At 40.0% G+C, this 1153433-nt stretch overlaps 2 protein-coding genes, 1 long non-coding RNA gene, 1 other non-coding gene and 2 pseudogenes across 8 annotated transcripts; 2 read left to right on the top strand and 4 right to left on the bottom strand.

Moving 5' to 3' along the window:
- Positions 1–2275: 2275 nt before the first annotated feature.
- On the bottom strand, positions 2276–87885 carry LOC134477862 (receptor-type tyrosine-protein phosphatase gamma-like; annotated as a pseudogene).
- LOC106025785 (krev interaction trapped protein 1-like) lies at positions 68574–78179 on the top strand (annotated as a pseudogene).
- A 48775-nt stretch (positions 87886–136660) lies between the features above and the next one.
- Ptprg (protein tyrosine phosphatase receptor type G) lies at positions 136661–808118 on the bottom strand. 5 transcript variants are annotated; one of them, XM_003480132.4, is made up of 30 exons: positions 807608–808118; positions 637566–637670; positions 427911–428090; positions 420241–420389; positions 356464–356559; positions 307229–307295; positions 291046–291203; positions 280988–281180; positions 260949–261133; positions 257128–257236; positions 251344–251393; positions 249035–249791; positions 235782–235914; positions 220195–220281; positions 201979–202070; positions 191264–191355; positions 183432–183528; positions 174372–174454; positions 174053–174187; positions 172999–173133; positions 170308–170480; positions 168915–169050; positions 168282–168428; positions 165778–165871; positions 164863–164939; positions 164135–164263; positions 161539–161685; positions 160774–160916; positions 141523–141658; positions 136661–140988 (listed from the first exon to the last, which is right to left on the bottom strand). In XM_003480132.4, the coding sequence occupies exons 1-30, from the start codon at positions 807690–807692 to the stop codon at positions 140842–140844; spliced, it is 4317 nt and encodes a 1438-aa protein (XP_003480180.2). In that variant the 5' UTR covers positions 807693–808118; the 3' UTR covers positions 136661–140841. The 5 variants fall into 5 exon arrangements, with proteins under 5 accessions (XP_003480180.2, XP_012999366.2, XP_063113902.1 ...); XM_013143912.3 differs by having other exon boundaries at positions 235782–235911; positions 807608–808017; XM_063257832.1 differs by lacking the exon at positions 220195–220281 and having other exon boundaries at positions 235782–235911; positions 807608–808017.
- LOC111754705 (U6 spliceosomal RNA) lies at positions 164375–164481 on the bottom strand. Its single transcript, XR_002789374.1, has one exon. It is a non-coding gene; the product is annotated as a U6 spliceosomal RNA (small nuclear RNA).
- A 16867-nt stretch (positions 808119–824985) lies between the features above and the next one.
- Positions 824986–827602, top strand: LOC134477964 (uncharacterized). The gene is made up of 2 exons (XR_010050304.1): positions 824986–826252; positions 827309–827602. It is a non-coding gene; the product is annotated as an uncharacterized LOC134477964 (long non-coding RNA).
- A 292738-nt stretch (positions 827603–1120340) lies between these two features.
- LOC100731803 (E3 SUMO-protein ligase PIAS2-like) lies at positions 1120341–1122254 on the bottom strand. The gene is given in 3 exon segments (XM_013143724.2): positions 1120341–1120898; positions 1120900–1121327; positions 1121329–1122254. Coding segments are annotated over 3 exon segments (1821 nt in total). The 5' UTR covers positions 1122205–1122254; the 3' UTR covers positions 1120341–1120381.
- Between the last annotated feature and the right edge of the window lie 31179 nt (positions 1122255–1153433).

Genomic DNA, 1153433 nt, shown 5'->3' on the forward strand with positions numbered 1-1153433 from the left:
CAACTGACTGAAGTCATTCCTGTTTCTTGTTCCTGTCTGTCCTGCCCGATTCCAACATGTTGTCCAGTTGGTTGCCCCTTTTCCATAGGAGGATCTTATTCCCAACATTCACTGTGGGTCAATGCAGGTCCCTTGCTGGCTCTATTGTCTGTTGGGCTCACAGACCTCTGACTTCAGCAGGACCGCAATTCCAGTGGGTCACAGTGGCAGTTCAGGCAGCTCCAGTTGAAGCACAGTGGTGAGAATTTGGGTGGCTGGATGATTTGCAGCCGCACAAGTTTGGGCACTGTGGCAAGAGCACCATGGCCACTAACCTTAGCTCCAATGGTAGCCCCGGGACTGCATGTCTGACCAGTTCTTTTCCCTGTAGTTTCTTCCTGGGCCAAGAGGATACATCTCCCTTTGTCCAGACCTTCCCATGATGTTTTATTCTGGCATCTGAGTTGTCTATCTCAGGGAGCCTCTGTATTCTGCTGCTTTCCTATCCATCATCTTTAGCTCCTACCCCTCATGTATTCCTTTGTCTTGACATTTTTCTAGATTCCTCCCAACAAGCTGGTTGTGAGACTCCAGACACTTCCCACTTTGGCCACTCCTCCATGCTATAGGGAAATGGAATAGGCTTCTGGGGTCCTCTGACTCCAGATTTACCAAAAGGTAGCAGGATGTGGGGCAAACTTCTCCAGATCTGTGTTGCTACATTGAGGCTTCTCTAATGACCAGGTGTGCATGGAGGTAGGGGTGATTCTCTCAGCCTGTGTGTCTATGTTGGGATTCCCATGATGGTGGCAAGCACACAGGGATGTGCTTCCCTGATTCTTCCAGTGGGTTATAGCTGCCCAAAGGAACCAAGGGCCTTCAGTGGTGGCCTACAGGTGCATGGGATTTACCTTGCTGTGTGTCCCTGCTCCTGCTGGCTGCTCACATGAAGGAGCCTTCCAGTGGCAGGTTCTGGCAGGTGGAGTTGGATCTGGTGGTTCTCTCTGCCTGCAATGACTGCCCACAGGAAGGAGCCTTCTGGTGGTGGTGCCCAGCAAGTAGAGGCAGATTTGCTGGTTCTTTCTGCCTACACTGGCAGCCCACAGGAGGAGCCTTCTGGAGGCAGGTGGTTGCTGCTGTTTTTTAAAAGGCCAACTGTAAAGTCCAAGAGCTGAGCATGTTACATATTCTATAGGAATGATCCTGGAGCTATTTCAATAGGGTTTGACATCTCAATTTAATGTCTTACCCTGTTGTACACACTTTTAACCAGTATAGTGATCTATTTATTGATGGTTATTTGGAAATATCTTTTCTTAAAAATCACTGGAGAAAATGAAAAACTCAAGTGAAAACAAAATGTTGATACCTTAGGATCTTGTTATTAAGTTTTGACTAAATATGAAGTAGAACTGAGGTTGAATTGGCAGAATATGTACTGTATAAATCTCATTATTTTTAGAAATAAAAATTTATAAGGCATAAAATTTTAAATGTTCCTATAGGTGGTCTCTATTAGAGGTAAGCTATGGTGAAAGCTTTAGAATGGAAATAATTCACAAGTTTAATAAAAATTGTTTTTCTTTCTTATTTTTTATTTTTTATTTTTTTTGGTACCAGGGATCAAACTCCTAACTTTGTGCTTGCCAAGCAGGCGCTTGTGCTGCTGAGTTCTATCCCTGGCTCTAGAAATTGTTTTTCTTATTTTACATTTTCTTACACAAGACACAAATTGATAATGAGCCGAAAAAATCATAATAAATGGAATGACAGATGTGCTTCATAAATTAAAATGTTTCATAAATACAGGTATTAAGCAGGACTGCGGGGAGTAGCAAAAGAAATGATCAAGTGAAAACTCTTAAAGACATGGTCACTTAGGGACCTCTGTCCTAGCAGTTCATCTACCTGGTTGTTAACACCTTAGCAAGAATGTGGCTCCTCTGTCCAGAGAGCTACAAGTGAGTAGCATGGACTGCTCAGGCAGCTGAGAATCTGAAGTCTTTCCCTACACTTACATGTACTACCAGTCAGTATGAATGAGAGGAACTTGCATGTAAAGGGAGAAAAATATACATTTAAAGAAATGTTTATGGATTGTATTTATCTTGGTAAATGGTAGCTTTCTGGGAAATAAAGCAGAAAACATTCAAAAGTAATTCCTGACCTAAGAAACCTGCTCAGACATATAGTGAGGTAAGGAACAATTCTTGGCATTTTCAGGTGCTTCTCGTGAATGAAAAGTTCTACATGTTAGGGTAAATCAAATCACAGTTGAGACCACTGAGACAGGCAGTTTAGCAGTGTGCAAGAACTTTATTGCAGACAGGGTGAGAACAGGACAACTGCAAAAACAAACAAACAAACAAAAAAAAAAACCAATGGCCTCAAGCCAGGGTTAAGACTGTATTTTAATGGGAAGTTTAGGTAGGAGAGAGGGGTATTGCTGAAGAGGATGCAAAATTTTGAGTCTCTGAGTAGGAGGTCTAGGGCTAGGTGATAGGGCAGTGTGGTTATGGGGGGTGGGTCCTGGCAGGCACAGCATGTGTCTTGTGCTTTGTTTGTGAAATCAGTTCTTTGTAGGTTGAGCTGTGTAGCAGCTTCTGGCTTCCTGTTGAACACTGTGTGCCTGCAAGTGTGAATAAGAGATCTGCTTAGAGAGTTTTTCTATCCTAGCTGGGTGGAGGTCTAGTTTGCAGACATGACATTCTTGTCTGTTGTGTTATAGAAGGAAAAAGAGTAGGAAGTGTAGTTTCTCAGGACTTCTTCAGGCATGACTCGGGAACTACTTGGGCATCCTAGAAAAGAGAAAAATAAGGGGGAAGAGGATTTGGACTGGTGGCAGCATGACGGTATCAGATCTGAATGAGGTGACAGAGTGCTAGGAGCATGACGATGCTTGTTCTTGCTTTGGGACAGCTTTGGATTCTTGTGGGATAGTGGTGTAATGAGCCATCCGGAGGATCTGTCTGGATGTTATGGATCAGGTCCATTCTTGAATAAAATCTGTTAAGGGTCTTATAATGTGAGGTCCAAACAATAACAGCAGAAATATTGGGATCAGGGTATGAGGATAAGCCAAGACATTCAGCCAGTTTAGAAGAGGCCTCCTCCTTAGTGAAACTACCTTGTTCTTTGAGCCTGCTGGCTTGATCCTAGATATTCTGGACTGCCTGATGAATAAAACCTGACCTACTATTGTACAAGCAGCATTTCTTTCTGAGGAAGATGCAGGTGCCTCCTTTTTCTTCAGTGAGTAGTATATTCAGAGTGCAGCCATTCTGGAGGGCCACCCGTCGCCAGGGAATCTACTTCTATTTGTAAGGCCAAGATGGAATCCCAGAAATCTTAATTCCTGAGACATTTCTTCTGATAGCTGTTGGTGGGCTGTGGCAGAAATAACCACCCCTACCACTCCTGTCCCCACACCTGCAGAGATCCCAAGGCCTACTTATTAGGGGTATGAGTAATGTGGCTCGTGGCTGTCATCTGAGAGAGGTCTGCACAGGAACCAGGAGCTCAGTTTGCCTGGGGGCTCTATCTGTTTTTGGGGGCCAGGAATGCCAAGGCACATGTCCCAGTCCAGTGTGTGTCAGAGATAAGCGGAGGTTCCACATAGTCAGAAGACCCCAGATGTGTTGGGCAGAAATTATTATGCATCCTTAAAGTGCTTTTTATCTTAGAATCCTCTTTTTGCCATTGTCCCCTGCTGGTGCAGCATGGTCCCTGTAAAAGGTGGAGTGCAGTGTGATGGTCCTTTTGCATGGCACCTAGAGTTTTACCAGTATAAGATACATTTTACATGTCAACAAGAAGCCACTGGGCAGGAGGTCTTTAGGTTGGGCAGTAGGAGGCACTGGGTGAGGATGGTGTCCCAGGGTGTTTGACTCATGAGTGTGGGTCAGCTTCTGGAAGATAACACCATGGAAATTTGAGATATGGAAGTTGTTAGGGTGAGTAGAACCAGGAGTTTATGTTTATGATTTTGTTTCTATTTTGTATTAGTGGAAAGTGGAGTTGTAGAGTTGCACTTAGTAGAAGTAAGTCTCCTAGGAGTACTTCTATAGAGGCATAGGGTGGCCTGTGAAAAGATTTTTATACTGTGGCCATTGGCCCTATGATGTGATAGTATTTTGGAGTGCTGGGGCCCATGAGCATCGCATCCCTTTAGGCCTCAGCATTCCAAGTGTGTGCCTCAAAAGTGGGAAATCAGACAGACTTAGCTATGGCCCATGTTGAGGGATGAATGGGTGTACCCTTGGTGAAGGAGGTGGAAGCAGTAAGGCCAATCCACAATCTTGTTCCAGTGATGGTTTGGAGTTGTTTAGTAAGAAACAGGCCAGGTTTATAGTCTTATTAAGGTAGGAGGATTGTCTGGGCCTAGGGCTACATTTAGGCTCTGGGCAGTTGGGGCAGGGGTGTGTATATCATTCTGTAGCTGAGGGTAGAAGTCACATAGCAGGGCAGTAGGAGCCTGATCACTAGAAGGATGATGGTGATAAGACTCCCTCGGGTGAGGCACCATTCAGGTAGTGCCATTGGTGTGTAGGTGGAGAGGGTATTTTATTGGGGATAGTGCCTGAATGCACACAAGGGAAAGAGAATCAGTTCCACAAGGAAGGTGCCTTTTTTTGTTGTTCCAGTCAGTTGGGGCTGCTGAAACCAGACAAGCGGTGAATATGAGAGCTAGAGGTATGAATGTTAGTAGGAAGGAGGGGTGACAGTGCATGGGGGTAAGTAACCTAGGCACTTGGCACAGTTAGGCAAAGGATAAGTAGGAAAGTAAAAAGGTGACTTCTTCTGGGGAGAAATCATAGAAACTTCCTTGGCAGGCTAGATCCTTGATCTAGAAAAGGAGGGATTCCAAGGAGTTGGATCAGGGCATGAAACCAAGGGAGGTCGTTACAGATTTGCATAAGGCAAGGATATTCAGCTTTGTCAACAGACATGGGCTAGCTGGGTTGAGCGGTGGTGAGGAGGCAGACAGCGACAATATAGGTGAATATTGGAGTTCTTTGATGAAGCAGAGGGCTAGGGAAAGAGTGAACAGGTGGACTTTGTCCAAAGAGAGAGAGAGAAGTTCCTGGGATTTTTGAGGTGTTCAACCCAAGGGAGAATCAACTCTGGTGTATCCATCTGAAGATAAGGGAAAAGGGGACTTTCTGTCCCAGGCAAGAGAGTTCTAGCAAGTCAGCCTGAGGGAAGTGAGGCAAGGGTCTGCTTGAAGGGACTTGAATCAGCAGACTAGGCAAGGCCTCTCAGGAATGTAGGTAAAACCAAGGAAGTGGGAGAGAGTACTTGCAATTTCAAGTGAGAATCTCTGGCAGCGTGGTCATGGTGGTGGTGAGGAAGCAGGACCAGGGAGTGGAGTTTTAGGCAAAAGTGAGGAATCCAGTAGGGTGGGTCCTGGAGGTGGCTGCTGTTGTAGTGCTGTAGATGACTGGAGAGCTGTCCATTTGGATTTTGAGGATTGACTGTAAGTTATTTATGTATTTATTTATTTATTTTTTAACTAAAACTGATCTTCCAGCAAGATCATCCTTGTATGGCTGGATATTGGGAGAGGTAAGATGACATTTGCTGCCTTTCACATAGGTTGCCTGACTAGCTGAAGGGTGGGAGGTAGTCTCCCAGGGGTACAGTTTCATAGGTATACAGTAGCCCAAAAGAAAAGAGCAGCTGGATAGCAGTTTGGAGGGGCTTGTGGGTTCACAGGGGACTGCCCTGAGTCTGAGCAGAGCAATAGGGAGCAGGGATATCTAGTCATTTTTTAGTTGTAGCGAGAGTTTTGTGAGTTGGGATTTAATTAGGTTGCTGGCTTATTCTACTTTTCCAGAGGACTGGGGCTTGTAGGGAGTGTAGAGTTTCCATTCTATTTTAAGAGAGTTGGAGGCCTGTCTGATTGAATTGAGGTGGGGAGAGCAAATTAAGGGGTTATATTTGACAGACAGCACTATACGGTTTCAACTTTTCAGAGGTGGTGGGGAATGCCTCAGTCCGTCCTGTGGAGGTGTCCAGCCAGACAAGGAGATATTTGAATTTTTAAACTCATGGCATATGTCTAAAGACAGTTTGCCAGTCTTGGGCAGGAGTAAACCCATGGGCTTGAGAGGTTGGGTAAGAGAGGAGAGAGAGGAAGCTTTCAGGGGGAAACGGAGTGGCAGACTAGGCAGCACACACTGTGATATGTCTTAGTGTACCCTTCCAGGAGGGGCTGAAATAGGGGGCTGAAGTAAGTGGCTGAGGGGTTAGTAGCCTATATGAAAGCTATCATGGAGGGAGAAGAGATTCTGAGGAGTCTGGGAGGTGGGAAGGAGATATTTCCCTTGGTTATCAAACCATCCCTCTGGAGTGGAGAGTGTTTTGTGGAATAGTTGGGGGTGATGCCTGTCAGGGAGAGGTATTGGTCCTGGAATTGGGGTGGAGTGCTGGTGGAGATAGCAGCCTCCTTGGCTGTCTGTCTGCAAGTCTGTGGGTTTTTGATGTCCCTTACTGCTTGGACAAGCAGGAGGATTGCCTATAAGAGTACCTTTATTAGGTATAAACTGATGATGTAGGATCCTCTGGTGTAAGACATCCTCTTTCAACCTATATTGCTGCACGGTTGTGAAGGATGCATAAAACATGTTTTGAATCTGTACAGATATTAACTGCTTCTCCTTCCCAGAGTGAGGGGTCTGGTCAGAGCTGTAAGTTGAGAGCTTGGGCCTCAATTAATGTGTCAGTTGTAACTACTGTGTATCCTGCTCTTATCTCAGAAGTGGCTTAGGCTTTGTGAGAACTGCCATCTATGAACCAGGTATGTTATGGGTCTTGTATAGGAAAGTCTTAAGATGTGAGGGAAGAGTTTGGTGTATAATTGTATGAGGGGGAGACAGTCATGCTCCCAAGTAGGGTGTGTATTGTCTCTATGAGTGGGATCAGTGGGGGCTGCAGGATTAAAATTGGGGCCTGGGGCCAGGGTAATGGTGGGAATTTTGAGGACAAGCGCATAGAGCTTGCAGGAGCTTTGGAACTGAGAGTAAGCAGGGAAGACTGGAGGAGATGAGGGCACAGAAATCATGAGGGGAATACAAGGTGCTGGGAGCATGGAGAGAAATCTTTATGGCTTCCAAGAGCATAAGTGCAGATTTGCTGCTGCCGGTAAGCAGGGAAGCAGCAAGAATCCCTTGACAGTGGATTCTAGTTGTGATAGGTAACTGGAGGTGCTGAAGCCCCACTCAAAATTGCAGTGGCACATCCCTTTTATTCTGTTGTGTGAAGGAGGAAGGAGAGGAACAGGATCTGGAATAGATGGAACAGTGGTCAAGGTTAAAGCCTTTTTTAATTTCTGAAAGGATGCATGAGGGAAGGAAAGCTTTTTGGTCTAAGTGGCCTGAAGGATTGTTGCAAGTGAGCTCACAGAGAGAGTGGTTTTGTGAGAATTGAAAAGCCTAGGATCTAAGCGCAGAAGTAACCGATAATTCCCAGAAAAGTGAGAAGTTGTCGGACAGTAATACCGTTCAGATTTGGGTATACATTGTACATTTGGGGACTCTGGTGTTTTTCTGTAGAAGGAGGCCTGGGTATATGATGATGTCTTTCAAAGGATGCCTGGGTATATGATGATGTCTTTCAAATTTAGGCTTTGGAGGGGGAAACTTGGTATCACATATTGTCTAAATATTGAAGAAGGGTGAGGATATCTTGATGGCAAGAGAGGGTGGAGGGGGCTGCAGAGAAATTGGTCATCAGTGTCCTGGAAGAGACAGGAAGCATTAGGTTGGAAGGAAAGAAGGTTGTCAGCAAGGACCTGGATGAAATACTGAGGGCTATCATGGAGACCTTGGGGGAGAACCATCCAGGTGAGTTGCTGTGATTGGTGGGTGTCTGAGGCTGTTCACATAAAGGCAAAGAGTGGCTGTGATTTGGAATGTAGGGGTATAGTAAAAAAGGTGTCTGTGAGACCTAGGACTATATAGTGGGTGGTAGATGAGAGGATGGAGGACAGGAGGGTGTAGAGATCTGGGTATGCTGCGTGGATGGGGAGCACAATGTGGTTGATGGCTTGGAGATCTTGGACCTGATGATATGACTGGTCTGACTTTTTGATAGCAAGGATGGGGATGTTGGAAGGGAATCAACAGGCATGAGAAGGCCGTGTTTAAGGAGATGGTGATGATAGGCTTTAGTCCTCTGAGAGTAGGGGATCCTAGCACTGGGCAGGGTACAGGTAATCATCTTTAAAGAGACATAAGGAAGGGGCTTGGTGTGTGACAACAATAGGGGCAGAAATATCTGATCCATGGGCTTAAGAAAGAGAAGTTATCAGGGAGGGGTGGTTGTAGTTAGGAAGGGAGAGCAAGAGGGGTTGGGGGCGTGGGGTATGGGGTGATACCTGGGATAGCTAGAGTAGCAGTTTTGTTAAGATGTCTCTCCTGAGAAGCAGGATGGGGTAGGTGATGATAGCCAGACAGGCAAGGGAGAATATGTGGTTTTGCACCTGGCAGAGGAGCAGGGGAGTCTTGGGAGGTCTAGATATGGTGCCATCAATCTCCACAACAGAAATGTCAGCCAAAAGGAGCTGTCCTAGAAAAGAAGGGAGGGTGGAATGGGTTGCCTTGTATCAATTCAAAATGATACAGTCTTACCTTTCACCCTAAAGTTTACCAAAAGTTTTTGTGATAGTCCAGTGGATGGGGTGATAGTCCAGACTTTTGGGGTGTGTCAGTCATCAGAAGCCCAACCAATGAGATCAGAGAGAAGTGGGTTGTCTGTGGAGTATCCTGGGAGGGGACCTCCATAGCAATCCTGGTTGCCATGAGACAGTCCAGCTTCCAGTGAGGGCCCCTACATGTGGGACAAGGCTTGGAAGGGGACTGGGACATTCTTTTGCTCAGTGTTTTTACTGTTGACACTTAAAGTAGGGTCCTGGAGGGGTGGATCCCCGCTGAGTGCTCTGGATATTCTGTTGGCATCCTTTTTGGGTTTTGGGTTTCTTATAGTGCAGGCACACCTAACTGTAAGTCAGAGGTGCATTATTTGTGGGCAGCTTCATCTTGGTTGTTGTAGACCTTGAAGGCCTGGGAAATTCCTGTTGTAGGGTCTCAGGGCCTATGTCAAATTTTTGGAGTGTTTTTTGCAAATGTCAGTTGATGATTGGGTGATAAAATGCATTTTGAGAATCAGTTTTCCCTCTGGGCTTTCCAGACTGAGGGTGGTATATTTTCTTAGGATGGTTGCCAGTTGGGGCATAAACTGAACTGGATTTTTATTGGAGACCACTAAGAAGCAGCTCTGAGCAGGATTTAAATTTTATTAATTGGCTTTCTATGTTTATCTGTGAGTCTGTCCTAGGCTTAGGCCCCTTGCCTGGCGATGGGAACTGATTCATAGAAGTGAAGCTCTATGAATCACTGGTCCTGGCTGAGGCCTGTAGTGCCCTGTGAGGCCAGAGATACCCCAAAGGGCAAGATAAGGTCACAGCTATGGACACTTTGGCTCCAACCCCAAATAACAAGGTAGAGACTGCAGCTGCAAAGATTACTCCTACAGTCTCACTTCTACCATGTCTTCATGATAAGACAGTACTACTAAATTCACTTGATTCATGACTTGGAGACATCCTTGAAGTGACTCCCAAGGTCCTGCTCATTGCCTGCACTTTCCTCAGTTTCTCCATCCTTTGTCCTTAGTCCTAATATAAGTGGACTGATCCAGAGAATCCTTGGTCTTTACCCTCGATGCCTCAAGCTTAATTAAAGGGTTTTGACTCTCCTAGAGCCCTAAAAATCATACAGTTTGTCTCTTTTATTTAACCTCTGCCGTACACTCATTTGGGAGATCAGGGATCTAAGACAGAACCCAATAGATTTTCATCCTTTTTTTTTTTTTTTTGGAGTAATCTCAAGTTTGTCATAAATGACTGACTTATGGGTTGGCATTTTTAGTTCCTCCACAAAGCAAGTGATCATGTAATATCTTATCCTCTTAGTGGGGTAGATTCCTTCCTCGTCTCTTTGGTTAAAGCCCCACTGGGGTCTGGCCTAGGGGACAGCCATGGTACCATCCTCAAGAGGGACTCAGTCCAGCTACAATCATCAGCATATGCTTGGGTTAGGGTTCAGACCTACTGCTGTTCCCCAGGGGAGAAGGGAAGTGATGAAGACATTGACATCATTCTGTAGGTTTGAACTAAGTATTGAAACTTGGATTGCAGGGGTCAGAGAGAAAGGAGAAATTTGAGAGAGATCAGTGAGAGAAAAGGGAACATGAGCCAGGACAATGTCCTCTATGTTAGTGACCTTTTTTGGAGTTGGACAGCAAGAGTTGAGGGGCCGAAGGATAGTCCAGAGCAGGTGTGAGAGAGAGTAGGGAAGGAGGTGGGGGTATGAGTGGGAGAATGTGGGATTGGAGTTTATCCAGGAGAAATAGGGTTAGTCGCAATTTAGCAGCAGCCGGAGGGGCCCCAGGTAGAGGAGGGAGGAGTGGGTGAAAAAGGACACAGCAGAAGGGCGCAGGAGGAGGGATTAGCTGTAAAGGCTGATTTTTAGCCAGGAGAGGGGGAGAGAGGAAGGAGTTGGGGGTGCGGAGATGAGGTGTTCAGTAGGGTCCAGGAGGTGCAGAGGGAGGGGACTCTGCAGAGAGCACAAAATGCCTGGATACATGGGATCTCAGACCATGTTCCTAGCCTGTGACAATAATTGTCAAGATCTTAGAGAACTAAAAAATCAAATGTGGCATGAAGTGGCCATTGGAAGCCATTATCTAGCTTGTAGGTTATCCATGTTTGCTACAGAAATATCTGACATGTTTTGGCTTCAGGTTGGGGGTAAGGTGGACAGGTTTGAGAGTTTTGAGAATACATGCCAATTGGGGATGAAGCAGGAACAGAACGAGGGAAATTGCCCATCATGGTTTTAGACACAGCCAAATGGAGGTAACTCAGGAAAGAGAAGGGATGTCTCTGACCAGTTCCTTGAAGCTGGTGTGAATGGATGGGCAATCAAGCCAAGCATCCTCAGAATTGGGCAGCCATCAGAGTTAGACTCCTGGGGGTAAGTGTGACCAGTATTGGGTTTTTGGAGCACAATTTAGGCTGAGTCTAGAAATTGACTTAACAAGAGGAAAAGCAGAGACAAGTAACAGATAGGAAGAGGTAAGAGGATGTAGATGACATTTACCCAACCTGAAGAGGACACTGAGACTAGAATCAAGTCATGGCAAGGAAGGGCCAGCAGTCAGAAGTCAAAGGCTGTTTCAGTTTGCGTTAGTGAGGTCTGTGGAGGGAGATTGGACCCTCGTAGGAAAGGATCTCAACCCCCTGTATTCAGCACCAGATGTTAGGGCAAACTGAGGCACAGTTGAGACCACCAAGACAGAGTTTAAGCAATGCGCAAGTACTTCATTGCAGACCGAGTGCAACCAAGCCTAGGACAAGAACACCACTGGCCCCAAGCAAGGAATAAGAACATGTTTTTTGTTTTTTTTTTTTGTCTTTTTCATTTTTATCGGTACCGGGGATTGTTTATTAGGGAGTTTAGGTAGGGGAGAGGGGCATTGCTGATTGGGATGTGCCACATCCAGCACAGCTCTTGAAGTTCCCAGGCAGAAGGATAGTGAGAGGGTGGAGAAATAAAGATAAGAGACAATATACAGAAAGGTGCATACTCTCTCTCCATCCGAGAGGAAAAGGAACTGCTCACCTACTGCAGCACATTTATACATTTTTGCAGGTTGATGTCACATGACACTTCTTTGCCTACCAACATTGAGCTGGAGCAGCTTGTTTTTCTGACAGCCTAGCCTCACTCCGACACATGTGATCAATTTCTAGGTTTAGCCACTCCCCATATCTCTCCCTTTTTTGTTTTGCAGTTGTAAGCAATGGGTGGTCAGTTGAAGTTGGAGGAGCTATATTTGAAAGATTCTGCAGTTTTGTTTCTTGTGTTATACTTTTCTCTTGGATGTTCAAAACCAAATTAAAGCGAGACCTGTATTAATTTTTTGCTATCTATTAAGGTCAGTTAAGTCTCCTACCTTGGAACTATGCACAGCACTTCTTAGTACTTCTGTCAGTGTCAGCTGTCTGGATGAATCATGGCCATTGTTTGACCAAGTTGCTTTCTGGGAAAGATTGGGAGACTTTTTTCTCTCCTGTGACTCTCCTTACGTACCACTATGCATCATAAATCACTTCCCTCTGAGGTCTCATAATCTCCTTGTTCAAAAGACCAGGGACTCAGTTATGGGATGTCACAGCAGAGGTTCTCTTATGTTTTGGGTCCTTATTGACCTCACAGGGATAAGGCTAAAATACTGGCTGTCCACCTAGCCTATTTTTCTAGCTTTTGGTCTCCAAACCTCAGTTTTTAGGTACATCCAGAAGTGAAGATTAATGACATTACACTGTAATGAGGGCAGTAAGCTTAATATTACTCTTATCTAAGTATCAAGCACATTAGAACATAAAATAGAACTGTTACTTTCTAACAACCATGGATGTTATAATATTTGAATCTCTATAAAATGTTAATGGTTACATATTTTACACAGAAAATTAAAAATAAAAGCCACAGGTAATATTGCAGCATGTCAATCATGAAGACATTTTGTAACATACTTAAATCTTCATTTTGACATAGCATAACTCTTTTACTCAGTCATCCCTCACATATGAAACTTTCACCTAAGTTGTCCTTTAATGGGAGGTACATTATAGAAGTTTTTGTTAAAGGCAGATGTCTGAATCTGAAAGTCTGTCACTACAAGCAATTCTTGTTCCATACTTTGGAAGAACTGCACATCTACCATAATGTCTCTTGTTTTCTTCAAAATAGTTGTCTATATTGTCACACACAATATTTCATACAAAACAGAATAGTATAAAACTGATCAAAACAGAATAATGAAGGCATTATAGTACTTCAAAACCAGACAATAGGAAAATCAACAATGACTACTGTAATGCCTCTTGTTCTCTTCAAAATAGCTGTCCATACCTTCATGTATGTTGAAATTAAATAATACAAAACAGACAAAAACAACTCTAAACAAAGAATAAAATCATTACTGGATTTCACAGCATGATGATAGGAAATCAACAATGGATACTATAATGTCTGTTTTTCTTCAAAGTAGCTGTTCATATCATCACGTATAATATAATTGATTCTCATAAACTGTTTAGGAGAAATTCTAGGCATGTATAAGCCTCTACATGTACATCTCTATCCTTTCTGCATTAGAGAGAAAAAGAAAACAAGTTACTAGAAAAACAAGAAACAAGACAAATAAATAGCAGTTGCAAGGAGTGCAAAACAATGACGATATAGGCCTTCAAAACAAGGTGGTAGGAACGTAACTAAGGTTGCTATTTTACATAGTGATCGTCAAGAGTTCCTCAGATCACCAGACACAAACACGCAAAATTGTTCAATCCTATGAATGTTAACTATTTTGTTCCAAGAATTTATAGAATTTGTAGCATAATCATCTTAGCTATCTTAAGTGTGTTTATACAAATGTAGATGTTTTTGTTTTTCCTTCCTTTTTTTCCCTGAGGTACTATTTTTTCCCCCTTTGGTAACTTTGTGTCTCCTTCTTTCATGTAACTTTCAGCTTGGTTATCTCCAAGCACTCTACTACCTACTCAAACCTTTGATTCCCATTTTTGGTTACCACATCTCCTGGCATTCTGGGTTAGTTCCTTCAGTTGGCCCCAGGTCAGATCTAGCCTCATCCTTGACTATTGACTGTAGAGCAATCTGCAGGGCATAGGACTGAGCATTAGCTTCTTGAAGATAGAATCAACACCGTCTCCAGGCCTGGGGTACGTGATACAGCTGGACAGCATGCAGTGGTACCCACATAGGCCATTCAGTGTTCTGTGGAAAGACACAAGCATACCCTTGACCTCAAATTAGCAGTGGGCTGGATCCCTTCCACTGTCCAGTATGAAGATCTTTCCAAAGGACCCTTTGCTAGCTGTTTTCTTTGATCTGATTGAATTGCCTTTCTGCTTCTGTAGTCCCTTCCATAGCAGGATTTAAAAAGTTACTAGTACATACTGCCAAGTGGAGTCTATTATGTACAAATTTTGTAGAGAAGAATTCCCCTTTTCATTTTTATAATTGAATTTTGAGCATACAATAAGCATATTCAACAATTCTTTGACCATGAGGGTTATAAGGAATTCCCCTGGTAAGATAAAAATGAAAAGTTCTACAAAATGTCTGGAAGGTAGCCCTCCTATAGGCTGGGTCTTAAGTATAGGAAAACACCCTGTATTCTGTATTTAGGCACCCCAAGCTCCCATTTGTCATTCCAATCTCTGGCTGAAGCTCCTGCATCACCACCAGGATGGACTCCCATTTCCAGTGATCTCCTCCCCAGGGGATGTAGAAGTCACTGCCTCTCCTCCCCAGGGGATGTAAAAGTCACTGACTTTTTTTTTTTTTTTTTAAATAGAAATCTGCTTCTGCTCCTGTGGCCCTGAGCCAAATGCTGTGAATTTGCACTGGCAATTTAAAAGCTTGATGGGGCCCCAGAAGAGTTTGCACCACAAAACACAGGAGGCAGGGCTGCCAGGCTTTGGTCCCCCTGCCTACACATTAAGACCCACAGTGGTGTGCAAACACCAACTTCATGGTGAGGGCCCCCAGGAGCCACCTGGCATCAATTCTGACCCACCATGCCAAACGGGCAGGACATAGAGTCTAAAGGAAGTTCTCCATGACTTAGTGACCCCACTGTTTGGTGGGGCTGTTGTTCCACCATTTTTTTTTCTGCTCAGGATTTGATTTTAAAATAGTGTTCTGAGACAAAGCCTCTGTAGTAGTCTCAACAAGCGTACAACCATTAAGACATTTCATATTGCAAATCCAGAAAAGTAAAGTAAATACAGGAATCAACAATTCAACAAACAGATCCATATACCCACCTGATAAAATCAATACACACTTCTCTCCTTTTTGTTTCTCATAAGCCTTTTTTTACTTTTTCTCTCTGGCCCTAGTGAGCCTGTTTATCTGTTGCCCAAAATTTTATCCTTGATGCTGTCAATATCAATACATTGCTGTGATTAATACTGACACTATCAACATACTTTCCCTGTTTGCACTCACAATATGAAGTGTCCCTACACCCGCTATTTCTTCTTACCCCGGTTCCATGTTCAGGTGTCAGTATGCCATATTGGGTGCAGCTCTTGAAGTTCCCAGGGGAAAGGACTGTAAGAGGATAGAGAAATAAAGATGAGACTATATACAGAAAGCTATGGTCAGGTGGAACCATCTTTCCTAACCAGAGGAAAAGGAACTGCTCAACCACCACAGCAGATTTATTTATACATTTTTGCAGGCTGGTGTAACGTGACATCCCTTTGCCTAGCAACCTTTCACTGGACAAGCTTGTTTGTTGGACTGAGTTTTCCTCACATCTGTACTTGTCATCAGTTTCTAGCTTTATCCTTGCCCCACAGGGTGTAAAATTTTGGGTGAGTAGGGGTTTAAGGCTTGGTGATAAGATGGTGTTGGGTAAGGGGGCTGCTGGAAGGCACAGCATCTCTCTCATGGTTTCTCATCCAGTTAGCTCTCTGAAGGTTGAGCTATGTGGGGCAACTGCTAGGCTGGTTGAGCTGCATGGGGCAGCTGCTGGCTTCCTATTGAACCCCATACTCCTGCAGTTGTGAATAACAATATGTTTGGAGAGTTTTTTTCTCCTAGCTGGATGAGGTCTAGTTTGGAGACCTGATAGTACAGCCTCAAAGAGAAGAGTAAGGAGAGGTATCCATCCCTTCCTTGGGGACATGAAAACTATGAGAGATGTTCCAGTTTTGCAGTCAGGAGGAGTAATACTATGACTTGAGGAGGAACATTCTGACAGCTTATGCTTCTGGTTTCATTTATGGTTTCCAGCCATTTTTACATGCATCATCTTCTGGAATCTTTCGAGCTGCCTCAGTTGGTAAGGGAAGCAAGTGTCCTGTTCATTTTATAGATTCTGAAAAGTAAGGCTCAGAGAGGCTGACACACTGAGCAAAGGATTCATGGTTCAGCCATGGCCCTATCCTGTGTTTTCAGATTCCTAATCCAGGGGTAAAAGAAAATAAAACTGAGAAACAGCCCAAGAAAGATTTCACATTTATTCTTTAAGACTGGATTTCAATTGCTCAGCTATACAACTGTGTCTGTCAGATTAATGAGGTCAGGAGGGAGTCATTCTGGACAATTTCCCAGAGGTGAGATCAACACTTATTCTACATGATATAAGAGGAAAAGTGAATGTATCTTCACTATTGTCAAAGCTGGCAGATTCAACACAACTCCTTATATCTTAGCAGTGAAACCTGATGCTTCCCATCTATTTTCTCTCTCAAGGCAAGAGTGTAATTCCATTCACCAAAGATAAAGGTTGGAGGAGAGGACATATGAAGACACAAAACCTAGCCCCACCTGCATGTCTGTCAGTTAGTAGCCACAGAATGATCCAGTAGCAACAAAGTCAGCTTCTCATTATGCTTTTTATTTCTGTAACTAGTTTTAGAAAAAAAAAAACTGACCAGAAAGGACAGAACATAGACAATTCAAGTTACATCTCTTGATAACATTTATAGACACATAATGGACTAATTAAGTCCCCAGTCATAACCACCTAAGTAACAACTAGCAAACAGAAGAATCATTCCTTTTGGAAATGGCTATACCAATGAGTTTCACAGTTATGACATTTTAAGAATTTTAAGGAAATTTTACCGACACTCATTTGTCCATTTTTATATCCATCTATGCTGTGTCTTAACCTGGCATTGAGAATCTATCCACTTACCTTTAGGAAACTCTCATTCCAGAGGAAGGTGACACTAAATAAAATATATTAGCTGGTTGAAAGTGTATGGGGCATGAGACAGACAAACAGAATAAGGAGTGATGGGTGTCTTTTTATAAAAAGCCAATTCATGTTAAGATGAACAATGCATAAAATGTCTGAGTATATGTATTGTGATGCTTTTACTAAAACTCAGCAGCAGAAAGTTCAAATCTAGAAAAAGGGAAGAAAGCCAAATAACCGTGGTGTGAGAGGTCTCCAAATGCCATGTTATGTTTAGGACAAATATCCCATTGCTGAACTTTTAAACATGTGTTACATTATTTTGCTAGGAATAAGTATAGGGTACTGCATCAACACCTACTCTTATTAGTAACTCATTGTTTTTTTAAATTTTAATTTAGGACAAATGAAACATACACCAGAACACAGCTTTAGATTTGCACACAAACATCCATAAGACTAGCACCTCCAATACTAAAATGAATTATTTTCAGAGTAAGGAATCTTAGGAAAAAACTCACATTTTTAAAAAATATGTTGCAAACTGTGATAAAAATTAAGTGTAAATTGGCTATTAAATAAAATTGAGTTTTATTAGATGAAGTTTTTTTTAAAACGTCCTTCCAGTTCTATTTTTACTTTTCTACTTATGATTATCCTATATTGACTTGTTACCTATTTTTCTAAAGAGAATGAATTTGGAAATATGCAAATGAGCCAAGATTTCATTAAATTACACTTAATGAAGTATCTCTTAGCTGGGCAAGCTTTAGGCTAAGAAAGTAATATTTTGTCATGGCTGTCACATAAGATGGCAAACAAAAGAGAAAACTGCTTTTTGGAAGAAAGTGTAGTGTCTTATTTACTTGGAATAGGAATGATAGGAATACTTTCATTGGGGACCACCCGAGGTGAACTGCTATCTTCCACATAGAAATGAGATGTCAAAAAACATTATCTGTGGGTAAAAGAGGCAAATGTGAACAGCAAGACCAAAGAAATAAACTTTCATTATTTTTCAGTTTTTTTTTTTTACATAATTTCTCAGCTTTAAGCTTCTCACAGTGCAAACCCTTGAAAAAGTAACAAAAGGACAACATTTATCTTATTAGAAGCCCCCAATATAGCTGGTGGATATCAATTTTATGTTATAACTACATCTAAGCTAATAATAAAAGACAAACAGTACTAAGCCACCCCAGTACGTGCAGACTTGGCCCAGTAGAGTGAATTTAGGCATCAAATGCTAAGAGTAACCTGTAATGATTTTATGCTTGACATCTTAGAAGGAAATAAATTGCTATTCTAACCCCCTGGCAACAAATTCGGGACTGAAAGAGTTGCTGGCCCAGACCGGACACTTTAACCACGAAAAGCCGCAGCCAAGTTAGGGGGCTCCTGCCTCCCCCGCCCCTATAGATTTGCCTGTAACCCTATACCCCCATCCCTGTAACCCTGGTGCCAAAACGTGTGCCAATGAAATAGCTGTGCATCCCTAATGCCCCTTGGGGTCCACCCCAGACAGAGGTTACTTATGGGCCTGACTCCACGTGTTAGGGAAGAAGAAAAAGAAGAAGAAGAAGGAGAAAGGGAGAGTGTGTTCCAGAGAGAGACCACTGGCCCCAGAGATGCTGCGCCCTGGGGCCGGGGGGGTCTCTCCCCGCATTCCCGAAATAAAGGTTACTTATATTTTATATTTCTTATCTTTGCGGCCACCACCGCCCACTACTTCCACGGCCGTCCACTCCACTCCTTCCACGGACCTCTTTCCCTTCCTTCCTCTTCTTCCCCTTCTCTCAGACCTAACAGGGACCACACCTCTAACCTCCTCAAAAGTAGCCACCAAATGACCCAACCACACAATGACATCATCCCATTGTCTGTGCTTAGGCAAGTCCCCCCGGAAGCCTCTGAGAGCACTTTAAAGAGGTCAAAGGGCTTCAAGGGGACAAAGCTGCCAAACTGAGGCCACAGACAGACAACTGTGGGACAAGGACCTGCAGTGTCCTCTGCTTGTTTTGGGGTTTATTCGGTTTTTACCTGTACTTCAAGCAAAGCAAGAAGCACACACTGCTCATCACAGGACACACAGTGAACAGAAAAGCCAGCAGAACACACACAGCCACTGCCTCCCAGGGCCGCCTGCCCTCAGCTTTCCAACATCCACGTCACTACTCATTGAGGCCCTAATGAGCTGCCAGAAGCACAGGCTGAATATTTAATGAAGCTGCTCAGCATGAATGGCTATTGTGACCAGAGCAGGGTTCCAGTTCATCTGCCAGAGGGGCTTTACAATAGCAGGCCCTACTGCTGGGTCTTTTAGCCAAGCAGGCAGCATCCTTCTGGTGTTCTGTGACACTGTGACTGTCTCACTCTTCGGGTGTGCCAGGCCAAGCGATGTGTACACACACTACAGTTTTTGCTTTTTGGGGGCTCCATGTTCCAACTAGTAGAATAAGTCAAATTTCCTTCAGAGAATCTTTGCTCACCTAATCAAAAGTATGCTGGAATGATTCAACTGAGCTGACCAAAAAAAAAGGGCTTAGGAACAAAATATCAAGCAACTCTATAAACCAACGATGACCTCTGTGGGCACACGAAGACCTCAGTCATACAGATTTCTCCATCTTCACCTTTCCTGCAAGGCTTTGATAACCACAGCCAGTCAAAAATGATCATGAGTCCCCCTATGAGGTGTTTTTCCATAAGCAGCAGCTATTTTCACAGGGAAAGCACCTTTAACCAACTGTATATTCCTGCTGTGCTCCAGAGGCAGTCTGGAGTATTTCTCCACATTGTCAGGGGGTCTTGAACATAAAGACTCTAATTCTTGGCACTGATCTCACAGGACTGCTTTTGCAGATAACTGAGCAAAAAGGAGTTTTTTTCTCTGAATTAACTGGCATTTGCTATATTGAAGTAAAACAAGTGCTCATCACTCTTCACTTAGTTGCCTTTACCTAAATTTGAGGTTAGCTTCAGTCCCACTTAAGCTACATGGATAATAAATGCATATGATATTATGGCACTCTGGTGCTAAACGAAGTCAATGAAATGTAAAATGATGGAATCCATGTGAAAAACAGAATAGTAATTGTTGAGATAATACCTTCTTTCTGTTCCTAAATTAGTTATCAATTCTCTACTCTTAGGTTCCTCTCTGTCCTCTTACCTCCCATTGCACTGATTTCCAGAATGCAGATTTAAAGCTAAAACACAGAACATGGAATTCATAGATGAACTGGAAGCTTAACTACCCAGTGGTACAGCTAAGGAAAACCTGCTGCTGAGAGTGAGTCGTACACTCCATGTTTCATTAGCTTGAAAAAAATGCCCCACATTGCAAGAATAAATGGCACAGACTGCCTGGTCCACCTTTGACAGAGAGGAGAAACAAGTAACTTCTATTTTAAAATGATAGTTACTATGTCTGATTAAAGTTCCAAAACATAAAGCTATCAGTAAATAGAATCAATATGGGTCTTGAGAAGGACACCCATAGTGTAGACTGCTTTTTCCTAGAACAAGTCTGGCAGTCTCTGTGTTCCCGATGGAACTATAGGGGCCACATTATTTCTGAAAACAGCAGTGTGTACTGAAGCAAAGCACATGCCAGCGCCCCACGTGCTGCTGGTCATAATGGATTTTCCCTGGAGCAAAAAAAGTGTGATTGCCAGAGAAAAGCAGACAATTGGGACAAGAGTCACAGCCCTGGGAGACAAAGCTCTGTGCATCTGCACCTTGCTGCACATCTCACATGCTCTGCTCCCACGCTGAGATAGGGGTGGGCAACTAACTGCAGAACAGAGCCGGGTGGGGGTGGGGGTTTCGTCCCTTAGAGTGAAGGCTTGAACGCGCTCAACAAATGTTTTTTGTGCACCTACTGCAAAGCATCACTTATGGAGACAGCACCTTCTCTGCACCCGTCTACCATTGGGGTTTTTAGGGGGAGGGGCCAGGGTCAGGAACTGGGAACTGAACTCAGGACCTTGTGCTTGCTAGGCTGGCACTGTGCTGCTGAGCTGTATCCTAGAATCCCAGGCTACCATTCTTAAACTACCTCCTCAAGTCTGGCTAAGCACCGATGTGATTTATAAAGAATTACATAACGAATAGTCCGTCTTGGCCCAGAAATCAGGAAATACAAATGAACAAAAAAGAGAAAAGGTAATTCAAGTAAACAATCCTCCTGTGATAATCAGTACTAGTATTTTAGGGGCAAACCTTCTGCTGTTTTTCTACTTACTGACTCCTTCCTGACCACCTGCAATAAAGGGCTGGGTCCAGAATGATAGATAAGACAGATGGTGGCCTTGCCCTGAAAATCTCTATTTTCATGAGGAAAGTCAACTTCAAATATAAATAAATAGTTGGCAAGTACTCAGGACCCACAAAGAAAATAGAATGACGTGTTGGTACCTGATGGGGGAAAGGAAGGGGTTTTGTTGAGGTGGCATTTGAGCCAAGAACCAATTGTGGAGAACTCAGTGAAATCTAGGGAAAGACCCTTCGAGGTTAGCCTGCCTCAGGAAAGAAAGCCATATGGCTGAGGGAACTGATATGAAGTCGGCTGCAGCAGGTAAGGCTAGAGAGGAAGAAAAGGTCCCTGTATGTAGATCGAGGAAGCTACAAAGGTCTTCACTAGCCAGGTGTGGTGGTGCATACCCTCAAACCTAGGGAGGGTAAGACAGGAGGATTGCCACATTTGGGCTGCCTGAGAAACTTTGACCCTGTTTTCAATGAATTAAAGAGCTGAGGAAAAATTCTGGCCTCAATCACAAATACCTCCGCAAATAATAATCTCTGTTGGTGTCTAAATGTAATGGAAAGCTAATAGAGGGCATGGATCGATCTAGGTAATCTGGTCTCTTAGAAGTTGATTTCAGCTACTATGTGAAAAAAATGAGTATAGGTCAACAAGAATGGAACAGAGAGATCAATTAAGGATGACTGTTACAATCTAACTCAAGAGACAGATTACCATACACATTTTCTTTGATAAAAGTCAGATGCTGTCCTTGTCAGTAATATTCATTCAGTCTTTCACTTCATGGATATACTACCATTGCTGGTATTTTATGGGACTTAATTCTTCAATGACCACTTTTTATTGGGTTACTCCAGGCTGGTCACTGAGGAGGGGACAGGATGCTGTCACCTTTTACTAACATTACAGTACCGTGATGATCCCTGCACCTGTACAGATTCTACACTGTGGCACTGTTATTCCAGGACATCAGCTGCAGTCCACATGCTATTGCATTTCATTTGCTCATTTTATTTGAGAGACTTCTCATGAAAAATTTTAGAGACTTCTCATGAAAAACTGTTGTTTGTTGACTTTCAGCCATGTAGAAGAGTAAGAAAATGTGAATGTAGGGTTTCGGGAGGAAAGAAATAATATCCATAAATATTATCCTTCTAAACTTTGAATCTGTGATATTTTACAGGCAGTAGTGTCTGTAATTTTCCAGAGGAATGGAGACAGAATTTCTTGAAGTGCTCAGGTATATCCCTGACCATGCAATTTCATTTTCTGTCTAATTTTCTTTCTTTTTTTATTTAAAAGGAAAAAGAGAAAAAACAAAACAGTGTAAGGGTACAAGTAATACAGAAATACAAAAAAAAACCAGTAAGAAATCACCAGTTAATAGATTACACATTATCATCTTAGAGATAGTTGCTCAAGTCACAGGATCAAAGCATACAAGTAGACATTCAAACAGTGAGACTGCAAACAGTTGTGTTCAATGATCCAACCAAAAACATTAATATGGTCATCTATTTAACACCCCTAAATACACTTGCAGTTGTATCCTTTACAGCACTTTTTTCCCTTCTCTTTTTTACAACAAAATTTTCACATTTTGGGTTTTATTACTCCATAGTTCTTATTACTTTTTTTTGGAAGAGAATAAAGTAAAATACAGCAAAACAAAGCTAATTTAAGTTTTAAATAGGCGATATTGGACTCATTTCAAAAAGACAAGGGCAGTGTGGCCCACTGAGACATCCAGTGAGCTTTAAAGAGCAAGCACAGTGATTCCCTCTCCCTATATCAGCATACAGACTTTCTATCCATCTTGTGTGTGAGCTTCCCTTTTTGGGAAGACCCCACCTGAGGCCCAGGGAAGGGGGAATGTGTCAGTTGGGAGCGAGGGAGGGCATGGTTTGGAACCCTTGCTCTCCAATGGAAAATATTGTCTTCTACACCTGTTCTCTTTCCCTCTCTCTCTTAATCGATAATGGTCACCACATCAGAGCTATGCACACATCCACAGAAAACTCCCAAATAGCAAAATGGGGCAAGCTTTTTATTTTTCATTACTTCCTCTTACAAAAAAATCAGTTCATATATTTTGCAAAGATTTCTTGACTGGAATTCAAGAGAGTAACGTGTGATGTGTCTCAATGTCCCCAACTGACACTGTGTGGAATCTGTTAGACCTCCCTGGGTTCGGGATATGTAATGTCTGATGGTCTCCTGGTAGGAGTGTATTTGTAAGTGGGAGCCTAGCTTCTGAAAAGCCCATGTGACGTATGAGGTCATAAACATTTGCTCTTGGGCCGAAGTTTCTATAAATAAATTCTCATTCTTTTAAATGAGAGGGATTTTGAGGATAGAGCCCTTTCAAAAATCAAAAATTTGTATCTTCTAATTAAGATCAGCCTATGTCAGCTGTCAATTTTAAGTCCCTTTGCTCTCCAGAAAAATACATACCCTACCAGCATATGAAGGTCCTGGTGTGTTTACTCGACTCTATTGACTAATCATGCACATACCTACTCTGACAGTGCTTTGTTAAGTATTAATACCTATTCCTGTTAGAGAGGGTTAGGCTTTACCCAAAATACAGCAAACTGCACAGATAAGCACAAATGTTCTAGAGATAAGCAGACCAAATGTTCTAGAGATACGCAGAATGACCCACTGTCTCCATTAAAATCTTCCTTTTTGCTGCTTCTCTTGTCCTCATTGTTGGCTTAGAGAACCTGCAAATAGGGTAATGTTTTCATTAATTACATCTTTCTGCCCCTGTGACAAGAATCTAGACATAATTATATGATCACTAATATAATTCAGAAGTATGGATCTTAAAGTCCTCAAATGTCTGGAACCACACACAACAGTAATATATAGCAAAAATCTCCTCAATAGGCTGGCATCTAAGTTTGCTTTGAGGAGAGGCTTTCTGAGGTCTATAAACTTTAGGGTCCATGTGTCCCTCCCTTATAACAGACAGGAAATGCCACACAGTTCCCTCTAGACACTGTGACTCCTGAGCTTCAGGTTAGGAGAACAGATTTCTAGGCCTGTATGAAAACTTGAAATTACAAACTGACCAAATGTTGACACACAGAGATTGGAAACCACAGCACTATCTTGAAACTAAGCTCAATAGTTTTATAATCACATAAAGATGATGGTATTTACAGGGTTTACAAAGGAATAGTTTTAATAGAGGACACATAGTTTTAAAGATTATTTTATAATATTCACCCTAAAAGATCAAATACAGAAGATTACAACAGATCTTCCACACACTAAAGACCCAAAGAATAAAGTGAGGGCCTGGATTCCAGGGCAATGTCAGCTAAAGCCCTAGAGCCCATGTAGTGTTCTCCAGTAGTCCAAATGGATACATAAATAATGTCTAATGTGAGTCTGTATCAAATATGTGCACTGGGAAGGCCCAAAGGTCAGTGGTGGAAGCTAAATAGTCTGTGCCAACAGAATTAAGGATCTGTGTCATCAGGCAGAGGGATCTGCACTGGAGCCAGAAGGTGACACTAATTTAAGGACCAGATCTTCCTCAAAAGAACTGCAGGTATCCTTAGCAACTGCAAGGACCCCAAGCTCCCCTGACAATGGTAACAGCTGAGTTCATATTAGGCAAGCCAGCGTGGCATGTTTCTCCAGGAGAATCAACAGCACCTCATCTTCCCCTCTAATTCTCTTTTTATACTTTTGACAACAGGCTTCAGGTGGGCCCTTCATACCCAGAACTATGCTGATCCAGTTCAGCTGGGTGTTCCTGGGTTGTCCATTAGTTTATACAATATAGGTGAGAAGTACTTTCCTTGCAGTACAAAATTCTAACAGACTACTGTGGGCATTTGGCTGGGCTACTGCTGCATATTAATTAAGGAATTTTAACTGACTGATAGACTGTCCTAATACAAATTTACACTGGCACACCTGCTAATAGTCCCATTTAGTTTGATGCTGTCAAGGACAGAAATCATAGTAACATTTGCTTTACAGATGGATCTTTCAAAAAGAGGATCTGTATAAATAAGGACCATGTAAAATTAGAAAGTTAAGAATTCTCACATGCCTTCAAAGAAGATGATTGGAAGTTCTGTCAAAAACATATGGTTAATTTATTAGGACAAAATGTTTCAAGAGGTTAAGCGACAAAATGTAACCAGAGTAGAAGATACTGTGAGCATAGGCTGTGCCTTGGCGGAAGCATTTCTGGATTCCACTTAGAAGAGAACCTAACTTAACTTCTAAGTTGAGATTTTTCAAATGCAGCAACGCCCTTGCTGTTACTTTTCCTTTTCTGCATGCTACATAATCCAGTGAGTTAACACTGAGAATGTCTTCTCAGGAAAGGCTCTTTGAGAAACCAAAATAGACATATTTTCCAAATCACAGGAGACACAGAATTGACACACATGAATGTGATTCTTGCATAACTGAATCGTAGATGCACATCAAGGTTGGGCTGGAAATCCTGAGGCATATAGTTGTCACAACCTGCAGAGGTGGAGTGAGGATGATCAGATAGAAATGGGAAGGAGAGGAAGGTAAGAAAAAAGAGAATGAAGCCTCTGAATTGGATGAGAAAAAGATGTGCACATAAGGAGGACACATGTTCTAAATACTTTGAATTTCACATGGTGAGGAGAGAGATCTGGTCAACTCCTGTAGAACCCAAAACTCTGAGTTCTACAGTGAGAGTTTTATCTATTATTCAGCTTGCCTGGGAAATGGTTGATACATTGTTTCAACTTGAGAAATTTAGAAATGTAACACAAGAACTCAGCAGGGAGCCAGAGTTCTTTGTAAACATCCTTAGCCTGTGTAAGAGGAGGGCACAGAAATGGTGTGAGTGCTACACTTGCTGGAGGAGGTGGTAGCCTGCTTACAATATACAGGAGGAAAAGAGGCTTGCTCTCCCACTTTCGTTCTTGGTGCTATTGCTGTCTTCTGCTACCCTGAACTGTTGCCCCTGTGCCATACCACTCTGCCTTGGAGCCAGCGGATTATGGGCTGAAACCTCCACAAACAGTGAATTAAATAAACTTTTCTCTTTTTAATTTGGGTGTTGGGTATTTTGTCTCAGCAATGAAAAACATGCAACCAAGTCAGCCTCTGATTAATTTCTTTAGGAAAGTGCTAGGAAACTAACAAATGATAGACAAAAAAAGTAATCCCTTGCAAAACATTAACTTTGCAAAACAAATCCTTATAGATATCTAGGGATAAGTGAAGTACTGATAATATTATCCCAGGAGATAGAGCATAGGCCTCTTCATCACATTTTGAGCAGACCAAGAATTTATACTGTTTTTTTTTTTTAAATTACATCTGGCTTTAACAAAGTTAGTCCTATACAATAAAACCCCACTGTCATCTAGGAAAGAAGGATGAATGTCAGGGGCTTTTAGGCAGCTGCTTCATCTTTTGGACTAGAATGTTCTAAACATTCAGAATGATGCTGGAGGGTGTCTCCACCTGTTATCAGCCCTACTGATTTGGGATGGGTAGTGATCACATGATGGCCAAACACATTCTTTTTTTTTTTTTTTAATTTAAAAGGAAAAAGAGAAAAAACAAAACAAAACAAGTGTAAGGGTACAAGTAATACAGAACTACAAAAAAAAAAACAGTAAGAAATCACCAGTTAATAGATTACATATTATCATCTTAGAGATAGTTGCTCAAATCACAGTATCAAAGCATACAAAGTGGACACTCAAACAGTGAGACTGCAAACAGCTGTGTTCAATGATCCAACCAAAAACATTAATATGGTCAGCTATTTAACACCCCTAAACACTCTTGCTGTTGTATCATTTAGAACTCTTTTTTTCCCCCCTCTCTTTTTTACAACAAAATTTACACATTTTGGGTTTTGTTACTCCTTAGATCTTATTACTTTTTTTGCGGGGGGAGAGAATAAAGTCAAATATGGCAAAACAAAGCTGTCAGTCAAACCAAGGATAGACATAGCACATGATGTAAAACAGAGTACAAGGTTATCAACAATGGTTATCAACAATGTCTCTTGTTTCCTTAAAAAGAATTGTCTATCTCATTAGATATTATAAAGTTGAACAAAACAGTAGAGAACAAGACCAATAAAACTTAAGCATTGTAAACATTACAGGACTTCCAAAGGAGACAATAGTCAAACCAGAATGGGCATCTTAGTGAATCTTATTACCTTCAAAGTAGTTGCCTATACCCTCAAACTTGATACTATTATACAGAATGGAACAGAGTCTAATTAGTCAAAACAAGATAGTGGGAGTATTATAGGATTTCAAAACAAGTTAATAGGAAATCAAAAAGGTTACTATTATATACCCTGGTAATTTTTTTAATTTTTCCTATTAATTAAAAAAAACATTAAAAATAACTAAATAATTTTTTAATGAATAAGGCAGAGATTGAGATAAAACAGGACATAACAATATAACAATACAGGTCAAAGCATGACTGTTTCAGCAACCTAGTGGTTCACCACCAAATAACCCGACTTAATACTAGTTCCCATAGTGTCTGTCCTTTTCCTTGAAATATTTGAATAAAACTTCATATACTATAGCTTCAAGTATTTCCATATCAAGAAGCCCAGAATAAAGACTTTCCAATTAATAAGTGAAAACTTTATAAGGCTTCAAGGCCACATAATGGGGAATCATGATTACCACATATTTTTATATATTTGAATCAATACTTACATTAGGGAAACTATTCGGTATTCACACATACAAGATTGATTTATTTCACTTATGAGTATGGTCTCAAGCTGCGCCCATTTGTTGATAAATATCTCAATGTGATCCTTCTTTATAGCTGAATAATACTCCATTGTATAGAAATACCACAACTTTTTTATACATTCCTCAGTTGATGGACACTTGGGTTGTTTCCAAGATCTGGCGATTACAAATTGTGCTGCTATAAACATAGGTGCACATATATCACTGTGGTATCATGCTTTCAGTTCTTCTGGGAATATGCCTAGAAGTGGAATAGCTGGAATAAATGGGACTTCCAATCCCAGCTTTTTGAGAAATCTCCAGACTGACCTCCACAAAGGCTGCACCAGTCTACACTCCCACCAACAGTGCAGGAGAGTTCCTTTTTCCCCACAGCCTCTCCAGCATTTGTTGTTGTTGGTTTTCTTGATCCTGGCCATTCTTTCAGAAGTGAGATGGTATCTCAGTGTGGTTTTTAATTTGCATTTCTGTAATGACTAATGATGATGAACATTTTTTCATGTATTTATTTGCCATTTGCATTTCTTCATCTGAGAAGTGCGTATTCATCTCAGATGCCCATTTTTGGATTGGATCTTTGAGTTTTGGGGGTCTGAGTTTTTTTAATTCTTTATATGTTTTAGACAGGAGTCCCTTGTCTGAGAGAGAGTTCACTAAACTCTTTTCCCAGTTTGTGGGTTTTCTTTTTACCATGCTGGAGATTTGTTTTGACATGCAGAAACTTTTTAATAAGAAGTGGTCCCAGCTATTGATTCTGGGAAGTATTTCCTGTGCGGTTTGAGTCCTGTTCATGAATTCTCTACCTACTCCTATGTCTTCAAGGTTTCTACCCAATTTGTCTTCCAATAGATTTAGTGTTTCTGTTTTAATATTCAGATCTTTGACCCATTTAGATTTTAATTTAGTACATGGTGATAGACATGGGTCTAGCTTTAGTTTTCGGCAAATGGAGAGCCAGTTTTTCCAGCACCATTTATTAAAGAGACTGTCGTTCTTCCAGTGAACCGGCTTGGCTCCTTTATCAAAGATAAGGTGGTTGAGTGTGTTTGTAGTTGTGGTTGTATCTTCTAATCTATTCCATTGATCTTCGGTTCTGTTTTGATTCCAATACCATGTTGATTTTACTACTGTTGCTTTGCAGTATAACTTTAAGTCAGGGATTGTGATGCCTCCTGCTTTGTCTTTGCTGCTTAGAATTGCCTTTGCTATTCTAGGTCTCTTCTGGTTCCAGATGAAATTTAGGAGTGATTTCTCTAGATCTATAAGGTATGTTGATGGTATTTCTATTGGGATTGCATTGAATCTGTATAACAGTTTTGGGAGAATGGCCATTTTCACAATGTTTGTTCTTCCTATCCATGAGCAAGGGATGTCTTTCCATTTTCTGAGATCATCTTCAGTTTCTTTTTTCAGTGTATTATAGTTTTCACTGTATAAATCTTTCACTTCTTTTGTAAGAGTAATTCCTAAATATTTCGTTTTTTTGCTTGCTAATGTGAAGAGTGTAGTTTCTCTTATTTCCCTCTCTGTGATTTTGTTGTTCGTGTATAGGAATGCTATTGATTTCTGAGTATTGATTTTGTATCCAGCCACATTACTGAATTCATTTATTGTATCTAAGAGTCTTTCAATGGAGTTTAGGGGTCTTCTATGTAGAGTATCATGTCATCTGCAAACAATGATAATTTAACTTCTTCTTTTCCTATCTTTATTATTTCTCTCTCTTGCCTAATTGCTCTGGCTAGTACTTCCAGTACTGTATTAAATAGGAGTGGGGATAAAGGACATCCTTGTCTTGTGCCTGATTTTAAAGTAAAGGCTTTCAATTTTTGGCCATTTAGTATAATGCTGGCTGTTGGTTTGTCATAAATGGCCTTTATTATATTGAGGTAAAGACCATCTATTCCAATTTTCTGTAAAGTTCTTATCATGAATAAATGTTGGACCTTATCGAAGGCTTTTTCCGCATCTATAGAAATGATCATGTGATTCTTACTTTTGGCTTTATTGATATGGTGGATTACATTTATTGATTTACGTATGTTGAACCATCCTTGCATTCCTGGGATGAATCCCACTTGGTCATGGTGTATAATCTTCTTGATGATTTGCTGGATCCTATTTGCCAATATTTTATTGAGGATTTTTGCATCTGTGTTCATTAGGGAGATTGGTCTATAGTTCTCTTTTTTAGTTGGGTCTTTCTCAGGTTTTGGTACTAGAGTAATATTTGCTTCCAGGAATGACTTAGGAAGGATTGCTTCCCTTTCAATTTCATTGAATAGTTTGAGGAGTGTCGGCATTAGGTCTTCTTTATATTTCTTGTAGAATTCTGCAGTGAATCCATCTGGGCCTGGGCTCTTCTTTGTAGGTAAGGACTTAATTACATTTTCAATTTCATTAACAGAGATTGGGTTATTCAACAGTTTTACATCCTCCTGATCTAGCTTTGGTACTTCATATGTTTCTAAGAATCTGTCTATTTCTTCTGTGTTATCAAACTTTTGAGAGTAGAGGTTTTCGAAATAGGTGTCGATGATTTTCTGTATTTCTATTGGGTCTGTAGTGATTTCACCGTTTTCATTTCTTATTGCATGAATTTGAGCTTTTTCTTCCCTTTTTAAAATAAGGTTGGCTAGGGGCTTATCGATTTTATTTATTCTTTCAAAGAACCAACTCTTTGATTCGTTAATTCTTTGGATTGTTTTCTTAGTGTCTATTGCATTGATTTCTGCTCTGATTTTTATAATTTCCTCTCTTCTTTTGGCTTTGGGCTTGACTTGCTCTTCTTTTTCTAGCTGTTTGAGGTGTAGCATCAAGTTATTTATTTGTATTCGTTCTGTTTTCCTGATGTGGGAACTCAGTGCAATAAATTTGCCTCTCAGGATGGCTTTCATTGCATCCCACAAATTCCGGTAAGTTGTATCTGCATTTTCATTTTCTTTTAGGTATTGTTTAATTTCTTCTTTAATTTCTTCTGTGACCCACTGATTACTCCAGAGTGTGTTATTCAGTTTCCATGTGTTTGCGAGATTTTTGCAGTATCTTTTATCATTAATTTCTAATTTCAGAGCGCTATGATCTGATAACATGCAAGGGATGATTTCAACTCTTTTGCATTTGTTTAAATATGTTCTGTGAGCTAATATATGGTCTGTTTTAGAGAATGATCCATGTACTGCTGAGAAGAATGTGTATTCTGATGTTGTTGGGTGGAACATTCTGTATATGTCTATCAAATCCATTTGTTCGCAGGTGTGATCCAGTTCTGTTATTTCTTTGCTCATTTTCTGTCTGGTTGATCTGTCCCTTGGTGTCAATGGCATATTGAGGTCCCCTGTTACAATTGTGTTACTGATAATTTGAGTTTTCATTTCTGTTAATACTTGTTTTATATAACTGGGTGCTCTGGAGTTTGGTGCATATATATTTAAGATAGTTAACTATCTTAACTCCTCTTGGAGTTTTCCCCTTACGAGTATGTAGTGACCTTCTTCGTCTTTTATGGTAATTGTTGGTTTAAAGTTCACATTGTCTGCAAACAGAATGACTACTCCTGCCTTTTTTTTGATTCCTGCTGCATGAAGTATTGTTTTCCATCCTTTGACTTTCAGTCTGTGAGTATCCTTCTGGGTTAGATGGGTTTCCTGTAAACGGCATATGATTGGATTTTGTTTCTTGATCCATTCTGCTAGTCTGTTTCTTTTGATTGGTGCATTGAGACCATTTACATTAATGGTTATTACTGTTAAATGCTGGTTTAAATTGTTGACCTGTTATCTCTCTGCTGTTGCATCTTTATCTTTCTGTTCTGTTTAATTATCTGCTTTGCTTAGTGGTTTTTTCCTTTGTGTATCTAAACTGTCTTTCAATATTTTTTGCAGGGTTGGTTTGGTGTTCATGAAGTTCTTCAGCTCTTCTTTGTCATGGAAGTATCCTATTTCCCCATCAATTTTGAATGATAGTTTTGCAGGATACATCAGTCTAGGTTGGAAATCATTTTGCTTTAGGATCTGGAATACTTCATTTCACTCCATGCTCTTCTTGACTTTATTGTTTGTGCTGAGAAGTCTGCTGTGATTCTGATAGGTTTTCCTTTATAAGTGACCTGTCTTTTCTGACAGCTTTTAATAATCTATTCTTGTGCTGGATTTCTGGGATGGTGATTATTATATGTCTGGGTGTAGTTTTATTTTGGTTATGACTATTTGGAGTTCTATGTGCTTCACTGATCCTGATGTCAGTTTCTGATCTCATGCTTGGGAAATTTTCAGCTATTACTTCTCTAAATATCCTCTTAACATCCTTTATGTTGTCTCCTTCTTTTTCATTAATCCCTATCATTCTTATGTTATTTTTCTTTGCATTGTCTTGCAGTTGTTGAATTGTTGTTTCCTGACTCCTTGTTATTTTTAAAAGATCTTTCCTTTCCTGTTCACTAGCTGCAATCCTGTCTTCAAGGTCTGAAATTCTATCTTCACTTTCATTAAGGCGGCTTTTACAACTTTCAGTGGAGTTTTTTATTTCCTGTATATCTCTGTACATCTGCATTATGTATTCTGTTTGTTTCTTATATTGCTCGTCTAGGGATTCTATCTTTTTGTTTAGTTTCTCCAATTTTTTAATCTGTGTTTTCTTTAGATATATTCAGAATCTCTTTCATTTCTTTTATCATTTCATCTTTTACCTGGGAGATTATTTCGAGTTTGAATTTCTTTAAAGCTTCCTGGAGTTGCTTGTTAATTTCAGTAGCTATTGTGTCCGATATTTGAGGTGAATGGCATATATTTTCTTCTATATACATTGCTCCTAGGGTTTCTTGAGATGGGCTAGAGGTTTGAGGTTGTAATTTGGTCTTTCGTTTTGTCATTTTCCTATATTTCTGTGTTTCAAGTGTTATTTGAAAGCTTCCTCAGGGTCTGTTGGAAATCCCCTTCTATGTTTGCAGCTCCTGAGACTCTGGCACCCCGTTACCCCAAGCCTCTGGGCCTGCAGAACCAATGGCCCTCCTCTGCCTGTTCAGAACTCTGCAGCTCCAGATAAGCTGGGCCTCAGGGACGCTGTGCGCCCACCTGCCCTTTGGAAGTTCCACAGCTCTCCAAGGGCAGCTGGGATGCGGAGGTGGATGTAGCCTCCTCAAACTCGCCTCTCCACTTCACTGCACCCGGAAGCCTAGAGGGTCCCAAACAGTCTGGGCTTTGGGCAGAGTGTGCTGAGCACTCACCACTGGCCGCGGTGCCTCTGGAACCTGCGATCCTCCCCTGCTTGCTGAGATATCCACAGTCCTCCAGACACATGGGGAGGCCGATGCAGGCACCCCAGATCCGCCCAGCCCGTCCTCTGCACACCAATGGTGAGGCGTGGGAGTCCCAAACTGGCTGGGCTCAGGGGATAGCGTGTGCCCGCCCCCTTGTTGGAAGCTCCACAGTTCTCCAAATGCAGCCGGGATGGGGAGGCAGATGTAGAGGCCTCAAACCCACAGTAAGACACTAGAGGAAGCTCACTATAGTTTTCTCTGTCTGCTGGGTTTTCTCTTGGTAGTCCACTGGGTTAGTGTGTTTTATTTTGCTGTGTATTTTTGTTGATGATGTTGTAGTTGTTTTTTTGTCTCTTTTCCCTTTTCTGTCTCCCTTTTGTTTTTGTTTTTTCTGAATGTTTGTTCTGTTTTTCCATGTGTGATTATTTTTGTTTCCTGTTTTTACCTCTTATTTTCTTGGCCTTCTCTTTTCTACTTTCTTTTCCTTCTCATTCACAATGTAGATTCTTAAACTTTCCCTTTGTATTACTGCACTTCTCTTCCTCTCTTTGATCAGCTATCTTGGTCGATTTTAAGAGACTTTCATGTGAGTAAACATTGTCTCTTCCCTTCCTGGTTCACTTCCAATACTCCTAGGCTTTCCCTTCTAACCTCTCCCTCTTGGCTCCTATAATTACCCAAAACTAGGATGATCACTCCTTGCCCACCAGATTTCCTTTTATTATACTGAACCACATTCACTGCTCTTTCTTACCCTCTACTATTATGATGCCCCCCTCAACAGAGTAATCACTCTGCTAAGTGGAAAAACATTGCATACAAGTTTCTGGTATAAATGGGAGTATATTATATAACTATAGAACTTGCTCCTATGGTTAAAGATATCAGGCTAACAGTTACCACAGTTTGTCAGTACAAGGCCATTGTTAGTGCTAACTACAGTACTTTAATCAGGATGCAATGCTGTTATAGTCAGTTTCTCCCTTGTATTATAACACTGAGATTGAAAGGTGCCATAACCATAGTCACCATAGTCCAGTAACAAAGGAATGGGTTTTGAATCAAACAGATAGCAACTGCACATACTTAATATACTGGGAAAGTAAGCTTTTAGGGTAGACAGAACAAGAAACATCTGTATCTACAAGATACCCTTGAGAAACAAACATCACCTTAGAAAGCCTCAACACCAGAGATGAAGCTATTTAAGAAGTCTATAAGCATCAAAACAGAAAACAAAATAAATAGAAAATGACAAGTATAAGAAGCAAAAATGCAACCTTAAATGCCCAACCCAACCAGGACAAGTTTATAGCACAAAGAGACAGGAAATCAGAAGCCAACCACTGTAACTCTCTGAAATGATAGCAGCAGAAGTAAAAAAATTGAATAGAAGAAGCCATAAAAAAATAGTGTCTAAGGTACAAAAAGAAATGACATTCAAAATGAAAGAAACTAAAGCAGATACAATTTTAAAAGGAGGTTAAAATGATGTATACCATGAATGCCCCAAATCAACAAGAAATGGAATCAATGAAACATCCAAAAAGAAATCCAGGTTAAAAGCCTCACTGAAAGTATATGCAACCAATTGAGTGAAATCAAGGATACAGTATCAGACCTACAAGACAAGGATGTAACTAGCAAGGAAGAAAAGTTACCTTAAAATTAGCAAGGAATCATTAAAAAACAGTCCAGCAGTTACAAGATAAAACAAAGAAGATAAACATAAGATAGACTGGAGTCAGTAAGAAAGCTGGAGACAGGGCAAATGCCATTAAAAGAACCCTCTTACAAAAATAATGGCAGAAAACTTCTGAAACATGGATAAAGTATTTGACATACAAATAAATAAAGCATATAGAACTCTAAAGAGCCATGACCAAAATAAATCTACGCCAAGGCATATAATAATCAAGATTTTAGAAATTCAACACAATAATAAAACATTAAAAGCAGCTAGAGAAAAGAAACAAATCACCTACAAAGGAAAGTTGATCAGAATCACAGCAGACTTCTCAACACAAACCTTTAAATTGAGAGCCTGGAGTGAGGTATTTCAAGCCCTAAAAGCAAACAATCTTCAACCACAAGTGAGATACCCTACAAAACTATCTTTCAAATTCAGTAGAGAAACAAGATACTTCCATACTTTAGAACTGAAGAAATTCATAACCACTAAACCAGCTCCACAGGATGCTTTGAACGATGTATTAGAAAGACATAACAAAAGCCACAAAAAATGAACACCAGCAGAAAGAAACTGCCAAGCAGGGCTGGCAACTACCAGAGGAAAAAGACAGGAAATCAGTAAGAAAATAACATGAAAAAGATAAACCAATACATTATCAGTTATCAATGTAAATGGTCTCAACTCACCAATCAAAAAAAAACAGACTGGCAGAATGGATCAAGAAACAAGATCCAACAATATGCTGCATTCAAGAAATACGTTTAGCCCAAAAAAGAAATTCATAGACTACAAGTCAAAGAATGCAAGACAATTCCCCATGCTACAGGAACCCAGAAAAAAGCACTGGTACCTATTCTATTTCCAGATGATGTAAACTTTAAGCCAAAACTGATCAATAGAGACATGGAAGGTCACTACATTAGGAAAAACTAAAGAAGAGGTAACAGTCATAAATACATACACCAAAAACCTGTGCCCCCAATTACATAAAACAAATATTAACAGACATGAATAACCAAATAACCACTAACACAATTGTAGTGGCGGACTATAATAGCCCCCTCTCAAGAACGGATAGATCAACCAGACAAAAAAAAATCAACAAAGAAATAGAATTAAACCAAACTTATGAATAAATGAACTTGGTAGATGCCTAGACAATGTTCCACTGCAAAACAGAGGAACTGAAATCATTCCTTGCACACTATCTGATCACAGTGAAATGAAACTTGAGCTTGTTCTGTTTTCCTGATGTGAGAGTGTATTGCTCTAAATTTCCATCTTTTTTATGCATTCCTTGGTTGGTGGGCATTTGTTTCCAAGATTTAGCAATTATAAATTGTGCTGGTATAAACATGGGTGCACATATATTACTGTGGTGTGATGCTTTTACTTTTTCTGGGAAGATCCTCTGTCAAAGATAAGGTGGCTTTGTGTGTTTGTAGTTACATCTGGAACTTCTGTTCTGTTCCACTGATCCTAGGGTGTGTTTTTTGCCAATATCATGCTGATTTTATCACAGTAGTTTGTTTAACTTCAGGTCATGGTTTGTAATGCCTCCTGCCTTGCCTTTATTGCCTAGAATTGCTATTTGAGGTCTTTCTGGTTCCAAATGCATTTAGGAATGTTTTCTCTAATTCTGTGAGGTATGCTAATAGTTGCTATGGGAATAGACGCTAATCCCAATCTGATTGGGATTGCAATAAATCACGTAGATTTAATGTAACTTTTATGTAAACAGTTTTGGGAGTAGAGTCATTCTCATTACTATGTTGTTACTTCCTCTCCATGATCTCTTTTTACAGAGTACTATAGGTTTCAATATATAGATCTTTTATTTCTTTTATTAGATTGATTCCTAAGTATTTCATTTTTTTGGTTGCTATTGTAAAGGGTGTGGTTTCCCTAATTTCCCTCTCTGACTTTGTTGGTTGTATACTGGAAGCTGATTTTTCAGTGCTTTGTATCCAGCTATACTAATAAATTTGGTTATTAAATCTATACTAAAAATTATATGAGTCACAGTCATGTAGATTTTGTAAGTATTTGCTGTTTACTGGATGGTTCTCAAGTCTAAGGTCCACATGAAACTGATTTGTGATTCTGTTCCCACAAGCAGAGAAGACACCAGAGGGTCTGAGTGCTCTGTAGTAACAAATACAGTCTCTATGCGTCTCTCAGATGATCTAACTATGACTGAGACAAGTCCTGTCCCATGGTGGAAGCCAAACACATTAAGGAGATGGTCTAACAGGTTATTGTATTTTTATCACTTTTGGGGAGCCTTAGAAATTAGATGTGAATTTATCTTTGTGCTGTCCACAAAAGAAGGCTGGCTATTAAAAGTACCACAGTAAAAAAGCATTCTAATGGCCTTGGTAGAAAACATAAGGTTCAAGTGATGTCTAAGGGCTCTGCCATGGTTTATGTTGGTGGCCCCCAGGCTTCATGCATTTGTATTGTGCATTTGTGATTAATCCATTGTCTAGCACTTGGACTGGGGGTGTGAGTGCTACACTGTCCTAGGGGTGGAGCCAGGATGTAACATAATGGCAGGAAAAAGGCGTGTCTTGCTCTCTCTTTGCCAGTTTCTGCCTTGCTGTTTGCAGTCACCATGAACTTGCCATGCCACTCTGCCTTGGAGTCAACTGAGTATGAACTGAAACCTCCAAAAACTGTAAGAAATAAACTTTTCCTTTCCCACTTTGGGCTTCGGGTATTTTGTCTCAGCAATGAGTAAAAAGTAACTAAGACAGGCTCCAACTCTCAAGTTGAGATCCTGGAATCCAATGGCAAAAAGAGGATTTCTGTTTTAGGTTTTACTTTTGGAATTTTGAAAATGCATTAAAAATCAAATACATCAGTAAGAAAGAAGAGACCATAGAAACAAATTAGTTCTGGTAATCATTTCTTTATAACGCCAACATGCCACCATTGTACAGCATAAAATAAAGATCATGGACTTTCTCATTAAATTGTCATAATTCCTGTACTATACATCCTCTGATATTGCAGGTATATTTGATTATAATGGATAGATTAACTAAAATTGTATCTGGACAATCTGACTATAGAGACAAGTCATCCCCTATAGAAATGTAACTGTAAATTCTGTGTATTGGTTCACTGACAGTAAAAAGGTACTACTCATTGCATGGTACAATAACAATTAGTAAACTATCCTATTCTTTCAATGTTAAGAGTATCCTATTAATGTTACACAGGTTGCCTGAGATTAGCCTTATATAAATATTATCAACAGATTCAAGTATAGTGACTAAGACTGTATAGTAGTAAAGTAATGACTTTTAACATGTCTTATAAATCTCTCCAGGATGATAAGTTTTTGAAGTGTTTAGGCTATCCACAACTCATGTGTTTTGTTTTGTTTTCTGGTAGTAGTAGGAGTTGAACCTAGGGCCAATGTGGTGAACTATATCCTCAACCCTTTTAAAAATGTTTTGAGACAGGGCCTTACTAAGAGACTAAGCAGTATAGGTTGGCCTTGAACTTTTGATTCTCCAGTCTGAGTCTCCCAGATTGCCAGGATTCAGTCATGTGCTCTGATGTTGTTGTTTTCACTTTTTAAAAAATTCACCTTCGTTTTTAGAAGGCACATGGTATGTCCACATTTGCTGACTCCTCTGTCTATTCTTAATCCCAAAATTACATGTACATTTAAGTTTCCAAAAGTTATTTCCACTCAAAGGCTAAATGCATGCATTATGGTATTTTAAAACATGCAAACATCTGAAATTTTGGATGCAACACACGTATATACAGCAACACACGTATATACAAACAAAACATAGAACACCCCCCCATATGTAATAATAAGAGAAACAAAAACTTGCTCCCCAACCTGTAAAACAAAGAAAGCAAAGTAAGTATCATCAGGGCATTCTGTAACTGGTATGAGCTACTCACAAGCTGAAAGTGGCATTTGCAAGTCTTACTTTTGGGAGTTAGGGCAGAAAAGGTGAGTGACAGCAGTTACGATGTACAAGACTTTAATCCTCATGGCAACAAAATACAAATTCAGCAAGCTGGTCATGGCCATTAAGACCTCCCCCTCACCTGTTCCCCTTCTTACCTCTCACCCCAGAAGACACCTCACGGAAACATCTGGGAAAGCCCTTGGACTTTATTTTGTTACATCTTTTAAATGGACAAAAAGAGAGAAAAAGAACAGGGGTAGGAAGATAATATTTTCCATTGGCCACCAAGGATTCCAAATCGCGCCCTCTGTCCCTCCCAACTGACACAGACATCCCCCTTCCCTGGGCTTTAGGTGGGGTCTTCCCAAAATGGGAAGCTTACACACAATATGGATAGAAAGTCTTTATGCTGGTATAAGGAAAGGTGCTTGCTCTTTAAAGCTCCTGGATGTCTCAGAGGGCCACACGGCCCTTGTCTTAGAGGGTCAGCTGTCACTGTTAACATCTCCCATTCGGATTCCTTGTCTTCCACCTTCAGCAAAGAGGATGCTCCAGATCAGCACACCTTGGTGGGATCCACTAGGGACCATGAAACCATGCTGGGTTGTTGTCTTTTCCCCATACATTCCTGTTGTCTCTGGGCACCCACTTGCCCAATACAAAACAGAGTGCAGAATACACAGAAGAACCACTTCCGGGAGACAGGGGCAGCAATGGGCAAGCATTTAGGATGGATTAAGTGGAAGATGGCCATAGTGTTCCACCCTCATAATCCCAGCATTCTGGGAGGTTGAGGCAAGAGGAGTGAATGTTCAAATGCAGCATGGGCAGATTAGTGATTTAATGAGACTCTGTCTCATTAAATCACTAATCTGCAAATGTAAAACTACTAGTGATGTAGCTCAGGGACAAGGACTTGGTTTAAGTCCCTAGTGCCATCACCAAACAACTAAAAAATCCTATATCCAGTGTCCAAATAAAAGGTAAAGAACCACAGCATCTTTGATGTAATTTCATCAGAAGAGCACATAAAAGTGTCTTAATTATATCTGACCCACCCGCCCCCCAAAAAAACCCCTAGAGTTAGGGCTGTAGAATTCACACTGAAATGATTACCACTAGTTCCTAACAGTGTTGCTATAGCAGTCAAGATGAACTCAGAGCAGACAGGGATTCTCTTTTGGGAGTGCTCAACTGTGAAATTGGCAGGTGGTTCTACTTAGGAGCTGCTGCTTCCTCTTTGGGAAGCTTTGTACTTGCAGGACTGAACGTCTTCTAATTTTTGAGTCAGGTTTTTCTTCTCCGTTCACACAAGCGTTCCTTTAGGTGTACTCTAATAATTATTAGGCTGTGTAGTGAGTACAGGTGCTTGTCTAGGAGCCAAAATCTGGAGAAATTACAACTGTAATCAAGGCAAGGGTGAAGGGTCTGCTGTGGCTCAGGACTTCTCCCTCTCCTGAGCACATCCAGGCACAAGGACCACAACTGTCCTCCAAATGGCAGGAATCTACCATGCGGCTAAGAACGCTAATCTGTGTGTTGGAATGATTATACAGATTTCCATAAAAACCTGCAATTTGCAGCTTCCTAAAATATTTGGACTTTTTCTCAACCCTTAGCCCTGTTCTAAATTCTGCCAGATTCACTCTTTCAGAAATTTTGGAGCAGAGCTGGTAGCTCCACAGTTTTTCCTCACACACAATCACAGGCTCTTGAAACTACCATCCTTGACCGACAGTGCTTTGCAGGGAAGCAAATAGCATACAATCAATAACTAATACCTGTAACAATTAGGGGGCTACCTCAGGAAACCTACAGAACCGTCTGCCCTGGGGGAGAATACTAAATTTTCAGAAATTCAAGGGTAGTTACTAACAAAAACTGACTAAACAAAGATAGAAGCAGCCTTCCCTTCCTGAAAAGGCAGCTTACTTTAAAAACCTGTCTGCCCACCACCTCCCTAACAGAACCAGTGCTGTCTTTTAAGTACCACAGAGCATGTGTAAATGGCAACCTTTAGCTGTGCACCCTTCCCTGCTTTTGTCTGGTGACTGTGCAAGAGCTTTCGCAGGCAGCTCAAGGCCAACATGTCAGCAGGGGACCAGTTACTATAACAACGGACAGCTCTCCCAAATTCTGAAAGGCCCCCACGTAGCCATTTGGGAAATTTTTAATGAGCAAAAGTTGCCTGGGATCGGTGGCATTAGCTGCCATGTGACCCAGATCCCCATGCACAGTTGTATGCAAAAGAAAACAAAAATATTCTCACCTCTAGAAATACCAGGGACCTCAAAGGCTGCCCCACCCCAACTCTTCAGCTTCTCAGAACAAGACACTTTAACATCACAGTGTCATGATAAACTCAAACCCTCTGAGACAAGCCATGTTTTGGCATCATGAAGTGTGGATTTGCTTTCCTCACTGGTTTGATACACTGTCAGCCTTGGAAGAGCTGAATGGTAAAAATTATTCCTAATGACCAATGGAAACCTTGAAATATGGAAGGCCACCGAGATGACTTCCAGAAAGAGATGAGCTGGATCGGCAGTCAGCAGTTTCAAAAGGAGGCAAAATGCCCAGAGCACTTGTCGTCTTGCGAGTATCTGTCTGCAGGAAGGTGTTCACACAAAGCCACCCCAAAGCATGACTCAGAAGCTACGATTTTGGTAGATGTAAGAACAGTTTTATATAAGTGTACCTTTTGCTTTCATTCTCTCACGACAACAGGACACTGAAGGCCTGGGAATGAGCCCAGTGCCTTTGGACATGAACATGCAGCATCCCCTGGAAAAGATCTTGCTCCTCCTCATGAAAGTGGCTTTTGTTTTGCACATAAGAAGGGCAGTTTGAGGAGTCTGTCCCCTTGGGATATCTAGGGTGCGGCAATGGAATGCCCTACACAGCTCTTCCACATAAGCATTTGTGCTTTCTATATTCTGTAAGAATACAGAATATATTGTACACTATAAGAATCACAGTGCTTTCTGGCTTCTGTTCCTTTTCCTGCACCTTGGCTATGGTCAGTGTCCCTCCCAGAGCACACTGCTTTCTTTACAGGGATGCAGCCCAGGGGTGTGCGGATCCAGTTCCCCTCGATCCAGGGAGGAACAACAGCAAGGGCTGGGACTGGCCAACTGACAAAAATGTGCCTCTTGCAAAGGGACCACACGGTCTGCTCTGACCACCAAGAGTGGAACCGGGACTATGAGCATGATGCTGCCAACCTTGTCACTTACCACAAGAATCCACACAGTGGGGTCCAAGTCAGATCTTCCTTTCAGAATGGTTCAAGTTTTCAGAAACAACACGTCAGCAAAAAGTCAAAGTGGTCTGGAGGCCATTGGCATAAGCTTCTGACCCTTATGTGGGACCACCTTTATATACCTGTTCAGCTCCTTACTAAGCTGTGAGGCTCTGTAAGGCAGAAATCCTGCCTCTTGGATTAGCTGCCAGTGCACTCCACTCTAAGTCATTCAGACAGCAGCAACATCTTCTCATACTTAGGCTAAGGCTATTTACTATCATCTGAGGCTGTTTCAGATGACTGAGATAAGCTGTCAAATCCTCCACAGTATTTATTTTTCTTTTGACCTTGAGGAATTTTTCCCATCTTCATCTGTGTTATGCAACTGGCAACCACTCTTCACTTGCAGTAGACCACAAGAAAGGAAATTCGCCTTCTTAAACATGGGAAATCACAGATTCCGTGGAGCTCCGTTGTTCATTTTCATTTGTCTTTACTTTTCTCAAAGGCAAAGGCAGGCCCACTACCATCAAGTTTTTCATTTTTCCTAATAGGAAAGTGATGGTTATTCATTTTCTCACTCTTTCTTTGTGGAACTGACACATCACGATGGACCTCAGCAGTAGAAACACTGGCATCATACTGGTTTCCTAATATTTCCTTCCTTTTTGTTCAACCTGGTCCTGGGTATTTTCACATCCATTAAATCTTTTCTGTTCTTCCTTTGATGTCACTTTTAAGTCTGGTAATTTTGGGGATGGTGATGGACTTTTAATCACTGTGTTATAAGAGGATATTTATCATCAACTTTAAAATGGTGCTTATGCTGCTGAGCTAAATCCCCAGCCTTTCATCAAATTTCAAATTCCTTGATTTCTGACCAGTCTTTTTGGTGAGAGTCTAACTAGTTGAACTCCAGTGTGAATACCAGGATTGGACCATGAATCAGTGACAAATTTGAGAAGCCTAATCCCATGACTACAAGAAACTTTGGGGGGATATCTAGTTTCCAACAAAGAATCATGCACTTCCCTTATAGAAAAGGCATTTAGTCTGTCTCTAGGAGTTGTCAAAATCCTAAAAGTTTCAGCACTATTGAAAAGTGCAAGTCCCAAGTCTCCTGCCAGATATAAGGCAAACTGTTAGCTGTGAGTCTCTGTACAAATGAAAAAAAGGTAAACACTTTCAACATTCAGAATAGACTAATACAAAGGAATGCACAGGAACAAGAACAAAGCAAGCCCAAACTCCAATAGGGCAAACATTAAATTCTGTAGCTCCATGTGAAACATCCAAAGGAATTTGTGGCAAGTTATGAGCTCCTAAAAGCTTGCTTGAGTCTACTCCTGTGGCACTTCCCTGGTTGTATCTCCCAGGGAGGGCTTCTCTCTTAGGCCCATTTTGTTCCCTGCTTGTAGCTTTCCTTAGATGATTCATGTTCCTGGCTTCTCCAAACTTCTGCAGTCTCCAGTGCATCTTTGGATTAACCCTCACAGCTTAATACATTGCCCTCTCAGGGGCACACTGTTTGGCCTCCCAAACCTTCTGAAATCTGGGAGGAAACTTTTTAATCTTATAACTCTTGCATTCTACATGCACCCAAAACCTATGCCACATGGATGATACATGGTCAACTGCCAGCTAGAGCAACAGTAAGGCTTTGCTGATTCTTTGTTGTAGGGATGAGTGCTGAATCACTGGGCACTCTGAATTCAAATCCAAGGAACAAATTCTCTAGGCTCTGCCATTGTGGAACATAGTGTGGCTGCTGCCATTCTAGAACAAGGTGCTGTATGGCTTTCTCCTCAAAGCAAAGTCTTCCACTTTTGCAGTTGTGAGGCTGCAAAGGGTTGAGACTTGCTGCTTCTTTTGATATTGTCAGGACATCTTTGCTATTCTCTTGTTCCTTCTCAGCAATTAAAATCTTCTTTGCTGTATCTTTGCAGTCCACAGCTTTCCTGGAGCTTCTATTGTGGCAAAAGTCATAAGATTTTAAATCATTCTGCTAGGCTCTTTGCTCTTAAATCTCAAATCTGGCTAAAAGCCCCAAAGAATGCCTTGAAATTTCTTCTGCCAGATTAGTCCATCACCCTTAAGCTCAGTCTCAGGCAAAGTCTCTGGACAGGAGTAAAACATAGATAAACTTTCTGCCATGCCATAACACACATCTTTTGCACTCCAACAACCAATGCAGTCCTTCTTAGCAGAAACATTTGTCTTTCCTGGCAGGATTTCTAGCAGCCTTCTGGTCTTCTGAGCTCTGACCAGAATCTCCCATACAAAACAGCCTAAGGTGGTGTTCCAGCTCTGCTCTTTCAGGCAACATCTCAGAAACTTTCCAAACTCTTCCCACAAGCCATTAGCAAAGGCTCTTGAACCACATGGTTAGGCATAGTCATAACAAAAGCCCACTTCTCTGGTACCAGATTCTATCTTGGGTTTCTCTTATTGTGGAGACGAAACACCTAACATACAAGGTTAAAGGAGGAAATGTTATAGCTCACAGTTTGTATGAGGGGAAGGTCCATACCTAGGCAGGCCAGACCTATCTGAGTGTGAGAAATAAAGCTGCTTGGTATTACTGCAGTAAAATATGATATTTATTATGAAGCTAATCAACCCTGACCACCTGGCACTGTGATGGAATAAATGGAGTATACTATTCAACAGCAAGAGTTTTTTTAAGTAATGGAAATATAATTGAATAGATACCTCACCATTCAGCTGAACATGTTGTTTGCTGATGGTGATGCAAGTGAGTAGCAATGCCATTTTAACTAAGATGTCATTTTAGCTATCAAGCCCTTTTCTAGCTATCCCTCCCAATTACCATTTTGCTAGGTTTGTAGCACTAAAGAGATTTTGGCCCAATGACTTCATTCCAAAAAACCCATCCTGGGTGGAGCAGTAAGCAGCAGAGAAAACAGCTTCTCTGAGAAACACCATCTAGACGTGGGAATATACCATCCTGAGGAAGACAAGGAAGGAAGGAAGTGTGTCCTCTGGACTCAGGAAGAGTCTGAACTCTGAATCAAAGCTCACAGAGAGAGTGAAAAAAGCTTCAACAAAGAAGGCGTAGCTGGCACCTTCAGCTGGAGCCAAACTCACTGCATGAGGGGACCTGCTGGAACCTGGGGATGCTTGTTCATGGTGACAGTGGTGGCTGGCAATCGTGGAGGTCTCTGCAGAAAGACTTGGTGGTAGAGGTGAGCAGTGGAGGAGGACTGCATTGGACTAGTGGTGAGTACAGAAGACTCCGTCCTCTGGCTAGAGCCATCTTAAAGCTGTTCCACATAAGCCCAGAACCAGAACTGCTGCTGGCTTCCTCCCACATATCCTAGCTAGGTGCAGACCCATGTAAACTGCTTGGACTGCAGTCAGCCCAATGAGTCTGGTCTTGGGACAGGCCTGCTAAGGTTATGTATACTTCATCATAAAGTAACTGCTGGCTCGCAGGCATATCCTGGCACGATTCAGGACACTGGCTCCACAGTCTGTCTACTAGTGAATCCACAGAGAATCCTGGAAGTGAACTATTTTTGTTGTTGTTTTTTATTTCTAATTTTTGTTTTATTCAATTTGCTTTTTTATTTCTTTCTTTTATTCTTTTCTTTTTTTTTTGAATGTGAGTATGGTTCCTAACCTTCTTGTGCGTTTGACTTTGTTGTTATATCTTTTATCTCTTCCAGCTCTCTTTTCCTTGAGTCTTCTACAACAGTTTCCACAAGTTGGTAGGATCCATCTTTGTCCTCCAACCCCCTTGTAATCTCTTTCTCTTTTCCCACTTCTGTTTTCTCCTTAATCCATTTTGAATCTTAATCCTTGAGGACAGAATTGATATATTTCAGACTTATATATTGTGTTCTGTTATATGGTCACAAATTCAGTTCATACAGTTAAAAGTTGCAAATCAGGGATTAGCTCAGTTTATTGTTTTATAGGCTGTGTTTGATGCTATTGTTACCACTACAGTCAAAACTGACAATAATTGTTCTAAATAGCTGTTGGCCCTGATAATCTATGACTAAGATTGACTAGGGGTCACAGAGAATACTGTGGCATGGTGCCAAAGAACCAAGGACTAGGCCAGGTGAGCAATAGCTTCTCTTCTCCAAGAAACTGAGGACATAAGATGTCCCAGTAGACTGAGCCCAAAAACCAGTTACACCTGGAAGATACCTCAAAGAAGTGAACATGACCAGGTTGTTCTAAATACCACTAATAAAGTAACCCACCATAGGCAGCTAACAAGTACCACTCAGGAATTAAACTAAAAAAGAAAAGGAAAGAGAAAACATTTAAGACACAATCTCAGACACCCAGTTCACCAAAGGCAAACCTAGGGGGCAGTGAGGCTGGAAAACCCAAAAGCTCCCTACCAGGGGTCTCTGAGGAAACTGAATGAGGCTCTGGAAAAAATGAAATCAGAAATAATTTCTTGAATAACTACAGAGATTATCAAAATGCACACCATGCTTAGTGATGTTAGGGCAGACACAGACAAAAAAATAGGCAAGCTTAAGCAAATTATGGAAGCACAACATAGGAAACAAGTGGAATCCATAAAGCAGATTCAAGCAGATATCCAGTAGAATTAAAAACTCCATTGAAAGTATTCAAAGCAGACTAGCTCAATGTGAGAACAAGATCTCAGAGATTGAAGAGAGCCTTGCAGGAAAAGAAAGGTTTCTCAAAACTAGCAAGGGAACATGTGAAATCAATCCAGCAGCTGCTAGGCGAGAGAAAAGAAGAATAACTTGAGATTAATTAGAGTCAATAAACAAGCAGGAGATACCACAAATGACACTGAAAACATATTCACAGACATGACAGAAAAATATCCTGGTAGAGAAAAAAAAGTTTCACCTAGAAATAAGTGAGGCATATAGAACTCCAATTAACAATGATCCAAAAAAAAAAAAAAAATCTAGAGCCAGGCATATCATAGTCAAGATTTCAGAAATTCAACACAAGAATAGGATCTTAAAAGCTCTTAAGGAAAAGAAACAAATCACTTACAAAGGGAAGTCCCATCAGCGTGAGTTTGACCATTGTCATCAGAAGAGCTTGGGACCTTGTTGGTGAGAGTGCTGTGGTTCATTTTGGCAGTGCTCTGGTCTTTACATCGAGCATTGCTTCCTGGCTCAGGAGGGCAAGATGTGTGCTGTTTTAATTTCTAAGAGAAACTTGTCACGCTGGTTTTCTAAATGGGGTGGTTTTTGTTTGTTTGTTTGGTTGGTTTTTTTGGTACCAGGGGGATCTAACTCATGACCTTATGCTTGCCAGGCAGGTACTTATGCTACCGAGCCAAATCCCTGGCCCCCTCACGCTGGCTTTCTGACATGTACTTGACTGTTTCTATTGTCTTGGAGCTTGGGACATCCACGTTGCTGGGGATAGCTATGGTAATTTTCAGGGCAGCCTTAGTTCTTATTTTGAGTGTGACTTCTTGGCTCCAGTATAAAACCCTCAACCTGCCAGCACAGCTCCTTCACTCCATGGCATAGACTTTCCAGCTTCCAGTGCTGAGCTTTGGGCCTTTCCAGTCAGATCTGTAAAACAGACTGGTGTGAGTCCTTCTTGTGGGCTCTCAACCTCCAGTTGAACTCATGGAAGACACTGTCATGGGCACTAGATTTTCATGCAAGACATTGCTGTGGGATCCAGGCCCTTGGCTGAATATTCCCGGTCTTTAGTGTTGTGGACAGATTTCCTGCACTTTCTGTGTGGACCATCATAAATAATATTATAAATTCTATGTCCTGATTCTAATTGTTCTCTTCACAATTCCTGACTACAACACTTACTAAGCTACTTTAGTGATCAATAAAATATTTCATTTATTATTAAGCAAATCATCCCTAATTGTCTGGGACTATATCAGAATAAATATTATTCAACAGCAAAGTCATCTCAAAGTAATGGAGATGTAACTGAGTAGACACATCACTATTCAGCTTCTAGAACACTTGAACATGTAGTTGTTTGCTGAAGGTTTCTTCCACCTAATTTTGGTGATCTGAACCATACAGTGCTATTGTCCTGACATATTTTTCAGTAGGGTCTTTTTTGACATGCAAAATGCACTGTAAAGCTGGCCATGGAAGCAGTAAATCTGAGACAAAATCATGTAATGGTTAAGAGAGTGGGCTGAAGTACATTGGCTGGGGTTAAATCCATTATCTACCGAAGTGATACTGTGACTGAGGTATATCATGCAGTTGCACTAAGCCTTAGTATTTTGATCTCAAAAATGGACCTAATAGTACTAATTAGGTATACTGATTTGGTTGGGATATAATGTACTGAGCATGCATTTGAGATGTTGAACAAGGTTTTTGATTCTATAGGCCTTAACAAATACAAATTCCTTGCAGAAATCAGACTGTGCTCATGACAGAGAGGAGCTACCTTCAATGCATCTTTCCTCTATTCCATTGTGGGGAAAAATGATTTTTGTAAAACTCTTGTCACTAAGTGCACACTAGTACCTTGCTCAGGGTACTTTAGCTCTTTTTTAGCAAGGATGATAAGTGGCACCTTTAGCACACTGTTTGTACCTGGCCCTTAGCTCCTCTTCTATCATCTTCCTCAAATTATGTAAATCAAAAAGAAATTGTCCCAAAATTTGCCTCTTCTTTCTGAATGGCCGCAGCTGTGGTACCCCAATGCTTATCAGGAACATTTGTTCCACATAAACAGCTTGTCTGGGTAAGACAGGGATCCACAGCACTTGGAATGAGTTCTCTATTCATTGGAAAGGTATGTTGCCACCATTTTCTATCGCAAGTGCTAAGTGACACACTTCAAAAATGAGTGAACTGATTTGTTCTCCTTCACTTTCAAGAGCTCTGAACCATTTCTGATTGTTCTGAGTACTTTGCAGTAGCTCTGAACCACTGTGGTGTCTTATATGGATTGTAGTCCTTATATGCCACACAAGAAGGTGCCATGTGCAAAGAGTACAAGTTACTAATACTGTCGGCTGATTCTATTTTATAAGATGCCTCATGATCCTCTCTTTTGTCCGGAATCACTCTGCATGCACTTCTTCCTAGCTTCACTACAACTTCTGCATTGTTGCAGATTCTGGTTACTACATCTCTTCAAGGCAAATTTTTCCAAGGACCACTGAAGAGAGATCTATATAGCATCTTAATGGTAATATCTTGGCTAAAAATACTAGAAAATGCATTTCCCCTTTAGACTTCCAATGCTGTGTGACAATATCGTTCAAGTCATTCTCAGTCATACTGTACATAGGTAAGCTATTCAGTTATACAAGTATCTGACCTTTCTACCTGAATAGCTTAGTTTGCACCAAATCTGAAGGAATGGGACTAATGACGGCCTCCAAGGAAGCCTCTTGTGCAAACATACGCTAAGCACAATGATGTCACTGTATCCAAATATTTCAGGGTATTTTAACACTTTACAAACAACTACATGCCACCTTATCTCACCTTGTGTCTGGGTTGTGTGGGCACCTGTAGTGAGCGGTGAGTCAGTGGAAGCAAAGGTTCCACTTCTGGGCCCAGCAGATCACAGCTGAGTTCCTGCTCAATTTCTCTCTCTCTGCTGTAGCAATTTGGGAGGTAAAGACTGCACAAAGAGGAGCCACACAGGGGAGGGCAGCCCAGCCCTATCAGACCTCATGTCCGTGAAAACACATTGCTGTGTGGTTTAGGACACCTGTCAGCTGCAGGTAACACTCAGTCAGTACAGTTAGCCCTGAAATAGGAAGGCTGGCCACTGGGCTTTGGAGGGGTTTCCCTAGGTGGGGGTGGGCACTGAGGCCACAGCTTTCACTTGTGTATATATGTGGGCGCATCCTCCACTGGGCCCCCAATGAGAAGTATCACACAAACAAACTTGATTAACATTACAGTGGCTTCCCTTTTTGTACCCAAAATGCTTCTGCTCAGTTGGTTAACCTACATTTATAGTATACATTTACATACCTACATTTATACATACATACCTACATTTATAACTATTCAGCGCTACACAGATGACTTGTAGCTATTTATAGGATACTCTGCCAAACGAAAATCATTCAGAAGAATGAACTTTAGGAAAGGCCACTAATTCTTTGAGGTACTGTTTCATGCAAGGATAACTTAATGGAATTTGTGTACAACTACACAATGTGGAAACTAAGGGAAATTTACTAAACCTGTTAAACCCTCTTTTTAGGCCCCCAAGACTCAGAATACTGTTTCTTTTTTTCCCATAGCTCAGATTTGGTATAACGCTGCAGCAAACACCTGTGTGTTGACTGAAAATGGCACAAGTAAGAACATCTCCCAGTCTACACAGAACTTCTCAGTAGCTCACAGACACCTTGCTGAACTGTGTTTTCCAGATGAAGAGAGAAAAGTCTGGGAGGACTCTTCCTTTTTTCTAAGGCAGCCTACCCTACCTGTCACAACTACCTTCCCAAGGGCCTATAGTAGACATTTTCTCCCTAACCAACCAGTCCAATACAATTTTAATACCATTGACACAAGCAGATCTCTGCATATACCAAACATGTATCTGTGTTTCACAAATACGTAGGTTAGGTTTGCCCCTTCCCAGAACCAATGTTTACCCCTTGGGGGATGGCTGTGCCACAAGAATGCATGTATGCGGACCCCACCAGTGGAAGGCCTGGACCTGTGTTCCTACTGAACCACAGCACTGCAGTTTCTCTCTGACCTTTCTTGCACCTTAGTTCTTCTAGTGTCTTTCAGTCATCTTCAGGGCAAGGCACGTCCTCCAGGTAATACACCAGGGGATCCTGCCTGGGCTTTGTGTCTCACACCTCACTCCTGCGATCTTGCCACTCTTGTGATCCTGAACCATATGAATGTGCTGGAAGCTGGCCGGCCTTTCACTCACCAACTTCTTTCCTATACAGCTTCATTCCATCACTCCTCCCCTTCTTCCAGATGCTTGGGTCACATCCTCTAGTTTTCCCTGACCCCAATCTCCTTTCCAGGATGAGCTACTGAACTTCGTATTTGAACTTCCTCTTTTCCAAGCACCTCCATTTGCTTGTATATTCCCCAGCTGTCTCTTCTAATGGATTGTGAGGGTCAAGAGGCTTCATCCCTGCCTCAGCAGCCCCAGCACCATGCATAGCAGGAATACTTAACACTGCCTCTGTGGCAGGAGGCTGCAAATAGTCCATGCCCACCCAACAACAGAAGTGGCTTTCTGGTTTCTTAAATCACAGGGCACTTGGTGGAACCTCCTACACAAATCACCCTCCTGGGCCTCAGAGGCCCGTTTGGGAAACCACCTCTTGGTCAGCTTTCAGCCCACAGTTTTGATGGCAATGGCAATGGCCCTGCTGTGGGCTCCAGAGTTACATAGAACATCCAGCGCTGACAAGCACGTTCTAGTCTCTGACTACCAGAAGGCCCTGGGCAAGGAGCAATACCTTAAATCAGTTATAGAGACACCACCTTGGGACTCAAGTGTAAATGTTAGGGAAGAAAAACCCTTTCCACAATGTGGAAATAGACACCACTGTGTAGAAATAGGTGCCCTGCTGAGAAGAAAGGCCACACAAGTAATATGCCTTAGAGATTGACACTGAGGCTGGTCTTTGTATTCTGATTGCATCTTCTGAGTCCAAAATGTCCAGTGTGCATCAGATGTTCAAATTTAAGGATGCACAAACCTTTACTCACTGTGTTTTCTGCCTTCTGTTTTCTGTTTTCTGCCATCTGTCCAGTACTGGGGTGACAGTACTGCATATCACATGGCCTGCAACTGGCATTTGATAAACGTTCTTTCTCTTCCCTGGACAAGGTGTAGGCCACAGGAAAAGGGCAGTAATGTGAGCTGCCATGCAGATTTGTGAGATGTTGCCAATCATGTGCTTGGCACTGCCAGTGGACCTTCTAACTTAGAAAGGTCTGGCATCATTGAACAGTGCACAGCATTGGAGGAAAGGCAGAGACAAAATTGAGAGAGCCTGGGTTCAATTTTCCGCTGCTTAACAGACTTGTTAAACTGCAATGTTAACAGCTCCAAAGGAACACACAGACCTGGAAGACTAGCTGGGAAGGATAAGTCATTGGTTTGTTAGAGACTGCTGCCGCCACAATGTGCTGGTATAAGCCTGGGGTGCAGGGCCTTTCACCTAAATAAGTGACCCAGGAGGCTTTGATGTGGCTGTGTGCCCCACTTCCGTCAAGTCCCTGTGCCTGGTACCCGCTTTCACAGTCCTCAAAAGGTAAAAGAAAACCATGGAGTATCACCTTGACACGTGCTCTGCCAAACGGTTAAACCCATCTCCTCTGCACTTTCCAGCTCTCTGTGAGCTCCCATGGCTTCCTTCTTTTCCATCAATGACAGGAAAGAGGCTGGACAGAGGAAGCTTCCCCATCTAGGCTGTTCCCATGCTCAGCCAAATAATCAGCTGAACTCTAACTCAATTGTATTTTGTTTCTGGAAGAATTTTCTTCTTTTGTCGGGTTTTTTTTTGGGGGGGGGTCCTAATGGTAGGAGTTCAATAAAAAATCTACACTCCACTAAATGAAAAGTAAAGCCCTAGTTACATGAAATCAAATTATGGGAAAAATTATATCATGACAGTCACTTTAGGCCTGAACTTTTTAAATACATTTTTTGACTGGATTCACTGAGTTTTTTGGAATGATAAGCAGTTGTCACTGCGAAGAAAAGAACCCTGTGAATGGTAGGGTTTTAAAGCTGTCTTTACTAAGGACAGAGCCCTTTTCTATGAGACACATGCAGTAACCTCTCCCATTTGAGCTGCCTGATATGTATGCCATGTGGTCCATCCACGGTCCTTCCCAGCCTTGATGATGTGCACAGGAGCAAGCTGAGGACCCAGGGTCCTCACATGTAACCCGGAGGCTTTTGCTCGAGGTGCTTCCTCATGTTGGGATTGCTAATCTAGGCTCACTCACTGGCAGAGCTGTGGGCCCTCTGTGTCTGTGTGGGGAGTGACACTATCACTTCAGCCCTGAACAGAGCTGAGACTGCCAGGCAGGTTTTCTATGGTTGGCTAAACTCACATCCATGGTCGCCAATTATAGAAGGAGGCTCCAGACATAGGTCTGTTAGCAAATCTCTTTGTTCTGGAGAAGGGATGACCTGGATATGAGTCTGCGCTGGTAAACACAGTGCACCTAACCCCGTCTTCCCTGCCACGCGGTCCCTACAGGTCCCCTAGGTCCTTGTGGACCCCTTCCCTGCCTAGTCCCTGTGCTTTCCAACAGAAAACAGAACTCAGTACAGACACACTCCACCTGACAGGACATAGTGTGGTTCTCCCATGGAAAATACAGTTCCTGCAACTGGTGCCCACCACCTGCATGCCTACCGCATTGGACCTATGCCACTTCCTCCATTTACTTCACTTCAGTGCAGTCTCCTCATGCATTCCACTGGACTTTGCCCCTCTTCACTCTTGAATATGCCCTGTGTGTCCCTCCCAGGCCCAGAGCTACTGTTTGCACAGTATCTAAAATGTCATCTTAGGAATTACGTTTCACTTACTTGTTCTGTTTTTGCCTGTCATCTCTACTAAAATGTAATCTCCATGAGAGCAGGGATTTGCGTTGCCTGCTTTGGTATCATCGGTAACTAAAGGACAACCTGGCACACAGTATGGGTTCAGATTTAAGTATGGAAAGGAGAGAGAAATAAAAATGAACCTATTTCTCGCTGGCAAAGCTTGGCTGACAAAGGGCAGAAGTCTCCTTTGGTCTCCTGACAGATGAGGGGCCAGACATTCAGAGTGCTAAAGCCAACTCAGCTGAAGGGCCTTGCTGTGACTGTACTGCTGAAAATGCACAGAACTGCCACACAGAGGCTGTAGGCTGGCTGCCACTGAACACTGTGAGAACCAGTTCATGTGCTGTTTGTGCCTTGCAAGTATTACAGGCTACAGAATACGCCAGAAGTTTTGTGATCAAAAGCAGTTGAAGACAAAGAGGAATTATTATGGAAACCCAACCAAAACCAAGCATGGTCTCTAGGAAACCAGAAATAGGATGGGATCTGAACTTGGTCTCCCTGATAATCAAGGAAAGCCTCTTTGGAATTTCATTGTAGGCGTTTGCTGTAAATTTCTTGTCCTCAAAAGTGGTGCTGGTTGTGTCACCACCCAGAGATATGAGGGAGTCCTTGATGATGACACCAGACATGCATTGGCTGACCCAATTTCTGGACCAGGGGATTCTAGCTCCTCCTCCGCAAGCAGCAATACCTGGGCACCCTCTACTTTGCACCTACGAGGCAAGGGAGCCCAGTACTCACCTCCAGTACACTAGCACGGCAATGAGAAGGATGAGGCACACGAAGGTCAAGGCTGAGACTACAATCAGAGGGATGATCCAGTCCATCCTCCCCGGAGAAACACGGCTTATCATTCCGGAAGTGTTCTTTTCTACTGCAGAGAGAAAGCAGCTGAGTTAGAGGATAAGAGGCAGCAAAGCTTGGAAGCCAGAGCATGACGTGAATTTCAGCATGGTTTCTAGAGAGCTGGGCTGCTTGCTCTGGCTGCCCCATGTCAGGAGGAATAATTGGCAGGCCTGTCAGTGTCCTGCCCTGTCCCAATGAACGTATGGCTTTTTCTCAGGCTGCATTCGCTACTGGCCAGTGGGATGGATTTGTTCACAAGCTTAAGACACGTATAGAGCCTTGCTCTGAGAACATTACCAACCCAGAAGGATGCAGTAGGAAATGTGGTTAAACCCCCAGAAGGGGGCAGGAAAGAGGCAGAGAGCATCATCCTGTGTCCCTTAGAGTGAGGGCAGGAGAGGCTCCACAAGCAGGTTTCGTGCAGAACCAAGTCTTGGGACTACAGTGTCAGTGCTTCGTGCCAGTTTCTCATCCACTGCCCTTTCCTACAGTGGCTGCATGCTGATTCAACTGTGGGACATAGTGGGACAGTCACCCAATTTGAGGCTCCTTGCTCTCCTGCTGAGGTGGGTATGGGACTCAAGATAGGTCACTGGCACTTTTACCCTGGCACGTTTGTCAGTGACAAAAACAGAACCCCAGTACCTCTCAGTAAGAGCACCCCAATGCTTTTGTCATCTGACCTGCTCCTCAGATCTCTGCTTTTCCTCTCATCTGGTCCTCCAGCATTTCCTTCATTTGTCACCTGCTATTGATTCTTCCAACATAAAAAACACAGCAAGCTCCTTGAACAGAACTGTTTGCAGTCTGGTTATTTGAATGTCTACTTCGTATGCTTTAGTTTTGTAACTTGAACAACTATTTCTAAGAGGACAATATGTAATTTATCAACTGGTGATTTCTTACTGTTTATTTTTTTTGAAATTATGTATTATTTCTATTCTTTTTGTTTTGTTTTTCTCCTTAAATAAAATTGAAAAAAAAAACATAGGAAGCTATGTCCTACCATTCTTAAGGCACACATCTGTCTCTAAGTCACAGCCATGGGGCTGGGTTAAGAGGGAAAGTTTACTAACTGGTCAAGGTGTACCTCTCATCCAAGCAGCTCCCTGCTCCACCTCTCCAGGCCCTGAGGATCTTTACAAGTCTCCAGAGGCCTCAATAGGTGATCCTTGTCTCCCCTGAACAGTGTGTCAAATGATGGGAAAGAGCCAGGTGTCTGGAGAGAAGGCCAATTGCAGGCATGGGGCTAGAGGAGCCCAGAAGCAGGAGACATAGTGAGAATTCACCAGGACCACAAAGGGAAGCCTTTTGAAAAGCATAAAGCTGTCCACAGCTTTGCATGTACTCAGCAAAGATCCTACCTGCCCTGTAAAAGAGGGCCCAACACTACACAGCTTGCTGTCACTCTACAGGACAGACTAAATGCAAGCTTAATCAGGCTGGGTTTCCATGGGTAAGGAAGTGGGAAGGGAAGGAGAGAAATAATTGTCCTTGAGGGCAGGTATTTAAGGAAGCAAGACTCCCAGTCATCCAAGAGAGAGTTACTGTGCATTTCAGGGACATCCTCCAGTCCTCTGCAGCTAACACCTCCCACATTTCTGACACAGACCCCTGAAGTGGGTGAGATGATTTGTCCTTGCTCATGGGTGAAAACACAGAGGTGGGCCAGTGAAGCACTGATTAATCACATACCATCCAGGAGACACCATATTTACAGGATGCGGCATTCTCCATGCTGCCCTATTTCTGCCTGTCCATTTTCCCCACAGCATGGGCATCTGCTGGGTGTGGCATGCCAGGATGGTCCACAGAACACCTCAAAGGGGCATCTTATGCCCATTTAAAGGAAAGAGATGACCCTTGAACAGGTCATCTAAATACAATGAATGTGCTCACCTAGGGAAGTGCAATGTGGATGCTTGGGGCTCCACAGCCTGCCCCCCAGAGGTGATGAGTAGAGCACAATCTGCAGGAGGGAGAGGAGCTCACTAGGCAAGCACTGGGGCAGAAGTGTGTTCTAGACAGAGACCATGTGTCTGGTGGGAGTGCAAGAGCAATGCAAAAGGGGGCCAGAGGGCAAGCCAGAAGCTAGTTCAGCCAAGGACTGCAGGGCGAATTAAGGGTCATGGTTCTAGTTCTAGAGATGGTGCCTGAAATGGCAGGCTTGAAGCCAAGGCAGACACATCAGGCGTGCACCCTCATCTGCACATTATGCTTGCATGGAAGAGCAAAAATGTCCAGCCAGAGAAACTAGCACGCAAATGAGAATGATTCTGTGGGGCACCAGCAGGGGTCAGCTGAGTCAGGCAATTAGCTGGCTGGTGGTAGGGCCAGGATATTCTGTTAATGGAAAAGGTGTCAGGAGGGTTGACCATGTAGACCACATGTGCAGTAAACTCACCATTTACCCCAGGAAGCCCTCAGATACAGAGAACTTGCAGTATCTTAACTGTCTCCTTGCTCCGCTCTATACAGAAAAGGATCTCACCTGTGCTACAGATGGCAGGATCTCACCTGTGCTACAGATGGCAGGCAGATATGGGCGCAGGGTGCAAATGTCCTGTCTCTTTTATCTACGTGGCTGGAAAGGACTCTTGGCCACAAAACTCCCTCACCCATTTCTCAACAGTCACAGATGCCAGCACCATGGTGTCTACTGTCCGCAGACCACTAGGACCAGAGATTTCTGTACCTTCACAAGAGGTCCCCAGGGACTCCCTCTGTGACAGTCAACAGCAACTTACATCATCCCTCAAGTCACAGGTCCATCTCTGAGGTGGCACTTTGGTTTGTCCCTCCTGCCTTCTTCCACGGAGCAAGTATTCAAAGGTGTCTTTAGATTCTCAGGGAGGACCAGGGCCAGATAAGGGAGTCACCACCACTAGGGACCCCCTATGGTGCCCACAGCTAGAGGAGAGAGGTTAAATATAGAGGATTGGGCCCTGAAATCACAGCCAGTCTGGCTCATGGCTCTGCTGAATCAGGCTGCACAACTTGGTGCCTGGTGCTGTATGACTATATTTTGGTGAGGTTGCTCAGGAACAGGCTTGCTGCTATCTGAGAGCCTGGTGGGGAAAGAGTCCAAGTGGCAGTGTCTGTGGAGCAGATGTTAAGGTGCCAACCATTTGCAGCCTGAGAGCCTTAGGAAATGATGCTAATCACAGCAGACCACTGCTTTTGCCCATCTCTTTCACAGAAAGGAGAAGAAAAGGAGGCAGGCTATGGTGTTTGATGTGGGGCACCATAAAGTTGATCCTGTTGTAAATTCACAGAATTTATCTTTCTGGTACTATGAGACAGGATTCTCAACTCCAGGTGACTCTTGAGATCTGCTCCTGCCACTCTCCTAGGAACACCCCAGGGCTCAGATAGATCCTGAGTTCCTGCCCAAGAGAAACACACCTGCCTTGACTCCTCCTGTATGGTTGTGTTCCAGCCACATCCACCCAACAGGGCCCAGGCCGGCCCACCTGTCTGCCTCCTCCTGTACTGTACCCACTGCCAAGAATCCCTCCACACTGTTCTGCTGCTGTCCTTGCGCTGTGCCATATCTGCAGGGCAGAGTACAGCTGAGATCATAGGTTCCATTCCTGGCCCGGACTTTAGCTAACTTGGGCCTGGAGTTCATCCTCTTTAAATTGGAGCACTGGAACAAGTCAATGTGCAGATGCATGTAGAAGGCTTCACGGTGTTCCAGGCAGCAGGCACAAACTCATCACCACACACAGCCACTGTCCTGCACCACTGTCATTGCAGCACACAACTGTAGCTTGGCTGTTGTTGCTGTGGGCCCCCTGTGCATGCCTGATCTCCTTCTACATTTAGAAGATCAATAATAAAGCTCTGTCTCCTACTAACTGTGCAACTCTACATTAGTGACCTAACTTTCTATGCCTCACTTTCTTCCACTGTAAAAGCAGATACAGTGGTTCCTCAGCTCACAAACTTAATTCTTTCCACCATTTGGGCTTCATACTGAATGGAATGAGAACTGAACCAAATTCAATGGTAGGTTCACTGGTGATCATATGGGGAAGTTTGATTTGAATCTTGTCCAATCTGATTTATGACCAGATTTGTGGAAAGAATTAAATTTGTGAAATGTACCATAGTAGTTATACTTACACATGCCTGTACATATGCTGGATTTAGAATGCTGCCTGGCACTGATCTGCACCTGGCTAATGTCCACTGTTGTGATTATAATCACCACTGCCCTTGTCGGTTTCATCGCTGCCAATACCTCTGTCACCTGCAGCAGCTCATCACCACCATCAATCATTGCTACTCACTTCCTCAGACTCCTGGCAGAGTGTCAGCAGTGGTGAGTGCTCCGAATGCCCACTGCATCTGAGATCTGGACATAACATGTGTGTGATGATTAGTGGAGCTGGATTCAGCGGCTGCCCACCACAAGACTGCTGACAAAAAGACAGGGCTGGCAAGTCTTCCCTGAGACAAGACCGGGCCACACTTCCAATGTCCTTCAGAAACACACTTGTCCTGCTGCCCTGTTTGTTCTGTGGCCCCATGAAAACAGCAAACTTCTAGGAATGGCTGGGCATCACTGGACACCCACAATGCACTGCACAGGGTGCAACCCCAGCCCCCAGTATCTCCTGTGCTGCCTATAGGTTCCCCAGACTGTCTAAAGCCACCAATAACAACAAACACTATGTGTAATGTTGTTTCCCTCTATGTACATACTTAGTAAGATTACACTGTGGGACTGGCTAGCAGCACAGGAGCAATCTGAGACTGTGTCGTCAGGTGCCTGTAGTAAAATCCAGGTGCCTGACCCTCCCCCTAGACTGCAGTACCAGCAACCAGCATGGGAGGAACAAGAACACATTAACATTTTTCTTTTTTTAATCAAAAAATTTTTTATCTTCTTATTTTTTTCTTGTCTTGTTCTTTGCCTTTTTTCATTTTCTTTTATTTCTCCTTTACTTCTTTTATTCTTCCTTTTAAACAATTTACTTATTTTCTTCCTTTTTTCTTTAATCTCTCTTTTAAATGGAGATATCCAGTCACAGAAAGCAAATCCCATCCCCCTAAAATAGAGACCAAACACAGATAATCCCTCAAATAATCCTTTATTCTTATCTATCCCTATGTCTAGCTTCCCAAACCTTGCATCACCACCCTTTGTCTTCCAGCCTTACTTACACTTTTGCCAGTTATCTTTGTTTTATCCACTAGTCTCCCTAAACATCCCCACAACAGGGTATAACCACACTATCAAAGGGAAACACATAGCATACAATCTCCTAATTTAAGATCGGTTCTGTTATATAATGATAGACTTTACTCCTAAAGTACAAAATCGGTTGGTTTCTAAATTGTGTTGACGCTATTGTTATTGATGATTTCACTACTTTAGTTAGAATGCAGTATCTGTTACAATCAGTTCTTTTTTCTGTAATAATATTGGTAATAACCTCACCACAACCAACCCTGAACCAAAGGACTGAATATTGAGCCAAACAGATATCAACATCTACTCTTAAATAATGTGAGAAGGTAGGATTTCAGGGCAGACACAAACCAAGAACCTCCTACACAAAGAAGACATTTGCAAAGAACAGACTTCTCCTAGAGAGGCCTTGATACCAGTGATATAACTATCTACTACAAAAATTCACAAAGGTAATCACAGAAAACAAAATAAATATTTTTTAAAATAGAAAATCACAAGATTAAGAAGCAAACACAACTCGGCCATCCAGCCTGTCCAAAACAAGTCCAGAAGAGATTGACATAGAGGTTGGAAGACACACACCTGAAATTCCTGAAATGATAGCAATCAAAGTAAAGAAACAAATCCATGAGGATGTAGAGGAAATAATCAGATCAGAAATAATCTCTAAGGTAAAAAGAGAAATGTCAACATTTTTACAGGAAATGCTCAGCAAATCTAAAGGAGAGATAGATAAAAAATAGATGACAGGAACAGGAATGAAACCATCAAAGCTCAATATAGGAAAGAAACAAAATGCATGACAAATTCAAAGAGATATTCAGGAAATTAAAAATTCCATTGAAAGCTTGCAGAACCACTTGAATGAAAATGAAGACTGACTTTCAGACCCTGACAGGATCAAAGCTAGCTACTGTGAAATGAAAGACCTCTTGAAAATAACAGATCAGGAAATAATTCAGCAGTTGAAGATGACACAAAAAATATAAGAATAATTGTTATCAATGCAAAAGCAATCAATAACATAAATGACATTAAAAAAACTATTTGAAGAAATAATAGAAAATTTTTCAAGTATGAAACAAGAATCTGACATATGGATAAGTGAGGCATATAAGAACTCCATAACCACAATCAAGATAAATCTAAATCCAGATATATAATAATCAAAATCCCAGAAGTTCAGCACAAGAACAGAATATTGAAAGCTGTTAGAGAAAAGAAACAGATCACCTACAAAGGAAAGGCATTGAGAATCATGGCAGACTTCTCAACACACATAAGTTAAGAAGAGCTTGAAGTATTTCATGTCCTGAGAGAAAACAATTTCCAATCCAGATGATATACCTTACAAAGCTATGTTTCAAGATTAATGGAGAAATATACTTCCATGTCAAAGAATGACTGAAAAAATTCAGGACCACCAAACCAGCACTACAAAGGATACTGAAAGACAGCCTAGACAAGGATAGTAACAACCACAATTACAAGAAGAACAACAGAAAGAAACCAACAAGCAACACAAATAATTAGAGAGAAAAAGCAGGGAATCAACAGTAGGAAAGTAACATAACAAAGATAAACCAATATGTATGTTATAACAATCAATGTAAATGTCTTCAATTCACCAAAAGACACAAACTGGCAAACTGGATCAAGAAACGAGATTCAACAATATGCTGTATACAAGAAACACATTTAAAGAAATATATAGCCTAAAAGTGAAAGGATGAAAAACAATGAAATAGGGCTAGTCAAACAGCTATCCCTGCTTTTTTCAGGAACCCAGAAAAAAGCAGGGGTAGCTAGTCTCTTTGCAGACAATGTGAACTTCAAGAATGATAAAGAGAGACAAAGAAGGTTACTCATACTTGTTAGAGAGAAAATTCAAAATGGAGAGATAGAGGGGCTGGGAGTTTAACTCAGCAGCATAAGCGCCTGCCTTGAAAGCAGGCAGTCATGAGTTCGATCCCCGGTACCGATAAAAAGGAAAAAGACAAAAAAAAAAAAAATGGAGAGATAACAATCATAATTATATATGCACCAAATACAGGAGCACCCAACTACATAAAACAAATATTAATAGGAAAAATCAATTAAGCAATAACACAATAGTTATTGTGAGTGATGGGTTTCTGCCCATATGACATTCATCAAGTCATCATGCTGGTGGTCCAACATGGCTAAGACCTCAGGAACAATAGCACATCAACTCCCTGGTCATTCCCTTAACCCAAAATAAAAATCTCCTCTTCCTTTTCAGCACATGACAGTGCTCTTCCAATCAGCTGTTACTATGCTATTTCGCTCACCTCCCAAACTCCTCCCCCAGCCAGACTTAATAAAAATCCATCCACTTTTTGTTCTAGTCAGAAGGAATCATGCACTCTTGTGCAACTCTCCTGAGCCTGCATTACAGGCCTCTTTATCTCTTTCTCTTTGTCGTTCAACTGCGTAAAAAAAACAGTGAGGGACATTAATATCCCATTGTTACAAAGAGATAGATCAATTAGACAAAAAAAAAAAAAAATCAGTGAAGAAATAACAGAACTGAACCAAACCTATCAACAAATGGATTCAGTACACATTTACAGTTTCCCACATTTTTCTCAGCTGCACACAGGACATTATCTAAAATAGACCATATACTACTCTACAAAACATGCTTAAGTAAGTATAAAGGAATGAAAATTATCCATATATATCTGACCATAGTGTAATGAAATTGGAAATTAATAAAAGAAATTGCAAAAGTTGATAAACACATGACAATTAAATAACAGCCTCCTGAACAACCAATGGGTCTCAGATAAAGAAGAAATTCACCAACATCTACAATCACACAAAAATGAAAATACATCTTACTTGAACTTATAAGACACAACAAAAGCAGTTCTAACTGGGAAATTTATAGCGGTAAATTCCCACAACAGGAAAATAGAACAAGCACAAATAACTTAATGCTGTACCTCAAACTTCCAGAAACAGAACAGCAAATGAAGCCCAAAGCCCACAGGAGGAAATTCAAAGCAGAAATTAACACAATTGAGACTAAGAAAACAATACAAAGAATTAATAAATAGATGAATTGGTTCTTTAAAAGAATGAATAGCAAACCTTATCAAAAAAAGGAAAGAAAAAACTCAGATTCATACAATAAGAAATGAAAAGGGTGAAATTATTACATATCCTATACAAATTCAAAAGATCACCAACTCTTACTTTGAAAATCTTTACTTACATAGGACACAGGAAGGAAAACACAGAAGCAATGGACAGATTCCTAGAAACACATGAATTATCAAAGCTGAATCAAGAAGATATAAAGGTACTGAAGAACCCAATAGCAACTAATGAAACTCAAAATGTAATTAACTCACCAACTAAAAAAAGCCCAGGTACTGCTGGATTCACAGCTGAATACTACAAGAAATTTAGAGAAGATTTAATTCCAATACTCCTCAAAGTCTTCAATGAAATTGCAATAGATGTAATCCTCCCTAATTCATTCCTCAAGTATTACAATGATACCCAACCACAAAAAGAACCAACCAAAAAGAACTATAAGTCAATCTCCCTTAAAAAAAATAGTTGAAAAATACTCAATAAAACACTCCAATATACCACATCACCAAGGCCAAAGACTAAAATTATTGATCATCTCTAAAGATGCAGAAAAAGCTTTTGCTAAAGCTCAACACTCATTCATGATAAAAACCCTTAAGAAAATCAGAATAGATGGTCTTTACCTCAACTAAAAAAAGCTATCTGTGACAAAGCAATAGCCAACATCATACTAAATGGACAAAAACTGAAAACTATTTCTGTAAAATCAGGAGCAAGATGAGGATATCCACTGTCTCTAGTCTTATTCAACATGGTCTTGGAAAGTTTAGCCAGACCCATTAGATAAGAGAGAGAAATAAAAGGAAAGGATAGGAAAAATAAAAAAGAAATTAAATATCATTATTCACAGATGACTTCTAAAATTAATAACCAAATTCAGTAGCACAGCTGGATACAAATGAATACTCAAAAATCAACAGCATTCCTGTACACAAAACAACAAACTCACTGAGAGAGAAATTCGGGAAACATTACCTTTCTTTTTTTTTTTTATTTAAGAGGAAAAAGAGAAAAACACAAAACAAAACAAAGCGGTCTAAGGGTACACGTAATACAGAACTACAAAAAAAAAAAAAACATAACAGTAAGAAATCACCTGTTAATAGATTACATATTATCATCTTGAAAATAGTTGCTTAAATCACAGTATCAAAGAATACAAAGTGGACATTCAAACAGGGAGACTGCAAACAGCTGTGTTCAATGATCCAAAAACATTGATATAGCCAGCTATTTAACACCCCTAAACACACTTGCTGTTATATCCGTTAGAGCTCTTTTTTTTTCCCCTCTCTTTTTTACAACAAAATTTACACATTTTGGATTTTATTACTCCTTAGTTCTTATTACTTTTTTTTTGGGGGGGGGGAATACAGTCAAACATGGCAAAACAAAGCTGTCAGTCAAAACCAAGGATAGACATAGCACATGGTGTAGAACAGAGTACAAGGTTATCAACGTTGTCTCTTGTTTCCTTAAAAAGAATTGTCTATCTCATTAGATATTATAAAGTTGGACAAAACAGTAGAGAACAAGACCAATAAAACTTAGGCATTGTAAACATTACAGGACTTCCAAAGGAGACAATAGTCAAACCAGAATGGGCATCTTAGTGAATCTTATTGCCTTCAAAGTAGTTGCCTATACCCTCAAACTTGATACTATCATACAGAATGGAACAGAGTCTAATCAGTCAAAACAAGATCGTGGGAGTATTACAGGACTTCAAAACAAGTTAATAGGAAATCAAAAAGAGTTACTATTATATATCCTAATTTTTAAAATTTTTCCCCTTAATTAAAACAAACATAAGAAATAACTAATTTTTTTAAAGAATAAGGGAGAGATTGAGATAAAACAGGACATAACAATATAACAATAGAGGTCAAAGCATGACTGTTTCAGCAACCTAGTGCTTCACCACCAAATAACCCAACTTAATAGTAGTTACCATAGTGTCTTTTTCCTTGAAATATTTGGATAAAACTTCATATACTATAGCTTCAAATATTTCCATATCAAGAAGCCCAGAATAAAGCCTTTCTAATTAATAAGTGAAAACTTTATAAGGCTTCAAGGCCACATAATGGGGAATCATGATTACCACATATTTTTATATATTTGAATCATTACTTACATTAGGGAAACTATTCGGTATTCACACATGCGAGACTGATTTATTTCACTTAGGAGTATGGTCTCAAGCTGCGCCCATTTGTTGATAAATATCTCAATGTGATCCTTCTTTATAGCTGAATAATACTCCATTGTATAGAAATACCACAACTTTTTTATACATTCCTCAGTTGATGGACACTTGGGTTGTTTCCAAGATCTGGCGATTACAAATTGTGCTGCTATAAACATAGGTGCACATATATCATTGTGGTATCATGCTTTCAGTTCTTCTGGGAATATGCCTAGAAGTGGAATTGCTGGAATAAATGGGACTTCCAATTCCAACTTTTTGAGAAATCTCCAGACAGACCTCCACAAAGGCTGTACCAGTCTACACTCCCACCAACAGTGCAGGAGAGTTCCTTTTTCCCCACAGCCTCTCCAGCATTTGTTGTTGTTGGTTTTCTTGATCCTGGCCATTCTTTCAGAAGTGAGATGGTATCTCAGTGTGGTTTTAATTTGCATTTCTCTAATGACTAATGATGATGAACATTTTTTCATGTATTTATTTGCCATTTGCATTTCTTCATCTGAGAAGTGCGTATTCATCTCAGATGCCCATTTTTGGATTGGATCTTTGAGTTTTGGGGGTCTGAGTTTTTTTAATTCTTTATATGTTTTAGACAGGAGTCCCTTGTCTGAGAGAGAGTTCACTAAACTCTTTTCCCAGTTTGTGGGTTTTCTTTTTACCATGCTGGAGATTTGTTTTGACATGCAGAAACTTTTTAATAAGAAGTGGTCCCAGTTATTGATTCTGGGAAGTATTTCCTGTGCGGTTTGAGTCCTGTTCATGAATTCTCTACCTACTCCTATGTCTCCAAGGTTTCTACCTAATTTGTCTTCCAATAGATTTAGTGTTTCTGTTTTAATATTCAGATCTTTGACCCATTTAGATTTTAATTTAGTACATGGTGATAGACATGGGTCTAGCTTTAGTTTTCGGCAAATGGAGAGCCAGTTTTTCCAGCACCACTTATTAAAGAGACTGTCGTTCTTCCAGTGAACCGGCTTGGCTCCTTTATCAAAGATAAGGTGGTTGAGTGTGTTTGTAGTTGTGGTTGTATCTTCTAATCTATTCCATTGATCTTCGTCTCTGTTTTGATTCCAATATCATGTTGATTTTACTACTGTTGCTTTGTAGTATAACTTCAAGTCAGGGATTGTGATGCCTCCTGCTTTGTCTTTGCTGCTTAGAATTGCCTTTGCGATTCTAGGTCTCTTCTGGTTCCAGATGAAATTTAGGAGTGATTTCTCTAGATCTATAAGGTATGTTGATGGTATTTCTATTGGGATTGCATTGAATCTGTACAACAGTTTTGGGAGAATGGCCATCTTCACAATGTTTGTTCCTCCTATCCATGAGCAAGGGATGTCTTGAAACATTACCTTTCACAAAAACATTCAGAAAAATGAAATACTTAGGAATCAGTCTAACAAAGGAAGTAAAAGATCTATATATTGAAACCTACAGTACTGTAAAAAAAAAAAAGAGATTGAAGAGGATATTAGAAAATAAAAAGATATCCCTCGCTCATGGATAGGAAGAACTAACATTGTGAAAATAGCCATACCACCAGAATTGTTATACAGATTTAATGCAGTCTCAATTACCTCATAGCTCTTGAGAAAACATTCCTCAAATTCATTTGCAACTAGAAGAGACCTGGAATAGAAAAGGCAATCCTGGGTAACAAAGGCAAGGTAGGAGGCATCATAATCCCTGACTTGAAATTATAATACAAAGCCACTGTTTAAAGTCAGCATGCTACAGGCAAAAAATACAGACCTGAGGATCAGTGGAACAGATTAGAAGATGCAGACACAATTATACACTGAAGCCATCTTATGTTTGACAAAGGAGCCAAACATGTTCACTGGAAGAAAGATAGCCTCTTTAATAAATGGTGCTAGAAAAACTGGCTCTCTACATGCTGAAGACTAAAACTGGACACACATCTATTTCCATGCATTTAAACTAAAATCAAAATACATCTAGGATCTAAATATTAAAACAGAAACACTAAATCTACTGGCAGAGAAAGTAGGAAGAAACCTTGAAGCCATATGAGTAGACAGAATTAATGAACAAAAACCAAACTGCATGAGAATTACTTCAAAGAATCAACAACTGGGATCTCATCCTATTAAAAAGTTTTTGTACTTCAAGAGAAATCACCAGCAGAGAATGGGTAAAATTTTAGCCAACTGTTCCTCAGACAAAGGACTTCTATCTAGAACATATTAAGAATTGAAAAAAATAAGGCCCCAAATTCAAAGACACAATCCAAAAATGGGCATCATAGATAAATACAAACTTCTCAGATGACAAAATACAAATTGCATATAAAAATTTTAAAAATTCAACATCATTTATTATTTGAGAAATGGAAATTAAATTAACACTGAGAATTCATCTCACCTCAGAAAGAATGGCTATCATCAGTAAGTCAACCAATAACAAATGCTGGCAGGGCTGTGGAGAAAAAGGAAACTTCCACTGCTAGTCAAAATGTAGACTGGTACAACCATTGTGAAAATCAGTGTGGAGATTTCTCAAAAAACTAGGATTGGAGGTTCTATTTGATCCAGTTATTCCCCTTCCGGCTATTTTCCCAGACAAATTAAAATTATCATATTACAGTGATATATGTTCACCCATGTTTACAGCAGCACAATCCGTAATAGCTAAATCTTGGAAAGAACCCAAATTAACCGAGGAATAGATTTTTAAAATATGTAGAATTTCTACACAGTGGAGTACTACTTAGCCAAAAAAGATGAAAAACCAAGACTTTTACACATAAATGGATGCAACTTGAGACCGTACTCAAAAGTGAAATAAATGAGACTAGCATATGGAAACACTGTATCATCTCCTTAGTGTAAGAAACTGCTGAAAAGGAAGGAAAAAAAAAAACTGGGATAGGGGTAAGGAGAAAAGAAAGAAGAAAAAAGAATAAGTGTCTTAGCTAATACAACCATATATATAATATATATATGGTATATTATTGGTATTAATATATATAACTATATATATGGTATTAATATATATTAACTAAGATGGTATTACTAATTTCTATTACTTCATTGAAAAGAACTCTTTGTGCTTATACCATTTGATCAGTTTTACATGCTGATTATCTTGTAATCTGAGCAAGTGCTGTGAAGACAACAATATGCAATATATCAACTACTGTTAATTTCTTATTATCTTGTTCTGAAACTCTGTATCTTTGTTTTATATATATATTTTTTTCTTTTAAAAAAATTACTAAAGAGTTTTAGTAAGTGTGGTTGTCACCTGGAATCCCAGAATTCAGAAGGCTGAAGCAGGCAAGGAGTCACACCTTTAGGCCGAGACCTGGCAACTTAGTGGCCTAGTAAAATGCTGCCACAATATTTAAAAATTGTAAAGTACTAAAAATGTTCAAGGAAGACTGGGATTAAGGTGGCAGAGCAGTAAGCAGCAGAAAAATAGCCTCTCTGAGAGTTGCCATCCAGATGCTGGAATATAGCAATGTGAGGAAGACAAGAAGGGAAGTGGGTCCCAGGGACCCAGGAAGAATCTGAAGCACGAATAGATGCTCAGAGAGTGAAGAGAGAAACTTCAATGAAAGAACTTCATTGAGGTAGCTGGTGGTACCTTCTCTCTGATATGGGATTCACTGAGCAAGAGGAGTGGTTCAAACCTGTAGACAGGCAGTGACTGACTGCTATTGACCCTGGAGACCTCTGCAGAGATGCAGCAGCAGATGGGAGCAGTGCATGTGAAGGTTCTGCAGTGGCTGGCAGTGAGTGCTGAGGGCTTAGTCCTCCTGTGGGAGACAGCGATTGGCCTGGAGCCATGTTGGAGATGGGCTGGCTAAGCTCAGAACACAAAACTGCTGTTGGCTCCATCTAGCAGCTCGCAGCTGGGCTCAGACCTGTGGAAGTTGCTTGGATGGGGGCCAGCAAGTGCAGGCCTACTGAGAATATCAACTACTTTGCCAAAAAGTTACTTCTGGTTTGCTGGGGGTAGATTGGCAAGGATCAGGACTCTGTTTCCACATGTCATCTACTAGTGAAACCAGAGAAAACCCTGGAAATGGACTTTTTTTTTTCCTCTCATGGTGGTAGTTTTTGATTTTTGCTTTTTCTTTTTTTTTTCTTTCTTTGTCCTTCATTGTTTGAACTTTTCATACGTGATTGTGACTGCCCTTCCTAACCTCTTTGCAGTTCTAGTTCTATTCTGTTCTTCCTTTTACACTTCCATTTCTCTTTTCCTCCAGTCTTTTGCACCAGTTTCCCAAAGTTGGTATGATTGTTTTTGTTCTCCAACCTTACTTCTAATCTTGTCCTCTCCTTCTGCCTCTCTAGTTTCTCATTAATCCATTTTAAATTTTAGCACCTGAGAGCTTAAAGTAACATTAAGGACTTGTATACTACATAAAATTTCCTGGTTTATTTTAGATTTTTTTTTATATAACTACAAATCTAATTCATGTGGTTAAAAGTGGCAAATTAAGGGTTAGCTCAGTTTGTCACTTTCCTGGCTGTGTCTGATGCTACTGGTACCACTATAGCCAAAAGTGATATTCTAAACAGCTGTTGGTCCTCATATTCCATGACTGAGATTGACTAAAGGTCACAGAAAATACTCTGGTAAAATGCCAAAGAAGCAGAGACTGGGCCAAACAAGCAACAACTTCTCATCTCCCATAAATTGAAGAGGCAAGATCTTCCAACAGACTCAAAACCCAAAATCCAGCTACACTTGGAAAATAACTCAGAGAAGTAGTCATTACCTAAGAGTCCTAAATAGTAACAATAAAGCAACCCATCATAGGCAATTTACAAGCGTCCTGCCAGGAATTAAACTTAAAAAAAAAAAAAGAGAGAGAGAAGATGTTTACACTGTTTACACAAAGTCCAATCCAGACAGCCAGTTCACCAAAGGCAAATATGGGAGGCAACGAGGTGGGACAATCTGAAAGGTTCCCACCAGGCCTCTCTGAAGTGGTAACAATAAAGCAACTGAATGGGACACTGAAAAAATCAAATCAGAAATAATCTCTCAGATAACTACACAGATAGTACCCAAAATAAAGAACATGCATAGTGACACTAGCATACATACAGACCGAAACAAAAAAAAAGATGTGCTTAAGAAAATTATTAATTTATTATTTAATTATTAAGCCATGGATGCTCAGTATAGGAAAGAAATGGAATCCATTAGGCAGATTCAAGCAGATATCCAGGACATAAAAATTAAATTGAAAGTATTTGAAGCAGATTAGGCCAACACAAAGGCAGGATCTCAGATAATCAAAGACAAGCTTGCAGCTAGCAACCAGGAAAAGAAAGATTTCTCAAAAATAGCTAGGGAATATGAGAAATTGATCCAGAAGCTGCTAGGTAACACAAAGAAAAATAACTTCAGGTGGATTGAAGTAAATGAAAAAGCAGGAGATACTACAAATTTTATATATATATATAATTTTTTTTTATCAGTACTGGGGATTGAACTCATGACCGCCTGTTTGCAAGACAGGTGCTTATGCCACTGAGCTAAATCCCCAACCCCAACGAATTATATTGTTAAAAAAAAAAACTGTATATAGACCTAATGGCAGAAAACGTTCCCAGTAGAGAAAAAGAATTTGATATACAATAAGTGAGACATACCGAAATCCAATTTGCCATGATCAAAAAAAATGTACAGCCAGGCATATCATAGGTCAGATTCCAGAAATTCAAAACGAGAATACAATCTTAAAAGCTGTTAGGGAAAAGAAAGAAATAACCTCTAAAAGAAAGCCCATCAGAATCACAGCTAAGGTTTAAGCACAAACTCTCAAGTCAAGGAGAGCTTAGAATGAAGTATTCCAAGACCTAAAGGAAAACACCCTTCAAACCGATGTACCCTGCAAAATTATCTTTCAAAACTGATGGAGAAACAAGATACTTCCATGACAAAGAACATCGAAGGAAAGTTATAACCACCAAACCAGCACTCCAAAATGTTTTCAAGGACACTTTAGAAGGAGATAATAAAGACTACAGGTCCATGTATCTCAACAGAAAGAATCTACCAGGCAAGGCAAACAATTAGAGGGAGGGGGAAAAAGGGAGAAGCCAACAACTGGAAAATAACATGACAAGGATAAGTTAACACAAATCAATCATAACCATCAATGTTAATGGTCTCAATTCACCAATAAAAGACACAGATTGGCAGAATGGATCAAGAAGCAAGATCCAACAATATGCTGCATACAAGAAACACATTTAATTCAAAAAGAAATACACTGACTGAAAGTAAAAGGATAGAAAACAATACTCCATGTGACAGGAACTAAGAAAAAAAGCAGGGGTAGCTATTCTGTTTACACACAAAATGAACTGCAAACCAAGACTGATTGATTAAGATCACTACATCCTTACAAAGGGAACAATCCAAGAGAAAGGGACAACAATCATAAATATATATGTAACAAACACCCGTGCACAAACTACATAAATAAAACAGTAATTGACATGAAAAAGCAAATAAGCCCTAATACAATCGTATTGGGGGATCTCAATACCCCACTATCACAAAAAGACAGACCAACTAGACAAAAAAAAAAAAAAATCAACAATGAAATATTAGAGCTGAACCAAATATTTGAGCAAATGGACTTAGATATCAGACTGTTCTACCTCACAACATCAAAATACACACTTTTCTCACCTGCACATGGGATGTTCTCCAAAACAGAACAGGCATAAGCAAATGCAAAGGAACTGAAATTATCCCATACATACTATCAGATCATAGTGCAATGAAATTGCAACATGGTAATTAAATAGCACCCTCCTGAACAACCGAAGACCTGAGTCACAGATTATACTAACAAAGAAATTAGACAGTTTTTAAAGTTGAGACAATACAACATGACAATATGACAAATGACAATACAACATACCAGAACTTATGGGACCCAATGAAAGAATTCCTAAGAGGAAAATTTGTAACACTGTTATGGATTAAGAACTGGTGGTCAACTTAACACCAGTTGGATTACATCAGCATGGCACTGAGTGAAGACGCTCCACCTGAGGAAAGTTGCCAGGATAAATATGTGGAGAAGGGAGGTGTTGGGGCGTTGAGGCGTTAATGTGTTGTTGTATGGAAGCATTGTGGGTTCTCCTACATGTTGCTGTTTGAGCTGTTGGTTCTCCTGGAGAAGCTTTGGTCCTCACATTGAGCATTGCTTCCTGGCTCCGGAGGGGAAGATGTGTGCTGCTTGGTCTCCAGGATGGGCTCGTCACACTGGCTTCCTGACATGCACTCGATTATGCTTGTTGGAGCTCGGGGGCTCCATGTTGCTGAGGATGGCTGTGGTGTCTTTCAGGACAGCACTGGTCTTTGTTGTGTGACTTCTCGGCTCCAGTGTAGAACCCTCATCTCACCAGCACAGCTCCTTCATCCCACTGGCATGGACTTTCTGGCTTCCACCACTGACCTTTGGGCCTTTCTGGCACGGATCCATAAAAGAGACTGGGATGAGTCCTTCCTGTGGGCTCTGGACCTCCAGTTGGACTTGTGGGAGGCATTGTCACGAGCTCTGGGTTTTTATCTGGACTCATGTGGGACACTGAGGTGAGATTTAGGCCCTTGACTAAATATTTATGTCTTTGGTGTTGTGGATACATTTCCTGTACTTTCCTGTGTTAACTCCCGGTGACCATTATAAAAATAATATTATAAACTCCATGTCCTGATTCTAATTGTTCTCTGCACAACCCCTAACTACAACAAATAGTAAATACCATATCAGGAAAACAGAACAAACACATATAAACAACTTAATGATGAAAAATAAACTTCTAGTAAAAGAAGAGCTGGCTAAAAACAAGCTTATATGAGGGAAGCAATTATAAAGATTAGAGGAGAAACTAACACATCAGAGATTTAAAAAATCAATACAAAGAATCAGTGGTTCAAAGAGTTAGTTCTTTGAAAGATTAAATAAAACTGACAAATTCTTATCCAACCTTATCAAAAAAGAGGAAAGACTCTAATCCACACAATTAGAAATGAGAAGGGTGGGGCTGGAGATTTAGCTCAGCGCCATAAGCGCCTGCCTTGCAAGCAGGCAGTCATGAGTTTGATCCCTGGTGCCGATAAAAAGAAAAAAGACAAAAAAAAAAAAAAAAAGAAAAAGAAACAAATGAGAAGGGTAAAATCACAATGAGTCCTGTAGAAATCCAAAAGATCATCTATATCTATTTTGAAAACTTATATTTGAATAAGATGAAAGATACAGAAGAAATGAACATATTCCTAGATACATATGAATTACCAAAGCTGAATCATGAAGATATAAAAATCCTAAATAAACTAATATCATTCAATGAAATTAAAGAAACCTACCAATTAAAAAAAAATCCCAGATCCTGAAAGATTCCTTGCTGAATTCTACAAGAAATTTAGACAAGAACTATGCCACTACCTCATGAAATTAAAAGAGAAGCAATATTCCCAAATTCATTCCTGGAAGAAAGCATCACCTTGATACCAACATCAGAGAAGAGCCCAAGTAAGAAAGAAAATTACAAGTGAATTTCCCTAAAGATCATAGACACAAAAATCCTCAGTAAGACACTGGCAAACAGAATGTGACAAATCACCACAATCAAATAAGATTCATCCCAGGAATGCAGGGATGGTTCAACATACACAAATCAAAAAGTGTAATACATCATATTAATAGAGCCAAGGACAGAAACTATATAATCATCTAGCCAGATGCAGAAAAAGATTTTTACAAAGTCCAGCACCCATTCATGATAAAAACTCTACAGAAAATTGGATGTTCTTTATCCCAATCTGATAAAAGCCATCTATGACAAAACAACAGCCAACATTATATTAAATGGACAAAACCTGTATACTATTTCTGTAAAACCAGAAACAACAAGAGGACATCAACTGTCCTCACTCTTATTTGACAGTCCTGGAAACTTAAGCCAGCGCAGTTAGCTAAGTGAAAAAAAATAAAAGAAGAAAGATAGGAAAGGAAAGAGTTAAATTATTATTCTTTGCAAACAACAAGATACTCTACATAGAATATTTTAAAAAACTTCACTAAAAAATTGGTAGACTTAATAAACAAATTCAGCAACATAGCTGGATACAAAGTCAACACTCAAACATCAATAGCATTTCTGTACATGAATAACAAACTCAAGCATGAGAAATGGAGGAAACACCACCTTTCACAATAGCATTCAAAAAATGAAATACATAGAAATCAATCTAATCAAGGATGTAAAAGACCTCTACATTGAAAACTACAACACTCTGAAAAAGGAGATTGAAGAGGATATTACAAAATGGAAAGACATCCCTTGTTCTTGGGTAGGAAGAACCAATACAGTGAAAATGGCCATACTTCTGAAACTCATATACAGATTTAACACAATTCCAATCAAAATTCCAGTAGCATATCTCACAGAATTAGAGAAAACAATCCTAAAGTTTATAACCAGAAGAGACCTAGAATAGCAAAGGCCACCCTGGGCAAAAAAGGCAAGACAGGGAGCATCACAATCCCTGACTTGAAATTACACTATAAAGCTAATGTGATAAAAACAATGGTACTGCCAACACACACACACACACACACACACACACACACACACACACAACACTCCACAAAACCAGACCCAAAGATCAATGGAACAGATTAGAAGATGCAGAAACAACTCCAGACACACTATGCCACCTTTATCTTTGACAAGGGTGCCAAACACATTCACTGGAAGAAAGATACACTCTTTAATAAATGATGCTGAAAAAACTGGCTCCGCACACCCAAAGATTAAAGTTGGAGCCATATCTTCACTGTGTACTAAATTAAATTCAGAATGGATCAAAGATTTAAATATTAAAGGAGAAACATTAAATCTGCTGGAAGATAGAATAGGCAAAACTCTTGAAGACACTGATATAGTCACAGACTTTAAGAACAAAACCCTGATCACACAGAAATCATCACAAATAATAACAACTGGGATCTAATCGTATGAAAAGCTTCTGCACAGCAGGAAAAAAACAGAGTGAAGACACAATGCACAATATGGGAGAAAATGTTTGTTAATTGTTCTTCAGACATAGGATTTCGAGAGCATATAAAGAACTAAAAAAAAACCCTCAGATCTTCAAAATGTAAAACCCAATCCAATAAGGGGCATCTGACATGAATACACATTTCTCAGACGAACAAATACAATATAATATATGAAAAAAAAAAGTTTAACATCACTGCTCATTCTAGAGATGCAAATAAAAACAACACTGAGATTCCATCTCACCCCAGAAAGAATGTCTATCATTAATAAATCAACCAATAACAAATGCTGGAGGGGCTGTAAGGAAAAAGGAAACATTCTCCACTGCTGGTAGAATGTAGACTGGAGCAATCACTCTGAGATTCAGTGTGAAGATTCCTCAAAAAAATAGGATTGGCAGTTCGATTTGATCCAGTTATTCCCCTTCAGGTATCTTCCCAGAGGAATTAAAAACATCCTACCATAGAGTTTCCCCGCCTGGGTAGTGGCGGGAGAGAGAGCAGAGGCCTGAATACTTGGAAGCCCATACTTTCTGGAGAATATGAAGAATAAATGATGCTGAGTCATGAGGAAAGAGAAGGACAGTAAAGAACTAAGGTACCTGGGGTTCTCCAATTGCAGAAAACAAGAGCTCTCTGGGCTCTGGGTGCAGAGCGTTGTGGAGCACGCTGCCATCTGGAGGTGATTGGGCTTCTTGCCACAGGAAATTGAGCAGGGCAGCTCTGCCTAGCGCCAGAAGAAGGAATGACAATGCTGACCACTCCAGCCCCAGATGACCCTCTCAGCCTGTAAGGTGTAGTGGCCCTGGAAACAGTCAGCTGCCTGCGTGGGTGAGACTGCTTGATTGCCTTCGTGGGAAAGAGGAGACGGACAAGCTCCAGACTGGCACGAGAGAAAAATGGGTGGGAGACTGAATCGTCTCCACCTCTAGTTTCTCAAGCAATAGGAAATTCAAAAAACAAAACATTCATATGTTGCTGTTATTCGTCCAAAGAATACTGCCAGTCTCAATTCTTGGGAATACAGAGCTAAGTCATGAAATTTTATTGCGTGAAATTCCCATTGAAGGACAGAAAAAAAAAAAAAAGAAAGAAAGTTTTTGTTGGAAACTAAACTTCAAGGTAACAATGAAATAACACAAGGCATAGTGGATTATGTGGTAGAAACCACCAAACCAATTTCTCCTGCAAACCAGGGTATTAGAGGGAAACAAATGGTATTAATGAAGGAATTTCCCCTGGAAGGAGAGAAGATAGGCAGAGAAGCAGCATTATTTATTGTTCCATCAGTTGTCAAAGATAATACTAAACATATATATACACCAGGATTCCCAATCTTTTACTGCTTACAAGATATTATGCGAGTTTATAGTGAATCCAGTACTCATTCTGCAACACTTACAACAAGGATTTTAATAGCCTTGGATATGTGGCTAGGTGAATGCCAAGCACAATCTCAGTTTATTCCAGCTTTGTTTTAACCTTCTCTTGAGCAGATGAAAACTAATGTCATAAACCCTGCATATGCTTCTGAATCAGGTCAAACAGCAAACTCACTATATATGAGCTATAGTGCACTAGAAATAAAGAATAAAATGCTAGCCCTAGAGAAAGCAGATACCTGTATTTATAACCCTGTGTTTGGGTCAGACCTTCAGTATACAAATTGGGTAGATAAAGTGGTATTAAACCCATACTTTGGTCTAGGAGCCCCAGACTACTCAAAATTCCCAATTCTCAAACAGGAAAAATGGCAGAGAAGCATGAGCAGTGTCACAGAAAACGAAGAACAACAATGGGTAGATAATTTTTCTCTCCATCAAAGTGCCTGTGAAGGAGATTCAGAATTACTAAGTCATCTTGTCAATTTTCAGTCAACCAATTAGATAGTGACCACTGGGTGACTATTCATTATGTATGCTGGTATAGAAAAGTTGAGGCCACTTGCATATTAATAGAGAAAGGAAAGTGCAATCCAAACCTTTTAAATGGACAACTGAGTTCTCCTCTGCATTTTGCTGCTATGTTGAAATAGTACAGGTTCTTCTAAGCCACCCAGAAATTGACTGACAGATAACAGACCAACAAGGAAGATCTCCACTAAACATTTGTGAAGAAAACAAACAAAGTCACTGGGAAGAAGCAGCAAAGTTGAAGAAGGGGGCCATCAACAAACCATATAAAACGGTACAAATATATAGAATGGATGGGTCATACCGTTCTGTTGAACTGAAGCATGGAAATAAAACCACAGTACAGCAGATAACGAAAGGCATGCGTGTCAAGAAACTCAGCATGATTTCACTATTTGGATTTGTTCAGAAAACCTTAGCCTTCAGCTTTAGCCTTATCATAAACCTTTGCAACATGTTTATGACTGGCCAGGAAACCTTTGCAAAATGTTCATGACTGGCCAGAAATACTTGCTGAATTGACTAATTTGGATCCCCAAAGAGAAAAACCACAGCTTTCCTAAGTAGAGATGTGAGACTTCCTTTGGAAATTGAAAAAAAGATTGAAGAACCCTAGCTATTCTTATTGTGTTAAATGAAGCCAGATATAATTTACTAAAGGGCTTTTACACAGCTCCTGATGCTAAGCTGATAACATTGGCAAGTCTATTTTTGCAAATAGTTTATGCAAATTATGAAAGTAAGAAAGACAAGCAAGGTTTTCTAAATGAAGAAAATCTAAAGTTCATTGTACCTATTACCAAACTGAAAAGTAAAGCACCTCACTAGACAAATCGAATACTTTGTGAATACAAGAATCTTAGTACAAATGAGGGCATCAGTAAATAAATGCACCACCTACAGCACATGTTCTTACAGAATTGTTGGGAAATTCCTACATATGGAGCAGCTTTCTTCACTGGATAGATGTTTACAAAGGCAAGCCTCAACAATCCTAAAGTCATCCCTGTGTAAGTAGGAGTGAACATAAAAGGACTTCATCTTCTCAATATGGAAACTAAGGCTTTACTTATCAGTCTTAAATATGGCTGTTTTATGTGGCAGCTGGGAGATGCTGATACTTGTTTTCAGATCCACAGTATAGAAAATAAAATGAGCTTTATAGTACACACAAAACAGGCTGGTCTCGCGGCAAAACTGTTGATGAAGCTAAATGGACAGTTAATGCAAACTTACAGGAATACCTCAAAGGAAAATAACTGATACTCAAGCCACCACCATTTTGTAATGCAGTTTTTTCTGTGAAAGACTTCCTAAAATACTACTTTTAACAACACAGTGTCATGTAATATATGTGTGTACTGTAACACTGTACAGAATTTGTACTTACGTTTGGTGTGTAATATGCTAAGTAGTTTTATATGATATCTTCGTAAGCTATTCTGATTTTTAGAGAAACAACAAATATAGATTAATAGTCTATATACTAGACAAAATAGTTAGCTGTATAAAAAGTTATTTTTGGTAAATAGTGAAGAATTTGGATTGGAATGTGTTGAAATTAAAATGTAGCTTTGGTAAAATTTATTTTGACAAATACTGAAAATCAATGTGATTTGAATAAAAAAATGTATTTTCTACTTGAAAAAACAAAACAAAAACATCATACCACTGTAACATATGTGCACTCAAGTTTAACAGCAAGAGAATTTATAATAGCTAGAACTTGGAAATAACCTAAATGCATGCAACTTTAGACTATACTCATAAGTGAAATAAATCAAAAATACATGTGTAAATCTCGTATTCTCTCTCTAGTGTGAAAAGCTGAAAAACACATGATTTTGTGTGTATATATATATATATTTACATATACATGAAAATACACATGTATATATAAGTGTATACAAATATACACGTACACATATACATTTATATATATATGTAAGAGATAGTTAAGGCAGTTATACTACTAATTTCTCTGAGTTCACTGAAGAGAAAGATTTGTGCTAACATTGTTTAGACAATTAAATATACATATCTTATACTCAGTAATTGATTTGAATGTAACATTATACAATGTAGTAATCATTGGGACCCTCTAATGAGTATGTTTTCAAATTTTGCTTTATTTTCTCTTTAAAATAAAAAAAACTAAATAAACTAATTAATTTATAAAAATTTTTAAAGAAAGGGACAGTGAAACACAAGGACACACAGGGCTGAGTGTCCAAGCTGCACCCTCATGAAGCTGCTCCTCCTCAGGCAGGCATTACCCACAGTCCCCAACCCAAAGCACCAGGGAACCACGCAGTGGCGCACACAGTATGATCCACCTCCCATCCCAGCTGTTAGAGGATGCTCCCAGGAGCAAACATACCATCTGGTGTGTACTGCTCCCCATGGATGTGAAGGGCACTGGATAGGGCTACTAGAAAGCTGCAAGCCAGCCAGCCAAGACTCTGACTCACAGAACTCCTTGAGAACTCAATTTCCCATGAACGGTCCAGCAAAGGACTTCTGAGGTCTTGCAGGGCTTGCTTCCTTCCATGATGGCAGGAGCTCCGAGGAACAGCTCTACGTGCTAAGAAGCAAGAGCATACCAGCAGGCTAGGCCCTGACACTGATGCGAACTACAAACTCCACAGACTGCACAGACTGTACTGGCTGAGCCCCTCCCTCCCTTCCCTGTAATTAGTTTTAAATTGTGGCCTAAAGGCCAGTATGTAAACAACAGTTGACATAAAAAGCTGCATCGGAAGCTTCATTAGAAATGCTGAAGGCCAACAGACAAGGCTTGAGTTTCCACATGGCAAACAGCATGATGGCACCAGGTAGCACTCGCCATACCTATAGGGAGCCCCACCCACCTGCCACCGCCCTCACTGCTGGAGAACATATGATGTTCAGATATGCACACATCATCCATGACTTCTCCTGTAAATGTTTAGTGAGCCAGTGTCTCTGCAAAAAGGTACTGCCACTCAATAACCTAGCAGAACTCCAACCCTAAGACTTCCTTCCTTTCACTTCTCTTTCCTTTTTTTACCCTTCTTCATCTTTCTTTCCTATCCATGTGTCCAACTATCCATCATTCCACACATGCATCCATCCATTCATCCACCATCAGTACTGGGGATCTAGTCCAGGGATGCTATATGACTGAGCTACATCCTCTAACCTTCAAAAACAAATTAAAAAAAAAAAAACTGACACAGGGTCTTGCTAAAGTGCATGGGTGAGATTTAAAGTTGTGATCCTTCTGCCTCAGGCTCCCTTGGTGCTGAGATACAGGTGTATGTTATGATTCCTGGGTTCTTTGTGTATTTCTGAAGCGATTTCTACTAATTAAAATCAACTATACTGCTGATCTGGCCTATATAACACGGTCCATTCGGTTACCCATGAAACCTCCACACTCCTCCCCACAAGGATGGAGGCGCAAACCATGTCTGTTCAATGTCAGGAGCCAGTCAGTCAGCTAGGATCCAGCTACGGAGCTTCAGAACCATCTCCACAGGAAGCATGGGACAAAAATGCCAAGCAGCCCTCTCCAAACACTGGGGGAGGAGGCTGGGAAGGCTCAGCCACCTCCCTGAGGCCACTCCTCCTCCTCCCAGTTTCCACTGCAAAGTCTAGCATCCTCTGAGTAATGTACTTCCATTCTGCTTTTTTAAAAATCTTTAAAAAAAAGAAAAACAGTTTTCAGTGGCATATGTCATCACTGAATTAATGCTGTTTGCCTTTTCCTGGCTTGGCTCTCATCCCAGTAGAAGCAAATAAGAACAGAGCACAATGTACTATAAATGCTACATTCAGCTATACATGACATGGACTGAGTCGAAAGGCTTCATGCCCCACCATACAGACTCAGCCTGGCTGCGGGACAAAACCTCCACATCATCCACACCCAACTATACCTGACCTGAAAGGGCACTGTCAGAGTTGTGGAAAGCAGAGAGACTGAAGGATGCTTGCACACCACACATTTATAGTTTCGTTGATCCCAGAAAACTTCACTACTCATTAATAGTGATCCACTGTAATTCAGAAAGGTTTTTGTCTCCTCCATTTGTCATTAAAACACACCTCAAATGCACCAGTTTCAACATTTCTGAAAACGCAGTTTGGTGTTAAGTATATTTATATTAGTGAGCAAACAATCTTGAGAACTTTTTCATCTCACAGAATTGAAACTTGGCACTCATTAAATCAGTAGCCTTCACCCTCCTCGGCCAGCCGCTGGTAACGACTCTACTGTCTGTTTCTACAGCTTGCCCTTATCACAGTACCTTCTATAAGGTACAGCCAGACAGTATCCATGATTTTGTGACTGGCCTGTCTCATGGAATCGTCAGGGTTCACCCACATGGAAGCATAAGACAGTATTTTTTTTCAGGTCCCAATTCGATACCACTGCATATATAAATCAATTTTTCTTGATCTGCTAATTCGATGATGGGCACCTGAGCGACCTCAATCTGTCGGCTGCTATGTGAATGGCTGTGAAACATCTCTGAGACCCTGCTGTCAGTCCTTTTGGGTGTGTATCCAGAGGAAGAGCTGCTGCATCATGTGACAGCTGTAGTTTTAAGTTTCTGAGGAATAGCTCTACTGTTCTCCCAGCAGTGGCACCCTTTTACATTCCTATGCACTGAGGGTCCATCTGTCCACAATTTTTTCCAACAGTGATGTTGTTTTCTGTTATTGTGAATGGAAGCCATTTCCAAAAGTGTCATACGATAAGGTGGACTGCTTTTCTTTCACTCAGGGCCACAAGATTTCCTTTTTATTTCTCTGGGGGCACTGAGGTCAATCAAACGACAGTTACAGAGAAAAAGACTGCTCATTCGTCACACATACATGCACGCTCTGCAACAGGACTAGCTCTGTACTCCACATTTGTGTGAGCAGGACCAGGGCAACAACCATCACCTTTTACCAGTGTTCACTGTGAACAAGCCTACCATACCACTTCACTCACACCTGCACCATCACACCATCACCATCACCATCAAGTTGATGTTGGGAAACTGAATAGTTTCTCGTGTAATTCCAAGCCTCGTGAATACAGCTAGTGCCAACTTCTACCACCATCAGCACCTGGTGCAAAATCGTGCATTTCGAAACTCAGGGTTGAAGCACACACTGGCATCACTCATACCACCTAAAAGATGTCCCGCTGTCCCACTCAGAAATTACCTGGGGTGGGTAAGGACCCAGATACTTTCTGGGAGGAAACAAAACCATATCCTGTAACCAAACCCCACCTTGAGCATGCCCTGAGCTGGTACTAAACATCATGCCTCACCCAAGAGGACCGTAGTTCAGAGCACAGGCAAGCAGAATTACACAGAAACATCTCCAAGAATGGGGCCTGACCAGCACAGCCTGCCTTGGCTGAGAACTAGTTCCTGCAGTCCCACTTGGGTGGTAACTACAAGTGGAAACTGGCATGGCCTCTCCCAAGCACATTCTACTGTCTCCAACCACCAGGCAGCTGACTCTTGCACTCATCATCTCTGCCCTGTCTCCACGAACTTGCAGCCATTGTTTTTCTTGGCACTAGTCAGTTTACTTTTTCCTCAAGTAAGCTTCTATCTAAAGAATTGATGTTAATTCCACGAGCCAGGTTTTCCTAACTGTGGCACTCTGCCATTTTGGACAGCTCCCTATTCTGGAGTAACCTGTTCAACTGCTTGCCATTCACCAGTACACTGCCCTGCACTTAGCGCCAAGGCCACCCTACCCCAGCTGTGAGGGTCAGAAGAGCTCCCAGATACTGCATGTGTACCTGAGAGGAAGGACAAAAGTCTCCCAACAGAGATCCTCTGCTTTGCAGAGGTGTACATTAAAATACACATGGACATTGTGCCATTCACTCGGGAACAAGCACCATGGCCAAGGGGCCCAAAAGCAAGTGTGTCGTGTTGTCAGCGCACTCTTGGGCTCTGTCTTGTGCATGCCATGCGTCCTGAGCCCGTTTCCTCTCTGCTACGACAGCACAACTTTCAAAGGAGTGCTGCAAGAGAATAACGGCAGCAGGGCCAGCTCAGAGGCAAACTGAGGACACCGCTGTTTCAATCCCAAGTGCTTTGTGGTTCGGCCCTGAGAGTTTGAGGCTTCTCAGGAGGCACTGAGTCTCCTCAGAGCACAGAGCACCTAGGGGTCTGCACAGTTCGGTATATGCTCGGCTCTGTCTATGCCACACAGAAGCTAGCCCCAGACTACATGTGCCCTGTAGACTGCACTTCACTGAGTCCTGACCCCACTGTCCCTCACCACCCTGCTCATGTTGGAGCCAGAAGCCACACACTCCGAAGCCTTCAGTGAATGTGTATGTGTATTAGTGGGGTTTCGGAGTAAGAATCAACCTGAGGGAGAAATGTTTTCATTAACATGTAGGAAGAAAAAACAAGATGTAAAATTTAAAAGGAGACAGCGAGCAGATGCTAGGAAAGCTTTGGTGATACTGGGCACGTGCACATGGGAAGATGTCCACAACCTTGGGACAGGCAACCAGACCAATTGCTGGCAGCTCCAGCAATCACACCCAAATTAAATAGTAAATGCTGGTGACCACACCTGATCCAGGGATATGTATTTACTCTGACCACATTAAAAAAAAAAAAAAAAGAATGTTAAGGTATGCAGTCACTTAAACATTAGAGGATCCTGATGAAACACTGTCTCAAAAAAAAAAAAAAAAAAAACATGAAAAGCAGGGAATTCTGCACATACACTTGCATTTCTGTTTCTGTGCTATAACTTCCACAGTAATAACTGGGCAGGACTGAAGGAGGAAAGCCGGGTGCCCACTGCTGCCTAATAATGTTCACACCAGGTCCTTTCCTCTGGTTTCTGATGGATCCGGGTTTTCTCTCCTCTGGGGCAGTATTCCTGTTTTCTTCTCACTAGGCCACAGCACTAATGGTACTATGTTTATCACTCAAAAAGCACTTCTCAAATGGTAAAGGAATTTTATCAATGTTTTTGGAGTCAATGTAAAATGTTGATCATTTTAAACACTGGAACTTTTTCCAAAGAGCCAAATGTTGATTCAAATCCTTTTCCATAAATGTGAAAAGAAATCTGAAACATTTAAGCAGGTACACATCTTGAAAAATAAATCACCACTAACAATAAAATGGTAAATATTTCATTTAAAACAAAGAACACTAAGAACACTCATGACGGTTATTTCATTTAAAATAAAGAATATCAAGCTGGAAGAGGCAGATGAGGGACAGGATAAGCTGGACAAACTGCAGTGAGAGCTCGGGCAGCAGGACTGATGTGGGTTTGCTTATCTGGTGCTCAAGTTACTTGCATCCATTCATAATCAAAAGGAAAACACATCTACCTGCTTAAGAAGAAAGACTGGCCAATAAATACCAAGTCTTGGACCAGACCAGGTCCCCTGTCTCAATCTGTAAACAGTTTGTTGGTTTCTAAGCATGTTTACTCTTTTCAGTCTTAGGTAGGTGTGCCTTTGTGCTGGATGCCAGAAGTGAGGCCTGCAAAACTGGAAAGATTTGCTATCCTCTTTGCTGAAAAACTTTGCAGACTTCTGGCTAAAATAATTCCACTACCACTTTCAAATCTAAACTTTGACATCTGAAGCAAGAGCCCCTGGCTTTCAGAAGAAGAGGACCTTGCAAGTGGGGCTGAATGTGGGGATGCCCTGGTTCATGATGGCAAAGACGGACAGGTGTTCCTGCAGGTTGATTTCAGGCCACTCGAGTTATGCATTTTAATTTCCTCAGGGTCTCCTTATCCTTGCCAAAGCTACGATGTGGCATTTGGACTCCCGACAGTCCGTCCTTCCTGTCACCAACAAGAAGGGTGAGTATTCACAACACTCTCTGCCTTGACTAAAGGAGCTCCTGTCCTCTTCACTGTACAGCTGAGATGAGGACCCTGAGCAAGGCTGGCCCAAGGACCAGGAGTGATTGGGGCACCAGGCTTCCTGAGCTATCTGATTCCAAAAGCCTCTCTTGACAAGGCTGCCAGACATTGTCTGACACCCCATTCCTGAAGATGGCTGTCCCCACTGCTTCTTCTCCGGTCTCCCTGGGTCTGCAGTCTGACTTCAGTAGCAGTAACTCTCTGCCATGTTACTGGAACAGTCGGGGACCTCACCCCCCTGCAGCTTCTCCAACTGTGCACGCTCCCAACCCACACTCCAACAGCCACATTTTCCAGGCGTGTGGGCAAAGGAATGTCGGATGAGCAGGCTGAGAACGTAAGAGCCCTAAGTCCAAATGTCAGACAGAGCAGGACGGAAAATCAATTCCAAGTCTACCTGTGATCTTCAGAGAACATACACAACAGCCTCCTAAACGGGTTTCTGTGTCCACTTCCCCTCCCTTAAACATCTCCATGCAGAGGCCCAAGCAATCTTTCACAAAAGTGAATGGGATGAGTAACCTCTCCTGCTATGATCCACCACTGAACTCCCATTTCCAACAGAATCCAGTCCTCAGCATGGGCAACCAGCTCCTTCCTTATGTGAGCTCTGCCAGTCTCTAATCACATCCTTCCCTCTGCTCTGTGCTCCTTGGTCCTACTCCACAGGCCTCTTGGTAGCTCCCTAATGCATCCGGATTCTTCCCACACTAGGGTCTCTAATATGGCTGCTCCTGCAGCCTAGAGTACACTTCCTGATTCCCCACATGGAGGGTCCTCACTCCTTGGGTTTCAGATAACTTCCTGGGACACTCAGTGCTGCATGGACCCCACCTCCAACTCTACCTATTGTCACACATTTTAGAACCATGTTTACTGTGACATTCTCAAGTGTCCCCTCTAAAATACAAACCACCAGGGAATGGAGGTCCTTGCTGGTCTCTTTTCTATCTGCACTGTCTAACCCAGTGCCTGGGATACAACAGACCATTTATAGCACTTCTTTAATAGTCTCAAATAAGAAATTCGACTTTCTTAAAGTACGCTATGGACAAAAGTCCATGTCCACAGAGGAATAGCATCACAACTGCTCTCGTATTTCCTTCACTTGATTCCAGAGACAGCTACTGTGCATTCCTCCCCAAAACGGGGACAGTCTAAGCAACTTCTAAAGGAGAGGGGACCTCTACTTTAAAACACAATTCATACCAGCCGTAAGGGGAAAGTAATTCAAAACATGAAAATTTATTCTAGTTGTATCTTAACATACGAGATCTCAGCTTTAGATGAATTTTAATGTTTACAAGTGCAAAAGCAAATAAATATTTACCAGTTGCCTCTTTTTTTTGCACTCTTGTAACTGCACAACAGCTTAGATTAAAAAAAATTGTTGCTAAACATCTTGTAGTCTGGCAAAATGAAGAATTTATTAAGAAAACCCTTCCGAACAATAACAACCCTTCATGCTATAGCTTCCTATGGAAGCTATGAGGAAGGCTCATTAACATGTGGGCACAGGAGAAAGCAAAGGAAGTGCTGCCACCATGGCAGGAGCCATGGCTGAACCTGGCTTGGCTGCATCACTACCCTTGAGCCAGACAGATACACTGCTGAGAGCAGCACTGGCTCATGGCACTACACCTCCTGGGCTCAGACCATGCATTAACACTTGCTCTCTAAGACTGAATCCTTTCATTCTTTAGATGGCAGCGTGCATGCCACTTCCCCAGAGCAGACTTCCTGAGCTGAGGGTGGTCATCGCCCCCCTCACAGTCCTCTTCCAGAGCTTCCTGTTCATTTCTTCTACTGCCATTTCACCACTGAAAATGAGTCCGGTCGTTCTGGGATTCTGCCTTCTAACCACCTTTATGGCGTGCTCTGAGATGTTCCTGTGACCTAACTCTGCATGTGCAGTAGCCGGTCACTGTCTATCACCTGTCTGCTTCTGCGCCACTGTGAGGCAGGCCCCACCTCCCTGGCCCCATCCAGCCCAGGGTCCAGGATGTCAGGGGGGGTGCTGCATCACTGACCACAGACAGAGATCTGGATGAGCAAACTTCAGATGGGCGTCCTTTTAGTTCAGTTCCAAAAATGCTAACTGCTTTCTGAAACTTCAGCCCTTACCCCAAATTCTTTGTCCTCTGTTATTTTCTGCAGCAGTAGAGACTCAACCCAGGGTCACTGCCCTGGATGACATTCCCACTCCTCCCTTTCTTTCTCCTGGAACACGGTCTTTGTAAGCTACCCTGCTTAGGATACAACTTGCAATATTTCTGCCTCAGCCTCCCAGAGTGCTGTGGTTAACAGCTGTACAGTGGGCCCTGCTGTGCACTCTCAGAGGACAGGTCTATTTCTCTCAGCAGCACGGAATGTACAGCAGGGCAGCTCCACTTACCTGGGTTAACAGTGATGAATCTGCTGTCCTCGGGCTTCTTTGAGGGCATGCCTGTCCTCTGGACATCATTCCCTGCATACTGCTCTTCTGTGACGATGGGGTGCACTTGAGTGGAGGCGACCACGTCCGAGTCTGGATCTGCCTGGTCTGTGGGGGAGGCAGTGAGTTCCTGCTTGTCCCCAGATGTAGTCTGATTGCCGCCCTCCTCTGCAGTCCTGTTGGGGGACACAGGGGCTGGGGTGGGTGCGATGTGGTCACTCTCCTCAGTGGTGGCATGGTTCAGCCCGCTCTTTTTCTTCTTCTCAGAGTCCTTCTCCAGGTCCTCCTCATGCTCTCACTCACTATCCCCGCTCTCACTCTTCTCATCCTTGTCTACTTCCTCAGCACCCTCGCCGTCCTTGGTTGGAGCCGTGTCATCATCTGGCCCTGAGGACACCAAGGCCTCTGTGGTCGCCAGGACGGATGTGCCTTCCTGCCTGCTTGGTGGCTGAGGTGGCCATGGGGAGGCGTACGGGCCACATGGTGCTGGGGAAGGAGGAGATGCTGCTGCCGCAAACCCCAGGCCCACCAGGAATGTGTTAGTTACCATGGAGGCTACTGTGGCCTGCCTGCCGCTGGAGAAAGGTCCCATCCCTGTTGCCATGGAAACAAAGGAAAAACGGATGCCAGAGGATGTCCAGGTGGATGACCATGAGCTGATGGGTGCCATGCCTGTTGAAGAGGCAGGAGACACCATGGGCTGACAGGTCACCGAGGCAGAAGGACAAGGCAGAACAGTGTCAGTAGTTAGCACTGACAGCAGAGCCCTAGTCTGTTAAACCTTAGTGTTTTATTCATCTAAATCAAAGGGTCTCCTGAACTATCATGCAAAGTTTGACTGCTAGTGGCCAGCTCACACTGTAACAGTTTTATAATTACTTGAACACATTGTAACGCTTACCCAGTGTATCAAAACCAACCTTTTACTAATATCACTTAGTTGAGGCTAATAATCAAGAAAATAAAGTAAGCAGCAAATTACACTTAGCTTAAAGACTAACGACAAAGGAGTGGTAAACTGGTGATATGAAACCTTTTGCGGCTTGTGAGGGAGCTCGAGAGGCAGAGACTTAACTTTGATGTCCGCCATGGATACTTCTGGTGAAAAGCTAGCTCTGAACTCTTGTATTACCCACCCTGAAAGGACCCTGGAATCAGGCACCATCCTACCGACTTCAATGAGGCAGTGGAGGGACAGAGCAGGAGAGTTGGCCAGACAGCATCTGCAGCTGTGGGCCATGTGAGAGCTGCACTGTGATCACTGTGTGCTGCAGAGTCTCCGGGTTCATCCTGAGAGAGTCCGTGCCCAAGCAGATGATAAAACAGCAGGAGTAGCAGCAGCAGCAGCAGCAAGCATTCCTTTCACCAAGGGTCATGCGTATGCCACCACTGTCCCTGCTGTCATGGAAGCAGGAATGCATTGCCCCTTGTAAGGCAGAGAACACCGGGCGGCCAGGGAAGGTACAGAGGTAGCATTGTCTGTGTGCAGCCTCTCCCACTCGCCCTCTGGACTCAATGAAAAACAGAGGCCAGAACAACTCAAATTCCCGAGATTGAGTTTGAAACTGAGAATTCTGTAGTTTGTGACCATATTAGTAATGTGGAGTTCTGAGGCTGTTTAAGGAGAAGTTGGTGCCGTCTATCAGGAGCTCCACCCAGGGAAATCAGGCATGTTGGGCTGGAGGTGAGGGATTCTCGTGTGCCGTCTGGGTGATGTGGCAAGTGACTTAAACTCAATGAGCATGGTGCCCAGACTGTGAAGGGGGAACCATACTAACACTGGCTTTCTAGGCTGTTGTGGCAGAAAATAAAATCATCTGATTCCCAAATCCAGAAGGGGAGCAGTGAGTTTCAGGTTATTACCATGCTCACCTTCACTGGAATTAGCACTATGATTCTTCTTTGAACCAGGAATGGGAAAACTGAGCAATTTATTCATGCTCCCGAAATGTGCAGACCTACTTAACTTTTGGATTGTAACAGCAACATTTGAATTTCAGCACATACCAAATGAAACCACTTAGGATAGGTTAACCTCCTAACGCCCCTGTATTTTCTGACATCAGGAAAGTAATAACTAAAAACCTCAAGGGTTTTTAGTTTTAAAAATTTACAATTCAAATTTACAATTTACAATAAAAACTGCTAACATACTGAATTAGGGGTTTTTCTCCATTTGAACTGCCTCCCATTGAGCAGTTCAGCAACCCTACACTGCCACCTCGTGGTACCTGTTTTAACTGCATGCAGATTCACACCCAACCAAGACACAGCTACTGTGGTTATACTCACCACTCCTGTTTTCAGAATTCTGGTCTCTTGAAATATGCGGGTAGTGTTAGCAAAAAAAAGAAAGAAAGAAATTATAAAATAAACAAGCCAGTATTTAGGCTGTAGTGCCAATAGAGCTCTACTTCACGACAGAAATCTGAACTGAGTATGTCACAGAGTATTTTTCTGTAGTTTTTCAAACCATTTCAAAATATTCAAACCCTTTTTAGAATGCGGTCAGAGAAAAACACACAGAAGCGTGGCAGTGATCTGTGGGGTCCTGTACCTTATTTAAAGCCACTCACTTAAAATTTTTTAAAAAACTAGTCTTCACTTTTAGATCATCTGTTGATGTTTCTAATAAGCATTTTAATGTACAATGTTTCATTTTAAACAAGTACTTTCAGCTCATCCTAAAAATGTAAGAACTGCATGATAATTGAACCCATTTAAGATGGCTAACCTTTTGTGTATTGTCCATTATTCTTTTTCCACTGGTGCTGTAAAATCCTCCAACATACACTTATTTGCATAAAGTGCTATAATTGTATTCTAACCACATATCATCTTTTCTGCTGCTCATCTTTTTCTGAAAATTCTGTTTTCTCATAATATTAGGAAAGTTAGTAAATATTTTAAATTGTATAGGACATAGCTAATACAAATTGATCGCCCTAAACATTTTCTATATACAGATTTGAGGTGGTTAAGGATGAGCACCATCCACCTCTAGGATGTCATCTAACAAGGATGAGACTGTATGCTGCAAACAACACATTTTCTCCTTCCCTGTAATCTGGCAAGCATCACAGTGTTTTGTATTGTTTAAATTTGACTATATTGGATACCTCAAATAATGTGATTATGCATATTCATAGTTTTGTGACTGGCTTCATATGTGTAGTTTAATAATGTGCACAAGGGTCATCCATATCATATAGCATGTGTCAGATTTCCTTTCTTATGGCTGAATAGTATTCCACTGTGTGCACCCACTGCTTTTGTTCAAGGTGCATGTTTCAATGCCCATGTGGGTTGATTCTACTTTTTAGTTACTGCAAATATGTCACTAATGAACTTAAAAAAACACCTAGTTTTTTTCTTTGCTGTTACTTAAAAAAGTATTGCAACATAAATTAAACATGTACCTCCTATATATGGTACTAAAAATTAGTAAAGAAGAAAAATCAAATAACACACTTGGTATGATTTTCAGATATAATATAAATGTCACGCAACCTACCTATATTTGTTTGTCCTGCAAATTTTTTTAAACTGAATTTGCAGTCAACACTGTAATATAAACAGTAGCTTTCATATAAAAATCCTAATTTCAAACTTATCTAAAGAAACTATAATACAAACTGGGCTTCCTTTCAGCAAGAAATGTTTGGGTGGGGCAGTTAGGGGGCACATGGGCTCCAGTTTTCCAGTGATGGCCCACATGGCCTATGTACAGGTCCCTGGCCTGGCCCAGTGGGCCTGAGCTTATAGCCCCTGGCCTAATAATACGCTTATTTGCATAGCTGAAAAGTGAAATATACCCAGAGAAGAGCTGAAAGTCAGGTCTACAAGTCCATACAATCTTTAGGATTCAGGTCAAAGAAGGGAGCAGAGGAAGCAAAAAGGTCAGGTCTCAGCCAGGACTAGTTTCCCCTGATTACTCAGTTGGGGGCAGATCTGCAATTTCCTTGCCTCGGATAGCTGTACATGCTGCAATTTGTTTACGCAGGTACAAAGTTTCCAGGGCACCTGCCTTACTTGCCATGTACAAAGAGCTCTAATCAAGGCCAACAAACCCAGCAGTTCTCAGCAAACGGGACTCAATTTTTGAGTCAGTTTCACTATGTCATTCAGGCTGGCCTAGAACTCACAACAACCCTCCTGCATCGGCCTCCCCAGTGCAGGGATCACAGGTATCTGTGACCCAGGCTGGCTAGCAAGCTGCCTTTTATTAGTCTTGACTCTCACTCAGGTAGTGACAGCCCTATGACCAGGAAGATTCCAGCAGCCCTTTCCAACAAGGAGTGCTCAGCCTGGGATCCAGGGACTAAGGGATCGAAGGGCAGGGTGGGAAGTGACATCTCTACCTGGCAAAGCTTATTCCTGCCATTATGAACATCTACCATCTCAGCTGTTCTTGCTGCACCTGTGTCTCTGGCTACAATGCCTGATATCTTCCGTTCTCTATTTGGGATTCCTGTTGCCTGTCCACCACTTGGAATCACTGTAGCTAATGGGCCAATCGCCCTTATTTACTACCACTTTCATAAAGGACGCCTGTGTGCTGCTGCATCCCAACCTGCTTGAAATTGTTTCATTGTACTGCAGGGTAACTGGTTCCTCCCTTACGTATTTCACTTGGAACCACAGTTCTGGGAGAGGATCTCAGGCCTTGTCAGGATGGCCCCTGACACATCAGTGACACACACAAAAAAGCTGGACAATCCTACTTTGCATGACTGCTGAGAACCACACACTAGCTTAAACACTCAATCCTGATGTTTTTTAACCTTTGTTCAAATCTGGGGTGGAGAGTCCCATTTACTCTCAGGGGTCACCCACTGCTGTGTGTACAGATTGTCCTTAGTACAAGACAATGGAACCCTGCTCAGTAACAGGGATTTTTCTCAAGTTACTTGGGCCTGAACCATCATTTTCCCATTTGAGAAACAACACCTACGTTACCATATGCCAACCAGAGGCTTCTGAGGAAATAATTTACATGATAATGCTCTGTGGGCCACTCGATAAATACTACTTGCTATTACTGCTGTTATCATATCTACCGCAGTGAGGCAGATATACTTACTCTTATGCCACGGAACATAAATATTGTTGGATTTGTTAGAAAGAGCTAAATATTCCCTGTGGTTTCACACTCTCCAGTCAGATATCAATGCATTATCACTGATAAACCTGATTATCATGAAAAAGCTTCTATGCAATTTTCAGAGCTCTTTTCTTGCCTTTTAAACCTGAAGTGTTCATAGTTGGTCAGTTTTGTACAGTTTTGTTCCTGCTCAGAACCTTCCACCTGCTGCAGCAAGCAGGCCAGTGGCCTTCCCCTGATTATAACTTGCTCACGTGATCACTGGAGGGAAAATGCTTCGGTCCATGGGGAGGGCTCAAGACAGGACCTGGCTCCTATAATCACATCAGGAATAAATAATAAATACCAGCACACAGAGCTCCTGCCTACCTCTCACGCAAGAAAGTCGCAAAGGAGACACTGGCCATTTTCAACAAGTCACTGGGATTGGACATTTAAAACACTCTGTTTTGAATTTACAGCTGCCAGGCCTTTTTGAATTACATTCTCTTGTCAACATTTAATTTTTCAAAGTCTACACAGAAGCCAGCCAGTTCCAGGGCTATCCATCAAGAGTTCTGCAGATTGCAGCTCTGAGTCAGAGTGCAGGGAGGTCTAATCATGATTTATGCGCCTGAAATTCTGTGTACAGCCACAGTAGGCACCCAGTCTTGTGCCCTTCTCTCTTGCTGAGCTCAGCTGGCATACACCTGGCCTTGGCACTTAGGCTCCAGGCAGCACAGAGACAGGAACTAATATATTTAGGGCGCAAGTGGACACACTCTATGTAAAACAGTGATTTCTGCATGCAAAACAGTGAAGCTATGCTAATTTCAATGTGCTTAAATGGAAGGATGAACCCATTAGCAAGGATTACTTACCTGCAAGATTTGCTTGCTAGAGGGGACCCTGGGAGCTCATCTAGGACATAGGGCTTCTTGACCTGGGTTCATCTGTATCATTATCGCTCTGAGTAATCGTGTGTCAATGCTGGGAATTGTACAGATTACATCTATCTTCCCCCTCATGCTAACTATGGGAGTGTTCAATGATGGAGCTACTTCACCAGCCCTTTTAATACTTTGTACCTCAAAGCTAATACACGTTCAACATCCTCAATCCCCAAATCTGAAACTTGAGAGCACTGATGGGATGCTCCAATGGCTTTGGCTTTTGAGCATTTTGGACTTTAATATGGATTAGGGATGCTCAACAGGTGAAGTTTATCGAAATGTTCCAGAGGTCAAAATAGCTCCAAAGTGTACACAGCTGGTGCCAAGCAAGTCCGATAAGACTGACACCGAGTCTGCACCAAGGAGTTAAGGCAGGCATCCTGGGTCGTGATCACTGTACTAATCCTGACCCTTGCAGTGCTCTGTGTCATTTTAATACCAGCATGTTTTCCACAGGCTCACTGCAGCTCCAGCAAGGCATTGACATAGCTGCTACCCAGCAGCCAGGACTGACACCCAAGGTCCTCACTGAAGAACACTGGCTAGTCCAGCCTTTGCCATCCCTTGATGCCCTGGGCTCCATGGAGATCACTGCAACCTATATGGAGCCCTGGGGTACACTCTACCAGCTTGCTTAGAAGGGGCTGGGAATGTCATGACAGAGGGCCTTCTGGTTATGCTGACCTGTCTGGGCCAAGACCTGCATGTTCCACAGATCCCAGCATTCACAGGCAATGATCCTGGCATTTTCTAGGGCAAAAGTCCAACACTCGTATTAGATCCATGTCTCAGAATGGGAGGAATCAATGGTGTGCTGTGTAGGCTCTAAGTTGGGAAAGCTGAAGGCTGAGAAGTAGAGATCCCCATAAGAAGCATCAGATATGCCAGGCAGGGCCCAATGGCTGCCTCTGCTTCAGAGCTGCCACTGTTGCCTGGCACAAAACCAAGTGGGCAAACTTCAGCCTACCTGTAGGCTGCCCATCTCTGTATACAATTTTGGGACTAATACCATGGATAGGCTGGGGCCATTAGAATAGAAGCCATATGTGCTTTAAACCTCTAAGGGGTGATTCATAGGCTGCAGCCACCCAGAGGAGAACTACCAGCATCTCCTGAGATCCGCACCATGTTGGAACTTAGGGCACTGAGAAACCAAGCAACCAGCGCACTGCCCTGGTAAGCGGCTGTGGTGTGGCAGGCTGCAGCTGCCCCAGGGGAAGAACCACCAGCAACTCCTGAGATCTGTACCATGTTAGAACTTAGGACACTGGTAAACCAAGCAATCAGCTCACTTCCCTGGCAAGTGGCTGTGGTATGGCAGGCTGTGGCCCCTCCAGGGGGAGAACCACCAATGTCTCCTGAGATCCACACCATATTGGAACTTAGGGGTCTGGGAAACCAAGCAACCAGCCTGCCTCCCTGCTAAGCAATAGTGAGCTATAGGTGCATGGGCTATGAGTCAAATATCCCACTTCCCCTGCCCTCCATTAGCAAATGGAACCAGAGATCTGAGCATCTCTTGGGAGGTTGACCATATGCAATACAACAAATAAGGGGGATTTCCTTCTACCATCTCTTTGAAGGCAAATATTTTTACTACTGTTTTTGCTTTATTCTGATTAATGGTACTGCTCTATTCAATATTCTGCTTTGATAAATTCTATAATATTCTATATTTCATTTTATTTTGCTATACATGATTGAAAGAACAACTATTGTGAAGATAATGAGATATACTGTGATACCTATTACTGTTATACCGGTAACCTTCTTTGAAGTTCTGTACCAATTTCACTACAGTGTCTCAATTGGCTTTTTCTGTCTTCTTCTGTTGTATTTTACTATCTTCAAAATAATAAAAAGAAAAAGAAAAGAGGTGATTCATGAAATCTTTGTACTGATTTACTTTTAAAAACTATCACAACAGAAGAATAGATAATGGCAAACACAGTATATATACACAATGGAATACGATTTATCCATAAACAATGAAAATCATGTCATTTGCAGGAAAATCAAGGGAACTTCAGACTCTCATGGAAATAAATCACATGCAGAAAGCTTAATATTGCCTGGTTTCTCTTACATGACAAACTTATTCTACAAATGGAAGAATGACTACAATAAGAAAGAGATTGTAGGAAATAGGAAAGCAGAGTTTTACAGGGGGGAAGGAAATCGGGAGGGGAAGAGATGAAAGAGAAGAGTAAAAAGAAATTTAAAAATAATCAAGATGTGTTATATGCATGTACCAAGCACCCCAAACACACATATACTTGTTAAAAGAAATGCATTAAAATGTTACATATCCAGATTGATTACTGAGTCTTTCAGTATGTTCAAATTTTGGAACAAGGCAAAGTCGTACTAGCTTACCACTTGTTCTGGCCTCAGACCTCTCTACTGGTCCCCAAGTTATCACATATTCCAGAAAGCTGGGGCTTCCCCGTGTTCCTTGCAAGTTGAAAGGGAACTGGAGTAGCTTAGGGTCCAGTTCTTGAGAGACCAGTGAGCAGAAAGACACTAAGAATCTGAAGTCATCTGAGGACATGACAGGGGTGATTCTGTGACTTAACATAGAGGTAGACTCTATTAGGGGATGGGGTGGGGTAGGGTAGGGGTTAAATACTTATTCCCCACAATTAGAAAGCAATAATAAAACAAACAGTAAATATTTGGCGTTTCCTTCCTTCTGGTCCTTGGAGCTCCAACCTCAAAGAGGACAGAAATTACTGCAGCTTTCCAGGTGTGGTTTAAAACAGCTGCTGATTCTTAGGCTGTGTCTGCCACACCCCATTCCCCAGGCCTTGAACAGGAAAAGAGACAGCGCAACAGGCAAGAGTGCGTGGGCAGGAGGAAGAGAGCAGCAAGACTCACCCTGGAAGAGCACTGTCTGGCTAAAGTCCCTGCACATGTCATTGCGACACGGCCTGGACTTGGAACAGGTAAAGGATTCCAGGTGAGACATAGCTGATGGTGGCTTTCTGCAGGGGAAGAAGCACAAAGAGGAAAAGGTTTCAAGCTCTAGGGCACCATCTACCTGCTTAAGCACACCTGGGAACTTGGCGAGGGTCGACAGCTGTGGTGCTTCCCTGCTAACCAGAGACTCCCTAGAGAAGGAAAGTTTAATACCAAACTATGGAGGACTGGAGACATAACAGCATCATTCTTTTGTCTGCTGATATTTCTCTTTTTTGGTACTGCAGACTGAAGCCAGGGTTGTCATGCTGAGCTACATTCCAGCTCACTGTATTTTTTGTTTTGAGACAGGGTCTTGCTGGGTTAGAACTTGAAATCAATCTGCCTCAGCCTCCCAGAGTGCTGGGATTGAACGTGTGCAGCACCACATCTGGCTGCCATTCCTGAGCATGGCTTGGAAGGTAGCTTCAGTCCTCTTTACACTCCAAGGCTTGGACTTCCGTTTTAATTACTGTACTCTTTATGTCGTTTATCCTAGACAGCCTCGAGAATCAGCAAAGGAATCTCCAGAACCATGTAGACTTCCAAATGTCAGGAAGCAATTCTTGCATGGCTGCTTCTTGACAGTGTGAGGGACTGGTGAAATCTTCTCTATGAATCACATGGGATATCATGCATTGAGGAATAACAGAGGCCCAAGGTTCCAAGACTTCGCTGTGTGACCCTGAGCCCATGCTACCTTCAGCGGAGAGGTGGGGAGAAAAACAGTTACTCACAGGTTCTGTAGCAGCTGTGTAACCCAGGTCAGGAACCCTGTTCACAGGTAGACATATAAAGCAACAGTTAGCATCTACTGATCAGTGACAGTGGGCGAACTGCACCCTGCAGCACAGATCTAGTCAGTCTTCTGCTTTCATAAGTAAGTTTTACTTGCACATGGCCATAGCCATATGTTTACAGACTATTTACGGCTGTTTGCAACTTGTAGTAGTACAGTGAGATAGCTATATATATATAGATAGATAGTGAGATAGTATATATATATATATATATATATATATATATATAACACACACACACACCCCATAGAATTCTTACTACCTGGCCCTTGTAGGAAAATCTTTGCCAACCTCAGATAAATGTCACCAGACAAATGCAGTTCACCATGCTTGAACGCTTCATTCCAACAACCCTGTGCGGTAAGAAAAGGTAACACATTTAAAAAGCTTGCAGCACTTGTTTCCTGAAGGAACAAAAAAATGCATCCAACAGATTCCCACAGATCCCTTCTATACGTTGTGACAGTTCAATGAACTGTGCACAGGGCTGATCAAAAATACAGCACTTGTTAAACTAAAATGTGTTTGTTACAGTAAAGGACACATTACACAAATCCCTTCAAAATCCTCCTCGTTTCAAACACAATATCCCATTGTTCCTGCAATTTTCTTTCTTTTTTTTTTGCACTGGGGATCGAACTCACAACCTATTGCTTGCCAGGTAGGCACTTATGCCACTGAGCTAAACCCCCAGTCATATTCCTACTACTTTCTGAAGCAGTTGTGGAAGGCTTTTTCCTGAGTGTCTTTAAAAGGTGGGATCAAAAGTACACTGCATGCAGCTAGCAAGAACCACCCAACAAAAAGCTAGGCTCATAAAAACGGGGGCTGTCTGCACACACGTTGTTCTCTGGGTCTGGCACCACGTGACTTCTGGTTCTTCCCCAAAGTCAAAATGACTATGAGAGAAGACTGTTTTGAGTCAGTTCAGGACTTTGAAGCAGCCATAACATCACCACTAAGGGACTCACGAAACAGGACTTCTAGAACTGCTTCATAAAGCGGCAAAGCAGGATGGGATACACGATTTTGAAGCAAGGAGGAGTGTTCTGACAGGGATTCAAAGCAATGTGCATGTTACTGTAAGAAATGTTTTAAAAATAGAATCACTATTTATTTTATCACACATGCATTCTTGGATGATGCAGGAAGCTGCAATGTGCATGAACCTCTAAGATGTTTCTAGGTAAAATCACTGCAAATTTCTATGAGTATTAACATATCACTGGAGCCTCACCTCTGCAGGGTATTAAAATTTCACTGTAGTCCCACCTCCGTATGGGTTTTAACATATCACTGTAGCCCCACCTCTGGCTGTCACCTGGAAAGCAGCTTCCTAATGGGAGTAGCAGGTCAGGGCCATGTTATTCAAGTGCAAGCTCATTGTCTCATTTGTACAAGGTATTCAGGAGGTGCAGGAGGATGCAGAAAAGGGCTGCGATTGGGAAATGCAAGAAATATAAAGTGCTAATTTTAGGTTTCTGAGCAGCAGTGACCATAAGTTACAAAACAGCTTTGCTGCCACTAAGTCGGCACTGTTGAAGTGTTGAAGAATTAATAAAATTAGGTTTCTTAATAAAGAACATATCCCTAGAAATTCATATGAAACAGAACTTGCTGGCAAGGCACACTTTTGTCTGTATCTCTGTCTTTCTCAGAAACTAATTTACGCTCCTTCTGTAAATGTCTGACCCCATCTTCTGTTCAGAGCAAAATCTTCACTTCGGATGCAGGGATGTATCAGAATTCGCTGCCAGGCACTATCTACTCATCTTTGCTTGTTTAATTACTTTCCACTTATAAAGAGAAACCAAATGAGGACCAGATCGTATCTGCTGATTAATGCAAGCCTGCTTTACTTCAGAAAGAGAAGAATCCCTGATGGACTTCAAGATGTGCCAAGAGAAAGTTTAAAATGCATCAAAATCTTGGGTGCCTTTCAACAGATTCCTCTCTGATTTCATGAAGTGTGCTGTTCCCTAATGTGACTCAAGATAACACTATCTAGTGGGGAAATTGAAACTATAAATGGAAATGAAATAAAAGAAATTTCACCTGAACAAATATGGAAAGTGTCAGTCTATAGCTGATCGAATGGCCCTCAAAGACCCTGTTAGGGAGGGAAAAGGCACGTGACAACTGTCATTGAGATTCCCATGTGGTGCCAGTACACTATCCATATGCAGAGATAATTACGGTCTTATTATTCTGGAGCCTCTTTGATAAACAACAAATAAGCAAAGATCTCAAACTCGACTATGTTACTGAGGTTCTTCTGCACAGACTGTAGGACTAGTGCTTCTAGAGCATTTACTTTGACAGAGGAAGTAGCTGGATTTTACAAATACCTGTTCTGCGGGGCATTTCTGTGTTTCCACTGCTAAACATTTATGTATTTGATGAGAACTTAAATCTGTGTAGCTGATAGGGAAGTCAGGTATTACAAGCTCTCAGAGTTAGAAACTCCACACCACATGAATGTAGCAGGTGATAGGACTATGTTAAGGACAAATGAAGGCAAAGAGGGGTGGTAGGGACTGCAGAGTGCCAGGTGGCAGTGGTGACAGTAACAGATGGAGCAGGGGTGGGTAGGGGGAGTAGGAGACAATAGAGAGTGAATAACTCTAGTGAGAGTGAGGACTTCTGCAGAACTCAGGAAGCACCAAGATCTGGGCGCGCCTGCAAAATGCATTTGCTACACGTGTTCACCTGAGCAGATGTGAAAGCCTAAATCAGGAGGAGATCTGGTATAGATCACAAAGGGCTACTGTGAGGAAAGTAACCAGTTATTCCAGCTGTGCAGCCAATATATGCATGTGGAGCCCAGGGAACATCAATTACCATGCACCATGGCAGCCCGTACCCACATGCACCATGAGGATAGGCCAGCACAAGCACACTACCTGACCAAGTGGCACAGCCAGGGCCGTGGAGACAAAAGGGCAAGCTGCACCCTGCCTAGGAACAGGGCTTACCAAATCTTTGTCACTGTGCTTCATGAATGTCTTCTCCTTCTTGTCTTCATTCTTGGTCCAGCTGTAGGAGATCATGTAGTTCATTGGGGGGGGGGTAGATGGTCTCTAGGTGGCTCCAGGATACCTGTAGTGCAGTCTGGTTTAGGGGCTGCACCTTCATGTGGATGGGGGGAGAGCTGCAATCTGAAGACACAGCAGGGAGGTCAGGGGCTTTCTGGGCACAGCACACCCTTGGCTAGTGCCTCTCCATCCATAGGAAATGCCCATGGTCTTCAAACACAGCCACATGCCAGTAACACTGTGCAGCATCCCTTCCTGTCTATACATACACACACACATGTATACAGAGCTTAGCTCTTTCTCAGCTGAGCCACTGGAAGCAGACTGCATCATGCTGATAATCCAACCCTCAATGTTGCCTCTTCTAAGAATATGGCCATTGTTCTATGCGACCTGATTCCCACAATCCCATGGAGGGAACTGAATACTAACCCAACTGAGTTGTCACATAAATAATCCGTATTTCACTTTCCCTCACTTTCTCCATGATCTTTTAGAGCTATCCATGGTCCCTTTAGACTCTTTTTATTTTTCTGAGACAAGGGCTTCCTGAGTTATCCAGGCTGGCCTCAAACTCACAACTCTCCTGCCTCAGGCTCCTGACTGCTGGGTTTACATGTATACAGCTCCCTTTGGCTTCTTTTAATCTAACAGTCAACTGGCCTTTTTTGTTTTCTTCAGAATACACTTTTTAAAGAAGCCAGGACATTAACTCAGTGAATGTCCCACTAAAACTGTAGGTAAAAATTTAGTGTAAACAGATTGGATGTAAATAACCACATGTAACCTGAGACTCTAAATAATGTGAAGGCACAAACAGAAAATGGGTGACTTTCTCTGGGCCAGGAGTACCCTGTGTAACTACTATGATGCAAGGCATAAGGAAAGGTCAGTTTAATATGTTTTTTCATTCTTTGCAGTGAGGTTTTGGAAACAAAATGGATTTACATGTATCTACAGACAAAACCGCAGAAGGCTGAGAACATCAAGTCATCCTTGCCTGTCTGATGAGGGTTCTTTGGTCTTGAAAACCTGGACCCCACGGCTCCGGGAAACAGGACTGTGCAACAGACACAGAAAGGAAAGGCTACATTAGGTAATGAGGCATTCCCACTGCCCTGCAGAGCCCTGGCAGGCACTGCCTTGCCAGCCATAAAAATGCCACCCAAGAGGTGCACCAAAGAACCTGAAGGGAGGTTTCTACTGACACTCGGAGTGAAGTGACAGAGAGAGGACGCTAGGTGGCATCAGGATACTGTTTTTTAAATACCCCAACTTGGTAAACAGGCTGGCTTCTCAAGAAGGCAAAGGGGAAAGAAGGGAAAAGGTCTACATCCCAACTCTGCAATACTAACAGTGAGCCAAGGAGATTTCTCTACGGGGTCTTTTATACCTCACAAGGACACCTTCCCTTCTATGCTCTCACCCCTTACTATGTTCTCCTTCATCTTCTTTTTTGCAGCCATTCTCTCCCCTGATCCAAGTTGCATGGGAATATGCATCTCTCCCCAGCGGTTACACCACAGCCACATAAATAATCCTATCACCCACAGGCAGATTCGACCGTCATTTATATTTTGGGAGGAAAACAGATTTACTGGTCAGGTTAACATGATTCCTATCTATCTATAATACTTTTCTGAACTTGCACAAAAATGTAAATAGCTTTAAAAGGAAGAAAGCAAAACATCCTGAATCTCAATGTAACTAACCACAGCTTACCACTGTGCAATGCTGTGGACCAATATCCAGATAGAAAACTCTCCCTTTACCTGGGTGACCACATACACCCAGCCTGATGTGAAAGTTTTGCAAATGCATTCCTTCATTGTTATGTTTCACTCCTAAAGTCCTGCATGTATTTCCTCATAATAAATAGGTTTGGTACCACTGCTTTGAATGAAAGTACAAAATCCCACAATCTCAACAAGTTAGAAAATACTGAGTTAGTTAAGTTCTCAAGAAAGGGATTGCCTGCCAGCACGCAAATTCTGTAACCAAGAGGCCCTCCAAGACCCACTGCCTGCCTCTCACTATACATGGCAAAAGCCCCAGGCCAGCAGAGACCAGAGGTTTGCAGGCCACAGAGTCCTCCCTGCCCTGCCTCTGAGAAGCATGGTATGAAGAGAAATCACTCTCCTTTTTGTCTCCTCTGTCACCTTTCAGGACAGACAGCTGCTTTCTAGGCACAGTGGGCACTTTGGGAGGAGGCCTTTGCAAAGGAATAGGAGGAGCTACAATAGTGGCTGGTCAGGCTTTTTCTGCAAAGGGCCAGATAATAAACGTTTTCAGCTCGGGTTTCAGACAACTTTGGTTTCTGGGTTGCAACAGACCCTGCCTTTGAAGCACAACTAAGCAGCACAATTAGTAATATAAGAATGAGAAGTGTGACTCTACCCAGAAAAACCCTACTGCGGACATTCAGTTTCAGTTTCATAATATTTTCATGTGCCAGAAACGTCTTTGGGATTTTTTTCCTGTTATAAGATATAAAATCATTCTCAGCTCATGTTTTACCAAAGGTGATGGTGGCTGAGTTTGGGCCTATGGATCAGTTGTTTACTGATTGCAGACTCAGAAGATAAAGGGACACTAGACTGTTATTTGAAACACGGTTGTCAACTGTGTTTGTCTCATTAGCACTGAGTTCTACCCCAGCGCTGCCAAGCAGGGCTGCTCCTCTGAGGAGTTCAGATGCTTCCAGGCACTTAGAATGTTCAGAATCCCATGACTGCCTTCCCTGACTGCGTTTTCAAAGCCCACATTAGCAGGTGGGTTCCATGCCTCTCCTCTTGCTGGATGTATTACCTTTGAGTCCAAGAAACAATGTTTCCTGTTTTCTTCAAAATAATTTCCATACCTTCATACATATTGAAATCAAATAATTGAAGAGAGACTAAAACCAGTCAAACCCAAGAATAAAAGCATTATTTGACTTCAAACAAAATGATAGTAAATCATCAATGGCTACCATGATGTCTAGTTTTCTTCAGTGTAGTTCTTCACACTATCACAAATAATAAAATCATTTCTTGTAAATCAAGAGGGCCTTTTAAAAACATTTGCCTTTTTATTTTTTATTTTTTTTGATACTGGGAATGGATCTTAGGACCTTGTGCTTGCCAACCAGGCACTTATACTGCTGATCTAAACTACCAGTCCCTTAAAAAGGATGTTAGTTAAGAATGCTCACAACATTTACTCACCTTTAAAATTACGTTAAAACAACCAGATGGATAAAATACAGTGGTATTTTGGTTCTGAAACATTTTTATGTGCAAACACTTTGGTTTGCACACAGAAGTGTTTAGCAAAATTTTGTTTTTATTTGCAAACTCTGCATTGGGTGACTAACAGGACTGTGGCTATCTTTCCCCACACAAACACAAATGTGGCTACTGTTGCCAAAATTGTAGAACAAATTAAGTTCATTCTTAATCAAATACTGTATTGAGACACAAATACATGCATGTACTGAGCTCCTCACTGTCCTAACCCTAAAAGTAGTCCTAATGTCTCCAAATTGCATATTGATGGCACACATATATTTTTTAACATTTCGTCTTCATTTTATATTTACTTTAAAAAAGTATTTTATACCAAGAATGTTTTCACTAAACTATCTAGGTTTTTAGGGCCAAATTTATAAGTTATTTTCAAAGGTAAGTTTTATTGCCAGATAATACATCAGTCAGCTGGTGCTATTCAATGACCATGCTTTATTTTGTAATTTCACTTGTAGATGAATCTATTTTCTCTTATGGTGGTAAAAGCATCAAGAACTTATAACATGGTGTAATTTTTACCTTGAAATATGCATGGCATTTGACAGAAATGTAGGATGCTAGACGTTTTTACATTAACATTTGAGTCTCATTTAAGAAATATTGGGGCCAAGGATATAGCTCAGCAGCATAAGCACCAGCCTGGCAAGCCCAAAGTTCTGAGTTCAAGTTCCAGTACCAAAAAAAAAAAAAAAAAAAAAAAAAAAAAAAAAAGACCTGGTTTCAAATCAGTACTTATGTTATGCCCACTTAATTGTGTTTATTAAGTTCATAGCAACCTTGACCCAAAGCTATATTCATTATGTTTCTCCTCTGAACTCAAGTGACAGAAAAGAGAAAGTTCTCTTGATACATATACATGCATTGAAGCAATCGAAGTAGAGAACTGTTGAATAGATAAGAGATGGGAAAGGGTGTGGAAGTAGGGTATGAAGAAGCCAGTGTTGAACGAGAGAAAAAAGCCAGCAGATGTAGCTGTAGGAGCAAGGAATGGTTGTGAAATATAAAAGGGAAAAACAGTAAAGTCCCTAAAGGGAATCTCCAAAATTTAAACTTACTTGTGCCACACTTGCTCAACTTTGCAGTATTTGGTCATTTAGTACTTCAATCCATTAGTTTTTCTCAGAAGCAATAATACATAGAATCAAAGACTACATTTAAAGGCATTTTTATTCGGGATCCATGATTTTGAATCTGGCACATTCAGCCACAAACACCACAAATCAGGTAAACTCAACATATTTCACATTCCCCCTTCTTTTCTCCAGAGTCTAACTTTAATCAGAACTAAAAACAAACAAGCAGCTGGTACTAAGACTAGTGAACATTATATTGTATCAACAGACACAAAAAAAAAAATCCACTGTAAATTTCAACACAGGAACACCATCTCTTATGCGTGTGCACACACACATAGAAGCAAACAAGTATGAGAACCAACTGGAAACTCATGGTCTTTCTTTTATTGGAAGACTGCCCAGCTCTGCCATCTCGCTTCCAAGAAGAAAAGTATTTTTCATGTGTCGCTATGAGAAAAAGCACAATAAAGTACCTTCACCTTGCCCTGGCTACGCAGCGCTTCTTTGCAGAGTTTAGGGAAACCCGTTGCCATGCATTTCCACCAGGAGCGAGCTCATTCTGGTTACAGCGCCCCGACCGACAGGGACAGACAGAGGTCCAGGGAAATGCTCTGCACGCCAAGCTCGAAGGCTCTTCCCGAAAGCACGCAAAAGCTGGCGGCGCCTGAGCTAGGGGAGAAAAGAGGAACGAGATTCCTTCCTGGAAGAGGACTCTCCTGCGTCCTCTGAAACAGACCCCCGACGCGTTGGGCCGGCCTGAGCGCGCGGTGCCCGTCGTGAGACCGAGTCCTCAGCGGAACCGCACTGGCCCGGACCTGCGCCGCCCACCGACCGCCTCCGGCTCGCGGCTGCGGGCGGGGCGGGCTTCCCTTCAGCACCGCGGACAGCGGGTCCACACACACTAGCTCCCGGGGTCTATCACAGCTACTTCCCGCTGAGATCACTGAAGGCCAGCCGGCGACGCCATCTCTCCAGTTTCCTGGCCGCTGGCGGAAGGCCGGGCGCTTTGGGGTTGACGGCCGCAGTCCGCGCTTCAGACCAACCCCAGTCAGGGAAAACTGAGCCTTCCGAATCCAGGGGTCTCATCCACTTAAGCTTTTCTAAAACCGCCCCGAGTCCGGATAAACCGGAAAAACTCCTAAACTTTCCCCGGCATAGCCTCCTCACCGCCCCGCTTACCTGCGCCGCGGCCCGCTGCTCCTGGTGGCCAGTTTGTTCCCGCCCGACTCCACGCACAGCTCCCGCCTCCCCGGCTTTCCAAAGACCGTGCCTACTGCGCCAGCGCAGTGGGAGCCTCCGCGCAGGCCTGGGCGGGGTTGCACTAGGTCTTTGCGCGCGTAGCGCTGTGACGTCACGAAACCTTTATAAGGACGTGCGTGAGGCGGTATACAAGTAGGACCGGTTGTACGGGGTCTTCTGGGTAGGCGATGTGCGCTGATGGGCCTGAGGAACCTTCGGGAAAATGCGTTTGGTCGTAGCTCGAGTTCTAACGCTTTTAAATGGATGTCTCCACTTTTAAAAGGTCTTCAGACGGTGCAGTTGTTTTCCTAGAAACAGGACTGCCCCAGGAGAGTGAGGAAATTGAGTGATGCTGAGCAAGGTAGTCCAAAGTGTTTGGGTTCACTTGACACTGAGTTCCTTCAACAAATCCTGTGGAGCAGCCTGCGAGTGCCGCCCTGCTCCGGCTCGCACCCGCACCCCCACTGGACAACAGAAATGACTGATTAGGTCCAGAGGGGCTTCTGTCAGGTGCGGTATTTACGTGGGTTATTTCGTGGAGCCCTTGTCCCCACGACAACCCGTGCGATAGGTACCAAGTTTGGCGGTCAAAGCTCTGAGGACGTGCTCTTGGTAATCTTTGTGTGCCGTAAAGGGCATCCCCTGGCCATTTAATTCTGCAAAGTGGCTGAGATGTGATACTGTCCATCCTTAGTTTACAGAGGAAAAAAGGTTTAGAGACGTAAGAGTGTCTTTCTAAGGGTTGGTCAGCTGGCAGAGGGAAAGGCAAAAAGGAACTCTAATCTAGGTGTTTTAACTATTTTTTTCCTCCCGGAGTATCTACATAAAACTTAGTCCCTGTTGAGGAGCATTGAACTTCTTTGTTTCCTTTGCTGGTAAAGCCCTTTCCCACACAGGCTTTCAGGTTCTGGTGACTCAGTGTTAATCCTCACGGAAGCATTTCCTGAATCCCTAATACAGTATTCGATTCCCATCTTTCTGGCTCCCTGTCCTCCTGCACTCACGCGGCACCATATCATACATTGTACAACTACTCGTTCTTTTGTGTACAAGTGCACTAGGACTAGAATTTGAACTTAAGAATAGTTTTTGTCTCTTTGATTTACTGCTCCGTCCTCAGCACCTAGAACTGAGTGACCCGGAAACAGTTTCTGCCCACTGTAATTTCACAGTAATTTGAGAGTCCTTTGTCTTTGGTTGGTATGACTTGTTAACAGCCTTCTCCACAGCCTTATCACTTACTTGGCTAAAGATGCAAAGTCAATCCTTGAATGGTCCTGTATTCTAACAATTGAGTAGATCTTTCTCATGGCTATAGGCACTTTTATCATCTATGGGAGTATATAAATACGAATTTTTGTTAAGTTGAGAATGGACTGCATGAGAATGCGCAGACAATGCACACTGAAGACAAACTTCACCTATCTTCATGCTTTGTGTAAGTCTGCATAGGAGCGCAGTTGGAACAAACAGTATTTCAGGTTTGATCCTGGTTGTTTTTAGGTTGCTGTCTGCTTTAGTTGTGAACCAAATGATACCTTGTAAAAAATTTTTGCAATTTTTAGGGAAACAAGCCAGGTATGTATCACAGAAAGAAGTATCTCCTGTCATAGCTCCCTTTTTATCCCCCGCTCATCCTTCCTGTGGGAGGCACCTGGCTGGTGAGGAAGAATCTGTGGCAATTGCACAGTGTATTTATTAGCTTACAGCTTGTGCTTTTTAAAATGTAAGTTTGGATACATTTTGAGTGAGGCACTCAATGTCTATCATTCAAACTACAACAACCTATTAAGCAACATGGCCCATAATGGAGTAGATTAATGTTTCCTAATCCCTGAACTCAAGGCCTACTTACTGTTACTCATTTAGCCTTATTATTTTGGAACATTGTATCTTTTAGACATTCTGTAAAGATGTATTTACTGTATACTTGTAAGATGTGATCTGCTCTTAACAGCCTACAGTCTGGCTGAGCTCTAAAGATAAATGCACAAAAGCAGGAGGACAGTGATTGACAACATAAAATGACATTTATTGATTGTTCATTCGGCACTGACTTTTGGCAGATGTGATGGCATCTAATTCCTATTTCTGTAGTGTAAGGGTATTGAACTGTTACTATTTCCGTTTTTATAGCTGACAAACTGAAAGTTTAGAGAAATCACTAAAGACACACGAATTATTTCCTATCCAAAACATCAGCAAATTTTTCCTAAATAAGAAATAGTTATTGTATTTAATTTGGATTTGAATTGCATTCTTGGAGTTATGTCCAATGAATGACACAAATTTTATTAATTTTTTAAGGGAATAAAAAGTCCAAAGAGGAAGCAGTTTTTGGTGTTAATTTGTGGGAACCGGCCTATTTGAAATTTTGGTTTTCCTCGTGGTCACAAGATGCAGTGAATTTTGAAGGCTTCAGTGATAGTTGGCCTGTTGGTTTTGGTCCTATGGTAAGTCAGTACATTGTAATGGAAGCACATGGCTGAGGAAGTCATGAAGCAAAGAGAACTTTTCCTGGCTCAAAAATTTGAGAGAATAGTAAAATAGTATCTTGTAGTCTCTGAGGGTATTCCAAGAAGACAGGTGTCAGAGACAAAATACTTGACACCTGCTCCTGAAAGGAGGAGAGGTATATAATTTTGGCTCACTATTTTTAGAGATTTGAATACATAGTTGGCTAGGTTCAGGGTCAGACAGCATGGCAGATGGTCATTAGCAGAAAAGAAACTATCCACATCATGTTGGCAGTAACAAGAGCAAGGGAGGGAAGAAAAGAGGGAGATAAAGAAAATAAAGGGTGTAGCTCAGGGAAGGAGATAAACCTTGCCCTGCCATGCCCCCAATACCCCGCCTCCTAACAGCAAGCCACCTATAAATCTCCATAATCTAATCACCTTCCCATAGCCCTGCATATGAGGACACAAGGCTCTTAGGGGACATCTAGATACAAACAATAGCAAGAGAGAGTTGGAATAGTCAAGCATTATGGAAGACTGAGGTAGACTTTGAAAAATGGTGGGGTTTGGAAATCTGTTTCTGTGATTACATGTGTCAGGTGGCAGGAGGTGTGATGTGGCATGTACTATGTGAAAGAAACATCGTATACAGAAGTTGTGCATGGTTGAGGTGAGGTTTACCTGAATGAAAGCACGGGGAAGAATGTTTTCTTCTTATTTTCCCTGCTTTTGAAGACTTCATTTTTGGTGCTGGTGAATCTGAGAGTGGAAGCCTGATGTAATAAATTGTAGCAAAAATGTACCCACCATCCAGCCAGTATTCTTGCGTTTCTGTTAGTTGCCCAGGTAACCTCCAGTTTTCTTTAGTTACTGTTAGGGTTCTTGTTACTAATTTCTTCTAACAACCTGTCACTGTGATGCATATTGTAAGAACCAAAGGCAGCCATGTACTCTGCTTCTGTATTTCCCGCTTACAGGACCTATAAAAATGCTAGTCCACCACTGTTCAGGGCCTGATATTTTGGGAATAAATCTTTATCAGTGCCTGATGATGTTAAATAAGTGCCTCCAAATCCTGGGTAATGTTTCAGTGTTTCTGTTTGCCACTGCAAAACAACAGGATTTACTGGAGAAGGTAGGGCTGGTGAGTAGGAAATGAGAGATGAAGAAAAAAAAGGCATGAGATAAAAAAAATGACAAGATTTAAACAGCAAGATATAAGACAATTGCAGAATTCTTGGCTCTTTTCAGACATTGTGATAGTAACAGTAAATTCTGTTAACAGTTTATAGAAAAGCTGTCTTTGTAGACCCCTTTCAAGTTTACTTGTGGTTTGGAGATACTAGGAAACAAAAACTCATGACTGGAATGGCATTGCTTTTTTTTTTTTTTTTAACTTGTTCAAGAATTTGGTGAAGTGGACCCAGTTGCTATATGCTAGTTTTTTTTTCCTCACTCTGAAATAAAATCATTAGAATTTTACTTGTTCTGTATTTGTACTCTATCTTATGTGAGCATATTCTACAGTCAAATCTAAAATTTTCTAAATTGGCTTCATGATTTTTATCTCAATGTCCACCCAAAACCTCATGCACTCTAGTTGGAGCTCTGGAGAGATGACTAAACCATGGGTATGTGATACTGGATTAGCCCACCTATGGGCTTCTACCTGGGTGTGATGTTGGGAGGTGAAGCCTGGTGCATCACTGGGGGTGTGATCTGGAAGGGTATAGCTCCTCCTCCTTCCCTTGATTGCTGTCTGCTTCTTGCCTGCAGGTCAGAAACTGTTTTTGCCTCTGCCCTGCTGTTCCTCCTTGCTATTGTGCCTTAGAACCAGCTGACTCTGAACTGACTGAATCCTCTACTAACTGTAAGTCAAAATAAAGCTCTCCTTCTTTCTTTAACTGGTGGATGTTGGGTCTTTGGCAGAGCAAGGAGAAAATAAGCCAATCGGGCTGGGTAGGTTTTGACCAGAGAGACTTTATAAGCAGACATCACTTTAGGAGCTTTTGTAGTAAACCAAGTGTCAGTCTAGGTCCAATACAATAAAATGCTGCAAGGAAGAAATGTTACAGTTTGTGCGTACATTGTAGAAACTTGTCTAACAAAGTGTTGCTGATAAAACTACATTCAAATCTAGAAGTTTCAAATGAAAATTTTCATTTGCTTTTTCCTTCCATGGGAAAGTAAATGAAAAACCTCTCTAGATCTAAAGTTCAGCTAAGAAACCCTTAGAATTGTTATATTAAAAACACATTGTTACCAAGTGTGGTAGCACAAGCCTATAATCCCTGTATTCTGGAGGCAGAAGCAGGAGGGTCTTTGTGAGCTCAAGACTAGCCTGGGTTACAGAGTGAGCTTAAGGCCAGACTAAACTGCATACTGAGATTCTGCCTCCAAAAAACAAAACAAAACAATTTAAAAAAAGAATTTTTGGAAATCATTTTGTATGTTGTATGCATGGTGAATATACCTTTTTTTCCCTACTTAACCAGATTTCATTAATTTCAGGTTCATACAGACCTTTTGCCTTATACTGATACTCTTCCAGCTGTGTACCATTTATAATCCCCCACATTCACTGTATATGACTGCTTAATCCAGGAGTTTCTCAAAGTAGTTATTTTCTCATACATGGCCTTCCTGTCTCTTTTTTTCTCCCCCAAGTCTCCTCCTCTCACATTTGCTCTTATAATCCTGTAATGTTTATCATTAGTCCACTGTTGAGTAAGCAATTAAGAATCTCTTAAAATACTTGGAAAACATATTTTGCTGTTCACATCTTTTTGTAATACTATGATCTCTGTTTATTGGAAACATTTGGGGTTCTTTTTGCCAGCCAATTTTTCATTAGTATTGTTTGACACATGCATCCACTTGAAAACTTTGATGTAATATCCTTCAAAAGTAAAGAGGTTGCAGTTTTCCTGAACTCTAATTTCTTTGTGTCATTGTCTAATGATGTGTAAAAATATTGTACAAAAAAGCTGTTGTAGTTTAATTCTTCTGAAGTAGTTCAGTAAAACACAAAAACAGCTATGCCCTTCAGTTTTATGAAAACAGCTTGAAGGAAATGTTGTATCTAATTTTAGAACTTCATGTGAAGGATACTTTGCTTTTTTGTGGGATATTAAGCCTTGTTTTGAAACTAGTCACTTTAGTATCTTCTTTTTATTGTTTTTTTCAGCAACAACTTTCCTAAATCAGTAGCTGAGTAACTATATTCAGAGTTTACATATCCTTACTTATGAGTATGAATGAAAATTTTAACATAAGGAAATAAAAAAGTTCACTTACCTAATTATGCCTTAGGGTTGAAGTATTTTCATGATCATATTTTCCAGAGGTAATAAAATGAAATAATTCTGCATATCTTTTTATGTTGGTTTGCTTTCATTGGATTCCGAAAAAAAATACAAATTAGAAGCCATAGCTGATGAGAAAGTTTGCCATAATTTTAAAAATAGATCAAATGAAGTTATCACTTTATAATTTTGTCTGAAGAACATTTATTTGATATGAGATTTATTTTCCTAAAATTTTCAAGGGAAATAGTAAAGTGAAAAAGAAATGGATTCATTTTAACTCTAGGTGGCAGTTAAACTTAACTAACAAAGACCAAATTTTTGGAATCACAAAAGTAGGAAAGACATACACATCCCCACTCACATACTTTCTGTGCTACTATCCACTTAATTATATTATGAAGATGATGGATTGATATTACTAAACAAACATGTAGAAAAGGTAATTACACACAAATGAAATAAATTGTATAACCAGTAATACAAGTTTTTTTTTTTTGGAAAAAATAAAATTTCATAGGAAAATAATAGGAGAATAACAATAGTTAATACATTTCATATTGGTATCTTCAGTTACTCAGACTACAAGATATGGGTATAAAAAATTCTCCAAACAATATTAGTACAAATCTTTCTTTTCAATGAACTAAGACAAACTAGAGTATAATTATATTGACTTGTTTACTTTTCCCTTCCTTTCTTTCCCCTTTTTCCAACCCTAATTCCTTTTTCCTTTTGAATAATTTCTTCTCATTTCACAGTATCTATTGTACGCTTTGGTCCTTATTTACTCTTTCAGTTACACCAGGGAGACAATATGACGTTTATACATGCAAGCCCAATTTATATTACTTTTGGGTATGGTCTCAAGTTGTGTCCATTTACATATAAATATCTCAAGTTTATCTTTCTTTATGACTGAGTAGTACTCATTGTATTAAAAGACCACACTTTGTTATCCATTCTTTGGGGAATTTGGGTTGTTTCCAAGACTTAGCTATTACAAATTGTGTTGCTGTAAACATAGATGCATATATATCCCTGTGGTATGATATTTTTAATTCTTCTGGAAAAATACCCAGAAAGAAAAATAGCTGGGTTAAATGTAACTGCTAATTCTAGTTTTTTGAGGAATCTCCATGATGATTTCCACAGTGGATGTACCAGTATACACTCTCACCAATTGTGAAGGATTCTTTTTCCCCACAGCTCCTCCACATTTGTTATTGGTTGATTTCTTGATGATAGCCATTCCTTTTGGAGTGAGATGGAATCTCATTGTTGCTTTAATTTGCATATCTTGAATGACCAATGGTGTTGAACATTTTTTTTGATATATTTATTTGCCATTTCTTCAGATGACTGTTTTTTTATTGGGCCTTTGAATTTGGCAGGTCTGATTTTTTTCAATTCTTTATATATTCTAAACTTAAGTCCTTTGTCTGAGGGACAACTGGCTAAAAATTTTTCCAATTCTCTGAGTTGTCTTTTCACACTGTTGGTGATTTTTTTTGTTGTGCAAAAGCTTTTTATGAGGTGAGATCCCAGTTGTTGAATCTTTGTAGTATTTCCCAAGTGATCCAGATTTGGTTCATGAACTCTCTACTTATACCTGTATCTTCAAGATTTCTACCTATTTTCTCTTTTAGTAGATTTAGTGTTTCTTTTTTGATATTTAGATCTTTAATCCGTTTTGACTTTAGTGCATGGCGATGGACATGCGTCTACTTTTAGTCTTAAGATGTGGAAAGTGAGTTTTTCCAGCATCATTTATTAAAAAGGTTATCTTTTTTTACAATGAGATGAGATGTTTGGTCCCTTTTTCAAAATAAGGTTGCCTACTGTGGGTGTAGTTGTGTTTACATCTTCTAACCTGTTCCATTAATCCTCAGGTCTGTGGTTTTTTTTTTTTTTTTTTTTTTTTTTTTTTTTTTTTTTTTTTGTCAATCAATACTATCCCAATTTTATCGCAGTAGTTTTGTGATGTAATTTCAAGTCAGGGATTGTGATGCTCCTGCCTTGCCTTTGTTGCCCAGAATTGGTTTTGCTATTGTAGGTCTCTCTGGTTCCAAATGAATATTAGAAATGTGTTCTCTAGTTCTGTGAGGTATGCTAATAGTATTTTGATCGGGATCGCATTAAATCTAAAAAATTTGGGAGCATGACCATTGTCACTATGTTACTTCTTCCTGTCCATGAACAAGGGATATCTTTCTGCTTCCTGGTATTATACTCTTTGATCTCCTTTTCAATGTATAGATTTTTATTTCTTTTGTTAGATTGATTCCTAAGTGTCTCAGTGTTTTTTTGTTTTTTTGTTTTTTTTTAAATACTATTGTGAAGGGTATAGTTTCTCTAATTTCTGTCTTACTGAGTTCATTGTTTATGTACAGGAATGCTATATTGACTTTTGAATGTTGACTTTGTATCCAGCTACAATACTAAATTTGGTTATTAAATCTATAAGGCTTTTGGTGGAGTTTTTGAGATCTTCTATATAGAGTATCATATCATCTGCAAATAATGATAATTTAACTTCTTCCATTTATTTCTTTCTCTTGACCAATTGCTCTGGTCCTGTCTCCAGAACTATAATGAGTAAGAGCAGTGATAGTGGTCTTCTTGCCTTTTCCTTATCAAATGTGGTCATACAGGGGAGAAAAACTGATTTTAACAGGTACAAAGTCCTGGCTAAAGTAGTACAGTTAGCAATGTAACACTAGTCTCAAGCACAGCCTAGCTACTGACCAACTGTGATATCTATTAACCTGATTCCTTGCCTTTTCCTTATCTTCCTTAAAGTGAAAGCCTTTAGTTTTTGTTCATTTCATATGATTTTAGCTATTGGTTAGCCATAGATGGCTTCCATCAGTTTGAGGTAAAGAAATCTATTGCAATTTTCTGTAGAATTTTATCATGAATGCGTGTTGAACTTTGTCAAATGCTTTTTCTGTGTTTATTGAGATGACTGTGTGATTTTTCTCTTTGGATCTGGTAATGTTGTGTATTTATACTTACTGATTTGTGTATGTTGAACCATTCATGCATCCATGGGATGAATCCTTCTTGGCCATAGTGTATAATCTTCTTGCTTATTTGCTACATTTTGTTTGCAATATTTTATTGAGAATTTTTGCATCTATGTTCATTAGGAAACTTGGTCTATAGGTCTCTTCTTAGGTTAGATCCTTTTCTGATTTTGGTTTTAGGGTAATACTTCCTTCCAGGAATGAATTTGGGAGTATTGCTTCCCTTTCAGTTTCATTAATGAATTTATGAAGTAGTGGCATTAACTCTGCTCTAAATTTTTTTGCAGAATGCAGCAATTAATCTGTCAAGGCCTGGTGTTTTCTTTGTTGTTAGGTTTTTAATTACATCTTTAATTTTCTTGAACGATATTGAGTTATTTAGAATTTTTTCATCTTGATTCAGCTTTGATAATCCTGTGTATCCAATCTGTCCATTTCTTCTGTGCCTTACATTTTATTAGTGTATGGGTTCGTTAAGTGCGTATTAATGATTTTTTGAATTCTGCAGAATTCATTGTGATTTCACAATTTGCATTTTTAATTGCATGGATTTGAGTCTTTTCTTTCCATTTTTGATAAGTTTGGCTAAGGGTTTGTTAGTTTTATTTCATTTTTTGTAGTCATCTCTTTGATTCATTGATTCTTTGTATTGTTTTCTTAGTATTAATTATATAAGTATCTGCTCTGATCTGTATTTCCTCCCCAGTATGAGCTTTGTGCTTGGATTGCTCTTCTTTTTCTAGAAGCTTGAGGTTTAACATTAGGTTGTTTAATTTTAGAAACTGTCTAATTTCTTTCATCTGTGATCCATTGGTTGTTCAGGAGGGTGCTGATTTCCATGTGGTTTTTTGTAATTTTTTTCTCTAGTCTCTTTTAATGTTTTGTTCTCATAATAGAATTTCTAGAGTCTTCATTATTATATGCTTTGATGTAGTTTCATTCTGGTCATAGGTATTTGGAGTTCTGTGTGCTTTATTTATCTGTATATCAAAGTTGTATCCATGTTTGGAAATTTTTCTGCCATTTTTTCTGTGAAGAGGTTTTTTTAAAATGGATTTTGCATTGTCATCAACTTTCTTACTGACTCTAAGCAATTTTATGTTGTTCTTCTTTATTTCATCTTGCAGCTGTTAGATTGATTTTTCATGGGTCTCTTGCTATTTTTAAGATATCTTTCTTTGCATGATTGCCCACCACATTCCTGTATTCTAGATAATTCTGTCCTCAACTTCATTCAGTCTGTTACATATACTTTCAATGAAATTTTTAATCTCCTGTATTTCCTTTTGAATCTGTTTCATGTGTTCCATTTGCTTCCTATGTTAGGCATTATGGCTTCCACCATTTCCTTGAGCCATATATATATATATTTTTTTTTTAAATTTATTTATTCTGTGTCTGCTTCATTGTCTTAAATTTTGGTTGTCATTTCTTTTTGTACCTTAGAGATTATTTTCTCCATCACCTCTTATATTTGTTTTTCAACTCTGTTTCTGTCATTTTAGAAATTTCCAGTGTGTGACTTCCAGTTCCCTGTATGTCATTGTGTTCTGGACTTGACCTGGTAGGATAGGCCTGTGGGGCTGCATTTTGCTTCTGCATCTTGTCATTTTGTATTTTCTATTTTATTTCGTTTTCTTTGTTGATGCTTGTAGACTCTTTATGGTAGATAGCTTTACTCCTAGTATTGAGGCTAACCTAGGAAATGTCTGTTCCTCAGGGGTGCCTTATAGATGTAGGTGGTTCTTGGCTTTTTGTCTGTACCAAGAATCTACCTTCCCAATGTACTGAGGATGAGAAGTTGCTATCTATTTGATTCAGCACCCAGTCCTTTGGTATTGAACTATACAGATGGTTATAACCCTGTACAATTAATGTGGTCATACAGGGGAGAAAAACTGATTTTAACAGGTACAAAATCCTGGCTAAAGTAGTACAGTTAGCAATATAACACTAGTCTCAAGCACAGCCTAGCTACTGACCAACTGTGATATCTATTAACCTGATACCTTTAACCATAGTAGCAACTCCTACTGTGTGACAAAATCCAACTTATACCAGTAACTTACATGCAGTGATTTTCTGCTTCGTGAAGTGATTTTTACCTCGTTGCTGGGGTATGGGGAGTTAAGAGGGGTAGGGGACAAGATAGAGAGATAAATGCGGTAAAAATATAGTAGGAGCAAGGCTGGAGGGTAAAGTATGATCACCCAAGTTTTGAGGAATTGGAGGACACAAGGAAAGAATGGAAGCAAAAGCAAATGAGTATTAACATTAACCATAAAGAGAAGAGACAATGTTTACTTACATGAAAGTATGATAAAAATCAAGTGAGATGGTTGAGTGAATAGAGAAAGACAAGCAGAAGAAAACAGAAAGGTAAGAAATCTAGGTCATGGAAGAGTAAAAAGAAAAAAAGAGAAAAAGACAGGACAAAACTCCCCAAATAACCACAAAAAAAACAAAAGACAAAACAAAATACTCCCAACTGTACAGAAAAATAAAAGTAGTAAAATTTGGACCAGGGATTTAGCTCAGTAGTATAGGCACCTGCCTGGCAAGCTCAAGGTTGTGAGTTCAATCTCTTGAAAAAAAAGTAGTAAAAATAGTAGAAAAAAAAGTAGAAAAAAGATTGAAAAAAAGTAGTAAAATTCTTGTGATGTCTACAGTTCTGTGGCAAGTCCAAGTTGGATTCTAGAAATTGTGTATTCTAGCCAAGTTTGCAGTGGGATTTGAGCTGGGTATGGGGCTGATCTTGGTCTCTGCATGATGGGGGCTGGGATTGGTCTTCTGTTGGCTGGAGTTCTTCCTGAACGCTTTGATGAAAATGATGGTCCCACCTGCCCACTTATCTTCCATGTGCCTGTGAGCAGAAGCACAGTGTTCATTCACCTAACATTCCAGCTGTTGGCTTATGTTCTCATTGCTGCTTCAGATTTTTTTCACTACACTGGTCCTACCTGCTTGTTGTGTGCACCCCTGTGAGGGCCTTGCTGGGTTGCTGGAGTCTTGCTTGGGCTGGGTCAATTTTTTTTTAGCCTAGTAATATGACATTGACCTGTATACTGGTTTATCTTGTCTGTATTTTAGTTTGTCATGTTTTACTAAAATTTAGATCAATGCAGTTTCATTTGATATACATTATTTACCAACCAAACCATATGCCACCAGGGAGGCATACTTAATTTTGCAATATTTAAATAGAAGTAAAGCCCATGTTTATGAAAAAAAAAGTGTTCTGTTAAGTTTCATTCAGAAATCTGGCATAAATATACATATATATACATCTGAGATTGTGTTTTCTTTTTGCTTTGCATTTAAAAATATATTTTTACATGTAAGTGTTTGAATCACAATGTTGGCTTCTATGTTGTGAGTCTTTTGCTAAATAGAAAATTTTTGTGTAGACCTCAGCTCTGCCTGGATTTAAGGGCCTGTTGGCTTCATGAAGTTGTAAGAAAGGCCCAAGGAATTTTACTAGAATCGAGAACCTCATTGAACCTCGTATCTTGGAATAAGTTTTTGCCTTCTGGGTTGCTTATAGAGTAAATGTTTAATAGAATCTCTAGGAGATGTGAGCACAATGTAGAGTATTTCTTTGACATTGGAATTACTAGTTTTCTAGAGTCCCAACTCTTTGTCATGAGCATTGGCTTGTAACAGTTTCCTTCTTGATAAATGCCTGTTTAATATATTTATCCTGGCATAAGGATAAACATTTTTTCTTTTTTCTAACATGTTCATGATGGGGCTGTAACTTACATATCTTGGTACTGGACAGCACTGAACCACCAGTGATACATGCATGAGTCCCACCGAGTGTACAAGCCACAAATACCACCAGTGATTTGAGTCAGTGAGAGCTTGTTAAAAAAGCAACATCAAACTTAGTGACTCAGTGAGACCCTGTCTCAAAATTTAAAAAAAAATTTTTTTGAAGGGCTGGGAATGTAGCTCAGTATGAAGGTTCTGGGTTCAATCCCACATAGTGCAAAAAGTGAAACAAAAAAATTCTAAGAGTTTAGCTATTTTAGGGAAGGTTCTAACATTTTTGAATGTTTGAGAAGTAGAACTCCTGTTAATCCTCTTGCTTAGAATAAATAGTACTAGACCTGCTGATTTTCAAGGGAAGAAAGAAATTTGGATTTTTACTGTGCATGGTGGCACACATTTGTAATCCCAACACTTGGAATACTTAAGCAGGAAGATTGTTGTGAGTTTTAAGTCATCCAGAACAACATAAGGAGACCCTATCTCAAAAAAAAAAAAAAAAAAAAAGTAAAGAAAAGATCTGCATTTTCATGCAGAATCCTCTTGTTGCTAAGTATTACCAACTAATTACAAAGCAAAAAATTAAAATGAATCAGTGGAGTGGTTCTTTGTAAATTCTAAGTTATAGTATTTTTTCTTTTTACCAATTTTTCTAACATAATAAACTTGATTTCTTAAAATGTTTATTATTGGGGACCTGCTTAGATCCCCAACTGCCTATATGAAGAGTATGATGAAAAGATGAAAAAAAAAATGGGGCTGGGGATTTAGCTCAGTGGCATAAACACCTGCCTGACAGCATGAGGTTGTGAGCTCAATCCCTGATACAAAAACCAAAACCGAAAAACAACAACAAAGAACAAACCAAACCAAGATGAAATAGGAAAGAGAGAGAAATTTAGTAATGCAAAGACACTGCCAGCGAGTGAAGAGATTTTCAAATGACTCAGAGGACAGCATGACCTTATGCTAATGAGGATCTTTACATTGATGAGAACAATGGGGAGAGATGCTAGGTAAAGAAGCTTGTCCTTGGCAATGGCCATTGTGGAACCCAGGAGGCTGCACAAAGAAGCAATTCACCTGTCCTCTTGGTAAGTGTCTCCCTCTGGTGCGAGCCAGGAGGAGACTCAGTCAGCCTCGCCTGTGAGCCTACTGGTGCAAACATCCCAATCCCCCCTCCCTGCCCTTTAGCAACTGGGGACCGAAGGTGTGTATCTCTTGGGAAGATGACTATATGCAATACAGAAAATATGGGGGATCTCCTTCTGTCTTCTGTTTGAAAGCAAATGTTGTTTTCACTGTTTTGTTTCATTATGATTAATTGTTGTACTCTATTCAATATTCTCTTTTGATTGGTTTTATAATGTTCTGTCTTTGGTTTGATTTTGCTATACCTAATTGGATAGACAACTATTGTGAAGATCACGAGATATACTGTGGTGGCTAGTACTGTTATCCTTGTAACCTGCTGTGAAGTTCTGTACCAATTTCACCACATTGAAAGACAATTTGTCCTGTCTTGTTCTGTTGTATTTCTACTACCTTAAAAAAAAAAAAAAAAATATATATATATATATATATATATATATATATAAGAAGCTTGTCCTTTATCCAAGGTGAAACTCTTATTTTTATTACTACTTAGGTATTTTTTTTAATTTAAGGAGAAAAAACAAAAAGGGTACAAGTTATACAGAATTTGAGAAAAAATAAACAGTAGGAAATCACTAGTTAATAGATTACATATTGTCATCTTAGAAATAGTTGTTCAAGTTACAAAATGAAAGCATATAGAGTGGACATTCAAACAGTGAGACTGCAAACAGTTCTGTTCAATGATCCAATAAAATTCGGTAATATGGTTACCTATCTTATACACTTAAATATACATGCAGTTATGTCCTTTAGAGCACTTTCTTTTCCTCTGTTTTATACATTTTGGGTTTTATTGCTCTCACTGTTCTTATTACTTTTTTTTGAAGAAAGTAAAACCAAATGTGACATAATAGGACAGAGTCAGTCAAATCAAAAGGATGGACATAATACATAATGTAAGAACAAAATACAAGGTGATCAACAATGGTTACCATAATGCCTCCCGCTATCTCTAATAGAATGCCTATATCATCAGTTATAATAAAATTGAACAAAACAGTAAAGAACAAGACCAATAAAACCAAAACTTTGGAGACATTAGAGGACTTCAAAAGAAGGTAATAGTCAACCAGAATGGGCGTCATAATGAATCTTATTGTCTTCATAGTTGTTGCCTATACTTTTGAACTTGGTACTCTCAAGCATAACAGAATAGAGGAAAATCAGTCAAAACAAGATGGTGAGAGCAATACAGGGTTTCAAATCAAGTTAATAGGAAATCAATGTGGGTTACTATAATATATCCTGCTATTTTTATTTATTTTTCCCTTAATTAAAAGGATAAAAATGAAAAAGTAGATAATAGAAAGGAGATTGAGATAAAAAAGAGGGCATAACAACAAAACAGCGCAGGTCAAAACACAGCCATTTAAGCAGAATAGTGTTTCACCACAAGATAATCTCTACATAAAAATAGTTACCATAGTGTCTCTTTCCTTAAAAATCTTTGGGTATAACTTCATATACTGTAGCATCAAATATATCAAAACAATGTAAAACCATTCAAGAGAATGACAGTATTACAGGGTATTTAGAATCAACTAACAGAAAATAAACAATGGTTTCTGTATAATCTCCTTGTCTATAAAGTTTTTGCTTATATTATCACATATAATAAAATCCAATAAGATACAACAGGTTAAAACTGATGGAGACAGAAGAACAAAAGCTTGATGGGACTTCACAGCAAGATGATATTAAATCAGCACTACCTATTATGATGTCTTGTTTTCTCCAAAATGGCTATTCCTACCATCCAACCTTCTCTGCCTCATTTCTGTTGAGATCTTTTTCTGTCATTAGTTGTCAGTTTGTCTTCTTCATTTTGCTTTCTGCTCCAGTGGCCTCTCTGCCACTGTTTCTGGAATCTTGGTATTTTTCATTTTTAGAATATCCTGCAGTATTCTCTGTAGAGTTGAATTGGTGGTTGCAAGTTCCCCTAGTTCCTCTTTATCCTGGAAGCACCTTGTTTTTCTAGGGACAGTTGTGCAGGATATATCAATCTTGGCTAGAGGTTGTTATCTTTCAAAGCTTGAAAAATAACACGCTCTTTATGATTTGATGGTTTGTGCCGAGAAGTCTGCTGTAATTCTGATGGGTCTTCCCTTGTAAGTGATCTGTTTCTTGTCTCTGATGGCTTTTAATATTCTGTTCTTATATTGGATTTCTGAAATTTTGATTATTCTATGCCTGGGTGTAGCTCTGTTTGGGTTGTAGGTGACTGGGGTCCTGTATGCTTCATACATCTGAGTATCTTTACGTTTTGCTAAATTAGGGAAATTCTCTTGGATTATTTCCGTGAATAACTTTTGTAGTCCATTTGTTTGTGTCCCTACTTCTTCTTTTATGTTCTTAATTCTTAAGTTATAAATCCTTTATCTTCTTCTAGCCTTTGTATTATTGCTGTTTGTTTTCTTGTTATTTTTAAAAAGTTTTTCATTTCATGCTCCCACCTTATAAATCTGTCCTCCAGTTCTGATAATCTATCCTTAGTTTCTTTCAAGCTGTTATGCCAGCTTTCAATAGTTTTTAATTTCCTGGTAATCTCTTTGAAACTGCTTCACGTATTCTATGTTTTCTCTATTTTCTCCACCAAACAATTCTCCCTTTTTTTTTCTGTTCTTCCATTTCACCATCTGTTATTTTTTTTTTGGGCGGTGCTTAGCATTTCTCTAACTATTATTTCTTGCTTTATTTCATTAAATACTTCATTTTTGAACTCATCTATGAGGCTCTGGAGATACTGCTTTATGTCTATTGGTGCTGTGTCTGATATTGCATGTTTTCTGTCTTCATTCTCTTTTGCATTTACCTTTCCTGGATCAGTGTTCTCAGGATTGGGGACTGAGGACCCTTTCTTGTTGCTCCCTCTTCCCATACTTTTTGTTCCTTCCATACAAGCGTATGTAGGAGGCCCAGTTTTTTTTTTTTTCTCTTTGTCTGTTACAGTTTGTTCCCGCCCACAGCAGTGTACTAGGGAGACACAGACCTGGGCAGCCTCTTCTGGGCCCATCTCTCCAGATCAGCCTAGTGAAGGTTTCACTGCTAGGGTGCACCCCCAGGCATAGGGACCTGGTTTGGGCTAGCCTACTGGATCTTGTCCGCGACATCACCAGGCCAAGCACTCCCCACCAATCCAGCTTGAGAGGGGAATATGCAACTAAAATCACTGCAGCGCCCTCTTCCGGCTAGTCTGCCCAGTCCCAGAATGTCCTTTGTTGAAGCCTCCTGGTCTATGAAAGGGTCCCCCTTTCTCTCACTCACTGGTCGATGCATGGCTCCCCGCCAGTCCAGCTCTCAACTCCGTTCGCCGATTCCCCTACTATTTAGTTCTTAAGGAATCAAGATGTCTCCAGTTGGTGCAATCATGGAACCACTGAGGCCTTAAGTGTGACCTGAGGCACACAAAATTATGTTCCTACATACCATAGCCATAGCTGGCCAGCATGGCAAGGCATTAGGCCTCAGACAAGCCCTAATTACAATTTAATTATCAAATCACTTCCCCCCAACAATGATATAGAATGATCTTCAACAGTTTATGTTTTCAATGCATTTATACTATTTTTTTAAATTTTATTTAAGGAGAAAAAACAGAGAAAGGGTACAAGTTATACAGATTTACAGAAAAAAAGTAAACGGTAGGAAATCACTAGTTAATGGATTACTTATTGTCATCGTAGAAATAATTGTTCAAGTTACAAAATTAAAGCTTGTAAAGTGGACATTCCAACAGTGAGACTGCTAACAGTTCTGTTCAATGATCCAACAAAACTCAGTGATATCATTATCTATCTTATACACTTAAATATACATACAGTTATATCATTTAGAGCACTTTCTTTTCCTCTCTTTTGTACAATGACAATTACACATTTTGGGTTTTGTTGCTCCCACAGTTCTTATTACTTTTTTAGAAGGGACTAGAACCAAATGTGACATAACAGAACAGAGTCAATCAAATCAAAAGGGTGGACATAATAGATAATGTAAAAGTATAATACAAGGTGATCAACAATGGTTACCATAATGCCTCCCGCTATCTCTAATAGAATGCCTATATCATCAGTTATAATAAAATTGAACAAAACAGTAAAGAACAAAACCAAAACATTGGAGATATTATACGTCTTCAAAAGTAGATAATAGTCAACCAGAATGGGCGTCATAATGAATCCCACTATCTTCACAGCTGTTGCCTAAACTTTCGAACCTGGTACTATCAAGCAAAACAGCATAGGGGGACATCAGTCAAAAACAAGATGGTGAGAGTAATACAGGGCTTTAAATCAAGATAATGGAAAGTCAAAGTGGGTTACTATAATATATCCTGCTATTTTTTATTTGTTTTCCCTTAATTAAAAGGATAAAAATAAAAAAGTAAATAATGAAGTGGAGATTGAGATAAAAGAGGGCATAACAATGAAACAGCGCAGATCAAAACATAACCATTTAAGCAGAATAGTGTTTCACCACAAGATAATCCTGACATAAAAGTAGTTACCATATTGTCTCTTTCCTTGAAATCTTTGAGTATAACTTCATATACTGTAGCATCAAATATATCAAAACAATGTAAAACCATTTAAGAGAATGACAGCATTACAGGGTATTTAGAATCAACTAACAGAAAATGAACAATGGTTTCTGTATAATCTCCTTGTCTATAAAGTTTTTGCATATACTATCATACATAATAAAATCCAATAAGATGCAACCTGATTAGACTAATGGAGACAGAAGAACAAAAACTTGATGAGACTTCAAAACATGATGATACTAAATCAATATTACCTATTAAGAAGTCATTTTCTCCAAAATAGCTGTTCCTATCATCCAATCTTCTCTGCCTCATTTCTGTTGAGCTCTTTTTCTGTCATTAGTTGTCAGTTTGTCTTCTTCATTTTGTTTTCTGCTCCATTCATTGTGGCCTCTCTGCCACTATTTCTGGATTCTTCATATTTTACTTTTTTAGAATATCCTGCAGTATTCTCTGTAGAGTTGAATTGGTGGTTGCATATTCCCCTAGTTCCTCTTTATCCTGGAAGCACCTTGTTTTTCCATCAATTTCCAGGGATAGTTGTGCAGGATATATCAATTTTGGCTGAAGATTATTATCTTTCAAAGCTTGAATTATTTCCCCCACGCTTTTCGTGATTTGATGGTTTGTGCAGAGAAATCTGCTGTAATTCTGATGGGTCTTCCCTTGTAAGTGGTCTGTTTCTTGTCTCTGACAGCTTTTAATATTCTGTTCTTGTATTGAATTTCTGGAATTTTTATTATTATATGCCTGGGTGTTGCTCTGTTTGGGTTGTAGGTGGCTGGGGTCCTGTATGCTTCATACAACTGAGTATCTTTACCTTTTGCTAAATTAGGAAAATTCTCTTGGATTATTTCTGTGAGTAGCTTTTGTAGTTCATTTGTTTGTGTCCCTACTTCTTCTTTTATGTTCTTAATTCTTAAGTTATGGATCCTCTTGTCATCTTCTAGTCTTTGTATTATTGCTGTTTGTTTTGTTACTTTTAAGAAGTTTTTCATTTCATTCTCCCATATTACAAATCTGCCCTCCAGTTCAGATAGTCTGTCCTTAGTTTCTTTCAAGCTGTTATGCCAGTTTTCGATAGAGTTTTTAGTTTCCTGGTAGTCTCTTTGAACCTGCTTCACGTATTCTATGCTTTCTCTATTTTCTCCATCAAACAATTCTCCCCTCTATTTCTGTTCTTCCATTCCACCATCTGTTTTTTCTTGGGTGGTACTTAGTATTTCTCTAACTATTCTGCTTATTTCTAGCTTCAGGTCATTAATAACTTCATTCCTGAACTTGTCTATGAGGCTCTGGAGATGGTGCTTTATGTCTATTGGTGCGGTGTCCGCTATTGCCCGTTTTTCAGGATTGGGGGCCAAAGGGCCTTTCTTGTTCCTCCCTCTTCCCATATTCTCTGTTCCTTATTTATGCAAGCGTATATAGGTGGCCCAGCTTCCTTCCCTGTCAGCCACAGTCTGATTGAATTGCGGAGGCTAGGTGTTCCTGCCCACCACAGCACACCAGGAAGTTGCAGACCAGGCAGCCTATGCAGGGCCCGCCCCTCCAGGTCACCCTCAGGCGCTGGGATCTGGGTTATGCTAGCCTACTGGGTCTCAGCCAGCAGCGTCACGTAGGCTAGGCACTTATCACCAATCCCACTTGAGAGGGGGATACGTGGCTGAAGTCACTGCAGCGCCCTGCTCCCGCAAGTCTGCCCAGTCCCAGGATGTCCTCTGTTGGAGTCTCCTAAACTGTGGAAAAGTCTCAGTTTCTCTCACTCACCTCACCGCAATTCAATGCACAGCTCCCCGCCCGTCCTGCTTTCAACTCCGATTCCCTTTCTCAGAGCTTCCGTGCGGCATCTCTCTCCCTGCTGAGCTGATGTAGACGCAGCTGCCGTGCGGCGGGAAACCCAAATTGCGGCTTCCAATGCCGTGAGCTCCAGCTTCCACACTGAGGCTTTTCTGTTCCTGTTATAGCACCAGGATTGCATTCCAAGTTGGTTTCTCTCAGCCCAGTTCGTTCTTGGGTCAGCAGGGCATATCTCCACTTGCTTATGATTCCTTACTCTGCACCATTCCTGAATTCTAAGCTGGGTCTTTCAGAGAGCCTCCATAGCTGCTCCTATCTGTCCGCCATGTTCTCCCAGAAGTCCACATTTATACTTCTTTGAGTTTATACTTCCATTATCTTAACATCAAATTTTGGGATTTTTTTTTTTTTTTGTCTTTTTCCTTTTTATCGGTACTGGGGATCGAACTCATGACTGCCTGCTTGCAAGGCAGGCGCTTATGCTGCTGAGCTAAATCCCCAGCCCCAAATTTTGGGATCTTTTTAAAGGTCTTCAATTCCTTATCTACCATCAGCATCTTGGGTAATATCTATGGACATCTTTTTTTTTTTTTTTTTTTTTTTTAATTTTATTTAAGGAGAAAAGAAAAAAAAGCAGGGAAAGGGTACAAGTTATACAGATTTACAGAAAAAAAAATGAACAGTAGGAAATCACTAGTTAATGGATTACATATTGTCATCTTAGAAATAATTGTTCAAGTCACAAAATTAAAGCTTGTAAAGTGGACATTCCATCAATGATACTGCAAACAGTTCTGTTCATTGATCCAATAAAACTCTGTGATATCATTTTCTATCTTATACACTTAAATATACATGCAGTTATATAGTTTGGAGCACTTTCTTTTCCTCTCTTTTGTACCATGACAATTACACATTTTGGGTTTCATTGCTCCCACGGTTCTTATTACTTTTTTGGAAGAGAGTAAAACCAAATGTGACATAACAGAACAGAATCGGTCAAGTCAAAAGGGTGGACATAATAGATAATGTAAAAACATAATACAAGGTGATCAACTTAATGCCTCCCGCTATCTCTAATAGAATTGCCTATATCGTTAGTTATAATACAATTGAACAAAACAGTAAAGAATAAAACCGACAAAACCAAAACATTGGAGACATTGTAGGTCTTCAAAAGTAGATAAAAGTCAAAAAGAATCATATCATCTTCATTTAGATTTTTCCTTGTTTCACTCTTAAAGAATAACTTTAAGTTTTAAATTTTTTTATTTTAAAGAAAATAAAACATAAAAGAACAGAATAAAGCAAATCAGAACAGAACAATGCAAGCAGCACAGCCCTTCACAACAAGACAACCAGACATCAACAGTAGCTACCATCATGTTTCTTTTCTTCAAAATAGTTGAGCATACCTTCACACACAATAATATCAAATATAACAATAGTATAAAAACCATTCAAAAGAATGAAAGCATTACAGGGCTTCAAAACCAAATAACAGGAAATGAACAGTGGCTACATAATATCTCATGTTCCTCAAAAAGTTGTCTATATCATCACACATAATAAAATCAAATAAGACACAACAGGATAGAACCAATCAAACATGATGGTTCCATGTTCCATGTTGGTGCCATGTCTGATATTGCATGTTTTCTGTCTTCATTCTCTTTTGCATTTACCTTTGCTGGATCAGTGTTCTACCTTTCCTGGATCATGGTTCTATCCACAACAGGATAGAACCAAACAAAAGCATGGTAGGACTTCAAAACAAGATGATAGTAAATCAGCAATGGGTGTCATAATGTCTCGTTTTCTTCAGGATAGCCCTTCATACCATCACACATAGTATAATCAAATAAAACAGAATAAAACCAATGAAATGAATGAACAAAAGCATTATCAGACTTCAAAGCAATATAATAGGAAACTATGATTACCATAATATATCCCTTATATTCAAAATAATTGCCCCAGCCAAACCTACCAAATTGTGAAAACAGTACAAGAGTTCAAGACAAGACAATAAGGGCCCTTCCAGGGGGAGAACCGCCAGCAACTCCTGAGATCTGTGCCATGTCGGAACTTAGAACACTGGGAAGCCAAGCAAGCACCTCCACTCCCTGGTAAGTGGCTGCGGTGCAGTCGGCTGCAGCCCTTTCAGGGGGGAGAATCACCAGTGTCTCCTGAGATCCACGCCATGTTGGAACTTAGGACCCTGGGAAACCAAGCAAGCAGCTTGCCTCCCTGGTAAGTGGCTGCGATATGGGAGACTGCGGCCCTTCCAGGAGAAAAACCACCAGCAGCTCCTGAGATCCGTACCATGTTGGAACTTAGGATGCTGGGAAACCAAGCAAGCAGCTCGCCTCTCTGGTAAGCAGCTGTGGTGTGGCTGACTGTGGCCCCTCCAGGGGGGAGAACCACCAGTGTCTTCTGAGATCCACACCATGTTGGAACTTACAAAGCTGGGAAACCAAGCAATCAGCCTGCCTCCCTGCTAAGCAATAGTGAACCTACTGGTGCATGGCCTAGAGTCAAACATCCCACTTACCCTACCCACCTTCCCCTGTCCCTTGTTAGCAAATGGGAATCAGAAATCTGAGCATCTCCTAGGAGGTTGAGCATAGCAAATAAAGGGGATTTCCTTCTACCATCTCTTTGAAGGCAAATATTTTTATTACTCTTTTGCTCTATTCTAATTAATGGTGCTGCTTTATTCAATATTCTGTTTTGATAAGTTCTATAATGTTCTCTATTTCATTTTATTTTGATATACGTGATTGAAAGAATAACTATTTTAAAGATAATGAAATATACTGTCATACCTATTACTGTTATCCCAGTAACCGGCTGTGATGTTTTGTACCATTTTCACTGTACAATCTTAGTTGGCTTTATTCTGTCTTGTTCTGTTGTATTTTACTACTTTCAAAATAAAATTTTAAAAAAGTGAATAAAAAAGACAAGACAATAAGAAATTAACAGTAGTTTCCACATTTCTTTCTCAGGTGTTTCCTCCCCTACCACTCTTACATTAACTATTTTGCTTTTGGATCCCATTAACTCCTGTTTTTTATGCTAAGGTTCACATGTATGATTTCAAACTGTTTTGGCCATGAACATGATCTCGGTTGCATCCATTTACACACAGAAACTTTGAGATTATTCAACTTTATAGCTGGGTAGCTTTCCACTGCACAAAAATATTATATCTTTCTTATCCATTCTGAGGTTGATAGGCAAGTTACTCTTGATTTTTTTTTGTTTTCCTGTCACATGGATCAATTGCTTTCTCTCTTTTGATTTTCAGCCTATGATTTTGTTTTCCAGTTAAATGTGTTTCTCGTATACAGTATATTGATGGATCTTGTTTCTTGACCCACTCTCCATGTGTTTCTTTTGATTGCTGACCTGAGGCCATTTACATTAATGGTTACAACCAGCATACATTGGTTTTGTTTCTGTCATACTATCCTCCTGTTGTTGGCCCTCCACTTTTCCCCTTCATTCAACTGCCAGTCTTGTTTGGTGATCCTCCTCTGCTGCTGTTCTTGGAACCATTGTCATCTTTATCTCTCTCTAGAATATCCTTTACACTCTCTGTAGGATTGGTTTGGTAATCATAAATTCCTTTAGTTCTTTATCATGGAAGTATCTTATTTTTCCTTCAATTTTGAAAGATAATTTTGCAGGGTGGATCAATCTAGTTTGGAAATTGTTTCTTTCAGGTTTTGAAACACTTCACTCCAACCTCTTCTTGACTTGATGGTTTGTGCTGATAAGTCTCCTGTGATTCTGATTGGTTCTCCTTTATATGTAATCTGTCTCTTTTTCTCTAACAGCTTTTAATATTCTGTTCTTGTGCTCAATTTCTGGGATCTTGATTATTATATGTCTTGATGTAGATTTACTTTAGTTATGGCTAGTTAGAGTCCTATATGCTTCACTTATCTGCATACCAGATCCATTTCCATGTTTGGGAAGTTTTCTTCTATTACTTCTGCGAATATCCATTTAATTTCATTTGTGTTGACCCCTGCTTCTTCACTGACACCTATCACACTTAAATTATGCTTCTTTGCATAATCTTGCAGCCATTGAGTTGTTATTTCCTGATTCCATGTTATTTTTAAGAGATCTTCCCTTTCATGATCACTACCTGGAATCCTATCTTCAAGATTTGAAAGTCTATCTTCAGTCTCTTTCAAGCAGTTTTGCTAGCTTTCAATTGACTTTTTAATTTCCTGGATCTCTCTTTGAATCTATTTCATGCATTATAATTCCTTTCTGTATTCATTCAAGGTTTCCATCATTTTCCTATGCTCCTCTTTTTTGTCTGTCTTCCTTAGACATGCTGAACAATTCTTTCAGTATGTTTGTGATTCTTCTTTAACCTGAGACATTATTTCTGATTTACTGATTTACAATCTCATGAAGTTGTTTTCTTACTTCAGTTGTGATCCTTTCAGAGATTTCAGGTGTGTGACTTCCATTTTATTCCATGACTGTGTCTCCCAGACTTCTTCTGTGTGGGCTAGAGGTCTGAGTTTGCCTTTCACTCCTTCATCTTGACATTCTCCTGGGTTCCTCCCAACAAGCTAGCTGTGGAGCTACAGGCACTTCCACATTGGCTGCCCCCATGCAGTGTAGGGGGAATGGGACAGGCACCTGAGTTCCTCTAACTCCAGATTTACAGGGAGATAGCAGGGCATGGAACGGGCTTCTCCAGACCTGTACAGCTACACTGGGGCTCCCCTGATGATCAGGGGTACATGGAGGTGGTGCTATTTCTCTCATCGTATGTGTCTACAATGGGACTCCTGCGGTAGTGGCAGACACATAGGGGTGTGTTTGTCTGATTCTGCTAGTGGGTGATAGCTGCCCAAGGGAACCAAGGGCCTCAATGCAATGGTGGCCTACAGATACACAGGGCTTTCCTGGCTCTGTGTCCCTGTTCCTGCTGGCTGCCTGCTGGAAGGAGCCTTCTGGTGGCAGCTCCCTGAAGGTGAAGGTGGATCTGCTGGCTCTCCCTGCCCATGCTGGCTACCTGCAGGACATGGCCTTCTGGTGGTGGCACTTGGCAGGCAGAGGCAGATCTGTCTGTGTTTCTCAGCCCACACTGGGCATGCAGAGGAGAGGGCCTTCTGGTGGTGGTGCTCTCATGCCCGTGCTGGGCACACAGAGGAAAGGGTCTTTTGGTGGCAGTGCCTGGCAGTCAGAGGCAGATCTTCTGCATCTCTCCCCCCATGCTGGGTGCACAGAGGAAACGGCCTTTTGGTGGTAGCACCCCAGAATAACCTTAAGTTTTGTAAGTATCATGTTTTAGGTATTATATGCTACCTGCTTTGTGTCCAAAAACTTAAGTGCTAAAGAAATGTGTCATAGTTTTTTGACTAGTGTTTTTTTCCTTCTACTATCTCTACACTTACAGTGATCTTTCTTTGTCCATAAAGTAGATCTCACACTCCTGTGAGACCCTACTTGATCAGATTACTGCTTAATTCTGAACTCATGTCTTACTAGGTTCTCTCTTGTTCACTTGGATCTTGCTGGTGCATACCATGCTTAGCCTCATTTTAAAAATTCATGCACTAAATGTTTTGCCTAGATCGTCTTCCACAAGTTTTGTGTATTTTTCATAGGCCATTCCCAAGAAAGGTCTTTCCTGTATATGCCACCAAAAGTAATGACTTTCACTGTAATTTTGCCTTTTCCTCCCAGCTAATGTGGACAAGTCTATTGAAAATAATAAGAGAAAGCATAGTAACTACAGTAGATCACCTAATATTGTGGTCTTATGTGTCTTTTTCATTGCATGTTTTTCTAGGAATTTGTTTTGCTGTCTTGTTATGATTTGTTTTTCCCTATAATACAGAGAGGATAGCTATACATGTAGAAATTCACATATGGGAAGAATTTTTTAAACTAGTTACAGGAACAGATTATATAATGCAAGATGTAATGAACAAATACTTGGAAGAAGAAGAGACACTAAGAAACCCAATGCTAATTCTGTAGCATTATGATATACAATCTAGCAATACTATTATTCACTGTTCAGAGTGATGTTAGTCTAGTCTAAGTTCAATTTCAGCATACGTAAAGATAAGGACAGCTACTATGAAGAGAATGAGAGACACTGTGATAGTGATTAGTGTCTTCCCCAATGTCAGATCTTGAAGACCTAAAAAGCCTTCATCATCCTGTAATGATTTGATTAGTTCTATAATATGCAGTATGTATTCAATGTGTGCGAAGATGGGGGCAACTATTTGGAAGAAAACTAGAGACAATAAGATAGACAGTGAAGATCTGCAGTGGACTTGCTTTGAAATCTGTATTTCTTTAAATTGTTTCTTTTTGAACTGTTTTGTTCCGTTTTGATATGTTTAATCTTACCCTCTTTAAGATAAAATAGGACTGATAACCATATTACTAAGTTTTTGTTGGATTATTAAGCAGAACTGTTGGCAGTGTCACTATTTGAATATCATTTTACATACTTTAATTTTGTAACCTGAACAACTGTTTCTAAGATGACTTATCAATTGGTGATTTCTTACTGTTTATTTTTCTGTAATTCTGTATTATTTCTACCCTTTTTTTCCCTCCATGTCTTTTTTTTGTTTGTTTGTTTGTTTCTCTTTAAAGAAAAAAGAAAAAAGAAAAATCTGTTTGGCTGGTTAAAAATTCCATGATTAAAAGGGGGTACATGCCTATAGACATAACTGTTGAGGAAACTGAGGCAAGGGGGTCCTTTGAGCCCAGGAGTTCAAGATGAGGCTCCAACAATGAGAATGGGTTTCTATTAAAAGTGGTAGGAAATGGAAATCAAGAATAAGTAATAGGTTTTTAGTCTGAATACATGTTATAGCAAAAAGGGCAATACAAGAGAAGGAGCAGATTAAGGGCACATTTGAGTTGTGCGTTTATCATTCCATGTTTTATATGTTTATTAATACCTAAAAAGGGAGATAATAGATATCCAATTGGATATAAGTCTTGAAGTTTTTGCTATAGGTTGGGATTAATTATACATTTGGTGAGTTATTGGCATTGAGAATCTTTATAATTTCTTGAAAATATCTAGGAACGGAGGCTATCAGTTGAGGGGAAAAAGGCTTTTAAGGCCTAAAATGTGCCAGTCCTTAGACACTGAACATAGTGAGGCAGTAATGAAAGCTTGTTAAGTAACAGATATTGAGGTAGATGGAAATCCCTTCAAAGGCTGCATAATTTTTGCTCTATGGAAGTACGTAAGGGAGCTGCACTTGTCAGACTCCAGACAGTTGTCAGCCTATTCCTGACTAATGAAGAACTATTACAAAAAAAGTAACAGAAACCAGTTACTTATTTTGTCCATGTTATCTATCTTTCATTACTCTCTATCTCTACCCTGCTTTGTTTTCAGACATTATGCTGTATATTTTTGTATTTGTTGTCCATCTAGCAGCTGTAAATACAAAGAATACTTTTGTCTGACTTTATTTATCCCGAACATCTAGAACTCCCTAGGCCTTTCAGTACGTAGTTGTTGTTGTTAAGTGTTTGTTGAATGTTTGGTGAAGTCATGTTCTTCCTTGCTGACAAAGCTTAGTGGAATTGAGAGTAAGGACAAGCTGTGGAGATCATGATTGAGCTCCACTGGGAACAGGTTAGGGAGAGAATGAAAGCAGGAAATGCATCTTGTGTCCATAGCCAGCTCTTGCCTTTTTTTGTTGTTTGGCTGCTGAGGATTGACCTCAGGACGCATGCTAAGGAAGCGTTCTCTACTTAACTACCAGCTGCTTCTAAGGAGTTTTGACATCAGAGAGATCATTAAAATGAACCATTAAAATCAAAGTGACCTCAACATCAAGAGTTTTTCCACCTTGGTAATGATAGACTATATTGTGTAGCAAAGTGGATAACTCAGTAGTGAAAAAAGGTAGCTTCAAGTGAGAGAAGGGCACAATCACAACTGGAGTGATTTACCTCTAAGTAGGGGAAGAGGAAAGAGTTGGCTTTCCATAACCACAGGGTTGCCTCTTCTTCTGTGTCAATGCTGAGGTAAACGATATGAGATACAGATAAGAGTTTTTTTTTTTTTTAACATAAGGCTGAAAATTAGTTACTTGAGTGTACCACTAAGCCCAACTCTTTTGTCAGAAGAATTTTGTCAAGTAAACTTTTATTTAAGGACAGCCCTAAGTCTTGTAAATATTTCTATGTAAACACTTTACCCAGTTTTCAGTGCGTGCGTTATCCCTATATTATACAGTCATGGAGACTGTATATTTCTGGGAATGTTTTTGTATTTCCATTTGAGCTCATCTTTTACTAACTGGGAGAGACTATGAAACAGCATATTGATTGCTTCCACTGTCCCTTTTTTCCCCATCTGCCTCCTTTGGATTCAGTGTCAATGGTTAGGCATCTCAGTAGAGATATTTTTGTGTTACTGTTTAGCCAGGCAAACTAAGGTGATTGATTTTTTTGTTTCATAATTAGCTATTGGTCTGATAACAACCTAATAAAGCAAGATTATAAGATCCTTAAAATAGCTATACCAGTTGGGTACTTATTATGTACCTTTTCAAGATCTTGGCATGTGTCATCTCATTTACATCTCACAGCAGTCTGGTAAGATAAACATTGATTTTTGTACTTTTAGGATTAAAAAAAGGACATTTGGAAAATGAAGCAACTTGCTATAAATCACTGTAAGCATCCAGTTCACTGGAACCTTGGATCATATTCCTCATTCTTGAACTGTATGCTCACCCTGAGCTAATGCTTTCTAAATTCCAGTTCCTAGTTTGTTGCAGAATAAACAATTTTGAACACAGTATGTAATAGGAGCACCTGTGGTAATACGCTTTATTTTCTCATGTTTTCACTTTCTCTAAAAACCATCTGGTCTACTATAGTAGCAAATAAACATTTTTGCCAAATATTTTTGAAAAATTTGATTCCTTTAATGACTGAATCGTAATCTTTATGTGATCTATAATGCCTCTGCCCACACCTTTACTTTTTTTTTTTAACTAACTTGTAGTCTGTAGCGTATGTGCAGTAACTGCTTGTAGAATGAGTCTTAACATAAGGCTAAATGTATCTCCAATTTAGAACATACAAAACTTTGCAAAACCCATTGTATTGAAGTTGACACATTTCATCTGGGAAGTCTTCAGGGGTGGGAGTAGGGATAAAAAGTCCAGTGACTCAACTTCAATGCTTCTGGTAATACTGATTTCTTCTTTTCCAATTTTTAGCAACTTAGTTGTTAGATTTGATAAACTTTTGATCTTTGTTGCCAAACTAACTTTCCATCAGTAAAGTTAATTTTAATTTTCTAGTAGTCAACTTTTTATTTGCATCTCCTAACACCTTTGTTAGATTTCACTAACACAGGTGGAAATATAAAAATGAGTATTTTTAATCCCACATCCGAATCTGCACATTACCTGTAACTTGTTCCTAAATTTAAAGTTCTACAATTAGCTCTTTACAAAGTAGAGATTCAGGTAGTGCTTCTGCTGTCCTGTTTCTTCCCCGATTCTTAGTGACAAACATGAAGCTTTCTTGTGTAGTAGGGTCATATCCCAGATAGTAAAAGCTGTGAGGTTGTTAAAGTGATTTACTTGCAAGAGTCATCACTGGAGTTTCATGGCAGGCATCACTTAGGGTGGACTCAAAAGGCCAATAAGCATGTAGAACTTCCCTGTGTACCATTTTCAGCCTGGCAGGGTTTCTGTTGTTGCTTGAGACACGGTCTTGCTGTATAGTTCAACTAACCTTAAAGTTACTAGATAGCCCAGATTGACCTGGAACCCAGAGATCCTCCTGCTATGGCCTTCCCAATGATTAGATTTTAAGCATGTGCCATTATACTCTAGCCTGGTGGGGTTTTAATGATGGAGGACCAACATAAATATTTCTCTTGCTGCTCTTGGATGTTGGTTTACCCACCTGAGATAGAAGATGGTCTTAGAAGCAAATGCTCACAAGATCCAGGGAGACTGATCAGAAGGCCAGACATAAGGTGACAGGGACAGATGTGGATTCAGTAAGCTCAACAGTCCATCCCATTATCAAGGGGCAGCTGCTACTCCTCTCCAGCTTGTTACTGCCCTGGGAAACTGTGAGCTGCTTTTCTAACATCACTTACATTTTTGAAGGAGCTTACAGTCTGCATCTGAATGTACAAGTTTTCGTTTTAAAAATGTTGGTAAATTAGCACACTTAAAAAAAAATAAGGCCCAAATATATCTGTGGACTGAACCTGGTTTAGCAATCATCCCTTTGTGAAACCTCTGAGGTACTCTCTGGCAGAATATTAGAGGTCCCATAGGTAGCATTTGAAGACAACTTGGGTTACATCATCCTTTGAGTTGAAATTTTCTTCTGTATGCTCCTGGAAGGGATTGGTGTCATTTCTGTTTCTAGTGACTCTTATATGGAAAAAAACTTGGTAGTAAGAGTTGAACAACTGATGTGGTGCCACTAAAAGAGAGAATGGTGGACCAAAAGACTTGTGAGCCTCTATCTGAAAATGTCAGAATTCTCTCAAAGTAGAAACACCTGTTTTGATCATACAGAGAGATTCCAAGGATTCTCCAAGTCTTCCCATGATATTCATCCCAAATAATAAATGATAAGAGGGAGAAGTCACCAGAAATGTGGTTGACAGGCAGGAGAGAATTCTTTTTACAGTTTAGCAGCACAGTCATAAAGGAGATGAAGTTTGATTCAATATACTGATAAATCCTTGTCATCGTTTATTCTTTAAATTAGGAAGAACACTGATAAATTGAGCCAGCACAGATATTTCTTTTTGGTTTGTTACTTGCATAAAGATAAATACTAATATTCATTTTACTACGGTGAAATGAAGACAGAATGTATTCATGTAGATACTGATGTGATCTGTTTGGGGGAAACTAGTATCTGATTTTACTAACCACAGTTATTTTCACAGAAATACTCGTACTAATGAATACATCAAAAACCATACTTTATTTTATGTATAGCAATACAATTTACATATTAAATAACACTATAATAGAATGATTCGATATAGTTTTAAACAAAAGAAAAAAGGGAAAAATTTCAGGTTACAAAACCCTTCCCTCCCCAACAAATAAAAAAAATTACTTTTTCCAAAGGGGTCAATGTGACAAATGTATTCAGTGACTAATTATGCCTAACTCCTATTGCACAAATGGTCAGTGGAATTAAAAAGAAAGCCCAACTGTCACAATCACTGACTCAAAGAAATAACACACGTTCGATTCTTTCAGAATGCAAAGATGGTTCTTGCTATTTCAGTACACGGAAAGTTGAATTCACATACCCACCACAAAAAGCAAAAAAAAAAAAAAGGAAACAAAAAACCAAGAAAACTATGATGGAGTTGAAACTAGAAAAAAATTAGCTTTATATGAAAATATAAAATTCTATGATTATATACCATAGATACAAAGTTCCCAGAAGATGCTTACCCAAGCAACAAAATATTTACAGTTTTAATGATTTTATCTGTTTCAGAATGAAGTCAAAGAAATGTGACTCAACATGAAAGCTGAATTCTTTAGAAACAATGGCTGCTTGCTAGTTTCAAATGTCCTAACAAAAAGGAGTCACTACCCCAAATGTTGGAGAGTTGCGACATTTTATAAAATTGACTGTCTCCTTTTCTGGAGATGTTTCTTAAAACTCAAGATATTTTTCTTGAAATTAATTATCCTCTGTAGAAAATGCTCCTCTTTGCAAAAACTTAACAAAAAATACTAAAAACAATTTAACAGCTAAGACAAATAGAGGCCAGATTTTTTTTTTAATAATTCCTCCCTATTTCTGTAGCATGCCTTCTTTCTAGAGACAAGTAAAGCCAACATTATATGTTAAATGGCAACTAAGGAAAAGGACAAAGGGTTAAATGAAATTATAGCTCCTAAAAAAAAAAAAAAGAAAAGAAAAAAGCAGGCATTTTTCCTTTCATATAAAAATCCAGTGGCACCATCTGAACAGAAATTTTAGAATTGAAGTGCATTTTCCAGTATAACCACTAAATTCTTAAGATAACTACATTTTTATTATTTTCTCTTAAATTATGTTTGGGTTCCTTGTTCTTTTTTTGCTTAGAATTAGAACTATGTATCTTTGGTAAATTGGCGCATATATTTTAATTTTAAATATAGTGTATGTGCATTTAAGAAAAGTCATATGAAGGCAATTGTGCTGTCATTATAAAACAGTTAAGGTTCCTGATTGATTGCAGTGTCACTCTGGGCTAAAAACTCCAACAGCCATACCTGGAACACTATAATTTTTCTTTGGCCTTACTGGACTTTTCTGCTTGAAATGGACTGTAAATGCTTCACTGGGTGAAAATTAGGAAGAGCAAGTCATCTTATTCTTCTTGAATGTGAGAAATGAACTGTTTAACTATAAAAGATGGCATCATGGCTAAGGGGTATAAGAACTCTCATGGCAACAAGATGTCCTTGATGTTCAGCTTAACCACCTGTCCTGATCACAGCAGTTCAGATTTGTATGATGTGTGCACTCTGCTTACCTAGAGATAAATCCATACAGCCACCTTATTTTGTAAAACTGCACATGTGGACTTGAGATAGTTACTTCCTTTCCCCATGAATGCAAATGATAATGACATCACTAGAAAATTATGGAGTTTTTATGTCTCAAAGAAAATACCATTTTTGGAATTCTGCCTCTGGGAAGATGCAAGCATATGTTTTGCTGGCAATGCATAATAATAGAAGGTTATGCTCTGTGGTGAAAGCAAGCAATTGCTCAACATCACTCCTTTGTGAAGGGTGTCTGGATCATTTTGGCAAGATGGGCCAATAGCAGCTGCTCATTGCTCAGTGGATTAGGATCTGTAGATTTTGGATCAAACCCAAAATCTTAAAGAGAACTTCTAAGTGACCTTTATTATGTTTTATCCTATTTACTAGCATTCTTTCTTCCTCATCACTCACACATTTGTGTAAGAGACAGTCACAGGATTCAGAGGATAAGCATTTCCATGAATTGAACCCTCTATAGATAGCACACGAGGGAACACTTGAAACACGAGCTGCAACTCAAAATTTTACTTCTGAATCTCAAAGACACTGTGCTATCTATGGAAAAGCATTAGTTGATTTCTCTCAGGTGCACAGCATCTACATGTCTACTTAACTGACAAAAAACCTAGCTCTTGCCTTTCCTTTCCTGATACCTATTAGCTTGAGCAGCTACAGGTCTCCTATGACCAAGCTTTTCTTGTGCAAGATAGAGCATTACTTCTGGTAGGAGCTGTTGGGTTGAAATGGTGTCTGTGTCATCTGGCATGTGTAGCTTGACAAACCTGCTTGCTTGAATGGCTTTTCTTAAGCCTAGCCTACACAGTTCATGAAAAGCAGACTGTTTCATATAGTTGAATCTGTGTGATGAAAAGATGAGGATAACCTTCATAGTTCATGGAAACTCAGCAGACCTTGTTAGTGCATTCGCCTGGGGTCCCTTTCTCCTTAGTAACTCTGGACCTCCAGAATCACACAGACAAATGTCATGGCAGCCACCCAACCCTCCGTGCTTACTGTCACTCCTGGTTTCATGTCTACACAGAAAGTATGACAGCAGCCACTGTAGCCTTTTTGTTGAAGTGTTTTTGGCATAAACACAGGCTAAACCCTGTTTTTTTTATAGGGGTTGTTCCAGTGATAACAGAGGTTACCCAATAAAAGAAAACATGCAATTGCAGTAAAATATCTTGGCAAGTAGGTTGTATTGCTAATAAACTCTGAGTCCTATTTCCTAATTGTCCCATTCTGTACTGTAGAGCAAATGCCTCTACAAGTAACTGCCTGAGCCTCTCTCTGATGATTTACGAGCCTCTTTCACCAAGGTTTATCTGTTCTTTATGCTTAACTACACAAAAGTGTTGAGAACTATCTCCTTTTAAAAACTACTTGAAAATGTAGATACCACCTTTTACTTAATTTTTAAATTTCTTAATTCTCTCATTATCAAGATTTGTTCACGTTGGAGTTTCAATGGTCCCAAGACTTTCACTAATGCAGTATTTTGAGTTTAAATTTAAGAAGAATCAATGAATGAAATTAAGAGATTCATTAGGAAATATTTGGCCGAAAGGGAGAGAAAAGAATATAAACTATATAGGTAGACTTTATTAGGTTGCTATATAAGTAGTGGGGAACTTTTAGAGAACTAGTTTCAAGAATATAAACCTAGAAAAATCTTCATTCTCCTTCCTTCATTCTCTGTGAGGCATAATGTTACAAACCAAGAAGTACTACCAAGGATTAAGTACTAGCAGGGATTAACTAATGGATTTATAACTGAGTTATGTAAAATATTCACATCTTTCTATTATAAAAGATAGCCCTGGTTTTAGGGGATAGCTATTTCAGAGAATAAAATGTAAATAACACACACTGTCCACATAGCTACTGTGAAAGCTGTAATACAGAGTTATCCTTTATTTTGATGCAATTTTAAAAGCTGTGAATATAACTTTGTAACTATAAGAGATGTTTACATGAAGCAACTCAAGCCTTAAGTTCCTAATGGATCTCTTAACCATTATAAATGGAAGTGTATCAAGGCCATGATGGTAAAAGACCTTCTTAGTAGTTCCCAATAGCCTGCTATTCTATAAAAGAAGACAATGCTCATCCACTTTAGAAGTACAGAAGTCATACAGCATTGAACAGTGCCTAAAAATGGGAGGGGAGGACTAAGGAAAAGTACATTGCCTGCTAGTAGAATGTAACTGCTTTAGCAATAGTAATAAAATCAAGATTTTATTATCATAACAAAGACCTTTACTGTACTGAACTGAAAGGTAGCATGAATGTTGTCATGGAATGTCACATTGGGATTTGCTTTAGTAATTAGATTATAGGCAGTAACACTGATCATATAGTGCAAACTAGATAAAATTGTATTTCACCATGTGAAATGAACAGAGGTGCAAATGCTCGGTAGGATACCATTAAGACATAAAATGGCAAAAAATAAATATCAAAACTTTTATCAGTGTAAAAAAGTAACTGGGTTATCGTATAACCTAGAGTCTGGCAAAAAAGGCCTCAAAAAGTTCTCAGTCTTCAGAAGTCTACAAAGAAGTGCGCTTTCAGAAATCCAGTCACACTAGAGACTCCATACTCTCCGCAGGATCTGATTCATCTGCAATTAGAACAGCACCATTTTTGTCCACTGCCATGGGGCCATTTCCATTTTCTTTAGTGCTGACCAAGCTGAGCATTGCTTTATAGACAAACTGGTATTGTTCCTGAAAAACAGGAGGACGAGTTTGAGCCACAGAACAACACAGTTATCTTACTCTATGAAAATACCAATGGAAAATGGAATTGTGAAAAAATTACTAGAGAGACAGGAAAAACAAATGTTATCTAAGAGACATTAAGAAAATCACTTAAATCTTATATAATTATGATCCACAGGTTCTTTGTATTCATTTGGTTTCTCTTAACATGGACGCAGTCATCATTGATAGCCCACTAAGAATGAAATATCTGCATGTTATAACCAGAGAACTCTAGACTGTAAAGCACAATTTTTCAATTGCAGCACATTTTGGACCAGATATTTCTATATTGTCAGGAGCTATCTTATAGATGGTAGGATATTTAACAGTATCTCTGGCTTCTTCTCACTAAATGCTAGAATACCCATTGTCTTCTGCAGCTATGACAGACATGGCCAAATGTCTTCTGGGAGACAAATCACTCTCAGTTGAGAACTTCGGGGATATACTGTATGAAAGCATAATAACACAGGTTTTAAATGTCAGCAAACTACTTACAATGTCTGTGAATACTCCCGGTCTCATAAGATTGATCATCTTTGCAACCTGGAAAACATCCACCGCATTTTCATTCTCTAGTTGCTGGGACAGGGTGGTAAGGGCACATAACATTCCTGCTGAGACTGCTCCATACCTGATGGAAGAAAATAAAAGATGCAGTTACAGATTTCATGAGGGACTGAATATACTAGAATGAAATCACTTAGAAAATAAGTAGACTACATTCACATCTGTTCTAGGAGATAAAAGTGAATGAAATGCTGGACAAGAGGGATTTGTAAACTTGCATAGAGGTAACATTTGTTTATGATGTGAACTCTTCCAACTGCTTCAGCAGACGCATAAGGTGATCTCTAATATGAAATGAGAGCTTCAAAGGTAGCTTTGGTTTACTAATACATCTGGTGTTGGGGATGAACTAGGAGGTATGGTAGGAAAAATCAATAGGGAAACTTGAATCATGGGCTCGTGAAAAAGTAGCAAGGAGCAGACGTCTCTGAACAGAAGTTTAAAACTATCTCAGATAGGTAAACTGAACTTACAAATAGGAAGGCTAAAAATGGAAATGTAGGGTCATGCAGTAGATAATATTTTGTTTAACCATAATATTCTGATTATCCCATAAAATCATGATGGAGCTGAAAATTCCTATGCCTAGTAATGTCTCATCTGTAACAACATCTTACTACAGCTCAGCAGTCAGGTGTCTGCGGTGGTGCTGGTATACAGAAATTCTCTCTGTGCCATTCATGTGAAAGTATACAGCACATAAGGTTAGGTAATACTCATATCTGTCCTGTAGGTTTGTGTGTACTCTGTGGTTTGTCCAACAACAAAGTCACCCAGGGGTGCATTTCTTAGAATTTACGCTTATCATTAAGAGGCAAGTGATTCTATACAGCTCTGAATGAAACAGAGTTTTTTCTTGTTCTTCTAGATATTCTGAGTTTACTAATTTTATTTATTATATTTAATTATTCATATGGATATTATTCTCGTTTTGATGTAAAGGAGAGGATCTGATTTTTTTTTCAAAAGATAAGTGATTATTCCAGCATTGGTTACTGAATACTTTGATATATTATAAATTTCTTTCTTTTCTTTTTTTCTCATGCTTGGCCTCACACATGCTAAACACTTGCTCTGCCCTGAGTTCTGTGAATTATATTTTTCCGCCCACATACGCAGTTATTCCCAAATACCTCTCACCTTCCACCCCATTGCATCCTGCTTCATAAAAGTTTTGAAAGCAGAATTTCAAAAACAAAAGCTGTTAGCTTTTTGATTAGGTTACACTGATTACATAGATGAATTTCAGAAAACCCACATCTTTTCAGTCTTTCATTTTCCCCTTCATAAGTATGTCTTCCTCCACTTATTCAGATCAGGTATAGAATTTTTTTCATAGTCGTCACTGATTCCATTTCAAGCTTATTGCTAGGTACTGCAGAGTTTCTGTTGATAGATACAAATGTTACTTATTTTCCTGTGCAAACTTGTGTCCAGCCACAGAAGCGAACTCTGATCTAATTCTGATGACTTCTGGGTTCCGTGTGTACTTGACCTACCTATTTATCTGCCGATAAAATAGCTCTGTCTGTTTACTGCTTACTCTTCTGTGTTTTGCTCTTACTGCTATGACTATTACCTAAATAGTTCTTATGTACTCGCTGTGAGAGCAAGTATTGTTTCATTCACAGTCAAGCTTCTGAGTTTCCAGTATGAAATGCTAATATGAGCTGTAGGCAAATAATGGTTATCAGGTTAAAGAGGATGCTTCCTAATTTTGTTCCCTAACAGTATCTGGGTGGGTCATGGATATGTGTTATTTTTTTTATGTACGTTCTATCTTCTATTGATTGTTTTGGAAATCTCTTTAATCATATCCTAAATCCATGGATAGATTTTTCATACTGTTTCACCAGAATGTATCACCAGAAACACTCTTTTATCTGGTGTGTAATTCTCTTAATATGTTGGGTTTTAGTGTGCTAGATTTTATTAGACAATGTATTTTATGTTTCTATATCCATATCCAAAAATAAGATTGGCCATACTTTTCTTTAGCGCTAGATGTGACTGTTGAAATCGGTTGTGATAAGTTTTTGGCTCTATATATTGTGTAGATGGAGCCTTACTCAGGATGCGGTGGGCCTTACGATTTAAAAGACTCATTCTTTTTGTAACTATTATCATGTACTTTTCTCCTAGTGATGTTTCAGGCTGCCTGCTAGGTATGTAACATGTACCATCTTAGCCCTCCCAATAACCTCAACAGTATGTAGTACTACTATCTCTACTTGAGGTTGAAGAAGCAGTACATTGACGTGAAGTAACTGGCCAAAGTCTGATAGTGAGACTAAAGCTCAACTTTGAGCTCATACACAGATAGATAGTTTAGTACAGAGACTGGCACATACCATGTGTGCAGTACATTTTACCGTGCCTCTTGTCTAAGCTTAAAAATTTATTAGTACAGAATTTTAAGTAATGTCAAATGTTTAATTCTTTTGAAATATTGTTTTTTGCTTTAGATTACAAAAAATGTTAAACATACATAAAAGTACATGAGTATATTAACTCTCATGTAGCCATCATTCAGTTAGAACAAGCATCCTGTTCATCTGAAGACAAAACTGCATTATTGGCAGGTAAAGGTGTAGCTAAGTACACATAGAACCCAGAAACCATCAGAATTTGAACAGAGTTCTCTTGAGTTGAGTGAAACCCCCAAATATTTTATTCATAATTATTTTAACTCTCTACAAGATAAACATTATAAAAATAAACACTGCCAAATATGGTTGTGCACACCTATAATCCTAGCACACTAGAAAGCTAAAGTAAAGTGGTTTGAAATTTAAGCCTGGACAACTTATTGATTTAGTGAGACCCTGTCTCAAAAAATAAAAGGGCATGTAGCTCAAATGTGAAGCGTCTGGATTCTTCTCCAGTATGGAGAAGAAGGATTGTTACAACTAAATAGAGGAAGAATTTTTGAATGTTTTAACTGCAACTACCAAAAAATATTTTCTCCTTTAATCTATGCCTTTTCTAATTGTTTTCATATTTTTTAAGGTTGTACTTATTATTACTCAAAATTTGCTATCTCCTTGTTCCCATTTCATCATGATATGCCTTTATTTTTAAATTTCTTATATATCTTGTAGATTTATTTATATCCTTTTTCTGGTTTTGAACGTTGAAAGCTTTGCTTATTTTTCAACTTCAATATGTGCCGTTCAGTCTATAAGTTTTTTTCTAAATATAGTGTGGCTCCATAGCAACAGGTGTAAAATGCAGTGACTTCATCATCATGAAGTCTTCAAAGTCTTAAATATTTGGCAATTTCTAGTTTTGGTTGCTTCTTAATCCTGTGAAGTATTCATGAATCATTCTACATGTAATGACTTCAATCTCTGAACATAAAGATTTGAGTTATTGTTCTTTCTAATACTACTGTATTGTGATTAGCAAGTGTGACCTTGTTTGTATGACACCCATTTATAAGGAATCTACTGAAATTCCACTTTTGGTTACTTTACATGAATTAAAGCATTTGTGTTTGATGGAGACCATAGGTCTCTCCCTACAGATTCACTCAGGTGCAGACTACTTTATATTACTGTTAGATCGGGGTGTTCACTTATGGTATTCAAATCTTGTCTCTGTATGTTACTTTTCTAAAGCTGATCAGATTGTTCAATTTAAGAGCTGACTCTCATTTCTTCCTCTCTTTCACCTGTTAGTTCTCTGAGGACCAGCTCTCAAACATATACTGAAACTTTTGTATCGACCTTTACTATCCCACTTTACTTCAGCTCTGCATATAATATTATTAGCCCAACTTCCAGGTATTTAATTTCTCGGGTAATAAGAGATATGCTCAACAAATATGGTAATTGTTTAAGTAAAGAAAAATTTATCACAGTAAAATACACATTGGCATTAATCCCCGTCAGCATTCTCCATGTTGCTTTGAGGACATTTATCTCATATTGTTGCTGCTTTCTGAAGCAGTTGCGGAAGTCCTCTTCCATGTCTTTAGTGGTAGTGTTGTGGCTGCCCTCGTGTCCTGGATCCATTCAAAACCTTTACCTTGCACGGTCATTTTGGCTTTGGTAAGAGGCAGAAGTTGCATGGTACCAGATCCAGTAAATAAGGTGGATGAGGACACAAGAGTATTTCTGTTTGACAGAAATTGTTTTTATTCAGTTCAGGGCATCAAGGCATCCACAATAGGCACAAATAAGAATACTCATGAAAGAGATCTTCCACAACTGCTTCAAAGAGTGGCAAGGGTGCTGAGCTGAGTGTGTTCAAAGGCAGGGGAATGTTCTGGAAGGGATTAATGGCAATATGTCTTTCACTGTAAAAAGTTCAAAAATTTATATATTCATTATATTTGTTAGTCATATGTGTATGTATATTTTTCCATTCTTAGGCTCTATTTTTTATATTTTAAAGAGAAAAAAACAGTGAAACAATTTCAAAACAGGTTGAATAATAATAATTAATACATGGTATATTATTATCTTCATAGTTGTTATTCAGAGTACAAAATGTAGGCATGAAATATTGTCTTTTAGGCTTCACTATATAGATTCTAAAGTGTTTCATTAAAATCTTTTAGATCACTTGAGCTTGTTGCAATTGTAGTTGTAATTGCAATCTTAAGTCTTGATTTAGTTTTTTTTTTAATTTTATTTGAGACTTCCGGGAGAACATGGCAGACAGATAACAGCAACTACCGGAGGCTCTCTGAAAGACTTGGCTCAAAAGCCAGGAATGGTGTGGACTAAGGACACATAAGCGGGTGGAGATATGCTCTGCTGACTCAGGAACGAACTGGGCTGAGAGAAACCAACTTGGAATGCAGTCCTGGTGCTAAAACAGGAACAGAAAAGCCTCGGTGTGGAGGCTGGACTCAGCGCCATTGGAAGCCACGATTTGGGTTTCCCGCTGCGCAGCGGCTGGCTGCCTCTACAGCGGCTCAGCAAGGAGAGAGACGCGCGGAAGCTCTGAGAACGGCAATCTGCGAATGGAGTCGAAAACAGGATGGGCAGGGAGGCGTGCACTGACTTGAGATGAGTGAGAGAAACTGACACTCTACCACAATTTGACACCAGCGGAGGACTTTCTGGGTCCAAGCAGTCCTTCGGGAGCAGGGCGCAGTGGCGACTCCAGCCACACATCCTCTCCGGCGGGATTGGTGAAAAGTGCCTGGTCTGCGTGACGCTGCCGGCGGACCCGGTAGGCTGTCCCAACCCAGATCCTAGAGCCTGATGGTGGCCAGGAGGGGAGACGCGTAGGCTGCCTGGTCCGTAACTCCCTGGTGCTCAGCGGTGAGCGGGAACACCTAACCGGCGCAATTCAATCAGGCTGTGGCTGACTGGGAGAGAAGCTGGGCCTCTTATATAAGCTTGCATATATAAGGAACAGAGAATATGGGAAGAGGCAGCAACAAGAAAGGCTCCTCGGCCCCCAATTCTGAGAAACAGGCAATAGCAGACACCGCACCAACAGACATAAAGCGCCATATAGAGAGCCTCATAGACCAATTCAGGAATGAAGTTATCAACGACCTGAAGCTAGAAGTATGCAGAATAGTTAGAGAAATGGTAAGCACCACCCAAGAAAAAACAGATGGTGGAATGGAAGAACAGAAAAAGAGGGGAGAATTGTTTGATGGAGAAAACAGAGAAAGCATAGAATACGTGAAGCAGGTTCAAAGGGACTACCAAGATACTAAGAAGTCTATTGAAGACTGGCATAACAGCTTGAAAGAAACTAAGGACAGACTATCTGAACTGGAGGGCAGACTTGTAATATGGGAGAATGAAATGAAAAACTTCTTAAAAATAACAAAGAAACAAACAGCAATAATACAAAGACAAGAAGATGATAAGAGGATCCATAACTTAAGGATTAAGAACATAAAAGAAGAAGTAGGGACACAAACAAGTGAACTACAAAAGCTACTCACAGAAATAATCCAAGAGAATTTTCCTAATTTAGCAAAAGGTAAAGATACTCAGATGTATAAGGCATACAGGACCCCAGCCACCTACAACCCAAACAGAGCAACACCCAGGCATATAATAATAAAAATTCCAGAAATTCAATACAAGAACAGAATATTAAAAGCTGTCAGAGACAAGAAACAGACCACTTACAAAGGAACACCCATCAGAATTACAGCAGATTTCTCTGCACAAACCATCAAATCACGAAGAGCATGAGGGGAAATAATTCAAGCTTTGAAAGATAATAATCTTCAGCCAAGATTGAGATATCCTGCACAACTGTCCCTGGAAATTGATGGAAAAATAAGGTGCTTCCAGGATAAAGAGGAACTGGGGGAATTTGCAACCACCAATTCAACTCTACAGAGAGTATTGTAGGATATTCTAAAAAAAGAAAAATACACAGAATCCAGAAATAGTGGCGGGGAGGCCACAACGAATGGAGCAGAGAACAAAATGAAGAAGACAAACTGACAGCTACTGACAGAAAAAGAGCTCAACGGAAATGAGGCAGAGAAGATTGGATGATAGGAACAGCTATTTTGGAGAAAATGACATCTTAATAGGTAATACTGATTTAGTATCATCTTGTTTTGAAGTCTCATCTAGCTTTTGTCCTTCTGTCTCCAATGGTCTAAATAGGTTGTATCTTACTGGATTTTATTATGTACGATAGTATGAGCAAAAACCTTTTAAAGACAAGGAGATTATACAGAAACCATTGTTCATTTTCTGTTAGTCGATTCTAAATACTTTGTAATGCTGTCATTCTCTTAAATGGTTTTACATTGTTTTGATATACTTAGTGCTACAGTATACGAAGTTGTACTCAAGGATTTCAAGGAAAGAGACAATATGGTAACTACTTTTAGGTTAGGATTATCTGGTGGTGAAACACTATTCTGCTTAAACGGTTATGTTTTGATCTGCGCTGTTTCGTTGTTATGCCCTCTTTTATCTCAATCTCCACTCCATTATTTACTTTTTTATCTTTACCCTTTTAATTAAAGGAAAAAAAATAGCAGGATATATTATAGTAACCCACTTTGACTTTCCATTACCTTGATTGGAAGCCCTGTATTACTCTCACCATCTGGTTTTTAACTGATGTTCCCCTATTCTGTTTTGCTGGATAGTATCAGGTTCGAAAGTTTAGGCAGCTGTGAAGATAATGAGATTCAGTATAACGCCCATTCTCGTTGACTTTTATCTACTTTTGAAGGCCTACAATGTCTCCAATGTTTTGGTTTTGTCGGTTTTATTCTTTACTGTTTTGTTCAATTGTATTATAACTAACGATATAGGCAATTCTATTAGAGATAGCGGGAGGCATTATGGTAACCATTGTTGATCACCTTGTATTATGTTTTTACATTATCTATTATGTCCACCCTTTTGACTTGACTGATTCTGTTCTGTTATGTCACATTTGGTTTTACTCTCTTCCAAAAAAGTAATAAGAACCGTGGGAGCAATGAAACCCAAAATGTGTAATAGTCATGGTACAAAAGAGAGGAAAAGAAAGTGCTCCAAACTATATAACGGCATGTATATTTAAGTGTATAAGATAGAAAATGATATAACAGAGTTTTATTGGATCAATGAACAGAACTGTTTGCAGTATCATTAATGGAATGTCCACTTTACAAGCTTTAATTTTGTGACTTGAACGATTATTTCTAAGATGACAATATGTAATCCATTAACTAGTGATTTCCTACTGTTCATTTTTTTTCTGTAAATCTGTATAACTTGTACCCTTTCTCTGCTTTTTTTTCTTTTCTCCTTAAATAAAATTTAAAAAAATAAAAAAAAAAATTTTATTTGAAAGGAAAAAGAGAAAAACACAAAACAAAACAAAGTGGTGTAAGGGTACAAGTAATACAGAGCTACAAAAAGAAAAACAAAAAAAAACAAACAGTAAGAAATCACTGGTTAATAGATTACATATTATCATCTTAGAGATAGTTGCTCAAATCACAGTATCAAAGCATACAAAGTGGACACTCAAACAGTGAGACTGCAAACAGCTGTGTTCAATGATCCAACCAAAAATATTAATATGGTCAGCTATTTAACACCCCTAAACACTCTTGCTGTTGTATCATTTAGAACTCTTTTTTTCCCCTCTCTTTTTTACAACAAAATTTACACATTTTGGGTTTTATTACTCCTTAGTTCTTATTACATTTTGGGGGGGAAAGAATAAAGTCAAATATGGCGAAACAAAGCTGTCAGTCAAAACCAAGGATAGAAATAGCACATGATGTAAAACAGAGTACAAGGTTATCAACAATGGTGATCAACGTTGTCTCTTGTTTCCTTAAAAAGAATCGTCTATCTCATTAGATATTATAAAGTTGAACAAAAGAGTAGAGAACAAGACCAATAAAACTTAAGCATTGTAAACATTACAGGACTTCCAAAGGAGACAACAGTCAAACCAGAATGGGCATCTTAGTGAATCTTATTGCCTTCAAAGTAGTTGCCTATACCCTCAAACTTGATACTATCATACAGAATGGAACAGAGTCTAATCATTCAAAACAAGTTAATAGGAAATCAAAAAAGGTTACTATTATACATCCTGCTAATTTTTAAAATTTTTCCCCTTAATTAAAACATACATAAGAAATAACTAAATAATATTTTTAAAGAATAAGGGAGAGATTGAGATAAAACAGGACATAACAATATAACAATACAGGTCAAAGCATGACTGTTTCAGCAACCTAGTGCTTCACCACCAAATAACCCAACTTAATAGTAGATACCATAGTGTCTGTCTTTTTCCTTGAAATGTTTGAATAAAACTTCATATACTATAGCTTCAAGTATTTCCATATCAATAAGCCCAGAATAAAGCCTTTCCAACTAATAAGTGAAAACTTTATAAGGCTTCAAGGCCACATAATGGGGAATCATGACTACCACATATTTTTATATATTTGAATCATTACTTACATTAGGGAAACTATTCGGTATTCACACGTGCAAGATTGATTTATTTCACTTACGAGTATGGTCTCAAGCTGCGCCCATTTATTGATAAATATTTCAATGTGATCCTTCTTTATAGCTGAATAATACTCCATTGTATAGAAATACCACAACTTTTTTATACATTCCTCAGTTGATGGACACTTGGGTTGTTTCCAAGATCTGGCGATTACAAATTGTGCTGCAATAAACATAGGTGCACATATATCACTGTGGTATGATGCTTTCAGTTCTTCTGGGAATATTCCTAGAAGTGGAATAGCTGGAATAAATGGGACTTCCAATCCCAGCTTTTTGAGAAATCTCCAGAATGACCTCTACAAAGGCTGTACCAGTCTACACTCCCTCCAACAGTGCAGGAGAGTTCCTTTTTCCCCACAGCCTCTCCAGCATTTGTTGTTGTTGGTTTTCTTGATCCTGGCCATTCTTTCAGAAGTGAGATGATATCTCAGTGTGGTTTTAATTTGCATTTCTGTAATGACTAATGATGATGAACATTTTTTCATGTATTTATTTGCCATTTGCATTTCTTCATCTGAGAAGTGCGTATTCATCTCAGATGCCCATTTTTGGATTGGATCTTTGAGTTTTGGGGGTCTGAGGTTTTTTAATTCTTTATATGTTTTAGACAAGAGTCCCTTGTCTGAGAGAGAGTTCACTAAAATCTTTTCCCAGTTTGTGGGTTTTCTTTTTAACCATGCTGGAGATTTGTTTTGACATGCAGAAACTTTTTAATAAGAAGTGGTCCTAGCTATTGATTCTGGGAAGTATTTCCTGTGCGGTTTGAGTCCTGTTCATGAATTCTCTACCTACTCCTATGTCTTCAAGGTTTCTACCCAATTTGTCTTCCAATAGATTTAGTGTTTCTGTTTTAATATTCAGATCTTTGACCCATTTAGATTTTAATTTAGTACATGGTGATAGACATGGGTCTAGCTTTTAGTTTTCTTCAAATGGAGAGCCAGTTTTTCCAGCACCATTTATTAAAGAGATTGTCGTTCTTCCAGTGAACCTGCTTGGCTCCTTTATCAAAGATAAGGTGGTTGAGTGTTTGTAGTTGTGGTTGTATCTTCCAATCTATTCCATTGATCTTCGGCTCTGTTTTGATTCCAATACCATGTTGTTTTTACTACTGTTGCTTTGTAGTATAACTTCAAGTCAGGGATTGTGATGCCTCCTGCTTTGTCTTTGCTGCTTAGAATTGCCTTTGCTATTCTAGGTCTCTTCTGGTTCCAGATGAAATTTAGGAGTGATTTCTCTAGATCTATAAGGTATGTTGATGGTATTTTTATTGAGATTGCATTGAATCTGTATAACAGTTTTGGGAGAATGGCCATTTTCACAATGTTTGTTCTTCCTATCCATGAGCAAGGGATGTCTTTCCATTTTCTGAGATCATCTTCAATTTCTTTTTTCAGTGTATTATAGTTTTCACTGTATAAATCTTTCACTTCTTTTGTAAGAGTAATTCCTATATTTCATTTTTTTCCTTGCTAATGTGAAGAGTGTAGTTTCTCTTATTTCCCTCTCTGTGATTTTGTTGTTCGTGTATAGGAATGCTATTGATTTCTGAGTATTGATTTTGTATCCAGCCACATTACTGAATTCATTTATTGTATCTAAGAGTCTTTCAATGGAGTTTAGAGGGTCTTCTATGTAGAGTATCATGTCATCTGCAAATAATGATAATTTAACTTCTTCTTTTCCTATCTTTACCCCTTTTATTTCTCTCTCTTGCCTAATTGCTCTGGCTAGTACTTCCAGTACTGTATTAAATGGGAGTGGGGATAAAGGACATCCTTGTCGTGTGCCTGATTTTAAAGTAAAGGCTTTCAATTTTTGGCCATTTAGTATAACGCTGGCTGTTGGTTTGTCATAAATGGCCTTTATTATATTGAGGTAAAGACCATCTATTCCAATTTTCTGTAAAGTTCTTATCATGAATAAATGTTGGACCTTATCGAAGGCTTTTTTCGCATCTATAGAAATGATCATGTGATTCTTACTTTTGGCTTCATTGATATGGTGGATTACATTTATTGATTTACGTATGTTGAACCATCCTTGCATTCCTGGGATGAATCCCACTTGGTCATGGTGTATAATCTTCTTGATGATTTGCTGCATCCTATTTGCCAATATTTTATTGAGGATTTTTGCATCTGTGTTCATTAGGGAGATTGGTCTATAGTTCTCTTTTTTAGTTGGGTCTTTCTCAGGTTTTGGTACTAGAATAATATTTGCTTCCAGGAATGACTTAGGAAGGATTGCTTCCCTTTCAATTTCATTGAATAGTTTGAGGAGTGTCGGCATTAGGTCTTCTTTGTATTTCTTTTAGAATTCTGCAGTGAATCCATTTGGGCCTGGGCTCTTCTTTGTAGGTAAGGACTTAATTACATTTTCAATTTCATTAACAGAAATTGGGTTATTCAATAGTTTTACATCCTCCTGATCTAGCTTTGGTACTTCATATGTTTCTAAGAATCTGTCTATTTCTTCTGTTATCAAACTTTTGAGAGCAGAGGTTTTCGAAATAGGTGTTGATGATCTTGTGTATTTCTATTGGGTCTGTAGTGATTTCACCTTTTTCATTTCTTATTGCATGAATTTGAGCGTTTTCTTCCCTTTTATTAATAAGGTTGGCTAGGGGCTTATCGATTTTATTTATTCTTTCAAAGAATCAACTCTTTGATTCGTTGATTCTTTGGATTATTTTCTTAGTCTCTATTGCATTGATTTCTGCTCTGAGTTTTATAATTTCCTCTCTTTTGGCTTTGGGCTTGACTTGCTCTTCTTTTTCTAGCTGTTTGAGGTGTAGCATTAAGTTATTTATTTGTATTCGTTCTGTTTTCCTGATGTGGGAACTCAGTGCAATAAATTTTCCTCTCAGGACGGCTTTCATTGCATCCCACAGATTCCGGTAAGTTGTATCTGCATTTTCATTTTCTTTTAGGTATTGTTTAATTTCTTCTTTAATTTCTTCTGTGATCCACTGATTACTCAAGAGTGTGTTATTCAGTTTCCATGTGTTTGCGGGATTTTTGCAGTATCTTTTATCATTAATTTCTAATTTCAGAGCGGTATGATCCGATAACATGCAAGGGATGATTTCAACTCTTTTGCATTTGTTTAAATATGTTCTGTGAGCTAATATATGGTCTATTTTAGAGAATGATCCATGGAGTGCTGAGAAGAATGTGTATTCTGATGTTGTTGGGTGGAACATTCTGTATATGTCTATCAAACCCATTTGTTCGCAGGTGTGATTCAGTTCTGTTATTTCTTTGCTCATTTTCTGTCTGGTTGATCTGTCCCTTGGTGTCAATGGCGTATTAAGGTCTGTTACAATTGTGTTACTGATAATTTTAGTTTTCATTTCTGTTAATAGTTGTTTTATATAATTGGGTGCTCTGGAGTTTGGTGCGTATATATTTAAGATAGTTATCTCTTCCTCTTGGAGTTTTCCCCTTACGAGTATGTAGTGACCTTCTTTGTCCTTTATGGTCATTGTTGGTTTAAAGTTCACATTGTCTGGAAACAGAATGGCTACTCCTGCCTTTTTTTTGATTCCTGCTGCATGAAGTATTGTTTTCCATCCTTTGACTTTCAGTCTGTGAGTATCCTTCTGGGTTAGATGGGTTTCCTGTAAACAGCATATGGTTGGATTTTGTTTCTTGATCCATTCTGCTAATCTGTTTCTTTTCATTGGTGCATTGAAACCATTTTCATTAATGGTTTTTACTGTTAAATGCTGGTTTATTGTTGACATGTTATCTCTCTGCTGTTGCATCTTTATCTTTCTGTTCTGTTTAATTATCTGCTTTGCTTAGTGGTTTTTTCCTTTGTGTATCTAAACTGTCTTTCAATATTTTTTGCAGGGTTGGTTTGGTGTTCATGAAGTTCTTCAGCTGTTCTTTGTCATGGAAGTATTGTATTTCCCCATCAATTTTGAATGATAGTTTTGCAGGATACATCAGTCTAGGTTGGAAATCACTTTGCTTTAGGATCTGGAATACTTCATTTCACTCCATGCTCTTCTTGACTTTATTGTTTGTGCTGAGAAGTCTGCTGTGATTCTGATAGGTTTTCCTTTATAAGTGATCTGTCTTTTCTCTCTGACAGCTTTTAATAATCTATTCTTGTGTTGGATTTCTGGGATGGTGATTATTATATGTCTAGGTGTAGTTTTATTTTGGTTATGACTATTGGGAGTTCTATATGCTTCACTGATCCTGATGTCGGTTTCTGATCTCATGCTTTGGAAATTTTCAGCTATTACTTCTCTAAATATCCTCTTGACATCCTTTATGTTGTGTCCTTCTTTTTCATTAATCCCTATCATTCTTATGTTATTTTTCTTTGCATCGTCTTGCAGTTGTTGAATTGTTGTTTCCTGACTCCTTGTTATTTTTAAAAGATCTTCCCTTTCCTGTTCACTAACTGCAATCCTGTCTTCAAGGTCTGAAATTCTATCTTCACTTTCATTAAGGCGGTTTTTACAACTTTCAGTGGAGTTTTTTATTTCCTGTATATCTCTGTGCATCTGCATTATGTATTCTGTTTGTTTCTTATATTGCTCGTCTAGGGATTCTATCTTTTTGTTTAGTTCCTCCAATTATTTTATCTGTGTTTTCTTTAGATATATTCAGAATCTCTTTCATTTCTTTTATCATTTCATCTTTTACCTGGGAGATTATTTCGAGTTTGAATTTCTTTAAAGCTTCCTGGAGTTGCTTGTTAATTTCAGTAGCTATTGTGTCCGATATTTGAGGTGAATGGCATATATTTTCTTCTATATACATTGCTCCTAGGGTTTCTTGAGATGGGCTGGAGGTTTGAGGTTGTAATTTGTCTTTCAGTTTTTCATTTTCCTATATTTCTGTGTTTCAAGTGTTATTTGAAAGCTTCCTCAGGATCTGTTGGAAATCCCCTTCTATGTTTGCAGCTACTGAGACTCTGGCACCACGCTACCCCAAGCCCCTTGGCCTGCAGAACCAATGGCCCTCCTCTGCCTGCTCAGAACTCTGCAGTTCCAGACAAGCTGTGCCTCAGGGACACTGTGCACCCACTTGCCCTTTGGAAGCTCCACAGCTCTCCAATCGCAGCCGGGATGTGGAGGCAGATGTAGATGCCTCAAACCCACCTCTCCACTTCACTGCACCTGGAAGCCTGGAGGGAACCAAACAGTCTGGGCTCTGGGCAGAGTGCGCTGAGCACTCACCACAGGCTGCAGTGCCTCCTGAACCCGCGATGCTCCTCCGCCCGCCAAGACATCCACAGTCCTCCAGACACACAGGGAGGCCAATGCAGGCGCCCAGATCCGTCCAGCCCCTCCTCTGCACACCGATGGCTAGGCGCGGCAGTCCCAAACAGGCTGGGCTCCAGGGATAGTGTGGGCCTGCCCACTCGTTGGAAGCTCAGCAGTTTTCCAAGTGCAGACGGGATGGGGAGGCGGATGTAAAGGCCTCAAACCCACTTCTCCACTTCACTGCACCCGAAACCCTGGAGGGTCCCAAACAGTCTGGAATTTGGGCAGAATTCGCTGAGCACTCACCACTGGCCGCGGTGCCTCAGGAACCTGCGATCCCTCCCTGCTTGCTGAGATATCCACAGTCCTCCAGACACAAGGGGAGGCTGATGTAGGCGCCCCAGATCCGCCCAGCCCCTCCTGTGCCCTTGATTTAGTATTTATTCTTTCAGTTTTTGTTTTCCATGCTGCCTTTCCTTAGATTTTGATATGTAATTAGTTGACTTCATTTTAGCATAGTATTTAAAAAGAATTCATTTGTACTGATTGGGTTTATGAAGAGAATTTTTTATTTAACTGATTTGGTGAAGTAGTTAAACTCATAATAGCCCTTTTTTATTTCTTAGCTTAAAAAAAAGCCTACTAATAACAAGTGAGACTGAAATGCAGGAAATGTGTATGTTTCTTAGCGAGTGTGCTTTCAAGGGAGATTACTGTAGCCTTTCTGTGGCTTGCCTTTCTTACATTTAGACATTCATCACTAAAGATAGACACACCCTTCAGTCAGTGATGAACAGCATGCATGACAGTCAGTAGGACACACATCCCAGGAGTGTAGTAGGCTGTGCCATTCAGTCCTTTTATGTACACTTTGCGATGTTTACACAATGATAATTGTCTAATAATATCTTTCTGAGACAGTGTCCCCATTTGTAAGTGATGCACAGCTGAATTTGAATTAAGCGAAAGCACCTACAACGTGGCCTTAAGATGACCACAACTAAAATCAAAGCACAAACACTTTAGAATACTTGTTGAGTTTCACAGATTTGCACTTAAAACTATAGAGAGTTGGTAGTGGTGATCCACGCATTTCATAAATTAGATAAAAGAAGAGTAGTCTTTGCATCCAATGATTTTAATTGTTTATTTGTTAATTCTCCTAAAGGCTTTGTTAAAAATAGTGGTTGATTAGTGCTGTAAGAGCAAACAAACAAACACCAAACAGCATTTCCACTTTCCTTTGCTTCAATAATATTTTAAAGTACTCTTTTAAAAGTATACCAAGTTTACGTGTCTAGTGTGCATAGCATCTTATGGCCACTTAATCATTTCTTCACTCTCATGTTGTCGCTAACAGTTACTGTAGTGTTGCAGTTAGAACTTGGCTTTAAAAATGATAACAAAGAAGGGAGTCCAATTGTGATCCTGTGTCTGAAGAATTTGAAGCTTCCATTAGCGATCAGTTACGGCAGGAAAGAAAACAGAAATAAAGCTTCTGTCTGTACCAGTTCTGGGCAAGAGCATAACAAAGAAAAGCCTCTAAGAGGCTTGGGAAATGAATGAGAAAATAAAGTGAGAAAAAATGGAAGCACAGTGTAAAGACATGAAGGAGATGAATACAAGAATGCTTACTATGAAACCCAGTGGGAGGCACTGTTAGCTAGAGGGATCAGCAATGTGGCTTGGACTGTGACCCAGGTCGGCTTCCTGTAATGGCACAGGGCCCTGTGCCTTACTGTACCTGTTTGCTCAGAAGGCTTTCTGTAGCTACCGTGATGCTCTTGAATTGCCATTTAAGAAGTTCCTTTCTTTATTTAGCAGAGGGTCTAGCATTTTCATTTTGCTCTAGACTCCATAAATTATGTGTCTGGTCCTGGCTCTGATATGAAATCTGCACACATTTGGGGCAAGTTTCTTCACTGTGCCTGTTTTCTCATCTATGAAGTGAGAATCACAAAAATACCTTGTAGTTGGGTGATGTTGAGGATTAAAGGGAAATAACTGAATTAGTTATGATTTGTGGGTGTCTTTGTAGCCATCTGCATTTCTTACACAGTATATCAGGAGTCTTCAGACTCTTTGATCTCACAACAGATTTAATAATGACTCAGCTTTCACTTACTTGGGCTATGTACATCAATATTTACTGCATTAGAAATTAAAACCAAGAAAAGGTTAAAAGTAGAAGAATGTACAAGCACACTTTCTAGTTTTTCTGAGGGTGATGATAATATCAGATGCACTGGTTTAGTATGAATTTGTTTCTTGCATATGTAGGCTGAACAGTCACATATGTTTAATGAATTCCAGGGATGATATATTCAGCGTGTGACATAAAATGAAAGAAATATACAAAAGCTGAACATAGATGAGGAATCAAACTGTTCTGTCTACTGTTTGACTGATTATTACTGTTTTTGTCCCTGTTAGCATGAAACACAAGATCAGCTACATGTCTGATTTTAGTTTTGGGGTGTGTGTGTGTGTGTGTGTGTGTGTGTATGTAACTGGGCATTCAACCCAGGACCTTAGCACTAAGACATATGTCCTGCCTTTTTTATTGTTTTGAGAAAAGGTATTGCTAAGACACTGTAAATTGTTTAGAGTGGGCTTGACCTGTGATTCTTTTCAGTGTCTCCCTTCCTTGGAGCCAGCTGATTATGGACTGAAACCTCTACAAACTGTGAACTAAATAAACCTTTCCCCCTTTTAATTTTGATAGTCAGATATTTTGCCTCAGCAATGAGAGAAATGTAACTAAGACAGACTTTGGTGTCACAGAAACAGAGTTGTTGCTGTCTGGTCATGTGGCTCAAGAGCTTCTGGAACTAACTTGTGGGAATGGGAAGAGTTAGGCAAGACTTGAAGATTCCAGAGCTGGAATGCCTGTGGTTTACTTAATGGGAGATTCTGGCAGAGCTCTGAAGACCAGAATTCTGATAGAAACGCTGCCAGTAAAGTTGCTCAGGAGGTTTCTGCTGAGGGCTGCATTAGCTACTAGAGTGCAGACAATGTGTTACAGCCTGGGAGAAAGTTTGTCGTCATTTTGCTCATGTCTAGAGACTTAGGCAGACACTAAGATTAAGAATAGTGGACTAATTATGCTCTAGCTTGTGTTTAGATGTCCCTCCAAAGCCTCATGTGGTCACAGGAGTGGCTTTTTGGAAGTGGCTGGATCTAAAGTGTATGGCCCTGGAATGTTTCATGGTACAATGCTAGGATCAAGGTCAGCAGGATTAAGGGTATGATTGCTATCCACCCCTAAATAGTCTGGATCAGATAAAAGGGGTACAAAGACGCTCTAAGATTCCTTGTTGGTTTTGCTGCCTCCCACCAGTCATAAACTGTTGATCCTCTGCCATGTGCCACCTTGTGTTGCAAGCAGCCAATTATGGTCTGAAACTTCTGCAAACTGTGAGCCCAAAGAGCCTCCTTTAACTCTGGGTGTCAAGGTATTTTGTCTAAGCTATTTAGGATTTATCCTGAATTAAGCTTGTAAAATCCAGATGGCATTTTAAAGACTGGGCTAGTTTAAGGAGAAAACTTAGATGTAGCCCTAACTTTATGCTTTTACTGTACTGCGAATTTTCATTGACTGATAGCAACTGCCTAACTTAAACAGTGTTGATGGTGACTTCTTTTCAAAGGATTAAATCTTAGCATGCAAGTAATGAAAGCTTCCACTCTAATACTTTCCTAATCTTAAATTTAAATTCTAGCAATTGGCCAATAATTTGAAATATTCACTATTTCCTAGGAAACACCACAAAGCTCTTTGGAAGCAGCCAGAATTTCATGGTGGCAAAACTGATTAATACAACTAGAAAGGTACTATGTAGTGTTTAACTTGGTCTAAATGTTTATGTATACTTCATAGTACAGCATCAGTTCATGGAACACAATTCAGAAGCTTTAATTCCTAATTTATTGATATCTTACGCTAATAGAATAGCTGGCAATTTAATGAACATAATAGGTACATTGAGAATTTGCTGAGCCAGGGAGCTAACTGGAAAATAGAAATAAGTGTGCATAAAGGATACTGTATTGGCTAAAGGTCTGTGTGATTCTAAATGATCCAGGATTTTTATAGGTGCTCACAAGTTGATCCCAGCCACAGAGTTTGATTCTCTTTTCTATACAGTGCAAGGTATACTAATGACCTTTTTTTTTTTAATGTGGAAAGTGGTTTTTTTGTTGTTGTTTTGTTTTGTTTTGATTTCTGAGGATTGAATCCAGACCCTTGTACATGCTAGGCAATGCTGTACCACAGAGTTACATCCCCAGCCCAAGAGGCAGGCTTGGTTTGAATACCATTATGACACTTAGAAGCTCTGAGACCAGGCACAAGTAATTTGTTCTAGGTGAGATTCATATTCATTACCTTTCAATACCAAAACAAAGTACTGTAAAGTTAAAACTCTATTGTAAGATGTAAACTTTCTTATTAATAATGGTAACGTCATTCCTACTTGTCAACTAAACTGTATGTCTGAAAGGTTCCTTCCCTACCCAGTGTTTGCTGAAATCAGTATAAGAATTTAAAAATAAAAAGCAGTTAATGTAAATAGCCTTTCAAATCTATTACATTAATTATTCATTATTGATACATAAAACCATAAAATATATGCATAGCTCCTTTTGTAGGCTGAGACGGTATTTTCCCCTCCAAGCCTACATACAGTAGGGGAACCAGGAGCCTTGGTAGAGTGTGACCTATTAAAATGTACACAGGTTAGGTGTGGTGGAGCACAACTCTAATCCTAGCACTCGGGAGACTGAGGCAGGAGGATGGAGACTCTTCTCAACAGCTCCCCACCTAAACACCACATTTTGCACATCTGTATATTAGAAATAACAGGTATTTGTCACAAGCTGACAAAAGGCATGTTTTAAAATTCTGTATTTCCACTTTTAGAGCAATTCAACAAAAGCAGTGTCTGAATTTTAAAATTAAGAAAAGATACATACTCATCATGAACAATGGTGGGGCCATCCCGTGTTAAGGCCTCTTCCTTGATGACATTGATCAGTTCAAAGGTACTGCTTATGGGAGCATCTGGGTTAGGCCATTTGGGACACTGAAAGTGCCGGACTTCTAGGACGTAGTCATCCTATAACCAACACAACATCAGTCACGGTGCTTCTTTCATGTCGTATTCTAAGTCAGATGGATGGAACTTGCAATTTAGAAAGTATATATTGCAGACAGCTCTGAACAGTGAGAGGTTAATTAACCAAACCACTGGTGAGAAGAATAATACAAGGGCGGTCTTCCCATCATGAGAAAAATGAGTAGGTCATACTCCTGCAACCATATAAATTACTTTGTCTTTTAAATTATTAATATGAGAGAGTCCTCCTTTATCCTTTTTCACAGAAAGCAGTTAAAGGACATTAAAATATTGTTTATTAAAAATCCTTAATCATCTCTGCAACATATTGCAAAGTTTACATTTCAAATGATAAAGAAAATATCGAGGTGTAATATATTCTTTTTGTAATTAGGTCAACAGACCTATTCATATGCATGTGGAATCAGAGAAACTGTTACCTTGCATCTTGTCAGCTGGAAAAAGCAAATATGGAAGGAAGAGTAAAGGGAAATGTATATTTAAAATGAAATCTTACTCAATTGCCTAAATTCCTTGAGGGTAGTAGGTTAATCCACTGTTACCTAAGAGATGATTCCAAGCGCCTGTATGGCTATTACAGAGCAAGTGAGATTGAGCTCACCTGTGTTGCCTCAAGGATAAAGTCATGGATGATGATTTGTTCTTCATTAGAGAGGCACAGTCTGTCTTTGCTGATGAGGGTGACAGTGAAAGCCTCACAGTTCATGGGTTCTTCTCGACTTGGCCAGTAGACAAACTCATCTTCTGCCTTTGACAATTAAAAAAGTTTTTTTAATTTTCTTGCAAAATGGTTTTTTATTCTGCCATTTTCCATATCTGTTAAGCCATCTTTTAAACAGTTTATAGTTTTATATCCCAAGCTATTTATGCTAAGCTCAGTGGTTTATGTAGAACTATGTTTTCTACATAATGTTTCTTTTCTAGCAGCTTTCATCTGTCATTCTCACAAGTCCAGCACTGGCTCTGTAAAGATGTGTACTGAAAGCTGCTCAGTGTTCCAGATACAATTAGCATACTTAAAAAGGAGATGAGATCTAGGTCAAGTAATTTTATTTCATAGTTGCTTAAGCAATCAAAACATGACTATGCTGTTCCTGTGGAGTATATTCCCAATTCTATAGTGGAATATCTCTTTGCAGAGGACCTTCATAAACATTATCTTCCTGAATATTTATAATACATTAGTCTGAGAAGGATGTTTTAAAAACACACTTGCATAGAAGTTATAGGAAATCATGTTATATGATATACATGCAGGTAGATAGTAGAATGTGCCTTATAATCAAACAAATTAGCAAATGTACTGTGCTACATAGTTTTTGGTGGAAGAGCAAGTAATAATCTTATCTAGCATAAATTCCAAACATTGCATAATTTTATTATCTATGTTCTTTATGTTGTACATTAGTTATCTAGGGTTTTCATTCTATCTGTTACTTTGTATCCTTTCACTTACATCTTCCCATTTCCTTCCCTATCCTGTATCTACCATTTTGTTCTCCCTACACATTTAAACCTATTACTGTTTTTTTTTTATTGGTGAGATCATGTAGTAAGTGTCTAGTGACTGACTTGTTTCACTTACCCTAATGTTCTCCGTGGTCCATCTACTCTGGCAAATACAAGAGTCTATTTTTCCTTAGATCTGGAAAATATACTCTTGTATTTATTTAGTATAGCGTCTTTGCCTGTCTGTCTACAGGCAGACAGGTTGTTTCTATATTTTAGTTATTGTGAATAATGCTACAGTCAGCATGGACATTCAGACAGTCAGATAGCTTTACATGGTGGTGACTTCATTTTACTTGGCTATATATATAATTTTATCTATTTACTTTTTTCATTAGTGTGAGTTGAACCCAGGGCCTTGTGTATGCTAGGCAAGCACTCTGCCAATGAGCTGTATCCCAAGTCCTGGTGGTCCTGGTTTTAATTTCATTAGAGACCACTGTACTCTTTTTTCCATAATGACTGTGGAGTCTACAGTCCCATTTACATTTTGAGAGTTCCTTTTTTCCCACACCTTTACCACCCTTGTCATTTATTTCTCATTTACTCTCAACCTAATATAAAGTGGTAAATCATAGTGATTTTTGATGTGTATATCCCAGATGATTAATTATATTGAGCATCTTTTTTATATATTTGCTGGTCATTTTTATATCTTATTTGCAGATACATCCATTAAGGTCTCTTGCTCATTTCTTATTAGGGATATTCATTTTTCTATTACTGAGTTGTATTATTTCTTTTAAATTTTCAGTTTTAAGTAGGCTTGGTATTCTGAAGGTGGAGCAGAATGTGACAAAGTGAAGAAGTTGGTACTGATGGGGCACATAGTCAAATGCATGTCATTCAGACTAGGGGTTCAATCACATGCTCTTCCTTCTTGATTAAAATACTTACTCTCATACCCATGAAGGCAGATTCTCATTGTTTTTATCTTATGAGCTCACATGTCCATGTAGCTTATTTTCAAGACCCAGATAATTCTGAGATTTAAGGATGCGTGCAATTTACTCAAGCTTATTTCATAAATTTTCCCACAGGTTGCTACATATTTCAGAGACCTCAATAGAGAAGGACTAGGGCAGGAGACAGATAGTTGTGTAGTCAGTCTTGGTGATTCATAGGTTATACCCAAATAGTCTTTCCTATCACTAGCCTGCACTGTGTCTGACTTGCCTATGGAATAGGAAAAAATATAATGAAACATTATTAGTACTTCTAATGAAGTATTTTTCTGAAAGACGTTGGTATGTTGTGGAGTGTGGGACATTTATAGTAAAATGATTGAATAGTGTGGACTCTGGAGACAGACATTGTGGCTCCAGTAGTTTCTGCATGTTCTTGGGCAAGACAGTTTCCTCAGTTTTCTCAGCTACTAAATGAGATAGTAGTAGTACCTGTGAAAATTGAGTTATGTTTGTTCAAAATAACATAGAGTAGATAGCAAATCAGTCTATAGAAAAGGTTTTTCAAAACCACCTACCACATTCCACAATAAACTACAGCTGAAGGGTAATAGAACTGGAAAGGTTGGTATTACAATTCTATGAAGTGAATTTCTATAGTCTTCAAGTGTATATTCCTTCACAGGCCATTTAGTTCTGTGGCATGGTGCCCAGTACATTTATGTTCATTTATGTTCCTAGTGTCAAGCACTCATTAATATATAGCAGATGTGCTTTACTCACCAAGCTCTGGTTGTCAGGCAGCATGACAATGATCTGTGCATTGTGATCCCAAATCATTCGCCAGAAATCTTTCGTAGTATGTGGCAGAGGATGCTGGGTTATAATAAATTCATTGCTCCTATAATATCCCTTTAGTTAGGAAGAGAAAAACCCAGCAATTTATGAGTATTTTATTCTAACTTTGTGGTAGTAAGGTAAGTTTATGAAACAAAACAGCATTTTTTTTTTTTTTGGTCTTTTAAAAATATGGAACGCTTCATGAATTTGTGTGTCATCCTTGCACAGGGGCCATGCTAATCTTCTCTGTATCGTTCCAATTTTAGTATATGTGCTGCTGAAGCGAGCATAAAACAGTTATTTTACAAAGGCATTCATCAATTTTCAGATATATTTCTGCTAACAATGTACAGTTTTCTCATTATATGCAGTTTACTTCAAGTCACCCCTGCTGTTTTTCTTAATAGTAATTTCAGCATTTATTCAAAGACTAGATGGGTGAAATTAACAATAAATTTCTTAAGAAGGAATTTAGACATTTAGATATTTTTATACTGTTACTGTTTGGCAGTCTTCTGTTAAAAATTTCAAAATACAGAAATTTCTGTATTTTTGATATTTAATATACTGAGAAATTAATTCAGAACTTAAATCAGTCACATAGCTGGTCTCTACTCTTTAACATCTCTTGGTTTATTATGCTTTATTTCTGATTAATAATTAACTCTTACCATGATATAAGAAGCATTAATGTAATCTGTTCCTTTCATTCCAGGCAAAGGTGCAAGACCCACTCGAGCTCGCTCAGCTATCATATGGAAAAAACATTAGTACATTCACCTTAGTATACACAGGAACCAACAACCCTTTCCAAGATTTACTTATTGAAGACCATACCACCCTAATTCTGTGTTCTAAGTCTCACCTATATAGTATGCTTAAACAAGCTAAGATGTTATCAGGGAACATGACGTTTTGCTGTACACATCCAGGATATTGGTAATATAAAAATGAAATGTTAATGAGGGAGAGGTTTTCATAACATCACTGAGAGTACTGTACTATACTACCAGTATATGAGGTTTGCTATTCTTACACTGAACACCAATTATGTTGTCTTTTGCTTTTTTCCAACCCTTTATCCCTTTCTCCCCACAAAGTTGTTAGAAAACAGTGGCCTCCTCAGTAGCGATAAATCTCTTCACAGCTTACCATGCCTGTGTCTGCACTACATACACGGTGTCCTCTGTTTTGTTGTGAGTTACTTGTATAAGGGTCACCACCAATCATTAGTGCATAGCTTTCATAGCCAGAATAATTCAGTGATGCAGTATGAGATACACAGAGTAATTCAGGTAAATGTTAAAGGCATGCTAATGCCACTGTGATGATAACTTTGATATTATTTTTAAGTTGAAATACAGTAAAAATAAGCACATTCTTATATGTTGAAATGAATCAAAACTAGATTTCATTTCATGTAGATGGAGTGACTTCACAGCACTCAGAGCTGCCACATCTACTTGTTTCAAACTCCCAGCTACAGTAAACATAGTATTCTCCCTTTGCTTAGTAGCTGCTGGTTATAAAATACAGTTTACAACATGAACACATGGAACCTAGTCAAACTGATTTTAAGCTCTTACATGGCACAACTGAAGAGTTTCTGTTCTTTTCTTTGTTACATTCTTTCTGAGCACTGAAGCATTCCACGTATTTTGCATTACACTGTGTAATGAGCTGAAAGAAAAGTGACATTTCCGTCTTCATTCAAGGTCATAATTGATAGCACCTGTTTTCACAATTTGGACCAATACCAATAATCAGATTATTACCAAACACATTTTTTGTTGGTAACAAAGAATGTTTTCTTGCCTTACAAGTGGTATTTGAGTGGTTGTGTCTTTGTGTAACTTCTTTCAGATACTAGGCTCCTGGAATAATGATACTGGGTGTGTGTGCAGTATTGATTGGATGATGTAGATTTCTGTGTTGTAGGTTGTTATTGCTTTTGTGAATTCTGTCTGTCATTCCTGAATGGTACATAAGATGCTAGAGTGCCTATTCTAGAAAAGACTGTTTAAGCCTTTGAAGAATTAATGATGGTTCTAGAAGATAAAGTACAACTTAATGGGTTCTTAGTACTTTTCCCTTTAACTGAGATTGTTATAAAGCAGCAGAGGCAAACTGTATAGCATCCATGCTGCAGTGGGCTTTCTGTTACCACTGAAAGCTCTAAAAGATTCGCTGGCACTATTGTAACACCATTACAAATGATCAGCCCAAAAGTGTAGTTATTTTTCTATATATATGGACGATGGTTGAACCATTTGCAATACTATTTTTTGTGGTGATGGGTGGGGACAGTCTATTTTAATTCAATTTTGTAAGAATAGTGAATTTTGTTACTGTTGTCATGGCCCTAGAAGTAGTTTTCTTTTTTGAGTGTCTGATTATTTTATTTGAATTGTGAAATGTTTAGTGTTTGAAAAAGTCATTACCTGGTTACCAACAGAAGAGACAGATCTATTCTATGAATCTTTCTATTTTTAAAGTTCTGTATGTATAAAGAAAAACAAACAGTTGAGCATTTTTTATCTCAAATTCCTGGCACCAGCAGAGTGTCAGATTCTGTGGGAGACTGGAGTATTTGTATATATATGCTGTCTGTGGGACAGAAATCAAGTCAAGATAGAAAATTTATGTTTTATATATAAATAGCCTAAAGATAAGCTTATACACATACATAATATACGTTTTATGGTGTGGAATAATCTGTTGCATGATGGTTGACACTCAAAGTTTTAGAGTTTGGAGCATTTAATTTTTTTGCACATTATTTTATAAGTGTACAGTTTTTCAAGATGGAAAATAAATGAGTCTGTGCTGTTTTAATTTTCATGATGAAACTTTCACAGAGCCCAAAAATTTCAGTTGAATCTGTGCTGCAGAAATAAAAAAGAGACAGAACTTAAGACATGCTGCTACTTAATGTTTTCTGAGAATTCATTTTTAAACTTAAAATGATACATTTTAAATCTTCATTATTAATTATTCATTAATTATTATCACCAGTGATTTTATAGTAGTTGGGATGTTAAGAGGAGAACTAGGCATTTAAAATTATTGTTAGGATTAAACTCAGTACAAATGTTTTTCATTTTATATCCCTTGATGTAATTTGCTTAGCAATCTCATCTCTTTAGTTGAGATTCAAATGAAAGGTTTCAGAGTCTGGGAAGCTTTATCATGAAAAGTAAAATCGTACTTTTTTTTATCTTTTCAATCTTGACACAAAATGGGACATTACCTACATATACAACAGTATGTAAAAAAAACCTGAAAAGTTAATGAAAAACTATTTAGATAAAAACTCGAACTATTTCTAAGATGACGGTATGTAACTTATCGACTGGTGATTTCTTACTGTTTATTTTTCTGAAATTCTGTATTGTTTCTACCCTTTTTTCTGTTTTTTTTCCTTTCTCTTTAAATAAAAAAAAAATTAAAGAAAGTACTTAGTGATTGGAAAGACACCATTTGAAAGTTACAATAAATTCTTTGAGCTTTTCTGGTCTTACTTGCTTTGACAGTTTTTATACACTCTTTCAATCTCACATCAGTTAATCTATATGAACCTTAACTGCCTTGAACTTCTTCCTGCCCCCTATCAAAGAAAAAAGAGGCACTATTTTAGGAAAAGTTAACTCTCCTGTAGTACTGTTAGATTTAGTAGCTCTTTGGGGGTTTTCAACCCATGTTTTGGAATAAGTTTTCAAACAGGTATTTTGCGAACTACCTGTCTACAAATAATCCTTCTTATTAACAAAGGTATCATCTAGTGGTTCAAAAAAGATAATTTTTTGTTTGATCAGCACTGACTCTTAAGTCTTGTATCACTGTAGATACAGGATGATGTTAATGTTCAAGTCAAGTGATAAAAACTGCTCAGGAGGAAAAATAGCATGGTATATCTGAATGTTGATAGTAATACTGGTGAGAGGGAGTGACTTTGTACTCCTTAAATATAATGAGAAGGAAAATAAACAGAAGTTCGTATCAAGCTGACATTAATGCTGTTAAGATCCCAAACTCTTAGGCATTTTTCTACTATCTTGCTTTATACTGAAGGAATTACTCAAAGCACTACCTTGAATTGTTTTTCCAGTCGTGTCTTTCCTCCTACTCCAGGTATAAGGATGCTGTTAACATAGCTATGCAGCTGATTTGAAGATACTTCAGTTTCATTTCCAAGAATGGCCTCCAACAAGGCATCATGGATGAAAATATACTGCTCCTAAAAGGTATATTAAATGAGAATCAACAGGGAGAGTTGTTAAGGGATAACCCACAGTCCATGAAGTCTACCAGCTGGGAACTCCCAGTGAATTTCTACACTAGCAGCTAGGAGATTTGCCTCAACACTTAATTGGCTATCTATCCTAACTTGTTTTATGGTAGTGACTATGCTAAGTTTCCTCAGTATTCTACACTGTTCTAGTAAGAGCAATCCTCTTGTGTGTTTCTGAGGTTTGAAAACATATCCAGCTCATAACATCTAATGCAACTGTGTCTGATACAGAAATGCTCTGTAGTTATTGAGCAATCCAAATACTAAGGTTCAAAGAGAAATGAGGAACTATGAAAAGAGATCATCATGGTTGGTATATCTTTTACTCCACACTTGTCCATTCCTTTAAACCTTAAGAAATAAATCAATTTCCTAATATCACTCACCTTTCACATAAGTGTGTGTTGGCATCTCATGAGGATCAGTTCTTACCTCTGTCTGGACGAGGTAGTTGCGCTGTGTCCTGATATGCTTCAGGAATCCCAGGACATTAACTGTGCTTTTATCTTTTATCTGTTGTAGCATGCTGTCTATTACAATGTAAGTGCCTGTCCTGCCCACACCAGCACTGTAAGAAATAAAGGTGTACTCCGCTAGTACTCTTAAACCAAGGACTGGAAAAGTGACAATCTAAATGCATAAAGAACTTAGAAATAACTGTAATGTCTAGATAACCTAGGATAAATGACAGGATATTCACATAGGTAAGCTTCATTAGGTAATTTCCACTTCATGAGTTCGACAAGGAGCACAGAGTGCCTTTACACTGTAGGAGCTGAAAGATGGATGATGTCTCCTTGATTTCTCAGCCTGCTCGGCGTGCAGTCAGTGATTTAGGCCTCTGAGGTGTCTGTGGCAGTAGCTGTCCCCATACCAGCACCAGGCCTCCTCACCGTTCAGCCTCGTGGTTGGTTTTTCAAGTGTCCCAGGGATTCTGTGAGTAGTCATTATCTTTTTAATAAACCTATTTGCTGTGCTATTTGCTTAGTCTGCTACTGTTGCATGCAGCTAAGAAACTGATGTTCTCAGTATCAGAAAATTCCTATTTAAGGTGTTACTTTACTTTTGTAATCTTGGTATTATAATGATACAAGAAAATCTAACTTCTTATTCCATATTCCTTAATTGTTAAAGATTCTCAGCTAGATCTGAACTCTGTAATACTGAGTAAGAAGTTTGTTTTGGCAACGCACCAGAAAGTTCCCCATCTTGCGTAATACCTAGGCTATGTGGTAGACCAGTCTCTACCTAGTGCTTATTAAGTGTATTAGTGAAAAAGTAGAATTCTTATGGGATTCTAAGCAGAAGATATGTTCTTCTGCTTGTTTGGTGAAAGCATATTACAAGAACAACCCAAAAGAAATGCTTAGAAATTGCTATGCAGCATTGTAACATCAACTACAGAATAATAGAAGCACTTTTAAACAACCATTTGTTGTTTTAGTTGAGGGGAAATAGACTTGCACAGTGCTTTTTAAAGTGGTATTTTATATAATATACATAACCTAGAAATTTTTAAAAAATCATTCATATGTACTATAAATTATTTGAGAAAATTTCAGAAACACCATGCACAAAACTCTGAATCTCTGGTGTTGAAAACTCTTATAATTTCTTATTTTTAATTATTAGAGCCAGCTATAATTACTGTACAAAACACAGGGATTTTATTTAAAAAATGAGTTTGAAGACTGTCACAGGTTTATTTATTCCAGTTTTCAGACGAGGACTTTCCAGGCAAATCAAGCAAAGCAGGAACAGGATTTCTAGGATCCAAGTTCAGAAGGTCCAATTTCTAGCAGATTAAAGAGCATGCCAACCCTACCTGCAGTGTACTAACACAGGACCCATGTCTGGTGTCCTGGCAGCTGAGGATCTCCTTACAAAGGTCAGGACCGGCAGGGCGTACTCAGGAACTCCCATGTCAGGCCACTGTGTGTAGTGGTACTGGATCACTATTCTTTCATTCTGACGGCCCTTGGGATTTCCCTTTTGGCCCTAAAAGAAAGGTGTAAAAAGACATCTTTAATCCAAGAGTGAACATTCTGCTCAAAAATAATATAAAGCATAGGAGATAAGACCTATCTCATGACCAAGCTAGCTTATTTCCTCTTTGTGACCAACACTCATGTCATTTGTGGGTAACATTCATGGCTAGCTGGATATGAACATCATTCTCTTAGAAGGTAAGAATAATATTTTACCAAAGATGAACATGTTAATACTGGTATCTTGGACTTAGGACCACCAAGAACACTTTGTGGTTTACATACAGTGTCTCCATTTCCTTGCTTTCTGACTCACTTTGTGCTCTGTTTTTATTTGCCTATGGGCTAAGATTCCCCTTCTCCAGTGTTCAGGCTGGTCACCTTGAGATCAGGAAGGAAGAGTAGGTAGCTGCTGCTCTGTACTCTCCAAGAAGATTCTAAATGTTGAATGAGACTCTGTCTCCAGAACCAATGTCTCATTTATCTGTCTGTTTCATAAGTAATTTCTTTCAGAGTAGTTTTCCTTTAAATAACTGACCTTTTTACAGTTTAACTACTTTGAATGAAAAAAATCCCCAGATAGGAATTCCTGTAAATTGATTTAGGAAGTCTGGAAGCTATTTGTTGCTCTTAACCCAGAATCCCACACAAAATGGTAACAAATCAAGAGATTCACATTTCCATATTTACTTTAAGAAAACCGTGAAAGTACCCAGGCTATCAAAGGTATCCATATCTAAACACCACCAAGTATCTGAAAAGATGTCACTTTATAAAAGCAATATGCGACATTCATTGGTACAGTGGTAGAGGTGGTAGGTGTGCCCAGGCCAAAGAGTGAGAGTGGATGCAGGGCTGGTGGCCTGAAAAATGCTGCATTTTTATCACAAATGCTTGAAATTGTAGACAGCAAAACAGAATGTAGGGTTTAGCAGTAGATTCTCTGGTCATTGACCATGTCCAGGTGGAAGTACGCAGATGCACTGTTGGACTTAAAGAGCTCTTTGCCACGTAGAGAAGACTCTCCCTAAAAGGAACAAATTGTTCCTGTACCACAAGACATTAAACAGAAGAGACAAATATCTCAAAAGAAGCTGAAGAAAGATTAAGGAAAGAAAATAAACTCAGCATGAAATAAATGCCAATGATTTTTCAAAAGGTCTTCCAACACTTTAGTGGCTATGACATTTTCTTAGGTTTTAATGCCTCTGAAAATCTTATTTATTTATCTTTTGATGACTTGGGGTCAGGAATCAACACTGAGACTTAAAGGGTGCTGGCCTTGAGCTATTCATGCCCACAATAGTTTTCCCTTTTGACTACTTAAGTAGTTCTCAAAGGAAGGTTGAGCAGACCTGTTTATATACCTGAAGGATTCCCATGAAAAATGGGCTTTATAAACTTCATAGTGATAATTGGTTATCTAACCAGCAGCTCTATGACAGTGCTGATTATCATATATTCATACTATTTCTGGAAATAACTACAGAAAGATCTGTTAATGTGGGATTACACTTGCACTTCTGGGCTTCTGAATGGAAAATGAGTAAATGTGAATTCTTTTGGGACATTCTTAGAAGTCCAACATGCCCCAAAACAGAGAACAAAAACAGATCCCACAAACAATAGCCATAGCTGTCTACAGAGCAATAACATCTTCTTTCTTTGCATATACCTAGAGTTCAAATATTGCTGTGATTTCTGTTGTGACAGTGGAATTTGAAAAAAATACACCGAGGTATTTCTATAAGAAGCCTTTCTATACAGTGTGATTCTCAAGATATTACTAATTCTATAGAGAAGATATATTTTTATTTGTACATTTTTTGAAATTCTGTCTTTGTCACTTTTAGGAATTGAACCCACAGTCTTCAGAATGAGATACAGCCACAACCTTCTAAAAATTATTTTATTTCACTAAGTTGTTCAGGCTGTATTTTAACTTGTAGTCCTCCTGCCTCAGTCTTCCAGAGCGCTGGCATTACATGTACTGCTATACTTGGTGTAAAGATTTTATGGATGTCACATTAGAAAACACTAGGAAAAACAAGTGTAAGTTTCATAACTCTGGACACTTGTGTTTACTATGAATCTCTAAGTAGAGGATGTATACACGTAGCATTTATTTCCCATTCTTACCAGTAAAAGTTCTGTTATCTAGTATCTTGTAGCACTAGCATTCCTTGAAATATTCTTGGGAAATAATGCTTTGAAACTGTCAGGAAATTGAAATTAGAAACCTAAATCAATAAACAGATGTTGCCATATTTGCTGATTGTTATCAAAACCTAAGAGGATGCCTTTTTTATTATTTAAAAAAATTTTTTTAATGAGGATTTGTTCATGAAGAAAATAAAGAACTTAGGCCAGTTAATTTCTATTATGTGCTCTGGCCATACATACCATTCTACTACAGTGATGTCAGTCAAGAGAGTCATTAGATTAGGAGATTTCACCTTTGTTGTACTGTAATTTTCATACAAGTATCGAAAGACATGCCCTGGTGGCCCACCCAGCTTCCTAAATACCTTCTTCACTTTTGTATTCCTGATTGAAAAACGACGAACAGTATAGCAGGCATGTACTTTTGTGCTCTTCAGTGTGACAATAATATTTCCATATTCCTCACTATTTTCTGTTGGCCAATATTGATCACATTTTCGCTGAAAAAAGATAAGTTACAAATTCCAAATTATAATGTTACATCACAAGAAAAAATGTCACTTATTTGACTGAAAATTAAACACATGGGCAGATGTAACCTCTGAAGAACTGTATCGCTAGGGGATGGGGTGTAGTTTGGGCAGTATCATCTGAGAAATGGGCCTTGTGATCATGACTATCTTACAGTTATATCATGTACTGTAAAGAAGGCCTAAAAAAGAAACCAGTATGAAATGTGAGTAGGATATATCCTAAACAGAGTATACATATCATTTAAGAGGCCTTCTGGCTGGATTTCTAAAGATCTTTTGTGCTGGGAATCTCTTGTGTTACAGCTTGGGTCACCAAAGGCAAAATGGACTCCATGGTTCAAGTAAAGGGGTAGATATTTTGAGCAATGGATTTATGGCCTAGCTTTTATTCTAGCCTCAATCGGCACTGTCTAATACAAACTCAAGTCCAATACATTCTATAGTCCCAATCGTTATTTTTAACAAAGATCTAATCAGGGAAAAGGTGTATGAAGCAGTCTCTGCTGCTCCTAAATTACAAGTAATTTGTTTAATATTCCATGCATCTTCTAACTTCTGTACTTTCTGCTTTTTTTTCCCCCTAAAATTAGAATGTTCTTTCCTCCTTTTTACTGCCTGTTTAACTTCTTTTCCTCATTTTGTTTTACTCACTTCAAAATATTAGCTCCTTTAATATCCCCCTAATACAAGTCAAAACACACATCTGTTATCACATTTGATTCACAACTGCAACACTGAAGCTCCCTTCCCAGTAGTCCATAACCAAGACAAAAGCACACAGAACACTTCATTTCAGTAAGTATTTATAACTGGGTCAAATTCCTGTCCTACAGCAGGTACTATATTGGTATTTCATGAATGAAGGTAGATTATTAAGGGTACTTACTCTTCCTTTCTCCACAAGGTTTGTAATCATGATAATGATTCCAGTATTTTGTTCCCAAATCATTCTCCAGAAATCTTCAAATGTAGACTTTAAAGGTCCTTGGGTGGCAATGTAGGCTTTTGCTCTGTTGTAACCCTTGAAAGATGACATAGCATAAAGTGAGATGAGCACAGTTATCAGAAAAGTTAATAATTCAAGTATCTTCCACACTAGGCTGGATTTTTAGTGAAAGCTCTATGTGGTATTAAAATACATTCAACAGTTTCTGCTGCAGTTTTCAATTTTCAGAAACAGGTTTGTAAAAACATTTCTGACTTACATCAACATAGTTTGCATTAATGTAGTCGCTGTGCTTAGAGTCTTTTCCTGGTAAAGGTCTTAATTTCACCCTACTGTGATCATCTGTAGAAGATAAGGCAAAAACAAATAAGTAATTTTTAAAAAGGGGCATTCTAAATACAAAACAAGGCAGATATATAATGTGGCATCTCCCAGAATGCCCTGGAAAAACTCCTGGCAGAATAAGTAGTAAATAGTACATTCAAACTCATCTCATCTAAGGATCTGGGTAACCCAAGAAATACAAATTAAGGTCTTTATTAGTTTGTAAAAACTACTGCAAAGTGCTACCCTCCAAAAATTTCATTGCTTTCTGTTTTGAAACCATGTTCTAGGGTCTTCAGTTACTCAACCACTCCTCCACTTCCTATTACGACAGATAAAAAAGATGGCTGTTATTTTGGGTCCAGAGCATCTCTTTTTCAGGATTTCCCTTGCTAAATTCAGATAGATTCCCTGCCACTTCCACAGAACTCTATGTAATTAAGGAAAACAGAACTTCATTTCCAAATAGTTTCATTACAGGAAGTCAGTGCCCATATTTTAAGAGTCACTTTTACTTAGGTTGGGAACAAAATGAGAGGTGGAGCAGTGTATGTGAATGTACTTGTTCAACAGAATGAGCCAGGATTTTTAGAACAGCAAGAAGAATAAAAGAAAGCACAGTTGTTACTTTCAGTTTACCTAGTGAAGAACAGAATGGGCAAAAGCCAATATATATTTTTGTTTAGTCATTATCATAAAAGACTAGTTCAAAAAATAACATGAGGAGACTGGCCTATGTATTAATTTCTAATACATGTAAGCACTAAAGCACTTTTAGAAAGCCACCTATAGTCTTGGAATTGTGACTTGCTTATTGTTTTTAATGTGAACAGTTGATATGAAATGAGCTACCTATTAAAAATAAAAATTTTGTAATACACTCCAAAAATTTTTTCTTCTAAGGCCTCTGGGTAGAAATTACTATGCCTTAGTAGCAACCATACTGTATATTATCCTTTCCTAGACAAGTAAGAACATAGATTTGAAGTTGTAAAATTTGCATTAAACTAAAAGGTAATAAACGGGTTAACATCAGTATTGAAAGTGGTGTGGTAACATCCATATATATCTTGAAAGTTGTACTGGCTCTAGTATATCAGAATCGTGTTTCTGGCACAATGATAGTGTGATTTTACTGTTTCCCTGACATTATTATGGTGTTCATTGCTATATAAAGGCACTAATATAACAGGAAGAAAATAAAGTGACAGGTAATATGCCCAAAATTTGACTAGTCAAGAGAACATCCAGATTCAAGCCTCTGAATTTTTGAAGATAAAACTACATCTAAGTTGAATTTGTGAAAGTAAATCTATAATGAAGGAGAGAGATTGCTTTTCCAGTCAAGCACCATGACCTTTGGGCTTTCATCTCTTCCTTGTCTCCTAGTTTTAGCCAAAGCAGAAAAAGGTCACTAAAAGTTAAGGCTGCAGTAGAGAATAATGTGAGGAAAAGAAGAAAACTTTGACTCTTCCTTGTTCTTTCTCTTTTTTAAATCTCTTCATTTTTTTAAAGAAGTAAAAAAAAATTATATTTAAAAATAACTTACAGTTCTTTTAGAACTTCAGGAAAAAATAATATTATCTCTATTCACAGATGATATGATCCTATATATAAAAACCCAAAAGAATTCACAAAAAATTAATGGGTTCAGCAAGGTGGTAGATCAATCTATAAAAATCCGCTGTATTCCTTTATTTTGGCAATACTGGTGATTGTATCCAGGCCTTCATGAATTCTAGGTAAGTGCTCTACCACTGAGTTACATCCTGGTCCTTTTGAACTTTACTTTGAGACACAGTCTCCCTAAGTTGTGTTAGCTAGCAATGAACTTGAAATCCTGTTGTCTTAGCCTCCCAAGCAGATGTGATTATAGGTACATGCTGCTGAGCCTTAATGTATAAGCAATCTGAAAATTAAGTGAACTCATTTATAATAGCATTATAAACAATAAAATACTTAGGGATAAATTAAACCTACATATATGGAAAGACATCTACCTTTGTGGATTGGGAGACACTACTGTTATACCTGGAGGTCATCCTCAAATCAATCTACAGATTTATTATACAGTAGTACAGTAAACTCCAAAGTCCTTGAGTTTATTCTCAAATTCATATGGAAACCCAAGGGACCCAGAATAGCACAAACAGTTTTGAAAAAGACAAGTCCTTTAAGGACTCATAGTTCCCAGTTTTAAAAACTTGTCACAAAGTTGTCTGTAATCTAGGGACAGTGCAGTACTGGTAAAGGGAACAAAGCCATATAGATTAACAGAACAGAATTAAAAACCCAGAAACAACCCAATACATGCTGGTCAGCTGATGTTCAGTAAGAAGACTAAGAAAACTGAATGAATAAAGTCTTCCACTGAGGGTTCCTTGGCACAAACATATCTCCATGACAGTGAATTTTAGGGGGAGGTGGGCTGGAGTTGTGGCACAATGATATAGGACTTGCCTAGAATGCTTAAGGCCCTAGGTTCAATTTCCAACACAATCAAAAAGGATAAGGATGGATTACTATCTCACTAAATATCAAAACTGAGTAAGAACAGATCAAAAACCAAGAGCTAAAAATCCTCACATTCTTAGAATTCAGTACATCTTGGCTTAGGCAAGATGTGATACGAAAAACAGGCATCAGTAACAAAAAAAATATAGGTTGATTTCACCAAAATTTTAAAAAATTCTGAAGAAACTGAAAAAGACAATGCAAAGAATGAGAGAAAATTTTTTTGCCAGTTATATAGGATCTGTCCCCAGAATATAGAAAGATGTCATGTATCTCAATAGTAGTCAAAGATGACAAGGGAAAAAGATGTCATATCTTTAAATAGCTAGTAAACACAAGAGAAGATGCTCAACACCTGTAATCATTAGGGAGATGCAAATTGGCTATAATGGGTACCATACCACATATATTAGGGGTGCTGTTATCAAACAAAATCTAAAAACCAAACCAGAAAACAAGGACTGGTAAAATGTGGAGAAAACCTACCCTTATATATTGCTATCAGGAATGTAAAATGGTACAGGTGCTTTGGAAAAGTTGATACTTCCTCAAAATGTTAAAAAAAATACATTTACAAGCTGTGCCTGGTGATAGACAGCTGTAATACCAGCACATTGGGAGAATCACAAAGTCAAGCCCAAAGTGTGCAACTTAGCAAGACTATCTCTAAAGAAAAATTATAGAGCCTAGTGTATGAATGTTCAGAGCAGCATTACTCATAGTAGCCAAAAAGCATTCATCAAATGATGAATGAATAACCAAAATATTATATATCCATGCAATGTGAAATAGTGGAATACAAATGCGTGGTATGACATAAATGAACCTAAAATATAATGCTAAGTGGTATAAGCCAGACAGAAAGTCATATATTATGTAATCTCACATGAAATCTCCAGAATATGCAAATCCCAGAGACAGGACATAGGTAATTTCTAGGGGGTTAATATAAAGGAAGGAATTAAGAGGGCCACTAACTATTTCTTGTTGGAGATACTAAAAATATTCCAAAATTCATTGTAGTTACAATTTTCCAACTTTGACTATATATTAAAACTCAGTGAATTTTATACCTTACATGGGTATGTTCTCATATTGTATATGAATTATATTTTACTAAGATTTTATTAAACAGAGCCTTACAGTAGGGTTCAAATTTTAAGTTTTCCATGTTAGATTCACTAATATTTGAAATCCTGTGTAATGTGGTCCTTACTATAATGCGTGTTGACCCTAAAACAACAGTGCCTCTACCTTTCCTATGAAAGCAAAGACATTTTAAGGATTCTTTTCTTGCTATACTTGGGACAAAAGATACAGGAATAATTTGTATAGACTTTACTGGTTAAACATCCCTCTCCTGAAATGTGAAACGTCAATCTTTCAGAATCTGACATGTGGATGCACTGTGGCCTTTTAACCACACAAGTAGTCTGTTCCTTTGGCTTCTGTAGACTGCCTATCTACTTGAGTCTGGATCCTCCAGGTACTCCCGATCTTGAAGATACACCAGAAGATACACCAAAAGGGAGGCTCCATACACATAATCTTTGAAAGACTGTCTTGAAAGCTAGGCCTCTTAGTGCACACCTGTAATCCCAATACTCTGAGAGAGTGAGGGAGGAGGATTCTGAGTTCAAACCCAATGTAGGTAACTAGACAAGGCCCCATCTCAAAAATTTTATAAATATAGCTCAAAACAGAGGCTCTGGAAAACACACACACATACCCCTGCTTTGAATCCTGCTTACATGCTTCCAGTTCCCAGATTTTCGGTTTGTATTAAAAAGATGTGGCTTGGGGTAGAGCTAAAGATGGCAGATCAGTAAGCAGCAAAATACAGAGCCTTCCTGAGAGAAACAACTCAGATGCCAGAATAAAACATCCTTGAGAGTACCAGACAGAGGGAGATGGACCCTCTCAACTCTGGAAGAAACTAAAGGGAAAAGAGCTGGTCAAACGCACGGTCGTGGGGCTACCACTGAAGCAGCTCAGATTCATGGCTGTGGCACTCTGACTGGAGCTGCCCAAACTCACAATCATGGTGCGCTCAATGCTGAAGCTGCAGTCGCACTGAAGTTGGGGATCAATAAGCCCAGCGGAGAATGGAGCAGGGAGACCTGCACTAACCCACAGTGAGTGGTCGGCGACCAACTGGACGACATGTTGGAATCAGGCAGGATGGGCATGAACAAGGAATGGTAGTGACTTCAATTTGTTGTTCCCTGCCCAGAGCAGATTGGTGGGATCTGCTTGGCATGGGTCATGCCCCTGGCCAGGACCCAATAAGTTGTCCTGAACAAAGTCTGTAAGTGTAGCACACACTAATGTGGTGAAGGCCCCCACTGGTTGGCTCAGAGGGGAGGGGCCAGCATACGCTGCCCCTACTTAAACCTCATTGACCAACAGCAAACTAGAGAGGGCAGAAATCCTTATCCAGCATGCTTCAGAAGAACTAACCAACAGGGAAAGGGGCTGGGACCTCCACTATACTCCTGTATGGAAGTAACCAAAAACAAGACAAGAGAAAGAAGGAAAAGCCCCAGGCCCCCAACTCTACAAATATTGATCCAGGAGAAGTAAATACAGAAGATATTGAGGGCAGCAAACATGCAATATCAGACATGGCATCAGTGGACATAAAGAGAGATCTTCGTGATAGCATAGATGAGCTCAAAACATTAATTCAAGTAAAGCATGATATAAGAAGATTAATAAAAGAAATTCTAAGTACCTCTCAAGACACAGATGGAAGAATGGAGGAATACAAAAAAAGGAGAGAAGTGTTTGATAAATATAAAGAAAACCTAGAATAAATGAAACAGATTCAAAGAGATTACTAGGAAATTAAAAACCCCACTGAAAGCTAGAAAAATTGCCTGACAGAAATTAGAGGTACATTAACAAAACTTGAAAATAAGGTTTGCAAAGTCTGTGAAAGGAAAGATCTCTTAAAAATAACAAGGAAACAGGCAGTAACAATACAAAGGCTAGAAGGCAACAAGAGGACAAGAGGATATGTAATTTAAGAATAAAAATGTGAGTGAAGAAGCAGGAGGAAATACAAAGGCTATTCACAGAAATAATTAAGGAAAACTTCCCAAGCATAGGAAAAGGGAATGATGTTCAGATAAATGAGGCATACAGAACTCCAGCCACCTACAACCAAAACAGAGCTATACTCAGACATAATAATCAAGATCCCAGAAATTCATCACAAGAACAGAATATTAAAAGCTGTCAGAGAAAAGAAAGAGATCACCTATAAAGGAAAACCTATCAAAATCACAGCAGACTTCTTGACACAAAACATCAAATCAAGAAGAGCTTGGAGCAAAGTATTCCAAGCCCTGAAAGAAAATAACCTCCAACCCAGATTGGCATACTCTGAAAAACTGTCTCTCAAAATTAATGAAGAAACGATGTTTCCATGACAGAGAGGAACTGGGGGAATTTGTGACCACCAATCCAACCCTAAAAAAATACTGAAGGGCATTCTGGAGAGAGAGAGAAAAAAAATACTAGGATTTCAGGAAGATTGGCAGAGAGGCCTTAATGAATGGGGCAGACAGTGGAATTAAGGAGAAAAGTAGACAATCAATAGCAGAAAAATAGCATAGCAGAAATGAGGCAGAGAAGGTTGGCTATAGTCTCTAACATAGATGGCCTTGATACACTAACAAAAAGAAACACAGGCAGAATAAATCAGGAGGTAGGGTCCATCGAGGTGCTCTGTATAGGAAATATAATTAACCTGAAAGAGGGTTTATGCACTGAAAATCAAATATGAGAAAACAATGCTCTATGTGACAGGGAAACAGAGAGAAATAGGGGTAAATTAACCAGCACCTGCAGATAGGTTGGAAAGACATGATTCTTTTGTGCAGTGAAGACCTACTCACTATAACGAAGGAAAACCTTGAGGCTTTTGTAGGTAAAGAAATACAACTAGAGATCAAGCCCAGGAGTGAAAAGGTTCAGAACCACTTAGGTAAACTGCAGGTTGCCCCCCCCAATCTAAAAACTGAGGGAGTTAGTGGGACCCAAAATGTGCAGTGTACCCTGTGGGAGTGAAAGGGGAAGAATTGTCTATAAAAGGAAGGCAGAGGGTAGTGTTAATAGTGTGTCAGGATTTAAAATCCACATTATTCTCACCGCTCTGTTTAGATGGATTATATTCTGTTCCAGTTTGTCTACTTGTACTAGATTTGACAGCTATCCCAAAAATAGCAGGATATAGTACGGTAATCATCCTTAATTTCCTATTAACTTAATCTGAAGCCCTGTATAACTTACATTGTCTTATTATGACTGATCTTATTAGAATCTAGCTTGTTAGATTGCTGTTTTGTATTGACTGATTTTATATGAATCTGTTATGATTGATAGTACCAATCTGAGAGTATAGGCAACTACACTGAAGATGACAAGATTCACTAGGATACCCACTGTGGTTTAATTATTATGTGCTTTTAAAGTCTTACAATGTCTCTAATGTTTTGTTTTTATTATTACTATGCACTGCTATGTTCAATTATACTATGCCTGATGATATAGACAATTCTATTGAAGATAACAAGAGACAGCATAGTAACCATTGTAGATCACCTTGTATTGCGGTTTTATATGAATTTTGTTTCATGTTTCTCTAGGAATTTGTTTTATTTTGTCTTGCTTTGTTTTATTTTTCCAATACAGAAAGGATAGCTATACATGTAGAGACTCATGCATGCATAGAACTTATAAACAGTTTATAAGAACTGATTATACAACGCATGATGAAATGAACAACTACTTTGAAGAAAAAAAAGACACTTTAGTACCCAGTGCTGGTTCCATGGCATCATGATATGAAATCCAGCAATACTATTATTATTTGTTCAGACTGATTTTAGTCTGTTTTGTTTTGTTTAATTTTAACATACGATTTTGAAGAGGATGAGACACTATGACAGCTGTTATTGATTTCCCCATTGTCTGGTCTTAAAGACCTAAAATGCCTTCATCGTTCTGTTTGGATCAGTTTTATACTATGTTGTTTGGTGTGAATTGACTCTATGTTAAGATATGGACAACTATTTGGAAGAAAACAGGAGACAATATGATAGATAGTGAGGATCTCTGGTTGTCTTGCTTTGAAATTTATGTCTCTTGCTCCCCTCCCTGGTAAGCGGCGGCAGTGTGGCCCACTGCAGTCCTTCCAGGGGGAGAACCAGCAGTGTCTCCTGAGATCCACGCCATGTTAGAGCTTAGGACTCTGGGAATCCAAGCCAGCACCTCCCCTCCCTGGTAAGCGGCGGTAGTTTAGCCCACTGCAGCCCTTCCAGGGGGAGAACTAGCAGTGTCTCCTGAGATCCACTCCATGCTGGAACTTAGGACTCTGGGAAGTCAAGTCAGCATCTCCCCTCCCTGTAAGCGGAGGCAGGGTGGCAGCCTGCAGCCCTTCCAGGGGGAGAACCAGCAGTGTCTCCTGAGATCCACGCCATGTTGGAGCTTAGGACTCTGGGAATCCAAGCCAGCACCTCCCCTCCCTGGTAAGCGGCAGCAGTGTGGCCCACTGGAGCCCTTCCAGGCAGAGAACCAGCAGTGTCACCTGAAATCCACACCATGTTGGAACTAAGGACGCTGTGAAAGCAAATGACCATCCTGCCTCCCTGCTTAGCAATAGTGAACCTACTGCTACATGGCCTAGAGTCAAACATCCCACTTCCCCTATTCCACCCCCCCCCCCCATTAGCAAATGGAAATCAAAATCTGAGTATCTCCTGGGAGGTTGATCATAGCAAGTAAGTGGGACTTCCTTCTACCATTTCTTTGAAGGCAAATATTTTTATTTCTGTTTTGCTCTTTTCTGATTAATGGTACTGCTCTATTCAATATTCTGTATTGATAAGTTCTATAGTGTTTTATATTTCATCTCATTTTGATATATGTGATTAAAAGAACAACTATTATAAAGATAACAAAATATACTGTGATACCTATTACTGTTACCCCGGTAACCTGCTGTGAAGTTCTGTACCAATTTCACAAAGCCAACAATCTTAGTTGGCTTTATTCTGACGTGTTCTGTTGTATACTTTCAAAATAAAATTAAAAAAAAAAACTGCAAAAAAAAAAAAAGAAATTTATGTCTCTTACATTGCATTCTTGTGTTCTGTTTTGTTGTGTTTAATTTTATCCTCTTTTTAAAAAAAAAAAGACATGGCTCTCACTGGTTTAAAAAAAATGTCAAGATAGCCAAGTGATATTTTAACTTTCGTTCCAAAATGTTATGTTGTCACCTCATATGGAAACAGTGCAGCTCAAACATTTCTTGCAGTTACCTTATTAAGTTCTTCCTCATTTTACAGTTTAATGAAACGCCAAGAGGAGATAGGCTCATGAGAGGTTTGATTTTGACTTCTTGGCTTTCCACTTGTATCCAAACAAGAAGATTTAATTTCCTCGAAGTCAAAATAGTTTAAGGATCATTACTCACATGCTAAAATGTTGATGTATCTGTTTTTGTGCTTGTTATCTGGATGATTGGAATGTTCTGCAGTGATGTTCATATCAGCTGTACAGCGCTGGACTTCCTAGTGACAAAAAGAAACAGCAAGACTTCAGATATGCTTTAGAAAGAAAGGAACTAGAGTCAGGTACTGTATTCCTTATATGTTGGAGGTAATAGTGATAAAAATAAACCCAGTATACTTGTTGTCACATAATAGCATTTACAACTATATACAGCACACAGTAATGTGATAATAATTACAACTGTCTTATTGACCTATACATTTGCTGTGCTATGTTTAAATCACTACTTTAGAAGTACTCCTACTTATAAAAAAAGGGTTACTATAGACCAACAGGCATTTCACAGTGGCAGCTGTCTCATACACCTTGTGTTTACTGTGTCTCTTGATTCAGTCAAGAGGCTGTGTTGAACTGCACCTACATAGGTCCATGCACATATGCTCTATGGTGTGCATATGGTGAACAAAAGGGATTAAGGTAGGTCACAGAATATGTCTTTTTCAGATATAAAATGTCCATCAAAAACAAAGTATACACTTCCTAGCACTATGTTCCCATTTTTGCCCCCAAACCCAGCTTCAGATACAGTGACTACCAGAACCATAACAAAAAGAAAATGGAGAAAATGAAGGTATGATTTTTACTTTTTACTAACTCTTCAATCAACTTTATTCCAGATTTTCACCTAGGCACTGGGATACAAAAGAATCTCTTTTTGAGTATAAAACAGTTTGCAAGACAAAAGATAGTTTAGTGTGATCAACAGAGAAGAAGCCTTAAAAAAATGATGGCAGGAAAGTTTAAAATAAGAGATGACAGGTTCACTGAGTCTTATATGATAAACAGGAATTTCTAACAAGTACAGTGTCCACCATGATTTGCCATATGCGTATAGGCCTAACATGCTCCTTTTATATCCAAGAGACTACAATCTGAGTCTGAAGTCTCAGCCCTGAAATGATATCAATATATGGCCTAATCGTCATGTCTGGCTTAGATATGTGTGGCCCTGATAAATTATTTGTAAACTTCCACAATTTGCATTTGCAAATGTTCCTAATACAAGGCCCATTCCAATTGTATTGGTAAAAGTTTGCAACTTGAATGTTTGTAAGTCAGGCACTTACTATATATATAAAGATGCTAAAAAGCCAGATTTTCTAAAGTGTATGATTCAACCTCAAGAAAGTACTTGAGCTAACTAACAAGAGGGCAGCGTAAGTTCACTACTACGAAGAGCAGGAGAAAAGGAATACAAAATTACAGGAGAAATGTTTTTCATGGACCAGATGTATCAGAGTTTAGGAGTATGCACGATTTATTACAAACAGTTACATAGCAATTACAAATGTTTTCCACAGCATTTACATTAAGCATAGTGAAAATAGGAAACTGGTTCTTTTATATTCACAAAGTATTTTCTAGGGAGGAAAAACCCTCTTCTCTGCTTGGAGTAACTCACTATAATCAAAGTATTTAAGGTATTAAAAAGCATTATCAGTTCTACACAACTATACTATAAAGATTTCCCTTCTGGGAGATGCTGTATGTATTGAATTCTTCATAATCATGGGCTTTCTCATCTCTCCATTAAAAACAGAAGCCCCACAAGCATTAATTTAAGCTATCTCTTTGGAGAAAAGTATATTTCATGATAGTTCTGCTGTTTCTTATAAATGTGATAAACTTTGCTATTATCCATTCTATTCTGAAATAGTTTAAAACCTATGGTTTCAGAAATGCTACTTTAAGGGGCCTGCCTCTGGCTCTCTTAAGATGAGAAAAAGTGTGGACACAAAGTACTGAATCTGATTCATTAGCATCTATGAGAGTGTAAGCCATGCTCAGAATATGGAACCTCTGGAATTGCCTTAAAAGCTGGAGCATGTTTTCTTTGAATTGAGTCAAAAGGCAGAAAACATTTGAACATGGATTTGTATTCTGAAATATACTAATTCAATCTATATACAAGTCCTACAAACAAGCTGACATGGTTGCTTAATGTCTGGTTTTGAAAGTCATACCTTTGGAACATACCTCTTCAGGGTGGAATTGTTAAGATATTCTGAGAGATATCCTGGTGTTCTAATCTGAGATTCATTTTGGTTACTGATTTTTCCCCCTTATTGTATGAATCTGGTCATGAGAGCTATGAACAAAAGTGGAGACTCTGTTATAATATAATGCAGTTGACCAGGACTGGATGGGGGAAGCTGTCTGTGCTGTTTAAAGCAGTCATTCAGTATGGCCAGTCAAACTCTTTTGTTGTCTAAAACCTTTAGTCTGATCCTTTGCCTCTATTTTACATATTTTCAATTATGTGAATGACAAAAAACAAAGAATAGTCATAAATAATGTTAAATCTGATTTTATTAGAACTGATAGGGTTTTCCTAAGGTCTTCTGATTTTGTCCTGTGGATTATGTCATCCATAATTCCCCACAGTAATGCTTTACTCATTTAGATGCCGATAACATCATCTGATCCTGGAGTGGCCTTTATCAGTCAAAACTGGTATTTCAAAATTAAGGTAACATTAATAGGTGTCAAAACCTTTTCAGGTGACACTGGCCCTAACAAGAGTGTGCATACTGAAGTTACCTATTTAGCACTCTGTTAAATAGTTTAAGATCAAGCTTAGGCTTCATCATTATTGTTTATATAACCTTGAATCCTAAAAGGCTGATTCTGAATATTTGTAGGCATAAAGCCACAGGAGCAGAAACAGAAAGGAGTGGAAACAGAAAGTATACAACAAAGATCAAAAATGAACACTTTCCTAACATCTGATATTGCCATAAAAATTTTTTTTGGGAGGTGGCTTTTTGAGATAGGGTCTCATCATGTATGCAAGCAGGCCTTGGGCTCACTTTGTAGCCCAGGGTGGTCTCAAACTTGCACCAATCCTCCTGCCTCAGCCTCACAAGTGCTGAAATTACAAGTGTATGTCACCACACTCAGCTTCTAGCCAAAATTCTTGAAAGATGAGTGAGTCACCTCCTGCCTGAAGTCACTCACGTGAGAGGGTATATAAAGAGCAAATGAAGACATACTGTCTTAAAGGCCTTCTGTCCTGCCATTTCAAGAAAACACACACACACACACACACACACACACACACACACACACACACACCTAGAAAGCTTTCCCATTAGCAAAGCAAAACTGGAAAAACTATTTTGGACCTGGTGACCAGTATTAGATCAAGTATATCCATAAGACTGATGTACTTAGGTCATGACTAACCAGTGCTCTTGGAGTATCTGACACACAGCTGATCCTCCTACTTCATATGCACTCCTCAGGTTACAAAATGTGTCAAAAGTGACTTGTGATGCAAAGTGGACTGTTTCTACTGAGTTTTCAAAGGCTCTGGGTATATTCCTTCACCAAGCCTTCAAGACCCTATCCCATCTTCCATGTATATCCTTTCTAGTCTCAGCTTTCACTCAGTGCCCTTAGGAAGGACCATGGATTTTCTGTTCTTTGGTTTCTTTTACTTTGCTAGGAAGGCTTCTTGTTTTCTTCCCCTATCCAAATCCATGTATCTTTACCTGCAACAATTGCCTTTGTCCTTCAGAAAACCAGTCTATATTTGGACAGTTCCTGTAGCACTCACCCTGTATGATTTTGTGTACATTATGTGAAATTTAGCTTGCCTTTAATTTTGTGACTTGAATCTTTAATTTTGTGACTTGAACAATTATTTCTAAAATGACAATATGTAATCCATTAACTAGTGATTTCCTACTGTTCATTTTTTTTCTGTAAATCTGTATAACTTGTACCCTTTCCCTGCTTTTTTTTTTCTTTTCTCCTTAAATAAAATTTAAAAAAAAAAAATGATCCACAAAAAAGAAATTTAGCTTGCTCATTTGTTCCCACCCTTCATGAAAGCTTCAACTTGAATGACTATAATTTTATTTATAAGGGGTTAAAATGTTACTAAGATATTCAAGACTGAACTGGGATTGTGACACAGATGATCAGTCAGTCTCTGCCTTCTTACAGGCGGCAGTATTTGAGCAGCAATATATCTCTGTGCAGGGATTTCCCTGTAATGTGACACTAGCAGCCCTTAAAGTCTGCATTCATTAACCACAGTGATTATGGCCACCATTCACTCTGAACACAGGTTCAGCCGGACCAAGTTTTGCTCTTGATTTAAGACAAACAGCCAGCCCTGATCTAGTAACTCAGCTGGTTACCTATAACACAGACGGTATCCCAAAGGATCTTGTCAAGGGTTATGGACATCTGGTCTCAACTCTACACCCAACCTTCAGATTTCTGATTCTTCTAACCCCTGCTTCTTAGTTTTGTTTGGTCCTGCAGCTTTGGCGGTCTCCCCTTTGAAACGGCCTGCATAGCAGTGGACCTTGGGAAACCTTTCGGCTTGTGACTGCTGACTTTTTAAGCAACATTCTGGGAAGCTGCTTCCTGGGAAGGGCAAGATGATTTAAGTCACCACAGGTAGTGAAGTGAATGTAACCACCAACACTATACAGAGACAAGGATCGATGTTATTTCTAGTGGCAGTAATGCAAGTTGTGATGTCACCAGATTTTCACACTCCACTGTGTACCTGACAAGGATACAATCCTGGCTTTCAGCGCTACCTCTAGAGAAAGATTCAGTATTCCTGGTGACTTGTTTAACTCATTGTCTTCCAAGCAGCAGAATTCTGAAAGAATGACAGCTATGCCCACAATTTTTACTTCCAGGACTCTTAAAACCAAATGAGATAAAGAAAACACTAACTGAAATGCCCAATGGGAATTTCTGGGTGTCTTCCTCCATAGCATTTCTTCAGAGCTATTCCTGCTTTATACCACTTACTTTGTTTTGCCTGGCTGTACTTGTGTGCAAACTTGGTACTTATGTGCAAAAGCACTTTGTGGTTGTGTGCCCCCTGCTGTCGCCCCACCTAGCCAGATGGAAATCTTCAGGGCAAGAACTCAAATTTATCCTGGAACCTTTATCCAGAAAATGTACTGCTCAGTACCTGGTAGACAAGTTGTTTTATCTCTTCTTAATGGCTAAACATTGACTATTAAGTGGTATTTCTCACTACCCCTATAGATGAATACTTTGACTAACTCCAGGCCACTACTGAGATGTTTGGGAGGTCTTCTGTATGGCAGAATCTGAGCTAGTTGAGTAGACTGTAGATCAGTGGTAGCAAAATTTTTAGAGGTTTCAACATTACAAACAGCACACTCAGCATGTGAGCCTTAGATTTGCCACCACTGCTCTAGACATACCGTAAGGATCATGTGGAGCACACAGTACCTTTAGTAGAGGGCTCCTGAGTTTCTTCCTGCTGCTTTGGTTTTTGGCCAAAGCACAGCTCAGTTTAGTCACTGGCCATCGTGTGATTATTTTAGTTTGACTCTGGCTGATCACAAAGCACTTTAGCATCAAGCTTGACCATGTGGGTTTGATTCCAGCAGCACTGGTTTTAACCATGCTGCTGCCATTTCAAAGCTTGGCCCTTTCTCACCTAAAATGGGGACAGCAAGATAACACCCATTTGCGGGAAAATGTCTGAGGAAGGAGTGACTCCTACAAGCACAGTGCTAAGTAAAGGCAGGCAGGCTGTCATCATCCCACATAAATGGACGTGAGGGTGACGCTTCTAGAACCTCTCTCACTCAACACAGGGTTTCACTTTATTACTGTTAGTATTACACATTACATATTTTCCTGGTCTTTCTTGCTTAGCCTATTAGTCTGTGTTCATGAAAGAATCTTAATAGTTTCTTTTGTAGCCTGTTACCAGTTTTCCTTGTTAGCAGTTACCAAAAAACATTTTAAAATACTTCAGATTTTTGCCAAATTAGAAGGCAACAGGATACTGGCCAGCTTTTGTGCTATCTTATTCTCCCCTTCATATTGATGCTTCACTATGCTTCACTATGCTTCACTGTTCTTTTCAAAAGAAGGGATATTCTTCCTGTTCTGAAAAGCTTCAGTATTAAATTTTCCAACTCAGGGAGGGCTGTGAAGGGACAGCAGAAAAAATGTCTTTTTCCTACCTGGCATCCCCAGCCCACCCTGATAACTGTCAGCCAGTAATATTGAAGCTGTCAACTTTGATGGAGGTGACTAAGTCTTTTAACCAGACTATATTTTTTAAAGGATAGAAATGGGCTATTGAAGTCCACAATTGGTTAACTGGCATGATTTTACAAAAAGCCTGCTTGAAGATGGATCAAGTTTACAGAGGTGTAGTTGATTATTTTGAATAATTAAATGGTGTCAAAACCAGCTGGGATGAATAGCACTGGAGTCTCCAATCATAAATAATTGAGAAAACAGATTTGCATTTGATCATCCTGATCAAATTCTGCCCTCCAGAGGATAAATGTTTGCCCTGAATACCATCAACATTATTAAATGCCTCAGTATTCCTGCTCAGCCATCCAGCTAACAGTCAATTGAACTAAATCCCTTTAACTCCACACGCATTCACTGTCCTCATGAATACAAAATGTTTGATTTAAACCTTATTCTTTGTAGTTGAGTGAGCATGTTTTGGGGGGCATCTCATAGCAGTATTAAATACTTGACGTTTTTATTCCATAAAATATATGATTTTTCAGAATAAATCAGAGGATCCTTTCCTTTCTTTTTATCACCATTACTTTTGTTCTCCCTGAAAACAAGAAGAACTAAGAAAAGATTTCAAATGAGTTGCCAATAGAATTTCCTTCCTGACGGCCTGTGGGGATTCCAAATCTGCACGGAGACAATGGATTCAGGTCCTATTTCTATTTCCCGTTTTTACTCTACAGGATAAGTGTACCTCTCAGATCCATGGTTCCTCCACGTTCCCCAAGTGCTTCACAGCTTCATTTGAGCCCCACACCCAATTATGTGACAAAGGTAGGCAGATTAGTTAGTATCATCATTTCCATGTTAAAGTAGCAATGAGACAGAGAAAAGAATCGATTTACCCACAAAACTAGAAGACAGCTGAGCTGCCATGAAAACTTGGCCTCCTCGGCGCAACTCTTGCTGCCAGAGCTGTGCCTTGTTAAGCGCCTCAGTGAAGAAAAGGGCAGTCTGTTTAATAGCTGCTCATTGACACCCTGTCACTGGTGAACTGGCACAGGACCCAGAGTTGGCAGGGTGATGCATGCCGCGCTCTACCTTGTTTCCTACAAACCGGTTTTTAAAATCTGAAAGCAGCATTAACCCCTGTTGTTCCTCCAAGGATTAATAATCATGAGAACAAGTATCAGTGATTTGTTTTTTTCTTAATAATTCACCTAGCACTGTCAAGTGTATCTATCACTTATTTTTCCAGTAGCTAATATCAGTACAGGTTTATAAAATGTGGAAAGTGAGGATCAGATACACAATGAATGAACTGGAGACTATCAAGGTCACTACTGGCAGTGCCGGCACTCAATTCTTCAGATGCCCATCAGCTGTCCCACACTACATTGCGTGCAGAGCAAAAATGACATGAGGCAGAAAGCTCTGTTATGACTGCTGATTCTAGTTACAAGACAGATGAAAAAAGCAGAAGATTCATACCTGTCCACTGGCCTTTTGTCTAGCACTAAGTCTTTTCTTCAATAGAAATATACTTCTGGGACAAGTACAACCAATTCTCTTTCACATGACAAAGACAATGCTTATGAAAGTCAGAAGAGAAAAGAAAAACAATCTCTGATTTACAATATTATTTTGTTATGCTTAGGATAAATGTGCTTTGAGTTTACTAAATTCCCCATGACATAAAAGTTCTGTTTCTACAACTTAATTTCTAGTCTTGAAACGTACCTCAAAGTCCTCGGAGAACCCATGCTGGTTATTAGAATATAGTTCACCGATGTGTTTAACAAACTGTTTGACAGGAATGGCTTCCATGTCATCTGAGGGAATAAAATGATTATTGGAGTCACAAACAATACTTCCAAAAGGCAAATGATCCCAACTAAATCATACTTACTCAAGACAAGAATTTGATTTTTGCGAAGAGTGATATATTCCCATTACTTAAAATAGATGTCCTAAAGAAGGCTCTAATGATTTATTTTACATTATGATTTCATTAGGATCTTGAATGCCTACAAGTTACATTAAACATCATTTTTTAAAAGGTACACAGAAAGTTTACTTTATATAATTTACAGTGTATTACTTTGTATAATTTACAAAATTGCTACATCATATACTTCACTAAAAGTCTGAATTTATCAGTGGTACTTATTCTCCATGAAATGTCACCAATTTTTAAAAAATTGCTCTCAGTGAGGTCTCGCTTAAACTTGAATCAATTAAGTTATACTTTCTATCTTTTAAGTTTCCACATTCATTTGTACACAAATGTCCTTGTACCAGGTGGCTCTGGCTATGGTGCCATCTATCTTAGGAGTATTCAGCTACTTCAAGACAGCTGTGCCTACATGATGCCAACAATCAGTTCGATTGACTTAACTGAGGACTTTTTCTTTTGGTGTTGACAGATTACGTATAGACCAATTTGTTGTAATGGTGTCACATCCAAAGGCAATTTCCAGCTCAGGATTCTAACATGTGTTATTTATTGATGGAGCCCAGTCTGATCCTGGAGCACTTCTACAGAACAGCCACACCCACCTCACTGGAGTGTCCCGGTCTTGCCTCCCTCTCCCTTAATCTTCCACACAAGTATTTCCTTTTTAAAATACTCTGCTGGATTAGAGAGAAACAACAGACATGACATTTACTTTATTCAGAGTGAAAGATCTTTGGCAAATGCACAGATATCTAAACTGCCGCAGATGCTTCTCTTAGCAAAGGGTATGAAGATCTGTATGTGTAAATGAGGTCCTACTTTGGCAAGAATTTTACAGATCCAGACCTCACAATTTGATTTGTCTTCATCTGGTGACAGTTATCATTGACTATGTCATTCCTTCTGTACTTTCATTCTAGAGAGCATGGTTCTAGGGTGGCTTTTTGCATCTATTGACATTTTCAAACTTGAAATATTCTTAGGTGTAAAACAGCATCTCTTACAGTTTAAGAAAAATGATTTATATGTGCATGATCCAAGTTGCTTAGGATAGAAATACTACTTATTACATAGGTGATACTCTGGATTTTCTGTGTGAACAGTTCAATTCCTAATAATTTTAAAAGGCAACCTTACAAAAAAAAAAAAAAAAAAAACAACTGCCAAGATATTTACAAATATTCCAGGATTGAAGATGTTCATGAATATGCAATCATTTTTATGCTCAAGAAATCTATAGCTTCCATGATGTAACCAGAATTAACAAGCTAAGCAGAGCCAAAAATATTTCCCCAAGAATACTTAGCAGAATTCACAGCTCAAGAAAAATTACAAAATTTATCTAATCAGTTCAATTAAAATATTTAGCACTAAGACAATACTGCAATAATAAATGAGTGGGAATGGAAGCTTAAATTTAGCTGATGATTCTCTAAAAGAATGAGAAGTCTCTAAAAGATTAGTACAAAGATAATCTTTAGACATGATACTTGGGGCACATCTAAGACCATCCACACCCTAGAGCAGTGGTGGTAAACCATTTAGAACTTTCAGTGATACCAGACTGCTGCTAGATGCATACCAGAAGTTCCTAACCACTGACTGACCTACAGGATACAGACCACAGCAATCTCTATATTCAGAAAGAAAGGATGAGTCACATTCCAAAGGCAGAATGACACAGTGGTATAGCAAAGAGAGGACCACATTTATTCTAAAGGGATGCGTTAGAATTTATCATTCCTAATAAATGGATGATGCCATAACTAATGACATGGACTCCAGCTCAATGTAGTGAGCCTTATGTATTTTGCCACATAACACAAGGATTTTAATGATTCATGGCATTATAAAGGTTGGTGGCCACTTAAAATCATTGAAGCAAATGTTTTCAGACTCAGTTTTATTTTTTTTCCTACAAAGTGCTCTAGTATTAAGATCCAAGTTAATGTCACATGCCTAATCAGTCTGTCTGCGCGACTAGATGCAGCTAAGTTCCAGCACAGCTCAGTAGGATACTCATGGAAATACATGGTCTAGCCATATCCTCTGGGTTTCCAGATACTTCCAATAACATTGGGCAAAAACCAGACAGACAGCTTCACATACAGATGTATGCTGTGCTGCCCCTGCTTCAGCTACCCAGATAACACACCCTCTGTCTTTCACACAACATAAAAGCTGAGGTCATAAATCTTTTTTCGTCTATATCATGATGAATATAGTAACTAATCAGAAGTCCAGTAGTTCTCATCTCATACAGCTTTTCCATTAAGTTGTCTCAACCTGAGCCAGATGATTATAACATTAATGTAACCAACAGAAGGCTAAGCAATTTAGAGTAGCATCACTGGCTTGGTCTGCTGACTTTTTATCTGGAAAAATCCTCTCTATAGGAAGAAAGTGTCCAGCTAGAAGGTATTTTTTTCAACTAAATGTCTGAGTTTCATCAGAGATTGGAGAACATTAGCATGATTAGTGGCCGATGCTTTATGTACTTATATGACTTAGATGAAACAACAGCATTGATTGGTGAGAGGGAGAAACATCCAAAGAAGAAAGATGGCCTGAATCAACGAAAACAGGTTTTTACCAACCACAGGCTTGGTAGGAGACTGTTACAGTCTATGAAAGAACTGTGTAAAGACACACTTGGTAAAATGAGAACATAGCTACTATTTGTTGAGCTCCAACTGGTTTCCAGATATCCCGGTAGTGCTTTATTTTTCCCCATATATTTATCTTTACAAGCACCAAGTGAAGGGATTCTAAGCATCACATAAGGAGACTTGAGAAAATTAACTAGTAGAGCTGAGATTTCAAGCCAGGTCTCCTCAACCCAAAGCTCTTGATCCTTCCTATCAGTGGTGATTTTGTCTTCCTTCTCAAAGCAATGTGAAGGAACATCAAAGCATTAGACAGAATATCTTGTTTCATCTGATAAAACATCATGTATAATTCTGTGCCAGTATTATAATTTATAGAGTTTACAGATAACAAGCAGGGGCTCCTACTCATTATCTCAATCACTGTATTGTAATATATTTCAGGTATTCAATGGAGAATCAGTCTCTGAAGAGTATGATTATTTTTACTAAATATTCTGTAGGCTTATTTCCAAGATTTTAGCTCTTTGCACTCAGAATTCAACTGTAAATAAGCAACCTTTTACTGGTGTCAGTCTACAACAAAAACCTTCTTATATTAGTCTCTGGCTTTTAGGGACCAAAAACAGCATTAAATAGTGTGAGCTGGTTGTGTGTGTAATCCCAGCACTCTGGGTGAGGCAGGAGGATTGCAAATTCAAGCCCAATCTGAGCAATTCAGTGAGACTGTCTCAAAAACTAGAAGGGGCTGGAGAGGCAGTACAGTGGTAGAGTACCACTCTACAAGCATCATAAAGAAAAAAAGTAGGTGAATTGAAGACAGCAACTGCTGAGAAGAAAGTACCAAGCCTGAGATAGCTGGCCTTCCATACAACACTGCTAGAAATAGAGACCAATGCATTTAAATACAAAGAAAAGCTGTTTCCAAAATCTATTGATAGGTCTCTGTTGTACTAGCATCTTCAGAACTTTTAAAGGCAAATCACTAATACGTCAGCCTTTTCTAAGCAATTCATGTAATATACTATATTTGATTTTGCTTAATCTTAAGGAAAATTGGATATGCAAACAAAGAGAAAAGGTTAAATTTTCTGTTTACAAAACGTGCCTTGATATCAGGAAGGAAAACTCAGCAGCTAACGCTATCCCTGAACTTACAGCACAGGGAGGGACAGCATGGGGGGCCAAGACCCTGCCCACTGCACCAAAGACGGCCACCAATCTGTCCCTCAGTCAGCCTGTGGCAGTGGGGTGGGTAGAATAGCCAAAGCCAAGCTGCCTGCAGTATCCTGCCTCTCCAGGATTCCCTTCCCTCATTTTGAACTGGAGTAATAACATCAATTCTTAGTTGCTATGGAAAGTAAACACGGAAAGTACTGTTGGAAGAATATGTTGCATTTAGTGAATATTTAATAATTATGAGTCGCGTTAGGTGGCACTTTTTTTTTTTGGTCTCTAGTTCTTTTTAATTATTTCCAAAAAAAATACAATAAAAACAATGTCACAGAATTTCAAAAAAAGATGATTGGAAACTAACAATGGTTATTGTATTGAATATTTTCATCTTCAAAGTAGTTGCTTAGATTACAGTATGTAGGCTTGCAAAGTTGATCAAACACTATAAACACAAACTATTACTTGCAACGAACTAATAGAAATTAGTAGCATAGTTATCATAGCTAGCTTGTGTGTTTACATATTTTTCTTTTTCTTTCCGTTTCCTTCTTTTTCCAATCCATCATCCAAGTTGTTCTCTCCTTTTGAGCAGTTTCTTTTCCTTTACCAGTATCGTATGTTTTGGGTCTTATATGTTCTTTCACTTTATTACACTAGGGAGACAATATGATGCTTACATATGCAAGTCTGATTTATTTCACTTATGAGTATGGTCTCTGGTTGCATCCATTTACCTATAAAAGCCTTGAATTTATCCTTCTTCACATCTGAGGGCACTTGCTTTTTATGCCTGACTCCATAATCTGGAGGCTGTATTTCCTTCTATTTCATAGATAGGAAACTGGCTCAGAGATACCCGAGAGCCCACTGATGTCCAGAGACCGAGCCAGGCTGATTCAGAGCCTGGATTCTCCTCTATGACAGTTCCCTCGTAGGCCTCAGAACAAAAAGGGTTGAAATGATATGCTCTGCTTTAGCAGTAAGTTTCAGTTCCCTGGAAAAATCACTGTGGCAGGCTGGTCATCTTGATAATGGCAGAAAAATAAAGGTGCTACACGTTGAGTTCATTGGCTTCTGGGCTGTTAAGGAAAAGATCCCTTATTGCTTCCTTCCTTAGGAAGTGTACAGAGACAATCATATTTTTATATGTGATATCTGTATCAATACACCTATATATCTATAGGTCCTTAAGTCACTGTTATGGTTTATTTTTAGGATGGCCCCTTCTGAGCCTCATGCCATCATGGATGCAACCAAATCTAGTGTTTTGTGATTGGCTCATTGTCTAGTGCTCAGATTAGTGGTATGAGTGCTACACCAGCATAGGGGTGGAGCCAGCATACATAATGTAAGGGTGGGGAAGAAGGCGTGTCTTTCTTTTGCTGTTTGCCATTGCCTTTTATGGGGGTCCCACCATGCCACCCTGCCTTGCAGCTAGCTGAGTATGGACCGAAACCTCCAAGAACTGTAAAAAATAAACCTTCCCTTCCCTAATTCTGCATGTCTGGTATTTTGTCTCAGCAACCAGAGAAAAGTAACCAAAATAGTCACCTACACTTCAAGCAATCCCCACAAAGTTTATTTGGCCCTCCTTTAGTAGATCGCTCAAACCTATCCCAACTTCCAAGGACCTGAGACCTTGGGCATGGAGAACATAGAAAACCCCAGCACAGCACTTAATTCAGATGAGGGCAGCTTAGATCTTCCTCAGGTCCCACAGCTGGGCTATTATCAGGCAAACTAACCACAGACCTCAAAGCCAAATCTGTCCTTTCTAATAATTCCCTTCCTGTGGGCCTTCTCAGTTCACAGAGGCCAAGTTCAGGCTCTTGTGCTTGCTAATACCTCTGTGTCAAATTAAGAAGATAATACAAACATAATATAAAAAGAACATCAAGACTGCACCTCTTGAATTAGGACATAACTCTGGAATTATGTAGATTTTTGTGTACATCAGACTCTTAGGATACAAGCAGTGTTGTGGAGATTGGAACACTATTTCCTGCCATTAAAAAAAAAATCTCTTTTCATTAGGTCAATAAAGAAAGAGCTTTAATCAAAAGACCAATGAATCTCCTTTTGAGATAATCTCTGTATAAATAAAATATGCCAACAAGGCTGGTTTAATCCCATGTGTTCTCAACTGCATATTTAAAACCTTTTTATATGCTGGCACCCTGCTGCAGCCAGTGACTGTCAAATTATTAAGATGTGTTTTTAACTGCACAAAGATATGAATCATTTCTGGATTTCTAAGTTAATAGTAGCATTATTTAGTTAATATAATGCTGTGATTAGGAAATTAGATTTTCTAATTTCCAAGAAAACACATCTCTAAGGATGTTTTTGTCTGAGAAGTTGCATATGCAGAAAACTCAGTATGTTCCACAGACAGGTTCATCTCATGAGCTAAGGGCTGATTTTTGAAAGTTTATACATAATGACAATCTAAAAGTATAATACTGTGAACATCATTTGTAGAAGACTTACATAGGTAATGCTTCATTAAAAAGTATTTATATGAAAAAAATACTGAAATTCATTGTTAAAAAAGCTCCTCGGATTATCAGAAGTTCAAAAGCACTTGGCAGTATTCAGAACAACATAAGTTGTTAAACACAGAAATTTGTGTCCATTTCAGTATTTTAGCAGATAGCCTATGAAGAAACTTAACAGCTGGATTAATGAATGCAGTTAAATGTCTTCCTCCATGACAGTGAAAATCCTAGTAACTATCGAATGTATAATTTTGAAAAACCAAAAGTAAAAATTATTTGGCGTCAAACTCCTTGCTCTCATTCTCCTGTAGAAGTCACAGTTTACTGCACCCCTATCCTTTTCCATTTATTGTACATGGAACATGCACTAAGATTCAAATTCTCCCTGATAAAGACAACTGATGTCTCTTCCACAGTGATTGGAAACTAACCTCAAAAGCAGTTCTTTCACATTGGCTAAATATTCTTTGCATTATGCCTTCTTTTTGAGTACTAGAGATTGAACTGAGAACCTTCAAGCTGAGGTGCATCTCCAGGCCTTCACTTTGTTTTGAGATGGCGGTCTCACTAAGTCGCTAAATCGCTGGCTTAAGTCTGAGATCCTCCTCAAATGATGGGGTTATAGACGTGTATAACCACACATAGTGCATTATGATTTCTACTATGCCTAACCAATCCTAGCCATCATGGTCATCATCTCCAGCATTTCTCTATCTGAAGTGTAGGTGAGATAGAAAAAAAGATGTCTTAGGGCCAGCAGTATAGCTCAGCAGCGTGGCGCCTGAGGGCACACTGAGAATTGTAGTGTTGTGCTATTAACTGTGAGCAAACTAACATTTCTATGACTCAGATTCTTCATCTGTAGACAAGGGATTTCAGCTGCACCCGTATTTATAGAACTTCGTGAAAACAGAAAACAATTAACTGGTAAATACTCAGTAATTATTAGAAGTTGTTACTGATCTTTAAAAAGCCCACTGTAAAATAAGCCCTAAGAGCTGAGCATATTACATACTCTAGGAATGATCCTGAAGCCCTAGTACACCAGGGTTTGGCACCTCAATTTAATATCTCTCCCTGCTGCACACACTTTTATCAGTGTAGTGATTTATTTATTGATAGTTATTTGGAAATATCTTTTTAAAAAAATTACTTGGAGAAAATAAAAAGGTCAACTGAAAACAAAATGTCGATCACTAAGTTTTGAATGCAGATGAAGTAGAACTGAGGTTGAACTGGGAGAATAAGTACTCTATATGAGCTCTGTAACTCTTTTGTTATTTTTAGAAATAACAATTAGATAATTTATAATTCATACAATTTTAAGTGTTCCCAGTGGTGGTTTCTATTAGTGGTAAGTTATGGTGAAAGCTTTAGAATGAAAATAACTCACAAGTTTAATAAAAACTGTGTGTTTCTTGTGTTGAATTTTCTTACATAAGGCACAAACTGCCTATAAGCAGAAAAATAGATGGAATGATAGATTAAAAGTACTTCATAAATTATAATATTTCATAAATACAGCTATTAAAGGGGCTGGGGATTTAGCTCAGCGGCATAAGTGCCTGCCTTGCAAGCAGGCAGTTGTGAGTTCGATCCCTGGTATCGATAAAAAGGAAAAGGACAAAAAAAAAAAAAATACAAGTATTAAGCAGGATTGTGGGGAGTCACTTAGCAAAAGAAATGATCAAGTGAAAGTTCCTAAAGGCCAGGTCACTTAGGGGAATTCTCCTAGCAGTTCATCTGCCTGGGTGTGCCCCTGAGGAGGTGATGTCATCTTTGAAGACTGAGAAAACAGACGAATTGGAACCTCACTCATGGTGCCAAGAGTGAGTTCAGTGACATCATACTGCCTAACAACATTCAAAGTAACTCAGTTTTACAAACAGGTTAACAACCTTAGCAAGAATGTGCTGCCTCTGTCCAGAGAGCTACAAATGAGTAGCATGGACTGCTCAGGCATGTGAGAATCTGAAGTATTTCCCTACACTTACATGTACTACTAGTCAGTATGAATGAGGGGAACTTGCATGTAAAAGGGAGGAAAAATATACATTTAAAGAAATGCTTGCGGATTGTATTTACCTTGGTAAAATGGTAGGCTGCTGGGAAATAAAGCAGGAAACATTCAAAAGTAATTTCTGATCTAAGAAACCTGCTCAGAAGTATAGTGAGGTAAGGCACAATCCTTGGCATTTTCAGGTGATTCTAGTAAATCAAAAGTTCTATGGCCTCAAGGAGGGGAAAGTAGGGAGAGGTGTCCATCCATTCCTGTTGACATGTAAACTATGAGAGATGTTCCAGTTCCCCATGGTGATCAGGAGGAGTAACACCATGACTTGTGAAGGGTCATTCTGATAGCTTATGCTTCTGGCATCATTTATGGTTTCCAGTCATTTTTACATGCATCCTCTTCTCAGATCTTTCAAGCTGCCTCAGTTGGCAAGGGAAGCAGGTGTCCTGTTCATTTTATAGATTCTGAAAACTAAGGCTCAGAGAGGCTGACACACTATGGTTCAGCCATGGCCAGATCCTGTGATTTCAGATTCCTAATCCAGGAGTAAAAGCAAATAAAAATAGCCCTAGAAATATTTCACATTTATCATTTAAGAATGGATTTTAAATGCCCGGGTATATAACTGTGTCAGATTAATCGGGTCAGGAGGGAGTCATTCTGGGCAATTTCCCAGAGGTGAGATCAACACTTATTCTACATGATGTAAGAGGAAAAGTGAATTTATCTTCACTATAGTCAAAGCTGGCAGATTCAACACAACCCTTTGTATCTTAGCAATGAATATTAATGCTTCCCATCTACTTCCTCTCTCAAGGCAAAAGTGCATTTTCATCCACCAAAGATAAAAATTAGTGGAGAGGATAAATGAGGACACAAAACCTAGCCCCACTTGCATGTCAGTCATTTAGCAGCCACGGAATGATCTAATAGAAACAAAGGCAGCTTCTCATTATGCTAATTTCTGTGATGATTTTTAGACAAAAAGATGCTGACCCAGAAGGACAGAACATAGACAATCCAAGCTATACCTCCTGAAAATGTTTATAGACACATAAAAGGCCAATTAAGTCCTCAATCATAATCATACCAGGTAACAGCTGGCAAACAGAAGAATCATTCCTTTTTGGAATGGCTGTATCAACGAGCTTCACAGTTATGGCCTTTTAAGAACTTAAAGGAAATGTTGCTAACATTCATTTTGAATATCCATCCATTCAATAGTTACAGTGCCTGCTATGTGTTGTTTCTTAATCTGGCACTGGGAATCCATCTGGTTGCCTTTCAGAAGCTCTCATTCCAGTGGAAGGTGACTTCCAGTGACAGTAGATAAAATATATTAGCTAGTTGAAAGTATTTGTGGAATAAGGTAGACAAATGGAATAAGGAGCAATGAGTGAGACAGGGAGTGGTTCTATAATAAAAATAGTGTCTTTGTATATATAAAGTCAATTCATGTCCAGGTGAAAAATGTACAAAATGTCTGAAAATATGTATTTACAAGCTCATACTAAAACTTAGAAATATAAAGTTCAAATCTGGAAAAAGGGAAAGATTCTCAAAACAAAGTCAACGGCAGGAGAAATCTTCATAGCCCACATCCTGTTTACAGTTACCCAATTGCCGAACTTTTAAACATCTATGGCATTAATTTGTTAGGACTACGTAGAGGGTACTTCATCGACCTGTGTGCCTACAAGTAACTCACTGATCATTTTACCTTAGGAGAAACAAAACATACACCAGACCAGTACCATATCCTTAGACTTCCACACAAACATCTAAATGACTAGGACCTCCAAATATTAAGGTGAATTATTTTCAGAATAAGAAATCTTAGGAAAAACTCACACTTTAATAAATACATTAAAAATTGTGACAATCCTAAATTGCCTATCAAATAAAATTTAGTTCTAATAGATTAAAAATACACTTCTTTATTTTTTAAAATTTTTCTCACAACTGGTACATTCCTTCTCTACTAGTGACTGTACTATATTGGCCTGTGTTATCTGTTTTTCTAAAGATAATCTTATGAATTTGTAAATATACAGATGAGTCAAGATTACATTATCACTAGTGAAGTATCTCGTAGCTGGACAAGCTTTAAAAGGATATGAAAATAATATTTTGTCATGGTTATACCTAAAATACAGAACAAAAGAGAAAATGACTCATCGGAATAAGTGCAGAGTCTTACTTACCCGGAATAGGAATGATAGGAATACTTTCATTGGGGACCACCCGAGGTGAATTGCTATCTTCCACATAGAAATGAGCTGTCTGAAAACATTTTCTGTGGGCAAAAGAGAAAACCATGTGAACAGCAAGACCAGAGAAATAAACTTTCATTTCATCATTTTTCAATTATTTTCACATAATTTCCCAGCTTTAAGCATCCCACAGTGCAAACCCATGAAAAAGTAACAAAAGAAGACAACATTTATCCTATTGGAAGCCCCCAACATAGCTAGTGGATATCAATTTTATAACTGCATCTAAGCTAATAATAAAAGACAAACACTTAGTATTAAGCCATCCCAGTACATGCAGACTTGGCCCAGTAGAGTGAATTTGGGCACCAAATGCTAAAGAGTAACCTGTAATGATTTTATGCTTGACATCTTAGAGGGGAATAAATTGTTATTTTAAACCCCTGGCAGCAAGTTCGGAACTACACCTCTAACCTCCTCAAAAGTAGCCACCAAATGACCCAACCACACAATTGCATTATCACATTGTCTGTGCTTAGGCAAGTCCCCAGGAGCCTCCGAGAGCACTTTAAAGAGGTCAGAGGGCTTCAAGGGGACAAAGCTACCAAATCTGAGGCCCTGGACAGACAACAGGGGGACAAGGACCTGCAGCCCTCCAATGTCCTCTGCTTGTTTTGGGGTTTGTTCAGTTTTTACCTGTACTTTAAGCAAAGCAAGGAGCACACACTGGTCATCACAGGACACGCAGTGAACAGAAAAGCCAGCAAAACACACACAGCCACTGCCTCCCAGGGCCGCCTGCCCTCAGCTTTCCAACATCCACGTCACTACTCATTGAGGCCCTAATGAGCTGCCAGAAGCACAGGCTGAATATTTAATGAAGCTGCTCAGCATGAATGGCTATTGTGACCAGAGCAGGGTTCCTGTTCATCTGCCAGAGGGGCTTTACAATAGCAGGCCCTACTGCTGGGTCTTTTAGCCAAGCAGGCAGCATCCTTCTGGTGTTCTGTGACACTGTGACTGTCTCACTCTTTGGGTGTGCCAGGCCAAGCGATGTGTACACACACTACAGTTTTTGCTTTTTGGGGGCTCCATGTTCCAACTAGTAGAACAAGTAAATTTCCTTCAGAGAATCTTTGTTCACCTAATCAAAAGTATGCTGGAATGATTCTACTGAGCTGACCAAAAAAGGGGGCTTAGGAAGGGGTGAACAAAAATATCAAACAACTCTATAAACCAAAGATGACCTCTGTGGGAACATAGAGACCTCAGTCATACAGATTTCTCCATCTTCACCTTTCCTGCAAGGCTTTTATAACCACAGCCAGTCGGAAATGATCACGAGTCCCCCTATGAAGTGTTTTTCCATAAGCAGCAGCTATTTTCACAGGGAAAGCACCTCTAACTGTATATTCCTGCTGTGCTCCGGAGGCAGTCTGGAGTATTTCTCCACATTGTCAGGGGGTCTTGAACATAAAGACTCTAATTCTTGGCACTGATCTCACAGGACTGCTTTTGCCGATAACTGAGCAAAAAGGAGTTTTTTCTCTGAATTAACTGGCATTTGCTATATTGAAGTAAAACAAGTGCTCATCACTCTTCACTTAGTTGCCTTTACCTAAATTTGAGGTTAGCTTCAGTCCCACTTAAGCTACATGGATAATAAATGCATATGATATTATGGCACTTTGGTGCTAAAGAAAGTCAATGAAATGTAAAATGATGGAATCCATGTGAAAAACAGAATAGCAATTGTTGAGATGATACCTTCTTTCTGTTCCTAAATTAGTTATCAATTCACTACTCTTGGATTCCTTCCTATCCTCTTACCTCCCATTGCACTGATTTCCAGAATGCAGATTTAAAACTAAAACACAGAACATGGAATTCATAGATGAACTGGAAGCTTAACTACCCAGTGGTACGGCTAAGGAAAACCTGCTGCTGAGAGAGAATTGCACGCTCCATGTTTCAATAGCTTGAAAAAATGCCCCACACTGCAAGAATACATGGCACAGACTCCTGGTCCACCTTTGACAGAGAGGAGAAACAACTTCTACTTTAAAATGATACCTACTATGTCTTATTAAAGTTCCAAAACATAAAGCTATCAGTAAATAGAATCAATATGGGTAAAGTCAGACTACTTGAGAAGGACACCCATAGTGTAGACTGCTTTTTCCTAGAACAAGTCTGGCAGTCTCTGTGTTCCCGGTGGAACTAAAGGGGCCACATTATTTCTGAAAATAGCAGTGTGTACTGAAGCAAATCACATGCCAGCGCCCCATGTGCTGCTGGTCATAATGGATTTTCCCTGGAGCAAAATAAGTGTGATTGCCAGAGAAAAGCAGACAACTGGGACAAGAGTCACAGTCCTGGGAGACAAAGCTCTGTGCATCTGCACCTTGCTGCACATCTCACATGCTCTGCTCCCACGCTGAGATGGGGGTGGGCTACTAACTGCAGAACAGAGCCGGGTGGGGGTGGGGGTCTCGTCCCTTAGAGTGAAGGCTTGAACGCGCTCAGCAAATGTTTTTTGTGCACCTACTGCAAAGCATTGCTTGTGGAGACAGCACATTCTCTGCACCCATCTACCATTGAGTTTTTGCGGGGAGGGGCCAGGGTCAGGAACTGGGAACTGAACTCAGTACCTTGTGCTTGCTTGGCTGGCACTGTGCTGCTGAGCTGTATCCTAGAATCCCAGGCTACCATTCTTAAACTACCTCCTCAAGTCTGGCTAATCACTGAAGTAATTTATAAAGAATTACAAAAGGAATAGTCAGTCTTGGCTCAGAAATCAGGAAATACAAATGAACAGAAGAAAAGGTAATTCAAGTAAACAAATCCTCCTGAGATAATCAGTAATAATATTTCAGGGGCAAACTTTCTACTCTTTTTCCTTTTTTACTTGACTCCTTCCTAACCACCTGCAATAAAGGGCTGGGTCCAGAATGATAGACAAGACAGATAGTGGCCTTGCTCTGAAAGCCTATGTTTTCATGAGGAAAGTCAACCTCAAACATAAATAGTTGCAAGTACTCAGGAGCACAAAGAAAACAGAATGACGTGTTGGTACCTGATGGGGGTGAACGAAGGGGTTTTGTTGAGGAGGTAGCATTTGAGCCAAGAACCAATTGTGGAGAACTCAGTGAAATGTAGGGAAAGACCCTTCGAGGTTAGCCCACCTCAGGACAAAAAGCCATATAGCTGAGGGAACTGATATGAAGTCAGCTCAGCAGCAGAGAGAGGCTGCAGCAGGGAAGACTGGAGAGGAAGACAAGGTCCCTGTATGTAGATCGAGGAAGGTCTTCACTAGCCAGGTGTGGTGGTGCACACCCTCAAACCTAGGGAGGGTAAGACAGGAGGATTGCCACATTTGGGCTGCCTGAGAAACTTTGACCCTGTTTTCAATGAATTAAAGAGCTGAGGAAAAACTCTGGCCTCAATCACAAATACCTCCGCAAAGAATAATCTCTGTTGGTGTCTAAATGTAATGGAAAACTAATAGAGGACATGGATCAATCTAGGTAGTCTGGTCTCTCAGAAAGTTGATTTCAGCTGGTATGTGAAAAATTGGGTATAGGTCAACAAGAATGGCATAAAGGAGATTTAACCCAAAATGAGACAGATGGCTGTTATTTATTTTTGATTTAAAAATAAAAATACCATACACACTTTTCTTTGATAAAGTCAGTTGCTGTCCTTGTCAGTAATATTCATTCAGTCTTTTACTTCATGGATGTACTACATTGTTGTTATTTCATGGGACTTAATTCTTCAATGACCACTTTTTATTGGGTTACTCCAGGCTTGTCACTGAGGAAGGGACAGGATGCTGTCACCTTTTACTAACATTACAGCACCGTGATGATCCCTGCACCTGTAGAGATTCTACATTGTAGTATTTTTATTCCAGGACATCAGCTGCAGTCCACATGCTATTGCATTTCATTTGCTCATTTTAGAGACTTCTCATGAAAAAACTCTGTTGACTGTTGGCCATGTAGAAGAGTAAGAAAATACGAAAGCAGGGCTTTCGGAGAAAAGAAAGAATATCCATAAATATTAATCCTTCTTAACTTTGAATCTGTGATGTGTTCACAGGCAGTAGTGTCTATAATTTTCAGAGTAGGGGAATGGAGTAGGGGAATTTCTCAATGTGCTCACATATGTCTCTTAAGTGCTCAAATGTGTCCCTGACCATACAATTTCATTTTCTATCTATGTCCATTTCTGTTTCAACTAACAAGCTGGTGTTTGCTCTTTTAGTGAAAGAGATCTCTAGGACCATGAAAAGCCAATATCAACAATTATTGGTACTCTATAACTTATTTAGGGAAGTATCACAAAATGGAAAATGATGAAATAGATCACGTTTGGGATAAAAACGAAACACATTTGCAAAGTTAACTACAAATTGTATTCTAATGGATTCTCACCACTAATTTTAGACAAAAAACCTTCCCCATTTTTCACTTTGCATCTCTCAAGAGTGTCCTCTCTTCCCTTAAGGTACGGAGACCAGGTGATGTTATTATTACCGACCCTCACTTGCCTACTGATAATGCAAATTACTTACCTCTTGCATCCTTTAATCAATATTTCCAATATATACCCTCCAATAGTTGGAATTCCCAACTTATGTATAATTTAAAGAGTTTTGAAGGGTGCTAAAAAATCTGTCTCTCATCACAGACACCTGCTATTCACTAGTATACATATTTTGGAGCACTAAAAACACTCTTGCAAGATTAGCCTATTTAATTCTGGGGCAGGTGCAAGTGAAGCACAGCCCTGTGTTAGTTTGAGTCTGAAGAATGTGGTAGGCATTGTTCTTGGATAAGATCCACTGTAAAAAGGGGGAAATGATTTTTTTTTGTGTGTGCCGGGGATCAAACTCATGACCTCACACTTGCCAGGCAGGCATTTATGCCACTGAGCTAAATCCCGGGCCAGGAAATGATTCTTGAAAGTCTACAGTACTGTCATTATAGAGGCACTAAAAAAGTAATCTTAAGTGACAGGAGTGATGAATATGCCAATGAAAAGCAGGTGAGAGTTTATGCAATCCTGTAAATGACAGGGAACAATTAAGGCTTTAGGTATTAACATCATTACCTCAAAAAACAGAAAGAAAAGTGGTAATGCACATACCCGAATGTCAGGGTCATATCCTTCATTTCTGTTAGAACATAAGTTCTCAGAAATAGAAAAGTATTACATGAAGTTGTAGCATACTGATCCACTACTCACATTGAACAAGTCTTTCCTAGGAAATAGAAGACAGATTTCCTTCTAACAGCTACCTCTGAAACCACCACCCGGGATTACTCTGATAGCAAAATGCATTTCAGGATCTACTAAGGTATTGAAGCTGTCTGTATTTACTTTGATATTAAGTAGTTCATAGTGTTCTAACGTCATAAATTATCACTGTCCTGACACTCAAAAAATTAGAAAATCACTATACTTTCTAGGACCCATCCTACATCCCTCAAGAAAGTATCAGAAAAGAGTAAGTTACATTAGAGACACACAGAATGTTCTCAGACAGGACCAAGAAGGAGACTTGTCCGTTGTTGTAAGTTAGTGATGGCAAACCTTTTAGAGACTTGAGTACCCAAACTACAACTCAGAGCCAAGTTAAGTATGACAAAGTAACCACAATTAATTGCAAAATGAATGAAGCCTCCTCCATAAATGCTTGCTTGCCTGCTTGCTTTCCTTCCTTCCTTCTTTCTGTAGTAGGACTTGAAGTATCTTCACACTGAGCTATTTGCTCAGCTTTTAAAATACTGATTTATAGACAGCATCTCTCTGAGTTGCTAAATTTGCCAAGGCTAGGCTTGAACCCAGCCTCACAGAGTGAAAGGATTATAGGCATATGCCACCATACCTTGCTTAGGAATGAATTTTTTAAAAACAAATACAGCCCTTGAATATCACCCAGTGCATCTGTTGCTTAATCAAAGATGGTCATCATTTCAAATCTATGCATACATACACAGAAAACTCCCAAATAGCAAAATGGGGCAAGCTTTTTATTCTTCATTATTTCCTCTTGTAAAAAATTAACATCAGCTCATATATTTTGCAAAGATTCCTAGGAAACGCTTGACTGGAATTCAAGAGAATGATGTGTGATGTGTCCCCATGTTTTAACTGAAACTGTATGGAATCTGTTAGATCTCCCTGGGGTCAGGATATGTAGTATCCTATGGTCTCCTGGTGGGAGTGCACCTGTATGCAGGACCCTAGCTTCTGAAAAGCCCATGTGACGTATGAGGTCATAAACATTTGCTCTTGGGCTGAAGTTTCTATAAATAAATTCCCATTCTTTTAAATGAGAGGGATTTTGAGGATAGAGCCCTTTCAAAAATCAAAAATTTGTACCTTCTAATTAAGATGCTGCCAGTATCAGCCTATGTCAGCTGTCAATTTTAAGTCCCTTTGCTCTCCAGAAAAATACATACCCTACCAGCACATGAAGGTCCTGGTGTGTTTACTCGACTCTCTTGACTAGTCATGCACACACCGACTCTGACAGTGCTTTGTTAAGTATTAATACCTATTCCAGTTAGAGAGAGTTAAGCTTTACCCAAAATATAGCAAACTGCAAAGATAAGCAGAAATGCTCTAGAGATAAGCAGACCACCAAGAATGATCCACTGTCTCCATTAAAACCTTTCTTTTTGCTGCTTCTCTTGTCCTTAGAGAACCTGTGATATGGGATCTTTTTGTTACTTGTATCTCCTTCTGATCCTTTGACAAGAACACGGGAATAATTATAGGATGACTAATTTTCAGAAACAAAGTGTGGATCTGAAAATCCTCAAATGTCTGGAACTGCACTCAACACAGTTACATATCAAAGACTCCTCAAAAGACTCAAAGGCGGGCATCTATAAACTTGCTTTGAGGACAGGACTTCTGAGCTCTATATACTTTAAGGTCCATATGTCCTTCCTTTTTGATGGTCTTTAATTGTCACATACTTCCAGACAGTGTGAGTGCTGGGCTCTGGTTTGGGAGGAGAACAGTGATACAGTTTCTAGGCCTACATGAAAACCTGAAATGACAAACTGACCAAATGTTGACATACAGAGGTTGGAAATCAAGGCACTATCTTTATGTTAAGCTCAATAGCTTTATAAACAACAGAAAGGTGAGGAGTTTGTTGGCTTGCAGACTTTTGTGGGCAGTTCGCTGAGTAACTCTGAATATTAATTAAGCAATTATAACTGATTTATTGACTGTCTTGATTTAAATTTATATTGTCATAACTTGTAATCCATTTATTTTCATGCTATCAGGAAACCACATTAATAATTTCCTTTGTAAATGAATCCGTCATAGAGAACCTTTTAAGAGTAAGAACCATGTAAATTTAGAAAGTTGAAAATATTCACATTCCTTCACAGAAGATAATTGACAGCTAGGTTTAAAAGATGTGAATTGATTTATTAGGGCAAAATGTTTGAAGACGTGGAAGTAGCAAAATGCAATCAGAGATGAAGGTACTCTGAACATAGACTCTTGATTACACTGGGAAGAGAACCTAGCTTAAGTTCTTTTTTTTTTTTTTTTTTTTTGTCTTTTTCATTTTTATCGGTACCGGGGATCGAACTCACGACTGCCTGCTTGCAAGGCAGGTGCTTATGCCACTGAGCTAAATCCCCAGCCCCCTAGCTTAAGTTCTAAGTTGAGATTTTTCATATACAACAATGCACTTGCTGTTGTTTCCTTTACTACAAGCTATATGAGCCAGTGTATACATCAGTTAACACTGGGAATGTCTCATTAAAGGTCTTTAAAGATACCAAAATATGCTTCTGCTTGGCCTATTTTCCAAGTTACAAAAGGAGACACAGAGCTGACATACACGAATGTGCTTTTTAGAGATAAACAAATGACACATGTGCAAGAAGGCCGTCCTGGAAATCCTGAGGCATATGGTGTCACACGCCTCATAGATCGGGTGTGACTGTTCAGACAGAAGTGAGGAGGAGAGGAAGGAGAAGAAAAGAGTGAAACCTCAGAGATGGATGAACAAAGAGGGATGTACACATAACGGAGAACAAATGTTCCAAATATTTTGAATTCCACATGGCTAGGAGAAATGTTTGGTCAACTCCTGTTTTTTGGTGAAAGCAACTAAGAAACCTAGTTTCCGCACTGAGAGTTTTATTGAGTGATTCAGACCGTGTATGTGATTAATTTCTTTAGGAAAGTGCAAGAAGATTAAGAAATGATAAACAAAAATGTGATCCTTTGCAAAATATCAACTTTGCCAAACAAGTTCTTGGAGATGCCAAAGGATCACTGAAGTGTTAGTAACAAAATGCAACGAGTACAAGGCACTGGTAATATTTTCCAGGAGATAAAGAAATAAAAGAAGCAGAGGTTACTTCACAAATCACATTTTGAGCAGACTGAGAACCTATAGCATTATATCTGGCTTTTCTATTACATCTGGCTTTAACAAAGTTAGACACACAATAAAACCCAAAGCTTCTGGCTGTCATCTAGGAAAGAAGGCTGGATGTCAGGAGCTTTGAGGCAGCTGCCCCATCCTTTGGACTCTAGTCCACAATGTTCTCAATAGCTAGACTGAGGGTAGAGGTACTATTCACCTAATATCAGCCCCATTGATTTGGGATATTAGTGATCATGTGATGGTCTAGCCCATTTTAGAGAGGAGGGAGGAAATGAATTTGTCATTTTAGTTATTGTACTTTAATGATCTGGTAAAAGTCTTTTGGCACATACTTATTTCATTAAGGCACTCATGGAGTATGTTTTGCTGTGAGAATGATTTTTTAAAAATCCAGCAAGGTGTCATGTGTTACTAATCAGCCTCGTAATACACTACTTCTGGAATTGTTGGCACGACCTAGAAAAAAAAAGTTGGCTCAGCAAACTTCTCAACACAAACCCTCAAATCAAGGAGAGCCTAGAGAGAGGTATTTTAAGTCCTAAAAGCAAATCATCTTCAACCTAGATTAATGTACCCTGCAAAACTATCTTTCAAATTCAGTGGAGAAATAAGATACTTCCATACTTCAGAACTGAAGAATTTCATGACCACCAAAATAGTTCCATAGAATGCTTTGAAGGATACATGAGAAAGACATAATGAAAACCACAAACACATGGACACGCTTAGAAAGACACTGCCATACAGCATTAGCAGCTAACAGAAGAAAAAGATGGGAAATTGACAATAGGAAAATAACATGAAAAAGGTAAGTCAATACATTATCAGTTACAACCATTAATGTAAGTGGTCTCACCATCAACTTAAAGAGGCAGACTGGCAGAACGGATCAAGAATATGCTGCATTCAAGACACATTTAAAAAGAAATTCATAGACTAAAAGTCAATGAATGGAAAACAATTCTCCATGTCACAGGAACCCACAAAAAAAGAAGGGGTTGCTGTTCTATTTGTAGATGCTGTGAACTTTAAGTCAAAACTGATCAGAAGACACAAGGAAGGTGACTACATAGGGGAAAAAAATCCAAGAAGAGATAAAAATCATAAACATATATGCACCAACACCAGTACCCCCAACTACATAAAACAAGTATTAACAGACATGAATAACCAAAAATGCACTAAAGAACCTTAATACTCTCCCTCTCACAAACAGATCGACCAGACCAAAAAAAAAAAAAAAAGAACAAAAAAATTAAACTAAGCCTGTGAACAAATGTACTTGCTAGATGCCTAGAGAATGTCCCACTCCAAAACATTAGAACTTATATTCGTCTCAGCTGCTCATGGGACATTCTCCAAAACAGACCACATACTAGCCCACAAAACATATTTAAGTAAATGCAGAGCAATTATAATCACTCCTTTCACATTATCTGACCACAGTAAAATGAAACTGGAAATCAACAAGTCTCTCTCCTCTTTTTTTTATCGGTACCGAGGATTGAACTCATGACCGCACACTTGCAAGGCAGGTGCTTATCCAACTGAGCTAAATCCCCAGCACCAAAACTGGAAATCAAAAACAAATCACAAAAACTGCATAAACACATGGAAATTAAACAACACACTCCTGAAAACCAAGGAGTTAAACATGAAATTACACAGTATGTACAATTAAACAATAATGTTGACACAACATATCAAAACTTATGGGACACAAAGCAGTCCTAAGCGAAATTTACAGCAATAAACTCTCATATGAGGAAACCAAAAGGAGCTCAAATAAACAACTTAATGTTGAACCTCAATCCTCTAGAAAAAGAACAAATCAAACCCAGGGCTATATGAGGAAGGAAATTATAAAGAATAAAAATTAACGCAATAATAATTGAAAAAACAACATAAAGAATCAAGGAATTGAAAAGTTGGTTCTTTGAAAGAATTAATAAAATTAATAAAGCATTAGGCAACCTCATCAAAGAGAGGAAAGAAAAAACAAAAAAAAAGTAATTAGGTATGAAAAGGAACAAATCACATTTCCTACAGAAATTCAAAAGATCATTAATACCTACTATGAGAACCTATATTCTAATAACATGAAAAAAAAGAATGTACACATTCCTAGACAAAAATCTAATTGCCAAAATGAAATCAAGAGATACATAAATTCTAACTAATCTGATACTAGCCAGTGAAATTGAAAATATAATTAAAATTTACCAATGGATTCACGAGTAAATTTACCTGATGGATTCACGAGTAAATGCAACAAGAAATTTAAAGAAGAATGAATGCCAGTAATGCTGAAACTCTTTTAAGCAAATTGTAAGGGAAGCAGTACTTCCAAAATCATTTCTAGAAGCAAGTACTCCCCTGATTCCAAAATTGAAGCAAAACCTAACTAAAACAGGAAACTACAAGCCACTTTCCCTAATGAACATAGATGCAAAAATCCTCAGTAAGATACTGGCAAACAGAATGTAACAAATGAAGATTATTCACCATGATCAAGCTTGATACATACTAGAGATGCAAGGATGGCTTAACATATGCAAATCAATAAATGTCATAAACCATATTAATATAACCAAAGACAGAAATCACAGGATCATCTCAATAGATGCACAAAAAGCTACTGACAAATGTCCAACACTCATTCATGATTAAAAAAAAATCCTACAGAAAATTGGAATACAGGGCCTTTAACTTAATCTGAAAAAAAAAACCATCTCTGACAAACTAATAGCTAACATCATACTAAATGATCAGAAACTTAAAACTTTCATTCTACAATCAGGAACAAGATGAGGATGTCCACTGCCACCTCTGCTATTCAGCATAGTTCTGCAAACATTAACTAGAGCAATTAGATAAGAGAAAGAAATGAATAAGGATAGGACAGAAAGATAAATTATCACTATTTGCAGATGACATGATACTCTACATAGAAGACCTAAAAAGTTCCTCCTAAGACTTACAGACTTAATATCTAAATTCAGTAGTGTAGCTGGAGATAAAATCAGCACTCAAAAATCAATAGAGTTCCTGCATAGAAGCAAGAAACTCAGAGAAGAGACATTAGGGAAACTGCATGCTTTTGTAATAGCAATTAAAAAGGGAAGTGCTTAGGAATCTATACATTGAAAAGTACAGTACTCTGAAAAAGAAGACTGAAGAAAATACCAGAAAATGGAAAGATATCCTTTGATCTTGGGTAGGAAGAATCAATGTAGTGAAAATGGCCATACTCCCACAACTGTTATACAGGTTTAATGCAATCCCAATTAAAATACCATTAGCTTGCTGCTAAAAACTAGAGAAAATTCTTTAAAATTCATGTGGAACCAGAAGAGACCTACAATAGCAAACAGAATTCTGGGCAACAAAGACAAGGTAGGGGCATCACAATCCCTGACTTGAAATTATACCACAAATCTACTGTGATAAAATAGGTAGGGTATTGGCAAAAACAAAACAAAACAACCAGACCTGAGGATCAGTGAAACAGATTAGAACATGAAGACACAACTACACACACAGTAGACAATCTTGTTTTGAAAAAGGGACCAAATATGTTCCCTGGAAAAAGATAGTCTCTTTAATAAATAGTGCTGGAAAAACAGGCTTTTCACATGCTAGAGACTAAACGTAGACTATATCTATCACCATGCACTAAAGTCAAAATGGGTTAAAGATCTAAATATTAAACACTAAATCTACTGCAAGAGACAAGTGTACACAGAAACTTCATGAACAAAACCCAGACTGCATAGGAAATACAACAAAGAATGAACAATGTGATCTCACCTTATTAAAAAGTTCTTGCACAAAAACAAAAAAATGAACAAAGTGAAAGGAAAACCTACAGAATGGAAAAAAAAATTATAGCCAGTATTCCCTCAAACAAAGGACTTACATCTAAGACATATGAAGAACTGAAAAAAAAAAAATTAGGCCACCAAAATACAAAGGCTCAACTCAAAAATGGGTATCTAAGATGTATACACACCCCTCAGATAAAGAACTACACATGGCAAATACACACATAACAAATGTTCAGTATCGTTGGTGATTTGAGAGACATAAATTAAAACAACACCAAGATTCCATCTCACCCCAGAAAAAATGGCCATTAAGAAAAAAGTCAACTAATAACAAATGCTGGCAGGGCGGAGAAGAAAAAGGAACCATTCTCCACTGTTGGTGCAGGGGTAGGCGGAGGAAATCAGTGTAGAGATTTTTTTAAAAAACTAGGGACTAGAGATCCCATTTGACCCAGCTATTCTCCTTCTGGGTATCTTTTAGAAGAATTGAATGCATCATACCACAGTGATACAATATGTGCCCATGTTTATACCAGCATGATTTGTAATAGCTGAATGTCAGAAACAACCCAAATGCCCATCAACTGAGTAATTTGTAAAGAGATGTGGGTTTTTTTTTTATAATGGAAAACTACTGAGCCATAAAGTAAGATAAACTCGATACTTACAGGTAAATGGATGTGAGACCATATTCTTAAGTGAAATAAACCATACCCACATGTGTAAGCATTGTACTATCTCAGAAGTGTGGGAATCTGAAAGACTAAACAAGATCCAAAATGTACAATATGTATTGTGAAGAGGGAAGAAACTATTGAAAAGAAAAGAAAACTGTAAAGGGAGAAAGTAACAAAGGGAACAGGAAAAAAATAAATATATGCAAGACAGTGAAGGTAGGTATACCCCTGGTTTCTCTTGGTCCATTCAGGAGAAAGTTTTGTGCTAGTAATTTTCTGGCCAATGTTTCATGCCTATATCTTGTACTCTGAACAACTAGTGTGAACATAACAATACACAATGTATTGACTATTGTCACTGTCCTACTAGGCTGTTTTGAAGCTGTCTTGTATTTTTATTTATTTTTCCTGTTTAAATTTTTTTTAAAAAAGAAATCCTATCATCAGCTAGGTTAAATTCCCAACAATTTAAGAATTTACTGTTGATTTGATTAGGAAAAAGACCAACAATCAAAAGGGAAAATTGGCAAAATATACAGAAAAAAATCAAAACAAAATACTCAACAGTTTCACGTTCTCAATGAAGTATTACACTTAAAATTATGCTGACCCATTTCTCCTTCATCCATGAAGTTACAAAAAGGCCAAAATACAGCAGGCACGCTGCAGAGAGTAGAACAGGCATTCTCATGTACTGCTCACAGAAACCGCCCTGAGTCCCCACAGAGCCAGGTAATTTGGCAGCATCCATCTAAACTGCAGTCTAGGCACCCTGTGATGCCACTAATTCCTTTCTTCCCTCCTCCTTTTTCTTCTTTCTTTCTTTTTCTCTCTCTCTTCCTTCCCTCCCTTCTTCCTTCCCTCCCTCCCGTCCTTCCTTCCTTCCTTTGTTCCTTCTTTTGTGTTGGGGATTGAACCCAGGACCTTGTGCATGCAAGGTAAGAGCTCTACCAATCTGCAGACCTATGCAGCTAATTTCTTTATTTTATCCCACAGTTATACACTTGCAGAATGACATATAAAGAAAGTTATGACATATAAAGAAAGTTATTGCTTGGAACTATATTGTTTGATGCACTCGAAAGACAGCCTCAGGAGGCTGCTCAAGAAAATCCTAACACACCTGCCAAAAACACATCAGGCTTTTTTGGAAAATATATAGAGAAAAATCACACTAAATAAAAAAAAAATGAAAGCAAGGTACAATAGTGTTGCATCCAGCATTTTATTGAAAGGGGAAATAGGTCTATTTATACTTGTTTTTATATACTGTCATTTCTGAAAGATTAGTAACTATTGATAGTGGCTACCTATTTGTGAGGCCAAGGGCAAGGTGCTGGAGGGAGACATACATAACAATGTATGTCATTTTGAAATGAGTCCAATATCGCCTATTTAAAACTTAAATTAGCTTTTTAGAGAACTAAACTTTTGGTTTTTTTTTTTTTTTTTTGGTAGTACTGGTGCTCTACCACTGAGCTACATCAGAAGCTACCTTTCCCTACTCCCTGCCCTCTCTGAGACAGGGTCTGGCTAAGTGGCCCAGGTGGAACTTAATTTTATGCCCCATGGTGTTTTGCAATAATGGCATATGCTGTCACTCCAGGTGAGACTTGAGTTTTATAGCTTTTCTTGTATCCTTCACTCCTGATAATCAATGTTAGTGATTTGAGGTATTCTATCTGCTCTTTGCTTAATGGAATTAGGTATCCTTTCCTGCTGCTGGGCAGGGCTAAGATGAGTGCTAGGAATCAAAGCAATAAAACCTAAGGCCTCCTCAAATTCCTAGGCAGGAAGTCCTTAACAGTTCTTGTAGCTGTGGAAGGGTTGCTACTGAGGCATATTGGGGAATCTTGGCACACCTAGTTTGGCTTTTGCATGGAAGTGGAGGGAAAGGGGGTGCACATAAAAAGGACAGAAGAAGGTAAAAGTGGCAGGGAGGAAAGCTGGTGCAAGACCTTGCCATGATGCATCCCTGCTTTTCTTGAAGAAGGAGAAGGGTGGGAAAGAATTCCTCCTAGAAGGAGGACTGAAGATGAGACTGGGCCAGAGGCAGCAGTCAAGAGCACCTGGGAGAGTAGAAGCTGGCTTTAGGTGATGGCACATCACCTAACTCTACAGACCAGCAGGATGAATGGGGAATTGTAGGTTCTGGGGTCAGAGGCTGGCAGGGTGTCCCAGTAAGGAAAAGCAGAAACTTGGGGCTCCTTAAGGACAGATCTCCATCTGGTCCTTGTCTCCTACATGAAATGCCTAGCACAGCACTGAATGGGGAGTGGGGGATGCTTAGGACTCAGATGGATGGGTCGTCACAGCTCACCAGACCAGTAGGGTGGCTCAGCAAAATACTTTACCTCCTCAGAGGCTCTGTTCTTAACCTAGTCAATCGGGCCGCACATTCTACACACGAAGCATCATATGTAGGCTGCCTTAACTTATCATCACAGAAATCCTATGAAGAGGAACTTACTGATAGAACTATTTCTTTAAATGAGGCAGAGAAGGCTTCCTTAAAACTAGGAAGTGTTATAGCTGTAGTTAGAACATATATGTCTCTGAATGTAAATCTTTCCTTTGTAGTTGCTACCCTACTGTAAAAGTAATAAATTGGGCAGAGGACATAGATCAGTAGTAGAGTGCTCTTGTAGCATATGCAGGATCCTGAATTTGAGTCCCAAAAGTGCCAAAAAAGAACAAACAAACACACTAAAACAAACACTCCAACAAAAACCTATACTAAAAATAATATGAGTCATAGTCATGTAGATTTTGTAAGTACTTGCTGTTTACTGAATGGTTCTCAAGTCTAAGGCCCACATGAAACTGATCTGCGATTCTGTTCCTCACAATCAGAGAAGACACCAGAGGGTCTGAGTGCTCTGTAATAACAAATACAGTCTCTATGCATTCTCAGGTGATCAAAACTATGACTGGGACAAGTCCTATTCCATGGTGGAAGCCAAACACATTAAGGAGATGGTCTACCAGGTTACTGTATTTCTATCACTTTTGGGGAGACTTAGAAATTGGATGTGCATTTATCTTTGTGCTGCTGACTAAAGAAGGCTGGCTATTAAAAGTACCACAGTAAAGAAGCATTCTAATGGGACTTGGTAGTAACCATAAGGTTCAAGTGATGTCTAAGGGCTCTCTCAATTCAAGATCTTATTAGTTTTACTTTTGGAATTTTGAAAATGCATTAGAAATAAAAAACATCAGTATGAAAAACAGACCATAAAAACAAATTAGTCCTAGTAAACATTTCTTTACAACATGCCACCATTGTACAGCATAAAATAAAGATCATGGACTTTCTCATTAAATTGTCATAATTCCTGTACTATACACCTTCTGATATCGCAGGTATATTTGATTATAATGGATAGATCAATTAGATATAAAATTATATCTCAATTATCTACAGTGAACAGAGACAAGTCATCCCATGTATAAATGTTGACTGTAAATTGGTTCATTGAAAGTAAAAAGGTACTACTCATTGCATGGTACAATAATGATTAGTAGTATTTTTTTAATTAAGGGGAAAAATTAAAAAAAATTAGCAGGATATATAATAGTAACTTTTTTTGATTTCCTATTAACTTGTTTTGAAGTCCTGTAATACTCCCACTATCTTGTTTTGACTGATCAGACTCTGTTCCATTCTGTATGATCTGAGGGTATAGTTTGAGGGTATAGGCAACTACTTTGAAGGCAATAAGATTCACTAAGATGCCCATTCTGGTTTGACTATTGTCTCCTTTGGAAGTCCTGTAATGTTTACAATGCTTAAGTTTTATTGGTCTTGTTCTCTACTGTTTTGTTCAACTTTATAATACATAATGAGATAGACAATTCTTTTTAAGGAAACAAAAGACATTATGGTAACCATTGTTGATAACCTTGTACTCTGTTTTTACATCATGTGCTATGTCTATCCTTGGTTTTGACTGACAGCTTTGTTTTGCCATATTTGACTTTATTCTCTCCCAAACAAACAAACAAACAAACAAACAAAAAAAGTAATAAGAACTAAGGAGTAATAAAACCCAAAATGTGTAAATTTTGTTGTAAAAAAGAGAAGGAAAAAAAGTGCTCTAAAAGATACAACAGCAAGTGTGTTTAGGGGGGTTAAATAGCTGACCATATTAATATTTTTGGTTGGATCATTGAACACAACTGTTTGCAGTCTCACTGTTTGAATGTCTACTTTGTATGCTGATACTGTGACTTGAGCAACTGTCTCTAAGATGATAATATGTAATCTATTAACTGGTGATTTCTTACTATTTTTTTTTCTTTTTTGTAGTTCTGTATTACTTGTACCCTTACACCGCTTTGTTTTGTTTTTTCTCTTTTTCCTTTTAAATAAAATTTAAAAAAAATAATGATTAGTAAATTACCCTACTCTTTCAATGTAAAAGAGTTTCCTATTAATATTACACAGGTTGCCTGTGATTAGCGTTATATAAATATTATCAACAGGTGCAAGTGTGGTGACTAAGACTATAGTCAAGTAATGATTTTTAACACATCTTATAAATCTTTCCAGGATGATAAGTTTTTGAAATATTTAGACTATCCACAATTCATGTGTTTTTACTGGTTTTTTTTTTTTTTTGGTAGTAGTAGGAGTTGAACCTAGGGCCAATGTGCTAAACTATATCCTCAACCCTTTTTAAAATTTTTGAGAAAGGGTCTTTTGATTCTCCAGCCTGAGTCTCCCAGAGTACTAGGATTACAGGCATGTACCCTGATGGCCAGATTGTTTTCACTTTTTTTCCCCTTAAATTCATCTTATTTTCTAGAGAAGCACATGGTATATATCCATATTTGTTCATTCATCCCCCTACTCTTAATCCAGAAACTATGTGTACATTTAAGTTTCCAAAAGTTATTTCTACTCAAAGGCTAAATGCATGCATTATGATTTTTTAACCAAAACTATAAAACATGCAAACATCTGAAATTTTGGATGCAGCACACATACATACACATAAACACAGAACACCCCTCCCATATATATTAATTGAGAAACAAAAACTTGCTCCCCGACCCACAAAACAAAGCAAAGCAAGCACCCACAGGGCATTCTGTAACTGGTATGAGCTACCCACAAGCTGAAGTGGCATTTGCAAGTCTTACTTTTGGGAGTTAGGGCAGAACAGGTGAGTGACAGCAGTCACGGTGTAGAAGACTTTAATCCCCATGGCAATAAAACACAAATTCAGCAAGCTGGTCATGGCCATTGAGACCTCCCCCTCACCTGCTCCCCTTCTCTCCTCTCACCCCAGAAGAAGGCACTTCACGGAAACGTCTGGGAAAGCCCTTGGACTTTATTTTGTTACACCCTCTAAATGGATAAAAAAAGAGAGAGAGAGAGAGAGAGAGAGAACAGGTGTAGAAGACAATATTTTCCATTGGCCAGCAAGGGTTCCAAACCATGCCCTCCCTCCCTCCCAACTGACACAGACATTCCCCCTTCCCTGGGCCTCAGGTGGGGTCTTCCCAAAAAGGGAAGCTCACACACAAGATGGATAGAAAGTCTGTATGCTGGTATAGGGAGAGGGAATCACTGTGCTTGCTCTTTAAAGCTCCTGGATGTCTCAGAGGGCCACACTGCCCTTGTCTTAAAGGGTCAGCTGTCACTGTTAACATCTCCCATTCGGATTCCTTGTTTTCCACCTTCAGCAAAGAGGATGCCTCCAGATCAGCACAGCTTGGTGGGATCCACTGGGGACCAAGAAACCATGTTGGGCTGTGGTCTTTTCCCCACACATTGCTGTTGTCTCTGGGCACCTACTTGCCCAATATACAACAGAGTGCAGGATACACAGAAGAACCATCTACGGGAGACAGGGGCAGCAATGGGCAAGCTTTTAGGATGGATTAAGTGGAAGATGGCCATAGTGTTCTACCCTCATAATCCCAGCATTCTGGGAGGTTGTGGCAAGAGGAGTGAATGTTCAAATGCAGCATGGGCAGATTAGTGATTTAATATGATTAGTGTCTAAAGACTGCAAATGTAAAACAACTAGTGATGTAGCTCAGGGACAAGGACTTGGTTTAAGTCCCTAGTGCCATCACCAAACAACGAAAAAATCCTATATCCAGTGTCCAAATAAAAGGTAAAGAACCACAGCATCTTTGATGTAATTTCATCAGAAGAGCACATGAAAGTGTCTAATTATATTTGACCTGCCTGCCCCCCCAAAAAATCCCTAGGGTTAGGGCTGTAGGATTCACACTGAAATGATTCCCACTAGTTCCTAACAGTGTTGCTACAGCAGTCAAGATGAACTCAGAGCACAGAGGGATTCTCTTTTGGGAGTGCTCAACTGTGAAGTCGGCAGGTGATTCCACTTAAGAGCCAATGCTTCCTCTTTGGGAAGCTTTATACTTGCAGGAACGAACATCTTATAATTTTTGAGTCAGGTTTTTCTACTCCTTTCAAACAAGCCGTCCTTTAGGTGTACTCTAATAATCATTAGGCTGTGTATTGAGTACAAGTGCTTGACCAGGAGCCAAAATCTGGAGAAATTACAACTGGAACCAAGGCCAAGGCGAGGGGGAAGGGACTGCTGTGGAACCAAGGCAAGGGGGAAGGGAGTGCTGTGGCTCAGGACTTCTCTTGTCCCTCTCCTGAGCACATCCAGGCACAAGGACCACAACTGTCCTCCAAATGGCAGGAATCTACCATGCAGCAAAGAACGCTAATCTGTAATGTTGGAATGATTATACAGATTTCCATAAAAACTTGCAATTTGCAGCTTCCTAAAATATTTAGACTTTTTCTCAACCCTTAGCCCTGTTCTAAATTCTGCCAGATTCACTCTTTCAGAAATTTTGGAGCAGAGCCGGTAGCTCCGCAGCTTTTTCTCACACATAATCAGAGGCTCTTACAACTACCACCTTTAACTGAAAGTGCTTTGCAGGGAAGCAAATAGCATACAAACAATAACTAATACCTGGAACAATTAGGGGGGTACCTCAGGAAACCTACAGAACCGTCTGCCCTGGGGGAGAATACTAAATTTTCAGAAATTCAAGGGTAGTTACTAACAAAAACTGACTAAACAAAGATAGAAGCAGCCTTCCCTTCCTGAAAAGGCAGCTTACTTTAAAAACCTGTCTGCCCACCACCTCCCTAACAGAACCAGTGCTGTCTTTTAAGTGCCATGGAGCATGTGTAAATGGCAACCTTTAGCTGTGCACCCCTCCCTGCTTTTGTCTGGTGACTGTGTCAGCCTGTTCAAGAGCTTTGGCAGGCAGCTCAAGGCCAACATGTCGGCAGGGGACCAGTTACTATAACAACGGACAGCTCTCCCAAATTCTGAAAGGCCCCCAAGTAGCCATTTGGGAAATTTTTAATGAGCAAAAGTTGCCTGGGATCGGTGGCATTAGCTGCCATGTGACCCAGATCCCCATGCACAGTTGTATGCAAAAGAAACAAAAATGTTCTCACCTCCAGAAATACCAGGGACCTCAAAGGCTGCCACACCCCAACTCTTCAGCGTCTCAGAACAAGACACTTTAACATCACAGTGTCATGATAAACTCAAACCCTCTGAGACAAGCCATGTTTTGGCATCATGAAGTGTGTATTTGCTTTCCTCACTGGTTTGACACACTGTCAGCCTTGGAAAAGCTGACTGGTAAAAATTATTCCTAATGACCAATGGAAACCTTGAAATATGGATGGCCACAGAGATGACTTCCAGAAAGAGATGAGCTGGACCGGCAGTCAGCAGTTTCAAAAGGAGGCAAAATGCCCAGAGCACTTGTCGTCTCGTGAGTGATCTGTCTGCAGGAAGGTGTTCACACAAAGCCACCCCAAAGCATGACTCAGAAGCTAGGATTTTGGTAGATGTAAGAACAGTTTTATATAAGTGTACCTTTTGCTTTCATTCTCTCACGACAACAGGACACTGAAGGCCTGGGACTGAACCCAGCCAGTGCCTTTGGACATGGACATGCAGCATCCCCTGGAAAGGATCTTGCGCCTCCTCATGAAAGTGGCTTCTGTTTTGCACATAAGAAGGGCAGTTTGAGGAGTCTATCCCCTTGGGATATCTAGGGTGCGCCAATGGAATGCCCTACACAGCTCTTCCACATAAGCATTAGTGCTTTCTATATTCTGTAAGAATACAGAATATATTGTACACTGTAAGAATCACAGTGCTTTCTGGCTTCTGTTCCTTTTCCTGCACCTTGGCTATGGTCAGTGTCCCTCCCAGAGCACACTGCTTTCTTTACAGGGATGCAGCCCAGGGGTGTGCAGATCCAGTTCCCCTCGATCCAGGGAGGAACAACAGCAAGGGCTGGGACTGGCCAACTGACAAAACTGTGCCCTTTGCAAAGGGACCACATGGTCTGCTCTGACCACCAAGAGTGGCACCGGGACTATGAGCGTGATGCTGCCAACCTTGTCACTTACCATAAGAATCCATACAGTGGGGTCCAAGTCAGATCTTCCTTTCAGAATGGTTCAAATTTTCAGAAACAACACGTCAGCAAAGTCAAATGGTCTGGAGGCCATTGGCATAAGCTTCTGACCCTTATGTGGGACCACCTTTATATACCTGTTCAGCGCCTCACTAAGCTGTGAGGCTTTGTAAGGCAGAAATCCTGCCTCTTGGATTAGCTGCCAGTGCACTCCACTCTAAGTCACTCAGACAGCAGCAACATCTTCTCATACTTAGGCTAAGGCTATTTACTATCATCTGAGGCTGTTTCAGATGACTGAGATAAGCTGTCAAATCCTCCACAGTATTTATTTTTCTTTTGACCTTGAGGAATTTTTCCCATCTTCATCTGTGTTATGCAACTGGCAACCACTCTTCACTTGCAGTAGACCACAAGAAAGGAAATTCGCCTTCTTAAACATGGGAAATCACAGATTCCGTGGACCTCCGTTGTTCATTTTCATTTGTCTTTACTTTTCTCAAAGGCAAAGGCAGGCCCACTACCATCAAGTTTTACATTTTTCCTAATAGGAAAGTGATGGTTATTCATTTTCTCACTCTTTCTTTGTGGAACTGACACATCATGATGGACCTCAGCAGTAGCAACACTGGCATCATACTGGTTTCCTAATATTTCTTTCCTTTTTGTTCAACTGGGTCCTGGGTATTTTCGCATCCATTACATCTTTTCTGTTCTTCCTTTGATGTCACTTTTAAGTCTGGCTGTTTTATAATGGTTGTCTTCTCAAATTTTGGGGATGGTGATGGACTTTTAATCACTGTGTTATAAGAGGATATTTATCATCAACTTTCAAATGGTGCTTATGCTGTTGAGCTAAATCCCAACCTTAAATCAAATTTCAAATTCCTTGATTTGTGACCAGTCTTTTTGGTGAGAGTTTAACTAATAGAACTCCAGTGTGAATACCAGGATTGGACCATGAATCTGTGACAAATTTGAGAAGCCTAATCCCATGACTACAAGAAACTTTGGGGGGATATCTAGTTGCAAACAAAGAATAATGCATTTCCCTTATACAAAAGGCATTTAGTCTGTCTCTAGGATTTGTCAAAATCTTAAAGTTTCAGCACTATTGAAAAGTCCAAGTCCCAAGTCTCCTGCCAGAGGTAAGGCAAACTGTTAGCTGTGAATCTCTGTACAAATGAAAAAAATGTAAACACTTTCAACATTCAGAACACACTAATACAAAGGAATGCACAGGAACAAGAACAAAGCAAGCCCAAACTCCAATAAGGCAAGCATTAAATCCTGTAGCTCCATGTAAAACATCCAAAGGAATTTGTGGCAAGTTATGAGCTCCTAAAAGCTTGCATGAGTCTACTCCTGTGGCACTTCCCTGGTTGTATCTCCCAGGGAGAGCTTCTCGCTTAGGCCCATTTTGTTCCCTGCTTGTAGCTTTCCTTAGATGATTCATGTTCCTGGCTTCTCCAAACTTCTGCAGTCTCCAGTGCATCTTTGGATTAACCCTCACAGCTTAATACATTGCCCTCTCAGGGGCACACTGTTTGGCCTCCCAAACCTTCTGAAATCTGGGAGGAAACATTTAATCTTATAACTCTTGCATTCTACATGCACCCAAAACCTATGCCACATGGATGATACATTGTCCACTGCCAGCTAGAGCAACAGCAAGGCTTTGCTGATTCTTTGTTGTAGGGATGAGTACCTGAATAACTGGGCACTCTGAATCCAAATCGGAGGAACAAATTCTCTAGGGTCTGCCACGGTGGAATATAGTGTGGCTGCTGCCATTCTAGAACAAGGTGCTGTATGGCTTTCTCCTCAAAGCAAAGTCTTTTACTTTTGCAGTTTTGACGCTGCAAAGGGTTGACACTTGCTGCTTCTTTTGATATTGTCAGGCCATCTTTGCTATTCTCTTGTATCTTCTCAGCAATCAAAATCTTCTTTGCTGTATCTTTGCAGTCCACACCTTTCCTGGAGCTTCTATTGTGGCCAAAGTCATTAACATTTTAAATCATTCTGCTAGGTTCTTTGCTCTTAAATCTCAAATCTGGCTAAAAGCCCCAAAGAATGCCTTGAAATTTCTTCTGCCAGATTAATCCAACACCCTTAAGCTCAGTCTCAGGCAAAGTCTCTGGACAGGAGTAAAACATAGATAAACTTTCTGCCATACCGTAACACACATCATTTGCACTCCAACAACCAGTGCAGTCCTTCTTAGCAGAAACATTTGTCTTTACTGGCAGGATTTCTATCAGCCTTCTGGTCTTCTGAGCTCTGACCAGAATCTCCCATACAGAACAGCCTAAGGTGGTGTTCCAGCTCTGCTCTTTCAGGCAACATCTCAGAAACTTTCCAAACTCTTCCCACAAGCCATTAGCAAAGGCTCTTGAACCACATGGTTAGGCATAGTCATAACAAAAGCCCACTTCTCTGGTATCAGATTCTATCTTGGGTTTCTCTTATTGTGGAGACGAAACACCTAACATCCAAGGTTAAAGGAGGAAATGTTATAGCTCACAGTTCCTATGAGGGGAAGGTCCATACCTAGGCAGGCCAGACCTATCTGAGTGTGAGAAATAAAGCTGCTTGGTATTACTTGGTATTACTGCAGTAAAATATGATATTTATTATGAAGCTAATCAACCCTGACCACCTGGCACTGTGATGGAATAAATAGAGTATACTATTCAACAGCAAGAATTTTTTTAAGTAATGGAGATATAACTGAATAGATACCTCACCATTCAGCTGAACATGTTGTTTGCTGATGGTGATGCAAGTGAGTAGCAATGCCATTTTAACAAAGATGTCATTTTAGCTATCAAGCCCTTTTCTAGCTATCCCTCCCAATTGCCATTTTGCTAGGTTTGTAGCACTAAAGAGATTTTGGCCCAATGACTTCATTCCAAAAAACCCATCCTGGGTGGAGCAGTAAGCAGCAGAGAAAACAGCTTCTCTGAGAAACAACATCTAGACGTGGGAATATACCATCCTGAGGAAGACAAGGAAGGAAGGAGGTGTGTCCTCTGGACTCAGGAAGAGTCTGAAATCTGAATCAAAGCTCACAGAGAGAGTGAAAAAAGCTTCAACAAAGAAGGCGTAGCTGGCACCTTCAGCTGGAGCCAGACTCACCGCATGAGGGGACCTGCTGGAACCTGGGGATGCTTGTTCATGGTGACAGTGGTGGCTGGCAATCGTGGAGGTCTCTGCAGAAAGACTTGGTGGTAGAGGTGAGCAGTGGAGGAGGACTGCATTGGACTAGTGGTGAGTGCAGAAGACTCAGTCCTCTGGCTAGATAGAGCCATCTTAAAGCTGTTCCACATAAGCCCAGAAACAGAACTGCTGCTGGCCCTCCCACATATCCTAGCTAGGTGCAGACCCATGTAAACTGCTTGGGTCAGCCCAATGAGTCTGGTCTTGGGGTAGGCCTGCTAAGGTTGTGTATACTTCATCATAAAGTAACTGGTAGCTTGGGATATCAGGACACTGGCTCCACAGTCTGTCTACTAGTGAATCCACAGAGAATCCTGGAAGTGAACTATTTTTGTTGTTGTTTTTTATTTCTAATTTTTGTTTTATTCAATTTGCTTTTTTATTTCTTTCTTTTATTCTTTTCTTTTTTTTTTGAATGTGAGTATGGTTCCTAACCTTCTTGTGCGTTTGACTTTGTTGTTATATCTTTTATCTCTTCCAGCTCTCTTTTCCTTGAGTCTTCTACAACAGTTTCCACAAGTTGGTAGGATCCATCTTTGTCCTCCAACCCCCTTGTAATCTCTTTCTCTTTTCCCACTTCTGTTTTCTCCTTAATCCATTTTGAATCTTAATCCTTGAGGACAGAATTGATATATTTCAGACTTATATATTGTGTTCTGTTATATGGTCACAAATTCAGTTCATACAGTTAAAAGTTGCAAATCAGGGATTAGCTCAGTTTATTGTTTTATAGGCTGTGTTTGATGCTATTGTTACCACTACAGTCAAAACTGACAAACTGGGTTCTAAATAGCTGTTGGCCCTGATAATCTATGACTAAGATTGACTAGGGGTCACAGAGAATACTGTGGCACGGTGCCAAAGAACCAAGGCCTAGGCCAGGTGACCAATAGCTTCTCTTCTCCAAGAAACTTAGGACATAAGATGTCCCAGTAGACTGAGCCCAAAAACCAGTTACACCTGGAAGATACCTCAAAGAAGTGAACATGACCAGGGTGTTCTAAATACCACTAATAAAGTAACCCACCATAGGCAGCTAACAAGTACCACTCAGGAATTAAACTAAAAAAGAAAAGGAAAGACAAGACATTTAAGACACAATCTCAGACACCCAGTTCACCAAAGGCAAACCTAGGGGGCAGTGAGGCTGGAAAACCCAAAACCTCCCTACTAGGGGTCTCCGAAGTGGTAATAAAGAAACTGAAAGAGGTTCTGGAAAAAATGAAATCAGAAATAATTTCTTGAATAACTACAGAGATTACCAAAATACACACCGTGCTTAGTGATGTTAGGGCAGACACAGACAAAAAAAATAGGCAGGCTTAAGCAAATTATGGAAGTACAAGACGGGAAACAAGTGGAATCCATAAAACAGATTCAAGCAGATATCCAGCAGAATTAAAAACTCCATTGAAAGTATTCAAAGCAGACTAGGTCAGTGTGAGAAAAAGATCTCAGAGATTGAAGAGAGCCTTGCAGGAAAAGAAAGGTTTCTCAAAACTAGCAAGGGAACATGAGAAATCAATCCAGCAGCTGCTAGACGAGAGAAAGAAGAATAACTTGAGATTAATTGGAGTCCATGAATAAGCAGGAAATACCACAAATGACATAGAAAACATATTCACAGACGTGACAGAAAACTATCCTGGTAGAGAAAAAAAGTTTGACCTACAAGTAAGTGAGGCATATAGAACTCCAATTAGCAATGATTCAAAAAAAAAAAAAAAAAAAATCAAGAGCCAGGCATATCATAGTCAAGATTTCAGAAATTCAACACAAGAATAGGATCTTAAAAGCTCTTATCCCGGAAAAGAAACAAATCACTTATAAAGGGAAGTCCATCAGCGTGCGTTTGACCATTGTCATCAGAGGAGCTTGGGACCTTGTTGGTGAGAGTGCTGTGGTTCATTTTGGCAGTGCTCTGGTCTTTACATCGAGCATTGCTTCCTGGCTCTGGAGGGCAAGATGTGTGCTGTTTTAATTTCTAAGAGAAACTTGTCTCGCTGGTTTTCTAAATGGGGTGGGTTTTTGTTTGTTTGTTTGGTTGGTTTTTTTGGTACCAGGGGGATCTAACTCATGACCTTATGCTTGCCAGGCAGGTACTTATGCTACCGAGCCAAAACCCTGGCTCCCTCACGATGGCTTTCTGACATGTACTAGACTGTTTCTATTGTCGTGGAACTTGGGACATCCACGTTGCTGGGGATGGCTATGGTAATTTTCAGGGCAGCCTTAGTTCTTATTTTGAGCCTGACTTCTTGGATCCAGTATAAAACCCTCAACCTGCCAGCAAAGCTCCTTCACTCCATGGCATAGACTTTCTAGCTTCCAGTGCTGAGCTTTGGGCCTTTCCAGTCAGATCTGTAAAACAGACTGGTGTGAGTCCTTCTTGAGGGCTCTCATCCTCCAGTTGAACTCATGGAAGACACTGTCATGGGCACTAGGTTTTCATCTGTACTCATGCAGGACATTGCTGTGGTATCTAGGCCCTTGGCTGAATATTCCCGGTCTTTAGAGTTGTGGACAGATTTCCTGCACTTTCTGTGTGGACCATCATAAATAATATTATAAATTCTGTGTCCTGATTCTAATTGTTCTCTTCACAATCCCTGACTACAACACTTACTAAGCTACTTTAGTGATCAATAAAATATTTCATTTATTATTAAGCAAATCATCCCTAATTGTCTGGGACTATATCAGAATAAATATTATTCAACAGCAGTCATCTCAAAGTAATGGAGATGTAACTGAGTAGACACATCACTATTCAGCTTCTAGAACACTTGAACATGTAGTTGTTTGCTGAAGGTTTCTTCCACCTAATTTTGGTGATCTGAACCATAGAGTGCTATTGCTTTGACATACTTTGTCAGTAGGGTCTTTTTTGACATGCAAAATGCACTGTAAAGCTGGCCATGGAAGGAGTAAATGGCTCTCTTCATGCCTGCTGATCCCTCATCTGAGACAAAATCATGTAATGGTTAAGAGAGTGGGCTGACGTACACTGGCTGGGGTTAAATCCATTATCTACTGAAGTGATACTGTGACTGAGGCATATCATGCAGTCACACTAAGCCTTAGTATTTTGATCTCAAAAATGGACCTAATAATACTAATTAGGTACACTGATTTGGTTGGGATATAATGTGCTGAGCATGCATTTGAGATGTTGAACAAGGTTTTTGATTCTATAGGCCTTAAGAAATACAAATTCCTTGCAGAAATCAGACTGTGCTCATGACAGAGAGGAGATACCTTCAATGCATCTTTCCTCTATTCCATTGTGGGGAAAAATGATTTTTGTAAAACTCTTTTCACTAAGTGCACACTAGTACCTTGCTCAGGGTACTTCAGCTCTTTTTTAGCAAGGATGATAAGTGGCACCTTTAGCACACTGCTTGTACCTGGCCCTTAGCTCCTCTTCTATCATCTTCCTCAAATTATGTAAATCAAAAAGAAATTGTCCCAAAATTTGCCTCTTCTTTCTGAATGGCAGCAGCTGTGGTGCTCCAACGCTTATCAGGAACATTTGTTCTACATAAACAGCTTATCTGGGTAAGGCAGGGATTCACAGCACTAGGAATGAGTTCTCTATTCATTGGAAAGGTATGTTGCCACCATCTTCTATAACAAGTGCAAAGTGACACACTTTAAAAACGAGTGAACTGATTTGTTCTCCTTCACTTTCAAGAGCTCTGAACCATTTCTGATTGTTCTGAATACTCTGCAGTAGCTCTGAACCACCGTGTGTCTTATATGGATTGTAGTCCTTATATGCCACACAAGAAGGTGCCATGTGCAAAGAGTACAAGTTACTAATACTGTTCGCTGATTCTATTTTATTGGCTGCCTCATGATCCTGTCTCTTGTCCAGAATCACTCTGCATGCATTTCTCCCTAGCTTCACTACAACTTCTGCATTGTTGCAGATTCTGGTTACTACATCTCTTCAAGGCAAATTTTTCCAAGGACCACTAAAGAGAGATCTATAGCATCTTAATAGTAATATCTTGGCTAAAAATACTAGAAAATGCATTTCCCCTTTAGACTCCCAGTGCTGTGTGACAATATCATTCAAATTATTCTCAGTCAGACTGTACATATGTGGGCTATTCAGTTAAACAAGTATCTGTCGTTTCTACCTGTATGGTTTAGTTTGCACCAAATCTGAAGGAATGGGACTAATGATGGGCCTCCTAGGAAGTCTCTTGTGCAGACATACGCTACGCACAATGATGTCACTGTATCCAAATATTTCAGGGTACTTTAACACTTTACAAACAACTACATGCCACCTTATCTCACCTTGTGTCTGGGTTGTGTGGGCACCTGTAGTGAGTGGTGAGTCAATGGAAGCAAAGGTTCCACTTCTGGGCCCAGCAGATCACAGCTGAGTTCCTGCTCAATTTCTCTCTCTCTGCTGTAGCAATTTGGGAGGTAAAGACTGCACTAAGAGGAGCCACACAGGGGAGGACAGCCCAACCCTGTCAGACTTCACGTCGGTAAAAACACACTGCTGTGTGGTTAGGACACCTGTCAGCTGCAGCTAACACTCAGTCAGGACAGTCAGCTCTGAAATAGGAAGGCTGGCCACTGGGCTTTGGAGGGGTTTCCCTAGGTGGGGGTGGGCAGTAAGGCCACAGCTTTCACTTGTGTATATATGTGGGCGTGTCCTCCTCTGGGCCCCATTAGAAATGTCACATAAACCAACTTCATTAACATTACAGTGGCTTCCCTTTTTGTACCCAAAATGCTTTTGCTTACTTGGTTAATCTACATGTATAGTATGTTCAACTCTACACAGATGACTTGTAGGTATTTATAGGATACTGTGCAAAACGAAGATCATTCAGAAGAATGAACTTTAGAAAGGGCCATCAATTCTTTGAAGTACTGTTTCATGCAAGGATAACTTAATGGAATTTGTGTACAACTACACATGTGGAAACTAAGGGACATTTACAAAGACCTGTAAATACACTGTCTTCAATAAACCTTCTTTTTAGGCACCCAACACTCAGAATACTGTTTCTCTTTTTCCCAGAGTTCAGATTTGGTATAACGCTGCAGCAAACACCTGCGTGTTGACTAAAAAAGGCACAAGGAAGAGCATCTCTCAGTCTACACAGAACTTCCCAGTAGTTCACAGACACCTTGCTGAACTGTATTTTTCAGATGAAGAGAGAAAAGTCTGGGAGGACAATTCCTTTCTTCTAAGGCAGTGCTGCCTACTCTGCCTGTCACAACTACCTTCCCAAGGGCCCGTGGTAGACATTTTCTCCCTAATCAACCACTCCAATGCAATTTTAATACCATTGACACAAGCAGATCTCTGCATGTATGAAACATGTATCTGTGTTTCACAAATACGTAGGTAAGGTTTGCCCCTTCTCAGAACCAATTTTTGTCCCTTCCCAGAACCAATTTTTCCCTTCCCAGAACCAATGTTTACCCCTTAGGGGATGGCTGAGCCACAAGAATGCATGTATGCGGACCCCACCAGTGGAAGGCCTGGACCTGTGTTCCTACTGAACCACAGCACTGCAGTTTCTCTCTGACCTTTCTTGCACCTTAGTTCTTCTAGTGTCTTTCAGTCATCTTCAGGGCAAGGCACGTCCTCCAGGTAATACACCAGGGGGTCCTGCCTGGGCTTTGTGTCTCACACCCCACTCCTGCGATCTTGCCACTCTTGTGATCCTGAACCACATGAATGCGCTGGAAGCTGGCCGGCCTTTCACTCACCAACTTCTTTCCTATACAGCTTCATTCCATCACTCCTCCCCTTCTTCCAGATGCTTGGAGGTCAGATCCTCTAGTTTTCCCTGACCCCAATCTCCTTTCCAGGATGAGCTACTGAACTTCGTATTTGAACTTCCTCTTTTCCAAGCACCTCCATTTGCTTGTATATTCCCCAGCTGTCTCTTCTAATGGATTGTGAGGGTCAAGAGGCTTCATCCCTGCCTCAGCAGCCCCAGCACCATGCATAGCAGGAATACTTAGCACTGCCAATGTGGCAGGAGCCTGCAAATGGTCCATGTCCACCCAAAAGCAGAAGTGGCTTTCTGGTTTCTTAAATCACAGGGCACTTGGTGGAACTTCCTACACAAATCACCCTCCTGGGCCTCAGAGGCCTGTTTGGGAAACCACCTCTTGGTCAGCTTTCAGCCCACAGTTTTGATGGCAATGGCAATGGCCCTGCTGTGGGCTCCAGAGTTACATAGAACATTCAGCGCTGACAAGCACGTTCTAGTCTCTGACTACCAGAAGGCCCTGGGCAAGGAGCAATACCTTAAATCAGTTATAGAGACACCACCTTGGGACTCAAGTGTAAATGTTAGGGAAGAAAAACCATTTCCACAATGTGGAAATAGACACCACTGTGTAGAAATAGGAGCCCTGCTGAGAAGAAAGGCCACACAAGTAATATGCCTTAGAGATTGACACTGAGGCTGGTCTTTGTATTCTGATTGCATCTTCTGAGTCCAAAATGTCCAGTGTGCATCAGATGTTCAAATTTAAGGATGCACAAACCTTTACTCACTGTGTTTTCTGCCATCTGTCCAGTCCTGGGGTGACAGTACTGCACATCACATGGCCTGCAACTGGCATTTGATAAACGTTCTTTCTCTTCCCTGGACAAGGTGTAGGTCACAGGAAAAGGGCAGTAATGTGAGCTGCCATGCAGATTTGTGAGATGTTGCCAATCATGTGCTTGGCACTGCCAGTGGACCATCTAACTTAGAAAGGTCTGGCATCATTGAACAGTGCACAGCATTGGAGGAAAGGCAGAGACAAAATTGAGAGAGCCTGGGTTCAATTTTCCGCTGCTTAACGGACTCGTTAAACCGCAATGTTAACAGCTCCAAAGGAACACACAGACCTGAAAGACTAGCTGGGAAGGATAAGTCATTGGTTTGTTAGAGACTGCTGCCGCCGCAATGTGCTGGTATAAGCCTGGGGTGCAGGGCCTTTCACCTAAATAAGTGACACAGGAGGCTTTGATGTGGCTGTGTGCCCCACTTCCGTCAAGTCCCTGTGCCTGGTACCCGCTTTCACAGTCCTCAAAAGGTAAAAGAAAACCATGGAGTATCACCTTGACACGTGCTCTGCCAAACGGTTAAACCCATCTCCTCTGCACTTTCCAGCTCTCTGTGAGCTCCCATGGCTTCCTTCTTTTCCATCAATGACAAGAAAGAGGCTGGACAGAGGAAGCTTCCCCATCTAGGCTGTTCCCATGCTCAGCCAAATAATCAGCTGAACTCTAACTCAATTGTATTTTGTTTCTGGAAGAATTTTCTTCTTTGTCAGTTTTTTTTGGGGGGGTGGGGTGGGGGTTCTAATGTTAGTAGTTCAGTAAAAATCTACACTCCAGTGAATGAAAAGTAAAATCCTAGTCACATGAAATCAAATTATGGGAAAAATTATATCATGACAGTCACTTTATGCCTGAACTTTTTAAACACATTTTTTGACTGGATTCACTGAGTTTTTTGGAATGATAAGCAGTTGTCACTGCGAAGAAAAGAACCCTGTGAATGGTAGGGTTTTAAAGCTGTCTTTACTAAGGACAGAGCCCTTTTCTATGAGACACATGCAGTAACCTCTCCCATTTGAGCTGCCTGATATGTATGCCATGTGGTCCATCCACGGTCCTTCCCAGCCTTGATGATGTGCACAGGAGCAAGCTGAGGACCCAGGGTCCTCACATGTAACCCGGAGGCTTTTGCTCGAGGTGCTTCCTCATGTTGGGATTGCTAATCTAGGCTCACTCACTGGCAGAGCTGTGGGCCCTCTGTGTCTGTGTGGGGAGTGACACTATCACTTCAGCCCTGAACAGAGCTGAGACTGCCAGGCAGGTTTTCTATGGTTGGCTAAACTCACATCCATGGTCGCCAATTATAGAAGGAGGCTCCAGACATAGGTCTGTTAGCAAATCTCTTTGTTCTGGAGAAGGGATGACCTGGATATGAGTCTGCGCTGGTAAACACAGTGCACCTAACCCCGTCTTCCCTGCCACGCGGTCCCTACAGGTCCCCTAGGTCCTTGTGGACCCCTTCCCTGCCTAGTCCCTGTGCTTTCCAACAGAAAACAGAACTCAGTACAGACACACTCCACCTGACAGGACATAGTGTGGTTCTCCCATGGAAAATACAGTTCCTGCAACTGGTGCCCACCACCTGCATGCCTACCGCATTGGACCTATGCCACTTCCTCCATTTACTTCACTTCAGTGCAGTCTCCTCATGCATTCCACTGGACTTTGCCCCTCTTCACTCTTGAATATGCCCTGTGTGTCCCTCCCAGGCCCAGAGCTACTGTTTGCACAATATCTAAAATGTCATCTTAGGAATTACGTTTCACTTACTTGTTCTGTTTTTGCCTGTCATCTCTACTAAAATGTAATCTCCATGAGAGCAGGGATTTGCGTTGCCTGCTTTGGTATCATCGGTAACTAAAGGACAACCTGGCACACAGTATGGGTTCAGATTTAAGTATGGAAAGGAGAGAGAAATAAAAATGAACCTATTTCTCGCTGGCGAAGCTTGGCTGACAAAGGGCAGAAGTCTCCTTTGGTCTCCTGACAGATGAGGGGCCAGACATTCAGAGTGCTAAAGCCAACTCAGCTGAAGGGCCTTGCTGTGACTGTACTGCTGAAAATGCACAGAACTGCCACACAGAGGCTGTAGGCTGGCTGCCACTGAACACTGTGAGAACCAGTTCATGTGCTGTTTGTGCCTTGCAAGTATTACAGGCTACAGAATACGCCAGAAGTTTTGTGATCAAAAGCAGTTGAAGACAAAGAGGAATTATTATGGAAACCCAACCAAAACCAAGCATGGTCTCTAGGAAACCAGAAATGTGATAAAACTCAGGACTTATTTAGCAGGTGTTGGAAGTTTTATAACATTTCATATGGAAACAGGATGGGATCTGAACTTGGTCTCCCTGATAATCAAGGAAAGCCTCTTTGGAATTTCATTGTAGGTGTTTGCTGTAAATTTCTTGTCCTCAAAAGTGGTGCTGGTTGTGTCACCACCCAGAGATACGAGGGAGTCCTTGATGACACCAGACATGCATTGGCTGACCCAATTTCTGGACCAGGGGATTCTAGCTCCTCCTCCGCAAGCAGCAATACCTGGGCACCCTCTACTTTGCACCTACGAGGCAAGGGAGCCCAGTACTCACCTCCAGTACACTAGCACGGCAATAAGAAGGATGAGGCACACGAAGGTCAAGGCTGAGACTACAATCAGAGGGATGATCCAGTCCATCCTCCCCGGAGAAACACGGCTTATCATTCCGGAAGTGTTCTTTTCTACTGCAGAGAGAAAGCAGCTGAGTTAGAGGATAAGAGGCAGCAAAGCTTGGAAGCCAGAGCATGACGTGAATTTCAGCATGGTTTCTAGAGAGCTGGGCTGCTTGCTCTGGCTGCCCCATGTCAGGAGGAATAATTGGCAGGCCTGTCAGTGTCCTGCCCTGTCCCAATGAACGTATGGCTTTTTCTCAGGCTGCATTCGCTACTGGCCAGTGGGATGGATTTGTTCACAAGAAGATAGATGTGGAGCCTTGCTCTGAGAACATTACCAACCCAGAAGGGTGCAGTAGGAAATGTGGTTGAACCCCCAAAAAGGGGCAGGAAAGAGGCAGAGAGAATCTTCCTGTGTCCCTTAGAGCGAGGGCAGGAGAAGCTCCACAGCAGGTTTCTTGCAGAACCAAGACAGTCTTAGGACTACAGTGCCAGTGCTTCATGCCAGTTTCTCTTCTACTGCCCCTTTCTTTTTTTTTTTTTTTTGTCTTTTTCATTTTTTATCGGTACCAGGGATCGAACTCACGACTGCCTGCTTGCAAGGCAGGCGCTTATGCCGCTGAGCTAAATCCCCAGCCCCTCTACTGCCCCTTTCTACAGTGGCTGCATGCCGATTCAGCTGTGGGACATAGTGGGACAGTCACCTAATTTGAGGCTCCTTGCTCTCCTGCTGAGGTGGGTATGGGACTCAAATAGGGCAGTGGTACTCTTACCCTGGCATGTTTGTCAGTAACAAAAACAGAACCCCAGTACATCTCTGTAAGAGCACCCCAATGCTTCTGTCATCTGACCTGCTCCTCCGATCTCTGCTTTTCCTCTCATCTGGTCCTCCAGCATTTCCTTCCATTCTGTCACCTGCTACTGATCCTTGCCAGGTAAAAAACACAGGAAGCCATATCTTACTGCTCTTACAGAACACAGTTCCCTCAAAGTCTCAGCCATAGGGCTGGGTTAAGAGAGAAAGTTTACCAACTGGTCAAGGAGTACCTCTCACTGAGGCAGTCTCCTCCTCCACCTCTCCAGGCCCTGAACATCTCTACAAGTCTCCAGAGGCCTCAGTAGGAGATCCTGGTCTCCCCTGAACAGTGTGTCAAATGCTGGGAAAGAGCCAAGTGTCTAGAGGGAAGGCCAATTGCAGGCATGGGGCTAGAGGAGCCCAGCAGGCAGGAAACAAAGTGAGAATTCACTAGGACCACAAAGGGAAGCTCTTTAAAAGCTGTCTACAGCCTCGCATGTACTCAGCAAAGATCCCACCTGCCCTGTGAAAGTGAGGCCATCACTACACAGCCTGCTGTCACACTGTAGGACAGACTAAATGCAAGCTTAATCAGGCTAGGTTTCCATGGGCGAGGAAGTGGGATGGGAAGGAGACAAATAATTGCCCTTGGGGGCAGGTATTTAAGGAGGCAAGACTCCCAGTCATTAGAGGAGAGTTAAGGTCCACTTAAGTCCATTAAGGAGAGTTAAGGTCTGCATTTCTGACACAGACCCCTGAAGCGGGTGGTATGATTTGTCCCTGCTCAGGAGTAAAAACATCATGAGGCGGGCCAGTGAAGCACAGATTGATCACATACCATTCTGGAGACACCGTATTTATAGGTATTTATAGGATGTGACACTGTCCATGCTGCCCTATTTCTGCCTGCCCATTTTCCCCACAGCACGGGCATCTTCTGGGTGCGGCATGCCAGGATGGTCCATAGAACATTTCACAGGGGCATCTTATGCCCATTTAAAGGAAAGAGGCAACCCTCGAACAGGTCATCTAAACACAATGAATGTGCTCACCTAGGGAAGCACGACCTGGATGCTTGGGGCTCCACAGCCTGCCCCCAGCGGTGATGAGTACAGCACAATCTGCAGGAGGGAGAGGAGCTCACTAGGCAAGCACTGGGGCAGAAGTGTGTTCTAGACAGAGACCATGTGTCTGGTGAGAGTGCAAGAGCAATGCAAAGGGGAGCCAGAGGGCAAGCCAGAAGCTAGTTCAGCCAGGGACTGCAGGGCGAATTAAGGGTCATGGTTCTAGTTCTAGAGATGGTGCCTGAAATGGCAGGCTTGAAGCCAAGGCAGACACATCAGGTGTGCACCCTCATCTGCACATTATGCTTGCATGGAAGAGCAAAAATGTCCAGCCAGAGAAACTAGCATGCAAATGAGAATGATTCTGTGGGGCACCAGCAGGGGTCAGCTGAATCAGGCAATTAGCTGGCTGGTGGTGGGGCCAGGATATTCTGTTAATGGAAAAGATGTCAGGAGGGTTGACCATGTAGACCACATGTGCAATGAACTCACCATTTCCTGGGGAAGCCCTAAGACACAGGGAACTTGCCGTGTCTTAACTGTCTCCCTGCTCTGCTCTGTACAGCAAAAGGTCTCACCTGTGCTACAGATGGCAGGCAGATATGGGCACAGGGTGCAAATGCCCTGTTTCTTTCATCCTACATAGCTCGAAATGAGTCTTTGCCACAAAACTCCCTCCCATTCCTCAACAGTCACAGATACCAGCACCACGGTCTGTTTACTGTCCTGAGACCAGTCAGACTATCCTGGATTTCTGTACCTTCAGAAGAGCCCCACAGGGACTCCCTCTGTGAGGGTCAATGGCAACTTATATCATCCCTCAAGTCACAGGTCCATTCTGAGGTGGCACTTTGGTTTGTCCCTCCATCTCTCCTCCACAAAGTGAGTATTCAAAGTTGTCTTCATATTCTCAGGGAGGCTCAGGGCCAGATAAGCGAGTTACCACCACTAGGGACCCCCTGTGTGCCCACAGCTAGAGGAGAAAGGTTAAGTATGGAGGATATGGGCCCTGAAATCATGGCCAGCCTGGCACATGGCTCTGCTGAGTCAGGCTGCACAAGTTGGTAGATGGTACTATGTGATCCTATTTTGCTAAGGGGCTCAAGAATGGGCTTGGTGCTATCTGAAAACCTGGTGGGGGAAAGTTTCCAAGTGCAGAGAAGACTTCAGAGTGACAACCATTTGCAACCTGAGATCCTCAGGAAATGATGCTGATCACAGCAGACCACTGCATTTGCCCAGTTCTTTCACAGAAGACACAAGAAAAGGAGACAGGCGTGCAGGCTTGCATGTACGGCACCATAACGTTGATCCTGTTGTAAATTCACAGAATTTATCTTTCTGGTACTATGGGACAGGATTCCCAACTCCAGGTGACTCTTAAGATCTGTTCCAGCCACTCTCCTAGGAACACCCCAGGGCTCAGGTGGACCCTGAGTTCCCACCCAGGAGAAACAACCCCTGTCACACACCATACCTCAACTCCTCCTGTAAGGAAGGCTGTGTTCCAGCCACATCCACCCAACAGGGGCCAGGCCAGGCCAGCCCTCTCCCTCCTTCTCTACTGTCCCCACTGCCCTGGATCCCTCCATGCTGTTTTGCTGCTGTCCTTGTTCTGTGCCATCTCTGCAGGGCACAGCACAGCTCAGATCATATGTTCCATTCCTGGCCTGGGCTTTAGCTAATTAGGCTTGGAGTTCATCCTCTAAAATGGAGCATTCTGACAAGTCAGTGAGAAGATGCATGTAGAAGGCTCAAACTGAATGGGATGAGAACTGAACCAAATTCAATGGTAGGTTCACTGGTGACCATATGGGGAAGTTTGATTTAATTCTCATCCAATTTGATTTATGATCAGATTTGTGGAAAAAATTAAATTTGTGAAATGCACCACAGTAGTAATACTTACACATGCTTGTACATATGCTGGATTTAGAATGTTGTCTGACACCGATCTGTACCTGGCTAATGTTCACTGTTGTGATTATACTGACCACCGCCCCTGTCAGTTTCATCGCTGCCAACACTCCTGCCACCTGCAGCAGCTCATCACCATCATCAATCATTGCTACTCACTTCCTCAGTTTCCCAGCAGAGTGTCAGTGACGGTGAGTGCTCCAAGTGCCCGCTGCATCTGAGACCTAGACATAACAACTAAGTGTGTAAGCAATGGTTAGCAGAGCTGCATTCAGGGGCTGCCTGCCACAAGATTGCTGGCAGAAAGACAGGGCTGGCAAGTCTTTCCTGAGACAAGACTGGGTCACACTTCCAATGTCCTTCAGAAACACACGTATCCTGCTGCCCTATTTTTTCTGTGGTCCCCAAAAAACAAGAAACTTCTAGAAATGACTGGGCATCACTGGACACCCACAATGCACTGCACAGGGTGCAACCCCAGCCCCCAGTATTTCCTGTGGGGCCTATAGGATCCTCAGACTGTCTGAAGCCACAGATAGCAACAAACACTATGTGTAATGTTGTTTCCTATACATACATACTTAATTTGCAAAATTATACAGCAGATTAAAAAATAAGACAAACCAATATACTAGAGGAAATGATAAGAGTGTTTTCTCTTGGAAAAAATTGTGCTGTCCTGTACATCTTAGCAACCTAGTCACATAACTTTTTTCATTGTAGGTAGAGAATTTGTATCTTTTCTCATCATAGAAACACCTATGGCATCTCTCTGGAATATGTGAAATGTGAAAATCATGATTCTTGTACTCAGGAGTCATTAGTAAGTACAGTTGTGTTATTTGCACATCAGCATTATCTGAGCCAAGGAGTCTGACATCTGAAAGGGTACCAATGACTGGGGAGGTGGTGGGCAGTGCATACAGCACGGGTGTATGGGAGAAAGTGTAAATTCTCATTCTAAACAGGATGCAGCAAGTTTGAGGGACATTTCTTTAGTCTACTCAGAATGGTACACAGTACAAAGTCGTTTATTTCTAGAATTTGCCAGTTAACACATGCCAACTTCAACTGACTGTGGGTTAAACTGAGGCGAGTGCCTGTGTCTTCTGATCCCTCCTCCAACAAGGGGGAATCTCAGGGGAGGCATGAGAGTGAAATGAGGTATCTGTGTGATGGCAGCTTAATATGCAGGGTTAGATGTCAAATGGAGCGATAGGGTCTCTTTTTCAAGAATTACTAAAGAGTTTTAGCAAGTGTGATCATCTCCCGGAATTCTGGTACCAGGGGAGGCTGATTCAGGTGGGAGGAACAAACCTTTAAACCCAGACCTGGATATTTAGTAGCCAAGGAAGACCTTGTCTCAATACTTAAAAAGTACTAAAAGGTTTTGAAAAGGGGACAGTGAAACACAAGGACACACAGGGCTGAGTGTCCAAGCTGCACCCTCATGAAGCTGCTCCACCTCAGGCAGGCATTACCCATAGTCGCCAAACCAAAGCACCAGGGCACCAGGCAGTGGCGCACACAGTATGATCCACCTCCCATCCCAGCTGTTAGAGGATGCTCCCGGGAGCAAACATACCATCTGGTGTGTACTGCTCCCCATGGATGTGAAGGGCACTGGATAGGGCTACTAGAAAGCTGCAAGCCAGCCAGCCAAGACTCTGACTCACAGAACTCCTTGAGAACTCAATTTCCCATGAACGGTCCAGCAAAGGACTTCTGAGGCCTTGCAGGGCTTGCTTCCTTCCATGATGGCAGGAGCTCCGAGGAACAGCTCTACGTGCTAAGAAGCAAGAGCATACCAGCAGGCTAGGCCCTGACACTGATGCGAACTACAAACTCCACAGACTGCACAGACTGCACTGGCTGAGCCCCTCCCTCCCTTCTTTGTAATTAGTTTTAAATTGTGGCCTAAAGGCCAGTATGTAAACAACAGTTGACATAAAAAGCTGCATCTGAAGCTTCATTAGAAATGCTGAAGGCCAACAGACAAGGCTTGAGTTTCTACATGGCAAACAGCATGATGGTACCAGGTAGCACTGCCCTTCCTGCAGGGTGTCCCACCACCTGGCACTGTCCTCACTGCTGGAGAACATCATGGATCAGATTTGCACACATCATCCATGACTTCTGCTGTAAACGTTTAGTGAGCCAGTGTCTCTGCAAAATGACACTGCCACTCAATAAACTAGCAGAACCCCAACCTCAGACTTCCTTCCTTCCACTTCACTTTCCATTTTTCCCCTTCTTTGTCTTCCTTTACTATTCATCATCCAACTATTCATCAATCCACACATCCATCCTTCCATCCATCCATCAGTACTGGGGATTTAGTCCAGGGATGCTATATGATTAAGCTATAACCTCTGACCTTCAAAAACAAATTTAAAAAAGAAAAACTGACACAGCGTCTTGCTGAAGTGCATGGGTGGGATTTAAACTTGTGATCCTTTTGCCTCAGGCTCCCTTAGTGCTGAGATACAGGTGTGTGTCACTATTCCTGGGTTATTTGTGTATTTTTGAAGGGATTTTACTTTTCTACTAATTAGAAATCAACTGTACTGCTATATAACACAGTCTGCCTATATAACACAGTCCATTCCGTTACCCACAAAAACCTCCACACTCCTCCCCAAAAGGATGGATGCGCAAACCATGTCTACTCCATGACAGGAGCCAGCAGCCAGCTAGGACATAGCCACGGAGACTATCCAGGCTTCAGAACCATCTCCACAGGAAGCATAGGACAAAAATGCCAAGCAGCCCTCTCCAAACACTGAGGGAGGAGGCTGGGAAGGCCCAGCCACCTCCCTGAGGCCACTCCTTCTCCTCCCAGTTTCCACTGCAAAGTCTAGCATCCTGAGTAACGTACTTCCATTCTGCTTTTTAAAAAATCTTAAAAAAAGAAAAACAGTTTTCAGTGGCATATGTCATCACTGAATTAATGCTGTTTGCCTTTTCCTGGCTTGGCTCTCATCCCAGTGGAAGCAAATAAGAACAGAGCACAATGTACTATAAATGCTACGTGCAGGAATATATGACATGCACTGAGCCGAAAGGCTTCATGACCCACAATACAGACTCAGCCTGGCTGCCGGACAAAACTTGCAGATCATCCACACCCAACCACAGCTGACCTAAAAGGGCACTGTCAGAGTTGTGGAAAGCAGAGACTGAAGGATGCTTGCATACCACACATTTATAGTCTCTTTCATTCCAGAAAACTTCACTGAGCAGTTTGGTGTTAAGTATATTTATATTGGTGAGCAACCAATCTTGAGAACTTTTTCATCTCACAGAACTGAAACTTGGCACTCCTTAAATCAGTAGCCTTCACCCTCCTCGGCCAGCCGCTGGTAACGACTCTACTGTCTGTTTCTACAGCTTGCCCTTATCACAGTACCTTCTATAAGGTGCAGCCAGACAGTATCCATGATTTTGTGACCGGCCTGTTTCATGGAGCACAGTATCACCAGGGTTCACCCACATGGAAGCATAAGACAGGATTTTTTTCAAGTCCGAATCTGATACCACTGTATATATAAATCAATTTTTCTTGATCCCCTAATTCACTGATGGGGAACTGAGTGACCTCAACCTGTCGGCTGCTATGTGAATGGCTGTGAAACATCTCTGAGACCCTGCTGTCAGTCCTTTTGGGTGTGTATCCAGAGGAAGAGCTGCTGCATCATGTGACAGCTGTAGTTTTAAGTTTCTGAGGAATAGCTCTACTGTTCTCCCAGCAGTGGCACCCTTTTACATTCCTATGCACTGAGGGTCCATCTGTCCACAATTTTTTCCAACAGTGATGTTGTTTTCTGTTATTGTGAATGGAAGCCATTTCCAAAAGTGTCATACGATAAGGTGGACTGCTTTTCTTTCACTCAGGGCCACAAGATTTCCTTTTTATTTCTCTGGGGGCACTGAGGTCAATCAAACGACAGTTACAGAGAAAAAGACTGCTCATTCGTCACACATACATGCACGCTCTGCAACAGGACTAGCTCTGTACTCCAGATTTGTGTGAGCAGGACCAGGGCACCAACCATCACCTTTTACCAGTGTTCACTGTGAACAAGCCTACCACACCACTTCACTCACACCTGCACCACCACACCATCACCATCACCATCAAGTTGATGTTGAGAAACTGAATAGTTCCTCGTGTAATTCCAAGCCTCGTGAATACAGCTAGTGCCAACTTCTACCACCATCAGCACCTGGTGCAAAATCGTGCGTTTCTAAACTCCGTCAGGGTTGAAGCACACACTGGTGTCACTCATACCCCTAAAAGATGTCCCGCTGTCCCACTCAGAAATTACCTGGGGGTGGGTAAGGACCCAGATACTTTCTGGGAGGAAACAAAACCATATCCTGTAACCAAACCCCACCTTGAGCATGCCCTGAGCTGGTACTAAACATCATGCCTCACCCAAGAGGACCGTAGTTCAGAGCACAGGCAAGCAGAATTACACAGAAACATCTCCAAGAATGGGGCCTGACCAGCACAGCCTGCCTTGGCTGAGAACTAGTTCCTGCAGTCCCACTTGGGTGGTAACTACAAGTGGAAACTGGCATGGCCTCTCCCAAGCACATTCTACTGTCTCCAACCACCAGGCAGCTGACTCTTGCACTCATCATCTCTGCCCTGTCTCCACGAACTTGCAGCCATTGTTTTTCTTGGCACTAGTCAGTTTACTTTTTCCTCAAGTAAGCTTCTATCTAAAGAATTGATGTTAATTCCACGAGCCAGGTTTTCCTAACTGTGGCACTCTGCCATTTTGGACAGCTCCCTATTCTGGAGTAACCTGTTCAACTGCTTGCCATTCACCAGTACACTGCCCTGCACTTAGCGCCAAGGCCACCCTACCCCAGCTGTGAGGGTCAGAAGAGCTCCCAGATACTGCATGTGTACCTGAGAGGAAGGACAAAAGTCTCCCAACAGAGATCCTCTGCTTTGCAGAGGTGTACATTAAAATACACATGGACATTGTGCCATTCACTCGGGAACAAGCACCATGGCCAAGGGGCCCAAAAGCAAGTGTGTCGTGTTGTCAGCGCACTCTTGGGCTCTGTCTTGTGCATGCCATGCGTCCTGAGCCCGTTTCCTCTCTGCTACGACAGCACAACTTTCAAAGGAGTGCTGCAAGAGAATAACGGCAGCAGGGCCAGCTCAGAGGCAAACTGAGGACACCGCTGTTTCAATCCCAAGTGCTTTGTGGTTCGGCCCTGAGAGTTTGAGGCTTCTCAGGAGGCACTGAGTCTCCTCAGAGCACAGAGCACCTAGGGGTCTGCACAGTTCGGTATATGCTCGGCTCTGTCTATGCCACACAGAAGCTAGCCCCAGACTACATGTGCCCTGTAGACTGCACTTCACTGAGTCCTGACCCCACTGTCCCTCACCACCCTGCTCATGTTGGAGCCAGAAGCCACACACTCCGAAGCCTTCAGTGAATGTGTATGTGTATTAGTGGGGTTTCGGAGTAAGAATCAACCTGAGGGAGAAATGTTTTCATTAACATGTAGGAAGAAAAAACAAGATGTAAAATTTAAAAGGAGACAGCGAGCAGATGCTAGGAAAGCTTTGGTGATACTGGGCACGTGCACATGGGAAGATGTCCACAACCTTGGGACAGGCAACCAGACCAATGGCAGCTCCAGCAATCACACCCAAATTAAATAGTAAATGCTGGTGACCACCCCTGATCCAGGGATATGTATTTACTCTGACCACATTAAAAAAAAAAAAAAAAGAATGTTAAGGTATGCAGTCACTTAAACATTAGAGGATCCTGATGAAACACTGTCTCAAAAAAAAAAAAAAAAAACATGAAAAGCAGGGAATTCTGCACATACACTTGCATTTCTGGTTCTGTGCTATACCTTCCACAGTAATAACTGGGCAGGACTGAAGGAGGAAAGCCGGGCGCCCACTGCTGCCTAATAATGTTCACACCAGGTCCTTTTCTCTGGTTTCTGATGGATCTGGGTTTTCTCTCCTCTGGGGCAGTATTCCTCTTTTCTTCTCCCTAGGCCACAGCACTAATGGTACTATGTTTATCACTCAAAAAGCACTTCTCAAATGGTAAAGGAATTTTATCACTGTTTTTGGAGTCAATGTAAAATGTTGATCATTTAAACACTGGAGCTTTTTCCAAAGAGCCAAATGTTGATTCAAATCCTTTTCCCTAAATATGAAAAGAAATCTGAAACATTTAAGCAGGTCCACATCTTGAAAAATAAATCACTACTAACAATAAAATGGTAAATATTTCATTTAAAACAAAGAACACTAAGAACACTTATGACGGTTATTTCATTTAAAATAAAGAATATCAAGCTGGAAGAGGCAGATGAGGGACAGGATAAGCTGGACAAACTGCAGTGAGAGCTCGGGCAGCAGGACTGATGTGGGTTTGCTTATCTGGTGCTCAAGTTACTTGCATCCATTCATAATCAAAAGGAAAACACATCTACCTGCTTAAGGAGAAAGACTGGCCAATAAATACCAAGTGTTGGACCAGACCAGGTACCCTGTCTCAATCTGTAAACAGTTTGTTGGTTTCTAAGCATGTTTACTCTTTTCAGTCTTAGGTAGGTGTGCCTTTGTGCTGGATGCCAGAAGTGAGGCCTGCAAAACTGGAAAGATTTGCTATCCTCTTTGCTGAAAAACTTTGCAGACTTCTGGCTAAAAGAATTCCACTACCACTTTCAAATCTAAACTTTGACATCCGAAGCAAGAGCCCCTGGCTTTCAGAAGAAGAGGACCTTGCAACTGGGGCTGAAGGTGGGGATGCCCTGGTTCATGATGGCAAAGACGGACAGGTGTTCCTGCAGGTTGATTTCAGGCCACTCGAGTTACGCATTTTAATTTCCTCAGGGTCTCCTTATCCTTGCCAAAGCTACGATGTGGCATTTGGACTCCTGACAGTCCGTCCTTCCTGTCACCAACAAGAAGGGTGAGTATTCACATCACCTTCTGCCTTGACTAAAGAGCTCCTGTCCTCTTCACTGTACAGCTGAGATGAGGACCCTGAGCAAGGCTGGCCCAAGGACCAGGAGTGATTGGGGCACCAGGCTTCCTGAGCTATCTGATTCCAAATGCCTCTCTTGCCAAGGCTGCCAGACATTGTCTGACACCCCATTCCTGAAGATGGCTGTCCCCACTGCTTCTTCTCCGGTCTCCCTGGGTCTGCAGTCTGACTTCAGTAGCAGTAACTCTCTGCCATGTTACTGGAACAGTCGGGGACCTCACCCCCCTGCAGCTTCTCCAACTGTGCACGCTCCCAACCCACACTCCAACAGCCACATTTTCCAGGCGTGTGGGCAAAGGAATGTCGGATGAGCAGGCTGAGAACGTAAGAGCCCTAAGTCCAAATGTCAGACGGAGCAGGACGGAAAATCAATTCCAAGTCTACCTGTGATCTTCAGAGAACATACACAACAGCCTCCTAAACGGGTTTCTGTGTCCACTTCCCCTCCCTTAAACATCTCCATGCAGAGGCCCAAGCAATCTTTCACAAAAGTGAATGGGATGAGTAACCTCTCCTGCTATGATCCACCACTGAACTCCCATTTCCAACAGAATCCAGTCCTCAGCATGGGCAACCAGCTCCTTCCTTATGTGAGCTCTGCCAGTCTCTAATCACGTCCTTCCCTCTGCTCTGTGCTCCTTGGTCCTACTCCACAGGCCTCTTGGTAGCTCCCTAATGCATCCGGATTCTTCCCACACTAGGGTCTCCAGTATGGCTGCTCCTGCAGCCTAGAGTACACTTCCTGATTCCCCACATGGAGGGTCCTCACTCCTTGGGTTTCAGATGTCTTCCTGGGACACTCAGTGCTGCATGGACCCCACCTCCAACTCTACCTATTGTCACACATTTTAGAACCATGTTTACTGTGACATTCTCAAGTGTCCCCTCTAAAATACAAACCACCAGGGAATGGAGGTCCTTGCTGGTTTCTTTTCTATCCGGAGTCTAATCCAGTGCCTGGGATACAACAGACCATTTATAGTACTTCTTTAATAGTCTCAAATAAGAATTCGACTTTCTTAAAGCACGCTATGGACAAAAGTCCATGTCCACAGAGGAATAGCATCACAACTGCTCTCATATTTCCTTCACTTGATTCCAGAGACAGCTACTGTGCATTCCTCCCCAAAACGGGGACAGTCTAAGCAACTTCTAAAGGAGAGGGGACCTCTACTTTAAAACACAGTTCATACCAGCCGTAAGGGGAAAGTAATTCAAAACATGAAAATTTATTCTAGTTGTATCTTAACATACGAGATCTCAGCTTTAGATGAATTTTAATGTTTACAAGTGCAAAAGCAAATAAATACCAGTTGCCTCTTTTTTTGCACTCTTGTAACTGCACAACAGCTTAGATTAAAAAAAAATTGTTGCTAAACATCTTGTAGTCTGGCAAAATGAAGAATTTATTAAGAAAACCCTTCCGAACAATAACAACCCTTCATGCTATAGCTTCCTATGGAAGCTATGAGGAAGGCTCATTAACATGTGGGCACAGGAGAAAGCAGAGGAAGTGCTGCCACCATGGCAGGAGCCATGGCTGAACCTGGCTTGGCTGCATCACTACCCTTGAGCCAGACAGATACACTGCTGAGAGCAGCACTGGCTCATGGCACTACACCTCCTGGGCTCAGACCATGCATTAACACTTGCTCTCTAAGACTGAATCCTTTCATTCTTTAGATGGCAGCGTGCATGCCACTTCCCCAGAGCAGACTTCCTGAGCTGAGGGTGGTCATCGCCCCCCTCACAGTCCTCTTCCAGAGCTTCCTGTTCATTTCTTCTACTGCCATTTCACCACTGAAAATGAGTCCGGTCGTTCTGGGATTCTGCCTTCTAACCACCTTTATGGCGTGCTCTGAGATGTTCCTGTGACCTAACTCTGCATGTGCAGTAGCCGGTCACTGTCTATCACCTGTCTGCTTCTGCGCCACTGTGAGGCAGGCCCCACCTCCCTGGCCCCATCCAGCCCAGGGTCCAGGATGTCAGGGGGGGTGCTGCATCACTGACCACAGACAGAGATCTGGATGAGCAAACTTCAGATGGGCGTCCTTTTAGTTCAGTTCCAAAAATGCTAACTGCTTTCTGAAACTTCAGCCCTTACCCCAAATTCTTTGTCCTCTGTTATTTTCTGCAGCAGTAGAGACTCAACCCAGGGTCACTGCCCTGGATGACATTCCCACTCCTTCTTTTCTTTCTCCTAGAACACGGTCTTTGTAAGCTACCCTGGCTAGGATACAACTTGCAATATTTCTGCCTCAGCCTCCCAGAGTGCTGTGGTTAACAGCTGTACAGTGGGCCCTGCTGTGCACTCTCAGAGGACAGGTCTATTTCTCTCAGCAGCACGGAATGTACAGCAGGGCAGCTCCACTTACCTGGGTTAACAGTGATGAATCTGCTGTCCTCGGAAAATCGGTCCCGGGACACAGGCTTCTTCGAGGGCATACCTGGCCTCCGGGCATCATTCCCTGCATACTGCTCTTCTGTGGCAGTGGGGGGCACTTGAGTGGAGGCGACCACGTCCGAGTCTGGGTCTGCCTGGTCTGTGGGGGAGGCAGTGAGCTCCTGCCTGTCCCCAGATGTAGTCTGATTGCCGCCCTCCTCTGCAGTCCTATTGGGGGATGCAGAGGCTGGGGTGGGCGCGGTGTGGTCACCCTCCTCAGTGGTGGCACGGTTCAGCCCACTCTTCTCCTTCTTCTCAGAGTCCTTCTCCCCATCCTCCTCATGCTCTCGCTCGCCATCCTCGCTCTCGCTCTTCTCATCCTTATCCCCTTCCTCGGCACCCTCGCTGTCCTTGGTTGGAGCCGTGTCACCATCTGGCCCTGGGGACACCAAGGCCTCTGTGGTTGCCAGGATGGGCCTCCCTGCCTGTTTGGTGGCTGAGGCGGCCATGGGGAGGCGTGTGGGCCACACGGTGCTGGGGAAGGAGGAGATGCCACCTCCCCCAAACCCCAGGCCCGCCAGGAGCGTGCTGGTTACCACGGAGGCTACCGTGGCCTGGCTGCCACTGGAGGAAGGTCCCATCCCTGTTGCCATGGAAACAAAGGAGAAAGGGATGCCAGAGGATGTCCAGGTGGATGACCCTGAGCTGATGGGTGCCATGTCTGCTGAAGAGGCCGGAGACGCTGTGGGCTGACAGGTCACCGAGGGTGCAGAAGAGGCAAAAGGACAAAGCAGAAAAGTATCTGTAGTTAGCACTGAGAACAGAGCCCTGGTCTGTCAAACCTCAATGTTTTATTCATCTAAATCAAAGGGTCTCCTGAACTATTGTGCAAAGTGTGACCGATGCTGGCCAGTAACAGACTCAGACACATTACAAAGCTTTCCCAGAGTATCAAACCCAACCTTTTCCTAATACTACTTAGTTGAGGCTAATGATCAAAGCAACAACAACAACAACAACAACAAAAACAACAAAAACAGTAAGCAGCAAATTACAGTTGGCTTAAAGACCAACAAGAAAGGAATGGTAAACTGGTCACATGAAACCTTCCACGGCTTATGAGGGAGCTTGAGGGGCAGAAACCCAACTTTGTCTTCCACGGACACTTTTGGTAAAAACTCAGCTCTGACCCCTCTATTGTCCCTCTCTGAAAGGACACTGGAATCAGGCACCATCCCACTAACTTGCAGTGAGGCAATGGAGGGACACATCCAGTGAGAGAGCATCCAGCCTGCCTGTCAAGTGTGAGCTGCGCTGTGGTCACTCCCGGGTTTATCCTGAGAGAATTTGTTTCCAAGGACATGAAAAAACACCAGCAGCAACATTCCTTTCACCAAGGGCCACCCCTGTGCCACCACTGTCCCTGCTGTCATGGAAGCAGGAATGCATTGCCTCTTGTAAAACAGAGAGCACCGGGCAGCCAGGGAAGGTACAGAGGTAGCATTGTCTGTGTGCAGCCTCTCCCACTCGCCCTCTGGACTCAATGAAAAACAGAAGCCAGAACAACTCAAGTTCCTGATACTGAGTTTGAAACTGAGAATTTTGTAGTTTAAGTGTGATTGTATTAGTAATGTGGAGTTCTAAGGCTGTTTAAGGAGAACTTGGTGCCTCCTATCAGGAGCTCCACCCGCGGAAATCAGGCATCTTGGGCTGGAGGTGAGGGACTCTCGTGTGCCGTCTGGGTGATGTGGCAAGGGACTTAAACTCACTGAGCCTGGTGCCCAGACTGTGAAGGGGGAACCATACTAACACTGGCTTTCTAGGCTGTTGTGGCAGAAAATAAAATCATCTGATTCCCAAATCCAGAAGGGGAGCAGTGAGTTTCAGGTTATTACCGTGCTTACCTTCACTGGAATTAGCACTATGATTCTTCTTTGAACCAGGAATGGGAAAACTGAGCAATTTATTCATGCTCCAGAAATGTGTAGACCTATATAACTTTTGGATTGTAACAGCAACATCTGAATTACAGCATATACCAAATGAAACCACTTAGGATAGATTAACCTCCTAACTCCCTTGTATTTTCTGACACCAGTGTTTTTACTTTTAACAATTTACATACAGTACAAGGCCACTGCTGTGCAGTTTTTATAACATACTGAATTAGGAGTTTTTCTCCATTTGAACTGCCCCCCATTGAGCAGTTCAGCAACACTACACTGCCACCTCGTGGTACTTGTTTTAACTGCATGCAGATTCACAACCAGCTAAGACACAGCTACTGTGGTTTATACTCACCACTCCTGTTTTCACAATTCTGGTCCCTTGGAATATGCGGGTGGTGTTAGCTAAAAAAGAGAAAGAAAGAATTATAAAATAGATAAGCCAGTATTTAGGATGTAGTGCCAATATAGCTGTACTTCAGGACACAAATCGGAACTACATACAATTTTCACATGCCATAGAGTATTTCTCTGTAGACTTTTTAAAGTATTTCAAAATATTCAAACCCTTTTTAGCTTGCTGTCAGAGAACATCCACGGAGGCTTGGCAGTGATCTGTAGGGTCCTGTGCCTTATCTAAAGTCACTCATTAAAATTCTAAAACATTCTAGTCTCCACTTTTGGATCATATGTTGATGTTTCTAATAAGCATTTTAACGTACTATAACGTTTCATGTTAAATGAGCACTTCTCACTCATCCTAAAAATGTAAGAACTGCATGATAATTGAACCCATTAATATGCCTAAACTTTTGTGTATTGTCCATTATTGTATTTCCACTGGTGCTATAAAATCCTCTAACATACAGACACTTATTTTCATAAGATGCTATAATTGTACTCTAATCACATATCACCCTTTCTGCTGTTCAACTTTTTCTGAAAATTCTGTTTTCTCATAGTATTAGGAATGTTAGTAAATATTTTAAATCATAGCAGGACCTAGCTAATACAAGTTGATCACCCTAAACATTTTATAGTATATGGATTTGAGGTGGCTAAGGATAAGCACCATCCATCTCTAGGATGTCATTGAACAAGGATGAGTCTGTATGCTGCAAACAACAACACATTTTCTCCTCTCCTGTAATCTGGCAAGCATCACGGTGCTTTGTATTATTTAAATTTGACTACAATGGATACCTCGAATAAATGTGATTATGCATAGTCATAGTTTTGTGACTGGCTTCATATGTGTAGCTTAATAATGTGTATAGGAGTCATCCATATCATATAGCATGTGTCATATAGCATATAGAATTTCCTTTCTTATGGCTGAATGGTATTCCACTGTATGTGTCCACTGCTTTTGTTCAAGGTGCATGTTTCAGTGCACATGTGGATTGATTCTACTTTTTAGTCACTGCAAGTACATCACTAAGGAACTTTTAAAAAACACCTAGTTTTTTCTTTGTCATTACTTAAAAAAGTATTGACACAAAATTGAACTTGTACTTCCTATATATGCTACTAAGCATTCACACACACACACACAAAAAAAAACACCTGGCATGATTTTTAGATAAAATATAAATGTCATGCAACTTACCCTATTTGTTTGTCCTGCAAGGTTTTTGTTTTTTAACTGACTGTGCAGTCAACACTGTAATATAAACAGTAGCTTTCATCTAAAAATCCTAACTTCAAACTTATCTAAAGATACTGCAATACAAACTGGGCTTGCTTTCAACAGGAAATGTTTGGGTGGGGCAGAGCTAGGGAGCACATGGGCTCCAGTTTCCCAGTGATGGCCCACATGGCCTATGCACAGGTCCCTGAGCTTATAAGGCCTGAGCTTATAGCCCCTGGCCTAATGATACGCTTATTTGCATAGCTGAAAAGTGAAATATACCCAGAGAAGAGATGAAAGTCAGGTCTACAAGTCCATACAATCTTTAGGTTTCAGGTCAAAGACGGAAGCAGAGGAAGCAAATAGGTCAGGTCTCAGCCAGGACTAGTTTCCCCTGATTAGTCAGTTGGGGGCAGATCTGCAATTTCCTTCCCTCGGATAGCTGTACATGCCGCAATTTGTTTACGTAGGTACAAAGTTTCCAGGGCACCTGCCTTACTTGCCATGTACAAAGGGCTCTAATCAAGGCCAACAAACCCAGCAGTTCTCAGCAAACGGGACTCAATTTTTGAGTCAGTCTCACTATGTCATTCAGGCTGGCCTAGAACTCACAACAACCCTCCTGCCTCGGCTTCCCCAGTGCAGGGAACACAGGCATCTGTGACCCAGGCTGGCTAGCAAGCTGCCTTTTATTAGTCTTGACTCTCATCCAGGTAGTGACAGCCCTATGACCAGGAAGATTCCAGCAGCCCATTCCAACAAGGAGTGCTCAGCCTGGGATCCAGGGACTAAGGGATGGAAGGGCAGGGTGGGAAGCGACATCTCTACCTGGCAAAGCTTATTCCTGCCATTATGAACATCCACCATCTCAGCTGTTCTTGCTGCACCTGTGTCTCTGGCTACAATGCCCGATATCTTCCGTTCTCTATTTGGGATTCCTGTTGCCTGTCCACCACTTGGAATCACTGTAGCTAATGGGCCAACCGCCCTTATTTACTACCACTTTCATAAAGGACGCCTGTGTGCTGCTGCATCCCAACCTGCTTGAAATTGTTTCATTGTACTGCAGGGTAACTGGTTCCTCCCTTACGTATTTCACTTGGAACCACAGTTCTGGGAGAGGATCTCAGGCCTTGTCAGGATGGCCCCTGACACATCAGTGACACACACAAAAAAGCTGGAAAACCCTACACACTAGCTTAAACACTCAATCCTGATGTTTTTTAACCTTTGTTCAAATCTGGGGTGGAGAGTCCCATTTACTCTCAGGGGTCACCCACTGTTGTGTGTACAGATTGTCCTTAGTACAAGACAATGGAACCCTGCTCAGTAACAGGGATTTTTCTCAAGTTACTTGGGCCTGAACCATCATTTTCCCATTTGAGAAACAACACCTACGTTACCATATGCCAACCAGAGGCTTCTGAGGAAATAATTTACATGATAATGCTCTGTGGGCCACTCGATAAATACTACTTGCTATTACTGCTGTTATCATATCTACCGCAGTGAGGCAGATATACTTACTCTTATGCCACGGAACATAAATATTGTTGGATTTGTTAGAAAGAGCTAAATATTCCCTGTGGTTTCACACTCTCCAGTCAGATATCAATGCATTATCACTGATAAACCTGATTATCATGAAAAAGCTTCTATGCAATTTTCAGAGCTCTTTTCTTGCCTTTTAAACCTGAAGTGTTCATAGTTGGTCAGTTTTGTATAGTTTTGTTCCTGCTCAGAACCTTCCACCTGCTGCAGCAAGCAGGCCAGTGGCCTTCCCCTGATTATAACTTGCTCACGTGATCACTGGAGGGAAAATGCTTCGGTCCATGGGGAGGGCTCAAGACAGGACCTGGCTCCTATATCCACATCAGGAATAAATAATAAATACCAGCACACAGAGCTCCTGCCTACCTCTCACGCAAGAAAGTCGCAAAGGAGACACTGCCATTTTCAACAAGTCACTGGGATTGGGCATTTAAAACACTCTGTTTTGAATTTACAGCTGCCAGGCCTTTGTGAATTACATTCCACTATCAACATTTAATTTTTCAAAGTCTACACAAAAGCCAGCCAATTCAGCTCTGGGTCAGAGTGCAGGGAGGTCTAATCATGATTTATGCGCCTGAAGTTCTGTGTACAGCCACAGTAGGCACCCAGTCTTGTGCCCTTCTCTCTTGCTGAGCTCAGCTGGCACACAGCTGGCCTTGGCACTTAGGCTCCAGGCAGCACAGAGACAGGAACTAATATATTTAGGGCGCAAGTAGACACACTGTATGCAAAACAGTGATTTTTGCACGCAAAACAGTGAAGCTATGCTACAGTTTGCTTAAATGGAAGGGTGAACACATTAGCAAAGAATACTTACCTGCAAGATTTGCTTGCTGGGAGCTCATCTAGGACAGAGGGCTTCTTGACCTGGGTTCATTTGTATCATTATCACTCTGAGTAATTTGTGTGTCAATGCTGGGAATTTGAACAGATTACATCTATCTTCCCCCTCATGCTAACTATGGGAGTGTTCAATGATGGAGCTACTTTACCAGCCCTTTTAATACTTCGTACATCAAAGCTAACACACATTCAACATCCTCAATCCCCAAATCTGAAACTTGGGAGCACTGATTAGATGCTCCAATGGTTTCGCTTTTGAGCATTTTGGACTTCAATATGGATTAGGGATGCTCAACAGGTGAAGTTTATCGAAATGTTCCAGAGGTCAAAATAGCTCCAAAATGTACACAGCTGGTGTCGAGCAAGTCAGATAAGACTGACACCAAATCTGCACCAAGGAGGTAAGGCAGGCATCCTGGGTCGTGATCACTGTGCTAATCCTGACACTTGCAGTGCTCTGTGTCATTTTAATACCAGCATGTTTCCACAGGCTCACTGCAGCTCAAGCAAGGCAGCGACACAGCTGCTACCCAGCAGCCAGGACTGACACCCACTGCAGAACACTGGCTAGTCCAGTCTTTGCCAGCCCTTGATGTCCTGGGCTCCACGGAGATCACTGCAACCTATATGGAGCTTGGACTCCTGCGGTACACTACACTCTACCAGCTTGCTTAGAAGGGGCTGGGAATGTCAAGACAGAGGGCCTTCTGGTTATGCTGACCTGTCTGGGCCAAGACCTGCATGCTCCACAGATCCCTGCATTCACAGGCAATGATTCTGGTACTTTTGAAGGAAAAGTCCAACACTCGTATTAGATCCATGTTTCAGAAATGGGAGGAATCAATGGTGTGCTGTGTAGGCTCTATCTAAGTTGGGAAAGCTGAAGGCTGAGAAGTAGAGATCCCCATAAGAAGCATCAGATATGCCAGGCAGGGCCCAGTGGCTGTCTCTACTTCAGAGCTGCCACTGTTGCCTGGCACAAAGCCAAGTGGGCAAACTTCAGCCTACATGCAGGCTGCCCACCTCTGTTTACAATAGTGGGGCTAACACCACGGATAGGCTGGGGCCACTAGAATAGATGCCATCCATCCTTTAAATCTATAATAGGTGATTCACGAAATCCTTGTACTGATTTTGGTTTTGAAAACTACCAACAAAGAAGAATAGATAATGGCAAACATAGTATATATACACCATGGAATATGATTCAGCCATACATAATGAAATCATGTCATTTGCAGGAAAATGGATATAACTTCAGACTTTACCATTAAGGGAAATAAATCACACACAGAAAGCTTAATATTGCATGGTTTTTCTTACATGACAAACTTATTCTAAAAATCAAAGAATGAATACAATAAGGAAGAGATTGTAGGAAACAGGAAAGCAGTGTTTTAGAGGAGGAAAGGAAATCAGAAGGGGAAGAGATGAGAGAGAAGAGTATAAAGAAATCTAAAACAATCAAGATGTGTTATATGCATGTACCAAGCTCCCCAAACACACATACACTTGTTAAGAGAAATCCATTAAAATGTTACATATCCAGACTGATTACTGAGCCTTTCAGCATTTTCACATTTTGTATCAAGGCAAAGTCATACTAGGTTACCTCTTGTGCTGGCCCCAGACCTCTTCTACTGGTCCCCAAGTTATCAGGAACATACACCTGTATTCCAGGGAGCTGGGGCTTCCCTGTGTGCCTTGCAAGTTGGAAGGGAACTGGAGTAGTTCTGGGTCCAGTTTTTGAGAGACCAGTGAGCAGAAAGACACTAAGAATCTGAAGAGGTCATCTGAGGACATGACAGAGATGATTCTGTGATTTAACACAGAGGTATTCTTGGGGCGGGAGGTATGAGTCAAATATGGATCTCCCACAAATTAGAAAACAACAATAAAACAGTAAATATTTGGCGTTTTCTTCCTTCTGGCTCCTAACGCTCCAAATTCAAAGAGGACAGAAATTACTGCAGCTTTCCAGGTGTGGTTTAAACCAGCTGCTGATTCTTAGGCTGTGTCTGCCAATCCCCACTCCGCAGGCCTTGAACAGGAAAAGAGACAGAGCAACAGGCAAGAGTGCGTGGGCAGGAGGAAGAGAGAAGCAACACTCACCCTGGAAGAGCATTGTCTGGCTGAAGTCACTGCGCATGTCATTGCGACACACGGCCTGAACTCGGAACAGGTAAAGGCTGTCGGGTGAGACATGGCTGATGGTGGCTTTCTGCAGGGGAAGAAGCACAAAGAGGAAAAGGTTTCAAGCTCTAGGGCACCATCTACCTGCTCAAGCACACCTGGGAACTTGGCGAGGGTCGACAGCTGTGGTGCTTCCCTGCTAACCAGAGACGCCCTGGAGAAGGAAAGTTTAATAACAAACTATGGAAGACTGGAGACATAACAGCATTATTCTTTTCTCTGCTGATATTTCTTTTTCTTGGTACTGCAGACTGAAGCCAGGGTTGTCATGCTGAGTTACATTCCAGCTCACTGTATTTTTTGTTTTGAGACAGGGTCTTGCTGGGTTAGAACTTGAAATCAGTCTGCCTCAGCCTCCCAGAGTGCTGGGATTGAACGTGTGCACCACCACAACTGGCTGCCATTCCTGAGCATGGCTTGGAAGGTAGCTTCAGTCCTCTTTACACTCCAAGGCTTGGACTTCCGTTTTAATTACTGTACTCTTTATGTCCTTTATCCTAGACAGCCTCGAGAAACAGCAAAGGAATCTCCAGAACCATGTAGACTTCCAAATGTCAGGAAGCAATTCTTGCATGGGTGCTTCTTGACAGTGTGAGGGACTGGTCACATCTTCCCTATGGATCACATGGGATATCATGCATTGAGGAATAACAGAGGCCCAAGGTTCCAAGACTTCGCTGTGTGACCCTGAGCCTATGCTACCTTCGGCTGAGAAGTGGGGAGAAAAACAGTTACTCACAGGTTCTGTAGCAGCTGTGTAACCCAGGTCAGGAACCCTGCTCACAGGTAGACGCATGAAGCAACAGTTAGCATCTACTGATCAGTGACAGTGGGCGAACTGCACCCTGCAGCACAGATCTAGTCAGTCTTCTGCTTTCATAAGTAAGTTTTACTTGCACATGGCCATAGCCATATGTTTACAAACTATTTACGGCTGTTTGCAACTTGTAGTAGTATAGTGAGATAGTATATATATACATACACATACATATATATATACACCATAGAATTCTTAATATCTGGGCCTTGTAGGAAAATCTTTGCCAACCTCAGATAAATGTCCCCAGACAAATGCAGGTCACCATGCTTGAACGCTTCATTCAAACAGCCCTGTGCGGTAAGAAAGGGTAACACATTTTTTAAAAATGCAGCACTTGTTTCCTGAAGGAACAAAAAAATGCACCCAACAGATTCCCACAGATCCCTTTTATACATTGTGACAGTTCAATGAACTGTGCACAGGGCTGATCAAAAATACAGCACTTGTTAAATGAAAATGTATTTGTTACAGTAAAGGACACATTACACAAATCCCCTCAAAATTCTCCTTCTTTCAAACACAATATCCCATTGTTCCTGCAACTTTCTTTTCTGATCCTTTTTTTTTTTTTGGAGGGCACTGGGGATCGAACTCACGACCTTTTGCTTGCCAGGTAGGCACTTTTGCCACGGAGCTAAACCCCCAGTCATATCCCTACTACTTTCTGAAGCAGTTGTGGAAGGCTTTTTCCTGAGTGTCTTTAAAAGGTGGGATCAAAAGTACACTGCATGCAGCTAGCAAGAACCACCCAACAAAAAGCTAGGCTCATAAAAACGGGGGCTGTCTGCACACACGTTGTTCTCTGGGTCTGGCACCATGTGACTTCTGGTTCTTCCCCAAAGTCAAAATGACTATGAGAGAAGACTGTTTTGAGTCAGTTCAGGACTTTGAAGCAGCCATAACATCACCACTCAAGGGACTCACGAAACAGGACTTCTAGAACTGCTTCATAAAGCGGCAAAGCAGGATGGGATACACGATTTTGAAGCAAGGAGGAGTATTCTGACAGGGGTTCAAAGGAATGTGCATGTTATTGTAAGAAATGGTTTAAAAATATAATCACTATTTATTTTATCACACATGCATTCTTGGATGATGCAGGAAGCTACAATGTGCATGAACCTCTAAGATGTTTCTAGGTGAAACCACTGCAAACTTCGATGAGTATTAACATATCACTGGAGCCTCACCTCTGCATGGTATTAAAATTTCACTGTAGCCCCACCTCCGTATGGGTTTTAACATATCACTGTAGCCCCACCTCTGGCTGTCACCTGGAAAGCAGCTTCCTAATGGGAGTAGCAGGTCAGGGCCATGTTATTCAAGTGCAAGCTCATTGTCTCATTTGTACAAGGTATTCAGGAGGTGCAGGAGGATGCAGAAAAGGGCTGCGATTGGGAAATGCAAGAAATATAAAGTGCTAATTTTAGGTTTCTGAGCAGCAGTGACCATAAGTTACAAAACAGCTTTGCTGCCACTAAGTCGGCACTGTTGAAGTGTTGAAGAATTAATAAAATTAGGTTTCTTAATAAAGAACATATCCCTAGAAATTCATATGAAACAGAACTTGCCGGCAAGGCACACTTTTGTCTGTGTCTCTGTCTTTCTCAGAAACTAATTTATGCTCTTTCTGTAAATCTCTGACCCCATCTTCTGTTCAGAGCAAAATCTTCACTTCGGATGCAGGGATGTATCAGAATTCGCTGCCAGGCACTATCTACTCATCTTTGCTTGTTTAATTACTTTCCACTTATAAAGAGAAACCAAATGAGGACCAGATCCTTTCTGCTGATTATTGCAAGCCTGCTTTACTTCAGAAAGAGAAGAATCCCTGATGGACTTCAAGATGTGCCAAGAGAAAGGTTAAAATCCATCAAAAACTTTGGTGCCTTTCAACAGATTCCTCTGATTTCATGAAGTGTGCTGTTCCCTAATGTGGCCCAGATAACAATGTCTAGTGGGGAAATTGAAACTATAAATGGAAATGAAGTAAAAGAAATTTCATCTGAACGAATATGGAAAGTGTCAGTCTATAACTGATCGAATGGCCCTCAAAGACCCTGTTCTAGAGGGAAAAGGCACGTGACAACTGTCATTGAGATTCCCATGTGGTGCCAGTACACTATCCATATGCAGAGACAATTATGGTCTTATTATTCTGGAGCCTCTTTGATAAACAACAAATAAGCAAAGATCTCAAACTCGACTATGTTACTGAGGTTCTTGTGTACAGACTGTAGGACTAGTGCTTCTAGAGCATTTGCTTTGACAGAGGAAGTAGCTGGATTTTACAAACACCTGTTTTGCGGGGCATTTCTGTGTTTCCACTGCTAAACATTTATGTATTTGATGAGAACTTAAATCTGTGTAGCTGATAGGGAAGTCAGGTATTACAAGCTCTCAGAGTTAGAAACTCCACACCACATGGATGCAGCAGGTGATGGGACTATGTTAAGGACAAATGAAGGCAAAGAGGGGTGGTAGGGACTGCGGAGTGCCAGGTGGCTGTGGTGACAGTAACAGATGGAGCAGGGGTGGGTAGGGGGAGTAGGAGACAACAGAGAGGGAATAACTCTAGTGAGAGTGAGGACTTCTGCAGAACTCAGGAAGCACCAACATCTGGGTGCGCCTGCAAAATGCATTTGCTACATGTGTTCACCTGAGCAGATGTGAAAGCCTAAATCAGGAGGAGATCTGGTGTAGATCACAAAGGGCTACTGTGAGGAAAGTAACCAGTTATTCTGGTCATGCAGCTGATACATGCATGTGGAGTCCAGGGAGCATCAATTATGCACCATGAAAGCCCATACCCGCAGGTACCACTGTCGGACTGGCCCACGCACACTGCCTGACCAAGTGCCACAGCCTGGGCCTTGGAGACAAAAGGGCAAGCTGCACCCTGCCTAGGAACAGGGCTTACCAAATCTTTGTCGCTGTCCTTGGTGAATGTCTTCTCCTTCTCATCTTCGTTCTTGGTCCAGCTGTAGGAGATCATGTAGTTCATGATAGGGGGGTGGTAGATGGTCTCTGGCTGGCTCCAGGACACCTGCAGTGCAGTCTGGTTCAGGGGCTGCACCTTCATGTGGATGGGAGGAGAGCTGCAAACTGAAGACACAGCAGGGAGGTTCAGGGGCTTTCTGGGCACAGCACACCCTTGGCTAGCGCCTCTCCATCCATAGGAAATGCCCATGGTCTTCAAACACAGCCACATGCCAGTAACACTGTGCAGCATCCCTTCCTGTCTATACATACACACACACATGTATACAGAGCTTAGCTCTTTCTCAGCTGAGCCACTGGAAGCAGACTGCATCACACTGATAATCCAACCCTCAATGCTGCCTCTTCTAAGAATATGGCCATTGTTCTATGAGACCTGATTCCCACAATCCCAAGGAGGGAACTGAATACTAACCCAACTGAGTTGTCACATAAATAATCCGTATTTCACTTTCCCTCACTTTCTCCATGATCTTTTAGAGCTATCCATGGTCCCTTTAGACTCTTTTTATTTTCCTGAGACAAGGGCTTCCTGAGTTATCCAGGCTGGCCTCAAAGTCTCAACTGTCCTGCTTCAGGCTCCTGACTTCTGGGTTTACATGTATATAGCTCCCTTTGGCTTCTTTTAATTTACCAGTCAACTAGCTTTTTTTGGTTTTCTTCAGAATACACCTTTTGAAGAAGCTAGGACATTTAACTCAGGGGATGTCCAGCTAAAACTGTGGGTGAAAGTTTAGTGTAAACAGATTGGACGTAAATAACCACATGTAACCTGAGACTCTAAATAATCTGAAGACACAAACAGAAGGGTGACTTTCTCTGGGCCAGCAGTACCCTGTGTAACTACCATGATGCAGGGTATGAGGAAAGAACAGATTAATTTGTTTTATCATTCGCTGTGGTGAGAAGACTTTGCAAACCGTGGATTTACATCTATCTACAGACAAAACTTCAGAAGGCTGAGAACATCAAGTCACCCTTGCCTGTCTGATAAGGGTTCTCTGGTCCTGAAAACCTGGACCCCAGAGCTCTGGGAAATGGGACTGTGCAGGGGCAGCCCCTGGCTGCCTCTCGTGCCAGGGACACCTCCCCACTACTGGGAAAACCCCATGTCTCCAGATATTCACAAATGTGCTTGCGCCAGAACACAGGGCTGTGTGACCTGCCCAGTGATAAGACCAGTGGTCTAAAAGGGGAAATAAGGATTTGCCAAAGGATGCCACATGCAAAGCTGACAGCGACCATGAAGAAGAGATCAAAAGAAGGGAGAGAGGACTGGAATTCTCCAAGTGTTTTAGAGAAGCAGTTGACTCAAGCTGTGGGTCCAGGGTAGAAAGATGTGAAAATCTTAGGCAGGAGTATCAGAAATTGCCAGCCCAGGCAATTAGGCAACGCACTGTCTCAGAGAATTTTTAAACTTTAAAAAGGTCTGGTGATGTAGCTTAGTGGAAAAGCTCTAGGTTCAATCCCCAGTATTACAAACCATCAACCAAGTATTAGAGTAAGAGGACCACAGAAGCCACTACAAGACAAGAATCCTTGCCCTTGGCAAGTGCAGAGGGCGTCAGAGCAGAGAGGGCCATCAGGAGGTGCTCCCCATGGCCAGCTAGGGGCAAACCTGGGACTGACAGCCAGCAAGGGAAGCAGGCTCCATGGCACCAGAACGTAAAACTGAGAGGCTTCTGCCAGGCAGGTAAGGAGGAAGAGGTGCAGGTTTGGGCAGTGTAGCTGAGGAGATATGCATGCTGGAGAAAACAGGTGTGCAGAACAGAGCTTGGATCTGACCCACTGGTTTCTTTGGAAGCCCAACTGGGCAATCAGTAGCCCACCATGTGTCAGTCCCCCTCCCCAGGTGGCCATCCAGGTTCCCAGATCCAAGGCAGCCTGAGGGTGCAGGATGGTGTGCACAGCACAAAAACACAGCAGCTGTCAGGACACTGCTGGGGGACAGCAGGGATGGGTTCCCACTGGGAGACACTGCTGTGCTCTTCAACTGCCAATCCGTGAAGCAGCTGCCGAGACGTGCTTTGTGTAACAGACACAGAAAGGAAAGGCTACATTAGGTAATGAGGCATTCCCACTGCCCTGCAGAGCCCCGGCAGAGCCTCTGCCAACCATAAAAATGCCACCAGAGCAGGTGCACCAAACAAAGCATCTGAAGGGAGGCTTCTACTGACACTTGGGGTGAAGTGACAGAGAAAGGATGCTAGGTGGCACCAGAATACTGTTTTTTAAATACCCCAACTTGGTAAACAGGCTGGCTTCTCAAGAAGGCAAAGGGGAAAGAAGGGAAAAGGTCTACATCCCAACTCTGCAATACTAACAGTGAGCCAAGGAGATTTCTCTACGGGGTCTCTTATACCTCACAAGGACACCTTCCCTTCTATGCTCTCACCCCTTACTATGTTCTCCTTCATCTTCTTTTTTGCAGCCATTCTCTCCCCTGATCCAAGTTGCATGGGAATATGCATCTCTCCCCAGCGGTTACACCACAGCCACATAAATAATCCTATCACCCACAGGCAGATTCGACCCTCATTTATATTTTGGGAGGAAAACAGATTTACTGGTCAGGTTAACATGATTCCTATCTATCTATAATACTTTTCTGAATTTGCACAAAAATGTAAATAGCTTTAAAAGAAAGAAAGCAAAACATCCTGAATCTCAATGTAACTAACCACAGCTTACCACTGTGCAATGCTGTGGACCAATATCCAGATAGAAAACTCTCCCTTTACCTGGGTGACCACATACACCCAGCCTGATGTGAAAGTTTTGCAAATGCATTCCTTCATTGTTATGTTTCACTCCTAAAGTCCTGCATGTATTTCCTCATAATAAATAGGTTTGGTACCACTGCTTTGAATGAAAGTACAAAATCCCACAATCTCAACAAGTTAGAAAATACTGAGTTAGTTAAGTTCTCAAGAAAGGGATTGCCTGCCAGCACACAAATTCTGCAACCAAGAGACCCACTGCCTGCCTCTCACTATACATGGCAAGAGCCCCAGGCCAGCAGAGACCAGAGAGGTTTGCAGGCCACAGGGTCCTCCCTGCCCTGCCTCTGAGAAGCATGCTATGAAGAGAAATCGCTCTCCTTTTTGTCTCCTCTGTCACCTTTCAGGACAGACAGCTGCTTTCTAGGCACAGTGGGCACTTTGGGAGGAGGCCTTTGCAAAGGAATAGGAGGAGCTATGATAGTGGCTGGTCAGGCTTTTTCTGCAAAGGGCCAGATAATAAACGTTTTCAGCTCGGGTTTCAGACAACTTTGGTTTCTGGGTTGCAACAGACTCTGCCTTTGAAGCACAACTAAGCAGCACAGTTAGTAATATAAGAATGAGAAGTGTGACTCTGCCCAGGAAAACCCTACTGCGGACACTCAGTTTCAGTTTCATAATATTTTCATGTGCCAGAAACGTCTTTGGGATTTTTTTCCTGTTATAAGATATAAAATCATTCTCAGCTCATGTTTTACAAAAGGTGATGGTGGCTGAGTTTTGGCCTACAGATCAGTTGTTTACTGATTGCAGACTCAGAAAATAAAGGGACACTAGACTGTTATTTGAAACACGGTTGTCAACTGTGTTTGTCTCATTAGCACTGAGCTCTACCCCAGCGCCGCCAAGCAGGGCTGCTCCTCTGAGGAGTTCAGATGCTTCCAGGCACTTAGAATGTTCAGAATCCCACTACTGCCTTCCCTTTTCAAAGCCCACATTAGCAGGTGGGCTCCATGCTTCTGCTCTTGCTCAATGCATTGCCCTGGAGTCCTTAGCAGTGGCAGTGGCAGGCAGCTGGGAAACATTTGCCGGATGTATGGCATGTTGGCCGTACAAGGAATGTAATCCGTATCCTTTCTTTGTCCGCATGGCCTGTGTGAGGTGGCCCCATCTAGGCTTGCACTTTCCTTCTCAGTTACTCTTCTCTGGCCATGCTTTCCTCAGCATCACCACCTCTCTAGGCCCTATACATTGTGCCCTCCCTATCTGTCCACTCTCCATTCCTCTGAGTTGTACACATCTCCCAGCCAGCCAGGGACCAGATCTTGATTACAACCTTAGCAGGGCCCCAGATTTCAACATCAGAATAAGAGATGGGATATTGTGGCTGAGTGTTTTGTTCATTGTGTGTGTGTAATCCTAGCCCACTGAGAGGCTGAAGCAGGAAGATTTCAAGTTTGAGTCCAGCCCATGAAACTTAGTGCCATAGCAACATTCTAGCTCAAATTTTTAAAAATCTGAAGAAGGGCTGGAGGTGTAGCTCAGTGTGAAAGTTCTGCATTCATCACCCAGTACTGCTGAGATAGGCATAGATCCAGACATAGACACATACGGACAGAGCAAGATTCTGTTCTTCCTTTACTGCTACTGATGAAGTCCTCAGGTCCAAGATCAGTACCACACTTCTTGTCCCTGGGCTCCCCTTCAGGCGCCTGCAATGTGTGTGGGATTTCTGTCTCCAGTCTTTTGCTCAGACCTTCTATAAGGGGACACATGCTGCTCAATAAATGGCACACTCTAGGGAGGCAACCAAACAACCTAGAGAGCGGACGGCTGGAGCAACCGGACACTCTCAAGGGTTCATGCCGATCCAGAGAACCCCCTCGGTTCTCATCTGTGGAATGGGTGCCCATTAGCAGGCAATATCACAATACAGGGAACACCGTGGAGAAGCCTCAGGCTGCCTGGCACACACAGAAACAAGCTGCTCAGCCAACACAGGATCGAAATATTGGTACATTCTACATTTCCATCCAGGTGTCGAAATTGAGTCTGCACCCACACACACCAATCATCTCCTGAAGACCCATGCTTCTGCTGTTCTCAATCCCTACCTCTCCTCTACCTACCCTTGCCAATTGCAGGTGCCAGGGCCTTAAGGTTAGGGCATCTTCCTCTGATGTAAACAGAGCGCCAGGAGTTCTGTGCCAGTACTTGCGCAGTACTTGCAATTTTTTTTCTTGGAACAGTGGCCACTGCAGACAGCACCTTGTCTGCAACATCTTGATGTCTTTTTGCACAAAATCCAAACCTTGTGACCACATCAGAGCTGCCGCATTCAGCTGTCTACACAAGTGTCCTGGAAGGTACAGCCTCTTCTTTTGCAGGAGCCTGATTGTGCTCCCTCCTGGGGCTGATTGCTTTCATAGGCATCTAGCGTGATGCCCACTGCAGCTCTGAGCATTTCCTCGTTCCCTCTGAACCTTCTTTCATATGACCCTAGGCTTTGTTCAGTAACAATGAGACTTGTAGCAAAGCACCCAAGCTCCTCGGACTCTACATGCATATAAAGCACATTTTCACAGTGATTCCACAAGTAAATACTCACACTCCCCTTGACTCTGTCTTTTTCATCCTGGGCTTTCAAGAAGCTAATGGGATACGCTCTGTGTGCAAGGGCCTCACTGTGTCTGGAGTGCAATGCTCCTGCCCAGCATCTCTTGCCAGCATGAGATGTCACACCTGTGACAACAGCACACTCCATCAGGAGTTAAAGAGACAGACTGCTTGAACAAAGTGCTTTGGTGCACAGTCACTATTTCACAGTGCCGTTGACAGAAATGAAACTCTGCCTCCTGGTGGAGGAAGATTACAGCAGCAAGGCATGGGGTCTGAGTGACCAGGTTGCTGTGCTCCAGCTGGGGTAGGGAGGACAGCCGGCAAGGTCTTCTCTTGAGGGTAGGAGAGAGCAGGAACCACCTCCTAAAAGCAGGCGGGACCAATTAGAGGACAGACTGCTTACATGCCTTTTGCTCCCCATTGCTCCAGCTCAGCTCAGGAACCCAGGAATGTGGATTCCTGAAGGAAGCTTTTGAAGGACATGGCCTCGGGGGAGGAACTCTTCTTTTGAAGGGCGGTATCAAAGTGGTCTACGTAAACACTACATTCCCACAGCAGACCCAGGACTTCAAACCTGGAATCACAGAGCTCTGGGCTGCTCCCTCCCTCATCGTTGCCCAAGAGCTCATGAAGGGCAAACAGCTTGGAGGAAAGTGCCAGAACTGCAAACAAAGGACTCAAAGCAGGACGGAGCTCCGGCAGTTTTTAAGACATTACAACTTTTGAACACCTTCTAGTTATAGCTGCAGCTGCCAGGCGTGGAATCCCCTTGGGTCACCCATGCACGTGACACCCAACTCCCCGGGACAGAATCAACTTGGCTTTAAGGATGAGGACACTAGGACTAGAGAGGCCAAGACACTAAGGACTAGAGAAGCCAAGGCACTGGGTGGAGCCCCCACGACAGCAGAGGGGATGGAGACCTGGAACCAGAGCGGGCAGGGCTGCAGGAGGGCAGCCCTGGGAGTTCTCTCCACACATCTCCCATGTGAGTCCTCTTGTTTGCACTGTGTTTGTGAAGACATCAGGATGTTACTCAACTCTCAGAAGGAGCACACTATACCACACAGGCACTTAGAGTCATCTCTGCACTCTCAGAACAGCAGCCTCCTCATGGTTAACAATCCTTCGAGCAAAACACTTCTTTTGCACCGCTCCATTCCTCACCCCTTCCCTTCACCCCTACACTCTGGGTTCTCATAACAAATACTAACATAGGACTCTCTTGACAATTCCCAGAGCACCCTCAATGTGCTTTGAGTCCCTGGAAAACTGTAGGTAGATCAGTCATGATTCTTCCTCCATCAGAAATGTATCCAGGGCCCAGGGTCGCTCGGGCCTTCCTGGGAGTGCCGGTGACAATCTGGGCAATGCTGTACACCCACTCTTCTTCTGTCCCATTCTGTGTGATCTGAGAGTACTGCCCCAGCTGATGAGCCTGGATCTTCACTGAGTCAGTGCCACTCATAAATCATGTCATGAATCCTAGTGTAATGCGGTACGGTTGCTGGCTCTGTCCGTACCCTAGTTTTGGAGACCTAGATCTAACAAGGTCATCCATTCTCTTATTCACTCTGGGGTCAGGTTGTTTTGGTTCTGGATAAAACCAGCCATGTGGTCTTGGATAAAACTTGAGTAACAGTTTCTGGAATAAGTGCATAAAATGCGTGAGGGTGCACAGACAAACACTGTGCAACAGTGCTATAAGGAACATTTAAATTATTAAGTATTTCATTTGCTGTGTGTAAAGTCCCTGACACATACGCACAAGTTGGCATGGTCTCTGATCTCCTGGAGAAGATGACCAAAACGGGAACAGACATTAACCCCTTAATCTTTCTAAATCAGAGTGCTTAACTTAGAGTTCCTTAGACTTCAGTGAGAATTCATAGATGTCGATGAACTTGGATGGGAAAAAAGAACAGTTATTTTCACCAACCTCAACTAAAAGGTACCATCTCCTTACATCCTGAATGCTATTAACAAACCCTGGAATTATTTGCAGGGCTTATGCAATAAGACCTATGGTTACGTCTAAGTCTCATTAGAGCTGTTGCCAAGATCTTATCATTTAAACACCTTCATCAAGAAGCAAATAAAGTTAGTATTTTACATTTTAAAGATAGTTTGATAATATCTAAGGATAATTGGCTTCCTGTAAAATTAGCTATATTTTTATGCATCTAAAACTATAAGAGGAGGCATAATCCATAGGTGGTTAAAGAAATGCACAGGACTCCAAAGGTTACATCCTCCTTTCACTAAGGAACACATATTTTTAAGGCAAATGCTACAGCACTTCTGTGTGATGGCTTTATACTCACTGAGTAGAAGAGTATTTGAATTGAAGCCTGAACAACAAGCAGTAGTTTACAGAGTGGGCAGTAAGGGAGGAGGCTTGGGTAGCAGATGGAGAAAACAGACTGTCCTAAGCCCTCCAAAGGTGGAACTGGAAAGGATGCTGGTGTGGCTGGCAGCAGAGGAAGGGGAAGTGGGTCAGTGGGGACTAGCTATCACAGCTCTAAGTGTTGGACCAGGGGTTTGTCCCAGGGTGACTCTGGGGACCACCTTGGGAAGGGAGACCCCAGTTATAGCTGCTCAGAGAGTTGGCCAAGTACTAGTCCACTGCTTCTGAGTTTAAACCCATGGTTTCTTAACTGATGTAAGCTATGGACTGAGGACTTCTTTTGTACACCATGTGATAGTATTTCCTCTTATTCTGTGGATAAGCTCTGAATTATAAATCAGTTTTCAGCAAACAAATGCATATTAAAACATCTGAAAACAATGACTGCTGTGCGTGGGACAGAGCTCCGTGCTCAGGAAACCACCACAGTAGTCACAACAGGCAGTGCCTGGGAAAGCGGAGATGGAAGTTCAACTCTCCAGGGCTAGAATCAAGGTTTGGACTTTCCCACGCTCTGCTATTCCTGCCCTCTCCTGCCTCCCTGGAGTCTTTTCTTCGCATGATGTCCCTCTTCCTCTGAGAGCTAAAGGTCATAGGGATGTCCATGTCCTGTGCAGGAAAAATCATTGTTTGGCTCAGCACTAAGGGAGGTGGGACTTTCAGAATGATGCATCTTCCATCCTCACTTGGCGACAACAACTGCCCCTTGGGCTCTGGCTAGAGGTGGATTCTGTGAGCCCAGGAGCCCTTCCTGTCCCTCTTTAATGTGAAGATACTGTGATTTCCCACCAAGGCAGCAAATGGATGGGTCGCAGGTTGATGCTGCACAGTATCCTTTCTATGTGGAGCCTCTTCCTGTCTCCCTTGCCTGGCTCTAGTCATGGGCTCCAATGGGGGGCTGAAGCAGAGATCAAGCAAGGTAAATGCCTGGGCCCTTGAATTGCAGTGGGGTTTCCCATGGCCGAGTCTCCCATTTCTCACTGCTAAGATGGCGTTACAGCGCTGAAGTAGCTGGGTCACTTAAAACAGAGCCCTTTGCAAGGTAAGATTGCGCCAAGAACTAATCCAAGAACTAATAGCCCATGAGCTGGCTTCCCAGCAGCCACAGCAGAGTCACACAGATACCTGCACAGACACATTTAGCTAGGCTTTGTTTATGTGACTTACTTCAGATGATTAGAGTTCAGCTGGTTAAGATGCTGTCATTGGTTTTCTATTGGGTTCTTAAAATTTCTCTCCTACAAATGGGCTTGACACCTCTCTGCTTCTTGGCTGGTGTTTGGTTATAATTGGCTGCAATCTCAGCTGTGCTTCCTCACCACCTGCTGCTCTGATTCATCATCAGTTCTAGCAGAGTGGGGATGAAACCCTAGATGTGACATCTGAACCAACTAGCTACTTGGTAAGGATGACCCTACTCGGTATGATTCAGAGTCTTCCACCACCAGGTACTGCTCTTAGATCCCCTCTACCAGGTGGGGCCCAGGGAACCAGAGAAGGTTCCATTTGCATGGACAGACCAGGCTTGGAATAGGCAGCAGCCCTCAGTGGGCCCCTCTAGAAACAACTAATTTAACTAATTTAGAAGACAGGAAGCCACAGCAGACACCTGACTGCTTCAGCAAACAGGTCCATAGGCCTGGAAGGGTTTGGGGCTTTACAGTTGACAGATGAAAACCAACATTCTTAAATGGTCAGTGCACTCCTCTCTGAGAAGGCTGCTCTCTTCTGGGGAGCCTTTCCCAGTGCCAGCCCAGAGGCACAGACACTGCCGTCTTCGTGCACTTGATAACACCTGACAGCCCTCAGCATCAGATGTCCAGCAGGCAGAGCTTTTCTAGTGCAGGCAGAGATCTGAAATGTGACAGCTAACACATGCGTTTTGGTTCAAGCCAGTCAGGGTGCAGCCCAGGAGCAGAGCCAGCAACCGTAACGACGCTCACTGTGTGGAGGAAGAGAGAGAGAAAAGAATACTCCACAGCTGTCCCTGACCCTCACAGGAAGGGAGGTGACCTTGTTTCTCATGCCACAAGAAAGCAAGGGTTCTGTCCATATTCCTGGACCTGTACGTGGACCTGACAAAAACCCAGCTCATCCTCTGTGCTGGCTCGAGGAATCACAGGAGAAAGAGGGAGCCTATAAACAACTTTTGACTCCTGGCTCCAGGCCTTGTGAGGCTCCAAAGAGACATGAGCACACATCCTGGGCCTTATACTTCTTGGGCTTGAATGCCAGTTAGCAAGAGAGGACATGTGAGCTGCTCTGGAAGGAAGGATGCTATAAGTTTTCACTAATTTCCAGACTGCTGTTAAGAAGCACCATGATGCCCATACAAATAAATCCAATGTCAGAGAAGATTTATCTGGTAAGCAAGAAAAAGCAGAAGGTGTAGGAGGGTTGCTAGGTCAGCCTAGAAGATCAAACTCTGCCTACCTGCCTGGAGACACAGAGGGTTAATAAGGTAATATTTATAAAGTATGAAAACAACTGCAGTTCTGGGTACCAAGTCAACAGCTCCCAATCCGTAACCAGGGCCATGCCTGCAAGCATCGTGCACCCTGAGCTCGCTCCACTCTCTGGTTTCAAACTGTTCCCTGGGACAGCAAGGAAAGCTTTTTTTTTTTTTTTTTTTTTTTTTTTTAAATGAATGCTCCTCTCCAGTGTGGCTTTGCTCAGAATGAAAGATGGCTTCTCAGATACCAGAAGCTGCTCTGATTTCAGTACAGAGGATAATGGGGAACCTTGCTCCAAAGGCCTGACTATGTCCCAAAAGAACACCCATCTACAATGGTTACATTGTAGATGCCCCAATTGGGCTAACTCTTACGGTATCCATCCATTTGTCTGTCTATCCTTCCATTTACTGAGGAGCCAAGAGAAATTCTTGAGTAAGAAGAGTACTTCTTGCCAATAACATCAAGAGGGAGACAAAGACAGAAAAAGTCTTACCCCTTGTGAAGCTTATGCGGTGATGGGAGAACTAGATACTAGGCAAAGTCTCTGGCGGAAGTGGTGCCTGGGTAATGTGGCCCTGATACATACAGCTGGGCAATGGCAGCCAGGAGAGCTGCCTTCAAAGGAAGCCACAGGCAGAGGTGGGAAGGCAAGGGCTGGGTCCTGAATACCAAGGGAATAACATCGGGGAAACGTGAGAAACCACATGAAGACCTTCAGATTGCCCTGGAAAGAGTCTAACAAAGGTGAGGAGCCTAGCTTCACACTTCTACCAAAAGATGGCCCCTGTATTCTGAAGTACTTTCTCCAAATATCATGTCACATAGATCTTGGTGCCCTGAAGAGAGAAAAGAATATACCACAAAGACCTGTAGACAAGAAAGAGAAGAGAAGCTACCACAAAGACCTGTAGACAAGAAAGTACATTCACTGCAGAGTCCTGTCTGCACTGTCCTATTAGTCACTGAACAACACCTGTGTTCCCATCATGTTCTAGGAATTGGGAGGCCCTACTGACCCAAGGAAACACAAGATCACTGCTCGCAGGGTTCATGCTCCAGACCAAGTGTGTGCACAGGCATCTCAGGTCTGACCCTATAATTAGGGCCTCAGGGTCCCATGTCCTGAGCACTCAAGATAACTTGACAACACAGATTAAGCAGAGCAGAGACCAATTCCAGCGACTGCTTTCAAAAAGTTAACAGTACTAGCTCCCCTTTAAATGTATGTCCATATTTATAGTTCCATCTTTCAGGGAAGGAAGAATAAACTATATTGTTCAAGCCAGATGATAACATCTAAAACACAGGCCACCACTTGTGGATTTATTTCTTTGAATGATGCAAAGAATAATGCACTTGGACACAGAACATCTTGGGTTACATCCCAGCTCTGCTACTTCTTGGCTGAGGCTCTGCAAGTGTTGGACCACTCACTCCTTAGAAAGAAAGGACGGTACCACACTTCCCTCTCTACTAACCATGTGCACCCTCTATCAGTTAGCAAATCTTCTTTGAAGGGGCTCTGCTCCAACACAAACCCCAAACTAGTCACCTCCACCTCTGCAATGGGATTGGTCATCCAACTTGGAATAGTCCCAGCAGCCTCCTGCAAATCCCCTGCGAATATTCTGTACACAAAAGCCTGAGCAACAGGCTCACAAATAACCTCTTCAGGTCATTCCATGGCACAGCTCCCTACTGCTGTAAGAATATAATATTCAACCCTTCCCTCAAAAAACTCCTTGCAAGGGTTGGCTCTTGTCCTACTCTTCAGCCTTTTGCGTGATCTTGCTTTCTTTCCTTTGTTCCCTGTTCCAGGCTGATTTCTGTCCCTCAGAGCCTTTGGATCTCTGCCTTAGCAGCAGCTGCTCTGTCCAAGCAGGACCTCCCTCTGACACCTCACGACTACAGGATTTTGTAATTCCTTCACAACTATAAATGAACCCTTCCTTCCCTCACAGACCTGTTGATTTCTCTTTAGAATGAGAATTCCATGACAAAGGTCCTCTCCCGTATTTCATCTCTACTTCTAGTACCTAGAACTTGTTCTTGGTGGCTGCTCAACAAGGGTTTGCTGAGTGAACAGTGACTCCTGGCAGAGGTAGCTACAGGAGTGAACAGCGTGAATGTGGACAGAGGAGGCCGCACAGTGCCGCTAGGCAGCAGCCCTTCCCAACCTCTGACCACAGAGCTCTCTCTCTTTCTCTCTCTCTCTGGCCACAGCTTCTACCCTCAATAACCTTCTCACAAGCAGCTGAAGATGGATGACATGTGAAAAGAAATTGACTGGCTACCAAATAGGAACAAGAATAGTCAGTAGTTGCCATGGCTTGAATATTCAGGCTGGTCTCCGCCAACTCTTCTGTACATGCAGGATCCCAGTGTCATGGTACTAGGAAGGAGAGGGGTCTGTGACAGGTGACGCAGTCAAGGCGGCTCCACATTCAGGAAGGGATTAATGTGGTTCCCTTGGGGCTAGGTTAGTTTTCAGGAAGGCAGACTGATACAAAGTTGGCCAGCTCCTTTGTCCTCTCTTTCTCTTCCATACATTTTCACTTACTTTTTTGTTTTGAGATGAACTGTCACAAAGCTTTCACAGGAGCTGAGCAGGTGGTGTACCACTCCAACCTCAAGAATCACAAGCCAAAGAATATCTCTTTCCTTTAAAAACTATCCAGACTCTGGTATTCTGTTACAGCAACAGAAATTGACTAAGACAGTGGTACCCTAATGTCTATAAAACATCAAATGCAGCCTATTTCAACTCTCATATATTAACATAAAACATCGCAGGCATTTACAATTATGGCAAGTTTACAAACCTGGAACTTTCCAGAATCAAAGCAAAGTCCAACTGTTTTGCCTTTCTTAACTATCCTGAAGGTTAAAAAATATTAGCAAAAGAGAGTTATTTTTGGGGAAAAAAGGGTTAAAAACTCCCCAGAAGCTGCACTAAAATTTGTGTTCTTCCCCCAAACCCCCTTAGCACTTTGCTATGTTAGAAGTTTCTGGAAGTGACAGGACAATGTCTTGGAAGGGTTCCTGGGAGGGCGGCTCCCTGCAACAGAATCCAGTGTTCACATCAGAGCTTCTTTTAATAAGATAAAGTAACTCAAGCTCATTAATCTGGTGAGTGGAAATGATTACACCAAAAATAGATCAACATTAATATTTTCTCCAAAAATAGCAGAAAAGCATGATTTCAATGTCAAACTCTTTTTTAAAGCAATCACAGATTTCTTTGTTTGCTAATTTACGTGGAAAATGTGATGTTCTTTCTCAACGTATTCTGATTTAAAATTGGCTAGACATTCTCCCATGGTGGGATATGTCCTTTAAAATTGCTTTTAACCAAATCAGAAAGTAACCTTCAGTATTGAAAATGTACTTAAAAAGAGTTCCCCCCATTGGCAGAAGCAAAACCATATTCCAAAAATCGCAGCCCTGGCTTAATTGCAAGACGGGAGGGCTCTGCAGCCAGCCTGTGTCCTTCCCATTTCCTTTGCTTTTATTACATTATACAGTGTCACTTTAATTAAGCCATCAAATCAAATTATCAGATCAAGTGGTTCTGATTCCACTGCGGGCTGAACAGGTTTCGTTAAATTAATAAACCATATGTTTCATGTTGTTGGAAGGAAAGTTATTTTTCTCTGTTCACTGTTCCAAAAGTCTGTACAATAGACAGCATCCAGCACTTAATCACAGAATGCTCTTCCTGGGCCGGGGATGGGTTGCAGAATAACTGAAATGACAGCCCCATTAAATCCTAAAGTCTGTCCAAGTTATTTACAGGCAAAGGGCAGAGTAGCAAATTGGATGTCCCTCGAAATTTCCACCAAACCTAAATATTGTTTCCATTTACTGGAACTAAAGCTCTATGTTTTTATGGATGCTATCCATTATGTCTTTCTTTAGCAACACCACAGTATTAAGATGACTTTTCCTCCCCTTTTCCTTGGTGTCATCCATGCCTGTCTCTTGCATCCTGGGCACTGAGAGGCTGGTCTGTCTTCTCTCTTCCAGTATGTCCCATCATCCCTCCAGGAGGATGCAGCGTATTCACTCAGGTGCCACCAGCTAAGAACCATAGACAAGGGGACTGAGTGTGGAGAAGCAGCATTCTGTCCATGAAGCCTCTGTCATACCTCTGATGTGACAGCTGATCAGTTAATAGGCTGAAATGTTAAGTAGCTGGTTATCAAGTGAATAAATCTCTGAGTGACCCTAGGAGCATGCGCAGTGATGGAAAAGCAATGCACAACCATGGTTACTGCCACCGTGTTTTGCTTTTGTTTTGTCTTCGATGATGGCATTAGAATCCATAGTCTTGCACATGTTAAGTGTACCCTCTACCACTGAAATATAGTCTTAGATTTATTACCACCACACAGGCACTAAATGTTCATCTTAAAACATGCCTATGATGGTTTCCATTATACTTTGAGCCACCTCTAGTCAGGAAACTAGAGTTCCCAGGTCAAATCAGTTCTGGGCCTATCTGTGGAGGAGAGTCAAATTTTACTGAAAACCACTGTTTGTGGCTCTTAGGTCTACAATGGAAAGGTGGGGGTATAGTCCAATGGAGCTCAGATGGCCTGTAAAGCCAAATATGTTTACTAGCTGGCCCTCAGCCAGAAAAGTTTAGCAACTCCTGCCTTACATTGTTAATTTATTTTTCTTTCTTCTGTGACAATAGCCCAATAAATGCATAAAACATCATAGCCTTCTTGGACACGGCAAGCTTCCAGTGATCTGACAAAGAATGCCGGTCACATAGGCTTTGTTCTTTGCGAATTATCCAAAGATCATAGAATATATTCTCCTACCTTTAAAGGCCTTTTTATTTGTAGAAAACTTTGAAAAGAAAAGCATTCTCATTGCATTGCCTTTTGACTGGTTATCCCTCTCAGATCAACCATCTAGGTCAGTGGTGGTAAACCTATGGCTCGTATGTTATGCTGTATTTTCTTCTAAGATAAAAGATATTAATGTATAACCTGTTTTTTCTCAACTAAAATGTGATATTTAGGTTTAATTGCAGTGTTGGCACTTTGTGATAAATAAATGAGTTTGGGTTTGGGGCTGCAGTTTGGTCACTCGGTCTCTAAAAGGTTTGCCTGCACTGAGGTATGCCTTCCAGGTTGTCTGAGGATAATGACCATCTATGGCTTTCTGTCTATAGTGTTGCTCAATTGCCTCAATTTTCTTAGGGAGAAAAGGAGGTACATTTAGTTAAGTTAGAGTTTCAGGTCATGTGCTTATACAAGCAAAAAGTTTTGCCTTAGTCATGAGGGAAATGAAAATCACAAGTACTGCAAAAATTGAATGCCTTCACATTTACTAGGATGGCTAAAATAAAAAGATGCACAATAATCAGTCGTGATGATGGGGATACAAACAGGTGCCATTCACTCCTTCAGAAAACAGTTTGGCAGTTCCATAAAACTGAACTCGGAGTTATGATATGGCAGCAATTCTACTCTTGAGATCTGAAAACATGTTCATACAAAATTTTGAACATGAATAGGCAGAGAAGCATCCTTAATAATATCCCCAAAAATGAGAATACATGAAATACTTATAACTGAGACATGAAGATGTGGTGCATTCATACAGTGCTAAAACTGAATTTTTAATTCATGCCCCCATACTCATGGATTTTAAAAATATTATGTTAAGTGAAAGAATCCAGAGACAAAACGTCATACATTCTATGATCCCTTTACAAGAAATGTACAGAATAGATGACTCCACAGAGACACAAAATAGATCAATGGCTATCTGGGGTTGAGGGAGAGAGGGCTGGGACAGGAAGGGAAGGAGAATAGGGAGCACAGACTGCTCGTGGGCAGGGAGTTTCTTTGTGGGGTTATGAAACATTCTGGAGGTAGACAGTGATGATGGTTGTGTAACTCTGCGAATGTACCAAAGACCACTGAGGTGTACATTTGAAATCTGCAAACTTTATAGAATGAGTAAAATCTCATCAAATCTATTAAAAATCAAAGAGGTTGCTGTCTGGTAACAAAAGGAATGGCCTTTTGGTACATACCACAACACAGATAAATCTCTTAAAATCACACCACTGAGTGTAAGAAAAACAGATCGAGGCTTGCCAGGGGTTGAGGTCAGGAGAGACTACTGACAACAGGCACATAGAAACCATCTGTGAGGAGGGCAGGAAGACAGCTCTAAAACTTCGGCGACAGCATTGGTCACACAACCAAACACAAAAACCAACTGGGTTGTACAACTACAAAAACTGAATTTTATAGTGTGCAGACTATTTTTTTGTTTTTAAATCTGTTAAAAAGGGGGCGGGGTATAGCTCAATGTAGCTTGCCTGAAAGTGTGCAGTCCTGGGTTAAGCCTCAGTACTGGGAGGAGCAGGGCTTTCTCATACTGCCCGCAAGACTGTAAAGTAGTACACGGTCAGTGACTGTGGAATGCTGTCCAGCCACAGCGAAACTTATGGACTCTAGGATGCAACTATTCCCCTGAGTACATAACCAGAGTTGTGTCCATACATCTACTGAAAGGCATGCCCAAGAATTGTTCATGATCAGTACAACTTACACATTAGCCACACATTGAGGAATACTGGGTAGATGGGATCTGGAGCAGTCACACAGTAGAACTTAGCGGTGGAAAAGAACAAACACAACTCTACGCAACAGCACTGAGAATTTTCAAAACCATATACAGCTGAAAAAGGAAGACATAAAGAGGATGTGCTACCTAGATGATTCTATGTCCCTGAACTGCATGAACAGGCGAACCTAATCTCCAGCAGTGGTTGCCATTAGGAAGTGGGTGGGCAACTCCTGGCATACTAGGGATGGTAGTTTATTGAGCTGAGTGCTGTAACTGGGTGTGTTCAGTGTGTGACAGTGGGACAAGTCACGCATGGATGGCACCTGCACTTTTGTGCACGTATGTGCCATTCTAGTAATATGTAGGAGGAGCTCAGGAAATGCAACATCCACATATGCTACTTTGGACTTCAAATTGAGGGAATTTGGTGAATGCAGGTGATGGGAGGCAGGGGGCTACCTCTGAGCTTCCCTTGTCTACCTGAGGTCAACTCTCCAAAAGGAACTCAGTGGTCTTCAATCTGCTCCCTGAACTCTCATTGACCTGAAAAAACTAACTCCTATTGCAAGAGGCGAGGCTGGGGGCTGGGGGCTGGGGATTTAGCTCAGCAGCATAAGCACCTGCCTTGCAAGCAGGCGGTCTTGAGTTCCAATTAAAAAAAAAAGAGAGAGAGAAGAGACTGGAGGTGGCCCCAAGCTGCCCACATAGCAGAGGTAACAAGCTGCCACCTGTTCTCCTCAGGGCCCATTCAGCCTTTCCAAAATCCTTACTTTCCACCAAGGTGCACACTGACTCCTGACTTTGTCTATGAAAATGAAACACCCAGGACCCACAGGGTCTTTGGGTTCTTGTTGCTGAGACGAAGCACCTATGCCCATAGCTTACAGGTGCAGAAGTTTCACTTGGTTCCTGGATTTCAGGTTCCAGTCCATGGTTGGCAGGATCCAAGATGGAAAGGGAATTGTGAAGGGTGTGGCAGAGGAAAGCTGCTCAGACAGAGGAGGAGCCAGGAAGTGAGACTTATCCTTTAACAATGCACCCAGCGCTGCTCCTCTTCCAACCAGGTCCCCTTTTCTAAGGGCATTTACTTCTGAACTTGTCAATCAACAGATAAGCAAAGCATTGGCCAGGCATGGTGGTGCACAACTGTAATCCCAGCACTTAGGAGACCGAGGAAGGGGATTATTATGAGTTTGAGACCAGCTTGGGCTACAAAGTGAGTTCAAGGCCAGCCTGACTTGCATAGTGAGACCCTGTCTCAAAAAAGGCAAAAACAAAACAAACAAAAAACCCAAAACCAAGCAGATGAGCAAAGCACTCCTGAGATCTGTGATCCAGTCACTTTACAAAAGCCCCATCTTCTGAACATGAGACTCCAGAGAGACATTCTAGATCTGAACTATAACAGGTACTCACTTTTCTTTCATGTGAGGAATCTTGACATGTGATAAACTTTTCTCCTGTTACTCTCCCTACTTTTAGCTGATTTTACTTTCAGTTGTCAAGCTCTCAGTTGTCAAGGAGAGAGGGAAAGTTTTTACTTTTCTATAATGTTAAAAATTCAAACAGGATTGTACCTCAATCTTGGTATCTCCCCCCCCCAAAAGGTCAGAAATTATGTTATCATTCCCATTTTGTAAGATCAGCCATGGCCACACTGACAACTGGAACTAACCCTGAAGAATGAAGAACTGACTCTGAACATTTCAGAGTGGGTCCAAAGCCTATGCCCAAGGAGAAGCAGATCTCGCTGACTTTGACCCTTTCATGCTAGACAAGCCAGCACCCTGCCCGTTGTCCTAACAGAAGCCATGCATTCTCTCTACACAGCTGAAACAACTATTGTATGCTCAGCCCATTTTCCAGGCAAGAACTGCATCACTGTCAAGATCTCAGCAATCCCGAGCTCCCAGATCTTGTGCTGACTTTGGATATGATTCCTCACACCTGAATGTCTTCTGCATATGTCTCAAAAATTCCCAAGAGTCTCATTCTTCTCCATTAAGTTCTCTTGAGAAGAGGCCTGTGGGTTTTGTTATTTTCTTTATTTTTAGCTAAGTTAAAAAAAAAAAAAAAAAAAGAGTCCAAGTGAGGTTTTCTATGTTGGCCTGAACTAAGGAAATTCACAGGTTTCTAAGCTTAGCTCTCCCTGTTGTTCCCAGTGAACAGTGCTATTTTTGTTTACTTGAGACAAGATCTTGCCATATAGTCTAGGCTGGCCTTGAATTCACTATGCAGTCCAGGCTGGCCTCGAACATGCAGTGATTCTCCTGCCTTACCCTCCCAAGTGCTGGAATAACACAAGTGTGGCACCACAACCAGCCCAAATGATCTACTGACATAGTGGCACTTCACTATGACACAAACCTTCCCATGTCATCAAGCTTACTTCCAAAGGACGAAAACACTGGGCAGAGAAACACTCTTCTCTTTACACCATAAGAAAATTCTCTCTTTTTCCTTGCTTCCAAGTAGACCTCTGACCAGCTTTGTACTGCCAAGCTGCTCAAACAACTCTGACAAAACCCAGAGCCCAAGAGCAAAGGGCTCAGGGACAATCAGACTCCCTAGTTTCTGGGGAGTGAAATCTGTGTTCATTTCCCATGAGAAAGCAGAAATGGAGAAGATTGAGATAACTGAAAATGATAAGCTCCAGCTGATCAGATATGGGAATTGAACTGCTAGCTATAGAATGCATGTGACTTGCAGAAGGTGCGCAGAGCAGGAACTGAGGTCCTTGGGGGGGGGGTAAGATGTGAGCAGCCCACCAGACACTGGGGTGCCGGGAGCAATCCCAGGTCCTGAGGCTTAAGCTCACAGAAGAGTTTTAATGACAACAGGGAAACAGTTAAAAAGGAAGACATTCTCCAGAAAGCTTCCTTCAGATACTGCTAGTAAGTTTCGAAACACAAGGTAAAAATCCAGAGAAAATGACTCATCTATACCTAGTCAGAAGGGTGATTTTTAACATATCTATTTAACCAAGGTTATTGCCATAACTGTAGCTTGTATTTATCACCCAGACAAGTTTCTCCTAGAAGTCGGGCATATGCTTTTACCCCTGAGTTCCCATTCTTGGCTGGCTTTGAACTCCTCTCAACTTACAGTAATGGATGACAAGAAATCTTTTTCCTTAGCAGGGTACTTAATTTGAATTTACCTTTCGAGGCTTCTGTCCCCAGTGGGTTTTCTAAGAAGTCTGCCATGTCGTGGTTCCAGGCATCATGGACAGCGGACTTGGACACCACCCTGTCGTTCAGAGCTTGCTGTGGCCGAAAGTTATTTCTCAGATACTCCACTGACTTGACATGGTCTTGCTGCTCCGTGGTGAAGATGGAATAAAAAGCCTCGAGCTAAACAGGGAGAGAACCAGAGAGGGGAAAGAAAAAGCTATGTGACCCAAAGCAAGTGCAGGTGACAAGAACATAAACTGGCAGGAGGCACTGGTTCCCGGGCAGATGTACTCAGAAGGCAGGAGGTTTATCACTCTGGGGCGATCCAGGTACACTTGGGGTGTGAGTCTCACATGCGAGACTTTTCTGCAGTTCTCCCTGGCAGATCTCTAGTGGTCAGGGCAGGAGCACAGAACTGGTCCAAGGAGCCGGAATACCTGGTTATGAGCCCTGCCTCCACTGCCTGAACACAAAGCAAACTGTTCAGCTTCCCTGAGTGCCCCATGCCCTCAATAAAATGATGATATGATGAACAGCATCTATCTATAGGATTCCAGTTAATCAACACAGCATGCTGACAAAACACTTCATCTAAGCAGTCCCCCGATACAGTTCCAGGCATATCTCAGTAAGATCAGTCATTTAAACCTTATTAATAAGCCTATTCTGGTAAACTGTGTGCCAAATTAGCCAAGTCACCAAATGCTAAACACGTGTAAGTTAAAGTGCCCTAGTCCAACATTTACTATGTGGGTAATTATGCACAAACCATTCAAGCGATCTAGAACTGAAATTTCCTCATCTGTCAAACATCAGTAATGTACAACCTATCTTTTAGGTTCCTAAAAAGATAAGCCTATGTAAGTTACTTAGTATATGGAATGGCTTTAATAAAAATTTGCTATCATTGTTATTTTTAAACATCACCCACCAAAGTGCTGGCAAAACTTTTTGGGAAAAGCAATGAAAACAACAACAATCAGAGCTCCAATATCTTATTTTTATTATCAAAAAGATTTCTCTGTGTGACCACCAATACTCTCATCATTAAGAACGGTCATTTTATTGTATGTGACACTACAGTAGCTGACTGTCAGAGACTTGTGCTCATCGAACTACAAAATTATTCTTGTTGCCGAAGAAATGAACCATCGCCTGACATGCGCAGTCCTCAGCAATGTTACCTCCCTGGGGCGGGGAATGAAGCCTGGGATGAGGAGGGACACTGCAGGCACTGCTCCTGCCCTCTGACTCCTACTGCTCACCTAGGGCTGGGCAGATGTGCTGCTGAGCAGGGCACAACTAGCTGCTCTGGAGTTCGGACCCTTGCTCTCCAAGCAGCTGTGCAGGGGCTACTGCAGGCTTTGGGGACCATGGGACAACTAATACTACCGGATAAAATAACAAATAAAGAAGGAAATACCCTCGACTTTTGCTCATTCTTAGTGGTCATTTAAAAGTCTGTAGCTAGGACCACTGCTTCTCCAACAGCCTCCACGGTGACCCAGAAAATGCCTGCTTCTGACATTGTGAAACTCTTTTTGCATGAGAAAGTAATGAAATCACAGGGAAATTTTAGCTAAGCATAATCCTTGCACCTCCTCTCTTACTCTACTGCTTATGTAAGGTGGGAGCAAACCACACAGAAACCACACAGGTCCAGCCTCTCATGGGGTGACACAAGCAGGATGGTCCTGGTCCCACCTACGAGCCAAAGGAACCTTCCTTCCCATGCTTCCTAGTTCATGAGAGAGAAAGTAATAAATGACACACACACAAAAAATTAAGACAACCAAGCTGTTTAGGCATCCAGAGATAAGTGTTAGATGAAGAGCTAAATAAGGTACTGAAGAATCACTTCAACCTGACGTGACTCACTCAACAAGATTACCAAAATCAAACTGCAGGCATCAAAGAACAAGCACAGGTTTCTGCTTAGAGAAAATGATTTCCTGAATTATGTGAAAGGAACTGACAAAGACCCTCTGGAGCTGGGCTAGGCAAGGCCAAAGAAAATGACATAAAGGATGGTAAATCGGTCCCAGGAGGAAAGGTTAAAGGAAAGGTTAAAGGACTCGGAACTGTTTAGCCTGGAAAAAGGGCAAGGGAAGAGGAATCTGATAACAGGCCTTGAATGTGGAAGCTGCTGACCGGCTCTTCTCTATTTCTAGGGAAGGCCAAATAAAAGGAAACTGGCTTAAGTTAAAGCCACAGAGCTGTGAGTAAAATAAAGGGTAGAAGCCCTTAACTTTTGGAGGCTTTTTAAACAGACAGAGGGGTCTGCCACACACAGCAAGTTAGACAGAAACTTTCTGGAAGAGACCATGATCTGTCCTGAAGTAGCTTAATCCCCGAAATCTGAGAAAAGCACAGCAATGGAGAATGTCAGGCAGTAGGACTCCCGTTTTTTATTCTTTAGAATACTTGCATTTCTCAGGGCTAGCGTTCAGTTCTCCTCTGAAGTTTATTTCTGAGGCCTCAGGAAAATAGTCATATAGCTGTAAAAAGAGGCAGGTTCTGAACATAACACAAAAATGCCTTCTCTTAAATTGCTCTCACAGCTTAATGACACGCTATTGCTTAAAAGCTCTGGTCTTGTCATTAACTCAACTTGCCCACGGAAGTTGAAGGGAAGATGGGCTAGCTCTGAGGGCGAACTGGTGACCTGAATATTTCACTGTCATACAACGCAGTTCGCCAAGGATGACAAACGGAGCAGACTTAGCAAATGGCTGGGGCAGGTGGCCAGCATTCCCTAAAACACTGTCACTGCTCTCAGCGGAACAGAAACTGCCAGTGGCCTTCTCCTTGGTAGCTTGCGTGGTTGGCCAGTAGGTGGTTCGTGGATGGGGAAGAGAAGGCCACAATCCTCACACTGGCAGGGAGCAGTGCTCATCCAGTCAGGGGGTCCACTGATACCCCCGTGACACGGCAGCCCTAGGGAACCGCAGAGCCAGAGACAAACCATGCAAAGCTGTGTTTCCCTGCCCGCGTGGCCACCCTTCTGGGTCTGGTGATAAGCTACCCAGTGCTCCTTTAACATGAACACAAAAGGCCACAGCACATTTCTTTCTTACTCTTTCCGAGTCTCCCCTTCTTAAGCGTGGGCCCCCAAGGTCTAGTCTGTGCCTAAGTGTCCAACTCCAAAGCTCACCCTTGCTACCGAGGCTCAAAATTCTGCTTTGAAACCCAACTTGGTAAATGTCACTTTGTTTAACCCTTCTGTACTTCACTGTCCTTATCAGTATGACAAAGACAACATTACTATCTACTTACAGGGTTGTTCTTATTATTAAAAGTTTCTAGATATAACACACTTGGAGTCATTCCTGGCACACAGGAGGTGCTAAATCGGTATTATCAGCCGTGCTGTTATTTTATAAAGAACATGGTAACTGTGACTGTACTACACGGGTTGCACACTAGAAGCTGCCACGTGCTGTTTGTGCCTTTCCCTTTTTTCTTACTACTAATACTTATCAAGTCTATTATGTGCCAGATATTTGTCAAGCACTTTCTAATCTCTTTTTAGCTTAAAACAATAACATGAAAGTAACAGTAATGCTATTATAATAACACTAGCTTATATTTATGGAGTGCCTACTATGTGCGAGGCACTGTGTCCGAAGCAGTATGTCATGTCCATAACTGAATCGCCACAGACATTCTAGGCAGCTGGTGGCATTATTGTCATTAACAGTATTAGTATGATTGACTGACAAGAGAACCAGGCTTGGAGACATTAAGTAACTGGCCTCAGCTTACACAGGAACCGACGTGGAAGTGAGTATTAAAACCTAGGTCTCTGCCACTGTCTCTTACTCTCAAGACTTTGTGCCACAGTGCAATTCAGTCCAGCAGAACCACTGCAGAAGAAGCACCTTGTAGAGAAATTAATTGTGGGGATTCGAGTCCCCAAACAACTCCTTTCAGCTGACCCTGAGGCTGTTCCGGGCAGGGGATCTAGAATTGGGAACAAGAATTCACCCTCGCTGGCCCCACCCAGGATGAAGCAGGCTGTGTGATCAAGTCGGGGGCCCAAGGAAAAGTACTCTCCACACCAAAAGCCCAAGCCTGTCCTACAGGCAGGTAATAAACACACTGGGATTTATCTTTACTTTAACTCATTAAGTCTTTATCATTTAGCAAAAATAAATGAAAGTTTTTATTCCTATAATATTAAATTGACTTTTAAACTTTTGAAGTGAATGTGTAAAACATTTCTTTCTTTTTATCCCTGCTCAGGGAGTTGTAATTGCATTTTAACTGGTGCTGTTTCAAGAACAATTTTAACCTTGAATTGCAAATGTGTTGGCTGGAAGTATATATAAATCATTTCAACTTAGTTTTTATTATAAAAATATTACAGAGAATAATTAGTTTTTAATCTATTGGTTAGAATCAAAGGAGAGCTGAAATCTATTCATGCCAGTCCTGTGCAGCAAAAGCATTTGTCCCCAAGATGTGGGGAGGGGACCACGTAGCTAAAGGGAGAAGTGAGAGGAAACCAAAAGTACTAAAATTATGAACCATTGCAAGGTTGAAATGCAGTGTTTTAGGGACAGACATACAGAGGCAATGAAACACATCCTTTATAGCACAGTAACCAACCCGACAGTAAGCATCAGGCACTAGGCCATCTCACCTAAGGTCACCAAGAAACTTCTGTTTTAAATTCCCAGTACCCTGCAGCATCCGAGTTTACTTACTGAACTACCACTGCAGAAAGGAAGCTGAGAACTGTGAGCTAAAGGCAGCCTCGTCCCTCCTGTGGTCCAAGGTGGCTCTACAGGGAGGTCTTCTGCAGAGAGAAAAGCACTGCACCGCAGTTAACCAGCAGAGCGAACTCTTTGGAGTTGATGGTGGCATCGTATGATCAGCTCTTAGGAATCGTTTTCGTCCGCATGTACTTCACACCCTTTAGTGCTGGAATCAAAACTCTCTGATGTGAGTGCCTCATACTAGGTGTCACAGCCTTGAGACATATCAGAGCTGTGACAACCAGCAGCCACTCACAGCTATGTCATTAAAAATGGGACCAGCCTCCATGGGACTGATAGTTTGGATATATGAACTATGTCCATAAAATTAATTTCACCTGTAGCTCTTTAAGGTTTTTTTCATTGATTAGGAAAAAATGTAAAATGATGTTTATGGATTGTTTTATTTCCACTGGGCAACACTGCCTTTCAGGACTGGCAAACATTTAACAGCAGCAACAAAATACCACCTAATTAATCTTCAGGCATTTTTTATGGTACCAGGCAACAAGTCTAGGCATTTTAGGGACACCCCTTCATTTTAACTCTATGGTGCCCTACTGTGACCATTTCATAGATGGAAAAACTGAGGTACTAAGTAACAGGGTAGTTTAGCATTTGGTCAAAGCATGGAGCCAAGAATGGAAAGTCTGGGGAAGTCTGCTTCATAAGCACTTGGTCTAATGCTAAAGATGCTCTAGTCTTCATGAAAAAAAGTAATTTTTTCTCATAGAGGGTCATGCAGATAGCTTTTCTATTTACTTCAGTTTACTGGTTAGCCACCTGCCCTCAAAAACAAAAACAAACCCAAAGGCAAATAAATTAGACACATTCGAACTTGTTACTTAATTTTTTATTTTGAGACAAGGTCTCACTACACTGAAAAACTGCCCAAACTGGGCTTGAACTTGCCATCTTCCTGCCTCAGCCTACCAAAATGCTAGGACTAAAGACATGCACTCTCATGCCTGGCTTATCGACTGCCTTTTTAACAGCACCCCCAGGAAGCACTTACAGAAAACTCTTGCTGCACAGAATAACAGGTATCATATTTTGACCTCCAGAAGGTGACAGTGCTGGCAAAGGAGCACTGGGACAGGTGCCGGTGGCCACAGCATACTGAAAAACTCTGCTCCAGAACAAAACAAACTCCCGTACGCAGCACTCAGAGAAAATCACCCTCTGAGGGCTCAGGAACACATTCCAGGCTCCGTCTCCATGGCCCAATCTGCAGCGCTCAGCACCCACACTATAGCGAGTGCTGAGACTGTGGTCTGCCTTCCGCCCCACACTTACAGGAGAGGCTTGTGGAGCTGTGCAAACTACACGGTCTGCCTAGGACCAAGCTGCCGTGTGAGTCCGTGGGCAGCACCATGAATCCCCATGACCTAGAAAATCGTCCACACGGGCCACAAGCACATTCACTGGGCACAGGGCTGGGCTCCCTGAATGACTATGCTGAAATGAAAGAGGATAGAGGCAAGACAGCAGTCACTCCAGTGCACTCAGAAAGGCTTCTAGAAACCCACATCCAGGCCGCAGTAGCCTGTGCTAAGCACTACGTCTTATCTGTAAGGCTGTTTCCGGCACCCTCACTGGGCTTGGGATAGGAGAGGAGACAGAAGCTTTTGAAAATCACAAGAGCAAAAGACTTAGAATGTTTTCTTTCTGATGGAAGCTGACATGGAATTCCTAACCACTTGGCTTTCTCAAACTGGCTGTTTGCCTTTCTGAAATGAACATTCTGCACTAACTTTCAGGGGGAAAAAAATGCAGGCAGGGCAAGGGTGGGAAGTCTGCAGTGATCATACGTGGGGGGCCACGCTCGCCTCTAAGGCTGACTCAGCTGTGACCTCCACAGTGCTTGAAGTGCCCTTCCGGCCACTTGAGTGTGAACTGTCTACACAGCAGCACCCGATAAAAGCAAAGATTATTCAAAGACAGTTTGTTGGAACGAAGCTGGAAGGCAAAATGAGAACTGATTTCTTCGGATTCCCTGAAATACGATACAGAGAGGTCAAGTACTGGAAAGCAGCCTCCACTCTGTCCTCTCTGTTAGAGTCCCAGGAGTACAGAGTAGATGGGGAAACAGGTACCAAACACTTTCTAAGTCTCTAGCTATCAAAGGCGAACACCTAGAGTGACAAACACCTGTGCAGGCATAAAAGTCCCACACTGTGCCTTTTGCTCAGACACTAATTATCTGGGGTGTTAAAGGATCCCTTAAAAAGTTCTTCCCTCAGCCCCACCGAAGTATTGTAACGTTAAATAAGTAATATAATTTTTCTTTAATAAAACAATGTTTGCTTCACCTTAGTAAGAAGAAAACTTCTTATTTCTAACCTGCTATGGTTGGCAAATCCTGTTCAGAAACCAAAGTGCCGGCCCCTCTTTTTTTCTGTCAGAGAAATTTAAAGGAAATATTTCAGACTGTCTGCCAACAGCTGTGAGGCCACCTAAATCCATCTGGCCTGGACCAACACCGACTCACTTCCCCTCCCCTGCAGCCCTCTCAAGAACCTGTCCCACTCCCCTTGAGAGCCTACCCTCGGTGTCCAGAATCTTGAATGACTTGTTCAAAGACAGACCACGACTCACGGCCAGCTGATTAGGTATGTGGCCAATATCTACTCAGAACTATCTTCTTACAAACCCGACCTTTAGCATGCAGATTCCTCAAAAAACTAGGATTGGAGGTCCCATTTGACCCAGCTATTCCCCGTCTAGGTATCTTCCCAAAAGAATTAAAAACATCATATCACAGCGATACATGTGCATGCATGTTTATAGCAGCACAATTTGTAACAGCTAGATCTTGGAAACAACTTAAGCGCCCATGGAATGAGGAGTCAATAAAAAATATATGATATTTCGATACAATGGAATACTACTCACCATAAAGAATGATAAACTGGAGACTTTTATAGGTAAATGGATGTGCCTTGAGAATATACTTATTAGTGAAATAAATGACACGTATGTATAAACATCATATTGTTTCATTAGTGTGACAAGCTAAAAGAAAAAAACATGTACATGTGCGTGTATATGTATATAAAAAGTAGTTAAGATAGTTAAAGCAGCAGCACACTGGCCTCCTTTGTCATCCACATAGCCTGCTCATAAGCAAATTCACTGTCTCCCTTCACCGAACACCTCTGTACCTTCCCTTCTACTCCTTGTCCCAGAGAGAATGACCTCAGCCAAAGCAAGGGCTCAGGTCACACCCGCCTTTACTATAACTAACTCACTGTGAGCCATTCCGAGTTGACTTTTGGGTGTCTTAAGAAACTTTGGATGTGCTTAAGGTTTGGGGTTTTTGCATGTGAATATTCAGTTGTTCTAGTATATTTATTGAAAGCACAATCCTTTCTCCACTTAATTGCTTTTGCATCTTTGCCAGAAATCAATTGTCTGTTATGTGGGTATCTATTCTGGGACTTCATATTGGTACTTGGTGGTTTGTCTATCTTGATATCAGTGCCATTTTGTCATGATTGGTATAACTTTGTGATAAGTTGTTGGATTGGGGAGAGTTGGAGCTCTAATTTTGTTCTTTTACCAAAGTTGTTTAGACTATTGTGACTCTTTTGTATTTGTACAGAAATGTAAGAATCAAAATGTTAATTTTAGTGAAAAGTTATATCGGCATTGTGATAAGGGATTGTGCTTTCTAATCTTTATTAGTTTCTCCTATTTGTTTTTGGTGTTATTTTCTCCTATTTGCTTTTTGGTTTCTGTCTTTTATTTTTAATTTCTTAAGGAAATATGTGAGGATATTTCGTAACTTTCTTCTTTTCTAATAAAGGTGCTTGGTGTTAAAAACAGCAACAACAACAAAAAACCTGACCTTAGACCCAGACTCTGGTCAAGCAGTCAGCAGCCCTTCAGTTTAATGATCAACAGGTACCAGGGCAACGGAAAGCAAGCCGTGAGGAACTAAGGTCCAGAATTTTGCAAAACTACAGATCTGATCCCAATGGTACATCAGAAAGTCCAACATTTCTGAGATGACATGGGCTCCGCAAGACAGAGAAAACCCATGCACTTTCGCTTTCTAGTTCCAGTCCTGCTCAAGAGAAGCCTCCTCTGGCTCTCTCTTGGAAGACCCTTCCTGATGCTCTTTTAAAATACTGCCTTTTACATGAGCCCCTTGGGGCGCTGTGTCTCACCTCTATCCTCGTTAGGAAAATCTTGGGAATATTCCCTGTGCCAGCCAGGCTCAAAAGCTTGTTGCAGTGTCTTTAGTTACCTTACTGCCCTTATCACCTAACTCCACAATTCCCTCCCTCCCTGCAACTCAGTGCTCTCCTCAGGTGTGAGGCTGGTAGGATGCGGCAGGGGGGCATTTCCAAGAGAGGCCCTTTCCTGTCCAGACATCCGATCAGTGGCTCAAGCTCCCTTCCTCACAGATCTTAGTGCAGGCTGAATGTTTGAAAACTAACATTTTTTGGCTTCTGGCTTTCTCACTTGTTAATCATGGGTCCTGGGGCACATTTCTCACCCTCCTCATATTAAATTCTCCCACATGGGCCAGGTCACAGTAACACCCATCTCTTAACTGCTTCAGGTTGACAGATGTAAAGTGCTTAGTTAAACACTGTCATTCAGGAAAAGCTCAGTCAATAATATGTTTTACTTCCTTTCCTTGTGTTTGCAAACCTCTCTTTTTTCTGAACTATGACGGGCTTAGTGATCTGAGATTTTTTTTTTCTCAATTAGATACCATAGCTTGGATACCAGTTGTGAGATCTTGGGAAAATTATTTACCTGCCATAACCTTTGGTCTTCTCTATGAAATGGGGTACAAAAGAGCACCTGTCTTATAAGTCTGAAGTTCAAGAGGTATGAACAGGCTGACACTCAAGAGCTTACAAAATCTCTGGTATAAGGTATCATTATGGATGACACCTATCACCTCTTCAAGACAGTCTCTATGTGATGCCTCATTTCATGCCTGAAATTCCCCTCTGCTAGTTCATTTTTAGCTGAGAATCCGTATTTCACATTATACCATTTTTTGCATTTAAAAATATGTTTGATGAGGGCTGGGGCTTTAGCCCAGCGGCATAAGTGCCTGCTTGGCAAGCACGGGGTTGTGAGTTCAATCCCTGGTACCCCACACCCCCATAAAACAGTTTGATGGAAAGAATGAAGAACTTAGTGCAAAGCAGAGAATTAAAAAACAAAGTGCAAACCTTACTGGTGTCATCTAGCAATGCTGTGGAGTTAAGTCAACATAAAACCAGTAGACAAGGACGCACCCCATGGGGCAGCGGCTCTACCTGGTGATAAGAGATGGGCACGGGCTTCCGGAAGACGATCCACTCCACAATTTCACTACACGGTGGGGTGGTCAGGGAACCTGTGTACCGGTAGTAGCTGCCCAGGGATGCAGGCAGGAGGTCCCGGAGGACGAAAGGGTCCAAGAAGGTCTCCTTCTCTGTTTGGGGAAAGCGGATAAAAAGAGACACCATCAGTCACGCTGTGCTGCAGACTCACCATCAGAAGCTGGATGGCGCCACATCACTAGCCTTGCGTGTGCCTGTTTGTGCAGCGGTGGCGTGGATACAGTGGTGGTAGATGCTTGGAAAACCAGGTAGCACTTCTTGGGGTGAGCCCTGAGGACAGCAGCACCACGCTGCATTTCTTAGAGTAAGTTTTGTGCTGAACAATAGTAAGCAATATTGACAGTTCCCCTTAGCCCCAGAAAAATCAACAAAACACTCTGCGGAGAAGACACAGCTGAGGCTTTGGTTAACCCCCGCTTCCCCACGTTCACCACAGAACCCTCCTCTGTCCAGTAACTATAGACTGATAATCAGCTGAACAAACAATGGGTCACAGTGAGGCAATCGCTATGAAGACAGAACCATGTGAAAAATGACACGCAATCCCAAAGCTGGCTCTACTTCATTGTGACTGTACCCGAGGCTGGTGCAGAACAAGGGAGACCTGACTAGGGGACTACTCTGAACCTAAAATGAGCCCCTGAGCCAGGTGTGGTTGCCTGTGCCTGCAATCTAAATACCAGGGGAGGCTGAGGCAGGAAGGAGGTTTACAGGTTTGAGCCCATACTGGACAACTTAGCAAGACCTTGTCTCAAAATAAAATTTACAAAGCTCTGGGATAGAACTCACCACTGTAATACCTGTCTCGTATGTGAGAGGACCTGCATTCTGTCCTCGGTATCTCAATAAATGAATATAAAGATCTCAGAAACAGGGTTCGTTTTTCTTTTTAACCAAAATAGACATGTCTTTGCTTGGATGGAAGAACAATAATTAAGCTGACACCTGACAGTGGTAACTCATAACAACCAGCAGTGCAAAAAAAGGCACAAAATGGGTTGATGTTTACCTGAGGTCACGCTGCTCTTAAGAGATAGGAAGCCAGGTATCTTGGTGCTACGAATGGCAGAGTTCTGACTAATGAAGCTGTTGTTAATGGAACAAAAATTGAATGGTGATAGCAAAAAAGTAAAGAAGATCATTTTATGCAGTGAGAATAAATGCAAAAGGTCCTGAGTAAGACAGAAAAAAAGCAATTGAAAAAATTAGGGTACTGTCCCCACAAGGTTCAACAGATCACCCAGCTATCTCCACAAGTCAGAGAAACAGCCCTCTCTTTAAGTCTGAGTCTCTCCTTTTATCTCTGTTCAAGATGTGCCAAGGCTCTAAGAGTCCAGCTAAGGGTTTACTGGGTCTCTATTCATGGCTTTCACCATGCCCTTCAGGGCTCTAAACCAGCAGCACAGACACACCTGCACCAAAGGCAAATCCTTCCCAAGCTTTGTATCACTTCTCTCTTCACCTTTCTTCCAGATCAACCAAGGCAGGCATTTGGATGAATCTATCCCTAACTCAAAGGGTCTCAGTATCTGGGGGATAACATAAAGCCCAGTGGAAATCAGCTGTATCAGAATAGATAAGATTGCAATTTCCTTTTGGAAGCACACACTTGAATGAGACATGTTAATTTGGGCTTTGCTATGTTTTAGTGTATACGCTGCTGAAGCGAGCACTGGGCTTTCCTGTATCCCAGGCATGACTAGTCAGATGCTGTCGATAGCATATTGACTATGCCAGGCCACACTGAAAGAGTTTTAGGATTTTAACTTACTTGACACTGAACACCACACAGTGGTCCTGTTATGATCCCAACACACAGAGCCAGAAGTCAAAATCAGGAGATGCAGAGCCCAGCCTTTCATCTGTCCACCACCATGCTCTCTCATGTCCACTGTTCTATGAAGTATGTGTTCTCAACACTCCAGCTTTCTAGATGTGGAGGTCAAGGCACACAGACGTTACAAAACCAAGCCCATGCTCAGCGGGAGTAACAGCAATTATCCACAAGGCTCAAAACCAAACCTAGTTCTTACAGGTGTTTCTGATTCATTTTTTTTCCAAAGGAGAGATTAAGTATTAAATGCAAGTCTTCAAATCATAGGTTCTGTCATCAGAATATAAAAGCAGTTTCTGTGAGACCATAAGGCTGGGAGTAGCAGGACACCCCCTCCACTCCCCGGCAGGCCTGGTCATCAGCATTCTAGTGGCTGGGGAAACCTCGGCAGGAATACCTGGGTGGGTAGGGGTTGGCCAGGAGAAGGAACTGTTTGGTCTTTGCTTGCTGCCGCTGGGCTTTTCACGCTGTGTAAACAGCCAACAAAAAGCCCCAAGTGACAGCACATGTGCTCAGGTTAGCCTAGACAGCTGCAAAACTGCCACCTCATTGTCTCTTGCAGGGCATCACCCCACAGCACCTCAGCCTGCCTCAGGATCAAGCACCCTAAACAGAACCTGCAGAAAAACCCCAAGTTTCCCCTAAAGGCCCATCTGGGGTTAGGGTGCTGATCTGCTTACTGTCTGTATACTGTACGTGGCCTTGGGAAGCCACAAGTCAGCTCCTGCAAACCCCTGTCTAGAAAGTGCCAGCAGCCCCTTCAGGGTGGGCTTGTGAGCTTGGCAGGGGTGCCTAAAAAACTTTTTTGTCCCTGGCCACCCAGGGCTCACAGGCAGGTTCTGGCTTTCACGATCTGCAGGCGAGAGAGCTGGGGGTCAGGGAGCGTGGCTTCACGGTGTCCGCATGCCTCCACCATCACAGCCACTGACTGGATGCCTCTGTCTGGAAGGACCTGGGCCACTCTGGCTCAGTGGACTGAGGAGGTGAAGCCCCATGTCTTCTAATAGTCTTATCCAGAGCCTAAGCACCTCAAGTACCAGAAGCCCAGCCAAGGCCCTCAGGATGCTCTGAAGACCAATGTGAAGTCAAGGTAAGATTCCAGGAGAACACAGGAGTCTGAGTGGAATACTCTAGAAAACTCTGGAACAGTGCTCCCAGGGGGCAGGATGCCCTCTCGTCTAACAGTTCCCCTCAACAGCCCCTTAACTCCATTCCCAGCAGGGCTGAATGAGGAGAGCAGAGGCACAGTCTTTAAGCATTCAAATTCCAACATGGCAGGGAACTGTGATGAGCATACACAGAGGACAAAGCCTTGCAGGCTGCTGCAAGGACTGGACATGGGAACACCTCACCGATGACCAGCATCATGCTATTCTAAGTCACCATGGACTTACCAGTTATCTCCGCTAATGATTTGCACGTATATTTTTTCCCTTTTTCCTAGATTACTAGCGCCTCAAAAGCATACCACGTCATTTCCCATCAGCCTGGGTCTGGAATGAGCTTTGAAACCAACACTATTTAATGGCTGTGTGACCTTGGGCAAAGGTGTTAACATCTCTGAGCTATTTCCATGGTGTGTCATTATGGGAATATCAGGGCTGTTGTGACAATTAAGAAGTTAATAGCTGTCAGACCTTAACCCTTCACTGTCCTGTGTTCCCTTTTTGGAATGCCCATTAACAATGGAACCCCATGGAGTTTCTTTTTTCTCTTCAAATTCTTTTTCCTCAAATTTTTCTGGATAACATGTATGAATTTCATGAGTAAGTTTTAAAATTTGCAATCTTCGGTATGAACGGTCTAACACAGCTCTGAGCCCAGGGTAAGCCCTGGTTTAATCAAGGCAAGCTCTTATCCCAGAGCTAGCAGGTTGGCTGATTTCATGTTTTACAGCAAAGCATCTGACAGATTTTAGGTTTTATGAGGCAAGAGGTGAAATCAAAGACATTACATAGGTACTTACATAACAAATTCACCTCTACAACCTTATTAACAACATGGAAAACATTAGTAAAAACTAAATATGATCTTCAAAACATACATATACTTAATGAGAAGAAAATAAATTTTTTTGTGGGGAAATAGCATTTCATTTAATTAGGATTCTTAGCTTAAGAGCCACAAAAAAAGCAGGCAGTGGGTAGATTTAGCTCTCAGCCCCTATCCTGTACACTCTATTTTAATGGAAGTGTCAGGAAGGGCCCCAAACTTCTGGAAAGGCAACGTGGTGAGCCACAGCTAGACTGCCAAGGGTCAAGCAGGGGAATTGGCCACATGCTTGAATGATGTTTATTTTGTGAACATTACATTACAGAATTAACTTTCCAGGCGTTTTTCCCGGTTGAGTTTTCTAAGTTCAAATAGAACATCAGTGTACACTGATTTTTTCCAGATATCTTACAGCCTGCTCTGTCTCCCAGGCAGTGCCCAGCTGACAATGGGTGCAGAGTGTCCTAAGGCACACTGCTGTCACCTTCAGAAATATACAGCATCTTTGGGGTCCTGCATCTTCACGGGGAATTCTGACTACAGTGGGGGAGGGGGAGGTGAGAACGGACAAGTCACACACTCCAGCTGAAATCAGAGGCTTCTTGAACACCATCTGCATAACACAGCACTTAGAAAACAGGTGGGTGGGCAGAGCTCCATCCCTGGAATGTAAATCCTAACTGGTCTCCCATAGCCAAGTTATCTGGTGCCCTTGAAACTGTTTCCTCATCTGTAAAATGTCAAGAGCTTTGTAAGGCAATTCCACAGGCTAAAGGAATGGATGCTACTCAGGAGATAGGGAAATGGCCAGCAAAAGGCAAATACAGAAGTACCAGGAAATCCATCTTGGGGTATGCAGGATGGCAGTGCGCTCCACGTCCACTCCACCAGAGCAGTCCTTTCCCAGCTTCTCTCCCAATTAGTGTTTTCAATTCAAAACATCCCTACTCCAGCCACTTACCAGTTAAGAAAAATATTGGAAACACTGTACTTATCCCTCCGCTCATTCCATTACCCCATCATGAGCAGGTACTGTGCACTGCTCGATAAAAGGGCTGAAAAGCCATGAACCTCATTCCACTTTCAAGGATCCTGGGTGCTGTATGCAGACAATATTATATTTTAATAATTAATTGTTCGTCAAAGAAAAAGATGAGGAACAGGGACGCTAAATTCAAAGTTATTCAAATTGCAAAAATGAATAATGCATGACTTTTATATTAAATACACACTGTATTAAGTAGTCTACATTTCACCCAGCTCTGTCTTTCATTTTTCAGCATTTTGAACGACAATATGAATAATCAGTTAAAGGAGGTTTACTTAGAAAAAGGAATACCTTATTTGAATGCAAACGGAGTAAATCTGAAGATGATTAAATTTTTCTTATCAATTAGGAAATTTTGTATGAGGGCTGTAAAGTCACGGTCAGCCACTAAAGCCAGCGAGGCCCGGTTACCGCGCAGCTTCCTTTCAACATTAAATTATATCTGGCTGATTCTGTTCAATTGCTTATTTCTGACAGCAGTGCCAGGAGGAAATTTTTAATTAAAGAAAATTTGAAAGATTCAAACATGCATAATTGGATTAAAAATGTGATCATTAAAACATTAGATGATAATTGTCTGATTGATTGGATTTTTTGGTGTTAATATAACTTAATGTTTTCAATACTTGGGCTACACAGGAAAAAAGAAAGTGCTTTGTAAAAGAGAGATGCAGTCATCAAGAATTGGACATGAGAGTGAACACACACGCATGTGAACACACAATGAACAACCTGTTACATTACCTTGGTAGGCAGTCAGACAGAGCATGGTCGTTTTTGAGGTGAGAAAATAGGCGATGTCCCCAAAATAAGAGGCAACCAATTTTAGAGAAGTGTGTGATAGCCCAAGTTTCTATTTTGGCCCCTTCCTACCTTTATTTTATTTATTTAACTTTTTTTAAGGAAAAGCAATTAACTTTTACTTAAATCCTTCAGATCACCAGGCAGGACTGGCCTTAGGTCTGCGCTAGGAAGTAGAGAGACAGCAGACAGGAGTGGGTAGGAGTCACTGTAAATGGAGCAAGAGTTATGACCATGCTGCTCAGATTTGCTGTGCATAGAATTCAGTGTGAAGCCCAACAAGTGTGGATTCTTACCCAGCACATCTGTGGTAAGAACTGAGATTCCCATTTTAATACTGCTGATGCTGCTGGTCTTGTGCTCACACTGGAGCAGCCAGTTTCTAGGAGGACCTTATCAGCAAGTTCCTCCATCCTCCACAGGCTCATCCAAGTCTGCTTTCCACTCTTTAGACGCAGCCACCCTGGCCTCTTTGTGTCCTGTGAGCATGCTACCCCAGGGCCTTTGCACTGGCTCTTTTGCTCTACCTAGAACACTCTGTTATTCTTCCATTCAAGGCCAAATGTTCTTCAGTTGCTGACAACTGAGACATATTCAAATGATTCACTTCTCTTGAGGTCCAGCCTGACCACTGTTCTGAAAACAGCAATTTTAAGGAAGGTGCCACTGAGATTGCAGCATCACACCTGAAGTCTGAAGGCAGTGAGGAAGCCAGAGCTATGCAATCAGCAAGGGAGAACAACAGCCCAGATAGAAAAAAGCCAGTGTGAAGGAAACCACCCCTAATGGTGCATGGCTGGAGCAAAGTGAGCCATAGGAAAAGTGAGGGGAAAACTTTAAAAGTCCTGGATTTCACAGGTACAGTGGGGAAAGCCAGCCACCAGCTAGTTGAATAAAAATGCTGCAAAGGTAACACAGGGAGGTGAGCATCGGACGTGGAGCCTGCAGCTCAGGGTAAAGGCTGGAGCTGTCATGCGTGTCCTGTGTGCCTTGAGAGGAATCTAGACTGCCAACTGTGACAGGGTTTCACCAAGCACAGGGACAGAGGACAGAAGACAGGAGGAGACCCAGCCTGAGGGTCGGCATCTGGGCTTAGCAGTGTGGCCTCAGGGAGGTTATCTGAGGACAGAATGACAAGCAGTGACACCTGTTCTCTCTCGTGAAGTGTGGATTAGCAAAGCTCATTAGGAGGACAAGAGGGAAGCCACGACAGGGCAACAGGGCTGCATCTGCACCCCAGATGCAGCCATCCACCAGGGTAAGCGACCAAGGGCAGTGACCTCCAAGGATAAGCAGCCGATGGACAGACCCCACACAGGCGATCTCAGTGACGCACCCATGAGTACACAGGAGTGTGGATCTGAAATGCGGCCCAAGGACTCTGGTTCTTTTTCATGTGACAGGCGAGGCAAATGATGTTCAGAGAAGGAAAGAAACTGGCCAAGGTCACACAGTGACAGGAGGAAGGTAGCTGCGCCTCCCAGGGCCCAGGCTGGAACTCTTTGTTCCTCATTCTGAATCCCTGGGCTCTGTCCTTATAACATGGAGCCCAGGAAACCCAATCAAATGAAGAAATGCTGCTCACTTAAAAGCCTTTGGTAGGTTTCACTATGGCTCACTTTGTTCCCGTGGCATAGAGAGTACAATCAAGACTCCTTCCCTTGGTTCTGAGGCCCTGCAGCTAACCGGCTTGGGTCCTCCTCCCGTCACCTGCCCACTGTGCTTGCTGGCCCTCGCCCTACAACGCTGTTCCTGCCCACCCACCACCTGTGCCTTCCTCCCATTCTTCTTTGGGTCTCTGCTCAGTGTTACTGCCTGGGCACCTGCCCACCCCCGTCTGCTCTTAACATCTACATCCATCTACTTCTCTCCCATGTCTGTTTACGTGTTGTCTTGTCTGCACTAAGAGTCCGATTATCCATAAGGACTATATGTATCCCCAGCATCTAAAACACTTCCGGGAGCAAAACAGATGCCTATCGGCACATGAAAAAAACAGAGAAGGGACAGACAGCACAGGGGCAGTTGGCTTATTTTAAGTAACCGAGAAATCCTAGATGCACTCTATTTCTTTACGAGACAAATCACCATCATTATTTCAAATCTCGTCACGTCTTCACATTACTAATTAAGAAATTACTTGATACCAACCCAAAGATGTACCCTGAGTTGAGATTTGTTAAAACGGAAAGAAATGAGTTGCAGAACTGAAGAGCTGGGACACTGATGGGACCCAGCAGGGCTCCATCCGCTGTGAGGGTCTAGCAGAAGCTGAGGGTGTAGCCGAGCTTGCTCAACACAACCGAAGTGAAGGCTGCTCACAGAACCAGTGAGAGCATGAGCTCTTACTTGTTTATGTGGACTGAGCTCCAGCCTCAGTTTACCCATCATAGCCTGCACCCCTCAGTATGCGCTCCCGTCTCTCCCAGTTCACACACAGAGCACACGGCCTCCAATGGCCTCATAATCTGTCACGCAGGAGCAGCCTCTAGGGAGGTCATGAGTTGAACAGGCCTGGGTCTCCCAGTCTATGTGACTGGTTAGAACTGGTCTCTTAGCAGCCTAGGGGCTCTTTATAGCAAGACCATGTCTCCTGCCTGTAGCTATGGCTCCTGAGACAGGGCTTCATAAAGCAGATCCTTTACACATGGCTGAAACTGAGTTAGATGAAGGCGCTAAGTAACTCTAAATCAAAAACGGGCCAACTATGGCACACCAGCCAAATCTGGCCCCATGCCTGCTTTTGTAAATTAAGTTTTGCTGGAACACAGCCAGGCCCATTTGTTTATGTATTGTCTGTGGCTGCTTTGGGACTGCAAATGCAAAAGAAAATCTATGGCTGGCAAAGTCTAAAATATTTGCTAGCCTTTTCCTTGCACAAAAAGTTTGCCAGTCTCTGCTCCTATGTGAAAAATGTGGTGCTCAGAAAAGGAGATCAATAAGCAGTATCATTTGAACCTCAACAGGGCAGACTACGTGGGGGGCTAGAGCAGAGATTATTTTTGCCTCTGAAACACACTCTACCAAGGGTCAGAGCATTAAATATATGCCTCCCACCTTTCCTACAGACTCAGTTCAGAGAAAATCCCAAAGGTCATGCCATGAAATAAATAACCGGGCTCTTGTGGGGTTGGGGAAGGGTACCTGGGGAGAGACAGAGAGTGCCCACCAGAAGAAACGAGATTCCTAAATTCAAACCCCCAGGAGGGTGGGGCCAAAGTCATGATGTTCCACCGTTTCCAAGACAGCTGGTCTCCTTGATTTATTAATGGTTTCATTTGGCCAAGTATGGCATTTTGATTTAAGGGTTGATGTTTGAATAAGATGTATATTGACATTAATGTTTCCAAAGAGAAAGTACATAAAGATCGCAGTCTTGTCAACAATTAAGGAAACACGGATGGCATTTAAATTATGTGGACTCGCACAGTGACAGCAGCTCCTCTTCCTGTCTACCCTACAAGGTACTGGTGACACAGCTGATATGATACGCACATTGCTGCAGGTTCCTTTTGACACTAGGCAATGAGCTAATTCTTAAAAGAGAGACGAGGTACATAGCAGTTAAGTGATTTTGACAATAACCAGGAAGTTGCTGATGCTGGAAGTCAGAACCTGACCCAGAAAAGTGGAAAGAAATGCATCTCAGAGTCTGACACACCTGGGTTCAAGTCGTGATCTACTGCATGAGCTGGAGTAAATCAGCTAATGTTACTGTAACAGTTTACCGATCTGTAAAATGGGAGTAGGGAATCTTCGCTCACTATAGTGCTGCTGAGACAAAATAAAAATGTAATGAACCTGGGCAGGGTCAGGTTCATGGTCAGGGCCAACAGATGAGAGATGAATGCTATGTCTCTGCACCTCTCTCTGGTTTTTGGTTACTACTCTTTCCCTTGCCTGCAAAAGGACAAACTACCTTAGATCATCTTCCTATCATTATCCCTTTCATCGTTTCCTTTATAGTCTTTTAGTTGTATCAGTGCATGTTTATAATATACAGGAAGGATTAGTCAGTTTGAGGAACGAGCACGTGTACATACACATCTTAATTCTTCTTAGTCCCCTTCCCCTTTCCGCCCCTTCCCTCCATCTTAGTCCCTTTCACATTTACAAGAGCTCTAGCTCCCTGCTTCTTCTTCCAGAATCTTTTATTTTGCTCTTTATTTATACTTTGGGTTTCTCAGATAAGAGAAACTACGTAATACTTAACGCCTTATTTCACTTAACATATGGGTAACTAAGTCAGGTTACACACACTCTATTCCAGCGGCGCGGTGGTGATGAAAGCAGAACCTGGAGCTCACAATCGCTCCCCGCCAGCAGCCCCTGTGCTCCGGCTAAGCCGAAACACTACTGATGATGCAGATGGGGGGTGTGCAGGTCCAGCGACCACTCAGGGCTCACCACACCCCAGCCAACGTGGACAGCAAGTCATGGAGTTCTTGGTGCGAACCAGGAAGGATGCACTATTACTCCCTCAACTCACTGAGCCACACGGAGGTCACGTGACTTGCCACGTGGCACAAAGAACTGTATTCAAAGTCAGCCCTGTGCGCTTGCAGGCATTGAGACCCTGCCTGTCCTATACCTAGTGACATCCGTACAGCACTGAAGGACAGCAGGAGGCAGCCTGCAGCAGGGCAGTGAGTACTTTCCGGGGAGACTCTTCAGGGGTATTTTACACCTACTCTTCACTCTCTCACTGAAAAAACCAGGAAAAAGGCGTCTCCCTGGGCTCCCAAATTCCTGCTCAAATGACAGAGGAAGACTGACCAAATGAAAACCAGCCTCACATCCAAATCTAATCTAAAAGGAATCATTTTTGAAGTCCTATCTTAACACCACTGCTAACAATGCTGTTGGTGATAAAATAGTTGCACAGCATCCCATTTCCTGGCTTTTGCTAATAAAAGAAACAAAGACATTATATCTATGGTAGGTGATGGTTTTGATACTCTTAAAGTCCAGGAAACTGTGGAAATGGCTTAAGCATGCTTGCTTCCAGAAGATTTCAAGATCAAAAGTTGCCAGATAAACACTGGTGTTTCCTGAATCCAAAGAGATATGAGCCAAATAGCCTGGACCAAGGGCTGCATATTTACAGCACGTTTCAGGAAAGTTCCATATGATTACGTGAAAGAAACATAAACTTCAAAGGGGAAATTTTGTACATGTTACAATGTTTGGAATTACCAGTGAGCTGTAGATAGCATAGCACTGGTTTCCCCATTCAAAAGGGAAAAAATAATTTGAACTTTTTTCTTTCTGTAAGGTAAACACTGGAACAGAACCCTCAATAATTCTGTTAAAACACACTTGGTTTACACAATTATTTGGCATAGATTAAAGCTACAGCGCATCTCTGAGAAGTCTGAGTAATGATCTGAGTGGGTATTCCCACCATCCCAACATAAACCACTAGCGAGCACACAGTATTAAAAGAGCAGCTACAGTGACCACCATTTAGATGAAGCCCAGGGGCAAACCTTTCCCTGTAAAATTTACTCAGGGAGTAAATGTTTTAGACTCTGCAGGCCAATCTCCGGTCACAACTACTCAACTCTGCTCTTCTAACGCAGGCATGAACACTCCGCAAACAAGTAGGTGTGACAATAAAACTTTACAAAAGCAAGGAGTGAGCTAGATTTGGCTCACAGATTAGTCTGCTGACCCTGACTGAGAGGGCCACGGACACGTGGCACACCACACACCCTCTTCACTCTTACGGTGCACTCAGCAGTGATACCCATGAGGTGGACCCTCAGCCTTTTTTCACAAGTGGAAATTCCAGGTTAGAGTAGACTCAGCCACTTGTAGAGGATCACACAGCTCTGAGCTTCAGAGGTAGAATTCAGATCCAAAACAATTTATTGTATTGTAGTCAAAGGAGATGAATTTTAAAATAACAAGACTCCTGCTTATTTCTGTGAACACATGAAAGTTACTCTGCAGGTAGATAATATTAGTTTTTGCAGTGCCAAGAATGCCAAGGATAGAGAAAAAAAAAAAAGGAAAAACAAGAGAAAACATTCTGCAGGAGACTAAAATCTCCCCAAGAGTGAGGAAATCTTACTCCTCATTGCGTTTCCTGAACATTCATGTGGTGGGAGGGGGAATGGACCCTAACCCTAAGCCCACATATGCAAAGCAGACAAGAACCCCACAAACCTCAGCTCACCTCTGATCTGTCTCCTCCCTGGTGAACAATAATGATACCAATGACCGTTTCTGCTTGCTGGATTAATCTCTTCCCAAAGCCCTTGGTTTCAGAATGGTCCTCTTTCGAAGTTCATACAAGGTATTTTCAAAAATGCTACCCACATAGCCTCAGACGGAGAATTTATTTCAAGATCTTACCCACCAGCGACAGTCACAATGCTGCCAGAGTAACGACAGATTACAGTCCCGGTGAACACTGAGCCTTCAGAAGAGCCCACCCGATCTGACTCAATCAGGGGCGGCTGGCAGAGAAAGAGGGGTGCTGGGCTGCAAGTAACAACAGCCAAGGTTGTAAAGACCCTGGCTTGTGTCTAGGCTGAGTGACTTCTCAAGGTGTGACCCAAGACATGTTATCCAGTCACTGCCTGCTTCACCTGGAAGTCTGTGACATGAGGACCAGGGCTGCTGAATCCAGAGGAGTGGGCACTGCCTTCTAGGCTGTTACGCCCTCCCTGGTGCGGAGTAAGCACCACCAGTGAGGACGCAATGAGTCTTCTCCTTTCCGGGCCATCGCCCCACCCTTCTGTTTCTGATTTCCTTTCCTAAACTCCAGGAGGACTTCAGAAAATAAGATGTCCAGACAGTGCTTTCCTTGGGGCTCACTGTGCACCACATGGCTTCACAGTAAGAGCGAAGCGATAGCACTTTCCTGAACACTTTTAACTGCAACACCCTTGTCTGGCTGGCTGTTCTCTTTGCTCACCGACTACGGGCCAGGGAAGGAACTGTATGATCAAGAGAGTTTTTTGGCAAAGTGCCGTCACTCCCCTCGTTGTCTGCTATGAGCCACTTGGTACAATGTGAGCCCCACAGGAAAGCACGGGCTGAGTATCCTACTGATGCCGATCACTACCTGTTTTGACTGTGAACTGTAACACCTTTTGCCACCCTATAAAAGAAGAAGTCACCCAGCTCCATGGTGCATTGAGAGACCATGATGTCTAGCACAAATCCATGGTTGACACTTAGTATGTTTAACATCTGACTATCTGATATAAGCTGGTGGGTATTTTTAAAAGCTCTTTAGGCAGGATATCTTTTAGAAGTTAATAGATAATATACGCAGTCTGTTCTTACAAGAAGTCAAATGTACAAATCTAACGGACAATGTGATAATTTATCATATTTATCAAACCATCCTCTAGATAAAATGTGTGCTGTTATCACTACCCAAGAGTATTCCTTTGTGTCCCTTTTCCATTCTCCTGAATTTTATTGGCATGGATTGGTCTGGCCTGTTCTTGAACTTGACCTAAGTGGGACCACAGAACATTTGCTCTTTTATTTCTGGGTAAATCAGTTTACCGCTTCCAGCTGCTGAATACTATCCCAGCGGTATGACACTGCTGCAATTTGTGTAGCTGTACCTCCACTAGGGGGCGCTGGGAAGCCTTCCAGTGGGGGCTCCCACACACAGGCCTTTTTGTGGACATTCTCTTGGGTATATATACCTAAGGATGTGCTGACTGCTCTTGGGAAGGATCATGTGTGACACTGACTTTCTAAAGGGCGTACCACCTGGCATTTCCCAGCAGGAGTGAGCTTCTTTCTAGCCATTTCATCATGGCTGGGGAATGACACTGTAATTGTGTCCTCTGGACCTGGAGATGCTTCTACATTACTCTTGACTGTAGGATCCTCACTCCCAGCAGTCAATATATATTTGCAAATTGCGTTTCTCACTTCCATTTCTGCTACGGGCCTACAGTGAGTCCAGCTGTCCTAGGACTTTGTCCTGAGTTTAATAGGAAATGATGAGTGTCCTAGGGCAGGAGAAAAAGGAAGCAGTACCCCAAAGGTGAGACCTGGGATAAAGTGTTCAGGTGGGGAAGCTACTGTGCTAGCAAAGTTCTGACCTCGTCCCAGCCCCAGCTTCCACTGCTGTGGTCTGACAAGAAAAGCTCCTTACAGGAGCCTCGTTTGGGGGGCATTATTTGAAGGGCATTTGGTGATTATTTTATTTATCCTTTCCTGATAGCTTTCTGCCTTGGAACAGTCAGGGGAGTGAAAAGGGAGAGGGACATCAGCCTTCTTGAAACGGATGATTCTGATTCATCTGAAGGAACATGTAAGATTCTGTCCACCAAAAAAGAAGACACTTAATGAATGAGAAACTAACATGCTAAGCTATGATTCCCAGAGCTGAAGAAATAGAAACCATTTCCAAACTGCCACAGAAGTCCATACTGATTTTTTCTCCTTACACATTTCTATCATCATTCCTGAGCCAGAGACTCTGTGAAAGGTACAATTATTTATGCTCCTTCAAACTAACAGGTCATGCAAATCCTTCAAGGGATTTTCAAGAGAAGATGTCCTAGCTCCCACAAAAGTTCCCTTTGACTGTTTTAAGAGTGTTTCCTTTCAGAAAACTCGCATTCCTTCTCATCTCCAGCAGAGAGAAACCTGAGTGGGCTTTTTCTACCCCCTGAATCCAGCTTTGCATCTCAACGTTTTTACTTGCACCTCTGGACCATTCCTTGACCTGATCATTTCATGGAGCACCCCCACTGGCCAGGTGCAGTCACCACACAGATGTAGCTTACTGTTCCTCTGAGGGGTGGCTTGGGGAGCTAACCCTGACCAAACACCTCAGATCCTTCCAGGGCGCTGATGTGCAATGAAGAAAAAATCTGGGAGATGTGGGAGAGTGACAGGAGGGAAATGTCAAAGGCTAATTAAGAAAGAACTTTCCAAGGAGTCGTGATCCGAACAGACCTGACATAGAAGGCAGGCACTGTGGCACCAGCAGGGGAGACAGGAACAGCCAAGGCCAGCAGGTACCATCCTGAGCTGGCAGAAGGAAGAGCAGGTAGGGCCTCCCATCTTTCTCTTCCCCAGAGAGTGACACTGAGTCTCCCACTCCCTGTCTGCACAGAGCCGGGGCAGGCAATGTAGTTTTGTCACACAAATAAGTTTTCTTTGCAGGTCATTATTTTTACAGGTCTCCCCTGACCTCCCAGTTAGACAGCAGAATTGAAGCCACATCTTAGGCCCCTGCGACTCTCTAGAGCCAGGTAAAATATGCCCACAGGCTTGCATTCAGTGTTTGAGTTCCTCTCAAAACTCATATGCCCCTTCCTGTGGCGACGGCATTATGTGGGTCTTCTGGGGACAAAGCCTTCCTGAAAGTCATGAGTGCCTAGACTGATGCTGAGATTTGGGATCCTGAAGGATCAGAGAAAGCTTCCTCCAGTGAAAAGCTGTGGGGGATGTGGATGTTTCTAGTGGCCCAATGTTTTGACTTTTTTTTTGTTGTTTCGACTTGTATTTGCTTTATTATTGTTACTTGTTGCATGATAGCAGGTTTAAGAATAGAACAATTAATCCACAACCTACTTGATCGAACCCTCACAACTTCTAGTTTCCCCGGAAGACAGGGAGTTTGTTAAACTCCATGGAGTTGGCTTATGTCTAAAGACAGTCCTTCCAAAAGGTGTGAAGGCATTTTATCACAGCTGTGGGACTGCAGGAAAATTTATTATGGTTACTAATGCTATTTCTGTCAATGTCTGTGGAATTCTAATTAGATTATTAAAACTTTGCAAATCATTACATTAGAGCCAGACTCCACACCTCACTGTGACAAGGGTACTTTTGAAATCAGAGGATCCTGATACATGGCTAATGATGCATTGCTGATAATAAAGTTGCAGCGAAATTCCTCCAATAAAAACCAGTTGGAAAAGACAGAACCCATCTATCTTCCTTTCTCTCCTAGCTTTATGCCCGAGGATAAGGTGTCTAACACGAACATCCGCCTTGACTTTCCTGTTCTGCCAGTTGCACGACAATGCCGAGCATCATGCTACTATGTTTAATGGCTTGTCTTGGCTACTTAGTTTTGTCCCCTAAATCTCAGAGGCAAATAAAAATTATAAGTGCAAAGATACTTCAAAGAAGGGTATTTTTAGGAGAGAGAGATGAGACAAATGGCAGGCTCAACATTAAGAATATAGTGTATCTCAGGGCAGCGTGATTTACAACACAGGCATTCGAAGCAGTACCTGAAGGGAAACAAATGGCTGCTACCCCAGATCCATTTGCAGGTAATGTATGGGTGTGCTCTTTACCCATCAAATAATGGGTCTAGTGCCCTTCAGCATCAGCGGATGAGGAATGAATGTCATCCTCTGTCCTCTGCAAGATAACCTGGTTCTCTTAGGTGCAGATCTGAGCCCTTCGCATTCCAGCCAAAGAAGTGTATGTGGATGACTTACCATGATGGACGACGCCCTTCAACCCGTGGATAATAGGATCCAGTGCAGAATTGTCCCTTGGACTGACCTACATGTAAAGAAAACATGATTGGTTAAATCTATCCCAGCATCAAATACAACAACCTCAGTTTAATCTTCCAAAAAGAAGGGGGGTGGAAATAGATGCTATCTAGCGAGTTTCATAGGTCTCACATATACCAGGACTCTCACCAAATGGGAGAGATTTATGACATAATAAAATCAAGGGAGGAGGTCTAAATCAAAAGAAAGAAACTTCTCAGAATATATTACAACAGGAGAGAAATACCATCATCCTCGTGAAATCTTAAAACGCAACTACAGAATTTCTCCCTGCTTTGTTTTATTAAAAGTGGGCCCTGATCAGCTAAAAAGTCACTGAAAGTCATCAGTGAGCAATCCATCATTGACTGAATATTTCAGTACCTTCGGGTGACGTTTTTCCCCCTTCTTAGACAATGCATCAGTTCCCTGCCAGCCTGTTCACCTTTTTAAGAACCTCAACCCCCTGGGAAAAGTCCCACAGCAGATGGGGCAGCTGTAAGAGCTGCTTAAAGCAAGACAGCAGGGAGCGCAGCTCCAAGAGACAGCATCCCCACCTTCATGTTCTTCTGGGCCTTTTGACTCCCCCAAAGCCGATCATATTTGGTCTGCATCTCACTGACTTTCCCTTTTCTTTCTGACATAGCAGAAATTCTCATTCTTGTCCACATTAGAAGATGGAAATCTCGCCAGCATATTACAATGATCATTTTTAGGTACTTTCTCTTAGATACACCCTGAAATGTTTACAAATGAAATGAAAAGACGCCAGGAATCTGCTTCAACATAACCCACGTGGACAGCAGGGGGCGAGAGTGAGGCACAGATGCCAGACAAGGCTTTAATCCATCCATCACTTACGACCTTGGATGATGAGTACAGGATGGGTCATTATATATTTTCTCCACTTTTATGTTTAATTTTTAATGTTTAATTTTTTCCAAAACAAAGAGCTTCTCAAAATCCATTATCTGTGGTCAGCATAGCCCCTGCCCCCTCGCTCCCCACTCAGGGGTAGTATTTACCACTAATCCACTTCTAATGTAATGAAGTTGAGATATTGATGAACCTTTCAAAGTGTAGCAAGACTCACTTTGACGTTTCAAGTTAGTTAATTCTGAGGAATCCAGAGCCTAGGTGAAAGTTAACACACTCCTTCCCGCTCGACCACCCTACAGCCTCTTTGCTGGGTTGCCGCACCTGGCTTGCTCTCTCTGATGATAGCCCACGAGAGTCACACCTTCCCTCCTGACCTATGCTTCAGCAGCTCCAGGGAAAGCAGTGGGGTTGTCAGCCGAGGGCCATTCTGCTCTCTAAGGGGGTAAGTGACTGTGACTTTCAGAAGTAAGGATGGAGGCAAGGGAGAGAGAGAGGAGGAGGAGGAAGAGAAGGAGGCAGAGGGGGAGAGAGAGAGAAAGAGAGAAGAGGAGGAGAAGGAGGCACTACTAGCATCAAATGGCTGGAGGCCAGGACTGCTGCTAGCACTCTGTAACAGGGACTAGTATCCCCAAGGAAAACTGCCAGACTGGGTAGGTCAGCAGAGCAGAGGGTGAGGCTGACAAACCCTGGTGAGACAGATGCTTCTTGGGTTAAGAATGATTATTTCTCAGTGGCCGTAGCCCCGAGTTATGCCAGATTCAGAACCCAGCTACCACAGGACACAGTTATGTTCACAGATTAATAAAATAATGTGAAACCTTGAAGTATGTCATAAGCACTACACACAAGAAGAAAAAAAAATCTGTGAACAGGGACCCGGTATAACGGATCAGAGAGACATAAGTTTTGCAGTTGCTAAGCACTCCTCCAGATCACCGGAGAAGAAGCTTAAGCCAGGGGTTTAATACACCAGTTGAAGAATGAAACATTCTTGCAAGGTGAACATTCACCGATTATCCCAAAGCGAAAGGGAATCTGAAGAAATTCTGTGTCTGTGTCACAGCAAGTCACTGACTGAAATGTGAACAAAAAAGAAATCACAACTCAAGAAGGCAAACAAGGTAGTCTAACCAGTAAATGTAGCCATACTTGCAAAGTCCAGAAGACAAATTTTTAAAATAAGAGGCTAGGAAAGGATCCCATGTCAAACTGAAGTTATAGACAACAAGAAGTTCTATGCTTTGGATGAGTGCCCCAAAGGCCCTGTGAACGGCACTGCTGCCAGGTACTGAACCCTTTAGGACAAGGGGCCTCGGGAGAGGTCTTTAGGTTATTGTAAGTGTGTCCTCGACAGGACTTTTTTTTTTCTTTTGGCAGGCCTGAAGCTAATTTCTCTTTCCTCTTGGCTCCCTGGCTTTAGAGATGAGCCATTCAGTTCTGCCCCATGCTTCCACAAGGTGCTACACTTGACTCAAGCGCAAGCAATAGGACTGTACCCTCCACAACTGTAAACCAAAAATCAACTTTTACCTTTGTAAGTTAATTACCTCAGGTATTTCCTTACAGTGACAGGAAACGAATTAACACAAGTGGTCTCTTATTTGGCCTGGCAGAAGGGCTCCTGCCAGGGACTCTACTATCTGCAGGAGGTATCAAAATGCCCCCAGATTCCTCCCATCCTTGCTATTTTGACACTTCTCTATCAAGAGTGGGTGTCCATTTCACCTCCTTTTGAAACTAGTTGTGAACATGACTTGCTTTGGCTAGGGAGAAATTAGGGAGAGGAGCTCACAGAGCATTCCAACCCTAGGGCTATCAAGTGAGGAATCCCAAGTTAGCCCACTGCAGGACAAGAGCACACAGAAAGCAAGGACAGCAGTCACTACCAGGTCCCTGCTGCGTGCAACAGCCAGGCAGGTAAGTGTGTCCACACAGGGCTCTGGAACCAGCTGAGTCCTCATATGCTCTACGGAGACCCAGCTGAATGGCCCCAGCCATTTCTATCCACTACTCCACAGAATCAGCAAGTAATGAAATGATTGGTTGCTTTAAATAATCAGCATTATTTGTTTTACAGCAAAATTTACCATAGCTTCTAAAACTGTGTCTAGAGGAGAAGGATAAGAGGCTGTATTAGTAATTTTCTGAACAAATACAATTTTACTATTGTAAAACCTTTTCCTTTGAGGTGCATAAGTAAGACTGCATATTACAAGCCTGCTGAGATTATATAGGCCTCCAAAACTGTGTTACCCATCATAAGCCATGCAACAATTCCAAGATACATAATTCCCATGTTGTAGTCAGGGTTGTGAGGATAATAATTAAAATCAGGACACAGAATTTGTAATATTATTCATGATGGTCACCACAGTTTAACACAAGAAAGTGCAGGAAATCTATCTGTAACACTAAAGACATAGAATATTTGGTCAAGGGCCTGAGTCCCACAACAATGTTCTGTATGAGTTCAGATGAAGACCTAGAGCCCATGACAGTGCCTCCCAAGAGTCCAACTGGAGGTCTAGAGCCCATGAGAAGGACTTACACCAGTCTGTTTTATGGATCCATCCTGGGAAGACCCAAAGGTCAGCAGTGGAAGCTAGAAAGACTATGCCAGCAGGGTGAAGGAGCTGTGCTGGTAGGTTGAGTGTTCTACATTGAAGCTAAGAAGTTACGCTCATAATAAAGACCAAGGTTGCCATAACAAGTACCACAGCCATCCTCAGTGACATGGAGGTCCTGAGCTCTTCTGACAATAAGAACAGTCGAGGACATACCAGGAAGCCTACATGATGAGTTTGTCCTGGAGATTAAACAGCACACGTCTTCCTCTCTGGAGCCAGGAAGCAATGCTCGATGTAAGGACCAGAGCTCCCCCAAAGTGAACCACAGCCACTCTCATCAACAAGGTCCCAAGCTCCTCTAATGACAATGGCTGAACTCACACTGGGGAAGCTAGTCATTATGAACTCCTCCAGGAGAACCAGTGGCTCAAATAGCAACACTTAGAGAAACCCACAATGCCTCACTTCTCCTTCACATCTCTACTTATGCTGGCAACTTTCCTCAGGTGAAACATCTACACTCAGCACCATGCTGATTTAATTCAGCTGGCATTAAGTTGACCACCAGTTTTTAATCCATAACATCACATATCCATGATTTTCTTTTCTGCAGCTTCAGTTATGCATGGTTAACTGCGGCCTGAATCTTTTAAATAGAAAAGCTAAGAAACAAAACAAGTTATAAGTTGTGTGTGGTTCTGAGTGGCATGATAACATCACATGCCATCCTGCTCTACCTTGTTTAGAAGCCAAATCATCCTTCTGCCCATCATATCCACACTGTATCAGGTCACTGTCTGTTAACCACTGAAGAATCCCTGAGGTTATCAGACCAGCCATAATGATATCACAGTGCTTGTGTTCAAGGAACCCATACTTTATAGCAATCCCAAAATTCAAGAGTCTTCATGCTGGCAAATTTGTTATAGTATATTGTTACACTTGTTTTACTTTATTATTATTGATTATTGTAAATCTGTTACTGTGACTAGTACTGTATATAAAGTAAACTCTGTCACAGCTGTGTATATATGAGAAAAAACACAGTACATATGGAGTTTAGCACTATCTGTGTTTTCAGGCCTCTCCTGCAGATGAGGGAGATTGTGGTACTCTCATGTCCCATCCACACTGAAATGAGATGTTTTATAGGTAGGGGGACCTTTAATGCATTTGGTCTTGTCTGATGATGCGAAGGCTGAAAGAAAGTGTTCCTAATCTTCCATGACTGACACTCTTTGATAATATTTGTAGATCACACAAGATGAAATAATCAGGTGGCCCAATCCCAGTTCAATTTCTGTTCACTTGAAATCATACCATTTGTGTGTGCAAAACTCAGACTTGGCCTCATCTAAGCTCAAAGATCTGACCCTCTGTTCTAAATAACCCCCTAAGTGGAAAGCCTACACTGTCCACTCAGCTGCACGACCTCTACTGCTGGGTGTGCACACTGGGGCTCCTAAGATGGATGAGGAGAAAGGGAGACAAAATGGAGTTTGCTGGCTGGTCAGAGAAACTTAACTCATTCTCCTGCCTGAGTCTTGGTTCCAGTACTCAGGATGGGAAATCCAAACAACATACTAATAAGTGGATTTTTTTTTTCCAGTAACGCACAACCCTACTGAAATAATAACTCACTGTTTCAATCAATTTGCCACTTTAAAAAATTTTGAGCAGAAATTAAGCAACTTGGGCAGCTTTTAATTTGATGATAGTGGAGAACACTGTTTTAGCAACTTGAATTTACATTCTCTTCTTCATCTGGGGTAGTGGAGGCCAAGAGAGGGTGAAAAAAAGGGAACTGTGAATCAGCAAGCACCTCTGAAGCTTCACCCCCTCATCTGTGCAGCAGAGATCCAATCTCACAGCATTCTTGCACAGAATATAGCTCAGAGTAGAATGCTGAATATGAAAGCAGCTTCTGCAAAGAGATGGGCAACAGGTTAACCTAAACCCTCAAATTTTCAATGAATGTCGAGCGATGGCATTTTTATCCACATTTCTCAGTGTGTTTGGCTCTCAGAGTAATACCTCTTTGAGCTCGAATTTCAAAAGATCCAAATTTACGTTTTATTTGACATCCACTCAGTTTTGTAATATGCTGCTTCTTTTAAAGCCACACGAGGACTTTTCCTGGCTCTTAAACTAGCTTCCTTCTACTCTGAGATCAAAGGAGGTATGCGGTAATATACTGAGGAGGCAGCGGTTGCACAAATGAGCTTCAAATGGACTAAAAGAAACAGACACCCCTCTCCCTACAGAGTCTATGCTCGCATCACAGAAATGAGCTCCTGGCACTTCCACACTCCAGCAGCTCTGGTGGCATCAGTCATCTTTGGAAGGATGGCACACAAACCTGACAGAGGGTTGTGGGTTAAGCTTTCGAGCCGTATTTAGATACATCCAAAATACACAGAGAAACTGGCAGCACAGAGGACTACAGTGTGTACGTCTGGACTACAGATCAAATACACATACATGTGGATGAAATGTATTTGAAGATTTAACCTTCAAATAATAGCTCACCACACAGATTCAACCAGTTATGAAACTAGTAGTCAGTTTATCAATACTATATAGATATGAGTCTATATATTGTATTTCTATAGTATCATATGTACTGTAATGATACATTATATTGTGTATATATACATGTATAGGTATATTTATATTCGATTTATATCCATATCTATACCTATATAAAATCTACATATTGCAGAACCCAGGGTCTACAAGAGATCCCCATTTATCTCCCCTGAAAGCCAGTGGAGCAGAGCCAGGAGGCCCCATCACACTGCATTCGACCACCTTCAGATCTCTGCTGCCATTTTATTTTCCTGCCCCCCACCCCCCGTGCCATTTGGCCTTTGTCTTAGATCCTAGTAATTTTCAATCTATCAAGCCCTGGCCATCTGCTAAATAGGATGGCCCCGACAACCTACTTGCCTTGAATCTGACATCGCCAGCTGCTCCTTTAGTCCCATAAATGTCACATCCAGCCAATATCCTCTTGTGAGAAAAAGGATTTATGCCTGCTGAGGGGAGACGGCTACGACATTAACCACGGCTGCAGGGGAACAGAGCAAACCATGGGCCCAGGCCCTGTACGCAGGCGCCCTGAGCTGCAGAGATGATGAGCCATCCTCCCCTACGCCCAGCAGCTTGCTGTGGATTTAGACACCAACCTCTCCAAGCAGGAAGCGGGCAAGCGCCTTTACAAGATCTGATTTTACATCAGCCCCTTCTCTCTGCCAGCATCTTTTACCTAAATGGCTACACACAGAGGATACTGTGGCCTCTTCCACTCGGAATGCGACACCTTGGTTACCATTCACTATATTTTGGTCTAAATTGCTGTTAGGAACTTCCTGGTACAAACGATTTATAAGCTGGTTCTTTTCACACCACTACGCTTCAGTTAGCTCTTACTAGGGCACTGACCAGACAAATACGTCAATAATTTAGGGAATCTGTCTATGCTCAGGAGGACTGTAGCATTAAACCACTAACTGCTGAGCTGCACTGGAAATGTCCTTCCTTTCCTGACTTATTAGTGCTCACCAATAATACTTTACTTCCTGGACAGATTACAGTCTCAGTTTTGGATGCATCAATTTGTTTTCTCTTTGACATTGCCAAGAGTTTTTTATTTTCTCTTGCTTGTCAAGATCAGAAAAACAGAATCAGAGGTGTGGGTGTATTTAGCACCCCAAGTTGCCAGGTAATAAAGTCAGAGAGGCAGGCATGAACACCTTGCAAATAGAAGGAGACACAGCAAGGGAAAGGGGCCCTGCAGAATTCCTTAGTCTTCAGGGCTGAAGTAACCAAATGCAGATTCTTCGCCAGGAGATTGGCTTCAGACCTGACTTCCAAATTCCCAGGATCACACACTGAGCCTTCTCTAACAGACATGCAAACGCCACCAAGGTTCCTGGATGGAGAACTGGCCCTGTGGAGGGGAAGGGTCTGGCCTGAAGCATCATCCCTTCCAGTGCCTGCCAGACTCCTGGGGCTACTTTCCATCAGCACATGAGAAATTCCTAAATCCTCCACCACAGGCAAGAGTACTGGTGAAAACAAGTCAATGCACACATTACCTACAAGGAACTGAGATCTATGGCCAGAAAAAGCCATTGAGGAAATGAGTTCTGTGCTCTGTTCTACTTACAGTAAGCATTCTCTGTGCCCATCTCCCTGTCCACCCAACAGACCTGCCTTGGTGGTTTCCATTCCTGGAAAAACCAGCCCTACTCAGACACCAGCAGGTTCAGGTGTGGCCTGCACAGCTGTAGGTGATGCCAGAAGCTACTTCAGCTATCACTGCCATAGAGGTTTCTCATCTTCATGAGTATCACACCGTCCCCAGCTGGTATACAATTCCATTTGCTCTGGTTTTGAGTTCACTCAACACTCAGCATTTCAGAGCTAAAGCACAAGGAGGGAGTGGCAGGCAGGCTGGGGCATGTGGCTAAGGTGCTTCCATAGGGACCACATGGCTGGTTCTCTTTGCTATATTTTTAAGGCTCTTTGTCTTAAACAGTGTCCCAGAAGCCCCTGTCCTACCACTGCCAGTCTTCTCAAAGCAAAGGGTACTCCTGAACCAGAAAGAAGCAAAGAAGAAATTCTGCCCTAGCAAAGCATGACCTACAGTCTTAAGCTATAATCCCAACCATTTCATACTGATATTGTCATGACCTTTGAATTAAAAAAGAAAGAAAAAAAGTACAAGATCTGGAGAGGCCTGGGGCAAAAGAAGCTTATTTCAGGTTCAGTGACTTTGCCTGCAAGTTTCTTTCGATTCATTGTGGTGATGCCAGACAACTCTGACTTTCCCTTGTTAATAATCCCGCCATGCACCAAAAAGCCCCAACAATATCAAAGGCTTAGGGGAGAAAGCAGAGCTGACTGTTTCTGTGTGTAGCAAGTGACTTCAACCAAAACACATTAGATATGAACTCTCACCTTTGCATTTTTGTTCTCTCGAGGCAAAAAGCTGCTCGGGGCATTCCATTTATAAAAGACTCAAATCCAGAAAGTGCTGTGTAGGGACTGCTTGAAATGTCTGCCATGTATACAGCAAGAGAAATACAAGAGACAAGGCATACTGGATCACAGGGGTTGCCACACTTCTCAGGAGTAGCTGAGGCAGTCACTCTGTGTTGTGTGAAGACTAGATAAATATCCAACAGGTGTCATATAAAAAAATACTAAATGCGGGGCTGGGATTCTGTGATGGAGCATTTCCTGGCATGTGCAAGGCCCTGAGTTCAATCCCAAGCACTTATATACATATACTATTAAAATGGCTGGATACACAGTTTGCAAAAAGAGGTGACAGGGTGGGGAAGGGTGTTGGATAGTGCTCTTAGCCCAAATTGTAAGATTTATCTCTTATGTTCATTCACTCAAAAAATATGAGGGTCTTCTGCAGACTGTGGCACTGACTCTAACTGGACCTCCAGTGAATCCCAAGTCAAGCTATTCAGGCCTTGTGTAAGTTTCCTCCTCTGGAGGGTGGGGTGATTCAATAGCTTACTTTGATCCAGTAAATCAAGCAAGGCAATGGGACTTCACTTCTCTGATATGCTTATCATATCTAAACTCCATCCAATAGGAAGGAAGTAACAGCCCTGCCTTACTGGGTTTGCATGCTTTGCCTAAGGAAATGGTTGTGCTGGAGGCCACAAGACAAGGAACCACAGGTGGCCTCTGGTTAGCAGCTGTGGGAGAACTGAGCTCCTCAAACACTGCCTACACCCTGAATGAGCTGGAAAACGAATGGGTGCTCAGATGAATTTCTAGACACACCCTCAGCCCAGCCAACCCCAGTCTGCAGCCTGGTAAGAGCCACAGGACTCAGGGAACCTGGGAGACAACAAACATGTGTTGTTTTAAGTGCCTGAGTTTGTAGCAATTTGTCTACACAGTGATAACCACAGGCCAGGACCTGGACAGTGGACTACGACATGGCACTGAAAAACCACTCTTCCTTCTCACTGAGCCAACGGTCTAGTGTGACCTAGAAGGAAGGCCCTTGCTTCACAAGGTGCAGCCTCAGTTCTCTAAAGGCAGTTCCCATGCAAACAAGCCTCTGCCCTCCCAGGCCTCAGCAGCTATGCTGTGTCACAGTGTCTGGGGTTGGGTGAGAAGCAATGTGTTTAGCAGGCAGGTTTCCAACCTGACACATCTGGCAAAACTAATGAGCAATCCCCACATGGAGAAAATAAGCATCCATTATCAATTCTGAGACCAAAAAATTTTGGTAGTTTTTATGTTTAACAGAAAATTATGTTCTATTTCGTCCTGGGACATGAAGGGTGTCCCAGGACGAGATGCAGGCCCAGCATGATGCGGAACAGCTGAGGCTCCAAATTCACAGCAGTTAGGTAGAAATGCCACATACCGTGGGATGTTTCTGGAGGAGAATTTCTATTCAGTACTTACTCTGGAGCACTGAATGATTGCTCCATTAACGTAGTCTCTAAAGATTGATTAGTCACTGTCCTCTGAAACAAATCTGTGAACTCATCAGAACTCTACTTTAGTCACACACAAAACACTGAAAACTGATTTTAGGGGCTTCCATTAAAGCTGTCTAAGCATCTGATTTAAGACTCATAGTTAAGCAATCTTTCAGGGACTACAAGTAGGTGACTTCAGTGGACAAACATCTATTAATTCACTAATTAGAGGAAGTCCTTTCCAATAAGACATTGTCTAAACAAAGGCCAGCCCCATCTAAGACGGGACTCAGATGAGCCAACTAAACAGTTTGGCTTTGTATTTAAAATGCACCTGAGTTCAACAGAGGATAAAAATCAAACTGCAATGAGGGAAGACGCAATCTTTCCCACAGGCCTTGATTGATAGAATGTGCCACTTGCAGCAGAACAAAATGGAAAACCAGAAAGTTTATTCCCAGCAATCACTGCCTCTCTGGGCCAACTCGTTCTCCTTTGAGAAAATAATACGACTTCTTCACAGAGCATGTAGTCTACTGAGTTAAGCAACAGTGCTCAGGTGCTTTCAATTCTTCTTGCAGTGCAGTTGGAAAAATGGTCATAGTGGCAGGAAGAGAGAATAGAGCTAACATTTAACTGGGAGAAGCTGATTGCTAAACTGCTGTGACAAGGATCTGGGAACGTGGAACATCTTCTAAAAAACGTATGTATCTTTTAGTGTCCAATGCAATTAGGGCATCTCAAATATGGTAAGAACCACTAACTAGTGGAAACCAAGTAATCCTGCTCTTCTACTTAACAGCTGTGCCATCCTGGAAAAGGACATTACAATCTAGTTTTGCCTCGGTTTCCTCAACTGTGAAATGGGGATTACTCCTATCTCACAGACCTGGTAAGAAGGTTGAGTGAATGTTTAGCAGACCTCCTGGTGTATCTAAGGTTCTAAAAGCTATGGCTTGCTGCCACTCTTCCCCCAGGGAGACCAGCATGCCTTGCTCAGAGCTCAGCCAGGCACAGATAGGTCCATGAAAAGATCCACAGCCCTCCTCCTGCTCACAGCCAGACCAACTGTCCTCAGCCCAATTTATTTCAGTAAAATGGTAACATATTGTTACCCAGCGGACCAAATTCTTAAACCTGAAAATAATTTCCCCCCTTTCTTGTCACCCTCACATCCAGTGTTTCAGAAATCCTGGAAGATTTTTGTCCCCAAAATACATCCTGAATTTCCATCCACTCCTCTCCAGCTGCTCCATTCTAATTCCAGTCTAATGCGGACCACCACCTTGAGCCCAAACCCCTGCCAAAATCTTGTTTAGCACTGGGCTTGCTGCTCTTTCTACCATGCCCTCAGCTCCTTCCTAGTGTGACAGATGTGTTCACATCTTGGCAGCCCACTGCAATCATTTTTGTAAGCTGAAAACCAAAAGCCCAAACCGAAAGGATGAGAGGACAGAGCATTCATACAGTGTGGTCAGGGGAGCTAGCTCCCTATGTGAGTCTGACAAGCAGGGAGGATGAGAGCAGCTGAGTTCGAATTGTCTTCTACAAGTACATTTTTTTTTTTTTTCTTTTGGTCTTTTTCGTTTTTACTGGTACCAGGGATCGAACTCACGACTGCCTGCTTTCAAGGCAGGCACTTATGCCGCTGAGCTAAATCCCCAGCCCCTCTACAAGTACATTTAATCTCAACTCATGCCTGCTTGCTAGCTCTCCAGATCTGGGCCCTTCCCCTCCAGATTCTTACCACACTTCCCAGCTCCACCAGCAGGACACACTGACCTCCTTTCTTCAGGCGCTCTGAGAATTCACTGCCTGCAGATCTCTGCCCCCCCCCCCCCGCCCTTCTCTCTGCCTAGAATGCTGCTCACTCGGCCCCCCAGACTGAGGATCCCAGAAGCAATGACATGCAGATCCTGGTAGAGTTCTCTGCTGACCACAGTGTGAGTGTGCTGTCCTGAATGGGTGCAGTGACACACTCCTCTGAACCTTCCAAACTATTTTTAAAATTATTGTCTATCAGCTTCTCCAGGCAGCCAGGTAAGCGACCCACATTTAAGCATTTAAGTTGAGTGTCAACACGAAGTCTCATTAACAATCAACTCAAAGACAAAAAGGCCTTAGTTTACTGACTGGCGCAGCTCCCCAATGAAACAGGAGACAGGAGACGCTCTTGTGGATGACAGTTAACTGCTAGTTTATTTATGCGGGCTCTGGTTTATATATTTGGCAGTGACCAATCACAGGCTGCCACAAGGAAGCAGGGCGGGAATGGGATGTAGGCTCTGGCTACTATATCCAGCTGTGGCCAATCAGGAGTTGCCACAGAGTACGGAGTGAGCGCGGGGTGCGCACGGGTTGGCTAATTTAAAGAGGGACGTAGCGCATTGCGGAAGCTGGCGTGGTCCTTATTCCCGGCTGGGGTATGGTATGTTGAGCGCCTGCGCCCAACAGTTTACCTCTGTAAACACTGGGGCCACATGTGAAGTACATACTGTGATTTACCTTCACCTATTTTTTTTTCTTTTGCATTATGGCAGACTGAATGCAGGGCCTTTGCACTAAGCTACATTCCCAGCCTTTTGCTTAATTTTTTTTTGAGACACGGTCTTGTTAGCTTGGTTCTGCAGGCTATGCTTGAATTTGTAATTCTCCTGCCTCAGTGTTCCTGGAATTCAGGCAGAGATCACCATACTCAGCTTTAATGGGCTTTTTACTTTGTTTTAACTGAGATATAACATAAAACAAACACACAAGCCCTAAGCCTACCTGCATCTGGGTAAATTTTCACCAGTACATATCCATGCAACCTCTGCCAAGCGAAAACAAACACTTCCCATCCCCCAAGTCCCCTAACTCCTCCACTCAATCTTCTACACATACACACTGGTATATGGGGTCATGACCAGTCTCTTTTTCCAACTGCTTTCCCTCATCACTGCATCTGTGACACTCACCCATGTTTTCTGTGCATCAGTGATTCATTTTTACTGCTGTGGAGAATCCAATCCTATCATATGAAAATACCATGCTTGACTTATTTAATAATGTGCCGGTAGAAAATTATTTATCTTTCTGCTCAGAAATAATTGCCAACTTGATGTGCTTTATGAAAAGAAAGTTTTCAGTAACAAAGCATGTGATGCACCATATTAGGGAAGGAAGCAACACAGCAGTGATGCTAAATCTGAGCTTTCTTCCCAAAGGCGTATGTGCAGTATCTGCACATGGGAGGCAGATGGGCATCACTGTCAGGTACCAGAGTGAGCTGGGCAGGCTTCTGGGCTTGCGTTCCAGGTCCCTGTGGACTGGAATGGGTGACTTTAGGCAAGTCACTTCACTTCCTAGACACTGAATTCATTGACTTGTGAATAAAGAAAACAATTTTCCACCTGTTATGAGAAATGATATAACCTATTTACTGACTAAGCCGACTTCTCCAGATACTGGCTATTAGCATAATACCTGAACTGCTTGATTGCTAAACAAAAACAGCAGCCTTGGCAGGGAGTGAGGCACAGCACCAGGGACTGATCCCAGGACTTTGTGCATACTGAGCACATGTTTTGCTCCAGCACTGAACTGCACCTTCAGCCTGTGTGCTTATTTTTTTAAGCACCCTCTTTCTCCCATTCTCTCCCACTATCAGACTGTGCATAAGCTTGATCAATACTAGTCCTGGTACAGTTATACCCTCTAATCTAAGTTGAAATTCTTGAGCAACGAAAAGAAATTAATCTTACTGGCTTCAGGCAGATCTATAAGCAATACACTAATTCCCTTTTTTGGGTTTAACTTTCCAGTAGAGAGCAAATGTGAGTTTCCCATCTTCTCTTCCCTATCACTAATTTTTCATGGAGAAGTAACCCACTTGCTTATATTCTCAACCCCTTGAAAATCTGTTGATATATTCTACAGAACACAATCTTACATGCAAGTCTGCACCAAAGATAAACACTCTTTTTTAATCTCCCATGGGAAAGGAGAATTTTCTGTATGTGATTTTTAGTCATCTGCATTAATGTTGAAAAGATAAACCAATGGGAAGTTTATCTGTGAATTTTAGATGCTCCATGCACCACCTCTCATGAACCCTGTGGGAGATTAACATTCTGTCTTGTTGACAGTCAGGCCACTGGGGTACAGAACGATCAGGAGGGAGGATGATAGGAGAAGAGACAAACGTGATGACGGTCTGAAACTCCATATTTCCCTGAAGTCCTGGAAATCTATAAGCTGTGACTGAACCTGTACAATTGAAGCATTCAGCTGAATCCCATTTTAGCAAGCACCTGTAACCTAGTATTACTAGTCTGAGTGTAACTTACCACAAGTATTTTGGGTTTAAAATAGTGACTTTTAAAATTAACTTTGTATGTTTAGATTCAACAATTCTTTTCCTTACTGACTTCCTCAAGCACTTAAACATCCTCCATAGATGAAGGACCCTGGGTACTACAGATAAAACATGGGCAGAGACTTGTAGTACCACAAAGAACCCTGAGAGATGTAACAGTGATGCCCAAATAGGAAGTGTTAAAAATCAACTGAGTGCCGGCATGCTGGTTAGGACGGTATCATGTGTGACTGATTTTTAAAATTAAAACTAGGTATGCTCACTGAGAGAGAAAAATCGCTCAAGAATATAAAGAAAAACTCTTGCAAAGTGGGTAAGGGCACAACCATGTGATGACAACCCTTCAGTGTGTCATTATAGGAATGAAAAACTGAAACACTGCAATACACGTTAGTAGCTAATTAGTGAATAACGATGGTGTCGCCATCCAGCGTAACAGTTTGAAGTGGTTAAAAAATGTTAAAGAAAATCTTTATCTGCTTACATGCAGACACGCTAGAACTTATTTCTAGGGTCCAAATCACTTTATCACTGAGTTTTATCTTATTTAGATAACGTATTTATGCATGCTTTTGAAACTTCTGACAGCAGAAAGAGCAAATATCTCTTCCTTTTAGAAGGCAGGATCAAAGTCATCCAACATTTCCCGTCTCATTAGATCTTCGTGTTGCTTGATGTTTGTAGGCATGATGACTTTTAGAGCCATGAAAAAATTCTTTGCATTCTAAAAGAGTATTATATTCAAAAGTTAATATATTTTATAAGATATATAAATGCAAAATTTGATTGTGAATTTTGTGATTTATGACTTTATGTAAATATCCGGTTTGGCATGTTTTTATTACATACTGAAATAATAATTTATATGTTACTAAATCCCAGGAAGTACAGGAAAACTGTGTCTTGCCATCATCATCTTTCTGATTTCTGAGTGTGGTTGTGGGGTTTTCTGGTGGTTAGTGAGAGGCTATTTCTCATACAATGATCTTTAGCCTGCTTCTCCTACATGGAGCAGGATGGTAAGACAGAATACCAGTATTGAATATCTCAATGGATGTGCAGCACCTGGCCGCCCCTTGATGGGGAAGGAACACAAGGAGATGTGAATCCAGAGTGGATTCAACTCGCAGATAGAGTTACTTCTTTTCCCATGAACTGTGATGCAGAGTCTCCATACTGAAGTGGGATATGAGGTGACACATTATAGATAGGCAGACAAAACTGAAGTCATACTCCCCAAAGTAACAGCTAGAGCAGACAGGCAGACAGATAACTGGTGCCAATTGGGGGGTTCACTCTTTAGGTACCCTTGCTTACAGTCATGAACACGTACTTACAACCTTGGTTATGTGGGAGCCATGTCCTGCATTGTATCAGCAGAGCGTCTGCACACTAAGCTAACATGGTTGCTAACACGGCCTCTCCAGGGACCACACAGAGCAACTCCATTGCAGGAAGCAAGCTACTTTTCTACCAAATCCTACATTATTAACTGGCTGGTGCTTTAAGGGGCAGCACACTATAGTATACTGCTTAACATTTCAGTAATTCTCTCTTTTTACCCACAAGAAGCCTTTAAGGAAGAACAAGTAATCATCCTCGCCCAATAGCTCTGGCAGGGAAGGCCTCAAGAGAATTCGAGGTTTAAAGGCAGTTATAGCTAGCAAGGGTGGAGCGGGGCTTACAGCTGGAAGTCCTTCTGCTCCATGTGGGTTACTGCTTTCTACAGAAGAGCCTACACTCAAGTGTATGACTTTCCTTCTGGGCTCCAAGTCTTTAAGGATGACAGGGACCACAAAAAGACTGTTAAAAATCATACAGATGCTCACATAGGTGAGCTTTAAGGCAGACAGCTGGACAAAAACAAAAGTCAAGGTCCCTAATCAGTGTAGGGAAAGCAAGATAACTAGGAAAACTGACATGGGGTGGGGGCGGGGGGACTTGAGAAGTTAGAAAACAACAGGAACCTTTAATTTCAGAACTTAGCAGAGAGCCTTCAGTAAGCTAAACCATACTGTCAGTCTTTCAGAGGAAGACGCACTAGACTAGACAGATGGCATTTCCCTGGACTGATTGAGCTCAGGCACATTTCAGGAGTAGTGTCCTCAAAGCACATGCCTAAGAGGCTGGTCTGCTGAATGTCAAAGCATTTGCTTCAGCCATGGTTCAGAGCTCCAGAGAAAGGTACTGCCTTTCTATACAGTTTCACTTCTCTACAAGAACCATCAAGGGAAGGACACAATTCCACTTGAGGGATCTGCTAAGACAATTCTAGGATGATCACATCTGAAATATTATTCCGTAGAATGAGCCAGAACAAAGAGACACCAGACACCCTCAGTCTGGATCCCACATCACTGCTTTTGTGAAGGTTCTAAAACTAGAACCGCTTCACACAAAGTCCTCCCAAACCGAAACCAAGGACACTCCACACAGCATCCCTGCTTCAGCCTGTATGGCTGGCTGCCAGTAATTTATACAGGAAGAGAGGCCTCTCCGAAAGTCCCAAAGTGTTCATATTCAGACATCATTTCAAGAATCTAGTGTCATAAACTATTTTCATTGATTACAGAGGACCAACCAACTTACAGCCTTTGCAATTCCTGTGTATGCAGAGCAAATGGGAAACAATTCAAAAGACAAATGAATGTCCAGGCACTTAGAAATGTGAATGGATTGTACAGGACACAATATGGGTGTTCTGCAACATTGCTTAGTCTAGAAATATGAAGCAATACAAATGCTAATGGGACCATACGCTGTCTTGCAAACTCTATTGCACTGTTGGTTAACTGTTCACACACACAGGTCTTGTTGCCTGGAGAAACTTGCAAGGCAGGGCTTGAGTGTCATTCCTTTTTTTAGCACCTACTTCAGTGCCAAGCATGCAGACGCTGCTGAATAAATCTCTGCTGAGTGGATAAATGCCTTCATATTACGTAGGCATAAAAGGGCATTTACTTATTTTGTGCTCAATGCAGTCATGCTGGTGAGACTATTCAGCACCTGATTATAGAATGTCTGATGTAATCTATACTAAAATAAAATTGATTATTGAGCATGTTGAAGAAAATAGGGTGCTGGTCAGGAGTTGGCAGTTTAGGGGCAATTAATTGTTTGCATGGGTGGCTTTTTCTCTTACCTCTTCTCCTTCAAGTAGAGATCCCTCAGGAAACAGGAGCTACACCAGTAATTTAAACTCCCAAAATTTAACACAAAGAACTGCTAACAAGTAAAAGGGGGTTGACTTCCAAAAACAGGAAAAAAGATAGTCCTAGTGGCTTGAGGGAAAGCTAATGCAAAGAATGGCTACTGTCTCTAGAAGAGAGTAAATGAGAAAAAACTAGGAACTCAGAAGAGGGTTCTGCAACAGGCTGACCCTCAGACTCTTGAAGAAGGCATGCATGTCACAGAATTATGCAGCCTACAGCAACTGGCAGTGAAGACAATAGCTGGGCAGAGCAGATCCAGGAGAGGGGTTGTGGACTCTAGATTTTACCAGAAAGCACAGCCCCAGTAGGTCCAGAGGAATCACTAATATTGTGGGTGGACTACAGCTAGACAGAGGGGCATCTACCTCTTGGGGAAGAAACTTACAGGAGTGTCCACCCTGCCAGCCGTGAGAGCTGCTAAGTGCCACTGAGCCTGTTCCTTGTGGCCCCTTGCAGCCCATGCCCCCATGCTGCAGTGTGATACTTCACTGACTGAGTCAGCTGGAGTAAGAAACATCCAACAAAATTGGATCAGCATTGTTCTGAGTGCAGCTGAGGGGATTTACTGGAAGAAGACCCATCCTAGGGCAGCTTGTCACCCAAATAGTATAAAGGAGAAACAAAGAAGAAAAGCTTGCTTCTGTCTCTTCAGAGAAGCTCCAATCTTCCCCTTCACCTGGCTTCCAGCACAGACCCTTTAGCCTTCCAGTGCAGACCCATTGACATCCTGATACGGACTCACATGGGATAATACATGGAGCTCCAGGCTTTTGACCGAATCCTCCCAATCTCTAGTGCACGGGTAAGACTTTGTATGCTCTTCTGCCCCTGACTCTGTGGGCAGTGATTTTAAGTCCATCTTGTAAATTCTTTTATATTTGTGTATCTTGGACTAAGTCAATTTCTCTAGTAAGCACTGACTGATAGATTTGGGGGATGCTGTAACTGTACTTAACCATGTTATTCAGGAACCTTTGGAACTGACTTATGGTAAGAGTTTGGAAAGGTTTGGAGATGCCAGCTGAAAAACCTGCACTGGAATGCCTTAAACTATACTTGATATGAGATTCTGGTCAGAGTTCATAAGACGTGCTGGTCAAACTGCAGCCAGTAAAGATAAGTCACAAGTAAGGAACAAGAACTGCATTGGCTGTTGGACTCCAGACCATTTGTGTAATCTTTTGGCAGAAAGTTTATTTGCATTTTGCTTATGTCTAGGGACTTTGACTACACTGAGATTAAAGGCAGCAGACTAATTAATCTTGCAGAAGACATTTCAAGGTAGTCTAAGGCTAAGGCAGTGGCATGGTTAGTGTTAGGGTCTTTTAGCCAGATCTCTGCTCAGAATCAAAAACAAAGATTCCAGCAGAGTGATTTAAAATGTTTTGAGTATGGCCAGAAGGAAGGTCCAGTAAAACTGCAGATCACATAGGTAGAGCAGAGGAGAATTTTGTTGCTGAGAAAGAAGGTGATAATAAAAAAAAAAATGGCTTGAGGACATCACAAGAACCAACAGGACTTAGCCTTTACTTTGTGCAAAGAGTTCTAGAACACATCGTGTTCTAGAATGGTGGTAGCCTAGAGAATTTGTTGCTCAGGATTTGGCTTATAGTGCTCACTAATCCAGTCAATTGATCTCTATAGCCAAGAGAGAAGAAAGCTGGGCTACTACTCTAGCTGGCAGCAGACCTTGGTGCCATCCATGTGGTGCTATTTTTAGGTACATGCACAATGCAAGAGATGTGGGGTCAGGAAGACTTCCACCCAGATTTCAGAAGAAGAACTGGGAAGCCAGGCAGTGTGCCCCAGAGAGAGCAATGTGTGAAGCTGAAGGTTCAGTGGAAACCACAGGATATTAGAGAAGGCAGGAAGGCTGTGTGATGAAAGCTAGAAGAAGTGACCAAAGCCAGCCCAAGGGAGAAGCCATGAAAGCTACAGTCACTGATGCTACTATAGGGGTGAAGCCACTTAATCCCTTTGAAATTCATGTTTTTTTAATTTTTCCTTGTTTGAGACAGGGTCTCTCTATGCAGTTCAGGCTGGTCTTGAGCTCACTTTGTAGCCTAGGTTGGTCTCAAACTCGCAACAATCCTCTGCCTCAGTCTTCCAAGTGCTGGGATTACAAGCGTGAGCCACCACGCCTGGCTGGTGTTCATATCTTGCCACAGATTGCCTGAGATGCTGGACATGAACTATGGTACCTAAAGTTTGCCCTCCCGAATTCTGGACATGCTTTGGTCCAGTTTTTTTTTTTTTTTTATTCTCCTATTTTTTGGAATAGTAATGTTTATTATGTGCCATTGAATGTTGGAAGTGTTTTAACTTTCTTTACATTTGTAAAGGGGATCACAGCTAACAGTTTGCCTTAAATCTCAGAGGAAGAGACTTTAGACTTGGATTTTTCAGAAATGCTGACAATGTTACAACTTTGGCAGCTCTGAGAGACAGACAAAATGCCTCTTGCATAAAGGGATGTGCACAGGAGGCTTGTGGCTAGCTGTCCCCTCAAGGCCTCACGCAATCAGAGGTAGGGCTTAGAACAATTGGCTGCATCTACAGTGTGTAATACTGGGGTTAAAAATGTGATGCTGGGATTAAAAGTGAATGATGCTGGGACTGAGGAAGGCCATGCTGGGTGTGGGTGTCAAAAGGTCGGTAGCCTTGAAGGGACAGAAGGGAGAGGCAGGCTGTTGTTTCTTCTGTTGTCATTGCTTGCTGTCTTCATTGACTGCTTGCACTGTTTTTCCTCCTCAATCACCTCTACCATGTCATCATGCCTTGGAGCCAGCCAACCATGGACTGAAACCTCTACAAACTGTGAGTTATAAGAAACCTTTTCTCCTTTAACTTTGGATGTTGGGTATTTTGCCTTTGCAAAGTAACTAAAAATGCAGTAACTACCACACACAGGTAAGTAGAAACAGGGTCAGACACTCCTGTTCCGCAGTGCTCTTTGGCACCCTGTCTCCAGTGTGGTCTTAATCCACTTGGTGTGCTAGTATTTATAGTAGAAATAAACATCTGTTGAAATTAGCAGGTTATTGTTTGGGATCTAGTAGCCTAACACTGCACCAGACATAGCCTAACACTGCACCAGCTGCCAAAGGAGAACCATCTACAGGCGTGGGTTCCAGTCTCAGTAAGCTGGGCAAAGAAATGTGAATGTAACTGACAGGCAGTAATAGCTACTTGGCATGTTTTCCATTGGAAAATCTGTTCAAGAAGGGAGAGACTTCCACTGGTTTACTGCCAACAAATGCTAAAGTTTTTATGAGGCACTGATTAAAATCTCTTTTCTTCCGTAATAAGGGAGTGGAAAAAACAGCAAGTCTGACAGATGGCACAAGTAAGGTGCTCAACAAAAATGCAATGGATGGATGAAAGAATGGAGAATGAATGAATAAATAAATGTTTGTGTTTTACTTTGACCCATGGCTCTGATTTGTGTGTTTCTGAAAGGTGTATCAATGTGCAGTCACCAGAATATGTAGTTTGCATGTTTCCTTACAAGATCAGTTAAGAAAATTTCCACTACAATATGTACCATATTTTACTCAAAACTCAATTCATATGAAAAAGTCTCCAGTGTGGTCTTAATCCACTTGGTATGCTAATATTTATAGCAGAAATAAACATCTGTTGAAATTAGCAAGTTATTGTTTGGGATCTAGTAATGTTTTGGCAGAGTAATAGCTATCTTCATAACGTTGCCTGTTGTAATGATATTTAAACACTTTGTATGGCAGCGGCATACAAACACACCTTTCATAGTATGGAAGCTTCCTCTTTCTGAAAACTTAAGGATACATAAATCTCTGCTTAAACTAGGAGGTGATTAATCATTTCACAGAAGTATGCTTCATGGTAACAGTGATTTACTACATAGATCTCAGTGACAGTCAGTTCCCATGATGCACCTGAGAATCTGATTCTGACAAAATTCTGATTGAGACACACTCCATCCCAGGCGTGCCAATTGTGAAAGTGAGCCGTATCCAGCCATATGTCTGCAATTTCTATTTCTACAACAAACAGTTTCACATTTCTCTTCTTCTCAGACTTAATTGGAACACCTTGAACACCTCTAATTTATTGGTAGGAGAGATTCTAGTTCAAGATAAGAAATTTTGTTTTTGATGTTGAGAGTTGCTTGACATTGGTATTTCCAGAGAAGGTAATCAAGAAAAGACAGGTACCACTTTTCTGTTCCATATGGTTCGTGCATTAATATACATTATTACATTAGATGGAGAGCAATATGATTTCTAACAGCAGAGATTGGGTATGAAATGTACACCCAAAGATATCCAGGGTTACAGATGAAGTTCAGATGATCTCATCTACATAACTGCTACCTCCTGAGAGAGCTTTGCTACATTGCTTCTGCTTTCTGAAATTTTCTTTTTCTGTGCTTAGTGAAAAGAACAGTTTTATAGCAAAAACATTAAAAGGTGTTTAACAGGTTGCTTGAGGAGGCTAGCCATGCAGCTCAGGGCTCCTGCACTTCCTCAGCAGGCACAAGGCACTGAGTTCCATCCCTCACACCGAAGAGGCAGGACCACAAGAGAATCCCATAGCGGTGCTCCAGGGCAGACTTTCAGCTCTTGCAGATCTGACCTCTCTTACCTCCTCAGTTCACTTCCTTGCCTGAGCCTCAACTTCCAGTGCCCTGCTAATTGCAGTGTCTGCTGCAGGGTCGTCATGGCCCAGCTACCGAGCCCTGAAGATGGAGTCCAGTTACACAAAGAATACTTGCTTACCATGAACTGGAGGCACCGTCCCTGACTTGTCTCCACCATGGCACAACTATTAAATTATTAGAAAATCTGACCCATATCACCTACTTTTGTTTTACTACACATAATACAGATTTATCTGAGAGAATATACAGGTTGAGTATTCAGTGTTTCAGTTTTTTGCTAAGATTTTGGAGGTTTTCCATACTCATAAGACATCTTGGTTACAGCATGAAATGTATTATGTTTCACATGCTCCTTATAACCTGAAGTTACCTTTATGGTTTTTTTGTGCATCTGCATTGACTACAACTGGTCATAGGAGATCAGATGGAGAATTTTCAACCTGTGGTGTCATGTCAGTACTCAAAACGGTTTGAATTTTGGAACTTCTTAAAATTTTAAGCTCCCCGTGTGTGTGTGTGTGCGTGTGCGTGTGCACGTGTGCATGTATGTGTGTGTGTGCATTCAGATTAAATAAATTTACTATAAAGTAAAATCTGGCAAGTCTGTTTCAGATGATTGCAAAGATCAGTTACTGTGATATGATGAAGTCTTGACATTTATTAGAAAAGATAGCAGTAATCCCTGAATTTATGATGTTACCAAAGCAAGTAATCCTACTAGAATTCCTCACATTAAAGCACAGATTGTATCTGTCATGTTCACTGCTATATCCTGAGAGGTGACTGCGATGTCCACTAAATGTTTATTATATGGATTAGTAGAACAGACCAGGAGATGCAAGTTGATCTATGAATGCTGGGCATATGTTCCTGGAAAACTGACCAGCTCATGATTTCCAAATTATGCATCAAAGTTTGCATATTATTTCTAGCAACTGCACAGTATGTGAGCTATAGACTATCAACTGCCAAAATTGGGAAAGCCATACCCTCCCCTTCTGAGGTGCTATCTCTGTGTTCCCCCACTTAAGTCAGTTTCTCATTCATTCACAAGTAACTTCATCAGTCTCCCTTCTCCAGGGTGAATCTTCTAGTCTTCAATGCCTCACTAGGCAAATGAATTAACATATATCCAAAGGGAAGTGAAAATTAAAATAAAGCTTTTTATGTTATATCTATATTAGGAAAGTTTTACTCTCCTATTGATGGTATGGTTTATAGCTGTTGATTTTAGTTGCCCATATGAGAAATTCATTTGCAGCAACATCATGAATAGCAATCTTGAATTTTCTTGAGTTTTATATGCTAGGAAAAAAATTATGTCAAAGTCTAATAAAACTATGACAGTAATTAACCAAAATCACAGACCAGAACATTAATATAGCTACTTGGCCATGGCCATCATTATGGATGCCCTGGAAATACAATGAATTTTCCCCTTCACAATGACTAAAACATGTTATTTGTACTAGCATAGCTCCAGTCATAAATATGTGTGGACAATTGTTTCATCCTCCCTCATCATACTATTGCAATGAAGTTCCCAGATCCATTAATAAAAAATATAGCTATTTAGCCAGGCATGGTGGGGCACAAACTTGTAATACCAGCACTCTGGGAGGAGGAGGCAGGAGGATCCCAAATTCAAGCCCAACCTGGGTGGCTTGTCTCAAAAATTTAAATATTTAGAATGGCCTGGGAATGTAGATCAGTATGAAGACCCTAGTTTCAATCTCCAGTACTGCATGCACACATAAAATAATAGACAACTGCAATGAAATAGCCTAACAGAGCCTAGTACGCATGAGGGACTTCCCCATAAATGACCAAGGGAATGAATAGATGAATAAGGCCAACCACAGTACAGAGAAAAACAATGTCCAGATAACCCAGGAAGGACTAAAAGCTCGAGGTCTGCCTTCTTACCATTAGGTAGGGTTGCAACTTCATTTTGGCTCCTAGAGAAGTTTTCTGGTATTTCTAGAGTGATAGAGTACCATGTCTCAAAGAGTTCAAGCTACAGTGTGGTGCATGACCTATTATAGAGAACATTATATGACTGATTAGAAAGACACGTAAGTCATACAGCTCCATAAACAGAACTAGGTGAGGCTTACTCTCTTCTGTATGGTCAGAGTATGGCAGCTATGATGAACTGGTTTTGCTAAGCCAGAGTAGAATATCTTTGCCATAATTTGGGAATTTTAGCATATGCTGCTAGTGCCATGATTCGGATCTTGAAAGTTCTCCAAAGCCACTTGCCAAAAGCTTGGTCCATGGGGCAGCACAACTGGGAAGTGACAGAACTTTGAAGAGGGGGAGACCTGATAAAGGATTCAGGTCATTGGGATGTGCCTAGGACGGGGAGTATGGACTGACCTCTTCTTTTTTCTCTTTGCTTCCTGGCCAAGACGTGAGCTGTCTTGCTCTGCCATAACCTCCTGATATGGTACAAATGTCTCACCCTAGGACTGCAAATGAACCAATCTATTATGCGCTGTAATCTCTGCCATGTCCTGGCTTGGAGCCAGCTGACTAAGAACTTTTAATCTCTAACTATGAGCCAAAAATAAACCCTTTCTCTTTATAAGTTAACTCGCCCAGGTATTTTGTTATAGGAACAGGAAGGTGACTAACACAACTGATGACAGTCAAGAGACTTTAAAACATAGCCGATTATTGAGAAAATTTAACCTGTTCTTCCTTTGTACCTTTCTCAGACAAGCCTGTAATGTGACGAGGTCAAAATTACCAGTTCTTTTTACACATGCTTCCAAGAAATCGGGAAAGAGCTTTGCTAGAAGAAGACTTTAGGCTGGATAGATAGTCAGACTGGAAAGTGGCTATAGAGTTGATGTTTTCATTTTGTTCCTGTTACCTAACACCCAGAGCTTAAAGGAGGAAAGGTTTATTTTGGCTCACAGTTTATAAAAGTTCTTAAGTCAACTGGCTCCAAGCCAGGACATGGCAGAAGAGCAAGAGCTCAGGGCATGGCAGCCAGGAATCAGAGAGGGATCAAGGGAGGTGGAGGGACATAACTCTCCCAGACCCTATGCACAGGCTTCATTTCCCAACACCACGCCCAGCTATAAACCCATCAGTGGCCTAGTCCAGCATCATATACACACGAACCAGTCACCTGCCCAGACCCCCACCTCTAAGCACATGAGGCTTTGAGGGGACATCCAGATGTAAACATTAACACTTGATAACAAAACGTGAGGACAAAAATCCAAAGCTTCTATCTTAGGAAAGTAGGTTTCTCATTAGATATGCAATGTTAGAGAATCAATTAAATACTAAAAAGAAACTTGATATTCTAGAACTTGAACTCCTGACACTGAACAATTAAGAGAGATGGCATAGTGTTGACTGTGCTTTTATTTCACTTATGATTTTATTGCAACAAGATTCAGCAACTGATGGTGAGACCAGCAAGTAGGATAAAATCTGACAATTTATGAGCAGCTGTTTATAACAATGCAAGCATCTTAATGTTTTGGGTTAACCCATACAACCACATCAAAGCTTCAATGCGGTACAGACCACCATGCAACTTCTCAGCCAGTGAGGTTTTGCCTTGTCCCTAGATGCCTGTGTGCTTAGATTCTCCAATGACAGGTGTCATCATATATTTTGCCACCTGGCCTGGGCTTCAGTTTTATTCACCATCTGTTACAAAATGAGAACAGAATGAAAGGGAGAGCATCCACAGGGGAAGGCACCCCAGGCTTGTAGTTACTTCCTGGGAATCAAGGAGAGGGAACACACTGGAGAGTCATTATGTATTCACTCTAGGGCTGGCCTTTCTAGGAGCACTGATACAGACAGGGAGAGGAAAAAGAAAGAAAAGGGCATAGGATGGAATCCCAAGCACTCTGCTGGACAGCTCTTATTTTAATCCTTTAGAAGAATTCAAATCTAACATTTGGGAAAAGAATGAGAAACCCTAGCTAGCAAGGTAACTGGTGCAGGACTGGCAGGACTGAGCATGCCAACATTTCCTTAAAAGTTTTTTTTTTTAAAGAAGAAAGGATCCCTTCAAATGTCTTTCATCAAGTTTCCTTAGCATTTTCTGGGCAATACTTATTAACTGCAAATTACTGTACATAGAGGCAAACTTAACTTGACATGTGACCTAAAATTTAGCAGAAAGAGTAAAACCCAGAAGAATTCCTGATTTTACTGTTTATTAGCAAAACTAAACAACAACAAAAACCAAATTCAAGAGAAGGCTTTATCTGTAGCAGTATATAAACAAACCACAGCTCAATAGAAACAGTATACTATTTTGAAATGCTTTCCATTATTTATTCTACAAAGTCTTTACTATTCCATGGCTAAAATATCCACACATTCAGTGAAAACTTACTGAAAATTATGAAATGAGAACCGAGGGACCCAGACTTTAGATCATCTATTCTCATATGTGTTTTGTTTTGTTTTTTGCTATGATTAGAAAGCAGAATAATACTCAGGCAAGCTGCCTTGTGTCCAGAACCACCCTCCAATCCAGGTGAGGCCCCCTCAGTGAACACGAATCCAGGTCACTGGTTTGACTGCACAGAAACTAGAAGGTATAGGAATAACAGTGTGGGGCAGGTGTTCCTCCAGTGACAAGGAAATTTAGGGAGGTTTAAGGCTTCCATTTATTAACTTCATGTTGTATTTTGTTCCAGTAACCAAAATATCATATTCTGTAAGGCAGAGAAAAGACTGGAACAGGAATAATTCATCCTACTTCCTACCACACAGGTCATTAGTGCTGAAAACTGGGAAGTACACCCTTCTAAATTTTACACACATTTCTAAATTTTCACACATTGACATGCATTTTACATTGTGGGCGTGGGTGTTTGTCATGCACCTTATATTAAACAAAACATCAGAAGGTACCAAAACCAGGGGTTGAACTCTTGGCTCTTCCTCTTATTTATTGCTTCAATATGTATAATAACTTCATTTTTACACTAGAAAACTGGAATCCAGCCAGTTTTCTAATGCAAAAATGAAGTTACTATGCATACTTATCTTGTAAGTACTATAACTGTGTTGGTTACTTTTTTCTCATTGCTGGGACAAAATACCTGACACACACGTTAAAGAAGAAAGTTTTCTTTAGCTCACGGTCTGTGGAGGCTTCAGTCCATAATCAGCTGGCTTCAAGGCAGGATGGCATGGCACAGGGGAAACCATTTAAGGTGGCAGAAGACAGCAAAAGTGACAAGAGCAGAAGGGAAAGAAGCAAGCCTCTTTTCCTTTCTTATATTATAAGCAGGTTACCTCCACCCATGGGTGGTGGTGTAGCACTCAACACCATCTCAGTGCAGGGCCCTTGCACAGGATGAGGATGTTTACAAAGTGAGGACCCTAACCTCTGCTGAGTCACTTCCTTAAACTTTTAAACTTCTCAAGTTGACACAATGTATCAACTACTGCAACCTCTAAGTGATTTAATACATTTTAAATGCTTAGATAAGTACCTGATAGTAATTGTATACATGTTTGCTACTTTTGCTTGCTATGTTCAATTATGGGCACTAATGTGACTCATGTCAACTAAAGTTTCTGTATGGCCTAAGTTTTTAAAAAATGGTACTTCAAAAAAAAAAACTAACAACTTCTTTGAACGAAAATTTGCATACTATATAATTTACAAAGTTAAAGCACATGATTAAAGTAGATTTTTAAGCGTACTGACAGCACTGTCCAATCATGACCATAATCAAACTTAGATCATTTTTGTTATCCCAGAACAAAACACTCTACCTGTTAGCTATCATTTCCCGATTCCCTCCCCTAAATCTAGACAATCACTAAGCTATGCTCCCCCTTCATAGATTTTCCTTTTTTGGAAATCTATTTATTTTGTTCAAAATAGATGATGCTCACATCAACAATAAAGACCTAAGGCACAAGTAATAATGGCTATGTAATACATAAACTTCAGTGGACCTAATTTAATCATTCCCAGAATGTTGGGCATTTGAGTTCTTTCACCCATTTTCACTATCCCAGTATTGGAATCAATTACTTTTGTGTCCAAAACTTTCCCAGAACTGAAATTATTTTGGAGATGAATTTTTAGGTCTAATATACCATTCTGAAAGACCACCAGACAACGATGGATGCCAAATAATTGAAAATGCCACATTATACAGTGAAAGTGTGCTTCTTAGACTAGAATTGGCAAGCAAATAATAATAATAATAATAATAATAATAATACAGTTCTGAGAATCCTCAACTAATCCAATTTCCAATTTTGGACTCTCCTGGCTTTGCTTTGAATCCCAAAGGCTGTCAAATCTTGTTTACAAAGTAAAAATCCCAGAAAAGATTCATGTGTCAATTATGAAAATTCTTAAATACAGAAATTTTTAAAGCAAATCAGGAAAATACAGCTCTCTGTGTAAACAGGTGGTCATCAGAACACTTTGTGTCTCTACTGAAATTCCTGTAGTAGGATAAAATATTTATCATCTCAGATTCTGTGTGTTGTCCTGATACTGAAATGCAGACTTTTGTTTCTAAGATATACTACATTTCACGCACCTATCTCTAGAATCAAATTACATTCCATGGTGTTTTCCTTGAAGTTCATGGATTCAATTCAGTTCTAGGAGCTATTCGTATAGTTGGTCAGGAGTTACCAAACTTTGATCTCTAGCTTCCTGACAGTATTTGCATCTTCGAAAGTACTCACAGAATCTGTCCCTCCATGAAACTCAACAGAATGCTACAGAAAAAAATTGGGGGAAGGCAGTAGGAACACAAGAGTAAAAGCGAAAGTTCTGGATGCTGGTTTCAAGTTTGTGATCTTGGACAACTCCCTTAACTTCTGATCTTTTCCACCTAAGTCTATTAAGACAGATGACAATAAAAAATGCTGGAGACAGAGTTGGGTATGAATAATACCTATTTGTTATTTATCTTAAAGATCACATGATATAGGTAAAGGCATTTGATAAACTTTCAAGCCTTATAGAAGTACTTTTCTAATTCTTCTAGAAACTTCCATTAAGTAGTCCCAAACTGTCAAAAACTTAGCATCCACAGGAGATAACAGCAAGTCAGAATTACTAATTCTCTGAGGTGGCAGTTAAACAAACATGGCAAAGGGGGACGTGGTCCTTACTACTGGGAGATGTTAACTGTTTCTTCAGTGATGGAAGGGAACTACTTAGCCTTATATTGTACATTCAAAGCATTTCACTGAAAATACTTTAGAGAGTTTCAAGAACCAGCTTCCTCTAAAAGTGCTTTGCGAGTTAATATTTGCCCATACTTGCTATCCCAGTAAAACATTTCTGAAACCACAAATAATATCTTTATGTACCTTATAGTAGAAAATGGAAAGAATGGAGAGGAAAATCAGCATCATTTCTCTGTATTAAAAATGCATAATCTCATTTAACCCAAGTTTCAAAGTATGGTAGAATGGAAATTCCATATAACAGATCCTTTAGGAAAACAATTTCCTAGTTTTAAGGTACTTTCTCATTACTAGCCTCTGTTTACTATTTATTTTGCGTAAAATTTAATATTATTTTCAGTATAATTTAATACAGATAACAGTGAATTTAAGTACTGAAAAGTAGGGATTCCAGAAGGGTTTATTTTCTGACCATGGTAGGTACAAATGGGAAAAGAGCCAGCGCAGTTCATTTCATATGACCAGATACTATCAGAAATCTGTTTTCCCTAAATGCTCAATGACATTTTCTACCTTGGGTTAGTATAGAAAGGGGGTCCTCCTTTACTCTCACAAGAGGCTGCCCCTCACTGTACATTCTAAAGTGCTCACAGAATCTGTCATCCATGACATTATATGAATTCATACAATTCATATAATTGATTTATATGGAAATGCTTGGGCCAGGGGACCAGAATCTTTTAAAGAACACTAGATGCTCCTGTGGGGTGTTTCTGGATGGGATGAGGGTCTAGAGTAAAACCACCTGATCTGCATTTAGAAAGAGTCACATTCTCATTTCTCAGCTGGAAGACTGCAGGAGCAATATCTAAAGGGACTGCGAAGACCCTCCTTTACCAAATCAATTTTATTTCATTAGGTTGCACAACCAGTGTCTCCCTTTTCTCCTTCCTAAATGGAGAAAGGCAACCAGTTACAAAGAGGCTCTGAGTCTGCCCTTTGCTTAAATGTGTGATAACAGTCATGTCTGGCTGGGGGCTTCTTTGTGCTTCTGACAGCGGGTTTCTAATAGTGTCACCTTAAACCAGCCTGGCCTTCATAACCCCACTTTTAACGCAGTTGATTGATTTGCTTTGTGTTTTTAAGATGAGATGGTAAACCATGTACATTTAAACATCCTCCTGTGCTACAAAGGAAATCAAAATGGAAGGTCTTCAGAACTGTAAGTTTAATAAGAGGACAAAACGTGGTTGGTATTAAAGGCTACTACACACAGACACCGTCCACCTGATTTGTTCTTCTGTTCACATAATTACAAATAGGCTTCAGCCTGTGCTGAAACACAGAGGGTGGAGAGCTAATATGATCCTATGAATGACGACAAGAATTCTTACATATTAGACATCTATGAACTATCTGCAGAAATACACTAACGAAATGCTCAAAAAGGTCAGTCAGTGGGTTTACAGGTTTTACAATAGGACGGCAAAATCCTTAATGCAAAGTGGTCAGTTGTATTTGCAAAGATGACACATGGAAGAACATACACAGACTGACCACTGCCATTCTGTTCTGTCCAGATCTCCAAGATTTTGAAAAGGCCCATTTGGTATACTCACACAATGTTCACAAACAAGGAAAGAAATGAATACAACAGGAGAAAACATCAAATGAAAAAAGAGGCAAAAAGTGAGCTCAGAAAAATTGCCAGTATCAAAACAACAATAGGGATGTTTCAACAACCCCGATCGTGAGCAGCATTTATAAAGCCCTGGTCTGACCTGCTTTCCTACTCAGAAGTGCTATTTTCATTAGTCACCAACTTGCTTCAGATGCAGGCTCCCAGAGCCTGAAACTAATTTTCTTCCTCCTACATAAGAACATAAAATTCTTACAATCTCGGTAATAGAAAGAGATCACTTTTCCTGGAGTTCCAGCCACCATCATTTCTTTCTTTTTTTTTTTTTTTTTTTTTTATGACAAAGGGGTGCCAGTACCCCCATCTGTTTCTCTCCAGCATATCCTGTCACCAATGCAGCTGCCTGGCTCAGGATATCGCCACTTTAGTCCTCTTGCTGGCCACTTCTTCAGTGGCTTTCCCAGCAGGGCTTTGTGTTCATGGGCTTTAAGGCTCTGCGGCCTCTGGCAGGGCCAGAACTCCAGCTACTGTCCCCATGGCTCCTTTTAGGCATGTGGCCACTCAGTTCTCCTACCTTGGCGCCACCACCTCTCTACTCTCTTGGAGCTGAGAACTGATCCCACTCAGCCTTTGCCTCCTCACTCAGTTACCATGCCCCAGTGCTGTTTTCTTGTAGATAGCATTTCCAGACCTCACAACCATTCCACTGGCACAATGACACGACTGACCTCTCTTTGCCAACAGACAGTGCTGCCCACAGAGTCACTTCTACAGGGCTGTGTTACTGAGGCAACCTCTGCGCCTAGAAGAGGCACGTGCATGGCTACAAAGAATATTCTGAGGGGTGCATGTGCAAAGGCCACAAGACACCATGCATGTAAGCTGCACAGACCTAGACAGTAACGTTCTTCAACTGAGAATGCAGGACAGTCCACAGTCTTCATGTTATAGGCAGCTGAGTTGGTTAGAAATATTATAGACAGTGAGACAGGGCTAGGTCCTCAAAGGAGCCTGTGCAGATACCTTACTAACTATGGAGGAGACACCTTCTGCTGTGGGCTAGGCCTCAAGACAAAGGATCAAACAAATGCATCCACATCCTAAAGACTGATATTCTAATTAGTTCCCTATCACCCTGGAGTCACTATCCCCTCCCTCTAGGGGAAAGATCACAACTCTAAGAATGCCCACTTCCTACATGACTTGCTTTCCCATTTTTCCCTAATCAATTTTACCTGAACTATTGACCTTATTGATTAACTATAGCTATGTCCCACATTATGCCCATCTGCTTTGTGAGTTCCCAGTCTACCCCCACCTTGAACCAGTCTCACCCCATGATTTTGCTCTTAAATAAAGTCCCTGAAAAAGACAAAGATTCTTGGGCAACCCATTTGGGACCCCTTCTGTCTCTCTCAGACAGAAGCTTTCTTTCTCTCATATTCTACTCTTAACCTCTGCTGTTCCTAAAATTCATTCTTCGATTTTAGAGAACAAGAACTCGCAGACGTAGTAGGTCAGGAGTTTCATTCCCCTGTATCATTCAGTACAGGCAGAACAGCCAACTACTGTCATTTATATCCAAAGAGCCCTGAAAGTCCCCATTTAGGCTGCGTACTCACCAAGACATGAAAACCTCCTTTTAGATATGCTTTCCTAAGGCCACACGGGAGCTGCAGTTTTGACGCCTTTCATAATTGATAGCTTCGTTGCAGAGAAGGGTCCCCTGACACCATGACTGTCTGCTTAACAACTGCATATGGTAAACAGTGCTCTCACTTTGCTTTATGACCCAAGCATTTTTAAATGAAGCTTTTACAACAAGGATGTAATTGAAGGCACGGTACTTTGCTGGGTCTCTGGCCTGGTTTTACATGTTGGCTTGACAGAAAAGCGCTGTGCAATGTTTCATCATCCATAACGCCAGCAGGAGATGATGATGTTGGTCTTAGAAGATAATGGCACGGATGGCAGATTATCACCCTGCGTGGCACAGCCAGCTGTGGGCAGAAGTGCTCCTCTGAGGCAAGTCAGAGGCTTACCGATCTGAGAATGTAAAAAAAAATGCCTCTTGACAGAACACAGTCCGACATAAGCAGAGATGCTTCAGGGCTTCTGGGAAATGTCAATGGCAGCAGAGGGGCAGGAATGAATCCTCAGCAGGAAGCCTGGGAGGCTGCCGTGGAGACACTGGGTCAGGGAGTCCTGGCTCTGAGCACTAAGCTCTTTCGCAGCTTCCACCAGTGCCTGGAACATCCCAGCACCAAGTGTCACTACTATTTTTTAACTTTTCATTATTATTATTTATTTATTTATTTATGGGTTTTTCAGTACTAGGGTTTGAACCCAGGTCCTTTGCACTGAGCTACATCCCTACCCCTTTATATTTTGAAACAGGGTCTTGCTCAGGTGTCCAGGCTGTACTCAAAGCTCTAGAGCCTCTTGCTTCACTCCTAGAGAACTAGGATTATAGGTGCTAGTTCCATATGCAGCACCCAACATTTTTTATTAAAGTCATTAAAGCAACGGGACTGGAAGAGGTGCATGAAGACATCTGTCAAGGTCCATTTTTTACAAGCCTGTGGCAAAGTCCCATAAGCAACCACTTAAAACAATCACATGTTTGGGAGGCCAGCTCCAGGAAAGCCCATTGTTCTCAGAATGTTAGTACTTCCCAAATCTCAGGAAGAAACTGCTGGCAGCAGAGGTGGTTCAAAAACAAATTTCCTCTCAAAAGATTTCCCCTCTAAACACTAATTACCTTAGGAACCAAGTGTTGTCACCGGAGCCCAAAAGGAAATCACTCTTTGTGGGTGCTGTACCCCACCCACCCACATTCCTGAGAAGAAAAGTGAACTAATGATAAAGCATTCAAAAGAAGATAGGAGGTAGCTTGATACTGAAAAGAGTAAGAGTTTTCTAGATACAAGAGACACAGCTTCAAATTCTTGCCACTTTCTAGTTGCTTGCTTGGCAAATAACAAATATCTACATTTACTGGTTTCCTCATTTGTGGAGAAAAGTTCCCACTTCACAGATCTAAGCTATCACAGACATTTAAGTGCCTTGTATGAAATGGTACAGAATGTGACATATCCTATGTGTGTCTTCCATGCGTCTCAAATCATCTCTAGATTACCTATCATGCCTGTTATGGCTTGGGTCTAGATGTCCCCCAAAGCCGCATGCAGTCATAGGTGGGTGGATCTAGAGCATGTGATGCTGTGATTGATTCATGGCGCAGAGCTAGGATCAAAGGCATGAGGTTTAATGCTATGAGTGCTACCTGACCTAAGCAAACTGTATAAAATATAAGGGATAGAAAGAGCTTGTTGCTTTGCCACCTTCTGCCCTCTCCTCAGCTGCAATGTCTGTCTGCCGTCCCACTTGGCCTTAGAGCTAGCCAATTATGTCCGAAACCTCTGCAAATGTGAACTAAATAAATATTTCCTCCTTTCACATAGGGTGTTAGGTATTTTGTCTCAGCAAAGATACAAGTAACTAGGACAATACCTAATAAAACACAAACTATTGTTATACTTTAATATTTAGGAAGATACCAAAAGGCAAAAAGTCTACACATGCTCAGGGATCCCAGCATCAGTACTGTATTATTCTTTTTTTTTTTTTTTTTTTTTGTCTTTTTCCTTTTTATTGGTACCGGGAATCAAACTCATGACTGCCTGCTTTCAAAGCAGGTGCTTATGCCACTGAGCTAAATCCCCAGCCCCACTGTATTCTTTTATAATTTTAAAAACAACAGCAATAGCAAAAAAGGATAAAAATGATACAGAATAGGAAATTAACACTAGTTAATATGTTGCATATTGTTATCTTTAAAATAGATGTTCAGATTATGAGATTTAGGCATAAAAATGATTACTCAGACAATGAAAACACAAACTGCTCATTTTGATGAACTAAAAGAGATTATCAGAATAATCAACTATCTGGTATACATATACACACATGTACATATAATCTTTTCCCTTCTTTCTTTTCTCTTTTCCCCTATCCCAGTTGTTCTTCCCTTTTCAGTACTTTCTTTCCTTTTCATTTTCACAATATGTATTGTACATTTTGGACCTTATTTACTCTTTTTTTTTTTTTTTTAATATACTAGGGAGACAATACAGTGTTTACACCTAAGAGTCTGATTTATTTCACTTATGAGTACGGTCTCAAGTTGTATTCATTTACCTATAAAATCCTCAAGTTTATGCCTTTTTATATATGAATAATATTCAACTGTATAAAAATACCGTATCTCCTGGGGATTTAGCTCTGCAGCTCACACTCTTGCCTACTAAGCAGGTCATGAGTTCAAGTTCAATGCCCGGTGCAAAAAAAAAAAAAAAAACTATATCTTTTTATCCATTCTGCAGTTGATGGGCATTTATTAGGGTTGTTTCCAAGACCTGGCTATTACAAATTGTACTGCTATAAACATTGGTGCACATACATCACTCTGGCATGATATTTTCAATTCTTCTGGGAAAATACCCAGAAGGGAAATAACTAGATTGCATGGGAGTTCCAACTCTAGTTTTCTGAGGAATCTCCACCTGACTTCCATGGTGGTTGTACCAGTCTACTCTCCTACCAACAGTGGAGAAGTATTCCTTTTGCTCCACAGCCCCGCCAACATTTGTTATTGTTTGATTTCTTGATAGCAGCCATTTTTTCTAGGGTGATATGGAATCTCAGTATGTTTTAATCTGTATTTCTTGAATGACTAGTGATGTTGAACATTTATTAATATATTTATTTGCCATTTGTATTTCTTCATTTGAGAAATGTGTGCTCATCTCAGATGCCCATTTTTGGATTTGGTCTTTAAGTTTAAGGGGCCTAATGTTTTTCAATTCTAGATATGACTTACTTATCTGAGGGACAGTTGGCTAAAATTTTTTCCCACTCTGGGTTTTCTTTTCATTCTGTTGGTGATTCCTTTTGATGTGCAAAAATTTTTTTTCCATAAACTTTTTAATGAGTTGAGAACCTAGTTGTTGATTCTTTGAAGTACTTCTCATGTGGTCTGCGTTTTGTTCATAAACTCTTCACCTACCCCTATGTCTTCAAGATTTCTACCTAGCTTGTTTTCCAGCAGATTTAGTGTTTCTGTTTCAATATGTAGATCTTTGATCCATTTTGACTTTTGTTTAGTGTATGGTGATAGACTTAGGTCTAGTTTTAGTCTTTGGCATGTGGAAACGTCAATACTGTTTAAATCCTCCTTAGTGATTCCAATGTGCGGTCACTGTTGTCATCAACTATTCTTCAATGACTATAAAAAGAGGTGGCATGTACTGATAAATTACTGTATTCCAGCACATGTCTCATAGTACCCATGTGAACCAATATAAACCTTAAAGTAACCTGCCAATGTAGGTTTCACACTACTGGGTCCATTTTCTAAATGAGCACACTGAAATACCAATATGGTAAGTGGACCCGAGTAAAGTTTTCAGCTATTAACTGGCAAAACTGGGACCCGTAATTTAGCTTTCTAGATGAAGTTCATTCTCTCCATCAAGCTGATTCTCAAGGAATCTCTTGTTTCCAGTCAATACATCTGTGAATGCAGCTATCAACGTGATAGCTTGTCTTCCAGGGCTTGCAGTGTGTGTGTGTGTGTGTGTGTGTGTGTGTGTGTGTGTGTGTGTAGAGGAAGTTCTCTAACAATAAGCCATATTTTATCCAATTTTGTGAACACTGTGCTGGCCACTGCATCTGTGATGTCAAGGTGATTTCACAACTTTGTAAAGGAAATGAACAAAGGCAAGAAGAAAATAACAGAGAGAAGAGGAGGAAGGGAGTGTGGATGGGGTGGTCTCATACATTTAAACCAGGCAAACAGAGTTGAAACTGCCACAGGCAAGAAGGAATCATACTCCTAACTCGCAGCCACACTGGGATAAAGAAAACAGGCAACAATTCACGCGTCATGGTGGGTATTTAAGAATCTCCAAAGATCACACACTGATTGCTACTATTGTGTCTGACCCAACAGACATTAGTAAGGAATCTCACAGAACATAAAATATTCCTAGCACACATAGGGGCACATGACAGGGCCTTTTAATACTCAGTACTAGGAATTTAAGCATTCCTGGAGCCCCAGGGGGAGATCTGATGGGGAACTTTTACATCCATAAGCACCCTGCATGGGCACCCCTATCTGTACAGGGGTGTTGCTGGTCTCTCCTAGTCACTGGCTACTTTTAATTAAATTATTATTTATTTCACCAGCCAAGGTGCTGTGACTAATTACTTTAGCTCCTCTTTAAAGTAGTAAGAGAAACATGTGGATTCCTTTTGAGGAAATCTGAATTTGGCTACCTCCTCTTATAATACTGAGTTTCAGCACCAGGAACAACTACTTAAGACTTTGTCTCACAGCCAAGGCAATCACCCTCCACCAGAATGCAAGCAGCTGGAAGGACACACTGTGTGGTGTTATTTTTGTTCTTAGTTTTTTGGGTTTTTTGGGGGCTACTAGGGATCAAACTCACAACCTAGTGCTTGCCAGGCAGGCGCATACATCACTAAACTAAATCCCTGGCCCACACTGTGTGTTTGACACACTGAAGCAGTATGCTTCTTCCATTGTGTGTTTTCTAATTCAGGGTTCAGGAAAGTGACAGTTCAGAGTATTCTCTTTCATTGTGGTATTTCAATTTTAGTCACTGCTAATTATCATTATCAAACTATCATCATTTTGTCAATTTTTATAAGGTGCTTCAAAGACTTATGCGCAGTGCTTTCACATTCATTATCGCCTGTTGCATTCAACACGAATGAGTCAGAAACCAGCACTCCATTGTATGGACAAAGGCATCTAAGGGGAGCAGGATTAAAAGAGTAAGTTAGTAAGCAAGAATTGGAGAGGCAAGGTATTTATATGTCACTTGAAATCCTCAGGTGCTGGTTTCATCAGCAAAGAGATGCTAAGCGTCTAGGGAAGGTTCTGCAATTATAACCATTTCTCAAAGGGTCATGACAATGACTTGGGATGATGCGTGGAATATCTGGGGAAACGACCAAGAGCCTGATGCAAGACCAGAGTCCACACATATCACCTACTGTTATTATTATTATTATTATTATTTATACTCAAACAGAAACAGACACCAGACACCTCTTTTTGAGCACTTCAGATTTTATCTGTCTGATGTGCTATAGTAAAATGAGGATTCTGCACCTATAGAATTCTAAATATAGAGAAATCATGATATGTTGGTTGATTGTCATTTAAAAAGAAAGAGGTGACCAGGCTATTAAGTTCAGATATGACCTTCCTTTCTGGAAGAATTTGGGAGTTGGCTTTGTCTTAGTGTGTTACAATATTAGTAGAGCACCTGGTACTAAACTCTATAATTAGATCAGTTAAAAACAAAAACAGACCAACAAACAAACCCAGTAGCCTGGCAGCCCCATTTGGAAAAAGCCTAAACATAAAAATGAGTCAATGAAACCTCAATCAAATAGCATTCAAAACCACCAAGCTCCCAGGAAAAATGGCATGAAGTTGCATAAAACCTCAGCAATATGGATCAAGAAGTCTCCAGTACTGAACTGTCAAGGAGTCAGAATGGAGAATTACTTAAGACAAAACACTGAATTTCATTATATGTGGTACAAACCAATTACTGGTATAATATGATTTTAGAAATGCCCCCTCACCAAACAAACCCTCTCATGTATGTAAACACGTAAGAGACTTCTGTCAAAATCAAAGGACACATTGCAACTGAATACTACTTAAAATGGGTTAGCAATACCCAGTGTATATAGAAATAAGTAATCCTTTCCCACTGCAGTTTTACTCACAGTATTGATGGCTTCTTAAAATATAAATTATTTAATGACTTACCTCAACTTTGGACCAACTCAGATTCCAAAAAGCAAAATATAAATTATTTAGTTCTATTTGGGGGGGGGGTCTTTTTGTTTTGTTTTGCTTTGCTTTTTTGTTTCTGGGCATTAAACCTTTGGCCTTGCACAGGCTAGCCTTGTGTTTACTAGCAAACTACATCCTTATCTTATATTGTACCATTTTGTATATAGTGACCTACAAATTTGCACACAAACACATACAAAAAAGAATCTCTTATAAGAACTGATAATGTAAGAAAACCAGAATCTGTTGTACAAATATATCCAGGTAAATAAATACATAATATGTTTTATAATTCCCAAGAAACCCCAAATAGGGGGATTTGATACTAGTAATTTTTTTCAAAAGACACCTGCACAGTTATAATAAAGAAATGATCTGAGCTCCAACTACTGTGCTTTTTATTTTGTCACATTTAGATGCTTACCTATGGCAACTTAAAAGGCCAGAAACATGAAATATTTGTAGCGTGGAAATTCTTCCAATAGACTGTCTCCTAATCCCTCACAAACCAAAGGAGCTGCATTTGTGAAAAAAAATTACAGCTGGCAAAACAGTGTTATAAGATCAAGGTGGTAGAGAAAAACAGAGATATAGAGAGGATCCTAAAGAGAATTTGCACCACACTAGAGATACTGTGCAAACTGACCTGTCCTAAAACACAGCCTATGGGGAGTACATGACGTGTGGTGGGAGTACGGATCACAGCAACATTCAGCTTCATCTCAGATGGGACTGAGAAATAAAAGCTCTGGGCATCAGAGGAGTTCAGACACACCATATATATTAGAATGCTGTGAACTTAGAATAAACTGTAACTATAAAATCAAACGAGAGCAAAATCTCCAATGAGCAATTCTACAGGGCAGTACCTTGGGCAGTTAGGTAGCAAGACACATGCAGTACAAGGAGGCATGTAGCTCTGGACAGTCATGCTTATAAGAGCAAGTAGTGAAAACGATTTCAGGAGTCAATTACAAAGCCCTAAAGTAAGACAGCATTAACAGACTTAAAAACCCGCCCTGGGAAAATAATTTTATAAAGCTATGGGAACAATCGAGCTATAATTTCAGGAAGCAGATTCTTCTACAACTTCCATGAGGGAGTTCATTTGATCTTCTTAAGAGTTTTTCACAGTATTTCTTACTGATCTTGAGTTCAAAGGAATTTGCACGTCCTCTTACCTCTGTTTGCTTTTCTGCATCTAGGTGAATGTTTATCAAATTGGTGCCTGTTTCAAAATTCATTACAGTGTTTGGGAACAAATATCCATATGGGCTCTGTATATTCAAAGCAGTTCAAGTGAACTAGGACAGGTAGAAATACAGCAGATTGAAGTATTCTGGCAAATAAATCTCTGCACTTTAGGATGTAGTCTCGGTTGTCCAAGGTTTGGTTAGCCAAGACTCCTAGACTTCATAGCCCGAGGATCATTAGGTATTCATAAATCCCACAGCCCAACAGCGTAAGCTATATAATCTTTGTTTGGCCCCTTAGAGAGAAAAACATTATCAGGCCCTGAGCTGATAATCAGAAATCAGTTTCTTGATAGCAGCCAGCACTGCCATTTGGGGCCCTGCTGATTCTATGTTTGGCGGGACTGCAGGATGTCCTGCAGCATCTGAAGTCTCCAGCCATTACATGCCAACAGTACCTCTGCCCTAGCTGTCCCCATCAAAAATGTCCCTAGACATATCCACACAGCCACCAAAGAGCAAAATCCCCTGTCCAATACCTAGAACTATTGCTATTAAAAAAAGCTAATAAATGACCGTTGAAATCTTTACTCCTTTCACTCTCACTATGCTTATCTGAACAGGCCAATCATTCAATGCTTTTCTATAAAAGGGAGGAAGCTGAAGAAAAAAACTGTCATCAAATCCATAAAATAATTACATGTACAGAGCACAAAAGAATTTAGGTTCCTAGATTTTAACTAAGGACAAAAGAACAAGAAAACAATTTTAAGTAATAAGAAAATAACTTGTCAGGAATCTGCAAAATTGACATGTCTCACAGCACTTATAAAAGTATGACAAAAATGACCCAATGATACATAATTCTACCCTTTTCAAATGAACAGACAACTTCCCAATTCAGTACTTTATAAAAAGCAAAGGTCCTGGGAATACACCATTTCTGCTGCTAGCCTGAGTAACTTGCAATAATCCGTATTTTAAAAACCACAGGACTCAGTTTTCATATCAGTAAAATGTAAGCAATAATAACTTGAAGGTCCCAAAGAAATCTAATGAATAGTATCCTGCAAGCACTTTGTCATTAGGATTTTACAGAATTGGACCTTCAACAAACACTGACATACTGATATCACCTGTATTCTATTTAGAGGCATCTTTCCAACTGACATATGCGGGGGTAGTGATGGGGCAAAGACTTGCCACTGCCCTCTAAACTTGAAATGGAATGCACTCCATGTACTGCATTCCCCCAAGAGATCGAATCAGCTAAAGTATTTGGCAAGATACCACGTCCAGGAAAATCAGCACCTGGATTGGTAGTCATAAAACAGGATTTTGGTGTGGAAGAATGTGAAGACCTGAAGGACATGGTCAACCACTTAACCTTTCAGAGGCCAGCCTGTCCCTTGTCATTTTCTGGGGCGTTACTACAGAGTGCGTAAGAATTTCTCCAAGTCCACTTGAGTCAGACAGCATGACTTGTATTAAAACTAATGGCTAAAACAATTTCAAACTACCATTCAATGATGTGTGGAAACAAGTATTCAGGAACTGTCCTTGAAATGCAGTGATTTAATTAAAATAGATTTTCACATGGTCACATTCAAAGAACTATGAGTCTCTTAATTAAGTAACGCTTCACCAACAATTAAATAGTCCTCTGTAATGTCCACTAAGAAGAAATTTGAAATACAGGCCATTTGCAGACAGGAGATAAACTGAAAACACCTGATGGGCTATAAATCCAGTGTAGTACAACCAAAAATCCATTGCAGAATTGCATCTGAATATTAAGAATGACTCTGGTCTTTGTTTAATGTTAAGTTCTATGAAATCAATTAGCTGTTAAAATAGTTTAATTGGAACACATGTATTGTAATTTTTGTGTATGTAAAAATAGTGTTCTTAACCCAAAAATTCTGACCTTGCACTTCTAGGTAATGTAGTGAAAGAATTGAACTTATAACTGGATAAAGCCAGGAACATGGAAAATGTGAAAAAGACAATGTTCAAACAGCAGCAAGTGGGAAGGAATAAATTAATATCATATTAGTTTACTCCAACGATCCACATAGCTGTCTTAAGAAGGTAGTTTTGAATGATCTGCCATTTTCTTTTACACAAACTGACACAAACAGTTATTGGTGGGCTTTTTCTTTTCTTCGGGTATTCGGAGGTGGGAGTCTGGACCATGGAGTAAAACCACTAACTTGTTCTCATTCTTACCCTCTCCCCCTCTTCTCCTCTCTCTGAGTAATGGCTCTTGTTTCACACTCAGAACCAGTGGGGAAAAAATTAGAGCTATCTATAGAAATGATAAAAAGTCTATTCTTTATAAAAAAAAAAGCAAAGAAAAATACTCCTTGGGGATGGTTTAGAAAATCAAAAGATCAATTTATATCACCATGAGTTAAAGGAGGGATGGTTTATACTGCGGTATGGATGTTTTGCTTTGTAGGAGCGTAGAAGATAGAGGAAAAACAGAGTACAAATCTAAATTTTGCAACTAGGAACTTCACTCTTGAAAGGAAGTATTTATCCCTTTACAATTACACACGAGATATAATTCCCATTCTTTTGATGCTTTGTGTACCTGACCTCTTCCATCCTCGTCCGTATCCCAGTGACAAGATAATGACCACTATAAAGAATCAAGCCACCCCTTTTCAAAACATACACTTCACAGTTACTTTGAGGGTAGGATCCAATTCTGAATATAACTGCAATTTCTGTGGAGCATGGCACACAGAAGATGTTTAATAAATACTGCAGAATGAACAAATGAGTTAGCAAGTGGAAGCATACATGACTAGAGAAGACAGCAATTTTTGCATCTTGTTCACTTAAGAGACTTGAAAGAACAAAAGAAGGAAAACAGGAATACAGCAACCATCACAAAGAGACCACAGAAAGGAGATATGGAACAAAGATGCATTCAGAAGCCAGAAAAAAAAAATCAAATAATCCAAAATATCTTCTTTACATACATTCTGAGATAAAAGCATTTAGGTAGGGAACTTTATGAAAACATTCTCAGAAACAGATATATCCAGATAGTTCTGGCACTAACAAACTCCTGTAGGCCTCTGAATGTACTCATATAAAGATTTTTCAAGTCCTGTTGCTTCTTCACAACTACAGTCACAAATACAGAGATGGATTCCTTTAATAATATGTTGAGTCTTGCGGAGGCCTAGGTCACAGGTACCACCCTCAGCAAATCATGATGCTCATGTGCTTCATATTCCATGGTCCTGATGATCTCAAGAGTCTTATGCTTCCAATATAACCACCCCCCTCTTTGGGTGTGCACAATACATGGCCAGCTCGCCCCTACTTTTTTGAAAATGAAGTCATTAACGGTGTGGTAGGACCTAGAGATCTCCTTTGATTCCATCCTAATGATACGCATTTCCAAAAACAGCTAATACCAGGCATTGATGTAAGGGTCAGGGAAAGGGGGTAAGGTGGATACAAAGAGAAGAACAAGCCATGAGGTATCAACGAATCTATATTCTAGTAGTAGTCTCAGGTTTTATGTCTCACAATGCCTGTTTCTAACACCACTTAGTTGACAGGTTATCAGGAGATCCTATTCCTAAACAGCCTACAAAGGTTTCCATTAAGGTCAGTTAAGTATTTGCACAGTCAAGTCACAGTGTTAGCCACGTGCAAGAGATGCAATCATAAGAAAGACACAGTAGAGATGAACTCACAGGAGAAAGACACAAGAAAGTAAGTAAAACAGCAGCTTCAATACATGGTGGGATGCTAGACTGCAGGATCAAAGGAAGGACAAATCACTTTACCTCTGGTGGGGGAGCAGAGGATGCCAGCGGGGAAGGTGAAACGCAGGGAAGAGGAGAGACAGGCTTCCTGGCCAGCCTTGGATGGATGAGTCATCAAGAACTCCCCCTGCCTTCTCCATAGCTATAAATAATTCCAGGTGCTGCCATTTCATTTAATTACTAAGCCTCTCCAGATGGAGAAAAATAATTAAGCTGTCTGTAACACCAACTTGATAGAAAGAATGGGTTAGCAACTTGCGAGGCATTTAAGTCCTGAAATTTCCTTTCAACTGTGAAATAAGGGCAGAGATCTAAGCTGGCAAATGATTCCACAGACCTTAGGGAAAATCAAATGACTAATGTCAAATTCTGGGTAGAATTCAAAGACAGATGTAAAAATGCTCTTGTCCAACTGAACCCAACTCTTTCAACAGCAGCAGAACTACTCACAAGACATGACAAAATCTCAGTAGTTGTTGACAATAGTTGCTAAAACAAAACAAAACAAAACAAAAAAAACAGTAACATAGGAAAGATAGCCTACAAACCAGGTGCGATCCAGTTACAGGGGTACCTCAGTTTACAAATACTTCTGTTTGCAAACAATTTGGTCTGCAAACAGAACCGTTTGGCAAAATTTTGTTTTTGTTTGAGAACTTTGCGTCAGGACACAAACATGATCAGGACAATCTTTCCCACACAAACTTGAACAAGGCTATCCTTTCCAGAATCGTGGAACAAATTAGGTTTGTCAAATGAACTTAATATACCTACTGAGTTGGCTTCTCAATATAAACAGGATAATTTTACATTTTGGTGTTTGCAGCAAAGATACACAAATGATACAGAGAAAAAGGAAGTCTGAGGGAATGTCACATGAGAAAAGTTTCTAAATGAAGGTGCTCTTAAAAGAATCATGCATACATTATTTTAAATTCCATGGGATCTACGAAATATACATGAAATTTCAGGCATAAAGGAAAATGGCAACAGGAAAAAGACATAAACTAGATCTTGCCCTAAATTATAAACTCAATGATGATTATGTGCTTCAGGAAAAAGAGAGCTCAACAAACTTACAGAATGGGGAAACCAAAATTCTACAAGCAGCAGATTGAAATCCATTAAGATGATTGCATAGTCAGAAAGCACTTTGGTCCCAGTGGAAAAATAGAGGGAGCTGTTACAGGAACAATGGTGAAGAAACAGATAGGAAGCAAGAAAAACTCAAAATTGGAGCCCAATTCAGAGAATGGCAATGGAAAATTCTTGGTCTAAAAAACACAGGCATATTTCAAAACAAGGTCATTCAGAGTACTGATATTCTCTTTTTTATAAATTTAAACTGCAGCAGTTAAATCATTCTGAATTATTTTTAAAAGCTAAATACTCTTCCACAAATTGCCTAATTATTCCAGTGACTCTACTTCATGTAAACTTGACTTTTAATATTTCTTTATTTATTCAAATAATCCATGGAGAGCACTGGAATCAAAGAATATTTTAAAGGAGAACTTGAGTAACTTTCATTATTTTATATTTCCACAAGCATTCAAATCAAGTTAATAGTGGAAAACAGTGTGCTACTTTAAAAACAAAGTAATTATTCTAATTGTATACTCACATTAATTAACAAAACAGGCATTTATTCTCTTGTGTGGTTTAACAACCGATTTCTATATCCCTTGTAAATTGCTTATTTCAGATTTCTTTATGTAAGCATATCCTTGAAAACAAACTTTACTTTTACCTATTCCTCATCCTTCTGGAAGGCTGCTAACCCAAAGGTAGCCTGTGTGAATTAGAAAAAGGGAACCATTCTTGCAGACACATTACTACCCCGTGCTGGGAAACTGTAAAAACAATTCCACTCGCCAGGGGCTGAGCAGAGAGCAACTCTCTGGGTCAAGAAGTGAGCACTCTGTGGAGCTGGCAAGGATTCAGCTTCACACCCCAAGGTGCTCACACCATAGGCTTGGGTGAAAGTGTTTGTCATCTTTCAGTGACAACAAGGATCCTGTCTGCCACCCAAGTGAGAGATGTCAGCTCTCACTCAGTTACTGAGGTCTATGCCAGGGGTCATGATCTTACGATCACGTTGGCATGAATAAATGAAAGGAACTGCTTGGCAGTTGTGGTACAAGGGGAGGCGTGGCCCTTCCAAAAGAGACAGCCAAATACTGCTAGATCTTGATGACTGTGACATTACCCAGACCTGTAATATAAAACCTCGTCTATTTAACAGGAAAACAACTGAATACTCTATAGGTTCAAAAGATCACACCTATGAGCCAAAGTAGAGCCACAATGCAGGCAATCTCGAGTCTAGGCTATTGAAGGTTTTCTTGGTCAACTAAGCTTGTATCTAGCATGATGCTCTGGCCGCATTAGGAACTTCATCATACCTGGTTACAGCAAGAGCACAGAGAGCAGCAACATCATCCAAAGCAAAAGACACACACGGAGGGAAACTACCCATGCTCGTGAACAATGAGAAAATTAAAGTGTAAGAAAATTATCATTGATTGTAGAGTTTAAGTTCACGTCAAGATTACCAAAGCAGCATTGCCCAGGTATGTGCTTGTTGGTCAGTGGTATTGTGTCACCCTAGATGATGAACCTAAGTCAGGGTGCAGCTCTCTCTAGGTGGACTTGATTTGTTCACTTCTTTTTAGCCCATATCACATGGGATTGTGACAGTGCAGGCCCAGGAGACGCGAGACAATTACGTTCATTACATTTACTGTGGTGCCTAGTACCACTTCTGCCACAGAATTGGTACTAAGTAGGAGATAAGTATTTCTCCGACACCAAAATGTGACATGCCATGTTTGAATTTGGAGATGGATCTCAAGATTTCTCTATTATGGAGAGAAATGCCAAACTCTCATACTTAGTATTCTCAAAGAAAGATTCAAAATTCAAAGATGTCAGAACTGAGGATCCAAGTAGATTCCCAAATTAAAATAACAATAATATTTTTATTTCCATTGAGTAACACAGTGTGAATACAAATATATAAGCACACAGTGGACTGAATTATATGGAAAGCAGGAAACAGCTCGAACCAGGTACTGTGCAAATAAATTCTGTTCTATTTTTAATGATCTGCTCTGTTTTGTTTCTACGAGATAGCAAGCCAAAACTTAGAAAAAGGCCAAACAAAATGGCAAAGCAGTAAATTTCTTCATACGTGAACTATAAGTCATGTCCTAGAATTACTTTACCAATTCAAACCTAGATTCCACAGTGATGTTATTCGTTGGTTTGCCTACCCAAGACACTAATTGATCTTATTTTTAACAAATGTTTCAGAGCTGAAAAAATTCATATTGTCTGCTTCAAACATGTTGTAAATTTCTTCTACTACTCATAAGAATATTCATAATATTCATTTTCCTGTAAGAATGTTTCCCTATTTAGTAGGATCAGGTTGGTCTGAGCAGAAAAGGAAATGACAGAGAAGGTAGGAGAGTAGAGAACCAGAGATCTCCAAGAGGACAATAGCAGAAAGCAAGGCAAGAAGAAACTGGTTCCAAGTCATGGAAAAGATGCTAGTACCACCAAAGGCAAATCAATCATGACTTAGAAGCAGCAGAGGTCTAAACAGAATTTAAGAACTTTCCCAGCAGGGTAATGCCAGAGTGCACTTTTGGTCAGGAAAAGAAGATGAGTACATCAGAAGTCTCTACACAGAAATGGATGGATAGAGATACTTTGGCACAAGACATTTACTAAGTACCTCCTCTGTACTGGAAATCTTACCAGGGACTCATTTAATCACTGATGCAAGCTTCAGGGTGTATTAGTTGTTCCTTCCACTTTATAGGCAGGAACACTGAGGCTGGAAGGCTTATCTACATTGTCATGAAATATGTAGCCAATGCAGAAGAGTTGAGATTCAAAAGCAGATTCTTTTTACTCTAGTGATTAAGATTTTAAAAACTGTCTGTTCCACCGTGTTTCATGAAAATAATCAGGGGAAAGAGATGTACTGAAAAATAATGGAGCAATAACTCCAATATACAACATAACCAATTTCCAAAATATCTGATCATGATCCACAGCAATACACTCTATAATACGACCCATTACACACCCTGCATGCACACTGTACCTAAACAACTAAAAAACTTCTAAAATCTTTACCCTAATTTTATTTTTCTAGTTTATGTTATTTTACTTCATTATTTAAAAATGATGTCTAGGACTCATGGCAATTATTTCACACCCACTAGCAGAACAGGAACCTAAGATCAAAAACTGGTGCAAGTACAAAAGGATTCTGACATCAGGGATAATACCAGGCATTTCACGTTGTCACCTATAATCTTCTCTGGAGTCTTTCTCCAAGAAGAGGGAGAGAGATGGTAAAGGGGGACAGATGAGCAAGATGGAGAGAACTGGCAATCACATGTCACCCACTACAAAAGGCAGTGAAATTAACATCCTGGGAACCAGACTGGTGCCACCACGGTGACACAGCAGCTAGCTAAGAATGGCAGACAGTGAAGACTCATGTTGGGGAAGCCTAGGATGTTTTCAATTCATGTTCCTTTGAGTGGTTAGGAAGATCCCTTTTCCCAACAGTGACTCTTTGGTAAAATGTGGCTTTTTGGCAAATTTTTAGGGTAAGAGGCAAATCACTTACTTGGTACTCAGTTTACCTTTCACACATAAAAAAGATCAGGTCCCCTACTGACAACCTGGTTAAGTTATTCACTGATCCATACTACTTTAATCTGACTCGACTTGCTGCATGGGCAGCATTATCTATGGTAGAATGCAAGGTTTTGCTTCTATGTGCAGAGCTATGAGCATTAATCACAAGAGCTATGAGCATTAATCAACATAAACATATTCAAAGAGAAAGGCTAGGAATTCCTAAGTACACTAACTTTGAAAGAGTGACAACAAAAACTTTAGTTACCAGGGAAATTTCTGAGATGGGGAAAAAAGGGATCTCTTCAGAGAAGTGATTGGTGCAATTTATTAATCTAGCTGCAAGTAATGTCAAATCTTAAAGTTGCTTGAAATAAAACCACTTTTTTTTTACATCAGCCTCTTAATATGCTGAAGGAACCTGTTCAAAACGCTTCAGCAGCAAAGTAACTTAGATGATAAATGTGTTCTTCAATCTGTGCACCAGTCAAGTAGCAATAAAATCAGAATAATTCATGCAAAAATTTTCATTATGTTTCTAAACATACTTATTTACATTTTAAATCACACATTAGACAATATGAAATATCTTTCATTTAGACAGGTGTGAACTAGAAAACAGATGCATTCATTAAACATGGAACAATTCAGTGAATTTAAAAAAATGCAGGAAACTCTCTGGCTGAAGAACTTCAGCCATTGCTAACTTACTTGAAAAAATATGGCCATGGCTCCAATTATTCTGTTCTCAGAAATTGCAGTTTGAAAGCTGTCAAAGTCATCTGGATTGTAGAAGAAAATCTGCATCTGTAAAACAACAATTGAAAAATGCATTAGGCAATTTTCAATCTATGCAAAAGTAAAAAATAATGCAGTGTGCCCACATTTCCTCCCTTACTAAAATCTTGCCATTTATTGATCTGTACTCTTCCTTTGCTAAAGTATTTCAGACTGTAGCCATGACAAAATGACAGCATGTCATTTTTCCTATTAACTTCAGAACCTGTCGCATCTTCCTCCACAACAAAACTACATTCCTACCACCCTAAAATAATAAATAACACACATACTTCTTTATTACTTATTACCCAGAGCACAGTGAAATTTTCCTATTAAGAGGCAAGATTTCATTGATGTTAAACAACTTGAAGTACAAAACTAAGCTTGTGGGGTTCATTCCCTAAGTTAAAATAGTAATTGAGCACATTTTTATAAAAAAATTACAAGCAAGTGATGAAGGAGAAATTGAAGGAGTATCTCAGTAGCTTTGAGAAATAGTCCAAAGGATGTATTTTAGGAAATTCACCAAGAAATGTAGTGGTAATGATACTAGCGCACTTTACATTTTACCGCCTGGAAAGAGCCACCCTGTACATTATCTCACTTAATGCTTTTAACAAGTCCTGTGAAGATAGGACAGGGATTATTATGCACAAGTAGAGGAGAGGAGGTAGTGCACCAGGAACTTAACATTAAATTGCCTAAGACTAAACGTCAGAGATTTGAAATTCCAGGTGCTCTGATTCCAACCTTAAATAGCTCCTTTTATACTGCACTGGCTTCCATTTCTTATTCAATAATCAAAACACAGATATCCTCTATTCAATTCCATTTATCTATGTGTCTGTTTTTGTTCCAGTCTCATGCCATTTCTATTATTTTTGCTTTTTAATACAGCTCGAGGTCAGGTAATGTGATGCTTCCTGCTTCATTCCAGTTACCCAAAATTGCTTTTCCTATTCTGGGTCTCTTCAGGTTCCATATTAATTTTAGGATTGTGTTTCACTATGTCTGTCAAGTATGTTGTTGGAATTTTGATTGAGACTGCACTGATTTGCTTAACAATATTCATTCTGCCTATCAATTCTGCCTAGGAGAAGGGATGGCATCTTTCCATTTTTTGTCATCTTCTTCAATCTCCTTTTCCAGAGTACTGTAGTATTCTTTGTAAAGGTCCTTCACTTCTTTGGTTATGCTAATACCTAGGCAGGCTAATATCTAGGTATTTCATTATTTTTGATGTTACCATGAATGGTACTGTTTTCATGATAATCTTGTTTAGTTCACTATTAGTATACACAAAACTCAATGAATATGTATCGTAAGTGTGAGATAAGATTAACAGTATCAACAAGAACAAAAATGGAAAAAGGAGATTTGGAAGAAGCAGGGAAATGAAAGAGGATTAAAAAAAAAAAAAAACCAAAAACCAAGTTGTATTATGTATATATACCCTCTCTCCAAGATGACTGTAAACTGTAGGCCCCGCAAACACATGCTAATGAAAATAAAGTCTTCCCCCCAAAACACAGTTAATACAATTTAATAATCATTGAATGATCTGAATGCTTGATCACACTGCCTTGATATTTAAAAAAGACTCAGAAAACATCAGGCCACAGAGGCAGCTTCTTGGCCCACCTGCCTGGGAAGCCTCCAGCAAGCTACTTCCTGAGCACCAGCTTTCACTGAGTGTGAAGCCAAATTCTTCCAATGGATGAGGATCAGACACATTAGTGCAGTACACAGCACATGCTCACATACCCCACCCCTACCATGCTTCTCACCATGCCACCATCACGGGTGCATGGTGAGGCTAACACGTGGCAGACTTCTGAACATTCTACCAAGAACTAGTTCCACTGAGTCTTCCAGAATGACTTTACTTCTTACCAAAAGAAAGTGAAACAGAACAAAAACTCAGATGTCCATCTTTAGTCCTCTTTCATTTCCCCACTTTCCATATGATGGGATTTTCTATAACAGACTAAAGCACAACACACCAGGTACGAGTCTGAAGATGTGACACTGAACAATAAATTCCCAGTAGGCGAAGCCAACTCAGTAACTACATGAAGGACAAATCCAAAGGAAATGGGGCCCTGATGACTGAATAACAATACCTGATTCTGGTAGTTTCTCAGAAACTTGTTTCCTTTAGTTTTGGACAGTTTAAGACATCATGAATTTACACTGAGAAAAAGCCACTCCCCATGTGGAATAGATCAAAACAGTTTAACACAAGGTGAATTGCTTTGGGTACAACCCTACTAGCCCAGGAAAAAAACTCCACATAGGTATATTCAGAAAACTGCACGTCACTTTCCTTTTACCGCAGGCCCTCAAATTAAGTGGGTTTACAAAAGGCTTCTATACCTCGGCCCATGCTCCAGGGTGCTATTGTTTAGTGCATCACCTGAATAGTGTGTGATAGAAAATACTTTAAGATCTCTTTCAGGGCATTTTCATTTACAACTAGGTAAGGGAAAGCATTCTGAGAAAATCTGAGTTGAGCCCCTTCCACCTGGATACCCACCTGGATACCCATCTGGATAACAACACATCTCAAAGAGGGAACAAGAGCACAGATTGGAAATACCAGTTTTCCCTGTTATTTCTCTCCAGTTGTGGTCTACTGAATTATGAGAACATCTGAAACTATCCCAAACATGAAAATAAAGAGATATGGTTTGGCTGAGTGAAACAAACTCTAAACATCCTTTGCTATTGTTGAGTCACATGTGGATCCAGGCTTGAAATCTATTTTGCAAAGGCATCACTGGCAGGTGTTAGGAGGAGCTACCAAGCACTTTGAGAAAAACCTACTTTCTGCACTGTTCTCAAAAGCCATACCCAAGACCCTTGCTTCAGAATTCCTCAAAGTGTGCTCTGTCTGGTAATGAAGACCTAGTGATGCTTGCTACCTAACAATTCTCCATCAAGAAACCTGGTACAAGAAATGAGCAGACACCGAAAACCCAACAATAAAGAAATCTATTAACTATTCTATATATTCTTTACCTCATTTCGCTTTGACATTCCCATGTGTCCAGATATACTGACACACACACCACACAATTTCTGCATGACCCCCCCACCAGTTGAAAGCAAATGGCAGAGAATATATCCCTGTATCATTCCATATTTCAGCATAATTTCTAAGGACAAAGGCATTGGCTGCATAATGATTACATATAATTATTAAAATTAGCAGATTTCACATGGATGCAATATTATTTCTAACTCATAGATCATTTGGACATTTTGGATCATTGTTTGGTTCTGGGTCTAGGATCCAGCCTAGGCTCACACTCTGCCAAGTAGCCATGTCTACCTATGTCTTCCCCTCCCACCCCAATGGTATCTGATACCACTCCTCTGTTTATTTTTGTCTTTCTATGCTGTGCCTTTCTCCCACAATTCGATTCAGGTGGTACATTGGGGCAGACCATACCAGTGGCTGCTTGGGTCTATTAGCGCATGCAACCAGGAACCATACGCTGTGGGTTTATCCCAATATGAAAGGTCTTTACCCTGATCACATGGCTAAGGTGTCGTCTGACAGCTTTCTAAACGATAATGCCACTACTTTTCCTTTTGAAATTAAAAAGCAGATTGCAAGGAGATACTCTGTGTGATATCTTGGTCCCCGTCTAATGTTTCGCACTGTTTCTTGCACCCATTGGTGACTTTCTAACTCCTCTATTTCTTATATTTCATTAATGACATTCTCATATCAGGAATAACTTCCCATTTGCCACAGTGCACTTAGGCATTCATTACTTACACCTAGGCAAACTTATTTACTGTTGTTCTTGACTTACGCCATTCATTATTATTATATTCATTACTAATGTCATTTACTTGGATGATCAAGCTGTCCCAGATTTGGCTAGCAGGGCATCCTTCAAAAAGATTCCTCTGTCATTCTGCCATGTTCCCATCATGTTTTATTTTTATGTGCTTCCTTTTTAACAGACACAGATGTGTTGGGCTGCACTTCCACTTTTCCTATCCTTCCTCTAAAATCAACCATTTTTTGAGTGAGTTCTGGTTCTTTATGAGGGACATGTTATTTAAAGACCCAATAATTTTAACTCAATGTTTCCCAAATATACTATTTGAGAAAAGAATATGTTGGTTCTTCAAAAACAGTGTATAACTTAAGGATCAGTGAAGGTATTCCATCCGGGAGCCTCCCTCCAGGGGGAAGAAAGCTGCTTTGACTTTATACAAGTGGTGTCCCTCCATCATGCTGCACTGCCTGGGACACACAGGTCTCCAGATCACAGAACCCAGTGGCCTGAGGTGCAGCCAGTGAGCCAGTGGAAGACGCACAGCAGGCCAGGACCCGAAGGCCAAGGATTCTAGAGTCCTGGATGAGAACCGAAGCCAAGATGGATCCCTCCCGAACCTTAGGTTGGCATGGCTGGGACATTTCTCCAGCCAAAGCAAGGTCAGAGAAAAGCAAAAATATCACATGGTACAAGTTGACAGGTGAAAAACAATCTTTCACAGGAGAAAGGGAATCACACTCAAGTCCTGTCCACGACCAGGGAGCACCTGCTAAAACATGTGGGAAATGCCTACCAGAATGGGGCCACTGCCACCAAGTAATGGTGAGGGTGGGCACAGGGCAGAGCAGTGATGGCAGCTGGTACTTTGTCATCCCAGGGTACTAGGATGAGAGGTACAAGTCACACATGTCCGCTTATTCTCCCTTCTCTCTTGTGGTGCGCAATTTCCCCTTATCCTTAAAAAGACTATTTGCCATTTGATTTTACACACCACACACACATGATCATGTACACCCTGGTTTCCAATGAGTATCATTGTTCACATCAGACTTAATGAACAGAAAGTAACTAACCTGAAAATTACAGTTGTGTATATTATTATTAATATCATTTCTCAGATACTTAGTGAGGGCCTACTGGATGCCAGGTACTGTTTTGCTATGCATTAATACCAGTGAAGTAAGGTACCATACCATAATTCTCATTTTACTTGCCAGAAAAGCAAAGATTTCCAAAAATTTATACAGCTCCTAAGGAAGGACAGTGACAGTTGGTACAGAAAACCTTTCTTACATCAGAGTTCAAGGCCTTAATCACTGTGGCTGCCTTCCAAAATGCAACAAGATTTGCTTAATGTTCATTCTGGTTAAGGCACCATGACTAGTGAGAAAGAACACAAATGATGCCTGGGAAGACTAAAATATCACTAATGAGACAAGGTTAATTTTTTTGAATGCTAGAGTTGAATAAACGTATTACAAAGTAGCATAAAACAATGAACGGATCATGGTCAAGCAGAGATACATAAACTGAATATCAATTTAACACAGGCAATAGCTTGGAGACATTTTCCTGAAGGTGAACTCTGTTATCCTCTAACGTTACAGCTGTGTGGCTCAGGCAGTGCTCAGGCTACTGGGACAACAAAAGAAGAACTGTGCGTGGCGCCACAGTGGAAAATCCAAAAGCCTCTGCAGATTTAGAAAGCTCTACAGTTTTATTTCCCCGTGAAAACTTGTAATTCTCCCACAGATACCCCATTGTGGCCTAAGATAAACATAAAAAACAAAGATGAATTAAGTAAGAAAACAGCACAGAGATCAGGGAAAAGGAAAGATCCTGAATGGTCCGGCAGACATCTCCAGGGTGCTGGTGTGAAGTTTTAATATAAGAGACCAACAGAGGCTGCAGGAAAGAACGCTCAGGGAGGGATGAGACATGAAGGGTGATGCAGAAGGCAACTGAAGAATTAAAAAATCACAGAAGAGGTGCAGAAAACAGCACCACAGGGGAAGCATGTTTCTCTGACCACACAACCACACTTGTGTTAACCTACACTGAGCCAGTTGGAGGAAGCTGGGGAGCAAGGCATGGTTGCCTAGGAATAAAAACGTGTAGTGAAGCAAAGTAAATAGCTAATCACACCTTATGACCTGCAAGTTTTACTTTTTTGACGATTTCAGAATTGAGGTTTTATGAAGTAATTTTTTAATCCAATGTGGTTTTTCAATTCTGCTGTATCTTAATCATTATTAAACCAGATTGCATGCAGGTGTCACATGACTTTCTAACTCTCTCAATAGGCCAAATCTATCAGACAGGAAAATCTATGCAGGCAGGCAGGGAAGTCTGCCTGGTTCAAGAGTGTGCTCCCAGTGCTGTTCACGGCAAATGCCACTAATTTATTCCTGGAGTGAATTAAGTAATTGGGGTTCTGAGTATCTTGAAATGAGGGCAGTCAAGTGATGGACCCATAAACTCCCTCAAGAAGGTCTTGCTATTCCCTAGAATAAATAAAACCAGTGGCAAGGGACGATTAGGACAATGAAAGAACAAAGGAATTTAAACCAGAGTAAATGGTTCGGAAGGTATAAAAATACGTCAAAACCATGCTGAAATATTTAAGTGGCCAGAGGTATGATTCTGCTAAACAGAAAGTACATACATTACATTTTCTGAATCTACATGAAATTCGAACAATTTCCTAAATGACTGGCCTGAAATTTTAATGCTCAAACAAAAGAAAGTCTCTGAACTTTAAGGAGAAAACTGAGAGACTACATAATATATAAAAACATATGCTTTGAGTTCTATACTCTGAGTACAGAACTCTGGATACAGTTTTTATTACTTTTTAAAAAGGATTTTTATTATATTCATGATAAATTTTGGGGAAATGTGCTCAACACTTAACTCTGGTGGGCATTATGAGTAAAGCAGACCCTGCTGCTTAATATGGCTGGGTCTCACCTAATCTGCTGAAGGTACAAGCTCCCTCTTGAACAAGGAGAAATTATGCTTCCAGATTGCATTGAAGAAATTCTATCTGAATTTCCAGCGTTTAGACTTCACTCTAAAACAGAAAACTCAGACTGCAAAGAGACACCTATATGTGTGTGTCGGGTATGACACAGGGCAAGACTGCTAGAATCCAGTGACCTCTGTGCTGCATTGAGCTCTGCCCCCTACCATCTCCATCTACCTGTTTCTATTAGGCTGTGGCTATGGAGAGGGTGGGCCCTGTTACACCCAGTGCTCTCTGAATCTTACAGACCCGTGTCCATGCAGCAGGCAGAACTGGGCAAGCTGAGATGAAGACATAAGCAGGACCCAAGCTGTGTGGAGAAGACAGTTTAGGGGTCACGGCTGTAAAGCCCAGGTCACTCTGACCTTGTAGGATCTGCTCACAAACCTGCATGAAGCACGTGCTTTAGAAAAATCACAACAATCTAAACAGCTCTCATTTCCCTGTTATTATGGAAATAATAATTATTCTTACTTTCCCTATGAGAAAAGATATATAAATTAAGGTGAAATCAAACCTCTCAATAGGCCAGATGGTACTAGAAAGAAGCTCACAAGGGAGCTCTGTGCAGTCTTTATTGGAAGAGTATTTTTAGAAGAGCCAAGTTTCAAAGAATAGCAGGTATTTTGCATCTTGCAGTCAGGGTAGCATTGAAATAAACATTCTGAAAGGCGTGCTTTATAAATTATCATTAATCACAGAGCACGGTGAGTCTTACTCATTTCCCTTTTCACTTGCCCTGGAACATGGAATTATCTTTAACTCCTTTATAGCAGAAATCTGGATTGCTGGAAGACAACGTATACACCAAAGTTATGAGCTACACAAATGGGTTGGGAGGATTTGGGGAATCTCTTGAAAGAGTACCTAGGCGTAACCTGTTTATTCCATTATAAGTCTAATTATTAGTTGATTTTCAGAGTTTCTGGCTCAGTGATGCATGTGATTAATCCAATGAATATTTAAGTTTTGTGCCTATCCCTTAATAGGGAAGAGTTCAGGCCGCTGGCTACGGTAAGTAAATTTTTCAGGGATTTACTAATATATAATTCACAAGTTATTTTTTATAGTTTAGCATAAGCTTGTAAACAAACGAGGCAGTCTCAGCATCTGGTGGAATGGTGGCCGTATCACCATACCACGTATTTAAGAAGGAGAGCAATAAACCATAGTCCTCCCAATCTGTGTGGTCCAGTGAAGGTTAGTTATGCTTGCTCAGTCTTAACATTTCTGAATAAAATGAATAAAATCCATGTTACTAGGTAACAGTGAGTATTAAATACAATAACCAAGTAATCTTCTACCATGTCTGGCATACTATAAACACCAGTTTGTTCATATGTCTTTAAATTTTAGTTAAAGAGAATAAAAGGGAAGAGAAGAAAATTACAAATAAGTAAGAAGACTATTTGCAATATGTTCACTATAAAAGTGACCCAAATGATAACCAATAATCATATGGATAAGTGGAAACGGTAATACAATGGAATGTCCATTAGAATGGTCTCCAACCTTAGGCAACCTTACAGGCGAACAGAGTCAGAAGCAGAATCCAATAAGCCAAATCCAAAATTGGGAGGGAGGAGAAGGAAAGGAGAGAGAAGGAAGCCGCGGAGGAAAGCATAAAGAAGGAAGGGAAGGAAGGAGGCAATAAAGGAGAAAGCAAGGAGAGAAGGAAGAAAAGAGGAAGGAAAGGGTGGGAAGGAAGGAAGGAAGGAAGGAAGGAAGGAAGGAAGGAAGGAAGGAAGCAGAGAGGGAAGGAGAGGAGAAAGGAAAGATGGATAACAGGGGAAAAGTCCACACTTAAAGGCAGGCAGGATGCTCCCCCAGGAAGTAGGAACTCTGGCAGGCACTGAGTGTGTTTCTAAGTTCTCCTCCTTATCAAGGCACTGTTACAAGGACAGCAAAAGACATCCAGCTGGACACCTATTTGTGAATGTCCCTCCTTACATATTCTACTTCAGCTGTCAGCAAATAAAGTTAGTGAGATGGCAGTAAGTTAGAAACTGAAATGACCTATACTCACAGTCTGGAGAACAGCGCAGAGTCACGTTTGACTGTCTCTTCTGCACCTACGTGATGGAATGTAGGTACTCTAAATGTGGGGAATAAGGCCAGATTGAATTCATCTGCTTGACAGAGCAAGGTTCACAGTCTACTCCTGGGCATCTAGAATCTCTCCGTGCTCTCTCTGACTCGTGGGAGAGGCTGCAGGTGATGCCAAGAAGGCAGCCTGTGCCCCAGTACACTCCAAGACGGCTGCTCCAACACATTCCAAGGCTTTACGTCAGCTGCTTTAGTTCTCACCTCCACTTCCGGGGGAGGGGCTAACATTTGTCCTGTTTCATACCGAATGAAATTCAGGGTAAGCTATTAGGTCTGAGAAGTAACAAAGCTGGGATTTGATGGCAGTCTCACACACTTGACTTGCCTGACTCTGACATTTTGATCAGAATGGCTTAGCAAAGAGAACTACTCACCATCAAGTGCTGCTAGGGATCTAAGCCAGAAGCTTCCAGAGCAGTGGTCCTTAACCAGGGTGATTAAGCACCTCAATGGAAATTCAGTTACCCAGGTCTAAAGCTGTTTTGGTTGTCACTAGTGTGGGGTGCTAACTGGTGCCAATACCCTGGGTAGAACTTTCAGTCTTTCTTTGCCTTCCCACTGCTGCAGCTTTGATGGGGAGAAGCAGATCACCTGCAATGTTGCCCCCAAATGGCAACCTGGACGTGGCTCTCATCTACTCCCCAGGACACAGTCATGACTTTGTTTTCCATTCAGACACCACTTTCTTTCCTTGAACAGGTGCTTTAATGTGAAAAGCTGGTTCTGGATTGCAGTGGGGCTCACTCCTTAGAATCAAGGAGAGGAGTATTGCTGGGTGCATCTGGAACTCATTTGTATTTCAAAAACACAAGAACCATCACCACAGTGTTTATGCTCTTTGTAATATAAAACTTTTTAGAAATTGCTTTGTACTTGGGAGTAACAGCCACATGATTCACCATGAAATGAAGTCTGGAAAATCATTTTGGGTAAATGGACCTATAAATTCAATAGATTTTCCATGACAACATAGACTGCAACACTCAACCACAAATAAAAGGTTATAAATCATTCAAAACCAACTAGGAATCAGCAATATGTCTCCCATTTTGAAATACAAGAAACCTGAAATTGAGTTTATTTGTTACTTATTCACCCAAAGTTCCCATTACAGTTCTTTCCTCACTTTTGAAATTGTATTTTCTACCCAATGATAGGTTCTGGGGAAATTATGATGCCATAAATTTGCAATTAAGCTAAATAAAATTAACAACTGCAGTGTCAATTCAGTTGCATCTCCCTGCCTTCTCCCAGCCTAAAGTCCCTGAGAAAGTGTGCGCAAAGGCATGAAACACACAGCTTTGTCCCAAAAATGGCACTTTGCCCTGTACTGCTGAATGTCGCCAAGGTCTTCCTAAGAAAAAAGTTCATGCAAAATATTTCTTGAGAACACATATGCAAGACAGCCTAGAAGCTTCCCAAATGCTCTTGAATGACCTAGGGATAATCTCCACAGAACCATTGTTAAGATCAGGTGGGTCAATGGATCTAGAATATTGTGCTTTGAATATATTTGGGGAGGCTGAGACTGGAAGATTGCAAATTCAAGGCTGGCGTGGGCTACTTAGCAAGTTCGGGGTCATGTCCTGGGAAAGGGATTTTTTTTTTTCCTTATTAAGACACCTTCATAGACTTTTTAATGGTAGTGATTCTTAACTCTTCTTGCTTGTGCAACTCTTGAAAATTTCTATGAAAACTCTAGACCACATGAGATCAGGACTGAAATTCTAAAGAGTTGTGGCAGCTAAGAGGCAGAGTAAAGGGAGGAGGCACAGATAAAAATACATCCTTCTAGGTCACATCCCTGTCACTGAGCCAGGCTCCATCTCCTAATGGTACAGTCAGGTACTGAACTCAGCAGTGAACCAGACAAGTAGAGAATCCTGTGACCCAAGCACCAGCGTAAGATTTTGGGGAAACATTTTTTCTTATCTAAACCAAAGCAGGCATCCAACAACACTGAACACTCTTAAACTTGAAAGTTCTTTAAAATATGTTATTAATAGAGCAAGTCAAGATGAGAAATATTATTTGGTTTTAAAATAGCATGCACCACAATGTGTGTTGTATATGAATACATACAGATATAGCAAACTACAGCAAGCCAAGCCCCACTCCGGGAAAATAACATGAACGGATGTCTATTTACCCAGGGAGAGAGAGTTAGACTGGTTTGGGGCCAAGCAAAGTGTTTGTTCCATCACAAATACTTGCTATTCCATCACACATGCACATTTTTTAAAAAAAAAATCACTAAAATAATAGCTCGTCTAGAGAAAAATCCCCCTTGAAATGAGGAAAAGATGAAAGAAAAATCAAAACAGAAAAGGACAAAACTAAAATTGCTACCACAGGTCCAAAGAAATAAGGTGATTTTAGACCCAATTCAGAGCACCAGGCTCATCAGAAAAGCACTCCCGAAGGAGTGAATGTGTCGGCCTCAGTGACACAGCTCAGCATCACACAGGGGCTGACTTCCCTACCTCCTGATCTTACGACACAGCTCACTATTCATTTATTTCTGCCTGCAATGAAACAAGAGTACTAAATAATCTCACTAGGGCTGCCAAAGAGGGAGGGAGGGAGAGGGAGAGAGACGGGGGGGGGGGATGCTGCTTCCCATCCATGTAGATTATTAATTCAGTTAACAAAGCTGCCCTATTGAAAAGCATATTTATTTAAACTAATAGTTTCTCACCTATCTGGCCCTAAAATTCTAGTGTTTTAAGTACTGGTTCTCCCAAGCCCTATCTTTGCTCAGAAAGATACTAAAGAATTAGAAAGCAAAACAAGGCAGCTCACAGGCAGGCAGGTAAGCATCAATGCTGCTGATCAGGGGCTGATATAAACAGAGGTTCTGGCTCACAGTCAAACGCAGAGGTGAGGGGGAAAGCGGGCCATGATCACAGCTTTGATCACATTCTTGGCTGAAGGATTTGCCTTCCCATGAATTCCCTGGAAAGTGACTTTAGATTTCAGAAATCCAAAGAAAATACATAAGGCATAATCAGAGACAAAATGTAGGGCAAGAGAGAAGATGCTATTTGAAAACAGGAGGCTAAGGTCAAAGCTCGACCTCACCTGTGGCAGCAACTGTGGGCAAATTATTTAATTTTTCAAAGCCTCTGCTCCAATATATGGAAAATTGAGATAAAGCTATCAGATAAGTTTGGGTGGTGATTTTTTTTTTAATGTTGGAGGATTAAATATAATCTTTAAAAATTTGGGGTTGGAACTTAACACCAAAGACAAAATAAGAATTTCACAAAATAAATGGGATGTTATAAACATGATCTTCCTCATTCTTTTTTTAAATATCTGTCAAAAACCATACTTCTATTGAATTGGTTACTTAATATGAATTATTTATGGTATGACTTTTGCTTATTAGATTTTCATATCTTCTCATGCTGGTTCATGTTCTTCCTGCCTGTCCCCAAAACTGTGTTACGAAAAAAAAATTCAAAATAAGAAACCAGGGTGAAGAATTTTACTGTGGATACCTATAAACTCAACTCTGATTCTACCATTGACATTTTAATGCACTTGTTTTCCAAGCAACTGTGCAACCCTCTATCTATTCATTTAAACACGATCTGAATTTCAGGGCAGAGAATGCCAGAGGCACTTTCCAACTGCCCTGCCATGTCTAACTGGTCCCTTAACAATCAGAGGAAGCCAGGCAAAGGTTTTCAGGCCATGGGTCTAAGGCAGAGGATGCTCTGCTGATTTGTAAAGGGGTCAATAACCATTAATGAGAGTATCTTGAAACTCTGCTAGATAAATCTCAGCAGGCAACAGTTAATAATTCAGAATAAAAACAGAGTTTAAAGGAGATTAAAAACAATAAACTATCAAAGCCATAGCTTTATAAAGCCAAGAATCTACAGGAGACAGCATCAGCCAATAATCATTGATTGCCTCCATTCATAACCCATCCTGATTAGCTAACAGAGAAAACAATCAGAAAGACAGTAAGTTAAATGCCGCTGTGCACAAATACTTACTTCTTTTCCTTGTATCAGATCTATAGTAAATAATGTAACAGGGAACGTCCCAAGAAGTCTGGATCCTTACTTCCAAAGTCAGAGGGACATAAACCAGCAAGAGCCATTCTCATGAAACCGGCTGTTCAAATCTTAAGCATGAAAGTATAAACTAAAAGATGCTTAAAATTGGCCACCTTAGTTGGAATTCAAGCAGTGCCATGGATGTTATAAGGGAGGTTCAGGGAGTTCAAGAAGCATTATTTATAACACTAATAGACTAGAAAAGTTCATTGTCAATCTACATGAAATTAATTATATAAAAAGATGTAGCATCCAAAATGTTGAATATTATGCAGCCATTAAAAAGAATGATGGTGATCTGCTATGTAAAGAGGATTGATATAGTGATGGGATTAAAAAGCAAATTAAGCACTACTATACAGACAGTCACCCCATTTTTCAAGTAAGAAGGAAACTATAGAAACACAGAGCAGAAACTGGAACGATCTGAAGAAACTTACTGTTGTTACTTTCAGAACTGAAAGTGCAGGGACTGAGATGAAACAATGAGTTCAATTTTACTCCCTAAACTCAGTGCTGTTTAAAGATTTGTCAATAAGAATTTCTTTTGTAAATATTGGAAGTCACGAGTACAAGACAGCAGCATCCTCAAAGAAAGATTAAAATGGGAATCAAATACCACAGACTTTACTAAATATTGACCTAAAGAATACTACAGAGTCCTCAGTGCCACTGGGCATAAACTTAGTGACATTTCAAAGTGAACCTATCCACAGAACCAGCCTCCAAATGAGGACACAGAAGCCACTCACTGACCAGGCGACTCCTAAGCCTGTCCTAAAAATGATATTCTATGACGCTTTAAAATGATTCTCCACTGACACCTCAGGTCTTAGTCTACACTTTGTTGATGGCTGTTAAGATCAGAGGTTTGCTTCCGGTTCCATGTGTTGCTTTATGGACAACTGGTGTAGAAGCAGAGTTCTGGGAGGGCAAGCAGCAGCTTTAGAGCTGCTGTCCAGGTGACCATTAGAGTCTGGATGGAATGGGTTCTGGGGAAACAGAACTGCAGAGACTACAAGTTTAAAAACTATAATCTGTCATTGTGTGAGCCCCCTTCATGAAATAATGCACAGAGTAAGTGTTTTACAAAGATTTGAGAATTTTATCTTCCTGACAACTCTATCTACATGGGTATGCTGGTGGAATCCTCACTTTAAAGACTTGGAAAGTGAGGTTCAGAAAAAAAAAGTGGAGAAACTGCTCTCAGGACAGCTGTGGGCAGTTGAGTCCACCCCACAGCTCCCACACGTGGAGACAGCCGCTGGCAGGCCACACTGCCTTGCTGCCACGCATCAAGGGCAGAGGCTGGCAGAATATTACTTGGACATGAAGAAAAACCGCATAAACTGGAGGATGAAGGAAGCAAAGGACCTAAAGTCAGAAATCCCTGACAGCTGGCTGAGAATGGCTGTGGCTTCCTGCCCTAATGACCAGGAAAAAACTTTTACAAACTGTCCTGCAGGTGTCACCAGGGTCAACCACACCCTTTCTTGAAGACCTCAGTTCCTTTAGAGACCTGATCTCAAGTGAAATATCATCCCACAGAGCAACTAAAAACATGAATTTTCAGTCTCTTATCAGACTCAATTTTCCCCCCCTGGAAACAGATGATCCTTTATTGTTCAAATGGAAAAAATAAATCTTTATTCTCACTTATTCCAAAACAACTATCATGCCTAAAAAACAAAGGAAATTGATCAAAGAGCATGCACAAAGTGTTTTCAGCCTTTAGCTCCCCACTCCACCTGCCTGGGCATGAATGTGTCACAGCACCTCAAGTCAGTCTTCATTTCATTCTCCCAGTCATCACCAAAACGCACACAGGCCCAAGATGAACTCAGCGAGTGCCAGGCGATCCCCGTTAGCCCAGCACCTTCCTTGCTTCCTTTCCAAATTCCTTGTTCTCATACAGAATGATTCTGCCCCACACGAGACATCAGGTAACATTTGAGGACATTTAGGGTTGGTGCAACTGTGGCAGAGATGCCACTGGGCTCTATCACATCTTAGTAAGCAAAGGATGCTGCCGATCATCCCACAACACACATAACACAAGAAAAGATCAGCTTCAGAAGCCAGCACTGCTCTTGAGGGACACTGTTAGCTATTTATGGACTACACAAAAGAATACTCCAACCCACAGAACAAGGCAAGCAACAGGTGCCTTAGTATTCCATGAGAACAGGACCAATACTTCTTACCAGAGCATACTCCGAAGACAGTCTTGAGTGGAAATGATATACAATGGCTACTTGTTGCTGAATTAAGAAACATAAAATATACTTAGATATGAATTTCCTTAATGTATAATGGCAGAGTTTTCAGAGCCTAGGGTTATGGGATCGCATGATGTTGAGACTCAGTTCTGGCTTGTCTACTAGCTAGGTGCACATTGGAAATGTTATGGTTTTAATCCCCTGACTCCCCACCCCAAAGTGATGTTGCAGTCCTGTACCCCTCTACCTGTGACTGGCAACTTACTTGGAAATAAAGTCTCTGCAGACCAGCAAATTAGGATGAAGACATTAAGATAGGCCCTCACCCAATATGACCATATCCTTATAAAAAGAAGAAATTGGGTCACACACACAGACACAGGATGAATGCCATGCAAAGACAAAAGCAAATAATGCACTAATAAGCCAAGGAGTGTCACAGATTGCTAGCAACCTGCCAGAAAGCTAACAGAAAAGCACAGAAGAGCTTCTCCTTAGCAGCCCTGCAAAGGAAAGAGCCCTGGGTGACCACTCTGAGCTTTGACTTCTGGCCTCCAGAGTCATGACACTGTACATCTGTTCTGAGCCACCTAATTCATGGTGCTTTGTTAAGGAAGCTGTGGGAAATAATACAAAGAACTGTGCATGTCTTCCATATCTGAGGAACAAATTAAATACAACAGCACCTAGTGCTGAAGATTGATGAGAAAGACAATTGTAATCACGTAAAGCAGAGGAACTAGACCATGTCAGAAGCTCAAACAAACAGTAGCTGTTCTCTCATTAGCAGGCTTGGCTGTAATGATTTGAGCCATTTCTGCTCTCTTTCTGTTGTACTTCCACCTTTTTTTCTCCCTAACATGTTTTGCAATTCTAATCCAAAATGTAAAACAGTAAGTACAGTGTCATCTTTAAAATGAGTATAATGCTATAATAACAGTCCCATAATAATTACTGCTTTACATTTTTCAATGCAGTGAAAAGTGTGGACTCAATTCCATTAATACTTGAAAGATAATTGAGCCTTAATTACAATATTAACCACAATAGCAATTTGTGATGTGAGTGTATCAATTCAGAATCACCAGAAACAGAAAAGCTTAAGACATGATTCTACCATGAAAATTCTTCCCTATCATCTTGAAAAAACGTTCAAGATTAAGTGCTACATGCTATAGGAAATATTTCCTGTCCATGCATAGTCACACCCCTGAGTTGTCTGTCCAAGGAATTACAGAAGCTGTGGCGACACTTTGCTCCCAAGAGAGCTGTAATTCAGTCTTCACAGCTCATCTGTAAGCCTATCTGGTAACATACATGACCCTCTTCTGTAAGTACTGTATGGTATGAACCATATTTTTGAATGCCCTGTTGGCTGATAGATGAAGGAAGAGTACAGTTTTATTAAGACTGAAGCATGTGATTTGGAAAAAGGAATGAACATAATAGGAATCCCCGTTTTATGGCTTCCGTTTTGAGATGCCTGCAGAATTTAAATATCCCAACATAATCTTGTCTGATTTCATTAGGCAGCGCAGCTGCCTCAACCTCTGCAACCTTGTTTCTTCTTCTGTAGTCTTCCCTGGCAACCAGGCAAGTCAGGTGAAACCAGAAGCTCCCGAGACTCACCTGCAGCAAACCCCCTGCTGTGTACACCTCACCCACCACTATGCATGCACAACAGTTTAATCAGATCAACTGACCTTTACAAATGGGTTAGCAGGGAGTAAATCTTTAACTATTCTGAACAGGTGACACACACACATCAAAGAGCAACTGGAGACAGAAAATGAAATGGAGAAACGAAACTGTTACATTAAATGAATATCACTGAAGATGTGACAGAAGATTCTGGAGGCAGATTATCTCTAAACAGTGCTCAACAAATTTCGGAGCTGTCCTTTAAGCACTCCAAGAATCGTGTTTTAACACAGTAAGTCACACGAAAGCAGCACCCATCATCACTGATCATAAACAGAGGAAAGAGGACAGAAGAGGACCCAAGACGGTGTTGAAGTGGCTCTGGATTACAGGGAAGTTACTGATCTGGAGGGGCAGGAGGGACCTTCTAGGATCGCTGACCTGTTCTACATCTCAGGGTGGCTGGCACAAGTTACACAGGTGTGCACCCATGTACATTTCACAAGCTGGACATTTCATATCTGAACATTTTATAGTCATGTAGCTTATGCTGTCCAGCAGCAGAAAACTCAGTGTGCATGAATAGTTGGTTTGGCCTGGCAAAGAAACCAAGTGATCCAACCACCACTTCGAGATTTGTGACCCTTGTAGAAGCCCCAGGGGTGGGGGCAGGAGAACTCCGTATTTTAGTTTACATTTAGATGAGAAGAAATCTCAGAAGGAAGACTCCCGTCTCTGAAGATCCTGAGAGGAGCCTGGAGGCGTGCTCCTGTGCCCTCAGCACCATAGGCGTGAAGATGTCATGCTTATCTCTCCCACAGAAAACAAATTCACGCCTTTGGAATACCAAGCACCAGCCAGACAAGACTCAAATGTATTAAAAGCAAGGCAATGAAGTTCAAAAATACAGATAATTGCTTACAAATTACTGATTTCCTTTGGAGAGCAATTACATTTATAAATATGAATGCAGCCTATATTAAACCACGAAAAATAACCCTCAAATATCTGTCAAGATTTTGATGTAGCCTTAGGAAAAAAGGAATTTTTTCCCAAGCCAGAGGAACACACATGGACACATTCCTTCTGTTGAATGGTTTTTAAACTAGAAAAACATATGGAATCAAGAGACTTGATTTAAAAAAAAAAAAAAAGAACTTAAAAATGAATGTGTGATGTACACTAAGTCCTGGCTACACTGGTGTCTCCCTTTTTTCTCCCAACAAAGCAATATGTAAAAAAGTCTGACAAACAGAAAGACAGCAATTTATTAATATGCAAATATATGTGACTATTTTCCTCAAGGCTTAAATCTCAAACTAAATGGCAGCTTATTTCTTCTTCTCTTTTGCCTTATTTATGTTTTTTACAGTGCTGGGAATGCAACCCAGGGGCTTTACAAGCAAGGAAAGCACTGTACGACTGACCTACACGCCCGCTCCCTGTTTTACTCTTTAGAGCTGAATGAGAAGGAAATCAAGGCTCACCACATGGGCCAGAATTGAGCCCCAGTACTCCAAGGACCACCCCCCACTCTTTCTTCCTTTAACAGAACACAGCTTTCTTCACTTTTCAGAAGATGTGCCTACTATTTTGGTTTACTCCTAAGTTAGACACATCTATTGCTAACACAGAATGATCATTTTAAAAATACATAAAAGTTAAAAACAAAAGAAAATGTGAAAGGAACATTTTAAGATATGCTAATCATTCTATTATTCAGTAACAATAAAACATACTTCAGGTGAGGTTCATGACAAATGATAGGGCACATAGAAGCACATATAAAATTATACTGACAATCTGTCATTTTTATGCCCAGCTTCATGTCATCTTATTAGATTCTCCTTTTTTTTGTCTTTTTCATTTTTATCAGGGATTGAACTCACAACTGCCTGCTTGCAAGGCAGGCGCTTATGCTGCTGAGCTAAATCCCCAGTCCCTCTCTTTTGTTTTTTCCTTCCCCCACCCCAAAGATAGCTGGTAGATAACATGTTGGTTAAGCTATTTGTCTATTTGGGGAGTTTAGGAGGCTGAGTTACAAACATAATATTAATAAACAGATTGATTTGCATAGTAACAAGCATACATAAAATGCAATTGACTGCAATATGCTCAAAGCAACTAGATGCTTATATACTTTGTTATTCTCATTCTGTCACTGAATTTCTACCAAATAAAATACCTAACTCTCTAGATCATAGACAACACAAAACCCCAGCTGCAATGTATATGATGGGCATTAATAAAGCTTTTTTAACCAATGAAATATTAAACTGGCGTTCTAACTAACATTCTTCCCCGGATCCCAATGGCTCAGTGTGAGCATTTAGAGAGTAATGTTATCATACCCCAGAACTCACATGAGCAGCTTAAAAAAACTACAGCTTCCCAAGCCCTGGAAAAGGAATTTGAAAGTTTAGAGTAGAGCCCTGAGATTAATTAACATGGTAATTCCAGATCAGGTACTTTGTACCCTTCACTTTGAGAGATTCCAATCTATTTTGGAAAATGACAGAAATGATGTATAAATGGCTTTTGTGAAGATATTTATTCATGTTTGCAGCAATCCTTTCATAGACGTTAGTCCTCAATGCAGCTATATAAAAGCTGCACAGAGTCTCTTTTTAGTCCAACGGGTCTATGACAGCTATGCCTATTGATGTCCATAGCACCTGGCTTTGGATATTGGTGCCCAGTGCTTCTCTCCCCCACATGGAAATTTATTTGACAGTGAGACTCTTGCTACTTCATCTCATTCATGGGAGACACTCACAAATATTTGCTGGGTCAATGGTACAAAAGATAAAAAAAGGTGGCTGATGCTGATGAGGCAGAGACAGGAAACGTGGAGATGTCCTCAGTGGCAGGAATACAGACAACTGAGTAGCAGACCACCACCTATGGCAACCAAGTTCTGATATCCTTTGGATAATACTTTCTTTGCCACCCTTGCAAATGAAGCTTCCCTTGGGATCTTAGGATGGAAAGGAAATCCATGCAACTTTCCTGGGATTGAACCTAAAGAGGTGGTAAAATGGAACCCCAAGAAGATTACTGCTTGAGGGAAAACAGCAGTGAAGCGAGCAAGACCGGTTCCCAATAATCTGTATGAGATCTGGAAACCAATCCCACCCTTGGATTTTTCAGTTTCGTGAGCCACTAAATTCTCACTGTTTTTCTTTAGCCAGTTTGTGACGGACTCTGCAGTTTCCGACTGGCACAGTAATAACACAACTGTGCAAATCACTTCATGCTGCTCTTTCTCTATTTCCTTATTTTAATAGCATTACCATCGAGTTGTTTCACAAGCTCCTTTCAAGTTCCTGTTTCTATTATTCTCACGTAAGTCAAGAGTTTCTATTGATATTTTCTTTCATAGAAGAGAATTATTCTGTTTTACAGTTGAACCTCATTTAACAATTTCTCTTTTTAGATAGTTCTTTTTCTCATACTATTGGCATCCACTCAACAAACTTGATTTCCCAATCTACTGGCAGCTTAAAAAAAAGAGTGTCATTTTAATCACACATTCAATTATTTTTAGTATTTCTTCAATTTAACACTACTTTTTGATGTTTTTCAATATGTAGGACAAACAACAAATATAAGAAATTCTGTACACAGCTATGTGAGAATTACTTCCTAACACCACTTTATTTCACCCCAGCAGTTTTAGCTTTCCTCAGAATTTATCTGGACAGCTCAGTAATATCTTCCTTTCCAGCTCTGAATTCTCTTTGACCTACCCTGCAGGCTGGCTGTGAACTCATAAAATGTTCTACATGTGAGTTTGCACAGTTTTCCATTCAACATAGTAGTGGCATTCCGAAGTTATGCAAGTTCAAAAGGAAATTACCCTCCAGCATGTTCTGTGACTTATCTGGCTGTTCCACATCAGCCAATGATTGAAATGGGCACACAACAATGAAAATCTTACACATCACCTGCAAAGTTACTGCATAAAGATGCATCTGACTATGTGAAGTAGCAAGGACCATTCAAAGCAAACTTCCATCACATGAGAGATGCCGTCTAATTATCTGAAATGAGAATAGACGTTTTTACCAGATGAGGAATTTCAAATTTACTTCCAAATAAACCTTTCTCTATCCAGTATAACCAATGGTAAAGCACCTCATTAATTTATTAGGGAGTGAAGGATTCTCCTGAAAACTCATTTTCAAAGTGAAAAGAAGCATGCATAATCTGATGTCAAACTTTTAAACAGCAAACATCCTGCTCACATGGTGTAGTTCTCAAACAGACAGGAAACAGCCCCAGCTGTCAACCAAAAGATTTAAAAGAGTTAAATGAAGGTTGTCCCCAACTTCTTCTGTTGTACTTTTTATTCAAGAATACTTGTTAAACACTTCATCTTCTCCCTTTTACTCAAGGTTATCAACTTCAAATTTGCGCCCAAATCATTTCTTATTTTTCTCCTCTCTCATTCAGTTCACAAAATATTCATTAAAGCATTGTCTTTTGAAAAGACCAGAGGAAAATGGGCAGCAGGCCCCTTTTCATGCTTATCTCCAGCTCCCTCTCAGCACCTTTAATTAAATGAAAGTTTTGTCCTTTGTTGGACCAATTTCTGAATTGTACATATTTTTGAGTTTTGCTCTTTGCAGCAGGAGAAAAGAACACATTCACATTCACCTTTTCAGATCGAATAAGATGCAACGATGTAGCAGTGACATAATGCAGGTCAGCTACGGGATCCCAGGTGGAGAATGAAAGATGTCAAACATTTTGTGACGACAGTCACAGGCTGCTAATAACATACCTTCCTTCAGTTTCAGTCTACAAGTATTCTTGGGGTATTTGAGCAGTGAAAAATATTGAGTGGTAAATTTAAAAAGTGGTAAGAAGACAGAAGTTAAATAAAAAGGTTGTCCTTCCTGCTGGTAACATTAGCGTTTTCTGCCATCCTGACTTTACAAGAGACAAAGCTATTCTAATGCTATTGTGCTTCTCTATGGTATCTATAGAAGGATTTACTTTCTATCTTCCCTAGGCTTGGAGGTCAGAAAATACATAGCTTGGGAGAAAAAAGGGTACCTTCTAGATTGTTTCTGTTTTTTGTCTCCTGAAGAATCAAAGCCAGTAGCAGAAAACTTCTAAACTGCCAATCAAGTACAGTACAATTACAGCACCCAAACCTGACCAGATTTATTGGCATCTGTTAGGAACCTGTTCAAATTGGTGTGTTTTCTCTAATCCTAAGAAAAAGCAACATTCATTATCTCCTTGTTTTCCTTTTAAAAGGAGCCTTTTTATCATTAGTATATAATTTGCCCTCTTTTCTCTATAAAACAGCATTATTATGTTAACATGTTATATTAAATATGAAACACTTGGAGGTAGCTTGCAGAGGTAATTGTCTTTCTTCCAGCAGGCTTCTAAAACAGCAAGTTTAGCTTCCCAATATGAAATGTAGTAATTAATGGAGTGTCAGGTTACTAATGCACATTTTTAAAAAAATGAGTGAAATTAGCTAAGTATCCCACTGTTTAAACTACAGGATGGAGCTAAATAACTACACTGGTTTTTTTTTTTTTTTTTCTCCCATTTATGTAAATCTAAACCTGAAAAGTGTCTCTAAATGGCTGAGGAGGGAATAGTAAGGGAAGGAAGAGAGAAGCTAACTGTATTTATGAACTGAACGGCCTTTGCTAGAATGATTTATATCTAGGACAAGGGGGTCCTATCACCCTGAGGCATGTCCTAGGTCACAGGAACTCTCCACTGACATCCAAACATCCAGTGCGAGGAGAAAATACATATCACAGAAGATGACAGCTAAACAAGGTACAGGAGGCACATATAAAATTTGAACTTTGTGCAAATCTGAAATTATATGTAAGGCATTTAGGGATATAATTTAAATAATAGGAAGCACAGCATGACATTCAGGAAGTCTAAATAATCAAATGCAGCACAGGGAATGGCCCTGAAGTAAACAGATTAGGCTGGACAGTATGTTACACAGCCAGTGACTTAAATTTGAAATGAAGCTTGCAAATCTGATAAAGATGGAGGTACTCTGGGTTCCACTTGTGGCTATGGCACTTGTAGACATGGACAAATTACCCTCTCCACGGCCCACTTATATCTTCCATAACACCGCATCATAATATTACCTACTTAGCACATTTGTGAAATAATTAGTTCAGTGCACCATCTTGCACTCTGTAAGTGCCCAATAAAGGATAATGCTTGTTATTAACATAGTTTTCTCCTCATGTACTCCAGGTTTCAAATACACTTTCATTTAGGCAAGAGTCAAAACAATCCAGTTACACAACAACCATCAATGGTTGAGTTTAAAGACATTGTCCCCAAAGGCTCTCTCAATACTCTTGCTTTGAAAGGATTTTGGTTGAAAACGTGACCAGTTCAGACTGTAGATGATATATAAATTGTGAAAGTTTCATTTTTTAAAAAATCACTCCCTAACTGTAAGAGACAGAAATACCCTCCGGCTGAAGGTAGGGAAGAAAGACTTTAACTTAAATTGAAGATGGCAAATAGATTTAATCTAGCATGGAAATCTCGACTAATTGGTGGAAGCCGCTTGCCTTCCTTCTTGGGGAAGGATTAGGAAGCCCTATCAGATTCGGGGAGAAGGACTCACTATCAATTAGTGAGGTCTCGTATGGGCTCAGGAGCTAACTAAATGAGTCATTTGTTATTCCTCCATCATATACTGCTGCTGTCCTTCCCAAGAAATAAAAGGTCAGGTGGGCACGGTAGCACATGCCTGTGATCCCACCTACTCGGGAGGCTGAGGCAGAAGAATTGTATGTCAGAGATCAGTTTGCAAAATTCTGTGAGATCCTGTCTCAAAATAAAATTTTAAAAGGGATTGTAAATCTGGTAGAGCATTTTTCTAGCATGGGCAAGGGCCTGGGTTCAATTCCCAGTACTGCCGAAGTGTGTGTGTGTGTGTGTGTGTGTGTGTGTGTGTGAGTGAAAAGCAGATAGTCACACAAAAGGGTAAAAAACATAAACACTCCTTCCGCATCCACCCCCATTCACCTCAGACAGCTCAGAGAGCAGGAGAGCATGTCAGGATAAGCTAAGAAAAAGACAGATTGGTACTATCATCCATCTTCAACCCCACCCCGTACACCGTGTTTCCAATTCCATTCTTGCTTAAGAGGTTCTACCTGGCTGCGTATGAAACTCAGTGGGCAGAGTTCCCCCCAAACTTTGGCAGTCATAGCCATCATTCTTGGCCAATCAAGAGCATGACTGCTGCAATATGAATACAACTTTTCAGGAGACCTCACAAAGATCTGCCCCCTTCCAGTGACCAAATCTGACCTCAGTACCTGCTAGAGCGCTGTGTCATAAGACATCTCTGCTGAACTGGGTCCTGTCTGGCTCTTTTACTTTGTCTCATCTCTATCTCTTGAGCTGTCTTACTTCAAAAATGGCACCCAGACAAATAGCTTACAGGAAAGAAAGTAAAGCCTGCTCGCAGTATTCAACAGACCACAGTCAGGCCTGGGGAAAGAGGAGTTCAGGACTGGGGCTCCAGGCCAGGTGATGTGCAGAGAAGCCAGAACACATTTTATTCACAGCCAGGGCTGAGGCTGGATGCAATCTACATTCCATGCATACCAGCCTCTCTCCCCATTCCAAGCACATTGGCCTCTCTTCCCTCCTCAGCATTCATGAAAGGCACTGGCCATGCTGGAGGACACAGTGGCTTTGATGGCCACAGTCTTCTTTTACAAGCCCTGCATATGTCTGGCATGCACAGACATTTAAATCTAAAAGCTGGATAAAAATGAAGTTTGATTCTACCTACTCATGTCTGTTGAAGATTTAATATGAAGAAAAGAAGGCCCATAGTGTTTGCTTCCCTTCCTTTCTCCTGGCTGAGGGCGGTGTAACTAACTTGACACCAGCTTGGAGCCTCCAAGTGGGTAAATTTGAATTTCCTTGAGATAAATGTTTTCCCAAATGAGAAAATGCTATTTTTAATGAAACCAAATAGCCTTAATTGGTTGTGATGGGAAGTAAACTCAGAGATAAACACTGCATAAATAATTCAAGCCTTTCCATCTGGGGACACTTCTTCCTGAATTGGATAACGAATATTCAACCTAAGACACAGTCTGCATCATATAAAAGCAACAACTGGAATCTTAGCTAACACAGCTGATGGTGAAGGCAGCACTGTGGGACGCATATTGTGGGTTCCACAATCTGGCTGCCCTCACCTCACACCACCCCCACTCAGTCCTTACAATGAAAACCAACTAAAATTCTCATCTAACCTGGCTGAGGTGGCACAAGCCTGCAATCTCAGGAACCACGGAGGCTGAGACTGAAGGATCTGAGGTTCAAACCCAGCCTGGGCAATTTCGTAAGATTTTGTCTGAAAATACATAATTTAGGCAGGTGGGAGATGGCACATAGCCTAGTTCCAAGGTCCTGTGGGTCAATCCCCAGGATCACCAAAAACAAAACAAAAGCAAAAGAAAACCCCACTCATCTAAGTCACATATTTTTATCTTTTCCACCATGGTGTGATTTAAGTTAAAATAATTACTAGCCAGAAGCTTGGTTAAAAGGACAGGTAAAAAATGGTCCCAAGTTTCCAGGACATACATAATAAAATTCATTAAGTATTAAGGGATATATCAAATGTACAGGAAAAAGTAAATAAGAACATAGAAGGGCAATTAATTCCAATGGGCAAAAGGGGGAAGCTTAATGGAATAGTTGGCATTTGGGCTGAGCAATGACATATTTGAGATTAGAAGCATGTTAATAATAATGACAATGTGGCTACATAACACATGCTGTTGATCACTTTTATTTTTCATTAAGAGCCACAGCTAAGACTCCAAAAGTATTTACTGTGTTCCAGGCGCTAACTATTCTGTAGCAATGGCACATTCAATCCTATAGCAATAATCTCATAAAATATACATCACTATTAACTGGATTTTAAAGATGAACACACTGAACACAGACAGGTTAAGTGACTTGCTCAACACTGCACAGTTAGGAGAGGCAAAGCTGTGCACATAACCAGGTTTATGTATTCTTGCTTCCATAAATGGCAAGCATGGAAACATGGAGGAAAGAGGAAAGAAGAAGAATTATAAGTGGCCCAAGGCTGAGGAGAGGTGCTGGTTCCTTCATGATTAGGGGCAAAAACTATCCTCCAAATGCAGTGCCTAGGAAAACTGAAAATAGTTGCCTTGAACAGTGCATGTTCCTTCTAAATGTTTATAAATGCTAAATATCTGCACAGGGACACTATGGTTTTGATAAGCTGCTCTGTCTTTCTTTTTTGGGGTGGTCTTCTATACACCAGGGAAATGCATACACTAAGGCCTTATATACACCAGGGAAATGCTCTGCCTCTGAGCGGTACATATCTATCCAGACAACCTCGGGTTTCTAATAGCCTCTGAGAAAGATCTCAAAACCGTCTTGCAATGACAAATTTATTTCTTTTGCTTATGCCTTTTCTTCCTGAGTACCACACTGCACTATGCCTTGGACAAAACTGAGTTTTCTGCTTATTTTAGACTTGCCAGAAAGTGTATTCTCATTCCATAACTGACAGGACTTTAGGGAAAAAGTGACCAAGACAGAATTTTGTTCTTCTAACCTAAACTGAGATGCCCTAACTTCTAAGAATGTGATATTTCTCTGAATTACCAAATACTAAGTGGAAAGGAGGGGGGAAGGCCTTTTAAATCAGAGGATATTTTACCTGCTCTTTAAAAATAAAGCAGCTTTCCTTCTCTGTGGTCTTCCTTTATTCTCTCATGCAAAGGGCTCTACAGTGATTGCATAAGGGAAAACATTTAATTGCATTATTCCAAAGCAGATATAAAAAACTATTTAATAAAATAAACACAACCACATTAAAATCATTCTGAAATAGGCAGAAAAGTCATTTGGTGATAATTGAATGTTGATTTAAAAAGTCTTGATGTGTATTGCTGGAGAGAAAATAGGATATGAAAATAAACAACATTCTATTTTAGAGAAGAAAACAATACAGGTATATTTACACAGACGATGCCACAAAATAAATATAGAAACTTAATGGAAAAGCATATTGGGTTTCTTGTATTTGTTGAGATAATGTGTATATGATCAAATTTAATAGAATAGGAAAATGAGTTTTGTCTTTCCTTATGTCTGCTAAAAATGAATATTTCAAATAGATGAACTGCTCCAGCCTAGCCCAATAACCTTGACACAAGTCACTGCACAAGAAACATTTTACCCTAAAGAGTGTATCTTTCAGCTGCGTATTTATTTTTACTATACCTGATTAATTGTATGTAAGCAAAGGATTTGTCCCTTTTAAGATGTTGGTTAAAGGGTAAGTAATAACTCTAATCCCGCTTTGTGCTTCCAGACATGTTGCTAAAATACAAATATGACATGAATTTACTCAAGCAGGCAATTCCTCTTCACTGAACACCTGTGATGCACCATGCGCTAAATGCTTCAGGTCTTATGATACAAAGAACGGAAGAAACAATTGGCCCCTTGAAGACTCTTGAAGGACACCTGGGAGCACCGGAGAGCAGCTGGTATAGCAAGGTGGGCCACACCACAGGCTTCAAGGATGAATCAATGAGGGAAATTTCCAAAGGGGAATTAACATGAATGAATCAATCAATCAAATGGGTTCTAGAGCAGAAGGAAGAAAGCTGAGGGCAAAGAGTAAGTTTAAAAATGAATACTATAGGAAGAGGGTAATGGGACCACAATCAGTTCACAAAATCAAAAAGGCAAAATCAAGCAAGGGTTTTAAATTAACAAAGGCACACTGTAAAAGCTACACATTTTACAACATGGACAATGGGCCACTCTAAAAAAAGCTCTTTAGGCAAGCAGCCACTCAGATGCCATCTTCAAAGCGCAGTCCATACCAGGATGCACTTAAGAGTCTGGGGGCAACTGGAAATGTGGCCTAGGTACAAGCAAGCTATCACTTCTGCCAGCCTTATCATCCTCCACATCACTGTCATCTCTGCCATCAGCCACACTCTCCTCCTCATCACTACCATGCTGTCGAGGCAGGTGTCATGCAGTGGGTGATTGGGCAGGCAGAAATAAATCAGAAGTTTCTTTCAGTCACATTTTCATCCTAGACAATCTCTTTCCCAGAATGCCAGATGGAGGTCGATAGGTGATTTATAAACAACAGTGAGGGAACTCGAAGATACTCAGTTAGGGGTCATAGGTGTGTCTGAATGAAAAGATTTTACAGAATTTCTCTGCATGACAAAGAGAGGAAAGTTTAAGGACACCTTTAAGCCTCAGTCAATTCCAGTCTGAAAGTTCTATTCTGTGTGTTTCTAGAATTCATGGAGAGTATTGTTACTAACAACAATCCACTCAACCACAAAAAAAAAAAGTCCATATTCGTCAAGCGCTCCAACAGAAGAAACACAGTTTAGCCTTCTTCATTTACCCAATTTGACATCCAAGAGGCTTCCAAGTAGCCAATACAATCCACAGCACTGCAGCAAAGGAGTAACTCTGCTATTCAATTGAACAGAATAATAATACAGTAATAGTAACTATTTAATGGATACTTAGTATTTTCTGGGTGCTGAGAGAAAACTTCAATATAATCATCTCATTTAATTTGCACCAGTCCTACAAGACTCAGATGATACTACCCATGTTTTACATAGGAAGAAACTAGGAAAGTGAGAGATTAAAGGTCTTGAATCAATCACCAGGACTCTGAGCTATATCCCTTGTGTCCTGTAGCATGCCCACACTCCAGCACTCAGCCGAGATCAACCACTCAGGCCAAAGGTACAAAATTATTAAAAATATGGAGAGGCTACACCACGAATTGAGAATTACACACTGCAGAGGTGTTCTCCTGAACCAGAAATAAAGATGCCACCCACAGTCTTCAACCAAATTCCAACAAATTCCTATGCTGCACTGCTCTATGTCCAGATCCAAACCCTGCTTGTGGGAACCACGTGTAATTTCAATTAAGCTATGTGGAGACCAATTAGATTTTTCTGTAAAGTCCCAGAGAGCTTTAATGGGACACAGAATTATGCAGCTTAATAATTACCCACAATGCAATCCTCCACCACATCACTAGATAAATACATTTAATCAAGTGCGTTTTGTTATCTGGCATTCTACAAGGTATTAAAACTGATATTTTAGGAGAAAATTGTCGCCAGTTTGTAAAACCTAAAATCTGCTTTGGTGTGCGGAATATAAATATGTTTAGAAAATAAAAACACTTTCTTGTTAAGTTCATTAGGAAGAGTCTTTCAAAAGTTAAAGGAAATCCTCACTTTATGTTTTATACACAGATGCACCAAGCAGCTATAAAAGCAACTTTTTAAATATTAAAGAGTTAGAGTTGTCAGCTAGAAAAGTAACTACCTATAAAAAATACTTAACAGTGAAAACCATCAGAAACAATTTCTTATTAAATCTATTTAATGTCAAGAGTGTCTCACTGAGTTGAATAACTTTTTAAAATATTTAACACAGAGAGTCACTTGCCAGCTGAGAAGCTATTTTTTATTAAACATGCTTAATGATTAGCATGGCACTAATGCTGGGAGGAAAGGCAAGCGATACAGCTGCTAAAAAGCTAAGGAGCCAAGTGTTTACAGCTGTGCAGGCAGGGGACCTCATCCGTGGGAAGCATGTTTAAGGTTCCCAGCTGCAGTAGTCCCTGCATAGCTGACTGCCCCAAACACACTCTTAAATTAAATTTAAAATATGGCCACATTTGCTTACTGATCAGCTAGGAAATGAGCTCCTCAGAATAGTAAATGGTATTTCTATACAAAGCCTCTCTTTGCATCTACCAAAAACTGAGATCTGAGGTTCAGTTTTGTGCACAAAACCACATGATAGTCCTTAGGAAGCAGAAACAGCGGGGCAGCCACACACAACAGCACATGGAAAGCGACTTGCGTCTTTGCATTTCAATTACTCATCTGGTTTCCATAATTTTATTACAGAAAATATTTTATTCTTCTGCTGTATGAAACACTTAATTCTTACCAAAGATGTTAAGAAATTTTCCAGAAGTTTCCCAGAGGCACTGCAAAAAAATTTTTTTTGCCTAAATTATATATATAAATACATATAGTTCAAAACTGTAAAACTCCTTCCTGTACATGAACGTCTGCACACAGTGCCTGTGACAAGTATCCATTGAGCAATAACATTTAACTAGCAATCTATTTACTGGATAAACTGCAATACACTTAGCCAAATACACTACAAAGACCACCAAATGCCGTAGACTTTCAGTGTATCTTTCCGTCTCTGAAGGTGGATCTACATCACCTACATGAAATATATAGAGAGAGATGTTTTGTTTTGTTTTGCTTTGTATTGTTTTGTTTTGTTATTCAGCCTGGCCTCCTGCTCCAGCCTCCAGAGCTCTGGCATTAGAGGTGTGTGCCAGGACATCTACTGTGGAGACACTTTTAAGAGAACAAAAGAAGGACCAATAATTTCTTTCTTATTAAAAGCTACACACGTCGTGATAGATTATTTCACCAACCTCCAAAAACAACCCACAAGACAAACAGAGTAGGTCAAGAAATGGGCTAGAAAAGGTTAAATGACTTGTTCAAATACTGAAAGAGTCGCACGCACCATGAGTGAAGTGTGGTCTATTTGATTCCATGGTTTCTTTATCCTTCAAATCATCAAAGCGTGCCTCTGGGCTGAATGTCTATTCCCCTCTACCTCATCAGGTGTTGAAGCCCTAACTCTTACGGTGTTTGGAAATAGGGCCTTTGAGAGAAGATGAAATCAAGAGTGTAGAGTCTTTATGGGGGGATTGGTGCCCTTATAAGGGGATACATCAGAGCCTGCTTTCACTCCTGCTGTATGTACATAAAAGAGGGGAGACCTTAGGATAAAACCCACTTTACCTGCCAGCATGTTAACTTTGGACTTTTAGCCTCAAAACCACAAGAAATATTTTTTATTGGAGTATGATGCTTTGCCACTGTGAATCTAGGCAGACAAATACAGTACATGCAGCCACAGCGAACAGTTCCTACACAGGAAGGTTAAACATGGAACTCGAGGTGGGGAATGGTTTGTGTGCATGTGTGCAGGTGTGCATAACCTCAGTGTCTGAACTACAAGTTCTTAAAAAGGGGCACCTTTGCCCTGCAGGGGACATTTGAGAAAATTTGGAGACATTTTGCTGTCACAACCTAGAAGGGGCTGACACTGCCCTGATAGAGCACGGGGATATTGCTTCACATCCTACAGATGGAGATGGGGGACACGGTGAGGACTGCGGATGTCAGCTTAGCCCATCCAAACGCACAACATTAAGAGCCAAGTTTCAGTCCCATTACCTGGAATCAGAGCAGCAGAAATGCATATGGGACCCAATGGCTCCTTACACAACAAGACGCTTGGGATCCCCCATTCTGTGTCACTCAACTAGCCAGACACCACTGGTTTAAGGCCCTGAGTTCCATATGAATAAGGTGAGGATACAATAAGTTACTGTAAGAACAGATAATACCCTGGAAGATTACCATCTATAGGTAATGCCTAGTCCAGAGGCCCCTGGATTCGGACCGCTCTCACTGAGTGCACAGCTATTCACAGACAGATGTCAGCCACAGCCATCATAGACAGCGCCAGGAACCCCAGATGACTTGCTCACAGCCATTTCATCAGAGGACAGTACCCAGCATTTGTCTTCTGGCTTGTTCTGGAGTACACTGCTGTTGCTTTTCTTGTTGTTTATTTACACTACCTCCTTTAGACTAAAATCTCAGTGAAACTGCTTTAGGGACATTTTTATCTTTTTCATGCCTAATACGCTACATGGATAAGTGAACCTTTAAAACTGATTCAGGTCACTGAATGCCAATAAATGTGAGGCAGAAAAAAAGTGCCCAAAGCCAAAACCCGATTTAAATGTTGAATAGACTTCCCGACACATTGTAACCTTCACACACAGATAGCACATTGTGAACTCTTTTGATTCAAATCGGTTCAGTGGAGTGAGGATTGGCCACTGCCCTCTACCAATCCCAGAGTCCAGACAGAGGGAAAGACATCAACAGTTAGAAAAAACAGGAAGCATTTTTAGTTTGCAATAACCTAGGATTTATTATTTTCCAATATAGATGGTCTTTATTTTATTTTGTTGTGGGTGTTGTTTGTTCTTGCTTTTTGTTTTAAACAACCTAATCTAGAATTCCATATGGAAATTCTGAGATTTTCTAAATCCGACTCACACCCTTTGAGGACTGGTTATCCCATAACTCTCAACAAATCCCTAGCACAAATGATTTCTCCTCACGTACATAATAGGCGGAGGTAGATATGGTATTTCACCTATAAGACAGACAATTCTTTAGTGCCTTCTGATCTGTCTACTTCATGTTAGAATTTAAGCTTCACGATGGGGACAGTTCCCTGTTTATTGACAGGGCCCAGGGAGGACAAGTGTGTCTGCCAGAGGAAGCACAGCACAGGCTGAATCTGTCACTGAATTAAAACAACAGCAGATCTTCACTCGTGAGATCTGTAGTTAGAAACCCACAGTGCTCCCACCAATGCCTAGACATAGGCTCAGGTCTGTCACAGATTCAGAATTAGCAGAAGCCTAAGAGAATAGCTAATCTCTGTAAGGACTGCATTTAAAATACAAAATTCTGCCCCGGATGCACCCACTGGCTTTCTGGCTACAAGTTACCGCTTCTCCATTAGAAAATGATAAATGTCACTGTCATAATCAGAAAACTTCTGTGGTTCAGAGTGCTGGCTTTTATGCTGAAAGCCAAAGCATTAATAAAGCAATTGAAAGAGTGGGATTGTAAGTCCATGAATGTCAGTGGCAAGGTTTCACACATATCACTTTGCAATAATAAAGGACTCAGAATGAGTGCTGGGGACTGGGCAGAAGAGGACTAGTTGTATTTTTTAAATAGGGGACAGTGCGGACAGGACCTAAAGCAAATCAATGAGAAAAATGAAGGCAAATTCAATTAAGTATTTTGTCTACTGACTCTTTAATGCATTACTGTTAAACAATTACTCTATGATGTCTTGAAAGGATCTTCACACCTTCTTACTCTGTCCCGTCACATTTATTTTTCAGGTCATGGTAACTCACTGTCACCTTTCTAGTTGGCTTCTATGTTTACAGGATCAAATTCTGGTTTTCAGGTGATACAAAGGTTTGTGAGGTATCAGGGGTATGAAATGACCCGAATTTATGACACTCTCAGCTTTAACTTTCCCTTGGGAAAGAGAAGACTGCCTCCACTGGAGAGTCTGAAAACAGCACTACCCTCCATCTCCCAGCACAGATTTCACGTTCAGATTTTAAATTCAAATACACCCAGGGGGTTTGCTAGCCCTGACCAAGCAGTGCTCACGTTCTCAGAGGCTTAGGGACTTGGGTGGCTACTTCAGAATACTTAATGTTCTTAGCCATCTCGTGAATCAATATGGTGCAGTGCTGCTCACCAAGAAGAAGGCACGGATGAGGACAGCCTTATGGACTGGGTTAATTTGAAAGTAATAGAGTGAGATTGTTCCCACTACATTTATCGAACTGGTTCCTCCAGCGGCTGGTCGGGCAACCATGGAGAATTGTACGAAAAACCCATCAAAGCCATAGCTTTAATTTTATTTTTAACCATTTACTTTTTTCTTCTGTTGACATGGATATTTTTGAATTGCTTTATGGGTGGGGTTGGTAATTTCTCTCTCTCTCTCTCTCTCTCTCTCTATCACTTAACTATCCTAGGCAAGCTTTAAAACAGAGAAATGTATAACAGCTGTTGAGAATTTTAACAGATACCTAAGTGTAACTGACAAACCATGAACTGTTAGCACAGAGCAGGGCTTGAAAGATGTTCTATCAACAGACTCCACAACATGGCTTTGAAACATGCCTGTCAAACAGAACTCACAATCAGAACTTTTAGAAGGTTGGAGCTCCATCAACACCATGTACTCTAACCACTAGATGCACAACCTCAGAGTGAGGACTTAATATCTGTGCCTTGGTTTCTTCATATAGTGTTCTCAAGATAATACTGGGCTTCCTGTGAGAGTTAAAAGATTCCATATATACAGCATGTACAGATAACAAATGTATTATTCTTTTTAAACAACAATCACTAATTAATGAGGATCTTGGGAAAAAAAAAGTAGTGGCACTTTAGTAAATCTGTCCCTCCTCAATTTCTTTTCATGTAAAAAGCCCAGATGTCAATGACAGTAGATTATAAGCAAACCAGATTTCAACAAGAAAGTGAGAATATGGTTTCTCCAGAAGTGACATATGACAGGGCATCTTCTTAGAGGCAGACAAACTGGGAGAGAAAGTCCACAGGTGGTGAAGGTCAGGCCTTTGGAAGGAAGGAGGGCAGTGAAGCTGCTTCAGCACGAACCTGAGAAAGAATACTTGCAGATGCAGCTGGGCAGGAGGCAGGAGCCGGGTCATACACATATAACACCTCTGTCCAGGGCAGCCATGCCAGATGTCACCAGTAAACTGAATATCCAATGTGAGATTAAAACCAAATCAACTCATCATGTCTCTATCTTAGAACTAGGTCGGTCATTCAACCATTCCAGTATTATCTTGAGGATACAAATATATAGATAAGCCGGTGCAAATGCTGCCATCTGATTCCCCTTAGTATTAATAGTTCTGCTTGACAAAACCATCTGCAAGGGCCTAACACTCCACTCTCTGAGCCTCTTACACATAAAGAGGCATCATGATTTTTCACTGATCTGAAATTAAAATTTCCAACCATAAAAAATATATTTAGATCCAAGGCTACATGTCACTTCTGAAATCTTGTCATTTAAATCACGTTAGGCATTGAATGAGATATAGGTGAAATTTAACTTTCACTGCATTTTAGTCTCGATCACGGCAAATTTATAACACAGGAGTAAATCTTGCTGTCAAGGAAAATGTCTTCACTAAATCAGATTTGTTGCTTTCCTCCTTCCTTCAATACTTTTGTAAAATTGCAATGTTCTTCAATAAAATCCAGTTGCTTCATTCCTTCCTGGCCACAAAAGTTCTATTGGAGTGGCCAGTTCAGGCACAAGGAACTTTAGAATGTCCTGTAACGGTGTATTTGGTCTACAGCTCTGTTCAGCAAGGGTGTATGGATTTTTATTCAGCTCCATACTAACAAAGCAATCATTTAAGCAAAGTTTACCAGTAAGCTTTCTTACAGCTGAGTTCCATTTCAGTCCTGTCTCCACATGACTGCAGCAGTATCAGCACTATTTCTTCATTTGTCAGAGTAAATGTATCTCATGGCTTCTGTGTACAAATGATTTCCTTCTCGTCCTCTTGTCATTCCATCTCAGTGTCCATGACACTTGGTTCTGTCCCAGGTACACAGAGTATCTCCTAAAGTTTGATGTAACTTAGAGAACATACCAAGACAAGACACACTTAACACACCCATCTCCGCTCACTCTCACTAGCCTCAAAGTACTGAATTCCAGGCCTTACTAGTGCCTCTCCTATCTTTATTTCCAGACTCATCTAATGAGTTGATTTCTTAGATCTCTAAAGCGGATATACCATGCCTGGTAAAACAGGATACACGTCCTTTAACCTCGCACAGGGCTCCCTGTTTTAACACAGCACCACCTGCACCCTGAAACCCTATTTTCTCTCCATATTAAACCACAAGACATCTCAGCCTCACTTGCTAAGCATCCCTTAAGTCTGTCTCCTTCCCTTGGTGGTCCTTGCCTCCAGTCAGATCTAAAGGAGTAACCATCTTTACTTAACCGCATTCCTTTCTGGGCTTCCCAAGGTGAATTCGGACTGCACGCCACCTCCCTCAATCTATTTCACTGTCCACACTGCCACCCACTCGTCCTCCTAACAGACAATTCTGATCATGCTCTTTCCTTCTTCAGCACGTTTTAAAGGAGTCTCATTTCCCTTAGGATAAAATCCAAACTCATTACTGTCATATCTGCATCTGTCTCTTCAGTCTTTCCTCAAATCATGCCTGTCGGACTTCTACTTGGTCGATTAGCCATCTGGGTCTGCCTCATGAAACATGTTGTTCTCTCTCTAAACTTTGGACCTTGATATGGCATTCCCCGGAACAGAATTTCCTATCTCCTTTCCAAGTCCTATACATTCTTTAGGTTCCAGCCCTATACTTCCCCCATGAAGTAGTCCCTGGGCTTCTCAGAGAAGTAATTTGGTCATCTCATCACCTTCTTCTAAAGCCAGCCTGCTGTACTGTGAGTTTAACTAGCCACATCTCAGTCACCTTACTCACAGACTGGTAGAGAGTTATTCCTCAATGTCAGCGTAGGGCTGCTACTCAGGCAGCTGGGGTCAGTCTCATTTCCTGACTATTCCAGAGGTCAATCAGCCTTCATCCCAAGTAAAACCAATGACAATGCTTCCTTTTTCTTTCTTTGCACCATTAATCCCATTATTAAGACCCAGGTCATCTCAGATTTGTCTGCAACTCAATGTTCTTCATTTCATACTGTTTGTTATTCATTAACTGTTCATGAGAGCATTCGCCTCCTAAACAAGATTTCATGATTTATGAGTCTCCCACCACTCCAAGGCCCATGTCTCCTTAATCCTCACTTGCTGGTCAACTGATTGATCAATGATGGCATTTCCAGTAAAAGCCCATTTCCCTTTACCCGTAATTATGAAACATGCCCGAGCTGACTAATACCCATTTAACCACAATTCCACAATAAATCCCTAGGCTGAAAGTTTTAATTTATAGAAATGTTCTATCATCTATTAAAAATACTAATTAGTCTTATGTCTGTTTGATCCTCCTATCTACCTCAAAATGTTTCTTAAAGCAATATTTCAATTAGGTTGTTTTTAGAGGCAACTAATTTGTGAGAAATCTGATAGGCTGATCTTAAGACAATAGATAAATATCAGTAACAGCAAATTTTTCCTCCCAAGAAACTATTCCTAACCTGGGGATGTAGGTCAGTGATACAGCTCTTGCCTATCCTTAAAATGGGCTGGGTTCACTCCTCAGCACTACAAAAGAAAGGAAGAGGAGGAGAGCAGGGAGGGAGGAAGGACCGAAGAAAGGAGACAGGGAAAAAGGGAGGGAGGAGACACTATACCCATTTTCAGGTCATGTGCCCTCATGACCTTAGCTCAAAAAAAGGCAGAAACTAACTTAAGGTGAATAAAAACAGGAAAAAATTTTCATTGTTTGAGAATTGTGTGCACGTGTAGAACACATCTGCATAACATCAAACCTGTGTTTGATATACATGATTTCACTAAAAACCTCATGCAATTTAGAACTTGAGTAACTCAGGATACACTAGCGATAGTGGCAAATTGTAAACACTATATTTATTCATCAAACACATATCCTTTGAGAGAACCTGAGGATAATCATGAAAGCAATTTATGAAGTCATTCAACCAAAGCCAGAAAATGCAAGCTGAAAATCAGATTGGACAATGCCTGTGACAGGTGGAAGGTGGCCAAGCAATCTGAAATGCACCATGTTATTTCAGGAACTGTATTCTTGTACAGATTCCTAATTCACATTTTACCACAACTTTTACTATAAAGTTTAAATGAATGCTGTCTTAAAAGGAAGACCTGGCCTTGGTAAAGAGGGGGCAGCTATCAGCGTGCATGTTTTCCCTTTGCCTTCAGCATCATTACAATAGGAAAGCGCTGCCCGGGACAACGAGAGATGTGAAGGTCACCCACGGTATAGTCAATTTGCCTTGGGTTTTAATTTATGTGTTTTTAAAATGTGGACAGCATCCAGATGGTAAGTTTTCCAATGGAGAAAGATAAATTAATAAATAAATAACCCAAGCATCCCTTCAGAGGACACGTTGCTATTTTGACTTGTTCATAAATAATGTAGGGTTTTAAAAGTTTTTAAAAGCAGGCTAGGAATGTGAATTATAGGAGGACATCCCTGGCCACCTTTTGATAATGAGACCAGTTTTAAATAGGCCACACCTTTCTCTTCTGCTCTAGAAGACATAGTTGAAGCTTGAAAAGGGGGTAGGGGCATTTCTGAGAACAAAGTAAGAAGCATTTCTGACCACCATCTTGAAGTTGAAGTCAACTAGAAACATCTGGTCCCTCACAAGGTAGAATTAAAGGTTCTATGAAGATGTGTGTGTGTGTGTGTGTGTGTGTGTGTGTGTGTGTGTGTGCTGGGGATCATACCCACGGCTTTGCACATGCAAGGCAACTCCAACACTGAGCCACATCTCTGCCTTGAATGTTCCTAGTGGTAAGAGAAGGGATGCTTGACATAGCCTGCCTTCCTTCTCCTGGGAACCAAGGAGATGGAGGATCTTAGGTGTAACAAATACTCCATGGCCAAAGGCAACCCACAGGTAGGGACCACTTAGACCTAGGACAGACTGAGGTCTTTGGGAGGAGGTCCATGATATCTACCTAAGAACTGAGAAATCACTTAGCATCAAGAACATGGCAGTGGGGGCTGAGGATTTAGCTCAGCGGCCTAAGCGCCTACCTTGCAAGCAGGCAGTCCTGAGTTTGATCCCCGGTACCGATAAAAAGGAAAAAGACCAAAAAAAAAAAAACCATGGCATTGACTGAGAGAATCTGTTTGAAGCAGAAGATATGCAGGAAGCAACCACAAAAACACAAACTAAGAACGTAAGCAAAGACTTTTGTCTACTTTCCAGGCCATTTCTAGAAATATCTGTACCCTTAAGTTCCATAAGACAGTCCTGTATCTTTATAACAAATCGTTTTATGTTTAGGCTGGCTTAAATGGGCTCCTGCTACATACGAGCCCAGACTGCCAACAAAACCATAGTATAATACAGAGGACTATTTTGAAACTGTGATCTGAATTCCTTCTTGGTGGCCAATATACAACATAAAAAACATGGAGAGCATCACTATTCCTCCTTTGAACTAAACAATTATTTTCTGACTAAATTAATGACAGGATTTTATAAAACAACACATTTCATAATGTGTTTGGTCATGCATCTCAGTTTTGTTTGAAATCAGAATCACTCTTCTCTGAGAATATGACAGATTAAACTATTAAAAATGTATACACAGTAATCAGTGTATCACTGCCAGAAACACGAGAATTTTTCCAGTGTAATGTGGATGTCACCAGAGAAAGACCTTTTCAAAAACCTCTTTATGATTAAAAAATGCATATCTTTCAACAGGATATTAAAAGGTATCTTAAAAAGTGGCTTTCCTTTCCAAGGAAGACTCCTTTTCAACCCTTTAGAACAAAGAACATGCTGATTCTGACTTCCAGTAAACCATCATCTCATCCTTTCGGTAATTAATGGATGCTTTGATACCAAAGAATCCTACAGAACATTTTTCAAGTCTTAAATGAAGGCCCAACTGATTCACACATAGCACATCTAAAAAGATCTGGGGAATAAATAATCATGAGTTGCAAACACTTGCCTGGAGCATTTGGGCACCAACCAGATTTCCAACAAGTGATGTGATTTTTTATTATAACAAGGAAAATTACTTACTAAAACACAAAAAAGTGCCTCTCTTCCTAACCCCTGGCCCTGTCTTACAGAGGAACATGCACATTTTCTGGGTGATCGGTTAGCAAATCCTTTATTTTTTTTAAATCACATTGGCTGTGGGGCACATTTTTTGATGGATTTGGAAATGTGTGCTCACGAAGGAAGTTTATTTCTTTGCCTAGGCTTCTGACTAGGGTAAAATTAGATTAAGCCAGCCTACAGGTAAAATTTTTGTCAGCTGCTTGGTTTAAAATACGAGTCGGCACTTGAAAATATTTACAGGAATTAGATTTAGCATGGCGTAGAAGCTGTTTCATGTATGCCACAATTTATTTTGTAAACAGACTCTGACTGAATTAATGACAGGATGTCCAGCCAGTACCTGTGAGACTGGGTGCTGCACAGGGTACCTGAGGGGCAGCGGCCTCTACCACCTCCCCTGAAATCTGGGAAGGCAGAAGGAGTGCTGTGACTTTGAAGAAGTAAACTTGGTAGGCCCCTCTATGACCAGGATCAGCACCAAGTGTAGGCACTGGTGGTCACTTAAAGGAGACAGCTCAGGGGACAGTCAGAAACACAGATTTCCTCCTCTTCACAGTGTTTCCCAAAATGCAATAGGCCAGGAGCGGAAGTTCTCTCTGCACATTAATTGGTGATTGTAAAAGTCATTTGCAGAACAATCATTTTAAATTAATATAATTAGCTTATCCCCAATTTGCCCTAAGAAATAGTAACCATGGGAGGTGTACAATAAAGGGGAGGTGATTTAAAGTGTAGACAGTGTTTAACTCTGCTGACTTTAAATGACTACTTAGCCAGAGAGTCCTACTCTGATTTGATAACAACAATGGTAATAAAAACTGTCACCATTATTTGCCTTTTAGGCATTCTGCCAAGTACTATGACTGTTCTATTTGTTTTATTTTATTTTATATACTAATCTCTATGCAGGAATTTTTATCTCCACTTTGGAGGCTTTGCAGAAAGTGGGTCCTACAGGCCAACACGAGGGGGCTGCAGTTTACAGGCACATCTGGGAGCACTAACTTTAGGTTCTAACTGGCTGCCTTATTCTGGGGACCCCTGAGATAAACACAGAGAAAGTCTTCTTAATCACCATAATATTAGTGACATGCAGGACAGCAAAGATACAGGGGATAGTAAGGACTTGTCTAGGAAATAAAACAAGGAGAAGTAGTTAATATAAAAAATACTAGAGTATCAAAAATATTGCATTTTCACTCTATACAAAATGCTTCTGAAACCTCTGTATCTATGAAAGCTCAAGATAATCCAAGGCCTACATTTAATACAGTCATCATCAAACACTTGTATGTGATAAAAACTGTTTTGGCTTAAGCAATCGATACCATTATGGCTATTTATGCAGTGACGCTAGTGAATCTATGAGAAATAAACGAGGCTCACTTATACCATTGATTGCCCAGGCTGAAGACAGATGGCATTGCATACCTTCATGGATGGATCACAAAATCATTTTTCTTTTTAATAACATACCCATTATTGAAAAAGAAATCATTTAAGCATCACAACAATAAAGCATTGCAATTTCTTTTAACCTTCTGAAAAACTTGTGATTAGAAAAGTATCTGTAAAATATGAGAAAGATTATAAAAATGGCTGTGCTTTTATAAACCTATAATGGAGGAAGTCACGGACAGATTTTCATTCCTAACTTGGATAAAAATTAGTTTGGTCACCATTGAAGACTGTAGTACATGCAGCCCTTGTCAGCAATTTTTTGCCAGCTAGATTATTTTTTATTATGCCTTTATTCTGAAACAGTTATAATTTTTACATCAGTTCCCAAAGATTTGTTTGAAAGTGGATGATTTTTAAGAACAAGTAGACACCTAAGAGGCAAAAGTGGCAAGATTATTCCATTCTGGTTCAGTTTCACAGTTGTCAACAACAACATCCTGGAACCCTTTTGAGGTCTTGTAAGTTGACTGAAAAATAGATTTTAAAAACTGGCTACTGTAAAGAAGAAAAAATAGTCATCAAAATAACTGAAAAAATGATTTTTCATTGATTTGAGTATTTGTAAAAACTTAACTACAGATTAAAGAACATAAACACCAAGTTTTCAGAGTGCTTCTCAGTCCATTTTCTCAGGGTCACAAAATTAAATTCATTTCTCAGAGTCACAAAATATGAAAGCAAAGTGCTCCAGAACAATGCTGCACACTGCATCACATGTCCTTTGGAGCTGGGGTCATAGCTCAGTCATAGAGCACTCGCCAAGCATTCTCTAACATCAGAAAACCGGAGAAAAAAATGTGTGATGCTGTATGTGAGGCGTGTGCTAAAAAAATACAGTGAGTAAGGCCAGGGGTTCAGCTCAGAAGCACAAGTGCCTGCCTGCCAAGCTCAGGGTCATGAGCTCCATCCTGGGTGCCAAAAAAAGTGCCTAAATTTTTAAAAAATTTACAGTAAAAGACATATTGGCACTAATTCCTCTCAAACTACTCCCTTCCTGCTTGAAACACTGATCCCATCATCCTTGCTACTTTCTGAAGAAGGTCTGCAAGTCCTCTTTCGGGAATGTCTGTGTGGCCTTCACATCCTGAATCAATATAAAACATTTACCTTTCACGGTCATCTTGACTTTAGGGAGGCATCACAAGGTGCCTGGTGGCCAGAGGTCATGAATAAGGCAGATGAGCTTCACAATTGCATTTCAGAAGCTGCCCTTTCCCCTGGAGGGCACTAGGCAACTGTGTTCTCTGTGCTGTTTTAAAATCACACCTGTAAAGTCTCCTGAAAGAGGACTTCTAGAACTGATCCAGAAAGTGGCAAGAATGACAAGTATGCTCATGCTCATAACAAGGGGGAGTTATCTTAAGGGGGGCAGTGCCAACGTCTTCTACAGTAATCAATTTTAAAAATTTAGATCTTCACTGTATTTTTTAATACAGCACTAGCAGTACACAGTAAATTCATCTTTCCCAAAAGGAAGTGGATAGTGACAGCTAAGATACCACATGGATAATTTTTTCGGTTTCATCCAACTCCCTGTTTCAGTGTATAACTCTGACTTCGCTGCCCACGTACAAAAACCTTCTGGTCCAGTTGCCAGACTATTACATACAGATGTTACTTCTACCTGGGTCACAGACATGACTTTCAGACTCCAGGAAGATAACATTTACACTAATAAACAACAAGAAATTTCTAGGGTCATAGAGCATATGTGACAGAGAAGCAACCTGATTTTCAAGACAAGATTAAAACTGAAAATGTGATAATTTCCCACTATTTAGAGAATTGGAAAATCTTATGTTAAAATTCAAAAAGCAAAGCCCTATTTATGATTCTAAATCCATTACACTATGAATTCAAGTGTAAAGTACTTACTAAAGCTAAAGAATTTAAATTAATGGTCAATTTTAAGCCATGGGATAATTTAGGATTATAGAACACTATCACCTAAAAAGTTTTTGCTTCCTGTAAAAATCTAATAGATATAAAGGATAATAAATGATGAAAGGCCAAACAATTAATAGAGAAATGAATATACTGAAGTATCCATGCACAGCTACTGAAACCTAGACCATCTCTGACTTTACTCTTCATGCTATCTCTATTAAATACAGATAGTACAGGATACCTAAGCGCAATGGAATGAAAGGTCAAAATCAGTTACCAATAGTGAGTTTCAAGTATTCTTTTGAAACTGCTTGGCCTTTAGAAGAATATATTCAGGGCTGGGGGTTCAGCTTGGTTGTAGAATACTTGCTTGTTAAATGTAAGGCTCTGAGTTTGATTCCCCAGTGCCACCAAAGAAATGCTCTCCAAAACTTCGTATTTTCTAGACTTTTTGTTAATAAAAACAATTCAAAGATAAAATAGTAGCTGTCATTTTTGATACCATAAAAATAAATTATACCATGAGTAAGTGGGAAGATGAGAATTTGGTAACCACGTAGAGAGAGGTCCATAACCTCAAGTTGGGGCAAACTAAAGTACCAAACTAATGAAAAAACAACTTGGAAAAGAATGGCATGGGGTGTACAGGGAAAGAGTTGGCAATCATATGGTAGTCAGCTTGGGCTGCTCATTCCACAGTGTTATATTAAGGCCACAGCACAATGTATACATACAGTAAAAAAAAAAAAAAAAAAAAAAAAAAAAAATCACGTGGTATTGCATTGTATATAATTTTTGCCTATTAAAAATGTTTACAAATTTTTAAAATTAAATTCTTATTTAAACTTAAAAACTATTGGTAACCGTAACCACTAAACAGAAACTCTTAAAATTAGGATTTGTCTTCTTATTAGGCAATGATAGCAAACCTTTTGGAGCTTTCCGTGTTAGCAAACAGCCTGTTATGGTATGCGTCCCAGGGGTTCAGCACCACTGTGTTTCATTGCTAATTCGTAGATTTATTTCTCCACCATTAGAGCCATTGTTATTAGGATTAATAAGTTGCTGAAAGAATATCTTGTAGTACTTAACTATCTTATTGGATTTTAAAAATAAATTTACATTTCCCCAGTTTTTATTAACTATGTTCCAAGAAACTGTAGCAGGTACCTTATGTTGGGGAGAGGCTCCCTGGAGACTGAACCAGTGGTAACTGCAATGAGCTCCTCCATTTTTTATTTTGAGACAGGGTCTTGCTAAATCAATAAATGCTCAAAGTGGGCTTGAACCTGTGGTCCACTTGCCTTAGCCTCTTACAATGCTAGAGTTACAACTCTGCAGCACCAGGCCAGGCTACAACCAGTACCTTCTTTAACATTTACTACAAACAAGGCCAGTGGATTTCATATATTTCTATTCACAAGTTAGTATTACCAAGGTAGACCTGGGCCCTCAGGATGACCCCTCTCCCAAGCATTCTGTATCACAAATTCCAGTAGATTTTATGTACATCTGAACTTCAGCAAGTTTAGCCCCTTTGGTATCTGGGCATGAGAAAGATATTTTATTTACAAGCAAACAAAGCTGATAGGAAACTAATGCATATTTGGAGGAGGACACAGAGGAAAGAAGTATTTCTTAAGCAGATGTAGACTTACCAATCACTGTAGACGAAAATGGCTGGAAAAAACTCCAGCAGGAAGATGTAGAGAAATAAAAGAATCAGGGTTTTGGGCTGAAATTTTCAGAGACATAATAGTTCTAAAGAACAACTATGGAAAAGTCCTCATTACCCAGGATCGATCAACTCTACCACTGTCAAGAAGTTCTGAGTTCTATAAATTTTCATTGGTACCAGGAGGGTGAGAACCACATTATCTGCTTATTACCATACTCGTGATATCAAAAGTTGATTGCAGGTTGTATTTTAAGTGTAATTTACTAACAAGATAATATGCATTGTTATTGATTTTTTAAATATTATTAAATATTGAGAACCGGTAATTTAATTATAACATATACAGCAGCAAAGTTAAGCTGCAGCTTTTTGAGGTTAAATTTAATTCATGAGTGAAGTGTTTTCTTAAGTAATGAGTAAGTTTACTGTGGAATTTATGATATTATTTTAATAAACAGGCAATAAGGTTGACCAATTTGTTAAAAAAAGAAAACAGTCAAGAAAAACAAAAGGCTTGAGATAAATGATATGTCACCAAGAAATTAATTATACATTTTAGTTAGTAAAATAATGACTTTTTTCCCACGGAAACACTGTAATGAACTACTGAAAAGTCACCTATATCTCATGTACAAAATACCCTTTGAAATGCAACTGTTGCTAGGTTTGTTATCTTAAGCTGTTGGCTAGGTGAATTTCCTACCCCACAGGCATATCATTGCAGCTCTTAGGAGATCGATTTACTAATCCACCCAAGACTCCATCAATCTCGGAGTCAATCTTTCTGCCTATCTCCAAAAACCAGGGTTCCGTCCCCATTCATAAGAACATTACACATGTCAAATAAATTGAAAGTCCTATTCAAATCCCAGTTCACTGCCAGTTCTGAGCTCTCCCTCCATTGTTCACACCATAATCTGCTTAAATTGAACAAAGCCTGTTGTGTTAGACCTGCTGAACTTTCCACCTCTCCTCCTTTGACAGAGACACACACTGCATCTGCCATTCAGTCACGTCAAAACAAGAGTGTCCATTAATTCTGCTACTGGAGAGTCAAGGGGCCACACTGGAACTAGATGTGACCAAAAATACCAACATTTGATGAACTACTGCTTAACTAAGCTGGAGAACTTCTGGCATGTCAAAATTAACTGAAAATTACACTGAATTCATTTTTATACTCAACTGAAAAAAGAAGAAGGAAAAGGAAAGAAAAAAACTAAATAGGTTACCTAAACACACACGATTCTGTATTCAGCACTGAGGAGAGTCCCTGCATTTAGGATGCTGGCAGAAAGATCACTAGCAGTCACCTTCATTGGGGTTTCCCAGAACTCCCAAAATTCACAACATCATCTATATGATTCTGAGTGAAACCCTGTATAAGTTTTATATAATATGTAATTCAGGAAGTAAAAGAAAAATTAGTCCTAAAAAAAACAGGACATATTTTTGTTTCTCCAGATACTTTCTTTTTGGGGAATGGTTGGTAGAAAGGGAATCCAAAAACAACATTCAAGCCTGAATGAGGTATTACTTCCCTCTCAAACAAACAAAAACCACAAATCAAAAGAAAAAATATGCACAAAACTTTATAAACAAATTTAGGATGCTCATTAGTTCTGAATTAAGAGTCATCATATTATACTGTATTGAGGAAAAGATAAATTATAGATGGTTTAAAAATTTACATGTACAGAACCCCAGTAGCAAAAAAAAAAAATTTACACGTACATCTACCTCATGTAGTATCAAACCAAGTAACTTTTAGTATAGCATCCTGTAAATGCTCAGTTCATAAAGGCAGAGGTAGTCACGGCTATACCACAAAGAACTTTAGATTAAACATCTTGGATGTAAATACTTCACCAATCACCAATTCTGGCTTCTGCAATGACCATGAAGCCCAAGACAACGTGTTTTAACATAAAGGGTGCAGAATCCATATTAATACACATTCCTGGCTTTTTAAACAGACTTCCGCTTTCTTTTGAGAAAGAAGTTCTGGCTCAGTCAGGCTTATATTCATGACTGTCAGCAAACCAAACAGCACAAGGCCACTCCTACCTTTCCCTTCTTCACATCACATGCTTGGCTCCTACAGGACCTCAGTTTACCCCCAGAGAGCTCATCTGCATAGCTATGATGCTTAGCAGGGACCAAGGGACAGAGCCAAAATGCCAGCCACCAATACAAGGGAAGAAGAAACCATGCTGCATGCACACCATGGAAAGAAGCTAAATGCTTACAGATTAGCTATTCGGTTGCACTCTAAGGAACACCTTATAGAAACCATAATTTTAATTCCCACAAAAACTCCATTGGGTAAGCACAGAATATTAGCTGTCAGTTTACAGAAGAGTGAACATGGTTGTTAGGAGACAGGCACTAGATTCAAACCCCAAGAAGCTGAGCCTCGAGTTCTACCCAGAGCTCGGCAACCAGGAAGCTTGTGCTCGTCCACATGTGATTGCATCACCCAACAAGTGGAAAAGTGTCCTACAGATGGGCATTTTAAAGACCACTATGTGTTTGCAAGAAAAATCCACAGGCACTCACACACTACTAGAGTTACTTTATAATGAAGACGCATGACTTGGCTATTAAATAGATAAAATCCATAGATGATTTATATTTGAAGGAAATTTATTTTTGTGCATTTGTATGCTGCTTTTCTACTTGTTCCTGCCTAGGAAATTAGGTTTTGAAAATGATATTAAATTAGATTTACTGTTCTGTTTTAGTCCTGATCTTAAAGTAAACTGCATTAATCACAAAAATTCTGTAAAATTAAGCAAGGTATAAACAGAAATTAGATTTAATTTTAGAAGGACTAAGCCATATTCCAATACAGAGAGAATATTTACAATATTTGAAATCATAAAGCCAGCTATGAGCGTATTCATGTTGACACTGACTATACTTATATTTTCTTATCAGCCCTTTTCAAATGCTAGGAAAAGCATCACAAGGATAACAGATAACACTGTGATCACAGGAAAATATCATCTAAGCTCAGATACCAGGGTCCTAACTAAATTCTACAGAGACTACTACTTCAGGCTCAATATGATTTCTATCACAGTGACCTTTACCTCAGTTTAACTCAAAACCTGAGAGACTTGTAATTAACTGCTATTTTTCTGGCAGAACATTTTTTATCAATGATGATTAAAGATACACCATACACAGTGAAGTCTACACAGTGTCATATTTTCCTCCTTGCTGAGATGCAACACCCAACACCTGCAACTCAAAGGAAAAGAGGTTTGAAGAGGAGAATGGCAGAAGAAGGCTGCTGGGGAGCAAGGCGAGACAGAGGCGCTGGGAGCTGGGATAAAGCCTCCCCTGCCTCCCCAGGGGCCGCCTCTTCCTCAGAGCCCACCTGCTAACAGCAAGTCAGCTAAGAGTCCCATGGTTCAGTCACCTCCCCAAAGCCGCACCTATGAGCACATGAAGCTTTAAGGGGACACCTACATGGACACCATAACACACAGGAGAGTGCTTTTTCTAAAGTCAACCACCGTGATTTATCCTAGGAACTGGTTTTTATTTTTTTAAATGCCAAAAGCTATATATAAATATTTTTTATTTTTTATATATATGTAACACTCTCATATATACCATATACATTTCAGAATGACTAAATTAATCTAACTGACATACCCATTGCCTCACCCTTTTTGTCTATTCCACGTTGTGATACCGGAGACAGAACAGGAGCACTCTACCATTGATCTACATCCCCAGCCCTTTTAACTTTGAGACAAGATCAAGCTCTGTCCCCCAAGTAGGCCTCAAACTTGTGATCTTCCCGCCTCAGCCTCCCTCAGGCATGGGATAACAGTTGTATGCCATCACGCCTGGCTGGCAGGAACATTTTAACACCTACTGTCAAAGCTGAGCATGAAGCTCAATTGTGGGCATTTGACTGGCATGTGGGAGGCCCTGGGGTAATCCTCAGCATAGCAGAAGCAATGGCAATAACAACAAAGCTCTTCCTGGGGATTTTCAAGTATATGATACCCTGTTATTAGCTATAATCACCATGTTGTACAATAGACCCCAATGTACTCCTACTGGCAGGAGTTCCAGTGTGGGGCTCTTGGACTCTCTGGTACCTGCTTTAGGTGGCCCTGCTAAGCCTCAGCTGTAATCACTGCTCCTGTAGATCCTGGCTCCCTCTGGTATACCAAAGACCAACTCCACTTCTTCTAAGGTGGTCCCTTCAAAAATACCCGCACAGTCCTGCTCCATCTGCACAGCACCATCCAGTGTGATCATTTTCTCGGGCAACAAGGCAAGCTCACTTACCACCAGCAATCAAGCCAGCCAGCCTTGGATCCAGAGCCTTGTCTCCTTAACCCAGAGCCCCACTCACACCTCGCTACAAGTCACTCCCTCCCTCCCTCCCCTCGAGGTAACTCATGTTACCCTCCTTTAGTCCTGTGATATTTAACTTCTTATGCACCTTATCCAGAGGGCTTTCCTGCTCTTTATAAGGCCACCACTCCAGCATTATCTGATGTTTCATTAAATATACTTATATTTAACTCTACACTTGATTATACTTTGAATAGCCAGCAATGCCTTAGCTCAGACAGGAGACTTTGGGTGCTTCTGAGATCAACATGAAAAATCTGAATGCTTTAAAGAGATTGAATGACCTCCAAGAGAGAGATGCCACTCCACACTGTTATCAATTATTTGACTCCAGTTCTTGTTTATATTGTAGGATTCTAGGAAGCTTTGTTAATAGTGAGAACCTAAGCATCACAGAATGGCATGGGTTCACCTTAAATTCAGCAGGCAGTTTATCTGAATGGGGAAACCGAGCTTGTCAACTGAGTGTTTTTGTTTTTATTTACTAGTAATAAGGAATGAGAAAAAGTAACTCAAATTTAGTTTTAGAAAATAAAAGGAAAACATCTACTTTTTGATTCAAATTCTGGCTGAGACTCACTCTCCCCAAGGAGGAGGCAGCACACCCTGGCTGGGAGAGTTTGCTGCGGGAAAGCTACATGGCTCACCTCAGGACAGGCAGGAGAGAGAGGAAAAAGAGAAAAACAGAGAGGAAGGAGTCTCTTAGGGTCAAGAGGCCTTGTCTGTACCATTCAGATGGGTGTAGCACTGTGCCTGGCTCCCAGCAAACACAAAGGATGCCAAAGATCTGGGGTAGAAGAGGACGGTCCCAAAAGAACCTAGCCACCTCACCAGTCTTTGTGTGTGGACTCTGGACCACCTTCCAGTGGGTGGATCCGCAGAGAAAAACACAGCATTTCATTCCCGTGGCATCTGCTTCAACTCATGATTGAAACCGATACTCTCCACCTAAAATCCCCAAAGGCCCGCCTTTTAGCACTGCAGCAGTAATTGCTCATGTACACATTCACAGCTCTCAAAATCCTGGACTCAATGACTAATTGGAACAATCTGTCTTCATACTTAGCAGTGATGGTGTTAATATAAGAGCTACACTCTGGGAGAATACACCTTGAAAAGATCATTTTCTGAGCCATATGACTAACCCTCAGCCTCACGGCATGAGGAATGAGGATGAATATGCTTATTTGAGAGAAGCTAATTTATTTGGGTCTGTTACATCCTTCATTCAATAAGAAGATGGGGAGAGGATCTGCATCTTTAAACATCTTTTAATGAATGAATTAAGTTTACCTTCTTAGGAATTAAGTTTCTTACTCTCTGAGCCAGTGTGCCCATGAGAGGAATATACAAAACAAGAACGTCATTTCTTCATTAGGTATGCTGATCAGTTTTCATGTCACTTGTTCAAAATACACAACACCCACAATTTAAAGGAAGAACGGTTACCTGACTCAGTTTCAGATGATTCAGTCCATGGTTGGAGGAGCCAGCATGGTAAGACAGCATGTGCAAGAAAGCTGCTCAACCCACAGCAGCCAGGAATTAAAGAGAGAAAGGAGAGCCAGGGACAAGAACTCACTCTTATTACCACCTGGTAATAGCACATTTAGCTATTTGGCAGTCATCAACTGGTGATTCGCTGGTAAGTACACAGCCACCATGATATAATCACCTTCCAGACACCCGACCTCTGAACACGAGACTTCTGGGGGAATGTTTTCGATGTAAACAATAAAAATAGGTATTACTGTTTATTCTCTTAAAGAACTGCATTAATCTGCAGGCCCAATTCAGTAGTGAATAAAGATCTTTGTGAAGGCTAAGTCAAATTCATTGGCTTGTGACCTGCCTAGGGATTAGTAAAGCACACTTCTGGGTATGCCTGGGTGAGTCATGGAGGTGACCTTGGGGTTTGCATCTGGTCCTTGGACCCTTCCTATCTGGCTCGGTTCTCTTGTTCTGCTATGAACTATGAACTATGCAGATTTTCTCTAGTATATTCTTTCATCAGGATGTTCCTGCTCTAAAACCAGCAAACAATGGATTGAATCCCCTGAAGCTGCCCCACTTTCAAATCGTGGAGGTGCTGGGTATTGTGTTTTTAAGACAGAAAAACTGACAAATATATCCCCAGTCCTAAAGCTTAGCTGCAGCATGTGGGATCGGTGAGTGTTGGGGCGGGCAGTTAATAAACAAGTAAACAAGTCAATAAGTAATTTTAAAAAGTAATGGGTACTATGAAGAAAAGGAATTTGGGAAACGGGAAGGAGAGACTAAGATGGGCTAGGGTAAGAGTATAAAATGTTACAATTTGTAGAATGAGAACAAGAAATTAGCAGTGAGAAACAGTAACAGCAGAGAAGGTTGTGCACCTGAAAAAAACCAGCGAACACAGGGTGCAGAGATGTGTCTGCTGATAGGGTGGAACGGGAATGAGATCAAGCAGAGGCCGATGGGCCAACATAAGACCTTGGCAGAGTATTCGAGGTAGGACTAAAAAAAAGGAGCTGGAAGACTGGGAGAAAATATAATGAAAATTGTTTGTTTTCTATTGCTAGCAAAATACCTGAGAAAAATCAACGAATTAAATATTTACTTCGGTTTCTGGTTTCAGAGATTTAGGTCCATGGTCACTTGGCTCTGTTAATTCTGGAGATAAGGTGACTTAGAACCTCATGATGGGGAACAAAGTGCCTCACCTCTTAGTGTAAGAGAAATTAAGGAAGAAGGGGCCAGAGCCAAGACACAGTCTCCTTGACTCACAGGTTACACCACTACGGGCCACTTCAATGAGGCCCCGTTCTTGTGAGATTCCATCACTTCCTAATAGTCATGAAATTATAAACCCATCAATTGATTCATCATGACCCAAATCACCTACCACAAGTCCCTCAGCCAACAACCAAGCCTCCAGCACCTGACCTTTGGCAACATTTCAGATTCAAAACCATAATATGTAAGAGCTGTTTCTTGGGGCCAAGACAGTCCTTTTAAAAATCTGTACCAGTAAGTTAAAACCAGAGGTGGTAATGGCTTCAACTTAGGTAGGAAGAGGAAAAAAGTGAAGAAATAGACTGAAAACTGCTACTGAAATGATGCAAAGACCACAGAGGTAAAAACAATGGCTAAGATAGACAAGACAATTGGTTCCTTTATAATGGGATTATATACTGGCATAAAATATTTTCCCCTGATGGTCAAAAATGTCCTGGAAACATATAATCACTGCATTAGCTTAGCAACAGCTCCTACAACGGGTCCCCACTTGGGCTCTAGGCTGACAAGGAATTGGGGTTTTCACAGCTAACAACCTGACAAGAAAGGAACGGACTGCAAACTTAACTTCAAAGTATGTTGTCCATTGAGTGCTCATCACCTTTCACACCACTATAAAATTGAAAACTGTTAAGTCAAGTGGTTTTAAGTTGGGGACTATCTCCACTAATTAAATTCTTAGAATATGTCAGGTCCTGATCAAAGCCCTCTTCATTTTTGGTCAATTAACTCAAATTTCCCTTGGGACTTGGAAGAAGGTATGCTTTATTTATACTTCGTTTGATCATCGCTTCTCAATGTTCCATTTTACATGATATACACATATCGTATCACAAAACTGGTAACAGAAAAGCGAACACTACATGATCAAAACTTTTAAAGGATATTTTAAAAGAACTCTCAATGGAATGCTACAAAACATTAGACTGCTAGTTATCCATGATTTTCTATCCTCAGATCATCCTCCTTTTTTCTTGTATAATTACTGGTAAGGATCACATCCAGGGTCTTGCGCATGCTAGGCAAGCACTCTACCACTGGGCTGTGTCCCAAGATTTTTCATCTTTTTTAAAAACCAGGAAATACAAATGTAACCACCTGCAGTGGTATCATCATCCTATCTCCCTGGGGTAAGCATGTCAAAACACGCAGACCTGGCTGCCTCCAACACCCGTTCATGCCTGTTATAAACCATCATGTCTTTTCTGAGCTTGGTTCCTGGCATTCACATGCTTCCTACCCTCAGGTGCTATCAGATTCTCCCAAAGTGTAAGTCAGCCAGCACTGCCCCTCTGCTGAGAACACTTCAGAGACTCCCATCTCCTGAAGTGCAGACCCAGTTTCTGGTGACTTTCTGTTGACTTGTGTCCAGTTCTTCCTCTACTCCAATGACAATGGCCTCCTGGTTATGCCACCATGAGTCTGAACAGAGCCCTGCTCAGGTCAGAGTCCCTAAAGGTCAGGCAGGACCCTGTGTCCCACACATGGACGATCCTGTTAACCTCCTGAATAGACACACGCTGCTGAAGGTGAGGAACTGTAGAAGGGTGTGAGGTTGCAATGTAGCATGCTGCCCACCAGCAGGGCATGGAAGGCGCTCCCTGAGAAAGTACCTAGGGCAGCATTTCTCCTGTAGACTTCCCTGTGCATTCATCTATCTGGATATACAAATAAAAAGAGTCCCACAATCAATTAAGTTTGGAAGATCCCCAGTTAAATTAAAATCAAGCAGACAGGGCTGGGGAGAGAGCTCAGCGGCACAGCAGCAGCCTGGCAAGCATGAGTTCTCAAGTTCAACTGCCAGTAGGAAAAAAAAAAATCAAGCAGGCTTCTCTCTGGAAAATCTATCAAGACATCTATGTCAGCCCATGATCAAGCTCAAAGAGGAGGACACAGTATGCAACATTTCCCAAATATATCTGACCACTTCTTTTTTTACACAGCGCACGTATAGCAGTGATGGTGACCCTTGCAGAGCTTTCAATGATAACAAACAGCCTGCTGTGACCTGCATGCCATCACTGACTTAGAGAGACTCCGAAAACACACAGGCAGCAGTGTCCAGTCTAAGGGTGCTAGCTACATTGACTATGATGTTTCAGCTCACATTTACCTGCTAATACATGAGACAGGAAGTGGGTAGGGGACACGGACAGAGAGAGACAGAGTTGAGCAATTCACAAGCAGAAGCAAGCACAGAAGCATCTGAGAAACTGCAGGAAACCCAGGGCAATGTTCTTTCCCTCCAAATCTTCCTTGAGTAAGGAAGGCTGCACACTGAAAAGCCTCCCTGCCATGCTGATCTTTATAAACCACTGCAATAGTGGCTGTAATACAGAGACTCAGAATTGGAAGTGATGCCTTCACAGTAAGAGCTGAGATTTAGAAGTCATTTTACTATTAATCCTCTTCCAATTCTTCAATGTGTTAACTGAGTTTTAAAGTCCTGTCTTTTAAGACATCCTCAAACATTCAAGACATGAAATTCCTATTTTACATGAAGTAGGGTTTTGGTGAACTTGCCCTGCTGGTCTCTGTATAATGCTGTCAGGGTACCCAGGACACTATCTGTGGTCAACACACTCCCAAGCTTGGCACCCCAACTGGAAGCCTTAGGAATTTCCTTCCCATTCCATTCAAGGGGGGAGGTGGCCATGACTTTCTGTGCCAGGAACTTCAAGGAGAGAGAGGAAAGAAGGGACTTTCTTTCAAATCTGACTTCTTTCTATTCCTTTTAAATCTTTCTTACTGTCCCTTTTGAGTGATGCTGGCACTAAAGAATTGCTAAAGGTTTTAGGTTTAAAAGGGTTTGAAACTTTTTTTCTCAAATTTTGACAGGGAAAAAAAACCCGAAGGGATGTAGAAGCGTGGCTGAACCACTTGTCCATAAATCCTGCTGACTGAACTTAACACATCTGATCTGACTGCCTGGGGTCTCCACCTTCAGTGAACAAAGGTCTCCCCAGCCAGCTTTATTTGAGTTCTTAGAGCCTAGAAATGGATTCGGAGAACAGTGTTCAAAGCCCTGGGAATAAATGCTATATAAAAGAAAAAAATGGGGATTGTGGGAGATATCCAGAAGCTTATAAAGAAAAGAAAAATTTTGTACTACATCTAGATGAAGCTTTTGCAACGTCAGTCAGATTCGAATGTAAAACTGAACTACTACTGTAAATACAAGAAATATACGCTAATTTTTATTGTGTATACTTAAGGTATACAACAGGTTATGAGACATGCAGAGAGAATAAAATGGTTACCAGAGTGAAACATTTTATCACAGGCAACAGCTCAGAGATGCACTGTTGCCCCTTGTGGTGAGATCAGCTACAATCTATTCACTCAGCAACACTCTTGAGTACAATATAACATTATCAACTATACATTCTTTATAGACTTGTTCATTCTATACATCTGCTATTTTCACCTATGTTTTGTTCTTTTTGTTGCTGTGATTGGAAAAGAAAAATTACAGAAACATTGAGTACAAAAATTCTCATGAAGAACTTTGGATCGCCTTGCTAGCTTCTTATCTACAGTTTATCACCACAGTCTGGAATGCACAAGTTTTTTTTTTTTTTTTTTCCTTATGGTGCACCTGTCTGCTTGGGACTACAAAGCAAGTGGAATGGGGACACAGCCAGTACAACAACAGACATACTGCCAGAATAAAAAACAAATAGGAGTAGCACATGTTGGTGCATGTCTGCATTCCTAGCACTAGGCAGGCTGAGGCAGGAGGATCATGAGTTCAGGTCCAGCGTGGGCAAATGAAGGAGATGCTATCTGAAAATTTTTAATTAATTAAATTTTAAAAGGTTGGTACTGCTGTAACTCAAGATGAAGGTTTCCCCGTTCAATCTGTAGCACCATATAAACAAACAGACAGAAAGATATATAAAACAGACACCAAAAGCTGAACCAAATTGCAAAGCCTTAATATAAAAACAGAATGCAATGCATTTAAGCATCTAACTCTAACTACTGATTTCACGTTGAAGTAATATTTTGGCTAGGGTAAATAATAGAATAAAATCAATAAAATGTGTATTTCTTTTATGATTTTTGTATAATATAAATTTATGGGATATGCATTAAAATAGACCTACCCATTTCTTTTCATCTCTTTTAATGTAACTTCTACAAATTTACAATGACTACAAGTGGATCACCTTATACTCACCCTCAGACAGTGTTTCTTTCTCTAAGTGATCAGATGGAAGTGGTCAGTACTGATTTTAAAATGCAGTATTTTAAACAGGCATTTCTACAGACTTGACAACATTTCCTGTGCCAATCACACCTTCTCTCTGTGATTCACTAGCTCTGATTTTTCTTCCTTCTATACAATAAAGAACAGTTATGATTCTAACACTGCATTTCTACTGCATCAGTGGTCCTAAAGACATCTTGAAGCAATGGAAAAAAAAAACAATAAAATGAAATATCAAATGCAAAAACTGATCGTTCAGTTTTTGGAACTCTCCGAGGTCAGACTGCAGTGTTGAAGGTCAGCTCCAGCCCAGCCACACACCCTGTGGAAGCTCAGCCACTCCATTCTGAACGTGACCGTGGAAGGGGACCCCTCCTGAAGCCAACGGGACAAGGACACGAGGAACATCAGGAAGCTTCTGACAGGGGCAGTGTTCAGGAAGTGGTGTCCACAATCTGATTGCTACAGCCAATCCCATCCGCCACCACTCTCAGCCTGCTCTTGGGCTACCTGAAGGTTCTCAGTTTCCTACTTTGAGAACATTCTTCAATTTAATAGGAGTTCCTTTTACGAAAGCAAATCTCCTTGACCATAACTCTCAGTATCTTTCAATCAGCTACTATCATGCCACATGGCAATGTCACATCATCACACAGTCCTAAGCCAAGTTCACATCTGAGGATGACTGTGACAGGGACTGTGAGATCAAACCACAGATGAAGCCTTCTTTCCCTCAAAAACCTGCTCTTCAGCATTGCACAACCAGACAGCAACTTCTCCACTGAGCTTACTCTAAATACCTGGACTGCCTCAAACGTTCCTCTTAATTAACACAGGACATTCCCATAAAAGATCAGCCAGATGGAAATTAAATATTTTACTAGTAAAGATGAAATACTCTGCTATAAAATGAAATCTTTATTTCGATGAAGTCACTAATGCCATTTCAACCAATTCCCTTGCCATTTAGCAGAAGCCGCCAGAGAGCACAACACGACTGGCTGCATTTGGACACCACAGAACTGTCTCCTGACACTTCCAGCAGCCATGAAGAGATAGGTCAAGGACAAGGACAGCATGCACTGTCTGAGCTCCACTGACAAAAGGCTCTTTGAAGAAAGCCTGTTTCGGGTGACTTGCTACAACTTCAAGAATTTAAATGAGGTACATGGCATGCAAAAAAGAAAGGCACGATATTGCAAAAGTTACTTCTAATAGACAATGTCTCAGCCCTCTGTAAGGGCAGTTCTTTCTAACAATAAAGCAAGATGGAATAAAATTTACAGAGACTAAAAATCACCACCATCACCGTTACTGAGGATCACACTCAGAGCATTCTACCACTGAGTGACGTCTTAAGCCCATTTTATTTGAAGCAGGACCTTGCCCCATTTGCTCAAATTGACCTCAAAATTCTGATCCTCTGTCCTTAGCCTTTCAAGTAGCTGTGATCACAAGCCTCTCAGACTGCTCTGGCTAAACAATTTTCTTAACAAGTCAAGGTGTCTTTATAATTGCAAAATAACTGAAATGTCAAATCATTCTTGCTATTCTCTGAAAACACTTGAAAAGGGCTCCATTAGAAGGCAGAATAAATCTATAACCCCATTTCCAAAAGAATGATATTACTGTTTACTTGGAAAAGAGAGAGGAACAGGAATCATACAAGTTTGAGAAAATATGTTAAACAAAACCAAACTGATTTTTTTTCCAGTGGAACATCTTCAAAACCCAATATACCAGTGAACAAAATAAATCACCCAGAGGGCATATGTTTAAACATATTTCCAGCAGAATATGGCAAAGGGATGCTAAATGGCTGAACATTTTCTCCATGCTTTAAAAGATCATGCTAGGAAGGTCAGAATAAACTGGTCTTCATCCTCCAGTTGGAGAGGCCTATGTCTAAGCTATGCAAACAGCACTGTGCAAAGGGTGACACTGTGTGAGGTCGCTGTGTGCCAATAGTATGTGAACAAATCATAGAGATAGAAAGCAGACACAGGTCCCCTAAGTCACAGCCTAAGGGGCCAGGGCAAGACATTGTCTCACCAGTGTGATAGAAACCCATGAAGAAAGAACCAGTATCTGTTTCATAAAATCGAAAGCTGGTCACTGCTCCAACTCAGGGTAAGAAGGCAGGTTCTGAGAAGACAGAACAGGAAGCAGGAGCTGCTAACACACCTGACCCTGTACAGGCAGAGACAGCTGGGGCCCAAAGAGAATGCAAAAATGGGAGTCAGCCACAGAACACAGGTAGCCTGCCCCTAGCAACGTCTTGTTCCCTTCACTTTATGAAGCATGTTTTAGTGTCGTGGCAAGAATGAAAAAGGGGCGGGCGGGGGGGGGGGGATTTAGCTCAGCAGCATAAGTGCCTGTCTTGCAAGCAGGTAATTGTGAGTTCGATCCCTGATACCAATAAAAAAAAAAAGCATGGAAAAAAAAAAAAAAAGCATGGAAAAGGGAGTCAGAATGCCAGGACACATGCTGCCCTCCCCACCAACAAATAATACAAATATTTCAACACGCGGACTGCATGGCTCTAACTGCACAGGGCTCTTGAGGAAAGGAAACATGGGTGCCACACACGAGTCTGGGAAATCTTTCAAAGACCACAAGATATTTGGTTGTGATTTATAAATCTTGATGTAAGCTTACTTGGTGGAAGTGTGACTATTCACCACCGGATACAGAGGCACTCATGGGTTAAAGGGTGTGGGTCTAGGCCCCACTGGGTTTCTTCTATAATGTGTTCAGCACATGAACACATTTCCAGAATAGATTCTGAATTCCAAAACATCTGGTTTCCCCAGTTTCAGATAAGGGCTTGTAGACTTGGACCATATGGTTATGTGTACATGGTATATATTAAGAAAAATGCCTTCTCTTCTATTCACTTGCTAAGATGCTCTAAACAGAGCTGAAATGAACCAGCTGTGAGTTGCACTAGAAAGGGCACAGACAATCAATCTAGATTATTTAAGCTTATTGAAGACTTCAACTCATAAAGCACCAAGTCAGAATCAACAACTCCTGCAATCTCTTATTGTAATAAGTAAGATTTTAATTACCTCAGACAACAAGCGTGCAATGAACCTCTGCTTTAATAGTGCTCTCAGAGGTTTCATCTGGAGGTTTCTCTCTGAATTACCTTCAATTATTAGTGGAAATATGCCATGATCCAATTCCTATCAGTGTGGCATAAACCTTTATTTAAGTCACTAACACAGAACAAGGAGTTGAGGGTGGAATGGGAGGTGACAAGGACAGGATGCAAGTCACCAGAGATGACTGTCGGGGGACAGACTAGACAATCCAGAGTCACAGAACAACTGGAGCAGGTCAATCAACCACCACTGTTCTATTCACTGTAATAGTCTGAGCTTTGTGATCTTAAGAGTACTTCATTGTATTGGCAAAATCCCTTGTGGCAAATGAAATAACAGGATTTGGTGAGTAGATGTTTTCAGGGTGACTATCTTACCTACAAAAACCTATGCTAAATTCTCCTTACCTTTCCCCTTACCGGCCTTATCTTTCCTCTTACCAGCCTTGAATATTCTGGCTCTACCAGTAGGTTCTGATTTACCACTTCCATCTTCAGACATAGCACAACCTGAGATCTTCTATCTCCTGGCAAAGTGTAACCTCTGCTTTAGAGACTGTATCACAAGTGAGATTATACAGGCACTGTTGGTACTCTTTTACTTCAACATCTGTGTTACCACTAGAGGAAAAACATGTGAAAGGCAGGGGCTGTAACTTTCTGTCCCCAACCTGCACAACTGCAGATGCTCCAGAAGTCTCCTGCTAAGGAGAGAATGAAGCTGACCAAGCAGAGGAGAACTGGAGTAAGAACCAAAGCAGGTCCAGCCCCAGGCCCAGCTCTGCAATGATTCCCACTTTCTTTTCTGACTTTCACTGAACTGTAGAGTACTGGCTATTGAAGAGTCTGTGATTTCCTTTGTTTTCACAAGGACTTCTTTGGTCAACTAGTAGACCAAATGCGGAATCCAGGATTTCAGCCAGGAAAATGCAGAAAGCTCTAATGGCTGAATGCCTATTTGTAGAAAACCTCAAAGAATTCCTGAAACACATGAACTCTATAAAGTTGGGTCTCTTACTATGTATCTTCAGGGAACAGACCTGGCATCTTTAGGGGCACATGCTTAAAATTCTGCTGGCATACTAGAAGTACAGGAGAGCTCTGGAAACCTGAAGGCTGAAACATTGTCTCAAGCAGAGTTTACAGCCACCAGGATGGAAAGGCGGTTACACAGAAAGCAAAGTATATTTCCTTTGCAGAAAACACAAGAAGCTGGAGCAACTTTGCAAGAAACAAGTCCTTGGTTCTGTGTTTCAAATGATGCCAGAATCAAAACAGGCTCAATTCCAGTAGGCACACTGCTTCTCTGGTCTAGTAGCACACAACTGTAACGTTAGTGACATCTGGGGACGGAATGACTCCTTGCAGTGAGGGTGTTAATCAACATCCTTGGCCTCTATGCATCAGAAACTAGTTATCATTCCACCGCCAACAGTGGCAGCTAAAAACATCACCAGAAATCACTCTGGTCTGGGTAGACCGGTCAGGACACTGTCCCCAGTTGAGAACCACTGCTATATTTTAATCACTGCTATGTCCCAATGCAATCTTCAACAATGTCTCCTCTCTGGCCCTCACACCTAGTACATACAATGCAACTTCTGCCCCCAGTGATGATAAATTACTCCATGACAGACTAAAATTTTCTTACTTCTGTTCTAATGTTTTGGAACACAAAGTAGCTATAGGAAAAGAAACCAACCCTGAGGTGTTCAAACAGCATAATTTCAGAAAGAGCTGGAGTTAAGAGCTCAAATAAAGCAACTTAATGTAAAATATTAAACACATTTTACACAAAAGTGAACAAGGGTCCTATGCATATTGCAAAGCGAAATTTGATCCAGTTACCCTTAATCTTTAAAATTAAAGCTTTTCCAAATATACCACTAAATACTTTTAACATGTTTACCACATTTTAAGAAAAGACATTATGAGCCAGATGGACTTCCATGAGGAACTCAATTAATACAGGCAGAGTTACCATCTGACATTACTTAAAGGAAAAAGTTCAAGCAACTTTGTACTAGGCAAGCAAGTTAGTCAGCTTCAGAATTCTATGCAGCTCCATAAGGAATAGAAATGAAAACATTCTTTAGAAGTTATCAGATCTAAAAAGAATATATACTCCATGCATTTTCCACGATCAAGCATGAGGAGGAAACAGGTTGTCTTTGCATTTGAAGACATGATTACAAATGAAGCTAAAGTTCCTAATTCCTAGCTCAGAGATCATTTTCAAAGTAGCTGCCAGATTAAGTTTTCAAGCTTTCAAGCATAGGTCTTTTGTCCAGAACAACATTAAGTGAACAAATGCCTAATTCTCAGGCAAAGACAGTTTGGAGCAAGACTCGCCAGACACAAAATGCCCTTTCAACTTCCGCTGCCAATAAGAACCTTCAGAAGAGCAGAAGGGAAAGCCTGCACTCTAACACATGATCCAATTTTGCTTCTAGGAATCAAGTTTTCCAAGTACAACTAAAGCTATGATTTCTAGGAAATGATTCATTCCATTCACAGAGGAGGACCAGCCCATTAAACAGAAATCCCACCCAGGAAACACATAATCAGTGTGACTGGGACAGGGAGTTCCACAGAGGCAGAGGACTCCCAGTGCACAAGGAATTTTGGTACTGAAAATTGTCAATGAAACTGCAAAAACTAGGAATAACTTCTCAGAAACAGCGGAGGGCAAAGTATTCTATAGGCCAGCAGAAGCACATGCTATTAGGATATGTAGTTTGCTTTTAATCTATGGTTCCTGGTACATGACTGCCTCCTCCATGGAAGATACAGAAATTAGAAACTCTCCTTCCCAAGGTGAGTCACACACTGATATTTCCCTGCTGTTTTGTCTGGGAGCTGCCCATACATAAATTCTTCGACCTAGCTTACCTGATAGTAGATCAGAGGAGCCTAGGGTCTTCCGGTCTCTGCTGCACAGACAGACCGACAACTGGAAGGGACAAGCCTTGGTTACTTACTTTACTTGCTTACTTTACATTCGGTCTACCAGCTTTACTTAGACAAGGTTTTCAGGGCTTTGTTCAAGTCTATATAAGATGACTAAGCCACAGGGTTTAAGGAATGGGACAGCTAACAAGGATGAGGCTCACACGAGGGTGAACAAAAACTCATCCCATGCCAGGATGGGAATGCACTCCAGCTGCAGGGGACAGAAGCTCCTGGGCTTATGATGCTTCCAGACCTCACCCTATATAGCTGTCTGGCTGCAGATTTGTATCCTATCACTGTTTATAATAAAGGAAAAAGAATTATATTCTGAGTTCTAGGAGACTTTTGAGCAGATCAAGTGTATACAGAGGGGTTCATGGAAGTGCTTAGAAGTTCTAGAGGCCGGAATTATGATTGGTTGGAAAGTAGGGGCAATCTTCGGAGACTGGATTTCCCACTGTGTGGAAGAAGAATACACTGTCAGAAGTGAACTGATGTAGATATCTGGCAGTCAGTGGCTGGGGCATCATTGGAAATGATGGGGCAAAATTCCACTGCACATGGGACAAAGCTGTTGCACTGCACTGGGGCAAAATTCCACAACATTTTGGGATCACAGACATCCATGATCCGTGTTGTGAATGTATGGTTGGAGAAACAGAGTGAGACTGCTTTCCACTGTCTCATCAAACACATCTATCTATCAACCAAGAAATATGAATGATTTTCTCATCTTGTAAAGGTCCTTCTAGTAAGCTTCGAGGATACCTCTTTAGGCTGCATCAGGGGGCTTGAGGAGTTAGGCTAGTGAGAAGGTTGAAACCCTGTAAGTTACATGCAAATCTACATGGAGATACAGTCACATATTTTCTTTCTGAAGGGGGCTGCCAAGTTTAAGAGGAATTATGAAACACTAAGAATTGAAAGGATTCCTTTGTCCCTACAATTACAGAAGCTACCAGTCCACAGCTATCCATGTTTAAGTGTAGCCAGACATGGTACGACACCCATGTGATTCTAACACACATCTGCAAAGTGTACCAGGAAGACAGCACCAACCAACCATGTTTATCACACCGAAAGAACAGTGACAGCAATCAGACTAAAGGGCAATGTGAGATTCACCTGGAAAGGATGTGCTCCCCCCCCCCCCGCCACCTCAGTATAAGACCCAGAGCACCAACACTTCCTTCTGTCAGCGGCAGGGATCTGTAAGAGAATTGACATAAAATGACTGAGGACTGAAGCAACATGTCACCACTGATTGCAGTGAAGTTAACAGTGAGTGACTCAGACCCCTGATGGTCACAGTCTCTTTCTCAACAGCTGACAGGAGGGGAAAAAAAAAAAAAAAAGCACACAATAATTACAAACAGCTGTGGAACTCAGAGAAGGTTCTGAGACGGTTCTTCATCACTAGTTTACTCATTTGCTAATGAGGGACAGTACTCACCCAAGTTTGACACAAAATGTCACCTCAGAAGGTTTCAGAAGTAGACAGTGAAAAACCATGTCAGAGGAGAGTGAATCTACTCAAAGCAAGATGCCACTGAATTTGCTGTTTCTCCACTTGAATGAAGATGGGATACCAGAGGGGCATCAAGCTGCCACGCTACCGACAAAGGGTTCCTGATAAGAAACAACCTACTGAGCCGGCCCGAGGTGAGTCCCGAGGCCTCTCCAGAAACAACCTACTGCCCAAGTCTGATGTGCAGACAGTCTGAGGGTGGGGATGGCACAGCATGGGATCATGAAATCCCCCAATACAGCTGCACTTTGAGATGCCTGGTGTCTCTTACCTCCACAGGAAACCTTCTGCCGTTGACGCTATGTTCCGATCCCGCAGAGCCATTGCTGTGGCCCCAGTGAAATTCCACCTTCTCTGCTTTGAATCTGCCAGGCAGGCCAGCACCACTGATGAAATAGTCATCTTTCAGAAGGATGGCAACTGCGTAAAATGGAAGAGAAGGGGAAGAGCAAAGTGAGTTCCACACCCAGACTCGAGATTTCTTGTTACTTTTAATAAAGCTGGTTTACCAGGATGTGAATTATTTCACAAGTCAAAACCACCAGTCTGAACAAAATAAAATATTCTAGCTGCAGTATGTGTTCTTGGATCATGATTCTAAATCATGATAATTCCCAGGGAAAGATCTCAACATTTCTTATCCATTTAATAGCTGGGGGGAAAAAATGGAGACAATGACAGAACAAGTCGCTGTGAATCAGTGTCGTCTACATCTGTTTGAAGATCAAAATTATCTGGAGGGTGAGATGCTGCTGTTTAACACCAATTCCTGGGGCAACCCTAAGATTAAGGTCAGAAATGATACACAAACTATACATAAGCCAGCCGTGAGTGTCCATTTCTTCAATCAAAAACCTAAGCAAGGAATCAGGGATAGGGTGGGAGAGGACAATGTGTGTGGGTTTCTCCAGGATAAACACAACACTAGTGGGAAGATGGTCAGGGCTGGGGATTGCACACTTTATATTTGATAATGATGCCCAAGAAAATGCTGCTCAAAATCCACTCACTAAGTCACTCTAGCACTGGAGGATAAACTGGATTCCTCCACTACTTTTCTTTTTGTCATTTTGAGACAACGTTTCACTGTGCAGTTCAGACTGGCCTTGAATTCACTTTGCAGCCCAGGTTGGCCTGGAACTTGCAATAATTCTCTTGCCTCAACCTCCCAAGTGCTGGGATTATGGGCATGCACAACCACACACAGCTCTATTGACTCTTTTAAATCTAAGCATAAAAAACTCTCCCATGAGAAAGAACACACATGGGAGTATCTGCAAGGTAGAGCATGTTCGCTAAACTCATACCCCAAATCCCAAAACCACATCTCTCTTCCTTGAATCAGAGGAAAGAGAATTCAAGAATAACTTAGATTTGTACTAAAAGAAAACTTTATTTTTGGAAAAGGAATCTAAAATGTCAATGCATACAAAATACTTTCTATTTTACAGTGATATATTCTCTCTTTTTCTGAAGTGGATTCATTCATACATTTAACAAATCCTTAATGGCTGCTAAACATGTGTTAGATGTTAGCCAATATACTGAATGGCTTGTGACCAAAAGCCAAGGTTCTCCAAGCCATGAGAAAGCTTTCAGACCATCATTGTTACCTCTTCCTAGAGATCCCAGCTAGAGCCACAGAGAGAAACTTTGCATGCAAATTAGGTCACCATAAAAGATAGGGACTAGACTAATGACCCATTTCTAAAGCAGGGCAATTAGTTTCAGTATTTCTGTGTATAAAGGAAGCATTAAATGCAAGCGAAGAAACCCTGCTCATATAAATCCCTTTTTATTGCATTCAAAAGGCAGTTTTCCCCCAACTTCTGAAAAATATACAGTGAATATTCAATTAGCAGGGCAGTGAATTAAAGGATGAAATGAGGCATGTGTTTCTTGTGCCAATTAAACATGCTAAGGCATTGTTACAACTTTACTTTGTGGTGTGTTTTAGAACAGGGGTCAGCTTGCTTTTCCAGCTAGGGGCATTTTCGTTCATATTTTAGTCTTTGCAGGGGATCTGCACAACTTGACCTCATCTCTGTAGCACACAAGTAGCTAAAGACAGCACACCAATGAGTGGGAGGGCCTCTGCTCCGATACTGCTCTAACCACACTGGAATTTAAGTCTGATACAGTGTCCAAGGGTTACAGACTATTTATGATTCTCTTTTTGAATTTTTAAAAGAATTTAAAAGTGTAATGGAAGCCAGAGGGCCTATCATTTCATTCTACCTAAAATATAGTATCTCAGAAAACAAAATATTATCTGAAATAACATAAAATTGTTGTATACATAAATAAGCTGAATGACAGCTTTTTAAAATTACATACTATCAATTTCAACCATTACATCCTATTCCAATGTCAAAATACCTAGACATTTGCTCAGTGGCGCCTTTATACTGTTGATTATTCCTAGCCCACTATAAGCTCTATCTTTAAAAAATTCTGCATCGAAGGGACAAAGACAGAGATGTTAGGAGCATCTGCTACAATACACCAGGGCCACCGCATCATTCTATAAATATTTGATTTCACCTAAATCATTTATGGTTCTGTCACAGGTCATTTTACTTGTTTTATATAAATAATTAAAGGCATAATTAGGAAACTCTACAATCTGAAACCCTCATCTCATTTTTCTTTTTATAGTATTTCTCACAGAGTGCTACATGCACATATACCCTTTCCAAAAATGGCTCGCTTTTGTTTACATATGAAAGTGGGAGGCATGAACTTTCCCAGTTATTAGGTGACAATTTCCTAATGACCACTGAATGACAACACTGCTTCAAAAACACCATGGCGCAAAGGTGATGAGCACAGAGCACATTATATCTTATGAGCATGAACTTGAACTAGAGTGTACCAAGCTGGGCGTGGCAGAACACACCAGGAGAGTACTGGCACCCTGGGAGGCTGAGACAGTCTCCAGCACTGTGACATGTGTGTGTGGTGTAACCACTCAGTAGCCTGCACTAACACAAACAGATATGGGGGGAGGGGCTCCAAAGGCCTTTCTAGCATAAGCCCCTCAATGAGTGGATAAACTGCTCCCTAACACTTAGGACAGTGGTGAAATCAAAGGTAGACTCCAAGAAAGTGGGAGGCTCTGGGGTTCCAAATACAGGGTTTCTTATCTGAGACAGGAGCCCAGAGCAGCAGTCCCCACCATCCTGGTATTCAAAAGGAAACCTGGTACACAGGTGGAACTGAGCAGCTGGACTCCAGAGCCCATCTGGATTAGAATCCAGGTACACTAAGGTCATGTTGGCAGTTGCTGTTCTGGGTGTCTCAGTTCCTACTTTGTAGAACTGGATCAGGCAGCGATAACTTCCACATGGGTCCAGAGGACTGCAAAGATGGATGTCATTAGAATTAATGCACACAGCTGCCATTACCTAAGTGCTTTCATAAAGGTGATGAATGGTGGGGGGTTCTGGACTTTCCCCAGAGTCTGCCAAGGCTGTGCCCAGGGGCAAAGGCAGCTTGGAAGTCAGGTTACTCCTTCATCAAGGACTGAAGAGCAGTCCAAATGAGCTCCGGATGGTGGTGGCATTCTTTGTGGGATATCCGTCAACACTTTATAAGTTGAGTTCAACACAAACATACATGCAGGGCTAAGTCAAATTTTCTGTTTAAGTAGCAGCAGATACTAAGTGTTAAAGAATAATGGATGGAGGAATTAGCTGTTTACCATCTCATCTGCTCATTTCTTTCCAGCATTTATTAGGTCAGAAAATCTATTATTATTGGATCTTAACAACTGGAGCCTCAGACAACTGCCACCATACCTGTGACCTTGGGTTCCTAGTAAATAAAAAGGAAGAAAGGTCAGAGATAATGAAACCACAAAGAAGTATCAGGGTCACATGGGGACCAGCAACAGAACAAAAGCACAAACACAGAAAGGGGCAAAGACAAACACAGGCACACACAATTCCCAGAAACCTCCTTTCCAATCTCAAGACTCTAAAGGCATCGGCTTGTGTGATGCACATGGGCGGCCAGGGCTGTGATCTGGGACTGCATCATAGGGTGGGCACTGGGACCACTGTAGGCCAGGAAGCTGGGAGGGAGCTTGTCACAGAGAAGGAGGTGGCACTGGAAAAGTTCCCTGGATGACTGCAGGTGGAGCTTGGTGGCAGCTCTCAGAGTTAGGCTCCATCAGGCCCCAGCAGGAAGATTAGCAACTCTCTAGGCCTTCAGAGAGGGAGTGGTCCGCGGTGAACATCAGAAAGCAGTGTTTTCAGCATCAGACCTTCTTGGATCTCAGGAAGCCTCACCATGTGTGTGGGAAGAGGGGAGAGCCACATCCTTCTCTGCCACTTAGCCCAGGTCATGTACTTACTCAGGGAAGGTGCATGCTGCAATGACCACAGCTAGAAACTTATTCTCTAAAAATACTGCACAGCAATTCATCTATTCTTAAGATTTTGTGTAAAAGTTCGGAGGCCTGGATATAATGCATGTAAGAGACTCTTTGTGTTTCTCTTTATGGATAACATGGTAGGAAACTGTCCCTGACCTATATCAATAGTCCCCAGCACCAATCTTCTTTTTATTAATTTAAAATCCATTTCTTAAAGACAACCGTGGGAGTCACAGAACATAGGCAAAGAAAAAGTACAATAAACCAAAATACAGTGGGAAAATGGAAGTAAAATGCTAATGGAAGAACACATTTGCTATGTCCTTGGTGCAGCATTAAGAGAAAGTGGATAAAAACAAAACAGCAAGACACAGAGCCCTTCCCATAGTTAAAATTCAAAGGAGGCCACAGCTTGTGACATACATCAGCAGGGCCATCTAATTCTTCACTTCTGATCATTTAGCCAGAAGATAATGCTACAAACAGTAAGATTATCTTGAAATGTTCTTGATGAATGCATTGTCTTTCACTTCATGAAAATGAAAAAAAGAGAAAGAACTTCAAACTAAATGAGAGCCGGCACAACAGACAGTTATAACTCCTCAAGAAGAAATAGAGGCGCTATCTGTCTTGCAAAGGTATTTCAGACAATTGCCAGAAGTGGGCGAGGTGAGACCAAGTAGCTCTATTGATCACGCCAAAGGGATATATAGCGATATGGGTGGGGAGGGGTGGGGATAACAGATCTGAACATTAAAACTGTTTTACTGGAAAAGCTACTGTCTGTATATCATACCCTGTTTTAAATATTAACTTTCAATATTCACATTTTAACATCCAGAAGACAGAGTCTATTTTACAGATAAGTGACCTGTAAATTTCTTTCAGAAAAAAAAAATATATATATATATACAGACTCACTCCTGAAATTACTTTCTGGAAATACAAGCTTCAAGAACATACTTTTAGGAAGGAAAAATATTTGTTGCTTAAAAATTACTAAGTTAAGATATACTTAGATAGATGTAAAATTAATAATTGCTGTAGAGTCAAGTCATGTGGCTTAAACCATATGGATTTTGTTCAAAAATCTAACTTTATAACTTTTTGTCAATTTGTGTAGTTGTAAGAAATAATGGAGACATATCACATCCCTTTACCTATTTCCTCCAATTACACCATCTTTCAAAATTCACAATGAGATCTGTGCTTTAAAAAAGAATTGAAATTATCAAGGTTGCCCATCAGTAAAATTCCCTGTGGAGAGCAGCCAGCCCACCCTAATTTAGCCACATAGCAACCTGCATTCATGTGTGCAGGCAGAGCGAGCAGATTTTTTATTTTCCCTGAAACACTGGAAAATTATGAATTTATATAGCATTTTAACAGCCACAGAATGAAAGGTCTTAGGCTTGTGCAAAAACAACAAAACAAAATACCCACAAGCTTTATTTCAGCACCCAATTTTCTTTTTGTCTTTTTCTTTTTTATCGGTACCAGGGATTGAACTCACAACTACACACTTGCAAGGCAGGTGCTTACACCACTGAGCTAAATCCCTAGCCCCAAGTACCCAAATTTCAAAACCACTGTTAAGTTGATATGCTTTGAAGAAATCAAGAAAATAATTTTATGTTCTTGTTTCAAACTACATATAACCAACTGGCTGTCACTTTGTAAAAGCCCCTCCCACAGAGTTATTTTAGAGGATTTATGATAGGGGCCTATCCAGGATTATGTCGTGAATTTGACAATAATAAGTACAGTTTAAGAAATATCAGGGGTTGATTTCTGCTTCTCCAAATGCTGTGCTTCTGAAATCTCTGAAACAGATGTGTTTAAATCTGGCAAGCTGTGCTCCAAAATCAGAGCCAGGCACAGAGAGAGGCCGCCAGTGGTAGGTAACTCTGGAAAGTCGGCAGAGTGACAAGAGATTGATAACCAGCTTCTGGAAGACCAAGGTCATGAATCAACTTGCACTGAGTGAACCCTACACATGACTAAAACCTTTCATTGGTGATACCAAGCTGAAAGCTGTCACTGAAGCGTGTTATCTTTGCAGAAGGCTGTCAGGCATTGCAAGTCAAGTAGAAAACCACATCAGCGAGCCTAGTGCATTGCCTTTGGCAAGCTTCCAGAACAGGGCACTAGGATGGCACTCAACTCCAACTTCTGACCATACCCGAGTTGGTGAAACTCTCCTACACCACACTCAGACATGCTAAAGAGGAATGCCCCATTACAGCTTTTGACAAGACAGGTGCTTTTGACATCTGAAGCAGGACAGAACCTGAATTTTAACGATAAGCACAAAATCTATGCTGAAGAGTGAAAAGCTGTATACACAGCAGTGCTGGTACACAAGTTCTTCCCAAAGAGAAAGAATCAGGGTGCAGGACAGGGAGACTGCTGTAAAGACCGGAAGGACAACTGCTCAGGAACACGTCGTGAAAAAGAGCCCTCCCCATGAGTCACGAAATGAGTCAGTGGGGAGCAATCCTGTGGACCAGCCAGGCCAACTCAAAGCAATCCCCCACAAACATTCAGACAAACAGTGGTCTAGAGAAAAAAATGGAACTCCAGTGCTGCATGTGCAGCCGGGCAGAGTCAGAGAAAAGGCCACTCTGCAACATGCATGAGACCAAAGGGCAGGCAGTGAAGTCACCAGAGCCCGTGAGTGGCTTGCAGTGACATCTTTCATTACCACGTGTTTATTTAGAAAGGAGGAGAGGAAAAAAGAGCAAACTTACTTGGTTATAAGGCATAAAAATCATGTCTAGGCGCCCACACAGCCCGAGGCAGTAGTAAGCAGGACGTAATACATCTCAATATTGACTTTTCAACAGGCCAATGGAGCACAGATAAACATTTGTGTCTCCCTAAATGGACAATCCAGAACAGACCTCTGCAGCACAATAATTAACAATGGTATTAGCAATGGTATTAGCAATGGCAAAGGGATCATGCTGTCTATTCACAAATCCTCAAAGAACAAAGAGAATAAGGAAAAAGGAGTAGAAAAATCAAATTACAGATCTGAAACTCAAACAGATGCTTACCTTCACTCTGGATGATTAACAAAGCAAAATCTCAAGAAAGAGAAGGATTTTACTTCCATTGGCACACTGGGCACAATGTTATCTGACAGAACTTTGTACGTGCTACCCAAATGGTAGCTTCCAGGTATATGGGGCTGGTGAGCTTCAGAAAGGCCCCCACCACAATGGACGAACTCAATTTTAATCCTACTTTTCAGATATGTTACATTTCATAGCCACATATGACTAGTGGCTACTATACTGGATGAGATTTCTGAAAGGCCACTCAATGTCCCTTGCTAACTTGCTGAATCATTATAAACTGATTAGGTTGGTGCTACCTTACTATCTACTTGTCAAGTTTTTAAAAAACTGAAGCACAGAATAATTAAGTAATCTGCGCAAGGCCACCAAACAGGTTGGTAAACCTAAGCCCATTAAAGAACAGTTACGTGCTTTATTTAAGGAGCAGGTCTGGGTAAAGATTTTACGTTGACCCATGGAAAAGTAAAGAATTCAGCCCACCTGTTTTCCCCGTGTTTTTCATCCAGGTTTTGTTAGAAGACTCATTGTCAAAGCCATCCAGCTGCAGATCTTGGTATTCTTCTCCAACGCGTGCACGATGGTCTACGATGTCTATGGGTGACTGGTGACGGCCTCCGCAGCTGACGCTAGATGTGACCCAGTGCTCAGGACCATAGGTACCTGTTGAAATAAAGCAGCATTTCAGTCCACAAGATTCAAAGGCCAGGGATGGAATAAGCAAGACTTAGAACACGAGGGGGGTGCATGCTCCAAAGTCCATTCCCCAACATGCCCTCATTTTGAAGAAATCAGTGCAGAACTGAGAAGCATGGATCAGATCCATCTGCTGGACGTGGCAAGATTTCAGAAAAGATATGTTACTTAAGAGAGGTTGCTTCTTGATTTGCAATCAAACATTTGCTAACTTAATCTTTAATCAGATTCAGAGAGCTGCACAGAAGGGCTGTCAGAGTTGTTCACATTTTTGAAAAATTTTAAATAAGTTTCTTAAAATAATCAGAGCATTCATTCACAAGAAAGTGACTTAATCAACTTAGCAGTTTTGCTGTTGTGAACAATGTCCTGAGTATAGCTTGCTTCTTAGCTCAGAAGACTATGTAAACAGGAAAGGCAAAAAAAAAAAAAAAAAAAAAAAAAAATCAAAATTAAAAGCCTAGCATGCTTATAATCCCAGCATTCTGAGAGGCTGAGGCAGGAGTATTCAACACTGGAGCTGAGCCTAGGCAACTTAGTGACTTAGGAAGACTCTATCTCTAAGAAAGTAAAAATTTTAAAAAGGGTTAGAGATATAGCATAAAGGCCCAGGGTTCCTAGGACACCCCTCAAATAATCTCTTTTTATAATTACTTATAAAGTATTGTGAATTGAACTGCCTGAATTTTTACAAGATAAAACATAGACATCTCAGTCAAGAAAATTTAGTGTGTACATATATGTAAATACACGTATCTTATAAGTTTTGCGACTTTAAATATCTTCCAGTATCACATAAAAAGATAAATGGCTACAACGAGATTAGTAGACCTCACCTCACCTAAGGAAAGACTGGGCAAAATGACAAGGGTAAGTTTCCTACTGTTCCCTGAGAAGGCCCATCCTGCCACCAGGCCATCATTTACCATAGCATGCCCTATTCCTTCAACCAGTACTCTCATAGCTGATACAAACAATGATACCAAAAAAAAAAAAAAAAAAGGAACAATCACAGAGAACATGGGAAAATCACAGAGGACCATTTCAGTCCTGGTGACAGAAAGTTCACAGCTGCAAGAGCATCTACTTTGCCCTTTAAAAGTGGTTCACAAAGGGTTACAATGGTATATACCTATAATCCCACCACTCTGGTAGGCTGAGACAGGAGAGGCCTGATTTTAGTGAAACCCTGTCTCAAAATAAAAAATAAAAAATGGTTGGGGATATAGTCAGTGTGAAAGTCCTGGGCTCAATCTCCCAGTACCAAGGTGTGGTAGGGGGAATGATTCATATTCTGGCTACCTGACCAACATTTAAGACCTGCTCTAATGTCTGGGTAATTTTCCAAACAGTAAGGTAACAACAGTCTAACACAAAGATGTTGATAGTGTTGCAGGCAGCTGAGTTAGTTAGAAATATTATAGGCAGTCAGACAGGGCTAGGTCCTCAAAGAAGCCAGGGCAAAGGCCTAGTACCTTGCAACCCTGGGGGAGACAAGACACCTCTTGCTGTGGGCCAGGCCTGAAGACAAAGGATCAAACAAATGCATCCTCATTTTAAAGACTGATATACTAATTAGTTCCCTATCACCTTGAGGAAGCCAGGAGTCAACATTACAACCCCCTAGGGAAGAGTCACTGCTTTCTAAGAAGGCCTGCTTTCTATGCGACTTATTTGTCCCAAATTTAATCAGTTTTACCTGAACTGTTAATCACATTGGCTAATTATAGTTATGTCCCACGTTATGCCCATCTGCATTGTGAGTTCCCAGTTTTTCTCACCTTACAAACATCTCACTCCATGATTTTATTCTTAAATTCCCTGGAAAAGACAGAGTTCTGGCAAACCACTCGGGATGGGTCTGTCTCTCCCTCAGACAGAAGCTTTCTTTCTCAATAAATATATTCTGCTGTTAACCTCCGTTTTTCCTAAAATTCATTTTGCAACTTTAGAGAACACAAAGTCATGGACATAGTAGGTTGGGAGTTTCATTCTCCTGTAACAATAGGATGGCAAAACTCAGCTTAAATCTTCAGATTGTTACCAATGAATAAATGAATCTTACTAGTACAAACCCTGGCTATATTTTGGAGAACTTTGAAGGCATTCTTAAGTGCCATAACACTTTCAAAGAAAGTTAATATCACCATTTCTATGTAGTAGAAATCCAACTGAACCAGGAAGTGTCAAGGCTTTTTCTTCACTTGCTTCATTTCTCACACACATTTGCTAAGAGTGTGAAGAGTCACAAAGGGACAGGGTGGAAATCTGCACATACTGCAGTCAAACATGATTTTCATCTTCTGTTTAGACATTTGAGAAAAAGGAGAAGGGACATAACAAATGGCTCCAATTACCCTGTCCACAGTTGAAATTTTCTTCCAGATGCCAAAAGAATATATGACAAAACTGAATGAAGTGCTTGTTGATATATTTGATGCCTGAGCAACATGTGAATTTTTGTTAGCTACACTTGGGTCTCTATGTTCAAAATATGGAAACTAATGTTTTTGCATCACTTATGTTTGTGTGTGTACAAAATGAGTTCCGGAAATTTACAAGTATAAAACCACACTCAATGAGAAAAAATGCTATGAATTCATAGTAAAATGAATTCAACATGTACAACTCTAGAAACATAATATGTGCAAGCCAGCATTTGTTAAAACACAAATACTAATACTGATAATTATCCCACTATCAAAAATAGTAATAATAACAACAATAATACCCTGCAGGGATCGAAAACTATTTGCCATTCATATTACCTCTTGCCACTTTCCAGATGTGGGTGAGATATAATTTAGCATTCTATAAAAATATAGCCAGGGTTTGTACTAGTAAGATTCATTTATTCATTGGTAACAATCTGAAGATTTAAGCTGACTACATGCTTGCTTTCACACTTCTACCCAATATACATTCAAGTGTAATTTTAATTGAAACTGATCTTCCACTTCAGATTTTAAATTAATTCTTCTTGGGATTGCGTCATGCTCCAGACACCCTTGCCTTGCAAAACCCCCTATGTTATTAGTGGAGGAAATAGAAGCTTTTTCCAACCTTGCAGGTATTGATTACCTATTCTCACATCCAAGCACTGTTGCCACTCCACACTGTATAAATCTCTCTGGTGTTAAGACACTTTATAAAGGGCTCAGAATTATATCATTAATCATTTGAAGTTGTGCAAAGTTTCATAGTATTGAATGCTCTGTTTTTCAAAACTATGAATAAATGTTTCTAGGTAAAAAACATAACACTATGTAAAGACTGCTGTTAACTTAAACGTAGCTTAGAGAAAGAAAAAACAATGAGCAGGAAGCTTTCCTTGGTAGGTATGTCATTACCCACCTAAAATAAGGAGGAAAAGCCATCTGCAAGTTACTTTCCTCTTGCTCACTCTGCATGCCTACCCTGCAGGAGGCTCACTCATGGGGAAGAGCTCACCAGCTCTGAGATCACAGCCTCAAACTCAAGATCAGGCTCTCAAAACAAACAAGGGTAGGAATCGTACCATTCACTTGTTAGAAGCCTTGCAAATATGAGATCTGGATGGAGTCATCCTGCAGACCTATGAATACCAAGGGAATCTAAACAGTGCTTCAGCATGAGATGGAAAACTTTTTTTTTTCCTTTACTGTAATAAATACCTCTGAAACCTCAGACTAAAGGTCTGATCTCAGTGCAAATGTCCCTTTGTAAGGAAGGTTCAGGGGTCTGTGATATCCAGCACTGGCTCCTTGGGTTCCTTTGGGTCTTGTTATCACTACTATAATTTACTGTTACACCTAAACTTTTGTTTTCCCCCACTGGTGTTTAACTTTGAGAAGAGGTTTCTTTGATGTCTTGTTTAGGACAGGATCCATGTAGCAAGTCTTTAAGACATAAATTTTTTTTTTTTAAGGAGAAAAAGAAAAAAAAAAACAGAAAAAGGGTACAAGTTATACAGAATTTCAGAAAAATAAACAGTAGGAAATCACTACTTAATAGATTACACATTGTTATCTTAGAAACAGTTGTTCAAGTTACAAAATTAAAGCATACAAAATGGACTTTCAAACAATGAGACTGGAAACAGTTTTGTTCAATGATCTGACAAAACTCAGTAATATGGTTATCTATCTTATACACTTAAATATATATGCAGTTATATTCTTTAGAGCACTTTCTTTTCCTTTCTTTTGTACAATGACAATTACACATTTTGCGTTTTATTACTCCCACAGTTCTTATTACTTTTTTTGAAGAGAGTAAAACCAAATGTGACATAACAGAACAGAGTCAGTCAAATCAAAAGGATGGACATAACAGATAATGTAAAAACAAAATACTAGGTGATCAACAATTGTTACCATAATGCCTCTTGCTATCTTAAAAAGAATTGCCTATATCATCAGTTATAATAAAATTGAATAAAACAGTAAAGAATAAAACCAAAGCACTGGAGACATTATAGGACTTTAAAAGAAGATAATAGTCAACCAGAATGGGCGTCATAATGAATCTTACTGTCTTCACAGTTTTGCCTATACTTTCGAACTTGGTACTATCAAGCAAAGCAGAATAGAGGAAAATCAGTCAAAGCAAGATGGTGAGGGCTATATAGGGTTTCAAATCAAGTTAATAGGAAATCAAAGTAGGTTACTATAATGTATCCTGCTATTTTCCCCTTAATTAAAAAGTAAATAATTTTAAAAAAGATTTAGATAAAAGAGGGCATAACCACAAAATAGCACAGGTCAAAGCATAGCCATTTAAGCAAAATAGTGTTTCACCACAAGATATGCTGACATAAAAGTAGTTACATAGTGTCTCTTTCCTTGAAATCTTTGAGTATAACTTCGTATACTGTAGCACCAAACATATCAAGACAATGTAAAACCATTCAAGAGAACAACATTATTACAGGGTATTTAGAACCAACTATCAGAAAATGAACCATGGTTTCCGTATAATCTCCTTGTCTATAAAAGTGTTTGCTTATATTATCACATATAATAAAATCCAATAAGATACAATAGGTTAAAACCGATGGAGACAGAAAAATAAAAGCTTGATGGGACTTCAAAGCAAGATGATACTAAATCAGCACTATCTATTATGATGTCTTGTTTTCTCCAAATAGCTGTTCCTACCATCCAATCTTCTCTGCCTCATTTCTGTTGAGCTCTTTTTCTGTTGTTTATTGTCAGTTTGTCTTCTTCATTTCGCTTTCTACTCCATTCATTGTGGCCTCTCTGCCACTGTTTTTGAAGTCTTGGTATTTTCCTTTTTAAGAATATCCTGCAGTATTCTCTGTAGAGTTGAATTGGTGGTTGCAAATTCCCCTAGTTCCTCTTTATCCTGGAGGCACCTTGTTTTTCTATGCATTTCTAGGGACAGTTGTTCAGGATATATCAATGTTATAACCTAAGGCCCCCTAACTGTCACGCCATAAAGTCTGTTCTGTATAAGCGCCACCTGCTGTTTTCCCTCCCCTTCTCCCTTCACATCTAACTAGGTTAAGTTTTAACTTCCCAAAAGGCCACAAAACAAAGGCCTGAGGTAATAGATCCTGACAACCCCCTTCCCTACCCGGTGGCACGTCACAAATTGTGTTAATTGCATTAGATTGTATTAGATTGTACTATTCTTCACAAAAATAGCTTCTTTATATTTGTATCATAGCAATACCTGTAACTTGGCCTTACTGTATGTGTTTTCCTTTTCCCTTTGGGTGACCTAATTGATATGTTAATCAATGCTCTCAGCTCCTCTCCTCTGTAAAGAATTGTAAAATCTTACCTAATTGATATGTTAACCATTGTTGCCCTCTACAAATAACAGTTGTGGTGCTGCAGTAGGGTAGCTAAGGTTGTTAATTGCTGTTAGAATTCTCTATTATTTGCTAAGAAAAACAAGATTTCTTCTTATCTAAACTTGCTTATATGCAGGGAGACTTGCTTACCCTTACCTGATCTTGCCCTTCCCAAGATGTGTAATTGTGCTTTCTGTTTGCGCCACACCCCCATCCCCTTCCTTACATTGTGTGACCAGCAGCTGTTTGTGGATTTACAAGATAAAAGCCCTGACTTTTAGCTGTCAGGTGCTCAGTCTCCAAATTGGCTCCTGGAGGCTGTGTCACCAGGCCTGGAAATAAAGCCTTTGCTTCCCAAATTTTAATTTCTTGCTTCCTTGGATTTTATACCAGGGTCCGAGTTATCACAATCAATCTTGGCTGGAGGTTGTTATCTTTCAAAGCTTGAATTATTTTCCCCCACGCTCTTCGTGATTTGATGGTTTGTGCTGAGAAGTCTGCTGTAATTCTGATGGGTGTTCCCTTGTAAGTGATCTGTTTCTTGTCTCTGACAGCTTTTAGTATTCTGTTCTTATATTGGATTTCTGGAATTTTGATTATTATATGCCTGGGTGTAGCTCTGTTTGGGCTGTAGGTGGTTTGGGTCCTGTATGCCTCATACATCTGAGTATCTTTACCTTTTGCTAAATTAGGGAAATTCTCTTGGATTATTTCTGTGAATAGCTTTTGTAGTCCATTTGTTTGTGTCCCTATTTCTTCTTTTATGTTCTTAATTCTTAAATTATAGATCCTCTTACCATCTTCTAGCCTTTGTATTATGGTTGTTTTCTTGTTAATTTGGGAGCATGAAATGAAATTACAAATCTGCCCTCCAATTCAGATAATCTATCCTTAGTTTCTCTCAAGCTGTTATGCCAGCTTTTGATAGAGTTTTTAGTTTCCTGGTAATCTCTTTGAACCTGCTTCACATATTCTACATTTTCTCTATTTTCTCCATCAAACAATTCTCCCCTTTTCTGTTCTTCCATTCCACCATCTGTTTTTTTCTTGGGAGGTGCTTAACATTTGTCTAACTATTCTACTTATATCTTGCTTTATTTTGTTAAATACTTAATTTTTAAACTCGTCTATGAGGCTCTGGAGATATCGCTTTATGTCTATTGGTGCTGTGTCTGATATTGCATGTTTTCTGTCTTCCTTTGTGTTTCCCTTTCCTGGATCAGTGTTCTCAGGATTGGGGACTGAGAACCCTTTCTTGTTGCTTCGTCTTCCCATAATTTTTATTCCTTCCATACATGCATATATAGGAGGCCCAGTTTCTTTCTTTGTCGGTTACAATTTGTTTGAATCCACTGGCTAGGTGTTCCTGCCCACTGCAGTGTACTAGGGAGACATAGACCTGGGCAGCCTCTGCTGGGCCCATCCCTCCAGGTCATCCTACCGAAGGCTTCACAGCTAGGGTGCACCTCCAGGCACTGGGACCTGGTTTGAGCTAGCCTACTGGGTCTTAGTCAGCGGTGTCACACAGGCCAGGTACTCCCCACCAATCTCGCTTGAGAGGGGAATATGCGACTAATGTCACTGCAGCGTCCTGTTCCAGCAAGTTTGCCCAGTCCCAGTATGTCCTTTGCTGGAGCCTCCTACTCTTATGAAAGGGTCCCTGTCCACTCACTCACCGCAAGTCGATGTAGGGCTCCCTGCTAGTCCTGCTCTCAACTCCATTCGCAGATTCTGGCTCACAGAGCTTTCGTGCGTCTCTCTCCCTGCCCAGCAGATTTGGACACAGCGGTGGCAGCAGGAAATTCAAATAGCGGCTTCCAGTGGCACAGGTTCTAGCTTACATTCTGAGATTTTATCTGTTCCTGTTATAGCACCAGGATTGGATTTCCAGTTGGTTTCTCTTAGCTTAGTTCATTCCTGGGTCGGCAGGGTGTATCTCCCCTTTCTTAGATCTCCTCATACCGCACCATTCCTGGATTTAAAGCGGGGTATCTCAGAGAGCCTATATAGCTGCTTTCGGAAATCCAAGACATATCTTTTTGTGCAAACAAATGAGATGAAATTAAAGATAGGCAGAATTCTATCTTCTAATGGTGAGATCGTATGTTCTCTGTCATGACTTCAGCTTTAATTGTGCAAAACTGTCTACAATTCTTTACTAATTCTTCTTCATTTTCTTGGTCTTGAGAGTGAGGATGCCAGTTTCAGAAGTAAATACACCTTTTCTTCATTAATACATTAGTCTCAGTGGTGACATGGTAAGTGATGCTGCAGATGCATGATATGCGTGACAGCATATGTGTGCAAATCTAACAAGCAAACCAAGAATGACACCGGTATTGTAAGGCAAGGGTGCAACATAATATTACTTTCAATGACTTGTGAAACATGATGATGTTTTAGACCTGCTTTATATTTCGCATGCTTTAACAGACTTCTCTAATCAACGAAGGTCAACCAAGGAGGAAATTAAATCTTATTAATCAATCCATGATTGTACCCACTTAAACACTGGCTCAGCATTTGCTGGGTACTAGCCATAGAGTTTAGGAAGGAGTGTTAGGAGACTGAGCAGCCTCTAGTTTCCTTGACCAAACTAAGCTGCTTGTGGTTCACTGTACAATAAGGTGTCCGCAGCAGAGCAAATCTGGGATGATAGGAGATAATCCTTGGTAAATGCTTACCAAAGAATTATACATTCAAAGCTTCCTAGTTTTTGTTGTTGGGCTATAAAGCATACAGCAGGCACGTCACCCAACCAGAAATGAATGGACAGAGAAAGGCTCCCACCTGTTCTAGGACACAACTTGCAGAGGGGACATTTCCTGCAGTACGGAGTTTAGTGGACAGGTTTTCCCACTTGGGCCGAGAATAAAAGTTAAAAACAAAAACCGATTACTCCTCTGATAAATAGGCTTAATCATATCTTTGGCCGCATTTAGTGACCTGCGTGCAAAGAATTAGGTAGAAAAAGATAAACATAAAAATTTTGAAGCCACATGTGGTGGCACATGCCTATAATCCCGGAGGCTCAGGAGCTTCAGCACTCAGGAGGCTGAAGCTAGTCTGAACTACAAAGCAAGGAAGTCTCAAAAACAGAAACAAAATAAAAAACAAAAACAAAAAACTTTCAGAACTTTCAGATGGGAGCTGAGGATTTAGCTCTGCGGCATAAGCGCCTGCCAGTCATGAGTTAGTACCAAAAAACAACAAAAAAAAAACTTTCCGATGGAGAAGAGACTCCATAATGGCAACATCTTCATATAATGGAAGAGTTTTCATAAAGGCAGTAAAGACTCACAAGCCCTACCTCAACCTAGTGGAAAAGGTTATTAACATAGACAAATGAAGTGGCTGGCAAGGACATTCAGATGGTAATAAAGGCAACTTTCTTGAGTACACTGTTTCCAAAAATCCACAACCCTGCCCTAATCACCAGCAACACATTCAAATTGAGCAATATTTTATGAAATACTTGACCAACACCCTTCAAACATGGAAAAGCTACAAAAAACACCAAAGAAATACTAACACTCTGTCACAGACCAGAGAAGACAATGGGGCTATCACAATAAAAACAACATACTGGGGGCTGGGGATTTAGCTCAGCAGCATAAGCACCTGCCTTGCAAGCAAGTGTTCGTGAGTTCGATCCCCAGTACCGATTAAAGAAGAAAAAAAAAAAAAAAAAAAAAAAAAAAAGAAGACAAAAATGTAAAAAAACCAACGTATTGTCCTAAATTTGACTGACAGATCCAAAAGTAGAAATTAATGGGAAAACTCATTAATTCTGAATAATTTTGAGTTCTGTTAATAGTGTTGGCCTATATGATCTTCGCCATCAAGTCTTTTGTGTTTTCTCTGCCAACAAAATACAGAAATATTCATGAAACTGCACAGAAGCTGAATAGAATCTGAGTTTTGTTAAGTGGGTTAAATTTTAATATCCAGACGACTGAATTTGCTGATGAACATTTGGGAGCACATCCACTCCTCGGCATACGAGATAAGGAAAATAGGCATTGATTTACAGGTAACAGAGGGCTGAAGAAAATAAAAGAGCAAGCTTGCAGGGGATATTTCATTATTTAAGGTCATATAAAACTCTTGACAATACATGAACACAGAGAAATTCACCTTTAAAAACTGACGTTAAAAACAACATTATTAGCTTAATTTATAGCTCATTTGTGCCTTAAAATAACTATCTTTTCCTCCCCAGGGTGCTGTTAACAAGTCCTTGTACTTTTTTCTCCTTTTGAGATGTGACCATTCTGCAGGCTAGCATCAGAAGACATGCTTCTACTGTACAGAGAATACATCACATTATTGGGAGATTAATTTCACCTGGTTTGTTTAAGGCCGCCAGAATTCCCCACATGAAAATAATGGCAAACATGGTAAGTTGAAGTTCATGTCTGACAGCTAGTGTGCTATGGAGGGTATTCAGTGTTTCTTTTTTAGGCAGATTTACCTACACAAACTTCCTGAAGAGGTATCAGCTTTAAACAAATACCAGTTATTTCATTCAAATAAAAATCTGACAGCAGCATCTTTACTTTGCCCTAGCTCCACCCGCGCCCCAACATGAAACACTACTTAAAAGTCTAGATAACAACAAAGGTGACAGTCAAAAGACTTTTCCAGCAATTTAAGTAAATTGTCTCGTTTCAATTGAGTTCTCCATTAATAAATGACCAAAGAAGGAGATAAAGGCTATATGTTTAGAGCACATAAATACATGTTGTCTAAAAGAGAGGAATTTTAAATACCTATCTATGAGTGCTATTCAAAACAATTCTTAAAATACATAAGAGGTATTGTGCTAAAAATAAGCAGCCACCTTGAATTTATTTTACTACAATAGAGCCAAATAATGGTTTCTATCTACTAATGAAAAGCCATTAAAAATAATGAATTCTGTCTAAATCTAATTAAAAACAAAACTAATACATATGTTATGTGCTGTTTGTAGTCAAATATGCTTATGAACACCCCCCTCAAGGAACTTTTATTAAAAGTATTACCTAGATCTAGGATTATTACCCCACATCTTGGTGCTGACTTTTAACCAACAGCAACAATCCAAAATTATGTATTTTCACTTTTTCATAGTATTAAAATTAATGTTTCCCCAAATCTAATACACATCTTTAAATTATTCCATTTTTAATTAAAAAATGTTTTGGGATTCAGCTTACAATTCCTTTACAAACTCCAATACAGGCAACTTAATTACCTTTGTGCATTTATTGTTGTACACAAGAAAAACCAAACAGAAGACTTCTACAAAGCATTTATAGTGTTCTCCATTGTTTTTACTTTATTAACATAAAATGAAGCTGTTTGACTTTGATAGCAGCAATACTGTAGCTTAACCAGTTAAGAAAATCTACAGTTATCTTCCAGATAATGAAATCTGCTTAATTTTTGTTTTTCATTGTTAAATTGCAGATGTAAAACCTGCATTCTCCCATTTTACACCAATGGCATGCTTTAAGCAAATTATATGTAACTAACTGATATTCAGAATATCAGAAATAATAGCAGCAATAGCACCAGAAAAAAAAAAAAGAGAATTGCTTTATTCCTTTTTTACTACCAACCATTATTTGTCTCATTTCTCAGGGTGCCTATTTTAGAGCTGGATGATAAAACTAATTTCATGTAAAATTTGAGATAGGATTATGAAATCTGAGTACTGCCTACACTGAAACAACACCCTGCAGACTAAAATGGGAAAGGAAAGGGCACAAAGATGAGAGGTGCTGTGACTTAGACCTCTGAACCCTTGGCAGCACTGCTTACTGATTTAGTCTTTCTCAGGTGAGTGGACCAGGGAATCTGCAATTCACGTGAGGTTTGCATGTCAAGTCAAAGCTAAGCATAATTGCTATCTCTGAATAGAAATTCACATTGCTAGGTCATTTGCCTAGCAAACTTTTCCCTATGTTATGTGACTTTACTAGTCACAAAGTCATTAAAATTGGAAGTCCCAGATTCTAACAGTGAAGGCCTCTCCAGAGCCCATTTTATTGTTTGGAGAAATGAGTCCTGTGAGGTCTGAGGTGCTGGGCCACAGACCTGGAGACTACATGAGCTAACTGATCGGTGAAACTGTATGGAGTTTGTGAGTAAAAGGTGAGGGTTGTAAAGCATGCACCATTAGAGTGCATGTAACTCACAGAGCAGGTTAGAGCCAAATGACTCATAGAATATGATTACTTATCCATAAGACAGTATCTGTGGGGAGCAGCTGAAGCCGGAGATTGATCACACGTGTGGGCTAAAGCAACGTCCTTCTTGGTAACAGGGAAAGCTTGAGGCAAGCCCGAAAAAGAAGCTATTCCAGCTGCAAGAATGCAAGATACCCAGGTGAGCCAGGCAAACAGACTGTAAGGCAGAGGGGTTGAAATTGACCTCCCACTGTGTGTGACCAGTTCCTTTCCTCCCAGCCAGAGGAAGGGCTCCATCTGACTTCAGCTTTCTGTACATTGCCTCTTTATCTTTTTCTCCACTCTCTTGCCATCCTTCCCCCAGGAACTTCGAGAGCTGCCCTGGATGGGGCACATGTGCATCAGCAATGTCTGCCAAGGGTGTAGAGGGGCAGATGGGACCACACATGCTATTCCCATTCCTGAGTTGAAACCACAGTCAAGTTAAAGAATTATTCAGTTTGCCTACATGTAAATTACAGAGTTACATCAGATCATCTGAAAAACTCCTTGGAGTTGCAGATTAAGTAAACAAACTTCCAGGGATATCTCTCATAAGGTATGTGTTGATAGTCTCCAGCCAACCTCCACACCCCACTTACCTCAAAGTAACATCAGAGATGTGACAAGATTACATAAACCCTATCAAGAGTTGTCTAACAGGTCTCAGGGTGCCCAAAATAACCAGCAAACACAATTAGGTAAACGGTGCTCTGGGAACCACATCTAAATCTGAGGTCGGGACACGACCCTGACCCCGGTCCAGAAGGCAGTGATGGGCAGAAACCCACCTTCTTCCACTGGGTCAAGAAAACCTGAGCCCTACAGCATGTAAGGCTGGCATTTTTGTTCTGAGCAGCGGGGAGAATCCACTGCCCCCAGAACTGTGCCTGAAAGCAGCAGGACAGGGATGGACCCCTGCTGAGGAGAATAAGAAAGGGGCTACAAAGGAAGAAACAACTGAAAGGCAAAAGAAACATGTCGGGGATGTAACCAACTGACATTTGAAATTTGAATTTTATCCCTGGACTTTTCACCTCAATTGCCTTTTATTGAAACACACCTCATTAGACTTTCTGCTATAGGTAACTAACAGAATCGGATATAATCAGAATGTCTATTTAAGAAGACTAAGAATTATTCAATGTTTTCTACACATATTATTAAGATGAAAATGTCAAATAGAGATACACATAGGGAGCACATGCAGGGTGGAATAAATAAGATTCCCTCTTCTTTCCTCTACCTCTCTCTTTCTGTCCGCTTTCTCCGTAAGGCAGGGATAAACTTAGGTAAGAGTTTAAAGATCTTATTTAGACAAAAGCAAAAGAAATAAGCTCTGAGCTCCCTCGCTGTGGGTTTTCCTCTGATAACAGAAGGGTCATGGAATAAGAATCCATAAAGGACTGTAGGGGAATGGCTGCATCTTCCTTGAGTCTTTGGGCTCAGAGAATCAACAGCGCTCAAGGTAGTTAAGTGGAGAAGACTTCCTGAGGATTACTGCATTATTCTAAGAGGCCACAGCTGCATCCCCAGAAAGCAAAGCAAACTCAGCAGTTAAGAGTCTGGCTGGAACCTGCCTAGACTCCCCTATCTTGTTAGGGAAGGACTTTCTCACATTGTATCTCTAGGATCAGAATCATAAATAGCACTGGCTTGTGAGAAATTCCAACAGGAGAAGAAAAATGCAAAACTCTCCTGACACAGAATCTGGGAGCTCGATGTTTGGGATGGCTAATTCCAACCCACAAACCTAAGGGTTGAGAGAAAAGCAAAATGAAATTAAAAACAGTCTTATGAGCACTCACTTGACAGCTGGGGGGGCCTGCTGTGGATTGGATGTGGGACAAGGAAACACTTCACAGAGTGTAGACAGGATGATTAACACCACTCCTGTGACAACTATAAAAAAGGGAATGTATGATCCGAAATACAGTAACTATTACACGCTATCTGGGGAAATGTCAAGACATACAGTGCCACATTAAGAGGCAGAACGAAAACAACATGATGGATTCTGGGTCTCTCTGTCACACTGTGAGTAGTTGGCTTTAATATGTTCTTGTTTCTATTTTGACAAATTTACATTGTAAGTAACTTTCAATTAGTGGAATCTAGAAAACAATTAGAAGCATTTGGCAGAAATCAGTTACAAACCCCAGCTACTCAGAGGAGCCTTGCCTGACCATACCAGTCCAAAACTGCACCCCAGCCACTCTCTATCTTGTGATTGCTGCTTATTTCTTTTCCTGGTTCACACGAAAATATATTCTACCATGGGAGAGCCTTGTTCATTTTAAAGAAGTACCTGTTTCACAGGGCTGGGCGCAAGATAAAACAGATAAATCACTTGCAAAACATACGGCATTAAAATACAACTTACCTTGCTTACTGAGTTTTTTGGGGAAGCCTTCTACTAGTTCTGGTACTAACCATGCCACTAAAGAGCAGATATCAATAGAATAATAGCAGCCTTGCTTCACCTAGTTGGAGAATATTTTCTATGTTCACTATGATAAAACCTTCCACAGTATATCTGCTTGGAGATTTTTGCCAAGTACGCATTAGTTTCCTTATTTTACAGATAAAGAAATTGAGACTCAGAAGGTAGGAATCTTGTCCCCACACAGGAAGGGACAGATCAAAAAAATCAATTCCCTATCTACAAGTGTGAGGCACGCTCTTACACAGGGGTGTGCAAACAATGGCTTATTTGCCAAATATGGCCCATGGCCTGCTTCTGTAAATCACGTTTTATTAGAAATAGCCATGTTCATTGATTTACATGCTGTACACAGCCACTTTCATTTTGTAACGGTAGAATTGAGAGTTGTAAAATCTGCAAAGTCAGAGTATCCACTCTCTGATTCTTACAGCTAAGTATCCCTTGCTTGAATCCATGAATATCATGCAATGCTACTTTACCCACAGAAATGCTAATACATGTTCATATGTGTCCCTCATGTGCAAGCAATTTAAAAACACACATGAATATATAAATATAAAATTCCAACATTACTTGTAATATTGAAAATTAGAAACAACATAAATGTTTGTCAGAAAAAACGAGGTATGCAAATTATTTAGTACCTAATGCTACATGGAGATTTAAAAGTAGATAAATCTATTGTGGGATTCTAGATGGGCTGAAATTTAAATATTTAAAACACATTAACATTCAAGAAGAAATCATGGAAAATATGGAGCATGGAAAGCATCTCTATTCCCTAAACCCTAGTGACAGAAAAGACTAATAAAATTAAATACATTTTTAGTACCGCAAGAGATTGTAGAAATCAATAAACTCTAAATCCTGCATAAAAATGGACAAAGTACACAAACAACTGAAAAATAATAACAAAAAATAGGAAACAGGAATGCTTCTTCATGTAGGAAAAGTTGCTCTACCTATCAAATAATGATGAATACAAATTAATATTTGTGGGTAAGATTTTTTGTTTGTTTGTTTGTTTTGTCTTTTTTCCTTTTTATCGGTATCCAGGATCGAACTCACGACTGCCTGCTTGCAAGGCAGGTGCTTATGCCGCTGAGCTAAATCCCCAGCCCCTGTGGATAAGATTTTAATTACTATGTGTGTAAAAATTAACATATTTCATTACAGTTATCCATGATATAAATCAAATAAGTACTCTAATTTATCAATACCTAAAGACTCATACAATCCTTATGGGAGAAAATTGGTAGTAAAATTAAAAATGTGTGCTCCTTTGACCCTACTGCTAATTCTGTAGATACATTTGCAATTTTACAAGGTTAAGTCTCATTATGGTAGAATCATCAGTAATATGCAAGATGGAAACCAGGTAAATAAACATTAATGAACAGTTACTTAACTAAATTATGGCAAGTCAATATAATGAAATAATGTGAAATTAGGGAGTAAGAAGAAAGGGGATTGGAGGAGGAAGGAAAAGGGAAAAGGAAAAAAAGGTAGAAGGGTAGTAGTAGAACAGAAGACCTCCAAGCTTGAGAATGTGCGGCTGGGGGTGCAGTTCAGTGGTAAAGCATTACAGCTCTGTAATGCTTGATTTCCAGCACTATCAAAGAGAGGAATACCTAGAAAGTGAAACGGACACGACACGCAGGAAGAGAAAATAAATGGTCATACAGACTGATCTATATATGCATCACACGTCTCTAAAAGTTAAGACACTAATACACTAAAAAAAGAAAAGGAAATAGGAGAGGCAACTTTCCATTACTTCTTGTATAATCCTCAAATACTATATTAAAAATTATTACTTTTTTAAAAAAGTTAATTTTTTTAAAAATGCATATAAATTTTAAATGGAGCTGGGACTGTTCAATATTATTGTTTGTTCAGTCAGATTCACATAATAAGTAGGTACTTTAATTTAAAAATGAGACAACTATAAGAAGAGTCCATGTTCTGGGAAGTCAGTAGGGATCTCACTGATATTATATACTTTAACCTCATCTGCAAACTCTGTAAATTACTAATATAGAGATTACTATAAATGGATAATTGAGACTTACTCACTAGTGGTATAAGTGCGGAAGCTGTTATTTGAACTAAAATCTACAACTCTTCCATTAGGCTGTTCCACCTGTTGCATCTCTCTTCTATTATATCTAATTTGCACTCATCATTCTGACCTTTCTGGAACTGAGGAGATCCTGATTTTGTCATCCAATTTCTTACCTGTGCCTCCTGGCTACATTCCATTCGCAAATTTAATAAATCCATCTCCTGTTTGATAAAAATGCTCAAAAGGCCATAGCTAAAGACAGACCTCTCCATCATTCTAGTGGTGCATTATCCAGAATTCCCTGCAAGGATTTTTCAAACTGTTATGAATCCTCATGTCTCCTCAACTCAGAATACCAAGAGATAGTCTGTCAAAGCTCCTGATGAAATTCAGATACCCATGTTAGCTGCACTTGAAAAATCTAGCTATGTTTTCAGCACACTGCAGAGTTCTACAACGAAGAGTAACAGAAGGCATTCTTTGTGAAATACCAGAACACAGTTCTCGCAAGGAAAGACATGCTTTAATTTTCTCACGACCTAAGGGTTGCATGACATAAATGGGATATATAAGTTTTCACTACCTAAAATTTTTATCAACAAGAAATTTTGGAAAAAAATCTTCACAAACCTTACAAGTCATTATTATACTTTTAGGAGATAAAGACAATTGGTGGAGAGGAAACAAATTCAACTGCCAGAGTTACAGAAAGGACCTATGTATCTCCTAACAATGGCAAAGAAAGTGGCTACTATAAAAAGAAAGCATCCAATAGAAAAATCCCCAGAATTTTCTTTATAAGTGAAACACACTTTCATATCAGGATTCAAGGGGCAAGACGTGGCAGCCCACTGCCCAGTGCCCAGCCAGGGATGATATGGTAAAAGGTTTCCAAATACTGAACTGAAGACCAGGACTTCATGTTACACATTTGGGAATTTGACTAAAAATAGCACACATATTTAGTAGCTCCTGTATCCGCATCTCCAAGAGAAATGTCAAGGAAAACGTGTTTGAGAACAACAAAAATAGTCAACAACAGTACTCACAGGTGACACTGAATACCATCTCTTTTAGACATTTCTGCTAAGTGCTTTACAACAGTCAGCTCATATAATCTCAAACCAACTGTAAGCTGTAAACATATTATTCTTGTTTTACAGATGAGGCATGCAAGTGAAAGAGGGTTAAATAACCTTTCCAAGGTCTCTGTCTTTATGAATAGCTTTTAACAGCCCTATCCATTCCTTAATAGGTAACAGTCACAGATCAATGAGAACAGACATAGGTCTGCAGGTTATCCTACTTGTTCCTGACAATACTATAACCAATTTATGAATGGAGAAACCATAGCCTAGAAAGATCAGGTTATTTGGTATTTAGATCACATCATTAAGCAAGTACTGGGAGACTCAAATTCAGACAGATGGCTCTATGCTACCACTTACATCCCAATAGAGTCATATTTTAATTGGTAAGTGCATCTGGGTAGTTCTGATGTTAGCCAAACCTAGACATCAATTTCAATTCCAATTCCATGGTTGGGTCCAAAAGCTGAGCTCAGCTGCTCCACAGAGCTAGATCTCTCAGACAATGTCACAGAGAATGGAGAATGGCCCCCTGCTATCTTTGACCATAGCTCTTCATAATTAGAAAAGAGTATTTTACCAAAGTACTCAGAAGAAAGAACATTCTCAGTGAAACCCTGTGTTTGTCTGTAAGACCAAAAAACTAGTAACTCCATTTGTGGAAACAATGTATCAGGGGAAATTAATTAAAACCATAGACCTTTGTGTACTAAGAAGGTCTGTCCTATACAAGGTAATGAAAAATTTTAAAATACATGAACATAACACCAATGCAGTGTAAAGAAGACAGCTGCAAGGCATCAGAGTAGGTAGCTGCAATGAACATGTGTTCCTGGTAGAAATGAAAAGAAAAAGGGCTGGCTTCTGGGAGACAGCATGACATGACAGTTTCATGCAAAGTTCCTACATGACTGAAATGAACAAGAGGAGGAGGCAGCAAAGGAGGAAACAGAAATGAATCCTTGTTTCAGACACTGCAATGGCAGGATGTATAAAAGGTAAGATTAATAGGAAAGTGAAATTAAGCTCCATAACTTATGAAAAAGCAGGAGACAGCACACACATTTTGCCTTCCAGATTCTAGAGCTGAACATAATATGAGGAAAGCATATGTCAATTCTTGTCCACTATACTGATGGATTTCCTTGAAATTCTACAGTTCAGGAGCTCAGGTTCCGTTGAAAATATTTAGCGATTTCCAAAACAGTTGGATCCTGTTTTTGAAAAACAAGTGCTCTAATTAGCAAATTAGAAGTCCTTTCCGTGCAGATAAAACTGTTAATGCAGACAAAGCTTTAATGTTGAAATAACCATTTTCAGAAGCGGCTGGACAAAGAGGAATGAACGTGCTACAATCAGCTTTCATTCTCTGCGCAGCTCTTTTCGTACCTGCAGGAGGCCTTCTTGAGGGGAAATTTAGACCTCTGAAGCATCTAAGAGGGAGGGGCTGTCTTCATTTATTACCATTAGATGTCTTCCCTGCATCCCTCTGAACACACCTAACTCAGAAAAACCACAGGAAAAAATTGATAAGGTACAGACTTTTTTTTTAAACCAGCAGGCTCTTAACCATGCTTGCCGAACAAGATCACATAAACAGACTTGGAAAACGTCATGGGCTAAGCACCACTTCCTCCTGTGCCTGCTATTTAACTTGAAATGTCTTTGAGCAAGGACTGTTCCCCTCTCTTTGAACAAGATCCCAAGAGAAGCACACTGGAAGCCACCAAGAGAAATCAACTCAGCTGCTCCTCTGGCTGGCTGTGCAGGGGGCTCTCAGGGGGCCCAAGAACCTGATCCACTCCTGGTATGAAACGCAAGGGAGGTCAGGCAGTTTAGCTCAGTAGCATAAGCACCTGCCTGACAAGTGTGAGGTCGTGAGTTTGATCCCCAGTACCCCCCCCCCCAAAAAAAAAGAAAGAAAAAGAAAAAGATGACAAAGGAGCATTTTTCCTTTTTCCTTCAGGAGATACACTTTCTCAGTGTCATTCAAAAAGCCACCCAGGTAAATGGATGGTGGTCAATCATATTACCATGTTATAAGCACAATCAGAAGATGCAGCTCACATGGCTCAGAACAGTGGCATTTCATTACCTTGCTTAAGCATATGTATAACTGAAGTCAAATGAACTGTTAACTGTGCTAAAAAGAGATGACAGGAAACTATCTTAGGATAATGAGAGTTCTGCCTCAAAATGGAACTCAGAATCACCTCCAACTCATTTTAAGAGGATACATTTCACATACTCCCTCATCAACTGTATCCTAACCTGTTCCGATGAGACTGAGAAGGCACCCACACTCATGTTCCCCCACTCAGCCATGTGGAGGTGCGAGATGCACATGCTGAATGCCCAAAACCACATGTGCACACCAGGTCCAGAAAGAAGAGTAAACGGGAGGGAAAAAATACACACAGTTTACCATATAGCTGTGGGCAAGGCACTAAACCACCAACCACCAAAAAGGTCTAAAAGCCTGGCAGCCAGGCACAGCTGGTACACTCCTGTAATCCCAGCACCGAGGATGCTGAAGCAGGATGACTGCCTTGAGTTCCAGACCAGCCTGGACTACATAGCAAGTTCCAGGACACCCTGAACTGGATAATGAGAACCTGTTTCAAAAAGCAAAACAAAACCTTCAAAACATGCAGCCTGACAAACTCAGACCTTCGTGATGTCACCCCTGCATTTTCTCATCACCACACCCTGGTCACTGCTGCACCCAATTCCTGTCCCTTTGAAAAATGTCCCCTCCACGCTTCACTATTTTTTATAAGAAAGACAATTTCTATCACAATATTCAGTACTGTGTACTCAACAGTTTGTTTTATTATTTCATGTATTCAATTAAATTCCTCATGAAAAATTAATTCATTTGCAAAGAATTCTTTACTACTCCTATTATATATTCATTACTGCAGGTACTCATTCAAAGTAATTTTCAAGTTTCACATTTATTAAGATCTGTCCCCAGAATACCCCAGAAGATGAGGAGGTGGGGAGATGGTCCTCTCTGCCCTGATGGAAAACACGTTTTTGTGCACAGGACTACCGCTCTTACTGTGAGTGTTACCACCTTCTGAAAATGACCCACTTGATGAGCTAGGCAATTGTTTCATGTCATTTTTCACTCTATCCTGTTTCAAAGACAGACTGACACTTAACTTTTATGGGCATAGCAACTGATGCACAGAGACATGACATCTCACCAAATAGAGGGAATACAAACAAAGATAACTGTAAAGCTCAAGTCTGTGCTTTCAATTATATATGACTGCATCTTTTCAATAGAATTTGCAGAGTATAGACATCATGTCTCGAAGAATAAGGGTTTAAATAAAGGTGAGTGATGAGGATAATTATCCTACAAAAGTTCTTTTTAAAGTTGAATGTTTTGATATATATTTTCCACGCATCAATCTTTGTGGGATTGATGTTGAAATCCCACAAAGTACCGTCATGAGCATCTTCATTAAGCATTCCTTCCCCAGCTTACCATTTAACACCCAAAGAAAGTAATGCTGAGGAAACTTAAGTGAGTAGCTGAGAGACAACCTAAGACTGGCAGCATCTTAATTTGACCAGGCATGGATTAACCACATCTATAAGAAAGCAAAGCGATCAGGAACAATGGCAACACCACTCTCACATAATGCCATCTGCACTGAAATGAAACACAAATCTTTAGGGGAGAATTCTCGCAATACATTTTTAAAGCCACTACAATTTTCACATTTTATATCCGGTGAGTCTACATGTGGGAATCTAAAACCCAAAGAAAATTCGATTCTGTAAAGTTACTAGCAGATAAGGTTATGTCTTCATTCTTATGCCATGGGGTAATGATGTAGTGCATGCACCAAGACTGAGAGGGTATACCCGTGTGATTGGATACGACACAGCTCTGAAATACAGCCATTTAACAAGGGAAATGATTATAAAAACCCAATACAGAATTATATATCCATAACTGTAAAATTCACTACTTTATAAATATTGCATAAGGGTTTTTTTCCTCATTTTTAAGTGTAAAAATTCACATCACTTTGTAAGCGAATGTCGTTATCTGCTTATAACTCTTTCAAATGCTTTTCTGCATCTCATGAGATGATCATGTGATTTGGCTTTGTCTCTATTAATATGGTATGTTACAGTCACTAATTTGCATATGTTGAACTGACTCTGCATGCCTGGGATAAATCCTACTTGTCATGGTGTATAAACTTAATGATGATGTGCTGTGTTCTTTTTGCCAGTATTTTATTGAGGATTTTTCCATTTATGTTCATTTAGGGAGTAATTCTCTTTTTGGCTGTGTTTGTCTCTGTTTTTGGTGTCAAGGTAATACTTGCAGGAATGACTTTGGGAGTATTGCTCCCGTTTCAATTTCATTGAAGAGTTTGAGTAGTAGCATTAGAGCTTCTCTAAATTTCTTGAAGAATTCAGAAGTAAATCCATCAAGACCTGGGTTTCTTTGTTGGTAAGTTTTTAATTACATTTTTTATTTCACTGACTGATACTGGGTTTTTAAGTTTTTGTATCTTCTAGATTCAAGTTGGTAATTCATATGTAACTAGTAACCTGTAAATTTCTTCTACGTTTTCCATCTTTCAGAGTAAAAGTTCTTGAAATAGGTTTGATAAGCTTCTGAATTTCCACAGGATCCACTGTGATTTCACCCTTTTGTATTCCTTATTGCATGAATTTGAATCTCTTCCTTCCTTCTTTTTTGATACGGTTAGCTAAAGGTTTATCAATTTTATTGTCTTTCCAAAAACCCAACTCTTCGATTCATTGATTCTTTGAATTGTTTTCTTAGTCTCAAATGCATTAATTTCTGCTCTGAGTTTTAGTTTCCTCCTTAATGCAAGCTTTAGGTTTTACTTATTTTTTTTCTTATAGAAGTCCAAGGTTCAACACTGGATTGTTTGAGTTCATTCTGTTTTACTCATAGGAGAATTTACTGCTATAAATTTCCCTTAGGACTACTTTCATTGTGTCCCATAAGTTCCAATATGTTGTAGTGACGTTATCATTTAATTGTAGATACTATTTAATCTCTTCTTTAATTTCATCTGTAACCCATCGGCTGTTTAGGAGGGTGTTATTTAATTTCCATGTGTTTATGGAGTTTTTGTGGTTTCTTTTGCCATTGTTCTCCAATTTCATTGCACTATGCATGGAGTAATTTCAATATCTTCGCGTTTACTTAAGCATGTTCTATGGGCTAGTATATGGTCTGTCTTGGAGAAGATCCCCTGCAGCACAGCTAAGAATGTGTACTCTAGGGGCTGGGGTTTTAGCTCAGCAGTATAAGCACCTGCCTTGCAAGCAGGCCATCATGAGTTCGATCCCTGGTACTGATAAAAAGGAAAAAGACAAAAAAAAAAAAAAAAAAAGAATGTGTACTCTAATGCTGTGGGGTAGGAAACTATCTGCTTCTGATCCAAACAGCATCAACAATTATGCTTCTTGGCTAGAGCAATTATTTCAAGGTAGAATAGCATATTCTTAGGGAGTTTTTCCTTATTCTAACTCAACTTACACTACAGAATGGTTTATATATTTCAACATATACACTCCCCACCTCCACACATCTATGAGGAAGACCAAGAGTTTATGTATGAAGTTAACATGTATCTTCTTATTATTTAAAATGCTTGTTTTCCATGTTCAACAGAAATAATTTAAAAGCCATATGGATATGCAGAAATACATATTTATATACATTGTGTATACATATACATCCATTCATCCTTATTTAAAAACATCTGTTATCTTATACTACAAATCTCACTTTAAAAGTGTTTTTTAACCCAAGAGTTAGATGGACATTACCATCTGAATAAACAAGAAAAGCACCTGTTTGAACTGGTCGGATATATAATGTGTGCTCAGTGGCAGTTTTGTACACTAAATCTGCAAAAATGTCACTCATTTCTGATTAGAAGGCCATGACTGTAAATTATGATGTCATTAGGTCTTTTCTGCTTTTAACTGTGTGTCTCTCCTTTCCAGTATGGGAATGGATTTAGACATCCCAAATGCAGCTAATAGAACACATCAAGTTTTGATGCATTACTCACATTTGAAATGAGGCTTGAGACCATTCCTGTGGTGGGTTAATATTTCTTCCCACTTCTGACAAATAGAAAGGAGATTTGGGACCTGAAAAGGCTGAGATAAATTGAAGGTCTTGCTGATAAAATGAGTAATAGCAAAATTTTTGTAATGGAGGTTTTTAACACTCCATTCTCCCTCGTTCCTTCCTTTATAATTCAACACAAAAGATCAAACAACAACCCGAAGACCCAGTGAGAGACTGATCTCAAATCAGAATATGGGGACATGCCAGCCCTGTGACAGCTCCATGAGTCTTGTGTGCAATCTCCCAATGGCCCAGGTCAGACTGCATGGCACACTGCCACGTTGTAACAGAAGCTGTACTTTTTCAAAGAAGTTTTCCCTGAGCCTTCATCCCACATCAGTTTACTCAGTCATGAGCTTCAGAAATTCCTTTTGGACCATGAATTCTACTAGTTCACTTGAAAATGTTTGATGTTGTATAGTTTATGACAACTTCTATTTCCAATCAACCCTACTATAACTTTACGACACTCCCAAGAGATGGGTAGGAAAAACATTGGTCGTGAATCTCCCCAAAGTTGCCCTAGTAAGCATAGGAGCTAAGCAGAGCAAAGTGCTTGCTATTCCAAGTCAAGCCTTACAATTTCCACACTGCAGTGCCTGCAACTCTACAACTACCTATCTGTTCTGCTCCCCCACGAACCACAGAGGACGGCAAGAATGTCAGCACATACTGTGTCCCCAGTGTGTCCTGAGTTACTAAAGTAACAAACTAATGAATGAAAACTAAGTCGCTGGGGCTAAATGTTTCCATATGAAACTTTCACTCCATATGAAACGGAATCAAAGTAGCATTGTGCATAGATGATCCCTGTCATACAATCTCACTGGTGCCACCATAAGACAGCCTCACAGCAGCAAACCCTGGCTTAACACAATGGTCTGGCTCATTATTCATCAATGCTACTCATGCTTGCCTAGAACACAACCCTACTTAGCCTTCTGTTCATTCCACATCTCCCACTCATCAAGATGATGCAGTACCAGCCCAATCCTACGCAGGTGTCTCAAGCCATGGCTGATTTTTGAACTGCTGGTGGCTGCCCGTTTCCAGGACGTCCTGCTGTGCTCACAAGTAATTAACTTGCAATGCTCCACTGGTGCTGACATATTCCAGGGCATCAAAGTACCCAGCAGCAGGAAGTTAAGCATGCAAGGTGCTGCCCACGTTAAACTTGATAACCAAATGCCACATGTTAAGTGTCAGCGTGGAAGACAGGGTGACAGGCACGTTCAATGTCAGATGGGAGGCAATGGTAACTGTGCTTAAATCTTCCTTTGAACTCTAATTTGGATCCTGTGGGAATATACATGGGCTGAGAAAAAGAGGGTTGCTTTGAGAGTTTGGAAAATAAAATTACATGGATCTGATTCAACCAGGTAAGGTCAATAAAGAAACAAGGCATGCATAGCACAGCACTAAAACTCATGAATATGAGTGCCAGACCCCTGAGCCCCACATCTACTGCCTGATCAGTAAGTGATCATGGGAAAGTCATCTAGATTCTCTGTGCCTCAATTTCCTTGTCTGTAACACAGGGTTGATCAGTATATTAACCCACAGCACTGCACAAGGTCAGGTGGGTTACACAGTGCCTTGAAGAGAACACACACGGCTGGCTAATCATTAGCTATTGTTAGTGGAAACATTATGACTACCCAATACTCAGCCCAAAGTATGACTATGGTAAAAACCTACAGGAAGATGATTGGATATGCACACCTAAAACAATGTCTGCAAGTACTGTAGCAGAACCTACTTAAATTATTTATACCTTCTCTCTTTATTAGTCTATTCCAAAGGCTTTCATTTAACATAGTTATTATTCTTGATTCTTTACTAACCTCAGAATTCTTTCATTTCCATCAAATTTTTTTAAAGGCTGGGTAATTCACAAAGGCCCTAATCTATACTGCTTTCCTTCTAAAATTGTAGGTCAACGAGATGATAGGTGATCAAATAACAATAGTGTGGGTTGGAACTACCCAGCAACTCATCAAAAAGGCTTTTTAAAAAGCAGAGAACAAAGCCGGAACTCAGGCTGGGCCACGCGTGTAAAGGCATGACACAACACGGAAGGACAAAGAGGCTATAATAAAGACTGGGAAAAGGGGCTGCAGCAATAAAGACAAGAGAAGATTCACATGAATGGAGAATTATCGGCTTTATAGGCACCTGGAGAAACGCAGAACAGGACATAACACGTTTGCTTCCAGTGAAGGGCAGCTGGGCGACTTGGAATTCAACAGTGTTTGATAGAGGCTTTTGATCTCAAAAGAATATTTTGCTGTAGGGTCGGTGGTGGTGGGAGGTCACTCACTCATAGCCCCAATAAGTAAATGCGACTGTAACAGAGCTGTCCAGGGGTGGGCCCCAAGTGGAAGCCTTCTGAGGTCCCCCTGGGGTGCAAGGAAGGATTCTTATGGCCTGGGCATTTCTACCTCCATCTCTACTCATACTTCCCTGAGGATGACGGGCTAATGTGATCTTTTCTAAGTCACGGTTTATGTCTCAAACATATTCTGCCAACATCTTTGGGAAAGTTTCCAAACCACAAGAGAGGATAAAATGGAAGTCTCAGTCCATCAACTCAGTCCTGCATTCCTGAAAACAACCTCAAATCACGGCTTTGGCCTTCCAGAGCAAACTCTGAGTGACTCCTGCAATTCCGTTTCTACTAGTGATGTTGGCTTTGCAGCTGGTTATACGTTCCACAGATGCATTAAATGAGCAATTAAGGCTCGGCACAGAACTCTCTGAAAGAACATACAGAATCCCAGTATCCTAGCTTTCCCACGCTTGATTCTGTCTCCTCTTGGAAGAGGAATCTGCGTGCCAGAAAAGCAGGAATTTTGTCAAAACAGCTCCTGCAGTGTCCCGCCTTTTAGAACACTGCCTGGCACATATGAAGCATCAAAAACCACTTACTGAAAATATTATTCACAAGATTTATTGTATATAATATATAGATGATTATATGGGACTAAACACATGGCTTATTGAACATGTTCCCATTTTTGACTATGCTTTAAGCACACATGTGTTCAGAACAGCTCAATGGATTTGACTGTACATATGAAAATGAACCTCTAAGCTAAGGAGATATTTCCTTACCCACCCCCCACCACTTAATTCACTCCATTTCTCCCTCAGACAGCCTGGGTTATAGCCATTTCACAGAGGAGCAAAGCTGTGTTCAGAGGGTAAAGACACTCATTCAACACAGGCAATTTTAAGAGCAGAGTGAAGATTTTGCATCCAGACACATCCTAATCTAAATCCCTACTTGCCTTTAACAAAACATGATTTTGTACCATACAGGATAAAAATCAATAGGCTCTTTTTAGACAGGGGACACTCCTGGGGATTTCTGGCATGTCAACAGTCTCCCAGGTGTTAAGCACACTCTTAGGCAGGTCTGTCTCACCATGTATTTCTGCCCAGGCTTAGAGGAGCTTAAAGGACTTAAAGAAGCTTAAAGAGTGAGATCTACTGAGGCAGAACACAAGTCAACACTGCACAAAACAACCCTAAAATCCCTGCATCCCCAGACAAGCACATCTCAGCCTCCCAGGAAGTCATTTCACCAGGGAGAGAAAGGAGCAGAGAAGTGCAGCAAGGCAGGGTGGTGACTTGGTAAACCTTAGATGCACGACTCAGTCTCAGACAGCTGCTGGGAAAGGCACCTGGGAATCAGCTGGGGGTGCCACAGAGTGATTGCCTCCAACACGGAGTTTCTCCCATACCTCCAGCCTCTGGCAGAACGGGTGTGGAAGTGTGCACTTCTGCGTGTAAGTTACTGAGGACTGAACTTCAGAAAACAACTGTAGACCTGCATCCCCAGCACTTTTTATTTTGTATTTGCAGGCAGGATCTTTCTGGGTTGCCCAGGCTGAACTCAAATTAGAGATCCTCTTGCCTCAGCTTTCCAGCTTCCTGCTGGGATTATAAACTGGCACCACCACACCCTACCCAAAGAACCATCCTGAGCTCTTGAGCTAAAGGCCCTCAGAAGAGTGTGTTTATAATAATTCCCAGCTGGTGGTGCTAATCCACTCTGAGAACTCCTATAAAGAAGTCAGCCTCCAGTGGCTGTGATCAGTTATTGAAATTCAAAAGAGTGACCCAGAGAAGAATCAATTTTTTTAAGCAAGGCTGGATTTCTGGGTCTGTTTTTATTCTTTAATATTGTGTGCAGACCAAACAGAACAAGACATGATGTCCGACCCTGAGGAACAACATGCCAACCTGCCTTATTTAGGGGACTAAGTCAAGAAGCAGGCCTCAGTTACCCCCAGAATACGGAAATTAACGGATCTAAGCAGCAAGAGGAGAAGACTAGAAACTGCTGTTTCTCTAACCTGAATGTGAAGATGCTCCTAGGATATAACCTAAGGTTATTCCCACAGCTGAAAGAGATGGTGCACATTCCTTTTCAGAATGCTGGAGCCCTAACAGTGCAGTATAGAGACCACAAGGAAGACCTCAGCGCTCAGAGTGCATAAAAAAATGTGCCTATCTCAGCTCATCCTGCCTTACATCGCATTTGTGGTCATCAGCACCAGTTTGACCTCCCTGGCCTTCTTCCTGGTGACATCAGGGCCACTGCTGAAGAGATTCCTGGAGAGGAGGCACAAATCAGCCCAATGAATCTGTACTGGATTCCTATTCTGACACTCTGTTGTTATCTCTAATTCACCAATAAAGAATGCAGGCTAATGAGATAATGTAACATACCCAAGGAAAATCACACAGCTGAAAAGCAAAGGGTCTGGGATTGGACCAAGTCTTTAGTATAACAAGTTTCTATCCCTGCCACCATCTGCTCTTGAATGTATCTGTAGTCAGGGGTTATGAGAACAATTAAAATCAGGACATGGAATTTATAATATTATTTATGACGGTCACCCAGAGTTAACAAAAGTGCAGGAAATCTATCCACAACACTAAAGACATAGAATATTTAGCCAGGGTCCTGAATCCCACAGCAATGTCCCACCTGAGTCCAGATGAAAACTCAGAGCCCATGACAATGCCTCCCACGAGTCCAACTGGAGGTCTAGAGCCCACGAGAAAGACTCACGCCAATCTCTTTTACGGATCCGTGCTGGGAAGGGCCAAAGGTCAGCAGTGGAAGCTAGAAAGTCTATGCCAGTGGGGTGAAGAAGCTCCAGAGTTCTACACTGGAGCCGAGAATTCATGCTCATGATAAAGGCCAGGGCTGTCCTGAGAAGCACCACAGCCATTCTCAGGACACACAGGCCTCGAGCTCCTCCACCAACAAGCGCAGTGGAGTACATGCCAGGAAGCCAGCGTGACAGAGTTTATCCTGAAGACCAAGTGGCACAAGTCTTTCTCTCTGAAGCCAGGAAACAATGCTCCAGATGAGGACCACAACTTCTCCAGAACCAATGGCTCAAACAGCAACACACAGGAGAATCCTCAATGCCTCAACACCTTAATACTTTAACGCCTTCCTTCTCTTCTCCGCATCTCTATTTATGCTGGCAATTTTCCTCAAGTGAAACATCTACACTCAGCACCATGGTGACTGAATTCTGCTGGCATTAAATTGACCATCAGTTTTTAATCCAAAACAGTGTTGGATTTTAGAAGCTGGGGTACCGGAGGATAAGGGACACTAGTAGAATATAGGGATACCTCTCAAATTCCTCTACAAAGCTCTAATTTCTCATTACCAGAAACAAGCCCAAAACTATCCTGTCCTCTTATGTAGAAGAAAGGAGGGCACAACTGCATACTTGTTCACTTAAAAAACCACCCCTGTCATATCTGGACGATTAGTCCTACACTTGGGAAGGAAAAACAATGACTCTAGTCAGTTGTCAAGCAGAGTATATTAAATCCCTTCTTCCCCAGACAGATCCCATTGATCTGTTTTACTAACACTCAGTCTCCAGAGCAGACTTCATAAGGTTTATGACTTGACCAAACGGTGCACAAAAACAACCCCAAAAGCTAAGTGATTATGTTATGCACATTATGGACTGCTACATTTGTGGAACTCACTATGCAAACAGGGGGTTTATCACTCAAGCACAGATGACATAATGAAGGGTTCAGTTTTAGTCACTGAAGAAAAACAGACTCTGTCGCACCCTTGGGAGACATATGCCTGCCAGCCAGTTACACAGGCTCCCCCCACTGTGTACCAAGCTATGAGATCCACAGTGAACAAAGTAGAAAATCTAGCGCTTGAGCTCCCCTCAGGGAGAAAGATGTTATCCAAGTTAAAAAAAAAAAAATTACAAACTTGGAAAACTTCAAATTTGGGGCAAAATGAAATAATTAAAAGCCAGGTATGATGGTAAATACTTGAAGCCCAGTACTCAGGAGGCTGATGCAGGAGGACCTACAAGTTTGAGGCCAACCCGGGCTGCATAGTGAGTTCAGAGCAGCCATACTACACAGCAAAACCCAGGCTTAAAAAAAAAAAAATTAAAACCGAAGTAAAAACATCCTGGATACCTCACAACGTAGGATCGCTTTTATTGTTTTGTTGGTTGTGAGAAACAGCCTCACTATGTGATCCAAGTTAGCCTTGAACTCACTGTGTAACCAGGCTAGTTTCCAACAAGCAATCCTCCCGCCTCAGCCTTCTCAGTGCCACAATGTGCCACCAAGGACTGCAACACAGGGCCTCTTGATGGACATACAGAGAAGAGGAGGAGATTCGAGGCATGTGGAAAGCCATGAACAAGTCTTTACACAGAAGACAAGGGTGAGGATCACATAGAAGCAAAACTAATGCACTCTAACATTCTGGGAGGTTTCTTGGATGGACAGACACATGCACCAACATTGTAGATGTTATATTTGATAGAAGTAAATGCAAGGTTTATGAAGATATTTTAAGAACGAAAACAAAATGAACATGGCCATGATGGCCTCCCACGCCAGTATGATCACTGTCCTATGTCTTTTGGTGGAAGCTGTTTCCAACAATCACTTCTGTTCATTCATACCCACCCTGCAGAGAGTCAATCTGTCCAAAGATAGGGTAGCTCCCCCAAATCCAGGGACCCTCTTTAGATAGTTTCCTTCCCCCAGGGTGTTGTCTGGATTAACCCGGACACTCTCTATGGTGAATCTGAAATGGGAGCACATCGATAGCTACACGGAGGCCTTAAGCTTGCAGCAGCCCTTATTCAGTGAGCCAGGCAAAGCTCTGTGGATGAGGACATCCATCTACAGAATGGCAGCTCCTGGGACCATGGGATGGCAGAACCACCAATCTTTGGACAATGGGGATGCAGATCCCAGGACCTTCCCATCAGTGGGCTCCTTTCTCAAGTCCAGGCTGGATGTCTGGTCCAGCTTGGAATCTGTTTCCATGCTCCTGTATCCTCCAGTGGAACTTTACTTAGAGAAACTTTGCTTTGGTTTCTATGCTTTCCACCAAATGATCCTTGACTGATATAATGAGGATTCCAAGGGTATTTAGACGAGAAAATTTTGACAGTCTCCAATTTAACAAGTCATTATCAGCTATATGCTCTGTGTTCTATGGACTGAGGCAAAAATGAGAGACTCGGTTCCTCTCTCTGCAGACTGTGCCTTCTCCAGCAGGGAAGACTACCAACCGTAAAGGCAAAGGCGGCTTACATAAGAGAGGCTCATAAAAGACAACTGCAAAAGAAACAAACAAAAAACACCTCGAGGCTATGGGAGCATACAAAAGAGGATGATTAATTAAACTAAGAGAATGGAGGGTAGCTTCCCAGAAGAGACAACACTAGAACCTTTCGCAGTCATCTGTGCTGAAACAGAAACAATATCACTAAGTATCTCTTCTTCCGACTGAAAAACATTCCTTGAGCCCCAAACAAGCAGAAATTAAAACAATCAAGTCTACAGTGGTTTGCTTGGGGGAATGAAAAGGATACCCAATAAACCAGCAAAACATATAAACCTCACTAAGGCAAATTCTCCAAGCCAAATCACACAAAGATACTACAAGAGTCACAGATTATTAACCAGCTACAGATGTCTGCTTTTGATTAAGAAAGGAGTGGACAAACCACCTAAGTGTCATTGTCTCAGCCCACAGCCCCTTCCTGAGGCTGTGCAGCTGGGATGCAGGGAGAAGGAGGTTCAGCGGTGAAAAATGAGCCGCTGAGACTTGAGATGCTCTGAGGATCTCCCACCTCCACAACAGAGAAGCTCCTGAACAACACGAGCTCAAGCCTAGTGACAAAGGCACCATGATCTCCTAACCATTCTGGTGGATGGGAAAGGCCTGGCAATTACCGACACCAGGAGATCCCTGTTTAGTGACTGCGCGTCTGCATTCCCCCTCTAGCCATGCTGCATCCAACTCAATAAATTTGCAGAGTATATTATACAGCACCGGCATCATTCACCTAAAACTGCACAGCCAAAGAAGCAGAGCAGATGGCAAGTGAGAAAGAAATATTGATCACCATGAATAATTTTTACTAAAAAGCATATAAAAACTGGATTTTAAAATATTTCAAAATAATTTATTCACTGTGGCCTCGCTGTTTTACATTTCAGTTTATAAATATTTACAATGCACTACCTTCATAAAATAATTATTATTCAGTGTTCCCGGTAAAGAGAAAGGCATCAGAGACTGACTGTTTGTGTGTATGTCTCTACTAATCTGTGTGACAATATTTTAATTTAGCATTAATTCTCCACTGTTCCCAGTTAAACATACATGGCTTTATTTGCTCTCTTTTTCAGGTGATATTTATAGACAAGCGAAATTCAACACAGTGTGGTTTTTATTTGTAGTGATTTAGTGAAATGCGGGAGGGATTTCAAGTTGATATTAATGTGGAATAAAACAAGTATTCAACTGAAACTTCTGTGTGTTAACCAAGTCAACAGACTAAAAAGTAGAAAACTGGAAGGATTTTTACGACCCAAGGCAATTTCATTAATGAATGTTTTGCAGGAGTTAAGATATACACTGTGGTACTTGTGCAGGATGAAAAAAGACAGTGAAACAGTCGATCAGAAAGATGTATCCCGGATGCCACTGCACCTGTCTGATCAGAAAAGACGCCACCCCGGGCATGGCTCTGCAAAGCAAGTGCCACTGTCACACACACACACACACACACACACACACACACACACACACACCCCGCTGCCAAACATAAATCTCAACAGTTAGACAGACAACAACAGCCCATATTTCTGTCACTTCTACTTATCGATAATAATCCTTTTCTTTTGCTTTTCCTCCTGGTGCTAGAGACTAAATCCAGGAGGCATCAAAACTTGTAATTAATACTACACACACACACACACACACACACACACACACACACACACACGACAGGGTCTATGGTACACAATCTGCATGGAATTTCTGGGCTCAAACGATCCTCCTGCCTCAGCCCCCGGAGCAGTCAGGACTATAGGCCATGTCACCAAGCCCAGAGCAATCTTTTTTAACCCAGCCTCAGCTTCCTTATTTTCTTCCATTTACCTTGCATCCAGCTTCTAGATTTAGTCTCTGTACATCAATTGAGTTAAATGTTGAACAAGTTTTTAGAATAGGTCTTATTAAATTAATGATCAGTCTTTCTGGATCTCCTTAGCCAAACTAGCACCTACGGGATCCTAATTAAATATTTTTTAATCAATGAATAGCTGGAATACTTGTTTCCATTACTGTTTCTTTTAGTTCTTCTGCCCTACAGAATGAATGAAAATGGGTGTTAAGAATGGGTATTACAATGACATATTCTATGTAAATAATTAACTGGGTGAAAATTTAAAGAAATTCTTCATGGCCTCTTTTGGAGGAGAGGAACCATGTCTGTTGGAGTAATCTATCTATCTATTTATCTATCTATCTATCTGTCTATCTATTGACAATACAGCATAACATTTCTTGGTAAATATATTTCATGTGCTCACAAAGTAAGTGGTTGCTGTATTTGCTCCTTTCCCCAGAAATAATGAACTTAGCAATTCTATTCCTAAAACTGAAATCCTGTTCTTTAATGAGTATAACATATATGGTACTACCTATTTTAGGAATGGAGATGAATAAGAATTCCATGACACTTCAGTGATATGAAATAAAACTTTTTTATTTTGAGTCAGACAATACTAAAATCACCTATTAAAAGAGAACTTTCTCAAGGGCATTTTTATATACATGCAGAGAAGTGTGTGCTTGTGAATGTTATTATTTCAGTGGAACTGAAATATAATATAAATCTTTAACTCCAGAGAGTAACACAGTAGGATAAACACCAAGCACATTTCCCTACCGATGTAAATTTAAGACAAGGATATTTTTAATAATGGGTAATTGTAGGGGAATTTGATACTTAGTTATAATTGAGCACACAGGTTTCTAACCAGATACCAACCCTGCTTAGCATACAAACATACTTAAACTACAGTTGTATTTCTTATGCTATTTCAGTTCTTGGGTCTAATTCATACACTTTTATAAAGATGTTCATAAATTTTTTCCTAAGTCAAAAATGACACAGCATAGCATTGCAAGTCATAAATACTAGTCCAACAGTTAGAAACAATTTGAACCTCACCAATGACATTAGCTAATGGTTTTTATCATCCTCTAGGATCATAAAATCATTAAAATTCAATTTATATAACGTTTACTTCTCATAAGGAAAAAAATGGCATTAACATTTTCTAGTGAAAAAACACCAAACATCTTATTGGATCACAAATAAAAAGACTCGGTGACACAGATGACAATCTAAAAAAGACCAAAGTACAAACTAATAAACTTACAGGGTAAAGCATAACTATATACAGATCCAGCGCAGGAAGCAGTCAGTGATGCTCCACTGTGGGTTCAGCCTGAACCACAGTTTATATCCCAGAACCAGAGCGGGAAAGAATGTTAAGCTCACTGCCAGAAGATGCCATTATGTAAGATCATTGAATTGAAATAATGCTATGATTATAAAAATTTATCACAAATTGATTCCATTAGATGATTTTTAGAAGTCTTCCCCAACCCCAGGACATGCTGATATTTGTATTATTCAGTCAAACTCAGATGCCTGCAATTTCTTTTACCTAAATTTCTTTCTCTCGAAGCATCTCCATTCCCATCCGATTTATTAAGTCCTCCAGTCCACACCTCGAGATGTTCTGACCTGTATATCCTGAATTTTTTCTCTTTATGCTATCAAACTCCCATAATTTCAGTTTAAAATATTTTCAGGGGACCACTGTTATAACATAGCTCAAGAAAGAAAAATAGAGATAGTTTTGGATTTTGTAAGAAATAAAGGGGGATCGCCTGACTGTGTCAATCTGTAAAAGAATCTTCATGTTCAACTCTCGCCCTTGCTTCTCTGAAGACCAGGCTTCCCTCTACAATCTTGCCTGCCTGCCGAAACTGTGTTATTTTTCATTGTTCGTATGTCTCCCCCATGAATCTCCACAGATCCCTATTGCTTACTTCATGAAAAGCTCTGCAAGCCCACCTTGTCTTTATCTACCACTTTATCTTACACAGACCATCAAAGTGATGGCAGCAGACAGTGTATGCAGTTTTTCTCAACCGTTACAGTCTGTTTTATCACTCTAGCCTGCCCAGATTCAACACAGGAGTCACCTGGAAATAATCATGCACAAAATTTCTACTGCTCTGCTTCCAGTGCATGGTCACTAAGGGTTATAAAGAAATGACCCTCAGATCCAGAAGCCAGCAGGGAACTCTATTCCTACCTCCATAAGGAGCCAGGGCTCTGAACACAGATGGACCCTGATGCTAAAGGAAAAGCCAAGCAAGCTAGCACTGAAGTTGTCCCAAGAAAATCTCTTAGGAAGACACCACAGCATAGCAGTGAGTTGGTGCTCAGTCCAGATTCCTACCCCAATGCCCCTTGTCAGGGAGTTACCTGCAACTTTGACATTAGGAGCAGTCTGCAACTTGGCCACACACAGAATCGAGATCGTCTCTAAAACTCAGTTCAGATGGAGAAGTCACTGTAGCAGCAGGGTCAATGCTCAGAGTGCCATATTACATTGCCCATCACGTTTCCCTTGGGGCATCTGGCTTCGGCGTGGCACCTCCAGGGTCCCTTGCTCAGTATCTCCCAGAGGGTCTGCAGCTCCTTTCACTCACCCTCACTGTTCACAGATAGCTACAACAAGCTAAGAGAATGGACAGTGCTCTTTGTTGGTCTTTTCCATTTGCAGAGAAAGTGCAGCACTAGGTTAGAAAGGTGAGCAGCAAGCCCTAGGTTAGAAAATATGTCCATGAGATGGGCAGCTGAGAAAAGCCCAGGCGGTGGTGAGGGTCTCCCTTGTGCCACAAAACAACGTTAGTCACATTTATGACACAGCTTAAGTGCTATTATAACATCTAACATTAATTTTGCTGGGGGGCCCCCCTCTGTAACACTTTCAAGGTATGTTGCTTGGTATCCAGAGGAGCAACTTTTCCTAGTGAGGCCATCACTGGACTTCTGGCCAAATTTGCAAGGACCAGGGGTCAAAGTTGACATCAGCATGGATGGTGCTCAATTTCTTTCCTTACAATTCCTACTGCCTGAATGCCTGTGCCAGGACCTCGCTGCTCTCTACCTTTGCCCCTTTCGAGATAATCTCATCACCAGCAACAGAGCAAAGGTGATGTTATGGGGAGAATTTCACTGGGGGTAAGTGAAGCCTCCTAAAGAAGCTAGAGCTTGGCAGAAGGCTGAGTGAGAATCAAGTAGAGGGACATGGAAAGCCAAGGCTGGAGCACAGATATCCCAGCAAAGAAAGTGTTTGGAGAAGGCTTGAGGGACTAGAAAGGGAGGTGGCAGGAAAAGCAGGCAGAGCTAAGTCATTCTTGAGACAAAGGGGACGTCACTACAGAGGTGAGGGCTCTGTGTGTGTGTGTGTGTGTGTGTGTGTGTGTGTGTGTGTGTGTGTCCTCCACAAGGTTACTGACAGTCATTTTTTAAAAGACCCTGCAGGTGTTCCTGCAGAGCACAGTGAATGACAAGACAGCAAATATGGAGAAATATTCAGAGTCCTTTACAAATGTCAAGGCAAGAGATTATTCCACATTGGTGGCAGTGAGTATGGGAGGATGGGTTCAAGAGACATTGAGAAAGAAAACTGACTAGAGATAGCTAATAAGCAAGGAGAATCACAGGTTTGAAGCTCACACAAAGGATTGACAGTTCTGCCTTTCACTGGGCCACAGGACTGGAAGACAAATGAGCTGGAGGTAACCAACACAACATGGTGAGGGGCAAATAACAATTTCATTTTAAGATGCCCTGAGAACCCCAATTCTCAGGAGAAAATAGGCTGTATAGGTCCTAGTCCAAAGGGCAGATTTTAGTCAGAAACACCAATTTGATAATGCTCTTGGGATAGATGACAAATTTTGAGGTAGCCTGGGAGATAATATAGGGTGGAACAGAAGGGATGTTCAAATGATCCTCAGAATGATTCCAACAGCTAGAGAATTTAATTAATGAAAATGGGCTTGACCCTTTTATCATTCAAAGCCTAGATAAAAGTTAAAGCAATGGCTTATTATTCTCAGCTCACAAGCCTGCAAAGAATTCTCCTTCAGTGCTTAAAACAAAATTGCCCACAAAAACTTTATTATTCCTGGCTCAGAGTCCAGGTGGCCAGGCATGCTATGCCTCAGGAGTGGCTTCGTGGTACACTCTGAGGCTGTTTAGCATACAGTGCTTCCAGATCAGAGAAACTGAGATTCGTGTGCGTGTGGTGTGTGTGTGTGTGTGTGTGTGTGTGTGTGTGTGTGTGTGTGTCTGTCTGTCTGTCTGTCTGTCTTTCATTTGAGGGCTGGTGGGGTGTGCTAAGGATTGAACCTAGGGCCTTCACACTGAGCTACATCCCTAGCCTTTTTATTTTTTGCCTCTCTTGCTCAGTTGCCTAGGCTGGGCTTGAACTTGCATTCTCCTGCCTCAACTTCCCAAAGTGCTGGGATTTCAAGAATGTCCCACCATACTCCGATTACCACTTCTTATTTAGGTCTGAGTAAGTTGTTAATACCAGTCAGACAATGAGGATGTCACAGAACCAAGTAAACAATCCCACATTATCAAAGCACATACTTTACACACCCTGCAAAACCTCAACAGTTAGCTGTTGCCAAGAAAGCCCTGCACACTGCCCAATGCCACTTCATGCAGGATAGCTCCAAAGCAGACCCAGGGCAGGCACTGGATGCTTGGAGGAATATAAGCAGGTCCTCTGCCTGCAGGAAGGCCAGTTTGTTGATAAACCATGTAGACCTAAGCATGGAAATAAACATGGGATAGAACCCAAGCAAGGCCTTGGCACTCAGCTGTGTCTCCAAACATTTTTTAATTTTTTTACATTGACACAGAGTCTCAGTGAATTCCCCAGGCTTGTCCAGGGCTTGCAATCCTCCTGGGATGACAACTGTGCACCATGACGCCAGGCTGAATGTGTCCTTTAAAAGGCTCCCTGAAGACAATAGGCAGGCGGACAACACAGCCACGACACTGAAAGATCTTTCTAAACTAGGACAAAAGTAAAGAATGCTCTGCCACGGATGATGAAACAGGAATTCCAAGCAAATTTTGAAAGCGTGCCACCATCATGAAACTAAGAGTACAAAAAGCTACATTTCAAGCAGCTGCCCAGGCCAGATCCAGTTAGGAAGTACATCAAAATTCCTCGGCAGCTGCAGCAGGGCCTCCTAAAAACATAAGCACAGGCTGGGTTAGCAGTGACTGTCAGACTGCGGGTGCAGCTCAGGGGTACAGCACTTGCCTGGCCTGTGGGAGACCCTGGCTGATTCATGCTACAACCCCCACACCTCAGAAAAGTGACTGTCACTTGTGATAGCAGTGACTGGGTGAAAAAGTTCAACTGGCAGAAGACAAGATTCTTTTCAATACAAAATATACAATCAGGAGAGCTGCAAAGGCACATGGGTAACTTTTATAACAACAGACCCTGACTGCTATCTATCAAGGCTGGGAAACAATCTTTGGCCTCTAGCCTACTCAGGAAAGTGACTTTTTAAAATTAGTTTCAAGTTTCTGCAATCTTAATTCTACAAACACAAAGAGCTGGGAGAGATGACATGGCCTGGAAATGACTGGGTGTGACTTCAGACAAAAAACTCATTCATACAGCAGGACAAAAGATTATTGCAAATCCTCCGTGATTTATCCAAGAAATTCTGCTCTTCAGTATGAGAATGTTCATGCATAGAGCATGCCATACAGCAACTTAGCTCTCCTAATTAAGGCTCATTGGATTAATAATTTAAAACTCTGGCTCTAAAAATATCCACTTTCATATTTCCTGTGGCAGGCATAAATATGGTAAAAATAATTGAAAGTCTTGAATGAGGTACTTCAGCTCTGAACCAAGACTTCCCAGGTAAATGAAGGTTTCTTTCATCCAGTTACCAGAGGCATAAGAAAAGGAAGGGTAACCACAAAGAAAGAATCTATTGCCAATGATTTTTTTTTAAATATGAGAAAGAATTCAAGGCATGGTTGGTGTTCCTGAAGTTCTTGTGGCTTCCTGTCTGGAAAGAAATGCCAAGAACACCGAAAACTCTCAAAACTACCACTTGTACTTTTTCTTTCAACAGTTACTTCATGGTACATTTACGATGTGTAAAAACACAGAGGTGAAATAATATTATGTAATTTTTGTAAGACTGTAAATTCCAGAAGCTCCCATTATTAAACATTCAGCAAAATGCAATTTAGAGGCATAACTGTCCTAACAGAGAGGTAAGCAAAGCTGCAGGGGCACGCAAGGAAAGAATTAAATGGCAGCAGGGCAGAGGTGGAAGCGAGCTGAGAGCCAAGAGTGCCGGGCGAGAGAGAAGAGTTCAGAGCAGGTGGCTCAGCCACAGGAGCAGGCACGGAATCCATACAAAGAAAGACTTAATTTTAATAGCAATGGGCAGCTATCTGGTGATTTTTCTGAAGGACCTTGATCATCATTGGCTTCTTTCCCAGGTCATGTGAAATACAAGGGGTCCTTTATATCCATGGGCTCCACGTCTTCACATCCAGCCAACCAGAGATCGGAAATATTTTTAAAATATTTAATCTATACTCAACATGTATGGAAGCATTTCCTCATCAATATTTCCTAAAAATATAGTGCAAGAATTATTTATATAGGGGCTGGGAATTTAGCTCAGCGGCATAAGCACCTGCCTTGTAAACAGGCGGTCATGAGTTCAATCCCTGGTACCGGTAAAAATGACAAAGGCAAAAAAAAAAAAAAGAATTATTTATATAGTACTTACACTATGTTAAACATAAGTTATGATTTAACATATACAGGAGGTTACCTGCATATATTATGCTGTATAGGTTACATGCAAATACTGTACCATTTTACATATGAACAACTTGAGCATCTTTGGATTTGGGAATCTATGGAAGGTTCTGGAACCAACTCCCACTGGCTATCAAGGGACACGAGCATTGAATACAGTATTTAAAAACCAAAGACCAAAAAAAAAGGCGAACTCCAAAATAAGGAAGGGGAAAACTCTTGTGGGTTTTACCACTTGTGTTATCGTTTGTCCATTACAGAAACTTAGTTCCTCGATCTCCCTCTGTCACAAACTTATCACATGTCAGCCTCTCACCAGGAAAAGAAATTCTTGGGCAAGGTGGGCTGCACCTGAAGCCTTGCTTTAGTTACAGCCTCTCCCAGGAACGCACAGACCCTGACTCGCCTTCACATACATAATTCTTGACACTATTTCTCTGAGAGCCCACATCAGATAATTCCTTTCACATTTGTACACCTCAAAAAACAAATCCTGATTCTGCTACCCTTAAAAGGCTGTATTATTTTTATTTTCCCATCTGTTCATTAAATTCATTTTCTCCTCAGTTATAAATATTCCTGTCACACCTGTTTTTGTTTTGTCTCTTTGATGTTGGTTCCTTGTGTATTTCATAAGTCACTGGGGTCATGCCCAGCAGAGCTGTGACCTTTGGGGGCATTAATAGAGGCATCAATGATACCATAGAAACCACTACCCTCTTCACATGCTTATGTTCTAGAGCCTTCTTGGTTATTGTTTTTCCCTCAAATGTCTGTGCCTTGTTGGAAGTGAGAGGAAGCTGAGTTGAGTTGCTGATAGTGAAGAACTGTGTTTCTCTTTCTCTGACAGCTCTATTCACACAAAGACAAACAGACATTAATGGTGGTAACAAGTAACTAGATCACCAGCTGGTTCCTTATCCCAAGGTGGGCAAAGCCTCTACAAAAACAAGATCATAACTGCTTTCTTAAAAGTAAATACTTTAACTCTCCCACTTCCAATTAACAAAAAGGCTTTCCTCAACTGAACGCCACTGAGACTAATAAAATAGTTCACATATGTACAGTTGGCCTCTTCAGCCAAGGCACTCAAACTGACTCCAACCTTTCCTTCCTTTCTTAGTATACCCCATGTCTTCTTCTCGGAATCACATTTCCCAGAATCAGTCTACGTTTCTGCCCTGTGTGTATATGTAGCTATAGCAACCAGCCACTCCATCTCTGGAGAACATCCCCCACCCCAGACCCCCGAGAACACCACGAATATGTCATTAACTTTGTGAAGAAAGGAACAGCTGGCTGGGAGTTTTAGGTGCTGTTGCAGTCAGAGCGCCTACAACAATGCTTGGCCTTAGGTGCTCAGTTAGTTGCTGTGTACAGAATCGGCAAGTCCATGAATAAGTGATTCTTGGTTCCCAATGGGACAAGTGTTGCTCTGCCTGGCCTGCCTCAATTTCTCTGCCTCTGATGACTCATGTTTTCTTTTGGGAAACTATTCTCTGTCTTTCAGAAAGGCAAGAAGGTTTCAGGAGCTTCTCTGAAGATGGAAGCAAGAACAAACCCAGACCAAAGTAGTCAGCCATGCATGTCTGAATGCAGACAATGACTGATCTAGGGATAAGACCTCCGCTGGTAATTTTAGGGCAAGGAGCTCTTATTAAATTGGTTCAAGCCACAGGAACATTTAAGCCTAGGGACACTGGGGGCTACCACAACACTGGGGTCTACCATAAACAATGGGCTCCCTGAGAGAAGGCTATTCACGCTGAGTCCTGAGGAAGCATTAGACTCATGGTCAGACAGCCCCAGCTTTTTGGGGACTTTTGACAGTAGCTCGCAGGTGCTGCTTTACCCTAGCTTGTCTCAGCTTTCTGTTAACCCACTTCAGAATAAGTCCTAACGGACAGAAACCTGTATCTCCAGCACCTTCATCCAGGCGACCTCCAGAGCAGGGTTTCCTGTGCGACACTGATGTTCCTAAGAAAATTTACTCTCGGTTGGTCATTCTCATAGCGCCCAAGCCTGGTCACAGTCACAGTTGTTAAATTAATTCTTTCCTGCATGATGTATTTCACATGTTAAATTCCTCTGGTAAAAAATCAAGAGCCACCTTTTTCCATTGTAAGGTAGCTGTTTAATGGTTTTTCCAAAACATTATTTCCTACACTAGAAGAGAGGCTCACTGCACTGGCTAACCACAAAGCTGAGCTCTATTCCCTTCTCAGTTTATCTCTTTCTGCAGGCCTGCAAATTAGCATGGGACCAAAGGCCCAAATGTAGACTCAATTACGAAGGATTAATTATCACTGCTGGAAAAGCACTGTCACCCTGGTCAATCCACTCTGGTAATTTTAAAAAGAAACCTGGGCCTCTTTTATAAAGAACTATATCTATGCTGAAAAGTCTCTCAAACTCTTCCTTACTTGATCCCAAATACACAGCCCCCAAAAAAGGTTTTTAAGCAGAACACTTTCCTTTCTTAGAAGTTGTCATTTCTCATCATACTATGTCTAAATTTGCTCAAATGTTTTCACTAATTTTCAATAATGAGAAAAACGTTCTAGAAGACAGAAGATACTGTAAAGAACGCTAATGTAAGAACGAGCTCATGTCCTACAAATTCAGTGTGCTTGAAAAGGTCTTTGAGAGTTGAAAGTAAACAGATGTCTTCACATTTCTGCAACAGAAGAGACTGGTGCCAAAATAGCACACTGATGTAGTAAGTGACACTAATTACTGAGCACAGGTATTTTGGGCTCTCGTTTTCAAAATCAAGACAGCTAAACCCACTAGCAACAGGATGGCATACCTGTGCTGGCTCACCTGCAGCAGAGGACATCCTCTGGCTGAAAATATGCTCACCACCATTAATGGTGCACCAAGAACACCTTCAGAAGCTGCAAGCCAATTTGCAAACAGCTAGTCCCACAAAATAGTAGTGGGACTGATATTCTACCTTTAATATTCCTAGCTATAACCTAAGTCTTTATGGAATTATTTCCAAATCATATCCTTCTCTGTTCCCCATTCCAGATCTCTCCAGCAGAGCAGGAATTAACATTTTTATTTACCACATTAAAAAATAGACACTGTTTCTCTGCTTCTAACAATTGTGAAGTTCAGAGACAGACTTCATCACACATCTGATAGAAAGGAAAATTGAAACATTATCCAGTGTGATTTTTATTTACTGCAAAAGTAGGATAGAATAGACTCTGGAATTCATTGTATAACGAAGGCAAGAAATATTAATCCTCAACTGCATTTTAAAAATGTGGCAGAAGGTTTTTAATTTTATTTAATGAGTCAACAAGGCTAGTATTATAAGCAATAAATACATTATGATAAAGAGATAAATAATAGTACTCAAAAAATTGAATGAATGAAACACGCTTTCTTTAAAGAGAATCATGTAACACAGTAGTATGAGACATCTCAGGTAACTTACTAAGAGAATGGTAACACCTTAGGGCTGATGATGACCCCAAATGAGTAGCACACTGGAAGCTCCCTGTCCTGACAACTTCTCCATTGCTGTGTGTTTTCAGTACTGTACATGCACTATAACCTTACCAAGTAAGAATTACTGAATATATGTATATGGTAATTTATTCATCGGAATTTTTAAGAGAATAGACTCACAACAATAAACTAATAGGCCCAAAGTCAAAGGTAATAAAAACCAAGAGGACGTGTGCAGAATACAGGATCCAAAATGACTCTATGATTCCTGAACAATATACACAGAACCAATCAGAAAGTGCTATTTTCAATCCCTCTTTGGAATCTGGGGTTGTTTGCAGGACCAATTAGAAAACTGCTATCTTCTATCCTTTATTTACATCTGGAAGGAAGCCAAACAAGTCTTTTGACAGGGCAGTTTAAATCCTGTGCCAAGCCCAGTGAGTTTTTGATAGGACAACTGCTCTGATGCCTTACTTGCATGAGAGGGAAGCCAGTCTGGGAATATCAGACATAAGAGACCCCTTTCCCTTATCCTTCAGGGCCACAGAGAGGCTACTCACTTGCCTCTTACTCTGTGTCGGATGCCTCTTTTCCACCTTCCATAAATGTATACATTTGCTGTGTTTTCTGTGTCTCTTGCCACTTTTTTGTTCTGGACATCTAGAACCTGGAAAGAATCCCACAAGAGCCTTCATCTGGTAACAATGCCATTACCGGACAAGTGTGGCCTTGAAGTAAGCATTGTTAATGGTTGGTGGGGACCACGTCCAATAGAAAAGAGCATACCTCTGGCTAATTCTTGTCTTAATACAAACTGTTCCAATTCTTTTCAGAAAATAAGTGATTTTTACATGGTGGTTAGCACATTGAACATTTCTTTAAAAGCAAAAGTGTGAGCCAAAACAGTGAGTCAAATTGCTTAAGAATCATATATATATATAGCCAAGTTGGTCAAACTAAAAACTGCTCTAAAATCTTGTTTTAAAGAGGTTAGGGTGATAAACCAAATTTAAGTGATCAGTAGAAAGTCCTATTTTATGGCATACAAAAATCACAGGTCTCCTTTACAGAGAATGGTCATGGGGAGAAGCTGGGCTAGCTCTTTACAAGAAGGAGACAAGCTTGGTCAGTGCAGATCAACGGCTGCTACAAGGGCATAACTGACTGTCATCTCTGATCTGCACAACATGTTTGTTATACAGACTCTTATTTCCTACTCAATGCCTGAAGAAGAAGCAGACACTATAATATAAAACTACCAAGATACAGTAAGCCACGGACAGCGCTGGGATCTGAATGCAAATCCAACTGTCTGATGCCAAGTATAAACCTCCTTTCACCAAACCATCTGACCACAGAATCATGAAAATCTATGGACTACACAGGACCTCATAAGAACCATAAAATTCTTCTCATTCTCCCCCACAAAAAGTGATCCTGATGGCACAAAACTAGAACTCATCACAAAACACACAAAGTACATGATAAATTAGATATAGAAACAACTAAAGAATTAGCAACAGATAAAGTTGGAGAAAAAAATTCCTCATGATTTCTTCTACAATATTCACAGTTTTGAGGCTAGAGAGCCAAAGTCCAGCATTTACCTTCCATTCATTCATATATGATCTTGGTAATTAGTACCATACAGTGCATCAACTATGTGACTATTTACTCACTGTTTTCCTACAAAATGAGTTTTCTTTTATATTAAAGGACAGGCAGAAAAATTAAGGACTGCAACTCAATCAAGACAAGTCAAGGATGAAGCCAGCACCTGAGCCCAGGCCAAACCTCCCTCCATTCAACTCACAAGGTGTCTGGAAATTACTTTTAATTCTGGACCTAATAGGAAGGAGGCAGCACATGAAAATGGATGTGTAGAAACTCAATGTCTTTTAAAAGGCCAGAGTATCCTATATTCGGCTCTTCTATAGAGGTAATTACCATTTCTTAAAAAATAAAATTTAGTAAGTTTTCAAACTCTTTGGATCAAAGCAAGAAAATAAAAGTTAAACACACCTCTTAAAACATTCCATGTGTTACTAATAAAGAACAGGAACGTATCATTTCAGAAGTAACATGGGCTCTTCTTTAAAACACAACACCTCACTTATGCTACATGGCTGACCCTCGAACAACTTCATTACATTTTAGGCAGTTTCTCTGTATTTTCCAGTGGCAAAAGATTTAGCAATGTGTCTTCATCACAGATTTCACTATGCATTGGCTTTTTGTTTAAGTTCCATCGGTTATGACTTTTCATGAGCTCTGCACGTATTTACTCAATTGTGCTCTGTAAGCATCATCTTTTGAAGCTTACTGGAGGTAAGCAGCTTAGATGAGGTCAGCTGAGAAGCACCTGATGTCAAGTTATTCCACTGAGCTTTGCATTTCTCCTGTGAGTAAATATAAAACTGCTCTGTATCAGAAAAATGTTTTATTTTAGACGTTTCTTTAATAGCTCAAAAACACAATGCAAGTGTGAGTACCAGTTCTGTCTCATCTGTATGATATTGAGACCAGTGTTAAAATAGAGAGTGTGGACGCTACCACTGTACCAAGTTCTGATTTTCCCAGGTGCTTCTGTAATTTCTATATATAAGAACTGAAAGGACACATTTACACTGAACTTCAATGGCACATTTCCAGCATTCAACCCAATCCCAGTACTGGGGAATGAATCCAGGCCCCTTTTCACTGAGCTATATCCCTCAGCCCTTTTTAATTTTGAGTCAAAGTCTCCTTAAGTGACTGAATGTCCTAGGCTGGATACAAAATTGCAATCCTCCTGTTCTGTAAATCAGAATACTAGATGTATAGGCATACGACACCATTTATGACTCTGGAAATATCGAATCTCTTTTCCATTCATAGGTAAAGAGTAGTTTTATATTATAGTGGAAATTAATAGCTACTTGTGAAAATTCTCACCCCCAAAATCTGCAGACCAGTGATACCTGGATACTGAATGCTAAAAATGTTAAGCAAGGTAATACAGTTTCTCATTTCAGACTATCAACTTGTTAATTTTTCCTAGAAAAATGGTTCAATCTTTATTTTCTACTTTAGGCTGTTTTGTATTAAGTCTACCGCAAATGCTAATATTTCAACTGACCACACTCTAAAGGGAAAATACCAGTAAGAGCTTTCATTAGCAGCTGCCTCTGAAAGGTTATTAGGAAAGATAACGTAAGTAGAGCACTTCCACTTCTCAAACATGGTGATATTCATCACAGAATGCTGAATGCTAAATCGATTTTCCTTCTCTACTGGCAGTTACAGACGTCTCAAGAACACCTAAAATAGAATTTGATTCGTAATAAATTTCAATTTATATAAAACTCTAGGGAAATATCTGAGGTGCAACCAAAGTCTTTTTCCAGATCAGAAAGTTTCTAATTTGCAAGAAAAGATGAAGCAAATTCTTTTTAAAGACACATTTTCAAAGTTTACGTTCACATACAAAAGTTTATACACCCATACCATGTGGTTATCTAACTAAATCAAGAAAAAGTTTCATAAAAGTATAAAATTAAAAAAAAAGAAGACGGGAAATGGGAGAAGAAGAAAAAAAGCCACTGAGAGATAAATACTAAACCTTTGATACCAATAAATCATTCAGATTTGCTTAGCTACAGAGAAAGGAAATTTAAATAAAAAGTATTTTTAAGACCTTTACTAAGATTAGATAACTTTAGATGCAGTCTTAAAACAGTGGGGAAGCTTAAGTCCAGACAGAAGGAAAAAGGCGGCATTACAGTTTTAAATTCCAATAAAAGCACTCAGGGCACAATTCTATCTTAAGGCAATTTACAGAAGGGGGGAAGGGGAACACAAGATCAAATGCAAGGCTGTTTTTCCTTTTCATTTACGGCTTAAAAGCTTCTTGGCAGCACCAGTAATCTGTCAGAAAGGGTGAAAAATTGTGCTTAATAGATAATTTTAAGACTTTACTCAAAAGATGTTAATAAATATACTGGAGCTGGAACTTGGAAGTGGCACTAGCAGTTCGATGAGCACAATGTTCTCCTTTTGCCGTCACCTGCTATAAATCTAAAAATGTCATCACTCTGACTGAATGTTTCTTGCCTCTAAAATAAGCAAGAAGCTGTGAAAATGTTCCAAGTTTCCGGGCCTCAAAGAAGAGAACAAAGAACTTAAAACGTATGATGGCTTCAGCTGCCTCCATCAAAGGCAGCTTGGTTCTACATTTTTAACATTTTGTGATGGATAATGGAAATATGATCAGCTTTGAATCTTCAAATAGTATTGCCAATGGCTTCAAAGACTCCAGAGCTGATAACTAATGTGGAGAGACAGTCTACCCCAGAATCTGGGTTTCATATGCAAGAGGTTCTCAGCTGGTAACATCTAGCTTGTGGAAGAGCTCAGTGATCTCCACAGGAGGAGCCCCAGATGCAAGAGGACAAAATGCAGCAGCGGTGAGACCAGGGTAAGAAGGAAATAGCCAGTGGTTCTCACATGAAAAGGAATGGCCAAGGAGACAGCTTCAGTCACTTTAGTTAATGAGCCAGACCCGCCAGAAAGCAGTCTCTCATGAAGGTTAGGTCCTCTCCCTGGCTTGCAGCTTTCCAAGAAAGACTGTGGCATGGAATCCCCAGCACTTTTTACAGATCTCTCATCTAAATGATAAAGGCCAACAATGTACTATATTTAGAGATGATGCTTATTTTAGTTCAAGGCACCCAGAGAGAAGTCTTGAAAGAAAGTCTCATCAGCTTGGTCATAGGATTAGAGGATTAAAATCATTTTGCAAGTGTACACCACTTTTCTGAACTTTATGGGTTGTTCTGCTTCTAAGCCACTTTATCCTGCACTATAGCTTTTCTAAGGAGATGTTTTCACAGTAGTTGTTTTTGATAAAAACCAAAGATTTTCCTTCCTTGTTGTTGCTTCTGATAATTTTTCATGTGCCAGCTATAAATAACAGAGCTTTTCCACATCTAGAAGGAAAAGCTTTAAAATATAACCAAAATCCCTACAATATTAAGAAATGAAATACAATGGATCATCCATATTGCAAAGCCAATTTTGATTAAAAAAAAAGTAATAAAGACACAACCGAAGTTAAATAGCTGCAATGGAAATCACCTCTCCTAGACACACAAATCTAGCCCATTTGTAGTCTGCAGTTCTGTTTTGAGGTGTGTGTGTGTATCTGTGTGTCTGTACATGGAAGATGCTGGGACTATTTTCTGCTTTCGTGCATTTCATGCACAGTAAACTATGAGGACAGCTACAGCTTGGCTTGGTCAGAGCCAAGTATCAAGGTCACAAATACAATGTGTGGTCTCTCAGAAGATAAATTCTATAGATCACTAGCTCTGGATTTCATCTCTGAAGAGGAATCTTGTGTACCTTAGCTATATTGCTTAGCATCAGCTCCCTCAAAAGGACAGCAATGATCTCTATGAAGTTCTGAAATGAAATACTCCAGATGAAGTGCTTAAACAGTGGTCAGAACATAACAAGGGTTAAGAGTGTAACTATTACTAAAATAATTCTAAAACATATATTCTTAACTACACCAAAACCCCTCCTTCAATTTGAAGTAATTTACTAATACATATAAAGTACAAATAAAAAAAAAAAGAGTTTAGGGCTCCTGTGAAAAACAGTAAGAAAAAAAGTGGCATTGGAGTCAAAGCCCATGGTCAAAATGAATGCACAGGTCCTGGCAATCAAAGGTGGCAAAAGATAGGGTCCACTGTCCATTGCACAGATTCCACATTGCTTGGTTTTTGCAGCCTCCAGGGAAGGATTGGGAGGTTTATTCCTCGCATTCATTCCTCGTTTGAAGTTTCCTGAATGTATGTTTTTGGTGGGCAGGCTGCGTGGGTGGGCAAATATGCCCATGTATATCTCTGCCACTCTCTGTGACATACAGAAAGAAGCTGTAGTGAGACTTTAGAGAAGACATGTTGTCCATCAAAAGCACACAAAGCAGAATCCTTTCTGTCCATCTGTTACTTGCAAAACTGAGAAGCTGTGCTTCACTCTGAGGATCACACTTTTAAATGAGAAATGAGCAAAGTGGAATGTGTTTGGAGGTGAGAGACAAGGATGGGGGAAGGGCCTCCATTTATGAAAATGTCCAACAGTTACAGGAAATGTGGGTGCTGGGACTGGTGTGGGGGTGGTAGGGAGAGCTGGACATGGCACATGGCAGCTGTCTTTAAACCAAGTAAAGCACATATGTGGGAAGAAGAAGGGGGGTGTTCTGAAAATCCAAGAAATGGAAAGAAGAGCAAAAAAAGGGAAGTAAAAATCATGATTTGTTTGGATCTCTATACTCCGGAAGTGCCAACAATGAAATAGGCTTCATTACACTGATTTATTTCAGCAGCACATCTCAGGCACTCATGATGTTCTCGCCAGTGATTTGAGCACCAGGGATATGATACTCAATATAGAATATGTCAACTCATTTAAGCAAAATGAGTAACAGCCGACAAATTTTACCATGGCTACTGGTAGACAAGCAGACATTTCCCAGCTTTTCCTACAGCTACGCATATATAAGTGACTAAAGGCCAACTAAAAGCCAAAAGTGGGAGAGAAACTGGAAATACTCTCCCCTTAAGATGTTCCAGCTGGCTGGTGGGCACATACGAAGGTGGGAAGCAGGGTGCCCTCTTGAGTCCACGGCACAAGTTGTGGCGGAACAAAACAGTAGAGTCTGGGTCTCCAATGCACTCTACAGGTCAGCTTTAAATTGCTTTGTGTAGACAATTATATCAGAGACAACTCAGAATCAGTATTCAAAAACCCACATTTTAGAGCAAATACAAGAATAGAACCGCAGACTACGGATCCATTGCCTGGGGCATTTTGAATATGGAGTGTCAGCAATTCCAGTACACACACACACACAATATGCATACACAAAACTTAACTTGATGAGCAATATACTAGAGTCCGATTCCTCTCTTTCATTTTTGCATGGATATATAACTTAGATGCATCCCACCCCTCCACCGAGAATCTAAACACCCAGTAGAACAAGCTAAATGTTCTCACAAAGCAAGGCAATTACAACTTATCTTTGAGCCCATGAAATATTCAGGCACAAAAACACAGGTGCAAGCATGAAAGACTAGGCCTGATCTACGCCCATGTGGCTCCCTTGCAGAGAGGAAATTTGCTTTCCCTGGGCTTGATGGCAGATATCTAATGGGGTGAATTTCTGTAGTGGAGATTATTTTCAAACTAGCTGATCTACTGATTATATGTTTGATATAAATGCCAAAGACTGGTATCACTGAGGAGACAAGGGAGAAATCAATTAGATTATCTTGTCATTTCCTATGGCTGCTGTTGAGATAGAGTCTTAAAAAATACACTGAAAGAACAGAAGGAAAGAGCAGCTGTAGACTGAAGGGACCTCTCAGGGGTACAGCACTTGCCCAGCCCTGGGTCCAATACCTAGCACTGCTACAATACAAAAACAACAAAACAGCAGCTAAACATGCATGACCTTTCCCAGTCTCAATGTGAATCTATTGTAATGATTTTAGATGATCTTACCAAAAGTTGATTACTTCCAAGTAAACTAAAGGGAGTGACATGATACCAATCAGTCAATTAATGCAAACTCTTATTGATAGCCAACATCTCTATTATGAGTTACACTTCCCAGAAGCTACAGGCTAGGTATATTTTGTGCAGAATCTCATGCTATCCTGAGTTATGAACTTATTATTGTAGCTATTTTTCAATCTTTTATTCATTTCATGATTACCAAGTACAATTACAAAAGAAAGTTTCTGTCTTCCAGGATGTACATTGGAATTGCTGGAGGCCCAAATTCCTAGCCTCGAAACATTATGATGGGCAAACAAGTTTGCAGGATTTTTCTTATTAGTATTTTTTTTAACATGAAGACACCAATTTCCTTCTGTCTTATATCTATTTTACATATTTATGCTTTAGAGACCCCAATTATATGATGAACAGAGTGTCTGTACTCCAACAGCTCTATTTATCTGACCACAAATTCTCAGCCAATATGGACTTCCTAATTGGACAGTCTCGCCACACAACAAACACAAGTCATTTTGGACTTTCAATTCTTTAGCTAAAATGAAAGTACGCAGTGATGGTGGTGGTTGCCTTAATCTCTTTTTGCTAGATTAGCCTTCTGGTGGGTCATACTCAGCCACGGAAGAGAATGTAAGCTTGAAAAAATCCACGAGGTAAAGCCAATCAAAACCAAAAAGAATGGCAAGAAAAATAATATATATTTTTTGGTACCAGGGATCACACTCACAACCTCACGCTTGCCAGGCAAGCACTTATTCCACTGAGTTAAATCCCCGGCCTCAGAAAATATTTTTTCTACATGACCATGATTTATGCTCTGATGCTTACAAGTTTTGGAGACTAAAGCTGTGAATTCCAAACCCACCTCTTTTCCTTACTGTGCAATACTGCCAAGTCCAATGGCTCTTTGGTTTCCATCCTTAGCTTTATAGGACACTATAATGCTGGTTTTTTCAGACGAGCCATGATTATATAAATGAAACTAAGAAACAGTACCTTCTTTGCTAAGAACTCTGCAAATGACAGTATTAGGTGTTTTTACATGACCCTTTTGAAGGCTTGTGCCATAAGCACTTGGTCAGCTCATGCAGAGAAGCTTATTATATATTTAAGTATTCATATTCTCCTACATCTTCCCCTTAGCTAAGATGCCTGAGGCTGCCAGAAATAATCACGCTATTTGTGATCCTGTGTTTATGCAACAGAAATGAAATGGAATTTTATGGTCCGCTGTGTTCAACACAGATGCCCACAGTGGGATAATTCCATGCAGTGCTGTGTAACAAGAAATCCATGTAGGAGCCAATCCAAAGACGCAGCTCTCAGGTCTATGAGCTTGCAGAAGTCAGTGTCACTTCAAAAGACCTCACTCAGGTCAGATACTCTTACATTTAATCGAATTGTACACTAAATCTGATCTTATTCCTTCGAAAAAAAGCAAATAACTTGTTGGTAAGAGAAAATATTTTTCACATACACAAACATGCTTTAAATAACAAAAAAGGTAAAAAACAAATAATACTCACCATAGATGGAATACAAAAGAAAGGAAGACAACTCAGAAGAGTAAAGCTTCACTCAATATTACAAAACTTTTGGCACAAATGTTTCTATTTTTCATCAAGCTGCTTAAAAGTTGAGAGTTTACTGTGCTATCCAACCATTCTCACAGGGACGACCCATAGGAAATGATAATATGTTTATCATTCCTGAATAATCTACTAACATCAGTTTTTCTTAGGGTTACTTTTCTTTTCAGAGGGGAAAATTCTAAGAATTGATTTCATCGTTAGTTTGACGCTACACGAAGCAAAGTAATCAGTGCCTGATAATCTTACTGTGTCCTCTAGACTGAGGATATGAAGACCAGTATAGTCACTGGAGGGTCACAGGCAGGTCAGAGAACACTACGGTCAGCAAGATAAAAGCTCTAAAAAGACTGTAGATAGGTGAACACTTCAGACTCTAAAACAAAATGGAATAATCTGAGTCAACAAAATTCTATTTAATAATATCTTCAAGAATGAGTTTCAGAAGAATGTCTACTCTTTTAAACAATAAAATTAGATTTATTTAGATAATGTTGGGTAAACACTGATTCTCTCGACAGATGTTTACTAAGCATTCTGTACACAATGGAGAGCATAAGAACAATGTACTGCAAGGACTGAATAAGGTTTCTCTCTCAGAGAAGTCATATTCATGAGGAAGAAGTATGGAAAAAGAATTATAAAGTGCTAAAAAGTCACTAAGAGTAGCATGGCATTAGCCACAATTAGAGATGAACCTTTCAGCAGCAACACTATATACAGAAGAATGAGTTCAACATCCTGAAAGCCCTATTAGGTCTTCTAGAAACTTCCAGATCTTTCCAAGCAAAGGGAACAATGAACAGAAAGGCAGGAGAGAATAGAGCACCAAGGTGCAATAGTGTTTGCATCTGGGGCTTGATGAGGAGACGCAGCATGCAGAGGACCAAGCTGAGGAAGCCAGTGGGGCCACATCTCTCATCCAGGCTGACAAAAGTTCAGGCCCTTTTCAGCCATGAATTACAAGCCACACTGCCTCCTTTTCCAACCTCTCCTTTGCAGTGGTTCTACAGCGCTATCATGAGAATGGTTTCTTTGACTATAGTTGTATTTTAGCAACAACCATTGATGATACCCATGGTGATGCTTGGTTCCACCAAAAAAAAAAAAAAAAAAAAAAAAAAAAGGGGGGGTTGCTAAATGCTCAGGGCTCTGAAGCCTTGCATTTTTGGCACATCTTTTCAGTATTCTCAGTCCTTTCGTGCTTAGAATTTGCCTCTAATCACCTGAAGAACAAAATCATCCCTCACACGGCATGTCAAAAGTAAGAGGTAACATGTCAGATCCTTTGTTACACCCCAAAAAGGAACAGACACAGCCAGTCTTGGTGCTCTGAACTCCTTGGTGCAGCCTGGAAGAGGGAGCCAAGCCCCAGCAGTGACACCCTGAAAATCACCGATATTCTTCCACTGGAATGTGGTAGGACTGATTTTCCAACGGCCCTGGCTCAAAAACACCCTTGAAGGTAAAAAGCCACACAAAATATAGAACAAGAAGAACAAAAACTGGAAAAATAGGAATCTTCTCTGCTCAGATTTTCCTAAAAACTTGCACATCTGATACAGGGAAGATGGCTGTCATCATCCAATTTGTATGTATAGCTGTATTTATAGATACAGTGTAGGTAGCTCCATCTTTATCTTTCTCTATAAATACTTATGCTTGCAATTGTCAACCAGATCACAGAGGACTGAAAAGCAATTTTCAAGAGTTGAAAAAAAAAAGCCACATTCTCGTTTATCCTATTATTAATTATTTCAGTATTTTAGCACTCAGAGCAATAAAGGACACTGCTAATAACTTTAAACTTGATATTTCATTAGTAACAATTCATGTCCTTTATTTAGTCTAAACTGCTACCCATGACTCAGTATTCATCTGAGACTTAGGAGATAAAGAAAATGAAAATCAAGAAGATAGAATTTGGAGACACGCAAACTCTAATGCCCTTCACAGTAAAAAGGATTTCTGCTGGAAAGACCTTGCAGCCAGCCCCTCCTCCTCAATCAAGTGAGTCTACAAGTTGAATCCACAGAAGTCCACCCTAATCTATATGTGATGCTCTCCAGCCATTTTCCATACAAGCTGGGAGTGTTTTTCCTATATATTTTTGTTCATCTCAAGTCACAACTAAAATGAGTTTGGGAATTTAATTCACTTTTGGGCAGTGATCCACAATGAAAAACTAACATCCAAAGGACAATTTTGCTCAATGAACAGGCTTTTCTCAAAGGAAGTGCACAATGAGAAACCATATGGACCCAGAATAGGCTATTCATTTTACAATTAAAATGTTGCATTTCAGTCTAGAAAAGGAACCTTAGGAATAAATATGGGGTTATTTGAAAATCAGTGAATTAAAACAGAACACTACTGATGACATTTTTAGTCTTGTAAAAGGAGAGTAACTTTTAACATTTAAACCTAATTCTTTAGTAAACTACAATTTTAGAATACAAAGCAACATGTTAGCCTCCATTCCCAAAGATGGGACACTTCTAGAAAACATGGCCCAAAAGGTTCACATTTGTCATTTTAAAAATGATATTTTTGCTTGTGAAAACAGACTGATCAATTTTTTATGGGTATCTGGTAACATTTCATGTCAGGTTAAGTAACCAAAAAGGAATGCTTGGTTTGGGCTTTGCCACGCCAAGGTTTCTAACAGTGGGCTGAACATTCCATTGTTTGGGGACTGTTCTGTACAGTAGAGGAACAGTATCTCTGGGCTCTCCCTCGAGTGCCACATCTCTCCTGATATGATGATCACAACTATCTCCAGACATGGCCAATGTCTAATACTCACCCTTAGTAGAGAACCACTGTGTCTGACATCAATCATCCTATAGTGGAGGCATGTTTTATTACAGATAAAAACTATCATCATATATTTGATACCTTTATATAAATGTATCAAAGCCTGCAAGATATAAAACCACTTTCAAACTCCTTATCTCTAACGTCTTTGGACATTAAAATTTTTACAGTTAAAGTAAAAACAGGCATTAAAACACAAAACAGCAATTATTGTCCGTTTGCTTAAAGCCACACTATCACAGAACAGTAACCTATAATTTAAAGGCTCACAAACTTCAGCAACTTGTTCTACAGAATGTTGACCCTATCCATGAAGGATGGGTGAGTACATTCCCTGCTCAGGCAATCTGTCAATCGGTACAATTTTTCTCTCAGTGAATGCATACAATTTGATCTCTCAAATATAAAGTAAGGAGTTTTTAAAAAACAGACCAGGAGGCAAAATAACAATTTTGATTTGGGAAATGTGATGGTGTCTCGTTTTACATTCCCTTGAGATGGGAAAAGGCAGTGTACTAAGGTCTGGGGTGAAACACACATGTTGGATTTGCTCACTGTTCAGTGAGCTCTAGTGGCTGGGGTGGCTTTGTCTTATTCTTACAGGCAAAAATACACAGGCTCTTCTTTAAGAAGAGCACATTTCTGGGTTGTACGAAGGGAGAAAGAAAACGAGCAATATGAGGTCCATGGTCACTATCTGCTTCATTCTCTCACTGAAAAATGAAGTCACTTAACCTCTAGCCTGAGACTTCTGGTGGCACAAGAAAGATGGCACATAATCTATCACCTGGTTCATTTATCTTCCTCCACAATATCATTTATCTTCCTCCACAATATCATGGGAACATCTCCTTCAGATGCAATGGGTGGCCGGAGCCCTGGAGTTACAGCAGGCGTCCTGCCCACTCTGCTGTCTACCATCACCGCCCCTCCTGGAGGACAGGTACCCCGCACAGGGAGAGAAGTGGCAGCCAACTTTACCAAATAATTAGGAAATCATTACAGAGCAATTTTATTTCCAGCTTCTATCAAACATTAAGTGAGTGTCCTTACAAGGAGAAGATAATCCGATTTACAAACCATAGAGATGACATAACTTTCAAGGAAGTTACAATTTTATAAAGCAAGAAAATCCTATAGTGAGCTTTAAACCTCACAGTCAAACCACACCAAATACAGCCCCAGGGTTATTTTATCCCGGTCATGCTTAAAAGGCATCGTTTTGCAGACTCCCAGGGTTAGCAGCAAACCACAGCAAGCTCCCAAATGAAATCATGCATTTCTCAGAACCCAACCAGCAAGGCTGCACAAATGAGAGAGAGGGCTTCTGGCAACACTTGCGGCCAAGTTCATCCTGTTTCCACAGAACAGGATATAACTATTCTCCGAACAGCCAAGTGGGAGACTGCCCAGCTGGCAGAGAGAAACCCTCAATAGTCCTCTCCCCGTATTTAGCTCACACAGCACAGCAGTTAATGAAATTCCAAGGGACAGTTGAGAGCTCAGCCTCTGACCATCTCTCACAGAAGACTGCAGGCACAGAGCTTGTGGATACACCATGACACCAAGCACATTTCCAGTTAGTCGAGCATTTACTTTCTGGGAAATCCTCAGTGTTTTGAGCAAAATATACAGCTGGAATCGGGAGAGGAGGAGTCCTTCAGGCTTTAGAAGCTAATGTGCCTACCGATGGAAAAGATCAAAGGAACACAACAAAAATAGAAGCGGAATTCTCAAATGGAATTTGCTTGCTTTGCTGTGGAGTTTCCTGGAGACATAAATAGAATGCAGACACTTGATAGTCACACGCACTTATGTAGAGGCACATAATGAATGATGGCAAATTATTTTCAAAATAAAGACAAGAGTCTCCTCCTCAACCTGAACAGCTACTTCTAAGACAACAAGATGCAGTATAGTAACTAGTATTAATTGTCTACTTTTTGTTTTGACATTCCGTATCACTTCTTTTTTTGTTTTTCTTTTTAAAATAAAAAAAAATAAAGACAAGAAAGACCATGCCACTCTTACAGATTATAACAGGGATAAACAGGACTTGGTTATCTTTTTCAAGAACTTCGTAGAGTTGGATTTTTGTTATTGTTGTTGTTCTTTTAATTTTTAGCCTCCTACCATAAACACTGCTAAGACTTCCAGGAGGCAAAATGGAATGAGACAGGTCTTCTAAATAACTATATTCCGCTTTGAATGTCAAACACAACAGCAAAACCCTGCCACAATTTGGGCCTATCCCTGAAATGTCAGTACATACTGAAGTTATAATGGCACTGTAAGAGTGTCTAGCAGGGCCACTAACCATTCAACTGACTCTGGAAGTCTCAGTTTCACATGGATCTCCCTAAAATGACCTTCCTGAACCCACTGGACCAGCACTTCTCCAACTTAAACTTGTTTGTGAATTCCAGGGGATCTGACTGTACCACTGGGCATGTGCGAGGTTCTACAGTCCTAACAAGTCAGTAAGAGATGCTAATGCTGAGCACCAGGACCTCAGCTCTAGGAAGTCTTACAAGAACCTCACCTGCAACCACTCTTTGGTGGGGGGAGGCTGGGATTATTTTTTTTTGTCTCAGAAGATCTTGCTCTGTTGCGAGGGCTACCTGTGATGACTCCACTCTGGACTCCACCGTGTGAAGAGGGCCCCATAGGCTGAGGGGCAAAAGAGCACACACAGAGGACAACAGGTGACAGCAGAAAAAGTTGAGACAAAGGTTAGAATATTACAACCTGTGGGTCAAATCCAGACGCTCTTTATGAAGTTTTACTGGAAGACAGCCACTGTCCGTTTGCATACTCACAGCCACAGTCTCAAGTCAGCTTGCGGTCTCATTCAGCTTGTGCAGCTCTAACAAAACCTCATACCATACGGATTTCGCATTGTTTAGAGGCTGAGCCATCTGAGATCAGAGCATCATCAGTTCAAAGGAACTGTGGTGAGCTCTGTCTTCCTGACTTGCAGATGGCTGCCTTCTTGCAGAATGCCCACAGGACACAGAGGATCATCTCTCTTGACTCTGGTAAAGGCACAGATCCCATTCGTGAGTGCTCCACTACCAGGACCTAATTACATCCCAAAAGGCTTGCCTCCAAACAGAATCGCACTGGGGACTAGGGCTTCAACATATGAACTGAAGGGTGATATTAACATTCTGCCACAGCATATATTACTGAAAATGCAATGCAACCCAGACCATGTGACCCTCAGAGTGTAAAGTATTCACCATCTGGCGATTTTCAAAACAGCTGTATAGGCCTCTAACTGGAGCATTCCATCCCTACCCATATTCTCTATCCTGTCTTCCATTTCCCCTCTGGAGCATTTCTGGTGTTAGTAATTATTTCTTTCAAGGCTGCCTTCCCTGTTGGACAGTAAACCCCTTAGCTGCCCTGCTTAGGACCGCAGGTCAGCACTCACAAAGGGCCGAGCACAAAGGAGATGCTCAATAAGTTGTGAAACCTATAATGAAGCTAGCACTGGTATCAAGATGTTTTCAGATTTCTACTCCCTTCTTCAGCTCTTCAATAGAATGAACTAAAAATGACAGTTCTTAATATAACCTCCCGCTAATAAAAGTACCCTGCTTTTTAATCCTCCACAAACTCCATTTCCTTCCTTCAAGTCCTCGTCTAGGCAGGACAGAATGGAGTTTCCAAATTTGGACTTGCCATATCCAGAAGCAGTTAACCCTGTGGCCTGCAGGTGCAGGTCAGTGTCTGCACGTCCAGTGGGCCAGACTGGCAACAGCAGGATGAACAGCCTGGTGTCCAGCCAACTTGTGCCCACAATAGCAGGCAGCCTTCTGTAAGCCCAAGAGGAAACATTAATTCTGAATAAAGGAAGAAGAGGAAAAGCAAGTAGGAGATCTGAGGACTGTAAAAGCCCCAAATCTATGCAGCATAAGAACCACCAGGTTATCTAAAAGAAACCTATAAAACTGTCTTGTATAAAATAGCACGATCAGAATGAATATTGACTTGTTATTTTCAGAGGGAAATTGTTTCCTTAATAAAATTAGCTGGTAATACACTTCCTTCACTAAATAATGCAGAATAGTACTGATGGAGAATGACAAGCACAAGAGAACAACTGGCTGGATACTGCTTGGGGATCTGGGGAAGTCATCTGGACTTTCAGAGTCTCAGTTTCCCAATCTGTATAATAGGTATAAGAGTGATAATATTTCTCTGGCCTATTCAATTTTCTGTCACTATAAACCAGTATCAGTCATTTTCAAAGGAAACAGGTTTTTGGGAACTGATTGTTTTGAAGGCTGAAGAACAAGATCAGCAGCCACCAAGGGAGAAGGGAGAAGCACAAGCAGGTGAGTGGGCCCTTTCCATTGGGCCCCAACTAGCAGTGCTACCACAGTGGGAATTTACCCGCACGCAAGTTTTGGTGGAAAAAACCATACTCAAACCTTATAATTCCTATATACATTGCTTGGTGCACATGGATTAGACGGAACCGAGATAGTATTAAATACTCCTAAAATGGAGCAGTCTCCAATCCCCATCCCCTTTATTTCTCTCTCCTCTGTCCTTGCTCCTTCCTCCATCTACTTTTCCTTTTCTGTCTCCTTCTCTTTCTTTCTTCTATAGTATTTATCTATCCTTGAAGGGATAGTACAAGCAATGTATCCACTGACCAAATAACAATCTATAGCAGTTTTTAAGAGCAAAATTACTTTTGAGACAACTCTGGCAATTTCATAGGGAAAATGAAGAAACACATAAGAGCAGCAAATATCATGTATCTTTCAGTCAATGCTTAACTCCATTCTAAAGTGTGCATGGCTCAGCATGGTGGCACAGCTTAGGGCTGCTAACTATACACCTGTAGTGCCACGATCTGTTTTACAATGTTTAGCGAAAACAGACATACATAGTTAAAGGGTTCAAATTATGGTGGGAACTGAGCTGATACATAAACAGTAATTAATAACTTTTAGTCCATATCTACCAAGTGCTGGGCAGTGGGAAAAGAAGAAAATATTAAGAGCTCTGTTCTAATAGAAGTGAGATAATAAACAGTCCATGGCTAGTGGGATAATTTTTTTTTTATGAAGGAAGAAGAAAAATACTGAGTGCTGATAGGCAGGTCATGCTGTGAGGATGCAGTTTGAGCAGAGACTTGAGCTGAGGGAAAAAGCAAGTTAGGGAGAATACATCTTTCAGACCACAAATACTGCAGCTGCGGAGCCTGCGCCAAAGAAAGCTTCTCTTCAGGTCACACACACTGATGCATCCTCATGCAAGTGTGTGTGCTGCTGGGCTCCTCTGCCTCTAAAGGGGCCTTTTACCACTGTCAGTTTTCCTACCCATCTTCCCCTCCAGACGACATGCCCTCCGGAAGGGTGAAGGCGATATTGCCAACACTTGCCACAACACTCTTGAAATGATTGTTAAATGACTGAGCAAGCCTTTAGACGGTTAATGCAGGAAAGTGAGCTCAGTTTCCAAGATTTGTAAATTACATTCTACCTAAGAGTCAAGTCCATTAGGGTGATTTTAGTAACATTTGACTGAGGAGCATTAGCAAGATCACTATTAGATCACTGTCACCTGGGCAAATGTGGCTGAAAACGGCACAGGCTTGCAGAGGCTTGGCTAACAAATGGAACAAAATACACGTTTTTCAGTTGCTTTTACGCTAAATGGAGAGTCATGCTTGATACAATTAAAAACAGATCTAGCTGTTTAGCACAGAATCTCATGTACTGTGAGATGTACAAATGTTAAGATAGGTTTAAATTGAATATGTGTAGACTGTGCTATTTGCTTTTTATGAAGATGTTGTGGAAGGAACCTACATTCTTGACCTACAGGTATATAAGCTTGTACCATCCTGAAGAATGGTTATCATCAAAAAGAATATCTAATAATAACAAATGTTGTCAAAGATATAGAGAAAAGGGATTATTCTATATTGTTGGTGGGAATGTAAACTAGTACAACCATGATGGAAAGCAGAATGGAGATTCCTCAATATAGAAATTCCATTTGAGCCATTTGATACCTCCTCCTAGGTATCTTCCCAAAAGAGTTAAAGTCATGCTATCACAAGGACACATGCAAACCTACGTTTTTAGCAGCACACTTATAATAGCTAGATCTTAGAATTCTCTTATATATCCATCGGCAGGTAAATGGATAAGAAAACTACAGTGGAGTTTTTTGCTGCTATAACATTAAACTTGAGGAATTTGTAGGTAAATGGATACAATTTGTAGGTAAATGGAACAAACTACTAAATGAAGTAAGTCAGATGCACAAGCCTAATTATCCCAGTTTCTCTTACTTGAGAAAAAAATTCAAACACACACACACACACAAAGAGCAAAGGAAAAGATAAATAGAAAGTAGAAGTTCACGTGATTTTATAAATTATCTATTCCACTGTACAAAAAATATTTTCATGTATATGCTCGTTCATTTCATTTATACTACTAGCTTCCCTTAGTTCATTGAAAAGAAACTTTTGGGCTATTATATTTGTGATTTCCTTGTAGGAGAGAATCTTTACGTCTTTGAGGAACTATTTGAAAATAATGACACACAATGTATTAACTATTGTTATTCTATTGTTATTCTCATTAATTTATTATGAAATCTTGTTTTAGTTTTTCATAAAATAAAAGTACAAAATTTTACAATGCTTTCAAGAAAGGCTAACAGTCTATCACTCGACCATTCCATCCCAGGTGCCAGTTACCAAGGCAGCTTTGGGTCACACTCTGGAATACCATGGAGACACTCAGAGTCCTTCATCATTTTGTCTTCAGCTGTTATCTCTGCATCAAGATTTATTACTATTACCCTAATGATTAAATTTAAAGAAAATAAAGTATTCAGTTTGCTTTAACATAAAGTAACTGTAACAAGTCAAGATTTGTGACACCCACTGAAAGAAAGTAACGTTTTCTATCTAGGGAGGTTGACAACCAAACAGAGAAATCCAAAGAAAAACATCCCATTTCCCCAAACGCAAGCCACTGATTTGCAATTCACCATCATTAAATGTACATTAAACTGTTCAAAGTACTGTCAATTACTTAGCCACGCTTAAACAATACACACATTTTTTAAAAGATACTAAAATATGCCTTATTCAGGGGACATATGGAGTATAGCTCAGTATCTGTCTCTCAATTTTGCTGGGTACCAAAACCTCTTCTAAAACACATACTTTCAACAATCCATCTTAAAGTACAAAACAACCAACTATGGGCGCACTCTGCAGATGCTCTTCCCCTCAGAACGCAGCTTAAATGAGGGAAGCTGTTAAAGCCTTTCTCAGTGCAGCCTCCTAGAGGCACAAGGTGGGCAGGACTCTGGAGAACACTCACATAAGTGAGGCAAAGAGTGTATTGGAAACCTGAGAGGCGAAGCAAAGTTAGCTCCCCAGCAAAGAGAAGTCCTCTTCTCATCACAGGACAATCTCACTTTTCCAGAACAGCTTTCTCCTGCCTTCCTAGACCAGGCTGCAGCTGGAGGATAGGCTAGTTTAGCACTGAAAATACCTCCTGGTTATGGGTGAGAATCAAGAGGGTTTCCTAGCTACCACATCACGATCGCTTGCTTGTTCTCATGGGTAGCTACTGTGATCACATCCCAGTAAGCCCTGGGAAAACCAGTGTGCTTTTTCCCCACACTTACGGCCCATGGCTAAAAGGAACCCATGAAGGAAAGCTCATGAACCACTGTTTGCTCAAAGCCTAAAGACTTTTCATTTCAAAACACTATAGCCAGGTAGATTAGTAGGTAAATATGTTAAAATATAAGTAAGAGAGAAACTCTTCCTTTAGCGTATATAACAGTGAAAATCCTCCCCATAATTGGTTGCCACCATTATTACCTAGGGAGCATGCAGGACAACTCAGAACCACTCTCATTATCCTAACTCCACTCCCCTAGATGGAGCCACTGCTCCCCTTCCTGTCCCAGGACCACCCCTGGTTCAGGCCCCATGTCAAGCAGAAGACCACTCTCAGGCAGGGGCAGAGCATCTGGGACACAGGAATTCTACCTACCGCAGAGACATACAGACTGCAGATGACCACTGGATACAATCTGGATTTTTTTATTAATATATATTTGTGATACAAAATCACATTCATCTTGGGGATTGGCGCATATTATGTATCATATCTTGATCTTCTTCAACTGGCTTTCCACATATTCCAGAGTAAGCAGAAAGTAATTGATTGATGACTCTAAATATTTTTATGCATGTATATGTGGCTATGTCTGCCCTATCCTTTGGAAGACCCCAAATTCCCTTACTCAAATGTGCCTGACCAAACAAACCTGCACCTATGACCCTCCTCACAACACTTGGAATGCAGCGGGATAATCCTCCATTTTGGTGTCTATTCCCCAGGTACCAATACCACCCACTGCCAGCTGGACTGCCTGTCCCCTAGAGGCCCTGAGCATCTGCGGGTCCTGCAGGGATCACGACTGTGAGCACCAATGCCCTCATCTTGGGACCAATGCACATGTGGGGAAGCAGTTTAAAAACCAGCTCATCTCCTACAGTGGACAGCAGTTCCCAGTCCCTTTCATCCAAGCATGGAATTCCTCTCCAGAAGCCATTAAGAGCATTTACAGAAGGATAAAAGAATGTTTACAGAACCACGTTTTCCCCAGGAAATGAGGTAGCCTTTTGATTCACTGTGTAAAATAAATCAATGTGGATCAGCTGGCTAGTGGTATAAAATGTACACTAGACAAAAAGGAAGGAGAGGTAGTGAGAAACACTCTAAGTCACCAACACACAGAAGGGATGACAAGTATGTTCCCCGCCCCTGCTGCCAGCCCATTCAGGGAGTCCAACTCAAATTCAGCCCTTTCAAACTCTTAAAGCACCTTGCTTGGCCATGTGATTTTTGAGCTCACAGTTGAAATAAAAACCCTGACAAAAATTTATGGATTTTACTAAGTACAAGTCATTTTTATGTACTATTTCCTACTTCAGTACTAGCTGTCCTGGGGAATCCAGTTGGAAAGGTTACTTCAAGGTCAAACAGTGGAAAAGGGCAGAGTTGTGAATTCTCAGGACACCACAATGCATCATAGAGTAACTGTACACACATCTATACACATGCAATTAACATGCATCTTCAATATACAGTCTATCCAATAATGGATTTTTTTCAGACTTATAAGCTTAATTAGCTTAAGTATTTTTGTGTCCTTATACTATTTACAAGGAACTCATTTCTTTCTGAGTTAATCTCCCCAAAATGCTTTGCTTTCACATGGACATCATAGTTTCCAACATTCTATCCTGGGCTCAGTCTGAGAATGTTTTTGCTTATCATAGTCCTTAAATAAACCACTCCACCACTAGGCCTTTGCCACTTCCTTCCCCTATTCTAATTACTACTGGCCAGGTTATACGAGGTCAAATAACCAGAGCTCTTACTTCACACTTGTATTTTGCTGATCTCTAAACTACATCATCGATTATGTGCAGGATGGTGCTACCTCCTTTATTAATGCCTGTTCGGATTCTAAATTTAATTGGAAAAAAAGCAACTTGATTAAAAGCCCCTTGTTGGAAGAACACATAACCATGATTTTAAGAGGTGACAGTCTGCCTCTGACAAACCTACAGATGATGACACATCAAAAGGAAGCTTATATCAGAAAAGTGTGCCACCAAACTTTATGCACAGCTCACACCAAGGCACAGTGTCATTTCAGCAAGATGCTAAAGAACCTGCAAGACAAAGATGAGTTAGACGTGAAGTAACTGCCAGGCAACATGGTATGTTCATTGCTTAAACACTCCATTTCATTCCAAGGTACCAAAACGATAATAGACTGTATTCTAATTGGATTGTCTGCAATGAGCCAATTTAAGTGCTAAATGCTGCAAATTATTCAGCTTGACACAGCAGTGCACTGATGTGAGCCACTACAGGGCAGGAGGTTTGTGGAAAGTGCGAGTTCCAGAGCATAATTAGGAGCCATGAGTCTGGCTTGGCAGACCTCTACAGTGAAGATTCTTATTGTTGCTGCAGCTATGGGAGACCCAAAGAGCATGGCTGCCACCTTGACAGAAAATGCTTCGCAGCCAGCCAGGACAGCTGGCTCTGCAGTGTTCCATCCCTATAATACTCCAAGCAAGAGAGGTTGAAGTCTTTATAATAGAAGATGCTGAACACATGAAAAAATCATCCACAAGAATGGACATCATTCATCATCATTTTAAATACTATTACTTTGATATTTTCAAAATATACATTTAAACTTATAGAGAAGCTGGCACTAAGCATTTTATAAATAGTGACTGAAAGCTTACAATGTCAAATTGAATTGGACTGCAGCATACAAGTTGGCTGACCCCAAGTCCTACTATTCAATATTCCCACGCCTGAGTTCTTTCACTCTAAAAGTGGACATGGTAAGAGTGACTATGTCCCACGGTTGCTATGAGAACTAAGTACATATAATAGCCTTCCATCATCAGCGCTTTCTCATTCTGAGGTTTCACTTACAGTATGAAAATATTAAATGAAAAATCAGAGAAATGAATTATCATACGCTTCAAAATTACTTGTTTAGAGTAGCATAAGAAAATCTCACACTATGCTACTCCACCCCATGCAGAATTGAACCATCCTTTGTCTGGTGCAGACACACTGTGTATACTGTCTCCTGTTAAATCACTCAGTAGCTGTCTCAGTTCTCAGACTATCACAGTGCTTGCATTCAAGTAACTTTTATTTTTCATAAGGACCCTTAAACACAAGAGTAAAAATACCAATAACTTTAGTACAATGTGTTAATTGTCCTATTTTATTACTGATAGTCTCTTACTATGGCTCTTCTATACATAAAATTTTAGCATACACCAATATGCAAGGAAAAATACAATGCATATAAAACATACTACTAACCCTAGGATGGGGCATCCACGCAGAGACTTCAAATGTATCTCCCACAAATAAAGAGGGAATAACACATAGGAATTTTGCAGATGTCTGGAACTTAAAGTAAATTACTAATAAAAATATTTTATGATTAAAATAGGAGCATATTATATTTATATATAACATACTATACACACACACACACACATACACACACGATAAACATCATACAGTACATATAATAACAACAATGCATACTTTCAACTTTTCTTCCAGCACTCATTTAAAGAGAGATAAGTATACCTAAAGGGCTACTATTTATATTAGAACACACATATAAAGGTACCCAATTTGAAAACATCATTTTATTCTCAACATAGTTCTGTCATAGTTTCATTTATAAATAACTGTTTTTTGTTGTTTGCAGGACTGGGTATCAGACTGAGGACCTTAATCTTTAACCACAATAATTTGTTACTAAAAGAAATTTTGATAACATTGCCCTTTATCTGAATCAAACTATATTTTTATTAAACATCACAACAATACACATAGTCAAAAATGAGTCTAGAACTTTGTGAAAAACTTAGTCTGCAAAGGCCGACAGAGATAAGTCACAGGCATCTTTTACTGGCTGAAGAGAAAGGAGTATTTCTTTAGCGTGCTGAAGAGATGGTAAAATTTCTCCCATGGCAAAATCAAGTGCCTCAGCTTGGGCTGAGGGAGTAAGGAGTCTTCTCTGCCTGAATGGTCCTTGGTGTAAGAATCAACCATAGTTGAACAATTTTCTCTATTGCTTTTCCCTCATATATGCTAAGTCACATAGGCCCAGACACCTTAATTCAGGAATGGGCTGCAATTATTTGTGCTGTTCGGCTCAGAGTTATACACGCAGCCTAAGTGTCTTAAATCTGATGTCACTATTTGTGATTTCCTGTACTGTTCAGGTTCAGGTATTTGACTTTAAATCAAGTGATAATGAGATGCTTTGCAAACTCCAATAAAACCTCCTAAGATTTAGTGTTCTTGTTGAAAAATTAATTTCCATTTACATAACAGTATCTGTAAAATAATAAGACATATATACTTCTTGAACTTTTCTCCTCAAAGATGGGAGAAAAAAAAAGAAGAAAGAAAACAATTTCCTTGCGGCATTGGTCTGTAGAGGCTCAAAGCACAGTTTCTGAACATGGATTCACAAACTGATTATTGCACTCCAGAAACAGGCCAAGCAGTAATAGGATGACAAATAAGACACATTTCATGGCTCTAATTACAGAACAACAACGCCTTCCTCCAACTTGAAGCTGTCTCTTGCTAAAAAGGGTAAAGACACAGAACACTTCCACATTCCTCAGGATTTCAGCTCCACTCCCCCGCCACGGCCACACTCAGTTAACACAAGACAAGTGAGAGTGGTGTCCTGAAATATTCAGAAAACACAGAATAGCAAAGTGGGTGAGAAAGACTGCCCTGGCTTCAGACCACGGAAGAGCAAAGAGATGAAGAACTGACAGAGCTGTTTATCTTAAAATGATCTTCCAGATCTTTACCACGTCATTATTATGTAAGCAGTGGGTTCACACTGTCAAAGTCAAACAATTAGGTAACATTTGGGGAAACAAAATGCAACCCACATGTAGCCCACATACTGTTCTCTACCTACTCAGGTCCTGCTGTTCAGAGAGCTGGTAATGATCTATTTGGTTTGCACATATCCTTCCAGTGTTCTTCCTCTAACTTAAGTTTACTTGTTACTGGGGTAATCAAACCCTCTCTTTACAGTCAACCTTTGATTTCCTTGATCACAATCACAAGCTTGGGGGAAAAAACTGAGCTAATGAAACTGGCACATAACTAAGTCTGAAGAGAAAATACTGAAGTCATTTCAGAACATCTTTAACATCCTGATGCATAAAGACCAAGACAATTCTAATTTATGAAGAATAGTTTCAAATGCTGAAACCTAGAACATGAAAACAAGGAGATGGGCCACTATCTGCCTCCCACACTGCTGTATTCATAGCATGAAAGAGAAGTAGTCAGTGATGACTACCAGATGGCAAGGAGCTACCAGAGCTGGCTGAGAGTTCCCAACACAGTTCTGTAAAAGGGAGCAGAGACCGGAAATTAAAAGCCACCAGGAAGAGTGGGGACAAATTTGAACAGGGTCCTAAAGTACAACAGTCATCTCTGAGAGCACCGATGAACTTTATGTCGTCCTACAGCAGCCAACGTGGACTCACAATGAGAATCTAAGTAAAGTGAATTCTTTCCAACACAGGAAAAGTGGGCCAAGAAAGTGAAAAAGCCAGAAACTAGTGGAACTTATCTGTACTTCTCTCTGACAGATTTCTGATCAAGATGGCAATTACAGGACCATTCATTCACCTGAAGTCTTCCTCCACTCCAGACAAGAACTACAGAAGCACTAAGCTCAAGAATAAAGGCAGCGCTATGACTCCCTATTTCAGTTCAGATGGAAAATAAACCAGAGCTTTTGTGATCCTACTGTGAAATACACTCAATTAGGCTGAAAAGGGGGCAGGTTTCCCTTTTGTTAAAGCAGACACAAAAGAGGACTCTTTAGCAAACCTGCATTAATCTCCAGAGAGCTGAGCTCTGAGTTCTCCAAGACCCCGCCCGCCTCTCAGTTTATACAGCTTTGTAACACCAGACATTCACTGGTAAAAAGAAAGTCACATAAAGATTTCAGTTCTCCCAGAGAGATCAGCAGCAGAACTGACTGTAGAAACTTTAGGAGAAATGGGTGGGGTAATGCAGGCCCAGCTCAAGGAGACAGATTAGAACAAATATGTCATCAGCGGGGCTGTGTAGCCCATTCTGAAGGCTATACAGACGAAACAGTAACAGACAGAAGAACCCTACATAGAAATACAAGACCTGACAACGAAGGACACTTGGGCACAGAGTGGGTCCCATCTCACAGAAGTCATGTTTGTGTATCTGGAAAAGCCGCCCTTGACTCAAAAGAGCAGCCACCAGCCATCAAATGCCTACCTATTTGGTGCTCTTGCACAGTGAGCATCTTGTGTAGCTATTCAGTGCCATTCTCCTTATGTAAATGCTCCTATTAATTTCAGCATGGAGGAAAACCAGTAACGAGAAAAGAAATGAGAAGAAAAAGATGTTTCAAGAGTAAAGAAATAAACTTAAAACCTAAACATGAAACTTTTACTTGATTCAAATCCAAGCAGTCCATTTCTTTCCAGTAAACCAAAATACTTACATCAAATACTCCTGAAATGCTTCTAGGTTTTACATAATTTAAATGCTTTAGAAGAAACTCCTAACTACATGGAGAATAAAGAAACACCAACCTCCCAAACCTAGTTCCCAATTGACAAAAAAAACGGGAATTAAATATCAAAACTATGCAGATTATTCAAGTATATCAAACAAAAAGTCAAAAGACCAAAAATAAAAAAGAAGAAGAAAGAAAGAGAGGGAAAAAAAACGCAGTCATGAAAGTTTTGGGAAAGATTGCTAGTCTTTTCTGCACAAGAATCAATCATAATGACAAATTCCGGTAGATGTTTTTCTTCTTATATTTTTTTCTTTCACATGAAAAGGTAATTGAGTCATTCTTAAGTGAAGTTTCCAGTTTGAATTCAGTAAGCAAAGCCTAATCCTAACGGATTCTGAAGGCCTAAGGAATGCAAAGCCACAAATAACTCCTAAATTTAAAAAGCAGTCAAGAACCCAGACACTAGTACACAGGAATTCCCACCTTTTCAGGAGGAAAAGCATTTCTCTCCCACCTGAAGGGATGTATCAGGATTTTTTTTGTACTGTTATTGTCTCCACAGTGATAAGAGAATACACTTAACTGAGTATGATTTACAAAAGCAAGGAGATTTCTAAAGAAAATCTCACTGTGACATATTTTCTAACAGAATCAAAGGATACTTGGGAGAAACAATTCCAGTGAGGCTCTGAAACGACTTCCAAACTAGTACACTGCTAGATAAGATCCTGACTCCTCATTCTTTATATCATTCAAAAAAAGATTTGATTACATTAGAATGACATCAAAGAATGTATGCTGATAATTTCAACAGAAGAAATTGAGGATGTAAATCATCCTGGTGAAATATGCACAGAATTATCAGAAATGCAAGAAACACAAATTGAAACTACTTTAAATTTGTACTTCAGAGCTATTAAAATACAATGAAATTACAAGAGGCAATTCTGGTGGAATTCTAGATAAACAGGTATACACTGCTAGCAATGAAACCAACTTCAATCTTTCTAAATTATCTAGTAGAGTTCAATAAGAGTGGTCCAACAGGGGTCATCCCTTCCGCCCCAAAATAATGGGGGTGGGGAATTAATTTATACCAAAAAATATTAATAAAAATAACGAACTTGATAAACAACATAATGCTTCAAATAGAAAATCAATCATATAACACATGGTATCGTGGCAGAATTCACAATGACATTTATGCTAATGATATAGATATAACATACCCTCTATGAAAAATAAACTTGCAAAGTTAGCAGATATATATATCTCAACAAGAAAGTACAATTAAACATATTAATAGTGTAAATGTAAAATGCAGGATCAAGAGTAATGTGGTTAGACCAACTGGTCCAGATGTTAGGAAGCCAGAGTGATGCAATGAGCACTCAATGGGCACACAGCTCTGTCTCCATTAGCAAACACCAACAGGCATCTCTGTCCTAAATGATTGGCTGCATGTTGAGGACAGAGAGCACCAAAGGCACACGCAACCTCAAGGAGTTCAAAAGAGAAATGCCTCTGCTCCCTTCTTGTGTTTTTTGTCTTTAAACAAAGCATTTATTGACTATTTGTTTATAAATATGAAATACAGAGTTTCCAAGAAGTAGACAGTGGCATGGAAGAGCACAGAGAGACCTCACCTAACAGGTTGAGGGGTCTGTCCACAAGCTGCTGAGAGCAGGTGAAGAGTGGACAGTGTCCACGGGAAAGAGGCCTACAGGCAGACAAGAGAAGCAGCATGGAGGACAGGCCCTGCTGGGCCCAGAGAGGATCCCAGCAAGACAAGGAAGCAAGTAACAGGGGCTGCAAAGCAGCAAAGTAGCACCAGCAGCTCTGCTTAGCTCGGCCGCGGCTGCGCCACAGCGGGCAGGAGACTGTCTGGGGACAGCAGGTGGGAACAGTGTACCGGGACAAGCAGGGCTTCATTCAAGTGGTTGAGAAAATAAGCAAGAAACAAGCTTGGGCGCTACCTCACAACCACAAAGTCTGAGCCAACACAACGGCATCTTTTGCTCAACCTGAACTTCACAAATATGGCTGGAAAAAGTTACTATTGGCAAAAAATGCAAAGAAAATATCATTTTTATCCTGGGAACAGAATGAAATACGCCATTTCCAGGAGGGAAACGTCCGATGGTTAAATACTGAGGCAAACTTACGATACTGGGCACTGTGAACTGCAGTTCACTCACCTGAGTCCTCAAATAAGTATTATGATGGTGGCCAACAAAGGCAGTCATTGCAGCAAATGATAAACCAGATATTGGTAACATTTGTTAATAATTAGATTCATTAGATTTGTAAAATTCATCAATTCAGCAATAATTGACTTTTGAATACATGAATGGACAGATGACATACAAAAATAAAGTGTGCACAAGCGTGCTCACACACACATACATGCACAACCTGTACACATCTAGACATATCACCTGCATGTGACCTTCCCTCGGAGGAGAGGTAAATAAAATGAGATGGATGGATAAAATACTATACAACAACTAAAAGTGACAAATTGTAAATAGAGAAGATTTGCAAAGATGGTGTTGAACAAAAATGTGCAATGAGACAGTGAGATCTGTGACACAAAGTAATCAAGTTAATTACAAAACACCTGTAGTGAATATCCTTGGGGAAATGAATGAACTCTGATTGAAAGAAAAAATGAACAAGTAAAGAGAAAGCAATACATGAGAAGCCCCTTCACAAAGGAAGCTAACACACCATGAGGAGCCTGCTGAATAAAGCCCTGTGATTTGAATATCCAAAGTTTAAAAACAAGCAAACAAACAAATGTTCAAGTGCTATGAAAATAAACTTTCACCTTTTTCTGCAGTGAAAACTTCAGTTAATAGGTGAATATGTAAGAACATCATGGCAGCAATACTATAACTTTGTTTTACTTAAAAAGCACATGTGTTCTTTTTAATTGTTATTTGTTACCTTTCACATCTAGACTGCATAGTCTCCAAGATTTAAGTCCCACAGCCAACAGGGCTTTTATCAGCTAGCTGGAAAGGCTGGACTTAGCTCTGGAGAACAGCTCCCTTATTGTCAAAGAAATACTTACATAACTTGTACCATTTGCTTGACCTCTAGTAACAGGAAATCTCGAATTCTGGGTAACAGATCCTTGAAATTTTCTCCTAAAGGCCACCACAGAGTGTGTGGGCTCTGATGTACTCACAAATGTAGCTCAAAATTGGCCAACAAATGAAGCCAAGAACAACCATGCCATTAAAACTACCTGGTTATCAAAATAGATGGAAAAACCCATTTCAATCCTACTTTTTGAATCTGGAGAAGGTATTTTAGTGTTTCTGAAGTGGAAAAACAAGGGTATTATTTAGTGAAAGGGATAATCCTTGAAAAGAATAGCAGGAAATCTCCCTTGGCACAAATGGGGCACTATTTCAGACATTTCCATCACTGCTAGCTTTCAGGTAAGGTCCAACAATTCCAAAGACTTCCGCAAGTTAAGTGAAAATCCTGAAATAATTTGCATATTCAAAAAAAGAAACAACAACAACAAATAAAGAAATAAGCCTTTTTCTTCTGTCAGTATTATTTTTTTTAATGCAGGTAGTTAGTATTTCTACTTCACCAACACATTCTTATTTGCTTAATAAGAATGCACAGAATCAAATTATTTCCTATTTACTTTCTACCTAATCCTAATCCCTGTCTGAAAGAAACATATAAGTGAATTTTCCAGGATGTATTACTGTGCTGATCACTAAATTATGCAAGACGGAACTGTAGGGGCCTATATTATTGAGACTCTATCCATGTCCTCCAAAGCTGATGTGCAAAACTGGGGCTAAATGGACAATGACCTTTCAACATATATTTTACAACAAGATTTTCATTTCTGAAACAGTGATTTTTAGCACTGATTAAGATCTGTACCTTGATCTCTACTCAAAATTGATAGAGGAAACGAGTTCTTCAGCTTTACCACAATGGGGAAAGAAGTTCCCCTGGCAGTGTTACAGCAGATAAAATCAGAGTAACTGCGCATTTCCCCAAGCTCTGCATCTGCAGCCTCTTAATTACAGGAGCTTCCATCTGCACATTGGTTATGATTTTACCTAGTGTCAGTGCAATCTTTCTTACCAGAAATAAAATTCCTAAAAGCAAAGATCTGTACTTTCTTTCAGCATAGGATTTTGTCTATAAAAGGACCTTCAATAAAAATTCTCGCAGGCAAGAATGACAGATTTCATCTTGAGTACCAATGCAATATGCCTGATGGAGGCGGCTTGCTGAGAAGAAATCAGGAGGGCACATCTGGGCTCCGCTGGGACGGCTGCCTGATCGATTAGTAATGTCTTCTATGATCATGGCTGCACAGATCCAGTCTTCAGAATTGAAGTCACACTATAGCTTCACTTAGCAAGAGTACAGCTCAAAACGATAAAACCAAGGTCAACCAGTGTCATATTCTATAATTATTACGCAATAACATAAAAGAGAAGAGAAGGAAGTTGGAGAGGACAAAGAAAAAGTAGTGTGTTGGGACAGAAAATGTTGTCCAAAAACGCTTTTTGAGAAAATGCTTTAAAATTTTCAAATTTTGGGTTTTAAGTTGCCCTACAAAAAAAGAACAGTAATTTTTAGTAACTGGTTCAATTAATTGTTTCCCATGAAGGGAGAAAATGTATAACTCTTTCCCAAAAAGAAATGAGACATGTCTCTCAATGTTTGAGCTAAGAATAAAAGTGGTGAAATAAAAGCTAAATCAAATATGTCCAAATTCTACAGTGAATGGATTTCATATATACAATATATATTCTACATCAATAAAATCCCATAAATTTTAAAAATCTCGTTTTAACATCTTTTGTATATATATGATCTCATGCTCTTCATGGAAAAAAGAATTCTTCCAAATTTAATGATATCACATATAACTAAAGCTAAATGAGGACATGACAAATCAAATATGTTCAAAATAAAATACACTAGTGAAAAATTAATAATAACATAATTCTTTCATAAGAGAATATTTTCTCCAAGATGTTACCAGAGTTTTCAGAGGAAGCCCCTGCTTTTGCAGGTGCCAGGGACTAGATTCTGCCACCTGTCCCAAGATGCCAGTCAGAGAAACAGGTGTGGTGAAGGCAGGAAAGGGACTTTAATCAGCACAGACACCTCAGGAAGATCAGGGGACTGGTCCTGTCTTAGGTGCACAGACGCGGCATCCAGATATAGGGTATAGTCAGAGGGCAGAGAAGGAAGGTGAGCAGCCTTGATTAAAGAAAAGCTGGTTGATGGTTTCCTCAGGATTCCTGTCTAGGGTGATAAGAAAGTCCCTTGGGAGGAGGGTGATGTTTATCCATCAGACCTAGTATTGTTGGAATCACAGTGACTATAAAGGAGACACATGCAAAATGGAGGCAGAGATACTAAGTTTTATCTTGCTTTTAGTTACCCTTTGGACATTCATTGGCTCAAGTGAACAGTCAGTGTTTTCCAACCTTTAAGTTACTGTTAGATAATACAAAATTTTCTAGTAGACATAGAAACATGTTAAGTGAGTGAATATGTTTTATTTCTCCTGGAGAAATACTTGGGAAATCAAATGGTCACAGATGAAGAGTAAAAATCCTTTGGTGTTTGCTCTCATTTTCATCGAGTCATACTCTGTCATAGTACAGTTAACGGTCAATGTTTGCCCCACCATAGCAAAAGTGTGTACCAACAAAGTTGAGCAAAAATCTGAATCTGCTGGGGTGCTTTCAAAAGCTCTCCATTGAATGTTTATTTCTCTTCAACTATACATAAAAACTCAGAATCTTCAAGAGATACATTTAAAACTCTCTGGAACCCAGGGGAATCCGTGCTAAATATATAACAAAGAAATGTACAAACTAGCAATATAGAGGAAGTAACTGTTAAAAGACCACCTTTAACCTGAGCAAATCAAAGTTCGACAGAGGAAATGGAGTTTGGAAGACAGACAAAGAATCTCTAGCACTAGATAAACAAAGTCAAAAGATAGAAAGGGAAGTGATCTCAAAGAATTTCCCTTCTGTGCAGGCAGCCTTAGAAAATTCTAATATGACCCCTGGAAAGTGAAGGGGCAGACCTTTTAAAAGAGGAAAGGAATCTTTCTTCGGTTTGCTACTTATTTGAGATCACAAAGAAGTTGGATAACCTCAGTTTAACCCACTGAAGTATATATGCCCTGAACTCTCACAACATAATGAGAATGTAACATAAACTACACAAGTCAAAGCAGTCCAACCTCATAAATTCTCAATAATTTCATCTGGTTTTTAATTCTCTATAATGTGGCCATCTGCTGGGCAGGGAGAATAAAGTAACTGTCTCCTCTGAGATCCTCTTTAAGCTGAAAAGAAGCTCTTCCTTCATGAAGTGTGGGAAAAAAGACAGCAGACACAATTTCCTACTCATTTACAACTTCAATTTTGACCATCAGCAGATGTTAAAAAAAAAAAGAGTGGGTGGGGGAGAGTCCTTCAGATTAAAATCAAAGATCACTTTACCCTTTGGTAATATTTGACAAAATGCAAGGATAAAAACCCAAGACAAAATTGCTAGGCTGATTTTTGTCAACTGGAAAAAAAAAATGTGTATGTGAAATTTTAAATGCCAACCGTACTCATATGTATGCCTCTCAAAGCTTTTACAGACTGGATTTACACCTTTTTTTTTATGCCACCTAGGGAACAGCTTTTTAGAAAGACTACATTAAATTCTGAGTAACAGTTTAAATGCAGTGAAAACCTCAGCTGAATGATTGGGGATTATGTAAGAGTTGCAAATCTGACCACTGAAGAAGGCAGATTGGACCTGAGGCCTGTGGCCATCTGACTGGAAGCTTTCAAGGCTGTGAAAGAGCTGGTCTATGATCCAGCCTCAGTCTGGGCAGATGCTGCATCACAGTTAACCCTCCCCGGGACTGGGAGGCTTAGCAGACACTGCTCGCACCAGTGGGAAGGAGGTTAAGTCAAATGACATTTTTAAAAATCCACAGTAGAAAGCACTGGCCCTGCTTTACAGGCAGAAAACTTCTTTCTCTTGGCTCACATTTTTCTTTTTCGTGAGACTTCACAGTCTCTTGAGTACCAAGAAAAGCTCAGCCCCTCCTGAGGAGAGATGCACAATCACAGCAGGGCCAGTTCCAAGGGGTGGGTACCAGCCAGCCTGCGGCCAGGAGGCGCCCACAGCTGCCCTGGGGCTTAAGACCAGGTGGACAGGATGAGTGGAGCCAAGGCAGAGCAGCACAGACTGGATCTGTCCTGGCTGAGCAAAAAGCGCGCAACACCTATCAGGTTTCCTCTGTCTGAGCCTCAGACACCTAAATGCCAGATGTGAAAGCGGCTATTTACAGAAGTCCTCTTCCTGCCCGGTGCCTGAATGACATCCGTCCCACAGACTGACTAGTTAAAGCTGGTCCAGCAACATGAGAAGAGCAGATATATATATATATAAAAAAGGAAGAGGCTATAAAGGACCCCGAGCATTTAATCACATGCTTCCTGCTAATAAAACACAAAAACAACCCAGTAGGTGCACACTACCATGCCTCATACACAGAATGACAAGTGCTTTGGGGCCCTGGGTGAAACCTCTACAATATGCAACAGACAACAGTCCCCTTTACAGCTTTGCATAGTTCCGGTGACCTGTGCTCAACCATGGTCTGAAAATATTACTGTGCAAATCCCAGAAATAAAGAACTTCATTTATTTAAACTGCACACAATTTGAATAGCATGATAAAATCCTGCCCCAGTTCTCTTTCTCTTGCTGGTACGTGAGTGAGTCAGGCCTTTATCTGGCACCTTCACCCTTTATACACTGCTCACCCATGGTCACTTAGCAGCCCTCTTAATTATCAAATCAAGGAACCCTCCTTTTACGTGACAATGGCCATCATTCTCAACAGCTGTGATGAGGTGGGAACACTGAATAAAAAGGTATTTTAAAAAATACCATCCTGACCTTTTATTAAGGCATATAGTTATAAATACCCTGCTCTATTATCATAGCTGTTACTCTTAATGTCCTTAATTTATAATTCAACTTTGTCACAAGTACACACAGGAAAAACATATTAACTACTTATAGCATTTGGCACTACCCACAGTTTCAAGGGTTACTCGGGGAGGGGTCTTGAAACATACTCCTGAGGATAAGGGGTGACATGAGTGTTCCCAACATCAACACAGCTAATGAATTCAGAACAGACTGCAGCAAAGCAACCGCAGAGCACAGCAGAGCAACCAGGTAGATGATTGTTTCAACATGTGCCTGAGCATTAATAAAAACAGGTATCCCTGGCCTGCAGTTATTGTTCACCTCTTCAAGAAGCCTATATCCATGCAACTGCAATTTTTAGTGTTTTATTGGAGAAATAATTGCAAACTGGTAGCATGAGCAAGGCACAGGAAGTAAATCTATTCAACAGAAGAGCTCCAAAAAGCTTCAAAAAGGAAGCAGTACCTTCACGGGTGAGGACACAAAATACCAGACAGATGGAACAGCACAAAACTGGGAAAAGTCAGAGATGGGATAGGCAAGGCAGTTTCGGGCAGAGTGTTCCAGAATGTAGGTTAAGTAGGAAATATCACAGGGTAATGAGTGTAAGTAGCTGGCAGGCCTTACAAAGGGTACAAAGACCCTCAACTCACATTCAGCCTCAAAATGTAGCCAAGAAGAACAGAACTTTTACAAAGAGAGAAGACAGAGTTCACTGTTGATTCTGTGGACTCGCAAGGTGGGTCCGCATTAGGGGCTACATGACAACATATAAGACCCAGCACAGCTGGACTTGTGCCTGTTTTATTCACTGATGTATCTCTTGCTGGTACCTGGTATCTCACATCCACAGAACAATGTCATATAGATATTATGTGGTCAAAAAACATTTGCCAATTAAGAAGAAAATACCTCTAGGAGAAAAGAGAGGGGAGAAATTTTAAAATTATTGGGCTTTCACTGTGTGGTAAGCCACAGTTGATACTTTACAGGGATTAACTAATGTGATCCTTACAAACTTATGATCTAACCACTTCCATATGCTACACTTGCATCATCAGTTCTCTAAAATCAGGACAGATCCTATAATAGAATGTATCTTAGCAATATGACAGTTTAACTGGAGTTTCCTTCCTCAGTGGTACAGGCCAGAATGTAGGTACTACAATCAGTGTTGTCTTCAATTTGACGAAATTAAAGTGTTCTTAATTTCAGAATATAAATGATAGAACTAAAGCTCAATAACATCAATCTGTTCCCTTGAGCCCAGAGAAGCTGCCACCCAAGTATTGGCTCCCGTGGCAGGCACCACTTTCAACCTTCTTGACTGCCCCATTACCACAGGTAGCTCTGCACCATTCTCTTACCTAATCCTTTTCTCCCATGGGCCACCCAGACTGCCTTCGCTAAACCTCTTTGGTTCTACTGACCTGGAAGACTAAAGAGACAGGGGCATTTTTCCAAGTCTCTGGAGCAGGCTAGCAGATCTATGTATCATGAAGCCCAAAGATGATACATGCTGGGTGATGACCAGCAATTTATTGCACATTTAATGTTTTCATTTTCTCGCTATCAACCTGGTAGGACAGTAAAGGACATTCTTGTTTCTTTTCTATTTAATTGGTACCAGGGATTGAACTCATGGCCACCTGCCTGCAAGGCAGGCGCTTATGCCACTGAGCTAAATCCCCCAACCCCTTAAAGGACACTCTTACCCAGTGTGATCTGTTTTTCTTTCTTTTTTGGTACTGGAGATCAAACTTATGACTTCCCACTTGCCAGCCAGGGGCTGTTCCAGTGAGCTATATCCCCAGCCCTTCAATCTGATTCTTACTAGTATGTTTAACTATAAGGAAAAACATTTTCCTAAGGAAGAGGTGGGAGGTAGGCATAAAAATAGACAACCATAATTACAAAGTACTCACAATATCAAATAAATTCCTTTAGCTTGTAGATCTTGGGAAATGATATCAATGTTTCAAACTACAAGAAAAAGAAAAGGCCATCTACAAAACATGAATCTGCCTAAAACAGAATAATTCAGGCCCCAGGTGCAGGTGGTCACCCTAGGAGAGCAGTTGGCAAATTGGCTTATCTCAGAAGCAGTGTGAAAAAGGCACTGGCTTGATGAATGGAAGAGTCCAGGATGCTATTAGTATTTAGCCCAAACTCAAATGGCTGTGCAAAAGGCAAATGGTCCTCTCTCTGGGCTGAGGGATTTCTAAGCACTATTGGGAAACACTGCATTTTGCACATATTATGCAAACGACCTTCTAATTGATAAGTTCCAAAAGTCAAACATTCTACCCAAAGCTTTTCTTCTTATTTTGTTATCTATTTGATATCAATGTATGTCACCAGAATGGGCAAGTAGAAATGTTTTCCTAGCATTAGCAGCAACAGAGACATTCACTGAAAGCAGAAAAGACACCTGACATTCAACACCTTTTTTGCACAGCAAGCCTCAAAAGCCTCAAGACTGCAGGCAGCTCTCTGCTTGACAAACCAACTTTCATCCTCTTTGTTTACAAGTGCTGTGCATTCATCTTCCATCTGTGTGGTTTCACCTCTACATGAAACAACAAATGTATAAAACCAGAGTAGTAAAATACTATGTAACAAAAAAATGCCACAAAACATTAAGTTTCTGACATTAAAATATTTAAATCCAGACTAGTCCACCACCTGAAATCCATCCATGTAAGTTCACATCACGTTTGCCTCCTATGCCTAAAGTACACTACTTCCTTTGTCCACAGAGAAGAATGCTCAGCTATGCTGAGCATTTAATATGTGCCAAGCACCAAACTAAGAATTTTCTGTCTTCTGTAACCTTCTCCAGGCTTTGTTAGATCATTATTGTTAGGATCTTCAGATCAAAGACAGTTTTACATAGGCTTAGTGAGGTCTGATCCATGCCTAAGGTCACAATTTCATACCTGGTTAGTTCAGCTCTGAACATACTCTTAGAGACTGTTGCCTATAGTTTTTAAATAAATAATGGCCAGTGCCTAAAGCAGGATGCTTTAAATTCCCATGGACACTCCCCACTCTAACTTGTATGATATTTGTTACTACTCAAAAACCCTCCACTAAATTTTGAGATGGAAAACATCTCATCTCTAAATTCCAAACTCAACTCATACCGATTGGCATTAATGGGTGTTCCGCTGTCTTAGCTGTACATATGGGGCAGGCTGGTAGAGGTAAGGGCAGATTAGAGGAGGAGCCTTTCAGGGACTCCTGAGGGACAGATGGATGAAAGAAGAACACACCTTGTACCAGAGGACAGGGATGAAGAGTGTCTTTGCCAGCTCTGCAGGTGCACATCAATTTGCAGGTTTCTAACAGATTCACAGATGTGTCTATGACTAGAGGAGCAAGATTTTAATTGAGAGATTGGGACAGGGAAGAATTAAAACAGTGGCAGTGGTAGCAGTCATTTATTTTTCTAATTAAATTCTCAAACTGGTGGGAGTAGACTATTAAAAATACAAAACAAAACAAAATGTGGAAGCTAGAGGTTAGTGTCAGCATTATTTTTTAACGATGATACAGTAAAAGAACACATTACAACCTTATGTTGTTTTCTTATTGCTTCTAACTTGAGGGATTTTTTATAGAACGAAAATGCAAGTTCTAGGAATCATACCATGTCATTTAATACTTGTAATTTGAGCTGATGCACTCAACAAGACTATTTGTGTTTAAAGCTGTGTTAGAAAATTACATTTTTTAAAAAGGCATTTATAGAGCAATTTCTATTTGTAAAGTGCTTTGCAGTCATTTTTAAAAGTAATTCTTAACAACAACCATGTAAAGTAGGTCAGAGTTATTATCCCCTATGCCTGGGCTTTCAAAAGCCTTAGTCAAAGAAGGTACAGAGAGGTTAAGTGATTTCCCTGGAGTTGCACACAAAGTAGGTGGCAGAACTTAAGATGTTACTACAGCTGTTAAATCCCATCTGCTGCATCTGCTGACGTCATCCCAATGGTTCCCACTCTCTTTCTGGCTCCAATGCAGAATTCCCTATTTCTTTGGGTTTTGGTTTTCGTTTTCTCCTCCTTGCCACCTCAAATTCTCTGAATTAGAATCCAGAAGCAGGCGCTGAGTTGGACAGTATAAGAACAGGTATTCCTCGGGTAAGTGAGCGAAGAAGCCTGGCTTGGGAAGGTCTTGTGCACAGTCCATGCCTTCCCACAGGCAGCAGCAGAGCACAGAGCAGCAGGAAAATCAAGGGCGCACCACACTAAAGCCAGAAGTGATGTACTTCTCCCATGAAGGGGCTTTTAAAAAAACACTGGCTGTCACTCTTAGTTGCTAAGGTTTCAGTGTACTCATTCTGAAACTCAACCGTTATATGCATTTTAATCTTCTTATCCTGAAAAGTTGTTGCTTAGGTTTCCTTTACTTAAAAACATTAGCAATTCCACTTCACCTTCATTCCTCACTTTCTACTTTTTCTTTCTTTCTCCCTATTAGAATTACTCACCAACAACTCCATAGGTAAATAACAAACCATAATCAAAACTAACCACCACTCACGGAGAACAAACAAGATACCAGGTACTGGGCACTGTGATGGACTTGTACTATGTCATTTAATCCACTCTGGGAAATGTTCCTATGTCACACATTAAAAATAGTCACAAGGGGCTGAAGAAGTTTCCCAGGGATGATCCATGACTAATGCCTATAATCAGGGTTTGAACCCAATCTCACACCACAGTCGCGACAACCAGTTTCCGTTTCCTTTTTAACATGACTCTTTTGTATTGCTTTGTATTTGTTTACTTCAGCAGCAAACTGGACCATCCAAAGAAGATATTCCTTGTGTGTTTTTTTTTCCAATGACAAGAGAGAATCCACTGAAAATTCATGCACGTAGGCCAGGTAATGCCCAGGGAAAACAATGTGTCATGCCCCTTCCTACCATCAAACCAGAAAAGCAAGGCTGAAATCTGAATGTGGATGATTCAGTTGCATCACCTAACGGTGTCTGTGTGCACTTCCTGGCATAGACAGTCTTGAAACATAAGCTTTACTATCAACACAAGAGGGAGATAGGGAACAAAAGAGGCAACAGGGGAGGGGAGGTAGCAAGTGCCCTTTTCGGGGGATGCCTGAAATGGAGAAGCTGGTCTGGTGTGCATGGTGGCACATGCTTGTCATCACAGCATTCTAGATTGCAGGAAAAGAGGATTACAGAGTCAAGCTCAGCCTGGACAGCTTACTGAGACATTATCTCAAAATCAAAAACAAAAAGGGCTGGGGTGTAGTTCAGTGTGAAGGTCTTAGTTTGGATCCCTACTACACCCTTTGACTCTAATCCTTTATACCAACAAGGTATATAAGAGGCCTAATAGAGAGTAAACACAGATAAAGAAGAAAATAGCAACATAACTGCCAAACAGAAAAGCCCCAGGCATCTCTAAAAATCTACTGACCTCACCAACGACACAGAACAGGTCAACCAACAAGAAAATCAATTGCATTTCTATACACAAACAAAAAACAAATAAAATAATAATTACATTGCTTGAAGTTATTCCAAAGAATATGAAATAAATAATTAGGTACATACTTTATAAACAATGAAAACTATCTGGATGTGGAAAATTATAATGCTATAAATAATACTGAACAAAATCAAAGAAGACTCAATAAACGGGAAAGATACTGTATTAATGAACTATATGATTCAATCTAGTGTAAAAAAAAGTCAATGTCCCTGAACTAATCTGTACTATTAATGCAATACCCATCAAAATGCCAGCCAAGTTTTATAGGTTATCAACAAGATTATAAAATTTGTGTGTAAGAGCACAGCGCTTAAAATGTCAAGAAACAATCTTGACCAAAGAATAAAGACGCAGGAATCATGCTCTCCATTTTAAAGAAAAAAATATGTTCTTCATATGCTCCCCAATCACTGATACAACAATGAAGAGAGTGTGAGGATTGGACAGGCAGTTCAGTGCGAGGCTCTGGGTTCAATCCCCACCATCACCACTAACACCACCAAAAGGACCAAGTATATATAAAGAGATAGGCACAGGAATCAGTGAAGCAAAAGTCAGAATTCAGAGATTAACACAAATAAAGTCAGTTCTTTGTTGCTAAAGTATTAAAATTAAGCAATAAAATAAGCTTCTAAACAAATGGTGTTCAAATAATAGATAATGAAGCAAAAAATAAAAACAAATGAATAAAACTTAGACCTAAACCTAACATACTGGAAAAAATTCACCCAAAATGGATCATCAACTTAAATACAGAACTATATAACTTTTACAAAGAAGAAACTCTTTCTAATGTTGGAATAAGTAAAGAGTTCTTGGATTTGACACCAAGAGAAAAATCCATAAAAGGAAAACTGGATAAACTGAGGTCAGTTAAAACTAAAAGGAAGCCCATAAAAGGAAACTTATAGAAGATAATCAAGACAAGGTACAAACTGGATAAAACATTTACAAGCCACAAATCCAAAAAACATGGAGCAGTATTTGGAACGTACAAAGTATTCTCAAAATTTAGTAGTACAAAGAAAGGTACAATTGGAGAAAAAAATGTAGGCAGAAGACATGGACAGATATTTCACTTTAGAAGTTAAGAGAATAGCAAATAAACATAGGAAACAATCTAAAAGATTATGAGCTATATGTGAAAGTGATTTTAAAACCACAGTGTGCCTACCTATCACTACACACCTATCAGAAAGGGTAAAATGACAGCGTTGAGAATACAAAAAACTAGGTTACACCAGCAGCTGCCAGAATGTAAAATGGTACAGCCACTATGGAATATCACTTAGCAATTTTTTATAAAACTACCCATGCAACTAACACACAACCTGGAAATTATGTTTTTGAACCACTATATCAAAGAAATGAAACAGGTTCTCACAAAAATCTGTACACAAATGTTCACAGCAGTTTTATCTTTAAAAGCTAAAAAAAACTGGACTCAGACCAGGTGTCCTCCAACAAGTCAAAGGTAAAACTGTGGCAGATCCCAAGGAACAAATTCTTGATACACAAAACAACTTGGACGAATTCCCAGGAAGGACCTCAAAAGGGGGTAGGGGATGGGAACAGAAAAAAAAAAACACCCAATTACCAAAGATTATATACAGTATAATTCTATTCTTATCACTGAAGTGACTAAAGGTTTTGGAAATGGAGATAGATTAGAGTTTTCCAGGAATTAAGGATGGAGGGAGCAAGGGGGCAATACTGTTTTGAAAAGGTAGACATTGCCTCTGATATCGGACGCTAAACATACAACTGATACAGTTATACAGAACTACAGAACACTTGAGATAGCTTAGTGTTGCAGCACATGTCCACCGGGCCCTGGACTTAATTCCCAGCTCCTTCAAAATAAATAAAAAATTAGTTGTACTAAAGTTCCTACACATATATAAGCATATAAATTCAAGTCAGGAAATCTGAATAGTATCAGTGGACTGTAATGGTGTCAACGTATTGTGATATATTTTAGAATAGTGTTACTTTTGGAGAAACTAAGTAAAAGTATGTAGGTGATCACTCTGTAATATTATCTATTATTTTTACAAGTTTATATGAATCTATTATATCAACAAAAAATGGAATTTAAAAAACAACAATGTAGGGAACTAACCAGTCCAGAAGTGTTGCTAAATGGTGTAGACCATAAAATACAAATGGTTTTACCTTCAAATTTATCAAAGCCGACTCTAAAGAACTGTTTGAAAGACAAAACACTTGCAGAATCACCTGGAAATACAATGCCTCCTAAAACTGAGATCTGGATAAAACCCCCAAATACTTGCAGCATTCACCAGGAGGGCTAATTCATGCTTATCTGAAAAAATGGGAGACAAGCACAACATAAAAACTAAATTCCACCAGGAAATTCCAAACTTCACTGGTAGTAACTTTGTCAGCCTCTAATCACAATAACGCTGTGTCTTATACTGTTACCATCAAGCCCAATTAAACAGATATCAAGAAACACAAAAGTTGACTTCCTAAAATGAAATGCCCTCCTGGTGATATTTTCAAAGTCAAAAGGTGGCTCCTCTGTCTTAAGACATGTGGATAATTGCTCCTCAGTTTATAAGGTCAAAAGCCTACACATTTATATGCACAGCATGTGGTTTTTACAAGCCCAGAAACCTGGAGCAAATCATTAGCTCAACAGTAAACTTAATCACTGCAAGACAGGCCAGCAGTGATGAAAAGAGAGATGAAAAGAACCGGCAGAAAAGGATGTTAATACGCATGGAGTCACTGCACACTGCTGCTAAGTAGGAAGCAGAACTGAGCTCCATGAAAGGCTGTGAGCCTCAGTTCTGCTTCCTACTTAGCACTGAAAGTGCAGCCCAAGAATTACCCTGACCAAGCACTCTGCAGATTCCTTGGCTGTACCCTCTTCTGCTAAAGTAGAGTAATGGCCAGAAAAAAACCACTTGACAAGATATCAAGTGATTGACACAGAATTTTCAGAACGCCTGTGAAAACCTTTCTGTTTACAATATATGCCCATCTTCATGTTCAGCAGTGATTCTCAATAGAGATCAATTCTGCCCTGGAAGACATTTAGTAATGTCTGTTCTGGGATATTTTAGTTGTCTGGGGTGACAGAGGGCCTAGGGGCATTGCTAAACACATGACTGTCTCTTATGGGAAAAAATTAATGAAAAAATGCTGTTCATACTAAGGCTGAAAATCTGTGGCATGAAGAGATGTTAGCACTAGCTTTAACAAGGCAAACACTCAAACACAATAAAAAGTGTGAAAACCAATGTCCTAATTTGGATCTTGAAAATGCCAACAAAGGTTCATAGGCTAGGTTTGGTCCCCAGCCTGTGATGATATTTGGGAGGCAGTGGAACTTTGAGATGAAGCCTTATAGGAAAAAGTTAGGTCATTGGAGGTGGGCCCCTGAGGGAGATTTTGGGGTTCAACCCCCTCTAATCTCTTCAATTTTCCACTGCAAGGAGAAAAATGTCAAAATGTCTTAAACATGAGCTACCATGAGGGAAGGTGCTGCTACGGGCCCAAAGCAAGAGGGTCAAACAACCATGGACTAACCCTCGAATCCATGAGCCAACAAAGTAAACTTTTTCCTCTTTCTTATTCATTAGTCTTAGGTACCTGTCACAGTATTACAAAGCTGATTAACACAACAAGCCAAATAAATCAGAACTACTAAGTAGAGGTGACTTCCAAGGACAGAGGTACCTATTACTCCCATGACCTACTTAAGTGTGAGTCATCCCAAGGAAGATGTTCTCTGTGACCACATGCTTTTAAAAGCATCAATTCTGGAGCCATAAAGCCCAAGTTGAATCCCAGTTTTGAAACTAAGTATCCGAGTGACATTAAGATAGGCAATTAACTTTAGCAAGCCTCCATTTATTATCTGTAAAGGGGATTAATAAATGCTCTTCCCTGTCAGAGCTGTTAGTAAAATGAAAATAAAAAGCTACAGCTGTCAAAGAACATAGTATAGATCCCAGACAATAAATATGTGTTGTTATTATTAATGAACTCTCTCCCCATTCTCATTCCAGTCTTTGCATCTCTCAGCTGCCAACACAGTAAACTATTTGTGATGCTCCATCTTTTTCAGATTAAATGTGATCAGTCTTTTAACTACTTTCTGCCTCTCTAACAGCAAATAAGAGCTGGCCATTTTTAATTAGCTTGTAAACTTGGCATCATTTGGTTTCTTTGAGAATAACACTACCAGCATCTCTGGGCACCATTTCCTCAGCGCCCTATAGCCCTGCGGTATTGTTAAGGATGACCTTAACAAACAGAAGACCAACACTCATCTTAGCCAATGCAAAATGTTAACACCCAGATGGACTGACACATGTGTGAACAGTTTATGTATACTATATTCTTTACAGCAAGGCACACTCTTCCTATAGCGGAAAGGGTCAAAAAGTTTCAGACACTGCCTGATGGATAATGGCTTTGAAAACAAGTAAGCTGTCTTTAAAAAGTGGAATCCTGAATTCTGAAGAGAGACAAAGGCTGGCTTTAGGCCTCTTCAACAAGTCCATTTTCCTTCCAAAACTTCTTCCTCAAATTCAAGAGTTCAAGATAGAAACCTGCTTTCAATTCTCTTCATGCTCAGAATAAACAGAGATGGAAAGCAGCAAAATATTTCAAAGAATGCCTGTATTTTGTTGTTGCCAAAGCTTCTAGGTGTCTTTGCTCAAAAACTACAGTTATTGAGTTAGGACCTAAAAAGAGAATTGAAAACCTGACTTAAAATACAAGCCAAAAACAAAGAACTGAAAGAGTAAGTTCACAAATACATCCATCACCCCTCCTTTGCATGGTAAAGGACTTGCCTGGCTTATGCTAACAAACTAAAATGCCTTCACAGAAATGCAGACAAGGAGAACTAAATAATAAGAATGACAATGTCCTTTGCTAAATTATTCCTGTAGTTAAATTTGGCAAGTCAGTTAACCTTAAATATTAAGCTATGGATTATCTTCTGTCCAATAAATACTTTGAGCATAATAATGAGGTTCAAGTCTAACATTCATATTACAAAATGAATCATATTCTGCTACTAAAAAGAATGCAACAGCTGTCCCCATGTACCCTATAAAAAAAGCTTAAGTGGGAAAAACCTAAAATATCTTTCTACAGAAAGTATGAGAATACTTATGTGCAAAAATCTCTCAATGTGGCAGCCCCTTAACAGAATACTTGTGAAAAAAATCCCATGTGTTCTGGAGAGAATTCCCCCCTTTACCAGCTTCTCTGATATTCATCATTTGTTTGCTGGTATGCCCCTACAATATTTCTTTTTAAAAAGTAAATCCAGATCATGAATTTTGGCCTGCTGCAGAAGTGACAAGAGAAATAAGATAAACATTAAAATTAAAAATTAAAATTAAAAAAATAAGATTAAAATTAAAACATAAAAATTAAAAATTAACACACTTAATGGCATCTGTAGTTCATCACGGAAATAATTTAGCGTGTCATGACAGAATTCTGGGGGTAAAGTAGATGATACTCCCTTTAAGAACCATCCACTGATTGGAAGATTCCAATGTAAGACACTATTCAATACTAGTAAGCAGACTATATTCCTAAACAGACTTAACAATTCAAGTATGGAAATCAGAAATAACAATAGCCTTTTAAATAAGCAATGAAAAAATGCTGATGGAGAGAACAAAGTGACATTTTAATGGTTAAGTTTCTGCATCAAGGAGCAAACATATTTCACTATTGTGGCAAATTTTCCTAATCAACTTCTACACAATAGGGACATGGCCAAATGACAGAAATTCATTTAAGGATCCCCAAAGCCCAACCTGGGACAACTGATTTGAACAATGAAGTACAATAGTAATAGATTGTAACCCACTGAATAGAGCATGAACATGTGAGCCCTAATGATGAACATCAAAACATAATAAATAAGTAGAAGAAAAAGAAAGTACTTCCTTCTAGTACAATGTAAATCAAAGTAGAAAAACAAGTGGAGAGGAACCACAAGGTAGGAAGTGATCTTTGATGATCATCTTAACACCAACAGTTATCAGTGGATGTTAAAGCTAACAGGTCAAGTTTGGTGGAACATTACCTGGCAAATCACATATTAACAATTTGAGAGAATAGTTTATAGTAATTGAGAAATATGAGGGGCATAGTAATTGATAAAGTCAATATTGTTAATAATTTACAAACTAACTTCCAGTACCTCCTAACATGATATGCTGAGAAAAAAAAAAACAAAAAACATTATCTATAAGTAGGCCTATACGCCCTAAAAGGAATCACAAGGAAATGCCAAGGAAATTTATTTTAAGGTACATTTCACAAAATAACTGTCCTAAACTCATCAAAATGTCAATTTCATAAAAATTGAAAGGCAAGCTAGGGATTTAGCTCAGCAGCGTAAGTGCCTGCCTGGCAAGCGCAAGGTTGTGAGTTCAGTCCCCAGTACAAAAAAAAAAAAAAAAAAAAAAAAAAAAATTGAAAGGGAGACATAGAAAATGGTCCAGATTAAATGGCCCAGAAAGACAGGACAACTAAATGCAACAGAATAATATTGACTTTATCAATTAATATGCCTCTCATATTTCTCAATTACTATAAAACTATTCTCTCAAATTGTTAATATGTGATTTGCCAGGTAATGGTCCACCAAATTAATTCATGAATACACACAAGAGAAATCTGCTATAAGCAACCTAAGAGGGAGTAAAAGTAGAATGTAAATGTGAAATATAGATCTTCATACCTATATTTATTTCTAGATTTAGACAATTATCCTGTTTTTTTTAAATTTTAAAGCCAATAAAAACCAGAATAAATAAATCAGAATAAAGCCAATCAAAACAAAATAGTGAAAGTGGTACAGAATTTCAAATCACTACAATAGGAAATCAACAATGGCTACAATAATACCTCTTATTATCTTCACAGTAGTTATCCATATCATAGTAAAGTCAAATAAAACAAAACAGGATAAAACCAATCAAAAGCAGAACACTAAATAAAATATAACAATAAATTGGGGAAAAAAACCCAATGAGAACAATATTGGATTTCAAAAATAAGACAGAAGGAAACCCCCCATATTTGCTATAATGCATACTGTTATCCTTCTCAGACTATTGGCCTTAGGCATGCAAAGTCAATCAAACAGTACAAGCATTTAGTTGTTTTTGCACCTCAACTGCTATCAACTCAGCCTGTCCTCCAAAACCTTGTGGTTGCTTGGGAGTTGGGGAGAAGTCTTGATTCCTAGCCCATGCACTCCTCAGCTCACAGGAAGGGCAAACTGGCTTCTCTCTTCCTGGGCCCTACATGGTTTGCATGGTTCATGGGAAGGACAAATTGGCTTCTTATTGTACTCCTCCCAGAAATTATACTGTTATTATGAAAGAAAATGCTCCTAGAATATGGATAGTAAATGACTTATATGAAAAGGAACATGTTTAACATTTTAAAGATAAATACACAAAAATAAAGATTGATCAAAAATTGGTTAAATACAAACCCAAAGCACCCAAATGGTTTTTTGTTTTCTCTCGGTTTCCTCAAAGCTTACAATTATATAAAACTATAAACTCAAAATCCTCCTAAATGTGTCCAGAAAGACATACATAATTCAGTGTCGTGCTAACCCTATTTGAGAACATAATGACTTTGACTTTTTTTTTAGTATCTCTGTCTTATTTCAGCATACCTTAATTCATTTTGGTGTTTTCTACAACCCTCTGTTGAATATACAATGTTTTTGGGAAATTAAATTTTGAGTAATGCTCCTCTAACATCTATGCATGTCCAGAAATGTAACCTCAGCAATATTTAGACAAACTGTATATTAATTCTTGTTTAAAAATGAATATATACATAGCTAATATGACATACTCAGTCACACCCTCAATAAGTAAGGATAAATTAATCATCTGTTCCTCTTCTTCCTTTTATTTATTAATTTACTGAACTCCACAGTCCATAATTAAGTTCTGATAATACACAGCTTACACTCTGCAGAACTACAGTAGCCATATTCCATACTGTCAGGGCTGCTCAAAAATCACCACATGATGAACACAAAGGTTACTTAGCAGGTCACGTTAAAAGTTGCAAGAATTTCATTAATTTGTAAAGAGTTCTGCGGTGGTATGTCTAACTTTTGGGAGTTTTGGTTTCTCCAGCTTTAGGAAATGTGAGTACATTTCAAGACTGAGAACATGTTTGTAGGTAGTGAATTGAGAAATCTATAAATGAGAAAATCCTCAAAGTTTTGCTGGCACTTTATTCTTAGCATAAATTTTTCACTACATCTAAAAGTATTAGTAAAACTGGCTGAATGCACTTGGTAAAGACAAAGCAATGCAGAATGATTGCCAGGGGATTAGAATTAAGCCAGCGCCTGATTGTAGAGATTTTTATTTTAGAATTTCCTTCCTCTCATCACCAATGAATGAATTTGTTTTACCAGGATGAAATGTGTATTTGATGGTGGTATATAAAAATAAGATGCTATAATTATACTTTAAAAATAGTATTTACAGATAATTCTTCAGTGGAAAACAATCATAAAGCTGGAGGCAGAAAGCTTTTCCTTCTATTCGCAGAGCACACGAGATGGTTCATTGGTCTGTTTGATTGCCCATGAACACCATATACTGTTTGACTTCATCCCTAATCAAAACTTCACTTAAAAAAAAGTCCAGTCGTCCTCTGATCAATTCTTCTACAGCACAAAAATACCACAGTACCAAGTTGGTGAAGCAAACATGTAATCAATTGTTTCCACTCAATTAAGCAGAAAATAAAACCCTCCTATTTGGAAAAAGATTTGCTAGAGAACACAAAACTGAAAAGAAATAGAAAACGGAAGGGCTAGTTAATGTAGCTCAAAATGTTTTGCACCATAATGAACAAGGAAAGATATCCTAGCATACAATGGTCTGCATCAAGAAACACTGCCTGTCAAAGCCCACGCACCAGGTTCAACCTTGAGATCTTCGTATCCGAATAGCAATAGGTATGCTCTAACCTGATACGGACAAGCCAACCTCAGATACTAAATTTCAAGATAACTGCAATAATTTCTACATGACATCAAACAAAAATATTCAATAAAACAAATGAGAAAATACTCCCTAATAAAAAGGCATATGAAACTATTACATAAATAAAAGAACTACAAGGCAGTCATTCAATACAACATTAAGACTTCAAAATGCACAATACAAAGTTTGTTTTTATGTGGGCCCCCAAGGAGCCTTGGAAGGAAACAGTTTTACTCTGTTTGCCCTGTATGACAAAGATAAATCTTTTCTATCTACTTTAGCTACTTTTCTCCATACAAAGAAAAGTAGCTTTTGTCATTTCAATCTGGAAGGAGAGATGTGGTTCTCCAAATTTAGTGATAAGCTGTTTGCGACAAACTTTTCTGTCTTCTTCAGGTTAGTACATGGCCTGTCACTGTGGGGCAGTGCTCTGATGTTCCTGGGTCAGGGCTCCAGGTTTCTCTGTGCGTGCATGTGTGCCTCTTCGCTTCAGTCTCCCTGTGCTCCATGCTGGAGACACGCAGGGATGAGCAGCATAGCCAGTTCCTCGAGGACTTCCACGCATGCCCCATTTCTAGATGCCTAGAGTCAGACTAGGGGGGTGGGGGGTAGTAAAGGAGCTCCACCAGGATCGTACATCCAAACCTGTTAGCCTCAACAGAATTTCCAGTGATAAAATGAACAGTGTGATCATTATCTGCCACCTGATCTCTTTTGGCAATTTGTGCAGACTTATTGGACTACGAGGGAAAAGAAACTAGAATAAGACTACAAACATGGCGTCCTACACGAATTCATGTGACTGTGCACACAGAGAAGAACTTGAGAAAAACGTCACACGTCAATACTGCCTGGCTTATGGGTATGAAAGTACAGGCTTTCGAGACTGTTAGACTTTGACGTGTTTCTCAACACTTGTATAGCAATTATTTCAAAATTTTTTTTGTTTTCATTTAAAAAAAACCATAAAAAAGAAATTTGCAGGCAAGATATATCCCACCTTTCACCCAGTGTTTGGCTCTAAGCAAAACTGTCACAGTTTACCCTCTTGTATGATCTATGAAATTTACAAATTGGTTGAAAAGATGGTAAAACCCCCACCTTTACATCTCATGTACTCATATTTTCATAAAAGAGCATGGTTTTGAAATTGGCAGGGTGAAATAAATGACATTTTGCTCGAGCCAACAATGAACGTAAACTCCGCATGTCAAAATTATTTACCAAGTGCATATGCAGAACAGATCTGTAAGCAGCTCTGGACCTCAGGGCAGGTATTCTGATTAAACCTGAGGCATCCCACTTTCCAAGGCTTTACTATGCTTTTCCTCTGAGGTTTTCTTTTCCTAGGGGCATTTTAAACCTGATAGGAATCAAATTTGAAGATCACTCCCTTAGAGTTTAGCAGCTATGGCCAGCAGAAACTTGAAGCACAGCATAGCCTTGTATAAGAGACACCTGCTCTTTCAACCACAAAGTAGTAAGGACTTTCAAAGATGACTGCAGCTCAGGTCTTTAAAAGAGAATTTTGATTACTGTAAGAAAAAATTGCCAGATTATTATTACTATCACATGGACATTCTTCATGCCTTCAAACCTATCAAGCTATTAGCAGTTCTGAAGAATCTGGGTAAAGGGCTCCCTCTGCCAAGGAGCAACAAAAACACAACAACAACCACTACCACCCCTGGTTCTTTACTTTTCATGATAGCTTAAATGCAATTGTGAAAATGAGTCAAAGGTCCCAATATTTTCTTTTCGCCTAAAGGCTTGATAGAATTTCTAATCTCTTACTGCATCCACATCTTATTGACCTTCTGCGATTACTGGACTTCAAATGTCCCCCTACGTCCATTGTATTAACACCATCCCATGCTGCAATTTCGAGGTGGTGGAAACATTAAGAAGAGGAACCTAGCAGGAGGACATGAGGTCACTGGAGGGTGCAAACTTAAAGGGGATGGTAAGACCCAGCCCGTTCCTATGTCTCTTGCTTCCTAGTTACTTTGAAACCATCAGCTTCTTCTCCCATGCACCCCCTGACATGACATGCTATGTCACTACAGGGCCAAAGCCACAGAAACAAGCAACTAAGGACTGAAACCAGTGACACCAAAAGCCAAACATTTCCTCCATTTAAGTGGAGCATCTCAAATATTTGTTATAGAAAAAGACACTAATAACACATTCTCTCAGCAGACTTGACTTCTTGAAGGCAGACTCAACATCTGTTTAGACAACCTGAAATTAAATCCCTTCACCTAGTTGATGTATCATGTACATCCACAAATGAATGATACCAACATTACTCAATTCCCAAAGATATCCAATTCCTAAATCAGTATTCAGTCTACTGCAACAGTTCATTGCGGTAACAAATATCAATTCAGCAACCATACATAAATGTTTCAAAAGGGCTGTGTCGGTGTATTAAAGAGGACAGTAGGAAAAAAATTGTAAAACTTCCCAAAATAAAATGAGTAAAGAAAAAAGAGGAATATAAATAACCCAAAGATGTTACTGATTCCAATGGCACCTAAGCTTTTGAACAAAGACAACTAGCATACATTTAAGGACATAATGAAATAAGTAATACAGTTTATAGAATTTCCTAGTACTTTCTTTAAAGTAGTCATTTTTTGGCCCTGTTAGTATCCTAGTTCTCAAAGACATTGTGCCTAGTTTCCATGAAATTCTTACAGACTCTTCCAAATCTCTGTAAACTATTTAAATGCCTTTTCTGGAACAAGGTGTGTTTTCTCTGACGGAGAAGCACTGTTCCTTCCGAAGTATTTTAAAAGGAAATTCAAGCAGGATTGATTAATCTGCCAGGAGTACTCAAAGGTTTCCAGAGGAGAGAATTTTGACAGTGGTAGGCCTTGGAGATTGAGGTGAAGCCTTGCAGGTGAAGAGCCACAAGGGAAACCCCACAGAAGAAGGCAGAGAAGGAGGCTCTTTCTGCAGGTGGCAAATATCTGACAGTAGTAGACCACAAACTCGAGTGGCTAGTTTAGTCAGAAGACAGCAGGTGGAATCTAACATATATATTTTCAAAATCATTTTTCTTTTCTTCCCTCAGGTTATGTTACCTTTACAATGAAAAAATTTAAAACAGAAAGATACTGTTCCCAAGGAAGATAAAAACCTAGGCACCTCACTTTGGAAACTGTTCCTCTGAATTGCCAAAGTATTGACAACACTGATGACAGAGGACATCAGCAGTTTCCCTGAGGATTCTGAACCCTGGGGTCAAGAGTTGCAAGGCGGCTCTGCCTGCTAAGATTAGTGGCCAGATCCCTACCATCAAGCCTGACTGGAATCTTCCACTCCAGATAGCAAGGCCGGAGGCTACAGTAGAAAAAATAAAGTACAGGTAGAACCTAGGTTAGGGGAGGAGGAACGACTGAGACTGAGCTGCTCAGTAAGTCACAAAGCAACCCCGTGTGTCTAGTTTCAATTCGAAACAGACAGCACTAACTTGTCCGGACTACACAATTAACACTGAGAGACATAAGTGGTCAGCTAATTGCAATGCAGTGTAAGGGAGATGGTGAAGAAGGTAAATCCAGGGTGCCCTGAATTTAGAGAGAAATAGTCTATGAAATAAGATGGCAACTAGCATGAAGTGTAAAGTATTTAGATACAAAATTCTAAGACTTGACATTTTTGATATTCATGGGAAGGCACGGGATTTTTCCAGAAAAATACACTGGAGAAAGAGGGAGTAGTGCTGTGAGTTCATATGAGGACAGCATTCTGTGCCAGAAATTAAAACTAGTAACCTCCGTAGACAATGTCATCACTTACTTGGGCTATTTTGATTACTAAACTTGCTTGGAATGATTCAAACAGCTTCAACACCATCCCTGTACCACAAACCCAAACAAATCAAGCAAGGAAACCCAACATCCCTGTACAATGATGTCACAGAGACAAAAGCCTTCTGTTAGAGATGCTAACAAAACAGATGAAGGAAATGGACACAATGGGGAGTGCCAGGGACTGTGACAAAAGTTTAAAAACAGACAAAAAAGAGAGTATGTTCTCCCTAAAGAGGCCACAGGCACTGACCCACTGGAAACCTCCTTCTACAAAAGAGACTCAAATTTCTCTCACTAGCTCTCAATATAGGCCAACATTCAGGAATCTACAGAGCATGTTACCATGTGCATTAAGAACACATTGCACCCTCTGTCACGTCACCTACCTTTCTTTTTTCCCCTTCCACATCCCAAGATCTTTGGCTAAACATCGTGCAAACATGCACAGACTCTTAAGTTTGTTTTCACCAGTACAAGGCATCAGATTTCCTCTTGAGGCCTTAGATTCCATAGATTATTCTCTGACCTCATCTAAAAACACAAATTCTAGAAAAGATAGGGGTATGGGTAAATAATCCAAACAAATGTTATATTCATCAGTATGTTACTTATTGCACCTCTAGGAGCTGCTCTTACTGATGTTCTCAAGAATATCATTTATGAGGCTGGGGATTTAGCTCAGTGGCATAAGCGCCTACCTTGCAAGCAGGCAGTCATGAGTTCGATCCCTGGTACTGATAAAAACAAAAAAGACAAATAAATAAATAAATAAATAAATAAAATTTTAAAAAAAAACCTGCTGAAGAATATCATTTATATTTGATATTTGGTAAGTGGTCAATGAATATGCAAAGGACAGATGAACTAAAACAGTCTTACTAGTTCGCTAGATTTTATGGAGTCTGAGGCCAATGGAGCTCTCCTCTCATAATACACCCAAGAGGCACAGGAAAGGAATCAAGAAAACCATCTCCGGGTGGTTTTTCCCATGAAGGACCAGGGACTGTGACAGAACAAACCTTGGTTCAGTTTTCAATGCCCTCACTACAAAGTGAATTTTGATCTGCTTCATCTAACACAAAGGCTAACAAAAAACACCATGTAAGACTGTACATACAGCTAGAACTGAGATATTAAAACTATAAACAGTAGAAGAAAAATACATCCCAACATAATATTGGAAAATCCAACTGCTCTGGTACTCTAACACCAACCCTGACTGACAACTCAAGTCAGGACAGTTAGGCCAGAAGGGAAGGCGGCATCATACGTGAATGGAATAAGTAAAACTACCTTTATTTGATATAACACGATCTTCCAAGCAGAAAACCCTAACAAGTGTTACAGAAAAACATTAAATAGAGTGAATAATGAATTTGGCAAGTTTGTGAGAGGATTCATATATAAAACCATTTATTTTACTATATACTAGCAGTGAACAATCCAAAAATTAATAATTCATTTTAAAAGGGCATGAAAAATAATAAAACAGCTATTGAGTATAAAGCTCATTGGTCAAGGGCTTACCTCGCATCTGCAAGGCCTTGGGTTTGATCCCTAGCACCATACAAAAAATAGTAATAAGAAATACTTAAGAAATACAAGTATCATGAAGTGAAAATGACAACACTTTGAAAGATATTTCAAGTTACCCAACTAAATCAGAAAGACATCCAGTAATTTTCTAACAGAAAACTTCTAAAATAGCTCTAATATTCCAGTCTGAGTTGACCATGGCTACTGAGCAAATCAGTCTAGAAATATACAAAGTAAGCTGTCCCTCTGGTACATGCTGCCTGATTAGTCAAGACTCAAGCTGTCTGATCACCATATAAAGTGAATAGCCTTATATATCACACTGCCAAATGATTACGGCAAGGAATTTTTAGAATACTGCTTCACTTTTTATCAAAAAAGGAAATGAGGTCAATTCCACAGGATGTATTCCTGGTCAGTTGAGGTTTGTTCTTATTGGTCCTACTTTTTCAGTTCTCTATACACTTGATTAAATAATCATCCAGTTGCTACAGGGAAATAGTTGAACAGAGCAAGCAATTATAGTACACACAGGTTAGTGACTGCAGAGAATAACACGTACTACTAGTTAAACCATAAGACGTGGTTGTCAAAATATCTTAAAAGTGGCCCATCAAAACATCCCAAAGTTATGAGGACTCCACTGAAGTCATAACCAAGCAAAAATGTAAATATAAGAAAATTGATATTCACATTTTATATTCTAAATTCTGACTCAGCACTCATCCATTACACAAGCCCTAAAAGGGCAGACAAAGCAGTGCAATCCTACTGTCTCACATATACACTACTATTACATAGGGAAGCCATTTCAAGACAAATGGAACTATCACGCTGAAGGATGATGTCAGGTCTCCTGAAATTAATGTCTCTTCATGTGATGCAGCAAATTCCCCAATATCATAAAAGGTTCCATCAATAAAAGTGAAAATGTTAAGTGTTTCACTGAGTTTTGGTGATAAATGCCAGAATATGAACAACGGTTCTGATACCCTGACACCATCAGTAAAAAAAAATTATCTCATAACCCCAAAGTCCAAAATTTAACAAGAGATCTCAGGAAGTACTTGTCTCACTTAATGACCCATGGTGGCATTTTGAATTAAACGCTCCATTGTGCAAGCAGCCAATTTTGGTAAGATTAAACTCAAAGAATGATAGAGACATTGGCTGCACGTTGGATAATTACATTAGCCTCCAATATCCAAGAATACAACTTGTTCTTTCTCCTTTGAAAACTGTCATGGTTAATCCAATAAATTCCACAACACACAGACCTTGTATAGAGTTCAAAAAAATGTACCAAAGATACATTTTCCCTAACCAATTAATGCTAATTAATTTTACATGTTGTCCTTTTTATTGTCATTTTCATTACTCCAGCTCCACATCCTAAGTACCCACATGCAAACATATTACAAATCCACGAGCATATTTTTGACAGGCAATCAAGCAGTTGCTTCTTTTCTATCCAAGTACAGACAAAAACCACTGATGGAATACATTTAGCATATTTTTATGAACCACTCAATATGATACATTTTTGTAAACTGCATGGTCAGCTGTTCCCCACCAACCTTTGGTGCAAATGATAAACTACAAGACAAACACAGGTAGGCACCTTTGCGGCTTCTGTGTGGTTTACTTATTAACCCCCTACAGGGAACCTAAGCAATTGTACCTGATATTAAAAATACAAAATTAACTTCAAGGGACCAGGCCAGCATTCTCCTACATCTCCCCACTGGTGCAAAACAATCATGTTTTCAGCATTCAATGCTAAGCCCCATTCTGTACTTTCTGCATTCCCAGTGGTCCAAAGAGATAAGCAGGTGATAGGATCTAAAAACAGAGTGAATGCTGCTGCCACAGGTCACCTAACACAGAGGCTGGCATCCTCAATTCCAGAAGCAGCACACCGAACTTGAGTAACAGTGTGTGACAAGTTTCAACTTGTTTGCTGAAGTCAGTATGTGGTGAGCTATAGAGTTGGAAGAAATTGTATTTTAAAGTATGCCATAAATCATGGATCATGAGCAATAAATTAACATGCAATTTGGTCAGTTTCACAGGACTTGCACCATAGTGACATTTTAGATTTGAGCTTTGTTTTTTGTTTTTAAGAAATATCATGGAAGATGAAACTTGTGTCTGTGGTTATGAATCTCAGATCAACGTTCTCAATGGAAATCACCCAATTTTCTTGTGTGGCAGAAAAAACCACATCAATCCAAATCAAATATTAATATGAGATTGATTTTATTTTTTTCTTACTTCTTTAACCTTAACGGAATTGTGTGAGCAGAGTTTGTGCTAGAAACTCTACAGTGAGCTCTGAATATTACAAAGCTTATTATAGCATTAAAGAAATGTTGTACATAAAAGAATGGCCCAAAAAATGGACGAAAGCTTTTCATCTTCCACTATGATGACACTTCACATCACACGTTGTTTCTGGTTGAGCGATTTCTGTCCATAAAATAAAAAGACCACCATTACACTGTATCTTTATCTACTCAGCAGATCTAACACTGTCTAACTTCTGGTTCTGCCCAAAGTCAAAAGACCATGAAAGGTGAACCCTGTGCATTGATATTGGACCAAAGCAACCACGACAGCAAAACTAAAGAGATCCACGAAACAGGACTTCCATAAGGGCTTCAGAAAGTAGCAAGAATGATGGATTAAGTGTGTCAAAATAAGGAGAGGTATTTTAAGGCAAATTAACAGCAATGTGGCTTTCACTATGAAATTTTTTAAAAACTGAAACATGCACTGTATTTTTCATGTTTCATAAAGGCAAGAAAACACCAAATTTAAACAGGGGTTTCTTTTCAGATCACAATGTAAAATGTTATACAACGTAAATGAAGCTATATATACTTTTTAGGGGGAAAAGAGAATTAAAAAGGCAAAGAGAAACTGCAAGATACTTTTCTTAATAGCACTTTCTGAACAGACAGGAGGGGATACAAAGGCAGGAATGCTAAGGTGTTCACCACTTTAGGTATCAAACTCTTAGAGACTGTTAAAATTAAGTGGCTAAATGTATTACAAATTAAATTTTCAAACTGTAATAGTTTTAAATAGACACATGACATAAAGTAGAAATACATGTACGGAAAGCCCTCTTGAACTACTGTTAAGGGAGGAGCAAGAGAAACAAGTAATAGAAGGACTCACGGTACCAGGCAATCTCACTCTATTAATTCATATTATATACAGCCAAGTATGTAAAATAAAATCCCTGTCAACTTTGGTACCTGACTTTGTCCTTTGGGAAGGCACACATTGGTTAACACAGAGAAGAATGGAGGCCAAAACTGAATAGGATTCTTATTTTTACTTGATATTAAACTTTTACCGTAATGTTATGATTTTTAAAATGTCAGGTACTAGTCTCTAAAAAAGTTAAAAGGTATACCATCTCAACTCAAATATTAATCATTCACTGAATATTTGGAACCAATCCACGTAATTTTTAATGCATCAAACAAGCATCATCTGTAAATTATTTATGTGAAATGTTATTTAAATTGCTTTTCAGATGAGAAAATGATGTAAACTGTTTAACTTAGTTTAGATACACATACTAATTTCTGCTTAAAAGAAACTCTTATGGAATAAAGTTCTGATTTCCAGAAAAACTGCAAGAGCACATAGTCTCCTATTGAGCCTCACCTAGCTTCCTAAAATAACATCTAGCATAACCAAAGTACAAAATATCAAAATCAGGAAATTATTAACAACATATAATACCATCCACTAAATGGCAGGTCTTATTTAGATTGTACCCAATTTCCACCTAATGTTCTTTTTCAATTCTATGACCCTATCCAGGAAGCCAAATAATAGTTAGTTACCATTTCTTCCCCAACTCTATCAAAGTTCCTCTTCTCTTAGTCTTTTATGATTCTCCTAAGAGTCTTGACCCATTATTGAAGAATGTCCCTTAGTTTTGACATGGCTGATGTCCTCTCAGGATTTGGGAGACGTTATACATTTTTGTCCAGGGAATATCACAGAAGTTACGCTGTATATTTGTCTAAAGAGAGTTAATTATAAGAACCTCTCTCATTACCAGGCATGGGGCTTCCAAAAACACAGATCTTGAAACCTTTATTTGTAATCCTTTTTTTTTTTTTAATAAAAAAGAAAAGGAAAACTCTAAATGATAATTAAGACTGTCAAAAGGAAGGGCTTAATTTCAATAATAATATTTTCCCACAGCCAGTATGGTCCTTTATCTTGGGTTCTTATAAAAGTGGGAAAAAATAAATAGAACATACTCTATATAGTATCTCATTCTAAATTTAAGCAGAAAGTGGGAATAGGAAAAAAAAAATCCAAATACCTCTGCCAGCTCTGTTATCAGCTACATCTATGTGAGCAATTAGGGCACTCTTAAAGGAACAGACAGACCTTGGCAAAGGCAGGGAGAGGGTCTATGGGGAGAGCGGGGAGAGAGAGACACTGATGCTTCATCTGCACCATCCACTACCCAAGCAAAAACATATGAGTGGACATCTCATGCCACTAAGTAACGTTTATTCTCAAACACTTTCCAGGTTCCCTAATATATAAAGGTGGCACTTTACTGGTTAGTTGATCAGCCAGTATAATTAACTAAAAACATTAGGATTCTCTTTCAGAGAGGATCCACATCTTCCCAAATTGTCTTGCTTTGCAGATGGAAGCAAGCACCTCAGACCCTGTCCTCAGCAACCCAAACCCTTCTCAAAAGGTACCCATGGTCTCATACATATCAGCCCCAAATCCCAGCTGCTGATATTCTGAGAGGCTTTGAGCTTTGACACGTGACTTCCACACACTGAAATGAGAAGTGGGATCAAAAGCCCGAGCAAAAGATTCCTAAGATCTTTATCCACTCTAAATCTCCTTCTTTACTCGAGAGCCCTTGGAGGGAGAAAAAGAGGATGAGGAAATGTAAAAGGTAGCCATTTCCTGTTCCCATGCATCACTTAACACCTGATGGAGCCCTAGAGCAGGCAGTACTTGGTAAGTTTGCTGGTTTCCTGGCCTGCTTTGTCTTTCAGCTCTACATGAGAGGAAGTTTTTGATGCCAGACAGGCTGATTCTACACTGAAACACCACCAGGAGGAATTTCACTTATGGAGAAGAGCTCGTGGCTCCCACACTAGGCAAAAGGCAGTGCCTCTTTCTTCAATGCGTGAACACTTGGAGTGAGATCCTTTTTTGTCCTAGAGGACTGCCCTGTGCACTGTGAGATGTTTACCAGCATCCTTGGCCTCTGCTCTTTTGATGCTAACAAGACACTGGCTCATCCTAAATCTGGGCAATCAGATTTGCCTTCACACTTTGTCAAATATCCCCTAAGGTAGGGCTGGTGAATCTGTGGCACACAGTCCACAGTGGCCTGTTTATCACCGAGGGTTCTAAGAGGTTCACTGTCACTGTCCTGAAGGGTGGGCAGAAGCATCCTTGCTGAGAACCAAGCAGTGTCCTAGACCACAAGGCCTAGCTGTCATCAGCACCAGCTGTCTGAAGCAAAGGGAACAGACAAACACAGCTGGTGAGACAGACAAACCTCCAAGTATGGGCTGCCTAGCAGGGTATCAGCGAGGGCACCAAGGCCACTCTGATGTCTCAAAGTGTGGAGCAAAAAGCAAACAGGGCCAGCACTTGCTCCAGCACAGCCGCTGGGACTCGGCACGGCAGAGACGAGGTAAATCTCTAGTAGCACGTGAGGGACAGTTCCAGGGCTGCATACACTGGTGGCCTAGACACAGGCTGACTTGAGCTCTCCTGCTGGGTAAGGTAACTGCATTGTGCATCACCTTTCTCATCTCAAACTGCACCCCAAAAGCGCACTTTTATCCTATATTCCATGCTGTCTCCTACTTAAATCAACATGTGCAATCTGTTTCAATCCCCTACTCACTGGACAGTTTGACAGAGCGCACAGTAAGACCAGGGGTTAAATCTCCACCTTATCCAATAGCCAAGAAAAATGGGAGCTGAGACGTAAATCCAAAAATGCACATCTGTCATCCCGATCACTTAGTATGTGTGGAGAACTACCTCGCTCGCCTCAAAATAACAACATTCACTCAAAATGTGTCACCAAAATTTATTTTTCTCAAGAAAACAGTATTTCATAACATAAAAATAAATGCCAATGCAACCCATAACACATCCTATAGTAGTTTTCTTCCTTTCCAGCTACTATCTGAAATTTAAAGTTACTTCAAATGCCCAGAAAAAATTTAACTAACAGGCATACAATCACCACCATTATTTAAGAAGACTTAGTATTTTGCTATATTTGTTTCAGATCTGCTTTAATATTTAAGATACAAAATCTTACAGGTAAAGTAAAAATGTATCCACACTGATCTATTGGCCCAGTTTATTCACTCCAGCACTGCATGGTCTCCCTAGGTATGCATAAAGCACAGCACTGGTACCTATTACCTGTGACAGGCACTCAGGTTGTAGCTAGTTTATTTCCATTGCAAGCTGCTGTTATAAATTATAAACAGTCTTGTACATGTCATGCTGGCTACCTGTACCTCAAGTTTCTCTAAGTGACAAATGGAATTCTCTGGTCCTAAAGACTACAAATACTCAACTATACTGAATTACTACATAGCTACCTCAAATGGTTCCATTGATTTATTTCTACTTAATGGCTCTTATAAATGGAAGAACACACACACTTTACAACTCTTCATTTGGTCTCTAACCCTTCATCATGCTATTGATGGATGGTTTTGATGCACAATCAACTTCTCATGTTTCCTAAAGATGGGTCTCAAAGGTGGAATATAATTTCAAGAAAAGCACCCTCCTATTCAAATGTGGTAGCTTTTTTACTTCTCAAGACCTAAAGGTTATTCTGGGAACACATGGGTGGTGCTTGCAAACATGTCACATCCAGAGATGGTTCACCCAGGCAAGGGCAATTCTCACAGGCAAAAAGCTTGCAAATCTTCCTAAGACAAATAACCATGAATGAATACATTCCTTTCTCTCTCTCTCTCTCTCTCTCTCTCTTCCTCTCTCTCTCTCTCTCTCTCACACACACACACACACACACACACACACACACACACACACACAAAGACAGCTTCAGAGTGAGCGCTGAGTCAGGGCCAGGCAACACAAGCACAGCCTAAATCATTTCACTGTACCATCAAACCATGATCAGAATGAAGTGTGATTCCCATCTTACAGAGGGAGCCTGGGGCTCACCTAGTATAAACAACTTGTACAAAATCACACAACTGCTGATTTGTAGAACTGAACACTAGAACCAACTCATTCTAATTCCACAACTAACACTCTTACTGCATTCTGAATATCATCTACACTGGAGAGACTGTCCTTTAGACGAAGGGCATGCCACTTTCACCAGCAAATGTACTTATTTAGCTCAATCCTTTCTGTGATAAGGCAGTTTGAAAAGTGTTTGCCTTTCTGAGGCTCCAATGCTTAACAGTGGACATGAGAAAGCCCCATTATCCCAGAAGCAGGCATCACCGTTCTGGGTGAGTAGCGTGAGTGTGTGTTTCAGCTTTAAGAGCTTCAGCTCAGAGAGCTCTGGTTCTGAGCAGGGCTTCTGAATGGCTGGGTAAGAACACTCTGCTGCAAAACACAGATCTCTGGTTCGTTAATGCCTATGTTCTTTACAGTTAAACAATCTTTTTTTTTTTTTTTTGTCTTTTTCCTTTTTATCGGTACCAGGGATCGAACTCACGACTGTCTGCTTGCAAGGCAGGTGCTTATGCCGCTGAGCTAAATCCCCAGCCCCTAGTTAAACAATCTTGCTGAGAAACAGGAACAGAACTGGAGAAATAGAGCAGTTTGTCTCCCTCAAAGTGGAAAACAAGCAGGCAGTGTTGCTTGGGAGCTGCGATTCTACAATGTCTGGTGATTTCCAGGCTCCACTGTCCTGCTGCCCAAAGCCACTACTCCAGTAGCAAGGGGAAGCAGAATGTAAGATGAATTCTAAAATGTAAGGCCAAAGAGAGACAGTCTTCATATCCAGAGAACTTTCTTCTCTCACAGAAGTCACTGCAGACTCTGCTAACCACTATCCATCCAGGAGGGACCAGCAGAAAGTCAGCATCTTTACATTAATACAAGGAAATGTAAAGAAAAGAGGGATTCTGGAAGGTAATTTCAGGAAACTCTGACTACTGACCTAGAAACAAGGAGGTTGAAGCACAGAGAGACTATCTAAAAAAAAAATCCTGCAAAACCAGTTCTTACAGAAAAGCTGTTCTGTGCCAGGAGAGGAGGTGCACACCTGTAATCCAGCACTCAAGAAGCTGAGGCAGAAAGATCACTGGTTTGAGGATAGTCTGAGTTACATAGCAAATGTGAGGCCAGCCTGCACTACACCGCAGGACCCTGTAAGAAAAAGAAAAGACAGACAGAGGGACCAACCGACCAATCGACCAAACCAGAAGAAATGCTACTTTGTTCCCTAGTTCAGTAGCTTTTTTCCTGAGCCTCCTCCCAATTTGAAGTTTTTCAAGTAACATTACTTCACTTTTTAAAAAAAAACTCATCATCACATTCACTAATTGCTTTTTCCATAAGTGACCTCAGTTATTTAAAAAACAGAAGTGTAGGACAGCCAGTCATCACTCTCACTACCTCTACTTAAACCAACATTTTGGTAGTACAGCAAAGTTTAAACAGACAGTGCTTTCACAGATTTTAAAACATCCTATGATGCTTATAACTGCAAGGTAAAAAAAATATTTTTTTTCCATTTTGCAATGAAAAACATCACCAGCAAAGGATGTTTGGTATAAAAACCATATACACACCAAACACAAAGCAAGAAAACAGAGTGTTTTAAATTTTCTCCATACTTTCATCCCAGGATCATAGAAACAATACTGCAGGCACTTCCCGTTGCTTCGATGTTAGCATCTGTACCCCACAGAAATACAGAACCCGAGGTGATGGTATCAAGGGGCAAGATCATTGGATGGGAAAGCCTGTGCCAAGGAAAGCTCAGGTACTGACAGTGACAATAAAGCAGGAACGAAGGCACAGAAGGGGTAGGAGCCACTGTGGCACAAGTGGCAGAGGAGAAGAGGAAAGAAGATGAACAGTATGATTAACAATGGCCTGGCATGGTGGTACATCGTGGGTATTAGAAGCAGGAGAACCACAAGCTTCCCCCAGCATGGACAACTTAATGAAGACCTACCAAACCCTGTCTCAAATGAAAAAGATCAGATGTAACTCTGTGGAAGCTGTGGGTTCAACCCTCAGCAGCAGCAGGAAAAAGGAAGGAAAAAACAAAAGAATGCTATACAAGGCTATACAAGGCTTCAAGCCCAAGACAGACAACTCTGCAACATTGAAGAAGCCACTAGAGAAGTCTGAAATGTGTGCAGCTACACAGCTGAAAAGCAAATATTCATTTTGGGTCTTGACATTTTTTTAGTCACGCAGTGAAAATACTGAAACATGATGTTATTTCTCACAAAGATCTGCCACGGACTGACCACAAGATGTTCTTTCATTCTGTGCTTCTTGCAAAAAAACCAAGGTACTATGAGGTCAAAACAGAAAATAAATTCCGTATTACACAGAGATGCTTCAGCGAAGTGGGCAATGGAGAACCAACTGGAGGCAGCTTCTCCTCTAAACCCAGTCTGTGAGGAGCAGCAGCAGTGCTGGGAGGCACAACCCACAGTGAATCCATGACAAGGGGACCAATCTCAGGTCAATCAGCAGACTAGGAACTGACAGCCCACCCTCCCCATGGGCTGCAAAGCAGGAACAAGTAAAGAGCACTCTTACATCATCAAAAGTTTTTAGAGGTGACCAACCCAAAAATCTAGAAGAACCTAGCATGCTGCTACAATCTTTAGAAAATTAAAATTTAAAAACCTGAGCAAGTCATCAAAATCAGGCCTTGTTACAAATATATGTGTTGAATTAAATATGAGGTTATTTCAAGTACACAACTGATGTCCAGAGGAATTCAAAATAATCTAAGGGCTCAAAATCCCAGCCTTAGAAACTCAGAACACTAGGAGAAATAGCATTTGGCCTCAACCCCGGATAGTTTGTGCTTAGTCCAAAAAAAAAAAAAAAAAAAAAAAAATCCTTTGTAAACAATTTTCTGTTACAAATAGGCCTCGGGGGTAATTCTATAAGCCAAATGTTTGTGTTGGGCCCAACAAAACCTTCCTTCATACAAGAAAATTTTACCTGAAAAACGACTGGGCCAAAAAGGTGGAGGGAAGCAGGAGAGAGCTCTATACAGGAAGGTCCGGGTGGGTAATGCTCAGTACCTCAGGGGACAGCGCAGAGACCAGAAGTCTGATACAGTAGCAAGAAATGAAGCCTGTGAGATACCAGGGATAAGATCTGATCAGACCTGCTTTCCAGCACTTGGAAACTTTGGAATCAATTCCGAAAGGGTCAAAGGACTGCAAAGAAGGCTTTAAGCAGAAAAGTGATCTAAAAGCTCCCCTAAACTTTCTACCCCTGGAACTTTGCAACAGGAGACAAGATGAGACTGGGTCCCCTGGTCAGAGCTGTGCTGGAGGAAGAAATCAGGCGTGCACCAGGGTGGGCACAGGGGCAGGTCTTAACAAGTATCTCCTTTCTTCTTTGCAAGTCTTCACTTTACTCTGGGAAATGCTGGGGCACAGCTTCAGGAAGATGGGAGCCCAAGTGTGTTGTTGTAACCAACCTTATTTGTTCAAAGGAGGACAGCCACAGAGGAAGGGAATCATGGGCTTTTTGAGCTCGGGTGTCCTGGAGAAGGTGCTGAGCCACGCATGCTCCCTGCTATGGGTGCCAGACCCAGACCACATGGCTCCACCCACCCCTAGGCCCAGGCTCAGGAGGAACCTGACAATGGGCTCCATGAGACTCTCACTTTTCCTTAGCTTTTCAGTTAGAAGCATTCTTACACCTCCTCATCCGAATGCTGAGAAAAAAGGAAAGCAAATGTCTGTCTGTCTGTCTGTCTCTTTCTTTCTCTTCAGTATGGGACAGCATGGGTACTTCCCTCCCTGAAAAAAAGGAGGGAAAGGAAATGTAAAAGACATATAAGGTAAAGCCTATGCTGTCATATTAGAAGAACCTGCCCCAAGCTGCCAATTCTCCCCTTTGCCAAACTTCATGACTTTGGGCACTTCATCGTACCAATCGGGGCCCCAACTGCCCTATTTTTACTATGAAGGTAAGAGGCAGGCAAGGATCTAATGAATATTAGATGTAAAGAGCTTAGGGTATGACTCATAAAAAGCAATGAATTATTAAGGTTAATATTACAAGAGAAGGGAAAAGACTCACCTTGGAAAGACTGCCAACTTCCACCACACATGCACAAGCCTTGTAAACCAACTAGTTACCCAGCAGGCCCCTGCTTCCTTTGGATTTCTGGAGTCCATCAATTACCCATTTAACCATCCTCATACTTAACCATTTAACCATCCTCACACTTCAACCAAGTGAGCTCAACAGGGGCGGCTGGTATGTCTCCACACGCAACTGCTTCTTAGCCACAAAAGAGGGCTGTAGCTTCTGGGAGGCAGGAAGTAGGAGCCCATGCCAGCCAGGCACCAGGAGGGGCTGCTGGAACGCCTGCTGCCACTGAATCACGGCAACAAGAAAACCTTGCTCAGCTCCAAAAGGAACTTTTGGGGCCAGAAGGCCATCTGGTACTGGTCCCTTCGCAGTCCTAGGCAATCTGCCTCATAGATTGAAGATGTTCTACCCAGCTAACAAGAAGCCTTCAAATACCTATCAAATATTTTTATGACCCCATACTCCAGCACTCTTGTGATCTCTTTCCCAATGCAAGTAAGTTTCTACTAGAATGTAAGAACCCCCAGTTCCAGGGTAAACATGATTTGCACAAAAGAAGCTAGTCATACTCCTCTGCCCAATCTAGAGCCCAGAGCCACAGCCCCACGCTGCCAGCAGAGGGTGGAAGCATGGCCTCTCAGGTCCTGACCAGTACCTTACCCACTGTTCTACGAGAAATCAGAGCAAAGTTACAGAAATGATCATAGGCCCACGCAGACGGAAGTGTATGTTACCATGGGCAAACTGAGAAGCATTGCTCCTGTGTTGAGATACAAAGCAAGAGGGCCAGGTGTTGGTAAACGATGTAGAATAAAATGATACCTACCAACAGGGGCGGAGGCAGCATCCCTAAAGAGTTAACAGGTGAAGGCTGGCCCAACTGTGGATGTGGAGGATGGCATTATAGGAACGCATGGCACACAAGAGTGTCATGGTTCAGTCACAGGACTGCCCACTACAGCTTTTGCAGTATCACACTCTGGGCCCTGCCAGGAGTTTGAGATTACTCCTCACCAGAAACTAGAGGCCCTGAATGCCTCCCATCCCTGACCAAGGCAGGAAGGATTGTTAAGACAACTGAGCTACAGGATGATACCTGGAAGTTAGTGCCTTTGAATAGCTTCTCACTCACAGCATTTTCTAGTACAGTGCAGATGCAGCCCGCAGAAAATGAAGAGCAGCGTGCACATGACTGGCCTTAGGTGGCTGCTCTAGCTATGTAGATAGCAGAGGAGACAGCTCTCTCCCAGGGCACTGGACTTGGGTGTCTGGCTACAATAGCAGAAGATGCACGTGCAGAAAACAAGAAGTCAGAGAACAAGAAGATAACTGGGCTCTGCCATGCTCCGGTGGAGGAAGCAGCTTGCTGTCACCTGCCCCACCAGCATGGGGGGACGATTACATCCAAGAAAGGATGATTTCATTATAGCAGGATAAGGGGCCAGTGAATGCGGCCAGTGCTGGCCCCACCCAGTCCACCCCTGGGAAGCAGGAAATGATGCACTGTCAATATTAATGGCTGAGGTGATCAGAGTTCAAGTCTTGCCGTCAGCACTTACAAGATGAGTGCTTTGTCTGCAGCACGTGGCTGTTTCAGCTAGAAAATGGGAAAAAGTAATTTCTTATGTGATTTTTACAGAATCAGATGCAGAAACAAGATCTCTTAGGAAGCTGCACACCTGGTAACTACTATTATCTCTATCACCACTTCTGTGAATACTTGGTATTCTGTACATGAGTGAGCTGAAAACAGCTTTCTAATTGGCCTGGTATTGAACCCAAAAAAATGAAGGTGCCCGGCCAAAGCTACCTGCCAAGATGCCACAAGACAGAAACACCACTGTCTCCACTAATCAGCAAAAATGACCAACAATCTCCAGACCCCAGATGCAGTCTGCTTGAATACTTACCACTAGAAGGAATAAACATTAAATGGTCTCAGAGCCAGCAGCAGAAGAGTAACTGGATGTGGCCCTGAGATCTAGGTGTACTGAGACAAAGGGCCTTTCAAGACACCAGAATGTCACCGCAGAGCCTTTGAGCCATTTAAACACAAGTAAGGAAAGAAATCACCTAGTAAGAATGAAAAAACAGGTACTACACATTAGGAAGCAGTAAATCCCGTGATGTTCCCTGCCTCTTCCCCAATATCTTCCTACACCATGATCTGAATTTCCAACGCATGGATTTTGAACTGAAACATGAAAATTTTGGGCTATATAAATGTACCAAGAGGCTGCTGAACTGAATTTAAGGATAACAAAGTCAGCCAAAGAAGTATAGTTACAAGGTGAAGAATTAAAAGGTTAAACAAATTCAGGTCACCATGCACACCTGAACTTCATAGATTTTTGGAGAAAAATCAAGGGAGAAGCAAATGACTCTGGCATACTAGGATTCACCTTAGTTCTCACAGCATCCAGAAGGTGAGCAGTTTGATACTTTGCTGGCAACATCTGCACAGAATGGGAAGAATGGGAAATCCAATACACCTAACCATCAGTCAACAGGTGTTAGTCTGTTTTATGCTACTGTTACAAACACCAAAGGCTGGGTTATTTGGGTTATTTGTAAAGGGAGATGATTTATTTACCTCATTTTGGGAAGCTGACAGTATACGACCAGATATCCTAATTTTTTTAGGGTGTGGTATAATGAGGATTGTAGGACAGGCTGTATCAAGGCAAGGGCCGCTGAACATACACTCTGACTGGCTCCCTGAGCTTAGGCAGTGACATTTCACTAGATTTCCCCCATCTGCTAATAGGGACACACAACAAAATTGTAAGTTTTACAGTGAACATCCACAGATCTCCCACCAAATGCTTTCCTCAAGGTCAACAAGGAAGGCAGACAGAGGGGACAGTTTAGGCCAGTACCAAGCACAGGAGAGGGGTCAAGAAAGGAGGTTTCACTCGTCTAGCACATGGTCAGGTCTGTCCTCAGAGACGGGGTGGCCATTTTGGTCTGGCTGAGGAGCTGGCCATCTTTGTTGAACGGGAGTTGCTAAGTCATCAGGAGGAACTCACAGGAGCACACTGGAAAAGCAAGCCCTCTTCTTCAGAACAAAAAGGCCAGGTATTCACTGATCTTACTGACTACTAAGAATATCAGAGAGTTTTGAGGGCATCAAGTGAAACCTAACCTTGACCTCAGGCAACTAAGGCCCAGAGATTTCCAACTCATGCTCACAGGCACATATTAGGAGGAAATGTAATACTAACTAAGCTGACATTGCATGGAAACTAGGAAAACAGAAGGCATATCCTAAAAATAAGTTTTATCATGCAGGTCTAGGAATTAAAGTGCCAGGTAACTGTATTCTGCTATTCTATTTGTAATGGAGATTGAACTTTGGACCTTCACTCAGAGCTACATTCCTATTCCTTTTTTAGAGTTAAGTGTCTTGCTAAATTGCTCAGGCAGAATTTGAACTTGTGATCTTACTGGATCAGCCTCCTAAATTCAATGACTACAGGCTCCTACAACCATACCTAGCTGACTGTTACGTCTGGGAAAATCCCCTATTGATGATAACCCTCCAACACTAGTTATGATTCCTCAGCCAAAGTCCAAGTGAAGCCATTAATTTTAGTGCCAATATTAAAGAGTTTTGAGACATTTATTTCCAGCTGCAACATCCCCGCCCCCCCACCACCGCCACATCTGTGCCTCATCTTATTTGTGCCTCACACGGTTTGCCATTTAACATCACAGCTCACACTGCATCTCTGCAACAGCAGAGCTCTTCTAACATCAGGATGCATGGCAAAAAATTTAAACAGGGCAATAAAAGCCCCTGGCATCAGCAGCACTGACTGCCCTGCAGATGCACAGCCTGCTGAGGAATGGCCACCTCCTTTGAAGGATTCTGCAATGACCAGCGGTGCCAACACTGCCACCTCTGACTAATTAATACCATTCTAGGTGGCCTAGCAGACTTGGGAAAACCAGACTGATCTAGCTTTACCTGGAGCTGAAAATTACTTCATGGAGAGCAGAAAACAATACTTCCTGCACAAACAACAACAGGGACAGGACTCTCTGGTGCCATGGCTTTCTTCTCTTTTATGTGGTACATTTCTCCAAAGCTTTGACTACAAAGGAAGGATTCTGGTGGCAGCTGACTACATGGAGTCAGTACAGGGAAGGCAGTGTTTTCTCCCCTGGAGAAGTTGCTTTTGCCTGGTACCTTTGATCAATAGCTTCCTGGGATTTTGTTTTCAGGGTTCATTTGGATTTTGTATGGACTTGACAAAACCTTTGAGGGGCAATGCCTTTAGTTTTTAATTTAAAAAGTTACTCAGAAACACTGGAGAAGAGCAAGAAAAGGTAAGGCTTTGCCTTGATACCTTACGTCACTGAACTTTCTGTAAAAAGCTCACTTCCTAAAGCACCTTCTTACGATGACATTCCATGTTTTTAAAAACTGTCAGTAAATGGGGCTGGGGATTTAGCTCAGCGGCATAAGCACCTGCCTTGCAAGCAGGCGGTCGTGAGTTCGATCCCTGGTACCGAGAAAAATGAAAAAGACCAAAAAAAAAAAAAAAAAACTGTCAGTAAAGGGAAACCAATTACTGACATATTCCACAACCAGGATGCCTTTCCAATACACCAGACTGAATTTTTAAAAATCTAGAAAGTTATGCATTGTTATGAGTCCACTTGTATAACATTGTAACACAGGACAACTCTGGAAACGGGAGATTAGTGATCGCAAGGAGTCAGGGACAAAAACTAAGAGCCAGGAGGAAGACAGGTGTACAGAGAAGCACGTGTCCTGTCGGACCTCTCTGGGATACAGACAGTGGTGGCAGATGCACAATCTATACACATGAGAAAACTACAAAGCTTAGTAAAACACACACACACCAAAGAAGTGCACATGGGGCCTTTCTGCATTACTACATACAAATACATGAAGAAAAAGTTACACGAAAGTTTCAGTGGTAAAAAGTCAGCTCCCTGCCTGTGCTATGAGGTTAAGAGCCATAGTTTTCCATCCACTAAAGACTTTGTAATGCAGAGAGGTAATACTCTCAGAGCCTGTGACAAGGGAAAGGTAGGACCTACTGGTCAGTAAAGTGACACAGATGATAAAGGACTTTTAGTGATGGAGGGCACAGATTTCCTTTTTGGTGAAACCCTCTATCCAAATGTTTCCAATCCACAGCCACCTGGAGAAAGAGCTTTGCACTCTGCAGTGCACACAGAGTGCTCCCTCTTCTCAACACAAAAGTTAAGAATATGCCATATGTTTCAAGATAAAAACTATTGCACATTTTAAAAAATGCTGATATCTACACAACTGCTTACTGAGCACCTACTGTACGGCACAGACAATATTAATGCAAGCAATACATAGTGAATTAAAGAAGTTTATGTTGTAGTGCAGAAAAATACAAGCAAAGAAACAGTAATTATTTCTGCAGGTTAATGCCATAGCAGCAGTATTTCATCATCTAGAACCAGTCTAGAACAAAGGTAACTTTGGTAGGGCTTAACAACAGACCTGTACTCAGGTCATTACTTTTACGACTGTTTAGTCATTCATTGATCACTCACTAGTCTTTTCCATAATTCAATTTCCTTGCTTTTTAAAACAAAAAATTCAAGACTCTGGACCAGTGTGTGCATAAATGTCAGGACCAAGCAGCACTAACTATGAACTATAGACTCTAATTAAGAAATTCTCCTGTATCTACTGTACACAGATGAGGCTTTCATATAATCCTTCCTGAACAAACTTTTCATGGCTAAAGAAAGGAAGGAAAGAGGGACACAGGCCTCATAGGAAGTGAGACTTCTGTTCACACTGGTTGGTTTATCCTTGTTGTGACAGTCTATGATTTTAGAAACGGAGTGATTCAAAACTGGACCTGAGGTGGAGAAGTCTGATTTAGTAACACTGCGGGACTTGGGCTGAATAACAATCTCCCTTGTGACCCAACCACTTCATCTTTACAAAATCACATGATGAAATAAATAAAGCCCCTACAGTCTACTGGTGCATAGTAGGTAGATAATAAAAGATCAATGTGATAAAAGAACCCAAGCATTAAATATTTTAAAATATTACTATTAAGATGGATTTAAAATACAATGATTTTCAAAGGAACACTATCACTATTTTTGACAGTCTCCATGACTCTTCTTAAATTGACCATTAAACAAGTCAGACACACAGCCATAAAAACAAAACACCTCCACTTCCAAATTCTTTCATCATGCACTATACACTTAGAAGGAAAAACAAGCCAGGACTTACTTCTAAATTTATGGGTAGTTTATTAAAAGGAGTTTGTAATAAACTCGTCTATCATGCTAGATATAAGTACTGTGGTTATAATCTTTAAATATCAATTTATAATCTTCAAATTCATAGAAAGACATAATTAAAAGTTTAGGAAATTTTACCAGGAAAGGAGTCATCGAACTGCCGTAATTTCAGCTCCCCCAACTGGCATCTCATGACCTGTTTTCTAGAGAAACCATATATTATAATAGTGTGCTCCTTAATTAAAGTACTAATAGAGAGTAAACATTCATTCGCTTGTCCAAACAAATACATACAGAGCACGTGATATTCTGAGAAAGGTAAAAATGGGGTTTTGATGTGACACTGAGAAAATAATTGACACACCAGAGTTCACTTGGTTTAATCTCCTGATCATTCAACATTTCTATTTTAAATACTACATTGATTGCAGACTTGTTTTATGAACTAAACAGCAAGCTGTGCTCATTTTGAAGAGCTAAATTGGTTGTGAGAACACTGTTGAGCAGAATGTCCTTTTAAGAGAGGTGAGATGAAAGGAATTGGTGATATTAATAATGAAAAGAAACTGGAATGCATCCACTCACAACAGTCTTCTCCGTCCTCTTTGTCACCCAGGCTTCTGGGAGCAGTGTGCCTCCTATTATTGAATGTGAGGGTCCCTACTGGTGGTTTTCCTGGTCTGCACTGCTGGGAAGAAAAGCAGGACTTCCTAAAGCTTAAGGAATGTTGTCTTTCCTTCAAGCTTCCCTATCACTATTCTAACCCCTGGATTACAAAGAGATGTGGAAGAAACCTTATAACCACTGGTTACAACTTACTGAAGACATGTATCAATTTAACCCAGTGACTTCTCAAAGTCCTTTTGCCCATAGGACTCTCTGGCAATGCCTGGAGACATGTGGCACTGTCCAGTGGGAGAGGCTACCTGGGGTGCCACTACACATGCCACATTGTCCAGATCAGTCCTCCCTCAGGAGAGACTTGTGCAGCCCCAGTGGCCATAGGGCTGAGGTTGTGACAGCCTGGTGTATTCAAGGACTGGCGTACTCAAGCCCTTGCGGTCTTCTGAAGCACAAAGCCGTATTTTACTGGGAGGGAAAAATAGGTAAAAAAGAAACCACTTTTACAGACCCACCACTCAATAGCAACCTCTGGATACAAAGTGGGTAGAATAATGGAACTAGTCCTCTCTAGATTAGTATAAAGACACTGGGACAACAATACCAGTTAGCAATCTGAAATTTAAATACTTAAAAAATTAAATCACATGTTACCAAATTGTCTCAAAGACTTATGAATTATAGGATCTCAACTCGGCTTTGGGATTGGTCTCTAGGCTGACTCTTACAATACTGAAATGTTATTCTTTACTGTACTCAAGAATCATCATGGTCAATATGCTGGGGTGCAAGCAACCTGTGGCTCACACATATACCACCTGACTTTGCCTTGCCCTCTCCATTGTCCATCCCACTCAAAGCAGATATCATTCATCATCGAAGCCTCAGACTTACTGTCCTGTACTCTAGGCAGTGACTTCCATAAGCTGAAGTCACCGTTGGAGACGCTGTACATCTAGCATCATCAGGAACTGAATGTGATTCTGGAGATGTGGGCTCAAGTCTTGCCTTGGCCACTGGAGGGCTGTAGGAACTTGACAAAGCCACTTAAGCCCAGGCATGTATTTCCTGCAGTTATGTAACATGCATTAACAAAGCTTAAAAGGACTTTTAATTCTAACTCTTAAATAACATAATGGAATGTGAGTTTTCTCGAATTATGAGGTCTTTGTATTGTGACTGCAAAACTGCAAAATATGAAACACAGGAGCCAATTTGGGAGAGTAAGAAAATAGATCAGACACAGGCAGAAATATAGGAGTAGAAAGAGAACTGAACAGAAAAGAGAAACATCCATAAAAAAAAAAGAGTACTTTAAAAATAAGGAAACATCACCTAGAGAAAATGCACGAGAGTTAAACTTGGACAGAACCAAACTGAAAGCCATCGGTCTGAGGGACAATGTCACAGGGCAGTACTGTTTCGGTGACTTGGGTAAATGATTTACCCTCTGAAGTTCAGGGCTTTCACATACAAAAGGGACTAATTCTACCTGTCCAGCCTTCATCCCAGGAATTTCCCTAGATTAATTACCAAGCCTTTAAAGGGCCTCCTAGAGCAGTATGACTGAGTAATTTATGGACTCTCCACACTCACAGCATTACAGAGCTTTACAGAATCAGTGAGCTGCAGCAGTTTGTAGTAACATGGAGACGAGTTCATGAAACACTTACACATAGTGCATTGCTGAGAACGTATACACTGTAATTCCATATTTATAAATAATTGGAAAATGAATCAAAGATGTCTTAGGACATATGTATGCACACATTGAGAAGTATAGAAAAACAAACTTCCAAATGTCTTACCATGGGGGTGGGGAGGTACAGAAATGCTAAAATGAAGGATAAAGCTTCATGTTAGTATTATTTTGCTTGTTCTTACACTATTGTCTAAAAGACAAATCTTTAAATTTATTTTTGTACCAGAAATCAAACACACAATCTTACACTACTGAGCTAAATTCCCAGCCCGCAAATCTTTTAATTCTTAACATGCCTTCAAAAATTCCTGGTACTTACAAAGTAGATTTATAGCTGTGAGGCAATGAGGTGGCTGGAAAATGGAGAGTGTCTGTAAAATGGGTAGAGGGCTTTCAACTGGGAGTGATAAAAAAGTTCTGGAACTAGATGGGGGGGATAATCTTGTGACATTGTGATGTACTAAGTGCCACTGAAACGTACACTTCAAAAAGATTAACACAGTAAATGAGGCTGGATATGATAGCACACACCTGGCAGTCCCAGCACTGTGGGAAACTGAGATAGAAGGAACACACAACACACACACACACACACACACACACACACACACGGTAAATATTATGTTAGGGGAATTATACAATTTAAAAATCTGTCTTGATATTCAGAGAACCCATTGCTTCTGACCACAATGGCTAGCACAGTCACTGTAGAGTCCCAGTAGAGTCCTAGGCTACAAAGGAAGAATGGTGGAGAGAAGGGGGCAGAAGGATGGTAAGGGACACTTACAGCCTCCCTAGGGTAATAAGCAGCTCACAGAGAACTGTGCACCCTAAGACAGGCAGACCTACCCTTTCCCTCCTCTATCCCAGGATGCTCAGCAGTTCTCTGAGCAGCCTCGTTGGTGCTGGTCATGTCCTACATCTCCATCCAAGATGCAGGGCAGCATGGACAGCATCTGAGGCCACCCACTCAGTGACTCCCCAAGCTTCCTATCACAACAGGCCTTGAGCACATACTAGGCAAGAACTGAAGTACAAAGAAAGATGGGAATGCAAGGAAGTTAGTCATTACACACAAAAAGGCCTACCCTATCATGTTATTTTATACCCCCAAGTAAAACATTCAGCACTATAAAGTTGCCTTTCACATGTACTTTTGAAAGCTGTTTCAAGCCTTTCTTCAAACTGAGTTTTGAAGTTTTATATGGAAGACCTAAAATACAGAAAAAAATTCTCTATGGTTTCAAGGAGCCACAGATTTCTAGAACACACATGTAGTAAACCCAAGAACCTGGAATTCTTCTGTGCCAGGAGGAAAAGGTGCAAAATTATCTTTATACCAGTGCAGCACAGAGGGATTCACTACTGACACCTGAAGGTGTGAGCGACCTGGAGACGCTTCAAAATCCCTGTGAGATTTAGCTGTGAGAACTACTTGGGAAAAATTAATTCCTTTAGGGGAAGAGGGACAGAGATGAACAGGACAAGGGTCTAGCTGTGAAAGCTCTGCATCCTCTTCCTTCCACCCTTGAGGCACTCACATCTTAAGGCCAGCGACTGCAATTCCAGAGAGCTCAGTAACCCTATTAGGGAGCTGAGCAGAAAGCCGAGCATGACACAGGCAGGGAAAGGCTTTTTGGTCCCAACACGAAAGCCACGCAGCCACTGTGCTCACCTTCCACGGCTACACAAGTAAAAAGTTAAACCACAACCACCCCCAGAGAAACTCCGTACCACTGAAAACCAGCACCTCTCTAGCTTTATATTAATGCAAAAATGTAATGCAGTCAGCGAAAAGAAAAATGTAGTCCTAAAATACATCTGATTTTAAATCCAGAAGCGTACTGCAAACTTTATGCCTAAGTGTAACATGAACTTCATGATACACCTACAGCCCTACTGGAAAGGAAGAATTATAAACTAGCTCTCTGTACTGCACCGTCAGCACTAACTTCCGCTGCGTGGTTCACAGTTCAGGTTGTGAGGATACATGAACCTTCAAATACCAATCCTCTGACCTGATGCACACCTCAGCTAAGGAAAGTTCTGTCCACTCTGACTGCTTCCACCACTCCTACTCATGACCTCTCTGTGTCTTCTGTAAGTCAAGAGCACCAGCACAGCTCCTGATAAGCCTGCAAACTGCCAATGTTGCACATGTACTGACTTCATTAGTGCAGTTTCCCTATTAGGATATGCTAAAAAAAAATGTGTGTGGGCACGTACAAACCTATCTGTAAATTCAAGAGGTATAAATCTTAACAGAAAAAAAAAAAAAAAAAAACCTTAGTGGTTTGAAATGGAGTAGAAGGTTTGAGAAAGAAAAGAACAGTAAATAAAACAGACAGAGGAATCTTAACTATTATTCTTTTGCAGCGCCCAGGTCAAATCAAGGTCCTTGTACAACTGAAGCAAACACACTGCCACTGAGCTACACTCCCGGCCCAATTTTCCCTTTTACCACATTTTTATGTTTTCTCCAAAGAATTCCCACAATAAAACCAAAGTAGGTCAAAGCAGACTCAATGTATAGGTGAGAAAACTGAAGTTCAAGTGTTTTAAGAATAACAGCGAATTGCTCAGGACATGAGTTAAAAGGGAGACAAACTCACTTCCAAGTGAGCTAAACAGAACTAAAGGGCTAGTGGGTTTCCGGCTTCATGTAACTGCAACATTCAAGAGTCTACTGTGCAGACGCATACAACACTGCTTCTCTCGCTGAATTGCACTGTCTAACTCATAGCTGCATTCCAATGCTCAGGTCACTGTCAAATGGGTTTTTCTCTCCTGATGGGCCTCAAAGAGCTCCTAGCTTACATTCTGATGAGAATAGAAGCAAAGGACTGTTACGTGGCAGTTTCAAGAACAGCATAGAACTGAGTTACAGTCAATGGTCCCAGACCACACATTTGTCTCTAAATCCAAGCAATCTTTACCTTCTAAATGGCCATTGTTGGGTCACACACCCATTGCTACAGCCCAGACCAGGAAAGCATCTCCTGGCAGAATACATATGCCTAGAAGAGAACAGGGTGATTAGCAGTTATTTCCCCAAAGACACCTCATTGATGGAAAGGCTTTCCCAGCATATGGTTGTTACCACATGGTGGTTATCACAAGCAAAATCTCCTGAGTTCAGAAAGGTATATCAATACATATTTACTGCCCGGCACAGCTCTAATGGGCAGTCATTTAGCAATGGCTGAACTGTGTGGTCTGAGCCAAGGTTTCCCATACCATGGTTACAATATCAGTTTGACTGGTAGGTACCTGAGGCTTTTCCTGGAATGGGACCCACTGCCAAACTGCTTCACTCAAGGACTAGTAAAATGGAGCTGATAGCTGGCAGGATGGTGTACTGGTTAGCTTTCTCTACAGGAACAAATCTAGGCAGCTAATCCAGAAGCTGCAAAGCCTTCAAGGCATGGTGTTCAAGTCACACAGTGTCATATTATATGGATCACATAAACTAGCACTGGTTCTTTGTTGGAAAATACTAGAAAAGAATGTGACTGTCTAGAAGTAAGAACAATTAGGGGCCATTTTGTGGTCAGCCCATACTGTCTCTAAAATTTCAATTTGCTCATACTTTATACTCCTTGTTCCCACTTTATATTTTTGCTTTTAAAGTGGACCACTATTTAATAATTTTATTTCTTTACTTCACTCATTATGTCTTTCCGGCAGTAGAATGTAAGTTTCACAAGGACAGAGCTTTTTGTATATTCTGTTCACTACTCTGTCTACCCCTGGCATCTAACAGAGCATCTGATACATGAGTCACTCAGTAAATGGAAGTTAGATAAACAAATGAAGAGAAACGGATGCAATGCAACATAGCAAAAGATATCCATCTTACACATTAAGTTATTATCAACAAAATCAGCCTTCAAGATCATTCCAAACCCATGTATTATGTCCCTATGCCCTACTGAGAGCAAATTATTTAAATACACACCCTGAAACAAGAGGGGATACAGATAGTTCCATAAAGCAAACTGTTCTATAGTGATGTTACACATACTAATCAAAATTCATCATCATAACCAACCTGAGATCTACAAAAGGTGTAGGTTGCATAATTAAGAGCATGAACTAACATGGAAACCCACGGTCCACAAACTCTGGTCTTCATTCTGCCTTGAAAATGAAGACTCACCACTTCCCTTCTTGGGAACTCAGTTTTGATATGCATAATAAGCAATATATTTATGAATCAGAGTCTCAATCCTTTTATAATATGACTGAAGCTACAGGCTAACGATTTATGACTTTTTTTAAAGAAAAACTATTCATAACAGAAGGGCATTATGTTAAGTGAAATTCAACGTGTTTTTCCCTTTTATATGAAGCTAAAATGTTGATTGTGCTAGAAGTGGAAAACAGTGGTGGTTCCACAGGTTGGGAAGGCTATGGTAGAGAGGGAAGGAGAAAGGCTGACCAGTCGACACAGGATACAGGAGTGCAGCTGGATAGGAGGAATCACTTAGGATGTTCCACAGCAAAGGCGGTTAACTACAGCAGGCAACAACTGGTTGATAAATTCAAAACAGTTAGCAAAGAGAATGCTGAATGCCCCCAATATAAAGAAATTACCTAAGTCTGAAAGGACAGACATCCTAATTACTCCAATCTGATTATTTTTATGTTTTGTCTACATATGTTGAATTATACTGTACCTCACAGATACGTACATTTATGTGTCTATATTTAAATGGAAAAAAAGTCTTCAGGTTTAAAACAAAATCAGAATTGTACAAGTGGATACTAAATATAATTCAGATTCTTAACATCACATTCCACATATAGATTGTTAACCAAGGTACTGGACCCATCTTGTAACACTGTACAATATGCTTGATATATAATCAATATGACTTCAAAATTCTTCTTCATTCTTCAAAATAATCTTCATTTATAATGATCACTGATGATAAAAAAGCAGACTCCATCCCTCTGGAAAAATACACAGGGAAAAAGAAGCTAAAATGTCTCTTCTCAAAGATTATGAAAAAGAGACGCAGACAAACTAGTCATGTAGTACTGTTTTCAAGGACCCTACCAAGAAAATTATTAACACAGCTTGTTTTGTTAAACCCCCTAAAGTCTAGTTCCAAAAGCATTAAAAAATATTTTCTCAATATTGTATTAGTTATCAATTGCAGCAAAATAAATTTAATTTCAAAACTTAGTGGCTTAAAAGTACTAACATTAATTGTATTAGTTTCTGAAGATCAGCAAATCATAATCATAAGACATGAGAAACATGTGTGGTTCCAACCTAAAATGACTAACATGAAAATTACTCTTAGCCATAGCTTTAAAAAAATTTTTTTTACTAACACAATTATGTTGTTGGATGCCAGAAAACAGAACTCAAATCTCTCTCTCATTATAAATATGTATCAAACCCACACGGAACTGTCTAACTCACAGTCATTTTTTAAAATGTAAATGTTCTTTAAATGAAAAGCATACCTCATTTTAGACTGACATTTTCAAAATAGATTCTTAATTCAAACAACCTATTCTCCTATCATGTAAAGACATAGTATTAGAAGCAGAAATCAAATTCTGAAAATGTTAGGCAGTTTGTATTGATAAAACAAGCTCTGAGATACACTGGCCAATTTATTTGTTGAGAACAGATAATGTATATTTCCTGGCCAGCCAGCATTTTCATTCCTCCCTCTGTTAAAATCAGATGAATTTTCTTTTACATTAATGCTTCTCTGACTAGATCTTTTCTTGATGGCCGTTCACTTGGTATCAGAAATTCACTTTCCTCTTCAAAACACCCATCACACAATAAAGAGACTCTTAAACACAGAAGTTTGGGTCACGTTCATTCCTGAATCTAATCCTTCCTAAGCTACATTTTTCCACCTTTCACAAAGTTTTTTCTCCAGATCCCCATTTTTTGCCAACAAAACCTATTTTCACTTAACCATAATAACCCTCTGTTGTAGCCCATGCTGAGTGAAACAGAACAGTTAATCTCCTATTACCTATGGACTCAACACCATACAGGGGCTGTTCAACAGCCAGGGCACTATGTTTTCAGTGGGCAACAGGAAGGGAAGTGGCTACCACACACACTCAGAGCATCCCATCTAATACAGCATCCCAAGAAGCCAAGGTACAGACTCCCATGCAAGCTGCTCTCAACAGACATAACTCAGAGAGGGGAACTCTAGATCCACCTTTAAATGCATCCTATTTCATGCAAAGCATGTTTTGCTTTGCAAAAAGAGTCCCTAAGATGTGCATATAGATGATACCCTCACTTTTACAGTACACTTAGATTTTTAAAAGTGACTCCATAAACAGTGGCATGTATGTACATGGAGACAGTAGGTAGGTGTCCAGGAAATTGCCAATGTTAATGCTAATAAAATAAAAAAAAAAAATCTGAACATCCAGTAATAAAGAAGCAAACAAGCCACTGTGGAATAACCACAGTACGGAATTATTTTGGAGTTTATGACATGAAGAAAACATATACAAATTACTGTAGATAATTTATCCAAGGCACAAACATGCAAAAGCCCACTTTAAAAGTGATTTAATTGGGACTGAGGATTTAGCTCAGCGGCATAATCACCTGCCTTGCAAGGGCATGGTTGTAAGTTTGATGCCTGGTACCAGTACAAAAAAAAAAAAGTGATTTAATTATACAGACACATATGCACATAAAAGATATGTTGTAAAATAGAAGTGATTATAAAATAGTTCCCAAAGGGAGATATTTATTTACCTTTTCATGCTTCTCATAAAGGAAACACAGCTTTTCAGAGAAAAAAAAGTGTGGACTTAATCTGTACAAAACATTTCACCTTTTCCCACGAGAATGTAACCATGTGTTGTCTGTAATAATTAAAAACTAATCATGAAACTACAGTAGACTTAAAGTTCAAGTCTGTTTCAGTCACCTCAGCTACTGTATTAGGATCCTGCAGGAACAGGGTTGCACAGTCTAAGGAAAAGGAGTCCCAGGGCTTCTGGAGAGACGACTGTAGGCACAAACTGAGCTTCACTGGTTGAGCATCCCCATTCTTTTGGACCTGCTGTGGGTACACATCAGATTTGCCCTCTGATTAGTCTGGGTGATTCCACTGTAGCAAAGCAAAGGGAAATTCATTCTCCAGCAGCAGTTGCTGCTGGATTAGTGGGCAAGCTTCCCTAACAAGAGCCTTTTCTTCCATTAAACTCACCACATTCTTTCCAAGAACCACAGCAATACCTGGGCTTCCGAAGCCACGGTAAATAGTGTTCTGATCATTTATGGTGCAACACCGTTTTATACACCGTTTTATTTTCAATCCATTTTCCGAGGGAAGCTTTCAAGGACTCTAAATCATACGGCATCGTTTTTCCTCAACTCCCCAATAGTGTCACAGCATTTCCAGGTTATTAAAAAAAAATTCTAAAGTTACTCATTATAGTTCCCAAGCTGCAAGTTCAGGTAAGAAATGCATAAAACAAACCCTCCACCATGGTGCTATCTGAAAGCAGCAACTGTGGCCATGGTTTTATGAAGAATGTTATCTATTTCCATCCTGTCCACATTTAGGAGAAACTGTGGTTTCCTGTTCTAGGGTGTTATCCAAAAATGACTCCACAGAAGTCTGCAAAAATAATCCTTGGCGTTTTGTTTCAAGAGGAATACTTGGAGTGGTTCCCACTGAGAAAGGAAATGGGCTGGTCCCAACTGCAAAGGGCCCAGCGTGGTACAAAGAGTACAAGAAGAGACCCAATTTGGGTTTGAACAATGTTTAATCAAATCTCTAATTCACAAGTGCGGGGGAGGGGGGAGCGCTGTAATGTGAGATAAGGTACATCCTGTTCTCCAGCCAGGGAGTCTGAGTGGACACTTCCCTAAACCTCACTGGCCTCATGTACAAAAGGGGACTAATCGAACTGTCCATCTCTGTAGGATCCGCTGTGAGGATTACAATAAATACTCTGTGCTTTGCAATACCTGACACATAGGAGGGTCATAATAACAGTAATTTAAACATATGTGCAGATAAGTATATATTATCTTAAACAAAGTATTAGACTATGTCCTAAGCAGCCCAAAATACAGTGTACTGGGCTATTTAGGGCAGAGTATCTTTACTTTCTGTGTTCATTATAGGAATGACTTGGGTTTAGCCAAAGGCTTAATGAATAAAAATAGCTTAAAATAACATTTCTACCATGAAAAGATAAAACCAATTCTCAGGTTCATGAGTTGCTATAAAAGGTATATTACAATACTCTAAGTTATAAAAAGAACATCTTTCACTTGAAAGGTAACATTCTGACTCGCTGAGGGTAAGGCTGGCCAGCAGAGGCATCTCAGGGGCAAGGGGAGCACAAACTGCTCTTGCTTTTACTCAAAGACCAGACAGGGCCCCCGCAGCTCCCAGAACCCAGTGAAACGAAAAAAGCTCAAGTCTGCAGAAAAGCTCTGGCCTCACAACAGCAGTCAAGGCTACCACCTGCCCATTCTGTGGGAGGACGGACAGCCTTACAGCCAGTTCTTCCAGTGGAAGAGGCTTGTCACTGCAGTCCTGGTGAGGAGCCACTCCAGGGAGAATGTCCCTCCCATGTCCAGAAACAGGTAAAGCTGCACATCCTCAAGCCACATCTCAATACCTGCAAACACCTGCCAACCCATACACATCACTGAGCAGTCTTCAAACTAGAAGTACTAACCCTGATCTGCCTATTTACAGCACACCACAGGGGTGCAAGGAATCTTTGCAAACACTTTCATAGTCTGAAGGAGACAAGGGGAGAGCAGAGCAGGATGAGAAGGAAGGCTCTATATATAGAAAGCAATTATGTAAGAGCTTCATGGAGGAAGCAGGAGAGATTCGTGCTGCACAGGAGAAAAGGGTTAGGAAAGGCCTCTTGGCTGCTTCTCCACCTCCTCCAGAACATCAAGTCCCTAGGAATGTTTGGCCCCGGGGACCAGCCCTGTTTTCAGACAGATTATTAACTTTAAAAAATTACTTAGTTGTTTTACATTCAGGGCAATGAATACACTTCCCACACCTCATTCAAACTTCTACTTTTTCAGCTGAACTTCTGGGGCTACACAGCTTCTGGACACTCTCAAGAACATTCCACACTGACTCCCACATTCAATATCCTGCTCTCTGAGCACCATTGCATGGCCAGTAAGGCTGGATACACTAGTGTGCCTGGCCAGCTGAAAGGAAGCACCAGGCTGGGCCAGGTGTCCAAGCAACAGAAATTTACATTTGAATTTGAATTTGAATTTGATGAGCCACATCTTTCTCCAAGGGCTTGCTGGCCTCAGGCCTGGTAGCAAGCTCTATGCAAGCGAAGACTGGAACCCACAGTACCTCAAGAGCCCAAGTTCACACAGGGTAAGTATTCGTCCTTTGTTCCAGGGCAAAGAGCCTCTAAATGACAGCATCAGGATGTGATTCTCAACACCTGTTTTGTAAGTCCAAAGCCTTTCCCTGAGCTGCCAGGAGCCATGTCCTTGACAATTTAACTCTGACACTGTCCTGGGAGAGGCCACAGTCACATGAGTGACTATATCTCCCAGCTAGTTCTTATGGAATGACAACTCATCACTCAGATATTAATTGCTATTGTACAGATTAATTACTTGCTATTGTAGCTCTGAGTCTTAACAATGTAACAGTAATTATCTTTGTATAATTATTACCTGCATAAATAACAAACTATGGCAATTCAAACCTTCAAAGCTTTTATCAGGGTTTAGACACTTAAGTGAGTGCTTGCTACAGATCTTCAACTCTCAAACAATTATTACTACTATCTCTATTAATAGATAACTTGAGGTTTTCAAAGGTTAAACATTTGCTCCAGGTTACAAACAAAATGAAAAGATCCACCTAACTCATAATCCAAACTCATATGGGTAGCAAATATAAAACTCTCCTAGAACCTCTCTACCATTTGACTTCATACAATTTATTAACACACATTTAATATGGGCATGATGGTACATACCCATAACCCAGCACTTTGGAAGCTGAGGCAGGAGGACTGCTGTGAATTCGAGACCAGCCTAGACTATAATAACAAGTTCAAGGCCCATCTGAACTGCATAGAGAGACTTTGTCTCAAAATAAATAAATACATAAATGAGGAAAAAATGTTTATGAGCCAGTAAAAAAGCACAGAAAACACTGCATTACATATATGAAATATTTCATATCCCCTGTAGAGATGAACCCTGTGAAGAGTACACCCATATAACACAAAGAATCAAAAATGCTTCCTTCTTTTTCCTCCCACAATAAACATCCTCCTACTGGATGTGTTCCTTGAAAACATTTCTGGCAAGACACATTTGGTTTAAGTAATGTTTTTTTATGAAAGTTTAAGGATGAAGTATGTGATTTTAAAAACGACATCATGGGTTTCCAAGGGGAAAATTGAAATGCTATTTCCAGTCCCTGGATAATAAGATCAATAGACAACTTCCCAGTGGAGACATTTGCCTTTGACTGCCTAAAGCAACAGTCTCTGCTGTTTTCCTCTAGAGGCCACCCCACAGTTTAATCGTCCTTGTTGTGAGGTTATTTGTCCTCATCTGGAGCCTAAAATTCTTTCTGTTACATTTCAACTAGGTAACCACTAGCTGCTCCTTCAAATAATTCCCACATTTTTTGCACTAAAGATTCTGGTTGGCAAACTCTCCATTCACAGACTCCTACCAGCTACCTGTCCGTGCCTTTTAAATCCCTAATACGCTGAAAACATAAACAAAGAATAAAAAGTGATCTCCACCCACAATGTGCTTAAGCTGCTGGAGAAAGTGTGAAGAGACTAAAAGGAATAGAATGAGAGAATGAATGAATAGATTTCCACTCTATTCATAAACAACTCTGGGAGATATGGATACTGGAAATCTACATGCTCAGAAATAAATAAGCCAGTTACACCCACGCATTAGTGTAGGCCAGTGATGGGCTCTCAGCGATAACAAACAGCCCACGACAGTACTGTACCATATTCACTGCCACTCATCTACACAGCTGAATCTATACCCTTCACTGGCTACAGTTATGTCATGTAGTCCTCTGTGAACTATTCAATCATTTTATATCTATTTGTAGAAACCACAGTTGCCAGATTTAGGACAAAAAAGATACCAAATTGATTTTGAACTTCAGTTGAGGGACAAGTAATTTTTATTATGTCCCTTTCCATATTCATGATATACTAAAATTTATTTGTTTTGCCAAGCATGGTAATGCACACTGCTAATCCCATCTACAGGGGAAGCTAAGACGGGAAGATCACAAGTTTGAGATGAGTCTGAGCAACCTAGCAAGATTCTATCTCTACATAAAATTTTAAAAGAGGTTAGAGATGTAGCTCAGTGTTAGCCCACAGTTCAGATTTCTCTGTGAATTTCTTTTTCTTTTTCTTTTTCTTTTTTTTTTTTTTTTTTTTTTGGATACTCGGGATAGAACTCATGACCTCACGCTTGCTTGCCAGGCAGGCACTTAAGCCACTGAGCTAAATCCCCGGCCCCTTCTCTGTGGTTTTCAGTGCCTGTGGAAAAGTTACTTTCCTTTATCTGAAGCACAAGTTTAACCTGTGGTAACTGGATAGTGGCATGCACCTGTAACGCCAGCACACAGTGGGCTGCATCAAGAGGACTATTGCAAGTTCAAGGCCAGTCTGAACTACATAACAGGGCCCTATCCCCAGAGAGACAGACAGATAGATATTAACTGGGCACTAGTGTTTTACCTGCTAAACCCAACTATCATTTGACCAGTAGTTTTAAGCTGCAAAAAACATATGAAATGCAGACTTTTGCCCCATATCTGTAAGACTTAACAATATTAAGCAAATTACCACATAAGAATCATGTAGTTCACAGTGTGGAAGCCAGGAACACAGCCTGGTCACTGCACAACTCCACAGCAGCTGCAGTGAATGGCACACACTACCTGGGGCTGCATCACGCAGCAACCCCACTGAGTAAAGGAGAGATGGAAGCTTTAACCATGGCTTCTTTATGGGATTGCGATTTCTAGCTTTATTTGATAAATACACTTTCAGGCACCAAAGCTGGTTTGAAAGGGCAAGAGATAAATAAGGCTGCTTTGGAGTGTGCTTTTGTGTTCCACACCAAATTTAATCCGAAGTGGTCCACGTTAGCAACCTGTAGCTCCAACACTGATTGGTTCCATGTGTAGATGTCACTCAGGTGGGCAGCTTGTATTCTGAGAGGGAGCACCGCAGTGACACGTGCACAAAGACACACCAACACACATGAGCTCTCTTGGCAGGCAGAGATCAGCACTGTGAGGCTCAAGTCTATACGCTGGACTGGTCCATTCCAGAAACAACCCAAAGGGAAGGCAGTACAGATTTATTTTCCCTACACTGACACCTGTACCTGAAGCCTGGAGGGGAAAAAGTCTAACGCTCACATTAAATCATCCCAACTTATGGTAAGGAAGTACAGGATACATTTAAAAGTATGCCATACGAGACACTATGGCTACAACAAAATTTATGTTCCTCTTTTCCTAAAGAAAGAGACTAAAGTGAGTTTCCTAAACTCCCTCACTGCAATGCAGGCACAGACTAAAGAAAGTGTTAAATCAATCAAATATCGTAGGAATGGCTTGGCCAAAAATGCTTTCAGACTATCCAGGGACATTCAAGCCACAGATGTGAGGAGCCCGGGTCCTTCTGTGACAAACCAGAGAGAAGCATACAGACCAACCACATCTGTGTTCCTTTCCTTTGAAACACTGAGAACTAAGAGCCTGTTAGAGCCATCAACGCTATTAATATATGTTCAAGACACAGAAAATCAAATGGAAATCCAAATTATATCTCATGAAATGTCTGGCGTCGCTTTCACAACTCTTGTTATTCTGGTCTGATTTATGCTTCAGACTAGAAAATGCCTCTTCTTCCTCAGCTGCGTATTGACGCCATCTGCAAAGAAAACCCAGTGTCATCACCTATGTCAGTTTGGGCTGCATGATTACCAGTATATGAAAAACTCTAAGTGAAGTTTATAGTTTAATGAGAAAGAATTTAAACACAAAACTAGTATTAATGGTCAGCAGTACAAGAAAAAGCACACTGTAAAGTTCTATTTCAAGCGATATAGCACTGTTCAAAAAAAAATACAAAAAAATAAAATATATACAGAGGATCCCGAAACAGTTCCATGTACAAATTTTTTAAAACATGAGAGTGAGAAAGAGATGAATGTAAGATAAAACTTATTCTCAGAGTACTCTGAGACAAATAATGATATGGAAAGTTAACTGAAACATCCTGATGAAGGGAAGGCATCTTAGCTGACAGGGCTTTGGATGTCAGATACTTTAGTAACTTTGGTAGTTTCCAGAGTCTGTGGTCCTTCTCAAATCCAAGAGGTATTTCCCAAGGGCAATTTTCCTCTCTTTTTTATTACCATATACCAAATATTTATCCTATCAGCAAAGTTCCATTGAGTAGAGAAGGATTTTTCTTTACAACTCTGAAATCTTTCCCTAAGAGTGCTAAAGAAAAACATATTATTGGTTGATGCAAACACTGTCTGTCTTAAGTACTCAGAGGAAAATATCTCTTTAAATTGAATGTTTTTTTAAGAATTCCCCAATTACTGATTTTATGCACTTAAGATACTGCAAAACTCAGGTGAAGTAAAGTAACAATTTGTAGTTTATGTTATTTCATGACTGTTACAAGGAACCCCTTTCTACTCCTTTTAGTCATAAATTCAAACGCAAGGTAGGAGGGGTCTAACTGCTACATTTTCATTTAAAGTCAACCTAAATAAGACATAATTACCCTAAAATAAAAAAGCTATTCATTTTAAGAGCATAATCTGTTTTATTTGATAAAATAATAAAATTCTATAACAAGCTTCAAAATCAAGGTATAGATCATACCATCCCACCTCTTACTCCACGATCTCTCATGACCATGTGGGACACTGTAATCAGTTTCTTCTGTTTCATTCCAGGCGCCTGAAGATCACCCACCTGACCTCCATTGTCATACGGTAGTTTTTATCTGGTGAGGAATTCTGCATAAATGGGTCACAGAGTAGCCCATCTTTTATGTCCAGTTTGTTTCATTCTGTTTAACGTCCTTGAGATTCATCCATGCTGTGTTTCTTCAACACAGGAAGATTTCCATTTATAAATGTGCCACAAACTGTCACCAGCTAATGGACATTTCCAGTTGTTTCTAGTTTTTGCCGATCATGAACTCTCGTGAACAAGTTTCCTATGGAGCTCAGAGCTTTGAAAAATGTGGCTTTACAGTATTTTATCGGATAGTCTAAACCATCAATTTTTTCCCCCACAAACTTTATGCTTTATAAAATTTGTTCCGGCTCATCTGGTGTTTTGTACACTGAGAGATCAAAAAACACAGTGAACATTCAATTTTTTGAATAACAATGTGAACTGAAGAATCAAATATAAGGTCTTCCTTTCCCCTCACTTCCCCCTCAGAATCAGCTACACAGAAAACACCCCCAGGAACACTTGTTTCTTGAGTTTCTACACCAGTTGTGTTGTACGAGATTTCATGTTTTTTTCTCCCCCACATCAAACTTGGTGAAATAATTAGGAGTTTATAAAAGTCTGCTTCTGGTATGTATTAGCAATTATCCAGTCCTTTGTAGCTGCTTCCCAGCACACTGTCTGCCTCTGCACCACCTCTCCCTCCCCAAATAAAAAAACCAAAAGGTAAAATATACCCTGCCCCCCCACCACCACCACTACACAGAGTGCCTGGCTATGCAAAGATTCTTTCATTAATTAAAGCGTATTTTCAGAGCTCAACCTGGAATAGACAAAACTAGGAGAGTTACACATTTTGGCACTATCTGTGTAATAAACCTCAAATAATAGACATGACATACTCACTAACTGTTTATTAATCACTTGGCTTAAGAGATGAAAGATTAATTTTTGTTGCACTAGAATAATAAGATATATTTGCTCAAATCATAATTCAATATGTAAGACCTTTGCTTTGTGTATATAATCTTCACTTTTATACCTTACAAAAATTTAGGAGCTAAAAAAATACAGACCAAAATGGATCCTGAATATTTGGACAGAGAATTAACAAAGAACACCTTAAAAAAAAAGTTAACTTTATTTAGTCAAAGATCAAAATGACTAACAGAAGCAAAATCACATAAGACATAAGCACATAAAGTAGTATTTAACCACTACTACTAGTAAAAATGCTTATGAAAGAACATCAAGGGAAAATGCAGGCAACACATCTAAATATGTATGTGCCTATAACCTTTAAGTATATACATAAATAGATGTGAGCTCTACTGCTCACATTCTAAGACTCCATGAATTTTGAAATACAGTCATTTTAATAGCAGCATTTTTGGAGGAGAAAGAAACAGTACCACATAAAATATATATAACTCTGAGATGCATCAGGACTACAAAATAAACCAAATATGTTAAGGATAAAATGTGTAATGAAGAAAATGCTATGTAAGTGGAGACTGGACAGTAACAGTTGCAGGGTTAAGAGCAAAACAGTACAAGAAAAGATAAAATGTCAACAGTCGTTCATTCTCTCTAAGCTAGTTAACTACCGTATTTTTCTTACATTTTATCTCTTAATTTCTGCCCTCTATGGAGGGAAAAACTGAGGCAAGAAGATTGAAAATTCCAATTCTACCCAGCCAATTTAGTGAGACCCTATTAAAAAAATTTTTAACACATCAAATAAGCTTTTCCTGTGACCACCCCAAAAATAATTTTCCTTAAAATGTGTTTTCTTAGTGACCTTGAAATTCATCTTAAAGACAATAAACATTCTTTAGATTATATTTCCTTATACCATTAAAATTTCTGTTAATAATATAAATCAGAAACCTGCATACTTCTCTCAGTTCTTACCAAATTCATAAAATTTTGCTTTTGCAGGCATTTAATATGTGCTAACATCACACTATCATTCACTAAAAGATCAACTTATTAAGCACAAGAAGCCTAGATTTTATATAGCGTTTCAATGCAAACTGCAGAACTCTGGAAACAATACACTGATAACATGCTATCAATTTTATTTACAGAAACACAAACTGCACATATGGCAGTTTTAGTGGGAAAGAGCAAATGAAGAAGAAAACACTCAATAGTATCAAGAATAGTCAGTTTCTCACTCTTGTCCAATCATTTGATATGGGATCAACTTGATCAACTATTTTTAAGGTTTACTAACTTGGTATTTCATTCCAAAGGCCCAGGACACACACCCAAATGTGAAACATCACTTACTTAAGAGATCTTGTAGAGATTCATGACCATAAACCACTACACAAATAGAGTTTTAAAGGAAAAGGCCAGCTTTAAATACTGTGCGAACTAGGGGCTGGGGATTTAGCTCAGCAGCATAAGAACCTGCCTTGCAAGCAGGCAGTCGTGAGTTCGATCCCCAGTACCAGAAAAAAAAAAGTTGTAACAATACTGTGTGAACCACAGATATTACATGGAAGGCTATCTGTTTACTCATCTGGGATACACCATTTACTGGAAGAGTTAAACTTACACGGTCCAACATAGCAAAAACTCAAAGGTATGCTGAAACAGACTGTTTACATATCTCCAGGTATACACACACACACACACACACACACACACACACACACACAAAACCCTTGTGTAGTTATTGTGATTTGTGACCTCAACCTAGAATCAGGCCCAACTTCTATGATTAGCCAGTTAATACTAATGATGTTAATTCTGATTAATCAGTTAATCAAAGCTTTTTTCACTGACCTCAGGCAGACACTACAACAGCACAGACAAGAAAGTCACCTGCACACTAAGTTTGTGACATTAATTCTAATGCCTTCATCTTCTTTTCTAGGAACCGGTTACAAAGGCCAGTGCCCTCCCACTCACCCTATCTGGCCAGCTGTTCAACATCCCCTGGTTTTTGTGGACTGAATCCTTTCACATTTGCACCGGGGATACTTTCATCCTATTGTGATTTTACACATGCTCCTGGACGCATGATAAGGGCATATTCTTGGAAAATCCATCATGAAAGGAAAATATCCTAACTTGAAAATGCAGTTACTGCACATCCAACCTCCTAAACCTCCTAGACCTCCCAGCAGAGCAATGCCGCACTCCACGGAGTGTGAGTTGCCCCCATCATGGGCAGGTGGCCAACCAGAAGCTGTGGCTCCTTGAACTGCCCAGAACCAAAGGTGAGTACAGTTACACTCTGTATTACCAGCCTGGGAAAACATCACCATTAAAGTTGTGAAGTGGGATTTCTGTTTGATGCTTATCACCTTTGCACCAGACTAAAACTAAAACCGTAGGTTCAACCATCATAATTCAGGGACCTTCTGATTTGCAGAAGGGGTTTTGGAAGAGGTAGTAAAAGGTAACTGAAGTCATAAGGGTGGGGTTCAAGTCCTAAGCCTCACGTTCACATAAAATGAGGAAGCACACGAAGAAGAAAAGCCATGTGAGGACAAAGTGAAAAGCAAACCAAGGAAGAAGGCCTTAAGAGAAACCAAATCTATTAACACCTTTATCTTCAACTGATAGCCTCTTAAACTGTGAGAAAAACAAATCTCTGTTGTTTAAATCACCCAGGGTGTGATATTTTGTTATAGATTCCCTAGGAGTCTAACACACCTGGCTTCAGTGTCTTCACTTATTTTTAATAATCTCTCAAACTGATCACTGAAGGTAACTCACAGATGAAAATGTGGCACGTCTGTAATTGTCTTGGTTACTTTTCTCTCCTTGCTGAAACAAAATACCCAACACCTAAAATGAAAGAAGGACAGGTTTACTTAGCTTACAGTTCTGGTGGCTTCAGTCCATACTCAGGTGGTTCCAAGGAAGGGTGGCATGACTGACAGGCAGCCCATGTCAGTTGCAAGAGACAAGAGCGAAAAAGACAAAAGCAGAAAGCAAGCCTCCTTTCCTCCTTTACGTTGTATGCAGGTTACCCACCCCTGGGCCTGTGCAGCACTCAGATTGTCAATCCCAATACTAGACTATGAACCAATCACAAGCGCTATGTTCAACTGCCTCCATGACTGCATGAGGCTTTGGGGGGACATTTAGATGCAAACCATAATACATAGGATCCAATGCTAAATAAAGACTCTGCTTCAACCAAGAAGATGCATCATGACCCTTCTTGGCTTAAGGCTTAACTTTTATCCTGTAGGTCTACATTCAGCCAAGTATCTCCTACATCACCCACATTCTGCAGCTGGCAAGGAAAGTCCCATGAATCACATTTCTTGTTGTCCTACAATGCTACACACTTCAGGAGACATTACTTGGTAACTGTCAAATGTTTAAGGTCCAAATTTCAACAGACCTGAAATCAAGCTGTGCTATCTTAAGCAAGATGCTGATACTCACTCCACCTCCACTTCTTCCACTAAAAAGTGACAGCAATAAGCATCTGATCTCCTTAATGTCAAATATGAATGTCAATATTGCCTGGGAGGCATTAAGCAAGGTACCTGGAAGGTAGCAAGAGCGCAGTCAACAGCAGCTGCTACATCTTTTATCACTCTCCCTAAATGAAGTTGGCAGGCAAGATGAAGGCTCATGGCCTGTGCTGGACTGACTCTACTGTCCTTGTACACCAACATGAGGTGCAGGAAATTTACAGCCCCAAGCCAAAACTGCCAAGCACGTATTGCAGGCTACACTCACTGAAAGCAAGGAAGAAGGTGCCTGTACCTGGAGTTCAGAACCGAGTAGAGGAAACAGAGAAGAGGCACAAGCTATGATAAAGACATCAGCAATGAACAATGGTCTGGAAAGAAGAGACTTGGAAGGGGAAGATTTACCAGTGGTTACCACACACAGACTTCAGGACACAGATCAGGCTCAATGCTTGGAGGCAGCCAAACAGCCCAAACAGTAAGGCCCAAATATGTGTATTTTTCAAATTGCACATCCTGATGGAAAGACAGACTGGAGAAATAGCAATTAAGATTTCAGGTCACCAAAAACCCAGATTATCAAGGACAGGGGTAGTAGCAATGGCAAGATCTGCCTGAGGGAAAAACTGACCTCACCATGTATGGAAGAACCTAGAGCAGGGGAGAGTAGCACTAGAAGGAAGGAAGGATGACCAGCAGCTGCTGGAACCCCCTATATACTTTTATCATAGGCAAACAACAGAGCCACAATAAGGACCAGAGCAAGGCAGTGAGTCCCTGACCCAAAGCAAGAATCACTTGAAAACCAAGGCACTTGACAGCATCATAATTCTGAACACAAACACAAATAACCTTCAATGGGTCTGACATTAATGACAGTGGATTTTAGGTGTGCTTGGATTTTTACATCTATATTTAGTTAAATTAAAGAGGGAAAGCCCAGGAAAGGATTGCAAATATGAAACTAATCAAAAAATAATAAGATAATAGTTAGTCTGCAAGTAAGCCTTTGCTAGTTCCAATTAACAGTCTGGCAGGAATAAAATCCAACAGTCTACATCCTGCATCCTAGATAACCAGTATGTCCAACTTAAAATAAAAAAAAAAAAAAAATCCTTCAGGATGAAAAACCAAAATTAGTACCTCACACCAGAAATGGATTTTTAAATAAATTAGGCTCAACAGTAAAGGAAGTTCTATACTATAACCCCCCCCAGATGATATAAATGAGAGAGAAATAATCTTAAGGCCAAAAAGAAAGCCTTATGATCACACTTGACAGAATAAATATTCCAGACAATTCTCAGACCAACTTTTATCAAAGCTCAATCTAACAATGTTAACTGCAAGAGATTTTTTGTAGAGAAATGACTCAAGAGAGGCGACATGTCAAAAGAAGAGCGTGTAGCAAATAATTTCTTTTCAAGACAAATATCTTCTTTGACAAATAATCTAAAAGATGAAAATAAGAATAAGGTATCTATAACGTTTCCTTCCCAAGAAAAGTACCTTCTGAAGTTCTAAGGCTCCGTTCTGCTTCACCAGTCATACTAGGTACTGCGCTATAACTACATGGAGCAGTGATATAATGGGTAATAAAGAAAACCCATAACCTAGTGAATAAGAATATCAACCATGTAGGCAGAGCTCTCCTTTAAAAGATAAACTTCAATCCAAACACTTCAACACTAAAGGACAGCACTGCAGAGGAAGCTAAAAGAAAACCAAGAGTGAAGGGTCCACCCAGGTAGGATATAAGTGTTTGGACTTCTAGCAGAGACTCGCTGTCAGGTTGAGAAGCACCCGAGACACTGCACCAAGCACAAATACACCTTTCAGAAATTTACACAATTTTTTTTTTTTTTGGTCCTTTTTTGAGACAGGCTGGCCTTGAGCTCACTTTGTAGCCCAGGCTTGTCTCAAACTCCAAAGGATCCTCCCACCTCAGCCTCCCAACTGCTGGGATTACAGGCGTGAGCCATCAAGCCCAGCTTAAATTTATAGGATTAAACCAGCAAAAGGTAGGGAGATTTCTCCTGGGAGTTAAATATATTTGTTACATCAAAACTATGCAGGCTTAATTTTGAAAGATGCAGCAAACTGCCCTGAAAAACTGGAGGCATTCTATACATGCCCTGTAGAATGTACAGAATCCATTCTTAAGCTTTTCATCCAGAGACTCTGGCCAACTCTACCTGTCTCTTTAAAAAGCAGGTAAGACAGAGCCGGGGGTGAAGTTCGGTAGCAGAGCACATGCTTACCTGGATACAACCTTCAGTACTGATAAACAAATAAGCAAGCAAGTTACAACACGCACACACACAGTCTTTCCTTCAAGAGAATTATTCCAAATCTCAGTTTTCTTAGCTGTACAATGGAAAGAATAACACGCACGCACACACAAACAGAACCTAGAGAAAAACAGATGTGATAATAAAAGGGTCTGCTATCCCAGGAGTCTACAGGGGTTTTTCCAAACCTGGAAAGCTTGGATCCAACTCCAGGCCAGTCACTGACCTGCTAACTGGTCCTGGGCCACATGTTTAACTTCTCTACACCCTCAAGATTCCTTTTTGATGATTAAAACAGTACCTATTTCATAGGCTGGCAATGAAAGTTAAATTCTGGCAAAGGATTTGAGCAGTCCCAGGGAAGTAATATCTGAAAGGGTTTTGGCCCAGACTGGACACTGTAGCCAGAAAAGCCTCAACTGGAACCTCCCCCGCCCCTAGAGATTTACCTGTGACTCTGTCTCCCCCCACCCTTAGGAATCTGCCCCTGGCACCAAACATGTGCCAATGGGATACCTATGCATCTCTAATGGCCCTAGGGCACTACTCTAAGCTTAGGCTACTTATATACCCCCCCACACCACATGTCCGCCAGAGAGATCCTCGGGGGTGTCGGTTATCTCTCTCCATGTTCTCAGAATAAAGGCCTCTTTTGTTTTATACTTCACATCTTTTGGAAATAATCCTATGAATATCTTTTAAAAAGTTACTATTTTAGGCAACAAATTCAATATTTCAAACTCTATCCCCAAATCCACTGATTTTGAAAGTTGAGCTTCTATCACCACATCAAAACCGAAAGCACAGCTGTGAGGAGAATGTGCCCATTACAGCTAAATGGAAATGTGAGTTCATCTGCATGGAAGCGTGCGCACAGAGCTCCTCCTCTTCTGTCTTGGCTGAACAACATGATTACATGTGTTTTGGCAGATATAATTTCTTGATTGACTCTTTCTGAGGTATTTGTAAGATACAAATGTGTAAATCAATGTATAAATATAATCCTTCATCTGGAAACATTACAGAAATATCAAATTATTTTTAAAAGCTTAACAACTAGAATAGTTAGAAACAATTAAGATATAAGTTTATCTTCTCTTTTTCAGTAAGCAATGTTTAATCTTCTCATTTAAAATAATTAGGTTATTTTATTACCATTAGTATCTATCATGTATGTGAGTATACCGACTTATTCTTATGTTCAGCTATTTATATGCACAATTTAAATAAAAAATTCTTGTTTAAAATGATCTCTTCAGTGGAGAAAATGTCACAAAAAAGTCCAATACACCCAAAATTTGATAGCATTTTTGTCTCTGATTTGGCCACTGGCGCTTCCCCAACTTATCCATTCCTGAGATCCCCCAAATCATTAACAGACAGCATCAGTGATAAGTGGCATCATAAGTGGATTAACATAGTAAGAAGATAACAAGCAGACACTGTCCACAACACAAGAAAGAAGGGTGGCTGGAGTTTCATTTCTACCTGGGTGGGGCATCAAGCAAGGGAAATGTTATGAGTTCAAAAGTAGGTGTCACCTAAAACAAAAGATGCAATGAAAGTTCTTTCTGTATATTTATAACTGCAAATTAATGATTTTATGCAAGTTACATAACTTATAACTGTTTACTCCTCTGCTTTTTAATAGCTGATTCCTTCTCTTACCCTAATTAGTAATTCTGACCCAGAAATTGTGAGATACGCATGCACATTAATATGTATCCTTTAAAAAGTTTGCAACATCAAACACAAGCATCACAGATTATTCCTTAAGTTGATCTCCTATAAAACTAGGATAGACATAAACCCACAAATGGCCTTAGCTCTGTTGAAAAGTCATTAAAAGAATGTGCTTTGCAGCTAAATGTCCATCTTTCCTCTGATGCTCCTCAAATGAGTGAGAATCTCAGGCTTCACAAGTTAAGGTTTCAGCTGTCTAACCAGAATGTTTGTGACTTCAACTGTCTCATTAGATCTTCAAAGAGATTAGCAGCCATCTCCCAAAAAAGAATTCTTTCCACTTTATCTTCATAAGTTACAATGTGCCAGTGGCTTCTGATGAAGAAAACCAACACCACTTCAAATACAATGTCCATAGTGAGTAAATTGTCAACACGCTGCCAAGAATCAGCAAGCTTAGAAGCACCTAAAGTCTGTTTCCCATTAAGACAGACGGACACATGAACAGAAGGGAGAGAAAGAGCGAAGAAGCAAAGGAGCAGGGAGGAAGGAGGGTGGAGGGAGGGGAGGAAGAAAGGAAGGAAGGACAGAGGGAAGGAGGGAAGAAAGAAAGGAAGAAAGTTTTAGTTTATGGGTGAAATACAATCACACAAGTAAATTAAATATTATTGCCCTGAAAGATGATAGCATTCTTTATTATAAGAGAGCAAGAGAGTTCACACCACACAATTCAAAAGCATAGCAGTCTCAAAGTTCACACAGTGAAATCTCCAAAAATACGACAATTCTGATTTGCTGCACAGTTTTCAGAACTGGCAATATTCCCAGGGTTGTGCCGGATGATATCACAACATTTCTCAGAGCTGGCTTTTAAACACACTTTTGAGTGAATAAATTTGACCAGCATTTGATATAAATCTAACTTTTAAGCACAACTACTTTGTGTGACCAAGACCCTGCCTCCACTATAGTATTTAAATCACCAAAAGCAAAGCTTTTGCATCTCTTTTCTATGAAATACGTGCCATGGAACCTCACCGCATTATTAAAACTAAAATGAACGAAGTGGTCCTCTTCAGTTGCCTGCAAAGCCAACTGTCTAAAGAGGTAACAAGTAAGATAGCCTTCTCCCCCAAACTCAAATGTGTCTTGCCTCCTTCACCCCCAAGTTCAGGACCATGATAAACCAGTGAAATACATGTCTTGGTGATACTCTGTATTATATGTCTCTCGCAAGGATAGAAATTTTCACTTTGAAAAAAAAAGAAAAAAAGCTAAGCCACATAACAGCGTAACGCTCACGTGCCATCAGTGCTAGAAACAAGACAGGCAAGAGATGGAGGGGAGGAGGAGGGGACGGGAGTGGAGAGGAAGGGAGGGAGGGAAGGACAGAGCACAGGATGTGAACAGGTGTGCTGCTCTGGCTTTGGAGTAGTTATAATCCACGAAGGCTTTCTGTTGTCAAGGGAGGGAGGGAAGGACAGAGCACAGGATGTGAACAGGTGTGCTGCTCTGGCTTTGGAGTAGTTATAATCCACGAAGGCTTTCTGTTGTCCTAACACCAGGAGTTCTGCATTTCCCCGGTGGCATCCTTTGGGGGCACGACCTGCTAAGTGAGGCAGTGATAAACGGCCCCCGGCTGCACCCGCGCCGACACAGGTCCGTTTGGCCCTGGCAGCAGAAACAGAAAGGTCATTCATTACCCAACGTGAACAAACAGAGTGCACATTCGTGATAAATAACAGTCATTATTGAACTACAAGGCTCTCTGGGAATTCCTCAACACTTCCTTGACATTAATGTACTATTTGTGGAAGACTCCACGAGCCTCTCTCAGTATTATTTAGTGCTTCGTGTTTTATGAGGGACACCAGAGAGACATTGACTTCTCCTTTGTTGGGGTGCATGAGCCTCAACAAATACTGCCTACTTCCTTCTACATCCCATGCCATGTTTGTTCCACACACAGGCACACACGTACATGCATGCCGTGTGCTAAAGACACACATCTAAATGCAAAGCTGTAAGAATGGCCAAACCTACAGTAACCACCTTGGAGAAAGGATCTCTTCTGGGCTTCCAGGGAAAAAAGAGAAATACACAAGATGTTGGGCGAATTCACAGATTCCCCAGGGAAATGGAAACACCATCGCACATCTTCTCACACAATCATTGCCACAGGGCTCCCTTCACACAAACTGCTGTCACAGCAGGTTGGGCTTGTCACACCATCACTCTGAGTTCTTCACCAAGCCAATTCCCATTGACTTGAGTTCAACACCCTTCAAGCCAGAGCCATCCCACTACCTCCTCTGGGTCTGCATAGGACCTCCTAGGACCAAAAGCAGTACCTGCTGGGCTTGCTTGGCGGCTGTCACTTAAAATCCATGCAGCCCTCCCTCACAATTTGAACTGAATCATGAGCTAATACTGAACAATGAAAGGGTCAGGTCATGTGTAAACTCAGACCCTGTCTACCTTGTTCTAGACTTGTAGCATCCTCCTCACCAAGCAGCAAGGATGGAGGACTTCTCATTTGTTAAATCCCAGACATGGCACAGGAGGCCACATGAAAAGATGGGTATACTGGAGATAAACATCAAATAACTTCCATAATATCACACAACTTTGTATATGAGAAAGCAATGTATCCTTGTCAGCCAAGGATTTTAAACATTTAAAATGTGACAATCGTTTTATTTTATGAATGCTTGCTATATAAAACCTAAGTAGCATACTTTGGTATACAGAGAAGATAGGGCATGTCAAAGGGTAAAATACATACCACCAATATGTAGCAATGATTATTAATAATAAAACAAAACCTAATTATAGCACAAGGAGCATAGGTTAATAATGCATAACTGATTTGCTCTAAGAATCATCAGCTCATTGAAGGAAATGATTAAGGAAACATAATTTTAATATTAAGAAAAGCACCAAAAACCTACTACCAGCAGGAAAACAGACTTTAATCCTAAAGCTGAAAAACAATATGCATTATTTTGGTCGTGGATTCTTCTCCAAAGCCCCAGGAAGGTTTTCAAAAGCCCTCTGGACACCCAGATTTTAGTCCAGTGAGCTCCATACTGAAATCTGACTTGAATAACTGTGAGAAAATCAATCTGTATCCTTTCAAGCTAAAAAAAATTTTTTTTCACCAAAAATATCCAAATTTTAAAAATTTCCCTTTAGCTAATACATTTAAATAATATATTTTATTGTCTTTTTATACTCATTTTAAGTTATAATTCAATGAGAACAACATGGATTCTATTTTTGAAATAATTTTACATAGTACATAGTATCTTATGTTATTAAAGCTCTAAATAAGCCATGAAAGGACAGGGCTATCAGGCATGACCTATACAACAGAAAATGTTTCTATTTTATCTACTTGACAAGAGTCTATCAGTGTGATATTATTATAATTTCGTGAATTTAAAAAGTGGGAGGGCCACGTGTATGCATACATAACACATCCCCTTCTGGATTCACTGAATGGATTAGAGAGGGTTGAGAGAGACAGACTAAGATTGAAGGCAGGGACATTTTCATGGAATGTCAGGAATATCAAGGGACGTCAGTAGGTCACAAGAAGAATCTTTAAGGATTAGATAAGACCTAAAAGATTTATATAGCTTTGGATCCAAGAATAAGACTGAGCCCCTGGGTCTGATCTCTTTCCATCTCTCCTACCAAATGATATCGGCTGTCACAGAGGACAGGGGAGGGAGATGGAGGACGATTAGGAATAAGATATACAAAGATGGCAACGGGAAAGGGAAATTGAAGGGTTTCATTACAATAAATTACATTAAAAACTAAAAATGAAAATCTTACTTGGACTTCATATTTCTCAGAGTGAATCAGGTCACATGGCCAAAAAAAAAAAAAACAGTCCTCCACAATAAACTTAAAGTGCTTTCTTGCCTGTGCTTCAAATGTGCCATCGAGGAGAGAGGTATCCTGGTTAGGGAAGCTCTAGCTGCAGAGGTTAGACAGCTGGGAGACAGCAAAGCATGTCCTCTTTCTTGAAGCTTCCACCTTAAGCTGAAGACATTCTTCACATTCAGTCACATTCGACCTGCCTGAGCAAGTTGGAAAGTCACATCCAAAGAAGAGAAGGTAGGATGTGTCAGGGTACCATGGGACTGGAAGTGGAGAGTTAAAAATATTTCTGAAAACACAGTAAATACTACTTAAATCATCAAATGATTTCAGGACTCGTTTTAGTTTTGCCACCATAAAACCAATTTTATTCTTTTTTTTTTTTTTTTTTTTTTTTGTCTTTTTATTGGTACCAGGGATCAAACTCACGACTGCCTGCTTGCAAGGCAGGCGCTTATGCCGCTGAGCTAAATCCCCAGCCCGAAACCAATTTTATTCTAAAAATTCTACTTTCAGAACAGTTTGTATTTGGTCACTGTAGCTCCTGGACACTGGCATGGAGTACCTAACAGTTGAGGGACAAAGAAATCACTTATCTTTGCTTACAAAAAGGGTTAAAAAGGAGGTGCAGGATGCAAATGAGGAGTAAGGATCATTTTCCATCACTGTGAAGAAAACTATGTAACTCTAGGCTGCCACTAACCTGAACAATATAAAGCCAATCAGCAATTCCCAAAAAAACGGGAGGGAGAAAATCATACAAACATCAGATTTTTAAGTTCTACAAGACAGAGAGAAATGGACCAGGTGGCTCAAATATTACTGCCCAACACATTGTGGGGACTGGAAGGGTCAGGCAAAAGGACAGGTGCAATTCCCAGTGAGTCACCAGTGGCCTGGATTAATCAACAACCACCTCCATGTCATTATCATGTCAGATCCACTTAGCATCACTGTAGACCCATCTCTTGGGCCTTCACAACTTCAGTGTGTCACACTGATACGCACGATTAGAACACATCGTGGGAGAAAGGGGTCTCTCTGATATAGAGCATCTGTCTCCAGCAGATGCAGACTACATCTCCAGGAAACAAAGGCAGAAGATGTGCCCAGCTATGACATGCAAAAGCCACCTACACCAACTGAAACACAAAGTTAATTTCACATGCCTATTTATCCTTTTAAAGCCAAAGGGACAGCTGTTAATGATGACAGTGGTTACGGATTTTCAAGTACTTTCTACATAAAGAGCACACAGCTCTGCTACATAATTACATGCATTATGTCTATGACTCTTATAAAATTGTTACTATTAGGTTCATAAGATTATGGAATTAGCAAGTGATTAAACAGAGATGAAATCTTGATCTTACTGCAACATCATGAAATTGATTTAACTACCATGCAATACTGTCTCTTGTTTCACACCTAGAATCTATAACTAACTCTTGGTGTGGTTTTTAAAAAAAAAAATCTTTAAAATTATGAAACATGTTTTAAAACCACCAAAACAGAGGTAGGGAACAATTGTATTTTCACTTTTTCTTTTTGTATTTTCTAATTTTTGTTATTTCTATAGATCATGACCAGAAGCAAACTTGTATCTTAAATGATTCCAACTCCTTCTGCATTTTCTTTCCTTCAACTATTTATCTTTTATTCAGTCTTACACTTGAAGTCTTTGACTTACTGGGTTTTAAGATAAAGCCTGCGAGAACAGTAAACTTCTAGGGGTTCTTCTCACTGGACACCTTTAAAATCATTGGGACATGGATGTGCAGTGTTAATAAACTCTGGCCAATAGCCTGGGAACTTTCTCCAGCCTGCATGAACCTCAGGAGTACATTTACTGGTACATGCTGAGCACCCAGTAACTTCTCACAAATCATCTTGCGAGAGAACAGACCCAGGAGTTAGAGTGAAAACCTACAGACTTCTCTCTGGTCTGAAACATGACCTAAGCTCCTGCCCATGTTTAAGGTAGATTGTGGGCTACACATAGTTAGATCAAGGGGCTCTGTCTCTCGTGGGGTTTTACACCCTGGAAGTCAGCTGAGTCCCAATGGGCTTAACAACATAATCAGCATGTTGCATTAAAGTGTTTTAGTTACTTCATGCACAATTTTATTAATGATAGAGGAATCACACTTAAGAATTCCACTGAAACTGAAAATCTTTACAGTGGAATCAACTTGTAACTATAGTTCTCCCTGCTACAAGGGAAGCCAGCTGTATATAAATTTTGGTTTTCCTGCACATAATTACCCACTTGAACAAGCTGGAGCATGGCTCTGTGGGGAGTATAGGTGAAGGCTACTCACTCTTTGAAGAAGCAAAATCTTGACCACCAAAGAAGAAAATGAGTAAAAATTCAACTTGGCTTCTCAGATGAATTAACCAGTTCATCTATAAACATCTCAAGTACTAACTATAGAAAAGACTAGAAAATACTTTAATTCAAAATGAAGAGTTCCGTCTGACTTGTAAAACTGTTCTAGGTCTCTGACCCAAGTCTCACAACTGTAAACTAATATTTCACAATTTTTATACCATGACTATTTATCACATGTGCACGTCTAAGAAATACAGGCATTTCTCCACACTTTCTATTCACTTTGCAAACCCATGTACATTTCACTTCCATGAAGAAAAGGTTTACATTTTAATTCACCCTAATAGTCTACCAAATAAAAATGATATGAATGCCCACAATAATCTTTAAGTGCTCCTATCACTTCTTAGTTGAATCAATTCCATTTTAAGTGCACAGATTTCAAACACCAAAAATGCCTAACACAATTAAGCTCCACTTGCTTCCCTAAATTGAGTAATGAGATTTCACTAATTAATAACCCTTATGCAGCAAGTTCATCTACTCCACGAATTTCCCAAAGTAACCGAACTTTTGGCTAGAAAGTGCACATAATGGGATGGGACAGATGGTGACAGTCATCCTGCAGTAGTCAAATGCCTCACTAGGAAAAGCAACACAAAGAATATCAGAGATGCTGACCCTCAGCAGCAATGCAACGGACACTTACTTCCTCTTCCCAATCCATGAGAACAAACAGGAACAGTATTCTTGAGTACCCTCAGCCATATCACAAATCGGTCTCAAAATTAGTAGTTCTTTCCTATGTCACTTTCTGCGGGGAAATTTTCCTACTGTATGTGGTTGTGAGAGTAATATATCCAAATAAAAGGTTAATGGTTGCCACACCAAAGCCCAGCAAGTATTTTAGCGCTTCTCTGTAGTCATGCAAGAATAGTTCCACATTGGAAAATTCCTCCTTGTATAAATTGGAAAGAAAATCTGGGCTCTGAGAATTTTCACAAATATTATCGGCTCAAGGATGTACCTCTCTTTCCTGCAAGTACCTAATTTATTTTTCTTGTCTGTTTGGTTTTTCCAAACAGGAAGGATGCCCACGAGGTAAGGGTGGATGTGTTTGGGGGGGGGGGGGGTCCCCTTGTCTTGTTTTTTTCTTTTTTCTCCAGAAAGTCACTGTTCTACATTCACTGCCAGGGCTGGCAGTGGTGACTCACTGTGAACAAAATTCTGGGACAGTATTACCTTCTCAATCCTCACTAATGAAAAAATTAAACCTAAAGTCGGAACAAACAAGGAAATCTCTAAATGTCAGATTAACATTCCCTACAGGCCCAAAGTATTTTCAGGCTCACTTTTACCTTTTCCAATTACAATGTGAAACTCAACAGTTGCTTTACCTTTGGGAATGTGGGTGGAAAGAGAAGAGGTGAACAGCGAGAAACTGGTAGCCAAGTCAAAGAAACAGGGCGAACGAGACAAGAGTGTGCCCTGTGAGAGACTTATTCTGAACACAAACTCACTGAGCAAAGCTGTAACATTTCCCAGTCCAAATATGGACATTCTCCTCTTGATGACAGACTACACTGTAAGCACCAGGCATGCCACGTACCTGGCCTGGGATATCCTAGTCCCTGAGAGATGATGGAGGAAGGCACATTACCCGGATGTGTTTATGAGGCTGTTCAGTTTTACTAGGTAAGTCATGACAGAGCTCACTAAGTGCAAGTTGCATAATCTCACAGTGCTTGTTTACACATTTGTAAAACAGAGGAAGTAACTGGCTACTTCATAAAGGAGCTGTGACTCCACTGATGCAATACTAAACAAGCTCTCAGCATACCTCCCGGGAAGGGCCATGGCTACCATCCTTATCACTGCCACCACTCATATTGCTATTCACACTTTGACCTCACAATTTCGCCTCTCTTCCCACTTTTCCTATCCCTTCAAGCATCCTACCCACTGCCTCTTCATCTGCTTTTTCCTTGTACCTGTAGGATCCTTTGAGCTCCTTACTGCTCCTGTAGCTACACATCGTTTATCCTATCAGTCTCAGTTTTCTGGCTTTCAACATGGAAGAAAAAGTACTTTTCACCGAGGATTAAATCTTTTAATTCTGGAAACCTGAGACAGTCCTACAAATAAGACCTCACAGTACGATTTTATTGCTGCTGTTATTAATTACTATTGAAAGAGTTAAAGACTTAGGGCTAAAGGATTAGCTACTAATAGCTATTCTATAATCTATATTGTAAGCCTACATTGAAGTCAGCTGGTAAAACATGGACAAGATCTGTATTTAAGTAGCCTTTTTAAGGAAAGCAGTAGTTGAAATGCACTGTGTACAAGCAAAAGTCCATAAATGTTGACAATGAATCAGAAAAGATATAGTACGTACCATGTTGAATAAAGGTGTTAGAGAGACCAGTTATCAAGTTCTTCAGAGTGGCCAAGGACCCTTAGGAAGTCTCACTCACATACAATTTCTCACCACTTGAACAAAAGAAGTGCAAAAGCCCAATGCCCTGAAGAGGAATGCTTGGCTGTTACCTGAACAAGCCCCAGTGGGCAGGAACCTCAACCCCAGAACTGCAAAGCCTGTCTTTTCCACTGTAAACACCACAGCAAGTTAATACCAATTCCCTGCGGTTGGTCATCACAGCCATGAAGACAAAGGAAAGCAGGATTTGGAAATAGAACGAGAGTGTCTTCTACCAGGTTGTCAACTTTACTAGGCCCTTGGCTGCTCAGGCCTTTAGGTAAACGTTATCGTTAGGTGGGTTTGTGAGAGTGTTTCCGTATGAGGTTAGCATTTCAATCAGTTGACTAAAGCAGGTGGTCCTCTTCAATATTTGTGGGCATCTTCCAATCTACCATGGTGAGGACTTGAATAAAAGAAGAGGAATTAACCATCTCTCCGCTTGCCAGCTTCAGCTGAGACACTGTCTTCTCAAGTCTTTTCAGAACTTACTGGGAACTTGCACTCTTGACTCAGGTGTCTACTGAGTCTTTGGAGCAGGCTGGGGACTCCTCAGCCTCCATTGCCACTGAACTAATATCTTACATATTTAGAATCCCTTATCCAAAAACCTTAGAAATAGATATGCTTCAGATTTTGGGATTTTTTCTGCTTTGGAATATCTGCAAATAAAAAACAGTGTTCTTAGGGATAGGACCCAAGTTGAAACTCAAAATTCATTTCTTCATCTATACTTTATACACACAGTCTAAAGATAATGACATCCACTATGTTTTTAATAATTTTGTACATTAAATGAACTTTTGTGACACAGATTTTCTCACTTATGACATCATATCTATGCTCAGAAAGTCTTAAGATTCTGGATTTCAGATTTTAGATTTTTAGATAAGGGATGATCATCTATATTAATAAACGTGTTTGATGATTCTGTTTCTCTAAAGAACCCTAACATAGCTACTAAAGTTCAAACTAGTTAAAGTGTCTGATCACACAAACCAGTGAAAACACTTTCCATATTCTTTTTCATTACTAAGAAAAAATTTAAACGGTACCAATTAGCAATTTCTAAATGTCCATTATGTATTCATGTTTCCTCAATTCATTATAATTTTTCCTGTTTGTTTCAATGACCAACAAAACAGGGATATACACTAATAAATCAATTTAGCCCTAAATCTATTTCAATCTAAAATTCTACCTTTTTCTCCTTTTACTTCCTTTGTACTTAATAAATCTTTCCCCCTATGTTTTAAAAGGCTCCCCAATGATCGAATTTTGCCACTTTTGTTGACTGCATCCCTGTGATCTTTTTATTTCTTAACTTGTTACCATTTCTGTAAATTAATAGTTCTATATGCTCAACTCACTAAAGCTCACTATTTCATTGACAGAACTACTTTATAAAGAGTGCTGTATGCATCTACAAGAAAGTAATAATATCCATGCGTCTTTATGTTTGCAATGCTAGCTTCAATGACTCTTTTTTTTTTTTTTTTTTTTTACCTTTTTATCGGTACAGGGGATCAAACTCACAACCACCTGCTTGCATAGCAGGTGCTTATGCTGCAGAGCTAAACCCCCAGCCCCTCAATGACTCTTTTCTATATTCACAAATTCATTCAGGGTTGCAAATTACAATTCATGGAAAACTCCAATTAATATTATCTTAAAACACTGAACAGTGGTCTTAATAGATGAAATATTCTTATACACCTTCAACAACTACATCTCCTAAGTTTGCAGCTCAGTCCTTATGTCACCTAATATCCCCAGTAGCTGTGTGGCTGTTTGAAGGTGGGTGTCTAAGAATCCCTTACAAGCTCACATAGAAATCACACTCCTGGACTCAGGAATATTACAATTGTCTGTCTGCTGGTTTATTCTTCAAGATCAATTTGGATACTTACAAAATTCAGGGCACACATTTTATTTCTTGTCTATTTTAAATAGAACACTATATTGCCTCTTTTACAAAAAAGGAGAAAGGTTTTGTAAGAACCCAATTTTCCTTTCCTTAATAGTCATAAAGTCTTTTCTACTATCAGGATGCTCAAAGCGGGGGGGGGGGGGGGGAGACAGAGAGACAGAGACAGAGAGAGAGAGAGATAGAGAGATACTGCAGGTTGAAGCCACGTAATAATTTTTGAGACAGTCTCACTTAAGTCACTAAGTTACCAAGGCTGGGCTCAAACATGCCATCCTCCTACCTCAGCCTTCCTACAGGGCTGGGAATATAAGGATGCCCTACTGAGCCAGGTCTAGAATGGCTTTTCTGAGGAACTCTATGGTCTTATCTATGTGACTTCAAAGACACTTCTTTTAGCAAACTTTTCTTACATTTTCTTTGATACTATTTTCTGTTTTCAATGTCTTCTTTGAGGACTCTTGTCATTCCCATATTGATTTTTATATAGCTTCTGTATAATTTTTCTCAAATATTTTTCATTTTTCTTTCATTATTAAAATGTTCTACTGCTGCTGCTACTTTCTTCAAAGCTCCAGTTTGGATCTGAGAGGTCCTGCAAGACCAGAGTGTTAAAGGCATGCCTTTCAGGTGGGAGGTAAGGCACAGCAGCAGGTTCTAAGTCACTGGAACTCACTCTAAAAGGGTAGAAGGGGGCTCTCCTCCTCCCAGGCTCCTCCTTTATTTCGTGGATAGACCAAGGTGAGCAGCTGCCTCTGCTCCTGCCATGATGTGCTGCCCCACCACAGACCCAACTATGGAGCAAGACCCAAAACTATGAGCCAAAGTAAAGCTTTCCTCTTTATAAAGTGTTTGTCTTCATTGTTTTGGTATAGTGATGGAAAGCCCACTAATGCAACTAGCAACTGCATTTACTTATTATGGGGCTTTTTTTTCTAGTTAACTCTTAATTTCTAAAGTCACTGTTTCTATTTCTTTCCTCAAATCTTCACTTCTCTAAGATTAATGTGTAATATTCTGTCAGACCTTATATTGTGTTCTGAATATGTCTTGTTTTAAAATGTCAGGCATAGAGTTTTCAAATCTCATAATACTGCTCCTTATTCTCTTATACTATCTTTGTACAAGGTTCATTTATAATACTCTTCTCTTTGCTCATTATTCCTGTAAAATAAATAACACCAAACATGAAAGAACATGCAGACATCTAGATCTGCTTTGTTTGTAGTCACTCCCAAAGCTGCCACCTTCTGTGTTCACAGATCTGTCTCTCCGGCTCTCACACTTCTATTTGAGCCTTCCCTTCCATGACCCCACTATCTCTGCTTGCCAAATCTAGGTTCTATTCCTAGCAGTACCCCCTAAAAGAGACATTCACCGTGTTGGCTTGGAAATGATGGAGACTAGACATTACTTTATCTTGCTATTCCATAGCTCCTTGCCCTCCCCCAGGAATTGTACTCAACCAATCCCAGTTTCAGAGCATATCCCAGGTGGACCCATCCACCAGCCTGTCCATGGGGACTTACAATCTGTAGTTGATTTGGGGATGCAGGTCTTCTGTCTTTTACAGCCAATTTCACACAGGTCTCACAGCTGTCTGGAGCCTATCTTATGGACATGTATTCTGAGGTGGACAAGGACACCCTGTAACCTAATTGTAATGCAGATATTGTTTGTGGCTTTATAGTATATCATGCTCAGCATGGTTTCCACTCCAATCCCAAAGATTTTGAGACTTAAAAACTACAGTCACAGGTGCTCTTTATAAGCTTCATTGCATCTTACATTATTAGAACTCAAAATCTAAAACATTTTATTTTTCTTATACATATTAAAAGGTACATAAACATATTTTATCTCCCCTCAAAATCTTCCATCTGTTTTCTTTCTTTTTTTCCAGTACCGGGATCGAACTCATGACTGCCTGCTTGCAAGGCAGGTGCTTACACCACTGAACTAAATCCCCAGCCCCTGCATCTGTTTTCTATTAAACGGTTCAATCACTTTTATCATGAAACCAACTTTAGTGATTTAAATGAATTTTTTTATTTTAGGTTATCATTATGATTTGTACATACACCATAGAACAGATTTAGAGAGACAGACAGACAGACAGAGAGAGAACTGATTACTGAAACAGGCACCTATCAACAAGAGCTGTAGCTTTACATTTATCAGTAAATAATGACCCCTACAAAGCTTCATTTCTATATGAATTTACAAGTGAAACTATTTTAATTAACAGCCAAATGTGTTTCCATCCTTGACCAAACTTTCATCATTTCTCACCAATACTACTATAAAAACTACCAGCCATGTCCGTCTTCAATCCACTTTCAAAAACTGTGCAACCTGAATTTATGTATTCCAAAAGAAACTTCTCTGGAATTCTTCTATGTAGAACAAATACATCCAAGGAGCTCTTGGTCTTCAAAAGCCCATAACCTGCAATAGTTGGGTGGAATACAGCTAAGAGTTCCTCTTGTTTTCAGGAATGTCAACACACAAAGAGAAGCAAGTCAACATTCTTGTTCTGAAAGAGTTGCCTTGCTGTCCAACAGATACCTCAGTGCCCTGACCTGGTAAGTGTGGATGGAAGCTTGACTTGAAGAGCTTGAAGACATCTTACTGCTATCATAGTAAACTTTACAACAATTATTCAATAGCAGGCCAGTAACCCTCACACTATTTAACAGTTCTGCAATCAAAAAAATCTTCACTTATAAATTATATTTTCAGGGGTGGGCAGTAACCAGTGAATTTAGGAAATAAAATGGGCTACAGTGAAAAATTAACAAATCAAGGTGAAGAAAAGTCTCTTTTAGACTTTCCCATTAGCTAAGTTTGTGCCACAAAACAGGAACCTGATCTGCACTGATCACTCATGTAGCTCCATGCCTTAAACAGTGCCCAGCATGTATCAGGCACTTTATAAATATTTATTGGATGGATATATAGGCCTCGCTTAACTTAATCAACGCTGCTATCTCTTTCATCTCACTTTGTAATGACTGAGACCAGACAGCAATACAGTTCTCAATAAGCACTCACAATAAATAGATAAATTACCTTTGCTCTGTAAAACAGTGAAGCCCCATCATCTGGGTCCCTATGATCTTGCCAATATATAAGCTCATATTCTCTGATTAGCTCCAATGAGAGATGACGCTGGGAACTGGTTATCTCTATAGTAATGTATTCTGTGTCTAAGACTGTATTGGAAACAGGGTTACAGCCAATCTAGGCAGTAAAATGGAACAATGAGATTTCTTTTAATGATAAACAAAACTCAATCTGAGAAAGCAGCAGCTATTAATGGACTAAAGAACAAGCAGGTCTCACAGAATCTGAGTCTGAGGGAGCCCTGCAGAGGGGAACATGTGCTGCATTTGGAGCTAGGCAGATGTGAATTTAAATCTTGTTTCCAAAGGCTGGCTAAGCATCACCATCTTCCTTTTAAACTAGGAATAAAAATTATTAGTTCCCTAACAGTTACTGCAGGGGACAAGTCAGATCAGACATGCAAAGCACTTATTATTAGTTATCATGACTGGCACAAAACAGTCATGTAACAAAATTTATTTCCCTGATCCCTTCTGGTTAACCCTGTACGAAAAAAAAAAGGAGGAAAAGGAGTGAGATGGAGGTAAAAAGCAACACAGATGCCCTCTATAGGGGCACCCACATTTTTACATATGCTCTTTCCCTTTTTGCTTATGCACCGAGGCACCATGGGTAGCTAATTCTAAATTTACAAAATTTTAAGCTGCTTCCACAGAGCCCACAGCCCTAAGGTCTGAGAGGACCTCAACAACACATATGAACTTACAGAAAGACATAATAAACCAGTAGATTATGGATCTTCTAGCAGGAAGTGCTACTATAGCAAGCCAAATGGAAGCCAGGTACCACTAGACACAGTGCCTATCATCTCTACATACATGTTTGTAATATAAAGAAACTGCTTAGAGACTTTATTTCTTTGTGTCATGGGAGAATATAAACACAGGTTTACTAGGATGAAACAAACAAAATATTCTATGGAAAGAGCAAAAAATATAGTATGCATTATACTAATTACTACTTCTATAATATATGGCTACAACTACAGTGATTACACATCAAGGTGACCCAGAACTTTTCAAGGCAAGATGGCTGGAAACAAACCAGTATCACCCCAGCCTCATACCTTACAACACAGAAAGATTCTAGCTCTTAAATTCTTTACTGTCTCTACAGACTCAGACCCATCCTCTACCATGAAGTCTAACCCCACTTAGTATCTCATGCTGGAGAACTTCATTATGTTCTATCTAACTCCCCAGTTAAAGTATCTCAAGACATTGATCTTTGCCAAATAATAATTGATGGCGCCTTGTTGGAGGTAATCTAAGCAATCATTCACTGCATGTAAAACGAGTTAAAATTTAAATGTCTCCATAAAGGATAGATAGGGTGGTGGTAGGAGCAGTAGCTATGACATTGAGATGAATCTAACATCCTAAACCAGTAGCCGAACATGAAATACTCATCACACCGGCAGAAATGGTTGCTCACAGCACTTGTGTCTGCCTTGACAGCCTTAAACACATGCCATAATCCGTCTGTACCACCTACATGAACTTCTAGCTGGACAACCAGGCAAGACTCTAGTGGGCGGGTATCAGAGAACCCCTAGGGCACTTGTATTTTAGAGACCAGTAAAGACTTCAAGGTCTGGTTGCTGTCTTTAAGAATCTTTAAGGTGGAAGGCAGGTAATTGAGGAACACGCTAGAAACCTAGAACTTTAAATGACAAGTCTGAATTTAACTTAATAAACAAAGGCATGGTCTATACCACATCTGTTTAGAATAACTCATAGTCTTCACTGTGGAAAGCGACTCACTGAGACATTCTGATGAAACTTAGGAAATTTAGAAACAAATCTATCTGAGTGTAAATTGCTAAGTTTTCATTGTACTGCTAAAATATACATATCCACCTTGAATAGGTGTCCACTTGCATTCAAGCCTGTTATGTATAAAAGAAAAACTAATGGTGTCCAGAAAACAATGCAGAATAAATATTTGAATGGCTGACAGTTTGATGAATGAATGAATGAATGAATGAATGAATGAATGCCAGCACTGTTGCTCAATTACCCCCAAAACAATGTATGTAAAACAGGATTTGAGGGCTGGGGATTTAGCTCAGCAGCATAAACATCTGCCTTATAAGTCTGTGGTCGTGAGTTCGATCCCAGAAAAAGACAAAACAGGATTTGACACACTAAAAAACCAACTGCAGCCACCAGAAAAAAGGGGCCAGAAACCCTGTTCGTTGCACAAAGAATGTACTACATATTAGGCGGCTAGTATCTCTGGATCCCAAAAATACCACAGATATTTCTAGACTTGTTATACCCTGCAAATTTTATGTTCAACACACAACAAAGGTCTACAATTACCCCCAACAACATCCTCAAGTATATTTTGAAACAAATCTAAAGATGAGTCTACTAATAAATTATTCTTGTTATCCCAGAACTAATGGAGAGAGAGCACAAAGCTCAAGATGAATGTTAATCTAAGTCATCAGGTCTGATTTGTAATATAACGATATTCCGGACCTGGCTGAGGAACAAACAAACTCGAGCTACAATAACAAGCAAGATACACTGTCAGCACTCTAGAGAGGAGTTTCTATATTTTCAGCCTGTGGGAATTTGGAAAAGGTCCACAGAACCATTTTCTCCCTTATCTGACTGACACAGGTGATTACACCCTTGAATTACACCTCATAATATATATTGCCTCTGATAATCAGAATAAAAAAACTCAAAGTTGCGTTTGCAAAACAGTGGATCACTTAATAATAAACACAGGCATGACTGAAATTTAGTCTTATCACATGGAGGGGGGTTAAACAAGTCCCTACATGAGACTGCGTCACTGTTCACACCACTGACCATTCTGGCTCCTTTTCATTTCTGGCCAAAAATTAGAAAAACTAGTCAACATGCCACCTGTCTCGGTCAAACTTCTGCTCTGATACCAGCTTTTATTTTTATTAAACAGAAGAAAAAAGAAGCTTTTTCATAGCAAGAAACAATCAGCATTCATTTCTTGCTCACTAGTATTTGTGTGGCTGAGAACTGTGTTGCAGGGACCTGTGACCTCAGTCATGCTGTCCTCACAGCAAGAGGCAGAAGCAAAGAGGCAGAGCCAATTCATTCAAAGCACATCAGAACCCTGGCTTCCTAGCTTTCCTGTACATCCCAGGGACTAAAGAGAATCACAAAGCCCAGTCTTTTTTTTTTTTTTTTTTTGTCTTTTTCTTTTTTATCGGTACCGGGGATCGAACTCACGACTGCCTGTTTGCAAGGCAGGCGCTTATGCCGCTGAGCTAAATCCCCAGCCCCACAAAGCCCAGTCTAAGGCAGTGAGGTAGTGATTCGACCTTAGTCAACCCAACAAGGAGAAACAGCAGAAAAGGAGAGAAACAGAAAAACCAGAAAAGCAGCTGAGGGGCTTCTCCAGGGAGAAAACTGAATCTGAGCAACGATAACACCTGATCTACCCACCTTCCCTCCTGGAAAGGTCCCTCATTCCCACCATAACTGGGCTCCAAGATGCAGGGGAATGAGTCACTGACCAATCAGAAGCTCATTCTGACTCTGAGGTGTCACCTTCTTCATAGCAGAATGCTAAAGCAGAGGCCCACAAAGGAGAATTCGGCTGCTTTCTGCCCATTTCTTCTTGGGGATGCAGATCTCTAATTGTCCTTATAGCACTTAAAGTAAAGGAATGCATGTTCATCTTGACTTGTTTACGTAGATCTCTATTACTTCCCCACCAAAGGCCATGGTGAAAAAAACTGAATTTTGGAGAACAAAATTGGATGAGATAAGAGTTGAGAGGAGCAGGCAGACCCAGAGACCTGCCTTCCAGCAGTGTGCAGAAAGAGCACAGGGCTGCATTTACTGGACTCATCTATTGGCAGAGAAGGCAGAGGTCTTACAAGTTAATCAAGGCACCTTCAGCACTGCCACTGCCTAGACAGAACCCCCAAAAGAAGTCAGTCCCTTGGACTTGTTACACAGTTCTTCTCCATTTCTCTCTCCTCCTCCTTACCTGGGATTATTGGGATTTCATCACAACCTTCGAGGCAAGTGATTCCCATATAGCACTTTCGGCCCTGCACTCTGATGCTAAATTACTCCCACGGAAGGATTACCTCTTGGAAGGCAGTATGCATGCCCCTTGAACTCACCCTGGGCTTGTAACTCAAAGAATCAGCCTTCCACACACACCTGTACCCTTCATCCATGTCATCTCATTGGTCCATTCTCACTCTATCTGCACTCTCCACAGCGTATGCTTTGGGCTCCAGAGCACTGGACATCCAGCTTTAGGCATCACCAGTTGCCCACCCAAAGGCAAGAGCCATCTATGATGTGTATAGAAAGCCCCTTCCAACTACAGAGGTTCCACAGCAGAGATATTTTCAGTGTCTCCCTGTTGTGCAGTTACAAGGTCCTCAAGGCCCCACCCCACAGCAGGAAGACTGAGAAGTGGGAATGGGGCTCCTGGGAATGCCTAGCCTCCCTGAAAGAGAAGAGCTTCAAAGGACTACCTGGCCTTTTTCTACTACTCCTGTAGCCATTACCTAAAAAGCATGAGAGCTTAAAACTTCAATGTCTGCATACCTGGCCAAAAGCTTCTATAGTCCTGACTGATAAGTAAATAAAATCTAAACACCTTGGCTCAGTATTAAAATGCTTTTGTTATCTACACATTTACTGACTAGCTCATTGACTGATTGATTGTGGTACCAAGGACTGAACTACTGAGCTACATCTCCAGTCCTTTTCACTTACTTCATTTTTATTTTGCGATAGAGTCTCCCTAAATAGCCCAAGATGAGCTGCAACTTGTGACCCTCCGTCCTTCATTCCCTAGAGTGCTGGGATTACAGGCAGGCCCCACCACACCCAGCTGCATTTATATTTCTAGTCTGTGTGTTTCTGTTCCCCCTTACTGAAGTGGAGATGATGAACGATTATTGTCTTTTTGATCTCACAACGTGCCAAACATTCCTCTGAGCACATTACACACAATATTTACTTCTTGCAGTCCCTTAGGTAGTCATTGTCACCACACCAATTTAACAGATATGAACAGGACCAGAATGCAAATGCAAGTTTCCCTCCATTATTGTATGCTTTCCTTTTTGTTACTGCCTTCTATGTACCAGACACATTCCACTGTATCATTTCCTTTTCCAGTCTGCTCTCCTATCTGCCCCAACCCTTTGTGTGACTCTCTGGGCTCAGCTTTCAAAGTGCTTCCAAAGGGATGGATGGTTCCCCTCAAAAGGCAGCAGAAAGTCATCAGCAATCACATCTCTTCAGAGAAAAATGCAATCACTTCTATGTTCTTCCAGTAGAACCTACCATCCTTCCTCCAAGGGTAATGTAATTACACCATGCTCCAAACAGGACACTGCATGGGCAACGGTTACAGCTCACTCTTTCTGGAACATGCATGCTTGCTCAGGACATCAGTGAGGCAACAGTTCTCAAACCCTCATGTGTGGAAGACAGCAAGCTAACACTGGACATATTGTCTGCATTTCTACACTAACTTTATGAGATCTTTTTTTTTTTGGGGGGGGGGGGGGGCAGAAATCAAACTTGGGACCTTGCACTTGCCAGGCAGGTGCTTATGCTGCTGAGCTATATCCTTGGTCCACTTCATGCATTCTAGTACCCATTTTTTGTAGGTAAAGAAATAATACGGCAAGATTAAGTCACCTGTTCAAGGTCACACACCTAATAGGTACCAAAAAAGGATTTAAATCCAATGTCTCCAACAGAAATAATAAAATGCTTTAAAATGGAATATTACACCTTAGTTTTCATCTGCTAAGACCCAAAAGGTCTAAACTTCAAAGCACTTGGATCCAAAGGCTCCATTAGAAGTAGACTCAAGATTTAAAGGCTGTTTCACTGCCAGGTTTGAACAATAGGGTTGGTTTTTAAGAGGAACCTTCGGTGAGGTTCCCTTGCCAGCTTACATGTGGGAGTGCAGGAAAGGGAGAGGCTTTGATCCCCCGTATACGCCAGGGGATCTGTGCCCAATGTACTACATGTTCCAAAGGCTGTAGGCCTAAGTGGAAATCTTTGTGTTTTGTAATAAGGTTGCTCTGTCCTATTTAATCAAATCTTCTTTAAGGCCCAATATCCCATTACGCAATTTAAATGGTTCAAAGAAATTGACTTCTGCCTGGATAGGTTACAATGAAATTGATAACCTAATTTAGGATTCCTAAACTGGATGCCAGTAGACCACCTGCATAAGAATTATCTGGGTAGAGGAAAAAAATGCAGAGACTTCGCAGTTAAGGAACAGAGAAACTTATGTCTTACAACATTCACAAGAGCTTGCTGGTGAGCTGCAAAATATGAGAACCACCGCATTCCAGTCCATCCCATACCTTAACAGCTAATGACTATGAAACAAAACCATTGAAAAATAAAGCAACAGCAAATCCACGGAGTTCCTCACAGCTTTAGCTTTAATTTCCAATAATGCTATTTTTAATGAGTTATTTTTTTTGACACAAAGTGATTGGATGCTTTTATGGATTAGAATATAATATCTATATTATGTATAGTGTAAGAACGTGATTAGCATAATCAGTTAATGTAGCACTTTAACCATGTTGTTTCTTTACAGGACACAAGACATTATTGGTCCAATACAGTGGTTACACGGTACCTGCTAACCAACCTCCAGTGATCTCCCCGCCTGTGGTCCCCTTTCCTCTACTCTCAGCTTCTACAAGATCAACACTGTTGATTTTCAAAAGTGGCTGGATGGATTTACTGTGATGTCACCCACATATCTGGTCACTTGTGTGTGTCACGTGCACACACAAGGTCTGATCCTGAAATGCATTCCATGCATTTCCATAGTGTTTGCTGAACATTCTGTTTGCACAGCACCAGCAGCACCGAGCCTGGATAGGATTACTTGAAAGCAGGAAGCAGAAGCACACACCAGGCAAGCAGCTTGCCCTTCAGTAATCTGATAAACAGGCATGAACAGCAGCACCAGGAGGGCTAGATGCCTGAGCCCCAGCCTTTGTTGAACCAGATGTCAGAGTGCTCCTCGCTCTACACAAGATGAAAAACGTGACCACTCAGATAAAGTCCCTACCTGCGCTGCTTTGTAGGAACAGAAGGAAAGAAAGGGCTTTGCTTTTAAAAATGCTATAGACAGTTCCAATTCACGATTCAGAGTTTTAAAGAGGAAAATATCGTCCAGATATAATTCACTGATGCAGACATACATAATGCACACTTATGTATGACTGTTATCAAAATCGAATTGACAGGGATGTGTGTATATATGTAGGCATACATATATATTACTTGGTGCCAGGAAATCATAGATTATTTGAACAAATTGAGTTGTTAGCAGCTAAAAAATTAATAAACATATAAAATTTTGCCAGTCATGGTGGAGCATATGTGTGATCCTTGTTCCTACAGGTTGAAACCAGAGGCTCACAAGTTAGAGGTCAACACAAGATCCTAAATCAAAATAAACTTATGGAGATCCTGTCTCAAAATAAAAGTTAAAAAGGGTGTGGGGCAACCAGGGATGTAGCTCGTGTTCTCTAAGTTCAATTTGCAGTATTGTCATAGAAAATACCACTAGGACTTACATTCATCAAGATTTATGACATAATTCTCCATTTAAAAATTCCTGTATGATAACATGAATGGAGACAGTCAAAGAAAAGCACACAGCTGTTGGGGTCAAATCTGAATTTTCACAATGTCATAGTCAACCATGCACTCTGTCCTGGAGATAGAGTGTAGCAAATTGGAGTAATGACAAGTAACTTTAATTAAACTCTTCATCTGCTTGTAAGTTTGCTGAACTTTAAAATGTGCTGGCTCACCAACCTAGGGACCCTTTGAGAAGTAGTTCTTTTTTATTTGTCTTTGACAAACTACAGTATTAAATTGCCCATTTCTTCCCTGACCGATGGTAGACTGCCCTCGCTTGCCATGATTTACAGGTTGCCTCAGAAATTAGAAAGTGCTGTACAACTTGTGCAATTCATTTTAATAGGAATTTGAATGGCTACTCATTCTCTTTTTAGAAATATCGTACCTTAAATTATCCTCTCTGTGCGTGTGATCAATAACTGGGGTACAGAAAATGAAGAGTTTTTAAATGACAATATAAAGGTGTGATTTCTGTATTCTGTGCTTATGAAGAGCCTGATCTGAAGTGATAAAGCTTTGATCCTGCTGTGTTTCTACCGGCAAAACTTATTCTAAATCTAATGGAACTTAGAGGCCTAGCCACCAAGTATGAAACTATTTCCATCTCAGTTCATTTGATTTCCTAAAATTTCATCAACAGCAAAATTAGATACATGGTGGGCACTGGTTTTGATGAGGCTTTCAGTAGGTAAAACTCTGTGTTACCATATACAGAATAATTACCTCTCTATGACTCCAATAGGAGCCTACCCCAGCCTATTTTTGTCACTTCCTATTCCTTCATTTGACCACAGAAATAACCAGTTCAACCTGCTATCACATTTTTTTGAATAATTTAAGAACAAAAAAGTGACACTGATTAAGATGCACTATAAACCCAGCAGCACAAAAATCAAAGTAATGCCCATGACTCAAAACCAATGGGACTTAATCATTAAATTCAATTTTCCACTCACTGCATCCACAATGAGCCACAGAGCAGACAGGACATGTGTATTTAGAATCTGAGTAGGGACAACGGTGAAATGAAGTCTTTAACCCATCCACTGCAAACATTCCTTGAATTATTCTAAGGAGACTCTGCCTGGATGCACTTGGGGTGACAAATGCATGGGCTCACTAACTTGGCAAATCCAACTTTGCTTCTTGCCAACAATGTTATTTCCCACAAAGTCCATTCAAAGATCAATCAAGAATGCTTGCTATAATTGGATTCCGTCTCTATCTCTCTCTCTCTCTCTCTTTCTCTGGAACAACCAAAAGATAATAATGAAATATCATTTCAATTTTACCTGCCTTGTGAGCTCAGGTTCCAGCAGTGACTTGAGCATGCAAACTGTCTTGGTACATCCAATACTTGTCAATTTAAAAGAAATAAGCTTCAAAAGCCTGTCCCAGAACTTTAGCAATCACTTCACCAAATTCTGTCACTAAGTTCCTTTCTTCAAATGGCAAAGAGAGGATATGATTGACAGCTTAATAGAAACACAGCCCGTAACATCAAAACAAAAGGTCATATCATACTTGTACAAAGTGTGATATTTGTAAACTCATTCCTTCTTCAGTAGCCAAACTCAACCCATCAAAACAAATAGTATGAAGCTAAAAGATAGGGATTTTGTTCTTTTATTTCTTTACTATCACAAAGTAAATATGCTAAGAGAAACAACTGTAGACTATACTCCTGTATACCTCAGCAGTGCACTCATCTGTGATGCACGGGTGATTCACCCTCAGGACCTCCTAAGCTGTGTTAATTAACCTACCCCAGAAAACGGACCTCTGAGAAATATGATCAGTGGATAACTGGTACCATACAGTCCCTTTGATTTTCTTTCTTTCCCATTCTCAAGAAGAGAACACCAGGGATTTTCTTTAAGAGGCAATTTACTGTGAGCTTAAGTAACAGTTTTTGACCTGGTTCCATCTATTAAAATATTTTTTAAAGGAGAAGGAAACATATAGCCACAAGTTAATGCTAGAGAAGATTCTCTGCACTGTCATTGGTTAACCTTGGCGCTGATGACAGTTCGAGCCAAATCATTCTTTGCTGTGGAGGACTATCATAAGCCTTACTGGTTGGTTAGCAGCATCCCTGGCTTCTACACCTACCAGATACTGTTACAGCATCCACTTCCATTACAACAGTCAAAACCATTTTCAGACATTGCCAAATATCCTTTCATGAGTAAAAAGTTGCCCCAAGTTGAGAATCACTGCCTTAGAACAAAAGAAACAGGCCCTTTAAAACGAGTAGGGTCAAGCCTGGCAATGTACAAGGAGGGTTACAAACTTGCCCAGCCTCTGGGGGTTTCCAGCACGTGTGTCCCCTTCACCAGGAAGGGCTGGTAGCCCTCAGTCAATGGGTTTCACAACAGACTTTAACTTAAGGGATCTGTCAAACTCTTCATAATGTGCTATCATAAAACTCAAACCCCAGCAGAGAAAATGCCTGCATCCACAAAGGGGAGCAGAGAGTTAGCATGAATACATGAGAGAAGAGAGAAGAAAAAAAAATCCTAGGCATCAAAATTGCTGCTTTGGCAATACCTAATGCTCTGAGACCTATTTTTTAAAGGGATGGAGGGCAAAGAAACAGAAAAGTCAAAGTATGCTTATAATATCTTTTCATCTTTTTGACAGATGAATGAAGTTTTTTTTTCTTTGTGGGGGGAGTCAGTAAATCCTGCAGTAAAAATAAGAAATGAGCATACGAGCAAAAATAAAGCTACCCATCAGCAGTTTTAAGCAATCATTAAACAAAAAGATACTGATGAGACAGATTTGTTTTAACCCTTTGACAAAAGAAGTTGCCAGATCCAGTCTATTGCAAAGCACCATTGAGATAAGGAGGGTTCAGGTTCCATGTGGGAACACAGCAAACCCAGGCTGGTAGCCTGAAAGCTAAGATTACCTTCCTTTGCTTAAAACCGGGTAATTCAAGTAACAGAGTACACACAGACAAAGAAAATAGAAACCAGTTGCTCTAGAAGTTAGCACCTTTCCAATAAGAAGGGGGAGAAAAAGATTCCTGGGCAGTTTATCTATCAACCTGAAATAAAAACAGAAATCTGAGGAAAAAAAAAAAAACGCTGTTACATTTAGTTTTATGTTACTCAAACCAAACTCTGAGCTTGGTTGCTCAAACTCAAGCTCTTCAGGACACTGGACTACACTCCATCCTCCAACAAACTTCTGACAGTGAGTTGGCCATGTTAATTGTCCTCCTACCAAGCTTTGCCATGCAAGATGCTAGAAGATCCATATAGCACAAAGCAGGCAAATGTCTCCTTACGGAAAACCCATCCAAATGTAAGTGACCACCAGTCCCACTCCCCCACCCTGGGGGGGGGGGGGGTTGTTATTTTTCTTCACTTCAAATGTGTATTCCATGTTTCCCCCCACAAATGAGCCTAGTTTTGTTTGCACTAAGCATTTTCCAGAATATCTCACTGAATCATGAATCAACTCCAAAGGAAAGGTACTGATTAATATAATAAATGGATCTTATCATGATAGAGTTTTTATACCTAACAGTCAAATCCTAGATGAAATACAAAAGATACTGGTGTTGCAACTTGCAATTTCCCAAATGTTTGGTAATTACTGTAACAGACTCCCCAAAAAAAGCAGGCAAACAGGTACCTGTATATTTCTTGAGGAAGAAATAACCTGGCAGACTAGAAAGGTGTTTTGGGGTTGGGAATATGGCTCAGCAGCAAAGCACTTGCCTGGCAAGTGCAAGGTTCTGAATTTGATTCCCAATAACTCCCTCCCCACAAAAGCTGGTTCACCATGATGGGTCACCAGGTTAGAGAGCTAAGTTGACCAGCAGGTGGTCCAACCTCAACAGTTTTGCGGGAAAAGGGCATCATTCAGGAAATCATCACAACAAAATCCATTGGAGAAAAAAAATTAACTCACCCTGTGTGTAATAAAATGTGAAAAGGGGGTGCAGACCAAAGTGGTGAGACAGAAAGTCAGGGTGTGCCAAAGCTGGTTGGGCAAATAGGCATGACCAGATTCCAGGATGCAGGTGCCAAATAATTCCGAAGACCCTGGATATGGAGTTCTCTGTGGTTCCACAATGTATATGGAAAACAAAAGTACCCAGAAGCCATGAAAAGTCCCTGCCCTGGGTTTCCTCATGGTAGGCTGCCCTGAGCCCCCAGAGTGCACTTCTGTTTTATTTTGATTTTTATTTTTCCCTGTTTTACTTGGCCCAAGTTTTCTCTGCAGAATCATTTTCTCCCTAACCCTGCACTTTTTAATTTTTCAAATAAAATTTGCCACTGTTTTTGCTTATTTCACTCAATTCTTTGTTCAAGAAGGAAAGACTCTAGAAGCAAAGACTCTAGCACTCCAAAATCCAGTAACAGCAGAGTGCTTGCTTAGCATGCATGAGGCCCTAGTTTGATCTCCAGCACCATACAAAATACCAAAAACAAAGCCCTAACTATGTAACAACAGCAAACATGTGCAGGAGGTAGAAAGGTATTCTGAATAGCAATATATTTACAGAAATGCTTCAGACATAATTTTGATGAACTCTATTGTCCAATACAGTGGCTTCTAACTGCAGGTGGCCAATTAAATATTTCATTTATAGCTTAAAGCTGAGGTGTAATTACAGCATACACTGCCTACCGGATTCTAAACACAGAGCCAGAAAGACAGTGAAAAAGTATCTCACCAATAATTTTATTGGTTACATGTTAAATAATTTTGAGATCATATGAATAAAATATAGTATTAAATTCACCTGTTTTTTATTTTAATGTGAACACCAGAAATGTCCAAATTACATGCATGACTCACATTAGTTGCTCACACAATATTTCTACCAGACAGCAATGTTCCATAATAGAGGTCAGCAAACTTTCTGTGAGTGAACAAAATGTCTTGGCCTCTAATCTGGTTAAAGCAGTTTTGGCTAATATATAAATGAATGGGTTTGCATGTTGCAGTTTAACAGACTATTTGCAAAGCAGGCAGGGAGGAAAATTTGGTTTCTGTAACCTAATCTGCTTACTTGGTGTCTAGATTCGTATGAACCATTTCCTACAAAAAGGAAGGTAAATGTAGTCAGAGTCTATTATCTGAATTTGCTCAGCAAGTGTGTTTTTTGTGTCCCACATGGGTTTGGGACAAATCTGATGTGAAATGCCTTTAGCCTGTGCCTGGATGTCACAGGTCGCCTATATATAAGGGTCATGAGCACGAGCATCCCTGCTGTAGAGCTGGAATCACACAGGGTTACGGAATGTCTCAGAGAGTCAAACAACATGCATTCCTGTCAGGGACCAAGAAGCAAGTCAGCCACACAATTCACTGCCCAAACCAAATCAATTTGGAAAATGACATGAGAGACATAATTAATAATTATGTCTGGATAACAGACTTCAATAGAGATGTGGGCAGCTATCCCACTTATAAAAGAAGCAAGGCAATGAAAACAGTGTCGACATTCACCACGATGCAGACATCAACAATTAAAGGTGCTTTACCATACTCATAAGAGCAATAAATCAGACTCACATGTGTAAAGATCATCTATACATATGTGTGTGTGTATATATATATTAGTTAAGATAGTTATACTACTAATTTCTCCCAGTGAACTACTAATTAGTTCATTGGAAAGAAAGGTTTGTGCTAATACTGTTTGGACAATTAAATGCAGGTATCTTGTACTCTGAGTAACTAAAGATAACAATACAAAGCGTATTAATCATTGTTAACCTCTATCATACTTTGAAACTTTGTGTATTTTTTCTCTTTAAAATAAAATTTTAAAAAAATTAAGGGTGCTTTGGAGAACTCCTTCATAGCACACTGTATTAACATTAAGTCATTTCTCTATTACATTTCACAGGGCTAAGCCTTCTTAATACCTGGGCAGTAACACTGGATGCTGAGCTGCTGGACATTCGCTGCATCTTCTCTTTGGCCAGCTTCCCAAGCTCTATTTTACCATCTCTATGCAGTAATTCTGGTTTTGCTCTACCTGCCCTATCCAAAATAAAGACTTATAAAAAATAAAAGTTTCACCTAGAATGGAGAATAAGCATATAAGCATGCCTTCTATTCTTCCTCCTCCTCCTTTTATATATCACTGATAATTCCTAGGGTTTAGATAAACTGTTTCTGGCTTCCACACAGACTGCAGGGCTTTACCATGTACTTCGGGCTGAAGATGATCAGCCGTACAAATAATGGAGCAACGGAGCGAGGTTGCAACTGGCACAACCTGCCACGCTGAGCCCGAGAAAGCTCTTCCTCCCAAACAAACCCTGCTGTGCACCACACCACCCCCAGATGCAGAGCTAGCAGGAGATAACACTTGTGCAGTGGGTGGCACAGCTCAGAAGCAGAAAGAAAGCAGAGTCCCCCACAGTCAGTCGTAGGGTGCTGGAATAACCACCACAGAGCTCATACAAGCCACAGTCTTCTCCTTTATCACTGCATCAACTTGCACCTGTTGCTTCTGTCTGTCATGGGTCACACACAGAAATATTACCCTCGCTGACGGAAGGGGAAGGAGACAAGAATTAAGATGTAGTGTGTACATGTTCCTACTACCCACTAGCAATGCAGACATTCTGGAATGCAAGCATGTGCTAATACACTTTAAAAAATTAAAAAGAATTATTACCCTCATCTTCCTCCCTCATCTCATTTCCTCTCTTTCTATCCCTATTCTTTCTGTGCATGTGGTACAAAAATATATTTTATTTAACACACACACACACACACACACACAACTTTACAAGTCAGCACCTGGGAAGTAGAAGTGCATGTGTGTGACTGTGTGTGCAGATCATAGGGGGATAATCATGAGTATGCGTGTGATTCTGAAACTGAAACCGTCAGAAGTCGTTGCCCAGCTCCCTTGCATTGCCAGTATATCTGTTTTGCAGAGCAGCATGTTACATACATTTTGCCTTCCCAGGAAGTCACTCCCCAGAGGGAACTTGAGGCAGACAAGATTAGAGCAAGGGCCTAGCTTCAGGCATACTGCCAATGGTTTCCATGGATTTTGTGCTTCCTTCTGTCCTGCCTCCTTCCAAGGCATGCACAGAGTCCAGGCCATGCTACCCTCTCTTCCTCCACCCCTGACTTTTGTCACGACTCAGCTTGACATACCAGTCCAGTCCTGGCAGAGGGATAAGAACCCTGACCACCACTTGGGGACCTTCCGGCTCTGGTGGCCACCTGGACTTATCGCGAGCCAGCACTGATGCTCATGCTTGCGAACAAGTTAGACAGCAAGTCTCCTCATTCCCACCCCAGCAGAGCTTCTCCCAAGAACTGCATCCACCACCAGTACTCAGGCTAGATTTGACCCAGGTAGTTTCTCCTTTGCTTCTATTTTGAAAATTGGTCCTGGAGCAGGAGAATATCACCTGTTTCAATTCACTGAAAAACCTACCACCTTCTATAAAACCGGCTCTGCAAAAACAAACCAATTTGAACTATCTTCTGCTCCCTTCAGTTTACTGAAGTAATCACAACACTATTTATTAAGCACTTAAAATTTGCTGATCTGAGCCTTATCATTACTTTTCACTATAGTCTTAAGATTAATCTCACAAATGAAGAAACTTAACTTCTCCAGCTAGCAAGGAGCAGGGCTGGAATCTACACTCAGGCTCATCTGGTTTCAGGACGCTCACTCGCAACTACAATGGCCCAAATTAAGAATTCAACTCCCTGTTCACACAATCTGTTTGGGGGAAAGGGGTGAATCTCAGCTCTCAAGGAAACAGGGCCTCGTTCCCAACTCCTTCAGGGTGGGTAGCATATAAAGATTGTCTCTCAAAGAATACAGCATGCAGAAGAGGGAGAAAGTAGACTGAAAGTAGAGCGATCTAACAATCACTACCTGTATCTCAAGCCAGAAGATCTAGGTCAATTTCAGCAGTCATAAACCAGCCGGGCTCGGCAGATATGATAGCCCAGCACTCTGAACACCGCAGGGTCACAAATCCCAGGGCAGCCTGAAGAGCTTAGCAAAATTCCATCTCAAATAAGAAATAGGGGCCTCAGGATGTAGTTCAATGTGAAGGCCTTGGGTTCAATCTTCAATTTCAGAAAGAAAAGAAAGTCACGATCTGTGCTGACAGCACATGACCTTGATAAGGCGTTATGCAGACGGCACCTGGCCTGTCTGACCTTCTTGCCAGAAAAGTAGACCTGAAATCTAATTGTGAGGAAAACATCAGATGAACCCCAACTGAAGGACGTTCTACAAAACATCTGAGCAGTGTTCCTCAAAACCATCAAGGTCGTCCATCCAACACAAAGAGACTGTGAGAAACGGTCATAGTGCAGAAGGACCTAAGGAGACCTCAGGGCTGGTGCTAATGGCTTGATGACTGTCCTGGGTGAAACCCTGGAACAGTACAGGGCATCAGGCAGGAACTAAGGAGACTCAGGCAATTGCTGATCAAGCTACTGTGATGGTTCAGGTAAAACTAGCTATGGAAAAGGTGGGGATCCTATATTGTTTCTGCTGCTTTTTCAATGAATCTATAATTAGTTTAAAGTAAAGTTTTAATTTAAATAACACATATACCTAAGCCAAGTTGTAAAAGTGTAAGAAACCCTCAGAGTTCCCAGGTGTCAGAAGCGTGCAGAGGATGAGCAAATGGCCTAGTGCTGCACAGACCCACACCGTGGGCAAGCAGGCTCCACAGGATTCTGGCTGGACTACTCCTCACAGCCCCCATCAGCTCCTCATCCCTAGGAGCAGACTGCTTAAGTCACTGGTTAAGTCTGCCTCCCCTTCTCAACCTATTAGACTGGTTAGTTTTCAGTCAGCCACTATGGAAGATATTTACCCATGAAACAGTAAAAGTGAAAAGATTTAAAATCATTCACAGATTTAAAAAGGAGGACATACATGTTTCAAATCCTTGTGCGGAATTGGTAAACATGCACAAAAATGGGAGGAAGGTCAAGGGATGGATGGAGGGGAGAGGGAATGGAGAGGGAATGAAAATGGAATTAAGATGTGTTATGCATAGGCACCAACTCCACATAGGGAAAAAGGAAAAGAAAAGGGGAAAAGAAGTCTTTTTTAACAGGAGGAAAAAACCGCAACCATACCACTACTCTGAAGCCTTGGGAGAGTAGTAAAGGCTTGTTAAAATGCAAAATGACTCTGAAAACTGTTTTATTCCTTTCTGGGAATAACAACTCTCAGAGGAAGAGCAATAGTTGCAAATGACTCTGACCAGCAGAATTTCACGTGTGATATAAAAATTCCATGCCTGAGGTTATTTTCAACACAACCAACAAGCCTTTCTTAACCTAGGAAAGAATTAACTAGCTGTCACTTTATCATCCCGTATGACGTCCTGGTGGGAACTTACCTGGGGGTCAGGGAGAGTCTGAAAATGTTGAGTTGGCATTTCTGCATTTATAGTTTCGTTCACGAATTCCCACAACCTTCTAAATTGTTCCTTTCCTGAACAACAGCCAATAAACTCTTTAAAAGGCCCATTCTATGTGGGCAAGGCTAATCTTTATTCCTCTCAGAGATAATTCATGCAATTACCTGTATAAAATGTACACAGATGCTTTAAGAATGAACAAAATTATGTGACAAGAACGGTTCCAACAGAGTCACTCACTACATGCTTAGATTCCACACACAGACTCAAACTTTCTGCCTGTGTTTACCTTGTGACGGGAAGGAAGGTCCAGTGACTGTCTCTCTTCCCTCTTGTTCTTTTCCCATCTGTCTCTCTACAGTTTTTTTCCTTCCCTCCCTCCTGTCTTCTTTTTGATACTGAAAATGAGAGCTGATGGCCAGGTCAAGCGTGGATGAAACACAGGACATTGCACAATGCTCCTGGCAAGTGGCACCGAGGAGTCTATCACCAGCCTACAGAGCAAGGGCACAGTGGCACAACTCTTCCAAACACAGAGTTCCAAGAAGCACTGGCAATTGATGACACCAGAGAGGAAACCTATATCCCAGCATACACATACACAAGAAAGCTGAAACTAAAACTAAACCCTTGATTTCCAAAGGACGGAGGTAAGACAAACAGTGATTGAACTCAGACCCCTAGTTCCCGGTCTGGCCTCTGTTCTATAAAGGGTGATCCTCTTCTTCATGGGGATGTTTCTACCAACATTTTCTTGCCCATTGTTATTGAAGAAAAAAGATAACTACCAATTATTACTCACCTAACACCAACACACTGCCTGTTGCAATTGTCTTATTTCATAAAGTCAGACATCATTGATTGTGAGACTCAACCAATTTCAGCAATGTTCAAATATGGGGGAAAAGCAATTTTCAAACATGACTAAAGGAAAATTACATCCTGATTTCAGAGACATTAACATGTGAAGAAAAAAAAAAGAATCTCAGCATCAATGAAATGTGCTGAATTGGTTAGGCCTCAAAGGAAGTGAAGGACTAGTAAACATCATTTCACAATTTCAGATAATGGAAGAAGAGAAAAGAACAGAGGTCCAAAGACCTGGCAGGGGACATCTCAGCCCTGGGGGAGTAAGGCAAACTCCCAGAGACAGAGGGGTTCTCCACATTCTCCTACAGCCCTTCAAGGGACTTCTTATCTCCAAGCAAATCAAACTGGATCCCAAACCTAACCTCTTCATCCTGGAGAGAAGAAATGGAAACAATGCTTTCACAAGAACATCTGGCACAAGCCAATCAGTATACACACCATGCCCTAGATAAGCCAGAAAGGACACTGAGGTGACCAACAAAATCTTTGCTCTAGTACATAAGGAAAAAGAGACAGACAGACAGACGAACAAAAATAAATAACTTCCTATCGACAACACAAATAAGGTAACACATTAAGGCAAGAGTTCTGGGAACATGCCACACTTAAGATGACTCTTTAACATGTCATCTGTGATCAAAAGAGAAAAAAAGAAAGCATTAACAAGACATGGTGCTGTGCAGCTGGGACCCCCATTACTCAGAGGCTGAGGCAGGAGGATGGCAAGTTCCTGGCCAGACTAGGCAACTCAGCCCAAAATAAAATGAAAGAGACTAGGGAGACAGTTCACTGGGAAAGCTCTTGCCTGACACGCTTGAGGCCCTAGTTCAATCCCTAGTATCAGGCAAAGTATTTGAGGGTAGCAAAGAAGTAAAGAGAACCACCACAGTCTAAAGATACAACTAGACAAAGAACACTACAGAACAACTCTCAGTGCCCCCACGTACCCTGACACTTGTCTATACTATCACCCTGACAGAGCATTCAGCAGCCCTGTCCACCTTCTAGGCCGCTTCTATAGTCTTAGAGTGCAGGCCATGCCCACTTGGACTCTTGTACTGACCACTATCAGCTCTACTGGCTCAATAACCCCAAGATCAGAGTCACTCTTTATTACTGTCCTCTCTTGTTTGGAGTCAGGTAAGAGGAAAAAGTACCAATAAACTTTGCCCTACGACAGGTTCCTACAATCTGTCTTTTCTATCTGTGCGGCAAAGATTAAGGGGCTATGGATGCTCAGAAAATCTATGAGGAGTTATCAGAGCTTAGACTATCGGATTAGCAACACCAAACATTAGCCTCCTGGGTTATCCATCTCTTTAATCTTGCTCAACAGTTAACATTTGGGAAATGCTCCCTTGTCTCCCAAAGACATTACTTTCTGGTTATAAGCTATGAGGATGTCCCCTCCAGCCATCAAATTTAATGTGATGATTATTAAAGGGAATTTGCTAATATTAATGCTCTCTTTCAACTTGCGGGCCTGAGCTACAAATTTCTCCTCTTTTGGCTTCAACAGACCAGACCAACGAAGAAATCCAAATAAAGTTAAAGGAAATATCTGCTGCAGTTCAATTATTTAATATATCATGGAAGACAGTGGTAGTGGTACATTATCTACAGAGATACAATTACACAAAAAGCCATAATGAACTTTTACTGTCCAGAGGACACTCCATAATGGCACAGGAGGCATGGTAGATAAAAAGTTCCATAGTGCAATAGGAATCAATAGCCTTAAAAGTAATGTCAACTGCTGGTATTTACTGACCACTTTCCGGCAGGCATCTGTATTCTGTCATTTAATCTCAGTTTTAGTTAGATTCTGTTCCCATCTAAGTTTACAGTTGGGGGGAAAAAAAAAAAAACCTAAGATACAGCGATGTTACATTTTTTTACCTTTGCCACAGAGGCCAAATTCATGGCCCAGGACAACTAAAAGCCCAGCACTACTACCTACAAAGTTGTATGACCTTTGAGGAGCTGCTTAACTACTCTACGCTTCAGTTTTCTCAACTGTAAAAAGGAGATAAATCCCGAGATGAAAACACAGGGCTGACCAAAAGGTTTTAATCCAACACTTGGCTCAGTGTAAAGAATATGCTATGTGTGCAAAGGTTTCCATTCTAAATATCTTGCTCCTCTTGCTATTGTCACAAAGAGGGATGTCACATTTCTAGCTGACTTTATTAACATCAACAAATTAGTAGTCATTTATTTTAACCATTTTATTATATTATATCCAAAGGAGGCTGAATGCCATCATTAATACAAAGCAGAGCCAGGCAGGGTGGCACATACCTATAATTCCAGCACTCTGGGAGACCCAGGCAGAAAGATTCCAAGTTTAAGCCCAGCTTCAGAAGCTTAGTGAGACCCTGTCTCAGAATAAAAATTCCGTTGGAGATAAACCTTGGTACAGGACAGCACTAGTGGTAGAGTTCAGTGCAGGAAGGCATGCATTTCCACATGCAAATGGAAAAGCTTTGGGATTGTCTTCCACCTTTCCCATTCTAATGTGGAAGCCACCTGAATCTGTCTCTAGGTAAACTCCCATCACTGACAGCCAATTCAGAAAATTAAAAATACACATTTTTAGATATGCACTAGACTCAACAAAAATCATCATTACAATCTAGTGCATTTACTCATTTTACAGAGTACACGACCTGTAGATTTTGGTTAAAATGCATAAGGGAATGTTCCATGTTTCAAAGTCGTCTGCATATTCAACTTGCAAGCAGCAATCTGCTGCAGTACAAGCAAAGCATGCTATCACTGACGTCTTATATTTCAATTTTCTTTACAACAAAACAACAAAATATTTAAACAGTTAACATCTGTTCAAAGACCTAAGAGATGAGAGATTTCGGAAGACACAGGCAGTATGTTGACTATGGAAAAAGTCAAATTATACAGGGGCCAGATTTCTGTAAGCCTGACCTATTGTGTCAGAAAAGAAAAGCCAAATGCCGGAAAATATATGGAGGGAAAACTGAAACCATAAACAATCTGAGAAGACTTAAATGAACAGATGGCAACATACAAATAAAGACAAGGAGAATTTCAAAAATAATAGTAATTTTAACACGTCTTTTGAGACAACTGCAAAACAAGGCATCACTGCTAATCATGATCAGTCTTATTCTGATTTTTAAAAATTCAGATGGAAACAGGGGCGGAAAACGGAGACAGGCAGTGGAGATGAAAAGATTATTTAGATAAAAAAAATTAATGCAAAATGACCTTCTGTGCCAAGGAGATGAGACAGCTGGGCAAACTACACCCAGAAATGTGTCTCTGGCACTCTGAAGATACACAGAGTCGGCCATGGTGCCCACTTCTTGGGATGCCACCTTCCCGAGCAAAATCAGTTTGCTCCAACAAGATATTTAGTGGAAACAACTTCCACACGCTGGGGGAAAACATCCGCTCTAACTGAATAATAAAAATGCCGTTTGTTTCTATGTGTCAGGGAGAAACACAACAGATGATTCTTTTCACAACCCAGCCAAACTTGGAATGAATTTTGTTCGTTTTAGCGAAAAGTAAACTGGCAAGGAATGGGGGCAAAGCTGGAGAAAAGACAAGAACACAGCATGCAGAGAGCCGTGCCCACGCCCCTGTCAGCTAGTAGGTGAGGGTCTCCTATCAGTAGTACCAACTCTTTGTTTGTTAAAAATCAGCGGCGTGCTTTGGTCACTCCCCAAGTGTTTTCCTTGGCCAACTTTTAAGTGAAAGAGTCATAAATCTTAGCATACAAGATATAGAAAACTAGAGCAACAAATCCAAATAACTGAAAACTTTAAGGTTGCTGTCTGTGTTTAAGGAAGAAGAAGTGCTGGAGTCCTGGACATCATGGATCTGGTTCTTTTTCTACATTTCAGGGCAAGAAGTTGCCTTTACAAAACCAAAACTACACTGCACTCTCCCTTGATGACACACACATAAAAAGATAAACTCTCAGTCTGAGAGGAAACTAGTAAACCATGGAAGACACTGAGTAACCTTGTGAGAGATATTTTTATCAAAAAACTGTGACTGCAGCCTGGTGCTCCAGCAAGCCTGCATGACACCTCCATTCAGGAGAAAGAGACCATGCTGGGTGAGCAGTGGTCCAGGGCTGCTCTGGTCATGGTGGTGGACAGCAATGCTAGAACAGAAAAGAGTGGGGCAACCCCAGGAACCTGGGAAAAAGATGGAACTGATCAACAAAGAGACAAATCCCGAGCTAGGATGTAGTATAGTACGAGTGCTTGCCTGGATTTAGTCCTCAACACTGTCAAAAAACAGTAGCCCTGAAGTGTTTCCAATACTTACAACCACTCAAACTACCTCGTATTTCATAGGTCACCCCAAAGCCTTTATTTTTAAAAATATATCATCCAAAAAAAGGAAGAAAGAAAACATGAGAAAAGACACCTGAGGTTTCAACTCACAATCCTGAACACATCAGTGGGCAGAGTCAGGAGCTGGCACGATGTGGCATGACTCACAGGGACCACAAAGGGCAGCCTCGAGAGAGAAGAAACGCTATGAAGTCTCCTGTGCTAAGGAGCCATGTGTTTGCCAGTGTCTCCGATGGCAACACTGCCTGGATAGAAATCAGACCCTGCTGCCCAAAACTCTGTGTTCTGATGTCGCTGAAACCCAAGCACAATAGCAAGCTCTCAACACTGAAGAATCCAGTCTCTAGAACTCAGAATCCTGCTTACCACTCTGAAGATGCTCTGAACAGGCTCTCCTCTGCCTTTTTCTTCCCTTAACCTTCTGCATATCACTGGTAAACCCCAAGCTCAGTTGAGATTCAAATGAACGTTTTTGAGTATGTGAGATCTGTGCATGTAAGCAGCACTTAAATAACAGCCCAACTAGTCTGGACACCTCCAACTTGTAAAATAGTCATTAACTGTGACAAATAACTTTATTAGAAATACATCAGGCCTGGGGACTGACACAGTTACAAACGGCTGCACAAAGCAGGCCTCTAACAGGTGCTCTAACAAACCGGCTGCCTTTCATTGCTGAAATCACTAATGATGCTGAATCAAAAGCTACAAAGATATGTTTCCAGGAATTCATCTTTGCAAGAGGAAATAAGTTCTCAATCTCTATAGGGGAAGCCTGCATTAAAAAATCTAAGGAACAAAATATTCTAAGTAGCCAAGGCAAATACTGACCTTTGCTTTTCCAGTCCACTGAAAAAGGACGGTTTCTGCCTTCCTAAAACTATCTTCAAAGCTTGAAATCAAACAGTGCAGGATCGATTATATATAAATATATGTGGAGAAGGCAAGTCAAAATAATCACCCCATACCTCTTTCTTGTTTCATTAATAATTCAGCAATATTACAACCATTGATTGGGCAATTATTATTTTAAATGGATGACCAATATCTTATCTTGACACAGGCAGAAGAAAAAAAGAGATGCACATTTGTAATTCATTTTAACCAACAACTTCCTTGCTACCACTTAAAGATTTTTAAAAATCTGATTTTACATGTAGCTTATCTTACTGACATTCAAAGTCCTATCAACAAATCAACTGCCTACCTATGTCAGAGATGAAAGACTTTCTCAGATATAAGTTCTTGGGTAACATGGTAGTCAAATCACAATGTAAAAACTGAATTTCAAAACCCCTGCAAAAATCAAAGGAACTGAAGAATTTTAGGGATAAAACGGATTCTGAGACTCAGGAGTTATCTTATGATGTTTCAGTAAAACCATTTGCAAAACCAAGGGCAAAGTAAATAGCTGTAATCATGTGCCTATGTAAGGAAAGTTATAACCTTACATACAATCCTAGCCAAAATGCAAAATAAAAGATATTTTTTCCATGAAGATCAAGAAAACATCAGCAGGAACTTTGTTCTCCATGATGCATCTTAATCTAACCTCAAGCTTTTATAAATTCAATAAACACGTGGTCTGAGTTTTGTCATCAAGTTTAATTTTAATGCAAACCACTAGTCTAAAACAGTTTTTGTCCAACTGCTGGATTAAAATAAATAGGTGCCCAAGATGGCTATGAAGACAAGATGGTTCTCATAGGTATCTTGAGCTTGACAAGGGGACAACAAGGAGGAAGGAAGAAGGCAATGACCCTGCTGACCACGCAGGAGTGAGTTCAGGAACATTTGGGTCAAAGACTTCTAACACTCAGCTCTCCTGATGGAGAAACAAGATGAGAGAGAGGAGGGCTCCTCTGCATTCCACTGCCCAGGACAGGACGCCTAAGTGATGGCTCATACATCTACACACTGAGATGAGACAGCCCCAAATAAGCACAGCAGACACCAACGGTCACACTGACCCTGATGATACCCCGAAACTGCTGCTGAAAATGGAGCGTTAAGTGAGGTAGAGGATTCCTACAAGGACAAGGCACACCAGTTGTGGGAACTCACTCCACGAGCAAGCTCTATTGCATCCAGGTTAGGTTTTCAGCATTAGCTCCGTATCATCTTATTTACAACAGAGGCCTAAAACAATGTCCAACTCATTGAAAAAAGATACCCCCAGATTATGTTATCTTTATCTGTGAATAAACTTCTACTACCATAATCTAAACATTTATAATTTCTAAACTTTTTGACCATTTCAAATTAAATATTTATAGAAATGATGACACACAGATACAGAAATGAGGGAAAAAAAAACTTTCTATAAAAAGTACTATAAGCAAAGCAAGGGGCTATATCACACACTATCATTTTCATCTTCCCTGCTGTTTAGTAACATTCTGTGCTTCATTGCTGCAGCAATGATAACACTGCTTACACTTAACCAGTATGAGGTTCTGCATGAGCAGAGCTTACATCTTAATCACCTTTGTACTGCAGGAAACCAGACACACCAGTGCTAGAGACAATGCTCATTACACCAAATGTTATTAAAGTGGCTGAAGAAAGCCCCAGACATGAGCCGAGACATAATGCAGCATAACAAAGCCTAGAGGATTTGGGCCAGAGTAAGAATCTATCAGCCAGAAAGGGCAATGAGTCTTGCCAAGCAGAGACTTATCTAAAAGAGATCAAAAAATTATGGTCCAAGGGCCAAATCCAGCCCTCTGTTTTTCTAAATAAAATTTTATGAAAACACAGCCCCCAAACAATCGTTACCACATCACCCAAGGCTCCTTTCATGAGGCAGAGTTGAGTAAATTGTATGTGGCTCACAAAACCAAAACTACTTATCATGTTGCTCTTTACAGAAAAAGCCCACGACTCCTACCTAGGCTAGCGCAAAGCACAGCTACAATTCCAGTGATCTGTGACTCTGTAACAGAGAAGAAATTCGTCTTTATGTTCAATAATCTCAGACCAGCTATTGAATTTAACATTCAGTGTTCTCTTCCAATGTGAACGGAGGTGAGGAAAAGCCACAGTGCTGTTTGCAGCGCTTGAAAATTTTGTCACTATCAAAAATCACTTTACAGCTGCTACAGGATCTCAAAATGCCACAGGCATGCATGGCAACCTCAATATTATGACAGTTGTTAGACCTGCTGGTAGAACTTGTAAGGTGTTAATAAAATGTTTATGTATTGCCAATCACAATTTTAATACTTTGATAAACTATCTCAATATAATTATTTCCCTCTGTAATCCTATGTACTCTGGATAATAGAGTTTAAAATATTCACCATATACTTAGTAGTCCAAGGCACCTGAACTCTTTCCTAATACCCAGGAACAAAGTGTAAATCCCTGCCTCAATATTTATGAGGCCTCATATAGTACATACTGGTGTTGAAAATAACAGAATGATGTGTGTAAATCACAATACTGCGGAACAAGAACATAAGTTGCCCCATGTCACATATGCTGAGGCCAGAGGCACCAGGCTCTCAAATGGGAAGCAAGTATCTCGGACACTGAATATTCCAAATGAGCTTTCCTTTTTCTTGGACCACATACCAGTTATCAGTCTCCTCTATACGGGGCTTCAGTGTCAAGACAAAGGTGCAACAGTAGAGACAATATCCTTGGGGGAGTAAATGGCATAATCTGAAGACTCCTAAGAGAACTTCCCTGGTAAGGCCAAGTATCACAAAAGCTACCCTGACCACCAATGCCTAGCTAAGAAGGTAATTTCCTTAATAAAGGGATAATACTTGACAGCCCATCAAGTCAATAAATCAGGCTTTTAAGAAGTTTCTAAGAACAAACTGACTTTAACAATTCCATAGGAACCACTGTAATATAATGTCCATCACACCCAAAGAAAAACTTACAGAAAATGCAAAAATAGTAAAGTCCAGAATAGGCAAAGGGAGACATTTATGGCCCATAGGTCAGGAATCAAATCTGAGGAGCTCCCCAGAAGGCCTCTGTCAAGCAGGTCAAGAGATACTGGCTTTCACAGACCACTGAGAACTGTGACAGTAATGACGACACTCAGAATCTGCATGGTTTCCTACACCAATGAGACAACCCAGCCACTAAAACTAAGCACGCAGCATGAATATGTTTTACCAAAGATGTCCTAGATGTGATCAGAAACAAGGAGGAAAAGGAAGTATCGTAGCATACATTCAGTAGTTTCTAATATGTGGTTTGCATATGCTTAACTTCAATAATCAACAGAAAGAAAAAAGAAATGTTGAAGGAGGCTAGCAGTTAGACATCACCATGATTCCTTCTTTATCAATCACCTTACTTTGAGACATTCTCTCTGTTTCTTATCTTTCCACACGAATGGCACACCTGTTTTAAGGGCAAACATTATAGTTGTTCATTTAGCCTGCATTACAAAGCACTTTCAAAGCAACATATGAGATCACAAACTATGGTCCCTTTGGGGATATATGTTAAAAACTCTAACTGCCCTCTGCTTAGTAGTGAGCCATGCAGGACCAGAGACACACTTTGGAAAGAACTCAGAATGCATCTGCTCCCTATCTTTCAAGCACACTTTTAGTGAGTGTGACTTCTATTCCCTCACACCCACAATGGTAATTTTCAGCTTTTAGTATATTCTAAATCTTTGTGATCTAATCAGTAGAACAATTACTTTTAAATAGTTTCAAAACTTGATAGACCTACGTTACTCATGTTTTTTTTTTAAATCATGAGACATAAGATAAAAATACGACTACAAAGTAAGTTTTTTTCCCCCCCAAATAATATTCCTGCCTTTTCCTGACACTACCAAAACAAAATACTGTGCTTTGGAGTGGACTTCTCTCTTTGTATCTCTTCCTTACCTTGACTTCCCTAAAGACCCTGAAGTTCCTACAATGATAACACTAAACAATACAATAGTTTAACATTTTTCCAAAAGCCCTCTAAAAAAATAAAGGTCCATAACTAGTGACAAATTGCTAATAAAATATCCCTTGAGGCTCAAAGTTCCAGGTCAATCTATAGTCACATGCCACATCACAGATTGGTTGTATCATGCAGTTTCCTTGCCATAAACTGTAATCTGTGTTCTTTTCTCACAATAAAAGCTTGAAAACAATCAAGGAAGAAGCAAAAAACCAAAATGCAATTTACAGATGCTAAACCAAAGTGCCAATTGCTCGAGGCAAATCTCTTCATTTCTGAACAATCCCCATGACACATACATCTAATGCCACCTACTCCTCTCCCTCAGATTATGGGAAAAATATATATATTTTTTAAATTCATAGTAAATGCCAAGAAATAACCCAAAGGAGCATACAATTTTAAGAATCTAATCATAAGGGTCACTTTAAAGTGTGATTTATTTATAAATCTAGTTAGGGGCTGTCATTCTGTTTTCAAGGGGCTATGGAAAAGGCCAGATCAGGGAGCAGACGTGGCCACCTTTGGACCACAAGAAAAGGAATCAAAAGAAGAGGAGGTGGTTGACAGAACTGACCCTGGTTCCCTGACACAAGCGGTATACTAGTGTGTGTGTGTGTGTGTGTGTGTGTGTGTGTGTGTGTGTTATTCATGAAAGTATCATTATAGAACCCTACCTATATCCTCAATTCTCTTTTTCCAGGGATCTTATAAATTCTCTATTGGGTTAATATGCATCTGGGTATAAATTTTCTACATTCTAAGATTGGTCAGTATAAACATCATCATGCTCTTGATTTGACGTGCAATGTTGCACACTTGCCATTTTATTTTCTCCCTGAAGGACATCTATTTATCAAGTAGGCACTATCAGTTGATGCCAGGTCTACATCAGAAAAACAGAGCAAGACTAATACAAATTATAAAGCTAATTTAACACCAAAAACTCTACTCTTGCCAGAAACATGCAGCTAATGAAAGTCTAAAGATGTGGGAAGGACTTTTAATTAGCCTGAATTATCTGGATAATTACATTGATTTTTGCTAAAGTAAATTCATTCTTAATTGGTGAAGCTAATTATATAAATATATATCTCTTCTATAATGTTCTAGATTTTTCAAACCAAAGTGTTTCCGGTTTAATTTTCCCTAGGTAAGTGCTAAATTGCACACTTCACTTCACATTTGTAAAAACAAACTCCTTGTGGGGACATGACCTAAAAAAAGCACATATAGCTCCTCAATTGTCCTTCTAATTGCATCATTCTAAAAACCAAATACACCCGGGGTTAATGTGCAAAATCTACACTTGATTCACAAAGGTGGCTTGGATAAATGGTTAGCAGTTGCTGTTCAGAAGCAGAGCCATGACAATCTCTGCAGCATTCTTGCACGTAATTAGCCTCCTCCCTCACCTTTGGCTACTTATAAATGCATAAATATATCTGCGCTCTACGTAACAATGACAGACAGTGACCACAGATTGATATACAGTGCTACTTCATAGTTAGAAATGAATATTTCATTAGCTGAGTTATCACTGCTGGGTTGTGACCTTCAACTCTCAAAATTTAAATTCATCTGTTTTCAGACAATTAAACTGTTCCTGAGCACACCACAGAAATTAAAGATGGAGAGGTAAATTTTCAAGATGATTTTTAATTCCAAAAAAAGGTCAAGGATGTGCGTACTAAATTCTTGAAAAGAGCTGTATGTCATAACGACAGCAAATGGATCATTTTGGCGATTAATGATATTTGCTTCTACCTGTGGAAATGGAGAGGCAGAAGGCACAGATCATGGTCACTGAGTGAAATTACCAGGCTTCGGATTTCCTAATAGAGCACACAGGACACCAACTAGACCTATTCGCACCTCACAGAAACTTAAGAATGACATGGTGGCATCTGTTAACAGCCTCACTTCTCATCTATATTACCTCTTCCAGGAGTAAACTCTCAAGTTGTTATGGGCTGTTTGTCTCTCTTCTCTGAGGTTAAAAATATGTCTCTGTAGAATCAAGAATATTTACATTTATTACACACATCAAAGAAATGAAGAAAGAAGGGAAGAAAACTATCCACAGACTGGAAGATGCTTCCTCCCCAGTGAAGGGCTGCACCCTGGCTCCATCCTGGGGCCCCACCTGTCCTGAGGTCGTGCACATCATCTGCTGGACATATGTGGGCAGGCTCCTGGGAGTGGAACTCCTCTTTCAAACTTCCTAGGCATCTTCCGGCTCGCTCGACCATCACTCAGCTGCTTTTTACCATTCCTAGAATGACTTCTATGGGTTTCTCTTCTCTTTTCAGCTCTTAAAACCCAGTGTTTTGCAGGAACATTAGTCTACACAATTTCTTCAACCATCTCAGCTAAATCCAGATGTTGTCCCTAGGCCAGTCCTCAGGCCCAAATGGGTAATGACCAGCTGGACCTGCAAACCACCCATCCAATCCCTTGCACATATGCCTTTCATGATTTCCATTTCAAAACCTAAAACCTAACACAAAGGCTCTATATGATGATGTCTGCTGGGAACTCAAACACATCTTTTTCTGTCCCCTGCCCTCACATTCCTTCTCCAGCCCAGGATCTGTCTTTAGCTCCCCTGCACAAGCCCAACCAGTTCTGCTTTGCATTCCTTGCTCAGGGTTTGTCTACTCTACTAAATATGGTACCTGGAAACCCTGACCCCACTCCAACATGATGTCTATCTCAACCTTCAACACACATCATCCTCAACCTTTCCCACCCATGGGACTCCCCCTCACTCACACAGTTCTCCCTGTCCACCAAGCCACACCTGGGGGCACATACAGCTGGGTCCTTTAGCAGCATATATATTTCTCTTACTGTAGTTATCATTATGATAGTGTTATGTGAATTATTATCTGTCTCTTGTCCATCTCAACTATAAAGAACACTCAGAAGACAAGATAGTAATTGGTACAAAGTAGATAATCAAACATATTTTTATAAGTGCATAACCAAGTGAAATAAACTCTACTCATGCCACTACTATCTTGGAAGACAAGATGCTGGATAGAAGCTCATCTCTAAACATTACATCAGCAAGAAAGGTTCTAGAAGGTCAAGTAGGTAAACTAGGCTACATAATTCCCCTTAATACTCTCTTTTCCCTCTAGTCTTATATGCTCACCCAATGTCAATTAACAACATCAATCACTCCCCTCCTTAAAATATCACAGTTTCAGATTCGCTCAGCAGTTTTATTTCTTTGTACACCAAACTTCTTTGTACACATCATACTTTTAAATGAACAACTGGTGAAAAGATATGTTCGAAATTGTCTTTCATATCAACTAAGTATTTGTCATGACTGGTTTCATTAGCCTGGCTTGATGGTTCATACTCAATTTACTTACTGATTTACCACAAGAAAAAATTGATGAATAAAGCGTTGTCTTCATTTATTATTAATACTGGCACCGATTGGTTTGTCAAATTGCCCAGGTTATACCCTGGAAAATAAACAACATCTGATGATGAGTAAATGGGAGGTGAGTCAAGTGCATTTGAGTGAGTTCATCTTTAATACCAGCCTCACCAAAAGCCAAAGGAAGATGGAAGCATAAAGTACCTTGCCTTCAATGTCAGAGGTCTTAAAGTCAGTGTGAAACTGTACAATAGTGTCGCCTGATATCACCAAGAGCCAAAGCAAAGTAACTGCTCATTGCCTGACTCTGTCTATAGGTGGAACAAAAAGCATTCAGAGAGACAGCTCGAGTCATCTCACACTAAAACAAGGGATCATAGATTTGAATCATGCTATTAAGAAAAATATGAATGCAAGCGCAAGGTCGTGAGTTCAATCCCTGGCACAGCAAAAAAAAGGGGGGGGGGAATAATTGCTAATAAAGTCAGTACACTTACTACTTGTTATCCTCATAATAATTCAACTGAAAATCAACTGTCTATATTCAATGCCAGATAGTCATATGTGGATAAAATCCTACCATGGTATTAGACAGAATTTTATTTGGTGGAGGGGTCAGGGATGTGTGGAAGGAAAGGAATCTATTTCAGATTCACCAATCCATACATCATGCAGTGGTTAGTTTCAAAACAGAGAACAGATTGGAAATAATCAAAAGGCAATCATCAAAATGAAGTTAAGAGTTTTATCTATCATTTTGCTGTACAAAAACAGATCGAACGCTCACACACCCAGTCATCTTTCAATACTGTATCTGAAAAGTTCATATACCTAAAATTATTCTGTATGACATAATTTGCAAGTCCATTAGTTCTTCTGCTGCTAAAGTGTATGGAGTTTTTTAATGTGGATGGAGGGAGAATAGATACTAAATTCCCCACAAGATAGAGTTGGGAGTATCCTTTCTCCTATAGAGGTCATCCTGAGCCTGTCCACCAACATCTTTTCATATCCATGTGTTCTATGGCAGATACTCTTAGGTCATCTCAAATTAGCTAACAAAACTGAATAGACTGAAGCCAGATACTTTAAGACCTACATAATTACAAAAATTCCTCCTGGTTCCCTCTGGGGGAAGGTTCAGGGACAGCACTGAGTTAATCAATGCTTTGGTTAAGAAAATCCCATTAACTTCTACTATCACGCCATCACCCTTTACAACCAAAAGGATGGACACGGGCTCACATTTGAATTTCATACGTCTTTTATCTTCATATTTAAAGCTAATTGGCAGGAGTGCCCAAGAATTAAGTTTTTTAGCAGTTAACGAACTGAAAACAAATTCTTAGATCATAGATGCAAATTTAACAGTCTCCTGGGAACCAGGCAGACAATATCAATGGTGAAGTCCAATGTATTACTGAATAGTAAGGAACAAGCAGGAGGCACTGGGCACCCAGGGAAGCAACTCTTCTTGTTGCTCTACTGCCTAACACAGCTATATGCAAGGATATGTGCACTGAGGTTTAATTAAAGGAAAACAGTTATATTGGGCTTTAAAATTATCAGTAATTTTCAAGTGTTAGAAACTCAAAGACATTAAAAACCCAGGTACACAAAATATATGAAGATCAGATGGAACTTAACATTGGAGACAACTCTACTTTGCCAGCAATTTAGTGCCACAATAGCTTGATGAACCAGTCTTAAAACTTTTACTGAAAGTCTATGTGTCCAGCCCTCCACACACTAAGATCAAAATCTTTTCTAGATTCCTAAAACCATCACTATCACAAAACTACAACAGGAAGCGTGATCAGCATTACCCAAAGGTGTGGATGAAATGCCTGATTTCAAGTAACTGGCCGTCAGTTGGCCATCACTTCTTTGACTTTGTTTTATTCAGAGAAAGGCACTCAGGCTGCACATACGACCTCCATGTCTGGCCATAAAGCCTTGTAACTATTCAATTTTGGTATCAATGTTTCCTAAGGTAGAGCATCTTAATTTGGGGTCCAAAGATTCAAGTATCAATGATTTATCTAGAAGATGATCCAGAACTAAGGAAAGGTGGGGAACAAGATAGGGGAGTAACTGATAATCTCACTCTGATAATTATTTGCTCAAAGCCTCTAGCTAACAAGGGGAAACTCCACCACCCCAGTTCTTCTGGATGGCCAGATGCAGGTTCTGTGGCCCCAGAGCATCCAAAGATGGATTGGGAGTGGGAGGCATTATGCACAAAAGAAATAAAAAGTAAATGAAAAGGAAAGCAGGAAAGATAGGTAACAAAACAATAGCATCTATGCTACCTCAACTCTTGGAACAACCTACTGACATGGAGCAAGGACTATAACAGGGAAGTCAAGAAACAAGCCTTCCTAAACATGGAAGGGTTGGTGGGATGTCTACTCTCTGAGATGGATTATCCCTACCTACAAAGAACCATTTATATAACCTCCATCTCTCAATTTCCTCTATCTGCATCTTCACTGGATGGATGAAGGGCTGTGAAAACAGGCTCATCCTTGGGAGATATTTTAGTCTCCGCTCTCCAGGGACAAGTCATCATGATGTACAGTGCCAAGCACCAGGCCTTCTGCCCCCAACACTGGCCTGTGTAATTAGGAAGGCAATTAGGAGCAATCACACTCTTCTGGCCAATTACTGCCTCTCGCAGGGAGGCTCACTCTGAAAATTAGACCTGGAGTCAAAACCTACTTGTGCAGCATTATCTCCTCCACTTTTGTCTCTCCAAGGATTCATCAGATGTTCCCCCCATTTACTTAGCTTCAAGTACTCCCAGGAGGACGCACAACTCTGTGCAGTTTCCTAATGGATTTTAATCTATGGACAAAATGAATGTATCTCAAAATAGCAGCATAACTGACCAGAAAAAAGTACTCACTATGCTTTGATGATGGACTAAAACTTTATAGACTTCCCTTCCTCTGAATGTATGCACATGTATGCAAATCTACTTAAAATGAATGTCAATATTGCTACTTAGGCCCAACCTTACAATTTTATTTACTTTAACACATCCTATAAGATCCCACAGGATCCATCTCTTTTCTGCCTCCTTCCCTCCCTCTCAGACATCATCTCCCACTCAACCCTTTACTGAGACTACTATGTTCTTCCACAGGATGCTGGAGCAAGTCATGCACTTTCTCCACCCAGTGGCTTTAGTATTTATGCTCCTTTCGCTTGGAAGCCTTATTTCCAGCTGATCACGACTAGGAGAGATCAGCAGCTTCCATCACTTAAAATAAATTACTGCTGTTATTATCTATCACAGACCAATTCATTTCCTTGATGGCTACAATTGACCGGTTTTACTTAGGAATATTCCCACTGGTTTCTTACCTGGCTGTTCCACGAGGATGTGTTTCAGAGGGAGCCAGGATCAAATGAATTGTATTTTCAAGTAAAGAGTGCCCCTGAGCAGTAACTATGTGTTAGTAAGTTTTTCTTTTGCGTCTACAATGACAAATATTGCAGTATGGACTAGAGATTCTACTACAACTTAAATATACTTGGTACTTGAAGCCAAAAATTTTACCAAGTAGGCACTAAGAGACAGAGAAATAGATAAAGTAATAGGAATTCAAAGCTCTACGTTTTACAGATTTCTTTAGCACAAAGTTATGGTTAACAGCCCACTGGATTACGATCTGCAGTGTTTCACAGAACTAGAAACAGATCCATAACTAATGACCTCTCCTCTATGGTTAATAAGGTATATCCATCTCCAGTGACTGTCATCTGTGATACCATCCCTTGAGTTATACTGTCTTGCCCCTCAGTTTCAAGGTCCAGGCGGCAAACAATCCTTTGCTTTAAACACTCTCCTTCTATGTCTCCCCAATTCCCTGCTTGCCCTGACAGCATTACATTTACTGTCCTGTATTAATAAGCAATGGGATCGTGTCAATCCCTCTGCAGTGTGTTCCTCCAGCCTGAAATGAACCAATGCTTATTAGTATCCTCAGGGCTTAGAAAATGTAATGCCGCAATAGGTACTTACCAAAATTGCTGAAATAAAAGAAAAGATCAAGACTGAACTATATTATTTCTCTGCTGGCATATCACTAGTCATATGTAGCAATTTAAATATAATTAATCAAATTAAATTCAGCTCCTTAGCCACACTACCCATATTTCAAGTGCTAGGTGGTCACGTGGCTACTGGCTACTGTGTTAGCTTACAACAGATAATCTATTTCCATCATGAAAAGTGCTGCAGGATAATGCTAGTATGGATCTTTATAAAATAAAGCTACCCTGTAAACATATTATTTCTTAGTGACTATAACTATTATTCCTGATGTTCTACAGAGATGCTTAATTCAATAAAATGCACCACACATTTACTTAAGAACGTTTGTGTGCAATACCAGGTTAGGCTCAACAGATTCAAAGAGCAGAGAGCCTCAAACACTGACCCTCAAGAATTTCATAAACCTGTCTGCAAAGCAAAGCATACCACACTGTGGGTCAACAGTCAGGTGTAATTCAATGTGTAATAAGGTATGCTTTAAGAGCATGCAATCATTAATTCGAACTGGAAAAATGGAGTGAAATTTAAGTTCTAGCAACATGTAGGTTAAAAAGTGCTTCTTCAGACAAGGAAGACAAAGAGGATTTGTATAGGCCAAAAGGAGCTAGCCCAGACTCAAAACAAGGAGGATTTGTACAGGCCAAAATGAGCTAGCAAAAATTCAAAACATATACCAAGGAAAAAAGAAGAATGTTCAATTCCTGGGTCACTTCGGCATCCATTCCAAGTTGCAATCGCACAGATGTATGCATCCTTCACCTTCCTCTGCCTGTATCCACACAGCCATGCAATGCATGTCTCATGGTGTCTCTATTACAACTGACAATGGCTTTAATACTGTCTCATTATAAAACAATGATTTTAACTTTGAAATCTCCCAAGAGAGCAGTCAAGATACAGCTGAACTTATAAACAGAAAACAAATTGGAACAGATGAGATTTGCATCCAACTGAGGCTGCCAACATCTGTTTGCCCAGCCATCCGTTGTGGCACTCTGTTTAGGCCACCACAGGTCTGACTGGCTGCATAAACTATTTGGAATCTTATGCAGTAGCTACAGTACCAATTCTCACCTTATTGTACAAAGGCCAATTTTTCAAGTGCCAACAAACTCCAAATGGGGCATTAATATCCACACCACCATCTGCAAAAGTGATTAGCCAAAGCTTACAAAAGAATAACTATCTGGCCCAGTCCAGGCACTTTTCCCCACTGTACTAACCAGAGAAGCATAACTATCATACACAGATTTAACCCTTAAAGAGTCCTGGAAGGAACATTACAACATCCTCTCCTGTATGTAGTTAACTGACAGATCCTGGGCCAGTGTCTCTCTAAGCACACTGAGATCTGCCTGTATACAGGAGAGAGGCTCTGAAGGCTCTGTAGAGCATGAGCCTTCGAATGACAATCTGAGTTACAACCAGCCCTCAAGAATGCACTTAGTGTGTAAGTCACGGAGCTGGCTAAGGCATTTCCTATGTGCTTTCCTACTAAACTCAGTAAACCACACATGTTGTATTTGCCTCTAAAAAAAATTCCTCCATGGCTGATCAATTCGCTAATTTATACAGTAGTCTATATATTGTGCGGTTGTTTCATTCATTCCTCCTATTCTTTGTAATGGAAAAATCATTAAATTTGGAAAGACCTTTACTTAAGGTCATAGGCAAAGGCCACACCATACTTTGATCCAGCAACTTCATTTTTTACCATTTTTTCATCTGTCCTCCAAAACTAGAAGCAGTGAGAGTGGACACTGCAGGAGGGATGTCAAAAAGCTACACATAACCAGATGGCAGAAGTATCACGAGTTTAAGCTCAACCTAGACAACTTAGCGAGACTCTATTTCAAAATAAAAATAAAAGAGCTGGGCCTGAAGCTCAGTGCAGAAGCTCTGGGTCCAATGGAAGGGAGACAGCAGGACACAATGCAAATGGTTATCAGTAGAGAACTGTTTGCATAGAATATGACACATCTGTAGTACAGAATGATACGCAGTTTTTTATAAGAAAGATTTCTATGTATTGACTCACATGGATATCAGTTCTACATCAATAAAAGAATAACATCACCAAAGAACCAATTGTGTACAGATATGTGTGCATGTGCGTGCCCAAAAGTTAGGCTGGTTGCACCTCAGAGAGAAGGGACTGAGGAAAAGCAATTGTTCCACTGACTGATTTTGCAACAAGCATGCTGTTTATAAAATATAAAGAAAAATTAATGATACAAAAATTAGATACTGAGAAGGGATGTAAATGACTAAGCAGGTTTGTAACACGTTTTCATAATTCTTAAACATCACCATGACAGACAATAAAAGCTGATCTTTCCAGAATTCCTCATTCATTTCCAGCCATGAACTTCACAGATTCTTATGGACAAAGAACACACTTCACTCCTCCGCCTTATCTCCTCACTCCCTCCTCCTCCTGCCGCCCTCTCCCACCTGTATGACTTGTCAGGACATCCTGTTCCAGCGCCCCTCGTGGCGGCAGTGGGGAGCAATCAGGAGAGGCTCTGGAGATGGCTGGGAGGTCGTCACTGATTCCACACCTGTTTAAGCTTCCACAAGCCCACCCTACCCCAACAATGGCTCAGGAAAGAAGAAAATAAAAACAGAGTGGCACTGTATTACATTTTTAAAATGTAAGAGACTGTTCACTGGAACACAGTAAGGCAAAGTAGGAAACGCAAATTGTGTGGGCATAATTATTATTTTTGGTATCAGCTTTACATCTCATCTCCATAGCAATTAAACTGTAAAACAAAACAAGTTAGGAGGGATGCCAAAGGATTCCAGGAATAAGCCTAAGCATGTTAATGATCTTCAAATGAGAGCAAGCACTTAGAAGCCACTTGGTATCTTCAGTTTGTGCAATATACATCAAACTCGAAGCACAATCAGAATGTAAAATTAATGTGCATTTTGACTTCTGTAAGAGGTCAAAAAAAAAGAAAACAGAAAGGACTTAAAGTTAAACTCTCAAGTTTCTGCAGCTCCTTGTTTCTCTCCTCATTTGGAGCCAGAGTAAACATGAGCTGAACAAAAAGCATAAGAGGCTTGGCAGATGTTCTGAACTCCACTCAACATTACAGAAACCAAAAGCTTCATCATAAAGAAGTGTCAGTTTCGCCATAAACGCACCTTATTTTCTCTTTGTTCTGATCTTTTTAAAAGGCATTACTCAGTGTAAAAAAGATTTCACTTCCTTTTCATTCGTCTCAAGTCTCCCCACCTGCCAACTACTCCAAGTGCACAAGAACAGAGAGAGACAGATAAGGCTGTGGCAACAGGAGACGCAGTGGTTTCCAGACAGAAACACAAACCAGGAGGAGGAGGAGGAACTTCTCTACGTCCAGGTGTAGAGAAGAGAAGACAGCACATTTCCCCAGATAGAACTTTAAAAAGAGGGGAAAGTCAGGAGGGGTATCACAAAAAGCACCCACTGTATGCCAAGTGTAAAGACATTCTGATCAGGGAAGAGATTTTTACAAATTAAAAACTAAGAAAGAAGAGCTGTTTGCTCTGCTCCAAAATGTTAAATAATGAACCTAATGAAGATACAGGTTTGAAAATAACTGTAAGTGTTATCAAGTTATAATTCAAGATAAAATTCCAACCCAGAGAAATGCAACTTCCACTTGTAACAGTAAACAGTTCACTTTAAATTCTTTATGAAAGCACTCTAGAAATTATAATCTGAATGAAAGAGATTAAATACTAGAAAAAAGGCCTGCAAAATTAAGAAAATCTTTCAAATAATCGGTCTCATCTCCCATACAGAAAACAATACGTATTATGCATATGTGTCTGAGTGCATATTCTGTAGTCATTTGTGTTTCACTGCAATCCTTTCTACTGTTTTAAGGAGGCAGCAATGTAACTCTTTACATAAGCAAATGTGGGGTTAAACTGTTGACTAGTCTTGCTAAGGTAGCCACTGATACTGCAACATTAGCATGAAAAAATCTGCACAGACTTGGGGTCAATTCACATGTCACTAACCAGGCATCTCCTGTTTTGTCATTTCCAATCTGAACTACAAGCAATATTTTCCATGGTTTTCCAGGGCTGACATAACACAAAAGTAAAGGAAAATTAAATCCAATCCACCATGATTTTTATGACAAGTGGGAAAGAAAGAAAGTGAAAGAAAGAGAAAGAAAGGGAGAAAAGAGAAAAAGCACTTAAAAATTGTTCATTCATACTAAAGACCCTTTTAGGGTTACCTATATAAAACCCGTCAGGTCAGACCTTATGGCCAAGTTTACTACCTAACAATTCTGCCTCTTACTATTTTATACATGCTCTCCAGCAGTGGTTCTCAACAAGAACAATTTTGTCCACCTTCCTCGGAAATGTGGCATGATCTAGAGCTATATTTGAGTGTGCCTGTGGGAAGATATGCTAGTCTGCACAACCAGAAAAGACAAAAATTAAATTTCTAAACTTAATCATTCTTGGGATGCTCACTATTAAATCCCAATCTCATGCAGTCTGGCTTGACTAAAATGCTTAATTTCTTTCTAATACATATTCAGTTTTTAGGGGGCTTATTCCTTTCATCTCCTCATGTGGGGATGGCAATTCTATTATTCTCAATTTCAATATGAAATCAAACTATTCTATATTTTGTTACATCATTCTCTTAAGGTATTGCAGAAAATCCATGTCCACAATTTTAAATGGCTTTGTATATCCCAAGGCACGCTTTCACCTACAAATCCACTTCCAAAAAAAGAAAAATCTTCCGATGCACATTGGCGTGGTTTTCCCTTTTCAACATAATGTTAAGTGTGTGAACCATGTGAGACTCATTTTGTCAAACTGGAATTTCCCTGTCACCACTATCTACAATAGCAGTTCTTAATGCTTAGCTTTCAAAGAAAGCTATCAGGAAGTCATCTGTGATAGCAGACATCAACCCAGCTAGTGAGAATCACTACCTGGGAACCTCCACCTTCTACCCTCTACCTGAAAACATCTTCTCCACCCTGCGCTCAATTCTCTTCTTTCCCTTCCTAAACTGAAGTATAAGGGAGACAGGGCAGGGGAGTTTCTGATTCTTTATTAAGAGTGTTCTAGCGAAGTCTCTGAGCAGTCACAATAAACACTTACTTCTACACCTTTACTTCAGCATTTCCAGATCTTCCTTGGCCATAAAAAGCCTGTTAACAGCCTGGTTAAATAATGTTCCAGACACAGATCTTGAGACATCTCTCTCTGAGCAGCTACTGAGCCACATGCCAAAAACTTCCTAAGAATCAGTTCCAAAGTGGTAAAAAAGTAAATTCTTCACCAATGATATTTTTTTACATGGAGGAGCTCTACTCCCAGAAATTAACACAAGGGGAAAAAGATCATTTACATCTAGGTAATTAACAGTTAAAATGGCTGTAAAACTTTTTTCTCTCAATGTCTGAAATTAATTCCTGTAGTAAATGTCCCCAAGAAAAAAAGACATACATCGTACCTGCGAGGTGCAGAGATATAAATTCACAATTAGTTATGATAAATGGTTAAGACTAGCGGCTTTTCTGATGAATAACTCTGTCTTGATCAAATTCCAAGACTATAAACACAGATTCTGGTAACTGTATTTATGAGCACTATTTTCGAGACAAAAATCTAAAATCAATTAATGTATTTCTAATTATTATATTTCCTGTCCTCTCAATGTATAAATCTATTCTTTCCTGTAATGAAAGCGCAAAATAAAATATCAAGTATTCACCTAACCTTGCAATTTAAGCAACCCACAGCACACTTGAAGTGTCTCTAAATACTGAAAGGTGTATGTTTTCCACATTTTACCTTAAAGCTTTTCCTAATTTATTAAAATAACTTACAATGCACCTAAATGCCAAGCAATTAAAATCGAAGAATATTTTAAATGCTCTTAATAGCCTCTGAAACATATTCTACAAAGCCCACTGCTCAGTTGGAGCTAATTTTAGGCAAATTTGTTTAAGTGACAATTTATACATATTGGGATTGTCTAATGAGGAAAATTTGAAAATCATATGTACCACAAGAAAATAATCATATAGTTGAATAAGTCAAAAAAAGAACATGGTGTAACTTTCATACCACTAAAAATTACTTTTGATGACTAAGATTTGGCAATTCTAGTCTACTTTAATAATTGAAGGCTATTTATTAGTAATTTTAATTAGGGAAATATTTTAAAGAAATAATGGTTTTAAGTAATACATTTGTGTAAGACCATGTTTTCTTTTTTATTATTCTATCTTTATTTGTACCACAGAAACATGAAACCCTAAATCTATACCTTTTACAGATAAATTAATACTTTTTTCCAGGTTTTTGTCTAAGATGTTAAAGCAAAATATATATATATATATATATATATATATATATATATATATATATATATATAGGTATAGATATCTCACCAAATGCAAAATCTCTTTTCAACAGCATGGACAAAGAAAATGGGTCGGGGGCTCCAATCACAGGGTTTGAACACAGGGCCACACACATGCCAAGCAACCAAACACTCCACCACTGAGCTACAAGCCCAGCCCTAAGAAAGAAAGTCCTTTTGAATAACTCTGGGATTGCGAAAGAATCCAGGGCAGGAAAAGGATGCTCACTAAGACTATGACACCATTTCTTTGGGGTGAAAAGCGCTTCTCATATGACTTCCATCTTCAGTAAGCTTCTGAATTTGATCTCCAAATAGTGGTAACAGAGAGGACTGGAAAATTACACATCTACACACAACTTAATTGGGCATGCCAATACACTGGGATAAGATCCTAGCATTTCACTTTTTAAAAAATACGCTGCTAGGGGGCCTGCCATATAAATGATCCTATACATCCTCAAATTCTCTGAAGAGGCAGAGGCAGATCGATGGGTCCACAAAGAATACCAGGATTAGCATTTTAGATCTCAGTGTGTTTAACCTTCGAAGTCAATGGCTGTCACTAGTAATAAAATTTCATTTTCAAAAGAGACCCGGAGAAAGAGACCATATAAATCTATCTTTAAATTCAAACATGAGGGCAGGGAACCACTGGCTCTCAGATAACTCTACTACAACACAGAATGAGGAATCTATTCTGAGAGGGGACTGTGGCCATAATTAAAACAATTTTACATCACTCATCAAATATTAAGATGCTGACACTTGACAAACAAGCTAGATGATGAGGGCCCATCAATCACCATTCAGGTCTCTTTTCCCATTCCCTTTGTTTTAGGGGCTCACCTAAGAAACTGCCATTCCCTGTCCAGCCTGGAAGTGACGTGTCAAGATTTATAAGCAGAGAACTGTAAATTTTCTCATGCTACTGCTGCCGCTCAACCAGCTGATTCTTCAGGGTCCTTCATGGTTAGCAATACTAAAATGGATATTATTTCCTAACAGCCTTGTAGATCAAAGAGTTGACACATGGAATAGTCATTGGGGACCTCAAAAATAAAACAGTCATAATGAAAGTAATTTCATCACCTCTTTACTGCAGCACAGCCATCATGCATCACCTTCACATGAGGGAAGTGGTAGGCTTTTCACACAGGCATTTCTCTACATCTCCAAGCACAGACTTTAAAGGGGGTCAACCTGCTGAACTCTCCAAATCAGAACGGGCACCAGTATACCCGCTTGATTCTGTAAAACCCTAGCCATTCTGCACAGTACAGCTTCTTTGCAGTCCCACTTTAACACAGTCACTCAATTAAAAATTGTGATCAACAACTGGCCAGAGAAGTTTAACTCTCACAATATCGTGAGGACCACCTCACAGCAGCAATTTTAATTCTGGTGGGACTCAAGCACTGGGTTTCTCAGCCATGGCATGACTGGCCTTTTCCCTTGTACATGTGCATGTGGAAGGAGCTGATATTTGCACTGCAGGACACTCAACAGCACTCTGGGCCTCAGTCCACTACCTACCAGTTCCCCACCCACCACCCCCAACTGTGACAATCAAAAACATCTTCAGATTTGTCAAATGCCTACTGACAGGCAAGCCGGACCCCCAGTTAAGAACTGCTTCTCTAGCAGGACAGAAATTTTATTTCATGCCAGAATAGTAAGCTACAAAGTTCCCAAACATGCCTTTAATCCCTGCCCTTTGGGAGGCTAACGTAGGGAAACTGCAACTTCCAGTCTGTCCTTGGCACTTTACTGACTTAGCAAAACTCTGTCTAGAAAATATAAAGGATTAGGGGAGTAACTCAGTGTGAAAATCCTGGGTTCAGTCTCCAGTACCCCCATAGAGATAGACAGATAGATAGTAGATAGATACGATTCTAAGAGTGACACATCATTTAATCTTTCAGAGTTCTACTGTCTGTGTCCTGTTCCCTCTGTCCAAAATGCTTACCCATTTCTTACACATCACAAGACCTAGTCCCTACCTTATATTTGCATTTCTGTTCCAGTATCATCAGGAAAGTCTCTCCAGCCTAAAAGCCATGCCCCTCACCTTCCTCATGCTGGACAGCACAACCTCCCTTTATTTCATAGTGCTAAGAGATGAGATTCCACATTACTTCACGTGCTGCACATCCATCTCCATCATGCACAAATGGAACCATGTTTTGCTCTGTGTTCTAGTATGCTTGCCACTTGGCCAGTATTTGATAAATACTGCCTCAGTGGAGACTCAATGCATAGACATGATCCACAGGAACCCACCTACCTCAACATACATACCCTACTCACTCTTACTTAACTCCCTGATTGAGTTAGCCAAAGATAAAGGACCTTGGCAAAAGCAATGTTTAGGAGCTACAAGTTTCTTTAACTTCCTGAGTGCCCCAAAGGGGAGCAGGGAGAGGCAACCTGTGGCCTTTGTGGATCTCAGATTTGCATAGTTGAGATGCTAATGCTAGTTTTAGAGAAAACTATCAAATCAACATCTGCACCTAATGCTTTCCATTTAGAAAGTTTGCAAGTATCACACTGTCTCACTTCTCAGACTTAGCTTCAATATATGGGAAGGCAGAGTGGGCCAATAAGACGGTCCCAGAAAGGTCTCTGATTTGTTCCCCTGGAAGTCACTTTCCCTTCTATAAAAACCTCATATCTCATGGGCATGGTTGCTGTAAGGATCAATAAAGACACAGAGGTAGAAGCATGAAGGCACACGCCGAGAGTATTAACTAAGCAGGAGGTTGAGACTGACCAGCGGGGCAAGGTAGCAAGATCTTGTCTTAAAAACAAAGAGAAGTTGGCCCAATACATGGGACACAGGCCATGCCCAATAAATGTCAACCTGATGGTTGCTCTGTAACATCCCACTCCTCTGAATACCACTTTCAGAGTGTATTTTGTCATAGAAAGGGCAGCCTGTATCTCCCTGTGGCTACTGAGAACTTGAAATTGGCCACTGTGATGAGGAAATGAATTTTGACTGGTGTAAGTAGCCACAAAATCATCTGCTATAGAAAAAGACAAAGCAGTTCTGAATACTATAAATCACTCTCCAGACACAGTTGTGTTATTTGCAAAGATGTCAGTGTTTTACTCATTCCCATTGCTGAACAAAATAGCAGATACCCGTAAATAAAAACAAAAGGGAGGCTTAGTGGGTTCACCATTTCAGAATGGCATGCCATTGGCAGCTGGCTACTAGACAGGAACATCATGCTAGAGAGCAAAGCATCGTAAAAAAGATGACAAGACTAGAGACCATTTCCCCTGTAACCTCTGAGGAAGTGAGGTCTTGATGCAGCTAAGCTAACCATCATTCCTCTTACCAGTGTGGGGTCTAAACATGAAGGTGCAATGTGGGTTTGGCCGATGAAACATGAGGCTTGACTGACAGGGATGGGACACTCTAAAACACATTGTACTTGCCTTTAATCAGAGACACAAGAAAAGGACACTTTCTCTTTTTCCTCTGGACTTTATGATCCAACATCATATTGTAACATCATTTCTAGAACTCCTGACGCCATAATATAACCAAAGGAAAGTGAGTTAAAAGGACTAAGACACTAAGGATGACAGATCATCAGCACGGAAGAATGTGACTTAAAGATGGCAGAGCCAGGAAAAGGAGGCTGGCCAGAGGTGTCTTTTGATGTGTGAGTTAACCAACTGCTCTCATTATTAAGCCACCTGTTGGAGGAATCCTCTCCAGAGGCTAAAACATCATAACTGATCCCAAAACAGACCAGCTCCTAGAAATGATTTCCTGAGTATTTCAGGAGAAAAATCGTTGTACCACTGCTCTGTGCAGTATACTCTTATGACAAAGGGAAGCAAATCTTGACAAGTTCTTTCTGGCACAGTAGGTGAGCAGCCCAAATGGCTCCAAGTGTAGAAACTTCCTTTTCACACCCAGGTGGATGGTGAGAGAAAGGGCAATCTTTACATGAAAAGAATGTTGTAAGATAGCTCATTAGGAGGTGGTGTAAGACTGTCAAAGCCACAGGACCTTCCAAAAGTGTCAAAATCACTCCTTAAGAGGAGCTAGTGGACTATGTGCTTAACAACAGTGAGAAGAAAATACCTCCCATTATCACAGTGAGCCTCAGAAGTAGAAATACCCTAAAAATGGCTTTGTTCATCTATGTGCATGCTTGTTGGCCTAGGGAAACTTCACATTTCATTTTCCTGCTAAAATTTCGGAACAACTGATCATTTCTGAGTGAGCTCATAGCACACATGCTTTGCTAAAAGAACACTATCTTAACACTTGGGAGATACAAAAACAAGGGGGAGGGGGACAGGTTGTAGAAAGAAAAGATGACAACAAAAAAACAGGGGGAGGTATTAATGATGTTTCTGGTCACAGAAAAATTTCAGGCAGATTCAAGGAGCAACTTGTATGCCTCCCAAATAGCATTTGAACTGAGACAGTGACTCTGGCCTGCTAGTACCCAACTACATGAAACACACAGATCAATTCAAGAAGTGGGCTCGAGACATCCGAAAACACAGTGAAGTCAGATTCATCACCCTGGAAATCTCTCCAACGCAATAGGCAGAGAAACATTTTAAACCCTTAGCAAATCAAAAGATTTGGAATGGATGGTAAAGGATAGTGAGAGATCTAAGAGGATCCTTAGGTGAGCCCAAGACAAAGGGAAAATGTTCTAGGGCCACACCAGGAAAGAAAGGGGCACAGGGAGATTGGGCCAGGTATCAGTTTTAAGATGTTTAACTATTTACACAGCTATAGTAGAGCCAGCACTTAAAAGCAGCTACAGTTTCATTCTAAATCAAAACACTAAATATACTGCTGTATCAGGACAAAACCAATTCAAGGAAATTCCATAACATCTGTAGTTTTTTCACATCATAGAGTCGTGTAACTGTACGGCAAATAACAGGAGGCTTTTCCAATCCTTCCAAGATGGTGATAATACCTCCTACAGTGGGAAACCTTCTTGGAAGGTCAGCTATACTAATCATTAAACTTCTTCCATAAACTGACTTACTTTTTATAAAATCTTAAATATAGATTCCAAGAAAACTAGCAGCGCTTGTTTTAACAGATAATCTCAGATATTTTGTCAAACCCACAGAAAGCTAGCATACCAGGTAAACAGAAAGGAAGAGCAGTAGAAAATAATACAATCCAAAAGTCAAATTCTTAGTTACTCTCCCGGAATACTCAAGGCCAGTCCTATATCTGTCAATAAAAAGATATGCCAACAAGGGATAGAGAGGCAATAAAGACATGTTAGTACCAAACTCCTTTGCTTTGATTATGGAAATGACTTCATTATTTTACAGTCAAATATCTGTATCACAGTAGTCATTTGTCATGTGACACAAAAATAATATTTAATGCTACACTCAGTGAAGTCATTATATCTTATAATGATGGTAACAGAAAGTAAAGATTCCAGAAGCTACTAGAAAACACTTCTCAAGAAGTCAAAGTTCTACACTACATATATGTCTGTTAAATTTCTTAACCTACAAAAAAGTCTTGGCTACATAATGGAAAACAGTTTAAACTAAATGAAACATAGGATCTATAAATTTTAATAGCATGAAACAACCAAGAACATACTGTACACTATTCATTTTGCTATGGGTCTTAAATAGGGCCTTACAAAATTACCAGCTTAATGGCAGAGGCAAGGGTCATTTCAGGATTGCTCACAAACCACCGAAGCCTGATATAAGGCTTCAGGGATCTGGAGCATCCCGAAGTTGGGCCCCGGATGGCCCTTGAAAGGGATACAGGGACCCCAGCCTCTTTTAGGTTCTTTTTGTTTCCCAATCATGAGGTAAGTAGCTTCCTGCGTCACATACACCTGCCACAATGAAATGTCTCACCAGAGGCCTAAAGCAACAGACCAACACACCAGAGAGTGAAAATGCTGAAAATCATGAGTCACACTAAAATTTCTGTTCTTCTTAACAGATAATCTTAAAGCTAGCACACCAAGTGAACAGACCAAAATATAACCATGTAAGATATAAAACGTTTATGTAGGTGCCAGAATGACCTCATGAGAAAAGTGGTTTCTGCATAAAACACAGAAAATTCATTCTTTCAGCGTATATTTAGAAACTTATTCCAGCTACACAATGACAATAATAAAAGTTCATAACTCCATGAAATGGCACTCCCTTATTATTTATATATTGCTAAGAAGACCACCTCACCAGGAGAATTAACAAGATCAGTAATAAAAGCTCAATTCAACTTAATAGTTTCCAACAAGGAAAAGGCCAAAAAAGTGGGACTGAGCATTACAGATATATACAAATGATACTGTATTTGTCAAAGAGACTTCTGTATAGCACTGCTTAATAACGTCTACAGAGAAAGACAGAATCCTTTCCTATTTTATACCAGGAGAAAGTGGGTTTTATGAAGCAGATCAGATATACTAAATGAGTACATTTTGTTAGGTCAGGAAAAAGGACTTTAGCCTTTAAGAAATCACATAGCACATGTAAATTGTGCTCACTGGTTATTAGGCAAGGATTCAGCTTGGTGCACCTTCTCTTTGAGCTTTTAAATTACTGATGTCCTCCCACCCACCCACCCTTTCAGTTTCAAAGTCAGTTTCAAAGGCTGGAACGCCATCCTTTCAAATTTATGACCAGAAAAAAAGATGTGTGACTCTGATCCATCATACATATGAAAAATACATACTTATTATATATAACTCTATGCCTTGTGAAGGGCCCACTAAATTTATAGATTAATGAATATAAGGATTTATGATATGTCCAAGTAAATATTGACCTTATCTCTGCCTGGGTCAATATTTACTGCTTTGGTCAATAAATTTTCATGTTCGTTTTCAAACTAAGTCAATATCAGTTCATTAATTTCTGCTTAGTTCATAACAGCATTTTATAAAACTTGAAATGCCAATGAAAACATTTTACCTAAGAAATTTAGATACAGCCAATGAAAAGACAAAAAGGTACCTGCTTTCGTACTGGCTTTTTCCTTGCAGGCTTTCTCATTACTTTTTTCTTTCCCCTTTTCATTCCTTGCTCCCCTTGGAAACTGTTACAAACAAATAAATGCCTGAATTTGATATAATTCAGCCATCTATTCTAAAATAAAAGGAGCATTTAAAAATTATGGAATAAGTGGTATAAAAATGTAAATGCTATACATACAGTTCAGTGAGATTCTAAAATATTTTCAACATCTAAACATAAAAGACAACATCTCTCACTCTTGATGAGAATAACAGATCAGCTTTAGCTAACATGGTTACTTCTCCACACTGGTTCATTCAGTCAGCAGTAACTATCAACTTGTGATAAGGGAACGATATTGCCCGTATTATTTTTAAAGCACCTTAGAGCTCAACCTACTTTATTTTGGCAGATGTTACATAAATACTTCAGCATAAAGATATACTGTCATTATCCAGTTGCCTGATAGTCCTTTAGACTTTTAAATACAGTGCAACTTGTAGGGAACGCATTCTGAGAATGTCTAAAAATAGAAGTAATACATAAAAGACTCTCAGTAGGTAACATTTTCATAGACAATGCCAAAAAGGCCTCTAAGATGCTCCTTCACCCTGCCACCTTTAGGATCTATTTAAAGCCTTTCATGGAATCATGTTTTAAATGCTTCGTCATAGAACCAATTCAAATTCTCATCACTGATACATATCACTTTACATTAGTACAGCACTGAACAGTACCTGCATCTGCCTGATGCTGTCCCAAGTTAGTGAGGACACTAAGGAATGTATTAATGTTCTCCTATACTACTGTGTTATATCAGTGCCTACTAAACTTACAAACACTTATGAAACCATCTGCAGAGAACAGTTTTTTAAATGGTGAAAAAGAAAATCTACATTAAGCGAAAAAAATTCTTTTAAACAGTAAGAGAGAAGAAAAAGCCAGATTTGGCCGACTATTGTAAGATACTCAAGCTACCTTAAGCATATGGCAGCACATTTTTCTCTTTTATACATCTAGTCTTGATTACTGTGTGGCCATATGTGTTTTTTCCCACCCAAAACATCCCTGTACAAAAGGCAAACAATACCTGTAGCAAGACACAGTTTGTTCAACAATTTACTCCCTATCTTGAGGCCTTTCCTGTCCCAAAACATTTAGGGAAAGACAGGGAAAACACAAAAATTAATTACAGGCACGGCTCAATTCAAAAAACATAAAGTCTAAAGAATATTAAGAAATCTGGACAAAACATTACACCACAACTCAATAAGGCCCAGTTCAATTTTTTTTGTTTTAATATTTGTAACAAACCCACCACTCCCTTCCTCCTTCACTAAATGCAATGCCATCTGGAATAGTTCTAAACAATCCTTTTTACTTTCTCTTCGAGATACAGAAAGTAATAAATTCCCAGGGGCTCTTTCCTTTTCCCTCTCAAATGCCTCATGACATAATTTCATCATTTCTCATCCTGCACTCTTTTTCCCAACACATGTCCCTAACCCTACAGCCAGTGACCTCACCCAAACAGCCAGCCAACTGTTATCCATTCCCACCATTAAGTCATTTCACAGCTCCCAACTAGCTCCAGAAAGAAGCTAGGTCACTACTAGAATACTGTTGGCCCATGCATGCTCCAAATCCAACATTTTGCATTTTCACCTTAAGTTTCTTCCACCCTGCCATATGCTACAGTGCTTTCAGGTCCCCAGTCATGGCCAGAGCATTTCGTGCCTCAGAGCCTTTGCCAGCCTGGCAAATTATCTGCCCATCTTGAAAGGCAGAGATCTGACAAAAGCAATTCCAAAAGGAATTTCTGCGGCGCCGCCTCTGATGGCACCTGCCTGGCATAGGACTAAGCAGTATGTGTAGTGAACGAGTAACTTTTAGTTAAAAACAAGTCACGATAACCAGGATGCATAAAGATGGAAACTAATTGTAAAAAGCAAACAGGAGACTCTAGAGTTAATGGAGACAGGGGTCAGGCCAGGCTCGCAGGCAAAGGCATCACGGGGTTACTCAGGTTGATCCCCTCCAATGGTGTAGGTACATGGGATGAGAAGGCATCTGCCACAAGGAGAAAGCATCTCAGGAAATTATTTCCTTTATTAGTCTTTGGATGAGGCTTGAGGAAAGGCAAAGAATACAATAATATTAACATGAAACCTGGAGATGTCAGCGACTTTCCATTCTCTTAGTGACAAAAGCAGACTACTGCAGGTATGCATATTTTCATTTGGTCTGCACAGATATTCTTAAAAATAGACAGGAAATATAATTTTAAAAAATTTAATGATAGCTTCAGTTCACCAGGGGAGAGCTTGTTACTTCAAGGAATCCAGTTGGAAATCATTTTATTACCTTTTGAATTTCATGGCAGGACCTACTTCTCCACTTCCAGTGAGTGTACAATACAGATTCCAGCATGCTCTCCTTTTAATCTATCCATCCATTTGCCCACTTGAAAAATATACACTGAATATTCACATTATGAGACACTGTGCACACTGCAGGAGAAACGAGGAACAATAAGCTATAATCCTTGTCTCTCAAGGATTCTACATTTAGCCAGGGGAAAGAGAGTGGGTGTGTTATAAAACAGGATATTTATATGAACATGTAGTGGGGTGGCAGATAATTAAGAGACAAATGGGTATAACATTCTCTACTACAAGGCAGAAGCCAAAAATTATAGTAGGTGCTTACATATGTGACCTCTAACTCTCAAAAGCCATAATGCAAGGTATGTTCTTTTATCTCATTTTACAACCGAGCAAGACATCAACTGCAAGACAGCTAGAAAGGAACTTGGATAATCCCAGTTCCAGGAAAAAATGTCTCTTAGAAGAATCTGTTTGACCTTCATCCAGCCTATTGCCAGAACTCCTTACAGGGAATTTTTGTTGCCACATGTTTCAACTTTGGATTCCTCTAATGATGAAAGAATTTCCCCTTGTACTGACTTGTAACAGTTCTTTATGCACCACAGAAACATGAGGTAGAAAATAATAAAGATTTTAAAAAGCGGTGGGTGAGGAGGAAGTTGGGAGGAAGAAGACAACCTGTTTTTCTCCAGGTATTTGAGGCAGAACAGAGAAAACAGCTTTATGAAAATATCTCAAGTTTCCACCTGGACTTGTGCCAGATTTCTTATTTTTCTTTCCAGCAGCAGTGACCTACCCAACATGTGTTATTTTTTGTGTAATAATTATAGAAGTTTTGGGCAAACTCCAAAATGCATGTGCTGTCAGTACCTCAAGCAGAACAGAAAAATATCTACATTTTAGTGGGGTAAAATTAGGAGAAGACATTTGTTTTTTAATATTTCAAATGAGATAGCCTGAAACGAGTACATGCTTTCCAGGGTAAGACTATGTGAAATACATAAAGAGGTGGTTGATTTTTTGTACCTGTCTATATAGGAATAAGAAAAATGAAACTCAAAGATATAAAGAATTTGGAAAATACATGGCTATTATTAACAGACAATTTCTTATATACCTTTATACCACAAAATACCTTTTATGAAAGATGTCTGCGCCCATGCTGAACTCAAATACTGTGGCCTTTTTAATAAAGTGGACCAAATTAAGAACCCGAAAGGTAACCCATCCTCAGGAGACTTCAATGGATCTGAAACAGGTTTCTCAACTGACAAATGCTCACACAGGAATGGTGTGATAAGCCTATTAAAAAGTCCAGTGTTCTAACATTTGAAATGTAAATAGTGTCTGCATGATCCAAAATGATGCAGCAAAAACAAAATAGCCTAGCTTGCCCTAGACTGAAAAGTAAAATGTTAATGAACCATGGTCAGGATAATACCCTACTATGGATATGCTATTCACAGCTGCAAAACTCTTGCAGCCCTCTGCAATAACTGCAATAGGAGGGTATCAGAGTTAATCAGGTTGGCTTCAGTCACCAAACTCCACTCCACACAAAGGGAACCTACGGAGCAAGGCACAACATCCCACAACGGTAAACTCCTACTCACCCCTCTCCCTCCACTCAACTTCCCTCCTCCAGAGGCTTCTCCCAAAGAAGAGCCCTGGCATCCCTGTGACTCCTGCCCATGAGACTCTCTAAGGATATGCCCACTCACGAGAAATGCAGGGAAAACAAAAAGCATCATCCTAGGTCCAAAAGAGCCTACATTTGAGTGACTAAAAGTGTCTCAAAAGCCCAGGTTGTACTAATGAAGACAGCACTGGCAAACATTCGCTGTAAAGGCCCAGATGGTACCTAACCTTTTCAGTCCAAAGTTTCTTGGCAAAAATATTCAACTCTGCAGCTGAAGCACAAAAGCACCATAGGCAGCATGCAAAGTAGTAAGTGTGGCTGAGTTTCAATAATACTTTTATTTACATAGGCAGCCTGCAGTTTGTATTTTGCCCGCTTTTGAACTCAAGAATATTTGCTTAGCTTCCATTCACAAATCCCATGTGGATCATTCTGCAAGTTATGGTTGAGTGTCTCACCTGCTTAGCTCTGATAGTACCCAGGAGTCACCTCCCAGCTATCACAGCCACCAAAGGAGAACTCCAGTGACAGTAGTAGCAACAGCAGCAAAAGGAATAATAGTGTCAGAAACAGCAGAGGTAACAGTAAGCACTTACTTCGTGACAGAGATGATGTTACATTTTATACTGTGTCACACTTCATAACATGCACATCATCTCACAATTTTAAAAGGGAAGTACTCGTTTTTCCCAAATAAAAATGGGGAAACTGAGACTCCCAGCAGTGACTGTCCTTCCAGAATCCTAACTGATAAAACAGAGATGCTGACCATGGTCTACCTGTAAGATTGACAAAATTCATAATCTCACATGCCACACCTGCAAAGTACTATACCAACGACAGCATCTTAGAAAAAACTGAAGGCATCAGAGAATTACAAACATGAGGTTAAGATCTGGACTATTAAAATAACCTTCCAGACCTGGCCTGGTTCCCATTGCTAAATTTAAAAAAAAAAAACATTCCCCCAACAGAAAAAGAACCTTACTTCATTTGTCAGTAATTTTTCAAATACCATTTATGCTTTTAGGTATAGACCTACAATCAAGAGTTCCCCATCTCCTTTGTTCTGACTTTAATTAAGGCACCAACAGCCTACAACTCCTTCCTACCCTTTCTCTGCCACTGAGTGTCTGATAGCCCTCAAGACCACTCTGGCAAAAAAGGAGGCCTGGCATTCTGGTCTTCTTGGGCAGAACCTTGTCAAGATCAAGGATACAGGTTTAAAATTGAGCCTCGATATGATACACAAATGGAGGCTTCCACACCTGACTTTGTTTGACAGGTCAGTCAAAGATGGGCACACTAAAAATATTGTATAAAATTACCCTGAGGCTATGTGCACGAATATATAAAACATAAATGAATATATCATGTCCAGACTTAGGATCCATGCTCAAGATATCTCATCATGTGTAATGAAATATTGCAAAAATGCATAAACCTCCCAAATCTGAAGCATGGTCAGTTCCCAGCATTTCGGCTAAAGGATGCTCCATCTCTACAGTCATCTAGTATTTGTCTCATTCTTTTATTATTCTTTCATGTTTGCCATTATATCGTGCTTTACTGGTTCTTGCAAAGCAGTGCATATCCCTCTGAGGGATTCCTCCTATAGAGACCTAAAGAACCTCAATGTAGAAGACTACTCAAACGGTAAGGCATGATGTGGAAATAAAGTTGTATTTCCCAGAGTAAAGTGTGCAAGACCAGAAACAATTTCACTTAACAAGAGTTGAAAAACTATAGCCTATGATGCCTAGTTAACAGATCAACTATTTTTGCGCAGCCTACAAATGAAAAATGCACTCTGTATTTTTCAATGGCATGGGAGGGGGTATCAAAAGAATGGTATTTCTTGACACAAGAAAGTTATAAAACTCAAGTTTCAGTGTTCACAAATAAAGTTTTAACAGAATCCTACCAGCCTGTTCATTATTGTCTAGCTCTGATTTTATGGTACAACAGCTGAGTTCAACAGCTGTTGCAAGAGACTACATGAGCTGAAAAACTGAAAATGTTTACTACCTTTGTCTTAAGAAAATGCACCTTGCCTTAACTTTAAGCCATTAGCCTCCCCTTGAAGAAGCAGCACCCAAATTCATACAGTACAGAAGCACAAAGTGGAAGGATCTACTTAAACATACCAGAGCTGAGGGCATCAATAATCGCTCCCATCCCCAAGACGGCACCACTTATGTCTATTCTTAACTGGGTAATGGGCAAAGTTTTCGGCCTTCATTTCGTTGCTACCATTTGCAATTGAAGGTGCTGATAGGATATAACTTCCAATTTCCTGACTAACAGCACCATTATTCTACATTGATGAACTGTAAATAGCAGCCACTTTATGCTTCCTCCTGACTCCTATCAGAGCCAGAGACTACAAAATGACAAATCTTCTCTGGATTTCTTGGCAAAAAGACAGACAGATATACGTGTACGTATGTAATTCAGGCCTTCAGCTTTCAATTTCCTTCACTCATCAGAAAGGGTGACAAAAAGGCTCTAATTAGATAATCCTAATCAGAAAGAATGGGGTATGATGGAAGACTTCAGAATTGCTATCTGTTAGCAGCAAAACAAAATAGATAGGCTACTCTCCCTGTAGGAGCAGGAGATTTATCAATAGACAAAAGGATGCAAAAAGCCAATAGATAAGGTGTAATTAAAGATCAGACCTATAAATTTTACACTGGCATAAATTTAACAGGATTTGCAGGTGGAAATTCAGGATTTAAGACCTGAGCATTCCTATGAAAAGAATATTTTTCAATTCTTTATCCAACAATGCTTAATACATAAATTTATTATTAAGACTAAAACTCCATGTCTTCAAGCCCTTTCATACAAGGGACTTGAATAATTCACTGCCAAAGTATAGTGATTTCCAAAAGTGGTCTATCCTCCTAAAATATTCCTCGTTAATTAGCTACAATCCTTTTTTCCTATTTTTTGAGCTTCAATATATCTTAGAAACAACAATCCACCTATCATGTTTTTGGTAATTGTAGAAACCATGATCTTGAAAAATCTCTACATTGCTGTGAGTTTCCCTCTCTTCTTAACAACCTAAGAACAGTATTTGCATTGTAATTTTGAACAAATTGTGGCAATGTTCTCTCACTGGTCAAAAGCTAGAACAGAAAAATACAAACAAAAAGAACCTCAAATGTAGAAGACTACTCAAACGGTAAGGCATGATACGGAAATAAAGTTGTATTTCCCAGATTAAAGTGTGCAAGACCATTTTTACCTTGTGATGCTTTCTGATATTTAAGCAGCCATGTAAGCCACTGAGACAAGCCTTGTACTTTGTGCTCCCTGAATCATAAGCAGCTGAAAGACTGGGGAGGGGAAGCTCTGCGGCATCTTTTGGAGAGCTCTGAGTCTGGTACAATAATTCATTAACAAGAAAAGTTCCGAAATCAATGCAAATGGATGGAGAAAACAGGTGGGACAGACCTGTTAAGGTACTTAACAACCTACAAGGAAAGCCAGCTTCAGTATTTCTACTTGCAATGAACTTCAGAATGGTGTGACCAGATAAACTCCAACGTGAAAGGGATAAAAAGTGTCCTTGAGGGTGAGTGTAAAGGGAGGCCTATGATCCACATCAGAATACATACCTGAGTAGGCCCAGTACGGATCACCAGAAGCTTTGCGCCTGCGGATCTGCACAGAGCTGCCATGTCTGCTGTCCTGCAGGGCCCCAACATAGCCTTCAGTCAATGCTGGAAGAGAGGGAGACAGGCAGTGAGACCAATGCATCACCCCCTGTACATACCCAGGTGACCTCAAAAAGCACAGATCTCTATATGGCTAAAAGAGCCTCTTTTATGTTGTAGAGACACAACTACAGGAAGGCCCAGAGCAACTCCCACAAGCACTACTGATAGTTTTTATTTTTATTTTTTATTTTTCATTTTTTAGTAGTGGGAATTGAACTCAGGACTTTATGTGTGCCAGGCAGGCACTGTACCACTGAGATATAGCCCCAGCCCAGCACTGCTGATATTAACAGCTGACAACGCACCTTACTTTGCACTGAGAAGCAGGACACACTCTGCTTTCCATGCTTTAACTTACTTAATCTGCCAAAAATACCCAGGCTGTGGGTTCAGTGGTCCCGATGACAAGCAATCAAAAAGTCCCTGAACTGGACAACCAGTAGAAGTGCAGCCTGTAGTTTTGGTTCCAATTTCATGAATAAGTGTAAACCCTACACATAGGCCCACTGATCTTCACAGACTAAGGGTTGCTGTATTTGTTTGAGAGATGGAGAAATTCAAGCTCAGAGACAGTTACTGGTCCCACGAACACAAGTGAACAAACAGCAGATCAGCAAAGGGAACACCTTAAGCCTGGCCTCTACCACCCAAACCCAGCGCAGGGTAAGGCCTGGGAGTCTGTGTTCCACATCCTTGGATCCAAAAATAGCTGCGAACCAGAAAACTTCCATAGCCAACGATGTTCAGGGGAAAGAAAAAAAGAAGTAACACTGCTTACTGATATATTTTTGAAATTTAAAATGAATCCAATCCATCAAGCAGAAGCAAAAATATTCACCGCCACTCTACAAAGTTCCATTTGCCTGATACAGTACTCAAAGCCTTCTCCTCCCATCTTTCCTCATGGATGCAAATTTTTCTTTTTTTCTGAATCCACACCTGAACGCTCCAAAGTGTAAGAAGACAAATATCACAGGTGCCCAGAATCCAAAATGAAAGGGAATTATACTCATACAATACACACCACCTGACTATGTTAATATTTAAATGCACCCAAACAAAATCAAGTGTGCTTTTCAAAAGCAAAGCAGCAAATAGGGGAACTGTACATTCAATTTAAGATGAAGATGGAAATGAGAAAACATAATACATTCTCAATTGCAAACAAGCCAATAATAACTCTAATAATGGTATTAGCTTTGATGAGACTATGACAGTCACAAAGAACAAGAAGGAAACATGTGGAGTACTTCAAACTTACACTTCAGTTGCAAAGATTATCCTTAACACAAGTAATACTTGAAAAAGATTCCAGAGAAATAAACTCTTTAGAAAAAAATGGGGATCTGATAAATTCCAAATAAACATCTAGAAGTAAAGCTATTATCACTTACATATGCTCACCTGTCCTGAATGACAAAGCAAAATCTAAGTTTAAAGTCCAACGAAGGTTTAGGTCCCTATCATCCAATCCCTCCTACAATTTTGTAGATGAGTCATTCACAACACTAAGAAGTTGACCATTATAAGGTGCTTTGGATCAAAAATAAAGTTTTCTCCTAGTCTCCTAATTACCTTTTCCTCTATTGAAGCATGCTAAATTAAGCACGCAGGTGAAACTTAGTTTCCGTTCATCCTGTTTCAAGTGTTTTTGCCCCAAATAATCTTTCTCTTTGTATCAAGATCATGAGTAAAATAATGGCCCACCATCTGAATAGTAAATATGCTTTCTATTTGGATATGGTTGAGCCTTAAGTTTCCACAGCTGGAACCAAAATTACCAACCTCAAAGGATTGTTGTGAAGACAACCCAAATCACTATGAGCAAAGCACTTAACTCATCGGACACTGAGTAGTCAATGCCTTTTAAATGCCTGAAATTTGTTAAACAATATTTAGTACAGAACCATGGTCATAGACTAAGACCAACCAAATCAATATATGAAAGTAATCATAGTAACTGAGCAGAATGTTCAGACACCAATTAACTGATTAGGTTGCAAACAAGTAATCATTTCAGGTATAACCAACTAATTGGTTGTGTGAATAAACCAATTTAACCACTCTCTACTGGGGGTTGGGATGTGTTGCTCGATTTTGCAAAGCATCTTTTTCTCAAACTATACTAAATTTAATTGATCTAAGGGATTTTCCTTTTTAACACAAAGTAGTGGAAATGTACTTCAGAATCTCAGCTTTTGTAATAATCACACCCTACTCCACCTACTTAACTGAATAGCATGAATTCACCAGCAACTCCATGCTACCACCAATCTTGCCAGCTGTAGGGTGTGCTGTGTTGGCCCTAAGTCGGTGGGTCAGTTATATGACTGCAGGTGTTTGGACCCAAAAGCTCAAGGGGGTAGTGAAGGAGCAAGCATGGGATCAACAGAGAAGCTAAAAAGTGGAACCAAGCCAAAAGACAAAGGACCAGTAGATAAATTCTGTGGACAACATGTAATCCCTGGGCAAAGTTGATATGAAGCTGGCCCTATCCTAGGCTTTATACTTACATGAACCACTTGCCTGCTAAGTTTCCCTCTTAAGTCTCTTGTATGCAAAAGATTCCTCAGTGACAATAAGAGTACTTTAAACAGTCACTTCAAGGTCTCATTATCAAGTTCTCCATCCAAGAACACTGTTGGAATACAGGTCTGACTGCGATCCCTGAGCTACTTTTAAAAAACAAACACAAACTCCTAGGCCCAGGATCTCTCTTGCTGAATTTCAGATTTAATTATTCTGAGGTGAGGCCCAAATATTAGTATTTTTAACAAAAAAGAAAGGAATGAAGGAAGGAAGGAAGGAAGGAAGGAAGAAAAAAAGAAAGAAAGAAGAAATAATGTTCAGCAGATAATTGTTTATTTTTTAAAGAGTCTCAGCATCTGGATAGGTAGCCCAGACTAGCCCCTAAGTCAGCCTTTACCTGCTGGGCAGCAGGTATGGGTATTTCCACTGTGCCTGACTCCTGGTGATTCTATTTTGAAGCCAGACATAATCAATAAACACCCCTACTGAGCTGGACCCAAGATCCCATAAGGTGCCACTCCTGTCCTATACTGCTAACTCTTGCCCTCACAGTTTGCAACTTCACAACCAGTCTTCACACCAATAAAAGATGGCCAGGCAGAAAGAACAGCCTCTGCGAAAGTGACCACATGTGGTGGCAGGGTCAGAATTGAGACAAATCTGAATTGACCCAGAACAGAGTTTTCACCCCAAAGCTCCTTAACAAATCAGGCAGAAAAGTAAGGAATGGCGTCTTCTTCAGGGCTGTTAAACCCCTACACGAACTCTTTATGAAAGATGGACAGAGTTGTAATTCCCACTCTCTTTTAATACTGAGATGGGGGGGGGGGTGCTTTACATTTCCCAGAAACTCTGAGATCATCGGGGTGGCGCAAGGGGAACCAGACTGCCAGTAAAGTCTCTTATTGGAGCAGCATCAGTGCCTGCAGTCGACTTCCTCCTGCTGAAAAAGCCAGACTCGGGGAAGCAGGAGCACCTTCAAACACTGTGCTCAAAGCAGAATTCCTACAGCCTTTACCAGACAGCATGGAGGCTTGGGAACTGAGGTCTCATTCTCCAAGCTTCTGGAATGATTAATGGAGAAGCAATTCTGCAAAGATAAATCCAATTCAAGAAACAGGAGGTTGATATCAGGAAGTCTTCCCATGACAGTGCAAAGCCACGGCCTCCACACTCCAAAAAGCAGATACATTATCTTCAAGTTATACACATACAACACATCCCAGAGGCCTGGGGACCTGGGCTAAGCAGGAAAATGCCTGTTAAAGGTCGCTCAGGACAAAAATATGAAGTGTGGAAATGCTTAAAACGTAAGAGTGGGCAGGTGGCAAGAGAGGTGGCAGGGCATCCCAAGGAATGTGGGGTCACTGTATCTTCCTCATATACCATCAAAGTGCTGAAGTACAACGTGGCTCTCACAGAGAAGTGGATGTTCAGGAAGGACTAATTCTGAGGGGCAAAAGAATGCCTAGGACAAGGTCCAAGTTCCCAGGAACTAAAAAGCACAACGATCCCTGGATGACTGCCAACCAACCACTCAGATGGAGTTCAACACCTGGTATGTGGTCATAAATAATGAATGAAGGAATGAAATAGAAAGCCCAATGGTGTCATTGTTCTGGTAGGTAGTGAATGGAGGGGTGTGTCATGATTTGTATCTAGATGTCCTCCCAAAGCCTCATGTGGTCATAGGTGGGAATTTTCAGAGGTGGCTGGGTATACAGTATGTGATGCTGGGATTAAAAATGTGTGATTACTAAATTAGTCCACTGACTGGATTAGCATAGTTCGGGTGTAGGCAATGGGAAGGCCCACCCTGGATGTGAATGCTTTATCTACCCTAAGGACTCAATGCCCAGATAGAATACAAAGAACAGAAAAAGGGCTCTTGCTATGTCATTTGCTGCTTTTCGATTTTGCTACTTTAATGCCTTCTACCCATCATGAACTGTTTCTCCTCTGTGGTGCCCCTGTGCCATGTCCTCCTGCTTTGGAGCCAGCCAGCTTTGGACAGAAACCTCTACAAACTTAGGTGTTCGGCATTTTGTTTCAGGAACGAGACAAGTAACTAAGACAGACAGTGTGTGTGTATGTGTGTATATATGTTTACATAAACCACACATTAGAGGCAAAAGCACTACATCCTCTCTCAGAGGCTCCCTTCTGAACCACTCCCACTATGAGAAACATCTGAAGCAGGAAGACTTATTATGGGTAGCAAATAGGCAATTCTTTGGGGAGGCCACTCAGAAATGAATAGGGGTAGCAAAGGACTTTATTACTTGGCACCAGATTTTTTTTTCAATAGATAAACAATTCATTTAAGGTAACTATATTTAGTTTTCCCTTTTTTGCATCTGTCAGTAATGTGTGATTTCTTACCCCAACCCCTAGTAAGAACAAAATCTTGTATTACTGGGACTGGGACTGTCATAAATTTTAAAAAACAAAGAGTTTTAAATTCTCTATTCTTAATCTGTTTCAATCAATTATGAGGTGACTTTTTGAAAACAATTTTTAAACCTTATTTCACTAGCAGTCAAAACTGTATACAGAGTATATTAAGCAACTTAATATTTTATTGGCAAGAAGCAGACATTTGCAAATAGAAACAGACTGTGGTTCCCAAGTAAAGCTACAAAGTCAGCACACCAAATTCAATCAATTTTAATACTCTTTGTACTCTTCTAAGCTCAAATGGCCAACCAACAGCACCATGGCAATGATATGGTATGGCTATGAATCATGCTATTGATTTTCAATATCTTCTGTGCAGAAAATTAAATTATGCAAATGCATGACTTTATGGATCCTTACCTTAATGTGAAACTGCATATTGCTTATGTCAGCAACTTAATTACACAATTAAAAATGGAGTACGTTCGTGGAAATATGTAGTTTCACTCTTCAGAACAGACAGTAAGTATAAATCTACCTATGGTTAGCATGTGAATAACAAGAAGGAAGAAAAGGTGCTATACAAACATCTACCACGTTCTGCAGCACCAAGCCTCTTGGGTTTATGGAGCTGAAGGCCATGTCAGAGAAAGGCTCAGGAGCCTCTTTGTCATGTTGGAACACTGTAAACTACTGAAGTGAAGTTAAGACACAGAGGAACCCAGGAGTGCACATAGCTGTATACACACCCTCAGAGAGGTCAACTCCAGTGTCATTGTACCCAACACTCACTCAAAACACACAGGCATGTGCCAAACAGGCTGGCAAATGTGGTCAGGATGAATTGCAAGCTTCAAATAGATTTCAAGGGTTTGCGTATAGTAAAATGGATTTAGAAAGGAATAATCCAGCCACTCCCACTGCACAGGTGAATTTCAGTTTCCCAATCCTGCCAAGATGCAAGTGAGGATTTCGAAACCAATTCCATTAACTAGCCAGTGACGTTTACATCTCACTCAGCAAGAGGAAACGTGACTGCTGGGCAGAGAGCTGAGTGAGTGACAGGTATTTTCATCAGGGAGTTTTCATAAACTCTGTCTCCTCTCAGAACTTCCATCTCATCTACCTCACTTCCAGCCTGAAGCAAAAAAGATAAAAATGTTTCTCGACCCAGAGGTCCAATCCTTTCTATGAAAATATCCTAAGAGTTACCAACTACAGAACATATCAATAAAACTGTTTCCTATATGCATGAGTTAATTTCCCAGAGCTTCTGGACATAGTTTAAAGGAAGAAATGTTTTTATTCTGGAAATATAAAAGCAGATGTGTAACCCACCTGCCTTTTCTGTATCTCCCCAAGGATTCTAGGTAATTAGTACATACTCTGTGTTTCACAGGAATTGTCATGGAGGGAGGGGTTTAAAGCTCTGTTAACCCTTTTATGTTGATTTGCAGGCAAACCTTTTTCTTCCAAAGGGCCCTGGGCCTCTGAACACCACATTACATAAAGTTCCTGACACACAATTTTTCTTAGTTTTACTATCACAGAGAAGCAAAGGTCACTGAGTCTGTGTCCAATTATTCAGAATACAGTCATTGTCTATGAATGCAGATATTTTTCTTCCAAAAGTACAAAGTGGGTATGCTGAAATTTCAGAGTACAAAAGATGTCTTGCCTTTTTTTGATACATGCAAACATAAATGTGAAGGGAAAAGGACATTTGCGATGTTCACCAACAAAAGAAGACAGGTAGACACCAAAGATTTCAAAAGAAACTGTCCACATTGCTATTTTGAACCAGGAATATGTACGTGATCTCCGCTATGTTACAGTCTCCCACAGGGAAAGGTAGGAAAGTTTATGGCAAAAGTTATACAACACTGAAGCCAGAGGAAGCTGATGATAAGAAGATCCCCAAGAGCCTTCCAAACACAGTTGCACACCCTAAGCTCAATGCAAAATAGTTCACTAACCAGGGGCTGGGGATTTAGCTCAGCGGCATAAGCACCTGCCTTGCAAGCAGGTGGTCGTGAGTTCGATCCCTGGTACCGGTAAAAAGGAAAAAGACAAAAAAAAAAAAAAATAGTTCACTAACCCATGAGGGTATTTCTATTTAACTATACAATCCATTCTATCCAGGTCATTCCAATGCAGAATCAGGGAGAGTAGGTCAACTTCCATCCAAAATGGAAAACACCAGAACAAAGGAAATTCTGGTTCCTGACTGCCTAAGGATAATGGATGGGTAGCACACAGATAAGGAGTCCTAGTTCTGCCACGGTCACTGCCAAAAATAAGAACACTAAAAATAAGAAACAGGCACTTTTGTGTTCAAATACAGAATGCACACTTTCATAATGGCAGATGAGCAGTTAAGCAAGCTGTTTATAGCCTTTATAATGCTCATACAACAAACAGATTAAAGATCCCTCAAGGATGGCGAAATCTCCATTGAGCACAATTTTCTCTAAATTTCCAAGAGCATTTAAGAACATTAAAACCCATACAATAGTCTGAAATGAATATATCTTTATCTTTCTTGTGACTAAAATGGGCAAAAGTATCAAATTATAGTTAAAGGTAATTAAATATTCTGATCAGCCTCGTTTCCTTTGTGCTTGCATTTCAATTAACTGTAATGAAAGGTGGTGAGTCTCCCAAAAAGTAGAATCAAGAAATAGGTTCTTTTGCAACTACTGGATTACAAATGATCCCTGTAGTTGTTTGTGATAGTGAGCTAACCTTAATACAATAGATTGTATTACAGTAGATTGCCTAGTTTATCACATTCAAACATACCTACCGTGCCAACCACAAAAGAAATTTTTCTCATCTGAAATGATAAAGAGACTTAATATACAGCCCTGATTTTTTTTTAAGTAAAATAAATTACTAAAACTTAGGAAGTACATCAAGGGAAAGAGAAATCACACAGCAATTTTGTATCACAGAGGACCAAAGAAAGACAAAACAGCCTTGTAAAAAGGAAGTAAGTCATGTAGAGAAGCAAAACACTGGCCTTTGTTGTAATTATTTTCTTTTGTCATAGTCCCATAGCATAGTCCACAGCAGGGTCCATCTGCTTTAATCCGAAGAGACCAAAAGAAAAAAAAAAAATCAGAACCATTCCTCCAACATTAACTGTCACAGTTTAAATTTTTGAGAAATAAAAAACATACTTTCCAAAATGCCTGAAAAAAGGTACACATGAAAAAACTGCTTCATGGGCCAGGGAGAAGTGCTTGCCTGGCAAACACAGGTCATGAGTTCAATTCTCAGGAAGGAAGGAAGGAAGGAAGAAAGGATGGACGGATGGATGGAAGGAAGGAAGGAAGGAAGGAAGGAAGGAAGGAAGGAAAAAAGGAAAAAAAAAAGAAGAAAACAGTTTTATCATACAGCGCAGGATACATATGTGAAGAAAATCTGAAAAATATAGTTCACTCTTTGTTAGAGGTACCCTCTTTTAAAAAACAAAGTTAATTCCTGGTTTCAAATACTTTACAATAACACACAGAAATAAACAATTCTTCCAACATGGTGGACTTGTCTTTTGCATTGTTTATGATCTGGTACAGGGATTCAACATCCTGAGTAAATTGTCCCCCACTGCTTAGGCTGGTCTTTAACCTGAGGTCCCTCCTGCCTCAGACTCCCCTCAGCAGCCACCAGGCCCCGCTCTTCAGTCTGTTCTAACACTGTCTACTTCAGAAAGAAGTCTCTTGATTCTGTAACAGTTGTCACAATTGTGGTGTCTCATGAATCCTTCATGGTCCTCAAAATGGCAAACACATGGGCCAGGGATTTAGCTCAGCAGCATCAGTGCCTAAGCACGAGGTCATGAGTTCAATCCCCAGTACCAAAACATATAAATGAAAATTTAAAAAAATAAAAGGCAAATACAGTCCACAGACTGCACTTTGGTGACAACAATAACAAATACCTCCATCTATATAAATTCTGTCTGTGTGCGTGTGTTAGTGGTATGTATGTGGGCCTGCACTGCACTTACCAGCATGGGATAAAAAACAGAGCACCCCATTATCCACAGTTCTGTTGTTTTCAGTGGGACAGATGGACCTCATTACCAGATGTCAGCAATCACTATCTGAATAACAGTCAGTTCTTTAGCCAAAGAGCCAGGAATACCCAACTAGATCCTATCTTTTTCCATCTAAGTCCATTTCATCATTTTATTTCTTTGTCTACTGGTGGCAATTTGAGTTTGTGCTCTAAGCCTTGCCAATCACAAGTTATTTACTGAATCAGTTACTGCCTAATATGCTCAGTACAGTGGACTCAGCAATTCTCCCAATAACCCACTACTAAGAAAAGACATGTGCTACGGTTTAGATGTAAAACACCCCCCCACACACACACACACAAAGTTTCATGCATTCAGAAGTGAGGCCTATAGTAGATGACTGGATCCTCGGAGGCAGTCAAAAGCATCATCATGCATAGCTAAATGTGCTGGAGGAGGATGGTCACTCAAGCATGACCTAGAGAGCATGTTTTCCATCACCTTTCTCTGCTTCCTGGCTGCATACATAAACTGCATTCTGCTGTGAGGCACTTCTCTGTGCCTTTTCTGCCTTGGAGCCAGCTGAACATGGACTGAACCCTTTCAACTGTGAGTCAAGTAAGCTTCACCTCCTTTACATTGCTGACACTGGGTAGTTTGTCCCTGTGATGGAAAACAACTAATAGAATGTATCATCTGCCCAAGAACACATATCCTGGAGCTACATGTTACTCTCAAAACTGTGGAGTTGACACTATAGCTACAGTATTCCATTTCGGGTGGTGGAAATGGGATCCTGGGCTTCACACACATTTGGCAAGTGCTTTGCCAATGAACTTGCACCCCAGCTCCTCACAACCATTTCTCATGAAGCTGAACACTTGATATCATAAGAAATCTGTTAACAGCTACTCCACTGATTCCAAGGCAAGTAAACATCACAAGTCTCTACATAAGTCTCAGACAACTAAAAATGAAACAAATTCACAAACAGGAAGTTGTCTGGTGTCCTCTTTCTACCACTGTTGGCAAATGTCTAAGATAAAAGCAAGTATCCAAGAGCACTAACAATGTAACTATACAATGATTTTCCTAACATGCTCTTGAGAACATCCAATTACAACTAGACAAGTTATTTGTTATTGTCTACAGAAAAGAAAGTCACATCCATGCCCAACAGAAAGATAGTTACAACATAAGTTAAAGATACAAATAAGAAAGTGATAAGAGTGGTTCATAAATTATCTTCCATAGCATTTGTTTAAAGTTTGACTATCACTGCCTAATACATTTTTAGAGAATTAAACTTTGTAACAGGTGTCTTATGTAGTCCAGTCAAATACAATATACATTCCAGTGACATAGTAAACTGAAGTTGGTATCTTTTCATAGAACAAAGAATAGACAAAGAAGCAAGACATGATGGTACATGCTTGTAATCCCAGCACTTTGGAGGACAGATGCAGGAGGATCACAAGTTAGGGCCCAGTCTACGCGACTCAGAACTTAGTGAAACCTTGTCTCAAAATGAATACAAACAAACAAAAAACCACAAGCTGGAGCTGTAGCTCGAGGCAAAAGCAGGTGTCTGCCCCCCAGAGTAGGTAAAGATAACCTACTTAAATATGCTTGAAAACCTTGGTATGTCCAGTTTATCCATGAACTCTAGCAAGATATGCCAGCAAAAGCAGATGATTTACAGAAACAGAGATGCTACAGTTTGAATCTGACCCATGTATTGGAAACAGACACCGCAGTTCACATATTGATGGTATCCTGCGGTGGGCCCTTTGAAAGGTAACTGGGACACGCAGGTTCTCATTAGCAGAGGAATCCTCCTGCGGATGCATGTGGTACTGAAGGAGTGGTCAGCTTTGTTCTAGGGTCAGCCATCTCTACCACACTGGTTTCCTCTGGTCATGGAAACAGCTTCATTTATCACAGTGGGCCAAAAGGCCCTCACCAGATGCCAAAGCGACCCCTGGTTTTTGCACCTCTGAACAGAAGTGAAATAAGCCTCTGTTCTTTATAAATTACCCACTCTGTTGTATCTACTTATAGCAAGAGAATACAGACAGAGACCATAACCTTCATAACAACAGGAGCGGCCACCATGACACTCCCACACACATTAGATTGGGAGCACACACCTGGGCCCTGCATTTGGGGATCAAGTACAGAGAGCTTAACAACCATAACATCTCTTTGCTCTAAATAATGAGGGCACACCTGATCCTAAAACATCCCTCCCTGGGTACCAAGGCTTCTAGGACCAGGTTAGAGGCCTTGGCATAAGTGGCCTGTGACTACAACCAGAGCTTTGTTCTTCTGACAAGCAAAATAGCTCCTTTTACTCCCATGAAGAGAATGTGTAGGGAATTGGATGAGATAGGAGTATTCATAGTCTCTCCTGAGTAGGCTGCTCCTGTATCAAGACGCTCAATAACACACAAATACCCTCCTGCTGTCTTAGAGCTTAACTTGTATTATGTAGTCAAACAAATGTTAGTGATTTATGGAGTCCCCACATCAAAATAAGAAGGGCTCAGGATGTAGCTTAGTGCAATGGTCTTGAGTTCATCCTCCAATACTACTGAAAGAGGGAGAAGGGCTAGGGAAAACAGAAAAGAGACAACTAACAGCCAGCAGTGTACACACAGGAAGAAATATAGAGAGAGGTCAAGGAGGGAAAGGTTTTCTGTGGGGGCACTGGCAAGGAGAAAGGACAGAGTTCAATGTCAGAGAACAGTACTTACTAGGATGCAAAATCAAGGAAAAGTAAGACACAGAAGAACAGCCTGGCTGAAGCTTGTGAGCTAGTATCGTGTAGGGAACACTGGAAATGAAAAGGGGGAGGTTCCCACAAGAACTTCCAGGACACTAGAAAGGCCTTGAAGAGCTTTAAGGTGGTAGCCAATGTGGGCTGATGTCTGATATCCTTTAAGACAGTTTGACTAAGATAATAACAGTTTCTAGTGTAAGAGTTGTGCAACTACTACTATAACGAGAACGTTTGCACCAAAGCATGCTTTCAAAGATGACTCTGAAGTGCAATGCACAGACTGGAGGAAGGGAGGCAAGCATAGATACAGGCTCACAGCCGTGGCCCCTGTGCAAGCTGGGTCAAAACCAATCATCTGCTAAGAGTGTGTTAGGGCACGCCCATAGAAGCAAACTTTTGGACAGCAAACAGCCTAATGTGTACATTCACGTGGTCAAAGGCCTACCTGATTGGTTTTTAGCATTCTTTGATATTGCTTCCTATGAACTTCACCTTTGCCCTTTTTCACCTGAATTAAAATTGGTCAAGAAATGAATTTCTTGAATATCAGTTTTTTTTTTTTAAGTAGCTGTTGTTGACGGTCAATGCTGATACCACTACTTACCTGAAAAATGAAGGGAAAAAAGAAGAAAGACCATCACTATATTATCTCTTTAAAAGTATATAGTGTATAAAATTATACCTTCAATGTCATGCAAGGAAAAATAATTCTTGCTGGCATTATTATAGGTGGATAGGAAAATACCACTCTATGGATTTCAGAGACCAGTATATGGGATTTTTTTTCAAACCATTTATCATGCATATGAACATGGCCTTAACTCTAATTCCATTTCCTGCAACAACTGTGAAAAACTCTTCTACAAGGATATATGTGAGCAAATGTAACAGAAAGCAATTTAGGTAAATCTATTTTTCCTCTCTGAAAAATAATTAAGAGTTTATCTTTAGCAAGTGCTCAAAATTGTCTAGAAGAATGCAGATGCATCTGGGGAGAAATATGATATGTGGCTGGTAAGGAGCTAAGAACTAAATGTACTACTTTTTCCCTCATTCCAAGGACTTCTGCTCCCTCCTGCAACCATGAATACCAAGCCACTCATTGGCTTTGCATTAGTCAATGTAAATCTGTCCCTGGCATTTATAATGAAAAATAATAATCCAAGGAACTGAGTTAACATTGCAACCACTTTAATGTCACCAACTAGACTATCACAGAGCTACCAGATCATTTTTCTCATCTCTGTTTTTCTTAGGTATAGATTTCTAGCAATCCTGAGGTTTGTGTTGTTCCCTTCAACTACAGGGAGAAATTATCACAAGAAATATCTTGCATTTTGCTTTGCCTGAAGAGGAGCTATTAACTTGAAAACACAACACCAGTCTTAAGGAAAATAATTTAAGAGGGCTATTATGATTTTAAATAAAATGATTTAATTAAAAAATCCTAACTGCATGAAAATTTCCAACAGATCACATCAAGATGGCTAAAGCACTTATCTCTAAGTCTGTTTAAATAGCTATAAAAGCAATTTCTTAAGTAATTATAAAAAAGAGCTATTTAACCAAAAGTCCTTTTCTGATGAAGGAATTACAGTGATTAAATAAGCATGATTTATTTTTCTTTTCTTGGTCCTATTTTTTCTTAAAACCTTCTTTGGCTCTGATCAATTACATAGCAAGACCCATCTAAAGAGTCAAATGGAAAAGCAGTTTGACTTTAGAAAGCTAAATCCAAAACTGAAAGTCTCACCTCAATATTTCTTTTTTCCCCTCTCCAATACCTATTTGTATACAAGAGGCTGGGTGAAATCAATTTCAAGGAGCCTTTTCTACTCTGGATTCAAATCCCTTTATTATTGTACAAGACAGTCAATCAAACTTGGGATGGGGGGGAAGAAAGAGACATTTTGCTTTCTTTTTTCTCTAAGAAATACATTTATGTTGAAAGGAAATTTTATACCTTTGGGGGCTTTAATATCAGGCAAAAAAAAAAAAAAAAAAAGAACAAACGAACTGCTCTTTTGATTTTCTGCACAGTAGATGAGAAAGAAGTAACATATGCAGCAAAATGCCCTGGAACGAATTGGTACAACATGTGGACCAAAACTGCAGGACTGGAGATGACAGAGGCGCTTCGTGGAAAATAAACACTGCTTTAAATGTTACTTACAAAGGTTTTTAAAACAGATTCACTCTTAAATATCACGTCTGCATAATCGGCAAGTGAGCATTAAGTGAAAAGGTGAGGATATCAGAAGCAGGTTTTTCTTTCCTGCTGGTCCACCCATGTTCTGGTTAATCCTCCTTTTATATTTAACACAATGAAACGAGACACTAGAGAAAGAAAGTTTGCAGATTTAGGCAATGTGGAAACTGTGTGTGGTATCTGAGGTTTATTCAGGAGCTGGTGAGAAAAAAAAGGCAATTTGTGGAATGCTTTTGGTGCTTTTCTGTATAAAAGTGATGCTCTAATCAGACAATTCTTTTAAGTGAGTTTACCCCAATGTAAAGATGCTCTATCTCAGGATAAAATGGCAAAGACAATGGGAAATCATTCTAAAGAGACTGGCAGCATCAAAGATTTCTAACCTATAACTTTGGGGATGAACTAAGGGCTTTTTTTTTTTTCCTGGTACCAGAAATCCAGTCAAGACCTTGTGCTTGCCAGGTCCACTAAGCTATACCCTCAGCTCCCAGACTAAAGGTCTTTTAAGCTCCATCTCAATGTCAGAGAAGTAACAGTCCTGCACTGCTTTCTTTCTAAAATTAACAAAGATAATCAGACACACTGGGAATGACTGAAGTTTCTCTAGGACTGCTGTGTGCCAGGAGGTGCAGTGGTAGGAGCCCCTGGCATGGTTCACCTCACAGCACCCTCACGAGAACTTGGAGAACAAATCCCAGCCTTACTCCTGGGCTAAGCCAGGGTACAAGGCGCAGAATGGCTAAGCAAAAGCTCTAGGTGCACACAACAGAGAAAGTCACTCAAACTCAAACACTCTGCAAGACCGAGAAAAAGAACTGCAGTTTCCCTGAGGTACCCCAATGAATACTGTGTACCTAAGTTCTTCTAAAATATATAGAAAGAACCAGTTGCCAATGCAGTATGTGTGAATTGATACAGACAAAGTAACCTTCCCATTGAGAATCTCCTAGAAAATTCTAATTTGTCATATTCTCTCTCAAGGTGCACTCAATACTCAGATGCCCAACCTTGTGTCCCAGAAGAAACAGTCTTTCCAATGCTTCTTTAAAAAGGTTTCAAACTGAAAAAGCTTCTATTGTACCAAAAATACTATAATTAAGGTGAAAGTTCCTAAAAATTATGACATGGCTGATAAAGAGGATTCCACCACTTCAGCCTACACAGAAAGGCATTGTGCTAACATCCACTACAATAACAGCTGAGAAAACAATTTGCTGTCTCTACAACAGAAAAAGAAAGGTTTCATGCAGGCTGTATTCACATGCCTACTGAGGAGAAGCCTTTAGGACAAAATTGTCCCTACATACTGGCCCCCCACGATGTGGGCTGTAGGTACAGGGCTTTGATTTCCTGGTCAGAGGGTGAAGGGGAAATGTCTCCACATTTGTATTTTGAGGACAACTTAAAATGCCATTGTGGATACAACGATTTACAAAATAAATTACTGAAGTTTATTTCCCTTGTTTCTCTTTACTTTTCACGGTCGCTAGTAGAAAAGTTGAAAGCAGTAGTGTGGCTCACTGGCACTGTACTTCTGTTGGAGAGTAGAACTAGGAAAGACTGGTAGAGAAAGGAAATATTCCTTATCATACACATCGGAAATGCACAGCGTAGATCTCTGCACTGTGAAAGTCAGTTTCTACACCACTCTGGTACCATATTTCCTACAAATGCTCCTGCACACAAGCACAAAACTGTGGTCAAATTTTCCCTCTTTCTTTTATCTACCTATCCTAATTGCACAAATTAGGGGAACTCTTATTTCTTCTGTTTAAGACTGCTAATGGAGGGAGAGAATTCTATGGAGTGGCCCCCTGATCTATTCACTGCTTTAGGATTGGAAATGTGAGGCTCTTTAAATCATCCAGAGGCATAGGATTATGACCTGGAATTGAAGAATACAGGAATAACAGGAGAGTTCTCAGGCATTTTACAGATGGAACCAAGTTCAAGTGCATGCAATATATCAGCGACCAGAACAATTTCAGTGCAGGTATTAATATTTCTGAAAAACACGACCAAATAAATTGATATGCTCAACCTAGAAAAATAGTTCTTCCTGCAACAATCCTGAATACTTAACCAGGTAACACCACACCGATTTTTTTTCCTAAATTTTATACCTACTTTTTCCATTATGTGATATAGGAACAAAACCTTTCTAGTAGATCTGGGCATGCCGAGCTCACCACAAAACCACTCATCTTATGTCTGGCTAAACTCCATGCCTAATTCTCTAAACCAAATGTTCCGTTGCATACATTGTTCCAATGCGCAAGTCGCAGCAAGTTTAAAATGTAATCTGAGAACGCACTCTTCAAGACATGATTCTGCTATGCTACTGCTAAAGGCTCCAGAATAAGTTTTTAAGAAATTTCTCATCAGATGCTAATGGTCAACAAACCATATTCCAGCCAATGCTTAATTTGCTCAAGGCATCAACACTATCCATTTGCCACTGTTGGAAGACAAGAGAAGTGAGAATGTTTTGCAAGGTAAGTTTAGAAAAAGATTTTTAAAATAAGTTCTCCCAAATGATGTGTGTGCAGGAGGCCTGAGATTTTATATATATATATATATATATATATATATATATATATATATTTTTTTTTTTTTTTTTTTTTTTTTTTTTTAAATGTGCTCCACATTTCTTTCTGGCCTGGATTTTGAAGGTCATGGGATTCACAACAGATGTGGCCTGGGTTGAACCATAAAGGTCTGCATGGCTAATAACAGCGTACAAGTACAACAGCTGCAACACTGCGGCTGCAACAGTTGGTGGGCTCCAGCCCAGCAAGACAAGTCCCTTGCTCTGCCAAAACAGAATGCATCGCCTGCAGGCAGGCTGCCCAGGATGAGACTGGCAACTTCCATGCCCTGTGACTGGTAGCAAGCCTATTCCGTTCAAGACATCGCTGCAGACCTAAGGAAGAGCCATGTAAACAAACCTAAGATGAATCACCATTCTCCTAACACAAAGGAAATAACGAACCACCACTTTTGCTGGCAGCACTCTGAGGGCTATGCAACTGATCAATACCCACATTATCACACATCTAGACATTTGCATGATAAATTCTTTTTTAAACAGCACTCATTGCTTTTTCTGATTACAAAAGCAATAAATACTTGTGATAGAGGCATATTAGGCAAAGGACATTAATGAGCAGAGTACATTAACTAGATGAGAGAGTACATAAAAAGCATAAACAAGAAAATAAAAAAATCACCATAACCACTGTTCAAATTTTGGTATACTTCCCTCCTCTGTTGCAATATAAACAGGCCCATTTTCAAAGCTCGATGAACCTTTCAAAAATGTGTTTGTGCTAAACTTTATAACACCCTCCATAGAAGAATGTGTAAAAAACAAAGCTCGTATCCATAAAAATATTTAAAAGTACCACTATTGACATGCATATGGCTTTGCCCAAACCCAAATGCCTTGTCTGTAAAACACAGGATTGGGAAAATGACCACATGGTCATTTCAGGGTCCAGTATGCTCTAGGCCAAACAATTTATTTTTTTTCTTATTGAGTCAACCTACGGCAATTAATGCAAGTAGGGGGTCAACTACGTGGAACCCACACACATTTTATGTCAATCAGTCACCAACATTTACCAAGGGGAAAGAACATGTAACAACGTAGACTTTGGTCTCTTCTATAAAGAAAAAAGTCTTAGTATCCAGTCATTCTACACCATATGGTCACCACTGGCTCAGACCCACAGCTGCAGGCCACCTTCCCAGAGACATGTTCCCCTCTCTTCCCACCCCCAACGACTCATTCTCTCGCCATCTGGGACTCCAGGTATCAGCTGCCAGATGTCCTCCATGCTTTATTTTGTAGCCCTTTCAATTATTTACAGTGTACCTCCCTGGTTCTCTGAAGCATGAGGTTTCCACATCTTTTAAGGGCACCTAAAACGTAAAATATCAAGATATAAAATAGTAATAACAAATACACAGCTCTTAAGCATAATCTTCACTGAAAAGTTACTCTAAACTAGGCACTATTTCTAACCCTTAAATCCTCTAGTAAACACCTGCATCAGATGACCAAAGTGGAGATGAAAAAAGACTGACGGATGTGTTCAAGGTCACACAGTATCATATGGCAGAGGCGTGTCCCTGTAACAACAAGCCCAGGACAGCAAAGAGTAAAGGAAGATTCTGTAATTCATTCTCTGATGGTGCATCCCCTCTATGCAAGCATCCTAAGCCTCAAAGCGCTCTAGCAGGATTAATGAAAATGGGGTGCCAAATGTGTGAAATGTCAACAGACTAGGAAAGAGGCAATGAAGGCATCATAAATGGATCAAGAGTGAGCTGGTAAAATGCCTCTCCTCACAGACAGAGAGACCAGCCTTCATCACTAGCCAAGAGCACACTGCAAAGTCGCTTACTCATTCTCAGCTGCCATAATGCATCACAAACTGTTGAGAAAAACTGTACAAAACTTCAAAACATGATAAACAGAATGCAGTATGTCCTTTTAGTGTTCTTCAGTGCAGAACTGTACGACCCAACCCCAAAATTATTTTATTCCCTAGGAGAATGCGCCTTTTGATTTGCTACTCACTACCTGATGAAACTGCACAGTAACCTGTAGATTTGCTCTTGGTTTGAAGAAAAACAGGTTACAGCTTTATTATCCTCTAGCACATTAACTAGCTTTGGATCTAACCTATCTTTCTCTTCAGGCGATGAATATCTAGTTCTTCAAATTGCCCTTTTAATCAGCTTTAGCATAGTATTGTTTTTCTTATTGATGATTTTAAATTTGACATGTGTTCATTTTGCTTGGCATTTTGGAGATTATGCTATGGATTGGATTCAGAGCCTTGTGCACTGTGTTCTACCAGTGAGCTACAGTCCTAACCCAAATGTTTTTAAATGTTATGATTTTACACTACAATTCTGTAAATCATTCTCCATCCATCCCCTCAATACAAGCATCCTAAGCCTCAAAGCGCTCTAATAAGACTTAAACCACTTTCCAAATCCTGCAATCCAGTCCTACCCCTTTTTTTCTCCTCCATTCCAAGCTTCTGTACTCAGAAAAATGCTACAGAAAATCCAAATTGAATTGCACAGTTCAACCTTAGTAAGCATGAACTGCTTAACATATCATAAACTCACAGTAGCTGTTTACATAACCTAGAAGATTTCTGGGGAAACAAAATTATCATAATAAGAATCCTTCCGGGGAAAACCTCAGGCAACAAAACATGCAATTTTGGGTCTGGCATTGGAGGCAATATAATTCTACCATTAATGTCTAATGAATTATAAAATAGCCTTGAAAGTATCTTATATGCCCTAGGTGGGAAAGTATCTATTTACAAATATATTTAGCAATTTGTTTTGTGTTATCCATTTAAAGGCAGTATATTTCTATTATAAAAATTCTCAATACATGAGATCTAAAATCAGTCTCCTAAAATTCCCTATTGCTCTAGATAAACTCTGAACAACCCAAGTTTACATATTTTCATCTATTAACCTACCCACATCTCTAACCATAGTGAGAAAGATCCCATGGAGCTCAAAAGAAAGAAATCCTTGCACTTTTAAAAGAGATGGTAAACAAGCAGACAGCAGGATCAGAAGCCCAAAGGGCAAAGCGACTGTGCATAAACCACAGTAATGAGATTTAACTGAAGTTTGAAGAACTGCAGCTGCACACAGGTTTATGTTACTATGGCTTGTGCCTGAATGTCCCCTCAAAGCCTCATGCAGTCATGGGAGCAGAATTTGTGATTAATTCCAGGTCCAATACTGGGATTATGGATCTGAGTGCTACACTCACTCTAGGGTGGGTAGCCTACATATAAAGTCTTCTCTCCTCCCCTTTTTGCTCCTGGTTGCTTCTGCTGTCTTCCTCCACCATAAACTATTGCCCTCTGCCTTGGAGCCAATCAAGTATGGACTGAAACCCCCACGAACTATGAACCAAAAAAACCTCTCACTCTTTAATTTTCGGCACTAAGTGTTTTGTCTCAGCAATGAAAGAAAAGTAACCAACACATGTGACAAGTTCACAAACTATCATAATTCCTTGGAAATATTTAAACTAGAGAGGTTAGATTAAAAGTTGTGGGGAAAACTTATTTCTCTACCCCCTTCTGGGCAGCCAGGAACACATGGCTCTTTTCCAGCTATCAGTCAGTCTAGCTTTGTTAGAGGTGTACAGACATGGTAACCTGCAGTGTTGACACTATGTACCCATTTTAAACTTAAAACAGGCAGAATTCAAGCTGCAACTCAAAATTGAATTCCAAGGGAAAAAATGAAATGAAACAAATGGTAAAGAGACACTTCCAGTGGTTTGGAGCTGACCTTCAGGAAATGTGCCCAGGACAGTCTGATCTTTTACAGGGGTCCTAAGTCATTTGCACTGAACACAGTGGTCTTTCCAAGCAACCGAAAAAGGGTCTGAGGAGGTGGGTTTAGGGAATCAAGACTTCAAAAGAGTATACACCAAAAAGGAATAAGTAACAGAAATCATGCTCTGAAGTTTTAAGATGTGATGCACAACCAAAATAATCCAGACTCTGTGGTGTGGGCAGAGAGGAAAAACTCAGAAAGTCTCAACCAGTATGGGCACTTGATAGTAGAGCATTTCACTGCAGGGAGACTCCTCTCCACAAATGGCACAGGAGCAACTGGATATCCACAAGCAAAAGGATGGGTATATCCACAGGCAGGGGTCAGGGAATAAATCTCTATTAATCCTCATAATATCTTACTACAAAACCATTCAGAGTGGACTGTAAATGTAGATGTAAAATATGAAACTTTAAAGAGATATCAGAGGAGAAAATCTTCTAGACCTGAGGCTTCAGAAGAGTTCTTGCAACAAAAGCATGATTTGAACAGAGGAAATTAATAAATGAGGCTTTATCAGAAGCAACTTTTGCACTGAAAAGTGCTTCCATAAGCAGATGACAAGCTCCAGTCTGATTAAAAAAAAAAAATATTTGCAACAGTGTTTCTGACAGAACTCCCTCCCTTAGTAAAGGCCACCAAGGGACAGCAAATGAGCAAACAAAGATAAGCAACATCATCACCTTTAGGGAAATGTGTATTGGAACCACCCTGTGTCTGTGTATCTACAGAAGAGTTTTCCTTTTTTAAGTGGATTATGGTAATGGGAAGGGTCATGGTGATGGTTCTAAAATTGTTCAAAATGTTATCACTGGGGAAACTAGGACACACATACAAGGGCTCACTCTACATGATTTCATACAACTGTATGTTAATCTACACGTTTACTCTTTAAAAAGTGACAATGTCACAAGCTGTAGGGGACAATAGTTCTGCAGCAAAACATTCCCTGCTGAGGGGAACATGCAACAGTAAAAAAAACTCTGGGAGAGTTTAGCAGTTTCTTTCTTAAAGAATCTAAAACATACAATCTCCATATGAATGACTCAGCAATGGTATTCCTTCCTGTGCATTTACCCAGAGAAAGATTTATGAATACTTAGATTATACACAAAGGTTAACAGTTGACTTTGTGTCAGCCAGGAAACAAAAATAACCACAAATTCTCCTAGAAGTTAAAGGCTGACGGCTGTAACACGACCTACAGTGAAACTGACCAACGTACTGGTATACACAGATCCAGGTGGAAGAACAGGCGCTTGGTGCAGAGTGGAAAAAGCCCATTATAAAAGGTTATACGTGACATATCCTATGAAAGCTTGTGTAATCAGGGCTTGATCTCCAATGCACCAGTGTTTAGAGGGAGAATCTACAGAGATGACTGGATCATAGTGGGATGCATTTTATGGGTAGGACCTAATTATAAGAAGCAGATCAACAAGGGCATGATAGCTAACTGACTATGTCAACTTGAGGAAGAGATGCCCAATTACAGTGGATCAACAAGAGTTATGGGTAAAGGGCTGGGGATTTAGCTCAGCAGCATAAGCGCCTGCCTTGCAAGCAGGCAGTTGTGAGTTCGATCCCTGGTACCGATAAAAATGAAAAAGACAAAAAAAAGGAAAAAAAAGAAAGAAAGAAAGAAAAAGAGTTATGGGTATGGCTCAAGGGTTTACTGAAGACAGAGAAGCCACCCTGGGTGTGAAAAGCACCAACCAATAGGCTTGTCGTCTGAATGGAATAAAGGAGAAATGGAGGAAGAAGGTTCACTGCGTTTCTTCAGAGGAGCTCCAGTCTTCACCTTTGCCTTGGTGCTGTTTCCTGACTTCCAGTGCAGACTTTTCAGCCTCCCACAGAGACTTGCACAGGACTCTACAATGAGCTTCAGGCCTTTGACTGGATCCTTTACCTCTCCAACACGCAGAAAGACCTTTTGTATTCTGCAGGCAGCCACAGTTAAGTCTACCTTGTAAATCCTTCTATAGCTGTATAATGTATTAAATGTTTCTCTAATGAAGCACTGACTGATACAGAAGTTGTATCAGAAGTTGTGTCTTGTCCCCAGTTCCCAGTTCCCGCTTCCCTTTCTCATTGCTTTTGGCTACTGTGAGGTGCGCATCTTTCCTCTAACACGTCCTTCCACAGTCATGTTTCTACCTTGGATTCCAGTGACCATACACTGAACTCCCTGAAACTGTGAGCCAAAATAAATCTTTTCTCCTCACAGCAACAGAAATTTATCAGTTATTCACTGCAGGGATCCATGTATAATATTTTCAATGTGACAAAACTATAGACATGATAATTGATTAGTGGATACCAGGATTTGGGAGCTGTAGGCAGAGGGGGCTACATGATTGGTAAAGGGTGCACACCATGAGGGAAATGTTTATGATCACAAAATCATTCTGAACCTTGGTGCTAGGATGTGAATCTGGAACTTTCAACCTCCAGAGCAGTGAATCAAAAGTTCTGCTCATTATAACTTACTTCTCTTGTGGTACTCTGTTGCAGCAGAGAACAAACAGAAACTTCCAGGGATACCTTATAACTTCATGGAATCTGGTGGATGGTCCAAACATGTCTACTCCTCTTTCTGTTGCTCTGGATGCAGCAGTAAAAACTTGTCACCCACCTTGAGAACCACTGCCAGGACAAATGTGATACATGAATGCCAGAGCAGGACAGAAACCACCTGAGTTCCACATTAAGCTTCCTGGCCCCTGATGACCTGAAAAGACAGTATCCATCACTGTGTCTTCAGTGGGTATGCTAACTCATTTCTTTATTTTCTCATTTCTCGGAGTTGGGTTTTTATCACTTGCTGCTGAAAGCATTCTGACAGGTGAGTCTCCAATCCAAGGAGTACTATCTGTGGGTCTGAAGAGAAGAAAGCCAACTGTGCCAGACACTTCCTAAGTTAGGAACATATGCAGGGCATAGGGTTAAATTTGAAGGACAGCCCACAGAAGCAGCTCTAAAATACAAAGCTCTTCTTCTTGGTTGCTAGTGATTATATGATCTGCCATACAGTCAAGCGCCACCATGAGATGATAGTGGTTTTGTGTGAGTTAGAGAGTATCCCTTCCTCTGGATGTTTCTCTGCCATCTTCCAGGATAATGGCCAAATAACTTTACTCAGTTACAAAGTGACTCTGACATGAACGGCATATCTTTTGATTTATAGACATCTTTACAGCCAGAGAAGCCACTGCATCCTTGAATTCATCATCAAATCTCAAATAGCAATATAATCAGATCTGATGACACTCTATTACTTAATGTACTAAAACAACTCAGGTTGCAATTCTAATGCAGGCAGCCATGTGGAACAGTAACCAATTCTCAAACAGCCCCAGAGATTGCTCAGTGACCAGGAGCAGAAACGTATAATAATTCCAGCTAGGAAAGAATCAAGACTGAAGGGTAAAATTTGGTACAAATTTATTATGCTTAGTTAAATTTACAATGTAGTTGAAAAGCAAAAAGAAGTTAAATAATCCTGTAAGACAATTGCCACAGAGATGTCTGATTAAGTGCCCAGCAAATAGAACAGACAATAAATTAAAATTATGACCAAAACGACTGGACCTAAAGAGAACACAGGTAAAATACTTAAATAATAGAGGTCAACACAGCAGAAAGAAGTGACCGATTTAATTAGCTAAGTTATATGCCTAGGGTCTTGCAACCGGGAAATATTCAAGAGCCTCTAACTGGATTTTTCCAAAGACTGGAATTAATCCATAAATACAGATTGGCATGAGAATTTAGCTCCCTCAGATGAAAAGGATCCTCTCTCCATATTATTTTCATTCAACCTATCAATGTGTACTGCGTATCTGCCATAAGCTGTGCATGGCAATATAAAACAGCCAATAAAGGACCCTCAGTTGCGGTGGAAACAGTCCTTAAGAGGATGACACTGGGCCTGTGAAGACCTCCTGGGATGCTGGTGATGCTATTGTTTCATGAAGCGCGCCCGGGGGGGGGGGGGGGGATGCTGGCTACACAGGTATGTTCAGCTTGCAAACTTTCATTAAACATTTCATTACAATACACTTTCCCACAAGCAGGTTACAGTGCAAAAATACTAAGAAAAATATTGCCATTCTATCAGGGTGCTTTCATGCTAGGGGGATGAAAGGAAGAGATGATAAACACGACAAATTAATTTCAAGTAAAATATAAAGAATGCCAAATGACAGCACGAAAAAGAAGGGAAGGGAAAGGAGATGGTGCTAAAAAAAGTGTATTGCAGTTTCAATAGAGTGCCCAGGAAAGGCCTCACAGAAATGTACATTTGAGAAAAGATCCACAAGACAATTAAGAGCAATCCATGTACATCTCCGAGAAAAGAATCTTACAGGCAAACTAAAAAGCAATTATAGCAGCCCCCTCTTTACCCAGTTTTGACATCTGTGGTTTCAGCTGCCCGTGGTCCAATGTGGTCTAAAAATGTTAAAGGAAAATTCCAGAAATAAACAATTTGCAACCATTAAATAATTTCCATTACGCCGTGTTACAATCATTCTATTCTTCATGTTATTCATCTCTTACTATGTCTGATTTATAAGGTAAGGGGGGATTCCTGCACCAGACACCACAGCAGGGATGGGCCATAGATGAGGAACTACGAGGAGGTCAGGGCTGGAGCAGAGGGGCAGGGACAGGACAGTGAGATGGGTGATGGACACCAGACATCCAGGGAAAAGCTCTTGCTTAGGAGGAGGAATGTTGGTTGAGGAGAGGCCAGATCTAAATTCACACAGTAATAGCCACACTCCGATTCAGATAAGCAGAACTCCTCTGGCTTTGCCCACTGCAGGTCTCCTTTCCTAGACAGCATCATGCAAGTCTAACAAGACAGGAAAATTTCCCATTCAGAATCTTTCAACCAGGCTCGCTGATTTATCCATCTAAATACTAAATGAGAGTCTGACAAGCAACACCAAAACACAAGAGTCTTTGAGTAGAGTTGTGGGAATTTTCCTACTATGCTTTCTTTACTAATTAAGCAGTAGCTGGTTTCAAGTTTTTCTTAATGTTTTCATTCCATAAGTCCGGAGCAGAGAAGTGGTAGGAGCGGTTCCTCGAAGTTAACAACTGCTGGGACTCAAAAGAGTTAAAAGTTAAGACAGAAGAATAAGGGCCCACTTGAGGGCATCTGACTCTACACGACAGATGTGGAGATGTGACAGGCAAGGCAGGATAACCCTAAAAAGACTAACAGCTTGCTGTAGGGGAGACTAGAAAAGTAACCACAGCATATGGTTTGGCACAATTATAAATGTAAGAGACCAAAGCCAGGTATAGCAGTTCCAGCCTGTAATCGTAGCACCTGAGAGGCTGAAGCAGGAGAACCGTGGTGAGTTTGAGGCCAGCCTGGACAACATGGTGAATTAAAGGCCAGCCTGAACTACATAATGAGACTCTGTCTCTAGAAAAACAAAACAAAAAGAGTGATCAATGTAAGAACAACGATTGGGGACTGGCTGCATTACCCTGTAACACCAGGGTTCCCACTCTCAGTCACTAGCCCATGCATTTTTTCTCAGTATTGGGGGGATGGAAGAGGTGAGTGGGGGCAGGTGGAGACCCAGGACTTTACACATGCTAGTCAAGTGCCCTACTAGTAAACTATATCCCCAGCCACCCCTGGTAAGTTTATTTTTAAGGTTCAGTGGAAGATGAAGCAACACAATGATTAATAGGTATAAAATCCTTACTGCTTGTGAAAGCTTTTTGAAGAGCAGGAGTAGAAATCATTGAAGTCTGAATTTACAGTTTTGGGCATTTCTTTCACTTGCAGTAAACCAGGAGATAGCTGGTGCCCACCACTTACAATGGATAGCTGGAGCAAATTTATGAAGCCACCAAAGCCTCATAGGCAACAATTCAATGTTGATTGTTTATCCCCTTTCAACTTAAGAACCAAACTCCAAATTCACTGCATGCCTCACAATTCAATGACTGTTCAAAGTCAATAGCATTGAATCCCTGGTTTCTATTACAAATGGGAAGAGAGGAAAGGAGGACAGGGCAACCAGCCAAAAAAGTTATCAAAACTGTTGCAAAACCCAGCTCCACTTAGTGAACTCATCAACCCGTCCTAAGGGTTGTGGCTCTTCCACACCCTCTGCTTTCCTGAAGCTCTGGCTGCTAATTGCCACAGAAAAGCTTTCGCATCTTAGTAGCCTGGAAGCTGAAACACATGCTGCTCTCAAAGACAAACTGAATTCCAGATTTTGTTTCAAAGCAACAAGTCACAGACAGAAATTCTCCTCTCCATGCCTTCTGCTCAACCCCACCAACCAGCATAAAACAGTCCCAGATTGAAAGCTGAAGGACAGTATCAAAAGCCAACACCGTTTTTCTACTCTTTTAACCCATCAAAGCCAAAGATGCAATAAAGCAGCACCACACACCTACCTGCCTCACACTTTCCAATTCATTCCTTTGCACCATGAGAAGAGACCAAAGTGAAGTAGCTAAGAATATGGAAGCCTTCCCATGCGGGAGATGATCCCCTCCATGTTTGCTTTTTTTTTTGTATTAAGAAATTGATCTCTCTCCTCCAGTGGAGATATGCCATTGCTTGTGGATTGAGAGGCCAGGGAAAATGACAAAAAACCCACCTACACCCTTCCCTCAGGGAAGAACCCCCATCGTGTCATTACACCCCACTTATGTTTCCCCCAGCACCCTATACAAAACAGAGGTCAGTATAGATCTATTGATTGATATTTGGGCTACAGTTAGCCACCTGATGCTAGAAAATCTATTACCAAAAATAAAAAGAAGAAAGACAGGCCTCTTGGTAGGAAATGTATATGCATTCTGTTCCCGCTGCACCACTGATCATGCAGGGGCTGGATCACCTGTCATTATCACCATCTTCCACAGAGCTCCCTTTTCCTCTTTTTAAGTTGTTTAGGATCCATCCCTCCCTCCCAGTGCCATTTCATTTCTGTTTTGGAAAGTGTTCCCTGAACTGCAGGCATTTCAGACAGTCAGCCTGCAGCTGTGCCAGAGCACCGGGGGATTAGGCCTCTGCAGTGCACACTGGCCTCATGACACTGCAGGATCAGGACGAGCTTTCCACAGAGCAAAGCCCAAGCTGGGAGTTACTGTCCCATGCTGGGAGCCCAAGTGCACAGCACCCTAGGACTGGCCTCCTGGGCTCTGCACTTGCACACAACACCAATGATTCAGTCTGCCAGTTCATTCTCTGAGCTCCTGATAAGCATTCCCAAAAACATCAACTGGCTTAAATAACCTACATTTGCTTCCCCTCATCTGCAAAAGAACCAATCCAAAGTGACCCTTGCAAAGATTAAGACAGTTGTACACTTCCCAGGATTAGTCCCAGATGCCAATGAATAAAAGAAAATGCCAAAACAAGAAGATGTGGAACAAGACATTTCTCAATTTCCTTGTCACTATTCTCCACCACTAATGCAACACAGAGCTAGGTCTTCAGATGGCAGAGTATTCCAAAGAGCCAAGCCTCACAAGCCACCTCTGAATAAATTAGAAAGAGGTCTGTCTCCAGGTGAAAAGTCCCATGAAGACATATAGCTTGGCCAGTCTTTCGTAGAAAGTCAAAAGCTCAACCTTTCTCTAGGTACGAAACTTGGGCAGAGGAGCCTAGACTAAATCTCCACTCTCAGAGGCCTTTCTGCAAGAAATAATCTACACAGTTGACCACATGGCACCGCCCAGGATGCTTCTATCTCGCATCTCTGCATAAAGTATCAACCCTGCAACTCCAAGTGGGCACTTAACATCCAGCCATCGTGTCTACATTCCAGACAGCAGGAAAAAAGAAGAGGCACAGGACATGCCACTCTTCCCTTGAAGGACGCTGCCCAGAGGCTGCATGCCATTTCCACTGACAACCCACCAGCCAAAATTTCAATCATAGCTAACTGTAGAAACAGCTGAAGGCTAGATTCTTGCAGTCCTATACTTACCTAGCTTGATTACCTACTTACCAAGCTTGATTCTTGCAGTCCTATACTTACCTAGAAATACTGGTTTTCCATTATTTAAAAAGGAAAAAAACAAAAACAAAAAACGAGCAACCCCTAGTGTACCATCTAAGCTTCCGTTAATACAATGGCATGTGACACAAGGTGGCTGCAGCCTCTCCTCGAGGTGTTCACAAGTGCAGCACAGCTGACATCTGAAGAGATATATTAATCTAGTAGCTGCAGAGCTCACACTTTATAAAGTCAGAAAGACTTACTAGAAAGAATTTTAGAGATCATTCCGTTCAAATCTGTCATTTAGATATTAATGTTTCATAACTACACCACTCCACACGGACACGTAATGTTATATTTTTAAAATACGGCATTATTATTCATTTGTAACCTGCTAATCCCTTTGTTAATAATTACAACAAATGCTTTAATGCCTTTCTAACATTTAAATCACCCATGCAATTAGCACAATGTCTAATAACAAATGGAAATGGGAACATAACTTTTGCAGGCCATTTAGTAAGTGTGTAGATGCCTCATTGCCGGATAATAGATAAGGTGACCATCTTTTATGAACCAAAAATCAGGACACACTGCTGGCTGCATACCAGGATCACAGGAATCTGCTGGGGCAGCATTTAACACCACCTATGTTGCTAACTTTTAGAGGAAAACAAAAATCCTAACATCCTAACTTTGGAGAAGGGGGAAAAAACTGTAACAACCTAAATATAAGATCCATAGGGGAAGGTTCCTACTATATAGTATCTCTTTTGCCTGGCAAAATGCCTGAAACATCCAGGAGCTTCAAATTACCTGCTGCACAAAAGAAATCTGTAAAAGCCTGGCATGGTGGCACACACCTATAATCCTAGGGATCTGAGAGGCCTAGGCAGGGGGAATCACAAGTTTGAGTCCGTCATTCTAGGAATTTAAGGGATAAAACAAACACCACCAAAAAGACCTGACTGATGAAATGGAGGCCTGGGGGACCAGATAGGAATTCCAGATGTTGACATAGTTGGTATCTTGGTTACTTTTCTCTTATTGCTGAGACAAAACACCCAAAACTCAAAAGTAAGCGAAGGAAAGGTTTACTTAGCTTACAGTTTGTAGACGTTTTGGTCCATAATCAGTTGGCTCCAAGGCAGGGTGGCATGGCACAGAGGCAACACTTAGGTGGAGACCACAGCAAAAGCAAAAGCAACAGCAGCAAGAGCCAAAGTGGGGAAGATCCAGCCTCATTTCCTCCTTTATATTGTAAGCAGGCTGCCACCACCCAAGGAGGAGGGTAGCACTCATATCATCTCTCTGCCACCCTTTTGCAGAGGATGAGGACCCTGGACACCTGCTGAGTCACTGCATTAAACTGCTAAACTTCTGAAGTTGACACAATGTATCAACCATGGTAGTTGGTAAGGTAGTCTTAATAAGCTACCTACAAAACTCTCCAGAATATCAAGGGAAATTCAGCTGTAATCTTAACATTTTTCACACATGACTTGCTCAAGACACTGTCAACATATTGCTGATAATGTATATCCTACAATAAAGCTGCTACATATGGTATGTCACCCATTTTTCTGTAGTTCGCTACATATAAACCACACATTAACAAAAGTAGGTATTACCCTGGCTAAGGAATGATGGGATAATGATGTTTGTAAACTTAGGAATTCTCTACTGTTTTCTCTCTCTCTCTCTCTCTTTTTTTTTTTTCCAGTTTTTATCGGTACCGGGGATCGAACTCATGACTGCCTGCTTGCAAAGAAGGCGCTTATGCCTCTGAGCTAAATCCCCAGCCCCCGTTTTCTCTTTTTAAAACAAAACTTTCTTAGGCAACTGTGACAAAATACACGTGGTTAAATGTCAGTGTCTGATTATTTTCAGTGTAATAAAGTAACACAACTCAAATTTTAAAAAACAACTAATAACCCTGAAATTAGAAATAGAAACTTTCTCTAGGAAAATGAGAGCAACGATAAAAACACTGTACCTAATTGGTCTTTGTGTGTGTGTGTGTGTGTGTGTGTGTGTGTGTGTGTGTGTGTTATGCACATCCTGTCTGTCCCTCAAAAGAATTTATCATTGAGACAGACAGAATGAGCATAACACAAATTCATGTGGTAACAAAGAGGAACACAAAGGCAGAATATTTAGAAAGAGAAGGATAAAGTCTATTATGATCAAGGTCTAAATGATCTCGGGCCACCTACTAACAGAGTGACTTTGACAGGGGTTCCTTCTCACATGACTCTAAGCCCGTAGTGTTCCCACATTTAAAATGGAGATATTGGGGCCTACACTCTTAGGATTACTATTGCTCTACACGATATTCAACGAAGAGATCGGCACAACATCTGGCACGGAGTAGATCATCAGTAATTAATGCCAAAGATCATCATTTAAATACAAGAAAAGGCTTCAGTAATCTAATCATCAATCACAGGGATGGCTAAGATATTTCAGTGGTACTAGGGGTGGCAGTGTACCCTATAATCCCAGCACTCTGGGAGTCTGAGGCGGGAAGACTGCAAATTCAAGCCACATCTGAGTGACTTAGAAAGACCTTCGCTCAAAATAGTAACAAGAAAAAAGAAAAGAAAAGAAAGAAAGAGAAAAGGAAAAAGAAATGAAAAGAGAGAAATAAAAAGCTGAGGCTGTAACTCAGTGAAGAAGCCCTGGGCTTAATCCTCAATACTGCCAAATGATGGTGGTGGTGGTAATGAGGAGGAAGAAAAACCGCAGTCTTTAATAGCTATCTACGCCTTCATGCGACTGCTGCCACTGTATTTTATATCTTGTTGTCAAAACAAGAGCCTTCTGTGCTGAATGTATGAAATCTACAGCACAAGCTGAAGGGTCTCCTGCCAATGACCCACAATTCCTGAGTGCACACCAGTGACTCCTGGTTCTCAGCTCTGTGGGTCTTAGAAGACAGCTCTCAACATCCCCTGAGACACTAAGAAATGCCAAACCTTGGTCCTGCCAAGCCTCAGGAGGGGCCCACCGTTCCTGCAAGAGCCAAAACCCCTTTTCAGGACTCTGGGCTGAGCAAAGTTGGGGCGACACTGACCTGGCGGATTTCCCATATGACTGAAAAGATTTCCATTCAGCCTTCAATAGGAAAGGAACCCTCCTCAAAAAAGAGGACTACACTTTGTGTGTGCATGTGTATGTGTGTGTGGCTAGATGTTAAACACCTTACGCTGATGATATACAGATACTTGTGACATTTAAACCACAACCACTTACAAAGTGAAAACCAATCACTACTGGTGGGCTGTGTGCAGGAGCTGGGGCCTTTGCTGACTGCTCTGGTCTAGAGCTCTGGGCAAAGCTGATGCTTCGGTAACACCAGGTCAACACCCAAGGTTGCAAAATAGAGACAACAGGGATTTGCCTCAGAGAGGCTGGAGGAACGACAAACACCAAATGGACAAAAAGTGACACTGCTACAGCAGTGCACCAGGCTGGAATAATACACCTGCCAGCAGCATCATCTCCAGCAGTCCTTTTCCTGTTCCTACAGCTCATGCTACTGTGACAAACTCCGAAGTTTTGAGAACACATCACATGCCAGATTTTAAACTTATTCTATTGGACAGGTGATCTTGGGGCAAGTCCCCTCAAGAGGCTTTGGAAGGAGCCATATGAAAACTAAGAAGTTTTCCAAGCCATTCTTCAAAAACCCACAGCGGGGGCTGGGGATTTAACTCAGCGGCATAAGCGCCTGCCTTGCAAGCAGGCAGTCATGAGTTCGATCCCTGGTACCGATAAAAATGAAAAAGACAAAAAAAAAAAAAAAACCACAGTGGTGTTCCTCTATCAAAGGCAGTTTCATATACAGCTCAACCTAAGCCCTACACAGCTCCAGCTCATTAGGAAAGCTCCCAGAGACAGGTCCAGTGCACTAAGGATGAGTCTGTTAAAGACAACGGTCCCTGGGGTCCTGTGGCCTCTGCAGACACCAGGTGGGTGACTGCTAAGGATGACCTCCTGCAGCTAAGATGCTGCTCCCCATCCTCACCCAGAAGCCTCACAATGTTCAGGCTACTCCATCACAATGCCTCGTATTTTGTAATCAACTTGAATGATGGATTGGTGGCATGTGGCTTTTGCACTCTATCAGCAGAACTAGTACAAAGTGATAGAGTATCCACAAAAAATAAAACTACCCTTCTTGAAGGGAGAGGTTGCTCAATGGTACAGCCCACTGTCAGCATGGATGAGAACTTAGTTTCAATAGCCAGCACCACATACTATAAAACACTACTACTAGGCTAGTGGATTTCATGTCGAATTGATTGGGCTATGAAGTGCCCTGGAATTTGGTCAAACATTATTCAAAGTGTGCCTATGAGGATGTTTTTAGACATAGTGGCTGCCTTTAGTCCCCACTATTTGTGAAGCTAGAGCGTGATTGTAACAAATTGGAGGCCATCCAGGGCAGCTTAGTCATCACTCCATGTCCAAGAAAAAAGGAGGGATGGAGACTGGGTTACAGCTTTGTTCTTCCTGGGTTCAATCCCTAACATTGAAAGAGGTGGGACTAAACCCATTACCCAGGCAAACAGATTGTCCCTGTGGTACTGGTGGGCCTCACCTGATCTGCAGATGGTCTTAGTGAAAAAAGGTGACCACCCCTTAACAAAAAGTCATTCCTCCTGCCTGTTTTCAAGCTGTAAAGTCTTTCTTCCTGACTTCAGAGTGAAACTAAAGAACCAGTTCTGCCTTGAGCCTGCTGGCCATCAACTAGAACTATTTATTTCTCCCTGCCTCTGGACACCTAACTAGAGGTCTCAGTGATCTATGGGTCAATTCTTTATACTAAATCACTGTCTCCACACACCAAAGTAATATAAGTGCTAGTCATTCCTTGAACCTGGTTTTGTTGTTGTTGTTGTTGTTGTTTGGTCTTTTTGAGACAGGGTCCACTATGTGGTTCAGGCTGGCCTCGAACTCACAGTGAAGCTCCCGCCTCAGCCTCCTGAGTGCTGAGATGATAGGCTTGCTCCACCACATCTGGCTGAATCTGTGTTGGTTACTTTTCTTTTGTTGCTGAGACAAAATACGCAACACCCAAAATGAAGTAAGGAAAAGTTTATTTAGCTTACAGTTTTTGGAGGTTTTAGTTTCAGTCCATACTCAGCTGGCTGCAAGGGAGGGTAACATGTCAAAGGGGCAACTGTTCCTGATAGGCACAAGCAATAAGAGCGAAAAAGGGAAGAGCATCTCTCCTTCCCTCTCTTATACACTGGCTACCCAATCCTGGGCAAGTGCAACATTCACACCACCAGTACCAGCACTAGACAATTAAGCAATCACAAACACTCAGACTCAGCCATCTTCAAAAATCATGACCCCTATGACTACATGACATTTGAGGGGACATCCAAAAACAAACCATAACATTTCAACCCAGCGACTCCAAAACTCATGTACATGCTTTATACAAAAGATATTTAGTTCATCTCCAAGCATTGTCAAAGTCCTAACAGTTTCAGCATTGCTGAGAAGTTCAAGTGCCAAGTCTCCTCCAAGATTTAAGATAAACTCTTTTATGAGCCCCTGTACAAATGAAAAGTTAAAACACTTCAACATTCAGTGGCACAAGATAAACATTACCATTCCAAAAGGTACAAAATGTTGGGAGAAAAGGAGGTCCAAAATCCCACAAGGCAAACATTAAGTCCTAGAGTTCCACGCTCAGCATCTAAAGCAATCTGGCTGGGAGCTCCAAAGAATTTGAGTGACTCTACCTCCACAACACTTCTAGTGGCTATAGCTCCCACAGCTTCTCTCCTGGGTTGGCTTTGCTCTCCCCTTGCAGGTTTCCTTAGAGGATTCATGCTTCTGGCTTTTAACTTCTGGGTTCTCCACTGCACTTTTGGCTTCATGCTCACAGCTTCACACACTGCCTCATCTCCAAGGCCCTTCGAAATAAGGATGGAAGCCTTTTTAACCTCAGAATTCTTGTGTTCAGCATATGTGCCTAAACCCAGTGCCACACGGATAATGTCCAGGTCTGCTGCCAGTTGGAGCAGTAGCCAGGATTTCCTCTCTCTTGGTTGTACAGGTCAAATGCCTGGATTGCTGAGAACTCTGAACCTGATTGTGAGGAACAAATTTTCTATGCCACTACCATTCTGGAACACGGTACTCTGCGACTTTCTCCTAAAAGCAAAGTCTTTCACTTATGCAGTTTTGAGGCTGAAAAGGGTAATGACTTACAGCTTCTGGTAATGCTCCCAGGCCATCTTTTCTGGTTTTCTGTTCCTTCTCAGCAATTGAGACCTCAGTTCTATCTTTACAGTCCACAATATTACTGGAACTTTCTTTCTGGCCAAACTCATAACGTCTTAAATCATTCTGCTGGGCTTTTTGCTCTTGATTCACAACATAAATCTGGTTTTAAAAGTCCCCCAACAATAGCCATGCCACACCTCAACATTCAATTGCCTTGAAATTTCTTCTGCCAGATCAGTTACTCCATGCTCTTAATCTCAGTCTCGGGCAAAGTCTCTGGACATAAGCAAAATGCAGACAAACTTTCTGCCAAGCCATAACACACATCGTCTGGAGTTCAACAGCCAATGCAGTCTTTTTTCCCAGTAGAAACCTCCTGAGCCTGGTCTTTACTGGCACGATTTCTATCAGCTTTCTAGTCCTCTGAGCTCTGACCAGAGTCTCCCATACAGAGCTCCCTAAGATGTTCCAGCTCTGCTCTTTCAGGCAACATCTTCAAATTATCCCTCAAGGCATCCCAAAGGATCATAAATCACATGGTCAGATATAGTCGCAACAACAACCCCACTCCACTGGTACCAAATTCTGTCTCAGTTACTTTTCTTTCATTACTGAGACAAAATACTCAATGCCCAAAATGAAGGAAAGGTTTATTTAGCTCACAGTTCAAGGAGGTTTCAGTCCATAAATAGCAGACTCCAAGTCAGGGTGCCATGGCTGAAGGGCAACAGTTCATGGCAGCTGCAGCAGATACCAGAAGTGACCAGACAAAAAGGGCAAACAGGGAAAAGCAAGTTGCCTTCTCTCCCTTATATTGTATGCCAGCTACCCACCTGTAGGTGGATACAGCATTCACACCACCAATCCCGGTGTTAGACTCAGCCGCCTCCATTACTGCCTGAGGCTGAATGGGGACAGTTAGACACAAACCGTAACACTAATTATAGAGATGCACATGTGTGTGAACTAGGGTTTATTTTTCCCTTTATTACCTATGAACAGCTATATATTCTCTATAAACTATTCAGTATCTGTGTTGTAGAATACTACAGAGCAGTTAATGATGAGAGTACAGAATAACCTGTAGAGATGTTCACAAAATATTAAGCAAGAAATATGTAAACTATGAATATATCACCTATACAATATGAAAATGAGTTATTTCCCCCATAGGTAAATGCACCAGTAAACACATAATTCATAAATTATCTCTGAGAAGGATTTGGAATGAGGAGTTGGTTGAGTATGTCTCTGTATTTTTAGAATTTTTCAAACAGTATTGTATTTTTATATTGCTATGGTAAATGTAAAACTCAGAAAAATTAATATACTAGCACAAAAGGATCAAAACCAAAGAGACTGAGTTAATGCGGTTTCTACACTCATTCTTCAAAGCAAGAAATTGCCTTCACTGTCTCATCACTTCACAGCTACTATGTCACTAAAAGAACAATAGGTCATGGCCTTATTCCAATTGAAGATGCAGCTCATACCAGTTACTGCTTTGGGACAAACTCATTCAGCAGCATCCTGCTTCTTCCAGGTTTCTTACAGAATTTAATAAAAAAAAAAAAAAAAAAAAAAAGCCCCAATCCTCAATTCTGACTGCCCTGCACAGTCAGAGAGAGTATCAACAATCAATAGACTGCAAGCATTTAACTTTGCCTGCACTGGCAAGGGATCACTATGCCTACCTTCCACACCATTCCTTTCTGGACTCAGGATGGAGATACTCCCTCTTTTAATGCAAAACTGTCCCTTAGGGCACCGATGAACAACAGGAAACCACAGGCAAAAGGAGAGGTTTAGAAATAGGGATGGGAATGCACTTGTGTATTGCTGCAGTAGTGTATTGGGAAAAGTAAAAAGGGAAGGGTGAGAAGAGCAGGGCTGACAGAAGAGAGGCAATACACTGCGGAATTATCTGACAAAACAGCAGGGACACCAGGTTCATTCACCCTGTTATCATTAACATTTCATGAGCCACTACTGTGTGCACTAAAACAAATGCAGTTGTAGCCTGTGATAGTGACACCTACACCTGGCCCTGGTGAAATAACAAAAGCCCAAGCCTCCTGGCCCTCACACCAAGTGTATTAAATAAAAGGACTTCTGTTTACTCACTTTGTCCATCTGCAAAATGGGTATATAACCATACCCACCACTCGGGATTGTTGAGGCTCCACACAGGCTATTGCAGTTTCTTGGCCTGGCCATTATCTGACATGTGTGCCAGATAATTGTTGCAGAGGACTGTGCCAGGCATTGTAAGATATTAAGCACCATTCTTGGTCTCCAGCTCTGGAACCCTCCAGTGAGCCAGTGAAAAAGGTCTCCTAAATGAGTATGTCTTTCTTCTTTTTGATGATAAAGCAATGAGAGTGACTACAAGCCCCCCCCCTTAAATATCCTTATTGGGCACTTTAAAATTTTTCTAGTTTATGACAGCCCTCCATTTTTATTTTAAGCTGGTCCATGAAATCCAAACCTGAAACCAATACCAACATAATATTATTGAACAAAGAAAAAAGAATGAAGCGGCAGTATCTATCCGCCCATGAGCAGCTCCTCCTCACTCCCCAGCACCCAAAACCTAAGAGATGCCTCTCTTTCATGCCGTCCTCTCCACACACGTCGTCGTCTACAGCATCTGCCCACCACTTCTTCACACCCACCCCGAGCAGCCTCGCTAATGTAACAGGCATGCAGCCATTCATGGGTGACAAACCAATATGGGGAGCTCAGTCACCCAAAACCTTTCCACGGGGATGGATGGGCGCCTGTGCCGCATCCAGCAAACTGGCTCTTTCCCGGCAAGGGTCGGAGCAGAATTTCACAAGTCTGCTCAAGGGAGGACCCTGCAGACTGCAAATGGGCAGGTGAGAGAACTGTCACATCCTGGTAACCAGGAGCAGGGGTCATGCACAAGCTACTGGTTATGAAGAAGCAGCTGGGTAGAGATCCCACCAGAAAGACTGCAGCTCACTGCAGGGAAACGCATCAGTAATTCAAAAGCAGGAGAAGGGGAACAAAAGAACTTTAGTATCTGGGCTTTCTTTGCTTTTTGTTTGTTTCTCTCTATCCAGAGGATACCAGGCAGAGAATTAGGACTTATTCAGAGGAGCTTAACTTGAAGACAACAGCTGCCTTGAGGTTTTACCATAGCGTTTAGAATTTATCCTTGAAAGGAATGGCTCTCAAAGAAACAGGGTGCCTCTCCCCATCCAGACATTTGGCAAAACATGAGGACACTGGCACACTGGAGAGATTCAGTAGCTAAGACCCCAAAGATGGTGCTGAACATCTTACAATGCCCGGCACAGTCCTCTACAACAATTATCTGACACAAATGTCAGATAATGGCCAGGCCAAGAAACTGCAATAGACTGTGTAGAGCCTCAACAATCGCAACTGGTGAATACTGTTAATATACCCTTTAACAGATGGACAGACTGAGGCGAGTTTTTCATTGGTGCATGGGGATATAAACTAGTAGAACAATATACCAGCCTCCCGTAAATCCGCCCCATGTCACAAGTGAGCCAAGCAGGGCAGGAACATCTCCACAGCATTCCTAGGCCACACAGCCCATCAGCACAAGCAAGGCATGGAAAAAGATGGGTTCACTCCCTCAAATCTGTAGAATATCATTAACACTATTTCTGGCTTCTCAATTCAGAGCACTCAACCATTACTACCAAGACTACTGGGGGTGCGGGGGGGGGGGGGGACCACTGGAAGGCTGAGACAGGAAGATCACAAATTTGAGTTTAGTCTGGGGAACATATTAGCAAGATCCTGTTTCAAAATATACTTTTTCTTTTTTTAAAGGCAAACAAAAAAGACCTTGGGTTCAATCTCTAGTACAAGAAAGAAAGAATAAAAGAACAGAGGATGAAGGGGATAGAAAACATGTAAGTAAAACAAAGCTATTTTCTCATTACCAGTTTCATGTAACTTGACATCCTGTTGATAGAATCTTCTTTACAAACTTTTTTTATTTTTGTACTGCAGATTGAACTCACGACCTCATGTTTGCCAAGCAGGCACTTATGCCACAGAGCTAAACCCCCAGCCCTTTCTTTACAGCCTTCTAAACTCAAGGCACATTAATGAGATATATTTTTCTACCCTCCTCTCTGCTTTACCTAAAACATCAATCTGAAAGCGACACACAGTTCAGGTCTGGTACCTGGATGACACAGTACACAGAAACTGCCAAGGCATATCTTAAAGTGGCGCTCTGCCGAACTTTACAGAAATCCCACAACTTCATCACCTGAGAAGACTTCACATAGTTAAGGAGCAGGAAACAGCCAAAGGTACTGGCAAAGTTCCAAAGCTTTGGGGATGTAGATCTATAAGGTGGGCATCCAAGCGAACAGTGGGTGAATGGATACCCACAGGTTCCCTACAGCTCAATCTTTATAAAAGCTTAGATCCATGTAAAGCTTTGATGCTGACCAGTAGGAAAATGAGGAAACTTTCAAACAGTCATGTCATCGACCAACACTGTAGGACAAGGAACCTGCACTGCATCATGCCTGATTCTTAGAGATAACTGTGTAGCCAGAGAAACACAGGCAGGCACGCACACATGTGTGTGCATGCATGTGCGCGGGCGCGCATACACACACACACACACACACACACACACACGTTATAAGGTGTCATTAAAATTGTTTGGAGTCCTAAGGGCAACACTGTCTATGACTAACGAAATCTCAACAGTGATTACCTGGTAGGTATAGAAGGTGGGACAATGGCCCAGCTGCCTAGAATGTGAGGACTGTTGTGTCCTAATCCAGATGAATGTCACTCAGCTGAAGCAGGGACACACCTATGTCCAGTCACAAACTTCAGATTGGTGCACTTTATGTCAAGCAGACACACATGGATATGTTTTAACTCAATTACAAAATAATTTAATTTTTTAAAGAAAAAGTGAACTATCACTCACTGAGAAACTCAGAGCTAGGTATTTTACTTCCAAGGCCTCAAAATTCTTCTCCAAAAATAAAGATAAGAATTCTTCTCCTCACCAGGCTATAATAAATATTAAATAAGATTCAAGGGTGGATGAAACCTTACCACAATGGCTGAAAGCACTGTAAAACAAAAAATAAGGAAGGCCATCGTTTTGGACCAAATTTCTATACAACACCCTGACACACCAGGCCGCATCAAAGTGGTGTCCCTCATACCATTCACCCACTTTCACTTGGCACATAATCAAACAGAACCATTAAACAAGCAGATCCCAAAACAGAAGAGTTCTTCTAGAAAACAGAAGATCTCAGTCTTCTGGAGCCAGTGTCCCGAGGAAGACCCCCCAATTTGAACCCTTATCAAAAAAATAACGAGAAGAAATCTGATGTTAAATAACCAGCTTTTCCCCGATGTCTCTGTTTTCTCATTCAGACCCACTGCACAGTGGGAGCCCTCACTATTTTACAGAATGGAAGCTGTCCCCTTCCTGAATTATAAATAAAAAGCTATTAAATGTGTAACTAACCCTGCTGTAATTTTGTCTTTTGACAGCACATAGGCTGCTATTATTTCTATCATCATTAGTATGAAAATAATTCTTAGAGCTATTTCTCTGCTTCCTTCTTTGTAGAAGAGTTAGCCACCAATATGGGCTTTACTCCCCACCCCCTTTGGTTAAAAAAAGAAGTAATAAATATTCTTTCAACAATAGCATAAAATTAGAAATGCAACAGAAATAAGAAAATGCAACCTGGACCTCCCCAAACAGACCTACTGGAGATCTGAAAATTAAATAGCACTCGCCCAGTACATCCATGTGTCTTCCCTCCTACATCATGCTGAGTTTTCAGTTACCTTGTTAGCAGTGGGTGCAAATGTGTGAAGTATCACACTGCTATTCTGCATGTTCTGACAAGACCATGAGGAAACACAGTCCCCAGTGAATCAGAGCACCCAGCAGGCCACCTGATTAATGGCCAGAGGAAAAAGCCCATATGGCATGACGGAGGAGAGCTCCACACACAGCGAGAACTACGTACGTAGCGGTAAGAAGAACATGGGGGCAAGCAAGAGGGGAAGGAGGAGAGCACAATTATAAAATCCCCCACTGCACAGGTTTCCAGAAAACCAGGGGCCTGCTTTTACTTCCTTGCTAACTAACTGCTTGAACTTCTTATACATGGCAGGATCTTTGACCTGCATGGAGGCAAAGCTTGATGCTGCAGCTCTAGTGACGGGGCAGTTTGTCTCTCATCAGTCATCAGGTTTTACGTGTGTTTCTTGCAGAGTATGAAAGTAACGGATCTCACACATGGGGAAGGCGTGCACACCCAGAATGAGAATGATACTGCTGAGCCCAAAGGTGAGAAAACCCAAGAGTCTGAAACATGAACATTACTAGAGGTACATAGATTTCACCCTCCAAAGGCAGTCAAGTTCACTGCATGGCATTCCAAATTCATAGTCATATCCTCACTGAAGGATCAGAGCAATGAGAGGTAAATTAAACAGAAATATGTTATAATAGGTAATAAAAGTAGGCAACCAGGGAATTCATTGAGCCCAATTTAGTTATAAATTTTCTTTAAAGTTAAGCTAAATATAAAGAAAAGGTACTTACTTACGTACAAGCTTTTAGGCCTGTGCTGAATTACTTTAATATTCATTTCCATGTAGGCAGGGCTATGAGAAATCTCAGTGTTGAACATTCTCAGCTTATTTGCAACTTTATCTGCCAATCTATTTACTCAAAGGTGTCTAAGAAGAAAATGGATCTGGATAAAACAAGTTTGGCTTTATGAGAAAACTTTCACAGACACAGATTTATAATAGAGTCTCCCAGCATGAATTCAACAACACATGAGTCAACTTATTTCTTGGTTGAAAAGTCAAGTTATACCAGCATATGGAAATCCTTGTGGAGTCAAAATCAGCAGAACGAGACACTGAGTTGGAAAATTTTCCAGAGCCTCCCATTCACTATGTAAGAATGATTCCATCACACACACACACACACACACCCCAGAGTTCCAAGGGTCTTTTGCCCTAGAATTCAAGTGTCCTTAAAACTACAATATGAAACATTTGTTCTTGAAAATCTAAAAAGTTATTTCAAAAGCAGCCACTCTAAGGTTCAGTCTCCTTTTGTATTTAACCTTATTTTCTTGGAGCTTTTCAAGTGCTTCAGTTTTATGCAAATCATCCTTTTGGGCTCCTTTGTCATCCCAGGCATTTTCCTGTTCTGAAGCGGGCTTCTTTTGTTCGCCTTTACTCCAATGAATTCAGACTATCTCCTGCCTTTTGTTTCTCTGTAGTAGTAAAACTCTATTGTGATGCAGTGCTAGACAATTTAAGCTAAGGTGACAATCATTTCAGAAAATAAAGTAACTCTGCTTTCATCAGCTCCAGCCACATGACTATGGGGGTGGGAACATGGCAATGCTCACTTTTAGCTCAGAGAAAGATGACAAAAGAACTCAGAAAGGTAAAAGCAAGCGACCAGCACTTAATTTCCCTTAATGATGTCTACAGAACAAAGATTCTCAAACTGTGGTCTACAGATCCCCCCCAGGAGGGGGGTCCCCTCGATACTTTGCAGAGAATCAGGGGAGTTTTCCAGAGACCACATGACTTTTAACAGTGGGAAAAAAAACCCAACCATTCCTTTTCACAAAAAAGTGTCACTTATATAAATGTGATGGTTTCAGTATTATTTTAAATGACTTAATAGTTTTTCTATTTTTCAGTTTCAATATTTGAGTGGTAAATATTAATAACTATAACCCACACAAACCAGTTACTGGGGCAGGGGATGGGATCTCTCCCAATTTCTAGGAATGTGAAGGAAACATAAGCATAAAGGGCTTGAGTAGCACCACTATGTCTCATTGGCCTGGTTTTGTAAATCACACTGGTACATAGCTACATTTGTTTATATGCTGTGTTAGTGACTTTGCTCACCTTGCTGAGACAAAATACCTGACACTCAAGGTTAAGGAAGGAAAGGTTTATTTAGCTCACAGATTGTGGACATTTCAGTCCATAATCAGTTGTCTCTGAGGCAGTGTGGCATGGTACAGGGACAACACTTCAAGGTGGCAGAAGACAACAAAAGCAACAAAAGCAAAAAGGCAGGGGGAGACAAGCCTCTTTTCCTCCTTTTTATTTTAAGTAGGTTATTCACCCTGGGGCATCTCTGTTCATGCCATCATTGTACTCTCCTCTAGCACAAGCTCAGGATGGTCTCAAGTGATGACTCTGACTCCCTGCTAAGTTACTTGCTTAAATTTCTAAACTCAAGGGCTGGGGATTTAGCTCAGCTTGCAAGCAGGCAGTCCTAAGTTCGATCCCTGGTACCAATTAAAAAAAAAAAATCCTAAACTCAAGTTGACACAATGCACAACACTCTAGAGCAGTAAGGGCATGTTCTCTGCACCCTAGGATGAAAATCTGCTGGTTACTTGGTTATTAAGTTTCTAGATTTCAAGTTGATACTGTTTGTCTATTTACACCAATAAAGCTTTATTGGAAAATAGTCACAGCCATTTATTAATATACTGTCTGTGTCTGATTCGTATTTTGTTTTGTTTTGTTTTGCTAAAAGTGCAAACCTAAGAGGTTTTAGCAGGGATAGTTAATACCTGCAAAAACTAAAATACTGACTGCCTGCCACCTTACAGAAAATGATCCTGGTGTTGGGGATGATGGTGATAAGCAACCCTCATTACTATGAACCACATAATGAGCCACAGACATGTTGCATGGATTCCTTTTCAGGGGAAAAAACACATCTTTTCTTAGACTGTAGCTGAGGCTCCTAACAACAAAAGAGTAACAAGAGAAAAATCACACAAAACTATTTAGGTTTTACCTGAAAATGCAACCTTCAGAAGGCAATGATGACCCTGGGAAACAGCTTACATATTTTTTGCTCAGGTGGGCTGAAGAGTAGACAATCAAGGAAAAATGGGGCTGGAAGACAAAGGAGCATGAGCCAATGAGTGACAAAGGGGACTTGCTAAGACCAGTCTGTCTAGGTTCCTCTTGATGTGTCTCTCCGCACTGACAAGGATGTGCGTGTCCTATGAGGACAGGGAGGGCACCCCAACTCAGCACCCTAAGGCCAGCAATGCAAGAGAAGAAGAGGGGAGGACAAGAGAGTGACCATCTATCTGCTCCTGCTGTGTTCTCAAAGGCCATAGCACCAGACTCTAGGGTAGCTTCTCCTAAACCCCAACAAAAGCAACCTTTCCAATCAATCCATGGGGCAGAGCCTCTTATCACCTTCTTGTACAGAGTAAATAATTAAAAGATCATAGATGCTTTTGTGTAACAAGGCTACCTCAATGGAAAAGGCAATAGGCAAACTCCCAAGATCAACTATAACCCAAAAGAAGCAAGAAAAGTAAACTTGGCAACTTTTCACAAAACTTTCCCATACAGTTAAGAGCCAGAGAAGTCGTTGCTTTGTTTTCCAGAGCACATAGCACTACAGTTTTCTCCAGTGCACAGATTACTCCCACTGCATAGATTATTAACTTCTAGGCTCAGCTGCCTGAAACTTAAGGTGCACTTAACCCTCAAGGAGCCTGGCCAGTGAGGCCACAGAAGTATGGTTAAGATGCCGATCAGGAAGGAAGCCTTATAAAACCAAGAGTGAGCTCACATGAGAAATGACCACGTGGTTACAATTTTTTTTTAACATACATGTATTTCAGATACCAATTTGTGATCCCTTACAAATATGTGTGCATGTACCATAACCATATTAGCATTAGAAGGAGTCCAGTGATGCTACAGTACATGGAAGAATCACATGAAAAGGTTTGTTCTCATGAAAACACCTTCAAAGTTTTAGTTTTTGTTACTATTTTGCAGTTCTGAGGTTTGAATCCTGGGCCTTTGCACTGAACTACATCCCTAGCTGTCTTATTGTTCATTTTGAGACAGGGTCTCACTCAAATCGTGAAGCTGCACAGGCTGCGTTTGAAATTACAATCTTTCTACCTCGGCCTCCCAGAGTCCAGGGATTAAAGGCGTGTCCCACCACACCTGGCTTCAGAAGTTTCACAGTTTTAAGAACACATCATTATATTCCAAATAGCCCAAACCTATATGGACCTTGCCACAGAATACTTGTAAAACATTTCCTTAAATCCTAACTCTACCCTTGCTGACACACACTCTTGCACTCACTCCTCCTGATACTTCTGAACTAAGGACATCATATCTGTCACCAAGTACTAAAGTAAAAACAAAACAGATCAAAGGTCTAAATATTAAAGCAAACGTTTCATCTGCTGATAGATAAAATAGGTAAAACTCTTGAAGACACAGGCCTAGGCAAGAACTGTCACAAAAGATATGAGGATCAAAGGAACAGAATAGAAGTTGTAGAAATAGTTCCAGGCTCATTTAGCAATCTCATTTTTGACAAAGGGGCCAAAATCAAACACTGGAGGAATGACAACCTCTGTAATAAATGGTGCCAGAAAGCTGGCTATCATACGCAGAAGATTGAATGTAGACCCCTATCGCTCACCATCTACTAAACCAAAATCAAAATGAACCAGGGATGTCTTTATTAAAAGCGATGTATATTTAATATAGCTACTTAAATCTCAAAACTGACTTTGTACATTATATAATCAATAGTATCTTCCATTACAATTACCATATACTTGACAAAAGTGCTAAAAGAAAAGTGTCTTCTGAGCTACAGCACTGCAACTTGAAAGAAGATGTGCTGGCTAGAGAATTCATCATTTCTGCACAGAAAATGTCTCACTAAAAAAATATCTTGAGGCCAGGTGTGATGATGCACACCTGTAATCCTAGCACTGGGGAGGCTAAGGCAGGTGGATCACTGAGCTTGAGGCCACCCTAAACTGCATCTCTCGAAAAGAAGAAACTGGCCTTTCCTTGCCCACAGATCTTAGCACATGTTCTGTCTCTGCCTCAAATGCTGCTCCTTCTGTATAACCCTTGGTTGATCCTCAAATGCCACCAAATAATGCCCTACCCAACCCAAATGTCGTGTGCTTTTCAGCCTCACCTTTCTTACCTCCTCTACACAGATCAGGCTGAGTCAGGTTTCATTCTGTCTTCCTCTTCCTCCTCCTCACCCCAGAACGTGCACGGCCCACACTTTTGTCTCTTCCTGGAGTATGTAAGCCCACCTCGGTAAGGCAAGGTCTCAGCCTCCAGGGGCTACTCATTAGCACTCAGTCCAGCCACATAATGGAAAGAAAACGGCTGCTCAATCTAGTGGACACTGGCTAATAGACATCATTGATGTGAACATATATTCAATTACAGCACATTACCTAGGCATTTACCACAAGAGGGCAAAAGGCAGAAAATGGAATCCACTGCCAAGCATATAGACACCTCACGGGTATTAAGCAGAAGCATCGGATTTCTCACTTACATAAAATATATTATTTCTCATCACAAAATCTAATGAAAACATAAAAATCATTTATTCTAACAAGATTTAAACGGGTATTAAATTCACGATTTCTCATGTATTAATCACTTATATATCCTGCTAAATAGCCAGACCTTAATATGATGCCTATCTCTCCATAAAACTGAGACATCTGATGTAATGAATGGGAAAATTGCACTTTTTAATATTCTTCCATTGTTAATCTTTTTTTCACTTTTATTCCAAGAAATGGCAATCAATTAGTAAGACTTCATAGTCTCACATCACATCCAATTGCTATAAAAACAACTGTTACTAACATAGCTGAGAAGACATTAGAGAACAAAATATACTATATGCCCCAAAAGGTTAATATATGCCTACATAGATTTAGCTAACTTTTGCTGTGAAATTTTCAGTTCTTCTCATTGCCTGTCTATCTAACATTTGCCATTTGCTGTACTTGTCTTTTTTGCATAGTATTTCATAAATATATGAACTTTATGAATCTAGGTAATTCTTTTACATTTTGTACATGAAAAATAGCAGCTGACAACTTACCACAAGAATGTATTGCTAATAAGTTGTGCAATAAAGACTTGAACACTGATTTTCTCAATTCTATGGGGCCTGCAAATTTGTAACATGTTCTTTGCAACTTACATGTCATATCAAATTCTCTAAATCATTAATTGGCACAACACGTACTGAAGACTAGGTGAAGCCTTAAGAAGATAGCGTATACTAGCAAAAGAAAAATTTTCATTTAGCATATAATATCCACATTTTAGCATTGAGATGCACTCAAAAATAGCATAAGCAAATATAGTGTAGAATACTCATTTTTTCATTTTACTTACCTCATATACCCAACCCAAAGTAAAATGTACTTATCTGTGACCTCTACAAGACACAAACATCCCTTTCTGTCCCTCCATCAGTTTATTTTCTTACAAATCAGGATTCAAATCTAAATCCTCATTATTTAACATAACTCTACTGTACTAAAAAATTATGGGGAAAGCCACATATGCTTTCTAAAGTATTAAGATTTTCCTGAAATACTTGATGCTACCATCTGTTCTTGATAAGAAACAAAACGCTGGCCTCAGGTAAAGTATTGTCTCTATTATTAACTTTCTTGGCATATTTTTGCACTATTTCTACATCTGTAGTATATAAATATAGTCTCATTGTATGAGATTATAACAATATATAGCTTTAAAAGAACATAATGCTCACCCTTTGTCCCCTTCCTCACAATGCTGCCCATGCCCTTGAAGGAACATAATTTCATTCATATCTTTCAGTTATTTTCAAAATTACACAAACATATACAGAAGTATGCATACACATTTAGGCTGATCCTGATGCTGATTTATAAACCACAAATAGGATCAGACTCCAATTTGCATATTGTTCTCTTCCTTGCTTTTATCACTCAAACCATTCCACATCTTTCAACATCAGTATGCACAGACTTTTGACATCTGATGGTGCCTAATACTCCGTATTTTGGACATGCCACATTTTATTTAACCATTCCTCTGCTGACAGATTACACGGTGGTTTTATTTTGTCTATGTACAGAGCAACTGCTTCTAAAAAAAAATCAATCAATCTCTGCGCAGCTTCATCTGAGAGATGTAAAAAAACAATAATATGCCTTTCGAGGAAGACAGCTCTGAGATCTAAAACTGTCTGGCTTTGATTTGAGGGTCTATTAATTTCCTTGAAAAAAAAATCTTCTCTAGCAAAAGCCTAATACAAGTTCAAAAGTCAACAGAGAGTTGCTGCTTTTCAAAGAGCTTTGTTTCTGGTGAAATACTTAAAAGGGCATTTCAAAGAGAACAGGAGTCAACTTCCACAAACTATGTAAGTGAAAAGGATTTCTTATAGGCTATGGAACCTACAAATGGCACAATGCTGGTCTTAATGCACCATGAAGGGAAGCAAAGATGACTCATCTTTGATGAACGTCCAGAGCAAAAACACACTGTGTGCTGAAGGGAAGCAACGTTTACCAACCTTTGTGGCTCTTTATACAACCTGTCTTCTACTTTGGGAGGCTCACACGTCTAAGAAAAGGAAAACAAAGCACACAGGGTCCTAAAATAACTGTTGATATGATACAATTCCTCATCGAGTATGGGGACCATTAACCATTTGCCTGTGTCCTGGAGAGATCAGCAACAAATGCTCAAGAAACAAAGTGACACTGTCCCTTTGGGAGTCTCTGCCATCTCACTCTCTCCATCTCCAGTTTAGTGGCCTTGAGGATCCATGAGTCCCCTGCCCATCCAAGAAGTGCTCCAGCAATCACAGGAATCTCCGTGTTTGCATTCTGAGCCATCTGCTGCATACAATGAGAGCTGATGACATTGTCACGGCAGGTAAAGTCCACTGGCTGGTTGGGGTTAATGCCAGAATGAAGTCTGGCAAAGTTCTCACTGGTCACGTAACACAAGGAGGCCTTGGACAGTGCCCAGAGAAGAAGAAAACAGAAACAGACAACATGAGAACAATAAGACATGCTAGAAGGCCTGTCTGTTGGCTGATGGTCCTTCAGTGAAGTGCTTTCCTCTCAGAGAAGTTGAAAGGGACATTACAATTCAAACCCTACTGATATTTATTAATAGAAAATTTTCAGAATGCAAGCTGAGACTCCCAAAATGCTCCCAGTATAAAATAAATAGAAACTGATTAATACCTCAATTTCTCTGATTGACTTTGATGATGGGGGATAAGCAAGCTCTAAATGAGACACACTTCAATTTTATCAACATGATTGCCCTACTAGCTTGTCTTCTTAATTTCTCAGGAGAAATGCTCACCAGTAAAAAGGTTAAGGCTAGAAGTCATAATAGTACTTAGCTTGGGCTACAAAGAAATGCAACCAAGAGAAGCAGATGTGAAGCAAATTCATTTCCACAGCACAAATTTGCCTTTGCCACCACTGCTTTGGTGCCTGAATTTCCAGAAACACCATGGGCTCAGCAGCTAATACTAGAGATTACTACTGGCCAGCCTGTTAGTATGTCTGTCCCAGATGCCCTACAAGAGAAATGCTTGCTTGTTCATTTTATGTGCTTTCCAAAGGCCCCATCCAAACTCATACAGCAACCTTGTGTCTCATATATATCTCAGTCCACATTTTGTTAGACGGTCATAAATACACATCCAATTCCACTGATAACCCCTCCAGACTTTTTCTAAGACAAAGTAAATAAACTTGTGCGTGTGTATACATGTGTGAATGTATATACTTTCATCTCGTTACTACAGATGACAATAGGACAACCATTATACAAACATCCCCAGACAGGCCATTACAATTGTCTAATCCCTGCTGGATAATCTTAAGGATCTTTGTTATAGGACCCCCAAATATGAACCACAGAAATATATTCTGCTTAGGACAACAGTAAAAACCATTTATATTCCTAGAACTCAAAGTCCCAGCAATGAATTAGCATGGTTTTTACACAGTACCACAACAGAAGTCAAGTCTATAAGGCCTGATTCACAAACACTGCTACCTAACCAAGTGCAGGTCCACCGCCACACTTCCTCAATCTCTGCCTCCTCTGCCAGGTTGAAGGTCCCACTAGACATGTTAGGACAGTTCCTCCAGTGTGCTGAGAAGACAGGATAACTATGAATATGGCAGAAAGTCAAGGTCACACCACCCTATCAAGCTTCTGCTACTGACCAGAGAAAGAAAGGTCCAGAGAAAGAAAGTTGGGGTCTGACAGTATTCACCACTGCCTAAGCAGTGATCCAGAAACAGGAAAAGGACACAGAATTTCAAACTGCAGCTGACAAGGGCACAGACAATTGAATTTTTCAAGCATGCACATGAAGTCCTTTTTTATGGAAAACATGAGGTGGTGGGATATAGGCTCCTTTCTTTAGTCTGAGCTGCCTGAATCCAGCCCAGTGAGGGGCCAGATTAGACTGCTCCAATCCACCAAAGAGCTCCAGAACAGAGAGAAACTGGAAGAGCTTTCCTGCTGTGCAGCTAATCACCGACAAAGCTGAGACCTGCTGCCACAGCTGGTGGCTTCTGAGTCTCCTGAAAAACTGGAGGCAACAGAAAAAAGAAGGCCTTGATAAACTCTGGCTTTATAGACTTCCAGCTCCTACAAGATCCCCAGCAGGGATGACAAATATCTGGATAGAGTGTAGGCTGCCTTGAGGAGCAGCTTCCAGGGTCAGTCAGCAAAATCTCTCTCTCAATCTCTCTCTCAATCTCTCTCTCTCTCTCTCTCTCTCTCTCTCTCTCTCTCTCTCTCTCTCTCTCTCTCTCTCTCGGACCAACACTTTTCCCAGGTGACAATTATCTAAATTCGGGCCCCTGCCTGTAAATAATATCAATGGGGCTGGAGACATGGATTACCACAGAGAAGGGCTGTGAGAGTGTGAGTGTGAGTGTGTGTGTGTGTGTGTGTGTGTGTGTGTGTGTGTGTGTAAACAGCATTGCTGCCTGGCAACACACTTTCCCTGACAACAACCTGAACAGAACTGAGGTGAAGAAAGTGATGTCAACCACAACTCAGGAAAGTCAGACCCCAGAGAAGAAGGTGCTGAGTGGGAGTGTCTCTGAACCATGGAATTATGGGTTTCTGCTAAAAAGCTACTTGCCAAAGCTGAGCACCCAATTCTTCTGGAGGCACCTTTCAGCTTCCCACTCCCCTATCAACATAATGGCATGTGATTAAACTGTCTTATTCTGTTAGCCCTTTCACAGACATGGAAACAAAAAAAGTCATAATCCTATCATAAAGTTGTCATCTTCTGAGTGTCATTTAACAAACTGATTTCCCAAAAAGGAGCAGGTATTGCTGCACATTTATACACCATCCCCACAAATGTTTCTCTAAATGAATGCAAATTGACCTCTGAAGAATTTATCTAATGTGTTAATGAAAAGATTTCTACGACCAGGGAAGCTAGAAGTTCCACTTAAAAAACAATTCACGCTTTGCTAGCTCCTCATTCTTTTGCATACTTTTGTGTAAATATAAAAGCTAACAGTTTCCTTTTCATTGCACTCATCTGCTTTGGGAGGAAGAAGCCCTATCAACCAGCAACTTCAAAGAGGGCCCACAAATCCGCATCTAACCAGGCTGCCTGATGTACAGGCCTTGACAGATGCACTGGACTGCAGGTCACCCGGCAGCACTGCCCAGAAGCAGCGTCAATAGTTGCTACACGGATGTATGGTGGCTGTCACCCTGCACTGCACACACACCCATCACTGCACATGATGGTCTGCAGAGACCTGGCCAATGACCAATGATCTGTTTGAAGTTCTGCTGAAGGCCCAAAGCAAGCTCTGGAGAGATCAGATACCATGTTCAAATCAAACCATCCCCCACATGTCCTTCAGCATTGGTGAAAATTTCTTAGGTGTTTTCCTTTCCAATTGCAAAGAAACAGACACTGTACTTTTTATTCATTTCAAGGCAGGTGTTGTCTAACTGGTAAATGACACACCAACTATTCTTCCTGGTCCATTAACAGTCAACATCTGATTTTGGTTAGCTGGTTTTCAGAATTTCTTTACTGAACTTACTTTCTAATTGATAATACATGCTTATATGATAAAAATCTATGTCAAAGGTACAAAAAGACTGCCTCCCATTTCTCCCCATACCATTCAATGGTTCTCCTGTGTGCATCCCATAAAAAATAGTCTTATCTAGATACTGTTGTACACCTTGCACCCCTCCATTAACAAGGCATCTGGGGAAATGCAAGTACAGATATGCAGATAAACATATGTATCTGTTCACAGGGAGATCCTCTGCTAATTGTAACAGCTGCACACATGCCATTATTTAGCAAAACATAATTTATTAAAACTGCCCCAATTAATGGGCTGTCAGGTTATTTCCAACTTTTTTCAAATTCAAATGCTGCTACAATAAATAACCTTGACATAGTCATTTTGCAGTAGTTGACAAGTACATCCGTAGGTTAAGCACCTTGGGAGCAGACTTACCAGATCAAAGAGTATGTGCATGTGTAATTGTGATGGATACAGCCTAGGTCCTTCATGGGAACTGAACAAATGCAAAGACCCCAATAGTGACTTCTATGATGACTCATTTCTCTAGTTTCAGCAGCTATTAATGGCAGAGGCCAATTCTAACAGGCCATTAGCTCTGACATGGAGAATGATGAGCAGTAACAGAGGGTGGATGTGGGGCAAATTCTCTTTCCATTTTCTCTAACTCCCAATACTGTCCGTCTCAATAGCAGAGCAATTCTGATGACAAGCATGGTTGGTGCACAGCTGAGATCCCAACTCCACCACTCCTAAGGGAATGGCTGGGTTCTGTGAAGCTCAGTTTCCTCACTCTTCAGGTGGATGTGTGTGCATCCATCCCTCTACACCATAATGGAAAGCTAGTCCCTCCCTACAGGAACTGCAGGAATGACAGAGCATATACCAAGTGCTTTCACTATGCTCAGCCCTAGTGCAAGCATAGCAGATGTCTACAATGACAGTATTCCTGCTCCCAACCCAACATGTGGCAACCAATCTTTGCCAGTCCACATGAAACATCAGGGCAGTAAGAGGCCTGCCCATTCCAACATCACGGAATGCCAGGCTGCCAAGAAATGCCCACCTTAACGCCCCATCTGTGTGCCTCAGGCAGTCAGCAATCACCTAGACTGACAGAGGTCATGGTCAGAGATGAGTGTACAAATCTGTTATTACCCTGATGAGATGCTGTGGAGGTAATAAACAAGGTAAGGGATAGCAACAGGGTAAGACAGAACTCCAGCTTCACTGATGGAGCAACTACGGAGGGCCACCTCTCACAGCTCCTTTGAAGAACCAAACTTGCTGCTCTACTGGAAGGAACTTTCTCAAAGCAGGACCCGGGCCACCAGCTGTACAGGGCAGATGCACTGGGGACATGGGCAAGTAACCTCTGCTTTTGGCTTCCCACAGAGTTGGCTGAGACTATCACGTCTGCATCATGTTCACAAGTTCTCCCTGTCCAAGTCTGCTCCCTTGCCCTTTTGTTTTGTCATAGCTATTAGTGTCCAACAAATTCCTTGCACCACTAACTCAGTGTCCACATTCCTGAATTAACTCAAAGGGAAAGATGTAAGAGTCAGGTCTGAAGCCTCTTCATCTCCTTTCTTATCAAACTTTCTGTCTCTTTCTGAAAGAGACAGAGTGAGAGACAGAGACAGAAGCGGGGGGGTGGGGATCAAGAGCCTTGTACATGCCAAGTACATTTTAGCACTGAACTGCTTCTACAGGCCCAGCCCAAGTCCCTGCCCTTCCCTTACAGGCCAGCCAGTCTCACCAACAGGCCACATGATGTGATCCGGCTTATCAGTCCCTATTTGAACACCTTCTGCTTCCACTGATAATGTCAAATTCTTGACTTGGCAAGCCCAGGTATTTTGTCCAATTCTCACACACAGTGTCTCATTGAATTCTCAGGACCATCTAATAACACAGGTATTTTTGTGTTTAAAAAAGAACAAGGGAAAGGAGTGAAGGAAGATCATTCCATCTCCAGGACACCAGGCCTGGGTTAAATAATTCGATCCAAAGCCAATCAGTGTCACAGTATGAATTCACACTCAGATGCTTCCAGGGACAATGAAAACCTGGCACTTTTCACCTGGTTCCCAAACTCAAGCTCTCCAGAAGCCTTTGCTAATAAACTTTAAACAGACCCACAAGTTCTCTGGAGTCTTACATGCAAGTTTAAATTCATAGGAATACACATTTATTCATTCTCAGTTGTAAACTGCTCATGCTGCTTCTTGTGGTTCAGTCTTTGGCACCTGCACCAAGCTGCAAACACCCAGGACCAGAGGTGACTGCTCACACAATCTTCTGTTTCCCATAGTGCTGGGCAGTAGACTTCACATACAATCACCACACCGGGTCAGGCGCCCATGTCACATGTTGAAACCCAGCCCTCCAGGCTTGGCTGTACTCCCTCTGTTTCTCCCAATATCACCGGAGTGTGGCAAAGCCTGGCTCCAACAAAACCCACACTGAAATGACTGCATTTGTAAAGGACCAAGAATGTTCCAAACAGAATGCCAAAAATAAAAACTAAATGAAAGCTCACCTTGCAAGAATAGCCAACCAGCACCAAAAGGGATACACAGTTCCTAGGATAGGTCCAGACAACACTTTCTGGGGAGGAGCTGCCAAGTGGTACAACACAGAAGCAAAGCAAGAAAACCTCTCCATCAAACACACTGGCATCCGCAGATGAGAGAGAAAGAAGGCGGGCTGTGACTGCCTAACAACTCAGAAGGCAAAACTCCAGTCAGAGCTCCTCTGACAAACATCAGAAACATCCCTGGGAAACACGGGAAAGAGTGCTGACCATGCAAGCAAGCCTCTTATGGGGCTGTCTTGTCTGGAAGGAACCTCAAGACTACGCATATAGCGTATGTCCTGCTCCTGGGACTGCGCTATTCGCAATCTGCCATGGATGAAGTTACACATTCCTAAATGTTACCAATACAGCAACATAATCTAATCACAGCCCCAAGACAATCTCCCATAATTTCTATCTTGTACATAAAAGGTATTATTAAATGCCTAGACTCAAATGGGAAGTCTCCTTTATAACTAAATGTATCATGTTATTAAAATGTGGATATAGGTGCTTAGAGCCCCAAGCCTTTTCCCAACCTCTTCCAAGAAGGCTTTCAATAGCCAAGTGAGAGTTAAGTCATCAGCCTAGAGAATGCCAGAAGAACTAAATATAACGGACAGAAGAAAGGAACACTATGTCCTAGGAAGAAGAAAATAATTCAAAAGGATTTCCAGTTTAGTTTGGCTGCTGAAACCATAGTTTTAGAAAATGCCACAAACCCAAAAGTACTCCTGGGACAGCAAATAACCCCTAAGGATAAAGGAGCTGTGAAGTGCTGTTTGTAGAGGAGAATTTAGATGCTTGGTTAACTGAATAGTATGGGAACCACAAATTTCCTAAAAGGGGAAAGAACACATCCTTCACTTGGAATTGAAAATTACAACCCCACAGAGAATCGACTACTAATTCCAGGCCAGTCCACGGCAACAGCTGTTACCAGTGCTGCTTCTACGTGGAACCCATTTGGAAAACCGTGCAAATGCTGGCCTTGCCCAAGGCTTCCAGCTTGGGACTGCTGTCAATTATCAGCCCAGCTGTCTTCAGCCATCACAATGATCTTTATAGTCTGACTTTCCAATGCTGACTGCAAAGACTAATTCAACACTATGGAAAATAAAAAGCACCTCCACAGCTCCATAATGACCTACTTTTCAGACAAGGTGAGACCTCCCTGAAATTAGTCAGCAAGACACATTGAGCTTTGTTATACTTCAAAACAAATCCATTTATCTACCAGAGAGGAGCTATTCATGCCACATGGAAAAATTAAAGGTGGGGGTGGGGGGAATCCTTCCACTTAAAGACAATTTGGCTAACAGATCACATATGTTCAGCTTTGTCATCCTCTTGCCTTTTTGTTTAAATTTTATTACCCAGGGGCATTCGCACCAAACAGAATCTTCTTGGTTGCTTAGGAATTAATCTGCCCTGCTGCTTATTCCTCATTTGAGTCATAATCCTTAGTTTGTGACATCACAATTAGCCACTTGTGGTGATGATTATAATGTCAAGAACAAAGGATTATGACTGGGAGTTGGAAACAAAACAGCAGGACCACTAACTGCTGGCCTAGAAAGTTCTTCTTTTCTAATCACCATGCCCATGGATGGAGAATTGCAGGGTGGGAAAGAAGGGCAAGACAGGGAAAGCAAACTGGGATAAATTCACCTTCTGACAAAAAGGTCTATGAGACCTCACTCCAGCAGTTTTACCTAGTGAATAAATATGGAAGGTTTACCAGTAAGTTACAGGTTCCCTCACAAGCCCTCTGTACCGAAAAGCACACCAAACTCCAAACCCTTCACCCGCACCTTTGATTGTCAACATTTAACACATCTGCTTTCTAATTCTTCGCATTTCTTCAGCCCTGGGAGAGTATACTGCAGATATCATGTCCCTTCAACCCTAAATACTGAGTGAATTTCTTAAGGACATTGTCTTATGTAATAACAGCAAAAGAATGAAATTCAGTAAACTGAACAATGTTACATGATGTCATTTACAGTCCAGATCTCCCCAATTATTTCCCCAATGTCTTTGATATCTTTTGCTTTCTTGACTAGCTTACTTTCTAACAATCAAGAAGTCATCATTTTTTCCCAACTTTCCTCCAAGGTCAACAACATTACAAACTTTTGTAAAGCACTTTACAAGAATTATCTTTTTCAAACCCATGAAGACTTCATGGAGCCTAAGTCTTCACAATCACATTTAACCAAAAAAAAAAAAAAAAAAAAAAAAAAAAGAATGAAGAACTGTCCCCAGAGAAAGAACATACAGAAAACATAGCAAGGAGAAACTCAGTCTCCTCCTTCTCACTATGGTGACAGGTCTAAAGACCAGAAATCAGCTGGTCCTTGCAGGCAGTGTGACATGAATAGATTGCAGACATCCAGTCAACCTTTGGGACAAACTAAAAGCAGATCAATATCCCACTGTAGATGAAGATGCAATTAAGAATGCTGATCACAGGGTCAAAGCAGATTGTCCTGGTTCAGCAGCTGATCATTACACAATATTCAAACGTGTGCTTTCGCCTCCAAGCAGGTTTTACGGCAGGGTATGCAGTGGGCAGCTTTGGTGGCATCAACTGCCTGTTTAACAGATCCAGAAGTGCCATTTATTCTAAATAGAGAGCAAAGGTTTTAAATGCAAGAAAAGAAGCTTTTCACAAGCTAAAAGCTTTTAGGATAGGATGGCCCTTAAATCGTCTATTTCATAGAGACAAAAATGGCTCCAGGGAAGTTCAAACATTATGACTTTTTTTTTTTTTTAGAAGAACGTAAAGATACAATATTAACTCAACTTGACTCAAAACTAAAGCTGTTCATCTACACTGGCTGTAGAGAGAAATAAAAACTCCTGATCTAAAAGCCATGGCTTCATTTGAAAATGATGATTTCTGAGCCAATTGCCTCCCAAGTATTAAACACATTCCAGGCAACACATGGCTTCTCCAGGTACAAATTTCTCCTGCCCATCGAGCTGCACTTTCAGACAGCAAACACCAACCCAGTGATAACAATCACTGTGTCATATCCTTCACCCCACACAACCTTACACCACAGTGAGTTACAGGTGAAGCTGCTCACCAATGTAACCAGGCCGCAGAACAAGCCTAATACCTGAATGCTTCCCTTTCATCTATCGCTTGTATGTTTGTTTTTTTCTTTTAGAGAAACTATGGAAAACTTCCTTTAAAAGCAACCAGCAGACCATAAAGATATTTGGTCAGTATTTTATAAAACTGAATAACTGCCAACATTTTTCATCAGGACAGTTAAAAGTCAAGGCATTCCACTAAACATCCAGACTTCTGGCTTCACTTGAAATACACAGAGATGCTGGAGGAGCAGGATGCTAACTGCCTCCCCTTCACCATCTGCTTCACTCACAACCTCCATCCCTACCATGGCCTCGAAAGTAACTGTCGGTATAGGATCACTTCTGAGAGTGACAGGAGGCACTGTGACTAAATATATCAAGACAAGTGGGCATTAATGAGACCTGTGGCTGCCCTACTTGGGTCACCTGTTTGGGCTCCAGCTTTGATTCTGTGCTTCTGCTATGTCTTTGTTCTTTGGTGGCTCAACTGCTTTGGTTTGCTATCCACATCAGTTTTGCACTGGGATTAAGAGGATAGATGTTTTAATGTCTAATTAGTAAATTGCTTGAGGGGACAATCAAAATTGAAAACGGAAAAAAGTGCTCTACTAGCTAAGCAGCTCAGGAAAAATGGGACACATTGAAGCGGGTGGGGCATTCCAGGTTTTCCTTTACCTGAACACCACCCTTGGGTTCTCAGCGAATCCCATTAAACCGTGTGACCCTCGAATCAGCTGAGGTTCCATTAGCTCAAATTTAACAGGAAGATTCTAGGTCATAGGATGATGGTTCCCTCCATGCACTTACCTGGGCCATTATGAGACCTACAGGTCTGATTCATGGTAGGTGTGCTAAATTTGGGGGACCTGTTAAGGAAAAACAAAGTCCTGTGAAACTGAGCAACTATTCAAAAACCTAGCATTCATTTTGTCCTCCTGATGTGCCATCAAGATCTCCTTTTATAATGAGCCTGGCGCACAGTTGGGCTCCTTGCCAAACGTGAAGGCCATCAGTTTAAAAACAGTTTGAAATGTTCCAGCTTTGCAGTCATATAATCAAAATCAATTAATGTACCGTTTGGGAGTTTGTATGTACATTCATGCCCAAGGCAGCAGGCTTTCCAAACTATCCAATTTCACCACAGTGCAGTCTCCAAGTGTTTCCATCCATCTCTGCAATCCCATCAGACTGTACCCCAATGAATACTGTCTCCCTTTCCTAGTCAGATAAGCTTAATTTAGGGAGGATTGTCTTCGCTGAAGTGGGAAAAAAGGCATTATTCCAGGAAAGCTTTTAAGAAAGAAAAAGAAAAAAGGAGGGGAGGTAATCTAATACAGAGATCCCAAATGGCCAATGGGTACTCAGAGCTACCCTGAAATGTGGGCTGTAATCTGATAGATAACACTGGGCCTTAGTAGTTTTAGTCAAACAACCAATAGAAAATGGATATTAGGTTGTGTTAAGTAAGTACCACAATAGGTTGTAGTTGGAACAGAACAGTAACTTTTTTAGCAATGTGAAATGGCAAGCAGAGAAATCCAGAAGCCAGGAAAGAAAATTCATGTTGGGTGGGCTCTCAGCCAGGAAACTGTTGCTGTTTGTCTGTCTGAGACGGAGTCATGGTTAAGTTGTCCAGGCTGGAGTCTAATGCATGCTCCTCCCGCCTCAGCCTCTCAGATACATGAGATGACAGGTATACACCACCATGCTGGGCTCCAGGAAACTTTCTATCAGAAAGTGGCTATCTTGTCTGGGGATGCTCTGAGCTGAAGAGATCAAAGACTTTAGGACAGTAGAAAAAAAACTATAATGGATCTACTTCCTTCAAAATAATGTAATGATGAGGTGAAATACCAGAAGGATATACCTGCCAATTCCCATCACTGGTTTTTTTTTTTTTTTTTTGAGGTCCTGGGGATCAAAAGTGGCATCCTATACATTTTAAGCTAAGAGCTCTGCCACTGAGCTACACTGTCACACTTACCAAGTCCAAGCACCCCTGACTCCTCCCAGGTTCGTAACTCCCACTCTGTATCAGACATTATTGCAGTAAATAGCAATAAGCAGACATCTTCAAACACATATTGACATTTTCCTGAATCAAACAAAGGTATGTATACCTTCATTTCTAGAGACTTATTTGGCTACCCGTTGAGTTTTCAGAATAGTTTCTCAGCTAGTTTCAACACGCAGCTTTCTTTGGCTGTGGGGAAGGCAGATAGCCACATGCCTGTGGCTTGCTTAAAAACCTCAGCATCTCACCCAGCCGGGCCCCTTACTTATGGCTGGCCGGTGCCCTTTGTCTAATGATAATACAGCATCATAATCTACTTTGCATCAAAACCCTGTTCAGCCTCTATACATGTGTTGCCAAGCACAGTGCCTGCTCTTCTGGGTATCGGAACTTCCTAGAGCTCATATGTTTTCATTCATGAGGGCGAGCTGCACACATTTGAAGCTCTACCTGTCACTTCTCTGCCCCTCCAAAACCACAGTGCAGCACACATAAGAGCTCTCCATCCCTGATTTATGACCAAGATGCACTACATCAAAAAAAGGAATGCCAGTTTTCCAAATTTCTAACTTAACAAGTCTTACCAAATTAGCAAGCCACTCCACTGCTTAAGAACTGTGTGCAGGTGAGCCTTGGTTTGTCCCAACTAAAACTAAAAAATGTAAAGTCACAAAAACTGGGCTAATGAGGCATGGATAAGAAAGAAAGTTTTAGATAAATAACTAATAGATTTTATCTCAGGTATACAGGTCCATCTACATGTAATTAATAACAAAAGAGGTGCCTACAAAAATCATTGAGATCTTGATCTACACTACTAAATAGGTCAATGATGGTATCCAGTTTGCTCTGTGGCGTTAGCTACTGTGTCTCTCCAGGCCCCAGTTCTGTGCTTATAAAATAAGGCAAATACTAAAGACTGCTCTGCCCCAAAAGGTTGTTGAGAAAATTCAACTAGTCAGTGTGGTAACACATACATGTAATCTCAGCATTACAGGGCAGGAGGCTAAAGCAAGAACATCACAAATTTAAGGCCATTGTGGGCAACTTAGCAAGACTCTCTCTCTCAAAATAAAAAAGGGCTAGGAGGTAGCCTAATATGAACATCATGAGTTCACCTTTAGTACCACCACCATCTTCCCAAGAAAGAGGAGCTGGGGACGTAGCTCTATGCGAAGGACTTGACAATCAGTGGAGCAGGCAATCAATTGGATAAGGTAGGCACTCGCTGAGACACGTACCTGTCCTGTGTTATACGATGCACACAGAAGAGAGTGCTCCTTAATGTACTTGATGCTCACAAATCAGACATTACTCCTCATTAAGGAGCCTCAATGTAACTCTGGATGCAGATAATAATACATCGCTGCTCTAGACTAAAAGAGTTACCAGTCTCTATTCTATCAGGTTCCACCATTCCTTAACCAGGAGGTCCAAAACAGCTCTCAGCTGAAAAATGGGAGTTTATAATTTATAGCTGGTGAATAAGCAACACAAAGCAGATAGATCATGCATGAACCATCCAATCTCCATTTCCTAACAGATGTCTCTAGAAGAGCCAGAAGCACTTGCATCAGATGTTAAAATACACCCCAGCACTAAGCTATCTATGAGACGGACTAATTTGTGTGTGTGTACGTGTGTGTGTGCCTGTGTAACTACAAAATTCATTTGAATTGCAAGCAGAGTATTCAGAAGATTTACTAATTGAATAAATAACATTTCCAAGTTTCTGGTGTTCTAAAATTCCTACCATTTAGTTAAATAGGCAAAACACCACCCAATCTCTTCACAGTTAAAAAAAAAAAAAAAAAGAGTTTCATTGGGAAATTAAAAAAAAAATTTAACCTCCAAGTTCTTCTTCAAAATGATCAAACATGTCTTCATCCCACTGGCAAGAATGGCCTACGAAACTGAGGACAGACATGTCTAATGGTAAGAGTTCAGGCTGCACTGTGGCCCATGTTACAACGGATGACAGACACATGGCTCCTAAAAGCAATGGGAAAGATGTGAGTGTTTACATTAGGGAGGATGTTTATGATTGAGTAGCAAGCAGAATGTCTGTATTTCAAACTGTGTACAGAACCCTCATGTACCCACTGGCTAGCTACAAAAAGTCTTCTAATCTTAAGGTTACCTTGTTTGAATTAAAATGTAAGCATATACTCAATGCAGCACCTTGATTATTTGGAAACCAATGTCAAACACTACATCAAGTGTGACAGTGTATTAAGCATAATTCTGTATTTTGAAAGTGCAGGCATACTTTTAAAAACATCTTTACACACAAATGGTAACAGTGACACTATACACGACACGTTTCTGCTGGTGTGTTTTTTCTCAATTTCTTTTACAATGAAGCATCTGCATTGTACAGATAAATTAGATTCAAATTTACCTTGTCTTTAACAATGTTTTGGTACTAGAAATGAAACCATCTTCAGAATCATTTTCCCTAAAAATACCCAAATGTGTGGGTTAAAGCTTATTTTTCTGTATTTTCCTAAACTTCATCTGGCCTAACCTTTACCCATCATCCAAGTGAGAGCTAGGCAGACCAGAACATAAAGGTATAACTCGGGAGAAAAAAATTACACACATAAAACATTAGTGTGCGTGCACATACACAGATACAGAAATACGAGGGTTTTTTAAAATCAAGAACATTGCTTGCTATACATGCCAATTTGTACTAGAAAAGAAATCATTATTCAAGAAATGTTGAGAGTTGATGCAAATTCATAGGGCACCAGCACAGAGTGACAGACATCTGCGGTAGGGTAATGTTAGGCTGCTTCTTGCTTTGTTGATTCAACAATCAGCACTGAATGTCTTCTGTTCTAATTTATTTTAACTTCTGCTTAATTAAATGCATAAAAGAACTAATGTGTTGGATTTGGGGATTTAAAATGACTTTCACCCAGCTGTTTTTAAATGCACTAGGAAATTTCTTGAATATAATTGTTCTTTTAGAGGCAAAAAAGCAGACTGTAACCATGACATTTGAACAGAGGGGAATTATCACCTAGTGACACTGGATGACAACTACTAAACAGTAATTCCCCACCCAGAGTTTGGAAGACATTCTAGGACTTTTCCAGCTTCTTCATGAGGTGATATAAACATTGCAAAAACAAAAGGTCAAGATAAAATTCTTTTAAATTCATTTCTTTCAATTCAACTATCAGGTACTCAATAAGTGTTTGCTAAACAAAACAGAATCCAGCAGCACATAAACTCTCACTTTTTGGAGACCCAGGGGATTTTTTTTTCCTTCTGCTCATTTTTTTAAATGGGAATATTCTTGGGGTCCCCATATGTCCTTAAATATAACAGGTGTTAACTCCAAAAAGTGAGAGGATTGAGGCAGAGATCACATCAAGATCCTTCTATGTAAGTCATCATTAACATGTGCATCTCTGAGTCAGTGGGGCTTTCCCATGTACAAACACATGGTTCTTTTTCTACCCTTTTTCTGAGGGTAGAAGGGTAGAGGGTGAGGTTAGAAGCGGGGTAGGGAGCAGATACAGACAGACAGTCAGAGACAGAGACACAGACAGAGACAATGATACATATTACAGACATGTTTGCTGGCACTGAATCCAGCACCATTAGAATTAGAATTCTAGGCACACTCTGCCATTAAGCTACACCTCCAGCACCCTACACAACAAAACATAAGGACTTTACTGGGTTCTTACCTGCTTGTCAATCAAGGGTTGCTTAGAGGTCTAAATTGAAAAGAACATGTAGGGGTGTAGTTTTTACTTAGTCTGATATTCAATGACAAGCTGGCACCCAATAACAGCACTGAATTCCCCTATATTCCCATTTTACAACTGAAAAATACTCCAAATAGGAGCTCCACTTGTGTCTTAAGTTACTTTCTCACTGCTGAGACAAAATACCCAAATTTACAAGTTACAGGAAGGTTTATCTTAGCTCACAGTTTGCAGTGGTTTCAGTCCATATCCTCTGCTGGTTCCAAGATAGGGCAGCATGGCAGTTTGTGTAGCAGGCATGATCTAGGGTGGCCTTCCTTCTTCTTTCCCTTTTTATTCTATCCAGCTGTAAGCCTATTGGTTGGTGCCACCCACACCCAGGGTGAGTCTTCTCTATTTTGTAAATCCATCATCCACACCCAAAACTGTGTTAAACCAATCAGTGAGCTAATTCAGTATCACACAACCAGGATCCAATCAATCCCAAAGGTCTCACCTATGAGCACATGTGGCTTAGAGGGGACATCTAGATATAACCCACAACAACTTTAAGTCTCAATCTAGAATTTTATCTAAGATCATTTTGACACTTATTCTTACCAAAAAAACTAACCTAGAGTTTTAGGAAAATCTTTGCCAAGCTGTGATTATATGAAAATTTCTGTAATTTGGAGAAAGCACAGAAAATTTGTTTTATATGCAGGGTAAAATTACAACTTTTTAAGATCCCAAAATAAGAGGAACTATTTAAAAGCACTTTTACTGCAAAATATTTACAATATATCAGGAGAAATCCAAAGACCTCAAATCAAACCATGAAGTCACACAGAAAAACTTTTGCTACTCATAACTGGTTTTTTTTTTTTTTAACTCATTTGTCCCTTCCAAACCCCTTGACAACCTAGAGATGGGACCACTGCATTCTTAAATAGAATCACATCCTCTGATGAAACGATCCAAAGCCCTCCCTGCCTTGCGCGACCAGAGTGTTCAGCTTCATATAGCTTCTAAATCACAGTTTGCAAGTCAAGGCAGGCCTACAGAGGGTTGGGATTTCAAAGGTCACCACCCAAACAAAACACACCAATGAAGGACTCCTTCCTGTGATTCTACTTGTTTATTTCTCAAAGCCCTAAGCAGTAATTCTTGAAATGACAGGCACAAAAATCAACCACAACAAATCCGTGTGGCAAAAATATGCACCACCTATAACACCTATAGCCAAGGCTGAAAGAGATTTTTAAACACCGCACCTCCCATCACTCATCTGGACGGAAAGGCCTACATTCCATGTCCTAGAGGTTAATGAGTTATCAGGACTCCTCTAAATCAAGCTTTGGAGTATGAACATATGGGAAGCCAAGATAAGCAAAGAAAAGGTATGGCATTGATCAATACGGGAGCAGATAACACCACTCTGAAAACAGATTACAAGCCCACAGTGCACTGTACCACAATTTAAACAAGTACAACAAAATGGATTCCTACCAGGCAAAGTGCTCTTAATAATAACTCAGATATGTCTGGAAGCCACCGTGATATTTTAAGACCCCTGGGAACTAGTTATTCTCCCACATTCGTAGACACCACCTTGCTACCTGAAAGAATTAGCAAATTTTCAAAAAAAACCTCCTTTCATGATGAACCAACTCCCTACCCCACGGGATCTTCCAAAATTTTTGTCCATTATCTAGTGCTAACAGAGCAGCCAGTGCAACTCAGTAAGCTCAAGTGTTAAAAGGAAAGTTAACACTTAGTGTTTCCTACATCCAGGCCCTGTGTTGGGCTTTCAAACATCTTCTTAAGAGGATATGGAAGAAACAGGTGCCTCTATCTGGCACTAATGGTCAAAGAAACTGAATAATGCTATCCACTGTCAAACATCCAGGGAGCCAAGACAGAAATCAAGGTACCTGATATCCAAAACTAGGGACACACACACGGACAGACAAGGGGAGAGACACACACACATACATTAAACCAAGCAACCTTCACACTAAGCTACATTCCCAATCTTTTCTTTCTCATTTTTCAGACAATGTTTTGCAAAGTCACTAAGCTGCCCAGGCCAGCTAAGCTGCAACTTCTGACCCTCTTCACTCAGCTCCCAGAGTGCTAGGATCACTTAGCCATGCTGTGCCAAACTGAAATTCTTAAAACACCCTTTCCAGATGCCTCTTCCCCAAAGGAAGCAATTCCATAGGATTGCCCACACTGTCCAACTCCATTCTTAGCAGATGTTCTGGCCTATGAGACTTCCTGACCTACTTGTCACCAAGTTGTTGCCCAACCAAGGAACATCACAACTCTTTCTCAGCCTTATTAACAAACTGTGCCCAAGAAAAACAGATTTCAGCAACCATGGGGACACACACGTTGCGAAAGTGAAGTGTATTCTACATAATGTAAAGATAAGCCTCTGCACCACAGCCTTGGAAAGGAAATTCCTTGCTTCAAAGGAAAAGAAAATTCAGAACATTGATTCATTCACCAGTACACTGTAGATACAGGGGTTCAATACAGTATCTGAAACAGATACAGAACTGTGATTAATGGTGATGCTATGGCTTGCATTCAGGTGTCCTCCCAAAGCCTCATGCAGTCATGGTGGAGCTTTTTCAGAAGTGGCTGGGTCTAGAGTGTGTGATGCTGGGATTGATTCATGGTACAACACCAGGATGAAGGGCATTAGGATTAAGGGTCAGCATGCTACCCAAGTAGTCTGGATGAAGTATTAAGAAGAGAAAAAGCTGTGGCCATCCTTGCTTGTTCTCACCGGCCTGCTTGTCGTAGACTATTTCTGCATGTGAGAATATCCCTCTCTGCCACTCTACCCTACCTTGGACTCAGCCAACTATGAGATGAAACGTCCATGAATTGTGAGCTAAATAAACCTCTCCCCTTTATAAACTTTGGGTGTTAGGTTCTTTGTCTCAGGAGCAAGAGAAGTAGTAACACAAGTGGTAAAATCTACAATGAGACGGAAGAGTAAGAGACGCAGGAATGGATAATCCCATAGATATAGTATGCCATGGGTAGCCTGCAGGCATGACCACACTGCCACTGATACACATGCTGCATGCCCATGTTCCTCTGAGCATTCTGATCCTGGTAGCAATATCCATGTGGTATCAACCACTGCAGGGGCTTTTTGTGTGCATGTGCTGGGGATCTAACCCAAGATCTGGAGCATGCTAAACATACAGCTACCACTGAGCTACAACTCCATCCCCAAAATAGTTTCTTTTCTCCCCTGCAGTGTAACTGTTCAGGCTCAGGGACTCAAACATGCTAAGCAGATACTCTACTGCTGAGTCACATCCACGTTAGACTGCCTGTTTGGAGTGGTTTCTTCTGATAAGATTCTACATCGCAGCAAACAATTCATAATGTCTTAAGTGCTAAACCACAAAAACCACCCACCGAATCAAGCACTGAAAAATCCCTGCCTACAATTAATATTTCTGCTCATGCTTTCTGTTTTGATCTACACAAACTCAGTCCACTCTCAAGCAAACATCAAAGTTTAAAATTACCAATCCTAGAAAGCAGCCCACAGTCTTCATTCAAAAGGAATGTAAGGAAATGTCAACAAATAAAGATGCAAGCACAGTATTAGTTTAAGCAGGGGACAAAACTGTAATTATGAAGTACTTGTATATAAACTAAAGCTCAGCATAGTAAATGAGGCTTTAAAAACTAGGCAGCCGTTGATTTAATATGCACTAAGAATTCTGTGAATTCGGTATGACCCAATGGCTTCCATTGCAGCTCTTAGCAATTTCAGATAGAGACACCTGTGCAGCAAAGTGAATCTGCCTAATAAAAGACAGCCATAGTATAACACACTCTTACCCCAATAGAATGCCACCTCTTGAAAATAGTTGAGAGCCACAGTTGTTGTGATTCTATCCCAAGACCTCATTAAACTTCAGGAAAGGTCGCTCATGTTCAGCAGAGGGTAATTTTCAGAGTAACCTTTTTTAAAAAGTGATAAAACCATAAAACCAATTAAAGTCTTACACATGTCCTCTAATACTTTTGGAAGAATTTGCATAATTTCTGATTTAACAAACGAAACTCATTTCTTGAGCTCCCCCTCGAGCTGCCGTGTTATGTGGAGCCAACCCACACACTGCCCTTGCTTGTGCTTTCTGTAAAACCAGCCTGTCAGTTCCCATTCTGAAGTCGGTGCAGAAAAACAGCAGGACAAATGGAAACTTGAAGAATGCTATTTTCAAATCCAGCATGGAGTTGAAGCCCTACACAGCAGAGTGATGACCGTCCACACTTATTTTCCATCTCTGCAACACCTTAACTACACACTCTTTGTGACAAGTGCCCATCAACCTGTCTTGCCACGCTCCTTCCCATATTTCATGCGTTTAACTTCATCTGCTTCTTTGCCGTCTCCCAAGTGGAACTGCCAGGGAAGCCCCGAGGAGGAGGGATGTACTATAAATGTTTCAACATCTACCATGACACTGAGAATGGCAGCAAATATTTAAACTGTCTATGTAGAAGATGAATTTTAACTAAATTGTATTTTAAAGCTCAAGGAACTAGGTTTTTTTTTTTTTTTTTTCCGAAATCATACATATGCATGAGAATGTTCTTATCCAGGGATATGCAGACACAGTTTATACCCCAGCAATAAAAAATAACAGGAAAGTTGAGGAAGTCAGACCATCATAAATACTTTAGTTTGGTTAAGTCCTATGGTCTCTATTGTACCAATGAACTCTGCCATCGTAGCAAGAGCATAGTCATGCATAGTTAAGTCACCAAAAGGAGTGGCTGTGTTCCAACAAAACTTTATTTACAAAAACAAGTAATGGGTCAGATACCTGCCTGTGAGCCATGGTTTGTCATCCCCTGGTCTTGTGGATCAAGTCACAGAAGCAACAGAATCAAGGTAAAGACTAGTAGCCAGATGGACATTTATCACTTGCACAGACCTTGAGCAAATTTTCTAACCTGCTTGCTTTATATTCCTTGCCTATCACTTCTTGGCCTTTTGGCTAAGATCAAGTGTATATTCCTTATCTATGAAATGTAGAACAAGAAGACAGCCTACGAGGATTTCTTTCACAGGCTTGTTTTGAGAAGCAAGAGGATTAAAACAGGAAAACAAGCCAAGTGTGGTAGCACACATCTGTAATTCCAACACTGGAGAAAGCTCAGCCAAAGGCATAGCAAGTTTGAGCCCAACATGGATAACTTAAAACTATTTCAAAATAAGAAGAAATGGCTGCAAATGCAGCTCAGTACAAAAGCTGCGGGAATTCAATCCCTGGTACTGTCCCCCACCTCCCACTCCTTGTCAAAAAAGGAAAACAATAGCTGCTGGAACATATAAACAAAGCTGCATATAAGGTTACTACAAATACCACTTTTAATGCGGCTAATACTATTACCCAAGAACCAGTACAAAATACATGTATTTTGTTTCTGTGAAAGTTGTGTCAAAGATTCCAGATTTTCTAGGGGAAATCAGCAAACAATTTTATTTCCATCCTTGTATCAATTCCTATATATCTTTAAAGTAGAAAAAAAGCTTTTAAGAAGTTTATACAGGTTAAATTGAATCAAATGTATGTTATGAAGTTCAAATTTAAATTGTGAGGGATGTATTTAAGTTTTGAACTTACTCATAGACTACTGGTGAGTGTCTTATGATTGGAATCCTTCTATTAAGGTTTGAGAGGTCACAGGAGATCACTTGCACTGTTGTTTTCAAAGCCATCCTAAAGCAATCAATGCTGGTTTCAGGAAACTGGAAGGAGCAGGCAGAAGTGCCTAAGTATCTTTGAAATCATCAACTCAATAAATTAGAGGAGCTGGAGGTGGGGGACACTACCATTATGTGATTTTGTTATTAAATGTAAATGCAATTATTAAATGCAATTATTAAATTAAACTCATCTAGTCAATTCAAATAATGTTCTATAGCTCCTCTGAACAAAGGGAAAACCTAACATCAGGCTTTCTTAAGTGCATTTCTATTAGTGGTCAGAGGAAAGTTTCTGGAGACGTCTTTGAGACTCCAAAGAGGAGGGATGACTGGCATCTAAGATAGAGAGAGATCTGTGACAGTGAAACACCCTACAATGCATAGGAAGGGGACACTCTTTTAAAAAAACAAAAATTACCTGGCTCCAAATGTCAATAGTGCCAAGACCAGGGAACCCTGCCTTAAATCTAAAGAAAAGCAGTCACAGTAAACTCAGCTGCCAGCTACTGTGTTTTGATCACCTCTTTCCACCTTCCTACCAACCCTCCAAAGTGGCTTCTCCTTTTGTCCTTGGGCACTCACCAGAAAAGGAAGCATAGAGCCATTAGGAACTTCCAGGTCCCAGGCCTCAAACTAATAGCAGGAAATGGAACACAGGCTTGTCTGGTCTACCACACGTGCCACCGAGAAGTGGACATTATTTGGCAAATGAAGACTGGTAGGCTTAACGTAAGGGAAATAAGACACCCAAAGTCTTGGAGCTGTTATCAAATGACAGCCCTCATCTCTGCCAGGCTCAGAAGTATTTCTGACAGACAGCAGGAGGGAAGTCCCATCACCAGGCCCTAGCAAGAAACCTGCAGCAGCTCTATGGCAGTGTCCTATGGCACCAGAGAGGAGAGGGAGCTTTATCAAGCACCCGGGAGTTCATTATATCTATAGCTCACTCTCCTTTATAGGATTTCCTGCCCAAATTCAATAACCACCAGTGTTTGGCAAAGGTTAACATCACTCTTTATTTACAAAATAAGAGACACAGATACCTGTTTGGGGTTCCCAGTATAACTTGTTAAGTATAACTAGTCATATTCTTTGGCACCAAAAAAAAAGTCTAAATTTTATTTCATTCTCTGGTCTTCTCAAACCCCGACTAAGCATAACCTAAGTACTCCATTCTTTTTTTTTTTAAAGCCAGTCAAATTTAGCAGGGGGGGGGGTGGTATACCAACTTTAGTGACACTAATGTTAATAAGTTCTGATAACCCACTGCCATCAGACCAGCCAAGTACTCCATTCTTAAAAATTATTAATTAATTAACATATGTACTTATTTAAAAAAATCTCAGTTGGGCCAGGCTTGCCAAGATACCCTTCCGGGCCCCCATCAAACACAGGTGCACCTTTGCAAAGGAATTATTAACTCAAAAAAATCTTTTGTGGGACTTTGTACAATGAATGTAAAATCCTATTTCCAGGAAGAGGAGAGTGCAAATGCATGGACAGGCTAGAACTGCAGAGAGGCGAACAATGCTATTTCTTAGATACTCATGTCATGTTGTCCAGGTCTCTAGTTCTCAATAGCAGGTAAGGAGGAGCTGGTATGATCAAGCTCATCCCCTACATACTGTGCAAGACGTCCTTCCCACAAACTGTCACCCCAACCACTGCCCCGGGGCACAAAACAGACCATAACAAAATCTAATGTGAAGTATGGATCCCTTGGTGACAGTCCCTATGGAAATAAGGGTGACAGTGATAGAAGCACCAGTATTTATTAGACCTTGGTATAATGGCACACACCTGTAATCCCAGCTGTTCAGAAGGCTGAGGCAGGAGGATCCCAGGTTCAAGGCTAGCTTGGGAAACTTAGCAAGATCCTATCTCAAAATAAAAAATAAGAAGGGCTGAGGATATAGCTTAACATCATGATCTTCAATCCCCAGTACTGGGTAGGGGGGATTAAGCTAAGTATCATAGTGCACACCTGTAATTCTAGCTTTCTGGGGACTGAGACAGGCAGATCATGAGTTTAAGGCCATCATGGGGTACACAGTGAGTGCCTATTTCAAATCCTCCCAAAAATCTATAAACAAAAACAGGCAATGCTCAATTCATTAAATTTCATACAATCCTTCAGACAAAAACTTTAGATACAGTATCTTCCTATAAAGCATTTTATAACTCCTAACCTATGGCTCATAAGTATTAGTAATAGCACAAAGGTAAAAGTAAGTTGTTTGGACTGAATATGCAAAATTCTTCTAAGTGGCTTTATTTAAAGTCTTGCTGAAAGAAGCAGTCAACTGTGCCGTGTTACTGGGCTGAAGAGCACAACTCAAGGAGTGAGGGTTCATCAGCCATTCCCAAGAACCCAGCGTCCAGCTGGAGGACTCACAACTGCAGTATCATCCTCTCGGAAATGAGAGCGCTACGACATCCGCTCCACTAGAAGAAGCATGTACAGTACGGCCTCGGTGATTATCTACTTAATGTGATTCAGCGTGAAGGCAAATCCAGCACTTCATTTTCTGAATTCATTGTTGGTAATTTAAAAAAACTGAGTTGCCCAGACCAATTCTACCCAAACAGAAAATACAACAGGAGACAAACTTCACATTCAACCTCTGATCACCATAACCCAAATCAGGTGAAGATTTCAGGAAATGCATGCCTGTCTACTGTGGGGCTGGACATGCTATCTGTTGGACTGTACATACTCTCCCCTGACCACCTGATAACCTGTGAGACAGGTAGGGGTCACTTCTTGCCACTGTACAGTACAGGCTGCTGAGGCTCAAAAAGATTATGCTACCCAGTCCCCATTATACAAAGATTTTCATTCTCTCTTCCAATAATGTCTAGTGAGAACCTTGCATGTTCTATGACACCAATCAATCGGCCCACACACATATATCTTGGCTCTCATGGAGGTTACAATCTTTTAAGTGGCAAAGGATGATTTCACACTAAAATATGAGTGGGACAGCAGAGGATGATTTCACTCTAAAATACGAGTGGGGCAGCAACATACTTGTTCTTTCTAATGAAAGCACCAACAAATCTTAGTGAGAAATTCGTCTTCTTTTTTTCTTTTCTCTTTTCTGTTCTCTTTCTCTCTCTCTCTCTCTCTCTCTCTCTCTCTCTCTCTCTCTCTCTTTCTTTCTTTTTTGGTACCAGGGACCAAACTTACCTTATGCTTGCCAGGCAGGCGCTTATGCCACTGAGCTAAATCCCCAGCGCTGAAGAAGTCTTTTTAAATCACTATTGGGACAGATCTGTCTTGTTCACTCTGCTAGGCACCACATATGACCCAAAACATTCCCTTTTCTTTTCCTAGCAAGGCCTTATCCAGTGTCCCCACCATCGCCATCCTCCCTTCAAAAGGACATATGTTGAGAGAGTCATTTTATGGATGCATAAATGATAGCTCCCGTCTTTCAGACTCTCATCATTAACTTGTATTAGTTACTGACCCCACAATGTAGCTGCTTCTAACAGCAATTATCATCTCAGGAGTGGAAAGCCAGGGTTCAAGAATAGTTTAGCTAGATGGCTGTGACTCAGCCCTTCTCGTGGGGTTAGAGTCCAGGTGTTGGCTGGGACATGGGTCAAGAATACCAGGCTAACTCAATGGCTGTCACAAGAGGCCTTGGTTCCTCCCTTCCCAGGCCTCCACACCCTGGGCCCTGGAAGACGGCAGGTGGTTACCCCCAGCATGACCACTCAGTTCAGAAACACAGTCTCTACAGTCACTATCCTTCTACCTTTCTGTATTCATGGGTGGTAAGCCACAAGTCCAGCCCACGCTCAGGAAAAGATTAAATACCAATTCCTAAAACAAAAAATTATCAGAGTTGTTGTGGGCATATCTTAAAAAGTAGTGTTATCTTTCACTCCTCTCCAAGATGAACAGGGATCAAGACTTCAGAACACAGGCTAGTTGAACTCGAAACCTCAAATATGAGTTTAGTATCTAGTCAAAATGAGACCTACATCAGAATATGCATAATAATACAGAAAGAAAATCATACCTAATGAGGCATCAAGCCTGGTGCTTAATTAAAATGTAAATTATCAAAATTTAAAACAAACCTATAGGAATTTTTTTGGATTTCGTGTTTTAGGTTTTTGAAAGAACGATATTCCTTAAAAGAAATAATAATGACAGTTTAAGTACACCTTTTCTGAAAGGATTAGTATCAGAAATGTTTCAGATTTTTCAAGGGTTATTTCTTTGGATTTTGGAATACTGCATAGACTGGACTGTTTAAAACAGCCCTAATCCAAGACTCTAAAATCTGAGCTGCTCTAGAAATCCAAAACATTTTGAGAGTCATACTGCCATTCAAAAAATTTCAGATTTCCATGCATTTTGGATTTTATTAGGGATGCTCAATATACACTATTGTCTTTTTCACAATTACATTTCAAAACCAGCTCATAGGTTCTGGGTTTTTTATGCATCTGGAGCTACATTCTTTGTGTTAAGAACGCTGCCACACAAACACAAGTGTTTATATCAATGCTCACTCTAACAAAAGACAAAGAGAGGTGACTAATGAAGTCTTTTAACCAGTGCTAAACAAATGAGATAGGATAGTTTCTAATGCTTCCATAGCATTATAAAATGCCTCAGCTTAAAAAAGCTCATTCACTAAAGATGTCATAATCCTAGAAATAGCTAGGTGTATAAATGCTTATATATGCTACACTGCCTCAGGCAGCAGCATGACATACACGGTACAAGGAGGAATAGACAGAAAGTAGGGAGGAGATAAAACATTCACAAAAACCTAAAGTCTGCTGTCCTCAAAAATAACTTCTTTCAAAACTATAAAAACAAAACAAAACATATTAAGAGTTCAATCTCAACAACCAGGAATGCCAACTCCTCCCGCTTCCAGGCCCTCAACACTGGAGCCCAAAGCCATGGCCTTCACATGGAGCTATGTGTAGCATCCCACCCCCACCCCACCTCCTTTTTCTTATCTTGAGACAAGGATCTTTCAAGGTTGATGACAGCTACCCTGGCTGGGTTTGAACTCTTGCCCAAGACTCCCAGAGTGTGAGGATTACAGGCGTGTACCACCACACACAGCTCAATCCTCTCTTTCTACAAATAAGGGAGAGGAGGTACTGGGCTGCACTTTAATGGTGCGCTTTAAACCCTGGGTTCCATCCTTCGTACCCATCTCAAAAAAACAAGTAGCTAAAATTTTTAATAACTGCATAAAATATGCCAGGAATCACCATCACTGTCAACTTGTAAGCACTCACTGCCATGGAATCTTCCTTAGAATTGGTCCTCTGATCCTCATAGTGATGCCATGAGGAAGGCGTTATTATTTTTCCTTTTTCAACAAAGAGCAAACTGAAATTCAGGGAACTGTAAAAAAATTTTACCACTTATCAGTTTTATAAACACAGACAAGTGGAAGCCCTGGCTCTGGCAATCCGATTCAGCCTCCATGATGGGGACCAACACTCTCCACTGCTGCTTCTTGCTTTTCCCTGGTCTGTCTCAGGGTATGTGGGAAGACATCGTGTTAAAACAGAGGTTTACCATCGTAGGACCTCTGGGCTTTCCTGCCTCTGGAAACTGCAGCTACCACTTGCATGTGAGCTTCTAAAGCAATCCACACGGGCAGGTCATTCATCATCTTAGTGTTTCCAGAATTTTTCTTTCCCATACAATGCTGACGGTTTCTGTCACTTCCTCATGCCCCTCATCTCTAATTTACACCCATTTAAACATCCACTCAAACTCTGCAATGAAGTCAATTTGTTTTTTTAAAGAAAAGCTTGTATCACATACAAGAATGAAAAACTAGTAATGTGGTTTAAGCAAACAGGTACCAGAAACCACTGATGACAATGACAATGATAATGTCTATGCTGACGTTATGCCAGAGTCCAGATGGGACTTTAGAATCCTTCTAAAAAGTGCTTTAAGTAGTCTCTACCTATTGATCAATAATAGCACTCAAAATGAAATCTATATTCTTTGCACAAAGAAAGAACTTTACACGCAAAAGTTTAAAAACATGTTTAACTGCCTAAGGGTTTTGGAGGAACAGCTCTCAAAGTTCAGACCCTTTTTTTTTTTTTTTTAACTCTCTTTTCTGCTACATCTGCTCCTACACTGACTGGACAAACACTACAAAGGCTTCTTCACTTTAAGAAGTGTCACCAAAGTATCTTTCCTTCCAGTGAATAACATTCAGTCACTCAAGAACTCCTGAAAATTAAACTAGAAAACACTCAGCTCAGCAGCACTGTTTGGACTTGTATAATCACAGCCTTTGTCAATAAGAAAAAACATGTATTTTAGATGTGTATATAAATCCCTGAGAACATCTAATCACACTGACAGCTTTGGAGTTACAAGAATAAAACAATCAGCATTCTGTTTTTAATGTCTTCAGGCCATAGTGCAGGACCCTTCAAAGCAAAGATCAGCAGGGCTTTCAGCCTAGAGTAGTCCACGGTGACCAGGACAGGCCCCCAGCACTGTGTGAGCAAAGGCATCTGGACAGGGGCAGAAGAAAACACAGCAGAGCTCATGCTTCCAAGTCTAGGGAAGTCGGCAACAATCCCCTACAGTATCCTCCAGAGCAAGCCATGAGAACAAGCACCACATTCTGGATCTGCACATGGGCTCAGGAGTCCCAGCGGCGCCAGGGTGGGCAAAATTCATGAAGTCTAAAACTGTCAGGCATATGCAGGTTGAGCATCCCTCATCCAGAACTCCAAAATACAGTCTGCTGTAACACCCAGACCTGACAGGCCAGCATATGCCACAAGAGGAAAATTCCACACCTGACCTGACATGTCAAACTCTGTGTCATACCCAAAGTTACTAAAATAAATAACCCCAGACTATGCCTATATGGTTGATTTGCATGTGTTTAGGCCTGGGTCCCACCCCAAGATATTTCATTATATACATACAAATATTCCAAAATCCAAAACATCTGAAGTCTCCAACACTTCTGTTCCCACAGACTTTAAATAAGGGATATTTAAACTGTTGGGTTCTTAATTGAATATGATCTTCTTCTTGATGTAGCCAAGAAGTACAAGAGAGAGTGCACAAGATCATGGCCCGGAGCCCACACTGAACTCATCCTTTCATTCTATAAATAATCTGTAGGTGCTGGGTGTTAGGACAGAGCAGTAAACAACACAAATCAAATCCTTTATCCAAAAAACATGTACTATGCAGCTAGAGAAATGAATAACAAAACAAACACTTATTCCAATGATACCTGACAGAAAGAACACCACATCTGAAAATCGAAGTGGGACAGAGATGGGTAGAAAAAAGAAAAACCAAGGAGCAGAGCCTGGCACTAGATCCCTGTTTTAAAGATGAAGAAATGAGCTTGAATTATCATCCAAATGTACCACGGTCATATAAATAGTCAGTGGTGAGCCGGAATTTTAAGCCACTGTTTCTTGACTACAGAGCCAATCCGAGCTTTCACCTGATTGGATCTGGCCTCTTCTGACCCTCTTCCTGGCTGCCGCCCTGATTCCTAGTCAGGGCCATCTGAATTCAGTGTCAAGTTGCAGTATGACCAGCCACAAACGCAGAAGTATGGGTATCCACTTGAGTCAGGGCAAAACATTCCAACTTCACAGCTGTGACAGCTTTTGAGCATAATGCCAACCAACCATCCAGCCAGGTACCAGAGGTATAACCTCGTTCAGAGTACAGAATTCCCGATGTGGAATGCAGAGTTAAATCCTCTTCCTATCTTTTTCTTTGTACTTGCCACACAGGTTCTGCAGGGAGGTGGGGACACGGATGGCACTGCAGCCACAGACTAAATATACACACACCCCAGCAGCCCTGGAGGCCCTGGCAATCCAGCAGCCCTCTTCACCACAGCAAACTACAAAGCACATTCCCACTGTCTCCTGCTATGGATCCACTTAACGTCACAGAGAGAAGCTGCCTTCAAGACCCACAGCGACCATGGATGCAGCGCTTTTAAAATAGGAATTCTAAATGACCAGTTGTGAATGATCATGTTAGAGCCTCTTGAATCCATTTTTAATCATGAGCAAAGAAATGCTGATAGCTCAGAGAAGAAATACAGGAAATTCTAGGGCACTATGAATCCTTAGAAAACAAAGATACACAAGATGATGTATCATTTAGCTAAGAGAATATTCTAGAATTCAGGTCAAACTGCCCCAAAATAGTACACCTTGGCATCTAAGAGACCAGCAGAAGCAGGCAGGTCTCTCTGACCTTCTCCTGAAAATGAGTCATGAAAATGAACCAATCATCCCTTCCGGGTAGGTCATAAGGCCCCATTCTAGCAGATCCTCATCTCTGAACAAAGACAGCAGGAAGAATCTGGACACAGGATTCACTAATAACCCCCCTCCTTAGTTTACTACCAAGGTATCAGACCCTATTACCCATCAGTGTTTCCCCATTTCTCTCGGTCTTCATTTTTGAAGGCTTCTAAGTCACATAAGCTTTCATTAAGCAAATATGCATGCTTCACTCTTGTTAATCTAGCTTTTGTTATGGGGTTTCAGCTGTGTGATAAGAGAGAAAACGAATCTTTTCTCTCTAAAGCAAACTAGAATGTGAATCCCATGAGCGCAGAGGGATTACTTTAATTCACTGTTTCATCCTGAGTGCCTCAAACAGGAATGTGTGGCACAGTTACAAATAAACACCTGGGGAATAAGTAATAATATTGTTGTCATGGCAACACATTAAAAACAATTAAAGGATGTGTGGTCAGAAAGCAAAGATCAAGAAACCAGAGAAAATATCTTCAGTACTCAAGGATGCCAGATACGACCCAGGGAATTCATCTCCTAAGTAGTAAAATTGATATTTCAGGATCCTGTAGATTCTGAATACCAACAGATCTATCAAATGAAATCAGGTAAATGTGCTGTTACCAGGTGAATACATCAGAAAAGTCAACCAAAAAGAAAATTTTCACAATAATGTCGCCAAAGGGAAACAACTGGCCTTGGTACCAAGTACTTGGCACTGGTCCCTCAGACCATCTCTTCTGTCCTCTAGAAAACCATTCCTCCTAAGATTCTTTCCTTAAAATGCAGCCCCAGCCACTTTCATTACAGCCTAACTCTTCACATATAGACTGATGATTACAGAACCATTTCGAGTATACATTCACTAAGCCTTGAGATTAAGGCCACTTCTGTGTTGCCTCACCTTTTGCATCAGATGCAAAATGCCCAGGAAACACAAGCTCAACTAGAAAATCTATTTGTGAAATAAATGGTACCTAACCTCAGAATGAGGTGCCAAAATAATGCAAGCAAACAAAATATGCAAACATGTGTGCTAATAGCAAAAATAAGTAGGTTTTCAGGAAAAAACACCCAATGCAGACAAACCTCTCCAACTAAAAAGTTACAGTGACAATGGTCATCCAATCTGTATTTTCAAGTCACTATCGTGCCAGGCTGTGTCAGGCACTATTCCAGAACAATGTGATACAAGCATGAATAAAACTGATGGCTTCTAGAAATTTTATCTGAATATATAGGGTAAGAAATATGAATGGGATTAATGAACAAATGAAAAATATAATTACAAATATGGTTAAACATTGGAGTGAAAATAACCAGGGATGAAATACAGAGCAACAGAGGATAGGGGAGGTAACACCTATTTCATGTCACGGAGAGGCAATGCATGCAACCCAGAGATTCCACCTGCAGGGTGGCTCACAAAGTGACCAGGACCCTTCGGTCCCATATCTCAACAAGCTAACCAGGAGTGAATCTTCCTTTCTTACTGGCAAAAATTCAGCCCATGAGATGCTGGGAAGCAGGCAAGAAAACAGGATGGAATGGTCAACCAACCAGAAAAACATCATGAAATATAATTGCCTAACATTAGAGCTTCGAAATATATGAAGCTAAACTTCATACAATTTTGCTTCCTTCTCCTAAGTATGTTCACAAGACTTGACAACACTTCCGGCACATTAACAGACATCTGCAGCAAGAGTCGTTGCAAAGGCTGGTCCGAAGGTAGTGAGTTATCTCAATTGATTGTTCACAGTCAGTACAGATTGAACTCCTTGTTCTACTCTTTCCCCCCTTCTCACTACTGCACTTGACTAGTCTTAAAAAAAAAAAAAAAAAAGAGTCGTTGCAAAGCTGTGCCAAGGTGGGAGTAGGGGGAGGGTACCCTCCACTCTTGAGCAGCTCCCACTTCCTAGACCTCACCAGAAATGCCGCTCATGTGCTGGTACAATTCTCATATCAAACTTCGAAGACGTAACACCAAGCTGAGGTCTACAGAGATGAAATAATTTGCCAAGGTCCTGGTGCCCTGAAAAGCTACATCATTTCATGCCCTAATCTCATGCTCCTCTCCCGTGTCCTGCACTGGGCTTCCCATGGGCCATGGGTGCAAAAGGAGATAAGAAAGACCTCATTCAGACAACTCTCGGTTTAACAGATGTTCCCTCACAGTTGCTCTCTCTTTACAGCATACGCATAGGCTGTTTCCAGTAGATTTTGGTTCCTCCTGATTTCACTAGAAAACTAGGAGCAGCATGAGCCAAGGTTAATACTCACCTCACAGGCAAACGACCTGGAGCTCTCTTCATGGAGAGGCGGGCTCTTCACACAGGAAGAGGCTACACTGGTGAGCAAGGACAGCTAAAGGGGCTGGGAGCGGCACACATGATAAAGCAGGCAGGTACAATGAACCCCAGCAAAATAAAGGCATACACAAGGACACAGCTGCAAGAATGCATCCAGACCACAGCTGCAGTTTCTCCTGTACGGAGCCAGACTTCTTTCACAGTTCTGCTCCAGGTACCTGAAAGAGGAGTGGGTCACACGTAATATAGTCCAAATAAACATTCTGGGAATAAATTAAAGCACCACTCAAAGAAAAATTGAAGAACTTCAATATGTATCAACAAAATGATGGAAAATAGGTGTTGCAACATTAATTGAAGATGATTACAGCTGTTAAAAATGTTGAGAAATAGGGAATGCTGTGGATGTATTATCTATTATGAACCTCATTAAAAAGGTGAATTAAAGAATTGGAAAAGCTGGGGCTGGGGATTTAGCTCAGCGGCATAAGCGCCTGCCTTGCAAGCAGGGAGTCATGAGTTCGATCCCTGATACCGATAAAAATGAAAAAGACAAAAAAAAAAAAAAAAAAAAAAAAAAGAATTGGAAAAGTATGCTTAATAAAAAGTCAAGAGCAGATTGCAAACCATCAGAGACAGATGTCTGTCCCTGTGCATGGAGCGTATCTTTTCTATACATACTGTGTACAGAAACAAAACTACAAAGATGAAGAGCAAAATGCCAAGTTACACTTTTATCTAGATGTGAGCAGATTTTTAAAGTACTGTATTCTTCCCTTTTTGCTTATAATGGATTTTTTTAAATTGGATTTCTGATTTTATATATACAGTCAGTCATCCATATCTGTGAATTCTGCATCCTCAGATTCAATTTACCACAGATCAAAAACATTTGGGAAAAAAAAAGTCAATTGTGTATCTTCAAACATATACTGAGTACGTTTGGAGATTTTTTTTCTTGTCACTGCTTCCTAAGCAATATGGTATACTACAGAAGAACAATTATTCATAGGACTCTGACCCTGTATTAGGTACCATCAGTAACCTAGAGATGAAAGAACTGCATAGAAATGCAAACAGTACAGACCATTGTTGCGTAAGGCGCTCCAGCATCCACAGGAACTTCTATAACTAGTCCCCCTGAGGACACTGAGAGACAGTTGTACCTATAAAGTAATCTACACTGAATACAGATTTTCTAGTTGACAAAATTGCTACCACCATGCTATCCAGTCACTGTGTTGAAATCTCCCTTCCATGGCACTTTGATGGGGAGACTTTGCAGCCAAAATAGGCTTCTGACCCTCGATCCAGTGGCAAATAGCTGACAGTTACTTTAGAAGAGTGTTTTTCAGACAAGCATAGTGTCACACAGCTGGAATCCCACACATTAGGAAGCTGAGGCAGTAGGATTACAATTTCAAGTCTACCCTGGGCAATTTAGAGTGAGATCCTGTCTTAAAAAATAAAGGAAGGGCTGGGGATGTAGCTCAGTGTGAAGGCCCCAGGTTCAATTTCCAGGGCCACAAAAAAAGTGATTGTCAACTAGGGACGATGTACCCCATAGGGACACTTTTGATTGTTACAACTCAGGTCGATGTTGGGTAGGGGGATAGGGTCAAGGTTGTTACAACTCAGGTCAAGAGGGTAGTAATACCAGGGAGGCTGCCAAAGGCCCTGAAATGCACAGGACAACTCCAAAACACCGAATTATCTGGCTGAAAATGTCAGTAGTGTTGACACTGAGAAACTTGCTTAGAGGTAGTAAATGACTGTCACAAAGGAAGAAGGATGAGGATTTAGCCAAAATGTAAGAGAAAAAAATTATCATTGAAAATACATGTTCCTGGGCTGCGAATTTAGCTCAGCGGTGTAAGTGCCTGCTTGGCAACTGCAAGGTCGTGAGTTCAATCCCTGGTACCAAAAAAGAAAAGAAAATATATGTTTCTTCAGTAATGATATATATCATTACTGAAGAAACAAGGTTCCAGAAACATAAGAAGGGGAACATCCCCTTTAGTTGTGTCGAGTGCACTTTAATCTTAGCTGCCTTTGGCACAAGGTAAGATCCCAGAAGTAAGGTAAGATCCCTTCACCAAGGAGCACCAGGCTGGGCCAAGCAGGAAATTCCAATCTCAGAGCTGGGAGAGGCAGACTTGAAGATGAGCTTGCCAGTGGTTGACACACCCTGCACCTGTGCCTCAAGGACTAGAGTTCTATTGATTTAATTCCTGGATGGCTTACATGTGTCAATGTCTATAAAGCTTAGCCTTGTCCAAAATACCCAAGAAGTACAGTATTAAGCAGGAGGCACATACCCAAAAGACTTTCAACCTATTGGTGCCTGGAAACCTCGGTGTCAATGAAGCCATGGAAGGCCAATCCCCACACAGACCCATTCCCACTTAGGAGAAAGCAGGCCTGAGGAACAGAGATTTGGACTCCTGCCTCATCAGGCCTGTTCAGAATACCTGTCACCAGCCAAGTGGCAACTGGAAGAGCATGTCAATATGTGGCCGTGACTATCATCAATATTTCTTTTGTTTAAAAAAATCTGTATTAATAAGGACACAAAATAAAATGACAAGTTTTTTCAGTAGAAATTCAAAAGGGGTAAGATTACCTCTGCTAAGACTAAAAAATCAATACACAAGAACTTAATCAACTAAACCCCACCAAGAGACCAGATGGTCTGTTAAGTATCTTGAGATTTTCATCTTACAGCCAAGACACCCATCTGGTAGCAAACAGAAATTATGCTTTCAGAGACAGAGACAGAGACACCAAGACCAAATAGAACCGGGTAACTGAGGTTGATGAATAGGGTTCTAAAAGTGTAGGCAGAGAAGAAATATAAACATAGGCAAAGATAAAGGGATAATTTATCTCAGCCATTACAGTCAGCAGAGTTACACAAACCTTTTACTAGACAACTCGCAGCAAAGAGTACAGGTACAAATTGCTGAATTATTGTTCAGATGAAAATAGGATCCTTAAAACTTTTATTGGTAGTTAAAATTAGTTTACAACATCAAGTAAACAAGAAAAGCACGCTATAAAGCCAAACTCTGGGAAAAGACTCTTCCAACTAAGAAAGGAACTCATCTGCCAATCAAGAATTAAAGCAACACAAAGCATTGGAAAATGATTGCAAGTATAATGTTTTAAAGTAAAACTAGACAGCATTTGATGATGAAATGTGCATTTCATTTGATGAAATTCCCATGCTGGAATTGGGATGCGTTTCTTCCACAGTAAAGAACACTGCTTCTCAGAAACACATGAACTCAAACACAAAACTTTCCCTTCACTCAGTCATCACCCAAGATCCTGAGGACTTCCTTCTAAAAACCACAGACCCATCCCACGGCTGGATAACTACGGTATCCCAATTCAGTCAGGTGCCAAATTTCCCTCTTCTGGCCAGGGCTCAATCATTTATGAGCTTTCTGTTTTGGCTGCTTCTCAGCAGCTTCGTGCAGAACTCTCCACTACGCTCTTTGAACATGAGACTCACTGCACAAAAATCTTGTCTTACACATTGCCACTGATGTTCCTGGAGTGTAGCGAAGGCAAATTCCCTAACAGTTTGTTGGCACTGTTTGCATTTGATGTTTCTAGGTTTACAGTACGTAGACTTCCACACTCTTAGTTGGCTTCCTCGATTTAATTTTGTAAAATCATGCATTTAATGATAATTTCTCAGCAGCAGTGTGAAGCTCTGATTTTCCTACTTTTATTATACATCACTGCATTTGTACAGGGGGAAAAATTATCAAGTATTTTAATCCCTGGTGCTTATGGGTTTTATTTTCCCTTTTGAGCAAAAAAAAGGAAGCAGAGGAGGGGGTTAAAACAAGAGAAACAGAAACTAGAGATGACCCATACTAAGGTTGGTAAAAACCCAGAATCATGTTTATTAGGACTTTCAGGCCACCGTTTATAAAAGTGCTCTTTTACAGCCTGCAAAAGCACACTAAATAAATAATGGGTTTGGGGGGCATAACATAATAAATAAAGTCCCAGCTCCAAACCCAGCCCCTACCAGTTAAATGCCTTATCTATCACTAGGCACACATCTTTATTGAATAAATAAAACTTTCCTAATATTCAGTGGTACTGACTTTTCTATACAATATCCTATTTCTAAGAAGATGTCAAGCTGTAAGCAAATTACCAAGCACTAACTATGCCTCCCACAGTAAATTCAGTTGTTATGTTCTTCTGAGCCTCGCTATAGCTGGAATGCATCCTCCCCTAGAAACTGTTCGGGTTGCCAATATGCTACTATTAAGAGGTAGGACTTTTAAGAGGTGATTGGCCACAGGAGCTCTTCCTTCAAGAATGGGGAAGCATCACGTAACATTTATGTCACTTGCTCTTCCTGATCGCCTTCCCCTACTACCGTGGCGGTAAACCTATGGTACATGTGCCTCTGCAGGCTGTCTGTATCACTGAAAGCTCTAAAAGGCTCACCATCACTGCTCTACAGGATACACAGTAAGACACTATCCTACAAGTAGATAACAGTCCTGTCCCTAGACAATGACACCTACTAGCACCTTAACCTTTAACTTCCCAGCCTCTACCACTGTGAAAAATAAACGTTTAGTATCTATAAATTAACCAGTCTCAGGCAGTCTGTTATAGCAGCAGAAATAGTAGGATACCCCCAAACTATCACTAAGTTCTTTAACCACAATAGGGAATTCACACATTAACCTGTAGATATTTCTTAAATTTTGAATTTGCTGAGACAGTTCAAGGAAAACTCATCCTTTATTGTTTCATGTGAATAAATAATTGCTTCCATATAGATAAAAATCTTTGGAATGGAAATTCACTAACCAGCCCCAGCCCCACCCCATCACCATCACCATCACCATCACCATCACCACCACCACCACCACCACCACCACCACCACCACCACCACCATCACCATCACCATCACCATCACCAGTTACTTGGAATTTGAAATCCAGGAGGAGAACAAAGAAGCATTCTCTGGGGAAGGAGTGAAGTAGTATCCCATTATTCTCCCAATACAGAGCAAAAGAACCATTAGAAAACCTACAACCCTGCTCTTTGGGAATATTCCAGAAAGCAGCCAAATGAGTGTGTCAGAAGTGTGTATTTTACAGCAGAAAGCCAAGCAAGTATGTATATTCCCGAGTACATCAGCCTAGGTCAATCCAGACACCTTGCATTCAAGTGCTGGCCCAATATAAAGGCCGTCTCAAGACAGAAAAACTGAGGCATTTCATTTGGTTTTGAGTTTAATGTTTCTCCTTTCAGTGTTAAATAGGAAGACATTGATACGAACAGACTAAGTGTCCTATGTCAGGACCAACCTGAGATGATGTCTGATCACATGCAGGCATTCATGGAGGCTCCTAAGGAAAGCCAGGCAATCTGTAGCCACTGGAAGCTATTATATCCAGCCAAGATTCAGTTAGTAAACCCTGTGCATGGAACAGGGTGACATAAGTGATGAGTTCGCAACTATGCTACCTTAATTCCAGAAAGTCTTCTTCCTCACTAAGTGGTACTCTAACCTTCAGGTGTCCCTTTATTACTTCTTTATCAGAGTATTCTCAGGTGACAGTGCACAGGACCAGTATAACCAAGTACCAAGCCTCTGCTTCTAAAGAAGTTGCAGAATGCCTTGCTTTAAGTATGCTAAAAGCAAGAGGGCAAATAAAAGCCAAGATTCATGATAGGGATGAGAAGGTATCAGAGGTGGACAGACTGTGATGAACCTCAAAGCCACAGTCAGGAAAAAGTCTCAGAAAATTACTTCAAGATGCATTCAGTATTCCAGATGGCCCAGTGAAGCAGCCATCAACTCCAGATCCAAAGGCAGGCAAGGTTTTAATTTTGTCTCCTGGGGAGCTGAGCAGATCCGAACAAGTTAATTACATACTCTGTAACTCAGTTTACTTCTACTTAGAAATAATAGTATCATCCCTCCTTTAGGGAGTTATTAGGAGGACTAGATAGTATTTGTACAGTGCTTGATGTAAAATCTGGCATATAGGAGAACCGTGCTTGCTGTTTCAAGCCAATCAATGCAGGTAAGGATGTCAACTAATATTGCCACATGCCTAATTAAGCAAAAGTGTGTGGCAGTTCCCCACAGAACTAAACATATACTTACTGTATGGCCTAGCAGCTATATTCTTAAGTATTCATATCGGAGAAAAAAGAACACAGGTTGTACTAAAAAACCTGGTCACAAATGTTCTTAGTAGCTTTAATTGTAGTAGTATACCTAAGTAAAACCCAAATGTCTTTCAAGAGATAAGTAGTTAAGTAAAATGGGCTATATCCATACCAAAGAATACTACTCAACAATGAAAACAATCAAATAACTTGGGATGATTAAAGAAATGGAACTGAGTGAAGGAAGTCAATCTCCAAAATTGATATACTACATAATTTCACTTATATGACACTGTTGAAACAGTAACAGATATGCTTGGACAGGAATTAAGGGTAGGAGAGGGAAGAGACACACCTACAGAGGAATACCATACTATAGTGGTAGTGCATGAATTTATACATGTAATTAAAATGCACAGAACTACTCACACACATTCACAACACATATACAATGGCTGGGAATGAAATGGGTAACAATTCAATAAAATCCATCAATCAACAATAAGAATGTCCTGGTCTTAAGATCATATTATAGTCACACAGAAAGTAGAGCTCTGTAGTGTCCCTTGGTAAGGGATATATAAAATCCCTGGAAAAAGAATTAGTTCTATTAAGAATGAGATGATGTACTGCAGAGTCCAAAATGAGTCCTATGTTATCCCCAAAAGAACTGCCTCCTCTGCAAGGAGCAGTACCAACCTGTGTCTGTAAAAAGCAGGGATGGTTTACAGCCTTTACACACCGCAAATCAAACAATGGAATGTACAAGTAGGAATTAGCATTCGAGAGGCAAGAAAAATAAACCAACTCTTATCTGATCTGAGAAAAAAATCCATAGTAGGGAGCCTAGCTCCTAGTTCCATTGCAACATCAGGGACTGAAAAAAGGACAATCCTGCTACCCTGCCTGTATAAACACAGTTGTTCTGGATACAGCATGGTCACTTGCTTACAAGTTGATGACTGATTTCACACCACTACAGAAGACTCAGGTAGTTCCAACAAAGACTGTGGCCCACCTAACCTAAAATATCTACTAGGTATGTCTACACTTCATAGAAAAAAGTTACCAACCCACAAATTACATAACTAAGCTCAGGAATTAAGCCAGTTAGGGCAATATGAGCCTTCCACTGCCTTTGTGCTCTTCCCAATAAGATACAACCATGGAAAAATGCCTTCCCTTCTATACCTGGGAATGTAAAAGTACCAAGAGATTCAAAGTCTGCGCCAGCTGCATGTGGCTGGCAGGATGGGACTGGTGGTCACATGCCTGTACACTAGCTGCAAGGGAGGCTGAAAACCTGAACATCAGATGAACTCTGCCTGTAATGGCAAGACCAAAACCCAGATAGGAGGTGGATAAAACACAGCATGCAAGGGCGATGTGGAGTGTGGATGAAGCCATTAACCACAACCCAAACAAGCTAGTTTATACTTTCTGTGGCTCAATTCAAACACTAGGTTTCCTGCCAACTTGACCAATAAGAGGTGTTAATTATTGTCAATATTTGCTAAACCTGGACTTTTGTTTGTTTATGTTCATGTCCCATTTTTCATTTTATCTTTTACACTATGTTTTTACCCCTGGGTTGAAAATGGTTTTCTTAATGATCTATAAATTTGGCTCAAGGCAAAGTAATACCCAAGCTGAGAGCTTTTTCAACTTTGTGTGTTTAGAATGAAGTCAGTTTTAAAAAGAAACAGCAAAGCAAGCTGCCCAAATATTCTAACAACTTCCTAGCTGCAAATGGGTTCCATGGACCATAAAGAAAAACCTTTTCCTGTTGGATTCACTTTAAGACAAATGGATGTCTTGTTTGTTCAAGGTAGGACATAAAAAATTTCAACAGTCTAAGAAACTAGACTAAGAAACTAGAGATGAAACAGTTGTATTTCCCATGATTATCTCATTCAAATCATCTCCTTTAAATTTTACAGAGTAGTCAGTAGCCCCCAAGATCCAGCCATGGCCATGGCAGAATCCAGGAGGCTGCAAAAAGAAGCAATTGGCCCACCCTCTTGGTTGGTAAGTGCTTGCCTCCAGTGTGAGCCAGGAGGAGACCCAGTCAGCATCTCCTGTGAGCCTACCAGTGCACAGGCTGGGAATCAAACACCCATCCACCCCCACCCCCCACACCCCTGCATTAGCAACTGAGGACAGAGGTCTGAGCATCTCTTGGGAGGATGACTGTATGCAATATAGCAAATATGGGGGATCTCCTTCTATCTTCTGTTTGAAAGCAAATGTTTTCACTGTTTTGTTTCATTATGATTGTTTTACTCTATTCAATTATTCTCTTTTGATTGATTTTATAATGCTTTGTCTTTGGTTTGATTTTGCTATACTTAATTGGCTGGACAACTATTGTGAAGATAACGAGATGTACTATGGTACCTATTACTGTTATCCTGGTAATGCGGTCTGAAGTTCTGTACCAATTTCATCACATTGTCTTGATTGGCTTTGTTGTGTCTTGTTCTGTTGTTTTTCTACTACTTCAAAGTAAAAAATAAATAAAATTTTACAGAGTTCCATAACTGTTAGATATGGTCAGTTACATTCCTACCATCTTGACATGCATCCAGGATTTCTAACTCATAGATTTCTTCCAGTTAATTAAAGCCAAACTAATTCCAGTTTGGAAAGCAATAAAACAACTAATTGGAGGAAGTAACAAAAAGGAGGCACATGTCCTTAAGTACTAGAGTAAGTCTTACAAGATCCAAGGTCAACATCCTCCAAAAATAGTTAGCAAAACCCCACAAAAGTTAAAAATCACTCTTAAATTCCCTCCAGCAGCATTCTACTCTTCCCTGGAATTACTTACATAGTTCTCCTATCTCTCCCAAGGTGAAAGACTCAGGTCACGTACTGCCTGCCCCACTCTGGAAAATGACACATGGATTTCTATTGAAGAGAGGTCATATCAGTTTCAAATGAAGGGTTCATGAGGCACAAAAAAATGAAACCAAAATTTATGAGAAATGATATTCAAAACCTGATACATGAACTTCAGCACACCCATAATCCCGGTGCAGGAAAATCGAGAGTTCAAGAACAGCCTGGCAATGTAGTGACTCAGAGAAATCCTATCTCAAAAGAAAGAAAACAGGCTGGGAAAACAGCTCACTAGGATGGCTCTGGGTCCAAACCCCAGGACAAAACAAAATGTTTTAGAAGTTCAGCATATGTGCCAAAAATGATTTCCCAGAGCTGACAAGACAAGAGACCTGGCATGTCTTTATCACTTCTAAGAACACAGGGCATATAATTAGCACCCAATTAGCTATTAATAACTTAATATCCACACATCTGCTGAAACTCTGTAGGTACACAGAATTTAAATGTGATCACAATTGTCTCATTTCCATAAGAGTAGGTGCTGGATATATACACAAAGTATTTGATCCCACAGATGTCAAAAGAGACAAAAATCAAAAGACTCATCTGTTCCATTCCACAGGGTACAAATGGAGTTGGGGGCGGGGGGACCATATCCCACTCCATCTGCAAAAGTTAAATATTATAGTACACAATCTGACCACTTAACAAGCAAGTGCTGACTACCTACTATATGCAATCACTTTATTAGAAGAAATGCTTCTAATAACATCAGTGTATCAATAATAATCATGAACATAGCCTTTATTACATGCCAGGCACTATTCTACGCATTCCAAATATATATTAGTGAATTTACCGTTTCATTTAATCCTCACAGTAATTCCATGAGATACATCCTACTTTTATCCCGTCTTAGTTACTTTTCTTGTGGTTGAGACAAAATACCCAACACCCAAAGATAAAAGACAAAAGGTTTATTTGGCTTACAGTATATGGAGGCTTCAGTTTAATGCTGGCCAGCTGACTCCAAGGCAGGACAGCATGCGTGAGGGGCACTGCAGAGGAGAAACAGTTCATGGCAGGCAGAAGGCAGCAAGTGACAAGCCACACTAGCAGCTCCTTTCTGTTCCTTTATGTGCTGTCTAGGCTACCTGCCCTTCTGGGGTACCACAAGCAAAATGTTATGGCTTGTGTTTAGATGCTCCCTGCCCCTCAAAGTGTTATAGGGTCATAGGTGGGTCTTTTTCAGAGGTGGCTGAATCTAGAGTGTGTGATGCTGGGATTAAGGGTGTGTGATTGCTATACTAATCCACTGATTAGGTTGGCATAGTTCTGGGTGTGAGCACTACCCACCCCAAGGGCAGTTAGCCTAGATTAAACAGAAAGGAGCTACTATTGTGGCTTTTTGCCTTTTGCCTGCCATAAAATACTTCTCTCTAATAACCCTCTGCTATACCACCCTGCCTTGGAGACAGCCGATTATGAACAGATGCTTCCACAAATTGTGAACCAAATAAACCTTTCCTCCTCTAACTTTTGAGTATCAGGTATTTTGTCTCAGCAAAGAAAAAAGTAACTACTACATAATCTAGTACCAGAATAATAGGGTTACCGCTGTGACTGTACTTGACCATGTGGTTCAGGAGCCTTTGGAATTGGGTTATGGGAGAGTTTGGAAAGGTATGTAGATGCCAGCTGAAAAACCAGCCTGAAATGCCTTAAGCTGTACTTGATGGGCAATTCTGGTCAGAGCTCCAAACACCAGAATGCTGATAGAAATGCTGTCAAAAGCAAAAGGTTACTGCTGTAAAGAACAACCCTAGCTGCTGGACTCCAGAACATGTGTGTTATCTCTTAGAAGTCTGTATTTTGCTCATGTCCAGACTTTGCCACAGACTGAGATTAAGAATGGTGAACTGATTAATCTTGCCAAAGAAATTTCAAGGCAGTCTTATGTTGAGGTGAGGGGCATGGCTATTGTTGGGAGATTTCAGCCAGATCTATGTTGAGGATCAAGAACAAAGAGCCCAGGAAAACTAGTTAAAACCTTTTGAATAGAAAGCTCCAGTAAGGGTGTGGACTGTAAAGATACAGCAGAGGAGAAAAAGACCTCTGAAAACACCAGCAAGACAAAGGCAACCATTTTAGAAGACAATGGAAAAGATATCCTGAGGACAGCACAAGAAACAGCAAAAATCCAACTTTTGAAGCCTCAAGGTTGCAATGGTTAAGGAATTGTCCATGAGAAGAGAGTCCCCAGCACCATGTTCCACAATGGCTGCAGCCTACAAAATTTGTTCCTCATGATTGGATTTACAGTGTTCAGCAATCCATGTGTGTGGCCCCAATAGCAAAAAGAAAGGAAGAGTAGCTACTGCTCCAGCTCACAGTAGGCCTCGGTGTCACCCACATGGTGCTAGTTTTAGGTCTATCTAGAATTCAAGAGCTGTGGAGTCAGATTTCACCCCCACAGCTTCCACCCAGATTTCAGAAGAGGCCGGGCAGTGTGTCCCTGGGAGGGCAAAGTGTGAAGCTGTGAGTGTGAAGTCAAAGGTACAGCAGAGGCCCTGAAAGTTGGAGACACCAGGAACGTGGATCATCCAAGGAAAGCTCCAAAGAGGGAGCAAAGTCAGCTCATGAGAGAAGTGCTGAGAGTGACAACCACCAGCATTGTGATGCAGGTGCCACCTGAGCCCTTCAGAGTTTACATCTTTCCATCAGTTGCCTTGGGTGGGTGCTGGACATGGAACTACAGAACTTAATGTTTGCCCTGCTGAATTTTGGACTTGCTTTGTATCCATTCCTTTGTATCCTTCTTTGCACCTTTTGGAATGGAAATGTCTATCTTGTGCCATTACCTATTGGAAGTGTTTAACCTTTTTTTCATTTGTACAGGGAATCACAGCTAAGAGTTTGCCTTCACTCTCAGGGGGGACTTTGGACTTGAACTTTTCAGCTATGTTAGGACTTTGGCAACTCTTAGAGATGAACTAAATGCCTTTTGTATAAAGTGTGTGTAAATCTTTAATTGTACAGGGGCCGAAAGTTACTATGTATATCTAGGTATCCTCCCAAAGCCCCATGCAGTCAGAGGTGGGGCTTTTTGGAAGGGGCTCGATCTAGGGTTTTTGATGCTGGGATCAAAGATACAATGCTAGGATTGATTCACAATGTGATGGTGCTAGGGTTAAGGGAATAAATGCTACCAGCCCTAAGGGCAGAGTAGCCTGTATAAAATATGAAGGCCTGTGTCCACAGTCCTGTCGCTTGCTGCTTGCTGCCTTCCGCCTGACCTGCTTTACCATGGACTGTTTCTCCTCTGTGATACCCCTCTACCATGCCATCTTGCCATAGAGCCAGCCAACTATGAACACAAACCTTTAGGAACTGTGATCAAAATAAACCTACTTTTTCGTACTTTGGGAGATGGATTTTTTTCCCCCATTTTGTGGACACCGAGTGCCACTATGTCTCAAACCTGCTTATGCAGCCCAAGCTGGCCTCAAACGCATATCAACCCTCCTTTTTCCACCTCCCAAGTGCTGGGCATACAGGTATGTGCCACCACAACCAGCCTGGATGTTGGATATGTTCTCTCAGCAACAAAAAAAGTAATTAATACATCCCTTGCTTCATAAAAAAAGAAAACAAGGTACACGCTTAGGTAATTTGCCAAAGATGACAGATGCGGGACAGCTAGGTTTCCTCCAAGGCCTTTATAAGATCACAAACAGGAATGTCTCTACAGGGCTAGGTAGGGGTTCTGAGCACCTCCACCCACTTGCTGCTTTCACAAAGGTCCTGGGTGGAAGTCTTACTTTCATCATTTACAATGATTTGCTGACTAGATATTTCATCTCTGTAGTACATGTATTACCTCTCATTTTTAAAATGGAACTCCTATTTCTTTTTCTACAGCCACAATTCCCACTCCCATCCCCTCTCCTGCTCCAAACCAAACATCTCACCCAGGAACTACAGGCTCAGTACACCTTATCTGATATGCTTGGGATCATAAGAATTTCAGACTTTGGAATTTTCAGACTGTGGTTACAAATACATAAAGGTATAGTTTACAAATACATAAAGGTATCTTGAGAATGGGATCCAAATCTAAACATGGAATTAATTTATGTCTCATACACACCTTAAACAGAGCCTGAGGTGGTAACTACGCACAGCATTTTTAGTTCATCAGTATTTTCACTGCAATACATCACAAGGTCAGATCAGGTGCAGAAGTTTCCGCTGTGAGGCCATGTTAGCACTCAGCTCCAATTTGGGATCATTTAGGACTGCACATTAGAGATAATCAGTTTGTACTGCACTTTCCTTGTGCACAGAGATGAGGATAGGCTTCTGGGAAGAATTTGGAAATACGAAGCAAAAACCCCATATTATCCTTCAAGAAGGGTCCAGGTCCACTGCAGGAGAAAGGAAAGGAAAAACACAAGATAAACAGGGGACATACCCTCCAATCACAAAGCCTGTGTCACTGTGACATATCAAAACTACTGCAAATCTGGTTGCATGCAAACCAAAGTATCTGAAACCATGGTGAGGGCACTGAAATTCTTCCTCCAGACTTGTGTGAACAGGGAGAGGGCAGAGCCGTCTCCTGGCCAGTTCACCTTCAGTACATCTTCCATTCTCAGACAACAAATGCCACAGCATAGAGTGGGGTCTTATTTTGGCTTGCTGAAATGGTTGGATTTTCACTTTATTTTATAGACACTACATGGGCACAATTAATAAAGATGATATCTTCCCTGCCAACCTCGAGTAAGAATTCTGTCTCTTGAAGACAGTGGAACAACAGGCAACTATGTGAATATACACAAACATCTAGGCGAGGTTTTTAAACACACATATTTGAAAACAAGAAGCTTATGATTTGAGAGGGAAACAGAAATCCGTGCAAAAAGAAGCTGAGAACATTTCACAACCAGAGCATATGAGCAAAAGCTCTCGGAAACACGGCAGATAAATGCTGTCTTAGCACTTCCAAGGAATTTAAAGGAAACAAGAATGTGTGTTGAGACTTAGTTCGAAAGATTTTCATCCCAACAATCATTATAACACCCAAAACCGTGAGCACCACTTGTTTAATAAGGGAATAAAGGTTCAGTAAAATCATGGTATAAGCACTAATGAAACATCTCTCAGAGTCAATTCTCAAAGTTTCAGGTGAGTCACTGCCTAGGACACATACAAAACAGGTCAGTGAACAGGATAGATTACAGAGTACACACTGACATTCATTTTCATTTTTAAAAACTGAATACAAAACTGCATTCAAGATATACAAAGCAACAAAAAGAGTCATTTATTTTACCGGCATTTATTAGAGTGAACACCTATGGTTCTGTACTCACAGTAAGTTTTTCCAGTGTTACCATATTTCCTTTTTTATTTTCAATTATGTAAATGTTTTAACACAAGCCAAGATAAACAGCATAAAGGAAACCCCATCCCCAGTACTACCAACCAGCCTCACAAATTATGAGCTTATGTGCAATTTCTAAAGGCGATGTCTTTTTGTTTAGAAAAATACTGAACATCTGCTCAGATTACTATTTTGTTATATTTTGTGAATTTCCTTATTTTGCTTATTCATTCCAATAAAATAGATTACTTTATTAATGTTGCCAAAAGTAAAATATTACAGCCATAAACTGTTTTGGAAAAAAAATTGTGAGCTTATGACCAATGCAGTCTCAAAACATCTACTCACACACTCTTTCTATATTATTTGAAATGCATTTTAATTTTGTTCATCCAAACACAAAAGAGATGGAATTTTATTACTGCACCTAAAAAGTTTTATTTCATAATATTATCTCATTTCCAATTAAGATTCAGATCTCTAAATGCCTAGTGTTTACTAATTCTTTTGAATGTGGATCCAAATTAGGCCCCTATAGACCAGATTGGTTAGTATGTCTGATTTTTTTAACCCATAAATTTTCCTTACCATCTTCCTCCTTCTTGTCTTACAATTTATCTGTTAAAGTAACCAAATCTCCAGTCAGTCTGAAATGTGTTCACCAATAGTGTTATTGTTTTTGTTTTTTACCATGTTTCATTGTCCTCAGTGTTCCCTAAAAACTGGTACTGAGCAAATTAGATTGACTGGTTACAGAGTTACTACCAAGTGTTAAATCTCATGCCCAGATCCACCAACTCATGAATAAGCTACACAAGGGCAGACTTCTATTTCCACCACTCCATCTTTATCTTCAGCTCTTTTTTTATAGAGGAAACTCCTCCTTCATCTGCACATTGGTCACCCATGATTACTTTTTTTTCTTTGTTTTTTCCAGTACTGGAAATAGAACCTCCACATTCCAGAAAACTGCTCCACCATTGAGGTACAATCCCAGGCCCCAGCCCCAAAAGCTCTCCCTTTTATTGGAGACAGGCACCCACTGTGTTGTCCAGCCTACCCTAGAACTCATTTATCTGCCTCAGCCAGGATACACTTTTTTAAAATTTCTTTCTGTGGTACTAGGCATGGAACCTATAATCTTCCCACACATCCCCAGGCCATTTTATTTTATTTTATCCTATTCTGTTTTACAGTGGACCCTCGAGTTACAACAATCCTCACATATAAACAACTTGGTTATGACTGGAATTTTAGGTTTAACTGACGACCAAAGTCTCTGAGTTACAACCCACATGCAGGCCCCTTGTGGGATTGTAAACAAAGACTCACGGTGCCAGAAAAGTGTAGGTAAGCAGCCTGAGTCACGATACACGTTTGTGGACGTGATTTCAATCAGTGCTTCATATAACTGCTATGATTACTGCTATCAAAATGGCCCCACAAAAGCTACGAAAGAAGCTAAAGACGGGAAGGAAAAGAAAGAAACCAAAGACAACCAACTTGAGTTACAACATGCCCTTCAAACAAATTGAGTTCCTAAGTCAAGGGTCTGCTGTATTTTTTTTAATTTTATTTTTAAGCCAGAGTTTCACTGAATCACTAAGTTGCCCAGGCTGAGCTTGAACTCCTGATCCTCCACCCTAGGCTCCCAGAGTGCTGTGACTACAGTGTATGCCAACACACCTGACTTAATTTTTTAAATCAACACATAATAGACACTCAAACTTTCATCTCATAAAGTATGGCTTGTTATCTTCCAAGTCACATCTGCAATTTTGCTGCCGCCTGAACCCCCCTCCCATCCAGACCAGATGGCAGCACCTGAGGCTATGTTATTCAGTCAGAGGGACTGAGAGTTGAGAACCCAGACATCTGTCTCACTCTGATGCCCGGAGCAGGACATAGGCCTCTACCCGGGGCTACAGGCGCAGCCACCACTCATTGCTGTCCCAGTCAAAGGGACCTAGAGCTTCTCTCCAAACCCAAAGGCATGCAGCTGAGACGCAAACTCAAGACTCCCCAAAGCAAGCCGAGAAAGGTCCTTACATGAGGGCTGCCAAGCAGAGCAAACTGAAAAACTGTACACCAAAAACATGCAGCCAACAGTGTGAGCACAGCTGAACGACAGCTTTAAAAATTGGAGGGCTGACGGCCCAGCAGGAACAGGCACACTCCAGGGCACAGGGTCAGGCATGAGGCCAGTGGACAGCTCTGCGGCTGGGAAAGTCAGTAATCAGGGCCAGCGCTGAGGCTTCTGCCTTGGTCCTTGGTTTTTATAAACTACCAATCCAGCTGAACAAGAAGCACAAAAAGCATCTTGGCAGGTACATCCTCCATGGCCTTGTGGCTGCTGAGCAGATTTCTCTAAACTCTCCAGATGGGGAGGCTGGGTCAGCCTCCTCTGCTCCCAGCACAGTCTCCTCAGAACGCATTCATTAGCCAAATGTGCCACCCGCCCACAGGAAAGGGCCTAGGCCATTGCATATAAATTCAGAACAAAATTAGACCTATCCATCCTAAATCTCAGACTTGCGCAGCAGGCAAGGTTTACTTCCTGCTTTTAATTTTTTTTAAAGTTATAAGTATGGAAATTACAGCCCATCACTGTTTCCAGGTTTGGGCAGACCCCTCCCCAAGCCAAACCAAAAATTTGTGGAGTTTTGTTTGTGTTTTTAATCACTATCAAATTTCAGGAGGCCATCTGTTGACACTCCTAAACCTGGATTAGGTTCCCGTATCAGTTCTGGTAGCCCATCTTCTGAACAGAACCACAACCCCATCTGTAGTGCCATCAAACTTAAATGAACTAGAAACATTTATGTAAATGAAAGTGAGAACCAATTCTTGGTTTTTCTTTAAAAATAAATCCACGGAAGGGGTAGAACAGAAAGCAGGCAAAGAGAAATGAACATTAGGAAACTTTCTTTCTGGCAGCAATAAAAATAATAATTATGTAGCTTACTCTCAGGAGGTTTCCTTAATGCAAGTGCCTAATAGGGAAGGGGTTCCTCCCCAGCACTAGGCTTTAAGGAGGAAGCAGAAGGAAAAGGAATTGTATCAACTGCACCTAAACCAGAAATATGTGAGAGCTAAGAATCAAGCTTCAGATTCTTCCCCTACAAATATGCCATCAGTTTCATGTAGTCACAAAATAACCCTACCTGGTCTTCTCAGAAAAGCTGGGGGAGTCTCTCCCTGACCTCCATCTCTACAGTAGGCTCCCTAGGGAACCTTCAACTGGCAAGGGGAACCACATACCCCATTATCCTCACTCCTCATGTATGAATACTTCTGAACCCAGAGCACTGAAAGAGGAGGAAACAAATCCCCCCCAGAATCAGGCCCTGTACACTCTAGCTCCATTACAAACTGAAAAGCATCCAAGAACCAGAAGTAGGGACATGACATGTCCAAAAGCAAGTGGATCTTGAATAACTCACTGCACTGCCTTTTAAAATAAGTGCAGCTTGTGTTAGACTTCATTTCCGTAAAACCTGAGAGCCTGCTTTGCAGGACAGAAGATTTAAAAGATGGCTTACTGATAAACTCCCAGGCTATATCATTTTCCCCCAAGTTATCTCACTCCTTTTGAGAGTTAAATTGGTAGCATTAAATATAAGCACTTGGTACAGAGGCTCCTCCTTGGTTTACATTTGGGGGCTTGAGTCCTTAAGAAGTGGGAGGTGGTCAGTACCTATTATAAACTAGAGACGAAGCTCATGTTGCTGGAAATGCCCAGGCTATGGGCTCCTATATTCTTCAATGATTTCTCCAGAGGGCAGCTTTCATTCTAGGAAAAGACACTTGACAGTGATGGCTGTCCTTTGTCCACCAACCGTATCAGCTGTATTCGTCCCTTAAGGCCACTAGGAATTTTCATGTGCATTTAATAGGCTCAACCAGGAAACTGGGCTGTCAATCATGAGCCATGGGCAGGACTCTGAAAGGGCAGACTTGCTGCCTCGTGGTCACTAGAGTTCAAGGTTGGAGACTAGGCACAGAGATTGCCCAGTGGACTGTAAACTCCGCCAAAAGCACACAAAAAGCATCAGTAACATCTACCCTGGGCCTAGTAACTGTTAAGTTCTTGCAGAAAAACAGAGAAATGCTAAAGAAGGTTAAAACATCACCCAGGTCCCTAGATGGAACAAGGCTGCTCTAGAATATGAGTGACATTTTGCTGAGCATCCTGCATTCTGCATTTACGCTTTTGCCTGTGACAACAGGTAGCGGCTTAATTAGTGCTCCCTTTGCCCCTCAAAGTAAGTGCACATCCTACTGCCTGAAGCTTGTGAATATCACTTTCTACTGTAAATGGGTAAATATTTGACAAAAGATATGATTAAAGATTTTGAGAGAAGTTTATCCTAGATTATCCAGGTGGGCCCCAAATCCAATGAGAAGAGCCCTCATGAGGACATGGCTGAGGAAAACTGACAGGCAGACAAAATGGAGGCGGAGGGACCATGAGACAGAGAGGGGATCAACCCTAAACCAAGGGATGCCTCAGCCACCAAAAGCTAGAGAAGATAAAAAACAGATTCTTACTTAGGGCCTGAACAGGAACACAGGCCGCTAGCACCTTGATTTCTGGTTTTGGGTCTCCAGACCTGGGAGAGAATAGTTTGAAGCCACTGAATGAGTCGTATTTTGCTTTGCGGCCCTAGGAAACAGTACAGAGACTTCACCTTACACCAAGCCCATGCCCAGGCATCAGAACTGAGCCTCAGCTCCCCCCTCTTACGTGGTTAAGAAGCCACAAACCCATCCAGGGATGTTACCATTCAACTAGGAAGTGACAAAAAGCAGTGAGGCTTGAGGCAAAAGAAGCAAGGGGGGATGGCATAACATAATTATCAGGGCTAGGAATCATGGATGTCAGCTGCAGGTACCAAGGCCAGACACAAACTGATAAATCAAATATGTACTTAAATTACACATGCATATGTTTTTTTTAAATTGCTCTGCATGGGGCTGGGGATTTAGCTCAGCGGCGTAAGTGCGTGCCTTGCAAGCAGGCAGTCGTGAGTTGGATCCCCAGTACCGATAAAAAGGAAAAAGACAAAAATAAATAAATAAATAAATTGCGCTGCAAACTTTCAGCCTCTATTTAACAAAATTCCAGAAGAAAATAATATGGCTTGAAGCCTGAGCCCAAGCTTTATAATGCACTACCTACATCCTTCGCCTGCAAGCCATCAGTCTCACCTCCTTTGTGTTATCTCAGCTGTGGGGCAGGGTTTCTCACAGTATGGCTGCAAATCCACACCAGGGTATTCTCTAGTCCATGGGTTCAAAGGTTTTAACTTCCATGACAGTTGTGGTGGGAATTACAGGAAATAAAACATCCCCATTTATGCCCATCAAGCCAGGTAAAAACCTACATAGCTGATGGTCAAAGGATATTTTCATGCAAAAAAAAAGTATCTTACATTATGGGAATTGGATAAATTCATAGATTCTTCCAGTATGCTCTGCAGGATTTGCATATTAAATGTGAGAAAATATAACATCATCTCGACATTGTGTGAAATACCACAAAAGAAAACTAATAAATAAAAAAATTAATTTTAATACCCCTAAAGTAGATTCTTTATTAAAAAACCACTGCCATTTCCATATCAGCATCTGAAGAGGATTTGCAGTAACATATCTTTCTTCCTTCTACCTTCCCGGTTTTTAAGACCACCTGGAAATATAAATTGTGCTTCCTAATACCAAAATCTCAAATCTAAAATTCTCCAAAATTCAAAGCTTTCTGGGCATTGACATGGGATGCAAAAGATTCTGCATTTTGGTGCATTTCAGATTTTCTGGATTTTCACATTAGGGTTGCTCAGCAGATTAAATCTATCCAAATATTCTAAAATGCAAAAATTCTGAAACCTAAAATACCTTAAGCATTGTACCTAAGGGTTACTCAACCTGTACCAACTTTGTAACACAATTCTGAAAGAGTGATTGAGGGTTTAACAAATCTTTTTGTAAAAGGCAACCAAGAACATTTTTTAATTCTGTCCTCAATATTCCTAAAGACTAAGCCATAGCTCCAAGAGATCACTGAAATCAGATTATGATACACAGATTAGACGCAGCTCTCATAAGGTTTTTCCAGGTTGAGTAGGTAATAATTCACAAATCGTAGCACTCTTGGAGGCTGAGGCAGGACGACTGCATGTTTGGACCAGCCTGAACACCTTGGTAACTTGGTGAGACCTCGTCCCAAAATAAAATAAATACAATTTTATTTGTTTAATTTGAAAAGGGACTGGAGACCAGGCTCAGTGCCAAGGACCTGGAGTCAATCCTCGATATCAAATAATACATTTTCAAAGCCTTGAACAATAAGGCTGCTAACCTCATTTATCTTTATCACCAGGAAGACTGGTCCTCCAACAGGCTGGCCTGTTTATTTGTGGTGCATGGCCAACAATGAGAAATACACACACACACACACACACACACACACACACACACACACACACAGTGATAACTGCACAGACGAACGTGTCACACACACACACACAGTCACATGAAGCGAGCCAGTCACCCCTAATGAAGCTCCAGCGTGTAGCTGAGTACGCCAAGACTGCTCAGCTCCTCAGAATGTGGACTGAAAGGGAAGAGGATATGGCACTGCATATCCAGAAAGCATAACTAGCATTTGCCAGGAAGAATCCTTACGGAAACTGCTGCACTTCCTTCAGAAACAGAAGTGCTCTGGACCTGTGTAGCTCCAGCTCTGGTGCTAAGAAACTCACAGAAAATGCTCTCATCTCTATCGTCTTCTTCCTCAAAATACAGCCCTTAGCAACAAGCCTAGCACAAGATTCATACTTTCTGTGGGCTGCTTCTCACACTGTTTTTTCAGTAACCTTGTAAATCCTGTTTGTATTCTCATTTCCCGGATGAGAAAATTAACCAAGCTTTAAATAAGTTTCCCAAGTCATTCTGATAATAAATGGCACAAGAGCCAGCATTCAAATGCTTTGTGTGCACATAATAAAGTGCTAGTCCCCTAACCTGACATACTGCAAAGACTAAGACTTGGCCCTATGTCTCACAAGCTACATACATATTCGGCAGTACTCTGGCTTAGCCTGTCCCTAAGTTGGGCAAAGACATAGTGAAGGTATAGCCAACTGGTATAACACACATGGCTGGGGTGAGCAGACTGTACTATCATCAAAGAAAGAATCAAACTTTCACGCTTCTAGCAAGGTCAAACTACTATCAATAATATTAGAGCTTACAAAGTCAGATACTGTATTCAGAAAAAAAAACAAGCAATACAATGCAGAAACAGGGAGAAATCACCTAGTTAGTTAAAAATACATTTAGAATAAATGTTTATACCAGTATTACACGAGTCAAAAAATGGAATGACCATAAAGTAATGAGTAGATGAACAAAACATAGTATATCCATATGGTGTACCTGTATTTGTCTGCAAAGTATTAATATGTGCCTCAAAACAGGTAAATATAAATATTATGCTAAGCGAAAGAAGCTAGTCAAAAAAGGTCACATAATTCCCTTCTTGTAAACTAGCCAGAACAGGTAAGTTTATAAAATCAAAGTAATTAGTGGTTCCTAACTAGGGCTGGACATGTATGGAGGTGACTAACATTTTACATAGTTAAATGCTACCCAAAAAAACCTGCTCAAGAATTTAGTTATCTCAGTAGTTTGTGATGTCTGATATAGATTATAATAGGAAAAGAATTTACCCAACAACAAAAAAGACTTCCTGGATGAAGTAGTGAGTCACCCAGTATTGGAAGCATTCAAGTGGGGACTACCTCACTAATGGCCCAAACACCAGCCAGGGAATATATTTCCAGGTGGCTCTCAGGAAACGTTTCTAAGATACTAAAATTCTAATCTTTTTCATGGAGGTCATGAAGTGACAGGAGAATCAGTCACTCAGGCTATGTGTCAGCCACCAGAAGGTAAAGGTAGGCTAGCTGGAATCCAACACACATTCCACCTTAGCCACCAGGAAGGAATTAGCCTAAGAACTTTGTTTTGCTTTGTAAAATGAAGTCAATAATAACCACAACAGTATACAGTAAAACTTCATAGGTCAATTTGTAAGACTTAGAATAATGACTTCCTTCTCACAGTAACCCACTGTAAAAGCATGTTCAGTAACCCCGGGAGCTTCATATGAAACAGAAATATCTGCTAGCACTCACTAATTAAAAGGAGCAAGACCCTATCTAAATACAGATTCCAACAATAATAGTAAACATGCTATTTTCCAACAAATACCTCAGTGTTCTAGGAAATATATGTGCTGTTTCTAACATCTTCACAAAGGTACACTGAATATCAAAAGAACTCTCAACAAAAATGCTAACATACTTCAAATGACTGAATGCATTAAATTAACACAATAACTTACATGTATGTTTCACCATGTCTTTTATTCTCCTGCTTAACAGTTTGCTTTTTCACCAACTCACTTTATCATATGTTATTTGAACATCAAGAACAGAAATCACTGGGGAAGGGACTAAGTTACAGTGAGAAAAAGAGTAAAAAGTTCTAGTGTGCTGTTACTACATAATAGATTGACGACAGGTAACGATAATGTAGTGCATATTTCAAAAAGCTAGAAGACAGGATTTTGAATACTTCCACCACAAAGACAAACACTTTTAACCTGACTTTTAACATTATGCAATGTATACATGTTTCAAAATATCACACAAGATGCTCCATTAGTATGAATAATCTGTTTTTATGTATCAGTTAAAAACACATTAAAATAAGCCCTATGCAACCAACTCATGCCTGTAACACAGCTGCTTGACAGACTCCAACAATTCAAAGTTAAATCCATATTACTTGCTTGGGAAATCCATACATGTATTTTACAAGGTCTCAGCTCTACTTTGAACCTTGTCTATTATAAATAAAGCTTTAGATATATTCTCACTTCAAGATCACTCATACCATTGACTATTTGCAGGGCAAACTAACACAATCAAACACTAAAGCTTCAAGGAGGTTAGACAACTGTCAAGGTCTGAAGTGTATCAACAGCTCATGATCAGCTCACTCTACAGTGCTGTGGCAGTATCACACCCACAAAACAAACCCAACAAAGCTGTGCACATCAGAGGCGGCATCACATCCCAGCAGTCTGTTTCTGAGACTTCCTGAGAAACAACCTGTCATTAGAGTTCTTACCAAAGGACAAGCACTGACATTTTTCCTGGACTGTTAACCCCGAAATAAATGCTGCTGCAGGTAGGGAGGGATCTCAGAAGAGACCAGGGGAAAGCTTTTAACCTCTACTGAGTAAGAGTCAAAAATGAAAGTTTATATTCCTGTAATCTGTGCTTTAAAAAGAATTCTAGTCTGCAGGTTTAGATTTCTGCAAAACCCGTTTGACAAAATTCAACACAATTTCACGATTTAAAAAAACTTACTCAACAAATCAGGATTAAAAAAGAACTTCCTCAACGTGAGAAAGGGCATATATTTAAAAACTCACTGCTAACTTAGACTCAGTGGTAAAATATTATGTCTCCCTGCCCACCTTTGCAAGATCTGTAATGCAATAAAAATGTTTGATTTCACCACCTGTATTCTGGAGGCCATTTCTAGTCATGTCTACATTGGAGGTTCTATGCAGGGCAATCAGACAAGAAAGACAAGGCATCCAGATTGTAAAGGAAGAAATAAAATTACTTACCTGCAAATGGCATGGCTGTATAAAGAAAACCCTAAGAAATCCTTTTTTTTTTTTTAAATGATGTGTGATTTGCAGGCTACAGGGTAATAGAACAAGAAGTCATCAAGAAGCAGGCCCTCCCTGTGAATCGGCACCATGCACAGGCCACTGTGGGGAGAGCCAGATACCAGCAGGCTGGGAAACAAGAAGAGTAAATGCCACCTCACCATCTCCTGCTGTAAGCTACTGAATGATCTGGAAAAACACAGGTTGCGAAGATAGCTGAGGTAAAATACAATTTAATGCTTGTAGTGTTTAGTGTTTCACTGGCTTTTCAGGTCTAAGGCAGGTGGTCTGATCATCTATTCAGACGATAACAATACATAGTGTGGCATCTATTGGGGATCTCCTTCTGAAGTTGGTGGCCATTGTTGATTCCCTATTATCTTGTTTTGAAGTCCTGTAGCATTTTCATTGTTTTGTTGGGTTGAATTTTATTCTGTTTTGTTTTGTTTTATTTTGTTTTGTTTTGTGTGATTTTACTATATCCAATGGTGTGGGCAGCTATTTCAAAGTTAACAAGATATATTATGATAGCCATTTTGGATTTACTATTATTTTGTTTTGAAGTCCTTTATTGCAACATTGTTTTGTTTTTATTGGTTCTATTCTGTTCTGTTCTATTTGATTTTTACTATGTCTGAAGTTATCTGTAGCTACTTTGAAGACAACAGGAGGCATTAATGGTAACTACTGTTAATTTCATATTGTTTTGAAGTCCTGTGTCACTTACTGGTTTGTTATGATTGGCTTTACTTTTATTTTGCTTGGTTTTATTCTCTTTAAAATAAAAATTTTTAAATGATGTGAGACAATGAAAGCATTCATCAAGGGTACAGAATACAAGATAAATATATAAAAATCAATCATGTTTATGTATAATACCAACAGACAATCTAATAATGAAATCACCTCACCTTGTTGCAAAAGTAATCCTGAACAGTTCATTTCTGGCTCTTGGGAAACTACCTGAATTGTATGTTAGGCATCTATTCATTTAAGAAAAACTTATCAAGTGCTTTCTGTATCTTAGACATTGGGGAAATAGTGAAAATTAACAAAAATCCTTTCTACATCCCATCACAAAACTCATAATCTAATCGGAAATAAAAAAACAATAAACATGAACAAGTAATGACATGATACTGCTAAGTCATAACCAAAATAAAAAGGGAAGACAGATGGAGGCTGAAGGTAAAGTAGAGTACTTTAGATATATACAGAGACAAGGGGAAGTTACCCTCAAAGGAAGATGTTCTAGGGCGGGGGATTAACTCAGTGGCATAAGCACCTGCCTGGCAAGCACAAGGTCATGAGTTCAAACCCCAGTACAAAAAAAAAAAAAAGATGTTCTAACAATGAGGTCAGATGGAAAGGAGCTGAAGGGAAGTGATACAGGATAAATGGTCAGAAATGCCCACCTGAGATGGGCACTCATTGTGTGATCCAAGGCCCTTTGAGCTGTTATCATTAATAATTTATCTGGGTTGCCACCCACATTTTCCTTATGTTTGGCAGATGGTATATTTGATCTGTTGTGGACCTTGGTCAACTGTGGATTCAACCAATCACAAAGTCAGCAAACCGTGGATCAAAAATATCCGCAAATGAAAATCACATCTGTTTGGAGGTGTATTTTTTTTGTCCTAATCTCCTAAACAATATAACAAAAATACTTACATAGTACTTACATTGTATTGTGCATTGTAAATATTCTAGAGAAAACTTAAAATATACAGGCAAGTGTATAGTTATATCCAATTTTACCTACTGGTATTCGTATATACATCAGGAAGAGGGGGGTCTCACCATGACTCTCCCCAGAATCAGAGGAATAACTATTATCTCCTCCTCTCTTCACCCATCTGTGTCTTTCAACACAACCATTAGGACTTCCCACCAGTATTCCAGGATTATCTATGTGTTTCATCACTTCCCCTAGACAGTCTCAACTCTGCCAAACTGGCCACTCCTGGTGACCATCTCCCACTGACCCCAGTCTAGAGGAGCATCAGAGCAGCTACCTTGCTGTGTGTGAGTTGATTATGGCCATGTCTGCCTTTGTGAGTGGACCACACAGCCATTCCATGTCTTGTTCACATCTGTACCTCTATAATACCTACATCACAAACAATGGAAGGGAAGATTTTCACATGCTTGCTATTTCCCTTTTCTGTACCCAACAAGGAAGAACACCCTGGGCAAGTGTTTATCCTATCGAGAAATACAAAGGGCTTAAAAAATGGCGAGATATATCTTTATATAAGAAATCTAACTCGGGAAAACTAATAAACTCATCTGACAAATCTGGAAGTATTTTTATACCTGGCATCACACAGTCATCAGCTTCCTTCATTGTGTACAAGAAAATAAAACCAGTGACAGGCTCTGTCTGGGGATCCTCACTCCCAAGAACAGTTCTCTGCCCCCAACACTTGGAAGATCTGAGTTTTAGTTAATCTTAAGGATATTTTTTAAGTGTTTTGACAATTATTATAGCTCTTTGGGGAAGGTACACTAATATTTCTCTGCCCTGTTGTCAAAGAGATTTGAAAAAATAAATACTTTCAGACCATGCCAAAGCACAAACACTCTGCAAAGAATGTCAACTGAGCTGCAAAATTCCTTCAGCTGAGCCAATCTTTGAAAAGCTCCTCTGTGAACTGTACTGAGAGTATAGCTCAGTGGTGGAGCACTTGCCTGTACGTGACAGGTCCGGGGTTTGATCCCCAGTACCCCCCAATAAATCCCCTAAGAATCTTTCCAAGAAATACAATAGCTCCATTTTTTAACTGGAGGAGGAGAAAACATCTTCCACTGGGGAAAACAGTGCTGCTAACAGGAAAGCACAGAAGAATAATGTATACCAAGTGCTTTATATTTTGATTCTAAAAACACTTGCGATAACTTAAGTGTTTTAATCCCTAAATGGCTTGCATAAGTCACAATAGTGGAATCTGTTGGCATTTTGTGAGTCATGTCAAGTCAACCCCTTGAGAAAGAATGGCAACTCTTTTCCAAAGGAATGTTTATCTCAAAATCTGTTTGGGCCAACACCATAAAAAAAATAAAAATAAAAATAAGGTCCAGGAAGCAAGTCTACAGTTTTCTCTCCATCATTTTATTTCCTACCAATAATACCATACACTGAGAGCAAAATTCCAGCTCACCAGTTCCCACCACCTTCTAGCCACAAAGCATCACTTCCACGCGCCTGGGTCGTCAGCCTGTGCTCTGCACCTCTGGGTACATGAGCCGGAACAACCTCTCCCATTCTATGATTTACTGTCCATTACTTTAAAATGCTGCTGCTCACCCACACGATTTAGCAAACATTTCACTTTAACATCATCAGATTTCACTCCTGGCACAGTGACTCTCAGCCAACAGAAGGGCCCTTGCAAGCAGAAGAGGCCACAATAAAGACAGGCAGGTTGCATGAAAAGACTCAATGAATTCGCCTACAAACGACCACCTGTCTGCTTCACCAACTCCAGATGCCTTCCAAAGTCTCAACAGTAAGCCTTTACCCTTTTACCTCCTTCTTACCCAAGACTACAAAAGTCGTATCAATTACAGGCCTGAGAAGACAGGGCCCTCCTACCCATACCTGTGGCTTGGAAGTAGCTTTGTTCACTAGATAACCTCTTTATTATCTCACTGGGGCTCTTTCAACATGAGGTTCAAACAAAGCAACACAGAGAGTGAATGGTCAGCAAAGTCAGTTCACAGCAACCAAAGCTACCACCGTCGACCTTTCCTTTGTGCACTCTTCTTTTACTCAGAATGTCCATGAGCTATAAATTGAATTTTGGGAATCTTGTCCTTACAGGTGCCTCAGTGAATCATTTAAAGGCACAAATGCCTCTACTTTCCAAATTTGCCCTCTGATCTACCCCTAAAATTCCCATGATGCAATCACTAAAAACTAATGTTGCAGTATCAAACAGATAGCTGATTTATCACCAAAACCATCCTTGTCTCTATGCTTCCTGGCCTCCATGATGTTAGCAGCTTTCTTGTGTCAGACCCTTCCACCATGCAGCTTCTGCTTGAAGCTGACACACCACGCAAGGGCTGAAACTTGTAAAACTGCACCAAAATACACTTCACTTCCTTTACGCTGCAGGAGTCAGGTCTTTGTCCTAGTGAGTGGAAAGTGACTACGATATAGGGGACGCTGGCTACAAATGCCAAATACAGACTCAACGTTTAACAACACAGAGTCTTGGGGCTGGGGATTTAGCTCAGTGGCATAAGCGCCTGCCTAGCAAGCAGGCAGTCGTGAGTTCGATCCCTGGTACTGATAAAAATGAAAAAGACCAAAAAAACAATAGAGTCTTACCAGCCATGCACTGTTGATCATGGCTTCAACTCTCAATGTCTGTGACTCATATGCATGACTTGGAGGTGAAGGCAAAGTTCAGAGCAGAATAAATGGTAGCTGTTCACCTCTCCCTACCTCATCCCACCTTCAAACGGCTTCAGAGTAACCACACCTGTTCCCAGGCACACATAATTAACCACCACTGAGGACATTATTCCTAGGAAGGTAATAGGACAGTATTGCTAGAGAAAGGTAGTAAGACTGGACAAGGGTTGGGCATAGCAACACACTCTGGGAGGTTGAATCAAAAGATCACAAATTTGTACCCATACCAAGCAATTTAGCAAGACCCTGTCCCGTGGCCCCCGCCCCCAAAAAAGGAAGGGGCTGGCTTCAGTTCTCCATGCCACCCTCCCCAGAAAAAAGGACAAAGGGAGCTAGACAAAAGAGCAAAATGTATATAAAATTGTTCTTTGTCTTTCTCTCCAGTGCCTAGTATCCTGGCAAATACATCACAGGCAGTTTAGACTGTACTTACAACATGAAAGAAATTGCAAAAATGGAAGTAACGGCTTATCGAGGAGACTAGGGATTAGTCTGCCCGTAAATCCCGGCTTATCACAACTTAAACTTAAGATCTAAAATAGGAGACCCCAAGTCTTGGCACTGTTCCATTTTAGCTGGTGTTCTCTTCACTGAGGAATGTCTGAGCAAAGGGCAGAAAGATTTCACTTTGGCTTGGTTTATAACAAAGCTGCAAAACATTAAGCCCCACCTCACTTGACCTTAATAAAACCAGTACACAAAAGAACAGATTTATTCTTTTCTTCTAAACTTCTGCCATTTGATTCTTTCATATTTTAAAGTTCTTTTAATGGCTTTCTACTGGGTTCAGCAAATAAAGAATCCTCCCATTGGTAATTAAACACCTGCTAATTCCCACAAAGGCATTCGAAAAAGAAAAAAAAAGTAAAACGTTGATGCATAAAACATCCCCTTCATTCCTCAGAGTTGAGTTCAAATAAAGGAAAATGGGTCATTAAATAAAACCTGTCAATTCTGCAAGACTTGGTTGTTGCAGTTAGTAACCACTTTTATTCTTGTAGTACTTTGAGATAAAAGGTTACATATTCAAATATTCGTTGCCTCAAGAACACTTATAAAGAAGTAGGTCTTCTGAAATCAGCAGTCATCATGAAGAACAGAACACAGTTTTGGCATTATTATCTTTCAACTTTAGGCTATGAAAATGTTCATATTCAAAGAGAGGTAATCCTGACACACACACTCCCTACCTTCCACGCCTATTACATATCGTGCATCTTCTTTTTGCTCCATCCCACTTCCTACTCCAACTTAATTATCTTAGGTAAATTCTAGACACCATAATTCCCCTTCTAACTAATTTAGTATCTGTCACTAAAAGATAAGAACTCTTTCCAAAAATATAATTAAAAAGTAACAATAATCCCATAAATTAGGTAACATCAAGTATCCAAATCTCCCCATTTAGAAACAAAAGAAAGTTTTGAAACATTGATTTGCTCAAATTAACTCAAAATCCACATGTCCTTTTGAGCCATAAGGCTCACAAATTCCTTTGAATCCAAAGAGTCTCCCCTGTGTTTTTGTACCTGATGAATTCCCTGAATAAATACAGTGATCTGAAGTATAGACGTTCCCTCATCCTGGGTTTTGCTGATTGTATTTTAAGTGCATTATTTTACACTATGTTTTATCTCCAGCATTTGATCCAATCTGATCGAATGTACTATTTTTTTCTAAGAATATTTCACAGATCACTGGTGGTCTTGGGGGCCATGACAAACGTAAAATGCATTTAACAAGTCAGCATTCGCTCCTCTGCTCCATCCCCAACCCCTCTAGCTTTGACTCCTGACTCTGCTGGGAGGCTGAAACTTTGGCTAATGCTGAAAGTAGTAATTTCATTCCCCAGCTGGGCTCGGGACTCTGGAAGGGTTACTTTGGTGGATGAAGACAGCACTAACCTGGATATCACCTTTCTGGTTCACATTTCAATGTTTCCAATTCCTGGGCAGAGGGGGTTTCGAACATTAACACACTAATTGAAAAAGAAAACATTCCAGTCACTGACCCACACATTCTGCCTATACAGAAACTGCAACTCCTTATAGCTTATGTAAAATACATAGTGGAATTCCAGCTACCAAATCCCTTTTTAATGGCACACCAGCAGGCAAATATAGATTTTCAAGCAATAAGCATTTTCTCCTATCACTGCTCAGGGAAGGGGAAAACAGACTCTCACTTTTGCTGCTGTTAGGATGGACAATTAGAATATAGAAAAATGCTTTTTTTAGTTTTTAAAAAGCTGTATCAGGAAATAGGCTATACCATAAAGTAATTCATCTATAAAGCAATAGAGAACATCATCAGTTTTACCTTACATTTGAACACTCTTACCTTACAGTTGAACTTCCTATTCAACTGTATTTCAATTATGCCTTTTATTTGAAGACAAGCCCCTACAAACTCATAATGTCACCTAAGAGTGATTTAAAAAAAAAAAAAAAAAACCAACCCTGTCAGGACAGGAATGTTATTTATGTAATGCATAAATTACGGTGTTTCACTCAGGAGGTAATGGGTCTCAATCCTGCATTCTTTGCCAAGAAAAACAAAGTAGAGAGACCAGGGGTATAGCTCAGTGGCACACTGCCTGCCTGGCAAGCACAAGGTCTGGAGTTCAATTTCTGATACCAAAAAAGAAAAGAGAAGGAAGGAAGGAAGGAAGAAAGAGAAGGAAGGAAGGAAGGAAGGAAGGAAGGAAGGAAAGAGGTATAAGACCACTAGGTTCCATGGGCCCAGGATTTAGCTCAGTGGCATAAGCATGAGGTCCTGAGCTTGATCCCCAGTACAAAAAAAAAAAAAAAGAAAAGAAAAAAAAAATCACTAGGTTCCAAATTTACAGTTAAGAAAACTCTGCAAAAGTAGAAAGTTCAGCATTTTTAAATGCTTATGCACAGGATATGACTTAAGCAAGTCCTACTTTGGTGAACTGTCTCTGGAGGCAGAAGTGTTGTTCAGTAGTTTTGTTAAACACCCTGAGGCAGCCTGGCTTGGGCACTCGGGGCTGTGACGTTCCAGAGCCCCAATTTCAGATGAACTCACCAAAAACACCAGCTGTCCCACAGGTGAAAGACTCTGACCACAACAGAAGTTTACTCTACAGAATCATAAAGAATGTAGAATACAATTTCTTAGTCATGGCCTTGAAACATGCCCAAGTGAATATCCAAACTCAAGTACATCCTAAGCGCTGATAAAACTGCAACTTGAAATGTAAACAGCCTCTTTATTAGCTTTGAGATTCTAGAATCCTAGTGTATAAATTATAATTCATTTACAAACTGAGCGTGGTGGAACACACCTACAATCCCGGCTCTGGGAGGGTGAGGGAGCAGGATCACAAGTTTGAGTACATCCTGAGCAACTCAGTAGGATTCTCGAAAACACACACATGGGGGGGCAGGGGTTTAGCTCAGCAGCACAAGTACCTGCTTAGCAAGAACATGAGGGTTATTTCAATCCCCATACCGGACACATCCACATGAACTGGGGATACATACAGCTCAGTGAGAAATCTCTGGGTTCAATCATCTATAAAAGAAGGGTCCATTTATAAAATAGGGCATCTTTTTGAAAGGAAAGCGCTTTTTCATGAAGAACTACTTGAGTTATTTACAAAGAGATTCATCATCAGAAAAAGACTGAAAGACTAAGGCTTCATTGATAATAGGTTACAAGTTCAGCTGTGCCTCCCCAAAAATTACATACATACATACATATATATGCTGGGGTCCTAGGTCCAAACACCATAGAATATGAGTTTATTTGGAATGGGTCTTTACTGAGAATCAGGTTAGTAGAAGGTTGGATGACACAGTAATTGACTGGTATCCTATAAAAACAGGATATTCTGCACAATATTCAGAGAAACAGGGACAGAGGAAGAGACGGGGAAAAGACAGCCATCTGTAAGCCAAGCAGAGACATCTGAATGGATCCTTCTCTCTTACACCTCAAAATAAACCAACCCTAACACCACCCTGATCCGAGCCTTCTAATCTCCAGTACTCTAAGACAATAAACCAGCCACTTAGTTAAAAGCACTTTGTGATGGCAACGCCAGCAAATTTTTACATGTATCTCTGTGCACTGGCTGTGTGATAACAGTACTTTAAAACGCAAAGTATCCGTTGACAGTCACACAGTGAACAGTTTGCGAGTGCTGCTGTTGAATCCTTACAGTGACCCAATGATGTGAGCAGTTGTATCCCCTTGCGCAGAGAGTCAAAGTTTTGGTAGCAAGAGCTGTAGTCTGTGGCTGCTATCAGAGACCTATTACAGAAGCTTAAATACTAACAGTTGATTTTCTTTCATATGACGTCTCGGAGAAGGTGACTGTGAGTAGAAGGCAGCTGGAAAATGCCTCAGCCTCTCTAACTCCCTAAGATTTCCCCTTATAGTCCCAAAACAGGTGCTGAAGCCATCTACATCTACATTTCACATCAAGAAATGCAAAACATGAAAAACCAAGAACAGACTTCCCACTTCACAAATCTGTTATGGTTTATATCTAGATGTCCCACCGAGGCCTCATGCACTCATAGGTGAGGCTTTGGGGAGGTGACTGGATTATGGAAATGTGATACCCATAAGTGGATTAGTCCACTGATGTGTTTATAGCGAAATGCAATGTTGGGAAGTGAAGCCTAGTTGGAAGAGGTGGGTCACTAAAGGATGAAGCCTATGATGGTACACTTCCCTCCTTCCTCCTTGGATCTTTCTCTGCAAAAACAACAATCTACAAAAAGGACAGTCCACATTGAGCTCTTTGCCACTGTGTTCTCTCTTGCATGGTGGTCCACTTTCACTTAAATTTGCTTTGCAAGGCCTGTTTCTTTTCCTGCCTTTAGTAAATGTAGAAGCTTGCTATCATTCACACTTGTCTTGACTGAGTCTCTGCTCAAGACAGAAAGAACCTAGCAGCCACCTCTAGGAAATCCAGCACCCCAAAATCCAGTAGCATCCTGAGTTGTCATGCACCTCTGCCATGCAGACCCACAACTTTGAAGCCAACAGACAATGGACTGAAACCTCCACAAACTATGAGCCAAAATAAACCTTTCCTCAGAGTTGTTGGTGTCTGGCATTGTGTCAAAAGTAACTAAGACAAAATGCCTCCAAAAAGAGCTTTCCCAGAAGCCCCAAACAACTTTTGTAAGTCAGTCACCAACCATCTCCACAGGATTTCAGATAGATTCATTTCCCCCTATCATCTAAGGAAAGTTAGAAGGAAGAAGGAAAGAGAGAATCTTGATTAGGCAAACCCAGCAAAAGCCCAAAGGGGGGGGGGGGGGACTTGCAGGCCTGGGTTCACACAGCTATTTAGTAGAGTCAGAATTCAATTCCACATCTTATCTTAATCCTAAACCCATACTCAGAAGTACTAGGGTACCAGGGTACTAGGGAATACTGCACCCTCAAAAATTCCAAAACCTCTATCAAGGGGTGGTCCAGAGTGAAAAACAGCTGTAGAGGATTTGGTCTCCCCCCAAGAGCTGCTTCTGAGCTCAGGCTCTTTCTGAGTTTCAAAACAACTATGAACCTTTCAGCAATAAATCCAAGGAAGCCATAAGGGTAGCAGAGGCTTTGGTGCACCTCACCCAAAGGTTCTGAATAAACACTAACTAAGAAGAGGCTGTATTTAGTGCCTGGCAGTAACATTCAGGCAAAGACTTTACCCAACTGTTGTCGTCTCCTCAGCTATTTTGTTGTTCAGAGGATACTCACAGTCCTTACATAGTTCTTTCACAGGTAACCTACACAGGTTGGGTCTCCTTTAATTGTTCCTTTCCAATTACAGACGCCTATGTTTACAGACATCTACTCTACAACACTATTGCCTATACTTTAACTCTGCTTAATTGAAAGAGATTTTCTTTCCCAGTTTGAGATAGCATCATTTAGGAGTTAAATCCTTCAGCCTGGCACAAGGGGAAGACAACACCAGACTGTCAATCTGGCTGTACCTCCCCCAACAAGTCTCAATCAGAGTTTTCTTTAAAGCCCCATTCCAGCTCCCACAATTGAAGCACCTCTCTGTGTCCGAAGCTCAACTATCCATAACCATACTGAAAACCCTGCTGTAATTAACTTCACCGTCCTTTACCCCACTTCTCTGGTCACAATTCATGTAGGTGCTATCTTCCCTACCCAGCTGATCAGGACCTCTCCCAGGGAGAAATCTGAGCATTGAGAATCAACCTTAAATACAGGACATGATAGAAACCAACTCATTCCAACACCAGGTGGCCATCAGCCTCCATTCCTTTTCCAAGTTTTAATTATCCCAGTCTTCTCTTCATCCACGGACTAAACCCATGGCAATCTTCCAAAGCCAAAATCTGGCTTAAGTCAGCCGCTATCCAATCTGTAGCCTGCAATCACAAAACCCTATGGCATCAGCTGAATACACATGTGAGATATTTTGCTGATATTAGCATACATGATGGAACATCACTCTGTCTTTCTCTCCAGCAGGTGCTACCTGGAATTCCAGAACAGGAAAGTAAGAACACTACTGCTTTTACTAAAAGCAGCAAAATAATCTCCCTGTATCCTATTTAGGGTGCCAATGAGGGTTCCTAAAGCCAGCATAGAAAAAAGAAAGTGACAGAGGCATTTAATCTGATTCATTAAGCAGCAGCTGCTAACTGGAAATACCCAAAGTATACTGCCCTTTATCATTTCTCAGTAATCCACACAAATTAGCCTTCTTACCCATTACAGTAAGACTATTACAGTATGTGCAAAACCAGAAGACAGAGTCTAGAAGACACAAGAAGTTCTACTTTGTTCAGTTATAGGATTTATGATTATCTGTAAAGTAAATCAAAGATAAACACCCTTTCTTGCAAGAGCAAAGTAATTTAGAGGATTCTGAACTCCTTTTATTTAGTAAAGTTAGATCCTTACCTGCAGTATCTAAAATTTCAACAACATAATCTTTCAAATCAAATTGGTGGCAGGTCCTAAAATATACACTGCAATCTGTCACTTAAAAATAATAGCAAAGAAAAATAGTAATCACCCAAAAATGACTGACATCAGAAAACTACAGAAATGTACCAACTTCTGTTCAGCACTAATTACAAGTAGCAAAGTCTCCTTCCTGAAATCCTCCTGGTTCCCCTTTTTCTTTTTCACCATCTATAATTCTAAAGTGACTCTGAGTCAAACCAGAGCTTCAGTGTGAGGATCTTGCACACAAAAACATCTTTTTACCTGGCACCTAAGAATTAGCTCTTAGACTTCCCACTGAGAATAGGGTTGAGGAAGAGGCAAGAAAAGGGAACTACCAAAGAAAGATAAGACTTGGTGTCTAGGAACTTCATTTACTAAGAAAAAGTCAAACATCACCTGAGCGAATGATGCATGCCCAGCACACGTTATCTTATCTGGCATTTTGGTATATAAAATGTTCTGGAATTGAAGACTTACAAAAAATACTTGGAAGACTTCCAAGAAGTACAGAAAATACTAAAAATAATCATACCTATAAGTGGATATTTTCATAATGGCAGACTCTGTCAGCTACTTCACAGGCACTGTTATGGCTTGTGTCCAGATACCTTCCCCCTAGCTTCATGCAGTCATAAGTGGGGATTTTCAGAGGTGGCTGGATCTACAGTGTATGATGCTGAGACTAAGGGTGTGTGGTTACTATTAATCCACTGACTGGTTGGGCAAACTCTGGCTGTGGATAATAGAAAGGCCGTGCCTGATGCCACCTATCTACCCTGAGGGCATGTGGTCTCCATAGAATATAAGGGGCAGAAAGAGAGCTGTTGTCCTGGACAGGTGCTTGTTGCTTTTGCTGCCTTCTACCTGCCACGAACTGTTTCTCCTCTGTGATGTCCCTCTGCCATGCCACCTTGCCTTGGAGCCAGCTGATTATGGACTGAAACTTCTACAAACTGTGAGCCAAAATAAACCTTTCCTGCTTTAACTTTGGGTGTTGAGTATTTTATCTTGGCAACAGAAAAGTAACTAAGACATGCACCCTACTGAATTATACCTGGAATCACATAGGTCAGCACCCTCACAAGTAAGAAAACATCGAGTCAGAGAAGTTTATCACCTTGCCACCAACACTATCTAACCAGTCAGCACAGTTTGTGACTAAGGCTGATATAAACTGATTCATTTGCTTGCATATTCAAACATGCAACAATCCTAATTTCAAACCCCATACTCTTAACCTACAAATTCTAACAACCCTCAGAGAAGAAATATATACAGTCTTCCCTGGCAGAAAAAATGAAGTTAACAGGGAATGACAGAGTAAGGGATGGGGTGGGGGGAAGCAATACTGAAATGGATGAGGAAGTAAACTTGTAAGGCACAACCTTCCAGGTAACAGGAGGGGTGAGTGAGCTTCAAGTGGCATCTGTTTCTAGCCTTTCGTATCACACACACTGGGGAGAAGAACCATTTCTGAATCTTCTGTATTCATCCAGGCCCATTTACAGCTCCCCTGCACCATCATAATAAAGGCTCACAGTGAAGCCACTTAGGTCAGCTGGATGGAAGGTGGGGCAGTCCAAGATGCTCCACTACCTGACACCGTCACCCAAGGTCATCCAAGGCAGTATGAGCACCTGTCATTTGCAATCTGGAGGGGAGCCTAAAAAGAAGAACACTAGTCCTAGAAGGCAAAATATTTACCCTTCTTACACATGGTAGCTATTACTTCTTGGTAATAGCTATAATATAAACCTTTTTTATATCTTATAAATAATGTAAGATTTTAGTATAAGGACCCAAACACATTACTGATAGGAAAAAGCACACATATATTAGATACATGGTCTAATTTCTGTACTGATAAGACAAGGGATCAGTGAAGACCACTGATCCATACTACATCCAACTAAAAGGCTGGCTGGTTGGTTAGTCAGTTGTTTTTTGGTCCTGGGAGTTGAACCCTGAGCCTTTTGCACTGAGCTACGTATCCTGTCCTTTTATTTTGTATTCTGACAGATGACTGGGCTAAGCTTCAACTTTCAGTCCTCTGCCTCAGCTTCCCAAAGTGCTGAAATTATTTAAACTCCATACATCCTGAATAGCCACACTAAATGACATCATTTTGGAACCCCTACATTCACTTGAGAAAAAGCACCGTCAAGTTTTGTTTCAGTTTCTTTACAAAACATAGTTGATTCTTAGCTCATTCTGGGCTAAACAATGGCTGACCATTATGAATCTGCGGGGCCACCTCATTACAAGTTCATACTGCGCACCAAATCCCATTTTCTCCTGCAAATTCAATTCACATCAACAGTCCCATAGATCACTGGCTACTGCTGTAGGCTGTATGATTTTGAAACATAAAAATTTTTTTGAAACATTACTGCCAACCCATAATAGGCAAACTGCAATCTCAATTCCCTTCACATGTGCCTGAAGAAGAGGAGCATGAAAGCCACACAACGTAAATGAAGCCTGTTGATCTCGCAGTGTATGAGCCCAGGGACATCCCCCTCCCTTGTTCCTCCAGTCAGCAAAGGAAAAAAAAAAAAACATTAACCACAACACCATTCAAGAACGTCCTTTCATTTCTCAGTATTACTTCCCTGGTCTTGTAGTTTTCTGAGCTGCATATTCAAAATACACTATAATTAAGAAGCAGTGCTGTACACAGCCACTCCTCATTAGGCAGATTTCAGTATGAAGGAGTAGCCAACTGTGTAACATGACTGATAAAGGTGTGTTTATCAGCACCTTTTAAAAAACTGATCACTTATGAGTACCAATATTTAAGGGGTGAAATATATTCTAACAAAAGTAAACTTCCAAAGGGGTGAGAGAACTTCATTCCCTCACAGACCACAGGAAGATCCAGTCCCTGGCCTATTACATAAATTCTGGTTCCATCCACCATACCTAATTTAGCTGATCCAAGATTTATTAAGAATTTGTTTTGACTACCTTGTTGGTTTCTTCCAAAAAAACGTTCTCTGGAAGTGCAGGAATGATCTGGGGATTGAGCCTGGAGCTTTGTGAATGCTACTACGCAAGCACTGTACCATTCGCCTATATGTTCTCACAGCCAGAAAGAAAATTATTAACTCACACTGAATGAAACATACAACCCACAGATAATGTAGTAAGATAAAATAGGTTCACAATAAACCCACTTCCATTTTTGCAATGAGAGACCATGGAGACACTACAGGCTGTATTTATCGCTGGGCTTCTCAACAGCTATACTGGCAACATTTTGGGAAAAGTAACTCTTCCCTGTAGGCCGGGCTGTCCTGTGCACTATAGGGTGTTTAGCAGCATCCTGGGCTGCTTCTGCCTAACAAGTGCCAGTAACACTGCTCCCCAATTCTGACCATTGAGAATTTTTCTAACCATGGCCAAATATACTCTTAATGGAAGGCAAAACTGTAATCTCCTCATTAAGAACCACTGGTCTAGTGGGACTACATCCCCATCAGCAGGCAGACAGTTATGTATATGATTTCATACACAGGAAGTCCACACAGAAGTTCATCATACACAAAGGCGACATCATCTCATGCCTATCAGCCTTTCTGGACGACCTCACAAAGTCGAACCTGCCTCAGGTCCGAAGACGGTTATTCTAAAGTGATCACTATGCTCACTGAACATCTACTGATGCTCACACGTACTCTTCATGATACAAGTGCTGCTTTTACTACTTGGTTTGACTCAATAACTATAAGAAGAACATCAGGAAAAACCTACTATCAATTTCCCACACTCATGAAGAGAAAGTTCAGTTGTATGGGACAGCTTTCTTTATTTGACCCATTGCTAAGAAAATACATAGAAAAATATTTTCAGAGCCACATTAATAGAAATTGGATATGCTGCGATAGTTTAATGGAAATGAAGAAAGATATTTTCCCCTGAACAACCACTGCTAAACTTCTGCAAATCAATACTAACACAGAATTTTTATTGAATAGTTTAGAAAACCAGCTTTCCAAAACCTCAATTGCCATCTGCAATTATAATCAGGTCTAATTTAGAATAGCCCATTTATGTTTTAGTCTTAATTAAAAACTGCATATCCTTGTAAGGCAATGCAATGAAAATTCACAATTGAAATGTTAGCAGTATACACACACACACACCCCCCAAATGCTGAAGTCTAGGCTTTAGTGACTTAACTATTTTACCAGTTTGTTAATGGATATACTTCAGCACAAACTTTATCTTCATATTTTAAATTATGAAGGCATGTGAATTATATTAAAACAATTTGCCAGAAATACATCTTTCACACAGCACATGGCCAACCCTGTATTCCAGCCACTGTTATCTTTACTCTGCAGAAAAATTACAATACTTCAGTGTAGTATTTCCACTAATGTGAAGATAGTTTTTCTACCACACTAAATAATCAAATTTAACAAGTACCACTTAGCTTCTTTGTAAGTATAATAATTATTTAGAATAATGTGTTCCAGCACATTTATAATTCAACATAAATTTCATATTACAATTTTAATATGGTCTCCAACACCACCAGACCTTCACCTCCAATGAATTAATGTAGACATTATCTGAAAAACACCTTACAAGCTTCTACTGTCAGTCAAAGCTATTTAAACTATGACAAGTGTAAAGAAGACCGTAACAGAGGAAAAAATAACACACAAGCGTATCTTTAAGTCATAGAACTGAGGGCAAGTTTTTACACCTATCCAGTATGTGCTGATTCCTTGTAAAAATGTTAACTTTTTCCAAAATTCTTCCGAGTTAGATTCAGATCCCCCTGCTGAAGCAGAGCCTCTGGCGAGAGAAGCAAGAAGAGTACAAAGCTGTATGTAAACAATCAGCTCGCCTCCCCTACCAGCCTGTAAAATTAAGCCTTTCTCAGTTGGACAATTAGCTTTATATAGCTAATCAGGGAGAAAGAAATGAAGACCATCTGGTTCTTGGAACAGTTTTATCTGATTAGCACCATCTTCTTGAAAGGAAACTTGCTATGTATAAGGCAAGAGAAAGCAAAAATGGAGCAACTTCTTTAAATCAATTGTTTACCCTAGGAAACCCACATACAGAACAAGTCCCTATTTTACCCAAAAACTATATGGAAGAACACAGAAAAGCCACCAACCTAGCTGCACACGTATCTGATTCCTAACTTATTACTGAGTTAGCCTCTGGCAAACCACTTGGCCTTTCTTCATAAGCCAGTTACTGACCCCTCTACCCAGATCACTTGCTACCACTACTATTCTTCCCATGTAGCATACTACTCAGTCCCTTAAACTGGAGCCACGTGACCTGGCAACTTAATTTGGACAGTGAATATAAAACTATGAGGGTGTTCCTCAAACACCAAGGGCAGGGACATAGCTACACAGCACTTCTGACATGAACCAGGACCGGGTACTCACTCAATCCTTCAACCAAGCTTCCCACAGTCCTTTCTTTATCCCTTCTCTGTCCATTGATTTTATCTCCCACTCACAGAGCCAAGCACTCTCAAGCCTCCACAATCCAGAGCAAGAAGCCAACTACTCGCATCCACGTATCTCAAACCTCCTTGGTTCAACAGAGCAGCATAACCACAGCTGCAGCATCTCAGTCCCAAGGTGGGCAAACAGCCACCACTGACCTATGAATGGTAGCAGAGGACAGAGACACGGGGGCTGCCACATAAAGTTGGGTAGTGTACCCAACACAAAGGAGCAGGATCAGCTGCTGGAAACAAAACTCAGCCCACCTACCTCTTGGTGGCACTTGGCATGGCGCTGCTCTCTATCTACAGGAAAGTGTGGCATCATCTACCCAGAGGGGCACTAAAGTGAGGTGAGGAAGGTACCTGTGCGTGGAAAGGGCAGTCTCCTGTGGAGCATGGAGGTCTAGGAGAGCAGAGGTGGGTGTGCGCAAGGAGGAATGGCCCCACCTGTTGGGAGGATGGAATACTTGTATGTCAGACAGTGAGAGCCAAGCTTCTCCCTGTTGGGGAAGGGAATTGCGTATCTCCAAAGAACAAACTAAAATGAACCATGTGGTACTGAACAGAATTGGAGGCATCAGTGTACACTTGAGCCTCTTAATACATAAAATTACAGATATAAATAGATATATAACACGTGTAAAGACATGCAGTAGGTGCAACAGTCTCAGTGCTCTGGGCACATCTAATGCCTAGTTCTTGGCTCCTGGGCCAAAACTCAGGGCCAGGTCTTGCATAGCATGAGCTACGACATGACAATATTCCTTCACAAAGGAAAGATTCAAATAATGACAGGGATACATCCAAAAGGCCATAGGAATGAGCTAGAAGGAGTTCCCACCATCTAAATGTGGAGCAGTATAAGCCTTAAATAATAACTAATTAAAACCTATAAATAAAACTAAATACAAACATACATAATACACTAATAAAATGAAAGTTGGAATACTCTCCAAGTACCAGTCCAAAATAATACTTACTACAAAGGGGACTAAAAGAGAAACTTTACAACAGAAAAAAGCTGTATAGATGCCGCCTTTCTCTGGTGACGAAAGGTAACAACTCTAGCAACAAGGCAAATCAAAAATCACAGCCTACGGGAGGGAGGCAATGAAATAATATTCTGTGATATTTCTATCCTGACACCTAACCAGAATCTAACCATGAGGAAACCACAGGAAAATCAAAACTAAGGGACAAAGTAACCATTGCATTACTCAAAAATGTCAAGGTCATAAAAGCCAAGGAAAGAGAGCCCGAGAAACTTCGGAGCTGAGCGAGATTAACAAAGAACACCAGACTCTAAACAGTTTCTCTCGAAGGCAGGAGTGCTATATCAGTCAATTATTCCTTGATTTTGAGGGATATATTAGGTGAATGTCCTTGTTTGTAGAAAACACTCATTTAATGTAGAGAGATAATAGGGTGCTGGTTGGCAATGGATCCAAGTGATTCAGAGCAAAATAAGTTCTTTTACACACTGATGCTATTGTATTGTTTTCCTCTTTTGTAACCTGCAACAGGATAGTTGTTTGGGAGGAGTGAGTCCTTCCAGAAGGTACAAAGGCAAAGATCACTAAGAAAAAGACACTCTAGCAAGAACCATCACCTACACAGTGCTTACCGAATACAAAGCAATGATCAAAATTTTTTCTGTAAAGTCATTTATTTCTCAACTCAAACTTAACATGAGTTTTTAAGGTAGACTTACTATTTCACTCAATTTAAAGGTAAGGAAACTAAAAAGTTTTCAGTAACTCACCCAAGACTACAGGTTGGTTAGTGGCACAGCTAAAATTTGAACATACTGTCTGGCTCTAGAATTTACCCTCAACTACTGCCCCTCCGAGGCCACCCCGACCCACAAACTGCAAAGCATTTGAGGCAAGATGCAGCCAGGCCCCAAAGACTACACTTAGTGAGTGGCCACAAGGAAGAGAAAAGGTGAGAGGCTGAAGAGTCTGTGTTTCTTCATGTGTAACAAAAAAGTGCTTCTGAAAACAGGGAGACTACTTAGAAGGTTGCCACCACATTTTAACTCAGGGGACATTGGTCCAACAAGTCAGCAGTGACAGCTATGAAGCGGAGTTGGCCAGAGAGATTCAGATTTGCTGGGAAGGTAGGATTTGGGCAATTATTCTGCAAAGCCACAGCAAGAGACCATTTTAAGTAAAACTGTATTCCCATCCAAATTCCATGAATGAAACTCAATATATAGAAGTCATAGTATCCACTGCTGATGTTTTTCAGTTCTGGTAACCTCATGATTCTGCCCCACCCCCTCAAAAAGCAAGCAAGGCCAGATGTAGGAGTTCACATCTGCAATCTCAGCTGCTCAGGAAGCTGAGACAAAAACATCACAGGCTCAGGGCCAGCTTAAGCAACTTAGTGTGATATGCAAAACTTAGTTTGATATCTCAAAACAAAGAAACAAACAAAAAAAAGAAACAAAAACTTTTTTGAAAACCGGCTGGGGATATAGCTCTGTGGTATAGGGCCCCTGGATTCCATCCCAGTACCAAAAAAAAAAAAAAAAACACAACCTGTATGTCAGTTTCTTATTGTTTGACAAATTGCAGAAAGAATGACAAACAAATTAAAGAAAGGTTTCTACTGATTCATGGTTTCATGAGTTTCAGTCCATGGTAACCTGGCCCTATTGCTTCAAACCTATGGCAAGTGACACCCATGGCAGGAGCATTCAGTAGAGGAAACCTGCCCCTCCCCTGACAGTGGCCAGGAAAATAACGAGACAGAGGAAGACTCTGGGGTCTCAACATCCCGTGAGCCCCCATGACCTAACTTCCTGCCACTGGGCCCTTTTCTAAGGATCCACAACTTCCAGTATCACCAGGAGCTGGTGAGCAAACCTAGCAGACAATGAAGGCCCACACAATAGCAAACAGGAAAGAAACCACCCCTCCTCTCTCCCATCCCAATGCCTTCGGTAACCCCATAATGGCTCAGGTTCTATTTAGACTTCATTGTATTCAATCTATGTAACTATTTCTCCCTCTGCAGTAAACAGTGTCCAGCTCATTCTGATTTCATAGCTTCCCTTCACACAAAGAGAATCTTTCTCCCGCAGATTAAGTCGTCTGCTCTCCCCAAATCTCATCAAACATTGTACCTGGCACAGTAATTGGGAACAATTTAAATAGATCATTTAACCTTGAGAGGATGTTCATTTGACTCAACACATCCTCCCAATCTCAGAAACACGCAGATTCCCGTTCACCTCAGCATGTCTGTCTTTAATTGTGACAGCAGTGCAGAGAATTTCATTTTCAAAGAGCTGATTGAGCCACAAGGGAATATTAATACCTAAATACTGAAGTAACTCTGATGCTCTGCTTAAAGGGAAGCTAGTTCTGCTAGATGAAAAGGCTCAAAAATGTCTCTGGTCTACGCCTTTAAAAAAAAAAAAGGAGGAAGAGGCATGTTTTTAGGCATATTTTTATCTCTGCATTAAGTCAGAAAGTAAAAAGCACAGTTTATTCTTTTAAAAACAGAAAAATTCTTTTTCTTGTGATTGCCGGCAACTGCATTGTCGAGGGTGCTGCTCAGGCTTCTGAGTGCCCTAGACTGAAGGGTGTGATTTTCTTCACTTCTGTAAACGGAGAAATAAGCACTCTTTCCACCCTGTGACAATCTCGGTGTGAGCAGCTTCGCAGTGAGCACAGGTGGCTGTGTGGAAAGCACTTCTCATCACAGGTGAGCAGGCATCGAGGGACGGAGTGGGGGCACAGGGTGATGCTGACCAGCTCGCTATGGCCCTGTGGTCATGGCAAAAGCCATTCCACCAGAGGTTTACAATATAATATGGTAGGTGCTGGACAGACCCAGAAAGTCACTCCAAGCAGTGGAGAATTCAGAACCAGAAGGAGAACAGGACCCCACCCCCACGCCCCACCCGCTGTCATCAGACTCTCTCCTGTGATTTACAACTTGGCACTGTAGCCCTTCCCATTGATTCTCTTGCTATGATGGGATACATCTGCTTTCTGCCCATTCCAGGAACTCTGACATGTCCACTGGGAACACATTAATGCACCTCTAATGCACAGAAGTGGGCGGGGGACACAAAATAGGCAGAGGAATGCACGCAGCAAAAAACTCCTTTTCAGACTGAGCAAGAGGGAGAAGTTAACAGCTTTTCAGGAAGGCAATCAGGCAATTCATGCCTACAGTTACCTGGGCTCAGAGTGCTGGCATCCTAACTGGAAAGCACCAGGGCTCCACTGGACCTGACTGGCAGGAAGCGCACATGTACTGCACTTAGCAGAAGCCACCTAGGAAGCAATCCCCTGACCTGGTCACACTAAATTCCCAGTGCACAGCCCGTTCCAAGATGCCTCAGCCAAGCTCTTTAAATGGGAGTCTTCTGGCCTGCCCAGAGCATGACATGGTTTATCAAAACCCTCACTGCACAGGCAACAAACCCACTATGCTTTTATATGGTCCTCAAGTAAAGAATTTTTTTCTACATTAAAATAGTTGGGGGGAAAAATCCAAAGCAGCTGAGTAGTTCATGACACCTGAAAAGTACATGAAATTCAAATCTCACTGTCTACAAACAAAGCTTCAGCAAAAGCCAGCCAGGCCCATTCAGCCATGGATGGTCTGGTTCTCTGGGCATGCCAGCCAGTGAGTGGAAACAGTGAGAAAGACGGCTCACAAAGCCAAAAACATCTCCCATCTCAAACTTTATAGAAGAAGTTGGCCAATCTCTGCCTTAACTCACCCACAAATTTTAGGAAAACTACAAACTAGAGGCCCATTAAATGAAAAATGTAATAACTGAATCAGGCAAAGTAGCTCATATTTGGAATCTGTGCTATTCAGAAGGCTGAGGCAGAAAGGAGTTTAAGACCAGCCTGGACAATGCAGGAAAACTCCACTAAAAAAGAGGAAACAAAGATGTCATTATTCCTGAAAGAAAAAATGTGCAAATATTCTCTCTGCTAAGTGGGCTCCTACCTCAGAAAATTGTACCAGGAAGACCTGCAAATATGGCGCCACAAGCTAGGCATGAAGGTGCATGAATCTAATCCCAGCAATTCAGGAGGCTGAGGGAGGAGAAGCATGAGTTCAAGCATAACCTAGACCACTTAGTGAACGACCATCTGTAAAAAAAAAAAAAGAAAAAAAATTGTTTTTACATCGGGAATTGAACTCCATGACCTTATGCTTGTCAAGCAGGCACTGGGTCTGCTGAGCTATATCCCTGGTCCCAAAATTTTAAAAAGGAATGTGAATGCAGCTTAGCTCACTGCATAGTTTCTACTCCTAAATGCTGCATGCTTTAATGTTAAGCTGTGAACTAACGCTCAGGAGCACCTATGCTCCCAAGTATAGCTAAATCCATCTAGGCAAACACTGCAGAATCTTTCTCCATCTGCTCTGAACACTGCTGGCCATGGCCCAGCATCCCTGCCCAGAGAGGATCCTTCCTCTCACTCACCTCTCAGGGCCATCTTTTTTATATCCTGCAATATATCACATGTAACCTAAGAGACAGTGACAACACACCCACCAAAAGCCTCAGGCCTTCCAAAATCTCTTCCAGTCGGTAGTACTCCAGCAGATTGTATTACCATTATTTTGACTACGCCTAATAGCAAACACACATAGCACTTACAGTGTGCCAGGCAGCATTCCAAGAACTTTAAATGTACTAATGCATTAAACTTCTAATTCTCACATCCCTACAAGGTCGGTGCCCTAATTACTTTCCTGTTACAGATTAGGAAACTGAGCCACAGAGAGTAAACTATTCGCTAAGGTCCTACAGCAGAGCTGGGATTCAGACCCAGGCAGTGTGGCATCCAAGTTCACTCCTAGCCATGTAGCAAGTAGCACACTGCCGCTCCTTGAGAAGCACACATGCTAGTCTTTAAATATGAAAATCAGCTGCATGTGATTAAAATGTATCTGCGCTAACAACAGAAGGACAATCTTTAATTTTTAATAAGAAAAAAGCTGGGAAGAATCACCTGCATAAATTGATAAAAATAAATCATTGTCAACCAGGCATGGTGGCACATGCCTGCAGTCTCAGTACCGGGGAGGCTGAGGCAGGAGGATCTCCTTCAGTTCAAAACCAGCCTGGGCTACATAGTGAGTTCCAAGTTAGCCTGAGCTGACACAGCAAGACCCTGTCTTCAAAAAAGATAATTAATAACTAAATCACTGTCTTAAAATACAATGTTATTTATTATTTAACAGAAGAAACATCTGGAATGCTTAGAGATGTAAGGGTTCTAGCTGGTTTACTTTCACACAGAACCAAAGGCCAGGCAGGAACTGCTTACAGGTTTTGTTCATTTCTAAGTATGTGAAACTTTTTGGATTATACCAAATTCAAGTGATCATTTTCTGGTGAAGGTAAGTCATCCTGAAAAGTAAGTTTTATAAATGAGAAAAGTCACAGTTTAGCTGCTGTTAATCCATATCTAACCAAAGGCCTCGGGATCATGGTCAGCCTGGCGTGATCCCAAACCACAGGTAGCAAAATCAAGGCGCTCCTGCCACTCCTTGACCCTAAGGTCCCACAACAGATGCAACTGGCCACATTCCTCTCTCCCACCAAGACCAGAAGGTGGCTTCCTTCTCAATAGGAGGAAAAGAGACTATGCTGGCTAATCTTCCAAAAGACCAAAAGCATGGGAGCATGGGATGAAAAGACACAAAGGAACCCTTCCATCATCTGGCCCCAGATCAGTGACAGCCTAGTCCAGCATCAGCAAAGGAAGATTGCTCATGAGGTCTGGAAGTGCACCATAGCCTCTCCCTCAGTCTGCTAGCTAGGCCGGCTTAATGCCTTAAACAATAGAGGGCAATAAAGAATTTATTATCTCCCACAAATTGCCGTCCAAAGGAAGGGCAGGTTTCAGAGCCAGCTGATTCAGCAGCTCAAGGACTTCAACAAGAATCCAGGTTCTCTCTTCCCTTCATGGGCAGCCCTCCAGCTTCCACTTCACCCTTAGGCTGCCAACAAGACCCTGGCCAGCACAAAGCCAACAGAGACCACAGGTGCCCAGTCTTATGGAAAGATGAGTGAGAAGGCCCATGGCACATCTCCTCTGCCACTGCACAGAGTCAATTCATGTGGTCAGTCCTGAACCAATCACTAATAAGGGGCACAAGACAAACCAAAGAAACCCAACCCAGAGCCACTATCTGGCTCCCCCACTCCAGCTACAGGGCTTTGAGAGGAAACCGGGCACCTATGCAAAGCTGGCAACACAGAAGGAAGGACAATGGAGACGGGTGTGGCTGTCGGGTCACTCAGCATCCTCAGCAGGCCTGACCTACACAAGATACAGACCAGAGAGCCTCGCCCAAAGACGATGGTTTCAGCCCTCATGACACAGTAGCAGCCGTAGTCAGTACCAAAATTTAAAAACCAGGAGTAATCAAATGAAACTTCAATGCTCCAGTTTCCACTGAAACCTTACAATGACAATGAGCACAGGCGCATTTCTGTTGGACAACATCCAGCCAAGCCTGCTGGAGCTGGCCTCAGAAAAGAGAGCTATGGCCACCTCTCCACCACCAGGCCACTCCCTGCTGCTCTCCTGCCTCCTCCCTGTACTACAGCTTCCTCAGCCCATCCCACTGATTTGTGTTTGCAACCCCAGCATCAGCTACGCAGTTACCTGCTACAGGAAGTGTTACCACCCTCAAAATGATAAAAAATGTACTGGCTAGAATTGCTGCCTTTATGCTTCACCCCAAGAATTTACTGTCAAGGAGAAGCTAAGTCAATTTTCTAGTCACATCCTGTATCTTTGCTCTGACTTTTCTTAAAGTGGGGAGAGGGCCTCATAACATTTAGAGACTCTGTGAAGTGCCTTAAAGTGGCAAAGAAAATTCTGTGAAATGAGGGCAGCAGAGAGATGTGGCTCAGATCAATTGCCATGTTTGATGCATCTGGCTAACATTTGGCCCCAGGCATTCCAGTTTTAACGAATCCCAAAGAACATAGTTTAATCTGACTTCTGAAGTCTCATGGCATTTTCTCAGGACAATATTCATAAGTATTTAAAGAATGCCCATGTTAAGAAGACAGAGGATTTACATCAAATCAAATACCTAGCAGGGACAACCACTTAACCCCAGCTGTCATTCTGCAGATGGCTAAGCACACCACTGCAGTGCTGCCAGCAGCACAGACAGCACAGAAAACCGGTTCTACACTAGATACCAACTATATCAAGGGGATCTGCAGAGAACCTGCCTTAACTGGTTCTGAAGTGGGCACCTGTCATTTTCCCTACTCAGGATCCTTGCCTACTGGCAGAAACCCTTCTTTCCTAACAAAATGCCATTCATGAGGCTGAGGTGTGGATGCAAAGCCTCACACAGATGGGAACATCATCTGTGATCAAACCATGTGTGCCTCGAGTTGAGTTTTGACATTTAAGAGTAAGGCGGGAGGACTAACACTCTGGAATAGCTTCTCCCCTTAGAAATAAGGAACTGTGTGTGTAAATCCTAAGGTGCCAGAGGTGTGAGGTGGCTGCATCCCAGCAGTATCACATAACATTTAGAAATTCAGAAGAAAAAAACAGTACTGATGTGTGGTATGAGGACCTAGACCCAGCCCCATTTGCATCAATGACATTCTGCCAGCTATTTCGTGTCAATTAGTTACTTTTCTCATTGTTGAAATAAAGGAGGACTCAAAGGAGGATTCAAAGTCAAAGGAGGAAAGGTTTATTTGGCACATGGTTTGTACAAGTTTCAGTCCATAATCACCTGGCTTCCAGGGGAGGGTGGCATGGCAGAGGGTCATCGCAGAGGTAAAACAGTTCATGGCAGGCAGAAGGCAGAAGGCAGCAAGAACAACAAGCAGCTAATCAGAAGCCCTCTTTCCATCCCTGATAGTCTATCCAAGCTACATGCCCTAAAGGCACTCACACCCAGCATGGACATCCCCATTATCCACCCCTAGATCAACGCCAAACCAATCAGTGGACTAATGCAGTACTCATGCACCCTTAATCCCAACACCACACACTCTGGAGCCAGCTACCTCTGACCACATGAGGGTTTGGAGGGACATCTAGATACAGACCATAACACCCTTCTATTGAAAATTAAAAGTGATACTCCCTTAGTTTTTTAAATGAAGAATATACAACTAGTAGAAAACAGAGGCATCGCAGAGAGTGAAGTTAGGAATGCACAAATTTATGCAAAGGAATCTGAAGAAACACCTCAATCCAAAGTGCAAAGACTGGCAAAACAGAAGTTTCTCATCAAAAGCCTGCCTCAGTTTACTGTGTCCTCAAGCTGTGACTTGTACACAAACTATATGAACACATCTGGTTAAGGCAGAGGTGGGGATGAGTGAAGAGTCTAAACCCAAAAAGGTGAAAAAATGAGAAGGCAGATCCAAAGGCAGCCTCCGTGAACATCACATTTTTGCTTTTATGGCTTTGCTGAGATATAACTGACAAAGGAAACTATATAAATTTAAGGTTAATGACATGATTTGATTCACAGCACAATCACGTTAGTTCATACCTCCATCATCTCACAAGGTTACCACGGTGTTGGTGAGAGGAATCAAGATCCACCCCACAGCAAAGTTCAAGTCCACGATAGGGTTAAGAACTGTCATCACACTGTAACTTAGCTCCCTAGAATGCATTCATCTTTAACTCAAGGTACGTACCCTTTGACCAACATCTTAATTCCCCCTATCCCCAGTCCCCGGCAAATACCATTCTATTCTGACTTCAACATTTTTAGGCTCTGCCATCTAAAGGGAATTATGTATTATTTTATTTCTCTGATCTATCTCATATAGAATGAAGCCTTCAACATTCCTTAAATTACACCCCATGAAATCGACTTCCCCTGAGTTGGTGCCATTACAAATGCTAAAGGTAAAGGGGGTGTGAAAAGGTGATTAATATTCCTAATCAGCTGACTTTCACTTCATGCAAAGAGGATTTACCCTGACTGGGCTTGGCCTAATATTTGAATCCTAAAAGCGGGAAACAGCAGAAACCCTGTCTTGTCAGCCTGAAGAAGCAATGTCCATGTGGTAAAGACAGCCACACCCTCACGTAAAGGCAGGCAAACTAAGAGCTGAGAGTTCAGTCCTGCAATTACAGAGTATTAAACTCTGCCAACAGCCCATGAGCCCAACAAAGAAACCTCAGCTCCAGATGCAATCACAGCCCTGGATGACACCTTGACTTCTGCTGAAGAGAAAGCTCCAGCCCACTCCCAGGCTCACACTCTGGGAAACAGAAAGATATACCATGTGTTATTTTAACCCACAGACTTAGCAGTCATTTGTTCCAGGACAATCGAAAGATGAACCCACCAGATGTTTCCTTGTTGGCCACAAGGAAAACGGCAGACAGAAGCAAGCCCTCAGGCCCTTCTAAGGGTCCATGGCTGTGGAAGACTCTGCTGATGTTTATTTACAGTTACAACCCATCCCCTCACACAGCCTCAGCACATCATCAGAGGTATCCCAGCACTGACTGAGTGAGAAACATGTTTATGACACAAGTCCCTGCTGATGACAAAGACCAGGAGCAGGAGGCACCTTAAGCAGGCATAGGATTTTCATAAGGTCAGTTAGTAGAATGGAGCCAAGAAGGCTCCCTGGGTCCAGAGAGACTTGAGCCCCCATCTCTGTTGCCTCCTTCTCAGCTCAGTAATCCTGGCAAGGGAACCAAGTTCACTTATCACTCTGAATCTCCACTGAGGAACAACTCAAAGTTGTCAGAAGGACGCATAAGCGCCTGCCTGGCAAGCGTGAGGTCGTGAGTTCAAGCCCTGGTACCGCAAAAAAAAAAAAAAAAATGTTGTCAGAAGGAAGTGTCCAAGGAGTTTTATATGTACTAGAGTCTCCCCCTCCTCTCCTCCTCTGCCACAACCAATCCTCAGTGTGGACTTGAAAGACCTAATGGGGTTCTGGAAAAATAAAACCACGACATGTTGCTCAAAAGCAGTAGGATAATACAGTGGGCACAGACCTGGGTTCAAACTCTCGCTAACATGCCACCTGACAGAACCACTGCTTCATCTCACCCAGACCCCAATTTGTAATAGGTTAAATGGGAATCATGGTAAGCACATTGTGGGGTATCTGAGAGTGAGGACCCAGATGCAAAAGGAAGCCACTAAAACTATTCCACAGGTTGTTTACTCTTACCTTAGTAGAGGTCTTGCAGTCAATTAAAGACCACTAAGAATAATCAGTTCCGGAAGTATGCCCCCCACAAAGATACATAAAGTTCTGCCTGCCAATACCTCAGAATGTGATTTGGAAATAAGGTTGTTAAAAATTATAATCCATTAAGATCAGGTCATCCTATGATAGGAACAGCCCCTAATCCAATGTGACTGATGTCCTTCCATGATGGGGAGCAAGACACAGAGTGGAGATGACCATGTGAACGGCCAGACCCAGGAAGCACACCCAAAGGTGAAGACTGAGACAGGAATGACAACTCTCCGAGCCAAGGTACATCCAGGGCTGGCAGCAAGGTCCAGAAGCAGGAAGAGGGAGGAACAGAACCATGTGCAGGCCTCCAAAGTGGAGCCAATCTTGTCAAAACCTTGATCTTGCACATCTGGCCTCCATCACTGAGAGGTAGTAAGCAGCTGTTGTCTTACGCCACCAGCTCAAAGTACTTTGCTATGACGGCTCCAGGAAACACGTAAAGGCTGATGCCGGCTGATGATAGTTTGGTAAATATTTCCCACCCAGCTCTTGAAGAGGGGTTGGTTTGCAGCAAGGAGAGATATGTGTGGCGACAAACTATGACACCAGGTTTCCTCCACACACTTAATACAGCACAGCCTCCCAAGCACAGAGAGCAAACCAGAGTGAAATAATTAGGAAGTGGTGAGTTTAGGTTTATTTATTACTTCTTAAATAGAACTTAACTGTAAGTTTACAGAATTCTGTGTTTTAAAATATTGTGCTTAATAACCAACACTCAAAATTCCTGCAAACATAACAATCAGTTCTCATGAACCAGCATGAGCAGTGACCTGAGAAAGGAGGTAAGGAGCAGAAGTGTCGGAAGCATAAATCCTCTGCCCTCACAGGTCTAACGTCCACCTGGCTCTGGGAATATGATCTTCAAAACCCAGCCCCTCGCCAAGGGTCATCCTGCCTGTCAGATGGTAATAGACAGTGCTCGGTTAATTAAGCAGGTTTTACGGCTGCTAAAACCCTGGGCCTATCTTCGCCCTGATCCCATAAAACACCCATGGCAGTTCGGTTCTTAACCAATATGGGAGTAATTTGAAATCAATTTCCACTCTCCTTGATGAACAATGGACTGTTTAGTGTGACCCACAGGGGAAATTAGAGCCCCACTACAGTGAAGTTGCTCCCTGGATCCCAGCTGCAGCACAGCTGGACGCACCACTGATCCTACCCTGGAGGAGGCCAGGTGGGCTCTATTCCCCTAGGAATTGGGATGTACCATCACCTCTGCCCCAGGTGTATGACCCCCTAAGCATAAAAGGCGGGGTCATGTCATCCTTTCTGTACAATTAACCCATGTATCATGAGCAACAATTACCAAGCACACTGGAGACTCAAGTAAGCAAAGCAGATATACATGGTCTAGCACTTCTAGCACACATGGGCTGTCTAAAGACTAGCAGTACCCAAAACAGAAGCCTGAAAAAGCTCCCATTAACATAATCCCATGGGCACCTCATGCAAAGCCACCCACAGCATTTGCGTTTGGAGGAGCCAAATGAAGTCGCACAGGCAAGTGGATTATCTGCTCCTTCTGCTCCCAAGGATGACACACTAAACCCTTCACAGTTTTGCTCATGTCAACTTTTTCCAATGAGGGCTACTCAAAACAGGCAGCAAGCTCCCCAACTTCCCACCTCCAGCAACACCCAAGAGTTAGTTCCCTTATTCTGTTTTTCTTTTCCCTGACATGTATCACCCTCCTTCACAAAAACACAAGCTCCAGAAAGGAAGAAATTATTTATGGTTTCCTCACTTTTTGAAATTTCTGAAAGGGAGCACCGCACTTTCAAGACACTCATTGGATGGATAAATAGATGAACCCTAGGACTCCTGTGGGAGAGATGGTCTGTCACCGATCTTAGGGTCTCAAACATCTTACACAAACGACACTCAATTTTTGCTGAATAAGCAAGTAAAAGAATACAAAGAATAGCGATCGGAGCCCATAAGTAATCTGAAATGACCCAGGGCACATAATGAAATATCCTCCCTTGCTGCAATTTTCCCCTTAGGTATTAAAATTCTCATTACGTGGCAAAGGCAAGCAAGCTCACATGCTGTATTTCTGAAAATCTTGCCCAGTTGTATTCTGAGTGAGCTGGCTCACTTAGGAAAGGTGTGAAAGCAGAGCAGGTTGAGCAGAAAGCTTTCCCTTGACTTCATTTGAGTGAAGCTGTTGATTTACCTACTTTATATACCAAGATGTCAAGATGCGATTTGCGAAACAGGTTCCATTGCTTAAGGCACTCTTAAAAGTACCCAACTTTAAGGCAGTTTAAAACAAAAACACGTCATCACCAAACTTCAGTAAGTTCAAAAGTTACAAGCTTTCAGCCAGTGAAAGCATATCCTTGAATCACCCAAAAGCGTAATACACATTTTATGTAATGACACTTTTCCTGTTTTGTATAATGCTTACATTTACCACCCACTGAGCTTGATTAAAACAAGAACTTCATGTAAGTGACTGGGGATTAGAATTATGCTTTTGGTATCCAGAAGACAACACAAGATGAGCAGAAGATAGCAAAGTGTCCATTTCCTCTGTAAGAGTCAGTCTCTGAAATTCCAGTAATGAACCCTCTGCAATCTCAGACACATGAATGCTTTGTGGGATGGAGCAGGGAATGCAATGCATGTAAAAACACTGCAGAAAAAGTCACAGAACAGCAAGAGCACAATAATTTAGAGTCTGTAGCCCACTTGATTGAACTGATTCTTAAATGAGACCGTAGCAACACAAACCCAGCTCTATTTGTTATGGGTTGAACTGTGTCCCCAACACTTCCTATATCCTCGCTCCCAGTCCTTAACCCTGAGTGCCTAATTTGTAAATAGGATTAAAGATAAATGTGTTAAAATGAGGTCAACAGGGAGAACCTTAATCTAGCATTACTCATATTCTCATAAAAAGGAGAAATCTGGACAGAAACCTACACCTACTGGGAGAACATCAAGGCAGATATGGAGGTCTGCTTCCACAAGCCAAGCCATGATGATATTTGCCAGTCATCGCCAGCAGCAAAGGGAGAAGCATGGAAAACAGCTTCTTCCCAGGCCTCAGAAGGAACCAACCCTGCCCACAACTTCATCTCAGCCTCCTACCTCCAAAACTGCAAGACATCAAATCTCTGTTGTTGAAGTCCAGCGGACTATTATGTGTGACAACAGGGACACACAAACTAACACAATTGACAAGCTCACAGTTTTCTTCTTGGTTGGACCATCACACCCTAGTTCAGTACTGGTCTTGTGGCTTTAAGTGAACTTACAGAAGGCTCTGAGTTCAATGAGCAGGTCTTACACCTCCTCACTATCATCACATAACAGGCCTCCCAAATATGTAACAGAAAGGAAGGCAATGACACAGAATGGCCAGTGTCATGGCCTACTCCACAGATAGGACGAGGAGTCTCCAGTGGGCACAAAAACTGAGACACCAGCTGCATCTCCTCAGACAGGAGAGAGAAGCTGTTCTCAATTTCTCTCCTCTACTTGGTCCTCTCCTTTCTTTTCTGTGGTGAATAAAAACACCCAAGGGGAAATTCAGACCCATTCATCAACATTCCGAGCTAGACAGTGAGCTGCTTAATGGCTTTATTGATCCCTTGTTTTGCTCTACATTATGTGTTACACTGGCACAAGAAGTCCATACAAGGAGAATCAAGATGGTGTTGGCAAAAAGGCATTATTTCATTTTAAACTTGTTACCACTGAGACTGGTCAACCCTGAACATAAGTAGCGGAGTTTCAAAACAAGCATGTGCGCAATTTCTATTCACCCAGTGCCAGCAGCTCCTTCCACGGCCAATCTCCCTTTCTTCCAAGCCAGCTCTTGGGTGGGAAAGAAAAACACACTGGCAACAACCACAGCCTTAAGTGGACTTTTTATGCGAGAATAATGTTTTGTTTTGTTTTGTTTTGTACTCCATGATAATGGCTCCCAACACTTTAAGAAAATAAATTTCATATTAGTAGAATGACTCTAATTACAACTAACACAAACCACTCTAGCCATTGTACAAAAATATCAGTGTTTATGGCAAAATCAAACTGGATAAATCACTCACGAAAATCTGTCAAAGAAATGCAGGGTCTTCGAAGTCCTTTCAAATTATCCATTTTAATGGCTTAAATTAAACATGACACAAATATACAGAATACTAAACAAAGTTTATATATTAAGTTAGAGCAATGAAAAGAAGGAAGGGAAAAGCAAATATATATAACAGATAAGATAGTTTACACTCTAGTTTGCAGAAAAGTTTATGCTAATATTGTTTGGACAATTAATGCTGATAGCATGTACTCTGAGTAAATAATTTAAAGAAAACAATATGTCATGTATTGCCCATTGTTGCCCTCATTATCTTGCAAATTTCATTTTATTTTTTCCTCTTTAAAATTAAAAAAAAAAAGTGTAGGGCAATGACAACCCAAATTGTACGTGGTAAAAAGACTGAGTCAGACCCTTTAACATACAAAATTAGTTGGTTATCCTTGCTAACAGAGCAAGAAAAATGAAGTTTCACATGAAACGTTCTATACCAGTGGTAGCTCACATGCTGTAGTGGGCTGTTTATACCACTGAAAGCTCAAAAAGGTTTACCATCCCTTTAACAATTTATTTCAATTGCCTCTACAGCAATGTCATGGTTTTCAGGTGTCTTCCAAAGTTCACGTGCTAGAAACTCAGTCCCTAACGGGAGATGTGTAGGTCATGGAGTCCCATTCTTAGGAACGGAATAATGTAATTTTGGGGAGTAGGGGTTCATTATCAGGGGATTAGGCTCTTCATAAGAGAAGATCAAGCCCCTGTGATGGCAGTTTCTTCCTTACCCCCCCCCCAACCTTTTCTTCTCCGACAGGGGATACAGTAGCAACAAGAAGCTCCATGCCAGTCCTTACATCTCAAGCCCTAGACCTATATTACATGATCTCAGGTATTCTATTACATCAGCACAAAGTGGACTGTAATAGTTACTGAGATGCTAAACTGCATAAAAACCTTGAGAAAATTATTTGCTATTTGGAAATTGGGACTATAAACTAATATTTACACAAATATCCTCTTTGTTCATTATCCTTTCTACTTGTGATAAATAAATAATTGTAAGCTTGCAAACAGGAAGTGCGGATTTTAAACTCTCTTGTGCCACTGATGTATTGGGACCATGCATGAGTAGGTATCAGACCTGGATCTCAATTTTCCTCATCAAGAATGAGAACACAGATGTACCAGATCAAACCAAATACATACTGAAGGCTCTCCCCAGTGCCACTGAAGCATGTATGACACAAGTTGTATAAAGGGAATTCTGAGCTTTAAAACAAAGTTTGGAAACCGCCAGTGAAATCTGGTCCCTTGCTGCTGCTGTTGTTGCTGTGCTGTTGTGTATGTATCAGTCACTTTTCATTGCTGGGACCTGAAACTCTAAAGGTGAGGACAGTTATTTTGGCTCCTAGCTTCAGACATTCCAAGGTAGGCTAGTTCCAAGGCAGAAAGACTTCAGTGAAAAGGGCTAACAGAGGATAGCTGCTCAAGCAGAAAGAAAATGTAGAAGCCAAGCAAATGCTGTACTCTCTGCAAAGGCTCAGCCCGTTACCCGCACTCTACAAATGCACCCCATCACCTATCAGCACACTCAGCTGTTAAGAGAGTGGTCCCCCAAAGACTGTGATCAGCACCATCTTGGTCCAATCACCTTTCAAAGCCCCATCTCTGAACACATGACACTTCAGGGAAACATTTTAGAACTTAACCATAACAAGACGTTTACAAAAAGAGTCCTGCTATTCAAACAAACAAGTATGTACATTACTGTACATTCATATAGAAAAAGCACTGTGAACCTAACATAACATTTCACTTAATTTTAGAATAAACGTGCATATGCAGTGTCTTCATACACATTTAAACAAGTCAGAACTGATTTTTCCGGGCTTCAAGAATGGGGAACGGGAAAGCACAGATAAATTTCTACCTTAATCTATTCATTTTTATACGCAAGCAATTTTCACAGGCTGGAGGTATGGGTTAGTGCAACAATTGCATGCTTAGCATACCCTAGGGCTCCTGTGTCCAATCCCCAGCTGAGAGATATACAGACAGACAGACAGACAGCACCACAGAGAAAGACACACAAAGAGACAGAGACAGGAGCAACTTTTAAAGAATATTCTCATCAGGGATTTAGCTCAGCAGCATAAGTGACTGCCTGGCAAGTGTGAGGTTGTAAGTTTGATCCCCAGTACCAAAAAAACACACAAATAAACAAACAAATAAAATGTTTCATCCTGGAAGTTGGGCGTGGGGGCGCACTCCTGTAATCTCAGCCCTTTGGAGGCTAAGGCGGGCTGTGGCCAAGTTTGAGATCAGTTTGGGCTACAAAGTGAGCCCAAGTTCAGCCTGAACTGCATAGTGAGACCCTCTCTCAAAAAGATCCCCCCCAAAAAAGAATATTCTCCCTCTGCCCTAACATATCTTCTGGTTGAAGTTATTGCCAATTGATCTAAAAGCATATATTTTTCCACTGCTAAAGCCAAATAAAAACTAAGATTATTCACAATTGTCTTCTTAATGTCCTTCTGCCTAAAGAGAACGTTGCCTTCAGGAAGAGCTATGTATAAAGTAAACGAGAGTAGGAGAGCTCTTCTTTTGAAAAATACTTTCAGTTTTTACAAGTCTTAACACAGAATACAGCAGGGCTAACACTGCCTATATAGCTCCCTCAAACTCCTTTAATGAGAGAAGCAAGTATAAAGAGATACAATGTACAAATTGTCTCATTATTTACTCTGGTGTGAAAATTAGCTACATTTCTTGCCCAATATATAAACAAGCTATTGTAAACCTACAACCCTGACAAAGACTCAGACTCAAAACCAGTTGTGTTAAGTAAAGCTCAGACACAACTCTAGCATAGTCTGACAGTTCCTGTACACATACATGGTTCAATAGCCCGCCAAATGCTAATTCTAATTACTTCATTTAGTAGAAGGGTCACCAGACTAATTATCAGAATGCAAATCTCTACCACCTTCCCATGCAGCCACTAGTCAATGCCCCTTTACTCAAATTCTGGAATCTGTCCCCTTCCTGGAACCCAAACACTCATGATATATTTTTACCTGTAAGACACGTTGGTGTTCCCACAGTTTACTTCTTTGTGCAGCTAAGTGTAATCACAGTTTCCTTTCTTCTATACAAGATGAAGAAAATACCTCATACATTTGTTTAAACATTAATGACTGTGCAGGTCCAACTCTCCCTACCCTCACTGCATGGAAACATGGCTCATCAGCAAACAGAAGGCAAAGCCCCTATATCAGTGGTTCAAAGTAAACACTGCATCCTGTCAGGCTCGGTCATGAGAGGTGGGAAACGGTTGCTCTCTGTATGCAGACACAAACAGCATGTCCAGATGGAGACTGAAAAATGTAGACTGTCATCTGTGTGTTTTGACTAAATGACAAACATCTGTAAACACACAGACCAGCTTTCTCACTTTTCATCTGGATTAAGAAAAATGCCTTCATTTTCCCACAACAGACTAAGAACTTTTCTCTTAAGGCACACTAATTGTAACAATTCCCTGTAGATTTCAGACCTTAGCTCTGCTTAGATCAGGCCAATTTTGTTGCAACAGTTTTTTTTTCTTTTTGCAAACTATTTTCCTAACTACACTGTGCACATTTCCCGGTTCTGCTTTACTGATAGAAAGGGCTGCCAGATTATTAGCACAGTGTAAATCAGAGCCACACAATGCCCTGAAGAGAGCCACACCCTGCCATAATCAACACACCACAGACCTAGTACAAACAGATACTTAATAAATATTTGCAACTTGAAAGACACTTTACTTAATGAACATTCATTCTGGGTGTGCCTTCCCAAAAATACCAGATTTGGACCATGGGAAGCAGGACATGCACCCAGCCCTCCTGAAGTTACTCCAGTCCACTAAACAAGCAGAATTTGCGATCACTGCCTCTCCTGCATGCCTGCTTTCCTTGCAGTGACCTCAGGCACCAACTCAAGTTATAGGAGGTAGACTCAGAATGAAGAAATCCCCAGATAATGAACAGCTGCTCCCTCCACAGGCGGTGATATGGCACTGAGAAGGGTAATCCACCTGTTGCTCTCCTCCCAGAGGAGTGCTTTTAACCTCCCTGTATTCAAATCCTACTAGGTTCAAAGCATCCTTATTTGTCCATGCTGACTTCCAACTATTTGTTCATTTAATCCAACCACTCAATAACAGGCTGAATATTCCATTAAGAATCATGCTTAGTACATAATTTCAACTCTGCTTTCAAAATTACATTTAAAAATAAAAAATAATTCTAATAATCAATACACATTCATTATAAGCCACAGTGAACACCTTGAGATGCATTTTATATTTTAAATATAGCTGTTCATCTGCTGTCTACGTTGCTGATAAAGTTCTAAGTGATTAAGGAAAAAAGAGAATTCATTCCTGTAATAATACACAGAACTGTGCATCTTTCCAACTGCCTTCAAGGTTGAAAGAAATGAGGTCTTGATGAATACCAGCTAGCTATTAATTAGATTTGGTGGCAACAAAATATACTTTTCAACCGCTTCAAAGAACTGAGAATAGCTGCAGAGCTCAGCAGAATTCTTTCTGTGTTTTGGTATCCTGACCCCCCTCACACACACACACTGCTTTTTAAGTCCTTTCCTCATTAAAAATGCCTCGATCAGAGAGGAAAAGAAGAGCTGATGAACACATGTAAGGATCACAAAAACCCCATCCATCTCCAATTTTCGAAAGCCATTTCATTTTTTTTAACCAAGAAAAGAGAAACTGTATACACGGCCCATTTTTAAGAATAGACTTTAAATTGCAATTGCCACCCACAAAGCCAGCTATTTGGACCAGGAGGAATGTGTGACCCTTTTTTAAAAACTTGTTATTTTTGATTAAGTTGGATAACAAAGGAAATGCTGATTCTTTAATAAGAAACTACCTAGGGTCACTTAAAAGGAATTCACCAGGGTGGAGCCTCTCTAGACACTGTTACAATGTTTCAGAGACGCCAGTCTGAACAGGGATGGAGATGCCTTGAGTGCAGGCAGGAAAATGCTGCAAAGAATGGAGCACCCAAACCTGGCCAGGCATCCCTGACTAGTCCCAGGCCTGGATAGCTCAAGTTTCAATGTGCCTGAGAGTCACTTGGAGGCAGTCTTGTTAAGTACTAATTCTGACTGAAGAGTCCCAGGATGTGGCCTAGGTCTGAGATTCAGTAGTTCTACCATCCTAGATGATGTAATACCCTAGATCTGAGGACAGAGACTTTTGAAGTGAGATACAGAATACTCCAGCATGCCTGACACCCATACAGAACCCTATGTTGTTTTTGCCCGCCCAGAGTCCACTGTCCCTAGGAAACCACCTTTGGCATATCCCTTTGGCCACCATACTTAGGCCAAAAATAAGTCCAACAAGATTTAGTCCTGGGAATGCTGGCACACACCTGTAATCCCAGGGCTTTGGGAAGCTGAGGCAAAAGGGTTGCAAGTTTGAGTCCTGCCTGCGCAATTTAGTGACCTCACAAGGCGTTGTCTCAAATTTAAAAATAAAAGAGACAGGGAGGTAGCTCAGTGCAAACAGTACAAAGAAAAATCAGCTCACCCCAGGGTTCTGCTGGAACTTGGGGAAACTTGGGAGTCTCCCAGACAGAGTTCTCCAACCTAGAAACACAAGTTGTAGGATGCACAGAAGCACTCAGACATCAGGGCACTAAAAGGATGGCCCACTGAGTCCTAAGACTTCAGCACCTGCAGACAGACACCCTCTTTTCTACAATACCAGTGTGTCTCACAATGATTACCAAGAAAATAGTTTGAAGCATTTCGAGTAGACTTAATTTTTCATAGGAAAAAAAAAAAAAAAGCAATGTCGCAGGATCCATTGAGCTTAAAGCCCAACACTTTAAGCTCCATCAAAAGGGAAGCGTCAGTCGTCAGGTGACTCCGCTTCAGAACCCTGCCTATCCAGTTTCAGTTCATCCAACATTGTACTGCATTACAAGGAAGTCTTCAGACTGTGTGATTTGAAGGGAAGAACATACTGAAGTCATCCTTTCGTGTCTTGCACAAAGCTTTGGATCTGCAGAGACACCAAGGCTCAGAGCAGGCTAACTGAGCTAGTTGTACCAATCTGAAAAACTCATTTCTAAAGTTTGGGCCCCCTCTCCCACAACCTTATCAGAGTGCTCCAGTGAGTACCACGTGGTGGGGAAGGGAGCACTGTGGGATGAACTTCACCCACACTACACAAGGGCTGCACCACTAAGCTACCACCCCACTCATTTTTATTTTGGGACAGGGTCTTCCTAGGTTGCCCAGGCTGCCCTTCAGCTGACAATCATTCTGCCTCAGCTTCCCATGAAGCTAGGATTACAGGCATGAGCCACCAGCCCAACAGTGTGCATTTCTAACCAGGGACATATCACATGTTTGCACTGCCTAATTCAAAACATGTCACCCACAGGGTTCTAATTCCTCTACACTCCTCACTGCCCTGTCCTTTGCCTGACTGCTTCCCAATGTGGTTTCCACACCACCGGCCCGGCAGGAACAGCAGTGATCCCTCCTGCTCAAAACTGATTTACCACTAAAGTGAAGACATCTTGGCAAATCTGATACACCCTCTGTCACTCACTGCAGAGGGAAGAGACCACTGCAGTGCGGTCACACTGAACACAGATGTCCCTGGACTCGTGTGCGCTTGGCCTGCGAACTCTGCAGCAGGCTCATCCCCCTCCCCTCTCAAGCAACACAAAGAAAGAAAAAGAAATGGTGCAGACAAGAAGAAAAGTCTAAAGAGGACTGGCTAGGGAAGGCCAAATCACACTTGAGGAAATCGCAGGTCAGAGGAGGGCACAGAGACCTCCCTTTCTATGGTCCGATTCCATACACTGACTTTAAACAAACCCTGACAAATATGCACCATGGTATATGTAAAGATTTTCTTTGTAAGGTTGCCTTCAAGATTATTAGCAGGAAAACAGCTACTTGGCTGCATGGCATATTTGAATAACGGAATACTATACGGCTATTGAAAGAACAATGTTAAATGTACTGCCAAGATCAACAAGGAAATATCTTGAAAAGCCACTGTCAAATGAAAACTGCAAAGTCAAATGACACAGTATTATTTGTGCAGAAATCATCTGCTTACTTGTTTAAATACACACGTAAACCTGCTAAAATGGCTTCCTTCTCTAGAGGCAGGGAAGCATTAGCTGAACTGCTCTAAAAAAGAATATATTCACATATAAAATTTTTCTAATTGAAGAAAATTGAAAATTTTCTAATTGAAGAAAAATAAATGCCAGCAATTCTTACTCAAGCAGTAGGTATTCCCTTGCCTCTGTCCATTCACCTGAGAAATAAATGAGGCCAGCAACTGTGCCAGGGACACAGAGACAAGTTCCAGGCCTTCTCAAACTTCTGTGCCACATTTGGTCACCTCTCATTGGCAGACATCTGGGGAACCCCTATCTCATGGGGTTGTACTGAAGAGTAACATAATATAACCCAAGAGCTAACTCCAGAACACATCATTCATTCAAAAACTGGTAGTTTCACATTAAGATAGTGGAAGAGCAGGAGCTGGCAACCTTTCCTTTTAACTATTTCAGAAGCAGACAGGCTGCACGGAACTCTGCCGCTGCAGTGCTGCTTATAAGCAAGAAGGCAAGGCTGTGGAGCTATAAAAAAAAGTTTTATGGCGCTGGGCACAGCGGCACAAATTCTAGCACTCTGAGACAGGATGGTAAAGGTGAGCCAGTCTGAGCAACTAGCAACTTAAGAGAAACCTTGTCTCAAAATCAAAAGTAAAAAGGACTGGGGATATAGCTCAGTGTGAAGGCCCTGGGTTTAATACCCAGTTTTGGGGAGGAGGGATCTCTTTATGGATCAGAGTTTGACACACAGCTTGTGTCTTGACATTACTTTTAAAAATCCTTTCAACTGAAAATGTTTCTAAAAAATTCTTGGGTTTCCTGGCTGTACAAAACAGTCAGTAGGCCAGATTTGGCTCCAGGCTACATTTTGCCTACCCATGGTATTAGAGGAATTTCTATAACCTAGAGAGAGACCCAGAAACCCCAAACCATCATGCAACAAATGTTTCTTCCTTGTAGAAAACTGATGTCACTGGTTGCTACAGAAGTCTCTAGCGTTAGGCCACTTCAAACAGAGTAGCCATATATTCTATGCACATGTGCATATGTGTATATGTGTATACACAGGAATTTGGATATGGATGAATGAATATTCATGTATTATACAAACATTCATTTATGCCTATTAATTTTTTTAATTTGGGAACTGTTTTATGATATATAGCAGCAGTATAATAGTACATCTATTATTTAGAAAACAACATTCGATGGTTAAGTTCAAAACTTTCTCCCCCTAATAAAAAGTATATCAAAAGAGTTAAGGCAAGTTCTGCCTGTGTCTTCTCAGAAAAAGAACACTAAGTGCAATGAAAAGAAATTACTGGCCAGGGATGTAACTCAGCAGCACAAGCACCCTGCCTGGCAAGTACAAAGTCCTGAGTTCGAGTCCTGGTACAAACAAAAGATCATCTGGATTAAATCATCGGGAAATTCCATATAAATCCAAAACAAAGGAGATTTTACTGAATAAATGGCTTGTACTCTTCAAAGGATGAGAGCATGAGATAAAGTTTCTAAGACTAGAGAGACAAGATGGTCTGATGAAATGTGTGATTATGAATTTAGATACTGCTGGCAAGTGTGAGGTTATGTTTTCGATATCCCTATTATCAAAAAATACAAAACCAAAAAATGAATTTGGATACTGGAGTAGAGAGAGAAAAAGCCTCAAATTTGTTGTTTTCCTGCAAAGGGCATTAGTGTGTAATGAGTGAGTAAATAATGGATAAAGTCAACTGATTAGATATTCACATACATACATATAGTGAGCTACACTCACATTAAGCAAAGTTCTTCGTTAAGGAATCTCTTAAGTTACTTTTTCTTGTCAGTAAGACAAAATACTCAACACCCAAAGTTAAGGAGGAAAGATTTATTATACCTCACTGTCTGTAGAGCTTTGATTCCATAGCCAGCTGGCTCCAAGGCAACATGGCATGGCAGAGGGGCAGTACAGAGGAGAAACAGTTCACAGCAGACAGAAGGCAGAAGGCAAGCAAGCTACAAAGCAGCAAGTGATAGCAGCAGCTATTTCCGTCCCTCATATTCAGAAGGAGGCACTCTTAATCCTAGCATCACACACTTAATCCCAGTTTCAGACACCCTTGATCCACCCACCTTTAAAAAGCCCCACCTATGACCACATGAGGCTTTGAGGTACCTCTAGACACAAGCCATAACCAAGAAATGCACTCCAAAGTACATAGAAAGTACAGGATGAATATTTCTACAACATACTTTTAAGCTCCCCAGAAAAAAGTGTGTACCTGTGTGTGACACAAAGAGATAGATCTTGTGTGTGTAGAGAGAAAAAGATAAAACAAATACAATAAACTTATTATTAGAAAATGTTGACAAAAGAAAATACAGGGGTTCTTTCTACAATTTTTGCATCCTCAATGGAAATCTGAAATTACTCTGAAATTTAAGGACCAGAAGAAAAAAAAAAAAGATAAGTGCAATTTCCCTGACAAAAGCCTTTAATGGACAGCACATACCTATTTGCTTTCCACATTTCTATCTTACAAAATAATGCATTATGATATTTGCCATTAGTACTGCAAATAAGCTAACAGCAAGACTGTGTCTAAAGTCAGCATCAGCTCTTAATTTCTACCTTGTGTAAGATGGAAAGGAACCAAAACTCCTCTCCGGTTCATTAACAGTGGCCTCATCACTGGGTGCCACTGGTACCTCCCAAGTGAGTTCCGCCCTACTCTACATCCAGAGGACTGGAAGCAGACACACCAGGACACAGAAGTACCTGGATGGCACAAGGGCCTACAATTAAGGAATAAACAGAAAACAGCAGGCCTGTCAGTCTGATAATCACATTAGTCAAAGAAGTTGACTCTTTCCACAGAAAGGTGACAGCCCCAAGACAAAAGGGACTTCCAGACACCAGGCATGCACCCACACTCTCCCAACCCCACTGCCTGTGCCTTTCTGCCCCTGCCTTCCTTGCACCCCTAGTTTGTTGACTACCATTACTTTCCTAGCTTCCTCACTGTGATCGGTTCCTTTCCGGGAAGCTAGATTTGTCTAAAGTACCAACTCTTCATCGCTGTCAGTCCTGCAGACAAGACAACTTTGAAACTTGTGGATCAAATGAGCAAAAGGAACAGTCAAGCTTTAGCGTCCCATCAGTGAAGGGTGGGAATTCAGCGCAACAGAACCACCCCTAATTCCCTGCCTTGAGGCGGTGCTCATGTGTTGCTGTATCAACTTCATACATCAGAGTGCAATCCCAAGCCGTCCATGTACATGACCTGCTAATTGGGTCCCCAGTGCTTCCACACAAATAGAAACTACAGCCAGCAGTGTAATTAGCAAGTTTCTGCTATCAAGACAATCACCTTTTTATTTTCTTTATTTCCCCACTGAAGAACTTGTCCTTCCTGACCTTAAGTTTCAAATCCTGGATATTTTGGGATAAGAAAGGTCTACTCAATCAGAGGAATGTATCACCTAATGAAGGCAATTAAAGTAGCAATTAATTCAAAACCTGAACCAGCAAAACAAGACAAAAATAAACAAAGGAGAACATTAAGCAAAAAGCAAACCATATTAGTAATTTTCTTTATTGCAACTACTCAAAGGCTTCGCCAAAAACATAACGTTCGGATGTGAAAGCCTCATGGGTGCCTTAATTTTCATTTTCTTCTCTGACAATTTGGCTTGATGTACTTAGCATGCAGTAGACCCTGAAAAATGATGCAAGTTTGGGAGATGAGGCCCCTTCTACAAGAATCTCCTGACAATGACCAAAGAAGAACTAAATCTTCATCTTTCATTTGCTAAGAATTAAGCTTCGTACTGAAGAACAAGTGTTCTGACTCCCAATAGAAGTCTAACCATGTTTCTACACTACCCCTACAACTCACCAAAAGGCTACGAACCAAATGGCAAGCTACTAATTATGACTACATGTGGACATTAAAGATGACTTGTCATCCTTCACACACCTTTATGAGTCCTCCATTTTCCATAATGAACATCAGTGACACTTCTACAATCAGTGAAAAAAAATAGGAAAACAAGGAGATTAAAATAACAATCCTGTCCAAATACCGAGAGAGTAGACTTCAAACTCTAACAGATATCCAATCACTGGGGAGTCTGCTGAAAAGCAAATTGTGATTCCACTGTTCAGGGTAGGGCTGAGGTCCTGGACCTCCAACAAGATCCTCTGTACGTACCACACAAACTCAAAGGTGCTCTGACTGCGATCTATAAAACAAAAATAATTCAAGGGGTCGAAGGCAGAGAATGGGGGGAAACAAGTTATAAAACAAAAATAATTCAGATACTAACAATCCCAGTTTCAAAGAGATGTTGATACTAACAGGCCTTCAATCAAAGCCAGGCTTACACCAGAAACTTAATATATTTTGGGCAGAAGTGGAAAAAAGGAAAGAAAAACCACACAAACAAAACTGAACTTTACTTGAAACTACAGTGCTCTGCTAGAAGCGCTCGCCTTTGTAGTTAAACACAAATGAAATTGCTTCTCATTGATTTTAATTTAGGTTGGAATACTTGCTGTCCAATAATGTCAGAAGAGGAGACTGCACAGGGACAAGATATGATAAGGGAGAAGGCTCTGGAGGCAACCAGGCGCTCTGCTGACCTCCAGTCTAAGCAGCAGTTACAGTACCACCAAAAAGATTAGGTGTGACACACAGTTTTGCATTAATCTCATCCTTTAAGCCCCCTTACATTATGGATTTTTTTAAATTCAGGCTCTAAAGGATGTTCAATTAAGTTTTACTCATTTCCTTACAGACCATAGGATTCTAATTTACAAATAAAATCAAGAGAAGCAGTTAGGCTAAGTGTGTTATCAGTGGAGCTCCTCAAGAGAGGCTGTCATTAAACCAAAATAAAAAAGTTCTTGGATTCATGAAGATAAAAAGCTCGAAACAAATGAACTCAAAAAACCAACTGTAGGGACAAAAACCCGTCTGAAAAAACTGTATTTTGGCAGGCAGGAGAGAAGCTTTCTGTTTTTCCCAAGGCCTAGTTTCCTATTCTTTCGTGTACCTTAGATTAAAGATACCAAGGCGCTTTGAAAATGACCAAAATCAACTCTTGGTTCCTGTAGGCAGTGAAAGAATGTGTTGAAAGGATCTTGGACATCAAAAAAAGGATCCAATCAACTGCCAAATAATCCAGTTTCAGAAAGGGCAAGGATTAGAGCAGCTCTGAGAATTCAAGGAGCAGAAACTGGGAGAGATAATGATGTTCTTGTGTAGTTTGGCTCAAGCAATCAAGTTCAGGTTAAAAAAAAAAGAGGTGACCAGTCCAGCCTGCACTTTGCAGTACCCTCAATCAGTAATATTCAGAGCTCCATGACTAGCAGAGAGGCCTATGAAGACAGTGAAGGGTTCCCAAAGGCTAGCTAAAGTGCCTTTAGCAAAAAGTGGTAAAGGGATGCTGGACCGACAAATGTATCAGCAGTGCCATCATAAAAGAGAACAGCAGCCACAGGCTTGCTAGGGACCAATATTAGTTTCATTAATTCTTATGATATAAGAGGGAGGGCGTGGCAAAACTGGGTGGGAGGAGTGGGCAGGACCTGTCAATTAAAAAAGATTCCAGGGCTGTACTAGATGATTCTCAGGACCCCATATGTAGAACTTCTTGGGGGTTTCTTGTGGGCTCCCAGGAGAGAGCATAAAAGAGGCGAGGAGGAGCCCACTATCAAAACTCTGCCCTGTACACTTAGTCTCTTACGCAAGGTGTACTCCTCACCATCACCACTTTTTATTACTCTTTTCCCTTTTTCTTCTTTGTTTGCTCTGCAGAGCCAGGTTTCCTCTTATCCCTTCACCCTTCATTGTTTAAACAAACTTTTGGCACTGTTTTGGCTTGTTCTGCCCAATTCTTTGATCAAGGCAAGAAGGACCTGGAATGCATTTAATTGGCCATTTTTAAAGGAACTACCCAACAACATATATGATAGGGACCACTATCCCATCTATAAATAAGAAATTAAGGACTGAGGAATCAAATTATCCCATGACAAAGCAAGGAGATACTATAGGCTGTCTGCAAATCTCTGAGAGAGAGGAGACTGAGCCTTGCTCTGCATTATTTTACAGTCTCCAGGGACAAGAGAATCAAGTCTGTACACCTCACCTGGCCATCAGAGGCCAATCAGTGCCTCCAACACCAACTCCCAAGCCTTCTCAATCTCTGCGATATCCACCTGTAAGCAGTCACTATTCATGGCTTTTCTTTATGAGCAAGCATCCAGAACACAAGGCGACAGAGGTGCAAGTCCAGAAACTCATGACTCTCCCTTGGAATAAGCCATTTACCCAGTGGTCAACCACCTGCCTAAGCTGATGACCACTCCATTCATCTACTGCTCTACTTCAGATATGCTCACACAATACCAGCCAGACCTCAGAAGTAACTACTCCCGAAGAGGTAACCTTTCTTCTCTGTTTCCCCTTAACAGGTACAATCAGATTCAATATTTCAATATTTTATTATCTTCAAGCTTTATAGAGCTATGCAATCTGTTTTAGGGACCTCTGACTACTTCTCCAACCCACACGCATTGTAAGAATCCCATCATTCCAAGCCAAGTACAAGAGTCTCTAATAGTAGTTGCCTTGAATTCATTCCTTTCTTTGCAAGTCATGTCCAAAAGGATGCCCTGATAGTCAAAAATCGTAAGGCTCCACTGGACAGCTCAGACACTCATTTCTGTAGCGAACATCTCCAACCAAAAGTTGTCCAAAAGTCAATGCTTCAGCCAAGACTGACCCTGGTCATCCCTCCTTTCCTAGCATTCCCAAAGACCTAAGAATCTACATATCAATTCAACACTAATCCCACACTTACCAGCAAGATCAATTATGCTACTTCTGCTAGGCACAGAAGCACATGTCTGTAATCCTGACTACTAAAGAGACTGAGGCAGAAGAATCAAAAATTTGAGACCAGCCTGGACAATTTATGGAGACCTTGTTTCAAATAAAAAATAAAACAGCTGGGGATGTAGCCCAGTGGTAGAGCCCTCCTGGCTTTGATCCCCAGTACAAAGTAATAATAATAATAATAACAATAATTCCTAACTTCATTCGCACTCACACCCTCTCCACTCCCTCCTGGAAAGGCAGCGTGTGTCTCAGCATGCACCAGGACAATGAGAAAGAACACACTGAAGATTCTCATCGCGGTGGCCACCCTTGGCTGCTACCCTCATCATTTTCACCATTTATTTACGGGTTGAACATCCTTAATCTGAAAACCTGAAATGCAAAACAGGAAGCCTTTGAGTATCAACATAAGGACACAAGTGGAAACTTCCACACCTGATTTCATGTAAGAGGTTGCAGTGGAAATACAGGTGCATTAGAAATGTTACACAAGGGGCTGGGGATTTAGCTCAGCGGCATAAGCGCCTGCCTTGCAAGCAGGCAGTCGTGAGTATGATCCCCGGTACCAATAAAAAGGAAAAAGACCAAAAAAAAAAAAAAGGAATGTTACACAAGATTACCTTCGGCTTTGTGGAGAAAGTAAACAGGTAACATCTGTGAGTTCTGTGTTTAGACTTAGATCCTATCACCAACATATACATATATATAGATACTCAGACATGCACGTAAATATTCTAAAAATCTAAAAATATCTGAAACACCGCCTGTCCCACGCATCTCCAATAACAATATGGGATACACAGCCTGTATTTATGACATATATGAATGTAGCATGTATTAAGCATTCTCAGACTAAATAAAAAAGATGTAACAACTGCCAAGACAAAGAAACAACTCTGGAGTCTCTCATTTATCCCTTGCTCTCCTTTTCCTTTCTCACAGTGTGGCCACATACTGGGAAATCAGTAAGCACAAACCTAACATCACAGAACACCAAACCAGCCCTGGCTGGGCACAGCCTGCATTCAGAAATGTGTTAAGCAGAGAGCTGGGAACCCAAAGGGAGAGGCTGCCAGGAAGGCGGCCTCCTAAAACAAGGGCTTCCTTGTGTGTGCAGAAAGACAACTGGTCTGACCTTCTTCCTTACCCCTGAGCTTTCACACTTGCAGTCTTGATTAACTAGTGGTGGCAACTAATTAACAGGTGTGGCAAGAAACAAAGGGGGGGGGGAGACCCTTGGCAACTTTCCCTCAGGGAATTGAGGTTCTAGCTTTACAACTCCTCCAGGCTACACCTGTAAGCACCTGAGATTGGGATTCAGCTTCCAACAGAAACATCCACACCACACCAAGGAAACCAAAAAACGCCTATCTGGTTTCCCGGTTACTTTCTTGGCTATAGATGGGCACTGAAAATATCATCCACTAAACCACTTGCTATGGACCAAGGTCCAACCCCATGAAAAGTAAGAGGGCTAAAGTGTGTGCTTGCTGTGCTCTGAGCTAAGATTGCAATGAAGGAAACACAAATATTTTCTCTCCATCAAAACACATTACTTTCTATAACCACAGTACTTGAAAACTTCCAAAAACCAGCACAAATCACAGTACCTTGCTAACATGCCCCTTGCAGACAAAGGTTATGATTATATTCTGATACAGGAAGAAACTGGGAGTTTTTGGGTTTCTACAGTCAAAAGAAAGTAACAGTTGTCAAGTTCTTTTATTCTCAGCCACAGAAATAGTACAGTAAAAGATCTTTCCCCCATATTAATATGTGTATTAAAGATGCATCCTAGCATTTCACCAACCTTCAACCAGAATATATATATATATATATATATATATATATATATATATAGACAAACCCTGGTGTAGCCAAGTACCAAAGATTTCAGATATGTCCAAGTTAGCCATCTATCCTTGATCACATGGCTTTTCAGTATTAAAGTATTCCAAGTTCAAAAAACTAAGTGCAATTCACAAACCATGCACAGATTAAAAGCACCATACTGTTAGAAAGAAAGCTGCAGGTTTTGGAACTGGAAGTGTACTTCCAGCAACGTCAAAGGTATCTGATAGTTAAACTCTGTAACTCAGCAAAACTTTTATTTGCACCTTTGGGAAATATGAAGAATTATAGATAAGGTGTACCCGCCCTCCCACCACCCCATGAGCTGCTTTATTTTACAAACTCATGATCATGGCAGGTGCTCAGTATGTGGTGGTTTACAGGAGTCACATTATAAAAACACCTGTATGTAAGAAGGAGAAGTGGGAGTCTCTGTACCCACCTGACCCTGCCTGAATCAATGACCAGTGAGGGAGGTAGTTATTCCTAGAGCTCCAAGCTTACAGTGGAAATCCCACACTGGTAGGACAGAGATGGGAACTGTCCCCAGGGCAGGTGCAGGAGATCACAGGCTCTGCCTTGAGAACTAGGCAAGAGAGCCATCAGGACTCTGTGGACAAAACTCCCTGTGGACAGAACAAGTCAGGGGACTACTGTCCTTTAGGAGTCACTCTAAAACCAAGGATAGTGGCACCCACCTGTAATCCCATTGCTGTGGGAGGCTGAAACAAGAGGATCACATGTTCCAGCCCAGTCACAGCTACTGAGATCCTGTCTTAAATTAAAAAATAAAAAAGGGCTAGAGATGTTAACTCAGTGAGAAACCCTGGGCTCCATCCCAAGTAGTGGCCCCTGCCAAAGTCACTCTGAAGTCAGGCTCTCCTGAAGAATGTGAGGAAGTCCCCCAGAGAACTCTTTTTACCCTTCTTCCCCTGTAGGCAGCGCAGCTGCACTCAGAAGCCACCTGAGGTTCCAACACAGGCCTCCTGGGGCCTCAACGCCCTCCCACACCCCTTCAATGCCCTGGCTGGAAGCCTGCCACATCCTTGTTTATCCCCATAAAAAGAACTCACAAGTGAAAGCCAGATTTTTATCTCCTGCACCAAACAAAGGGCAGGTATCCACACTGCCAGATTCCTTGAGAAGCATTCCCTGAGCAAACCCAAAAAACAAGCAGGGCTAGGGTTCTCCCAGCTGTTCCCTCTGTCACTCCCCAGCATCTGCTCCTGCTGCCATCACTGATGGCCTGCAGACCTGACAGAACAGGACCAGGTACTATAAGATGAGTTTCTCAGCAAACTCCAGAGCTTTCTGATAGCAGTACATTCGGAGCGCCTCTCGCATTACCTGTGGCAAACTTGAGGTCATGAGTTCAAACCCCAGTACAAAAAATAAAAAAAAAAATTGTGTGTGTACTAAACACATTACATAGCCTTTTTTCCCCTCAAATGATTCCCTAAATTATATGGTATTACAACTATTATCATTTATTTTATTAGGTATTATAAGTATCTAAGATGATTGAAAATATATGGTAGGATATGTGGAGATAATATACAAATACTACATGTGTTTTATTTAAGGAACTTAAGCACCTGTGAACTCTGGTGTCTTTGCAGGGTGGGGGTGGGGGGCTAAAACTAATCTTCCAAAGAGACTACAAAATATTTATTCCACAGGAAGAATCATCCACAGTAAGATTATGTGCAAGCAAGAAACCAAATACCCTCAGAGCAGGTGTAGGAGACCTTTCACTAAGTTCACATGCAGAGACCACCACCCCTTGCAACTGACAAAAGAAATCCACAGCTGTATTTAAACCCTGGGCCACTGGTAACAACCCGGGTCCAGGGCTTAGATTCTGCAATGGGCTTGGCTATTCACTACAAATGATGACTCTGGCTTTGATCAAACAAAATCCCTGAGAAAGCAAATGCAAAGGTCTGAGATACTGTAAGTATATAAGAATTACAGCATCTCCACCCAGGCAGGCTGGAGAGAACCAGAGCTGCTACGCATTAGCACTTTTCTCAAGGATCTTCTACAGGCCCTGGGCAATCTCTGGAGCCCTCCAAGGCCGCTTCTGTACTCCAGATTGCTGTGCAGGAGCCCAATTAGAATGTTCAAGGTACTCTCCACTGTCTTTGGGCTCCTCAACAGCAGAGGCCAGTCTGTCTGCAACTCTCCACAAGACCAACAACACGTCAACCGAAACCAGGGAGATATCAACCAGGACCTTTGCTAGATGTTCACTCAATGAACCAGTAAAACAACAATAATGGTGATTAATATGTCAGACCTGTGCAAGATTCCTCTTATGGCTTCTTTCATTTATTCCTCAGACAACCTTGTTTCTGTCACCCCATTCCACAGGATGGATGAACAAACACACCAAGTTTAGAAGCCCAGCAAACCTAATGATATGAGAGGTAATCTTCTCTGGCAAAGCCAGAGTTTTCCCTGGCAAAGCCAAGAGTCTTAGGGACACAAGGGAGAAAAGGCCAGCAGTGTCACATAGGGCTCTACAGTGGTGATATGCTCACCTGGAAATAAGAGGTAAGATTGGAATATCCACTCCAAACAACTGCTATTTGATAAAAAAGACAAGGCACACAATTCATGACACACAATACATGCCAAACGTGAACAATATATGTAATCTTTAATTTTATGGTAGTGATGAACCAATAAAAGGAAATAGGTAATTACCTGACATTGCCCTAGTACACAGCATGTGCCAAACACCAAAAATATATCTGATATCAGCTTCACTGCCAAAAACAAATACTCCTTTTACCTTTCATTCCAACTCTTCAATTTCCTTACAAAAACAACACTCATCATGCCAATTTTGAGAAACAAACCACCCTAAAGGTAACAAATTTATTCAGAGTAAACACAAGATATTCTACCAGGTATAAACAACAGAGGGAAGGGATCCATTAAGTCAGTCACAGTTTTAAAAACTGCTGTCACCAAGCCCATACTTAACATTTACTTAAATAGCTAAGAATTCAGAAAGGTGTCACTCTGGAATACAAACAGTCCTACAAGTGCCATAATCTGATGCAAAACCTCTGGGCTTTGAAGAAAGGAAAAATAAGCAAGTAATGTGAGATGCCTAAACCTCCATCAGTGGATCTCACCAATTAGAATATGATGTAACCACCATTAGGAGCTTGGATTTTTCTTCCGTGAATAAACAAATGTGAGTTAAATATGCAACCAAATCAATTTCATGGGCCAGGAAATTTTAAACTACCTGTGTGCCAACACACCTATTTACAAGGATATAAAGCCTTTCAGATATTCATGTAATTATGTTATTTTTGAAGGCTACCTGACCTTTCTCAGTATAGCACAAAGATGGCACAAAAGCTCTCTTCCAAGCTTTCTCTTACAAAGGATTCTAAGATATTGTTTGGCTCTAGCACCCAAGAGCTCTGTGATCCATTAGCAATGTCTGCTGGGGCCAGGGGAATGGGGATCCTCAGTTCAAAAGGCAGCCTTTAATCTCTCTGTTGAAAAACTACAAAATACCACAGAGGCAGGAAGAAGATGTGTGCTGCTGACTCTCACTGAATGTCCTTCTTCTTGTGGATGCTGAGCTATAACAAGCCCTGCATAACACAGAGATACACACCAAGGCATGTGTTTCATATAGGGTAACTTTGGTAACAAAAACACCCTTATATTCACAGTTCTTGCTAATCTTCCTAAAAACATAATGCCTCAAACAGAGGGATGTCAGGTCAACTAAACGTTAACTGCTGCTGAGGTTTGCCCTGCAGAGGCCCAAGTTTTAAAAGCTTGATCACCAGCCTATGGTGCTATTAGGAGATGGTAAAACCGTTAGGAGGTTGACGCTAATGGAAAGAAGTTAGGTGATTATAGGGAAGCACTGGACTCCAGTCCCCTTTATGCTTCCCTGATGCCAGGAGGCTAACAGACCTCTCCCACATACACCCGGCTGCATTACTGCCATGCCACAGTTCAAAGTGACAGAGCCCAATGACATGGACAGAAGCCTTTGAAACCATCAGCCAAAATAAACCTCTCATCCTCATAGGTTGATTATCTCAGCTATTTTGTCACAATGACAGAAATCTGCCTAACACAATGGCCACATTTGCTAAATCTCTGCCAATCAAAAGCGTTCCTGTTCTTACACTCACCCACCACCTGCTCTGCGCAGGAGAAGGAAGCATGCTGACCTCAGAAGACTGGTTTGAATTTCGGTTCTGCAGCCACATGGGCTCTGCTCCCCCAGAGCCCCAGCTTGCCCTTCTCTTCACAGGGCTGCATGGAATTGAGAGAACATTCATGCAAGCATTTGTGTCACAGGTCTTGAGCAACTGCAATTAAAAACAGGTACCAGTTGGCCAGGCATGGTAGTGCCACACCTATAATCCCAGCACATGAGAGGCTGTGGCAGGAGGACTGTCACAAGTTTGAGGCCAGGTAGGCTACACAGTGAGTTCAAGGACAGCCTGAACTACATAGTGAGGCCCTGTCTCAAAATTCCAAGAAAAAAAAATACAATTTCTAACACTTTGGGTGCCTACTATTTTCTGGTGATTTGCATACACATTTCATTTTAATTCACAAAGGCTCTAGGAAGTTGACATTTAACCCTATTTTAAAGATGAGAAAACCATTAAAGTTAACCAGCCAAAATTAGTAAAAGGCTTTACTAAAAGTCAGTAAACAGTGTCTCACCACTGTGCAATTTTAAGCAAATATGCATTTGCCACTAGCTTCCTTTAGCAGAACCTACCAATCTTAAAGTCTCATTTCTTTGAAACCTTACTTTTGTGGAGAGTGGTGGTACACACTGTAATCACAACACTGTAGAAGCCTGAGGCAGGAGGATCACTTAGTCTTAGCAAGACCCTGTCTCAAGATAAAAACCAAAAAGGGCTGGAGACATAACTCAAGAATCAAAGCCCTCAGTTAAATCCCTAATACTGAAAAACAAACAAACAAACAAAAAGACTCGGGAAGTACAATCCTTTGTTTATGTAGTCAAAGCACTGAAACTCTCCCTGGATTTCCTGAAAAACCTGTTTTTCCTCCACTTTGCATGAGAGCAAAGGCAGACAATTTGAGGCCAGCAGCCCTCTTACATCCATCAATTCAGATACTTCAACAGCAACAAGAAGGTTCCTTCTAGAATGGAGAACCTAAAAACGTCCAGAAGGAACTGTAATGCCACCATTACCCGTCTTCCATCATGGGAAATAACTTTAGAAGCCTCTCCCAAAGCTGACCATTTAAGAAAACGAGGGGCCAATGCCTAAAACTGTCCAGAGACTGTTCATATTCTTTATTCAGGGCCCTCATACATGTAATTAAGAAAAACAACTGGTTTTAAGAGAGAAATTAACTGGCTGAATAAGGAATAAAGCAGGGAAGGTGAAGAATAGCAGTGTGTCCCAGAAAACAGCTGTGTGCCTAAACATATCTGGAATCACAGGAAGCGCCAGCCAACATAGGTCCAACCAAGGGCACAAGTCAAGGTGCTCAACCGGTAGCTGGCACTCAAGCCAATGTGGGGAGTCCCAGCAAGCGCTTCTCCTGGACCCCAGCTCCAAGTCACTGAGTGCCAGACTCCAGATCAGCATTTCCCTTCCTGCTGTCCAGCTGAAGTGCGCTCTGCTGCTCCCGCAGCCCTAACCTGGGGTCACTGCTACCAAAACAACCAAAGTGAAAATGAGGCTGCTGCTTACAGACAGACACTAAAACCAGGGCCAAGCTTTACACAACAACCACCACATTAACAGAAATGAGCCTATATTATTAGGACGAGGGGGAAAAGGGGTGTTGCTACCATTGCATCCATCAGTGCATTCCCTTGCTGTCCCATGGACATTTCCCCCTAAAGAGAATACAATTTTTCCCTTTTTACAGATGGACTTGAGCCACTATGACAACATATACCCTCTAAATTCACTCAGGAGGGCACAATGTACAAATATATACACGATGATATCACTGTTGTAAAATACCCAGGGCCAGGGAGACAGCTCAGCGGCATAGCAACTGCTTGGCAAGCGTGAGACCCTAAAATAAAATATCTTACCATCACTCTGAAAAGCAGTATCTCATCTTATCAGTCCTTCAGTGACTACTGACTGCTACCTGGACACTGATGATCAGGCAGATTGGAGAAGGAAAGCAGCTCTGCCCGCAAGCACCATGAGTACACTAACCACCAAGAGTACACTAACCACAAGTACACTAACCACCATGATGAATACACTAACCACTGTGAGTACACTAAGTACACTCTGAGTCCAGTAGCAGAATTCACCGCTCACATCGTCCATCTGGCCACTCAATACAGAGATCACAAGCCAGGCCTAGTATTGAACATCTGTAATCCTATCACTCTGGGAGGCTGAGGCAGGAGGACTACACGTCTAAACCCTGGGGTGACCATTAGGGAGAGATACATTGTCTCAAGATGAAATATTTTTAAAAACTTGGATTGAAAGCTCTGGGTTCAATCCCAATACTAAAAGACGAAAAAAAAAAAAAAAAAGGTAGTTCAGGCTTTCCTACACTGGTCCTGGAAAAATCTAAGATATGTGATATTTCTATCATGTATTAGAAATCCATTTGCAAAAGCTAGGGGTTGAGGACATTCTGTGAAAAAATTAAGCAGCAATAGGCACAATCGTATGACAACTCTAATATTAATCCATATGCCTAATGCCAAACCTTTTAGAGACCAAATGCCCAAACTGCATCCCAAAACCCATTTACTTATTGAAAAGTGCCAATGCTGCAATTTAAATCTGAATACTGACGTTTTAGTTTAGAAAAAACAACTCACACATGAACAGCTTTTGTGTTATAAGAAAAACAACCCACACACTGATCAATATTGATCACTGGCCTTCCCCTTATCGCCCACACCATACCTGTCTTGGGGTTTGATAACAAGAAAGCGACCAAGGGACCTAAACCTTAAATCCTAAGAGACTTTAAGTCACATCTTTAATTAATCAAACTAACAGACTAGATCACCAATAGGATTCAACACGCTGTTGTGAAACATTCAAGCAACAGGCTGTCTGCAAAGCTGGCTAGGACTCAAGTAAGATGTCCAGTTCAGCTTCAAAGGCCACACCGAAAGACAGCAAGCCACATCATCAGCCAACCAAGAACGTGTCACAATCATGTACCACACACACACACACACACACACATACACCCACATACATATACCATATATATGTGCTTATGATCAATCCAGGCAATAGAAAGCCCCAAACAAGCACTGAAAAACTCTCTCAGGTAGAAACCGCCTCTGTGGAGTTAACACTCCAGGGATCAGCTGAGGGTTGTAAATAACCACTGCGGGCCAGGTGTGCAGCCATCCCAGGGGCAGCCACTATTTAATTCCAGCTTGCTGTTGCCAAGTAAGAACACAGACCTCAGGCTCCTATACCCCCCAATTTTTCTACAAAAACCAGCCTCAGAAGTGTCCACCTATTCTGGTCACCACAGTCTCCCCAGTGCCTACAATGGTGCCTGGCACACAGTAGATACTCAGAAACACTTGTTGATGGCTCAAATAAGAAATGCCTTTATGTGTGTACTGGGGACTGAACCCAGCCAGGGCCTCTGCAATGAGCTACATCTTCAGCCCTTTTATTTTCTAAGCTAGGATCTCACTCAATTGCTCAGGCTGGGCTTGACCTTGCAATCCTCCGTCTGAAACTCCCTGAGGTGCTGGGACTACAGGTGAGAACCACCAGGTCCACCTTAAAATGCCCAATTTCTCCCTCAACTTTTTCTTATAACCTTGGTATGGCCAAACAGTACCTGTAACAAGACAACTCTGCAGAACTCCCTCTTGCCTAAACATGCGTCCTTTCTCCACTTCCCTTTCCTAGAATAAGACACGAGATTCAGAACTAGCCTCTGTTCTCATTTCAGATAGATTGGGGTGGTGCTGTCCTCACCACCCCAATCATAAATCCCATTAGTATTTAAAGCCATCCATGGCTTGGTAGTCCTAAGCAAACCTCCATTCTCCTACCTGGATTTCAAGAAAAATGAGGTTGTACATTTGTATACACAGAAATAGGCACACCCATCACTCTGGGAGAAACTGAGGCAGGAGAATAGCAGCTTGGGCAACTTAGTAATGCACAGTGGGACTCTGTTTCAAAATATTTTTTAAGTGCTAGGACATAGCTCTGTGCAGAAGTTTCAACCTCTAGTACTGCAAAAAGAAACAGTAAGAGCACACGCCTATAATCCTAGCTATCTGAGAGGCTGAGGTCGGAGGCTTGCAACTTCAAGGCCAGCCTGCACAGACTTGGACAGATCCTGTCTTACAACAAAGATAATAAAAAGGAACAGAGATATACTCAGCAGGTAAGTGTCCCTAAGTTCAATTCCAAGGACTAAAAAAGAAAGAAAGCTAGGAAAGTAGTACTTAGGGTTTTTTAATATGTACAATTGTAATTATTCAGGTATTATTATCATCTTGTTTCTAATGAAGACATTGAGACTGAAAAAGATTAAGTAATGGCCCAGCTCCCATGGGAGCAATAGCAATCAGGACTTGAAGCCATCTAACTACTACTGCCTTGATCTGCTGATATTTAGGGCGCCCTGTCACCTTCCCCTATTGGCAACATTACCAATCAAGCCTTCTGTAGACTCTATGTTGCTTTTCTACTACTTTAGCATATTCTGGCTTCACACCAGCAAAGCCTTGTGACTCACATCAACCTACACAGCTAATTCCTTCTCCACAGCTGTCATTTCCGGGAGAGATCTCTGACCCCACCCTTCCCCAAGTCTCAGACCCTCTCTGTGACACCAGCATTGGCTCTGCTGCACGCATTTCACCACATTAACTAAAAGGCCACCAAGGAAAAAAACGCTGCCAAACCAGAAATCACGCCCTTCTTGATAAATGCTCTGCCACCACCTGTCCCAGAGGTGCTCAATAAATATCTATCGAATTGAATGAATGAGTTTCTAAAATGAGCATGGTGGTGCACACCTGTAATTCAAGCACTGCAGAAGGCTGAGACAGAAGAACTGCAAGTTCAGCATGGAAAACATAGCATCTTATAAGACCATGTCTAAAATGTGTTTCTTTTACATTTAAGTGTTCCAAAACTTTAATTTGGTAAAGGGCTTGGGATGTAGCAAAGTGAAAACTTTCTAGTAATGAGAAAAAAAAGAAAAAGAAGAAGGAGGAGGGGGGAGGAAGAAGAGGAGAGAGGAGGGAAGGGGAGAAGTAAGAGGAAAAAGAAGAAGGGGGAAGAATAAGAGAAAGAGGGGGGGGAGAGAGAGGAGGAGGAGAAAGAAGGAAAACAGTCATAGTACCATCCTACAGGCAACCCCATTAACCAAGATCTCCCCACAACCTTGTTTACCACCCTCTAGAAATAGTCCACAGTAATATAATACAAGAGTTCTTAGCAGAGTCTTAGTACCCTGGGAAGCAAATTCACAGAAAAAAAGTTAACCAGAATACACCTCACCAATCAAAATATGGGCATCTGTTCCTCACATAATTTGTTGCCCAAAATCAGCCCACTGTGGAACTAACAATCTCTAAAATTCCAAGAGAATGCTCAAAACTATTTAATAGAGAGTAAGGAAAAGGACACCAAAGAAATCAAGAGTCTTACACAACATCCCACAGCCAGTTAACCAGCTCCCAGAGAGATGGTTGTAAACCCAGAGGGAAAATCCAAAACTGAAATTATCTCTTCCCAAACACAACTCCCTCAGACCTCCTGAAGTCATGCGTGATTTCAGAACCTGCAAGCCTGCACTCAGATGATATATAGGATAATAAAAATACATGATTTTACAGTAGCTATAGCTGGTCCCCCCAACAGAAGCTCTCAAATTACAAACCAAATCGATTTAGACTATTTTGAGATTCAAAAAAAAAAAAACTACCACCAACAAATTCAGACTCTATCCACAGTTATTATCAGCTTATTCAGAAGCTAAAGTAATTTGCTGAAAGGTCGACTCTTCAATGTAACCAAATAAAATCCCATGCTAATTGCATTACTTCCTTATTTAATTGTAGCAAATACAGGAAGACACCTTTATTTCACCCAGTTTGTGGTACTTCTTATGCAGGAAAGTAACGATGTGAAACACATAATATTGGATCTGTCTTTTCATTGGTTTTTTGTGCCATTAGGAAAAACAGCTTCCACTCTATCTTCAAACAGCAAGTATCTTAAATTCAAAATAATCCAGAGAGATAATTAAGGAAACCTATACAATAGCCACTCCCACCTACTGCCCAGGTGACCTTAGATGAATGACAGCTTCTCAGCTTTAGTTCCCTCATCCAAAAGCGGGGAGAACCAGGGAGGATTAGGCATATAAAACACACAGGCAAGAATCTAAATCAGGACAAATGGTTGATGAGGGTGGGCTACTGTCACCATCGTAGCTGGTTTAGAGACTTAAAACCTGAGTTTCCTTATAGTTCACCAATGACTTCAGCATAGGGGTCTGGAGTCCTGTGATGGTTTCTAAAAGGCACTGCATGTGTACTGCATATATACCAACCACATCATCATCCCCAGCAGCTCTCCTTTCCACTGGGAGAGGTACTGGGAAACTTGCCCAAAGCAACCCAGCTATCCAGCAACTGTACAAAGACTACCATCAACTCTAAGCCTCAATACACGCTGAACAGAAATACATCAGGAAAAGTGGCATGCTGTCAAAAATGGACAGAACCCCGAGCCAGGGATTTAGCTCAGTGGCATAAGCACCTGCCCTGGCAAGTGCCAGGTCTCGAGTTCCATTCCCGGTATCAAAAAAATAAAAATGCACAGAACCCATTTACCATCACTACCACTGGGAATGATGGCACATGCCTTTAATCCTAGCACACTGGGAGGCTGAAGCAGGACAATCACAAGTAGAGGCCCAGCCTAGGCAAACTGCCCACTTAGTAAAACCCTGTCTCGAAATAAAGATTAAAAATTTTAAAAAGGGTTAGGAACACAGCTCAGTTCAAGGTGGTACAGTCATTACCCAGTACACCACCACCACTACCCAAAAAAGAAAAAAGCTTTGTCAATAAATGCTCCTAACAGTCCTTTTAAAATTTAGAAGACAACCTTGAAGTCAACCACATTTACCCACCAACCTGGACTGTGCTTTCATGCTTGGTGAACTGCTAATGGCTATGTCCCCTTGCCAAAGTATTCCAGATTAATGATTTTCTCTGACTTAAAAGCACAATGCAGAAGACACGAGGCAGCAATGCACTTAGAACACAGCTGATTCACATAGTAACTGAGACACATTCCTCAAAAGTATACCCACCACATTATACAACCGGCTTCCCTGCTCGTTAGGAAGATAGTATCACCGACCCAAAAATAAGACCAGTTGTCCTATTTTCTCACATGGGAAATGTTACATATTCCATGAACTATGCTTTCATTTCTTCTTTTTTTGTTGCTAGATTTCAGCAGCCAACTGTGTCACTTTGCTACTCCCTCAAAAATAGCTAAACTGAAGTAGTTGAAAACCGAATTTTGTTGTTTGGCCAGAAAAATATCACGCTGATTTCAGTCTGAGAGAAAAAAAATGAGAGGGCAGACCTGGGCCCAGATTCCTGGTTCACTCTCGGGTGCTCTGCAGAGCTGAGCCTGTGAGGACACAGAGACGTGGACAAGAGGGCACGCAGGAGTCACACAGGTGCAAAATGAAAGCACACACCCAAGGGCTGCCTCCCAGCGTGGCACCAATTAAACCTGAAAAGGACAGCCATGGAGCAGATCCACTTTCCCTTGGTTTCCACGAAGGGCCCAGAGCCTGAGAAGAGAAATTAACATCTCAGGGGCCAGGACCGAGTGACTACTTACACACAAGGATGTGGGAAACTCGTGTGGCACCTCTGCAGTCCGCAAAAAGCATTTCCCATCTTGGGGCTGGGGATTTAGCTCAGCGGCATAAGTACCTGCCTTGCAAGCAGGCAGTCATGAGTTTGATCCCTGGTACTGATAAAAACAAAAAAGACCAAAAAAAAAAAAAAAAAAGAAAAAAGCATTTCCCATCTTAAAATACCAGGGGCCTCTTCTGCAACACGGAGGAAAAGGTCTTCCCAGCAGCACAAAGGCTCACGTCTTTACATTAAAATTGAACGATTTTCCTAACTTACATGGGATATCCTCACACCACTCCTTACACCTTGCCCTCAATGGGTTTTTGCACACTGTTTACACAAATAAAAAGAAAGGCGCTTATATCTACGCTTGTCCTGGTCAGTTCCATTTTCCTCTTTCCATATACCACTACCCAGATCTCTTTAAGGTACATAAAATAAGGATGGTGTCCAAGTAAGGTGGTATACACCTATAATCAGGAGGCTGAGAGGCAGGAGGATCACTGCGAGTTTGAGGCCACAGTAAGCTCTAGACCAGCCTGTTCTACAGAGTGACTCTGTCTCAGAAAAAAAAAAGATGGTGAAAGTACTGAGACTTACTATTTACATGGTGCTAAGTCCTTACATGCACTCTCACTCAAGCCTCTTAAGACCTTGGGAGTCAGGATACTATCAGTGTCCTAGTTTACCAATAAGCAACGTGTCTAGTGTAGCACAGTTAGTAATGACAGAGGCAGGAAGGCTCCAGAGGCCAAATTCTTGCTTACTTCTCTATACTCTGTGTAACTGTCACTAGCAACTTGTTTAGAAAAAAACCCTAAGAGCACTGACAACTTCTGGGTTTCCCTCAATGGTGCTGACAATGGGCATGTCATAAACTGACTGATAAGATATCAAAGTTCTCACTCTGTATGGCCCCCACCCAAGCCCCAGTAGCAAAGAGTAACACAACCCATTTACCAATGTGCTTTCCAGAGACAAGCCAGGCACACTGAGAACATGATTTGTTCCATCCCTCCACCAAGGATTGTTCAGCTTTTTGGTTTGTTTTTGTTTTGTTTTGTTTTGTTTTGTTTTTTAATGCAGGTGTGGTCATTAAACCCTTGGACCTACAGAGGCCTGGCAAATCTTTCCATTATAACACCAAAAATTCTGCTACAAATGATATCCAATTAAATGGCCCCTGGCACAATAGGTGTTCCTAAAGGAGCAGAAACTGGCTCATGGAACCTTCTAGCTGAGTGAACCTGCACAACCATGGCTCATGAAGCCAGCATACCTTCTCATCCTATGTGTAAGCCACAGAGCTACCTGCAGGCAAGAAAGTGATTTCACCTACTTGACGGTTTTTTTGTTTTGTTTTGGGGGGTTATTTTTTGTTTTTATTGTTTTCGCTTTGATACTGGGGATCAAGTTCATGACCTCGCACTTGCCAAGCAGGCACTTGTGCTACTGAGTTACACGCCTGGCCCATTTGGGGGCAGGGGAGGTATTCTTTTAAAGAGATTAACAATCCTGTGGTTCTAAACATTTGGGAAAGAACAATTACAGGGAAAATAAGTGTGGAGAAACAAACACACATTTCTGAACATACTTGTTTGGGAAGTAGATATTTTGTTTTCAGTGCTGGAAATGGAACCCAGAGTCCCTGACTAGGTATCTTTACCATTGAGCTACATTCCCAGTCCTCAAGTGATTCACTAGGGAAACAGGGATGAATAACTCCACAGACAAAATACCAAAACTAAGTCAAAGCAAGATACTATCAAATTCAATTTCTCTTCATAACTGGATATTTAATTTTCTAGGTAAACACACCACTGCCATGGTTCTGGATTTTATCTTGACAGGTCACTCAGATCTTTAGATGGTCACTCCCATTTCTCAGCAAGGGAAATGGAGCCATCTGATCTTTTAATCCTTTACAAATATTTGCTGAAGGCCTAAGGCATGCCAGCCAACCTTGGCCTAGTATGTGCCCAGGCTATGCTGTTCTGGGACAAATTCAGTGACCACTGCTGAATTCCAAATGAAAACAAGTTCTCCTCAGCTCATTTCACAATTCCTCCAGTCCCTCCCTCACCTCACCAGTGCTGATGAGCTTGACCTACATCCAGGGTGGGTGGAGAACTGAGGATCAAGGCCCTCTTCCTTGGCTTGCATGGTATTATTACATGTGTGGGCCTTTTACCATCTTCACATCATCTGAACATGGTCACCCTGTACCCCTAACACACTAAGAGCTTCCTGGAGGACATCACACCGTTCTGAGGGAACTCTGGATGTCTTTAATTTTTCCCATAAACTCTGGGTTATAAAATGCGGCCACCACAAGAAACATGCCCCAGGAACAAAGTGTTGATCAAAATTTTTAACCTCCCTATCTGAAATGCACAACATTATAACCACTTTTGTCCAGCTTAGAAACGACACTGTTGGCCGAGGATTTAGCTCAGCAGCATTAGCACCTGCCTTGCAAGCGCACGGTCATGAGTTCGATCCCCAGGACCAAAAAAAAAAAAAATTTAGAAATGACACTGCTTTGTCTCACATGCTACAAGTAAACCAGAGAGGAAATCCAAATTAAAACCCACCTAACAGGAAGCGTAAAAGCAGTCACCCACCAGCAATGCTTCCTAAGCTCTCTTCACTTACGTAAGGCTCACCTACGTAAGTACCTACAGTTCTCTGGTTGAGGAGCCGCCAGGAAAACGAGAGGGAGTGTTAAGAAGGTAGAATGGTCTCCTCAATGATCATCCTACGGCATTTTAAATTACACTTCATAAATGGCAGGAAAGTTCCTTTCCACTGGTGCGTGGCTCTAACCTATTACACTGTGCTAACTTGGAAGTTTTTCAGAATAGGAACAGATCCGAAAGGTTTTTTGTTTTGTCTCACTGCATTAAATGGTCATCATTCCCTGGCAAGCTTCATGTAGTCAGCAGTATAAACATGTATTCCTTGCAAAAAGGGACATTATTAAAACTTCATTACAGGATGGCAGGCATCCTTCATTCCTTAATGGCAGCAAAGCTTTCCTTTTACCTTTCTTTCTCTGGAGACCACAACTCCCTCTATTTTCAAAAGATCCTGCTACGCCTATTTGCATTAATCTTCTAACCTCATCCTCTAACAATAAACACGGTCTGGAAGAAAAATTAAAGATCTGATTCCATAACCATGTCAAAGGAACTCAGTTTAGAGAATGGATGGGGAAAAAATCATTGTAAAACAAGACACTTGGAGCAGAGGTGATCTTGTATGATCTCTCAGCCTACGTCCCAGAACAAAACTGCAGGCTTCCAAATACATACTACGTTTGTCCTTTTCTCAGAGGGCCTCCACGGATGTTCTTCAGAACTAACACATACACACGAAAATACAGACAGGCAGCTGAGGAGGAGTCTGGATTCACCCACCATAAGTCAGGGACACTGCCACTCTGACACATCCAGACAGGAAGCTGAGCCAGCCCCTAGGGAAGCCTTCCAGTGGTGGTCCCCAGGATGTAACCCAATCACGATGCAAAACATCAGCACTAGGAAACATCAGAACTAAATAGAAGTTTCACACTCAGGGTCAAAGAGACAAGAAATTCATTTATTTTTTTTAAAGAACATGTGCTAAATAGAGAATGTAAAATACAAGGTTAACTCTTTCAAGTAACATTTTACATCATGTCAGATGCAATTAAATTCTCAGTGATTAGAGACACAAAGAGCAAATAGAGAAACACCAGTACAACTGAAAATAACGTGTTGAGGAGGAAGCCACAAGGAGAGAAGTGAAAACAGACCAAGTTAGCAATCCTTGACAGGGAAGAGGAAGATAAACGTAGAATTTATGACATTCTTCTGTCTTCATATTTTGTCCATCACAATTTTTTTAAAAAGATGTATAAGGATGGAAGGGATCCTGGATCCCAAGCAGGCACTGGGAATTCAAAAGCAACTGAAAAGGTGGTTCGATTCTGACAGCAAACAAAACAAGTAATGTAGGGTTTGGGTTAAGACCTCACAAAGATCCTAACTCAAAAATAGAAGCACGTCTATCCCTAGAGTCAAACCCCTAAAAGCATCCAAGACTACCTCAGACAAGAAGTGGGAGTTCCCCCATGAACTCAGCCCCCCACCCTGTTCCGAGCTGCGCAGAAGCAGCCGCGCCAAAACGTGGCCGCCCCGGCTCCAAGGGGCGTCACGGCCCCAGCCAACGAGCTGGCCCGCGGTGGAGTGAGTGGCAGAGGCCGGTCACGGGAGGTGGCAGGAGCTCACTAGCAGCTCCGGGGCGCCCCCTGAGGTCCAGCAGCGTCGCGGCACCCTCGGAAATCCGGAAAGCCAGCCTCTCCCGCAGTTGTGCCATTTTAACTTTGCTTGCCTCCAAAAGCCAAGGCTTCCTCTGAGGCTACGCTTTTCCAACCAAGATCCCTGTTTTCCCTCGCCCACCACCCAAGAGCCCCTTCCTTTTCCAACACCCCGTGGCTTCTAGTCGAGGGTAAGAGCCATTTACCTCGCAGCGTGGGCACCAAAGCAAAAAGAGAAAAGGACGAAAATGGTCCAAAGGCCCACAACAGCAGCATCCCTGACGATCCCATTTTGGATTTCTAGCATCCTCAGACATCCAGAAAAGGAAAACCACGGTGGAAACATGGGCTGCATCCCAGAGGAAGGCAAGAAATGGAATTGGAAATTTCAGTTTTGCCAGGCTGCTCCCCGTCCCCCGCCTCCCCGTACCCCTTTAGAAGCGCGACCAGGGTGCACCTGCTCCCCCTCAGCCCTCACGTCGTGGTGAAGACACTGAGTGTAACAAGGGGACGTGATTGGTACAAACACTGATCTATGGTCCCCAGGGCAGAGGGGGCAGTATTTCTCAGGGGAGCAAACCCCAGGCCTCAGATGAGTGTGGCCACACATCCTCCTCGACCTCTGAGCTGGCTTCTGGACTATGGTGGGATCTCCGTGCGCCCCCAGGGACCAGAGGATGCGCAGGGAGAAAAAGGGAGTGCTGAAGAAAAGCCGGTGCCTTCGCCTCGAGGCCACCCTGAGCCTGCCAAGGGACACCCGCTGCCAGTCTCCCTGGAGCGTGTCCCTGAGGGCAGCAAGAACTGCCCTGCCGTGGGGCGCATGATAGGTCTGGGGGACCCGCTGCACCAAAAGCAGGCGCTCAGGCCGCCCAGCGACAGACAGCAATTAAACAGGGGAAAACAAAACATCTGAGCACGTTCTTGTCTCCAGCTTCAGATAACCTCCACCTCCAAGGGTCCAGAAGCTGGTGAATGAGAAGGCAGAAAAACGGGATGTTCTGAATCCTTAGGGAGCATGAGAACGACAAGAGAGTCGCCCACTTTTCTCTGGCTAGGGCAGAGGACGTGGCCTCTATCCCCAGAAAGAGAGCTCAACAGCTTAAAGGGAGTTGGAGCTGCAGGGGAGCCGCTGAGAAGGAGAAAGGGGAGAGGGAGGCGCCTGGCCTCAGTCCTCTGGTGTGAGGGGAGGCTGTCTGCCGGCTCAGGGCTGGGAGTGGAGGGTCGCAGAGCTACACACTGTTATGTGCAGTGATTTATTACTGTCATCAAAGGCCAATATTGTTCCTGTCTTAACCTGGCCAGAAGGCAGCAGGTCTGAGTCGGCTAGCCGAGAACAGCCTGCAAAAGGGCAAAGAAAGGTAGGCAAGGCGCGCGAGACTGGGGGAAAAAAATGCGCCCTAGCACGAACAGCAACCAGCTTGCGGGTCTCCGACCCGCCCCCCTGCGCTGCCACCCCGACGTCCCAGCCCAGCAGAGGGGCGGAGGAGGGGCCGCGGGACAGAGGAGGCGCGGGTCCCCCTGCCTTCCCACTGCGCCCAGACCCCCGCGCCCAGAGAGCTGCCTCGCTCCAGCAGCGAGGCGTAGCCTGCGCCCCAGACTGGAGTTGGGGTGAGGAGAGGCGAACCATGAGACCAGAACGCTAGGTGCTCCTCACATCCTTGATCCTCCAACCCCAACTCACCCTCCCAAAGAATCGGACAGCTGTAAGGCAACCCCTACCCTCGGCCCAAAGCTCCTTCAATCTCCGCGAGAGAGCAGCTCGGACCCCTCGCGCCCCACAGAAGCATCTTCCCCACGGCCCCAGTCTCCCCAAGCACCTCACAACCCAAGCCTTCCCGGTTCGCGCCAGATCAGCAAAACAAGTCCCCTTTTCTCCCGACTCTAGCTCCCACAGGCCCCCCACATCAGAGAGGGGGCCAACCCTAGAGTCCCCAATCCTCCTCGCTGGCCAGTCCCTGCTTCCAGCCTCCCCAGCAGTCAGCCTTCCGAAACACGGCCGGAGCCAGTGGTGCAAATCCTACTCTTCTCCCCGGGCCTCCCTCCACCGTCTCCGGGGTCCCTCGGACTGGCGCCCAAGCTCCGCACCCCGGCGACAACTCCGCAGATCCCGCGCGCTCGGGCCAGGGCCGCGTCCTCTGGCGGCCAGCACTCACCCGGGAAGCACACGACATAATGGAGCACGGAACTGGTGATTTTCAGGAACAAAATCCACCAACACGGTTCCAGTAACCTCCGCATGTCCGAAAACGCACATCGAAAAGAGAAAAGCAAAGGGTAAACTTGTTGAATAAGTTCTTGCTTCCGTGCGAGCCTCCGCTGAGCCTGGGCGCTTTCCCGGCTCGCCCGTTCCAAGGCCCCCCACGCTCGGCGGCGAGTCCCCCAGGAAGCCGGGAAGCAGCCGAGCGCCCCCCCGGAAAACCTCAAAAAGTGACCAAGGATGCAAAGCCACGCTAGGGACGATCCTCTGGGCGGCGAGGCGCTGCTTTCCACTCGCGCCGGAGCAAGTCGAGCGGGCTGGGTGAGAAGTCGGCGGCTGGCGGCGGCGCCCGGGCTCGGGGCGGGCAGGGAGCGCGGGCGGCAGCGGCGGCGGCGGGCGGCCGAGGATCCCCAACTTGAGTCTGCGGCGCGGCGCAGCCGGAGAACCGGCCGGCGGGAGGCGGCAGCGGCGGCGGAGGCGGCGGGGCTGAGCGCAGCGCCGCGCGGCGTCTCCGGGTTTCAGGCAGGCAGCTCCTTCCAGGGCCCCGGGAAGGAAGGAGGCATGTTTGTGAGCGGGGAAGGGGCGGGAAGAGGCGGGGGCGGCGAAGAGCCCCCCAGAATAGAAACGGCCGGAGGGAAACACAAAGGCTTTCAGAGGGGCGCTGGAGCGAGGGCGCCTTCAGTCCATGCTCCTGAAAGTTGTGGCTCCGGCGCAGGCTGGGGAGGAACCGGGAGCGCGGGGCTGGAAACTGGCCATGCCTCCATACAGGAAGTAACATGTGAGCATGGATCCTGGCAGAGACTTTAAAGCCGGCGAGCGAGCGAGCGAGCGAACAGGGGGCGCGCGGCGGCGGGGACGCGCAGCCCGGGGCGGCCGGCGGCGGGAACGCGCGTTCCGTGCTCTTAAAGCGGCCGCGCTTGGTTCCCGCCTCCCGTTCAGTTCTACAGGCGCGGCCCGGGGATTGCAGGATCTACTGGGGCATTTCGGAAGCCAGGGGTGATTCTGACCAGATCTTGGAGAAGGGAGAGGGAGGCCGCCTCCTGTGGCCTAGCGCCTTTGCCAGACTCCCGCTTTGTGAGCTCCTTTTAAAGACACGGCGTCCCGCGCTGGTTTGCGAGATCCCGGGTCCTCATAGCTCTGGGATCCGGAACTTAAGGGGGCCCCAGGTCCGAGTTTGGGGACTGGAGCGGACAGCCAGCTGACTTTTTAGGGCCAGGAGTTTCCGGCTGGGTTTTACAGCCAGGGTAGTGCCGCAGCGGGGCGCACTGCTCGCGCCTCCAGCCCCGCGCGGCCCCTGCCTGCAAACAAAGCCTAGCGGCCTTTGCACTCCGATTGCGTGGAGACCTAATTTCCCCCCTTGCCTGCTTCCATTGGCTGAGTCCACGACTGGGAAGAGGGGGAAGGGAACGATATCGACCCCGGGCTTGCAAAATCCAGCTTTTCCACGTCCCACACTCTGTTTCCGGAAACCACAGAGGGTCGGTGGCGGAGTTTTTGCCAACTCGAGGCTTCTCGGGAGAAGGAGGCTGCGCCCCGGCCTGGTCTCCGGGACTGCGCAGGAAGCGTGCTTCGTACCCCAAGCCGTAGGAAAGCAGCGCCGCGGGGCAGCACTGATTTCCTGGCAGCTACCCCAGGAGCCGCTGCTGCTTTAGCAATCGGAGAGGCTTCCGGGGGAAATGGGAGGACGAGGCTTATCTATAATGAGTTTTGTCCCTTGGCTCACGGTGAGAAGATCTTTATCGCTTAAATTTCTAAGCGCCCTATTTTCCCCTCTCAATGCTGCTTCTAAAAGTGGGGGAGGGTAGGCTTTTGATTAAATGTGTAATTGAGCCAAGGTAATTAGCAATTTGTAATTTTTGCCTAATTTTTTCTGCCTCTGTTTAAAAGCGATCTTAACGTGTTTCTATCGCGTACCTGCTGTGCCATCCCACCACCACATGGTCCCCACCCACCCAAACATCCCATCCGGATTCTAGATTTTCAAATAATATACAGATGTTCGGAGATCCTCCCACAAGATGTGATTAGGGTAGCAGTTTCACACCCACGCTTCTAAAGAAAGCCCTTTGAAAAGTTGGGATGACAATCTAATAAAAGCCAGGAAGTTCCTAGGGAGGGCCTGAGATCTATCTTTAGCTGTACATGGTGAACACCCTCCCCAGGGTTGGGGAGGAGCGTTTGTTTGCTTTGGAATTTGGGCCTTCCTGGCTTTGTTGGAGTCCTGACTCCAATGCTAATGCTTGAGGATCAGTTTTCTTGAAAGGGTTATGTTTAAGGGATGTTCATTGTCTGTAAGAGCTGGAGGCAGGACTGAATGACCCCAGCATACCTGTCTCCCTAGAGGCTGCATGATGAAATGGAGAAAACCTGCAGAACTTGAATAAGACCTGGGGCTGCATCCTCAGGTGAGTTTTCTCATGTGGAAAACAGATGTAGTAACAGGGTCTTCTGTAGAATGCTTAGGCTGCCAGGCAGTGTGATGAATACTTTCTTTGAACTGGTGGTTCAACACTTGTACGGTTGTACCTCCTGTGCTGGGCATGCAGGGAAGACAACAAAACACAACAGCTTGTTTACCTCGATAGCTGTGGGAAATCAAAGAAATAATGCTTTGAGAAGACACTGAAATGTAGAGTGGAAAGAAAGAGCTGAGACTCCCGGAAAGTGCCATGTGGGTTTGGAAAGTGAAGTACTGCTACCCTAGCAGAGCAGGGGATCCATTGGAAAATTTCATATGACATTAAGTCTGAGCTGACAACTGTACTGGGGTTTCAGGCTGAAGTTTACCCCAAACTGCTCTTTGAAACAGAACACAAGCCAAGAGTTTTACAGATGAATTACATAGTTTTCATTCATTCTACAACAGATTACAGAGCACAAGCATCAGCCACGATTACAAGCACTGGTAGCACCAGTGTGACTTGGCAGCAGCCCTACCATGTTCCCTCCTGGTGAATACAGCACACACGCACACATACCTACAGTGTGGGGCTTGCAGAATCCAGTGAGCAGAGCTGGTATGAAGGGTCCTAGGCATATAAGAGAAGGGACTCATGTGATGGGAGCCTGAGAAGGCAGGAGATGCCATTGGTAGCAGATTATCCCAAATTTAGCAGCTTACAGCAGTACCCCTTATCTCACAGTTCTAAAGGTCAAAGGTTGAGATGCAGCCTAGCTGGGCCTTCTGCCCAGGAATGAAAGCAAGCTGCAGTACAGGCTTTCTCCTCCCAAGCTAGGGGTCCTCTTCCGAGTTCAGACAGAATTCAGTTCCTTGTGGTTGTACGACAGAGCTCCTTTTTTGTTTTTTGGTTCTTGGTCCACAGTAGTTCTCAGAAGTCTGAGCCTCGTGGCCAGTTCACAACATGAAGCTAATTCTTCAAAGCCAGCCTGAGAACACCCCTGTGTCCAGCTGTGCAGGAATCTGGAGAATATTGACCCCATTGCTCTAGGGACACACCTAATTGAGAGTGACCGCACAGCCACATTCCCAGGTCTGACCCCCTCTCGGCAGAGGGGATTCTATGATGGGAAGGTGTCTTGGGGACCATATTAGAATTGTGCTGTCAGCGTGTCAGTGACCAATTTGGACTTGAGATGCTCCTAAACTTGTAGTTACAGCCTGATAAACACATTGTAAACTGAAAATACCATAAAATTAAAACAATTTAATTATACCGAACCTAGTGAACACCCTGGCATCTCAAGGCAACACTATAGAACAGACAAACCTTTTGGAGACAAGTACCTAAGTTGGAACCCAAAACTGATTTACCTCTAAGTGCCAACACCTGGATTAAACCTCAATCCTGAACCTTAAGTTCAGAAAAAAACAATTTCTGCATTAATGTCTTTTAACTTAAAAAAAAAAAAAAGACATGCGTATGCCAGAGGTGGTGAACCACCACTGCTGTACAGTATTGTTTCTCTCATGATTACATGGCTAAGAACTGCCACTGCCTGGCATCTGAGAAAGTATCATACTATGTATGGTAAGCCCAGGGAAAAGATCACAATTCAGAGTTCAAATTCCAAGTATGGTTTTAACGCAGTGGGAATTACCGTACCACCACCATAGGATTAAAAAAAAAAAAAAAAAAAAAAAAACTTTAGCCATTCCTATACACTGATGATTAAAAGCTGTAGCTCTCAAGCCAGCTTAGCGGAGTTCTGCTGTCACTTATATATGCATGGCCACAACCAACCTAGCCATGTTGTGCCTCAGCTTCTTTATTTGTAAAGTGGGAAAATAACTGCATCTACTCCTACATTGAGAGGATTAGCAGGAATTAATATACATAAAGTACTTACAGCAGTGCCAGGCACCTAATAAGCATTTTATAAATGTAAGCTATTACTGTTATCTGTTTGCCCAGCAATGCGATAGAGAGTGAACATCTGTTATTTTCTAGCTGCTCAGCTTCCATTTCTTCTAGTAATAGCACCCCACTTTTTCCTTTATGCAAATGTCTAAAGAGCCTCCTGGCAAATCTGACCCTTTATTTCCCTACCTGTACCCTCCCCTATTCCATCTTGCCACCTCAGCATGGACTTGTGCCCAGCCTGATCCTGGGGAATATTTTATCTCCAGCCTGTCTCCAGGTTTTCAGTTGAGACAATGAGAGTCCAACTTCCTCTTGATCTTGCCAGACTGAATGAACTGGAGCCTTAAATCCATGGTTGTGGCCAAGCATATGAAACCACTTTAACCCATCTCTGTGTGCTGTTACCAGAGTTGTATTATTATGGATAGCTAGGTTAGGTAGAAATATAGGCAGTCAGACCGAGGTAGGCCCTCAAGGGATTCAGTACAGAAGATAAGAACACATTACAACTGTGGGTGGAGGCACATTCACTGAAGACTAGGCCTCAGGACAAAGATGGAATGACTATACTTACATATCTCCCAGGAAATAACTAATGATCCATATTCTAAATAGGCCTCAGCCATCTGGGTGGGGGACTAAGACCTCCTGACTCATCCCTTCTAGGAAAGGTCCTTGTTCTTTCCATCCACACTTGATACGTGACTTGCTTCCCCACTGGATCAGTCCTACCCAAAGGACTTCATTTGTAATCTTCCCGGTTGCCCATAGTTTTGTCCCACCTTGTACCCACCTCATGATTTTGCATCCACTTTGTGATTTTGCTCTATAAGATTTTCTTTGAGAAGTGAGCTCACAGGCAATCCACTTTCTGGGTCCCCTCCTGTCTCTCGGACAACAGCTATCTTTCCTTCAATAAATATTTCCTATTCTTAATCTCTGTAGTTCATTTGATTTTGGGGAACAGGAACTCAGTGTATCAGATAGCTAAAAGGTTGGGAGTTATAGAATTTCCCTTGTATCATTCAGAGGTCCTAGTACCATTGCTATAACTGTATGAGTGACCTCAGACAAGGTCAGCAGAATTGCCCAGCTAGGTCCAGCCCAGATTGCTGGTCTACAGCACTAAGAACTAAATTTTGCGGTGATTTGCACGACAGTAGCTGATTCATACAGCTTATCATGAGCCTTCTATTTTTTACAATCTGAATCACCTCAACTAAATTACTTAATTCTAACAACCCTTGTTTCCTTCTTTGTAAAATGTGGATATTTTACTCATCTCTTATCATTGGTTCCAGATGTCAAGTTTTGGGTTCCAACTTAAAGAAGTCTAAGCAATAAGAGGAATTTATCAGCTCAAGCAATCGAACAGTCTGGTCTGGCTTCAGGTATAACTTAACCCAAGCACTCAAAGGAAGGTATCCAGGGATTTGGTGGCCCCCACCTCTCTACAGTCCTTCCCTGTATCAGCTCCATCCATAGGCAGTTTCATCTTATCTTTCCTCTACTATTAAAACTGATTGGTGGGGCTGGGGATTTAGCTCAGCGACATAAGCGCCTGCCTTGCAAGCAGGCAGTCGTGGGTTCAATCCCCGGTACCAATAAAAAGGAAAAAGACAAAAAAAAAAAAAAAACACAACTGATTGGTACCTGTTGGTGGTTGGGTTGTTGAAGATACTTTGAAAAACTGTATGTTTAAGTCCTACAGAATGTGACTTTATTTGCAAATACCATCTTAACAAAGATGATCAAGTTAAAGCAAGGGTGTTAAGATGAACAACAATCCAGAGTGACTGATGAGTGTACAGACAGGGTACACTTGGACATACCAGATAAGCACACAGGAAGACAGTGTGAAGACCCAGAAAGAAGACAGCTATGGAGTGATGCACCCACAACTGGAGAATTGCCTGCAACCCCCAGAAGCTAAGAAAAGGCAAAGAGGGGGTGTGATCACACACTCCTGTGTCACAGTACTATGGGAGACTGAGGCAAGAAGATGGCAAATTCAAAACTCAGTAGCTCACTGCAAAAGCCCTGGGTTCAATTCCCAGTAATTAAAGGAAAAGAAAGACAAAGAATTCCTCCACAAGTTTTAATGGAAGCTGCATTGCCCCACACACACCTTGATTTTGAATTCCTATACTTCAGGATTGTGAGACAATAAATTTCTGGTGTTTAAGCCATCCAATTTAAGATGCTTTGCAACAGCAGCCCTAGAAAACTAATATAGAGCCCGTTAACCTTTTCCCCTACGTAATTTGCATGTTTTCAGCTACACAAGAAAATGCTTACAAAACAAAGAAGAACCCAAACTAGGCATCCTGACTAAATTTGGGGGGAATTTCTATTTTCGCATAAAAGATACTAAAATTAACAAAGCATGTTTATTCTGGGGAAAAAATGTAACACAGGAAAACCTCAGAATCTTATTTGCTACCACATAAAACCTTATCCAGGGCCTAAAATATGAACTAGTAGTGGTGCTAATGAATATATCATTTTAAAAACAGGATAAAATAGAGCAATGTGAGGTTCTTTTGCTTACCAGTATTATAAGTCTAAGTGAACCGAATAGGATAAGGGAAAGAAGTTATTGATTCACATTATGCTGAGAAGTTTGAGGGTGCAAGTGAGACTAGATTCAGGGGCTCCAGTAATGGCTCTGCTTTCCTTGGCTTGGCTGCCTTCTCTGGTTCCTGGTTTCTGCTGTTCCTGGAAGGAGCTCTGTTCTCAGTGTCTACATTGATTCAGCAAAATGTATTCTGATTGCTTTGCTTGAGTCCTGTACCCCTGCCTGAACTCAACCAACCTGATAGTAGAAGCATGGGAGGATAGGAAGGGAAAACATAGCCACAATATTATTTAATCTTTGACATCAGTCCTCTGAAGGGAAGATTATCACCCCAGGGCTAAAGAAGTGAACCTGAGAAACTGCCCAGGTAGGTCTAGTGAAGCTACAGGAGAGATGTCCTCGGGTACACTGGGTTCAGAAATGAACCCCAAAGCCAGACATCAGCTCTGCAGTCCAAGTCATAATAACACAACTCACAAGCATAGGCCTGGAGCAGTTTGAGATGTGAGAACGATTTATAAACAAGAAAAGTTTTTTGTTTATACACAATATTTTCAACTAAAATACTTGCAGTGATTGGGGACCCTTTAAATAAGTCCCGTTTTATTGTTACTATTATTTTGGTACTGGGGATAGAACTCATGACCTTGCTGTTACCAGACAAGCACATATGCTACTAAGCTAAACCCCCAGCCACCCTAAAACAATTTTTCATACACTGATAACAATGCTTTCACAATTAAAAAAGGACTTCGAAAAAGCATAAAATGCATAAAAGCAATAGATTCAGATTTTCTGTTTAACATTTTTTTTATGTTACTGAAGAAAGGGAAGCTCCCAACTTTTTTTCTGACGTGGGTGATTTTCCTATATAGAATGTCTCTGCAACCTAACCCCTCTCAAACAAATCCAAAAAAAGCGGGGACAGATTCTATTGTAGTTATGGTTTGAAAGGGAATAGATTTAATACAGGACACATAATCTATAGGGTTAATTTTATTATATTTACCTAAAAAGTCAAGTACAGAGAAGTGCAACAGATCTATCCACACAGTGGAGGGCCTGGCTCCCAGAGTAGTGTCCTATAGGAGTCGACCTGAGGACCTAGACCACAGGCACTCCTCTGAGTCCAGTTAGAGGTACAGAGCCTGTGACAAGTCTCATGCAAGTCTGTATCAAAGATCTGCATCGGGAAGGCCCAAAGATCAGTGGTGGAAGCTAGAAAGTCCGCACCAACAGGATGAAGGATCTGTGCTAGCAGGCTGAGAATCTGCACTGGAGCCAGGAAGGGACGCTCAAGGTAAGTGCCAAAAGAACCACAGCGTCCTCAGTGAAAGCCAGGACCTGAGCTCTTCTGATGCTGAGAACAGTTAAGTTCATATTAGGAAAACCTGCATGGTAGACTTCTCTAGGAGAATCCAGAGCACACCGTCTTCCCTTCCAGCTCTCCTTTTATGCTTTTGGTAACAGTCCTCAGGTGGGCCATCCACACCCAGCACCATGCTGATTCAGTGCAGCTGGGTGTTTTAAACTGACCTTTAGTTAATCCACCATGGATTCACATGCAAAATATTCATTGATAATACTACAGATTGGTAAATATGCAGTAAAGTGAGTATAAATTTTTTTCCAATGGAAGATTAATTGATTTAAACATTTTGAAAAGCAGGCAGTCAGTGTATCTATCTTTTTTTAATTACTATAAAAAATTACTCTGGCTGGCTACTTTGTAAAGAAGAAGTTGTTTCAGGGCTCATAGTACTGGAGATGCAAGGTCTAAAGTTTTCATCTTATTAAGGCTTCCTCAAAGCCAGAGTTCCAAGTCAGAAATAGCAACTCTGTGTGTGTGTGTTTGTCTGCTAGCACACCCAGGCAGACAAATGTGTCTGCCTTTTCTGTAGCCACCAGGATTTAATCCTAGGGTCTTTAGTGTAATGATGTAACCACCTCCCAAAAGGCCTGCTTCAAAATACCCTAGTCAGATTAAGTTCCCATGCTCTTAATATTGCATTTCAGCATAAATTCAGGGAAATAAATCATATTCAAACTCTAGCAGTCAGCTTGTATAAAATGGCCTAAAAATCTTTGTATCATTTGATCCAGAAATTAAACTTCTAGTAGCCTCTTAAAACAGTGCTAATCAAAATGGAAATTTCTCAAGAATATTTGTACAGATATTCCGTGTGATAATATTTACAATAGTAAGCTACAAATACACAATATGTTTAAAGAACTTACTAACAATAACTAAGTTGTTGGATACCCATTAAAATAATATTTTTAAAGAGAAAAAATTCTCAACTCTGTAAGGTAAAAATTAGGACATAGTGTTTCAGATCAATATTAAAAAATCTACATGCATATTTAAATGACTAGAAGAAAGTACACTAAAATGTACTCAATGATTATCTCAGGATGACTGGTGATTTTTATTTAAGTTTCTTATACTTTTAAACTTTCCTACAATGAAATTTTAAGTCAGAAACCCTGAAAAGTTTTAGTTCTTTTACTAAAATGCCATGAAATTGGTTTAAACAAAGGAAGTCAAATAACAACAGCATCTTCAACTGTACTATAAACCCACTTAATTCTTATTCTGATGTGAAAATATAAGGTTCATTGCTCACCCAGCACTCATTACAAGATTCTCAAAAACCCTGGAAATATATTATTTTTGGCATATTAAATAAGAACATGTTATGAAAGGATCATTTTAGATCAAGTTGTTTTAAGAAAAATTGTCTAAAAATTGATATTTTGTATTGTACTTACCACAAACCACCAAATGCAGGTAGGCCTACTTGAAACATACCAAATACAAAGAGCAGTATGACAATTTATCATGGTGGCATATGCCCATAATCCTAGTACGCAGGAGGCAGAGGCAAGAGAATTACCATGAATCTAAGCACGTTCAAGACCAGCCTGCACTACATAGTGAGGCTCTGTCTCAAAAAACAAACAAACAAAAAAGACTCACGTGCTGTATCAATCCAGGAGATCTGGATTCACACTATTTGCCTAGCATAGGCAGGGCCCTGAGTTCAGTCCCCAGTAATACAAAGGATTATACCTCATCCAAGTTAAAAATATTTGCTTTGTAAAGCTTGTATAAAAATGTTGAAAAGATAAGGCAGAAAGTGAGAGAAAAGATTCACAAAGCAGATAATCTTATGAAGGACTGGTTATCTTAATTATTTGCTTTCAAGATGATGACATTGGTAAGTATCAGTATTTGATGATATTAAATTTTATGTTTAGGTCTAAATAATCTTTGGTGTTAGAGATCTACAGTAACATTGAAAATAAAGTAATGAAGATGTCTGGGGTGTACTTCAAAGCATTTCTGGAGTGGGAGAAGTACGCAAGGGTATAAATTAAACAAACTGGACCATTAGTTGATCATTGTTGAAGCTATAGAATGGGTACATGGAGTTCCTTACATTTATTTGTCTACTTTGGTATACATTTGAAATTTCCCTTAATGACATGTTTTAAAGATATATGTGAGGGATAGATTTAGCTGATTCTCTCCTTTCTCCCCTAAGTTGGAAATGGATGTGTTGTGGAGCTGAAGCAGCTTTCTTACCAAATGAGAATTAAAAGCATGACAAAGAAGATGGCAGGACAGAAATATAGAGCATATCTGGGTCTGTAATGATACTCATGAGTTTCAGCCCTCCTGTATAGAAACACACTCTCAGTTGTTTAAGCTATTGTTGGAAGAGTTGTCACATTTTGCTGAAAACATCTCTAATACAATGGCTATGCAATAAATCAGACTTTTTCAAAGCCGAGGTATCAATTTTCTTTTCCACTATGATATGCCACATACAAATTTAACATTAAAATTATATATATTTAGTATGAAGAGTTTTTATTGTTATACAGAATAATTTAGACTTGAAAATACAAAATATATCAAATATTGCTTAGTTTTAAAAGATTAAGATAGTAGCATGAATTCTGATGTGGAAAAATATCCAATATTATACTGTCTAATACAGTAGCCAAAAACCATATGTAGTTATTTAAATTAATAAAAGCTTGATAAAATTTAAGATTCTGTCTTTTGGTAGTGCCTAGCCGCCTTCTATAAGTAACCTTCCTGTAGCCTTCAAGGAGTCACAGCCATACTGAAGAGTATAGACCAGAACACTTATATCATCGCAGAAAGCTCTGTTAGCACTAGTCCAAGAAATATTTCACAGAATTGCGCTAATAATTCGGTTGATGAAAAATAGCCTTTTTCAGAAAATGGAACTGGAGCAATTGGACATCAATAGTAATATGTGCGTGTGTGTGTGTGTATGTGTGTGTATGCGTATTTTAAAAGTGAATGTCTACCTAACTTTAAAGTTTATACAAAAATTAGCTAGGATAGATCATAGACTTAAGTATCAAATGTAAAAACATAAAATTTTGGAGGAAAATAATGAGTAAAATTAAGTGTCTCGAGTTCAGCAAAGAGTACTCAGAATTGACACCATATACTTAAAACTAGGCCTGAGGGTGTGGCTCACTGGTGGAGCACTTGCCTAGCACATGCAGGACCCTGTGTTCAGTCTCCAGTTCCACAAAGGGTAGAGGAATTAAAATGATACCTCATCAAAATTAAAAATAATAGCTTTGTGAAAGCTTGTATGAAAACACTGAAAAGATAGAGCAGAGGGTGGGAGGAAATATTCTCTAAAGCAGATAATCTGATGAAGGCGTAGTTGTCCAAAGTATTCAGACTCTGCAACACTCAACAGTAAAAAACAAATAGGGAGAGGAATAATTTAAAAATGAGCACAAGATATGAAAAGGCATTTCCTTGATTTGAGTGTATGGATAACATATAGCATTTCTGTTCTTTGACTTTGTTACTGTCAATATCCTGGTTGTGATCATCGTGTTATAGTTTTCCAAGATGTTTCCATTAGGAAAAACTGGGGGAAAGATATCTGGGATCTATCTCTGTGTTGTCTTTTTTTTTTTTTTCCTCTTTCTTTCCCAATGACAGTTTATATTGAGATAGATTTCACACAACGTTAAATTTTGAAGATGTAAAATTTATTGGCTTTTTGTCCACAAGGTTGTGTAGCCATGAGCTATTTAATTACCCAAGGTTCTCATCACCCCTCAGAAGGACTCCTATCCTTGATATGCCTTCACTCCCCCCTTTTATTCTCCTGAGCTACTGAAATTCCCAATCCCCAGTCACCTCTTATGGATTTTCTAGTTCTGGATATTTTTATATAAACTGAGTCATAATATATATGACTTTTATGACTGTTGATTGCACATACTATATGTGCAATCTAAAAACATAAAGCCATTTCAATTTTAAGAACTATTTATCTTGGTGGTCTTAGTCTAGGAATATTTATTAGAGTAAGTACCATAATCTCTGAGGTAATTTAATTTTGTCCTATATTTTGTATTTTTACTATTTATGAAATAAAGAGCTCTTACACCTCTCTTCTGTATAAACTTCCCTCATAATGTTCAGAAGTTATCATGTTTTATTATGAATTCTCACACAACTTTCTTGGACCAAAAATTGTAAGTGACAGAAATCTCACACTGATTTAAACACAAAATGAGACTTTAAAATCCTTAACAAAATATTGACAAATTGATCCTTGCAATATATACTAATAATAATACACTGTAACCAAGTGTGCCTTACTGTAGGATTGTAAGGCTGGTGCAAGATTTGAACATTAGTCAATATATTGCATCACATGAACTACATGATCATATCAATAAAAGCAGAAAAAACCCATGATAACACAATATTTATTCATGATGAAAAGTCTCAGCAAACTAGGACTAGGAGGGAAGCTCGTTAATGTGATGAAATATATCTATTTTAAAAAATGATCTCATACTTTCTTATAAAAGAATTCTTTGCTTCCAAAACTGGCAACAAGGGCAAGGGCATCCACTCTTACAATGCTTATTCAGCATTGTTCTGAAAATCGTGGCCAGTGCACCAAGACAAGCAGATAGCAAGAGTGTATCTGCTCCTGTTTGCAGGTGACATGGCTCCCATATAGAGAACCCCAAGCGGGGCTGGGGATTTAGCTCAGCGGCATAAGCACCTGCCTTGCAAGCAGGCAGTCATGAGTTCAATCCCCAGTACTGATAAAAATGAAAAAGACAAAAAAAAAAAAAAAAAAAAAAAAAAAAAAAAGAAAGAAAGAAAAAGAGAACCCCAAGGAATGTACGTAAAATTCTGTTGTGTTCTTCATGGAGCTAGCTACAAGGGCAAACAACACGTCACTTTTACATCCATACATGAGCAACAAATAATTGGAAATTAAAATTCAAAAGAATTCATTTATAAATACCCTCCCTCCATTAAACATTTTGTTATGAATCTAGCAACACATGTGCAGGAAAAACACATGGAAAATTACCAACTACTGATAAACATAATCAAGTGAAAGCTAAGTAAATGATAACTATACTATGTTCATAGATTGAATAATTCCTTACAGATCAGATGTCAATTTTCAGTGACTCTATAGATTTATACATTCCCAACCAATATTCCAGAAGAATCCTTTATAGATATAGATGTGCTTCCTCCACATTTATATGGAAAAATAAGGGAAATAGAATAACCCATCAATTATAAGAAAGATGAAAAATTGCAAGCCTCTCATTACTCAATTATAAGATTTAATTTGTTCACTGTGGTATTGGTAGATGTATAGACACATAGGACAGTGTGGTAAAATAGAGAACGAGAAATAGACCCACATAAACATGGCCAGATGAGTTTTACAAAGAAGCAAATGAGTTTAAGTGTATTAAGTATAGTTTTTTTCAATCAAAAACTATGGAATGAGGGGCCAGGAATACAGCTCAGTGGCATAGCACCTGCCTGGCAAGCACAAGGTCGTGAGTTAGATTCCTGGTACAAAAAAAAATAAAATTATGGAATAATTGACATCAATGTACAAAAACACTGTTTAGCCTAAAACCTCATATCTTATCCAAAGTTAACTCAAAACAGAACATAAATTTAATCATAAAGCATAAAACATTTAGGAATCATATGAGCAAAATATGTACTTGAGTTAGCAAAAGTATCTTCAAAAAGATGCCAACAGCAAAATCCATAAAAAAAGAATTGATACATATGATTTTATCAAAGTTAAAAAGCTTTCTCTGCAAAAAAAAAAGTTGAAAGACTTAAAGAAAATATTGGAAAATCTCATATCTAACAAAGGATTTGTAGCCCTCTCAAAACACAAAGAGTAAAAAAACAAGAGCGGGCAAAAGTATAAACAGACCTTCACTGAGGAGGTTAAATGGGTGAAGAACTCATGAAAAGTTGTTCAAGCACCTGGCTGGCAAGTGCAAGGCCCAAAGCTACTGCAAAAATAGAAAACAAAGGCAAAAAAAAAAAAAAAAATGGAAACAAAGAGAAGTTGTTCAATATTAAAGCCATTAAGAAAACACAAGCTGAAATGAAAACAAGGAATCACTGGCTACCTTAAAAAACCCCACTATGCCAGGTGCTGGTTGGGATGCGCAGGACACAGAACCTTTACGCATTGCTGTGTCTCTTGTTGAGACTCTGCAAGGCTTTAGATCTTAAATGGCCCTTAGCGCTTCCATGTTTGGTGATTGGATTAAAGACTGTGGGGTCTGGCTGGGAGGAGTGGGTCACTGAGGGGTGTGCCCTGGAAGCAGTCATCTCCCCCACCACTTCACTCTGGCTTCCTGTGAGCCCTGCCCTGGGCAGCTCTCCTCGGCCATGCACCTCTGCCTTGGTCTGGCTCAGAGCCAATTGACTGTGGACTGAAATGTGAGTCAAAATTATCCTTTTCTCCTTTAAATTGTGGGTGTTAAGTAATGGTTTTCACCAATGAAGGAAGTAAGACGCCCAGAAATCCCACTTTTAGGGATTTACCCAAGTGAAATGTAAACCTATGTTCACATAAAACCCTGTATGTGAAAATCTCATAATCACTGAAAAACTAGAAACAAACCAACTGTCCTTCAAAGAGAGAATGGGTAATCAGTGGTACATCTTATCAGTGAAATGTTACTCAACAATACAAACATATGAACTATTGTTACCTACAATGATTTTGATAAATTTCAATGCTATTATCTCCACAACTCAGTATCAAGAGTTCCATTTATAGAATATTCTGAAAAAGACAGAACCACATGGATAGAAAAAGACCAGTCACAGTTGCCAAGAGTTAGGGCTAGGGAAAGGCTTTGACCCCAAAGGGGAATCATGAAGAAGGAAGTTTAGAGGGTGATAGAATTGTTCTGCATTAATCTCTCTTGGTTTTGTTTTATTTTGTTGCAATACTGTGGATTGATCACAGGAGCTTTGCCCTGAGCTACAACTCTAGGCTTTTTATTTTCAAGTAAGTTGGTTAATGAGTCTCAGTAAGTTAATGAGTTGTCCAGGCTGAGTTTGAATTTATAGTCCTTCTGTCTCAGCCTCCCAGAGTGCCAGGATTATGGGCACCTGTCACCACACCCAGCTTGTTCTGAGTTATTACCATGGTGGCACATGAATATCTGTGTGTATTAAGGCTGGTAGAACGATGCACCAACCAAAAGTGAGCTTCACTGCATGTATATTTAAAAATAACTTCAAAATAGGACTTCACAAATGGCTGAATCCAGAGGCTGAAATAAGGTTATGGAGGATTGGCCTCTTCCAACTCTTATCTCTTACTCTAAATTTATTCTCAGATAGGCTTTCTTTTCAATGAAGTGTTTCTCATTGGAGCAAAGTGAGCCACACATACATCCTGGAATCATGGATCTCGCTGACCTGTGGCCAAAGGGACTCAATGTACCCACTGAATGTCCTGTGTCATGTACTCACTCCTGGTGGATGAGGGTAAGTGAGAATCAAACCAGTTCTATCTGCACAGCTTGAGAGGGCTGAAGAAGTGGTTCCAGAAGGAAAAATCAAGTTGCTGTTATTAGAACTATGAGGATACATGCCACACAAGGCAGAAACTACTCATGTCCATGGTTTTTACTGCCATTTCTCTAATCAAGGACTATACGGTGCTCTGTAGACTATTTGATATCCTACCCATACACAACAAATTCTTTAAAACCAGGGACTCTGCATTACTTTTCCTTTTAGCTTCCAACACCACACATTTTCCACATGTAGCAGCAGCTCAGTAATATCAGAAAATATGATAAAGTGATAAACATTTACCAATATGTTTATAAAACTAGACATGTGCATGAACATCTAAAACCTCTGAAGGCACATTTTTCCATGTATCTCTGCAACCACATTATTGATAGCCACTTTCCCATTCAATCTTGCTTTTCTGTACTGAGGTTTTAACATGTAAGGCTCCGTTTCCCAACAATAGCAAATCCATCATTACATTGTCATCTATCACATCTGAGTCCTCAGTAATGAAAGTGTCTTTCTTTCCACATTAGCAATTTAGGTGGGCGAAAGAGCCATACAGATGTGTGATGGAAGGCTGGCAAATTGGATTATACAAGATTAAACAAGATTCTGTTCTTTGGGTTCCTCTGTTCAGCAGGAATTTTGTTGATCTGAAGAATGAAGGGGCCAATTGTTCAGAAGTACTTTTCTTAGGAGAAAATTGCACCAAAATCATTTTTTTCTTTTTGCTGTTATTGGCATAGTAGGAAGCTGGGAATAGCAATACCATGTAAAATGACTTGTTTTAATGTTATTAAAGGAAATATGTTGGGGCTGCTGGTGTAGCTTGGTGAACCTAGCATGAATGAAGTCCTAGGTCCATCCTTGGCACTGAAAAAAAATTTCAGCATCTCCATCTTGGCCTTGGTAAGGGCTACATACACAGGTGATCCTCAGATTAGCTCTGCTGGGCCTGCCTCTTCCCATCTCCTCAGGGCATTTATTGATTTATAGTGTTTGAATAACTTTTACCTCTTTTATGCAATGTAATTTTTTTGTTTTGCTTTGTTTTTGTGTTATTGAGGATTAAACTGAGGATCTTACTACTGAGTTACATCTTCAACCCTTTTTATTTTATTTATTATTTTATTTTGAGGCCAAGTCTCACTAAATTTACAATTCTCCTGCCTCAGCCTCCTACAGTGCTGGGATTAGAGGCACCCACCATCATGCCCAGCTATTCCATGTAATTCTTAGTAGGTTAGAAAGATTTAATTTCATCTCTCTCAATGGCTCTGAATGCCTGAAGTATAGCCAAATGTCTCATCTATAACTGAGGACTTGTTCCCAATTTACCCTATCTCAACTTCTTCCTCCCTTCCCATCCTCATAGTCACTGCTTATGCTTGCATGTTTCCAGCCCTGATTATTGAGATAAGATTTCTGATTTCAGAGTCTGTGTTACCCGTGGAGTAGTCCAGAACAGTGCTGGTGGACCTGAGCAGGACCTGAGAAACATCTCCCGCACCGTGCCCTGTTGTAGGTCCTCATGGGTGTGGACTTCTGTCCCCTCCACGTTTTCAGGTCCCTTGGGACAGTCTTTATATTATCTCTTTAGTGTCCTTCCACAGCCCTCAGTATAGTATTTTTCACATAGCAAAAGCTCAATAATTGCTCCCCAATACAGTCAATAGTTTTTTTGTTTTGGTTTAGAGACAGGGTCTCACTCTGGAGTCCACCACCATACCCAGCAGTAGTTTGCTTTTAAAATGCCAATATGGAGCGGCTTTATCTGTTTTTCTCCTCTAATTTGAATAGAAAACACATTTGCAATAACTTTGCTTAGCATAAGGACATCTCCTCAGGGAAACAAATAAAGGCTTTTAATTTATTTGATCCTGCAAAAGACAAAGGGAACTTGAAATTGAGAGTCAGGTAACTGAATGGGGAATAGGCGAAGAGAAATGGACAAATATAAGGGAAATTTTGATAGAAGAGGTTGTTGAACTGAAAAAAGTATAAATAGTCTTAAATCAGTTTCCCCTGTGAACTGTTAGTACTCAGAGCAGTGCTGAGAAGCCCCTGAAGCACTTCTGTGACATTAGGAAGCCACAGCAAACTTTTTCTGATTTTTTTTAAGCAAACAGACTAAATAGACACTTTTTTATTTTCTTAATGCAAAAAAAGAGGTAGTTTGAATTTATCTTTAATCCAACTTGCTCCATATGGCTAAATATAGAGGATCCAAACTTGTGCTTCTTAAGTTCCAGTTAAGAAGAGTTTCTTTTCTTCACCTGAAGATAGATGACTCCCTCTTGGCATGTATTCTCAGCACTGGAAGTTGAGGCACTGAAACCCTGTTGAGATTCAGGCACAGGGCAGCAAGCTGGGCAGGTGGTACCAAAGAGTTTTATCTCAGTGTAGCTGTAGAAACACCTGGTGCCGGCTGTGATTGATGAGGGCATAAAGACTATTAATCCAGAGTATGGGGGAGAAGCAAAGTGGGTGGGACACTGCTCGAGGTAAGAAGGACAAGGAGTGAAGAGACAATGCAAGCGGGTCAGGGACAACCTCCAATTCTGCTTTGCTCAGTGGAGTCTGACACCCAGCAGGAGAATGGGATGCTGGTCTCAGATTACAGTGCTACTTATTTCAGTGCCCCAATCTGTTTGGTTTTGATAAAAGATCAGCATGAAGGCCAAATCAGACTTCCTGGAAATTATGTGACATTGAGGAGAGGCCCAACTTTCAAAGTCTACACTTGGCAACAACAAAGCACGGCTCATTGAATACCAGTCAAGAGACAGACTAATGGTAGGTGTTGCTATGATCACTATTTTGTGGGAGAGGAAAACGGTTCCATGTGGTAAAAGGACTTGCTGAAATCTATGAAGGCCAGAAAGCTGCAAAAGCAGAACTCAAAGGGAGTTCTTTCTTGTGCTATAGTGCGTTTTATCTAGCTACATTCATGGTGATCTGGGCAGCACCAGCATGACCTGAGAGCTCAGGAGAAAACAAGACATTAGGTCTTAACCCAGAGCCTCAGAATCAGGATCTGCATTTTGACAAGATCCCAGTATTAGAACTACTAGAGGAGACTTAGTCAAAGTCCCAGAGCCCACTCCAGACAATTATGTTAGAGTCTCTGGGGGTGAAGTGTGGACATTGGGAGTCTTTAGGTGCTCCAGTGACTAATTCTCAGCCAGGTGCTATGGCAGAGGCTCCTTTGCAAGGGGAGTTTGAAAATGAAACATAAAACAATTTTGCAAGTAAGACTTGTCCTAGGTTTTGCTTTGGGATGATTTTAGTGATTTCTCATTCTTCCTTTGGAATAGGAGAATATGACCTTCAGAGTATGCATGACCTTCAGGGTAATTGGAATTGTAGAGGTGAGGAGGCATTTATGAAGCACTTGCCTTGTTCCAAGCCAGTGTTTGGTTCTTCATCCTGCCGTGCAATGGAACCACCAGAAGTTCTTAAAAATCCTCATGCTCAGAGCATACCCTGGACAGATCTGAAGTTCTGGGGGGCCCAACCATCATAAATTTCAGTGCTTCCAAGTCACAGAGTGATTCCTATGGAGAGTTAGGGATGAAAATTTCTTCAATAGTTAGAGTCTGTGGGACTGTGAATCTTACCAATTTTGTAGCAATAAATATCAGTTTGAAGGAAATACAGGGGATATGCGAATGAGATAAACAATACCACGGGATGCAATCAACTAAATTTCAAAAGAAGAACAAATAGTTCAGATCACTCACTTTCTTTAACAGACGCATCAGTGATGTCCAATATTCTCCTTTATTTCTGTGTACATTTACACTATTTTTAAATAATAAAATGCTTTTTCTTTTCTTTTTTAATTCTCAGGAAGGAGGTTGCAGTGAGACAAAGCCAAGGAATCTGCAATTTAACCCTGTCCTCCTGAGATCCTCGTGACATTTTTTCTTTGCATACAGTGCTGGGGATTGAACCCAGGGCCTTCACACAGAATATCTCCAGCCCTGTTTTTGTTTTTTTATTTTGAAACAGAGTCCTGCTAATTTGCTTACATTGGGCACAAACTTGTGACCCTCCTGTCACAGACTTCCAGAATGCTGGGATATAGGTGTGTGCCATTATACCCAGTTCAATAATTAAATTAAAGACTCCTACTCTACAGCAGTGCATTCATTATGGGCTTTCTTAGGTCTACACCCTCCCCAAAAGGGCTTCCTCTGTGAGAACCAGTTATTCCTAGCCAGGGGCTGTGGCAGAGGCTCCTTTTGCACCTCTAAGTTCCTAAGTGTTTGATGGGGTTGACTAGACACGCACACTCAATACAGGCAATGAGATAGAAATAGAAAGTACACACCAGATTTCCAAAGATTGAGTAAGAGAAAAGGAAAATGCCTCACCAAAATTTTATATTGATTACATCATACATGTATAGTGTTTTAAGTGTGTTGTGCTAAACAAACAATTTAAAATTAATTTTTTAAATTTCTTTTTCTGTCAGATGGCTATGGGAAACTTTTAAGTTACATATGTAGCTCATGTTATATCCCAGGCACAGCTGCACCCTTGTGAACTTATGAGAAGTGCAGACTTGAGCTCCATCCAGCATACTGGCTCGGAAACTGCATTTGACCAAGATCTCTTTGTTTCTGCCTACCTCTCTGGCACTCAGTCGAAAACCCTGAGACACAAAAGGGGCCAAACAGACTCTTTTTTTAGCCCATCCTTTGTCTCAACCAGGATTATATTCAGACTCCCTAAGTACATCATCATCGTCATCATCAGGTTATCCTCTTTTCTGATCAGAGCCAGGAAACAAAAAGCTTCCTCTCCTTTCAGACTCTTTCCTGCAATTGAAGTCTTTGATTTCCAGCTCTGCTCTCAATCACTGTAGAACACCAGTAACTATTTCTCTTTTCCTTAATACTTCCTTTTTGAAGGCTTCTTTAGACTTTGTTTCCTTTACCCAGCTAATTCCATCCTGGCCATAGAGGACCCACTTCCCGGCCCTTTAGTCAGCTCAGCCCTTTGCAGAGGTACGCTGTTCCCCTCAAACCAGGTCACTAAACGTTCATGTCATAGTCTATTCTTTATGTAAAATCCTAAAATGGCTGGTGCGGGCAGGTCTTTTAGATAAATATCCCTATTTTTGGAAGGTTAGACAAAAGAAAAAAAGAATCAAGAGGAGCAGAATCCCTTGGAGACTGAAGAGGAAATGGTGAAGAGCGTGCCTGGAATGTAGTGGACTGAGTGGAGCAAGGATGGTGGGCTGGAACTCAGAAATCTAATTTTGGCTCATTCCTTAGCTTCCATTACAAACTCAGGAAAAGTCAGTTACCAAACCCAGATGCCCCAGTTTCCTCCCATCAAGTAAATGATTGCAAATTAATACTTTTAGTTGGGCATAGCGGTGCATGCTTTTAATCCCAGTATTTAGGGAGGGTGCAGTAGCAGGAAGGCAAATTTGAGCACAATCCAGGCAATTTTGCAATTTAGTGAGACCCTGTGTGTTACTGCTTGTATCTAGATATCACCCACAAATCCTCATGCAATCATAAGTAGGGCTTTTGGGAAGTGGCTGGAGCTTGGGTGTGTGACACTGAGATTAAGGGTGTTGATAACTAAATTGCTTTAGCATAGTTCTGGGCGTGGCTAATGGAAGCCCCACCCTGAGTGTGAGTAGCACTAATCAATAGCATTGTAGCCTGGATTGAATATAAAGGGATGGAAAGAGGGCAGGCTCACTGCTGATTGCTGCTTCCTACCTACCTTGCCATGGGCTGTTTCTCTTCTGTGCTCCTTCTTTAGGCAAATTATTATTCTCAAGTACCTTGCTGATAGAAAACAGTTCATAAAGCCTTTTGTATTGATTTGGTGACTCAGGGACCTTCACTTCTACAAGTGAAGTGAGCACTTCTACTAAACAGAGAGTCCCTAAATGAAAAGAGAAGATTTGAGTGTTATTATGCCCATACTCAAACCAGAGACATTCAACGATGGAAATCTTTGGAAACTAGAAACATTCATTTTTATTAAAGAGATCTCATAAAATAGCCCAATAAAATTTCTGCCTCCTCTCCCAGGAGTCTTTTTAGATCAATTCTAAATGAACCCACATTTCTGAAAGCTCAGTATTACTACCATCATCTCATGTTTTCCTGCAAAAAAGGTACTGTTTCAAAACAGTTACATTTCCTTTCCAGAGTGATAAAATTCCAATAGACTTAGCATTTACCCTTTAAAAATTAACCATGTCTTGCACTTCCAAAACACTTTACTTGTACTCATTAATGTCACAGTTGGGAAAGTGACATTTTATTCTTATCTCCAGGCAAACAAGCTGAGAGTTTAAGTAAGCTACCCCTTCTGAGAGTGGAAATCATGGTCAGAATGTCAGGATTTGAACCTGTATTGAGACCATTAAGGTGATTTTTTCAGGTACTTAACAAATGCACCTGGCGATGATAAACCACCTTTGGAGAAAGCAGCTGTTGGCCCAAATGGTGGTCTACAAGGAATCCTGGGGATTTTAAGGGTGAGAAAGGTGTATGGAAAATGGGCTGGATCCTCTTCCACAAGGCAGCATATGGAAGGCATGTGGCCAGGTGATAACAATAGCTGACATTTCCAGAGCATCAAAAATACACACAGATCTTGCATAATCCCATTATTTTGTCTATGCTTTGAGGTATGTTTTCTAATTATCTTAATTTTACTAATTGAAAAAGAAAAGATTTGGAGAGATGTAATAGCTTATCTAAGGCCAAAGACTGATACTTGAAAAGATCTGAAGTTAAAAACTAATGGTCTCGGGGCTGGGGATTTAGCTCAGCGGCATAAGCGCCTGCCTTGCAAGCAGGCAGTCGCGAGTTCGATCCCCCGTACCGATAAAAAAAAAGACAAAAAAAAATTTAAAAAAAACAAAACAAAAACTAATGGTCTCTCCCCATCATCACCAACACCTTGTACTAAAAATTGAACCCAGGGCTTTCATACTAAGCCATGTCGCCAGACTTTCTTTCAATTTTTATCTTTTGGGATACAGGCTTCCTAAATTGTTCAGTCTGAGTTCACATTTACAATCCTGCCTCAGCCTCCCAGGATGCTGGGATTCCAGGTGTACACCACCACACCCAGCTAAAATTTATGTTCTAACCAGTACTCTGTTGGTATGAATTCTGTAATTATAGCTGTAGTATTCACTTTCTGAAGCTAGAAACTCATACCTATTCTGCTTCATTTACACAATGTTAGTCATAAGAAGTTCTTAATTAATTTGAAAGCCTGGTAGATTCAACCTTATTAAATTCCAAGTTTGTATTATTATTATTATTTATTTATTTATTTGGTGCTGGGGATAGAACTCACAACCTCACACTTGCCAGGCAGGCGCTTGTGCCACTGAGCTAAATCTCTAGCTGAAATTTGTATTCTTTTAAAAAGACACACTATGTTTCCATTTCCATTTCTCAGACCTAGAACAGAATAAATAATTTGGGGAGAAATGAGTAACTAACGGTATTAATATCTCTTATTCTTTATTTATTTTGCAGTGCTGAGGTTTTTTTTTTTTTTTTGTCTTTCTCTTTTTTTCAGTACTGGGGATCGAACTCACAATCACACAGTTGCAAGGCAGGTACTTATGCTGCTAAGCTAAATCCTCAGCCCCAGTGCTGAGTTCTGAATCCAGGACCTTACACATGTTGGGTAAGTGCTCTACCACTGAGCTACATCCCTGGCCCAAAAGCTCTTATTTTTGAATCACCAAAAGTTATAAGCTAGATAGAGGATATATGTACATCTCTATATCTTTGTTTTTCACTTTCTTTAAATATTATAGCTAATCACTTTTTCTCTAAGGAGCCAGGACAAAGTGTTATGCAGCCTAATATGAACTTAATTATAAGTTCATTTTACTTACATGTAGACTGTCCCAATTTCTTCCCCATCACATTTTCTGCTAACACTTATTATATTTAAGTTTTACAAAAAATACTAGTGTCATATTAAAATATAGGGATCTACCAGTATTCAGGCTCATCAGTAACAGCTGGATAATGGGGCTTTTTTCTGAACTTTTGTCTGAGTTTTTATTATTTTATGAGAACATTTTTGTCTTTTTGGTACTTATGCCTGAGGATCTCCTCTTTTCAAGTCTTACCACCAGCATTATCTTATTTAGATTTGCTAACCACCCAGTTACTTCTGCTTAAATCTACCCTGACATCATCAGAGGTTTTTACCATAACTCCGATTTACATCTGTGTTCTGTTCCAGGAGAAGGTTTGATGAGTCCGATCCATTCATAACTCTGATAAAGTGAGTCTTACACTCCTTTGATGCTGATCCCACTTCCACACACTGAGAAGTTTCTCCATCTCGACCACACTTTTGGATCCATATTATTGTGGGCGTCCCTGGCACTGCATGCTTTACACACTCTACAATCCTGGCTTTGTTCTTTGGAATCAAGCCAGGGTTGAACGACTCATGTCATAAGAATGAGTGGTGTCAACCAAATTTCACCTCAACTATTTCCACTTTTGCTTCCACTTTGCACTTCCTAGCAGTCCCCTGCACATCCCTGCATTTCTGTACAGTTCGCATGCAGAAGCACAACTGTGACAATGTCTGGCAGACATGGGAGTCACTGTAACGATTTGTTTGCATCTACAAGTGTCTATTACTGGAGGTCTACCTGGTCCTGTACCTGTGAAAGTTTGCAACGTGAATGTTGGTAAGTCAGTTTGTAAGTCTGTATTTTTGTTTGGTTATAAGTTCACATGTGGTAGAATGGCATACTTTGATTAAATTAGGCCCATGCATATTTTTTTCCCTCATGATGTTTGGTAAAAATCTGAACTAATTGCTATCCTTAAAACTCAGGAGACTATATATGTATACATATTTCAACCTTCTCTAAAAAACCAAAAGGTCTGGAAATCCTGAACCCATATTCTCCGCAGCCCCACCTTAACTTTGGTAGGATGTCACTGTAGAGGGCAACTCCTCACTGCGTCAGCACAGTCCCAGGGCTCCACGAGCACACACCCAGCAAGTCCACTCTGCTGTCAGTGCTGGCCACCTCCTGTATCCTGCCCACACCCAGCCACATCCGCTTTGCACAGAGCTACATTCCTAATACCTAACACAGGGCCCAAACACTTGACAGATATTTATTTAAGGAAATAGAGGGGATGGAACAAATTCCGTTGAAGTTGCAAACCATCAAGTAGATGTCCCATGGAAGTTTCCAGATATGACCACAGATTCTTTGGCACTTCTTCCTATAAAAGTTGGAGACCTGTCCTCCTCCCCTTTGAGTGTGAGAGAGACTGCAGTACTCACTGCTAGTGAGGGGAATGTGGCAGTGACAGTAACTGTGACTTTTTGTGTGTCTGTGGTGTTGGGGATAAAAGCCAGGCTAGCCCCTACTCTACTACTGAGCCACATCCCGAGCCTACTACTTGTGATTCTTGAAACCATGCTATAAAGATTCAAATACAGTACTTTCCTCCTGCTATCTTAACTGAGAGCAAGCCAGCCTCAGTGTCCTGAGGTCTATCAAGCTGCCCTCTGAAGACTCAGCTAGTGCCACTCTGCCAGTGTAGGACCAATTCCTGTTGGAAGCTGCTCCCCTCAGCCTTATTCAAGCCTTCAGAGGACAGTGGTCCCCACTGCTACCATATGTGTAACCTCGTGAAAGACCCTGAGCCAGGACGACCCCACTCAGCCACCTGTGAGTTCCTGATCCACAGAAACTGTGAGACATTCCACACCCCTTGGGCAAACCCTAAGCTTTGGGGTGGTTTGTTATTATATAGTAGGCAACTAGTACATGTCTCAAATTACCCTGCATTTGGTTGCCCTGGATTCAGGGGGGTTTTTTGAGGGGTCTAATACCTCCCAGTAGTTCAGGTAGCTAAGGGTGCTGGTTTTTCCTTCCAGTAATATCATAAATGCAAAGAACGCAGGCAAATCTCAGATTGGATTCTGTTGCGCAAATGGACACAAAGCAGCCACACACTCAATCACATCAACTTAGCGGAGCAGCTGTTTTCTGTCATTTTAGGCACTCTTAACAGCACTTTGTGTAAAGTGAGACAAAGTGGACTCTGTCAGGTGAAAGTTGAATCGAGGTTCAGAGCATCCAGTATGGAGGAGGAGATGACATGGAACTGAACTGAGTTGTAAGCTTTATGTGCTGCTCAGAGGGCTGCCGTCTGCAGGCTCACCAGATGAAGGTTTCCCAGCTACACGAGGGTGCAGACACCTGTGCCCAACTCCCTGCCAGCTTGCATCATTTCACATGCAAAAATGCATTCTCAATGGCTCCTCTGCTAATTAAATAAACTTCTGGTGCCTATTCAGATAGGGAGATTGGAAGCTCTAGGGGAAGAGACTTCTCTGTGTGTCAGTTCTTGATTAGAAGTCTGGATGCTCACTGCCTGTGGATTCTTGATCCAGGCGCTTTGAATATTAATGTCAGTAGGGAGGTAAAGGAATGCTAACTTGTATGCAGAGTACACACTGTTTCTCCACATGGGTTTTAAAATAAGCTTGAAGGGTAGGCATGTAGCTCAGTGGTAGGGCTCTTGCCTAGCAGGTGCAAGGCCCTGGGTTTGATCCCCGGCACCATAAACAAACAAAGTCAGGCAAACTTTAGACAAGACAAATAAGAGATAGGTGGGAAGTTACCTTCATTGATTCTTAGCCTCCAGATACAATACCAAGGAAGCTAAGTGGTCACTTACCTGAAAGTCTAACCACCAGATGAAAATGTTGAAATTGTATGGCTCCATGAAGCAAGAAAAACACATCATGTGGAGTGAGGTGGTACATACTCGTTATCCCAGCAGTAGAGAGGCTGAGACAGCCTGGACTTCATAGTGAGTTCAAGGCCAGCCTGAAGTAACAGCCAGACCTTGTCTCAAAATACCAAAACCCAAACAACAATACCTAATACCCTCCCAAAGCGCACATGAGCGCACACACACACACACACACACCCAAATACACCCAAAACACACAATGTTAAGTAAAGGGGAAAAGATGGGACAGGTTAACACACATAATGTAGACAACTAATCAGGTGAAAGACCCATACTATCTGAATTCTAAGGATCTCTACCTCTCTACTTTTCTCCTTTCTCTCTTTCTTCCTTTATTCCTCTGTCTCTCTCCACCCGCTTCTCTGTGCTATCAGTCTTCCCAGTGATGATGATGTGTTCATGAGGACCAGGGGTATGCTTTGAGCAAGGTATCCAACAACAGAAAAGTACCTGGAACCATCATATATGCTCACTGTTTTGGCGTGGCCTTGGCCAGGCTCTGCAGCTTGCCAGCATCCTGAGAAGCAGCCACTGGTGTTTCTTGGACACCCACTGGCTAGAGTGGGTGTCACCAATAGGAACCAATTAAGATCATGTAAATTGAACAGGAAAGCTTACAGGGAGGCAGCCACAGCTTCATTGTGATTTGCGGTACAACATTCCTTTCAGAACTCTTGCCTCCAACTTGTGTGGCAGGAATATGTGTGCCTGTGTATCCCTCCATTCCTTCCTATCTACGTTTAGATATGCTTCTCCACTTACCTTCTCGATGTCTAATGCGTCTCCTAAGCTACTTGCTTCTGTGTTTAGTTTCATCTCCTCTCCTTATTTGCTTCTCTTATTTTCCACTGCACAACTGAATAATCTTAAATAATACAGCAAACACATATTACAAGAGATTATCATAGAATTAAGAGGTTTTGAAAAAAATATTTGTTTTAGAAATGATGATGGAAGCTATTATGCAAAAATTCATTTAGCTTATCTATCTTTGGAAATAGCCAAGGGAAAAATCTTTTTGTTGGTGGTTTGTTTGTCTAGGGATTTTTACCTCTAAAAGAGAGGGCTTTGAGGAAAGCAGAGATTGCAGAATTAAATTCTAAGTGGGTTTCTGCAAATGAAAATTAGAGACAAGCTAATTCAATTAATTTCTATTCATGCCATCAGTGCAACAGGGGCTCTGAACAGATCATATGCAAGAAATCAAGGGACAGAAGACATAGGAAACCAAATGGCTTTTCTAGAATTCCAGCTGTTGAGACCACAAGAATATTTGTGGTTGAGTTCCGTTGATCAACTTGGTGCCAAGACCTGTGCTCCACTCACGACACACTTACCTGCCATAGAAGAGGTCCACAAGGGGGAGCTGATTTGCCTAAATGAGCAAGCTATTTGGCTTATAAATCACTGCCGGTAACTCACCTGCTTTTCCTGAAGCTGAAGCTCTTTCAGTCACCTTTAACAACCACCTGAACAGAAAACATATTCTACATTGAATATGAAGACAAGTCCCCTTGTAGTGGAAGAGAACAGTAAGACTGGAAAGTGGCTATGGATACATTTTGCTAAAGCAGAATCTACTAAATGGGTCCCTATCATGAGATTCAATGGGGCCATTTATTAAAATGCACATGCCTAAGCCTCAGTCTAGACCTAATCTGCTGAATTTAACTCGAGAGTTCAGAAATCTGCATTTCTAGCAAGCTGCAAAAGGGGCTCTTCTGCACACTGATATTTGATAAACAGAGCTGAGAAATTATTTTACTGTATTTTATTTTATTTTTGAGACAAGGTCTCACTATGTAGTTCAGGCTGGGATTACAAGTGTTGCACTGTCATGCTTGGCTGGGAATTATTTTAACAATGCTCAGAATGACACAGTAATTTTTTTTTAGATTTTTGTTGAAGTTAAGGCTCTTTCTTATGCATTTTCCCGCTTACATTAGGACCTAGCAAGCTGCAAAAGGGGCTCTTCTGCACACTGATATTTGATAAACAGAGCTGAGAAATTATTTTACTGTATTTTATTTTATTTTTGAGACAAGGTCTCACTATGTAGTTCAGGCTGGGATTACAAGTGTTGCACTGTCATGCTTGGCTGGGAATTATTTTAACAATGCTCAGAATGACACAGTAATTTTTTTTTAGATTTTTGTTGAAGTTAAGGCTCTTTCTTATGCATTTTCCCGCTTACATTAGGACCATGAATGGGGGTATTTGAAGGATAATGAATGTTTTCCTATTTTTATTAATAAGGATAAGAGCTCCAGTCACCCTAGTGTTCCACAGAACACTAGAACCTATTCCTCCCATCTGTGATGTTATACCCACAACTAATCTTTTTCCCCCTCCCCTGACCCTTTGCCATGTTCTGTGACCACTATTCTGTTTATTTTTCAGCTTCTACCTGAGTGAGAGCACACAGCCTTTGTGCCTGGCTTATTTCACTTATCTTCCAGGCTCAACCATGTTGCCACAAATGACAAGATTTTTTTTTTTTTTTTTTTTATTTAAGAGGAAAAAGAGAAAAACACAAAACAAACCAAAGCGGCGTAAGGGTACACGCAATACAGAACTACAAAACAAAACAAAACACCATAACAGTAAGAAATTACCTGCTAGTAGATTACACACTATTTTCTTGAAAATAGTCCCTCAAATCACAGTATCAAAGAACACAAGGTGGACATTCAAACACGGAGACTGCAAACAGCTGTGTTCAATGTTCCAAAAACATTGATAAAGTCAGCTATTTAACACCCCCAAACACACTTGCTGTTATATCCATTAGAGCTCTTTTTCTTTTTTTTTTTTCCCCTCTCTTTTTTACAACAAAATTTACACATCTTGGATTTTATTACTCCTTAGTGCTTATTACTTTCTTTGGGGGGGGGAAGAATACAGTCAAATATGGCAAAACAAAGCTGTCAGTCAATACCAAGGATAGACATAGCACATGGTGTAGAACAGAGTACAAGTTTATCAACAATGGTTATCAACGTTGTCCCTTGTTTCCTTAAAAAGAATTGTCTATCTTATTAGATATTATAAAGTTGGACAAAACAGTAGAGAACAAGACCAATAAAACTTAGGCATTGTAAACATTACAGGACTTCCAAAGAAGACAATAGTCAAACCAGAATGGATATCTTAGTGAATCTTATTGTCTTCAAAGTAGTTGCCTATGTCTTCAAACTTGATACTATCATGTAGAATGGAACAGAGTCTAATCAGTCAAAACAAGATCATGGGAGTACTACAGGACTTCAAAACAAGTTAATAGGAAATCGAAAAGAGTTACTATTTATATATCCTAATTTTTTTGAATTTTTTCTTTAATTAAGACAAACATAAGAAATGACTAAATAATTTTTTTTGAAACAATAAGGGGAAGATTGAGATAAAACAGGACATAACAATATAACAATAGAGGTCAAAGCATGACTGTTTCAATAACCTAGTACTTCACCACCTTATAACCTGACTTAATAGTAGTTACCATAGTGTCTTTTTCCTTGAAATATTTGGATAAAACTTCATATACTCTAGCTTCAAATATTTTCATATCAAGAAGCCCAGAATAAAGCCTTTCTAATTAATGAGTGAAAACTTTATAAGGCTTCAAAGCCACCTAATGGGGAATCATGATTACCACATATTTTTATATATTTGAATCATTACTTACATTAGGGAAACTATTCGGTATTCACACATGCGAGATTGATTTATTTCACTTATGAGTATGGTCTCAAGCTGTGCCCATTTATTGATAAATATCTCAATGTGATCCTTCTTTATAGCTGAATAATACTCCATTGTATAGAAATACCACAACTTTTTTATCCATTCCTCAGTTGATGGGCACTTGGGTTGTTTCCAAGATCTGGCGATTACAAATTGTGCTGCTATAAACATAGGTGCACATATATCACTGTGGTATGATGCTTTCAGTTCTTCTGGGAATATGCCTAGAAGTGGAATAGCTGGAATAAATGGGATTTCCAGTCCCAACTTTTTGAGAAATCTCCAGACAGATCTCCACAAAGGCTGTACCAGTCTACACTCCCACCAGCAGTGCAGGAGAGTTCCTTTTTCCCCACAGCCTCTCCAGCATTTGTTGTCGGTTTTCTTGATCCTGGCCATTCTTTCAGGAGTGAGATGGTATCTCATTGTGGTTTTAATTTGCATTTCTCTAATGACCAATGATGATGAGCATTTTTTCATGTATTTATTTGCCATTTGCATTTCTTCATCTGAGAATTGCATATTCATCTCAGATGCCCATTTTTGGATTGGATCTTTGAATTTCGGAGGTCTGAGTTTCTTTAATTCTTTGTATGTTTTAGACAAGAGGCCCTTGTCTGAGAGAGAGTTCACTAAAATCTTTTCCCAGTTTGTGGGTTTTCTTTTCACTATGCTGGAGATTTCTTTTGACATGCAGAAACTTTTTAATAAGAAGTGGTCCCAGTTATTGATTCTGGGAAGTATTTCCCGTGCGGTTTGAGTCCTGTTCATGAATTCTTTACCTACTCCTATGTCTCCAAGGTTTCTACCTATTTTGTCTTCCAATAGATTTAGTGTTTCTGTTTTAATATTCAGATCTTTGACCCATTTACATTTTAATTTAGTACATGGTGATAGACATGGGTCTAGCTTTAGTTTTCGGCAAATGGAGAGCCAGTTTTTCCAGCACCATTTATTAAAGAGACTGTCGTTCTTCCAGTGAACCTGCTTGGCTCCTTTATCAAAAATAAGGTGGTTGAGTGTGTTCGTAGTTGTGGTTGTATCTTCTAATCTATTCCACTGATCTTCAGCTCTGTTTTGATTCCAATACCATGTTGATTTTACTACTGTTGCTTTGTAGTATAACTTCAAGTCAGGGATTGTGATGCCTCCTGCTTTGTCTTTGCTGCTTAGAATTGCCTTTGCGATTCTAGGTCTCTTCTGGTTCCAGATGAAATTTAGGAGTGATTTCTCTAGATCTATAAGGTATGTTGATGGTATTTCTATTGGGATTGCATTGAATCTGTATAACAGTTTTGGGAGAATGGCCATTTTCACAATGTTTGTTCTTCCTATCCATGAGCAAGGGATGTCTTTCCATTTTCTGAGATCATCTTCAATTTCCTTTTTCAGTGTATTATAATTTTCACTGTATAAGTCTTTCACTTCTTTCATAAGAGTAATTCCTAAATATTTCATTTTTTTGCTTGCTAATGTGAATAGTCCAGTTTCTCTTATTTCCCTCTCTGTAATTTTGTTGTTCGTGTATAGGAATGCTATTGATTTCTGAGTATTGATTTTGTATCCAGCCACATTACTGAATTTATTTATTGTATCTAAGAGTATTTCAATGGAGTTTAGGGGGTCTTCTATGTAGAGTATCATGTCATCTGCAAACAATGATAATTTAACTTCTTCTTTTCCTATCTTTACCCCTTTTATTTCTCTTTCTTGCCTAATTGCTCTGGCTAGTACTTCCAGTACTATATTAAATAGGAGTGGTGATAAAGGACATCCTTGTCTTGTACCCGATTTTAAAGTAAAGGCTTTCAATTTTTGGCCATTTAGTATGATGCTGGCTGTTGGTTTGTCATAAATGGCCTTTATTATATTGAGGTAAAGACCATTTATTCCAATTTTCTGTAAAGTTCTTATCATGAATAAGTGTTGGACCTTATCGAAGGCTTTTTCTGCATCTATAGAGATGATCATGTGATTCTTATTTTTGGCTTTATTGATATGGTGGATTACATTTATTGATTTGCGTATGTTGAACCATCCTTGCATTCCTGGGATGAATCCCACCTGGTCATGGTGTATAATCTTCTTGATGATTTGCTGGATCCTATTTGCCAATATTTTATTGAGGATTTTTGCATCTGTGTTCATTAGGGAGATCGGTCTATAGTTCTCTTTTATAGTTGGGTCTTTCTCAGGTTTTGGTACTAGAGTAATATTTGCTTCCAGGAATGACTTAGGAAGGATTGCTTCCCTTTCAATTTCATTGAATAGTTTGAGGAGTGTCGGCATTAGGTCTTCTTTATATTTCTTGTAGAATTCTGCAGTGAATCCATCTGGGCCTGGGCTCTTCTTGGTGGGCAAGGACCCAATTACATTCTCAATTTCATTAGCAGAGATTGGGTTATTCAACAGTTTTACATCCTCTTGATCTAGCTTTGGTACTTCATATGCTTCTAAGAATCTGTCTATTTCTTCTGTGTTATCAAACTTTTGAGAGTAGAGGTTTTTGAAATAGGTGTTGATGATCCTCTGTATTTCTATTGGGTCTGTAGTGATTTCTCTTTTTTCATTTCTTATTGCATGAATTTGAGCTTTTTCTTTCCTTTTTTTAATAAGGTTGGCTAGGGGCTTATCGATTTTATTTATTCTTTCAAAGAACCAACTCTTTGATTCGTTGATTCTTTGGATTGTTTTCTTAGTCTCTATTGCATTGATTTCTGCTCTGATTTTTATAATTTCCTCTCTTCTTTTGGCTTTGGGCTTGACTTGCTCTTCTTTTTCTAGCTGTTTGAGGTGTAGCATCAAGTTATTTATTTGTATTCGTTCTGTTTTCCTGATGTGGGTACTCAGTGCAATAAATTTTCCTCTCAGAACGGCTTTCATTGCATCCCACAGATTCCGGTAAGTTGTATCTGCATTTTCATTTTCTTTTAGGTATTGTTTAATTTCTTCTTTAATTTCTTCTGTGACCCACTGATTACTCAAGAGTGTGTTATTTAGTTTCCATGTGTTTGCGGAATTTTTGCAGTATCCTTTGTCATTAATTTCTAATTTCAGAGCACTATGATCCGATAATATGCAAGGGATGATTTCAACTCTTTTGCATTTGCTTAAATATGTTCTGTGAGCTAATATATGGTCTATTTTAGAAAATGATCCATGTACTGCTGAGAAGAATGTGTATTCTGATGTTGTTGGGTGGAACATTCTGTATATGTCTATCAAACCCATTTGTTCACAGGTGTGATCCAGTTCTGTTATTTCTTTGCTCATTTTCTGTCTGGTTGATCTGTCCCTTGGTGTCAGTGGTGTATTAAGGTCTCCTGTTACAATTGTGTTACTGATAATTTGAGTTTTCATTTCTGTTAATAATTGTTTTATATAACTGGGTGCTCTGGAGTTTGGTGCGTATATATTTAAGATAGTTATCTCTTCCTCTTGGAGTTTTCCCCTTACGAGTATGTAGTGACCTTCTTTGTCCTTTATGGTCATTGTTGGTTTAAAGTTCACGTTGTCTGCAAACAGAATGGCTACTCCTGCCTTTTTTTGGATTCCTGCTGCATGAAGAATTGTTTTCCATCCTTTGACTTTCAGTCTGTGAGTATCTTTCTGGGTTAGATGGGTTTCCTGTAAACAGCATATGGTTGGATTTTGTTTCTTGATCCATTCTGCTAGTCTGTTTCTTTTGATTGGTGCATTGAGACCATTTACATTAATGGTTATTACTGTTAAATGCTGGTTAATTGTAGGAATGTTATCTCTCTGCTGTTGCATCTTTATCTTTCGGTTCTGTTTAATTATTTGCTTTGCTTAGTGGTTTTTTCCTTTGTGTATCTAAACTGTCTTTCAATATTTTTTGCAGGGTTGGTTTGGTGTTCATAAAGTTCTTCAGCTGTTCTTTGTCATGGAAGTATCGTATTGCACCATCTATTTTGAATGATAGTTTTGCAGGATATATCAATCTTGGTTGGAAATCATTTTGCTTTAGGATCTGGAATACTTCACTCCATGCTCTTCTTGACTTTATCGTTTGTGCTGAGAAGTCTGCTGTGATTCTGATAGGTTTTCCTTTATAAGTGATTTGTCTTTTCTCTCTGACAGCTTTTAATAATCTATTCTTGTGTTGGATTTCTGGGATGGTGACTATTATATGTCTGGGTGTAGTTTTATTTTGGTTATGACTGTTTGGAGTTCTATATGCTTCACTGATCCTGATGTCAGTTTCTGATCTCATGCTTGGGAAATTTTCAGCTATTACTTCTCTAAATATCCTCCTGACATCCTTCATGTTGTCTCCCTCTCTTTCATTAATCCCTATCATTCTTATGTTATTCTTCTTTGCATCGTCTTGCAGTTGTTGAATTGTTGTTTCCTGGTTCCTTGTTATTTTCAAAAGATCTTTCCTTTCCTGTTCACTAGCTGCAATCCTGTCTTCAAGGTCTGAAATTCTATCTTCACTTTCATTGAGGCGGTTTTTACAACTTTCAGTGGAGTTTTTTATTTCCTGTATATCTCTGTGCATCTGCATTATGTATTCTGTTTGTTTCTTATATTGCTCGTCTATCTATCTTTTTGTTTAGTTCCTCCAATTTTTTATCTGTGTTTTCTTTAGATATATTTAGAATCTCTTTCATTTCTTTTATCATTTCTTCTTTTATCTGGGAGATTATTTCGAGTTTGAATTTCTTTAAAGCTTCCTGGAGTTGCTTGTCAATTTCAGTGGCTATTGTGTCCGATATATGAGGTGGATGGGATATATTTTCTTCTATATACATCGCTCCTAGGGTTTCTTGAGATGGGCTGGAGGTTTGAGGTTGTAATTTGGTCTTTCGTTTTGTCATTTTCCTATATTTCTGTGTTTCAAGTGTTATTTGAAAGCTTCCTCAGGATCTGTTGAAAATCCCCTTCTATGTTTGGAGCTACTGGGACTCTGGCGCCGTGCTACTCCAAGCCATTAGGCCTACAGAACCAGTGGCCCTCCTCTGCCTGCTCAGAACTCCGCAGTTCCAGACAAGCTGGGCCTCAGGGACACTGTGCGCCCACCTGCCCCTTGGAAGCTCCACAGTTCTTCAATCGCAGCCGGGTTAGGGTACTCACCACAGGCCGCAGTGCTTCAGGAACCTGTGGACCCTCCCTGGTTGCAGAGATATCCGCAGTCCTCCAGACACGCAGAGAGGCCAGTGAGGGCACCCCAGATCTGCCCAGCTCCTCCTCTGCAGACCTATGGCCAGGCGCGGCAGCTAAACAGGCTGGGCTAGGCTGGTAGTGTGGGCCAGCCCACCTATCGGGCGCTCAGCAGGTCTCCAAATGAAGCCGGGAATGGGGAGGCTGATGTGGAAGCCTCAAACCCACCTCTCTCCTTCACTGCACCTGGAAGCCTGAGGGAACTCCAGCAGTCTGGGCGCAGAAATCCAGAGTTCTCCAGACACGCAGAGAGGCCAGTGAGGGCACCCCAGATCTACCCAGCTCCTCCTCTGCAGACCTATGGCCAGGCACGGCAGTTAAACAGGCTGGGCTAGGCTGGTAGTGTGGGCCAGCCCACCTATCGGGAGCTCAGCGGGTCTCCAAATGAAGCCGGGAATGGGGAGGCTGATGTGGAAGCCTCAAACCCACCTCTCTCCTTCACTGCACCTGGAAGCCTGAGGGAACTCCAGCAGTCTGGGCGCAGAAATCCAGAGTCCTCCAGACACGCAGAGAGGCCAGTGAGGGCACCCCAGATCTGCCCAGCTCTTCCTCTGCAGACCTATGGCCAGGCGCGGCTGCTAAACAGGCTGGGCTAGGCTGGTAGTGTGGGCCAGCCCACCTATCAGGAGCTCAGCAGGTCTCCAAATGAAGCCGGGAATGGGGAGGCTGATGTGGAAGCCTCAAGCCCACCTCTCTCCTTCACTGCACCTAGAAGCCTGAGGGTACTCCAGCAGTCTGGGCGCAGAAATCCAGAGTCCTCCAGACACGCAGAGAGGCCAGTGAGGGCACCCCAGATCTGCCCAGCTCTTCCTCTGCAGACCTATGGCCAGGCGCGGCTGCTAAACAGGCTGGGCTAGGCTGATAGTGTGGGCCAGCCCACCTATCGGGAGCTCAGCGGGTCTCCAAATGAAGCCGGGAATGGGGAGGCTGATGTGGAAGCCTCAAACCCACCTCTCTCCTTCACTGCACCTGGAAGCCTGAGGGAACTCCAGCAGTCTGGGCGCAGAAATCCAGAGTCCTCCAGACACGCAGAGAGGCCAGTGAGGGCACCCCAGATCTGCCCAGCTCCTCCTCTGCAGACCTGTCAAATGACAAGATTTTATTCTTTTTATGACTGACTAGTATTCTATAGTGTGTTTACACAGATATAATAATTTATCCATTCAATTATTGACAGACACTTAGGTTGTTTCCATATATTAAAGGCTAATGATTTTTAAAGGGCCTAAGATAACATTAAATTTACTTAAGTGACAGTTTCAGACTTAGACTTCTTATCTCTTCAGTGTCCATTAGCCCCACTTGCATGTTATTATTACTATTATTATTATTTTTTGGTACCGAGGATCGAACTCATAAGCTCGCGCTTACCAGGCAGACGCTCATGCTGCTGAGCTAAATCCCAAGCCCCACATGTTATTTTTCAGCCAGCTGTTAGCCTCTTTGGGCATCTCTTCTGTGAGATGGGAATAATAGCAGTGCACATCTATCCTTGCTGTCAGGAAATGTGACTGTGGCCACTAACATCATGGTCTGTGAGTTTACTTCTTAGGTTCTGGTCACTAAGGGTACAGCCTGTCACCATCAGCGTCTAGGAAATCAGTATGAAAAGTTTTTGTTTCTGTTCTTTGCTGGGGAAAATAATAAGGACCAAGAATGATCCACTTGCCTCAAGAAGTTAAGTTGCCTTTCAGCAGTTTGCTGGCTCAGGAGCCACCTGTTTCCATGGCTCTCCAGCCACTTTTAACTATAACTGTAAAAAAAAAAAATACTCGCTCTAGATCTAGAGTACTAGCACAGATTCAGATTCCCATCTGTTGCCGTAGGTGTGGGGTCTTTATGAAATTCATCCATTGAGTACTAAGCATCTGCTGTCCAGAGAGTGTCGCCTGAAGGCACTGGTGTCCTTATTAATCACAACAGTGATGCGAAAATACCCAGCTGTTTTCTTTCTCTGAGAAACCTCTTTGAATGAGTTTGGGCAGTGTTAGTTACTTTTCTCATGGCTGAGACAAAATACTCAGCACCCAGAGTTCAAGGGTGACAGGCTTAGTTACCTCACCGTCTGTAGAGGCTTCAGTTTGTAATCAGTTGACTCCACGGCAGGGTAGCTTGGCAAAGGGGCATTGCAGAGAACAGTTCATGGTGTCGACAAGGTAGCAAAAACAACAACGGGCCTTAACAGCATCTTTTTGCCTCTCTTTTACTCTATCTAGGCTACCAGGGTTAGGGGGTGCCAAACCAACCAGAAGATGACTTAGTAATCACATACTCTAATCCCAACATTGCATCATGAATCAAGCATACACTCTAGATCCACCACCTCTGGATCTAGATCCAGATCTAGCCACCTCTGAAAAAGCCCCACCTATGACCACAGGAGACTTTCAGGGGACATCTAGACACAAGCCACAGTGGGCAGGAGCAAGTTTTTAAAATTTGATTTAGATCCCCACTTGTGTGACCTTTTTCTGTTCTTTGCTCATCTGATCCTTACAGCAGTAAGATGCAAGGCTGATGACAGTCATTTAGTAATGGAAGTGTACACAACAATCACAAGTGTTCTTCCAGGTTTCTCAGGGATTTGCCCTGCAGCAGCTCTTCTCCTCCTGAGCTGGCCAGCTGGCCTTCTCTGCAGATGAGCGCAGCGTGCCAGGTCCATATCCCAGGATGTGCAGTGCAGGAGCGCTGGGAGGGTCCCTTTCCAGGCCCTGGCACCTCACGGCAGGAGTTAACCATGGCCTGTTGGCCAACTATGTCCCAGAATTTCTCTGGAACTTTTCTCCTGCTCTTTGGTGTTAGGTGACGTTGGGGAGACTGTTCAGTGAGGCAGGCCCAGGGTGGTCCTAGTGTCATTTGGCAAGTGGCGGCTGTGGGCACCCTTCCCCCCACACTCACTCTCCAGCTCAGTCTGGGTGACTCCATGTGTTCCAAAGCACAAGTTGACTTTTTCAAAACCGAGGGAGCAGTGACAGAAAGAGCACCTGGGTGTGGCCAGGCAGACCTGACTCCAGCAACATCACATGATCCTGAGTATCTGGGGCAGATGTTCCTAGGTCCCCTTTTTCTTATCTGTGGAAGAGAGGGGATCACCTTCCCTCACAGGATTCTGAAGAATGAATAAGAGAAGGAACAAAAGGCACGTGGAGTAGAGTCCCGCAGGTGGGACTCACTGAAGTTTTACTTTAGCGACTAGTTTAATCAGGTTTGAATACAATGTTTCACATTTCTCACCTCTTTTAGAACGAGGGTGTGTCTTAGAATTAATGGCACATCACAGCTTAACTAGTGGCATCTTCTTCAGCCATACCTTAAAAGTGGCATGTTTCACTGTTGCTGTTATCTCAGGTGGAGGAGAAATGGCTCGAGTCATGGTTGTCCCAGGAGCACTTGCTTCCCTGCACCGTGGTGCCGTGTGTGTTCTCTAACGGAGACCTTTAGCTCTGCGGAGGCCCTGCCTCCAGTTTGTGATGTGACTGATGCTTTAATGTCATCTCTATCACGCTTGCCTGATGGATGTGTGGAATGGCCAGGAGTGGGGCTAAAGCCGAGTGTCTCGGAGCTGTCGTCCTTACATAGGACTGCATGCTGCTCTCCCTCCACCTGCATAGACCTGACTCCAAACTTCTCTCCAGGCTCAAGACAGCAGCACAATACTGGACTCTCGTGTTCCCTCCAGCACAGGGCTGTGAAATGAGGGGATGCAGGAATCGCTGTGGGCCCTGCCGCAGAAGGAGGACATGGGTAGCAGGTTATGGTGTGGACTCACCATCATTCAGTGCTGCTATTGTATTCCCCTGGAGAACCGAAGCAGCTCTGAGGCCTATGTGCTGCTTTGCATCAATCTTGTCTAGAACCTGGGCAGACCTGAGTTACCCATGTTAACGTTCAGAGTCCTGGACACAAGAAGAGTCTACCTTTATTAAGCACCTACTCACTTCAGCTACATCAGCTCATTAAGCTCTACCTGTTCTGTTTACAAAACAGCCACAGAAGGCAGGGGTAGAGCAGTTATAGAGACCCGCGTTCAAATTGAAGCTTCCCTGCCTACTAGCTGTGTGACTTTGGATTGATTACTTAACTTTTATGGGTCTCAGATTCCTATCTTTAAAACAGAGATGATGTCAGGCATGTGGGAGGCTGAGGCAGAAGGATTGCAAATTTGAGTCCTGCCTGGGTGACTTAGATATTGCCTCAAAATTAAAAAATTTAAAAAAGGGCAGGGGATTTAGCTCAGCATGAAAGCCCTAATACTGGGAAAATAAAAACAGAAGTGGAAACAAGATTCTCCTTTGAGAACTGACGTGAGGGTTAAATACTGCCAGCCAAGGGGCTGGCCCTTTGCCAGTACTCAAAGACAGCTTCCTAGGATGGTCATTGCCATCTTCTTAGTATCCCAACTGCTTCCTGGCACACAGTAGGTGCTCAGTGACAGTCACTTCAGAGAGAAGGAAAGAAAACTTAGGCCGCTGCTTACCTGATCAATGAGAATAGTGTCTCCTTTAAGCTTAGCGCTGTCCTGGGATCTGCAGGGGGCCAGGTGAGCCACACTGGGAATTTATATTTATATAGTGTTTTCCAGCTTACAAAGCATACTTAAATATTTTTTAAATTTAAAACTCATTATATCCAAGACAGGATTTGTTTGTTTTTGTCTATTGGTTTGTTTTTTGCAGGGCTGAGATTGAACCCAGGAAGTACTAACTCTTTAAAAAAACATTAAGACAGGCTCTCCCCAAGTTACCTCTCTTGGCTTTGAACTTGTGGTCCTACACACGTACGCCTGGCTAGGAAGGGCATCCCGATTAGTAGCTTTTGAGTTATCTGGAGCTGAGAGAAAGAGGGAGTGACAGTGCCCCTTCAGTGCCTCCACAAATGAAGGAGAGACACTACAGAGCAGAGGTCAAGGGGTTTCGCAATAAGGAGGCACTTGGTGACCTTCCAGGATGCCTTTGGTTTAGAGAGTGTGGATGGATGCCAAGATTCAGGGACTGGGAAGGCGTGGGCGGGGAGGAGCTGACCATCTGTGTCTCGCAGTCACCCCAAGGAGAAGAGTGTGATGGGAGCAGGGCACGTGATGTGCTTTTCAAAATAAGGCTGATCTGTCTGTGGTTACCCCTTGGAAATGGCTTATTTTGGCTGATTTGTGCCCAACCCAAACTTAGAAAGGGATAAATCATGGCAGTTGAAGGATCACTTTGAAAAATGACTGTGCTTTGCAAAAGAATTCTCAGTAGAATCCAAGTGTCCAGTAAACACCGCAAAATGCACTTAGCATCCACATAAGAAATAAATGTTAATTTAAATAGGAATGAGATGCTGTTTTCCCATAAAACTGACCTAGAGAGCCGGGCTTGGTCATGCATGCTGTAATCCAGCATTTGGTAGGGAAGCTGAGCAGCAGAATTACCATGAGTTTAAGGCCAATCTGGACTACATAGTGAGTTCAAGGCCAGCTGAAACTACATAGTAAGAAGAACCTGTCTCAATCCTTCCCCTCTAAACAAACTCAGACCAACCCAGAGGAAGCCGTTTGGTACTGTGCAGTGGAGGTGTAGAGTAGGGGTGCAGGGAACAGCACTCATGCTGTTGACAATGGAAATAAATGCACTTGTGTGGGAATATACGCTGAGCATGGCTGCTAAATTTGGTACCCGCTCTCTTCTACCAGCAATTTTAGTTCTGGGAAATTATCTTGCAAGTATAATGTCCTATAGGTATACACACTATAATTGGTGCGATGGTTTGAAATGGTTTATCTCTTCCAAACCTTCACACTGAAATTTCACCTCTATGGTGAGGGAGCAAGAGGGTAAATTTCATCCACTTTTGGGGTTTGGAGGTAAGGCTTTTGGGAGGTCATTAGGATTAGATAAAGTCACCACAGCAAAGTCCCAATGATTGATTCTGGTGTCGCAATATAAAGGACACAAACACACATGTGCAACCCTGTCTCTTGCGATGTGATGACCATGCCACCTCAAGACTCTGCCAAGCAGGAAGTGGCCCAAACTTGGACCAGAACTGTGAGCCAAAATAAACCTCTTTACTTCATAACTTACTGCTCTGTGTGTTGTGTTTTTAGCAACAGAAAATGGACTAATACATTTTCAGATGCATATAAAGATATATTCACAACAATATATTTGCCAGGATGTTTATTGGAGGGACCATAGATATTATGACTGTCTTAGTCATTTCCTCATTGCTGGGATCAAATATCGACACCCAAAGCTTTAAGGAGGAGAAGTTCATTTTCATTCACAGTTTCAGCAGTTTCAACCCATGGTTGGCTCCAAGGCAGAAATGGCATGGCAGAGGAAGGCTGCTCACTTCATGGTGGCCAGGAAGGAGGGCGAAAGGAGGAGTTGAGGAGAAGAATATATCCTTCTGGGTCAGCATCCCGGAAACCCACTCCTACCGGGTCCCACCTGCTAACAGCAAGTGGGCTATCACGCATTGATGGGTTCATGCACTGACGAGTACAGCTCTGTCACGATCCAGTGGCCTTCCCAAAGCCCCACCTCTGAGCACAAAAGGCTTTTGGGGACATCCTAGATCTAAAGCAGAATGATGCCTCCATTCTGGAACTACAGAAACAAGAGGGCTCACTGTCTCTGACCGTGGAATGATAACTGTCCAATATATATTTATAGGTAGGGAAAAAAAGAAAGCAAATTGATTTTTATAAACCCATGATGGGTTATGCACTTAAAGTGGTCTGTATTGAGCAGAATTGCCTTTTTTTTTTTTTTTTTTGAGGCAGAGTCTCACTATGTAGTTTAGGCTGGCTTTGAACTCACTATGTAGCCCAGGCTAGTCTCAGACTCACAGTGATCCCCATACCTCAGCCTCCCCATGCATCAGCAGGACCAGCAAATTGACTTTTACTTCTTATACTATTTTGTCTATGTGTGGATTTTTTTGGATGTGTTACATTTAACATAGAATACTTATTTGAAAAATGCCCATAACACTCGTTTATATTTCTAGGTCTTGTATATTTTTTAAAATTCCATTTATAAATATTTGATTTATTCACTCTTTTGTTTTGGAACACATCTACTGCAACAAGCTGCACTAAGATGGCTAAATGACCCACTTGAAGGTTTTCTGTGAGCTCTTTCTTCTTCAGGGATCCTTTCCTCCACTATGGAGATCAGCAACTTGCCAAGAAGTTAGAGTCTCACAAAGTGTCATGAGAAAACTTTCTATTGTTTCAACGACCCAGCTTACTTGACATGAGTTCTATGATGACAGAAGATTGTTTGAGACTCTGTCCTCTTCTGGATTTGAAGCCTCCTGAATCTGGTTGATCATTGTAACACTCTTGGGATGCTTTTTGAAAAATAAAAAAGAAGGCAAACTCTTTTATTGCTTCTTGCTCCTGTCTGATCTGGAAAGTCAAGGCTAGGGCTCACTTTTATATTTTTAAGTTCTCAAGACAACTTCAGTGTGGAGCCAAGTTAAAGCAGGGACTCCTGCGTCATGCTACTTGGGAATTCTCTTTTGTTTCTTCTTTAGAAATGACCCTGCAGTAGTGTAAGTCTCCCCAAAAGGAAGTCCCTTCTCGCTGGCTCCGCAGAAGGATCATAGCTCGGTCACCAGGTGCCTGTAGACATGCAGTGGGAATTCATAAGACAGGAGAGTGGTTCTGAAGCTTGTCCAGTTGTTTTGGTCGCAGCAAATGCCTTCTAAAAGACTGCAGCCCTGGCGCTGCTTAGCCTGATTGGAGGAAGCAAACCTGATAAGCATTGTTAAAAATAGCCCGCCCCTACCTGCTTGGAGACCAGGGAGCTTGTCCAGGGAGGGTTGGGGTGGCCCTTTATGAAACAATTCCCCCTAAGAGCTACTTGCATGCAGCAAGCCTTGCCTGTGATCCACATCATAAAGGTGGAGAAAATGTGGGAGGAAATCAGCTTGGTCTTGAAGGTAGATATCTTCCCTTCTCCTCCACACTGTCCCATAATCTCATTGTCTTAGTTCAGCCCAAACTGGGCTTTGCAGTGAGAGATCAGCCTCTCAAGATCTTTATTGCTCCCTTCCTCACCCCGATGTGTACTTAGGCTGCTTTACTTTGGCGCATAATGGTGCAAACAAATATTGTGTTTTCCTATTGAAAGAAACACACTTGCTGGCCCTGCCCACCTCTTCAGATTAATCCCTAGCAGGCTCTGCGCCTTTTGTGCTCTTTGCTCAGACCTCTCTGAACTGCAGGTGGATCTCTGAAGGCTCCAGGCTGCCTCCACTTTGAGACTTGGCTCCTCCTTGCCCTTCCTGCTTGACTAACTCCTGCCCTGCAACTCTGCAGGGCAGACGTCTCCACCTCTGGTTAGGCCCCTTACACTGCTTCACCTGATACTCAGTAATTTTCACTTTACTCTCAAAAAGTTCCACTTATTTGTTTATATTTGCATAGCATATCTCTGTTCTAGGTGTTGCTAATTGGGTGGCTAAGAGTTTGGGGGATGGAGTGGGAAGGAGATGCTTCATCATGGAGGGTAGACTTTACTGTCCTTTTGAATTTTTGTACTGTATACTTTGATTGCCTCTTCCAATAAATATGATTCAAATTTAAAAAACAACAGATCTAAGCTGAAAAAGAAATTCTCTTTTATAACTGTTCTCAGATTAGCATCTCACAGGCAGATTTCCAAATCTGCCTCTTTTTAAAAAGGCTTTATTTCTAATTTCACAAGTAATATGTAAATTTTCCCTATTGTAAATGCCAATGCAAATTAGTCTTTCTGTTACCATGCTTTTCTGACAATACTCATGTAATTTTCATTCTGGTGAAATGTGTTTTAAGTCAAATATATTAAATTTTTTTACTGGAGTGTATTACAAATATGGTGAAGGACAGCTGTTTGCAAAGTGTGGACTTGAGGTACTTTGGAATGAATGGTGTGGGGTTTTGCTGAAAAGTGTAATTAGTATGACTAGCTGTCCCAGTTCCTAGAATGGAAGGGCGGTGCTAAACTTTCAGGAGTAAAAGTAGAGAAGTCCCATGCAAACAAGGATAAGTTGGTCACCTCACACCTTTAAACTGTCAGAACAAGGTGCCTGACCACTCAGAATGGGAATGGGACCTAAGATAAAGTCATTTGCTATAAAAGCCTGCACTGGGTGCTAATTACCAACCCTGAGTTTACAGCTTGCTCCTCATTTTTGTAGAAGCATCGTTCATCAACTCTATGACATTTCCAAAAAGACCTTAAATTCTACTTTAAACTTCATAATGTCAAAAGTGGCACAGAGAAGGAATTTCCATGACATTTGATGCTATTATGTTCTTAACTGGAGCTGAGAGATTTATCACCTTTAATGGTGCATGCAAAGTAAATCTTATTTTTAACTTTAGATTCCCTAAAAAAAAAAAAAAAATCATTGTGGCTTAAAAAAAATTGTTTTTCCTCTGAAATAGCCCAAGGTCTACTAAGAACTGCTGAATACTATTGTGATACTGTGGTAGAAATATGTAATTAAAAAGTAGATTAATAGATGAGATAATGAGACTGAACGGGAGAAGCAGGAGGGGCTTTAAAAAAGTACTCAAGCTGAGAAAAAAGTGAAGCCAACCAATCTGAGCCAGAAGTTGCTAGAGAGAGTACACTGCAGTTTTAGGCTGAAATTGCAACGTGTGCTAGATAAGGCTGTTCTAGACTTCATTAACCGGTAATTTACGTACATCAGAGTGACACAGAGCAAACAAATGTGGCAGAGCAAAATAAATAGGTTTTGGAAAATGAGTATCTTTTAACAGTAGTTGGGTAATTAGTTAAAATAACAGAACTCCAAAAAGCAAGTCTATGAAGACATCTCCCTCTTTGATGTTTCCTTCCTGCTTCACAATTTGATTCCCTTATTTTAGGAACTGACAATAAAGGGAGTAATTTCATACATTCCATGGGCCTTTTAGAAAAGATGAAAGCTACACACTAGAGGTTTTGTCTACATTTGGGTTACTCAGCTCACACTGAACCTTTTAAAATGCTTTACCCTGGCTGTTTCTTTTAGGTTCAGGGGACCCAGAGTAGAAATTCTTTATCTGGAAACCTTTATGAAGGCACAAAACCACTTGAAATTACCTGCAAAGCTCTGTGCTTATCTACCCATCTGTGTTATCCTGCAGAAAAAGTCCTCTGCTTTAATTCTCATAGGGTGATGTCATCCCCAAAATTCTTAGTAAAAATCAAAATGCCACTCAGAGGTGTTCTACTGCCTGCCTGCTCTTGTGAGCTGAGTACCTTCTTCCTCCTTGGTCTCTCCTCCCCCCTCTTCCCCAACTCTGTCTGCTTTATGCTTTGGAGAAAAGGTTTGGTAGGTGTTATTGTTTGTGTCTAGATGTCCCCCAAAGCCCCATGTGATCATAGGTGGAGCTTTTCAGAGGTGGTGAATGAATGAATGAATGAATGAACTGTAGCTCCCTCCAAAGGACAAAGTTATCCTTAGTGAGGATGAAGGCTGAACTGGCATCTTGGACTCTGATGTCAGAAAAAAAATAAATCAAAATTTGGGAATAGAGAAGAGATGGTGTTGAGGGTGTCAAGTTGAATTTCTTATGTCAGGGCCATTTCACAACCCTCAGAGGCAGAGGTTAACTTACATAATTGCCTGACAGGGATTAGCCAGGTGAAATTATCTATCAGATAATGGAACAGATAACCCTAAAAGTTACAATTTGTGGGCCTGTTGGACAGTAACAGAATCTTTTTAAAACTGGAGTCAAATTCACATAAAATTAACCACTATTTTAAAGTACACAGTTCAGTGGCATTTGTTCTATATTTGGACAATTGCCAAACGATCCACTCCATTCTAGCTCTAAAATATTTTTATCACTCTAAAAGGAAACCCTGGGGCCATCCCATCATCTCACTCCTTGGCAATCATAGTCTCTTTTCTGTCTCTTATGTTTTTTTTTTAATTCCAAATTTGTTTATGTAAAGGGACTGATACACTATATGGTCTTTTGGGTCTCCCTCTTCCATTTATCACAATGTTTCCAATGTTCATCTGTACTGCTGGTTTGATGTGTTAGTACTTCATTCCTTTTTATGACTGAATAATATTCCACTGTATGGACATACCACTTTTGGTTATCCCTCCATCTGTTGGTGATTGTATTGTTTCTATCTTTAGTTGTTGTGAAGACTGATCTATGAACATTTGAGTATTTGTTTGAATACGTGTTTTCAATTCTTTTGGGTATATACCAAGAAGTAAAATTTCTGAGTCAGGCAGTAATCCTATATTTATCTTTTTGATGGAGTGCCAAATGTTTTCCATAGCCACTAAACAATTTAATCTCTCCACTAACAATACATGGGATTTCCCAATTTTCATCCATACTTACTTTCCTTTCTCAGGGGTTCACAGTCAATATTCTGAGTGTGGAATTGTATCTTCTTGGTTTTATTTTGCCTTTGCCTTGTGACTATAGACACTGAGCATCTTTTATGTGCTTGGGAGTGATTTGTATATCTTAGGATATGTTTATAAAAGCCTGTTATCTTTGTTATATTGTTGTTGTTCAGTTGTAGGGATTACTTACATATTCTGCATTTTAAACCTTTATCAGAGATATGATCAACAAGTATTTCATTCCATGCTGTGGATTGCTTTTCATTATCTTAAGTTCAATTTACCTACTTTGTTGTTGTTGACTGTGCTTTTGGTATGAAATCTAAAAGCATTGCTGAATTCCTCCTAGTCATGAATATTTACTCCTATGATTTATTTCAAGTTTTATAGCTTTAATTGTTGTACTTGGCTTTTTGATCTATTTTGAGGTCTCTGGTTTTTTTGGTACATGGTATAGATATGTGGGATTTTTTAAGTATATGGTAGAAATAAGAGTCCAACTTTATTATTTTGCATGTAAGTAATCAATTGTCTCGGCGTTATACCTTGAAAAGATTTCTTTTCTCATTTAATGGTCTTATCAAAATTCAAAGGGTTGAGGATGCATGGATTTATTTGTGGACTCTATTTGTCTATCTTTATCTGAGATCCACACTGTTACTATTATTATAACTTTGCGGTATGACTTGGAGTCAACAAGTGTGATTCCTTCAACCTTGTTCCACATTTTTTCAAAATAGTTTTTTTTTTTTTTGTGATTTAGGGTTCCTTCCAATCCCATACGAATTTTAGGATTGGCTTTTCCATTTCTTCAAAAAGAGGCCACTATGTCACCAAATTGTTCCAGGGAGAATTTTGATGAGGATTCCATTGATTCGAACTTCTTTTGTGAAGTGACATTAATTAATTTTGTGTCTAACACAACAATCTTATACTAACTTTGCCTATAAATATTTAGCTTGTCAAATGCTCTTTGAACTGGTTTTGACATATTACTGGCTCATTTACTGATGAGTTGAATAAACGTGACACATTCGTTTTTATGTTTCCATAACAGTTGTGATTTTACCTTTTTGAAAATGATATTTTCACAATGAGGTCACATGTTATTTTAGGGAAATGATTCTCAACCTCATTAGATTTACTGGGGAACTTCAGATAATTCCATTCTTTAGATGGCACCTCCAGAGATTCTAATATAAGTGGTTTGGAGCATAGTGTAGTGTGGACCCTGATTTGTTTTGTTTTTAGCTCTCCGGCTGATTCTAATTGTAAGAATTAAATTTTAGAGAAATCTAGTTATGATACAGTCTTATTATTGCTGGAGGATTCTCACTGGGAGAAGTAGGTGCTAGTAGATATGAGCAAAGAGCTTGAGAGCCCAGGCTGTGTGGACTGTGAGCATCCTTAGATGAAGGAAGCATTGGGGAAGAGGGATAATGTTCTTGTCTATCACTCTTCCCTCGTGGTTCCTTTTTATTTAAAACAATTAAAACTTTGCCCTTGTAATGTGCCATTACAGGAATAGCAGTCCATTGTTTCTAAACAATGACAAGAAAATAGCAACCAAAGCTTAAATCCACCAGGTGGTAAATACATTGTTAAATACATTATTGTACAAACAAGACACAAAGAAGTGGATAGAGTATAATAGGTACTTGGGAAAGGAGGCTAGTTACCTCCACATGCTAATGTGGGAGATATTTGTACTACAGTTATGTCTTCTCTTAATTCCAGAAAGATGGAAATATGAAGGGATTGGATTTGGAGCCATTTGGTGACAAAGGAAAGTCATCCGTATTGCTGATCATTTCCCCCTACTTGTGACACCTTTTGCTATATTCCTGTACTATCTCTTTATGTGCCTATTCTTGAGGTTAACTCTCTTCGGCTTCTGCTCTTAGATTCTGAAGGAAGCTTGTTTCTAAGGGGGAGTTTTGTGTAGGAGTTAGTAACACAGTTTTTGGAACCAAACTGCCAGCTGTTGTAGCCCAGCTATGCTACCTACCAAGTGTGAGACACTGGTTAAGTTATCTAGGGATTTTCATTTTCTCACCTGTAAAATGGAGGGTGAAATGATAGTATCCTCTCTATAGAACGGTATTGTAAGTTAATGCATGAAAGCACTTGAAATAGTACTTGGTCTAGAAGGAGTGCTCCATAAATGTTAGTCTATTATTGCCTGGGAGTTAAATCCCTCAGCTGGGAGAAGAGTTGGGTATAGAGGTCTGCAGATTCTTAAATGTGGACATCTTCAAGGAATGTAGAAAAGGTCCTTGGAAGAACCATTGATGCCTTGATGCCAATGAAGAAAAATTCTGCATGGAGAACGACTTACCCAGGATACAGATTGGTTGGATTAGAGATCTACTTTGAACAACTAGGTGGACTTTACCTCATTGCTGATTGGCCTGGCATATGCAGATTCCCTCTGGGAAGTGGAGTTCTGTCTGAGTAAGGGCAATCAGCCTCCCAAGGGGATTTCATCCTCCTTTTCTGGCTGCCATGGCTCCAGTACCATCACAAATCTCAACGGTATCTTAAAACCTGATTCACAGGACTAAGACATTTGCTGCAACACTGTGACCTTCCTTTTTATCTATGCCAAAAATTTGGACCACATCTAACCACACCATTTTCTCCGTGATTTCTGCTCAACCTCTAGACAAGGCACAAACCTCTCCACATCCCAAGAAAGAGAAAATAGAAACACGAGAAGTAGGTGATCCCAACGTGAAATTCCTGATTGATGAGCCCAGATTCTTTCCATATTACTACTCTGGTACATTCGGTACTTTAGTGGTGAGTGTTCCTCCAGAGTTGTAAGACAGCAGCTATAGTGGCAAAAAGCAATGATACTTAAAAGTCAGAAGGGATCTAGGCATGATATTACAGTCCTATACTCCCAGCTCTCTGGGAGACTGAAGACAGGAGGATTACAAGTTCAAGTTCAATGATGTTGCTATTCCTTGTTCCGTAATACAAAGTAAATAAAGGACTGGGGATGAAGTTCAATGCAAAGGTCCTGAGTTCAGCTCTCACTATTGCCCAATCAAACAATAGAAAGAGAAAGGGAGTTAAAGATATGTGTCTGTCATTCATTTATCTCTTTATCCCAGGAAATATTTCTTTTCAGTCTCATTGGATAGGACTGGGTTGCATGTCTAGCCTCTTGCACAAGAAGACTCAGAAATCAAATATTTAGGTAGTCTTAGAATTTGAGGAGAGCTTTGCCAGCAGCAAAGGAAGGTAGAGAAATGGCTGTTAGGTCGGCACCTACTGTGTCTGCCTCTCAATAGTCATGATTATATGATTGTTTTACATTTTAAATGACCAAGCTTGAACAAGTGAACATATTTTATTGGGACAAAATGGACTTAAAGATGCTTAGAGTTTCTACAGTTGACAGCACATCTTCCTGTGTCTCATTGACCAGGCTGTCAAAGCAAGTCCTGATTCAGCGTTGCAGTGGCTGGAGAGCTTGTCTTGGTTCTTCAGGCTTCCATTATAGAATTTGTGGTCTTCTGGGAGCCAAGTTAATTTAATTAATCTTATAAAGTATAGCATAGGAGAAGGCAGTTATTGTCCTGCAATCCTCTGGAGGTGACTGTGTATCTGCTTATTTTGGAAAAAAATTTTGATTAAAAAATCCAACAAAACAAACATGTTAAAATGTATAATAATCATTAATACCAGAGAATATTATTTTTATATTCCAGCAATCTTACTCAGGCTGGCATTGTAGAAGATAATTCAATTAGCAGTTTTTTATCTTTCTTCAAGATTCTTTTCTGTCCTAATATTAGGAAGTTTAACTAATTTTTTGGTGTATATTTGCCACATCTTTGAATTGATTTTGTTCAAACTTAAATTGCTATTGTTTAACAATATTGCTGGTTCTAAGATAAGATAAAAATAGTGTAAAGCTATAGAAAGTAAAATGTGAAAGTGCCTTTTGCTCTATCTCCTGAGGGTTCCTTGACCCCCAATTCCTCACACCCCTGCCATGCAGTTCTGCCACCCTGAAGTCCTCTTCCCCAGAGTTGTCTGAAGTTAATGATTTCATTCTAAATCTAAGCCCATAAATAAACACACACACATACACGTGCACCTGTGGAGTTGTGTGCTTTTTTTAAAAAAAACATTACACATTGTTTTACATGTAGTACATTTCTTTTTTCATGTAGTGATATATCTTGGTCAAGTTCTCATATGCTTCATTTTTTTAATTTTAAAAAGAATAAAACCAGGGCTGGGGATTTAGCTCAGCAGCATCAGTGCCTGCCTTGCAAGCATGTGGTTGTGAGTTCAATCCCTGGTACCGATAAAAAAAAAAAAAAAAAAGAATAAAACTAAACAAAATAAAGCAGAATAAAGTCAATCAGAACAAAACAGTGAGAGGTCCTGAGGTAATCAACAATGATTACCATAATGCCTTTTGTTATCTACAAAATAGTTGCCCATACCATCAAACACAATAAAATCAAACAAAACAGAACAGAATAAACCAATCAAAACAAAACAACGGGAGTGATACAGGACTTCAAAACAAGAAATCAACAATGGCTATCATAATATATCTTGTTATCTTTGAAATAGCTGCCCATGCCATCAGATATAATAAAATCAAACAAAACAAAACAGAATAAAACCAAACTAAACAAAACAATAAAAGTGATTTAGGAGTTTTAAAACAAGATAATAGGGAATTAATGGCTACCACCTTCAGAAGGAGATCCCCCGTGATTGCTATACTACATATTGTTATTCTCCAAATAGATGCTCAGACCAGTGGCCTTAAGTCTGAAAAGTTAATCAAATACTAAATACTATAAGCATTAAGTGGTTTTTCTACCTCACTAGCTAACAATCCAGTCCATGCTTCTCCAGATCAGCTGCTTGCTTATGGGGGTAGGGATGGGCAAGTGGGAGCAGGCAAGTCACTTGGCTCTTTTTGTCTCCTGGCCTGTGCGCTGGCTGGCTCACAGGAAGGAGCTGGCTTCTTGTTTCTCCTCCCTGTGGCCCACGACTGCCACTGGCTCACAGGAATGAATTGGCTTCTTGTTTCTCCTCCCCGCAGCCCAGGAGTGCTGCTCAAGTTTTCATTTCCTTGTTTAATTCTTTTTATCATGATACATTCCATATAATGTATCTTTTGTAATTTTCAGGATATTTTTCTCGCTGGTCCTCTTTCTTCCATAGAAAGAGCTCCTTTTTTCTAACACTCTAATGGTTTTGTAAATGGTTTTTAAAACAGCTCTAATGAACTTTATTAAAGCTGAAGTCTTTAAGAAACCCAACCTTCTCTAGCATGTTGTTGGTTAGAAGAGGACTGTATTTCTGATTTTATAATGATAATGATTATGGTACCTCCTCCTTGTGTTTGTACATTTTAAGATAATTTTCTATAAGTGATCTCATTTAAACTCGATCTAATGATATTTTGTTGTGGAAAGTGCCTGGAGAGTCTCGTGATAAAACTATTTTTATTATAATAAAATTTTACAGCATGCATCAGAAACAGCATGATAATGTTGTTATTGCTACCCATGCAATCATTATTTAATAAAGATAAAAATTAATACTTCCAACATAACTCTATGCCCAGCTTTACTCGGCTTTGAACGTTACCTGACTATATCCTGCTGATTCCTACTTCTAAGCTTCAAAATAGATGAAGAAAATTTGATAGAATTAAAGGGAAAAAGATAATTTCACAAATATCATGCAAGATTGTTATTTTCTATCATAATTCATAGAAAAAATAGAGCAAAAAGTCAATAAAGAATTGGAAAATTTGAAATACATTATTGACCAATTTGAGCTGACTGATATTTATAAAATATACTAGGAACTGCAGAATATACCTTATTTCAAGGGCTTATGATCCATTGATGAGTTGATCTTAACCTAGGGCATAAAACAAGTCTCCATACATTTATTTTTTATTTTTGTCTTTTCTATAGGAAAAAATAATTATTTTTCACTAAGTGTTTCAATAACTTTTACAATAAGCAATAATAAAAGCCTTTATGATTCATTTGTGCTCCAACACAAGCTCATGTATTGCATTTAGTCATCATTTTCTTGTGTCTCCTTTAATCTGGAGCAGTTTTTCAGCTTCTGTTTTTCATGACTCTGACATTCTGAAAAGCTCTGGCTGTTTGCTGCCTGTCCCTCATTCTCAGCTTTCTCTTTTTGTATTCTCACAGTCGGATCCAGACTGTGTGTCTTTGGCAGGAATTCTGTAGTTGCGATGATGTCAATCTTTGTGGGCTTTTCAGATGTCTCTTACCCAACATAAGTGGGTTCCCTGTTCTATTTTCTGATCTTTGAGAAGACCTTTGCCTCTTTGTATGCTGTGTTCATCTTGATTCATACATTTAAAGGAACTAAATTATATAAAGTGTGTTTTTTACTAGAGGAAATTCAAAATTAATAATAATATAATATTTAGGAAAGCTGAATATTTAGAAATTAAGCATTTCTAAAATTATCTCTCAGTGACTAAGAAGTCACTGAGAAAAGTAGAAAACATTTTGAAGTATATAATAAAGAACATAGAACACATCAAAATTTGTAGGATCTAAAAGGAATTTAGATAAGAAATTATAAGTTTAAATTCTTTTTTCCCCCTCTAGTACTAATAACTAAACCTAAGACCTTTGTTCTGAGCTACATCCCCTGACTTTTTTTATGTTTTATTCTGTGATAAATTCTGATTAAATCAGTAAGTTGCCCAGGTTGGATCTGAAGTTGTGATCCTCATGTCTCTGCCTCCCAGAATGCTGGGACTACAGGCATGCACCACCATACCCAGCATAACTTTAAATTCTTATGCCAGTGACCAGTAAGGCTGTCCACTGACAAGAAACTAAAATAAGGATAATGGAGTAGACTCAAACAAGTAGAAGAAAGAAAATAATAATACAGGAGTAGATCAATGAGAAAATCAAAGTAAAACCCAGATAAACCCTAAGGAAAATTCACTAAGAAAAATTTCATTGTTTGAAATAATCAAGAAAATCAATAAACTGTTAGCTGAAATGATGCGGAAATACAAAAAACAAATCACCAATATTAGAAATTAAATAGGTATTGTTACAAATCCTGTAGACATTAAAAGGGTATCTAATATTGCAGAACAACCTTATAATAACAAATTCAGCAAGCCTAGATAAATATGACTAATTTCCTACAACTTAATCTGATACAAGATGAAACAGAACATCTCAGTAGCACTATAACTATTAGAGAAATTGAGCACATTATCAAAAAACCTTCCAACAAATAACACAGCCAGATGGTCTTACTGATGAATCCTGTCCCATGTTCAAGGAAGCTGTGAGGTCATGAGTGCACAGTCTATCAGGACAGGAGAGAACACACATCCTCCGTTATGAGACCAGCATGACCTAACACCCAACCCTGAGAGAGACATGCAAGAAGGGAAAGATATAGATCAATATCCCGGAAGACCAGTGACACAAAATCTGAGCAAAAAGTGAGCAAAAAATGTCCAGAAATGCAACTTGACTCAACATTTAAAATTCAACTGATGCCTCTTTTTCTCTGCCAAGCCTGAGTCTATTTCTGTTAAGAGTTACTAAAGTGGGCACAAGAAGTTTGCAGATCACATACTACAGTAGGTTCCCTTGTTTCAGGAAGCTTCTTTTGTCTTCAAGGGTTTACATATCTCTTCCTTCACCCAGAGATACCAAAGCAGCTGGGTCCCACTTTAGGTAGATTTACCACATTTCTCCTCTCTGCAAGTGGCATCTGGTCACCTGGCCCAGGGAAACCATTTCTGTACTTTCATACAGCATCAGAGGCAATACCTATATTAAGAAGATCAAAATAGCATCACTGGGTTAGGAATGTAGCTCAGTGGTACAGCAGTTTCCCAGTATATGCAAGGTCTTCAGTTCAATCCTCAGCATCACAGAAAAAAGATCCAAAGTCTCAGAGAGAAAAGGAAAGAGGAAGGAAATAAAGCTATTCAAGGAGCTGTAGGAATAATGAAAGACTCAATATTTTTGTGATCCAGAGTTCCAGAAAGAGAGAAAGGGAGAGAGCCTGGGAGAGCATTTTGAAGAGATATGATTGAAAACTTCTGAAATTGGGCTGAAATTCCAAATTGGGACCAAATCTCAAATATGATAAACCAAACAAATCCTTGACAAGAAACATCATAATCAAATCCTTGCAAATTAAAAAAAATCTCTTTGAAAGCAACCAGAGAGAAAAGTCAGCACTTCCTGAGAATTCAACATGCTGGGACTGGGAAGATCCAAAAAGAAGCCAACCAGTCAGCTTTTCCGGTAAGCCTTGAAAGTTGCATGGTTTCCAGGAAGAGAAAAGTGAGCACTTTCTGAGAGCCTACTGGCAAGGGGCTGAGAATCAACGCTCCCCCTCCCCTGCCTTAGACCCGCTGGTTCAGAGGACAGGCTAAGTTGATAGCAATTAAAGTACATAAAGCAACTAAATGCTTATATTATTTGGTTGATTTTGCAGGCCTGGGGCCAGCGGTCTGGGCATCTCTTAGGAAGGTGACAGTATGCAACACAGCAAATATAGGGGATTTCTTTCTATCTTGTCTTTGAAATCCAGTATTGTTCTCACTGTTTTGCTTTGTTCTGATTGTTTTGCTCTATTAAATATTCTGTTTTGATTGGTTTTATTCTGTTTTGTTTTTGGTTTGATCTTGCTTCACCTGATGGAATGGATAACTGTTATGAAGATAAGATATACTATGGTAGCCATCATTGTTTTCCTAGTATCCTGTTTTGAAGTTCTGTACCAATTTTGCTGCTTTGTCTTGATTGGCTTTGTTCTGTTTTGTTTTGCTGGATTTTTACTATCTTTAAAAAAAGAAGAAAATAACCACAGAGATATAATGTGTTATGTTTAGGGAACACCAGTTCAAATCAGAGGAGATTTCTTATTTAAAACCATGGAGTCCAGAAGAAAGTGTTGCAATATGTCTAAGATGCTGAAAGAAAACCATAAATTCTGTATATGGAAGAAATGATATTCAGGAATGACTGGGATACAAAAACACGGTCCAACAAAGGAAAACTGAAAAACAAACAAATTGTAGATAGTAGAGCTATACCTAAAGATTGGCTAAAATGATTTCCTGAAATAGGAGGGAAATGATAAACAATCTTGGAATATCAGGAAGAAGAAAAGGACAGAAAGAGCAGAAACATGAGTACATGTCATAGGCCACACTTTCTCATGAACTTAATAAGTCATATTTGATGATGGCCAAAAAATAATAACACCATTTGATGTTCAAGGCAATGATATTTAAAAATGGAAAAGGAGGGGCCAGGGTTTTAGCTCAGTGGCATAAGCACCTGCCTGACAAGCATGAGTTCGATCCCAAGCACAAAAAAAAAAAAAAAAAAAAAAAAAGGTAAGGTCGACCTAAGTGGAATAGAGATTTCTGTGCTTTAAAAGATAAAATTATACCATTAGACATTAGGTTATGTATGTGCATTTAAATATCCAGATAAAACTATATGTATGTATTGAAAACTAAAAACATCAGATTGAAATTCTAAGAAATAAGTAGTATGTAGGAAGACAAAACAGAGACACAGTGAAGTGAGATTTAGAAGAAACAAATTATAAAAAGGTAGATTTATGTCATAATTTTCTTAAATATAAATGTCATAAATATGCAAATAAAAATAATATATAGGGAGAGTGTATAGGAAAATATGACTCAAATGTATGCTGCATATAAAAAACTCACTTGAAATCAGTTACTTAGTGCAGTGGTTGATTGATTGTGTCATCTTGAGACTTTTAGAAGCTTAACTAAATGGGTTTAGCAACTCTGCACCCAAGAATGTAGAAGACCCACCCTAGGGTGTCTCATTACCTGGAGATATAAACGGGAAGGAGGAATTTTCTTGGGAGAAGCTCCCGTCTTCGCCCCAGGTTTGGACCGCATCTCCTGGCTTCCAGTGTAGACTCTTCAGCTTTCCACATAGACTTGTCAGCCTTTCATCACAGAGCCTTCGGCCTTCTCTATCGCAGACTCAGCAGCCTGCTGGTGTGGACTTGCACAAGACACTAGGGTGAACTCCAGACCTTGGATTGAATCCTTCGGCCTCCAGTGTGTAGACACCCTCTGCCTGCTTCCTCATCCGACTCTGTGACTGACCATCGTAAGCCAATCTTGTTTCTTTTACATCTGTATATCTTGTGTTATATCTGTTCTCTCTGGTAAAACCTTGACTAATACAGAAATTGGTACCAGGAGAGTGGGGTTATTGCTGTTATGTTGCTTGGCCATGTGATTTAAGAGCCTTGGCAATTAATTTGGAAAGTTTGTGAGAGACTGGCCGAAAGACAGCCCCTGTGTGCCGTAAACTATATTGGAGACTCTGGTCAGAACCTGGAAAATCAGAGTCTGATGGAAATGCTGCCAGCTAAGATGAAGCTTGGGAAGCTTCTGTTGGGAAGGACTGCAATGTGTGCTACAGTCCAGGTAGTATATTGTGCTTTGGCTGGCAGAAAAATTTAAGTGCAGTCTACTGTTGGGATGGTAGCACAGTTACTTTGACCAGATCTATGTTGGAAATTTAGACCAAAGAGCCAGTAGGGCTCTTTAAAACACTTGGCCAGAAAGAAGGCTCTATTGGAACTGTGGGTTACAAAGATGAAACGGAGAACATGGTCATTTAGAAGAATAGGACAATGGAAAAATCAAGAGTACATTTGAATTGCAGGAGATCCTTATATTTATGTCTTGCCATGTCACATTAAAAGTTAATGAGAAGCAAGGACTGTGATTGTAATTGTTCTTTTAGTGTGATTTCAATGTTTGTAGCCAGGTTATCAAAGTACTGTGTTTTAATGTTGAACCTTGGTCACCCTTTAAATGTTTTGCTTTCAGTGCAGGGATTAAGTATAAAAAGAATTGTATATATGTAATTGTTGTATTAATGTAAATCTGAATAGACCAAGATGTCTTAACTTTTATAAATCTGCCACTAAGGACTAGTTTAAGGAAATGCATGTGGTTATTAAGTTGACCAGGGGTGGATTGTTATGGATTAAAAACTGGTGATCAACTTATGCCAGCTGGATTACATAAGCATGGTGCTGAGCGTAGATGTTTCACCTGAGGAAGGTTGACAGCATAAATGGAGATGTGGAGAAGGAGAAGGAGACGCGGTTGAAGTGTTATGCGTTGAGGCGTTGAGGTATTGTGGGTTCTCCTATGTGTTGCTGTTTGAGCCATTGGTTCTCCTGGAGAAGCTCTGGTCCCCACATTGAGCATTGCTTCCTGGCTCTGGAGGGGAAGATGTATGCTGCTTGGTCTCCAGGATGAACTCGTCACGCTGGCTTCGCGGCATGTACTTGACTGTGCTCATCGTCAGAGGAGGAGCTCAGGGCCTTTGTGTCGCTGAGGGTGGCTGTGGTGCTTTTCAGGACAGCTCTGGTCTTTATTATGAGCACGACTTCTCCTCTCCAGTGTAGAATTCTCAACCTACCAGCACAGCTCCTTCTTGGCATAGACTTTCTCGCTTCCACTGCTGACCTTTGAGCCTTCCTGGCACAGATCCGTAAAAGAGACTGGCATGAGTCCTTCTTGTGGGCTCTAAGACCTCCAGCTGTACTCATGGAGGCATTGTCATGAGCTCTGGGTTTTCATCTGGACTTATGTGGGACACTGCTGTGGGATTCAGGCCCCTGGCTAAATATTCCATGCCTTTAGTGTTGTGGATAGATTTCCTGTATTTTCTTGTGTTAACTCTGGGTGACCATCATAAATAATATTATAAACTCCATGTCCTGATTCTAATTGTTCTCTGCATAACCCCTGAGTACAACACTTAGGTATCCTGAAAGAAAAAAGGATGGAAAATACACTATGTAATTAGTACTATCTATGGTATCTACTAATGTCTGATAAGATAGATATTACTGGAGACAAAGAGTAACATTGCAGATGGTAAAGGAAAAAATGAGTTTAATTTCTTCTTATACTAATATCCCCAATACAAAATGTTTAAAAATTTACTGAGAACTTTACATTGAAAATATTGCTGAGATTTTAAAGACCCAAATGGAGATATGTACTATCTACTATCTCCATTTCCTGGGCTGTAAAAGTCCAAGATTTTAAAAATTTTATGCTAAAGAAAATAAAACCAAACCAAACACAATAAAGCAACTCAGAACAGAACAAGGCAAAATGATACAGGACTTCAAAACAAGACAAAAGGAAATCAATAGTGGCTACCATAATGTCTCTCATTTTCTTCAAAATAGCTGTCCATACCATCAGACACAGTGAATAAAATGGAGCAGAATGAAGCCAATCAAAACAAAAGAATGAAAGCATTACAAGACTTCAAAACACAATGACAAGAAATCAACAATGGCTACCATAATGTCTCTTGTTTTCTTCAAAATGGTTGTCTATACCATTATACATAATAATATCAAACAAAACAAAACAGAACAAAATCAATGAAAACAAAGAATTGAAAGCATTGTAGAACCTCAAAACAAGATAATAAGAAATTAACAATGGTTACCATGATACATTCTGTTATCTTCAAAATAGCTGCCCATACCATCAGATACAGTGAAATCTAACAAAACAAGATAGAATAAAACCATCCTAACAAAATTATGAAAATGATAAAGAATTCAAAACCAGATAATAGGAAATTAACAGTGGTTTCCACCTTCCCTTTTTAGGAATTTCTTCCCCTTTACTTTCATAATATCTATGGTGCTTTTTGGATCCCACTAACTCTTTCAGTTTTTATGCTGGAGAGATAACTGAGTGTTCACCTGTGTGACTCCAAACCATTTCACCCATGAGCATGATTTCCATTTGCATCCATTTACCTACAAGAGCCTCAAGATTACCCTACTTTATAGCTGAGTAGCTTTCCATTGTATGAAAAACCCGTATCTTTCTTATCCATTCTGTAGCTGAGGGCAAGTTACCCTTGTTTTTTTATGGTTTTCTGTCATGTGGAACAAAATTATTTTCTCTCCTTGATTTTCAGTCTGTGGATTTCCTTTCAAGTTAAATGTGTTTCTTGTGTGCAGTATATTGATGGATCTTGTTTTTTAATCCACTCTTCCTGTGTTTCTTTTTATTGGTGAATTGAGGCCATTAACATTAATGGATATAACTGGCTGCACTGGTTCATCTCTGCCATGCTATCATCCTGCTTTTGGCCCTCTACTTTTCCCCTTCATTCAGTTACCTGTCCTGTTTGTTGATCCCCCTCTGCTGCTGCTGTTCCTGGAACTATGGTCATTTTTACCTCTAGATGACCTCATGGGCTCTCTAGAATATCCTTCAGCACTCTCTGTAGAGTTTGGTTGGTTTGGTCATGAATTCCTTCAGTTGTTTTTTTTATCATGGAAGTATCTTATTTTTCCATCAATTTCAAAAGATAGTTTTGCAGAGTACATCAATCTGGGTTGGAAATCATTTTCTTTTGGTATTTGAAACACTTCACTCCAAACTCTTCTTGACTTGAAAGTTTGTGTTGACAAGTCTGCCATGATTCTGATTAGCTTTCCTTTATAGGTCATGTTTCTTTTCTCTAATAGTCTTTAATACTCTGCTTTTATGCTGAATTTCTGGGATCTTGATTATTATACATCTGGGCATAGATTTATTTTGGTTATGGCTAGTTGGAATTCTATATACCTCAATAATCTGGATGCTAGATCCTTTTCTCATGTTTGGAAAGTTTTCTGCTAATTACTTATATAAATAGTCTTTTTATGTCATTTGTTTTGACCCCTGCTTTTTTACTGATACCTATCACTCTTAAATTATTTTTCTTATAGCTGCTGAATTGTTGTTTTCTAGTTCCTTGTTGTTTCTTTTTTTAAAATTTTATTTAAGGAGAAAAAGGAAAAAAACAAAAAAAAAGGTACAAGTTATATAGAATTTCAGAAAAAATAAACAGTAGGAAATCACTAGTTGATAGATTACATATTGTCATCTTAGAAATAGTTGTTCAAGTTACAAAATTAAAGCATATAAAGTGGACATTCAATAACAGTGAGACTGCAAACAGTTCTGTTCAATGATCCAACAAAACTCAGTAATATGGTTATCTATCTTATACACTTAAATATACATGCAGTTATATCCTTTAGAACACTTTTTTCCCCTCTCTTTTGTACAATGACAATTACACATTTTGGGTTTTATTACTCCCACAGTTCTTATTACTTTTTTTTGAAGAGCATAAAACCAAATGTGACATAACAAAACAGAGTCAGTAAAATCAATAGGATGGACATAATACGTAATGTAAATACAAAATACAACGTGATCAACAATGGTTACCATAATGCCTCTTGATATCTTAAAAAAAATTGCCTATATCATCAGTTATAATAAAATTGAACAAAACAGTAAAGAACAAAACCAATAAAGCTAAAACACTGGAAACATTACAGGACTTCAAAAGTAGATAATAGTCAATCAAAATGGGCATCATAATAAATCTTACTGTCTTCACAGTTGTTGCTTATACTTTTGAACTTGGTACTATCAAGCAAAACAGCATAGAGGAAAATTAGTCAAAACAAGATAGTGGGAGCAATACAGGGTTTCAAATCAAGTTAATAGGAAATCAAAGTGGATTACTATAATATATCCTATTTTTTATTTTTCCCTTGATTAAAAAGATAAAAATAAAAAAGTAAATAATAAAAAAAAGGAGATTGAGATAAAAGAGGGCATAACAACAAAACAGTGCAGGTTAAAACATAACCATTTAGGCAAAATAGTGTTTCACCACAAGATATCCCAACGTAAAAGTAGTTACCATAGTGTCTCTTTCCTTGAAATCTTTGAGTATAACTTCGTATACTGTAGCATCAAACATATCAAGACAATGTAAAACCGTTCAAGGGAATGACAGTATTACAGGGTATTTAGAATCAACTAACAGAAAATGAACAATGGCTTCTGTATAATCTCCTTGTCTATAAAAGTTTTTGTTTATATTATCACATATAATAAAATCTAATAAGATACTACATGTTAAGACCAATGGAGACAGAAGAGCAAAAGCTTGATGGAACTTCAAAACAAGATGATATTAAATCAGCACTAGCTATTATGATGTCTTGTTTTCTCCAAAATAGCTGTTCCTACCATCCAGTCTTCTATGCCTCATTTCTGTTGAGCTCTTTTTCTGTCATTAGTTGTCAGTTTGTCTTCTTCATTTTGGTTTCTGCTCCATTCATTGTGACCTCTCTGCCACTGTTTCTGGAATCTTGGTATTTTTCTTTTTTAGAATATTCTGCAGTATTCTCTGTCGAGTTGAATTGGTGGTTGCAAATTCCCCTAGTTCCTCTTTATCCTGGAAGCACTTTGTTTTTCCATCAGTTTCTAGGGACAGTTGTGCAGGATATATCAATCTTGGCTGGAGGTTGTTATCTTTCAAAGCTTGAATTATCTTTCCCCACGCTCTTTGTGATTTGATGGTTTGTGCCGAGAACTCTGCTGTAATTCTGATGGGTGTTCCCTTGTAAGTGATCTGTTTCTTGTCTCTGATGGCTTTTAGTATTCTGCTCTTATATTGGATTTCTGGAATTTTGATTATTATATGCCTGGGTGTAGCTCTGTTTGGGTTGTAGGTGGCTGGGGTCCTGTATGCTTCATACATCTGAGTATCTTTACCTTTTGCTAAATTAGGGAAATTCTCCTGAATTATTTCTATGAATAGCCTTTGTAGTTCATTTGTTCGTGTTCCTACTTCTTCTTTTACATTCTTAATTCTTAAGTTATAGATCCTCTTATCATCTTCTAGCCTTTGTATTATTGCTGTTTGTTTCCTTGTTATTTTTAAGAAGTTTTTCATTTCATGCTCCCACTCTGCAAATCTGTCCTTCAGTTCAGCTAATCTATCCTTAGTTTCTTTCAAGCTGTTATGCCAGCTTTCAATAGAGTTTTTAGTTTCCTGGTAATCTCTTTGAACCTGCTTCACGTATTTTGTTTTCTCTATTTTCTCCTTCAAACAATTCTCCCCTTTTTTTCTGTTCTTCCATTCCACCATCTGTTTTTTTCTTGGGTGGTGCTTAGCATTTCTCTAACAATTCTACTTATATCTTGTTTATTTCATTAAATACTTCACTTTTGAACTCATCTATGAGGCTCCGGCAATATCACTTTATGTCTATTGGTGCTGTGTCTGATATTGTATGTTTTCTGCCCTTATTTACCTTTCCTGGATCAGTATTCTCAGGATTGGGGACTGAGGACCGTTTCTTGTTGCTCCCTCTTCCCATACTTTTTGTTTCTTCCAATCCATGCATATATAGGAGGTCCAGTTTCTTTCTTTGTCAGTTACATTTTTTTGAATCTGCCAGCTAGGTGTTCCTGCCCACTGCAGTGTACTTGGGAGACACAGACCTGGGCAGCCTCTGCTGGGCCCGCCCCTCCAGGTCATTCAACCTACTGAAGGCTTTACTGTTAGGGTGAACCACCAGGTGCTGAGACCTGGTTTGGGCTAGCATACTGGGTCTTAGTTGGGGGTGTCACCCAGGCCAAGCACTCCCCATCAATCCTGCTTGAGAGGGAAATATGTGACTGAAGTCACTGCAGTGTCCTGTTCTAGCTAGTCAACCAGGTCCCAGAATGTTCTCTGTTGGAGCCTCCTACTCTATGGAAGTGTCCCCATTCTTTTCACTTATGACAGGTCGATGTAGGGCTCCCGCCAGTCCCGCTCTCAACTCCATTCACCGATTCCGCTCTCAGAGCTTTCGCGCATCTCTCTCCCTGTTGTGCTGATTCAGATGCAGCAGTGGCAGCAGGAAATTCAAATTGTGGTTTCCAGAGGTGCGGGTTCCAGCTTCAGCACTGAGATTTTATCTGTTCTGGTTATAGCGCTGGGATTGCATTTCCAGTTGGTTTCTCTCAGCTTAGTTCGGTCCTGGGTCGGCAGGGTGTATCTCCCCTTGCTTAGGACTCCTCACACTGCACCATTCTTGGATTCTATGCTGGCTGTCTCAGAGAGCCTCTGTAGCTGCTGTTATCTATCTGCTATGTTCTCCCGGGAGTCCCAGTTCCTTGTTATTTCTAACAGATGTTTCCTTTCATGGTTGCTAGCTGTGGTCTTGTCTTCAAGGTCTGAAAGTCTACCTTTGGCCTCTTTCAAGCAATTTTGCTAGCTCTTGATTGACTTTTTAATTTCCTGGATCTCTCTTTGAATCTGTTTCATGCATTGTAATTACTTTCTATATGCATTCATGGTTTCCATCATTTTCTTATGCTCCTTTTTTTATCCATGTCTTCTTTAAGACATGTTCAGCAATTCTTTCATTTGTGATTTCTTCTTTTACCTGAGATATTATTTCTGATCTGATTACTTTTACAGTCTCATGAAGTTGTTTCTTCAGTTTCTATTCTCTCACAGATTTCAGGACTGTGTAGGTTTCCATTTTCTTCCCTATATATATACCTCTCAGACTTGTTCTTTATGGGCTGGAGGTCTGAGAATTCCTTTTGCTCCTTTGTCTTGACATTTTCTTGGGTTCCTCCCATCAAGCCAGTTGTGGGTCCCAGGCACTTCCCACATTGGCTGCCCCTCCATGGTGTAGAGGAATGGGATAGGCACATGGATTTCTTTGGCACCAGGTTTCCAGGGAAGTAGCAGGATGTAGAGTGAGCTTCTACAGATTTGTGCAGCTACACTGAGGCTTCCCCAATGGTCAAGGGTGCATGGTAGTGGGGCTGCTTCTCTCAGTCTGTGTGTCTACATGGGAATTCCCCTGATAGCAGCAGGCACACAGGGGTGTATTTTATTCTCCCTGTGGGTACTGGCTGCCTAAAGGAATCAAGAGTCTCCAATGGCAACCTGTGAGCATATGGGGCATATCTGGCTGTTTCTTCCTGCCTGTGCTAGTTACCTAATGGAGGCAAGCTTTCCAGTGGTGGTGGTGGACATGCAGGGGTGGATCAGGATGAGTTTCCCTGCTGTGCTAGCTGCCTGTAGGAAGCAGACTTTCTAATGGCAGCAGTGGCCTGCAATAGTGTGTCTGACAGCATCTTCTTCTCCAAGATGACCTCTGAGTCCAGAAAATCCAAGCTAAATTTTAGTCATCTTTTAAAAGAGAAATTGACAGAACAGATTTTAATATTAAATGAGCCTATAATCCTAGCACTCAGGAGGCTGTTGCAGGAGGATTGCTATGAGTTTGAGACCAGCCTGGTCTACAAAGTGAGTCTGAGGCTAGCTGGAAACTATATAGTGAAACCCTGTCTTGAAAAGACGAAAAAAAAAAAATGTAGAACAGACAATTTAGATTGACAATCAAGAGTGTCTTCAACAAGTTTTACTCTACTTATTGTTAATATAACACGTGCTCCTTGAAGAAAGAGACTGCCTTAATCATCTCTGTGTCCTGTGTCTGTTAACACAAGCACAGATATTTTTAGTAAAATGTGTAAACTAGTTAAAAAATAATAACCACTTTGTGTTTATATACTTTGATGTGAGAAAAGAAGAAAGACTGGGTATTTCAATTCCTGACAGGTGAGCAGGATGCTTTGGTAATAACATTAGAAATGCATCCTGTTTTTTTCGCTTTCCACGAGCAAGGTCCAGGACCTCAGTCCTGTGGTTTCCATTGAACACATGGGGGACTTCTCCTGAGGTTAGTCAGTGAGATTGGTTTTGCATCAGGGAATTACTTGGAGTCTGACTTCAGCCAATCTTAGATTTAATTACTCATGGAAAATACTACTTCCCAATTGCTGTCTTAGTTTATATTGACCCCAATGAGTCTGCCCTTTGATTGTTTGTGTCCTCTTTTCCTTTAACACTGTTACTGTGTACTGTGCTACTCAGCTCTCCCAGGTGAGACATGGACTTCCTTTGAATATTTAAGGTAAGTTCCTTAGTTATGGACATCAGCTCATGGATTTTACTCTTTGCCAACTCTCTAATACTTCATTGTTAATACATAGCCCTGTGGACATGAACAGGTTATATCAACCTAAAAGGCTATCTACTTTGCCTTAGCAGAAGTTTCAAATTGGCATTGGTTTATGTCTGCATACTTCTAACCCAAAGTTGTTTATTTGGGATGAAATTTGGTCCAGGTTAGTGTTGACTGAAGATATCCATAATGGCTTTTGAAATCATCTATTTTCTATTGTTTATCACCTAGAAATTTGATCGCACACTAATGAAGTCATCCTAGCCTGTTTTTCCTTCCGTCAGGTCATCATTAAAGACAGCCCCATTAAAGCAGTAGGTAAAAATGAAGTTTTTTTCCATCCAGGGTAAAACAAGACATTTCTGTTTGGTTTTCTAGGTTCTGCATTCTTACATTTTCTGACTAAGAAGACTTAGGGTCAAGGTGATGCAAAATAAATAATCTATTTAGGTAAACCTATCCAACAATTTTTTATTATGTGCTAGCTTTGTAAAATACATAAAGCAGAGGAATAGAGTTATGAAATTTAGTCCCACGGATGACATATACAGGTACTTGTGTAATCTACAGGTAGCATCCAACCACACCACAAATGTGGAGCATCTGTGACATACCACATTAAGTGCTCTGAGGGTCCCAAGTGTAAAAAAATAAAGCTACCTGGTACACAATCAAATTATCAAAGTATGTGATAAAGGTCAATAAGAGGTCTAAACTAATCCTATGGGAACTTATTCTATGAGAAACTTGTAATACTACGAGGAAAGGAGCCATACAATTGGTTGGACTCTCAGAGACATTATTGGGGAACATAGTATTTGAACTAGGCTTTAATAATGGGTAGCAGTTTCCTTGGGAAGGAAATATATGCCATGTGGATGAAACAGTACAAGCTAAGACCTAGAAATCAGAAAGCCATGGGCTCTCTGTGTGGCCTTGTTGTCAGTTAATACTCAGAATGCCAGCTGCTTCTTTTGCCCAGTTATCTCTATATAGGTGTCATGTAGAGATTGTATATTGACCAAATATCCTTTTGCAAAGAATAGCATACTCAGTAGAACCAATTGTTGGTACAAATTTTGCCTTGCACACATGTTTTGGGTATAAATCTTTGTTGGACAAAGTTGAGGGAGTTTTAGGGCATGATGCTACTCTGACCTACACAGAATCTTGTTATGTTGGGCCATAGACAATGATTGTGTTTGATACAGTTACCATCTTTGAGAATCATGACATCCAAAGTTGGAAGAAACCTTAGTGACATTCAACTCTTACACCTACTATTTCTTCAGGAGGAAGATGAGTCTTGGTATAAAAAATGACTTGTTCAAGACTTCTGTACAAGTTTCACAAAGAATCAAGTTGAAGTTCCTCAAATTTCAATTTAATTATTATCCATATCAGAAGGAAGAAGAGTTGGATGAATAACATCAATTCACTTTGCTTGAACTTGGAATGTGATTTTAATATCAGCTATATGTTATTTGCATGCAATTTAAAAGGAAAGGTAATATCTTAAACATTATCTGGTTTAAGCTAATGTTAACATTAGTTTGCAAATTCTGAACTCTTTATGTATGACTATTAGGGGTGGGAAAGAAGTGTTAGTAGGATTGCACTGAGTAAAAAGTAGATGTGAACATTAATGTGCAATACCTATGAATATTTGTCTCAAGATAAAAGCCCATATATTTCAGCTCAATCCTGATAACAGCATTCTGGAATAGATAATGTCATATCTATTTTACATTTAGGGAAATTAATACACAGTGAATTAGCTTGACTGAATTCTCACTTGTTAGTAAGTAGAGGAACTAGGTAATATTGTTCAAATACATACCTTCATGTGTGAGGCTAAGTGTAGTGTGGTAATAATGGTGAATGTTTCATAAATTCATACATCTACAGTGTTTCCCTCAATGTCTAATGAATAGTAAATGCTCAATAAATGACCTTGTACTTGCCAGTCAGGTGTTGTGCCACTGAGACTCTGGTACATTCTAAAGCAGTGTCAAATGAACTATACCAGTTCAAAGAACGAATACCTCATGATTCCATTAAAAGAGGTACCTAGAGTGATAAATTCATAGAGACAGTAGAATCGAGATTACTGTAGGCTGTTTGGAGAGGAGAACAAGTAGTTCCTTTTTATTGGGAGCAGAGTTTCAGATGTATAAGACCAAAAAAGCTCTGAAGTTAATGGTGGTAATGATTGCCCACCAGTTTGAATATAGTTAAGGGCACTGACTTACACAAATAAAATGGCTTAAAAAGTAAGTTCTGTGTTGTGTATATCACAATTAAAAAAACTTATTCAGAGAGATTAAAATTTTACACATCCAACCAAAATGTCAAGGACTGCCCTGTCACTAATAAAAATGAGGCATTTTAAAAACAGACAGAAGTCATTTTAATTTCAACAAATTGTGAATGTTACTTGACAACAATTTTGTTTTAAGTATTGAAACATATTAATCAGAGCCTTCTGCATACAGAAAATGTCAAATGCTGTGTTTTAATGATTCTTTTCTCTGTTGTTTTTCTGATGTTCTTATTCCAAAAACCTAACTCTCCTCAGACAGAATACGACTCCCTTATAACAGGCAAATGATTTTTATAATTTATTCAAAAATTTGAGAGAGCCATGGGAGGGGAAGTCACAACAAGGCGAGATGATTTTATCTTAGAGAAAATGTATTTTAGAAAAGACTGGATTTTTCATTCTCTTCTAGAAAAAGGGATGGACAGCCATGATGGGCACTTTGTATATGTTGTTGCATTTGCTTCTTACAGCATGGACATATATATGTACACACATGGTGAATTGTAAGAGGGTAGAAGGATTTTTCTCTTTCTTCATTTCTAGTGAGGAAGGAAGCTGCTGCCTCATTAGTCAGGGAGCTGCTTTCGCCGTGGGAAGAAATCAAGAGAGGGAGAGACCCAGTTGTTTATATGCTCAGTGCATCGATATTTTGGGCAAATAGTTATTTGTTTGGGGAGCTGGCCTGTGCATAGCAGGGTGTTCAGCACATTTCTGGGGCCCACATGAGGAGCAAGATGCAAAAGTTAAAGGTTTACACTTGGAGGCAACAGGGAAGCAAGATTAGAGAGGGGACAGAGTTGGGCGTTGAGGACGGTGTGGGTAGGAGAGAGCAGGGAATTGTAGAGACAGAATGAGAGAAGACTTGAAAGAATTTTTAAGAAGTTACTAGTTAATAGTGAAATTTCCCCTTGGTAATTTTCTGGAAACTTGAATCAAGGTTTGAGTTGCCCTCAGTTCATTATTCTATCTGATTATTGTTGCTTTGAATGACTCCGAGTTGAAATTGGACCACATGGTAAGATGTGTGTTAGATTTCATGTTAGTTGCTCTTATTTAGTTGAAAAGAAAGTTTTGTGCTAATATTGTTTGGACAATATCTCATGCCTGTACCTTGTACCCTGAGTATCTGCTCTGAAGATAACAATATGCAATGTATTAATTATTGTTACTCACCTATTATCTTGTCTTGCAATTCTATTTCAGTTTTGTATTCTTTTTTTAATAATAAGTAATATAATAATAAAAGAGATTATGCTGCTGGCCAGGCATGGTGGTGCATATCTGTAATCCCAGCACTCTGGAGGTTGAGGCAGGAGAATTGCTGTGAGCTTGAGGCCAGCCTGAGCTACAAAGGGAGTTGAAGGCTAGGGTTAGGGTTAGGGTTAGGATTAGGGTAAGGGTTAGGGTCTGAACTGCATAGTGAAATGCCATCTCAAAAAGACCAAAAAAAAAAAAATTGCTGCAGCCAGTCTCTCTGTGTCCTCTTCTCTTTACTACTATTATATTGTTATTGATGAGGCAAAATCCTGTAAACCTCAGAAAGTTGCACCCCTGCAATCTGCTGGGAAATTGCAGGACTCTGACCCTCAATTTCCTCCCCTGGGAAGGAAGAGAGCAGGGGCCTCCCAAATCCTACAGCTGTGGAGAGAAGTCAAGCAGAGCCAGAGGTAGGGACAGCACCCAGGGTCCATTAGTAAGTGAGAGCCAGTATTGGTTGGATTGAATTGTTACCTATGAAGTCGTTGGTTTATTATTTTATTTGTTTTTTAGTGGGGAGAAGTAAACTCAGGACCTTGTGCATGCCCCAGCTCTATTATCAGCGTGTAGAGCAGGCCTTCTGTGCTTTCCTGGGGTCCTAACTACTTTCAGAAGACTTCTTTAGGAAGGCTGCATGGACAGGAGGATACTTGTATGTTCTCAACTTTTTGGAAAGGGGTAGGTGTAAATAGATAAGAAAATGAATAAATGTATCATATATCAAAATATCAGCAAATAAAATGAAAGAAGAGGCCCTACCTGATTCTCAACCTTCACCCAAGGCTGGGCAGTGTGGAATCAAGACGACAACCCACTAAGCCTGAGCTTTTATGTGGACCTTCATCAGTGACAGACAAAAGGCACAAAGTACACTTGAAAGCTTAGATGGTGTAGCTTTGTGTTCCCATGGCTGATTGGTCTCCTCTGAGAGCTGCATAGATACTATTTCTGAGGATTGTAACCTGCAATGCCTTCAGTTCCCCCACAAAGAACTTTGAGGTGGTCTGGGGGCTGGGACAGCTGGTCTGGCTCCAGACAAGATGGAGTGTGAGGTCAGGCTGGCCTCTCTCACTTCCATGCCCCAGGCTCTGCTCACTCTGCATGCTTCGCACTCGCTAGACCCTAGAAGTATATGAATTGTGGAGAGAAATCTATGCACCTAAACAAAATCTACAGCACTAAGAGATGCAAAATGGGCATGAATTGATCATATGATATATGAGTTCTGGGAAACTGGAATTCTCTTGAGAACAGAGGTCTGACGGCTGTTCAGCTGGCACTGAATGCTCAGGACAGGCAATTTTTTAGGTGGAGAAAGGATCAAGCATTTGGTTAAGAATTATCTGCCTATAATGGTCTCCATTCCACTATCATGAAGGTGACTGGGCAGAATATGGTAGGAAAAGGTTTAGAATTGGCCTTAGGACTTTTTAACCTTTTCAACATGAAGTCTTTGAAGGTGTAGCATGGGTGATGGAAATAAAAATAAAAATGATGCAACAGCTATAGAAAATGGTTTGGTGATTATTGTGAGGCACAGAATTATACATAGGATCAGCAATTCTACTCGTAGTTATATATTTCAAAGAACTACAGTCTTCCAACAAAAATTTGTACACAAAAATTCATGGAAGAATAGCCAAAAGGTGGAATCAATTCAAATGCCCATCAGCTGATGAATGGATAAACATAGGCTAGGTCCATTCAGTGGAATATAATTCAATCATAAGAACAGGTGAACTTTGAAAATATACTAAGCCACAGAGCAAAACAAAAAGGTCGTATATTATATGATCCCATTAATACAAAATACTCATAATAGGCAAATCCAGAAAGTGAATTAATGGATGCCAAGAAGAAGGGAGGGGGGCAGGGGACTGAATGATTCAAAGGCATAGGATTTTCTTTTAAAGTGATGAAACGTTTCCGACCTAGATAGAGGCAGAGGCTACACAGCATGTGAATGTATTAAACACCACTGAGTCGGCTATTTGAAAATGGTTAAAATGATGAATTTCATGTTTAATACATTTTATGTAGCTTTGAGGAAGCGGATGATCTGAAAGTCTCTCTTCTGCAATGTAGGCAACAGGGATGATGGGGGAATGTGATGATATTTGCCTAAGCATCAGTTGGAATTTGAGGTCTTTAGGTATAAGAAAAAGAAAAGTGAAAGAAGAAAATTAGACGTCAAAAATTTCAGAATGAACGCTCTCAGCGTCCCTGTAATTTATTATTATTATTATTAATATTATTATTTTTGTGCCAGAAATTGAGTTCATGACCTTGTGCTTGCCAGGCAGGACTTGTGTCACTGAGCTATATCCCTGGCCCTATGATTTTAAAATGCACGCATAAAAAAACTTTCTAATAGAGTAATTTCTGAATGGTTGGATTCTAGTGATGAAAATGAGCATTCTGCTTACCTTTTCACACTGTTTGAGTTGTTTATAAAGAATGCACATCATTTTAATAAACATTATTGTATGACCTTTTATTTTTTAAATTAACCAAATGCCAAACAAGAAAATGGGGTTAATATATCAAAATGAAATGATGGTTCATTCTGAGGGAAACACAGTCATTTAATTTCTTCCCCATACTTTTTTGGGTTATTTTTTCAGTTCTAAAAGTAATATTTTGAAAATCATAAAACTTAAAGAAACATTCGGAAGTTTGCCCAGTGGCCCAAGCCACCGGGGAGGAGCTGGCTAGGGCTCCACTTCAGATTTGCTGGCCTCCAAACCTGAATTCTCAGCCTTTAGTTCATCTTGCTATAAGCAGTCTGGCTTTGTTTTTCAAAAATTCAGTCTCAGTGCTGTTTCCCCTGGATTCTAAATGCTGACTGAGTCCTACATCTGTCCTTCAAAATGCCAGCGCTGCAGAGGAGGACATCGTCAGTACTTCCTCTGGGGAACGCGTGCCAGCTCCAGGCAGGGATCCACCTACTCCCAAATGCCCAGGGAGGCAGCCCCTGCTGCACACAGGCGCAGACAGGAAGCATCTCCCAGCTCTGGGGACTGAGATGCCCACTCCAGACAGGGCTTCGTGGTGTTTGTTTATCCATTTACTCACTGTTTCTTGAGTTCCTGGGAGCTACAAATCTTCATTCACAGTTGTCAGTAATGTTCTCTTTGAGACAATTTTTTTTCATGCAAGAAATAGAAGCCAACTTAAGCTAAAAGGAAAGCATTATTATAGAAATACTGGGTAGTTTTACAGGTTTCAAACTCAGAAAGACACCTGAAACTCAGGTATAACAAGAGTCTGAAATGGGATGGTCTGGATTTGAATCTTTGCCCTGACACGGGGAGCCTTCTTTAACTTAACTGCTTGGTGGGCCCATCTGTGAAGTTGGTATCACGGAAGCTTTCTCACAGGTAGGCCCGAGCATAAAGCAGGTGATGTGCCATGGATTTACCTCAGCAGTGTAAGTGCCTGTTTGGCAAATGTGAGGTCATGAGTTCAATCTCTGGCCCCCCTCCCCCCACCAAAAAGATTTGACTCTAAGCAGGTGACCCATGTAAGGAGTAAGCTTAGTGCCTGCTATTTAGTGAGCACTCAAATACAGCTCCTTGAATTCTTGAGATGACAGTAAGTTAGTGAATACTTAACTTCTTAACTTGTTGGTCTATGTTTTTAAGAGTGACCACTCAGTCCTACAGATTTTGTACATCCTAGTCTAGCTTCAGGGGAAATAGTAATTTGATATTTACTTGCTTCCAAATCAACATTTTTTAAGAATTAAAATTTATGTTAAAATTTTTATTATAAACTTTTGCAGTACATACTGACTACATGTCCATAACACATTTAATTCTTTTTACTTCCTCTTCTCTTTGTCTTCCAACCCTTAACCCCCACCTCTTGGTCCTCTTCTCATTTGAAAACAACTATCTTTCAGTTTCCTGTTATCTATCTTTTATTTTGCTCTTTAAATTATTTATACTTTAAGTTCTTTATATAAGATATCAGATAGTTAAGCTTGTGGGTTTTATTTTGCTTACCATAGTCTCAAGGTGCATTCATTTTCCCACAGATGCCTCAAGTTTATCCTTCTGTAGGCAGAGTAGTGCTCCACTGTGTACAAATACTATATTTTCTTTACCATTCATCTGTTGATGGACAGATATATGGAAGCATCTAAGATTATGAGCTGAACTGTTATGAACATGGGTATACTGTAAGTATCACTGGAATATGACAGCTTTCATTCTTTTGGGACGATTCCTACAAAGACACTAACTGGGTGAACTAGAATTTCTAATTTTAGCTTTTTGAGGAATGTCCATACTGATTTCCACAACGGTTGTCCTAGTTTGCATTTCCACCAATAAGGCAGATTTCTACCTATAATCCACTTCCCCTGAAGCATTTGCTGTTTGATTTCTTGATGAAGGCCATTTTTTCTGGAGTAAGATAGAATCTCAGTGTTGTTTTGATTTGCATTTCTCTGATGGCCTGTAATGTTGAACTTTTTTTCATGTGTTTATTGGTCATTTGTGCTTCTTTTTCTGATAAGTGTCTTTTCATTTCAGTAGCCCAATTTTTGATTGGGTCCCTTTTTTTAAGAGAATATAATTTTAAAAAATTCTTTATACTTTCTAGTAATAGGTACTTTGTCTAAGGAATAGCTGGGGGAATATTTTTCCCATTCAATAAGTTTGTTTTTTCACTCTGTTGGCTGTTTCCTTTGCTGTTTGTAAGCTTTTTAATTAGACATGATTCTATTTTTTTTTTTTTTTTTGGTACTATTTCTTATGCCTTTAGGGTTCTGTTCAGAAACCTTTTTTTTTTTTTTTTTTTGGTACTATTTCTTATGCCTTTAGGATTCTGTTCAGAAACCTTTGCCTACCCTTTGGAAGTTTTACCTGTTTTATCTTCTAGCAGATTAAATATATTTGTGGTATCCTTTAGATCCATGATTCATTTTGATGTTAGTTTAGTACATGGTAAGATAGATGGGTCTAGATTCAGTCTTCTGCATGTGGATAGCCAAATTTACCAGCACCATTTATTAGAGGCTCTCATACCTCCAATGTATGTTTTTGGACCATTTGTCAAAGGGCAGATGGCTGCATGTGTCTGGAGTTGTTTCCTTTATCCTATTTGAATGATCGACATGTCTGCTTTTATGTCAGTACCATGTTGTTTTTATTACTGTAGCTTCGTACTGTAACTTCAAATCTGGGATTGTGATGATACTTGCTTTCCTTTTGTCATTCAGGATTGCTTTTTTTTCTTCCAGGTCTCTTTTGGTTCCTTATGAACTTTAATACTATTTTCTTTATTACTGTGAGAAATGCTCTTGACATTTTGATTGGAATTAAATTAAATATGGCCCTTTGTGTTATATTGGCTCTGTCCATCCAATAACAGGGATTATCTTTCCATTTTCTATGTTCTTTCAATTTCCTTTTTAAGAATTCTATAATTGTGTTGTATATACCTTTCATTTCCTTGGTTAGATTAATTCCTAAGTATTTAATTTTTCTTGATGCTATTGTGAATGATATTGTTTTCCTAATTTCTTTTCCAGTGAGTTCATTATTGGTAATTAAGAACACTATTGATTGTCACTAAACTTTTTAGTTTTATTGGATTCATTGTTTTGTCTAGGGTATCTTTGAGAATTGTTTGGAGTTCTGGTTTGGTGGTTATAAATTTCTGAAAGTGCTCTCTATCATGTTATTTCTCCATTAATTTTGAAAGACTGTTTTTACAGGTACATTAGTCTGGGTTTGAGGGAATTATTTTTGCAGGAGATCTTAAAATATTTCACTCTAAACTGTCTTGACTTTAAGGTTTGTGTTGAGACATCTACTGCAATTCTAATGGTTTACCTTTATAAACGATTTATTGATTTTCTTTAACAGCTTTTAAGATTCTGTCCTTGTGTTGGACTTCTGGGATGTTGACTATGATGTGTCACAGCAAAGTTCTTTCCTGATCACTGCTATTTGGGAATATACATATTCCTAATTTATCTGTGTATTTATTTGGGAGAGAGGCAAATTCCAGTGTAACTGGCAAAATGCTCAGCTCTCCAGTAATGAAATGCAGTATTATTGATGACATAAAGAGAAACAAAATGATTGGCATAGAGCAAAAACCAATTAACAATAACTACAACATCCTGATAATAGCAATAAAATCAGCAACAATAATAATAAATTCAAAGAAAAGCTGGATTCATGCAATAAGAACCAACAGAAACTACCACTGTACCATTCTTAACAAGAGAAAAGAGATATGAAATAATGGTAGAGACCCAGGTACAACCCAGATTTGCTGTGTAGCATATATCTACTAAATGTAACAACTATTCCACCATTAAAGTAGAAATGGAAAGAAATAGAAATGGATTAAACAATAATAGCATACAGTCAACTAAATATCTAAAGCTTGATAGAACAGTACTGCTAATAAAGATTAGATGGTGGGGAAATTATTTAAAATAATTAAAATTTGAAAAATAAAAAAAGAAAGATGAGAAAGGAATGAAGAGGGAGATAAAGATTAATGAGTAAAATAAATTTAGTAGAATTGGATAAAAGTAACACTAAAGAATAATCAAGCAAAAGAAGAAAAAACAGAGAGCAAAAGGAAGAAAAATACCCCCCCCAGGCCCCAAGAAAACAATGAAGAAAAAGAGAAATGTGTCAAAAATTTTTTTCTCCATGTTTTGAAATGAGTAGTTTCTTTTCGATTCTGCTTTATGTAATCCATGGGAAGGACAGTGAGTCGCTACCAAGTCCTACTGTACTTCGTCTCCATACTCACTTTTTTGTGTGTGATTGCTGAGTCTTGGCCAGCTTTTCCTGATGGGTGCAGCTGGTCACTGCTATCTGCTGAGGGCTGCGTTTACTCCAGCTGTTCCCAGTTTCTGTGTCCTTCTGTGCACTCCAGTCACTACTTTCTCTGCCTAGCTAATGACTTTGCATCTGAGGTGACCTTTGCTCAGTAGGTCCTTCGGTCCATACATCTCAGTGTGGCAAACACTCAAATGGAGGTGTATCTTTGATTATGTTGGTAAATGGAGAAAGAAAACGACTATTGAGTTCTGTGTTGCTTTGCAAAGATTGAATTCGGTGGGGAAGGGACCAAATAGTTCACTGAACTCTACGCCAGCACTTTCAGACCAAACTCCTGCTGAAAACCACACACAATTGGCCTGACTTCTCACCATGGAAGGCAGAACATTTGTGCCCTTCCTGGCCTGAGTTTAAACTTCTCAGGGGTTTGTATCTAGCCTCTGCCCTCTATGTGAATGTCTCTTGTGGCTGTGTCCAATCCAGTCACTGTGGTAGGGTCACCCCAGAAACCCTGAAGTGTAGTTGTTTTGTATTTGTGCTTTTGCTTGGTCTTAAACAATTAACGCCTTCCCCAAATGCCTCCTGATAATCACTGTCCAGTATGGCTGGGGCACTGCATTTTTTCTCCAACTCTAGTCCTCCATGTGGAAAGTGACTTTCAGAGGAAAACCCCGTGCTGTTTGTTTTACTTTACAATAACCACGGGCTTTTGTTGGAGCTAGCACTACTGGCTCTGAACATTGTTTCTCTTGGGGTTGTCAACTCTCTCCAGGCTGATTTCGTGTCATTGGTCACAGGTCCCCCTCCTTGAGGACCAGGGTTAGTGTTCCAGACTGCTACATTCTTTTTTCTGTGTTGTGTACAATTTTTCTAGTATCTCTACAGTTTCTAGTTTTCCTGTTGAGTCTTTCTTAATTCCTAGAGATACACTTCTTTCTTTCTTCACCAGTTGTTGTTGTTGTTTTCTAGGTGTCTTGGTCACAGGTTCTGGAGAGGCTGTATTTTGCTGCCAGTCTTTACTTTGCCATTTTTAGTCTCCAGGAATCCAAATCCAAATTTCTAAAGAGGATATTGGAATGGTATGCATCCCTGATGCAATAAAGGGAAGTCAGCAAGCAGGGACCTATTAAATAATCATGGCTCCTGGGAACAATGTTGTTGCCATAGGAATGAAGAAATGGGGACAGGCAGTGGACACCGAAACACTCTGAGAAGTGCATGAAGCAAGTAGGAACTCTCTGAAAAGTGTACTACTTTCTTGATGACACTCAGAAATAAGAGTGAACAAGCTTTACTTTCTTTATACTGGCTGTTTAAAGAGTATTTCTGTGAATTCCTATTTTCTTCAAGTCAACCAAAAAACACACAGATCATGTCTTAGATAAACATTTTATGATGGCGACCAAAAGTTACCATGGAGATGATGAAGGAAATTATACACTTGATCTTTTTTCTTTCTATCTGCTCTTACATGAGAACAGTCTGAGGTATTAATCTTAGCTCTTTTTTCATGGTGAAGTATTTTAACAAAATCTGCTATTCTTCTAACTATATAGTAGATTTTTTACATGTTAAAATTTTCATGGCTAACAGCCTCAACTGTACAGTTGCTTGTTGAGTGAGATATTCTACATTGTATAAGGTGTGAAAATGTAAGATACCTGAGTAATTTTACTCAGGTCTTAAACTGGAAAAGGATGCCTACCTTCTAATCTGGTTTCATTTTCATTAATAATTGATGAGATTCATTTATTTGCAAGGTAACAGAAAGTCCAACTCAGACCCACTTAAACAATAAGAAGAGTTTATCTGTTTACGCAACTGAAAAGTTCTGTGGTAGACTAGGCTTTCGGTACAGATTGACCGAGAGCCTTACACATTTGACTATGGGCCAGTCTCCCCACCTCACTTTCTTTTCTTCCTCCTGTTGTCTTCCTTATCATCAGTTTCATTTATTCTTTCATGATCACAAAAGGCTACATGTGGGAGACATCGCCACACTTTTCTGTTTTCGCAGAATGGAGGAAGTACTTTCTTTGGTAGTTGCAACAGAAAAATTCCTGTATTTTCTTCTCAGAATTCCTCTCTTGACAGGCAGAGGATACAAGGAGAGGACTGATAGTTGGGTTCCTGAGACAAATCAATTCCAGCTGGCTATTTGATTTCTTAACTTTCCAGGTAACATCTTTAAGAGGGATCACTCAATCCTACTGATTTTATAATTCTGAGAAATCTGGGAGCCTGTTAAAAGGAGAAGGCTAGCAGGTATTCTGGGACAGCAGCCCAAAGCGTTCTCTCCAAAATGTTTCTTTATACAATAAGGAATATTTCTTTTATGTTCTTTGCTAAATTTCAGCACAGTATAGATGTTTTGCTCATTTTTGATTAGTGTGGCTGGATATCTGACTTCAGTGAGAGAACAATCATCCTTCCACTTATAATAGACTGCTTTAAAAATAAATTTAGAGGTTGGGTTCCAGCATTTTCTATGAAAGGCATTCTTCAGAAAATGAGATTGTTTGATTTATCAAAGAAGTGTCTTTTTGTTTAATGAAATAGTATGAAGACCTATTATCATAGGTCCTTAAAAGGAGGCATGTTGAGACGTCTTGATTTAGATTTAAAATAGTTCCAGCTTGACTCTCAAACCCTGTTCCCATAATAGAGCTGCTAATTATTTAGGCATTGATGAGCAGTAGTCTCATCTCATTGTCTGTCAACAGTTAAATTTGTGGGGATGCCTGAATTACTTGATATTGTATATAGAAAGTGTCATGGTTTATATCTGTGTCCCCCAGGCCTCATGAGTTTGCATTGTGTATTTGTGATGGTTCATTGTCTAGTGCTTGGATTGATGTCAGTGTGCCACCCACATAAGGGTGGAACCAGGATGTGACATAATGGCAGGAAAAAGGTGTGTCTTGCTCTTTGCTGGTTTGAGCTTGCTGTTGGCAGCTGCCATGAATGGCGACCCAGTCATGCCCGCCTGCCTTGGAGTCAACTGAGTGTGGACAGAAACCTCCAAAAACTGTAAGAAATAAAGCTTTTCTTTCCCAACTTTGGGCTTCAGGTATTTTGTCTCAGTAACGAGTAAAAAGTAACTAAGACAGGAAGCATATCTGCAAAAAGAGGAGAACAGGCAAAGAGGGGGAGAGAATATCAATTTGGATAAAATTTGAAACTTGACTAAACAATGTGCTTTGTGGACTTCATTTGTTCCTTTTGAATAAATAAGACAGATTTGAATATGTGGAATACAGAGGTTGATTGCTAGAAGAAAACATTGCTATGTCAAGATAATTATTCCCTTTATACTACTTTTCCCTAGTGACCAAAATGTTTAGCAGGATCTTGCTACTTTCTCTCTCGCCTCCCAAACCTTATAAAGGCCTCTAAGTGCTTCTCAAGGTTAAATGCTTGACTAAACCCAGAAGTCTAATATCATTTTTACTGAGATTTATTTATATAATTAAAGAAAACTACTGGCTGTCATTAGCAAATTAACAAGGAACATCATATTACTTTGTTCCAACATCGCTCCAAAAGCTTTCTCTGTTTTTATGTGAAAGCCACAAAAAGGAAGTTAAATCCATAATTAAAATAGGTCATCCTAGGCCTGGTATGGTGGTACTCACCTGCAATCCCAGCATTTTGGAGGCTGAGGCAAGAGGATCACTATGAGTTGGAGGCTACTTTGGGTCACAGAAAGACAAAAAAGAAAAATATTAAAACAGTCATTCTTTATAGTATACTGTCTTTAAGCATTCTGTTACCATAGCTACTCTTGGTTGGTGTTTAAAAAACTCTATGATTTCTTGTTTGGATAAATGCATAGAGTTTGTTGAAAACTGTTCATATGTTTTCTTTTTAAAAAAATATATGGTAGTTAAGTGTATTTGTATAATAATGAAATTCAAGGTTTTAAAAAAACGTAGTTCAATATATGTATTTTCATAGCTGTTTCATACATAAACAACTTTAAACTCTCCTGTATTACTTTGTATTTAATTTTATTCTGAAAATGCTTTCGGATCATCTAGGTAGAATTCAGACTGCAAATCCAGCAAGCTGAAGGCTGGCTTCACAAATCCTCAGGGGAATCTTCTTTCTCTTGCTTTCATCCAGAGCTTGTTTCTTCTAGTTTTTGTCAGTATGCAAGGTTTATTTTCCCTTGCTTCTGGGACAGAGGGTCTCAGTTTTATGTGGGAATATCAAATCAACACCTTGCCATGACTGCACCCTGAGCAGCTGCATTCGTCAAAGTTCAAGGCCTCTAGTCTCAAAAGAATGTTTCTCAGGGACCTTGCTTTTCTGTTCTTGGCCTCCGTAGAATCCTTCTTTCCAGCCCAGTCCAGTGAGGCACTGAAATAGACATTTTTATGTTTTTAATTCAGCTTTATACTTGCTTGGCTCACCGGTTGTTTATCTATTGTCTGCCCCACTGACACTAGAGTCCTGAATTGCTTTCCTAAATGGCCTTTTAAAGGTTTGTTTACAAATAATCTGACTCTTGGATTTGTGAGGTTATATATCCAGCAGTAGTTTCTAAATCTATTTTAAACCTTTTGTCTTTTTTTTAAGGAAATAAAAATGAGATAACTCCTATAATCATCCCAAAGCAGCTTCACTGAAGTTAGTTCAGGCCCAGTCTTCTATTCTTCAGAGTAGAGAATTTGGGTGTATGTCTGGCAGTGAGAGACTTGGTATCCACACATAGACCAGAAAAGTTCTTCTTTCTGAGTATGCATATATTCATGGCGATTGCTCCACCATGGAGCTATATTTGTAGTCTCCTGGTATATAAATTTTTGTGAAAAGAAAATTATCCTATATTCCCACACAGATAACATTCTTACACAAACACCTACTAGACTACTCCATTTTCCATCCAAGTGATTTGTATAGTCTCAGTCTCTACTCAGAAACCTCTATGTTTTTCTATACCTCTTACCACCAACATTACCACTGGGCTTGTGTCCCACATGCTCAGGAAATGATCGAATGGAATAACTGGTGCCTGAGATGTGTTGGTCTTGCCATCAAGTTTTGTATGTTCTTGGCTATTTGTTTATTACTATTCCTTAGTTTGGTGGCTAGAACCAGGCTTTCCATCTGCTCAGCAAGTCATGTGATTACCCCACATTCATTTGTATGGTGTGAGAGATACTTGATAGAAATAGTAAAAAAATGCTCCTAATCAGCCTAACACTTCCTTATTTAGCACTGGAAGTAGAATGATCTGCTGTTGTCAGGCTCTGCAAAGCTATAGGACCACTGTTTTCACTCCTTAAGAGGGCTCTGCTTCAGGATAAACAGCTGTATTTCTGTGGTCACCTAATGGAGAGGGCAGAAAATTTTTTTTTTGGTACCAGGGATCGAACTCACGACCTCACACTTACCAGGCAGCCGCTGAGCTAGATCACTGGCCAAGGGCAGAAAATCTTGCCCCTATTTTTGTGCACGGTTGCCTTCAATTAAAATGGACTTGAAAGGCTGGTTCCTTTGTCATTCCTGTTCCCAGCACTGAGCTCAGAGGCTGGCCTTTGTCAGTCACTGGCAAAGTCCTTGCAACTCCATGAGAAAAGGTTATCTCAATACCATTACAGAAAAATCATTGAAAATGAGTAAGTAGGCTGGTTGTTGTCACTAGGTTTAATAATAATAATAATAATAATAATAATAATGCTTAGCTCTTCTTTTGAATGCTTTTGATCCATAGGTACTATGCTGAGGGCTTGGCATTTTTCTTTGGGTTCTGTAGATGCAGATGTTGAGACAGAGCTTGGGGTACAAGGAATTTATTAGGGAAAAGTTTAGTAGAAAAACGGCAGAGGGAATGTACCGGAACGTAAGCCTGAAAAATTCCACACAACCTGATGGGGAGTTCTGAGTTGGGCGAGAATTCCTGAAGATCTTGCTTTGGACTGAAATAGCCACACCCTCACACTCTTGCCACGCCCCACACTCTAGCCCCCGCCCCACACCCAAGCCACGCCCTCAAACTCTAGCCACGCCCTCACACTTCCTCTTCCCTGGGTCAGAAGTCAAAGCTGGCTCCAGGGAGGGTCTGGGGTGGAACTCAGGCGCTGAGACCCTTGAAGGGAACCACAGCAGAAGCATCTGCTGCTGTGCTCTCAGCAGCTGGATGGCAATCTGCTTCTTGATGGGGGATGCCAGTGGTCCTTGTCCACATGTATTGGATTGAACCAGCTCAACAGCTCTGTGAGCTGGATGTTACTCATCTTGCCGTTTTGGAAACCAAGAAATTATGGCTTAGAAGGGTTAACTTGTGTAAGTGGTGAAGCCAGGATAGATGTCTGTATCTGTCTAACTCTACAGAGATGGGACTTTATTGCACGAGATTACATTAAGCCACAAAACTAAGCATTTACCAGATTCTTAAAACCTTATTTTGGAAAGAAACTGTACATTTCTCTGCTTAAGTCAGATTTCAAGACGAACTGCTTATCAAAGACCCTTCTTACCCTGCTCCATCTATTATAGCTTTTGCCCACGGAGGCACAAGATGGGTTTTGGGGGTAAGAAAAAGATGTTAAAAATAAATATGTCAAAATGAGGTTTTAAGATAGGGGACATGTAATCAAAACTAACATAGTTTCTAAAAGACTCATTTTGGCTATTCTTCATTACTTCCAGACACCTACTGAGCACCAATTCTGAGTTTGCTAGGCTGGGTTGACAATACTGAACAGAAGGAATGCAGGCCCTGCCCGCCTGGGTCTTATTTCCTAGTATGCAGCAGATGTTACATAATTAGAAGAGGGATCAGGTTGGATCACTGCACAGCGAGGCCCTTCCTGCTCAGGGTCTTGACGCTGGCTGCTTCCTCTACCCTTGCCCTGCACTGACACTTAATCGATCTTTGTCATTATTTGGGTCTTAGCTGAAATGTCAGTGCCCTGGGAGAAGGTCTCCTTGATTGTGTCATTCTTTCACCCTATTTTAGGTTTTTGTCGGTTTTATAAGCTCTTCAAGAACAAGGGCTCTGTCCATTTAGTGCACACTCTCCTCTCCAGCACCTAGAAAATTGCTTGGCATCTACCAGGCAGGCAGCATATTTTTAATGAATGAATGATTACACAATAGAAAAGCTTGTAAGCTATAACACTCCATAAAAGCTCAGCAAGCTCATTACACAGCCAGGTAAATGCTGAACGTATAACATGTATGAAATTTTTCTTCAAGGGGAATACAAACTCCTGAAAGGAAAGAAGCTTGCTCTGTATTTCTTTGAATCCTCCTCTGTGTTCCCAAATGCTAAAATGCTCAATAAAGTAAAAGTATTCAGTGTTCAGAATCTGCAACAGAGGTCCTTTACTTTTTTTTTTTAAGAGGATAAAACCAAGGAAAATAAAACATAATAAAACCAATCAAAACAAACCAGGATAAGTGATATAGGACTTCAAAACCTTATGAAATCAACAATAGTTACCATTATGCCTTTTTTTGGTCTTCAAAATAGCTGCAGATACCTTCGGACATAGTAAAACTCAAATAGAAGAATAGAATAGAAACAGTAAAAACAAAACAATGAATGCAATAAAGCACCTCAAAACAAGCCAATAGTAAACCCAAAATGGCTACCAAATGTCTTGCTATCTTTTAAACAGCCATCAGATTTAACATAATCAAACAAAACAAAAGAGAATAAAACCCAACTCTACAAAACATTGCAAATGATATTGTTGTGAGGCCTGGTTTTCTCCCCTTCAGTCCATGAATGGTACTGATTCACAGAGCGAGACTTGGGTCTGGTTGTCCCCACTCTGGCAGCAGCTCATAGATGGGCCCTTTACTTTTGAGGCCTTCTGTGGTTGACAGTCTCATACTTTATCTTGGTTTTTAGTTGCATGTCTGTATCCTCTTTTCTTAGTGAACCTACTAGAGCCATGTTCTGTTGTGAGTCCCAGAATCCAAGAGAGTAAATGAATTCCTTCCAAGACTACCTTTCCCCAGTTTCTTTGCCAAGAAGTTGATTCAGTCACGTATGGAGAATGCCATTCCTAGGACAGGATTCATACCTAGTCATTGAAAGAATGGCTCTGCCTTCTGTACAGCTTGAAGAATACATGTGATGCATGTATAATGAATGGTTCCTTTTGCTGTTTTAGCGACAGGTGAGAAATTCCGGGTTCTAGTGTGGTTCTACTCCAGAACTGTGGAGTTACTCAGAGGGGCCTCAAGACCTTCTGCTTCCGAGTTTCCTCCTCTGAGAGATGATGTGCTCAAGTCGAGGGGTGACATGTTAGGGCACTGGGTTTCAGACACTATTCCACCTTTACTGATAACCATTAACCTTGGGCAAGTGTGGTCACTTTGACCTTCACTTTCTTTATTACTTTCCAACTTCCTAAATCAGTCTTTTGCTGGGAATAAGGCTCAACATTCATGGAGCTGCCCAAAAACTCCAGCAGTAAAGATAAATAATATTAAAATACAACATTAAAATGAAAATTAATGAAAAACTTCATGGTTTACAAACCTTAACATTAAAGACAAGATTAATAAGAATGCTCTGCCAACCACACCTGAGCCTGAGAAAAAAAGGATGAAATGAGATCATGCTTATAAAATACTTGCCACAAACGCTCGCATACAGTAAGAATACAGTATATTCAGTGAACACAAACCAGTGTTATTAAATTATCGCTGAAGTTTTTTGTAGTTAGAAAATTGCTTAGCTACTGAATTGTCCTCACAATTTAGAGCCTTTTTGTAAAAATGACAACTGCTGATTTAATTTTAGGCAAAAATTCTGTAGGATTGGCACAATGCCAATCACTCTGTAAAAATGGAATTATCAGCGTGGCTGTGTTTTAAAAAAAATAAAAAAAATATGGAATTGGTAATAGAGAAAAATCAAATGTTATGCTCAAAACTTCTTTTATGTGTACTTGGGATACAATTATGACTACTAAAATTTTAGAGCAAAAGTAATTTTCATTGTGTCCAGAACCACAGTGAAACCAAACACAAGTAACCACCAATTGCTTACAACAATGAAGGTTCCTACTCCCTTCTTAAAGACCTGTTGCATTCCACCACTCTGAGCTCCATGCTAGACATGCAGAGATGAAAGAAGTGGGGATCCTATCCCTGGAGTCTCTAATGGGGAGCCAAGATATGCTTGAAAATGTAACGGGCCCATCTACCATGTCAACACTATTTCCCAAGGAAAAAATATAATTTATAGTGCAAAGACTTAAATGGAAAATTATTTCCATAAGAATTACTGCATAAAATTTTGACACATACTTAGAGCTCTACCGCCAACACTTTTGTCCATTAATGCTGACCCAAACACATTAAAAACACTTAAAAGGCATTATGTAAATACTGAAGAAATAATAAAAGGCCATGTGTAATCATTTGTACCTTCAAATGTTGCCCTTTGGTTTAGTGGAGGAATCGTGGGGAACAGTAAGACGGTTCACAGAATACCAGGGCCACAAAGAGTGTACTGGAGCTTCAGGGAGAGAAGTAGTGAGGAGGAGGCAGGATAGGGTGTCGCAGTAGTTCAGAACCGCCTCTTTGAACTACCCATTTATATCAGCACTATGTGTGTAGTGAGGACATGAGCTACAGATGGGGGATGAGAAAGAGTAATTTAATTTGGGACCCAAAGCATTAAGGCTGTAGTTACAGTAACAAGGTCAGTGGTTGTTAGGGGTGGATAAGTCCACTGATGAGGTTATAGCGAAGTGTGAAGCTGGGAGGTGAAGCCTGTTTGGAGGAGGTGGGTCACTGGGGTGAGGCCTAGAAGATAACCTCCCTGCCTCTTCCCTTGATCGCTCTCTGCTTCCTGTCTGCCATACCACAAGCTAATTTCCTGTGCCATGCCCCTCAGCCATGCCATCTTGCCTTGGAGCCAGTTGACCATGGACTGAAACTGCTGCACATTCTGAGCCAAAATAAGCCTTCCTTTCTTTTAAATTGTGGGTGCTATAAGTCAGCAATGAGAAAGTAACTAAGATAAATGCTTCAGTGTTGGATACAGGTCATTATACATTTGTCAAGACTCACACAATGTAAACATCAAGAATAACCCAATGTAAACATCAGTGTAACTCACAGTAACTCCTAGTGAGTTATTGTGGTGACAGTACTGGGTCAGCAGAGGTCCATCACTTACAACCAATGTCCCACTCTGGGCGGGGATGTGTATGACGAGGGAAGCTAGATGTGGGAAGGGATGGGGGATTCATGGGAGCCAAACTGTGCTCTAAGTAAATGAGATCTTTTTTAAAGGAGGGAAAGCATCTATCACTATTTATCTCCAGTCTTAGAGTGGGTGTTGGGTGTTCCAGTGCTTATGTTGAAGTGTTGGGGTCACAAGGAAGGAGGGGCATTATGTGCAGTCTCCTTGACAACTTCCCAGAGCTGAAGTTTACCTGGCAGCTGCTCCCACAGTATGCAAGCAGTATACCAGAAGAAATTCCTTCTTGGTGAATTCAGTTCTCTTTTTTATTACACGTGAGCAAAGGTCAGTGTGACTGGAGAGTTACAGAGAGATACCTACTGAGCCGCTACTCCATTTATCTGTCTAACATCTATCTATCTATCTATCTATCTATCTATCTATCTATCTATCATCTATCATTTGCTATTGGGCATTGAATGCAGGCCATTCATACTGAGCTACATCCCTTTAGCCTCCTGCACTGCGAAAATAGCAGGTGTTTAAGAACCCTTTGGGTTCAGGACTTTTTTTGTGTGTTTTTTCCAGGCTTACATGAGTGACCTCTTGTGATCTGAAGTTTGTAGTCGATTTTAAATTATGACAGCAAAGAGTAAGTTTTCTAAATGATGTAAACTGTTTCTAGGAGTATGCTTCAGAGACGGCCAGTTTGCACTTACATCAGAGGATCACAGTCTAGATGAACTTAACTAGGGGTGCCTCGACTACATCTGTCCTTGACTAGTATGAAAAGTCATGTTAATTAGCATAATAAACATTAGAAGTGAGCTTTCATTAGAAAAATGACTGGTGTTCAGGATATGTAGATGGTCCGCAGTATCTTAAGAGGCATTTCTCAATCTCGTATGAATAGGACATAGAGCTCCTATTTGTACCATTTTATCTCTTTTACCTTCCAATGTTCAGAATGATGCTAAAGCTTGATTCTAATATGGCCCCTCATCTACCAACTTTGATCTTTCTGGCTGCCTGATGTTGGCTGTGAGGTAAACTGAATAGTGTCTCAAGAAGGCTTCCTCTGTCCTGAGGAGGAATTTTGTGCAAACAACGATGAGATCTTATAGAGCAAAGAGCTGAAGCTGGGACTGTTGGTGCCTGCCTATAATACCAGCACTCTGAGGGACTGAGGCAGAAAGATTATGAGTTCAGGCCCAGCCTGAGAAATTTAGCAATTTACTGAGACCATGTCTTAAAATAAAATAAAATAAAAATAGGTGTAAAGGCCTTCATTTAATATTACCAATAGATAAATAAATAGGTAGATAAGTAAATAAATAAAATAAGAGGTAGCTGAGACTTGGCTGAGCTTGGAAGTTATGTGGCCTTTTTTGTGCCTGCTTTCCAATGAATTAAAAAAAATTATTTTAAAGAGATTAAGACAAAAGAGGACATAGCAAAGCAGATCAGAACAGAACCAATGAATTCTTAGGTGGTAAATGTTTGTTGGATGTGATACTAGACTTGTTTTTATTGCAGCAAAATTTGGAAGAATAGTTTACATGGACCTATCTCTGTGTATGTATTAAACATTTCCTGAGCAGCTCTTCATGTGCTCTTTTGGGATTTAGGTTGTACAAAAGCAAAGCAGAACAAAAGACCCCAGTAGTTACACTTAATTGAATTGACCTGAATCAGTCAGGTCACTTTGTGCTGCTCCAGCTTTCCAAGCTGAGGTGTCCCAGCAGAGTCTGTTCAGATACCACAGATGATCAGAAATACCTTCTCCCTGGATTTTATCACTAGAAGAATAAATTTATAGGAAAAGAGATAGGGATGCACTTAGAATTTGAGGATTGGAGCATTTATATTTTGAGTCTTCTAAACTTTGCCAAATCATTCTTGAGGATCCCTGCGTCTCCTCATTGTTAAAATGGGGGTAAAACAATGGAGGTTTTAATGTGAGTGTTCCAAAAGGATCACTCAGTGTAGTCACATATATGATGTGGCAACTGCTCTTTTCTCTAGAGAGAGTAAAAATCAAGAGAGCAGAAGGGGCAGGATTAGTTGAGGATTTGTTGAAGCTGTTGAACATAAGATGAGGCCAACAAAAATAGAATTAGGTAACGCTGGGGGAGAAAAGCAATTAAAGAACATAAAAAAGGTGTTTGGTTGCATATTAGCATGGTGGGATATTTTTGAGAAGATAAGATTTACAAATAAATAAGTAGGGGTGTGAAATAAATGCAGCATTGGTAAGTGGCTGGAGCATTATATGTCTTTTTTTCCCTAACCATCTTTAATGAGAAGAAAAAATATAGAGACCTCAGAAAAACCACAAAAGGGTTGTAAGAAAGCAGGCTCTTTTACTTTACTTTTATCTGGAGTGGGAATTGGCAAATTTTTTTTTGTGCCAGTAAATTAATCAACTGATGCCACAATAACCAGGCAAGTTTAAATGACAGAGACTTAAACAAATGTTTCTTCCTCATTCATGCTATGCATTCATGGCAGGTTAACTGAGGTTTTGTCATACACTGACTTCACCACAGAAGTCAGGCTGGTAGAGAAAGCCCTGTGTAAAATATTGGGGAGCACCATCATAGAAGATAAAGAGTGCTCTGGAAGGCTTTAAATTGACAGTAAAATAGTATATCCCTTACACTCACACGTATTGGACAGGTTTCATGGCCTGCCTCCTGGCAAGTGGACTAGGAGAAGCAGCTCTATAAGATTCTGCAAAGTAGAAAGCTAGAAATATTCTGGGAGTTAGACAGATCACTTTCCTGGGTCGTAGCTACTAAAATCAAAACATCTATATCCATAGACATAATAATTCCATTGGGTAATTCATTCTAAGTAAAAAATACCTAAACATGTATGTCTAAGGATATTTCCTTCAGCATTCAAAACCTGAATTAAAATCTTATCAATACTGTATTTATTGAACAAACAGTAGATATCAATGCACTGGAATTCTATAGTTATTTAAAAGAATAAGATCGATGTTTTAGATAATTTGACTCAAAAAAATTACCAAAGCTTAGGCATAGAAGAACGCTATTTCTGTTAAATATTATACATTATGTTAAAATTATTGTACTTGCACAGGAAAGGATAATACAAAGCTCTTATTACTAATGTTATGAACATAGCTATTATTTTTGAGCATTTAGGGACTATACTAAATATTAAGTGCTTTATAAGCATGATTCCATCTGAAGTAATAAGAATCAACCTTCCTACCTAACACATGAAGAGCCTGAGGTTCAAGGAAGTTAAGTAATTTTGTCAAGGTCACATGAGTAAGCAGTTCAAGTCTCAGGATGGTGACCGTCTCTGGGAGCTGGTCAGGCTCCTGGTGGGGCACAGAAGGAAGAACTTTTGTAGTCTACTCCTTGATATTTAATGAGCTCACATTGTTTCTCTTACAGTAAGCTTGTGTTCCTTTTGCCAAAACATATCAAAATGAGCCTTTTATTTATAAATCTGAAGTGATGCAAACTTGAAAAGTAGAAATTATATAGGCAGACGAGGACACAGATATATGTGCATGAATACAAATCACAGCTCTTTGGGAAAAAATTTACAAATGTACCAAACATCCAACCATATATTGAGATACAGTGGCAGGGGGAAGGAAACCTTATATCACACTGTCTGAGGATCCAGAACAAAGATGAGGGAAGGAGGAGCCTGGTGGGAGAGATGTGGGAAGCAGGTGTCTCTCTGTGGGGCAGGGTGGCCTGGAAAATGGCTGTCAAGTGATTCTAACAGCCTGCTGGGAAGAAGAGGAAGGCCATCTTGAGAAGCTTTCAGTAAACACAGGGGATAATGAATCACTAAAAACAAGCAGCAGGGTTCATGAGGAATAACTCATGCCAGGCAATTTGACAGCCCTTTAAGAATAGAATTATTAGAATGGTGAATAAAAGAGCTATTATAAGATTCTGCATTTGGAGTTCCGTGGGACCATTTCAAGAAGCCTCCTATGAAGTGTTTTCAAACCAGCTCGGTGCTGTGACACATGTCCTGAGGGATCAGAGGCAGGTGGGTACACAAAACTCAGGATACAAAGTTGTGCATTTGAAGATGCACATCGCAGCATTGTGTGTATAAGGAAAAGCTGGACATGATCTGAATGTCACCAGTGGCAGAGCAGTGAAAAGCAGAATATCCACGGATAGACTGATGTGCAGCCTTTTCAGGGGGGTTGGCAATCTGTGAAAATTAAAGGAAGAATGTTTCATGACAGGTGAAAGTGTGTGTGACCTCCAAATTTCCATGGGCAGCAGTGAAGCCTTGTAGCACAGCCCTCCTGTGTACCGGTGTGTTGTCCTTAGTGGGCTTCGGTGGAAGAGCTGGGTATTTGGGGCTGAGAGTTGACAGCTTCAAAGCCTGAAATATTTATCTGGGAACCCCATTTGGAAAGACTTTGCTACTTCTGTTCTTGGATGGCTCATTAATGAAATTATTAAGAAGAACAGATTCATTTTAATCTTGAAATATCTTGACTTTCCTTCTCATCATGACTCTCAGCTTCCCTTTCATCTGGTTTATTTATTTATTTTTAAATCAGGTCTGTTTTGTGTTTCCATTGGTTTGTCTGGTTCTGTCTTACAGCTGTCTCAGATTGAAGTCTTCATTATTCTAAAACCATAAATTAGTTAGACTAGTGATACTTGATTATTAAAAAGAATCAAATGATAAGGCAATAGAAGAGATATCCTGTGTCAGTCTCTGCTACTAGAGCGGAAACTTAAAGAGGGCTGGCATCACATTGTCCTTATGTCTCCAAGAACTCTGGACTGCCACAGAGGAGTCCCTCAATAAATACCTTTAAATGACATAGTGCACAAGTGTCTGAATTACAGTTTTCATGTTTAAAAATGGTAGCATTTGCAATTTGTTTTTCTGCAATGTGCTTTTTCCTGTGTGATATTACTGTATATGGGGTTCATTAGTACACAGATTGTAGGGCACATGTGATGAGAGGGAGCAGTTTCCTTCTTGGCAGCAGAAAGCACACCCCTCCGCATGGCCGAGGAGGCCCACTTAGTAACAGAACTTCTGTACAGCTCAGATGTCGCCTCAGGCAACTGGAGTGGATCACAATCAGGAAGCATTTTGTTAATCCATTTTGGGGGTGACACAGCATCAGGGACACAGGAAACTTGGCACAGAATGTTTCCTGGGCCTTTTTAATTATGAGGGTAATTGTATTTCTCTACACTAAGCACCAAGTCCTCTCCTCCCTGCCCATCATCCTTTTCCATTTCCATTTTTATTTTATTTTTAATTGACACACAATATTGTGCATATCATTGGGTACAGTGTGGTATACATTGTGTACTAATGCATATATGATGCATTACATTATAGTACAAATGTCGTGTACTAATCAATCAGGGTATTTACCACATCCATCTCATCACACCCCATTTCTTAGTAGTAAGAACACACAGAATCAGCTCTACTTAGGAACAGTCCACAGAGTCCTGTTAACTGTACTCAATTGGCTGGGCAAGAGACCACTGGAACTCATTTCTCCTGCTAACTGTAACTCGGTGTTTACCGATCGACCTCTCCATCCCTTGCCCTGTGCCTTCCCCAGCCTCTGATAACCACTTCTCTACTCCCCACTTCCTTGTGTTCAGTCTCCTTACATCCCATGCCTGTTTCTATGTTTTGATTACCTACTCTGGTCTCCCTTTCTGTTCCTACTGTTCCTAAGACGTCATCCATAGAGGTGAGTTAACAATACTGTGGGCCAAATAAGTGGCTCTGTGCATTGTGTCTTTTGAACTTTGGATTTATGGATTAAGCTAGGCAAGCTGTTGACCCCTATTTTTATAAATAAGGCAACTGGAGCACAGAGAAGTGAAATAATTTGCCCGAGATATGAGTCTGCTTCAAGGCGCTCTGCTAGGCTCCCTTTTCATCAACCCCATCTTCTGTCTCCTCCAGTGCTGTTCTCTGCTGGCTCTCCAGGGCTTTGTCTGCCTTTGCAGTCTCAGGACCTGGCACAGAGCCCTTGCCCAAGAGCACATACTGCCTGCCTGTTGAAAAGGTGGATTAGAAACACATTTGTGTTGCTTCCCCAGGGTTCCCCGTGCAGCTGTGTGTTGAGCGTGCTCATAAAGTTGGTAAGCGTGCGAGGGAATGCACTTGGTTACAACTTTCCTGGAAGGCAGTTTGGCAAGATCGTCCTGCAGGAAAATGTTTTTACCACTGGCAATAGCATTTGTACTTCTAGGAATGTGTCATCAGGAAATAGTCACAGGTGTGTGTGTGTGTGTAAATATACTGAAGTTGATTGCAGTGTTATTTATAATAATGAAAAATTTGAAACAGTCCCAATCCCCAGTGATAAAGAACTGGTTAAACAGATTATGATCCATTTCTGTGATGGAATATTTTGCAAGCAGCAAAGATAATCACCACTAATGTGCAAGTGGTCACCACTGGAAAAGGGAATATTATACAGAGGAATACATGAGGTTCCAACAGTGTTTGTAATGACTTTTTCCTCAAAAGTGTTCATTATATTATTCTACATATCTCTTGACAGGCCTAAAATGTTAAGTAGTTCATTGAAAAAAGAAATTAAAAATTGTGTTTGGAGCTGGGGGTATAGTTCAGTGGCACAGTGCCTGCCTGGCAAGTGTGAGGGTCCCAAGTTCTGTTCTCAATACTTTCCCCTGCCAAAAAAATTATATTTAGAATATTTAGCAATGTGGAAAATGATCGTAAAATATTGTATCTAAACAGGTTGCAATAAATAAGCAATATCAATCCAACTTTCTAAAAATAGAGTGAATTTTAAATTAAAAAAAAAAACTGCAGTGAAAGATACATTGCCAAGAAAGATGGAATAGGTGTGCTTAAAGTGGAGGAGTATTTTGAGTATTCTTAAGATGATTAACCGCAGTGTGTCTTTTACTCTATTATTTTATTTAAATGTTCACCATGTTTTTGGATCTCTCATTGATCAAATGTTTATGGCAACTTCTATCAAATAAAAACAGAATGGTTTGTCCTCATCTACCTTATTCACTGGCCTGGTTCCATGGGACTGCTTGTTCTTCCCCAAAGTCAGTATGGCCTTGAAATGTAGATGTTTTGAATTGATTCAGGGTGTCAAGGCATGCATGATGGCACAGCTAAAGATACTCACCAAAAGAGATTTTCCAGAACCGCTTCAGAAAGTGGCAAGAACAGTGGGGGAAGGGGAAAGAGCATGAGGAGGGTCATGGCAATGTGTTCCACTGGGATAAATTTTAAAAATTCAAACATTCACTATATGTTTTGATCGAACCTCATATGTTTAGGCATAAAAGAAATACAATAATCTTTAATTTATGTGTGGCCAGTGTGATTTCTATTTCCATGATGAACTAGTATGAAAAATAATAATGCCTGTAATTTACCAGCTCTTATCTGGATATTTTCTACTTTAATTCTGACTTCCTAAGCAAGAAACTCCAGCACAGTTTTCAACTTGTCTTTTCCTGTGTATTTACACATCCAGGGATTTTACTGTTTTTTATTTATAGTTTTTCAATCCTCTCCTTTGTCTTCATCAAGTTTCCACAAGGTATTAGTCTTTATTTTTGTCATATATCTAACGCAGTTGATCTTGGGGTTATTCACACCCTGATCCAGGGATGCTGGAAACTCCTGTGGTTTTTCTTTCAGCCAGTCTGAGTTTCATTTTTAAGCTCCTTATGGACAGAGATCATAGGGTTTGGCAATAAATTGCTTGTAAGGAGTCAAGGATGGTGATAAGCTACAAATTGACTTTATACCTTCACACTGGTGAGGCATGTTGGGATACTCAACACTTCCATCCTATCACATTAGAAGGCCCATTAAATATTAATAGGCTGGACTCCCTCACTGGGTATGAATTCATTAAGGGGCAGAGTGTACCGCTGGGCTGAGTTCTATGAGGCAACCCTGACCTGCCTTTTCTCTGATTCATTCTGATGGAGAACATTTCAAGATATTGATAGCAGTGTGAGGACTAATGACCTTGGCCTGGGAGGATTTCTTTGAGAAATCACAACTGGAAGAAAGGCATCAGGGTGTCAGAGGAGGGCAGCAGCTTCATAAAAAAAATGAAGTGATTTCCCAAAGAAAGAGAAACAGCAGAAGTCAAGTTCATTTGGAGTGTTTCAGCATATGTTCTGAATTTGAAAACATTGGGCAGAAGGAAGGCAAGGAAACAAGATTTTGCTGCATAGCTCAGGAAATGTGTGGGAATGTGTTTCTAACAGGAGGATTCAATTATAGGAGCTTCCTGTCCTTTTCTTATGGCTGTATCACTTTCCCTCATAGTCCAGATGAATGGATCAACAAATACCCTATGTGGAAGGTAATCTACTGCTTCCCATATGTATTCATCAGGATTTTTGTGGTTGCAAGTGACAGAAATCCAATTCCAAAATGACTTAAGCAAAACCAAAGAGGACTTTATTGGCTGCTATGATTGAAAGGACCAGGACCATAGTGCTACTCCCACCATCGGGATTAAAGGGTTCACATAGTGACATCGGGAATCTCTCTTCTTCACTCTCTTAACTTCATTTTCTTCTCAGTTGGCTGGATTCTCAAATGAACCTTCTCTAATAGTAGCAAAAATGAAGTAGATTTAGCTAAGATAGTAAACTCGGCCCAAAGCACTACCTTCTCCATCACTACAGCAAATGCCCAGCTCCGAGGCTCACTGTCCTGGCTTTATAATATGCCCTTCTTGGCTCCCATGGTGCAGCCACGAAAGCTGAATGTCCTGACTAACTACATCTATGTTCTGTTCCTACTCTTGGAACTAGAGGGATGGTATTAATCTTACTGAGACTACACAGGCTACCAGGGAGAAACGGAGGTCTTCCAGAGACATAATTGGGATCTATCTTCAGAGAAGAAAAGAATAGTGGATGCTGGCAATGAGAAGTTCTTTCCCCACTAGAAGTTCATTCTTTTGAAGACCAACATAACTACAGCATGTGGAACTAGTTTGCTAACAATACTACTTGTGTACTAAAGTACACATGATTGCGGTAGCTGGGAAAAGAAGGTCATAGCCCTTATTCTCTTCTGCTATAATTTGTTCTACAATGACTAACTTTTCAGCCACAAATCTGTGACCAAGGCCTTATTGCCATAGAAACTTCCTTTGAGGGGACAATTAGCATCTGTTGTTATCATTGGAATGTCATCATTTCATCAGGTGTTGTTAATAATGGTGCTCTTTTGGTTTTCCATGGTATCTTATGGATCTTCATGTTGTAATCATTTCTCTGAGGTCATGGCCCATATCCACACACTACCAGGCAGCTAATTAGTGGCTTGTCAGATGTCCACTTGGATCTCCCAACTCTTCTTCTACTATAAGACTAACAAAGGCTCCTAAGGTACATATATAAAGAAATGCTAGTGAGAGTAATTCTGGGGTTAGGAGCACAAGAACAGAATTTTGGAGCTCTAACAAGTGAGCAGGGAAACATAAATCCATATTATGTGCAGAGATTACATGCACCGTATGCAAAAGGGGAAGAATAAAACATCCTAATAGGCTCCCCTTATGCCACTGAAAACATTTGAGCTTTACTTACATGGAAATGGTAGCTAGAAAGAGCTGGTACAGGTAACATGTCTATCATGATCAAGCAGGGAAGCACTGACAATGATTGACAATGTCTCCCAGAGATTTTTCTGAGTCCTGGGTATTAAAATTGTTTGCGTATTAGAATTGTCTGAGGTATCCTTTGGGTTTCAAGCATTAAACTGACCAATTAACTTGAGGAAGGAAAGGCTGTGTTAAGAAGATATTTGGGAAAATAGAAAGAGGGTTAATAATGGAGGGGATCCTGGGGGATCCAGGTGGCAACCAAGACTCTATAGGCAAAAAGCAGGAAACGTGGCCTTGTAACTGGATGCCCTTTTTCGGTGCATCATCTCTGCTTGTACCTTTTTTCAAATTCAAAGTCTTGAGAGAGGGCATATGGCTGGTTAAGTTTAAGCTCCATGTCAATTTCTTGGTTAAACCAAAGCATGGAGAACAAGGTGTGGCTTCTATGGAGCTGAAAATCTATAATTGTCTTCCCACCAGAACCAAGCCTAGAAAGTCCATTTCTTCAAGTAAAGTTGTGTTTTTAGCGAAGGGATGAATGATGTACAGCATGAGATAAAAATTTCTCCACCTAGGATACTTACTGAAAATACAAGTGCTAAGCTTGGAACCAATGTCATTGAACTAGAACCTCAGAATGTGAGACCTGGTGTTTCTGTTTGTAATATCCCCGGATAACACAGGTACACTCCAAAGAAGAAGAACCACCACACACTGTAGGAAAGAATAGGGACTGTCTTAGTCAGCCATCTACGACTGTAAGAAAACACCTGAGACAATCATCTTAAAATAGGAAAACTTTATTTTGGGGTCTCAGGTTTGAGGTTTCAGTCCCTAGTCAGTTGCCCCCATTGTTTCTGGCCCTGTGGCAAGGCAGAACATCATTTTGGCAGCTGTGTGGTAGAGCAAGGTGATCCCCTCATGGAAGCCAGGACACAAAGGGAGAAATAGGAGGGTTCAGTTGCAATATCTCCTTCAAGATCTGTCTCCATGTACCCAGAAGACTTCCAAGGGGGCCCACCTCTTAAACCTTCTGCCACTGCCCAATAGCATCATGGATGGGGACTAACCTTTTAACACATTGGCCTTTGGGGGAACATATATCCAAACCATAACAGATACATGCATGTACATACCTCTGAAAATCACTGAAGCATCAAAATGAATGTGTTGGCAGAAAAGAAAGGAAAGGAAAAGATTAGGAGAGTTAGTAATGAGAGTTCTAAATATAAATCCCTTCTTTGCTCCAGAATTTTCTCAGGAGCATGAAGGACTTACTTCTGGTAATATTTAAATATTAGGAATTCCTTGAGCAATTTTAACTAGTAAATGGCATGTGATGCTAGAATTAATCCATGATATCACAGAGCAGACTCATTGGAAGGGATACATATTCATTTATATTCATAACATTAATAATTAACCTTTTAGGTGGGCATGGTGGTATATTCCTGTAATTCCAATACTCAGATTGAGGCAAAAAGATTGCAAGATTAAAGCTCAGCTCCAGCATTCTGACAACTAAGTGAAACTCTGTCTCAAAATGAAAAATAGAAAAGTGTTATCGATAGAGCTCAATATAAAGGCCCTGAGTTCAAGCCCTTGTGCAAAAACAAAAAACAAATCAAACAAATAAAACATGATGACATTTCATAGGTGAGAGCTTGGACTTTGAAATCAAACAGAACTAGGTTCAAATGGCGTTTTGCTAGTTTGGCAGTTGTAAACAAGTCACTTAATATCTCTATGACCCATTTTTCTCACATGTGAGATGGGACAGTAGTGACTACCTGGGTGGTTGTTCTGGCAATGAAAATGGGACGTGGATTCATAGTACAACCTCTGCCATGTGGTCCATGGTAATTAAATTGCAGCTACTTACATGAAATAACTAATGCTAGCTATTTATACATTGTTTATTGGGGTGGCCAAGAGATTGTGTCCACTGTCCCAGTCCAGAGAGGGAAAGTTGCCTAGAAGAGCCCCTCAGAGTGAGGACTAGAGCACCTCCTGTTTCTGCCTCTCAGCTTCCCTTCACCGGGCTGTCCAGGGTCCTGGCCTCTGGCTCCTGAGTCACAGTGCTGCTTCCTGCTCCACCCTGGCAGCACTGGCCTGCTCTTTCCACACTGTGAGAGAGAGGGTTCTCTGTTCCTGCAGATTCAGTGGAGTAGAGCACTCCTCGGAACGTTAGAACTTTCTGTCACTCACGATATCACCTCCTCTGGAAATTCTCTTCCTGCTTTGTAGTTTTTAAGCCAATGATGATAACCAACCAAAGTGCCCATTTATAGATGAATGGCTAAGCAAGTTGTATTATTTGCAGACAACAGATGATATTCAGCAGTAAAAAGGAATGAATATACTATATGAACTGATCTCAAGGTAATTATATAACTAAGAGAAGCCAGCCAAAGAGTATACACTGTATGATTCTAGTGAAATAAAATTGTCAAAAATGCAAATTCAGAGTGATAGAATGCAGACTGTCTAGGAATGAATGTGTGAAAAAGGCTAAAAAAAAAAGCATGAAGAAAAATTTGAGGACAATGGTAATATTTATCATTATTGTAATGATCAAATTGTACAATTCAAACACATATGATTTAGTGTACATACTTCATTTATGCCTCACTGAAATTGTTTTCTTAATAAAAAAAGAACATTGAATTAGCAGTCAGAAGACTAAAGCACAGTCCTGACTCCTACACAAAGTGAGCTGTGTCCTTGGACAAGTCTTTTATTTCTGTGTGCCTTTATTCTTTCATTTTTAAACCGACAATGCTAAATTAGTTGATGTCTAAAGTCTCACCTAGTTAAAAACTTTGATGGCATAATGGTCTTTCAGCCAGTAGGTAAATTTGTCCAGGAACCAGTTTCTACAATTGATCTTCTAACTTTGGGGGTAATCCTTTCCTCTGTTTAATTGATTTACTGAATTCTCAGATCTCAAACACAAAAGAACAATAGAATGAACTTTTTCAAGTTTTGAAAAAAAAAATCAATATAAGCCTAAGGTCTTCATGTTAAGTCTGTTATCAGTACCTGCAGATTCACAAGCATCTCTCAGATGAATAATGTAGGTTAACAATGTCTCTTGAAGATGATATATAAAAGAAATATGCTCTCATTTTCTTAACACAAGGTTAACAGTAACTGGATATGCTCACACATTATCTCTACTACAAAACCTTCCTGGTGTCTCCAGAAGGACTGAGATCTTTTCACTAAAACACTTTGTTCCCAGTCTCATTGTCTTGGTGTTATTTGGGAGTACACAGCTCCTTCATGTTTTTATTTTTTAAGTGGGAATAATAAGAGTTACTGTGAGGATTATATAGAAGAGACATTCCATGCACAGTATTTAGAACCGTCCCTGGCACAGTTTAAATCCTCAGGAAATGCTAATTGTAATTGTTCTAGTTAATAGCTTCTCTGGGAAATATAGTTATTTAAATGCACATATAGTCACTTTGCTTGGATTCATCTTCGTGTCTCCTGAGCTGCATACACAGGAGATTTTCAGTGAATTTTTTTTTTTTTTTGGATAAGAGCACAAATGGTGACTAATAGCAAATGTAGGGACTCAGGATGTTAATTTCTTCATTGGACACACAGCCTTTGTAACAAATCTTGCTGACTGCAAAGGAAATGTCACCAACTGTCAGGGATACAGCAACACATTGTTCAAACATATGTGCCAGGGAAGCCAGAAACTTGTTATTGTATGTGTGAGAAATCCGTAACCAACACAGTCAAAGAACTGCTCCTGGATTCTTCGCTGGACTCCACCAACACATTTATATATGTTGCATTTTCTGGCAGGTTCAGAGGGAGCACTTAGCACCATGCTTTTTGGGGACAAAATCACGGAGAACACTTACAACCCACCGGGCAGTGTCCCTTCCTCTGAGCTCACTTACTTGTTGTCCGGGGACTTTTTTCTTTTCCTGGGATTGTGTCATTCACTGTGAAGCATTTAAAAAAAGAAAAAAGACTTGAAGACTCAGTGAAAAGGCTTCTGGCCTCAAGATTTTAGATGCATGCTTCCGTGCTGAGCAGTTCTACTTCTGAGAATTGCATTAGCTTCTGGCTGTGAAAAGGGGAGGGAAGATGGGACATTGTTCTAATGGAGGCTGACTCAGGGACAAGGCCATTTCTGGGTTCTCTCTAGAGAACACTATTTCCTGCCAGTAACTGGCCTTTCTGCTACCAGGCCTAGCTTGCACTGATAGTTGTGGGTGCCCTGGAACTCTGGCTGGTTCTGTCTCTACCACCCTGTTGCTTGTGGGCAGGCTCAGTATTCCTCTCTAGGGGCTCCTCCAAATCCCCCATGGAGATGGGGAAGCATTAATTCTTTGGGGCTGGTAGTGGCATGTAAGCCCCACTGCAAGTGGGATGGCAGAGGACCTACTGGAATTTACCTTATGATCCATGGCATCACCTTCTTTGTCACTAATGAGGACAGCTATACAATTAGACTTCACGGGTTCTAATTAACCTTCTGCCATTTTCTAATTGTGTGGTCCTGTTTCTCAACTTTCCCCGCAATCCCACACCCAGTACAGGAGTTTGGGCCCAGGACTTTCATACTGAGCTACATCTCAGCCCCCTTTATTTTTTATTTTGACATCGGGACCTCACTAGGTTACTGTGGTGCCCAGGTGATCCTCCTGCCTCAGCCTCCCAGAATACTGGGATTACAGGTGTTTGCCACCACATCAGGCTTTCAACCTCACTTCAGTGACAGTTTTCTTAAACTCTCACACAAATTGACTCTAACTTAAGAAAGAACCATATTTTTTTTGGAATGATATCAGGGACTCTGATTTGTGGGTAGAATGTGATGTCAGGAAGAAGGAAGCTCCAAATGATCTGGCCAGCAAGTCTGGCCACAGCCCACAAGACAGAATGGAACACAAACTGACTTCAGTCTCACGGTGTCTCTGCTCAGTATCCAGAGTTCAGAGAGAATCACTTCCTCAGCCTCACCAGTTACATCGTGGCATGTGGGTGGAGAGGCTGGAGTCTTTGCTCTCCACTGAACAGTATTCTGTGGGAGAAATAATTTATCAGAGAAGATAGTACCCACCAAGAATAGTGGATTCTGGGGGCTTTACAACCATGTATTTGCCTACCATCTGACTGATATGATTTTGTAAGTGTTAAAATGAGAATGCATGTGAATCTCTCAGTACACTGTCTGGCACAAGAGTAGCTACTCAGAAAATATGACCTGTTATCAGTCACTGTCATAGGCTCCATGAGGCTAAATGTTGTGTTTGTGTTTGTCTGCACATATTAGCTTGTCCAAAATAGTTGTTAAGCCTATACTCTGTGTGTATGTAACTGGGGATTGAACCCAGGGTCTTGGTATGGAACTATATGCTCAGCCCCTCCACTTTTTTTTTTTTTTTTTGGTATTTTTTGTATTTTGAGGCAGGATCTTACAAAGTTGTTGAATTGTCCAGGCTGGGATTGAATTTATGATCCTTCTGCTTCGGTCTCCTAGATTTGCTAGGATTACAACAGTATGCCATGACCTATATTCTTCAGAAAAATGATTTGTACCAATCAGTAATTCATTATTTCATTCATCTAACAGATATTTGCTGATTGTGCCCAGGACAGAGCAAAGGGCTAGCAAGTCACATGATAAATAAAAGTAAACACAAGTCAGGTCTATATGGAGCTAAGCATCTGGGGTGGAGACTGACATGGGCAAAGTACTTACACATTTGTGGAAAATTATGTGGTGAGTGTTTTGAAAAGATGTACGTTGTTGACAAAAAAATGGATCTGACTTTGTACAGGTATCAGGAAAGTCTTCTCTCATTAAGGAACCCCTGGCTGAGAACTCATGAAGGAGCTGGCATTCGTGGGGCAAAAAGCTCCTGGGAGCCTAGGCTGAAAGTGCATGAGCCCTGAGGTCAGGAGGAACGGGGTGGAGACATGAGGTCCCCAGGGGACCTCATGCGACTGGAGTAGGGTGGGCGATGAGCTGGGGGTATAGAATTAGGTTGGATTAGGTTGGATGTTGGAGCCTTCAGGGTCCTGTGGGCCATGTTAAAGCATTTGGTCAGAATGAATTCTAATCATGATGTGACTCAACACCATTTGTATTTAAAAAGACAAAGCTGTGGTCTGTCGAAAGGATGGGAGGGGGCTGAGTGACAGTGCACTCAGCATAGTGATTGTGACTCCTAGGTGTGTGGAAATACGTCCTGGGTTGGTGTGTGCAGCAGATTATAACTGTGGCAAACAATGTTCCAGCAGTCATGTTGTCTCCCAATACCTGACAACTAAAATACTGTGCCTAATGTCAGCCTCTATGGAGGCTTCATTAGCGATTAGAATTTGACATCATCTCTCAATAGATCACAGTGACTCCCATAAAGCAAACGTGACAGGAAAAGATGCAAAAACCAGTAAATTTATTATCTCTGTCCCAGCTGGATTTATCCTTCCTGTGCTCATTAAGACAAAAACAGAAACAAAACAGTTGTAACCCTTCTACCAAGCTTCCATTGTTGTTTGCTATTCATGTATTCATGCGACAACTGTGCAAATCACTCTGTCCCCTTCCTCTAGGCATAGGTGAATCAAAGATGAATGAAAGGGCTCTGCTTCTCCTCACATTCTTGCAGGAGGGAATCACTATATAAGTGATGAGGTCACGTTCTTTAATGAGTTCTTATGATGGACAAAGGAAAAAACTGCATGCACATCTTGCTAAAGGAGCAAAACCTGATCTATGGATGTGACAAGCAGACTTTTGCTGAGGCAGTAACTTTTGGTTTGGTTATAACTGTTTATGTCTGGTGCTAGATAAAAATGAAACCTGTTGTAATAGTTGAAGAAAAATATTTTAGGTTAGGTGCCAAGTATATAAGATGAATTTGGAAAATATATATTCTGTGTGCTTGGAGTACATGTTTGGAAATATCCTGGATGTGACATTGGTAGAAATAGAATGTTCTAACCATGTGTTTGTTCAGCAGGGTGGCCACTAGCCACAGATAACAATTTGCATTTATAATTAAATTAATTAAAACCAAATAAAAGTTTAAAATCACTTCTCCAGTAACCCTCACCCTAGTCACTGGTGTCTAGTGGGTATCATTGAATGTTCCACCATCATAGAAAGTTCTACAGGAGAGGAGAACAGGAATTGATCTCTTGTGGGAAGACCTCAGTAAGAGAGGAGGTTGCAGGGCAGGTAGGTTCTTTGGACCACAAACAAGAGTTAGATTACTTTTGACTGTCTCAGTAGGAGATCTTTTTCATGTTAATGACAGCATGATGCAAGAGAAATATAACTCCTATCCTGCTAGATGTCAGATGTGTCTTCTAAAACAGAAAAATGAATTTTAAGGAACAGCAGAAATTAAGTGTAGGAAAGGTTGATTGAAATACAGCTCCCAAGAGCAGGAGGGGTTGTGAAAGTGGGTTGTCACTAAGGTCCTCTGACAGGGGTAATTTTTATCGTTAAAGTCACAATGTGAGTACAATGTGGGTCAAACTACAACCAACCTAGAGGATTACAGAGTCACTTAGCTAAGGCAGGATTGATCTAATAGGGATGTAAATCATGCAACAAGGGTATGTGGAAAGAACAAGCGATGGGTCCAGATATTTGGGTGACTGATGCCTATCTAGACTTGGTTGGACCAGATGATACAAATCTTGATGCTGCCTCAAGTTACTGTTTATCCCTCAAAAACACACGTGGCCCTGGACATTCCATCTTTATCTTGAGGCTTGGTCTTCGGTAAGTGTCTCTCCAGACACAGTTTTGGTGTGCTCTCATCTTTACCCTCAGTCTGCCTATTAGTTTCTAACTTAGCTGTCAGTAATAACGCCAGTGAAAAAAGCCGCATGCAAAGAGGATAAAAGGAATTGTGGATAGATTGATTAGTTTTGTTGTGGAAGAATACTGGGGTGAAATTGGGGAGGTCTGTATGCCAGAGAAATAGGGATGGAGTGTCCGAGAGATGGTGGGTCTGCTTGGTTGAGGACCATTCAACCAAGCTTTGATTTCTCGCGCCTAACTTTGAACAAAGATTGTTCCAGTTTTCCCAGAAGTGTTAAGCTGGGTGGAAGAGAAAAGCACAGCTGGAAAGTGCACAAAAACAGCAGGAGTAGCTTGTTCAAAACGCAAAGGAGGAAACAGCATGGCATGACTGGAAAACAATCCTGGGACTGGAACAAAGACTGTCAGAGGTGCAGCTGGTGACTGAGGGTGTGGCCTGCATGCAGAAGGACTGCTGGAACGTGGTGAAAGGCACAGTGGGAAGGCCACAGTCTTTGCAGCCAGGGTTTCCCCACTTACTGGTTCTGTGGCTTTGGGGCAAGATCAGTTACTTCTTATGCTTTGGTTTCCTCATAGTTAACCTCTGTTAAAAGGGATTTCCTATTGATATGCACATTGACATTTTAAGTGTTACAATTTAGATATAAAAATATTATAGCTTCTTTATTTACTGTCATGTCTAAACTTATGAGTGTCATTCCTTTTCCCTTGGAAATCTAGAATCAGCCCACTAAAGACAGCCCAACTGTCCACACACTTGTAGGGGGCCTTCTTCATGCATCACAAGTAGCCACACTGCCCACGACTCTGCTCATTGGTTTGACCTGCCTGTTTCAGTTTCAAGCCAAAGTTCGGTTTGACAAAATTTTGCTGGATGGAAAATTTTGCTGTCCCTTGTGGAGCTGTGCCAAGGCAAAACCCATCAGTACACCAGGCATCAGCTAGAGGCCCCTCTTTCCCTTCTGCACAGGGATTGGGGAGTCAAGTTCTGTAGTTTCCTGGATGAGTCCCTGGGCTGTGCATATCAGGGGTCCCAAAACTGGCCAACAGACTAGCTAAGAAAGAAGCCTATTGCTGAAGGTATGTCCCTAACGTGTAAGACTGGGGACTTGCACCTCTCCACTCCTGGGATGAGCTGTCTGCATCCATACCCAGCCCTCTATAGGGTATATTGTCTGTACTTGTACTGTCTGTAGTCCTGTGATGCTTTCATAGGCATGCAGAGCAGTGTATATTGCTGCCAGTTGTTTCTCAGTCAGGGAGTACTAGCTTTCTGCTCTCTTCTATAACTGTGACCAAAAGCAACAGAGTGCTTCTGCTTGCCCTGTTTTTGTTTTAGGCCCCAGGCAAATCCATCATCATTCACACTGACAGGATAAATGGAAGCGTAGAGTCACAGGGCTTGCACCTGTGTAGTAGACCTCTTTAAATCCTGAAAAGCAGATTCCACTGCATCTGTCCAGTCCTATGTATCACCCTATGGGTCACCGGTATAAAGGGAACAGAAGTGTAGCTAGATGCCATATGAATGTCCACCAGACCTGTAGCAAGCCCATGTACACCTGTAACTGGCATACTGTTGTGGGTCTGGAGTATGCTTGGATTTATCAATAGCATCAGGAATTAATCATACAAATTTGTAATCAGCATTCTCCCCGAGCAGTGTCTAGCTGAGCACCAGTCAGTTCACCCCCAGTATATAGGTGTGGGAGCAAGTATTCAATACCCAAAGTCACCTGGGCCTCCAAGACCATGATGTAGTGACCTCTTTATCCTTCTATGCATGTAGAAGGCCCTGTAAAATGGTCTGGGTTGCTGTATGTTAGCACTGACTCAGCTCCAGTATCCATCAATACAAGTATACACTGCCCATTTAAATAATAATTTCCACATGTGACCTCCAGTTGCCCAGGACCCCCAAGACCCAGGTATCTCAGCCTGCCTCCTAATCCAGGTAAAAAGAGGCCAGGGTCACTTTTTCTTGCTTCCCTGCAGCTACTTTGGCCTTTTGGCCCTGGTCCACTGGCCGGTATTATTGCTCTGCGGTCAGCAGTACATCCAGAGGCTGCCCATCTAAACTTATCTGCAGCTAGGCTGGCAGCCAGCAGGTACATTCAGCTCTGATGCTGACTGACCTTCACTGACCCACAGCCTGTCCTTGGAGGGATGGCCCTGCTGGCCGAGAGCTCCCCTTCTTTTTCTTTTTTGCCAATATAGGTCTTATAGATCTCGCCTTACCTTGGCTTCACTTCCACGTCTCCCAGCTTGGCCAAGTCACCCATAGCATCATGGATTAGACAGTCTGTAAAGGGGGCTCTAAGGGCTGCCACTGATCTGAACATGGCATCTGGTCTGCTCACCAGGACCATGTCCTTCATGTGAGCCTTCAGTTCTTTATCTCGGCCATGGTACTGCAGTATGAACATCACCTGCCACATGCCCATTTCACGTAGCACAGTCATCAAGTCTAGATAGGTTGTCCATTTAGTGACCTGTTCCTGCAGGTTTCTTGGATTCTCCAAAACCAAGTGAGCTGCTGACACCAGCCAATTTATCACAGTCTTATTGCTTGCTTCTGGGGTTGTCCTCTGCACATCTTGCAGAACCTGTCTCATAGAGGGGTTGTTGGCTACACTGGCTATTTGGAACATCTTCTGTGGGCTTAAATGTATGTCATAAGCCCCACCATCCTATGGCCGTAGCAGCCACACAGGCACTGTTTCACCCACCCTCTGCTTTAATTGCTTTGCCAGCTCCTGCAGTTCCATATATAGGTCGTGTACATGTGTGCAGGGTAGAGGGAGACGGCCTTCCCAGTCCTTCTTTTTGGGCTAGGGATTCCTCTGTCTCCACTTTTTGATGAATAGGTGACCTACCGTGCAAAACTAGGGTATATTCTCATGGGGTTTTGGTCATGGAGACTTACATTCCTGGAGACATTTCTGGAGGAGGCAGTGCTTCCCATTGCCTCATGACCTGAGCTCTGCTGCAGCCAGCTATTGCTCTAGGTCCTCCTCTATTTGCTGCCGACCAGGCTGTCCACCATTTGATTTACACCGTAGAAGAGAGTGAAGAACAACCAAGCCACTTGCCCTGCTGTTACAAATTGAGGGCGAGAAATTTGTTCTGTCTATTGCTTCTAAGACTTGCAAGCTATCCCCAGGCTCTAAATGGACTGATTCCCAATCCTCCAGGGCTCTCTCCCTTGCCTTTGAGCACTGTTTCCAGAGCTCTCCTAGGACCACTCACCTCAACATCCTGCTGACTGTGCCAGTTGTCATCCCACTCAGGGGGCCCAAGGGAGACTTTTGAAGGTGAGTTCCCAAGTTAAAGAATACATGTGTGCAAGACATCAGTAACAACAGCAAAGCAGAGGAGCCACCTGTATCTTTATTGTATATTTTTCATGCAGGTTGTTATCACCTATTTATATTCTCATGCGCTGATTCAAGGAACTAAACTTGGCTTCATTTAGGATTGCGGTGGACACTAAAGGAGAGGACTGTTTACACCAATCCACTGCTAAATCATGGTTAATGACCATGCCCTGATGTGCAGGGGTCATGTCCTAAGGTCTGTCTGGAAGCGTCCTTACATGCCCCGAGCTTTGACTTGGTCTGAGCAGTTCTCCACACCTTCCCAGTCTCTGATCTAAAATCACCTCTCATTCAACTGCTGACTCTCAAGCTGACACTAACTTTTGAATTCCCTATCACTGCAGGTGGAAGCACCAAGATTCTTCTAGGCTATCTTCTTGCCAAAACATGCCATGTTTCCTTTTCCTTCCCTGTTGTGCATTTGTCTGAAATTAGTCCCCTTCCAGAATTACAGATGGAAAGTAGGTCTTGAATCCCCAAAACTCTCTGCTCCTCTCATATTCACTGACATTTTTATTGCCTCAATGGGCTCCACCCAGGTCCTTAACTCTGAAGGGAAATCAGCACTGTCTCCCCAAATGACCTATTATGCAAATACCCTCCTCGCTTCCTGTCTGGACGGGTGGGAGAGCTCTTTATATCATATCCTAGTTTCCAGACTCCCCTGGATTGTGTTAAAAAAGAAAAATGTACATTCAGATCTTAATGTTTTACTTCTGGTATGTTAAGTGGTGGCTTTACAATTCCTTATTCATGCTCAACTTAGTCTGCCTCCTGAGATCAGTATTTTGCTGGTGTGTCTTTGTCCTAAAAAGATGGTGATTAATGGAAACACCAACGACAGGAGTTGGAGGATGTGAGAATCTTAAATGGCAAAGAATATAGAAACAGATTGTTAGTTACAGCAGAATTTGTCACCACATGCTTTTAGAGTTCTGGCTTCTCAGGTCTTTCACATTCTTCATAGGACTTCCAGCAATGAATGGGTTTACCTGTGCTGTGAGTGAAACACGTGAAGCTCCTGTGCTATTCTAACTTTTTATATTTAACTCCTCTGACCTTTCCTCTGCCTGCCTTATCCAGAGACTCTGGTCCACCCAGTGTGCCATATAGATTGGTGTAAACAGTCCCTCTGCTTTAGTGTCCACTGCAATCCTAAATGAAGCCAAGTTTAGTTCCTTGAATCAGTCATCATTGGCCACTGGTGTCCACTTCTGTAGTTTGAGACTTTAATCCTGAATTTCATGGCCATAGCTTGAGCGATTTTTTTAGTGCAGGATTTGTTAACCTCTGAACTATTCACATTTGGGAGCTAGATAATTCTTTGTTGTGAAGGTTGTCTTGTGCCACTGCAGGATATTTAACATCATCCCTGGCTCCATCCATTAGATGTCAGTCATCCTTTCTTCATTGTGACCATCAAAAATGTCTAGACATTGCCAAATGTCCCCTGGATGACAAATGCCCCTAGTTGAAAACCACTACTCTGGTGTGTAGCTGCTTTACTCAGGTAAAATTGCAACTGTTTACTCCATAGCAGAAAAGTCACAGGGTACATGATTTAAGAAAAAAAATTAAAATATCTTTATTAATAATTCTAAAAATTGTAATTATCAAAGTATTAAGTGGAATATTTACAGAGTTTTCAGCATATGGTATTTACAAAATAGTTACTGTAGGGATTTTGGACTCAGTTTAGTAAGAGAAAATTTACATTCCAAGAAGGTACCGATGGTATCTGATGTACATTTCAGAAAGGCTGGTTGAAGGAAGCAAGGTTGAACCTAGATTGGCAGCAGAATGTTTGTGTTTTGAGTTAGGAAGAGAACCAGGGAAGGGTCTGCCTTGGGTGAACTTAAACAGACTGACTGGGGCGGAGGTAATTGGCTACAGCCCAGGTGCTGTGGATTGCAATTCAGAATGTCCACATTCTTTCTAGGGTGGCTGGAAGGCCAATGTCAGAATCTCCAGTTAAGCAGGTAGTTTGCAGGACATTGTAGCATTATGGCATGTAAGAGAAACTTGCCTTCTATCTTTAACTCTAGCAGGTGGACCACACTGCAGTCACAAACAGCCAAAATGTGCTAATATGGTAACAATCTATTTCTTGAAGATGCTTTCAGCAGATACAACAGCATCATTTACAATGCCCAGAAGCCCTCTCTTTGCTGGCTTGAAGTAGCTCACTGGCAAAATCATTCTGAAAGTTTCCAGGGAGAAATGAAGCACTACTTGTGTTCTGTCTGAGCATTGGGATACTTTTCTATTTTATAACTTACCTACTTTAACAGAAGATGTGGCTTCTCAGTGTCTTAAAACATAACTCCATTTTGCTGCCATGGAAGTTTTGTCTGTGTTGCATTCCAGTGGGTGCGAAATGGCAGGGGTCACTGCTAAAATGAATTTAGAACTTGAACTGCATGTGAGTCATCATCTGTCTTGAAAAGAGAGCGCATGAGCAACAGGGTCTGGAAGCAGTTGTAGTCTCTGACCAGTTTTTAGCTAAAACTTGTGTAGACTTGTGTTTCCATTTTGAACCATTAGCTTTGATAAGGCTAGTTACTTATCAGTCACCAGGGGATGACTGACACAGGCAGGCTGTCATGGTGTATGTCTATGGCCCCCAGGCCTCATGAGTTTGCTTTGTGCATTTGTGATGGTTCATTGTCTAGTGCTTGGATTGATGGTGTCAGTGCTCCACCCACAAAGGGGTGGAGCCAGGATGTGATGTAATGGCAGGAAGGAGGTGTGTGTTGCTCTTTGCTGGTTCCTCCTTGCTGTTTGCAGCCGCCATGAACTGTGGCCCAGCCATGTCCGCCTGCCTTGGAGCCAATTGAGTGTGGACTGAAACCTCCAAAAACTGTAAGAAATAAACCTTTCCTCTCCCAACTTTGGGCTTCAGGTATTTTGTCTCAGCAACGAGTAAAAAGTGACTAAGACACAGGCCATATTCTCGTTTGTTTTTTACAGGTGTGGCTTTCAACAAAGGATGCATTTTTGGCATTCCCTTTATGTGTGTGTGTGTGTGTGTGTGTGTATTATGTGTGTAAGAAATCTGAGCAATTTCTTTTATCTGTGCTCTGCTGTGTCTCTCCAACCTGGAATCTTTTTTTATTTTTTTCTCAGTAATTATAAAAATGAGTTTTTCTGATGAATTTGCTCTTAAATTATCTTGAAGGATGTTCCTATCCAGATTGTAATGCTAAATGTCTTCCTAAAAATCAGTTAAGTCCATGAAAAATTTCAGTGCACTGAGAGAAATAAGAAAAACCTCCAGCATTTTCCTCCAGAGTTTGATGTTTACAGAATCCACTTTCTTTTTACTGTACAAAACAAATCTCTTAGGTTTTGCTTATGCTGTTCTGATGTGCCACTTTTGATTTTTTATTTAAGCTCAAACTAGCTACTGATATCCTGCTGCTCCCACCGTATAGTTCCTCTGATTCAGTTCCAGACAATTCCTCTCAATATAAAAGTCATGTCTATAATCCACCGGCAGCCACCCAAAGTGGTCTTTTGATATTTTGGAGTTGTTTTATTGTACAGTTCCAGCCTCTGGCTTCATAAAACACAAGTTTCATAACAACTGTAATTGTAAAGTCCATTTTTCTAATACACTAAGCTAAGCTTTTCTGGGGCATCTTGCTTTCCCCAAATTAACCGGCTTTCTTCCTCCTTCAATTCTCACTCCCTTTGACAGGACACCCTCGGGTGAGAAGTGTATTGGAAACTCAACTAGTAGAATAATGTGATTCTCAAGGAGAAAATAAGGCTCTGCTTGCTTCAGAGGAGTAGCGCAGGTGACACCAGCATTGAAGGATAATGATGAAGATGATGATGATCAAGATGGTGGCAATGATGCTGTTGATAATGATGCTGATGTGAATGGAACAGCTAATAATTGTTGAGCTAATAATTAAGTCTCGTGCTTAATTGTGCTTTTATATTTACTGTATTACTGAATCTTCCCCATGACTCTCTGATGCTCTTACTATTCCCATTTTACAGAGGGAACCGAGATAGGTTGTGGTACTAAATAAAAAGACATCAAGTTCTCCTGGACATTTACGATGAGGGCCATTTCTGATAGCACTGGTGGATTCATTTGTTTCTTAATAAGCTTTTTATTTTTTATTCTACACCAGACCCTGAACTGAGTGCTAAGTGATAGCATTCTTCAAGGTTGTCTTTGATTTGCCTGGAGTGCTATTTAGATTTTCACGGACATCCTGCATTATGCAGGGCACTGCTGCTTAACTGAGAACTTGCCATGTTGAAAGCTTGGTTATTGGTCTAAAAGCTTGGTTATTGGTCTAAAAGCCACAAGTACCTGGTAGGATATTAAAACAAGCGGGGGGAAATTATAATCCTCTTATTATTAGTATTTGATCTGTTTTTAAAATTAAAATTACCTGCCAGCTATAATAAAATATGTTAGATGTATTTAACATAAAAATGGAAAATCTTGAGTCCTATTTATGAATTTTTATTACACTGGGATTAGATATTTCATTTCTAAAAAATCACAATATTTAAAGACTATTGGTAAACTCTGTTTTGCATATAAATATGTGCTTATGGGTTTGTAAGTTTTATATCTATTTAGAGTTGTTTAAGATAAATTTACCTAATCCCAAAATACTAGGATGATGGGTAAACTGAAGTACAAACAGGCTGAAAAGCTATTCTGTTTTTTCATACTAATACTAAATTAGTGGAACTCATCTTCTATGAGATGGTACAATAAAAATATTTAAATCTCTTAGAAAAGGCTATGTTTAGGTTGTGAACAGCAACTAAGGTGAACTGCCCTGTGATCTTGATCTTGGGGGGATATGGCCTCTTGGATCTGTTAATAGCTATTATTTGTTCATTTGCTGAGCAAGTAATAAATGAAGGAACTACATAATGCAAATGTATATATATATATATATATATGTATATTAATATTTACTTTGATTCGAGGTCCCTTGTCAATAATGTATGAAATGAGAAATTGTATAATCATACAGATTATAAATTATCGCTCTTATTCTTTAATATAAAGTGAAATAAAGAAAAGAGATGCTGCACCTGGGAGAAGTAATAACAAGCCAGTTCACACTTCCTGTGAGCCAACTGCCACATGGGTGGGAGACAAGACCTGCCCCCTCCACCAAGCAACGTGCTTGTTTGGAGCAAAGGCTGAGTTGATAGCAACTGAGGTACAAAAACAACTTAATGATTGTGTTGTTTGATTGACTTTGCCAGCCTAAGGCTGGTGGTCTGAGCACCTATTAAGAGGATAACAAAATGCAATATAGCAAATATGGGGATTTCCTTCTGTCTTGCTTTTGAAATCCAATATTGTACTCACTGTTTTTTTGTTCTGTTTTATTGAATGTTCTGTTTTGATTGGATTTATTCTGATGAAATGGGCAGCAATTTTGAGGATAACAAAAGGCAATATGGTAGCCATTGTTGGTTTCCTGTTATCTTGTTTTGAAGACCCTTGTCACTTTCATTGTTTTGTTTTGATTGGCTTTATTCTGTTTTGTTTGGTTTTATTCTCTTTAAAATAAAAACTGAAATAAAGAAATCACAGGTATATATATTAATAAAGTTATAGGAATGTTCACTGAAGTGTTGTTTCAATGACTAAAAATTAGAAACAACCCAAATGTCCAATGGCAAGAAATGTATTAAACAGATGACATACAATGTAGTCATTAAAGTGACAGTACAGGAGACTAATAAAGACAAAAGAAATGACAATGTGATTTCCTAACAGTGCACACAATGACAGTCCATGTTTTAAAAATTTTTGCATGCATAGAAAAGTCATTAGAAAAGCTGTATTCTAAATGTTAGCAGTGACAAAAATTAATGCTAACTATAGTTTTCTCTAGGTGGTAAAATAATGGATGGTTTTATATTTGTATTTTCCCTTCCTTAACTTGAAAAATATCTTTACAATAAACATGTATTATGTTAGTAATTTATAAAAATGGCAACAATTACAAAAAGGAGAAGAAAAGGCAGAAGAGAAAGAAGGAAGAAAAAGCCAGTTAAAGGCTTAAGACAAATGAGTAGTCCAGGTAACATAAAAATCCAATATAACTTGAATAGATTAAGGTTTGAAAAAATAAAGAACAATATTGCTCCCTGTGATTTAATTTTCTCTCCCTCTTGGATTTGTTTTACACTGTATTGTTTAAGATAGAAGTTTTGGTTCAGCTAGGCAACTAAGTCTTGTGATTTGCCTTGCACTGTAAATTACTTGACCCAAGCATTGTTCTGCTATGGGAAAAATCTAAACACTTTATGTATATATATATTTTTTTCATTTCAATTATCACCCCTGCCAGATACCTCACTAATGTTCGTTGTTTTTGAAGTCTTCTTCACAATTTATGAACTTGCAGAATTACTGAATTTGTTCTGTGTGCTTCACCACACCCAGCATGGAAACATAAAATAAACACAACAATTATAGTGATGAGAATGATTAAATCATACACAAATACACACATGTGCACATGCAAAACAAATACAATTATAGCTATTTTTCCTTGAGCCTTGGAGAAAATGTTCTTACAGAGGTGGGAAAATGTGTACAAATTATGTCGGAATAAGAACGTGGAGTCTGCTACAATATTACTGTCTCTAATATTATTATGCTAGGGTGATTGAAAATTTTAATCTTGAAGTAGAATGTGATTAGTAAAGGGTAAGATTGTAGGGATGGGGAGTCTGTATTGATAGTATCAGGACCTGCTAGATAATTTGTAGGGCCTGGTAGAGCATGGAGAAGCAAGGTCCCTTGTTTAAAAATTATTAAGAAATTCAAGATTGTGCTAACAAGGCAGTAATCTGGGTGCAGAGCATTTTAAGTGCAGGGCCCTGGCTGGCAACTCAGGTTGCAAACCTAGAAAGCCAGCCTGTGGAGGGTACCAGAGTACTAGTGTGGTTCTGTTACTAGATATACAACTAAGCCTATTGTGTTTTCCCTCTAAATTTTACATTCCTCATCCTTAAAGCCAGAAGGATATTTTTAGGGACTATTTGGTTGTAAATAACACAGATGCGACTGGCTGGTATAAGCAATGAAAGGGAGCATCTGGGGCTCAGATAACAGTTGAGGGCTGCTACTGCCCCTGCTCTCCGGTAGAGACAAGTGACCTTTTCTGAAATAGCCAGATAATAAACGCTCTCAGTTTTGTGGGCTGAATGGTCTGTGTTGCTCCTATTTAACTCTGCTGTTGTAGCACAAAAATAGCCACAAACAAGATGTCAAGGAATGGACATGGCTGTTTTCCAGTAAAATGTCATCTCTGGACAAGTCATTTATATGATTTCATATAATTTTCGTATTTTTCTTCATTTTATTTTTCCCAATTATATAAATGTATAACAGATACACTTAGCTCTTGAGCCATACAAAGATAGGTACAGGCTGATCTTACCTGTGGATATTAGTTTCATGGCCTGTGTTCTAGGGGCAGAGGCATCACCAGGCACTGGTATTTCTGGGATGTGTTTCCTGTTGTGTCTTCTTTCTCTGGTGATCTCAGCAGCAGACATCTCAGCAGTTGTTTGTGGCAGATGGTCTTCCTTCCTCCACAAGATTGGGTGTGTGTAGGTGGATCAGGGAGTGACATTGCCCCTGGAAGAATGGTTACTTCAGAGGTAAAGGCACCTCTTCTGACTTCCAGTGTTTGACTGAGTTGATGGGGCTTATGTGTCATAGGACAGCCACTGTGGATAAAAAGATGGTGTATTCTCATTGGCCAGCCCAAGTTTGGTGGCCAATACTATCTGTAACTGTGTGGGGAGGAGATTCATAGATTCACCATCCCTGAAAAAACCATGTATGATAAGTAAAGGGTCAGTATGCAAAGAATCAGGGGGCAAGTGGTGTACTGTAGGAAAAAGCAGTACAAGGTGGTTACAAGGAGGGTGGACAAAATATTCTGTAAGATCCTTATAGGAGTATATTTTAAAAGAATTATTTCATAGTATATGAATTACATTTCAGTAAACTTGTTCTTTTAAAACAGATGTTCATGGAGTGACTATATCATTCCAAAGATAGGGTTGGATTTGCAGTGATCTATCCAACACTGATGGGGAAAACAACTTTCCCCATGACTGTTTTTACTTCCCCAGTTACCATCAACAAAAAACTGGAACACACACTCCATTTTTCTAAACTTAACTCCCTCCCTGAGTCACTCTTCAGAGAATGTCAGCATGATCTCCATCTTCCCTGGCCACTGAAAAGGGTTGCTTGCTGACCAAGGCCTTCCAGGGTATCAAAGCTTTGCCTTATTCTCTGATACACTGGCCAAATTTTAAGCAGCCAAATAAGTCCTTCCATGTGCCATCTCTTCTCTTGGTTTTCAGCATTCTACAAGAACAGTGAATTATAGTTTATGGCATCTATATGAGCTCACCTAACCTTTACAGCAAAGATAAATATAGAAAAGATATATCCTGCTGCCCCCACTTTAGAGATGATAAGACTGACATTTAGAACTGTTAAATGGTTTGTTACTAACCCCATGCTTGGTACCTGTGTAGAGCTGAGACTTCAGTATTGGTCTGATACTGAGTCACATTTTTTTCTTTTGCTTGAGTTCATAGCAGTATCTTACAGAAGTTGGACATAGTGGCACACATCTATAATTCCAGAACTTTGGAGGCTGAGGCAGGAGGATCACAAGTCTGAGCCCAGCCTGGGCAACTTAGCGAGTGAGACCCTATCTTAGAAACGGGTGGTAATGCTGGGACACAGCTCAGTGTCAAGTATATTCAATCCACAGTACTTTCAAAGCCAAATGAAACCAAGTGAAACCAAACTAAGGCATGCTACACCTCACCTTGCCTCACCACACCACACCACACTGAACCATACCAGAACAAACCAAATCAAGCCAAACGACACCATGCCAAACCACAAACAGACAACCAAACAAAAAGCCCCAAAAGCAAAAGGTCCTAGGAAATCAAGCATATGCTTCTCCTTTTCCTCTCACTTCGCAAGCTCGGTCCTGTTCCTCCTCCTTAGGGAATGTGCATAGTCATCAGGAATCTCTCCCTTTCTCAGCCTTCTTCTTGGGCAATTCTTCCTGTGTGTGATGACTGTTGCAAGGCTTTCTGGGTTTCTACTGCTGAGGGTCATCTCTCCCTGTGTCTCCTCCCCCCAGAACATTTTAGTGTCCTTATCTGGCTTTAATGATTCTGTGCCGCTTACATGCTTCACGCCCTGATGGATAAGATCTCTATCACTTGGTTTAGCATCCCTTCCTGACCACATTGTTCAGTACACAGTGACAAATATTTTTCATTAAAATTAAAGACTTTTATATCAAAGGCAGTAATGACAGAGAGAAAAAGCAACCTACGTAATGGGAGAATATATTGCAAATCATGTTTTGTTTGTTTGTTTATTTGTTTTCCTTTTCCTCAGTGCTGGGATTGAACCCAGGGCCTCAGGTGTGCTAAGTTTTGCGTCCCTCTCCTATACTCCCAGACCTTTTAAAAAAATTTCATTTTGGGATAAGGTCTTGCTAAATTGCCCATTCTGGGCTTAAACGTGTTAACCCTCCATCTCAGCCTTTGGGGCACCTGGGATTACAGGCATGCACCACTGAGCCTGATTAAATTACATTTTTACTAAGGAATATAAAATCCAGAATATAAAATATCCAGAATATAAAAATAACTTCTATAACTCAACAGTAACAACAACACAACTTCTGAACAACCAAATCAAAAATAGACAAAGGATTCAAATAGTCTCCAGAGAAGACATATTGGTGACAAATAAGCTCATGAAAAGATGCCCAGTACCATGAATCATTAGAGAAATGGAAATCAAAACCAGGATAAGGTACCATGCCACCACCATTATGATGACCATTATAAAAAGCAACACCCATCCACCAAAAAACAAAAACATAAAATGGAAATCCCAGAAAATAATAAATGTTAGTGTGGAGTAGCTAAATTAGAACCTTTGTGCATTGTTGGTGAAAGTTTAAAATAATACAGCCATTATGCTGAAGACTATGGTGGCTTCTTCAAAAAAATTAAAGATAAAATTACCATATGATCTAGTAATTTCACTTCTGGATACATAGTCCAAAGAATTGGAAGCAAGGTCTCAAATAGATATTGCATTTATATATTGATTCCCATAGCAAGCACTATTCTCAATAGTCAAAAGGTAGAAACAACTCAAATATTTATCAACAAAAAACTGGGTGGATAAACAAGATGTGCTATACAGACACAACTGAATCTTTTTCAGTGTTAAAAAGGAAAGAAATTATGATACAAGCTCAACATGATGAACCATGAAGACAAATCCTCAGTGAAGTAAGCCAGACACAAAAGGGCAAATGTTCTGTTTTTATCCGAGTGAGGTACCTAGAGTAGTCAAAGTCACTGAGAAAGAGAGCAGAATAGTCATCACTAGGAGCTGGGGGTGGAGGACGGAGGACTGGGGAGCTGTTGCTGTTGCTGTTCTGCACACAGAATTTCAGCTTGGGGTAAGGAAGAGCTTCTCGATATGGATGGTGGTGAGGGTTGCACAGCTGTGTGAATATATTTACTGACCCAAGACTGTACTTAAAATGGTTATAATGGTTAAGTTTTATCTTATGTGTATTTTACCACAATAAAAAAGCAAAAGAAGTGCAACTGACTCAAACTGATTCCAGAGGACACTTGTAGCATTCAGTGTAGACTCCTGCGGCAGAAGCATTACACACAGGGTTAAAAATCCATTCCTGGGATAGCCAAGCATAAAACTGAATCTCTGTCTTGTTGCTTATGAGCTGTGGGACTTTGGGCAGGTTTCCAAGCTCACTGTCTGTAGCTTAGGAATCAGTATGAGGACGTAGTAACAACCCTGGGGGTGTGATTATGAGGATGAACTCAGGCTTGATCCTAGAAACTTCAGCAAAGTGCCTGGACTACTGCAAGCCTTCACTGAGTTGAAACTATCATTCTGATTTCATATATGTTATGTGTGCTAAATAACGACAGTTTATGGAATTTCTCGATTAGTCCATCCTTTGCCTTCTGGGCTATCACCTAGGATGGAGTCTTTGGGCAGTCATCCATTGTTATAGCCATGCAGAGCTGCAATGTCTTCCGTTTGCTTTAGCGCCCTCCCCCAACATCTGCCTAATGGACCCAGATCTGCAAAGGAATACTAAACTGTTAGGTGATGCTTGTCACTTATCCTTGGTGGGGAGCCATGACGTGGATATGACTCGGCAGTCATATTTTAACTGCATGTTTTTGCCTTGCCCTGCAGTCCTGGTCCCTAGTATATTTGTGCACACAATAGGACTGATGATACTTGGGGTGCCTTTTGTGATATGAGTAAACCAGCAGCTGCAGTGGGTGTTATTTAATTAAGACAGACATGTCTGCATTTCCATTTAAGAGGAAGATTCTTGCTGTGCAATTCCACAGAGATCATCTGAGGGAAGGGATCCCTTTGAACTCTGCAAGAGGTTTGTTCTCAGATAAGCAGCATCACAGTTCCTGGAACATGAACAGAAATTGATCTCTTTTGGGATCACTAACTAGTGTGAGTAAAGATGGAAAATCCAGTGTCATGATACAATAGCAAAGTAGAGAAGATTTTCTTAAAAGTGTAGGAGCAGGTTAATCTGCATTTGCTCATTAGAGACTTGGGCAAACTTAAGTACCCTAAAATTTACCTTTGTGCTTTCTTTGAAGCAGCAGTTACTAAGTAAATGAATCAGGTGAATGAGACAGTTCAGTTAAATGTTTACCTTATGTTTGAGAATCAACTGTCCCCCTCCTAAGGATTTAACTGGGCCAGTTTCCAGGAATTTTTCTAAATCCTTTTTCTAGTCAAACTTGTCTTGTTCCTCTTTCCTATTTCCCATATGTCTCCACTCCCTAATTTATTTTCTTCTAGCTCTTTTATTTTGTGGCTTTATCAGGCAGGAAACTTGTTCCTCTCTCCAAGGCATATATCTGAGGCATCGCATATTGGCAGGGCACCTAGTATGTGTGAGATCCTGTTGAGTTTTATTTATTTATTTATTTGTTGTTTTGTTTTGCAGTGCTAGAGACTGAACCCAGAGCCTTTGCATTGGGCTACAAACTCAGCCCTTTACTAATTTTTATTTTTGAGGTATGGTCTCACAGAATCGTTAAATTGCCCAGGCTGGGCTCAAATTTGCAATCCTGCTCAGACTCCCAGGGTGTGGGGATTACAGGTGTGCACTACCATGCCTACATCAGAGCATAAAACACTAGGGCCAAAGACAGAAATGAAGGATTGGAGATGATTGCTGGGCCGAGTATAGACTTTGGTGTAGGATCCCAGCTCTATCACTTACTGGCTGTGTTAATTTGAAAAGCTATTTCTCCCTGTAAACCTCAGATCTCTAAAAAAGTACTTTAGAAAGACAGGATCTTGTTTTATTGCCCAGGCTGGCCTAGACTGTTGGGCCCAAGTCATCCTCTTGCCTCAGTCTCACAAGTAGCCCAGACTATAGATGTGTATCAGTACACCTAATTAGCCTCCAATTTCTGATGCAGAAAATAGAGAAATTCCAGTGTCTTCTCCAGAGAACTGTTCTAGAAGTCAAATGAAATGGAATGTGGCTATTAGGCAGATGTTTCTAGTTGCAAGCAGACCTCTACATAACACAACAAAAAAGAGGCTATAATGGCTCATGTAACTGAAAGGTCTAGGAGTAGATTTCAGGATAGCTGAGTGCAGGGGCCTCAGTGCCATCAAAGTTCCATCTCTTTTTCTATATTTTCTTTATTCTCAAGAGGTTTCTCCAGCTTTGCATTACCGTCCTCCTAAGTAGCAACAACAGCAAAGTCTGAGTAAAACTGAAGCTAGTGCTCATGAGATCAGTGTGTTTCTTCCAAGACCAATGACGATAGCCAGGGAGATGGAATAATTTGGGAACTCCAGCCTGGCTCACATGCTCACTGACTGTTAAGTGTCTGCTCTGAGGGAGGTCGTGGTGGTAGGAAGTGGAGGGAAAGCTCCTCAAAGAAAGATCTAGCTACTATTCTCAAATGCAGAGGAAATCTTTTATGGGTCCATCAGAGTGGATTAATGGAGGGATGGCCCTATAGGCATGGTTGTTATAATTAGTGCTTTGAGAATGATTAAAATGAAACTAATGGTCAGGTTTCCAATTACAATGAACAGGACAAGTGGTGAATTAGAAAGAACGGCGCTGTTACTAAAGGCATAGCAGCAATACTTGGAAAATCTACCAGTCAGACAACCTGAAACTATCTCAAGGGCTATTTTGCTCCTTCATGGTTCCTGAAAGCCTGGCTAGATGATAATACAGGGCAATTACAAATTGTCTTAATAATGGCAATCTATGAAGTATGTTCTTTTGTAGTGATGGAACAGCCCCTGACCTTTTTGGAGTTATTTAACTCTCTAATTGGGTAGGCTATTCAATAAATTAATTAATTCCTTAAGAAAGCCAGATTTATGAAGTTGTCTTATCCTCCCCAGCATTTTGCACAGAGATGGGAATGGAGTAAGGAGTTTGGTTAACACTTGTTAGAATTAATATAGGAGTGAAGAAAACAATTAATGCATATTTATAAACAAGACTTCTGTAACAAAACTCGCCCTAACATCAAGTCTAGCACTTTGCTAGCTACTTTTTTTTTTTCATTTTGGGGACATGTACTAGAAAAATAACAAAATTTATTTCCTTTTCAAGTATTTCCATGTTCATATTTTGTAATTAGACTGGCCTTATTCTCATTAATCCAAAGCAGCGCGATTTCACAATACACATACTCTTGAATACTTATTCCTTCATTGTTACCCTACTAAAAAGCTGTTTTCTTACTTTAGTTTTTCAAAATGTCATTCTTTCCAGCTCTTCCATTTTAAGCTCAGTGTTCTTTTAAATGAACCATGATAAAGACAAATACCTTGCAAATAAACTCTTACAGACAGACACTTCAATTCCAGACTTTATTTTGTTTACAGCCCAAAAAGGTCAGTATCAAATTCTCATTACTTATAATTCTGTTATGTCCCTAAGACATTGAGCCATGTAATATTTCAGGCTGATTGATACTTTTTCTTTCCTTGTTCCTTTTCTGTTAGTGCAGTAAGATCAGAGTCTCAGTTTCTTAAAAATGTGATTCAAGATCCATTTCAGTTAGAAAGATCACATGATAAACAGGAAGTATAAAGAGTTTACCATCAAAACCCTTTTATTTTTGCAGTGAACCTTTAATAAGTTCAATCCACTATTTTCCATCCGTCATGCCTTAAGGAATATGTTCTGTTTGATTTATGATGTACAAGTTTATTATTTTCCTAAGTTGTAATCAATATCTACAAGGTGCTTTGGTTAATTAGGGAACATTTTATTATTAGATTTTTTTCATTAAAGTATTCTTAACCCATTTTTAGCTGTTCATTTCTACCATAACCAGTATTTTGGGGGTTTAGATGTTAACCTTAATCAATTCATAGCCCAAGTTGTGCATTTCCACAGCTTTTAACCAGTATTTTGGTGGTTATTTTCCCTATTTGATGCTAATTCCTGCCATTTTGCCCTCAAATCATTTTGTTAATCAGCAGCCCCTAGTAGTGTCCTTCCTCTCCATGTCTACTTTATGGAAGGGTTTACTATAGGACCTCATCAAACATTTATTGGCTTAATCTGATCCCAGAGGAAAAAAAATTCTAGATGTATCCATATCAGCTAGAGTATGTAAAGAAAATAAAAATTTACATGTATATCTAAAATTTTATTATCATTCTTTTAAATAACAAATCAACTTCTCTAGGGAATTCATAGTTTTTTTGAAAAAGAGATAAGAAAGTCACTTTTTAAAAAAATTTACTTGGGTACAATTTATGGTCCATCTAGGAGTCTGGGGAAAAGCTTAAATAAAAAAAAAGTTTTTGAGTAAAGTTTTTCTGGGAAAGAGTGAGAAGGGAGGGCAGATAGGTAATTTCTTATTTCAGACTTTGGATTCAAGCCATCATGTAAATGGCAAGGTTGGAGCAGTGGTCACTTGAATATCTACAAGTAAATATTTTGGATTAGAAGACTATGACATAAATCTAATTGTAATATGGCCAATTCCTTAACATCATCTTGCCATATCTACTCGGCAAGAGGAAGCCACATTGGTGGCAGATAAGAATTATAGTTTTTCTGTATCTTTATATCATCTCCAGCCTTAACCCATCCACATGGGAAGAGAATCTATGTTAAAGAGATTACAGAGCCATCACGGTATATGTTGGTGAAGAATCTAACATTAAACACTCTCTGTGAAGAGATGTGCATTCTATATTGTACAATTATATTACAGTTTTATGAATGCCTCAAATGACCAGCTGGCTTTATTTTCTTAGGCAAGCAAATGGTCCATATCATAACAGTATGCAATACCTCCTGAGATAAGTAGAATGTACTTATTGTGGGAATGTCTTTACTGGGCATCCAGGGCATGAAGATGAAAAATATGCTACAACCATCAACACTATTTTAGCTTCAGCTGGTGATATTACATGGATATAATTCTGCTGCTCTTTGTATCTCAAAATAAATAGGTTGATCACTCTGATTATTTTAACAGAAGCTAGACTTCACAGAGAATTTGAAATTATAGTGGATGGGGTGTAAATCTATTCAGAAAACAGAAGAAAACAAAATTTAGTATCACCTAGGAGATTTTGATGGTCTAAAATAAGATACATGGTCATTTTGGTCCCAGATTTTTAAGTTTTATCAAGGTCTAATTGACAAGTAATAGAATTTACCTTAAGTATATAATTCAATGATTTTTAAGTAACTTTTAGAGTTGTGAAATATCACAATAACTTAATTTTTAAGTATTTTCATCACTTCCAAAAGAAATGCTTATCTGCTGTCACCTCCTTTTTTCACACCCCACCCTCAGGAGACCATTAATCTCCTTTCAGTTTCTATAGATTTGCCATTTATGATCATTTCATATCAATGCAACCATATAATTTGTGGTCTTGTGTATTTGGCTTCTTTCATTTGAGATAACGTATTTAGGGGTTTACCCACATTGTAGCACTCAGCAATATCTAGCTCATTTTTATAGTATTCCACTGTGTGAAAAATGTCATTTAGTTTATCCATTTACCAGCCGAAGGATGCGTGGGTTGTTTCTACTTTGTAAGCTGTCATGAACAATGCTGTAAGTACATTTATGGGAAAACCATCATGTGGACATATGCTCTCAGTGCTCTTAGAAGACACCTAGGAGTGATGTTGCTGCGCCACCTAGTAAATTTATACGTAACATTTTAAGAAACTTCCAAACTGTTTCTCAAAGAGAATGCACCATTCATCTTTTTGCCAGGACTGTGTAAGGGTCCTAGTTTTTCTACATCCTTGTCAACACTTACTGTTATATGTCTTTCTAACTACAGCGATGTTTGCATCTGTGCCATGGTATCTTAGAGTTCAGTGGAGATTCAGTCTAACACACACTCCATTCAGCTGTTCACCAGATAATTGCTTAATATCTACTAAGTACCATCCTCTGGGCTAGGTGCCAAGTATAAAAAGGAATAAAGCAATGTCCCTAATACTAAGGAGTATCTAAATTATTAGGAGTACAAAAGGGCTAGATATGTTTCATAGTCTGCCTCACCCTTGGAGCTTTCTAGATAATAAATAAGCCCCTGCCTTTGCTCTTTGTTCCTGCTGATAGAATTGGAGATGGACCCCGAGACAAAGTGGCCACTCTGTTGGCTGGCCACATCCCTATGCTGCCCAAGTAAGAGAAGCACGGCAACTCAGATACTGGCTCAGGGAAGTTATAATGAAGGCAGTACTGAAGTAGATAAGACAGATCACGTGAGCTGAGTTCAGCACTGCTAGACTGGGCTTAAGATGAGTAGCCAGAGGAAGCGAGGGGAGAAAAAGTGGAGGGAGTGGACTCAGATGCACAAACGAGAAAAGTCATATAGATGTCTTGGTTGTTCATTTCTTCCCAAATTTTGTGAAGTTGCTCTAATATTATAATTACCCTCTACTTTCTGTTTTTACCTGAGCTACTTTGAGTAGATTTCTATTGCTTGTAATCAAAAGAGTTTAGAAGAGCAGAGTTATAATACTCACAATCATTCTGTGAACATTATCACTTTTTGTCTTTTACCCAAATCTCTAAAAATAAATATGTCATTGCCAGTTATACTCCTAGGAATTTTCCCTAAGGAGCTAATTGAGCATGAGAATGAAGATTTATCGACAAGATGTTCCACAGAGCATTGTTTACAATGGAGAATATGGAAGTCAAAGTGGTCCTCCAGAGAGAGATTAAATGAATTATGGTAATGTCTACTTTGGATAACTATATATGCATGTAAAATTTATGGACTATTTTCATGCTTTGACCTGTATTGTTATGTTATGTCCTCTTTTATCTCAATCTCTCCCTTATTCGTTAAAAAATTATTTAGTTATTTTTTATGATTTTTTTAATTAAGGGGAAAAATAAAAAAATAGCAGGATATATAATAGTAACTCTTTTTGATTTCCTATTAACTTGATTTGAAGTCCTGTAATACTCCCACTATCTTGTTTTGACTGATTCAGACTCTGTTCCGTTCTGTATGATAGTATCAAGTTTGAGGGTATAGGCAACTACTTTGAAGGCAATAAGATTCACTATGATGCCCATTCTGGTTTGACTATTATCTTCTTTGGAAGTCCTGTAATGTTTCCAAGGTTTAGGTTTTATTGGTCTTGTTCTCTACTGTTTTGTTCAACTTTATAATACCTAATGAGATGGACAATTCTTCTTAAGGAAGCATGAGGCATTATGGTAACCATTGTTGATAACCTTGTACTCTGTTTTTACATCATGTGCTATGTCTATCCTTGGTTTTGACTGACAGCTTTGTTTTGCCATGTTTGACTTTATTCTCTTCCAAAAAAAAAAAGTAATGGGGCTGGGGATTTAGCTCAGCGGCATACGCGCCTGCCTTGCAAGCAGGCAGTCGTGAGTTCGATCCCTGGTACTGATGAAAAGGAAAAAGACAAAAAAAAAAAAAAGTAATAAGAACTAAGGAGTAATAAAACCGAAAATGTGTAAATTTTGTTGTAAAAAAGAGAGGGGAAAAAAAAGTGCTCTAAAGGATACAACTGCAAGTGTGTTTAGGGGTGTTAAATAGATGACCATATTAATGTTTTTGGTTGGATCATTGAACACAACTGTTTGCAGTCTCACTGTTTGAATGTCCACTTTGTATGCTTTGATACTGTGACTTGAGCAACTATCTCTAAGATGATAATGTGTAATCTATTAACTGGTGATTTCTTACTATTTTTTTTTTTTGTAGTTCTGTATTACTTGTACCCTTACCCTTGTACCCTTTTGTTTTGTTTTTATTCTTTTTCCTTTTAAAGAAAATTTAAAAAAAATTTATGGACTATTTTATAACATGAGAAGTTAGCTATGTGTCATACAGCATGATTTATGAAAGAGTATGTACATTATGATGGGATTTTTAAAAAAACCTTCATTATATTGAGAGAGCCACATGTAATATATGACACATTAATCCTCACTTTTAGACTCATAGGCTAACCTTTCCAATTGTCCATTATTTATCATTTTTTCCTTTATAACTCTGAACCTATGGATAGCATTTAATTATCCATATTGTAAAGGCAATCAATGAACGATATAAGCCAGATTGCCAGACTATTTTGACTTTGTCCTCTTGAATCCCATAGTTTATTATTATGAGTTGTATCTAGATGTCCCTCCAAAGTCTCATCCCACTATAGGCCTTTCAGAGGCAGATGGATCTAGGGTGTGTGATGCTGGGATCAAGGATATGATGCTAGGACTGATTCATGACTAAATTCTAGATTGAAGGCTGCCTCCCTCTGGGTGTGACTATCACCCGCCCTACAGGTGGAAGCCTGGACAGAATATAAGAGACAAAAGAGCATCATTGCTTGTTCTTTGTTGTTTGCTGCTTACTTTGCTGCCTTCTGGATGCCATAACTGTCTTTCCTCTGTGATGCTTGTCTGCCATGCCACTGTGTCTTGGAGCCAGCCAACTATAAACTGAGACTTCTACAGACTGAGAGCTACAGTAAGCCTTTCCTCCTTTGAGTGTCAGGTATTTTGTCTCAGCAATGGGAAAGTGATGAAAGCATTTATTCTGCAGTCCCTGTGATTGAAAAAATAATAGTTATTCCTGTGCTGTTTTTCAGATGTTGTCAACCCTTTACAGTGTTCATATGTTGGGAGCTTGGTCCCCAGTGTTGCCATATTGGGAGGTGGTGTGCAATCTTTAAGTAGAGTCCAGTGGGAGGTCCTTAGGTCATTGAGGCACTGTCCTCAGAAGGGCAATGGTCTCCCTGAGTGAGTTGTTAAGATCAAGTTTCTATAAAAGCCTGAGTCCAGACCCTGAGTCTCTGTTTCATGCTTCACCGTGTGATCTGTTTCTCCTGCATGAGTTCTCACTTCGGTGATTATGTCTTGAGGTCCTAACCAGAGGCCAAATCAATTGGGCTATCAGATCTTGAACTTCCAGTTCCCAAACTGTGAGCTAAACAAAGCTCTTTTCTGCATAGAAGGAGGCTTCTAGAGTCGCTTCAGCACTGATTTTAGGACCTGAGTTTCTCAGTTATTTCATTATAACAACAGAAATTGACCAATACACTCTAAATAGTTGACTATTCTTTATTCAACAAACTGGACTGCCTAGCCATTCTAGCCACTATTCATATCAACCAGAAAGAAGTGGCCAGGAGAGGCGGTCCCCAGTGAGCCCCTAATAGACTTTCATACTGAAGGCTGGTATCTTAGTCACCCTGAGTAACAAAAAAGAGGTAAAGATGTATGCAAATAATTCACAAAGAGTACAAGAGAAATGATGATGTTATTTCCTTTGAACTGAGGCTGTTTGAAGCATGCTGCCTCAGGACCACCCCAAAGCCAAACTCTTCCTAGGGGTATGAAAAGTGAATTATGGTAGAAATGAGTGCTTTTTACTGCCCCACATGAGTAGTTCAACTATAGCAACCAAACAGAGGGCCTCAACAGAAGGTAATGAACTTTAGAATCATGGGTGTGGGAGGCAAAAGCGACAAAACCAAAACTAAAGCCAAACAAAACAGAACAACAACAAAACACTTGGAAGACTGCATAGGGATTGTTGGGTAGAGTAGATCTTATCTCCTTAATCCCATCTGACCTCCTAGAGCCCACAAAAATGCCATGGCTTCTTCTGGGCCTCTCACCTGGAAATGTAAAATACCCAGAAGATGCCAGGCCTTTTCTGATTTTCTAATCACACAGGTTTTTAAATCATAGATTCAAAGTGGCATTGAAGCAAGAGACCTGAACATGTCCAACTAGGAGCCTTTCCAGAGGAAGTGAGAATCACAGGGCCAGATGTGAGGGAACACAAGTGAATGTGTCCACACTTTCAGGAGGGCAGCACTGCAAGTGAGTCTCTATGGGGCCGCCATATTAGCTGGGAAATGAAGTTCAGGGATTCTAGTGGAGAGCTGGTTTGCCCTCCGGGGCATCCACAGGAAACTGAGGAGCCCTGAAGTTCTCTACTGACACACCTGGCCCTAGTATTGAAGGCAAAACCTAGAAAGCCAACAGGTGAGCGGTTATGGGGAAAACCTCACATAAATCTAGGACAATGGAATATTGGCAAGGTTTCCATAAAGAGAAACAAGAATACCAGTAAGACCTTGGGCTGAGCCTACCTCCAAAGTCACACTGTGTCCACCCCTGGTGAGTCCCCTTTTATACATCAGGTGAGGCCAGGCATGTGTCCCAGGAGGAAATGGGAAGAGCAACACTTTAGTGCTCAGTAGAGCTGGCTGATTGATTTGGTTTACAAAACAGGGCAGTGAATGCAATTATGATTCCTAAGATCCCTTAAGTGCTAAAAAAAATTTCACAGTGCAACGTTCTTGGGTACAACCCTGGGGAAAATCACATACACTGGCTAGTAAATTCTGCTGTGAGAAGGAGGCTTCTAGAGTCACTTCAGCACTGATTTTAGGACCTGAGTATTCTGCAACTCAAAGAGGGAAACATTGAATTTCTGAATTTGCTGACCTGTTTGAGATGAGGTGGGAGGAAAAGGATTTTAGTAAATGACGCTCTTTAATCTTTGGTGTGTTACTCAAATAACCGTGAATGAATGGAATTACAGTCCTGGGCAGTTTAGCGAGATTCTTTATAGCAAGCTTGGCTCCTACCAGCGGACTATCACTCTAAAAGCACTCTGGGAGCAATTACACACACAGTAACTCCTTATTAAGCAGCAATTTTATCTAACCTTCGTGCTTCCTTCCGAGTGTGAGAATGAAGGGAGAGATGAATTAAAACACCTCGAGATGCTCCATATGCTCTGGCAGTGGACAGTACAGACAGCGCCTGGCATTTGCATGCAGCTGCTCCATGCATGAGTTGGAGGAGGGGGATTTTGCTTAACACCTCCCACTCTCCCACCACCTACTCCAAATCAGTCCAAATTCCCAGGGCTGTCAGAGAAGGCGGAGGTGTAGGAGGGCAGTACCAATTCACTGGCACAGTCCCCAACTCAAGTGGCAAATGTGCATGTGTCATTAATCCCGCTGCAGAGCGAGGGTCTGCACTGAGGTTAGAAACAGCTGAGAAACCGCGGGAGGCAGAATCTCTTTTGAAGGCTGTGATCAGCTTTTTCTCAGTTCTCATTCATCTTAATTCTCGATGGTAAGATTTTCCATAACAGACCTAAACCTAAATTACTTTATAAAAAATTATGCCCTGGTATTAGCTGCAGAAAGAAATGTGCAGAGTTAAGTGGGAGAGAGCAAAAGAATCCAGAAGTAGAAGATCCCAGCACAATGTATTTAAAATGTTTTCACTGATAGCCTTATATCCTGTAAAATGAGTCTGAATTACATAATGACAAATTTGCTTTCGTCTTTTTTTCCTTTTGTTGTCTTTATTTTCCTTGGCCATCAAACAAATGAATGCTGTTAGAGAGGGCGTCTTAGATCTAGGATACCACCCTTCTCTCCCTTAATTGTTGAATTGAATCTTTGGCATCTTTCTCCTGGCCCTTAGTTCTGGAAGACTTGTTACCACTAATTGTGAGATATAATCAAGGACATTTTTTTCTTGAGGGTGTATTGACAAAGGCTTGGTAAAGACAAAAATAAATTTTAGTGTTTTGCTACTTTTTCTAGGATGCAGAGTTTCATGGAGCTACCCATCCCTACCTGTCCCAGCACTACTATTCTAGTTTCTTAATCACTCTGACCTTGTTTTTACCTATTCAAACAAAGATGATAATAGTATCTGTTTCTGAAAATTGTGTGGAGGAAAAATAGATTTACCTGTGGCAGGAATTTAAGAACATATCTGGCATGTAGTAAGCCCTCACTAAAAATTAAATACACAATTTACTTATCTGACATTTCTTGAGTCCTTGATGGTATAAGGAATTGTATTGTCACAGATGTGTTTAAAGACACAGATCTAGTCTTTAAGGAATTTTTTCCCCAAGACTTTATGTAGTTCTGTCTGTGAGTTCACAGTGATCCCCCTGCCTAGGGCCCCCAGAATGCTGGGATGTTTTGCATCTACCACTGACAGCTTGGTGTCCTTGTCGGCAGCCGCTTTTGTACTATGGAACTTGCTTTAAACTAAAACATATTGGAAGCATTTCTTCATTTTATCAAATATGATTTTTTAGAAACCAGCTGCTTGGAATTCTCCAGCTGATTTGCTGCTTGATTAGACAGTAGAGCATGGATAGTTGAACTGAGAACGCTGTGCTGACATGGATATGGCAACTGTAAACGTGGTTGGAGCAGGTCATTCTTCTGTCATGTGGGTGTTTATGTGCTACTCTGTCTGCTAAAGTATTTTCAGGCATGTTTTTGGCATATGCTGACAAAGTAGGGGTAGGTTTTTAATTTATTTTTCAGTGGATTATTTCAGGATAGCACCCATGATCTCCTCTACTTTGTTTCTTTGATTTATGTGGCCATTGTGGTCCTCTCATTCTCTTTTACTAAAGGGCGTGTAAATGGGGTAGAAGCAGTTTTTAGGGGTGGCAGAGGACAAAGTAACCCAATCCATGCAGATGGAATCATAGGACCTGTTCCACTTCAGGCCCTGAGAATTTCTGGATTCCCTCACTGATATGAATACTGCGGCCAAAGCTTCACAACTCAGTCTTAAATTGCATTTAGTATTCCTGCTCATGCTTCACTTTCTGTTTATTTCGTGTCACCAGATTTCACTGATGAGGTTCCAGTCTTTGTCCCTGTGTGTGATTTTCTGCTTTGAGTCTCAGTTTAGCAGCACGGTTTCAGTTGTCTTGTCTTTGCCACTAGGGTCCGGTCATCTGCTATCTTCTTACCTGTCTGGACTCCTCCCTTTGGGTTTCCTCTAACCCAAGGTTTTTCTCTATGTCCCGATTAGCCCTTGTTTAACTGGTTTCACCACATCCAGCTGATGGGAAATGAGAAAAATGAAAAGAGTTGTGTGACTTCTTATCCATGCTGCACCCCTCCCCCGCCCTTTTTGGTTATCTATTGTTGTGTAACAAACATGTAGTGCCTTAAACAACAATGATTATTTCACCTTTCATGGTTCCTGTGGATGGTAATTTGTTGAGTTCAACTGGGCAGTTCTGGATGAAGTTCTCACATGCATCTGTAATCAGAAGGTGGCTGGAGCTGGAAAGTGTGGGGACTGGCCAGGCATTTTTCTTTCTCTGTGCAGTTTTAGGATTTCCCTATGTGATCTCTGCATGTGCCAGGTTGGGTTTTGTACAGCGTGGCATTCTCAGGATGGTGGAGGTGTTAACTTGGTAGCTCAGGGCTTCTGCATAGGTTAAAAGAGATGAAACAATTTTAGGTCTGGCCTTGCAGGTCAGTTGCTATTGGTTGAATAAAACTTTCCCCCTATAAAGTTTATGTTGAAATTTCATTGGTATTCTAGTAGTGTCAGGAGGTGGGCATCTTTATGAGGTGATTAGGCTAAGAGGGATTAACGACTTTCTCTCAAGTCTGAGTCATCATAGCAGGTTGTCATGACAGGTGAGCTGCCCCTTGTGTTTCGTCTCTTCTGCAGATGTTATGTCTCAGTATGAGGCTATCGCAAGATGTGGCCACCTGAACTTGGAGTTGGAAACCCAGCCTTCAGAACCAAGATCCAAAAGACCCTCTATTTTTTATGAGTCACCTTCTCTCAGATATTCTGTTATAGAAAGGACAACAACAAAAGACTAAAATAATAGAGTTATGTCTGCCATGCTTGGCCAAAATTACAAATGCTAGATTCTGTTTCCTAATGGACGCTGTGGCCTTCTTTGGAAAATAGAATCTGCCATACTCCTCTACCAGATATTCTTTTCCAGTTTCCTTTTACTAAAATAATACACTAAGGAAAAATAGATAGGCAAAAGAAGAACTCTTTTTCGTGTCCTGTTTCTTCTAACAAAACCAGATCGCATCCTTCTACATGATCCTGTGAAGCCATCTTCATTGCTTCTTGATGTAGTTATCCTTTCCTGAACTATAAAATAACAGATATTGAAACATATCTGATATTTAACAAACCATGGTGCTGAATAACTTACTTTGTAAGAGCGTGTCTTTCCCTTACCTGTGAATCCTGTGCCATAAATCCTGGCGTTTCTTCTTATCCTTATTGTCACCATGGTGCTGCGACCCCATGAAACTACTTTCAGTTTCTCATGGATGTACATTGAATATGCATGTTGAATGAATGAATGGAAGAAAATAAAAGACAATAGCAACCAATAGAGAATGATGTGAAAACATTGTAATTGGGCTTTTAAATGCTTTTCTTTAAAATAGTTGTGGCTCAGTGTGCTTTTTAGTAGGTGGTGGCTGAATCAAAAAATTCTAACTCTCCTCAAAGATAGGCCTTCATCGGAGAGATGTCTATTATTTACTCCAAGTGTCCCTGGAACTGTACTGCCTTCTGTGCTCACCAGAACAGTGAAAAGCAGAGTTGTTGACAGACCAACGTGGAAATTAAAGGGCTAGGATACATCATTAGACATATGGTCTCCTAGGAATTGAGACTTGCCTGTAGTAGGTGGAATTTGTAGCATTCTGGCCCCTAGGACCATATGGTAGTGTTTAGGGATGCCAGCAGAAATAAATTCTTGACTTTTAGTGTAAGATTATTTTTGCTCTTCCTCTTCCACAGTCATGGAGATTTCTTTTTGCTGCAAATGTAAAAGCACAACATGAATAACTGGATGAAATCTTTTTACTGATTATTTTAGCCTTTGCATGAATTAAGTTAATCAAGTGCCATCTGTATTGAGGATCAGTGACCCTAGGTTGATCCTGAGGTGGGCAAGGAGCATGATCTATACCCTGTGACTGGGCTCAGCTGCATTTTATTGGACTGGGCTGTTTCCTGATGTAGGATAATCATTAAAACTAGTATTATAAAAGATGGCCTGGCTTTGTAAAATATTCCTTTAAGTGGAAATCAAAGAAAGAAACTGTACCAGCAACCAACAGTTGGAAATGAAACAAACACCAAGATGATTTGCAGCAACATTAAATATTTAAGATGAATTAAATATTTAGGGATAAATTTGGTAAAAATTTAAGACCTGTATACTGAAAACTACAAAGCATTGCTGAGAGAAATTTAAAATTATATAAGTAAATGGAGAGAGATACCATTTCATGGTTAAAATGACTCAATATTACAAAGGTATCAATTCTCCCTAAATTGGTCTATAGATTTCATACAACACCACCAAAATTTCAGCAAGCTATGTTGTTTAATAGCCTAAAGTACTTTGAAAGTGGAGGGCAAAATTGTAGAAATAGTACTACTTGATATCAAGAATTACTTAAAGGCTATAGTAATCACAGACTTTGGTTCTAATAGCAGGATAGACAAATAGATCAATGGAACAGAAATAGAGATTCAAGAAGTAGACATGTATTTTGTTAATAGGATTTTGAAAATGACAATTTGAAGGATATTTTTTCTAACAAATTGTGCTGGAACAATGGTATATTCATATGCAACAAAATGAATTACAGTCCATGTTTTAGTCAGCTTTTCTCCTGCTAGACACAATCCCCAGCATCCATAGTTTGAAAAGAGGAGAGGTTTATTTGGCTCACAATTCAGTCCCTGGTTGAAGACATCAAGGCAGTAAAGGAGTTGGAGACCAAAGTTGCTAAGTTCACAGTGGCCAGTAAACAGAGCCAGAAAACTGTGCTGATATGAACAGGCAAGGGTCCATTTAAAGTATCCAAGACCAGACCTCTACAACCCGCCCAGTCATACAAAGTACTGTGCTTTACTGGGTATTTCTTAATCCAGTTAAGTTTCCAAATCAGGATTTACAGTCAAAATTTGTAACTCAGGCCAGGGAGTTAGCTCAGCGGTGTAAGCACCTGCCTGGCAAGCGTGAGGTTATGAGTTCAATCCCTGGTACCAAAACAACAACAACAACAAACCAAAAAAAAAAAAAAAATCATAATTCAGTCCACAGATGAATGTGAGCTCAAAATGAACCACAGATTTTAAGTATGAAACTCAAAACTATAAAACAATAGAAAATTTTGGGGATTTTGTGTTCGACAAAAGCACAATCCATAATAAAATCATAAGTTGAACTTTATTAAAACTCAGAACTTTTGTATGAAAATTAAAAGATAAACCACAGACTGGAAGAGAATATTTGTAAATCAAATACCTATGAATACATTTATATCTGACATATTTAAAGAATTCTTGAAATATATTAATAAGAAACAACCCAATTTAAAAAAATGAGCAAAAGATTTTGATACTTCACAAAAGAAGATATATGGATAGGGGATAAGCAAATAAAAGATGTTCAGCATCATTATTACTTAGGGAAATTTTAGTTAAACCATGAGTAAGCTGGGCATCATGGGGACCCCAGCATGCTTGAGATCCCAACACTCTGGATGATTGAGGCAGGAACGCTGAAAGTTTGGGTCCAGCCAGGGCAATTTAGTGTGTGTTGTTTTGTAGGAACAGTAAGAGAGAGATGTAGGTAGGGCTGAAATAAGTCATGAATTGGGTGGTTTGATGGTTGTGCATTTACTACAAGCTTATCATACATTGTGTACTTGAGGAAGTAAACCCTTGTGAAACTATAACATCTACTTGCTGTGACCCCTTAGACCTCTGCCCTCTTCCTTAACCCAGAAACAAATGCTAAGACACTGATTGGCTTAGATGACAACAATCAGTGAAACAATTATTTTATGAACAGATCCTAGGCCCTGCCTTGGAAAACTTGGTGAAATTCCCCCTGTTGTGAAAAGTGTCTTGTGGCTTGACATCTGTTCCTTGCATTCCCAACATCATGAATAAATGTTTGCCTCCCATTACTTCGCTTCTAACTTCCTCTTTTTGTACTGAACCTGAATTCCGTGTTCTCTGCAGGGACCTTCGTCTCTGAGTTAGACTCCTCTGATTTCCTCACTTTTTGTGGAGATGAAGGTGAGGAAATCAGATATTCCTGTGGCAGCAGGGAGCATGAGCAGGTGTGGTGGACAGGAGGTCTTTGAAGATTCCTGGCTCCCAAAGACCACCTTTGTGTACTATAGTTTCAAATATAAAAAAAAAAAGAGCTCAGAGTGAATACCCAGGTTCAATCTCTAGTACCACAAAATAAAAGAAAACTAAAACACACACACACACACACGCAAATGAGTAAAATACTATCCCACCTATGAATCTGACTGAACTTGATTGACATGCCAAATATTGTTGGATGTGTGAAACACTTGGACCTTTCATACACTGCTAGTGGAGATGTAGAATAGTACAACCACTTTGGAAAAGCTTCTTAAAAATATGTATTAAAAAACAATATGTGTTAACTATGTGATCCATCTAGTATACCTTTGTCCAACCAGATAAAAGTATATAGCTATACAGACTTTTACCCAAATATTTATAATACTTTATTCTTAATAGCCAAAAATTAAAAAATATTAAAAATAACCATCAACAGGTAAATGGATAAACTAATTGTGGTTTATCCCTACAGTGGTATTGCTCATCAGTTAAAAGAAAAGATTAAGATATATACAGTACTATGAATGAATCTCAAAAACCTATACTGGATAAAAGAAACAGTCAGAATGAGTACATACTGTATGACTCATTTTATTAAAAATTCCAGTAAATGTACCCTAACCTATGGTGGGAGAATATAGTCAATAATTGATAGGAGAAGGAAGTAGGTAAATTCAGGGGAGGGGATTAAAGATGACAGATGTTCAGTTTTTCAACTGTGATGATTGATTCAGGGGTATACATATGTCAAAATGCATCAAACTGAATTTTAAATATATCAATAATGCTCCAAAATTCTGATTTATCCCCATATTCACCCCACATCCTCATGGACTCATAGGTGAGGATTTGGGGAGGAATTGAATTATGTTTTATAATACGCATCAATGAACTAGTTTCCTTATTAGTTTATAGCTTTCTTGGTTACTTTTCTCTCATTGCTGAGACAAAATACCTGACACCCAGAATGAAGGAAGGAAAGGTTTATTTAGCTTACAGTTTTTGGAGGTTTCAGATCATAATCAGCTGTTTCCAAGGCAGGGTAGCATGGCTGAACAGCAGTTAGCTGTTCAAGGTGGTTGAGGCAGATTCCCAAAGCAGCAAGAGCAAAAAGGAAAAAGGAGAGGAGCCTGCCTCCTTCCCTCACTGTAGCCACTTTGGAACCTCATGTGGCCCCTGCTGCCATTCTGGTCCATGGTGTTTCACAGCTTTCTCTCCAAGCAAAGTCTTTCACTTCCACAGTTTTGAGACTGCAAAGTGTGCAGACCCACTGCTGCTTGGGATACCCAGGTCATCTTTTATATTCTCCTGTTTCTTCTCAAAAATTGAGATTGCCTCAGCTCCATCTTGGTAGTCCACAGTTTTATTGTAGCTTCCTTTCTGGTCAAGCTCACAATGTTTTAAATCATCCTGTTCTTTGCTGTTGATTCACAACATAAATCTGTCTGAAGGTCTCCAACAATAGCCATGCCGTGCCTCAACATTCAACTGCCTTGAAATTTCTTCTGCCAGATCAATTAGTCTGCTACCTTTAATCTCAGTCTCAGGCAAAGTCTCTGGACACAAGAAAATGTAGACAAACTTTCTGCCAAGCCATAACACACATTATTTGGAGTACAAAAACCAATGCAGTCCTTCTTTCCAGCAGAAACCTCCTGAGTCTGGTCTTTACCCGCAGAAATGCTATCGGCCTTCTGAACTCTGACCAGAATATCCCACACAGAACAGCCAGAGGCATTCTAGCTCTATCTTTTCAGGTGCCATCTAAGAACCTTTCCAAACTCTCCCCACAAGCCATTTCTAAAGCCTCTTGAATCATATGATCATGTCAGTCACAGCAATGACCCCAGTCCACTAGTACCAAATTTTGTCTTAGTTACTTTTCTTTCATTGCTGGAATAAAATACCTGATGCCCAAAATGAAGGAAGGAAAGGTTTATTTGGCTTATAGTTTTTGGAAGTTTCAGTCATAGTCAGCTGGCTCCAAGGCAGGATGATGTAGCTAAAGGGCAGTGTTCATGGTTGCTGCATGTGACAAGAGCAAAAAGGGAAAAGCATAGCTCCTTCCCTTTCTTATATTGTATGCCAGCTACCCACCCCTTAGTAGCTGCCAATCACACTGCCAATCCCGGTGCTAGACAGCAAGCCAATCACAAATGCTAGACTCAGCTGCCTTTGAAAGGCCTGACCCCCATGACTACACGAGGCTTTGCGGGGGACATCTAAACACAAACCATAACAATAGCTAAATGTTATTTGGGAGGTGAAGACTGAAGGAGGTGGGTCACAGAGACATGGCCAGGAAGGGTCTGTCTCCCTCCCTATCCCTTGATCCCTTTCTGCTTTCTGTCATCACACCATAAGCTATTTCTTCCCTGCCATGTCCATCTGTCTTGCTGTCCTGCCTTGGAGCCTGCTGACTATGGACTGAAACCTCTAAAAACTGTGAGCCAAAATAAATGTTTGACTTTATTTTTGGTACCAGTGATAACACTTTGCCTTTTATATTGTGGGTGTTGGATATTGTGTCCCAATGAAACACTTAATAAAAGTAAAGATGGGAGAGAGGGAAAAAGGGAGGGCTAGAGCCTAAGAGCCCAGAGCTCTAGAGGTGTAGTAGCTAAGGTGACGTTTTCTGCAATCTGTCTCTTGTCATCTCTTGGTTTTACTTTCTTTTCTTTGGTCTAAACCCATGGCATGTTTCCTCCTGGTGACAAGATGACTGCTAGGTTTGTAATTACACAACCAGCAAGCCTCAGAGAGAAGAGATCATCTTCTCCATTGGTTCTTACATGTTCTGATGCTGGGACTTGTTGGTGTGGCTTGGATCACATGGAATTGGAAGCCAATTATCAGGTTCAACCAGGTTTTGCCTCTAGAAATATGCGGGGGAAAGGGTGATGGGAGGGAGGTTTGGCCAAGGGAGGTTGGATGCTGGACAGGCAGCAATGACAGATGGTCACCACCCTTGTCTTTGCCTGGAGAATGGAGGCTGCAGACAGTGGCTCACAAGAACTTGCCCCATTTGGAGGGAAAGGGGGAGCCATAGGCCGTAGCACAAGTGGAGTCTCAGCCCATTTCACCCCCAGGTGAAGTGGGAAGTAGCCTGAGAGTGCCTGTAGATGTCCCTGCCTCCTCTGCAGGTGTGCCACTTTAAGAATGTTTAGTCCTCTGTCCCTCAGAGAAGTTTCTTTCTAAGTACTGCTACTTAAAGGAGACACTAAGTGTATCTAAGGGGAGGGATGTGTGTCTATATTGGTATCCCAGTGACAGTGTTTACAACAGGTTTGCAAGGTGACTTGTAGGCAAGATGACAGACAAGGAGGTGAGGTGAGAAGGCTGAATTCCATAATCTTTAAAGGAATTTGAAATTTATAAGAAAGTTTTGAGAACAGTACAAAACTTTCTCACTGCCCTCCCTGAGTTTCCTTAATGCTACATCTTACATAACTCAGTAGTGTAATGATCAGAACCAAGAAATTACCCTTGGTAAAATACTATTAACTAAAGAACTTATTTGAATTTCATTATTTTGTTTATTCACGTCTTGTCTCCAATAATGAGAAATCTGGTTCTTATATCTACAGTATATTCAATTATATGTTCACTGGTAGTAGAAACTATGTAATGTATTTAAGATTTCTTAACACATATCCTCATGAGAAACTCATTTCCTAAGATTACATACACTCTTGTTACTCAGAATCTGTTACCCACAGAATTATAGAGAAATCAAGATTAAAAACCTGGGCTGGCCTTCTTATTGAGTTGAATAAGCTGTTTCATCTCCCTGCCCCTTTTTCTCATCTACATAATGGCCTGATGCTCATATCTATATCGCAAATTTCTTGAATTGATACATTGTAAATCTTATGTCTTAGTCTTAATTTTTATCTCCATATGTGATCCGTTGAATGGCTATGTTAGGAAATGTCTATGTGGTGTAATTTGAGGACAGCAGAAATCATGTACTCAAAAGCATTTCTCCTCAAATTGCTTTGAGATTTGAGGTGGGAACTGTTCCTTTATACCTTCAGTTTAGGGAATAGTTTAATTTTATGCTGGGAAGTTTTAGGTTTCCAAGGTTATAGTTCTGTAAGAAAGAGTTAGAGAGTTGTAAGAAGGAGTTAGAGAGTCAAAAAGTCCTTAGGCTCCTCTCCTGCCAAGGCCAGTAGAGAAGTTTTATTTTTATCTGTGTTACAAACTGACTTGCATGTAAGAATTTCTTCAACCAAGAGTTGTGTGGATGATAAAAAAAATTCAGAAATAGCTTCATGAAGGCAACTGAAGCCCCTATTAAAGCCTCATTATGTCGTCTGGAAAGGTACGGGGATGTTTTGCTTGAGGGAGCAAAGTCACAGAATGGATGCTGCAGACTCCTTGGATATCTGAACAGCCACCATGCACGTGGGTCTGGAGAACTGGCAAAAGACACAGCCCTGCTTGATGGATAGAAGGGGAAAGACATTTCCAGCAATTCATATTGAGGTAATGGTATGCTGCTATCCCAGTAGATGTCCTGGTAGAAGCATTAGGATAGTGATAGAAAAATTTTAGAGTTTTCAATAATAACAAATAGCCTCCTGTGGCAGAGTTTGCCACCAAAGCTGTAGATGGTCAGAGAGAAGACTGAGGGATTTCCTCAAGAGCAGAACAGCAAACTGTGATTGCCAAGATTACATCCAAACAAAGAAATTCTGCAGCCCTGTGTAGCACACCAAGCCATTAATGTGTTGTACCCCACTGAAATAATTGTGAGACTTTATCACCTATATTAGGATCTAAGAGTCTGGATTTAAAAGAAGGTGACTTAGGACAGCTTCCTTTTTAAATAAATTTGAGATTTATAGGAGCATTTTGAAAATAGTCTAAAATTTTCTCAATATTCTTACCTGGCTTCGCCTAGTGCTAACATCTACATAACTAAACATAGTGCAATGATCAGAACCAAGAAATGATCCTTGGTGGAATACTTTTGACTAAATTTAAGACCTTATTTGAATTTCATCAGTTTGTTTATTCAAGTCTTTTCTACAAAAACAAGAATCTGGTTCTTAGCATCTATAGTATATTTAGTTATATGATCACTGGTAGAAGTTGGGGTAGAAATTGCAGAAGATAATTTAAGATGTTTTAATACCTACTGTCATGAGAAGCCCATTTCCTGATGAGATTACATACACTGCTGTTACCCAGAATTATGGAATTACAGAGTTTGGATAGAGTCTCGGCAGTCCCAACCCGTCCTCCTACTGAAGGAAGCACTCACCAGTGTCTCAGACAGCTCCACCTTTGGGAAGGAGCTAGCTAGTAGAAACTCTTGAGTATGGTTTTTCATTTGGAACACTGCTGCCATTTATTTCATAGACGTGTATTTGGCTCCTGTCTATATGTATGTGTTAGGCAATGAAGATACAGATGACAGATTTAACTTCTCAAAATTGTAGTCTAGTAAAAGACAGAGGGCAAAAGAAACTATTACAATAGAGTAGAATGTGGGATAAAGCACAGAAAGCAAATAATATTACATGACATAAATTCTCTGGCATATAGAGTGTGTGCTTTACTCTCCTGGGCTATCAGAAAGAGTTTCCAGAGATGAAGATGGGTAAGTTAACTCCAGAGGAACTGCATCCTTAGATTTAGTTCTTCCCCTAAGATTAATAATAATGTCTTAGAGACTGAGTGCCCCAGCTGCAACCCGAAACCCACTTATTTATCACAAAGTGCCAACACTGCAATTACACCTGAGTACACAAATCATACATTAACAACTTTTGATGTGAAAGAAAAACAAATAGCATGTGTGCGTAGGTTCACACTACTGCTCTGACATCACCTCTGACTCTTCCAGTGGCAAAGAATCAAACTCTGAACATGCCCAGAGGACTTACAGGCATATTGAATTGCCAGTGCATTACACTTGCAAGGTTCTTCACTAATGTGTCTTTGCCTGATGTTTCACTGGCTCCTCATGCTACCTTGCCAGATCTATAGAATAAATGATACTGGCTTCTCAATTTGGCTGCTATGTGGAGAAAGACTGTGAGAGGATGGGTGTGGAAGCTGTGTTTCAGGTTGTGGCCTGAGATACAGCTTGGATACACACAATGAGAAATTAGACCTTGCTTTCAGTTTCAACTGGGTTTTGCTAGCTGTGGGACTTGCTCATATTAACCCCTGAGGCTTAGTCCCCTTATCTGTCAACTAGGGAGTCACAGTACCAAACTTCTAGGACAAATGTGAAGAACAGAGAGATATGGCTGCCAGGCTCATGATAGGCACAGAGTCCCAGCAGGAAATAGATCGTGCAGTCAAATTACAAAAATGCATAAAGGTTTTAATTAAGGGATTATTTTCATATCTATCAGCAGGGTTTAATGAATCCCACAAAGAACTGTTTTAGTAGCCAGATGATGCATGCCTATAATCCCAGCATTCTAGGAGGGTGAGGCAGGAAGAAGTCAAATATAGGCTCAACCTGGGCAACACAATGACTTAGTGAGACCCTATCTCAAAATAAAAAACAAAAAGGACTGGGTATGTAGCTCAGAACAAAGGCCCTGGATTCAATCCGTAATGCTAGGGAAAAAAAGTGTTTTAGTCTGTTTCTGTTACTAGTACAAACACCTGAGGTAATTAATTTATCAAAAGACAAGATTTCTTTTTGTGTGCAGTATCAGAGGTTCCATTTCATGATCTTGTGGCCCTTGGACCTGTGGTGAGGCAGCACATCATGGTGCAATCCTGTGGCAGAGCAAAAGCACTTGTCTATGGCTATGAAGCAAAAGAGAGAAGGACTGGGTCCCACATTCCCCCTAGAGGTCAGAGCATCTCCCTTTAAGTCTCACCTTTTAAAAGCTCTAGAGCTTTCTGTTATCCCCAAGTTGGGCCCCAAACCTTTACTACGTGAATCTTTGGGAGACCTCCAGATCCTAAATATAGCAAAAGTGTGATGCCCTAGATGTTGGACAGGAAAGAGTCCTCACCATCTCTAGGGCCAAGAGGACAAGCAAAGGTGTTAATTCACAGAGCCAGCAGAGTTCAGTAGAGAGGTAAGTCTCACAAGCACTTTCAGGCTTGGTTTAGGACTGTTGCTTTCTTCAAGCAAACCCGTACTCTTTTCTTCCCCTTCCTGTCTTCCTTCCCTCCTGTCCTTTCAGTGTTTTCCACTTGCCAAGCCCAACTAGAAGCTGGAGGGCTCACAGACATGCTCTTGTCCATTCAAATCAGCCTCCGGGGAACAAAGCAAGCTTTGAAGTGGGGAGAGTGGCTCTAGGGGGACAAGAATTTGGCTCTACTTGTGCATCAAAGAAAAAAATATCTGAGAAGTGTCACTGGCTGAGAAGGACCTCTAGAAGGGCCTGCCCACTGCTGTTTTATTTTAGGGCTTCATCCACCTGCTGTTCTTCAGTCTATGTGCATCAAGTGGGAGTTACACCTGCAGGGATGAGCATGTGGCCCAAGCCCACCACGTCAGCGTGTGCCATTCTTCCAGCCCTTGTGGCCCATCTAGGGTGGAGCACAAGGCTCAATTAGAAGTCATGAAATGCAGTGAATCTGGTGCTAAGAATGCCCAGAAAAAGACAAGAGGAGCTGTTGCTTCCACCTACTATTAGGACGGACAAACTGGAGTCTAAAAAAGGAATTAGCCTAGCAGAAAACAGACCTGACATTTTTGAGTCTAGCTATGCCTGAAGGTAGCACTTTTCCTGAGCTTTGCAGTTAAGTGAGCCACAAAATCATGTTTTCAGTTACATTTTGTTGACTTGGACTTGGTGTCACACCAAAAAGAGTCTGACATAGACAATGACCTACACAATGATTCTTTTTTCCTAGATCTTAATTTTAATGCAAATCTGAGTTTGAGAATAAACAATCACAGTCATAATTCTTCAAGGCTGTTACATACATGTACTATATGATACTGTGTCCCTTGAAAGAACAGTGTTTCTGATATCCTAACATAACATAAAGCCAATTCACATGGTAATCATCTGTAAATGTAATAATAGGGTAGTTGAGATTTGTGTTTTAAAACACATTCTTGCACAATTACTTCTTAATTAAATTCACACAGAAAGCGGAGGTTGAAAATCAAGATTGATATCACATATCTACTAAGTGGCTGTCTGGGTGGAAAATGAAAATCGTGCTAAAAGTTGAAATCTGCTGTTTGCTTGAACTGACAAAATGGTAAAATTCCAAATGATCTAATACTCAGTGGTTGATGCTTTTATAATTTTCCTGAACAAAAACTGTGATTTGGGAATTATGATGCTCTCTTTCAATCATTGATTAGCTGTTCTTATTTAAATATCTCTATTTCAATATAATTAATAGAATTTGACTAACAATTTTGGAATACAAGGAGCATTGTAAAGAACAAGACTTTAAGGTTGAGATTTTTGAAAGTCAGCTCAACCTTCTTTGTACTTGAAAAATTTAAAACATTTGGCTTGAGACTTAAAAAATTATTTTTTCTTTTCATAACAACTTTATGAAAATATAATTCACATGCAACAAAATTATTCCTTATAAATTGTTTAATTCATTGATTTTCAATGTGTGAAAGATATGTAACCATTACCACCATCTCATCCTTGATTATTTTTATCTCTCACAATGGAACCCCTATATCCACTTATGTATGCCCCACCGAAGCCTCACGTGGTCACAGGACTTTTTCAGAGGTGGCTGTGTCTAGCGTGCGTGATGCGAGAGTTAAGGATGTGAATGCTACACCAGCCATGGAGTGAGTAGCCTACATACGATATAACTGGCAGTACGAATTTTGTCTTTCTCTCCCTTGGTGCTTTGCTGTAGTTTGCCTGCTGTGAACTGTTCTCCTCGGCGCTGCCCTTCACTGTGTCACCTTGTCTTGGAGACAGCTGATTATGGACTGAAACCTCCACAAGCTGGGAGCTGAATAAACTATTCCTCCTTTAACTGTGGGTATTCTGTCTCAGCAATGAAGAAAGTAACAAAGATGCCATTAGTGATTACTCCCTGTTCCCCCTCACTGCAGCCCGTGGTAACCACTAATCTTTCTATCTCATGGATTTGCCTACTTGGGGGTTTCATATGAGTGGAATCACATAACAGAAGGCTTTTTGTGACTGACTTCTTTCACCTAGATGAATGTTTTCAAAGTTCAGACACATCGTAAGACAGGAAAGTATTTTTGGCCTGAGCTTAAAAAGAAGAATGAGAACCTTGACATAGGTAAGGCCCTAGAGTCTTCCTCATGCCTTCCACTCTGCATTATCCATCCCTCCCTCAGACCGAGGCCGGAAGGGTTTCTTAAACTGTACCTCAGAGGGTGGCATTTACACCCGCCCTCAGCATGGCCTGAGGGTTCTGGTTACCTCCCCAGCTCTATCAGGCTCCCCTCTGCTCTGGGTTCATTTCCCAGAGGTTCTCAGCTCGTGCCATCCCCTCCATCCTCTCCCTCTGTGGCTGATCCTTTCCTGTCTCTTTTAGTTAATTCCTTAGATTCCTTCTTCCTGCCTTACATCGGGTGTCACTTTCTGAATTCTAGGTCATGTTCCTTCCTTCCTTCTCTACAGAGTTTATTCATTTTTTAATTATACCCCATCCGTGTGACAATTTCATAAATTTTTATATCCCCCAACTTTCAGTGTCTAGAGTTCACATCTGTGTGATTTACATTCAAAACTTCATACTTCTTAGCACACAGGAGGAAATGTTCCTTTTGTCTCAAAGAATTTCAATAGTTTCATTTTTGGTGTTTATTAATAGAATACTTTGAATATTGGAAAGTCTGTCATCCAGAATATTGGATTGACCTTTGTCTGACCAGGCTGTGTAATAGAGTTCACTGTTCTTTGTTTAATATTGACCACACTGATCAATAGTAATGGGTCAGAATCATGCAGAGAGCAAAGGAAATACATAAAACTCCCTTCCCCCCTTTGGATTAACAACCCTCTTTCCTTTCTCTTTCCCTTTCCCTCCTTCCTTCACTTGTTCCCTCTCTCCTATACAGAGGAGAGCTGCTTTCAAATTAAATTGTAGACTGCTTTCCTTCCCAAATGAGAATCAGCACATATATATGCTTTTTAAATTTTTTAAAAAAAGAAGCCCTACATTTTTATAGAACAATAAATGACATGATCTCATCTTTTTATAAGATAATTAGAAAAACTCTTAAAAATTTTACATACAGTTGATTTAAATATCTTTAATGACATATGATAAACTATGGCAGATTTGTTTGTACAAAGAATAATTGATATCCCCAGGGACCAAATAAAATGTTCTGGGAATCCCTGCCTTCAGAGTTGTTCTGAATGCAAAATCAATGCTGAATATCAGTGTCTCCAGTGAGCAGTCCTATCTTTCCTCATGCCCTCCTCTACTCCTGGCTGGCCAGTAGACATTTGGCAACGTGTGGAGACTTTTCCATTGTCATGAATAAGGGGCAGGAAGCAGCTGTCTGATTGAAACCAGGGATGCTGCTAAATACCCTGGAATTACAGAGTTCAAATGTCCATAAAGTTATGGTGGAGAAACCCTGATCTATTCAAAAGATGATTATTGAGATGTTATTAAGTCACAATGAAGTGGTCATTTATTCCTTTGTTAACTAACAGTTTGTGGAATTGTTGAGTAATAAAATAAGCTTTCCTTTTTTTCACTTAACCAGCATTTCTTTAGCAAGTACTTCATGCCGGGGACCTGGACAGCCACTGTAGATATATGGTTTAAAAAGTTACTGCTTCAGTGCTGATAGTTAGGTTAGGCAGACACATAATCTGAGTGTTCAGGGATCTCTGATCACATGCACAAAGAACACTATGTCTCATCTGGGATTCAAAGGGGCTTCATGGACATGGTATTTCCTGGACTTCATCTGTAACGCTGATAAAAGGCAGGAGCAGAAAGAGTTCCCCTGTCTCAGGAGCTAAAACCACAGACAAAGAGGCAGGTGAACCACCATTTGCAAGGAATCTGTAGCATCACATTAAGGCAAGAAGAAGTGAGAGAGGAGACCAAAAGGATGAACAGGGCAGGTAAGAGATGGTCTTATAAACAGGTTGGGGACCTGAAGGAAAGGGAAACAAGGCACAGGTTTATGAGGCAGAAAAACAAAATCCACTTTGCATTTTATATAAATAACTCTGGTTATCTTAGAAGTGATGGACTTAAGGGGTCAAGAGTGGCTGCAAGGGGACCAATTAGTAGGGTATTTCAGTGGTCCAGGTAAGAGATAATGAGTGTTTGGACTTAAGCTATGGCAGTAAGATGGAGAAGAGGATTTGGATTGGGAGATATTAATGAGACAGAATCAGCAGGGTAGTGATTGATTGCATGTGAAGTCCTATGTTGCTGGCTTGGGTGTCATTGGGCAGAGTGGTCTTTAAATGAAGGATAAAGTAGGAAAAGCCCATGGTGATTTTCTTTTGGCCATGTTTAATGACACCTCCATCAAGAAACACATGTCAAACCCTAGGGAAGTTATGAGTAGAGATTATGATTTTGGAGTCTGAAGCACAGAGGGAGAAGTTAAATTCACAGGATAACGAACTGTTCAAACGTTTTTGTCTGCAAGGGCTGCCATAACAAAATAACATAGAGCAGGTAACTTAAACAGCGCATTTATTTTGGCATAATTTTGGAGTTTGGAAGGTCAAGGTCTCTGGAAGGTCAGTTTCTCCTTTAGCCTCTCTTTGACTTGCAGATGGCTGCCTTCTCCTTGTGTTCCCACATGGCCTTTTCTTTGCACATGGGAATCCCTCACGTCTTTCTCTCTGAAATAAGGATATCAGTCATATATAAGACATAATTTAAAATTAGTTAGCTCTTAAAAGACTCTCCATTCAAACACAATTGTTGCAATTAACTAAATTCTTGTGATTTTTCAAATTCTTATGTGTTGGCATTAAAAGATGGGGTATTTGGAAGGAAATTAGGTCATGAAAGTGTCACCATCATGGATGAGATTAATGTCTTCATAAAAAGAATATCAAAGAGCTTTCTCGTCCTCCTGATGCCATGGAATGGTGTAAAGAAAAGTTGTCTCTCTGCAGCCTGGTAGAGAAACCTGCCAGAAACCACCATCCTGTTACCCAGATTTGGGAATTTTGGTCTTCAGGCATGTGAGAAATGTTTGTTGTTTAAATTGCCTGGTCTGTGGTATTTTGTTATGGTGGCTCAAAACGATTAAGCCTGTTGCAGTGGAAGTTCAACCTTTAGCATATGAATTTGAAGATGATATAATTCAGTTGATAATAGAGTAAACAGCAGAGAAACAGGCAGTAGGTCACTGCTCAAGACAGCTCTACATTTTGCCTCCCTTTGGCACAGGGTGGCAGAGGTATGAACTAACCAATAGACCTGATAGTGGACAATTTCAAGGCCTGAGGAGTGAAGGTAAGCCTGGAGGACCAGCTGAAAGGAGAAACTATGGACCTAGCCTGCAGCTGCAGGGATTCCACTGTTACCTTTCCAAAAAGACCGGGCAAGAGACAACGACAGAAAACCACCACAGAGCAGGTATGGGCTAGACATAGACCACCTGATAAGTATAAACTCAGGCTAGGAAAGGCATGGATCCTGCTCTCCAGAAGGAGAAACCAGGTATCTTAATCACTTTTATCACTGCTGAGACAAAATACTTGATACCCAACGTTAAAGGAAGAAAGGTTCATTTCAACTCACAGTTTGTAGAGATTTCAGTTCATACTTGGCTGGCTCCAAGGCAAGGGCATCACAGAGGAGAAACAGTTCTTTGTAGGTAGAAAAGCAATGGGGCAGTAGCAACTAAAGCAGCAGCAGAAAGTGACAGCAACCTCTGTTTTTATCCCTTCAAAGATAACCTTTGTGGTGGCCTTTTGTGAGGTGCCACTAACACCTAGGTGGGGTATGCTAATCCCAGCATCACATCTTTAATTGCAGCATCACACACTTGATCCTAGCACCACACATCCTAACCTAGCCACCTTCAAAACTCCCTATGACCTCATGAGGCTCTGGGGGTGGGTGGGGGGGACAAGATCCAAGCCATAACAACAGGTCATTAAGATCTGCCTGTTTGAATTCCTGCCTGTGGCCTTATCTAGCAGAGACCAGAGGGCTGATGGCTTCTCCCATCTACCAACATGAGTACAGACATGCCTCAGCTTGAATGGTTACCCTAGACTGTGGTGAACAGACAGGGATGTCTCAGGTGCAGAAAGAACAGCTCACAAACCCACAGGCCCTAAAGCTAAGAGGAGATTAATGACTGGCTGGATTCCAAGACTACAGATCTTTGAAAGAAACCACTCAACCAAAACTCCAGAAGGTTTTTGTTTTTCACTCAATCTTTTTTTTTTGTTTTAGAATTTTAGAAATTTTCTATTATTTTTCTCTTTCATAGTTTTGTAGGAGTTTGAGTTTTTCTCTTTCCCTTTTAACTTTTTTCTTCCTTATCTTTTTTTACTTCTTGTATTTTGGGTTTCTTGATCTTGATCATTCTTTTCTTAGTTTTTCTTATATTATTAGTTTCCTTACCAATAGGACACACTAACTCACATCTCTATTCTTTTTCTTATCTTCCATTGATTAATTTTTCAAATCTTTTTATGATTTTTTAGGCAGCTGGTTAACTCTGTGCCACAACTGTTGAAAACTGTTCTATTGCTAGTGGAGGTAAAGTGGTTCCAGTAGATAGTTACCTTAGGTCAATATTTTATTAGTCTTAGTATTTATACTACAATTATAGATCTCTTTTCTGTGGTTAAGGTGGTAGACTAGGCTTCTTAGAGTTTGTTAATATCCAATTTGGCTGTGATAATATTATTGTGCTGATTTTATTACTATAGCCAAAGTGACATAGCTATTGCTATTAACTGGCTTTCTTTTTTTTTTTTTTTTTTTTATTTAAGAGGAAAAAGAGAAAAACACAAAACAAACCAAAGCGGCATAAGGGTACACGCAATACAGAACTACAAAACAAAACAAAACAAAACAAAACAAAACAAAACAAAAAACCATAACAGTAAGAAATTACCTGCTAGTAGATTACACACTATTTTCTTGAAAATAGTTCCTCAAATCACAGTATCAAAGAACACAAGGTGGACATTCAAACAGGGAGACTGCAAACAGCTGTGTTCAATGTTCCAAAAACATTGATAAAGTCAGCTATTTAACACCCCCAAACACACTTGCTGTTATATCCGTTAGAGCTCCTTTTCTTTTTTTTTTTTCCCTCTCTTTTTTACAACAAAATTTACACATCTTGGATTTTATTACTCCTTAGTGCTTATTACTTTCTTTGGGGGGGGGGGAAGAATACAGTCAAATATGGCAAAACAAAGCTGTCAGTCAATACCAAGGATAGACGTAGCACATGGTGTAGAACAGAGTACAAGTTTATCAACAATGGTTATCAACGTTGTCCCTTGTTTCCTTAAAAAGAATTGTCTATCTTATTAGATATTATAAAGTTGGACAAAACAGTAGAGAACAAGACCAATAAAACTTAGGCGTTGTAAACATTACAGGACTTCCAAAGAAGACAATAGTCAAACCAGAATGGGTATCTTAGTGAATCTTATTGTCTTCAAAGTAGTTGCCTATGTCTTCAAACTTGATACTATCATATAGAATGGAACAGAGTCTAATCAGTCAAAACAAGATCGTGGGAGTACTACAGGACTTCAAAACAAGTTAATAGGAAATCGAAAAGAGTTACTATTTATATATCCTAATTTTTTTGAATTTTTTCTTTAATTAAGACAAACATAAGAAATGACTAAATAATTTTTTTTGAAACAATAAGGGGGAGATTGAGATAAAACAGGACATAACAATATAACAATAGAGGTCACAGCATGACTGTTTCAATAACCTAGTACTTCACCACCATATAACCTGACTTAATAGTAGTTACCATAGTGTCTTTTTCCTTGAAATATTTGGGTAAAACTTCATATACTCTAGCTTCAAATATTTTCATATCAAGAAGCCCAGAATAAAGCCTTTCTAATTAATGAGTGAAAACTTTATAAGGCTTCAAGGCCACCTAATGGGGAATCATGATTACCACATATTTTTATATATTTGAATCATTACTTACATTAGGGAAACTATTCGGTATTCACACATGCGAGATTGATTTATTTCACTTATGAGTATGGTCTCAAGCTGTGCCCATTTATTGATAAATATCTCAATGTGATCCTTCTTTATAGCTGAATAATACTCCATTGTATAGAAATACCACGACTTTTTTATCCATTCCTCAGTTGATGGGCACTTGGGTTGTTTCCAAGATCTGGCGATTACAAATTGTGCTGCTATAAACATAGGTGCACATATATCACTGTGGTATGATGCTTTCAGTTCTTCTGGGAATATGCCTAGAAGTGGAATAGCTGGAATAAATGGGATTTCCAGTCCCAACTTTTTGAGAAATCTCCAGACAGATCTCCACAAAGGCTGTACCAGTCTACACTCCCACCAGCAGTGCAGGAGAGTTCCTTTTTCCCCACAGCCTCTCCAGCATTTGTTGTCGGTTTTCTTGATCCTGGCCATTCTTTCAGGAGTGAGATGGTATCTCAGTGTGGTTTTAATTTGCATTTCTCTAATGACCAATGATGATGAGCATTTTTTCATGTATTTATTTGCCATTTGCATTTCTTCATCTGAGAATTACATATTCATCTCAGATGCCCATTTTTGGATTGGATCTTTGAATTTCGGAGGTCTGAGTTTCTTTAATTCTTTATATGTTTTAGACAAGAGGCCCTTGTCTGAGAGAGAGTTCACTAAAATCTTTTCCCAGTTTGTGGGTTTTCTTTTCACTATGCTGGAGATTTCTTTTGACATGCAGAAACTTTTTAATAAGAAGTGGTCCCAGTTATTGATTCTGGGAAGTATTTCCCGTGCGGTTTGAGTCCTGTTCATGAATTCTTTACCTACTCCTATGTCTCCAAGGTTTCTACCTATTTTGTCTTCCAATAGATTTAGTGTTTCTGTTTTAATATTCAGATCTTTGACCCATTTACATTTTAATTTAGTACATGGTGATAGACATGGGTCTAGCTTTAGTTTTCGGCAAATGGAGAGCCAGTTTTCCCAGCACCATTTATTAAAGAGACTGTCGTTCTTCCAGTGAACCTGCTTGGCTCCTTTATCAAAAATAAGGTGGTTGAGTGTGTTCGTAGTTGTGGTTGTATCTTCTAATCTATTCCACTGATCTTCAGCTCTGTTTTGATTCCAATACCATGTTGATTTTACTACTGTTGCTTTGTAGTATAACTTCAAGTCAGGGATTGTGATGCCTCCTGCTTTGTCTTTGCTGCTTAGAATTGCCTTTGCGATTCTAGGTCTCTTCTGGTTCCAGATGAAATTTAGGAGTGATTTCTCTAGATCTATAAGGTATGTTGATGGTATTTCTATTGGGATTGCATTGAATCTGTATAACAGTTTTGGGAGAATGGCCATTTTCACAATGTTTGTTCTTCCTATCCATGAGCAAGGGATGTCTTTCCATTTTCTGAGATCATCTTCAATTTCCTTTTTCAGTGTATTATAATTTTCACTGTATAAGTCTTTCACTTCTTTCGTAAGAGTAATTCCTAAATATTTCATTTTTTTGCTTGCTAATGTGAATAGTCCAGTTTCTCTTATTTCCCTCTCTGTGATTTTGTTGTTCGTGTATAGGAATGCTATTGATTTCTGAGTATTGATTTTGTATCCAGCCACATTACTGAATTTATTTATTGTATCTAAGAGTAATTCAATGGAGTTTAGGGGGTCTTCTATGTAGAGTATCATGTCATCTGCAAACAATGATAATTTAACTTCTTCTTTTCCTATCTTTACCCCTTTTATTTCTCTTTCTTGCCTAATTGCTCTGGCTAGTACTTCCAGTACTATATTAAATAGGAGTGGTGATAAAGGACATCCTTGTCTTGTACCCGATTTTAAAGTAAAGGCTTTCAATTTTTGGCCATTTAGTATGATGCTGGCTGTTGGTTTGTCATAAATGGCCTTTATTATATTGAGGTAAAGACCATTTATTCCAATTTTCTGTAAAGTTCTTATCATGAATAAGTGTTGGACCTTATCGAAGGCTTTTTCTGCATCTATAGAGATGATCATGTGATTCTTATTTTTGGCTTTATTGATATGGTGGATTACATTTATTGATTTGCGTATGTTGAACCATCCTTGCATTCCTGGGATGAATCCCACCTGGTCATGGTGTATAATCTTCTTGATGATTTGCTGGATCCTATTTGCCAATATTTTATTGAGGATTTTTGCATCTGTGTTCATTAGGGAGATCGGTCTATAGTTCTCTTTTATAGTTGGGTCTTTCTCAGGTTTTGGTACTAGAGTAATATTTGCTTCCAGGAATGACTTAGGAAGGATTGCTTCCCTTTCAATTTCATTGAATAGTTTGAGGAGTGTCGGCATTAGGTCTTCTTTATATTTCTTGTAGAATTCTGCAGTGAATCCATCTGGGCCTGGGCTCTTCTTGGTGGGCAAGGACCCAATTACATTCTCAATTTCATTAGCAGAGATTGGGTTATTCAACAGTTTTATATCCTCTTGATCTAGCTTTGGTACTTCATATGCTTCTAAGAATCTGTCTATTTCTTCTGTGTTATCAAACTTTTGAGAGTAGAGGTTTTCGAAATAGGTGTTGATGATCCTCTGTATTTCTATTGGGTCTGTAGTGATTTCTCCTTTTTCATTTCTTATTGCATGAATTTGAGCTTTTTCTTTCCTTTTTTAAATAAGGTTGGCTAGGGGCTTATCGATTTTATTTATTCTTTCAAAGAACCAACTCTTTGATTCGTTGATTCTTTGGATTGTTTTCTTAGTCTCTATTGCATTGATTTCTGCTCTGATTCTTATAATTTCCTCTCTTCTTTTGGCTTTGGGCTTGACTTGCTCTTCTTTTTCTAGCTGTTTGAGGTGTAGCATCAAGTTATTTACTTGTATTCGTTCTGTTTTCCTGATGTGGGTACTCAGTGCAATAAATTTTCCTCTCAGGACGGCTTTCATTGCATCCCACAGATTCCAGTAAGTTGTATCTGCATTTTCATTTTCTTTTAGGTATTGTTTAATTTCTTCTTTAATTTCTTCTGTGACCCACTGATTACTCAAGAGTGTGTTATTTAGTTTCCATGTGTTTGCAGAATTTTTGTAGTATCCTTTGTCATTAATTTCTAATTTCAGAGCGCTATGATCCGATAATATGCAAGTGATGATTTCAACTCTTTTGCATTTGCTTAAATATGTTCTGTGAGCTAATATATGGTCTATTTTAGAAAATGATCCATGCACTGCTGAGAAGAATGTGTATTCTGATGTTGTTGGGTGGAACATTCTGTATATGTCTATCAAACCCATTTGTTCACAGGTGTGATTCAGTTCTGTTATTTCTTTGCTCATTTTCTGTCTGGTTGATCTGTCCCTTGGTGTCAGTGGTGTATTAAGGTCTCCTGTTACAATTGTGTTACTGATAATTTGAGTTTTCATTTCTGTTAATAATTGTTTTATATAACTGGGTGCTCTGGAGTTTGGTGCGTATATATTTAAGATAGTTATCTCTTCCTCTTGGAGTTTTCCCCTTACGAGTATGTAGTGACCTTCTTTGTCCTTTATGGTCATTGTTGGTTTAAAGTTCACGTTGTCTGCAAACAGAATGGCTACTCCTGCCTTTTTTTGGATTCCTGCTGCATGAAGAATTGTTTTCCATCCTTTGACTTTCAGTCTGTGAGTATCTTTCTGGGTTAGATGGGTTTCCTGTAAACAGCATATGGTTGGATTTTGTTTCTTGATCCATTCTGCTAGTCTGTTTCTTTTGATTGGTGCATTGAGACCATTTACATTAATGGTTATTACTGTTAAATGCTGGTTAATTGTAGGAATGTTATCTCTCTGCTGTTGCATCTTTATCTTTCGGTTCTGTTTAATTATTTGCTTTGCTTAGTGGTTTTTTCCTTTGTGTATCTAAACTGTCTTTCAATATTTTTTGCAGGGTTGGTTTGGTGTTCATGAAGTTCTTCAGCTGTTCTTTGTCATGGAAGTATCGTATTGCACCATCTATTTTGAATGATAGTTTTGCAGGATATATCAGTCTTGGTTGGAAATCATTTTGCTTTAGGATCTGGAATATTTCACTCCATGCTCTTCTTGACTTTATCGTTTGTGCTGAGAAGTCTGCTGTGATTCTGATAGGTTTTCCTTTATAAGTGATTTGTCTTTTCTCTCTGACAGCTTTTCATAATCTATTCTTGTGTTGGATTTCTGGGATGGTGACTATTATATGTCTGGGTGTAGTTTTATTTTGGTTATGACTGTTTGGAGTTCTATATGCTTCACTGATCCTGATGTCAGTTTCTGATCTCATGCTTGGGAAATTTTCAGCTATTACTTCTCTAAATATCCTCCTGACATCCTTCATGTTGTCTCCCTCTCTTTCATTAATCCCTATCATTCTTATGTTATTCTTCTTTGCATCGTCTTGCAGTTGTTGAATTGTTGTTTCCTGGTTCCTTGTTATTTTCAAAAGATCTTTCCTTTCCTGTTCACTAGCTGCAATCCTGTCTTCAAGGTCTGAAATTCTATCTTCACTTTCATTGAGGCGGTTTTTACAACTTTCAGTGGAGTTTTTTATTTCCTGTATATCTCTGTGCATCTGCATTATGTATTCTGTTTGTTTCTTATATTGCTCGTCTAGGGATTCTATCTTTTTGTTTAGTTCCTCCAATTTTTGATCTGTGTTTTCTTTAGATATATTTAGAATCTCTTTCATTTCTTTTATCATTTCTTCTTTTATCTGGGAGATTATTTCGAGTTTGAATTTCTTTAAAGCTTCCTGGAGTTGCTTGTCAATTTCAGTGGCTATTGTGTCCGATATATGAGGTGGATGGGATATATTTTCTTCTATATACATCGCTCCTAGGGTTTCTTGAGATGGGCTGGAGGTTTGAGGTTGTAATTTGGTCTTTCGTTTTGTCATTTTCCTATATTTCTGTGTTTCAAGTGTTACTTGAAAGCTTCCTCAGGATCTGTTGAAAATCCCCTTCTATGTTTGGAGCTACTGGGACTCTGGCGCCGCGCTACTCCAAGCCATTAGGCCTACAGAACCAGTGGCCCTCCTCTGCCTGCTCAGAACTCCGCAGTTCCAGACAAGCTGGGCCTCAGGGACACTGTGCGCCCACCTGCCCCTTGGAAGCTCCACAGTTCTTCATTCGCAGCCGGGTTAGGGTACTCACCACAGGCCGCAGTGCTTCAGGAACCTGTGGACCCTCCCTGGTTGCAGAGAAATCCAGAGTCCTCCAGACACGCAGAGAGGCCAGTGAGGGCACCCCAGATCTGCCCAGCTCCTCCTCTGCAGACCTGTGGCCAGGCGCGGCAGCTAAACAGGCTGGGCTAGGCTGGTAGTGTGGGCCAGCCCACCTATCGGGAGCTCAGCAGGTCTCCAAATGAAGCCTGGAATGGGGAGGCTGATGTGGAAGCCTCAAACCCACCTCTCGCCTTCACTGCACCTGGAAGCCTGAGGGAACTCCAGCAGTCTGGGCGCAGAAATCCAGAGTCCTCCAGACACGCAGAGAGGCCAGTGAGGGCACCCCAGATATGCCCAGCTCCTCCTCTGCAGACCTGTGGCCAGGCGCGGCAGCTAAACAGGCTGGGCTAGGCTGGTAGTGTGGGCCAGCCCACCTATTGGGAGCTCAGCAGGTCTCCAAATGAAGCCGGGAATGGGGAGGCTGATGTGGAAGCCTTAAACCCACCTCTCTCCTTCACTGCACCTGGAAGCCTGAGGGAACTCCAGCAGTCTGGGCGCAGAAATCCAGAGTCCTCCAGACATGCAGAGAGGCCAGTGAGGGCACCCCAGATCTGCCCAGCTCCTTCTCTGCAGACCTCTCGCCTTCACTGCACCTGGAAGCCTGAGGGAACTCCAGCAGTCTGGGCGCAGAAATCCAGAGTCCTCCAGACACGCAGAGAGGCCAGTGAGGGCACCCCAGATCTGCCCAGCTCCTCCTCTGCAGACCTGTGGCCAGGCGCGGCAGCTAAACAGGCTGGGCTAGGCTGGTAGTGTGAGCCAGCCCACCTATTGGGAGCTCAGCAGGTCTCCAAATGAAGCCGGGAATGGGGAGGCTGATGTGTAAGCCTTAAACCCACCTCTCTCTTTCACTGCACCTGGAAGCCTGAGGGAACTCCAGCAGTCTGGGCGCAGAAATCCAGAGTCCTCCAGACACGCAGAGAGGCCAGTGAGGGCACCCCAGATATGCCCAGCTCCTCCTCTGCAGACCTGTCTTAACTGGCTTTCTTAAAGTGCCAACAACTGAACTGCTTTGGTGTCATTAACAATACAGTGGCCCATTCCCAGAGAACTGGGAAGTGGGCCACATATGTTGCAACCTCTCTTCCTGAGCAAATGGAGACTGGATGCTGGGATAGAAGCAAAGGATAATAGTTATCCATCCTCAGCATGACTGAAGAGTAGACACTAACTAAAGAAGTCTCCATACTAACAACAAAGCTTTCCACTGTAATCAACCCACAAGTCTCAACACAGACAACAAAGGGAAACATGACAACAAGATGCCTGCAAAAAGCATCCAGGGGAGGAAATCTAAGAAACAAAATGACCAGTGAAGACATTAGCTGAGCTAAACAAAACAGTACAAAAACCTAGAATGATCAGCATAGCAAAGATTTAGAATGTATGAAAAGGTGAAAATTCTACTCTATAGACAGCTGAAATAACCAGTGCGAGGACAGAGTATCAGAGCTAGAAGACGGTTGATGCCAGTAAATAGTTACTCAGAAATATCTTAAAAACAACAAAAGAACATGAAAAAAATGGATCCAACAGCTGCTAGATGACATAAAGAAGACTAGTTGAAGATTAATTGAAATTAGTGAAAAATCAGAAGATAGCACAAAAGATGTGAAAAAAATCTGGCTATTGAAATAATAGCAGCAAATTTTCCAAATAAGAGAAAAGAATTTGATGTGCAGGTAGTTGAGGAATATAGAACCCCAAGTAATCAAAATCAGAAAAGAACCTCTACATAATGCAGCATAGTCAAATTTCTAGAAGTCCAACATAAGAACAGAATCCCAGCACATCATTTTTAAGTGTGAACAAATCCATCACAAATACAGCAGACCTCAGCACAAACCTGAAAGACCAGGAAAGACTGGAGTGTCTTTCAAGTCCTAAAAGGAAACAACTTACACCCAGTCTGATTTATTTGGTGAAACCATCTTTCAAAATTGATGGAGAAACAGAGTTTTTCCATGACAAAGAGCACCTCAAGAAATTCATGACTAGCAAACCAACACTCCAAATTCTCATGGATCTCCCAGAAAGAGACAATGTATCTAATAATGCAAAAATATTTAATAGAATATACATATGAGGAGGTTATGATAAGCAGTTAAACAGAACAGAAGAGAAACAGCAATAGGAAAAAATGCGAAAAAATATGACAGGAATAAAGCAAAACCTTTCAGTAATAATTGTCAATGTGAATGGTCTCAATTCTCCAATTAAAAGACAGATCAACAGAATTGATCAAGAAACAAAATCCAACACTGTGAGATACACAGAAACATACTTAGCCCCAAAGGAAACTCATACACTAACAATTTAAAAAAAAAATGTTCCATGAAACAAGAGCCTGAAAAAGAACAGGAATAGTGACCTTATTTTCAGACAAAATGGATTTTAAGCAGAAATTAGTCAGAAAAGGCAAAGAAATTTACTATATATTGTTTAAGGGAACAATTCAAGAGGAAGGGACCACAATTATAGACATGTACACTGAATGCTGACACTCCCAGCTTGATAAAACAAACGCTACTGGAAATAAAAGATCAGATAAAATCAACACAAATATAGTGGAGCACTTGATACTTCATTGTCACAAATAGACAAAAAATCTACAAGGAAATATCAGAACAGAACCAGACCATAGAACAAGTAGACTTAATAGATATCTACAGAGTATTCCTCTGAACATTAACATAGTATACATTCTTCTCTGAAGCACATGGAATTTTCTCCAACCTATACCATACACTAGCTAATAAAGCATGCTTAATATATCCAAAAAATTAAAATTATGCCATACATATTAGCAAGTGACAACATAATGAAATGAAAGCAATGGCAAAAAAAAACCCACAAAAATTTTGCACAGGCATGGAAATTAAACAATACATGCTTGAATAATCAATTGGTCACAGAATTAATCAGCTCAAAACACCAGGACCTATGTGGCACAATGAAAGTAGTCCTAAACGGAAAATTGATAGTTATAAATACCCACATCAGAAAAAAGTGACTCCAAATATGCAACTGAATGATCCACCTCAAAATCTTAGAAAAACAAAACCGTCCAAATCCAAAGCTAGTACAAGGAAGGGAACTATAAAGATAAGACCAGAAATATGTCAAATTGAGACAAAAAACAAAACAAAACAAAACAAACAAAAAAAAACAACAACAACAAAAACGAATCCATGAACCTAAGAGCAGAGTCTTTGAAAGCATAAGCAGAATAGACAAATCTCACAAAGAACGAAACAAAACAAAACAGGAAGAGATAAAAGACTCAAATCAATACAATTAGAAATTAAAAAGGTGAAATCACAATGGGCTAGACTGAAATACAGAAGATTATTAATAACTACTTTGTGAACCTGTACAACAGAACGGAGAATTCAAAAAGAAATGGATGAATTCCTAGATACATTTGAACTACCAAAGCTGAAGCAGGAAGCTATAAAAATCTTGAATATTCCAATAGTAGGCAATGAAATTGAAGAAGTAATTATGGAAAAAACCCTACCAACTAAGAAAAGTCTAGATCCCACTGGATTTAGTTCCAAATACTGCAAGAACTTCAAAGAAAATCTAACTCCGATATTCCTCACACTACTTGAGGAAATCAGAAGGAAGAGCGACTTCTAAAGTCATTCCTGGAAGCTAGAATTACACTAATTCCAAAACCAGAAAAGGGAACTATAGGTCAATCTTTTAGATTAATATTGACTTGCATAGTGGTTGTACTAGTTTACATTCCTACCTGAAATGTAGAATGATTCTTTATTCCCCACAGAATCATATCATTTGTTATTATTGATTTCTTGATAACCATTCTTTCTGGAATGAGGCAAAAATCTCAGTGTTGTTTTAATTTGCATTTCTCTAGTAACTAGTGATATCGAACTTTTTTTTCATGTATTTAATGGCCATTTGTATTTCTTCTTCCAAGCAATGTCTATTAATCTTTTTTTTTTGTGCCAGGATTTGAACTTACAGCCTCAGGCTTGCCAAGCAGGCACTGTGCCACTGAGCTGTATCCCTGGCCTCCAAGACTGTTAATATGTTTCCAATTTTTTTAATTGGATCTTTTGCTTGGGGGGGGGGTCTAATTTCTTGAGTTCTTTGTATGTCCTCTGTTTTAGACTCTGTCTGAGGAGTAGCTGGAAATACGTTTTTCCCATTCTGTATGTTGTCTCTTCACTCTGTTGGTCACTTATTTTGCTATTTGATATGGCCCCATTTATTGTTTCTTGGTATGATTTCATGTTCAGTGGAGATTCTGTTCAGAAATCCCTAGCCTAAGTCCATGTCTTCAAGAGTTTATCTATTTTATCTTTCAGCAATAAGTACATATTATGTGTAAGTGCATGTGCACTGGTATCTATATATTTATATCCATGTAAAGATTTTTAAGTTAAGACAAATAAGACATAGATGAAAAGAAAATGACTCCTACAAGCCTACCTGTCAGATTTCTTTTGCTACCACTTAAGTAAAATAAACATAGTGTTATATGTCGACTTATATCAAGAAGATATGTTGGAGCCTCTGCAACCTGTGAATGTGAACTTACTTGGAAATAATGTCTTTTCAGATGTTCTCAAAATCAGATGAAGATTTTGTACAGCACGTCCTAATCCAATGATTGGTGTCTTCATTAAAGAGAGTGATTTAAAGAGACAGAGATCCACGGAGAGAATGTTGATGGATGACAGAGGCAGGAGTTGGACGGATGCATCTGCGAGCCAAGGGATGCCAAGAAGTGCTGGCAGGAACCAGCAGCTGGGGAAGGGTTGAGGGAAAGATTCTCTCTCAGAGCCTCCACAGAGGAACTACCCTGCCAACAGCTTGATTTTTGACATCTAGCCTCTAGAACTGGAAGAAAATATATTTCTGCTGGTTCGAGCCAGCCAGTGTATGGTACTGTGTTAGGATAACCCTAGAAATAAATGTACATATCCTTGACAAGAATGTTTAAAAATGAAAAGAAAGCAAATTATAAATAGAAACACCTGGCTTTTAAAAATTTCATTAGAATAAAAATGTTTCTGCATCACTATTTCTTTGTGCAGAAAAGAAGAAATTCTCAGATTTCAGGAGAATTAACTATGAGTAGCATCTTGGGAAGGGGAAGTTTCAAGAAGACCTAAGTAGTCAACCGGGTTCAGGAGGAAAGCAAAATCAGGAAAATGAGGACTGAAAATGTTTTGCTATGGGAACCATGGAACTGTTGAGTCATCAAGGTAAAGCATCTCAGGGGAGTTAGAGGAGGTATGGATAACAGGAAAGAAAAAATCCGTGTTCTCAGATGCCCACTCTCAGAGACAGAAAAAAGAATCATGCAGAGTAATATGGCGGTGAGTGGAGGACAGAGAGAGGAAATGTGTGCTGCCTTCTTTTGTCTTTTATAAGTCCTTCTTTCTTCTGCCTTTGGACCCAGTTACACCCATGCGCGCATGTATGCACGCATGCTCACACCCCTCCCCCCATCATTTGCCAGTGGTGGAGATCAAACCTAGGGCTTCGTGCATGTTGGGCAAGTGCTCTACTACCCAGTTGTATCCTCACCTGCAATATTATATTTTAATGTGGATTCAGAGGATACTGATAGATATAAGGCTCACCTCGAGCTCTGTCTGAAAAGGCCATTAACAAAGGTGTTAGCATTTTAGACTAGTGTATACTAGTGTGTTCCCTTTTTCATAAAGTTGCCTGTTGTCAGGGTAAAAGACAGTACAGCTGTATAACTATAAACCCCCAGCATTTCCCAATAATTTATTACATGCTGCACTCTGTGCTTTAAGGGTGCCTCAGGTAATGATCACATTACCTGCTGCATGGATCCTTACTGTTGCATCTTGTGGATTAGGGAACTATGGTACATGTAAATTACTTTTTCTAAAGAGACTGGGTTAGAAAGGGGAGGGGCCGAGTCCAATCCTGGTCTCCTGTGATTCCTGGAGAGAGGCAAGGAGAGGGCATCTCCCTTTCATTGCTGAACTGTGGATTGTTGATGAATGGAACACAGTTCTAGCTGCACAGTGCACCCCAATAGTGTTGCCCAATCAAACTGAACTGGCAGGGAAAAACAGAAGAGTAAGAAAAGGTTTTTGCCAGGTTGATGTGTTATGGAAAAGACAACAGTTAGTAGTGGCATCCTGGAATGTTGTCAGATTTAAATTTGCATCTTAATTTATAATGTATAAGAATATGCTGAACACCCCCCCCCCAAAGCCATCAGGAGAATAAACGTTTTTGTTTCTAAAATCCAGTGTAGCAAACAAACTTTTTTCAATGCTATTCTAAGGTGAGAGGGACCCTAGAATTCAGAGCAGGTGGGCTCCACAGCAGGGACTCCCCAGGTAAAATTCTTTAAGATACTGTTTTTCTTACATATATATGGGCACACTATTTCCACATACTTACATATGCACACTATGTATATGTGAATATATACATATATAAATGTGTAAAAATATATGAGCATTTATAATTTCAAGCATGTAGAAAAGTAGAGACTAAAAGCACAAAAACTTGTTAATAATGGTAGGGAAAATAATGTTTAACAGTCTCTACTCAGCAAATAGAAGAATATTAGGCCCCCCAAAATAAACATGCTATCTTGGTAAGCACAGCTGTCTTCAAGCCCTGCCCATGTTCAACCCTAGAGAAATGCTATTCTCTATCACAGAAGAGTATACCTAGAGCTCATGCTAGTGTTTTTATTTAAAGACTCGTCCAGGTATATTGCTAGTATTCAATAAATATTTTTATTTGTATTTTTAATAAGGCATGAAGTAAATAAGACATATGTTAGCGCTAGATTAAATAGAAGCTTGGACTCTGTCTACACAAGGCAATTTCTGGTTACATTGTGTCACCAAAATGTTTCTGTCCTTTCCTCTTGATTTTGATCTTCAAGACAGGTGCTATGGTTTGTGTCTAGACATCCCTGCAAAGCCTCATTCACTTTTGGATGGCACTATGTGGAGGTAGCTGAATGTAGAATGTGTGATTGATTGGTAGTGCAATGCTGGGATTAAGGGTGCTATGATTAAAGGTGTGAGTGCTACACCCAGCCTAGGGTGGGCGGTCTGCATACAACATAAAGGGGCAGAAAAAGGCCTGTTTCCCTCCCTTGTTGCTTTGCTACAGTCTGCCATTGCTTTTTGCTTTGCTACTTTGGCTGTTTCTTCTCTGTCGTGCACCTACTTTGGAGCCAGCCGATCATGGACTGAAACCTCTACAAACTGTGAGCAAAATAAACCTTTCCTTCCTTATTTTGGACATTAGGTATTTTGTCTGAGCAATGAGGAAAGTAACTAAGTCAAGAAAGTTCAGTATGTGAAAGAGAGTTTAAATAAAAGGTGGTCGGGCATTTAAAATGTATAATTAAAAGTATTCAAGTATACTCAAAGAATTGTGCAATCATCACAATGCAATTTTGAATATTTTCATCACCCCCCCACACATTTTAGTAGTCCTTTCCTTAGTTATCTCCTCCCCCATATGCTTAAAGGTCCTAAAGAACAGCATTCTACTTTCTGTCTCTATGAATTTGTCTATTCTGGACATTTGACATGGATGAGATCAGATAGCATTTGTGTCTGGTGTCTTTCATTTATCATAAAGATTTTAAGTAACTTTCATGTTATAAATGTATCCTTATTTCATTCCTCTTCAGTGACAAATACTATTCCATTGTATGGATATAGAATGCTCTATGCCCAAGCTTCTATGTGGGCATTGTTTTTTAAGATTTTTTTTTAGCCAGACGATCTTTATAAATTGAGGGTATATTTCTAGTCATTTATACTCATAAGTAGCTGTTGACAGACTTTAAGAAAATTATGCCCAGAGTAACTGACTAAAGCACTAGCTATGACTATGAGGTTAAATGTTTTCAGGAGAGCTTTGATCATAGAATGGTTAGCATTCTATGACAGGCAGCTGGAAAAGACAAAACAGAGACCAAAGAAAGAATGCAGCTTTTTAACTTCATGGATGTGAAAAACACAGAAATGCGTGACTCTAAAAGCAAACCAGATCTCCTGATAATGTCTGATCTCAGCTGCCTTCTGACATGGTCAGTAGTATAGTTTATAACAGTGAGTTTATTAAATCAGCGGTTGGAAAAATCAAACAGTTCTTTGTGTTGATTACATATAGTAAGATACTTTAAGAGAAAACTGATTCCTTCAAACAAGAAAGGCACCTAAAGTAATTAGAGAAGAGGAAAAAGAAAAGGGAGTTGTGGAATTACAGGACCAGTGCTTTTGTTGCAAAGCCTTTGAGGTCACATTTTAGAAGTCTCCTTTGTCCTGCAAAGTCAAAAGTAGTTTGAAATCCTCATTTCAACACCATAGAACGAATGTGTTTATTGATAACTTTTTCTGGTAAAATAAGGGAAATCTGACTCCTAAGGTAAACAAAGTATGTTCCTGGCCCTCGTAATACAGTTAATTCATTTCTCCAGTTCTTGTGAGTCACCAGATATAGCTGTAATACAAGTAATATCTCCCTCTGGATGTATGAACTTTATCATAAAATAGTAGTAGTAAGAGTGTTAAATAAATCTTGGAGATAATTAAACCTGACTTCCTCACATCACAGGTTTCTTGGGAGGATAAAATGAAATATTAGATGGAGCATGTTTTTAAAAAACAAAAAGTACTATGAAACTCAAGATTGTTTTTATGTGCCTTGGTTGCAAAATTGTTTTCCATCATTTTTACTGTTTATCAACTCTTTTCCACATACATGCATATGAAAAAAGCTTTCATAGTTTTCTTTCCCTATCCCCAAGAAATTGGATTTATTTTGTTTCTTTTTGAAGATAGTGTCACTTAGATTTTAATAAAATTCTCAATTCTTCATTTGTTGTTTTTGCACCTTCCAGGGTGGATTTAAGAGAAATACATGGTGTACTCTCTGAGGTCTTGTAATCTTTGGAAAATCTAACCTGCACAAATGAAAGGATCTCTCTGGGAGCAACTTCTCTACTCAACTTTCAACACCTATGTATCAATTGTTTGGTAAATTAATACTATGTTATGCCAACATGCTGTATGGATAATCATGTACCCACATTTAATTTAGAAGTTTATCTTCTTTGTGTGAAATGGAAGCCATGAGGATTCCAGGCTCCCTGTTCAAATGTATACAGTTAGTCTTTCTGCTGGGACATCATTAATTCTTTTCAGACTAGCAGGTAATTTCTTAGCTATCTGACAGCTGTCCATTTCTGAAAGGAAAATTGAAAAATAATGTAATAATACATATTTGAATAGTTTGCATTTTGAACAGCGTGTGGCCTTTTATGAATAACACCAAAGACATGAAACTAGAAACAAAATGAAAATGTGGACTCTGTATTTGTCTCTGAATGCTACTTGGGTAAGAATTGAGTCCCCAGATGAAAGCAGTATGATTCATTTCGAATGTAACAGCCTCATATTATCATAAAATGGCACTGATGTATTTATAAAAATTCATGAAGAAATCTATGAGGAACTTTTGACTTCAGAAGGTTCCAGGGGTAGCAATGTAGTCTGAGGGAGGAATATTTATGTTCTTTATCCAGTGGCTTCTGTAACAGAGTCACATCTGATTTACTAATAAGAGAAAAATCTGATTTTTTAGGGTAGAGTATCAAGGATGAGATTTGAAGAGGAGGTCACAAACCACAAGAAGATTCAGCTTTTAGACCAGACCTTTGCCTAACCCCACTTAACTTGACAATTAGTATTTATGTTGCTTCCATACATCTCTACTTGACCTCGGAATCCTCCTCAACACAGTGCTCAAGGCAGTGGTTTTAAAATTTTTATTAGTAAATGTTTACAGTACATAATGATTACATTCATCGTGAGGAGTTGGTATGTGTATATAAAATATCACAATTCTTTTTGCGTCCCCTTCCCCATCCTTCCCTCTGCTCTCCCTCTATTAGTGGACAAAGAGAAGTGATAAAAGTGAAATATTCCTATAGACTGTCTTCTAAGTAATCATCTTTAATTTCCTCCAAAATATATGTCACAAGTATTTCTCATGCACCATTATGTCACAGATATTGCACATATGTCCAAATTAAAGAGGTCGGAATCTTGCTTTAAAGGACTTAACAGTTTGGAAGGGAAACAGAGATGTTAACAGGGGACTAAATGACTGTACTGAAAGTGAACATGGAATTTAAGAGCGCCTCCTCACACCACCTGGACCTCGGCGTGATGCTTTTCTTACTGGAAAGTGCCTGGCTTTGTTTTGGACAATGAACAGGAACTATATAGGCAAAGCCAGGATGTTCTAGAATAGCAGCCAGTTTTTTCTGATCTCAGACATCTTTACACTGTCGAAGGGGTCTAAGAATCCCTCAAAAGGAGAAAAAGTATTATATATGATTTAGCAATTCTACTCTTAGACATATATATCAAAGAATTGAGGATGCAAACTTCGGTACCTGTCCACTGAGGTCCACAAACCATTATTTACAAAAATTTGCAATTAAACATGAATGAGTAAACAAAATATAGCATATCCTTCCATAGAAAAACTATTCCATCTTTTAAAAAGGTTAAAATCCTGATATAGTACAGTGCCTTGAAACCTTGAAAATGTGTTAAATGAAATACTCCAGACACAAAGGTAACTTCATATGATTTCATTTATGTGACGTGTTTAGTGTAGTGAACTTTTTCTTTTTCTTTTGTCTTTTTTGAGACAGGGTCTTGCTATGCAGTTCAGGCTGGGCTGCTCACTTGGTAGCCCAGACTGGTCTCAAGCTTGCAAAGATCCTCCTGCCTCAGCCTCCCGAGTGCTGGGATTACAGGAGTGCACCACCACACTCGGCTAAGTATAGTGAACTTGTAAGATGAGAAAGTAGAACCAATATTTAACAGGGGTTGGGAGGAATACGAATAGTGTTTCATAGAATCTGGGATGATAAAGAGTTCCTGTAAATGTGTAGTGATGATGGTTATAAAACTTTGTGAGTGTACTTAAGGTGTTTGAATTACATACCTAAAAATGGTTAAAAGGGTATACATTATGTATGCTTTATCACAATTAAATATCAGAACATGTTTTAAGTATTAGAAATGTTAAAGCCCATAATGGTGATACAAGTTTTCTAAAGTAATGCTTTTCATTTGAAAACTTGAATTTTACCATTGGCAGTAGACACTGTTGATTGTTTTGAAAAGACAGCCTCACTCTGTGCACTTTCAAGAAATATAGCCAGGGTGGGGGATAATTTAGTGGTACGGAGTGTACTTAACATGTATAAGACCCCGAAGTTCAATCTCCAGCACCAAAACAAACCAAAAAGTTGTGACAAAATATCTGCCAAATATCTGAGACTAAATAACTGTACTTTAAAAGCCACCAGTTCAGCTTCTAAGTCAAACTGCCACACAACATCTCCTGTCCCTAGCATGAACACTGAACCTTGTTATGGAACACATATATCTTATGCATACTTCCTATTTCATCACGTAGAATGTTAAAATCACGTGTATTCAAGGTCAAGATTTGTTTGTACCTTTTCAGCAAAAATATTCTTAAATGACACTGGCATTTTTTAAAAAACACAATTGCATGACAGTGAAGGTTGCAATTTCAGCAGAGCATGGTGTGAACACCTTGATTCCTGCTGTGGCATCAGTGGTTGTATCCGGCCCTCTTGTTGCACTATTGATGGTGATACAAATCAGGAAATAAAAGCAAATATTGTTATGAAATATTATCAAAGACCATTGATCGTATAGCTTTCTATGGATCTGCAGACTTTGAGAACCACTGTTCTAGGCAGAAGGGCAGAAGCAGAGTAAAGTTGCAAGATTGACTGGAACTTACCTGTTCATTAAATTAAGAAATAATATCAACAATGTTCCAGGCACCTGCGGTGATGAGTAAAATTTGCCCTCTTTTTTCTCATGGAAATTTCATTTAGGAAAGGGATTAAGTGGGATGACAAGTAGGTGAAGAGAAGATCTCATACTTATTAATTGTTCCATTGTATGAATATTCTTGGCTGTTTAGAGACTTTGAATTGTTTCCATTTTTTGAAAAAGATCTATTGAGAACAAAATTCATAGGCGCAGTTGTATACAAATCTTTGCCTTAGTTCATGCTACTGTTAACACAATATCAATCACAGACCAGACAGCCAAAACAAGAGACATTTATTTCTCACAATCATGGAAGCTGGAAGGCCATGGTGCCAACATGGCTGATTCTGTTGAGGGTCCTTTCTGGGTTGCAGACTGCTAACTTCATCATGTGCTTTCACAGGGTGGAAAGGAAACATCAGAGATCTTTTTGGAGCAGCTGACAGTGTCAGAGGATATTTCTGGTAATTGTGATAGTGAGAATGCTACCAGTATCTAGCAGGTAGAGGCCAGGAATACAACTAAACATCCTGCAAAGTACAGGGTGGTCCTCCCAGCAAGTGTTGTCTGGCCCAGAATGTCATAGTATTGAGGTTCTAAAATTTTGGGTAAGGTGCATGTCTTAGTCACTCTATTGTTATTGGGATACAATACATAACACCCACTGTGAACAGAAAGAGGCTTACTTTCGCTTGTATTTTTAGTACATAGCTGACTTCAAGGCATGAAAGTAATGGTGCAAGGGTCTGGCCAGAAAAAAAGCTGCTTAGGTCTTGGTGGGCAGGAAGAAAAAATGGAGGAACCCAAAAGAGAGATATATCCTTCTGGACCATATCCCAGTGACCTGTCTCTTCTAAGCCAGATCCATGCCTAAGTATGAGTCAATCAGCTCTCAAAAGACCCAGCTCTGAGAGCATGAGATTTTAGGGGGCCCGTTCTGATCTAAGCCATAACAGTGAGTATTTAATTTTTTTTTTTAGGTGATAGCAATGGAACCCAGGGTCTTGTGCATCCTGAACAAGTCCTATACACGGAACTACATTCCTAGTCCATATTTCTCTGTTAAAGAAACTGCTAAATTGTTTTCTAAAGGCATTGTACCATTTTGCATTTCCTGTCACAGTGCATGGGAGGACCAGTTGCACCACACGTGTGTCAGTACTTGGTATCATCAGTCTGTTTTAGCCACTTTGTGAGGAGCATACTGTGACATTAATACACGAGTCCTTATTGATTGCTGTATTTGAGGATATTTGTATGTATATATTGGCCACATGTATATTGCCTTTTGTGAAATTTTTTAAAATTATTGAGTTCTAGAAGTGTTTTTATATGTTTTATCCTTTTATTGTGAAAACACATACCATAAAATTTACCATTTAACTGTTTTTTAAGTGGTTACTTCAAGATCTTTAGCATATGTTTCCATCCAGTTTAAAGCCTTTTTTTTTTTTTTTGGTGGGGGGTGGATACTAAGGATTGAAGCCAGGGCCTTTGCACTGAGCTACAGCCCCAGCCCTCACGATTTATTTTTATATTTGTTTTATTTTGAGACAGTCTCACTAAATCCCTGAGTTGCCCAGCCTTGAACCTGCAATCCGGCTGCCTCTCAGAGTTCTGGGTTTCAGGTGTGTGCTACCACATCTGGCTTCTGAAGAATCATCTGAAGAGATAATGTTTTAAATTTTGTTGCAATCCATTGTATAAGTCTTAAAATTATAAGTAAAGCTTTCTTGTGATATCTAAGAAAGCATTTCTCTACCTCAAGTTTGTGAAGTGTTCCACACATTTTTTTCTAGTACTCTGCTTGAGTTTAGATCTTTTGTTGATTTCATGTGAAGTTTTATGTATAGTGTGAGTTTTTTTTCCATACAATATTCATTCAGTCTTGCACGATTTGTTGAAAGGAATCTTTCTCCCTCGAATTATCGTGTCACTTAGTACTCTAGGTTGATGGTAGCTCTTAAGTCCAAGCAATGTGAGCCTTTCAATTTAGTTTTCCTTTCTTAGAACACCATGTTGGTTATTCTAAACCCTGTAAAGTCTCAAATTGTAGAATCATCCTGCTAGTTTGTATTTAATAATTTTAATTGCATTTGATTTGGCTTGTTTTGAATCTATAGATCTCCCTGAAGAGCTGACATTTTAATAATATTGTTATCTTGTAACCCATAAAGATTATTTGCCTTTCTATTTGTATTTTTAAAAATTTTTCTCAGCAAAGTTGTATTATTTTCAACGTAAAGATTTTGATTTTTTTCTAAATTCCTAAATGTTTATATTTTTGATAACATAAATACTATTTCAGAATTTCACTTTCTGATTATTTATTGTTAGTGTATAGGCACACAATCAGTTTACGTGTATTTACTGACCTTGTGTCCTGTAATCTTACTAAATTCACATGGAGGCTTTAAAAACATAGATTGTTTTTGATTTTTTGGAATAGGCAGTGAAGTCATCTATAAATGAACAGTTTTACTTTATGCATTTTGACTTCTATGGTTTTTCTCCTTTTTCTTTCTCTACTGTGTAAATCTTCCCATACTGTTTCCTACAGATGTGGTCCTCCATTTGTCTGTAGTCCACTGTAGACCACAGTTGTTTCTCTTTGTGGTCACGTGGCTGACCAGAACCGTGGCTGCCGCAGCCTCCCAGCATCACAGCAGAACTGCACTGGGCCGAACATTGCTGGCCTGGAAGAGATAAAAATTCTGAGCTTGGGCTCCACTAAATGCATGGTCTTCTTGAATCATCATAAAGCAAAAATTGTAAGTCAAATCCTCATAAGTTAGAGACCACTTGTATTTTATTGAAGATTTTGTGTTTGGGCGCATGAGGGACATTGAGCTGAAGTCTTCCAGTCTGAAGTCTAAGTATCAGGATGATCCTAGCCTCACAAAATGGTTGCAAAAGGTTGTTTTTTGTGAGTTTGAGATTTTTTTTCCACTTACCTGCTTGAGAGAATTTATCTGTGAAACCACTTGGATCTGAATCTTTCTTTGTAAGAATATTTTAAAAAATTGAATTCACTTTCTTTACTATTGGGCTAGAGTTTTATATATTTTTTTATAAATTTTAAAAAGTTGTATGAGGTTATGAGCACACACCAACTCTCCACAATGAATCTAATCATTATGTAGTACAACATGTGCTAGTAAAAAAAAATTTAAAAATTAGAGAAGACAAAAAACATAATAAAAAGAAAATTGTCAGTTTCACATAGTGTATCAATTTTATGAGCATAAAATTGTTAGTAATTTTCTTTATTAACCTTTTAAGGTCTCGAGAAACTTTAGCGATTACTTTTGTTTCATGCTTGATACTGGTAACTTTGGGGATTTTTTTTTCTATTTTGGTCAGTTGTGTTTGGAATTTTATCAGTTTGATTAATCTGCACACAACTAATTTTTATTTTGGTCAATTTTTGCCTTATGTCTCACTGACTTATTTTCTTCTATTTACTTTGGAGTTTTTGGTCTTTTTTCTAGATTCTCATAATGGAAATATTAGTCTTTGATTTAGACTTTTCTTCTTTACTCCCTCCCAGCACTGCTTTCGATGTATCCCACAAATTTTCATATGTTTAAACCATTTGATTTCAAATATTTTCTAATTTCTCTTCAGATCCCTTCTTTGACCCATGCTAGTTTAGAAGTACATTGCCCTTCGTTGGGCTATGGCAAGGGGAAAAGAGGTAACATTCTTGAAAGTATTTTCATAAGCAACTTCAAAATTCTTTATAAAATGAGGGAAATAAGAGAATTTAAGTTTTACTTGTATTATGTGTTATTCTTGATTATTTATGTGGGTGAACTTTCACTACCTGTCTATGAAATTGGCTTCATTTTTCTTATTCAAAGGTATAAATCAAAGACTCAAAAAGCTTAAATATCCTAACCTAGGTTGTCAACATTACTCCACAGAATCTAGAAGATGTTTCTTTCTTCTCAAGCAAGAGGCCACGTCAGAAACTGGGGAAAGCTGGGTCTTGTCATTCTATCCCAGCCCTGGCTGGCATTTTAGGGTAAGTTGCTAGAACCCTATGTGCTGGTCACTGAATGCTGACCCCCCAAAACTACACTGTGACTGAATTGTGAAACTTACTGTTCTAAAATGGCACTGAGTTAATTTCTCTAGACTAGTTTTTACATAGTTCTTTAGACTATCTTATAATAGCATGCTCAGTTATATAATCAAAGATAAGCAATCACATCATTTTCTTGAGGATATAAATTAATTGCTGGTAGAAGCTAGTCAAGAGAAAGAATATATGTTCTGACCAGAATCCAGTGAACAGAAAGTCATATTTCTAGCAGGCCACTGCTTTCTAGATGACCCAAGGCAGGGTATAGTTGGAAATACCTCAGCACTTCACCTGCCAAGGGCAAATTGCAGGGGTCCTTGTTATAGATGATACTGATCCCTACCTAGCAGGACACTTGCATAAAATTAGTCATGATTCTTTAGGCTGCAGTAATCATGTAAGGAAATAGACATTACAGCCAAATAGATCTGCCTTTCAACTCTTTTCTGCTCTTTAGGAAGTTTGTGGCTTTGGGAACTGCAGTGATTTTTTCCCCTACCGCTCTTTTTATTTGAAAAGATTAAGGTATCAGTAGTACTCACCTGATAGGGTTGTTACTAAAATGGAATGAGATTACATGGGTAAAACGCTTATCACAGAGCCTTGAATGTAATAAATACTCATGAAATGCTGGCTGCTATTATTGTTTCATGTTGCTAATTTTTCTATTTTGAGATCTTTTGGGCAGTGACTGTTGGGGGCTGATGTCTATGCTGTGAGAAACAACTTTATGTGTTTAGTATGGCTTTGTGCTCAGCTAAATCAAAACAAAGAAGTAAAGCCTTACCTGACCTTGTTGGCTATTAGCTTTTGCTTTTTCATGCAGGAGATTTGATTGTCTTTATCGTTGTTTTAGTTTGTGTTACCTAGACATCATAAAATTATCCCACCTTTTAATATCTTGTCACTGACATTTATCTTTTTGACCTTCTATGGAACTGCTGTAAGATTGCCTGCTCCTGAGTACATCTATCTATCTCATGTAAGTTAAATTACCAGTGTTCAAGTGTAATGTTTACATCATGGTCAATTAGATGCCATCAATTTTGATTCATCCTTGCCACTAGATGGCACTATAATAGAACACATTTATTATATTACTCTTTACTGTCTAGGAAGACATGCCATAGAATTAAGAGCTAAAGAGTAGCCTTCCTATGTGAAAGTGAGTGAGGGAAGATTTTGGAATACAGATATATAAATGGAAGAATTCAGTGTTTGAGTTTTAAACAGTTTGGGCTCCTCCAAAAGTTGGTAGTGGAAGTAGTAATAACGGGAGCTGGAACAATGAAACTGGAAGGTGTGATAGTTAACTGATTGTGTCAGCTTGTGTAAGAAATGTCCAACTAAATTGGATCAGCATAGTTCTGGGTGTGGAAGACCCACCCTATGGAGGATTATCTACAGAATGCTGTAAAGGGAAACAAAGAAGGAAGGCTTGCTTCTGTTTCTTCAGAGGAGCTCCAGTCTACACCTTTATGTTGAATATTATCTCCAGACTTTCAGAGCAGACTTTTAAGCTTCCAGCACATAAACTCAGCCTTCCATTGCGACCCTTCATCCTTCCACTGCAGACTGTTTGGATCCTAAGTCAGACTCACAGAGGGCACCATGGTAGGCTCCAGGTCTTCAGCGGGATCCTCCATATTTCCAGAAGATAAGACAGACCTTTCACATTCTTTCACTGCTGACTCTGTGGGCAGCCACTATAAGCCAGTCTTGTAAATTCTTATATATTTGTTTATCTTGCATTAAATCTGTTTCTCTAGTAAGCACTGATTAATATAGAAGGGGAAAACGAGAAACAGGCTGATGTTTTGAGGTTTGCTTGAGTAATAGGGTTTAATTCTACTGGAGTATCCTACAAAGCACATAGACTGCCCTTTAGAAATGTCCACACAGTTTGTGGGAGACAGGCAGTATATCCATTAGTTCTTTCCACTGGTCAAGAATGTTATTTCTGCAATATATTCCTGTTATTTCTCTAAAAGTGCAGTAGGCTAAGAAAATTCCTGCTAGCATCTAAGATGGGCCTGGGGCAGAAAGTAAAGATACTTACTTGGTGTGCATAAAAGGTGAGACCTTACAAGGGAACGCAAATCTAAGAGTACACTGAATACACATTCCAACCTGGTTGAAATTAGATAAAAGGGTAGGTAGGTGTGACTCAGGGCACCAGCTGTGCCTGCTACACTTACCTAATAAATCATGTACTCTGTAAATCCTTCCAGTTGAAATAAACAAAGAATCCAAATGAATCATCTGCATACTGTAATTCTTGGGGGTGCCTAATAGGTATTCAACACTTAGCAAATAAAAATATTAATTGCTTAATAATCAATTATTTATATACAAGATGATAAAATATTACATATTTTTCATTAATTTTTATAAGATAATATCACAGGAAATACAAAAACAATTTTATCAAATTTACTCAGTCAATTCTTGCCTGGTCGAAATGACACCTGCCCAAGTGACAAGTGATACTTGGAATAGTCAGTTTGCAAATAAATACACTGCCCTAGTGATGCTCGAGGTAAACTGTAAGTGGTAACTGGCGGCTTTGTGAGCTTTAGAGGTAGGGGATGTCTTGCCCTTTATATCTTAGTGTGAAAGTATTCTCAAATCATTTTATCCTCTGCTCTAGGATATAGACAAAATATAGTTGTTGTAGGAGTAGGAACACGCTAAAACAAGAATAATCTGAGTTGGGCCATATTAGGGGGATTTGTACTGCACTGGGAGTCAGGAGAGTTTAAAATCTACCTGTGATGTTATGAAACCCTCAACTAACTTTAGGGAGCTCATGGTTTTTATCTGTAGGAGGAATATAAATATATATGAAAGTGTTCAATCATCTTTAAAGTTTCCATTAATCTGAAAATATTATGAAAATTGACTTTATGAACGGGCATATTATGCTCATGTATTCATATTATGCTAGGATTCATTGTCAACTGGGAGATTGGGAAATCTTGATCTTTAAACTATAAAAATTTTGTTGGTTTCAGAATGGTGTGAGACATGCAGGTAAGTAGAAAATGTATGAATTTGTAATGTGCACAAGTAATATAAATGAAATCTATTCTCTTTTTGTTTAATCATTACATAACAGGGGTTATGTAATTCATTGTACATAGTGGACATTACACAATGAGAGCGAAAATGTCACTAATAGTATTTAGTCTGGAATAAGCAGCATGCACCAAAACCATTCCAGGCAAATTGGTGTAGTAATTTGTGTCACTGTAAAATTGATTTCCACTTCCTTAGTGGTTAAGCATCTAGTTCAATCAATTTAAGCCAAGTTTACTGCAACCCTAGGATTAGGCTAACTTTTGCAAAAGACAAAAACTGTGAAATCTCAATATAATACATTTGTTGTTGTTGTTATTATGTGAGACAGGGTCTACTATGTAGCCCAGACAGGCCTTAAACTTGTGGCAATCCTTCTGACTCAGCCTCGCAAGTGCTGGGACTATAGGTAGGTGCCTCCACATTTGTCTGAAATCTCAATATAATACTAACACTATTCAGAGCCATCGGGTAATAACAAAGGTAAATAAAAATTCAGGGAAAGGATCTCAAAGGAAAAAGAATTAAGTGAGTAGTAAATTAATGCTTTTGCCTTTAGAATTCACTCATTTACCTGAAGGACACAGAAGCTGAACAGAAACCTGGAGCTGGTGGCAATGTCATTAAGATGAAGAAACCAAAAGTGAAATTCAGGTTGAGTAAAATAGCCAGTAATAGGATTCAAGATCCTAAAGAAATGAGAAGTTCAGGAATCATCTTAAATTTCAATATCCAGTTCTCCTTCAGCACATTAACTTATTTCTGAACTGGATGAGTAGAATAAAAGGCTAAAAAACCCAGAAAAAACCATAGTTTTAAAAGACTAGAAATATAATCACTGTTTTTGTTAGTCTGAGGAGAAAAAAATTTATAATTTTCCAAAAGTCCACTGAATTTTCTAGGCTTTTAAATGAAAATTCTGAAGTGTTATGGCTGACCCCTCACAAATTCTTAAAAATAGCATTTAATTTTCCAGCCCCAGATTCAGGAGCATGTATCTGTTTCTCAGATAGAAGAAAAAAACTTCTCTAGAGATACAGAATATCATCCAGAGTCTCTGTAATTATTCATGAGTGATGTCAGGAATCAACTTAAAATTACCAAGTATGCCAGGGAGCAGGACCAAGTGACAAAGCTCGGGGTGGGGGGGAAATTAGCTACATAAATAGGCCTTTAAACAACATACATTGTGAGAGTAGCAGAAATACAATTTTATCCAGGCCTATAACTATGCACTAAACTAAAGTCAAAATGGATCAAGGATCTAAACATTAAAACAGAAACACTAAATCTGCTGGAGGACAAGGTAGGTAGAAATCTTGGAGACACAGGGGTAGGCAGAGAACTCATGAATAAAATGCAAACCACATGGGAAATACTTCAAAGAATCAACAACTAGGTTTTCATATTACTAAATAGTTTTTGCACAACAAACTGAAAAGAAAACCCACTGAATGGGAAAGAATTTTAGCCCACAATCCCTCAGATGAAGGACTTATTTCCAGAACATATAAAGAACTGAAAAATATCAAACACCCCAAATTCAAGACCTTCTCCAAAAATGGGCATCAAAGATGAACATACAGCTCTCAGATGAAGATATACAAATGGCAAATAAATATATGAATAAATACTCACCATCACTGGTCATTTGAGAAATGCAAATTAAAACAACATTGAGATTTCATCTCACCCAGGAAAGAATGGCTGCTATCAAGAAAACAACTGATAACAAATGTTGGCGAGGATGCGGGAAGAAAGGAACACTGCTCCACTGTTGGTGGGAGCGCAGACTGGTGCTACCACTGTGGAAATCAGTATGGAGATTCCTCAAAAACCTAGGATTAGTGGTTCCATTCAATCCAGCTATTCTCCTCGTGGGTATTATCCCAGAAAAATTGAAAAGGTCATGTCACAGAGATATATTTGCACTCATGTTCATAGCAGCACAGTTAAATCCAAGATAGCTAAATCTTGGAAATAATAAAAATTCCCATCAACTGCAGTGTGGATGAAAAAAACATGGTATTTTATACAATGGAATACTACTCAGCAATAAAAAGGATGATCTTGAGGCCTTTATAGGTAAATGGAGGCAACTTGGAAATATCCTCATTAGTGAAATAAGACTCACATTAGTATCACATTGTCTCTCTAGTCTAAAAAATAATAAAAACTTACAGAATAATGAGACTCAAAAATTATAATAGATATGGTAAAAGTGAAAGGGAAAAAAAGTGCTCTTATGGGTTTAATGGTATGTATAGCATGTAAGATAGATGACCATATTACTGAATTTTTATGGAACATTGAACAGAAGGATTTACACTGTCAGTGTTTGAGTGTCTAGCCACTATTTATGCTTTGATTTTGTGACATTGGCAACTATTTTTTAAGACAACAATGGGTAATGTAGCAACTAGTAATTTTGTGATGTTAATTTTTTTTGAATTCAGTATTGTTCTACCCTGGTTTTCTGTTTTTCTATTTTCTTTAACTTTCTTTGACAAAAAGAACAATGTGCAATATAACAACCATTGTTAAATTTCTTTCATTCTGTTTTGAAAACCTACATTGTTATTGTTCTGAGTCTGCTGTTATTTGTCTTTTGCTTTTTGTTTTTCTTTTCTGACTTTTCTCTTTTCAAAATAAAAAAGAAATACAATTTTAAACTAAATATAATTAATAGGTTACAGAAGGTAGATTAAAAGTGAAAGCATCACCAAAAATTAATTATAAAATCACAATCAAATAGTAATTATAGAACAGAAAGAATTAAAAATTCAAAGGATGAATTTAATTGCAGATTAGACAACAGAATAAACAATTAAGGACCTGAAAGTAAGTTAAGTGAAAAATATTACATTCAAAGAGAAAAAATAATGGAAAATATAGATAGTAACATAAGGATCATATAAAACTTGATAAAAAATGTCTACTATACATTAAATTGACATCCCAGAAGATAAGGAGATGGAAAATCAAACAGAAGAAACATTTGAAGATACATTGGAAAATTTATTTCTGATATTAATGAAGGATATCAAATTGTAGATTCATGAAGCTCTACAAACCTCAAGCAAGGTGACTATTACTGTACAAATTATCATAGCATAACATGCTTAAATCCATAGAAAGAAAATCTCCTCTGAGCAAGGAGATTGTTGGAGCCTAGAGGATAGGAGTCAACCAGTGTCCATCGTGCTAGAGGGAGAGTCTCTGAAAGGAAAATGTTCCCATGCTTCTAAGGTGAATTAGTGGTCTAACACAGACCATGACCAATCCTGGGGGGCCATACATCTGACAGAAGATGAATGGAAAGAGGTAAAATGTTCTGACCATGGCCCCAGAAGGAATGCCTGAGGATACTTGACTGACCTTGATATACTGAGATAAATTGGTTTGACAAAGATCTCATTTCAACTTGATCTTAAACACCCCAAAATAGGAGAACATAGGCAGAGATATGTATGATTAATAATGCTACAGGCTAGACAGATAGAGGTGGGTGCCAATCACTGACCTCTATTGACAGCTCTGTGGGCCAGCCATTTACAATTATTATTTCAACCTTTTAAAAACAGTGTCTGACACGACTCCTTCCCCAATCTGTGTTTTCATTTTATTGTTCATGTTTTGATCAGATGTATGTTAATCTCTTGGCTTTTTTCCCTCTCACCTAGAGTCTGCCAAAACCTAGAGGTTACGTAGACAAAACTCACTGCAAAAGTGATGAATGAGGCCCAATAGACAAACCATTTTGCTAAAGATTTCTGTCTGTTGCTCCCCAACTATGGCTGTATTCACCTCAAAGAAACCAGGTTAGGTATCACCTTTATCCCCACAGCAGTTGGATGGTCATATCAGTGGTGAATATAGGTAGGAAAAGATAGGGTGAAGGCCTCACTGAGCTTTATTAAAAATTTATAAGGTAATTTTCACCTCTGCTGCCAGACACCAGCAATTAGAATGGCGAAGGCAACAAAATTCTGAAGAATTAGAAAGACAAAGGCAGTTAAAGTCAAGCAATGAGGAAGACAAAAACAAATAATTTAGGACTGTGAAGATGCTGGGTAATTAAACTAACATCAGATTCACAAATTTCACCTCTACTTAATTCTTTAGCTTAAGATACCTGTCCATAATATCTCCATCCACATTCTTACCTTCCACCAAGTGATCAGGAAAAGTTACATTCAAGATTAGGATGAAAGAGGAGCTAGGGAGCTAATTGGATTCCAACAGCCTACAGAACACAGACCTCAATACAAGGAGCTGAAGACAAGAGATTGTGAGCAATTCACTTTCACATTCTCCCTACTCATGCAGTGTGGCTTTCAGTCATCTCTCTTTTCCTCCTTCCCCAACTTTTTATTTTTAAAAAACCTGCAGCATATTCAAAGAAAAAGAAAACAAACTGCCTTTGAAAGAGTAGCAAATGACAGCCAACATTTTACAAGAAACAGTGAAAGCAAGGAGATAATGGAATGATATGCATAAAGTGTTGAAAGAAAATAACTTTCAGAGAAGAATTTTATATCAAGTGTGAGGATAAAGTAATCAAGATGAAGATAAATTAATCATGTTTTCATTCAGAAAAGGGGAAACTGTTGCTTGCAAGCTCACACTAGAATAAATACAAAGCGAGTTTTTCAGTACAAAGTTGCTCTCAGGTGGAAGCATGAAAATGCAGGAGGAAATGAGGAACGCAGAGCAGATAAATTTATGCACATATCTAAATAAATAGACAATTAAAATGATAATAACAGGCTTCATTGGGTTTAACCTATATGTAGAATTAAAATACATGAAACAGCACAGCAACAAGGAAGGAATAACTGGAATTAAAATGCTATGCTATTCCTACATTATCTGAGGGTGGCACACTTACGAATTTTGGGTAGTAAGTCCAGGATGTAAGCTGCAACATTTAGCATAAAAATTAAATAAATATAAAATAAAGTATAACTAGTAATAAATGGGAAATGAGAATGATAGAATAATTACTTGATTAATCAAAAGAATGCATGAAAGAAGAAAAAGCACCACAGTAGAAATAAGTAGAAGGCAAATAATAAAGTAACAAGATTAAAACAAATATGCTAGTAAATCTATTAAATATAAATAAAACACTTCCATTAAGAGCAAAAGCTGTCAGACTGGACTTATAAAAGGAGTTAATTATTCTTACAAGAGATGTGTTTTACACATAAACATAAAAGTCGGAATGTGAAAGACACAAAGTGGTATGGCATACACATACTAACCAAAACAAAACTTGTTTGTTTATAGCCCTGTAATCAAAATTACCTCTGAGATGAGACTTATTACTATAGAGGGTCACCTCATAGTGATTAAAAGGATAATTTGAAGGAAAGATATTTCTGATACTTGTGTGCATCAAGTGACATAAATTTAAATATCTAAAAATATAACCAGATACAAATACAAGGAGGAGAAATATGCTCATCATACTGAGAAATTCAACCACATCTTTCTCGGACAAACATTTAGTATATAACATAATTGAGCTTATGTGTGTGTGTGTGTGTGTGTGTGTGTGTGTGTGTGTGTATGTGTGTACGGTGTGGGGTGGGGAGTTATATAGCGCTGCACCTGATCAGTCGGAAACGCACACATTCTTTTTCAGGAGCGTATAAAATGGTCACCAAAATAAACCATATGCTGAGCCAGAGCAAGTGTTGACAAATGTCAAGGGATTAAATCATGTAGACTGTGTTCTCTGACCACACAGAAGATAAGTAAAACAAATACCATCCAATGAAAGCTTCACATCCAGAATTTAGAAAAAGTACAAATTAAAACAAGGAAGTCCCTTTTTGGTTATGTTTAATGACTCATTTCCATAGAAGAGAGTATGGAAAATGAAAGACAATAATAGAAGTAACAGAAGCTTGGTAAAAACTACCTTAGTGAAGATTTCAAGGTTAATAGCACCAGTGATATATCATATAGTTGTTATGCAAGCCTAGTAGGATATGATGCTCTGCCTGTGTGATACTCTTTTCAAAATCTCTAATTCCATTTAATCAGGTAATCCCATCAAGTTTAAATTGAGGGACATTCTACAAAATACCTGTCTGATAATTATCAAAATTGTTTTAGCTATGAAAACCCAAACACAGACATAGTTGTAGACTAGAAGGGACTAAGGAAAAGTAACGACTAAATGCAAGGTGGTATCCTGCTTGGTTCATGGGAGAGTAGAGTGGAAAATAGAGAAATCCAAATCAAACCTGAAATTCAGTTATTATTGTATCAATGTGTGAGCTTTCATTAGTACATGTTTGCAGTACAGAATTTTGCATTCCTTTGTGGAGCTTTTCACGTGTAAATAATATATCTTGATGCCTCCTTTGTCACTCTTTTCCCTCTCCCTCCCTCTTCTTGCATCTCTTGATCCTGTCCCCATTTGAGAAAGGTCTGTCTGTCTGCTTGCCATTATTTCTTATTTTGCTCTTTATTAAACTTTGTGTTTTAACATATTTGTCATAGCAATGTCATATTAACATTAGGTGAGAGTGGATGAAGGGTATACTGGAATGCCTTGGACTCTTTGTATCATTTTTATATACAGAAACTCTAACTAAGCTAGACATATGCCTATTCTACTGCTTAGTGGTTCTGCTCTAAGTAGACATGTATGTTAAAGAACATAGGCAAGAATATTCAATGTCACTTCATTCATGAGAGCTCCAAACTGAAACAACCCAAATACGCAGAGGCAGAGAAATATTGTGTGGTCAGGCACATGACAGAATATTATATGTTAAGGAGACCAGGCAGAAATTACTGTTATAAACAAAAATACAGATGTTTATAGTACCACAAGAATGAAGTTGAAAAAGAAATTTAGACAGAAAAGAGTACGTACCTTATGATTCTTCTTGTTTCAAGTTTAAAAGAAGATGTGGTTTCCTGCTGGCAAGCATGGATTGGCAGGGGCAAAAAAGAGCCTGCGTTGGTGCTGGGGCTTTATGTCTTTATCTCACTGGTAGGACAGGAATTTGTTCATTTCATCAAAATCCCCTGAACAATGCCCTCAAAATTTACACACTGAATGGTATGAATATCATAGATCAATAAATGGTAGAAACCACAAATCCCCCTGAAAACTAGATTTCATTACTAAGACATACTTTTGCCCTTGTTTATAACTAAACTATAACACAATGCTTTTGCAAAAGTTCTGAAGTGTTACAAACTGAAAATCCAACTAATATATTATTCAAACAAAATAGTTTAGTGTAAATTACTGTGTATGTATGTTATTCTTTGAAAATCAGATAACTATATAAGATGTCCTTATTAGGAAACATCTGTACACTACATTGATAACTAATTAACTGGTCTTTTGTGCTTTGGGATTTGTTTTATCCAATGCATGAATGAATCCAAGGAGACCATAAATATTTGTTACCATTAAAATAAGTTACAATTAGGGCCAAATTAGACAGTAGACTTTCCCGATATTCTAATATTTTGAAATGTAAAGATAAGCATTTGAATGCCTAATAAGACTTTTTATAGAACCAAAGGAACTTTATAATCAAAGCATGCTTAAGAATAGATTTTAGCCCTGCCGGACTAGTGAGTGGAGCAGCGGCTGCAGGGAATCCCACCCAACCCAAGGGAACCTTTTCCTGGCCTGTTTACCAGGCCAGTCCCTGCAAGACCGGTGAATGGAGCAGTGGCGGCTGGGAATCCCACCTAGCCTGAGGGAACTCTCTTCCTGGTCTGGGGACCAAGCCCTGATTCCCTGCTGGGTCCAGTGAGTGGGGCCACCACAGGGAACCCCATCCCAGACTGGCAGAATCCTCTCCCACACCTGGAACAACACTTGAAGCTCCAAAATACAGGAAGATGACAAAACGAAAGACCAAAATGCAATCTCAAACATCCAGCCCATCCCAAGAAAGCCTAGAAGAAAACACATGCCACATAACTGAAATACCTGAAGTAATAGTAACTGAAATAAAGAAGCAACTCTGGGAAGCCTTAAAGGAATTCAAACTAGAAATAACCTCTCAGGTAAAAGAAGAAATGATAAAAGAAATGAAGCAGATGCTAAACATAGCTAAAGAAGAGGCAGTTAAAAAATTGGGGGAACTAAACAAAAAGATAGAATCCCTGGATGAACAATATAAGAAACAAACAATACATAAAACAGATGCAAAAAGATATACAGGAAATCAAAAACTCCACTGAAAGTTGTAAAAACCACCTCAATGAATGTGAAGATAGAATCTCAGACCTCAAAGACAAGATTGCAGCCAGTGAACATGAAAGAAAAGATCTTTTAAAAATAACAAGAAATCAGGAAATAACAATTCAACACTTGCAAGATGACGCAAAGAGAAACAACATAAGGTTGATAGGGATAAATAAAAAAGAAGGGGACAACATAAAGGATGTCAAGAGGATATTTAGAGAAGTAATAGCTGAAAATTTCCCAAACACGAGATTGGAAACTGATACCAAGATCAATGAGGCATATAGAACTCCAAATAGCCATAACCAAAGTAAATCTACCCCCAGACATATAATAATGACCATCCCAGATATCAAACAAAAGAATAGAATATTAAAGGCTGTCAGAGAGAAAAAGAGAGATGACCTATAAAGGAAAACCTATCAGAATCACAGCAGACTTCTCAGCACAAACAATAAAGTCAAGAAGAGCACAGAGTGAAGTATTCCAGATCCTAAAGGAAAATGATTTCCAACCTAGGCTGATGTACCCTGCAAAACTGTCCTTCAAAATCGATGGAGAAATAAGATACTTCCATGACAAAGATCAGCTGAAAAATTTCATGATCACCAAGCCAACCCTGCAAAGAATACTGAAACACAGCCTAGATACATTTAGGAAAAAACCACTAAACAAAGTAGACAATTAAACAGAACAGAGGAGAAACATGCTACAGCAGGATAACATGTCAACAATAAACCAATATATAACAGTTCTAACCATTAATGTAAATGGTCTCAATACACCAATAAAAAGAAACAGACTGGCAGAATGGATCAAGAAACAAAATCCAACCATATGATGTCTACAAGAAACCCATTTAACCCAAAAATATATTCACAGACTGAAAGTCAAAGGATAGAAAACAATAATCCATGCAACAGGACCCCCCCCCCCAAAGCGGGGGTAGCTATTCTGTTTGCAGACAAAATGAACTTCAAACCAGTAATGGTCAGAAGGGATAAAGAAGGTTACTACATACTGGTTAGGGGAAAACTCCAAGAGGAAGAGATAACTATGTTAAATATATATGCACCAAACTCCAGAGCACCCAGTTATATAAAACAAGTACTAACAGAAATGAAAAACCAAATCAGCAGTAACACAATTCTAACAGGAGATCTTAACACACCATTGACACCAATGGACAGATCAACCAGACAGAAAATCAACAAAGAAAAGAACTGAATCGCACCTGTGAACAAATGGACTTAGTAGACATATACAGAGTACTCCACCCAACAACAACAGAATACACATTCTTCTCAGCAGTGCATGGGACATTCTCTAAAATAGACCATATATTAACTCACAGAACATATTTAAATAAATGCAAAAGAGTTGAAATTATCCCTTGCATGCTATTGGACCATAGCGCTATGAAATTAGAATTTAATGATAAAAGCTACTACAAAAATCCCACAAAAACATGGAAACTGAATAACACACTCTTGAGTAATCAGTGGGTCACAAAGGAAATTAAAGAAGAAATTAAGCAATACCTACAAGAAAATGAAAATACAGATACAACCTACCAGAATCTGTGGGATGCAATGAAAGCCGTCCTCAGAGGAACATTTATTGCACTGAGTTCCCACATCAGGAAAACAGAACGAATACAAATAAACAACCTGATGCTACATTTCAAACAGCTAGAAAAAGAAGAGCAAGTCAAGCCCAAAGCCAAAAGAAGAGAGGAAATTATAAAAATCAGAGCAGAAATCAATGCAATAGAGACTAAGAAAACAATCCAAAGAATCAATGAATCAAAAAGTTGGTTCTTTGAAAGAATAAATAAAATCGATAAGCCCCTTGCCAACCTTATTTAAAAAAGGGAAGAAAAAGCTCAAATTCATGCAATAAGAAATGAAAAAGATGAAATCACTACAGACTCTATAGAAATACAGAAGATTGACACCTATTTCAAAAACATCTACTCTCAAAGGTTTGATAACACAGAAGAAATAGACAGATTCTTAGAAACATATGAAGTACCAAAGCTCAATCAAGAGGATGTAAAACTGCTGAATAACTCAATCTCTATCAATGAAATTGAACATGTAATTAATTCCTTACTTACAAAGAAGAGCCCAGGCCCAGACAAATTCACTACAGAATTCTACAAAAAAACAAAGAAGACCTAATGCCGACACTCCTCAAACTATTCAATGAAATTGAAAGGGAAGAAACCCTTCCCAAGTCATTCCTGGAAGCAAATATTACTCTAGTACCAAAACCTGAGAAAGACCCAACTAAAAAAGAGAACTATAGACCAATCTCCCTAATGAACACAGATGCAAAAATCCTCAATAAAATATTGGCAAATAGGATGCAGCAAATCATCAAGATTATACACCATTACCAACTGGGATTCATCCCAGGTATGCAGGGATGGTTCAACATACGTAAATCAATAAATGTAATCCACCATATCTGTAAAGCCAAAAGTAAGAATCACATGATCATTTCTATAGATGCAGAAAAAGCCTTTGATAAGGTCTGACATTCATTCATGATAAGAACTTTACAGAAAATTGGAATAGATGGTCTTTACCTCAATATAATAAAGGCCATCTATGACAAACTAACAGCCAGTATCATACTAAATGGCCAAAAATTGAAAGCTTTTACTTTAAAATCAGGCACAAGACAAGGATGTCCTTTATCACCACTCCTATTTAATATAGTACTGCAAGTACTAGCCAGACCAATTAGACAAGAGAGAAAAATAAAAGGGGTAAAGATAGGAAAAGAAGAAGTTAAATTGTCATTGTTGGTAGATGACATGATACTCTACGTAGAAGACCCTCTAAACTCCATTGAAAGACTCTTAGATATAATAAATAAATTCAGTAATGTAACTGGATACAAAATCAATACTTAAAAAGCAATAGCATTCCTATACACGAACAACAAAATCACAGAGAGGGAAATAAGAGAAGCCACACTCTTCACACTAGCAACCAAAAAAATGAAATATCTAGGAATTACTCTTATGAAAGAAGTAAAAGACCTATACAGGGAAAATTATAATACACTGAAATTGAAGATGATCTCAGAAAATGGAAAGACATCCCTTGCTCATGGATAGGAAGAACAAACATTGTGAAAATGGCCATTTTCCCAAAACTGTTATAAAGATTCAATGAAATCTCAATAAAAATACCATCAACATACCTTATAGATCTAGAGAAATCACTCCTAAAATTCATCTGGTACCAGAAGAGACCTAGAATAGCAAAGGCAATTCTAAGCAGCAAAGGCAAGCCAAGAGGCATCACAATTCCTGACTTGAAGTTATACTACAAAGCAACCATAGTAAAATCAACATGGTACTGGAATCAAAACAGAACCGAAGATCAATGGAATAGATTAGAAGACACAACCACAACTACAAACACAATCAACCACCTTATCTTTGATAAAGGAGCCAAGCAGGTTCACTGGAATAATGACAGTCTCTTTAATAAATGATTTTGGAAAAACTGGCTCTCCATTTGCCGAAAACTAAAACTAGACCCAAGCCTAATCACCATGTACTAAATTAAAATCTAAATGGATCAAAGATATAAATATTAAAACAGAAACACTAAATCTATTGGAAGACAAATTAGGTAGAAACCTTGAAGACATAGGAGTAGGTAGAGAATTCATGAACAGGACTCAAACTGCACGGGAAATACTTCCCAGAATCAATAACTGGGACCACCACTTATTAAAAAGTTTCTGCAAGTCAAAAAAAATTTCCAGCATAATGAAAAGAAAACCCACAAACTGGGAAAAGATCTTAGTGAACTCCCCCTCAGACAAGGGACTTTTGTCTAAAACATATAAAGAATTAAAAACTCAGATCCCCAAAATTCAAAGACCCAATCCAAAAATGGGCATCTGAGATGAATACACACTTCTCAGATGAAGAAATACAAATGACAAATAAATACATGAAAAAATGTTCATCATCATTGGTCATTAGGGAAATGCAAATTAAAACCACACCGAGATTCCATCTCACTCCTGAAAGAATGGCCAGGATCAAGAAAACCAACAACAACAAATGCTGGAGAGGCTGTGGGAAAAAAGGAACTCTCCTACACTGTTGGTGGGAGTGTAGACTGGTACAACCTTTGTGGAGGTCAATCTGGAGATTTATCAAAAAACTGAGATTGGAAGTCCCATTTGTTCCAGCTATTCCACTTCTAGGCATATTCCCAGAAGAAGTGAAAGCATCATACCACAGTGATATATGCGCACCTATGTTTATAGCAGCACAATTTGTAATTGCCAGATCTTGGAAACAACCCAAGTGTCCATCAACTGAGGAATGGATAAAAAAGTTGTGGTATTTCTATATAATGGAGTACTACTCAGCTATAAAGAAGGATCACATTGAGATATTTATCAATAAATGGGCACAGCTTGAAACCATACTCATAAGTGAAATAAATCAAACTTGCATCTGTGAACACAGAATAGTTTCCCTAGTGTAGGAAATGATTCAAATATTTAAAAGTATGTGGTAATCATGATTCCCCATTGTGTGGCCTTGAAGCCTTATAAAGTTTTCACTCATTAATTGGAATGGCTTTACTCTGGGCTGTTTGATATTATGGCCTGTGATGCAATGAACAGCTATTTTGAAGAAAACAAGATATCATAATAGCTAGTGTTGATTTAATACCATTTTGTTTTAAAGCCCCACAAAACTATGGCTCGTCTGTTTCCGTTGGTTTTATCATGTTGTATCTTGCTGGATATTATCATATGTGGTAGTATAAACAAAAATTGTTATAGGCAAAGAGACAATATAGAAACCATTGTTCATTTTTCTGTTAGCAGGTTCTAAATACTCTACAATGCTTTCATCCACTTGAATTGTGTTACACTGTCTTGATATGTTTGATTGCTATAGCATATGAAGTTATATTCAAATATTTCAAGGAAAACGACACTATGGTAACTACTATTAAGTCGGGTTATTTGGTGGTGAAGCACTAGGTTGCTGAAACTGTCATGCTTTGACCTGTATTGTTATGTTGTTAAGCCCTCTTTTATCTCAACCTCTCCCTTATTCATTAAAAAATTATTTAATTTTTTTCTTTTTTAAACTAAGGGGAAAAAATAAAAAAAACTAGCAGGATATATTATAGTAACCTTCTTGATTTCCTATTAACTTGATTTGAAGTCCTGTAATTCTCCCACTATCTTGTTTTGACTGATTAGACTCTGTTCCACTCTATATGATAGTATTAAGTATCAGAGTACAGGCAACTACTTTGAAGGCAATAAGATTCACTTGATGCCCATTCTTGTTTGACTATTATCCTCTTTTGAAGTTCTGTAAGGTTTACAATGTTTAGGTTTTATTGGACTTGTTCTCTACTGTTTTGTTCAACTTTATAATACCTAATGAGATGGAGAATTCTTCTTAAGGAAGCAAGAGGCATTATGGTAACCGTTGTTGATAACCTTGTACTCTGTTTTTACATCATGTGCTATGTCTGTCCTTGGTTTTGACTGACAGCTTTATTTTATCATGTTTGATTTTATTCTCTTACAAAAAAAAGTAATAACATCTATGGGAGCAATAAAACCCAAAATGTGTAAATTTTGTTGTAATAAAGAGAGGGGAAAAAATGCCCAAAAGGATACAACAGCAAGTGTGTTTAGGTGTGTTAAATAGATGACCATATTAATATTTTTGATTGGATCATTGAACACAACTATTTGCAGTCTCACTATTTGAATGTCCACTTTGTATGCTTTGATCCTGTGACCTGAATCACTGTTTCAAACATGATAGTGTGTAATCTATTAACTGGTGATATCTTACTGTTTTTTTTTTTTGTAGTTCTGTATTACTTGTACCCTTACACTGTTTTGTTTTGTTCTGTTTTTTTCTCTTTTTCTTTTTAAATAAAAAAAAGAATGGGTTTAATAAAATACATATTTGCTTTTTAAAATTCTCACAACTCTAAAAGATATTATCTTCCCATTTCACAGAAGTAGAAATTGTCTTGGAGAGATTAGGTTGCTTGTCTAAGGATACCCTGTCCATGAGTATAAGGGCCATGATTCAAACTCAGATTTAGTGAATTCATTGATTTACTCTTATCCACAGCAGTATTTCTCCAAGTGTGAGTCATGCATTCAAATCATGATCATCAAGCACATACCCTCAGATGACCAGGGAAGGCAGAATCTCTCAGGTTGGAATCTTTGAGTCTCATGGGATTTTGGTTTGTTTGTTTGTTTGTTTTTGTTTTTTAACATGTCTTTCAGATGTCTTTAATTGTTGATGATTATCTACTAGCAACAAAGCTTTATGAAGTTATTAATGATTTTAATCCATGTTTAGAGGTTTTATAAGACTACAGTCAGCAGGATGCACTAGAAAACTGAAACTGGAGTGAGCTTTGTGTAATTCAGCCAAGTCTCATGTTTTTAAAGGGCTCTCAAATGAAAACCAGGGATCAGGGGTATAGCTCAGAGGCACAGTGGCTACCTAGGAAGTGCAAGGTTGTGAGTTTGATTCTCAGTACGAAAGACAAAACAAAACAGGACTCTTTGCCCTAATGACTTTAATACTAATGTGACATCTTATTCAACCCCACCTATCACATCCAGAGATTACCTGAATTTCAAATAAATAGAACAATGCTCCTTGAACACGATCATTCCATAAGACTCTTCTTCCATTCACTGTTATTTAACCTGGGCCTTTCAATGGTGTCAATCATCTCCCAGTCACTTTGAGGCTGTTGATGGGTTGAATAAACATGAAAGAAGCATTGAATTGGTTTAAAATAAATATTTATGGCTCCCAAGAAGGATGCATGCATATTGATTCTTTCCACTGCATTCTAAATATTAAGTTGAAGCAATAAATTCATCAGAAGGAGTATTATTTTGCCTCCACAGTGTTCTGTATTGAACCTCTTGAGACTAGTGGGAACAACAAATATGGTATGGTTTGCATTTTTGCGAATATAAGGTAAAGACAAAAAGTGATGTAGAAATGATCAAATAAGGTATAACCACTGATTCTTTAAGCTTTAGGTTAGTTTGGAATGTTTCCTTCCTCAAAGCCTTATTTTCTTGAAAAAAATGAGGGATAGGTGGGTAAAAGGCTGAGTAGCATTTCTTAAAACCTAACCTTACACCCTTCCCCAAACTCTTTACAAAAAATAGTGAGTATTATGGCTTGAAAATTTCTTAAGGGTACAGTGAAAGCAATCAGTAAATAAAAGATGTAGTCATCAAGACTATGACAAGCAGCTGTATCTTGGTTTGAGGGCTTTTTCATTTAGCACTATGACCATAGGCAACTTCTTTATCATCTCTCTCTTAAGTTTCCTCCTTTTCTAAGTGTAATAATAATGGTTCCTGTTACTGGGCACCATGGTGCACACCTATAATTTTAGCATTCTGGGAGGACAAGGCAGGAGGATTACAAGTTTGATTCTAACCTGGGCAACTAATTCAGTGACTTAGCAAGGCCTGGTCTCAATGTAAAAATAGCAAAACTGTTGGGGATGCAGCTTAGTGGGAAGACCCTGTGTTCAATCCTCAGGACAAAGGGTGAGGTATTGACCTAGTTTATGGGACTCAGATTTAAATGAATTGATGCATGTGCTATAGATAACACAATACCAGAAGTATATCAAGCATGCAAAATCCAATAGTCAATTCTGTGATACTGTGCTTGTTTTAAGGACAATTTCCTTCCATAGAAACTAAACATGAAATGTACATTCCAAGTTTCATGAGTTCAAGAACTGGTGAATAAAAATAATAACAGGCCACTTAACAACCTGTTCAGGCACCTGAGATTTTTAAAAGCTCTGCTGTGCCAGGGATCAGATGCTTAGAACAAGTTCCATGTATTTCTGGATCCTGCTGTTGGAGCGGTTTCTTATGCTTTCTTCCTGGAGCTAGTGTTGCTGCTTTCTTTCTTGTGGGTTAGCTATGCTCACACCACCCAGAGAAAGAATTGAAGAACGAAAAAAAAAAAAGGTGTGAAGTCAGGGACAAGTTGATAGGAATGAGTTAGGCTGCCATCCCAGTTGCTTTCTGAAGTTCTGCTATGTGCAAAATTATAATAGTGATTTTTTCTCTGTTAAGATAAATTTCCTACTTATAAAAATAAAGTATGTTTAAATACAGGAAATTTGAGAGAGTGGAAAAGTGAAAATATGTAAACAGTTTTTAATCTAAATAAATTTACAGTTGGCATTCTGGAGTGCTTTCTACAGATTTTTTCCTAAGACATTTGTCATAGATAGTTCTTATTATTTGTATATTTTCCCAATTTAGCTATTTTAATTGGCATTTAAATGTGTACAAATATGTACATGTTTATACATTTGATTTTAATTTTTTGCAGTTCTGGAGATTGAACCGAGAGTCTTTGCACTGAGTTACAATTCTTTAAAAAATTATTTTTGGTTGTACTCAAACTTCAATCCTCCTGCTTTAACCTTTTAGAATGCTGGGAAGACAGGTGTGCACCCCCAGACCCTGTTTAAAAATATATTTTAAAAGAATTAGAACTCTATCATTAAGGTGCAGCTTTATTTTGCATGTAATGTCTCATCTTTTTTATTTAGCAAATATTCGTGACTTGCCGACTCTTTGCACAGCACTGGGCTGGCAGTTTCTGTGAGCCGAGCTCTGGTCTTACCTGTCCTTGGTACTCAGTGCTGTGCCTGGCAAGTTGAGATGGTCAGCAGATATGCTTAAAGGAATGATTTGGGGTGGGTGTTTAGTAGGGTTTATATTATTCCCCACTCCAGCCCGAGGCCAAAGTGCCCAAAGTCACACATTGTCACAAGAATTTTTCTTAACTCATGCTGTGGTTGGATCTGGAAGAGTGGGGGCAGCAGTCTTCCCTCAACAGATACCTTCTTTGTGCCAGTGTCTGGGGGAGGAAAATCCAGACCCAACACTTACGGTCTTTGTGAAAACCTGTTTGTATATGACATCTGCGCGTGCGTGCACATGCATATATTTAGATCTGTATTTTCAATGCATTTTTTTTCTTTTTGCTGGTTAGGTGTTGAACCCAAGGCTTCATGCATGCTAGGTAAGTATCCTATCACTGAACTGCATCCCTAGCCCTAGATATGTACTTTCAAACAGCTTTTCGCATATATACTCATCCCGTGAACCCAAATGTGCTTGCATGTGGTCTGCTGAAACTTGCTCACAATGTCCCTCCTTCCCTGCCTAAGTTCCCCCATCAGTCTTCCAAACGCTCTCTCAGAACACCGTGACTTCACAGGACAGTGTTTCAAACTGAAGCTTGGCAGAAACTGTGATTTCCAATATGAAATACAAATTTGCAATCTGAAGAGATAGTTTTCTCTCTAAGGTTTAAGATTAAAGAAACAATTGGGGCTCAGGAACAAAGTCTGTCCTGTAAAATAATGACTTCTTTCCTTGTGGTATTTTCTTCTCAAAAGTGAGGTGAGGGCAGGGTTAGCTGGGAATGTATGCACTGAGTGGGTTCAGAGGGTCTCAGTCCCAAGCTTGTTAGGTGAAGTCATAGATTCAGGCATTGTTTAGGAAATCCTATTTGTCTAGGACAAATATGGTAGCAGATGAAGGGTGTGTCACGGACCTTGGCGACATTTTCCCTTTTCTTGACCTCATCTTTGTGCCTGCAAAATGTATCTATTATGCTGTAAGTTTTGTGCAAAAGAACTGAACATAACTTGTAATGCTTTTTTGTTAGCTCTGTATCATGTCATTTGAGGGTTAAATTCACAAATAGATGCAATACCTGTCCTGATTTGGAAAATGATGTGACAGCTATGGCACTAATGTTACCGAAACTTTGTATTTTTTATCAGAGTAATGTACACATATAGTTTTAAAAGTGTTTGTGTAGACTTAGGATGAAATGCAAATTAGCTTCTGTTCCACCCCACCTCATCACCAGAGGGTGACCTTTTAATAAAAACCACTTCTGTTTTCAAGTGATTGCCTCAGTGTTACTTCATTATCTCTAAGCGATACTCATTTCCTATTTGTTATTAATCCACTTTTAGTGTTGACTGTCAACAAAAGATTGCCAGAAAAACCTGTTGAACAATCACAGCTAAGTTTATTAGATTACTAAAGTAGGGAGGTTACCATCATAATCTTAGTATCCCAGGAGGAGGGCAGGGAAAATGATTAGTAGACTGTCTGAAGGAAGAATTCAGAGATTCCAAAGAAAGAAAAGTATGGTAAAAATTTGAAGTACTTTAGGTCCATAACATTATTTCACAGGTTTTATAGAGTGGGTATATGTGTATATTACATATACTTTGCTTTATTGGGTATGAGGACTGATTATGTTCAACAGTCATTTAAGAAATTTAGGGTGAGTTTAAGCAAGTTTTGTAAGGCAAAAACTAACCACAATTTGGCTATATTATGGCACATTTGTGTCGATTGGTAGAGAAAAAAGGTGAAATCTTGAAGCAAAGTTTGATGTTGAGCTTGGTAAGTAAATTATCGAGACAGTTGAAAGGCTTCTGGGAGTGGTAGTCCCTGTTATTTGCAATTTGGCCCCAATGTTGGTTAGGACAGAAAGACAAAACCGATTTGGTCTGAGTTCTTGGAACAACATTAATTAATTTCTTGCTATGGTCATTAAGATTGAATTTAATTTATATATCCCTTATCCCTCAAAACTATTTTTGTTTCTGAAGTTTGATTTCGTATTGTTTATTACTGGCATTTAGAAATACAGTTGTTCTTTTGTGTGAATGATTGATCTCTTATCCTGCAACCTTACTGAACTTGATTATGATTCTCATAGTTCCAGTGTAGTCACTAAAGACTGAGCTTTGAGACTGAGCCCAGATCTGCCCTCCCCTCCCCTCCCTTCCCCAGCACGTTTGTGCCACCATGCAGCCCAGCAGGCTTTTAATTTTCAGGACGGATAACTATTCACAGATACTGGCTACAGGGCCTTGGGTAGGATTTGGATTTATTTCTAAATGTTTCAACGTATTATGCAGCCATCTTTTCTATGCTTTCCCTGGGCTCCTCCAATAAAATGTGTGGGCTCCATTTTTATCTGTAAATCGACTGCTTCATCATCCCCACCACTACCTGCTTGCTGCTAGTCTAATGTGTTTTATTCTACTATTGAGATACTCATTTTGGGGGGTTTATGACATTATTCCTTTATGATGTTCCTTTATCAGGGACAGGTTATTGAAATGAAGCTGACTGTCTATTTGTTAAGCTCAATATAAGGCAAATGTGATTAAACTAAGAATATGTCTGTTTTGAGATGATGGTGGTAGGAAATCATGATCATAGTAGCTATAACCCCTGTCAGAAATGAAAGATAGACTTTATTCTTAACATCTTAATTTAAGAGAAAGCTAGGCTTTTTTCCAAAATAATTTTTCCTCTTTCCTATCTATTTTATTTTTCTCTTGTTATTATTTTTATGATGTATTAAATCGAACCATTTCCTTGCAGTGTGCTAGTTAAGACAATTTCCTCAGCATTTGGTGAATGATTTGGCAGGCTAGACATCCTAGAGCTAAACTGTACAATCCCATTAAAACCTGGTCCTATAAAAATGAAAGATGCTGCGTGGTGCATTCCACAGCACATTATGGTGAGGTCTCATCATATTACAATAACAAATGCCTAACGAAGTGACTACTGTGTAATGGAATATGATGAAGAGAGAGGAGTCTACTAGAGATGTAGCCCACTGCATTTAATTAAATCCTATGTCCAAATTAGTTCCTGATTGGCATGTAAAAGGAAAACATGTTGACTCTGATAGTTCAAGTAGCACAAGTGTTGTCTGAACACACAGGTTTTTTTTTTTTTTTTTTTTTTTTTTTAACAGCTTTCTCTCTCTCCTTGGTCTTCATGATTCTTGTCACCTTGAGGATAAACTGGGCATTCCCAAGGTTCTTTGTGTCTCAGGTGCGGAAGAAACAGGCTCATGTGGAGTAAATATCTTGCTCCAGTCTCTAGCTGCTAGAAAAGAACTGGAATATGAACTTAAGTTCAAGAAGATTCAAGAGTCTGTGCTCTTTTACTTATGCCAAAGGTCTGCAAAATATGGCCTGCAAGGTCTGGCTAACTGTTTTCTAAAGCCCAAGAGCCAAGAGTGACTATTCAAGGTTGAAAAAAACTTCAAAAGAGGAATAATCTTAAAATTATATGAAATTAATGGATTAAAATTTCAGTGTCCATCTAGAGCATTTTATTGGAATGCAGCCATATCCATTCATTTTTGTATTGTCCACAGCAACTTTTGCAGTGCAGCAGCAGAATTAAATTACAGAGATGATTATGTGTGCTGCAGGGCTCAAAACATTTACTGTCTAGAGTTTAGACCTTTATAGAAAAAGTTCATCAACCTTTAACCTATGCCATGGTTCTTAAGCCAAGCCAAGCTTAAATATTCAGCCAGATACTGGGGCTCAAAGATATGCATATTTTAAAATAAATCCCAAATACAATTTTGAATAATTCCTAAAATAATTGTTACTCTCTTGCATCACAATTATTTGTATTCTTCTCATCAATCAACCCTTGAGGCTAGGACCATGCTGAAATATCTTTGAATAAAGGAATGAGGGCAGAATTCATTATTAATTTCTTGGACATATACTTCTGCTTGTCTATTATATGCCAGGTGCTCTTCAGTGATAAAACAGAAGACCTCATGCCTGGGGGAAGGCAAGCAGAAGAGCCAAGATAAAGCTACAGAAGATCCTCACATTGACTGATTAGAATAATACTTGCTATGCATAGTGGTAACTCACAAGTCCGTTCAAATTTCAAAGAATAAATTGTTTTGTTTCCATTATAGTATTATATGAACATTATAGAATTTGAGAGTTTATATAGTGGAAAATTAAACTTTAATGGATAGGTATCATTAAAATTTGGGGGTTAGATAACAGGGTGTTAATTATATTTAGAATGAAATGATGAATTAGTGTGAATCCATATGACTCTTTTGCATAGCTGTTGTCCAGGTGTTATAAAATGAACAAATGAACCAGGCCTGTAATCTCAGCATCTGGGAGGTTGAGGCAGGAGAATCACCATAAGTTCAAGGTCGGCCTGGGCTGCATAGAAATTCAAAGCTAGCCTGAGATCCTGTCTTAAAAAGTAAACAGCAAATAACTAACAAAAACCAAACTAAACAGAACAAACAAACAAACAAAAGATGGTTGTCACTATGCCAAGGAACCAGTTAGAGCCCATTTAAATCTGATAGGAAGGTTCCGAATTTTAATGTCTGGTATGTATAGTCCTATACTGAATAAATCAAATGAGTTTTTAAGTATTTTTGCATATTGACTCAATTACAATTTTATTAGAACTGTTTAAGAATCTTCTGTTCAATATGTTAAAGTAACATATTAGAATGTGAAAATAAATTTTTTTGATTAAAATGTTGCTCCCATCAATTGGTCATGAACCAAACAACTACTATCACATTGACAAAGCTGGGTCAGTTTTTGAGAAACAGTGGCACTTTCCATAAAGAGTGAAAAGTAGAAAATTATTATGATAAAAAAGAAAATTATTATGATACTAGGAAAAACAAAACATCTACTCTTTTATACATTTATATATTAGTTATCTGTAGTTTTGTAACAAATTGCCTCATTCAGCAACTTAAAACACCAATTTCTTATCTTCATGGCAGTGTGCCAGTAATCTAAGCATGGATTGGGTGGGACTCTGGCTCAGGGTCTCTTACAAGATGCTGTGGCTGAGGCTGTAGCCCATCTTTAGGCCCCCCTGGGATGGGAGGATCATTTCCCAGCTCACTCATGTGGTTGTTGGAAGGGTACGGTGCCTAATGGGCCATTGGATGAGGGTATCATCCCCTCGCTGCTGCCCAGAAGCTTCCCCCAGCTCCCTGACACATGGACCTCTTCCTAGGGCAGCTGTCTCTACCACAATAAGCAGTTGAGAGAGCAACAGAGAGCAAGATGGAAATCTGGGTCATTTCACATCCTAATCCCAGAAGTGACATTCCATTAATTTCCCAGTATTCTGTTCATTAGATTGAAACCAGTAAGTTTAGCCTGCCTTCTTTAATACTAAGTAAATTATGAAAGGTAATACAGAGCTGTGTGGGACCTAGGGGGAGAAACAGGAAGTTGATTCACCCTTCCCATGAGATAGTGGCAGCCATATGAGGCCCAGGAGAAGAAATACGAAGCCAATTTACCCATCCCGTGAGCCAGCTGATGCATGGTCTGGGAGACAAGAAACACTCCCCTGTTAAGAAACTGGCTGATTCAAAGAAATACAGGCTGAGTTAATAGCAAATCAGGTACAAAAACAATTTAATGCTTGTGTTATTTGATTGACTTCGCAAGCCAGTAGTCTGAGCATTTAATTAGAAGAGAGCAACTAAGGGAGATTTCCTTCTGCCATGTTTTTTAAATTCAGTATTGTTCTCACTGTTTTGTTTTATTCTGTCTTATTGAATGTTCTGTTTTGATTGGTTTTATTCTGTTCTGTTTTGTTTGATTTTATTATGTCTGATGATATGGGCAGAAATTTTGAGGATAACAAGAGGCATTATAGTAGCGATTGCTGATTTCTTGTTATCCTGTTTTGAAATCCTGAATCACGTTCACTGTTTTGTTTTGATTGGCTTTATTCTGTTTTATTTATTTTCTTTTATTCTCTTTAAAATAAAATTAATAAAGAATAGTTCAAATCTCAAAAAAAAAGATAATACAAACATAAAAATCCACCCGTTGGAGAAGTGACATTTCTAGGTAACATGCATGTTGAGTACCTATTGTTTTATGTGGGGTATGATAATTTCAAAACAAGCAAACTCCTTACATTCACCTCTGTACTTTCTGCAGGAAATGAACCATTTGGAAAATGTAGTATTGTGCCTGGTACACAGGAAGGCTCTCCAAAGATGTCAGTTATTTTTATTTTTGCAGGGAAGGCATCTTGTCACAAAGATAAGCCCAAACTCTCCAGTGTGTGACATCCCTAATCCTATTGTAGGCAAATATGATTTGCTTAACCAGAGCAGAAATGGCCTTTCCTTCACTTAGACTTGAAAGAGGCCATTTGTAGTAGTTTGCAATGCTACATACTTGTTGCTGCCTGTCTTACATTTGTCTTTTCAAAGTGGCCTTTGCAAAGGGATTGAAAAAGAAGACCTAAACAGTTTCATAGAAGCAGCCGGCCTTCAAGTCTTTCTGAAGAGCGCCACTGACCGCCAGCTTCTTTTGTATCCCACATGCCAAGTTGACCCAACGTATTCCAGCTCTGAATTATTTTAATTGCTTTCTTTTTGAGACACATCCTTTCAGTCTCTCAAGTGCTCTTTAAAACATGGCTTCTTGAACTACAAGCCAAATTTCAAATGTGTGCCTGGTTATGCTGGTATTCTGTGATTACTTTTGCCAATTAATATTTCATATCTCAAAAACTGTCTTAAAGCTTTTAATTGACTTCCATCACCCCCATCTCATTCAACTACTGTGCTGATCATATTTGTTCATTTTTAATGAACCACACACACTATGTTTCCTGTCTCCCCATTCGGTATTATTTCTTTCTCCAACTTTGTTTTAAATGATGATTGAAAGATAATTTATTGTATGGTAAGCTATAGTCTGCTCTGCTAAATAAGAAAAACCTGTCAATCAAAGAAGATCCTCTCTTGAGGAATACACTTAACTTAGGTGTCTTGTGCCTGACTTCCTATAGTATAGAATTAACCCTCAAGCTCTTCGAAAGAACTTTATAACAAACCTGAATTATGAGATATTTTTATGGAAATAATAATTTTGTTCTTCTTAGTTTTAGAAATAGGTTTTCAAAATAGAATAAAACACTAAGAATTTTGTGAAGACAGCGATTATTTATTTAAAGGGACAGCTTGAAAGCGATCTTTAAAGCAGTTTTTCTCCACTTGTTGTTCTTCATTGGTAATTTTGCAGATTCTGCTGACTGACATTTTGTCCCAGTCCCTCTTCAATGTATCAGAAATTTCATATGGCTTGTGGCCACATTAATATCACTAAGGTAGCAGGAATATCCACGTGAAGCTTGCTGACCTTTGCAGTGGATTCACCTATTCCTAAGATCTGTTTGTGGTAGTATTGGGTTTTCCATGTTCAAACAACACTTTTTGTCATGCACTTTTTCAGTGCAGGGGTTGGGACCTAGGGCCACATGCGTGCTAGGTGAGGACCCACCACTGAGACACACTCAGGCTCCTACAATGCTCTTAGTAAGTTGGGGTAACCTTCTACAAGTGGAAGGGAAGTTAATTTCTATTGAGATCACTTGAGTGCATGGAAGCTATTTTCAGGCTTTTGCTCTAAAGCAGGCAAACATATCACATAAACAAGATTCTGGAGAGAAGCACCCCTAGTATCTGTAGGTATTTTCCCTCCCGGGAGCCAGAACACCGGATTTTAGATAGTACAGGAGTTACAAAAACAATATTTGGGGTTTTTCTATTATGGTTTATATCCAGATGTTCCCCTAAAGCCTCATATGCTATACCAAGACTTTGAGGGGCACTATAGCTAAATGTGGTGTTAAGAGGCGGGACCAGGAATGTTCCTGGGAGTCTGACCCGGTAGCCTGTCTCTCCTTCTTTGGGTCCTCCCTTTGCTCTCTACTTTCTGGATGTGGTGATGTGGGGAGATTTTCCTCCAGGGTGCCCCTCCAGCATGCCATCCTGCCTTGGAACCAGTGAACTATAGACTAAAAACATGAGCCAAATAAACCTCTCCTCCTTTAAATTGTGAGTGTTGAGTATTATGTCGCAGGGATGAGGCAGTGACTAAGATATTGCCTTTTTGTCTTTTGTTTTTGGTTTTTTGAGACAGTCTTCTTATGTAGTTTAGGCTGACCTTAAAGTCACTATGTACTCCAGACTGGCCTCAAACTCTTGGTGATTCTCTCACCTCATCCTCCCAAGTGCTAGCATTATAAGTATCAGCTAAGGCATTATCTTTTAAGATAGGTTGTTAGAGAAGAGTAGATGGATTTTTTATGGAAACTACCTAGATGTTCTAGGGTGTGGTAGAGTCTGCTTCTATTATACACAGACACAGACACAGACACAGACACAGACACAGACACACACACACACACACACACACACACTACTGTTCTATAGGCTTGACATATTTACTGTAATCTTGCTAGCAGCTTTTTTACTTCATACTATAACACTACTAGGATAACTTTTCATTCATGTGGTGGTCACCTGTATCTTTCCTTTCAGACCTGGTCCCTAACTTCCCTCCAACCCACCACAGTTCTGCTCAGCAGTATCCAAGAGGCTGATCCCTGTAAAACACAATCCCAAGGCATCTTTGCCTAGTGACCACTGGCTGGGTTTGGCCATTGGGAGTCACAGCAAGAGCACAGGAGGGAGACAGGAGGGGAGAAGCCAGGATATTATATTTTATTAGCATATGTTTGCAGTATATAATGATCACAATTACCATGGGGGAGTTGGTACACTTTTCTCTCTTTCTCTCTCTTTCTCCCTCTCCTTTTTTTTCCCCATGCCCTATCCTCCTCCTTCCCTTCCTGCTCCTTCTAACTCTTGGTCCTTTTCCTGTTTGCAAAAGTGCTATGTTCATCATTTTCCCTTCAATTCTTTTTTAAATCTCTTTTCCCTCCACTTCCTTCCCACATCTCTGTCTCTTTTTCCCCTTCCATTTGAAAAAAATCTCCCTACTTTCTATTTATCTACTGTTCTTCCTCTCTCTCTCTGTCTCCATATCTATCTGTCTCTCTTTATGTGTGTGTTTTATATATATATCTATCTCTCTCTATATATATATCACCATATATTATACACATACATATATTTGAATTTCCCATATAAATTTGTGTGTCTGACTTATTTTGCTGAGTATCATGGTCTCAAGTTTCTCCCATTTACCTGCAAATGTTTCAAGTTTCACTTTCTTTACAGTAGGCAGTAGTACTCCATTTTGTATAAATACCATGTTTTCTTTACCATCTATTGATGGACATATAAACCATTTTCAAGAATTAGCTATTATTAATTGTACTGATAGAAACATGGGTATGCATGTATCACTGTAATTAATTCTGTCAGGAAGATACCTTGAAGGAGACTAGCTGGGCAAAACGGAATTTCTTTTTTCCGTTTTTTGGTCCAGTTTCTTACTGGTCCAGCTTCTGAGCTTTGCTAACATCATCTATGCATTCCTGGTCTCAAAAAATGTGAGAGACTTGAAACCTTATGGAATCTGTTCTTTTGAAAGAGTTAATTCTGTATAAATAGTTCATGGTTTCAGGAATATGGAAGAATGAAGTCATAGAACAAAAGGAGGAAATTAAGAGAGCTTTTATTGGAAATTAGGATCATAAGAAAAAACAAGGTTCCTGGTTTCTCCAGGAGGGGAATTCAAAAAGTGTAGTTTTTGCATGGCTCAGAACTTTATGAATAAGTAAGTGGAGCTCAGGAATTTGCTCAGTTGTTTAATGGCCATCTATCACAGGTGGCTTTGTGAACCCATTTGGAACTCAGGTTCTGTAAACCAGTTATTCAGTTGTAGGGATTAAAGGAAACTGGAATTTTAAAGAAAAACTTATTTTTCATTATAAATTCTTGAAAACTCAGGAGCTTCATAGGGAAGGTCTGCAACTTCCTTTAGGGGAGATGGGGGGCTGCCTTCCACAGTGCCCAAGGAAGTTATTTCTTGGTCCAAAGTCTTAGTTCATTATTCTTATGGATATGGCCAAACATCCAGGTCTATTTTAGGCCCTTTCTCTGACTAGCTGCCTTACTAATAAGCTAAATAAATAAATTATTTTCTTTACACTTGACCACAATGGAAGCAGACTAGAAATTAATATCAGAAAGACACAGAAAAAAATCTCCTAATGACTGGAAACTAAACAACTAATTATATGTGGGTCAAAGATGATGTCTTAAGGAAAAGTAAAAAACATTGAACCCAATGAAAACACAATGTATTTGAATTTATGGCATAAAAATGCAATGGTGAGATGAAATTTATAGTACTAATGCTTATATTAGAAAAAAGAAAAGGTCAAATGACATTAGCAAGATGACATAAACAGTTGGCAAACCTATGGGACTCAGGCTGTAGTAGGCTGTTCCTATCATTAAAAGCTCTAAAAGTTTTGCCATCATTAGCATAGGAAATCTCATGTTTCACTGTCTTCCATAGAAGTCAACTAGCAACTATTTACTGATAAAAGCACCTGAGGAAAATCCAAAATACGGGAATAATCCTTAGTTACTAGTGCATTTCACAGATGTGAATAAAACTACATTGTGCCAGGACAGTTTCAGTATGACTGCACTGCCTCCACCTCCCTGAAGTTTGTAGAGTACTACACTGAAAGGGTTCTGGCTTAGTTACTTTTCTCTCATTAACAAAATACTGACACCCAATATGAAGGAAGGGAAGGTTTATTTCTCACACTTTTGAAGGCCTCAGTCCATACTTAGCTCACTCCAAGGCAGGATGGCATGGCAGGGCAGCCATTCATGGCCACCACAAACAGCAAGCTCAAACTGAGCAGAAGAGGAAAGACATGCCTTCTTCCGGCCCTTACACTGTATATCAGCTCCACTGCTGGGCAGGTGCAGTACTCACACCACCAGTCCCAGTACTAGACAACAGACCAATCACAAACTCTAGATTCAGCCACATTCATGATTGCATGAGGTTTGGAGGGGGCCATCTGAACACAAACCATAATATGGATGGAAAAAGAGAACCAAGGTGGTAGTCAGCTAGCTTCCCTAGTATTTTGAGATGTTTTCCAAGGAGCTCACTTCTTTTTCTCCTCACTGAGTGGAGCAACTGGTCCAGCCATCTTCACTCACTTAATCTTGAGGGTCCTTCTTTAACCTTGTCCAAATGCTGAGCTCAAATACTAACATTAATACTAATACTAATAATACCTCCTTCTGCCCAGGCAAGCACATGCCATGGTGCAGCAGGATCAGAGGTACTACTGTAATTGGGTAGCTCTTTCTAAAAGAGTCTCGCCAAATAAATCTTGCTGTATATAGGATTGTTTGCCACTCCTTCTGGAGTTGGATCCCAGGTTCTAAATGGGAAAAAAAAGTAGCAAGGTTTATTTGAAAAAGTAATAGTAAAAGTGAAGCATAAGGTGAAACTGATTCTGCACGTGATTGTGAATTGAGAAAAAGAGGAAAAAGCAGGATAGAAAGCAGGGAGAGCTATCATGAGGAAGGCCACATTACTAAGCTTTTCTTGGCATCTGGGTCATTTTATCCTGTCTAAATCTTAAGAGAACTCATAAGAACTTCTACATACAAGTCCTGAGAGGTGGTGCTGGGATCCCATGCCTCTGCCTGACATCAGGTATAGGCCATTCTATTGAAAATCTGCTTGAGTTCTCAAACGAAGTTTACATGCAAGGCTTTGGGAACTTTTCCATGTGTATGTTCTGGGATCTTTAATTAACAGGCTATACTTCTCCAGACAATTTTGCCGTGTCTTAATCTCCTATATCAATACCAGTCTCTGTGTACTATACTAACTCAGCCTGATAGCAGAGGTCAGCCAGCATTCTTGGAAAATAGCAAAGCCCAGCCCATGGCTCCACCCAAATTAAGAGAAGAGGCAGTTGTCCAACCACCTGAAGATCCTGAGGGCAAACTCTCTTTGCCTGTGGTCATTAACAGCTGATCAATCCAGAATCATAGGCTAGACTAGTTGTGTTAGTAACCTTTCTATCACTACAGCAAAGTAACTGAATTTTAACTTAGAATGAGAAAAGGTTTAATCTGGTGTACAGTTTTAGGAGTTCTGGCCTATCGTCAACTGACCCTATTTCTTTTATTTATTTATTTATTTATTTATTTTGCAATTTTAAAAAAAATTTTATTTAAAGAGAAAAGAAAAAAAAAGCTGGGAAAGGGTACAAGTTATACAGATTTACAGAAAAAAAAATGAACAGTAGGAAATCACTAGTTAATGGATTACATATTGTCATCTTAGAAATAATTGTTCAAGTCACAAAATTAAAGCTTGTAAAGTGGACATTCCATCAATGATACTGCAAACAGTTCTGTTCATTGATCCAATAAAACTCTGTGATATCATTTTCTATCTTATACACTTAAATATACATGCAGTTATATAGTTTGGAGCACTTTCTTTTCCTCTCTTTTGTACCATGACTATTACACATTTTGGGTTTCATTGCTCCCACGGTTCTTATTACTTTTTTGGAAGAGAGTAAAACCAAATGTGACATAACAGAACAGAATCAGTCAAGTCAAAAGGGTGGATATAATAGATAATGTAAAAACAAATACAAGGTGATCAACAATGGTTACCAAATGCCTCCTGCTATCTCTAATAGAATTGCCTATATCATTAGTTATAATACAATTGAACAAAACAGTAAAGAATAAAACCGACAAAACCAAAACATTGGAGACATTGTAGGTCTTCAAAAGTAGATAAAAGTCAACAAGAATGGGCGTCATAATGAATCTCATTATCTTCACAGCTGATGTCTGAACTTTCGAACCTGATACTATCCAGCAAAACAGAATAGGGGAACATCAGTTAAAAACCAGATGGTGAGAGTAATACAGGGCTTTAAATCAAGGTAATGAAAAGTCAAAGTGGGTTACTATAATATATCCTGCTATTTTTTTCCTTTAATTAAAAGGATAACAATAAAAAAGTAAATAATGGAGTGGAGATTGAGATAAAAGAGGGCATAACAACGAAACAGCGCAGATCAAAACATAACCATTTAAGCAGAATAGTGTTTCACCACCAGATAATCCTAACCTAAAAGTAGTTACCATATTGTCTCTTTCTTTGAAATCTTTGAGTACAACTTCGTATACTGTAGCATTAAGTATATCAAAACAATGTAAAACCATTCAAGAGAATGACAGCATTACAGAGTATTTAGAATCGACTAACAGAAAGTGAACAATGGTTTCTGTATAATCTCCTTGTCTTTAAAAGGTTTTTGCTTATACTATCATACATAATAAAATCCAATAAGATACAGCCTATTTAGACCATTGGAGACAGAAGGACAAAAGCTAGATGAGACTTCAAAACAAGATGATACTGAATCAGTATTACCTATTAAGATGTCATTTTCTCCAAAATAGCTGTTCCTATCATCCAATCTTCTCTGCCTCATTTCTGTTGAGCTCTTTTTCTGTCAGTAGCTGCCAGTTTGTCTTCTTCATTTTGTTCTCTGCTCCATTCGTTGTGGCCTCTCTGCCATTATTTCTGGATTCTTTGTATTTTTCTTTTTTTTAGAATATCCTGCAATACTCTCTGTAGAGTTGAATTGGTGGTTGCAAATTCCCCCAGTTCCTCTTTATCCTGGAAGCACATTGTTTTTCCATCAATTTTCAGGGACAGTTGTGCAGGATATCTCAATCTTGGCTGGAGATTATTATCTTTCAAAGCTTGAATTATTTCCCCCCACACTCTTCGTGATTTGATGGTTTGTGCAGAGAAATCTGCTGTAATTCTGATGGGTGTTCCCTTGTAAGTGGTCTGTTTCTTGTCTCTGACAGCTTTTAATATTCTGTTCTTGTATTGAATTTCTGGAATTTTTATTATCATATGCCTGGGTGTTTCTCTGTTAGGGTTGTAGGTAGCTGGGGTCCTGTATGCCTCATACATCTGAGTATCTTTACCTTTTGCTAAATTAGGAAAATTCTCCTGGATTATTTCTGTGAGTAGCTTTTGTAGTTCACTTGTTTGTGTCCCTACTTCTTCTTTTATGTTCTTAATCCTTAAGTTATGGATCCTCTTATCATCTTCTTGTCTTTGTATTATTGCTGTTTGTTTCTTTGTTATTTTTAAGAAGTTTTTCATTTCATTCTCCCATTTACAAGTCTGCCCTCCAGTTCAGATAGTCTGTCCTTAGTTTCTTTCAAGCTGTTATGCCAGTCTTCGATAGACTTCTTAGTATCTTGGTAGTCCCTTTGAACCTGCTTCATGTATTCTATGCTTTCTCTGTTTTCTCCATCAAACAATTCTCCCCTTTTTTTCTGTTCTTTCATTCCACCATCTGTTTTTTCTTGGGTGGTACTTAGCATTTCTCTAACTATTCTGCATACTTCTAGCTTCAGGTCGTTGATAACTTCATTCCTGAATTGGTCTATGAGGCTCTCTATATGGCACCTTATGTGTATTGGTGCGGTGTCTGCTATTGCCTGTTTCTCAGAATTGGGGGCCGAGGAGCCTTTCTTGTTGCTGCCTCTTCCCATGCTGCCTCTTCTTCTCTGTTCCTTATATATGCAAGCTTATATAAGAGGTCCAGCTTCTCTCCCAGTCAGCCACAGCCTGATCGAATTGCGCCAGTTAGGTGTTTCGCTCACCGCTGCGCACCAGGGAGTTACGGACCAGGCAACCTACGCGTCTCCCCTCCTGGCCACCGTCAGGCTCTGGGATCTGGGTTGGGACAGCCTACCAGGTCCGCTGGCAGCGTCACGCAGGCCAGGCACTTTTCACCAATCCTGCCCGAGAGGGGGATGTGTGGCTGGAGTCGCCACCGCGCCCTGCTCCCGCAGGAGTGCTCGGGCCCAGAAAGTCCTCTGCTGGAGTCAAACTGTGGTAGAGTGTCAGTTTCTCTCACTCACCTCACCACAAGTCAGTGCACGCCTCCCTGCCGTTCGCAGATTGCCGTTCTCAGAGCTTCTGCGCATCTCTCTCCTTGCCGAGCCACTGTAGAGGCAGCCAGTCGCCGCACGGCGGGAAACCCAAATCGCGCCTTACAATGGCGCAGGGTCCAGCCTACACACTGAGGCTTTTCTGTTCCTGTTTTAGCACCAGGACTGCATTCCAAGTTGGTTTCTCTCAGCCCAGTTCGTTCCTGAGTCAGCAGAGCATATCTCCCCCTGCTTATGTCTCCTTAGTCCGCACCATTCCTGGCTTCTGAGCCGAGTCTTTCAGGGAGCCTCCGGTAGTTGCTGTTATCTGTCCGCCATGTTCTCCCCAACTGACCCTATTTCTTTGGGCCTGTGGCTAAACAGAAGATTTCAGTGAGAGCACATGGTAAGAAAAACAAAAACAAACACACATGTAAACAAAAACACTAGGGTTACATCATAAGCTAGGAGGTAAACAGGAAGAGGCTAGGATCTCACAGTGGCCTTTGAGGAGACGCCTGCAGGGACCAAAGGGCCTTCTACTAGGCCTGTTTCCCAGAGGTCCCACCACTTCTCAATAGTATCATGCTCAGGATAAAGCGTTTGCCACATGGGCCCTTAGGAGATACTCATAATTCAAAATATAGCACTAGGGAAGCTCTAAGTCAAAGAACTCTAGCAAAAGCCAGAAAATGTGGCCATTTCCACAAATGTATAACTATTGATAAACAGACACATGAATTACAAATATTCAGGAAATCCTGACATCTCCAAAAGAAAATAACAACACTCTAACAATGGGTCCTAAAGAAAGGGAGATCTGTGCCATGACAGAAAAAAAGAGAAGTGTTCAGAATAATTTAATATGCCACTTTCAGTATCGGATAGATTATCCAGACATAAAATTAGTAAAGAAATTTTAGATTTCAACAAAAATTTAGACCAAATGGACTAATACACATTTACAGAACATTGCATCCAACAGCAAAAGATTATACATTCTTAAGTGCACTCAGAGCACTCTCTAGGATAGATTATATGTTAGGCAAGAAGCAAATTTAATCAAGATGGAAACCTTACCAATTATCTTTTCCAACCATAATGATGAGAGACCAGACATCAACAACTGGAGTAATTTCAGAAACTTTGTTGGAATTAAGCAATATGCCCCAGAACAACCACTGAATCATTGGAGGAGTTAAAGAAGACATTAAAAATATCTCAAGACAAATGAAAATGAGAACACAGCATCCCCAAATTTATGGGGTGCAGCAAAACAATTATAAAATTAAAATTTATAGCAATAAGGACCCACAGCAAAAATGAAGAAAGATAACAACTTAATATTATATGTGAAGGAAATAGAAAAGCAGGAACAAACTAAGTCTTTTATTAGCAGAACAAAAGAAATAACAAAGATCAAAGAAGAAATACATGAAATAATGAGTAGAACAACAAAACAAATAAACAAAATTGAGTTGGTTTTCTCGAGCATATAAACAAATCAGCAGAAGGTCATCTAGACCAGCAGTGGCAGACCTGTGACACCCATGCTGCATCCAGCTGTTTGTTATTAAAATCTCTAAAAGATTCACTGTCACTGACTGAGACTGTCTTAGTTGTTATTATTATTATTATTTTTGTATAGCTGAGACAAAATACACAACATCCAAAGTTAAAGAAGGGATGGTGTATTTTGGCACATAGTTTGTAGAGGTTCCAGTCTATAATCTGATGGTTCCAAGGCAGGGTGGCATGGCAGAGGTGCATTGCAGAGCAGAAGACATGCAGCAGTAGCAGCAAATGACAAGGGACAGAACACTCGTTTTGTCCCTTACATATTATCCAGAGCAGCCACGCCTAATCCTAGCATCATACTGTAAATCAATCCCATCATCAAGTCCTTGATCCCCGAAGCACAGAGCCTAGATCCAGCCACCTCAGAAAAGCCCTGCTTATGCCTGCCTGAGGCTTTGGGAGGACATCTAGACACAAACCATAACACAGAGTAACAACAAAAGCTGAGAAAAGACTCAAATAAAATTAGAAGTGAATGTAGAGACACTAAAAGTGAGATCATAGGGTGAGAAAAAATCAGGAGGCTATTATGAGCAATTATGTATCAAAACTGGAAAACCTAGAAGATACGGATCAAGAAATACTGAATACTCTTTAATGATAAATTCTTACTCCCAAGCATGGTGGCATACATACATAATCCCACCTACTTGGGAGGCTGAGGTAGAAGGATGGTGAGTTTGAGACCAGCCTGGGGAATAAAGTAAGATAGTATGTCAAATATGAAAATGGAAAACTTGTTAACATATTCTCTATTACATGTTCTTATGTTCAAATACATGCATGCACACATGCAAACACACATGTGCATGTACAATAATTTCAATATAGAAGGAATATACTTCAATACAACATGGAATAAATATACCTTCAGCAAACATTGTACTTGATAATTTAGAACACTTTTTTCTAGGCTCTGGAGCACGAGAAAGATGCTTTCAGCATCATACCACCTGATTTTTAACTATAATACAAAATAATAATAATTTAAGTGCATGATACAGGAATAAAAAGTAGACGTATTAGCCAGTACAAAAGAATGGAGAATCCAGAAATGGGTCCTATAGTTAATTGATTTTCAACAAAAGTACCACAGATACAATGGGAGCAAGACAATTTCTCAATAAATGGTATTGGAAAACCTGCATGTGTACACAAAGGAATGAAATTTGACCTGTACCTCACACCATATAAAAATTACCTCAAAATGCTTCAGAGACTAATGCATAAAACCTGAAGACTAACCCTATTAAGAGAGGGAAAATAGATCTATATAGCATTGTTCTGGGCATTTTTTCCATATGATCCCAAAATCTCAAGTAACAAAACAAAAAATAAGTTGTATTATCTTCAAATAAAAAGCTTCTGTATGACAAAGGAAAAATAATAACGAGGTGACCTATGGAATGGTGAGAAAATGTTTGCAAGCCCCATATCTAGGGATTCATATCTAAAATTCATGAGTAACTCAATTAGTTTTATAGAAGGAAAGCAATCTGAACAAGAAAGGAGTCAAACAGATGTTTTTCTAAAGAAGACAGATGAAACTGGTTATGTTGGCACCCTCTTGTAGTACCAGCACTTGAGAGGACTAGTGTAAGTTTGAGACCAGCCTGGGGTACAAAGTGAGCCCCAGGCCAGCCTGGACAGCACATTGAGTCTCTGTCTCAAAAAAAAAAAAAAAAAAAAAAAAAAAAAAAGACATATGAATAGCTAACAGACACATGAAAAAAATGTTTCATATCACTAATGGAATCAAGAGATTCAGGTGTGGCAAAGCTGTCTGGGGAGGTAGGTGTTGATTACAAGATCCCACAACATGACCAGAACAGTTCCTAGTGCCCTGCACATGGATTTGTTGTGAAAATTGCAGTAGGTTTTCCATAATATCAGTCTGAGGCATGTGATCCCAACACCACCTCTCGGGACCCGTATGTAGAAGTTCTTGCAGGTTGCTTTGAGATGTAGACAGCACAAAAGGACACAGATGACAAGAAGAGCTCGCTGTCATGATTTTTCTCATGGTAGGTGGGTCTATGTCATGCAAGGTATTCTTTTGTTTTGCTTATTTCTCTTTTACTCAACCCAAGCTCACTCTGCTGTGCCAGTTTCCCCCTCACGACTCACTCTTACTTTTTCAAATAAACTTTGCTGCTGTCTTTCGCTTGTTTCTTCTAATTCTTTGTTTGAGATGAACCTGAACCCAACTCCAGAGGGACCGTACCAGCCACCACAAACCCGGTAACATTTATTTGGTGAATCACTTTTAGAAGGAGTTATATATTATTATGTAGAAGCAAATTAAAATCACAATGGTTATATCACCTCACACTCATCAAATACCTATTATAAAAAGATTAGAGATAAAAGTACTATCTGAATTTGGGCAGCGGTTCAGGACCATTTTTCCATTCCATTGTCTTCAGAGGGACCGAAATAAAATAACAAAGGCCCAGAAAATCTCTATAGCTCCAGGCCAGAGCTCACGTGTGCTAGATCTGGAAGTCTGTCCTTTAGTAACCTTTTCCCCAGTCAGACTTCATTAAAGGTTCATACCTATGGACTGCATCTCATGCATGTGATTTAATCAGAATGAACTCTAGGAGAGACACGCATGTTGGAAGCCCCTGAAGGTGACTCCGTACCTTGTCAATCATTCCTGTCAATCATTTCTGAGAGACACCCGGGGTGAGGTTCACTTCTTTTAAATTCTGACAGCCCAGTTTATCAGTGCTGCTTTTTATTCACTGTCATCTGAATTCCATTTGTGCCACCTTTTTGTTTCTGTTGACAGGGACCTGCCCTGAGAATGTCTTCCCATCCTCTTCGATGTGTGTAGCTGCCTTTTCTTTTTTTATTGAACGTACATTTGCAATTCTTTGTTTATTGTTCATAAAAACCTAGAATCTGTTGGGTGGGTTCACCAGTTGGTATTAAGATAACCCAGCAATTTTAATTATGGGTATATACCCATCAGATTTGTAATTAAGCCAATTTGGTGGCATATGCCTGTAATCACAACGCTCTGGGATTCAGATTACAATTTGAGGCCCAGCCTGACCAGTTTCACAGCTTAGGGAAAACCTGTATCAAAAAAAAAAGCGATGTAATTCAGTGCAAAGGTCCTGTCCCCAGTTTAAAAGAAGAGGAAGAAGAAGGAGGAGGAAAACGAAGAAGAGGAAGAGGAAGAAGAGAAGGAGGAGGAGGATTTGTGATTAGTGTATTGAAGAAATGTCTGCACAGCCACCCATGTTCACTGAAGCATTTTTAACAATACCAATGCGTAAGTGGAAAAACCTTACTCAAGAGATAATATTAAGAAGAATAAAAATACCATGGTCAGGAAGGTAAAGATCACATTCAGATTTAAATCAATCAAATCTACTTCAAGGCTCAGAGATTAAAGACAAAGAGAAGATGCTCAAGTCAGTCACAGAAAAGAAAACTCATAAGGGGGTCCAGTCTCCTAGCCAGCAGACTTCTCAGCAGAAACCTTAGTGGCTAAGAGGAGTGGCAGGAGATTTTTTTTTTATAGTAATGAAAAAAAAAATAACCTGAAACAAAAAACCTGCCAGTTTATATAGTAAAGCTACCCTATCAGTATGAAATACCTTTAAAGATGAAGAAGTAAACACATTCCCAAACAAGAGCTGGGAGAATATAGTCTTACCAGACGTGTTGCACAAGAGATGCTAACCAGGAGCACTTCAGACTGGAAGGTGTGTTAATGAGTATCCACCAGAAGGTATAACATTCAGCAATGCGAGTATCTATCCGAATATAGAATATCCAGTACTGTAAACAGCGTGCAGTCCACTTATATTTTTACTATGAAGATGAAGAACACCCCATCAAAAATAATTACATTAACATAGAGTCAGGCAATCCACTATGACATAAAATGGGGCATCAAAAGATTTAAATGTGAGGAGGAATGCCATGAAAATATTCTGTTAGTTTTTATTAATATAGCTTCTCTGATTTTTCTTTGTTTTTAAAATTATGATCAGGTTAAGTTGCCATCACTTTTAAAATAACATTTAATTTATTCATCTAACCAATACTTTTCTTTGGAAAAATAGCTATTATCAAGAAATCAACCAATGATGAATACTAGCAGGGCTGAGGGAAAAAGAAATGATTCTTCATTGTTGGTGAGAGTGTACAACCGCTGTGGAAATCAGTGTGCAGATTCCTAAAAAAACTAAAGGTTCCATTTGACCTAGCTATTCCTCTTCTGGGCATCTTCCCAAAAGAATTAAAAGGATACCACAGCAATATATGTACACCCATATTCATAGTAGCACAGTTTACAATGGCAAAATCTTGGTAGTAACCCAAATGCCCATCAACCAATGAATGGATAAAGAGGATGTGGTTTTTTTTAATACAATGGAGTAATACTCAGCCTTAAAGAAGGATACTCTTATGATATTTCTAGGCAAATGAAGGCATCTTGAGATCATATTCTTAAGTGAAATAAATCAGACACACATGTTTAAATAATGCATTTTGTTTCTGGTGCAAGAAATAAAAAGGATAAATAAAGACCAAAATATAGAACAGATATTATGAAACAGGAAGAAAATGTTCAGATAGGATGGGGAACTAGGGAGGAAACAAGGAGAAAAGGTAGAAATAGAGAAGAAAAAAGAAAACTCAAAAAGAAGGAAAAAATGGAAACAAAGCTTTTGTAAACAAGGAAGGAGAAAAGTGTTGAAGAGAAGGTGAGGGGATGGAAAAAAAGAAGAATCAAGGTATATCATGTACAGGTACCAATTCCCTAGGCTGAATGTGATCAGTATATAAACTTAATTAAATTAAGTTTTAAAAAAAGATTGCCAGGGCCATTTGACAGAAAAACCAGCTTATTAGTTGGGTCCATCAATAATTGGGGCCCATGGAGTCATCTGCTATGCACAGCTTTGCTTAATTTCCAGCCTTCCGCTCCTGTCATGGAGTTATTTAGTGACTCTTGGACTCTGGGAACTCTGCTAAGATCAACCACAACTGTCTCTGGACATAGGAATGCCACTGTTGTCCATCACATCCAGTTAGGGTAAGAGAAACACCGCAGCTCCTGGCCAACAGGGGAATTCTACATGTGCTGCCAAGGAATGACGTGCTTGCCAATTGGACATTTAACACCAACACCTGGGTATGAAAAACCTCAATTCTGAGAACAGTCATGTGGGCTAATGTTACATTAACTATCAGTATTACCTCCTATGTGTCACTAGTATGTTGTACTCTAAATCAATCTGATACTAAAAATAATAACACATGCCAGTATTGCCATGTGTTCCCAGTAAGCCCCATCTCACATCCCTTCAGCTTGTGCAACTCCCTAGACTATGAAAAAATGTATCTTCGGTAGCTAGCAAAAGACTGATTCATGGTTTGGTATGATACTCTCTTGGGAGCAGTGGGAGCTGGTTTCGGCCCAGCTAACTCTAGTGATTTGGGGGTCCTCTGTGGCAGACGGGGTGCTGAATGAGTTGCCACCCAGGCTTTGAGTGTGAATGCTAAGTGTGGATGCTAGGGAAATCCTGCCTCACCAAAGAACTCTAAATTATTGATTTAAATTCCTTAAAATTTTTAATCAGTTTCAAGTACAACAATTAAAATTAGACACTAATGTCAATACTCCTCTAAATTGGACTGCTTGTTCTCTACAAAATACATATATGTTATTACCAAAAAGAAAAAAAAAACGCCCACAGATATTTAACTCCAATGATACTCACACTTGATATGCCTTATTGTCTCTTTCTTTTGACTACCTCCTTAATCGAATTGATGCTCTCAAACCTATGTGAACTAACCCATATTGTTGGGGTACTGTTAAATTGTACGCCCCTCACAATATCTATGTAATTTGTCCTTTTCATGTATTGCCTATACCTGTAAAAGATTATTTCTTGATTCCCTCAAATTATTGAAAAGTATGTGGATGTTAAAAATGTTACATATTAATTAGATGATTATGTGCTACTGCTAAGGGACCAAATTCTTCAACAATAATTTCTGAAATGGAACCTTATCTCCTTCAACATTCTAACAATCTTTGTACATTTACTGTATTTCCTGTGTGTGACTATTCTGTATTAAATGAAGTGCTGCCCCAACATGTGTTTTGCTGACAGTAATATGACTAAATTAGCTCTAAAAGGTCTGAATTCCCCCTTCTCAGAATGTCTGTACATCTTGAGCTGCTCTACTGCAAGGGTGATGTGTTTTATTTGCCCCTGGACTAGACAGATGATATGTCCCTTGCTTGGATCTTTACCTTCTGTACATGTACCTTTGCCTTCACCTACAAGTTTATGCATATTTGTCCCTGTTTGCCCCAATTACAGCATGTCCTGAACATTTCACAACTACCTTTCTTCAATAGAATCAGCATGTTCTTAATAAGCATAAACTACAACCCCCAAAATAAAAAAATAGCTTGTTATGTTCAAAAGATGTTTCTGTAAACTTCATGTTAACCACCAACCAAAAATCTATCATAGGCAAACAAGAAAATCACAGCAAGGAATCAAAACGTAACAGCCAAGTTAAAGAATCAACCTAAGTATCCATCAGTAGATAAATGGATAAAGAAAATGCAGTGTATATGCATTCTGTCATTTGTGACAGCATGTATAAAGTTGAAAAATTATCCTCAGTGAAATGAGTCAAGTATAGAAAGATGCACATTATATATTCTCACTTATCAATAGGGTCAAGTATCAGTTGGACTCATAAAGGCAATGATAGGTGCCAGCAAGTGCAAGGTCATGAGCTTGATCCTGGTACCAAAAAATAAAAAAAATAAAAAGTAGATGGTAGAATATGAGTGGATAAAGTCTGGGTGGTGAAGGGATGATGAGATGATAATTAAAAGTATGAGGCCCTAATTAAATAGAAAGAATACATTTTATTACAACTCTGATGTACAACATAGTATATATAGCTAATACCAATGTCATCAGGAGGTGTTTTTCATGAATGTATCAAATGTTTGAGGTCATGAATGAATTGAGAATGGCTTGATTTAGTTATTCCACACTGTATTTAAAAAAACCATAACATCACATTGTTCCTCATAAATATTATGGTTTAAATCTAAACGTCACTCAAATGTTTCATGTTTCCAGTGGTAAGGCTTTTTCAAGTTGATTGAATCATAAGGGTACCATGTTCATCAGTGGATTGACCCACCGATCAGTTCATCGTGAAAGATATTTCTCCTATTTGAAGACATATATCCTTTGTGCTGTTAGGGGCTGATGCCTGGTTAGAGATGAGCCGCTGAGCGTATGATCTGGAGAGGTGTATTTTTGTCCCAGTCTCCTCTCATCTCTCTCCTTCCTCTTTTTACGATATGGGTTGATCAGCTTTTATCTGTCATTCTCTTCCACCATGTTGGCTTTATGCTAGAGTCAGCCAGTTATGGACTAAATCCCCTAAAACTGTAGTCCAAAGAAACATCTCTTCCTTAAACTTTGGATGTTGAGCTGCTTTTTTTTTTTTTTTTTTTTTTTTTTTTTTTATCCCAGAGATAGGAAAGTGACTAATAAAAAAATGGGCACTGAGATTGGAGTTGTTTCTATAACTATACCTGACTACATAGTTCAAAAACCTTTAAAACTTATGTGCTGGGGGAGTTCATAAAGGTTTGGAGATGCTAGGGAAGTCTTAAAATGCTGTAAGCAGAAATTGATGGGGGATTTTGCTTAGAGCTCAGAAGACTACAGTACTGATAGAAATGTGGACAGTAAAGATTAGGTTTATGAGTTTCAGATGGGGATGAGGGCTGTGTTGTAAATTCCACTAGAGGTTAAATTTTGGAAAGGCATTTGTCTGCATTTTGTCTATGTCCTAAAACATTGTATGAGCCTGAATTTAAAAGTGGTAACTAATCTGAGAGAGAAAATGTAAAAACATCCCAACCTTGTCACTGTTGGTTGCTTTTAGCAAGATTTACAATGAAAATAAAAAAAAATCAGAGTGGGAAAATGAAAAATGTAAAGTTTCACCAGACTAGAAGCTGTGTAACATTTTGGCCTTGGAAGTTAAAATTAGCCCTAACTGAAAATAAGCCCAGTGCTTTACACTGGGAGAATAGTTAAGATACCTTGAAAGGAATCTCAGGAACTGGCCAGCTCTCACCCTGTTGCAAGCTCAAGGGTGTAAAATAATAAGCACCTTAAAAGATTTCAGTTTATTTGAGAAGAGGGGTTCAGGTTGTACTGCTAATTCAGGGCAACCTAGACTAATGTATCGCTCTGTTCAGCCATCTAACCATTCATAGGTTACGGCAGCCACACTTATAAGGAGTCAGGCTACTGCTTAAGCTGGTGGTAGACCTTGGTGTTATCTCTGTGATGCTTTCATGCAAAATGTAAGAATTGTGGGATCTTAAAAAGTTTCTACCAAAAATTTGGAGAAAAGTCTCCTAGATCAAGAGGGATTGATGTTTGAGGTTCTGTGAAGGAAGCCAATGATACAATGGGCACTGTAAGAAGGTAGGGATGCCAGGAATATGGAATGTCTGCTGAGGAAAGTAACATGCAATGAGCACAATGAGGCCAAGAAAGGGATCACCATGTGGGCTGCAACTGGCAAGGTTGTCTAAGCCTTTTGGAGCTTATATCTGACCTGAGTGCTGCACAAAGAGCTACGGAGTTTAATGCTTACTCTACTGATTCTGCAGCATTGTTTTTGTCTGATGTTTTTCTATTCTCTTATTCTCTGCCTTTTGGAGTGAAAATCTTTACCCTGTGCCATTGTATAATAAAAATATGTAACTTTCTCTTTGATTTTTATGGGCTCACAGCTGCAAGTTTGCCTTGAGTCTCAAAGGAGAGTTTGGATTAGACTTTTTAAGAATGCTGTAACTGTTAAGAGTTTGATGATTCTTAGAGATGGATTTTCCACAATGAGGTGGGCATGAGCTTTTTGAGAATCAGGGGAGAAATATTACAGTTTAGATCTAAAATATCTCCCCAAAGTCTCATGAGAAAAGGAAGCTTTTGCTGCAACCCGATGAAAACACAGATTTAGGATTAGACAGTTTGGCAGGCACTTGGTGTCTGTTAGAGAAACATATCCAGTGCCAACTTGCAGGGATGGAGCCAGGGATTGAGTGGCTGCTCTGCTCCAGTACTGAATGTTGTCTGAACACATGAGGAATTTAGAGGACAGGAAGCATTGCTCAGAAAGGCCTCCCTGAGCATAGGATAGATTGGAGGAGAAGGTATATGTGGAGCACATTCCTTCACAATTATCAAGGAATTTCAGTTGCAAGCTAAATATTTTCTGGAAAAAATCTGGGATATCTCCATAAATTAGAAATCTATTTGTAATGATAAGATTTGTAGGGATATACATTAAAATGTTATATTTTGAAGAGCTTGAGATATCTGAAAATAATTTGCCTCACTCTATACTATATATAATCAACAATCTATGAAGGAAATATTGCTAAACAATGGTATGCAGCAATTTGAGTTGATAATATCAAAAGCATACTAGTAATTGACTCTTGGCTGTGCTTTTTTCTTATTGGGTGACCTTGGGTAAGCTACTTAACTCCTCTGAGTTTCTGTTTACTCAATTGCAAAATAGATATGATAATATATACTTCCCTAGAATGGTTGTGTAGCTAAAGGAATTAAAGATGCATGCAAAGGCACCTGCATTCAATATGTTTTGATTGGATTTGAATCACAAATTCCAAATTAGTGGCTTCAAAATTCATGAGGCAAGGCCACCAGTTAGAATCAAAAGTGAATTTTTAAAAAGAGAAGAAAATCTGTGTTTAGACTGTTAATGTCATCTATCACTCAATCAACAATTATGATAATATGATCGGCAAACTGTTCTTTATTGATGCATTTTCACTGTGCTTTGATTATGAATGTGAAATCTTACTAGGTCTTATATCGTGTTAGATATGCGATGAATTTCTTAATTATCTGATCACCCATTTTTTAGAAAAAAGAAAAAAGGGAAATCTTTGAGTATAGGTGGCTGCTTATATCAAGAGTTTATACTTTACACATTTAGTCAAAGATGAGCATTATTTGTGAATATCAGCTATAAAGCAGCCTGAGGTACATGTTTATGCAGCCCCTCACAAACAGGTTGCCATGGCAATGTTGATGATCACAAACTCTTAATAGAGATGAGTGAGAGTGTGGGAGAAATATAAATATTGCAGGTAGAGTTATGATCCAGGAGTATTTTAATTCCTATGTTATTAGTCAAATTTCTTTTTTCATTGCAAGCTCAGATTTGATTATTACAAATGTTTATCAATTTTACCAATCTTTGTTTCTATTAGTTATCATTTTATTGGCTTGCTTGTCAAGAGCAAGCCAGCTGTACAATTCTTTTTTTTTTTTTTTTTTTTTTTTTTGGTAGTACCGGGGATCGAACTCACAAACTTGCACTTGCCAAGCAGGCGCTTATGACACTGAGTTAAATCCCCAGCCCCAGTGGTACAATTCTAATGGGCAGGTGTATTTTATTTTATTTTGTTTTATTTATTTATTTTTATTGGTACTGGGGATCGAACTCATGACCGCCTGCTTGCAAGGCAGGTACTTATTCTGCTGATCTAAATCCCCAGCCCCTGGCAGGTGTAGTTTATACATAAGAATTACCCTGTTGGGTCAGAGTCATCCATGGTCTTTTTTCTTGCTTGAGACAAAAGCCTCTAGAATCATATCAATTTCTCTTCCAAGGAAATTTTTTAAAAAATTTTATTTAAAAGGAAAAAGAGAAAAAACAAAACAAAACAAAACAAAAGGGTACAAGTGTAAGAGTACAAGTAATATAGAACTACAAAAAAAAAACCAGTAAGAAATCACCAATTAATAGATTACACATTATCATCTTAGAGACAGTTGCTCAAGTCACAGGATCAAAGCATACAAAGTGGACATTCGAACAGTGAGACTCCAAACAGTTGTGTTCAATGATCCAACCAAAAACATTAATACGGTCATCTATTTTAACACACGTAAACACATTTGCAGTTGTATCCTTTAGAGCACTTTTTTCCCCTCTCTTTTTTTACAACCAAATTTACACGTTTTGGGTTTTATTATTTCCATAGTTCTTATTACTTTTTTTTTGAAGAGAATAAAACCAAATATGACAAAACAAAGCTGTCAGTCAAAACCAAGGATAGACATAGCACATGATGTAAAAACAGAGTACAAGGTTATCAAAATGGTTACCATAATGCCTCTTGCTTCCTTAAAAAGAATTGCTGATATCATTAGATATTATAAAGTTGAACAAAACAGTACAGAACAAGACCAATAAAACCTAAACATTGTAAACATTACAGGACTTCCAAAGAAGATAATAGTCAAACCAGAATGGGCATCATAGTGAATCTTATTGCCTTCAAAGTAGTTGTCTATACCCTCAAACTTGGTACTATGAAACAGAACAGAACAGAGTTTAATCAGTCAAAGCAAGATAGTGGGAGTAATACAGGACTTCAAGTTAATAGGAAATCAAAAAAGTTTCTATAATATATCCTGCTAATTTTTTTTATTTTTCCCCTTAATTAAAAAAATAATAAATAAGTAACTAAATAATTTTTTAATGAATAAGGGAGAGATTGAGATAAAAGAGGACATAACAACATAACAATACAGGTCAAAGCATGACAATTCAGCAACCTAGTGCTTCACCACCAAATAACCCGACTTAATAGTAGTTACCATAGTGTCTTTTTCCTTGAAATATTCGACTATTACTTCGATGGCTATATCATCAAACATATCAAGACAGTGTAAAACCATTCAAGTGGATGAACGTATTGTAGGGCATTTAGAACCAGCTAACAGAAAACGAACAATGGTTTCTATATTATCTCTTTGTCTATAACAACTTTTGTTTATACTATCACATATAATAAAATCCAGCAAGATACAACATGATAAAACCAATGGAGACAGAAGAGCCACAGTTTGGTGGGGCTTCAAAACAAGATGATATTAAATCAGCACTAGCTATTATGATGTCTTGTTTTCTTCAAAATAGCTGTTCATTTCATCACAGGCAATAATATCAAGCAGCCCAGAATAAAGCCATTCCAATTAATAAGTGAAAATTTTATAAGGCTTCAAGGCCACATAATGGAGAATCATGATTACTACATACTTTTATATATTTGAATCATTTCTTACACTAGGGGAACTATTCACTATTCACACATGCGAGTTTGATTTATTTCACTTAGTATGGTCTCAAGCTGGACCCCTTTATTTATAAATATCTCAAGGTGATCCTTCTTTATAGCTGAGTAGTCCTCTGTTGTATAAAAATACTACAACTTTTTTATCCATTCCTCAGTTGATGGACACTTGGGTTGTTTCCAAGATCTGGCGATTACAAATTGTGCTGCTATAAACATAGGTGCATGTATATCACTGTGGTATGATGCTTTCAGTTCTTCTGGGAATATGCCTAGAAGTGGAATAGCTGGAACAAATGGGACTTTCAATCCCAGTTTTTTGAGAAATCTCCAGACTGACCTCCACAAAGGTTGTTCCAGTCTACATTCCCACGAACAGTGCAGGAGAGTTCCCTTTTCTCCACAGCCTATCCAGCATTTGCTGTTGTTGGTTTTCTTGATCCTGGCCATTCTTTCAGGAGTGAGATGGAATCTCAGTGTGGTTTTAATTTGCATTTCTCTAGTGACCAATGATGATGAACATTTTTTCATGTATTTATTTGCCACTTGTATTTCTTCATCTGAGAACTGTGTATTCATCTCAGATGCCCATATTTGGATTGGATCTTTGAATTTTGGGGGTCTGAGTTTTTTTTTTAATTCTTTATATGTTTTAGACATAAGTCCCTTGTCTGAGTGGAGTTCACTAAGATCTTTTCCTAGTTTGTGGGTTTTCTTTTCACTATGCTGGAAGTATTTTTTGACATGCAGAAACTTTTTAACAAGAAGTGGTCCCAGTTATTGATTCTGGGAAGTATTTCCCGTGTGGTATGAGTCTTGTTCATGAATTCTCTACCTACCCCTATGTCTTCAAGGGTTATACCTAATTTATCTTCCAATAGATTTAGTGCTTCTGTTTTAATATTCAGATCTTTGATCCATTTAGATTTTAATTTAGTACATGGTGATAGGCATGGGTCTAGTTTTAGTTTTCAGCAAATGGAGAGCCATTTTTTCCAACATCATTTATTAAAGAGACTGTCGTTCTTCCAGTGAACCTGCTTGGCTCCTTTATCAAAGATAAGGTGATTGACTGTGTTTGTAGTTGTGGTTGTATCTTCTAATCTACTCCACTGATCTTAGTCTCTGTTTTGATTCCAGTACCATGTTGATTTTACTACGGTTGCTTTGTAGTATAACTTCAAGTCAGTTGTGATGCCTCTTGGCTTGCCTTTGCTGCTTAGAATTGCCTTTGCTATTCTCGGTGTCTTCTGGTTCCAGATGAATTTTAGGAGTGATTTCTCTAGATCTATAAGGTATGTTGATGGTATTTTTATTGGAATTGCATTGAATCTTTATAACAGTTTTGGGAGAATGGCCATTTTCACAATGTTTATTCTTTCTATCCATGAGCAAGGGATGTCTTTCCATTTTCTGAGATCATCTTCAATTTCTTTTTTCAGTTATTATAATTTTCCCTGTATAGGTCTTTCACTTCTTTCGTAAGAGTAATTCCCAAATATTTCATTTTTTTGGTTGCCAGTGTGAAGAGTGTGGCTTCTCTTATTTCTCTCTCTGTGATTTTGTTGTTTGTGTATAGGAATGCTATTGATTTCTGAGTATTGCTTTTGTTTCCAGCTACATTACTGTATTTATTTATTATATCTAAGAGTCTTTTAATGGAGTTTAGGGGGTCTTCTATGTAGAGTATCATGTCATCTGCAAACAATGATAATTTATCTTCTTCTTTTCCTATCTTTACCCCTTTTATTTCTCTCTCTTGTCTAATTGGTCTGGCTAGTACTTCCAGTATTATATTAAATAGGAGTGGTGATAAAGGACATCCTTGTCTTGTGCCTGATTTTAAAGTAAAGGCTTTCAATTTTTGGCCATTTAGTATGATACTGGCTGTTGGTTTGTCATAGATGGTCTTTATTATATTGAGGTAAAGACCATCTATTCCAATTTTCTGTAAAGTTCTTATCATGAATGTATGTTGGACCTTATCAAAAGCTTTTTCTACGTCTATGGAAATGATCATGTGATTCTTACTTTTGGCCTTATTGATATGGTGGATTACATTTATTGATTTACGTATGTTGAACCATCCCTGCATACCTGGGATGAATCCCACTTGGTAATGGTGTATAATCTTGATGATTTGCTGCATCCTATTTGCCAATATTTTATTGAGGATTTTTGCATCTGTGTTCATTAGCGAGATCGGTCTATAGTTCTTTTTTTTAGTTGGGTCTTTCTCAGGTTTTGGTTCTAGAGTCGTATTTGCTTCCAGGAATGACTTAGGAAGGGATTACTTCCCTTTCAATTTCATTGAGTAGTTTGAGGAGTGTCAGCATTAGGTCTTCTTTGCATTTTTTGTAGAATTCTGCTGTGAATCTATCTGGGCCTGGGCTCTTCTTTGTAGGTAAGGACAATTACATTTTAAATTTCATTAATAGAGATTGGGTTATTCAGCAGTTTTACATCCTCTGGATCTAGATTTGGTGCTTCATATGTTTCTAAGAATCTGTTTTTTCTTCTGTGTTATCAAACCTTTGAGAGTAGAGGTTTTCGAAATAGGTGTTGATGATCATCTGTATTTCTGTAGAGTCTGCAGTGATTTCACCTGTTTCATTTCTTATTGCATGAATATGAGCTTTTTCTTCCCTTTTTAAAAATAAGGTTGGCTAGGGGCCTATCTATTTTATTTATTCTTTCAAAGAACCAACTCTTTGATTTGTTGATTCTTTGGATTGTTTTCTTAGTCTCTATTGTGTTGATTTCTGCTCTGATTTTTATCATTTCCTTTCTTCTTTTGGCTTTGGGCTTGACTTGCTCTTCTTTTTCTAGCTGTTTGTGATGTAGCATCAGGTTATTTATTTGTATTCATTCTGTTTTCCTGATGTGGGAATTCAGTACAATAAATTTTCCTCTGAGGATGGATTTCATTGCATCCCACAGATTCTGTTAAGTTGTATCTATATTTTCATTTTCTTGTAGGTTTTGTTTAATTTCTTCTTTAATTTCCTCTGTGACCCACTGATTACTCGAGTGTGTTATTCAGTTTCCATGTGTTTGTGGGATTTTTGCAGTATCTTTTATCATTAATTTCTAATTTCAAAGCACTATGATCTGATAACATGCAAGGGATGATTTCAACTCTTTTGCATTTATTTAAATATGTTCTGTGAGCTAATATATGGTCTATTTTAGAGAATGCCCCATGTACTGCTGAGAAGAATGTGTATTCTGATGTTGCTGGGTGGAACATTCTGTATATGTCTATCAAGTCCATTTGTTCACAGGTGTGATTCAGTTCTGATATTTCTTTGCTCATTTTCTGTCTGTTCGTTCTGTCCCTTGGTGTCAATGTTGTGTTAAGGTCTCCTGTTACAATTGTGTTACCGATAATTTGATTTTTCATTTCTGTTAATAGTTGTTTTATATAACTGGGTGCTCTGGAATTTGGTGCGTATATATTTAAGATAGTTATCTCTTCTTCTTGGAATTTTCCACTAACAAGTATATAGTGACCTTCTTTCTCCTTTCTGATCATGGTTGGTTTAAAGTTCACATTGTCTGCAAACAGAATGGCTGCTCCTGCTTTTTTTTTTTGGATTCCTGTTGCGTGATGTATTGTTTTCCATCCTTTGACTTTCAGTCTGTGAGAATCCTTCTGGGTTAGATGGGTTTCCTGTAAACAGCATATGGTTGGATTTTGTTTCTTGATCCATTCTGCCAGTCTGTTTCTTTTGATTGTTGCATTGAGACCATTTACATTAATGGTTATAATTGTTATGTGTTGGTTTATTGTTGACATGTTATCTTTCTGCTGTTGTATTTTTATCTTCTTGTTCTGTTTAATGATCTACTTTGCTTAGTGATTTTTTCCTTTGTGTATCTAAATTGTCCCTCAGTATTTTTTGCAGGGTGGCTTGGTGTTCATGAAGTTCTTCAGCTGTTCTTTGTCATGGAAGTATCTTATTCACCATTGATTTTGAATGATAGTTTTTCAGGGTACATCAGTCTAGTTGCAAATCATTTTGCTTTAGGATCTGGAATACTTCATGCCATGCTCTTCTTGACTTTATTGTTTGTGCTGAGAAGTCTGCTGTCATTCTGATAGGTTTTCCTTTATAAGTGATCTGTCTTTTCTCTCTGACAGCTTTTAATAATCTATTCTTGTGTTGGATTTCTGGGATGGTGATTATTATATGTCTGGGTGTAGTTTTATTTTGGTTATGACTATTTAGTTCTATAGACTTCACTGAACCTGATGTCGGTTTCTGACCTCATGCTTGGGAAATTTTCAGCTATTACTTCTCTAAATATCCTCTTGACTTCCTTTATGTTGTCCCCTTCTTTTTCATTAATCCCTATCAATCTTATGTTGTTTTTCTTTGCATCATCTTGCAGTTGTTGAATTTTTATTTCCTGATTCCTTGTTATTTTTAAAAGATCTTTCCTTTCCTGTTCACTAGCTGCAATCCTGTCTTCAAGGTCTGAAATTCTATCTTCACTTTCATTGAGGCAGTTTTTACAGCTTTCAGTGGAGTTTTTGATTTCCTGTATATCTCTGTGCATCTGCTTTATGTATTCTGTTTCTTATATTGCTCATCTAGGGATTCTATCTTTTTAAACAAAAAGATAGAATTTTTTGTTTAAAAAGATAGAATCCAATTTTTTAAGTGTGTTTTCTTTAGATATATTCAGCATCTCTTTCATTTCTTTTATCATTTCTTCTTTTACCTGGGAGATTATTTCGAGTTTGAATTCCTTTAAAGCTTCCCGGAGTTGCTTGTTTATTTCAGTAGCTATTATGTCCGATATTTGAGGTGTATGGCATTTTTTTTCCTATATACATCTCTTCTAGGGTTTCTTGAGATGGGCTGGAGGTTTGAGATTGTAATTTGGTCTTTCCTTTTGTCATTTTCCTATATTTCTGTGTTTGAAGTATTATTTGAAAGCTTCTTCAGGGTCTGTTGGAAATCCACTTCTATTTTCACAGCTCCTGGGACTCTGGCACCCAGTTCCCCCAGGCCGCTGGGCCTCGCCTCTGGAACCCATGGTGCTCGCCTGCCTGCTTAGAACTCCGAAGTCCCAGATAGACTGGGCTCTGGGAACAGTGTGCACCAGCCTGCTTGCTTGAAACTCCACAGTTCTCAGAGCGCAGCAGGAACAGGGAGGCCTCTGACCCACCTAGCCACTTCACTGCACCGGCTGGAGGGTCCCGAACAGGCTAGGCTTGGGGGAGAGTGAGTGGGGCACTTACCCCATGTCGCGGGGCCTCTGGAACTGGTGATGCTCACCTGCTTGCTTAGAAATCCACAATCCTCCAGACACATGGGGAGGCGTATGCAGGCGCCCCAAACCCACCCAGTCGTTCCCCAAGGGAATTTTTAAGACAGCCAAGAGTGTGCTACCACTAGATTGTTTTTAAACAAAGGAATGAAGTGTAAGGAATCATCTACATTTGAATGCTGAAAGTTTTAGCAGCGGAATGTTTCCTCTTTCACACTCATGTGCAAGAAGTCTGGTGGAACCCATTATACATGTGTAATCACAGACACCACGGGAATAGGAATCTCATTAGTTCTGTTTGCTGCCATCTCCCTAATGTCTAGAGCAGCGATTGACACATTGTACATGCAGTAGAAGATGGTGCTTAGAGTACAGATCAGCAAACTTTTTCTAAAAACGTCTGGGTAGTAAATATTTTAAGCTTTTCAAGTGATGTGATCCCTGGCACAGTTACTCAACTCTGCTATTGTAGGAAAGGCAAGCATGTAGCAATATGCAAATGAGCCACCATGGCTGTATTCCAACAAAACTCTATTTACAGAGATAGGTGAAGGTCTGTAGTTGGCCTGGGGGGGTCACAGTATACTAGTCTACTCTGTCACTTCTTGGTTCAGAACATAATCTCCAAAGCAGGACTACTAAGGGATCTACCCTGACACTGTCACTCACTCACTGCGTGTGCTAATGATGAAGTTATTAATGTGGGTAGCTGTTAAGTTCTATGTGGCTCAGTTTCTCATCTGTGAACCAGGGGTCAATAATCTTATTTTCAGAGTATTACAAGGATTTCATGAATGATTAAGAGATTATGTGTGAGGAACCAGTCTTATAAATCAGTATTTGTTATTGCAAATGTTTGGAGAGTAGTAAGTCATTCTTTAAGCAATACAATTCTTTAAGAAAATACAAGGTTTTTTTCCTTTCTTTTTTAAGGGGAAGAGTGTTTCTAAGGATCAAACCCCCAGTGGTGCTCTGCCACTGAGATATATCCCCAGGCCTTTCAAATTTTCATTCATTCATTCATTCATTCTGGCACTGGGGATTGAGCTCAGGGCTTTTCACCGAGCTATATCCCAACCCCTTTTAAAGTTTTTATTTTGAGACACAGTCTTTAAATTGCCCATGCCAGGCTCAACTTGTGATTGTCCTACCTCAGCTTTCCAGGGTAGCCAGAATTACAAGCATGCTGTCCCCAGCACAAGTATTTCTTTAAATGCATAACATTTCAATTTCTTTAAAGATAATTAGTGACAAGCTGTGAAACACCAAATGTGAAATACTGGACTTTGAATGAGAGTTAGAATTTTCAGTTGGTCTCGACATTTTTTTTTATTTTGTTTTGGTTGTACTTTATTAGGAAAAATACATAGTCTAAACTTGGAGTATATTTGTGTGTATATATCATTTTCAACATTTATTTTAAGTTCAAAAATGTATGTATATTTTAATTTATATACACTCATTTGAAATGAAATGTAGTTATGTATGGATTCTTGGATACCTTATAAATATACATATGTACATATGTGGATGCATAAATACACACACACAGTGTGAGTGAGTCCTGTGCATCCTCTAGATGCCACCATGAAATCCTTGCACTGGATCCAGCTGGTCCTGTAGAAGGCTGCCGTGTGTGGCACAGAGGGTAGCTGTAGTTCGCTTCTGTGCCTTTTGTGGTTCTCTACTTGGCAATGGCTTTAGTGATTCCCTTTAAATATGCATGAGCTCTGGTTACTCCCTTGCTTCCCATGGCAGGAACATTCAGACCCAAGCTCTTGACTGTGCAGACTGATTTCTGGTAATTCTTGCTTCTCTCCTCCTGGTGTCTGTGCTTCAGTTCACACCAGACAGCTGAAGAGGGTGTGGTTTCTCTCTGGTGTTTCAGTATTTCTAGCTCCTGCTTCCTGGGAGTCTTTTCTCTTGTTCACACCCCACTGACTTGAGCCTCTCAGGATCCTGCCACACTGGCCCCTAATCAGCACTGGGTTTCATGTGTCATTTCTTCTGACATGACCTCCTTTTGTAAAGTAGCAACCCACTCCAATTTTCTTTATTTTTTCTCCCCCCTCAACCTCATAAAATTCATCCTAATATGCAATTCCCTTAATTTTTATCTTTTTCCCTTGGTGGAATGGCACCTGCGTGGGAGTGAGAACTTGAACATCTTGTGACTACTGTTGCTCTCCACCTCCCAACACAGCACCCACTCCATGCTATATTAGCATTTGTAGGATAGATGCCTCCAGGTAGGGCTGGCTACGTTATCTGTTGTGTCCAGTGTGAAATAAAGACACAGGTCCTCTTGTGCCTGTTATAGAAAATTCAAGACAGAGCAAAGCATTAAATTAGAATGCTAGATCACACAGCCTTGCTTCCAGATGTATCAGTTCATCTCTGAGACTCAAATTTCTCCTCTGTAAGATGACAAAGTGGTAGGCCCTTAGGAGGTATTAGGAACTGAACTATAAAGGAGATCAGGTGAGTGCAGCAGTGTCCTGCCCACAGTCTGGGCTCTGCGTGTGGCTGTATTGAAGTGAATTATCAGCTTTGCCCATGTGAGGCAACGCCTCTGTAGCACCAATTTTCTAGTATTCTTCCCTTCTGAGAAACCTAGTAACTCTCTCAAGTGACTAACCCAACTCTAACAAATGGGACAGGGATGTGGGTGTCACTTGCAAATTATTTTGACACATTCAAGGTGTGGACTAGCAGCATATTTGGCTTGCTGAAAGGGATGTGTCAAAAGGAGTTAGCTGTTATGAAAATTCGTTTGACAATAGGTAAATCATGTCACCCTTCTCAGCCCACCAGTGACACTAGAATGATAAATAATATCTGCCACCCATCTTTCTGACAAGAGCGAGGCAAGCATGAATTGGATTAAGAGGAAGCCAGGCAAACACTTTGATTTTCTTGGAGAGAGGGGATAGGCAGGCGCTGCTTGCTGGAATACGTGAATATTGTCAGTCATCCTGTTTACTCAGTCCGTGTGGCTCTGGTTACTGTGTACATTGTATGACAAATCAATTACACCTTGAATGGGAGCTGTTCACAGACTCTCACATTTTGATTTATTTTCATGGTACAGCCAGCAGTTCAAGTTAGCTTGAAAAGTAGACAAAAAGAGCAGCGTGTCATTTACATTTACAATGTATTCTCTGGGTTCATGGTTCCTGCTATGAAACCATGGGGACTTGAAATGCAGGTCGATTCCCTGGGGTTGAGGGGAACCTTAGTATATTTGCTGTGGGGAGCACCAGGTGAAGGCCTGGACATTGATTTTTATGGACACTGGTTTTATGCTAAAATGAAGTCAAAAAAGAACATCCACGAAGAATATATTATATATAAGAAATTCTTCTTGATAGCAACTGAAAAGTTGTATAGTCTAGTGATTTAGAGCATTTGTTCTGGACCATATAAGCGACTCAAGCTCTTGAAATCTCAGTGTTCTTGTCTATAACATGGAATGTATTGGATATTATCTTTTCTCAGTCATCCATCTTTAGTCTCCAACTCTTCTAAAAACTCTGAGTTGTACAACTTAAAGCAATCTTTGTTGAGGTCAGTACCTGCTACTGTACACTATGCCTACTGTTTAGTTTCCCAGCAGGGAGCTTCTGCCACAGCTGTGAGGGAGAGAAACAGGAAGGCAGGACTGGTATTGTTTCTGAGTTTCCTTGCTGAGAAGTTGCCTTGTGTTGACTTACACTTGGCCAAACCAGCTGTTAGATTGCCTAGACCATCTTTATACAACTCACTCTTCCTGTCTGGGATGGTGACAGCTCTGCTGTTACTAGGCTCAGGTTCCTTCCATCTCCTCCGTGGTTCCCTATATCCAAGCTTCATCTGAAATATCTAGTGCATTTCAGAAAAAAACCCTCCTCAAAGTGCTTCAACTTGGGTTAGCTATTTGTTTTCTCTGAGCATCCTGCAGACAATGGAGATAATCAGAACAGCTATATCTATGGTTGATGTGAGAATTGCATGAGCTTACACATCTGTGAAATGCTTGGGATGGTGTCTGACATATAACTGAGACTTGCATCAAATTACTTGCCTGAGGATACACTGTATGGTGAACATCTGCTGGTTGGCTATCTGGCATCTATTTATTTTACCTCATCTCATTCACACAAGGTTGCAGTTAGAAAACTCTGAGAGTCTGAGAATTGATTCAACCCCTGGGATCAACCCATCACTTAAAGTAAGCCAATGGGCACATTCCATGCTCTTGCCTACTATGATTGGTTTAAGAGTAGACACATGACTTAATATAGTCCAATAAGTGTGGTTCTAGGGACCTTGGTTAGAGATTCTGGAGCACAGATGCACTGGGTTGACCTGTCTGGGAAAGGAATTTATCACTTATCTTGTTTCAGATTGTCACTTTATGGTGGTGATAATCACTGACCCAGTTTTGTTACTTTTAATGTTATTTGAAAGTTGTCTGTAGGTAACAGGCCTCTCTTTCCAGTTTTAAATTTTGTACTATGTTTGAAATACATTAATGATTACATTTCTCAAGGACAGTTGGTACAAGATACATCTTAATTCTTTTTTCCAACCCCCCCAGTACCTCTTCCCTCATCTCTTGTCTCTCATCCTTTGTGAAAGATTTTCTCCCTTTTTCTTATTATCTGTATTTTGTTTTGTTCCTTATTTATATTTCAGGTTTCTCATGTAAGAAATGCTGATTTGGTGGTAATGAATTTCATTTTATTTATTTTATTTTAATGATAGTAAAATCCAGGAAAACAAAACAGAATAAAGTCAGTCAAAACAAAGCAGCAAAATTGGTATAGAACTTCAAAGCAGGATACTAGTAAAACAACAACTGTTACCATAGTATATCTTGTTATCTTCACAATAGTTGTCCATTCTACCAGATATAGCAAAATCAAACCAAAAACAGAACAGAATAAAACCAATCAAAGCAGAATATTGAATAAAGTAAAACAATCAGAGCAAAGTAAAAACAGAACAATATTGAGTTTCAAAGACAAGATAGAAAGAAATCCCCTATATTTGCTATATTGCACAGTGTCATCCTCCCAAGAGATGCTCAGACTGCTGGCCCCAGGTCTGCAAAATCAGCCAAACAATACAAGTGTTTAGTTGCTTTATGTACCTTAGTTGCTATCAACTCAGCAATCAGCAGGTTGCTTATGGAGGGTGGCAGGGGGTAGGGTGGAGGTTGGGGAGGGAGTGTGGGGGTGTTGGGGTGTTTGATTCTCAGGCTGTGCTCCGGTAAGCTCACTGGAGGCATTGACGTTTCTTTTCCTGGAAACTGCATGGCTTGTGTGGCTTACCAGAAGGGCTGGCTGGTTGGCTTCCTGTTGGATCCTTCCAGTCCCAGCCTGGTGGTCATGAATTTTTTGACATTGCTATTTACAACGGAAAGATCTTATTTCTCATCAATTTAAAAAAAATTTTATTTAAAGAAAGACTAAACAAAACAGAAAAAGGGTAGAAATAATACATACCTTCAAAGAAAAATAAACAGTAAGAAATCACTAGTTGACGATTATGTATTGTATATTTTGTCAAGTTACAAATAGTTGTTCAAGTTACAAAAGTGAAGCATACAAAGTGGGGATTCAAACAGAGAGACTGCAAACAGTTCTGTTCAACTATCTAACAAAAACTTAGTAATATGGTTATCAATCCTATACACTTAAACATGCATACAGTTATCCATACCTTCATTTATGTTAAGATTAAACAAATCAAAGCAGGCTAAAATCACTCTGAACAAAGAATAATAGTATTGCTGGATTTCACATCATGACACTACAGGATCAGCATTGGGTACTGTCGTGATTCTTTTTCTTCAAAGTAGTTCATTTCTTCATGCCTTATAAGATCAGTTCTCGTAAACTTTTTATAGGTTGTACGCATGCATGAGTCTCAACATGTATTTCCATCCTTTCTATATTAGAGGGAGAAACAAAACAAAGCAGGACAAAACCAAACATATTCCTATAAACACATGAAATGAGGAAATCATATAAAATCACTGTACAAGGTATTCTACAACGGTTATTATGTTGTCTCTTGTTATCTTCAATAGAATTGTCTGTATCATCAGACATAATATAATTGAATATAGAAGTACATAACAATGTTAATAAAAACAAAACTTTGTAGACAGCTTAAAACTTCAAAAACAGGTAATAATCAAACCAGAATGGGTATCATAGTGAATCTTGTCATCTTCAGTGTAGTTGCCTATACTCTCAGACTTGATACTATCAATCATAACAGTTTTGAATAAAATCTGTCAATATCAAACAGCAATCAAACAAACCAGATTTAACTAAGATTAGTCATGGTAAAACAATATAAATTATAGATTAAGTTAATAGGAAATTGAGGGTGATTATTGTACTATATCCTGTTATTTTTGGGATAGCCGTCTGTGCTCTCAGATCTAGTGCAAGTAGACAAACTGGGACAGAATATAATGTATCCAAGCAGAGCCATGTGAGTAATGTGGGTTTTAAATCCTGATACAATATTAACATTATCCTCTGCCTTCTCTTTTAAGACTATTCTTCCCCTTTCACTCCCCCAGGGTGCACTGTGCATTTTTGGGTCTCACCAACTCCCTCCGTTTTTAGATTGGGGGGCAACCTGCTATTTACCTAAGTGGTTCCAAACCTTCTCCCTCCTGGACTTGATCTCAAGTTGTATTCCTTTACCCACTAAAGCCTGTCTTTCCAACCTATCTGTAGGTTCTGGTCAAGTTGCCCCTATTACTCTCTGCTTCCCTGGCACATCGAGCATTGTTTTCTCATATTTGATTTTTGGTCCGTAAACCCTTTTTCAGGTTAATTATATTTCCTATAATGAGCATCTCGGTGGACCCTACCTCCTGATCTACTTTGCCTCTGTTTCCCTCTCTCTCTCTCTCTCTTTTTTTTAGTGTATCAAGGCCATCTGTATTAGAGAATATAGCCAACCTTCTCTGCCTCATTTCTGTTGTGCTATTTTTCTGCCATTAGTTGTCTACTTTTCTCCTTCATTCCAGTTTCTGCTCCATTCATTGAGGCCTCTCTGCAACTGTTCCTGAAATCCTGTTACTTTTCTCTCTTTCTAGAATGTCCTTCAGTATAATCTGTAGAGTTGGATTGGTGGTCACGAATTCCCCCAGTTCTTCTTTGTCTTGGAAGCATCTTGTTTCTCCATTAATTTCTAGAGACAGTTTTTCAAGGTACATCAATCTGGGATGGAGGTTATTCTCTTTCAGGGCTTGGAATACTTCAATCTCTTCTTGATTTGATGGTCTGTGTTGAGAAGTCTGCTGTGATTTTGATAGGTTTTCCTTTATCTGTTTCTTTTCTCTGATGGCTTTTAATATTCTGTTCTTATATTGTATTTCTGAGATCTTGATTATTATATGTCTGGGTGTGGCTCTATTTTGGTTGTAGGTGGCTGGAGTATGCCTCATACATCTGAATATCATTTCCTTTTCCTGTGCTTGGGAAGTTTTTCTTAATTATTTCTCTGAATAGCCTTTGTAGTTCTTTTGTTTGTACCCCTGCTTCTTCATTCACATTCTTTATTCTTCAGTTGTAGATCATCTTGTCATCTTCTAGCTTTTGTATTGTTACTGCCTGTTTCCTTGTTATTTTTAAGAAATGTTTCATGATCACACATTACAAACCTGTCTTTAAGTTTTGATAGTCTATCCTTAGTTTCTTTCAAGCAGTTTTGCCAGCTTTCAATGGAGTTTTTTATTTCCTGATAGTCTCTTTGAACCTGCTTCATGTATTCTATATTTTCTTTATATTCATCATCGAACATTTCTCTCTTTTTTTGTGTTCCTTCATTCTTCCATCTGTGTCTTCTTGAGAGGTGCTTAGCATTTCTTTTATTAATCTACTTATATATTGCTTTACTTGATTAAATATTTCACTTTTGAGCTTGTCTATGAGGTCCCAAAGATATCTCTTTATCCCCACTGATGCTGTGTCTGGTACTGCATGTTTGCTGCCCTCAATCTCCTTTGTATTTACCTCTCCTGGATCAATGTTCTCAGGGCTGGAGGCTGGGGACTTTTTCTTGTTTCTTCCTCTTGTCATGTTTTTGGTTTCTTCCATAACGGTGTATACGGGAGGCCCCAGTCTCTTTCCTTGTTGGTTATGGTTTTCCTGAAGCATCTGGCTAGGTATTTCTTTCCACTCCAGTGTGCTTCTGAGGTGAAAACAGGGACAGAATATGCTGGCCTCTCCTCTCCAGGTCAGTAATCTGCTGAGACCTGCACTGTGTTAGTGTGTGCCATGCGTAGGGAATTGGTTTGGGACAACTTATTGGGTTCCAGCCAGGGGTGTGACCCAATGCATACCCCACCATTCTGGTCTGGGAAGGGAACAACTAACTGAAGTCACTGCTGTTCTTCATTCCTGCCAAGCCTGCCCGATTCCAAAATGTTGTCTGGTTGGTGCCTCTTTCCTATGGAAGGATCTTACTCCCAGCACTCACTGAAGGTCAATGCAGGCCCCTTGCTGGCTCTGTTCTCCATTGGGCTTGCTGACCTCTGACTTCAGTGCAACTGTACTTCAGTACAACTGTGGTTCCAGCAAGTTGAAGTGGTGGGAATTCGGGCGGCTCGATGAGTTGCAGCTGTGTGAGTTCAGGCACGCAGTGAGAGCACCAAATCTTAGCTGCTCCAATAATAGCCCTGGGACTGTATGTTTGACTGGTTCTTGGTTTCTTCCCAGGTCAAGAGGATCCATCTCCTGTCTGGGCCTCCCATGATGTTTTATTTCAGCATCTGAGTTGTCTGTCTCAGGGAGCCTCTGTATTCCGTTCTTATCTACCTGCCATCTTTTCGATTCTCTTCCCATCAATTTTGAAAGACAGTTTTGCCATATATATCAGTCTGGTTTGTAAGCTGTTTTCTTTTAAGACTTGAAACACTTTATTTCAAACTCTCCTGGCCTTTAACACATTCTCAGTGGGGACACAATGTGTATGTCTCACTGTGAGGTGACTCTGATTTGAATTTGATCACCCTGTTCGCTTGACCCACTGGTGGTACATGCGTGACTATCTGAAAAATGGGTGTTGCTATCACTGCATTAAAAAAGCAAATATGTCATGATATTTTGTGCACTGTGCTTGAATCAGTTGCCTTTGTATCTAAAATGTTTTAAAGAAATTAATAAATGCAAATTTCTTTTACTTCAATGAAAGAAATATATTTGCTGATTATTATAATGATTTTTAATTGGTATGAGTGGCATTAATTAATACTTGGGCAGTAATTATTCAAATTCAAGCACTAGCTAGCATCAGTCCATTTATAGACTTTTTACTACTTTATTGGTAAAAAGACCTAATGAGTGATTAGATTCATTTGTACCCCCAGTGGTACTAGTCCAATATAAAGCAGTCATCAGTTCACGCTGGTAGGCATATGTCAAGGTTTGTATTTCTAATAGGTTTCTGCTGTAATAGGTTTACTTTTATCTAATTGCTTTTGAGATTCTGCTTTTGTGGTGGTCTTCTAGAATTTTGACTATAATGTGTTGTGGAGAGGTTCTTTTCTGACTGTGGCTAAGCCTCTATTATCTCTTAAATTATTTCCTTATATTTGGAAATTTTCCTGCTAATATTTCTTTGAATAGATTGTTTTATGCTTTTTGTTCTGTCTTCTGATTTTTCATGAATTCTAATTAATCTTAGTCTCCTTTGCACCATCTAGCAGCTGTAGGATCTATTTTTCATGTTCTTTTTGTTTGTTTGTTTGTTTTAGTTTTTGGTTTTCTGAGACAGCACCTCATTATGTAGCCCAGTCTGGCTTCGAATTTGCAGTGATCGTCCTGCCTTAGCCTCCCAAGTGAGAAGGCTGGGATTACAGGCATGCACTTCTATGTGTGGCTCAATTGTTTTTAAGGTATTTCTAACTGGTGACTGACATTAGCCCTGCCTCTTTACTCTGATAATCTGTTCTCACATTGGTTACTTCCCCTGGCAGTGGTTTCAGGAGAGAATTTTTAATGTTCTGGGTTTCTGTTTGATATCTTTTCATGGACTCTAATTTGGTGCTAAAATGGTTATTCATGTTTTGTATTGTTTTATTTTAGTCCAGCTAGCTTTTTACTAGTGTCTTCTGCAAATTTGCTGATCTTTTTTTAAATCCCATTATCTGTTCAGTTATGTCTTCTCTGAGCTCACTGAGCACCTTTTAAATCTCTTGTATCATTTAAAATATTTAGGTTCTATGACTTTTGGTTTCCTCTTTCTTTATGACTCATGGATCAGTTCTGGGGGAGTTGGGAGTTGGGGAGCCATTTTGTTACCTTGTCTCATGGTCTGTTGTTGTTGTTTTATGGTGCTGAACGTACAAGTTCACTACAGTGGAAAGACTTTGATGTTAGTATAGGATGCTCTTTAGTTAGTGTTTATTTTTTAGTGATGCACTCTAGACATTGGTAATTCTATGCCTTTGCCTCTGTCACAAGATCCAACCACTTTTGTTAATTTAGGAGGGAAAGATGCAGTATAATTGGCCCAGAACCCAGGTATCTGGGGATGGACCACTGTATTGTGAATGAAACAAAGGCAATTCAGATATATTGATACCCCAAGAAAACCAATTGATAGCAAAAACTATGCCACCTTGGCAATGGAAAAGAAAAGCAACAGCAATAATAGTGTCAAAGACAAACTAAATGCTAACATTGCATAGGAATCAATAATGTAACACCCTTAACCATAGAAAAGAAAAATGCAATTATGATATAAAACTAAGCCTAAACAAACATTGACATATAATAAATATCTACTGACTCTAACAAGTAGGTATCCACTAAAAATAAAAAAGAATTCAACAGTAATAGCATAGAATTAACTATCTAAAAGTTAATAGAGCAAAATGGTTATAATAGAAAAGGTAAACTACGTGAAGAATTGAAGAACAAAAGTAAATTTTGAAAAATTAAGCAATGGAAGATAAAAGTAGGATAAAAGATCCTGTTAAGAAGTTTTAAAAAAAGGCTGAGCCTGGTGGTGCACACCTATAATTCCAGCACTTGAAAGCCTGAGGCAGGAGGATTGTTGTGAGTTTGAGGCCAACCTGAACTTCACAGTGAAACTCTGTCTAAAAAAATAGTAAAATCAGTTGGGTTGGGGATCTGGCTTAGCAGCACAGCACCTGCCTTGCAAGCATAAAGTCCTGGAACCAAATCACAAAGTAAAAATATTAACAGATAACATACAAGTAACAGAGAAAAACAAATAGCAAAAAGAATAAAAAAGAGAAAACACACAGCAGTATAAGTAAAAAAAAAAAAAAAAGGAAGAAGAAGAAAAGAAAAAATTAAAGGGAGAAAGGGAAAATGGAAAAAAGTTCCAACTCATCCCCAAAAATTAAGGAAAAAAATGAGTATCCCCCTAAAAAACAACAAAAAACTTCCCCAACTCCCACAAAAAATTTCTCTGTATTTGTGAATATGTGATTTCTTTCTTATTTTTTTTTTTTTGTCTTTTTCCTTTTTATTGGTACCGGGGATCGAACTCACGACTGCCTGCTTCCAAGGCAGGCGCTTAAGCCGCTGAGCTAAACCCCCAGCCCCCTATGTGATTTCTTTCTAAAATCTTCAGTCTTGGAGTCCAATTTTCTTCTCCTTGCTTCACAACTTATGTGCTCCTAAGGTCCCTCTGTCCATACAACCCAGACCGTGGCAACTGTCCGGGCCAAAGTGTGTCCTTGGTCATGTTGGCAGGTGGTAAAAGCAATCAAGCACTGATCTCTACTGGGTGTAGACAGTGGGATGAGGGTTTAAGCTAACTACTGCACTTAATACCAGCACTTTCAAGTCCAGTTGCTTCTTAAGGCCACACTTACTGGGCAAGTCAGGGCCTCATGTCCCTCTCGACCTAAGCTAAACTTATCATGGAGATGGGGAGACCATGTCTAGTTTGTGGCTGTCTCCTGTGTCTGTCTCTCACCCAGGCTTAATGGTAGGGTAACACTGGAAACCCTGAAGTGCGCTCACCTTCCCATCTTTGGTGTACCACTGTAACAAAGTATATACTCTGAGCAACAAAATGGACCTGTATATGATTGCTGTGGGAAAGAAACGCAAGAGAGAAGCTACAAAAAGCAGAGCAGAGCCTGGAAAACAGTGAAAACAACTGGAGCCCTGCTCTGCCTGTGATCAAATCCTCTACTTCACTTGACTTTTTCATTTATGCCAACCAATAATTTTCTTTTTTGTTGAATTTTTTCCTTTAACCAAAGAGCATGTTTTCTGATATGGCTGGATGGCATTTGGATTTGGAACTATGTCTTTCTGGCTCTGGAGATTGACATTATCATCTACTCATTTTTTCCTCATCATTAGACTTTTATAATCAAACCACATTCTATTTTCCTTCAAGATGAAATTTTTCATGAGGCGCTTGGTGATGCGAGTGTCAGGGTGAAGGCCAAGCCTGTGTTGGGATCTTGCTTGGTCCTCTTACAGACTTTGGGGAAGTCCTCTTTCATGGTCTTTCCCACTGGCATGGAAGGCAGACAGGGTATGTCTTTTCTGCCTTTAAAATTCTGCAATCATCTACACACACAATGAAAGTCTCTTGGTCCTGCTTCTTTAGAAGAGGCTAATGCAGTTTTTTTTGCCAATTAATAGTAAAAATGGAGCAACCTTTTGCATTAGTATAGAGATGTGGGTCACTTTATCATCTGACATTAATTTCCTTTAATTTAAGCTTCCTGAAATTGTTATGTTCCACATTTTGGCAGTTTAGCATAAACTCTTATTCCCGAACTCTCTCCTACCTGAAAATTTCATTGGAAAACTAAGAGACAGCTTTGAAGGAAAGATCCACTCTAATGGTTTCAAGTGCTGCTAAATTTGATCTTCCATAAGACTTTCCCCTGCATATCTTTTAGGTACCTCTAAAGCAACTTGTCCAGCTGAATCTATTTTTTCCTGTTTAATCTTTTTTTCCTGTAGTGTTCCTCATCTCAGTGAGAACACCATTTTCTCAGTTTGCCAAATCATGAACCAAGAAACCTTCCCTCACGCTTGCTCAGTCCAGCTGAGTCAACCTCTTTTATATTTTCTTAAATATTTCATTTATTTCAGAATCTGCCCCGACAAACTACCTTAATTTAGATGGTTTGAGGCAGCAGAAATTGATTTCATCATAGTTCAAAGCATAAAAGTCCAGATCAAGATGTCAATTAGGTTGATTCCTCTGGAAACTCAGAGAGAATGGTTTCATGCCTCTTTCCTGGCTTTGGATAGTTGCCGGCAATCCATGATGCTCTTTGGTTTGGGAATGTATCACTCCATTTTCTGTTTTTATCATCATCATAGCACCTTCTCTGGGGCTTTATACATCCTTTTGTGTTTTCTATAAAAAATACTCTCATTGGCTATCAGACCCACCAAAACCCATTGTGATCTCATGAGGCTCCTCACCTTAATTCCATACTCAAAAGCCTGATTTTCAATTAAGTTTATATTTTGATATTCTGAGTAGGCATGCATTTGAAGTTAGGGGCACTATCCAGGGCACTACAAACATTTTAAATCACATGATCACTCTTAATTCTGGCCCTTCCTATACCAACTTAATAGTAATCTTTTTATCTCCAGATTTATTTTCCTTTCTGTCTTCCTCTTAATCTGCCCTTTGCTTAATCTGTCACTTTCTAAAGAGCAAGGGTGGCCCTTTCCATACTCTTCTGCTATTACAAGGCTGTTTTTATCTCCATTGCTAGGTGAATGCCTGCCTTGGTTAGGCCACACCAACTTCACGTTGACTTGCTGGAGGGCACATGGATGATTGCATCCTTTCTCCCCTTTTCCTTGTGAACAGATGTCTGATGGTTAGGAACAGTAATAGCCCCAGTTAAAACTCTGTTTACCAACAGCCTGTCCTGTGGTTGCCTGCTTTGTTGAGGACACATTGTATAGTTGTAGCCGGTAAGAAATAACTGGTAAGATGGGCTTCTAGGAAAGGTAGAAGGTTTGTTTGGTTCCTAAATTTTATCTTTGCCTTCTTTCTCCTCCTTCTTGATATCCAGAAGAAATGCTGAGGATGAAGTAACCATCTTTTGAGCACAGTGTTAAGTACATACTAACGATGACGTCTGAGTAGAGTGCTAGGAGGACCCTCAGGTCTCTTATGGTGCTGTTTTGGTTTTGAACCAGCTCTAAACTCTCTGCTCTGGAAGCTGCCATTTTATTAGAAAAACAAATCACAAACAAGCACTTTTATTTGTTTAAAGCACTCTTTAGGGGGCTCTGTTATTCATACTGAAACAAATGCAGTTCTCTACCAATTTGGGGCACAAATTTACATCTATCATCATCCTTTTCTTTTTCAGCTTTGTATGTTAAATTCTGGTCATATTCGAATTACTTCCTGTCTCATAAAAGTATGTTCTGTTTTTCATACATGGACCTTTGTAGAGGAGCCTTCTTTTTTCCTGGAATGTTATTCTTTTTCTTCTGGTCCTGCCTAGCTTCTGTTATTCTTTCAAGCTCTCTCATGAAACCCTCTCATGAAACGTTTCCTAAACTCTCCAACTAGGATTGGTATTTTTTTGCACTCATGTACATCTCCAACCTACTTCTGTATTGTCTTGCATCATAATAGTCTGTTTCTGTCTTTCCCCTCCCCTAGGAAGGGGCTCATACTTTAAAATTTTTTTTTTATTTTAAAGAGATTAAGATAAAACAGGACATAACAAAGCAGATTAGAACAGAACAATTTAAGCAACAACAGTATTTCACCACAAGACAACCCATCATATCAGTAGCTACCATAATATCTCTTTCCTTCAAATAGTTGAGCATTATCTTCATACAAAATAGTATCAAACATAACCAAATATTATAAAACCATTAAAGATAATGAAAGTATTACAGGGCATTCAGAACCAAATAACAGAAAATGAAAAATGGTTACTATATTATCTTATTGTCCATAAAATATTTGTTTATACTATCACATAATAAAATCAAATAAGATACAACATGATAGAACTAATGGAAACAGAAGAACAAAAGCATGGTAAGACTTCAAAGCAACATGATATTAAATCAGCACTGGCTATTATAATGTCTTGTTTTCTTAAAAATAGCTATTCATACTATCACAGATAATAAAATCAAACAACCCAGGATAAAACCATTTCAACTAATGAATGGAATGTTATATGGCTTCAAAGCAATGTAACAGGGAATCATGGTTACCATAAACTCTTATGTACTCTTACCATTTCTTACACTAGGGAAACTATATGGTATTTATACATGTGAGTTTGATTTATTTTGCTTATGAGTATGGTCTCAAGTTGCATCCATTTATTTATAAATATCTCAATGTGGTCATTATTTATAGCTGAGTAGTACTCCACTGCATAAAAATACCACTTTTTTATCCATTCCTCAGTTGATGGACACTTGGGTTGTTTCCAAGATCTGGCAATTACAAATTGTGCTGTTGTAAACATGGGTGCACATATATCACTGTGGTATAATGTATTCAGTTCTTCTGGGAATATGCCTAGAAACAGAATAGCTGGATCAAATGGGACTTCCAATCCCGGCTTTTTGAGAAATCTACAGACTGACCTCCACAATGGTTGTACCAGTCTACACTCGTGCACCAACAGTGCAGGAGAGTTCCTTTTCCCCCACAGCCTCTCCAGCATTTGTTGTTGGTAGTTTTCTTGATCCTGGCCATTCTTTCTGGAGTGAGATGGAATCTCAGTGTGGCTTTAATTTGCATTTCTATAATGAGTAATTATGATGAACATTTTTTCATTTATTTATTTGCCCTTTGTATTTCTTCTTCTGAGAACTGTGTATTCATTTCAGGTACCCATTTTTGGATTGGGTCTGAATTTTGGGGGTCTATTTTAATTCTTTGTTTTAATTCTTTATATGTTTTAGACAGAAGTCCTTTATCTGAAGGACAGTTCACTAAGGTTTTTCCCAGTTTGTGGATTTTCTTTTCACTATGCTGGAGATTTCTTTTGATGTGCAGAAACTTTTTAATAAGATGTAATCCCAGTTATTGATTCTAGGAAGTATTTCCCATTCAGTTTGATTCCTATTCATGAATTCTCTACCTACCTCTATGTCTTCAAGAATTTTATCCAATTTGTCTTCCAACAGATTTAGTGTTTCTGTTTTAATATTCATATCTGTGATCCATTTAGATTTTAGTTTAACTTATGATGATAGGCATGGGCCTAGTTTTAGTTTTCAGAATATGGAGAGCCAGTTTTTCCAACACCATTTATTATGGAGACCGTCGTTCTTCCAATGAACATGTTTGGCCACTTTATCAAAGATAAGGTGGTTGAGTGTGTTTGTAGTTGTGGTTGTATCTTCTAATCTATTCCATTGATCTTCAGATCTGTTTTTATTCCAATACCATGTTGATTTTATTACAGTAGCTTTGTAGTATAACTTCAAGTCAGGGATTGTGATGCCTTCTGCCTTGCCTTTGCTGCTTAGAATTGTTTTTGCTATTCTAGGTGTCTTCTGGTTCCAGATGAATTTTAGGAGTGATTTCTTGACATCTATGAGGTATGTTGATAGTATTTTCATTGGGATTGCATTGAATCTGTATAACAGTTTTGGGAGAATGGCCAATTTCACAATATTTATTCTTCCTATCCATGAACAAGGGATGTCTTTCCATTTTCTGAGGTCCTCTTTGATTTCCTTTTTCAGGGTGTTATAATTTTCCCTATACAGATCTTTTACTCCTTTTGTGAGATTAATTACTAAGTATTTCATTTTTTTGGATGCTAGTGTGAAGGATATGGCTTCTCATTTCTTTCTCAGTGGTTTTCATGTTATAATATTGATTTTTGAGTATTGACTTTGTATCCAGCTACATTGCTGAATTTATTTATTATATCTAGGAGACTTTCAATGGAATTTTGGGGGTCTTCCATGTAGAGTATCATGTCATCTGCAAATAATTATAATTTAACTTTCTCTTTTCCTATCTTTACCCCTTTTATTTCTCTCTCTTGTCTAATTGCTCTGGCTAGTATTTCCAGTACTCTGTTGTATAGGAGTGGTGATAAGGGACATTATTGTCTTGCACCTGATTTTAAGGTAAAGGCCTTAAGTTTTTGGCCATTTAATATGATGCTGGCTGTTCATTCATCATAGATGTCCTTTATCATATTGAGGTAAAGACCATCTATTCCAATTTTCTGTAAGGTTCTTATCATGAATGAATGTTGGACCTTATCAAAAGCTTTTTCTGCATCTATAGAAATGATCATGTGATTCTTACTTTTGGCTTTATTGATATGATGGATTACATTTATTGATTTATGATTGATTTATGTACATTTATTAATGTATTGATTTACTGCATGCCTGTGATGAATCCCACTTGGTCATAGTGTATAATCTTCTTGATGATTTGTGGCATCCTTTTTGCCAATATTTTATTGAAGATTTTTCCATCTGTGTTCATTAGGGAGATTGGCCTGTGATTCTCTGTTTTAGTTAGGTTTTTCTCGGGTTTTGGTACTAGAGTAATATTTGCTTCCAGGAATGACTTAGGAAGAATTGCTTCCCTTTTGATTTCATTGAAGAGTTTGAGGAGTGTCAGCATTAAGTCTTCTTTGTATTTCTTGTAAAATTTTGCAGTGAATCCATCTGGGCCTTGGCTCTTCTTTGTAGGTAAGGACTTAATTACATTTTCAATTTCATTAATAGAGATTGGGTTATTCAGCAGTTTTACATCTTCTTGACCTTGCTTTGGTAGTTCATATGTTTCTAGGAATCTGTCTATTTCTTCTGTGTTATTGAACCTATGAGAGTAGAGGTTTTTAAAATAAGTATTGATGATCTTGTGTATTTCCTCAGAATCTGTAGTCATTTCACCTTTTTCATTCCTTATTGCATGAATTTGAGCTTTTTATTTCCTTTTTATAATAAGATTGACCAGGGGCTTATCAATTTTATTTATTCTTTCACAGAACCAACTCTTTGATTCATTGATTCTTTGGACTGTTTCTTAATCTCTGTTGCATTAATTTCTGTTCTGATTTTTTATAATTTCCTCCCTTTTTTTGGCTTTGGGCTTGACTTTATCTTCTTTTTCTAGATGTTTGAGGTGTAGCATCAGGTTGTTTATTTGTGTTCATTCTGTTTTCTTGCTGTGGGAACTCAGTGCAATAAATTTTCTCTGAGGCCTGCTTTCATTGCATCCCACAAATTCTGGTAAATTGTATCTATATTTTCCTTTGCTTGTAGGTAGTGTTTAATTTCTTCTTTAATTTTCCCTGTGACCCTCTGATTGCTCAAGAGTGTATTATTCAATTTCCATGTGTTTGTGGGGTTTTTGCAGTTTCTTTTATCATTAATTTCTAGTTTTATGATGCTATGATAGCATCCATGGAATAATTTCAACTTTTGCATTTATTTAAATATGTTCTGTGGGCTAGTATACAGTCTATTTTAGAGAATGTCCCATGTACTCCTGAGAAGAATGTATATTCTGATGTTGTTGGGTGGGACACTGTATATATCTATCAAGTTCATTTCTTTACACGTGTGATTCAGTTCTGTTATTTCTTTGCTGGTTTTCTGTCTGGTTGATCTGTCCCTTGGTGTCAATGGTTTGTTAAGATCTCCTGTTATAATTGTGTTATTGCTAATTTGATTTTTCATTTCTATTAATACTTCCTTTATATGTCTGGTTGCCCTGGAATTTGGTGCATATATATTTAAGATTGTTATCTCTTCCTCTTGACGTTTTCCCCTAACCTGTATGTACTGACCTTCTTTATCTCTTAGGATCATTCTTGTTTTGAAGTTCACATTGTCTGCAAACAGAATAGCTACCCCTGCTTTTTTTTGGTTCCTGTTGCATGAAGTATTGTTTTCCATCCTTTGACTTTCAGTCTGTTAGTTTTCTTTTGGGTTAGATGGGTTTTTTGTACACAACATATGGTTGGATGTTGTTTCGTGATCCATTCTGGCAGTCTGTTTCTTTTAATTTGTGAATTGAGATCATCCACATTAATGGTTATAACTGTTATGTATTGGTTTATTGTTGACATGTTATCTTTCTGCTGTTGCATCTGTATCTTTTCATTTTGTTTAATTGTCTGCCTTGCTTAGCAGTTTTTTCCTATGTGTATCTAAACTGTCTTTCAGTATTCCTTGCTGGGTTGGCTTAGTGATCATGAAGTTCTTCAGCTGTTCTTTGTCGTGAAAGTATCTTATTTCTGCATCCATTTTGAAGGCTAGTTTTTCAGCGTACAACAGTCTGGGTTGGAAATCATTTTCCGTTAGGATCTGAAATACGTCACTCCATGTTCTTCTTGACTTCATTGTTTGTGTTGAGAAGTCTGCTGTGACTCTGATAGGTTTTCCTTTATAGGTGATCTGTCTTTTCTCCCTAACAGCTTTCAGTATTCTATTCTATTCTTATGTTCAGTATTCTATTCTTATGTTTCTGGGATGGTGATTATTATATGTCTAGGTGTAGCTTTGTTTTGGTTATGGCTATTTGGAGTTCTATATGCTTCACTAATCTTAATGCCAGTTTCCATTCGCATATTTGGGAAATTTTCAGTTATTACTTTTGTAAATAGCCTTTGATATCATTTGTGTTGTCCCCTTCTTTTTCACTTATCCGTATCAATCTTATGTTGTTTTTCTTTGCATTATCTTGCAGCTGTTGAATTGTTATTTTCTGATTCCTTTTTATTTTTAAAAGATCTTTCCTTTCCTTTTCACTAGCTGAAGTCTTGTCTTTGAGGTCTGAAATTCTGTGTTCACTTTTGTTGAGGCGGTTTTGACAACTTTCAATGGAATTTTTGATTTCCTGTATATCTCTTTGAATCTGCTTCATGAATTCTGTTTGTTTCTTATATTGTTCATCCAGGGATTCTCTCTTTTTGGTTTTTTCCTCTAATTTTTAAATTTTGTCTTCTTTAGATGTGTTCAGCATATCTTTCATTACTTTTATCATTTCTTCTTTTACCTGGGAGATTATTTCTAGTTTGAATTCCTTTAAAGCTTCTGGAGTTCTTCTTTATGTCAGCTGCTATTATTTCAGGTGTTTCAGGTGTGTGGCATGTATTTTCTTCGATGTACATGGCTCTTAGGCTTTCTTAGGGTAGGCTGGAGATTTGAGATTGCATTTTGGTCTTTCATTTTGTTATTTTCCTATATTTCAGTGTTTCACGTGATGCTCCAAGGCTTCCCCTGGGTGTGGTGGAAATAGTCTCCTAAGCCCTGGTCTCCTGGGACTGAATGGAGGTTGCTGAATGTGGTCCATTCAGGTCCACAGGACCTCTTGTGCCACCTCCAGTGTTCCAGGAAGCTGGGCGGGCACCTAACCACTGTTGATGAATGTCCAAAGCTCTCCCCGGAGTAGCACCAATGTGCTGGAACTCACTTCATGTGCCCTCAACTCCCCTGATTGAAGAAGTTAGCTGGGTGTAATCTAGTTGGGCTGCAGCCTCCCCCCCCCCAAGCCCATTCTAGTGTGGCTGGAATCTGGGTGGGTCCTTGACCTGGGGCTTAGGATGATGTGCAGGAACTCACCTCTTATAGCAGCAGTACAGTTCCCTCCTCAGGGATCACACTTTTTATACAATATTTTGCACAATATCAGACACATAGAAGGTACCAGATAAATGTTTGAATGGAGCACCAAAGGATCACATCTGAACATAATGTGAAGCACATAGAAAATTTTGAAGAAATTCTTTAGAATTAGATGCACATGGGCCCGATTCCATTCTTTGTTATGCATGTGATTATGAACTCCATATATTGTGAAACCTTAGTATGATACTGCGCAACAGATTAATGATCCATTACTTAACAAATATTTATCAATTGACTGCTCCACATTTTTTGAGGACCAGGTCCTTATCTTACTCATATTATGCATTCCAAGCAGTGTTTTGTAGTAGAAAAGTATATGATAATATTTTATTTTCTGTTAAATTTGAAAAAGTGTAAATCAGTGCCGTGGTGTTCAGAGGAAGGAAGAAGATGAACATAGAATCATAGAGGCTGTAAGCTGGTTAGGAGCCTCTAGCAGAAGCTCCACAAGAGACAAAGATTTGAACATGAGAAGGTGTAAAGAGTGGTATCTAATCCTGATTGATAGAATAAAATAAGAGAAGCCTGAAAGTATGAGGTGAGTTAGTTCATAGAATCTTAGAATGCTAAACCCTCTGCTAGTCTGCCAGACTTGTTACCTAAAGCAGAAGTGACTTCAGACAGTTCCTGACTTACCATGGTTTAACTTAACGTCTTTTCAATTTATGATTTTTGAATCCTTGTTCACTAGGAACAATGCTTGGAATTCTGAATGGTGTTCTTTTTCTGGGTAGTGAGAAGTGGTGTCATCATCCTTTTATGATGTGGAATATGTCATTTCTGTAGCTGCCATGGGGCCTCGTGATCATGAGAGTGAGCATTTCAGACTCCACAGTATGCTGTGTTGTGAAGCTATGATATTTTGTAAATTTGGTGTAGTAAATGTGCTTTTGATATATTTTCAACTTATAATGGACTTATCAGGGTATAACCCTATGGTGAGTCTGGGAGCTCTGCACTTGCCTCCTTACTCTCTGTCTTCCTTTCCTTTTAGAAACAGAACCTTGAATTTCATGGAGGTACATTCCATAGCCTCCTTTGCAGTTATGTAGTTGTACCATGTGAGTAAGTCCTGATCAGTGAACTAGAAACAGGGTGGTCACATGAAACTCCCAGATGTTAATACTATCTGGTGCTGGAATGAAGACATAAGCTCAAAGACTAAAGCACCATATTGGTATGGGATTAAGACTGCCCTTTAGGCATGTACTTAAGAACATGGTTCTAGAAGGCATCATAGAGAGGCCAGACCAGTTTTCAAATGACTTTCTACTTTTAACTTTAAATGACTGTTACTTGGGTGTTCACTATTTCTTTTAATAGAACACATTCTTAACTCATACATCACCTAATCTCAGGGTTATTAGTTTTGAGGATCCAAGATGAATGTCCACAGAGCTGATGCTGATCTTGGGCATGCTCTCCATGCCTGCCAGTCTTCCTTTTTCAAGGCAACGACCATGTGTTTAGCTTCTTGAGGGGCTTTCTCCCTAAGGTTGTGAGGGTGAGGACAAGTGTTCCTAGTCCGTGTCACTCCTTTGCTGCCTCAATACACATTTCTCATGTTCTCTAAGAATGTTTGTAGCTCGCTGCTGTGGAGAAATCAGCCAGAAAGTAGCAAACAAGATAGTTATTAAGTATGCTTGTACTATTTTCACAGCAGCAATTCCTCATTGAAATTCCTTGATTCATTTTTGGGAAGTTATTGGGGAGCGTATTAATTATTTACTGGTGCATAACAAATTGCCCCAACATCTAGCTGCTTAAAGCAACACTAACTATTTCACAGTTCCTGTGGGTCGGGTGATTCGGGCTCAGGTGTCTCTTGAGATTGCAGTCCACCGGCCTACGGCTGGGGCTATCATCATTTCAAGGCTCATATGAGGGGAGGCCAGCATGGAAAAATCTACTTCCAACCTCTTGATAGCCCTTTGAGATGTTTCTTCTTTGTGTGGTTGCAGCAGGCTTTAGTTTTAACACAATACGAATCTCTTCATGGGCTGCTTGAGTACCACACAATGAAGCAGTGATAATCTGAAAGACACAAGGAGAAGAGAAGGAGGAGGAAGAGGGAGGGAGAAATTACCTTTATTTTAGAGGTGATATCCTAGCATTTGTGCTATATGTTACAGGCAAATCAATATGCCTGGTTTATGATCAAGAGAAGGGGATTACACAGAGCAGAATTATTGGGAGGCAGGATCACTGGGGACATCTTACAGGTGACCTTCCATGAGTAAATATTTTATCTTCCTATTCAGTGCTAAACTCTTGAAAGCAGTATCTCTTTAGGCATTCTCACCTCCACAGAAAATTTCTTTCCTGAAATGTGGCCCAGAGGCATATTCACTCATTTATTAATAGTCAGTGAGCTCCTACCAGAAATCAACCATATATACTGGGGAAAGACTGATAAAAGGAGAGATGTGGTCACTGTCCTAAAGTCCTGGAAGAAGCCTGGGGTACAGCAGTGAGGGGACACATTAGGTTCCCCCTGCTGAATATGAGCAACTTGAAATCATTTACAGAATTTGTCTTTGTATTGCCAGTCTTGGTCACTCATCTCCTCTAGCTCACTACTGAAAGGTTCCCAGGACTCAAGTGGAACTTTTTCTCCAGGTGGGAAACTTCCTGTCATAAAAGAAATGGGTAAAGATGGATAGGCAGAGGCTTTCTGCAAGTATTTCATATTCTGTTATATGCTGTTGTTTAGTCTACCCTAAATCTAATTTTTCCTATTTGTGAAATGAGAAGGTAACTTTCTAATATTTACTCAAAGTATTGTTGTGAGAATTAAATGAGAAAATATATTTGGAGTATTTGGCACAGAATCTGTCACACGGTAGGCATTCAAAGGATGGTATTGATTATGAGTAATTTCTTTATGATTGATTTTACTGTTATTCTCTGTTCAAATGTATAGGAAAGGAAATTTTTCCAAGATAATCCAGTCTACCAAATCATGTCTGAGATCCTCAAATCCCCCCGCCTTTTTTTGTAACAAGCAGGGCTGGGTTTAAGTAAATTAACTAATGAAGGAAAAAGGATCTGTGTTTTGACTGTGTAAATATAATCCTTTTTGCAGTGGAAAATAATCTTTAGATAAATGGAGAAGGTGGGCTTACCAGACTAAAAGTGTTTAGCTAAAGTGGTCAAATATTTGGCATTCCTGATGCAAGCCCTTGCCAACCCCAAGAGTATGCTCTCCCCTGGTGACACGCAGTCTGCCTTCTCAGTGTACACCCAGCCTTTCCTGTGCTTCTTGCCTAAATGGATTCTGCATTTTTCACACATGCATACATGCTGGGAATGATGAGCAGCAGTTTTAAAAACACATTGTGGAAATGCCAATTTCCAGATGGATTTGTTTTGCTACATAGTTAGTTAACACTTGATTCATGAAATAGCGGGTAGAGAGGAGATGAAGAGTGGGTACTTATACCTAAATAGGGTGAAACCTGCCAAGGAATGGATGGCCAAAAAGAACTGAGAAAATGAAGCAAGTATCAAATGATCCTCTGAAGATAACTCATCACAGCTATGAGAGGAGAGGGAAAGGCAAAATCCAAACAGCGTGAAAGCTGGTGGGTAAATGTTAACCCTTTTCAACACTAAAGCTGTAAAACAAAGCTGTGATTTATTTCTCTCTGAGGCTGCCTGTGTTGTTAACAAATGACTGAATGTGTGTAGTAGAACAAAGGCTTTAAATATATTACAGTTCCATTGCTTTTACTTCCTTTTCTCCTCCTCTTCCTGATCTCTCTCTAAAAGTCATGACCCAAGAACATCTGAAGGAGTTTAGAAGAAATTCTTATCAAGCAGCTCTTTCTGTATTTAGACATGCTCTATCAGGAATCCTGAAAATATGGTGTCCTTCCTAGTTGCTTGTAGATTGTCTGTCTCTGTGAGATGTTTGATAAGTAATGTTAACATACTGAGTGGATGAAGCGCTGCAGTCAGTCTGGGCTGTTGGACTTTGTGCTAATACCGGCCCTGCTGGCCACTGGACAGGTAATATTGGGCGGATGACTGCTCGGAATTTTGTTCTCCTCATCTGTAAAGTATGATCCATTAAGTTTCAGTGATGGCTACGGCAAATCTATTCATTCTACAAGTACTTATGGAGCACCTCCTGTGCGCCATTCCTGAACTCAAAATTGGATATAGAGGCCAAAACGAATTTCCTCAAACACAGGAAATCAGCAGAACAAATAAATGTCTAAACTGTGTAAAAATTTCTTTAGGGTAAATTCTTAGCAGCATAATAAATGCTGTCATCCATTTAATTTGATAAAATGACTGTTTTTATGTCTATCTTTATTTATACTCCTACCACCAAATAAACTTTTTATACCTATATCCCCACCAATTCTTAAGATTGTTCAACTTGTGATTTTTCCGAGTGCATATTTTAAATTTGATGTTTCTCTGATTGATAATGATTTTGAGTATTTCTTCATATTTAGTAGTTCATCTATTATAAGTTGCCTGTTCATAGTCTTTACCTATTTTTCTATGGAAATTGATAATAGAAGTTATTGATTTGAAAGTACTCCTCATTTAGACCTATGCTGCCCAACAGAGCAAATATTTGGATAATTGAAGTGTTCACAGTCTGAACTGAGACATGTTATACACAAGAATATACACAAAAGATTTTATAGACTTAGTATTTGAAAGGTCCAGAAGACCTCAACAATTTTTATAGAAATTACATGTTGAAAAGATTGATAGAAATAAAATACACTATTAAAATGAATCTGATCTGTTTTTACTTCCTCTCATAGTGTTACTACTAAACATAAAATTGCGTATGTGGCTCATAGTATATTTTTAATGGGTAGTGTTTTTCTACATATGAATCTCTAGCTGACTTGCACATTGCAAATGTTTCATCTGTCACAGACCTATTTACTTAATTTATGGGGACTTATAATCATTTTCATCTCTGTTATTGTTCTGAGTGATTCACTTGAAGTTTTGATTTAGTGGCCCTTCTTTATGCCTAGATCAGAAAAATACTGTCTTATTTTCTTCTATTACTTGTATTATTTGCTTTTATATCCTTTATAAGTAGTATCACATCAAGATTCAGTATTAGTGTGTTTGATTGTGTGGTACTGGGGATAGAACTCAGGACCTGCTGTATGCTAAGTACATGCTTTTCTGCTGAGCCCAAGATTCATTGTTACTCCTCTCCAAATCCAGTTTTATTTTTCTTGGTATGATGAACCAGTTTTGCCACCAACATTCACTAAGCTCACCATCTTTTCCCCCTGGCTGTGTTGTCTGTTGCTGGCATGTCACTGTATGTTAAGGTTCCTTACACAAAATTCAATTTAATTAGCTGACAATATTGGAAAACTGGGAGATTTTCACGTAGAATTTTGGGCTTCTGGTATCACTTAAAACAGTGGGAGCTCCAGCAGCCCTAGGCTGGCTTCCCCATCGCAGTCAGCAGGCAACACTGGGCAGTGCCTGTGCTGCAGTCCCCAACAGTGCTCAGTGTCAACAGATGCAGAAGCTGAGGGTCAGTAACCTCTTTCCATGGTATGAGTGTTGCTGTTTTTCCTGCGGTGGAGTAAAGTGGACATGGGAGATCTTCCTGGTCTGAATCTCTCAATAGTGAGGAAAAGTGAGACTAAAAATTCTGCGTGGCTTCTCTCCATTATCTTCCTAGTTCCACAGGCACAGTAATGAGTTTGTCTCTTAGTCTAGACTAATGCTACACACAATTGGTTGGAAATGACTTTTTTCCCCCCAGTACTGGGGATTGAACCGAGGGCCTTTGACCTGAGCTACTTACCCAGCCCTTTGTTTTTTATTTTGAGACAAGATCTCACTGTGTTGCCCAGGATAGGCTTGATCTTGCCATGCTCTTGCCTCAGACTCCAGAGTGCTGGAATTATAGATGTGCGCCACCATACGTAACTTTGGAATGAATTTTAAACTATTCTAGTTGGAGGGGGGCAGGGCTAGCTTCATGTGTATGTGAACTGTGCATCTGACAGGGTTCCCTGTTCCATTTCAAAGTCTATCACATCTGAACTTCCTAATGATTCTGGGTTTGAACTTATGTTTTGTAAGGACATCTGAGGAGTGGAGAAACATATGCATGAGCCCGGGAAATAGGCATGGGTGGGAGATTTTTATTCTCGGTTGCTCCCTTTGCACACAGAGTTGGATGACATCCCATAAAAACAGAAGTCTAGATAACCTACTATGTGTGGGGGTTAGTGGGTCTCTCAGCCATTGCAACCCAAGTGTGTTTGTCTGAAACCGAGTAAGCAGGGGCTGAGAGGCTGTATATTTCATTAAAACCACAATTTTCTTCTAACACAGTAGCATTCTTAGAAACACAAACAACCAAACAATCCTATTATATTTTTCCTTGTTCCTGTGATAGTTTTGTGTGGTGTCCTTGTTGTTCTTGTAAAAAACAAAACAGACGCAAGTACAAACTACAAAATACAAATTGAGCAATTTCAGTGATTTTGCACATGAATTAAATGTCATTCTATTTTAGCTGTACTGTACAATATAAAGATAAATAGTACAATTAATGCTAATAATTTAAGTTTTTAATTTTTCTTCATCTAAAACAATGTCAAAAAGATATTTTAAAAGATACAAGGGGAGAGGCCTTGGAGGAAATGTTTTTATATTTTAATATTGTCAGGGAGGAAAACCTTCTTCTCTACCCTTTTGTGTTCATTCATAGGCGACCTTGGAATGAAACTGACAGAAGACAAATTGGCAAGAGTAAAGATGGATTTTTTCATTTGGTTAAGCAAGAGTTCACAGAAAAAGTAGCTCAAAAAAGAGACTAGAATTTGAGGCTTATCTACTCTCTCAACAAGTGAAGCAGATTAGGATTTCAAGGGCAGTAAATGGTGGGAAATGACAGAGGAACAATAAATGGGCGAAGCTAATGATCAGGTGAAGTTTGTTTCGGTAATGTCTGTTAACGCAACTCCCTGGCCTGGCGTGGGCTTCTCACCTCTGGTTATAGGAGTTATTCTTTTCCGTTGGTATAGAAAGTCTCCCTTGAAGGTGGATTGATGGGACATGAATTCTTTTAGGAGGCTCTATTTTGGGGCAGAAAACAGTTGTCCAAACAAAGATTCTTCTTGCACTTGCTGACTTTCTAATGTCTTAGCACACAACTATTTTTATGCCATGGTGATGGTTTCTTTCAGATGTACTTCACTTCTTTCCAGATTTTCTAACAAGGAGCGTTTTGTTTTCATTTTGCACTGGATACTGCAAAGTGTGCAGCTGCTTCTGGAAATGGGGCAAGGAAGATAGCAAAGTCTAGAATTTCATCTAGTAAACTAGTTTCTACTGACCTAGCTCAGTAAACTGGGCTTTCTTTAGTTTGGTTTTCTCTTTAATGAGCAAGAACCATAAGTTCCATAGAGAGGAGAACATTGCCTACACATGCACAGGTTGTACAATTTAAGGGGGCATCATTTGTGTGATGGTGCCCACTATAAGTCATGCAGCGCAGTAACCCTGTCTACCGGTGATATTTGTAGGGGATGGAATTCAGGACTGTTTCCAGATACCAAAATCTGTGATGTTCCAATACTGGATATAAAGTGGCATAGTATTTGCAGTTAACCAATGCTTATCTTCTCGTATGTTAGAAATTATCTCTGGTTTACTTAAAATACAAATACAGTATAAAGAATTGTTATAATATACAGAGTATAATGGGAGATATGGGACTATTGTCCCTCTACTTACCTGAACCAGGGCAATGCCCTGGTGCCAACCCCCTTGTCTTTTGTTCTAAGGCTCAGAACCTAAAGCTGGAGATTAAAAATAACAAAGACCCCTGGAAATTCCTAAAAAATCCAGGTAGGTCATGTTTTTTGTTTTTGTTTTTATTTTATATCTCTGGGCGTATTTCCTGAGTGTCACCCTTGTTTAATCTTGTAGGTGCATAGCTTATTTCCTGTCTTGACCAAAATTTGAGCTTCATGATGTCCAAATTCAGGTTGAACTAACTTTGTTTTCTTCAGAGTACTTTAAAATTAGGAGAACTTCTGGGATGTTTTAAAGGAAAAAGATAATTGGTATCCATTCTTCCTTAGTTGGAATAAAGTGTCTTCCACCCACAGGGAGTTGTGTCAAAAGCCCCAGGAAATGTCTGAAACCATGAAGCGTACCAAATCCTCTCTGTACTATATTTTTCTGGTACCCTACACATTCATTATACACTCTTAACCTTTTTTGCTTAAAAGAAGTGCTTTATGGTTTCTCTTTGGCATATTTGAGTCATCAGTATTACTACTAGGGGACAGTTATCAAGTAAGGATTACATGAAGGCAAGCATTGTAATCGCAGAACAGTTGATCTGATAACTGAGACACCTACCAAATGACTACTGGGTACGTGGAGTATACAGCAGAGATACACTGCACAAAGGGATGATTCACATTTCAAGAGGGAAAGATCAGGGTGGTATGAGAGTTCATCATGCTGCTCAGAATGTTGCATAATTTGCTGGTCATTTCTGGAATTCCCCATTTAATATTTTCGGGGGTGGTTGAGCTGAGAGGAGAAAAAGAAGACAGGAAAAGAGGTCATGTTAACCAACTATGTAGGACTGCAAATTTCTTGGGCAATCTTGTGCTGTGAGGGCTATCTGTGGATTTTTCTCCCTCCCAATCCTTTGTCATTTTTACTTCCAGAGTAAAAAACATCTGGCTCCATTTTAAATGGATTCACACAATTTACTTCACCAGCCTCTAGGCCCCAAATGCTTTCTAGATACACATCAGTGTCTGCGGGAGGAAGTCAGTGGGGGCTGGGCTTGCACATCTGAGAATGTCATCTGCCTGGCAGTCATTATGCTACAATGATTCCCACCTTGAAGTGTTTAGTGTGAAATGGGATTGTTTGCATTCCGTTTATTCCGTAGTTTCTTAATTAGAGTGACCTCCAGCTCAAATCCACCAACTGTTGGATTCTATTATCTCCTTCCAGGAATTCCTCCTTTAATAAGGTTAACTTTAAATACTGCATTTCCTCCAGGATGACATAGCATTCACTTTCCTTTACAGAAAATAAACCCACGTCTTCAATTGATGATACTGGGCAGAATTATAGAAATATTGGAGGCGTGCAATTTGGACAATTCTCTCTTCAATGCTGAATATAAATATTGCTTTTGCTTTAATGCAACCCCGCCCACTTTCTCTGAGGCTATAGGTACTAGAACCTGTCTCCAGATATCAAGCTATCTTTTACTTGATGAGGGACAAAGATATTTTTCTAATATTTCGTATCAGTACAAAAGTTAAGGTATGACCCTATATTTCTATACCTTTCCTATAGAAGAAATCTAAAAATACACTTGTGGCCAGATATGTTTGGAAATCATTCTCCTTGAATTGGTAAATTCCAATTCCACACCTGGATTTAATTTCCAATGTAACTGGGATTCTCTCTTTTTAAAAAAAATTTCTCTACTTCCTATATCTACCTTCATTTTAGTCACTTACTTTCATATTTTGATTTTTAAAGTTGTATAAAATGATTGTCTATTGTGGAAAATATAGATGAGCCCAAAAAGAAAAACAAAAGTAATTCTGCCCCTGGGTTCAGCTTGACCTATGCTGGTCTGTGTTTAGAACTGTGATAATCATAGCAATCACCACCCCCGAAATGTCCGAAGGAAGGGTTCCATAGCTTCTTTTTTTTGTGTGGTCCTGAATGTTGGGTCTGGGCTGTGCCCTGCAGGTCCAGCTCTGCTGCTCTCCTGGTCTGAGTTGTTCCCTGGGATTGTAAACTTCCTTCCAGGAAAGAATCAAAGGAACGAACTTTAAGGAAAGGAAGACACTTTATTGGAAAAGGAGGGGATAAAAATTTACCTTGATAAATCAGGGTAGGGGGCTGCAGAAAGATGGACTTCTGTGCCTTTTTTTTACCTGCTGGCTTTATTCCTCTTCTTTATTATCCTATTCCTCCTCCTCATTTCTTTTAACACTTACTGTGACATTCCTACCCTCTATAGTTGAGCTGAGAAACTGATTTGTGAGCCTGTTTTTCTCTTTCTTTTTTGGTTTAAGAATATTTTTGTTCATTATTATTGTTATCGTTTTGGTTTTGCAGTCCTGGTAACTGAATCCACTGAGCTACATAACCAGCCCTTTTTATTTTTATTTTGAGACAGAGTCTTGCTGATTGACTGATAAGCCTTGCTCAGGCTGGACCTGAACTTGTGATCCTCTTGCCTCAGCCCCTCAAGGAGCGCTTGGATCACAGCCATGCAGCACCACGCCCAGCTGCTTCTGCTCTTCTTTGGCCCAGAATAAACATTTCGTCACTGCTTAATCAGTGCTCCATCTTGTCATTGGTTCTATATTTCAGGAGGTGATCAAAGGACCCACTTTGAGCCAGATTTGGAATTTGTAAGCTCTGTGGGCAGAAACAGTTAAAATATACTCCTCTGTGTGCCCAGAATATTCTCCCCCAGTTTTCCCAAATGTGGCTCTTACTCATGCTTTTGGATCCATGATCTTACAGTTCTTTGAACAGGTTTTCTCACCAGGATCAAGGCCCTGTGTATTTAACCATCCTTAAGCATCTGTAGCACTATCTAATCAGAAAGGGGTTCCTGTATTAATAGTATCCTTGTACTGGGGTTGACTCAGTCAATACAACTCACTTTACGGTAGTGCTTATAATTGATAAATATGTATGTATGTATGTATGCATGTATGTATGTATGTATGCATGTATGTATGTATTCTTTCTTTGTGTATTCTAGAGCAAGACTTTCAGGTAGAAAAAACTTTTATTGTCTTATGTTCAGTGCTTGGAAACCTGTGAATTAAACTGGCAATGGATTAGCAAGAAGGAAGCAGGTTGTTATTCATATATGTCCTGGGGGTTCACAGAAAACTTTAACTGTCCAAGTGGCCTCAGATAGGGATGTTATAACCTTTATAATAAGGTAAAAAGGATGGTGGAGATAAAGAAAGCCTTGTAGGGGAGGAACAAATGAGTTTCTCTAGGAAAGACAGATTGAGCTAAGGAATAATGTCTGTTTTCACAAATGCAAGTAGTCTTCATCTTCTTTCTGGCAAGTGGAAACTCCCCTGGAGAGGGGATTTATGTCACTTTCACTCTGAGTCTCTACCGGGAGCCAGGCTGCCTGCAAGAGGGGATTTATGGCAGCCTTATGTCCAGAAGTTACTGAGTTTAAGCCAGATAAGAGAAGCTCCAATGAGGCTTCCTTCTGCACCTATTTAATCTCAAGAGGTTTTAGATTAAACTAATTTCTGTGTCAATTCTAGGGCTCTGAGTGGTCACCTACAAGACTTTCCACCGAGTACTATGATCATATATAGTAAGTACTTGGTTAAATCCTTGTCCAAATGTGACTAAGTGAAACAACAAGGGGAGACCTTACTTAGAGCAAGCAGAAATTCATCATGTTTGCTTGTTCCAGGAAGTAGTAGGTGTGTATGTGTGTGTTTATCTACATGAAAGTCTCCTACAAAAATATTCACAACACACCAGAGAAAAAGAATGTTAGCTTTATAGTAATTTAAACGTGTCATAATCTAAAACAGGTTTCTTTTGTTAGATAGTGGACACACAAGGCAGACGTAACTCACAGGTTAAGATTCTTGATGACATGGGTGGCCTCTGGCGTTTTTCTTTTGGCAATTTTCTGAAGATAGTAATCCAGAAAGAGGTGACTTTTAGTCCTAGCCCTTGCAATTATTGCTGATAGGCAAAAACTCTGAGAGTACTGCAGGAGTCAGACAAGGTGCCATCCTTATCCTGGGCAGTTGGGTACATGGAAGGAGAGGTTCTTCTCTCTGTGACCCTGTCTCCTTTAGAAGAGTTAATAGCCACGAGGCAGCTATTATCATCTATATTCTACTGGGCTGAAATTGTGATTTTCTCTCGTGGAAAATTTTTAAGCATACACAGAAAAGAGAATGTCATATAACTTTAGCTTCAACAATTATGTTTGGGTGGTTTTATTTTATGACTAACCCCAATTTCCTTCGCATTTCTTCACTCCTCTACTCACCAAATTATCACCATTTCCATTTATAATTCTTATTTGTAACTTAATTTTAACTGATAAATAGTAATTATGCTCACCAGATCTCTTAAAAGCATACTTCAGACAAGATATTCTTTTACCATTTTCAGATTTGATTTATAACAGATGAGCACATGCTTAATTTTTTTAATTTTTAAGGAATATTTATTTATTTTTCCAAGAAAATGACTTTTATTGGTATGTTTTAGGTATACATACTGATCACATTCATCATAGAGAATTTGTTCCTGTACATGATATAACTTAATTTTTTCCCATTCCCCTACCCTCCTTTCAACCTCTCTCTTTCTCTCCTTATTTACAAAAACTTTGTTTCCATTTTCCCTTCTTTTCTCATTTTTAGAAACTTTTCCATTCCTTCTCTCCGCCTCCTAGTCCCCTTCCCATTTGAATATTTTCTCCCTGTTTCCCAATATCTATTATATATTTTGGTCCTTATTTACACTTTTAGTTTCTTACATCAGAGAAAAGTTGTGTTATTTCATTATATGTTCGATTTATTTCACATAAGATAATGGTCTCAAGGTGCATCCCTTTACCTAGAGATGTCTCAGGCTTATTATTTATAGCAGAGTATACCCCATTGCACAAAAAATATCCCACATCTTCTCACATGCCTGTAATTCCAGCACTCAGGAGGTTGAGGCAAGAGAGTTACTGTGAGTTCAAGGCCAGCCTGGGCAAAGTGAGTTCAAAGCCATCCTGAACCATTTAGTGAAACCCTGCTTCAAAAAAGATTAAATAAATAACCAAACCAAAAAATACATCTTCTATGTCAATTCATAGATTTGGACTGTTTCCAAGATTTAGTTATTACAAATTGTGCTGTTGTAAACATGGATGTGCATATGTCACTTTGATATGATATTTTTAATTCTCCTGATAAGATACCCAAAAGGGGAATAGCTGGGTTGATTGGGACCTCTTGTCCTAGTTTTTGAGGAATCTCCACATCAGTCTGTACTCCTTCCAACAGTGGAGAAAGATTCTTCTTTCCTCACAGCTCTGTCAACATTTGTTATTGATTAATTTCTTGATAATAGTAATACTTTCTGGGGTAAGATGGAATCTAGGAGTAATTTGCATTTTGTGAATAACCAATGATATTGAACATTTTTTCATATATTTATTTTCCATTTCTATGTCTTCATCTGAGAAATGTCTATTCATTTGATAAGTCCATTTTAGCACTGGGTCTTTAAATTTGAGAGGTCTGAATTTTTTGAGTTCCTTATATATTGCTGATAGTAATCCTTTATTTGAGGAAGAGCTAGTGAAAATTTCCCATACTGTGGGTTGTTTCTTCATTCTGTTGATGGTTTCTCCTCCTGGGTAAAAAGCTTTTTAATAAGATGAGGTCTCAGCTCTTGGTTTTCTGTGATCATTCATGTGTTATCAGGGTTTTGTTCATAGTCTTTGCCTATAACAATGTCTTCAAGGAGTTTGCCTATTCTATCTTTCACAGACTTAATGTTTATGTTTTAACATTTAGCTCTTTGATGCACTGTGATTTTAGTTTAGTGCATGGTGAAAGATATGGGTTTAATTTTAATCTTTGACACATGGAAAATCAGTTTTTCCAGCATAATTTAGTAAAGAGACTATCTTTCTTCTAGTGAATGTGTTTGGCACCTTTGTCCAAGAAAAGTGGCTAAGTATATCTGGAGTTGTTTCTACATCTTGTAATCCATTTATTTGTTCCATTAATTCTCAGATTTTTTTTTCCAGTACCATGCTGTTTTTATCACAGTAGCTTTGTAGTATAATTTTAATTCAGGGATTGTGATTCTCCCTGGTCTTGCATTTGTTGCCCAGAATTGTGTTTACTCTTCTAGATCTCTTCTCATTACAAATAAACTTTAGGATTATTTTCTATAATTCTAAGAGATATGCTGTTGGAATTTTGATCAAGATTGCATTAAATATGTGTAACAATTTTGTAAATATGGCCATTTTACTATATTGGTTCTTCATCCCCAAAAGCAAAGGATATTGTTCCATTTTCTGATATCCTCTTCAATCTCTTTTTTTCAGAGAACTGTAGTTTCCAAAGCAGTGGTCTTTTACTTTCTAAATTTGATTGATTCCTAGGTGTTTTATTTTATTGGATACTATTGTAAAAGGTGTTGTTTCACTAATTTTTCTTTCAGTAAGTTTGTTATTTGTGTACAGAAAGACTATTGCTTTTTTAGTGTTGATTTTATATCCAGCTACACTACTAAAATTGATTATTAAATCTAGAAATGTTTTGGCAGAGTTTTGGGAGTCTTCTATGTAGAATATCATGTCATCTCCAAATAGTAATTTAATTTCTTCCTTTCCTATCCTATTCTTTTTATTTCTTTTTCTTGTCTAATTGCTCTGGCTAATGTTTCCAGAAGTATACTGAATAAGAGTGGTGACAGTGAACATCCTAGACTTGTTCCTGATTTTAGAGTGAAAGTTTTCAATTGATGACCATTTATTATAATATTGGCTCTTAGCTTGTCATAGAAAGCTTTTATCAGAATGATATACACATCATCTATGTCAGTTTTTAAAAAGTTTTTATCATGAATTTGATATGGACTTTGTCAAACTTTTTATGCATCTGCTGAGATGATCATATGGTTTTTGTCCCTGTTTCTGTGTATTAATTACATTTATTGATTTGTGTGTGTTGAACTATTCCTGCATTGGTGGGATGAATCCTACTTGTTCATGGAATACATTCTTCTTCATGATTTGCTGCATGCTGTTTGCCAGTGTCTTGTTGAGGATTTTAAAATCTATGTTCTTTAGGGAGATCAGCCTGTAGTTCTCTTTCTTAGTTGGGTCCTTCTCTGCTTTTGACATCAGGTTAGTGCTTGCTTCCAGGAATGAACTTGGGAGTATTGTTTCCTTTTAATTTTATTAAAGAGTTTGAAAAGTAGTGGCATTAGGTCTTCTCTAAATTTCTTGTAGAATTCATTAGTGCATCTATCATGGTATGGCTTTACCTGTTTATAGTTTTTTGATTACATTTTCAATTTGATTGATTTATTTAGACTTTTTATGACCTCTAAATTTTTGGTAATTCATATGTACCTAGGAATCTGTCCATTTCTTCTGCATTTTTTATCTTACTTTAATACAAGTGCTTGAGGTAGGTGTAGATGATTTTTTTTTTGTACCAGAGATCAAACTCAGAACCTTGTGGTTGCCAGGCAGGCACTTGTGCCACTGAGCTAAATCGCTGGCAGATGTTCTTTTTGATGTCTGCAGGATCTTTTGTGATTTCACCTTTTTATTGCTAATTGCATGAATTTGAGTCTTTCCTTTTTTTATGAGATTGTCTAAGTGTGTTTTGATTTTATTTAATCTGTCAAAGAACCAGCTCTTTGATTCATTGATTCTTTGTATTGTTTTCTTAGCTACCATTGTATTAATTTCTGCTCTAATCTTTTTTTTTTTTTTTTTTATCGGTACCAGGGATCGAACTCACGACTGCCTGCTTACAAGGCAGGTGCTTATGCCGTTGAGTTAAATCCCCAGCCCCTTCTGCTCTAATCTTTATAATTTCTCTCTCACACAAGCTTTGGGCTTGACTGCTTTTTCTTTTCTTTCTTTCTTTCTTTTTTTTGGAAGTTTGAAGTTCAATATTAATTTGTTTGCTTGAGCTCACTCTGTTTTCCTGATAGGAATATTCACTGCTATAAATTTCTCTGTAGAATTGCTTTGTGTTCCAAAATTTCCAGTATGTTATATCAGCATTATTGTTTAACAGTAGAAACTGATTTCTTCTTTAATTTTATCTGTGACCTATTGGTTGTTCAGGAAATGTTATTTAAAATTTCCACATTTTTATGAAGTTCTTGAGTTTTCTTTTGCTATTGACTTCCAGTTTTATTGCACTGTGGTCTGATGATATGCATAGGATAATTTCAACTTCTTTGCATTTACCTAGGAATGTTCTATGAGTGAGTATGTCATCTATTTGGGAGAACATCTCAAGTGCATCTGAGAAGAGGTATATTCTAATGTTGTGGGGTGAAACACTCTGTTTGAAATCTACTAAGAGCATTTGTTTAAAAGTTTGGTTCAGTCCTAATATTTCATTATTGACTTGTCTAGTTGATTTGTCTATTTGTAACAGCGAGATATTGAGGTCCCCCATTACAACTATTCTAATGCTTAGTTGGTTTATCATGCCTGTTAATATTTGTTTCATATGATTTGGTACACTGTTATTTGGTGCATATATATTTATGATGATTATCTCTTCCTTTGGATTTTTCTCTTTACAAGGATGCAGTGACTTTTGTCTATCTTAATTAGTATTAGCCTGGAATCCATTTTGTCTGCGAATAGACTACCTACCTTTATGTTTTTCCAGGTTTCTGTCACTTGGAGTATTGTTTTTAATCTTTTGATTTTTAGTTTATGAATTTCTTTTTGAATTACATGTATTTTTATATGCAGCTTATTGTTGAATCTTGCTTCTTGATCTATTCTGCCAGTCTGTTTCTTTTGATTGGTGAATTGAGATGAGCAACATTGATGATTTTAACTGATATGTATTGATTTATCCTTATCATGTTATTATTTTCCTGTTGTTGGCTATTTACTTGTTTGTTTTGCCTAGTGGATTCATTCTGTTAGAGTTCAGGGAGTTGTAGCCTTTGGTACTTCTTTCTATAATGTTTTGTGGAACATTTTGGAGTGCTAGTTTGGTGGTCATGAATTTCCTCAGATATTCTCTATCCTGGAAATATCTCAATTCTCCACCAATTTTGAAAGATACTTTTGTGTGGTACATCAATCTGGGTTGGAGGATGTTCTCTTTCAGATTTGAAATACTCCATACTAAGCTCTCCTTGACTTGAAGCTTTGTGTTGAGACATCAGCTGTCATTCTGATAGGCTTTCCTTTGTTTGTGATTTGCTTTTCACCAACAGTTTTTATTATTCTGTTCTTGTGTTGAATTTCTGGAATCCTGTCTGTTACATACCTTGCTGTAGATTTGTCTTATCATAGTAATGGGAGTTCTATATGCCTCACTTATCTCTATGCCAAATTCTTTTAGCTTGCCAGGGATGTTTTCTGTCATGACTTCTGAAACAGATTTTTAAAAAAAAACATTATTTGCGCTGTGTCCAGCTTTTTTTCACTGACCCCAGTTAATCTTATGTTATTCCTCTTTGTATTATCTAGCAGCTGCTGGACCAATTTATCTTGATCCCTTGCTAGTTTAAAGAAATCTTTCTTTCCATGATCACTAACTGTAATATTGTCTTCTGTATCTGAAACTCTGTCCTCACATCAGCTCATTGTTCTGCATAGGTTCAATAACATTTCAAACCTTCTGAATGTCTGTTTGAATATGTTTTATGGATTCTGTTTCTTTCCTGTTGGAAGTTCATGGTTTCCATCATTTTCCTAAGGTCTTACTTTTTTTTTTTTTTCCCGTATTTGCTCTAGAATCACTAACCGTGTCTTTCATTGTGGTTACTGTTTCTGTAGTAATCTGAGAAATTACTTCTGATTTTATTTTTTTTCCAGAGCCTTATTTGTTTGCCTTATTACTTCCACTGTTACACTCCAGAGAGGAGATTTTCAGAGGGTCCCACCTCACTTCATTCTGGATTTACCTTTGATGAGCTGGATGTCTGGTGTTGCAACTTGTTTAAGTGTCTTATCATTTTGTATATTTTTTTTAGTTTAATTCTGTAGTTGGCTCTTATAAATTGGCTATGGTGAGTAGCTTTATTAGTACTATTTATTATTTATTTTTAAATTTTATTTAAAGAAAGACTAAACAAAACAGAAAATAGGTAGAAATAATACATACATTCAGAGAAAAAATAAACAGTAAGAAATCACTAGTTGATGTTTACATATTGTCGTTTTATAAATAGTTGCTCAAGATAAAAAAAATGGAACATGTAAAGTGGGAATTCAAACAGCAAGACCGCAAACACTTCTGTTCAACTGTCCAACAAAAACTTAGTAACATGGTTGTCAATCCTATACACTTAAACATACATGCAGTTATCCATATCTTCATTTATGTTAAGATTAAACAAACTAAAGCAGGTTAAAATCATTCTGAACAAAGAATAATAGTATTGCTGGATTTCACATCATGATACTCCATGATCAGCACTGGGTATTGTAGTGTCTTTTTTTAAAGTTTAATTTAATGAAAGACTAAACAAAACAGAAAATGGGTAGAAATAATACATAATTTCAAAGAAAAAAATAAACAGTAATAAATCACTAGTTGGTGATTACAGATTGTCTCCTTACAAATAGTTACTCAAGATACTAAAATGGAGCTTATAAAGTGGGGATTCAAACAGTGAGACTGCAACCAGTTCTGTTCAACTCTCCAACAAAAATTTAGAAATATGGTTTTCAATCCTATACACTTAAACATACATGCAGTTATCCATCTCTTCAATTATGTTGAGATTGAATAAACCCAAGCAGGCTAATATCACTCTGAACAAAGAATAACACTATTGCTGTTCACAATTCACTATTCACATTATGACACTCCAGGATCCTCACTGGGTATTTTAGTGTCTCTTTTTCTTCAAAGTATCTGTTCATTTCATCATGTGTCATATGATCAGTTCTCATAAACTGTTTATAGATTCTACACATGCATGAGTCTTAACATGTATTTCTATCCTTTCTATGTTAGAGAGAGAAACAAAACAAAGCAAGGCAAAACAAAATGTATTCCTATAAACACATGAAACAAAATAAACATGTAAGACCATTGTACAAATCATTCTACCATAGTTCCTGTGTTGTCTCTTGTTATCTCTGAAAGAACTGGCTATATCATCAGACATAGTATAATTGAATATGTCAGTACATAACAGTATTAATAAAAACACAACTTTGTATATAGTGTAGAACTTCAAAAACCGGCAGTTATCAAACCAGAATTTATATCGTTGAGTTTTGCCATCTTCAGTGTAGTTGCCTGTACTCTCAGACTTGATACTATCAAGCATATCAGTTTTGAATAAAATCTTCTCTGCCTCATTTCTGTTATGCTCTTTTTTTTTTTGCCACAGTTGTCTGCTTATCTTCTTCATTCTGTTTTCTGCTCCATTCATTGAGGCCTCTCTGCCACTGTTCCTGGAATCCTAGTACTTTTCTCTCTCTCTAGAATGCCCTGGAGTATTCTCTATAGAGTTGGATTGGTGGTTGCAAATTCCCAAGTTCCTCTTTGTCTTGGAAGCATCTTGTTTCTCCATTAATTTCTAGAGACAGTTTAGCAGGGTATATCAATCTGGGATGGTGATTATTTTCTTTCAGGGCTTGGAATATTTCACTCCAGGCTTTTCTTGACTTGATGGTTTGTGTTGAGAAGTCTGCCATTATTCTGATGGGCCTTCCTCTGTAGGTTATCTGTTTCTTGTCTCTAACAGCTTTTAATATTCTGTTCTTATATTGAATTTCTGGGATCTTGATTATTATATGTCTGGGTGTAGCTCTGTTTTGGTTGTAGGTGGCTGGAGTTCTGCATGCCTCATATATCAGAATATTTCCTTTCCTATGTTTGGGAAGTTTTCCTTAATTATTTCTGTGAATAACGTTTGTAGTTCCTTTGTTTGTATCCCAACTTCTTCATTTACATTCTTTATTCTCAAGTTATAGATTCTTTTGTCATCTTCTAGCCTTTGTATTGTTACTGCTTGTTTTCTTCTTATTTTTAAAAAGTTTTCCCTTTCATACTCCCACATTGCAAAATTGTCCTCCAGTTTGGATAATCTATCCTTAGTTTCTTTCAAGCTGATTTGCCATCTTTCCTTAAAGTTTTTAATTTCCTGGTGATCTCTTTGAATCTGCTTCATGTATTCTATATTTTTTTATATTCTCCACCAAATGGTTCTTTCCTGTGTTTGAGTTCCTCCCTTCTTCCATCTGTGTCTGCTTGAGGGGTGCTTAGTATCTCTTTTATTAATCTTCTTACACCTTACTTTATTTGGCTAAATATCTCACTTTTGAACTCATCTATGAGGTCCCAAATATATCTCTCTATGTCCACTGGTGCTGTGTCTGATATTGCATGTTTGCTGTTCTCATTCTCCTTTGTATTTACCTGTCCTGGGTTGGGGCCCTGGGATTTTTTGTTGTTGCTTCCTCTTCCCATCTTTTTTACTTCTTCCAGGAGGCCTCAGTTTTTTTCTTTGTTGGTTACAATTCTTCTGAAGCATGATGACTAGATGACCCTTCACACTGCAGTGTGCTAGTGAGTTGCAGACAGGGGCAGCCTATGCTGGCCCCTCCCCTCCAGATCCGTCAAGCTGCTGTGGCCTGTACTACTGTATTACTTTGTGCCGCTTCCCCTCCAGACCAGCCAAACCTCTGAGGCCCCACTAGGCCAGTGTGGTTAGTGTGCACCACCACTGCAGGGCTTGACCTCCGATAACTTACTGGGTTTCAGCCAGGTCACGTAACCCAGGCTTACCTCACTCCACCAATCCTGTTTGGGAAGGGGACAATTGACTGAAGTCACTGCTGCCCCTTGTACTTTTCAGGCCTGCCCAGTTCCAGAATGTTGTCTGCTGGAGCCCCCTATTTATAGAATGGCTCCACTCCTGTCACTCACCACCAGATGATGTAGGCTCCCTGCCAACTCAGCTCTCTGTTCGGCTCACCGACCCCCGAACTCAATGTAACTACGCTTCCAGTGAGTCAAAGTGGCGGGACCTTGGACAGCTCAGCCAGTTGTGGCGGGGGCCCTGGCAAGTCACAGCATTGGCCAGTCATGGCAGGACGTTGGATGGTCGGCAAGTCGCCTTAATTTCTTCTTGGGATGAGAGAATTTATCTCCCTCTGTTTGGGGCTCCCCACTCTGTATTATGTTGAATTCTAAGTTGACTATCTCAGGGAGCTTCTGTAGCCTGCTATTATATACCCACCATCTTTACTCCTCCTCCTATTTAGAACTCTTAGGAAATGACTACTTCTTAGAGATATTTTTCAGATGTATCTGGATTTTGGGTTTTAAGTCTATTGCAAGATCCTGTCTCTTCAATTTATTGAAGATGAGAAGTTGCTGCTTACTTACCCCAGCTTTCGGCTCTTTGGCACTGGCTTAAGTAGTATTTTTAATGATCCTTAGGCAATCTCAGTCTTGGTATACCAGGAAGAACAACTGGTTAAAACAGTTATGTAACTGTAGCTAATGGATATAGGTCAGCAATAATAATAGCATCAAACAGCTTAGAAAATGACAAACAGAAGTAACTATTAATTTGTCACTGTTAAGCATATGAACTAGATTTGTGGTTATATAACAAAATTTAAAACAAGAAAACTTTACAATGTGAATAAGCCATCAATATGACAATTTTATCCTTGAAGGAGAAAATTTAAAATTTAAAATTTGGGAGGACAAATAGAGAAACAGAAGAAGGGGAAGAGATTAGAAGCAAGGCTGCAGGACAAAAGATCATGTAAACTTTGGGAAACTGGTGCACAAGATAGGAAGGAAAGCAAGAAGGAAGCAATAAAGAGAAGAACAGAACAGAACAACAACCACAAAAGAACTGCAAAACATGTTCACACTCACATAAGCAATAAAGACAAAGCAAAATAAAAACAAACAAATAACCTTAAAACAAGAGATAGAGACAGATAAAAGCAGTTCATTTCAAAGTGTATCTGCTGTCCTTGGTGAACAAGACAGAATCCAGATCCATGTTGATTAATTCCAGCAAGCCAGCAGTAGCTTTAAGGTGGTCTAGTGGCTAATCTCAGCAAGTTGACACCCTTATTTTCCCTGGAGTTCAGGCTGGTTTCTAGATCAGGTACCATAAAGCTGGTACCTGATCTAGTTCTACAGCAGTCAGTGTACCTTCTATGGGTTTTAACTTAGCTGGGGGCCACTAGATGGAGCCAGCAGTTGTTCTGAGTTCAGATCTCCAAAATGACTCCCAAATAATTGTTTTCTCTCATGGGATGTCTTGAACCCCTGTACACTGATCCCTTCCACTGACGCATCTCTACATAGAGGCCCTGAGGGGTGGCCAGCAGTCATTGTGGATCTGTAAGTTCAACCTGAGCCTCCTCTCCAGTGAGTCTGAGCTCATGAAGAAGGCACTACTTGCCACCTGCTTCTTAACTGAAGTTTCTGTTTTTGCTGTCCTTGTGGGTTTCATAGCCTTCCTGAGTCCAGGGGACCCATTTCCCTCTTTCTTCGTTTTCTCATGTTGTATATTCCAAAGTCTGGACACCGTATCTTGGGGAGGCTCTTTCTGTGCTGCTCACCATTCCCCATCTTCCCAGAAGTCCACCACAGGTGAACACACACTTAAATAATTATTATTATATATTTATTTTTGGAAGTTTATTAATATGATCCTTTTATTGTAATAAATTAAACAGAACATAAAATTTACCATTTTGGCCATTGTTAAGTCCAAATTCAGTGGCATTGAGTACTTTGTATCTGTTCAAGACATAGTACTGTTGTGGTTGATGTGAGCACAGGCATTTGGAGCAGGCTAGTTATCTGGGACTTTGGGCAGATCGTAGAAATATCATGAGGCTTAGTGGGTCCTATTATTAAGTGGATGGCATAGATTAGATAAAGAGTATGATGGTGAATTTTTAAATGTTAGTTTGGATGCATGATAGATAAATCATTTTTTCTGACTGTGTCAGTGACGGAGTTTCCAAATGAGATCAACATGAGAAAACAGATCTGTCTTCACTAGTCCAGCAGGCCCCATGCAACTGTTGAGGATTCAGAGAGAACAAAAAGTCAGGGAAGGGCAAAGTCTTTCTCTGCTTGAGCTGAGATACCTTTCTTCTCTCCTTTGACATTAGATGTCAATGTTCCCATTTCTAGGACCTTTAGCCTGCCCAATTCCTACTCACATTTCTGTGCCTTTGGACTCGGACCAAATTATACAATTTAATTTCCTGATTTTCCAGTTTGTGAAGTGAGGTTTGCATGAACTATTTTATATATAATATGTCATTTATTTGAGTCAGTGACTGGCATAGAAGATATGGTCTATAAATGCTAATTATGATTGGAATGTCTAATCTCTGAGAGACAAAATATTGAAAGGAGAGCAGTTGGCACGTGGGGGGAGTTGGGGAAACATGTGATGAGACTAGTTTGGTGTGAGAGTTTGCGTTTGCTTTTGAGAGCTCAGGAACGTGTCAGATAGGATTCAGTAAGTGTTGATGATGAAAATGATAATATAGGTCTCTGAGCTGTTAGCCTGCAGGTGGAGAGGCTGCCTGAGGACTCTCAGAATGAAGATGTGCTGCCCAGATGATTTCACTTCAAGATAAGCAGGCAGGGAGCTGGTTTCTTGACTAGGGACTCCTGCACGCTAGGAATGAGGATCTGATTTGTGGATGAGACTGTATCCATGCTAGCACTGCCTCTTTTCCAGGCAGTCACTACAGCTTCTTTAGACAAAAGTCTTCTGGTTTCTCATCTGGGGGTAAAATATTGGGGTAGGAAGGGGAAGGCAGTAGGAGAAAACCTAGCCTTGCTTGCTTGGGGAAACTGGAATGGAGTGTGGAAGCCATAGTTGCCCTGACAACCAAGTACTTCAGTTTACTGGAGGTTTGGGTAAGAGCCCATGGAAAGGCGTGCTAAATTTCAAAGGTAATGTCAGTTGCCCTCTTTCTTCTTGTTATCCTCATCAGATTCTGCTACACTGAGTGTATAGCTTTTCCAGGGCTTCCCTAGTCAGTTGTCTCCTTCTTTCTCTGTCATCTCCTCCTATATCCATTGTGGCTACTTCCTCAAGTCCCTTTCTCTCACTCACCAATACCAACGCACCAGAAAACTGGCAAGGTATCTTAATTTATTAGTGGTCTCTTCTTTGTGACAGTCTTGGTTATAAGTTTATTCAAAAATCCTTTACTGGGTCTTGGCAAGGAGACATAATAAATGTTCTAAGAAAACCATTTTATTCTCTGATGTCAAAAGTGAAGGGCAAGGCTGTCTTACTAATAAAAAATATTCAGTCAATTATAAGCAGTGTAAGTTGTTCAGGGTATGTTTCTGTTGTTATTAAATTCACTTTGTTACTGCCTTTGTGTATGTACCAACAGGGGTTCTAATTTCAGCATCACTCAGGCCACTAAGGACATTTCAGTTTGTTCTCTGCCTGGTGATCTCTGTTAAACTGAGGCAGAGCTTTCTATTTTATCAGTAAATTGATTAGAAATGCTCATATTTTCTAGATACACAATGGCCAGTTTTGCTTCCTGTCCTACCATTCAGTTTCAGAATGATCAAAAACCTAAAAAAGATTGAAATTATTCATGGCAAATAGTGTAATACTACATCCTAGTCATACAACAGTTCTTCAAACTGTGGGACAATCACAGAAAGCAAGAAAACCCTGGCCTCAAAGCTGCACACTTTTTCATGTAATTGGAAGGCAATGTGAGCTGTGAACCGAAACTCTATAGGACCAAAACACAGGCTGCAACCCAGGACTGACTGATAATCATGGCTTTGGTGGAATCATTTCCTCAGCCTTCTCTTAGCTTTAGTTAAACATACTTGGGAGTGTTGCTTCCTGGCTTTGGGTGTTATTTTTGCATTTATATTAAAGAGCAGAAAAAAGGATGGGAAACCTAATGGGGGAATAAATAATGAAAAAGGGTGAAGAAAATCTTTGTTTGTAAGTGGATCTGACCTTATAGACTTATATAATGCATGGGTCATTTCCGTGGCAGACTGTTATGGCTCCAGAAGAGCCATTGTGCTAATGCAACAGTTGATGATCTTAGGCACAGACTCTGCATACTAAATGCACTTTTAAAATCAGAATGAAATATGGGAACCGAGCACAGCCAATAACCATTTTTAAAAATAATGAAGTACTCTGCCACCTCACTGTTACACCCACCCCAACCCAAATCATGAAGGGCTGCATCGACCTAATGAACTAGTTGCCTGAAAAAGTTATTAAAAAAACAACCCTCTATATTTCTAGCAGAAAAAAAAAAAAACTTAGTCCAAACCAAAACAGGGCTTATATTTTGAAGCATAAAACATATTTTTGCACTCAGAGAAAATGAGTGAGCCTGTGCCACATGTCACTTCAGCAACCGACGTTTAAGCCTTGGAAATTAAGTCATAGACACCCTGGGCTTTAGTGAAGGGATGGAGGAGGGGGGGCCTGGCTTTGCCAAGGCACTTTGGGGCTAAGTAGCAACACCCCACTTGGCCACACTGAAAAATAGACTGCCAATTGTGCCAAATTATATGATGCTTTTGAGATGTGCACAAATAGCCCATTACACTTTTCACAGCATTCCTTCATTAAGCCCGCAGAATTGTTTCTTTATGTTTTCCTCATAATAGCTTCTAAAAGGTCAAGAATTGCTTACTTGACTTTCGGGTGCCCTTCAGGGAATAACGCTGTTAACTCTTTGTGACTTTTGCTCCTCAGAGCTGATATTTTCTCCAAGCTGTCACTGATTGTGAACATTTGGTTGCCCCTGATTGGTTTATGCACACGCGTGTGTAGGCACACATATGCACCCACACAGACTGTGACTAGGGATAAGGACTAAAAGGAGGATTCTGGAGTCACTGCTACTTGAGATTTTGTTTGATTTCCTGTTAAGAGTTGATGTCTTGCTCTGATGGTATTCAGAGGTTTTGAGAATCAGTCCTGCATCAGAAAACCCGAGTTTAAGTACAGATCTGCTCCTTCTGAGATGAGTGAGCTGGGTTGGCTCATAGAGGCTCAATTTCCATATGTGAAAAATGGGAATAATAGTAGCACATCTCAGGAGGGGATTTTCCTGCAGATAGTTAGCAGTAAGCCTAAAGGAAGGCTGCTTGCAGTGGGCCTTGGCAGTCACGTGGTACCTCCTGTGTCTTCCCATTGCCAGCCTGATGGCTTGTGCCCAGCCTTTACTCAGGTCTACAAGGACCCAGTAACGTTTATCAATGCCTTCTGAGCAGCAAGGGCTTCTGTGTGTTTCTGTTAATGCTTTACACATCCCTGTGAAATAGATACTGTTGTTGCCATGCTATAATTACTCAGCACTAATGATACTGGCTAGCATTTAGTGACTGTGTTCTTTATCATGGGCTCTGTTTTAGGCACAGTGACCTCTGTCTTCTTGTCAGTGGGTATTCTGATAGTTTCTAGATTTTACTATTTTGAGTGTTAGGAGGCTTGAACAAGAGAAGTTGGGCCAACGGTAGAATTGCTAGGTTGGAGGCAATATGAATGTTCCATTTTAGCAGAAAACAGGAAATTATTTTTCAAAGTGACTGTAATAATTTATGCTACTACCAAACTGTAGAACAAGAGGCCTGCACATTAAGCCAGATCCTTTCCTACTTGGTATTATTTTGCATAAGCTAATGTATATAAAATGTCATTTGAACCTTCATCTGTATTTTTTTGATTACTGAAACTGATGACCTCTTCTATTAATTTGGCCACATACATCTTTTCTGTGAAATGTCTGTTCATGTCTTCTGCCCATTTTTCTGCCCATTGAATTGTTTGCTTTATCTTTTTGATTGTAGCCATTCTTTATTTTTTTCATACTATTCTGTTGGTGAGCACATTGCAAATATCTTCCTGCTTCTGATTTATTTGTCCTCTGGGTTTAGTGTACTACAGCATAAATGCTTGGCTTTAAGGGAGTTAAACTTAATCAGTCTTCTCTTTAATGACTAACAAGTTTGGCTTGTGATATTTAAGGCCTTCATATGTCTGTAAGTTAGCTTTTGAGTATTATTTGAGGTGCTGATTCAAAATCAAGTTTTCCTACTATAAAAAGTTATTTTTTCCAGTTCAATTTGCTAAATTTCTTCTTAACTCCCTTCTAAGTACAACACTGATGCCATTACTTCCGTCACCTATCAAAATTTCATAAATATGTCTATGCTTTCTATGACATTCAGTTCCATTGATCAACTTGTCTATTCTTAAATCAGTATAAATGATTGTTACAGCTTTATAGTAAGTCATCTTATTTTTTAGAACAATTCCTCCTCCTATTACATATTTTTAGACAACTGAAAAGATGTAGAAATCTCCAGAGAAATAAAAGTTTGTAACTTTCTTGTTTGAGTACAGTAAGTTAAAATTTAATGTATATGGTTTTGGAAGATACAAATATACACCCATAGAAATCCAAATATATTCATATATATATATATATATATATGAATATAACCAGACACTCACACTTTAAGAAATCTAAAATATATATTGATTGCCCCTTATGCACAGGGCTATATATCCGAGGGTTTATTGTTGCCAAAGCTGAGAGATAATGTTTAGGAAATAGTATAATGTTTAAGATACTAATAATACTGTTAGAAGGAAGTTTGTTTTCAATTTGGCAGCTAATATGATTCCTCTTTGGGTACTTTAGTTCAGGAAAGCATTTATTTTGTATCCCTAAGCTTTATTACTGCCTCAACTAACCAAATAAATCTCTCTACATCCTTAAAGTAACACACTTATCCCCTAAGCAACCACTATCAGTTTGTTCAATGAAAAAAAACAAAACATTGTGTATTACATTTTTTGAAGAGCTTTACTTTGTCCTGAAAATCAGATTTGTGTTTGAATCCTCAGTCTGCAGCTTATTAACTTTATGATCTTGGACAAGTCACAGAACTTCTCAGCGTCTCAGTTTCTTCATCTTTAAAATGAAGATAAATCTGTCTTATGGAGCCAGGCACGGTGGCACATGCCTATAATCCCAGCACTCAGGAGACTGAGACAGGAGGACATTTTCGAGTTTGTGACCAGCCTGAGCTCAAGGCCAGCCTGAACTGCACAGTGAGACCCTGTCTCAAAAAGACCAAAAAGACAAAAAAAAAAAAAAAAAATAGTTGCCACACATGTTAATGCATTTTTAAAAAGCCACATAAATGCTTGCCAATATTTGCTTTTGCATTTTAATTAGCTTTTATTTTATTATAAACATTATATGAGCTTCTCATGACATTTTTGACCAGAAGGGTATACAGTGAAAAGTAGAAGTCCTTTCTCTCCAGAAGTCCCTTCTCTTCAGAAGTCCCTGTCTTTACCCTGGTTAGTCTCATTTTAACAAAGGAATAACGACATTCTGAAGACTCATTATTATTAGAATATGCTAAGATTCTACAACAGGCAAAAATCCTTGAGATCTTGTATAACAATCACATAATAAGCTAAAATGTGCAGAACATTTCATTGCTTGGTAGTAGCTATTTTTTTAGTTTTCTATTTTTAAACAATTTAATGGGAAAAATCCAAATAGAAATATTTAAAATAAGAAGTTGAAGATAATTAGAAGTATATCACTTGTGGTTTGAAATTAATAGTAAACATTTGGTGATAGGAATTTATTGTTTTAGATTTTAATTAAAACAGTAATGCTTACTTATAGGAATGTCAAAACATTAAGTGTATAAAGTAGATAAAATTTCTTTCTCACATGCCTAGAATCCCACTCCCCAGAAATTACCATTGGGAACAATTATAATGTCTTAATTTTCCTGCTCTTTATCCACCAGACTTGAAAATGTCTCAGCCTGACTGCATGGACTCACTCCTATGCATTGTTGTTGCTTTGGTTGGCTTGGTGCTGCCTGCCTTCCTTCCCACTCTTCTTCTCTTTTTCTTCCTCCCTTCAGCATTTATTAGAAATCTGTTCTCTACCAGGTGCTGAGCAAGGGATTGGAGACCAGCCTCTGTCATTGCTCCACCTCAGAGATGAACAGAATAGCTCGTCATAAGTGTTTCATTGTGGTCAGAATGCCGTGGTACCGTAAAGGGTGGACGTGTGACCCAGCCGATCTGGGAAGGCTTTTGGAGGAAGTGATCTCTGAATTGTGGAATGAAAGCTGAGTAGATATTAGACTGATGCAGTAATCAGAGCTGTGGGGCAGTGGTGCCCCGGAGGGTGATGAGAAGCTGGAATGAAGAAGGCCCCTATGTAGGAACCAAGATGAGGGAGCTATAAGGAAGGGGTTCAGTGTGAAGGACCTTGACCATCTAGTGAGAGCATGCACGCTGAGGGCAGATGGGCCTCACTAAGGAATTGCCTGTGGGAGAGACCCTGCTTTGTTTGATTTTGAGACCAGCCTATCTGACTACACTAGGGAGGAAGATGTGAAGAAGGTAAGTCAGGAAGCAGGACAGTGGGAGACCCTTCAGGTGACTCAAGATCATGACAGCAGAGCTGGGACAGGCGGGTATAGATTCAAGAGTAGAAGAGGTCTTCTTTATTGCAAGCATGGTTTATACCTGAAACAGGCAACTAAGAATAAAGTCATTTCATGCAGGGACCATTTTTTGTGAAGTTAAAGAGGACAAAAACCTTGACTGACACTCAGTTTGAAGAGCCAAAGTTAGTTTTTAAGCTCCTATTTCTGTATCATCAATAGTCATTGAGTTTGTAATCACAATTATAAATTAATGTTTAAGATGAAGAATGAACCAGAGTTAGGGGGCCATAACTTTTCAACTCAAATTTTACCAAAGCATGAAAATGACATCTTTCACTCCATAGATAAATTTAGCAACAAGTCCATAATAAAGATCATTTTGAAAAAACTATTCAATCTTTGTCAATTTTGTCAAAGATCTGTTCCTTTGATGGTTAGATCATTTTCTTTTTCAAGGGGCTATTACATCACCTCCATTACTAGTTTTCTTCTTTTTCAGCTGTTAACTCATTTAACTAGGCTATTTATCAGAGGCTTTGCCTCTATTTAGAATGCTTCTGCTAGATCACTTTGTTTGACTTTATGAAACTATATTCTTAACAAGATTTGCAATCTTTCTTAGCAGTTGATTGGCTTTGCAGTGTTAAAATAAGTATTTGTAACTGGCATGGAATTTTTAAGTCAGGGTTAAGCTCGCTGGTAAATATTTTTGTGTTCTGATAGCTTTTGCTTTTTTATGCAACTGGTTGTCTATGGGGACTGGAGCTACGAACACTTGGATAATGAGACCACCCCATTATCTGCCACCTATTCATTGGAAGTATACCCCAACAGGGAAATGAAAAACTAAGCTTTCCTCAGGGGAAGGGAAAACAGATAAAATCTTTATCTTCTAGGACTAAAGCCTTTGTGTACTTCAAAGATATAACTGAGAAGAACATGAAATACTTTCTTCAAATTTCTCTTCTACTCGTTTTCAGCTGAAGACATTTTCTCAGCACTGCTCCCATCAAAGGCCACAGTATTTGCTGGAAGAATCTCTTCACTTTTTGGAAGGAAGCCCAAATCTCATTACCAATAAGAGCATCATCTCATCTACTGATATTTTCTGAAGCAAAAAGAAAATTTTTATTCCTCATTGGAAACATAATGTTCTCTGTACCCACTGCCCAGTCCCCATAACCATTCCTAATCAAGAGGATCTGGGGAGATCTTGATTTCATAATTGTCTTCATCCTCATGCAGACTTAATTTACTAGTTCAGTGCATTGATGCTGAATTTGCCAAATTGTTAAAATTTTTTACTTGATGATTTATTAATTGAATATCTATTTTTTCTTCATTTCTTCCTGTCTGTCTGTCTTTCTTTCTTTTCTGAGACAAGGTTTAAATATGAAGTTTGCGTTGGCCTTGAACTCATTATGTAACCCAGGCTGACCTGGGTGAACTCATGGTGATCCTTCTGCCTCCCAAGTGCTGAGACTCCAGCTGAGTGCTCCCATGCCTGCTTCTAATATCTAATTTTCTAGTTTCATCTCTTCCTCTTTTTCTTCTATATTTTCTTTCATAAATATGTACTGAGTAGCACCCTGAGGCAAGCAGTATTCTGAGATCTGGGGGCTCCAATATAGACATCATCCCAATATACTGGCCAGCATCATAAGGGAATGACACTGGGTTGGATTTTTGTTGACTGGGAATATTCTCCTTACTCTGAATCTTTATTATAATCTTTTGAGGTGTGACTTGTAGATAAGCAATGGTTTTCATCCAAAAGCTGAAGGGATACTTGTGCTATTAAGATATTTTATTATGACTTTGCTGTTTGACTTCTCATTCATTGTCATTGATTGATAGAGATCTTTGTGAGTGGCAGTAATGCTCAGAATTAGAAGCTCAATCAGGTTGGAGTCACATAGGTGACTCTGAAACCATGCCCATATTGTGTGGCTCAAGTGCTTGGGAGGTACAAAGGACCCACTGTCAGTCTGAGAAAAGCTCAGAGGATTATTTACCTCACAGCCCCAACATTCCCTTTTCCAAAAGCAATCCCCTAGAGCCACACAATTTCCCCTTCTCTATTTATTTTGTGCCCAGGCTGTAAGTGTACCAGCCGAGCCTTCTTTGTTCTTGGATCCTTCCCTCTGTCTCACGCATATAATATAATATAATATAATATAATATAATATAATATAATATAAAATGAAGCAATTCAGCTCTGACCTAGAAGCCCCAGTTTTGGGTTTCCACACTCAACACTTTATACACAAGAACTCAACATAAACGTAAACACAAACATAAAAATAATACCCAACCAATGCACCATAGACAGAGACCTTGTGGGTAAATCAACAAAAGATGCTCTGGTTTGCAAGTATGGCTCTAGTATATCACCTCCATTTGTATTCACTGTTGTTGTGTGTTGATATAATTTCAAAAGAAGAGTCTAAAACAGTGGTGACAAACCAATGGCACATGTGTTATTGTGTTTGTCTTTTAAAACAAAAGATATTAATGTGTGGGTTGCCTTTCTAAACTAAAGTCTCAGTATTCAAGCTTCATTGCAGTGTTGGCACTTTGTGATGCCTAAGTGGGTTTTGGGTTTAAGTTTGGCACTTGATCTCTAAAAAGTTCACCATTACTGGCCTGGAACAAGGATTTGGGTGAAGGAAATTTAACTGGGGGATGTTCTTAGGAAGCTATAGGGAGAGAGAGATTGGGAAGAAGGAAAAAAACAGTAAGATATGCTGTTAAGCTTTTTATTACTCTGATCACTTCTTGACCTTTTGTCGAAGATCAAGTGTGGTTATTATCCTGGACAAATGGAGCTCCCTTTCAAAGGAGTTCTTGAGGAACCACATAAGAATGAGTGTCAGAGTTGTCCTTCTAAAAGGTGGAGATGGGTGAAACATTTACCCTCCAACCCCCATCTCCTTCTGATTGAGAGCTGCTCTCAGGGACAGACAGTCCCATCACTTCCTAGCCACTTCCCTGCCCTCAGCTAAGCCTGCACCTGCAGAGAAGGTCCCTAGACAGGAGACAAGCCAGCAGCAGTCAGGGGACTGCCCACCACTGCTGCAGCAGAAATCAGGGAAAGCTTAGGGGCTGCAGCCTAGGCCACTAAGAGTGGGCAAAGTTGCATGGGAGTCACCATTCTTGCCTGAGTTCTTGCCTCAGCCTATGAGTTCTCCAAGGACAAGGGCAGGTCTTTCTTTACCTTTTTCCCAGTGCCTTGCACAGTGCCAGAGTCCTGGAAACCCCTCAGGTTTCATTTGCTGAATGAATGAAGGAACCAATCCAAGAACAATGGGTTAAAATCATAAATCTACATTCTAAAACCTCCTGGGTCACACATTTCTGTATGTCCTTAGATATATCGAAACCTTGCTTACAGGGATTCTGGTACTTACTAAACTTACCAGTTCTTATTAAAAACATGAGGCCATAAGCATTATGGTAAAAGGTGAAAATTCCCTGTCAGTGGTTGGTCTCTGAGTGAAATATTATTTTCTAACTTCATGTTTTTCTCCAATTCAAAATTTAGGTATTTCCCAGGTATGAATACTATCAAGGCAGGAAGGGAATGTCATAAAGTTGGGTACCTGAAAAATGTTTTGTTTTCCACATGATATGTAACTTAGAAAACCTTCAGCAACACTCTCATGTGAAGAATGATAAAATGCTAATTTCCCAGAGATTCATTATCACCATGAAATGAAATTTTGGGACACATCAGAGGGAAATGTAATGTGAAAATGTAGGATTCAACAATTCAAGTTTTAGCTGCCTCGTGCTTTACACCTTAGTCAGTAAGATCCTTATTAAGACTTTCCCTGGTGTTATACTTGGAAGACTGTCATAGTACCCAGGAGGTAGAAGTGTCTTTGTTAGTTAACCTTTGATGAAAAGAGGCCATCTATATATGTGTTTCAAATTCTTAAATTTGATTACAAAATTTATTGAGTTCAATATTGTTTTAGTTTCTTGAAATAATTCATATTCATTCTCTGGTTTTGTGGAGCTTACTGTTTTGTAAAGGATAATTATATTTTGAAATAGATGGTTTTGAGAAGAATATATGGTTCTATTAAGCCAAAACACAGGAAATTACAGTCAGGGAAATTGAAAGATTGTTTTCCCTGAAAAATGGGGTTTGAGCAGAAAGCGGGAGCATGAGAAAGTAAAGTGAGTGAAAGGGAGGATAGCTGTGTCAAGAACAGCAGGAAGCCTTGAAAGAAAGAAGGGCCACCAGAGTGGCTGGCCTGCCCAGAGAAGGGAAGAGTGTGGGCCTGGAGGGTCAGGCACAGGCTGGCCTGGCAGGCTGAAGATCCTGGCCAGAAAGCAGTGGGAAGGCTTTACACAGTTTCAGCAGCACCAGGTGGCATGGTCAGGTCTCCATGCTTTATAAAAGGGTCTTTCTTTCCACCTTCTTTTGTATTATTTTGCAAATATATGAATAATTCAAGCAAAAGCATTTGTTCTTGTCTGAATTATCCTGCTAATCACAATGTGAACACATGCATGCACACATTGTTTTATAAATATCATGCAGTTTGCCGAAGATATCATATAGTTTGCTCCAGAATTATAAATATCTCCTGCTTTTATTTGGGTAACACTTAGTTTACGTATCTGGACACTGACTATATTTACTTGATAGCTAACTTTCATGCTGGGGTGTCATAGGGGAATGAATCGAAAATTCTATCCCTGCATATTAAATATAAAAGTGAAATCGCCTTTTTTGTTGGAAATGGTGAGACTAGTCACCATTGCATCAACCAAAAGGGTCTAAATGAATTGTCTGGGGGCATCATTGGGGACTCTCTAAACTATGTCTATAGCATTCAGTGCCTTCCCCAGATTTCTTAGCCTATCCCCAAAATGGATTAAGTTACTTTGACAGGTTCTATTTTTTTATGAACCTCTCTGGCTATTACTTACTATGTTATTTTTCTCAAGGTGCTCATGGACTGATTTATGATTTCATTTACAGTTTTGACTGGTAGTTTGGACACGCTAACTAGCCCACCTTTTCCCGGATCTGCTTTTGGCTGCTTTATCTCCAACACTAAATCAGCCCACTTAAATTTCTTTGCTACATAAGTCTCTATGACAAATACTAGCACTGGAGGTGTGGCCTTAGCCAGTTCGTGGAATGTGTTCCAATGAATCTTACACAGCTCTGCTGATTTATAAATATTTAAATTGCATAAGTATTCTTTTACCTGCCTCTTATTAATTCTGTTTCTCAATATTCCCATAGACTCATTAATATTTATCTTACTGAGCTCCTTCTTCTTTTGTTCTTTGAGCTGAAAGCTAATACAAAATAGTGGCTCCATCTCCACAATTTGCATCTTTCATTGTATGCTTCTGTTCCTGTTTTAGCCAGAGTAGCTTTTGTTTTTCTTGTAGTAGCATCCTGTTGTATTATTAAAATTATGGCCTTTGCTATATCTAATTCTGCCCTTTCTGTTGCTATCTCTTGGAGTTACATTTTCTTCAGGCTGAATATTCTTTTACCCAAAACTCTATACAGTTGGATTTTTGCTCCTTACCCCACCCAGGAAACATCTGTGCTTTAAGCCTTGCATATCAGAACACTCATGCTGGTTATATAATGGCACCCAGAAACCACTTGTGTGTTCTCTTTCTAGAGGATATACTTGAATGCCCACACCCATGTATTTCCTTTCAGGAGAACAATATGAGTAGTCATCATTTTGTTCCTGAAAGATGGCTGGATACAGTCCATTAATTTCAGAGCATGGCCAGAAAATTGATCTGAAACAAACAGCAAGTGAATATGAAACTGAGACAAGGGACTTCCAATAACAAAAAATAATAATCAAAACATTCTGGGTAGAGTCTAGGAGGCTCTCTCATCACAAACATTCTGGACATTTTAATGCATTTTCAAAAGAGCACATGCTGTACACTATACAAAAAAAGGAAAAGGTGTGCGTTTATCATTACTTTTATGAAGATTCATGAAGAGACAAATCTGAGCTGCTGTGTCACAAATCATAAGGGTGTCCCTCCCTCTTCCCCCGGGGAAGAGGATGGACTGGAAAGAGCCCAAGGATACTGGGAATGGTTTGCATCTTAATCTGAATAGTGCTCACATGGATGTGCACATACGTATGTGTAAATCCATCAAGCTGTGCACTTTGTGATGAGTACACTTTAAAAAATCAGCATATTTTCCTGCACATATTATACATTAATAAAAAAGTAAAACAGAAAACAAATACACAAAAACAATGTGTTTACAAAGGTAAGTATTAAAAGATATACTCATTAGTTATGGACTGTGTGTGAGACTGTCTGAAATGTTATTTTTTAAAAATTTGGTAAACACCCACGTGTTATTAGGCAAAATTATTCAGTGGGTTGGTAGAATGAGAGTGATGATGGCTACCATTTTCTTCAGTGGCTATAGGGTGGTGGGTACTGTACCCATAGTTTGTCATTTCAGCACCAGGAATGAGCTATTATTCCCATTTTCAGATGAGCATATGGATCCAGAAAGATCTCAAGTATTTGCCAAGAGCACATAGCCAAAAAGAAGAAATTAGAGATTTAAGTACAACATTTTTACTTGTCTTTTTACTACAGACAAGGTACTCTGCTATGCGTAGCTTTCAAATATTCCTATCTTTCATTTTAGGAAATAAATGAGTGTAGATAAATTGGAATGAGTTATAAATAATATTGGCTGATATTTATGTGGTATCTAGAATGTGTCTGGTTTTATTCCAAATGCATTATCTAATTTAGTGAGTACAGCAAGTCTGTGACATTTTAAAAAATATAGTATTTTTCCTATTTTATAGATGAGAACACTGAGATTCTGAGAGGTTAAAAGATTGGATAGCTGGTAAATTTCAACAAGTGGCAGGATGACCTCAGTACTTATACCCTTTACTGGTCCATTATCCTGTGCATTAATGATTTGTATGGAATGCATTGTGAAAGAAGTAGCTTGACTCATTTTTTAAAAACTTAAAAATGAGACAGGAACAATAAACATACGTAGAAGGAATATTTGTCAGTTTTGCATCCATTACTGAGATGAATTTGAGAAGCAGTATTGGTTTATTGGACCCTTTCTGCTGTTTAGAAAGCTTATCAATTGATGAATTCAGTACTTGTATAGTAGTAAGCATTTTAGTAGGCAGTCATACAATTGATGCCTATCATCCTCACAAAAGTGGTTGAAAGCTGGGACTCCAGGCTCTGCCAGTCATCTGTCCTTAAACTTGTCATCTAGGCCCTGGGTCCAAGATATCTATGCCTCCCTTTTATAATATTTCTGGCACTTTTGTAACTATTTTTGGCACTTTGGTAGCTGTCTTGAATTTTTTCACTCTAGTTTTGTTATTTTGAAGGTATGTTCTTATGTGTAATAAAATCTATTTATATATCTAGGGCCTTATATTATATTATATTATATTATGTTATATTATATTATCTATATGGAGACAGCTCTAACATGGATATTTTTAGTCCCCAAAGAATTTTTGTACAGTTTCATAACTCTATTAGATTATCATATTTGCTTATACCCATATAATTTTATTACTATTATCATCATCATTATATTATTATTATTTCTCTCCTGTCAGAGTAGAGATTTTGTATCATGAATCACTTCTCTATATCTATTTGTTATTACTCACCGAGAAGTTGCAAGAATAGCCCAATGATCAGCAATGTATTCTACTTGAATATATCAATCACAAAACACAATGGCCACATCTGCTTTCTCTCTGTGTATATATAAATGTTTGTGTGCATTTGTGTGTATATCTGTTATATATTAAACATTTTAGAATTAGTTACAAACATCACAGCAAATAGTTTAACAGTCATCTCCTAATCACAGGAAAATTCTCATATATGACTGACGTGTATTTTCGATATCTGGAACTTTTTATCTTAATTCAAGATCATATATAAGTGCCCATATTAAAATTTCTCTATAATATTCTAAAATTTCCCAATAATATCCTTTACAATAGATTTTATTCCCAATCTAGGATTCAATAGAGGATCCTACATTATACTTCCTTATTGTGTGTCTAGTGTTTAATGGATAGAGCTCCTTTAAAAAAAATGAAACCATCTTCATTGAGCTGCCAAAGTTTCAAGCAGAGTTCTAGATACAGTCCCCAGATTTATTTCATGCATTATTCCATTTTAGTTTTGCAAAAGCAAAATATTAAAATATTCCTGTGCACTCAGAAAAAGATTGATATCACTTTTAAATTCACTTCAATGATTCTGTGTTCTTCATCCAGTAAACCTGTTATTCAGACATGAAAGACACAGAGGAGAGAGCTTCCATTTGAAAATTTGTTTCTTTTGTGGGGGTGCTGCCTTGGGTTTTAGAAAAAAAGCAAAGTTCCAACCAAAGTCGTTACTGCTGTAGTCTGCTAGACTGTCAGAACTCAAAGACACTAAAAATGGCATGCTGAGGAGGAAAACAGGTGGAAACACAAAGCGTGACTAATAATAAAATGTTTTTCTTTCAAAAGTTACTGTTGTGAATGTTTCTATCACCACCATACACAACTCCTTTGATAACAGGATGAACCTTTTGAGAAAGTCACTGAGGCTTCCTTGCAAAGCAAGAAAATTAGCAATTGTTGAATGGCTAAGAGGACAGTTGTGTGATGAGGCTGTCCGTGGGGCTTCATTTCAATCACACTGAATTGGGCTTGGCATTGTGGCTTAAAAGATGAGTCAATATTTTAGAGGTTTTGAAGAAAAGATGTAAATATGAATTATGTGGACTGAGTCCTCTTTAAAAGCCAGGCTGCCAGTAGGAGTGTTTCCGATTTACTTTCCTCATTTCTCCAGCAAATAGAAGTATTTTTCTATTATGCAGAATTTAAACGCTGTTTCTGGAAATCTACTTTAACCACACAAAGAATTTGATAAACTCTCAGATTACACATTGCCATTAACCAAATCAATATTGGGTTTCTTATCCATTAACAAATTAGCAGGAAATCCAAGTGTATATTCTTCAAATGTTGAAAGCAACACCAGCCAAGAACATTTTTGAAAATGTATTATTTTATTGGCTAAAACAGGAAGGTTTCTTTATGAACTGTTTCTAATCTTACTGTTTGGACAAAAATATTGGAATAACTGTTTATTGATTGGGATTAGATTGTATAACTAACATCTTTTGTGTGCATTGTTTCATTTCATATCCACTGCAAACCTGTGTGGTAGTTTATATTGTTAGCTTCATTTACAAATGAGAATCCTGGAACTCAGAAAGATTAAGTAACACTTGATAAGTGTGGGCATTGGAACCAATCTCAAATTATCAGTGTTGGAATCCAGTGCAGATTCTGTCAGTGGTTGGAGTGTAGCCTAAGATTCTCCATTTTTAATAATTCCTGAGAAATGCAGTTACCACTAGGACCATGGTCTGAGTAGCAAAGTTTAACCTTTTAGCCAATGGCTCTGAAATGTGAGTACTGGATGGACTCTTTGTATGAGGAAATTTGATGGCACACAAAATATATTTGAAGACCTTAGTTGCAGAAACAGTGATAATCAAGAATCCAATTCTATGAAACTGTGTTTTCAATAGGAAATATAGCTAAGAGTGTTCTGTTTTTAAAAATCAGTAAATTTTTAAAAATTGTGAGATAAGCAAAAACATAAAATATTTGTACAACTCATGGGCTGCAAAGTAAAATTATGAATTTTTTTTTCTAGGAATCCCAAATTGGGAAATGGTACATTCTGGGTAAAATGGCAATGTACAAATCAGTTGTGTGGAATAATCATGTTGATGAAATAGTTAATCTGAAAGCTTCACTAGTTTTTGCTGCATTGGTAAAAGGGAAAGCTGTTATTTAGAAACAGATGGATTTGCAGGTGACATTGTATTACTTGTGAAACAAATTGATAGCATCTTAATATTGTATTCTTCCTTTTATCAACATACAAATAAATACCACTATTTATTTTGGAGGTAAGTTTTTCCACTTTTTATATTCTATGTAGAATGCACTATTTCCATAAAATGCTATACCTTTACTGAGTTGTTAGTTTAGAGATGATGACTTTCTTTAAATGAGGGGAGTAACTTTGTCTCTCATTGCTGGTTGTTATGGAAACTGATGTAAGTGATATTTTAACGTAAGTGATTGGTTCATTTAGTGAAAATGTTTAGCTGAGGTGAAGAGACTCAAGAAGAGGGAAGTTGCCCTGAGTGGTTGTAGGCTCAATCTTTTACACCCATTCCCATTTTGAAGCACTATCATGTTTTGGTTAATAGATTAATTCCATTTCTGTAATACTAGCTTTTGGGAAGTGGAGGCAGGAAGATTCAAGTTTGAGCCCAGCCAGAATAATTAGAAATTTAACGAGACTCACAATAAAAAATTAAGGTTCAGGAGTTTAGCTCAGCGACTCAAGTGCCTGCCTGGTAAGTGCGAGGTCATGAGTTTGACCCCCAGTATCAAACAAACAAACATTAAAAGAGTGGTGTGCCATAGGTTTGGGATGTAGCCCAATGGAAAGGCCCTGGGTTTAATCCTAAGTACCAAAAAACAAAACAAAACAAAACAGATTAGTTCCGGAGGCAAATGGACCTAGAATTGAATCTTCACTCCAACACGGACCAGCAGTACATCCTCAGGCAAGTCATTTACCTCTCTGGAATAGAGAAAGTAACAGCTCTACAGCAAATGCAGTCATGCAAGCTTGCTGCATTCTGAGGGACAACTCTGAGATGCCCCACACCTACACTTTAGTGTGCCTCTGAACTTGTTAAGTCACAATCCACTGGGCACCAACCCTCGTCTCCTGTTCAGCAGGCCAAGGCTGTGCCTGAGGATTTATCCTTCTGGCAGGTTGCCTAGGTGATGCTGGTGCTGCTAGTCTGGGAATCACCTCTGAAGATCACTGCCTGCCCTGTCTTCAAATTTCCCCTGCAGATTGAGCTGTTTCCTAAATAAGACTTTGCTACATGATTTTCTCGTTTGACTTCCTTCCTTTTCCTGTCTCATTTCCTCACTTCTTCTCCGCTTTCACCAGTTATAAGAGCATCTAAAACTTCTAAAACAATGAATAGTTAGGGGACCCAAACTGAGATAAGGGGTCCCTTTACAGAGGTGTTCTGAGAATAAATAATTTAGCTTTTATTTTATGAAAACTTACTTCCTTGATTTTGAAAATTAAGTCATACAAAACTTCTCAACACCCCAGATAATTTTACTGTATTTCATATAGCTTTATATTTCTGAAGTTGTAATTTATAGCTTTTTAAAGAAAAATATTATACACACACAAACACACACACACACTTTTCATACCACTTTTTCCACTTATAGGAATTTTCTCTTCCTACACCAGTGACTCTAACACCTGGTGGGATTCACTAAGATAAATTGCCTTGAGTCCCACAGAAGAATGAAATGTCACCTTTGTCGCTAAGCAGGGGCACGTGCCTGGAGAGGGAAAGGGTCTGGCTAGCGAGGGAGCGTTAGGCAGGGAGGTACAGTAGATTACGGTCACTTTTCTCTCCAGTGGTGGAAATGGAGACATCAGGAGACATAATCAGCGTAGAACTTCATGGCTTAAAAGGAGCATTGCAGCAAGCCTTGGATAATCTTTGAACTCTAACACTTATTTGTTGACATAGTAGTTCCTCGCTGTCCATGAGGGCCATGATTTCAAGGACCACCGTGGAGTCCTTGAAATCACAGAAAGTACTGAACCCGATTGTTGCATTTTTTTCTCTTTAACTATGTACTGTTGATAAAGTTTAATTTAAGTTTTACTTGAATATAAGCACTGTGATTCTGCCACGGTTGATCTGATAACTGAGATGACTAGTAAGTGAGTAATGGCCTCATATAGCATGGGTATACCAGGCAAAGGAACGGGGCTCACGCCAGTGGGATGGAGTGGGGCTGAACAAAACTTCATCATGCTATTCAGAATTGTGCACCATTTAAAAATAATGAATTGTTCATTTCTGGAATTTATCATTTACTGTTTTTGGACCTTGGTTGATACTGGGTAACTGAAATTGCAGAAGGCAAAGCCATGGATGAACAGGGACTACTATAACTACACATGAAGGCAATATTTGGTAATAATTAAAATCTTGGACTCTGTCCTACAACGCAGTTGCAAAAGAGACCAATCAACAAAGGACTGCATTTCTCCAATTATAACATACAGGTGACCATGAAGTATGTAAAAAGTCAATGTTTCTAATCATCAGAGAAATGCAAATAAAAACCACGGTGAGATACCATGTCATACATGATAGAATGGTTAGTACCACAAAATCAAAAGGATTTGGGAAAACTGGAACCCTTGTCCACTTTCAGTAGGAATGTAAAATGGTGCAGGACAATGGAAGACACTACAGTATTTCTTTAAAAAATTAGCCTGAAACCATCATATGACCCAGCAGTCCTGTTTATGGGTTTGCAATCAATGTCTCATGGTTAGTACTAGATACAGAATTCCCATGTTTAGGACTACTTAATCAGTCAAAACATAGAAACAACCTTATTTTCCATGAACAAGCAAATGAATTTTTTAAAATGCAGTATATACTTGCACACACGCGCACAGAGGAGTACTTATTATTCAGTCATAAAAAGAAGGAAGTCTTGCTATTTAAAACAATATAGATGAACCTGAAAAAGACATTGTACTCACTGAAATAAGCCAGAGAAATATTGTATGCTTTCATATCTATGGGTTATCTGAAATAGTCAAATTCATGAAAGTGAAGAACAAGAAAGTGAAGACTTGTGGCTGCCAAGGCTGGAGAGTGGAAGAAGTGGGAAGTTGTTAATCTCTGAGTATAAAGTTTTAGTTGTACAAGATGAATATATTCTAGAGATCTGTTGTGTAACACTCTGCCTATAGCTAACAGTGTTGTGCTGTGCAATTAAGTATCTGTTAGAGGATAAATTTCCTGTTCTGTGTTCTTACCACAGTGAAATTTAAAACAGAGAAGAAGGGAAAGGGGGAGGGGGAGTGAGGGAGAAGGAGGGGAGGAAGAGTAGAGAAGTAGAGGAGGAGAAGAAGGTGGAGGAGGAGGTGGAGGAGGAGGTGGAGGAGGAGGAGGAGGAGGAGGAGGGAGTGGCGACAGCAGAAGCAGAAGCAGGAGCAGCAGCAGCTGCACTGACTCTGGAATCAGGCTACCTGGATTACAATCCTTCTTTTACCATTTACATGGGCAAGTTTCAAACATTCTGTCTCTGTTTCCTCATTTATAAAATGGAGGTGAATGTGTTAAATTAACATAAAAGTTATATTTTTGTTTCTTTTTTTTCCACCTCACTAATCCATGTAAAAGGGTTAACCTCTTCATTGGCAGAGTGTGAGAACTGTGCAATAATGTAAGTGTTTTTGTTGCTTTTTTTTTTTTTTTTTTTTTGGTACCGGGGATCAAACTCACGACCAGGAGCTTCCAAGGCAGGCACTTATGCCTCTGAGCTAAATCTCCGGCCCCCTTCTTGCTTTCAACACTATTTTTAAATTTTGTTTCCATTAGCCTAAATTTGGCACCTACCTTTGGGCAGTTGGATGGCTGCAAAGATAAACCACAAACACTAGCCCTACATTACATTTATAAATCTAGGGGTGCTAACATCTGATCTAAACAGTCAGGCGAAGGGATGGTGCTGAAGAAGTTGCTGGATATGGTCAAGTGTGAATGATTCTGTTCTGAGTCTCCAAACTGAAGCTTGTCAAGGTTGTCCCATAGCAGGGTTGACACTGGCGTCCATGCACACTAGCCAAACTGCATGGATGTATTTCTTACAAAAAGATATTTATTAATTCACCTGGCTTTGCTGGGTAATAAATATATGACTAAATAAGAATGTTATACTTACTGTTTAATGTTGATCCTTTATAAACTAAACTAGCATAGCTCCATCTATAATCTCAGGGGTGGAAGAATGTTTGTTTCTCTTAATTTTCTTAAGTGTTCTCATACCACAAGGGTTGGCTTAATTTCAGCTTTGATCACTATCAGGATATACCCTATCTCTGCACAAGGTACCATGTAAAAGCCTGCTGGGTCTTATATGGTTCCAAAGTGGGCACAGACAGGGTTACTGGGAACTACCTTTGTCAGATGCATAATGTTTTGGGATGGAGATGCTAGACTCGGGGCTGAGGTGGAACTGGTTCCTAGGATCCAGCCTGCCTAGGAGCATCACAGAATCATGAGCCCCTTTGAAGTCTTGAGCCTCCAGAGTACTGCCATGGTGGCCATAGGACCTAGCTATTTAGAAGATGTTCAGTCTATGTTTCTTTCCATTTTCCTTCAGAAACATCTCCCTCATCTATTCTATAGCCTTTGAATGTACTCTTCTATGTTCCAACTCCAGAAAACCCACAATCATTGTTTTCATGCAAGTTAGGAGTTGATGCTGGCTTCCTCTGAGATGAAGTCCAAAGGACAGCTCTCATTATGAAACAGGGACCATAAAATACAGCAGGAAGCAGCATCACCAATCACTTTTCTTCATCTGAGACGTAGCTTCATTTGTTTGCTTGTTTACTGGGTACCAACTGTACACTAGGTAATGTATTAGGCTCCAGGGATATAACAGTGAACCAAAGATACCTTTGCTGGATCATCTGTAAATACATAGCCTGGAGACAGAGCCAGCAGCTGCTGCCAACTTGGCCATGTCACTACTTAACTATGATGAAACTCACAGTTGCTTTTATTTCCTTGGATGTCACTTGTGGAGGTAAGCCTTGTGAAGATGAACCATTTGGAAAGTTACAGCAGGTTTTTATCAGGGCCTTTATTGAATTGAAATTCCCAGCTGAGACACGCTACTTTTGAAAGGTAGCACTACCTAATTTTTATTGCCTCTTGCAAGTTTTCTACTTTTCTTTGAGTTTTTTTAGAGGAGCTAAAAGACTAAAGCCAATTATTAACCAATATTTTTCTCGTACCTCCCACAGGCCTCAGAAACCTTACTACTGGAGTTTAATTACATTTAAATTTTTTGCCCTATTGGAGTTTTGTTTCTCTCAACAAGAGAATGGCTTGAGGGTATAGACTGCATTGTATTCTCCCTCCACTCACGCATGAATACTTAATAGAGCTATTCATCTGCAAGGTTGCCTGGATGAAGATGATTTTTTATATCCTTTCATGTACAGTATCTCATGATGTACATGTTATATTAGCTCCTTGGCCTGTTTGGCTGTTTATACCTAAATTGCCTTTCTGTGCCTGAATGATGATTTCATTTTTTTTTCAGTAAGCATTCAAGGAAATATATGAGGAAGTAAGTTAACATTACTGGCATGCAGTAGATGGCTTGGCAAGGTCTCTTTAAGTAGGAACACAGAAGAGAGATAGGAAATAGACCAGCATGCATCTTCAGCTTGTCATTTTCTATTTATCTGTAATCCAAATAGCACACAGCTTATTTGTAGCACACAGTTTATTTGTAGCACACAATTTATATGGGCTTGAGAATTAATGGGAAAACACACGCACACACACACACACACACACACACACACACACACGGCCCAGAGATATAGTGCAGTACAGTGTGAAAGAATGTGGGCTTTGGCATAATATGGACCTATGAATCATCATTGATAATTCGCTGGATAATTATAGGCTCCTCTTCACCTCTCTGATCTTGTTTTCTCCTCTGTGAAATGATGACATATGGTTTCCATCACACAGTCCTGAGTATAAAATAATGTGTGGAAAGTGTCTACTGCTCAATCACAATTACTTAGCACTGTTTACTGATCTCTTTCTACTCCCCAGCCCTACTCCTCACAGTTCACCAGGTTCCCAGAGCATAGAATGGAACATTACCAACAATTAACTTGGACCTTAATGCTTTGGGCATCTAAGTAGATATTTAAACCAGTTGGCCATTAAAGGAAAAATAAAACAAAACAAAACCAAAAAAACTTTGTTTAATGAACCTAAAATCAAGCTTCCCAATTCTCCCTTCACTTGTCTTGACTATTTGGGTAAATCAGATGAACTTACCCTATAGCTCTATTCCCTGTATTTTCCTTTCAGTTGAAGATTTTTTTTCAGCTTTCTTCAAGAATGTCTTGCCTTACTTGTGCTAGTTAATTTTACGTGTCAATCTGTTTAGGTCACAGTAGCCAGAAGCTTGGTCAAACACCAGGCTGGATATTGCCAGCAAGGTATTTTTTAAGCTGAGATTGACCAAACTAACTAAATGTTTTAAGGGGAAAAAACCTGATCCTTACTAGGTTAAGCAGACACTTATATCTCAGTAGAACAAGGGAGAACAAAAGGATGGAAGAAGAGGGCGAGGGTAAGCATTTTATATCTCAGTAGAACAAGGGTGGCCTGTGTTTTCCTTCAGACATCCAAGAACGGCTCGCACAGTACTAACTAGACCTGTGTATCTGAATCATGGCTTTGCTCTCAGAGATGTGTGCAATGCTCAGTCATCCAACACAACATGTTTGCAAAGGAAGATGAAGGCCAGCACTCTCTCCTTATACAGGCAACTGAGAAAAATATTTCAACAAGTTTGGAGAAAAAGATATTGTTGGGTAGTTAGACTGACCTGAATGTGTCATTCCAGGAGCAAACTGGTTTATCCATCTCTTCCTGTCTTTTGAAAAATGTTCATAAAGGACTTGGAGAATGTTGAAGACAGATTCTATTTTTGGAAGAGCAAGAGCTAGATAATGAACAAACACTAGTTTTTCACTATGAGTTTCCTGCTCTGACCATGTTTATATACTCTTCTAAAAATCTGGCCAGCTGGACACGGTGGCACTGTGTCTGTTATTTTAGCACTTAAGAGGCTGAGGTGGGAAGATTGCAAGTTTGAAATCTGTTTGGACTACACGATGATTTTTTTAAAAATTGGCCAGTCTCTTCTGTTAAAATTTTACTATAAAAGTATTTATCATTTGTTTTTAAGACTAATTTTCCAAATGTTTTTCTCTATATCTAATTTAAACTATATTGAAATGTCTTGCACTTCATGGTGTAGATTGTTGTTTAATATTTCACTGAGAGGCAACATTTGCGCTTGAATAAGCTGATTGAAATTTTATGCTTCTTAACAATTCAACACCCACTCTACTTGGTTTTCACACAGTATGGTTAGCACTTTGACTAGTGTATTTCCTCACTGCTTTAAAAAGATCACATATTTTTGAAGTCTAATTTAGATTTAAATAGGATTCATTTTTACATTAAGTTAATGTAGCTTAATAGTACATGATATTTGCTGAAGGGGGAAAAAGGAGAAAGCTTGCCCATCTTTTAATGTCTTGTGGAGTCTTGCATTTCAATAAAAAGTTGAAATTTACTTGGAGACAAACCACTCCTTTACTGCTGCATTGGTTTCTAGGAAGGCTGGCAGAGTGTGGCTGAATTTAGTAGCCATCCCCACCCCTCTTACTTGTTACTGACTTTCATCAGTATTTTCTGCATGGCTCTCCTGGGAATGGGACACTAGATTTTCGGTGCAAATATGTTGAAGCTGCTATCTGCTTGACTGAGATTGTGGGTAGAGCTGAAAGAAATGCTTGCTTGTGGATATTAGAGGCAGCGTGATGAGAAGCTTGCAAGAGGGAGGAGTCCCAAAGCCCAGGGTGAGGGAACGGAGCTCACAGAGCTCATGGAGTGGTGCTGCTCATGTGGGTGCTACATTGTCCTAGGAAACAGCAAGAAGATCAAGAAGTAGAAAAAACCGCGTTTCTGACAGAGCAAAGATCTTGGCTTTCTATTCTCAATTCTCCTAGATTATTTGTTTTAGGGTTAGGCAAACCTTGAATGAAATGAGAACAGACCACATTGCTCATGTATCTCTATTCCAGGAGGAATTTTCCATCCCTTTGGCAGTGAGCACTCCTCTCCCTAGCTATTTGCCAGTAGAAGAGGGAGGCAAAGCTGGCGAGGACAGAGATACTAAAATCTTGTTGCTCTGTGAAGGATTACAGAGAGGAAAATCTTGTTTAGGTTTTCGCCATCGAAAAGCATTGCGTAGAAACAGCTCTTGCAGCAGACCTAGACTCCGCGTTTCACATATGCTTCCAACAGCCTCCACTTGGCTTTCTGTGCCATGTGAAGTTGGATTACAGAAACGAATGAAAACACATGCAACCCTTAGTTTGCTTCACATATTTGGGTTTGTTTTTCCTTCTTAACGAGAAAGTTAAAAGTGGTTTTTGGCTAAAGGGAAGAATGTGTTTGTGGCCAAATGTGTTTGGTTATACCTCATTATCTGCTTTGTAAAAAGCACTGGTCATAATTTTCATAGATAATGAACAATCTGTTGTTTAGGGAAGTTGTATCACATTGCAAATGAAAAAATGAAGAGTCCCTGGGAAGTGGTATCGTTCTATTCATTTCACAACAAACAGAACTTTTTCCTCATTTTTCTCTTTCCTTTTGTTTTCTGTTAAATTCTAAAATTTGTAAGTTTCAAACTCTACTGTCGATTGAGATGAAACAATGTGGATCATAAGAATTCCATCTTCCTCAAATCAAATAGTTTGAAATAATGCTAAAATTTAAACAATTATAGGAAAAAAACTTTTCTTCTGCTCTTCTGTTTTCATTATTGGGGAAGAGGGCTGTGAAAGATTAACAGAAACTGATGAAAGATTAGCGAAAAGAAAAAAAAAAAAGAAAAATGTATGCATACAGGATTTTTCAAAAGAAAGCTAGTTAAATGATAGGCAGCCAAAGCCAGAGATCTAGATACCTAATTTAGGATGAAAAAGGAATGGGGAGAAAAGGTGCTTATACGATGACCAAATAAATGAGGTTCTTCAGGAGAACAAATGAGAGATACGAAAGTTTGTGATGATGCTGGTTCATACAGGTGCAAGTGGTCCTTCTGTCTTCTTTGTTGTCATAAAGCTTCATGGAAAGGGAATTTATGAGAGGTTTACTGTTGGTCTCCTTCCTGGGAATAAAAGCTGCCCTGAAGAGGGAATTTATGGCCATCTCATTTCCCAGGATATTCTGCTCTTAGTCAGATAAGGGAAGCCTAGCTCTGAGAAAACTTGTTTTTATATTTGTTGAATCCCAAATGCTTTCAGTTAAAAATTCATCTTCGTACCAACTCTGGGATTCAGTGGGTCTCCACACTATTTGTAAACTTTATTGCTCATTATTTTTTAAAATATTACATGAAAAGACTATATCTTGATACTGAATTTTTGGCATCCCCTTAAATTTTGCTCAGAAGGTTAATAATTTGTTTGCCCCAACCTAGACTTACTCTTCCCCTTCTTGTCAACAGCCTTTGAGAAAAGAAGCTGAGTATATTGAATGGGGGTATTTATGAACCAGCTGTGAACCTGTTTGGTTGAGGGGTCCCATAAACTCCTGGCGTTTCAGGATGGCTTGAGCCAAACTTCAGGGCAGAGCGGGATCTCCCAGTATAGGCAGTGGGACACTGTGTATACACACAGATCTTAGCAGGTTGAGAGCTGCATGCCCCATCCGTCTGAACCTTCAAGTAACAGCAGGCTGAAGGTATTCCTCAGCATGAGGATTCGGATGAAACCAGAGCAGGTCCACAACTCAGCCATCCAGAAACAGTATTTGAGCAGATTTTTAAAATTTCAAAACTAATGTCAAAAACTCACGCTAAATAAAATATCAATATTTTAAATAAACACAAACTCCAGTCTTGCAATTGTGTAACTCTGCCTCACTCACCTACCCTAATATTGGCCCTGGTTCCACTAAAACTTTGTTTACAAATATTAGGTTGCTGTAGATTATCTGTTTATTTTTTTTCAAAAAAATTACATGAAAATATTATTTTCACTGCCGAGTTTTTGGCACTCTATTAAATTTTATTCTTCACTCTGCAATAGTTCTAGTGTTACCTCCATCTCGCACATGAAGAAGATGAGACATATGACACGGTTTGCTGGAGAGTACTTAAGTGATCGGGTGGCCCCACAGTGAACACTATCGAACACCAGCACAGACCTGTCTCCCAGGCATTAGCCTTTTAGTAGCTTTGTTAGGAAAATATTTGTATTAGTCAGGGCTCTAGAGAAATAAGTAGAGGAAGAATGGAGGGGGAATAGTGAGAGAACACACAAATTCATTTTTCATTTTTCTATTGGGGCTCTCAGCTGACATGTGCTGATGCACATGGGAGGGGTGATTCTTTCTTCCTAAGTCCATTAGTTCAAATGCCAGCCTCCTTCAGAAAGGTCCTCATAGACCTGCACAAATAATGCTTCACAAGCTATCTAAGTGCCCCTTACTATTGTCCAGGGAGAGCAAAAATTAAGCATTATGGTGTGGAAGTAATGCACAGTTCCCCATGTCTACCCAGCCTTCTAAGCTTTTGCCTACTTTGAGTAAATTTGAGAGAATTAGGTATATAACTTTGCCGAGAAAAGTATTGCAAAATTAAAATACTGAAGAAGTTCTGACCTCTGACTGCTTATAACACTATGTATAGATGCAGCAAGCTGAAAACTTGCCAGTTATACAGAGGTCTATTAATATGTTGCAGCTGCATATGTTTATTTCACAAGTGTAGAGTAAAACCTGAGAAACTGGCTGTAAAAAGAAAAGTTGGACATTTTATAATTTTTCAATATCTAATAATTGTGCATGAATGTACCTGATTTTTCCATTAGCTAAATGGAATTGCCAAAAAGAACTAATGAATATTGCATGGTTGAGTTCTGTCACTTTTAAAAGGAGGGACTGGTCATGAAATCATTTCTTTTAATACAGAGACAAAGATAAGTGACTTTGGAATTTAATGAAAGGGACCAGATTGGAAAGCTTGCTACTATAGTCTTCTCTCCTCTCCACCTAGGTTTGCAGAAGTCCTTGAGTGTAGGTTGTGTTGATTGATTGACAACCTAACTAATAGCCCAATGGTTGTAAATCTTTAGGCTGCACAGCAGGTAAATTGTACAGGTTGGCACAAATAATCTTGCAACATACTCAGCTCTTTTATTTTGGATCCTTACAAATAGTAAAAGTATGTGGCAGGATTTTTCTGCTGAAATGTCAGGGATGTTGGTGTGAAACTTGCCCAGTGTAGAAAGTACTATTCTGTAATTTCTGGCTTGGTTGTTTACATTGTGACATATTATTCATAGCCACTACTTTTCATCTGTATTGGTGACCATGTCAAGCTTTATTTTCTTGTTGATGGGTATAAAAACATTTCCTGCTTAATAATTGTGCAATAAATGTTCCTATGTTTGCATTTGAACAGTCATTTGTTTCCCAATTAAAAGACTCTACAGGGTCACAAGACAACTGCTGGAGATCCTAAAGCCAGGCAGATGAATACTGGATGAGCACAGATTGTGGTTGATTCAGATTCTTAGTAACAGCACAGGTTACAGTCATTATGTATTAAGTTTCCAAAATTAATTTAAAATGTTGGCCATTAAAGGGGTAGAATAAATGAATTCTAATGTAATTTAAAAGCATAAAATTAGCATGGGGTGGCTTGATTGACAGCAGTCTAATGTTACTAGTAATTATCTGGTTAAAAAGGGAGGGGACCTGTTTCTTCAAAGCCACAATTTTCATTTTTGCACTTAGTAAATTATTAACCATTCTATTAGAAAAATAATGAGGAGTTTCAGATTAAATTATAAAAGGGCAAAGACATAGAAAGAAAAAAATGCTTTCTGATACTTTTGACTTCGGGCATGTGATGGGTAGGGATTATAAATAGATTGTTTGTTTCCTCATCTTAGATTTTTTTTAATGCACTGTAAGGTAGGCCTGACTCTCAATAGAACAGCAAGATTACTTCATACTCTAGAATTAGAGATATTATAAATGTATGGGAAATGTCTGCATCAATTTAATTAAATTGAAGAAGTATCTGCTGATTTATACTGAGAGTAAAGAACTGGTCATTGTCATCGGAGAGTTTGGTGTCTGGCTGATGGAGTAAACAGGAGCAGTTGATACACTTTCTCTATGGCTGCACTCTTTCTAGGTAAAATGAAGTGCTAAATTGTATACCAGTGATAATGTGAGAATAATGGTATTTTTGAAAGGTGCAAATTGTGATGATAATTAATTAATGGCATTTAAATAGAAAGACTAATTGTATCCAATTAAGAAATATGACATGAGTGCCTGTAATGAGCAGGGCATGTGCTAGCTATTACTGGAGGGAAAGGTGGTATATAAAAAGGTTCCCACCTGTTAGTCTACAACCCACTCAGTTCTGTTGAGTCCTCCTCCATCCTCTCTCAGCTATCTTTTCTCTCTGGTCATTAAATATTGGAGTTTCTGAAGATTCAGTCCTGAGCTATCTCTTTTGTTCAGTATTTACTTTCTCTGGGAAACTCATCCATTCTTATGGTGTCAATATAAAGATGTCACACAGATTTACATTTTTATCCCTATTACTCCTATAGCCTCAGATATAGATGCCCAATTGTCTCATTGACACTGCTTCTTGGTTGTCTCAGAGGCCAAAAGAAAGTATAAAATTATATTTTTTTTCAGTTGCCTCTCAAATTTTCTTATCTTGAGAAATGACTCTAATGCCCATCAGACTTACACTGGGTAAGCCAGGACACAAGCAGTTGTCTTTGAGGCTGCCACTTTTCTTACTGCATGAGTGTCAAGGGGAGTGGTTGCTTCTAAATATCTCACAACTACGATCGCAGCTGTCCATGGTCTTGCATTCTGTGCCTCATCCCCTTACTGCTGACTCACAAACTCACACTGCTGCCTAGCTCTTAGTCAGGAAGTAGTTACGTCAAGCGCAGCTGGTTGTCTACTCATCAGTCATGCCCACCTTTTCTCTTAGTAATGATACTGACTCTTTAAGTACCCACCCTTCATTTCCATTTCACAGTAAAGTCTTGTGTCAATGATTGGTAGTAAATGGGTTTATAAACCAATTTGAGTCAGTGAAACAAAAAAAGATACATGCTTTGGAGATGTGGCTCTGTAGATAATATTTCCTTCTATTTTATTAAAATTTTATTTTTATTGGTAAATGTTTCCAGTACATAATGATTACATTCCTTGTGAGGAGTTGGTACATGTATACAATGTATCTTAATTCCTTTTTCACCCCCCATCTCTTGATCTCCTTCTCTTTTGCAAAAGATCTGTCTCCTATTTATGATTACAGTATCTATGTTTTATTTTGCTCTTTATCTATACCTTGGGTTTCTCATACAAGAAAAAAGCATGTGACATTTAAGTTTGTGTGTCTGATTAATTTCACTTAGCATTATGGACTCAAGGTGCATCAGCTTTCCTACAAATGACTCAGAGTTATCCTTCTTTGTGGTATGTGTATTAATACCATATTTGCTTTACCCATCCGTATGTTGATGGACATATAGACCACTTCTAAGATTTAGCTATTATGGATTGTGCTGCTTAGCATGGCCATGGACATATTACTGTAATGTGATATCTTTAACTCTTTTGGGAAGACACCCAGAAAGGGAGTAACTGGATTGAATGGAACTCCTAAGTTTTAGGGTTTTGAGGGCTCTCTGTACTGATTTCCATAGTGATTGCACTACCTTACATTCCCACCAACAGTGTAGAAGGGTTTCTTTTTACCTGTATCTTCATCAGCATTTGTCATTATTTGATTTCTTGATGATGGCCATTCTTTTTGAAGATGGAACTTCAGTGTTGTTAATTTGCATTTTTCTAATGGCTAGAGATGTTACATGATTTTCTTATGGATTTATTGGTGATTTGTTCTTCTTCCAGTAAGTATCTATTCACTTCAATTGCCTATTTTTTGATCGTATCTTTTAGTTTGGGAATCTAATTTTTGGAGTACTTTATATATTCTTTATATTAGTTCTTGACGTGAGGAATAGTTGGTAAAATTATTTTCCCATTTAGTAGATTACCTCTTCACTCTGTTGGTTATTTCCTTTGTTGTATGAGGCTTTCTAATTTGATATGATCCCATTCATTGATTCTTATACAAGTCATTTCTTTAATGCGCATTTGGTGTTTCTGTACAGAAAATCTTTGCCTATGCCTATGTTTTCAAGAGTTTTACCTGTTTTTATTTTCCAGAAGATTGTTTCTGTTTCAACATTTATATTTTTGATCTAAATGGATTTTAGTTTAGTACATGGTGAGAAACACGGATCTACCTAGATTCAATGTTGAGCGTGTAGATAGCTAGTTTTGCCAGTATCATTTGTTAAAGAGGCCATATTTCTTCCAGTGGAGATAGTGTTTCTTGCTCTTAAAAGGACTTGGGAGGAAGCAGATGTCTGCATCTTCTGGGGCTGCTGCCGTCATCCTGGTGCATTCATTAGGATGGAGCCCATAGAAAGCAGAAGGAAGCTCTGAGACATCTGCAAACAAGTGGAACCCCTTACTGCTGAATCTCCCATGAAACCTGGCAAAAGTTCACCCTATCTCTGCCAGTTAGAGATCATAATTTTATTTTACTTCAAACAGGAGCTATCTCAGTGGACACAAAACCTTATCTTGCCTTACTGCCTGTTTAATAACAACAGTCCCCTAATTGGACTGTATCTGTGTTTGATTTGTTTGCTTCTGGATTCTGTATACAGAAGATCATGTCTGCACATAGTAGGGATTCAGAGAATATTTGATGGATGAATAAATGCCCTAGGCATAGAAATGGTAAGTGAATACATTTCAAGAAATATAACAGCATAGAATGATGTTTGGTCAATGCCAGTAACTAATAATGGATATAAATTTAGGAGGAACTTGGAAGAAGAATAATCCAGAGTAGGCAGAGTGGCTACAATGATCTTAATAGAGCAGATAAATTCTTAAGGTATCTTTAAGCACTGAGTGGGTTTGGACAGACAGAAATGGCAGCAGTGGGGAAAAGATATTCAAGAAAGATATAGAAGGGCAAGAAAGAGACACTAAGCAAGTTCATTTTGGTCAGCACCTCAGCTTGAAGTCTGCAAGACCTTGTGCATTGAGGACAGGTGTCCTTGAAAGCTTTATCAAAAGAGCAGGAACCTGTCCTGAGAGAAATGGGGAATCCTGAAGATTTTTGGGCCAGAGAAAAAGAGAGTTAATTTTCAGAATCCAAGGCAGACACTGAGGCCGTAAGAGGGACAGGAAGTGATAAGAGACAAGGAAGAATGGGTTTCAGAGGATGTTGGTAGACTGACCTTATGTCTCCTGCTAATACCTAACTTCTAGGTGGGGATGGCTCTGACTTTACAATTTCCAATTATTAGAGAAAAAGAAAGGCCCCATATCCATGATGATACAATTATACATACAATGGATATGTAATTAAAAAAAACCTTCATTTCAAGCTTTTAAAAGTATGTCTCACTCGTTGAAATTGAAAGAATAATTGCATACATGGTGTCTTACCTGTAGGCAGATTTCATAGTCATTCATTTTCAAATATCTGATGTTAGTAATTTAAGTGAGACTTCCAGAACATTATTTCTCTGTTAGGATGTTGGCCACTCAATAATTTCAAATTGATTCATTGCTATACCTAATGGAAAAAAATCATTTTAAGTACTCTATTCATTTCCCCTTAGGGAAAATGCTTGGGGAGCCTCCTTGTTCAGTAGTTCTTTTAATGTCATGACTTAATTTTACATGCATTTTCAGCAAGTTTTTAAGGAATTTGGGGTACAGCTTTAAACATCGTCCAACACTAATTAAGGAAACCTAATATTTTTGAAAGTTAAATTGCTTTGTGCCTTAAAAACAAATTTTACAAGTAATTTTTAAGTGGCTTGTTTGAAGTAATTGTAAATGTTGTCAATTGTATTTTTGACAGTTCTAGGACTTTTTAATACTTCTAATTTTGTACATAGTCTTTTAGAAAAAATAAGACTGATTGTATTCCTAGCTGTATTTTCTTATTAAATAATAGTGAAACTTTGTCTTGCTTATTTTAGCCCTTTCAGACCTTCAGAAGTTTAATTTCTGTAGTTGTAAGTAGTAGAATAGTTGACTAAACATTTGACTAAAAGAGGGAGGAAGAGGAGGAGGAGAAGAAGGAGGAGGAGGAGGAATTGAAGGCAGAGACAGAGAGAGCTGTTTCTTAGAATCCAAGACAGAAGCTGAGGCCCTGGGAGGGTCAGGAAGTGACACAGAGGTATAGAAGGGCAAAAAAGGGTTTCAGAGGATGTTGGTGATAGGAAATAATAGTTCGGTCTACTGAGGATGTGGCCACACTGCTTAAGTGGCTCTCCTGTTTTTCAGTTTGCTTGATCTTTGCCTCATGATTCAAATTCCAGAAGAGAGAAAGGATGGTTAACACTAGCCTAGCTTTGGTCTCCTGCCTGTATCTTCCCACAAAGGAGGAAGTCAGTGGGGAAAGACCTTTCCCAAAGGAATCCCGGTGATTTTTCCAATGGTAGAGAGCCACTTCTGGATGCAGTGCAGGCTATGATGCCAGACACCACTTACCACACCTTCTAGCTAGACTCTTGTGCAACTTAATTACAAATTTATTTTCTTTAAGTTCAGTCTCCGTACTGGCTTTGAGGTAGCCAAATTGACTGTCTTTCCCCCTGGTTTAACAATATATAGTAATTCCTTAAGGACCTGGTGATTTTTGGTGTCGTTAATCAGCTTTTTCAGCCTGGACCTGGTCATCCAGCCTTAGAAACCATGCAGCCATCACTACTCCACCTGACAGTGCACATTCTCCTTGCCACTTGGGGTGAAACCTCTCCCCATGGGGGTTTCTGCTGGGTGATTATCCTTCACTGGGTTTTCCACACCCGTACTAGGTCCCAGTGACCCACTGAAGGCTCTATTTTTTGGCAGCAGAATCACATCTCATTCATTTTTTTTTGCGTCTCCAGGTGTTATACAAGCATGCTTTATTATTTATGTTATTTTTCAACAAATGATTTCTGAATGAGTAAATGGATGAATGCAATATATTTTCCCTTGATGTACCTTTATAAGTACCTCAAACTTGCTGTCTCTAATAACAGTGCCATGTTATTGTTCACTCAGATTGCTTAAAGAACAATTATTTGTGGGCCCTATTTCCATTTGTGAAAAGAACTTTGTTTATTTCTATCTTCTCAGGCTTTTTTCTTGCATTCCTTATATTTCAGACATGTACATGAAGATGTACATTTTTATGTTGAAGGATAGACACTAACACAGAAATTAGAAAATCGTGGGGTAACTTGGAATCATTTAGATTACTGAACATTATTTGTAATATCAGTACCAGTAATTTCATACTGCTCCCCTTTTAGACTGTTCATCTCTGTTGCCTCTTTTTTAGTGCAACTAGAAATGCATTGTAAGCTCTTGTGAATCTGTTGTTGACTATTACCCCCAAATACTCTTAAGCCTTTTTGTTCTTTAAAAGAATTCTCTGTTTGTGTCTGTGCCCCAAGTGTAAGTTGAACTCATCACACTTAAACTGGTGTGCCTTTCCAAAGTCTCTGTATTATTCCATACTGTTGATCTATTTTTCACTGTTTTATGATTTTCTGGCAAATAAGAATAATGCACAATTTACTTTGTGCTTCAGATCATTAATAAAGATATTAAAAAGTATGTGTTTCAGCTTTTGCCTTCTGGCACCCTGCTTTTCCCAATCTGACTCTGCCTGTTAATAGTTATTTTTTATTCTGTCAGAGTTTTTTTTTTAGTCTTGTTAAAATATTGTTGCAATATTTTATAACAGAAAGTAGCTTGTAACTTTTCTTCATTTCAGTACCTTGGAGCAGATAACTAAGATAAATTATATCAAAAGACATCCTTTCATTTCCCCTTGGAATATACATATTTTGGAGGCAGTGTCAGTTGATTATTATAATATTTATTGGGGGATATGTTATAATAATAATGGCTAACATTTATATCACACTTGCTACATTCCAAAACTATTCTAGGTATTATAAATGGAATAGCTTATTTAATATTCACAACTACTTTATAAGCAAGTTGTAATTATTTCCTCCATCTTGTAGATTAGAAAACCAAGGCACGAAGGGACCCGCTAAATTGCAAAAGTCATACAGCTAATAAGGGGCAGAGCTGGAAATTAAAATTAGGGTGATTTTAAAATCTGGACTCTTAACAATCATACTATATTGGATTCAAGTAAAGTCTCCTTAAGTGAGAGATATTGAGATAAACCAGAAATGGAACCACCCCCAAGATTTTACAAGCATAACAAAGGACTTGCAAATAGGTAACCTGTGTCTTCTTCTGCCTTGCCCCTTACTCTTCTCCATAATCAATCAACAATCACCTTTTACATTCATAACATTTCATTTCTCCATCTCCACATCCACAACTTGGTTCAAGATGTAATTATTATCAGCTGTGATTTCTACAACACATTGCCCAGCTGGTATCTTTGATTCCACCTTGGGCCCCTAACATTCATTTTCCACAGTACAGGCATCTTAATTTATGAACATTCAAAAATGACTTCACATGTTTTCTGCTTGAAGCCTGCAGATATCTTCTAGGAAAAATCCCAGATTTCTCAGTAGACATCAGAGAGTTTCTCTCCCTCACCTCCCCTACTTTGTAGCCTGACTTCTACATTCCATGGAATCCATCAGATGTTCACCTATATTTCACCCTTTGCATAAACTACAGATTGGTAAGCTACCATTTGAGATTCTCTTACCCTCTTTGCAGTGCTCTGATTGGAAGACTTAAAGCATATGTCATTCATGGAATTGAGCAGGTGGTGTTAGGATCTAACCTACACAAAAATATAGGGCCCGAGGATGAGGAAAGGATTGTTTCTCTTAAGAAAAGTAATAGTTCTGTTTCAGATCAGAGAGGAAGTTGGGTGCTGGCTAGATACCTGTTTTATCAACCATCTAGAGAGTATGGAGTATGTAATTCATATCATACATGGGGATCTTCATTTAAAAGTCTCAAATTATAAAAAATAATTTATAATTTTGCTTAATCTCTTCTTTCAAAAAAATTTAAATAACCTCTTATCACTAGTAACTTGAATTTCACTTCATGTGTAGAGAAAGTGATCTAGGAAAAGGTTAGGTGATTGAAAATCATTAAAATGACTGTTAGGAGGAAAATCAAATTTTCTTTGCAGTACCACATCTTTGAAGCAGTGCATTATTCATATAGAATATTACAACTCAGGAAAGATTCTTAAAATCACTCCTTAGGCAAGGTACAAGTATGGCTCTCCTGCTTATCTGCTTGAAAATTTATCATTATGATGAGACAAACGTCACCACTGAAGTGGACTCAGAGTTGTGAGAGCCAGGCAGGCAGTTCTGCTTGAGTTCATCCTTAACACCATGGAGGTTATCTAAATGGATATGTTCAAGGTATTTTGTTATTTATCACTTGAAAATGCTCACCCATCGTGATAAGTTCTTAGCTTCCTTGGCAAATCAAGTGAGAAGTGATGTTCACTGAATCTATCTACTCATCTCACTTTGTGCAGGATAAATTTAGGTTTAGGGCTGTAAGTGTCCTGCAACAATCAGTTATGTGGATGAACTCTGGACCATTCGGTGAATTTTATCATAAAGCTTTGCACTTTTAAATTGTGTTCTATGTTATTAGCCTTGGCTGTGTTTAAGGAAAACATAGAAAAACCAAAAATTTTTTTTCTGATCTTGAATAATATTAAGAACAAATAATGTTTAAGAGCAAGAGATGACAAGTGTTTGTGGTCAAGTGAGGTATTTCTATGTGTTCAATACTCACAGACTCTTGAGTATGTTCTGAGCAATGACTTCCTCTATGCTAATTTCTTGTTAAAGCAGTATTTGTTCAGCTTTTGTGAATAATCCATTGCCTTGGCTGGAAAATGAGACCAACAAAGTTCCTGAAGTTATTGGCATCTCAATCCAAGTTTTTTTTTTTTTAGCCCAATGAGTATCAATGGTATATTGAGAACCCGTAAGTATCAAATAGATTGGAAAGAAACCAAACACTTTTTAAAAGAATAGTGGTAGCTAATCCTAGATTTTAAAAATAAAGCATAAAAGTTATTTTTTTCTTGGTTTGTGTAAAGGGATGCTTTATTATTGCAATATAGCAAATTACCTCCAAAACCGAGTAGCTTAAAAATGACCTGTTTAATTTTTCTCTCTCTAGTGGGTCAGGAAATAGAGGTTTTAGTTGAGATTTTTTGCTTAGGATTTCTGATGTGGTGGTAGTCAAGTGTCAGCCAGGGCTGCAGTCTTCTGGAGGGGTGACTGTGTGGAACACCCAGGATGGTTCCCTCACAGGGCTGCATTTCACAGGGAGCTCAATGTGGCTACCTACCCAATTTTATTCGAATGGTATCTCCAGCGACGTTGTCTCAGGCTAACCACATTTCTTCCATAGTACCTGAGTTTCTCTAGTGTAAGCATGTCAAGGATGGGAAGCACAAACTGCATGGCCTTTTCTGAATTATTGCTTCAGAATTATGAAGTTTCTGCTCTATTACAAACAAGTCACTGAGATCAGACCTAATTCACGAAGAGCTGACATGGAAAGGATGGCACATGTGGGCAGTTCTTAAAGAAGTTATAGACTTGTTTTAAAATCACCACTAGAGTTTGCAGTGAGCACTTGGAAATATCTTCTTGTTGTCCATTATCCTGGGCAATAAGAGGAAGATATCTGCTGTCCAGATATCTCAGCATTCTTGACAGTGGTAGGCACTGTTTTGCCTCAGGCTTCCTCAGTGAAGCTCAGTTTAAAATGCCAAGCATTATTTCTCTTCTAAAACAGAGCCAAGAATTTTCTCTCAAAGGCAATGGGGGGAGAAAAATAGGAACCGATTAGTGTTTGGATCCTGACTCAAATTTTGGGATGTTACATCCACATGTAATGCAAACCAGTCTAGTACCCTGTAGATTCTATACTGAATTGGACAAAATTTTATTTTTAACCTAGCAAATGAAAAATCCATTTGAACAACCTCATTCTTGAATAGTTACATATTAAAGATAAATATGAGGCTATGAATGATAGGTTGTCTGCTTTGTAAAATCAAGAGAATAGAAGTTATGCAGTACTTTTTGTAAGCAGTTTTTTAAATAGACCTTTAATACTAGCAAATCTGTGAAGGTCTATTGCTGACCTAGATGATCCTACAGAAAAATGAAATCTTTTCAAAGCCAACATTAAAATTCACATTATTCAGGGCTTTCTTTTTCATCATTTATCTTAGAATGTGCCTGTGGTTGCTGCTTTGCTTCATGTACAATAGTATCACTGCTGGCTTTAAGCTCAATTGGCCCTATGGTGTTATGCATTATATGGAGAGTTTGCTAGTTCATTAATGAACTGACAAGGGCTCAAATACCTGCCCTCAATTTCATTTCTCTACTCGGAGATATGGTTTTCATGCACAATGTGGTTCATTCATGATATTCTTTCTACACATGAGGGTACAGTACCTGCTCTTTCACAATTATAATGATGAACTACAACTAGTTCTGTGAAGACTGGATTTCAGAACAGACATATATAGGCTTTATTTTAATAGCATTCCAACGAGTAAGGAGCTTTATATATTAAGCTAAAGAATTGAAATAGTTTGTTGAATTTGTATCTGTTGAAAGTAATTCTCCTTGACATATGTGAAAGTTAAGATTACCATGAAAATTATTTAACATAGTTTTTGTTTTTGATTCTAAGGCCCAACTATAGCTGAAAGGTTTTCGCAAATGTCTTTCTATTAATGTACTGTCTGCCAAGTTGATTAAAAAAACAAAGTAAAGCAACACAATGCAATTCAGTGCAGTGAAACGTAAAACAAAACCAAAAAAAGCAATCTTTTCCTCTTTGTCTCTATGTCTCTATATTTAAGTGGTATAATATTCTTTTCAAAATAATGATTTTGGGCTGGGGATTTAGCTCAGTGGCATAACTGCTGGCAAGTGCCTGCCTGGCAAGTGCAAGGTCCTGAGTTTGATGCTTAGTACCAAAAAACCCCAAAAAACAAAAAAGAAAAAAGAACAAAACCATAAAAAAAATAAAACACACACACACAAAGAGTTTTAATTACAAGATTAATACTTTAGGGAAAAAGGAAATAATAGAAATGTCACTTCCCTAAGATTAGGTATATATCATTTCAATTAATTTCTATAGAATATATATAATTATATAAAGAATAGCTATAGTTTACTACCATCCCTTGTGTGTATACATATCCTATGTATACCTATATTCTATCTAGTATATACTATATACTATAGCATATATACTATACATACACTCTATAGAGTATACTGTATGTATATACTATATACATACAATAGTATCTATTATATATATATATATACACACACACACATGCATACTCTATAGAGTATATTGTATGTATATACTATATACAATGCCTATATACGATGCCTACAGGAACCCACTCAGACAAACCCAGAAGTGTGTTCTACTTCTGTAAATACCAAAATCAATCAACTTGACACTCTACTCTAAATGCTATAATCTGAAACTTGAAACTTCCACAAGTTGAATATGGATTCCTTAGTCAAACACTATATATACTATTACATAGTATATTATACTATATGTACACGTATACTATGTACTATTTTTACACTATGAATCTTTATAAATATTTCCAAATTACCATTTCCATAAGTTGTATTATACCTCCTATGACCAATAGATAAATATATCTTCTCCCTCAACTCCTCACCATGAAATTTTATTGAACTTTGGGTCTCTGACAAGATATTAAATGAACTGGTTTTTAATGTAGTCTTGATTTAAATTTTAATTAAATGTGTGAGATGGTCTTTTCATGTTTGTGAGTATTCTTATTAAAAAAAATGGGGTCAAACTGCCAATACTATTTTGTGAATTTTTTTCCATTTTAGCCATGTTTAATGAACATCTTTTCATATTTTACAGTATTTTTCTACAAATGGAAAGTTGCATGGCTTTTTTCTATTCCATATATAGTAATCCCATATCATACATTCATGTTGTTTCCAATATTTTTACTTCTAGAATAATTCTGAGATAATTATGAAGATAAAATCTTTGTGCACAGCTGGAATAGAAATGAAGTTTGGTTTTTGTATGTAGACTTTGAAGTTAAATTAATAAGTAAATAGAGTAATATTAGTACCCCACGTTTTAAACCTCCTGTTTACTCTACAAAACATGCTTGCCACTGATTTTAAGAAATCTGCTTTTCAGGAGTTGAAGTTGAACTGATTTTTTTCTATATGACACTCAAATTTTCCTTGAATAAAACTTATTTGTTACTGAAGTCAGTTCCTATTTTTCTCCCGCCATTGCCTTTGAGATAAAATTCTTGGCTCTGTTTTAGAAGAGAAATAATGCTTGGCATTTTAAACTGAGCTTCACTGAGGAAGCCTGAGGCAAAACAATGCCCACCACTATCAAGAATGCTGAGATATCTGGACAGCAGGTATCTTGCTCTTATTGCTCAGGATAATGCACAACAAGAAGAAGATATTTCCAAGTGCCCACTGCTCTCATGTTATAGGTCTGAGTGGGTGGTACTGCCGTGGTAGAGTGGTAGACAACATACTTTTGGATAGTTAAGAGTCATACATCTTTTAACATATATGTTATATTCGTTTGTAGGATTCAGCAGAATAACAGCAACCAACACATAATGAATGCTTGAAATTCATTAACTCATTTAATTTTTTCAGCAGAAATAGGAGAACTAACAGGATAGGGCATGGGACATTTTAATAGACAGTTATTTCTTCAATAACTGTAACAATCTACTCTAAATTTCAGTGCCTTATAAGAGCAAACATTTAGTTTTGCTTTGCTTATGAACCTACATTTGTCTAGGGTTCTGCCATGCTTTCCTACCACCAGCTGAGCTTCAATCAGACCTATATATTAAGTCCAGATTTATCCCACATTTCTCTCATCTCTACTTCAAACATCATCCAGTTGCAAAATATTCTTCTTGCAAAGAAGGGCAGAAATGAAGGCGGCAAACCAAACTGTGTGAGTAGTTTTAAGGCCTCTATCAACATTTTAATGGGCAAAGTGAGTTTGTCAGAGACTCGGTCTGATAGCAATAAGGCAGAGTTATGTTTGCCCTATGAGGGAAGATAAATATAAAATTATGTGTGTAATTCTACCACAGGAAAATGACAAATTGGAACTAACAATCTACTCTACCACTGCTACCCTTTATAAAATGGTAATTGACAAATCTCAAAATTATCACATAGACAATTGTGGACTCATTTTTATTTCTCTGTCTTTTTATTTTTTAATTTATTTTTTAAGTATTTACACAATTTTTATTGCTGTTTATCATATAACAAAAAATTTTAAATGATTTGTAGAATCCATCCAGTAACATATGAAATTGAAATGCAATACTCAAGATACTGTTTATGACTGAATGTACCTGATGCTCAGCGTACAGGATGTGTAAAGAAGTCCTTGCCTGTCATTTGGTTCTTGCTGCTGTCATCTATGTTCATCTCTCAGAAAGCAAAAGAATCCATCTGATGGTTTCAATAAATATCAAATTCTCCCCCCCCCCAAAAAAAATAGCTTCTATAGACCAGAGATCCAAGAAAAAGTAGTTCTTTTTTTTTAAATTTTATTTAAAAGGAAAAAGAGAAAAACACAAAACAAAACAAAGCGATAAGGGTACACGTAATACAGAACTACAAAAAAAAAAAGTAAGAAATCACCTGTTAATAGATTACATATTATCATCTTAGAAATAGTTGCTCAAATCACAGTATCAAAGAATACAAAGTGGACATTCAAACAGTGAGACTGCAAACAGCTGTGTTCAATGATCCAAAAACATTAACATAGTCAGCTATTTAACACCCCTAAACACACTTGCTGTTATATCCGTTAGAGCTCTTTTTTTTCCCCTCTCTTTTTTACAACAAAATTTACACATTTTGGATTTTATTACTCCTTAGTTCTTATTACTTTTTTGGAGGGGAGAGAATAAAGTCAAATATGGCAAAACAAAGCTGTCAGTCAAAACCAAGGGTAGACATAGCACATGACGTAAAACAGAGTATAGGGTTATCAACAATGGTTATCAATGATGTCTCTTGTTTCCTTAAAAAGAATTGTCTATCTCATTAGATATTATAAAGTTGAACAAAACAGTAGAGAACAAGACCAATAAAACTTAGGCATTGTAAACATTACAGGACTTCCAAAGGAGACAATAGTCAAACCAGAATGGGCATCTTAGTGAATCTTATTGCCTTCAAAGTAGTTGCCTATACCCTCAAACTTGATACTATCATACAGAATGGAACAGAGTGTAATCAGTCAAAACAAGATCATGGGAGTATTACAGGACTTCAAAACAAGTTAATAGGAAATCAAAAAAAGTTACTATTATATATCCTGCTAATTTTTAAAATTTTTCCCCTTAATTAAAACAAACATAAGAAATAACTAAATAATTTTTTTAAAGAATAAGGGAGAGACAGAGATAAAACAGGACATAACAATATAACAATACAGGTCAAAGCAGGACTGTTTCAGCAACCTAGTGCTTCACCACCAAATAACCTGACTTAATAGTAGTTACCATAGTGTCTGTCTTCTTCCTTGAAATATTTGGATAAAACTTCATATACTATAGCTTCAAATATTTCCATATCAAGAAGCGCAGAATAAAGCCTTTCCAATTAATAAGTGAAAACTTTATAAGGTTTCAAGGCTGCATAATGGGGAATCATGATTACCACATATTTTTATATATTTGAATCATTACTTACATTAGGGAAACTATTCACACATGCAAGATTGATTTATTTCACTTATGAGTATGGTCTCAAGCTGCGCCCATTTATTGATAAATATCTCAATGTGATCCTTCTTTATAGCTGAATAATATTGGAAGTACTAGCCAGAGCAATTAGGCAAGAAAGAGAAATAAAAGGGGTAAAGATAGGAAAAGAAGAAGTTAAATTACCATTGTTTGCAGATGACATGATACTCTACATAGAAGACCCCCTAAACTCCATTGAAAGACTCTTAGATACAATAAATAAATTCAGTAATGTGGCTGGATACAAAATCAATACTCAGAAATCAATAGCATTCCTATACACGAACAACAAAATCACAGAGAGGGAAATAAGAGAAACTGGACTATTCACATTAGCAAGCAAAAAAATGAAATATTTAGGAATTACTCTTACGAAAGAAGTGAAAGACTTATACAGTGAAAATTATAATACACTGAAAAAGGAAATTGAGGATGATCTCAGAAAATGGAAAGACATCCCTTGCTCATGGATAGGAAGAACAAACATTGTGAAGATAGCCATTCTCCCAAAACTGCTATACAGATTCAATGCAATCCCAATAGAAATACCATCAACATACCTTATAGATATAGAGAAATCACTCCTAAATTTCATCTGGAACTAGAAGAGACCTAGAATCGCAAAGGCAATTCTAAACAGCAAAGACAAAGCAGGAGGCATCACAATCCCTGACTTGAAGTTATACTACAAAGCAACAGTAGTAAAATCAACATGGTATTGGAATCAAAATAGAGCCGAAGATCAATGGAATAGATTAGAAGATACAACCACAACTACAAACACACTCAACCACCTTATCTTTGATAAAGGAGCCAAGCAGGTTCATTGGAAGAACGACAGTCTCTTTAATAAATGGTGCTGGAAAAACTGGCTCTCCATTTGCCGAAAACTAAAGCTAGACCCATGTCTATCACCATGTACTAAATTAAAATGTAAATGGGTCAAAGATCTGAATATTAAAACAGAAACACTAAATCTATTGGAGGACAAATTGGGTAGAAACCTTGGAGACATAGGAGTAGGTAGAGAATTCATGAACAGGACTCAAACCGCACAGGAAATACTTCCCAGAATCAATAACTGGGACCACTTCTTATTAAAAAGTTTCTGCATGTCAAAAGAAATCTCCAGCATAGTGAAAAGAAAACCCACAAACTGGGAAAAGATTTTAGTGAACTCTCTCTCAGACAAGGGACTCTTGTCTAAAACATATAAAGAATTAAAAAAACTCAGACCTCCAAAATTCAAAGATCCAATCCAAAAATGGGCATCTGAGATGAATACGCAATTCTCAGATGAAGAAATGCAAATGGCAAATAAATACATGAAAAAATGTTCATCATCATTGGTCATTATAGAAATGCAAATTAAAACCACACTGAGATACCATCTCACTCCTGAAAGAATGGCCAGGATCAAGAAAACCACAACAACAAATGCTGGAGAGGCTGTGGGGAAAAAGGAACTCTCCTGCACTGTTAGTGGGAGTGTAGACTGGTACAGCCTTTGTGGAGGTCTGTCTGGAGATTTCTCAAAAAGTTGGGATTGGAAATACCATTTATTCCAGCTATTCCACTTCTAGGCATATTCCCAAAAGAACTGAAAGCATCATACCACAGTGATATATGTGCACCTATGTTTATAGCAGCACAATTTGTAATTGCCAGATCTTGGAAACAACCCAAGTGTCCATCAACTGAGGAATGGATAAAAAAGTTGTGGTATTTCTATACAATGGAGTATTATTCAGCTATAAAGAAGGATCACATTGAAATATTTATCGAAAAAGTAGTTCTGATGAATGATTCCCAGAATCAAGTGCATCCTTCTTTAGTCCAGTGAGATGATGTCAGGAATGCTACTTCCACTGCTGGTTATGACCCCTGTCTCACTCCTGCTTCTGGATGAACTAACATGAGTACTACTTTCATGGGGGCTGGTGGTGGTGACAGACATACTGCTTGCTGTTAAGGGTGAGGTGAGACTATCCAAAAACATAGGAGGACAGTACTGGGGATCAACTGGAATAAGGGAAAGAAAATCCAAACCTGGCAAATCTGATGACATGCTTGATATTGGCATGTGGTGGAATGGCACGGAGTAGTCTGTTAATGAAGGCCGAATAGCAGCAGGATCAACTGAAGTCACACTGGGCACCCTTACAGAAGATGGCTGATACATGAGAACCCCTTTGGTTGGGCTGCTTTGTGTTTCTGACATAAAGATGCATTTCCTTTTGGCAGGAGCGTCTTCCTCCTCATCAGAAGAGCTTTCTATTGTTAGATCAATAATGTCCACTTTCTTCTTGCTTGCTTCATTGGCTACAGTAACAGAACAAGGCTTACTGGGCTGAACTTTCTATTTTTGTACATGGTTGGCTGGATACTTTCATGGCTTCTTTCTTCGGCCTCATTGGACACCAAGAAACATCTTCTTGGAATTTGATTTCATCCACATCAGAACAGTCACTGAGAATTTCCATAAAAAGCCCATCTAATATTAGACTTTCATAGGCAGCTTTTTTGTCACACACAGGACAAATCCAAGTGGGCTTCTTTTCATTCATTTGTAGATAAAGGGCAGCATCAAAACACTGCAGATGTGTACATGTCACTGCACGGCATGGGATTGTTAGTCTCATTTTTCCTAGAGGACACGTTAAAGACACCCGAAGACTTGTAGCAATTTCACTATCAGGAAGTTTTTCTTTAATTAGTGCTCTGGAATGATCAGGGTTTCTAATACCTTTCATTTTTAATCTCTGTAATAGCATGGCTTGATGTCAGGTGTCGTATGAGATATACAGACATGGAATAATTCTTTCCAATTTCGGACGCCCAAGACATAGAAATCTGATTTGGCACGGCTGAAGACAACCTAACTAAAGATGTAATATTCAAGGGCCGTCCAGGGCGCTTCTGTTCAATTCCATTTTTAGGTGGTGGTGCATAGCCAGGCAAAGGAAACAACTTCCCATTTACTTTTATACATAGACTATTAGGATAGTTACCTTCTTGAGGACAACTAGTCTCTGCCAGGCAAAGTCTCAGCTGAACTTGAACTGTATAATCGCTCTGACCACCTGGCAAAAAGTCCCTTGATATGCATATCTCTCTAATTTGTTGAGGTGTTAAAGCAAAAATAAAAAACTTCTCTTGAAATCGCTGAATACTGCTTTGAACTAAACTGGTGGGCTTGATGAGGACATCAAGGACATCATAAAAAGGCAGGTATTTTAACTGCACATCAGGATGGACAGGAGGAATTGGAGGAGATGGTTGCTGCATCTCAAAAGCGGGCTTAGTATCTTGAAGTAGCACAGAACCAACAGGAGAGGTCGGTGAGTGAGATGAAACTGAAGTGGAAGGTAACGAACGGATTCCAGCCACAGCCAAGTCTGGTTCTACAGGTGATGAGCTACCATCCAAACCGAAAACTGATGATTTGATTGTAGGTAAATCAGAAAGCCCTTCAAGAGTCCGTGGATATCGGCGTCTATATAATTCTCAGATTTTAATCTGAACCACAGGGCTGCAGCCACTCTTCAATAAATGCAGGGCCCTCATCAGGAGGTCATGCTTGCGTCCACTTTTATTCCGTCCAGCAAAGCCTAGTAACACTCGTAGTTCAGAAACTCTAAAACTAGAAACCATATTCCTCAACTCTTCGAAATCCGCCACTTTATACCCCCCACGGGCACTGCTGCGGGCACCGCTGCTTCCAGCACCATCCTGCACTGGGAGCCGCTGAAGACGCCGCGGCCACCCTTCTCTGTCTTTTTAAAAAATACTGTTTGAAGTCCAACTGGGCTAAAAGTTTCACAAAAGATCTTTTCAATTGGATAGATGTTTTAATTTGAGAGATTCAGTTAAGACTTCGAGAATATTCAAATATTTGAAAGAACAGGCCTATTCATAAACTGATTGTCATCTACTCAGGAAGGAAATAAGGCATTTATAGAAATGATTTCATAGATAGATACAAGATAGTAAGTGCCCAAAGACCAATATAAAATAATGGGTTAGATGACTTAACTATGTAATATTAGAAGTTTCTTTTTTTAAATCTCTGTTACTAAATTAATCAATAAATATAGAGGAACTTGTCTAATACCTAAATTTATTTTCAAGAGATACTACGTATGCACTTTCTATAATGCAGATTTTATAAGAAGGCTATAGGAGCTCCACAGTTTTGGAAAAGTATATTTAACTTTCTGTCTTTCTACAAATGGGAAGTTTGGAGTATCAATTTGAAAATAAAAAATGTCTGCTACTATGAGGAAACATACCAGTAAAAATTTAAGACAATGAGACTCTTTGTTGAGATATTTAAAAATTCATTTAGTCACTGAGTTAAAAAATGTTAAGTTAAAGAAACAATAATATAGCATTCTGAAAATAGTTTATCATTATTTTGGTTCACTTCTAAACTGGACAAACTCATTCATGTGTGAATGTAGGATGCCATTTTTAATTATCACTTTTGAAATAAAAAATTATAACTTTTATTTTAAAGAGGGTAAGATTAAACATAAAACATAACAAAACAGATCATAAGGAAATAATTTTGAGAAACATAGATTTCAAAGCAAGTCCACTGGAGATCTTCACTGCCTATCATATTGTTTCTAGTTTTCTTCCAAATGGTTGTCCCTATCTTCACACATATTGAATACATACTGAACAATATAGAATTAACCTAATCATAACAGGATGCTAAAGTCAATAATTACTGCCATAATGTCTCTCATTCTCTTCAAAGTAGCTGTCCATATCTTTATAGATGATGAAATTAAACATAAGATAATAGACTAATATCACTCTGAACAGTGAATAATAGTAATAATAGATTTTACATCATAATTCTACAGAATTAGCACTGGTCTTTTCTTAGCATCTTTTCTTCTTCAGAGTATCTGTTCATTACATTGTGCATCATATAATCTGTTCCCATAAACTGTTTAGAAATTCTCCACATGTGTGAATCTCTACATGTATATCTATCCTTTCTGTATTATAAGAAAAAATGGATCAAAACAAGACAACAAAACAAATTCCTAGAAAAACATGAAATGAAAAAGACATTTAAAACTACAATATTAAGTGATCCACAGTAGTTACTATGCTTTCTCTTGTTATTTTCAATAGAATTGTCCTCATCATCAGACATAATATAATTGAACATAGCATTACATAGCAATTTTAATAAAAATACAACATTGGAGACATTGTAAGACTTCAAAGGCCATTAATAATAAACCAGAATGGGTATCTTATTAATCTTGTCATCTTCAGAGTAGTTGCCTCTACTCTTAGGCTTGATACTATCAAGCATACCAAATTTGAATAAAATCAGTCAAGACAAAACAGCGGTCTAACAAACCAGCTTCAAATAAGATCAGTCATAGTAAGACAATGTAAGTAATACAGGGCTTCAGTTTAAGTTAATAGGAAATTAAAGATAGTTACCATAGTATAGCTGCTATTTTTGGTATAGCTGTCTGTGCCCTCAAATCTAGTATGAGTAGATAGACTGGAACAAAATAAAATCAAACTAAACAGAGCGATAAGACTACTGTGGCTTTTAAATCCTGATACACTATTAGCAATGTCTTCTGCCTTCCTTTTTTAGACAGTTCCTCACTTTTCCCTTTCTCAGGGTGCTTTGTATATATCGGGTCCCTCTAGTCCCTTTAGTTTTTAGATTAAGGGGTCAACTTGTTATCTATCTGAGTGGTGCTGAACCTTTTTACACCTGAGCTTGATCTTGAGCTGTATTCCTGCACTAACTAAAGCCACAAGGTTTTCCTTCCTTCTAGCTGAGTAGTTCTTCACTGCACAAAAGTGTCATGACTTTCCAACCTATTTGCAGCTGCTGGATGAGTTGTCCCTATTTCTCTCTGGTTTCCTGTCACACAGAGCATTGTTTTCTCATCTTTGACTTTCAGTTTATTAACCTTCTTTCGGGTTGAATATATTTCCTATTCTGAGCATCTCGATGGGTCCTGCCTCCTAATGTACTCTGTCTGTGTTTCTTTTTGTTAGTGTATCAAGGCTATCTATTTTAGAGACTATAGCCCACCTTTTCTGCCTCATCTCTGCTATTCTATTTTTCTGCTATTATTTGTCCATTTTTCTCCTTCATTCCACTGTCTGCCCCATTCGTTGAGGTCTCTCTGCCACTGTTGCTGGAATCCTGGTATTTTTTTCTCTCTCTCTAGAATGTCCTTCAGTATTTTTTGTAGGGTATAATTGGTGGCCATGAACTCCCACAGTTCCTCCTTGTCTTGGAAACATCTTATTTATTTATTAATTTTGAGAGAGAGTTTTTCAGGGTACATTAATCTGGGTTGGAGGTTATTTTCTTTCAGGGTTTGGACTATTTCCCCCAGGCTCTTCTTGATTTGATAGTTTGTGTTGAGAAATCTGTCATTTTTTTGATGAATTTTCCTTTATCGGTGATCTGTTTCTTTTCTCTGATCGCTTTTAATATTCTGTTCTTGTGGTAGATTTCCGGGATCTTGATTATTATATGTCTCCGGGTGTAGATCTGTTTTGGTTGTAGCTGACTGGAGTTCTGTATGCCTCATTTATCTGAATATCATTTCTTTTTCCTATGCTTGGGAAGTTTTCCTTAGTTATTTCTGTGAATAGCCTTTGTAATTCATTGTGGTTATTCTTGCTTCTTTGCTCATGTTTTTTATTCTTAAGTTATAGAGACTCTTGTCATCTTCTAGCCTTTGAATTGTTACTTCCTGGTTCCTTGTTATTTTTAAGAGGTCTTTTCTCTCATTATCACACATTGCAAATCTATCTTCAAGTTTTGAAAGGTTAACTTTAGTTTCTGTCAAGGCATTTTGCCAGCTTTCAGTGGAGTTTTTCATTTCCTGGTAATCTCTTTGGATCTGTTTCATGTATTCTAGATTTTATTTATATTCTTCACCAAAGGTTTCTCTTCCTTTTCTGGGTACCTCCATTCTTCCATCTGTGTCTTGAGAGGGATTTAGCATTTCTTTTATTAATCTTTTTATATCTTGCCTCACTTGGGTTAGAATTTCAGTTTTAAATTCATCTATGAGGTCACAAAAGTATTTCTTTACATCTGCTGATGTTGTGGACAATATTGCATGATTGCTGCACTGGTTCTCTTCTGTATTTACCTCTCCTGGGCTTATTTTCCCAAGGTCAGCAGCTGGAGGTCTTTTCTTATTTTTTCTCTTGTCATGTTTCTGGTTTCTTTCAGACAGGTGTATAGTGGAGGTCCCAGGCCCTCTCCATGTTGCTTATGGTTTTTCTGAAGTGTGCTGGCTGGGAGCTTGCTGCCCCCTTCAGTTTGCTGTTATCTGAAGTGCATGCAGGGACTGTGGACTGGCCCTGCTCCTCTGAGCCAGTGAACTGGCAAGTACCTTCAGCAACTTAGGCTGTGCTGTGGCAGATGTTACGAGGTCGGGACAGTTTTGTCCCTGGTTATTGGGTCCTGACCAGGGGCATGGCATGACTCAGCCCAAGCTAATCTCACCAGTCCTCTCTGGGCCAGGGGCAGCTGACTGATGCCACCGCGGCGCCAGACTCTGACCAACTCCAATATGGTTTCCAGTTGGCCACACTTACCACAGGACCCAATCTCCAGCACTCACCAAGAATTAATACAGCTCTCCACTTTGGCTCCACTCCACGCTGCCTCGCGTCCTCCCGGCAAGGGCTCAGGACTCACCAACTCCCATTATCAGCAGCTGTGGCTTCAGTGTGACCGTGTTCGATTCCATGGCGCTCCCAGCACAGCGCAGGATGGGTCTAAGTGAGCATGTCCAACTCCAGCCCTCCACTTGCATCTTTCTTTCCTCTCCCTATTTTCTTTTTCCTCAGTTTCCTCCTGGGTTGCGAAAATCTCTCTCCCCTTGTCCAGCTCTCTGCATGTTGTCAAATTCCAGTGTCTGAGCTGTTTTTCCCAGAGAGGCTCTCTACCCACCTACCTATCAGGTCACCATCTTCTTGTCTCTCTCAAATTATAACTTCTGAAGGGAAAAATTTAACAATCTCACTTTTTATCACATTAATTTGACTTGAATTTTCTGAAAGATCGTTTGGTGGTGAAAAAATATCTCTTATGGTTGAGATTGAGTGAATTTTCACATTGTTTATTTCAGAAATAGATTTTTTAGTAGAAACATTATTTTACTTTTAAAGATATAGATGTTTGAAGTAATTTTTCTCAACAAATTGCTAAGATTTTTATAGCCTATGTGAGAGTAATAGAGAATGAAATTGGTAAGCAATGGTACCAGTAAACTCATTATAATGTAAAAGAATCTCATCATGGGAGGAAGATTCAGGGCGTATCTGGAGATTAACAGTTTCTACATCAGTTTGATATGTTCTAATGTGTTAATAAGGATGCAAAAACAACCTAAGTAGATGAAGACAATAATATAATTTAGGTTTTGATTAGGGAAGGCTGCAAGATACCTTGTCTGATAAGATACATTTTAAATTAAAGTTCACACATGTTTACTGGCTTATTCTTTCTATTATAAAATTTTTAATAACCGAGATATTTTGTAGTCACATGGAAATAGTTTAAAATTTAGTCTTCCAAGATATCAGTTTGGGTCTTAACTTTTCATTAATAAGATACTTTTCTACTCTATAAAGTATACTAATATAGTATCTATAAAGTATACTAATATAATATCATAAATATAATTATGTAACTATAATATAACTTATAGCATGTAATTATAAATTATATAATGTTAGAATACAATGTAATAATTGTACCTCCATGGCATTAAGTAATTTTATTATAACTTTATCACCAGAGATATGGGTCTTTAAGGAACATTTTTCTAATTTAAAAAATACACAGGCATGACTGAGGATATGGGTTCTGTGGTTCATGTGCTAATCCTGTGTCCAATCCCCACCACCCAAACAAAATAAAGAAGCAAACCTCAGACTACACACAGATGCCATATAGTTTTGAGCTAATTCAATGGTTTCTCGATATTCAGTACAATACTACACTGCCATGGTTAGATAGACTAACAGAAATGTGTGAGATACAGTTTCTAATGTAAGATCGAAATGAGAAATGAGTTGTAAATCTGTAGAATAATCAGCATATTAGTAAACTTTAGTTGCATAACAAACTATTTAAAAATGTATCAGTTTCAAATAACGAACATTTAATATCTTAGTTTCTGTGAGTAAGGAGTTTAAGGAGCAGTTTAATTGTGTGGCTGTAGCTCGGGGTCCTCATGATGTTGTAAGCAAGATACTGACTAGGATTGTAATCATTTAAAACTTTAATTACAGCTGAAAGATTCATTTCCAAAGTGGTTCATTTACATGGCCATTGACAGGAGCTCTCAGCACCTCCTCCTGCGAACCCCTCCAAAGGGCTGCTCCAGTGCTTTTCAGGACATAAAAGCAGGACTGCCTCTTTGGGGGAAAAATAGCCTCTATAGGTTCATATTTGAGACAAATTCCTGTGACAAAAGACATATTTATGGAGGAAAACCGGAATAAGATTATTAATGGATATTTCAGGTATATGTGGAAAACACTCAGAAAATGGTTAGTTCTCAAAGAGATGGCTTTGAATTCTAGGTTATATCACTTTTCAACCAAGAACAGAAATCTTTTAGAGAAATGTCTGGACAAAGGAAATGGTCATTGAGTTTCTAAGAGCAACAACCTGGGAAAAAGACAGGCAAATAGTGATATAGGTCCATAAGTGCTCAAGCTCAGAACATGACAGTCCTAGGTATGACATCTTGGTATGCTAACTACTTTGAACTAAGGGAGACTGAAGCACCTCTGAAGTGTTATTGACCTCCTGTCCTCCTAAGGTGACTCATAGAAAACAGAATTCCTCTCCCACAAGGTGGATCATAAACTCTAGAACTCTTCTCCCTCAAAGCAAGCCATAAAACCTAGATAATTCTCCCTTTTCCTTTACTCTTGATTGCCTTTATTACGCAGGAGTCCTATGGTATAGCTGGGATGAAGAAATGTTACACAGAGCCAAGATGAATTTGAAACACCGGCTTTATTGGGTGTCCCCCTCAATATCATTATCAATAGGTCTAATCACATTTCTATATGGCTGTCCATAATTCATCAAACCTAAGCATAAACATAGTCAGTTTTCCTTGGATCTCTGAGCCTTCATTTCTGAAGATTTTCCTGTTACATAAAATTCAGTTGCATAATTTTGTCACAATTATTTTCTTGTTATCATGTCTTTTGTTTTAGGAGTGTCAGCCATCATTCTCATGATGGGTGAGGAAAGGTACCATACCTTTCTTCCCCTACATTAAAAGCTATTGGTATAAATTCCTATAGTGTCATTTGCAGGCTGGTGAGATTCTAAAACTGTCCTCAGTGGTTAACCTTTGTCAACCTGGTGATGAGGGGTAAAATAACTTAGAAAATTTCTTTTAATTGTAAAGAAAATACAACAAAACAAAACAAAGCAGATTAGAACAAAACAATGCAAGCAACTTAAGATTCCAAAACAACACGAAATTAACAGTGGCTACCTTAATGTCTCTTGTTTTCTTCAAAATAGTTGTTCAAACAAGACAAAATAGTATAAAACCCATCAAAACAGAAGAATGAAAGCATTGCAGGCCTTCAAAACCAGACTATAGAAAAATCAACAATGGCTACCATTATGTCTAATTCTCTTCAAAATAGCTGTGCATACCTTCACACATATTGAAAATGAATAATACAAAACAGGCTAAGCCAATCAAAACAAAGAATAAAAGCATTAATGAACTTCAGAACAAGATGATAGGACATCAGTGATGGCTACCATAATGCCTCATTTTCTTCAAAGTTGCTGTTGTACCATCACACGTAATAAAATCAATTCCTGTAATCTCTTTAGGACAAGTTCTAGGCATGTATAAGCCTCTATGTGTATATCTATCCTTTCTGAGTTAGAGGGAAAACCAAAACCAAAACCAAAAAAAATTACAATAAAAACAAGAAACAAAAGAGACAAACAAATAACAACAGCAAAGAGCCCAAAACAATGACAATATAGGCCCTCCAAAAAAGGTGTTAGGAATATAACTAAGGTTGTTATTGTGTGTAGTTATCTTTAGAGAGTAACTCAGATTTCTAGATACAGACAGGCAAAATTGATCCAATCCTGTGAATGTTAACTGTTTTGTTCCAAGAGCTAAAAGAAGTGCAGCACAATCATGTTAGCTACCTTAAGGGTGATTATACAAATTTAGATAATTTTTCTTTTCCTTTCCTTTCTTTCTCCTTTTTCCTGAGATATTATCTTTTTTCCCTTTTGAGCAGATTCTTACCCTCTTACTGTATTTATTGAGGATTTTGTATCTTATGTACTTTTTCCATTTTTTACACTAGAGAGACAATATGGTATTTACACATGTGAATTTGATTTATTTCACCTATGAGTATGGTCTCAAGTTGCATCTATTTACCTATAAAAATCTCAATGTGATCATTCTTTATAGCTGAGTAGTACTCCATTGTATAAAAGTGCCACATCTTTTTATCCATTCTTCAGTTGATGGGCAATTAAGTTGTTTCCAAGATCTTGCTATTACAAATTGTGCTGCTATAAACATGGATGCACATATATCACTGTGGTATGATGTTTCCAGTTCTTCTGGGAATATTCCCAGAAGTGGAATAGCTGAGTCAGATGGGATTTCCAATCCCAGCCCTCTGAGGAACTTCCAGACTGACTTCCATAGTGTTTGCACCAATCTACTCTCCCACCAACAGTGAAGAAGAGTTCCTTTTCCCCATAGCCTCTCAAGCATTTATTATTGGTGATTTTCTTGATACTGGCCATTCTATCTGGAGTGAGATGGAATCTCAATGTGGTTTGAATTTTCATTTCTCTAATGACCGATGATGCCAAATATTTTTTCATGTATTTATTTGCCATTTGTATTTCTTCAGCTGAGAAGTGTGTATTCATCTCAGATGCCCATTTTTAGATTGGAGGTCTTTTAATTTTGGAGGTCTGATTTTTAAAAAATTATATGTTCTAGATAAAAGTCTTTTGCCTGAAGGACAGTTGACTAAGATTTTCTCCCCCAATTTGTTGGTTTTATTTTCACTCTGTTGGATATTTCTTTTGACATGCAAAAACTATTTAATAAGACAAGAACTGTTATTGCTCCTGTGCAGTTTGATTTTTGTTCATGAATTCTCTGCCCACTTCTATGTCTTGAAGATTGCTACCTATTTTGTCTTTCAGAAGATTCAGTATTTCTGTTTTAATATTTAGATCTTTTATCCATTTTGACTTTAATTTAGTCCATGGTGATAGGCATGGGTCTAGTTTTAGTTTTCAGCATAAGAAAAGCCAGTTATTCCAGCACCATCCATCAAAGAGGCTCTATTTCTGCCAGTAAACATATTTGGCTCCTTTGTCAAAGATAGGTGATTGAGTGTGTTTGTAGCTGTAGTTGTATCTTCTAATCCATTCCATTGATCTTCAGATCTGGTTTTATTCCAGTACCATGCTGATTTTATCATAGTAGTTTTGTAGCATAACTTCAAGTCAGGGATTGTGATGCCTCCTTGCCATGCCTTTGCTGCTTAGAATTGCCTTTGCTATTCTAGGTCTCTTCTGGTTCCAGATGAATTTTAGGATTGATTTCTCTAGATCTGTGAGGTATGCTAATGATATTTTTATTGGAATTGCTTTAACTCTGTATAACAACTCTGGGAGAATGGTCATTTTCACAATGTTTGTTCTTCCAATCCATGAACAAGGAGTGTCTTTCCATTTTCTGAGATCCTCTTCAATTTCTTTTTTCAGAGCATTTCACTGAATAGATCTTTTACTGCCTTTGTTAGATTGATTCTTAAGTATTTCATTTTTTTTGGATGCTATAGTGAAGGGTGTGGCTCCTCTTATTTTTCTCTCAGTGAGTTTGTTGTTTGTGTATAAGAATGCTACTGATTTTTAAGTGTTGACTTTGTATCCAGCTACATTACTGAATTTGGTTATTATACCTAGAAATCTTTCAGTGGAATTTTTGGGGTCTTCTATGTAGAGTCTTATGTCATCTGCAAATAATGATAACTTAACTTCTTCTTTTCCTTATTCCTTTTATTTCTCTCACTTGTGTAGTTGCTCTGGCTAATATTTGCAGCACTATATTGACTAGGAATGATGATAATGGATATTCTTGTCTTGTTCCTGATTTTAAAGTAAAAGCTTTCAGTTTTTGGCCATTTAATATGATACTGGCTATTGATTTGTTATGGCTGGCTTTTATCAGATTTAGGTTGGTTCATTACCTTTCCCCTTTGCTTTGCTTAGTGATTTTTTTTCTGTTGATATTCTTAAAGTTGTAATTATTTTTATGTCTAGAATATGTTTCAGTATTCTCTACAGGGTTGGTTTGGTGGTCATGAAGTTCCTTAGCTGTTCTTTGTCGTGGAAGTATCTTATTTCTCCATCAATTTTGAGGGACAGTTTTGAAAGGTACATTAATCTGGGTTGGAAGTCACTTTCCTTTAGGACTTGAAATACTTCATGCTCTTCTTAATTTCATTGTTTGTGTTTAGAAATCTGCCATGATTCTAATGGGCTTTCCCTTAAAGGTGATCTGTCTCTTCCCTCTAGCAGCTTTTAATATTCTGTTCTTACATTGAATTTCTGAGATATTATTATATGTATGGGTATAGATTTATCTTGGTTATAGCTATTTTGAGTTTTCTATATGTTTCACTTATCTGCATGTCAGTTTCCTTTCCTATGTTTGTGGAATTTTCCACTATTATTTCCGTAAATAGCCTTTTAATGTCATTTATGGTGTCACCTTCTTTTTCATTTATACCTATCAATCTTATATGATTTTTTGCATTATCTTGCAACTGCTGAAGTATTATTTCCTGATTCCTTGTTATTTTTAAAAGATCTTTCCTTTCTTGTTTACTAGCTGCAATCTTGTCTTTGAAGTCTGAAAGTCTATCTTCACTTTCACTGAGGCAGTTTTGCCAGCATTTGATGGAATTTTGGATTTCCTGGATTAATCTCTTTGAATGTGCTTCATGCATTCTGTTTCTTTCTTAAATTGTTCATTCAAGGTTTCCATCTTTTTGCAGGACTCTTCTTTTTTTTGACTATGTCTTCCTTAGATGTATTCAGCATTTCTTCTATTATGTTTATTATTTCTCTTTTTACCTGGGAGATTATTTCTGATCTGAATTCCTTTACAACTTCATGGAGTTGTTTCTTTACTTCAGTTGCTATCATTTCAAAAGTTTCGGGTATAGTGCTTACATTTTCTTTGATGGCCATGTCTCCTAGGCTTGTTTGGGATGGGCTGGAGGTTTAAGATTGCATTGTGCACTTTTGTTATTTTCCTGTACTCTGCTGAAGAAGCTAAATGCATGGTCTCAGTTGCTTCCTGGGTTGGGGATGTCTGTCTATATTGCAGGGAATTTCTCCAGTTGAGTGGAAGTTGTTAGAACCTACCAGGTCCCTAGTGGTATTCAGAGGCTCCTCAAATGTGGAGAGTACACTGGGCAGGTCTTCAGCACACCCTACATGGTACAAGCTCCCCAGCCACGTGAGGTTTCTGGATGGGACTCTAACCAGTTCTCTATGGCATACCAAGGAGGAAAAGCTCGATGGAGTATGCTATTCAGGCCTTCAGCTCCTGTCACATGGCACACCAAAGCTCTGCAGCTGCTTAGGGCCACTGGGTGGGGCCCTAGCAGGTTCTGAGTGAGGTGTCCAGGTTGCATGGCTGAATGGGGTTTGCTGTGCAAGCCTTTGGCTCATGCTAGTGAGACAGACAACTCCCCAGCCCAGAAAAACTTTTGTCTTTGTAATTTATGTCCTTCTTTTAATTAGATAGAGGGAATCAGCAGATTATTTGCTCACAAATATTTGATGAACCTGTTTTAATGCGACAATGTATTCCTTCATCAGTGACTTAAAATAGAAGCAGAACCAGTGAGACTAGAGAAACACTAGAAGAGAGGCTTTAACTATCATTGCATCCATAAGAAAAACCTGGTGTTGGTTCTGACACACAGGACGATTTTTATAGAATTGTGCTTGAGAAATACTTAACGTTGGGAAGAAAATCTGAAATATAAATGTTTCAAAGAATCATAAATCAGAGCTTAGTTGTGCTAATCTAGCATGCTTGGGTTATCCAAAATATTTTCCCTTTTTGGATAGTTTGATTTGGAAGATTCACCATTTGTTTCTTGCTACAAATGTATTCCAGAATCGCTATCAGAAGGTTGTTTACCCAAGTGTTGTGATATATTATGTGTCTGGATATCCCCTCAAAACCTCATGTAGTCATGGTTTGACTTTTCAGAGGCAGGCTTCTAGAGTTTGTCTTTGATTCATGGTCCAGTACTGTGATTATGGGTGTACATGCTACACGCATCCTGGGACAGGCAGTTTACATACAATATAAGGGACAGAAAGAGTCTTCTTGTGCTCTCCCTCTTTAGCTCTTTCTGCTTTTGCTGTCTCTCAGCCACCTTGAATTGTTGCCCTCTGCCATGAGCCACCCTGCTTATGAGCCAGCCAAGTATGAACCGAAACCTGCACAAACTATGAGGTAAATAAATGTTTCCTTCCTTAATTTTGGGGGTCAGATATTTTGCCTCAGCAATGAGAGAAAAGTATCCAAGACACTCTTGGAGTGAAGGCAGGTGTGTGCAGTACAATTCGAAGGGAAGCCAGGTGATCCTTACATTCACCTTGGATTGGTACCTACCCTCACTGCTTTCCACTAGCTGGGATTGGTGAAGAAGGGTAGTAATATGCACAGGATCTAAGTATAAAGTATTTTGTTATCAAGAAAAACACCCTATAGCTACATTGAGGAAATAAGCAATAGGGGAAATTTTGGAAATGGAGAAGCAGACATTTCCAAAGGGAAAGTTCAATTGTATGGGTTTGGAACAGAAAGTAATTTCAAACCTTTTTTTTTTCTCAGGTTGCCTTGAATATGAAATACAAAGGGGAAGAGATGAGAGGGCAAAAATAAGAAAGCTGCCTTGGAATCAGTTGAGAGGTAGTTTTTGTTATAAAAAAATGCATACATATTTTTAAATAAATAACTATATGGAGGTTTATGATAACATGTTGAGGAAAAAGTAGATGGGCAAATGTTGCTAACAATGAAAATGTAGCCTCTATCTTACACTGATTGGGCTAACTCCAGCCTATTGACTTTTCCTATAACTGTCCTTATCTGCAGGCAGGAGAACTTTGCCTGGAGGTCTTTGTTAGAAGATTTTTTAGCCACAAATTTAGCGTATAAAAGCATCCAGTGGGAGGTGAGATCTATTTTTGCAATGGTAAGGCATTTATATTGGTATTCCCTAATTGTGTTTTCAGTCAAATGGAAGACTATTACAAGAGTGGCAAATTAGCCAAACAATCATAAATAATTGGTCAAATGAATGGCAATATACTGCTCAGTCAACATCATTTCTGTGGTCATTGGTGTTTAGTGAGTCCCTCTTGGATACCTGGCATAAATAAAGCAAATGCCATGATTCTGAGGAATTATCAGCCCTGATTTTTTCAGAGTTTCGTTGTACTTTGCTCTGGGGGCACATCACTCCTTTATGCCACTGCTACTGCAGAAATAGTCTTCAGTACTCTTGATCTACCCCCTACTTCCTTCTTTCTTCATCTGAAAAGCTTAATCCCCCCTACTAGCTTAACCTTAGTGTGTGGCACTAGATTTGCCCTTAGTCTGTGGGGTGGGAGGAGCTCACGGTCACAGCTGGGGTGCCTCAGAATTTATATTTTGGACTTGAATTTCTGTCAGAGAGGAAATCAGCCCCTGCACTAGACTGCCTGTAGTTTTCAGATGCTGAGGAGACTTCTAATGCAAACCAGAGCCTCAAGCCTCATAGTCATCCTCTGTATTTCTCTTCTCACAACTCACATCCATCCCATCAGTGGTTCTTACTGATACTACTTTCTAAACAGAGGCCAAATCTGCAGCTTCTCCCCATATGTTTAACCTATTCAACCTACTGTCATCTCTTCCTCCAGTACTAGACTAGCCTATACTTTTCATTCTTAGCTTCACTTTTTTAATGTGTATCCTGGGGATTGAACCCAAGGTCTTATGCATGCTAGGCAGGTACTCTACCACTGAAAAATATTTCTAGCGCCACTCTTACCCTCTTACACAATCTATTCTTCACATAGTAGCTAGAATGTGCTCTTAAGATAAAGGTCTATAATTCCTATGGAGAGTCACTGACTCCTGTTTATAGAATCATCATATTTCAGTTATGTGTGTTATTGCTGTATTATGAACAAGCCTAGCACATTTCATCTCATATATTCATTTGGGTAATTCCTTTTTGCCTAGGATGCTCTTCTCATAGCTCTTGCATAACCAGTTCATCTATCCACTTAGCTCCCTATTCACATGTCATCTCTCATGAAAACTAGTCCTACCACACTGTGGTTTCTTTAATTTCTTTATGGTATTCATCACTACAAATGGCAGGTTATGTATATATTTGCTTTATTGTCTTTCTTTCCCACTACAATATAATTTTAGTGAAACCAGGAATTTAGTTTGGTGCCTAATCAAGAGTGCTTGGGTTGGGCTGGGGATATAGTTCAGTGTCAGAGCGCCTGCCTCGCAAGTGAGGTTGTGAGCTTCATTTCCAGTACAAAAAAAAAGTGCTTGGGTTATCCAAAGTGTTTTCCCATTGAATCTCTCTAGAAATTAAAATGGTGTCTAGAACACGATAGCACTCAAAAATAGTTGCTGAAAGTATAGGGCTAGGGATTTAGCTCAGTGGCACAAGTGCCTGGCAGTGTGAGGTCGTGAGTTCGATCCCCAGTACTACACACACACACATATACACACACACACACAAAGTTCAGTGAATATATTATTATAATATGAACCTACAGTATTAGTCAAAAGCCAATTTCCTTGGTTTTATTTTCCAGAAATGTCCCTGATCAGCTTCTATCTCATGTGATTTTTATATGCTGTGACTTTGACACTCCATTCACCAAGAGGTGGGGTTTATGATCCTGTTCTTAAATCCAGGTAGGTTTGTGAGAGCAGAAGTAATACTATTTGACCTTGGAGGCTCTGTCATTAAAAGGTGATGCAGCTTTCTCCTAGTTTCTTTGGGTGGCTTTCTCATAGAATTCAGCCATCATACAGTTAGGAAGCCCAAGAACCACATGGGGGGATGTGAGCAGATGTCCTGGCTTCCAGTCTGTGCTGACATTCAAGTTGCAAGTGTGGCATCAGCCTTCAGACGTGTTCAGGAGAGCTCGATGAGGCTGGAGTCTTTAGATACTGATTTACACTGAACTCTCACATCTTCACAGATGCAGCTCCTAAAGTCCTAGAGCAGAGATGAGCCATCTTGGTTGCAACTACTACAAGTTCTTTTCCCATGGAAACCATGAGAAATGATTAATTAGTCTTTTATTTCATGACAATATTTGATCTATTATGCAATAATAGAAAAATATATAAATAATCACTCTCCTTTCCACTACTGCCAGAGTGTGGATAAAATGGCAAAAGCCTGTGTGTGTGTGTGTGTGTGTGTGTGTGTGTGTGTGTGCGTGTGTGTGTGCGTGTGTGTGTTACTGGGGTTTGAATCCAAGATCTTTGTACTAAGATACATTCCTAGCTTATTTATTTATTTATTTAGAAAAGGTCTCACTAAGTTCCCCAGGCTGGGCTCAAACTTGTAATCGGTCTGCCTCAGTCTCCCAGACTGCAGGGATTACAGGTGTGCACCACCACATGTGCTGGCAGAGGCAATCTTAAATTCAGAGATAGAAGCTAATGGTTGATTATTGGAAAGTAATATGATAAAAAGAGCCTGAATTCTTGTAACAACAGTACCATTAGATAGGTTCTGAGAAAAAATAAAGTTCTGTTTTGTTTAAGCCTTTATCATACTCGGGTCATTCTTACTGTAGCATCTAGATCCTGTTTTATACAAGAATCATCACCAACGTTTTAAGTGCTTTTTAGGTGTTAGGTACTGTGTTTTAACACATTATTTCATTTAATCCTTGTTACAACAAATATTCTTATTATTTTAATTTTCCTAAAGGGTAAATTGAGCTCTGAAAAGGCAATTTAGTTGTAATCTCATGAGCAAAACACAGAGCATTCTGGATTTGAGGGCAAATCAAAGGACTTCAGTGCCTGAGCTTTTTGAGTTTGAACTTTTGCCTTCCATGAATACAGCTCAAGGTTCCTTGGCAGGAAGTAGGAAGGAAGTGCATGAAAAGAAGAAGCAAAGGAATAAACACTCAGGCAGCAGAAAAGGCAGGTGCTAAGAAGCACAATGTTTTTTTGCAAATAGTTGTAAATATGAATATGTGCAAAACAAGATATATCATCATGTAAGTAATCTATTTCAATATAAATGTCCACCAACTTTCTTTACTGCGCATTTTACTGGAGTTTTCCATATATGCAAATGTGAGTATGAAATAAATAAATATACATATATATTTATATACATATTCACAACCGTACATACCTGTATGTTTGCACAATATCCTCACAGTGTTACATCTAGGGATACTGCAACTCAGTAGCTGCTTTTCTAATTTAAAATCTAAAACCAATGTAACAGAACTCTTTTATAATTCTTCTTTAGGCCGTAAGGCACAAATGAAATAAGAAATATAAAATCTTTTCAAAAAAGGAAGTCCAGAAAATTCTAGAAAATATTATAAATAATACAATTGATTTTGTATTAGGAGAATCACACAATCTGAGTTAATCCTAAATTAATCTTAGTTAATCCTAAAGATAGGAATATTATTGTAGATTAAGAAACCAAGGCACAGAAAGGTTAAACCCTTCTCTCAAAGATACACAGCAAGGAGTCCTTCTATTTTTTTTTAAATTTTATTTAAGGAGAAAAAGAAAAAAAAAGCAGAAAAAGGATACAAGTTATATAGAATTTCAGAAAAAATAAACAGTAGGAAATCACTGGTTAGTAGATTACATATTGTCATCTTAGAAATAGTTGTTCAAGTTACAAAATCAAAGCATATAAAGTGGATATTCAAACAGTGAGACTGCAAACAGTTCCGTTCAATGATCCAACAAAACTCAGTAATATGGTTATCTATCTTATACACTTAAATATACATGCAGTTATGTCCCTTAGAGCACTTCCTTTTCCTCTCTTTTGTACAATGACAATTACACAATTTGGGTGTTATTACTCCCACAGTTCTTATTACTTTTTTTTGGAAGAGAGTAAAACCAAATGTGACATAACAGAACAGAGTCAGTCAAATCAAAAGGATGGACATAATACATAATGTAAAAACAAAATACAAGGTGATCAACCATGGTTACAATAATGCCTCTTGCTATCTTAAAAAGAATTGCCTATATCATCAGTTATAATAAAATTGAACAAAACAGTAAAGAACAAAACCAATAAAACCAAAACATTGGAGACATTACAGGAGTTCAAAAGAAGATAATAGTCAAACCAGACTGGGCATCATAGTGAATCTTATTGTCTTCACAGTTGTTGCCTATACTCTCAAACTTGGCACTATCAAGCAAAACAGAATAGAGTAAAATCAGTCAAAACAAGATGGTGAGAGCAATACAGGGTTTCAAATCAAGTTAATAGGAAATCAAAGTGGGTTACTATAATATATCCTGCTATTTTTTATTTATTTTCCCTTAATTAAAAGGATAAAAATAAAAAAGTAAATAATAAAAAAAGAGATTGAGATAAAAGAGGGCATAAAAACAAAACAGTGCAGGTCAAAACATAACCATTTAAGCAAAATAGTGTTTCACCACAAGATAATCCCTACATAAAAGTAGTTACCATAGTGTCTCTTTCCTTGAAATCTTTGAGTATAACTTCGTATACTGTAGCATCAAACATATCAAGACAATGTAAAACCATTCAAGGGAATGACAGTATTACAGCGTATTTAGAATCAACTAACAGAAAATGAACAATGGTTTCTGTATAATCTCCTTGTCTATAAAAGTTTTTGTTTATATTATCACATATAATAAAATCCAATAAGATACTACATGTTAAGACCGATAGAGATAGAAGAACAAAAACTTAATGGAACTTCAAAACAAGATGATATTAAATCAGCACTAGCTATTATGATGTCTTGTTTTCTCCAAAATAGCTATTCCTACCATCTAACCTTCTCTGCCTCATTTCTGTTGAGCTCTTTTTCTGTCATTAGTTGTCAGTTTGTCTTCTTCATTTCACTTTCTGCTCCATTCATTGTGGCCTCTCTGCCACTGTTTCTGGAATCTTGGTATTTTTCTTTTTTAGAATATCCTGCAGTAGTCCTTCTATTTGACGTTAGCAGGATGAGGAATGCCCCACTACTTGCTTTTCAGTATGAAGGAATTTGTTGCACCAATCCATATTTTATTTATTGTATTTAGACAGGAAACCTGTGTAATATCACAGGAAAGACAGAAGAGTAAAGATGTGCATGCCATTTCTTTTTTAAAGTAGGGAAAAGCTAGCTACAATTTAGTTAAATGAAATCTACGTGGAAGGCAAACTATATGTTTGAAATTTGCACGTTATACAAAGAAGTACAAGAAGTGTAAAAGTGAATCAAGAAATGAAATGTTTAAGAAGCAAAAAACCCCAGACATTCTTATTTTTTGTGCCTAATTAGGTGTTGCTAGCTGGGGATTTAGCTCAGTGGTATAAACACGTGCCTGTCAAGTGCTAGGTCATGAGTTCAATCTCTGGTACAAAATATATATATATATATATATATATATATATATTAGGTGTCCATAGAGCAAGAGCTGTGAGTTAGGTGGTAAGCAGACGTCAAAAAGAAGCTAGATTAAATAGTAAGTAAGAAAGAGGTACGAAGTCCAGTCCATTTTGGAAAGAGTAAGGAATTTAACACCTTAAGCTTCTTGCTTCTTCCTTTTCAGCTTTTGTGGGGCTACCCTGAGATGTAAGAGATTTGTGTGAATTTTCCTTAAATTTGGCTAGTATGTGAGATTTTTCTATATTAGTATTTAATAAGGACTCTCAAGGTTTCTGATTTCACTCTCACCAAGCATACAGTGTATTTCTAGACAACACAAATTCCCTGTATTTTACATTGAGTCTATTGTGATGAAAAGCATGTAAGTCAATTTTGTAAAACCTGGGGTGCGTGTGTGTCTGTGTGATTATTGGGATTATTTTAACAAAAGATGACACAGAGACCAGGCAGCACTGCTTTAAAGGGATTCATTCTCTGTATTACATTTTTTCCCCTCTGCTCTGTTCTCACATGTGTCCAAGCACTAATGGGATCAATCAATTGTTGATAGACCAACAAACAACACTTATAGATGACTCTCAGAAGATAGAATTTTCTTGGATTGACTACTGCATCATATAATCAGTACAATGTTCGGTAGAACTTTGAATTTTAGCAACTCTAAGCCTTACATCAAAGTCAACAAGAGTCCAAGGTATAAAGGAAGGCTGTTGGAAAATTGCTAGATACAAATTGCCTAAGGTACTGAGGCAAATTTGGAGAAAAATATCTTGCTGTACCTTTTAGTAGTTGAAAATGTTTAGGTCCACTGTTTCCCAAAGTTTCTAGTATAAAAGAAAATAAGTTTCAAGTTTAGAACTCTATGAATTGGAGCATTTGGGGATTTATGGGCTCCTGAAGTACATAAGATTATTAAAGTACACTTACAAGCACTCTAAGTCCCTAAAGTAGCATCAAGCACAAAAGTCATTCACAGTGTTTCTTTTCAGACAGATCTTTATCCTGAACAGTTATATGTTATGCTCTTTCAATGGTTCCCACTAGGAGTTGGCCAAGCTATGTTTCCAGCCTTCCCAGTCTTTTCTGCACTTAGTTTGCAGTATATATTTATTGAATATAGACTACATGTCATATGCCACAAGAGGCCTTAAATATTATTACTACTGCCTTCAAAAAGTGTTCACTTCTTTGGAACACCTAATTGATAAAATTGGGTTATCTTAGTTATATCTTGGTATACAAAAAATTACACCCAAATTATACCCAAATCAACAGTGTAAAATATTATCTCCCAGTTGTTGTGGGACAGGAATCTGGACAGAGCTCCATTTGAGACGCAGGATGCCCTGAGGTGCAGTTCAGGTGTCAGCCAGGGTTTCAGTTCCTTAAGTCATTAAGGAGGTTGGAGAATCTGTTTTCAAAGTATCTCATGAAGTTATCAGACCTAAATTCCTTGCTGGCTGTTGGTTGGATACCTCAGTTTCTTAACAGTTTCTGTAGCTAGCTGGCTTTTCCTAGAGAGTACTCATCTCTATAGTAGTATACCAGTGCTTCGGCTGTACTTTGGCAGAAGTAGAATTCAAATGCTCCTTACTAAGATGAAATTAATCTCAATAAACCCATGATAAGTTGAAAAAATTGTTAACCAGAGGTTCTTGAAATGTATCCACACTACCAAACATCAAAGCTTAGCCTACCCTACCTTATTGACCTAGAATTGGGCAAGACTATCTAACACAAAGCCTATTTTATAGTATTGAATATTTCATATATTTATTATCAATCATATCCAAAAACACTAGTAACATAGTACACTGTAGTAAACTGTTCACCTTCAAGATCATGGCTGGGAGCCATGGCTTGTGGCACTGATCCTTGTGAAGAGAGGGCGTTGTACTGCGTGTTTCTAGCCTGGGAAAAGATTTAAATTCAAAATTTGTAGTATAGTTTCTATTAAATATGTATTGCTTTCATCATAAAGTTGAAAGTCAAAAAACCATAGAATCCTAAATCTATCCACCGGTAAATCAGGAACTACCTGTATTGACCAGTCTGTAACTGAGAAAAGGGAGTTGCCGTGGGTGTGAATACTAGGCAGTGGAAATTATGGGAGGCTGGCTTAGGGGCTAGCCGCCAAACAGGTTATTCTGAATATTCCTTGTTTTAAATAGTACCACTACCATCAACCATCTTACTGTAAAAGCTTTGAACTCATTTTCCAGACACCCTCTCTTCTTTGCAGAATCTACCATCTTAACACCTTTTGCATTTTTCTTCTACTTATTTTATCTTATTGTTACTTACCTTATGGTTACTGCTTTAGAGCTTAGCATCCACTGGAAAAGACATTTTCAGGAATTCTCATTTTATTTCGCTTTTATGTACATTGACAGTTAGAATTACAATTTTGGAGTTGACTTTTAATTTTAGCAATCTATTAGTTTAGTTTACCATAACAACAAAAAACATAGACTGAAAGATTTAAACAACAGAGGTTTATTTTCTTATGATTCTGAAAGGAGGAGTCCATGAGTGGGGTGATCCATTGTCAAGACCTGGTAAAGCACTCTTTCTGGTTGGTAACTGGCCACCATGTTGCTGTGCGCCCATAAAACTCTTCTTTGCAGATAGAATAGTAGTGTATCTTTATAAAGACACATCCCATGATGAGAGTCCTCACCTAAACCTAATTATCTCCCAAAATCTAATCACATTTAGGGGTTAGGGCTTCAACATATAATCTTGGGTTGGGAGGGGTTTCACACTTTAGCTAATAGCTGACATTTTTCAGGTGGTTCAAAATCTAACACTTGTCCATAAAATTAGTACATGTTCATACAGTGCATCAAAAATGATAGAAGATGAAAATAAAAGCCACACACAACTCCATTACATGGAAATAAGTAACAATTATATTCTCAGGTATTTTTATGAAAATATGTATTCCTATTTAAAGACTGGGCTCTTATCATATAGTTAATATTTTATTTAGTGCTAATTTTGGGGACATTTGGAAACATTTTAAACGATAGTGACACATTTCTCTTATATAATCAATTCTTCTGGTTGGGCACAAAAATCTTCTCTAATTTTTCAGAAATAAGGAATATTATTGAGAATATTATTTTACTGCATCTCTATCCTCTTACTGTAGAGTCCTTGAAATAGAATCATTAGGTCAAAGGCCATGAACTTTTTCAGTACTAGCATTTTAAAATCTCCTATTTGATTTATATTATCGCAAAGAGCTCTTTTAGAAACTTGCCAATTTGGCTGGGGATTTAGCTCAGTGGCATAAGCATCTGCCTAGCAAGCATGTGATCTTGAGTTTAATCCCCAGTACCAAAAGGAAAAAGAAAAAAGGAATTTGCCAATTTGTATCTTACCACTGTTTTTCTAAAAGTACCTCAGTAAGCAAAATAAGGTCTACTTGCTAGCAGTGGCCTCCTCACTGGTCTCCTTAATGCAGTTATAACCCACTCCAATCAAGTCTCCGCAGTGCTTCTCGATTTTTCTCTAACATTTAAACTTGATCATATATTGTGCTTGCTGAAACCAATCATTTATCCCCTACTGCTTAGCACATCGATCTCTAGGTCTAGCAAATGTATCATCATTTCTTTTATTACCTGGCTTTTGCATATAGTTTCAGTCTCATTTTCAGTCATTGTAGTATAGTCTCCTCTTTAGTAACTTTAAACCACTTACAGCTTCTAAATGGCCTGCTTCATGCTTTCCTTTTTTGTGTGCCATTATCTGTGTTGTGAATGCCTTTTCCCCATTCACTAAATCTGTTTAGAGAGAAGGTAGGGGGTGCTCTGTTCCCAAAAGTGGCAGTGGTGTCATGATCAACATTACACTGGGTCCTCTAACACCATCCCCTTGGAGCTATGTCCTAGCCCTTCACATGGCAACTGCTGTTGTCTCTTAAAAACCTCTTAAATCATGGTATCTTTTCTGACACTAATTCCTTCTAAGTAGCTTTCACACAGTTTTGGTGTGTAATGTATGCTATCCTTTATAACACTAAAGAGTATCTTTTAGTCTCTACTTTCTTGATTCTGGCTTCTCATTTCTTGAAGCACACTGAACTGATATAAGTTGCATTTTAATATCTAGCATAGTGTTGTCAACTGTGTTTTGGCAGATTTGTATGTGGGTATCACTTGCACACCTTCTGTTAAGCACTGCATGTCAAAAGTGCTTTCAAGGCCACAAAATAAATTGGCAGTACACAAAATAACAGCAGAAAGAATAGCATAAACATGTATTGTAGAACATTATTAACTCAGGATTAAATGGTAAAGTGTAATAACCAGGGGCCCAAATTCTTTGGGTGTATCTGGCATAACCTACTGTGTTACTTATTAGCTCTGTGCCTACAAAAGCACTCAAGACATGGGAAAATTTTATTTATTTAAAGCATGCCTTAATAAATTGCTATTATATTTACATATTTTTAAAGAAACTATTGTAGAGACACATACTTCTTTAAAAATCAGCACTGAATGAAGCCTCGTTCAGTATGGTATGTTTCATATAAACCAAGTCCTATTTGTAACTAATACTCTTCAAGTACTTATCCCCTGTAGGAAATCCAGGGGACTACTTCCCTTCCTCCTTGCTACTATTTATAAATTTATTCTTTTGTTGATTGCTTAATTGATTGATATTTGTATTGGGGATTAAACTGAGGACTTTTCTCTGAGCTACATTGCCAGCCCTTAATTTTTTTCACATAGAGTCCCCTTAACTTGTGAAGTTGTCTATGCTGGGCTCAAATTTGCAATTCTACTGCCTCCCAGAGTCCTGGGATTACACGTATACACGACTGTGCCTGACTCTGCTTCTTTTTATGTAATTAATTGATACTGACTTTTGACTTCTGAAAGGTTGAGGTGACCTTATGATAAGCTAAAAATATGATCCTCATGTCCAAACTTTGCTTGCATCAAGGAATCACCATTGTATGGGATCCAAGAAGTAACTTTGTCCAACTTACCCACATAGCAGAAAAAGTGGTATGGGGTCATAAGTGTGCTAGGATGGCTTTCCTTTTAGAAACGCTATTCTTCCTGTTATGCAGAACATTTCCCTCTGTGATGAGAAGCACTTTTTGATCTGAGTTTTACCTCCACAGAATGAATCTGACTCACAAAATAGACTTTCATACATTTGAGCCAGAAACACATCTTCTATTCTCTTTTTCAGACTAAATATCTTCAGTGCCTCAAACCACTGAAGTGTGCTCTGTGCATGATTTTGTGGCTCATAAAGAAGAGGCTGATGTAGAGGGTTCCCAAATTATAATAGGATGGGAGAATATCATCCTTTCCAATTCATTTTCCTAGTCTGGGTCATTTAAGCTTATTTGTCAGTTGAATTTGTGGATTAGTCAGGATCACTTTGGCTGTGAGTAACAAAAATCTAATTCACACCATTTCAAACAAAAAAGGCTCACATACTCAGCAAATCAAAAGAGGAGCTTCAGGCAAAATGGGAATCTGGGATGTGGTGCCAACTCATTTGCATTCCTCTCTTCAACTCTCCACTGTGGTTGACTCTATTTGACTCAGTTCTTGGGTGGGCAAGATAGCCAGCCACTTCACACTTATATCATTATAGGTCCTGACTGCAAAGAAAGAGTGATTATTTTTTTCTTTTTTTAATTGCACAAAATTTCAGAGTCAATGGCTAAGTTTGGGTTACATGCCCTCCTTGATCCAATCACTGTGGACAAGTAGTGTGGAATGGTTTGGTCAAGCTTGTTTTCTGTGACCACCCTGTCCCTACTCCCACGTCAGCAGGAACAACTGGTCAGCTCCATCGGAGCTACTTGGATTGAGAAAGACCACTGCTGAAATAAGGTTAGAACTGGTTATTCAGTATGAGGTGATCCTAAGAAGATAAGCACATGTCTACTGAGGTATTTAACAGACTGTTCTGGAAAGATATGGCTCAAACATTCAAAGTCCAAGATGCAGAAATGTCATGCAGAAAAAAGCAGAAGTGGTCAGATGGGATACTTTTTATGATATGTAGGCCAGTTTCAACTCAAAGTTGCCGTAATGGTGCCTTATAATATATTAGAACTCAAACTATATTTTACTGAAAAGCTTTCTACAAGGTACTTGAGTCAAAATTTTTTAAAGTAATTTTCTTCAGGCATGTAGTACATTGGTTTACAGTCACAATGCTCTTTTATTTACATGTTTGAGTTACATACTTCATTTTTTGAAGCCAGGTCATACATTTTGTTCAATTTCTAAATCTATTCTGAGTTGAAAGATTCTCTGTTGTGAGACTCTTCTTTATTGATATTTAAAAAACACATGAAAAAATGGAGACTGAGCGAGATTAATGTTGTACAAATCTGATTAACATCATCTGCTCTGTTTCAAAGGTCAGGTGCACTCAACGAATTTACTTTGAAATTATTTTGTTTATTTTGTGGGCATATACATCATGAGTTTTCTAAAGGTCAAAAGTAGAGTTTATTCTTGGATTCTAAGGCAAACTAATTTCCATTTACAGTATGCTTTGGTGACCCTAAGTGCAGAAGCAGGCCCAGTTAAATCATACTTCCAGTTCAATTTTCTCATGAAGAAAATCCTTGCTAGATTAAGGCAGTGCTGAAATACCATTTTCCATAAATTACTTCCATTTTCAACTATGTTCATAAGTGAATGCTACTCATAAATGACATCGGGACTCTGAATGTTGGTTTCATGCCTGTTTTGTTTTCAAAGATGTGGAAGCATCTTACTCAGCTAATATCTTGCCGGAATCTTGGACAAAGGTGAAAGAATTCCTGGTTTTTATTAACATTTACCAGGCAGGGGTTCTGAGGCTTTATTAATTAATGTTTGCAAAATCACTGTGTGCTTTTTAGAGGAGGTGCTAATAAATGATCATCTTCTTTATAATTCAAACAGTCAAGGGGTTACTTATATACACAAAGTATTTTTCAGTATTTTAAATAGTTTTTTCCCTTTACCATATGTACTTTATTAAGATGAGAAAAAAATCTGAGTATTTTATATTCATGTTCATTAACATTCCAGTGGAATAATAAACCTCAAAACGATTCATGTATGAATCAGTGAGGCATGGCTAATTACAGTTTTCAGCCACACAGCCAATAACATTCACCATGAAATGTGGTGTCTGTTAACTACATCTCTCTGAATTTTTGTTGGGAGAGTGTAGAAGGAAATAGGGAGGTTGCAAATTGTAATTTTAAAATGTCCAAATATTTTAGGGGCTTGTACATTATAAATATCTTTCAGGCAAGTATTTATCACAATTATGACATCCTGTTATCAAAACAGAAAAAAAATCCTCCACAGATTTGCCTTAAAAACACAACAAATAAAACAAAAAAAAAAAAATCGTATTTCCTGAGAACAGGCCATGTTATATAAGAAAAGAGAAGATGCTTCCTTGTACATTAAGAAATCTGAATTATTACAAATGTTTAAAATATATTCTTTATATTTCTTTAGAAATGAATTCCCTATGTCTTACAAATTCATCTTTATGCTATGAATTTCTCCAGTTCACAAACATATTTAAAAGACAAATATCTGAAAAGCAAACAGAGGACATAGTGAAAATGAATGTCATGACTAAACCACTCAATGTTAGAAGTATTTTTGTAATTCATATTCAGAATCTTGTCAATTATTTGGTTGAAAATATTATTTAGTTTAATATTATCTGTGTTGTTGAATATCTAGACTACCTTAATAAAAACATTGATGTTTACATTTAAAACATTTTAACTTGTGTTTAGCTTATGCTCAATAACATAAATAATATATGGTAAAAATTATTCAGAAGTTTAAAATGGTATAAAAAACAATAAAAGATACTCCTTCCACCAATGCTGTCTCACTCCTCCAACCACTGGGCATGATCACTTGGAGTGCTCCAGGAAGTTTTCCATATTTGTTGAACTACAGGTCTACAACCCTTTATAAATAAATCTGAAATTCAAAAATCTCTGTAAACCCAAAACATTGACCTGATATGAGGCTACTTAGGAGTATATCTGTTTAGCCCATGAACAGTTTGTTGCATAATAATGTTTCATAGTTGATACAGGGATGTGCTTTTCTAAAAATAAACTGGTTTCCAAAATATGCCTGTTCCAAAGTTTTATAAAAGTTATGGACATTGATAATTATGTATGTGCCTGTGTGCATGCATGCAATACACAATCCTTCTGTTTACACAAAAGGCTAAACCATACAAACAGTCTGGTAACCGCATTTATGGAATTATTTAACGTTTTCTCTTGAGACCTAACCATTGGATATTAATCCCTTGTAACCTTTGACCTTGTCTCCTATATCATTGGCCTCTTTGCTAGCTTGTTTGTATCTTCAGGACTTTGTTCCTACTGTTCCTTTTTTTTTTTTTTTTTTTGGAACATTCTTTCATAGATGTCCTCCCACTTTAATAAGTTTTACCTCCTTTGTTGAAGTGACACTTCTCTACTGAGGCCTTCTTTGACTGCACTATCTAAAAGAAGACCACGTGTCATTCTCTACCCTCTCACTTTGCTGTTATCCTCCAGCAGTTATCAATGCCTATGACATACTTAAATATCTGTATTTATATATAGCATATGGTTTACCTTCTCAACTAAAATACTCATGAGTTAGGATTTTTTCTTATTTGTAACTGTATCCCCAGCATCTAGAACAATGCTTGATGTAGCAAGTCCTCATAAATATTTTTAAATCTTTTTTTTGCCTCTGCTACATGATAAACTAAGAAGTATGCCTGTGAAACTTTCTCTAGAAAGCCCTCTGAACTCTTTTACCACTATCTTACTTTCTCTTTTCATTGTAGACTAATGAATTAGTCCCATGTGAGCTCTGCATCTTGCATATACTATTGCCTCTGCTTGGAACACTCTTCCTCCTCCAGTACAGGCGGCAAAACATTGATTTGCTCACCTGTTTTACACGATTATATTGGTACCGCATTCAGTACAGGACAACACCAGAGACCACATCTTATTTATTGATGCATCTCAATTCCTAGCACAGTAACTAGTGCAGAGTAACTCTCAGTATATGAAAAACTGAACAGAATTAAAATTGCATGCCATTCTGCAGTAAGTAATTGCATGCCATTCTTCTCCTAAAGAAACATTTTAAATTTTTTTAATAAAATGCTTGTAATGGGTTTTATCTTTTAGAATGATGAAATATCTTTAAAGATTTAGCAAAGCCAGGTCAATGTGTTTAGAGGCATAATTTCTTGAAATAGAGTGATGAAAAATCATAGTTTATTTCTGAGCCTCCCTAGTGAGATCACAGCTTGGACACTGAGCTTAGTTTTATGCACCTTATGTTCTAGGTAACTGGAAGATGATTGCAAAAGATGGCAGTAAGAAGGATTAAGTATGATTATTTATGAGGCACAGTTAAAAGGAGACAGCATGCATATGTTCACTAATTACAGGGGATAGACTGATCTCTAACTATCTGATACACACATCTACCCAAGGAATACACTTAACACAGAACAACAAAGGGATAAAGAAAAGAATTTTTTTTAAAAAGGGGGGAAATTTTTGAGAATTTTTAGCACAAGATGGCCCTTTCTCTCATTACCAACTAGAATTCTCCAGTCACAACCAAAAAGCTAAACAATTTCAGGTTAAGAAATTTATTAAGGAGATTTGGTTGTAGCGTAGACCTCAATCTTTCTGTACTTTGTTTTAGAACATGCATTTTTTTTCCTAATGCAACATTTTCATACTAGATGTTTTCCAAATAAGTCCCTGCAAGTTCCCTGTCTGAAAGGCTAGTTTCTGACCTGTAACATATGCCTGAAATGAATTATGCAGAATGGTTGAACTCTTTTGACTAGGCCTTTATAATTTTGAAATTGTCTCTGCAGTACAGATTTCCTGGTAGGTCCTATGGGCTTGAAGAGCATGATTCTGGGAATTTTTACTAAAGCAGAACAGAGTATGAACACCAGGTTTTCCAAACATACAGATGGTTCTATTCTTTGAGATAATGGGAGATCATTGCTAGGTTATCTGTGCCTCTTTGACTCAGTTAAATCGTCATTACATTAAGAAATATATGCAAAATAGTTGCAAATAGTACAAATGTCAGGCTTTTCTAGTACTTACCTTTTTTGCTATGTTCATAACATAGTTATTCACTGACACATATCTATTGAGTGCCTACTATTCATTAAGGTAAAAGCAAAGTTCTTGACTTTATGGAACTTACATTTTACTTGGAGTAACAAGACAATAAACAGAAAGACAAATAAGTGATGGCTATAACTTCAGATAAGCTGTTTGTTATGAAGAATGGCTACAATGACAGAATGTACAAAACTGGCTTCTAGATCTAAAAATTTTCTAGATCTTTATATTACTTTCTTAAAAAATTCAAATCCATTACGTTTCTTTAAAGTCATGAAATAAAAAAACAGATTTTTAGCAATATTTTCTTTAAATTTCTCTTTCTCTTTTTTGATCATCTTCCTCCTTGGTCTGGCCCACCCAAGTTCCCGTATATCTTCTTAAGTTCCTATTTTTTAATGTGAGTCTTTTGTTATTTGGTTTGTGTGTCCAATTTCAAAGTGTAGTGTATCCTAATAGTTCACATAGTGATGACACAAGGTGGTAGGCAGCATGGATTTTTTTTGTAAGTATCTAGTTAATGTTTGGATTACCATGCTAGTCTCAGTGACATGGGCTTGTAGTAAACCATAGCCATTTGAAGTAGATATAATTGATACCTAACAAGTATTCCATTTCTTTAAGATTTCATTATATAACAACTTGACTTCCAGTGGTAGTTACTCTGTTTTTAGATTTCTGTGATCACAGAGGCAACTCTGTCTTCTCAGGCAATATGCCAGATTACTCATGGTCTCTGAAGGCAGTTCACATTGACTGAAGGGAGTTAGGATTTTAAAAATCCAGTTCTCTTGTCTCTTTGGTGGGTAACGCAGTTCCAGTCTAAGACACTGTTATGGATTGAAAACTGGTGGTCAACTTATCGCCAGAAGAATTAAATCACCATGCTGCTGAGTATAATGTTTTACCTGAGAAAAGTTGCCAGCATAAATAGAGACATGGAGAAGGAGAAGAAAGGCATTGAGGCATTGAGGGTTCTCCTACATGTCACTGTTTGAGCTGTTAGGTTCTCCTGGAGAAGCTGTGGTCCTCACATCGAGCATTGCTTCCTGGCTCTGGAGGGGAAGATGTGTGCTGCTTGGTCTCCAGGATGAACTCATCAGGCTGGTTTCCTGGCATGTACTTGACTGTGCTTATCCTTGGAGGAGCTCGGGGCCTCCATGTCGCTGAGGATGGCTGTGGTGCTTTTTAGGATAGCCCTGGTCTTTGTTGTGAGTGTGACTTATTGGCTCCAGCAAAGAACCCTCAACCTACCAGCCCAGCTCCTTCACCCCGCTGGCATAGACTTTCTAGCTTCTACTGCTGACCTTTAGGCCTTCCCGGCACCGATCTGTAAAAGAGACTGGTGTGAGTCCTTCTTGTGAGCTCTGGACCTCCAGTTGGACTTGTAGGAGGCAATGTCATGAGCTCTGGGTCTTCATCTGGACTCATGTGGGACATTGCTATGGGATTTAGGCCCTTGGCTAAATATTCTACGTCTTTAGTGTTGTGGATAGATTTCCTACATTTTCTTGTGTTAACTCTGGGTGACCATCATAAATAATGTTATAAACTCCATGTCCTGATTCTAATTGTTCTCTGCACAACCCCTAACTACAACAGACACACTTTCTATAATGCTTCTCAGAGATCCCCAAGAGAGTTAAGATACAGTTGCTCCTTCTAGTAACACATTAAGTGGGTTGCTTTTTATATGCATTCCCTTCTCTATTTCACTTTTGTATTCTCTTATTAATTCTGAGATAAACTACTTGCCCTTGAATATACCTGAGGACCTTCTTCTAGGAAAACCTAACCAAGGTGATAACTCAATACATTTGTAGACTAGACAGCAATCTCTCCATAAATTAGGTCAGAACTTGGTTGTGTATCTTAAAGAAAACTTCAAAGTATAGTGTATCCTAATTGTCCACATAATGATGACACAAGGTGGTAGGCAGCATGGATTTTTTTTTGCAATTATCTAGTTAATATTTAAATTACTGTGTTAATCTCAGTGACGTGGGTAAATTCTGGGGTCAAGGCAAATGCTACATCTGAAATAGTCATATATGCTGACATCAGGCTATCCCAACAATAATAATAATAATAATAATAATAATAATAATAATAATAATTGGGTACCACTATTTAGATCCAAGATATATTCATGATATTTGCCTTTTGACTGATAAGTAGAGAATGTAATGACTATAGGTTGACACATCTTCAGGAAGACAGTCTAGTTGTTGGGCTTTCCAGTTTCATATGGTTCAGTGATTTTTCTTCCACTATATAGTCTAGCTGCTGACACATGTTGATACTTCTCGTGCCAATCAGCTTGAGAAAATCTGGGACTGCTGAGCTAAGTCTGTGCTCATAAAGCTAGAAATAACTGTTGTATTATAGCAAAGAACCCCAAACTGACAAGATTAGGTTTGGAAGTCTGAAGGTGAATTTTAATCCCTATGCATAAAGTTAATCTCTGTACTTATTGATCACATTTCTGCTATTTTAACTGTAATTGTTTTCAATTTTACTTTATTTATAATACTGTAACATATTATGTACCCACAGAGCTTGTGTGCTAGAAGCATAATCTGACTATAATTAATACAGTATGACATTCTCTTAGTCAGTATTCCAATAGATTAGTATTTCACACCAGGATGCCTTGTAGGATGGATACCTTGCTATTCTCCTGGGGTTCAAACACCAGAAAGGTTGAGAGATCTGATTTCCTAAAATCACATAAGGCATGTAATGTATCAGACCAAAGACAAAAGTGAAGAAGAAGAAAAGAAGAAGAAGAAGAGGAAGAGGAGGAGGGGAAAGAAGAGGAGGAGGAGGAAGAAAAGGACGAGGAGGAAGAAGAGAAAGAGGAGGAGGAAAAAGAAAAAGAAGGGGAGAGAG

Source organism: Cavia porcellus, unplaced genomic scaffold (assembly GCF_034190915.1).
Source record: "Cavia porcellus strain 051 isolate PalLab524CR breed Dunkin Hartley unplaced genomic scaffold, mCavPor4.1 scaffold_10, whole genome shotgun sequence".
Lineage (NCBI taxonomy): Eukaryota > Metazoa > Chordata > Mammalia > Rodentia > Caviidae > Cavia > Cavia porcellus.

Coding starts and splice junctions, on each gene's coding strand:
- Ptprg (XM_003480132.4), bottom strand. CDS start 807,692: ATGCGGAGGTTACTGGAACCGTGTTGGTGGATTTTGTTCCTGAAAATC. Junction 307,296..356,463: donor CCATGGCCATATTTTTTCAA/GTAAGTTAGCAA, acceptor CTTTACATGTAG/GTCAGTCCAAGGGACAATTC. Junction 165,872..168,281: donor GACTGGAAAAACAATTCAAG/GTAGTGCTTTGA, acceptor CTTTTCTTTCAG/CTCATTACACAGTGTAATGC.